The sequence below is a fragment of the Rhinatrema bivittatum genome, chromosome 2 (genome assembly GCF_901001135.1).
Source record: "Rhinatrema bivittatum chromosome 2, aRhiBiv1.1, whole genome shotgun sequence".
In the NCBI taxonomy this organism is placed as follows: domain Eukaryota; kingdom Metazoa; phylum Chordata; class Amphibia; order Gymnophiona; family Rhinatrematidae; genus Rhinatrema; species Rhinatrema bivittatum.
Genome location: NC_042616.1, coordinates 306,215,098 through 307,368,530, shown reverse-complemented (window position 1 = coordinate 307,368,530; position 1,153,433 = coordinate 306,215,098). Strand labels below are relative to the sequence as shown.

Here is a 1,153,433-nt window from a genome sequence, read left to right as displayed (position 1 = left end):
TAAATACCATTACGAAAAATAATTGGTATCCTCTGCCATTGTATACCGAACTCTTTGATGACTTACAGGGCACCAAGATATTCATGAAACTGGACATCCAAGGTGCCTACATCCTTATTTGCAACAAAGTTGGGGACAAATGGAAAACCGCTTTCAACACACGCGACAGGCATTCTGTAATGCCTCTGTAATGCCCCTGCGGTCTTTCAGAATAAGGTCAATGAAATCTTCTGTGACCTTCTCTACACATGCATGGTCATATATCTGGATGATATATTGATCTTGTTCCAAATGACCTCTCATTGCAGACACATCAGAATAGTCTTGCAGTGTTGCCAAGAAAGTGTATGCCTAACTTGAGAAATGTCTTTCAAGCAAGAGGAGCTCTCCTTCTTGGGGAACATCGTTTCCCAGGATGGACTTTGCATGGATCCAGCCAAAGTAAAAGCCATCCAAGAGTAGCCATATCCAGTCAGCGGTCGAGTTATAAAAAGGTTCCTGGGATATGTCAATTATTATTGCCAGTTTATCCCTGGATATTCCACTTTGGCAGCACCTTTCACAGTCCTTACATGTAAGGGCAATGATATCTGGAACTAAACACCAGAGGCTCTCAAGGTCATCCAGAAACTGAAGACTGCCTTTGCCCAGGGACCTTGTCTGCATCATCTGGATCCGTCTTAGCCCTTCATTCTCGAGGTAAATACTCTACCCTGGGAATAGGAGTTGTCTTCAGCCAGCACAGTAGTGAAGGTAATTTTCTTCCGTGCTCCCTTTTCTCGAAGAAGTTTTGGAGACTGAGAACTCTTGGCCATTAAATTAGCCTTACAGGAATGGCACCATCTTCTTGAAGTGGCTCAACATCATGTCACTATATATATGGATCATAAGAAATTATAGTACTTTCATCAAGCTCAGCAGCTTAACCCCAGACAGACCTATTGGTCCCTCTTCTTCGCGCTCTTCGATTTAGTTACGGTATCACCCAGCATCTAAGAATCAACATGCAGATGTTTTGTCCCACTCCTTTCAGAACTAGAACCTTTCAGAAGCCCCTAGACCTATAACTGACCCCATCAAGATACTTCTAGCTACTGTGATACCTGTTCCTCCTGGGAAGACCTTGGTACCCTCTAGACTGTGCGAGAAGGTGTTATGATGGGCCCATGACTCTTGTGTCGCAGGACATTCTGGAGTGGCACGAACCCTCGATTTGCTTCAATGCCACTACTGGTGGCCTCACATATAGCATGATGTTATAGACTATGTTAATTCATGTCCTATCTGCGCCCAGCAAAAATCCTTGCATGACCGAGCCTGGGGGCTGTTACAACCATTGCCAGCCCCCAGTGAGCCCTGGACCCACTTGTCTATGGACTTTATCATGGATCTTCCTCTCTCTCAAAGTGCCACAATGATTTGGGTGGTAATAGATTGATTTTCCAAGATGGCACACTTTGTTCCCTTACTAGGTCTCCCTTCTCTCTCAGAATTGTCCCGTCTTTTCCACCTAAACGGCTTGCCAGATCACATTCTCTTGGACAAGGGTATTCAGTTTACTGCTCACTATTGGCAAGCCCTCTGCAAGAAATTTGGGATTACTCTGGACTATACCATCGCCTATCATCCCCAAGGCAATGGACAAGTGGAAAGTACAAACTGAATGCTTAAAACCCTCCTATGCTCTTATGTGAATGAATGCCAGGATGACTGGGCTTCTCTCCTTCCATGGGCTGAAGTTTTCCACAGTAATCACATTAATGCTGCCACTGTTTCTTTCCCCTTTCAGATTGTTTATGGGAAGTAACCCCAGAATCCCTTGCCACTTCTGCTAAACAAAACCTCTCCCAGAGCTCTAATCTCTGCTGAAGAACTATGGAGTCTCTGGGAGCAAACCAATCAGCTTATTAACAAGGCTGCTACGAAAGTTAAGAGAATACTAGATGCCAAAAGGAGGCCAACACAAAATTCAAGGTAGGCAACAAGGTATGACAGTTTATTTTTTGGAAGCTTTCAGGGGTAGTGAGCAGATTCAATGATATCAGTTAGGGGAATATAGAATGGGATGATTAAAAAAAAGTTTTTATTTTTATCTTATTGATGTGTGTTGTATGGCATTGAATGTAAATGTTTAGTTTGTATTATTTTATGAATGTATTTATTGTAATCCGCACTGAACTGATCTCTGGAGGTAGTGGAATATAAGGAATTTTAAATAAATATAATAAATAAATAAAATAAATAAATAGGCACCCCCGCTTCATAGGACCCTTCCCAGTGATATGTAAACTTGGTCCTGTCACCTAGCAGCTGAGATTACCTTCCACTCGAAAGGTTCTTAATACGTTCCATGTTTCCTTGTTTAAACCACTGTTATTCTCTTGGCCTACACGCACCATCCCCAAACCCAAAGAAATAATCTGTGAAGAAGATACTTTATATGAAGTCCAACAGATCCTGAACCCCCACAGAAGAGGCAACAAGATGGAATACTTTATTTTGTGGAAGAATTATGGCCCATAGGAGAATTCATGGGAACCATCTACCAATATACTGGACTGCAACTTTCTAAAGGACTTCCCTAAACAATACCCCTTGAAACCCAAAACTTGAACTTCAAGGAGGACACCTAAGAAGGGGTTACTGCTGTGTTTCGCAGCTCACAGAGGATCCCACAAGCTGTGCTACTCACTCCAATGTCACACCTTCCTCCTCTTTGTGGCAGGATACCACCATCACCAGTGGCACAACAGGACACTGCCTGCCTTCCCTAGTATGTGCACGCGCCAACGCTGAGACTCTTAAAGAGCCATTGGTGGGAAAACCCACGCTGCACCCTTAGATGATGCCATTGGCTTCCTTCTAATTAAGGCCAACTCAGACACTTCCCCAATACCTCAGCAAGGTTTGCAGTACATGTTGCTACTTTGTTCCTGCCTCGTCTGCCCAGCCTGGTCCTGCCTCCTCCACCCATCCTCTTCTTGCTCTGCCTTACCACTCTCTTACCTTCTCTGATGGATACCTGGTATGGACTCCTGCCTGGACCCTTGTTTCGCCTGATAGCTGCCTGCCACCAACCTCTGCTTGGATTCTTGTTTTGCCAATTAGCTTCCTGCCTCTGACCTTAGCCTGCCCATAGACTCCACTACCTCAACTACTCCCAGAGACCCACGCCTAAGTCCCTCTAGACCCGGCACCCAAAGGCTCAACCCGAGGGGAATGAGGGTTGGTATAGGTGAAGCCTCACTCCAGTCTTTGACATGCCAGGGTCCCAGGGCCGGTGCAAGGAGATTTGGCACCCTTGGCGAGCCTTCTCCCTTGTGCCCCCCCCCCCCGGGTTGTGCCACCACCCCCCGGTCTCAGCCCTGACTCCTACCTCATTCTCGATCACGCCTACCACATGTGTGGTTTTCTGGGCTGCGAGCAGGTTGGGCACTACTCGTAGTCCGCCAAATCTCCACTCCTCTTTGCCACTGCTTGCGGCCCCATATGGCTCTCACCCAATGTTATACCAAGGGTCTCCGGCGCCCGGAGGCTAATGCATTTGTGTGGCTCTCCAGCATCCACCCCTTAATCCTTCTTGTACTAATGCTTAAAGTCACATTTGGGGGGAGCCAAAATGACATTTCTTCCTCACACCCACCTCTACAGCATGGATCCTGCTTTAAAATTGGTTATAAAAAAGAAAAAAGTGTTAATAAAAAAGTCCAAAGGGTCTTCTGCGTAATTTTAAAAAGCTGGCCAGTTTCACACTATAAAATTATTTGATAGCCTCATTCAACTAATTCTATATGGCTATGAGAGTGAAGTCTGGAATATATAGGAAGGGACAAAATGTCAATATAAATCCTGCACCTCCAGTTCTGTAACTCTGTGCATCCACTGAAATTCCCCCAAACAATGGAGCTTGGATGTTTCCCTTACAGCTCATCATACTAAAAGATATTTTCAAATTCTGGTGTCACATCACAGTAACAGCAGCACAAACACCTTCCACTGCCAGGCACATTGTGAACTAACACAAAACCACGCAAAAAAGACACTCAAAATCTATACTGCAATCCCATTGTAACATAACAGTAATAACACCAAGGACTCAAACAACAATAACCCTACCTGTGAAAAAGCAAGGGTAAATATTACACTGGGTCCTAGAATACCAATACACCACCTACTGAGGAAACAAAACAAACCCGATTGCTATTGATCCCTATACAGACACTACATGCTAGCAGAATCTCTCATCACGGTCACACTCACAGAGCAGAGACAGACCCTCACCAAATACAGAATACAAAATAAAGGAGCACAAATTAGACAAAAACTGAAATGGAAACCCCAAAAAGTCAGATTCTGTGTATTAACAATGGAAAAACAGAACCACCATTCCTTATAAAACAAATAAAATCAAGAAACAAAGCATCAGTTATAATAGTAAAACTATTCTAATAAAAGAATATTTTAAAACTACTGATAAATAGAATTTCTATTAATTAAAATCATATACATTTTTTACAATTTCCCAAACACCAATAAAATATTTCAAAACAGCACATATATCAAATAACACCCAATAATTACAACTAATAAGGATTTTTAAAAAGCTCCTGCTGTCCATACGTAGGAGCTCTTGATTTCCAGTCACCCTGATATTGTCAAGGATTAGGAGGTTATCCTCTCTCTCTCACACATACTCACATGTCCATTCTCTCTCTAACATACACTGTCACATACATACACATTCATGCTCTTATATCCACCATAACCTCTCGCTCTCACTGACACTGACACACTCTCAGGCTCTAAGACACTCTCTCCCCCTCCACACACAAACTCTTACTCCCCTGGATTTTCTCATATACACTCATGCTCTCACTCTCACTGGCTCCCTCACATACACACAAACACACACACCCAGGCAAGCTCCCAATCATTCTCACACAAACCTCTCTCTCACACACACACACACACACACACACACACACACACACACACACACAACCAGACAAGCTCCCAGACATTCACACACACACACTGACCCCCAGGCAGGCTCCCATTCATTTTCACACCATTCCCTCACCATCCCCCAGGCATACACACATTTATTCTCACACACACAAACCCCCAGGCAGGCACCAATTCATTCTCACACACACACACATACACCACACATAAGCAGAAACCTACATACAAACCCCAGGAAGACACCCATTCATTCTCATATACAAACACACCCTCAGGCAGGCACCCATGCATTCACACACATACATCCCCAGGCAGACTCCCATTCATACACATGCACACACTAAAGGCAGACCCCCTCTCTTTCTTTTGCCAGCAACCTCGGAGCCTCTTTCATTCCTCTGCTACCACTGTCACTGCTGCTGCATGGCTATTGGGGAGGTGCTGATTGCTGCTACTGGCACTGAAGCCCATTCTGCTGCCTCCTCTGTGCAGGCCCCATGGGTTTCCACTTCCTCCATGCTGATCTCGTACATTATGAGATCCGCATAGAGAAATTGCTACTCTTGCACATTACCAAAGATTACATGTGCCAATCAGTAAAATGTAATTTATTTTTTTTTACCTTTGCTGTCTGATTTTAGTTTTCTAATCAGTTGGTCACAGGCTTTTTTTCCCACCTTCCCTTTCTTATTTTTTTGCCAATTCCTTTTATATTGTCTTTTTTTCTATTTCTTTTCTGTCCATCTATCTTCTTCCCTCAAACACACAGCCAGGTTCTCATTCTCACATGCTTTCTCTCTCTCTCTTACACACACACACACACACACCTGCTCTCACTCTCACATGCTCTCTCTCATACAATTATTCATACACACAGTCTCTCTCTTGCACATGCTGTCTCTCACACACACAGGCTCTCTCTTACTCCCACATGCTGTCTTGCTCAAGCACAGGCTCTCACTGTCACATGCTCTCTCTCATACAATCATTCATACACACAGTCTCTCACTGACCACATGCTGTCTGACTCACACACACAGACTCTCTCTCACTCCCACATGCTGTCTTGCTCAAGCACAGGCTCTCACTGTCACATGCTCTCTCTCATACAATCATTCATACACCCAGTCTCTCACTGGCACATGCTGTCTCTCTCACACACACAAGCTCTCACTGTCACATGCTCTCTCATATAAAATCAATTATACACACTGGCACATGCTGTCTGACTCTCACACACACAGGCTCTCTCTCACTCCCACATGTTGTCTTGCTCAAGCACAGGCTCTCACTGTCACATGCTATCTCTCTCACACACACAGAGGCTCCTACATGCTGTCTCTGCAAACATTCAGGTCCTCACTCCCACACACAGTCTCTCAACTCACTCTCACATACACACACCTCATACACATACACAATCTTTCAACTCATCTCATACACACACACACACACACACTCTACAGGCCCTCAGCCTCTCTCTTGCCTCTGGGCCTCCTCTTCACGGGTTGCCACAGGATGGGCTCTGCAGTGGCCCTGATCTTCTCGGGCCGCCCGCAATGTGGGATCCGCGGCGGCGGCCCTGCTACAGGGCCTCCTCCTCTTCTCAGCCCACTGCAACTTGAGATACGCGGATGACTGTAAATGCTGCTCCTCTTCTGCACACGGCTGATGCTCCTCCTCCTTCCTGCCCGCGCAGCTCCGGCTACGTTTTCTTCCGGGGCTATGTGGGCAGGAAGGAGGAGAAGCACTTGCATGTTTGGATGCGATCTTTTTCTTAGGGCCGTGGTGACATGAGCTCTACCACTGCCCTGCCGATCTTCCTGCTGTGTGCATCCGGCACACAGCACAGTACAGCTGTAATTCACTGCTCAGCCGTCAGTGGGATGAGGTTCACCAGCGGCCGCATTGGCTCCTCCTGACCTCCCCTCGGTATACCACTGCTTGGCGCCCCGTAATGCTCGGCACCCTAGGTCCAGGCCTAGTTCGCCTACTGCTTCTACAGGCCCTGCAGGGTCTACCTGCTGGTGGTGAGAACCTGCGGAGCCTCTCCTCGCAGGCTGAGCCAATCTCACTCTGGCCCATGGGTCTGCAGATACAACAGTAAGTCCACTTTGAAAATTAGTGAGTACATGTAAACCCTTGCATGGCACACGCATGCACATTTACACCTGCATTGGAGCAAGAGTAAATGTTCACACATACATTAATGTGTATCATTTTGATTTTCAAAAGTATGTACGTAAATGTTTTCCCCTTTCTAAAGCTGCCCCGGGACCACCTCTTTCAATTACTCATAAAGGTATGCATGAAATTGTTTCTGTACTTATTTTTATAAGGGGGTAGATTTCATAAAGCCTATATACATGTATTTTATGTGCATAATATATGCTTTTGAAAATTCAGTCCATAAAGTGCTACTAGACATATGCAGCACTATACAGATACACATTAAGAGACAGGTTCTGCTCCAATGAGCTTGCAAACTAGTCAAGGTAAACATATATGACCAACAAAAGTCAATGGGATGTGTATTTATTTTTGAAAAGTGGTTAGGAGTTAAAAGCAGCCTCAAAAATGTGACCAAACACAACAGGGAACATGATGCACCGACTCAGGGAGTCTATTCCAGGTATATGGTACAGCAAGATAGAAAGCATGGAATCCGGGAATTAGCAGTGTAGGAGAAGGGCACAGATAACAGCGACTTGTCTGATGAATGGAGTTCACAAGGATGACTGTAGAGGAGAGAAGTGCAGATAGATAATGAGAAGCTGCAGAGTGAATTCATATATAGGTGAATAAGAAAAGCTTGAACTGTATGCGGAAGTGGACAGAAAACCATGTAGCAATTTCAAAAGAGGGATTACTTGGCCATAGCAATGCTCAAGGAGGATAAGTCATGCACCGGATTTTGAGAGGATTTTAGGGGCAAAAGGTTGTTCAGCGGAAGGTCCACAAATAACAAGTTGAAGTAGCCTAAATGAAAAGTGATAAAAGAATGGATAAACATTTTGGAAGCATGCTCAGAAAGGAAGGGGTGAATTTTAGCAATGTTAAGGAAGAAAAAATGTACTGCATGGACATCAGCTTTAATTGCATGAGACTGTCAGCCGTCTGAGCACTTTGTGCAGCTTAAGTGATTATTCAATGTTTCCCCTGATGTGGGTTTTCTGAAACATTAGCTGATGTCGGGAATTGGATTGCCTTTTGTTTTTTATGCACAAGAAATTATTAAAAATTAGAAGAATCTGTAAGAGTAAACAGGGCCAGTGCTTCCTTCGGGTGAACCTGGCAGCCACCTAGAGAGCCGATCCTCAGGAGGCAGCACACTCATTGGCGCGAGGCCCCAGGTGCCAGCTGTGGCTGAAGAAAAGAGGGGAAAGGCCCAACAGGGCTGTTGGCAGATCCCACTGCTGGCAGCTGAAGAAAAGAGAAAAGACGTCTTGGGGAGAGGGCATGGCTGGGGATGGAGAGGGGCGCTGGGCTATAAGGTTTACCTAGGGTGCCTAACACCCTTACACCAGCCCTGAGGCTAAAAGATTAAGACTCTTAGGCCTGGATTTTCTAAGGTCACAGACCTTAGAAAATCCGGCGGTAATCGGGGATGGGCCTGCGAAAGCCGGCAGCCATCACACCACTGTGGTGCGCTGGCTGCCAGCTTTCGCACCGAATAACTACACCATAAAAGGTGTAGTTATTCGGTGGCGGCGATAAGGGCTGGCGGCGATATGCGTCCTTACCTTTCGCCACCAGCAGTGTCTCCGCAGAGTCAGCCCTGGTGCCGCCCCGACTCCTCCTCTTCCGGGGCTGACTCCACCCCCATTTAGTGATCGCATGCAAAAAGGGACTTTTCGCGTGCGATCGCTTTTGAAAATGACCCCCGCGGTCGCTTTTGAAAATGACCCCCTTAGTGAGGTGAATGATTGAGTAGGTCTGGCACATGTCAGCCAACAAGCAAGTTGTACTCTCGCAACTGTGTAATATATCAGCTTGCTGACACTTAATCTAACATTTTATTGTGCCTTTTTTTTGTAAAGGAAGTGCTATTTAATATGCAGGGAGGGTAACTTTAAAAAACTGCTTGTGTGCACCCTTATACATGGGCGTATGGGCACACGGTAATTTACTACTGTATTTTATAACCTGCGTGCATATGATATGCGCAGCTTACAAAAGAAGACTAGATAGTGTTAACACTCCTCACTTCGTCTGAAGTGCCTCTGGCATCATGCAGCATCCTAGTAACATGGCTGAACTTTCTGCAGGTCCCTGAACCATTTTTCATAGGCCCTGCTGCTTGGTCTTCCTGTAACATGCTCTGATAACATCACATCCTGTTTAGTATAAAGGAAGTTCAGAGCTACCACTCAATGCCTTTGCAACAAGTCTGCTCATTCTGCAGTTAGGATGTGCAAATCGTTTTTCCCAAATTAGTCAAACAAATTAGTCAAACAAATTAGAAAAACGATTGAATTTTTTCCAAAATTTCAGAAAAAAATTCATTTTTTAGTTAGTGCGCACTAACTCTGCCAGGTTAGTACGCACTAACCCGAAAATCAGGGCCCCCGAAAAAAAAACCCCGAACCACAGGAAAAACAAAATCCCCATGGGGTGGCCCCAAAACAAAGCCTGACATGAAATTTTTACCCAAAGCACTTCTCTATTCTGCAGTTCTAGTTGCTATAGCATGTTCCTGCCTTGTTCCTTTGTGTTCCCACCTTGTTCCTTGTTTTTTTCCTTTGTGCTCCTGCCTTGCCCTCTTCCATCTGTCCTGTTGTATTCTCCCCTCTGGACTGACATCTCTTTGACTTTACCTATACCTGGACCTTGATTTCACTTTGCTCTCTGCTTGATTTGACCTCAGCCTGGACCTTGATCTTGTTTACTTCTACCTTCCTTGTTCCCAGTCTAGTGATAACTTCTTAGCAGAAGTGGTATTCAGGAGCAAGTCCGGGACATGGGCCCTCAAGGAGCGAGTACTGGTTCCGGACTGCGACCTGAAAAGAAAAAGAGAGAGCGAGGCCCCCGAGGAGCGGGTACCTCTAGTGAAGTCCAAGGAGGCAGAGTAGCTGGGTTTGCTGAGAGCGAATCCCATCCGCAGTGACCAGGAGGAAGCGAACCCTTGCTAACTTGTCTTGTTAGCAAAAACTGAGACCTTAAATATCTGGAGCTGGTGACGTCATCTCAGGGGGACGCCCCTGAGGTTCGCGCCAATGCTGGTACATCAGTCGGGCCGCGCGCCCTTAGGCATCTGGTCAACATGGCGGCTTGCAGCGTCAAGCCGGTCCAGGAACGCCGGAGGAGGATGGCCTGGAGACGCCGCAGCAGCTAGCCTTCCATCAAACCCAAAGGGAGTCGCCAACAAGGTAAGGTGGGCAGAGCAGAGACGTCAGACAGCGACGGACACAACAGCTATGTAGGACCCTTTGCTATCCTTTGGCGCTTGGGAAATCTGACGTACAGTTTAAAACTACCTCCATCAATGAGAATACATAACGCCTTCCATGTCTCTCTGTTAAAACCTTTGATGCTCTCAGAGTTCTCTAAGAAGACCCCAGAACTCACTAATCTGGACACGGAGGACAATATTGAGTATGCTGTAGATGACATCTTGGATGTCCAGAAGAGAGGCAAGATGTGGGAATAACTCATCTCCTGGGAAGGCTATGGACCAGAAGAAAACTCATGGGAACCTCTGGCCAACATCATGGATAAAGACGTGGTATGTCAGTTTCATCTCGCACATCCTCTAAAACCCAGACCACCAGGAAGAGGTCCTGGAGGGGGCCTTTTGAAGGGGGGTACTGTTGCGTCCATCGGTCGCAGATGGCTGCGACCGCTCTGCCTCACCTCTCTTTTACCCTTTTCCTCCTCCATGGAAGGATGGCTGCCTCCGCTGCTGTTTGCCGAAACCCTCAGCGTCTCCGAGCCAGCATGGGCATCCCCATCCACCATGCTTCTTCCTGAGGCCTCCTAGGGCATGCGCGCGCATGCTGCCTACGTTTTTGAATATGTCATGTTGGGAACCTCGGGGGCGACCTCACCGCATGACGTCAGTACCTCTGGGTATTTAAACCTCTGCTCCACTCCAATTGAATGAGTTAGCAAGAACTTCGGTTTTGCTACTCTGACCACTTCTAAGCTGCTCACTTGGATTCCTCACTACCCTCCGGGGTAACTCTCTACTACGGAAGCTCTGGGTACCCACTCCTTGGGGGCCTCTCACTTCTACTCACCCTCCGGGGTTAATCTGCCTAACCTTAAGGACACCCGCCCCTCGGGGGTCCTATCTGCTTTCTTTCAGGAACCCTCGGTGCTCCTAGGTACTCACTCCTCGAGGGCCTATTCTAATCAGGGTATCTTGCACCTCGGACCTCTCTCTTCATTCAACTACCGAAGGAAGTTATCAGCACTGCTACTCTGTGAGTATCACTATGCTTCAGCTCTCCTCATTCCACCCGTCAGGTTCACGGCCTATCCCACGCTGCGGAACACTACCAGACCTTTGCTACATCTGGGTAAAACCATCATCTACATAGACTGTGATATTGCTGGACTACAGTACTGTCCATTCCTTGGGCAAGATTCTACTCATCAACTGCAGTATAATAAAGCTTTCTCTCCTCAGTGTCTGCTTACTAAGAGTCTAGCCAATCGTTGTGGTTCCCCACGGGGCCCCTCCCCATGGGAGGAGTCATTGCCACTTCAACCAAGAGTCTACAATATGCCACAAACCCAACACCATTTGAATGCCTAATCTTCCAGTCTCGCAAGGTCCTCCTGCAATTTATCACAATCCGCTTGTGATTTCAGTACTCTAAAGTCTCTTTCAATGTGATTAAAAATATGCCTGGGATTCAATAGTGTGAGCACCTTTTTTCCGGAGTGAGGGGAGGCATTCCTGGGGGCATGCTTTGTGTGGGATTGGAAAATAATGTGCATAGATTGTATTTTAAAATGCGTACATGTTATTTTCCATATACATTTTACCCATGCAAAAAGTGGTAGAAAAGTCTGTAGGTACGTGTTACCTGTGGCACTTTCAAAGGTACCCATGGACTTTGCACCTAGGCTGTCTTTTAATATGCAGATACATGCAAATGGATGCACATGTGCCACAGAATTGCCACATAACTTCAGAAACATTGCTGCAGGTTCTCTAACTTTTGTGACAGAATCTATCCCCTGAAATGCCACAAGAAAGGGGAAGGCTGTGATTATAGACCTTGGTTAATTTCTTAAAAGTTGTCTCAAATAGCCATTCTGAAGTCCCAAAACAGCCACATTTGGATCCTGAGAGATGGGTTGGGTTGAATAACGATGATGTAATAGCAATTTGATGTTTTTGTTTGTGGAAGAGGAAGGAGCAGTTTAATTCAGTTCCATTTTTATGACTAGTTGCCTCCAACAAACATTTTATAAAAGAGACTACAGTGCACTGAATTTCTTTTGTAACTTTTGTTCTCTCTACAAATAAATACATTTTTACATATTTTTGTAGGTCTGTGCCACTGGCAACTCTCCCAGTCACAATCCGGCTGCGATCCTCTAGTTAAATAAGAAACTGAAATGCCGGTTATAAGTCTTGGGGTATTTCTCCACAGTCCCGCTGCCTGACTCCTCCTTGCAGCTTCCCCCGGTTCATCCCTCTGAGACTCATCAGGCCAGGTATGGCAGTCTCTATTGCCTACCTTTACCCCATTCCTTCCAGGGTGTCATATCTGTGGATTTGGGTCCTCTCACCCTAGTTGGTGTGCTAATCCTAAGCAAACATAGTCACAGGTTGTCCCGATTGATAAAGAAAGGTAATAGAGATTTTGAACTAACAACAACAGCCCCCAAAACATGCAGTAATGAAGCAACTCTTTCCTTAATCCTCATACATGTTGCTCACAGTTGCTTCCTCCACTGCCTAGGACTGCCTTCTGCTCTATGGGCCTGGTTCTAGGGGAACCAGGTTCTAGGGGAACCAGGCCCTACTGTTACCTTTCACCACAGGTTGCAGCTGGGGTTTGGACTTCCCCTTTCACTATTGCTGCAACTACAACCACCCATGGCAGAGTTCACTTAAAGCTCCTGACCTGTAGAGTGTATCCTCTTCTGGAGGGGGTTTCCACCACTCATCTCCCACATCCATCGGTTCAGGTTCATCCTCAGGGCTGCTCAACACCTCCACCTCCATCCCTTCTCCTAGATCTAATAGAACTCCTTCCTGTTCATTCCCTGTCCCTCCTTCGGAAAAGCTCTCCACCTTCTCCCACCACAACTGGGCTCTCTCCTCCCTTCAGTGAGATAAAGCCTGGGTAGTTCCTCCCCCTCTAAAACCCATGGGGCGGATTTTAAAACGAGCGCGAATAGCCTACTTTTGTTTGCGCTCCAGGCGCAACCAAAAGTACGCTGGATTTTAGTAGATACGCGCGGAGCCGCGCGTATCCGCTAAAATCCTGGATCAGCGTGCGCAAGGCTTTCGATTTCGTATAGCCGGTGCGCGCCGAGCCGCGCAGCCTACCCCCGTTCCCTCCAAGGCCGCTCCGAAATCGGAGCGGCCTCGGAGGGAACTTTCCTTTGCCCTCCCCTCACCTTCCCCTCCCTTCCCCTACCTAACCCACCCTGCCCGGCCCTGTCTAAACCCCCCCCTTACCTTTGTCGGGGGATTTACGCCTCCCAGAGGGAGGCGTAAATCCCCGCGTGTCAGCGGGCCTCCTGCGCGCCGGGACGCGACCTGGGGGCGGGTCCGGAGGGCGCGGCCACGCCCCGGGCCGCCCCGGGCCGCCCCGGGCCTTAGCCACGCCCCGGAACGCTCCCGACACGCCCCGAAAACGCCGCGCGGTTCGGGCCCGCCCCCGACACGCCCCCCCGACACGCCCCCCTCCGAAAACCCCGGGACTTACGCGAGTCCCGGGGCTCTGCGCGCGCCGGGAGGCCTATGTAAAATAGGCTTCCCGGCGCGCAGGGCCCTGCTCGCGTAAATCCGCCCGGTTTTGGGCGGATTTATGCGAGCAGGGCTCTGAAAATCCGCCCCCATATGTTTTATGGGAGTTGGACTGTATCTCCTATTCTGGCTTCTTTTACTTACTGAATCTCCTTTCCAGATTTTCCTTACAGCCTGCCTTCTTTTATTGACCAGGAGAATGTAACATATATATATATTTCTCTGTTCTCTATTTTTTCTTCTCTCTCTCTAGCATTACCGCTTACTTCTTTCTGGGACTGTATAATTCCATGGGTATGAAAACCGGAAGCCAATATAGTACAGCTCGCATTTATCTTTAACTTTCCAGATGTGCATTTGAAACTGGTTAAGATCCATTCAGTCAGAAAGTGGAATACCAATTGCACTGCATTCAGAATATTATAATGCCCTATATTTATATGAATACATCTTAGGATCACCAGAAGAAAGGACTGCAGAGGAGTTCAGAAGGTTATTTAGCCCCTTTCCTTTCTTTGAGGCAAGATGCACTGCACCTAAAGCATCTATTATGTTTCAAAAAAAAGAAACTAAATGTTAACTAAATGTTTATTAGCTGCAGCTCATGGTTTGCAAGACTTTTACAGGATTATTGCTCCTTGTTCTTTAGTAAAAGGTTAATGGATTTACAGGATGGCGTATTCTGAAATCTTTTCGTGCACGATCTCTGTGTTTCTGTATCTGCATAGATCACTAATGACAATTGGTTCCTCCGAAGCAGGGGTACTTTGATATTGATAGCTATGCAGAATGATGCCTTTAGTAGACAAATTCTCATCAGTAATTAGCAAATCATATTTTTATATAATGGCATTTGTTTATATAGAGCTGGATATGATAATTCACAGTTCACAATGTTCTTTCCCACTAAGGATCCTTTAATATGGGCTATTATTGCTCATAAATTTGGTGTTTATTACATGGAGTAATACCTGGTTTTTTTTGTTTGGTTTTTTTTTTGCATTACTGCATCTGCAAAGCAGTTTTCTTGTAGACTTTTTCACAGAGATAATAGGTAATGAATTGATTTGCATTGTTTTGCATCTTATTACTCCATTAGCATAGCTTTTACATTAAAACTCTTGCAATATTTTTACGTATGTTTAAAGCACTGTTTACATGTTATGCATGCCAGCCGTGGCAGACCCACGGCTCAGCCCCCTCACCTCTCTCAAGTGAATCCAGTGCCTGGTCCCTTGTCTCTGGAGGCAGAAGGCCGCCAGCTCAGTCCTCGGGCTACCCCTGGTGCCTCCGGCTCAGCTACAGACCTTGGTACCTCCGGTTCAGCTACAGCTCCTAGTGCTCCACGTCGGGCCTCTCCACATGGCCCACGGAGAGACGCTACTACTCAGCGCTGCACCCCTCCCTAGGTGCTTGCGCATCACTGTGTCTTAAGTAGGGCCCGTGGCGTGAACTTGGCCGTGGCCCTGGATGATGACGTCAACGGAGCTCTGGTACTTAAGCCCGGGCTCCGATTCCTAGGATTGCCTTTGCAACAGGCCTCCTCGCTGGTCGAGTACTCGTTGCCTCCTGAGAGATTCTCCTCGTTCCTGTGCTCCTGATCCTCACTGACTCCTGTTCCTGGTTTCCTCGTTCCTGTGTTCCTGTTCTCCAACCTATCCTTGGATTGCTTCCTCGGACCTCGGACCTCGACCTCTGCTTTGCCTGACCATGCCATTGACTCTCTCCAAGCCCGGACCTCTGCTTTGCCCACCACGTCATGACTCTCTCCAAGCCCGGACCTCTGCATTGCCTGACTATTCTGTTGCCTCTCTCCAGACCCATACCGCTGCATTGCCTGACTATGTTTGACTATCTCCTCGCTCAAACCTCAGCCTTGCTTGCCACCGCTTCTAGATTGCCGCCAGCCCTGACTCAAGCTTTCCCTATGTTGCCTCTTCAGTCTATGTCCTGGACTTGGCCTACTCAGGCTTCGGCCTGCTCTTGCTTGGGCTCCCCCTGTCTGACTCTTGTTCCTTTGGCGCCCAGGTCTCCGGGACTCCACCTCATCCAGTACAGACTTTACCATACCTCTGTTGCTGCCTCTGGGCTGACCTCGATTCTTTTATCAACAATGACATACGGAGGCCCACCTAAGCCCAGCCGGCCCTAGTACCCAAAGGCTCAACCTGCGGGGAACAAGGGCTGGTATTGGTGAAGCGCAGAGCAGCTTACGTCCATCAGTCCACTCTGCTGATGGTGGGGACCCATAGGACCCTTCCTACGGGTTGCATCAACCTCACCTCAGTCCAAGGGTCCACCTCCGGCGCAATATTACATGTGTGAACTAGACTGTGTGTACTAACAGCACTTTTAACACACATTAATGCTTGCAAATGCTTTAATACAGTTTAGTACATTAACCTCCTAATAAGTCAATTTGATCTCCAGATTGTGCATATTTGGAATGGAGACAGGTTTTGCCAAATTCCTGGTTTGGACTGTTCAGTTCTATATCTCCAGTCTTTTTTTGCTCCTTATGTCTGCTTTGAGTTTGCATTCCATTTTCCAAGCAGCATTCAGAACATGCTGTAGTTTCTTACATAAATTGTGAGCAGTGGTGTTATTTTGTTTCTATTGACTATTTGTAGAGGGGATATAACACATTCTCTTTTTGTTAGTTTAATTTCATTTGGTTGAGTTAGGCAAGCAGAATATGTTATGATTAGAGACAGGATCAGCTTCTTCATGACTGCAGTTTTCACTTTTGGGCCGGCTATTGTGTCTCATTGTAGTAACACAGAGGTGGAAGGGATTTACAGTTCATGCCATTCACTTCAGATAGGTATTTTATTTCTTTGTTTTCTGTTCTGTATCAATGGCAGGAGCTGGATCCCTTAAAATCTCACTCTCACAAGGTCATTTCTTGCTGGAAATTACTGCACTTGAATTTATACTCATGTATATCTCTCCTAGGAAGGCAATAATGTTATCTAAGTCTCTCTCATAGTAACATGGTAATGAAAGCAGATAAAGACCAAATGGTCCATCTAGTCTGCCCAGCAAATTGCTTATTTATGTATTTATTTATTTTACATATTTGTTACCCACCCTTCCATAGTTCAGAGCGGGGCACAGGAAAACACCCACAATAATTAACACATATATAACATGTAAAATTAATCATCAAAAGTAATAACATTCAAATGAGGTCATTGTAGGCAAACTGGAAAAAATGTCTTAAGAGCCTTCTTAAACGATTTTGGCTCATTTATGGATTGTAGCTTGGCTGGCAAAGAATTCCAAAGAGTAGGTACAGCAACCAAAAAGGTGCATTCATGTGTCTTATCTAAATGGGCAGGTTTATGAGATGGAATTTCAAGAAGCCCCTGGTTTGAGGATCAAAGGTGTGTAGATCTTCAAAGTGGCAGTAATCCAGGGAGATAGAACATTGTTGAGCAGGTTGTGTATGATGGTTGCATACTTTTATTGTATTTTGTATGTGATAGGGAACCAGTGCGAGGAGAACAATACAGGAGGGATGTGTTTGTGCATAGGAGCGTTGGTGAGAAGACAAGATGCAGAGTTTTGAAGCATCTGAAGTGGACGTATAACATAAGCAGGAAGTCCAGTGTAAAGAGGATTACAAAGGTCCATACCTGAAAGAAGTGATTGGAGAACTGTTATGAAAGCTTGAGCTTCTAGTACAGGCTTCAGATGGCATAGTAAAGTAAGCAAAGTTTATGAAAAGAGGATTTAGTTACTGTTATGATATGATTGTGCATGGATAGAGATGGGTCAGTGAGAACGCTCAGGTTACTTACTGCATTTGTGATGGGAATGTGGAGGTAGATATTCAAAAGCCATTTAGAGAGATAACTCACAAGCTATGTGTCTAAATTTTTTATACAGCACATTGAGCCTCCTAGCCAGCTAAATGATAGCCGGATATGTTGTTATCTGGCTATAATTTAGCCGTATATAAAAGGAGCATTTTGGGGATGATCTGGGGAGTGGGTCCCCTTAGCTGGCTAACTTAGCCATATATCGGGCATATCTGGCTAAGTTAGCCACATAACTTTAGACTTGCTAGGAAGAAGATCTAAAGCTATCTGGCCTCGTATGGCTGTATAACTTTAAACTTAACTGGATATATTCAAAAGATAATATATCCGGCTAAGTTAGGTTTTCTGAAAAAAAAAACAACCCTCAAATTGTGGTCTGTCCCCTAACTCCCTCCCACCTCAGTTGCAAAGGCCCTACGAAGTTGAACTTGCCATGCCCCAAAACAGCTCATTTATTGTTAAAAAAAAATTATTGGGGCCAGGAGTCCCCCCTCCAACACCCTCTGCTCCTGCTTCCCCTTAGAATTAAAAAATGACATAACATGAGCTCCAGATCCCCCCCCCCCCCCCAAAGCCCATCCTAGCCCTTTCCCTTCTACCCCCCAACCCATATCTTTATCTGAAGTTGGTCTCCTGGATCGCAATAGTCTCCTACTGAGATCGGGATCATTGCTTCTGATGACACTACTGCTGTTGCTAGGCTACTATGATTTACTATTCTCATCCTCACCAACTCATCTGGGAGGGCATTCCAGGCATCCTCCACCCTCTCCGTGAAGAAATATTTCCTAATGTTGGCTCCGCATCATCCCTCTGAGAGTTTCATATCATGACCCCTAGTTCTACTTTCTCCTTTCCAATGGATAAGGTTTTAAGTATGTGAATCATTAATACATTTCAGGTATCTGAAAGTCTGTATCATATTTCCCCTGTACCTACTTTCCTCTCGGGTATACATATTTAGATCCTTCAGGTTGCCTCACAAGTCATCTGGTACAGACCTCACACCATTTTGGTTGCCTTTCTCTGGACCGCCTCCGTCTTGTCTTTATCCTTTTTTAGATATGGCTTCCAGAACTGAACACAGTACTCCAGGTGAGACCTCACTAGGGACCTGTACAAGCTCATTATCACCTCCTTTTTCTTACTGGATATTCCTTTCTCTATGCAGCACAGCATTATTCTGGCTTTAGCTATCGCCTTGACACATTGCTTCTCTGCCTTCAGATTGCCAGACACTATTACCCCAAGTTCCCTCTACTGGCTCGTGCCCATTAGTCTTTCACCCCCTATTGCATACAGCTGTTTTGGATTATTGCACTCTAGATGCCTAACACTGCACTTCTTGGCAATGAATCCCAGCTTCCAAGTTTTAATCCTTCTTCAAGTTTTCTTGAATCAATGTTCATTCTTTTTACTCCTTCAGACATGTTCACTCTATTGCAGATTTTAGAATCATCTGCAAAAAAACAAACTTTACCTTCTATCCCTTCTGCATTGTTACTCACAAAGATATTGAACAGAACCAGTCCAAAGATTAATCCTTGAGGCACTCAACTTAACACTGTTCTCTCTTCAGAGTAGCTTACATTTACCATTACACTCTGTCTCCTTTTAGACATTCAATTTGTAATCCACTCCACCACCTTGGCGCCCACTTCCAAGCTTCCCATTTTATTCATGAGCCTCCTATGCAGGACCGTATTGACAGTTTTGCTGATATCCAAGTAAATCACATCAAGCACTCTTCCTTGATCCAATTCTCTAGTCACCTAATCAAACAAAAAAATCAATTGGATTTGTCTGACAGGACCTTCCCCTGGGAATCCATGCTGTCTCGGTTCCACGAACTCTTCTGAATTGTAAATAGTTCACTATCCTTTCCTTCAGTAGAGTCTCCATTAATTTTCTCACCACTGAGTTGATGCTAGCCAGCAGGGCTGGTGGAAGCACTAGGCGGACTAAGCGACTGCCTAGGGCGCCACCGATTGGGGACGGCATCGATATGGTCTAGGGATGTGAATCGTTTTTTAACGATTTAAAATATCGTCCGTTATATTTTAAATCGTCAAAAATCGTTAGGGCCACGATACAATACCAATTCCCCTGATTTATCGTCAAAAAATCGTAAATCGGGGGAAGGGGGAGGGCAGGAAAACCGGCACACTAAAACACCCTAAAACCCACCCCCGACCCTTTAAATTAAATCCCCCACCCTCCCGAACCCCCCCCCCCAAATGCCTTAAATTACCTGGGGGTCCAGCGGCGGTCCGGAACGGCCTCCTGCAATTGAATCGTGTTGTCTTCAGCCGGCGCCATTCTGCACCGCCATTTTGCAAAATGGCGGCGCAAAATGGCGGTCCGGAACCCCCGCTGAACGACCTCCTGCAGTCGATCTCCTGCCGGTGCCATTTTCCGTACGGAAAACGATTCGCAGCAGGAAATCGCTCCCGGACCCCCGCTGGACCCCCAGGGACTTTTGGCCAGCTTGGGGGGGCCTCCTGACCCCCACAAGACTTGCCAAAAGTCCAGCGGGGGTCCGGAACGACCTCCTGCAGTCGAATCGTGTTGGTCTATGGCTGCCGCCATTTTGCGCCGCCATTTTGCAAAATGGCGGTGCAGAATGGCGCCGGCTGAAGACAACACGATTCAATTGCAGGAGACCGTTCCAAACCGCCGCTGGACCCCCAGGTAATTTAAGGCATTTGGGGGGGGGGGGTTCGGGAGGGTGGGGGATTTAATTTAAAGGGTCGGGGGTGGGTTTTAGGGTGTTTTAGTGTGCCGGTTTTCCTGCCCTCCCCCTTCCCCCGATTTAGCTACGGACCGCCGCTGGACCCCCAGGTAATTTAAGGCATTTGGGGGGGTTCGGGAGGGTGGGGGATTTATTTTAAAGGGTCGGGGGTGGGTTTTAGGGGGTTTTAGTGTGCCGGTTCACGATTTTAACGATTTTCACGATACTCTAAACACCCAAACGGCGACGATACGATTCCCTCCCCCTCCCAGCCGAAATCGATCGTTAAGACGATCGAGGACACGATTCACATCTCTAATATGGTCTCTCCTTCTTCCTGTCACGTGGCTGAAAGAGAAAGCATTACAGCGTGCTCTCACACAGATGGAAAGAAGGAAAGACCATGCCAATGTAGGCAGGAAGAAGAGTGTGTCCTCGCCACTGGCCCGGGCAGCAGTGCAATGAAGAGCAGGAAGAGCAGCAGCAGCCAAGCAGCGTGGCCCTGCCCACTCAGGAAGCTGTAATGTTGGCCCCAGTCCCTGCTCAGCTGTAGGAAGCTGCACAGATGCAGAAAAGTGTCAGCTGCCGCAGGCCTGAAGAAAGAGGAAGTTGCAATGGAGAAGGTACAGAGAAGGGTGACCAAAATGATAAAGGGGATGGAACAGCTCCCTTATGAGGAAAGACTAAAGAGGTTGGGCTGTTCAGCTTGCAGAAGAAATGGCTGAGGGGGGATATGATAGAGGTCTTTAAAATCATGAGAGGTGTAGAATGGGTAAATGTGAAATGGTTATTTACTCTTTCGGATAATAGAAGGACTAGGGGGCTCTCCATGAAGTTAGCATGTAGCACTTTTAAAATTAATTGGAGAAAAATCTATTTCACACAACGCACAATTAAACTCTGGAATTTGTTGCCAGGGGATGTGGTTAGTGCAATTAGTGTAGCTGGGTTTAAAAAACGTTTGGATAAATTCTTGGAGGAGAAGTCCATTACCTACTATTAATTAAGTTGACTTAGAAAATAGCCACTGCTATTACTTGTATAAGTAGCATGGGATATACTTAGGGCCAGATTTTAAAAGGGTTACGCGCATCGGGCCTATTTCAAAAAGGCCCAGCGACACACGTAAAGCCCCGGGACACATGTAAGTCCCGGGGCTTGCAAAAAGGGGCTGGGAATGAGAGGGGTGGGTGCTGAAGTAAGTTTTGTGATAAAAAAAAGAAATCATCAAAGGTAGGGGGGAAAGGGCGGGGGAGGAAGGGGAAGGGAAGGTGGGATGGGGGGTAGGGAAGTTCCCTCCGAGGCCGCTCCAATTTTGGAGCTGCCTGGAAGGGAAAGGGGGAAGGCAGCGCGGCTCAGAGTGGGCTCAGCGTGCGCAAGGTGCACAATTGTGCACCCCCTTGCACGCGCCAACCCCATATTTTAACATGCGCGCGCATGTTATAAAATCGGGTGTACATGTATGTGCGCCGGGTAGCGTGTGCACATGTATGCCCGTGCGCAAGCTTTTAAAATCTACGCCTTAGTTTTTGGGTACTTGTAGCCTGATTTGGCCACTGTTGGAAACAGGATGCTGGGCTTGATGGATCCTTGGTCTGATCCTGTATGGCAATTTCTTGTGTTCTTATGTTCTTATGAGCACCATGGGCTGCGGGGGCTGAAGGATCAGGCTGTTGCTGCTGGCCTTATGCTGCCAGGGGAGAAGCAGTGAGGGAGAGAGCATGTTTGTGTGTGTATGTGTGTGTGTGTGTGTGTGTGTGTGCATGTATGAGAGAGAGAGCATGTCATGTGTGTGCATATATGAGGAAGAAAGCATATCTGTATGTGTGCGCATGTATGTGAGACAGGGCATATGTGTGTATGTATGAGAGAGCAAGCATGTGTGTACATATGAGAAAGAGAGAGAAAGGATAACATTTGTGAGCAACAACGCCTCTCCTCTCCCTGTGCTAATCCACAACAATCTCTGGGCATCTGGAATTCAAAAGATCCTAGGTATAGACAGCAGGGGATTTTTTTTATCTTTATTAATTTTAATTATTGGGTGCTGTGTGATGTGTCTGTTTTTAATTTATTGCTAATTGGAAAATTTGTATAACTTGTAATTACTGGATGTAGTTCTATTAATCAGCTGCTATGAAATATTTATTCTATAGTTTTACTTTGTTGATAATTTATATTTCTTGATTTTCTTGTTTGATTAATTAAGAGTGTTTCTGTTTTTCCATTGTTGTACTGCATAAAGAGTCTGGCTTCTTGTGTTTTCCAGTTCAGTTTTTGTCTACATGTTTCTATTTATAGTTTATGGTGTCTTTATTAGAGATGTGAATCGTTTTTTGTGTTCATGTCGTTCTTCATTTTTCGGCCGCCGCAGGAAATGTCGTTTTTTTTGTGGTTCGGGTTTTTTGTTTTTTTTTTGCGAAAAATGTTTTTTTGGATTGGTGCACGCTAACTCTGTTAGCTCTCACTAACAAAAACCATTAGATTTTGTTACTTTTTGTTACTTTTTGTTAGTGCGCACTAACCTGAAAAACAATTTTTTGCGAAAAAACGTGAAAATCCCGATCGTTTTTCGGGCTCCCCGAAACATGTCAAATTGGACAATTTCGTTGAAATTTTCCAATTCAGCAAAAATGAATGCACATCTCTAGCCTTTAGTCTGTATTTGGTGAAGATCTGTCTGTGTTCTGCATGTATAACTAAAGTGAAGTTTTCTGCTAGCTTGTAGTTTCTAAATAGGGTTCTAGAGAAACCTGGCTTGTTCTATTTTCCTACTAGGAAGTGTATTGGTGTTTTAGAGCCTGGTGTAATATTTGCAGTGTTGCTTTTTCATAGGTAGAGTTATTACTGTTTGAGTGCTGGTAATTATTGCAGTTTTGGTATGAGAAGTTCACAATAATCATACTATAGTTTATTCATGACTTTCGTAGGGCCAAGTCCACACCCAACAAACATTACAATAGGTCTAACATCAATTCCAAGTGTCCCTTTTACTTTTTTCTGCAGGTTTTTCTGGTTGGCACCACAGCAGTGCATGTAAATATAATATACATGTTATAAGTTATATTTTTACCTCTGAAGACTGTACTTTGAGTGCCTTTTTATGTTAAATTATTATAAATGCATAATTTTATTTGTATAGGGAGGCTGTGACCCGAGGTGGGATGGGAGGGGGCATCAGGCTATAAGTTTCATCTAGGGTGCCTGATAATCTTGCACCAGCCCTTCTAACCAGCTGTAGCTTACACTTCCTCATTGCTTCCTCTCCTGTGGTGCAGGACAACTCTCAACAGTATAAAACTTATAGAAACTTAGTATAAGTACAATATAAAAGACAATGCCAATATAAGGCATCAAGTGTACTAAAAGCATAGTTAATCCAATATTATTTTGGCACAAACAATACTAGAAGTATACAAATTATATAGAACAAGTGACTTTTTAAGGTTGTGATACTTCAATAAATAATTAACTGAATAATACTTGTACTATCCACTTTCTGTGCTTGTATTCCTTTTAGTATAAAGATTTTAAAACTTATTTGTTAAACAAGTACAATCTATAAATAGAAATGTTTTTAGAACATAAGAATATAAGTTTTGTCATGCTGGGTCAAATCAAGGGTGTTGCGCTGGAGGTGGACCCTTGGCCTGCTGCAGGATTGGTACGGCCCTCTGGAGGCGGAGCACACGAGGAGATAGAGGCTAACTGAAGCTTCACCAATAACAGTCAGTGGTTTCCGCAGGTTGAGCCCTTGGGTACCCGGACCGCATGGACTTAGGTGGGCCTCTGGTGGTCTCCCGGAGAGGTAGCAGAGGGGTGTGCCCACCACGAGCAAGGGTAGCGACTGATGCAAAGTGAAGAGGCTAGACCCAAACTGGAAGCTCTGGAGACCCCAGGGAGGTAACAGTTCAGGAAGGTTCTCTGGGCGAGGCAGGCAGCGCCTGCGGGTCTAGCCGAGTGGAAGCCGTGGTTGGTTTCCATGCAGGTTGGTCTAATGGTCACAGTAGGCCAGAAGAGAGTATCCGAGTGAAGCGCAAGGCTCAAAGCCAGAGCATCAGTCCAGGAGAAGTCAGCCAAAGCAGGGGTCAATACCAAAATCAGTCCGGATGTAGTTGACGCAGGCAAGGGTCGGTTCCAGGCGGCAGACAAGAGAATGGTCAGGCAGGCAGTGGTCAGTTCCAGGTGGCAGGTAAGAGAATGGTCAGGCAGGCAGAGGTCAGTACCAAAGGTCAATCCAAAGAGGTACTACCTGAGAAGGATACAGGAATACATGGAGCCAATGGGAATGGAAGACACAGGAATACGGAGATGCTGGAACAGGAGACACTGGAACAGGAGACGCTGGAACAGGAGACACTGGAACAGGAGACACTGGAACACCAAGGCACACTAGTACACCAATGGTGTCGACCCAATTGCCAAGGCGTCGTCCTGGGGAAAGGGCCTTACCTTAAATAGTGAGTCTATGTGACGTCATCAGGAGGCGCCCCTGTGGGTTTTCCCTCCTTGGGCCCTTTAAAGGGCTGCACATTGGCCGTGTGCATACCTAGGGGCGTGGCCAAGGACGCCAACAGCACGGAGCCCCGACGGGAGCTCCGCCGTGAGGCCCGCGAGGAGGATGGTGAGAGGAGATCCCGAGGATGCCGTGAAGTGGCTGCGGCCGCAAGGGAGGGGTGCCCGGACCTGGTCGAAGGAAGCGCGAGGTGAGCAGGCCCAGCCGCGGTGCCAACATGGTCGGGACGCGCAACAAAGGGTCCTTAAGCCCATCATCCTGTTTCCAACAGTAGAGAATCCAGATTATAAATACCTGTCAGAATTCCTAAATTCAATAGGTTCCATGCTGCTTATCACAGAGGCAAGCAGTGGATTTCCCCAAGTCCACCTTAATAATGGTTTATGGACTTTTCTTCGAGGAACTTGTCCAAACATTTTTTAAACTCAGCTACACTATCACCTTTTACCACATCCTCCAGAGTTTAATTATGCATTGAGTAAAAAAGTATTTTCTCCTATTTGTCTTAAATGTATCACCTAGTAACTTCATTGAGTGTCACCTAGTCTGTGTACTTTTTGAAAGTGTAAACAACTGATTCATGTTTACCCGTTCCAATCCACAAATTATTTTTTTAGACCTCTGTCATATCTCCTCTCAGCTATCTCTTCTCCAAGCTGAAGAGCCCTAACCTCTTTAGCCTTTCCTCATAGGGGAATTGTTCCAACCCCTTCATCATTTTGGTCGCCCTTCTTTGTACCTTTTCTAATTTTGCTATATCTTTTTTTGAAATGTGGAGACCAGAACTGCACACAATATTCAAGATAAGGTCACACCATGGAGCGATACAGAGACAGTATAATATTGTCTGTTTTATTCTGCATTCCTTTCCTAATAATCTAGCATTCTATTTGCTTTCTTGCCTGCTGTTGCACACTGGGCAGAGAATTTCATAATATTATCCACAATGAGGCCTAGATATTTTTCCTAGGTAGTGAGTGACTGCATCGTGTAACTATAATTTGAGTTCCTCTTGGCTATGTGCATCACTTTGCACTTGTCTGCATTAAATGCCATTTGCCATTCGGATGCCCAGTCTCCCAGTTTTGCCAGGTTCTCTTGAAATTTTTCATATTCCTCTTGTGATTTAACAACGTTGAATAATTTTGTATCATCAGCAAATTTGACCATCTCACTTGTTATTCCCATCTCTAGGTCATTGACAAATATGTTAAGCAGCAGCAATCCCAGTATAGAACCCTTGGGCATTCCACTAATCACCTTTCTCCAATGAGAAAACTGACCATTTAGCATTACTCGCTGTTTTATATCTTTTAACCAGTTCTCAATCCAGAATAAAACATTGCCTCCTATCCAATGGCTTTTTAATTTTCTCAAGAGTCTCTCATGAGCGAGGTACTTTGTCCAATGCTTTCTGTATCAACTGACTCCCCTTTATCCACATGTTTATTTACACCTTCAAAAAATGTAGCAGATTAGTGAGGCAAGATGCCCCTTGGCTAAACCAGCGTTGGGCTTGTCCCATTAAATTATGACTATCTATATGCTCAGTAATTTTGTTCTTTATAATTGTTTCAATCATTTTTCCCAGCGCTGATGCCAGGCTTACTGGATTTGCTACTGGAAGACCCCACAGAAAGGTCTTCAGTCAGAAACAGGGGTGGCAGAACGCCTTTTTGGTGTGGGGGAGGGGGGGAGCAACCAAGCTCCGTCTCAGCTCCACCCCAACTCCAACCCAAGCCATGCCCAGGTTCCCACTGCCAATTTTTAGCTTTATATTTACATTTTAATGCCATTCTATCTTACATACATTCTTCACATGTATCATAGTGTATAATTATTCATTCCCAGATCAGTTAAATGCTTGAAGTTAGAAACCAGTCACAGTGGTAAAGGAGAAAACGACAAAAACAGAACAAGCCAAGCTGATCCAGATCCCTATCCAGAAACTACATACTAGCAGAATACCTCACCTTGGTCAAGCGTGCAGAACACAGATATACCCTTTCCAAATACAGAATAAAGAGACCATAAAGTATAGAAAAGTGCAGACAAAAACTGAACTGAAAACTGCAACAAGCCAGACTCTATGTGCCGGATTTTCAAAAGGTTACGCGCTGGGCCTATTTTCAAAAGGCCTGCCGACGTGCGTAAAGCCCCAGGACGCGCGTATGTCCCAGGGCTTTTCTGAATGGGCGGGACGGGGAGGGATGGGGGCAGGACAGACTGTCCAGGGGTGTGGCAGGGCGGTTCTGGGCATGGCTGAGGACTCCGGCACAGGGGGATCGCGCACCAGCAGGTGGCAGGAGTAACTTCCAAAACAAAGGTAAGGGGGGGGGGGTTTCTTTAGGGCTGGGGGGAAGATCAGGGAGGGGAAGGGAGGGGAAGATGGGGGGGAAGGAAAATTTCCTCCAAGGCCGCATGTTATAAAATCGGGCATACATTTGGGCGTGCCGGCTTGCGTGCACAAATGTACACCCGTGCATATGTTTTAAAATCTGCCCCTATAGGCAGTATAACAGTGGAAAAACAGAAGTATCACCATGCCTAAAAAAATATCAAACAACAAAATTAAGATTATATAAAACAACAATCATAATATTAAAAAGATATTAAGAAGATGTTGAAAATGTTCCCAAAAATCAATGAAATAATTCAAAAGAGCAGTCACATCAAATAACTCCCAATAATTAAAATTAATAAAGATAAAATAAATTTGCAGCTCTTCAGACCTGGGAACTTTTGATTTTCAGTTATCCTGAGATGGTCGTGGATTAATTTACCATTGGGGAAGGAGTACACAAACGTTGCCCTCTCTCTCTCTCATTATCACACACACATTCATTTTCTTAAAAATACATTCTTATACTCTCTCACATGCTCACCCACTCACAAATACACACACACACACGTTTCTCTCTCTCCAGAATGCACAAGTAGCAGCAGCCTCCACCTTCATTCTATGCAGCTGATGGGACTATTCCCTTTTTCTCTTGGGGCATGGGCTGATGCTGTTCCTGCTCCTTTTTACTGGCCACACAGGTTAACAATGCTCACTCACCCACCCCACTTTCCTTTCCTCTCTTCCTTTTCACTCTCTAACTCCTCCCTTTCCTTCCCTCCCCATTTCCCCCTTCCCTCTCACCCTCTCCTCCTCCCTTTCCTTTCCTCTCAACCCTTTTCCTCTCACCTATGCCTCCTCCCTTTGCTTGCCTCCCCTTACCTCACCCATGCCTCCTCCATTTCCTTCCCTCACCTCTCCTCACTCATTCCTCCTCCCTTTTCTTCCCTCCCCCTCACCACCTTCCTTCTCACTCACCCAATCCTTTCCTTCCTTCTCACTCACTTCACCTCCCTTCCCTCCCTTTCTCTTTCAATCATCCACTTCCCTTCCCCTCACTTACTCACTGACTCCTCTTCCATTCCCCTCCTCGATTATCCCCCTCTCCTTTCACAACTCCCTCCCTTCCCTTTCATTTATTTAGCTCAGCTTCCCTATCCTCCCCTCCCTTCTCAGTAAGAAGGAAGGGGAGGGAAGGGAAGCTGAGTGAGGGAGGAAGAAGGGAGGAAAAGGAAAGGGGAGAGGAGGTAGGGGAGTGAATATTTCTCATTCCCCCAACCTTCCCTTCCCTTTCACTGCCTGCCTCATTCTTTTCACCTCCTCTGGCCTGCCAGCACCTCTTTGGCATCACCACAGTTTTCTTCACACATACACAGGCACTCTCTCTCTCTCACATACACATACACACAAACAGGTACCCTCTCTCACAGTTGCTCTCACATATACAGGCACACTCATTCTCTCTCAATCTCTCACCCACACAGGCAGTCACTCTCTCACACAGTCTCTCATACACACAGGCAGCCACTCTCACTCTCACTTAAAGGCAATCACTCTTATTCACAGTCTCTCTCTTGCACATATGGGCACTTTCTCTCATATACACACAAAGGCACACTCATTCTCTCTCACAGACTCTCACCTACACAGGAAGAGTCTCTCTCTCTCTCTCTCTCTCATACACACGGGACCTCCCCATCTTCTTTGGCTGCTAGATGCAGGAGAAAGTTTTGCAGCCTGGAACAATCAATTCTTTGACTACCAGCTGCGGAGAAAACACCAGCGTCCCCACAAGCCTCCTCTTCTTCTAGTGCCACCACAATGCTTTCCTCTTGCTGGCAGAAAGTTGGAACCCCACCAGCATGTTATTACATGGCGCCACAGGATTTCTTGTTGTCGGGATGTGAGAACCCTGCAACCGCAGGGGTGTTTTTTTGTGGGGAGGAACAGTTTCTGCCACTCCTAAAATGTTGCCGCTTTACCATAAAACTGTCCCAGCATGGAGAATGAGTGAGGAGATTGGTGCAGGAGCAAGAGTAGTAGCAGTGGCAGCAGACACTGGGGAGGCCAGAAACTTTGGAGGGTCCATGGCCTTAGCATCCCCCATATTCTGACACCTATGGTCACAAATCTCTTCTAGCTGCTATCACACAAACCATAGCTTGGAAGGAGAGAGAGTTATAAGCCATATTTGTGAAGAACTTAAAAATGAATAACACTACATATCCCCTTTATTAATGTTATTAACACAGTACTGCAATAGTGGGAATTTGGTTTCAGAAGGGAATGTGTGCGTACAATTCCAGATCAGAAGGAGCATTCCTGCAATCCATCAGAAGCTAAGAATGAGTCAGTATGAAAGAAGTTTAGTGTCTGTATAACTGTAGGATTGTTTGTGCCAAAGTAGTATAGGAATAAGTATGCTTTTCAGTACACTAGATTTCATATCCTAGTATTCACTACAGTACATTTTTATATTGAAGTGAACCTATACTACATTTCTACAAGAGTAATCTGGGAGAAAGGCAACAGGATTATTTGTGCAGTCTTGTTGTTAGAATACAAAACGTAAAACTTATAGCCCCAGGCCTAATTTTCTTGCTCATTATTTCAGGTGCGACCTTGAGCAAATCAATCTCCCTCTGCATAAACATAGGTGGTCATTTCCTATACTGTGATATTTTATCATTGGAGGGGCAAGGGTACGTTCCTGTGATATTTGACAACCCCCCCCCCCCCCCAAGAAAATATCTTGGCAGCCTTCCCATAATATTTTTTCTCATGGAAAAATACTGAAAGAAATACAGTGAGGAAAGGGGCAAAAAACCACAAAGGTAGCCCACTTCACCCTCGGCCACCATTGTTTTAAAGGGCTATGCAGCCCATAAAATCCACCTGCTAATGTGTCTGAATCCCTCCCCCCCTCAGGGAATAAATATACCCCTATCCACCCACCCCGCCACCTGTAGAAGTGCCTAGAAAGAAAAAAGTTAAAAAAAATAGAATGAAGTGTCGCGCAGCGATCCCATGCCCCCCTTTCCAAACCGTTCCCCTTTAAATGAAAGTCAACCCCTCAATCCATACACCCTCCAGCCCCCCAGATCCCCATTAATCACAATAGATTTTCTGGTCTCTAGTGGATGCCCTAACCCTCCTTTTTATATCACAGGTTCCATGGTAGTCTAGTGGCTACCCCTTCACCTCCCAAAACCTCCTTACTTAAAAGAAGACACCCTGGTTGTCCAGTGGTGGCTTCAAGCACTCCTTGGGCTCTAGGGCAGTCAACGTTATTTTTCAAAATGGCGCCAGATGAAATTTCCCATATCATGATAGGGGCAAATGCCAGTCAGTGCCATTTTGGAAAATGGCATCAACCAGCCCAGTACCTAGGGTACACTTTGGGTCACCACTGGACCACCCAACAGGTCTTATTTTAGGTAAGGGGGGCTCTAGACGGGGGGTAGCCACTAAACTATCAGGGAGTCTGTGGTATAAAAAGGGGGAATGGGGGAGTCCATTAGACTACCAGATAATCTTTTGTATTTATTGAATGGTCCAGGGGGTAGGCTGCTACTGGGGGGGGGGGGGGGGAGGAGGGGGGTTATTTGAAGAAGGGGGTTGACTGGTTGAAAGGAGAAGGGTTTAGGAAGAGGGTAGTCTATTTCTGTGTGACATTTTGTTCAGTTTTTTAAAACGTTTGTCTTTTCAGCCACATCTACAGGTAGCAGGGGTAGGCAGGGATATAACCAGACTCTTGTGAGGGGGGGGGGGGGCGGGGAGTACAGGTTGCTTTTTGCACGTTAATCGTTTATCACTGCTTAGTAACTATGTCCCATAGGTTGTAAGCTCTTTGGAGAGATTTTATAACCATGTGAATTATTCCATAGTAACATAGTAAGAAAGTAGATGATGGCAGAAAAAGACCAATGTATCCATCCAGTCTTCCCAATAATTTGTCCACACCACCAAGGATATATCCCAGCTGTGACTGCCATTAGGATATCAATTAGGGATGTGCATTCATTAGAAACAAATCAGTGATCCAAAACAAAACAGGGTTTGTTTTTTTTAATTGATGGAATCAAAACAAATGGACTGTGCCCCTGAAAACAAAGAAAATGTTTGCTTTCATTTGTTTTTAGATCCCATTCAAGCCTATCGTGCAAACGAAATTACAGATATTCTTTTACTCAAGGCATGTCAGTGAAGCCAGTAACACTAGATTGACCAGAGTTGATGTAGGAAGGGACAAGAAAGGAGCAGGACCAATCAAAATCAAGCATTTTTTCTAGCAGCCTATCCCAGCTAGAGCCAGCATAGATTGATGATGAGTTCCTCAATTATTTTTCAACCTGAAACAGAAAACAACCTATAACATTGAGCAGTCACTATTTGTTCCCTCATTTCACTGCTGGATTTCAGACAGAGAGGTTGTGCTAGTGAAGCTCTCTCAGAACAAAAGAAAAAGTATAAAAACAGATGTAGAAAGGAAAACAAGGAGAACATTAAAGTAAGATGGGCTGTGCTATTTTCTCGTCACACAATGTCATTCTACAAGAGGAGAAATTGCATTTTCTGTCTGATCAGTGTTAAAGAGTTACTGCAGTATCATTGATCAGGTAGACGTAAGAGAGAGTATGTCTTTCTCTGTATGTAGTGCACTTGCAGGGCAGTCTAGGGATGTGCATTCATGTAAAATGAATGTGCAAAGCAAGATGAGGCAGGCCATTTTCAGTTCAACTTCCCTCCTTTTATCCATGGCACTTACATCTGAGAACTCCTGTATCTGTAGCTGATGCACTTAAGTAGGAGTTCTCAGGGGAACACCATGTCAAAACATTTGATACCTAGTGGAGGGGGAGGAGGAATCAAATGCCAAAACTCAGGAAATCCTCTGTGGCTTCTCCACCTTGGTGTCTACTGGCTAGATGGACTGGGCACCGAACATGCCTGCCTATTGGCCCTCAAACTGGCATGGATACTGCAGGTGAGGCCCCAAACTTCCCTTTCCTCTTCCTACCATCATAAGACAGGATGAAGAATTACCAAGCAAGAAAAGGTGAGGAAACTGTTCTCCTATGGAGAGCCTCCAGGCTGCATCTGTCTGCAAAGGCCATCTTGAATTCTCCCTCCAGACATATGTCATGGGGTTTCTATTCCACTGTGCTTGTTTCCTCACATCTCATTCTATGCCTTGGGGTTTTGCTGCCATTATGCTTACTCCACTCTGTGCTCAGGGGTATTTATGCCACTATTGGTGCTGCCTTGTTTATCTTTTGGTGCCTGGGTTAACATGTGAGCAGCCTTTGGCTTGACAGAGGACAGAGTAGTCTGAATTCCAGTTTTTTCTCCGTAGAAAAAAGATTTATCTAAAGCATAATAGAAAAACAGACAGAAAAGGTCTGCTTACCTCAGCAGTTCTAAATCAAAAGTTACAGCAATAGGTCAGCCTTGTAGTAAGAGCTGCCTTCTCCTTATCCCCAGAGCCTGCTGTCCCCTCCTGGGCCTACTTTCTTATTTCTTTGCTTAGGGAAATGCCCTGGGACCAGCATTCCCTTCTGGGCTGTCTTATGGTGGCCCAGGCTACATGCCTGGTCTTTGTCTCTTAAGGGGATCTTAATATACACTCCTTTACATTCCATCCCCTTCAGCTTGACCTTCCCAGTGCCTGGCTCTACCAGAGTTACCGCCCTGGCACGGGAACCATCTTTTTAGATTTTCCTTGACTGTCCGGTACTTTACCTCTTCTTTCATTCTGAGTAAAGTGAAACGCTCATGGTCTTTGGATCCAGGGACTGGCTTCCCGTCTAACCTCTGTCCCAGAGAAGACCTAACTGGCTTATCTTTCCTTCGTGCACTCCTATAACTATCCCAGTTGCTCTTCTTGCCCCCTTCTAGCAGAACTATGGGGTCTTAAAGTGTATGGGGAGCCTCCTTTAACCCAGATGGAACCCTATCTATCCCACTCTCTAAATACTGGAACTGATTAACTTTCCTCTTCCAGTGTTGCCTTCATGGTTTTGATATCTTAGTTTCCCTGATGAATGAGTTAGGGGGAGAAGGGTGGGATTCAAGCCTGAAGGTTCACCTAGGGTGCCAAATATCCTTGCATGGAGCCTGTAAACAGCTACCAAAATCATCAAGGTTATTGCTCTTGGCAACTGGCATCCTAGAGCCCTATGGACTTGTTGGACAGTACTGAGGCAAGGCATGACAAGAGCATGCAAAGCAACAGGATTAGTCCTACTATGCACCACTGTGAAAATATATTTGATTTGGTAATTTGCTGTCATAAATTTGAAAATTATTAAAATAACTAATGACTAGCTGTTTGAATGACTATCAATTGATATAATTAGTTCTGCAGTTAGCTAGCTATTGAGACCCCAATGTTTTTGGCAAAGGAAGCGGAACATTTTTTGTGAAGGGGCGGACTTGGGAACAAAGTCAGCACAGTACTGATAAAAATTAAAATCTACTTGCACTCCTGCTGCTAACCACAGATTGAATCTACCCTCTCCCCAACCCCCATCCCGACCCAGTTTTTTCTTAAGATGATGGTTTTCCTTATTACCTAATGAAACCTATCTGCCACTAAATCAGCCAAAAACACATAAATGGGCTTTATGTGAACTCAGATCTGTGTTTGTTTGTTTTTTAATTATTATTATTTCCAGAACATTTCAGTAGCTGGCTTAGATCATAATGTTTTTCTCAGTATCACTAAGGGGAATAAGCGTTGTGTATTTTTAAACTGTTTTCTTGCAGTTGTATTACTTGTTAAATCTACCAGATGACAGCAATAGAATTTGAAGTCCTGCATTTATCTTATGGAATAGACATAGAGCAAGCAACTGGCAGAGCCAGCTTTCCCACAATGCTTTGCCAGTCTAACTCTGCATTAGCCACATGGGAGACCACATCTAAAAATTTGATGCCAAGTCAGTCCTTCCATTCCCAGCTGAGACTGTCAATTAACATGCCAATTAACATGTGACCAGATGTGATAGTGGTTTAGTGGTATGGACTGAGGATTGTATGTCTGCCAATATATTTCATACAGTCCACCTAGTAACATTTGGACAGCATTTGTTACCAATCTAAGCCAAAAGAGAACTATCAATAAACGGGAGAATGTCTCAGTGACTCTGTCAATCCACTGAGCTATCAGTCCTGCTAGAATCATTTCTCATGTTTACTGTCAGAGTATATTAAAGGTAATAGTAAACCTAGCCAGTACTACATGTACTGCTACACAAACAGAAATATTAATAGGCTGTCCATCTACTGCAATGATTAGTATAGAATATGTTTAAATCTTGGGAGACACAAGGAAATGGCAGGGGCATTATTTATTACCAGTTTCAGATTGCTTCTATGAAATAGCTCACCTCAAAATTATTAAATAATACACACACAAGATCTTTATTTATTTATAAGAGCTGACGTTTTATCCGTTCAGGAAAAGTTACCCCAAAGTCAGTTAAGGAGTACAATATCAGCTTGTTTTAAAATGTTTATAAGTTAAGTTTATTAATACTTTCCAGTACAAGAAGTTTATTATTACATTCCAATACAAGAAGATTGCAATTTCATGAGCTTATTGCAACCAGCACAAACCAAGCAAGGCAGAAATTGACTACTATTTAACCCTTCATGCAATCTCTTCCGTGTCCTTACTGTAAAGGGGGCTGCTGATGCAGGTGTGTTCTCTTGCAGGGGGGTAGATTCACTTCTAGACCCTTGGGGCTTACACACTTGGAGGCCAATGCAATGAATTAGCGTCCCATTTTCACAAAAGTTTGCAAAGGATGCAAATAAGTTCTTTGGCAAACTTTTGCAAGAAATTTTATGCATGTTCCTGGCCTTTGGCAATGCTCAATGGTGGGAGTCCTGGTAGCTTCATGTGGAAGTTTTCTACCCAGTTTATTTGCATGGGCAGAAAATCTACAGGCATCCTGGATTAAAGGGGCTGCTTGGCTTGTTCAAAGTCCCTCACCCTTATGATCCCAATCGCAGGTAGTAGTCCATGGTGCTAGTGCCAACCTTACCTCTGCCCCATGCATCTTCTGAATGCATAAAAAATGAATCTGTTGGTAACATTCTGCCAACCTGTAAGCCCCGTCCTTTTAGACTATCTCATAGTCACTGATGAAGCCACCCCTTTAGCTTTCTCAAGCTTACCCTATGCGTTCTGGGGTTCTTTATGAGGCAGGAGCAGCCCTTACTCACTCTTGCTCCGTTGACACCATGTTGTGAAATGGTGTCATGCTTCTTTATCCTGCACTTTAAGCCCCATTTTAAGATGCATGTGAAAATATTGTATAGATCCCTTTGCCTGCTTTTATCTAGCCTACCTTTTCCTACACATGATACAAACTCAACCAACATGACAGTAAATATCTAAGGGCCAAAGGTACTAAGCATTTTTTGTATAGATACAAAATGGGAGAACTCTTTTAGTACATCTTGCCCTAAATGTTACATCATGATTCCGGTTTATACATAGGGAGGGAAATTATTATGTTTTAATTATTTATTGATTGATTTTCATTATTTCAAAGAAAACATCGATTTATGAAAGAAATATGTGGTCTTGACATTTCCAAAATATTAATAATGCTAAACATAAATAATTATCTCAAATCTCATCATATGTCATTCCCACTCTTACTTAAACAACCAATGGTAATTTAATAGCAAAGTAACAATATAGCAGTGTAACTGAGGTGGAAATTTAAGGAAAATGTATCCATTACATTTTTTAAATAAGAAAAGGCCTAACATAGAACAAACTGCACAATTTTTTAATTCTTAACTAGAAGCTGGGGACAAAGTGACTAGTTTCCTTTGTTCCACAAAATTTTTCAGTTGGTCAGGCACAAAAAAAAAAAATATATCCTCCTGTTTTTTTTATCAGACACTTACACGGAAAACGTAGAACAAAAGAGAAACCTAGTGTGATCACTTCCTGACGAAGGGCCAGAAATTCTTTCTCTGATTCTGCGTGGTTAAAGCGAGATCTGGGAAAATCTTAACAGGTTTATCATAGAAAATAATAGGGTACTTACTAAAGTATTTTTTCTTGACCTTATTTAGGTCCAGAGAATTAACAAAAGTTACCAATAAAGTACCCCAATCTATTACTTGTAAGGCAGAATTTTCAAGAAAATTCGTAAGATCTCCCTGAAAAGGTAGTTCAGATCTGTTCAAATTTACATTTCTTTTAGGCAGGAAATAACAAACATTAATCATAGGCAGTTAAATTTCAGTAAATTCTAGCGTTTCTTTTAGAATTCTTTTAATAGTTTCTAATGGTACTTCCCCAGCGACTCTAGGAAATTAAGAAAATGTAAATTTAAACGCTTGGCATTAATTTCAAAAGCCTCTATACATCTAGATATAAGTTCTCTATCTTTAACCACTGCAGCATGAAATTCCTGATTCTTTTTCTCTCTTTCTCAAGACTTTTAATTCTGTCCTCAGATTTCTTTATTTGTTTCTGTATATGGAGGATATCTTGTTGATTTTTCCCACTTATAGAATCAAACTTTTCATTCAGGCCTTTAATATTAGTCACCATACCAGCCATTAAGTCCCACAGCAGTTCTAGTGTGACCACGGCAGGACAAGTTAGAGTTTCCATGGACTCACCGCCGGTAGCCTGTTCGTCACCTCCACTCCTGGGGTTAACCTGTGCCCGTTCTACCTCCTCCTCTTCTGGTCTTGGGTTGGTTGTCTCCGATTCCAGTCCTTGGGCTTGCAAAGCCGCCACCTCCGGGCCGGAAATGGTGACCCCAGCGGTAGTACTTCCAGGGCACTCATCGCTCGCACTCTGCACCTGTAGCAATCCAAGATTAGGACTCAGTGAAGCCTCCTCTGTAGATTTGGGCTGCCTTCCCAAGCAGCTCGGGTCATCAGGATCCTCGGTTCCCGAGAGTTTTTGTGCAGGTGAGGACATATATTAGATTATATCCTGCTGTATTGGTGATGGCAATGGTAGGGAAGGGTAAACCCTCATCTTTCCCTTCCTCTTTGGAGGCATTTAAAGGAAATTTCTCTCTTAAAACCAAGACAGACAGGGAGCAACTCTGACCATGACCTCCGTCTATGCCGCCATCTTGTCTACACCCTCCAGCTAGTAAGAGAGGGTAATTTTTAATTGTCCACGTTAGGATAAAATCTGCGAGTAGAAAGTACAAGCAGACTTTAGCACGAAATTTCAAAACAGACTTAAGTGGTTATTACCCTTAGCAGAACACAGGGGGTAACTGCACAGAGTGGCAGTTACCCCCATGTGTACCATTAACAGAATGCATGGGGGCATGGGGGCACAGAGTAGCAGTTACTACCATAAGCAAATTGCTGGGTAGACTAGATTGACCATTTGGTCTTTATCTGCCATCATTACTATGTTACTAACACCTCTCTTTCTTGATGAGTTTGATTCTCCTTTAGAGCTTTGAACCTCCAGGAGACAAAATATTGGGTTTTCTTGAATTCTTGTCATAAAAGGGACTATTCAGTTGCTATTCAGCATGTTTGAAACAATTCAAATGTTATTTGCATGTCATATTTACTGCTCAGGATTCTGGGCTTATCCACTCATATTTAAAGCAGACTTAGCCACTTAAGTCTGTTTTGAAATTTCATGCTAAAGTCTGCTTGTACTTTCTACTCGCAGACTTTAGCCTAACGTGGACCATTAAAAATTACCCCCCCCCCCCCCTTACTAGCTGGAGGGTGGAGACAAGATGGCGGCATAGATGGAGGTCGTGGTCAGAGTTGCTCCCTGTCTGTCTTGGTTTTAAGAGAGAAATTTCCTCCAAATGCGTCCAAAGAGGAAGGGAAAGATGAGGGTTTACCCTTCCCTACCATTGCCATCACCAGTACAGCAGGAAATAATCTGATATATGTCCTCACCTGCACAAGCAAAGATATTAAAAGTGTGTAGGAGGTAGAATCTTCCTATATTGCCCATTATTGGGCTCTTCTCCTCCTCAATTTTAAGGAATAATTCATCTATCAAGATAAGCAGCTTTTATTGTCTCACTGAGGCCACTATCCTGAATGCATTTACTCCTACTTAAAGCAGAGGTACATCCTGGCAGCCTCACGTTTGCTTGTATAGCTCCTGTTCTTTTCCAGAGGAAGAACAATTTTATTTTATTGTATTTCTATGGAAAATCATGGGAGCCAACCTATGCCACACTATTTCCTTTCATTCTATCTAATTCTATTAGAATGGAATCAGGAAACCAAAAAAGCCTTGCTTAGAGCAGTTTCTTATCACTCTTAAAAAGTACCACTTTGCAGCACCTATGCGACTATTGGGCTGACAGGACCAACTGGAAGACAACGGATGGTCACTTGGCACAGCTGAAAAAATCCCATGCTCATTTATTTATTACATTAGCAGTCTCAGGATAAGAACATAAGATATACCATACTGGGTCAGACCAAGGGTCCATCAAGCCCAGCATCCTGTTTCCAACAGTGGCCAATCCAAATCACATGTACCTGGCAAGTACCCAAACATTAAATAGATCACAAGCTACTATTGCTTATTAATTACCATCATAGCAGTTTATGGCTTTATCCACTAGGAATAAAAGGAGTACAAATATAGAAGTGCTTTTCCTTCTATTTGATCCAATCAAGATGGATATGCAGTTCAGATATACCTCAGCTTCTCAAAGAATGCATCTACTCTTTTCTGCAAATTACAAGAGACACTGAGCCTCCTGCAACAGAATATTTCACCTCAGGATAGATTTAGAAGAACTGACTGAGAGAACATGTCTGACTAGATTCTGGATGAACAAGGCTTTCATCTCCCAGCTCTGTGAGAGGTTGCATGGCTGTATATATGCCACATTCGCAGCTCATTTGTTGAGGTGAGAGTGATGATTGCTCTGTGCTATTTGCTGCTGACTCCTTCCAGAGAATGGCAGGAGATATGACTGCATCCATCAGTCCTCTGTATCAAGATATATAAACTCTGCTCTAAAGACCATGCAAGCCTACATACTTGGTTACATCCAGAAGAAGATGGGAAGGTTCTTCTGCATACCTTACCCAGAAGCCCCAAAAGAGAACTCTAGAGGTCACCATGAGCTATCCAGGCTTCAAACTCTACAGCAACAGCTTCCAGAGGCCCTGCACGCCTTGCAGCAGAAAAGGACCAGAAGGCTCATTTGCATACCTTACCCAGAGTCTAGGGAGAGGGTTCCAGAGGTCACCACAAATTATCCAGGTTTCAGTCTCCACAGCCCCAGCTTCCAAAAGCCCTGCACTCTTTACAGTAGAAGAGGACTGGTGTTCGTACATCTCAAAATCCCTTACTGTCATTTTACAACAGTTTCAATACAAAAGGAATTTAATTCAAAACAAGAGTCAATAAAGGTGGGTAACTAGGTAGTTATCAATACATTAATTATAGTGTTTTAAGGGTCACTGACAGACAAATATAAAATAAATGAATAGACTAAAAGTACTTTAGATTAGCTCTACATTCCTACTCCCTTAGAAATTTTAATTTGATAACAAAATTAAGATACAGATAGTAGTCCAGCAGTGAGATGGAGACTTTCCAGTCTTTTGCACTGAGTGCCACATGTATGATTATTTCCCACCTGGTGAAAGGTTGTTTGTGTGCACTAAGTGTAAAGAGCTCCTATCCTTAAGAGAACAAGTCTGATCTTTGGAGGCTAGAGTGGTAGACCTGGAAGAGCTAAGGAAGTCAGAAAGGTATATAGTGGAGATCTTCAGAGGCATAGTAAAGCAGTCCCACCTCCAATCTGGCAGCCCACGTGCTTCCCTGAAGGAGAAAGGTCACCTGGAAGGAAAGCATCACCTTGGAGAGGACCTGCCCTCAAGGTGGTACAGTATCCTCTTATACCAATGATATGTCTCCAGGGACACATGCCCAGGAGGGAAGGATTAAGATGGCCGTTGTATTTGGTGATTCAGTTATTAGGAATGTAGTTGGCTGGTGCACCTCTTATGCACCTCTTATGCACCAGGGTGGCTGGTGCATAAGAGGATCGCTTGGTAACTTGACTGCCTCTTGCATAGGTATCTGACCTCACGTGTGACATAGATAGTAGGGATATGAATCATTTTTTAATGATTTAAATTATCGTCCGATAATTTTAAAATCGTCATTAATCAGTAAGGGACTCGATACAATAGGAATTCCCTCGATTTATCGTGAAAAATCGTTAAATCGAGTACGGGAATTATTTGGGGGGAGGGTGGGAAAACCGGCACACCAAAACAACCCCTAAACCCACCCCGACCCTTTAAAACCAATCCTTTACCCTCCCGAACCCCCCCCCCCCAAAATGTTAAATTACCTGGTGGTCCAGTGGGGGGGGGGGGTGTCCCGGCGCGAAGTGAGGGCAAAGGCGATCGGCGCCATACTGGCAGTCGATCGCCTTTGCCCTCACTTTGTCACAGGGAGCGACGGTCGCTCCCTGTGACATAGTGAGGGCAAAGGTGATCGGCACCATTTTGATACCAGTCCAGCACAGGCACCGGCTCCGGCTCCCGGACCCCCCGCTAGACCACCAGGTACATGTAAAAGGTTTTTTGGGGGGTCGGGAGGGTGGGAGAAGCAAAGGGGTAATTTGTAAAGGGTCGGGGTGGGTTATTTTTTATCGGGCCATCGGCGCCATTTTTATCAGTGGTAGCCAAAATGGTTCCGATGGCCCAAGAGCGGGAGATCGCGCCGGGACCCCCCCTCCCCCCACTGGACCACCAGGTAATTTAACATTTTGGGGGGGGGGGGGTCAGGAGGGTGGGAGAGCAAAGGGGTCATTTGTAAAGGGTCAGGGTGGGGTTTTTTTTATCTGCTCAGGCCTCACTAAAAAATCAACGATGTGAATTGGAATCGGAACCGATTCCAATTCACATTTCTAATGATCCGATTTTTTTCTCCCTCCATCTGAACCTGATCGTTAAAACGATCGGGCACACGATTCACATCTCTAATAGATAGAATTTTAGATAGTTCTGGGAAGGAGCCAGCTGTCTTGGTGCATGTGTGTACCAATGACATAGGAAAGTGCAGGAGGGAGGCTCTGGAAGCCAAATGTTTTAGGTAGAAAGCTGAAATCTAGGATCTCCAGGAAAGCATTTTCAGAAATGCTGTCTGTTCCACATGGCAGGCAGAGCTCCAGAGTCTCAAAGTGTGGATGAGACGATGGTGCAGGGAAAAGAGTTTTAGGTTTGTTAGGAACTGAGCATCTTTTTGGGGGAGGTGGGCTCCACCTTAACCAGAGTGAAACCAGGCTGCTGACATTAACCTTTAGAAAGGAGATAGCACAGCTTTTAAAACTATATGATGAGGAAAAGCCGACAGTCACTCAGAAGCACATGATTCTGAATGAGGTACCTTTGAAGGATACTAAGAAAACAGGGAAATTAGGGCATCTCATAGAGAGGCTGCAAAAAATGCTAAATTGGGCCAAGTGCCTTTAAATAAAGAACAGAAAAATTCTGAATTACCTCTGTTAACTGATAGCAGGTTGTTAATTCAAACAAAAAACATACTTTGAAATGTTTGTATCCAAATGCTAGAAGTCTAAAAAATAAGATTGGAGAGTTAGAGTGTATAGCACTGGATGAAGATTTTGATGTAACTGGCATCTTAGAAACCTGGTGGAAGAAGGATAACCAGTGGGACACTGTGATACCTGGGTATAAATTATATCGCAATGATAGGATGGATAAAATTGATGGATGGGGTGGCACTGTATGTGAAAGAGGGCATTGAGTCCAACAGGTTAAACGTTCTGCAGGAAGCAAAATGCAGTGTTGAATCTTTATGGATAGAAATTCCAGGTGAAAAAGGGAATAAAATTAATAGCAGTGGAACCTCTACCTGGCCAGAATGAACAGACAATGAAATGCTAAAAGAAATTAGGAAAGTGTGGGACACTAAGGGGTGTTTCCCAGGCTGGAGGCACAAAGCCACACTGACTCCAGTCTTTTCAAACCGGTTTTAACTTTATTTTGCAGCTTCAGCATATATACATTAGTAGATTGCCTTACCTCAGGACGGTGTACGCTCAATATTCCCAGACTCTTTACAGTTTCAGTGTTAGGACAGTGATGTTTCACAGAAGCTGCCTCCTCCTGGAGACTTGGGCCTGGTCTGACTATCCATTCCCCACCTGGGTCCCAGTTCTTATTCCTTCCCTGCTCAGCAGCACAGCCCAAAGAGCTCTCTCTCTCAAGGAATTAAGGTGAACCAGGCTAAATGCCTGATCCTGCACCAGCTAAAGAGGGAAATTAGAGTCATTCCATCACAGGAAGCTAACAAAATCAGCAGCACAGTCATCATGGATGATTTCAGTTATCCCAGTATTGACTGGCTAAATGTCACATCAGGACTTGCTAAGGAGGTGAACTTCCTAGATGACATAAATGACTGCTTCATGGAGCAGCCGGTACAAGAACCGACAAGAAGGAAACTATTTTAGAGCTTGTCCTTAGTGGAACACAGGCTTTGGTGCAAGAGGTACAGTGTTAGAGCCGCTTGGTAGTAGTGATCACAAAGTAACTCCTGGTTCCAGCTGAGGTCACCTTTGCAGCTTTGGGGAGCACTGGGGTTGCTCTCCCAAGGTGGGGGAAAGAATTTCTGGGGCCGTGAGCTGGGGGCAGGAGAAGCTTCAGGGCAAGAACTGGGCCATGGACACTCCCCCCCCCCAAAAAAAAAAAAAAACAAAACCTCTGTCCACTTAAAATCTGTTTCAAAATAAAAGTAGTTTACTGTAGAGATGTGCATTCTTTTATCACAAATTAGGCAATTTCAGCGAAATTGCCTGATTCGTCCTGGTTCGGGGAATCTGAACCCCAAAACGGATTTTCCCTGAACTTTGGGGAAAATTTGCTTTTCGGGTTAGTGCAGGGGGGGAGGGGCACATTTATTAAAAAAAAAAACAAACAAACAAACACCCCAACCCTTCAATTTTACTTTATTATAACCCCCCATCATGCCGATCCCTCCCCAAGACTTACTAAAAGCCCTGGTAGTCCAGCGGGGTCCCGCGAGCGATGTCTCCCTCTCGGGCCGTCGGGCCTACCACGAATCAAAATGGTGCCGGTGCTCTTTCTCCTTACAATGTGACAGGGGCCACTGGTGCCATTGGTCGGCCCCTTCACATGGTCCTACTGAGACATCACTCGCGGGACCCTGCTGGACCACCAGGGCTTTTAGTAAGTCTTGGGGAGGGATCGGAATGGTGGGAGGGTTGTAATAAAGAAAAATTGAAGGGTTGGGGTGGTTTTTTTTCCCGATTCGGGGTTTTTTTTTCGATTCGTTTTCCAGCTCCTTTTTCCCGTCCGTGTCGCCGAAAAACAATCCGCAGGAAAACTAAATTTTTCAATGAAGCGCCTGAACCGAAATCCAACCCGATATGGAAAAACTAAGCTCATCTCTAGTTTACTGCATAGACTTCGGAGAAAAACAATAGTTTAACAAGAAATGACAGTTTACAGCAATCACCAGTTCCAGTGAAATCTTCTGTCCTCACAGCCAGAACAAATACTTGCTTTCTCTTTTCTTTTCCCCAATATCTTCTTAGGCCTACCCTGGACCTCTTTTCCTTTCCATTATCAAAATTACTTAACTCACAATGTCCTGAGCAGCTCAAGGACAACATCCCTGTGTTCTGTAGATAGGAATCCTCCAAGGCCTGCAAGAAGCTCCTGCTTGCATAGTTTGCTGTTGCGGTCCCGGTCCACAGACTGTTCCCCCTCCCTACCTCTGAGCCGCTGCGAACAGCCATGGCATCTTTGAGGCCTGTTCAGGCCTGGCTGGCTCCTTCTCGCGGCGCTCCCTCTGCGAGGGAGACACCACCGACGCTCTCTGGTGGGCCCCGCCCCTCTGGTGATGCCAAGCAGTGCCGTGGGTTCCTTAACCAATGTTACGTATGGTTTACATTACTACCAACACAGTTTCCGTCAGATCAGGTGAAAACCAGCTATATCATATCCTTGTTAAGAACATAAGAACATAAGAAATTGCCATGCTGGGTCAGATCAAAGGTCCATCAAGCCCAGCATCCTGTTTCCAATAGAGGCCAAACCAGGCCACAAGAACCTGCCAATTACCCAAACACTAAGAAGATCCCATCCTACTGATGCAATTAATAGCAGTGGCTATTCCCTAAGTAAATTTGATTAATAGCCATTAATTGACTTCTCCTCCAAGAACTTATCCAAACCATTTTTGAACCCTGCTACACTAACTTCACTAACCACATCCTCTGGCAACAAATTCCAGAGCTTTATTGTGCGTTGAGTGAAAAAGAATTTTCTCCGATTAAGCTTTATTGTGCATTGAGTGAATGGGAAGGCTCTGGCCTGGGCCTCGCCATTATGGGAACATAATGATCCTATCCTTGGAAACTTGCAACAATTTGTGTCTACATTTAAACAGATCTTTGAGCCAGCTTGTAAATCCACGGCAGTTGCCAGGGCTCTCTTTCTCTTGCCGAATACGCGGTCGAATCCCGCACACTGTGCCAACTGAGCTAAACTGGAGGGAGGACAGTCTCCACGGTATATTCTTGGAAGGATTGTCCTCACACCTTAAGGATGAGCTAGCGGCAAGGGACCTTCCGAATGACCTAGACGGCATGATAGACCTGGCAGGAAGGATCGACCGCCAACTCTAACAACAATTCCAAGAAGGGAGATCGGTTCGAAGACCAATTAACCTAGCACCCGAATTCTCTCGACCTATGTCTTCTCCCTCCACTTCTTCAGGCAGCCAAGGCGTGGAGCCTATGCAGTTGGGGCGAAGCTCTCTTTCTCAGGAGGAACGGAGACGTCGATGCTCGCTAGGCCTCTGTTTATACTGCGGGAATAAGGGGCACTTCCTAGACCAATGTGGTGAATGGCCGGAAAACGCCAGGACCTAGGTGTCATCGGGGAGCTGACCCTAGGTAGTACCAATTCCACTCCTCAATGTACCGTACCAGTTACCCTTGAATACCCTGGTGGTTCCTTCACCAAGTAGGCTTTTCTTGACTCTGGAGCCTGAGGAAACTTCATTCTCGATGGCCTCATTCGGCAATTACAGCTTCCCATACTACCTCGTTTCCCTCCACTCCGAATCTCTTCAATTCATGGAACTCCCCTCCCGGGGAACATCTCTACCAGCACTAAGCCTCTAACTCTCTGTACTGGCCTCCTGCACACTGAAGAAATCCCATTCCTTGTACTAGAGAAGGCCATTCATCCTATTGTCTTGGGCCTACCTTGGCTCCAGAAACACTCTCCAGTTATCCACTGGGATACCCTCCAAATCGCATCCTGGAGCCCATCCTGTTTTGCTTCCTGCTTGGCCACTGTTCCGTGCCCCTGTGTCCCCACTCTTGTTCACATCCCTGACCATATCCAGACACTATCAAGACTACATGGATGTTTTCTCTAAAGAAAAGGCCAAACTTCTCTGAGAACATCGGCCCTTTGATTGTGCCATAGACTTGCTGCCGGCTACCACACCCCCCAGGGGATGCATATATCCCTTATCGCTTCCTGAAACCCGAGCTATGTCCAGCTACATCCAAGAAAACTTAGATTGTGGCTTCATCCGACCTTCCACGTCTCCCGCTGGAGCCGGATTCTTTTTCATGGTGAAGAAAGATGGGTCACTCAGACCCTATATCGACTACCAGGGCCTCAACGCCATCACGCAATGTGACAAATATCCATTGCCACTGATTCCAGAACTGTTGGACCGGCTGCAGGGAGCCAAGATTTTCACCAAGCTTGACCTCCGGGATGCATACAACCTCGTAAGAATACGATCAGGAGATGAATGGAAAACTGTATTCGAGACGGGCACTATGAGTATCTAGTCATGCCATTTGGCTTATGCAATGTCCCTGCAGTTTTCCAAAACCTAATTAATGAAGTCTGAAGAGATATGCTACACTTCCATCGTCGTATATTTAAATGATGAATTGATTTACTCTAAAGACCTCACTACTCATCACTTACACGTGCGAAGAGTGTTACAAAAACTTCAAGACAACCGTCTCTTTGCCAAGTTGGAGAAATTTCAGTTTGAATAAGAATCCCTGCCCTTCCTTGGATACATTGTGTCTTCTGCAGGCTTCCACATGGATCCGGATAAAGTGGCAGCCATCATGGATTGGCCTCAGCCAGTGGGGGTTAAAGTTCTTCAACGCTTCCTTGGGTTCGCCAACTTTAAACGCCAGTTTATTCCGCATTACTCTCAGATGGTGGCTCCACTCACCGCCCTTACCAAGAAAGGAGTGGATGCTAGGAACTGGTCCCCGGCAGCACAACTAGCCTTCCAGGAATTGAAGAAAGCCTTCCTTCAGGATACATGTTTACACCATCCAGATCCACAGCATCAGTTCATTGTGGAAGTAGACACGTCTGACCTTGCGGTAGGGGCTGTCCTTAGCCAAATATCTAATATAGGTAAACCACTACCCTGTTCCTATTTCTCTCGGAAGTTCTCACCAGCTGAGAAGAATTACGGTATAGGGGACAAGGAGCTATTAGCCATTAAGTTGTCATTCGAAGAATGGCATCAGTGGCTGGAAGGGGCCCAACACACCATTATTGTCTATACTGATCACAAGAATCTAGAGTTTTTGTGTCAAGCTCAAAGCCTCAATCCGTGGCAAGCTCGATGGTCCCTATTTTTTAGTCGCTTTGACTTTTCTCTCCGCTATAGACCAGCTTCTAAGAACGTACGGGCAGATGCCTTGTCCCACACTTCTGAGACAGAGGATGCTCCCAACCCTCCTCAATACATCCTGGACCCGGCTAAAGTCCTCATTGCGGCTTCCGAGCCCATTCCCGTGGGAAAAACCGTGGTGCCAATTCGCCTACGGAGAAAAGTTTTGTCATGGGCTCATGACTTCTTGACTACTGGACATCCTGGAACAGCCCGAACGTTGGAACTACTAACCAGATACTACTGGTGGCCTCAGGTCAAGAAGGATGTGCAAGTGTATGTCGGTTCATGTCCTACTTGCGCTAGACAAAAACCCTTGCCTGGTCGCCCCTGGGGGCTTCTCCAACCGTTACCCATTCCAACAGAGCCATGGACTCACCTGTCGTGTCTACTGACTTCATAGTGGACCTACCACCCTCGTAAGGGAAGACCGTGATATGGGTTACAGTTGATAGATTTACCAAGATGGCCCACTTCATGCCTCTATCCAAGTTGCCGATGGCCCTTGAACAGGCACAACTCTTTACCTTACATATATTCCATATCCATGGACTACCACTCCATATTGCCTCTGACCGAGGTTCACAGTTCACGGCCAAGTACTGGAGGGTACTGTGTAAAATGTTTGGGGTCCAATTGGACTTTACTACAGCCTTTCACTCACAAGGCAACGGCCAAGCGGAATGTACTAATCAAACCCTGAAAGCATTTCTCCGAGCTTTTGTAGGAGATAAGCAAGACAACTGGGTGGCCTTACTGCCCTGGGCAGAATTCTCGTATAACCACCATCATCATTCAGCCAACAGTCTGTCTCCCTTCCAATTGGTTTACGGGAAACAACTCAAGCCCTCTCTGCCTCTGACTGTACAGTCTCCAGCGGCGCAACTAACTGCCCGACAATTACGCGATCTTTGGGGATCCACACAGAAGAAGTTACAACAGGGGTATGGTCCCGAGAAGAATACTTGGGAACCTGCCTCCAACATTCTGGATAAGACCCTTCTCTGTCAGTTCCACTTAGACCATCCTGCAAAGCCAAAGCCCCCAGGAAGGAGGGGGGGTACTGTTGTGGTCCCGGTCCGTGGACCGTTCACCCTCCCTACCTCTGAGCCACTCCGAACAGCCGCGGTGTCTGGCTGGCTCCTTCTCGCGGCGCTCCCTCTGTGAGGGAGACGCCGCCGACATTCTCTGGTGGGCCCTGCCCCTCTAGGCCACCCGTGCGCAGGGGCTTCAAACTTAAAGGGACCAGCACGGGAAAGATGGCTTCAACCCCGGGAGGACATCAGACACCGGCAGAGATTTTTACCCTGCAGCCAGACTTACACCTTGCCTTGCAACGAGGTTCTCTCTCTCTGAGGTTTGCTAGTTGCTGTCTTCGTTCTTGATCCTGCGTTTTCCTGGTTCCTGCTCCTGCTCCTGCTCCTGCTCCTGTTCCTGGCTCCTGTCTTCAGCTCATGTTCCTGGCTCCTGACTTCGGCTCGTCCTCTGGTATCCTGCTTGCTGCCTGTCTCGACCCCTGGCTTGTCTTGGTGTCTGCTGTCTGCCACCTGCCCTGACTCCTGGTCTGTTCCACGTCCTGCCTGTCTGCTGCCTGTCTTGATTCGGACTGCTCCATTTTCACTCTTTCTGGGAGACCTCACCTAAGTCCAAGCGGCTCGGGTCCTCACGGGCTTCTCCTGGGGGGACCTCGGGCTTTCAGTGGTGAAGTTCCTGTTGGTCTCCTGGCTCCAACCTCTCCTCTGCTTCAGAACTTCAGGACTACTCTTCGGATTCTCATCTTCAGGAGACCGCACATAAGTCCAAGTGGCTCGGATCCTCAAGGGCTCCTCCCGGGAGGATCTTGGGCTTCCAGTGGTGAAGATTCGGTTTGTCTCCTGACTTGATCTGCCTCCTGGCTACTAGAGATGTGCTTCGTTTTTTTCTGCCGAGTCGTTTTTTGACTTGGATACCTCGTGGTAAATTTCGGGTTTTCTCGTTTTGTTTTTTTGAAAAACGAAACGAGGAAACCCGAAACCGGGCCAAAAAATGAAATGGCAAAGGAAGCTTAAAGAAAACCCACCCCAAGCATTTAAAATCAGTTTTCTACATAAATACAAAGTTTACAAACTACCCCCCCCATCCCGATCCCTCCGTAAGACTTACTAAGTACATCCCTGGTGATCCAGCGGGGTCCCGGGTTCCATTTGCCCTCCGTGCCAGTGCTACTGCAAGCCGTGCTCTTTAAAATGGTGCCGAATAGCCTCTGAACTACCATGTCACAGGGGCTACCGGCGCCATTGGTCAGCCCCTGTCACATGGCCATCGGCACCATCTTGTGCTCCTGTCATGTGACTGGAGCTGACCAATGGCGCCGAAAGCCTCTGTGACATAGTATGGGCAAAGGCTATTGGCGCCATTTTGATTACTGGCAGCCGACAACGAAATCGCTTTCGGACCCCCGCTGGACCCCCAGGGATTATTGGCAAGCCTTGGGGAGGCTTATTGGTTTATGGTGCAAATAAAAAAAACTGAACAAAAGAAACTAAATAAATATAGCTGGGGCAAATAAGATTTTCAGAGACTATGCTAATCAGATGGTGTGGCAACTGATATGTGGGCAGACATTTTGGTCTTCTTGCCTTTAGAATGTTCTGTCATGGTTCACACATGTTCAGTGTCATTTCCCCCCATTTTAATATAGGGGAGCAATTTTACATGTCCAAAAAAGATTAATCAGGGTAATATATTCTGTAGCTTAGAGCATCAAATTTGCTGCTAATAGGCCTACCACACAGTCTCTGCTTCAGTTTTGAACAAGAATTTATTTGTTTAAGTCACTGATCTTGCTGAATAGTTATTCAGCATAGCCTCCTTTCTGGGTTAAAGGGGTTACCTTCTCCTTCGTCATAGTTTCCCCCATAGATTTCCATTATAAAGTTCTTAAAGCAGGCACATTGGGAACTGGCAGCAGTTATTCTGTGCAAGCCTAAAAATAGAAATTCAGTTCAATTTTGCAGGCAACAAAAGGTCAGTATCAAAATATATAAGAACATATGGCAAGCTGAGAAAAAAATATGCAAAAAGAGTCCTTAGTTATAAAATAAACTAAGCAAACCTATCTTTTGGAGCAATATAACAAAGAAATTATGAATGTTCTCAACAATGCTAAAGCCAATAATTGTTCTTCATGTTCTTTATTATAGTTGGAAATTTTAACAAAAGGTCTCTCTCTCTTTTTTTTTTTTGGAAATGAAAGGCCTTACATGATACAGGCAGGAGAATTATTACTTTTAGCATTTATATAGCACCCTAAACCAAGGAACTTACCACTAGTTACATATAAGTACCCGAGGCAACGGGAGATAAAGGAGCCATGCTATAATTAACACATAATGCGGGTCTTTACATCTGACTTAATGCCTAATTTACTTAGTCTTATTAGGTGAATAAGGATTTAACTAGGTCTGTAACACACTCATGACATGGGCACAATATGGTCAAATTTCAAAACAGACCACCCAGGTGAATATCTGCAGGAATTTTGCCACATGGACTTTGTACAAATTTTCAAAGGGAAAGTCCATGTGAACTAGGTAGGCAGTGCAGATATAAAAATTTTGTTCAGGTTTGTTTTTTTTGTTTTGTTTTCTGTTTCATTAATATTTATTTTGATTCGGTCCATTTCCCAAACCAAAATAAACATCAACAAAAACATCTCCAAAACAAAAAGATAAAACAAAATGGGCCTCCAAACCCTGTTCCCCCAAGAAAACCATGGACATGGGCCTGGGCTTAGCTGACTGGGCTGAGGCAAGCCCAGTCAGAGCCTTCCAGAGCGACTTGGACCCCTTCCTATCCCTGAAAACCTGGTCAAGGCTAAGGACTTCCCCATCTCCCACTTACCCCATTCATGGGTGTCCCCCAAGATGAAAGGGGCAGAAGCGATGCCCAGTCATTCCTGCCCTGAGACTCGGTCTTTTAAAAATGGCACTGGCAACCTTGAGACCAGTGCCAAAGTGATGCAAAAGATGTGACCCCCCTGTACCTCAAGATTCTTATCACCCTTCTGACACCAAAGAATGTGGCCCCCAATTCCCCCCTGTTGTAGTGAATAGTGCAACATGAGGTCAGCCAGTGCCATTTTGAATTTGGCACCAGTGAAGCAAGAGGGAGTCATTGCTTCTTCCTGCTTTGATCTTCATTTAGATGATGCTGGAAAGGATATGCTTGAGTGTTTCACTTTACAGAAGAAGGTGGATCTGGGCCACATCTCATGGTATTCTGGATGCAGAAGTCTGCATTACCTAATGCAGTTTAGTAAATAGATCCCAACATTGATTTGCCCAAGATCACAATAAGTGCCAGTTGGAGGAAGATTTGATCTTAGGTTTTCTGATTCCTAGCCTATTATTGCAAACACTAGGGCATAGTAATTCACTTTTCCTTTTTAATTGGTTATTTAAGCATTATTAATATTTTTTCAAATTTTTTAGAAATCAGAATTGGGTTTTTTTCTGTTCATATTAACATAAGAGCACCACAGAAAAGAAGACTAGGTAACATTAAAATCTTTTTTATTGTCTTCAAGAATGTATTGGTACGGTATGCTTTCCTTTTGAACTTGACTTGCTGCATGGATGCAATGCTGAAACTGTTGCACTGGAGGTGGACCTTGGCCTGGTGCAGGATTGGTACGGCCCTCTGGTCGGACCCAGAGAGCGTCTGCCAGCAGGAGGCGGAGCACACGAGGAGACAGAGGCTAGCTGGAGCTTCACCAATAACAGTCTGGAGTTTCCGCAGTTTGAGCCCTTGGGTACCCGGACCACCTGGTCTTAGGTGGGCCTCAGATGGTCTCCCGGAGAGGTAGCAGAGGGGTGTGCCCACCATGAGCAAGGGTGCGTGGCTGACGCAGATACGATGGACTAGACCCGAACTGAAAGCTCCGGAGACCTCAGGGAGGTCACAGTTCAGGAAGGTTTACCGGGCGAGACAGGCAGCACCCTCGGGTCTAGTTGGGTGGAAGCCATGTGTAGATTCCCAGCAGGTTGGTCTGGTAGTCTCAGTAGGCCGGAAGAGAGTGTCCGAGTAAAGTGCAAGGGTCAGAGCCAGAGTATCAGTCCAGAAGTGGCCAGCCAAAGCAGGGATGGTCCAAGAAAACAAAGAGGTAGGCGATCTATGATACCGTCAGGTGAACACAAAAGGAATAGATGCCGTTATCTTTTCCAAATACTTTATTGATGCAGAGACGTTCCAGATAAATTGCCCGACTCTGGCCGAGTTTCGCGGCCTTCTAGCCGCTGCCTCAGGGAGAGACTGCGGTTTACACACAAATCTGTGTTTGGACCCATCGTTGTGAAGTTGTTTTATCATCGTTGGCACATTATCTGATTTGAGTGGATCAAACATTATTAATGATTTGAATTTTGGAGCCCCTGAGGCAGCGGCTAGAAGGCCGTGAAACTCGGCCAGAGTCGGGCAATTTATCTGGAACGTCTCTGCATCAATAAAGTATTTGGAAAAGATAACGGCATCTATTCCTTTTGTGTTCACCAGCCAAAGCAGGGGTCAATACCAAGGTCAGTCCGAGCATAGTCAAGGCAAGAGAGGGTCAGTTCCAGGCGGCAGGCAAGAGAATGGTCAGGCAGGCAGAGGTCATTTCCAGGCAGCAGGCAAGAGGATGGTCAGGCAGGCAGAAGTCAGTACCAGAGATCAGTCCGTAGGGGTACTACCTGGGAAAGATGCAGGAACAGGGAGACGCTGGAACAAGGAGACGCTGGAACAAGGAATGCTGGAACATGGAGTAGGCAAACAAATAAGACCACGGTGTCGACCCGATTGCCAAGGCGAGGTCCTGGGGAACAGGGCTTCGCTTTTATACTCGAGTCAGTTGATGTCATCGCCGCGAATCGTTTTCGTACGGAAAATGGCGCCGGCCAATCGCTCCCTGACCCCCGCTGGACCTCCAGGAACTTTTGGCCAGCTTGTGGGGGGCCTCCTGACCCCCACGAGACTTGCCAAAAGTCCAGCGGGGGTCCGGAAGGACCTCCTGCCGTCCAATCGTGTTCGTCTATGGCTGCCGCCATTTTTCGGCGCCATTTTGGAAAATGGCGCCGGCTGAAGACAACAAGATTCAGGAGCAGGAGCCCGTTCCGGACCGCTGCCGTTCCGGACCGCCGCTGGACCCGCAGGTTATTTAAGTCATTTGGGGGGGGTTCGGGAGGGTGGGGGATTTAATTTAAAGGGTCGGGGGTGGGTTTTAGGGGGTTTTAGTGTGCCGGCTCACGATTCTAACGATTTATAACGATAAATCGTTAGAATCTCTATTGTATTGTGTTCCATAACGGTTTAAGACGATATTAAAATTATCGGACGATAATTTTAATCGTCCTAAAACGTTTCACATCCCTAATGTATATAGTACTTCACTATTGAGATAGCAATCTATCATGCCCCCGCTATGGAGTAGCAATCTGTATATATATATAAGCTGCTGGCAAGTCTCAGAGAAAGAGGAGTAGCTGTCTATATAATACTTCCGTGAGCGGAGTCAGTGGTCTATAGTGGTTGGCTCCCACAAGGTGACAATAGTGAAAGGAATGACCACTTGAAGGAAATGGTGAATCCCTGGGCCGATGGCAGATGACAGGGCCCCCAGGAGGAGATCCTGAGAGGAACCACCAGCTAGGCTAGAATATGAGATAAACACAATAGTTCTTTATTAGACTGGAAGCTGGACCACCAGAGGTGGCAGTAGTGAGTCGCTGTGTCCGGCAAGGCTGAAGTCCTTCTGATACTGGAATATAATCTCTGGGTCGCTGAGCTGTAGAGAGAGACTAGAAGTAGTGAGTAGACAGGGTATACTGGATACAAGATGGTACACTCACAATAGTAGATGTCTGCAATGGTCTCTATGCCATAGAGAGTCTTCACTACATTCAGGAACAGGAGCGTAGGCAAGCACTGGTTCCCACAAACAGTCTGTAATATGAACTCACAATTGCTGTATATGAAATGGCATCTAGAGAGGAAAAGAGTCTGTATAAGATTCTAAGAACATGGGCCCTCGTGGAGCGAGTACTGGTTCCTATCTGTAATCTTGCCAATGTAACTCTTGATCTCTGTACCTGCGATAACGTCTTGGACGGAAGGGAGTCTTCAGAGCAATAGGAATGTAGGCCCTCGAGGAGCGAGTACCGATTCCTATGTAATAGAACTCACTGTGTTCTCGTCCGCGATCACTTCCAGGAAATGAGGAGTCTTCTGAATGTTCTGGCAATCTGAAATCAAGAAGAGAGAGCGGAGCCCCCATGGAGCGGGTACTCCTGGTAAGTTTGAAAAGGCCGAGCAGTGGGGACGGGTTCCCCCGCTGACTCGGATCGTTGGTGCAAGTATCGTGGACTGCCAAGCAAGTCCCGTTGGAGTTCCTTGCTAACTCGTTAGAGGTTAGCAAACAAAGACCTTTTAAAGTGCAGATGGATAACATCACTACGGGGGGATGCCCCCGAGGTTCGTGCCCTTGCTGGTACAAAGTCTGGAGCACGCACGCGCACGCCCTTACATCATCAGGAACATGGCGGATCCGTAGCGTCAGGCCAGCCTGGGGGAACCGGGACCAAGAGGCAGAGAGAAGCTGCGGCTGCACTGTCCGTCAGAGCCAAAGGGAGTCGCATCCCAGGTAGAGAGGGTGGAGCAAGGGGCGAGAAGAGGCACGAAGGCAACAGTATTGACCCAGCTTTGGAAAGAATGTCAACTAACTCTAACAGTTCAGCCAGTATTGGACAATCATTTGATAGTTTTTTCTACTAAAGTTAAAAGTTTGGGAGTCACATTAGACTCCACTTTTTTTATGGATGCATATATGGGACAAATTGCAGAAAAAGCATATCTTCAACTTAAAATTGTTCATCAATTGCACTCTTTCCTAGTCATTTAAAATCAATGATTTCTCCTTTAGTTATGTTAGTTTTTAGACTACTGTAATGAGTGTTATTGGTGGATCTACAGGACAGAGTTACTCACAAGCTTCACCTACTGTTGAGATGTAAACCGATATGATGTGCATTCTAATGTCGGTATAGAAAAGCTGTCAAATAAATAAATAAATAAATAAATAAATAATTACAAAAGAGTGCTGCAAGATTGAATTTCAGCAAGTCGAGATATGAGAAATTCCCCTGCATTGGCTTTCAATAGTAGAGAGAGCAAACTTTAAATTGTTGACAATTACCTTTCATTCTGTGAGAGGTAATGGACCCAAATATCTTTCTAACAAATTGAACTGGTATAAGCCCGGTTGACCTCTCAGATCCTCCTAGGGTATTTGTTGGCTGCAGCTCAAAACAAAAAGTTTTACCTTAGATGGTACATCGATTGGGCCTTTTCCATTGCAGCCCCTCAGCTATGGAATAAGCTTCCGGTATCAACTAGAGCAGAATTAAATTAAAATTTAGTAAGCAAATTAAGGCCCATTTGCTCCCTACAGTAGGATAAGTGAGAGTGGTAAGGTAGGGGTTATGTGCTCTTTCAGTATAGAGGGGATAATTTGTCTGAGAAGTATAAACTAAGGAAGGCATTTTTTATTTTAAGAGGTATATTTTCTGTTTCATGGGATGGTTTGGATATGAAATTTGGCAATTAAATTGTCCTGGTATTAACTATTGTTTTCATTTGACACTTAATATTAATGTATTCGCTCCTTTCTTGTCTGCCGATTGACCCCCTTACTGTCAGCTGACAGCGGAAGGATCAATCCCCTTTCAGAAGGCTGGAGGAGATAAGGCCTCTCTAGCTGAGGTTGCCTGAGAGTGAGGGGGAGGGGGGATTTGGAAGGGCAGGGGTTTGGAAGGCTCAGACTGCTGCTATTACATGGGACCCATGGGTAGGAGGCAGTTCCAGAACCGCTAATTTTTTTTTTAAGGTGAGTGAGAGTGGGGTTTGAAAAGGGAGAGAGGATCTCACTTCACTGGCCTGTCTGGAGCCTAGCCCAGCCCAAACCAGCTGCTCTGTTCTTGCTTGGCCCTCCACCACTCTAGCATGGATTTGCAGTTCTAGTTTGCATGCAAATAGCCTCTGAGTTTAAAGAGAATGCTTTTTACTTCTAGCATGTTTTTTTTTACTCATAGGGTATTTACATGCAATTAGCTTACTGCATCCTGTGGAGACACCCCCCACCCCTCTTTTTTTTCTTTTTTTTACCACCAGCGCTAAGCAAATCCCACACTAAAATTTAAATCAAATTTTAGTGTGGGTTTTATTATATCAGCTCTTATGGTAGTCCTGGCAAAAATGGTCTCATTGAAGACATGGCTAGTGTCCTGGGCAGGATTTTATCTGAACACTACAAGGATCACAATATCAGTCACCCAGGTAAGCCAAAAAATTAAAGTGTTCACTCTACATAGGTAACATGATCATCTTTTGTGTTGCTCCCAGACTTTGATGAGGACATTAGCAGACAAGAGTGAACTGTGCAAAGTTGGAGGTTATTTTGTTCAATGAGTGGGACTCAGCTACTGACTGGATTCCCATGATAAGCTGATCAAGGGGGACATGGTTAGGGGGAAGAAAGTCCAATCCATAAGTGTTAGGAGAAGAGATTTGTGTAAGTTAACCTCAAGCTTGCACTATGTATATTGAGAAACTGTCCATCAAGGGACCCATTCTGGTGCTCAAGAACAAAGCTTTTCCTGTGCTTCAGTACACAGCTCAGGAATGGCCTTCATTCACAGCAAAGGCCAAAGCCATCACCAGGGCTGTCTTTTGTTTCAACTGGAACACCAAGGTAGATCACGTGAAACAGTTTTTTTCAAAGAGCACTTAAAAAGGGGAAGGGAGTCCCTTCTTTCACCACCATATTTTGGGCTTTTTTGTCTGCGGGTTCATGAAGGGATTCTTCTTGCCTGCCCATAAGGGCATTCATGCATGCAAGTATAAGCACTGCCTAATGCATTGCACAGCTGAAAAGCACAACCTTTTCTGGTGGTGTCCTTATGCAAAGACCCTTACTGAAAGCTACAGACAATGAACTCAGACACGGCATCCCAAGAAATGCATAACCCATGGATTGTTTCCAAGATTCTTAGAGGCTACTCAGCTGCATTAGGAACATCCTCCTCTTTGCCAGGATCTGCCTCATTTTCCACATTGCACCCATCCAAGCCTGCTGCAAGCTGATCCACAGCTTGCTCCATGATTACAAATTCATTGACAAGCGTGAAGAGAAAGAGGAAGTATGAAGTCACCCATAGTAAGTATTTTAATTCAGTGACTCCACAGGCCATGAAATACAAAACAAATCGGAGAAAATTCTTTCATGCAATGCACAATTAAGATCTGAAATTCATTGTCAGAGGATGTGGATAAGGCAATTAGCTATGCTGGGTTTAAAAAGGTTTGGACAATTTCCTGGTGGAGAAGTCCATAAACGAAGAAATAGTCACTACTTGACTATTTCTATTGACTATGATAGCAGCATGGGATCTATTTACAATTTGGGATCTTGCCAGGTACATGTAACCTGAATTAGCATTGTTGGAAATAGGATGCTGGGCTTGATGGCCCTCGGTCTTACCCAGTATGGCAATTCTTATGATGTACTTGATCTCATTGCATTTGATGACAAGCAAGAATGCCTATTTCTGTCTGCCTGCTGGCCTGTAAACATCTGGGTACAGCTGTGCATGCCTGGCTGCAGGCCATGCGTCAAGTGATTGTGCAAGCAGCACATCAGGTGGTAAAGCACCTGGAACCAGGAGGAGCACTGGGAGTTTCTGCCACCGGTGCTACCACCATCACCTTCACCATCATCTCCAACCCTGAGGCAGCTTAAGCGGGGGAGCAGGACCAGCAGCTGGCAATCTGTGCTCCCTTACCATCACTGCCTTTGCCACCAGTGCTCTCCTCTCACAGAACTGGCTGGGGGTGGGGGGTGAAGGTTGAAAGAAGTAAATGGAGCAAAACACACCACTGTGCACTATTTCAAGCAGGCACTTTTCAACTTGTTAACGGCAATGTAGCTGATGAAGTTTACTTTGTTTTAAAATATGGAGTTTGTCACTTTATAGCCCTTATATACGAGATAAAATAAAGCAGTAAATGCACAAACCACAGAAATACATTGCTATATTGTCTTTTTTCCCCTTCCTCTTGATGACGTAGTGTTGCTGACCACCTGTTTAATTATCTTAAGAATTAAATATGAAAGCCTCATGCTCGAGTTCTAGCTATAAAAAGCAAATGGTAAAAAGCACAATCATTACCGTGCAACAATTAGAAAACAGACATCCATAAAAGATAGATAAAGTTAATAATATTGATAATACTGTATTATTTTAATTTCTAGCAACAATAAACGACTTTAAAAGACATTCCTTCCATGCTCGCACTGTCATTCCTGAACTAATTAGAGAAAAACATTGTGGTTGTCGTGTTAATCCACTTGGATACGTGGAATTAAGAGTCAATAAACAAGATGTACTAACTTAAGACACCTGTGACAAACTTTCGTGAATTATCCTCTCTTCTTCAGGTCAGTTTCGTTTGAATAAACAGAATGACAGCTCGTAGGTTAACCTTCTCAAAAGAAAACCATTCCCGTAATGACCTCCCAATCAGGGTACTTAAAGGGAACTTTAGAAGTGCAGGAGGGCAAAAAACATTTGAAATTAGGATGATCAAACACTTTGAAATGAACACAAAAGGACTTAATAAGGCCATTGGTTTCCTTACCCAAAAAATCTTATGACAAATTGTCTCTCTCCCTATAGCCTCTTACCTAAGGCACATTTTTCCTCTGCTCTGCTGTTGGAGCGACTCGTTCTCCTCCCTTGTTATAGACTTAAGACCCTCCAATTTTCTGAAAGAGGGTGGTTATATCTTATTTTGAAAAAAATTGTAATTGAATTATTCAAATATTTCTGAAAGGAATGCCACTGAAATGAAGCCAGGCCAATCTACAATGTATGAGCCAGCATCCATGAATCACAAGTCTAATGAGTATTGATTTATTTTGTTTTGTGATATAAACCTGTAGTCAAGGCTTAAATCAAGATTCAGAAAAAAAAACCTGATTAAACTGGGGAAAAATATCGTCTTTGGTCAAATGTTAAGAATGAATCCTTGTTTTACAAGCAAAGACAATCAATCAAACTAAAAAAAGGTTTTGGACTTGAGAAAGCAAATATATATTGAGGAATTAAATTCAAAAACTAAATATAACCTGTCTGCACCCCTACCCATCCTTTGAAGAAGCAAAAAAAATTGATTTAAAAAATTGATGCCTTTCTTAAAAAATCTTGAATTCCATTTCTCCATCATTGGGTTCCCCCATAATTTGCTTCCTCTACATCAAAATTGATTTTGCAAGATTTTTAGTCTATTCTGTGTCTTTGGTAATACCTTGATATATCACATCCCAAATACCAGTCGCAGAACCAAAATTCATGTTTTGACTGGCGAACAAGTATATTAGGTTTCCTAGCTGTCCCAGTACTCATGGGTAGGAATTTGAAGATGAGGAAGGGGGAGGAGCACTAGAGATGAACAGGAACTGATTTTGCGAACTGGGCTAGAACTTGAAGCTGAAGTAGGAACCAGAGCCTGAGTTGGAACTGGAACTGAGACTTGAAACTGGCCATAGCCCCACTGGAAGGAATGCCCTTTGTAATGGATTCCCCCTCTGTGAATAGTCTGCCGAGGGGAACTGTCCCTGTCCTTGTGCACCACCAAATACAATGGAATAAGTAATTCTGTTTTCATTTAGTGTAGTTTTCAATTAGTGTAGCTGGGTTCAAAAAAGGTTTGGATAAGTTCTTGGAGGAGCAGTCCATTAACTGCTATTAATCAATTATACTTAGGGAATAGCCACTGCTATTAATTGCATCAGTAACATGGAATAGACTTAGTTTTTGGGTACTTGTCAGGTTCTTATGGCCTGGATTGGCCACTGTTGGAAACAGGATACTGGGTTTGATGGACCCTTGGTCTGACCCAGCATGGCAATTTCTTATGTTCTTCTGTTCATTATTGCAAGAACAAACTGCATTAAAGGAACGCATAAAGAAGAAAAAGGTCTTTATGGTTGCTAATATAAATATTAGCAACCATAAAGAATATAAACAGTTTCAGATCAATGTTCTTCACTTGAAATAAGTAACCATGGACTTTATATCTTTCTGCGTAAGAGGCCTGGTATACTTCACAATTACCAGCGAGCTCGCTATCTCCCCTGGGATTATATCACTATACTAATCTTGGGCCCAGCAATACACGTACACAAGCAAATGTAAATGTCCCCCAGCTCCATCCAGGTTCATGCTGCAGTGCTCAGTGTTCCCTAGCACACAGCAATTAGCAGTAGGGATGTGAATCGTTTTCCATATCGTCTTAACGATAGAAATCGTGTGGCAGGGCAAGAAAATCGTCTTAGGCACGATTTTTTAGTTAAAAAATCGTTAAAAATCGTTTTTTCCGATTAGTGCGCACTAACTCGAGTTAGTGCGCACTAACGGGAGTTAGTGCGCACTAACTGGGAGTTAGTGCGCACTAACTGAAAATGATACAATTTGACACTTTTCAGGTCAGTTAAGGTCAGTTTAGGAATGAATATGTATTCCTATTGGCTGCCCTCTTATTTATTCATGTTACCAAGTTTCCTACTGACAGTATATGGGGGATGGGAAATGGAAACAGTTGGTAGCTTGACAAAACAAGTAATGTGATCAGTCAATGTGACTAGAACTTGTGCCCTAACCCTGATACCAGGGGTATTGTGATCTTCCTGCACACAGTGCCCTATCCCTATTAATACCAGGAGTGTTGTGATCTTCCTGCACACAGTGCCCTATCCCTAATACCAGGGGTGTTGTGATCTTCCTGCACACAGTGCCCTATTCCTGATACTGGGGGTGTTGTGATCTTCCTGCACGCAGTGCCCTATTCCTGATACCGGGGGTGTTGTGATCTTCTTGCACACATCCCGGTATCAGGGATAGGGCACTGCATGCAGGAAGATCACAACACTCCTGGTATTAATAGGGATAGGGCACTGCATGCAGGAAGATCACAACACTCCTGGTATTAATAGGGATAGGGCACTGCATGCAGGAAGATCACAACACCCCTGGTATCAGGGATAGGGCACTGTGTGCAGGAAGATCACAATACCCCGGAGGAGTGAGGGTCAGGCAGCTCCCCCCTGTCTGTGAAGCCAGCCTCTCACTAGTAATGCAGGGAGGGAGCTGTCTCAGACTTCACCATCCTCCCCCCCCCCCTCACCCACACACCATTCACTAGCTGGGACATGGGGGAAGTCAGGAGTGAGGGTCAGGCAGCTCCCCCCTGTCTGTGAAGCCAGCCTCTCACTAGTAATGCAGGGAGGGAGCTGTCTCAGACTTCACCATCCTCCCCCCCCCCCTCACCCACACACCATTCACTAGCTGGGACATGGGGGAAGTCAGGAGTGAGGGTCAGGCAGCTCCCCCCTGTCTGTGAAGCCAGCCTCTCACTAGTAATGCAGGGAGGGAGCTGTCTCAGACTGGTATCAGGGTTAGGGCACTGTGTGCAGGAAGATCACAACACTTCTGGTATTAATAGGGATAGGGCACTGTAAGAGATGACTGTAGTAGATTGAATAAAGATCTGATGTTTCTGCTCTCCTCACACCAAACAAAAACAACACACAAGCAGAGAAGCCCTTCTTACAAAGCTGAGCTAGTGAGTTAAGTAGGAGGAAAAGTAAACATACTTGTGCCAGTGTGGCTACTTAAAAAATACACTTACCAACAATCAATTACATATATTTGAACTGTGTACAGTTCCAGCCAGGACCACCTTTCTAAAATGCACAGTGATTGGCAAATTCAACATGCACTAGCATTTCAGGTGCCTGCTAACAAAAATAATAAACAAACAAGTTCTAGTCACGTGAGTGCTGATCATTACATTACTTTTTTGTCAAGCTTCCAACTGTTTCCATTTCACATCCCCCCAACCATTACCTCAGTATTAGCCTTGGTAACATCAATAGATAAGAGCACAGCCAGCCAATAGGAATACATACATACATATTCATTCCTAAGTGACCTTTACTGACCTGGGAAGTGTGAACACTTTGTTTCATTTTCTGTTGGTGTTTGTTAGTTTCCAGTTCCATTTCCCATCCCCCCAACCATCACCTCAGTGGTAACCTTGGTAACATCAATAGATAAGAGGGCAGCCAGCCAATAGGAACACATATTCATTCCTAACTGACCTTCAGTGACCTGGAAAGTGTTTATTTGTATCATTTTCAGTTAGTGCGCACTAACTCGAGTTAGTGCGCACTAACACGATTTAACGATTTTTAACGATAAATCGTTAGAATTTCTATTGTATCGTGTTCTATAACGATTTAAGACGATATAAACATTATCGGACGATAATTTTAATCGTTGAAAAACGATTCACATCCCTAATTAGCAGCCACATGACTGCATCCTTTGGCTTTCTGAGAGTGTCCATCAATACTGAAGCACATGCTAGTGTAGCTGTGATGAGCAAATAGATATCCCTTTCACCCCCCGGGTATGTTGATGGGGGCCTGGGATTCAGAGATTAATGTTTAGCAGCTCAGAACTAGATTAATTTGTAATCCGTGGGTTTTTAGTGGTGAAACAAATAAACTCTGCCTTTTGTGTAATGGAGAATGTCACAATAGGGAAACAGCAACTCAGAAATTAACAGGGCCCTGTGCCAGAGACTATTCTCTTGTGTGTGGTCAACCAACGTACTCACTCATCCCCAAGGCCTCAGGGTAATCCACAAATTTCCACTTCCATATACGGGAACCTCCTGTGCAACTATGCTGCCTGGAGATTCAGTAATCCACAGCTTCTTGCACTGGACTACAAGTGATCGGCAGTTCCTTATGTTGCTCTCTCATACCATCTGGTTCCAACTCTGATGCCTGGGGGATCATCAACAATGACTTCCAGTCACACACTGTTTGTCTCTGTATTTATCTGCTCAGTCTAAACAGATTTCTGTGGATATTGGCAAATTTATCTCAGCTGAGGGAGGTCCAACTTGTTTCTCTCTGTTCTTCTATCTCTCTCTCTCTCTCTCTCTTCTCGTAACCAATGCCCTCCTGGCAAACCTCACTGATTCAAAGCATCCTTCCCTCTCTCTGCTGGCTCTTAGAGTCAGGTGCCCTGAAGCAGGTTGGAGTAATATGATACAATGACAGATTAAGGCCATCATACTGGGGAGGTCTGCAGCTGTGAATCATTAATGCTCTGGCTTTTCCTCCGTGGCAGGAATACAGAACAGAGTAAGAGGGCACAACACTGGAATCAGAAATCAGAGCAGGAGCTGGAATCTGAAGCTTGAACAAGAAGCTGGACGGGAACTTGGTACAAGAACTGGAGCTGGAAACAGGAACAGGACCAAAGCTTGGCACAGTGACTGAGCAAGCAGACTAAAACAAGGACTGGATCTGCAGCTTCAAGTCTGGTCTGGAATAAGGGATGGATCTGCAGAGTGCAGCAAGGAGTGACTGGAAGCAAGGTAGGGGCTGGAATTGGAAACTACGGTTGCAGCTTTGAGCAGAAGCCAGAGCTGGGCAAGTCTGAAGGCAGAGCAAGAATTTGGAGCTGCAGCTGAAACGTGAGGCAACGAGTAAGAAAGGGTAGGGTTCACTTTGCTAGAGTGCTTGGGTAGCCTGATGGTAAATGGAATTTACTCTGAAGAGAGAGCGGTGTTAAGCGGAGTGCCGCAAGGATCGGTGTTGGGACCGGTCCTGTTCAATATCTTTGTGAGCGACATTGCGGACAGGATAGAAGGTAAGGTTTGTCTTTTTGTGCATGACACGAAGATCTGCAACAGAATGGACAAGCCGGAAGGAGTGGAGAGAATGAGACGGGATTTAAGGAAGCTGGAAGAGTGGTCGAAGATATGGCAGCTGAGATTCAATGCACAACAAAGTGTGAAACACTAAAGAGAGGAAAATAGTTACTTAACTATTTGCCAACATCTCATATTCAAAAAACTAGACTAGAGACAATATCATAGGCAATTGCTCACGGTGAATTTTCGTTCTGCTGTCTCTCGCCCGCAATGGGCCGCAGGCAGTAGTCAGCCTGTGAGCTCAAACAATTTTTTAATCATTTATTGTCTCATGTCTCCCCACCACTCACTCCAAAAAACATTTTTTATTTTAAATAAATTGCTAACTCAACCATTAAAGTGCAAAATTCTTTAAAAACTAATTGTATAACATTCAACCGGTTAGTAACCCATATATTTGTCCACCTGAAAATGCACAGCCACAAAAGTGGTCAATCAAATATCTAGAAAAATACTTCCGTTATTCAACCCCGACATGGTCCATGTTTCGACTCTCAACGAGTCTTTTTCAAGGGGAATGAAGATACCAGATCACTGTATCACCGGTACATTGCTTTCATTCAGTTCCGAAACGCCGGAATCGTTTGTCTTGGAATTACAACATGGCGATAAACGGCGTTTCGGAACTGAATGAAAGCAATGTACCGGTGATACAGTGATCTGGTATCTTCATTCCCCTTGAAAAAGACTCGTTGAGAGTCGAAACATGGACCATGTCGGGGTTGAATAACGGAAGTATTTTTCTAGATATTTGATTGACCACTTTTGTGGCTGTGCATTTTCAGGTGGACAAATATATGGGTTACTAACCGGTTGAATGTTATACAATTAGTTTTTAAAGAATTTTGCACTTTAATGGTTGAGTTAGCAATTTATTTAAAATAAAAAATGTTTTTTGGAGTGAGTGGTGGGGAGACATGAGACAATAAATGATTAAAAAATTGTTTGAGCTCACAGGCTGACTACTGCCTGCGGCCCATTGCGGGCGAGAGACAGCAGAACGAAAATTCACTGTGAGCAATAGCCTATGATATTGTCTCTAGTCTAGTTTTTTGAATATGAGATGTTGGCAAATAGTTAAGTAACTATTTTCCTCTCTTTAGTGTTTCACACTTTGTTGTGCAAGATATTAATTGAGAGGGTTTGCTTCTGTTTAGTGATTATACATAGCTGAGATTCAATGCCAAGAAGTGCAGAGTCATACATATGGGGTGTGGAAATCTGAAAGAACTGTATTTGATGGGGGGGGGGGGGGGGGGTGGTGAAGGGCGATGTGTATGGAGCAGGAGAGAGACCTTGGGGTGATAATGTCTAACGATCTGAAGTCGGCAAAACAATGTGACAAGGCGATAGCTAGAACCAGAAGAATGCTGGGCTGCATAGAGAGAGGAATATCTAGTAAGGAAAGGAAGTGATGATCCCCTTGTACAGGGCCTTGGTGAGGCCTCATCTGGAGTACTATGTTCAGTTCTGGAGACCGTATCTCCAAAGGGACAGAGACAGGATGGAGGCGGTCCAGAGAAGGGTGACCAAAAAGGTGGATGGTCTTCATAAAATGACTTATGAGGAGAGATTGAAGAATCTAAATATGTATATCCTGGAGGAGAGGAGGAGCAGGGGTGATATGATACAGACTTTCAGATACTTGAAAGGTTTTAATGATCCATGGTCAACGACAAACCTTTTCCATTGGAAAAAAATCAGTAGAACTAGAGGTCATGATTTGAAACTCCGGGGAGGAATACTCAGAACCAATGTCAGGAAGTATTTCTTCACGGAGAGGGTGATGGATGCCTGGAATGCCCTTCTGGAGGAAGTGGTGAAGACTAAAACTGTGAAGGATTTCAAAGGGGCATGGGATAAACACTGGATCCATAAAGGATAGAGGATGGGAATGAAGAGAAGAGCCATGGGGTGGCTTGCTAGAATGGTGGCTACTACCTTGTGATTACTATCTTTACTCAATAAGCCTTCACGCGGTTAATGTAACTCTAACATTGCTCTCTGCTTTCTCAGCAAGGGGAAATGTGGAAAAGAGGATTTGCATTCAGACAACAACCAACAAGGACTGAACTACACAGTCTGGGTAAACAAATAAGTGTGGGGGTAGCTTGCTTATTGTGGTGGTTACTACCCTAAACCAATTAAGCCTGATACTTCATTTTGAATGCATAAACAGCGTTGCTCTCTGCTTCAACGGCAGGGGGAAATGTGGAAAAGAGGATTGCATTCAGACAACATCCAATAAGGCATTAATCTGTGCAGTTTGGGTAAACAAGCATCGGGGTAACTTGCTTGATGTGGCAGTTACTACCCTTAACCATTAAGCCTTATGCTCACATTTGATGCAACTCCAACATTACTCTCTGCATCAATGGCAGGGGATGGCAGGAATTTTGAATCAAACAGTTACCAACAAGGGCCTGAACTTGGTGGTTGGTGAAACAGATAAGTATGGGAAAATAAGTGTGGGAGCTTGGGCAGACTGGGTGGGCCAATTGGTCTTTTTCTGCCGTAATTTCTATGTTTCTATGTTTCCCTCTTCCCAGCAACTCTTTTAGCCTGGATTTGATCAATCGAGTCCCCTGGGTGGAGTGGCCATCTTCTCCCTTTTTGATATCTTATGGTTCCTCATCCTGCTTACTGCCAATTGGTTCTGTTGTTGAGGATTTGGCCCTTCATCTCCTGCCTGTTGCCAATGTGACTTCCGTCTGCACTTTTCCCTGACAAGGTGTTAGTTAATGTCAGCCTAGGAAGCAAAAGTATTTTAGGACATGAGGAGGAAGTCATTTCTTCATCAGCAGTGTCTTGAACAAATGAGTATTGCTAGTATCTTCATCAGTGCTGTCATTATCATCACTGCAGTGCTATTGCTGGGTCATTATGTTAACCTCCAAGCTCATCAACACAACTGCCAGAATCCAAAGAAGTTTTCTTTTTTTTTTTTTTAATTCTTTATTCATTCATTTTCAACTTAATAAACAAAATTCCATTTGCTTATACAGAAATTATTGTGGGACAATTATATTCTGATATTCCTTTTTTTACAATAACTTCATTTGTCTCAGAAAAAGGAAAAATAATTTACAATCAAACACTACTTTGTTGGAATATCATAATAATAGCAAATAACATAAAGTTTAACAGTGAATATCCCCATTCCTAGCAGAAAAGAAAGGGGGAGGAGACTGAAAAGTTTAGGGAGCATTAAAGAAATTAAATTTTCCAAAAGCACGTTACAGCACATTACTTACTTACTGGGTTAGAATGGTTAACTTTCTGGCATCTACAAATTCTTTCAATTGATCAGATGTAAAGAAAATAAAACGGTCATATCCTTTAGTTAAATAACATTTACAAGGAAATAAAAGTTTAAACATATAACCCAGACCAACTACCTCTTGTCTTAGGTTCAAAAAACCTCGATGCCTGGTCTGTGTAGCCTGGGCTAAATCAGGAAATATTTTAACCAAAGCATCATGAAAATTAATAGGATATTTCCTAAAATAGGTTTTCATGTCCATGTTGATATCTTTAGTGGTAATAAACGAAACCAAGAGTATTCCTCTATCAATCACATCCAGAGTAGAATTCTCTAAAACGTTTGTCAAATTTCCTTGAAAAGGGGCATTGTTGGTATTCGTAACTCTTCTTGAGGGAGGGAGGAAGAAACATATATTAATTGAAGGTAAATTTTCTTCATTTAATACCAGCTTTTCACAGATAAATCTTTTAAGGATAGTATAGGGTATTTCCCCAGCTATCCTTGGAAAATTTATCAATCGGAGATTTAAATGTCTTGACTTATTTTCAAGATATTCCATGCGCCTTGATAAAGCATCACAATCTATTATACCTTTTCTGTTAGAATATTTTTTATACCATACCAGTTACTATACATTATATTTTATATATATATATTATACCATATTATGCCAAATCTGTTATTATACCAACATTGTTATTATACCAGTTTTGTTGTTATACCAGTTGTTTTCACAATTGTAACTCGTTGTTTCACCTGTAAACCGGAGTGAAGGCCTCTAGCTAAACTTCGGTATATAAAAGCGATTAAATAATAAATAAATAATAGCTGCTATCTTGAATTGCTGGAAATCTTTCCCCTTCTCCTCCAATCCAGTTACTTTATCTTTTAAGAAATCAACTTGGTTCTGTTAATTATGTGTTTTTTGTGAACACTGTAAGCTGGAGTGATCCATTTTTTCATTGAGAGAATTTATAGCAGTAGCCATCCCAGACATAAAGTCCCATATAGAGTCAAGCGTCACTTGCTCAGGGCGAGTTGGAATTTTAATTATCTCCCTGCTGCAAACCCTCTCTGTGTTTAATCCTCCTTCCCATGCTCAATAGTACCTGATGTTCCCGCAGACATTAGTCCTTCCACTGGAGTCGACGTAGATGGTCCGGGTTCTATGCCAACGGGAGTCTACAGAGATCCTTCTGTGTTTGAACCGGTTTGAAAAACTACCGATTCTACTTTCAGCGTCTCTGCTTCTGCCCTCTGAGCTGGTGGTTGCCTCTGCTCGGGACTGAGAGACACCTTCCCTGTAGGTGGAGTCAGCTCTCCCATGCCGGCCCACACACCAGTTTCCTCGTTCTCAGCGTCGGTGCTATTGAGTCCATGAATTTGGTGATCTCTGGCTGTGAACTTGTTGGGGGAGTTGTCACTGACGGGTAAGTCCGGACTTTTCCCTTCCGCTTAGCCGGCATTATTGCAGGAAAAATCAGAATCGTTCAGAGCGCTACCAACTCATGTTCCTCTCCGTGCAGCCATCTTGGCTCCTCCCTCCCCAAATAAGTTTTCTAAACCACCAGCCAAGATGATACAGCTGACTATTTTTTTTTTTTTATAATAAGCATAACTTTTTCTTTCTTTTTGGATAATGGGCACCTGGCACAATTAATGCTAGCTTGCAGTGCTACAAAATATTCTTTTGGAATGGTCAGTGTGACATTGTCTGGTAGACATACAGAGGTCAGTATTCAAAACCTAGAAAATGGATAGCCTATTCATCTAAAATTGACCAGACAAGGAAGTTAATAGGGATATTCAGTAGGATAAACATCCCGCTGAATATCCCCAAATAAGGTTATCCGGTTAACCATAGCCAGATAACTATAAACCTAACCTGCTGCTTTTTGAACATCGCTGGTGAGATATAAAGTTATCTGGCTATGGTTACCTGGATAACTTAAGCCTTAACCAACTGTATTAAAAAGAATATACAGTAGCTGGTTAAGTGGCAAAGTGCAGGCTTTGAAAAAAAAAAAAAAGATTGTAGGTCTCCTGGCCCTAACACAGCCTCTCCCTTTCCTCTCACTTGACTTTCAGCTGCTCGACCCTGCAAAGCTGAACCTGAGGCCTCCTCACCAAAACCCCCTCCATCTCATTATTTAAAAAACACCCAGTGCTAGTCGCTCTCCCTCCCCCCACCCTCATCACTCCTGGGTCCTGCCTGATTTGTTAGAAATCATAATCTCCAGGGCTTCCCCTCCTCAACTATTGCGACCCGGGCCCAACACATCAGCCATCGCTGGGCAGCTGTGCTAGAAGCGTAGAACTGTTATGCGGGAGGCCTGTGCTTCTGCTGCCACGATCCGGGCTGAAGAGTAACCTGAATTAAAGGTACCGGGAGGGTTGGAGGGTAAGGGTTGGGGGGGGGGGGGCATGGAGAGTATGATTTTTAACAAATTAGACTGGCCCCAGGATTGGTTGGGGGAGGGGTGCGGGGAAGGAGAGTGACTGGCATCAGCTCTGGCCCCCATATTTTTTTTTAAAGTAACGAGATGGCAAGGAGGTTGCAAGCTTGACCCAACAATGCTGAACAGTTGGAACTCAGGTGGAAGGGAGGAGGGTGGCTGTGTTGGGACCCAATAGGCCCATGATTTTTTTTTTTTTTTTTCAAACCCTGCACTTCGCCGCTTAACCGGCCACATTCTTTTGAATATTGCCAGTTAAAGCTATATTTATCCAGGAACATGTTCCAAGAAGACTTTAGACCTGCTCTTAGGTTAGCCAAATAACTTATTCCAATTAACGGAGTGAGCTGGATAAGTTATTTGGCTATCTCAACCCTGCCCAGAATGCCCCTAACATGCCCCTTTCTTATTCAGCTAAATCTTAGCCGGATAATGACTTACCTGGCTAAGTTTTAGCCAGATAAGCAAGGGGAAAGTTAAAATCTAGTGAGTTATCTGTCAAAATGGCTTTTGCAAAATTTTTTTGGAAGAGTTTTCTTAATTGAGTTCCTGTGTGTAAGGTTACACAGGCAAGTATGTAGGTCATATTAAACACATAGAGCAAGATGTACTAAAGGATTTTTCTGGATTTTGGGCCTGGTTCATCAAGGTATTTGTCCTTTGATAAAGAATGGGAGAATGGCCTTAATGATTCAAGCCCAAATATCTAGGGAGGGGGAGAGAAGCTTAGTACATCTGACTCTTCGTAGCACACACAAAAATGGCTGCAGCCACTCACTTCTCATAAGTCTTCAGTCCCTCCTTCAGTTCTCAAACACAAACCATGAAAAAATTTTCAGATAAGATGGAGAAGGTTTTAAAGGTGTGGTTCTTTGTATGATTGTGGATTGCAATAAGGTTCTATTGTATTCTGATTAGAGGAGAAAAATTTAAATCAAAATCTGGGAATAGACCTGGCTCATTTTCACTGACAGAAGCTGTCTCTTTCTGCCTGGCATAGATATTGTGTGTTGTTATTGATGGATGGAGCCAGTTCCTCTTGCTATTAAATATAGAATAATAGCAGCAGTAGCCTCATGATTCCCATCAGAAAAATCTGTCTGGAACTGAGACTAGGCATACAGGTGATGTTTAAAACTGATACATTCTTTTCTTTCAAGATCCCCATCCTCCCTTGCCTTCCTTTGTCTCTTCCTCCTCCTCGTTATTATTATTATTATTATTATTATTATTATTATTATTAATAATGCTTTACATGGCAGGTTCCTTGCCAACATCATAGGGATCCCTATGCTCGGAGGAACATCATACTTGCACCACAGGGCTTTTCCCAATACAGGTCTTTATTTTTACAACTTTCACGTCAAAAGCAACTTAACACTAATACAAGTATAACTCTCCTCTTTCAAAGGGGGCAAGGGATAACACTTCCAAACCCTGCAGAGCACAGATGAACTCCTCAGGTTTGAGAGCCATCACCCGCGACGATTCAAGGAGGGCCTACCTGTTGGACAGTTTTTCCGGATTCGTCGATTATGTTCCGAACAAGAGGAGTTCATGGATCAAGCCATTCAGTTAAGTAAAAGGTTCCAAGAAAAAGGCTACCCCAATTATACCATCAAAAGAGCTTTCAAAAGAGCCAGATTTTCTGATCAAGATCAACTGCTACAATATCGCAATAAACCATCATCACCTAACCTTATCTGTGATTTACCTCACACTATATCCATGCAACATATTAAAAATATTATCCAAAGTAATTGGCATGTCCTCAGTCCACATTCCACTTTCAATCACCCCCCATGTTTGCATATTCTAGGGGCATTAATATCAAGCAACACATTGTGAGAGCATCCCCACAGCCTAAACTGGCCACCAGTACAGAAGGTCAAATCCAATGTGGGAGATGCATCTTTTGTGTACAAGCACTCACAAGTATTGAGTGGACGGACCCCACCAGTGGATTAAAAATACACAGAAAACAAAGAGTGGACTGCAACACATCTCAGTGCACGCTCTCCCTGTCTCTCTCAGCTTGGGATAAGACTGAGGCTGGAAGTACTCAAAGGAGGAGGCTCAGGACATGCAAAACGAGAAGGTGCTATATGCTGCTTATCCCTGGGATAAGTAGCATGGAATCTATGTACGCCATGGGATCCTGCCAGGTAGTTGTGACCTGGATTGCCTCTGTTGGAAACAGGATAAAGAAGAGCATGATGGACCTTTGGTCCGATTCAGTATGGCAAGTCTTATGTGCTTATGTTCAATTTGTGTGCTGCCCAAAGCGGGGCCTGGCTGTTTGTATCCTTAATCACCACAGTCTGGGCTCATGCTGGTTACACATGTTCTCGGAAATGAGCTAGTGCTGAGAGCACAGCCCATAGGCTGGTCTGGATCTAAGCATCAAGCAGTGATGACTTTTTCATGGCACACCTGATCAAGTCTGAAAGCAATGAACCCACTGATCAGTGCAAAGATTAGAATTCCCCCTCAGCACCTGGTTTTTATTTTATGTACTCTGGCTGGGGGTCACATAAATATGTCATTTCTATATGATATGAGTAGTATAAAGATGGAAGGAAGAGTGCTAGGAAAGATCAGAGGATTATTTGAGTTTGTTAGTATTGCAGAAGATGGATGATATACAGGAGATGTACCAAGTCCAGGTTTGATAGTAATAGGATAAGAGAGGCAATAAAAATTGAAACAGGACAGCCAAGACTATGCACTCAATCAGTTCATTCACAATGTTGCTTACAAAAGAAAGACAACGGTCAATTTATTTATCATTTCTCTCAACTTAAAAACTCTGCCTTACAGAAGACCCACACACTTAATCTTTTGCATTATGAAAATCTATTTTAAAATTATGATTGATTCAAGAAAGGGTGTTTTTTGGATCTATGACTGAGAGATTCAGAAATTTGTTTTTCAAATGCCTGATTCATTTCTGAGGTTTTTTTTCCTTCTTTTTCAGTATATATATAAAACAAATAATTGTTTTCATTGAATTTGTGCCTCCTTTAAACTGATGATTTTTGACAGTGGAATTTCTTTGTGCTTTTTCTTTGATGGACTGCCATGTGAGCTCACTGACTTTATTTAGTTTTTTTTTTCCCAGTTCAAAGCTTTAATTAATTCTTACAGCATAGGATTATTATTTCATATTGGCTTATTCAATAGTTTTAAACATCAAAGGTAAACCCAACGTGAACTTTGTGTTAATTAAAACAGAAATAACACATTTTCAAATGTTGTTCCTTTATTCACAACTTAAGAAATACTGATTCAATCTCTTCTGTTTAAGTATAATTTGTTGGGTTTTTGGTGTAAGGGAGCAGGGAAGGGTAAAGTACAACATGAAATATGAATATATATTCTAAAAGGAGCAGCATGGGATATTACAGTAGGACAGTTACAACATTGTCTCCATCATCGGCCCTGTACATCAAGCAAGCATCATTGCAGTAGCACTGGCAGCATTACAGAAAAAATAGCTCAGAAAGAAAAATGGGAAAGACGCTACCCTTAGAAGAAATTCACGCTTAAATTCTCTGGAGTGTGGTGTCTCCCCTACTTTTCATATACATCTCAGAGATGCAATCTCTGAATCGAGGACGGAGGATGCAGAACAGTTTGAAGATAGTGAACAGCTGAGGAGAAAGGGAAATAGAAGAAGTAAATGGGAAGCAGCCACAGAGGAGGAAGCAGGGAAGATGGCCCTCAAGCTTTGAAGCAGCAGTATCAGGCCTCTGTGTTCCCCCTTTTCTCCCATGCAGTATGACACTGATGGTGACAGGAAAGCTGGAGCAAGCGAACACAAAAATGTAACTGTATGAACTAACAGATCTAGCTGCAGAACATTTTATTCATGAAATAATTTGCAAACAGATCTTCACTTTTTCAGTTTGAAACTGCAACATCATTCCCTTTCCTATCAGCAGTAACACAGCATTGCAAAAAAAAAAAAAAAATCAGCTTCACTATGGACTTAAAAAGAAAGAGGTGGGACAGGGATGGGTACATGCAATGACAATAGTAGTCTTAAGGCAGGAATGAAGGTCAACTGGCAACTTGTGACCATCGGGTCAGTTTTTGTGGTTCATGGCCCACCAGTTGGCCATCACAGCTAGAAGCCAAATGAAGCATCACAACTGAAGGAGTACAGAGTGATGGCAGCCAGGAAAACCATAGGCTTCTGGTGGAGTGGTAGGGTAGATAGCTCCAGAAATGCATGCCATGGAATGAGTTTTCTATTCCTAAGGCCAGCCCTACTCTTCTGCTCCTTCAAGCACACACTTCCTGGTTTGTTTGTTTTTTTATTAAAAGGACCCATACTGTGGGGAGTGAAAAGGGGAATGGTGGCCGTGGGAACAGGGAACATAGTACTCTTTCTCTACCACTCTCTCTATGGTAGATGCTGCTTTTTCTATTAATTTTGATACCCTGGAGGAAGGAGAAATGGGAACAAGAGATGGAGAAATAGAAGACTGTGGGAGGATGAGGGACATAGCATAGGGAAAGACAAAAATCCATAACCAATAGGAAAAAAGGTAATACTACCTCTGTACAGGTTGTTGGTGAGACAAGACTAGCCAGTTCTGGAGGCTATACCTTCAAAATGATACAGACAACGTAGAGGTGTTTCAGAGAGAGACTACCAAAATGGTGCAAGTTCCAGACCAAAGTCCATATGAAACTTAAAAGTCTATTTTTGTATACCCTAAACAACAGGAGAGACATTCATATACCTCAAAGATATAAATGCACAAGAGACAAACCTTTTTCAGAGGAAAGAATATTCTAGAACAAGAGATCACAGTATAAGTCTTCAAGAAGGTAGACTCAGAGTCAACATCAGAAAATATTTCTTTACAGAAAGGGTGATAGATGCATTGAATGTTTTTTCAGTGGAAGTGCTGGAGGCAAACACTAGGGATATGCATTCATTTTCAAGAATGTGCAATCCGCATAAGTCCCTGTTCGTTTGATTCGTGGGTTTGCGAAATGCATGGCGATCCCCCACGAATGAAACATATCATATGAGTTTCATTCTTTTGGTTCGCAGTGATTTCTTAGCAGCTGTTTGAAATAGGAGAAGGCCATGTGGGAGTATCTATAGCAACAACCCTTTCCTGTGAGTCATAAGTGACCTCACAGCCCTATCATAGAGTGGGTCAGACAGGTTGGCAAGGAGACCAGAATGCCAACATATCAGAGCCAAGCATTTTTCTAATACAGCCAATTGCTCCTCTCAGTGCTCTGTGATGCTGTTCCTGCTGTACTAGTTATACCTTAAGCACGCGGCATGCCACACACTTTCTTTTGGCTGTTGTCTGGAAAGGTGACTTTACTCAGAGCTAGTCTGAGTTTCTCAAATCTGTATTCAATTGCTATTGCTTGCTACTTTGATAGAATTTTTCATTGAAAAAGAAATTTGTTAATTTTTGCTGCTGTGCCAGCCGGGCTTTTTTCACTGCACTTTTCTTTGTTGAACTCAGACTGTTTCTCTGTCTCTCCCACTGAGACAAGCTGCCAGCAGTGGCATTTTGCTGCTGATCTTACCCCCCTGGGGTAGATTGCAGACAGGGTATGGGTGGTATGGGTGGGAGATAGTGTAAGAGTTGCAGTGGCTGTCTGGGAGTTGGTATTTTCAAACAAGAAGCAGCATCACTAGGAATTGTGCTTGCTAGGCTTCCAGTCTTTTCTCTGGAGTTTAAATTTTTTGGTGCACATACAGCAGTCTCAGTTGTAGTGAACAGCAAGGAACTGCACTGTGTATCTGTGTGTGTAGTTTTCCACACTCATATATATTGGTACAGAGGTGTTCATTTACCAATAAAGAAATAATTCTTTTAATTAAAATCCCTAGTAGGCAGTGAAATTAAATCCATGATGTCAAGGAAAGGTAGACGAGTGATTGGGACTGGCAGATGAGGCAATTCAAAAGGCAATGCCAGTGCCCATTAAAATAAAAAAGGGAGCTGTTCCAATCTAAAATCTCTGGAGGGGCAGGCAGTTCCATCTAGAAAAAACTGAAATTTAAAGATGATGTACCGCCATCACCTGTTTATGACCCTGTAGTTTTGGAGGTGAGGGAAGGGGAGGCTGAGTCATGCAAGACAAAAGGGCGAGACCCAAAAGCAGCAGTGCGACAGCAACTCTAGTTAGAGCTGACAATGTAGTGCAGACACTGTTTGCTTCTGATTCTGATGAAGAATCATTTTATGTGGGATTCTCATCATCAGAAATGGAAGAAGTAACAGTTAAAGAAGGTTTAGGAGGATTAGTTAGTTCTGTCTTAGCCTCCTCTTCAGTGCTGCAGGGGAGAGATGAAACTGATGATGAGGAGGAGGAAGAGCAGTCAACGCAGGCACAGAGTGTGACTGGTGCCCCTGGCATTGCTTCTCAGGGTGCACCCACTACTTCAGCTCCAGTGCCAGCATCCACCCCGAAGGCTATAGAGAAGGGATCATGAAATAAATCTGTGATCTGGGGCCACTTTAAAGTGATGGAGGACCCGCGTTTTGCTCAGTGTAATTACTGTACCAAGGCTATTAGCAGAGGCAAGCAAATGGGACATCTAACTAATTTTGACATGATGCATCATATGCAGAAGCAACACCCAACAGTACTGCCATCTGGGGATGGTGGCAGTACCAGTCAGGGGACCCCTTTTTCCAGGCAGCGTAAAGTGGTTGAAAAGGAGCAGAGTCATCCCAAACCCTCAGCCCCTTCTAGCAGTCAGGTGGCAGGCCAGCAGGCCCCTGCCAATTGTCAGAAGCGACAACCCACCATGGAGGAAATGGGGTGGTGTTTGGTAATGCTATCCTGGGGAAGGAGGCAGGCAGCCTCAAAAGTTGCAACCAGGAGCATTGGGGAAATGATTGCCCTTGATGACCAATCCTTGCAGGTAGTGGAGAATGTGGGTTTCAAGCATTTGCTGAAGGTCTTAGTTCCAAATTACAAAATCCCCTCCAGAATCACATTTAGCAGAAAGGTCATCCCCCAGCCTGTACAACCAGTGTCGCAGTCGCATCCAAGCATTGATAGCTAAGGCAGAAGGGAGTGTGCATTTCACCTGTGATATCTGGACCGCCATGAATTCTGCACACTCTTACCTCTCCCTGACAGCACACTGGTGGGACATGGCTGAGGCAGGGGCAGCCAGCAGCTCTATTACTGAAGAAGTATCAGGGTGGAGGTGGGCTTTACTGCACACCCACCTGACGGACCAGGCCCATACCGCAGCCAATATTTTAGCATGCATCAGATAGATGCTGGAGGGCTGGCAAGTACACCAGCGAGACAGGAATCTTCAGGCAGGGTTCTTTGTCAGAGACAATGGTGCAAACATGGTAAAGACAATATCCGACGGGCGCTTTCAGAACATATGATGTTTTGCACATACTCTGCTCCTGGTATTGAAGTCAGCTCTGGGGTTAGAGTCCAAGCACCAAGAGAATGAATACCTGCAGGACTTAATACACAAGTGCAGGAACATAGCAGCGCACATCCACAGAAGTGTGAAGGCGGGGCAGGTTCTCTGTAAAAAGCAGACTGATTTGAAGATACCTCACAAGCGTCTCATTCAAGACATTGCCACCCGGTGGAATTCCACCTTTATGATGCTGCAGAGGTTAGTGGAGCAGCAGACACCCCTTCATGAACTTTCTGTGGAATTGGACATAGGTGTGCAGAGTCCCCTAGGGCATCATGATTGGTTAATCATGAGTCAGCTGGTAAAAATCCTGCAGCTCTTCAAGGATGCCACGGAGGAGCTGAGTTCCAGAAGTGCCACCTTGCTGACATCATCCCTATAGTTAATTTTCTGGAGGAAAATTTGGAGGGCTTTAAACAGGAAGAGGGAATGACAGCAGAGGTGCTGCATTGTCTGGATGTTTTGCAGAAGCAGGTGCAAGAGAGATTAAAACCTTTAACAAAAGACCACAGATACATGCTCGCCACAGTCTGTGATCCCCGTTTGAAAGGGAAACTCGCCCTACAGTCCGATCGTCTCACATTTGTGAAGGACCTGCTGTTAGTAACGGTCCTTGAACAGGAGCACCATAGGCAGAGACAGATTAGGCATGAAGCAGAGGAGGAAACAGCGGGCACTTCAGAGTGTAGTGCAAGCCCAAGTAGGAGCAGCACTCTGTCAGCGACAGCTAGTACTTCCTCCTCCATTTCAGAACGCCAAAGCCATGTTGCCCCTAAAAAAGCATCTGATCTGGAATGGGCTAGAGCGAAAGCAGCTGGCAAGAAGGACTCTCAGCTTTCCCAACCAAAGGAGACACCAGCACAAATGTCAGTGAAACAGTATCTCACAGAGCCCATAGATGACATGCAGACAGATCCGCTGGCATATTGGGCACACAAGTCCACTGTCTGGCCACACCTAGCCAAAGTGGCTCAGCGATATCTGTCATGTCCACCAACCAGTGTGCCCAGTGAACATGTATTTTCAATGACAGGGGATATATCATGAGCCCTCATTGCTCAAGGCTGGCACCAGAGTTGATGGAAATGCTAGTGTTTTTGAAAATAAACATGCCTTTGCTTGGGTTTCCAGATTTTCCCTGTGAATGGCAAGATGAATAAAAGCAATTTAAAGCCTTGCAGCAGTTCCAACTGCCTCATATGTTCCAGATAATATCAGCACATGTACCTGACCTCAACCGCTTTGCCTGTCCATCCAGCCCTTACATCACTACAAGGGCCTGACCCCAAACGCTGTGCCTGCCCATCCAGCCCTTACATCACTACAAGAGCCTGACCCCAAACGCTGTGCCTGTCTTTCCAGCCCTTAAGACAATACAAGGGCCTGACCCCAAATGCTGTGCCTATCTGTCCACTGTCCAGCCCTTACATCACTACAAGGGCCTGACCTCAATTGATGTGCCTGCCCATCCAGCCCTTATGTCACTACAAGGGCCTGACCCCAATCGCTGTGCCTGCCCGTCCAGCCCTTACATCACTACGAGGGCCTGACCCCAAACGCTGTGCCTGTCTGTCCACTGTCCAGCCCTTACATCACTACAAGGGCCTTTCCTCAACTGATGTGCCTGCCCGTCAGCCCTTACATCACTACAAGGGCCTGACCCCAAATGCTGTGCCTGTCTGTCCAGCCCTTATGCTACTATAAGGGCCTGACCCCAAATGCTGTGCCTGTCTGTCCAGCCCTTACGTAACTACAAGGACCTTACCCCAAATGCTGTGCCTATCTGTCCAGCCCTTACATTACTACAAGGGCCTGACCCAAAACGCTTTGCCTGTCTGAGTTTAGTTCTAGTATCTCTAATTTCAGTTTCACGTATTTGTGCATCACTTCTTTCCAGTTGACTTAGGGAATAGTCACTACTTATTACTGGCATTAGTAGGATGGGATCTGTTTAATGTTTTGGGTACTCATCAGGTACTTGTAACCTGGCTTGGCTACTGTTGGAAACAGGATGCTGGGCTTGATGGACCCTTGGTCTGACCCAGTATGGCAACTTCTTATGTTCTTATGTTTCAGAAAATTCTTTTTCCTGTTTTGCAACATTTGGAATGTAAGAACATAAAAAGCTGACTTAAGATGTTTGGAGCTTGCATATTTCATATGATCAATAGTTTTCATGACCTTCATAATATGGTCCAAAAATCCACATACATGTGAGGGTAAATTGAACAGGTATTACCATTACATCAAATATATCAAACAACATATCCATGTGACATCTTACAAATTTTTATTCATTACAACTCTTATTTAAAAAAAAAAAAAAAAAAGACATGAATATAATTTATACATACAATACATCACATAACCTATCTCAACTATTCATTCTTACACTCATACCTACAATGTCAATACATGTAAACAGTAAATGTTACACATCAATTAAAATACAACAAATTCATTTGTTATATTTCTCAGTATTGCACTCCAATTATTAAAAATATCACTCAATATATATCCTCTGTACTTAAACTATTCAATTCTTTACTTCCCCAAAATTTGCCCAATATTGAAGAATTGTTGACTCACATAAACATTCCCTTTCTCTATTATGTGTTCCCAATATTATTAATTGAACATAGATTTAATTCCTTGCTCCCTTACTAATTGTACATATTCTCACTCTCGATGTTGTTAATTCAATGAACTCCCAAATGAGTGAATGGTTGAGATAGGTTATGTGATGTATTGTATGTATAAATTATATTCATGTCTTTTTTTAAATAAGAGTTGTAATGAATAAAAATTTGTAAGATGTCACACAGGTATGTTGTTTGATATACTTCATAATATGGGCCATTTTCCCTAAAAGTTTCTTAGGTGCCAACATTAATGTTTCTAGTACTATAGAAAACTGGTTGTAGTTGTACTCTAGTTCATCCTCTGTGTTCCCATAGTTTACAGAGGCACTGTGTAGGGTACAAAGTCAACATAGGTTGATATTGTAGATTTGGAGTTAAGTAGCAGTTTTCTTATTTCTGAGAGCTCTTCAAGTTCCTTTGTCATCAGCTGAAGTGCATAAGTACAGTTAATAGCTTCACAAATAATCTCTAGCTCAGTTCTTGCTTCACAAATGGCAGTCTCTATTGCTCTAAAATCATCCTCTGTTGAATTATCTTTCACAAATGAAAAAGATGCCATTTTCTTCTGGCAATGAACCAGTTCAGGAAGAAGTGACAGATCAAACCACAACATACCTGCACAAAGGAAAGGGAACTCTACCCGAGTGTAGGCTATCTCTTAGTACCTGCTGACAAATGTTGAACCAGATCCGCTGTTCACATGGAAACCTTCCCTACTTCACCACACTTTGAAGGCTCAGGCCCCACTCTGGGGCAAACCCATTCCAGGGAGCCCTTTCCTGCGCAAAGGAAAGGGAACTCTCCCCAGGTGTCGCCTATCTCTTAACACCCGCTGACCCATGTTGAACCACTGTTCACATGGAAACCTCCTCCACTTCGCCATACTTTGAAGGCTCGTGCCCCACTCTCTAGGCGAACCCGCTGACACATGTTGAACCACTGTTCATATGGAAACCTTCTCCGCCTCGGCCTTCAAAATTCTCGTTTGTAGATCTGCTACGTCCACAAGATTTTAAAAGACCAGCGGAACCACCACACTCTAGGGGTGAACACATTCTAGGGAGCCCTTTCCTGCACAAAAGGAAAGGGAACTCTCCCCGGGGCTCTTGTTTGAATATTTGCTACTACCACCAAGATCTGCACCCGCAGCAGCTCCACCCCACGCAGGCATAGTTCATCATGTTTCAGGTCCTAGCACACGTGTTAGACTCCTTGGTCCGTGTTTCAAGATGGGTCGGGTGGACAGTACGCCCCGATTGATTGTCATGCTGCATGCAGGGGGCCCCGTCAACCTTCACCCCACTCCCCTCTTCTTGGTTTCTATCTGAGAAGCTTGTTTGCTGTTTGAGCTCTCTCAGAGTGTCTCAAATCTTTATTCAATTGCTATTGCTAGTTTGCTACAATTAATTTTCTATTGCTGAAAAAGATATTTGTTCTTTTTTGCTGCTGTGCCTGCCAGGCAGCCAGGCTTTTTTTTTTGTGCTGCACTTTTTTTATTGAACTACTTGTTGACTATCAGTTTTGTGCCAGTATTTAGCCTTAGATGGAGTTTACCACCCACTTTTGGCTGAATTCACAAACAACCCAACTCCGAGAAGACCTGGTCCCGGTGCGCCGGGGGCCACTACTACCAGCCTAAGACCATCCGTGGGCTGAGCCTAGTCTTGTCTTGCCTCCTTGTCTTTCCCCTATCAACACCACAGCGACCTGACTACCTCAGATCTGCCAGCCTGTCTTGCCCCTATCAAAACCACAGCAACCTGACTACCTCAGTTCTGCCAGCCTGTCTTATCCCTATCAAAACCACAGCGATTTGACTATCTCAGCTCTGCCAGCCTGTCTTGCCCCTATCAACTTTCTGCCACTCTGTCTTGCTGCCATACACCAGATGATTCTACTCCTTGTGGTGTTCTTGCCACTATCATGGCTCCTCAGTGTGTTGGTGCTAGTCTTTCTGCTGCTTTGTCCCTTTATCGGCGCCTTGTGGTTTTTTCTGACACTCTTTCTGCTTCATATGTTCCCCCTTCTTTGTGCTGTAGGCTGTTGATGCCACTTGTCGTGCCACTTTGCCTGTCATGCTGCCTTCGAGGGTTCATGCAACTATTATCGGTGCTCTCTTTTGAAGCTGTGGTGTGTTTTTGACACTCTCACTGCTGCTTTGCACCTCTGTTAAAGCACGCTTGCCACTCCTGGTACCCCTTTGCCCCTTTACAGTACCTTAGGTTATTCATGCCACTTTGGTGCCACTTTGCCACAGTCTAAGTACATTGGAGCTCTTTTCTCATTCTGAGGATTGCTCCCCAGAAGTTTCATCAGAATTGAAAAGAAAACCCGAATTCCGCAGCCAAAAATAGGCTGCAAATACTTCCCCCACTGACTTTAATGGCAAACGAAAAATGAATGAAACTAATAAATGAATTGTTTTTTCCCCTATGAAACTAATGAAAGAAATTTGGGTCCAGGCGAAATGAAAAATGAAATGAAACAATTTTTTTCCTTCTGCACATCCCTAGCAAACACAGTAATATAATTCAAGAAACCAAGGGAAAAGCACAGAGGATCTCTAATTGCTGCAGTCCCTTTCATGGGTACTTCACAACTGAGGGAGGTTCGAATAGCAGGGGTGTTTGAGGTCCCATTCAACTTGCCACAAGCTTTTTGGCTAGCAGAAAAAACATTAAATGATAAATTGAACCAGAGAGCAACTTGAAATCTATTTGTATTGAAGCACAAATTATATTTACATGGCAACAAAGCAGGTAAGGTGCTTGCAAATTTGATCAAAGGGAAATCTGACTCTTCCTATATTATAGGGTTTAAATAACAGAGCAGAGAAAATAGAAACATCATCGGAGGGAATTAGTGCCCACTTTAGGAGATACTATGAATCTTTATATTCTATGGGTTCTTCAGGGGGAAGCTTCTGCTTCATGTGCCTAGGCATATGACTAGTTCCTTACTTCCAATAAAAAGTTGTCACACATTTGTACTATTCCAACATAACATTAACTTTACCAGAAAAATGTCTTCAGTTCCAATAATTGACATATCTGGTATGGCATCCATATTGCATATAGTAACATTCAATGAATGATCTGTTCTTTTCTTAATCACTCCCTTGGTATCACCTCTGTCCTCTTTCTGAATTTTAGGGCTCTCCCCATGGTAGATGTTGAAGCTTCTCCTTTCTACATGGGATTCCTTGTTGTAACTGGGATTCAATGCTTGTCTCTCATCTTCTCTTCAGTGTACTGCATAGTTAATGATTGTTGACTTTATTGGGTGAATACCAGATAGGAAGTTTTCTCCTTTCTCCTTCCAGCTGGTATCAACTGGGCACATACGTTTCCACTGTTTCTAGCAGGCTGGCACTGAGACCCACAGGCTGAGTGACACAGAAGCGAGCTGTAAACTTTTCAAACTACTGGGCAAGTGGTCACGTGATGTGGTGAGCTGAGGCAGACACTAGTCTGCGGAGCTCCGGATGCCATCTCCTCAATTTATACTTTTTCTTCGGCTCTCCAGCTGCAAAAGTATCCAGAATTTCAGATTCCGATATCTGACACTATATGGACAACTTCATAATAAAAAAATCAAATGAGATGTCCATAAGAGTGGTAAGAAAAGAGGAGAAAAGTAAGCCGCAGGGGACTAAGATGGTGGATGCAAAAGAATCTGAGATGCCATGCATTTTTAGTGACTCCACAGTAATTGAACAAATTAATGCAGGGGTACTTGCTTTAAAAGACAAGTTAAAAAAAAAAATCAGAGCAGATATCAGATATATGCAGTTCAATAGATTCCTTTGGTACTCATATAGATACTGCAGAGGCTAGAAAAAATGCAAATGAGGATGAAATCAACATATTGCAAACAAAAATCCTCACATTAGAAAAAGCGGCAGCAGAAAGAGATAGAAAAATAGATGATCTCATAAACAGATCTTGATGTAACTACTTAAGGTTGATTGGGATCCCAGAGAGCATCCCTGATCTGCAATTACCACCGCTAATTGAAACCTGGCTCCTGCAAACTTTGGGCCCAGTGAACTTGCACGGGGTGATGGTAATTGAGCCTACACACCAGCTGGGCCCTTGGGCAGACAGTAGGACCTGACCTTGAGTGGTTATAGTGAAGAAATTTAACTTTGCCCATAAAGCTGCAATCCTCAGGAGCTATAACAAAAAAACAAGACATACAATATCAAAAAACAAATTGCTTATTTTCCAAGATTATTCCGTGGCAGTTACCACTAAGCGCAAAGAGTTCATGCTTGTGTGCAGTGATCTTGTGCACCGCATTATTGATTTCTCTGATCTACCCAGCACAGCTGCAGATCTGGTATACTGGATCATCTCAAGTATTTGTAACAGGAAAGGCAGCAAAATCGTTTTTGGACCAAATGTCTATAATGGAGCCGGGTAAATAGATCTAATCATGTGAGCCTGCTAGACATGGAGGAACTGGCCATCAAAACGTATTAATGGAGGCCAAAATTGGGAAACCGCAATAGCTATGAAAGCATGGAACTTTCAATATTATAATGAATTTGACAGTTTGATCTTGCACAGTAACATTACGAAGCTATTAGTCAAGAAACAGGAACATTAGTGACTTTTCACAAGCCATGCGTTCACTCTGAATCCATGCTCCTTGGGAAACTGCAAGAGCATTGCAAGATCAAATTTCATCTCTGGAGTTATTGTATGTCAGATCAGTCTAAGTGGTATGAAAATACCAGTTACGTTTGAGCAAAATAGTCAGTAATACTATTATATAAAATTAATAATTGCGCTTGCTGTTGATACTCGCATTTTAGTTGCTCAACAGAGTGTTAAGCTAAGTGATGTGTTGTATGGCTAGTTGTTATGTATTAATATTAATATAAGACACACACTTGGCGGGAAACAGAGATTATCTGTAAGGAGGGAGATGGCATCCAAGCACATTGCTAGAGTGATCTTCTTGCTCCTAATTTGGAGCTATTGTTGCTACAGAATTTGGGAGTTGGTTTAGGGATGGGATTTTGGGAAGGAGAGGGAAGGGAGCAGGTATAGAAAATGAACAAGGGGGAAAAAAACAACATTGACTATGGGATTAATGGGGGGTATATTAATGGCTTACAAGAATCTGTTCGACTAGTATTGAAGGTGCATAAATCAAGCTGGGAGGCTCTGCCTGAGATAGGAACAGGACATCCCAGGAAATTTTATGTATGATTATGTGATATCATTACATCTATCAAATATGGGATGGGGATACAGGTTAAAGGTATAACATGGAACATTTTAAGTCTAGGCACCACGATCAAACATGAAAAAGTGCTCTCCCATTTAAATAAAATAAAAGATACCATTGTTTTCTTACAGAAGACATATGCTTATGTCCGAACATCTAAAACTGAAAAAGAAGTGGGTAGATCAGGTTTATGTGACCCAGTGATCCTCTAAAAGCTGAATAGTAGCCATTCTTTTGCATAAATCTGTATCTTTTCAATGGAAACAATTGATCTTGGACCCTGAAGGCAGATATACCATAGTTTTGGGGCTCCTATTTGGAAACTCTACCATTTTAGTATCACTATATGGCCCAAACCAATATGATCATGCTTTTTTTTTCATATTTTATTGGGGAAGATTGAAATTATAATAAGTGGGATTATGAACTCCATAGTAGACCCTCAAATGGATCGCCAATCTAGTTGTCTTGCTAGGACCTTGGGAAGTGGCAAGGGAATTAAATTTGTCTGTCTTCAGGTCTTGCAATTATGGAGAGTTCTCAATGCCACAGTTAGGGGTTATGCTAGGTCTCATGATTCAAAATTCCATATCAATTACTTAGATGAGAATCTTTTTCCTCTTTGTAAGAAATCTGTTATTGAATCTTCTGTAATTTCTGACCACTGCCCAGTAACATCCTAATTATGCTAACTGGAAAATGCCGATGTGGCTAGTGCAAGATAAAGAATTTGTCAAATTTTTGCAGACTAAATGGTTTGAGTTAAATAATGCCCAGCACAAAACTCAATCAATTTTAATGAGGAAGATAGCAAAGGCCATACTAAGAGGTGAAATCAAAAGCTACACAAATCGAAAAAAATAAGAACTGGTTAAGAATATATTAGAATTAACTCAGCAGCTGGTTGAAGCCAAGAAGACATTTCTTGCTTTTAACTCTAAAGAGGATAAACAAGTTTCTGACTAGCACAAACAGCATTAAATTATAAATTGCACCAGAGAGCAATTTCCAATCTATTTGCGTTGAAGCACAAATTAGATTTACATGGCAACAAAGCGGGTAAGATGCTTGCAAATTTGATCAAAGGGAAATCTGGCTCATCCTATATTATGGGGATAAAAAATAGTGCAGGGAAGATAGAAACATCGTCAGAGGGAATGAGTGGAGATAGATAATACCACAGAAAGGGAAATATTTTTGGCAGAGTCCCACTGCCATTCTTAAACAAACAACAACTGGCATTTTTAAATTCCACTTTACAAAATACTAAGACAGTATCTGTCATTGCAGAGCTCCACAATTTTAAAGCTCAGGTCCAGATAGACTAACAGTCCATTTTTATAAATCTTTGAACCCAGTTATGCTGGACTCCAACAAAGTTCTTATCTCTCATATGGTAGTAGAAGGAAAATGCCAGATTCATTGAAGATGGCCCATATCAACATATTACCTAAACCAGGCCGAGACCACCACCTTATGCATTAAGAAAGGTGGAAGGATTGCCAGCATGGCTAAAAGTTGAGGTGAAAGGCTATTTTAGGAAAAAGATCTTCATTCAAAAATTGGAAGAAGGATCCATCAGAAGAAAATAGGATAAAGCATAAGCATTGGCAAGTTAAATATAAGGCATTGATAAGACAGGCTAAGAGAAAATTTGAAAAGAAGTTGGCCGTAGAGGCAAAAACTCACAATAAAAACTTTTTAAAATATATCCGAACCAGAAAGCCTGCGAGGGAGTCAGTTGGACCATTAAATGATCGAGGGATAAAAGGGCACTTAGGGAAGATAAGGAATATGTTCAAATAAATAAATACCATGGAAAGAATAAACAATTTCTTTGCTTTGGTGTTTACTGAAGAGGATGTTGGGGAGATACCCGTTCCGGAGACAGTTTTCAAGGGTGATGATTCAGATGAACTGAACCAAATCATGGTGAATCTGGAAGATGTAGTAGGCCAGATTGACAAACTGAAGAGTAGTAAATCACCTGGACTGGATCTTATATACCCCAGAGTTCTGAAAGAACTAAAAAATGAAATTTCAGACCTATTCAATTAATTTGTAACCTATCATTAAAATCATCCATTGTTCCTGAAGATTGGAAGAGGGTCAATATGACCCTGATATTTAAAAAGGGCTCCAAACATGATCCAGGAAACTATAGACCAGTGAGCCTGACTTCAATGCCGTGAAAAATCATGGAAACTGATATAAAGAATACAGTCACAAAACATTTAGATAGACATGGTTTAATGGGACACAGCCAGCATGAATTTACCCAAGGGATGTCTTGCCTCACAAATCTCCTACATTTTTTTGAAGGGGTGGATAAACATGTAGACAAAGGTGAATCAGTAAATGTGGTGTATTTGGATTTTCAGAAGACATTCGACAAAGCCCTGCATGAGAGGCTGCTAAGAAAACTAAAAAGACGTGGGATAGGAGGCAATGTCCTTTTGTGGATTGCAAGCTGGTTAAAAGACAGGAAACAGAGAGTAGGATTAAATGGTCTGTTTTCACAGTAGAAAAAGGTAAACAGTGGAGTGCCTCAGGGATCTGTACTTGGACCAGTACTTTTTAATATATTTATAAATGGTCTGGAAAGTGGTACGATGAGCGAGGTAATTAAATTTGCGGATGACACAAAATTATTCAGAGTAATTAAATCTCAAGCAGATTGTGATAAATTGCAGGAGGACCTTGCGAGACTGGAAGATTGAGCTTCCAAATGGCAGTTGAAATTTAATGTGAACAAGTGCAAAATGATGCATATAGGGAAAAATAACGCTTGCTATAAATAATCAATGTTAGGTTCTATCTTAGGATGTTAGCTATTGCCAGCCGGGGTTAGTTATTGCCAGGCGGAACTGGTCATTGCAGGAATCCTAAAGGGACCTTCACTTATACCAGCCATCATTCCCCACAGGTTGTGCCCGTGGGTGCCGGGGCCAGCAGGACTTAGGTGGGGGTTCCTGGTGAAGAAGAATCCCACGGCGTGAGGAGAAGGAATGGTTGGACAGGACAGAGTCAGGATGGGCAGCAGATGAGCAGAAGTCAAGAGACGATCTGAGGTCAGAGCAGGTGGCAGACAAGGAAAAGTCAAGAGGCGTTTCGAGGTCAGGACAGGCGGCAGACAAGCAAAATCCAGGAGACGAACCGAGGTCAGGAGCCAGAAAACAATCCAAGGCAGAAATCAGGATGCAGGGACCAGGGCACAGAGACAGGAACACGGAATCTTGAACTCAGGAACAATGCAGCAACCAGCAACTCACAAGGGCTAGGACCCACTGCAGGGGCAATCCCAGACTGCCAGGGCTCGGGTTAAATAGAGATCTGGCCTTGATGTCATCTCCCAGGCCACGGGCACGTCCTCACCACTGGCCCTTTAAAAGGCGGGGAGCACACTGAGGAAGCCTGCCAAGACATACATGCCGGACGGCATTCATGCAGGCGTCCAGAGTGGGGAAGGCCCGCTGAGAACATCCACGGGGATTCCCTGTCAAAGTGAGGGAGCCGGTGGAGGACCCTGCTGCGCTGGTAAGCGAAGTTGGCTGCAGGCCATGAGGCTGGCCCGTGCAACATAGGAGTTACCACCCAGGAAAGAGATCTAGGAGTCATAGTGGATAATACATTGAAATTATCTGCTCAGTGTGCTGGGGCAATCAAAAAAGCAAACAGAATGTTAGGAATTATTAAGAAGGGAATGGCAAATAAAACGATGGATGTCATAATGCCTCATATTGCTCTATGGTGAGACAGCATCTTGAATACTGTGTGCAATTCTAGTTGCCACATCTCAAAAAAGATATAATTGCACTGGAAAAAGTGCAGAGAAGTGCGACCAAAATGATAAGAGGCATGAAACGGCTGCCCTTTGAGGAAAGGCTAAGGAAGTCAGAGCTGTTCAGCTTGGAGAAGAGACGACCAAGGGGGGGATATGATAGAGGACTACAAAACCATGAAAGGACTTAAACAAGTAATGTAAATCAGTTATTTACTTTCTCAGATAATAGAAGGACCAGGAGGCATACCATGAAGTTGGCGAGTAGCTCATTTAATACAAATTGAAAAAAAATATTTTTCATTCAACCCAAGGCCGCTGACACTGGCCTTCTTCTCAGCCTGGTGGCTGCTGCCATCCGGGTCTTCTTCCGCGGCCCGGAGGCCACTGCGGAGCTCCTCTTCTAGTGGCAGGGAGCTGCCGACATCAGGGCCTTCCCTCATGGCACAGACACCGCCGTCATTTCCCAAGGTCCTGCCTCCTTCCTAGGCGTGCAGCCGCACCTCTCTTCTTTATTTAAAGGGCCCATGGTGGGCAGTCCTCCATGGCTCCTCCTGATGACATTCCCGAGGCGACTCCTCTTCAGCCCTATAAAGAGGGCCTTCTGTCAGTCTGCCTTTGCCTTCGCAAGGAGCTAGTCAGCTCCTGGTTTCTTCGTTTCAGCTCTTTAATCCAGGAGACCTTCATAATCCTTCCTCACTTCTTCAAGGCACTCTGTTCTTCGTGGGAATTCCCTTATCTTCCTCTGTGGTTCCTGATCCTTCATCATCATATTCGTTTGCACTTCCTGGTCTCTCGTTGGATCCGACGTCCTCGTCTGTCTTGTCTTCAGATGTCCCTGTCTCCAGATGTTCCTAGTCCTGTTGTTCCCGGTCCAGAAGTACCTGATGTTCCATGCTCTGTGATTCAGACGTCCCTGATGTCCTCGTCTCTAGAGGTCCTAGATGTCCAGATGTCCTAGATGTCCAGATGCCCTGATGTCCAGAGGTACCGGTGTCCTGTTGTACCCGATGTCCTACGTTCCAGTCCTGATCCTGATGTATCCAGGTTCCGAGTCCTGATGAATCTTAGTTTCGAGTTACAAGTTCCGAGTTCTGAGTCTTGAAACCTGATGTCCTATGTTCAAGTCCTGATCCTGATGTATCCGCTAGTTCCTAGCTCCAGGTGCGAGCCTTGCCTCGCCCGCCGGACCTCACCTCCAGCCGACCTTCTTGGGAGTAAATCTGTATTGATCCAGTGTCCATTTCCAGTGACTGGAGTCCTTTTCTGGCTGGATCCTTCTATGAATGCTGCCTGGATCCCTCCTTTGGTCTGAGCCTCAGTCCTGCGCATGTCCCACTCTCTGCGTGGTCTGCAATCAGCCTCTTCGGTTGTGTAGGGTGCATAGTGGGACAGATTGGTCCGTGACCAGCCCATGGTGGGCTGTGTAGGATACCCTGAGAGGCAGTGCCTTCCAAGTTCCAAGCATCCTCATCTGGTCCAAGTTCCAAGAGCCCTCATCTCGTCCAAGTTCCAAGAGTCCTCATCTCATCCAAGTTCCAAGTATCCTTGTCTTGTTCAAGTCTTCAAGCCTTGTCCAAGTCTCCAAGTCCCTTTCTTGTTCCAAGTTCCAGTACCTTCGTCTGTCCTCAACCTCTGTCCGTCCTGTTGCATCTGCAGTTCCCAGACAGCAGGTCCATAAGGGCTATCGAATGGCCAGAGGGCTACCCCAGAGACCAGCATGGCATTGCTAAGTCTCTCCTGGTGCGTTCAGGTTTGGCAGAGGTCAGGGCTCTGGTGGTCAGCCTGTCCACCCATGCTTGGACACATCTTGCCTGCCTCAGCACTTCCACGGAGCTCCTCTGCAGTTGCGCCGTGATCCAAGGATGCACCAATCTCCCCGGAATTGGGACCGCTCCCTAGCGCTCCCTCAACAGATTGCGAAGGCCATGTGTCCAGTGGGTGTGTTCCTGTGATGGGCCCATGTCTTGTTCCAGAGATCCTGATTCAAGAATTTTCGTTTCTGAATTTCCTGTGTCCTGAACCTTCTGAGTATTCTTCAACCTACTGGAGGCTTCCCTGGGAAGCTTCCGTATGGCCTGGGTATATTTTTGTTTACGACCGGCAGGAGGCACCTGCACCCAGGACCACTAGCTTCCATTGACTGCTAAAGCTTTTGGCTCCTTTCTTCTGCTTTTACTTCGTCAAGATGAATATCCTTTTCCGGGTATATTTTTCTCATGACCTGCAGGGGTCACCTGCACCCAGGCTCTCTAGCCTTTTCTAAGCAGACAAATTCCTGGTTCCTCTTCTTGTGTCTATCTCATCAAGATTTTTGTATTTTCCATGAGTACATTTGCTGGCACACCCCCTTCCTCCAACTCCATCGATTCAGCTGTGTCTGACTCGTTATCATTTACCTCTGACACCTGTTTCCCCTCTGGCTCTGCCCACGGATCAGGTGGTGGTTCTAAGAACCTGGGAGCTGTAGTTTTTTGTGTCTTCAGCAACGCCCTCTGCTGTCTGCCTCTGGTATTATCTGACCTCATCCTATGGTGCCGGGGCTGTTTCTGACCCCGGCAGTGCTGCACTGCATCACAAAATGCATAATTTTTAACTGTGTACGTGGAGAGAGCAGGAAGCGGGGTGCAAGTGTATAAGATTTGCCTAGGGATCCTAAAACTCTTGCACCAGCAATGGGTTCCAGGGGAGGGGGTGAAGACCCGGAGGGTAGAGGGGTGACAGTTTTTAAGTTTAGGTCACTGGAAGGAGCTGGGCTTTTTTTTGTAGGCCCGAGACTAAGCCTGAATAAAGTGTATGTGTGTGTGTGTGTGTGTGTGTGTGTGTGGGGAGGGGGGGGGGGGCAGCACAATAACTGTTCGCACAGGGCAACAAAAAAGCTAGCACCAGCCCTGCCAAAGGCAAAAGCCCATATGGAAACTATTTTACAAATTTTTCACAATTATGGTAGTATTTCCACATTCAATCTAAATTTAGATAAGTCCGAAGCATTAGACATTTCTAGTTTCTTAGAGAAGGGTTGGCCAAATTTTCCATTACAATAGGCACAACAGTTCATTAAATATCTAGGAGTTCACATTCACAGAAATGCTGGGGAGTGGTGTTCAACTAACATCACTTCAATTCTCAAAATGTTTAGATCTAAACTGCAAAGCTGGATGCACTTTCCTCTCTTCCTATTAGGTAAGTTGCATTGATTAAAATGAAGTTACTCCCAAAAACTACTATATATTCTTCAAATGCTACTCTTAGTACTACAGAAATCAGATATCCAAATTTTAAATAAATTATGCTCAGAGTTTATTTGGAGGGGCAAAAGAGCCAGACTTTCTATAGCAAAGTTATCAGTTTTAAAGTCAGAAGGTGGGTGGGGTTTTCCTAACTTAAAATTTTACAAATGGGCTGTCTAATGAGATCTTTAGACGATTGGTTAAGGATAATAAATCACTATTCAGATACATGAATGGAACAATTGTTGGTGGCCCCTTTTGATCTTAGATTTATTCAATATGCAAGGAAAGTAGACTTGCCAGATCATATAAATGTTATTGGTGACCGGGTTGTCTACTTTTGTTTTCTCTAGCAGACATGCTTTGATAAGAGGAAGACTAAAAGATTTTCCCAGCTTGCTGACATTCCTTTATACTTACTTGTTGATGGCACTTTTTGTGCAGATATTGAATTGTTATGGAGTATCTCTTTATGTTGGTAACATATTAGTTGAGATATTTTTGGCTCTCAGTTTAATTTTTTTTATTTATTGGTGACAACAATGCAATCTACCTGGAAATTTGTGCATCAACACTTGCCTCTCCCTTGGAAGTCATCACCCTGGCTGCCATTTTGTGGCAACCAATGGTTCCCACCAGGTGACCACAAAAAGATACTGAAATCATTAAGGCAGGAAGTCAGTTCTTTATTAATATTCAAAACAAAAAGATCTATTCCTTTGAGCACTGCCAGTCACACAATTCAAGAAATTAGACTCTTTTGCTTACATGCAATTATCCAGATTTTTTCATTCCACCTCCAAATTCACAAACAGAATATTACCTCTGGGGCATTTCAGAAATTATTACAGGGTTATAAAATGGGTAATTATAAAACCATCTACTTTATATAGATACTTACATTCGGAGACTTCTTACAGTACTATGAAAATATTAGCAGCGATGTGGGGAACAGATTTGAAAAGGACAATTAAAAGGATGACATTTATTTATTTATTTAAAATTATTTATATCCCATACCTCCAAGGTTCGGGGTGGGTAACAATGTCAAATATACAACTGATAAAACATAATCATTAAATACACAATAAAATATGCATTACAAAAGACTGCGCTCCATACATGACGGATGATGTTCAGTGCATGTAAAATACCTTATCACTCAGTGGCTGCATGGCTGGTTGCAATTTGAATGCGACTGTAAATAAAATGTGTTTTTAATGCACATTTTTATACCAGTATGTCTAGTATATACAAGTCTATTGCATCTGTTCCAATGCGAGAACAACAATTATGTATTCTTCACAGAATTGTGGATTCCTCTTTGAAAGCACACCACATGGATATTTGTACTACTTCTGTCTGTATAAAATGCTCAGCTGTAAATGCTATGCTATGTCATGAGCTATGGGACTGTTCTTTCATTCAGCAATTTTGGGAAACAGTGCTTCAATTTATGTCTGACATTTAAAAATGTCTTTATCTTTGTTATCATCCCTTTGGGTTTTGGGTATTATGCCAAATGACATTTGCTGTTCAAAGCATGCTCTGTTGTTTGTGGTCAAAGGTTTGTGTACAGCAAAGAAATATATTCTGGCTAAATGGTTATCTTCAGATGCTCCTACCTTACACTTTTGGATGATGGAATTAACTGAGTTGCTCCATTGGGGCTTTAAAACTTGGACACTACAATCTTGGGTAACATTTGATTCTTTTCAGAAAACATGGGATGTGGTCATCAGTAGTTTTCTAATGGATGCACAATCCAAATTTCATTTTTAGGTATGCACTGACTTTAGTCAAGGACATTATGCCATCAAAATATCAGCCATTTTTCTTTCCTAAGAGCAGTTCATCTTGGGGGGGGGAGGGGGGGGGGGGACAGGTTTATTGTAATTGTTACAATTGCAAAAAAATATGGTTGCAGAGTTGGTATATCTTAAAGAAACTTAATAAAGAAATGTATATATATATAAACTACTGGGCAATCTTCAATCACAAACAAACCTAAGTCCAAATCATCTAACTACTAGGCTCCCTTCCATAATTCTTGGGTATCCTCTTCCCTCTTAAATGAGGAAGGAAAATGGAACAATCTTTCCAAAAAGAAAATAACAGTCTGCAGGGGGAAGCTAAAGGTCATTTGGTGAGATCCTAGAATATTATGGAGAATTTCAGCTTTCCTTCCAGCTTGCCGTAGGAGCATCATACAGCACCCCTTAGGAAATGTTTGTCCTTTCCTGGGAAACAATTTTTGGTCAATACAGCAAAAAGAGAGGAAAGAGGATACAAATCCCATATACTAAAAATTCTATATAATAAGCAATTTATATGCTAGCAGATGACAATATCATCAATGATTGCCTCAAAGTTTCACTCTGCAGCCTCTCGCCACTCAATGGGCCACAAGCCGTGATTGGTCACTGAAGCATTTTGTTATTTGTAATCATTTATTGTCATCATGCTGCAAAGTCATTACTTTAATTACTTTATTTTAATGTATGAAAAAAGTTATTTATTCTTTTAATTTTTGGTGACATTGGAGAGCTGTGAGTAATAGCTATGTTTTTCTTGCACTGATACAGGATTCAGGAGGGTAAGTACAGATCAGCTCAGGGAGGAAGAGATATAAGACCCACCACTGTGTTATCCCAGAAACCTCCACTAAGCCTGAAGAGGGAAATTGTGTTAGTGCTCACCAGAAACACAAATGCTGATAGAACTGTGTACGTATGCTGCTTTCATCTTTTGTGAGATGTATTGATGTTGCCTGCCATTTGCCTGTTGTTTAGATTCTTGTAATTAACTGTGTGCTCTAAATAAATAGACCTTGTGGAACCACCAGTAAAGTTCAGTTTGACCTGACAGAGATAGACAGCTATCTGCATGGTAAACCCTTGAGCCTAAGTCTTAGAGAAACCTTGTCAGTCTTCAGAGAGATCTAGTCAGCTCTGACAAGTAAGTGTTTCGCCTTGTGTGGGCCACTACATCATCTGTTTGACCATTGAGTAGTAAAGAACCCAGTAACCTGGGAAGGGACTGGAACCCACCCACTGACGACCAATTAAATCTAGAAGGACACCAAGGATTAAACACTTGGGCATTCTGCCTGTAGCTCTAAGTTGGTAGAGAAGGGGATAGAAAGCTCCATCTTATAAGCACCCAGTGCAGCTCTCCTTCCTTCTACTGTCCCATTCTTCTCACCTAGAAAACACTAGGGTCACTCACTAAGATAAAATTTGGAATGGCCCATTGGAGCAACCTCCAGTGAAGGTGCTGAAAAAAGGTGGTACATTCCTCTGGCCTACTCTGCCTATATCTTCTATAGGGAAACACTGCTTCGTAACGATCCTTTGGGATCCTGGATTGCAAGGAAATGGAGGGAAAGCTAATGATCAACTGGAGACTTTGGCAATGCACCAGGAATAAAACTCGGCAAACTAGATGGCCCTTATAGTCCTTATCTGCCATCTTATTCTCTGTTTCTATGCTGTGCTTTCATTCATATGTCAGACCATACCTGACATTATAATGTTTTTTGTGCATTATATTTCACAGACCCAGCAAATGTGCATGTTTGGGTCACTGAATACCATTTTTCTTTTTTTTTTGGCTGGAAAAAAGGCATGTAACAAGTGACCAGCCTGGCAATTGAAGGTATAAGAATCCTTTGGATAAGCAGGTGCTGAATACAGTGGGATGAGCTTATTCTGATGTAAATGGGGTAAATGAAATTACAATAAATACCTGCCTTATTGCTGCTGAGGCCACGGTAGCCTGGGAGCTCCCGTCAGCCACAGAGAGCCCAGACGTGCTGTGAGGAGTTTTTTTAAAAATAGATAAATGCCACTCAGTGCAACTGGTGCCACACTACAGGAGCAGCGCTGGGAATCTGCCTCTGTCAGCTTAAGCCAGTAGACAGTGTCAGGGCTGTAATCAAAGCCCCGGCATGATTACAGTGCAGGCCAAGAGGTCCTCACAGACATGGGACCGTGATGTCAGTGAGAGGCTGCCTACCCAGTGCCTGTAGGAAAATTAAACTTTAAAAGGTGATTAAAACCTGTCAGAAACTGGGGTTTGGTGGTGGTGGTCACTGGGTGAGATCATATAAATATGGATTTAACCCTTGGTTTTCAAGAAAAAATGTTTATTGTGTAAGTTAAAAATATAGGGGTAGATTTTTAAAACATATGCGTGTTTGAGGAATTGCCAATTCTGACACTTGTTCATGCAGTGCACAACCAATGCTATTACCCTCTCTACCTAGATTCAATCCTAGAAATGAAACTTGTGACTGACAGATTTGTGCTTTGTCAGAATTCACTTTATATCCTGCCTGTGCTAATGTGTGCAAAAGCATTTCAGTTGCTTTCATGCATGCAGAACGGGTAGATGCTGAAATCAACAAGTCATCTATGTACTGGATCAGAGACACACCCACTGGAAGTTGGGTACGAACTGCCTGAAGATCTTTAGACAAGATTTTAGAAAAGATAGAAGGACTCTTTCCCCTTTCCATGAACAGGTAACACTTCTGAAAAGGCAATAGGCTTCGCCATGTGACTAATCTGCTTTGCCAGAGACTGGAAATCTCTCTGTACCACTTGGATGCTGTTTCTAGCAAGGTTGTTGGTTCCCAGATGGATGATAATATCAACTTCAGAGTCTTTGCTATCTTCTTTGATCGCATTGATTATTTGAATAGCATTTCTACTGGCAGATGAACCCGGAAAACTTTTTAACTTTAGTGTTTCCCTCGAAGAGAGTTCCCATGTTAGTGCCTCTGATAATTACTGAGTCACGCAGCACAATGAGCTTTTTCTTATGGTTATTGATTTTATTATGGAATTTCTGCATGCATTGGGTTTCTTCTTTCTGTTCAGATACCACTTCAGTCTCTATTGCTAGAGCTTATTCATTATTTAATATAAAGAAGGTATTTCGTATTTGTGCCACTCGAGGGAGGGGTGTCTGCATCACAGGTCTTGTTCTACCAGATCCCACTGTAATCCATTTGTTCTTGGGTTCCTGTATGCTCTGTATAAATGGGGGGGGGGGGGGGGAATATGTGGGCTGTATACTTGAGAAGAATGGGTGTTTTGGGGTCACAGGTCTTATCCTTCCTGAGCCCACTGAATATCACTTTTTTCTGGGTTTTTTAATTTTCTGTGGTAGTGGGGAAATGATTCCTGAGTGGTGTACAGTTGGTGAGTATACCTTGGTGGTTGCTGATACTTTCTTTATTGCAGATAATTCAGCTTTAAGGTGAGCCAACTCTTTTTTCATGGAAGAGAGTTCTGAACAAATGGGGGAAGCCCTAACTTTCCAGGTGATTTGCCTGAAGATAAAAGCTCCACAATTGTTACATTGGATAGTGCCCAAGATAATTTGGTACTCAAGGGTATTTACACTGAGCTCCTACTAAAATGCTGGTGATACACTCTGGGGATAATGACCTGGAGAGGATTACAATAATTTATCCGGAGGATTGTTGTAGCAATACTTTGGTTGGGCATCATACCTTGTTGGAAATGGCATGAGACCAGGAGCAAGAAGTTGATTAACAAGGAGATAAGTGACTTTGGATGCACATTAGAGGTATATCAATTCAACAAGATCTCAATAGCTGACTTAACCTGCCTGTATAGGAAATTATATGTTTAAAGTTATGGTGCAACAGGCTATCAAAGTTGCTTAAGCGGTGGGAAGAAACAGAGTTTCAACAATTTTGGTGTGGGGGGGGGAGGGGGCATTAGATCTGAGGGTTCTATTAGATCTGTCCTCAGCATTTGACACTGTAAACCACGAAATACTGATCAATAGACTGAAATAGGACTCCAAAACAACACAATAACCTGGTTCAAGTCATACTTAAGTAACAGATTTTTCCAAGTACAAATCAATAACTCAACATCAGAAAAAATAGAGTTAAAAACAGGAGTGCCTCAGGGATCAGCCCTGTCTGCAACACTTTTTAATATTTACCTCCTCCCGGTATGCCACCTACTTGCAGGATTGGGAATCATACATTACCTTTACGTGGAAGACATACAACTATTGCTCCCCATTGACAACACAAAATGATAAATCTGGCCAATATGTACCTAAGCATAATTAAACAACTACTAAACCAAATGGAGTTAGTAATAAACATTGATAAAACAGAATTCCTGCACCTTGAACGAAACAATACAAACCCAATTCAAAAACCAATAGCAATAAAAAATATTCAAATCATGTAATTAGCGGTGAAAGTGCACAATCTAGGTGTAATAATAGAACCTGAATTAAAATTGCAACAACACATTTCACTAAAAATAAAAGAAGGCTACATGAAATTAATGGTTCTCAGAAAGTTGAAACCCTTACTAACCATGGCAAATTTTCGAACAGTTTTACAGGCAATGGTATTCGCAAGCACTGATTACTGTAACGCCCTGTTACTAGGTTTACCTCAAGCAACAATTAGACCGCTCCAAATACTGCAAAATTCAGCAGCTAGAATATTGACAGGAAAAAAGAAAAGAGATCATATTACAGGAACACGTGCTGAACTTCACTGGCTACCTATTGAACAAAGAATACAATATAACGCACTGAGTATAATACATAAATTAATCCATGATGAAAAAGCGGAGTGGCTAAACACAGCACTCCGTGTACATGTGCTTCACAGAAATCTAAGATCAGCTAATAAGGCGCTATTAACTGTTCCATCCGTTAAATCAGCACGACGCACACAAGTAAGAGAGCGAGCGCTGTCACTGGCAGGACCCGTACTGTGGAATGCAATGCCACTTGAAATTAGACTGCAGAGAAGCTTTAAACTTTTCAAAGTAAGCCTAAAGACCTGGCATTTTAAACAAGCCTTCTTTAAGCAGAATGAAGAGAACAAATAAGCACATAAGTAAGTACCAAGCAATCAGATCTTTTGTTTATGAACATTTTCTCTCTCCTATTACATATGAGAATATTAAATTATTTAGGTACTGTAAAGAAGATTTTTTTCAACCACAATATAAATAAACTCAACACATAGGGGCAGATTTTCAAAGGCTACGCGCATAACATACGCGCATAACCTGAGAAAATATGCCCCTGCATGCACCGAGACTATTTTGCATAGGCTCGCCGGCGCGTGCAAGCCCCAGGAAGCGCGTAAGTCCTGGGGCTTTCAAAAGTGGGCAGTCTGGGGGCATGGCGACGGTCTGGGGCGTGTCCAGGGTGTGTCCAGGGCGTGTCCCGAGCCCTCCTCCATTCTGGCCCTGTCGAGGGTTCTGCCTCTGGCAGGCGTAAGAAATAAAATAAGGCAGAGGGATTTCAGTAGGGCTGGGGTGTGGGATAGATAAAGGAAGGGAGGGAAAGGTAGGGGGGGCTCCCCTCAGGCTTGGCTCACTCAAGGTGCACATGTGTGCACCCCCTTGCGTGCGCCGAGGCCGGATTTTATAACATGCGGGCGGCAGTGTGCGCATGTTATAAAATCAGGCGTAGATTTGTGTGCGCTGGGTTGTGCGAACAAATCTACGCCCGCGCATACTTTTATTTATTTATTTAACTCTTTTCTATACCGACATTCTTGATTATTACCATATCACATTGGTTTACAGAGAACATAGGGTTATAACTGTAACAAACCAATAAACAAGAAGCAAAGTTACAGTCAACAGGGTGGTGTAAACTTGGGGGCTAAGGTAGCCGGAAAGATAGGACAGAGGAAGACAGTAAAATTAAAAATTAAGTTTTTGGGTTTTTTTTTAATACTTAATAGATGGTTCATAGCTGCATATATGGAGAAGTGTGGCTAAAGGGCCATTTGCATGCTTCGGAGAGTTTTCAAGTTTTCAAATCTGCCCCAAAGCTTTTATATTTAAAACATGTTACCATTTCCTAATGGCACACCTAAAATATGTTATCTATACCAACCAACTTTTAACCTTATTTTTGCCTTTTTGTAAACCGTTGTGATGGTGAATTAACTTAACGATGGTATAGAAAAGATTTTAAATAAATAAATAAAATATGCAGCATCAGATATATTGCAATTAAAAAAATATCAATTGCACCACTGTTATGACTGGAAGAGAGCATAAAGCATTTCTAAAATGAATAGTTGAATTAAAAATGCAAAAAAACTGTTAGCATTCAAACTCAGATGATAGGTACCACTATGTGACCATGATATTCTTGACAGATTACTGCAATGATTTGCCTTTGCCTTCTGTAGCCCTCAACAGCCTGTCTGCCCCAATGTTCTCCCAACCTGGTATTAGCCAGGTCTGAACCTACTTAACTCTTAAACTGTTTTCTGTATGTCACCTGATGGACTCTATAAAAATAAAAAGAAGGGTTGGAGAGGGCTGCATTGTCCCATAACCTGATGGTTTTCCAACCATTGACTGCCCCAGACCTGCAGAGAACCCTGTCTAGGAATTCATGGACTATACAGACCGACTGTTACGCTCCGCGGTCGCAGATGGCTGCAACCGCTATTGCTCACTTCTCTTTCTACTACTTTGGGTGAACTTGCAGCTTCTGCCAGCTACCACAGGCCTTCCGGCCTCCGTTCCCGAGCCTACCTGGGCAGGATGGACGCTGCTGACCGCCATCTTGACCTTGGGGTTCCTTAGGCACACGCGCGCTCTCCGACCTGCTTTAACCACGTCATAGCGGGAACCTCAGGGGTGTCTCCATCAGATGACATCATTCAACTCCGATATTTAAACTCCCCAGTTCAGATAGCCGGCGACTTGTCAACGAATTCACTTGCTGTTCCTACCTACTCTCTTCAGCGTTGTTTCGTTCCTCCTTTCATGGTGTGAGACTATCGGGTATCCACTCCTCGGGGGCCCTTCCTTGTCTCTTGGCTATCCGCTCCTTGGAGGGCCTTGCACCTGAATTCCTGCCTGCCTCACTCCCCGAGGCTTTCTACAGAATTTCTACTTGTCTCCAGTCGCTGTGAGTACCACGCTGTGTGTGTTATCTACGTGGAATCCCTCTCCGGTGTACCCTGCTCTGTGGACCATTGCCATGAGGAGCCACCTAGAGGTCTTCCCTGCTCTACAGACCCGCGCCATGACACCACTAAGAGGAACCCTCGCCGGTGTACCCCGCTCTGCAGACCACTACCTTGATCTACCACCAAGGAACCCTCTTGTGTACCATCTCTGTTGACCAGTGTACTACAAAGACTGATTCTACTTCCCGGCACCCCCACTCCTCGGGTAGTGCTGCAGCTTTTTGCCTGACTCTAGTCATCAGCTGAGTCTGACGTCAGCCTGTGCTGGCGCTCCGTGGCCTGCCTCCTGGGGTCACCCTCTCCTCTCCACACATAACGTCTGCTGTATATCATCCCGCAGCCGAGGGTCCACCTCCCGATGGTGAGGCTCAATGGGGCTCCTCCCCTGGGCGGTACAACCTCTCACCTTGGCCGAAGGGCCCACATACTGACATTTCCTAACACCAACAAGCTAGAACTCCACTTTATATGGTATATGTTAGAAAATCTGTACACAGTCTTTCTTTCTTCATGATACTGTAAACAAGCCATCTTCTTTCTTACTGAATTTTATTGCTATTTTAATGTATTGATTATGTATACCAGAATTTGCTGTTTTTATTTTTTAATTTGTTTGTATGGTTTGTTTATTGCGCATCCCATTGTTTAGGCCCATAAAATAAAGGATCTGATGTCTCTTTGTGAGCTGAGCACCAGCACCATTTATGTGAGTTAAATATAAAATCCATTGAGCAGATGGTGTAGTGGACCTGGATCCGAGGTAAGGACCATATTTACTATATTGGACAGGGATGGCTCCAGCAAATTCCTCTTTTTCCTCTGTGATCCCCACTAACTGTTCCCCAACTTCTCCCACAACTAATAACCGCCTCTATCAAACCCATACCTTGAGACAAGGAGGGACTTGCTCTAAAAGATATCTTCAAATAAAACTTTGTATTTTACAATTCTGGTGTTACCAGACAAATGGTGCTGTTTGAACATCAGCCATGTTCAGTGGTTGGCACTTATCCAGTTTAAAAGTTAGTTGGATAAGTCAGGGGCGGGGTGGGGTGTTCCGGGGTGGAGTCAGCTATCCAGTTAACTTAGCCAGATAAAAGCCAGTATTCAGCGATATCAGGCTAAGTTCGCTGGATAACGTTAGGACTGCATGACTATCTGAGAAAAGTTAGCCGGATAAGTTTATCTGGCTAACTTTACAATCTGGCGAGTTGCTGAATATCAGACCCATAAAAAATCTCTGATTTCTCAGGGCATGCTTGTTTCTTACAGCATTAGTAGCAGCAACAATGATAACGATAACAAAACACACACTTCTTCCAAGAATCCTCTCTAGCACAGCATCAACTCCTTTCTCTTCTTCCCCTTTCCCATACGTGTACTAGTCCTTAGTCCATTCTCTTCAGAAAGAAAAAGCTTTCAATGTTCTCACGTCTTCTTCCCTGGTCACAAGAAAAAGTTCCCCATACTTAAAATTGATGGGCCCCTCCCAAATGGCTCAGTATCACTGGCTAGGAATATATTCTACATCTCCTGGAGCGATGGTCCTACTGGACACTGGCCTCTAGCTTCAAGGAAGGAGAGACTTCCCCCACCCAGACTTCTCTCCATCTTCCTTCCAGACTCTCCCAAAGATTCCCGTACCCAGTTCATATTGCGCCCGGACACACTCTCCTGAGAGGTTCTCCCTTACAACCCCACTTAGAGAGCTATACTATCTCTTTAAGAAACCTCTTGCCACAACGATAATCAACCCCGAAAGCAGAGGTCCAAGTGCATTCACCCACAGAATTTTTACAAGAATCCATCTAGTGACCAGGCCCTGTTTTAGGGACCCTGTCATGATTGTATTAATGTGACTTTATGTTGTTATTTGCTTTATTCTATTATTGTTTTAAGTACTGTAAGACTGCCTGGACCTGTATTAGATAGGGTGCATAAAATTATAAATTGTACATAAATAAATACATTTTAAAATATCTATCCCTACGAAAGGATGTAAAACTTCAGTAGGAAAGTACAAAACATTTTGTCAAATGTCTCTATGGCTGGTCTAACTTATCCGATTAACTTAACCGAGTAAGAGCAAATATTGTTACTTATCCAGTTAAGTTAACAGGATAATCTAACCGGATTAGTTATCCCATCCTGATCCACCCACTGCCCGCCCACAAATTGACCGGCTAAAATTTAGCTGGATAAGTGTCTTATTGGGCTACCTAGCATCCGCTGAGTTTCAGCGGACCGCTAGATAACCGGATAAGTCCTACTTAACTGGCTATCGAGCGCTGAATGCTTTTTCAGTATTGGACCCTGTATGTACAGTATGCAAAATAAAGATGACTAAGACTCATTTCTTTCTATAGTATTCTCAGGTTTCCACTGAAGCTGTACATAATAGACAAGATGGACAAGGGCATCCAGTTGTTACATGCAAGTCAGGAGCTCTTCTCCCAAGAGATCAAATGAGTACTAATTAAGAAGAATGTTTGGCTATTAAGTGAGCCATTAAGTCCTTTAAATACCACTTGATGGGTCATAAATTGCTATTAGAGGCAGACAATCCTTCACTGTCTTGGCTCTTGCAAATGAAAGAGAAATATAGTAGAAGACTGCTGATAAGTGTTCATGTCCGCCCCTGGGCAGAGTACTAAAAACCAACTTCCAGCCCTCACTGGTTAAAAAATAAGTGATATCTTCCATTCAGATAGAATATGTGTTGCTGTGTTGGTCCCAGGACAAATAGGATCCTTTAAAACAGCAGTTCCCAAATGTGTCCTGGGGGTTCCCCAGCCAGTCGGGTTTTCAGGATATCTGCAATGAAAATATATGAGAAGTCTATGCAATTTTCTCATGCATATTCATTATGAATATCCTAAAACTTTGACTGGCTGGGGGTTCCCCCAGGACACATTTGGGAACTGCTGTTTTAAAGGATATTTAAATGATAGCACAACCTCAGTATCAGTGTTATATTCTTTTATCCAGTGTATGTGGTAAGGCTGCATATTATAGAACAGATGAATGGGCAAATGATCTATGATCCATCCTGGTTTGCATCACTCAGTTCAGGACTAGGTAACTCTGGCTCTCGAGTGCGACAAACAAGCCTGGTTTTCAGGAATTCCACAATGAATAGGCATGAGGTAGATTTCCATACACTGGAGGGAGTGCATGAAAATCTCTCTCATGTCTATTCATTGTGGATATCCTGAAAACCAGGCTTGTTTGTGGCTCTTGAGGACTGGAATTGCCTACCTTTGCCCTAGTTCATTGTCAGTTTATCTAATTCAGGGCTTCCCAACCCTGACCTGAGGACCCCACAGCCAGTCGGGTTTTCAGGATATCCACAATGAATATGCACGAGATAAATTTGCATATCATGGAGACTCAGTATACTGCAGATTTATCTCGTGCAAATTCATTGTGGATATCCTGAAAACCCGACTGGCTGTGGGGTCCCCAGGTCAGGGTTGGGAAGCCCTGAATTAAACAAACTGTCAGCTTGGCTCTGATTAGAATTAGTTTGGTTTGCCCATCCCTAATGACAAATTTAAATATGTATTGTGGTGTGACACAATGGAACAGGAGGTATTATCTCTGGAAATGCAAAAAATGGTGTCAGATTTTGCAAGTTTAGTTACAAACACCCCTCAGTCACTAAGAGATTGTTACAGTACCAGACTACCACCAAAATCTAGTTTACCTACCCATTACTTGCAGTATCAATATAGCTTCAGTGAACTTTATCTTTACAAGAGATGGGCCAAAATGTATTACCAGTTCATTACCAAGGTGCTCTGGCCAGGTTTGCTCCACTTGCTGAGAAATTCTGTTTTTTTAAATAATAATTTAACAAGGAGCCACTGAAAGAACCCTTCAGCATATCACTGGAGATGAGGGCAGTGCTGTGGGTTTAGCCCGAAACACTGGCAGTGTAATATAGTTATGGGACGTACTTGTCCTGGACTTTGGGCTTTAACCAAGGTTCACCTGTAAGAGTAGTAACTGGCAGGCCTTATACAGGCTACTGGTTCTTACCCATATTGTTCTTTCCTACCGGTCTCAAACACACACTGAATCAGCACTCTTCCGTTCCAGGTACTTAACAATGGTTTTATTATGAGTAAATGCCCAAGGTAATTAGCAGGTAGTCACTGAGTGGTTAATTGTGATAACTGGATAAAGAGAACAATTATTCATAAAAAGAACAAATACAATAATTAACACAGCTATATATGAAAAAAAACATATGTTCCTTACAATGTTGGTTAGGGCCCCAGGATTCAGTCTTCTTTGCCACGTCGGAAATCTGTTGCTTGAAGAGATCTGATTTCTGACAATTCTGACCATTTTTATCTAGTTCTGCAGGAGAAGCATCCCCTCCATTAGCCTAATTGCAACTTTCAAGTTTTAAAAGGTTGGTGACCTTTTTATTATTTCTGTAAATAGTAGCAAGTAGATCTTATGACTTATGTCTATATTGTCAGGCTCGGTGACCTTTTTATTGTTTCTCTGTCCCCCACAGCCTAATCACAACTTTCACGTTGCTGTCAACATTTAACAAAGAGGCCTTATGTCTGTAGGGTAAGGTGGTGACCTGTCTATTATTCCTGCAACCAGTAATAAGGAGATCTTGTGATTTTAAGGTTAGTGTTCAGTCCTGCTGATGCCCCAGATGTCACTAACCCTATTTGATCTGAGCTGATCAGGCTCAGATCAGTTCCATAAGAGCCAGTTCAGCAGAAGGGCAGTTATTATAAAAATCATATAGTTACAGCATAAAAAAAGATATGCTAGTGTACTATATGTTATATACTAATATGGAGATGCTTCCAGCTGCCTTTCCAAGTACACCATTAACATAGTGCCAGATACAGACCTCCAGGTAAGCAGAAGAAGCTCAATGCATTGACTAAGAAGGGCCTGGAGGGTCACAGGTTCCATGAAATTAGGACTGTGCATGACCCAGAAATGGGAAGAGAGCTACAGGCAGGTAGCACATTGGAATTGGAAGTAGGCAACAGCACCAGGACTCCCAGCTTATGGCGTTCACAGATGGACAGGTTGTTTACTCAGGGTTTACTCAGCCAGGCTATGTGAGGTATCCATGGGTGAGGCAAGGGGAGAATCAAATACTTAGAGACAAGTCCCAAGAAGGTATCAATTGGGCTATTTAGCTGGCTCAGGTTGAGTCCTAGAATTGTGCATAGTTATGGAGATGTAATGCAATTAAAAAATTATGTAAATAAAGCTGTAGCCTTGTTTTTCCAATGAATATGGGCTCATTGAGGCCTTGGGATTGGGGTTGAAGAGGGAAGCCATGTTTTTAAGTCTCTTTCCTTTTTGAGATACAGTCTCCAGAACTGAACACAGAACTCCAAGGGAGGCCTCACCAAGGATCTGTACAAGGGCATTATCACTTCCCTTTTCCTGCTAATTATATCTCTCTCTATGCAGCCCAGCATCTTTCTGGCTTTAGCTACTGCCTTGTCACATAGCTTCGCTGCCTTCAGATCACCAGACACAATCACCCCAGGGTCCTGCTCTTGGTCCGTGCATCACTACAGTTCTTTTGGAATGACTTTGCACTTCTTTGGATTGAATCACAGCTGCCAAATCTTCGATCGCTTAAATCACTTTTCTTTCTCTCTACTCCTTCAGGTGTGTCCTCTCTGTTACAGATCTTAGTATAATCCACAAAAGGACAAACTTTTCCTTCTAACCCCCTCCGCAATGTAGCTCACGAAGATATTGAACAGAAGTGGACCCAAAACCGATCCTTGAGGCAGTGGCACGCCACTTAAAACCATTCTCTTATCAGAGCACATTCCATTTACCATTACATATTGTTTCCTGTCAGTCAACCAGTTTGTAATCCACTCCACCACCTTGGTGCCCACACCCAAGCTTCTCATTTTATTCATGAGCCTCCTGAGCGGGACCATATTGAAAGCTTTGCTGAAATATTTTTTATAAGGGTAATTAACATTCAGCTTTTCAACATGGGAATAAATGGCATGAAGTCTGGAGTATGTGTTTTGTCTTGAAGCTGCAGTGTTCTTGTGACAGGTTGCACAGGTAATACAGTTATATATACACTGCTTTCTCAAGTCAAACGTCATAAGATGAAATCAAGGGCAGTGCAAATAAAAAAAAGAGTTATCTGCGTTACTGTAAAGTAAGAAGAGACTGTGCCTGGAGAAGCAAGGGCAGTAATAGCAAAGGAAACGTTATGCAAGGGATTAGTGCCAACATTCAGCGTGCTGGGAGCTTAATAGATATTAATGTACCTGCTGCTGAACAATCAACATCTCTGTCCTCCAGTAATAAGTGGCAGACAGTCAAAAGCACATATGCAGTGGGGGAAGGGGGCACTGATTGTTTAATTAATCAGAGTCACTCACAGTTATCAGCCATATAGTGATGGGCAGCAGTTCTATTCAAAATGATGCCCCAAAAGGGGATTCACGAGGCATGGCCATGTATGCAGGGGCATATAGTGACTTCAAGCGTCTAATTTGAATTGTAGCAGCCTCCCCTCCCATGTCCATGCTCGGCAGAGGGGCACGCCGTGAGGCTGGCTGAGTCCTGACTCAACTCAATGAATGCCGGCAACAGCTCCGGGGTCTATTCTGAACGGGGTGGGGAGAGGGGGGAAAGTGTACCTGCAGGGTTTTTAGGTGGTGGGACATGGGGCAGTCTTTTACTCCAAAAGCTACTTTTCACACACAAATAGTGTCCAACAAATACATCATTTCCACTCAAGAAGCCGATTTCTAAATAATTTTTTGATGTTACACATTTCTTGAGGGATCAATCCATGATACCAAACAGTTGCAATCACAAGCACAATCTGTGACTCCTCTTAAAATGTTATTTTCTTCATGTTCTCCTAGGGAATGGTTGTGTGAGTTTCCTAACTCTTGAGACACTCCTGGTACCTGAAAGACAATGATCTCATTTGTACTGTCCTTTCTCCTCCTTGCTGTGCTGGATTTGAACACTCTTATCTCCTCCTAAATAGGTGTTGCGTGGACACATTTTTTATCTCCTAAATAAGGCTTGGGTGGCAATGGGAAATGCTGGATGACTAAACCCCATTGTTCGAACGATAGGCTCTCATTCTCCACTCGGCAAACCTCTAGAAGCACATTTGCCCGCTCTCCTGCGGACTTTACTGAATCGGCCCATAACAAAGGGGCACATTGCACTAGCAAGAAGCCACCGAGTCCTTAAATATTTTTGAAATGATTTTTTAAAGCACTTCTATAATGTTGTGGCTTTTTAGAATGACTCAGGAAGCAAGGTGGATGAGAGTTGTAGTTATGAAATTGCAACTACCCCGTACTGTGTTCATAGATACTAGTGTGATTAGGTATGTCGGAGGCATTTTAGACTGCAAGATAATGTATGAGCAAGCTCAGGTTCAGACTGACAAGAAGACGTGAAAAGCAGTGGCATAAGCTGTTCTCCCAACTAATTATGATTGATAGCATTCTTGTATCATAAGAGGTTTCTGCCTCCAGACATGCTAACTTATTATAAAGCTCCTACAAGTTTCACCTATTGTACATTTCACCCTCTGCCTTCACTGGAACTAGGGGTGAGGGAGTAGATATAGTGGCAAACCTCTCAATCTGATCGTTATAAAGCTTCAATTCAGCTAAACAAAACTACAACACCTTGTTTCTTCATGTAAATCATTAACAAATCCATGAGCAATACAAAATATTTTCTAAGCGGCCTATGAATTGAATTTTAAGTTTGAGGAGTGCACAATACTGCAAAAAGACTACACGTTAGTTGGCTTGAACAGTTTAGGATAGTGCGTCTTCTGCTCAAGGGTAGCGAGGACAATTTTCAAAGCCTTCAGATGGAATAAAAATCATTTTGCCAACATTCATTGTGAGTTTGAAAATTGCGCTCTCTCGGCACGGCTAAAAGGACGCATTGCTCTTCCACCATGTGTGGCCCTTTAGCTGCATTGAGAGGAGGGGCTCCCAAAGACATATTTAGGGTGGGGGAGGGAAAGTACACAAGTGGCTGGCATTCTCAAACTTCTGCACACCCTTTTCCAGCAAACATCTACCCGCAAAAAGAGCAGGTGCAAGTGACTACACATACTTTCGACCTATGCAAGTTTCAAAGCAAAAGTGCATGTGTAGTTTGACTTTGAGCACTGGTGCAAAACCCACAGGTAAGAAAACAGTACGTGTGGTCTTTATCCTAGAGTAGACACTTCAGAACTTGTTCCCTAAATCTCCTGAAAAGTTAGGGAAAGGAAAATATTCCATTGGAGGGTGGGGGTGGGGGTGGGGGTAGGGGGGGAAGGCAAGCAAAAACTTGTACAAAAAGCACCATGGGACTTTTGCCTGAAATCACATAAACTTGACCAGTCTGGTTTTCAGGATACCCACAGTGAGTGCTCCTGAAATACACTGGCAAACAATGGAGGTGATGAATGTAAGTTTGTCTTGGGAGTACCGAAGGACTGGTTGAAAGAGGCCCCCCCCCCCCCCCCCCCGGCCCAACCTCTGGCCTGTTCTCCGTTACGGTTGTCTGCTGCCCGCCTCGACCTCTGTCCTGTCTCTCATATCTGTTATCTGCTGCCTACCTCGACCCCCACTCCACCTTGAACTCACCTCTGGATTGCCCTAGGGACCTGCCGGGTGCAGGAACCCAAGGGCTCAACCATGGGAAAAGAGGCTGGAATAGGCAAAGCTCCAGCTAGACAGGCCTCTGGGTGGGGTGGGCCTTGTGGACTTGCCTACTAGGCAGCGCCAACCACACCTCAGCACTACGAATCCACATTCATGACCCCCCCCCCCTCATACTGAGCATGCTCTTACAGTGAAGTCGGTTCACACTATTACCAAAAAAGCCAAAAACACCATGGACAAACTTTGCATACTTTATCTCGCCCTCCCCGCTGAAGCAACTTCACTGTACATCAAGGAGGAACCACTTCCTTTGCAAACCACACATCTCTGTCTTCCACAACACCAGGTGGCCCTAGATGCCAGCCCTTGGGCTAGCCATCTTAGAGGAGCATGCCATATTTAACAGCACCTCCCCAGAGGCCTGCTGGAATGGTTAGCTCCCAGCTGCAAGGGTGGGGGCTAGAACAGAGTAATGTGTGACAGTCTAGAGTTTATTTTGGAGGAGTAAGGTGTATGTCAGTGTGCTTTTCAAATTTAGGTCCCTACCTAGCTAAGGAAGGGAGAGGTACTGTCCTGCCAGTTCCCTGGTCAGGACTGGAGGGAAATAAAGAAGGATTTTGGCATTTTCAGAGTTATTTTTCGGGTGAAGACCTTTGCCTTGTTGGCAGGCATTTTTTTTCCCTGTCCAGGAGGGCAGGAGGGAGCAGTATACCTCTTCGCCAAAGCCAAAAGGAGGTTGAAATGAAGAAAGAAATGTTCCTGTTTTATCTGTCTGATATTGGGATGGAAGATTTTTTTTTTTCTGCCACCTTCCATATCCCAGACCTGGAGGCTTTAAGAACTGTTTCCAGTAAGAGGCCTTTCCTTCAAGAAGGTCTGCATCCATCTTATCTGAAGAGGAATTCAAGGAAGAGAAGAGGAGAAGGACATCTGGAGACCCCCCAAAGGAGTTTCCACCCCAGGATCACAGGACACAGCCAGGTTGGAGATCAGAAGTATCTGTGGACCTCACACGGTTAGGACACCCCAGCCACCCTGTGATAGTTTTCATTCCACCCCATGGAGGATAAGCAAGTTCCAAGCCTATGTACTAAGGGACATCTCCACAGAGCTAGATACACTTTAAATCTGTACTTCCACATGGATGAATGACCTGGAAGTAATTGGACACTTCATTATTTATTCATCTTAATTTTTTTGCAATCAATCACAGTAAAATTTTATTTTGAACATCCACCAGTGAGTCCAGCCTGCTTTGTCAGTGTACCTGTCCCGAAGAGCCATAGTAACACACACAGAAGGGATTCCACCCCAGCCCTGGGCCTTGAAGGATATCCTTCCCCCCCAAGAGACAAGAACCCACACTCCAAGGCAGCGAGGCCTAGTGACTGTGACTTTGGGATTCTGCCCTGAGATCTTTATGGCCCTATTGAGATTCATCCCATCCACTGAATTGGGGTTACACAGGTAACTGGCACATGCAGACTTTACTTACAGTAATATATAAGGGTAGTACATATGAATTAATATATATCACATAGCAATACTTTATTTCATAATTCACTTAAGAATACAATTACAAATTACAGCACATTATAATCACAGCTTCACATCCATTTGAATCATATAAACATTTACTAACACATCATTTAGGCACCCCTATATGCACACACCCCCTCCCTATTGCACTAATATTTCACCCCTATAAAATATTAACATACATCCTTCCCATTCATACATCCACATTCACCACTTGTCCCTACACACGGGACCATTAAAATTACCACCCTCCCACTTAATACAATTATCTACGATCCCCCTACAGTTCTTTTATATATGATACACAATTGAATCTTGTTACACTGATATATGTAAAAGCAGTGGTGCTAATACACATACAAGATGCAATTGTGCTGGTAAAAATCGGACCTGCTGTGAATCACTCAATACAGCTCCTGCATGTACTGGGGCCATGAGGAGACAGACTTGGAAAAACTTTGGGAAAGAGAGCAAGCATCAAAAAAGCAATGCCCAGAATTCAGCAGGGAGTAAAGAAATCTTGCTGGCATTCCGAACTCAGATAACTGAGTAACCTGGAGATTTTAAAACTGCTGTGATTCCAGCTGAAGGAAATTAGAAGCATGAATTGTCTACTTGCTAAAAGTTAAAGAAGAGAGACAAAAATGCTTGTTATGGATTGTCCTTCTCTTTTCTTCTTTCCCCTTTCTGTTCCACTATGTCTAGTGTTCAATTTGTTTACTATTGTTTTCTTTTTGGATCTTTTTATGTTTCAGTCTTGAAGATCTTGGGTTCCCTCATTGCCACTGTTGTTTCCGTTTGGAGGTTGCATGCATTCTACAGATTTCACATGCAGGCAGCAAACTCCTTTGATCCCAAACACCTCACTGTATTCTCCTTGCTTGCTTAGGTAAAGAAAAACATCTAATAGACAAGCTATCTCCTATCTGTCCCCTGAGCCTTTTGGTCTTAATCTAAAACACAGGATGGATCATGCTGTCCTGGCAGCAAAGGAGGTTTTCACTGAAGACCTCGCCAGGATTTAACTGGAGCACCACAAGAGGAGCCATCTATGTAAAATGGCTTGAATAGAAGTAGAAAGTAAGGGATGGTAGCAATTAAAACCGTGACAGAATTCCAGCTTGGGTGGGACAAATACAGCTTGGTGGCTGTAGTGGTGCATTTTGACCTGTTGATTTAGTGTCTATCAGTAAAAGGTTTTACAGGACAGGCGCTGAAATGGTTTGGGTCATTTTTCAATAGTAGGAAGCAATTATGTTTTCCTGGGGACTCAAATCTTCTTCACAGTATGCTTTGTCTTCTGATGTCCCTCAGGGACCTTTGTTGTTCCCATTCCCAATGCTTTTAAATCTATAGTTGGGACCCCTAGCTAAACTTATTGCATCTACAGGCACCTGCTTTCACATTTTCATGGTTGATGTACAATTGTATGTATCTTTTGGATCTTACCATCAGGAGCGCTTTTGAGCTTCTCAAGCTGTGCCTACAGCAGGGCACCGACTGAGACTGAACCCAAGCAAATCAGAGGCCTTTTGGGTACATAGAGGTGAAGGCTTGGTGAAATGCCCAGTTATTACACTAAATGGTATTCATTATGAGGTGAAGGATGAGGTATGCAGCCTTGGTGTTATTTGCTACACTGGGCTATCTTTAGAAGCACAGATTTCCCATGTGGTTAGAACATTTTTTTTTTCTACCTGTGCCAGCTGCATCAGATTAGGCTTTATTTCTCTCAGTCTGATTTTGCTCATATTCTTCATGCAGCAATCATCACTAGACTGAATTACTGCAACATATTATATTTGGATTTACCACAGAAAAAGCACCAAATGGTTGCAGATAATCCAGAATACAGCAGTGAGGTTGCTAGTAAGGATTATTCATTGTCAAACTGTTTGTCCATGTGGTAACTCAAGGCTTGGGAACAGCCAGAGGGACAAAGGAGGCAGTCTCAGGCTGTTCCTTAAGTGCAGTTTATTTACAGTGGAGACAAACAAAAGTGTAGTGCACAGCAAAACCAAACAACTTAAAGAAGCTGGCGGTGGCTTCAGGGATCTCACAAACAACAAAAGATAATGCAAAGCAAAAACAATCACTTGGAGGCAGCTCACATCAACTTCAGGCAAGTCTCAAACTTAAACATAGCAGGTCTTAATAATATCAGTCTCAAACCTTTAACTTAGCTGGTCTTCTCATATGGTGGAACAATGAACACTATTTGGTCCACTTAATCCTTCTAGGCCTTGAGCTCTTATACTCTGGTGAGGGGCTCCTCCCTTCATGCAGGATTCCCTGTTTGTCTCAATCTTAAGGAATAATGGGCAAGACAGCTATGCATGGTCCTTTAAGGTAGTCTGAGGGAGATTTCTGTACACTCCCTCACCGTCCAATTTTGGTTAACCTTCATTGGTTTCCAATTAAAGTGAGAATTGCTTTTAAGGTCCTGACCACCATATTTAAATTTCTGTAGGGATGTGGTTCAATCTGATATCCCAAATCCAGAGCTATGTACCTGGATGGGCTTTTTTTTTTTTACATTCACTGGGAAAAAACCTATTTCAGGTGCCTTCACTGAAAGATGTTCATTTTACTTTCATTTTGAAATCAGCCTTTTTCCCAGGCAGTTCCATTTCTATGGAATAAATTACCCTGGCCTTTAAAGGTACTTGGGAATTTAATCTAATGAGGGGAATCTTACTGAAGTGCAAAATACTTTGATACAAGATTGCACTATGATCGTCACAGAATTGAGAATTTACAGAATTATATGAAATCTTCAAATCTTTGAGTGATTAATTTTCCTGTTGTTGGCATGATTTCTCTTTCAGAACTTTTCAAGACTTATATGCAGGAGACCCTCAGTCTGCTTTGCCCTCACTACTAAAGCTTTTTATAGATTTGGGCCTGTTCGACCCACAAGTTATAATCCTGGGGATTCTTTTCTTAGTTTGAATGCATCAGACATTCTTGAATCAACAGTTGTGGAGGAAGCAAACCAGAGTAACACTTCTTGTGACTTCTGTTACTTCCCATGATCGTGATTTAATATTGCATCCATTTTTTCATTCTATGAATGTATGTCTCATGGGCTGTAAAGTTTCTATATTTTAGGGATGTGAATCGTGTCCTCGATCGTCTTAACGATCGATTTCGGCTGGGAGGGGGAGGGAATCGTATTGTTGCCGTTTGGGGGGGTAAAATATCGTGAAAAATCATGAAAAATCGTTTAAAAAATCGAAAAATCGAAAAAACCGGCACATTAAAACCCCCTAAAACCCACCCCCAACCCTTTAAATTAAATCCCCCACCCCCAAATAACTTAAATAACCTGCGGGTCCAGCGGCGGTCCGGAACGGCAGCGGTCCGGAACGGGCTCCTGCTCCTGCATCTTGTCGTCTTCGGCCGGCGCCATTTTCCAAAATGGCGCCGAAAAATGGCGGCGGCCATAGACGAAAAAGATTGGATGGCAGGAGGTCCTTCCGGACCCCCGCTGGACTTTTGGCAAGTCTCGTGGGGGTCAGGAGGCCCCCCACAAGCTGGCCAAAAGTTCCTGGAGGTCCAGCGGGGGTCAGGGAGCGATTTCCCGCCGCGAATCGTTTTCGTACGGAAAATGGCGCCGGCCATACGCGTATGGCCGGCGCCATTTTCCGTACGGAAAATGGCGCCGGCAGGAGATCGACTGCAGGAGGTCGTTCAGCGAGGCGCCGGAACCCTCGCTGAACGACCTCCTGCAGTCGATCTCCTGCCGGCGCCATTTTCCGTACGGAAAATGGCGCCGGCCATACGCGTATGGCCGGCGCCATTTTCCGTACGAAAACGATTCGCGGCGGGAAATCGCTCCCTGACCCCCGCTGGACCTCCAGGAACTTTTGGCCAGCTTGTGGGGGGCCTCCTGACCCCCACGAGACTTGCCAAAAGTCCAGCGGGGGTCCGGAAGGACCTCCTGCCGTCCAATCTTTTTCGTCTATGGCCGCCGCCATTTTTCGGCGCCATTTTGGAAAATGGCGCCGGCCGAAGACGACAAGATGCAGGAGCAGGAGCCCGTTCCGGACCGCTGCCGTTCCGGACCGCCGCTGGACCCGCAGGTTATTTAAGTTATTTGGGGGGGGTTCGGGAGGGTGGGGGATTTAATTTAAAGGGTCGGGGGTGGGTTTTAGGGGGTTTTAGTGTGCCGGCTCACGATTCTAACGATTTATAACGATAAATCGTTAGAATCTGTATTGTATTGTGTTCCATAACGGTTTAAGACGATATTAAAATTATCGGACGATAATTTTAATCGTCCTAAAACGATTCACATCCCTACTATATTTCCTGATTTCTGTAGGACACAGAAACACATAGGAAGCAGTTTCTCTTTATGTGCCAGGAAGTTACAGCTTTAGGCGCTCGTTTTTTACTTCATTTTCCTTGTAAACATTTGATACATTTTCAAAAGGAGCAGTTTAGTTTTTTGGGTCCTGCACAACTATGTTCATGTATTAATTCTAGGTCCTCTAATATTGGTTGAAGCTGGAAAGTAGGGATTAGACTTGTATGGGTTTTTGTTATTAATTTATATGGGAAGACTGAAGGGGTCATTTTCAAAAACGATCGCAAGCAAAAATAGACTTTTCGCACGTGAAAAGTCCCTTTTCGCATGTGATCACTAAATGGGGGCGGAGTCGGCCTCGGAAGAGGAGGAGTCAGGGCGGCACTGGGGCGGACGCCGCAAAGACGTCGCTGACAGCGAAAAGGTAAGGGCCCTTTTCGCCGCCAGTTTCATGCCCAACACTATTGGGTGCGAAAGCCGGCAGCGATTGCACCTCGGAGGTGCGATCACTGCCGGCTTTCACAGGCCCGCCCCCTGCTTCGCCACCCCACCCCCCATTATCGCTGGATTTTCTAAGGTCTGCGGCCTTAGAAAATCCAGGCCTTAGTCCTCTAGAGAAAGATTTCCTTATATTTTTTCCCCTTTATTTGTCTTTCATGCTTTGCTGGGTCCCCTCACTAATGCTGTGGAACTCCACTGGTTATCGACCATACTGTTATTTCTTAGAACTTTCTTTTCTATGTTGTTATTTTTATTTCCTCATCAATTGTTAATTTCATTTGCAAGTGATGCTTGTAAAATTATTAAATGTCATTTTTTAAAAAGTTACTGGGGAATTCTGGCTTTTTGTATCAGAGGGAAAGCATTGTTTGGGTTGTTGCTTTGTAGTGATGGGTTGAATGGAGGATTGGAGGGAGGGAGTTTATTTTTTAACTCTGGTGATTACTTTTGGATGGCTGTTGGCTTAGACTGATCTGGAAATTGTGGATCAGGGATACTTTCTGATGTTAGGGCAGGATTTGGGGAGAAATTGTAAAAATGAAGGTTACTTTGGCCAACTAGTTTTCAGTGGCTTAAGGGGTCATTTATCAAATCGCGTTATGGCATTTTTGCATGTGTTAAGTGCCTTTAATGCATGCAAAAACCCCTTTAACGCATGCGATAGCACCATAATGCATGTTTATTTATTTTATTTAAGAGGTTTATATACCGATGCTCATGAAAAATCATATCGCGTCGGTTTACATATAACTTTAGTTGGAATTACAATAAACAGGGGAGTTTATGTTAACCTGGAAAAAAAACAACTCTGGGGAGAGTTGCGATGCAAATCTGAAAAAGAGGAGGAGTGGGCTCCTCCTCTTTTTGTGATAGTAGTTTTGAAGGGGGGTAGGAGTTTGATGTGTGATAGTAGTTTTGAAGGGGGGAAGGAGAGAAAAAGAGAAAGAACACCTAGCCATAATGACCTCACACTATAGGTATTTATATCTCTATGGGAAACCCACCTAGTAACTCGAGATGAGGTTTAGGTATTAGTGTAGGAGTTAGGGGCAACTTTGACATTCAAAGTGAGACGTACGAACAGAGCAGTGCTCTCTTGTGAAGATTTGATGACCTTCGGAGTGAGGAAGCTCAGCCAAAGATGAAATTTATGCAATGTTCTCTCAACCTAGCTTGATGTTACCCAGGTAGAGAGTTCATCAAGCTAGGTTGAGAGAACATTGCACATATCTCATTTTTGGATGAGTTTCCTTACTCCGAAGATCCTCAAATTTTCACAAGAGAACACTGTGCTGTTCGTACGTCTCACTTTGAATGTCAAAGTGGCCCCTAACCCCTACACTAATACTTAAACCTCACCTCGAGTCACTAGGTTGGTTTCTTATACACATATACCTATCTAGTGTGAACACATTATGGCTAGGTGCTCTCTCTCTCTCTCTCTCTCTCTCTCTCTCTCTCTCTCTCTCTCTCTCTCTCTCTCTCTCTCTCTCTCTCTCTCTCTCTCTCTCTCTCTCTCTCTCTCTCTCTCTCTCTCTCTCTCTCTCTCTCTCTCTCTCTCTCTCTCTCTCTCTCTCTCTCTCGGTGCTTGCTTGTTGGTAAGTTATGTGTATCATTCTGCTTTGTAAAAGAAAGGGTAGCATGAATAATAAATGAAATCAGAGGAGAGGTAAGGTACAGAAAATGAGAGATCTAGGTCATATATGATATAGAAATGTATTTTTGCATTTACCCAGAATGGTAGCTTACTTATTTTTAATTTTAAATATTTAGCTCACACCTTTCCATCAGAAGCTCAAGGCAAGTTACACTGAGGTACTGTAGTTATTTCCCTGTCCCCAGAGGGCTCATAATCTAAGTTGGCACCTGAGGCAATGGAGAGTAAAATGACTTGCCTAAAGTCACATGGAATGACAGCAGGATTTGAACCCTGGCTTGCAGCCCACCATTATAGCAATTAGGCTACTCCTCCACCCCATGAGCAGCGGGAAGGCTGCATCACAATCCCTCAAAGTGGTCACAAGGTTGGCCAGCATGACTTGGCAGCAGGGCTATGGTTTGTTCTCAGAAACTTTTGTGGGAGCTGGCAGTTCATTAGCATGGGTGGCAGAATGACTTGATTAAACTTGCTAAACAAATGGCAAAAAGGTTGTTAAGCTTGTATAATGGACAACTAGAAAATCCCTTTAAACAGGATGGTCAGATGTCCTATTTTATATAAGACAATCCTGTTTTTTAAAGAAAAGTTCCTATGTTGTGTGTAAGCAAGAATAGGATGCACAATGGCCCTGTTGTTTCAATTTGGCTATACGCAGGAAAAGAAATTCAATGACATTTCCTGCATGACACATATGGGCAGATTTAGGTTTCTTAAAAGGGGAGGAATGCTGGGCCAAGCCTGGTGGATCAGTGGTAGTTCTGTGCACTCTCACGTGGAGCACCTGGGTTTGATTACCAGCTCTGGTCTTCTGGGGCTACTGCTGAGGTATTGCTCATAGTCTTTGAAGGGCAGAGAGTCCCAGCCATTGTACAATGGTGACTGCCAGTGACTGGAGCTAGGACCCATGATTGCAAAGTTCCAGAAAGAGGCCCTGATGCATGGTCCCTTGCTGAGGACTATCCCCCTAGTGACTGAGCTACATCAGTTGATATGGGATATAAAATAACTTGCACTTCCCAGCCTTGCTCACATAGCAACACATAAAGCGCCAGGCCCATGTTAAGGTAGCAGCATCCTGCAATCCGGGCTGAAGGTTGGCATTTTATAAAGAGGTGGTAGGGTTAGGGGAGGGAGGTCCGCAGAGGGCTTTTAGAAGCAAGATTATATGGAACTGGGGAGTGGGCAGAGGGAAGGTTGGCCCAGACTGCGTCCAGTTTTACTTTTATAATTCTTTTGGAGGGATATGGGGTGTGGGGATCCTTGGCCTGGCAGGGCCCATTGTTGCAGCTTGGTGGGAGGGGGGGGGGGCAGTCATTCAAGCCACTTGACCTGTGAGGTATCTTTTTTTTTCTTTTTTAAATGGCAACTCTACTTAACTGGCTATATTCTTTTGAATATAGCTAGATAAGGCTAAAGTTATCTGGCCCCCTGAAGCCAGATACCTTTAAACCCAACCAGCTCTTTAAATTGGCTTATCAGAAAGAGAAAGGAGAATAGTACCAGGGGAAAGCAGGTACAAACAAACAGGTGAACAACAAACACATAACCAACATCAATATGTGTATGATTTTATTTAGCTTAAGCTTCATTTTTAAGTTCAGCAGTAAAAGGTAAAAGTACAATAATAAAGGTAATATCGTAGCCTAAACCAATACAAGGTGAATTGGACACTGATTTATTACACTTAGCTATTAATATTATTGCAAACTATGTTACCGATCCTTAACGGCACCTATGTAACTTAAAATACTTTAGCATGGAGGATGAGTGAGTAGAAGAGAGGGAGCAGGAGACACAACCTACATCTTGGACTCTGGGAATGGACCTTCCCCGACTACCAGCGCGTCTGCAGCGTCGGAGGGTGAGGCAGGAGGCGGGACCAGAAGCGGCCTTTAAGATCGGCCACCCAGCACTAGAGATGTGAATCGTGTCCTCGATCGTCTTAACGATCGATTTCGGCTGGGAGGGGGAGGGAATCATATTGTTGCCGTTTGGGGGGGTAAAATATCGTGAAAAATCGTGAAAAATCGTAAAAAATCGAAAAAACGTAAAATCGCAAAACCGGCACATTAAAAACCCCCTAAAACCCACCCCGACCCTTTAAATTAAATCCCCCACCCTCCTGAACCCCCCCCCCCCAAATGACTTAAATAACCTGCGGGTCCAGCGGCGGTCCGGAACGGCAGCGGTCCGGAACGGGCTCCTGCTACTGAATCTTGTTGTCTTCGGCCGGCGCCATTTTCCAAAATGGCGCCGAAAAATGGCGGCGGCCATAGACGAACACGATTGGACGGCAGGAGGTCCTTCCGGACCCCCGCTGGACTTTTGGCAAGTCTTGTGGGGGTCAGGAGGCCCCCCCAAGCTGGCCAAAAGTTCCTGGAGGTCCAGCGGGGGTCAGGGAGCGATTTCCCGCCGCAAATCGTTTTCGTACGGAAAATGGCGCCGGCAGGAGATCGACTGCAGGAGGTCGTTCAGCGAGGCGCCGGAACCCTCGCTGAACGACCTCCTGCAGTCGATCTCCTGCCGGCGCCATTTTCCATACGGAAACGATTCGCGGCGGGAAATCGCTCCCTGACCCCCGCTGGACCTCCAGGAACTTTTGGCCAGCTTGGGGGGGGCCTCCTGACCCCCACAAGACTTGCCAAAAGTCCAGCGGGGGTCCAGAAGGACCTCCTGCCGTCCAATCGTGTTCGTCTATGGCCGCCGCCATTTTTCGGCGCCATTTTGGAAAATGGCGCCGGCCGAAGACAACAAGATTCAGTAGCAGGAGCCCGTTCCGGACCGCTGCCGTTCCGGACCGCCGCTGGACCCGCAGGTTATTTAAGTCATTTGGGGGGGGGTTCGGGAGGGTGGGGGATTTAATTTAAAGGGTCGGGGGTGGGTTTTAGGGGGTTTTAGTGTGCCGGCTCACGATTCTAACGATTTATAACGATAAATCGTTAGAATCTCTATTGTATTGTGTTCCATAACGGTTTAAGACGATATTAAAATTATCGGACGATAATTTTAATCGTCCTAAAACGATTCACATCCCTACCCAGCACTCCCTAACCCGAGGACGAGCGAGTAGGAGAGAGGGAGCAAGAGACGCAGCCTACATCTTGGACTCGGGGAAAGGACCTTCCCCGACTACCAGCACATCTGCAGCGTCGGAGGGTGAGGCAGGAGGCGGGACCGGAAGCGGCCTTTAAGATCGGCCACCCAGCACTCCCTAACCCGAGGACGAGCGAGTAGGAGAGAGGGAGCAGGAGACGCAACCTACATCTTGGACTCGGGGAAAGGACCTTCCCTGACTACCAGCGCATCTGCAGTGTCGGAGGGTGAGGCAGGAGGTGAGACCGGAAGCGACCTTTAAGATCGATCGGCGTGCGGCGCGCTGCAGAGCCGGCGCGTGCCGCTGAAGCCGCGCGCGCTAAAGGGGCGCGCGCAGAAGCGGGCTTTGCCGGGCTTCACCGGATTCGCAGGACTTCACCATTTACCCAAGTAAGACTTCCTTTCTCTCCTGCTTGTTTCTAGCTTCAGAGGTGGAACTTGTTTCTTGTGCGGTTTAAGGGCACAATGCCCCCAAAACGGAAGGGGAGAGTACGAGTTTTTCCTGCTCTCCCAGTACCATCATCTCTCCAGCAACAAGAAATAACAAGTTTCATGGCCTCGCCTATATTAAAAATTAAAGGTACCGAAGACTCTGGTGCGCCGGAGGATCAGGGAGGATCCACCGTGCCTGCAGAGGAGGCATCCTTGAGCCCCAATACCGGGCCACCACCGGAACAAAGAACACGGGGAAATTTCCCTGAGGTCAGGGATTTTACTTCTGTAACCCTGAATTCAAAAAGGGAGACAGAAGGAATACCCCAGGAAAATATTTTAGGTAGACAGGAAGATTCATTGTCTACCAGTACCACACCAGGTATTTTCACCCGTCCAGCTCTTGTTACGATGGATACACTGTGGGACATGTTGGCAGGAACTATGTCAAGTATTAAGAAACTGGAAGGGAAAGTTGACTTATTATGTGAAAAAAATCAACAGGAATATTTAACAATGCAGAAACAAATTAAAGATTCTGAAGAGAGGATAAAATATTTGGAAACACAAGAAAAGAAATCCTTGGATTTTAAGGCTATGGTGGTTAAGGATAGGGAAGTGATGTCCAGGAGGATAGAGATATTAGAAAATAATACTAAGCGGCTAAATTTAAGAATTTTGAATATCCCAAGAGTAGTTGGGGAGGAATCCCTAATAACTCTAAAGAAATTCTTGGTTGAAATTCTTGGTTTCTCTCTTGAAAATTCTCCAACTATAAATAATTGTTATTTCCTTCCAAAAGTTAAAAATGAAAATGATAGATCAGAAATGTTCCAAGGGGACTTAACAAATTGTCTGGAGGATTCCTCAGCCAATGTAATTGACTGGGGAACTTTATTGGTAAATTTTTATAATATTTCTGATATTAATTCAACCATGAAAAAATACCTTAATAGATACCCAACAAATGGAAAACAAATAAAAAATTTTCCGGACCTGGCAATTTCAACCCAGCAGCGGCGTAAAGCTTTTCTAGTTCACCGCCAAAAAGTTCTTTCTAGGGGTTTCTCATTTGCATTACGTTTCCCCTATAAATGCATAATAAAGAGACAGGAAGATATGTATATATTTTTCACCCCAGACCAGTTAAATAATTTCTTAGAACCACTGAGAGTACCTTCATCAACCCCAGTGTAAACTTAGAAATGGAAATGATATATAGGTAATGCTAGATATTCTTTGAATGTATAGTTTTTCTTTCTTTATAATACTTTCCCAGTATCTGATGAAACTAAAATCTTCCTCCATGTTGATTGATGTTTAAAATAGTAGTAGTTTTAATTTTAAGAAATAATGGAATATATTGCTTAATTGAAAAAGTTTCAAACTATACTATTGTATTTCATTATGCAATATTTGATTTATTGTATTGATTTGAAAATTGAGAAATAAAGAATTAAAAAAAAAAACTTTAGCATTATTTTTATGTGCCTTACTGTAAACCGTTGTGACGGTCCCCACCATACGACGGTATAGAAAAATGTTAAAATAAATAAATAATAAATAAATATGATCCAGACAGATGTGGGGTTTGGCACCTCTTGTTTCTGGGAATAAGCAGCAATTGCAGGGACTCAGTGAGCATGACCATATGATGCAGAGGAGGAAAAGCTGCAGAGACTGAGAATGTGTACTTACTGTGTTCCCACAATGCTGGCCTGTCAACACTGCTGCTAATCTGACGTCCATACAAACAGAGAAATGTGACAGCAGAAAAAAAATGTAGTCTGCTCATCCACACCAACTAATTCAACTTTATATTCTCTACCACTCTCTCAGAGATCCCATGTGTTTATCTCATGCTTTCTTGAATTCATTTACTGTTCTTGTCTCCCCCATCTCCATTGGGAGGCCATTCCAGGCATCCTTTATCTCTCAGTAAAGAAATATTTCTCTAGATTACTCCTGATTCTACCCCCTTTCACCCTCATCTCATGTCCTCTTGTTCTATAATCTCATTTTATTTATTTATTTAAAATCCTGTTATACTGCCTAGTTCAGGATTCAAAGCAGTTGACAATAAAATATATACATAATAGATAAAACAAATAAAACAAAACATACAATAAAATAACAATAAAAACCTGAAGACAAAGTAGCTACCTGGGGAGCATGGTAATGTCAGTAGAGGACTGAACAATTGAAAGAGGCCTACCTCCTGTGCAAGGAAACCCTGGAGGTATTTAAACTTCTCTATCATATCTCTCCTATCTGCCCTCTAGGGCAGTGGTTCTCAACAGGTGTGTCAGGACACTCTGGTGCATTGTGAGGACCCAGCAGTTGTGTCAAGGAGAAAGTAGGAGGCTGCTCTTGCCTCATCAAGCCAGGCAGGACTCGGATGTCCTTTCCTTTTTCGGGCCAGACAAGAGGATGCTCTCACTTCCTTCTCCTCTTCCTGGTCCAGTGGGAGGCTGTTCCCTCCTTCTTTAGCCAAATCAAAGTAAGACATCGTTAATGCCTGCTTTTGTGGGCCCAGTGAACACCAACTTTATCTTCCCCTGCCAAGCCTGGAAGTGATGCTACTGATGCTTTCTTCACCCTGTGGGGCCCAGGAGTGATAAAGACTGCAGGAACATAAAGGAAAGAGGTCCATACTCTACATGCATAGATCCATTGCCGACTTCTGCTGCTGCTACCAGCTTCTCCTCCTCCTCTCTCCAATGCTTCTTGCCCTCATCTGCTGCTGGGAAGGAGGAAGGGAGATTCTAGACTGGACTGGAGGCTTTTCTGCTGGCTAAGAGCCAGGAGGAGAGGGAAATGTGGGTGCTGCTAGGCAGGTAGGGGTTAGGGAAAGGTTGTCGGTGCTGCTAGATAGGGAGATGTGAAGTAGAGAGGGGTTGTGGGTACTGCTAAGAAGGGTGAGGTGGGGAGAAAGGAAATCAGGAGTTTGTGTGCAGACAAACAGGAGTCTGGGCAGGCTGCTGGGCATAGAGGGATGGGTGCTGTTAGGCAGGGGAGGGGTGGGAGAGAGGGGATGTGGGTAGAACTAGACAGGGATGCATGGAGAGACAGAGGTTCAGGAGTCTGTTGGGCAGGAAAATGTGGGTAAATAGGGGATTGGGGCTGATGGAGCTATTGGGCAGGAGAAGTGGAGGAGAGGAGTGTGGTGTTATGTTTGATGGCTCATGGGATGGTCCCGTGAGCCGGTGCACTCACCTGATGTTGCCTGACTGGCCCAGCACTGATGGTCTACACAGCCAACGATGCGGCCACTCCACATGGCTGGGAACACTGACGTCCTTCTCTCTAGGCTACTCCTAGCACGCACACATGGCATGCACTGACAGAAGAAAACTTTGCAGCAGGAAACCAGTCCCCCAGTGCTCTTTGATGACATCACATGGCTGACTTTTTAACCCCGGACATGCAACATGAAGAAGCCTCAGCAACAGGTCAACTATCCCTGGTAATGTGAGTTGCTGCTCCAGAGCACATATTCAGCCTTGCCTTGCTTTCCTTGTCTGCAGCTTGTCCAGCCTTGTTCTTCTCTCCTGCTTGCCTACCCTTGGATTGATCTCTGGTACTGATCATAGCCTGTGACTACCGACTATCATTGCTTGCTGCCAGCCCTTAGCACAGCCTATCATGGGAACCTCTCTTTGACATTCACACCAGAGACTATAACCTCATACCTGCCAGGTCCCAGAAACCAAAGGTTCAACCCAGCAGGAAAGGGGCTAGTAAAGGCAAAACTCCAGCTCAGTCTCTGCACCGTCTCTTCCACCAATTGGAGGTAAGGACCTACTGGGCCTTCTCAGTAGGCAGTGTCAACCTCACTCCAACACAACGGTCCACAACTCTAACATGTGGGAGCTTATGAGCAGTGGGGGAGAGCTGAGGATATGGATGCTGCTGGATGGAGGGAGATGAGGATTTGGGGGCTGCTGGGTGGGGAGAGAAGGGTAGTCAGGGGGATGTTGAATAGGAAGGGGTTGGAAAGCAGGAGTTGGAGTATGACGGGAAGTGAGGGGGAGAGAGGAGGAAGGGGGCAGGGCGAGAAGAGCAGAGGAAAGAGGGAGAACATAAAAACATAAGAAATGCCATACTGGGTCAGACCAAGGATCCATCAAGCCGAGTATCCTGTTTCCAATAGTGGCCAATCCAAGTCCTGGCAAGTACCCAGAGATTAGACAGATCACCATCTACTATTGTTTATTAATTACCGTAATAGCAGTTTATGGATGTATCCTCTAGGAACTTATCCAAACCTTTTTTAAGCACAGTTATACTAACTTCTGTAACTACATCCTCTGACAATGAATTCCAGAGCTTAAATATGCGTTGAGTGAAAAAGAATTTTCTTCGATTTGTTTTAAAAGATCCACTTGCTAACTTCATGGAGTGCCCCTTTGTCCTTCTATTATCACCCCGACCTCCCCCCCTCTTTGATGTAAATATGTTTATCCTCTTACCCACTTCTTCGATGTAAATATGTTCATACCCACCCCGAATCTTTATAAACATGTTATGCTCTATATATCATTTTGTTGCAATCTTTGTTCATATCCCTCCACTCCCCCCCCGCTTTCTTTCCTAGCTTGTTATCTGGCTCCTCCTCATAGCCTCCTCTCTGTTGTTTATTGTTCTCATGTTACCCCCCTCCCTGTTTAATGTAATTTCTACCTTTGTTATGATGTAAACCGATATGATGTGTATTTTAAAGTCGGTATAAAAAAGCTGTTAAATAAATAAATAAATAAATAAATAAATAAATAAACAGTAAATAACTGATTTACATTAACTTGTTCAAGTCCTTTTATGATTTTGTAGATTTCTATCATATCCCCACTCAGTTGTCTCTTCTCTAAACTGAACAGCCCTAACTTCTTTAGCCTTTCCTCATAGGGCAGCCATTCTATGCCCCTTATCATTTTGGTCACCCTTCTCTGCACTTTCTCCAGTGCAGCTTTATCCTTTTTGAGATGCGGTGACCAGAATTGCACAAAGTTTCACCATGGAGTGATACAGAGGCATTATGACATTCTCTGTTTTATTTTCCATTCCCTTCCTAATAATTCCTAACATTCTGTTTGCTTTTTTGATTGCCACAACACACTGGGATTTCAATGTATTATTCTCTATGAATCCTAGATCTCTTTCCTGGATTGTAACTCCTAAGATAGAATCTAACATTGTGTAACTACAGCAAGGGTTATTTTCCCTATATGCATATGCATCACTTAGCACTTGTTCACATTAAATTTCATCTGTCATTTGGAAGCCCAATCTTCCAGTCTCGCAAGGTCCTCCTGAAATTCATCACAATCCGCTGGAGATTTAACTACTCTGCATAATTTTGTGTCACCCGCAAATTTGATCACCTCACTCATTGTACCCCTTTCCAGATTATTTATAAATATATTAAAAAGCACCAGTCCAAGTACAGATCCCTAAGGCACTCCACTGTTTACCTTTTTCCACTGTGAAAATTGATCATGTAATCCTACTCTGTTTCCTGTCTTTTAATCAATTTGTAATCCACAAAAGGACATTGCCTCCTCTCCCATGACTTTTTAGTTTTCTTAGAAACCTCTCATGCAAGACTTTATCAAACGCCTTCTGGAAATCCAAATGTACCATGTCTACCGGTTCACCTTTGTCCATAAGTTTATTCATTCCTTCAAAAAAATGTAGGAGATTTGTGAGGCAAGAATTCCCTTGGGTAAATCCATGTTGGCTGTGTCCCATCAAATCATGTCTATCTAAATGTTTTGTAATTTTATTCTTAATAACATTTTCCACGATTTTTCCAGGCACTGAAGTCAAGCTTACCGGTCTATAGTTTCCCAGATCACCCCTGGATCCTTGAAGGTGAAAGCATCTGATGCAAGACATCAAACTATTTAAAGGGATCATGAACCAATCACTTTATAGTAGGGATGTGAATCGTGTCCTCGATCGTCTTAACGATCGATTTCGGCTGGGAGGGGGAGGGAATCGTATTGTTGCCGTTTGGGGGGGTAAAATATCGTGAAAAATCGTTAAAAATCGTTAAAAATCGAAAAATCGAAAAATCGAAAAACCGGCACATTAAAACCCCCTAAAACCCACCCCCGACCCTTTAAATTAAATCCCCCACCCCAAATAACTTAAATAACCTGCGGGTCCAGCGGCGGTCCGGAACGGCAGCGGTCCGGAACGGGCTCCTGCTCCTGAATCTTGTCGTCTTCAGCCGGCGCCATTTTCCAAAATGGCGCCGAAAAAATGGCGGCGGCCATAGACGAAAAAGATTGGACGGCAGGAGGTCCTTCCGGACCCCCGCTGGACTTTTGGCAAGTCTCGTGGGGGTCAGGAGGCCCCCCACAAGCTGGCCAAAAGTTCCTGGAGGTCCAGCGGGGGTCAGGGAGCGATTTCCCGCCGCGAATCGTTTTCGTACGGAAAATGGCGCCGGCAGGAGATCGACTGCAGGAGGTCGTTCAGCGAGGCGCCGGAACCCTCGCTGAACGACCTCCTGCAGTCGATCTCCTGCCGGCGCCATTTTCCGTACGGAAAATGGCGCCGGCCATATGCGTATGGCCGGCGCCATTTTCCGTACGAAAACGATTCGCGGCGGGAAATCGCTCCCTGACCCCCGCTGGACCTCCAGGAACTTTTGGCCAGCTTGTGGGGGGCCTCCTGACCCCCACGAGACTTGCCAAAAGTCCAGCGGGGGTCCGGAAGGACCTCCTGCCGTCCAATCTTTTTCGTCTGTGGCCGCCGCCATTTTTCGGCGCCATTTTGGAAAATGGCGCCGGCTGAAGACGACAAGATTGAGGAGCAGGAGCCCGTTCCAGACCGCTGCCGTTCCGGACCGCCGCTGGACCCGCAGGTTATTTAAGTTATTGGGGGGGGGGTTCGGGAGGGTGGGGGATTTAATTTAAAGGGTCGGGGGTGGGTTTTAGGGGGTTTTAGTGTGCCGGCTCACGATTCTAACGATTTATAACGATAAATCGTTAGAATCTGTATTGTATTGTGTTCCATAACGGTTTAAGACGATATTAAAATTATCGGACGATAATTTTAATCGTCCTAAAACGATTCACATCCCTACTTTATAGCTCTTTGATTATATAGAAGAAAATATTGACAATATAGAAGGAGTTTGTATTGCTGTTACTGAGACAACATCAGAATTAGAATATCTTTTTTGTATAGTGAGTTGTACCGGGAAATATCCTAGTTCTGCTCTTCACCCAATCTTGGGAGGCGTGGGGTTCCTGTGGATACAGAGTATGGGGTAGATTTTAAAAGGTGTGCATGCTACCAGTGCACACACATGTACGCCCGATTTTATAACATGCGTGCGCAGGCGCGTCCATGTTATAAAATCCAGGGTCGGTGCACGCAAGGGGGTGCACAATTGTGCACCTTGCGCGCGCCAAGCCCACTTCGAGCCACGCTGCCTTCCCCCGTTCCCTACCTCCCACCCCACCTACCCTTCCCTTCTCCTACCTCCCCCACCCTTCCCCCCTACCTTTTTTGTCTTCTTTTTTTTGTTTCAAAACTTACTTCAACCCTGGGGCTGAAGTAAGTTGCGCGCGCTGGCCAACTGCCGGCATGTGATCCCTGACACAGCAGCAAATGGTCGCTGTGCCTGTAGCCTCTGACCCCGCCCCCGCCTCACCCATGCCCGCCCCCTCCTCACCCCTTTTTGCAAGCCCCAAGATTTACACACGTCCCAGGGCTTTACGCGCATCGCCGGGCCTTTTGAAAATAGGCCCAGCGCGCATAATCCTTTGAAAATCCGGCCCTTTATGTTTCCATATAGCCCCGTGATGGTCATGTGTTCAGTGCGTTAGGTATGTCCCAACAGAAAAAAAGGTTGAGAACCACTGCTCTTTAAGTCTGTCCACTATTCTTTAGAACATTTTAGTAGCCACCTTCTGGACTGACTCGAACTGGTTTATATCCTTTTGAAGGTGCAATCTCCAGAATTGTACACAGTATTCTAAATGAGATCTCACCAGGGTTCTATACAGGGGCAATATCACCTCCTATTTTCGGCTAACTATTCCTTTCTCTATGCACCCAACATTTTTTTGGCTTTTGATGTCGCTTAGGTATTGCTCTGTACATAGTAATGTTGCTTTCTGGCTTTTGAGGTAACTATCTAACTATTTGGCCATCTTAAGATCATCAGATAAGATCACCCCCAGATCCTGCTCTTCTTTCATTCTTAGAAGAATTTCACCCCCTATAGTGTACCTCTCCTTTGGGATTTTGCACCCTAAATGCATAACTTTGCATTTTTTAGCGTTAAATCTTAGCTGCCAGATCCTAGACCATTCCTTGAGCTTTGCTAGATCCAACTTCATGTTTTCTGCACCTTCCTGGCTGTCTACCCTGCTGCAGATTTTGATATCATCAGCAAAAATACTAAGTTTCCCCAACATTCCTCCCTCAATGTTTCCCACAAAATATTAAAAAGAACCAGTACAAGGACTGATTCCTGAGGCACACCACTAGTATCACTCCCACTCCCTTGGAGTGAACTCCATTTACCACTATCCTTTGTCTGCTCCCACTCAATCAGTTTTTAAGCCATTCATTCATTTCTATTCATTTCAGGGAAGAAGGCAGGTGGAGTAATGTCAACCTTTTAAGTCTGGTAATGCATAGTGGAATTTTTACCAAGGGGATGTCCTGTATTCAGGAGATGCATCAATGGTCACCCTAGTGCAGAAAGAGATGGCAAGAACAAGGAATAGTTATAACTAGAGTTAGAACAGCATAGGCTGGGACAACTGGACCGACTGGGTAGATCAAACAAATAGTATTTATATGCCAATGAAAAGTTAAACAAGAGTCAGGGTTCTTACCTTTCTAGCGTTTCTATTTTTAACTAAAAGTATAAAAAGATAAGTGTCAAAATATCTCCCGTATATAGTAATGGGAGTTGGGAGACTGTGGCAGTGCTTCAGCCAAGACTTATGCCAACTTTGAGCAAAAGTAAATTTATATGGGTCTGTGGCCTGTACTTTTAGCCACATTAAAGGAGGGCAATTTTCAGACTGCCAATTTACGGAAATGGCTTTGAAAATTATTCTCTCCCTTTGTGTAACTGATCAAAAAATATCATTTGTGCAATCACCAGCATAACCCCCAGTGAAGTTCAAAACTATATGAACCTATCCTTACTTTCTGTGAGATTTCAGCTAGCATGTTAGGCACTGTGCGCAGCAATAGTGATTAGCCATTAGATGTCTTTATCATCTGCAAACTCATTAAAATGCATGACTAACAGATGGCAAATGTTCCAAATTTACTGCATCTTCCTTTGCATTTCATAACAAGATGTGTTTTTCAAGGGTTGTTTTTTTTTTTTTTTCAAACTTTCTCCTGATTTTCTCCTTCTCTATCTTCCTAAAGTGATTGAGGGCTCAGTGGGAAGCCTCCCTTGAGATGTTACAGCAGCTCCTTGTGGGAAAGGGAAACATGGAAGCTGCTTGCAAGGAGATACATATTTATACGTAGGCTAGCATCCTTATTCCAAACAAACTAATATGCAATATAAAGGCTTGAAGCCTAAAAAGTCCAAACTCTTAGCAGCTGTTTGCTGTTCTTGCTTCATGTACATCTTTGCATTCCATTAATATACACACAGAGCAAGCAAGGTCCTTGGCATTGCATCCAACAGATCATGAGGCCATTGCAATGGAAGCAAGTTTTCCCACTTGGTCCGAGTCCTTCTTTCAGCATCTCTGCTCCAGCATACATCAGCTTTCATCTCCTCTCCCTCTCTGACTGCTTCTCTTATACTGCTTATAATAACCGATTCTTTGCATCTAGGAAAGCCTACCAGTTTGGAGCTTCAAACCTTCTCTCTTTTCCGAGCTCCACCCCAGGGACCCATTATCATATGTAGGCTAGCCCCTGCCTGCATGTTCCAGAAGCTAAGCTTCTCCTTGACCCTGAGGCTGCTCTTCTTGTGCAATTCATTAATAATCTTGTGCAGGGTTCACTTTCCCTGTCACGCAGGGCTAATTCCTTCAGTTACATTTTTTGTCTTCTACTGGTCACTAGGGATGTGCAGAGCAAAATTTTATGTTCATATTTTTTATGTCCGAAAGGGGGTCCCACTTGCGGCCAATATGGACATAAAAAAAATCCAATGAGTTGGGTATATGTACATATGTGCAAAAAAAAAAATTAAACCCCCTCACCCTCCTTAATCCCCCCCCCAGACTTACCACAACTCCCTGGTGATCGAGCGAGGAGTGAGGACGTCATTTCTGCAATCCTTGGCGAGAAGCATGTGACGTCGGTGGCACGTCGAGTGACGCGGCGTCACGTGATTCCCGGCTCGTTTGCGCCGGACCCCCCCAAGCTGGCCAAAAGTTCTTTTGGGGCCGAACGAGCCGTCCGGCGCGAACGAGCCGGGAATCACGTGACGCCGGCGTCACTCGACGTGCCGCCGACGTCACATGCTTCTCGCCAAGGATTGCAGAAATGGCGTCCTCACTCCTCGCTCCATCACCAGGGAGTTGTGGTAAGTCGGGGGGGGGGGGGGATTAAGGAGGGTGAGGGGGTTTATATTTTTATTTTGGCTCAACAATCGCGATCGTTTATGTCGAATCAATTTTTTAAGTAAAAAAAAAATATGAGTTGCGTTTTACTAATGCGGTCAATCCGAATGCACACCCCTACTGGTCACTCTAAGAGCTTTTGCCTGCCTTCTTGCATTCTGAGGGTTTAGAAGCATTCCAGAGAGGCAGTCATGCTGCATCACAGATAACGCCTTATAATAAATAGCATATAGCATTGGTCAATATATTTAATTGTTTAAGGGAGTCATTTATCAAATCACATTATTGCATGCATTAAGTGCCTTTAACGCATGCGAAAACGCCTTTAACAGCACCATAATGCAATGCGCTTTTTCATTAGCATTAGGCTGCATAATGGTACATTGTGATGTTTTTGCCCATGCTGGTTTTAGTTGTTTTGAAGCTCCAGGAGAGAGAGAGAGCAAGAGAGAGCATGTTACCCAGGTAGAGAGTCCATCAAGCTAGGTTGAGAGAACATTGCACAAATCTCATCTTTGGCTGAGTTTCCTCACTCCGAAGGTCCTTAAATCTTCACAAGAGAGCACTGTGCTGTTCGTATGTCTCACTTTGAATGTCAAAGTGACCCCTAACCCCTACACTAATACCTAAACCTCACCTCGAGTTACTAGGTGGGCTTCCCATAGAGATATAAATACCTATCTAGTGTGAGATTATTACAGCTAGTCTGTCTGTCTGTCTCCAGGAGCTTCAAAGCACTGTTGCAGCCAACAGCTTCACTCCACCTAACTTTCTTTTCTTGCACCTCCTCTTGCTGTGGATGGGTGGCATCCCACCATGCTCCACTTGTACCTTAGGGTGCACACAGCCCTCACTCTTATTTCCTAGTCTTTGAGTTAGCAAGGGATACGGATGGGATTCGCTCTCTGTACATAGCTACTCTGCCTCCAATTCCATTGGACTCTTAACGCTAATGGGGTACCCGCTCCTCGGGGGCCTCATTTGCTTTTCAGGTCCCTGACTCACTGCCTGCTCCTACCTTCTCTTCTGCCTGGAAGGATTCGCTATCTACAACACCAGTGAGTACTACCATCTTCACCTCAGAGCTGTTCCCTGGAACCAGGAACTCGCTCCTCGAGGGCCTGCCTCCATTCCAGCCCTAGTGCCATCTCCTATGTGGAACCGCTGTGTGAGTACATCACCTTCAAGCCTCTCAGCTCTCAGGGATCAGGTACTTGCTCCTCGAGGGCCTGCTCTCCCTATCCTGGGGTTCTCCATACTGGGGCTGGTGCTTATTCCACTGTACTCATTATTCTCAGTTCTTTCCACTTCAGCCCAGCTGGGCTGCTTCAACTGCTCACTACTGCCACCTCTGGTGGCTTCATCACATTGTCTAATAAAAGATCAATATCTGTGTTTGTGTATCCTAAACTGAGCCTGACCTGTGGCCCCTCATGGGAGTGCCCCCCCGTGGGCGTGGTCAGCTGCCACAGGTCCAAGGGTCCACCCAAACCTCACTAATTATAACAAACACACACCTTTTCCTATCACATGCAATGTTTTTTGCATTTTGATAAATCCAGGCCTAAATTTGTTGATAAGGAAAGGACAGTTAGGGCAAGACATACTACACATAATCACATTTTTTCAGTAGTTGGTGCCACCCTCTGGAATAAGCTCCTTGATGATCTTAAGATCGAGACTATTAATCTCCTTAAGAAGAAACTGAATACTTTTTATATCATAGAGGAGAAATATAGGATTATATTTTATAACTGGTGTTTAAGTTTTATTTTAGTTATTCGCTGTTCTTTTCTGTTTTGTGATTGTGACTGTGTTTTAAACATATTTTATTATGTATGTAGTTTAAACTGTACTCTGCTTAGAAAAATGTAATGTTGATATAGGTGGACTATAAAATGTTTTTAAATTAAATTTGAAATTATGTCTGTTGGAAATTATGTCTGTTGGAAACATTAGACTCTCTTCATAGAAACATATAGCATACAATTCCTATGCTAATGTGGAAAAAAATATATACAATTATATATTTTTCCATTGGTATATGTCTCATTTCCATGTACTATTCATTGAGAGCTGCTGGTACTGGCCAAAGGCTGCCTTCTGCCTCCCAACCCTCATGGGTTGAGTCAACAAGGCTCAAGGCAGGAAGATAAGAACATAAGAAATGCCATACTGGGTCAGACCAAAGGTTCATCAAGCCCAGTATCCTATCTCCAACAGTGGCTAATCCAGGACACCCATTTCTTTTCAAATTCTCTTTTGGTCTGCCATATTAATGATTTAGATCTAGCTTATCAATGCTTATGCTCGTTTCTATTTTCTTCATTTGGATCCACCTTGCAGTTTTTGAAGGATGTCCTTTTGGTTTAAATAGCCTCTTTCACATTACCTTTTAACTATGCAGGCATTTATTTGGTCTCCCAGTTCTCTAGGTTGACTCACCTTTTTTGGAGTGCTGTGTTTTAAATGTAAGAAACAGAACATAAGAAATGCCATCCTTGGTCAGACCTAAGGTTCATTAAACAGAGCATCCTGTCTCCAACAGTGGCTGATCCAGGTCACATGCACCCAACAGGATTCCAAAGATTAGGTCCACTCCTTTTTGCTCCTAAATATGAATAGGCAGTGGTTTTCCCAGGTCTACATGGCTAATAATGGTTTATGGACTTATCTAAACCTTTTTTAAATCAGGCTATGCAAACTGCTTTCTCCACATCCTCTGGCAACATATTTTACAGCCTAAATGTGTGCTAAGTGAAAAAAATACTTTCTCCAATTTGTTATAAATGTGCTACCTATAAACTTCATGGCATGTCCCGTAGTCCTACTACTACTGGAAAGGGTAAATAACATTCCCTGTTTACCAGTTCACCCCACTCAATATTTTACAGATCTCTATCTTCTCTTATTATCTTCTCTTAAGTATTTCTTCCTCAACCTGAAGAGTCTTAACCTGTTTAGCCTTTCCTCATGGAGAGTCATTCTCTCCCCTTTATCATTTTGGTCACACTTCCCTGTACCTATTCTAGTTCTGCTATATCTTTTTTGAGATGGGGCAACCACAATGGAAAATAGTACTTAAGATGCAGTTGCATCATGGATTGATATAGAAGCATTATATATCTTCTGTTTTCCATTTGTATCTTAATAATATCGAACATTCTATTTGCTTTTTTGATCACTGCCATGCACTGGGCCAAAGATTTCAAAATATTGCACACAATGACTCCAAGAGGTTTTCATGAGTGTTGACACCTAATGTGGAACCTAGCATCATGCACCTATAGTTTGGATTATTTTTCCCTGTACAAATTACTGTACACTTGTCCACATTAAATTCCATCTGCCATTTAAGCACCCAAACCGCAGTCTCCCCAGGTTCTCTTGAAATATGATCTAACAACTTTGAATAATTTTGTGTCATCTGTGAATTTGATCACCTCATTCTTCACTCACTTTTTCAAATTATTTATAAATATTTTAAAAAAGTACCAGTCCCAATACAGATCCCTGAGGCACTCCACTATTTACCTTACTCCACTGAAAAAAATGACCATTCAGTTCTACTCTCTGTTTCCTATCCTTTATCTAGTCTCTAATCCACAATAGTCTCTCATGAGGGTTTTTGTCAAATACCTTTTGAAAATCCAAATATACTATCTCAACCCAATTACCCCTGCCAATGTGTTTGTTAACCCCTTCAAAAAAAATCTATCAGGTTTGTAAGGTACGATTTCCCTTTGCTAAATCCATATTGGCTCTTCCTCCTTCAGCCTGTGAATATCCAGATGTTAAGTAATTTTGTACTTCACAATAACTTCTACCATTTTGCCTGGTACCAATGTCAGGCTCAGTAGTCTGTAGTTTTCTGGAGTACTCCCTGAGCCCTTTTAAAAAAAATATGGGCATTCCATTGGCTACCCCCAATCCTCAGGTACCAGGGCTGATTTGAATGAGATTATTAGTAATATCTGCAATTTCATTTTTTACTTCTTTCAGAACTCTGGATATATACCATCTGATCCTAGTAATTTGTTACTCTTTAATTTGTCAGCTTGCTGTATTACCTTTTCCCATTCACCGTGATTTGATTCAGTCCCTCTGAACTATCACCCTCAAAGAATGTTTCCAGCCAAGGTATCTTCCCAACACCTTCCTCAGAAAAAGTAGAAGCAAAGAATATATTTTTTTTCTGCTTTGGCCTGGTCTTCCTTTAGCTCTTCTTTTACGCTTGGTCCAACTGACTTCCTCACAGGCTTCTTGCTTCAAAAATACTTGAAACAGTTTTTATTTTGACTTTTTGCTTTTCCAGTAAACTTCTTTTCAAATTCTCTTTTCGCTTGCCTTATTAATGCCAGTGCTTAGGCCCTTTCATATTTTCTTCATTTGGATTCCCCTTCCAGTTTTTGAAAGATATTCTTTTGGCTTTAATAGCCTATTTCACCTCACCATTTAACACTGCTGGATGTTGTCTGGTCTTTCTTCCTTTTTTAATGCATGGAACATATTTAGTCTGAGCTTCCATTATGATGTTTTTAAACAATGTCCACACCACATGCAAACTTTTAACCTTTGCAGCCACACCATTTAGTTTTTATCTAATTTCCTCATTTTATCATGGTCTCCCTTTTTTTATAAAGTGCTACTGCAGTCGTTGTTGCGTGTCCTGGCCGCACTAGGGCCGCGACTGGGCCTGCTCACCTCACTCACGCTCCAGCGGGTTCCGGCCCGACCTCTCCTGCAGCTGCAGCCAGATACCTGCACCCGCAGTGCCTCGTGGCGGCGTCCCCAGGCCCTTCGGGGCCTTCGACCTCCCAGCGCTCCTCTCGGCGTGGCTCAGCATCCTCCTCCGCGTTGGGTCCGCCCCTAGGTAAGCGAGCGAGGACCGCCCAGCCCTTTAAAGGGCCCAGGGCAAGAAACCACTCTGCGGTGCACAGCGATGACGTTACCTAGCCTCCGTATATAAGGCAAGGCCCTTACCCCAGAAAATCGCCTTGGCCCTTGTGTGAAGCTAGTTGCCGTCCTTGTTCCTATGGTTGTTCCAGTGTTCCTGCGTTCCTTGTTCCTGTGCCTGTTCCTGTGTTCCAGCATCTGTTCCAGAGTTCCTTCATTTCTGAGTCCTGTTCCTCATCTTGCTACCCAGGTTGTGACCTCTCGGACTGATACCCGTTACTGACTTTGCCTGTCTCTGTCCTTGCTTGGATTGATACCTGGAACTGACCTCTGCCTGCCTTTGACCATGCTTGGACTGTTACCTGAAACAGATTCTTGCTTTGGCTAACCATCCTCGGACGGATACCCTGGCTTTGATCTTTGTGCTCCATTCAGACACTCTCTTCGCTCCTCCTGTGACCACCAGGTCCACCTGATTCGACACTGCCCACGGCCTTCTTCGAGCTGGACCACTAGGCGCTGCCTATCCTACCTGGAGGACCTTCAGTTCCTGCTTTGTTCCCGTGGTCTCTGTACTCTCAGTTCTGGTCTAACTTGCCTGTTCACCGAGAGCCACGCTCCCCTTCTCTTGGTGGGCACACCTCTCTGTCATCTCTCCAGGAGACCCCCAGAGGCCCACCTAAGCCCAGGCAGTCCGGGAATCCAAGGGCTCAACTCGCAGAGCCCCCAGACCATTATTGAAGTTCCTGTCTGCCTCTGTCTCCTCATGTGCTCCGCCTCCTGGCAGCAGGTGCCTTCTGGGATCCCTCAGAGGGCAGTACCAATCCTGCATGCGCCAGGTCAAGGGTCTACCTCCAGCGCAACAGGTTGCCATGGCCATGGACTCGGCAGAGTCCTCCACCTTGCAGGCTATTCCGGGCCTGGCTACACGTGTCCGGGAGCAGCAGCAATACATTGAGGCATTGGCCACCTCGGTGGAGAATCTATGGTCACAACTTGCGGAGTCCGCTATGGCCAACCCTGGGGAACTGGCTAATAGCGCTTCCTCTAGTTCATCGCCCTCACGGGCACTGCTGGCCCTCCCAGCTCCTCCCCGATTTAATGGGGACCCTCGTCTCTGTTGAGGCTTCATTAACCAGTGTTACATACAGTTTGCACTACAACCTTCTCTGTTTCCGGATGAAGTGACATAGATCACTTTTATCCTCTCGCGTTTGGAGGGGAAGGCCCTGGCATGGGCCTCCCCGCTTTGGGAGCGTTCTGACTCTTTACTTCAACAGCTCCCTCACTTCATTTCCACATTCCAATGCACCTTCAATGAACCTGGCCAAAGGATTCATCAGGCCCTCTACATCCCCTGTGGGCGCCGGATTCTTTTTTGTAAAGAAGAAGGATGGTACCTTAAGGCCATGTATTGACTATCGCGGCCTGAACGCTATCACCCACAAGGACCGGTACCCACTTCCGCTCATCAGTGAGCTATTCGATTGGCTCCAGGGGGCCCGAATTTTTACCAAGTTAGACCTGCTTGAGGCCTATAATTTGGTCCACATTCAACCCAAAGATATCTGGACGATAGCGTTCAATACACGAGATGGACACTACAAGTAGATAGTAATTCCCTTTGGGCTATGCATGCTCTGGCCATCTTCCAGAGAATGATGAATGAGATCTTCCGAGACTTCCTATACTCCTTTGTCATAGTCTATTTGGATGACATCTTGATCTTTTCCAAAGACTTGAAATCCCATCACTCTCATGTCCAGACCATCCTCCAGTGGCTTAGGGACCAGCATTTCTATGCCAAACTTGAGAAATGCCTTTTTGAACAGTCCAGTCTCCCATTCCTGGGCTACATCATCTCCAGCCAGGGATTCACCATGGATTCAGACAAACTCCAAGGTATTCACGACTGTCCCCAGCCTGTTGGTCTACGGGCCCTGCAAAGTTCTTGGGGTTCATGAACTATTACCATCACTTTATCGCAGATTACTCCACCCTAGCTGCTCCACTCACCACCATGACTAGGAAGGGGTGTAACCTCTGGGAGTGGAGTCCCAAAGCCCAGACTGCTTTCCAGGCTCTTAAAGAGGCCTTCTGTACTGGCCCCTGTCTCCGCCATCTGGACCCGAACCGCCCCTTCATCGTAGAAGTTGATGCGTCCGCCATTGGCGCGGGGGCGGTCCTCAGCCAGTACTCCATGAAAAGAGCCGTAGTCCCGTGCTCCTTTTACTCCCACACGTTCTCACCCGCAGAGTGCAATTACACTATTGGGGACTGTGAACTCCTGGCCGTGAAGCTGGCTCTCCAGAAATGGCACCATTGGCTTGAGGGAGCTCAGCACAAGTTTACCATCTACACCGATCATAAAAATTTAGAACATCTTAAAGAAGCCCAGCTACTGAATGCATGGCAGGCCCAATGGGCCCTCTTCTTTGCACAATTCAACTTTGAGTTATGCTACCACCTGGCTGTGAAAAATCTCTGCGCCGATGCACTCTCACGCATCATCAATCAAATATCTTACCCACATCATCAATCCCGCGTGCATCTCCCTCATAGCCACTACTATGCTGTCATCCGATAAGACCGTGGTGCCTCATCGCCTCTGAGAGCGAGTATTATGCTGGGCCCATGACTCCAGATTCGCCAGCCATCCAGGTCGGACCTGGACCCTAGAGATGCTCCGTTGCCATTACTGGTGTCCTTCCATGGTTAAGAACTCGCTTGATTACGTCAACTCCTGTCCCACCTGTACACAGCAGAAGCTGCCCACAGGGCACCCGTGGGGTCTTCTGCAACTCTTACCAGCTCCTACCGGACCATGGTCCCATTTGGCCACGGATTTCATAGTGGACCTGCCCCCTTCCAAGGGGAACACCGTCATATGAGTCATCATCGACTGTTTCTCAAAAATGGCCCATTTTGTCCTATTACCAGGCCTATCTTCAGCACCAGAACTTGCCCGACTCTTCCTGCTACACGTCTTCCACCTCTACGGCCTGCCACAAGAGATAGTATCCGACCGGGGTCCACAGTTTGCTGCCCGCTACTGGAGAGCATTATGTAAGAAGTTCAATATCTCACTTAACCTCTCTTCGGCCTACCACCCTCAGGCCAACGGACAGGCTGACTGGACCAACCGGTCATTAAAGACGTTCCTTAGAGCTTACATAAATGATCAACATGATAATTGGGCAGATCTACTTCCGTGGGCCGAGTTTTCCCACAACAGCCATTTGTCAGCAGCTACTGGGACTTCTCCATATGCCATGGTTTTCGAACGACAGCCCCTTCTACCGCTACCTATTCCACTCCATGTTCCTTCCCCTGCGGCTCGAGCCATGGCCCAGGAGATCCGATGCATATGGGATCAGGTGACCCAACATATTCGCCAAGCGACCGAGCGGGCCAAGAAGACCACCAATGACCACCGGTGTGCAGCGCCCACATTCCTCCCTGGTCAGAAGGTATGGTTCAGTACTTGCCAATTCCGGCTCTGACTTCCGTCACAATGGTTTGCACCCAGGTACATGAGTCCATTCCCTATCCTGCATCGCGTCGGGGCTGTCACTTACCAGTTACGCTTACCTGCCAGTATGGGAATTCACAACACATTCCACATTAGGGATGTGCAGAGGGACTGCATACGTTACGTTCGGTATTCGTATTCGTGGGGGGAAGATACGTTGCATTCGGCAAGGGGGGCCCCCTATCCATTCATGTGTTCCATTCTTATTCATTCCCGGCTAAATTTAATTAACTACAACCCCCCACCCTCCTGACCCCCCCAAGACTTGCCAAAACTCCCTGGTGGTCCAGCGGGGGTCCAGGAGCCATCTACTGAACTCACGCCGTTGGTTGCCGGTATTCAAAATGGCACCGATAGCCTTTGCCTTTACTATGTCACAGGGGCTACCGGTGCCATTGGTCAGCCCCTGTCACATGGTAGGAGCAATGGACGGCCAGCGCCATCTTGTGCTCCTACCATGTAACAGGGGCCGACCAATGGCACCAGTAGCCCCTGTGACATAGTAAGGGCTATTGGCGCCATTTTGATTACTGGCAGCCAACGGCCCGAGTGCAGGAGATTGCTCCCGGACCCCCCTCTGGACCACCAGGGACTTTTGGCAAGTCTTGTGGGGGTCAGGAGCGTGGGGTTTTGTTTAAATTCACTCCTTTAAACGGCTGAATAATTCGGTGAAGATTCGTTGTATTCGTGGGAATCACGATACGTTTCACGATGCAACGAATACAGCGAATATGACCCTATACGTTGTGGATTGCCAATACATTGCAAATGAATGCACACCCCTATTCCACATATCCCTCCTCAAGCCACTCGTTCTCTCCTGGCCATCCCATCGGCCACCACCGCCTGCACAAGTGGCCACTGAAACTACTAACGACTTACAAGTAAAAGAAGTCCTTGACATCTGCCGCCACCGGGGCAGATGGGAGTACCTCCTCACATGGGAGGGATTCGGTCCCGAGGAGAACTCTTGGGAGCCGTCACAATACATCCTGGATAAGGATCTTCTCAGGGCATTCCACCGGGCTCAACCCGAGAAACCCCGACCGATGGGGTGAGCCCGGTGGAATGCCCTGAGATGGGGGGGTACTATTGCCCCCGATGGGGGGTACTATTGCACGTCCTAGCAATGCTAGGGCCATGCCCGGGCCTGCTCACCTTGCTCACACTCCAGCAGGTCCCAGCCCGACCTCTCCTGCAGATGCAGCCAGCTCCCTGTGCCCGCGGCGCCTTGTGGCGGCATCCCCAGGCCCTTCGGGGCCTTCGACCTCCCAGCGCTCCTCTCAGCTTGGCTCGGTGTCCTCCTCCATGTCGGGTCCATCCCTAGACGCATGCGTGCGGACTGCCCAGCCATTTAAAGGGCCCAGGGTGGGAAACCGCTTCGCGGCATGCAGCAATGACGTCACCTAACCTCCATATATAAGGCGAGGCCCTTACCCCAGAACCTCGACTTGGCAATCGGGTCGTAACCTCTTTGTGAAACTAGTTGCCGTCCTTGTTCCTGTGCTTGTTCCAGTGTTCCTGCGTTCCTTGTTCCTGTGCTTATTCCATTGTTCCTGCGTTCCAGTGTTCCTGTGCCTGTTCCTGTGTTCCATCATCTGTTCCAGAGTTCCTTTGTTCCTGAGTCCTGTTCCTCATCTTGCTACCCAGGTTGTACCCTCTCAGACTGATACCCGGTACTGACCTTGGCCTGTCTCTGACCTCGCTCAGACTGATACCTGGAACTGACCTCTGCCTGCCTTTGACCACGCTTGGACTGTTACTTGAAACCGACCCTTGCTTTAGCTGACCATCCTCAGACGGATACCCTGGCTTTGACCCTTGCGCTCCATTCAGACACTCTCTTCGCTCCTCCTGTGACCACCAGAACCGCTTGCTTCGACACCGCCCGTGGCCTTCTTCGAGCTGGACCATTAGGCACTGCCTATCCTACCAGGAGGATCTTCAGTTCCTGCTTTGTTCCCGTGGTCTCTCGTACTCTTGGTTCCGGTCTAGCTCACCTGTTCACCGACAGCCGTGCACCCCTTATCTTGGTGGGCACACCTCTCTGTCATCTCTCTGGGAGACCCCCAGAGGCCCACCTAAGCCCAGGTGGACCGGGAATCCAAGGGCTCAAACCGCGGAGCCCCTGGACCGTTATTGGTGAAGTTCATGTCTGCCTCTGTCTCCTCGGGTGCTCCGCCTCCTAGTGGCAGGCACCCTCTGGGATCCCTCAAAGGGCCATACCAATCCTGCGCCATGCCAGGGATCCACCTCCAGTGCAACAGTCATTTTCCTTAATGTCCTCACTTTAGTGATTATGTTACATTTGATTAAGCTATGATCACAACTGCCAAGTGGCCCCACCACCAATACCTCTTGCACCAGATCTGGTGTCGTGATGAGGATTACATATAGAATAATCCCCCCCCCCCCAATCAGTTCCAGGACCAGCTGCTTCATGAAGCAGTCATTTACAGAATCTAGAACTTCACCTCCCTAGCATGTCCTAAGGAGGCATTTACCCAATCAACACTGGGATAATGGAAATCCATTATTATTGTGTTGATTAATTTCTTAGCATTTCACTGTGTCTTCATCCTGTCCAGGCAAACAGTAGTATACCCAACCGCTATACTCTTCCCCATCACTTATGGAATTTCTAGCTATAGAAATTCCACATTGCATTTTGACTCCCTCAGGACTTTTATCCTGTGACTTTATACCATCCTTAACATATAGTATCACCATCAATTGGACCTAATATATCATTTTGATATTATTTGTATCCTGGTATCATAGTGTCCCGCTGATTATCCTCCTTCCACCAGGTCCCTGAGATGCCTATTTATACTACATCTTCATTCAGTGCATATAGTCCAACTGTCCAATCTTATGTTTTAGACTTCTGGAATTTGCATACAGACAATTCAAAGTATGCGGTGAATTTTAAAAGCCAGGCATGCTCCCAAATTGTGAGGTGGGCATGAAACTGGCACTTGCGTATATCCACATGATTCTATATGATGTCTGGAAGTCCGCGCAAGTGCCGATGCGTGCACATCTTGTATTGGCCAAAAAAGGGACATAGTGTCATGATTCTGGGGTGGGGACAAGAGATGTGTGCAAAAGTACCAGAGCGCCCGTACATGTGCCTAGCTTCAGTGCTGCATAACTTAACTTTACTTCTGCTATGGAGGAGGTATATGTCTTAAGAAAACTATTTCCAAGCAACTGTGAGGGATTTAAGGGATCTGGGGTAACTGGGGGGAATGCAGGATAAAGAACCAGTTGGGAGGATCTAGCTCTAGACTGGGTGAACTGGTAGGCAAATGAAATTGGTCATGGCATGGATACGCGCCTGTTCTAAAATTCCCTCACTTACGCGGCTCAAATCCAACTTACACTTCTGGGAGTGCGCAAGTATAAAATTAGTCGAACATATACACGTCCCTAGGCTATTTTAGAACATGCACGTATGTGCATGTATGTTATAAAATTGCCTCGTCTCTGGGTGCACACCGACACACACGTGTATATGTGAGCCCACGCGCCCTTTTGAAAGTTACCATCCTAGCTTTATAATTGTATTCACAACCTCCCTAGCAGTTGAAATGGGTCATTTGCAATCATTTATCTCTATACACTCTTTATTTAAATGCACCTGGACTACATCTGCCTCTATTACAGCCTCTCTATTGTGATAGTCTGACTTCCCTGTCATGCCAGTATCCTTTGATGATACCTCACTCTGAACCATGCACTCCTGAGTGACTGACGGCTTTCCCCCATGATTTAGTATAAAAGCTGCTCTTTTTCCTTTTTAAACATTAGCACCAGCGGCTGGGTGCCATCCTGGTTAAGGTGAGGCTCCCTTCTCCAAAATGCTGCCCAGGTCCGAACAAATCTAAAACCCTCTTCCCTGTACCATCGCCTCATCGACACATTGAGACTACAAAGCTCGGCCTGCCTCTGGGGTGCTGTGCACGGAATGGGGAGCATTTCTAAGAATGCAACCCTGGAGCTTCTGGATTTTTTTTTTGCTCTGCCTTGCTTTCATTTGTTATTTAAAATTTATGTAACCCATCCTACATCTGCTCACAGGAATGCAGGCATACAAATAATTATCTTAACAATAAACGCATGTATTTCTCCTGTTTTATCAAACTAAAGTTCAGTTTGCTTGGAGGATTTTGTATTAAAAATACCCAATTAAACTTCCAGAAATTGATTAACTGGCTGTGCATGCACACATTTTTATTTTTTTTTGTCGTGTGATTACATTACATGGCTCAAAGAACTTAATTACAAAAATTATTCTTCTCACTCTTCCTTGCACCTCCCCTCTAACCCTCGCTGCTCTTTTTGCAAGAACTTCAGAAGTGAAAAAATACATTTTCTAGCATCATTAAAAAAACCAAAACAAAACCAAAACAAAAATAGTCATTTTTTAACACCTTCTTTGGCTGCTGAGAGCTGTGCGCAATATATACTGTACCTCATTAATGCCAGTTTCAGTTCTATGAGTTCCAATTTAGATGCCTCAGATGTGTGACTTTGGGCGCGTATAATCTGTGCTATCTCTGGAAACATATGGGCCTATTTCTCTTTAGAGAAACTTCTTTCATGTTTCAGTGAGCAAGCCTTCATTTCTCACTGCCTTGTCTTTTCCCGTTTCTTTGACCTGATGAAGCCCCGAAAAGCTGGTCACAAATGCATTACGCTAGTCCGGGGGGAAAAAATGGTAGAACCTGCAAAATTTTGGTTAGGCTTTATTTCGACATAACCATGAGGACAACTGTGCTTCTTTATTCACTTTCATGGGAAAGCAACAAATAAGGTCTTTCAGTTAGGGCTGGAGTAAGATACTCTGAGGCCCCTAAACTGTGCTACATTTAAGAGGCTCCTTTGCATTACCCCAAAAAATGTCTAACTTGAAATTTTGTAATTTGTTTTGCATTGGAGGCCCCCTCATAATCCGAGGCCCTAAAATATAAGATTAGGGAGCTGTTACCTAAATACAGCACTGCCTGCTAAGCTGATATCTGATAGATCCATCAAGAACTTACTGGTTCTGTAATACACCATAATCATTCATGAAATATACAATGTAAAGACTGGATGCTTTTTCAGGTTTAATTTGTTTCTTCAAACCCATTCTTCAGACAGAATGTCCTCACATTTATATTTTTGGGTTCTTTTTTTTTTTGTATTACTTTGAATTACAATGAAAATGTTTCTCTCAGCCTGAATGCATTTGATGCTGCATTTGGCTCAGTGGTTGGAGAATGAAAAAAAAAAGTGAGAGCGGCCTGGGAGGGAACAGGGGAAGGCCGCGGGTGTCGGCGCACACAAGTTGCATAACTGTGCACTGCCTTGTACATGCCGACCCCCGATTTTATAACATGCGCACCTGCACGTGCACGTTATAAAATCGGGCGACCATGTGCGTGCGCCGGGTAGCGCGCGCACATGGACACGCACGCGTAGGTATTAAAATCTACCCATTTGTGAGCAGTTTTTAAACCGTGCAGGTTGTTTGTAGGTCCACAGGTCCTTGTTAAATTTCCCTTTGAAAATTCAGGCCAGCGGGAACCATGGGAACAAAAGTATCCAGTGGACCTGCCACCTTTCTTACGTTAATCCTGGACATCTCTCCTAGGGAATCCACTCCAAAGCCACAGATAAACAAAAAGAAGAAGGTGCCGAAGCTCTAAAAGGAGAATCAGTGAATAGACTGTATTCCCTGGTACCCTACGAGACTGTAATTACCCCACAAAACTCTTGAATAGTAGTATAATTTTATATCACCTGAGCTACAGTATATACTCAACAGTCAATATAAGAACACTGGGGAGAAGGGGATTTCCTTTGCTGTGAGTCCTCTTCTGAAAGAGAAGAAAGAAGTTGTTAATCAAGAGTGAACTCTTAGGCTATCTATATAAGTGATGAATCTATTCCCACATGTCTGCCTATTCCTAAAGGATTGCCCGAGGGAGGAATCTTAGAAGACTTGAAAGTTTGCACCTTCAGCCCTCCGTTACCCAGCTACTGTGTTGATTTTCTTTTAACTTATTTTATTTTTGGCAGGCTATCAAACTCTACTTTTGAATTTATGCATTTAACACCTGCCATAAATATTGCCTCTCAAACTGATCAAAAGCCTTTTGTGTGTCTAACCAACAAAGAGCAAACTATTTGGCATTCAGCTATGCAAAATGGATCACGTTTACCAATCCCCTTATGTTTCTTGCTTGAAAAGCAGCCATGCACAATTCCAAAATATCTATTTTATAATCCATCTAACGAGGAACAGAAGATACAATAGTTTTGAATAGGTTCTCTGTGATTTGGGTTCATGGCTAGTTTTGCAGCTGTGGCTTGGACTGCAGTTGGTCCACTGACAACAGATGTGGCCCCCGTAATATTTCCTCCAGCTGCTTCATAACACTGCTCCTGAGGATCTTCTTTTGACCAAACTCTAAAACTGATAACTATTTTCAGCTGTCTCCAGGGGTGATTTTCTAAAAAAAAAAAAAAAAGTTACTGAGTTGGGAGGTGATAGGCTGCAGGAAAGGAGTAAGGTGGGGAGGAATTCCTGTACTAATCTTCTCTCCCCTCCCCCTATTTCCCAAGTAGCTACAGTGGTGCAGGTTTCTGTCAAGTCCCTCCCTCCATTTGACTCCAGCAGTCTCTCTCTCTCTCAGTCCTCTCCATTCCCATCATTCTCTCTGTCTCTTAATTCCCTTCATCCCCAGCAGTTTCTCTCTTATTATAAGGCGGGCAGGCAATATCCGCTCCACCACCATTAATATGGTGGCAGGCAGGCATTTTCCCCTCCCAGGGGTAGTTAAGATTGTGAGGCTGAGGAAGGCAAGCTAAGGTGAGTTTAAGATTGAGCCAGCTAGGGTTCTAAGCTAATATTTTTTTAAATTCAGGAGAGGAGAAGCTTGATTGGCTATAGGGAACAGGGAGTTAAGTGGGGGGAGGAGGGATTTAGAAGGCAGTATAGGGGGTTTTGGTGCATTTTTTTATTGTGCCATCATGGGAGAGAGAATTTTTTTCCAAAACTGTTATCTCAGCGGTGTCGGGTGTGCAGCACAGTTTTTCTTACCTATGTGCTGAGAAGTTTGTTATATTTTTTACCTCTTTCCAGCTGCCTATTTATCTGCAAAATTTGAACAACAACAAAACTTTCTTTCTACCTCCTATCTCCCCTTCTCAGGCTTTAGAACTAAAGCCAAGAATTTTTTAAGTTTGTATCTGCTCCTTTAAAAAAACACAGCCCTTAGAAAACAAACCAAGTTAACCACAGTGTGATGCAACATGGTGGTTATCAGGCAACCTTAACACTCAAATGGTAGCAACTCTGGGATCAAATACTTTTTTAGCACTGCTTTATATTACCTCTAGACTGCTTGTGTTCTGCTTTGTAATTGAGATCCTGATGAGTTTTTCAAAGTTCAACCATATATGCACTCCAAAATGTACATTCACAAAAATGAATAGTTCCAGAAAATTCCACACAAAGTGCTGAAAAAGTTAGGTGATATTTCATGTGATCATTTCTAAAAAAAATGAAGTAACAATCAGTTTTTACCAGTTTTCTCCTATTTTTTTTAGACAAACTATATAGTTGATATTAGAAATTTTTTTGTTGCCCTCTTCCTGTATGTAAAGTATAATTTTAAAAAGCACTAATGATTTTAATATATTACATACAGCATTTTAGTTTTAAATACAAAGAGATATGTGCTATATTAAATGACTTTACTGGGTCTTAATGATGGGTTGCTATAAAAAAAATTCCCTCAACGTGCTGTTTAGAATCCACCTTTTGAAATGCTACCACACTAACACAGTAATTGGGCTAGTGTTACAGTAAACTATAAAACTAAAGATGGTTAACTTTGTTTTCTTATGTTTTTCCAAGATTCAAGAATGTTCATGATATATGTAACTTTGACAGTCATCCAAAACTAGACCTGCAGATAAATATACACTTTGCTAAGCCATGATACTGTAGACCAGTGATTCTCAACCTTTTTTCTGTCGGGACACACCTGACAGATGGTTCTCACATGCGTGACACACTGAACACATGACCATCATAGGGCTAAATGTAAAAATACAGTTTGCATCCACAGGAACCCCCCTGACCCACAATTATGGATATAAAGCAGAATTATGACATTCCCTGTACAACTCACCTTACAAAAAAGATATTCTGGTTCTAGTGTCATCTCAGTAACAGCAACACAAACTCCTACTACCAGGTTCAATAGCCCTAATGAAAAGACATCAGTTTATCACTAATGCATGTCCTCTTGAGAAAATACAACAAATAAGACTGATATAGTAAAATACCTCACCTCGGTCACATACACAGAACTGACCTAACATACTCCCAGGATCTGCAGTAATGCACAAACTAATCCACACACAGTTACACTTGTATTATAGAATGCACTCAAACAGTAACAACCCTACCTAGGAAAAGGCAACACTACAAATATTAAATCAGGCCCTAAATACCAATACACCTCCTATTAGGAAAACAGAACTAGCCAAGCAGCTATAGATCCCAAGACAGAAATAATTGCATAACTATACTAATAAGCAGAATAAATGTTTCACAATAACTATGAATAGAATAATATCCAACAATTAAAACTCATAAAAATTATTTAAAATTCTCCAAACACCAATAAAATATTTCAAAACAGCAAACCACATAATATTCAGTAATTAAAATGGCAGTCAATCAAGAAAAATAAACTTAAAAAGCCACCTTTACTAACTCCCTCCAGCAGCTCTCCTTCTCCTCTTCAATGCAGGCCAGTAGCACATACCAGAAGCAGTAGAGGCTGAAGCTCTGTACTCATGGTCCTCTTCCTTAGCACCCACGACCAGTCTCTCTGTCTCTCACACACACACATACCAGTTACACCCCCATGTCCAGTTTCTGTCTTTCACACACCAATCATCTCCCGACCAGGCTTTCTCTTACATACACACCAGTCGCCTTCCCGAACAGTCTCTCTCTCTCTTGCACACACACATACAGAGGCTTCCCACTTCCATGTTCTATCTTACATATACAGGCTTCTCACTCCCATGCTGTGTCTCACAAACACCCAGGTTTCTCACTCCTATGCTAACTCTCGCTACATGCACAGACTTCTTATTCCCATAATCACTTTCTTTCTCTCTCACACACACTTACCAGTCACACTCACATACCAATTTCTGTCTCTCACACACCAATCATCTCCTGACCTGTCTTTCTCTTACACACATACACACACACACACACACATACACACACATACCAGTCACCTTCCCAAACAATCTCTCTCTCTCTCTCTCTCATGCACACACACACACACACACACAGGCTTCCCACTCCCATGTTCTATTTTACATATACAGGCTTTTCACTCCCATGCTGTCTCACACACACTCACACACCCAGGTTTCTCATGCCAATGCTAGCTCTCTCCACATGCACAGGCTTCTCATTCCCATAATCACTTTCTCTCACAGACACACACTCCAGTCATCTCCCTGACCAGTCACTTCCTTTGTCTCTCCTATATACACACACATCACCTCTCTGACCAGTTTCTCTCAATCACACACATGCTCTCTCTCACACACTTACATAGATGATCTCAATCAAATGCTCTCACTTACACACAGGCTCTCAGTCACAGTTACACATGCACACTCTCAATCACACATACATGTTCTCACTTTACAGACAGACTGGCTGGCTGTCTCTCACTCACTCACTCACTTACTTACTTCCTGCCCCCACCCCCCTGAGCACAAATGGTAGTGGTAGCAGCCTCCTCATCTAGCCCCCGCAGGCCAAGCAAGAAGAATCCCATCAGCCACGGGAGGCTAATTCTGCTGTCTCCTTTGCTGATTGCCGGCTGCTTCTAATTTTGCTTCGGGCCCACGCTACTGCTCAGGGCCGATGCTGCTACTTTTCCATGTGGCATGGCTCTTTCTTCTTCCCACATACCCCACTGCACATCACTTCCTGTTCCGGGCCAGGGGGGCAGGTGTGTGAAGAAGAAAAGGCCAAGCCGCAGTTGCCAGCCTCCACTAACACTGCTGCTGTTCCCATCTGGGCTTGAACGTGCTGACAACGGCAGCAGTGGAAGATAGCCTGCCTCTCGCTCGGTGAAAGAAGAGGGAGGAAGTGCAGCGGGAGACCGGTAGCACGCGACACACCTGCCACTGCTTGGCGATACACTGATTGAGAAGCGCTGCTGTAGACTCTCCCCAAACAACTACACAGACACACAAACCTTCACACGCACACAGCCTTTGTTTTCCTACATTCTAGTATACAATGTTATTGTTTCAATATATTATTAAAATACATTACTAAAATATACCAGGCAATAAAATAAGAAGAGCTTTATATTTCAGGATCAAAAATCATAAGCACACGGTGGTTAATGAGGCTTGGGGGATGCGTAGCCTTCCCAAAGCCCAGGCTGGCAGCAGAGGTCTATGTTGCCTGCTTTCCGAGTCTGTGGACAGCACAGACATGGGAACATTACATTCCAAGTTTCACCCGGCATATCTGGGAACTCTCTGGGTTTGCTCCAGAGTCTCCATGTTTAGAGACCCAACTTTGGGTCCCCTGAAAGGTACCCAGGATCTCTGGGTACTAAAATATTACCTACCTTCTAGCTTAGCTGCCTCTTTCCTTGATGTAGGCTGAGGCAAGAGCTGGGAGGAAACTCTCAGCTTCCTGTGGCTAATTCTCTGCCTCTCACCTCTGAATGGTTCTGGCCAGCAGAATTAGCAATCAGCGTCAAGAAAAAGAGAAATGCTTTCTCCTGCTCCTGCAGGGCCCATGGGAACAGGGGGAAGGAGCTAAAGGAGCTGTGAGAGTAAGATGATAGAGCAAACGAGTCTGAGTGAGTGAGTGAGAGGAGAAAGGGAGGAGAAAGGAAGAGATTGTGTGAGTGAAGGGTGCAAGAATGTTAGTGCAGGGGGAGGGGCAGACAGCGGAGAAAGAAATGTGTATCAGGAGAGCAATCATTGAAGAGAGCAAGAAAGATAATTTGTGTGTTTGTGTAAGAGAAAGTGAGAGGAGAAAAATGTACAGGAGGGATTGAGAGGGGAGAATAAGGATAGGAAGGGAGAGAACCAAGCAAAGGAAGGAAGCAAGAGTGGGGAGAAAGAGGTGATGGCAAGAAGAGAAAGCAAGAGTTTGGGAGAAGGGGAGAAAGAGTAGCAAGCAAGAGTGTGTGAAGGAGAGAAGGGGAGGGTAAGAATGGGCTGAAAAGGTGAGAAAGGGGAAGAGAGGGTTTGGCAAGAGGAAGGAGAGGGGAGGGCAAAGGTGAGGGATGAGAAAGAGTAGATGGGAGAGGAGAAAGAAAAAGGGATGTGTGTGTGTGTGTAGGGGGGGGGGGGGGGGCAGAGGACCAGGGATGTCAGGAAATGGAGAAGGAGATTATCCTGGATTGGAGAGGGAGGAAGAATTCCAGGGTAATAATGCAGGAGAAAGAGGAAGAATGGTGAAAGGAGAGCAGGTAAAAAGAATAGGAAGAGGAGAAAGAAGGAAAGAAAGCAAAAGGGGACAAAAAAAGGAAGGAAGAGAAAGGATTGAACGTATCCACTGTTGAAGGAAAGTGACAAAAGGATGAGATAGAACTGAAAAGGAAGTAGGACACCAGAAAAAGAAACTATTTTATTATGAGATAGAAAAAGTCTCCTATTGTCTCCCCATTCCTCTGCTTCAGCCTCGCCAGCCCCCTATGTAATAAAGCTCTCTTTTTCTTCTGTCTGTTTAGGCTGCTGTGTTAGGGTAGCACTGGACATAGACTGTAGGTCTCTGCTTCATTCTTAGAAGCACATGATGGCAGTGAAGGGCTGTAAGGTCCATATAGTCTGCCCAATTTCACACTCAGTGCAATGCCACAGGCTCCGGTAGATGTTTGGCTTTCTTTTTAATTCTTTGCAGCTAGGCTTCCTCTGGACCTATCTTAGATCTTCATGAAGTCTGCGATTGTTTTTACCTCCATCACATCCACTGGGAGACCACTCCTTGGATCCACCACCCTTTCCATGAAGAAATTGTTTCTGATGCTGCTTCTCCATCCTTGGAGCCTCAGACTGTGAACTCTTGTTCTAGAGCATTCTTTATTTTAATTAAAAAAAAAAAAGTTTACTTCTTATGCATTTATGCCTTTAAGATATTTGAATGACTCTCTCATATCCCCTTGTCTCTCCTTTCCTGTAGGGTCTACATCAGCATTTCCCAACCCTCTCCTAGAGGCACTACCTAACCAGTTGGGTTTTCAGGATTTCCATAATGATTATACATGAGAAAGATTTCCATTCATTGGAGACCCAGGGCATGCAAATCTATCTCATGCATATTCATTATGATAATACTGAAAACCCATTGGTTAGGTGTGCCTCCAGGAGAGAGATGGGAAACACTGCTCTGCATATTTAGGTAATTAAATCTCATCTTACATGGCTTATAATGCAGACTCCTTCAAATGAAAAAGAAACCCCATCAAAATTGAATAATCTTTAAGAACATATGAATTAATTGCTAACAAGCCCCATACAAGGTATAATATCACCAATTGCTGAAAAGAGTCTAGATATCAATATTACCCTTTCATTCCATTAATCATTGGCTTTGCATCTACATGTATTGATTTATAATTTTTCAACTTTCCACCATGATGGTTTATAGTATGTGCATTTCATAACAAATACTTCCCCATAAAACTACTCATCTGTTACTCCAAAATTCTAAAGGAAAGCTTGTTTGTCCCCTGACATGGGCCCGGTACAAGATTTGCATTAGGGAGTGAGGATCTTCCTAGACAATATTGAAAAATGTGTCTTTATCCATCCACATTTGCTTGCAAAGGTATTAACAAAGAAACATAGAAACAAACATAGACATGACGGCAGAAAAAGACCAATCGGCCCATCCAGTCTGCCCAGCAAGCTCCCACACTTATTTTGCCATACTTATCTGTTTCATCAACCACCAAGTTCAGGGCCTTGTTGGTAACTGTTTGATTCAAATTTCCTGCCACCCCTGCCATTGATGCAGAGAATAATGTTGGAGTTGCATCTAAGGTGAGCATAAGGCTTAATGGTTACAGGTAGTAACCACCGCATCAAGCAAGTTACCCCGATGCTTGTTTATCCAGACTGCACAGATCCATGCCATGTTGGATGTTTTCAGAATGTAAATCCTCTTTTCCACATTTCTCCCTGCCCTTGAAGCAGAGAGCAACGCTGTATATGGATTCAAAGTGAAGTATCAGGCTTAATTGGTTTAGGGTAGTAACCACCGCAATAAGCAAGCTACCCCCACGCTTATTTGTTTACCCAGACTGTATAGTTCAGTCCTTGTTGGTTGTTGTCTGAATGCAAATCCTCTTTTCCACATTTCCCCTTGCTGTTGAAGCAGAGAGCAAATTTGGAGTTGCATTAACCATGTGAAGGCTTTTTTAGTAAGGGTAGTAATTACCATATAGTAGCCTCCATTCCAGCAAACCACCCCCTTGGCTCTTCTCTTCATTCCCATCTTCTAGCATTTATGGATCCACAGTGTTTATCCCATGCACATTTGAAATCCTTCACAGTTTTAGTCATCACCACTTCCTCCGGAAGGGAATTCCAGGCATCCACCACCCTTTCCGTGAATAAATACTTCCTGACATTGGTTCTGAGTCTTCCTCCCTGGAGTTTCAAATTGTGACCCCTAGTTCTACTGATTTTTTTCCAACGGAAAAGGTTTGTTGTTGACTATGGATCATTAAACCTTTCAAGTATCTGAAAGTCTGTATCATATCACCCCTGCACCTCCTCTCCTCCAGGGTATGCATATTTAGGTTCTTCGATCTCTCCTCAAAAGTCATTTTATGAAGACCATCCACCTTCGGATTTCTACACCCCATATACATGAATCTGCACTTCTTGGCATTTAATCTCAGCTGCCATAGCTTCGATCACTCTTCCAGCTTCCTTAAATCCTGTCTCATTCTCTCCACTCTCCTATTGAAACATAAGATGCTTGAGCTTGTAATATAGACATTCTGCTTACTTCTGTTGTGACCAATCCCCTTTTAGCCACACAGCTTGACGCAATGCATGTCCAATGAGCACATAAGATGTCCTGTATCACAAAAGGAAAATCTTTCCTTCAAAAGAACCAATCAAGTTGTAGCATTTAAAATCTACCCATATAAGGATACAGATGTCACCAAAAAGCATGCCATTGATAGTTTGATTCAAACCACAAAGGGGTGGATGGTCATAGGCTCTAATTTAAAAAAATTCAGCACAGTTATGCACACAGCAGCTTCTGGCCCTTATATGGTAAAGGCCTTCTTTTTTCTAATTGTGACTGTGGCAGTGGTAGCCTCTTCGCTTAACCCTCCAGCATGTAATTCTCCCACCCCACTATCACCCAGTTATCAGAGTCTGCAATGAATCCACTTTGTGCTGCCTTGAATTTGCTGTGCTGGAATTAGCTGGGAATCTAACCCTTTAAGATGAATGTATCCCAGAGTAGTAATTGTGTGGTTGTGAATAAGTATTCTAGCGTGCCTCACTGCTTGCAGGAGTTTTGGAGGAAATCCATATTTCGTGTGACGGGGGTGGTTGGAAAGCAGCGCCTTTAACCTATCTAAAATCTGTACTGTAAGTGAAACATTTTGAAAGCACAAAAAAGTTATTATGCTACCTCATTGCCTGCGGTTATTATGACTCCACTGAATGACTCACAGATTATTATTGTTCTGGGAGATAACTTTGATCACTTCCCTCCAACTGAAAGCAAGCACCGTGCTTCACAAGTATTAAAAGGAAAAGGGAGTTTAATAGGTCAGTTTAACTACTTTGATAATCCTAGCTGTGCTTACTACTGTGTAGTATGGGCATTTGTATATGCCAGAGAAAGGACAGGAGGGTCATGTTTTCAGAGTGGAAAATATATTCCTGTGCTCATGTTGAGCACGAGTTCCCAGACTTTCTCATCTGGGGCTGCATGTTTGAACTGTAGGCCCACAGCAAAATAAAGTGCCTTGAAAACCCAAATAAAAAATATGAAGCAGTGCAGGATGTTATTGCAGCAATCCTTCTTTCTTATTTGCAGATAATGAAGTTGGCAGTTCAGGCCACTGAAATCACTAAAAATATCCTTGGGGGCAATATTCAGTCACAGGGCATCTGGCTAAATTAGCCAGATTAACACTGCTGTGAGGCAGTGCTAAAATTAGCCAACTAAGTTCACCAGATAACACCAAATATTGGTGTTATCCAGGTAACTTAGGGGGTGATGCAGTCAGCTGAGTATTAAAACTATGCACTGAAATCCAGCCACAGTTTCTTAATGCACAAGCAAAATTTTTTTTTTTAACTCCCACTGAAGCAAGCTAATGGTATGCTAATGCATCAGGAGTTAAAAAATATGTACAAACTGGAAAATGTGTGCAAAGAAAAGGCTTTGCACACAGAAAGACAAAATTTATGTGCACAAATGGTAATGGTTTGGTTACATTTATTTATATACCGCCTATGCAATACTCTAGGCAGCTCACAAAGAAAACATACATAATGAATAAGTTAAAACAAATATCATAAAAACATTATAAACTCACAGCAAATCATGTTTTCTGCACATAAAATATGATTTATGCACATGAAATATGTGTTCTGCATGTAAATCCCAAGTAACTTGAGTTAGGGGCACAATGAGGGGTCATGAATTGAGGGTGAAAGGGGTAGACTCAGGGGTAATCTTAGGAAATATTTCTTTACAGATTGGGTGGTGATGTGTGAAACAGCCTCCCAATGAAAGTGGTGGAGGCAAAAACAGTATCTGAATTCAAGAAAGCATGGGATAAATACAGGGGATCTCTAAGGAAGTGATGAGAGTTATAATGCTAAATTAATTGGATGGAAGGACAGACTAGATGGGCCATTCAGTCTTTTTCTGCTGTCATGTTTCTATGTGTCTAACTTTGTGCTCCTAAGTCATGTTGTGCTCTTAATTTGAGTGCTGGGAACTATACTCATAAAATCATATTTTATGTACAGAAAATATGATTTATACACACAAAATATGTTACAATCCTATTTTTTCCCTTACTGTTGCCTTGTGTTAAGGAGCATACGTCCAAGGAAGAGAGGGCGCATTTAAAATATATGCAATGACAGATTGACATTTTTGGTGCCCTTGTTGTGATGCTGCCCGTGGACCTGACCACGAGCAGCCTCTCACCATCCACGTCGGCCCTGCTGCTTCCTGCGACTGGGAGCCGCTGCTGTCGGCCACTCCTGTGCGGCCCAGATGCTGCAGATGCCGCCGTCCTCCTCGTGGCAGGAGTGCCGCCGCTGCCACTCTCCTCTTTGCGGCACGGGTGCCACCGCTGCCACTGTCCTCCTCATGGCAGAATTGCCACTGCCGCACTCCTCTTCATGGCCTGGGTGCCACCAATGCCGCTGCTGTGTCTGCTCCACCTGTCCCCTGCATAGGTGCGCGCACACGCTTCTCTCCAGCAGTTAAAGGACTAGTAACGGGAAAAGCCTCAGAGCCCCGACTGATGATGTCATTTCTCGTTGGGCATTTCACTGTTTTATGTAAACCGGAGTGATTTGTATTTCATACAAGAACATCGGTATATAAAAATTAAAAATAAATAAATAAATAAATAAATCTTCAGCCCTATAAAAGGGCTCTTTGCTAGTTTCTCGGGGCCTTCGCAAGGAGCTGCCTGCTCCTAGATTCTTTGTTCCAGCCTGTCTCTCCAGGAGGCTTCTGAGGTCCATCTTCGCTTCTTCAAGGTCTGTGTTCTTCATGGGAGCTCCTTTGTTCTTCATTGTGCATTCCTGGTCTCTCGTCGGATCCTGTGTCCTTGTCTGTTCCTGCATCCAGATGTTCCAGTTCCTTCAGTTCCTGGGTCCAGGTGTACCAGCCTTGTTCCTCGCCACCAAATTCAGTCTCCAGATGACCACCCTTGATTTTAAGCCTGAATCTGAATATGAATCTGAACCCGAATTCTTGAACCTGAATCTGAACCTGAGTCCTGTCCCTGGTCTTTGGAGCCCTGTTCTGGTCCTGATCTTCATTTGAAGAGCTGCCTGGATTTCTTACCCTTCCTGAGTTCCAGGCCTGAGCAAGTCCCACTCTCCGCGTGGTCCGCAACCAACCTTTTCAGGTTGTGTAGGGCATGCAGTGGGACAGCGTGATCCGTGACCAGCCTACAGGGGGCTGTATAGGGCATGCTGATGGGCAGTGCCTTGTCTGACTCTTCAGTTCCAGCGTCTCATCTAGTCCAAGTCTTCAGTGCCTTCATCAATTAATACCTGTGTTCCAGTGTCATCTTCCATCCTCGACCTCCATCTGTCCTGACATACTCGCCGTTCCCTGACGGCAGGTCCAGAAGGGCCTTCGAGTGGCCGGAGGGCTACCCCAGAGACCAGCATTGGTTTCCTCTTTGTACGTATAGGCAGCAGAGGTTCGCGTGTTTCCTGTCTCCATGTTCCAGTCTTGATTCCGTACTCCAGTTCCTGAATCCATGCTGGACACCTCTTGCCTACCTCGGCTTGAACCCTGGAGCTTGCCTAGGGTTGCACTATGGCCTAAGGGCTCACGCTCGTTCAAGCAAGTGACCTGCGCTCTCAACAGTCCCTGGGCACTGTTGGTATTAATGCCTCCCTCTACCCCCTTCCCCCCTCCAGAAGATCAGACAACAGGGAGTAGATCTATGGCACTGCTGCACCATTTTCTGCAGCAGGAATCAGAAAATTATAAAGCACATTGGCAAATATTTCAATTTTTAATATTATAAAATTAGTTTTACAGCCTTGTTTGTGCCTGTATAATTTATTTTGTTTTTTATTGCATTAGTGTAAGGGCTCTCAAGTATTAGAACAGGAAGGAAATCTCAGAGATGGGGGAGAGGAGAGGGTAAGAGGACAAGGGATGGGGAAAAGAGAGTGAGAAGAAGAGAGGACTAGAGATGGAGGAGGAGGGAGACCTGGAGATGAGAATTGGAAACCTAGGATGTGTGAAGAAGAGGGAGAAAAAGGTAGAAGGGGGATCAGAGGATGAAGGATTTATTAGACGTTGAAGGAGTGAACTCTAGGATCTAGGAGAAGGGAGAGCGTACTGCTCTTGGCCTCGATCTCTAGCTTGAGTCCCTAGACAGTCAGCTAAACCTTTTTCCATGCTTCAGATACCATAGAACTCAGTTCTTGAATACCAAACAACATTTATTAGAATGATGAGCAGTTCAATATTCACTGTGACAATGCACCAAGAGTAGCCGTACATACACCAGAGCCTGGTTCATCTAAATGATTCCCCTTTGCTGGTTGCTCCAGGCTCACTTCCTCGCCTCCTGTTCCCTGCAGCTGGATAAGGAAGCAGAGAGCTGTTCTCTCTTGAAAGAGATTCAGCACAGCAGGAAGACAGCAATTCTTCAAATGACTTGCTGCCCCCTAGATTTTCTCGCCGTGGCCCATTTAAATCCCCGACAGAGGGGGCCTCTCTTCTGCATATCAAGGACTTCATTTATCTGGTAGGTAGGGTCTGGATCCGAAGTGAATGGAGGAGGTTCGGGAGGTTTGCGTGAAGGCCATGATAGGATCAGAGATTTGAGTTGTGACACGTGAAATGTGTTGTGGATCCTTAAGGAAAGTGAAAGGCAGGGCTGGAATGATACTGGTCCAATGTGTCTGGTGACTGAGAAAGGGCCAACAAATTTCAGAGCCAGGCGCTGAGAGGATAGTTTCAAGCGTATGTGGCGTGTGCTTAGCCACAATTTATCGCCAGGCTGGAACACTGGGGCTGATCTGCGATGGGCGTCAGTCTTTTCGAGAGACAATCCATACCTTTTTTGGGATTTATTGTTTCTACCACGGGGTTCCAAATGGACCCAGATAAAGTGGCTAGTATTCGGGATTGGCCACAACCAGTGGGACTTCGAGCGATACAACGGTTTCTTGGCTTTGCCAATTTTTACCGGAACTTTATCCCACACTACTCTCATATTGTAGCCCCGATTACTGCTCTAACCAAGAAGGGAGCTGACCCCAAGAAGTGGCCTTGTGAAGCCGTACAAGCATTTGAAAGACTGCCTTCCTACATAAACCTTGCCTTCATCACCCGGACCCCACTCGGCCATTTATAGTGGAGGTAGATGCCTCCGAAGTGGCCATTTATAGTGGAGGCATCTACCTCCACTATAAATGGCTGTCCTCAGTCCTCAGTCAACACTCGGATTGAGGCATCTTATACCCCTGCTCTTACTTCTCCCGGAAATTTTTTCCCGCTGAGAAGAATTATGGAATAGGCGATAAGGAGTTGTTGGCCATCAAGATGGCCTTCGAGGAGTGGAGACAATGGTTAGAAGGGGCGCAACACACCACTACGGTATATACTGACCATAAGAATTTAGAATACCTCAATAGAGCTCAGCGTCTTAACCCACGCCAAGCCCGCTGGTCATTATTCTTTAGTCGTTTAGACTTTGTACTACGATATCGTCCAGCTACCAAGAATATTCGTGCGGATGCGCTTTCCAGATCATATGAGATGGAGGACACACAAAAAACTCTTAACTATATATAGATCCAGCCAAGTTGATTCTTGCCACAACCGAGTCTGCACCACCAGGGAAGACGGTGGTACCACTTCGACTTCGCCCTAAACTACTTTCCTGGGCACATGATTCCCTCACCACAGGTCATCCCGGGAGAGCACGTACACTGGAGCTATCTCACTATTACTGGTGGCCTCTTATGAAGGGGGATGTGCGGGCCTATGTAGCCTCTTGCCCAAAGTGTGCCCAGCAAAAACTATTACCTGGTCGACCCTGGGTCCTCCTCCAGCCCCTTCCGCCTCCTCAAGAACCCTGGACCCATATATCCACGGACTTTGTAGTAGATCTTCCTCTGTCATGCGGGAATCAGGTAATATGGGTTGTAGTCAACCGATTCTCTAAGATGGTACACTTTGTACCTCTGCCCAAGTTACCATCTGCCCCTGAATTGGCTAACCTATTCTCTCTACATATTTTCCGTTTCCATGGACTTCCTCTTCATATAACCTCTGATAGAGGTCCCCAATTCACGGCCAAATATTGGAGCGCGCTCTGCAGGAAATTTGGCATACAATTGGATTTTACCACAGTGTTTCACCCTGAAGGGAATGGACAGGCGGAACGTGTCAATAGAGGGTTGAAGATGTTTTTACGCCTCTTTGTGAACCATCGCCAAGATGATTGGGCCACTCTCCTACCCTGGGCCGAATTTTCTCATAATTCCCATGTACACTCGGCCACTGGACAATCTCCGTTTCAAATCGTTTTTGGCAAACAACCACGGCCTCCACTGCCTCTGCCTCTTACAGTCACCTCTCCAGCGGCCCAACTGTTGGCACAGTGGCTCCATGAACTCTGGGAGGTCACTAATGCTAGTCTTCGTCATGCGGCTGAGACCGCGAAACGGATGTCCGACAAGCAACGTCGACCTGCTCCGCAATTCTTTGCCCACCCATTAAAATTTCGTTAAGTAAACGAGCTCTTTCCACTTCAGGCCCTATGCAATGGAACTCTCTTCCACCAGAACTCCGGCAAGAACAATGCCACATTACCTTCAAAAAGAGACTCAAAACTTGGCTGTTCGACCAAGCCTTTCATTTACGCAGGGGATCTTATTAGTACATTTCCCTTCATACCAACAGTCTAGCTCTTAGGTTAGCACCCCAACCTTGCAGATGATCTATCCTATTTTGCTCCTTAACCCTTACCCTAGGTTATTTCAATATGCTCTCAGATCTTTAGCCAGCTAATTTCTGGCACCACAAAAGACCCTATTATTTAATTGTTGCTTTGATCCCTGTTCCATTGCTCCAAGTTATTTTATCCTTGTTAAATGTAAAAGCACTCTTACATGCTAGTTATTGTTATACTGTAAACCGAAGTGATATGTAATTTCTTACATGAATATTGGTATATAAAAGTGTTAAATAATAATAATAATAATTCAATGCGGGAGACCGGGTTTGGCTCTGCACCCGTCATTTACGCCTCCGGGTCCCTTCCATGCAACTCGCTTCCAGATATATTGGACCGTTTCTCATCAGTAAACGTCTGGGGCCTGTAACTTATCGGTTGCGACTTCCCACCAGTCTTCGCATTCATAATTCCTTCCACGTCTCCTTCATAAAGCCTTTGATCTCCTCCTCGTTCCATGATACTCCACTCCAGTCTCCTGCCGTCGAGTCCAATGAGGATCCCATCTATCAAGTACGGGAGATTCTGGACGTTCGCCGTAACATAGATGGTGGGAGTATCTGATCACTTGGGAGGGGTTTGGTCCAGAGGAGAACTCCTGGGTACCTTCGGCGAATATCTTGGATAAATCTTTACTTCACCACTTTCATCTTCTGCATCCTAACAAGCCAGGTCCTTCCAGGAAGGGGCGTAAAAGGGGGGGTACTGTTGTGAGTCCCGGCCGCGCTTACCCGTGGCCAGTCCTCCCTACCTCCTCCACGTGCCGGCACAGGGTCCTCTTCGTGGCGGGCAGCAGTACACGGGCCGCGGTGTGACTGCCTCTGGACGTCGGGGAACAGTGTCAGGAGAGACGCGGCGAATCCCGCCTCTTAAAGGGGCCTCGACACCAAGACCAGGCCGGCCCCAGAAGATGACATCATCAGCCAGGGAGATTTAAACTCCCTCTGAGGAAGGAAAGACGCCTTTGCAACAGGTTCCAGTGCTTGTCTGCTGTTCTTCTGGCTTTCCTGTTTCCTGGCTTGACTTTGGATTGGATTTGGATTTGCTGCTCGCCGCCTGCCTTGGACCTTTGCCCGGATTTGGATTTCGTTGCTCGCTGCCTGCCCCAACCTGTGGTTTGGATACTGTCTGACTGGCCTGACTCGGATTGGAACCCGGACTGTGTTTGTTTGCCGCCTGCCTTGACCCTTGCCTGGAACCCGGACTGTGTTTGTTTGCCGCCTGCCTTGACCCTGGCCTGGAACTCGGACTGTGTTTATTTGCTGCCTGCCTTGACCCTTGCCTGGAACCCGGACTGTCTTTGTTTGCCGCCTGCCTTGACCCTTGCCTGGAACTCGGACTGTGTTTGTTTGCTGCCTGCCTTGACCCTTGCCTGGAATCGGACTGTGTTGCTCGCCGCCTTCCTGAGGACTCCGTACCGGATTGTGCTGCAGAGCTTTCCACCTTCCGGAGACGAGTACACCTGGGCACTACAGGTGAGTGTCATCCCTCGTCCCGGTCCAAGGATCCACTACTTTAACAGAAAGGTCTTCAACGAGCGGTTGGTACGCGCTGCCTGGCCATTCGCTTGGAGATGATACTCGGTGGTTAGGCATAGCTTCACCCCAAACGTTTGACAGAGGGCCTGCCTGTACCAGGCTATGAACTGGGGCCCGCAGTCGGAGGTGATGTATTTAGGCAGGCCATACAGCCAGAACACATAGACGAAGAAAATGCAGGCAAGTTCGGGAGTAGATGGCAGAGCAGGAAGAGGAACAAAATGGGCCATCTTTGAAAAACGGTCCATGATTACTCAAATTGTGGTATGGCCATTAGAGTTGGGAAGGTCCACAAGAAATCCATGGAGACATGAACCCAAGGTTGCCTTCAGGACGGGTAGTGGTTGGAGAAGATCCCACAGCCGTCCCACCAGAGCCTTCTGTTGGGCACATGTGGGGCAGGAATCTACATATGCTCGGGCGTCCTGGATCATGTTCGGCCACCAGTAATAACGTTGGAGTAGGCTTAGGGTGTGGGCACACCCGGGATGCCCGGTGACTCGGGAGTCGTGGGCCCAGTGAAAGACCTTCTCATGGAACCTACGGGGAACTACTGTCTTCCTGATGGGCGCCGGGGTAGACGCGAACAGATGAATGCGTGCTGGGTCATATGATGTGCTGTGGGGTATCTGGCATGTCTTTAGGTTTGAAAGAGTGCAAAAGCGCATCTGCATACAAATTTTTCTCTTCCAGGTGATACTTAAGGTTGAAGTCGAACCGTGAGAAGATCGACCAGCGGGCCTGTCTGGCATTGAGATGCTGGGCCTGTTTGAGGTGCTCAAAGTTTTTATGGTTGGTATAAATAACAAACTGATGTTGGGCTCTCTTGAGCCAGGGATGCCACTCCTCCAGGGCCAACTTGATGGTGAGTAGTTCGCGGTCGCCGACACTGTAGTGGCTATCAGTGGGTGAGAATTTGAGGGAGTAGAATGAACACGGGTGGAGTTTGCCCTTGGAGGAGCACTGGCTGAGGATGGCTCCAACCCCCATGGAAGAGGCATTCACCTCGACGATGAACGTTCGACTGGGATCAGGGTGTTGCAGGCATGGCTTCTTGAGGATGGCCTCCTTGAGGGCCTTAAAGGCTGTGATAGCCTCGGAGGTCCAGTTCTTAGGGTCCGCACCCTTCCGTGTTAGGGCAATGATGACGGAACAGTTGGCGATGAACTGGCAATAATAATTGGCGAACCCCAGGAAGTGCTAGAGCATGCTTTAGCTGGACGGTTGAGGCCAGTCCCAGATAGACTGGAGTTTTCTGGGGTCCATGGTGAAGCCGTTCTTGGAGACTATGTAGCTAAGAAGGGTAGACTCGGCTTCTTGAGCATGCATTCATCTAATTTGGCGCTCAGGTGATTGGCACGAAGGCGTGGAGAACTTTGTGCACGTCCTGGCGGTGCATCTGTAGGTCTTGGGAGAAGCTCAGGATATCGTCCAGATAAATGAGAACGTTATTATATTGGAGATCCCGGAATATCTCGTTCATCATTTGCTGGAAGACTGCAACATTGCAAAGGCCGAAGGGCATCCTGAGGTGCTCGTAATGCCCATCCCTGGTATTGAAGGCTGTCTTCCAATTGTCCGAAGGGCGAATCCAGACTAAGTTGTAGGCGCCTCTCAAGTCTAGTTTAGAGAAGGTGGTGGCACCCTGCAGGCAGTCAAATAGCTCATTTATTAAAGGTAGCGGGTATTTATCCTTCAGGGTGATGGCGTTAAGGCCCCTGTAGTCAATGTATAGTTTTACAATTATTTCTAAGTGGGGATCTATAGCAGCTTGGCTTGCTCTGTTTTCCTAATAGGAGGTGTATTAGTGTTTAGGGCCTGGTTAAATATTTGTAGTGTTGCCTTTTCATAGATAGGGTTATTACTATTTGAGTGTGCTCCATAATACAGGTGTAACTTTGTGCAGATTAGTTTCTGTGCATTATTGCAGATCCTGGGACAATGTTAAGTGCTATATTTCTCTTTCCATTTCTCCAGGTTCGCACTGCATACAGAGTGGCTTTTTTGGTTTTCCATTCTAGTTTCTGTCTCCATATTTATAATTTGTGGTCTTTCTGTACTTGGTGAAGGTCAGTTCTGGGTGTGTGACCGAGGTGAGGTATTTTACTAGCATGTAGGCATTTGTATCAATCTTATTTGTTGTGTTTTCTCAATAGGACATGCATTAGTGGTAAATTACTGTCTTTTCATAAGGAAGGCTTTTGTGCCTGGTAGTAAAGGGAGTTTGTTTTGCTTTTACTGAGATATCATCAGGATCAGAATATCATTTTTGTATGGTGAGTTGTATGTGTAATGCCCTAGTTCTGCTCTGAACCCATTGTTGGGGGTCGAGGGGGTTCTTGTGGATGCAGAATGTATATTTACATTTAGCCCCGTGATGGTCACATGTTCAGTGTGTCACACATGTGAGATCCATCTGTCAGTTGTGTCCCAGCCAAACAAAGGTTGAGAACCACTGGTATAGACCATTGTTAAGTCTTACAATAGACAAATATTGCCAATGGAAGCCTATGGTACCTGACAGACCATTCTAATACTGCTTCTGACCATTATTATTCCTTCCCAAGAGGGCAGTATTTTTTCTGCTATAAGATGAAAGTGTCAGTCAGTTTTTATTTAAGGAAATTTGAATGAAAAAGCACAGGAACATTACTTCTAACAAGGGAATCATTTTGACAGTTGTTCACTATGCATACAGTATATGAACTATATCCATTACAGGACAAGAATCGTTTGGAATTTGAGAATAGGTTGTCAGAAGAACCAATAAGAAATTGTTCTATAAAGTACATGGTTCATGTAAGCCATTCTTCCCTAGTAATTAATAATGGTCACGTCAGTGGTCAATAGCCTACTGCTTATGCACTTGCATTCTGGAAAGAGACTCATTCTCAGACTTAACTCCTAAATTATAATGTCAGCTTATATATGCCAACTCTGCTTCCTCCATCGCTAAAAAAAAAAGTTACTTCTTTCTCAGCAATCATTATGCATTCATAGTTCTTAACACTTATTATGTCAGTCTCCTGGAACCATCCTATCCTTTTTTCTTCCTCAACAGCCCCTGGGCATTGTCAATTGCTTTAAAGTAACGATTTGAATTGAATTCTAGTTTGGGTCAATGGATGTTACAATATATAATCAAAGAATATAGCACAACAACCTAAAGGTTCATTACTCTCTCCAATTCCTTTTGATATTTATTTGTCCCTCTTGGGAAATTTTTGACTAAATTTAACTGTTTTATATATGCTAATGAGATACAATTGGTGATTCCATTAGGTACTAATCCATGTGAGACTATTCTTAATTTAAACATTGTCAATCCCCAATAAAACTAATAAAAAAACAATTTTTTAATTTAACCATTATCCAATAGCCTTTCTTAGAGAGTAGTTTCTCTGGATCTTTTACCTTTTGGTTCTGGGGATTCAATGCTCAGATCACAATATCTTACATATTGTAGATGTGTACCCTATCATTTATGGACTCCCTCTTGATGCAATCTTTTTGAAACATGGCCCACGTCAGGGGACCATGAGATTACTGATATGAATGATTGACTTAATGCTGACAATTTGAACTATTTGCTTGCCTGTAAATACAATAACATCTTTAACCTTATGGACATTGTTATAAATGTTGGATGGCCTTCCTTTTCTTATTGGCCACTCCTATTCAGTGGTTGAAGTTTTGCTTATGATCATTTTTTTATTTCCCACCATATTATACAGAAGGGACCTCTTGAGTTCCCGCATAGTCAAGTGCTTTTATTATCCTCCCCCTTTTTTCCCAAGTCTCACCCATCTGAAAAGATGCAACTGAGCTGGTGGGGAGTGTTGGCCTGGGAGGTTCGTTGTATCTAAAACGCTGTCATCTCCTGAGTGCCGCTTCCACTCCACTGAAAATTCTGTGCCAACACTGTGGTCCATGTCCTTCTGGGTGTTAGGTTTTGTAGGTTTCGTGGACCCTTGGCCCGAGGTGGAGGTTGATGCTACCTGAGAGGTAGGACCCCACAGGTCCTCACTGTCAGGAGGCGAGGCCAGCTGGAACAGGGGCAGCAGGGACATGACTGTAGTTCAGATGAGATGAAGATGCCCTGTGTCACTGCCACGTGATCGCAGATACCTGCACTGAAGTTATATTGCGAGGCGCCCTGAGGAGCGGGGATGGAGAGACACAATTCAGAGGAGTCACAGTACTTGGCAGGTCTGAAGATAGGATATACCAGAGATGGGACCTCCGATGCAGAGGTGCGCTGGGCAGGCCCCAGGGAATGGGGAGCGTGGAGTCAGAATCTCTGGCATAGTGACGTAGAGGCTACCACGAGGAGTAGGGAAGCATAGAGTCAGAGTCTCTGGTGTAGTGACTTAGAAACTGTCCCGAGGAGTGGGAAAGCGTAAAGTCAGAGCCTCTGGTACAGCAGTGGTGAGACTGCCCAGAGGAGCAGGGAAGCATATAGACAGAGTCTCTGGAGTAGAGACGTGGAGACTGCCCCAAGGAGCGGGGAAGCGTAGAAACAGGATCTTGGATAAGGTAATGCTGAGGCTACCCCAAGGAGCGGGGAAGCGAGCAGACAGGATCTCTGGTAAGGAGCGCAGGGGCTACCCCGAGGAGCAGGAAAGCACGGAGACAGAGTCTCTGGAAAGAAAGCGCAAGCAGGCCCCCGAGGAGCGGGTACTCGAGCCAGAGTCCAGAACGGAAAGTAGAGATCCAAAGCAGGAACCACGGGTCCGGAGAACAGGAACAAGTACCAGAGAGCTCAGGGAACTCATTGCCAAGTCAGTTTGCATAGGCCAGAGGAGGTACTTAAATATCTCGGAGAATGATGTCATCAGTCGGGGATGGCACAGGAGTTCCCGCCATTGGTTCTTTAAAAAGAGAACAGATGGCACGCGCGCGTGCCTAGGGATGCCCACAGTCGGAACGTGGGTCGGCAACGTCCCAGCTGCCATGTGGAGCCAGGAGGACCAGGAATAGCGTGGCAACAGTGGCTGGCCAGAGCCATGAGTTCACCCGGAGTGGAGGGTCAGGCATGGCAGGATGTGAGTTGGGTCGGCCACAGCCGCCCGCAGCCAACGGTCATAACACTGGGGACCTGACTCCACCTCCAAATATATTGCTGGGGTCCACATTCTCTTGAGGGACCAAACTGCACTTCCTGGAATACTGCTGGGGTCCATACCCTCCTGTTGAACCCAACTGCACATCTGGACCTGCTACTGGGGTTTCCTTCTTCTGCAGGATGGCTCAATCTGCTGCTGGGTCCCCTTGCTCAAGGGGGACCCAGGATCACCTCATGATCTGTCTCTGAGGTCCATGCCCTCCTGGGGGACCACTCAATCTACCGCTGGGGTCCCCTTCCTTCTAGGGACTGTTCCACCTCCAGATCTGCCACTGTCCTTTGGTTCTTCTCTCTTGGTAGTAGGATTTTTCCTGGCTTGTGTTTACAGCTCCACCAGGCTCATGGCTTGGTTAGCATTCAGTGATTCAGGCCCTCCGCAGTTTCAACTTTCAGTGATTTTAGCTCTACTAACCTCATGGCCAGTCATTCATTGTTATACAGCCTTCTTTCAGGCAAAAGACCAAGACCCAGGCAGGACCATGGAAAGAGAATGTGGGCACACCCTTCCATCCTGCCTGGCCTTTTTTTCTGTTGTCTGAGAACTGCATACCCAAGGGTCTGACTCCACTTCTTAGTCAGGGTGAGAATCTGTTTGCTTCCTAGGACTGTTTTTCAGTACATTTTTCTCACGAATCCCTCTTTCATTCAGAATTCTCCAGTGTTGGACTTTTTCAGTCATAGTTCTGTAATTTAGGATTTTACTTTCCTTTTTTTTTAAAGTGATATTTCACTGCAAGTTACCAACAGTAGCCCAGTGTAACGCTCTCCTCCTCCAGGGGGCAGGAGTTATCAATCTGTAATGCATCCCTCCTCCAGAGGGGAGGAGTTAGTAATCTGTTGTCACTCACCCCGCCAGGAGGGCGGAGAAAACAATCTGTTCTGCTTTACTCTTGAAAGGAGGAGGAGTTAGCAATCTGTCATGATCTGCTCCTCCAGAGGGGAGGAGTTAGCTATCTGTAATGCATACCCTGTCAGGAGGACAGAGTTAGTAATCTGTTAGCGAACTGCTGTAGATGCTCCTGTAAAGAAAGTAGTTAGCAATCTGATATGGTTCTTGCTAGGGAGTTAGCACTCTGTATGAATCAACTCCCCAGGGAAAAGGGAGCTGACAATCTGAACGATGATACTCTTCAGAGAAGAGGAGCTAACAATAGATATATTGCACTTCGCTACTGAGATAGCAATCAATCATGCATCCGCTACGGAGTGGCAATCTGTTATATATATAATACTTCCGTGAGTGGTGTTAGTGGTCTGTAGTGGTTGGCTCCCACAGAGTGATAGTAGTGTAAGGAATGACCACTTGGAGGAAATGGTGAATCCCTGGGCCGATGGCAGATGACAGCACCCCCAGGAGGAGATCCTGAGAGGAACCACCGGCTAGGCTAGAATATGAAATAACACAAATAGTTCTTTATTAGACTGGAAGCTGGAACACCAGTGGTCCATTTTTTAAAGGGGTGAATAAACTTGTGGACAAAGGTGCACTGGCAGATGTGGTGAATTTAGATTTTCAGAAGGCGTTTGACAAAGTCCCTCATGGGAGGCTTTTAAGAAAACTAAAAATTAATGAAATAGGAGGCAACGTCCTTTGTGGATTGCAAACTGGTTAAAAGACAGGAAACAAAGAGTAGGATTAAATGGTCTGTTTTCACAGTGGAAAAAGCTAAAAGTGGAGTGCCTCAAGGACTGTACTTGGACTGGTGTTTTTTGATATATTTATAAATTATCTGAAAAGGGGTACGAGGAGTGAGGTGATCAGATTTGCTGATGACACAAAATTATTCAGAGTAGCTAATTCATAAGCAGATTGTGATAAATTGCAGGAGGACCTTGTGAAACTAGAAGATTGGGCGTCGAAATGGCAGATTAAATTTAATGTGGACAAATGCAAGGTGATGCATATAAGAAAAAATAACCCTTGCTGTAGATACACGATGTTAGGTTCCATATTCGGAGCTACCCACCCAGGAAAGAGATCTAGGCATCATAGTGGATATGGGATAATACATTGAAATCGTTGGCTCAGTCTGCTATGGCAGTCAAAAAAGCAAACAGAAAGGTAGGAATTACTAGGAAGGGAATGGCAAATAATACGGTGGATGTCATAATGCCATTGGTTTGCTCCTTGGTGAGACCACACATTCAATGCTGTGTGGAAATCTTGGCAACACATCTCAAAAAAGATATAGTTGCACTAGAGACAGTACAGATAAAGGCAACCAAAATGATAAAGGGCATGGAATAGCTCCCCTATGAGGAAAGGCTGAAGAGGTTAGGGCTGTTCAGCTTGGAGAAGAGACAACTGAGGGGGAGTATGATAGAGGTCTACAAAATCATGAAAAGACTTAAATGGGTAAATGTAAAGCCATTATTTACTCTTTCAGATAATAGAAAGTCAAGGGGGCACTCCATGTAGTTAGCAAGTAGCACATTTAAAACAAACAGGAGAAAATTATTTTTCACTCAATGCACAATTAAGCTCTGGAATTCATTGCCAGAGGATGTGATTTAGGCAGTTAGTCTAGCTGGGTTTAAAAAAGGTTTGGATAAGTTCCTGGAGGAGAAGTCTCTAAACTGCTGTTAATCAATAAGGAATAGCCATTACTTATTACCAGCATTAGTATTTTGTTTGAATACTTGCCAGGTACTTGTGACTTGGACTGGACACTATTGGAAATAGGATACTAAGCTTGAGGGACCCTTGGTCTGACCTAGTGTGGCATATCTTATGTTCTTAGGATTAAATATTTAATTTGTCAACCTTGTCTCAGATTTATAACACACAAGAAGTTAAATAATAAGTGGGATTTAAAAATGGCACATTTGTCTGCGGGTTTTTCCAACAACAAACTTTGAGGCTGAAATTAAGAAGCCATTTAGACGGATATTTGAAGTCGTATGCTGCTTGAATTTAGCCGCATAATTCGGGGTCTTTCCAGGAAGAGTAGGAGGCATTTCAGGGTGGGCCAGAGTTAGCTGCATATCTGACCAGCAAATGGAGACAGAGACTAACAGGTTCACTGATATCACCCCTTTTAAGAATCCGTGCTGACATCAGTTGCCAGTAGTCTCTCCCTCCAGCAGATGGTTGGACTTGTATCCCATGCTGTGGACTGAAGCCTGGTAAACTGAATAGGAAAGTTACTTTTGAAAGCACCTCCTTAGGTGAAAGATTAGTTCTCTCTCCCTTAGTTGAGCAGAGCTTCAGATAAGACATAAAAAAAAAAAAAGCAAGAAAGTGCCTTCTCTTGAGGTGAAAGCTTTGTATTCCTTTCCTCAGTTGAGCAGTGCCTGGCCTAGGGTGCATCCAGGGGTTTCATCCTGGATGTGGTGTTTTGGCTACTATATCTCCTCTCATCTCCCCCCCTCCCCCCCCCCCCCCCCCCCCCCCCCCACACACACACACCTTCTTTTCTCTCCTTTTCAGCTTTTCTCTTTATTGGAGGCTCCAAACCAAAAGGAAGAGCTGGACAGAGATCTGGTTGAAGACATTCATAAGATAGGTAAGAAGGGAGAAGTGGTGATCGTTGGTGACTTTAATATGCCAGATATAGACTGGAAAATCCCATCTGCAGAATCTAAAAATAGTAGAGCGATAGTGGATGCCATGCAAGTAACTTTGTTCAAACAAATGGTATTGGAACCCACGAGAGAAGGAACTATACTCGACTTAGTGCTCACTAATGGAGATAATGTCTCTGATGTCCAGGTGGGCGCCCACCTCAGCACCAGTGATCATCAAACTGTATGGTTTAATATCACTAAAAGAATATGGAAAAGAACCACAAAGACCCGAGTTTTACAGTTCAAAAACACGGACTTTGAGGAAATGGGGAAGTACCTAGAGGAAGAACTAAAAGGATGGGAGAACAAGAGAGATGTGGATCAGCAGTGGATCAATCTAAAAGGAGCAATCACCAAGGCAACTACTCTGTATGTTAGAAATGTAAAGAAAAGCAAAAGAAAATTGAAACCTATCTGGTTCTCAAAGGAAGTGGCTGACAAAATTAAAGCTAAAAGAACAGCATTCAAGAAATATAAAAGATCCCAAAGGGAGGAGCACAAAGAAGAATATTTGATTCAACTGAGGGAGACAAAGAAATTAATGAAGTTGGCAAAAAGTCAAGCGGAAGAGAGGATTGCCAAGGAGATAAAAAATGGTGACAAAACATTTTTCAGATACATCAGCAAAAAGAGAAAAGTCCAAAGTGGTATAGTGAAATTGATAGGTGGAAATGATCAATGTGTGGAGAGAGATGAAGAAATGGCAGAAATATTAAATGAATACTTCAGCTCTGTGTTCACTAAAGAAGACCCTGGAGAAGGACCATCTCTACACAACAAGAAACTGGAGGGAAGTGGAATAGATGAAAATCCTTTTACAATAGAAAATGGATGGGAAGAGCTAAAGAATCTGAAAGTGGACAAAGCCATGGGGCCTGATGGGATTCATCCAAGGATACTGAGGGAGCTCAGAGATGTGCTGGCGGGTCCGCTGTGTGATCTGTTCAATAGATCCCTAGAAACGGGAGTGGTGCCGAGTGATTGGAGAAGAGCGGTGGTGGTCCCGCTTCACAAGAGTGGAACAGAGAGGAGGCTGATAACTACAGACTGGTTAGCCTCACTTCGGTGGTGGGAAAAGTAATGGAGTCACTGTTGAAAGAGAGAATAGTGAACTATCTACAGTCTGGAGAATTGATGGACCAGAGGCAGCATGGATTCACCAGGGGAAGATCCTGTCAGACAAATCTGATTGACTTTTTTGACTGGGTAACCAAGGAATTGGATCAAGGAAGAGCGCTCGATGTCATCTACTTGGATTTCAGCAAAGCTTTTGATATGGTTCCGCACAGGAGACTGGTGAATAAAACGAGAAGCTTAGGAGTGAGTGCCGAGGTGGTGACCTGGATTGCAAACTGGTTGATGGACAGAAGACAATGTGTGATGGTAAATGGAACTTTCTCTGAAGAGAGAGCGGTTTTAAGTGGTGTACCGCAAGGATCGGTGTTGGGACCGGTCCTGTTCAATATCTTTGTGAGCGACATTGCGGACGGGATAGAAGGTAAGGTTTGTCTTTTTGTGGATGACATTAAGATCTGCAACAGAGTGGACACGCCGGAAGGAGTGGAGAGAATGAGACGGGATTTAAGGAAACTGGAAGAGTGGTCGAAGATATGGCAGCTGAGATTCAATGCCAAGAAGTGCAAAGTCATGCATATGGGGAGTGGAAATCCGAATGAACTGTATTCGATGGGGGGGGGGGGGGGGGGGGCGGGGAAAGGCTGATGTGCACGGAGCAGGAGAGAGACCTTGGGGTGATAGTGTCTAATGATATGAAGTCTGCGAAACAATGCAACAAGGCGATAGCAAAAGCCAGAAGAATTCTGGGCTGCATAGAAAGAGGAATATCGAGTAAGAAAAGGGAAGTGATTATCCCCTTGTACAGGTCCTTGGTGAGGCCTCACCTGGAGTACTGTGTTCAATTCTGGAGACCGTATCTACAAGGAGAGAAAGACAAGATGGAAGCGGTACAGAGAAGGGCAACCAGGAAGGTGGAGGGTCTTCATCGGATGACATACGAGGAGAGATTGAAGAATCTAAATATGTACTCCCTGGAGGAAAGGAGGAGCAGGGGTGATATGATTCAGACTTTCAGATACTTGAAAAACTTTAATGATCCAAAGACAATGACAAACTTTTTCCATCAGAAAAAAATCAGCAGAACCAGAGGTCACGAGCTGAGGCTCCAGGGAGGAAGACTAAGAACCAATGTCAGGAATTATTTCTTCACGGAAAGGGTGGTGGATGCCTGGAATGCCCTTCCAGAGGAAGTGGTGAAGTCTAAAACTGTGAAGGACTTCAAAGGGGCGTGGGATAAACACTGTGGATCCATCAAGTCTAGAGGGCGTGAATAAAGAGGAGGCAGCAAAACACTGCACGGAGCGGCAGTAGCCACAGAGGCATTCACGGAGCGGGATGTTAGTGGTTGGTGTTCCACCTTCACGGAGCGGAAGGATGGAGGGCTGCCATCTCCAAAAAAAAAAAACAGGGGTGGGTAAGAGTAAGGAGCAGGGGTGTGGCCTGCTTGTTACAGCGGTTGCTACCCCTAATTGAGCTGGATGTTCACTTGGATGCAGATCCGGCGCTGCTCTCTACATTGGTGGTGGGGTGGAGGGGAATTAGGGCTGGAGGGTACCGGAAGCCAATAGTAACAGGTGGGAGAGAGAAAAAGGGAAAAAAATGGATAAAGTGCGTAGCTTGCTGGGCAGACTGGATGGGCCATTTGGTCTTCTTCTGCCATCATTTCTATGTTTCTATGTTTTCTTTAAGTTTTCTTTGCCTATCTGAGGAAAGTGCAATAAAGTAAAATAAAAAGTCACAGTAGCTGAAAGCTAGTTTAAACAAGACTCCAGAGAGTTGTAGTTGTATTAGAGATCCCTGGTGAGTCACTAAAAGCTTTATTTTTAGCGCAGTTTTTTTTCCTCTTAGAGTCAGAAGTCTGAGAAGATTTCATGGTTGCTCCTGCAAAGAGAGCTCTGCACTTCGCGCAGTATGAGAAACGTTCCATCAGGGGGAGCTTACAAATTGTGCTGCAAGTGTAATAAAGCCTGGAGGGACCTGCAGAGCAATTAATTCCTTGCCTCAAGGGTGGGGTGGGGGGAGGGGCAGCTGTGATTGCCGAGCTGGCCAGGCAGTCATTATCATTTGGGGTCCTGATTGCAGAAACAGGTCCGACAGCCATAACTGAAACTCAAGGCAATGAGGGAGAACTGATGTCACTTGATCTAAACCTGCAGTCTCGGCTCTGCAATGAATCCCCTTATGGTAGCAGGACATAAGGAAGTACCACAGAGGACCCAATTATGGTCAGTTTTAGAAAGCCTTCCAAATCTTTTCTTCTTCACAAGTTGAACAATTTAATTGATCTGGAGTGAATATCTCCTGAAGTGAATTTTTAGGGGAGGTCTCTTGGTTCCTCAGGAAAGAGTAAAATTTTGCTTTCCAAATGTTAGATGCATTTATCTGTTCATTCACTAAAAGAATAATGATTCTGTGGAGGGAGGTGCCACATTCAAAGATTCGTAGGATAGAAAAATAGAATCTGCTTAAGTAAATCTTTGAAACAGTTAGTATGGCTTTTCAGATGGTGGCTTGCTGCTTTATAGTGGCGAGATGAGGCTTGCATCTGGCGTAGCACATGCAGGATGATCTAGCTGACGAATCCACTGTTGGAACCAGGAACAGCATATTTAGCAGATGCCTGTTTTGATTTGGTACAGACATCTGCTGGTGATATGGCGTCCAGACTGGTGGCTAGGAGACTACTTTGGCTGCATAATTGGTTGGTAGATTCCACGTCTAAGACCAATTTGACAAACCTTCCCTTTAAGGGGTAGCTGTTGTTCGGGCAAGATCTTGAGAAAATGGTGAAGACTTGAAGGGACTCTAAGACAGGTTAAGAAGTTCCTCATATTCTCTTCTGACACTGAATAGGTTTCGGGACTCCAGAAGATTTAAGCAGAAAAGTAATGCTTCTAATCAGAGATTGAGAAGCTGTGGCAGCAGGTATCAATCCTTTTATTCGAACAAAAGAGGACGTAATCTGACCTCCTCTTGGGGTCAGATACCTCTCAAGGTTCCCAATGAATCTTTAAGGGCCTATTCTTCAGTTCCAGAAATAGACAGCTGTCTATCGCTGTTCTATCAGAGATGAGCCCAAATTATATCAGATCAGTGGGTTCTGGAAATTATATGAGAAGGTTATGCCCTGGAATTCTAACATCTCATTTCAGATGCTTTTTTGGTTTCCACTGTCTCTCTTTCAGAAGGCAAGAAGCAGTGAGAATTAGGGATGTGAATTGTTTTTTGACGATTTAAAATATCGTCCGATATATTTTAAATCGTCAAAAATCGTTAGGGCCACGATACAATACCAATTTCCCCGATTTATCATTAAAAAATCGTAAATCGGGGGAAGGGGGAGGGCAGGAAAACCGGCACACTAAAACCCCCTAAAACCCACCCCCGACCCTTTAAATTAAATCCCCCACCCTCCCGAACCCCCCCCCCCAAATGCTTTAAATTACCTGGGGATCCAGCGGTGGTCCAGAACGGCGGCGGTCCGGAACGGCCCCCTCAATTGAATCCTTTTGTCTTCAGCCGGCGCCATTTTGCAAAATGGCCGCCGCAAAATGGCGGCGGCCATAGACAAAAACGATTCGACGCAGGAGGTCGTTCCGGACCCCCGCTGGACTTTTGGCAAGTCTTGTGGGGGTCAGGAGGCCCCCCCAAGCTGGCCAAAAGTTTCTGGGAGTCCAGTGGGGTTCAGGAAGCGATTTCTTGCCGCGAATCATTTTCCGTACGGAAAATGGCGCCGGCAGGAGATCGACTGCAGGAGGTCGTTCAGCGGGGGTTCCGGACCACGAGAGTCATTTTTAACTCCTTCACCTTCACCCTCGATATCTTCTCCTTTACAAATCTTGCTACTTCTTTTTCCACAACACAGACAAGATTTGTCCTTTCCTGTTTCTCTCCACAGTCCAAGATCAACTCTGACTTTAAAGATTTCAAAACTCTTCATTTTGTTGAGTCCTTATCTCCACCACTGATCCTTTTCAATTTACTCAGAATAAAGCAGCAAAAATTGCAGTCCTTTTCCTTTAAATCTGTCTCTGCCTGCTATCCTGTCATGAGTCTCTCATTTGGCCAGATTAAGATCAAACTTCCTCCCTCTTTTTCTTTGAGCTTTTCATGTCTCTCCTCCGCCCTCCGTCTCAGTCTTCATTCCTTCTTACACTCCCTGCCTGGGCCTCTTTTCTCTCTTCCCCTTTGCCTGGAACCCCATTTCACAACTTTTCTCCTCAGGCCCTACTTATCAAATTAACTTCCACTCGCAATCTGTCAGGCCTCTCCTGTCTCTCACCCCCAAGCCCCTCCTTAAATGTGTTTCTTCTAAAATCCACGACTCCCTCTGTAATCCACCATCACACCATTGTGGCAGATGCTCTCATCCTGACAGCTTTGTCCGCTTCTCTTTATTCTTACAGAGGCTGTAAAGTGCAAAGCTCCCTTAGCTATTGCACCTGTATAACATATTTATCAGTAACCGTGCTTCTGAATCTCTGCTTCCCTTGCACAGTGCTAAGAATGGCATTAACATAATATATGCAACAGGTTCCCATTGGAAAAATACTTTATTCTCAGTGATCATGAGGGAGGGGAGGGATTTTCATAAACTGACAAAAGATAATGGTTTGCAATTTTTTTTTAAATATTTTTGTCTGGCTCTACATTTCTCTGCTGATTTGTCCCATTTACACTACCACTCTTTGGCAAATCTGAAAGGCATAATCACTACAGTATTCCCAGTCATACAAAACATATGTGATATGCTAGAAAACCCAAGTATATAGTATATACAATATCCTGTACATGTTGATAGAGATATTACCATGATTACCAGCCAGATGTCAAACATAACAAGGCAGAGCGCCACTGGGGATAAATTAGTGTGCTACTAAGCCATACATGTATTTCTGTATAAAGCACTTAGAAACCCAAGGTGATTAGAGCCTGCAGGAAAAAAATAAAATAAAATAAACGCCTTTACTACAGATAAAAACCTTTTGATTTTTATAAAGAAACATGTAATTAAAACTAGCAGCAGTTGGTGAGTGCATGCCTGAGTAGCTCCTAAAATTATCCTGACATTCTTTGCCATGGTAGAATTCCTCAGGGTAAGAACGATTAACCCACACTCTTTCTCTTCCATCTGCTCATCCTCTGACGCCAAAAGGAAAATGTTTAAAATTTGTTTTTGCATATTTTCAATATGTTTATAAGCTCTTTTGATGTAAATATACTCTCAGGTTGCTATCTTTTTCCCCCTGGAAACAGGGTAATATCTGTCTGCAGGTCAGCTGTGCCATTTTGGGCCCTCCTCTATTTTCTTACTAACCCAAAGCATTCTGGGAATTCCTGCAGCCATGATACTCATGTGGGAGGTTCGACAAGGTACCCAAACCACTTGCTTCAACCTGTAACATTAATAATTGTATATGCAGCAGTCTATGTATCTGTTTTATTTGCCTTCTAGTTGTTTCAGTCCTGAATGTTACAGAGATGAGCACTATATAAATATACATTAATAAGCAGAACATATTTATACCAAAAATTATTATAAGAATATCTCTTGCTCAAAAACTCATAATTGTTTATAAAGATTTAGAAGTTTTGAATGGGATATAAATTACTGATTTGTGTTATTTCCTGTTTGTAAAATTTTGACAAAGAATATGTTTTTCTCTAGGACCAATATAGCTACTAGAAGAGTTTTGGTAGGTAGTGATACCTTTAACAGGACCAGCATAAGGAATTTCCAAAGATGAGGTTGTGTATGATCTTTCTAGACCATACTGGTCTCATCTGAGGAAGGGATTTATGTGATTTCTAGAAAGATCATGACATACAGCATCTCTGAGAATTCTTATGGTATCACTTTAAAGAGTTCTGTGTGCATCTGGACTGGGGGTACAGTAGCACTATCATGTGCAGGGAACCTGAGTTTTGTTCCTGGCTCAGGCCTTCCATTCCCTGGGTGGGCTGGAGCTGGGGATGCTTCAAAAGTGGGGTCCTCGGCCCTTAAGGGGAAGGGAGTACCAATCATTGCACAATGGAGACACAGATAAATGGTAAAAAAAAAAAAAGATAAATGCAGATTCTGTAAAACAGAACTAGACATGGTTATACACCTCATTGTTGAATGTCAAGTAATGACAGAAGGTGGCTTGGCTCACCCACTGGAAACCCTGTAAACACTATAACATCGCTGTACCAGAGAAGCACTGGGATCAAGACCTAGAAAGAACTGTAGAGAATGAAGAAGTTGTGATCACCTGCAATTAGAGACCAAGAAAATATGGCAGAAAGATACAGAAATAGTCCTAATTGTATTGGGTGCCACTGGCCTAATTAAAAACAAAACATTTACAAGTGCATCTGGACATGTTACCTGTGCATAAAACACTTCATGAACTCCAAAAGCAGGCTCTCTTTGGCACAATGCAAGTACTAAGAAGGGCATTAGTAGTAAATTTGAAATCAGGACTCAACATACCCTGGTTTATATGTGAGTTTAATTCCAATCAAGGTATGCACAAAATTAACTCACTTGGGGCCTTATTTTCTAAACGGATCGCACGCGATAAGGGACGTTTCGCACGCGAAATGTCCCTTATCGCGTGCGATACCCAAATGGGGCGGAGTCAGCCCCGGAAGAGGAGGAGTCGGGGCGTCACCAGGGCCGACTCCACGAAGATGCTGCAGACGACGAAAAGGTAAGGCCCTTTTTGCGTCCGAGTTCACGCCCAATAGCTACACCTACTATGGGGGCGCTATTGGGTGCGAAACCAGCGGCGATCGCACCGCGACGGTGCGATCGCTGCCGGCTAGCGCAGGCCTGCCCCCCGTTTCGGCCCCCCGCCTCTCATTCCCTAAAGTATCGCAGGCCTGCGATACTTTAGAAAATGAGGCCCTTGGAGACGTTACCCAGTGACACCTAGTGAATGGATTTAGGACACATGATTGCAGGATTCCAGAAGGAGCCATGGTGCACAGCCCTTGGCCAAGAAATGTCACCAGGTCTGGATTTGCCAATAAGCACACTAGGCTTGTGCCTATGAGTGACAAAAATCTGGGGGGGCCACTGGCCAGCTAAAAATTTTCTACCTACCAGCTGTGCTTCCTTCTCCAGCCTCTCTCCTCCCAGTGCAAAGAACGGAGGGGGGGGGGGGGGGGGAGGGGAGAGAGAAATTGTAGGAAGGGAACGAGCAAAGAAAAACTGCTCAATTCCAGCCCCCTCCTGTCCTGTGCAGCCAACAGGAGGCGAGGGGTAATGCCAGAGCACACCGCAGGAAGCAAAGAAAAGCCACACTGCTCTCTAATCCTAGCCCCTGCCCTCCTGTAATTCAGGGCATAAGGGAAGGAGGTGAGCCTGGAATGGACAAAGCACAGTAAATGTATTTATTTATTTAAAATAATTTATTGACCGTGCCCTCCAATGTTCAGGGCAGTTTACAAGCATAATAAGGTCAAAATAAAATACATTTTGAAATATTATAAGTAAAATAAAATAAAATACTTAAATATCAAACAAGAAAAATGCAAATAGACTATAAAATTTACGCAAAGTCTTTGAAAGCCTTTGAAAGCCTGAGAGGCTTCTAAGAAAATTAAAAAGTCATGGGATAGGAGGTGATGTCCTTTCGTGGATTACAAGCTGGTTAAAAGACAGGAAACAGAGAGTAGGATTAAATGATCAATTTTCTCAGTGGAAAAGGGTAAACAGTGGAGTGCCTCGGGGATCTGTACTTGGACCGGTGCTTTTCAATATATTCATAAATGATCTGGAAAGGAATACGGCGAGTGAGGTTATAAAATGTGCGGACGATACAAAATTATTCAGAGTAGTTAAATCACAAGCGGATTGTGATACATTACAGGAGGACCTTGCAAGACTGGAAGATTGGGCATCCAAATGACAAATGAAATTTAATGTGGCCAAGTGCAAGGTGTTGCATATAGGGAAAAATAACCTTTGCTGTAGTTACACGGTTGGGTTCCATATTAGGAACTACCACCCAGGAAAAAGATCTAGGCATCATAGTGGATAATACTTTAAAACTGTCAGCTCAGTGTGCTGCAACAGTCAAGAAAGCAAACAGAATGTTAGGAATTATTAGGAAGGGAATGATTAATAAAACGGAAAATGTCATAATGCCTCTGTATCGCCCCATGGTGAGACCGCACCTTGAATACTGTGTACAATTCTGGTCGCCACATCTCAAAAAAGATATAGTTGCGATGGAGAAAGTACAGAGAAGGGCAACCAAAGTGATAAAGGGAATGGAACAGCTCCCCTATAGGAAAGGCTGAAGAGGTTAGGAATGTTCAGCTTGGAGAAGAGATGGCTGAGGGGGGATATGATAGAGGTCTTTAAGATCATGAGAGGTCTTGAACGAGTAGATGTTAATCGGTTATTTACACTTTCAGATAATAGGAGGACTAGGGGGCATTCCATGAAGTTAGCAAATAGCACATTTAAGACTAATCGGAGAAAATTCTTTTTCACTCAACACACAATTAAGCTCTGAAATTTGTTGCCAGAGGATGTGGTTAATGCAGTTAGTGTAGTTGGGTTCAAAAAAGGTTTGGATAAGTTTTTGAAGGAGAAATCCATTAACTGCTATTAATCAAGTTTACTTAGGGAATAGCCACTGCTATTAATTGCATCAGTAGCATGGGATCTTCTTGGTGTTTGGGTAATTGCCAGGTCCTTGTGGCCTGGTTTGGCCTCTGTTGGAAACAGGATGCTGGGCTTGATGGACCTTTGGTCTGACCCAGCATGGCAATTTCTTCTATTCTTAAATAGATTTTATTTATTTATTTATTTATTTATTTATTTATTTATTTATTGAGTTTTATATACCGTCGTTCGATTTTGCTATCACAACGGTTTACAAAGTTACGATGTTTAACAATGTTTCAAACAATGGTTCATATGATAGTTAACAAAGTAGATATCATTTATGAACTAGGTTGTAGATTTATCAAAACATATTACAGAGTTGAGTAATAATCATAAGTTTCTTGGTTCCATCTGTTTTCCTAGTGTTAAAGGAAGGGAGCAGAATTTTGAATCAGTGGGTGAGTTGGTAGGCTTTGGTAAAAACCATGTTTTTAGTTCTTTTTTGAAAGTTTTTAAGTTTTCTTGTATTCTGAGATCTATTGGGAGGGTGTTCCAGAGTTTGGGGCTTTCAAGTAAAATTGCTCTCTTTTGAGTTGAAATGAGTTGTTTGGATCATGAGGGGAGGGAACTTTAATAGTCCTTTGTTTGCTGATCTGAGGTTTCTGTTTGGAGTGTGCAATTTTATGGATGAAGAAAGCCAGTTTGATTGTTTTTCATATATTATTTTATGTAGTATGGATAGAATTTTGTATTCAATCCTAAATTTAATTGGGAGCCAATGTAGAGAAATAAGTGTGGGAGTGATGTGGTCATGTTTTTTAGATCCAGTGAGTATTCTTGCAGTTGTGTTTTGCAAGATTTGTAATGGGCAGATTGTATTAAGAGGTAAGTTGAAGAATAGGGAATTACAGTAGTCCAGGTTGGAGAAAATGAGTAGTTGAAGGACTGATCTGAAGTCGTTGGGGGTGAGGAAAGGTTTTAATTGATGTAATGTTAGGAGTTTGTGATAACCATCTTTCATTTTAGCTGTGATGTGATATTTGAAGGAGAGTTCTTTGTCAATTATGGCTCTAAAGTTGCGTGCATGAATGACTGGAGAGATAGCCACTTTTTGGTTTATTAAGTTGAGTGGAGGTGGTTGAGGAAAGTTGTTCTTTCTATCCAGAATGATAATTTCGGTCTTATCAAGGTTTAGTATGAGTTTTAAGTTGGATAGTAGTTGCTTTATTTTGTTTAGGTAGGTGGTTGTTTTTTTGTAGGTTTCTTCCAATGAGTTGATTATTGGGATTAATATTTGAATGTCATCTGTGTATATAAAGTGGGTCAGGTTAAGATTTGAAAGGAGATGGCAGCTTGAAAGGAGATAAATATTGAAGAGAGTCGCTGATAGTGCGGATCCTTGGGGGACTCTGGTGTCAAGGTTTATTTTATTTGAAAGGGTGTTGTTGATCCATACTTGGTATGTTCTTTTAGATAGATATGATGTGAACCATTGTAGAGTTTTTTCTATTGCGCCAATTTCAGATAGTCGTTCAATCATAATAGAGTGGTTTATCGTATTGAAGGCTGCTGATAGGTCAAGTAGTACCAGAAGGTAGCTGTGGCTGTTTTCAAAACCTTTGAGTATAGTGTCGTTCAAAGATAGTAATAATGTTTCCGTGTTCAGTTGTTTTCTGAACCCAAATTGTGTGGGAAGTAGGATGTTGTTTTCTTCAAGGTGGTCGCTGAGACGGGAGTGTACAATTTTCTCGATGATTTTGGCAATGAAGGGTAGGTTTGAAATGGGTCAGTAATTCAGTGGATTTTCTGGATCAAGGTTGTTCTTTTTTAGAATGGGTTTAATAATTGCCGATTTTAGGCATTCTGGGTAGTTTCCTTCAGAGAGGGATAGGTTTACGATGTCAGTTAAAATTTTAGTTATTGAAGGTTCAAGATTTTTAATCGTCGTTATGGGAATGGAGTCAAGAGGGTGTTTAGCTGGGTTCATTTTTTTATAATTGTTTGGATTTCCAGTGATGATGCAGTTTCAAAGCTGGGCCAACTTAAAGTATGAGAGTTTTGTATTTTCAGGTCTTGCGAGTTGCTGTTGCTGTTGAGGCTGTTATTTATGAGGTTTTTTATTTTTTCATTAAAGAATTCTGCGAATTCGTTACTTGTGATCTTGGATGTTGAAGATAACTGGTCATCATTGAATGATTTGGTTAGGCTTTTTACTATAGTGAAGAGCATCTTTGGGTTAGGTTGGTATTTGTTTATTTTATTTGAGTAGAAGTCTTTTATTTGAGTAGAAGTCTTTTTGTGGATAAGTTTTTTGTATTCTGCTAGTTGTGCTGTTATGGCCATCGGTGGCGGCAAGCCACGACCAGGGCCAGCCACTCACCGGGGCAGCAGACCACTCCGTTCGTGGTGACCGCACTGGCTTCGGCAGGTTCGTCCCGCGGCGGTCCCTGCTGCTTCACCTAACATGGCCGCGGCGTCAGCCGTCCTCCTGCTCGCGTTTGGCTCCACCCCCCGCTGGTTTCCCCTAGAGCCGCGCGCGCGGCAGAAGATAATCCTTAAAGGAGCCACTACAGGAAATTAGATTGGCTCCTTCCTGCAAGCTCCAGCTGTGAGTAAGTATTTAAGGCAAGGCCTGCACCTCAGACCTTGCCTTGGCTTCTTGGCTCCTGGTTGTTCCTGAGTTTGGTTCCTGTGCCTGATCCTCCATGTTTGATTCCTGACCGGCTGTGGTGTATTCTCTGGCTCTCGACCCCTGGACCGGCTGTGGTGTATTCTCTGGCTCTCGACCCCTGGACCGACTGAGGAGTTCCTTAGGCTCTGATTGTCTGGACTGTTCATACCTCTGATCCCATGACCTGCTGGAGGTGCCAGCTCAGCTCTACCTTCCACAACTCTTTGGAGACGTCAACCTCTAATCCCACGACCTGCTGTAGGCGCCAGCTCAGCTCTACTTTCCACGACCCATTGGAGACGTCTACCTCTGATTCCACGACCTGCTGGAGGCGCCAGCTATCTGGACCACACGACCTGCAGGAGGCGCCTGCATCCAGATCGCCTGGTCTTCCATCTTGTGAGAGTCCTAGACTTGGCCTTGCCTTCCAGCGACTAGACGTTCGTTCTTCGCTGGACCAAGGGTTCACATCCCGAGTCACAACATGTGCTCTGTATGCATTAAGTAGAGTGGATGATTTATTGTTGTTCCTCCAGATTTTCTCTTTTTTTCTGTGTTCACATTTGGCTGATCTGATGTTTTCAATGTACTATTGGTTCTTAGTTTTGGGGTTTTTATTGTTTTCTTTATCATGGGGTTTATCTTATCTGCTACTGTTTTAGTGATGGAGATCCAGGAAGAAGTTGCATTCTCTGCATTTGATAGGTCTAAGTTAGTTAGTTCTGTTTGTAAGTATTCTTGAAGTGTTTCGATGTGAAATGGTGGTCTGTATGTGAAGGATTTAGGTGGGTTTTTTATTGTAGTAGATTTACGGTTTGAGATAAATTTGCATGGATTAGAGAGTGGTCAGACCAGAGTATCTTGGTGATCTTTGTTTGGTGGTTATTCCATATGTTGGTACTTATGAAGATGAGGTCAAGTATGTGACCTGCTTTCTGCATTGGGCCATTGATGATTTGGCTGAGGCCTTTTGATGAGAGCGTGTCGATGATTGAGGAACATGTGAGGGATCGGGATGGTATCTATGTGTATGTTGAAGTCACCTAAGATGATTATTGGTTTGTTGATGAATATTTTTGTCAAGAAGAATTCAATGAGTGGTGAGCAGTTCCGATCCAGAGTGTATATTAGACAGATTTGTAGTTTTGGTGAGTCAACTACACCCAGAGGGGTGTAGTTATTAGTTGGGAGTAATTTCATCTGTAGGTTTTTTTTTATGAGTAGCATTAGGCCTCCACCTTTCTTTTTTGGTCTGGGAATTGAGAAGGTTTTGTAGAAAGGGTTGTTGATTTGGTTGATTAGTACTGTGTTTGTGTTTTTTATCCAAGTTTCCGTGATTGCTATGAAGTCCGGCTTCTCATCTTGAAGGAAGTCATTGATAATGGGAATTTTCTTTATTATGGATTGAGCATTAAAAAGCATGAATGATAGTGTTAAGTAGCTGCTGTATGTTTTTATGTTGTTGTGAGTTAAGGTAGAATGTTGGTATTTGTGGTTTTTTGATTTCATGCTTATGTCGTTTTTTTTAATTTCTAATTTCAAATCATTTCTGTGGTTCTTGCTGTAGTCAGGGGGTTGAGGATTTGTCATTTCATGGGTAGTTTTTGAAGAAAGTTTTATGATGAATTAGTGCTTATTAATGTTAGCACTAAGGTTTGCACTAAGGGATACACAAAGGGGAGTGCCCCTTTGTCTCACTCCTTCAGCGCGCAACACACAGTGCGCGACGCTTGGTGGTCGCGACCGATTTAAATGGTCCGCGGCTTGAGCCGATGACGTAGGTGGGGCAGGCCTTCCGATCACGGCTGTCCCTGGTTTTTAAATATTTTAAAGGCACTTGCTGTTAGAGACCAGCTCCCCAGAGGGGAGGAGTTAGCAATCTGTTAGAGACCAGCTCCCCAGAGGGGAAGAGTTAGCAATCTGTTATAGATCTGCTCCCCCAGAGGGGAGGTGTTAGTAATCTGTTATGAATCTGGATGCTGGATACTCCTGTTGAAGGAGGAGTTAACAATCAATAAGCGATCACCCCGCCAGGGGGCAAAGTAGCACTCTGTTACGGATCTTGCTAAGGAGTAGCAATCTGTTAGTGCTCTGCTCTTCCAGAGGGAAGGAATAGCAACTGTTATGCTTTGTTCCTGTAGAAAGATGTACCAGCAACCTGTATGATTCCCACAGGGAGATAGCTATCTGATATGGATCAGCTTCTGCAGAGAGAGGAGTGATGGTCTGATGTGGGTTGGCTCCCACAGAGTGGTAGATGATGATACCGCTCTTATTAGTGTAGGAATAACACTTAGTAGAAATAGTGAATCCCTGGGCTGATGGCAGTTGACAGCGCCCTCAAGTGGAGATCCTGAGAGGGACCACCGGCTAGGCTGGAGTATTGAGACACAGATAGTTCTTTATTAGACTGGAAGTTGAACCACTAGAGGTGGCAGTAGTGAGTTGATATGCCCGGCAGGGCTGAAGTCCCTCTGATACTGGAACAACGATCTCTGAGTTGCTGAGCTGTAAGGAGAGACTATAGGAAGTGAGTAGAAGGGTATGCTGGGCATAACCAGTGATAGATGGTACACTCACAATTGTAGATCTCTGTAGTGTCTTCTATATGCAACATAGAGTCTTCAGTATTCAGGAGCAGGAGCCACAGGCGAGTACTGGTTCTTGTAAGCAGAACTCACAATAACTGTGTATGGGATGGCTTCTGGAATAGGAGAGATTTAGGAACGTAGGCCCTCATGGAGCGAGTACCGGTTCCTATCTGTTAATCTGTAATAGTAATCCATAAAATATAGGTATGCAATATCTTCTGAGGAAGAAGAGAGTATAAGAAAGGAATTAGGAACATAGGCCCTCGTGGAGCGAGTACCGATTCCTATCTGCAATCTGCAATGGTAACTCATGATCTCCGTACCTGCGATAATGTCTTAGACTGAAGGGAACCTTAGCGATTAGGAACAGTGGCCCTCATGGAACGAGTACCGGTTCCTGTCTGTAATAGGACTCACTGTGTTCATGTCTGCAATCGCCTCCAGGCAGTAGGAGTCTTGTGAGTCTTCGGGAACGTAGGCCCTCGAGGAGCGAGTACCTGATCCCGTCCAACAATCTGAAATCAAGAATAGAGAGAGCAGAGCCCCCGAGGAGCGGGTACTCCTGGTAAGTTTAAAAAGACCAAGCAATGGAGAAGAATTCCCCTTGCTGACTTGGAATGTAGTTGCAAGTAGCGTGGACTGCCAAAGCAAGTCCCGTTGGAGTTCCTTGCTAACTCGCTAGTAGTTAGCAAACAAAGACCTTTTAAATTAAAAACGGATGACATCAGTACGGGGGGACACCCTCGAGGTTCACGCCCTTGCTGGTACAAAGTTTGGAGCGCGCGCGCCCTTACGTCATCAAGAACATGGTGGATCCGTAGCGTCAAGCCAGCCCGGGGATACCGGGACCAAGAGGTGGAGAGAAGCCGCGGCTGCATCTGTCCGTCTGAGCCGAAGTGAGTCGCCAATAAGGTAGAGAGGGTGGAGCGAGGGCGAGAATAGGCACGAATGCAACACTTGCCTTCTTTTCTTTTTGTGCCTTTTTTTTCTCTTCCTTTCCCTGTGGCACCGGGCTTCGGACTCGTTGCGGCTCGGGTCTTGGTGGTCATGACCGATTTAAATGGTCCGCGGCTTGAGCCGATGGCGTCGGGGGGGGGGGGGGGGGGCATCTTCTCTAGGTCTATCTGACCTAGAGAAGAGCACAGAAGCAGAATGTCAGAAGGGATGCCTGAAAATGTACTTACATTCATTACTGTCAAGCTGTTATTAGCTCACTGTGATTTTGTTTTGCTCTACCATTTGTAATTTGACAGCTAGGTCATTAATAACTTCCTCCTAGGTAAATAATGCTCATCTTTTTGTTAAGATTACAGAATGTGATGTGGGGGGGGGGGGAGGGGATGGAATATAATGGTAAAGAGCAAAAAGGTTTGTTTGTAGATAGAGCTATGGTAGATAAACAGACAAACAGAATAATAATTGTGTTACATTCATAATGGGCTCTATTGTCTCAAATTTTGAGAAAGAGAAAACTTTTCAGTAGAAAAAGTTTCAACAAGGTTGGTAAATAAGGGACCAAGTCACTAACAGCTCTGAACATTAGAAGTTTTAAGACAAATTTGAAAGTTGGTTTTTTTTTTTCACTCAATGGCTAATTAAGCTGTGGAATGTTTTGCCAGAGGATGTGGTCAAGGCATGTAGCATAGCTTGGTTTTAAAAATGTTTGGACAAATTTATACAGGAAAAGTTCATAAACAGGGTATAACAAGACTTGGGGAAAACCACCACTTATCCCTGGAGGAATAGATCTCCTCTTTAGAGTCACCAAATAATTTACACGGCTGAGGGGGGATATGATAGAGGTCTTTAAGATCATGAGAGGTCTTGAACGAGTAGATGTGAATTGTTTATTTACTCTTTCGGATAATAGAAGGATTAGAGGGCACTCCATGAAGTTAGCAAGTAGCACATTTAAGACTAATCGGAGAAAATTCTTTTTCACTCAACGCACAATAAAGCTCTGGAATTTGTTGCCAGAGGAGGTGGTTAGTGCAGTTAGTGTAGCTGGGTTTAAAAAAGGTTTGGATAAGTTCTTGGAGGAGAAGTCCATTAATGGCTATTAATCAAGTTTACATAGGGAATAGCCACTGCTATTAATTGCATCAGTAGCATGGAGTCTTCTTAGTGTTTGGGTAATTGCCAGGTTCTTGTGGCCTGGTTTGGCCTCTGTTGGAAACAGGATGCTGGGCTTGATGGACCCTTGGTCTGTCCCAGCATGGCAATTTCTTATGTTCTTATGTTCTTACACCTATTACCTGAGAGGAAAGGATCACCTTGCTGGTGGCTGAAAGGAATCAGTAAGTTTTGCTTGGGACATTGTCTTTTTTAAAAGTACTGGAGAAAAGTTAACTATTTGGGAATAATTTTTAGTGTGTTTGTGTGTTTGTGCTTTTAATAGTAAGGCAGTGAATAAACAAGTTAGACTGTATTTTTTAATCGCCAGTGCGCGTAAATCCAGGGGTTTTGAGCATGGCCAGGACCTGCGCGCGCTGAGTGCAATTTAGAAAGGAAAGGGCCCGGCCACGCACATGCGTAGAAGTACCGGGCCTGACAAAAGGGGTGGGTCAGGGGCGGGGTCTGGGTGGGGAGGGGAAAGGCGGGGGCGGGGTGGGACAGCACCATTAGACATTGTCCCGGGAAAGCACGCGCCAGCAATCAGCTCGCGCACGCAGTTTACTTCTGCTCCGGAGCAATAAGTATAAAAACAAAAAAATTGGGGATAGCTAGGGTAGGCTTAGGGGTTGGGGAGGAGAGGGGAAGAGGGAGGAAGGATAGGGTTAGGATGAGGAGCGGACTGGGAGGGAACTGGGCAAAGGCCTGATCGCATCGCTACGTGATTCCTTTAAAAAAACCCTTGCGTGTGGAGGAGGCCACTCACCCGCACATGCGTGCGCGGACATTAACATTAATAGATATACCATCTAATGCTTCCAGTGTGATTATTGCTGCTGTGATTATTAGTGCTGTTTACACTTGACTTTACTTTGGGACTTATTCAATGCAATGCCCAGGGCCTTGAAAATAATTCTTCTTCCCTCTCGGGGAATCATGGAAACTCAGATAGTATAACAGCAAGAGACTTTAACTGGAAAGACTGTGATTGAGGTGTGGTTCCTGGTACCTTTATCCGGGACTATCAACTCAGGAGGTTTCCCAAGTATCAGACTCCTGGCGGAAGATGAGAGAGAGAGTTGTCATCTGGACTTAAAAGGTGCAGTCGTCATTACCAACCGCCATACGCATATTAATCTGCTGTTGCCCGCTAATACCAGCTTGGTCTGACACTGGATATTAATACAATGGAAATATTTTTAGGCTCACACTCGGGAAGCTTGCCTGACAAATTCTCTTTCTGTTCCCATGTACAGAATCAATGCTTCCTCTGTGCTGCCAATGTTGTGTTTGGGTTCATTCACTACTTTTCTTACTCCCATGTCCTTTGAATTTGCTACCAAAACAATCAAACTGATGCTCCCAAAATAGTTTTTGGCTCAGCAGATAGTAAGAGCACGAGAGCAAAAATAAAACAAACTGTGCATTGACTGGGGGGGGGGGGGGAATGGAGGTTGGATTTTTATTTTTCAGAGTATATATTATGCTGCAGAAGGCAAGGGTGGGGGGGTTTCTTCAGCCCATCCCGGCAGGTTTGCAAAGGGGTTTCTGAATGTGAGAATGAAGGCACGAATGTTTCAGGGTGTCAACAAAAAAAAAAAAGGTCAACCTAAACAACTTATTTCATTCCCTATTGGAAGAAGCAAAAAAAAAAAAATAGTCTCAGATGTTACTTAAATTCAGAAGCGTTGTCTCATTTGACTCCTACAGTTTTGTAAAGGGCTAGAACAAGGTTTTGTTGTTTTACGTCTTGACTGTTAAATGTGGGTACCCCAAGGTTATTCACAATATTAAAGTAGTCTTTTATTATTCTTTTTTTTAATGAATGCATGCATTTTGGCTAAATTAAAAACACAAGCAAAGGACAGATGAACTTTGTAAGAAGTAACAGATTTCTTTCTTAGATTGCGTTTACAAACGGTGGCTTGTTGTTAACGTCAGAAACTCGCCTGCAAAATTCTCCTTTTTTTCAAGTCAACGGGGCTGAAAAATATTCGTAAAATATGCAAAACGCCACTTTACTTTGCGATGCTTAACAACACAACATCTGACTTGCTGCAGACATTGTGCACTAGTGAAGAGCGGTCCTGTTTTGACATTACTAATGGATGCGCCAGCTGGCATTTCCATTGGTGAACTCCCACAATATATTGCCACGCTATTGCGTTTTCTTCAGTATCAGTGTGACTGCGTCTGCTGGGCTTCTGGTAACTCCTGGGAAGCGGGAACATGATCGGTGTGCCTGCCGAGTTTAGTTGGTGAAATGCCCTAACCAGTCCTGGTTCTGGAACTTACATCCTAGCAATAGTGTAGTTTTTATAGTCCCCATTTCTACCATTTGAAATCAGCACTGCAGGTGCCATAATGCATCGGGATGGAGTTGTCAGAAATCTAGGACCAACCTGCATTCTCCTTTTTTTGCCCTGGCCACTTGGAACCTTTCCCTAGAACCTCACCTTGAAGAGAGTGCTAAACGTGGGAAAAGACCAGCAGAAGGGGCTGGAAAGATAAGGGCGAAAAAGTGGTTTAAACTGGACCAGGACTTGGGGAGGTGGGGGGGAGGGTAGAGGGGAGCAGCTGCCTTGGGTGTCAAGCCCAAGGGGGGCATCAATAGCATGATTGCTTTAACCTATGGGCATAAGCACACAAGGTTCTGTGCCAATGACTCTACTGACTAGTGCCCCCGGATCTCAGGCAGCAAAGCTCTCTGCATTCTGATCAGCCCTTTCCTGCCCAGGCAGCATGCAGGGAACAGGACAACGGAGAGGGAGGGAAGCAAGCAAGTGAGCCTGGAGCAGAAAGAGCACAGTGCCAAGCAAAGAAGAGCCCTCTGCTCCCTAGTCCAGTCCCTCCACTTCTCTTATTCCCCCTCCTGTCTGCAGGTAATAGGAATAGGTGGAGGAGTAGAACTGGAGTGGATATCAGACTAAAGAATTCAGTTTTTGTCTGCATATTTCTAGTTCTAATTTGTGATTCCTTATTTTGGATTTGGTAAAGGTCTGTGTTCTTTATGTGTGACCGAGGTGAAGTATTCTGCTAGCATGTGGGTTCTGTGTTGGGATCTGTAGTAGTCCAGCTTGCTCTGTTTTCCTATTAGAAGGCTATTCAAACAGGCCTTCGCATAACTCCACCCTTTCCCCTCTCCCTGCATACATTATGTCAATTTTCTCCCACCGCCTCCCTCCCCCCCCCCCTTTTTTGCCTGCCTCTCCTGTCTGCTACCTGTCCCCTTGAAAGTGTAAATAATTCAACCTTACCGCTTCCTGCAAAAATTGTAAATACTACAGCCCTGTTTGAATTATATTTAATGCTGTTACCTATCTTAATCTTCCTGCCCTTATGTTAACTCTACTGGTTCTATGTATCTCTTCTTTTTGTTAAACAGTTCCGTGTAAACCGATATGATGTGAAAACGAATATCGGTATATAAAAACTTGAAATAAATAAATACTGGTGTTCTAAGGCCTGTTGAAATATTTGCAGTGTTGCCTTCTCATACAGGGTTGTTGCTGTTTCAGTTCCAGGAGTTTGCTCTGTTTTGGTATCTCAGTTTTGCTATATAGTTCTGAGATGACTTGATGCAGGGTTTGTGTGTTACTTCACAAAGTGCCTGGTAATGGAAGAACGCTGTTACTGAAGTGACAACATAATTTGAATGTTTTTCCTATGGTGTGTAGAAAGGGGATGTTAAGCTCTTTTAACTGATAAATATAGGCATTTCTTGGGATTTTTTTTGTATTGTGCTTCCAAAAATCACAGATGATGCACATTCATCAGACACTTGTTACGCTCACTGCCCACGGCAGCCCCACGGTGCGGCTCTCTCTCACCTTTCTAAGCAACCTCCAGGCTCCAGCTCCACGTCGCTTGCGGCAGTGGGCCGCTGGCTCTGACCACGCACACCTGCCAGCGCCTCTGACCCTGCTCCACTTCCCGGGATTTCCAGCCAGGATGCCTCCATCCATCGGGCCTCTCCACGGGGTTCGCGGAGAGATGCCGCCAGCAGCGCCGCTCCCCTCCTTAGGTGCAAGCTCGCATCAGTAAACCTTTTAAAAGGCCCACGGCGAGAACCTGGTCATGGACCCGGATGCTGACGTCAGATCCTTGAGCGTATAAAAGCTCAAGCCTTGCTCTGAAGCTTTGCCTTTGCAACAGGTCTCCTCGGTTCCCTGTTAGGTTCTGAGTACTTTTTCCTCCGTGCTTCCTCGTTCCTTGTTCCTGAGCTTCTTCCAGATCCTGTGTCCTCGTTCATCTCATCTGTACTTTGACTGACCTCCTGGTGCCGACCGCTGCTACCTCCAACCTTGCCTGCCTTCTCCAAGCCTGCTACACCTGACCACGCCTGCCTTCTCCGTGCCTTAACCATTGCAACGTCTGACTACACTTGCCTTCTCCGTGCCCTGACCATTGCTACGGATGACCATGCTGCAGACTCCTTTGTGTCCAGAGTTCTACGATGCTTGCTACACCTTCCCATCACCGCCAGCTCTCATTCAAGTTCTACAGTGACGCCTCTGTCCCTATCCTACCCGCTCTGGCCTTTCTCTGCTCAAGCACCTTCAGTCAATCCTCTTTCCTTGGTGCTTGGGTTCCTGTACTGGAACCAGTCCAGGATAATACTACGCCACCTACTGGCTGCTGTCTCTGGGCTGAATTATCTGCGTTTGACGTTCGATATTGAGTCCCACCTAAGTCCTGCCTGCCCCAGCACCCAAAGACTCATCCCGAGGTGAAGAATAGGCCGAGCAGATAACCAAGAATTCCCAGATGCCTCTGCTGTACTGTGGCCTGTCAGAGGTGAATGAACTTTGAGTGCTTTTCTGAGCATGACTTGCAGAAAATCCCTGAGACAGATTTGCTGGCAACAACAGGAAAGAGGCCTATTTAATGGCAGCATTTACTTCACAGAGAAGCTGGGTCCAGGATGCAATCTTTTGTCTTGCAGATGCATGGTTTCAACGGACAGAAACCAATTTGAAAAGAAGATCCTGTGAGGTGACAGTTTCAGATTAAATCCTGGTGCCAACTGACGGAATTCAAGTCTAGCTTCTATGTAAGACTAAGACTGCTATCTGTTTACACAACAAAAGAAGATCAGAAGAGAACACATTGCATCAAAGCCAAAGTGATACAGGAACTTTTATCATGGAAGGGTGGTTTCAGGGAAGACTAGTATAGAATGATTTTTACAATTGAATGGGGGGTGTCATCACAAGCATTTCCTATACATGATAGATTGTCATGACTAACAGCATAATGTATTTTTGTAAAGAAGTCTTTGGGCAATCACGTCATGGATTCTGGAAACTTCTGTAGTGTTGTATTTTGATTATATAAGTCAGGGCATGTCACATACTCAGGGAGATGCTACTTATTACAGATAGAGGGCATATTGCATCTCACAAGAACACTTGTCTTTTAAGAAGCCAAATAAACCTCTTGCTGATTTTGAGTGTTCTTGTTGCCCTAAGCTTTGAGTCCAGAAAAATTATAAACAGAGGGGAATGTGGGCTAGTATAGATGAAGTTTCAGTGGCCTCTAGCTTCAGCCCACTCCACCTGCTGACGGGACCCGTAGGCCCTTGCCTGCAAGTTGCGTCAACCCCACCTCAGCCCAAGAATCCACTTCCAGTGCAACAACACTGATATGATTTCTGAAACATTTTTGTTTTATGTATATATACTGTAAATATAGACACACACACACACACAAGGTTGTGCACATTGCACATTGTACTGTGCCTGTTAGTTTTTGGTGTGGCCCATTTGTGATCGTGACCTACGAGCATTTTATATATTATTGTAATCTTCCCAGTCAGCTGGTCCAAGATAGGTAGAAAATAAGACATTTCAATTAAATAATAAATAAAAGTCTTTTGTCCACAAAGACATACAGCATTGCAGCCAGAGGATCATAGGAGAGAAGAGGGAGAAAGAGGGGGGAGAGGGCAGGGGGCTGCTGCTAGAAATTGTGGGAAAGGGGAAGCCAAAGAAGAAATTCCTGCTGGCCAAGAGGTTGAGAGGCAGAGAACTAGGGAAAGGCTGCTGCTGGGCAGAGGGAGGGGGGTTGTTGCTGGGCAGGAGGTGAGTGGGTGAAGCTGATAGGCAAGGGATGGGTGGTAGAGATGCAAGAGCTGCTGGGCAAAGGGTGGGTGGGAGAAAGGGGAGGATATAGGGCAAGGAGAGGGGGGAGAGAGAGGAATACAGGACAAGAAGTGGGGGAGAGGGGGGAACAGAGCATAGAGTGGTCTGGAGGAGAGGGAGGGGATGCAGGGCACAGAGTGGATTTTGGGGAGCAGGAGATGCAGGGGAAAATAGAGGGGGGAAGGGGGGGGGGAGCTTTGCTGAAGCCGCAATCACCAGAGGGATAACTCTGCCTTTGCCGTCAATGGTAGGAAAGGGGGCACATAATGCTGGATATCTGCCCCAAGTGCAGAAAAAGCTGGTCCGGGCACTGGGTTTGAAGGTACAAGGGATGTTGATATTTACCCTCTAGGGAGCCAGAAATTCAGGCCTGCAGATTCCAAGTGATTTAAAATAAAGAAATATAAGAAAAGAGGAATGAGGACAGAGATGTGTATTTGGAGAGGCAGGGGAAAGTATTTTTAGAAATGAAAGTGAAGGGCTGGAACCGTGAAACTGAAAGGGGGAGGAAATACTGTGTTGAGGAGGAATGGGGGAAACAGATAAGTTAATAAATAGATGCAGTGTTCACTGAACTGGTTGGTGAGGGACTGCAGATAAATGGCAGGAGAACAATCTAACCGGCGGTAGATTCCAGTCCATTCTTTGAAGACAGAGTTCCCGAGGAATCAGTAAAACCGAAAACTGACAAGGCAGTTTTCAGTTTATTGCTTGCAGGAATGGCCATTGTATGTTAGATTGCTAATATACCGCAGGATTTATAAATGTAGCGGAACGATGAGCCGCCGCCAGAAAAGGGGCGGTGGGGGGGGGGACACGATAGTCTGCACCAGGCCGCATCATGGCGGTGCGTTTTCGCCTGCCGCAGTCGCAGCACGGCGCACGCTATCGCCCCCCCCCCCTCCCCGTAGCGCCACCGGAAAGGTGCAGTTATTTCCAGCGCTGCTGCCAGCGGTAATGCGTTAAACATTATCGCCCGCAGCGGTACCAGAAAAAAATGTTTCCCAAACCCCTCACCTTTCCCTCATTTACATTTTTATTTCTTTTATTTCTTTTTGATTTTTATATACCGGTGTTCCTGTATTACATACAAATCACATCAGTTTACACTGAAACATTAAAACAGTGAACCAAGAAATCGCCTGGGGGCGGTACATGGAACAAGGTACAAGAAACTGGGAGGGGAAACAAATTTTAGCTAGGATAAGGATTGGTTCGGAAAACAATTCTGGCTAAGATAAGGATTGGTCCGGAAAACAAGCCAAGAACAATTAACTCAATAACATAATCACCGTGATGCGGTTGCTATCGCGGGCGTTAGGGCGTTATCGGCCATGATAAAGGCTCTAAACGCACGCGATAACGGCCCATCGCGTTTTGAAAAATGAACCGGGACTCGAGGGCCTCTAACATACTAAAGATGTTTTCCCATTTTGCATCTGTGAGAAAAATGCTTGGGGCATAGGCCCTGTAGTTTTTTTTTTTAAATTGGGATTGATTTTTACATCACAAAATTACAATTTTCAATTCTCATCTAAACATTAGACTACACCTGAAAATATTCAGCTGGTGTCCTGCCCCCATGATCCTGATTCCCAAACCAGCCAATCTCTCATTGAGGGTGGTGGTTTTCACTGGCCAGAAAACCTATCCTCTGTTTAAGAATTGTGCAAGGAAGTGAACGGGGCCAGTATGCTGTGCTGGCACTTTTCACTGTCCCTGTAAGGCCCAAGCAGAGGAGGGGGGGGGGGGGGGGGGGAGAAGCCCCGCCCTTGCCAACCCACCTGCCACCACTTGCAGCTGCAATTGTCATGGTCCCACTTTTCCCACAGGCGGTGACCCGCTCTTACCCTCCCGTCCCTTACCACCCACAGCCACGACAGTGGTGGCCCCGTCTCTCCTTGCCCCCCCCCCCACACTTTCATCCCACCAGCAGCAGCCCCCCAGCTCTTCTACTCTTTGCTTTTCCCCAGCCCAGTTTATTGCCCATCGCAATTCCCCACTGTGGTACCAGCGGCAGTGCGGGGCCACGGGGGAAACCTGCTCCTGTCTAGAGTTGAAGGAGTGGGGAGGAGGCTAGCAGAGTGGGGGACCTGTGTGCCCCAGCACTGCTTCCGCTGCCACAGAGAGAGGGAAGGGAAAGCAGTGGCAGGGCTGTTGTAATTAATCTGATGCCTGATGGGAGGAGCAATCAGATAGGAGTTAGCACTCTGTTGTTGTTTGAAGTAGTTGTGGGTGGATCCTTGGGCTGGTGGCAGATGACCACACCCCCGGGGGAAGATCCCGAGAGGGACCACCGGTCAGGCTCAGAGTTAGGAGACAGACACACACTAGTTCTTTTATTAGACAGTTTACTGAACCAACAGAGATGGCAGTAGTGAGCTGATCAGCCCAGCTGGGCTGTAGTTCCTCAGATACTGGAACAGCGATCCCTGGCGGTTGAGCTGAGGAGAGACTGAGATATAGTGAGTAGGCAGGGTATGCAGATGGTAACATTCACTCAATGTCCCAATAAAGCCAAGGAGCTGGAATGTATAGGCTCTCAAGGAGCGAGTACCTGGTTCCAGGGAAAGCTCAGAGAGAACGATGGTAACTCACTGATGTAGCTGATATAGTTGGTAGTAAAGACTTCCAGGCAGAAGAGTATATGGAGCAAGTCTGGGAACGAGGGCCCTCGAGGAGCAAGTACCGGTCCCAGACTGTCACCTGAAAAACAAAGGAGGGAGAGTGAGGCCCCCGAGGAGCGGGTACCTCTGGTAAGTCCGAAGGCAGAGTAGCTTAGGTAGTGAAACCATTGTTAACTCAATCTGTTAGCAATTACTGAGACCTTAAATATCCGTCGCGGGTGACGTTATCTTTGGGGGACGCCCCAGAGGTTCGCGCCATTGCCGGTACTTCAATCGGGGCCGCGCCGCGCGCCCCTAGGCCTCCAGGAAACATGGTGGTTGCAGCGTTGAGCCGGTCCGGAAACGCCCGAGGACTTGCGGCAGGAGGATGCCGAGGCAGCCAATCTTCCCGCGGTCGGAGAGGGAGGCGCCAGAGAGGTAAGCAGGGCGGAGAGAGGGCGTCGGGCACCGATGGCCACAACAGCTGTGTCATTATCAGAGAGGGAGGTGGTAAGGGTAGATGAGGGGGTTAGGGTCATCGTTGTTGGGCATAGGGGAGCTGTGAGAAATGTTGCAGACTCTAAAATAATATTTGCATTTTTCAGATTGATGTTTCCATATTGTTTTTATTAGAAATATATTTAGTTTTTCTGTTTCTTTAGCCTCTTTCGGTGACCCTGCATGTCTGCATGTCATTACAGTACGTTGCCACTGTAATATTGCTCTTCCTTCTGTACTCTGTGCAGTGTTTTCAGGCTGATATATGGCACCTAATTTTAATGAAGCATTTATTCCCAATCAGGAAGGTATTTAAAACACACATTTAATTCTAATGAGTTATTCAGCTAAATTAATTAATCCCCTGTAATCTGTTTCATTTTTTAGTGGCATGATTTATGTCAGTTTTCTTTTTCCCTGAGAGATACAGGAGCAGTGACAGCTTGAATAATTGTGCAGTTATTGAGTGCACATTAAATTATATCTGAAAGACACCCTGTGTGCACGTTGGCAATGTATGCCAGGCGCGTACTGCTTGAATGTTGATTGGGTGCTATTTTTTTTTTTGTCTTGTGATGCATCACTGGAATTTCATGCACCTATGCTCATGAATACTTGAAAACAGAGGAATATTTTGAACCTACTACAGTGCAAAATATATTCCTCATTTTGAGATTCTTTTTATTGCAATAAAATAATGTATTTAATGTTGGTCCATTTAAATATCCATAAATGAAAGATGGCAAACAAGTTGCAGGTGATACCTTTGCATCACCTGCAACTTGGAACTAGCTTTCTAGAATCATACTGTCATCAGAGAGTTTGGCACTGACCTAATACCTGGACTATAGCGCTTTGCTCTAGTGAAACTGCATCATAACCTTCCTGACTTATAATGCCACCATGGGAAATAGTCTTTTTGTGGGTGATGATATGGGGGGGGGGGGGGGTGTAGATGCTTGATTAAATAATAATTATGATCACTTATGGATCTGTGTGTCCTGTTAACTACATCATAATAATGTTTTGCACTGTTGTAGCTACTTTAGACATTTATCCTGCCTTGATTAAGGTTTGTCATCATGGTTTGCAGAGCTGCCAACTCTACTGCATTGCATTTCACATTTTCAAAGTGATATTTTTCTGCTTGTGCCTCCAAAAAAATAGTTCTCTATTCCAGACCATTTCAATTTAGAGATTATGGTATATCTCTCATTTCCCCCTAAAAAAAAAGTTTTCAGGTGCTAGCAATTCTAGCAATTCAGACTCAGGAGTTGATCTGTCTAGAGTGGGTGTATGTGTGAGTCTGTGTGTTGAGGGGGAGAGGAGGGATACGGAGGAGAGGATGAGAGGGGAGAAAAGGGCAAAAACATTTTTAAACATTTTTAAAAGCTTTGGAAATTAGTGTAAAAAATGATCTTCATATGAAATGAGATTTGATGAATTCATGCAATTATGTGATGTCAATTTTCACATCAGACAGAATGGATACATTGAATAGATAAGAACATAAGATATGCCATGATGGTTCAAACCAAAAGTCCATCAATCCCAGCATTTTGTCTCTGATGGTGACAGATGCTAAAGAATAAATCCATTACTTTTGGTTCATTCCCAGGGATAAGTGGAACCTTATGAAGAAGTGCAGCCTAGTAGATAGGTTAAGGGTCTTAGACGTTTAGCCTTCCCCCTTGCCCTCAACAAAATACCCACATTTGGAGCTTAAAGAGAGTGTCCAGGACTTAACCCTGTACTAAATGTGTGCCCTTAAACCTTTGGGAGAACCCGAGTCATGATTACTTAATAGTTTATGGAATTTTCTTCTAGGAACTTATCTAAACCTCTTTTAAATCCAGCTATGTTAATGCCTCGACCACAGCCTCCTGCAACACTTTTTTACAATGCGATTGTTTATTTATTTTCAAATTTTATTGAACACCTCTCCTAAACAGGCTTCAAAGTGTTTTACAAAGAAATATAAATACAATTAAGGCTTATTACAATTAATTAAAACAAATACAAACAAGATCACATCAGTCAAAGAGCCAAGTTTTACACATGTTCTAAAGTCATCCATAGATTTAATGTCGGATGGTAATGAGTTCCATAGTTACAGGCCTGCACAAAAGAAAGCCCTTTCATTGATTCCTATCAACCTGAAGGCAGGGATCTCAAGGAAATTTTGTTGAGAAAAACGCAAAGATCGTGATAGTTGATATAAGCATACAGTATTGCATAAATATTGAGGAACAGACTTGTGCAAAATTCAGAAAACCAAGCCCAATAACTTGAAGTCTACTCCTTAAATTATAGGAAGATAATGACAGCTCTGAGAACTGGTTGGATATATTCACAGGGCTTCGTTCCTGTGACAAGACGAAACAGATGGTACAGTAAAGCTAGAACTGCCATCAAGTCCGGATTGCCATTTACAGCAAATGTGCAGCAGAGCATTTTCATTTGCAGTTCCTTACTTGTGGAATCTTCTTCCAGTTCAGTTAACAGCTGAAGGATTTTAGGAAAGATTTAAAAATATTCCTGTTTCAGGAAGCTTTTAAGTGTTTTTAATATTTAAGTTTCATTTTCTATTTTTTTTTTGTATGTATTTTGTGTATGTAAGCTTGTAACCTGCCCTGAATAAGTGTTTGGAGGAAGCAAGATATGCAGAGTAAATTAAAAAAAAAAGCTGCTTTATTTTGTACATGTAGAAGTCTATGTAATTGTATGTGGGGGAGACCACAAATTTGTGCTCCTTTTCAATTCTGGTCATCCAAGATATTTTGGGTGGGGGAGAACCCAGGATTCTCTGTTTAAAAATTATCTAAAATGTTTAACGGTTCGAGTGTGTAATACCACTGAATGACCACAGGATGGCATGTGTTGTGGGGGAGGGGCTCCATGTCATCTTAATGTGGTAAATAAGGATGGTGCATTGGTCCCCTATGTTGATTGGTGGAATGCTGTGCCTGGGTGATGTATAAATTCTGGGGCATTTGGCAGGAGTGGCCCTTTCTAGGATGGAGCTGATAGAGAGAGGGACCTCCAGAATGTAGTCGACCTGGAGTAGCTGAAAGAAGGTCTGAAACATGGTGGCCATGTTGGAACTTTTTAAAATTTGAAAGCACGAGTAATTTGAAGAACAACATAGTTTTTATTGCAAGTCATGAAAATTAAAAAAAATTGATTGAGACCTATTATATCAATGTAAGAGCGTTGCTTGCAAGGAATCAAATACTGTCACTGGCAAAGCATCATTTTATGATGGTCTTTTATATTTACAAAATTGAGTTGTTCTATTTGGATTAAGGGCTGTGGGCATGGGTTCAGTACCAGCATTAAAGCAGTGCCAAAAAAACCTACTGAAACCATGCCCACAGGCCAGGGTTCATGGAGGGGAGGTGATAGTTGTTCTCCCTACCCAATCAAGGACTGTGAGTTACGTCTGCTGTTTATTTGCCATCTACATGACTCCCTACAATTTAAATTTGAACCCACTAAATAAATTTGAGAGCCTGATCTCTGTCCCATAATGTCAGCACGTCTCATCATTTTATGGGCCCTTGTGAGCTACCTTCGGAACAAGGAGTTAACTAATCAGTGAGAGTTGAAATAATCCATCAGATTCAATTAAGTAAGAACGCAGATACTAATATACCAAACATGAAAGAAGCAGTCTTTTACAATGCTACTAATATGTTTCTGAAATGATAAAAACAAGTCTAACCATTCACCTATGATTTTAAATTCTGTACTGACAGGCATCAGTTTCCTGGAGTGTTTCCCAGTTTTCATGCTATGGGAAAGGGTAAATAACTGCCCCCTATTTACCAGTGATATTTATTTTATTATTCTATCCCCTTTATCATTTCTGTTGTCCTTCTTAGTACCTTTTCTAGTTCTATCTATTTTGAGATGGGATGACCCGGACTGTACACAATACTCAAGGATGTACCATGGATCAGATTTATTCTCCGTTCCTTTCCAAATATTTCCTAACATTCTGTTTGCTATTTTGACTTCCACCACACACCTAGCCGAGGATTTTAATGTATTGCCCAAAATGACTCCAAGATCTTGGGGGAGTATGAGGCAATGTGCGACCTTCTTGCTAGTATGATTACTTCCAGAAAATGTCAGAAATTTCAGGGGGATAATACTTCAAGAATTTCCTGAATAACAACATTAAAATGTATAAATAGTTCATAGTAAAATTCAATAGTGGTCAATTGTTTGTATGTAAAGGGGTTCTGCTGGTGCTGAAGACCAGATTAAAAAAAAAGGCGGAGAAAAAATATGTCCATCACTTTGTCACATTTTGCCAGTACTAATCTCTTCTAATGCTTCACAGGTTCCAACCAGTTCCAACTACTTATTTTCATATTATTCAAGCATTCAACTACAAGTATTCATCTTTCATCCCAAAATAATGGGTCCCATGTATAGGCATTTCTTTTACATAATACTAGTGGAAATGGAAGAGCACAACTATGACCAGCATCGACAGATGGTTTAAGAAACCTGATATGACGACGGAGACTTCTGCTATACTGCAACTAGGCACCTTCATTTTCAGTTTTTTTATTTTGTTTTTTCTCCTGGCAATTTCTCAGTATTTATTTTAACTGTAACCCCCACTTTGGGGACCTGCCAGAATGTAGGGGCATACTGTTGTTCCTGGGGGCACTTTTTCCCAGCTCTCCCTTGTCTTACACCAACAGAGTCCACTTGCCCTGGGGTGCCGGGGATCTTTCTAGTGGGGAGGAGAACTAAGCTCACATGGGTGGGCACCAACACACAGTCTATTGATCTCTCAGCTGTTTCTCTCCCAGCTGTACTCCCAAGTAGGATGTCCTTGCTTTGGGGGACCCCTGGTGTTCCGGTTTAGGCAGGTCGGAAGGTAGAAGGTGGACCCTTGGGCCGGCCTACCAATGGCTGGGCAGGCCAGGAGGCGGAGAAAGTAGCAGGCTAGGTTTCACCCGGAGCCCGGGACCCCCCCGGGAGGAGCCCATAGTGGCCCGAACCCTTGGGACTTAGGAGCTGCAGTGAGGAGTAGAGATATAAGTCCAGTAACAGCCCGGAAGCCTACCAGGAAAGTCAGAGAGTCACTGAAGAAAGGCCCGGAATGGATTGCGACCCGGGTGGCCTGGTTAAAGGGCTGGCAGGCTGGGGAGTAGTAAGAGGCAAGCCGGGGTCTAGGTGGGCAGCAGGCAGAGACGTAGTCAGAGGCAAACCGGAGTCTTGGCGGGCAGCAGGTAGAAGCGTAGTCAGAGGCAAACCGGAGTCTTGGCGGGCAGCAGGCAGAAGCGTAGTCAGAGGCAAACCGGAGTCTTGGCGGGCAGCAGGCAGAAGCGTAGTCAGAGGCAACCAGAGTCAGCAGAACGCAGAGAGACGAACAGGAAGCACAACTGGCAACAACTAAACAGTTGGGAACCTCGTTGCAAGGCGCTTGAGTAACGGCTGGGCGCCGGTTATATTGGGAGCTGGGCGTGAGGTCATCAGAGTAGGCGGAGCCGGGCTTCCGGGAGCAGGACGCTCAAGACGGGCGTCATTGCGCGCGCGCGAGGCCGGCGAAGGACGAGTCAGCAATGGCGTCCACCATATGAAAGATGGGTGAGCAGGGAGAGCTCCGGGACCTGGGCCATGCGGGAACCTGCGGGTGCTGGCGCGGAGGTAGGCAGTTCTGAGCTCGATCAGAGGGGAAGCGGTCGGGACCGCAACAGTACCCCCCCCTTTACGGCCCCTCTTAAGTGGGCCAGGTTTATCCAGATGCTCCAGATGAAATTGGCGGAGAAGGGACTTGTCCAGGATGTTCCGGCTGGGTTCCCAAGTGTTATCCTCGGCACCGCAACCTTCCCAGGCAAGGAGATACTCCCATCTGCGATTGTGGAATCATACGTCGAGTACCTCGCGTACTTGGAACGTGGGATCCTCGGCGACAGGGGTAGTCGAAGGATCCGGAGGCTTGCGATGATAACGGGAGAGGACCAGAGGTTTCAACAGCGAGACGTGGAAGACGTCATGGATCCGGAGTGAGGATGGCAACCTCAACCGGTAGGACACGAGACCTACTCGCTCAGCAATCCGGAAGGGACCACAGAATCTGGGGGCGAAGCATCTCGAGGGAAGCCGAAGATGAATATTCTTCGTACTCAACCATACCCGGTCTCCTGGCAAGTACGTGGGTGCCGGGCGTCAGTGGCGGTCAGCTGTGCACTTGGCAGCGGCAGCTGTGAGGTTTAGCTTGTCCTGAGTAGTTTGCCAGAGAGTCTGTAGTTGTTGTGCCGTCATCTGGGCGGCCGGGGAGACACTGGACGTATGACTGGGAAGTGGAGGCCTAAGTTGCTTCCCATAAACCAGCTGGAAGGGAGAGAGTCCAGTGGCAGCATGAACCTGATTGTTGTAGGCGAACTCAGCCCATGGCAGAAGCTCAGTCCAATTATCCTGTCTTTCATTAATGAAAAAGCAACAAAGTGGTGGATGCCACAAGAAGTCTTTCTCAAATCTTTATTGATGGAGACGTAAAATATCATATACAAGTGCCCGACTCTGGCCGAGTTTCGCCACCAACGGTGGCTGCCTCAGGGGCTACAAATAAACATGTAAAGAAATTTATAACATAAATACGTGTAAAAAACATAAAATCATTAAAATGCAAATAATAAAAATCAATACAAATATAAAATATGAATTAAATAAATAAATACTGAGAACTCCTCATAAAATGCATGCAAATAAATAAAGTGACAAGACACATAATACAATGAAAGTGTAGATTGAGCCAGTTAGCAACATCAATATGGACAGGACTATCTGCATAGTTTGGAATTAGTAGGATAATACCTTATATATCAGAGAATCATTGGGAAGATGGTCAAAGTAAATTCCAACGTGCACATATGTCTAAAAAATATCAAAAAATTGTTTTTATGACAAACAACATAAAAACAATGAATTACACCTCTTCAGTCATAAAATGTATCAACACTCTGAATGATAATCAGCATCAAATTAAAATAGAACCCCCATTGTTTTGATAAAAGTAAGAATAAAATGAAATAAAATTAATATAAATACTCTGTGAATTATTATTAAAATGTGTGGATAAATCAAAAAGTGAATGTATCATACAAAAAATCTAAAATAATTATTGGCAAACTATCTTCTACACAACCTCTAAAATCATTTTGGGAAAATTATTTTAACCCATATGTCATCCAAAATTGAATAGTGCAAAGCACAGATCTAGAGTAATATAAGTAAATCTAACTTATAACAATGTAACTAGCCCCAAGATTAAATCACTATTATTGTGATACAAACGATATAGAATTGTCTTAGTAAGAATCTTAAAGCAAATCTTATTCTAAGATAGACCGGTTACCAGATTACATGAATTAGGCAAACCTTGGAAAAGAGACTCAGTGAGAGAGGAGACCACTGAACCCAGACCATCCACTTCTTTTTTCAGAGGGTGGGGGGAGTGGAGAGGAAGAGGGAGAGGGAGAGGAGGAAGGAGGGGCAGCTTCAACAACAATCACAACCGATATTAGGAACACAAACATCAACATTAGAGGTAAAAGATAGGGTAATTAACATTTCATCCAAACAATTAGATACACATCAAGTTAGTGCATTAAATAAAGGTTTGTCCTTTGTCCCCACCCCATAATACGATGCATTCCATACTGATTTTCCCAAAATGATTTTAGAGGTTTGATTTGTATCTCATACATGAATTTCGGTATAGAAAAATTAAAAATAAATAAATAAATAAATAAATATAGGAGGTTGGTCTTCTTTGTTTTGCCAATTTATGTACTAAACTTCTTCTTCTTTGAATTAAACTGTGCCATTTATAAGTTTTTACTGGTGTGTGTGTGTGTATATATATATATATGAATGTATGTACTGTATGTACATGACAAAAGGCACTTTAGTAAAGAAGCACCAAAAAGAGCTCATTATGATTTTAAATTGAATTGAAGGAATTTAAAATGTTTTTGGATGTAGCGAAGCTACTTAATAAACTGGTCAATCTGCGTTTTGGAGGCCTTCAGCTTCCATTCACTGATCACATTGAGAATCAGTAGCACACACCCACATCTGGCTCTAAAACTGAGGCTGGTGGATCTCAGCCAAATGTGAATGTAACAGTAAGCTGAGGCACTTTGCACAGCACCAGAAGGCAAATCAGACAAGCCATTTCCCTTGTTTTTTGGGTTGGTTTTTTTTAGTATGGGAAGCATAATCATAAAATGAGTAAACGTATTGCTTTCAAAGCCATAATCCAGCGCAGGAGAAATAGAACATAATGTAGAAAGCACAGTGCCAGCAAACCTAATTGTTTATCTTGCAAGACTAAGGTACAGGGGAGCACTGCTTTCCAAAAAGGAACAAAAACCAAACCACCTCAGGAATAACTGGGAACATTTTGAAATGCTATCTTTATCGGCCATAAGTACTTTCAAAATCAACCTAAAACAAGTTGGGAAGGAACAATCTGACAGAGGAACATTTCAAAGTATTTCCAGGGGAAAATGACAACTGACAAATGGAGCTGCAGGGGGAACATTTTTGTTTCATTTTGTTTTGGGGGCGGGGGGGGATTTTGTTTTATTCGATTTTTTAACTGTTTTTTTGGTTTGCTTCATTCGGCAAACTGAAATAAACATTACATTTAAGAAAGCTCCAATATATATATATATAAAAGAAACACCCCAGCCACTGCTGACACCTCTTCACCCCCTTACCCCATTCCATGGCTCTCCAAGAGTGAAAGAAGTAGGAGTGATTCCCCATCACTTCTGCTCTATCAGCACCGGTAAAATGGTATAAGCATTAAGCATCAGGGTCGTCTGGTGCTACGTTGTTTCACTGCTGTAACATAATACAGCCATATAGCTACACGGCTATACTTCATGGCCATAAAACAACTTGGATCCAGTTAGCCCTAAGACCAGCACCATTTTTAAAGAAAAAACCAGTAGGGGAGGAATGACTGATGCTTGCATTTAGCGTGGGGATATGTGTGTGGGATATCTGGGGTGATGGATGTGTAGGGTGTGTGTGTTTTTGAGTGGGTTGGGGGTTATATGGTTGGGAAGAGTTTGTGGGCAGGTTTTGTGAGTATGGTAGTTGTGAGTTGTGTTCTTTTGGGGGTATGGGTGTGTATTTGTAAGTAGTACATGTTGTAAGGGAGATTGTGTGGGGGGGGATTGTGTACATGGAGTTGTCTGGGGTCACTAATGTGTATATATATGTGAGGGAATGTAAGTGAAAGTGGGGTATGTGGTGGAGGATGAAAATGTATATTTTGTTAGGTTTATGTGGGGTAGCCTCTTTCAGAATAATGTGTGGCAGGAGTGTGTGTATATGGGAAATTGTCGGATGTGGGTTTTTTGGGTTTATAGCTCTATATGTACTGGTGGAGTTGTGGTTGGAGCAAGTATCTGTGGGTATGTGTATGTGTGTATGAAGGTGTGCATGTGTGTGTATGAAGGTGTGCATGTATGTGTATGTAGAGTGGGTAAATTGTAAACTTGCATCATTTATTTTCCTTATCTCTGGTGGGAGGTGGGTGGTACCGAGAACAGGTATGTGATGTGTATGTGTGTGTGTGTCAGGATGCATGTGATGCATGTTCTGAGAAAGATGTAGGAATGTGTAGGATGTGTGTGTGTATGTGTATTTGTCAGGATACATGTGTCTGAGGAAGGTGTAAGAATTTGTAGGATATGTGTGTAGAGGAAATGTGAGAAGGTGGGAATTTAAGGGTTATGTGTATATGTATAGAGGGTGCATGTGAGGTGTGTGGGTGAGTGTGGGTGTGTGGAATTGGCATATGGGGTATGTGTGTGGGAGGTGTGTAGGGAGTGTGCATGGGATGTGTATGTGTTGTATGTGGCAGTGTGTGTGAGGTGTGCAAGAGGGGAGTGGGGTGTATATGTGTGTGTGTGTGTGTGTGTATACTTTGGAAACACTTTTTGTGCCATCCTTTGCCAGTTGCTTCAGTTATTTTCTCTGTCTCTTTCTCTCTCTTTCCCTGTTTTCCCTGTGGCAAAGTGCTGGAAGGGTATGGAGGGGAGGCACATTTGAAGTAGAGTGCTGATCATCAATCTAACAGTTTAAACAACTGCTAACAGTTTCCTATATCAGTGCTTCTCAACTCAGTCCTCAGGGCACACCTAGCCAATCAGGTTTTCAGGACATCCACAATGAATATTCATGAAATTGATTTGTATGCACTGTTTCCATTGTATGCAAATCTATCTCATGCATATTCATTGTGGATATCCAGAAAATCTGACTGGTTAGGTGTGCCCTGAGAACTGGGTTGAAGCAATAGGGATTTTTTTTTTTGGTGGCTCTGGTGTTTCAGGTTTTAAAACTCACCTGAGATAGTCACATTTTATTCCTGCATGCCAAATTTAGTGAATTTCCATCCCTTTTTAGGAGAGTAACTGTGCCTACAGACAGACATGTGGACAGGAGGACATCAATCTCCTTTCCATAATTCTTTCCAACATTTCATATATTGTAAAGCACAAAAAGAACTAATGCACTGGCTAACTTTGTAAAAGGATTACAAAAAGATTGCACCCACCATGAACTTGGATCATTAGTCCAGGGGTAAGCAACCCTCGTCCTTGAGTGCCACATGCAGGTCTGATTTTCAGGATATCCATAATGGGAGTGTATGGCTATATCTGCATGAACTGCATTCGTTGTATGCAAATATATCTCATGCATATTCATTATATATATCCTGAAAACTAGACTTGTTTGTGGCACCCAAGGACCAGAATTACCTACTCCAGATTAGACTATATTGATTATGATGTCATAAATGATATTACCTATCGGCCAAATTTTTATTTCCCTGCACACGTAAAAAACGGGGGTTACGTGTGTGGCCAGGCCTTGCGTGCACTGTGCGTATCTTCAAAGGGGCCCGGCCACACGCATAACCCCCGTTACGTGCCGAAGTGCCGGGCCCAGATAAGGGGTGGGGAGGGGCAGTCCAGGGGGCAGGGCTGGAGGCGGCCAGCCCGTGCAAGTTACTACTGAATGTAATCCACTTTGAAGCACTGAAAAAAGTGTAAAATCAGAATATAAATCGAAATAAATAAATAAATAAATACTGCTCCAGAGGAGCAGCAACTTGAAAAATAAAAAAAATAAGGTAAGGCAGGGTAGGTTTAGGGGGTGGGGAGGAGAGGGGAAGGGGAAGGAAGGTTACATAGGGGGGTAGGGAACTGGGAAAGGCCAGGATGCGTCGCCACGCAGGAATTTCCTAAATCTTCCCCCCTTGCGTGCACTGCCTGCACATGCATGCGTGGCCCAATGATTTTATAACATGTGCGCACTCATGGATGCGCGCACGCTTCTTTAAAAATCTACCCCTAAATACCTTGACACCATCGTATGCACCGGATGTACTAAACATCTTCCCCAACGGGGCAAATCTCCTTTACTACACGTGGCCCTATGTGAAGTCATTTATGAGTTTCTTGCTCATCTAACTGCTCCAGAAAGGTTCAAGGAGCTGTTTATACTATTTCAATAATTATAACTTAAAAGTAAAACCTTTAACTGTGCATTTCTAACTTCATATGGACCATCTATTTATTTATTTTAAACTTTACATCCCACACTATCAAACTATCTAGGCGAGTTACACAATGAATTTGTGCATTTGCCACTTGTTTTTCTGGTTCAGCTCTTGAAAGAGTTTTTTTTCTCTTATTTTCCAAATCTTGTTGCTTCTTTCCCCATGTGTCAATATTCACTGTATATAAGTAATCTCTTGCTATGTTACCCAGACCTCCTTCAGTTCCTGGGCTGTATGGTCTCAGCATCCACAGATTCTTACTTGATTATCTGCTGGGCATGAAGTTTTCTTGTTCTTTCATCCAATAGAATGAGGGCTTGAAGCCATTCTATGATTCCAAAGCTGCGTAGAAGTGCAGGGATTGCAAGTTGATTGATAACTTGTAACTTTTTCCATGTTGTTAAATCATTTTTCAGTATTAGTTTCAGACAATCTCTTGTAATACTTTTTGTGGATCTTTTCTTCCATAGTTTATAAGAAAAACATAAGAAAATGCCATACTGGGTCAGACCAAGGGTCCATCAAGCCCAGCATCCTGTTTCCATCAGTGCCCAATCCAGGCTAAAAGTGCCTGGCAATTACCCAAAAACTAAGTCTATTCCATGTAACCATTGCTAATGGCAGTGGCTATTCTCTAAGTGAACTTAATAGCAGGTAATGGACTTCTCCTCCAAGAACTTATCCAATCCTTTTTTAAACACAGCTATACTAACTGCACTAACCACATCCTCTGGCAACAAATTCCAGAGTTTAATTGTGCATTGAGTAAAAAAGAACTTTCTCCGATTAGTCTTAAATGTGCCACATGCTAACTTCATGGAGTGCCCCCTAGTCTTCTACTATCCGAAAGAGTAAATAACCGATTCACATCTACCCGTTCTAGACCTCTCATGATTTTAAACACCTCTATCATATCCCCCCTCAGCCGTCTCTTCTCCAAGCTGAAAAGTCATAACCTCTTTAGTCTTTCTTCATAGGGGAGCTGTTCCATTCCCCTTATCATTTTGGTAGCCCTTCTCTGTATCTTCTCCATCGCAATTATATCTTTTTTGAGATGCAGCGACCAGAATTGTACACAGTATTCAAGGTGTGGTCTAATCATTGAATGATACAGAGGCATTATGATATTTTCCGTTTTATTCACCATTCCCTTTCTAATAATTCCCAACATTCTGTTTGCTTTTTTGACTGCCGCAGCACACTGAGCCGACAAGTTTATGGTGGAAAGTTGCTCATTTGTCTACACCAAGGTATTATATATTACACTTTCTTGTTTGGATTCTTTTTGCAACATTGCACAGTAAAGGCTAAATGTTGAGGAGCCCAGTTAGTCATTTTAGGGCTCTTGGTATGGGCCCTAAATTGAATGACTGAGTTAGAAACTGATTGTGTAAGGTGACAAAAGGTAGTGGTAATCAGAGTTCCTTCTGAGAACAGGGGCATTACTAGCAATGTGCCGCAAGGATCGGTCCTTGGACCAGTTCTTTTCAGCATTTTCTGAGCGATATTGCTGAGGATGGATTGTTGGGAAAGGTTTGTCTTTTTGCAGATGACACCAAAACCTGCAACAGGGTAGACAGCCAGGAAGGAGTGGAAATCATGAGGAGGAATTTAGCAAACCTTGAGGAATGGTCTAAAGCCTGGCAGCTAAGATCTAATGCTAAAAAATGCAGTCATGCATTTGGGATATAAAAACTCAAAGGGCAGGTACAATACAGGGGATGACATTTTTCTAAGCATGAAAAGAATGGGATCTGGGGGTGATAAGAACATAAGAAATTGCCATGCTGGGTCAGACCAAGAGTCCATCAAGCCCAGCATCCTGTTTCCAACAGAGGCCAAACCAGGCCACAAGAACCTGGCAAGTACCCAAAAACTACGTCTATTCCATGTTCCTGTTGCTAGTAATAGCAGTGGCTATTTTCTAAGTCAACTTGATTAATAGCAGTTAATGGAGTCTCCTCCAAGAACTTATCCAAATCATATTGGATAATCTTAATGTGGCCAACAGGTGGATAAGTTGATGGCAACAGCTGGGATACTTGGCTGCATAGGGAGAGGAATGGACAGCAGGAAAAGGAAGTTGATATTGCTTCTATATAAGTCCCTGATGAAACATTTAGAATACTGTGTGCAATTCTGGAGACTGCACTAAAGGATGTAAACAGGATAGAGTCGGTCCAGAGGGTGGCTACTAAAATGATCAGTGATTTAAAGCATATGGGGACAGACTTGAAGATCTAAACATGTATACCCTAGAGCAGTGGTTATCAACCTTTTTCCCATCATTACACACCTGTTGGATAGTGCTCACATGTTTGACACACCACTCACAACAATCCACAGCTAAACTAAAAAAAAAGTCTAAGTATTACTTTTATTGTTAAGAATTACACAAGGGAAAGATAAGAATATTCTCTCTGAACAGAAATAACAGAAATTTTTGTACAAGCTGCGTTCTCTGTCCCCCACAGGGCCACCAACATTTTTTCTTCTGCTGTCACTTTCAAGCCCAGCAGGGAAAGATAGAATCAGTTATCACTAGTCCAGAAGAGAAAGAGAATTGCCATTTCTTGCTGGGCTCCAGCAGGAATGGAGGACAAGAGTTGTGTCCTGCTGGGCCCAGTTGATGAAGATGTCTGCCTTGTGAACCATACAGCCTTGCACACCTTCCCCTCCCAACACAATTAAAAATTATGCATTTATAATAGATTTTATATGAAAAATGACATTAAAAGTACAATATGTAAGTACTCACTTACAAAATGTATATTATATTTTTATGCCCCATTGTGGTGCCAACCAGAAAATCCTGCAAAAAAATAAAAAAAGACATTTGGAACCCATATGGCATTAGGCCTATTGTAATGTGTTCAGTGTAGGTTTAGCACACAAGTAAAAGGCTTATAACAACAACAATATAGTAAAACCTCCATACTAAAACAACACTAACTGCCAGCATGCAAATACATACAACCCTATGTATGAAAAGTTAGAAGTATTAAATGGTCAGTTTTCTCAGTGGAAAAGGGTAAACAGTGCAGTGCCTCAGGGATCTGTACTTGGACCTGTGTTTTTCAATATATATATAAATGATCTGGAAAGGAATACGATGAATGAGGTTATCAAATTTGCGGATGATACAAAATTTTTCAGAGTAGTTACATCACAAGCAGACTGTGATACATTACAGGAGGACCTTGCAAGACTGGAAGATTGGGCATCTAAATGGTAGATGAAATTTAATGTGGACAAGTGCAAGGTGTTGCACATAGGGAAAAATAACCCTTGCTGTAGTTACACGATGTTAGGTTCCATATTAGGAACTACCACCCAGGAAAAAGATCTAGGCATCATAGTGGATAATACTTTAAAATCGTCGGTTCAGTGTGCTGCAGCAGTCAAAAAAGCAAACAGAATGTTAGGAATTTTTAGGAAGGGAATGGTTAATACAACAGAAAATGTCATAATGCCTCTGTATTGCTTCATGGTGAGACCGCACCTTGAATACTGTGTACAATTCTGGTCGCCACATCTAAAAAAAGATATAGTTGCGATGGAGAAGGTACAGAGAAGGGCAACCAAAATGATAAAGGGGATGGAACAGCTCCCCTTTGAGGAAAGGCTGAAGAGGTTAGGGCTGTTCAGCTTGGAGAAGAGACAGCTGAGGGGGGATATGATAGAGGTCTTTAAGATCATGAGAGGTCTTGAACAAGTAGATGTGAATCGGTTATTTACACTTTCATATAATAGAAGGACTAGGGGGCATTCCATGAAGTTAGCAAGTAGCACATTTAAGAGTAATCGAAGAAAATTCTTTTTCACTCAATGCACAATTAAGCTCTGGAATTTGTTGCCAGAGGATGTGGTTAGTGCAGTAAGTGTAGCTGGGTTCAAAAAAGGTTTGGATAGGTTCTTGGAGGAGAAGTCCATTAACTGCTATTAACCAAGTTTACTTAGAGAATAGCCATTGCTATTAATTGCATCAGTAGCATGGGATCTTCTTGGTGTTTGGGTAATTGCCAGGTTCTTGTGGCCTGGTTTGGCTTCTGTTGAAAACAGGATGCTGGGCTTGATGGACCCTTGGTCTGACCCAGCATGGCAATTTCTTATGTTCTTACTACAGGCCCTAAAATGCCAAAACACTTCATATTAGGAAAATAGAACAAGCCAGGCTGCTATAGATTCCTACACAGAAACTACACATTGGCTGAATACCTCACCTCAGTCATAAATGCAAAATACAGACAGACCCTCACCAAATACAGAAGAAAAAGAGTATACTGTAAGTATGAACAGAAATATACAGACATAAACTGAACTGGAAACCACAACAGTACAACAATGGAAAAACAATCACCATTCCTCATAAAAAATAAAAAAAATATAAAATCAACAGTAATAAAATCATACCAATAAAAAGAATATATATTTAAGAAACATTGAAATGTCAGCAGAATGCTCCATCCAGTCTGCCCAGCAAGCTTATGGTAGTATTTGCTACACCATGTAGGTTTCTCAGACCATAAAAGTCAGGGCCCTTGTTGGTTGCTGTTTGAGTACAATTCCCCATTACCTCTTGCCATTGAAGCAGAGAGCAATGTTGAAGTTGCATCAAAGTATCAGGCTTATTGGTTAAGGGTAGTAACAACCGCATCAGCAAGTTACCCCCATATTTATTTGTTTCACCAGACCATAAAAATCAGGACCTTCGTTGGTTGTTATATGAATCCAATTCCCCTTTTCCCCTTTGCTGGTGAAGCAGAGAGCCATGATGGAGTTGTATCAAAAGTATCAAGGTTTATTGTTTAAGGGTAGTAACCACTGCACCAGACCTTACCCCCATGCACTCTTTTCTTCATTTCTATCCTTTAGCCTTTAGGGACCCACAGTATTTATTTTATTTATTTTTATTTATTTAGAGTTTTTATATACCGGCAATCATGAAAACATATCTTGCTGGTTTACATCGAACAGGAGTGCATTATAAACAAAAACTAGAACTGTGGTGTCCGAAAGTACAGTTACATTTAACAAGGGTAGCCGAACTTGGAGAAGGAAGAAGAGAGGAGAGAAAAGAGATGGTTAAACAATATACAATTTAAATATAGTATACAGAATAAATGTTATATACAAGAGGAGTGGTGTTTTAGGAGTCATTGGAATGTGTCATTGGGTTGTGTCCGGAAATGCTTGTTTGAATAACCAAGTCTTAAGTTTTTTCCTAAAAGTTGGGAGGCAGGGCTCCTGTCTGAGGTCTGTAGGAATGGAATTCCACAAAAGAGGGCCAGCTGTGGAGGTGGCGCGATCTCTTATGGTGATGTGTCTGGTCATTTTCGCTGGGGGAACTTGGAGGGAGCCTCTATAAGCATCTCTAGTAGGTCTGGTAGAATTATGTGTTTGGAGAGGGAATTGAAGATCGAGAGTGGTAAGTTGATGTATAGTTTTGTAGGTGATGGTTATGGCTTTGTACATGATGCGGAAGTAGACTGGTAACCAGTGAAGCTCTTTCAGGACGGGGGATATGTGGTCTCTTTTCCTTGCGCCTGTCATGATTCGGGCTGCTGAATTTTGAACCATCTGTAGGGGTTTGGAGTATGATGATGGTAGACCTAGCAATAGGGAATTGCAATAGTCTAGTTTCGAAAAAATGACTGCTTGGATGATCGTTCTGAAGTCTTGAGCGTGGAAAAGAGGTCTTATCCTTTTCAGGACCTGAAGTTTATAGAAGCAGTCTTTGGTTGTTTTGTTGATGTGTGCCTTGAAGTTTAGCCGGTTGTCTATTATTACTCCTAGGTCTCTAGCTTGTGTGGTAGGCAGATTGGTAGGAAGAGAACTGTTGGAGGTGTTGTTCTCAGGAGAGATGAGTAGGATTTCAGAGGAATTTAAGATGAGGTGTAGGCTGTTGAGTAGTTGTTTGATTTTTTTGTGGCATGATTCCCAGTAGTCAAGAGTATTAGAGTATGTGTCTTTGATAGGGATGATGATTTGAATATCATCTGCGTATAGGAAAAACTTTAGATTGAGGTCGGTGAGAAGTTGGCAGAGAGGAAGAAGGTAAATATTGAATAGAGTCGGAGATAAAGACGAACCTTGTGGGACTCCTATGGCAGAGTTGAATCTTGAGGATTCCTTGTTTTGGAGTTTAACTTTGTAACCTCTATTGTTGAGAAAGGTTTTAAACCAGGAAAGGACCGTGCCGCTGATTCCTATGGATGACAACTGGTTAAGGAGGATAGCGTGGTTGACCGTGTCGAACGCTGCGGACAGGTCCAGCAAGATCAATAGGTATGAATTTCCTTTGTCAAGGCCCAGTAGGATATGGTCTGTCAAAGAGATAAGGAGGGATTCTGTGCCTCGATTTTTTCGGAATCCGTGTTGTGGGGCGAAGAGAAGATTGTTGTCTTCGATGTAGTTTGAAAGTTGAGAGTTGACTAGTCTTTCCATGATCTTGGCGATGAATGGAAGGTTAGCTATGGGGCGGAAGTTGTTAGGGTCCTTCGGATCAAGGTTGGGTTTCTTTAGGAGTGGTGAGATTGAAGCCATTTTGAGATCATCAGGGAAGGATCCTTGGGCTAGAGAGCAGTTAATGATGTTTGTCAATGATGTGGCTATTGTGTCTGGAATAGATAGAAGTAGTTTGGTAGGGATGTGGTCTGCGGGGTGAGATGAAGGTTTCATTCTTCTCAAGATGGCATGTATCTCAGTGGAAGAGACGGGCTCAAAAGTGTTTAGGCTGGAGTTTTTGAAGGTTGGGTGTTGATATAATGGAAAGGCGTCAGCGGTATTGGAAGGCAGTTGAGTTAAAAGATTGTTGATTTTATTTTGGAAAAACTGAGCGAGTTCATCAGCTTTAGACTGTGCCATGTCGCAGGGGATTTCTCGCGGTATGGTTTGAGTGAGGCTGGAGACATAAGCGAAGAGAGCTTTAGCATCAAAGACCAGGTTGTGAATCTTAGATGCAAAATAATCTTTTTTTGATTTGAGGTGAGGGCTTTTGTACTGATATAGTGTGGATTTGTATGAAGAAATGGTGCTGTCACAAGGGGTTTTACGCCAAGTCGCTTCTTTCTTTCTTAAGCTTTGTTTTAGTTTTCTAAGTTCATTGGTGAACCAAGGCTGTCTGTTGGAGGCGTTGGTGTGAGATTTTTTTATAGTTGAAGGGCAGAGCTTGTTAGCTATGTTTTCTGTTATGTTGTTCCAGGAACGAATGGCAGTGTTCGGGTCGGTGAAATCTAATAGAGGGAGCTGTGAATCCAGCTGGTTGTGAAGGTCTTCTGGGGGGCATCGCCTCCTGTATTGGAATGAAGGTGAGCGGATATTAGGAGAGTTGGTTTCTTTCAGAGCGAAAGAGGTAGAGATGAGAGTGTGATCCGACCATGGCAGCTTTATGTTCTTCAAATTGGATGTAGTAGTAATGCCTTTGTTGATGAAAATCAAGTCCAGAGTGTGACCCGCTTTGTGTGTGGGTTCGTTGACTAATTGTTGGAATCCCATTGCTGACAGGGCTGTGAGGAGGGTTACGCAGCTGTTAGAAGGTGAAGGATTGTCTATGTGCAGATTGAAATCTCCTAAGATGATTGCTGGGGAATCCAGGTTGATGAGCGTAGTGGTGATTTCAAGGATGGGGGAGACATCGGATTCTAGGAGCCCTGGGGGGGCGTAGACAAGAAGGATTTGAAGATGTTGTGATGTGAAGAAACCGACTTCCATGCCCCTTTGAATTCTTTCACTGCTTTGGTTTTCGCCACCTCTTCCGGAAGGGCATTCCAGGCACCCACTACCCTCTCCATGAAGAAATATTTTCTGATGGTTTTGAGATGCCCTCCCTGGAGTTTCATTTCATGATCTCTAGTTCTACTGATTTCTTTCCAATGGAAAAGGTTTGATGTTTCTTCATTATTAAAACCTTTCAGGAATCTGAAGATTTGTATCATATCACCTCTGTGACTTCTCTCTTCTAGAGTATACATATTCATATCCTTCAGTTTCTCTTCACAGGTTTTCTGATGCTGACCCCACACCATTTTGGTAGCCCTTCTCTGGACTGCCTCCATCCTGTCTCTATCCCTTTTGAAATAAGGGCTCCAGAACTGAACACAATACTCCGGGTGAGGCCTCATAACAGCTGAACATTAGAATAACATCCACCAATGAAAATCTTATAAAAAATGTTCCAAACACCAATAAAACATTTAAAAACAGCAGACACAAACATCCAATAATTAAAATTAATAAGGATAAAAAAAAAATCCCCTGCTTGCCATACCTGTGAACTTTTAATTTTGGGGTGCCCTGAGATTGTCTTGGATTAGCAAGAGGAGAGGAGGGGGTTATTGCTCAAACTTTCTCCTCTCTCTCTCATATATGCACATACTGTCTCTCTCACTTTCACATGTTCAGTTTCACTTACACAAACACAAAGGCTGTCTCTCACTCACTCTTGCGCACACACACACACACGCAGGCTGTCTCTCACTTTCACATGTTCGACCTCACACAGACATGCACACATAGGCTGACTCTTACTCTCATGTGATCAGTCTCACACAGGCACACACACAGACTGTCTCGCACTCTCACATGCTCAGTCTCACACAGATACATGAACACACAGGCTATCTCTCAATCTTCTTTGCTCAGTCTCACTCAGGCAAACACACCCGCAGGCTCTCTCTCACTCTCACATACTCAGTCTCACACAGGCTGTCTCTAACTCTCATGTGCTAAGTCTCACACAGGCTGCCTCTAGCTTTCACATGCTCAGCCTTGCACAGGCAAACCCACCCTCAAGCTCTCACTCACTCTCATGTGCTCAGCCTCACACAGGCTGTCTCTCACACATGTGCTCAGTCTCACACAGATGCACACACACACACACATATACACAGGCAGTTTCTTACTCTCACATGCTTAGTATCACACAGACACACACAGGTTGTCTTTCACTCATATGTTCAGCCTCACATAGGCAAACACACCAATAGGTAGTCTATTACTCTCATGTGCTCAGTCTCACACAGGCACACACAGTATCTCTCTCACTCTCACATGCTCAGCCTCACACAGGCTGTCTCTCATTCATGTACTCAGTCTCACACAGCACACACACACACAGGTTGTCTTTCACTCTCACATACGCATGTCACACACAGGTTCTCATTCTCACATGCTCATTCTCACACAGGCACACACACACACACACACTGTTTCTCTCCTCCCGGAAGCACAAGTAACAGCAGCAGTAGCTTCAGCCTGTCCTCCTCCAGCCATGTGGCCAAAGGGATTCATTCATTTCTTGGAGCCACAGAGGCTGATGCTGTGACTCTTCAAATTTGGCTCGCAGTGTTCCTTCTCTTGTTCCCACATGGGTCCACCTCACTTCCTCTTCTGGGCTGGGCCAATAAGGAGGCCATACCACACATGCACGGCCCCCCACCCCCACCTCCCAGGTGTTCTTCCTAGATGGCTGCTTAGTGCTGCAACAGCTCTTCTGCTAGCATTCTGTCCGGGCTTGAAAATGCTGACAGCCCAGGCAGAGGAGATCTCTGCATTCTGCTAGAGCAGAGGAGAGGAAGGGAAGATCAGCTGCATCAGCAGGAGACCAGGGTGCACGTTACTCTGGCCGCAGAAGTGGTGACACACCAGCTTGTGTTTTGCGACACAGTAGTGTGTCATGACACACTAGTTGAGAATTGCTGCCCTAGAGGAAAGGAGGGATAAGGGAGATATGCTAGAGATATTTAATTACCTCCAAGGTTTCCATGCACAGGAGGTGGATCTCTTTCAAAGGATAAGAAGCTCTAGAATGCGGGGGGTCATGGGATGAGGGTGAAAGGGGGCTCAGGAGTAATCTAAGGGAATATTTCTTTACAGAGAGGGTGGTGGATGCATCCCTGCAAAGGTGGTAGAGATAAGGACAGTAACTGAATTCCAGAAAGCTTGGAATAAACACAGAGGATCTCTGAGGGAGTGGTAGGGATTGTAAAGCTGAATAGTCAGTGTGGCTGGGCAGACTAGATAAACCGTATGGTCTTTTTTTGCTGTCATATTTCTGTGATTCTAGGGGGGTTATTCAATAAAACTTAAAGTACATACTAAGTCCAGTTAGCACATGCTAAAAAAAAGTGTGCCATGCAATAATCGTTTATCGTGCATAATAAGCCTGATTGAAAATATGTTAGTGCAGATGAACTAAAATTAGTGTCTCCATGCAGGTAAATGAAGGAACTTCATATGCAAATAAGGCTATACATATGCAGAATAAATAGCATGATATTCTCTTCTCCATATGTTATTTAGTGAGCACTAAGGCCAAAGTTTATCACCTGCCTTGGACTAGGTGTTAAATTGTTTTGGTGCATGCTAAGGCATAAACATGCTTAGCTGTGTCCATACCCCCCAAGCTAACTGGCCCAGAATGAAAAGGCTGGTGGTTACCATGAGAGATTTCCTCTTTCAGCTCCTACTGCCATCATTTGGTAGCTGCAGCAGTGCAGGCTCTATTATCCTTCCTGTACGTGAAGAGCCAAACCCTCAGCCTGAAGGACTGGGATGAGGGGCACAGCTTTACATGTTCTTGGAGAGGTTGGAGGAGGCTCAGGGGTGTTGATCTGCTTTGAGATTTTGGGGGTGGGAATCTGATGCTACTCAGGAGGAGGGGGTGTTCGGGTGGAGCAGATTGCGATGCACAGGGTTTAGGAGAGAGAAAGTCATTCATGCTAACTATCCCTTTCATTTTGGTCCAGTTAGCATGGAGGATTTCAAAACGTAGCACATGAACAGTAAACTTGTTATATTAGCATCCACACTAATACCATCTTTATATTATTGAGGTTTTTCTTAAGCATGCTGTTGATAAAATGTATTGCATCACACATGAAGTGATGTTTTTAGTGCAAGTTTTATTGCATAGGACCATGACATAGACTACATAGTACTTCTTGTTTCTCTGTAAACTGTAAGTAAAAAGGCATTCATTTAGTCATGTAATTTAGGAGGTAACAGTTTTTATTTCATTTATTATGTATTGCAGAGTTCTACGAGATAGCTGAAGAAGTGACCTATATGGTTTAAAAATATGATGTACACCCTCCTCTTTGAATAATCTTAATAGTAGTATCACAACCAGCAAAGAATCTAGATGTGTATACTGCTAGAGGAATTCAGCTTCATCTTTTCATGGCTTCCACAATAACAGAAATATCTAAAATGGAGCACTCTGGTAATGAAGGGATTTTTAATATTTTAACCAAAATGGATAATTTAGCATGCATGGCCTAAGGGCATAAGGCTGACCTCAGACTTGGGGCTTGGCTGTGGTTTATTAAGCACTAGCACTAGACATCCTCAGAGAATACTGAGTGAATCACAGCCTTGTATTCACTCCAGACTTACTAGTGTTCTGCAGGCAATACAGTACATTCATTGCGCATAGTGGTTACAGTATATTCATAAGCATAAAGCCGGGTTCTTCTCATCAAAGAAGAGAGAGCAAAATGCATAGGTAAATATTCCCATTAAGCCTGTGAATATTGATTATAGTATGAAATCATGGAAATGTGTTGCTTTTTGGTATTTGGGATTTTGATGAGTGAAAGAGTCTTCTGTTTGCATCACCGAACCTCGAGGGTAAAGACAAGGTCTCTGGCCATGGCTTTTACTTCCACGGTGAAGGGAAGGAATGGGAGAGGGAGGAGCAGAAAAACGGGAAAGTAAGTAAAGGAGAAGGAACGGTCAGAAACATGAAGTAACTAATGGGAAAACAGAATTAGCAGGAAAGGAAGGGAAGATGTTATGAGGGAAAGGATAGAGAAGCTACAGGTAGGGGGAAATTAGATGGAGAAGTAGGGTACAGGGAAATAGAGGTAGGTCTATAAATGAAATGGGCAAATGAAGTATAGTTAAGATGAACTGGAGAAAAAATGGAAGAAGGGAGACATGTAGAAAAAGGGCAAGATAGAGATAAGTAGGTAGGGATGTAGATACAGAAGAAGGGATAGGGATTATGGGGAAACGGACAGCAGCAGGAGATGGAGAGGGAAGAGAGATACTTAGATGCACATTGAGGCATGGGGAAAGAAGCAGAAAGGGGAAAAATGCAGCAAGATAAATAAGGTAATATTTTAGTAAGAAGAGAAAGATATTAGAGTGCAAGCGAAATGGGAAAGAAACACTAGAAGAAGAAAGGGCGTTATAAAAAAGAGAACTGATACAGCTGGAAATATATAAGAGACAACTAAGTGGGATGGAATGATATAAAGGAGAGATGTGAGCAAGCTGGAGAGAAAAAAGGAAACAGATGGAAAGGAGAAAGATATGAGTAAGATGTGGGTTGAAGACCATTGACGAAGGAAGAAGAGCAGAAGAAATGTCACCCAGATGATCATTCCAATCTGAGATGTGGAAAGATTCACCACCAGTGCTTATCCCTAAAAGAGTGGAAGTTTGTCATTCAGATGTTTTTCCAAGAGGAGTATATTTTTTGCATCATTTAAAGGGCATGGGTTTATGTCTTGTCCTATCACCTACGGTGTTATTTTGTGTACACTTCTTAGCATAACCTTTCCACATGAATGTCTTTGAACTGTATGCCATTTGTTATCTAGCCATAAGTTTACCTTTTAAATGCCCTTTTGACCGCTTACCTTGCAGGGCATTCCTGGGTCTGGGACTGACCTGAAGGGAGCACCCACTAGGGCAGTCTCCATTGGTCCTCACATTCTTGGCCTTTGGTGCCTCCACCTTGGGAAGAATGTGTTAGTGAGTGGGATTTCCCTCCTTTCACGCCAGGAAAACAAATGGGACTGTGATCAAGGCTGGCAATATGTACAAATATATGCAGGTTTATTAGACTGTATATACATTTCTACATGACTATGTACATTACTAATAGGATGTCAAACAGCACACTTATCTACTTGTGGTTAATAGTCTTAGGCAAGACAACTATATACATTTCTACAAGGTAGCAAGAATATTTAATATTTGGCAATTTTGGGTTGTTGGCCCCCGCAGTATACCACCATATAGAATAGAAAGGACCTCTTGAGTACCCATTTAATCAAGTTTATTATTATCCTCCATCTTTTTTACCAAGTCTCACCCATGTAAAAAAATGCAACTAGGCTGGTGGGCAGTGATGGCCTAGGAAGTCCATTGTATCTAAACTGCTGCCATTTCCTTGGTGATGCTTCCATTCTGCTGAAAGATCCATGCCAACACTGGGGTCCACACCCTCCTGGGGACATGACTCTGCCTCCTGGTCTGTCGCTGGTGTCTACCTCTCTGGGGGGACCTGACTCCACCTCCTGAAATATTCCTGGGTTCCACGCCCTCCTGGGGAACCCAATTGTGCTTCTGGACTTGTCACTGGGGTCCATACCCTTTTGGGTAACCACTCAATCTGCTTCTGAAGTCCACAACCTCCTGGGGGACAGCTCAATCTGCCACTGGGGTCCCTAAGACCAGCTGGTCCCGGTACCCAAGGGCTCAACCTACGGGAAATGTGGACTGGTAGTGGTGAAGCTCCAGCTAGCCTCTGTTTCCCATCTGGCCTTGCCACCCGACGGTGGAGACCTGTGGGGGTTTCCCGCACAGGTGGTGCCAACACCAGCTCGGACCATGAGTCCACGAACGCAACATTACAGAGTCATGAAAGGTCTTGAATGGGTAATTGTTAATCAGTTGTTTACTCTTTTGGATAATACATGGACTAGGGGGCACTCCATGAAATTAGCAAGTAGCTCATTTAGAACAAATCGGAGAAGGTTCTTTTTTCATAATTAATCTCTGGAATTCATTGCCAGGGAATGTGGTTATGGTGATTGGTGTAGCTGAGTTTGGAGGAGGTTTGGATAAGTTCCTGGAGCAAAAGTCCATAAACTGCTGTTAATCAATAAGAATTAGTAGCTTGGTATCTATTAATTTAATGTTTGGGTACTTGCCATGTACTTGTGACTTGGTTGGCCACTGTTGGACACAGGATACTGGGCTTGATGGATCCTTGGTCTGACCTAGTATGGCAAATCTTATGTTCTTATGATCACTTTCCAATCTGCTGCTGGGGTCCCCTTCCTTCTGGGAGACCGCTCAATCTGTTGCTGGGATCCAATTCATCCTGGGGGATCTCTCAATATGCCACTAGGGTCTAAACCCTCCTGGGGGACAACCTGATTGGCTTCTGGGGTCCCCTCACTCAAGTGGGACCCAAGGTCTCCTCTGGATCTGCTTCTTGGGTTCCCTTCCTCCGGGATCTGCTCCACCTCTGGGTCTCAATACTCAAAATAATAAATCCAATGGTGCCAGACACTATGATAAATACTAAATTATGAAAAAGTCTGGCTAGAAAATGAAAGTATGTATTTTGAACTGGGGAAACCTCATAAAGTGCCAATACTGGGCTATATAAAGAAGCCTCTTATGGCTACTTAATCCAACTCCAATGTGCAGGTTGTTGGAGAAAGGTTATAATCATTGGAAAACCCCAGCAGTCCAGTGTAACTTGTATGGTATACAACTAAATGATGTTATACCACTTCACAACTCACAGTTCTGTAGCAAAGATGCTGAATCGAAAACTTCATGCAATAAGTCTTTTAATCCCGACACTGCAATGTTTCGAGTGGACTCTCTTCATCAGGGAATGACTTTTAAGCATGGATGGTATCCATATGTCTAGACTGTGAGAATTCACCAATCAAATGTTGTGCTTACGCTGAAATTGTGGCAATGCTATTTTTCTGGGTCAAAGAGATTCTTCTTCACTCAGAATGCGCGATGTATGCTATATTCTTATCGCTGCTGTGGCATTGACACCTCTGGGTCTGCCACTGTCCTTCTGTTCTTCTCCCTTGGTAGGAGGGTTTTCCCTGGCTTGGGTTTATAGCTCCACTAAGCTCATGGATTGTTTAATGTTCAGTGATTCAAGCCCTCCATGATCTCAGCTTTCAGTGATTTTAGCTCCACTAAGCTCATGACCAGTCATTTGCTGTTAGCCAGCCTAGATAAGTCACCTTCTTTCATCCAAAAGGCCAAGACCTAGGCAGAACCATGGAAAGAGAATGTGTGCAAACCTTTCCATCCTGCCTGGCCTTTTCTTTCAATTATCTGAGAACTGGATACCCAAGGGTCTGACTCCCCTTGTTAGTCAGGGTGAGAATTTGTTTACTTCCTAGGACTGTTTTTCAGTACATTTTTCTCACAAATCCCTCTCTCATTCAGAATTCTCCAGTGTAGGACTTTTCCAGTCATATTTCTGTAATTTAGGATTTTGCTATCCTTTGATTTAAAGTGATATTTCACTGCAAGTTACCAACAGTAGTCCAGGGGCTGTGACATGCAAATCCCCTACCTGAGACTCTAACTCATCTGTTCAATGGTCATTTAAACATCTTCACAGTAAGAAGTATGTCAACCTTTTCAATCTCATTCTGCATTTCCTGGGCTGTTGGCTCTTGTTACATAGCTGTGTTGTCCTCTTTTTTTCTCTGCTGCAGTTTACTTAAATGATAGCATGCTCTTTACCCTCTCTCCTTTGGGGGGGTCATATTTTTGTAAATATTTGGTCAATGATTATCCAACATTTTTTGTCTTTGTAGGGGTGGATGTAAGAGAGTCACCACAGTGTTCCTTATTATATTCATCTGAGTCAACAAGATGCTGGATATGTAAGGTCCCAAAAACAATCAAACTGTATATGGATATGATGTAAGAAATACATAAGGATTCAAAGCAACATCATATTTGAGATACTTATATAGCTGATACCGTGTAGTCTATAAATTAAAGAAGCAGAAAAACCTCATACAAAATGGCGGGCTTTGTCAGCAGTAGCCCAAAACGCCACATATGTAGTTGTGTAGTCATCATATAATCATCGGTTTCTCCGCTAAAGTATACAAAAACGATTTTTCAATTTGTATGAATTTTAAATTTTGGTTATTTCACCAACTTAAAGGCAGTAGAAAAGCACTTATCGTAGCAGAGCTTGTGCAGCGAATACAGCAGCATGGCCCGACATGGCTCATGTTTCTTGTGGCTTCATCAGGGGCCACTGTATGCCAAATGGATATGAAAACTGCCAAAAGATCTGGTCTGCTACTCGGTCACAGCTTAAAGCTTACAGCTGCGACCGAGTAGCAGACCAGATCTTTTGGCAGTTACAGCTTAAAGCTTTTGGCAGTTAAAGCTTAAAGCTGCGACTGGTGCCATTTCTACAACGCACCGCAGGCCCGAGAGTAAAAGATCACACCGGGACCCCCGCTCTGGACCCCAGGTAATTTAAGGCATTTTGGGGGGGTTCGGGAGGGTGGGGGATTTATTTTAAAGGGTCGGGGTGGGTTTTAGGGTTGTTTTAGTGTGCCGGTTTTTCCGCCCTCCCCCTTCCCCCGATTTACGATTTTTGACGATAAATCGGGGGAATTCCTATTGTATCGCGCTTCTAACGATTTTTGACGATTTAAAATATATCGGACGATATTTTAAATCGTCAAAAAACGATTCACATCCCTAGAGATAGGGCCGCGAGGAAAAAACTATTGGCCCTTTAAAAATAAAAACAAACAACCCATGCACCTATGGAGACCCAATGGCAGGGAAACCCGGAAACCCTGATGAAGACGGCAAAGCCTCGAGCAGCACTCTAGCCGAGCACCCAGCAGGATCCCAGCAGTGACCTGACCACGTAGGCAGAGCCAAAGGCAGACATGCAGCGATCAACTCCCGATCGTGTCCCGCGCATGCCGCAATGAAAGTGCCATGGCGAGGCTTAGCGCTGCGGCCAGGCCTAAACCCCAACCGCCAGGCTGGAGAAAAGGTAAGCGGGATCGGACGCACTAGTCCAACCCGCGCAACAAACTGGCAGCTGCATGTCATGACTTCATCAAATTTTTAAAGTGAAAATGAAACTATGAGCACTTTGAGCAGTGACAATTTTTGTTCAGACATTCCTCTGATAGGTTTTAGAGATGGAAGGCAAAAGTTCTGAAGTTCCTTGCTTCAAAGCTTAGAGTGACATAAAGGATTAAAAAAAGGATTAGGAATAATTTACAGAAGAAAACAAAGTGTGCTGTTAGAGTTACTCACTGATACTGTGCCTAGCTACGGTTTAGGGGTGATACTTAATAGTAGGGGGTGATACTTAGAGCAGGAGAAAGTCTGCAATCTTGGGAGTAGTATCTCCAAATGGGTTTGTTTTGTGCACACCATGGCAAAAATAAACTCATAAAATAGTGCATATTAATTATGATCTCATTTTCTCAAATTTACTGTTAGTATTGCCTCAGTATTTGCATTGTACCAAAAAGAACTTCCTTCTGCTGTTCATAAGATGTAATATGTATCAATGTGTGCCTGAAAGTTCTTTCTAATTAGTCCAGTGTCACTCAATACAGTTGGGACTATTTCTGTAATCTCTGTGAGAGGGTCACTGTGCCTGTTACTGCAGGAAAGATATAGCCAGAGGAATTGTCTGTTTCTTGCAGTGCGTGAAGTGTTTGCATTTTGCAGTGAATTAGAGGAAGTCTCTTCTGTTCTTTCAGAGTTAACGTCTCCAAATGTGTTAGTTCTTGCATGTATCATAACAGGAATGAACCTCATTCATAAACTAGGGTTTGATGGATATGATTTCAATTTTTCAAATTTACTATTAATAACCTTCTTAATACTTATGTTGTACCAAAGAAAGCCTTCTTCTGGAGTTCATAATTTGTTATATGTATAGGCAACATTGTTGCGGAGCATGCACTCAGGCCCTGTTAGGAGCTCGGAGGCATGGTGCCATCTAAGGTAGGATGTGAGCCATTGGGTCACAGCACGGCTCAGGAAGGAGGCACAAGACATACCACAAGAGGTGAGTTGGTACGAGCACGGGTGGAGCAGGAGCAAGGCTGGAGTGAAGACAAGGCGAGGATTATCTGGAACAGGAACTAGGCAGGCTCAGCCCTCCAATGGACCAACGTGCACCAATGAGATCCAGCAATGCAATGCTGATCTCAAGAATAGCCCTCCAGCCACTCGAAAGCCCTTTTGGACCCGCTGCTTGGGAACGACGAGTACGTGAGGCCAGACGGAGGCTGAGGGCAGGAAAATGAAGACTCAGACGAAGGCTCAGGATACTCAAAGGATTCAGATGAAGACTTGGATACTCAGGAGACTCAGATGAAGACGTGGATACTTGGACAAGGACTCAGGATACTCAGAAGACTCGGAGGACTCAGACAAGGATTAAGGATACTCAGGAGACTCGGACAAGGATTAGGATACTCAGAAGACTCGGACAAGGATTCAGGTTGCTCGGATGTTTCAGGCAAGGATTCAGGAGTCAGGCGAGAGTATTGGGTGAGAACTGCATCGCAGCACGCCCTACACAGCTGCCCATGGCTGGTCACAGACAACGCTGAACGCAAAGTAGACTCCAGGCGAAGTACTGGAACTTGAAACTGGAACATGACAAAGATTCAGTAGAGGCCTGCACCGGGGCCCGCCCTACATAGCCGCCTGTGGCTGGTCACGGACAACGCTGGAGTGGAGCAGGTTCTGGCAGAGTCTTAGGCATGGACAGATGCAGACACAAGGGAACTCCATAGACCTGAAACAAGATACTCAGGAACAAGGCTTTAAAACAGAAGTCTCCTGGAGGCTTGCGCTGCAGATGAGAAGAAGGCTTTGCACCATGAGGTACCCTACACAGCCATCCCAGGGGCTGGTCACAGACCAAGACATGGCACGCCAAGAGAGGTGGACAGTCGAGGGACCTGGGAACTGGACGAAGAGCTGAAGATGAGAAAGACTGAGTCAAGATAGGAACATCGGACATCAGGAACAAGGAACATGGCATCTTAGATCACAGGACATCAGGACATCTGGACAAAATCATCTGGAACATCAGGAACAGAAGACAGGTGATGAAGGAGCTCCGATGAGGGACGAGACCATGGACATCAAAGAGACGAAGTTCAGGAACACAAAGAACATGGAACGAAGAACCATCAAGGCATGGAAAGACCATGGAAGACCTGGATCGGAAGGAAGATCACAGACACTGTGCAAACCCGATCCGGAGGCCCTGAGAAATGGCAGCAAGGCCTTTTTATAGGGCTGAAGTGGAACAGGTTGATGACATCACTCCAGAGGGCCGTGGAGCTTTTCCCGCCGCTGGCCCTTTAAAAGCTGAAGAGAGGTGTGCACCTGCGCCTATGGGGAAGCCAGGAAGAAGCAGAAGCCTGCGGCAGTGTTTTGCCGTGTAGGAGGCCAGGCAGGCAGTGGCAGCCCTGCCACGAAGAAAGGAACAAGCAGCAGGTGCGGCTCCGTGCTGTGAAGAAATCCCGGAGGCGGCTAAGAGCCACGAAGCAGCAGGAAGAACAGTCCAAGAAGCGGCACTAGGATCACAGGGAGCACCAGCAATGCGGCAGCCTTGGGCCGCGCTCGAGAATGGCATTGGCGGCCTGGCTGGAGAAGGTGGGGGACTGCCTGTGGCTCATGGGCAGAACCACAACAGTGCCCCCCCTTCAAAGACCCCTTCCCCAAGCCTCCTATCAACAGCTTGGAAGGTGAAGGATCACTCCATATCATCAGGGAACGATCAAGGGTCCAAGGACAAAAGTTGGAAATTCTTGGCGAGGAACTGTAGCGATGGAAATACTTGTAGCTGAAGACATGGTTGGAGGTCGAAGATCCAGGCAAGGCGTAGGCCAAAGCACTGAAGACATGAAACAAGCAGGGTACAAGATTTGTAGGACAGCAGGCTTGCATCTCATGTTCTAGTGATCAAGGTGGCAGAAATCGAAGACAAGGAGTCCAGGATGAACAGGAGGCACAGATGAATGGTAACATCTGGAGTGAGGACCGGTTCTTGGTTCAAGGTAGTCAGAACACGAGTGGCAAGCAGATAAGCATAATCTTCACGGTGATAGCATTAGTGAAGGCGGATCTGACTTCAAACTGGATTCTATAGATGCTAGGATGGTACTTCAGGAATGTAGCAGATGAATTTACAAGCGACTCTTGCTTTTGGATAGGCAGCGGTACCAGGAGGACTCGGATGAGACTAGGAAGTCCAACGTACATTGCACAGGAGGTGGAAAAGCTGATCCTGGAGGCAACTTTACCTTATGAAGATGGTTGATTCAAGGCTGAAGATTCTTTCATACCACTGTTAGTGTCAAAGTTTCAAGTTTACACTGTACCATTTTGTCTGTAATGAATGGTTATTTTCAATAAAATATCTTTGAAAATCAAAAAAAAAAAGTGTGGTCAAAAAAAGCATGGCTAGCTGGCGGCACTGCAGCAAAATCGAACAAATATCTTTTTCAATGGAAAATTCTATCAAAGTAGCTAGCAATTGAATACAGATTTGAGACACTCAGACTAGCTCTGAGTACAGCCACCTTCCCGGACCACCCCCGCAAAGAAAGAGCATGGCACGCCGCGTGCTTAAGGTATAAATAGTATAGCGTCATCAGGAACAGCATCACAGAGCTCTGAGTAAGAGCGGCAATTGGCTGCATTAGAAAAATGCTTAGCTCTGATAGGTTGCATTCTCGTCTCCTTGCCAACCTGTCTGACCCACTCTATGACAGGGCTGTGAGGTCACTTATAACTCACAGGAAAGGGCTTATGTTTGCTATAGATACTCCCACATGGCCTTCTCCTATTTCAAACAGCCGCTAAGAAATCACTGCGAGCCAAAAGAATGAAACTAATATGATATGTTTTATTTGTGGGGGATCGTGATGCATTTCGCGAACTCACGAATACAACGAATAGTGACTTATGTGTTGCAGATTGCACATTCATTCTATTAGTGTAGGTAGAGTTCAAGTTTGTCTTTTGCTTTACATTTCCTCCATGTTGCTTGCTGTAGTGGTAATGTTCTGTTTCTATAAAATCCAGAGACACCATCTTAGAATGTCAAATTTTTGTTACACTTTTCAGGAGGCAGGATGGTTTTGTTTCTGCTCCTGTTTTTATGTCCTTTATTTCTGGAAAAGAAGAACCCTTGGACCTATAGTGGGTTGGCCCTATAGTGGGTTGGACCAAGGGTCTAGCAAGCCCAGTATCCTGTTTCCAACAGTGGCCAATCCAAGTCACAAGTACTTGGCAAATACCCAAACATTAGATAAATCACAAGCTACTATTGGTTATTAATTACTGTAATAGCAGTTTATGGATTTTTCCTCTAGGAACTTATCCAAACCTTTCTTAAACCTAGTTACACTAACTGCTGTAACAAGTTAGTGCCAGTTAAACTCTGGCAATGAATTCCAGAGTTTAACTATGCGCTGGGTTTAGAAAGCATAGAAAAGGAATTCTTCCCTATTGTTTAAGAATATGATTTTAAAGGAAGTTTTATCTACCCTTCCTTTATTTTGTTTAGGATTTTTGGAGACTGCTCCTATTTTTTTTTGTCACCTAAATTCCTTTTGCCAGAGGAATTTAGACTCCCATCAATTACAAGAGTTCCAGAGTCTGGGACATCTAACTATGACCCTAAAGAGGAAGGGAGAAAGGTAGAAGAACAGTGGCAAACATCCAGTGTTAACCACTGGAAATAACATGATATTCTGCAAAGAAGTAGGAGGTGCCATCCAGGTACCAACAAGGGATTGGAGAAGCATTAAGAAGTCTCCGCAAGATATTCTGAGATATGAGAAATGGAACATTGAACTGAGTCCTCTGACACAGTCCAAGTATCATATTCACCATTTTGGGAGGAAGCTTCAAAACTGCCCTTAAAATTAAGAAGTGACATGAAACGAAAGATCACATATTATCAACTTTGCAGAGTCACTGATTTATTGGGAATGGATTATGTTTAGGACTGTGCTGAACAAGAACTTGTACTTTCTTACTCAGCTGACTTTAATATCAATTATCAGTAAAGTTATATTGGAATCACTTCAAGAGTCCAGCATGCTTACTACTTGTTACTTCAAAGAAGATGCCCAGGGCCTTGGAAAGTAATCTCTCTTGAACTCCCACTATCATAGCCATGCTTAACAGGGAATCCGGAAAAGAGAGTGGGGGTTATGGAGGTATGGGAGGTGAGGGCTTCTTAAGCCCTTGAAAGTTAGGAGAGCCTTGGACTCCTCAGCCCAGGGGTTAATACATGTATCAAGCCCCAAAAGTGTTTCAAGATTTAATCATTGGTCCTGTTGAAAGTTCTGTGATTTTTACATTCTTCTTTTTAGACCTTTATTTAACAAACCAGCAGACAAATGACATATCACAAGGAAAGAGTACAACTGTGGTGTGAAGAAGCATTAGCTCAACAACAAGATCAAGACATGCAATTCAAACAAAACAGTTCAAATGATTCAACACTTAGGAGTATACTTATCTCAGTGGCTGAATTAAGAGCCTCAGACCATACTCATTCAATCACAACTTCATTCTTTCTGACACAGTGTCTCTATGTTTCACCTACTTTCTGCTTCTGGGGAACATCCATGTGACTCCAGAAAAATTAATGATTGCATAACGCTAACGGCTCTATGGCAGTATCTAGTGACAGAACACATGATGTTATTTAAAATGTTCAACAGTGATTAATAGACCAATTACATCATTCTCCAGTGTATTCACTCATATCATAAAGTGTACTGAATCACTGACCTACTGATCCTTCTTTTTTAAAATTAAAGAATTATATTTGTAACCAAAACAATATTGGCCCAATATATTTATATGACTGTGTGCCGTTCAATCATCCCAAATAGGCTGTATTGATTGTACAGTTCTTACATGCACTCATCATTCTAGCACAAGAGAGAAGAGGAAATAAATAAAAACAACTATACTACATTAACATTTATATAATTAGTTTATGATATTTGATACAAACGCCTTTCTTCCTATGAAAGAACCAAGGTGATATATATATTTATTTATTTATTTATTTGATTTATATTCTGCTTTTCACACTTTTTTTCTGCGCTTCAAAGTGGTACTGGAGGTATTTCCCTATCCCCTATACTTCCTAATCAAACCCAAGGGTTGACCCTAAGTAGTTTACAACAAAATAAAAATATATTGCGTAAACTGCAATATGCAAATGTACAAAATTCAATAAATAATATCAAATTTAAAAACATTCAATAATGAAAATATACTAAACAATAACATAATAAACAAATGCCCTAACATACAACTAGAACTCAATCCCTAGTCTCACTAAGAAAGAGATCAGCAGTGTTTTAACAAATCATTTATTAATTAAGCTTAAATTACTAAACATCCCAATAACTACTCCCTTACCACTCCCTACCACCACCCACTAACTGAGCTAAGGCTCAAAACACAGGCCTCCTCCCAGCTCCCAAAAATTATCAAATTCTTGCACCCAAGTCAAATCTACTGTTTTACTCGATCCCTTCCCCAACAGGGGACAATTACATCTAATATTAGATTACAAATCCATATAAATGTAGCCCATTCACTCCAAATTAGCTATCCAAAGCGTTGCCCAAGGAGTGACCCTCATTTATATTGCTCATTCGGCGGCATTTTATCCCTGCAACAGGCCAGGCTTTGAAGTGAGCCCGTGATGCTTAGAAATTTACAAATGCTATCATTAGATTTTCAGAGCAGATGTCTGTTAGCAAATAATTCTTTGCCTAAAATTGTTTGTGCTATGATTTATATGGGGGGGGGGGGGTCTGTGAATATTCATATTCATGCTCAGGCTTGGGGATTTTTAGGTTTGTGAATCTGCTAGGAAAGTCTAAATAAGGCAGGAGGTTCTTGTGTGCTCTCTCTTATGGAGGAGGGGTGGGGAGGGAAGGGTAGGCTAGGCTACAGGGCTTTATTGTCAACATAAATCTTCACAAAGCTTCAGCACCTGGCCCATACTGAAACAGAAACCAGAAGCTACTACTAAAGACCTTTCGAGAGCACTGGAAGCCATTGACAAGCTCCTACATGTGCAAAATGCATGCTTGTGTTTGGAAGCCGGCCACCTCTACTAATAACAGAGTGCAAGCTGGCGCTTACTGTCCCAGTGAGCACATTTCTGCACAGAGGAATCAGCTGGACCTCACTGGAGCACACACTTCACTGAGTTACTATCTGCTCCTATCATCTTCAATGTCTCACTCTGCTGAAACAGCTCTTTTATTGAGTTGGTTCCATGAAAAAGTTTTACTCATGATTTATTAGTGCTAGTGCAGTGCATTCGCTGTTTCAGAAATCAAACTTCGCATTACTGGCTCTGTAATATGTCACACTCTGTATCCTTTTCTAACACTTTTATGGTGCTTTAGCTCAGGGAAAGTAATTAATAATGATAATAAGTTAGCAGAATGTTCATACCTGATGTGCTCTCTGGGTATGCTGGTATTTACTGCCTACTTGACTTTCTGTCAAGCTTCATAAAAATATTGGCTTATAAATAAATTCCCAGTGTTCGGTGGGACACATGGATGATATAAAAAATTATGGGACAAAAATAGAGCAATCCATCATGCTATAAGCAAGATGTGGGTAAATATAAGTCGCATTCATAGCTCCTAGAAGCTTCCTTCCCGTTTTCCCTCTTTCCCCTATTTTTAACTAGTGTTACTTCTTTTATATCCTCTGGCACTAACTGAGAGCTAGCACTGCTCTAAATCAGCTCTACCATTACCCTACCACTACCGAGAAACAATATTATGGAAGTGGTGGGTATATTAGGGCACATCGTATCTGTGCCCTATTTGTTTAGATCAGTGGTCTTATTTGTGCTCATTTTTTGCAGTTGATACTTATTGGAGATGAATTTATAGGATGCATCGGAAAAATGCTGACTCAGGGGGGGTAAACCTGCAAAATGTTAGGCAGGAACATAGACATGTAAAATAAGAAGTTATGTGCTTGACTTAGCCTATGCAGTCAATGTGGATTTTGGGCTACCTAAAATATGTACCTGCAACAAGGACTGTGCTGCCCTGCAAACATTGGGCTGCCAGAGTGTCCTGATGCCTGCAGGAAAGCTCTTCCTGCTAGAAGGATATCACCAGTGATTAATATATAGGCAGGCAGTGCGTATACTTGTCTTTGCTGCATCAAATGCTTGAATGGCTATACATGTGACTTTATATGCTACTTAACGACTGCTTTCCCCATTTCATCCATGTGAGTCTGATTGAGCTGTTGCTTGACAATGCACTAATTCTCCATTGATGTGTTGTCCTTGATAGATGCATGCAGTTTAGATGTTCATTTATTTGCCGTTTTTTTTTTTTTTTTACCTTTCATTATTTATTTATTTGTTTGTTTATTTGGGCCTTTTTAAATACCGTCGTTCCAAGTGAAGATCACAACGGTTTACATCATGACATAAATATTATAGGCACCAATTACATTCACTTGGGGGCGGATTTTCAGAGCCCTGCTCGCGTAAATCCGCCCAAAACCGGGCGGATTTACGCGAGCAGGGCCCTGCGCGCCGGTGAGCCTATTTTACATAGGCTCACCGGCGCGCGCAGAACCCCGGGACTCGCGTAAGTCCCGGGGTTTTCGGAGTGGGCGTGTCGGGGGGGCGGGGCCGGAGCGCGCGGCGTTGCGGGGGCGTGTCGGCAGCGTTTTGGGGGCGGGCACGGGGGCGTGGCTACGACCCGGGGGCGTGGCCGCGCCCTCCGTACCCGCCCCCAGGTCGCGGCCCGGCGCGCAGGAGGCCCGCTGGCGCGCGGGGATTTACGCCTCCCTCCGGGAGGCGTAAATCCCCCGACAAAGGTAGGATGGGGGTTTAGACAGGGCCAGGCGGGTGGGTTAGGTAGGGGAAGGGAGGGGAAGGTGAGGGGAGGGCAAAGGAAAGTTCCCTTCTAGGCCGCTCCGATTTCGGAGCGGCCTAGGAGGGAACAGGGGTAGGCTGCGCGGCTCGGCGCGCGCAGGCTATACGAAATCGATAGCCTTGCGCGCGCCGATCCAGGATTTTAGCCGATACGCGCGGCTCCGCGCGTATCTACTAAAATCCAGCGTACTTTTGTTTGCGCCTAGGTGAAAGCACATACATTGACTGAGGCAGCCAGGTGAAGGAGAGATATAAAGGGGTGGGGTAGCAGGGGTGAGGGAGCATTTATTACAAAAGGTGCAGGAGGTATGTAAAAAAGAAGGGGGTTGAGAGAAGATGTTTCTGATACATTTATTTGGGGTGGGTTGGGAAGAAAGAGGTGGTGAGTTCTTTAGTTAGGTTCATATTGAGTTTGTCCATGTAGGAGTAGGTAATGATTTCAGCAGGTTAAGTTAGATTGTAGGCATTTTGAAATAACCACGTTATTGTAGGCAGGGAGGTGTGCAGGTGGGCATTCAGCCCTTTGGTCTCCTGATTACTCTCCTTCACTCTGTTACTTTGAAGTGTGGATTTTCTTTGCCACACCATGGAATGTCATTAGTGATGCTGTTAATCCATTGTCAAGTGGTTCTGATTTCTGTTATCCACCGGTTCTGTTACTGTTTCCTGCCTAGGCCACTTCCATCTAACTGCTTTCTGTCCTTTACTGCCGGTGTGGTATTTAAATGGCCAGTATTCAGTGTGCCAGTGAGTGGAAAAGTTACTCAGATAATGTTTCATGGATATTCAATAGAACACATGCTGGTAGATGCTCCTCAGAATACACCCAGGTAAAGTGATGCACATAACTTCACCCTGATAACTTTAGATCAGCTGTTCTTCCCATCCAACGAACCCGGTTAAGTTTGTCTGGATAGTATTAATATCAGCACTGCTCAGGCAAAGTGAAACCATGACCTGGGAAATCCTCTGCACCGCTTCTGTGTAACTGGGTAAATGCTGTGTAAGTAATGACTTACCTGGTCAAAAGTTTAGCATGGGTATATGGAGGAAGAGACATTTTCAAATTTTAGTTTGTGTCTGGGTAGCTCCAAAAGTTATCTAGACAAAGTCACTGACTATCAAGGTTGAAGTACTGGTTATCTTGCTTATCCATCAAGCCCAGCATTCTGTCTCCAACTGTGGCCAAGCCAGGATGCAAGTAGCTGACAGGTCCCATAAAGTAGATCTAATTCCCATTACTCACTCCCAGAGGATAGAAAGTGCTTTTTTAGTCTACCTGGCTAATAATGTGTTATGGACTTTTCCTCCAGGAATTTCTCCAAACTTCTTTTAAACCATTGTGATCTTCACTTGGAACGACAGTATAATAACTAAATAAATAAACAATGCTAGTCACCTTGACCACATCCCTTTTCTAATAATACCTAATATTCTGTTTGCCTTTTTGACCACTGTCACACACAGAGCTGAGGATTTCAATATATTGTCCACAAGGTCCTTTTCCTGGGTGGTGATTCCCATTTCAGAAGCCAGTATTGTGTATGTGGAGTTGGGACTATTTCTCCCTATGTGCATCACTTTTAACTTTTCCACATTTATTTTTATCTACCAGTACTTCACAATCTGCTGCTATTTTAACAACTTTGAATAATTTTATGTCATCTATAAATGTGATCACTTCACGTTTTCAGTTTTCTAGATCATTTATGAATACATTAAACAGTAGGAATGTGCATTCGTTCAGGACGAATTAGGCAATTTCAATGAAATTGCCTAATTCATCTTGGAATTTTGGGAAAAATTCATTTTTGGGTTAGTGCGCACTAACAGGAGTTAGTGCGTGCTAACGTTAAAATGTTAGTGTGCACTAACGGGAGTTAGTGCGCATTAACAGGAGTTAGTGCACACTAACCCTGTTAGTGTGCACTAACCTGAAATTTGGGTCCCCCCGAATTTCAAAGGCCTGAACCGTGGGAAATATGATATTTCCCATGGCAGGCCAAAAACGAAGCCCGAACCAAAAGGTCGGGCTTTGCACATCCCATTAAACAGTACAGATCCCAATACTTACTCCACTAAAGACCTTTCTGTATTTGAAAAACTGGCCATTTAGTCCTACCCTCTGATTTCTGTCTTTTAACCAATTACCAATCTACAATAGGGCATTCCCTCCTATTCTATGATGTTTTTCATTTCCTGAGGAATCTCTCATCGAAGATTTTGTCAGATGCCTTCTGAAAATAGAAATACACTATATCAACTGGCTCACCATTTTCTACACCATCAGAAGGAAGTGTCATTTAATTTCCCATCGCAACAACAAAGGCTTCCTGTTTATGCTTGCTTGCTGCTGCCACCCTGCTGCTGTACTGCAGTACTCTGCCTGTCTGCTTGCTGAATTTGCCTCAGTTGCCCTGCCAAGCCATTGCTCGAGCCTGTTCCTCTCTCTTCAGGTATATGTTACTGATTTTGCTTTCCATGTGATACTGGGTGGCCACACCCCTCTGATGATGTTGGGAGGGAGTGTCTTTTAATTCCCTCTGGCAATGCCAGAAGCGCCATGTGCCGGGGTGCGCTCGTGCATGAAAAAGCTCAACTAAGAAGCATGTTCCTTTGTGCATGCCTTCATGTGCCTGAGACTTTATTTTGGGTCTTTTGGTTGCATTTTTTTGATTCCTTGCTGTACTTTCACTGTCATCTCCCAAGTTGTTTGGACAAGATAAAATGTTCTTAATTATGTTTATAATTCTTTATTGTACTAATATTAGTTGGATACTGTGGTGCAATTACTCACTCTTGTATTATCTTTGATTTAATTTAGGTGAAATAATGGGGGAGAATATCCTGGTGATTTTAGGAATGGGTCATTATGGGGATTTATAGTTAAGTCATTATCACTTCCACAGGGATCGCTCTTACATTATTAATATTAATTGTTGATCAAATCTGTGTAGCCTTGGTGCTGCTAATACCAATTTGCTACTATTTCTGATTAATGTACAAGCAATTAGGAAAAAGATACCTATATTATATGATTTAGTCAATGAGAAATCAGTTGATGTGATCTGTATCATAGAATCTTAGCTTTTGCCGTCAGACACTATCTTATTAAATCAGCTTCATCTTGCTGAATGAGCTCTACTCTAAACCATGTATTAGTAAGAAAAGAGGTGGTCTTTTAATCACTGCCAAGTCTTCACTCCATCTAACCTGGCTCCCATTGAAGATGTTTCTCCTATTGAGATACTCTTCCTTTCCTCTTCCCTGAACTGGAGTTTGTTTTTGGTTTACTGCCCACCTGGTAGTTTATTTATTTTTTAATTTTATTTATATTCAATTTCAACAAATATAAGCAAGATACTTTCTTACTACAGGAAACAAAAAGTGATATCACTGAAATACAGTAAAGATTGGTTAAGGAATCACCAATCTTAGATACATCACTTTTCCAAAAAAGAAATAAGAAAACCAGGGGCCAGATTAAGGGAGTACATACAGATATCTATAATAGAAACAGGCTTAACACGTACAGCAGAGATTCATAACTTGGATCAATGGATCTAATATTCCCCAGGCTAAGAAGATGAAATACTCCTGGAATTTATAAAGGATTTAAGTTGCTCTGGTAGGAAGAATATGAAGCATTCATTTTGAGCTCGGATTACACAGTTGCATGGGTATCTTAAAACAAAGGAAAACCCCCAATGAAACAGTCTGAGTTCACAATACCAAAAAATCACGCCTCCTTTCTTGGGTGACTAGCAAAATCTGGATATATGCTTACTAACTGTCCATAAAAGGGAATAGAGATATTTTTGGAATATCTCTCCATAACATCACTCAAGTCCTGTTCCGACACAAAAGAAACAAGAATTGATCGCTCCATTATTTCAGCTGTTGAGTCCTCAAGGAATTGAGTCAAATTGGCTATAGCTTTGGCATTTTCATCTCTTGTTGTCTTATCTTTTCTTATACCCGATAGAAAATATGCTTTTTCTATTAAGGGAGTATTCTCCGCCTGGAATTTCAAAATCTCACGGAAAAACTTTTTTAGAGTGTGATAATCATTCTCCCCCAGCACTCTAGGAAAATTCAGGAAGCGAAGATTTAAATGCCTGGTATAATTCTCCAGAAATTCCAGCCGTCGAGAACAAATCCCTAAATCTTTAATCAACTTGTAATTACAATTCTGAATTTGAGATGTAACCCCCTCTGAAAGATTGCCATCTGAGATTTTAAATCACAAATTTGACCTTCAAACTTAGAGTCCATGGAATCAACCTTTGTTGTCAGAGTCACAACTTTTGTCTGGCATTCTTTCAAAGAGGATCCAAATCCTACTATTAGATCCCACAGGGCATCGAAGGTGACAATTTCTGGTTTAGTTGGGGGATGAAAAAACTCGCCCACTGATCCAGGAGAAACTGCTCCTGGAACAGCTATCACCATCTCTGCTGTGGTTTTCTCTCACTTCTCTTGGGACCCACTAGGTGAGGAAGAAACTAGAGAAACTGCAAAACCCAAAGACAATAAGCTCTCTGAGAATCCTGAAGTAAGCAGAGATGCCGACAGCAGGGCTCCACTGTCGTCGTCCCCCCCTCCCCCCGCTGCAGTCACATTGGTGACATCATCAAACAGCGCTGCAGCCCAGAGTGGAAAGTCGACGGGAGATGGTGCCAGCGGTAACTGTTGATCCGGGGGGCTCAGGGTTACTTCCCCTGGTGATTCCGGTGCTCTCTCACCGATCATCGCAGTGGGGATAGGCTCTCCCTCTTTCACTGCCGAACCAGATGCAAATGATGTAATAAGATGCTATACACAGGGGAGAGAAGTGTCCGGGGGAAAGACACGGACACTTTTCTCCCCTGCAGACAGCGGGGACAGGTGACTGCAATAACCACATCCTCTGGCAGTAAATTCCAGAGCTTAATTGTATGTTGAGTGAAAAATAATTTTCTCTGATTAGTTTTAAATGTGTTACTTGCTAACTTCATGGAGTGCCCCCTATTCCTTCTATTATACAAAAGAGTAAATAACTGATTCACATTTACCCATTCTAGACCTCTCATGATTTTAAAGACCTCTATCATATCCCCACCCTCAGCCATCTCTTCTCCAATCTGAATAGCCCTAACCTCTTTAGCTTTTCCTCACACGGGAGCTATTCCATCCTTTTTATAAGAAAATGCCATACTGGGTCAGACCAAAGGTCCATCAAGCCCAGCATCCTGTTTCCAATAGTGGCCAATCCAGGCCATAAGAACCTGGCAAGTACCCAAAAACTAAGTCTATTCAATGTTACCGTTGCTAATGGCAGTGGCTATTCTCTAAGTGAACTTAATAGCAGGTAATGGACTTCTCCTCCAAGAACTTATCCAATCCTTTTTTAAACACAGCTATTCTAACTGCACTAACCACATCCTCTGGCAACAAATTCCAGAGTTTAATTGTGCATTGAGTAAAAAAGAACTTTCTCCGATTAGTTTTAAATGTGCCCCATGCTAACTTCATGGAGTGCCCCCTAGTCTTTCTACTATCTGAAAGAGTAAATAACCGATTCACATCTACCCGTTCTAGACCTCTCATGATTTTAAACACCTCTATCATATCCCCCCTCAGTCGTCTCTTCTCCAAGCTGAAAAGTCCTAACCTCTTTAGTCTTTCCTCATAGGGGAGTTGTTCCATTCCCCTTATCATTTTGGTAGCCCTTCTCTGTACCTTCTCCATCACAATTATATCTTTTTTTAGATGCGGCGACCAGAATTGTACACAGTATTCAAGGTGCGGTCTCACCATGGAGCGATACAGAGGCATTATGACATTTTCCGTTTTATTCACCATTCCCTTTCTAATAATTCCCAACATTCTGTTTGCTTTTTTGACTGCTGCAGCACACTGTACCGACGATTTCAATGTGTTATCCACTATGACACCTAGATCTCTTTCTTGGGTTGTAGCACCTAATATGGAACCCAACATTGTGTAATAATAGCATGGGTTATTTTTCCCTATATGCATCACCTTGCACTTATCCACATTAAATTTCATCTGCCATTTGGATGCCCAATTTTCCAGTCTCACAAGGTCTTCCTGCAATTTATCACAATCTGCTTGTGATTTAACTACTCTGAACAATTTTGTGTCATCTGCAAATTTGATTATCTCACTCGTCGTATTTCTTTCCAGATCATTTATAAATATATTGAAAAGTAAGGGTCCCAATACAGATCCCTGAGGCACTCCACTGTCCACTCCCTTCCACTGAGAAAATTGCCCATTTAATCCTACTCTCTGTTTCCTGTCTTTTAGCCAGTTTGCAATCCACGAAAGGACATCGCCACCTATCCCATGACTTTTTACTTTTCCTAGAAGCCTCTCATGAGGAACTTTGTCAAACGCCTTCTGATCATTCTGATCACCCTTCTCTGTAAGTATTCAATTAAAACTTAGTTTATCCATATCTTCTGGGTTAATGCATATATGATGGTATTGTGTGGCTTGGCAGTGTATGATGAACTTTTTATAAGTGAAGCATGAAAAATGGAGTTCTGAAGGTAGCTGCATCTGTCAATTGGTTTTCTAATCAGATGCTTGTAAGTGTCCATTGATGATTGAGACAATTTCTAAAATGTTAACTCTTTCCAAGGAACAGTCCATTTTGAATCTGATTAAAGAATGGAATGCATTGAAAGGTCAACTTCTCATAAATTAAAACAGTCCAACAATTAGGTATTACCTGCAGCCTATTTGCTGACTGTTATTCCCATATAAGAAAATAAAGGGAAATACATTCAGAGAAATGTATATAAATACCAACCCCTTATTGTACAGAGCCCCAATGATCTCCACTAGATGGCCCTAGCTTAGGCTGTAGGTTTGGGAGTTGAAGAGGGTGCATAGTATTTTTAACCAGCACTTCCTCTGAGGTTGCTGGGAGTGGTATCTCCTGCCTGAATAATTGCAGATAGGTGTGGTGCAATGCTCACTCTAAGGAGTGACTAGGTGTGTGCGCATTTTTTTTCCTGTGAGCAACAAGTTTTTAAAACCAACAATTTTTGAGTGCCTGCATTAGCATTCCATTTCTGTATCTAGCATAAAGAACTGTATGAGTAACGGCTCATGTGCTCAGCTTAGAGGGAACTATGGTGTTGAGTGGAGTGAGGCAATTGTGGTTGGATTCTGGTAGTGGAGGAATGCTTCACTTTTTTGTGTTCTCTCTCTAAACTTAGGCCTCACAGTCAGAGACATATGATAAGGGGATAGGCCATCCCTGTCAGGTACCCAACATGTCTGGAGGGGTTTGTCTCAGAAGTGTGAGGTAATATTTTAGGGCAGTTTGTGGATCCCTGTCCCGGGTTCTAGGAGGATGTACATCCTCCCTGGAGCAGGTCAGGGTAGAGAAGATCTGCAGTGACTTGCCACAAGAGAATTTGTGTTGTATATGAGAAGTATGTTTTGTCCTTTTAGGTTTTTTTGAAGAAGTTTAGCCCACCCTTCCTGTCCAGTAGGCGGACGGGAGAGGATTTCACTGCTGTGTTGATGGTTTTTTTTTTTGGACTTTCAATCCAAAAGATCCAGAGTGACAACAGAAGAGAGAGTTGGGAGTACCAAGGAGTTCATCTGTAGACCCTCATCAGAATCTCTACCCCAGGAGCACCGGGAATATGAGTGAAGTCTGGGAGAACATCTTTGACCTCAGGTATTTTGTGTTTTTTCACTGTGGGAAGGGAGACCATTTCAAAATAGAAGAACCTTGCCCTGCTAGAAGCCTGGCTTCCAAAGCTTGTAAGGAGAGGTTGTCCTAGTATCTGAAATACACTTACCCAGAGAAGCAGGATTGAGACTGTGGGAAAAGTATGGATGTAATAATAAGATAAGTGTTTAGCGCCAGCTGATAGCTAGTGAAGACTTGTTGCAGTAAAATTCATTTCTGGAACGCTCCACTCAAGTGTCCAGTGTGGTTCTAGGCTCAGAGATAATGCAACACCAAAATACTGAGTAGATCCAGAGTTAGATGTATTCCTCCTGCAGCCTTGGATCCTAGAGGATCAGCCTCCTCCTACCTTCCATTTGAAGATGTTATGGTTAAACAGTGTTTGGGTGGATCCTTGGGTACTGTGGCAGATGACCACGCCCATGGGGAGGATCCCTTGAGGAGCCACACTACTAGGCTAGACTCAGAACGCACAAACACAGTTAGTTCTTTATTATACAGCTTGAAGAGTACCACCAGAGGTGGCAGTAGTGAGGCAGTCTGGTAGTAAGCGGGAGGAGCTGTGAACAAGGTGAGGCAAATGGTGCGAAGCTGTCTAGCACTGATGGATGCAACAGTACCCCCTTCAAAGGGCACCTGAAATAAAGCAGAGGGCCCCTGAGCAGCAGGTACCCAGGTTAGCAATTACCCAGAAGGGCAGAGAGAAAGCTTCCAGCGGTGGCACGGAAGCGGCAGAGTAGCGTAGACAGGAACAGATTTGAGTCCTTGCTAACTCAACGAGCTAGCAAATTAGAATAGGTTATATACCCGGATGGTGTGACGTCAGCAAGGGGGGACGCCCCCGAGGTTCGTGCCAAGGTTGGAATAAAGACATGGGTGACATGCGCGCACGCACCCTAGTAGGTACCTGGGAGGAGCATGGTAGGAGGCTGCACCATAGCTGTTCCAGGGACGCCGGAGAGGTCGGCTTCTAGACGCAGCAGTAGCCATCTTTCCTAGGTAAGCAAAAGAAGCCGTGAACAAGGTGAGGCAAACGGGGCGAAGCCATCTAGCACCGAAGGACGCAACAGGAGAATCCATCCTCTAGGCTAGTAACAGCTGTAAGGTCAAATGAGGACTTAGCCCCGGGACTGAATGTGACCCCTGCACAATTCAGCCAAAACCCCAAAGTAGGGGCTACTGTGTTACTTGCTACCCCACAATGAAAACATTAAGGATTTCTGAGGTATCATGTTACTAGAAAGGGTAACATGATGCCTCAAAAAGGGTTACCAGAAAGGCATGAGAACATATATGCTGAGGTTAACCACATTAAACACTTGGATCTCATGACAAAATTATAGGTTTACATTGGCTTCCACATGCATGCATTTGAAATGGGATATTCTAGAAGAATTATGCAGATTAACTGGAAGGTCATGATCATAAATAAAAGAGTGCATGAGATGATGAGGGGGGTCGAAGAAATCTGGTAGAAGATCTGATCAAAAGGAAAATCAGATTTGTTGGTCATGTTCTCAGTTTGGTGGGAAATTAACTAAACTACTACTGGAAAGCAACTGTGATAGAGTCTGTGTACCTAGAAAGAAGCACTAACCAGAACACCTGGGAAGAAAGGGTGAGAAATCCTGAGAAAAAATGGAAAGGAAAGGTGGCAATAAACTTGCACCCAGAAAGCAGAGAGAAAAAGGGTGTTCCTGGAGAGGATATTGGAGAGAAGGAGGGACTGAGGTCCACCCAAGCTGTCCAAACTTTTCTGGAGTCATAAAGGGAAACAGACAGCAAACAAGGAAAAGGGAAAGCTGGAGGAAGAGAAAAAAACCAAGGACAAAAGAGGACCAGAGGGAGCACTAGGAAGCCAGAGATGCTTGGCCCCTTCAGAGAAATAAGGGCCTGCTGGGAGCAAGGAGCTCAGCTAACAACCATAACATTATGTCATTGCACAGGTTATTAGTGGGACATCACCAGGAGTGTTATGTTTAATTCTGGAGGGCTTACCTCCAGAAGGATGTGGACGAAGTGAAGACAGTCCACAGTGAGGCTACTGGGGTGGTGCAAGGTCTGTGTCAGGAGCAATATGAGATGAAACCTTGAAATCTGGACATGTATACCCTGGAGGAGGTAAGTGACAGAGGAGATACGATAGAAATATTCGAATTCCAGAAAGATATTGGCACACAAGAAGCAAATCTTTTTCAAGGGGAAAACAAGTTCTGGAACAGAGGGTCATGATATGATGCTTCGAGGAATAGAGGATGTACTTCTTACAGGGGTTGGGAGGAGGGTGTGTGAAATGACCTCTCAGGTTGAGTGGTGGGTGTTAAGACAGTAATGGACTTTAAAAAGGCATGAGATAAGCACAGAGGCTCCTTATTTGCAGAATAGTGAAAAGAGAATGCAAGAAATAATTAGCAGCTGAGTCGGTCTGGCAGGCTGCAAGGACAGTAATCATAACTAGAACTAGAAGTTATGGCAGAAATGTAGGTGCTCAGTTAGCCACGAGTGTCTGGAGGTCTACGTAGTGGACCTAGGAAGCCAGATATTAGGGCAATTGCCACCCTAGAACTGATGGCTCATTGAATGATTACAGAGCTTTGTGCTAGGCATGAGAATAGAGGAGTGCTGGAGGGGAACTAAGTCAGGATCTTCTATGCTAATCTGTCTAGGAATTTGGAGTACAAATGATGAAGAAGAGAGAGGCTGTCCTGGATAAGGAGTGATATCTGTGTTTGTAATAATGACCTCTGGTTTCTTGAGGTCTCACTACCAGAAGTGAGGTTTAACTCTGCTGGAGACCCTTTAATTTTCTTTCATTCGGGTCATATAAACTCAGTGCCAGTGATGTGCTACTAAATTCCTATCAAGGGGCGCTTACCAATTCTGATCCATTCACTGAGAGACTTTATTTTCGTACAATCTCATCAAATAATTTAAGAAGGGGGCCCATGACAGCTCTTTCCAGCATACATCAGCTCACTGCAGAGGAAACTTGAATCCCGTGATTGTGGTTTGGTTAAGACCCCCCCATCCAGACCTACTGTATGACACAGATAAATAAATGAGCGTCAATGCTGGATTTGTTAAAAAATAAAAACTGGAAACCTGCTGGTTTCTACGAGATCGATATTCAGCACCACTTGGCTGGTTAAATACTGATTTAGATAGTTAAGTAGAATTGTTTGAGTATTCGGCCACCATTTAGACAGCTAACTTTAGCCAGTTAAACAGCCGGATAAGGTAGGGGCAGGAAGGGGCATTGCAGGTAGAGCTACTTAGCAGGCTAACTTAGGCAGATGAGTGCCAATTTTCAGCCTTATTCAGCTTAGCCAGATAAGTCTAGGCCTGCTATTCTAAACTTAGCCAGATAAACTTATCTGGCAATGTTTAAGATAGCTGACTGTATTCAGAAGTGCGACTGTAATGCCAAATATCTCAGCCAAGTTAGCCAGATACATTTATCCGGCTACCTTAGGCAGCCAGATAGTGGCTGAATATGGACCTCTATACGCATGTCTATAACTAAGAGGTTATTATACGCACTCAGTAAGAGCAGGTGAGATCATGTTTTACTCCAGTATAAGCTGGCTAAAGAACTGGCACAGAAAGCTTCAGTCATCGGCCAGCATGAGACTTTACTATTCAGGAAATTATCTTGAGGCAGTTAAAGAAGAAAAAGGAGTAAAAAAAAAAAAAAAAGACCGTAATCATCCTTAAAAGATCTTTTTTTGTACATTATAGGCCACTTCCAAAATATTTAAAATAAGAATGCTTTCCTCAAAGAAGACAGACAGATTAGGCCTGCCTGAAATTGAATGGAGTAAGTCAATAGTTTTATTCCTCAATGAATGTTGACACCCTGTGACTGCAAAGTGCAATTACATATTGTTGACTCATGTTGATTCTTAATCTAATTTATTGATAATCTCATGGGGAAAATAAAGATATTTTATGCTGGTTTTGCAAACTAAAAGAGAAACATAATGCAGATTTTTCCTAAGCAGTACACCTATCAGAATTTAAACCAATACAAAGGATACCTACTTTGCAAACTTCAGGCGGAAATAATATTGATGATAAAAAAAAAAACAACAGTCTTATTTATAGATGTCAGAAACAAGGATCTTGGTTAATTGTACAATGACTATAAATGGTTAACCAACTGTTGTAGTTCTGCCTGCGGACAGTCCCCCACCTACCTTCCAAGCTTGAAAGCGGCCAGCCAGGCCGCTGCCGTCCCATGGCAGGCCTAGCCGCTATGATCCGGGCTTCCCCGCGGTCCTAGAGCCGCCGGCGGGAGTCTCCTCTTCACAGCATGGAGCAGCTCCTGCAATCTGCTTCTTTCTTCACAGCAGGGCTGCTGCCGACAACACAATCGTTCCTTGGGCCTCCCACGCAGCAGGGACACCGCCAATGCACCTTCGCTTCCTGCTCCTGCTTAGGCGCAAGTGCGCTTCTCTCTCCTGCATTTAAAGGGCCAGTGGCTGGAAAAGCTCCGCAGCCCTTTGGAGTGACATCATCAGCGTGTTCCACTTCAGCCCTATAACAGGGCCTTGCTGCCATTCCTCAGTGCCTTTGGATTGGGTTTGCACAGTGTCTGTGATCTTCCTTCCGATCCAGGTCTTCCGTGTGTTATGGTTATTGATGTTTGGGTGGATCCTTGGACACTATAGCAGCTGACCACGCCCACGGGGGGCAGCCCCGTGAGGGATCACGGTGTCAGGCTAGACTCTGGACACACAAACACAGATCTGAATCTTTATTTAAACAATTTTGGAAACCACCAGAGGTGGCAGTAATGAGTAGTAGATATTGAGCCTGGTTGGGTGAGTATCCCACAGGACACTGGAACAGTGAATCCTCTGCTTGGCTGTGCTGTAGTGGAAAGAGACTGAGAGTTATGAGTACACAGTGAGAAACATACAGAGTCCCAGGTAGAATAGGAGAAGCTTCAAAACAGGGAGAGCAGGCCCTCGAGGAGCGAGTACCTGATCCCTTGAAGCAGAGAGACTCAGTGGTATTGTACTCACACAGCGATTCCGCTAGACGAGAGGTCTGGCACTGGAACAGAGGGCAGACCCTCGAGGAGTGAGTACCTGGTTCAAGGGAAGCAGTACTGTGGAATAGATGGTAGTAGTACTCACAGATGGAAACTGTTAGTGAAGTCTTCCAAGTAGAAAGGGTGGTAGATGCAGGCAGCGACTCAGGGAACATGGGCCCTCGAGGAGCGAGTATCGGTTTCCTGATAGCACCTGAAAGAAGCAGAAGAGGCCCCCGAGGAGCGGGTACCCCGTTAGCAATAAGAGTTCCAGATAACACTGGAGTGACAGAGTAGCTTTGGTATGGAGAGCGAATCCCATCCGTAATATTCCAGGGAGTTGCTAGCAAAAGTTGTAGGCATAAATATCCGGGCAGCGTGACGTCATCTCAGGGGGATGCCCCTGAGGTTCGCGCCAACGAGGAAATAAGGATGAGGGCAGCGTACACGCGCACGCCCTATGGTACCTTGGAGGAGCATGGCAGGAAGCAGCACCAAAGGGGGTCCAGGAACGCCGGAGAGGACGGAAGACAGACGCCGCAGCAGACAGTAGTCCGAGGTGAGTGGGAGGAGCCGCAAGAAGAGTGAGGTAGACAGGGTGAAGCCGTCGTAGACCAACGTCGCAACACCATGGTCTCCTGTGCCTTGATGGATCTTCATTCCATGTTCTTCGTGTTCCTGAACTTCGTCTCCTTGATGTCCCTGGTCTCATCTCTCGTCGGAGCTCCATTGTTGCCTGTCTTCTGTTCCTGATGTTCCAGATGTTCCGTGTACAGATGTCCTGATGTACAGTGTCCTGAGGTGCCATGTTCCATGTTCCAGATGTCCGATGTTCCATCTTGACTTCATCCATCTCATCGTCAGCTCTTCGTCCAGTTCCCAGGTCCCTCATCTGTCCACCTCTCTTGGCGTGCCATGTCGTGGTCCGTGATCAGCCCATGGGATGGCTGTGTAGGGCGCCTCGTGGACAAGGCCTTCTTCTCTTCTGCAGTGCAAGCCTCTGGGAGACTTCTGTTTTTAAAGCCTTGTTCCTGAGTATCTTGTTCCTGGTCTACGGAGTCCCCTTGTGCCTGCTCCATCCTTTTCTCGCGGCCTACTTGACCGGGGTTGAGCCTTCTGCCCCCCGTGCCCTTTGACTGCAGCCACCTCTGCACTGAGGCCTCCGCTGTTCATCACTGCCATCTCCGCCGACCCGAGGCCTACTCCCTTCGCCACTCGCCGCGGACCCGACCCGGAGCCGTCCCGGACCCACCAGAAGAGAGAGAGAGAGTCGCCACCGGAAGTCAACAAGAGAGACACCTTCGAGAGAGAGAGAGAGAAAGAGTCGCCGGGAGAGAAAGAGAGAAACCCCACCGAGAAAGACAAAAAGAAACGCCGCCCCCCGGAACCACTGAGAGGGAGAGAGAGAGAAAAGTAAGGACCACGCTGCTGCCGATGCTCCGCGCCACCCATTTACCCTCCCCGAGCTCCCAAGCCACCAATCAAGGGGTGGGAGCTGCGTCCACGTCGACGCCTGTGAGAACGGCCTTTCAGCCCTTTAAATTTGGGCTCACTACAGCGGCGCCGCACGCCGGGCGTCACACACACGAAGGGGCGTGACCTAAGGGGCCTGCCCCTTAGTGCGCCCCTTCGTGCGTCCCCTTCTGGGTCCACTCAACACTATCTCTGACGGCTCCAACTCAACGACTCCACTCGCTCCAAGACTTCAGAGTCCAACTAGGACTAGGAACTACTATCCACCACCCTATTCAGCTCACAACTCCACAGGGATCTCCAAACTCTTAAATCTCCCCCGAGAAGGACTCTTACTTCAACAATTCGCCTAATACCTTCTAGGAGTACTCCTATTCTTGTATCCCTGGAGATATTCCTACTACCCGCCACCTCCCACTACCGCATACACACTAAGGCACTTCCCTCATCCTTCTAAAGAGATTCTCGTCCCGTCCCAACTTACCGTCAATCCCCCCCCCCCCCCCCCCACAATTCCCTGTCTTCCTCACCCAATTGGGCCTTCTTCATCACCCACTGTGCAACAACTATGCACACGCTCTTCATTCCCACTATCAAACATTATCCCGTGGCACCCCACTACCCCCGCCCCAAATTCCCACTGGAACGTCACAGAAACCTTCTTCCCATCATGATCACCCCATTTACACAAATAATTGGTCTCACTACCTTCACCATCCTCCTCCTAAATGCACACTCCATCTCCAAAAAAAACCCCGTAATCAACGACATCCTTACAGACAACAAACCTGACATACTAGCCATTACTGAAACATGGCTAAAGGATTCCGACACTGCCCTCATCAACCAATTACCGGTTGAAACATATGATATCTTCTCTATCCCCAGGCCCAAAAAAAAAGGAGATCTCCTCCTAGCAGCTAAAAAGGCCTTTAACATCTCACACAAACCCATTCCCCTACCACACAAAATAGAAATCAGCATATTCACCGCACCCAACCTGCAAATCTGCCTAGCCTATGCCCCTCCCCCCCCCCCAGGCCTTCTTGAAAAGAACCCCTCCCTCCTAATTGAATACATTTCCAAACACATAAATTTTCACTCACCTGCTATTATCCTTGGAGACTTTAACATCCATGTTGATACTACTCCTATCACACCTCCCTGTGATGCCATCCTAACTGCACTAGACGCTCTAGGCTTCAAGCAGTTTATCTCTAACCCTACACACAGAGCAGGCCACACCCTAGACCTCATTTTCACCAATACCTAAATTCAAACCAACTTACCCATTTGCACCCCTATTCCCTGGTCTGATCACTACCGCATTGACATTACCTGCACTATAAATAACACCTCTACACCCATACTATCCAAAAAAAACCCCATTCACTTCAGGCGTAACTGCAAACAAGAAGACCTAGTTGTAGCCCTCACTATGGAACTCAAGAAGCTCGACTTAACTGACACAGAAACTGCACTTGACTCCTGGAACCACTGTACCGATTCTATAGCTAACAAGCTCTGCTCCATGCAATCTTGTGTGATTGACCCAGCTAAAAAGAAAAATCAACCCTGGTATACCACTGAGCTAAAATCTATGAAACACAACCTCAGAAAACTAGAAAGAAACTGGCGCAAATATCCCACCCCTGCACAACTAACTACCTTTAGATCTTTCCTCCATACATACAGAACAGCTATCGATAAAACTAAAAGAGACTTCTACGCTCGCAGAATCCACAACCTCCAATTCAATCCTTGAGCCCTATTTGAATTAGTAAACAGCTTAACAAAATCCAGCCCAAATTTCACACAAGACCCAGACGATCAAGGCAAGTGCGAGGACCTAGCTACATTCTTCCACAGGAAAATTGACAACATTATGTCACGTTTCCCCTCCACACAGGCATCCACTGACTTCCACTTTGACAACACCAATGCAAGGCTACCTATACTCGAAACTACTTCCTCATTGGAAATTGAATCCATCATAAAGAAATTGAGGCCATGCACACACCCATTAGACACCATCCCTACTAAAACCCTCCTCACCATCCCTGACATCATTGCCAAACCTATCACAAATATCATCAACAGATCCATCACACTTGGCATCGTCCCTAAAAATCTTAAACATGCCATTATCAAACCCATTTTGAAAAAACCTACACTTGATCCATCCGACCTCGCCAACTTTCGCCCCATCTCGAACTTGCCCCTAATAGCTAAAATCCTAGAAAAGTCAGTCAATCGACAATTAACTGAATACCTTGATGAAAACAATATTCTCTCGCAATCACAATACGGCTTCCAACGACATCACAGCACTGAGACCTTACTTATATCTCTTTCTGATTATATCCTCAAAAGCCTTGACAAAGGTCTCTCACATATCCTGGTCCTCCTTGATATTTCTTCCGCCTTTGACACGGTCAACCATAAAATATTAGCAAAACGCCTCACTGACATTGGCATTACAGGTTCAGCCCTCCAATGGTTTCAATCCTATTTACAGGACAGACAATACAGTGTCCAGATAGGCAATTGTACGTCCAAACCCATCCCCCTCGCACAAGGTGTTCCACAAGGTTCCTCCCTCTCCTCCACTTTATTCAACATCTATCTCCTCCCCCTCTGTAACCTTCTATCCAAGCTAGGCCTCCCACACTTCATTTATGCCGATGATATGCAAATCCTTATATCTGTAAATGACACACTTCACAAAGCTATAGAGACATGGAACTCCACCCTATCGGTCATTAATACTCTCCTGACAAGCAACTTCCTTGTACTCAACACTGCCAAAACAGAGCTACTCTATATTGCACCCCAAAGCATTTCCCCACCCCTTCAAGCACCACTCCCTTCTCCTCCACTGCCTCCACCCAACATGTGCGCAGCCTTGGCATCACTATCGATAACCATTTCACCTTCAAAAAATTCAATAATAACACAATCAAAGCCTGTTACTTCAAACTACACTCACTCAAAAAACTTAAACCCCTTCTACACCTCAGTGTCATCCGCACCATTCTACAGGCCTTCATTCTATCCAAAATTGACTACTGTAACGCCTTGCTCTTAGGCCTACCCAAAAGCACACTGCAACTGCTTCAATTACTCCAAAATGCTGCTGCCTGTATCCTAACACCCAAAACATGACCACATCACCCCTGTACTGAAACACCTGCATTGGTTACCAGTCACTGCAAGAATAACATACAAATCTTTCACTCTCATCCACAAAGCCCTCCACAACCAAAATATGCACTGGCTCGAGGAACACCTTACTTTTCACAACACAAACAGACCTACAAGACAGCAACACAGAGCAACACTGCATATTCCATCACCCAAACAATCTAAGCTCAGCTCCACTAAAGCTTGCGCACTATCCTTAGCTGCGCCCGCCCTTTGGAACAAGCTCCCTTCCTCACTACGTCAAGAATCATGCCCAAAAAAATTTAAACAGAACCTGAAAACATGCCTCTTCAAGCAAGCATACTCTGAAAAGCACACCTCCCCCCTCTGACTCCTATTCCCCCTCTTACCTCTGACCCTCTGACCTCCATGACATTCTTGTAAATAGTTATATTTTTATGCTACATATTTTATGCCATATAATTTGTAAATTGTTCAATTTTATTCTGTTATTTCACATGTCCCTTTTTTTCTTTCATACTTTATGATCTTAATCCCTTTTTACTTAATTTTATTCGCATTGTTCTTTGTTTCACTGTAAAGCTCTTGTAGCTGATTTTTCGTTTAATGTGAACTGATGAGATGTTCCCAACGTTCATCAGTATATAAAAACTTCTAAATAAATAAATGCCTAAGACTCTGCCAGAACCTGCTCCGCTTCAGCGTGGTCCGCAACCAGCCATGGGTGGCTGTGTAGGGCATGTCCCGGTGCAGGCCACTACTGAATCTTCATCATGTTCCAGTCTCGTTCCATGTCTTCACCTGGAGTCTGCTTCGCGTTCAGCGTGGTCTGCGACCAGCCATGGGCAGCTATGTATGGCGAGCTGCGATGCAGTTCTCACCCAGTACTTTCGCCTGACTCTTGAATCCTTGTCTGCAACTTCCGAGCAACTTGAATCCTTGTCCAAGTCTTCTGAATATCTTGAATCCTTGTCCGAGTCTCCTGAGTACCCAAGTCTTCATCCGAGTCTCCTGAGTATCCAAGTCTTCGTCTAAGTATCATAGTCTCCGTCTGAATCTTCTGAATACCCTGAGTCTTCATCTGAGTCTTCATGTTCCTGCCCTCAGCCTACGTCTGGCCTCATGCACTCGTCATTCCCCAGCGACGGGCACGGAAGGGCTAGCGAGTGGCCGGAGGGCTACTCTCGAGATCAGCATTGCGTTGTTGGATCTCATTGGTGCGTGTAGGTCCAGTGGAGGTCTGAGCCTGCTTAGTTCCTGTTCCAGATAATCCTCGCCTTGTCTTCGCTCCAGCCTTGCTCCTGCTCGTACCAGCTCACCTCTCACGGTGTGCCTTTGGGCTCCTCCCTGAGCTGCACTGTGACCCAAGGGCTCCTAACATGGCCTGAGGGCGCGCTTCCCCAACACCAACAAACAGAAAGGGGTTACAGATTTATAAGGGAGACACTTTGAAAGTGCCATGCCTATTAGGATTGTATATCTTTAAAAGATGTGTGTTCTAAGGTTGTTGTCTCTTCCATCAGTATGTTGAGATCTGCCCTAAAGTGTACGGATGGCTAACTTTGATCCTTGTGACTTTCAGAATAAATAACATATGCAAATCACCTTTGGATTGAAACTAGAGTAACTGTATGCCAGTGTGCTTCATGAATATGCTTTGGGCTGACCAGATCTGTGCAGGACTGTGGAAGTGGGAGATTGAGCATATTCATTCTGGAGCTGTAGTGGTGTAAGCTGGAATGACGCTGTTAGATAGCAGCACTGTCAGTGTTGTCCCTGATCTGTCATATAATTCATGGTCTATTTTATATTCTCTGAATCTGCTGCAAGTACTGTTGCACCTTCAGAGTTCTTGAATACTGTGCCAGCCTAACTATAAGGGAAACACCAAGAAAATAGATGCCTAAAAATGTCCGTTGAAAAACTTTATTAAGGAGACTTAAAAATCCAATTTACAATATGCCCGACTCAGGCCGAGTTTCGCCCCCCTCATGGGGGCTGCCTCAGGGGCTGTGTGAAATAATCTGTTAAACGTATGTAGATGGTCTTATTATCATACTATTTTCTTCTGGAAGAGTATAATTGAATTGTAGAAATTGATAATGTAATGTGGACTTCCACACAGAGTGTGATGTCAACAGTGAATATCACTGTAATTGTTGTTGACTCCAAATCTGATATACCCACTAAGCCACAAATGACCAGCTGCAATCTTTCGCGTAGTGACAGGCACCACGTCAGCTCTGGTTGATAAAGCCTAAATGACAGAGGTGTGTGAAGTCTCGGGGCCACTTCTTTTCCCACAGGCCATGGGGTAAGATTTTTCCAATGGGGTTAGGAATCAATCCTCCAAAGCCCAAGGTGTTAGGGGTGAGAGGGTCTCAATCACACTGTACTGAGGAGATATCAGTACACTTTCACTAGTGAAGGATGTGAGTGCCAACAAAATACTCTGAAGGCTCGAGTGTTCAAAATAAATCTTTACTGTAGAACTTCTTAAATGGCAAAATTGGCACTTTATGCATCAGATCTTGGCAAGAATAACTTGAAATCACAGTTCTCCAATTTGTTACCTGGGCCAGGGAAAACTTTCACCCTCCAGGGCTTGGAAAAACAAGGCTTCCCAGGTGGATGAGGGTATCTTATGTTGGGGGGCAAATCTCCCTTTCTGAAAATACTGGTGGACAAAAATAAAAGATCTCAGTCTCTGCACAAACTCCCAAATGTACCTTTTTTTTGCCAGGGTGAAGACTATGGATGGGGGCCTCCAAGGGTAATAAGAAGTATGACTCACAGTTTTCTACTTCAGATGACATACAGAGTCTTTCTTGTGAAGGGTTCAGGCAGCAGAGAACAAAACAGCTCTCTCGGTTGGCCACACTTCAGGGCAGGAAACTTCCCCTCAAAACACAAGTAGAAATCTTCACCAAAAAAAGGGTAAAGTCTGGAATTCTCTTGCGGCGAGCCACCCCCCTGATCCACCCCACTCTGTGTGAGATGGAGAACAATGGAATCTTCCCTTCCTCTAGGGACTCCCCAAAATCCTCTGAGACAGGGATATCAGGGCTCTTGCAGGAAAAGTTCTCAAAAGATAAAGGCCGAAATCCATTAAAATTAATCCTTGGGACTAGCATCAGTAAAACACTTGCCCCTTCCAGGCTGGTTCGAGTTCCAGGCCTTAACGCCTAGTGCATCGCATAGGAAAAAAATTCAGCTAAAAAAAACCAGGCCCTTCACCTCTGACCGTTAACTAAGAATGTCACACCTAGCTATGATGCAAGCTGCTTTTATACCAGGAGGGCTAGCCATTCCAGCAGCCTCTCTGGTGCACCCTACATCTACTACCTATCTCTTTATTCTAGCTCAATAAAGAGATTTAAGAATCCAGTGCATGATTCCTAAAGTGTCACCACACATACCTTGCTATATATTTGCCACCTAGCCTGGCAGGATAGGAGACAGCAGGGTCTCACCAGGCCTGGAAAAGGATGGAGGCAGTAGCACCTGCCTGGACCGGTGGTAAAGAAGGCACGTGTCCTGCATCGTGGCAGAAGATGGAGTCTGATCAAGTAGAAAGTGCCGGGCCAATGGAGGAGGAGAAAGCAGGAGAAGCCGCCTTCTTGGTATTGCTTGCCACTGGTGCTGTTTGCTCATACTATACAAGCCGTTAAGCCCGTTAAAACGGGCTACATCCCTCTGTCTCTCACCTCCCCCTCATTCTCTCTCCCCTCACTCTTCACCACCCCCTACCTCTCTCCCTCTCACCCACTCCTCCCTCTCCTCTCACTCAGTCCCTCCCTCCCCCCTCTCTCCCTCCCTCTCACTCACACTCAGTCCCACTCCCTCCCCCTCCCCCTCAGTCCCACTCCCTCCCTCCCTCTCTCTCTCCCTCCCTCCCTCTCTCTCTCCCTCCCTCCCCCCTCTCTCTCTCTCTCCCCCCTCCCTCCCTCTCTCTCTCTCCCTCCCCCCTCACTCAGTCCCACTCCCTCCCTCCCTCTCACTCAGTCCCACTCCCTCCCTCTCACTCAGTCCCACTCCCTCTCTCTCCTCCCCTCTCACTCAGTCCCTCCCTCTCTCTGTCAGTCCCTCCCTCTCTCCTCCCTCGCTGCCGCTGCCACCCGACGACGCCGCCGCTGCCACCCGATGCCGCCGCCGCTGCCACCGCCGCTGCCACCCGCCGCCGCCGCTACCACCAGACGCCGCCGCCGCTGCTGCTGCCACTCAACGCCGCCGCTGCTGCCTCCCGACGCCGCCGCTGCCACTCGACGCCGCCATTTTTTTTCTTTTTTTCTGGCTCAGACCGACGTGCTCGCCCGCACATGCGCGGTAGAGCTGGTCTCTACTGCGCATTTGCGGCACGTCGGTCATCCTTCGTTTATTAGGTAGGATTCTTCCTAACATAAGGGAGGATTGTCTTAGATTCAGGTTAATATGGTATATTATATATATTACATTTTAGACCTTGTAACTTGTTCATGTGGCGTTCAAAGTTTATTGCTTGGCACTGAACATCATCACAAGCTGTGGAAACCCAACGCTTGTAAGAAACTACAAATAAAATAAATAACTTCCCTTTATAATAAGTTATCGTTACCCTGCTTGGCCACTAGTGTGAACCAGCAGGGTAATGGATTGGGCCTATGTGTTAAAATGTGAAATCTTCCAGTTTGGGGGCATTAGAAAAGGCTAAGAGGTGTTTTGAAGTTTCCTCCTATCTTTTACAATGGGAATCTTCTAGCTAAGAAGGATCACAGAAAGTCCAGGAAGTGTATGTGAAAGTTAGCTGCCTAACAAGAGTAGTTCAACCCCTAAAGGAGATGAATAACCTAGGGGTATAAAACTGCCTCCCACGAAGCACAAGGAGGAGATTAAGGAGTCTGAGGAGACGAGGATTTTTTTGCTGGAGTTCTTTGGAGCTGGTGTTCTCATGGACACTCAGTCTGGAAGAATTCTTGTGAACTGAAGCAAGTGAGCAGGAGCTGTGCTGGGGGCCAGAAGGACAGCAAGAAGCTGTGCTCCTGTCCTGGAGCTCTAGTGCAGGGACTTGGAAACGTCAACTGCCTGAAAGAAGGGGTAGAAATTGTTCTGGACCATTTTTGCAACTGTTGTAATTTGGGAGTCGATAAAGTCTCTATAATTTGTTGCTGGGGCCAAGGAAGGCCTGGGACAAAGGAGCAGAGGGTCAGCTCTGGGAGTAACTTAACAGTGTACAAGATCTGAAGATTGGAGAATAAGTGAAGATTGGAGAATAAGTGAAGGATTGTGGCATTTCTGTATCTGAACTGTTTTTCCTGCTGTTTCTACAATGTTTCTGCAGTAGGTTTTGAATTTTATTTTTTGCTGAAGTGGTTACTTTTCCAAATAAACTTTTCTTTGCTTTGGGGCACCAACTCCCAGGATTCCTACCCTGTCCCCCTACCCCCACCTAGAGTCCAATGTCCTCCCTCTCCACCCATCCCACACCTGGATCCTCCCCCGCCATCCTGGTTACTCTCCCCTATCCAGAGTTCTCTCTTTCCCTCTTCCCGAGTCCCTGGTCTTCCCATTCCCCCACTTCCATCCTTGGGATCTCTCCACCTATTCTCGGTCCCCTCTTTCTCCTTATTACTCAGTCATTTCTCTACCTCCAATGCTGTATTATTAATTTTTGTTTGTTCTTTTATGTTGTTGGCTTTTTAATCATGTATGTTTTAATATGTGAATGAACTGCCTCGGGCATCCCTCAGTAGCGTGCGGTATATTTCTCAAAGAAAATAAATAGAAACCTCACTCGTCCCAATAAACGGTCCTGTTTCTCTCCCCATCCTGGCTCCTTTTCCCCTCTCCATTATCTTGCTTGCTATCCAGGGACTTTTCTGCCTTCTTCTCCCTCCCACTGCCCCAAGTCCCTCAGTTTCAGTCCGCGGTCTTCTCTTTCTCTCTCTCACACACACTTTTTCTGCCGTCTCTCTTCTTCTCCCTCTTACCCAGTTCCCTCACTCTGTCCATCCTTCCTTCCCTCTTTCACTGCCCCTTAGTCTAGATTTGGTCTCCCCACGTCTCCTCTATGACGTCTGCTATGCTCTATTCCATGCTCTTCCCTTCACTGATACGGCCTGACTTCTCCTCCCAATCCTTTCCCCACCCCTGGCTGGAAGAAGCAGTGGTGCCTAATACTGTGCCACTGTCCACTGGCCTCCTCTCACCAGCATTCACCCCCCTTTCAGCAGTTAATACCATTCACCACCCCTCCCCTCTCTAGAAATCATTCAGGCCTGACTAGAGTACTGGATGATTTCCTCCTCGTTGGCTGTCAGCTGAGTCACAAGTCCCTGCAGCACAGTCATCTTCTAGGGCAGGGGAGGGCAAAGATTTTTTTGTGCAGGGGCCACATTACAAGTTCTCAACCGCAGCAGGGACCAGGAAGGGGGGTTTCCCCTTGGAGCTCTTTGCCACCCCCTCCCTCGAAAGCTGCTCTGTAAAAGACAGGCTAAGAGAAAAGTTGAAAAGAAGTTGGCTGTAGAGGCAAAAACTCACAGTAAAAACTTTTTTAAATATATCCGAAGCAGAAAGCCTGTGAGGGAGTCAGTTGGACCGTTAGATGATCGAGGGGTTAAAGGGGCACTTAGAGAAGATAAGGCCATCGCAGAAAGATTAAATGATTTCTTTGCTTCGGTGTTTACTGAAGAGGATGTTGGGGAGGTACCCGTAATGGAGAAGGTTTTCATGGGTAATGATTCAGATGGACTGAATCAAATCACGGTGAACCTAGAAGATGTGGTAGGCCTGACTGACAAACTGAAGAGTAGTAAATAACCTGGACCAGATGGTATACACCCCAGAATTCTGAAGGAACTAAAAAATGAAATTTCAGACTTATTAGTAAAAATTTGTAACTTATCATTAAAATCATCCATTGTACCTGAAGACTGGAGGATAGCAAATGTAACCCCAATATTTAAAAAGGGCTCCAGGGGCGATCCGGGAAACTACAGACCGGTTAGCCTGACTTCAGTGCCAGGAAAAATAGTGGAAAGTGTTCTAAACATCGAAATCACAGAACATATAGAAAGACATGGTTTAATGGAACAAAGTCAGCATGGCTTTACCCAAGGCAAGTCTTGCCTCACAAATCTGCTTCACTTTTTTGAAGGAGTTAATAAACATGTGGATAAAGGTGAACCGGTAGATATAGTATACTTGGATTTTCAGAAGGCGTTTGACAAAGTTCCTCATGAGAGGCTTCTAGGAAAAGTAAAAAGTCATGGGATAGGTGGCGATGTCCTTTCGTGGATTGCAAACTGACTAAAAGACAGGAAACAGAGAGTAGGATTAAATGGGCAATTTTCTCAGTGGAAGGGAGTGGACAGTGGAGTGCCTCAGGGATCTGTATTGGGACCCCTACTTTTCAATATATTTATAAATGATCTGGAAAGAAATACGACGAGTGAGATAATCAAATTTGCAGATGACACAAAATTGTTCAGAGTAGTTAAATCACAAGCAGATTGTGATAAATTGCAGGAAGACCTTGTGAGACTGGAAAATTGGGCATCCAAATGGCAGATGAAATTTAATGTGGATAAGTGCAAGGTGATGCATATAGGGAAAAATAACCCATGCTTTAATTACACAATGTTGGGTTCCATATTAGGTGCTACAACCCAAGAAAGAGATCTAGGTGTCATAGTGGATAACACATTGAAATCGTCAATACAGTGTGCTGTGGCAGTCAAAAAAGCAAACAGAATGTTGGGAAATATTAGAAAGGGAATGGTGAATAAAACGGAAAATGTCATAATGCCTCTGTATCGCTCCATGGTGAGAACGCACCTTGAATATTGTGTACAATTCTGGTCGCCGCATCTAAAAAAAGATATAATTGCGATGGAGAAGGTACAGAGAAGGGCTACCAAAATGATAAGGGGAATGGAACAACTCCCCTATGAGGAAAGACTAAAGAGGTTAGGACTTTTCAGCTTGGAGAAGAGACGACTGAGGGGGGATATGATAGAGGTGTTTAAAATCATGAGAGGTCTAGAACGGGTAGATGTGAATCGGTTATTTACTCTTTCGGATAGTAGAAAGACTAGGGGGCACTCCATGAAGTTAGCATGGGGCACATTTAAAACTAATCGGAGAAAGTTCTTTTTTACTCAACGCACAGTTAAACTCTGGAATTTGTTGCCAGAGGATGTGGTTAGTGCAGTTAGTATAGCTGTGTTTAAAAAAGGATTGGATAAGTTCTTGGAGGAGAAGTCCATTACCTGCTATTAAGTTCACTTAGAGAATAGCCACTGCCATTAGCAATGGTTACATGGAATAGACTTAGTTTTTGGGTACTTGCCAGGTTCTTATGGCCTGGATTGGCCACTGTTGGAAACAGGATGCTGGGCTTGATGGACCCTTGGTCTGACCCAGTATGGCATTTTCTTATGTTCTTATGTTCTTAAATCTCAAAAAGCAGGTAGCCCCTATTATTAGAATTCATGCATGCCCTCGGAGGCAGCATCATAAAAATCCCACATTAAAAATCTAGGATAAAACAACATAACCACAGTAAATTCCATTCATAAATAAATAACCCTTCCTGAGGACTCATTCTGAAAGATGTGGGTGACCATTTTGTTCCTCTCAGTATTTCTGACCACTTACCAATCTCCCCTCATCATACAGTTGTGAGTCTGACATTTTTTAAATCTGAAAATAAGAACAATTGTAAAAAGTAAAAATCTGCTTCAACGAGGTCTCAGACCCAAAGAACAGTCTGATGATGTCAGTATTTGAATAAGAAAAACACGGCAGAGAAGTAAACCTCATTGTGATATTTCTAGCCTTGCATACGATCTACCACATTCAATGTTTATTAAGCTGTCAGAACATAAACATAGAAATGACGGCAGAAAAAGACCAATCGACCCATCCAGTCTGCCCAGCAAGCTCCCACACTTATTTTCCCATACTTATCTGTTTCACCAACCACCAACTTCAGGACTCTTGTTGGTAACTGTTTGATTCAAAATTCCTGCCATCTCCTGTCATTGATGCAGAGAGAAATGTTGGAGTTGCATCAAAGGTGAGCATAAGGCTTATGGTTAAGGGTTGTAACAGTGAGACATTCTCAAGGAATCTTATGCGTATATTTATTTGGAAGCTGCCACTCTCCCTGGCAGTCTGTCAGGGGCACAAATGCTTCAACTGGTTGAACATTTCTGAGCTCTACCATTGCTCACCACTAGCAATGAACAAGATGATACTATATTCGGCTTTAGCAACCCAGCCTGTGATTGGAGCAACTTCACTTCCCAATTCTTACCTGGTCTTACAGTTCAGCTTGGACTTGGTACCTCTAGGTCTGTCTCCAGTCCTCTTCCGGTCTATGTTCTTGTCAGCCTGAGATTCCAGCCTGTTCCTGGCCTTTCTGCTTTCATCCCAGCCAACCTTTTCTTGCTCCCGTGTCATTACAAGAGGCCCCAGCTGCTGCTGCAAGTGCAAGACGTCCACTGACCCCGACACTGCTGCGCCATCAAAAGAGGCCGGCTGCTGCTTCAGACGCTGAAGTCATGTGTGCAATGACAGGAACATGGGCTGGACATAATGGAAAATTTAAAAAGGTAGGAGGGCCTAAAAAATGATGATATTGTGCCACAGTTTGCCACCCCAGTTCTAGGACCTGGGGCAGTAACTACTTCAAATAAAAAAACAGCAAATCAGAGAAAGCCTTGTATTCTAGGCAGCAGGTGGAGGAGAGGCAGGAACAGGGAGCAGAACCTCTCCTCTGCCACTGACTGCTTCTGCGTGGGCTTCCTCTCCTGTTCTCCTTACAGCTGTCTGGTTGATAATGGCCTAGGGGGTTGGGGAAGATCTTGCTGAGACTGCAAACAGTGCGGCACAGGACACTGGTCGAGAAGCCCTGGTCTAACCTCATGTCATCAGTCCCGGTTTTCTAGCTCTCACGCCAGCATTCTTTGGTGATTGCTGTCTTTGTTCTTTTGATCTTGCAAGCACAAGCCACAAAGCTGCCAGGGGGCTCAGTTTCTGACCAGAGGTTTGAGGTCTGAGTTTTTGACACACCCTCCCAATGTGTTTTAGTACCAGTGATGCCGATTCCAAATAGAAGATTACTCCTGGGGGAATTCTGCGCAAAAAAATTTAAAAATCTGCACATAAAAAATATTAATTCTGTGCACAAAAACTTAAAATTCTGCAAACTTTATATTGGTAAAATAATACAATTTACATGACAGTCCTTAAGTAATTACATTTTAAATTAATACAGAAAAAAGTTATCACTTAAAGTTGCAGAATTTTTTAAATATTTTGAGCAGAATTTCCCTAGAAATTCACTGTAAGAGTGTCCCTTCCACATACAGACACCCTCATACAGGCTCCCTCACTCTCTCGCACACACACACATCCCCTCATACAGGGCCCTCTCTCTTGCATACACACCCACACAAGCACCCTTTCTCTTTCACACATATATCCTCACACAGGCTACCTATGTCTCTCTCTCACGCACCCGTTCACACAGGCTCTTTCTCACACATACACAATCCCTTCACACAGGCTAGCACCCTCACATACACATGATCCCTTTTTTCATACACACGAGCTCCCAATCTCTCACACACATACACACTCCTTCACAATCTCCTCATATAGACTCCCTCTCTCTGGCACCCACACACAAACATCCCCCTGCTCTCTTTCACACACACCCTGCTTATCCTCCCTGGTCTCTCTCACACTCCCCTGGTCTCTCTCCTACCCTTCTGCTCACCCCCCTGCTCTCTGTCTCTCACCCACTCCCCCTGCTTTCTCTCTCACCCCCTCACCCCTCCTCCCTCCTAATCTCTCATCCTCCTCCCCTCCTCCTCTCTCTCTCATACCCCTTCCCCTCCCCTTCTCACACTCCCTCCCCCTCCACTCCCTCACACCCCCTCCTCTCTCTCACACACACACACCTCTCTACATACATTCATGCTCACCGGGGCCTTCATCATTGCCGCATATGGAGTGCGTCCCAAGGCACACGGGGGCCTTCATGTTCGCCGCGATGGGATGCTGGGGGCCTTCATCTTCAGCGTGACCGGCACACCAGGGCCTTCATCTTCGCCACAAACGGTGCACTCCGTTCGCGGCATGCCGGGGTCTCCTCTGCCATTTTCTGCGCAGAATTTGGCAATTCTGCACGGGGGGGGGGGGGAATTCCCCCAGGACTAGAAGATGTAGGACTACAAATGCCACAGTATGCTGGAGGATGTAATTTAAAAACCCAAGAACAAGCATAAAACTTGTTCCCAGATATCAGTTAACTGTTAAATCCATGAATGGTGACCGTCGAAGGTGGCAAGCTGATGTTTTCGTTCAAGGAAACAGCCTCTGTTTTGTGAAATATAGAGGTGTGCAAACCGGTATGTACAGGAGTGCATCTCCTTTGGGCAGAGTCAAATATCCTCCAAATTGGCCAGAATATATATATATATGTATGTTTTTGTTTTTGTTTTTTTGCTACAGGCCCAGTATCTCCAGAGTGTTACCTATTTATGTGGTTCAGAAATTGGCAGAGCTGAGGCCCAATGAACAGATGTTAAAAATAATATTAGAAACTTAGAAAAGGGAAATGAGGCAGTGATTCAGCAGATCGCAGAACACAGTTTGCAGGCAGTAACTTAAAACCTGAGCTGTGGGTTTTTCTGAAGCAGACTGAAGACATCTAAGAGTTGAGTCTGCAATTTCCATTTCAATTTAGAAAGAAATTAGCAAGCAGTCTCCTCAATCAATGTTTTAGTTCTCTTTGCAAATTTCTGCAGAGCACAGTCTTGCTGAGAAATAGTTTCACATGTACCAGAACATTATTCTGTGCATTTGCTGCAATAAAAAAATACTGAGAAAAAAGACAGTGCATTTCACAAACAGACATTTTTTTAGATGAACTGCTTAGATGAACTGGATTAGGTGATTTATCACTTTGGTGAGTGAGGTGACACAATATATTGTTTATTGGTAGCGCGGTAAAAGGATCAAAATAATTTTCCCCTCATTCACTCAACAACCCCCAAGGCATCAGCAAATTATTAAAGGCTACTCACACAGTTTGATATTTAAAGGATAGAGAGGGATTTTGCCTTTATAAAATGGCCTAATCTGTTTCTATAAAATAAGCCTTACCTTGCACAGACCTGAAATCCAAGAGGAGGAGATCCTATTACTAATATTTCTATGCTAGCTCCTGGCGTTTGTTTTTTTTTAATGTGTGCGCTTAGGCATTGCTGTGCACCTTCTATTCTTTCTCAGTCAACTAGCCCCCAAAGTCCCCTTTTAAAATAAGTACACATAAGCAAGGCCCCTAGTTTACTGCAAATCCATGGCATATGCCACATAATTTCCTTTTACCACAATCTAGAAGTTTTAGAACTAGGCTATTACTCTCCTCCCACCCCACCTCCCAGCTGTGGGCTTCTTCTCCACAGGCAGCAACACGTTACTCTGCGTACTGTGAGGCGCATATTGCCAGTGCTAATACCTGCAAGATTAGGGCATTAACACCTTACCTGGGAACTCTCCAGATTTTCCCTGGAAACTCGGGAAATTTGCATCAACTGCCGAGTCTCAGGGGAAACACTAAAGCTCCTGGTCTCTCTGTTTACATTTCTAGCCACTCTCTTTCTTTAGTAAGCCTGCAGGGAACAGGAGAGGAGAGATGAGTCTGGAGCAGACACACTGCAGGCAGCACATGAGGAGAAACTGGAAGGGGGCTGCAACACACACAAGTCAGTCTGCAGCTGTAATTCCAGGGCTTGGGACTCACTCAACGGAAGGTAGACTGAGGGTGCACAAGTCAGAGATCTGTGATTTGGGGAGGGGGATTGGAGCAAAGAGAGTGCTGCGGTCAGGGAGAGAGAATAGGGAAGAATGTTGGGGGGTCAAACCCAGAGGAGGGAAAAGTGGTGGTGAGTGTGTGGATGGAAAAGAGAGAGAGAGAAAATGTGGATGAATGGGTGGTAGGATGGAAGAGAGAAAGTTGATACACATTATTCCTCTCCACCCACCCTACACACTAATCAACATCAAGGTGACCACAACTCAAAAGTTCCCAGGTATGATTAACACCAGTGCTGAGCATCTCACAGTGAATTAATCCTGGGGAAATTCTGCGCTGTGCAGTTGTGCAGGAATTGCATAGATTTCCCCTCCTGCACAGAATTCTGTATTTTCCCCACAGAATTAGGCGTGGGGACCAGAAAGCAGCAGTAATAGTAGTGAGAGTGGAGGCCTGCAGGGGCCAGAAGGGAGGAAGGAACAGCACCAGTGCCAGCTAGAAATGAGAAAGGAGGAGCAGCGAGCTGGACTACACAGACCGGAAGAGAGGTGGGGAAGTTGGCGTTGGCCCATGAAGCATCTGTCTTGGCCTGCACGGCCCAAACAAAGGAGGGGAGCAGTTGGAGGTCCAGTGGAGCCTGAATGAGTGAGGAGGACAGAGAGATTAGGGGAAGTTAGGAGAGAACTGGGGATCTTGCTCAAGAGGGTTGCTAGACAGAGAGAAAGCCAGAGGGGACTTACTGGGGTGAGGGGAGAGAACTAGAAGAGAGGGAACTCTCTCTGCCCCCTCCCCACCCCCAGGAGTCAAGCTTGGGGAGGCAGGCAGAGAGAAACTGGAGGTCTTGCTACATGGAGGAGGGGACAGACGGAGAGGGTGTCTTGCTGGTCAAGGAGAGAGAACTGGGGGGAGACAGGGGAGCTAGAGGGGGGAGAGACAGAATTAGGATTGGCCCTGGTGGGGCAGAGAAAGAAAAATCTAGTGAGGGGGAAAGAATGTGAGAGGGGACAGCCCTGGGGAAAAGGGAGCTAGCAAATGAACCTGGAGGATAGACTTGAGAGAGAGGAGACATTAAGTATGGGAAATTGGGTTCAAGTCATAAGGGGAAGACAGCTGGGGAGGGCCATTAAGCCTGGGGGAGAGGAAAGCAATCTGGATGGCAAGGCCTTATGACGGGGGAAAATATGCACAAAAAAATGTAAAATCCTGCATCTTTCAGTAATAACTTCTTTCTGTATTGCACTATGAAATTAACTATTTCTCAAAGACAGTAGTTATGTTGTTTTATTTAAACAAAATCTGCAGATTTTGCAGAAATTTAAAATATTATACACATCATTATTTTATTATTTTTTTTCATGTAATTCCCTCAGGAGACGTAAATGGACTCACAAAGCACCAGAGGCAGCAGGAGCTCCCACACATCCATCAGAAGAGTGCAGCCACGGTGCCTCCAGTGCACAGGAGTCCAGCAGCTGGGAAGGTGAAGGCTAGGGTCTGTGGTTGGGGGGAGGGGGGAGGGGGCAAAGGGAGATTTTGAAGAGAGGAGGAGGCTACTGTCTGGGACGGATTTGGAAAGAAGAACAGGCTGGTGTCTGGAGAGAAAGGCAGGCAGAGAAAAGAGCTAGCAGCTGGTTGGATGGAGTAGGGAGAAAGAAGGCTAGTGGTAGTATGAGGCTCCACGGGGGGTAGACTCGGAAGCAACATAAAAAAAAAAAATTCTTCACAGAAAGGGGTGGTAGATTCATGGAACGGCCTCCCAATGGAAGTTGTGCAAAGACAAACAGTAACAGAATTCCAAACAGCCTGGTATAAGCATGGAGGGATCCCTAGTTGTGGAGAAGTGAAGACAAAGCCAGAGATCAATTGGAATCTAAGGCTGCATTAGGAATGAAACTGGGCCAACTAGACGGGCCTAATAGTCCTTACTCGCCATCATATTCTTTAGTTCTGTGTTTCTATGCCAGTGGCTCTTTGAGAGGGGTTAGGAGCAGGCTGATGGCTGAAAGAAAGAATTGGCTAGTGGGGGGTCTTAGATGACAGACGAGGCTGGTGTCTGGACTTGGAGAGAGAGAGAGGATGCCTGCAGCTAGGTAGGAAGAGGTTGAGGGTGAAGGCAAGGTGAAGGGGCTCATGGAGGTGACGATCAGTAAAAGAAATGGGAGGTAAAAGAGACTGAGGAAAAAAGGAGGATGACAGAATGGAGCGAGGGCAGAGGTGGCGAGAGTTAGGAAGACAAGGAAAAACTGACGAAGGAGAAATGGAGATGCAACGGGAGATACAGAGAACAACATGAAGAACCTATGGAAGCAGAGAATTGGGCAGTAATATGGAGGAGGGGTAAGAGGAGAGAAAAAAGGAAGGATAAAAGAAATATAAAATTAAGCAAAGAGAACTGGAGAGAGGAAAGAAAAAATACAAAGGTTAGAAAAAACCTATTTTATTTAGTAAAGTATTTTGTTAGGATTTTTAATATGTAATGTAGTCATATGTAAATTTATGCAAATATGCCATAGAATTGCAACTGAGTTTTGTTCCCTTTGTTGCAGAATCTACCTCAGAGCCGCTTCAGGAATTAAGTTTAAACCAGTTCACTTCAAAGGCCAGTTAATTCATGACTGTCTTCCCTTCCGAAGCAATGTGCATCATGGGCTTTCAAAGCTGGCACAGGAGAAGGAGCTCTGCTCCCTGTGGGTCATTAGTTTTCAAATCTAGCTCACTAGATGGGAAGTTTATTATCCTATCAGAAGTTGTAGCTTGTGAGAAATGAGAGGGCGACCTCACTCAAGCTCCCAAAGGATTGATGTCTACAACCTAGTGCTGTCCAGTCAGAAATCAGATTCCTGAACCTTATCCATCAGCTTATTAGTCAGCCAAAGGAAATTTGCTGCGACCCAATATACTTCAGCTGAGGTGCCTCGATATTTGTTATGGCCAGTTATGGTACATTCACACCCAATCTTTTTATTTTCAACTTTCGGCCCAACATTTTTTTTTCCTGCTCTTTTTGGGCTTCCAGCTCAATCAATATTGGCCTCTGCTGTTCATCCCTTTTCCCCCTTCCACTCTAGCCCAGCCATGAGAGCGACAGTCCATGGCTCAGAGCCATAGACTATGATTCCCTCTAAGATCCAATATGCCTGCACATTGACTCTGGTCTATTTGTGGTACAATGGTTCCTCTCAGCCCCTGGGGTTCTGAATGCCACCTCTGCAGTGTCCCCAGATGTGAGTGGCCCAGAAATTGAAACCACTCTGCATGGTAGCACAAAGCACTCCCATTGATCCATAGGGCTCACTGCAAATTTTTTTTTTGTATGGTACCTTAAATCACAATGCCTTCGGCTCATTTGGCATCACCTGGCATTCTAATTGTACTGTCAGCAGAGAAGCCAAGGACCAAGTGATTGTTCTAATCCAGTGGTAGGTGACTCCAGTCCTGGAGTGCCACAACAGGAATGGTTTTCAGGCTATCCCCAATGAATATGTATAAGGTATATTTGCATGTACTTGCCTCCATTGTATGCAAATATACCTCATGAATATTCATTGGGGATGTCCTGGAAACCGGACCTGTTTGTGGCGCTCCAGGAGCGGAGTTGCCCACCCCTGTTCTAACCTCTAGCCACCTAGAAATTGGTGGCCCTTGCAAAGCAGGGCTGCAGCACATTGGCGGGGCAGCATGGGGCAGCCTGCTCTGCTGCTTTCTGTGCGGCACCACCTATGCTGTGAATGTATGAAATACTTCGGTCTCACTCTGCCCCTCTGTAAGTAGAAATTCTGTTTTGTGCCTTCAATTTCCTGTAGGGCAGTGGTTTCTAAACCTATCCTGGGGGACCCCCCCAGCCAGTCAGGTTTCTAGAATATCTGCAATGAATGATCATGAGACAAATCTGCATGTGTACTGCCTTCATTGTATGCAAATGTATCTCATGCATATTCTTTGCAAATATCCTGAAAACTTGACTGGCTGAGGGTCCTCAGTGACAGACTTGGGAACCACCGCTACATAGTAAAAAGAAAAGCAGGATTTCACAGTGAAAGAATTCTGTCAATCCTGCTTCTCACCAACCGAGCAGGAGAACCTTGACTGTGCTTGAGCTGAAGAGCCCAAACTTTCATTACCTCTTTAAGATGGAACTAAAATGCTTTCACGTGTTAGAACTAAATTAGATACCCCTTTTTGATAGCAGCAGGTTAGTGGTTCCCTAATGACAAATGTGCAATACACAAATGAAAACAGCATCTAAAACTAGCACTGATGTTTGGAGAGGATGCATTCTTTGAGCTGAGTTTAAATGAATTGAACAGCTGCCACCCCTAAAAGGCAGGTTAGAAAGAAAACATTTTTTATGCCTGCTGTGCATCCTTATCTGAATGTAATAAAGCTTAAATTTCATCCAAACAAGCAATTCGTACAAAGCTGCTTGCCATCCAGATTTAGCTCCCCGAATCTCAGGGGATGACACTTATTTTCTTTCTTTTCCACCAGAGAGAAAATTGAATAGCCCTATTTGTGAGTTATTTTCTTCTGCCTTCCATCACTATTACAGATTTTCTGTAGTTCCTTCCTCTCTGCACTGTGCCACAGTCCCTTGGGCATATCAGACAACGAGACCAGGAGGTGAAGAATATAATTGCAGAGTTATTACCCATGACATTCAATACTAACATAATTAATTTGAAAGCCAGGGCAGTAAAGATCCTAATCTTGTGGACAGAGTACTGCATTTAATGTGTTTCAAATATCTTTGAAACAGCTGAAATGTTACCTATTTCCCATTGTACCTAATGAATAGGGCTGGACTGGGCCAGTGCATAGTAACATAGTAGAAGTCAGCAGGAAAAGACTGCTTGGCCCACTGAGTCTGCCCAGTTGCCCCTGCCTACTCTGTTGAAGCTGTACCTTTACCCTTCCTTCCTCTTAACCACTGCCCTGTCTGCTGAAGGAGACCTCGCAGCTGTCATCTGTACAAGCTTGCCTTCTGCCGGAAGCTGCTCCTTATTCTTTTTGCAGTAAATTAGGGAGCTGTAGTCAAATCATCCTGCCGCCCAAGCTATGCAACCGGCCACCTGCAGATACTTCATACTGGCACTTTTCCTGACTCAGACCGGCCAGGAAAAGGAGGAGGAAGAGGGACTATGGCCAGGTAAAACCCATTCTGCGCTCCTCTCCCAATCTACCTCCTGACAGCAGTGAGTTGCATTTTGATCCCTGCAGTTGCTCCTTCGTGTGCTTCCTCTTAGAAAAGAAATATGTAAGAAAGAAAGAGGAGTAGCCATGGAAACCAGTAACCTGCAATCCTGCACCTCATGCTGCTGATCTACTGCACTATGCCAGGGCACTTGAAAAGTAAGGAAGCAGGGAAGAGCCAGCAAGAGGAGGGGGCGGGGAAGAAGGAGAAAGAGAACAGAACCTGAAGAAAAGAGAAGAGAGGACGCAGGAGAGAGGAATTTGAAGAGAGCGTAGGGAGAAAATTAAGAATCTGAAACAGGGAAGGGGGAGATGAACCTGAAAGGGAGAAGGATGAGGAGAAGATTGGGAGATGTAGGGGTGAGATACTTGAAGGAAGTTGGTGGAGGAGAGAAACCCTAAAGGTGGATGAAGGGTGAAGATCCAGTAGAAGCAGACTGGTGGGAGTTTAAAGCAAACTCGGCCCAAGGAAGCAAATCGAACCAGTCACTTTGCCTTGAGTTTACGTATTCCCAGAGAAACTGTTTTAAAGTATGGTTCATCCTCTCTGTCTTTCCATTGGCCTGTGGATGGTAGGCTGATGTGAGGTCCAGAGCTATGTCAAATTTTTTGCCATAAATTGTGCGCCTCTATCAGAGAGGATGTGTCTTGGGAGACCATGGAGGCGAAATACGTGGAGGATGAATAGTTTCACTAATTCTGGGGCTGAAGGTAGACCAGGTAGCACCACAAAATGAGCCATCTTTGAAAAGCAGTCCACGGTGACCCAGAAGGTGTTATTGCCACAAGAAAGAGGTAGATCAACAATGAAATCCATGGCTATGTGTGTCCACGGTTCGCTGGGTGCAGGGAATGGTTGGAGAAGCCCCCAAGGACAGCCTGCCGGCGGCTTTTGACAGGTGCAGGTAGGACACGATTCCACGTATGCGTGAACGTCTTTCTGCATGGTTGGCCACCAGTAGAACCTTTGCAGAGTAGAAAGTGTTCTGGCTTGTCCGGGATGGCCTGCGAGCAGAGAATCGTGCGCCCATCTGAGGATCTTTCTTCTGAGTGGTCGGGGAACCACCGTCTTCCCAGCTGGGACCGTGTGTGTAGCTGAGAGGAGCACCCTCGTAGGGTCAATGATATGGCATGGAGTTTCTGGAACATCGTCTGTGGTAAATGAATGGGAGAGTGCATCGACTCGGGTGTTTTTATCAGCAGGCCTGTATCGCAAGAGGAAACTAAATTAGGTAAAAAATAGAGACCAGCGGGCCTGTCTGTGGTTCAGGCGTTGAGCATGATGTAAGTACTCAAGGTTCTTGTGATCGGTGTAAACCATGATTTGGTGTTGTGCTCCCTCGAGCCATGGATGCCATTCTTCGAAGGCTAATTTAATTGCCAGGAATTCCTTGTCTCCTATCCCGTAATTACGCTCCACAGGGGAGAAGCATCAGGAGAAGAATGAGCATGGGTACAAGGTGTGATTGGCTAAGTGTTGGCTGAGGACTGCACCAACGCTGACATCAGAAGCGTCCACTTTGACGATGAAGGGGCATCGGGGATCCGGGTGGCGTTAGCACGGTTCTTGTAGGAACACCTCCTTGAGCTCTTGGAAGGCGGTCACTGCTTCAGAAGACCACTGTGAGGGATTGGCTCCCTTTCGAGTCATGGCTGTGAGTGGGGCAGTCAGTGTAGAGTAATGGTGGATGAACGACCTGTAGTAGTGAAACCCAAGAATCTTCGCAGTGCTTTAAGACCTGTGGGTTGCAGCCAATCCTGGATACTCTTGGTTTTTTGTGGATCCATTTGGAACCCCTGGCTCGAGATCACATAGCCTAAAAAGGGAACAGACTCCTGGTGAAAGGAGCATTTTTCCAGTTTGGCATATAATTGGTTGTCCCTCAATCTTTGTAAGACGTTGGCAACGTCCAAATGATGGCTCTGTAGGTCTTGCGAGAAAACCAGAATGTCATCCATGACACCAGAATGTCATCCACGAGGCACGAGGAACCAGGGGTTCAGGACAGCTGGACAGGATCATGGACTTCAGGATCAGGAGAAACAACATCAGAGCTGGGTCACAGACATCAGGAACAAACATCTGGACTGGAACACGGATTACTGGATCAGGAGACAGACCTTAAGGCTGGAACACGGACATCATGAACAGCAGGTGAACATCTGGACTGGAACATAGACAACAGGACAAGACGAGGAGCTCCAATGAAGAACAGGAAACACAGGACCTTGAAAAAGTGCTGAAACAAGGACGACTCCTGGAGCGAAGGACAGCAGGATCCCAGGAGTGACCAACTCCTTGCGAAGGCAAAGCTGGAATGGACGCTGAGCCCTTTTGTAGGGCTGAAGAGGACAACGCCCAGGGAGGGGTCAGCAGAGGGCCACACCTGGCTGGCCCTTGAAAAGCTGGAGAGAGGCGCGCGCCCGTGCCTAAGGAAGCTGGAGAAGAGAGACAGGATCGTTGGTGGCGTTCCCAGCCACGTAGAGGGCCCAAGGAGAAGCAGGCAGGGAGCAGAAGCAGCCCTGGACTGAAGCTGGGTGAAAGGCAGGTGTCTGGAGCAGCTCCCAGCCGCGAAGACAGAAGCAGGAAAAGTAAGAGGGCTGTAGAAGGCTGCAGGCACCGGCAGGGATGGCTTCCCTGCCGGGCGAGGACCCGGACTGTAGCAGGCACTGGCAGGGACGGCCTCCCTGCCGGCTGAAGACCCCGGCATCGGCTGCAGCATGTCGCAAGGCACAGGAGCAGCTGCGGGGGTCCCAACCACGAGGGAGAGCTTGCGGCGGGTCGGCCCCGCTGCGCAGAGCAAAAGGTAGCCGGGGAGGAGCCCGGACACAGCGGCAAGACTGCCGCGGAGGCAGCTGTGTCAGCGGCCCGACTGGCCACGTGAGGTAAGAGAGCCTGCCCGCACTCCTCACGGGCAGGACCGCAACACCTAGCCCCCACTTCTAGAAAAGGGGTCTGGGCATCTCAGACAGCCTCTGGGGAGGTGCTGATATGATGGTATCAACTTCTAACTGTAAAATTCCTATCACAGGGATCTAAGGCCATCTAGTGGGCAACCAGGAAGTCCCCATATATATATTTTTATGTCATGATTCAGGGGAACTGAAACAAATCAGTGTGAATCTGGAAGCGGTATAAAAGCAAATTTATTTGAAAGGGTAAATATCCATTCCCTATTTATCTGTTCCACTCCACTCTTAACTTTATAAATCTCTATTATTTCCCTTCTGTCACCTCTTCTCTATCACATTGTGTGGTCACATCATGGATTATTCTAGGGGCAACATAATATTCTGTGTTTTATTCTCTATTTCTTTCTGAAAAATTCCTAACATTCTCTTTGCTCTTTTGATTGCCGCTGCACACTGAACAGAGGATGTCAACGTATCGTCCACAACGACTCAAAAATCTTTTTCCTGAGTAGTGATTCCTAATACAGAACCCAGCACTGCGTACCTGTAGTTAGGATACTTTTTCCCTATGTGCATCACTTTGCACTTGTCTACATTAAATTTCATCTGCCATTTAGATGCTCAGTTCCCCAGTCTCGCAAGGTCTTCCTACGGATCCTCGCAATCTGCTTGTGTTTTAACAAATTTGAATAATTTTGTGCCATCTGCATATTTGATCACCTCATGCATTGCCAGTAATCAGTGTGAAGGGCTGCTTTCTTTGAAGAAGTACTGCCGTACTAAGTGTTTTGTCCCAAGGTTCAAAACTAAACAAAAACTATAATTTGTATGCCTGAAAATGAACCCTGCCTTATCTGCAAACTAGAGCTGCAGGAGTAAAATGACAGAAACTATTATTAAGAATAAAATTACCGGTCATGTGTGGAAAGGGGCTTATAGACCTTTCGCTTAGGTTTATATTCCTCCCACCAGAGGACTTATTGAGGGTGGAAAGAGTAATGATTAGGGATGTGGATTTGGAAATTTGATGTGAATGAAATATAGAACATGAAGGCAGTTAAGGTCCATGTGGCCCAACCAATCTGCTCATCCACATCTCCCGTTCAGTTTTATAGTCCTTTAATTCCCTCAGTGATCTTCAGTGCTTGTAGCATGCTTTCATGTTATTATTATTATTTATATTCCGCTTTTCAGCACTTCAAAGTGGATTACATTCTTATAGTGTAGGTATTTCCTAACCCCAGGGGGCTCACAATCTAGTCTGTAACTGAGGCAATGAAGATGAACTGACTTGCCTAAGGTCACAAGAAGTGGCAGTGGGATTTGAATTTTGATGAATTCTCCTGAATTCTCTATTACCACCACAAGCAAGCTGTTCCATATTTCCACTACCCTTCTTACAAGGTCTCCAGCCTCTGGTTCCTCCTCGCTAGCAGTGGTGGGCCACCAGCTCCAACCTCGGGCCTCCTCCAGTGCCTCTGGCTCTGCCATAGTCCCCAGCATTTCAGGTCAAGATACCATGGCTCATTGGGCCTCTCCACATGGTCTGCGGAGAGACGCCACTACCCGCGCCGCACTCCTCCCTAGATGCATCGCTGATCCTTATGAAGGGCCCACAGTGGGAACCTGGCCACAGCCCTGGATGATGACGTCAAACTCTTCATTGTATTTAAGCTCAGGGCCTGCTCCATAGCGTTGCCTTTCCAACAGGTATCCTCGCTACTCGAGTACTCGTTGCTGCTAGAGATTCATCTCCAGTCTTCATTCCTGATTCCTCGTTGCTCCTGGTTCCTGTTGTCCTTGTTCCTGCCCTGCCTATGCTTTGGATTGATTGCACAGACTTTGACTTTGCTTTGCCTGATTATGCTACAGCCTTTCTCCAAACCCAGACCTCTGCTACGCCTGACTTCATTACAGCCTATCTCCAGACCCTGACCATTGCTTCGTCCGACTATACTATTGACTTCTCCGTGCTCAGACATCAGCTTCGATTGACTAACGCTATTGACTTCTCCATGATCAGACCTCAACTTTGATTGACTAACGCTATTGACATCTCCGTGATCAGACCTCATCTTCAATTGAATTTGAATAATTTTGTATAATCTGCATATTCATCTGCGATTGACTAACGCTATTGACTTCTCTGTGAGCAGATCTCAGCATTGCTTGCCACAACCTTCGCATTGCCGCCAGCCCTGATCCAAGCCTGTCATTGGACTCCTCTTCAGCCTACTCTCTGGACATGGACCTACTAGGCTTCGGCCTACCTTTGCTCGAGCGCCCTCAGTCAGCCTTTGTTCCATTGGTGCCCGAGTTCCAGAACCTTACCCAGTCCAGAGTAGGACTACGTCACCTCTCACCTGCTGTCTCTGGGCTGAACCAACCTCTCTTGCTAATCAACCTTGAGACCCACCTAAGTCTAGCCGGCCCCGGCACCCAAAGGCTCAACCCGCGGGGAATGAGAACTGGAATAGGTGAAGCTTCAGTGGCCTCTGTCTTTCAGCCCACTCCACCTGCCGACTGTGGGGACCCATAGGTCCTCACCGATGAGTTGCGTCAACCCCACCTCGGCCCAAGTGTCCACCTCCGACGCAACAGTATTTTGGATTCAAAAAAGTAAATTCCCTCATTGTTAAAAATCCCTGTTCTTTTCCAACTGTAGTAATTTCTTTAACTAGAATCTTCAACTGGGATGTAGGATCTTTAGATAACAATTTATAACAATTGTGATCACTCATTTGAATTTTTTATATATAATTCTCTCCATGCATAATCACAATTGATCCTCCTTTGTTCGCCTGTTTTATTATTATTCTTCTATCTTCTGTCAATGAAGAAACTTTCTCTCCTCTTGACTCATATTTTGACAAAATTTTTTATCTTGTTGTTCCAATGAAGAAATATGTAAATGGAAGGATGTATAGAACCCAGTGGAAATCCATGTCAATTTGTTAGAAACCAAAGATTTCCTGGCAGTAAGTGTCGGGTTATCTTTGAAAGATATCTTTATACACAAATTTCTGATGAACCATTGTAAGTCAATATGAAATTGAAAAGCATCTTGTTTTGTGGTTGGCACAAACGATAAACCCAAGCTTAATACCTATTCCTCTTTAGAATTCAATTGACGGTTCAATAAGTTGATCACTGCATTTTCCAGCCCTGTACTCGACCGCATAATCTTGTAGTGATACTTGGTGACATCCCTCTGCGTTCTTTCCAACTGCCTTTGCCCTTTCTTGGCACCAATGCTCTGATTCTAAAAAATCGCCCTCTGTCTTAAATTTCGCATTTTCTTCTCCTTCCAAATATCCCGCCAAAGAATTTTCAAAAGTAACTTTTCTCATTTTTGGATGCATCCAGGAGTAAAAGTGTTGCACCAGGAGGTGGACCCTTGGCCTAGTACAGGATTGGTAGGCTCCCTGCTCGGACCCAGAGAGTGTCTGCCACCAGGAGGCAGAGCCTATGAGGAGACAGAGGCTAGCTGGAGCTTTGCCACTAGCAATCCTAGGTACCCCAGGGTTGAGCCCTTGAGTACCTGGGCCACCTGGTCTTAGGTGGGCCTCCCAGGATCTCCTTCACAGGAAGTTCAGAGCTGTGCCCACCACAAGCAAGGGTGTGCGGTCGACCCTTAGGCTGGAAGTCCTTGGTGTCTGTGAAGGCCAGAAGAGTGTCTCTGAATCGATAGCTAAGATCAGTGCCATGTTCAAGAAGCGTGGTCAGCCAATAGGGATGTGCAGAGGGATGCCATACGTTGCATTCAGGATTCGTATTCGTCGGAGGGTAGATATGTTGCATTCGGCAAGGGGGGCCCCCGATACGTACATGCGTTAATTCTTATTCATTTCCCGGCTAAAATTGAATTAAGTACAACCCCCCACTCTCCTGACTCCCCCAAGACTTACCAAAACTCCCTGGTGGTCCAGCGGGGGGTCCAGGAGCCATCTCCTGCCCTCAAACCCTCGGCTGCCGGTATTCAAAATGGTGCCGATAGCCTTTGACCTACCTTGTCACAGGGGCTACCGGTGCCATTGGTCAGCCCCTGTCACATGGTAGGAGCAATGGATCACTGGCGCCATCGTGTGCTCCTACCATGTCACAGGGGCTGACCAATGGCACCGGTAGCCCCTGTGACATAGTGAGGGCAAAGGCTATCGGTGCCATTTTGATTACTGGCAGCCGACGGCCCGAGTGCAGGAAATCACTCCCGGACCCCTGCTGGCCACCAGGGACTTGTTGCATTCATAATAATGAAAATAATGAACAAAACAATAAAAAAAATGTCAAAAGTGTCATATAACCCAATATTAATACGGGAAGAATGTCCCCAAATTGCAGAAGTGAAGATCAAATTCTCTATATCTCCATAACTATAAACTTGTAAATATAAATGACCGCAATCAATGTTATTACAACCGGGTTTCTTTTGTACTCCCAAGCACTGAGCTGCAGATTTCACGTCCCATGTTCTTTCACTTTCAGTGTTATCAAAAGTGCCTACAGAACAGATTTCAAATGCACTGTTGTGAAGATCTCAAACATCTTCTTCAAAGAATCATCACGACATCGGAGACTTTTGCACCCATTAATTGTAAACAACAAGGACGCTTTCCAGCAGTTTTCTTAGAATATTGACAGCTCTCTTTCTAAATGCACAACGAACATATATACACAAAAAAAAACAGAAGGCAGATTATCATACCAATATCCCAACAAAAAGTATTTCATATATGTATAAAAACATATGAAACTCATCAACCCGCTAACACAAAATCAAACAAATGGAGACCCTCTCCCCAACTACTACACCATCTTGGTCCGTAGGTTATATGCAAATTCTCAACCAATCAGATATGAATATCTATATCCCAGACAAGGAAATGCTGCCGGAGATCACCAAACTTTCAAATGCAGGATAGCCAATCAATTCTGTCATTTAACCCACCAAGGTTAATGATCTCTAAATTAAAAATCCAACATTGCTCAGCCTGTACCAACTTGCTGTTCAAATCACCCCCTTGCCCACTGGTAATATATTGTATAACAAAAAAACGAAGATCATCCACCAAGTATCTATGTTGCAACCTGTGCTGTACCAACAGTGCACTGATTACCTCATTTCTAGTCCTACTACAATGCTCCACTGTCCAAGTCCTAATCTTCCTCATAGTTTTACCTATATACTGTATAAAAAATCACAGGGACATTGGATAGCATAAATGGCAGAGTTAGCATCACATGAAGTGGATGATTTTAAGAAGATTTTTTTTTACCAGTAATGGGCTGAATAAAACTAGTGATAGACAAAGGCCACAGACATGGATAGTGGCCAGCAGATAACTCAGAAACATTAGTCCGTGGAATATCTAGCTCTGAATGTACAAACATATCACAAATAATTTTGAGGATATGTAAAAGTAAAGCTAGGTACTTGCTCCAATCCTTGCAAATCCTTCAAAGAATGCCAGTGTCTCTTAATAATCTCAATCACTCAATCTTGGTCATTTTTCCCGTATTAATGTTGGGTTATGTGGCGCTCGACATTTTTTATTTTTTTGTTCATTATTTTCATTTTTATGAATAGTTTTTGGCCCATTAAAGATTTTGAAATTGTATTCATCTGTTTTGTCATTAATTTGATGAATGAGATGTAATTTTCAATCTTCACAGATTTTCTGCTAAATTAGTATGCTATTTAAGAAATTGTAATTTGTTTCCCCTGAAGAAGTTTTAACAAGTGAAACATGTTGGGAATAATGTTTTGTTTTGTTTTTTTTTAATTTTGAGCAAATGCTTGTGGATGGTAGGTCCCTTTGGGTATGAATATGATATGGGACTGTGTGATATCTGTGAATGTGAGGTGTATTTTATTATGTTTTTTACTGTTAAGATATGTGATTTTATAATTGATGGGCACATTATTTTGTAATCAAAATTTATGGATTTTGAATTTAAATTTCTTAATATGTCATTTATGTTTCTGGTATTATTTTGTTGATAAATTCTTTTTTGCCTTATTGGATTTATCTTGTAAATCCATGACAGATTTTCTGTTTGCCAGAGTGAAAGTTGGATCTGCTGTGTGATGGCAAAACTCTTTGAGTTGAGATGCTTTTATCAGTGTCTGCAACTAGAGTTCTAAAAGTGCAGGTAATTGCACTTGTAACTGTAAAACAAAATTCTTTAAGTGCTTTTAACATTAAATCATTTTTATAATGGTGGAACATGTTTTTATCTCCTGTGAACTACTTTGGGTCTCATATTGAACAAAGGCGATAAATAAATGCAAGAACAGAATAGAATTTACAACTGCTCAAATTCTGGGCAGGCCTGGGGCAGGATTAGGTCTGGAGGCAAAAGTTAAGCGGCTAGCACTGATCTTCATTGCTAGCCATCTAACTTGCCTAGGCAAATCTAGGCGCTGCAACAGCAGGTCTAAATCTGGCTAGCCAAGGATCAGTTACCCTTCCGCTAAGCCAGAAAGAAATATCAACAACAAAAAAAATCCTTCTCCAGAGGTGAGGGGTATAAATTAAAAAAAATAAAAACCCTGTCCTGGCACCAATAAGCATTAAAAAAAAAATCTGTCCCACAATGCGATCCTTACTGCTCCCCTTTCTCCTAGCACAACATAAACCTTAAAAAAAAAAAAAAAATGCTTGACAGCCATGATCCCTGATGACTCCCTCCATCCTGTCACAATATGAACCTTAAAAAAAGAATCCAAGGGGACAGCAGTCACAATCCTTGCTGCTCCCTCCCTCCTAGCACAGTAGAACCTTTAAAAGAATCCCACGTCAACCCCACCTCGGCCCAAGTGTCCACCTCCGACGCAACAGTATTTTGGATTCAAAAAAGTAAATTCCCTCATTGTTAAAAATCCCTGTTCTTTTCCAACTGTAGTAATTTCTTTAACTAGAATCTTCAACTGGGATGTAGGATCTTTAGATAACAATTTATAACAATTGTGATCACTCATTTGAATTTTTTATATATAATTCTCTCCATGCATAATCACAATTGATCCTCCTTTGTTCGCCTGTTTTATTATTATTCTTCTATCTTCTGTCAATGAAGAAACTTTCTCTCCTCTTGACTCATATTTTGACAAAATTTTTTATCTTGTTGTTCCAATGAAGAAATATGTAAATGGAAGGATGTATAGAACCCAGTGGAATCCATGTCAATTTGTTAGAAACCAAAGATTTCCTGGCAGTAAGTGTCGGGTTATCTTTGAAAGATATCTTTATACACAAATTTCTGATGAACCATTGTAAGTCAATATGAAATTGAAAAGCATCTTGTTTTGTGGTTGGCACAAACGATAAACCCAAGCTTAATACCTATTCCTCTTTAGAATTCAATTGACGGTTCAATAAGTTGATCACTGCATTTTCCAGCCCTGCATCTGCACTTCACCCTCCCAACCCCCATTCACAACCTCTCTGATTTTCTCTGAAAATTCACCTCATCCCTGCCATTTCTATGGGCATTGGAATGGGGATGAAACTAAATGCATAGGTTTGAAAATTCAATTCTCTGCAGATAGTTTACTGCCCTGACCTAATCCTGCCTGCAGGAACTTCTCTTTTCAAAACAGCTAATGTACCAGGATGGCTTCATGCAACACTACCAGCAGCCCTTGTCACAGCCCAGTCGATTGCAATCAGCAGGATTTTATTAGCTGGAATCCGCTCAGAAGTCAGAACAAACTTCTTAATAACTGAAATCATCTTAGTTTTGCAGGAAAACACAACAAGCAATCGTATAGTGGATATCTTTAACATATAGAGGGGCCGATGCAATAAAATTTGCGGAAAGCGGGCGCTAACTTTTCAGCGCCCGCTTTCTTAGCACACGCATGGCGCCCACAAGGGGGGTGCCATGCAATAAACAAATTAGGGGGTTGCGCTAGCGCCTCCTTGCTAATACGACCCCATGGTTACCGGCAGTCAGCCGGTTATGAATACCTACGCCGATATGCTCTTCAAAGTGGCCGGCAGTTTTTTTTCTTTTTTTTTAAGTTAAAAAAAAAGTACAGAAAAGCAGGTTTTTTTTGCTTTTCTGTACTTTTTTCAGTACGCTCAGCTATTTTGGCATTCGGAGTGGAGGAGTAATAGCCTCATTCACATGCATTTGCATGTGAAGAGCACTAACTCATTCACTCCACGTCAGATGTGCGTTAAATAGGTGCTAATTCCCCTATTGCATTATGGGGTGGATTAGTGCCTATTTAACCCACATTTGACAACGGGTTAAATAGTGCGCTCAGCTGAGCGCACTGTTTTGCATAAGCCCCAAAGTAAGTTGCACAAAGGGAAGCAAACTGTACTACATTTTCAAACTAGAGAATTGCAGCCATGCAGCCTGCTAAAATAAAGCGGCTTCCCCAGCGCTCAAAGGGGCCGATGCAATACAGTGCGCTCACACGAGCGCACTGTTTAACACGATGTTGGACACGGGCTAAATAGGCGCGAATCCACCCTTAATACAATAGGGGGATTAGTGCCTATTTAACGCGCGTGCAATGCGGAGTGAAGGAGTTAGCGCTCATCACATGCAAATGCATGTGAATGAGGCTATTACTCATCACTCCGCATTCAAAAAATTAAATGTGCATCTCAGACGCACATTTATCGCTCAGGTATTAACGCCTGCCTGGAGCAGGCGTTAATAGCTGAGTGCACGTAGAAGAAGTACAGAAAAGCAGAAAAAACTGTTTTTCGGTTCTTCTTCAATTTAAAAAAAAAAAAAAAAAACAACCTTGGCAGACCGCTGAGTTATGAAGACCGATGCCAGTAAACTCGGTTTATTGGCATCCGTTTTCATTACTGGCAGATGGCCGGTTATGAAAACCAATGCCAAGTTTACCGGCGTCGGTCTTCATAACCGGCAGCCGCCACGGGGTCGCGTTAGTGAGGAGACGCTAAGGTCGCGCAAGCAACCCTAGCACCTCCTTGCTAGCGCTTCCCCCTAATTTGCATATTGCATGGCGCCCCCCCCTTGAGGGCGCCATGCGTGCGCTAAGAAAGCTGGCGCTGAAAAGTCAGCGTCCGCTTTCTGCAAAATTTATTGCATCGGCCCCAAAGTTAGTTTTTCATCTAGCGAGAAGTAAATACAAGCCAGACTTAGGCAGTTTGGAGAAAAATTCCATTTCTAGCATTCTTTATGCTAAACACACAGAAAAGTTAGCACATCTTACCTGCTCAGATGTCAGAACAAACTTAATTAATGACCTCTGACACTGGCAAGTTGAGGATGGGAGAGAGAAAGAGGAGGGAAGAACACGGGGAGAAATAATAAATTATGCTCAAAATTGATTTAAAACATTAAAATAAAGGGTGCTTCTGTTATTAAAACTCTGATATTATCAAACAGAACTGTACAAAAAAGGAGTAAGGGACTTTAGGCTGTTTTTGGAAATAACCAGTCACAACAGATTGACTCACCTGCAGGTTGCACAGTGGAAGAATCCAGCAGAGCTCACAAGTGCACCCAAAGAAAAGGCACTTTAGTTAGAAATAAAGAAAATTTCCAGCAGAATATAGACAATAGGAGAAATCTTTCTCATATTATTATTATGGCCGCACGTTGTGAAATATGTGCACACTTTTCAGATGCTACGCGGGATGCAATTTTCACTCCAGGGGAGAATCTAGCCAGCCAGCTAAGTCAGCTAGATAGATCCTTTTGAAAATTGATCTCAGTGAGGGTTTGGGGGGTATATTTACAACTATTTGCTCTGAAAAATATAGCTTTGGGTTTTTTTTAAATTTGTAGTCCCTATTGGACTGGCACATTATTACTGAAAACTGAAACCACCATATATTTTCTCCAGTTCAGGATGAGCTTGTGTAGGAAACCTTTAAAAAAAAAATAGATGTCTCGCCTACTCAGAAAACCCTCATTTGGTGTAGTTTGAGAGCACACAGCATACACTAGTGTAGACTATGATTCATATACCATGTTTGCAGAGAATAAGAGGGTGGCTAATAGAGTGGCTCCTCACAATTGGCCTCACACTGCCTATTTATCCTCTGAAAGTGCCTGCGCAGTCATGAATCCTATCACAAGTTTTATTTCCCCAAAGACAGACATAATGAGGATTTCATGGACTGGTAGTAATGCAATTCTGTTTATATAGGCTCACCCAAACTGTCCATAAGGAGAATGCAGCTATTGCCCAATGCAGCAGCCAGGGATTTTGGGAGGCCTGTGTATGAGGGCCCATGTTTCTCCTCTTCCAGTTGTGTTTTACTGTGAACGAAAGTTGTTAATGTAAACCTATAACTGCAGAAATAGGTTAGGGCCCAGTTATCTAACATTGGAATCTGAGGAGAATCGTCTTGTGGTTCCATTGGTCCAGAACTGAATAGAGGCAGGTATCAAAATGTACAACAAAGGAACAAGAATATAAAGAACCACTTAGGAAAAGCAAAAGTCTGTGGGTTCTTTTTACTTGCAGATATTAGCCCAAATTTTCAAAGTGATTTATGCAGACACAAGCTTGCTGTGAAAATCCCCACGTTTGGCTGGTTCACACGTAGACTTATATGCGTAGAAAGATTTCACCCTGTGCAGAGAGTTTTTATTTTTTTGGCTTTTCTATACCAACGTTCATGTAAAATATACATATCACAACGGTTTACAATACAACATAAACATTCGCTCAGGGCGATACAAAGAACAGAGATGGCTTTTAACATTAAAACGGATCATAACATAACATAAACCTTATAAAATAACTTAAATACAAACCAAATCAATTAAATTAATTTATTAAAATTAAATTAAATTAAATACAAATCAAATCAAGAGTAGGCATAACTTCCTGTATGTAGATTTAGGCGCCTACCTGTGACAATCACAATGGTATTTATAAATCCATTCATTGCCCCTACTCCACTCCCAGGAACGCCTCACAACCCTGTGGTGGATTTTCAAAACAGCATGTACGGGCATAACACTGTGAGGAAATGGGCTTGAAAATCTGCCCTTAATGTACAGCAAAGTGTGACAGGTGCAAGATACAGCACACTGCTTTATCCAAAATGGAAGATGTTGCATGCAGCCATAGGAAACAGAAAACAAGCGCATTCAGAGTGGGAAAGGAATGCAAATATTACAGTTGAGCACACAGGAGATTGCAGAACCCTAACAAGCACATATAATCCTCCTCATCTCTCTTTCCCCATCAAAAATAGGACATAGAAAACATTTACACAAGTGAGACTTAACTGCCATGGATCACAGATAGCAAAAGATAGGCAATCAGTGTTTTCAACAAGAAATGGCAACTGAACCGATGAGCACGGCACCAGGGCCGGTGCAAGGTTTTTTGCTGCCCTTTGCGAACAATTACTGTGCTGGCTCCCCCCTGATTCATTCATTCTCTGTCCCAGCCCATCAAATACAGCCCAGCTCCCTCCTGCAATCTATATTTTTTTAAAATGACGTACCCCCATCCCCCTCACCTCGGTCACAAACGCAGAACACAGACAGACCCTCACGAAATACAGAATGAAGAGATCAGAAAGTATAAAGAGAAACGTGCTGAGAAGAACTGAACTGGAGCCCACCACAAGCCAGCCTCTATATGCAGAGCAACAATGGAAAAACAGAAACAGTACCATTCTTCATAAAACATTCAATAATAAAAGCAAGAAATATAAAACATCAATCATAATAGTAACGTCATATTCATAAAAAGAATGATTCAAACCAGTTAATGAATAAGAATATCCAGAATTTCCCAAACACCAATAAAATATTTCAAAACATCTGATGAATAAAAAAACCAATAATTAAAGAATGTTCTATTCCCCCCCCCCAAAAAAAATTTAATATTTCAAACAAGCAGAAACATCAGATTACACCCAATAATTAAAACTAATAAGGATTTAAACATTTCCTGTTGTCCATACCTGAGATCTTTTGATTTCCAGTACCCTGAGATCATCGTGGATTGGGGGAGGTAGGTCCGCAAACATTTTATCTTCCCGCTCCCACACACGCACACAACACATTCATTCTCTCACACATTTTCTCTCTCATATACACAGGCTCCTTCTTCCTCAAAGATACATTATGTATGTATGTGTGTGTGTGTGTGTGTGTGTGTGTGTGTGTGTGCCTGTGAGAGCTTTTATGTGACACATAGGCTCTCACAGGCACACAAACATTCACAAACACATACACAATCACACAGGCTCTCACAGACATATTCACAGGCACATAGGCTCTCACACAGATACACACACATGGGCTCTCATACAGACACACAAACACACACATAGGCTCTCACACACACACATATGTGCTCACACAGAAACACAGGCTGACACACAGACACACATACACATAGGCTTTCACTCAGACACAAACAAACATGAACATAGGCTCTCATATAGACACAAACATATAAGCTGTCATATAGTCACGCATAGATGCTCTCACATAGACACATACACACATGCTCTCAAACACCCACACATACAAGCTCATACACATACATACATACAGGGTCTCCTATTGTCTTCGGGCCATGGAGGGATGAGCTCCACCACGGCCCACCGGCCTTCCTGCTTGGGAGGGGGAGTGGAAGTTGTGTGCGAGCAGACTCAAATAAAAAAACAGCCTCTCCTTCTTCAGCTGCCAGTGGGTTAAACTCTGCTGGTAGCCCCACAGCCTCTCCTGCTGCCGCTGGCCCCCGGGTGTGCCATCCTGTACAAATGCACGGTATGCAGAGCTGGTCACGCCGGGCCTGCACAGCACAAACGCATTAGGCATCCTTTTACATGAACAACAGACAAGTAGTGCACATGCTCACACTCAAATCCAAAATCCACATTCAAGCGTCTGAAACTTTGTTAAATTCTATGGGGGGAGGGGTTATATGTGGTTTTAAGGGGCAGGGTTGCATTTGATTTATTGGGGGAGGGGCTGATTTTGTATTTGTTGATGGATTTTTTGTGGGCTGTTTTGAAGTGTGAGGGAAATATGGGGTATTAAGTTAAATAAATGAAAGGGAATATTCACTGCCCTGATGGAGAGTCTTCCACAGCTGACATGCCAGACTGAGGTTCCCACCCAGGATAAACAGTATGATGTCCAATGACATGTTCTTTACAGGAGCGTTCTCGGGCAAGGGGCCGAATTTATGTATCATGATTTTTTTAGCTGTTTAACTATCAAAATGTCATGGGGTGCAAAAAGGCTTATGGGCCCATGCCCCCAGAAAAACCTCTGATTACATCTCAAGAAGTGTAGTTGAATTTCTTGCGTTAGGACTGCCATGTTAAGCCTTGCACCTTGTAGAATTTCACGTACACCTTCAAGATGATAACACTGAATAGAAAACTTAGTGATAATACTTAAGAGACAATTTACATATTAATTTTACGTTTTAATTAATTTGCAAGTGTAACATACCTCTAGGAACTAGGGCAGAGAAATGTTGAATCATCATTGTGACATGAAAAGACTGACAATAGAGTGCTGTCTCTTTAAGAGCTGGGGGGGGAAAGGAGATTCAAAATTGGATTGTCTGAGCATGTGCAAACAGATCACTGCTCAGCTTGAACAGAGTTCCTGCCCTGCTCTGAATTAATAAATATTATCTGTACTGATTAAGGTGAGCAGCCCTCTATAATTGTATTCATGTGTAATGTATTTATGTTAGTTAACATTGTTTTGAGATGTATTGAAGTTGTTTTTACTTTACCTAAAGAGATTTATAAAAATTGGATTGTCTGAGCATGTGCAAACAGATCACTGCTCAGCTTGAACAGAGTTCCTGCCCTGCTCTGAATTAATAAATATTATCTGTACTGATTAAGGTTCTCTTTTCTGGAACTCTGCTGTGGACGACTTGGGAGTAGTTGAACTGTGCCCTGTCAGGATTTGAAGCTCTTCTTTCGGATAGAGGCTGCTGTATTGTGGATTTGGCAGTTGAAGCAAAGAGCAGTACTGACGCCCTCTTCAGTTCTATATTCAAATGGACACACAGTAGGATACAATCTGGGACTTTGCTTGTTCAGAGACTGCTTAAGGTCGGGTGCTATATCACATGCTGATTCTGGTTGAAATACTTAACATGAGTTTATGACAAAGTTGAGTTTTCTCTTGTACTATATACATGTGTTTATATGACAAATGCAGATGCTTAGGAAGTGAACAGATTTATTTCAGTCATTCATTCCAGTAAAGATAAAACTGTTACTCACTAAAGAGCGTGTGGATTCATTTCTGATACTGGGTTGGGAATCAAAGTGCAGGTTTCAGACACAAGAAGTCATAAAGAAAATTGAACTTCAAGGGTTACAACAAATTCTGGCGCATCAACGTGGGGCAGTGTTTTTTTTTTTTCTCTTCTCTCTGTCTGACCTGCTACTGAGCGACCCAGCATCAATAGTGAAGTGAGCACAGTATTCTCTTTGTTTCTTTCTCATACAAAATGGAGTATTGCAAGTACTATGATTGTATTCCTGATAGATCTGTTATTCTGAGTTCTGTAAATCCTGAAATATCTTTAGCAAGTGTAGAAGATGCATTAAGCCCAGCAGGTGTAGTTACAAAATTGAAACGTTTAAGAGCTGAGTCATCTGATCAAGTTTTGTGTGAGTTTGAAGAACCGCTTTCTATAATTATTTTAGAAAGAATGAGCTTAAAAGGGGAACTGGACAGTCAGTGGATAATTTTACCTGTCTTAGATGAGACAGTATCAGAACAGGATGTTGAGTCAATGTCCCCTGAAGCATGCACTGACCCACTAGTGAGTGACATACTTTTAGATATGACAGATCGACTTCAAGAAGAATTAGCATATATAGCTGACAGTCATAAAATCAATATTCAAGATCTGAGAAAAAGAACATCTGCTCTCATGATTGAGAGTTTGGGGTCACAAGAAAAAGAAACACGAGATATAGATCAATCACCCCAGAGTATATTGCAGACTCCAGTTAAAAGCCGAAAAAGAGTCCCCAAGTGCTTGGATGCTATGCTAACCCAACATCCTGTGGCAGTCAATTCTTCTCAATATTCCATTCCACCAATTTCTATTCCTGCGGATGTTTCAAAGGTTATAGTGGAGCATGTGATCAAAACTCCTAAGGAAAAGGGCGCAGAGTTGAATCATACGTACTACAAAATTAAAGTTTTCTCTGGAAATGTCCCTAAACCTAGTAATGAAGGAGACTATGAAACTTGGCATATTCAAATTAAGCAATTACTGCAGGATCCAGATCTCACCGCAGGTGCAAAAAAAAGGAAATTAATTGAAAGTCTCCTTCCTCCAGCTTTAAATATTGTCTCTTACATAGATAAAAGCGCCACAGCAGAGCAGTGTTTAGAGGAACTGGAGAAGGCATATGGCAGTGTAACTAATGGAGAGGAATTATTTTTTCAATTTATTGAAACTTTCCAGAATGGCAAAGAAAAATCTTCAGACTATTTGAGAAGGCTTCAGGTCCTGTTACAGAAAGTCGTGGAGCGGGGAATTTTCTTTGGGCTCGCCCCAGACAGGAAGTTACTACAACAGTTTGTACGTGGGTGCTGGGAGGAGACCCTGATTACCCGACTGCAATTGAGGGACTTATTAGAGAGCCAGTCGAAGAAACTGCCACAGTACTCGGAGCTGCTATTTAAAATCAGAACGATTGAGGAAGAAAGAAACATGAAAGAATCTAGGAGGATACGTCAATTGGGAGTTACCCAGATTAAACCTGTAAGCAGGACTTACCTAGCAAATGACATAAGCATTGCTCAACATATGACACCAGAGGCAAGTGAGTTTAAGGTGGGATCTGAGTTGGGAACATTTTCAGGAGAAGATAATGTTTTGCTCGCCCCATTGATCACTCATTGTAGAGCTGCCAATTCAGAAATAGTAAATAGCCCTGTTGCAAACAGCATGATGCGAAGAAACTCTTGGGTAGAGAAGATGCCTCAAAAAGGGAGGCATCATCCCAAGATACTTTCATTTTGCTATAACTGTGGAGAGAATGGACACATGATGGGAGAATGCATCAATCCTGTAAATGCTGCTCTAGTCCAACAGAAATTGCGGGAAAAATTTGAAAAAAAAAAAATACCCAGCATTAGGCAGGTTTCAAATACTCCTTTAAACTAAAAAGGTGCTTTTGCGAGGGGCAGACAAAGGCACCAAATGCAATTCAGATAAGTCCCAAAAGAAAAATATCCAGTGATCATATCCCACCATGTCCTCTACCAGATGATGTTTTGAAACGCCTCGTGGGAAAGGTTTGTTCTGCAACCGCTTATTTGGATGGTGTGCAGTGCCCTTGCTTAGTGGACACTGGCTCTCAAGTGACGTGCATAACACAAACCTTCTATGAAGACTATTTATCACATCGGAAGCTATACCCGCTAGAAGACTTACTTTGTGTTACGGGTGCAGGAGGTCAACCTGTTCCTTATCTGGGGTATATTGAAGTTGAAGTACAGTTTCCCAAGGAGGCCTGTGGAAGTGGGAACAAATATTCTGTCCTTGCTCTAGTCTGTCCCGATCAAAAGAACAAACCCCTGCCTTTAATAGTGGGAACAAATATTCTCAGACATCTAATACATGACTGTAAAGAACTGGCTGGCCCAAATTACCTTAAGGAGTTAGCCATGGACAAAAATTGGGTAACTACATATCAGACCTATGTTTCTCATCAAAGTTCCAATCAAAGAGTTACTAGGCCAATGATGGCTAGATTGACCAGCACCAGACCAATAGTGTTCGAAAGGGATGAAGCAAAGGAAGTGGAATGCATTCTGAGAATGCCCAGACATGGTCAGAGTTTGTCCATATTGCTTGAGGCTTCAGAAAATTATCCTCTACCCGGAGGCTTACTAGTACAACCTCAACTCATCCGAACTGGCAGTAAGTCGCACACAAAGGCTAGGGTGCTATTGAAGAATATATCGGATTGTAGCATCAGTTTGCCTCCTAGAAGGACATTGGGTGTAGGTGAGCCAGTCGATATAGTGAGGACCATGAACGTTACAGGCTCGACCTATAAGGATGGTGCTAAACTAGAATCTATTGGAGAGGGTAACATGGAGTCTGAGAAGGTGTCGCTAGACTTCGGAGATTCTCCAATATCTGAAGAGTTTAAACAGCATATAGAAAAGAGAATTAATCAAGAGGCAAAAGGAGCATTTTCCTGTCATGACCTTGATATTGGATGTATTCCAGGAATAATGCATAAAATCACCTTGTTGGATCCAACTCCATTTAAAGAGCGCACACGTCATGTATCCCCAGCTGACTTTGAGGATCTCAGGCAGCACCTGAAGGAGCTATTAGCCACAGGAGTGATTGAGGAGTCTGATAGCCCTTATGCTTCACCTGTGGTATTGGTTAGAAAGAAGAATGGTACCTTGAGGATGGTTGTTGATTATCGTAAATTGAACAACATAACCAGAAAAGACTCCTATCCGTTGCCTCGAATTGAGGAGACATTCACTCTCCTATCAGGTAGCAAGTGGTTCTCAGTACTAGATCTCAAGAGTGGGTACTATCAGATTGAGGTAGAAGAAATGGATAGGCCTAAAACTGCATTTACCACGCCCTTTGGAAACTGGCAGTTTAAGAGAATGGCTCAAGGACTGACAAATGCTCCAGCAAGTTTTCAAAGAATGATAGAGAAAGTAATGACTGATATTAATCTACATGAAGTTGTGGCCTTCTTGGATGATCTTATAATATTCTCGGACACACTGGAAGAGCATGAGGACCGATTGATGAGGGTGTTACAACGACTGTTGAAATGTGGATTGAAGCTCTCTCCATCTAAATGTAAATTCTTTCAGAAGTCAGTGAAATATTTGGGTCATCATATCTCAGAGAAGGGGGTGCTCCCCGATGAAGAGAAAATTTCAGCCATTACTAAGTGGCCACAACCTAAAAACATTAGAGAGCTGCGATCTTTTCTAGGATTTGCGGGCTATTACCGAAGATTCGTGAATCAATACTCACGCTTGGTGAAGCCGCTCAGTAATCTGTTGGTGGGACTAACAAACAGTCGAAAGGATAGGAAAGAAGCCCGGATTCAAAGTCAGCAGCTATTGGGTACGCGGTGGACCTCAGAATGTCAGAAAGCATTCGAAATTATAAAGGAAAAACTCACGGTTGCCCCTGTGTTGGCTTTTGCAAATTGGAAGCTACCTTATGTATTACACACTGATGCCAGCACTACAGGGCTAGGCGCTGCACTTTACCAAATTCAAGAAGGAAAACTGCGAGTGATTTCATATGCCAGTCGTGGGCTCACTAAAAGTGAACGGAATTACCCTATCCACAAATTGGAATTTTTAGCCCTTAAATGGGCAGTTTGTGAAAAATTTCATGATTATCTATATGGTGCAGAGTTTAAAGTAGTGACAGATAATAACCCTCTGACGTACGTCCTGACGACTGCTAAACTGGATGCCACAGGTCATCGATGGTTAGCATCCCTCTCCCTGTACAACTTTGACATCGGATACAAATCTGGTAAAGCCAATATAGATGCTGACGGGTTGTCTAGGAGACCACATGATCCTGAAGAAGATGATGAAGAATTTTGAAATATGAGGAGAGGGTTGCCAAGATGCTATCTCGTGTGAAGACAGATCAAGAAGGAATGGACACTCTATCTAAGGTAATATGTAAGGCGGCATTCCAGAAGCATGATGTCTCTATTTTGACACATATTTCTGAAGATTCGGGAGACTACGACACTCCCATTACACCTCATTCTACTTCCAAGTTTGAGTGCAGCCCTGGTGCCTTGGTGGAAATCTTACCTGCAGGAGGAGATGCTGTTCCAGATGATTTTGATGACCCGGACCTGTGGCCTGGACAACCCACCCTACCTGGGTTTACCTTGGGTGACTGGAGAGTGTTCCAGAGGGAAGATCCATGTTTATCCCAAGTCATAATGATGCTGGAGAGAGGTGAGAAATTTGAAGATCGAGACAGGAATCGGGAGCATCCAGAATTGCGATTATTCTTCAGAGAATGGCAAAAACTATGTCTTCAAGAGGGAGTACTTTTCAGAAAAGTGATGAGGAGTGGAGGACCACACCAACAACTTGTGATTCCAAGAAAATATCGTCATAGAGCTCTGGAGGGGGTACATGATGAAACTGGCCATCTGGGTTGTGAACGGACCTTGGACTTAGCACGTGCACGTTTTTATTGGCCGAGAATGGCACATGGGGTAGAGCAATGGGTGAAGACATGCGAAAGATGTGTGCGGAGAAAAGCTAGAGCAGAAAAAGCAGCCCCCTTGGTAAATATAAAAGCTTACGCCCCCATGGAGCTAGTTTGCATTGACTTCCTTACCTTAGAGCCTGACGACAAGGATACACGAAATGTTTTGGTAGTCACGGATCACTTTACTAAGTATGCTCAGGCATATCCCACTAGAGATCAGACTGCAAGAACTGTTGCTGTTACCCTGTGGGAGAATTTCATCTGCCACTATGGATTTCCAAAACGAATCCATAGTGACCAAGGAGCCAATTTTGAATCTGAACTCATTTCAGAGCTATGTAGAATAGCAGGCACTAAATCCAGAACCACTCCATATCACCCTCGAGGAAATCCAGTAGAACGCTTCAATAGAACCTTAATAGAAATGTTGGGTACATTAGAGGATAAGCGTAAGGAACATTGGAGAAAATATGTTCGGCCACTAGTACATGCCTATAATTGTACTCGGAATGACAGTACTGGAATTTCTCCGTTTTTTCTCATGTTTGGAAGAGAACCTCGACTTCCAATAGACTTATGCTTCGGCATCAGTCCAGTGGGTCATAACGCTAAAACTCATCACCAATATGTACGAGAGTTACGTCAGAGGTTGAAGTATGCATACGAGCTGGCTACTCAGGAAGCTGAGAAAACATCAACTAGCCAACAAACGCAGATGGGATGCGAAAGTAATGCCATCCTCAGTGGAAGAGGGTGATAGAGTATTGGTCAAGAATGTGAAGTTGAGGGGCAAGCACAAATTGGCTGATCGGTGGGAGTCTTCAGTGTATATTGTGGTAAAACAAATTGAAGGTATACCAGTCTATGTGGTGAAGCCAGAAACAGGGGATGGACCCGAAAGGACGTTACACAGGGATCTACTGCGCCCCTGTGGATTTATTTCTGGAAGAGAAGAGGCTGATATTCACTGTGAACCATTCAATAGTACCAAGCAATTGATGAAAAAGCAGAAGGAGGACGCTGAGGATAGTATGGATGGCTCTATCATGGAGAGCGGAAGTTCAGATCCAGCTGAACTGGAAGAGAGTCCAATTACTGGTGAAATTCAGTCAAATGGAACATTAAATCCTAATGCGGAGGAGTTTCATCCAGAGTCATGGGAAGAGGATCCTGTGGAAGTTAGTATACCAGTAAATCATAACAATTCATGCGATTTGAACAGCTCAGTCAATGAAGAACAGAGTGCATCCTCCTCGGGGAAGAGGAAAACTCTTGATGAATCAATGACCAAAATAGGACTTCTACCGTTACCTCAAAGATCGCAGAGACCAAGGAGACTGCCTAGTAGATTCGATGACTTTGAAGTGCAATTGCCCAAGGGGTTGCACAGCCACAACATATTAAGACAGTCATATTCAAGGAATCCATTGGAGACGTGTATATCCATGCAGCAACTAAGTAGTATGATGCAAGAGATATTGAGCAAACAAACAGAGTTAATATATAAGCTGTGGACATAAATACCTGCCGGGGACGTCAGGTTTTAGGAGGGGACCATGTAACATACCTCTAGGAACTAGGGCAGAGAAATGTTGAATCATCATTGTGACATGAAAAGACTGACAATAGAGTGCTGTCTCTTTAAGAGCTGGGGGGGGAAAGGAGATTCAAAATTGGATTGTCTGAGCATGTGCAAACAGATCACTGCTCAGCTTGAACAGAGTTCCTGCCCTGCTCTGAATTAATAAATATTATCTGTACTGATTAAGGTGAGCAGCCCTCTATAATTGTATTCATGTGTAATGTATTTATGTTAGTTAACATTGTTTTGAGATGTATTGAAGTTGTTTTTACTTTACCTAAAGAGATTTATAAAAATTGGATTGTCTGAGCATGTGCAAACAGATCACTGCTCAGCTTGAACAGAGTTCCTGCCCTGCTCTGAATTAATAAATATTATCTGTACTGATTAAGGTTCTCTTTTCTGGAACCCTGCTGTGGACGACTTGGGAGTAGTTGAACTGTGCCCTGTCAGGATTTGAAGCTCTTCTTTCGGATAGAGGCTGCTGTATTGTGGATTTGGCAGTTGAAGCAAAGAGCAGTACTGACGCCCTCTTCAGTTCTATATTCAAATGGACACACAGTAGGATACAATCTGGGACTTTGCTTGTTCAGAGACTGCTTAAGGTCGGGTGCTATATCACATGCTGATTCTGGTTGAAATACTTAACATGAGTTTATGACAAAGTTGAGTTTTCTCTTGTACTATATACATGTGTTTATATGACAAATGCAGATGCTTAGGAAGTGAACAGATTTATTTCAGTCATTCATTCCAGTAAAGATAAAACTGTTACTCACTAAAGAGCGTGTGGATTCATTTCTGATACTGGGTTGGGAATCAAAGTGCAGGTTTCAGACACAAGAAGTCATAAAGAAAATTGAACTTCAAGGGTTACACAAGCACATTAGCATTACTGCCAGGGGTAACACTAATTCACATGCAGTTTCTGCTCAGTAACACATACATTTTGAAAGGAACGCGTGTGCGCCCATAAACGCATGTATTGGGCACGCAAGCAAAAAATAGGCTCAATATTATATCGTACATGCAAATCATTTACACAAACACACAAGTGGAAGAGAGAGAGACTCTTTTAAAGAGGCAATCTGACACTGAATATGTCTCCCGCTGTAAGACGGGCACTTGCAACTCAGGGTGGGTTTGGGGAGGGGAGGCAGTGTTACAAAGGTCTACAGACCCTTGCGCCCTAGGCAGACCAAGGGTGCAAGGGTGGCTGTGCCGTTGAATATTCGCGGTCAAGCCGCCACTTAGCTGGATAAGTTATACCCGGCTGTCAAACCTGCTCATTGGCAGTTATTACTTACCCACATAACTTATCCAGCTAAGGCTGAATATTGCTATTTAGCCGGATAAGTTATACAGCTTAAGTAATACTGCCCAGCGACACCCACTGCCCACCCACTGCCACACCGGCTAAGAGATAGCCAGATAAGTGACTTACCCAGCTATCGAGCACTGAACGCACTTTCAATATCTGGCCCAATGTGTTTCTGTTCCTTCCAGAATGGCACGGTGTAGAGCTGTCTGCGGCTCCGCCTCAACCTCTTCTTCCCTTCTCCCTCCTTTCTTCTCTTGCTGTTTGTATTCTTCCTGCCTTTGTCTTCTCTTCCTTGTTCTTTGTTTCCTTCTCTTTTTCTCTTCCTCCTTCCTGTGCTCTCTCGCCTTGCTCCTTCTTCCTTTCTCTCCCCTCCCTCATCCTTTACCCTCTCCTCTTCTGCTTATCCTTTCTTCCAGTCTTTTCCTTTCCCTCTTTTAGTCAGATTGAAAATTAACACCCGTGGCACAGCAGGAGCAGCCACCAGGTGGAGCAGACACGACGCGCTTCTCTCCTCTGCGCCCTTTACTTCCACATCCTCCTGTCACCTATTGGCTCCCTTGTAATCTCCTGCCAACAACCAATAGGTTATGGGAGAGGACAAGAGTAACAGCAGAATAGGTGAGAAATGCATTCCCGCTCGCCCGTTCCTGTAACTACATGTCTACTGCTGGCAAGGATTTTACAAGGGCCACAGGGCTAGAGAAGTTGTTGGCTGTTTGGAAAATGGGGCTTGCATGAGCTCTCACAGAACTCAGCTCTGCATGGGGATTGGTCACTTCACTGGCAAAAAACAGGGAGAAAGGAAAGCAAGAAGGATGCCCCCTGGCCATTTTTCACAATTTAAAAGAATTGGGAGGGAAGGAGACAAGGGTCCTACTTCCATGGGATCAGTGAGAGAGGCGAGGGATCCAGCTGTAAGGATATGCAGGAGGAAAAAAAATTGTTTTGTTTCAAAATGTGTTTCTTGGGGGACCCCAATTCATTTCTTTAGTTTCAGATTTGTTTTTTTAGTTGCCTTTAAAGTCAATGAGGGAGGCATTACAGCCTATATTGGGCTCCAAAATTGGGGTTTTATAATCAATTGTTTTAGAAATCGTGGGAAGAAATTATCAGAAGGGTTAATGAACAAGGTACCTAGAAAGACTGTGGATACTGGACAGTGGCACCAAAAGTGGCATGAATAGCCAAAAGCTCCGTAAAGAGGGCAAAGGGGTACCAGCATTGGCAGGAGTTCCCCAAATCGTTGTAAGAGGAACAGAAAAGCAGCAAAAATGGGAAGAACATCCCAAAGCACCAAAAGAGAACATCAGCAACAGTGACATGAACCCTTCATAGCATCTCAAGTGGCAAACTGTCACCAAAAGTGGCATCAGCTTCGTAAAGTTGCATGAAGTGGGAACAAGGCAGAAAAGGTGGCAGAAAAAAACCTAAGGCAGGCACTGATAAAGGGGCCACGCAACAAAAAGAGTAACTTCAAGACTCCAAAGCAACATGAAAACTGCAAAGCAGCCCCCCAGACTGGCAAGAACATCTCCAGGAATAAGGTCTGGGGTCTGACAGCAAGGCTCAGTGGCAAAGAGAGCTGCAAGGTTCAAGGTCTGGCATGGAAGCAAGGTTGAATGGCACAAGGACTCTCAAGGTGCAGGGTGGAATTTGGATCTTCTTGTGAAATGGGCTTTCCAAATGAAAATGATATCATATTTAGTAGGGATGTGCAGAGCAAAATTTTATGTTCATATTTTTTATGTCCGAAAGGGAGTCCCACTTGCGGCCAATATGGACATAAAAAAAATCCAATGAGTTGGGTATATGTACATATGTGCAAAAAAAACATTTAAACCCCCTCACCCTCCTTAATCCCCCCCCCAGACTTACCACAACTCCCTGGTGATCGAGCGAGGAGTGAGGACGTCATTTCTGCAATCCTTGGCGAGAAGCATGTGACGTCGGTGGCACGTCGAGTGACGCGGCGTCACGTGATTCCCGGCGAGTTCGCGCCGGACGGCTCGTTCGGCCCAAAAAGAACTTTTGGCCAGCTTGGGGGGGCCTCCTGACCCCCTCAAGCTGGCCAAAAGTTCTTTTTGGGCCGAACGAGCCGTCCGGCGCGAACTCGCCGGGAATCACGTGGCGCCGCGTCACTCAGACGCGGCGTCACGTGATTCCCGGCGAGTTCGCGCCGGACGGCTCGTTCGGCCCAAAAAGAACTTTTGGCCAGCTTGGGGGGGCCTCCTGACCCCCCCAAGCTGGCCAAAAGTTCTTTTTGGGCCGAACGAGCCGTCCGGCGCGAACGAGCCGGGAATCACGTGACGCCGACGTCACGTGATTCCCGGCAAGTTCGCGCCGGATGGCTCGTTCGGCCCAAAAAGAACTTTTGGCCAGCTTGGGGGGGGCCTCCTGACCCCCTCAAGCTGGCCAAAAGTTCTTTTTGGGCCGAACGAGCCGTCCGGCGCGAACGAGCCGGGAATCACGTGACGCCGGCGTCACTCGACGTGCCGCCGACGTCACATGCTTCTCGCCAAGGATTGCAGAAATGGCGTCCTCACTCCTCGCTCCATCACCAGGGAGTTGTGGTAAGTCGAGGGGGGGGGATTAAGGAGGGTGAGGGGGTTTATATTTTTATTTTGGCTCAACAATTGCGATTTCCCACATATCGAACATATCTATGTTCGATATGTGGGAAATCCGATCGTTTATGTCGAATCAATTTTTTAAGTAAAAAAAAAATATGAGTTGCGTTTTACTAATGCGGTCAATCCGAATGCACACCCCTAATATTTAGTACATTGAAATGGTTTCAAAATGATAGGGGTTTATAATAAGTTGTAAAGGTTGTTTTTTTAAGGGAAAAAAATCCCATCTTCTGTATCTGAACTCTGGCTGTTACATAGAAACATAGAAATGACGGCAGAAAAAGACCAGTCGGCCCATCCAGTCTGCCCAGCAAGCTCCCACACTTATTTTCCCATATGTATCTGTTTCATCAACCACCAAGTTCAGGCCCTTGTTGGTAACTGTTTTATTCAAACTTCCTGCCACTCCCTGTCATTGATGCAAAGAGTAATTGGAGTTGTATCAAAGGTGAGCATAAGGCTTAATGGTTGAGGGTAGTAACCGCTGCATCAAGCAAGTTACCCCGATGTTTGGTTACCCAGACTGCACAGATCAATGCCTTGTTGGATGTTGTCTGAATGTAAATCCTGTTTTCCACATTTCCCACTGCCGTTGAAGCACAGAGCAACGCTGTCTATGCATTCAAAGTGATGTATCAGGCTTAATTGGTTTAGGATAGTGACAACCGCAATAAGCAAGCTACCCCCACTCTTATTTGCTTACCTAGATTGTGAAGTTCAGTCCTTCTTGGTTGTTATCTGAATGCAAATCGTCTTTTCCACATTTCCCATTGCTGTTGAAGCAGAGAGCAATGTTGGAGTTGCATTAACCGTGCAAAGGCTTATTGATTAAAGGTATTAATCACCAGGTAATAGCCTCCACTCCAGTTATCCACCCCATGGCTCTTCTCTTCATTCCCATTCTCTAGCCTTTATGGATCCACAGTGTTTATCAATGCCCCTTTGAAATACTTCACAGTTTTAGCTTTCACCACTTCCTCCGGAAGGGCATTCCAGGCATCCACCACCCTCTCCGTGAAGAAATACTTCCTGACATTGGTTCTGTGTCTTCCTCCCTGGAGCTTCAAATCGTGAATCCTAGTTCTACTGATTTTTTTCCAGCGTAAAAGGTTTGTTGTTGACCAAGGATCATTAAAACCTTTCAAGTATCTGAAAGTCTGTATCATATCATCCCTGCTCCTCCTCTCCTCCAGGGTGTACATATTTAGGTTCTTCAATCTCTCCTCATAAATCATTTTATGTAGACCATCCACCTTTTTGGTCACACTTCTCTGGACCACCTCCATCCTGTTTCTGTCCTTTTGGAGATACAGTCTCCAGAACTGAACATAGTACTCCAGGTGAGGCCTCACCAAGGCCCTGTACAAAGGGATCATCACTTCCTTTCTCTTACTAGATATTCCTCTCTCCATGCAGCCCAGCATTCTTCTTACATTTCCTGATTTTGTGGTTTTGCATGAGTTCTCTCTTACTACTGTAACCTCTTATGACATCAAAACAGTAAATGGTTTATCAACCATCTTATGTTTTGTGCTAGCATTTCTTCCTCTGAGTGAGGGCTTTTTTTGGACAAACCACCCAAGTGTAATCAACCATCTGTTGAGAGCGTAGACCTTTAGACCAAGGTGGGGTTGGCGCATTTGCAGGGAGGAGCCCTACAGATCTCCACCATCAGCTGATGGAGCTGGCTGTGGAAGATATCCAACTGGAGCTTCACCTATTCTAGCCCTCATTCCCCTTAGGTTGGGCCTTCGGGTGCTGAGAGCAGTAGGAATTAGGCACAGGCCTCTGGACAAGATGGAGATCTTTGGAGACAGATGAGTCACAGGCCAGGGTTCGGAATAGACTGAGCAAGTGTAGTTGGTAGCAGGCAGTGGTCAGGGCAGGTAGAGTTCAGTCGTAATCGAGTATCAGGCAGTGGTCAGTGGCAGGTGGAGTTCAGTCATAATGGATTGTCAAGCAGGCTGACGTCAGAACCTGTTGGTTTCGTGGACCCTTGGGCCGATCAGAACCAAAGGATGAACTGCTGAGCGAGGTGGCAGCAGTGGTTCCGACCGGGAGGCGGCAAGGACGGAGTCGTGGATGGCCGGAGGAAGAACCAAGGAAGCCCTATGCGACCAAGGGCTTTGGCGAGGAAGAAGGAGACGGTGGAGCTGGCGTAGGGGTGAGAAGATCTTCGCCCTGGAAGCCGATCCTCCCCCGAGAGGAGCTCGTAGGAGTTCGGCCGCTGGGACTTAGGAGATTCACCCTGGAAGCCGGAGTCCCCCCAGGAGGAGCCCATAGGGACCCGGCCGCTGGGACTTAGGAGGACCCGCGGGGGCCGAGTCAGACGGGGTCCAAGATCGAGTGCCGGAGGGTCGTCGTCCGCCAGTCCAGAGTCGTGTACCAGAGAATCGTCGCTTGCCAGGCCAGAGTCAGGAACCAAGGGATCACCGTAAGCCAGTCCGGGGTCAGAAGCCAGAGAATCACCGTAAGCCAGTCCGGGGTCAGGAGCCAAAGAATCACCGTAAGCCAGTCCGGGGTCAGAAGCCAGGAAGAGACCAAGACGATACAGGAACGCAGCAACTGGAGTCAGGAATACCTGGGAACCTCGTTGCAAGGCAAGGAGAAGATCTCGTTGCAGGGTTTAAATACCCTGAGGGCGTCTGACGTCATCCTGGGGCAGTGCTGCAGTTTCCCGCGCTGGCCCCTTTAAGAGCCGGGACCTGCCGCGCGCGCGTGGCTAGGGGGCGGGGCCAGCCGCGAGAGAACGCCGGCAGTCAGCACGGCGTGGGAGCACCGTTCTCGGGGCCTGCACGGCCTGACCGCGGCTCGGGGGAGCCTGGAACCGGGTCGAGGCAGGAGAAGGACCGCCAGCACGGCATGGGAGCGCTGTTCTCGGGGCCTGCACGGCCCGACCGCGGCTCGGGGGAGCCTGGAACTGGGTCGGGGCAGGAGAAAAGGACCGCATCGGGGTGAGTGGCGATCCCGGGGACGGCCCGGGATCACAACAGAACCAGAGATCTGTCTGAGAGATGATGGGATGGATAGGTAGGCTGGAAGGCAAGGAACAGTACAGGCGGGCAAGAGGAGACACTGAAGGACTAAAGACTGACCACAGGATGAAGATGAAGAACTGAAGACAGACTGCAGGACAAGGACGAGGAACTCAGAGAAGAAGACCAGGACCTGTCAAGACAAGACAAGACCAGGGATGCAGGAATGAAGGCCAGGAACACAGGAATGAAGAACAAGAACTCGTAGTGGCAACTAACACTACACAGGGCAGTCAACCTATTGCCAAGGCAAGGAAGAGCTGCCAAGGTAGCCTTTTATAGGCCCCTGCTGGTGACATAATCATCAGACACTACTGGTGTTTTCCCGCTGTGGGCCCTTTAAGCATGCGAGCGCCTTAGGAAAGGCCTAAGGATGCAGCAGTGTTGGAGGCAGGCAGAGTGCAGCGGCCTGCCGCGTATCCAGGCAGAGGTCTTCACCAGCTTCGGCAGGAGCAGCGAAGGAGGCAAGTTGAGCACGGCAATTAGCCGCATGCCCACAGAGAGGCCTTCCCTGCCATTGGAAGTGGCTATTTCGGGCTCGGGGCTGGAGGTAAGTATGGCAGTCCACGGCCCTGCCCTGCAGACCACCAAATGCAACACCTTCAAAAAGGGTGGGAGAACCAAGCTGAGATTGTTAATGGGCTGTATGCCCACTGATTCTTCTACACTAATGTGTTTGTGTGAGGGGGGAACACAGAGACAATGTTGCACTGAGTATCACAATGTGTGCACTAGTTCTCTGTCACTGCTGAGCTTAGTGACAGGCTTCACAACATAGCATGGTATGCTTCAATCTTTGCCCTGCCCTCGGTATTCACCTTGTGCCCAGGCAGTATTCACCTTATTCCCAGGCAGAGACAAAATCAGTAGCATCTCTGCAAGTAACTCTCCAGTCTGCCTCCAGTCTCCACAAAGGAAAAAAAGAACAGTAACACAAGTTTGCTCTGACACAGAGCTTCAGACGCAGTGCTGCCTGGCTGATTTTTCTAATGTGTGATTGGCACAGTGACAGTCTAAAATAGGCAGCAGCCAAAACGTTGTTTTGGAGTTATCAAGGGAAACTCAGAGAGAGCTCAAAAAGCATCCTTCACAAACAATGCCTTCAGAAGGAATACACAGCAGAATAAGCAAATCTCATACATGCTCAGTCTTTACGATCAGCGTCACTGTATCCGGTGCACAGCGATAGGTTGGATTTGTTAAAACATGTCCATCCTACCTATGTCTGCTAGCTGGCTGCACTATATTTTGTACCAGTTCCTAACTGTACACCTGTTGCTTTCCTATTGATTTCTATGAGGCCATTGATTTTAATGGCATATAGAAATTATTCTATTCAAAACAAATGAAATGAATAGGATTTGTTTAATTTGGGCCCCCCCAAAAAGAAACACATTGGATCCAATTTGTTTCTTTTTACCCCTTCATTTTAAACTAATGCACATCCCTATCTAGCTGTGTGGGGCCATTTTTTTTTCTATTTAAAGAGCTAGGAGGGAGGAAGCGAGGGCAGGGGTCAGCTGTTTTGTTTGTTTAAAAGAAAACGTAGTCAATTAGTGCCTGCTTGGTTTCCAGTGCTAACTGGTAAATCTGGAACACCCAGCTGCCCCTGATTCTGGCCAGTTAGATTTTGACTGGCCAGATTTAGGAGAATTTTCAATTGAAAACCTTGCTAGCTGGGTTCAGCTAAAAATGTCCCTAATCAGCTAAAATTATCCAGTTATCTCACCTGCTCTGAAGGTCTTTGAATATTGACCTCTATGTGCTGTTACTGTGAGCTGCTGTCACCAAGGTCAGGATATCAGTACAGTTCCGTGATCCCTAGCAAGTGCATGTGACCCCTGAGCTGAGATCCTCACTGAGGAATCCATGGACCACCCTCAATTCCAAGGGCTTAAGATATCCATACTTCCCATACTGTTCTTAAATCCAGGATTCTGTGTCTGGGAGGAGAGATTTCTCTCCAAGGCCCTGAGCATTGCTATGAAAGTCTTTTGAATACAGCAGTAATAATCACGCTGGAAGCTGATTGTGGTTTCCAGTTTAACTTTACAGATAATTGATAGTGGAATAGTGAAAATGACTATTTACAGTTCTTCATGCAATCTAATCCATTTACATCTCGGGTTCTGCCAATAAATATGTGACTTTCTAATGGGAGTAAATCTGTTATGTTATTCCTGATCTTTTCCAATAGAAGAAGTAATGTAGAAGCTCCCTCCCAAATGCAGTGGATGTGGATTCTTAAATCCAATTTAGGTGTAATAAGTTAAAGTCCTATGTCTCATGCCTTTATCCAGATGTTCAGAATTTACTTCTTACTTCTTATCCATTCTCCTCATTCTTCTTGCTGGTACCTGGAGGGTACTTCCCCCACTTCTATCTTCAATATTCAGATGATATAATAGTGGTTAACAACTAATGGGTCTTCTCTGATGTCCAAGGTTTTCTCCCAGGAATGGAAAATCATTCTTTCAGCGGCCTTTCAGGGGTCCATTGATCTCTCAGGGTGAGAGACTTCCAGTCTCCTTTTAAATGTTAAATGTTGAGTGCCTAGATCCGAGGAACTCAAGTAGAAATAAAACCAAACAGTGATGAAGGAAGTGTGGATAAACTTCCTTCATCCAAAATCAAAAGGAGTAAAACTGGACATCATTACAGTTCTGAAAAAGGCATCCTTTCTTCTCCAGTTCCAGGCTTCCTTCCATGAGGTCTTTTCCAAGAAAAACACAAGAAAACCACCGGGAGCAGGAACAGAATCCTCCTGCCTCCTCAAAAGAATAAATGAAAATCCACACTACAGAATGGTGACAGTAGTTCTTAAAGAATCAGGACTCCACCAGTGCAGCTTCCCACATTGGGGAGCTAAACCCAACCAAATTACTTCTGTTCCCTCTGCAATTGTGGAATAATCCTGTTAGTAGAACTCAGTAGGGCTCTACATGCATAAATACAGACTAATTAAATTAAAGTCTCTGCTAAGTTCAAAATATGAAGTTTAGTGAGCGCTGTTACTTCCATCAACATTAAAGAAGAGGTCACTTAATCCTAACTCTTGGATGTGTCCAAGTACATCTCCTGAGCTACCTGGTTGTATAGCTAGCGTGCATGATTTCCTGATACATACTTTCTGTCAAAGTTGTAATAGAGATAGGTGCTTATTAGTCTAAGTCTGATAAAGTTGAAATTGTTAGGATTTTAATGATCTAAATACAATTTGGATCAGTCAGAGGACAGAGAAGAGCCATAAATCACTTTGGGTCTAATCACATTCTCTGAGATCAGTGAAATCCCTTCATCCTCCCAACTTCTGCAACAGGAAAGTATACTTCCATATCTTGGCAATTGCAGGGAAGGATTCCTTAAACCTGCACATACCCCTCTGCCTACTGTGAGTAAGGCTGGGGAAGGGGTTCCCCTCCCTCCTTGAGCAATGAAGGATTTAGGATTTTGGCGCCCCCTAGGCACTGTTGATCCTGTTGCCCCCTGTCACCCACCTCTTTCCCTTTCCTCCACACACCAAGATTTGACAACAGGGAACAGAAATTCTAAGTTCCCTGTGGCAGCTTAGGGATAGATCCTGGACCAATAATGTAAAAATTCTGAAGCAAATTGACAAACATTTATAGTGTAAAATAAAGTAATTTTACACTATAAATATCAGTATAATTTATCTCATTTTTATTGGGTGAAGAGAAGTGATCTTAAATATCAGTACAGGGCTGGGAAGAGAGAGAAGGATCAGGAATGGGGGGGGGTAGAAAAGGGGATGAGTGTGTGAAGGAAAGAGAACTAGGGATGGGGAAGATTGGGAAGATTAGGAATCTGGGATGCAGAAGAGGAGGGAGAGAGGAAGGTAGGAAGAAAGGAAAGAAGGTTCCAGGATCTGGAAGATAGAGTCCAAGATCAAGGGAGGGAGGATTTCAACTGCAGTGGGTGGGGAGGAGAGGAGGAAGGTGTCTATACCATGCTCTGGTCCTGCGCCTCCTTGCATCCCATCTCTAACAACCTACCCTTTATGACAAAGACAGATATATATACACACATACACACACACACACACACACACACACACACACTTGGCACCAATCCTTTTCTCACACACATGAACAATGCCCCCTACTCTTGTTCCCCTCTCTCTCACACACAGACATATGCCCCCTTCCCCAGCTGATACCCCTCTCCTCCCCCTCCAATGATCTCTACTCAGCCTCGCCTAATCTCCCCAAAATGATCCCCCCCCCCCCCCCTTTGCTCTGTCTGCTGCAGGCCCTCCTTTTCCCTGCATATTATCTAGAGGGGAAGGGCTGGATCAGGAAGCAGAGCAGGCTGTTCTCTGCTGAGTGAGATTCAGCACAAATGGAAGGCAACAAATCTTCAGCCAGACTGCTGTCCCCCAGATTACTGCTGCCCTAGGCACAGGCCCAGTGTGCCAACTGACAAATCCAGGCCTGTCCTTGAGAGATAAATATACCAGGGCTAAGAGGATTCTGCCCCTATACTGATATACTTCTTTCCTCATGAGAGTGGAGAGCCCATCTCATAGTGTTGTCTTCCAGAGGGAGCTGTACCAAGGCTTAGATTGTAAATGTTTTAAGAGTCCCTGTAACCATATGTATTTTTTGTATAAATCTATGTTTATCAAAGGTATATAAACATTATAATTATTATCTTATCTTATCTATATATATATAAAAAGTTTGTGTTGCGTCAGTCAGTCACACCATCATTTCTGTTTTTTGGCCACTAGCTGGCACCCAGAAGAGTGGAAGGGACATGGTGCAAAGCCAATCTGCTCCATCTGCAAAGCCCTGTCAAACACACAAACACATACATGCAGACACACACTTACACACACACACAGGCACATGTAGGCATGCACATACACAAAGGCAGGCACATACACACACAGGCACACACAAGCACATAGACAGGCACATACACACGTACACAAACACAGGTACCCCCCACCCTCACACACACAGAGACACATGCACACACACTCGCTCAGGCACCCACACACAAACATATAGGCTTCACCAGATACATACATGGAAGCAGACACACACACACACACAAAGGCAAAGGCACCCACATACACACACAAGTACAGGCCCCCCCCCAACACACACACACACAAAGGCACACAAACTCAGGCTGTTTTAGACCAGACAACCCAAGCAACGCTGGGTGCTGTGCACTAATATGCTCTGTCTGCAAAGCTCTGTCTCTCAAGCTCCCACTTACAGGAACAAGGAGGCATAAGCACACACATATAGGCATACACACAGCACACATAAGCGCACACATGCATGTAAAAGCATGCACTGTCTCACATACAGAGGCACACTCACAAGCGTGACACACTCACAAGCGTGACACACACACACACAAATATACACACAGGCTCTGACTCACATACATATACACACACACAGACTGTTTTCTTCAGGCACCATGGTGGCCATCTCCTTTTTTGGCCACTACGGGATGGGAACTGTAGCAGCCTCTTCTGGTGTCAGGCAGTGCTGATTGCATGAGCCTCAGCCCTAAGTGAGTGAACCATGATCCACCCAGGCCCACCTGTGGCTATGCCACAGTTTTGAATTGTGAACTAGTTAAAAGACAGGAAACAGACAGCAGGGACTAGCTGGTCAGTTCTCTCACTGGAGGATGGTAAACAGTGCACTACTCCATGGGTCTGTACTGTAACAGGTGCTTTGTCATCTTCTATAGCAATTGCTATTTTTTGCTCTCTAGAGTTGGGTAATGAGAGACCTCTAATATTCTGTCAGTGTAATTTATAGAGAGGTTGCATAACAAAATAAAACAATATTTATCATTTTCTCTTTTGATCGATTTTAAAATGTATAGCTGCTATGGACCAGACAACCTGAGCAATGCTGGCCATTTTTCGCTCATTATTGGGATATAACCAGTGCCCCTGGTTTCCTGCGGCAAAGTTTTCAAGATTCTGTGGCCCGAGTTAGCAATTTCTGTGGCAAATTTCTCAAAATTCTGCAGCAATTATGTGGAAAATGTGCATAATTTTACATGTTTGCATATTAATTCAGGAATGTTTGTATTTTACTTTATAAAAATAAAGTCCTTTTCTGAAATGTCTGTGTCTTTATTAGAGAAATGTCTGTGTCTTTATTAGAGAAAAAGGAATTGTTATTGGTACTGGAGGAGAAGGAGATTGGATCTGGAAACTGGGGACTTCAAAAGAAGGAATCTCAGGCAGGAGGATAGAGACACAGAGGGAGAAGAGAAACAGAGGATCTGAGAAGGGGAATCTAGGGTCAGAAGAGGAAGGAATGATCTACTCACACCATTCCTACAATCCAATTCTCTCACTCATTTATATTCCAATTTTCACACTTTTCAGCACTTCAGAGTGGGTTATATTCAGGTACTGTATGTATTTCCTTATCTGCAGAAGGCTTATAATCTAAGTTTGTACCTAAGGCAATGGAGAGTAAAGTGACTTGCCCAAGGAGTAACAGTGGGACTCAAACCCTGGATGGCCCGTGCCATTTTTAAAGATGGCGCCGGCCATCCATTACTCCTACCATGTGACAGGGGCCGGCCAATGGCACGGATACCCTGTCACATGGTAAGGGCAAAGGGCCATTGGCGCCATTTTGATTAGTGGCAGCCGACGGCCCGAGAGCGGGAGATGGCTCCCGGGACCCCCACTGGACCACCAGGTACTTGTAAAAGGTTTTGGGGGGGTTTGGGAGGGTGGGGGAAGCTAAGGGATCAGTTTTAAAGGGTTGGGGTGGGTTTAGGGATTGTTTTGGTGTGCCGTTTTTCCCGCCCTCCCCCAAAATGATAAGAGAACCCCATGAACAATTTCGTGGGGTTTTCCTATCGGTTTCGGGGAGCCCCCGATTTCTGACAACTTTAAAAATATCGTACGATATTTTCAATCATCAGAAGCACGATTCACATCCCTACCTAACATCATGTAACTACAGCAAGGGTTATTTTTTCCCTATATGAAACATCTTGCACTTGTCCACATTAAATTTCATCTGCCATTTCTATGCCCAATCTTCCAGTCTTGCAAGGTCCTCCTGTAATGTATCACAATCCGCTTCTGATTTAACTACTCTGAATAATTTTGTATCATCTGCAAATTTGATAACCTCACTTGTCATATTCCTTTCCAGATCATTTATAAATATATTGAAAAGCACCGATCCAAGTACAGATCCCTAAGGCACTCCACCGTTTACCCTTTTTCACTGAGAAAATTGACCATTTAATCCTACTCTCTGCTTCCTGTATTTTAACCAGTTTGTAATCCATGAAGGGACATTGCATCCTATCCCATGACTTTTTAGTTTTTTTAGAAGCCTCTCATGAGGGACTTAGTCAAATGCCTTCTGAAAATCTAAATATACTACATCTACCGGTTCACTTTTATCCACATGTTTATTAACCCCTTCAAAAAATGAAGCATTTTTGTGAGGAAGATTTCCCTTGGGTAAATCCGTGTTAACTGTGTTCCATTAAATTACGGTATGTCTTTCTATATGCTCTGTGATTTTGATCTTTAGAATAGTTTCCACTATTTTTCCCAGCACTGACGTCAGGCTCACTGGTCTATAGTTTCCCGGATCATCCCTGGATGATATTGGGGTTACATTGGCCACCCTCCAGTCTTCAGGACAATGGATGATTTTAATGATAGGTTACAAATTTTAATTAAAAGATCTGAAATTTTATTTTTTAGTTCCTTCAGAACCCTAGGATGCATACCATCCGGTCCAGGTGATTTGCTACTCTTTAGTTTGTCAGTCTGGCCTACTACATCTTCCAGGTTCATGCTGATTTGGTTCAGTTCATTTTACTCATAAGCCTTGAAATCCATCTCCAGAACTGGTATCTCCCCAACATCCTCATTAGTAAATATGGAAGCAAAGAATTCATTTTGTCTTTCTGCAATGGCCTTATCTTCCCTAAGAGCCCCTTTAACCCCTCAGTCATCTAATGGTCCAAGCAACTCCCTCACAGGTTTCTTGCTTCAGATATATTTTTAAAAGTTTTTATTATGAGTTTTTGTCTCTACGTCCAACTTCATTTCAATTTCTCTCTTTGCCTGTCTTATCAATGTTTTAAACTTAACTTGACAATGCTTATGCTTTTTCCTATTTTCTTCAGATGGATCCTTTTTCCAATTTTTGAAGGATGTGTTTTTGGCTAAAATAGCCTCTTTCACCTTACCTTTTAACCATGTCAATAATCATTTTGCCTTCCTTCTACCTTTCTTAATGTGTGGAATACATCTGGATTATGCATCTAGGATTGTATTTTTAAACAATGTCCATGCCTGTTGAATACTTTTAACCTTTGCAGCTGCACCTTTCAGTTGTTTTCTAACTATTTTCCTCATTTTATCAAAGTTTCCCTTTTGAAAATGTACTGTTAGAGATGTAGATTTACTTATTGTCCCCCTTCCAGTTATTAGTTTAAATGTGATCATGTTATGATCACTATTGTCAAGTGGCCCCCACACCGTTACCTCTCTCACCAAATCCTGCGTTCCACTAAGAATTAAATCTAAAATAGCTCCCTCTCTCATTGGTTCCTACTCCACATTCCAGGTTCACAGTGATTTGGTTCAGTTCATCTTTCTCATCACCTTCTCCGGAACTGGTATCTCCCCAACATCCTCATTAGTAAACACAGAAGCAAAGAATTCATTTAGTCTTTCTGCAATGGTCTTATCTTCCCCTTTAACCCCTTGGTCATCTAAGGGCACACAACTAATTTATTTCTTTTGGGCTACTCCGGCTAACCATTCCATTCCATGCTGACTCTTAATCCCTGCAGGCAGGGACTCTTTTTATGGGGAAGCTCTCACTTATGGCCCAGACAATGAGAAAAGGTCACCAGTGTGTGTCAGAACTGTAGTCATTTGGTGCTTCCCATGAGATGATTGGCCGTAATAACTCAGACAGGACCAGGTCTGAATGTTAAAATAAAGTTATTGATTGATAGTAATAAATTAAAGTCTATTATCCTGAAGTATGAATTTACTTCTGAATGATGGCACAGGTATAATTCTGGGAAGGTAGATGTCCTTTTACCAGACCTCTGGGTAGAGCCAATGGTGATTTTAATTGAACAAACTCTCCCAGCGGCTATGCATGAATCCTAGTGGAGATGTCCCCAGATACTGCAGAAATTCTACCTTTAGTCATCGTGCAGTTAGTATAGCTGTGTTTAAAAAAGGATTGGATAAGTTCTTGGAGGAGAAGTCCATTACCTGCTATTAAGTTCACTTAGAGAATAGTCACTGCCATTAGCAATGGTTACATGGAATAGACTTAGTTTTTGGGTACTTGCCAGGTTCTTATGGCCTGGATTGGCCACTGTTGGAAACAGGATGCTGGGCTTGATGGACCCTTGGTCTGACCCAGTATGGCATTTTCTTATGTTCTTATGTTCTTATCTTCTCCTTGGACACTCAGCCTGTCCTGGTTCTTTAAGATGCGATTGAAATCTCCTGCTCTTGTTCTTCCTTCCTTAATACATTTTCATACTGCTTGTAGTGATATTTCTGGAGGACTTTTCTCAGGGAAAAGTCAGTGGGTTCAGGCAAGTTCTCCATTCTGTACTCCTGGGTGAATTTTGTGCAAAACAATTTTAAATTATGCGTACAAATACTTAAAATTCTTCAAATTTCTGCAAACTTTATATTGTTCAAAATAACAATTTACATGACAGTCTTTAAGTAATTACATTTTAATTAATACAGAAAAAAGTTATTACTTAAAGATGCAGAATTTTAAATATTTTGAGCAGAATTTCCCTAGAAATTCACTGTAAGAATGTCCCTTCCACTCGCTCTCCCTACTCCCCTGGCCATGTTGTCCTCTCAGACCCCAACTCCTCCACCTGCCAGTATTTCTCCCCTCCACCTCTAGGCTCAACCCCTTCCACTCTATTACCAATCCCAGAGTTTGACCCCGTTCTCAGTACTGCCCCTCACACAGGCTCCCTCTGTCCCTGCCTCTCTCACTCACATGCTCCCTCACTCTAGTGCACATACACACACCCTCATACAGGCTCCCTCACTCTCTCGCACACACACACACACATCCCCTCGTACAAGGCCCTCTTTCTTACCTACACACCCACACAAGCTCCCTTTCTCTCACGTATACACCCTAACACAGGCTACCTATGTCTCTCTATCACGCACCCGTTCACACAGGCTCTGTCTCACACATACACAATCCCTTCACACAGGCTAGCACCCTCGCATACACACGATGCCTTTTTCAAACACACGAGCTCCCAATCTCTCACACACATACTCACTCCTTCACAATCTCCTCATATAGGCTCCCTCTCTCTGAAACCCACACTCAAGCATCCCCTCCCACTCTCTTACCGCCCATGCTCTCTCTCACACCCTCATGCTCTCTCTCACCATCCCCTCCCCCACACCTCCTCCCCTCATATAGGTTCCCTCTCTCTGAAACCCACACTCAAGCATCCCCCCTCTCTTACCACCCATGCTCACTCTCACCCCTCCTGCTCTCTCTCACCCTCCCCTCCCCCACACCCTCTCCCCTCATATAGGCTCCCTCTCTCTGAAACCCACACTCAAGCATCCCCTCCACTCTCTTACCTCTTATGTTCTCTCTCACACCCTCTTGCTCTCTCTCTTACCCTCCCCTCCCCCTCTCCTCTCTCTTTCACACACACATTCTCAGTCACCAGGGCCTTCCATCTTCGCCCCGAGTGGAGCACACTCCGCGGCACATGGGGGCCTTCCATTTTGCCACAAACAGCGCACCGGGGCCTTCATCTTCACCTCGAACGGAGCACGTCCCGCAGCACACGCAGGACGCACTCCGTTTGCGGCATGCTGGGGTCTCCTCTGCTATTTTCTGCACAGAAAATGGCAATTCTGCGCAGGGGGCAAATTCTGCACTCCGCAGTAGTGCAGAATTCCCCCAGGATTAATTCTGCAATCCTAGTGGGGAAGGGGAATCCAAAAATCTCCCCACTCTTCTTAAGTCCAAAAAATATTGTAAAGCTTAAACTGGATACATCTTCTACCCTCTCTGTCTCTCACAACAGGAACCATCACCTGTGCTTGCTCCACCTAGGGCTTAGAATGGGCTCTCAAGTCTTTGGTTCCCCGCGAAAGCCCTTTTGCCCCTAAAGAGTATCATGCTTAAAATTCCATCTCTCTGTAAATTATAAGAAGGACCCTCAGGCAGGGAGTGCACTGGGAGGTATCACTTCTAAAATAAACTCCTTTAGGTGAAGCTGGAATGCCTCAGCAGAGTGTGGGAAAATATTTCTTTACTCCTTGACTGCTTCCTCAAACTGAACCCCATGGTGTATTAAAATGGCTGGGCTAAATAATCTTCAGGCATCCAATCCAGAAACTCCAGGTGGGAGGGACTGAGGAGTATGGATGTCTTCTTAACAAAGCGTGTTCTAATACAGGGACAGTGACATCTGGTGGCCAGACCAGGAGGGTCTACCACATTCAATAAAGAGGATAAAAGCAAAAAAAGAGTTTTTATGTTGTTTTTTCCTGTAGATTGAGCTTTTATTTGTTCTCTGCAGTTTGTCAATAAATTTAATGAAAAAAAAGAAAAAGAACTTAGATGGAAGCTCCTTCCAGTAAGGCAGTGATGATTGCCTCCCTTTACTAAATCAGTAGGGGTGGGAGGTTGGGTGTCGGCAGAAGAGGCAGCCTGAAGGTTCCAAGTTTACATGAGGATCCTCCATTACCCTTCTGAAGATCGGGTGACATGGAAGAAGAAAGCAGCGACAGCAATCGGACCACGTCTTCTTCCTCTGCCACTGGGGCCTGACTGCTGCTTTTAAATGCAAGGCTTTGTGTCTTTGTGGTTTATAGCAGCAGCTGGGCCTCAGCGGCAGAGGACAAAGACGTGGGCCAATTGCTGCTGCTGCTCTCGTCCTCCTTGCTGCCAGATCTGTAGAGGGGCGTGGGGTTGGAAGGAGAATCAGCCGGTGGAGGAGGAAGGGAATTAACCTCTGCCATTACTGCTTTGTTTGCCCAATCCACCTCGCTCCCCTGTCTTCTGCGGCAATCCCTTCTGCTGGAAGGGATGGATTTTGCAATCACAGATTCATGGAAGACTTGATGCCTGGATATAATTCACCTGTTTGAATAGGAAATTCACCTGAGACAGGGTAGCACAGCTTAGAAAAGCAATTTAAACAGAAGGTGCAACAGCATAACAAAGATCTAATAACTCGATTAAGGTTTTGTGAACCATAGCTGCTGCTTCTTGATCCACTTGGCTAGTGTATTAGACAGTATTTCAGATTGTGATTATACAAAATTCCCTCTAGTGATCCTAGTCTGAGAATTGCAAAACATCAACCCAAAGGATTCCATCCTCCCTCCAAGAGAGAAGAGAATTCTCAGGTCAGAGATGGGGAGGGAAGAATCCAAGCCTGTGCTATTTCCCTGGGCAAGCTCCCTTTCTGAAATCAAATGATTTCCATAAATGATGTCCCGTGCAACAGAAGTCCTGTACCATGTGGTAATCTTAACTGTATTTCTGATCCAAATAACATCCTTCCATGTGAAGTTCATTGTATATAATATGGCTGCTCTGTGCTATAAACGACTACAGTGCACCATGATGCTAAAGCCTTTAGAGGTCAGGTCTGTGGTTTAGTGTCATTAAGAAAAGCCTACAAAGGCAGTCTGTATCCAGCCCTCATATTGCTATAAAATCTGGAATTTTTTTTTAAGTGCACACATCAGTCAGCGGGGTGCCCCATGCTCTGCTCAGTGTACTGTATATGTTTACCATCTCTGCAATCACTGGGACAGTACTTTCCTTATAGTCTTGCTGTGTGAACTTTATTTTGCTGCCTAACTCCAGTAATTAGGAAGCTGGCAATACTCTTAAAGAACTATTTAAAAATGGAGTTATTTCCCCATCCAGTTCACAAGGCTGCAGCTGGTCTAGTTATAATTTGAGGCTCTGAGGTTTTAATTAATGGACAGGAATAGTGATGATTTTTAGGAAGATTTCCAAATGCTATCAGTTGGAATAAGCAAGATCTTGGATCTCAACACGGCATGTTGGCAAAGTCTCTCTAGAAAGAGAAATTATGTGAAAGAGATGAGGGGGAGAGTCAGAGTCAATAAGGGATAAGGAGAGAGAGAGAGAGAAAAAGAGGGAAATAAGCACAGAGGCAGTAGTAGCTCAAATTCTGTGACAGCTCTCACCACTGAAATGACCAGCTCGGATTGTATGTATATTATATATGTATTTTCCTGATGAAGATATATCCGTAGAAACATTTTATTGAGAGAAGGCATGTCAATGTCAAGAGTGTTCTGGGGGTGCCGAGTGCCAAGCAATAGTACCATGGGATACCCAAATAACTTTCAGGCTGGAGACACAGGCACACAGACTCCAGCCTTCCTTTTTTTTTTTTTTTACTAATTCCAGCTTTATGTACATCCGTTAGCAAGCAGACGTGTAGACTGCTTATCTCCGACAGCATACTTCCAGCTTTACCTTCTGACAGGGGGTTCAGGAGCTGCCTTCTATTGGAGACATGGTGGCCTCCTGTGTTCCAGCTGGGCTTTCCCTCTTATCCTGCTCAGAAGGGTCCTGCCCACAGAGCACTCTCCCTCTATAGGTTTTAAGGTGGAGCAGGCTAAATGCCTGGTCCCATACAGGTTAAGGGCCACTCATTTCCAGGTACTCATTTAGGATTGGATGCATTAAGCCACTATATTTTTTCACGAGAGGGTTCCCGCTATGCTTTTTATATTTCTCAACACTCAAACAGCTGCTATGATATGGATCCTTGTCTTTAAATGTGAATGAAAGACTCTTTTATCAAAAATATAAAACATCTCAAATATTGCACTTAAGCTTGATCAAAAAGTCACAGTGTGGCGTGCGGTCAGGGCTTTCATGGGATTCAGTGAATCCCCAGCCCTGACTGATTTCCTTTATTTAATTTTTTTTTTTTTTTTTTGTCAAGTTAGGCAGGGATAAACCAAACCCCTGCCTGAGCCGATGCTGCATTCAACCACCACTTCCTTACCCCCACAGCCAGCAGCAGGAGTTGCGTACAAGTGAACGTCATCTCCTGCTGCCGCAGGGCTAATCTCACAGCATATCACGAGATTGGTCCCATGGCAACAGGAGTTCACATTGCATCAATGCTACTGCCATGGTCCATGCCACCCACAAAGAACCTGTGATCTGGCAGGGCCACTGCCATGGAGCCCATCCTGTGGCAGAAGAAGAAGACAGAATACCCTGCAACACTCCGGCTGCCAGCGGAGCCCATCCCATTGGTGGCTGAAGACAAGTCCCGGCAGGCCACTATGTAGGGGGGGAGGCCTTAATAATAGAGGACCTGCAACCCGGCGGCATGGCAAACAGAGGGGGAGGCCCTGAACCTGTGTGAGTGAGTGAGTGAGAGAAAGCGTTCATGTGACTGAGAGCCTCTGTGTGTGCATGTGCAGAGAGCCAGTGAATGTGAGAGTGCATAAGTATGTGTATGTGTGTGTATGTAAGGGAGAGAGAGCCACTGGTTGTGAAAGAATGCTAGTGTGTGTGTGTGTGTGTGTGTGTGTGTGTGTGTGTGCACACGCAGTGAGCCACTGAATGTGAGTGCCAGTGCCTGTGTTTGTGGGGGGGGTGTATGCAGAGAGCCACTGAATGTGAGAGATTGCCTCTGTTTGTGTGTGTGTGTGTGTGTGTGTGTGTGTGTGTGTGTGCGTGTACGTGCAGACAGCCACTAAATATGAGAGAATACCTGAGTATGTATGTGTGTGCGCACAGAGAGCCATTAAATGTGAGAGAATACCTGAGTGTGTGTGTGTGAGCACAAAGAGCTACTAAATGTGAGAGAATACTTGAGTATGTGTGTGTGTGTGAGGAAGAAAGAGCCATTAAGTGTGAGAGAGTGCCTGTGTGTGTGTAAAAGCCAGAGTATAAAAGTGCCTTTTTGTATTTCAGGGAGACAGAGCCACTGAATGTGAGAGAGTGCCTGTGTCTGTATTTGTGTGTGTGTGTGTGTGTGTGCTGAGAGCTACTGAATATGAGAGAATGCCTCTGTGTGTGGTGAGGGAGAGAGGGCCACTGAGTGTGAGTATGTGTGAGGGAGAGAGAGCCACTGAGTGCTTTTTGGTGTGAGAATGCCTGTGTGTGAGAGAGTAACTATCTGTGAGTGATGGAGAGAGAACCACCGAGTGTGAGAGAATGCTTTTGTCTGGTAAGGGGGAGAGAAGCCACTGAGTATGAAAGAGTACATTGTGTGTATGTGAAGAAGAAAGAGCCACTGAATAGGCATTTGTGAGTTAAGACTATGTGTATGGAGGAGAGAAAGAAGATAAAGTTTGTATACACTCCCCCCTCCCCCACACACACTTATCCAGGACAATATCAAGCTGATTGGAAATCAAAAGTTCCAAGGTATGGAGAGCAGAGGATTTATTTTATGTATATTAATTTTAATTATTGGAAGTTGCTTGACATGTCTGCTCTATTGATGTAATATTTGCAGTGCTCATCTTTCCTGGATAGGGTTGTTGCTATTTGAGACCTAGGATTTAGTGTTGTTTTGATATGGCAGCTTTGACTTTTGGGGTAAACAGTATTCTTGGCAGGCTGCTATAGCTTTTATTGGAGCTATGTAAATATTATCCCTAAATACTTTATGTGGGCTATTGAGACAATATAGGACCTGTCTTCAGCTCTGAATATCTCTGATCTGACATCTATGTAGTTTCAAAAGCTCTTATACAATATTTTTAGGTTAAGGTATTTATTTTGCAGGTATTTTTAGGCAACCTGGCTTGTTCTGATTACCTAAAAGGTGGTGTATTGGTAGTTTAGGGCCTAATGTAATATCTGCATTGTTGCCTTTTTATATGTAAAGTTTTTACTGTTTAAGTACTGGCAGTTAGTGCTATTCCAGTATGGGAGGTTTACTATATTGTAATTGTTTATTCATGGCTTTCTGAGGGCCAAGTCCACAGGCAATGCATGTTACATAAAGCCTAATGCCATATAGGTTCCAACTGTCTTTTGTATTTTGGGGGAAGGGGACAGAGGGAGCAAGACTGCTGAAGGAGGGGGGAGGGGGAGGGTAGAGGGAACAGAGGGAGCAAGATTGTTGGTGACTAGGAGTGGGGGGAGGGGGAAGTGGAAAGGGGGCTGAGGGAGCGAGACCGAATCCCCAACTATAAATGTCACCGCACGCCACTGCTCAGTGCCTGTGATTTGGGTCTTTACCATCTCCCAGGTGGACTGACCAGGAGGAGAGAGGGTTTCTCTGCTTTGTAGCACAGGAGACTTAAGGAGTACATTTTGGAGATTTAAGGATGTTTCCAGTTCATGATATTTGGATTTGAACCACTTCCTGAGAGAAGGGAAGCCCCCAGTTTCTGAAAGGGCAAGGTTCAGTTTTACTTTTGTCCTTGCTTTGAGGCAACAACAAGGGTGAAGAGAATGAGAGGAATTTGGGGATTTTTGGACATTGCAGTAGGAGCTGCTGGATTTGTTTGATACTGAAGACTAGTTTTTTTGAACGAGGGGTTTTGTTAACGTTCCCCAGTTTTCTTGTATGCTGGGTCTTCTAAAGGTCTATTCTACCCTTCACGAGGAAAGATTATTGGAGATGAATGCTGGTGCAATGGAGAGAAGAACAACAAGGAAGCATATGATGGATAAGGAGAACATGTTTTTTTCTGACCCTTATTTTTCTAATGCTGTTTCTTATGTTTTTTTTCAGCTAATGCCTGGATCTTTATTTTTAAACTAAAGCAAATTTTGGTTGAACACCATCTGTTGGACTCTGTGGTTCTTTCTTTGGACTGAACAGTGGGAAAGAGAGTGGAGAGGGTGTTTGTGTTGTCTTTTTACTTTGTTTTTTTCACGATGGTGCTTTCTGAAGTAACTCCTGCACAGCATCTGAGACCAGGGGTTTGGAAGCAAAGGCAGTCTAGCATGGACATTACCACGCCAAAGACCCAGGAGGTTAAGCCTTTCCCCCACCAGAGGGAACCCGGGATTGTAGCTCCCCAGATGCAGCAAAGCATCCAAATGGAGGTCCCACTACATTTGTAATTGACAAAATATGTGGGCAAATGGAGCAAGACCCATAAGTACAGTATATTGTCCCTGTAGTCCCTTTATTTGCTCCTGGGCCAGTAGAACCATAGATGTCAACTGATCCCACAAAGATTGGTTCTTCTTTAGTGCAAATATAGACAATTCATTGAACATTTGATTCCCCATTAATATCAGCTAATACCTAAGTATAATGGTATTAATACCTCCTGAATACTTAGGAAAAATGTGCCATGTTGGGTCAGGCCAAGTCCGATATCATCTCTAACACTGGCCAATCTGATTTACTTGGCAATACCCGGCAGATTTCAATGGAGAGATCAATTCTACTCCCAGAAGTAAGAGCTGGTAAATCCCAAGTCTACTTAGTTAACTGTTATTGGATCTATCCTCCGGGAATTTGTCTAAACCTTTATTAATGAAACTAGATTATTAGCCTCTTGACCATCTCATCATCCAGCAACAAATTCCACAGTTTAATTATTCATTCACTGAAAAAAATACTTTCTTAAATTTGTTTTAACTCTGTTACTAGTTAGCTTAATGGATTGTCCTCTAGTCATAGTACTATTTGAAAAGGTAAATAACTGTTTCTTATTAAAATGTTCCACATGACTCATGGAATCATAAGCCTCTATCATATTCCCTCTCTTCTCCAAGCTGAAGAGCCCTAACCTGTATACAGGGGCAGATTGGCCTATAGGAGCTTCGGGTATGCCACGGTGGGCCGGTCAGGGCAGTTAAGTGACTTGTATTGATTGCCAAGTAGGGTCAATACAAAATGAGTACAGACCCTCTGAATATATCACATACATAGACATCATCAAAATGATCAGAGGTACATATATGTTAAAATAGCATTTATTTCCACAATCACCTAATAATTTTTTATTAACATTCTTATACAAGCTATCTTTTTAAAGATCTTCTTCATACCCCCTACATGTAGTGTTTTCAACAACAAGTTATCCCACAATGTTAATAATTAAAGCATAATCATACCCCCCAATCGATGCTCACACATTCCCAACCACTCATACCATAATACACTCATACACACTCCTTAATACATGTTTCATCATCCCAAATAAAATTACATGTAGTAAGAGAACAAAGCCCCACTACAGTAAATTGTGCCACATAATACAATATGGAAGTTACCCAAAATCCACAATAAAGTTCAATAATAACAATAACAATGACAACACAGTATCAGTAGATTGAATTCCCAACTTCAATTGGCTTAACTCATACAGCTCCCCACAGTATAAGTAGATTGAATTCCCAACTTCGATTGGTACACCTCATACGGCTCCCAATGAGGACCCTCATTTCACCCTCAACAGGCTTCTTCAGGGGACATTCATCAAAGTGAATTTCGGACAAAATCCCTCCAGAACTCCAATATTGTCTTCTAAATCAAAGTACCACTGTTTTCACCAATCTTCCCACACCGCTTCTTCACATCACTCAAATATCTTCCTTAAATCAATCACTATCCGAAGGCTTTTGGCCCCACCCGAATTCCAATTCATGCACCGCAGGATATATACCACAGCACAACAGTGTGCTTAACCACCGATTATAATCACAATTAGCTGAGAAGGAGGTTAACCGTCCATAAAAGTATGCTGATGTGAAGTTCTATGGAAAAGGATTGTGATTATAATCGGAGCACGGGTTAATACATCTTTTAAAATAAATAAATAAAACAAGTGTTGAAAAATAAAACAACAGTAGAAAAGAAATAGTTCCAAAATATATTTCATATCTGTTTGCTCTTTGTACAATGAGAAAAATACATCAGTGTTATAGAATGATACAAAAATGTAACATATAATGATAATCCTCTTAATATCGTTGATAAGCCCAGACCAAGCTAACCAAAACTAACTACATGGCCTTCGCCTGCCTGAGTCCTAAAGTGTGGAACACACCATCCCAAAGGACGTAAGATCCATCAGAGACTACCTAGGCTTCAGGAAAACTGCCAAGGTCTGGCTATTCATATCTGGTTTCAAATCTCTTCTGATGAACAGAGAGTTTTGTCTAGGGTGTAAAGAATCAGCTGGTTTCTAAGATAAATAGGATTGTTGTTAAATATCTTGTAGACCAGGGAGATAATTCTAAATTCAATACTGCTTGCAGCAGTCTGTGAAAGATGTGCAGGATGGGCAGTTTCAGTCCAAATAGTATGCATATTGCTGTGTTTTGGATCAGTTGTAGGTGGTGAACTTGAGATTTTTGTAGGCCTGTGTTTAGTGAGTTACTGTAGTCTGGTCTTGAGGTGAACAGTGCACATATCTCTATTGACAGATCATCTCTTGATAAGTACTACTCAGATTTTGGAGGTTATGTAGTTTCAGGAAAGATGTTCTAGCCACAGAGAAGACTTGTGTATGCATGGTCAATTGTGATATAGTAAATTGATGGTACTATCTACTGGAGCCATACCCTTTCTATGAGAACTGCTTCTTATTATTTCTATAGCACTCACAACATACACAGTGCTGCAACTGAACTTTTGTATGCATCTACTGTTTTGAAGAAACTATAAATAGACTGTAAATATTTCCTTTTGCCACTTTTTACCAAATAAAAGAGACTGTTTTGGGAACCACATATCTTGAGAGACTGCATTTCACCAAGGATCTATTAGAGATGTACTTTGTTTCTCCATAGAAAAGAATCCCAGTAATAATTTTGTTTGTGTGTGTGTGTGTGTGTGTGACCAAATTGCCGGATGCTTGCATAAAATAAAACATTCAACGATGTAGGAGCAAAATGCATACACTGAAACATACAATAAAAGTTATGACTACAAATGCTCATAGCCTGGGCAACAAACTCCCAGATCTGCAGGCACTAATGGTGGAGGCAGACATGGACATTGTTGCCATTACAGAGCCATGGTTCACGGAATCTCATGACTGGGATACAGCCATCCTGGCATATAACTTGTAAAGGAAGGAAAATGAGGCCAGAAAAGGGGGAGGAATAGCTTTTACGATCCTGCCCACAGACTCCCATCCCTGTTTTGAATCCAGTACTCGCCACCATCCTCCTCTGGTGTTCATCCACTGCCAGACAAAGGACTATAATTGCCATCTTTCAGCTTGCCTAGTAAGCCCGCAAAGCTTCTTGCTGTAAATCCTCCTGGAAGGACCCTGTCTTCTTTGGAACCACATGCGAGATTCAATTTTGCTGTCCTTGGAACCATGTGAACGCCTATGGCCATCTTCTCCAGAGTTTTCCATCCTCTGAACTTCTGGGAGCTATCTTCTATCCAACACTCCAGAGAGCTTTTTCTGTATGGCTCTACAAGATAACTGAAAAACTTGCCAGATTCTCAAGTGTCTTCCACCAGTAAGTTACCTCTGCTAGGATATCGCCGTCGGCTGCATTTCCAACCATCCATCGGTGGAAAATGTTTTTACACTCCCATTGGAATCCTTGCTATCCTCAAGTCTTGTCTCTCTGAGCCTTAACCATCTACCTCAAGCGGCTCATCTGATTCTAACCTGAGAGGGACTACTTCATTTGTACTGTCATCTGGGAATTCCCTTATGACAAATTAGTATTCTGCATAAGTATCGCAGTGACATCTATCGACGACCTAGCTTCTCTTGAACAACTTTACCACCATATGAGAGCCTATATTAACTTATGGATTTCCTGAGATGCAATGTTTTCCTTGACCTTATTAAAGAGACTTCTCTCATCCATCTGGCTTTGTAAAAGTCTGGGGTCAGTACCCTGAGCTTCTTTTCCAATTGCTTACTTCAAGTCCATGTACCATCTAACTGTGGTTAGTGCAGTTAGTGTAGCTGGGTTCAAAAAAAGTTTGGATAAGTTCTTGGAGGAGAAGTCCATTAATGGCTATTAATCAATTTTACTTAGGGAATAGCCACTGCTATTAATTGCATCAGTGGCATGAGATCTTCTTAGTGTTTGGGTAATTGCCAGGTTCTTGTGGCCTGGTTTTGGCCTCTGTTGGAAACAGGATGCTGGGCTTGATGGACCCTTGGTCTGACCCAGCATGGCAATTTCTTATGTTCTTATGTTCTTAATGTGTCTCCAAAACTGGTTTTCCATCTTCCGAGTAACATTTGGGCTTCTTAGTTCCACCTAGTGCTCCCCATACCATGGCTGCCTAAAAGCAAGTGGTAATCTGCAAGTTTACCTATGCATTCTCTGATATATCATCCTCGCATCAAGAAGCCAGCAATGATGCCTTAATCTGTCTTCGCCATTGCTACCACCAAGAAGATGATTCTGGTGCTCCTTACTTACATCTCGACTAATAAAACCAAGAACTGGATTATACCCTGAGTGTTATGGCCGCCGGCCGCTGCAAGCCGCGACAGGGGCCAGCCACTCACCGACGTGGCAGACCGCCCCGCTGACGCTGGCTGCGCTCGGCGTCGGCAGGTTCTTCCCGCGGCAGTTCCTGCTGCCACAGAACATGGCCACGGCGTTGGCTGTCTTCCTGCTCGTGTCTGGCTCCTCCCCCACTGGGCCTTCCTAGAGCCGCACGTGAGGCAAAAGTTATTCTCTTAAAGGAGCCACAACAGGAAATGGTATTGGCTCCTTCCTGTGGGCTCCACCTTCAGGGGACTATTTAAGGCAAGGCCTGCACCTCAGACCTTGCCTTGGCTTCTTGGTTCATAGTTGCGTGTTCTGAGTTCCTGACGCCTGTCCCACTAGTACGGAGCTGAAGATTCAAAGTGACTAGCCACGTAGAGATTATATAGAAGAGACCCAACAGGATGACCTCTCAGAAGAACTGGAGTAGCATCCCTGGCTGGAATCATCATTTTGTACAAGCAGAGGGAGGGTCTTGGTTGTAGATGGTCCCAGGGCAAGCACCAGAGCTGTTTGAATTACTTGGCTTTGGACCCGTGGACCGGCTACTGATCTTCCTCTGTTTTGACTCCTGGACTGGCTGCTGATCATCCTCTGGATTTGACCCTGGACTGGCTGCTGATCATCCTCGGGATTTGACCCTGGACTGGCTGCGGACCATCCTCTGGATTTGACCCCTGGACTGGCGGCGGACCATCCTTTGGATTTGACCCTGGACTGGCTGAATATTGACCTTGACCCTTGGACCGGCTTCTACTACTCTACGAGCTTGACTCAGGAATTTCTCTCGACCAGCTGGAGGCACCAGCCATCTGGACTATACGACCTGCAGGAGGCGCCTGCATCCAGATTTCCTCTTCAACTTCAAGGGTTCCTCTGAGTTCAGCCTTGCCTTCCGACGGTAGGGACTTGAGAGGGTTTACTCTCTTAAGTAGTGCCAACTCTACCTCGGACCAAGGGTCCACCTTCCGAATCATAACAGTAAGCCAAGGCCATGGACCTGGCAGAGGCTTCCGCCCTGCGAGCTATTCCCGGCTTGGCCCAGAAGATAATGGAACAACAGAGTATGTTGGAATCCATGGCAGCTTCCATGGAACAACTCAATGCCTGGCTGGATGCAGTGGTAGCGATGCACGCAAATCCTCCACCAATGACTCCCCCACCCGCACTAGCTCTGTCAGCAATACAAGGCTACCCTCGCCCAATTATTCCACTGCCAACTCCCCCACGATATGCCGGGGAAACTCGTTTATGCCTGAGGTTTCTTGATCAGTGCAGCATGCATTTCCGTCTGCAAACTCCGCTCTTTCCAGATGACATAACGAAGACTACATACATCTTGTCCTATTAGAAGGCAAGGCCCTGGCGTGGGCTTCTCCGCTGTGGCAGCATTCGGACACGGTATTACAATATTTCCCACGATTTCTGGAATTGTTTCGGACAGTATTTGAGGAACCCGGGAAACAAGCAGCCGCTGGCACCGACTTCCTTCATCTCCATCAAGGAGGACGTTCACTCACGGATTACAATATTGAATTCCGAACCTTAGCAACTGAACTTTATTGGGAGGAACGGGTTCTTCGGACTATATACCTTGAAGGATCAAGGATGAGCTGGCAGCCCGGGAGCTTCCGACCTCCTTAAATTCTCTCATTGAACTAGCAACCAGAATCGATCACCGGCTACAAGAAAGGACTCGTGAAGGCCTAGGCTCAAGAAGGCACCCTGTCGTCTCCTACCCTCCACATCCACCCACCACAGCTTCTCGAGACTCCCCTACTACCGAAGGGATCGTAGAGGAACCCATGCAGTTGGGCAGAGGCCCTCTATCGCCAGAAGAACGTCAAAGACGCTGTAAGGCAGGCCTCTGTCTATATTGTGGGGGGTCAGGACATCGCACAGCAGTCTGCCCTATATGTCCGGGAAACTACAAAGCATAGGATCCATGGGGGGAGTAACCCTAGGCATCACATCACCAGCTCCCCCACTCACTTTGCCGGTTACGCTTACCATTGGAGGACATGAATTCACCACACTGGCTTTGGTAGATTCCGGAGCCGGTGGAGACTTCATTTTACAAGAAATAGTGGAACAACTTCATATTCCCATATGTCCATGTCCGAGGTCATTGATCATTTCCTCTATTCATGGCGAACCATTACCAGGAAGAATAACACACCACACGGTACCTCTGGACTGCCATATTGCACCCAACCACACGGAACAGATCACCTTTTATGTTCTCAAGAAAGCTATTCATCCGGTGGTCCTCGGCATTCCCTGGGTGCAACGCCACAATCCACAATTTGATTGGACTTCTTTAAAACTTACTCAATGGGGTTCAGGATGCCATGAAACCTGCCTAAAAGGAATTACTCCCTCTTGTAGTTTCATCTGTACCTCTTTCCTAGAGAACTTACCCTTTCAGTACAGACAATTTGCGGATGTATTCTCCAAAGAGGCCGCCAATAAGTTGCCTCTGCACCGAGAATTTGACTGTGCCATTAAGATAATTCCAGGATCCACGCCACCTCGTGGGAGGGTCTATCCCTTATCCGCCTCAGAGACTCGGGCTATGTCCGAATATATCCAGGACAATCTACCGAAGATCCACATCCCCCGCCGGGGCGGGATTTTTTTTTGTCAGGAAAAAAGATGGTACATTGAGCCCTTGTATCGATTTCCGTGGACTAAACGCAATTACCATCAAGGATCGGTACCCATTACCTCTTATTGCGGAATTATTTGATCATCTACAAGAAGCCCGGGTATTCTCCAAATTAGATCTGCGAGGAGCATATAACCTAGTCAGGATTCGTGAGGGTGATGAGTGGAAGAAGGCTTTTAACACCAGAGACGGCCACTATGAATACCTAGTCATGCCATTTGGTCTAACTAATGCTCCTGCCGTCTTCCAGCACCTTATTAACGAAATATTTAGAGATCTGCTCTATATCTGTGTGGTGGTCTATTTAGACGACATTTTGATTTTTTACGGGGATTTACAGACGAATCGTCAACATGTCATTCAAGTATTGCAGCATTTGAGAGAGCATCGACTATATGCCAAACTAGAAAAATGCACTTTTGAAAAAGAATCATTACCTTTTTTGGGATATATTATCTCTAAGCAAGGTTTCCAAATGGATCCTACCAAATTGAAATGCATACAAGAATGGCCCCAACCCAATGGTTTACGGGCACTCCAACGATTCCTTGGATTTGCAAACTACTATCGTAGTTTTATCAAGAATTTTTCCAAACTGGCCGCACCCCTTACCGCACTCACTCGAAAAGGGGCAAACATCAAGGTCTGATCTCAAGATGCTGAAGAAGCATTCCGGACTCTTAAAGAATCCTTCTTACAACAACCCTGCCTCCGACACCCTGATCCCAGACGTCCATTTACAGTAGAAGTTGATACCTCTACTGAAGGAGTACGAGCGGTCCTGAACCAAAATGACGTAGCAGGAACGTTTCATCCATGCGCCTACTTTTCTAGAAAATTCTCATCTGCGGAACGCAATTATTCCATTGGCGACAAAGAGCTTTTAGCCATTAAACTAGCATTCGAGGAATGGTGGCAGTGGTTGGAGGGAGCACAACACCGTATCACTGTTTTCACAGACCATAAAAACCTGGTATACCTACAACAAGCTCAATGCTTAAACCCGCATCAGGCTCGCTGGGCACTGTTTTTTACACGTTTCGATTTTGAACTAAGATATCGTCCAGCAAACAAGAATAACAAGGTTGATGCGTTGTCCCAAGCTTTTGCCAGGGAGGATACTGAGGAGCCAATTCAACACATTATCGATCCAGCTCGCATCATCCTTTCTGCAACTTTCACAGTCCCACCCGGTAAGACGGTGGTACCTAGAAGGCTTCATAATAAGGTATTAAAATGGGGACACGATTCCCAATTTGCCGGACACCCGGGACGGAGACGGACGCAAGCGCTTCTCCAACAACATTATTGGTGGCCTGAGATGCGCAAGGACATTCGCATTTAAGTAGACGCCTGCCCCATTTGTGCTCAACATAAAAGCCCTGCAGGAAAGATTTGGGGGCAATTGCAACCACGTCCAGCTCCTACAAGACCATGGACTCACATCTCCATGGATTTTATTGTGGATCTTCCATCTTCTGAAGGACATACAGTAATATGGGTAGTAGTGGATCGATTTTCTAAGATGGCCCACTTCACTCTACTACCCTCCCTCCCATCCACTCCCCGCCTGGCTCAACTATTCATGTTACACATTTTCCGTCTTCATGGAATGCCACAACACATCACCTCTGACCGGGGGTCACAATTCACAGCCCAGTATTGGCAGAGCCTCTGTACCAGGTTTCACATTACTCTCGACTTTACCACCGCATTTCATCCTCAAGCCAATGGGCAGGCAGAACGTACTAATCGTGCTTTAAAACAATTTTTACGCTTAATGTTAGACAGGATGATTGGGCGGCACTTCTGCCATGGGCAGACTTTTCCCATAATTTTCATGCCGGTAACTCGACCGGGGCTTCTACATTTCAAATTGTTTTCGGGCAACAACCTAAACCACCTGTGCCTCTACCTCTGCCTGTCTCGTCCCCGGCTGCCCAACTCACAGCCATATAACTAAAAAAACTTTGGGTTCACAGCCAGCAGATGCTACAGAAAGCAGCCTGTACTGCAAAAAAAACTTGCAGATAGACATCGACGACCAGCACCATGATTTCTGCCAGGAGAAAAAGTGTGGCTCAGCACGAGACATATCAGTTTACGAGTTCCCTCGATGAGATTGGCCCCTCGTTACATTGGTCCATTTCCAATGATACAGCAATTAGGTCCCGTGACCTATCAACTACGCCTGCCCGCCACACTACGAATCCACAATTCATTTCATGTGTCTCTATTGAAGCCCTTGGTCCTCACTTGGCCCTCTCAGAAGGTTCCTGAAGCTCCACAACTGAGGGCTGAGGAAGAAAACACTTACCAAGTTCGTGAGGTTCTTAATATTCGGAGACGAGGTCGCAAATGGGAGTACCTCCTAGCCTGGGAAGGATTTGGGCCAGAAGAGAATTCTTGGGAACCTGCTACAAACATCCTAGATAAATTGCCAGGGTAATTGCCAGGTTCTTGTGGCCTGGTTTTGGCCTCTTTTGGAAACAGGATGCTGGGCTTGATGGACCCTTGGTCTGACCCAGCATGGCAATTTCTTATGTTCTTATGTTCTTATGTTCTCAAGAATTTCCACATCAGTCACCCAGGAAAACCCAAACTTTCTAGGGGGAGGCCTAAAGGAGGGGGTACTGTTATGGCCTCCAGCCGCGGCAAACGGCAACCGGGGCCAGCCACTCATTAACGTGGCAGACCGCCCAACTGACGCTGGCTGCACTCGGCGTCGGCGGGTTCTTCCCGCGGCATTTCCTGCTGCCGCAGAACATGGCCGCGGTGTTGGCTATCTTCCTGCTCGCGTCTGGCTCCTCCCCCGCTGGGCCTTCCTAGAGCCGCGCGCGTGGCAGAAGTTATTCTCTTAAAGGAGCCACAACAGGAAATGGTATTGGCTCCTTCCTGTGGGCTCCACCTTCAGGGGACTATTTAAGGCAAGGCCTGCACCTCATACCTTGCCTTGGCTTCTTGGCTCATAGTTGTGTGTTCTGAGTTCCTGACGTCCTGACGTCGTGTTCCTGCTCTGCTACCCGCTGTTTGAATTACTTGGCTTTGGACCCTTGGACCGGCTACTGATCTTCCTCTGTTTTGACCCCTGGACTGGCTGCTGATCATCCTTGGGATTTGACCCTGGACTGGCTGTGGACCATCCTCTGGATTTGACCCCTGGACTGGCGGCGGACCATCCTTTCGATTTGACCCCTGGACTGGCTGCATATTGACCTTGACCCTTGGACCAGCTTCTACTACTCTACAAGCTTGACTCAGTAACTTCTCTCGACCAGCTAGCGGTGCCAACCATCTGGACTATACGACCTGCAGGAGGAGCCTGCATCCAGATTTCCTCTTCAACTTCAAGGGTTCCTCTGAGTTCAGCCTTGCCTTTCCGACGGTAGGGACTTGAGAGGGTTTACTCTCTTAAGTAGTGCCAACTAGAGATGTGAATCGTGTGATCGATCGTCTTAACGATCGATTTTGGCTGGGGGGGGGAGGGAATCGGATCGTCGCGGTTTTGTTTTTGTAAATATCGTGTAAATCGTAAATCGGGGGAGGGCGGGAAAACCGGCACACTAAAACATCCCTAAAACCCACCCCGACCCTTTAAAATAAATCCCCCACCCTCCCAAAACCCCCCAAAATGCCTTAAATTACCTGGGGTCCAGAGCGGGGGTCCCGGTGTGATCTTTTACTCTCGGGCCTGCGGTGCGTTGTAGAAATGGCGCCGGCACTACCTTTGCCCTGTCATATGACAGGTCAAAGGTAGCGCCGGCGCCATTTTGTTTTTTGTCCCCCGACGTCAGGAGCGTAGGAGATCGCTCCCGGACCTCCGCTGGACCCCCAGGGACTTTTGGCCAGCTTGGGGGGGCCTCCTGACCCCCACAAGACTTGCCAAAAGTCCAGCGGGGGTCCGGGAGCGACCTCCTGCAGTCAAATCATTTTGCCGTACGGCCGGCGCCAAAAGTCCCTGGGGGTCCAGCGGGGGTCCGGGAGCGATCTCCTATGCGCTCCCAGACCCCCGCTGGACTTTTGGCAAGTCTTGTGGGGGTCAGGAGGCCCCCCCAAGCTAGCCAAAAGTCCCTGGGGGTCCAGCGGGGGTCCAGGAGTGATCTCCTACGCTCCTGACGTCGGGGGACAAAAAACAAAATGGCGCCGGCGCTATTTCTACAACGCACCGCAGGCCCGAGAGTAAAAGATCACACCAGGACCCCCGCTCTGGACCCCAGGTAATTTAAGGCATTTGGGGGGGGGTTCGGGAGGGTGGGGGATTTATTTTAAAGGGTCAGGGTGGGTTTTAGGGTTGTTTTAGTGTGCCGGTTTTTCCGCCCTCCCCCTTCCCCCGATTTACGATTTTTGACGCTAAATCGGGAGAATTCCTATTGTATCGTGCTTCTAATGATTTTTGACGATTTAAAATATATCGGACGATATTTTAAATCATCAAAAAACGATTCACATCCCTACTAAATATTGAGTTACATTGGATAAGTTCTCTACAACATTAGGTCTTGGTGAATTTTGCTTCTGAGACAGAAATACAATTCTCTTGACCGCAGAAACTTTATCCAGGGGTATCTTTAATATATCACCAAGATATTTTTTAAAGGTAATCAAGGGTAATTCACCATTCACCTTTGAAAAATTTAACAACCGCAAATTGAGATGCTGAATGGAATTTTCCAAAAATTCCATTTTCCTTACTGAAAATAAATGCTCCCGGGTAATTATTGCAGTTGTATCCTTTAAATTTTTAACTTCTTCCTCCAACTTCTGAATAGCGGTAAACTGCTCCAACAAAATTCGCTGATGATCTTGGGCAACCATATCCAATTTAGAAGAAACATTCTGTAATCAATGGGACTGTGCTTTAAAAGTAGTAGAAAGACCTGCCATTAAATCCCAAAGGGATTCAAGAATGACAACAGCTGGTCTCATAATCTCCAAGGGATTTTGACTCACCAGCCCAGTTCCAGTCACGAGATCGTTCCCACTAGATGTTACCGGTAGGACATCTCCAGTATCTTCCCTCATGTGTCCGGAGAGTTCCAAACTCTGGTCCAGGGTAGAGGTCCACACCCAATCAGGCTCAATGCCGACAGCTCCGTCCGGCTGGAGAAAGCCGGTGTAACTTTCTCCCAGCACCCCAGCGTCAGCGACATCTCCTGAGGGAGAAGCCAAGAGTTGTTGTCGCAGATCTGGAGGGGTCAGCGTTATTTCCCCTAGTGAAAACAGAGCTCCTCTCTCTGTTTCACCAGCGGGGGTAAGAGCTCTCAAATCCGCTGTGGGGACTGCAAACTCCCGGATTAAATGCTGGTCAGCAGGAGGACAGGATTCGGAAGGAAAAACCCTGACCTTTCCTTTTCTCTTGTGCGGCATAACTGCAAAATTCAAAGAAATCTTCAGAGGCAACGCTGAGCAGCAGGGAGTTGCTTCCTCTCAGGCGGCCATGTTGGATCCGCCCCCACCGTATCTAGCTTTTCTGATGCATGTGCTCCAACAATAAGATGCATGTGCTCCAACAATAAGATGCATGTGCTCCAACAATATTATTTACTCCTCCACGACTCTTTTCTAGGTCCAATGTGTTTGTGGAGATTGCCCCCATATTGCCACATGTACAGGACCCTGTGCCTGTCCACCATACAGCTGCCATGCAACAACATGAATCTGACCTGGGGAGCAAGGTTGTGATGCTGAATTTTGTGCTGCCAGTGCCAGCTAGGCTGTGACCGAAAATTAGCCTAAGGCAATATAGCCAGCTGGCTATCTTGGGTGCTCATCTGCAACTTGAAAAACAATCCCTTACTTTTTAGCATTCTTCTTTCCAGTTCAGCTATCCTTACCCAAAAAAACCCCTAATCATCCGTCTCACTCAGCGTGATTCTCCTGATTACAGAAACCAACCAACCCTCCCCGAAGACCTAATCTCCACCACCACCACCCCCCCTCCCCCCAAGCCTGGCTCCCTCAATTTAAAAATTTTTTATAAACTACCTTCTACTAGATACCCGACCTCCTTCCCTCCCAGCCTGGCTCAACCAATTCACAAAGTGGACTGGGTGTGTGTGAGCTGCTTTTGAACCCGGAGAACTGAGCTTGGAGGCGGGGAGGGAAATAAGGGCTCTGGGGGGAGGGCTGAGCTTTGTATTGGGGGAATTGGGCTGAAAGGGAGGAAGAGAGATCGGGATCCGAGAGGATGGCGGGGGAGGGGTAAGGGATGTTGCTTTCTGTATCAGAGGAGCAAGGGAGGGCGGAAGGGAGGGATGGGAGGTACTGAGTTCTTGAGCACACAAATAGCTGGCTAGATTTAAGAAGCTTGCTATTCATGCGCTCCTGGTTTAACTGGCTAAATGTAGCTGGCTAGTGCTGAAAATCAGAACTAGCTGTCTAAGTTCTTCCCCCAGCATCATAACCTCCCAAATATATGTGTGTGTGTGTGTGGGGTGGGGGGGGGCAGGGGTGCAGGGCACAGATTACAATAGCGCGGGTTTAACCGGCAAATCCCTGCAGTTAGGCAACTAAACCCTTTGAAAATCAGTCCTCATGCATAGCCTGCTATTTTTTTGTGCAAGATAAATGACCTTAGTATGCACACTATTCTTCAGTTCAGAGGCCTCTTTGTCCTCATTACCAAATTGCCTGTCAGATAATACCTAGGGGTAAGCATTGAATTTTGGTAGCTGTCAAAGAAGATAAAAGTAGTAGAATATAATGACAGAAGGATATTAACTGAGCTGCTGCTGGAGCATAACAGCAAAAAAAAAAAAAAAAAGCTTTTGGCAGCAGAGTGGAGTCCTGCTGCTTGTCCAGATCTACGGCTGCTTGTGGTTTGGGGCAAACCAGGGGGCATGCAGAAGTAAAAGGAGTGACTGACAAGCTTTCACTCTGCCGATGCATTCTCCAGGGTCATTTCTATTTTTGTGTCAGCCACAATAATTTCCAGGATGAAGTCGGGATGCTTGACTGACAAACAAGGACTCAGAAGAGACCCAGGTTCCTTATCCCATTTTGTATCATACAATTATACTGCTTGTCACCTTCTGATCACCCTTCAGCCCCCCTCCCCCCACACCTTCCCCTCCACCTCTTCCCCATCATCCTATGGCTGGAAGGCTTTTTTATGATTCGTTTACGGCAGCCACACTCCTCTGTATCTCCTGGCAATGTCATCTCTGGTTCATTTGAATTCTGACCTGAAAAAGAGAGTGTTAGCTCTCGAAAGCTAGTCAAGAAATGTATTAAGTTGGTCCAATAAAAAGGCATCATCTTATATAATTTTATTTTATTAACCTTTTATTTCTGTACAGTAGTTCTAGAAATCAATAACTCCATCTAGTGGTGAAAGAGTGAAACCTGGTTACTAGACAGGAACAGATGAATGCTGTGGTGCTCCGGGCAGGGTTGAAGCATGCACTCTCCATGTCTGCCCACGAGAAGCCACAGCTCCTCCTGGATTCCTGTGGCTCTCAGCACCAGCGCCTATAAAATTGCTGTTTATTTCCACTCGGTTTACTGGAGTGCACCATGGGGGAAGTCATAAATAGAAAGTGCCTGACCAGGGGACAGACGTGTTCATGAGCTTCTCCAATGTTCCCTGAAGCTGCTGTGCCTCTGCAAGAAATCCCCGGGAATTACTTGCTAGGAAACCTAAGTGCGTGCTAGAAGGCTGAACAAGAACCAGGGGTCTACGTGAAAAAGCAGCTTCCGCCGAATCTCAGGCACAGTGATCACTTCAGTTCTTTAATGTTAAATAACCCTTTGCCCATTTTATACTAGAATCTGAAGCTTTCCTAATTATAGGACAATACTCTTAGATTGTTTCATTGGAGAGTTGGTGTGATGCACATTCTTTAGGGTTGAGGTCCCAAACACTTTGTGGTGTTTAGACAACTAAGTATTAAATTCTTGTCTGGGCACATTCAGGTCTATATTCAGTAAGCTGGCCAGCAGCTGCATTATCTGGGTAAGGTTACCTGGATAACGTTAATCGAATATTGAGTAGGAAAAATCTCCCACTGAATATACTCAACTAAGGTTACCCGAATAAAGTTAGGCAGGTAACCTTTTGGGTTTACCAAATGTGGGCCTCAGGTAGACTATGGGCCTCATTTTCTAAGGCTATCGCAGGCCTGCGATAATTTAGAAAATCACGCTAATGGGGGCGGGGGGGGGCGAAACGGGGGGGGGGGCGGTCCTGTGCTAACCGGCAGCGATCGCACCGCCGCGCTGCGATCGCTGGCGGCTTCGCACCCAATAGCGCCACCGTGAAAGGTGGCGCTATTGGGCGCGAAATAGGACGCGAAAAGGCTCCTTACCTTTTCGCCGTCCGCGCCTTCTTTGCAGGGTCGGCCCCCGATGACGCCCCGACTCCTCTTCTTCCGGGGCCGACTCCGCCCCCATATCGCTAGCGCACCCTTGCGCTGATAACGCAAGCGTGCGCTAGCGTTGGAAAATGAGGCCCTTAGTTGGCTAGCACTGAAAATCAGCACTAATCGGCTGAGTAAAAACCCTGCAGCATGAAGCCTGCAGTCCCACTCCCTTCCTTCTCTCCTTGAAAAAGTGGTCTGCTGCCTGCCCTTTGGCCAATCTCCTTATAGATATTGAAAGAAGCCCAAAGGCACCCCCCACCTTGGCTGATCAGCATACAAATATTAGAAGTAGTCTGCCGTCCCCCCCCCCCCCCCCCCCCAATGCCCACCCCCTCCCTCCTTGGCCATTCCCTGTACAAATGTTAAATGTGGTCGCATGCTCATTTCCCCTCCCCCTCCCCCGAACCTGTCCCCCATTCCCTTCAACTGTTTCCCCAAAAATAATATTTTGGCTAGCAGAAACCCCAATCTTTTCCCCTACCCTGCTTCACATAACCCCCCCCCCCTCCCCCCAGTGTCCCCCATTTCTTTACAACCCTAACCTCCCCCCCCCCCCCCCCCGACCTGTTCTGTGCCTCTGAAAGTTGTTCGGGAGCCCAAGTGGAGGATGCTGCAGGTAGCGCTATCCACCCCCAGGGCCGGGTTTAAGATTATGGTGGCCATAGGCAGAGGACCAGGGGTGGGAGATTTTGCCCCCCGGAAATCAGACAGCAGAAGATGCTGTCCCAATTTTTGGGCGCCTTCAGAATTTTGGCGCCCAACGTTGCCTACGCCTACATTTGGCCCTGCCCCCTGCTCCCCTCCCCCCACCACCACCCACTTGGTGTCCTGCATTGCTCTGACAATCAGTTGCAGAGTTTTTTTTCAGTTGAAGAGGATGGGAGTGGGCTTGGGGAGGGGCAGGCAGTGGACCACTTTTAACTTTTGTATGGGAATCAGCTGGGAATGGGAGGGTATTTGGGGAGGCATCAGAGCACTTTTAATGTTTGTCCTGGAATTGGCCAAGAAGGGGGGGTTTGGGGGAGGGCAGCAGAGCTCTTTTAACATTTGTATGGGGAATTGGCCAAGGAGAGGGGGCTTCAGGTAAGGAAATATTTTTTTAGATCAAATTGAGTGACTCTCGCCCTCCCACTTCATACCTGGCTAAATTTTCCCCAGATAATAACTTACCCTGGTAAAATTTAGCCAGTTGGCAGAGGGAGAATATTCAATTCAAGGTTTTGTCCTGATACCTTAAAATTCACCTGGACAAACCCCTTTGATTATCAATCCCATTTAGTTTTAAGGGATCCCAGTAAGGAAATGAGGGTCACACTGGAGATGAAGCAGGTTTCTGAGATTTGGGATGAATATTTTCATCTGAAAACTTGCAAAATCTGCCATACAGTCGCACCTAATGACACCAGCTGGAAGTCAGAGTAGCTGAGTCCTTGTTGGGTTCTGTATGTTGCCAAAATAATCCACCACCCCCACTAAAAATCATATGCTCTACTAAGTATATACACAACTGTTATTCTTTACCATTAGATATCATCAGTTTTCAGTGCATAAAATCCACCAGTCCTCCATTCTTTTCTTAATCAGTGCTGCCAACTAAGAGATTAAAGAGACAGTGAGTCTTAGTATAAAGGAATCCAAACAGACTTTCCCTTATGCATATCTCGGACAAATGCTTCTCAATTATTTCTATATTGTTTTTACTTCACTGACACTAGATGACAGTGAATTTCTCAGTTTAGAGTTATCTACCTTGGCTGTTTCTAACTTGACTGTCTTGTTACCAAGAAGCACCTCCTTTATTTTCTGGATGGCCAAAGCCAATGATAAGTCAAACGTTTGGCAGACTCCAGCAGCTAGTTAGAATTATGTTATTATTTTTTTCTCATTAGAAGTCTGTAGTTGCTATTTTCTCGGGCTGCCAGAAAATAAATTGCTCCCTTACACAGTAGGGGATGACTCTTTTAACTGGGCTTTAATTTCAGACAAATTTACTCAAAAGAGAGTCAAAGGATTGATCATCTAACTTGGTAGATCAACTCCAGCTTATTCAGCATTCACTAGCATTATACTTTATATTTACAATTTCCACAAAAGCTGAAAAATAATCCACATTCTCCACCAATTACTTTAAGCTCAATTACCCTATTTTGTTACCTTGTCTGGATTCTTTTTTAATAAAATCTTTCATACACTCAGCACACATCAATATTTTCCAACGGTTCATTCAATTAACTTGTGTTTTTATGCAACTTTTCTGCGTTCAGAGCAGAGCCTGAATGCAGCACTTCTGCTCTTGACAAAGATCAACCGCTGCTCTCCTCAGTTCTAAACTGTCACTAGCTTTTCTTTTAGATGATATTCATAGTCCAATGATGCCACGAAAGAATATAGTGCCAACCGTGTCTGGGTGTTCTTTTTTTTTTTTTTTAATTTTCTCTTTATTAACTTTTAATCAAATTTACAAAGGTTAATCACTTTGCACAGAAACCAAGAAATAAACAAGCTTTTTTCACAATTTACACAGTTATGCTTCATTAAGAAAAACAATATCATTTGACTTGACCACAAATACTTTCAATGGGGGGGCCTACTGCCAGATACATGAGGAGAAAATCTCATCAACAAAATTAAACAAAGAAGAATAAGCTTTGCACATGTTAACTATTCTCTTTCTACTGGCTCATCAGTAGTACCTTCTTGGACTAAGGGAATGGGGATTAATCTTTTTCTATTTTCAAGCAAAACCTTCAATTGTTCAGGTACGAAGAAAACATAGGCAGTATTATCTAACTTTAATATGCAACAACAAGGGTACCTGAGCATAAAAGTCGCCCCAGTAGAGTGGGCCTCCTGTCTCATTGACAGAAAGCCTCTCCTCCTTTCCTGAGTCGCCTTGGCCAAATCTGGGAAGACCTGCACATTTTTACCCAAAAATTCAGCTCCCATATTTGAAAATAATTCCTCATTACAAGGCTAAGATCCTGTGAATAAATGAAAGAAACTAAGGGCCTCATTTTCCACGCCGCTCGCACACAATAAGGGACGTTTCGCACGCGAAAAGTCCCTTATCGCGTGCGATACCAGGATGGGGGTGGAGTCGGGGTGGAGTCGGCCCCAGAAGAGGAAGAGTTGGGGCGTCACCAGGGCCGACTCTGCACAGACGCCGCAGACAGTGAAAAGGTAAGTGCCTTTTCGCGGCAGCTTTCGCTCCCAATAGCTACACCTCCTATGGTGGCGCTATTGAGTGCGAAACCGGCAGCGATCGCACTGCAACGGTGCGATCGCTGCCGGCTAGCGCAGGCCCTCATCTTCTAAAGTATCGCAGGCCTGCGATACTTTAGAAGATGAGGCCCTAAGAGAGTAGACCTCGCTATTATTTCAGTAGTGGAAGTCTCTAGAAAAGTTGTTAGATTTGCCAGATCAATTACTGGAGCAGCTTCTGCTTCTCTAGGCCTCACATGTGACATGAAATACACTTTGTTCAAAGGAGGAATATTTTCTGGAGCTATCTTTAAAATATCCACCATGTATTTCCTCAACGTTGTTCTAGGTTGTTCGCCCATAACCTTCGGGAAATTTATAAACCTCAGGTTTAAGTTCCTTGCCTTATTTTCTAACTGTTCCAGTTTTCTATTTAGGGCAATTGAACATCTTGAGTCTTTGTTTCCTGTTCTTCTAATTTCTGGATCTTTTGCTGATGTTCTAGGTATTTTGCATTGAACTCCTGGGTAGAAGTTTCAACTTTTAAGGAAACCTTTGCTTGCCGTTCAGAGTACTTATATAATGCCATTCCCAGTTTGGTCATCAGCTCCCAGAGAGCATCCATGGTCACTACTTCAGGTTTAGGGAATAAGGCATTACCTGCTTCTGGCTCAAATTCAAAAATATCTTCACCATTTAAGGCGTTCCAAGTAGAAACAAAGTCCTGATTTAAGTTTGCCGTCGGCAGCCCTGCCATCCCTTCCCCTGCCCCATCCAGGCCTTGCATCTCACTCCCACTTCCCGCGATGGTTCCTGCCACTGTACTCCGAAGCCCTGTCTGGATCGATACAGCACTCACCGGGCTCGTGAAGCTTTGGGGAATTGGCGCTGGAGGAGGGGTCCGTGAGTCTGGAGGGCTCAAGCTGGTTTCTCCTGGGTCGACCGCGGCTCTTCCCGTAGTCACCTCCGCGGAGCACGGCTCCTCCATTTTTGAATAGTTTGCCCCCAGCTCCGTTATGGTTCGCTGTCCTGGTGGGAGGGATGACGCTGCAGGGTACACGCGAACCCGTCCTTTCATTTTCGGGGGCATGGTTAGCAAGAAACAGACTCAATTCCAGGAAACAAATGGACAGCGACGGAGCTGTGTTGCTACATCGCCGCCATCTTGGCTCTGCCCCTTGTCAGGGAGTTCTACATATAGCCCTTTATCTGTCATCTCATACACACATCCCCCTTCCCCTTTATAGGTGGATACTATCTCATAATAATTTAGATATCTTTAAAATTGCTTCAAATACTGATAAAAATCCCAGGGAGGCCAGTCACAGTGTAATCTTGGTGTTGTTTCACCAGCCTAATCGCTCTGGTGTTTACTACATTTCCCCACAAAGCTAGCCAGGTTGCCACACAACAATTTTAATGCCAGCTCAAGCCCTGCTTCAAGTGAGGGAAACGCCATACAGGGCTATTAAACATTGTCTGGAATGGAGACACTTTGTAAACCTAACATAAATACCTTACTTGGACACAGTGAGATGGCAAGACCTTGCCCAAAGCATCCAGTCTCTCACTTTGCTCATTTTTATAATAAATATGCCATCTCAAAGAGCAATATTGCAGGTGCCATTTGCAAACTTTCCACTGTGTCCACACAGGTGGCAAGGACATACTCAGTTTTAACTTATTTTCTGCATTTTTAGCTTATTTTATTTCTTTCAGGCCGGGATTGCAGCCCGAATGCAACGTCACTCCGAATGTCATCAGAAGTTTGGCATGGGGGTTTTCCAAGACTTCCCCCCCCCCCCCCCCCCCAGATACTCTCTACACCCCAAGGAGCAAAACAGCTGTGGCACAAGACTTTCCATGCCATCACCGCGACTGGGAGAGAACAGCAAAGGCATCGGCATTGATGTCCTCGCTGCACGTTCCACCTCCCTCCCATACCTGAAAAACACCCATCTCCTCAGGCACCACAGAAAGCTCTCACCTGCTCCTGTTTACAATCACAGCTCCGAGCTGCCTCCTAGGGCCCCAAAGCTTGGGCCTAGACAACATTTTTTAAAACCAGGACCAACCTTTTTTTTTAGCTTCCTCTTCAGCCCTGGCCAATATAGGAGGCAAATGGAGCCAGGAGGCAGCTGGATGCACAGCACCATCACTGGACCCTCCCCCCAGCCATTTGCCACCAGAGCTCGTGACCACATCAGATGGCACTCCGCCTGAGACAGGAGAAACCAGGTGAACTTTTACAATAAGGAACTTTTAACCTCCATATCCAATGGCATTATATGAGCAGCTCAAAGCTAAACTGGATCCTTTCACAGCCGGGTCAGGTCCCATGCTATACCAGGCCTTGTGAAACTGCTCAGCTCACTGCTTTTCATGGCTGCTGGCTCCTTCCAAACAACTTTCAGCAGTGTAAGGGGCTTGTCACAAAACAAGCTTTTCTAGGTCTTTGCCCCAAGTGCTCTGAGCCTTGTGCTGCCATGTTTGTCATCCCATCAGATTTCCCTAACAGAGACATGAACTGCAGACCTTGAAGACAGAGTTCTGTGTTAATGCACAGTTCCTTAATGTTTTAGGTGCCATAAACTGCACACATGTGGTTCTCATTCCACTCTGTGACTCTCTCAATGTGCAAATTGAGTGTGATGCACTCAGGCACTTCCTCAATGAGGTGGCAAGGTTCCTGCGGGCCACCCCTAATGTCTGTATACTATGGAGCGCAATAGTTTGTTAGCACTTTGAGGGTGATGGATGGCTACTGGGTAAGACCCTTTAACACTTATTTCCTTGCTTATTCTGATTTAAGGCTTTCTGGCATATGGCTGGAAGAAAAGTTAAATTTTGGATCTGTATAGCTATAATATTTAGTGGCAACAGAGGCTATCTGCATCCCGTTCACTGCCTATCCGGCTAACTCGGCTCCTCTCCAGAATGTCTCTGCACCACTCCTGGAATGCCCCGACTTATCCTGCCAGAATTTAACCGGTTAAGTAGCCAAATTTTCATTTTGCTAGATAACTTCCTAGTTATCTGGCTAAATGCGTTTGAATATGAACCTCAATGTGTTGGGGTGGCAGCCAGCATGACAGCTGAACATTCCTCTTTCTATGTGATTGATATGACATATGTGCCTCCATGATCTCAATCTACAAATCCCTAATGCACTGTAGCTATATAATCAGTACATGGAAAGCTCAGTAGAGATGGAACAAGGAGGCCAATTGGCTAACTAGAAGTTAGGAGTAGAAAAGTTATTAGGAGGTGTAGGAACAGAGCACATGCACAGCATTGTTTTTAACACTAATGTCTAGTTCCTGTCTATAATACTCACAACTTTTTAATGAAGTTAAGATTCCACAAGTGGTGCCTGTAACACTGTTTTCAAGATACACTCTGTGACGCATTTTCTCTGTCATCAGTAATTCAAATTCCTGTTCCCCCCCATTGAATACATAGAGTTATAAGTCTGTGAGAAGAGTATATATTCCTGGCTGAAGGATTGTCTTGTCATTAGACCTGTCTTTAGGGATACTGCAGGTGTTCTAAATCAGGGTGCACTAAAGACGAGAAGAAAAGCTCTTTTCACAAAAGGCTTGGTAATTTGTCACAAGAGAAATGAGAAGCTGCTGATTCATGCTTCCCACACAGGAGGAACTAGGATTGTTGGGTATCACATAAATGCCTGGAATCTGATGGCAGACAAGAACTGTAAACAGAGGCAGATGGTAAGCAGATATTACCCTGGGTGCTTAGACTGGAGATTCCTTCCAGAACGAGGATCATTATAATCTGTAATTATGTTCATTTATTTTAATTGATCTTAACCTTTTATTTTATGACTAGCGGTAGCCCGCCACACATTGCAATGGCAGAGTCAGGTTCTTTCCCCCCCCCCCTTCCCCTCGCTCATATACCTCAGTCACACATCGTCCTCCCCCTTGGTCACTCACCCCCCCTTTCCTCCTCTGTCCCCACTCCAGCTCTCTCCCCTCACACTCACCCCTCCCCCTTTGGTCACTAACCCCCCCTTCACTCCCCTGTCCCCACTCCAACTCTCACCCCTCACACTCACCTCTCCCCTCTGCGTCGCGGTGGCCCACCACGCGTTGCAGTGGCAGAGTCAGGTTCTTTCCCCCCCTCCCCCTTCCCCTCGCTCATATATCTCAGTCACACATCGTCCTCCCCCTTGGTAACTCACCCCCCCTTTCCTCCCCTGTTCCCACTCCAACTCTCTCCCCTCACACTCACCCCTCCCCCTTCGGTCACTAACCCCCCCTTCACTCCCCTGACCCACTCCAACTCTCACCCCTCACACTCACCTTTCCCCTCTGTGTCTCTCCCCTGACACTCACCGCCCCCTTCATTCTCCCTCCCCTCACTGTCACCTCTCCCCGCCTACTCCCTACCCTTTCGTCAGTGACATCACCCCCTCTCTGAAGCTACTTCCCTGACTCTGATCCCCTCCCGTTCGCAATGCCCTCCCAGCTGATCCCCCCCACATCCCTCTCCCTCTTGTGCAGTTCTGCGCAGCCCGCTCCCGAAGACACGAGGTCAGCGAGGATCCCTCCCTGTCGTGCACGTGAGCCGTACCAGATCGCCGCCGCAGCTCCTCCCAGGTGTCGCAGTTCGGCCGGCCGACACCACCACGCCCGATATAGCCGCAGGTCCGCTGCTGCTGCTCCTCCCAGCGCCATGTTGGTCCTGCTGTGCCCGACGTGCACCGCTATTGCTCCTCCCAGCGCCATGTTGGTCCCGCTGTGCCCGACGTGCGCTCCCTCCCGCGCATGCGCAGTACAGCAGCTTCATTTCCCAAGGTAGATAGCGTGTATTGCATGTCTGTCCAACAGATGTCGCTGTTTTCCCCACACACATGTAAAAACATGTTTTTATCTGTAACCGTGTGACATCTATGTAATCTAGATAGAGAAGAACCTTGCCGAAAGTGAAAGCAAGGTTGTGTCCAAATTTGAAAGCAATTGGTGCAGTAGTTTCTGAGATTATCGATTACGTCCAAACTATTTTACATTTTTATTTATATAGATATATTATTGTAAACTGCTTGGATGTTTTTGATGTTGAAGGATATAGCAAATACTAATAAACTTGGGGTAGATATTCAAAGCTGCCCATATAAGTAACTTAGCCGGTTAGAACTTATCTGGCTAAGTTACAAAGTATATTCAGCAGCATGGCGCATCTGCTGAATATGGGGTAGATTTTCAAAAAGCACGCCTTCGCGTACTTTTGTTGGCGCATCAGGCGCAAACAAAAGTACCCTGGATTTTAGTAGATACGCGCGTAGCCGCTAAAATCCTGGATCGGCGCGCGCAAGGCTGCCGATTTCGTGTAGCCGGCGCGCGCCGAGACGCGCAGCCTGCCGTCGTTCCCTCCGAGGCCGCTCCGAAATCGGAGCGGCCTCGGAGGGAACTCGCTTTCGCCCTCCCCTCACCTTCCCCTCCCTTCCTCTACCTAACCCACCCCCCGGCCCTATCTAGACCCCCCCCCTACCTTTGTCGGGGGATTTACGCCTCCCGGAGGGAGAAGTAAATCCCCACGCGCCAGCGGGCTGCTAGCGCGCCGAGACGTGACCTGGGGGCGGTTCCGAAGGGCGCGGCCACACCCCCGGACCGCCCCGGGCCGAAACCATGCCCCCGGGCCCGCTCCCGAAACGCCGCATCCCGCCCCCAAAACGCTGCGCCAATCCAACACGCCCCCCCGACACGCCCCCGACACGCCCCCCTCGAAAAACCCCAGGACTTACGCGAGTCCCGGGGCTCTGCGCGCGCCGGTAGGCCTATGGAACATAGGCGCACCGGCGCGCAAGGCCCTGCTCGCGTAAATCCGGGCGGATTTACGCGAGCAGGGCTTTTAAAATCCGCCCCTATATGCGTATATATATATGCACTTATCCTAAGTCTATCCAGCTAAGTTTAGACCTGCTCTATGGCATCTCTAAAATTACACATATATTTATGCAGTTAACTCTGAATATCAGTAGTTAGCCATATAAATTATTCAGTTAACTCGTTCTGCTCCTGATCCGCCCAGTACACGTCTGCTACTTTTTGTACGTGTAACTTTTAGCCATATAAGAGACTTATATGGCTAAGCGGCGGCTGTTGAATGGAGCATATTCAGCGGCCGCCACTTAGCTGCATAAGTCCCGTTTATCTGGCTGAATAGTACTGAACATGCTTCGAATATTGGGCCCCTTAAACTTAATCCTGGTCACAAGGTTCAACTGGAAAGAAGGCAGTTGGCTCCAGAGGAGTCTGTTTCTGAGGTCACTCTATAAAGAAATGTTTTGCAGATGAGTGACCTCATAACTGATCAGCATAGCAATGCCAATCTTGTCAATCCATGATTCATATCCTAAAGGAAATGGATCCTATAACTATAGTAATTGTAGCAGGAATCCACTTTGGAGCAGCATTATTAATCCTTGCAAAAATGAGATCTTGAAGACAGAAAATGCAAAGATTATGATTATGATAAGGAAGAGACCAGTATTCTTGTTTTTGCTGTAAGTCCTCATATAAGTTGCAACTGAAATGGTCAAGGCAAGCCTTGAGATAATATCACATAAGCAGCTTAGCTGGACTGATTGCAGGAGTCAGACATAGAGTGGCATGATGAGTAAGACGGAACCTAGCTGGTTTTATTGGTCAAGTCACATTCATTCATCCTTCTTAAAGTATCTTTGGCTGTCTACAATCTTCTTTCAACCTGTTCATTTACTTGAGAATGGCATAAAGTACTGGCAAAAACTCTAATTAAGATATTTTTCACAAAACTCTTGAATTCTTCAAAGATAAAAGCAGTTCCTTTATTAGACACAATGACATTTATCGCAAACAGCTGTCAATGCCAATGTCTGTGATAAAACTAAGCTCACTTCAAGCCATTTTGATAAGGATCCACGGCTACAAGGAAGTTTTTCTCCCCAAATGGATCAGCAATATCCATGCTGTACATTTGCTTCTTGGTAACCTCTCATAAAAATGTTGGAGCTTTGTGTTGATTAGCTCAATGTTGGCCATTGTGTTGATTAGCTCAACGTTGGCCATGATTTTGGACCACCAGACATAACTTCTAATTAGTGCTTTCATGCATAGAATTCTTGAATAAACTGCATCTAAGATGATTTTGCACCCCTTTTCAGGAATGACCACTGTGTACATCCTTTATAAGCAGACAATTCATGTTGATAGTTTACATATAGTCTTAACTCTTCAGGCAGTTTCTCAGATGGCAATCTCCTTAATGCCCATTTCAGACCATGGGCCATTTTAGGGTCTTTGGCAGTCAATTTTGCAACCTGGTCAGCTTAAAGAGATGAATCTTGAAGAGATTTGAATATCAAAATTTCCAATAAAAGAGAAATAATACATTCTGATATCTGAAAAGGTAGGTGACTCAGGATATCTGCATTTATAATGGACATCCCTGACTTGTAGGCAAATATATAGTAATAGGCACCAAGCATGATATTCCATTATTGCATTTGAGGTGACATTACCTAGAGTGTTGGCTTAGAGATATAACTGGGAAATTATTTTATTTCAGCTGAAAAAAAACAAAACAGATAACTCCAATACCACTGGGTGATGCATCACAGACAAATAAATGGTCTTTCTTTATTATAATGGACAAGTAGTAACTTCTTAATATTCATAATGACTTGCGTAAGCTAGTGACTCCATAACTGCAGCATTCTTTTACTGAGTATGTGCTAAAGAAGTTTAGCATACACTGCTTGGTCAGATCGGCGTTATATCTGACTAATTTGTCATGTTATATCAGTGACAAAGCTTTCACTTTTGATTCTTTATATTATTACGTAGGTTGCTGATTCTAGTGGCGTACAAGTTTTTGATATATTTGGTTTATAACCATTATCTGAGCCTGCCTCTGCTTAAACCCCTTTATTTATGTATGTAAAATATTTATATTCCGCTCATCTACAGTTCTCAGTGGGTTACAGTAATACATATACAAAATGAAACAAAATCTAGTACATTGAGTCAACACAGACAACATCGTAAAGCAATAGTAGGACGCAAGATATACAGCACTACAAAAAGCACAAAACCACATCAGATTGCTAGCTGAGCGCATGAGTCGTAAAAACAGTGAAAGCAAGTGAGAACAGATGAATCTTTGGCAGGTTCATAATCTGAAACAACGTCAGATATAACACTGTTTAAGAAGAGAAAGCAGAGAGCACTCGTGGAATCATCGTATGGAGAGATTCAGATCCCAGCAAGTTGGTTTTTCAGCGTTAACATCTCCCCTGAGGAAAGACGGACGTTTGAAACACGGACAGTTTGTGTCGGGACTATCTTGAAAGGTTGTATGACACATCAACCACATATCGGGGAAGTCTGATCGGTTTGCTCTCCACAAAGCAGCATTGTTTAACTCTCACAAAGCTTTACCAACTGTAGTTAACATAGAAATTTACTGACATTGTTGGCCACGGAAGAGTCTTAGGCTCATTGGGACTAGAGAAACACATAAAGATTTACGTAAAATATTTTTAAAAAATCAGCATGGAGGTGGAGGATGGTTAATGATTATAACCACAAAACAGTGGTGTTGGGACACCTACACAATATATGAAACTTTCCTCTATTTCCTCCTATATATTCATTTAAATACAGGTTGAATTAAAACAGTATTCCACATAGTGTAGGGTATTAAATCTATTTTTCATATACTTAAGAATTAAATAACTCACTAATTTGTCATGTTATATCAGATAATGGTTAGCCTGGTACTTGGCCCCATCACAGATGATATGAGTTGGCCCTTAGGGGTTCAAAGGGAGTTGCTGGGAACACCACAGCATTCCTGGCAACTTGATGACTAGAGGGCTGTGATTGCTACCTAAGGAGGCCATTCACTAAGTTGCTGTATTTTCCCCGAGGGAAAAATACTGTGGGAGTCACAAAGTCGCAGTAAATGACTCTGCAGCTTTCTGAATCCTGTGATATTTTTCTCTGTGAGAAAATACCACTACCCACATTATTTTCCTGCAAAGAAAAATACCATGGTAGCGAAAGACCCCTACATAATGTACTTTGCCAACCCCGGAGCTGAGGGGCCACCATTGCTTAAAGGAGCTGTTCGATCCAGAGAACATCCCCCACTGAGAGTTGTAAAACCCCCCAAGCGTCTGCTTAGACCTCCTATCCCGTCCCCCCACTGCTCTTGCAGTCTGCCATAGATGTGTAAAATGTAAAAAAAAAAAGAAGTGTTTAATAATAAATGTGGAAGCCCCGCCTCATCCCAACCCTGTCCCTTCACTGCAAAATCCATCCTTCAGAGGCCGGGAGGCTGGGACCTTCTTACCCTAGCCCCCACCCCGACTTTCTCTTTTTTTGAAAAAACATGGCCCTGGTGGCCCAGTGGACTGCCCAACCCACCGCAACCCCCACCCCCCCCTTATAGAAAAAAGCTCCCTAAGGTCTAGTAGCCCCCAACCCCCACTCTAGCCCCCCCCTTACTTGTAGAATCTGCATCAGTGGTGCAGTGGGAGTCTGGAGCACCCCCTAGACTCTGGGCCCAGGCTCGAGAAGCGACCATTTTCCACACATCCACTTACTTTCTCCCAAACACAAAGACCCGCACACACTTTCTCTCAGAAACAAACACATACACCCCCACACACATTCTCTCTCTCAGACACAAAGACACACATACATACACATTGTGGTATTGTTGAGCTACTGTTGCGGTTCAGCCTGTTCCACCTGCCCTGTCTCTCTCTCTTGCTTCAGCATCTTGCTGTATTAATGCCACTCCCCTTGCTGCCTCACTACACTCTGTGCCTTGGAGGGTTGATGCCACTACTCTTGATGCCTTATGCCTCACTCAATGCCTGGGGGTGTCGATACCACACTTTTTGATGCCTTACCCCTCACTCAAGATTTAGGGCTGTGGATGCCACTGTGCTTGCTGGCACTTTCCCCTCTTTAGGTGACTTGGCGGTCTTTATGCCACTGTTTGGGCTGCCTTGCCCCTTTTTCAGTGCTTTAGGGTTTTCCTGCACTGTTAATGGTGCCTCTTATTCTTCTTTTGGTGTCTTGGGCTGTTCATGCCACATTGGTGCTTCATGGTGTTCATTCCACTTCTTATACCACTTTATCCCTCTCACAGAAGCTTGGGGTGTCCGTGCTGCTGTCGGCACCCTTTGTCCCACTTTTGGTGCTGTGGAGTGCTCATGTTACTCTTGGTGCTTCTACTGCTGATGTCTGTCAACAAGTTTCACAAAACTTGGACGGAAAATTCCAATGCTAGACTAAAAATAAGATGCAATTTTCCCTCATTGACTTTAATGGAAATGAATATATTTTTTGAATTGTACTTTTTGATTTGTATATGATTTAAATTGCTATTTTGGTAATATATTTTTTATACTTTTTATGAATCATATTGCTGTTATTGTTTTGTATATTGTAATCCGCTTAGTAAGGCAGGTCAACTTTAACTGTAGTATAAATAATCTTAAATACATAAATAAATACAAAAATAAATAAGACAAATGAGTTTGTGATCCAAAACAAATGAAACAGGAAACCAAAACAAAAATTTTTTTTTACCCTGCCTAAAAACTATTGTGATCAGTTCTGGTGGGTGGAATCTGCTCCCATAGGTGGTGCTTTTCTTTATGTAACCTGTACTAAATAAGTGTCTTATTTTCCAGAGACTTTGTTCTAGACCCTGTGCTCATGATGCCTATTCCAATTGTTGTGTCCCCTCCAAATGAAACCATGTCCACTGGGGATGTGCCTTCTGGGTAGTCAAGTCCAATAGCACCGAAAGGTCACCCCGGGAGGGACTGATGTCAGGGCAAAAAGTGCTCTGGCTAGCCTTGAACCAGGGTGTCTGCCTGGTCAGAGAGTGACAGAGTGGGTTAAGCAAGACAGTATCAGACGGGGAGGGACAGTCCAGGGCGGGGTGGGGACGGGGCCAGAGGCCTCTAACACAGCGGCACAATTCTTCACCCCCTTACACGCACCGACCCCTGATTTTATAACATGCGTGTACCTGCATGCTCATGTTATAAAATTGGGCATACATGTGTGCACATCGGGTAGCGCACGCACATGTACACACCCACACATACCTATGAAAATCTACCCCATTATGAATCACCTTCATCTTGCTTTCAACATGATAACTCCGATTTCACATTTTTTTCTTCCTGACTTAAATTCCTGTTGACTCAAAGTAAGGTAAAACTTTTCTAAAGCACTCAATTAATATATCCTCAAAAGGTCCTATAATAATGACATCATCAAAATCTGATGCAGTATGTGGAATTTCAGAAAGCAGTGTTACCTATACATATATAACATCCTATGAATGCCAGAAGAAGTTTCTCTTTGTGCAATGCAAATATTAAGAAAGTCATTAGCAGTAAATTTGAGAGATTGAAGTCATAAAGTGTATAAATGAGTTGGGGTTGTGTTTGAATGAGGGTAGGTAGATGGGTGGATTGATTTTTAACATATTGTAAACTGCTTGCAGCCCAACTTTCAAAACTGTCCACAGTACAGCATTTGCATGTAAGTGGGTCAGTGGAGATTTATGCTAGTATTTTATAAACTGCATGGCAGGAGCTGCATAGTTTATAAATTACTGCATATTTCTGCCCCCAAAATGTGTGCATATAGTTCAGTATGCATGTAAATTTGCAATGGAGATACATACTTTCTATATATGTTTTATAAATTATTTATTTATTTTTGCTGCCATTCCATACATTCCAAGTTGCAGAATAAATATAATTTACATAAAATACAATTGAAAACAAATTGCATTATGTAGTAAAGAAGAAAAACAAGTAATAACAACCCAAACAATACATATTATTAAAATAAATTAAAGTAAAGTTTAAATAGAAATCACAAGATTAATACAAACACAATTTAACCACATTTCTTAAGCCTGGGGGGGGGGGAGCCTGTGGGGGGAAAAAAATTCTTAGGGAATTTAGCATTTTTTTCTCCTTTCTAATTAGTAGTGGAATACAATTAAATAGGGATGTGCAGAGCAAAATTTTATGTTCATATTTTTTATGTCCGAAAGGGGGTCCCACTTGCGGCCAATATGGACATAAAAAAAATCCAATGAGTTGGGTATATGTACATATGTGCAAAAAAAAAAATTAAACCCCCTCACCCTCCTTAATCCCCCCCCCCAGACTTACCACAACTCCCTGGTGATCGAGCGAGGAGTGAGGACGTCATTTCTGCAATCCTTGGCGAGAAGCATGTGACGTCGGTGGCACGTCGAGTGACGCGGCGTCACGTGATTCCCGGCTCGTTCGCGCCTGATGGCTCGTTCGGCCCAAAAAGAACTTTTGGCCAGCTTGGGGGGGCCTCCTGACCCCCCCAAGCTGGCCAAAAGTTCTTTTTGGGCCGAACGAGCCGTCCGGCGCGAACGAGCCGGGAATCACGTGACGCCGGCGTCACTCGACGTGCCGCCGACGTCACATGCTTCTCGCCAAGGATTGCAGAAATGGCGTCCTCACTCCTCGCTCCATCACCAGGGAGTTGTGGTAAGTCGGGGGGGGGGATTAAGGAGGGTGAGGGGGTTTATATTTTTATTTTGGCTCAACAATCGCGATTTCCCACATATCGAACATATCTATGTTCGATATGTGGGAAATCCGATCGTTTATGTCGAATCAATTTTTTAAGTAAAAAAAAAATATGAGTTGCGTTTTACTAATGCGGTCAATCCGAATGCACACCCCTACAATTAAATTTTGATGGAGTTATAAAACTAAATGCTGTCTGGCATGTGTAATCTAGTGTATATTTTAGAAACATAATTATTGTAACAATTTGCCCATAATAACTTAGACATAAACATGGAGGAAGGTATTTCATAAAGAATGTGCACACTCTACTTCTGAAAATATTTACTGCCATGGTATCACAGGTTCACTGATACCTCCATCATGTCACCCAGACCCTCCAGCATCTACAGACAATAGACAAGTGCAATTGTAATTATGCAAATCAATTAGCAGGTGTAAAAGTGTATGGACAAGTTCAGAAATGTATGCATGTATACTGCTTTCAAAATAGCTATTTGTGCATGTTCTTCCAAATCCCACCTCAGAATGTCCCTTAACCATTCTTCTTTTCCATATTAAGAGTTACACAAAATACAGCAGATATATGTATACTCCCGAGGTTTATAAAATATCATATAAGCACATATCTGCTACTTGCATGCATATATGCTAATTTTATGCATGCAACCCCCATGTAACTCTGAAAATTATCTCTTTAGTGAATATTAGATGTAGGAGGTATATCAAGTTCACAAATAAATCAATAACACACTCTATCTTACAAGCAAAGTTCATTCCTGTCATGGTATGTGCAAAACCTGACCCATTTGGGAGATATTACTCCCATCAGGGTGAACCCTGGATTGACTGAATACATAGAGTTCACTATGAGACTGTGGCAGACTACACTTCATCTTAATTATGGAGATGGGCAATTTGTCATTTCTAAAAGCAAGATCCAGAAAGGAACATTTCAGGGAGATTCCCTGTCTGGCACAAAATCTTCTGAGCCATAAATAACTTGGGCTATGGATTCAGCTTTAATCCTGGAAATACCAACAAACTACATATAACATCTCACCTACTATTTGTAGATTACTTGAAGCTTTACAGCTCCTGTGATGGTCATTTAGCAGAACAACTCCAAGTAGTGAAGAATTTCTCAAATGACATCAGGATGACAAATGTGCTAAGGCCATCTTCCTATGCAAAACTGAAAACGTCTCCCAGACTAAACACTACAAAATAAAGGAACTCAAGCAGGAATGTATATATAAATATATAGGAGTAGAGGAAGATGCTACCATTGTTAACAAATCCCTTACAGAAATCATAAGTATAGAGGACCATATGAAACTGAAATTGATATTGAAAAGTGCTTTATCAGCATGGAATAAGAATAAGCCATCAATCAGCTTGCAATTCCTGCACTCTCATACAGTTCTGGAATTTTAGACTGGCCCCATAAAGATCTTGAAAAATAGGATGTAAGAACAAGAAACATCCTTCATGCCCACCAAGTAATCTATAAGAACTTACTTCTAGCGCTGGAAGCTTAAACTGTTTATGCTTCCAATGCCTTTTTGTCACAGGCTGTGCTGGTCATCTCCAGGAGCAGATAAGTTTGGACCTCACTCCTGGTAGGGATTTTTAGGGCTCCGGGGGAAGGGGGGAGGGACCGGAAGGGGTAGGGGGGGCCACTTTAGGTAGATACTAGGGGTGAGGGTGGGAGGGCCTGGCGGCATCAGTTCTAATGAAGCCAGGAGTGGGGAAGGCTCAGACGTGGACAAGGACGTAAGAGAAGAGAAGACGTGCCAGGCCTCTGTGGACTGTCTGAAATTTGATGAGGGGGTAGGAAAAAATCAGATCATAGAGCCCTGTACTTTTTGTTTTTTAAGTTTCCCACCGCTACTTTCCCAGATACCTTTTAAAAATATCTGGCTATGTAGCTAGTTATCCAAGCTTAAAAACCTAACCGGCTATATTCAAACACAGCTTCTGAGGTTCTTTAAGTTATCCGGCTATATGTAGTCAGATAACTTTAAGCATGTATATTCAGCCAGTCATTTATCCAGCTGAACATATGGAAAACGTTATCCGGCTAAGTTTAGTTTGATAGCTTCTCTACTAAATGGCCTATTGAATATTGGTTTCATAGTCAGCTTTCAGGCATACAACAACATAAACAGATGCAAATATTCAAAAAGTGCTGTGGTACAACTATGAAAGGCCACAACTGGGCTTCATCCTTAAACTTGAATAAGAAATCTGACAGACAGTAGGAATGAGCGAAAATCTACTATTTATTGTTCTTTAAAGATGTACTGATTATTTTAATTATTTTTATTTATTATTGTATTATGTAATCTGTTCAACATGTAATTTACAATTGTTATTGACTTTTTTGTACGATTTATTTTACTTTTATCACTTTTTTCAAGCTTTTTTTTTATTATGTACACAATCTGATTTACTATTTATTTCTGATTTCTTTTATTTCATCTACATTGTAATGTTTTATTGTAGATTGTTATGATTTGCCTTAGAAAGAAATAATAATTCATTAAGTATTAAATTAAACTATACTAAACATACTTGGAGAGAGAAGCAACAGAATTTGCAAAACAAAGGAAAAAAACCTCTTTAAAGATCTATACCTGCAAACAAGAAAAAACAATTCACAAAAGTGCAAATACAGGAAGAAATAAAAAGAGTTACTTCAGTATTCACATGTAGATGAAAACATGATACAAGAATGGCTAAAGAGAGGTGAACGGAAATCTAAAGATGAGAGATTGATAACTGCAGCATAGGACAGTGGGTTATGGACAAGATGGTTCACAGCCAGCATAGAAAAAATAGTGAAGCATATACATTCAAATTCTGTACAAAAGAACTGGAAATGGTTACACCTTTCACTGTTGGATGTGACGTGCTGATGTCAGAAGGCTTGTATGCAGAAAGAAATAACAAGGTGGCAGCGCTCATCCAATGGAAACTGTGTAAATGCTATGACATTGCTGAATCAGAAAAACACTGGGAAATATGACCCTGATAGAATGGCAGAGAAAAAAAAAGAAGTGATCACCTGGGATATTCCCATTCCAACTGATAAAAAGCTCAGTACAAGACATTTGGAGATAGTGATAAAGCAGAAAAACACAAGAACTAATAGATGTGTCAGTACCAAGCAAACATTCTATTTTATAAGATGTATGGAGAAAGTGATGACCCTCAAGTACCAAGAGATGTAATCAGAGACCAAGAAAATGTGGCAGAAAGATACAGAAATAATCTCAATTGTATTGGGCAACCACTAGTCTGACTGAAAAGAATGTATTTATTGTGTGCTTTAGTTCACACCTTTTCAATGGTAGCTGTAAGGTGAGTTACATTTAGAGGCAGCAGGTAGCTCCCTGTTCCCAGAGAGCTTACAGTTTACATTTGTACCTGAGGCAACAGAGGATGACTGACCCAACTCCACCAGGAGAGTCAGTTGCTCTGCTAGCCTGCTCTTCTCTACATCTAAGGGCACCTTGATATGTTGCCTGTACATATTATATCCCTTGAACGCCAGAAGGCATAATGCAAGTATTAAGAAGAGCACTAGCAGTACATTTGAGAGACTGAGATCATTCCCAACACACTCTGTTTTAGGAAGGGGCTTCATTCCTGTCACAATGTGTACAAAACAAGCCCATCTGGAGACACTGCCTCCCCGCCCCCAGAGTTGATATGAACTGCTGGAAAAAAATTCCTGAGGTTCTTAATTCAAAACGAGCCCCATGGGTTATGATAGCAACCTCACTAACTATCAACTGATATAAGGTCAAGTTTTACAAAACACCCCCAGCAATAGCAGTGAGTATTTGATTTACAACAGGTATGCTGATGCTATGTCAGCGTCGGCTCAGCATCAGTCTTTGGGTATAATACATAAGAAAAACCAGAGAGGAGGAAAATGGTGAAGATATACTAGAAATGTCAAAAAATTAACTCATCAATGAATCCCAGTATATACTCAGTATGTTTCCTTCTACATATCTAGTAATTCTGTTTAGAAATATTTTTGTGCCCCCCCTCCCCCCAGTGGAGTATGAATTACCCCTATGCTGGGGTAGGGAGAACCCATGAGAAATTATATTTACTAATAAGATTTATCTTCGGGTTCGTAGCCTGAGTGGGGGATGGGGCAGGGTCCTAGTCATCCTGAAACCACAGTTGTGTGCTCTTCCAAAACAACCTCTCACTTGTGGTCCCACAAACCAGATAAAATCATCACACCAGAATAAAACAGTAATTAACCTTTTTTACTACTATTGTGTAAGCAGACAGTAAATCCAATCAGAACATTAAATGGAAATGTACAGTAGTGAAGTATAATATAAACTTGCAGTTTTTTATTTTAAATCACGCAATGCAGAAATAACGCTGGGTATGGCCTGTTAGCCAGGGCAACCAACATACTCATATGGATAGTAAAAAAATAAGGAACATTAATAGAGAAAGGTTGGGGGGAAAATCAGTGAAGCACACAGCTTTCAAAAATTCTTTACACCTGAGTACTCAAAAAGGTGGGGAGAACAGATTCACCCCAACGCCACTAGTTTGTAAAGGGTACACCCTAACCCAACCACAAAATTGCATGAATAAAAAAACAAGAAATTGAATGAGTCTCTCGATGGTGGAGCTGGCTAGATGAGAAACTAAACAGATGAGTACTGCAGTGCATGAAAGATCTCTCTCTCTTGTGGACCTTCCCCAAATGGTTTGCTTCCTACTAAACAGAAAGCAGGCCTGGTTTCAGTCTCTTACAGAAAGACCATGGTCCATCGGCTTCTCTTTCCCTGCCCTTTCTCGTGTGGCTGTGGCAAATGTTTATGCTTAACCAGCTGAAAAGCTTAAGCAGTTAAGATGAGATACTGAATTTGTGACAAAAGGCAAGGAAATAAACCTTTCTCCCTCCTCTTCTAAGATACCCTCTGTGAAAAGTTTAGATTACTTGAGTCAGTCACTTAGGAGAGTGATCCAGCCATGTGCTCCTGGGCCTGGATAGAAAGTCTCTCAGTCTCTCTTAGCTACTGGCTCCTCTAACCCTTGTTGGGATTTTACATGTAGCTTGGCTATAAAGCAAGAACAGCTGTCTGTCTTTCTATTTCCTCAGAGTGCAGACTTCTGCCTCTCCTTCTTGATAATTAGCTCTTCAGGAAAAGAACTAATTGCAGGGCTGCCAGATGCACTTGTCTCTTCCTGGCTTCTGGCTTCATCTCCTGGATTTCTCTGCCTCTCACACACAGACAGAGCCAGACAATTTGCACCTTTTCTTCCTTAAATAGTCTCCCAGTATTCCTTTTGTATTCCTCTTTTGCTGGCTATGTAGTGCTGTTCTCTGGGCAGGCTAAACAGTACAGCCCTTTTCCCAACTTGTTAACACTATGCGTGCTGGATGCTGGTTGTTGCAGAACATTTGTCATTCACAGGAGAGTGCATAGGGGATTTTAACATTTTTATATTCCTTCACCTTGGCTGCAGTGGCTTGCAGTGGCTTACAGTCTCTCCAGGGTTGAAACCCACTTTTTGACAGGTCCAAAACACATCACTCAGATCCAGACGCAGCTCGGTCCACTTTGTAAGGCTTCAACACATGATAAACTTGTGGGGGCAAGAACATGGTTTATAGTAGCTTGCACACAAGAGAGGCGGAGTAAAATGCACACACATATAGAGCAATGCAACATAACTAATGCATGGCAGACATCAATCACTGGTCAATACATCTAAGAACATAAGAACATAAGAACATGCCTATACTGGGTCAGACCAAGGGTCCATCAAGCCCAGCATCCTGATTCCAACAGTGGCCAATCCAGGCCATAAGTACCTGGCAAGTATCCATCAACTAAGTCTATTCCATGCTACTGTTGCTAGTAATAGCAGTGGCTATTTTCTAAGTCAACTTAATTAATAGCAGGTAATGGACTTCTCCTCCAAGAACTTATCCAATCCTTTTTTAAACACAGCTACACTAACTGCACTAACCACATCCTCTGGCAACAAATTCCAGAGTTTAATTGAGTGAAAAAGAACTTTCTCCAATTAGTTTTAAATGTGCCACATGCTAACTTCATGGAGTGCCCCCTAGTCTTTCTATTATCCGAAAGAGTAAATAACTGATTCACATTAACCAGTTCTAGACCTCTCATGATTTTAAACACCTCTATCATATCCCTCCTCAGCCATCTCTTCTCCAAGCTGAAAAGTCCTAACCTCTTTAGTCTTTCCTCATAGGGGAGCTGTTCCATTCCCTTTATCATTTTGGTCGCCCTTCTCTGTACCTTCTCCATCGCATCTATATCTTTTTTTAGATGCGGCAACCAGAATTGTACACTATATTCAAGGTGCGGTCTCACCATGGAGCGATAGAGAGACATTATGACATTTTCCGTTTTATTCACCATTCCCTTTCTAATAATTCTCAACATACTTTTTGCTTTTTTGACTGCCGCAGCACACTGAACCGATGATTTCAATGTATTATCCACTTTGACGCCTAGATCTCTTTCTTGGGAGGTAGCTCCTAATATGGAACCTAACATTTTGTAACTATAGCATGGGTTATTTTTCCCATGCTATTCAACAGTCTGTCCATTGTAGGCATGAAGGATATGTGTAGGCAGTGGATCATGAGGGAAAAAACTAGGAAAAATGCCTCCACTTATAATTGAGACTCCTGACCTTAAGACAATTTCCATTTTGCACTCACAATTTCTGCTATGTAAAGTTACAACCATCTTTGAACATTCAGGCAGCTATTCACCAACGTTCTGGAATGATGGTAAAGCATTTTGACCTCTATGTCTAGTGCAGCCTCCGATTTTCTTGATATCCCATTTTGAGAACTCTTTCCAGAATCTCTTTCCTTCTTATATTTAGCCATTGTTCTGCAGGCACAGTATACCACATTGTTTCCTGCAGTAGTGACATTCTCTGTCTGTAAATCTACATGAAAAATGTAGGTGTTAGCCTCCACACCTTAAGAAGGTTTTGGAAGAGTTGAAAGTTTAAACTGACATCATTGCTGTGATATTTCCAAAGATGATTATCGTCTTCTGGATTGAAATTTATAGTGTGTACATCAACTGCTGCAATGTGAATTTCCTTGGTGTGTAATGTCACTTTCTCCAAAGATAAGGCCTTCTCATGTGCACTGCCAAAACTCCAACTGGGATCTGTTAACAGCCAGCACTGTATGGCCTAATCTGTAACTCCACAGACCAAATGATCTCTCAGCAAGTTTCACCAAAATTGCAATGCTCAACTATGTCGCTCAGCTCAGCCATGTATATAGAGATGTTCTCATTAGCTCATTTAATTTTGTTTCTGAAACTGAAATCTCAAAATGAATGTGTTTGATGGTATGAGAAATGTGCTTTTAGCATTGCTCCTAGTTCATCACAATTCTATTTTTGGTAAGCCAGGTGCAACTAGCGAGCATATGACTACAAATGTTTTGGTTCCACAAATTATCAATAGCATAGCTCTTTTTCTGCTCAGGGTTAACTATCTGGTTTGCTTCAAGGAAATATGACAATCTTCCTAAATAGGAGTCCCATGATGACAACAAATTATTCAATGTGACCCGGTGCAGTCATTTCATTAAGTGCAGGTTGAGGTCACAGATGACTGTCTCAATGGGATTGCTTGCTGTGTAATTGCATTCCTCCCTCCGCACAGTTCCCCATTCCTGCTGCTCTATCCTCAACAGAAAGATCATTGCTGCAAAAGTGTTGGGGATTGTGGGAAGATTGTGCTTGGTCATGAAGCAGACAGTGGTATTTCCCAACAATTTTATCTGCTTCAGCCACAAAGAGCCCAACCAACACACACATAGAACAACATAACAAAAATTAATTTAAAAAAACATTAGGTATCAACACACACAAAAGCAGAACAGGAGTTACCAAAAGAACACCCAATGCTTCAATGTTACAGCACCTGTTATACAACAAGGATGAAAAAAAGGGTTTGGCAACACAGACAAGAGAGGATAATGCTGACGGAATATGGGGAAAAAGACTTCAACCAGAAGAAGGGAAAAGTGGATGCTATAATTACTCAGCCTGGTTTTAAGATAACCCAGGGATGCCCTGTAGGATGTCCTCACAAGTTAACAAAGAACAGCCAAGCAAACAAGTGAAATACAGGTCTAGGCATTTACTTCAGGCTATGCCACATAATATATATGACAAGTTCAGCTCTGATTTTGGCAATAGGGAACCAATAGTTCCCATCCCAAATCGAGGCTCAATGAAGGGCACAGTCAGGTAGAACCAATCCAAATGTGGGGCAAGTTGGGTTACAGGCAAGTAGGTCAAGACCAGGGTCAGAATATAGAACCAAAGCTCTGTGGCAGCCTTTAAGTTGCTGGGAATGCTTCCTCATTCTTAATTACTTCTTTTCACTGGTGCTCTGCCCGAGCCAATTCCTTGGGCATGTGGTTTTGGAGGCTATCCTTGACAATCCTTGGATTTTTTTTATCTTCTGTGTTCTCAAGTTAGGCTGCCAATCATGGCATCTACTCTCTGACTCAAGTCATCCCCAGTTCAAACCCTTTGGTTACCAGACCTCACAGGGACATAGACAGGTCATTCTTAAGCTCTAAATAGCTGGCAGTTTGGTAGGGATAACTGGATTACCCTTGCCTCTGGCAGTGAGACACCTGTAATTATTTAGTGAGACCTCAGTGCTAGATGTTGCCTTTTCCTTTTTTTTCTGTTTCTCAATGTAATGTCTCCCATGGGTTAATTTTGCACATACTTTCAGAGTAATGGACCTCAATCATAAGCTAGAATATGTTGAGTCCAATCTCTCAAATTTTTAGTGCCCTTCTTAGTACATGCATTGTGCTAAAAAGAACTTCCTTGTGGAGTTTATAGAGTGAGACAAGGATCCATTGCCACTAAGAAATATGCTGTATAATTCCATACCCTGTCTTCCAAACTCTCTTGGAATGAAGAGGCACAGATAGCTGTATTCTGGTAGGGTCTGTCGGACAAGGTCAAGGATGAACTGGCCAGTCAAGATACACCTGCTAAACAGGATGACCTTGTATCCCTGTGTGTGAAAATTGACATTCAATTTCAAGAGAGAACCTGAAAACGAGAGTCCCCCAGACACAGAGCCCATTTGGCACCCAGCTTTCAAAGACCTATGCTGTTCCCAGTCCAGTCTCCTTCATAGACTGCATACAAGGAGAAACTCATGCAGGTAGGATGATCCAAGTTATCAGAAGAGAAGATGTGCCAACGAAGATTGCACAACCTCTGTTTATACTGTGTAAACAAGGGTAATTATGTCTCCTCCTGTCCAGGGAAGTCAGGAAACTCCCATGCCTAGATTGATGGGAGAAGCAATCCTAGGCACTACTCAACCCTTCTCCCCAATGTCAAATTGCATTGACCATTCAGTTGGATTTCGGAAGTAAGGAATTCTTCTCAGAAGCCTTTTTAGACTCCAGTGTCACCGGTAACTTCATCAATGAAGCCTGGTAGAAAACTTTTTGTATACCCCTGATACCATTGAAAACTCCTGTCTGCATTTCTTCGTCTATAGAGAACTATTGCCAGGAACCATTTGCTATATTACAAGACCTATGGCATTACAAGTGGGACTCCTGCATGAAGAAAGCTTCTCATTTTTTTGTGCTTTGGAAGGCAATCTACCCCATTCTGGTGGTCTTCCCTAGTTTACAGCAACATTATCTGGTCATGAACTTGTAAAATAGAAACATCCTCTCCTGGAGTAGCCATTGTTTTCAGAATTGTCTGCTATCGGGGCCATCATGTGATTCTGCTCATTGGATCTCCCAGGTCTTCAGACTTACCTTTGCCTTACATATTCTTTGCAGACATCTTTAGCAAAAAACTGTCCGAGACTCTCCTACCCCATTTCCCATATGTTTGTGCCATAGACTTAATACCTGAAAAATACTGGCTTAGGCCTAAGTGTACCTACTATTCATCTTTAAGACTGAAGCAATTTCCAAGTATATCTGAGAGAATCTCGAGCGAGGTTTCATCAAGCCACCCACTTTGCCTGCTGGAGCAGGATTCTTCTTCATTGGCAAGAAATATGGATCTTTTTGCCTATGTATTGAATACTGGGGTTTGAATGCCATCACCATAAAAACACAAATACCCCTTGACATTGATATCTGAATTCTTTGACTGACTTCAAGGAGCTTCAGTCTTCACCAAGTTGGACCTTAGGGGGCATACAATATTCATATACATATGAGAAGGTGATGAATGGAAAACCACCTTTAATACTCAAGATGGCCACTATTTGGTGATGTCCTTTGGCCTGTGCAATGCCCAGGTGGCCTTCTAGAACTTTGTCAATGACATATTCAGATACTTGTTGTACACCTGTGTTATAGTATATCTAAACGACATTCTTATCTTCTTGTCTGACCAGTCACACCATTCTCATGTTAAGGCTGTGCTCCAGTGGCTCAGAAGTTATTGACTATAGTGCATTTTTGAACAGTTGGAACTTCATACCTTCTCTTTGCAGGGCCTTTGAATGGACCCATCAAAGCTATTGGCAATTATGGATTGGCCCCAGCCAGTGGGTCTCAAGGCAATCCAGCAATTTCTAGGATTTTCTAAATATTACAGGCAGTTTATCCACCATTATACCTACTCTTATTTCTCCTTCACCACCCTTACTAAAAGAGGAGCTAATACCAAGGACTGGGCACCAAAAGCAACTCAAGCCTTTGTCCTCCTGAAATCTGCCTTCCTTTCCACACCAGTGCTGTAAAGATGTGACAGCACCTGCCCTTTCTTTTTGGAAGTCGACACCTCTTCTGTGGGCACAAGGGGCATTCTCTTGCTGTCTATCCATAGTAGCAAATTGTTACCATGAGTCTTCTATTCTAAAAAGTTCTCCTCAGCAGAAAGAAACTACAGCATTGGTGACAAATCACTTTCGAAAAGTGTGGTGTCAACTGTTGGAGGGTGCTTTGCATCCCTTTACCATCTTCACTGACCATAAAAATCTGCTATACCTCCAAACAGCCAGAAGCCTTAATTTGTGACAAGCCAGATTATCCTTGCTCTTTGCCAGATTTAACTTCTGCATAACCTACTGGCTGGCTGGAAAAAAAATCTTAAAACTGGCACCACTTCTAGATCTTTTGATCCTGATGATATCACCAATGATACTCAATATCTCTTCGACCTGGCCATTATGGTCATCTCTGTGGTACCAGCTGGAAATCCTCCAATAAAGACTTTTGTACCCAAACCTCATTGATGGAAAGTCTTGAAATGGGCCCATAATTCTAAACTGGCTGGACATCAGGGCATCCACAAAATTTTAGACTATTAGTGTCCCAATTTAGCCGAGAATATACATGCTTATGTATCTTCCTGCAATAACTGTGCACAAAATAAGATCCCTTGTCAATTACCATTGGTCTTATTCCATTTTTTAATGGTACCCCAAAAACTTAGATTCATCTATCTATGGATTTCATTCCTGACCTACCTTCTTCCTCTGGGCACACTGTTATTTGGGTAGTCATCAATCAGTTCTCCAAGAAAGCACATTATGTTCCTCTGGCAATCATATCTACAGCCCTAAACCTTTACCCATTTCTTCCAACATATATTCCAGTTACATGGGCTTCCTGAACATATCATCAGTGACCTGACCAAGTAGTACAATTTACTTCAAGGTTTTGGCATGCCCTCTGTAAAATGTTGGATGTAACAATAGACTTCTCATCAGCCTATTATCCTCAATCTAATGGCCAAACAGAGAAGGTTAACCAAATCCTCAAGAACATTCTTAGAGCCTATGTGTTGGCCAGGCAGGATACAACTTCTCTCATGGACCAAGTTTTGTTATAATAATCAAGTCAGTGAATCCTCTAGGTCCACTCCATTTTACATTGTGTATGGCAGACATCCTAAAATCTTATACCTCTCCAGTTGTCCACAGACACTTCAGCAACAGATCTTCTCTCTTCAGATTTTCAAGACATTTGGGAGAATACTCAGACTCTTCTGAGGAAAGCAGTTGACCCTTACAAATGTGTGCTGACAGGAAGCATAGACTGGCACTTCAATTTGCTCCTAGAGATAAGGTTTGGTTCAACACAAGAAACATCTGACTCAAGGTATTCTCCTTCAAATTTGCTCCTAGATTTACCATACCATATCAGATCATAAGACAGCTTAACCCAGCGACCTACAAAGCAAGATTCCCCCATCTCTTCATATTCATAACACTTTTCACATCTCCCTAAATAAACCATTGGTTTTCAACAAATACTCCAAGAAAATTCCTTTTCCTACTTCTTTTTCATTTGCCCCAGTTCAGACTTTGAGATCAATGAAATCATAGACTCCAAGGTGATAAGAAGCACATTTTACTTGGTCAATTGGAAGGGATATGGCCACGAGGAGAGGTCATGGAAACTAGGGGAAACATTCAATGCCCCAATGCTGATCAAGGGATTTCATCACCTTTTTCACCCATAAATCTAAGAAAAGGGGTCTTGGAGGGGGCTCTGGAGGGGCCTTAAGAAGGGGTACTGTAACATGCCACTAACCACAACATGCTGTACCATGGTTGGCATCTTGTATCTCAAGGGCCCAGGCCCAGTGCTGTGTCATGTGACATGCTGGGGCCTCTCAGTATGGCTCCCAGTGTCCTGCTCCTCTGCTGTTCCAAGTAAGGGCCCATAGCAATTCACCAGCTTTATAGAGCCAGCACCCAGGATTTCCTGTGGCATGGACTGATGACATCAGCACTGCTCTAACTTAAAAAGAAACTCACTCCTCAGGACTGGTACCTGAGCAACAGGTTTTGTTTCTTCATTCCCCTGTGTCTAGCTAATCCTGATTCTGACTACTAATTGATACCAACTACTGACTACTAATTGATACGGCCTGGTTCTTGACTTTGCTTCCAACTGCTGCCTGCCCTGATTGTTTCGCTCCTGTTTCTGATTGGAATGGATTCTGCTTGCCTCAACTTTGCCTGCCTGGCCACGTCTCTTGCTCAGGATTCTGTACTGTGCCTTGGCCCTGTCACTCAGCGGTTCCAGGGTCCACTCTCCTAAGCCCATGACACAAAGTTTGACCAAGGATTCCTAAACTTTTGCACATGCGATATCCACTATTTTATTATTTTAAATCTGTTAAAATCAGAAAATAAATAGTAATTTTGCATTAAAAGTTGCAGAAAAAATGTTGAGCTAGATATTTACTGCCTAAATGGCTAAATAACTTAGCTGGATGTTACTTATCTGGCTAAGTTATGTGGGCATTCAGCGGCACAGCATAGAAATCACTACTTAGCCAGATGAGTTGTATCCATCTAAGTTTAGACCTGCTATTGAGCTACTCAGCCGGATAAATTTTACAATCCGCCTACAAAGTTCTCCAGCTAAGAGATAGCCAGATAAGTCCTACATATCCGGCTATTTGCTGGCTGAATATCAGGCTTATGTTTAGCTTTGTAATAAATCAAAACATAAAGGCAAATGAGGATAATGTATAGCACATTGTGGCCTAGATTCATCAAATTGTTATAAATATAGCAGAAATAATGCTGGCAATAAATAAAAAAAATGGCATGGTAAGGTTAATTTCCTGTCTACCTCATCAACTGGCAATTTACACGTCGCATATTGCATTATCGCATCGGGCAATGTATCAGCACATAGTGCGTTGCGTCAGTGCATTGCACGTCATTTTACACAGTGCGTATAGATTAGTGCATGGCACATTAATTTTCTAGTTTATATGTACCAGCTTCCTGCAGCTGCCTCTTTGAGGGTGTTTCAGGCATTTGGAAAGAGGAGAGGAGAGTAGGTGAGTTGGTGGTAGTAGGTAGTTGGTTGGAGGTAGATAGCGATTTCTGAGTGCAGTGTCCTGTAGTTGTTTCTCATCTGTTTCCCTTTCCCATGGTCTATTGTCTTGATCTGTGTGTGTGTGTGTGAAAGTTTGTGTTACTTTGTCCTTTTGTCTGTCTTTCTTTGTGTTTGGGTGAGGCAGAGGAGGAGCAGTAAGGTATGGTGGTGAGGAGGAGAATTGAGGAGGAGTGGTGATGAGGAGGAGGAGTGGTGAGGTGTGGTGAGGAGGGGTGATGAGGAGGAGGAGGAGGAGGAGGAGTGGTGAGGCGTGGTGGTGAAGCAAAGAGGAAGTGGTAAGGAGTGGTGGTGAGGCTTGATGGTGTTCAGGAATAGAGAGGATGGGGCGTGAGAGGCAGAGGGAGAGAGGAGAGGAGAGGTGTGAGGAGAGGAGGAGAGAGTATGAGTGATGGGGAAGAAGGAAGAGTAGGAGTATGATTATGGACAGGGACAGGAGTAGAAATAGTGAGGGGGCAAGGGATAGGCAGGAGAGGGAAAGGGATAGGCAGGTGACTCCAGTCGCAGGAAGACAACAGGCTAAGGATAGATAGAGATGGCAGAGGGGAGCGGAGTCGGTAGAGCAGTTCAGGAGGGGAGAGGAAGAGAGGGGAGAGAGGAATGGGAGCGAGACTGAGGAAAGGGAGGACACCTCTTCGGAAGTGGAAGTGGCACCCCCTTCAGGTAGCCGGGCAGTAAGGCGCATTTGTCTCAGGGCTTTGAAGTTCAGCCCAGAGGACAACGAAATGATCATTGCTGGGTCCTGGAAAATTATGCCATACTGTTCAACAAACGTACTGCCAAGACCTTGAAGGCAGCCAAAGCCTGGTCTAGTGCACCATCACCCAGGCAATCTCAAGGCACAGTGGCATGAGACACAATGGGGAGCAGATGGCCCACAGATATCGGGACATAAAGGCCCAGTTAAAACCAAGTTGGCGAACCATAACAGGTACATGTGGCAGACCGGCGAAGGAGCCCTTTGTCCAATTGTGCTGACGCCCATGGAGGAGTGCCTCATGCAACGGCTGGGACCAGATGTGTTCGAGGGCATGGCTGAACGTCTGGACACCAAGTGAGCCAAAGCCGGTATGTTCACCTCACCTATAAATGGCAAGGCTGCTACAGTTGTGCACATCATTTGGTATAAAATGCTGACATTGATTGATATGCAAAGTGCGCATCTCAGGCCAAATGGTCCATGTGTGTACCTCTTGGCTTTGGTACTTATATCTTTTTCTTTGTTTCCACAGCTCTCATCCAGGAGTCTGCTGGTCCTAGCCGTGTAGCCCCAGAGACCAGTCGTGCAGCAGCACTTTTTTTGTGCCCCCTGACACAGTTCAGCGAGGAGGAAAACGAGGAGGAGCAGCAATAGCAGACTCATGAGCACAGCCATATCCTGCAAGCCCTTGGCTCAGCAAGCCCACTCAATGTGAGCCTAAATCTTTCCAGCTTTATGGAGGAACCCAGCCTGCGGTGGCACATAATAGAGGCAGCGCAACCTCACTACAGCAGACCACATGGCCAAAACGAGGCAGCACACACCAAGATGAAGCATCCACCAGCCCCCTCATGCCACTTCTGCCCACGAGCAGCACAGCACCAGCACCAACTCCGGCACCAGCACCGGCACCAAGCGAGGCCTCAATGCATGAGAAGCTGGACCGACTGGAAAGGAGCCATAGTGTCCACCTGCACCACGTACTGGCAGAGCTAGTGCACCTCAGGAGGGCATACATGATCAGACGGCAGCCCACACACAAGCGTTCACCACAGTGGCAATGTCTATAAATAACCTCACCGGTGTCTGCAGCCAGATTCTACAAAGAATGCTGGAGCCTCCACCAGTGCCTTCCCCAGCATCCCAAGACTCTATACTTTGTAGCAGTCCCCAGCCCAACAGATAACCCAGGGGGTAGGCCCTCCAAAGATATGCCACCCCAAAGTGGCAAGCCACAGCTTGGCAAAGGGCCATGAATGTTCACAACTGTGAACATACAGACTATGTGTGTGGGTGTCTTCGTGTCAGAGAGAGAAACCCACACAAAGTGGGTGTCTGAAAGAGTGTGTGTGAGTATTTGTGTCTGAGAGACTGGGTATGAATCAAACACTGGCTGGCACTGTGATTGTCACATTACTTGGCAACTGGTTCAAGAGCTGATTGGTTGACAAGAGACTTTAATACCAGATCAGGAATCCAAGATATAATTATGAGAGATATAACCAGACTTGCGAGCGGATGGCAACCAACTGCATGGATGGAAGAGGGCCCACAGCTCTGTTCGTTTACCCCTGGTCTAGGGTGTATTCTACTACTTAATCATTTAAGGAAAATTTTGAAATTTACATTGCAGATTTTTTGGCTTGATTCTGCCAGGCTCCAGGTCACATGATGTACCTCTGAAGGGTCATTTTGGTGTGCTTTTGAGAACCTTTGAAAAACATCCTGCAGGAAAAGTGCACAAGGTAGTCAGACAGATACCACGTGGGCCAGATTTGAAAAAAATCCCCTGAGCTGATATTTTCTTGCAATCCACTCCTGCTTCTGGCCATACCCACCCAGCTGACAGTCTCCTACCAGGTGACCTTGTTCCTACAAAGCAGCACAAGGGCTGTCAGACTGGGACTGCTCTACCATGTCCCTGAATGTTCCTCTTAATGCCTTTGTCTGCCTGAGCTCTTCCAGAAGCTCTTTGTACTGGGTGCACACAAACAACTTATCAGCAACAGGTAGATAAGTCTACATGTGGCATGCAGTGCAAAAGACTGGACTTCCATCTACATCTTAATTTTGCTGAGTTGCTAAACATACTGATTAATTAATGGGAATGTTTAATCAAATTTAAAAACCTTTAAATTTATTAGCTGTGTTTTATGCTAATTTGTCAATTACTAAAATCAGAGTTAATTGCACATTGTAAATCTCTGTCTCTTATTTTGAATGTTTTCCTCTTAATGTGGGTAAAAATCTGTATATCAAAAAATGTGACTGGGGTGGGTGGGAGATGGCGTAGGTGGGAATCAGACAGCAGTGGTTTCTTGTCTAGGATTTAACTCTCATACCTTCTCAGAGAAAGCAAGTGACTTTTCTAACACACAAATATTCGCGCAGAATTAAATGTAAATCTTCAACTACAAAAGGGATTCATTCAAGCTTTCACAATACTTTCCCAACACTCAAAGCTGTTGCAATGTAGGTTCCATCAGTAGAGTTACCATTCTTCATTCTGCACTTGAGATCCACAAGCAACTTTCGGTCCTTTCCGAATTACTGTCAGATCTCACACTTCCATCTCTGACTCAGTAGTGACAGATCTTGGCCACCTTCCTCCACCCTCCCACCCATACTACCTATGATGTGCAGTCACAGATAGATACAACAAAAAAAAGGAGAGGAAGACAACCGTGAAAGGAAACAAAAGGAAGGAAGGAAGAAGAAAAGCATTGCAAAAACTTTTTTCTTACCTTTTTTCACCTGCCTGTCTCCTGTCTTTGCTTTTCTTCATCTATAATCACCTAACCCTGCTTAAACTCTTGATTCCCAACTATTCTAGCTCCAAACTTGGTAAAAGCTAATCAGCAACCAAAATTAAATGTGAAAACGGCTGCCCCAGTCTGCTCAAAGGTAACCTCAGCAAGCCTCCCCCCCCCCCCACCCCCGCCCCCCAATCTCCAGCTCACAAACTCCGTCCTTCCCTTCCTCACACCAGTCAAACTGAGAGGATCTCAGTCTTTCTTCTGAGTTCCCATCGCAATGCAAGGCCAGTCAGTGTGGTAAATCAGACTAGAATTCAAGGTTTAAGGTATTTATATCCTTGTATTACATGGCATGGAGACGAGTAGGGAGTTAGCAGGGTCTTTAAAGGGGAAAAGAAAACACCGATCTTATAGTATATTTGCTATCTTTATGTTTTTCAATTGGAGGTTTGCATAAACCACCAGATTGCAATAGAGTTGTCCAACCATACAATGTTCAAATATATGTTTCCACCAAGATCTTATCCAACAGCACTTACGGATGGGACTAAGTGAAGGAGTCCTGTTCCACTCTTCAAAGAAGACCTGAGACTGAGACGACATTTTCCAAAAAGGTCATCGGGTTTTAGTTTAGTTTAGTTTTATGTCAGAATTGTTAGTCTGCTAAAAATAGACATCCAAAAGCTAATTACAATATAAATGTACCAAAAAAAAAAATACAAGTAATACTGGTAGACATGTCTTGTATCAGAGCACCTTCCATCAAATAGAGTTTCCAGAACTTCATAGGAAATTCTACTTATGTGCTTTTATTTTTAGGGTGTAGGGGAGAAAAAATAAATAAAAGGAACAAATACCACAAAATTCATAAATGAAAACATATCAGTTTTCTTTTACTGTATATATTTCAAACTTTTGTGTCAAATAAATTATATTAGCTTTTTTGAAATCAGGCATAAAGTATTATATGCATTTCCAAGGAGGCTGTTCTGTAACACAAGTGATAAAGGATGTCCTTATTTATAAGCTGCCTACAAGTAATACGGTGCACTCCTACCTACTTATAGAAAGTCTCATTACTGCAGTCCATCAAAATGTCAACAGATAACAGATTCCATTAGTGTGTCATTCAATGTACTATTTTAATCCATGCAGGTCAAGTTAAGACCGCAGTTCATCTCAGCTATATCATTTTTAACCTGTACTACAAGACTCCTGTCACAGTAGAAGTGCATGGGAACAATGTGGGGCAATACACTTTAACAAATATTCACTCTCTAGGGGAAAGGAGCTCCAGTCATGTATTAGTTTGACTTAGGGTGCACATGTGCTGGTTTGCAGAGGGAACAGTGATATGTGGTCCCTGGTTCAGGATTGCTATGACTGGGATAGATGGTAAGGGGTAAAAATTCCAGAGAGTTGTGAATTAAGGCTTATGCTGTCACAGTCCCAATGGAAGCTGGTTCTGATTGATCTGGAAGCCCAGAAGAAAGCTGCCATGACTCCCAAAAAGATTAAATTTCATTGCCTGATTGACCTCAGCGAAAAGTATTCCATCTGCATACCTGAAGTGCCCTGTATGTTGCCAATATTGCAACCAGGACAATAGACCCTGGTAAGTCCAGAAGTCCTTGCCAACAGATACGTTCCTATATAAGTTACATTGAAATAAAATGTTCCATTGGAACTTTAATATTAAACATGTGCAATAACTGAAGCATGGACAAGCTAACAGCATTTTAGCCCAAAATGAAATATTGACTTATAGGCAAGTAGAACTATCTTCATGGAAGACTGCAGAATGATCTACACCAACTCTGCAAGTGAAATGGTCACTAATAGCCAGAAGGATATGGAAGAAGGTGTTTGTTGACAGCTTTAACATGCAAAGATAGTTCGCTTCACCTTCCAGCATGTGTGGCTGTGCATGTGATTTTGCAATTTAATAATGAGGCTCACTTGGGAAAAGTGTCAAATAAATTTGGGAGTAATCCTAATATATGAATACAGTGTACTTATATATACTGTATATATATGCACACAGTCATATCTTTGCATGATGATAGCAGAAAAACTTTACATATGTAATCCCAGCTCTGGATGCGGGTTGCTTTCAGATGAGGCCATAAAAATATTTGTTGTTCTCTTGGGGACAGGAACCTTCCTAGGCTAGCTTGATCAATGACTCTTCCTTCCAGGTTATTGGTCAAATGGAGGGGAGATGACTCCCAAGACCCCGAGTACTAAGAGTAGATACCTTGTCTCCTTTTGTTATTTCCTTGGAGCAACTAATGTATGTCTGTCTGGCACAATCTTAATTCACAGCAGTGCTATGATTCTTTGGTAACAATTTCCTCCTCAAATTGTTTAGGAAAGTCAAACACCAGCCAGGGGAATTCCTACCCTCCAGGGCTTGTCCTTTTGATGGGCAGACCCACCCCTTCCAACTGCAAGGATATTTTGTTGCAGTCTCTGCACAGAGAGATAAATTCTCTCTCTCCCCAGAGTTTGGAAACACCAGATGGGTAACTTCCCAGATTTTAGGCTTTGCCTTTACTCACAGTTTGTCGGATTAGTCTTGAAAACTGTTGCAGTCTTTGTACTATTCTTTCGGGTCCCTGATGGGAGGGATCCCTTGGAGCAGGATTCTTCATGTTGCGTGCCCCATCCACGGTAGGCTCATGACTGGGCCTACTCACCCTTGCAGCGCTGCTCCTGGACCCGGGCCATCCTCGCTCGCAGCTGTGTGCAGCCACCTACGCCCCGAGCACCTACTGCCTCCTCGGCTGTTTCTGGCTCCTCTGCAGACCTCCCTGGTTCCCAGCGGGTCTCCCCGTGTGTGCCATGGGGAGACGCCATCACTCAGCCCCCTGCGGGCCCTGGCCTTAGGCGCGCGCGTACCGCTCTGATCTTTAAAGGGGCCACGGCAGGAAATTAGGCCGCGGCCCCGGATGTTGATGTCATCGGGCCCTGGTATATAAGCCAGGGCTCCGCCACTAGTCCCTTGCCTTGGCAACAGGTCTCCATGCTGTTCGTGTGCTCGTTGCCCATCGTTCCTGGTTCCTTGATCCTGACTTAGTTCCGGGTTCCTGTTTCTGTCTTCGTTCCCGGTTCCTAATCCTGTCTTCGTTCCTGGTTCCTGATCCTGAATCCGTTTCTGGTTCCTGTTCCTGACCCGTACCTTGGTCCCTTCCTTGCCTTTCTGGACTGACCTTTGGCTTTGACCCTTGCTATGTTGGACCACGCTCAGGATTGCTTCTCTGGCTTTGACCCTTGCTACATTGGACCACACTCAGGATTGCTTCTCTGGCTTTGACCCTTGCTTCATTGGACCATGCTCAGGATTGCTTCTCTAGCTTTGACCCTTGCTACGCTGGACCACGCTCAGGAATGATTCTCTGGCTTTGACCCTTGCCTGCTCTGTCTCAGTATCTTGTCCTGCTCAGCAGCCTGTCCTGACCTCTGCTTGCCTTGACTTTGCCTTTGGTATCTACGTGGACTTGGCCCTTGGCTTCGGCCTTTATTACTCGGGCGCCCTCTGTCTCTGCCCTGTTCCTGCTGGTGCCCGGGTCTCTGGATCCCTGCCTCATTTGGACCTACGTCGGTCCCTTGATACCTCTACTGGTTCCCGGCAACTCTTGCACCACTACTACTGTGAGTCATCACACGGAGGCCTGCCTAAGACCAGCCGGCCCTGGCACCCAAGGGCTCAACCTGTGGGGAACAAGGGCTGGTATTGGCGAAGCTCCAGTCGGCCTCCGTCTCCTGACAATGGGGACCCATAGGGCTTGCCCTATGGGTTACGTCAACCCCACCTCAGGCCAAGGGTCCACCATCCGCGCAATACTTCATACTTCCGGCAGGGAGGAAGGGCATTCAGAATTTCTGACCTGGATCTTGAAATTAAGTTTCCCAAACTCAGGAAAAACTCTGGGGTGACTCACAATGGGTCACTGACACCCACTTTCTCACTGAGGCTCACGGAGGGCAGATCTTCCCTAACCTGCCCAGGTCAGGAGTTCCCCGTTCCCTGAGCCAGGAGCTGAACAGGTTCCAGAGAGGCCCCAATACTTAAAGGGTAAAAGTTCCAAAAAATGACCCAGAAGGGAATTGCCCAAACCAGCCAGAGAGTGGACTTGAAAGGAAAAACCCCCTCCCGACTCTGGCTGTCACCACCAAGCAGGACTTGCCTGGCTGAAACCGGCTGGGCCAGTAAAATAAAAATCTATTTCCTCCCTATCGTCTGTACTCAGTTCTAAACCCTAAGGGCTGCTTCCTCAGCTGTAGCTGGGGAGCTATTATACAGCATTACTAGTGGGATGGCCATGGCAAACCCCGCACAAGGAGGGGCTGCATCTGCATGGACCTCCAGATATCTATCCTACTCTGACTAGCTGACATTGTCACTAAATACCTAGGGTTTACTAGTAACCCGAGAGGTGCCTGGGTAACACCAGCTCCCACTTATTCAAATCTGAACAAGGGGCGAAGACTCTTGCACAGATTTCACAACTGAGTGCATAAAGAGCTAACTTCTCACATCATTGCATTGCAATCACCTTAATACAATCCCCATTGTTCAACATATTTATTTATTTATTTGAATGTTTTAAATACCGCCATTCTATGTGAGAATCACTGCTTCATAACAGTTTACAGGTAAAACATTCATAAATATAATGAGTGTTACAAAGTGGATAGACATTCGTAGAAACAGAAGTAATACAAGGGTAGACTTCTAAGAGAAGGTGATACTCTAGGTTCTCTGGGCAGAAAAACAGATGACTCCCTCATCAGACTCAACTCAATGGGAGAAACCTGAACAAGGTTCCTCAGGATCCTGAGGAGATAAAGCAAGCATAATTTGCTGTATGTGCTGCTGGATGGTACTTTTCTGGAACTTCTTAATGGAACCAATAAAGTAACGCACTAGAAAGGCAGTTGGTACCCAACCTATAAAGGAAACATTTGCTTTAAAGGCATTAATTGCAAATGAAACCAGGGATACCAAGTTCAAACCGGTTTTTTTTCTATTTTTACAGTAAAGATTTTTCCAATTTTTTTCTTTGTAAAAACCAATGCATAACTGACATTCAACACAAATAAAGAACACTTCTAACAGAAGTACAATAAGGCATTCAACATATGGCAACTAATAAACAGGCCGATACAGTACAGTGCGCTCCGACGGAGCGCACTGTTAGCCTGCAATTGGACTCATGTTTTCCCTTATCCCTTATTCAGTAAGGGGAGGAAAACGCGCGTCCAACCTGCGGCACCTAATAGCGCCCTCAACATGTAAATGCATGTTGATGGCCCTATTAGATATGCGCGCGCGATTCAGAAAGAAAAATGTGCAGCCAAGCCGCACATTTTACTTTCAGAAATTAGCGCCGACCCAAAGGTCGGCGCTAATTTCTTCCAGCACCGGGAAAGTGCACAGAAAAGCAGTAAAAACTGCTTTACTGTGCACCCTCCGACTTAATATCATGGCGATATTAAGTCGGAGGTCCCGAAGAGTAAAAAAAGTAAAAAAAGAAAAATTTGAATTCGGCCCGCGGCTGTCGGGCCGAAAACCAGACGCTCAATTTTGCCAGCGTCCGGTTTCCGAGCCCGTGGCTGTCAGCGGGCTCGAGAACCGACGCCGGCAAAATTGAGCATCAGCTGTCAAACCCGCTGACAGCCGCCGCTCCTGTCCAAAAAGAGGCGCTAGGGACGTGCTAGTGTCCCTAGTGCCTCTTTTTACCGCCAGACCTAATTTAAATAAATTAACTTACTGTATCACACACACAGTAGAGCGGGCGCTCGCCCGCTCTCCCGCGTTTTTTACTGTATCAGCCCGAAAGATTGTAAATCCTCCTCTCTATAGGTAAGGAATATTAAATGATGAACACAAAAGTCTCTTTGTATGCAACCAGCAAGGCAGGATCTTCTTGCCTTCTAGGCCTTTTGAATGGCCAGGTGATCCGGTTGATTAAAGACAAAATTCAGTTGGGAAAAGTCCAAATAAAAACAATGCCTTCCTCAAATGAGGAAAACACCCAATCTCTCTGGAAAGTATAATTCTTACCCATAGGGATAAACAAAATAATAATACTTTTCTTTTTTAACGTAAACATCATTTTTTCCCCTTCAAGAACAATAGAGAACCTATTGCATAGTGAACATTTTTTAGATCAACATAGTATAATTACTCCTGGGGAAGTGACCCAGAGTAGGCCTCATAGAAATCTGGGTCAGGCTTGGACAAAGCCACCCCACAGGGCAACTAGCTTTTAATGGAATACTCCATTGGTGGGCCTGAAACATGCAGGTACACAACGGCATGCCTGTGGATGCTGCGCCCCAGCCACATCTCACGCATCCTCTGGACCAGAGTGCTGGGATAATCCAGATGTCTCTTTCTAAACTCAGGATCTGATGAATATTTTACAATGCAGCAGTCTGCTTCTTCCCGCAGACATTCTTCCCTGTTGTTCTCAACAAACTCCATTACATGCATGGGCACATTCGGGTAATGGAGTCCAAAGTCTGCCAGTACTCTTCTGCAGACAATTCTTTCGGCCTGAGAGGTTCTTGGAAGATCTTGTGATTCTCACAAGTACTTGGCACCATCCAGGACTGGTTGGTGACATCAGCATGCATAGCTTGGTCAAAGAGCACGCTGGGCATGGTGATGCAAGATGTTGAGATGGATAACGCTGTTTCACTTGCATTGGGGGAACCAAGCAGAGATGGTTCTGGCAGCCCCACATTAGGGGAGCTGCTTCCTGTCTTCAGCCACTTCCAGAAGAGATACCCGAACTTGATGGGACACGGCATCCATTCATCACCATGTCACAATACTCCTCGTAGCTAGTGGGTTCCCAGGCAAACACGTTTACCTCAGGGGTGGCGATGATAAATCTCTCTCAAGCCATTCTTGCACTTATAGCCACATTCCATTGAGTGGCTTCATGACCCCCCAGCACTGGATCCAAACACTGGGTCCCCTGATGACCTCAAACTGGATGACCAAATATCAGATGACTTCCGTCCTTGGTGCCCTGAGTCCCAGGGCCACTGGAAAGATGAACTGCAATAACCCTCACCCTCCAAGCGTGGGGGTTATTATGGCTGGATTACCTCTCTCTGCTCTACTTTCTTTACTTTCCTCCTTCTCTCCCGCCTCTAGCTCTTTCTCATGGAAGGCCTCCTCCACAATGTCTCCCCAATCGCGGTGTCCGGCATCTGGGGGGAGCAGGCTCAACTTCTTCGGTTATTGTGATTGCTATTGTATTCAGCCCCAACAGGGCACTAACTCCTTCCAGGGCCTTTGCATCTCCTCCAGCAGATGATATCAAAGGTTTGGGTGCCTCCTCAGGCAAGGCTCCTTGGTGAGCAGCATGGGCTCCGCTCCCCTCTGAGGTATCCAAGGGTGAAGTTGAGTGAGTCTGTTGAGCAGTCCAATCCAACTCAGTGAGGGGTTGGGGTCCCAAACTTCCTGGCTCTTTCCACGTGGTTGGAAACTTGGCCTCTGTGTATAGCAGGTCTATGCATTACCAGCATTGTTGTGGTAATGGCTATGTTAGTTGTAAAGTGCAGCAATCAGCACATTCCAAGGCCCCCATTGTATAAGCTTCCTTCAAAGTGATATTAACCCTCCCTCTGGCGGTAAAAAACATTGGTGTTTCACCAGCTTCCATCGCGGTTCCCATTGTTGACTTGGTGGTTACTGAAACTTCGCATTCCGGGGAGCCGGTACTGCTCCCAGTACCAACTTTTCCCATTAAGCCCTCCTCTGAGCCACGAGTGGATAACTGTCAGCTACCATTGCTGACATGCACCTAACTGGCCATCTGCATTCAAATGTGGAGCAATGTATCGCTGGCTTTGTACTCGCTGCAATGTTTCTTGTTGCATTGCCACCCAATGCATCCCAACACTGGTTTGTTTGATGATGTCAGATGCCAATGTACGTCTCACTTCCCCTTTTTCCTTTAGTGCATTTTGTTTTAGTGTAAACGTTTTTGGCAGGAGCGGCTTTGGTACAAACGACGGCCATTTATTTATTTATTTATTTAGAACTTTTTTATACCGACATTCATGTAAAATACATATCACATCGGTTTACAGTGAAACAACTTATTTGGAAAACCATTACATAGAACAAGAGTAACATCAAACTGGGATGTTAATAAATAAATACATAATAAATACAAACTGCTAACATAATGATTATTTGAATAAAGTATAAAGGAGAAACTGAACAGTTTAAAGTAGCACATCGCATAGTGAGGACCACTATCTTTTCTGAAGTAATCGGGGTTACTTCTATGGCAGGGGGAGAGGAGGGAGGGTAGGGAATGTTAGTGGAAGATAGGCATAAGGATTACAGCAGGGGGGGAAATGATGGGAGGTTAATAAGCAGATTACAACAGGCGCCTTGGAGACTGGTGGTTCTCTAGTCAATGAAATGTTTTTGCAGGGGAAAGGAGGGGAGGGCAGGGCCAAGGGGGGAGGAAGAGGTTGAAGAATATCCTTGTCAGGAATAACATATCTTAATAAAGCAGCCTGTCATGTCACATATCTGAATAAAACGTCCTGTCATGTCACGGCCATCTTGGTGAAGGTTGCAATTTTTCTTTACAGCATTCGACAACGATCAGCAGTTGCAAAGCAGCAATTATTAAGTCCACTTTGACACAATGCACACCCCTCACTCATTTGAACGGTGCCCACGACTTTGGGCACCATTTTATGTAACCCCCAACTCCGGGTGAGGGTTGCTACCCGATGAGGCCATAAAAATATTTGTTGTTCTCCTGGGGACAGGAACCTTCCCAGACTCGCTTCATCACTGACTCTTCCTTCCAGGGCCTAGGTTCTTGGTCGTATTGGGGGGAGATAACTCCTAGGGACCCGAGAGCTAAGGGTGGCTACCTTGTCTCCTGTATGTCTGTCTCACAGTGTGCTGGGTGTGTCAAAGAAAGACTGGAGTCACTGTATTAGAGTCCAAATGAATCTTTACTGATGAAAACAATGAAACTGGCACAATCTTAATTCACAGCAGCACTATGATTCCTCTTGTAATAATTTCCTCCTCAATCTGTACATGAAGGTCAAACACCAGCCAGGGGAATTCCTACCCTCCAGGGCTTGGAAAAATAGGATCCCCAGGTAGGCAGGGTATACTTTTGATGTGCAAAACTACCCCTTACAATTGGCAAGGATATTTTGTTTCAGTTTCTGCACAGAGAGATAAACTCTCTCTCTTGTTATGAGAAAGTCTGTTTAGTGAACCCTTGGCCCGGCTGTCTGGACAGTAGAGCCCAGACGATGGAGAAGGAGCCGGGAGGCGGCACGGATCTGGCGTGAAGGATGGAGCGTTCGCCCTGGAAACCCGAGACCCCCCCAGGAGGAGCCCGTAGGGGTCCGGGTCGCTGGGACTTAGGAGGTCCGGAGGTCAAGGCTGGCTGAAGTCAGAAGAGTCGAGCAGGGGTCCGAAGGTCAGGGCTGGCTGAAGACGAGAAGCTGAAAAGGCAGGAGCGGATCCACAGGAGCAAGGACTGGAACAAGCAGGAACGGAGCAGGCTGGATCCACGGAAGCAACTAAGTACTCACAGGAGCGACCTCGTTGCAAGGCAAGGTAGGAGAGGCTGGAGCTGTCTTAAATAGGCAGCAGGGCTCTGACGTCAGGAAAGAGGCGGTTCAGCACTTCCGGGTGCTGGACCTACAAGAGCTGTCCCCTCGCGCGTGCGCGTACCCGGGCAGGGGGAGGAGTCAGAATCGGCCTCGACGGCGTCTCCACGAGGGAGACACCGCTGCCATGCGGCTGACCAGGCCAGAAACTCCGGCGGAGCGCAGCGAACCCGGGAACCTCGGCACGGAGGTAAGAGCCCGGTCGCTAGCCTGGCGACCGGGATAGCAAGATCTCTCCCCAGGATTTTCTCTCCTGAGTCCTTCCTTCAGACATTCCCTCTCTCCTCTAGACATTCCCTCCAGACATTCTCTCCCTCCCTCATTTCCTCCTTCTCTCCAGGCATTCTTCCAATCTCCCTCTAGGCATTCTCTTAAAATTCAGGATATATAATTCAAGAATTACCTAAGCAAAAATAACACATCTCTCTGAAAATTTGAATGTTGTAATCTACCTTGTACAATTTTATTGAAAATAGCAGCATAGAAATGTTTTAAAGAAATACAATCTCAATAAGACACATTCCAAACCTATATAACAAACTTATCATGCCAAAACAGCACTAAATCCCAGGACTTAAGCAGCAAAACCCTACCTATAAAAGACAGCACTGTAACCATTACACTGGCCCTAGGACACCAACACACTTCATATTGGAAAAACAGAGTAAGTACTTATGGGGTACAGTACTTGTCAAACTTTATTTTGACAGGTGCTTGCCCAGTTCTGGGTTAATCCCCCGCCCACTGACCCACCTCCTAGCCAATCATTCAATTCTGATCCAAACCCTGCCCTTTTTCTTGGTTTAAGATGTTTATATGCTTGTATTACATGGCATGGCAGGAAGTAGGGGGGTAGGAGGGGTCTTAAAAGGAAAAAAAAAACATTCATCGTCTAGTGAATTTGCTAGGTTTGTGTGTTTCAATCTATGGTTTGTTAATAAAGATATTTAACAAAAATAAACTTTCTGGACCTTGAAGCCCAATCCCTGATCTCCTCTACCACATCCCTCACCCCCTAAAATACTTAATATGACATTGGGCTAGTGCCCAATCCTGCCGCTCAACTTCCCTAAACACCAAAATTAAAAAAAAAAAAAAAAAGATGCGAGTCATAGCAAACCAAGACTAGCTCCCCCTAATCCCTCCGCATCATTAAATGTAAATTCATCAAGCCCTAAAAGATAGGATTTAATTGATTATAAGTTTAAAAGTCAAAGTTTCTGAACCTTCACCGAAGTTTTGGAAAAGGATATTAAAGTTTTATAATAGGAAATGATTAAAGCTTCTGAACAGACTGAATCTTACAAGGCTAAATCTAGATCTTTAATTAAATAGAATGCTATGTTGCACAATCAAAATTAATTATTAATTAATAAAATCTGTTCTAAGCGCATTTGCTTAATTGGATTATCTGAAATGCTGATGAGAAGTTTACAGGTTCTCTAGGGGAGATAATTTTTGCTTTATGGGCAAAGATCTTGTCTGTTGACTTTGATCATCTGCTTCACATTGACAGGGCCTTTTGGATTTCTACGCCAGCTTCTCAGCCATCACAAATTACTCAGAGGACAAATTTGAAACAGAGTAGCCAAAATATTGTTCCACATTGTTAATTTCATTTTGCATTGGGTCTGATAAATGACATTGTTATATGTTTGGATAACATGAGAAAAATTCTTAAATCTCATGATATTCATGTACATATGTGTATCTTTCAAGATCTTGCTAGAATGATTCAAACATGCCTTAAAAGCTTTAATAGTCTATATCAGGAGTATTCTAGCTTAGGATTTGAAGTTTAAGCTTTGTTTTCAGGTAACTGTGACTGTAGAGATGGATAATATTAAATACCTTTCTTCAGATAAATGCTGATGTTAAGATGGTTTGTTTTGTGGGATATTTGTTTTTTAATCTGAGAAACAGATGGATATTTTTTTCCCAAAGATAATTCTGATGCTATTCTATTGAAATGCATTTTCTTCTAAATTTCTCTGTAGATTTGTTTATCTACTATTGATTTTTAGTGATTACTAATCTTGACTTAAATACTTCAGAAATCTTTTGTAATTATTATATCATTATGGGAAAGTCAGAGATATACTTAGGCCTATGGCATTGTAATAGGAATGGGCCCCATGACGCATATTGGCCATCATATTCTATGTCTATTAGTGTGGAACATTTCCTAAATAATATTGAGAATGGGTTCAGTTTTTGAGCAGTTAGATTTTTCTATTTTATATGTGTGTCTGGAGGGGAAGAGTTAACTTTGACCCTTCAGTGGTCTCAAGTTCCTGAAAATTGTGTTCTTTTTTTATCCTCTATACCAGTTTGAAAGTTATGGGCCGGATTTTAATAGCTACACGCGGGCGCAGATTTTATAACATGCGCGCAGCCATGCGCATGTTATAAAATCCGGGGTCGACGCACGCAAAGGGTACACATTAGTGCACCTTGCGCGCCAAGCCCTAGGGGAGCCCCAGTGGCTTTCCCCATTCCCTGTGAGGCCGCTCCGAAATCGGAGCAGCCTCAGAGGGAACTTTCCTTCAGCCCCCCCCCCCCACCTTCCCCTCACTTCCCCTATCTAACCTGCCCCCCAGCCCTACCTAAATCCCCTCTACCTTTATTTTATAAGTTGCACCTGCCTCCAGGCCACGTCCCGCCTTGCCCCGGACTGCCCCGCCCACGCCCCATCCCCTTCTTTGAGCACCGGGACATACGTGCGTCCCGGGGCTATACGTGCGCTGCCGGGCCTTTTGAAAATAGGCCTTTTGAAAATAGGCCCGGCGAACGTAGCCCCCCCTACACGTATATCCGCCTGGATTTACGCCCATAGGCTTTGAAAATCTGCCCCTATATGTACATTGTGTCTGTGAGTGTGTATATATGTGTGTGTGTAATGTTTTTGATGGAGTTTGTGCATTGGATGTTTTATTAATAATAATAATTATAATAATAATAAGAAGAAATAATATTATTAAAAGAATCAATAACAAGAAGGAAAACTGCAATAAACCCAGGCTGTAATTTATGTGTTTTGTGGATGGCAATAACATCATAACAGTACAATCAAACTAAAAAAAAAAAATATATATATATATATATATATATTGTTTAACATGTATGTACCACTTTAAGAAATAATTTAGTTAACATGGAGAGAGCCCATTTTGTTAATAGTGATTTCACTGTGACATGCATTGTCTTCTGAATCAGCATTTTATTTAATTTTTTACTATAGTGCTTGGATGATGTATTTTTGCAGTTCAGAAGAAGCACAAATAAGAAAACATGGAAGGAAAAGACTATTTTAGAAAGATTATCTGGGTTAGGCAAAGTGTATCTCATCGAAGACACCACTGTTAAAGAAAAGGTTTCTTCCATGTTATCTAGATTGTGGTTTAATATGTAGAGAACATAAAGGCTCTCTGCCAGCAGTCTGATCCATTTAGTATGGGGGGAATATAGCTAGTTTAATGTGGATTTTAGCTCCCCTATGAGGGAGACTGAAAATGGTGTGCTCCCATACTATAGAAACCTCTGCCATCATTTTACTCTGTGGAATTACGAGTTGACCCATTTTTGTTGTTTTTCTAGGGAAGGGCCCTTGGATCTCTGAAGTGAGATCTGGATGCAATAAAGAAGTCAGGATCCCGTCCACTGTTTTACCATGGTTTTGGAAACCTTTCTGGTTTTAAAGAGGAAGATGCTCCACCCCTCCTACCTCTTATTGGATTTCCCCTTTGAGTGATCATTTTTTTTTCCCTTTTGTGCTGATTACTCTAGGCCCAGGGACTCAGGCTCTGTCACGTCAGAGGAGGCAGGGTCTTTTACAGAGAAAGGCCTAAAGGACATCAGTGTCCTCAAAGAGGAATGAATTCACATTCAATCCCTGGAAGAAGGAGAATGAAAAAGGCGGTAGATGAGAGGACCCCCTTGTGGGACAATGACGATTTCAAGGTCATCAATGGAAAAAGAGAAGAGAAGTCTGGAGATTACCTTTCCAGTACCTTAAGATGGAAGAAAGAAGAATGTGGATTAACTGGACTGAGAGGTATGAATTTGGGATTAGATACTAATAATACATTTAAAAATATTCATTGATATCCTTAAATGGGAAGAAAGCTTAATAACTACTTCATCTATGTCACTGGAAAATACGTAATGGTTGAGCAAATGGCTTTATTCATTCACCCAAGAAATTTGAAAAAGAAGAGTCGCAAATTTATTAAAGCTGTAATTTGTGAATTTGGACTTTGTAAACATTCCAAGCTCGAAAGAGACTTGATCAAATCCCATCAAATATCAGTCAAATTACGATGGAGTTCATTCCTGGAGTTCAGTGTGATTATTACTTCTGGGCACATAGAGAGGTTGAAATGTCTGGTTAAGACCTACAACAATGCTAAGGGCCTTGAATGAAAACTCCACCCCCCATCAAGAATCATGGAATCTCAGATTAAATAATTTTTAGGAATGGATAGCAACACTTAAGACTGGATTTGAGATGTGGCCCTTGGGGTCCCTAGGAGGGATCCTAGCCCAGGGGGTTACACATACAATCTTAAAAAATAAAAAACTAATTTATGTGGCAATATAGTAATGTTAGTTTTGCTTCCCCAATGGGCATAACAGACTGTGGGCATTAATGGCAGTTCTTTAAGGAAAGATTCATAATCCCAATTCTTAGCCAAAGTAACTTCAATTATTTATTATTTATTTGATTTATATTCTGCCTTTCAATGGTGCCGCTTTATAAGAAGCAAACTTGGGAGCCAAGATTTGTAAGTGATCAGCTTTTGCTACTGCAGGATTTATAAGGCATGACATATCCTGTGAAAAGTTTACAGGAAATAATAAGATTTCAGACTGTCCGAGTCGAGGGTTGTTTTTTTTTTTTCATAAATGAGTTTGCTATAAAACACTGTCCATTTATTTCTCAGAGGGTTAGCAGCAATGGTAAATACACATAGCTGAATTCCCTCAGATAAAGAAAGATGGGTTGGCATTCGGCAGGAAGATGGTTAGCCAGTGGCTGATAATTTATTAAAGCACATCCAGCTCTTAACTGGTTCCCTCTGTAAAAGTACAGACCCGCTTGTAGATTTACTGGTGATACATGAAGTGAAACTATTTCAAATGAAACCACTGGAGACACTAAAGACATAAAATCCCAAAACGGTTAAGCGGGAAACAATTCATCATGATTAACAATTGCATCTGTCCTACGTCAGGCTCCGTAGAGTCTGCAGCAGTAAACAGTTTTCAGAAGCAATACTTATGCATAGATTTTTTCTTTTTTTAAATTGATTCTAAATGTTGGAACATTCCATAGGGAAAGTCCTGTGAATTTAATGATTTATGAATATTTTTGTTATTGTTGTTAAGAGTTGAGAAAGGGGAGCAGTGGTTTACTCCTTCACTGATCTTTTTCTATGAGTTTTTGCTTCCACTGTTTTCATCATAGAATGTTTCGATCCTAGAACGCAAAGAAAAATAAATCCTTGGGCAAAAGATGCCCTACTTCAGAATCATGCAAGCAAACTGTCTCTTAGTCTTTTGCCTGAAACTTAAATCTGGCCTTTAGAGATTTTAGTGAAAAACCACAAACTCAGATGCTTTGTGCATTCAATATATGGGCATAGATTTGTAACAAAGGTTTCGGCAGGCCCCCTTACATTTTTACCAGGCTTCTGACTTTTTTTTTTTTTGTATTGAGAGTTTCTGTCTTTGTTTATTGTTTTGCTATGATTTTATTACTATGTAGGGTTACTCTGAGCTGCTTTGGGCCCCTGTGCATAATGTGGAGGCAAATGAAATAAATTACATTTTAAAAATCTCAGCAAACAAAATTTTGGGACTCTGACAGGCACTCTCAGTTCCAACGCCACTTCAAGCTTGCAGCATACTGGGACTCAGCAAACTTATTTTCTCACGTGCCAGCAAAACAGGTGAGCATTCCTCACATAATGCCAGGAACAAAATGCTACATTTCTTCCAGATGAGCATGTGAAAAGGTCTAGCATGACAGAGAAATAGCAGATTGTGGAAGCTGGTTTCTAGTCCTCCGTCTTTACTCTGCATAGTCTCCCATGTTCTGAAACAGGAGGTTTAAAGTGAGCTTTTGTGTGGCCCATGGTGGTTCAATGGTTTCCAGCCCAGGACTTCTTAGGTCCTCCGCATGAGACAAAAGAAAAGCCGGTGAGCGTCTCAGCACCTCTTCACCATTCATGCTGCTGCTTCCCTCCTTCTTGAATGTACAGCTGGGTTTCCAGGAACATCCGTCCAGCCAGGCAGAGCCGTAGCCAGACCGTTTGGCACCTATGGCCAAGCGAAAAATTGTGCCCTCACCCTTAACGCAACATACAATACCACGAGCTGGGAGACTCTTTTACATGGAGGGGGCTTTCATTTTCATTTTGCTTTTGTCCCACTTGTTTCCTCCTTCTCCTTTGAGCTTCCAGCTTAATCGGAACCAGTACAATCCCGGCGCCATAAGCCTTCTTTCAAAAAATGAACTGGAATCTCCAAGAAGCCAGACTCTGCCTGTCATGCAACACCAGAGAAAGAGAAACAGAAATACATTTCCTTCTGTATTGTGCAAAATAAAAGATATCATGAGCTGCACATTCCCAAAGTTGACAGAGTCCATTCACTAAACTGAATATATAAAATGCTTTTTTCTACTGTTGCTGATTAGACATTTTAATTTTTCTAATCACATTGGTCCTCATCGCTTTATACTGCTTTCCTCTTTCTTGATCTCCTAACTTCTTCACAGGGTTTCTTTTTCATTTTCCATTTCATCTCTCTCCTCCTATCTTCTTCAGTTCCTCTCCTACATCTCGGTCTAATATTGATCTTTCCCTTTTCTTCTCCTTTTTCTTCATCATCTCTGCCTCTCTATCCATTCATCTAGATTCCATCCCCCCTTCTCTCCCTCCAGTTCTCTCTACCAATCCTACACCTCCCCAACTCTCCCTCTATTGCCCCCCTCTCAGTCCTCCATCTCCCCCTCATTGAGTTGCTCCTTTTACCTCCAGCTCTCTGCCTGGCCCCCTTGTCCTTCCTCTCAATAGCTTTATCCTTTCTTGTTCTCTTGAAAACTCCTCACTCCCAAATCCTCTTTTCCCAACTTTCCCCTCTCTCCTCTTCCACTGTCATCTTCTAACCAATCATACTTTCCACCCTGCCCTATGGCCAGTATATGGGTATTTACACTCTACGTAAATCTTACAGACTTGCACCCCACCTCCTCCCAATTGCACCCTCCCCACACACAATTAAAAAATGATGCATTTATAATAATACATTTTACATGAAAAACGAATTTGAGGTAAAAATATCACTTACCACATTTATATTTTATTTATATGCACTGCTATAGTGCCAAACAGAAAACCCTGCAAAAAAAGTTTTAAAGAAAGACATTTGGAACCATTATGGTATTAAGCCTATGGTAATGGTTGTGGTCTTGGACCTGGGAATGCCATGAGTAAATTGAATTACAATTACAAAATAGTAAATACCAAAACAGCCCTAACTGCCAGCAATCAAACAGTAACAACCCTACCTATGAAAAGGCAACACTGAAAATATTACACCAGGCCCTAAAACACCAATATACATCCTATTAGGAAAATAAAACATGCCAGGCTGCTATAGATTCCTACACATAAACTACATGCTAGCAGAATAACTCACCTCAATCACACATGAAGAACATAGATAGATCCTCATCAAATACAGAATAAAGAGACTATAAAGTATAAGTAGAAAACATACAGACAGAAACTGAACTGGAAACCACAAGAAGCCAGACTCTGTAGGCAATGCAACAAGGGAAAACAGAAATATCACCAGTCCTCATAAAACATCAAGTAAAATAAAAAAAATATAAAACATCAATCCTAATAGTAAAATTAAATATTTTAGGACAGCATATATAAAACTTTTCCAACTTTATTTATTTATTTATTTATTTGAAATGTATCTACTTTTCTAGACGGTTTACAGTAAAATATCCAAATGGTATTAAAATATTTGAAAGCAGCAGACAGACCAAATAACTTCCAATAATTAAAACTAAGGTTTTAAAAAAAAACCTGCTTTCTATACTTGGGAACTTTTGATTTCCAGATGCTTTGATATTATCGTGGATTAGCAGAGAGAGGGAAGTGTTGCAGGCGTGGACCCTAGGACCAAGTTGGAGTTGGCACAACCTGCAGGGTGGAGCTCTGCAGATCCCCACCATTGGCTGGCATAGCTGGCTGAGGCAGAGGCCCAACTGAAGCTTCACCTATACCAGCCCTCGTTCCCCTTAGGTTGATCCCTCGGTTGCCAGGGCCAGCAGGTCTTAGGCAGAAGCCTCTGCTGGGCTAGAGTTCCGTGACGAAAAGTTGGTCACAAGCCAGGGCCTAGGATAGGTGGTACAGGCGTAATCAGAGCACAGGCAGTGGTCGAGGCAGGTAAAATTCAGACATGGTCAAGAGTCAGGCAGTGGTCAGTGGCAGGCAGAGTTCAAGTGTAGTCAGGAGTCAGGCCAAGATCAGAACCAGAGATCTATCCAAGGACAGGCAGAAAGACAGGCAGGCAGGGAGGCAAGCAACAACACAGACGGGTAGGCAAAGATACTGAAGACACCAAAGAATGAACAACTGAAGACTGACCACAAACGAAGACCAGACGAAGATCTGAAGACTGCCCACAGATGAGGAACAAGGAATGAAGGAGACCAGGAACTGAAGAGTCAAAGACCAGGAACACTGAAATGAAGACTAGGAACAGATGAGAGGAAAATGAGAGCCATGAGGTCAGCCAGCATTATTTTGACTTTCTGCACCAGTCGGACAAAAGAAAATGGGTATTGCTCCTGCACTGAAGACTTCTTGCAGCAACTGAGTACGGAGCAGTAGGGATGTGCAGAGGGATGCCATACGTTGCATTCGGGATTCTTATTCATCGGGGGGCAGATACGTTGCATTCGGCAAAGGGGGCCCCGATACGTACATGCGTTAATTCTTATTCGTTTCCCGGCTAAAATTGAATTAAGTACAACCCCACACCCTCCTGACCCCCACCCCCAAGACTTACCAAAACTCCCTGGTGGTCCAGCGGGGGGTCCGGGAGCCATCTCCTGCACTCACACCCTCAGCTGCCGGTATTCAAAATGGCACCGATAGCCTTTGACCGTCTATGTCACAGGGGCAACCGGTGCCATTGGTCAGCCCCTGTCACATGGTAGGAGCAATGGATGGCGCGCCATCTTGTGCTCCTACCATGTGATTTTTTTCAGGACCTTGGGCTCCCCCTGAGATTTTGATTAAACTCAACAATCATGATCACCACACTTCCACCCTTCCCAGAATGATCCTGACAAAATATATTATTGGACATCAGATTTGTTTCAGAAATTGTCACTGTTTGAGGAATGTATCATCTGTGATTTTTGGGGGGTAGACTGCAAATAAAATACAAGAAATACATACATTTGTAAATTAAAATAAATCCATACCACATTTACTAAAGGCAATGTCTGAAATGGCTAGCTGGTCTGAATTAGGATGATTCCCCTTATTACTTACCAAACAAAAAAAAAATGTTGAATTCTGGTATTGCCTCAATAACAGTGATACAAACTCTCTCTGTTACCATATGTAAATAGGGTAAATAAAATTAAAATAAATACCTGCCCAATTGTTGCTGAGGCCATGAGAGCCTAGGGAGCTCCTGGCACCAAAGAGAGCCCAGACGTGCCATGATGAGTTTTGGTTTTTTTTAAATAGATAAATGCCGCTCAGTGCTCAGTGCTGGGAATACTGCTGCTGCCAGCTTAAGCCAGTAGACAGTGTCAGGACTATAGTCAAAGCCCCAGCACAATTACAGTGCATGCCAAGGGGTCCTCACAAATGTTGGGCAGTGACGTCAGCAAGAGGCTGCCTACACAGTGCCAGTAGGAAAATTAAAGTTTAAAAGTTAATAAAGTTTAAAACTTAAACTAATGATCTTAAAAGTGTAAAAAGGTGACGTTCCAAAAAGGGAGCATGTAGAGAGGCTTCCACCTGAGTATCAGCCCCTGGGACGCATCCTGGTGAAACTGGCGCCAATAAATTTAATAAACCTTTACCTATTAATAACAATTAACATTTTGCAAGTGTTGATATGAATTAGGAATGTTTGTGACCTGACCACATCTAGAGTTTGGGGTCAGAAGTTTATATTAATTCACTTATCCCACCCATTTTCCCAAGAGGTCCCTGTGATTATAAGGTGATCAAAACCTGTCAGAAACTGGGGTTTGGTGGTGGTGGTCACTAGGTAAGATCATATAATTATGGATTTAATGCTTGGTTTGGGGGGAAAATGTTTATTGTGTAAGTTAAAAATATAATTTGCAGTGAAAATGTTAAAATAGCTAATATGATCATGAAGAGATATAGGACTGTTGTTTCATTTATTTAGAAGCTATCCTGAAAGTTTGGTGTGATTTTGAACTGTGCAAGAAGAGTTTTTTTTATTGATTTCATTTTCCCATTTATTTTAATGGGAAGTCAAAAAAGTGGTAGAAACAAGTTCTGTGCAGCTCTCAGAGAAAACAAAACACTTTGCCATCCCATAGACAATGCCATGGTAATGCTCTAGTAACACTAGCCCTCCTCAGTGTCTATGCAAAGCAGCTGGGTGATCAGGTCTGCATAGCAACACCAAGTTGAGGCAAAGCACAGAAAGATTTGAGAAGTAATTTGCCTTAAAAGAATGTTTTGCACATACTAAACATTCTTTTGAAAACTGTGTTCCTTAGTCAAGGTGTTTTTAAATGGTTCTTGGTGGATAAGAAGGAGTTGTTTTTTTAAAGTATATGAGAACTATTTCTTGAAAAGTCTTCAGAGAGATAAGGAACTCTTCTGAGGATTTTTTCTGAAAGCACATGGAAACTGCAAAGAGAGCTGTGCATGGAGGCTCCAGGGAGAACTGTGTTGGGGGTCTGAGGCAGAGCTGTGCTAGAAACTCAGTTGCAGGTTCCTGTCACAGAAGCCTAGACTAAGTGGAAGAGCACCCAAGCACCCTAGGTAACACTAGCTGTGTGTGTGACAGTGTGTAAAAGTGGTGCTTATTGTAATTCTAATCCTTTCTGAGGTAAGGAATTAGTTAAAATTAGGACTAACTCTCTATTGCTGATCCGTGGTATTTTTTACCAGTTTGGCAGATAAGTGAAAAGTGGATGATTGATGGTTTGATTCTGAGCTGATTTAATTGAATTACATGCTACTTCAGAAAGAAGAATTTTTCATTAAGTCCCACAGACTTCAGATAGTGTACACTCCACCTGTAGATAAAGGTGCTACAGTGTTTAATCACAGGATCTGTAAATAAAGGTATCTCTGTGATGTTTCCTTGGAAAAAAAAATCTTTGAAATAACTTGGGGGTAGATTTTCAAACCTGTATACAGGCGTACATGTGCACACTCTACCCGGCGTGCACACATGTACGCCTGATTTTATAAAATACACACGCAGGCACACACATGTTATAAAATCGGGGGTCAGCACATGCAAGGGAGTGCATACTAGTGCACCTTGCGCATGCCGACGCCCGTGGGCTTCCCCATTCCCTTACCCCTAGCCTGACCTTCCCACCCCTTCCCTTAACCTTTCCCCCCCCTAGCCCTACTCTAACCCCCCCGGCCTTTGTCTTACCTTTTGCGCCTGCTTCTGGGCAGGTGGAAGTTGCGTGCACCAGCAGCCTGCCAGCACACGATTCTCCAACACAGCAGCAAATGGCCGCTGTGCCGGAGGCCTCTGGCCCTGCCCCAGACCACCCTGCCCCACCCCACCCCACCCCTTTAGTAAAGCCCCGGGACTTAGACGTGTCCCGGGGCTTTACGTGCATCGCCGGGCCTTTATAAAATAGGCCCGGCACACGTAAGCCAATTAACGCGCGTAGAGCTTTTAAAATCCAGCCCTTGGCATATAGAAGTTCTACAACTTGTTCCTGTCTTTATTGGCAAATAAGTGTGGAAAGTGAGAGAGAGAGTGATTAAATACTTTCTTTACTTTGTGAGTTCTCTCAAAGCAAGCATCTTTAAACAGGGTTGAAATAATTATTTTTTTAATTTCTCTTAGCAAGAACTCCAGTCTCATTTAGACGCACACGCTAGCAACATTGTAGACTGTGGAAGACTGACAGCGTGAGGCAGTCAGTCTTTATTATTGATTTGTTTTGAATTAGCGTAGTAGGTGAACCACTGTATCCTGAGACTTCATGGTCAAGAGTAGTAGATCATGTCCAGTCTGAGCCATCAAGCAGCGTGAGCTATTCCTCGATATCAAGCCTCTAAAGCTTCACTTCATTCCTGGATCAAAGCTCTTTACCCAGCATTCACAAGCAGCGCTCTCAAAAATGAGTACCCAGAAATCAAAGATAAGTGCACATCAATGAACTGTGACACAATTTTGGTAATTTGCACTAGTGCAACACACATGGACATACAAGAGGTCAAAGTCATTTAGTTAAATCAGGTTAAAGATAAAAGTTGTTAATACTTACCTGGAGAATTCCAGAATTGCCTGAAGAGCCTATAATAACAAGTTAACACAAAGAATCAGATTTCTTGACTTAAAGTTGAAATTCAACATTTGTTCTCATTAAGAAGTAGCTAACTGAGAAAATACTTATCTGATTTTGGTAAGAAGTAATCCAGTTTCTATTCCAAACTGTGTCAAGAATAAGAGTGTAAGTCAAATATAGAACATTACTTTTGTGCACCCAAAGTAAATTATTTCTCATTGAAATTACTGACATTATTGAAAAGTTTGTTTGTTCAATAATCACACTTGTTTCTAAAAGTGAAGAACCTAGAAAATTATCCATTTGCCAGCAAAATAAAATCCTTTAATTTAATTATAAAAGTGCTTCTGAAATCATTTTTCTATTTTGATTTATTTTCTGGTGAAGATACTCTGGCTGTGCAAACTATCTCCATACCATCTTTAAAAGCAGAAGCCCCGATAGCTACCTACATAACAGTGCCCAAGATAGTTTGGTGCCCAAAGATGTTTACACCAGACATTTTATGAAGTAACACAAAAACATGCAAAAACATACTCAAAACATACTCAAAAACTATATAGCAGGACGAAACTATATAGCAGGACGAAAAACTATATAGCTGGACGAAGAGTTGACAAAGAGGACATCAGGGTCAGGACAGGAACAAGAACATCGGGTACATCAGAACATCATGACATCTGAACCGCGAGACGACGGGGACCTCTGGAGACAAGGACATCTGGGATGTCAGCAGCATAGAGCATGAAGAGCAGGTACCTCAGGAGCAGGAACGTCAGAACTAGGAACATCCGGAGGGAAGAACATCTGAAGACAGGAACATGTTGAAGATGAGATGGACGAGGACACAGGATCCGATGAGAGATTAAGACATGGAACAAAGGAGAAGACAAAGAATCAGGAACCACAGAAGAAGACAAGGGAATTCCCACGAAGAACAGATTGCCTTGAAGAAGACGCCTGGAATGAAGAGCTGGAACCAAGTGAACTCCAGGAGTTAACCAACGCCTTGCTAAGGCAACGAGAAATTGAAGAAAGGCCTTCTTTATAGGGCTGAAGAAGGAGACGCCTAGGAACATCATCAGGAGGAATCTCAGAACCCTGCCCAGCGCAGGCCCTTTAAATGCAGAGAAGAGGGCAGCTGCATGCCTAGGAAGAGTCAGGACCATGGAGAGCGTCAGCAGCATCCATGCCCCAAGGGAAGGTCCAGACATCGGCGGCATCACACCATGAAGGCAGAAGAAGGTGGCGGCTGCTGGCCAGGGCAGCCTGCTGGCTGCGGAAGAGGACTTGGTCGGTAGCGGCCTCCCGGCCATGGAAGAAGGATGGTGGCAGCTCTGCCAGAGCAGGGAAGACGTCGGCATCCTCTGGGCCATGAGGAAGCATGGCGGCACAACCCACTGTGCAGGAGAGAGTGGTGGATGGCCTCCTGGCTGCAACGAGATGGCAGGCTGGTAGCAGAGAACTAGCGTTGGCAGTGGCAGCCTGCAGGCCCCGCTAAGGTAAGAGGCTGCTTGTGGGCCTATCCCACAAGCAGAATCATAACAGCACCCCCTCCTCAAAGACCCCCTCCCCAGGTCTTTTTCTACAACAGAGAGGGGTCAACGAACTGAAGCTGGAACTTCTTGGTAGAGGATTGAGGTGATGACGAATTTAAAGCTGGAAACATGAAGCTGAAGCCATGGAAGATCAGGATTCAGAGAAGACGTAGACAAACATTGAAGGCGCAGATCTGGTGGAATACAGGAATTGCAGAACATGGCAGCATCTCAAATTCTAAAAGTTCAGGGTGGAAGATAGATGGTTAAAACACAATAAACAGGGTTCAAGGATAGCGGAGAATTCAATAGGTGTGTAAAGATTTATTCCACTGATGGTCGGTAGGACAGCAGCCATGGTGAACCTCCTAACCAAGACATATTACTGGTGGATGACACAGAAAAGCTGGCAAATACTTTTAGTATCTTGTAGAGCAATTAGAAAAAAGCTCTCAGGAGTGATGGATTGAGATAGCTCCCAGTAGATCAAAGGATGGAAGACTCTGGAGAAGATGGTCACAGGTGTTCATATGAATCCAAGGGCAACGAAATAGAATCTTCCATAAAGTTTCCAAGAAAGACTGGGTCCTTTCAGGAAGATAATCAGCAGAGCTACACCGGATACCAGGCAAGTAAAAAGATGGAAATTGCATTTTTGGCCTGTCTGCAATGACGGTACAGGAAGAGCAAATGAATGGCGAAGCAGGATTTCTCAACCCTGATCCAGCAGCACAGAAGCCTGGATCGGATAGTGGAGGAAGATGGCAGCGAGCTTCTTGATTCGGAGCAACTTGCAGGGATGGTGATGAAGGCTGGAATTTGCTTGCACAAGCAGAGACAAGGTCTTGGCTGTAAATAGTCCCAGAACAAGCACCATCACAGAGCAAGCAGGGACTGATTTGAAAATAATGAAGCAGAGCCAGGTCTAGGGTGCAGGCGCCTCCTGCAGATCATACAAATCCAAAGACCTGGAGTTGCTGTGGAGCACACTCGGAATGGTTATATACTCACAGAAGCTTGAAGATATTTGGCAATGTAATCAGACTTGGCAGTGGATGTGGACACCTGGGCGCAGGTGTCTCCTGCATGTCGTATGGAACCCAGGAAGAAAGGCCAAGATCGCAGTGGAAGAACAAAGATGGTCTCTGGAACAGTGGCAGGCGCTCCCTGCAAGTTGAGAAGGTTCCAGAACTGGACTCGGAGATCTGGATGCAGGCGCCCCCTGCAGGTCATGGAATCCAGACTGCTGAGGAGATGATGAAGAAAACAAAAAATGTACTAAAAGCAAGGTATTGAATGTACAGGAGTTGGGAACAAACAAGCTGGCGCCTCCAGCTGGTCCAGGGGTACTCTGAAAAAACTGGAACCAAAAATCCTTGAGAAAAGTTCTTGGAGGTGAACAGATGCAGGCCTTCTGAGATGGTACAGAAAGAAATTTTCTAAGAAAGCTAGCACCTCCAGCAGGTCAAATGATATGAAGAAAGTTCAGGACACAAAAATTCAAAAAAAGTACTTGAATCAGGAACTCTGGAAGAAGGTGTGGGCCCATCACAGGAACAAGTTCACAGGACACATGGCCTTTGCAAACTGTTGGGGGAGCACTGGGAAGCAGTCCCGATTCCAGGGAGATTTAGTGTGCCCAGCCACAGCACAACCCCAGAGGGCTCCAGGGAAGCACCAAGGCAAGACGTATTCAAGCACAGGCAGACAGGCAGAAGACCAGAGAGCCTGACCCCTGCTGATCCCATCACACCAGGAGAGACCCAACAATGCAATGCTGGTCTCTGGGGTAGCCCTCCAGCCACTTGATAGCCCTTTTGGACCTGCCGCTTGGGAACGGCAGATGCAATGGGACGGACAGAGGTTGAGGACAAGTGATGGTACTGGAACAGGAACAAGACAGAGGTGCTTGGAGACTTGGATGAGACAAGGAGAAGTGGAGACTTGAACAAGACGAAGGAAACTTGGAACTCAGACAAGGATTCAGACATAGACGAAGGTTCAGGATGCACAGATGTGGATAAGATGCCGGATGCTCAGACGTGGATGGAGATGCAGAATGCTCAGAGGATTCAGATAGGCATACAGGTTACTCAGAAGACTCAGACAAGGATTCAGGTTACTCAGAAGACTCGGACAAGGACTAAGGTTACTCAGAAGACTCAGACAATGATTCATGTTACTCAGAGGTCTCAGGCAAGTATTCAGGACTCAGGCGAAAGTACTGGATGAGAACTGCATCACAGCACGCCCTACACAGCCGCCACAGCCAGTCACGGACCACGTTGAATGCGAAGCAGACTCCAGGCAAAGAAGTGGAATTGAAACCAGGACATAATGAAGGTTCAGGAGAGGCCTGCATGGGGTACGCCCTACACAGCCGCCAGTGGCTAGTCGCGGACCACGCTGAAGCAGAGCAGGTTGTAGCAGAGTCTTAGGCATGGACAGAAGTAGGCAAGGACTCCGACTTGGAACAGGATACAAGACTCAGGATTCAAGACTCGGAACTTGGAACTCGGATTCAGGAGCTTTAAAAACAAGGGTTCATCAGAGACTTGCACTGCAAGGTGAAGGCAGGCCATGTGCCATGAGGCACCCTACACAGCCAGTCAAGGCAAGGCATGGGCCATGACAGAGGCACGCCAGGAAGGATGGATGAAAGGAACCTGGAAGCTGGATGAATAGCTGACGAAGACGACATCAGGGTCAGGACAGAAACAAGAACATCTGGTACATCAGAACATCAGGATATCGGAACCACGAGATGACGGGGACCTCTGGAGACAAGGACATCTGGGATGTCAGCAGCATAGAACATAGAGAGCAGGTACATCAGGAGCAGGAACGTCGGAACTAGGAACATCTGGAGGGAAGGACATCTGAAGACAGGAACATGTTGAAAATGAGATGGACGAGGACACAGGATCCGACAAGAGACCAGGACATGGAACGAACGAGAAGACGAAGGATCAGGAACCACAGAAGAAGACAAGGGAATTCTCACGAAGAACAGAGTGCCTTGAAGAAGCGAGGTGAAGCAGAGAAGACTCCTGGAATGAAGAGCTGGAACCAAGGGAACTCCAGGAGTTAACCAACTCCTTGCAAAAGCAACGAGAGACTGAAGAAAGGCCCTCTTTATAGGGCTGAAGAAGAAGACACCTAGGAACATCATCAAGAGGAGTCTCAGAGCCCTGCCCAGCACGGGCTCTTTAAATACAGGGAAGAGTAATGGCCACGCGCCTAGGAAGAGGCAGGACCATGGAGAGCGGCGGCAGCATCCATGCCGCGAGGGAAGACCCAGATGCCGCCCACTTCAGCTTTTACAAAACTCGGTAGCCTGTCTTCTCTCCAACAGCAGGCCTTATGAACATATATCACCTATACTTCATCAACTGCATTGGCTTCCTGTGAAATGGCACATCCTCTACAAAGCTCTGACAATTATTCATAGCCTGATTTACAACAATAATTCCATAATCTACAGCATTACAGGTATACACTCCTTGCAAAAACCTCAGATCAAAGAACTCCTTTTAAAAATTCCAAGCATTTTCAATTGCAGGCCCCATTCATTGGAATATACTAACTCTTGATCTAAGACTAACTGCCATCAAAAAAGTTTTCAAAAAAGCTCAAAAACATTATCTTTTTCTACAAGCCTTCCCAGACTTATGTGTGCCATAATCATTCCATTCATTTCCCCCCCATCTGATTTCCTATATTGACATAAAAAAAAGAACATAAGAACATAAGAAGTTGCCATACTGGGTCAGACCAAGAGTCCATCAAGCCCAGCATCCTGTTTCGAACAGTGACCAATCCAGGCCATAAGAACCTTGCAAGTACCCAAAAACTAAGTCTATTCCATGTTACCAATGCTAATGGCAGTGGCTATTCTCTAGGTGAACTTAATAGCAGGTAATGGACTTCTCCTCCAAGAACTTATCCAATCCTTTTTTAAACACAGCTATACTAACTGCACTAACCACATCCAATTATATTTTACCATTATCACCTTATTTTAATATTTATGTTGTTTGACTTAATTTGTTTTAATGTCTTGTCCTAAATTACATTATGTATGTTTTTATTTTGTAACCTGCCCCAAACTTTGGAGGGTGCAGGAAATAAATACTTTTAAATAAATACATAAATAAAAGAAATCTCATGAGAAATGCTTCATGTTAAAATACGACCCTTGGTGAGGTTTAAACTATCTAAAGAGATTTCAGCTTCCTTTTCTCCAGCTGATTGTCCAGCTTCCCCTTTAGTTATTGAAAGATAGTAAACCTTTACTAAAGGAGTAATCACTTCCTCAGGATTCGTCACACAAAAAATCTTTGGAAGATATTCAGTGGGGTGATTCCAAACACATAAGGAAATTAATCGCCCTCAAGTTATTGTTTCTAACACAACTCTTGAGGTCCTTCACCTTTTTACAAAGAACAGTGCCTGCTTTAAACCATACATTCTTAGTCTTCAAAGGGGCTCTTTTTGCCTAGCACCTGATCTTCTTGTCAAGAAAGGCAGATTCTCTGCCTCTTCCTGCTACTGGTGCTCCTACAGAAAGCCAGCTCTGCCTCATTCCTCTTCCTCTTCTGTTCTCTTCCTGCTAGATCTGCACCCGCATCTCATCCTTCATCTCCTGCCATCAGTCCCAAGGAGAACCAGCTGACACTCCTCCTCCTCCATCTCCTGTAAATAGCCCAAAGGAAAGCCAGCTCTATCATATCTCCTCTTCCATCTCCCACTGGCAGCTCTAAGGAAAGCCAGCTCTATTACTTCTCCTAAGAGCTCTTCTCATTGGCTGCCCATGGAGATCCAGCTCACACTCCTCCTCCTCCATCTTTCACTGGCGGCCTCATTTAGGTAAAGATCGGCCCAGGGATTTTCCGCCCAGGCCGGCCCAGGAGATACCCTGTAGTCTGCCAAGTGCGGATCTGTCGCGGCCGTGCTCAGCAGACTACGTGACCAGAGCGACCGGCCCACCGGGGGATGCCTGATCCCCCGATAGGCCAATCCACCCGTTTAGGTTGGCTGTCTTTAGGTCTCTTCAGGTGGTGCAAATGGTCCCCTCCAGCCATAAGATCCAGTATGGTTACTCTTTTTGCATTGGCTTCAAGATGGCCCTGCCCCTACTCTGGCGATATTCATCCCACCTAAACCCAGCTTTTTGATGTTGCTTTTAAATCTTAAACCCTGGGTCTTTCTGACAATAGGCTTGTTGATTTTAACCATTGTTACTGGAAAATACATTTCCTGAAACCTTCAATTTGTCTTCTCTGAGTGTCTTACATAGATTGTAAGCTACACAGAGCAAGGACTGTTTCTTGTGGACACAATTTTCAAAGAGTTATACCAGGGTTGCATGAGTAAAATTAGCATATGTATACACACATATACTATTTTATAAACCTCAAGTATATACGTGTACTAGAATGCTGTAACAACTGGTGTACCCAAGGGTCTGCCTTGTCAGCAGCCCTATTCAACATCTGTTTCGCTCCTGTATGCAAAGTTTTCTCCTGTTTCAGTGTGAATTATCAAATTTATGCCAATGACATTTTCTTTGTACCCTCTGAATCCTTCTTCTCTCACATCTTCAAATACAATTTACATGTCTAGACTGTGTTAATTGACAGCTTTTTCATAACTAGCGTTTGGTAAACATTCCCAAGACTGAGATCATTATCCTCAGTAAGATCCCTTTTCTTAACATTCCTACTTCCTCTCAGTTCTGCAATTACAGCATTCCAGTGCGTTGGTAAGGATGCAGTCTTGTTATCCTTGATTTGAGTTTATCCCCCAAACCTCAAATCAAGCTAGTGATTAAAATACACATTTTTAAAGCTGTGGATGATTCAAAAATCTGCACCTGCAACTAGAAGCACAGGACTTTCATATAGTCCTTCAAGCTCTTGTTCTAGTCAGACTGGATTACTGTAACTCCTTGTATGTGGGGCCACCTGTAACTGCACAATGTAATCTTCAAAGTAGTATAGAATGCCGCTGCTTGCACCTAGACAGGGGTACAGATGAGTGAGCATCTAACTCCCACTCTGTATGAGCTTCATTGACTTCCTATAAAATGGCATATTTTATATAAGCTCACTTCCATCATTTTTAAGTTAACTCATGGCAATTCTGACTGCTGGGTAAACTTTGCGATACTTGAGATTGGAGAGAAAGAACCTCTTGGAAGTTCCCTCAATTAAATTGGCACACCTCAGTATTATTAGAGATAGGGGATTCTCCCCTGTGGGTCCCATTTTCTGGAACTCTTTACCAGATTTCATCAGATCCTTACATAAGAACATAAGAACATGCCATATTGGGTCAGACCAAGGGACCATCAAGCCCAGCATCCTGTTTCCAACAGTGGCCAATCTGATGGGGTTATTTTCTAAAGGCTTATCGCTCGCACGTGCGATAAGCCTCTATCACGTGCGATAAGCCTCTTTCACATGCGATAAGCCTCTTTCACATGCGAAAAGGGACTTTTCACATGCGATATCATGCAAATTAGGGGGAGGGGAGGAGTCGGGGCGGGCAGAGGAGGAGTCGGGGCGGGGAGGAATGGAGTCAGCGATGTCTTTGCTGGGTCAGACTTTGGTCGGACCCAGTAGCGCGTCGAATAGCACCACCTTTCACGGTGGCACTATTTGGTGCGAAAGCCAGCAGCCGGCGTACCGCAGCCCCCGAAATCGTACCGCGATGGTGCGAAGGCTGTGGGCTTTCACAGGCCCGCCCCCATTTTCGCAGGATTCATCATTCTGCGAACAATGATGAATCCTGGCCTAAATCACAAGTACCTGGCAAGTACTTGTGACTTAGGCCAGGATAAACGTTAAATAAATCTCAAGCTACTATTGCTTATTAATTAATAGCAGTTTATGCATTTTCCTCTAGGAAATTATCCAAACCTTGTTTAAACCCAGTTACAATAACTGCTGTAACCACATCCTCTGGCAATGAATTCCAGAGCTTAACATTATGTGCTGAGTGAAAAAGAATTTTCTTCAATTTGTTTTAAATGAGCTGCTTGCTAACTTCATGGAATGCCCCCTAGTCATTCTATTATCTGAGAGTGCAAAGAACAGATTTACATTAACTTGTTCATAAGAACATAAGAAATGCCATACTGTGTCAGACCAAGGGTCCATCAAGCCCAGTATCCTGTTTCCAACAGTGGCCAATCCAAGTCACAAGAACTTGGCAAGAACCCAAACATAAGATAGATCACAGGCTACTAGTGTTTATTAATTACCATAATAGCAGTTTATGGATTTATTCTCTAGGAAGTTATCCAAACCTTTTTTAAACCCAGAAACACTAACTGCTGAAACTACATCCCCTGGCAATGAATTCCAGCATTTAACTATGCGCTGAGTGAAAAAGAATTTTCTTCAATTATTTTAAATGAGCTACTTGCTAACTTCATGCAGTACCCCTGGCCCTTCTATTATCTGAGAGAGTAATTAACCTATTTATATTAACTTTTTTAAGTCCTCTCATGATTTTGTAGACTTAAGTCATATCCCCCCTCAGTCGCCTCTTCTCCAAACTGAACAGGCCTAACCTCTTCAGCCTTTCCTCATAGGGCAGCCATTCCATGCCCCATATCATTTTGATTGCCCTTCTCTGTACTTTATCCATCGCAACTATATCTTTTTTGAGATGCAGTGACCAGAATTGCACACAGTATTCAAGATGCGGTCTCACCATGGAGCGATACAGAGGCATTATGACATCCATCGTTTTATTTTCTAATAGGGACAATGAGAGAAATATCCAAAGGAACGCTACAAGCCCCTCCAACCAAAGCCACACAACTCATTGCATCCAGGGACCGAGCATTTTCGACAGCAGGCCCAGCCATCTGGAACAACCTCCCCGCTGAACTCAGGCTGGAACCTTGCCTGCTAACTTAAGAAAAAACTCAAAACGTGGCTGTTCCGCCTAGCCTTCCCAGAACCCTGGGATACACATTAGACGTTATCTACTCCTCTGATTACCTGGACAGCATGGATACCAACTCTAACATGTGGACTAACTCTAATCCGAACTATCTCTAGTCCGGAATTTGTTATTTCTCCTTTTAACTTAACTTTATCTTTTTTCTTCCAGCTACCTAAGCTTCCAAGTTCACGGTCCTCGTTTAATGTAACTTTGTTTCTTCCTTTACCTAGTTATTTTTTACCCCTGTTCGATGTAAACCGTCCTGATATGGTATTTAACCATGAAGGTCGGTATAGAAAAATGTTAAATAAATAAATAAATAAATTTTCTATTCCCTTCCTAATAATTCCTAACATTCTATTTGCTTTTTTTTATCGCCACAGCACACTGGGCCAATGATTTCAATGTATTATCCACTATAACACCTAGATCTCTTTCCTGAGTAACTCATAAGATAGAACCTAACATTGTGTAACTAAAAGTCCTTTGTGAAACTACAAGTCCTTTCATGATTTTGTAGACTTCTATCATATCCCCCCTCAGCCTTCTCTTCTCCAAATTGAACAGCCCTAACTTCCTTATCCTTTCCTCATAGGGCAGTCATTCTATGCCCCTTATCATTTTGATCACCCTTCTATGCACTTTCTCCATCACAACTATATCTTTTTTGAGATGCGGCGACCAGAATTGCACACAGTGTTCAAGATGCGGTCTCACCATGGAGCGATACAGAGGCATTATGACATCCTCCGTTTTATTTTCTATTCCCTTCCTATTAATTCCTAACATTCTGTTTGCTTTTTTGACTGCCACAGCACACTGAACCGACGATTTCAATGTGTTATCCACTATGACGCCTAGATGTCTTTCCTGTGTGGTAACTTCTAAGATAGAACCTAACATTGTGTTAACTACAGAAAGGGTTATTTTTCCCTATATGCAACACCTTGCACTTTTGTCCACATTAAATTTCATCTGCCATTTGGAAGCTCAATCTTCCAGTTTTGCAAGGTCCTCCTGCAATTCATCTCAATCCTTGCAATGCGAGCAGTCCTTCAGGAAAGCTTTAAAAATATTTCTATTTAATAAGAGCTTTAAAGAGTCCTAGAAGGTATGTTATTACTCTTGTTCCACTGCAGATATGATTTATTAGTTACTGTTCCTTGTTCTGTCTATCTTACTCTTTTGTCTATGTTTATTTCACCTTATTATGTATGTCAGATTGTTAGCTGCCTTGAACTTCCCTGCGACAAGCATGGTTTATACATTTTTAATGTATTGTAAATTATACTTACAGTGTCACGAGTAAATACTAACAGGGCAGGGTTCTGAAGTATGCACACGAGTTGCTATTTTTAAGCGGTGTATGTGCATACATTACCAAACTTGTCTGAACACTTTTACACCCGTGTATTTGAGTCACGCAATTAAAGTTGCAATTGTCTTTTATCTGTAGTTTTTGGGTTGGGGAGCTGGGTGAACTGGAGAGGTTTGGGGTGCAGTGCTGCACTGGTGAAAGTCTGGGTGAGCTGGTGTTTCCAAGTATATGCGCACATATTTTCAGAAGTGGAGAACGCACCATTTATAAAATGCCTGCCTCTATGCGAATTGTTACTTTTTCTACCCATTTTATAAAAATACGCATGTAATAGATGTTTGTGTATTCCTGCATTACAAATTTACGCACATACTGAAATATGCATATGTGCTTTTAGGGCAGTACCACCCAGCATTTTATAAACTGTACAACTCCCACCACTGAGTTTATAAAATACCAGCATTGTTGTGGTTTAAATAAATGCTTAAAGCCAGCAGCTGAGAGAAACTCTTTTTATTAAATAAAAATCTATACTATAATAAGATATATCTTATGGAGAGAACATCAGTCATCATACAGTAGAACAGGATCAGTTCTCGCAGAGATAAATTTCCTGATACCAGGCATTAAAAAGTGTCCATACCAGAGACGACGTGATGCGGTGAGTCAGGGTGGCCATTCAACCCTGAGCTCCAGGTGCCTCCCCTAAAAATTCAAACACATCTGGATAAATCAGCGTTTTTCCTTGCAGCCTTCTTCCAGATTGCTCTACTTACAGTGTGGGGCATCCTATTCTGCCTGCGGCTGCTTTTCACATGATGTCCACAAGCCTTGCTAAAAAAAGAAAAAGAGAAGCTGTGTGTGCTGAAGGGTAAGATGGCTGCTGTCCAGGATTCAGCTCCCGTAGTTGCTCTGCCTGATTCCGTGGCCTCTGATTTAACAACTGCGGTCATCACTGCCTTAAACACTTGGTTCAATGAGCTTTCTGCTCAAATGGATGAAGTGAAAGCATCTTTATCGGACTACTATTCTCGGATGGAAACTGTGGAGGGTTGAGATAGTGTGGTAGAAGATGACACTACAGGCCTAGAGGATAAAATTGCAATGCAGGAAAAGCTTGTGACCACTCAGGAAGTTAAGATTAAGGATCTTGACAATAGATCTAGGCACTCAAACTTGCGCTTTGTTGCTTTTGCAGACCATATTTCTGATGCCAAACTGCAAGGATTAATTGAAAACGGGCTACCAGTGGACCTGGTGGGCCACATCCAAGTGGAGAGTGTGTGCATCGAATTGGCATGCAGGCGGCAGGGAGGAATAAACCTCGAGTCATGATAGCCAAGATTCTTAATTATCCTCACAAAGTCCTTCTCCTGCAGGCTTGCCATAGGAAAAGGGAACTGCAGTATGAGGGACGACTCCTCATTTTTCAAGATTTTTCAACTAAAGTCTCCTCAATACAGAGAGAATTTTCGCCAAGTTGTGCCAAGCTTGTGAATCGCCAGATTCAATTCACACTTTTGTACCCTGCTCACTTAAAAACGTGGGCCAAGGACGGAGTCCAGCTTTTTGAATCATCTAAGAAAGCGGCAGATTTTCTGTATTCGCTCCCGTCACCCATGACTTGAACGACACATGGGTTGTTTAAGGACAGTTTTTCTGTCTTCTTGGCTTTTGCATGTTAAAGGTTGCCCCATAAAGGGAGCGGACTGCAACCTTTTGGGGTGAAGTAGTTGGAGTTTTCTGTGTTTCTTTTCAGTCCTGTATCCTAATTCTAATGCATCGTTAGTATCCTTTGAAGATACCTCTCTCTGAAGCATGCGCTGCTGAACGACTGTCGGCTTTCCCCTTTGTTCTAGTTTAAAAGCTGCTCTATCTCCTTTTTAAAGGTTAGCGCCAGCAGTCTGGTTCCACCCTGGTTAAGGTGAAGCCCATCCCTTCGGAAGAGACTCCCCCTTCCCCAAAAGGTTCCCCAGTTCCTAATAAAACTGAATCCCTTTTTCTTGCACCATCATCTCATCCACGCATTGAGACTCCGGAGCTCTGCCTGCCTTTGGGGACCTGCGCGTGGAACAGGGAGCATTTCTAACTTCAGTTAGTCAGCCAGAGTGACTCACTGCTCTCTTGATTATCAAATGTTGGTACCTAATCAAACCAAATCACACTACCTCAACACCTTTCCAAGGTGAGTAACTGAACTGAACTTTTGGTATACACTGCTCCTCGCTTATTTCTAGCTTCTGGCTACTTTTTTTTTTTTTTTTTAAATACACTCAGTTCTGCTTACTGGCTGCCTTACAGACTTTTAAAAATAAACACACTAACTGCTGCTTACTAGCTGCCTTACTGACTGACTATTTAAAAATACAAACAGTCTTACTTGTTTATTCACTGTCTTATTGACTATTAAAAGCACAAACACACTAAATAATATTCCCAAATAGTTAACTTTGCCCCAATACTTTTGAAAAAGACAATATCCCAATGCCCCAAGTAAAAACTTACTGATTCCTTTTAGCCACTGTTATGCTCAGGCTTGTGAACCCTTGGCCGACGGGAGGATGGTATACCTTTCGGAAGATCCGTAGGTTCTCTCGTCGGGTGGCGAGGCAGAGCAGGAGACGGGACCGGCTGACCCTGGGCACTAGAGACTGATGTGACTGCGGAGGCGGATGAAGAGACGAGAAGAGGAGCTGCGTCTTCACCACTGGAAGTCTGTGGTCCCCCCAGAAGGAGCCCGTAGGGACCCAGACCACTGGGACTTAGGCGGACCTTGGAGAGGTCAGGGTGACGGTGCAAGGGCTGACTGGAGCTTCACCCTGGAAGCCTGCGGTCCCCCCGGGAGGAGCCCGTAGGAACCCAGGCCACTGGGACTTAGGCAGGCCCTTGGAGACGGTAGTCTGGAAGGAGTCCTAGGTCGAGTGCCAGAGGGTCGTCGCTCACCAGTCCGAGGTCAAACACCGAAGAATCGCCGCTTGCCAATCCGAAGTTGTACACCAGAGAATCACCGTAAGCCAATCCGAAGTCAGGAACCGGGAACGTCCAGACGAAGCAGGAACAAGATCCAAAACTCAAGGAACTCACCAAAGCAAGCAGACTAGACAGCGCTGTAGGACGTTGCCAAGTCACTGGATGAGCAGAGAAAGCTGCCTTTTATATTTCCCCTGCTCTGGCTGATAGAGAACAGGTGAAGCCATTTAAAGGGATTAGGTCCCTTTAAATCTGTGGAGGAGGGGCAGCCTCGTGCCTAAGGATGGCGGTGGCCATCTTGGATTTCCCCCACGGAGGAGAGACGCCGCTGGACGCCACGAGGGGGCAGCAAGACGGCTCCCCCTGCAGCAAGCAGCACCGGAGGCTGCGCGGGTGCGACGGCCCGAATCGGAGCCCTCCCCCAGGGCTCCTGCGGCGAAGGAACACCATGGATAAGGTAGGGGGCCGCGGTCATGGGGCGCCACGGCTGCAGATCACAACAGTACCCCCCTCTTTAGGGCGTCTCCCTGGAGGCCTGGGTTTAGCTGGATGGTCCTTGTGGAACTGTTCCAGCAAATTCCGATCCAGGATATTAGCCAGTGGTTCCCAGGAGTTCTCCTCGGGGCCGAAACGTTCCCATGCTATCAGGTATTCCCATTTCTTCCTGTGTTTCCTTACATCTAGAACCTCTCGGACTTGATAGGTGAGGTCATCTTCTGAGGCAACAGGTTGCGGGGTTGGAGGCGTGCTGGAAGGCCATGACAGTACCAGAGGCTTCAGTAGGGAGACGTGGAACGTGTTGTGGATCTTGAGAGACGGAGGGAGACGAAATTGATACAAGATGGCACCCACCTGCTGGATGATGGAAAACAGTCCAATGAATCGCGGGGCCAGTCGCGATGATGGCAGCTTCAACCGGATGAATTGCATGCTGAGCAGGGGTCCGGGAGCGACCTCCTGCACTTGGGCCATATTGCCAATACAGCCCGAGTGTCAATACGGCCCCCCCAGACAAAATCAAGCTAAAGACAGGGGTCCCCCAGGATTCAGCACTTTCGGCGACTTTATTTAATATTTACATGCTGCTTCTATGCCACCTCTTGGCAGGACTAGGTATCATACATTACATATACGCTGACGACATTCAGCTAATTCTACCAGTAGAGGAAACAATTGAAAAAACACTAAACTTAGCAATGATGTACCTAGATATAATTAAACAACTACTAAACCAAATGGAACTAGTAATTAATATTGAAAAAACAGAATTTATACATCTTGAACGGAAAACCATTGAAATAATCCAGAATACAATCAACCTTAAAAATGATCAGATAGTTGAACTAACTGAAAAAGCTCAAAACCTAGGAGTAATGATTGACATGGAACTCAACCTCAAGCAACACATATCATTGAAAGTTAGAGAAGGCTATGCCAAACTAATGATCCTTAGGAGGCTAAAAACCCTTATTAACTCAAGCACACTTTCGAACTGTTCTGCAAGCACTTATATTCACTAGCACAGACTATTGTAACACACTTTTCCTCGGATTACCATATGCAACATTAAGACCACTACAAATCTTACAGAACTCTGCAGCCAGAATACTCACTGGAAAAATCAGAAGAGAACACATCACTCAAACACTAGCTGAATTACACTGGCTGCCAATAGAACAAAGAGTGCATTTTAAAACACTATGCACAATATACAAACTAATCAATGATGAAAATGCTGATTGGTTAAACACAGCACTAAGACTACATGTCCCCCAGAGAAATCTCAGATCTGCCAATAAAGCTCTACTAACCATACCATCTGTAAAGACAGCTAAACTGACCCAAGTGAGAGAGCACTCTCCTTAGCCGGTCCAATATTATGGAACACAATGCTACTCGAAATAAGATTAATAGGAGATCTAAAACTCTTCAAGAAAAGTTTAAAAACATGACTCTTCAAAAAAGCTTTTCATAGTGAGAATGGTGAGTAAGAAATACTATTGAACAAGGAAAGAACTTCTACACACAGTTAAAAGTCACCAAATGACATATATGATTACTTTATTATTTTTTCTCATAATTCACTATTAATTTAAAGAAATACAGTATATCACATGTATGGATATTCCATTGATCATATAAATGGAATTTCCATTCTACGTTCCATTTATCTTATATTATTGAAATCATGTAACCGATCAATTTATTGGCACCAACTAGTTAATTTATAAACCAAACTTATTTACGTGCCTATTTGTAAACCATTGTGATGGTACATCACTGAACAACGGTATAGAAAAGTTTTAAATAAATAAATAAATAAATAGAAAGGCTATGGCGCCGGTGCTACTTTTGCCCTCACTGTGTCATACGGGTCGTATGACATAGTGAGGGCATACGGGTCATATGACATAGTGAGGGCAAAGGTAGCGCCGGCGCCATTTTGAATATTGGCAATACGGCCCAAGTGCAGGAGGTCGCTCCCGGACCCCTGCTGGACTTTTGGCAAGTCTTGTGGGGGTCAGGAGGCCCCCCAAGCTGGCCAAAAGTCCCTGGGGGTCCAGCGGGGGTCCGGGAGCGATCTCCTGCACTCGTAACGTCAGGTGACAGGAACCAAAATGGCGCCGGCGCTACCTTTGCCATATCACATGGTAAGGGCAAAGGGCCACCGGCGCCATTTCTATTAACGCAGCCATGGCCCGAGAGCGAGAGATCGCGCCGGGACCCCCCCCCCCCACTGGACCCCAGGTAATTTAAAACATTTTGGGGGGGTTCGGGAGGGTGGGGGATTTGTTTTAAAGGGTCGGGGTGGGTTTTAGTGTTGTTTTGGTGTGCCGGTTTTCCCGCCAATTTACGATTTGACGATTTTTTTAACAAAAAAAACCATGACGATCAGATTTCCCTCCCCCCCCAGCCAAAATCGATCGTTAAGATGATCGATCACACGATTCACATCCCTAGTAAATGGAACTCTCTCTGAAGAGAGAGCGGTGTTAAGTGGAGTGCCGCAAGGATCAGTGTTGGGACTGGTCCTGTTCAATATCTATGTGAGCGACATGGAGGATGAGATAGAAGGTAAGGTTTGTCTTTTTGCGGATGATACTAAGATCTGCAACAGATTTAAGGAAGCTGGAAGAGTGGTCAAATATATGGCAGCTGAGATTCAATGCCAAGAAGTGCAAAGTCATGCATATGGGGTGAAGAAATCCGAAAGAACTGTATTTGATGGGGGGGTGAAGGGCTGATGTGCACGGAGCAGGAGAGAAACCTTGGGGTGATAGTGTCAAACGATCTGAAGTCGGGGAAACAATGTGACAAGGCGATAGCTAAAGCCAAAAGAATGCTGGCCTGCATAGAGAGAGGAATATCGAGTAAGAAAAGGGAAGTGATTATCCCCTTGTACAGAGCCTTGGTGAGGCCTCACCTGGAGTACTGTGCTCAGTTCTGGAGACTGTATCTTCGAAGGGACAGAGACAGGATGGAGGCAGTCCAGAGAAGGGCAACCAAAAAGGTGGAGGGTCTTCATCGAATGACTTATGAGGAGAGATTGAAGAATCTAAATATGTACACCCTGGAGAAAAGGAGGAGCAGAGGTGATATGATACAGACTTTCAGATACTTGAAAGGTTTTAATGATCCAAAGACAATGACAAACCTTTTCCGTTGGAAAAAAATCAGCAGAACAAGGGGTCACGATTTGAAGCTCCAAGGAGGAAGACTCAGAACCAATGTCAGGAAGTATTTCTTCACGGAGAGGGTGGTGGATGCCTGGAACGCCCTTCCGGAGGAAGTGGTGAAGACCAAAACTGTGAAGGACTTCAAAGGGGCATGGGATAAACACTGTGGATCCATAAAGTCTAGAGGATGTGAATGAAGAGACGGTGGCTTGCGGGAAAGACAGCTAATACCTGGAGATAATACCCTTATTCAATAGACATACACACGGTTAATGCGACTCCGACAGTGCTCTATGCTTCAACGGCAAGAGGAAATATGGAAAAAAGGATTTGCATTCACAAAAAAGTGGGGAGTAGCTTGCTTGTTACAGCGGTTACTACCCCAAACCAAACAAGCCTGATACTTCACTTTCAATGCATATCCATATCCATATCCAGTGTAGCTCTCTGCTTCAACGGCAGGGGGAAATGAAGAAAAGATGATTTTATATTCAGACAACTACCAACAAGGACTGAATTACACAGGCTGGGTAAACAAATAAGCATGGGTGTAGCTTGCTTGTTACGATGGTTACTACCCCTAAACAATTAATCTAGATACTTCACTTAGAAGCAGTTCTAGCACTGCTCTCTACATTAATGGCGGGGGTGGAAGGGAAATAGAACCAAAGGTTACATTAATGGCAGGGGTGGAAGAGAAATAGAACCAAAAGGTTCCTAAAGGCCAAGAGTAACACATAAGTATGAGAGATAAAAAAAAAAAAAAGTGTGAAAGCTTGCTGGGCAGACTGGATGGACCATTTGGTCTTCTTCTGCCATCATTTCTATGTTTCTATGTTTCCTTCTATATGTTGTTCACTTCAGACAGGGACCAGATCTGGGCTTCACCTTCTACCAGCTTCTTCCCCTGCAGGTAAGGCCCTTGGATTTAGAGGCCTTTTAGGAATTAGGCAAGGGTCCCATAGTGAGTGAGCAGACAAGGACCAAGGACAGTTTTATGGTTATGAGGTGTTGGAGTGGATTCTTGGGTACTGCGGTGATGGCCACTCCCACAGGGAGGAGCCCCCTGAGGAACAGCAGTACTAAGATAGACTCTATGCACGCAGACACAGAGAAGTTGTATTTATTGTACAGTTCGATGGTACTGCCCGGGGAGCGGGCAGCAGTGAAGGTAACCCAGCAGAAGTAGTCCAGGGGTCCTCAGCAGAGGAGATCAGTCTCACACTCAAGTAGGTGATAGGCAGCGCGGCGTAGCAGGGACAGGTCCCGGTTGTAGACACAGAGCGCTGAAGCTGAAGGTGAGACAGACTGAAAGGGTTAGTCCTCACTGAAGCAGAAAACTGTATTGTTGAAGGTCCTGGCAGGCAGAAGTTGTTCAGTGGCAGGCACCAGATTAGGGAGAGCAGGCCCTCGAGGAGCGAGTACCCGGTATCCCAAGATAGGTACCTGAAAATAGAGCAGAAGGGCCCCCGAGGAGCGGGTACCCAGGTAAGTGAATAAATACCCCGAAGGGCAGAGAGAACTTCCTGCAGCAGCTTGGAAGCGGCAGAGCAGCTTAGACCAGAGGCAATCCAATCCCTGCTAACTCAGTTTGTTAGCAAACGAAGGGCAGGCTAAATACCAGGATGTGATGATGTCACTCAGAGGGGACGCCCCCGAGGTTCCCGCCATGACGTGGATAAAGACGTGGGTGGCGTGCATGCGTGCACCCTAGGAGGCCCTCAGGAAAATCATGGCGAACACCATCGCCGATCAGGGAACACCGGAGAGAGAGGCATGAAGACACGGCAGCAGCCATCTTCCCAAGGCTTGAGGAGAGAGAAGGAAGAAACGTGAGGCACAGAGGTCGAAGCTGTCTGAGACCGGATGCAACAGTACCCCCCTTCAAAGGGCCCCCTCCAGACCCCCTACCTGGTCTAGGTTTTAGAGGATATGATTGATGAAATTGACGAAACATCTCTTTGTCCATGATATTAGCCAATGGTTCCCAAGAGTTTTCTTCTGGTCCGTATCCCTCCCATGACAGGAGGTATTCCCAAACTCTGCCTCTCTTTCTTACATCAAGGATGGCATCAACCTTAAATTCAATGTCTTCTTCTGTATCAACTGCGGTAGGTTCAGGTGTCTTGGTGGAAAACTCGCTAAGATCAAGCAGTTTCAGCAGCGAAACATGGAATGCATAGTCTGAGACTCCCTCATAGCTGGAGGGAGTCTCAGACTATGGGTGAGTGAACCCAACCGTCGGAGAATAGGAAAGGGTCCGACAAAGAGTGGATCAAATCGAGCAGATGGAAGCTTAAGTCTCAGATGTTTAGTAGAAAGCCAAACTTTATCTCCAGGCTGGAATTCAGGAGCCTTGCTTCTATGAGGTTCATAGCCTTTCTTTGCTCTTTGTCCTGCTTTTTGGAGCATCTCTTTAGTCTGTCTCCAAAGCTGCTGTATATTTTTGGCAGTAGATTGAGCTGCCGGGAACGACACAGAAAGTGGAAGTGGTAAAGGTTGTCATCCGTAGACCACTTCAAAAGGAGTAGATCCAGCAGATGACGCTGGATGTGAATTAATGGCAAATTCAGCCCAGGGCAACAGTTCAGCCCAGTCATTCTGTCGTGAACCAACATAGGCACGGAGGAACTGTTTGAGAGTTCTATTCATTCTCTCAGTTTGGCCATTTGACTGAGGATGATACTGAGGATGACTGAGGTGAATTCAAGTGGGATGTCGAATTTCTTGCACAAGGCTTTCCAGAATTTTGCTGTAAATTGAGCTCCTCTGTCAGAAACAATATGTTTAGGCATGCCATATAGGCGAAAGATGTGACTGATGAATAACTTAGCAAGTTCCATGGCTGATGGCAAGCCAGGTACAGCCACGAAGTGAGCCATCTTTGAAAATCAGTCCACTGTAACCCAAATGGTATTGTCACCTCCGGAAAGTGGCAGGTCCACCACAAAATCTGTTGTAATACGAGTCCAGGGCTCATCCGGTGCTGGCAAGGGATGAAGCAGGCCCCAAGGTCATCCGGGCGGAGGTTTCTGTCTGGCACAATTGGAACAGGAGGCTACGTAAGCTAGAGTGTCTTCTTTCATGGTGGGCCACCAATAGTACTTTTGTAGCTTGGCCAGTGTTCGCCATTGACCAGGGTGTCCGGCCAGTTTCGAATCATGAGCCCATCTTAGCAATTTCTTTCTTAGATTGCAGGGTGCAATGGTCTTGCCCGGGGGTACTGGATGTGTAGCTGAGAGAACCACTCTCTTCGGGTCAATGATATGCTGAGGTTCATCAGGTACATCCTCTGAGAGGAAAGAGCGAGATAATGCGTCTGCTCTGACATTCTTGTCACCAGGGCGATATTTCAGCAAAAAGTCAAATCTGTTGAAGAACAGGGACCACCTCGCTTGTCTATGGTTGAGGCGTTGAGCATGACAGAGGTACTCCAGATTTTTGTGATCAGTGTAAACAGTAATCTGATGTTGTGCACCTTCAAGCCAGGGGCGCCATTCTTCAAATGCCATTTTTATTGCCAACAGTTCTTTATCCCCAATGCCGTAGTTCTCCGCTGGCGAGAAGCATCGGGAAAAGAATGAATAGGGGTGCAAGATCTTTGAATCACCAGTCTGGCTTAGCACAGCCCTACATCTACATCAGAGGCATTGACTTCCACAATGAAGGGTCAAGTAGAGTCCGGATGGCGGAGATATGGTTTGCTTTGAAAGGTCTCTTTTAACTTCTGGAACACAGTCACAGCTTCCATAGACCAAGTAGCAGTGTTGGCTCCCTTCTTAGTCATTGCTGTTAATGGAACAGTCAATGAAGAGTAATTTTTAACAAAGGTCCAGTAGTAATTGGTAAATCCCAAAAATCGTCTTAGAGCTTTTAGGCCCGTGGGTTGTGGCCATTTTTTAATACTCTCAAGCTTTTGAGGGTCCATTTGGAAACCATTGTTTGAGACGATGTAACCTAAGAAAGGCACGGATTCTTTATGAAATTCACATTTAGACAATTTGGCGTACAAGCGGTTCTCAGAAGTCTCTGCAGAACTCTTTTGACATCTTCCTGATGGGATTGTAGATCCTGAGAAAATATCAAGATGTCGTCTAAGTAGACAACGACACATTGGTAGAGTAAATCACACAGAATATCGTTCATCATGTTTTGGAAGACAGCCGGGGCATTGCACAAGCCGAAGGGCATCACCAGGTATTCAAAGTGTCCATCCCGGGTATTAAAAGCCGTCTTCCATTCATCGCCAGAGTGGATGCAAACTAAATTATAATCTCCTTTGAGGTCAAGCCTGGAGAATATCTTGGCTCCCTGTAACCTATCAAATAGCTCCGAGATGAGTGATAAAGGATAGTGGTCCTTTATGGTGATCTCATTCAGACCTCTGTAGTCAATGCACGGACGTAACGTTCCGTCCTTTTTTCCCACGAAGAAAAATCCTGCGCTGGCAGGAGACTTAGAAAGTCTTATGAAGCCTTTCTGGAGATTCTCCTGGATGCATTCCAACATCGCCTTATTCTCCACTACGGAGAGGGGGTAGACCCTTCCTTTTGGTGGTTCCGTATTTGGCTTCAAATTAATTGCGCAGACATATGATCTGTGTGGAGGTAACACATCAGCAGCTTCTTTTGAGAATACATCTTGGTAAGATGCATATTGAGGCGGCAACCCAGGCAACAACAGAGTAGTTGGCATGCATGGTATTGGAGAGACTTCCATTAAGCATTTGCCATGACAGTCTGGATCCCAACTTGAAAGCTCCAAAGTGGTCCAGTTAAATTGTGGCATGTGTTTCTGCAGCCACGGTAGCCCCAAGTACCAAAGGGTGCATGGCTTTCTCTAGCACAAAGAAGGAAATAGTCTCTGTATGAAGAGCCTCAGTATGCAAACTCACTGGTTCTGTAAGCAGAGCTACTTCACCCGGTAAGGGCTCTCCATTAATAGAGGACAATAGTAATGGAGGTGTCATAGTAGTGGTAGGGATCTGCAAATGTTCCACTAGATGTTTCAAAATGAAATTTCCCCCTGCCCCAGAGACTACTAAGGCAAGGGTCTGATATTCCAAAGGCCCGCAGATTAAAGACACTGGAAGAGAGAGTGGAGGAGAGGGTGCAATTAGACCTAAGAAGGGTCTTCCCACAGGACTTAGGTCTCGGAATCATCTCTCTTTAGAAGTCAAATGACTGCAGCCCTATTGCATTGGTTCTTCTTCGCCAGCAACAGGCCCTGGGAGTGTAGGTCTGGATACAGACTTGACACGAATCTCTCCCTGGAATGGTCTTCTGGGACTCTTGACCTCTTGAACTTTGTCGCGAATTTGGCGATCAATCTTTGCTGCCAACTTCATAAGTTCTGCTAAGGTCTTGGGCATTTCATGAGTCACCAGTTCATCTTTCAACCGGGAGTTCAGGCCTTCAAAAAATAGGGTTTTCAGTCACCTAGGTCCCAATGTAATTCAGAAGCCAACGACTTCAATTCAATGGCGAAGTCTGGTAAAGGTTTGTTACCTTGTTTTAGATGAACCAAAGCTGATCCTGCTATCGAGTACTGGGCAGGGTGACCAAATACTGACTTAAATAGTTCAAGAAACCCGGCAAGATCATTCAAGATAGGGTCATTGCGCTCCCACAGTGGTGAGGCCCAAGCCAGAGCTCTTCCGTCCAGATTCTAAAGGATATAGGTAGTCTTGGCATATGCTATAGGGAAATCGTTAGGTTGTAGAGAAAAGTGCATGCAACATTGATTAATAAATCCTCTATACTTCCAAACTTCACCCGTGAAGCATGTCGGAGCAGAAAGAGACACTGTAGAATTGACCGTCACTTCTGGCGGTGTAACTTCTTTATCTGCAGCAGCCGGTGCATTCATCTGTGCGTGTAGCTTATTAAAGGCAACAGTCAAGTTGTCTAACGAATTCTGTTGTTCGGAGATTCACTGGGCCAAGCCTGGAATGGCCTACAAAGCGGTGTGCTGAGCCGAATCCATGGAGTTAGCAATATGTTATGGTTATGAGGTGTTGGAGTGGATTCTTGGGTACTGCAGTGATGGCCACTCCCACAGGGAGGAGCCCCATGAGGAACAGCAGTACTAGGCTAGACTCTTTACACGCAGACATAGAGAAGTTGTATTTATTGTACAGCTTGAGGGTAGCAGTGAAGGTAACCCAGCAGACGAGGTCCAGTCTCATACTCGAGTAGATGATAGGCAGTGAGGCGTAGCAGGGACAGGTCCGGGATGTAGACACAGAGCGCTGAAGCTGAAGGTGAGACAGACTGAAAGGGTTAGTACTCACTGAAGCAGAAAGCTGTATTGTTGAAGGTCCTGGCAGGCAGAAGTTGTTCAGTGGCAGGCACCAGATTAGGGAGAGCAGGCCCTCGAGGAGTGAGTACCCGGTATCCCAAGATAGGTACCTGAAAATAGAGCAGAAGGGCCCCCGAGGAACGGGTACCCAGGTTAGTGAAGAAATACCCCGAAGGGCAGAGAGAGCTTCCTGCAGCATCTGGGAAGTGGCAGAGCAGCTTAGACCAGAGGCAATCCAATCCTTGCTAACTCAGTTTCAGGCCGATACAGTAGAGTGCACTCCAATGGAGCGCACTGTTAACCTGTCATTGAACGCGCGCTTTCCCTTACCCCTTATTCAGTAAGGGGCAGAAAACGCAGGTCCAACCCGCCGAACCTAATAGCGCCCTCAACATGCAAATGCATGTTGATGGCCCTATTAGGTATACTCGCGCGATTCAGTAAGTAAAATGTGCAGCCAAGCCGCACATTTTACTTTCAGAAATTAGCGCCTACCCACAGGTAGGTGCTAATTTTTTCGTGCACCCTCCGACTTAATATCTTGGAGATATTAAGTTGGAGATATTAAGTTGGAGATATTAAGTTGGAGGTCCCGAAGGGTAAAAAAAGTAAAAAAGAAAAAAAAAATTTGAAGTCGGCCAGCGGCTGTCGGGTCGAAAACCAGACGCTCAATTTTGCCGGAGTCCGGTTTCTGAGTCCGTAGCTGTCAGCGGGCTCGAGAACCGAAGCCGGCAAAATTCAGCGTCGGCTGTCAAACCCGCTGACAGCCGTCGATCCGGGCCAAAAGGAGGCAATAGGGACGCGCTAGTGTCCCTAGCGCCTCCTTTTGCCCATTTCTACCACCGGACCTAATTTAAATACTGCATCGCGTGCACAGGCGAGTGGCCTGTGCGTGCGCTCTCCCGCGGACTTTACTGAATCGGCCTGTTAGCAAACGAAGGGCAGGCTAAATACCAGGATGTGATGATGTCACTCGAAGGGGACACCCCCTAGGTTCCCGCCATGACGTGGATAAAGACGTGGGTGGTGTACGCGCGCGCACCCTAGGAGGCCCTCAGGAAAATCATGGTGAACACCGTCGCCATTGCCGATCCGGGGACACCGGAGAGAGCGGCATGAAGACGCGGCAGCAGCCATCTTCCCGAGGCTTGAGGAGAGAGAAGGAAGAAAGGTGAGGCACAGAGGTCCGGGAGCGACCTCCTGCACGTGGGCCATATTGCCAATATTCAAAATGGCGCCGGTGCTGCCTTTGCCCTCACTATGTCATACGGGTGACCGTATGATAAGGGCAAAGGGCCACTGGTGCCATTTCTCTTAACGCAGCCGTGGCCAGAGAGCGGGAGATCGTGCCGGGACCCCCCCACTGGACCCCAGGTAATTTAAAACATTTTGGGGGGGTTCGGGAGGGTGGGGGATTTGTTTTGGTGTGCCGGTTTTCCCGCGCCCTATTTAACGATACAATACAAATGCCCCTGACGATAAATCAGGGGCATTTGTATTGTATCGTGCACTCTAACGATTTTGGACGATTTTAAAATTATCTGACGATAATTTTAATTGTTCAAAAACGATTCACATCCCTAAAACAGACTGTGGTCAGGTCGGGCAGCAAGCAAGCAATGAGAGAGAGTCCAGGTCGAGGACGGGAGCAGGGCAAGGCAGGCAGGAACGCAAGCAAGAACAAGCAACACGCACTGTTGCAAGACAGGGAGGCCTGTTGCTGAGGCAGCGTTTGAGTGCATCACTGAGGTTAAAATACTGGGGATTAGTTACATCATCCTCGGGTGCTGCGGCCCGGTTTCCTGCCGCAAAGCCTATTAAGCAGCAGAATGCACACGCACCTAGGAACCACTGAGGAGGAAGGCAGCATGGCTGTGTTGTCAACTTCAGCAGGGTGCTCCAGGGTGACCGAGAGTCGGCCTCAGTGTTACACATAAGTAGCATGAACACACACATATATACTATTTTGTAAACCTCAAGAGTACACACGTACTTGCAGTGCCATGTGTAAATGTTAACAGGGGGAAAAGGGGTGGTTTAGGGGTGATCCGAGACATGGTTCTGAAGTACACGCACAAGCTGATATTTTGTAAGCGGTGTGCGCCCATACAGTACTGAACTTATCCGAACTCTTTTCCACCTGTTAAATGGAATGCACAATTGAAATTGCACTTATCGTTTGAGTTCAGTTTTTGTGGGGGAGTTCTGGGTGAACTAATGAGGGTGTCGGCGAACTGGTGATTCCAAGTACGCACACAAGTACTCTCAGAAGTGGAGTGTGCACATGCTTTATAAACTACCTGCCTCCTCATTTAATGCTGGGTTATTATACGTGTATTGTTACAGTCATTAAGCAAGTAAAATATATGTACATATTTTTATAAAATGGGTACAGAATCTATGCGTGTTCCTGCATTACAAATTTGCACGTGCACTGAAAAGTACTCGCATGCTATCAGGGCAGAAGTATGCGGTATTTTACAAGCTGTGTGGCTCTTGTTGTATAACATCTCTAGGGTAATTCCTACGTTGGCTCAAAGATATCACAGCCTCCAACAAATTCATATTTCTCCAGGACCAACACAACAAATGTAATTCGGCCCTTCATAAATAATTTTGTAATAATAATAATAATAATTCATTCTAGGATTTAAGATTTTCCCGTTCAGCACCGTACGGAAAACGATTCGCGGCAAGAAATCGCTCCCAGAACCCCGCTGGACTCCCAGGAACTTTTGGCCAGCTTGGGGGGGCCTCCTGACCCCCACAAGACTTGCCAAAAGTCCAGCGGGGGTCCGGAACGACCTCCTGCGTCGAATCGTTTTGGTCTATGGCCGCCGCCATTTTGCGGTGGCCATTTTGCAAAATGGCGCCGGCTGAAGACAACAGGATTCAATTGAGGGGGCCATTCCGGACCGCCGCCGTTCTGGACCACCGCTGGATCCCCAGGTAATTTAAAGCATTTGGGAGGGTGGGGGATTTAATTTAAAGGGTCGGGGGTGGGTTTTAGGGGGTTTTAGTGTGCCGGTTTTCCTGCCTTCCCCCTTCCCCCGATTTACGATTTTTTAACGATAAATCGGGGGAATTGGTATTGTATCGTGGCCCTAACGATTTTTGACGATTTAAAATATATCGGACGATATTTTAAATCGTCAAAAAACGATTCACATCCCTAGAAAATACCCATTTTCTCTGAGTCCTGAAGGTGCTTAGATTTTTCTTAGGAATGCTGTTAGTTCTTATCTAACATGCTGCTTTTTGCTTGTCATTGTTTTCATGTAAATTGTTTTATATTGTTAATGCCCAAAGGTCTACAGTCACAGTGCGTTATACAAACAAAACACTGACAGAGCAGCACCAAGCCTCCCCCGCCCTCCAGCCCACCACCATTTAAAGAAATAATCTTTCACACATTGGCGACATTAGGGGTTCTTTCTTACTGGATGAAACTTCTCTATAGAACAATAGAGCAGAATGACATGGCTTTATGCATATAGGAAATTGTAGGGCCTTTACATAAGAGTTCAAATGTGATGTGGAAATTGTATTGTTGTTGCTATATAATATATAGCTGACAGTCCTTTCTCCATCTGTTTTTGACTTTTTTTTTTTTTTGCTTTATTTTATGATTGCTTTTATTCTAGAGTGACACCATTTAAATGGTGGAGTTTGCATTTGTATCTGAAGCTCCTGCTGCAGTGTAGAGAGAAAGGAAATGATTAGTGCAGATGTAATTTTTTTTGAAAGGGCCATAGAGATGATGAATTAATAAATGAATACAATTAAATATCTGCTGGGATTCAAGCTGCTTTAAATTAAAATATGCAGTATTGTAAAGTTGGATATTACAGTGTATGCTGGATCAAGTGGATATTACAGTGTATGCTGGATACAGTGTATTCCTGGATTTTGAGAATTTATAATTTGCATTCTTTTGGGTGAAAATCTGAGTCCAAAATGCAAACCATATACCAAATATATAGGTAAAAATGCACATATATTATATTGATATTAGTGCATCAGAGTATTTGCTTTTTTATTTTTGCAACAAAGTATAAAATCTCGACATAATAATGTTGCAGGGATCTCAGACCACATGTGCTAAAAATGCAGAATCATCTGCACCTACTACCCCACAACAGTAAAGAAATGATGAATCCAAGAGCAAGTAAGAGGCAATGCAATTCATTCTCCCCGTGATGTTTCCACATGCCAGGTTCTTCAGTTTTGGTCCTTACTTGATTTTTCCTGGGAATTTTGTTACGATAACAAAAACAAGGGGGAAAAAAGGAGAAAACCATTACAATCATTGTCAAAAACAAGATCTTATGCTGCCTCTTCTACTGCTCCTACCCTTTGGAACTAATTACCCTGAGAACTGAGGTATGAATTAAGTTACCTTACTTTTAGGAAAAGGCCTAAAGACGGCTATTTAAGTTGCTTGGGTCTTGGCTTAGGCTTAAGCCCTTTAAAATCTGACTATTTCTCTGTCTCTTTATTATTTCTTTTTGTAGAATGGGCAATATGCCTTATAAATAGTAGATAAAGAGTGTCATTTGACCAATATGTATCTATTAAACCGGCTGTATGGATTTCTGAGTTGCCACAAATGTCAGAGTGCTTATCAGGTATATTGACAAGCTCGCTGATGGCCAGGTTTTACTGGTGTCTATTGTTAGTTTAGTTCAATTCATATTTATTACTTGTTCCTTGCAGGCCATTTTTATGGATGCCTTCTACTATGGCTGTGTTTGTTATGCCCTACAATTGCTGTCTTCAATGTACTCTGCACTGCCCTGTTTTGATTTTGTAACCTAGAATTACATTTTTTAGGCTAAGCTCAGGATTTATTTTGGCAGATAAAAAAAAGAGCAAGAAAGACCTACTCAGTTTCTCCCCTGTGCCGGGGGAGGGGGGCAAGGTGGGTAGCAAGGACCAGAGATCATATTTGGGTGTGTGGACAGATGATTTGTTATGGGACGGGAAGCTGAGGTCCAGCATATCAGGGCCAAAATAACATTCTGTATGTTGAGTGCTACCAACGTTTAGTGACAACTGTCTATTAAAAAAAAAAGAAGAAGAAGAGTTTTTAATAAAACCTGGGAATGTTTCAGTCTGACCTGAAAATGAAGGGCCCTACTTATATGTAAACCAAAAGTTCGTAAATATAAGTGGATGTGGTATTAAGGGCCTGTTCTGAGCATGCAGACCTGGTTTCCCAGGGACTAGATTTTAGTGTAGCACAGCCTTAAAGGCTGGAGAAAGGCTCATTACCTGATTTGTTCTGCCCTCTGGAGTGTGGCTGTCACATCTCTGTGGTGTGGGGACATTTAAAAAAAAAGAAAAAAAATCTCAGAACAAGAGGGTTGGAAACTAATCACAAAGCAACGCACCATTATAGGCCATTAAAAGATACAGGACTGGGGGATTTTTACAGTGCATATCATTAAGCGTTTGCAGGGCGGAAGAAAAGAATAAAAGTTCAGCTCCATCAAAAAATGAGGGAGGGAGTGAATAAAAAAAAAAAAATCCCATTCAGTCTTGATAATGAGGCCTCCTTATTATGGGATTAGCTGCAGCGGTTAACATCTTCCCAATGCTACGCATAACCATGTGGCAACCCCCACAGTTTGGCGCTGGAAGATGATTTTCTGATGCTTCCTACAGATCACCAGTACTGTTTGTTTGTTCCTGATTTTTCATTATCAAAGCCCTGGGGTTTCTTTTTCTTTCCTGGGGCGGCTGGATCAAGCACAGAGACCAGGCAAAAAGTTGTCAATTAGCTGGCTTGAAGCTGCTGATCTAATTTCTGCCCTGGCACAGTCTGCAATTAGCACAGTGAAGTCTGTGGTGCGAACGGGGGGGGGGGGGGGGGAGCTGGGCATCACCTAGCACCTTCCTCACTGCAGATCTGGCAGCCCTGAAGATGGGTGGCTGGGGATTTTTACAGAGTCGGGGAAGGAGCTGCTGCACGTTACTGAGAGAGGAGAGAAGATATGAGAGTCTGCTCCCCGGGGTTACTGGACTGGGGTCCCTTCACCCAAGCAGAGAGGGAGTCAGAGCGAGTAATGCAAATGACAACCAGACAGATCAGTGTGCAGAAACCTGGGGAGCAGCTTTGTGTGTGGATTAAGCTGGAACTGGTCCCCAGGTCTCACTCTGTCTCTCTCTCTCTCTCTTTGTTACTTTGACCATGCAGAGCGATTGTGCAGCGCAGGCTGGGAAGCTGCCCTGAGGGAGGGAGATATTGAAAGAGTTTTTGAAGTTTTTCTACCATCCTCCCACTGTTTTTCACACTAAAAAAAAAAAAAAAGACACCGGGTAGTAGCGAATAAGCAAGGATGCACACATCTAAACTTCCACAGGAGAAGGAACAGCATAAGACATCGGCAGCACATCACTGGAAGCAGAATACCCACAGCAGGGATGCCTAGTCTCAGAGGGTGTTCAGGAATGGTAAGCAATTGAAACAGATTGCAATACTGGGGAGCAGTTTTGATTTGTTCTAGTGCTGAATTTCATTGCATGATGATGACTTTTGGGGTAGTTTCTGATGCCAGGCGGGGCAAAAAGTGAATTGGCCACATCGCCCCAGTGGGCCCACCTCGTTCTGCTGCCAATGGTGCCCTGCAGGCTGACGCCGAAGAGGGCAGCCAAGCTCCTCATGATCCCTGCCTGCTGGCTTTGAAGAAACAGAGTGGTCCTTCATTATAACAGGCCTCCCTGCACCCAGCCTTGCCCAGTCTCCGGTAGTAAAATCCAGTGCAATATTTGTTCTTCTGGCTCAATGGCCTGGCAACAGATCTTCTTAGTGAGACACCCGTTTGTTATCTCTCCCAGTCTGTTTTGAACAAGGAGTTATTACAGGAGCACACGTGCTTGGCACTCTCAGCGTCCTTCCTGCGGAATCCATTTTGCTATTCCAATAACCTGTTCCCTATTTATTGTTTTCCTAAGGTGGTGTTTTTATTTTCATTTTGATGTATTCGACTGGGGAGGTTGGGGGCGAAGAAGGACCCATCCTTGATTTCTCTTGTATGCTCTCTAGTACTGGCATACATATTGTATTATCCTTGTGCTTGGTTCTTATTGTATACAAGGAGATGTGGGGAAGTCTTTCATTCTATTCTCATTTTTAGTGCCTCGATATTTAGTGATAATGAAACCCTGGGTTAAACTGTGGCTGACGGAATGCTCTGAAAATCTCTTTTCTAACAGTTGCAGAGAAGGCATTGTGACTGAGACTACACTGACTGGTGGCATTTGAGTGTATGTTACCTAACCAGAAAACTATACACCACAGCTGCTTGATTCGTGCATGCACTACACAGTGCATAAAGCAGACGGTACATACACATTTGTCGATTAACAGTAAGGTATCGAGGCCTGTCCGTACGACCGGATAAACCAGTGGTTGGGATTTCCAGGATCTGGTGGTACATTTTACAGCCTGGTGCAATGCTTTGCCAAAGACACAGAATTAAATGGTAGAATTAGGACAGAATCGATCTATATTCATTCTGCTGATGGTCACCTACTCATGTTAGTTTTCTTAATCATTTCAATTTTAGGGGGGAAAAAAAAACCCAAAAAACAATCTAACAGCAGCTCCCTTCAGTAATGACGGTGGGATACACTTTTCACTTCCCTGGTGTCAGCAAGACCATTTCTAAATTATTCTACAATCAATTTTTAAATAGCGATTTAAACAAAAACAAGCAATGTTGTATATTTAAAAAAAAAAAAGAAAAGAAAAGAAACGAGCAGCGTACAAACCAGCAAAGAGGGGACTGATTTGTGCAGTTCACTGGCTTCACTGCCGTACGGCTGTCTGCCCGCACAGCAGCTGGATTCATGGAGCTAAGTGTCCCTTTTCACATAAAGCCAGTTTGAAGACATTTTGGCTGCCAGAAATGGAGAGTGAGGTGAGTGACCCCCCCCCCCCCCCCCTTCCCACATGTTTTGCCTCCTTTCTGTGGAATTATTTTGCTGTTATGCTCAGAAAGGCAAAATGATCTCCCCCATGAAACAAAGAGCACATGGGTGACCCCCATAGCTATTAAGGGTCCGGTTCGTTTCAGGAATTCTGCTCCTCCAATAAACAAACTGGCTAGTGGCCGCTCTCTGCTGGGAATCACACTGAGCATTCGAGCTAACAAAAAATATGCAAACTTTATTACAAACTTAGCATACAATTCATAGCCAACCTGATAATGGTGCCCCGAACAAAGAATACATTCCCCGCGAGAGTTTTGAGCAAACGACTCTGTCGGCTGCACTAGAAAGATTTCAGGCTGGCAGTTCAGACCTGTGACAACAGGATTTTGTGAGCCTGTTACAGTCCTTTGCTAGCAATCATCCGATTCCCTTGATACAGACCTTGGCAGGGGTCAGAACACAGCCGTAATGGTCATGAATGTATTTATGTAAGTTGTTTGGCATGGTTTGCTGATCTAGTTTTTCTGCTTTATCCTCTTCATAAAATGACAAGCCATATGAGCCATTCTTGCTATTTGGGGAGTGGGAGTGGCACGGGAGACCCTTTACTCATTTGGAATCTGCATATTTTGTATATGGTTGCTGTGCCTTTTCATGAATTGGTCAAGCTCATTTGGAAGGCATTCCAGCTGAACCACTTTAATATCGTAGTATATTACACCTGCTCTTCCCCAAATATGAATATGAATTTTGATAAAGAATTATCTATTAGTCCACTTGGATACATGGAATTAAGGGACAGCAAACCAGTTGCAGGTAACACCTTTTTTTTTTTTTTGACCAACAATACACCTGTGGCAAGCTTTTGAGAGTAATCCTCTGGAATACTGCAAAACTTAACTTGTTGATGTTCTGTAGGTCCAGTGCCACAGTCTGGAAATTCCAGAGGCGTTTATTTTTTATGCAATCAAGCCATGATCAATATATATGACTTATTTATTGATTTGCATTTGTATACCACAGCTACTGAAGCCCACAGCAGCTCACAAGATAAATATACACCATGAGATACATTATTAAAATAACAGAGTCAATATGCATCAAAAAGCAAGGGTAATAAATATAACATAGCTAACTGAACAAACTAGATAAAACTAAAATAATAAAAGAACAAATAAAATAAAATCAACTCCCACAGCTAAGTACCTAGCTAACAGGGTACTCACTAGTAGCTTTATTTCAAATCACCCTTTCTAAGGTCCCCATTAGTTGTCATAATTTCTTAATTTTAGAAACAGGACGTAAAGCATGGAAATACCTTTGCAAAATATACACTCTTCCCTCTACCATCACTCCACTCACACCTATATGTGGGAACCCCATGTTTCTACTGGGGCAAAATAATAAAGTTTTCTTACAATGGGCTGAAAAAGGACTGGTTTACATTGATCAGATTTTAAATGTCACAAATAAGGGGATGTACTCATTCCAAGAAGTAAAATATTTTTTATATACCGACTTCAGATTTTTTTTGCCTACTTGCAATTAAGACATTATGTCACAACTGTAGGCTTTTCCATCTTCCCACAGGATAGTACAAAAAGACTAGAATTGCTGCTTTTGCCGCCTTGATCGGTTAAGGTCTCTTGCTTGCAATTCGCAAAAATTATAGATAAGCCGCTCCACCTTGAGGTTTTCCCAGAACTAGTGAGGAAGTGGGCCGAATACCCAGATCTCCAACTATCGAGAGAAGATGTAAAACAGTACCTACAACATATCACAAGGGTCTCCCAGAACTCAGTTTCGAGAGAAATGCTTCTTAAATTTATATGGCAATTTTACTATCCCAGAACAAAGGCGTGTCAAATGAAGATATGTGCCTCTCCCTTTTGTTTAAAATGTGAGACAGCTAGAGGTGATTATTTACATTGTTTTTGTACTTGTCCTAAGGTGAAGCCTTTATGGGACCAAATATAAACCCTGTGCTCCACATTATATGCTCAGGTCGTACCTGATGACTCTAGAATATGGCTTTTTGGGTTACACTTTGACTCATTAGTAAACTCCAGTAGTTCCCAAAAGCTCTTTATGAACAAGGCCTCATTAACAGCCAAACATATTATTTTACAGGCTTGGCTCTCTACGGAGGCTCCATTGTTTCAACACTGGAACAATAAGATGGTGAAATTGGCTATCTTTGAAAGTATGTCCAGCTTGAAGCAATCAGGACCTAGACATTGAAAAAGAACAGAAGTTACACAAATTTGGGAAAGATTTATTGAGCAACAACCTATAGAAACTAGAGACAAATTTACAGCATTGCATTCTGATACAGGGAGACCCAGACACAAAACAAGCTCAGTCCAACGGTCATTAGAGTAAAATGGTACATATTCCCAAGGGAAGACCCCATTGGAACCTAGCATGGGAGAGCCAGAAGCCAATGAAGGCATGGAAGGTATAAAAATCAGGGCTGCACCGTCACTCAACTCCATATGAAACCATTTATAGTTAATACTACATATAATTCCATAATCCTCACAAGGTTTGAAGCATTAAGAAATGGATTAATATGGAAAGCATTAATATATGGAAGGCTTGAAAGGACTCAAAAGCCTAAAAGAAATGAGAAAGACTGAATAGAACCTAGTCAAAAGGTTAAAGCCCTTCAGACTAGTCCAGGGTACTGTTTCAAGGTAACAAAGGTGAGACAGAGAGAACACGCCACATTCAGAAACAACTAGACAACACGTTTTTCGTTCTGCATTTTAAGGAGGTGGGGGGGGAAGGGGGGAAAGTAAAAGGAAGTTAGATAAGCATTCCAAAAAATGCCAGAGAGAGTAATCATTTACAAGGAAGACTCAGAGAGTTTGGTACAAATACTATAGATCATAGTCGTTATTATACTTTCTCTCTATAGTGCAATCAGGTATATACATGTAATACTTGTTTCAATTACTACAATTTAACTCCTCATTGTTGGTTCATTGTGTTAGAAGCATTGATGTTGTTGTATTTTACACCAGACAGTTTACATGTGTTCCAATTTTGGCAAACATATGCCAGATTTTGTGATGTTTTCATATCATTGTAATGCTTGCTAAATTCTTCAATAAAAAAGATGTAAAAAAAAAAATCAACTAAAATTTCATAGATGAATTTTTAATCAGAGCATTTAAAATCGGTAGGACAAGCTTAAATTTATAGCAAACAAAAGCTTGTTTAAACAAATAAGCTTTTTTTTTTTTAAATATGTTTATTGCAGTTTTCCATATAAAATTGATGTACATACACAAGAGCACATAATAAACCAGGCTGAACAAAACCAAAAGATTGTACATCATAACACTATCCACCTACCATCTCCTCCCCTCTTCTGTACCCGTACCCACCCTTTTTCCCCCCCTTCCCCTCCTACCCCACTGCCCCCCCCCCCCCCCTCCTGTAAGATGTTCCGGATCCCCTAGGTTAAAGTGAGTTCACGAAAGGCTCATTTCACTTATCAGAAGCGAAATTTTCTGTAACACATTTCTGCATAGTAGGGGAAAGAGTGTTCCAGTATCTGCTCCAAATCGCTTGACATTTAACCAGGGCACCATGTGATTTTTGTTGTACCGTCAAATGATCAAATCTTAGGACTTTGAAAAGTCTATTCTTTCATATGTCCAATTGCGGAGAGTCTTTCGAAATCCATTCCTTAAGTATCGGTTGTAATGCCACCAGCAGAGCTTTTTTCAGGAATAGTTATAAATAAGCTTTTAAAAGGGCCTTAAATTGTTTAGGACATTCAATCGCCCTAAGCTCCCGAGGAAGAGTATTCAAAAGGATTGTACAGCAATAGAAAAGATGCATTCACATGCCACAGACAGTCTAGCCTTGTCAATAGATGTTTTAAGATTGTAATGATTATTTCAAAGTGTATTTGTTTTTGAATCACGAGAACTCTTTTACAGTGCAAACCTATTTATGATAAAATCTATTGGATCACTTTCAATATTTAATGGGTCATTGATTTAGATTTTAAGGTCATTTAGAGTAGTTGGAAGCCTGCATACATCATGCCATATAAAAATGATCATCTTTCTTTAATTTTTCTTTCGTAATTTTGTAATCATTGTATTCAATGTCCTTTTACTGATTTTTCTATCTTCTCTGTTTAAATAAATCCACGAGCGCTATAGTGCAATAGTTGAGTGCTCAGGATGACTTATAGAGAGCAGTGGTGTGTGGTAACATTTATAATAGGGGATTCAGTCTCACTCCCTCAGCCACCTTTCCAATTCCATCTTCCACACCACCCAAATCTTTATCAGTCTCACTCCCTCTGTCCCCTCTCCCCTCCCACTCTGCCTCCTCCTCCTCCCCCTCCAAGTCTTCATCAGTCTCACTTCCTCTGTCCTTTTTCCCCAACACACAAAATACAGTTGGAACCATATGGCATTAGGCCTTTTGTAACATGCACTGGGTATGGACTTGGCCCTCAGAAAGCCATGAATAAAAAATTATAATATAGTAAACCTCCCACACCAAAACAGCACTAACTGCCAGCACTCAAACAGTAACAACCCTATCTATAAAAAGGCAACACTGCAAATATTACATTCTTACAAGCTGCTTTACAGAGGGGGGAGGAGTAGCCTAGTGGTTAGAGCAGTGGGCTACAAACCAGGAGACTAGGGTTCAAGTCCCACTGTTACTCCTTGTGACCTTGGGCAAGTCACTTTACCCTTCCATTGCCTCAGGTACAAAAACTTAGATTGTAAGCCCTCCAGGGATAGGGAAATACCTACAGTACCTGAATGTAAACCATTTCAGACTCCTTAAAAGGAAGGGCTACCTAGATAACATCTCTTCCAGCCTAGCCATCTGGGGGGAGCACCAGGAGCTTCAAATCCACTAAAACAGGCCTTTCAAGAGACAATGCAATAAAACCTTATTGCCCCATAACACAAGCTATCACACAGCTTAACACTACTGAAAAAGGTGTACTTAAAATCAGTGTTACATCTGTTCAATAGCACTTTGCAGACTGGCAAACCCAGCCCACCCCTAACTCCTCCTGTTTTTCAAATTTGCATCGCACCATACGATATGGTGCTATCGCATGCGTTAATGGGGCTTTTCGCATGTGATAAGCCTTTAACGCATACAAAAGCGCATTTTGATAAATGAGGGGGTATGTTTGAATCAAAAATACTAGCTTTGAGTTTCTAAAGACCGCTATTAGAAAATGTATATATCAGGATCCTAGGTACCCGCTCTCCAGGGCCTAACACTCACCTGCCTTCCTTCTCGGTTATCCTGCGTCTACAGAGGATATCTTGGCTCTGGCGCTCCGGGCCTTGCATCATCTCTACCTCCGGGCTGCGGAGGCCACCTCTCCTACAGCTAACAGCCTTCGTGAGTACCTTCTCTCTTTAGTCTCTCTGCCTGGTCTCACCACAGAATAGATTCTAGGCATACTCCGCTCCGTGGACCACTACTAGATCTACTATCGCTGACTACATCATCTGTGACTGGGTTCTCAGCCTACACTGCTCTGCGGACCACTACCAGACCCTTCACTTCCAGCTTCTGGTGAGACCTTCTCTGCACTTGATACAACTCAGTGCCTGGCTGAACTTAATCATCAGAGACCTACTCCACTGGCTGAGGAACGCAGCCCGCTCCTCAAGCATTGCCAATTGCTGTATAATAAAACTTCTATTCTCTCTGTGGTCATTACTGAAAAGTCAGCCTATTGCTGTATTTTCCCCACGGGACCCCTCCCCATGGGAGGAGTCATAAATACAGCAACCAAGGGTCCACAAACATGTCAAAGATACAACAGCCGCCCACAGCAGCCCCGCGGCGCAGCCCTCTCACCTGTCTGCGAAGTCTCTGGGCTCCAGTTCTCCGTCGCTGGTGGTGGTGGGCCACCAGCCCCAGGCTTGGACCTCTGCCGGCGCCTCCGGCTCTGCGCTGCATCGTGAGACCTCCAGTTGGGATGCTTCTGTCCTTTAGGCATCTCTGCATGGGCCACAGAGTCACGCCGTAAGCAACGCTGTGCCTCTCCCTAGGCGCGCGTGCACGCACCACTGTGAGTCAATTAAAGGGTCTGCGGCGGGAACCTGGCCGCAGACCCAGATGTTGATGTCAGTTCCCTCAACATATAAAATCTCAGGCAGCGCTTCTCAGCTTTGCTTTTGCAACAGGTATCCTTGGTCTCCTGTTCCAGTTTCCGAGTTCTAGTTGCCTTGCGCTTGTGTTATATTCGTTGTGTCTTGAATTTAATAGTGGACCCTTGGGTCAAGGCGAGAAAAGACTCTGCCCACAGGGAGGAGCCCTGTGGGCCCTTACCCCGACAGGCAAGGTCTCAGCAGAGATACAACAGAGAGACAACTTTATTGAACAGCAACGAATCTTGTAGAGCAAGCAGACAAGCTGGAATCAACTGATCAGCCCTGTAGAACTCCACAGCGTGGAGAGTCCCGGTGAATACCTTATCTAGGCTGGCTTGTGCTGGCTGTCCCGGTAGTGGTTCGCAGTGCGGGGTAGCCAGAAGCCGCTGGTAGAATGCACAAGACACGATGGATCTGGTAGTGGTCCGTGAGCGGGGTAACCTGAGAATCCGTGCCACAAAGGTCGAGTACTCACACTGAGGAGGTAGAGGCAGTGGTAGCAAAACCCCGAGGATGACTGGAGCAGGATCAGCAGGAGTAGATGAGAACGATGCAGGAAGTCACTGAAATGAGAAGAGAGTTGGCTCTCCGAGGAGCGGATAGCCCTGAATACGGCAAGGCCCCCGAGGAGCAGGTACCTAGGTCACCCAGTAGTCAGTGAGGAAGTCCCAAGGTAGCGGAACTAGCAGGACGAGATTCCTTGCTAACTCGTAGCTCAGATGGTCAGCTGGGTTTAAGTATCGTGAGCGGGTGACATCATGCGGTGGGGACGCCCCCGAGGTTCCCGCCATGACGTAGTTAAAAGGATATCAACAATCAAATGGTACCACAAGTATAATTTGAACACCTCGTGTACGTGCAAAACCAAATGTATGTAGGCCCCTTACTTTAAGGGTCTGTATTGTGCAACAGACTCTATTATTGTATAGGGTCACCTTGCTTTAATTTAAATCATCCGTTTTTAGTAATTTTTTCTATTTTCTTTTATCATAAAATCCATTGTCACACAATCTCCGCAAATATAAGGAGGGGGACACAAATACTCATCTACTCCATGGTAGTTCACCCGACACAGCTGTGTTTCGGACGATAACGTCCTGCTTCAGGAGGTGTCCTTCAAAATTTATTTTTGAGAGCGTCGTAAGGCAGCCTTCTGCAAATTCCTTGGCATTGCTTCTTCTTTTATAATCCACCGCAGTCCCGTTGGGCTGCGTCTGCAGCCCAACGGGAGCAGAGCCCCGGGACTCGCGTAAGTCCCGGGGTTCTCCGAGGGGGGCATGTCGGGGGCGGGCCCGGTCGTCGCGGCGTGTCGGCAGCGTTTTGGGGGGGGGTACGGGGGCGTGGCTACGGCCCGGGGCGGTCCGGGGGCGTGGCCGCGCCCTCCGTACCCGCCCCCAGGTCGCGGCCCGGCGCGCAGGAGGCCCGCTGGCGCGCGGGGATAATCCCCCGACAAAGGTAAGGGGGGGGTTTAGACAGGGCCGGGCGGGTGGGTTAGGTAGGGGAAGGGAGGGGAAGGTGAGGGGAGGGCAAAGGAAAGTTCCCTCCGAGGCCGCTCCGATTTCGGAGCGGCCTTGGAGGGAACGGGGGTAGGCTGCGCGGCTTGGCGCGCACCAGCTATACAAAATCCATAGCCTTGCGCGCGCCGATCCAGGTTTTTAGCAGATACGCGCGGCTCCGCGCGTATCTACTAAAATCCAGTGTACTTTTGTTTGCGCCTGGACCGCAAACAAAAGTAGGCTATTCGCGCTCCTTTTAAAATCCGCCCCTAAGAAAGGTGGAAGGAAGGCAAAACGATTACCGTCATGGTTAAAAGGTGAGGTGAAAGAGGCTATTTTAGCCAAAAAAAACATCCTTCAAAAATTGGAAGAAGGATCCATCTGAAGAAAATAGGATAAAACATAAGCATTGTCAAGTTAAGTGTAAAACCTTGATAAGACAGGCTTCAGTGTGCTGCAGCAGTCAAAAAAGCAAACAGAATGTTAGGAATTATTAGGAAGGGAATGGTTAATGAAACGGAAAATGTCATAATGCCTCTATATCGCTCAATGGTTAGACCGCATCTTGAATTCTGTGTACAATTCTGGTCGCCGCATCTCAAAAAAGATATAGTTGCGATGGAGAAGGTACAGAGAAGGGAACCAAAATGATAAAGGGGATGGAATAGCTCCCCTATGAGGAAAGGCTGAAGAGGTTAGGGCTGTTTAGCTTGGAGAAGAGATGGCTGAGAGGGGATATGATAAAGGCCTTTAAGATCATGATAGTTCTTGAATGAGTAGATGTGAATCAGTTATTTATACTTTTGAATAATAGAAGGACTAGGGGGCATTCCATGCACATTTAAGACTAATTGGAGAAAATTCTTTTTCACTCAACGCACAATAAAGCTCTGGAATTTGTTGCAGAGGATGTGGTTAGTGCAGTTAGTGTAGCTGGGTTCAAAAAAGGTTTGGACAAGTTCTTGGAGGAGAAGTCCATTAATTGCTATTAATCAAGTTTACTTAGGGAATAGCCACTGCTATTAATTGCATCAGTAGCATGGGAACTTCTTTTTTGTTTGGGTAATTGCCAGGTTCTTGTGGCCTGGTTTGGCCTCTGTTGAAAACAGGATGCTGGGCTTGATGGACCTTAGTCTGACCTAGCATGGCAATTTCTTATGTTCTTATGTTTTTACCACGCCTGCCTTCCCTGTGCCCTGACCATTGCTACATCTGACCATGCCTGCCTTCTCTGTGCCTTGACCATTGCTACGTCTGACCACGCCTGCCTTCTCCGTGCCTTGATCATTGCTACATCTGACCATGCCTGCCTTCTCCGTGCCTTGACCATTGCTACAAACGACTACCCTACAGACTCATTAAAGTCCAGAGATCCACGTTGCTTGCTACACCTTTTAAGTGCTGACAGCCTCCATTCAAGCTTCACAGTGACGTCTTGGTTGCCTCCCTCTGGACATGGACTATTAAGGCTTCAGCCTTCCTTTGCTCAGGCACCTCTAGTCTCTCATTGTTCCTTGGTGCTTGAGTTCCTGATCCGCAACCCATCCAGGATAGTTCTACGCCACCTGTGGCTTCTGTCTATGGGCTGAACCATCTAACCTTAAGGCCCGCCTAAGTCCTGCCGGCCCCGGCACCCAAAGGCTCAACCCGAGGGGAATGTGGGCTGGTATAGGTGAAGCTTCAGTGGCCTCTAGTGTCAGCCCACTCTGCCTGCTGATGATGGGGACCCGTAGGCCCTTGCCTACAGGTTGCATCAACCCCATCTCAGCTCAAGAATTCTCCTCCTACGCAACAATTTTAGGCTTTTTAGACAGTTCAGTTTAGTTAAACGTACATTTTCTGGCATTTTCAGTCACTTGACCAGTGATCAGCAGGTAATGAATGTACGATACTGTAAAATTTGGTTCAGTGCACCACGAGGATGAAGCAAATTTCAAAGTGTTCCCCAATATAAAAAAAGGTTGAGAAGCTCTGATCTAGGGAGTAGCATAAAATATGGTAGCAATACAGGTCTACTAGATGGATTAGAGAGACAGGGTAATGAAAGATAATAAGTAGATGCATTGGAAAAAGGCAGGCACCTAGTGCAGAGGAAGTAGAGACGATAATAGGAAGTCAGGCAGTGGATTGATAATATGGTTTCATGATCATGTTTCAGCAGTCAAGTAATAGAAGGGAATCTCTGTTGCTGTCTTTAACACAGATTTTGAAATGGAATTTAGAGAACGGCCTGGCTGAATAGCCAAGCATTAACTCTTTTATTGACGGTAAGGTAAGATGTCTCAAGACATGGGGATAATGGTATCTTGTTCCACAGTTTTGGGGTATAGCAGCTCAATGTGTGGAGTCTGGTGCAGGTTAATCTGGCAGAAGCCAGAAGGGAAGAAGATAGGAAGGCCATTTATTTATTTATTTATTTATTTATTTATTTATTTATTTAACATTTTTCTATACCGGGATTCATGTAAAATGTTACATATCGTCTCGGTTTACATTGTAACTGAAAAACTGGCATGAGAAATGCAATTACAGAGAACAGGGCATAAAACTTGGATCAGGTTACAAAGAAGGAACAAAGTTCTTTTAAGGGAGTGAGGGAGAGCAGGAGCTAGGATAGATTCTCAGGAGCCATGTTGTTTACACATTGAAGACAAAGCAAAGAGTTTTGAAGTCTTTCCTGATTTCAATTGGGTGCTAGTGCAATTGGCTTAAGATTGGCCTTATGTGGTCAGTTGCTTTGGCCCCTACAAGAATTCTAGCAGCTGTACTTTGTAAAAATCGGAGATGTTTTAGACAATATTGTGAAATGACTTGGAATAGAGAATTACAGTAGTCTATGCAACTGGGTATTAGTGCTTGTATTATGGTAACAAGGTTGTGTTTATCAAAATAATTTGAGATGTGAGTTTTAATTGTAAAGCTGTGGTTGTGCTGAACTAACAAAATTCACACTGAATCCTTAGGCTGTAAGGAAATTCATGATAGGGAGGGCAGGGATAGTAAGGGGTGCCTTTGTCAGCTTAATTGGAGGAGCTCTGATTTAGAGGAAATGAGTTTGAGTTTGTGGTTGTTAAGCCACTGGTCTACTGCTTTTTAATGGTGATTAAGATTGGCGATGGAATAGGTTTGGTCTGATCCTATCTTAATGCACAGTTTATTATCATCAGCAAAAATTGACATTCACTGTTGAAGGACTGAATGAGGTCACATATTGGATGAATGACATGTTGAATAGGATCAGGGTAAGTATTGAGCCTTGAGGTATTCCACAGGTGATATATTTGGCTAAGGATGATTTGTTTGCCAATGATACGAGTTGAGTCCTGTTGTTCAGGGAAGATTCAAATTATTTGAGGACTGTGCCTTCAATACCGATATCACTAAAGCATTGAAATAGGAGTTGGTGATCAATGGTGTCAAAGGCAGCAGAGATCTAAAAGGACTAGGAGGGAGTCACCACCTTGGTCGGTGGAAACAGATGGTTATTCTATTCTGTGGCCTTTCCTGAATCCGGATTGGTAAGAATGGAGGATGTTGCCCTCTTCTAGGAAGTTTAAGAGTTGGAAGTAGACCACTTTTTCAACTATTTTTGATAGAAAAGGCAGGCAGGACCTCTACACTGCTTTAACATGGTGGACAATGACCTCTTAATTACCCACCTGGGAGACTTAGGGCTAGCAGGCCTAGTGTTCACCTGGTTCAAATCCTACCTTCAAAACTGTATCTCTGGGATCAGCATGATTTCATCCACACCCTTTCTCATGTGGACTATCACAGGGATTTGTATTTTCATCTACACTTTTTAACATGTACATGGTCCCCCTTAGCAAAGTCATCAGAGACCACCGGATCACCTTCTACTCATATGCAGGCAACATTCAACTTGTGACCTCTCTTGGTTCAGCTCCTGATAAAGCAATCAACAACCTTAATGAATGCATAGCAGAAATCTCCACCTGGCTAAGGCAAAACAAGCTGTAACTCAGTTGAAGTGCTGTGAGTTGAAAAGCAGACCCCCACTTGCCTAGATAGAAAAGTAACCCTTTCTGGTCTAGCTTTCTCCTTCAGTCACCAAATCTGGAGCCTAGGATTCCTACTAGACTCAAATCTCACTGCCAAAGCCCAAGTCCAAGTAGTAACTAAAGCAGCCTTCTTCAAACTACACCAAATATTATACCTCCAGCCTCTTCTCAAAAGCTCAATCTTTGGAGAAATCACCCTGGCCTCTGTGATCTCCTGCCTGGACTACTGCAACTCACTATGCATCAGAATGCTATCAAACTAAACTAGCGACTGCAGCTTGTACAAAATAGCACAGCACGAATGCTGAAATATAAAATTAAATTTGACAGAATCACACCTACCCTAAAAGCCCTCCAATGACTCCCAACTCTTTCCTATACCAAATTTAAAATCCTAACTCTAGCCTATAAAGCCCTTGCAGGCAATGTGCCACTCTTCTTTAGCTGCCGTCTTGCCCCCTACCTGTCCTCCACCTCCTCCGCCTGCCTATCACTAACCTCAAGGAACTAAGCCTTGTAAGCACCAGGAAAAAGTCCTTCCAATGCGCTGCACCATCCCTTTGGAACTCACTGCCACCAAACATCAGACAGTCCCCAGACCTGCTAGCTTCAGAAGGATACTAAATATGTGGCTCTTCCGATCAGCTTTTAGCCCACAGCAGTAACTCAGTGTATAGCCTACACACTCTGCAATGACCACTGCACTTTACCAGGCACCCTCCCAAGGCGACTGCCTAAAAGAATCCTGCAAAAACTGCTGTACTTTACTGTAATAATAAATATATTGTACTAACAAATGTAAAATGTATAATTAACCCCTGCTGTACTACCACATCCCCACTACCTGTAATGCAGATAGAACCCTATCTGCAAATATACAATTGTAAATGTCACCCCCTTGCTCCTACCTGATATTGTAAATAGAGACTCAGCTATACCCTTAGGGGCAGATTTTAAAATCTATGCGTGCGGCCTACATTTGTGTCCACTACCCAGCGCGCACAAATGTACACCCGATTTTATAACATGCCCTGCAAAGGCCTCTGGCCCCGCCCATTTTTTTCAAGCCCCGGGTCTTACACGCGTCCCGGAGCTTTCTGCGCACCGCCGAGCCTTTTGAAAATAGACCCGGCGCCCGTAAGCCCCTATGCGCGTAAATCCACCTGGATTTACGCGCATAATAAGTCTTTTAAAATTTGCCCCTTAGAGCTTATGATTACAAACTGCTGACTATAAACAGTAACCAAAACCTAATTACCATATACTTAAACTTTGTACTGCAACATTGGTCTACTGTAACATACTGAAAAAGCTGTTAATATAACTGGGTTTAAAATAGATTTGGACAAGTTTCTGGAAGAAAAGTCCATAAACCATTTTTAAGGTGGTCTAAGGAAAATCCACTACTTGTCCCTGGGATAAGTAGCATGGAATCTATTGAATTTAGGAATCCTGCAAGGTATTTGTGACCTGGATTGGCCACTGTGGAAACAGGATGCTGGGCTTGATGGACCCTTGGTCTGACCCAGCATGGGAAAACCTATGTTCTTATGTTTTGAACTCTTTTTGCTGGAAAAGCATGAAACAAAGAATGGTGATAATGATGATGATGGGCTATCCCAACATGGGACAACCTATGTTCTTTTTCCCTATCTTGCTTCTAGCATTTGGAACACCCTACCTTTACCCTTAAGACTTGAGAAAAATACAAAATATTCAGCAAAGCACTTAAAGGTTTTATTTTCTCCCAGGTCTACCCTTCTGACCAGTAAAATTGTACATATGTAATGTTATTCCAGTGTGATATATTATAAATATACAGCTTTTGCTTATGTCTGATCAATGTTTTTTAATAATTTTTTTAACTTTGCTTTCACCAGTCTTTTGTGGTCTTATCTTACAAATTTTTTTCTTATTTCTGATGGCATTGATGGTTTTTAATATCCCCATTTTATAATTATTCTGCCAGCAAAAGTCATTGAAAGCTTACTTCTTCTCATTAGGGGTATTCCCAGAATGGAAATATTAAATACATTACAATAATTCCTTACTACTTCAAAATCTCTCCATCTCTCAATTTCCATCACATAAGGTGAAACCGAACATTCATATCACATTGACAGGGACACAGGAATTTATATATCCTGTAATAAAATAAAGAATTAATGTGGAAGGTGTTGAATCTTATTAGGATATTCCATCTGTGAATGAAATAAATAGTTAATCATAAAATGACAAAAAAATCAAAATATCCATTTTTATAACTTTTCTAAAAGTTTATATACAACCACAGATCAGGGAAAAAACTCAAGAAGTGAAACAACATGATAGCAAGGAAAATATCATCATGATACATAAATAGCCAAGAGTCAAACTTTTCATTTTTTTCAATAGCAGCTTCATTTATTATCAAGTTTCTCAATGTGAGGTTCCCCCTCACCCTGAGGGTATTTTGAGCTTCACCCTCCCATGGAGGACTGGCTTAAGTTCTTTTATTTTCCTTTCAACCTCCCACAAAGGGTAGGCAACAGTTCTTTCTGAGGATCTTCACCCTCCCATGGAGGGCAGGCTAACAGTTCTTTTAAACTCTTTGACTTCAGGCAACAAACCAAATAGGAACAATATCTAAAACAAAGCAAAAACACACAACATACAAGAGAAATTTCCCTGCAGAGGTATCTGTGCAGTCTTTTGAAGTCAACTCCACCTCAAAGGACAATCAGCTCCTCTACTGGAAGGTTCTCAGGCATTCGCAATCTCCGGGGCTCGTAATGATTTGGGTTTGGCTTCCGGATGGTGACTCCATTAGGGAAGATACAATTTACAGAGTATGTGTGCTGGTCTCCACTCCTGGGGTGATATATCATGGCATTCTTATAAATATTTCTTCCCCAGCACAGTTCTGCTATCTTGCGGTCCAAGATCCTTCTATAGTCATGGTGTTCCTTGAGATATTCCAGGGTGCCAGAGTCTTTTATAATAGTGTGGATGGCATATTCATCCAACCAGGCCTTTCTGTTTTCCTTGATGAAGTTCATAAATTAAACTGGCATGTACAGGTACTGTAACCCAAACATGGCCTGGACTCTGTGCTCTAACAAGCTCTGGCCATGAGATACTTTTGATATATTTGGTTTCTCTCCTAGGAGGCTCAGAACGACCCAAGACTGATTCCATACTTCAGGGGGCAATGGTTGGTCCAGCAGACTCTCTCCGCTGAAGGCTTCATGAAATGCATTCTTGGCAGAAGGGCCTCCTATCCATCCAACTATCATGCCAGGCCCTACCTTGACATCTTGGAACAGCGGGCCATCACAACAGTAGCAGTGAGTGTTCAATCTAGTAGGGCATTGACATGCTCTGCAATCAGCACATACGACAGCGAGAACTGCACCCATTCTAGCGAATGACATTCTCAGGCCTGCCCTGTACTGTATGGGTCTAGCCACCTCGGTGAGTCCGAATATGTGGCCTGGTCCTCCAATGGGGACTACGACCCACCCATCAGCTGCACAGTGTAAGTGCCTTCATCCGAAGACTTCGACAGACTAGTTTCACTGGAGCTTGATGTCTTAAAGGTGGTCTTGTCGGCTATCATGCTAAATGCAAGTGTTACTGAGATTTCTTTTCTCACCGCCTCACTCAAGGCGAATTACAAACAGCAAATCTGGAAAAGGTTTTTCAATAAACAATTTCTGGTGAAGTAGCATGGTGGAGTAAATTATGCACTCAAAGCTTTCCCAGTGGATTACCCTGGATTCCGGTATCAGGGATCCCCTTCTAGCATAGCAAAAATCCTACCTTGGGCTCCGTTGTCTTCCCAAATATCCAGCCCTGTGTCCTAGTCCCATGTTGTTGAAAATCCAGATAGGGTCTCCTTGTTCTCACTTGATTCTTTTAGTTCTTCTGAAAGATGACTTTGCGGGTTGAAAGTCTGAGGGTAGGAATCTGCTGATCCAGCCAAGATCCCAGTGAGGAGGGGTAGCCAAAAAATTTCCTTACAAACAAAAGAGTTATATTTTCTTCTACAAAACCTTCCTAGACTGGACTTCTGCTGTCACAGGTGCTTGCCACATTCATGGGGAGAATGGGCTCACTGGGCTTCAGCCCCTGCACTCTGAATCCAGCCAGCGAGGATGACCTTCATCAAAGGAAGTGTGAAATACAGTCCCTTCTGTGGTAGAGTCCTTCCAGCCTTCATGCACCTCACACAGCCAAACCTGTCACAGGTGCTTGCTACACTCAGGGAGTGAATGGGCTCCCTGGTCTTCCGTCAAGGAGTGCAAGTTCCCAGAAGGATTCAGGCCAAAAGCTTTCCTTACTGCATCTAAATACCTATAATTCACTGGCAGGTTGTACACAGTGAATTCCCCTCTAGAAAGGGACACCTCACCAGGGAGGTGTTCCTACTTCTCTCCTGTTCTGTTTTTGCTCTGATCTGACTCTAGCCACACCTCTATCTCTAAAATGGCTGGTTATAAAGGGAATGAACAACCAATCACAGCTCTCCTAGGCAGGAGGAGGGCAAGAGGGGATGAATAGCTCAAGATGTTATAGGAAAGAGAAATTGAACTAAGGCATACAGTGATGGACTGGGAGACGGCTCACAAATACTTTTTTGGTTGAAAGAGCCAGTTCTTTTCTTTTTTAGTTAGGTTTATATTAGTTCCTATACAAGAAAAGAGAAAAATGTTAAATGTTGATATTGACATTGTTAAAGCAAATGTGTTGTTAATTCTGCAAATATTTTTAGGGTGTTAAATATAAAACTGAACACCTAAAGTTAATATTAAAGCAATTGGAATCCATCTGATAATTGCTTTAAAGACTCTGTCTTCCCTCTCTATACCTGGGAGACTGCCTGGGTAGGTTCAGTCCCTTGTTTACTTTGAGAAGACCCAGCCAGAAGAAGAGCAATATTTTTCTCTACCAGTCTTCACTTTGGGTAACATCTTATAGTGCAGGGCTTCCAAAACTGTGGGTCAGGACCCCAAATTGGGTCATACATCCTTCAGTTGGGGTCACAAGTGCCTCAAGTGACGGCACTCTTTAGGTGCCAGCAGCATTATTAGTGGAAGTCAGCATGGGGCCTGTAAATAAGCCACACTCATAGGCTGTGCAGTGGCACAGCCCTTGCAAGAGTTTCTCTAGTTGCAGGAAGCCCTGCACAATATGGGATCAGGGCTGCTGCAGTGCCTGATGTGATCCGCATGCAGCAGCAGCTTGAGACCAGCCATGAAAGAAGGGGAGGGCTGTGTGCATGGCCAGTGGAGATTTTCACTGCTGCCCTCCCCTCACCAACTACTGAACCTAACCAAGCCTCTGTCATCAGCCTGCTCTCTCTTCCCATTTTTATCAGCCACCTTTTGCCCAGAGCCCAAAGGAAAATGTTATCATCGATCTGGCCAGTGAGATGTTTGGAAGAGGGGCTATTTGAAGAAAGGGATGAGAGGTAAGAGGGGGTTTTTTTGTGTTGGATAAGGTGGGGAGGGATTGCTTCTGGAGACTGAGAGAGAAGGAAAGACAGAAGATCAACTGAGGGATGGAAAAAGGATGGAGATGTGAAAAAAGGGGTTGGTGGGAGGAGTTGAAGCTGGGAAGGTTTGAGAGAGGGGATGAGAGGGAGGAGGCAATGGGAGATGGCGTGAGAGGGAATGGATGACAGAGAATCAACTGGGAGATGTGAAAAGGACTGGAGGAGGTGAGAGAGAAGGGCTGGGGAGTGAGAGATACAGAGCTTGAGAGAGGGAAGGAGGTTAAGAGAGGGCATTAGATGGAGTATAGGAAAGGTGAGAAGGAGTGATTAATGGAGGGGAACTGCATCACTGCTAATTTGTTTGGGTCATCCTCTGGGCATACTTGGGAACTCTCCGGATTTGGCCTGGAGACTCCGGAATTCTGAATGAAGTGCCAGGTCTCCGGGCCAACACCCGAGAACTCCGGGTGCCCTGCTGCAGAAGGCCGGAAGAAAAAGGGTCTGGAGCAGCGCAGACTCAAGGAAAGCGGAGCGTCAGCACCTGTTCCTCAGGAAAATAAGGTGAAAAGTGAGATGAGCAGAAGCCTTGCCCTCCCCTGCAGGAAACAAGAAACTACAGATGCAGGAGGAGAAGCAACAACATCGGGCCGCGCGCTGAAAATAAAACAAGGGCAGAGCAGCCCGACACTGCAGAAGGAGGAGGAAGTGGAGCACATGTCCTGCGGGCCTGGGGAAAAAGGAGGCTCCTGTGGCTAATAAGAATCGAGGCAAGAAGAGAGATTGAGTGTGCATATGTGTGTGGAACAGGGAGAGAATTGAATGAGTGTGAAAGTGTGTATGAGCCTATGCATTTATGGGCGTATGTGGAAAAGGGAGAGGAGTGAGTGTGCATGTATTTGTATGGACGAGGAAGAGAAGTGAGTTTGTGTGTGTGTGTGGAAAAAAGGAGTGAGCACATGTATGTGGGTGGAAGGAGAGAAGTGAATGTGTACGTATGTGTTTGGAAGAGATTGAGTGTGTGTGTAAAAGGGAGAGGAGTGAGTGCATGTGTATCTGAGTGCTTGTATGTGTGTGGACAAGGGAGAGAAATGAATGAGTATGTGAGAATGAGCAGGTATGTGAGTGAGAGAACACGTGAGTGTGCTAATGTGTGAGAGAGAAAGTTTGTGCACATGCTATCGCCTCCTCCCCCCACCCCCGACTCTCGACAATCTCAGGGTGACAGAAAATCAAGAGTTTCCAGGTATGCCTCTGGGGTCATATGAATTTTCAAGTTCCAAAATGGAGTCACTTTGGATAATAGTTTGGGAAGGCCTGTTATAGTGACTCACTCCCTACCAACAGAAACCTGATGGCCTTTTTCTTGCCAATGCTCAACAAGGAGCCCCTCTTCTTGAGCATTGGCAAGAAAAAGGCCATCAGGTTCAGGAGTTCGTGGTGGCCGTCCTTTTTCATCTTAAACAGCACCCACATGGAGGGGATTTGAATCTGCAGTTGCCAAGAATGGAACAGCTATTCATATACACATGGAACACAATGGCCCCTAATGGCCTTAATAGGGAAATAGATTGGTCAGTTTTTTGAACAAAATGCATTTGGGTGATCAGTGAAGTCTGGTAATCAGCTAAGGCAGCCCAAATCTAGGATCATAGAACAATAAAGTGCTCCATTAATTGTTTAAAGATAGAAACGACATGAAACAACAGAGGCAGGGACATCGATACGAAGAGCAGCTACTTCGTAAGCTAAACCCATGAAGCAGGAAATACACACGCGTTTTGGATGCAGACATGAATTAGGTTCCAACAAAAGAAGGAGAACAATATGTTGAAAGAAGAAAAAAAGAAAACATTTAAGGATGTGATCGGAAAAAAAATAACAAAAAGAAAGCATCCTAGGGCATAATTGAATTTCGGCGGAGTAAAGTAATGGAGGCAGGAACTAGCCTCGATCAGGTCCTGCACAAACAGGACAGTGGCCATTTGAGATACAGTATGTCACGAAGTAGTTCTCCATCAGGTCCTCAAACAAGAAATCAACAAGTATGTGTTGCGGTCCCGACTGCTCCTCTCATGTTCGGGGTCAGGCCTGCTTACCTTTTCTCCAGTCTCCGCAGGATTCCGCTGAACTCCCGGCTCGGCAAGGGCCCTGCCCGAGGAGTTCCCACGAGGAAGACGCCATTACAGGCCTATCCCCTCCTGGCCTCGCGCGCGCGAGGAGGGCTCTCTTAAGCGCACAGCACCCGGAAGCCCGGCTCCGCCTCGCCTGCTGACGTCACGCCCCGCTCCTGATTTAACCGGCATCCAGTCCTCCATTAGACGCCTTGCAACGAGGTTCCCTGCTGACTAGTTGCTTCCTGTTCCTGTTCCTGCTTGCTGATTCTCGTTGTCTCTTTGGTTGTTGACCCGGTTTGCCACGGACTTCTCTGCTAGCCTGCCGCCTGCCTAGACCCCGGTTTGCCACGGACTTCTCTGCCAGTCAGCCGCCTGTCTTGACCCCGGTTTGCCACGGACTTCTCTGCTAGCCAACCGCCTGCCTAGACCCCGGTTTGCCACGGACTTCTCTGCCAGCCAGCCGTCTGCATTGACCCCGGTCCACCGCGGACCTCTCTGCTAGCCTGTCGTCTGCCCCTGTCCTGGTCAGCCCGTGGTCCAGCCTACCAGTTCGCCGCTGGGTCTGACTCCGCCTACCTCTCTGATTTGCCTGCCTGCAACAACCTGCCTTGTGCCCAGCGGGTCCCTCTGAACTCTCTGAACTCACTGGACTCTCTCGGCTGTGCCCTAGTCCCTTAGCTTAGGACATGTTGCCTCCTTGAAAGCAAAAAGGATCCATGAGAACAAAATGGTGATTTCTCTAGAGAAACAATGGGGACACTACCATTGCCAGCTGCCACATGGGGGGAGCTACAAACCCAGTAAACTACCGATCTGTCTCTCCCCGCATACCAAATGGTATATTCCTGTCCAAGTATTAGGTAGGGGACTTTCAGGATCCCTACAAATATTTTTAGGGTTGAGGTCTCAGGAATGTGAATAAAAGCCACAGAACTGTATCGATGAATAACCCTTGGTGGGTCGGATCAGGGGCAGAGCGGGAGGCATTAACGGACCATCTATTCTGGCTCCATCTCCTGAAAATCCACCTACTCCATCCTATTCCCACAGAAGATGAAGATGCCTCTGTCTCAAGCCAAGGTTCCAGGATAGGAGCTATGACAGCATTATTGTCCTACCGCTTTAATCACAATTTACCAGTAGGAAAATGAAATTTGGCATCAGTGCACTTTACCAGCAGATCTCTCCATTGCTACTCCCCATTCAAGGCAGTACACAGCTGCTCAGCTCTCCTGGGAGGCAGCATATCCACAGCCACCTGCTCAGCAGTGGGCATGGGGAAAGGGTGGGCAAGCAGGATTCAGATAACTTTATTGGCATGTCAATTTTACATGTGTTGCCAAGGTAATATACAGAATGATTGAAATAAAAGGGTAAGAAAAGAAAGGAAAAAATTTACAAAATAACTCAGCCAGGAGACAAGAGTTACCACCGCTGCTCCTGATTCCTGGTTTTCCAGGACCTCACAGCAGACACGCTCCTCCAGCACTGCAGCATCAGCTATAGGGCTGTAGCTCATCAGCCCGAAGCCTGACGAGGGGAATTGAATTCACAGCATCTCTTTTGACTTGGAGACAGATGAATCTGTGCACAATTAAGCCCAAATGACATTGTTTAAAATGCCCAACATCCGATTCTCTCCTGTTGCCCCAGGCTTCCTTATAGCTTGCTTTGCTGTTGTTTATCTTCAATGCTACCAGCACATTTGTCAATGGGTTTCATGCCTCAGCTGTTTCTCGCTGCCATTGGTCCGGCAGCATCTGCTCCTTGAGCTCTTTATATTCCACTTCTTTGGGATCAGCATTGTGAGTCCCTGCAGGTACTCGTTTCTTAAGATGAAACCCACAGCCCCCTCCCCTTGTCTGACATGAGGCCTGGTAAATGCCATGGTCACATGTGTCCATCCTGTTAGTAACCATGGCCACGCTCGTACTTCTGCATGGTTAGGATTCTCATTACTTAAGGATAAGCCTCGTGTGGAGAGCGGTGCTGCTGTATTTCTCCTTCTTCTGCAGACAACTGGCGGCGCAGAACTAGAACGCCAATATTATATTGCTCCCCGGGAAGAATTCCCTCACCCAGGCAAGAGCACGGAGGAAGTTCCTGGCTATGATCCACTGGTCATGATATTTCCACGATTCACAGTCCGTATACAGGCTTTACTGAACAGTATTGCACCATATCACAGGTGCAAGGGGCTCAGTCAGCATTCAGATCATAACGTGCGCTTTTCATGCCACTGAATAAAACAATGGAAGAGGTTTTAGAAAATAGATGATTGCAATGCCTAAGGGTATTCTGTGATCAGCCATTAGACTGCAAAATGACTGAGTTTTCTCAGAGTATGGAGACTTTCAGCCCAATGGCATTTCTTTATTCATGCTGCAAAAAAAAAAAAAAAGGTATTCGGGTCAGTTTAGGGGCGATTTTTATCAGATATAGGAGCCTTTGCACTAAAACTCAGGCTAAAAAAATTTAGCAGACACCACTAAAATAGTTCTTATTAGGCGATACGCTCAATATTTTAGCCATCCCACTAAAATGTACCCTCTATAGCACGAAAGCACAGTTAGTATACACACTATAACAAAACATGTACCATTTGATGTGTTACTCCAAGCTGAGTACTAAACAATGCATGCCTGTTACTCAAAATGGTATGCGCATGCTAAGTCTTCCATGCACAGGAGGCAAGACTCTTTCAATGGACAGGAAGCTGTAGAACCAGGAGTCGCGGGATGAGACTGAAAAGCGGTTCTCAGGAGTAAACGTAGGAAATATTTCCTTACAGAGAGGGTGGTGAATGCATGGAACAGCCTCGCAGTAGAGGTGGTGGAGGCAAAAATGGTATCTGAATTCAAGAAGGCATGGGATAAATACAGGGGATCTCTGAGGGAGTGATGGATTAGTAAAGGTTAGATAAATTAGACGAATGGGCAGGCTACATAGCCCATATGGTCTTTTTCTGTGCTCAGTCCTCCTTTCCTCATGACTCCTCCTTTTGGCTTCAACGCTATATAATCCCAGCCCATGGGGCTGGTTGTTGTTGCTGAGGGGAGAAGAGGAAGAGCTTACTGGACACCCAGGAAAGGAAGTGAAAAGAGAGGCAAAACCAGGCCTTGGGGCCTGTCTTGCCTCCTTTTTTCTTTCTGCCCCTGTCTCCTCCCCTGTCCTCTCCTCCTCATAACAAACAATTAACTTGAACTAAGCCTTCAATATCTGAACCTGCTCCAGCAGCCTCATTGCTTCCATCCTGAAGCTAGAATGCTTCTAGGTAGCTGAGCTCTTGCATGTGAGCTGAAAAGTTAACACCTCCTCTGAGGTGGGCGTTACATTTTGGGCTTTAGCAGCTGCCTGCTGAAGAGCCCGTGGAGGAGAGCATTCCTTGCTCTTTACTGCACCTCAAGTACTTCATTTACATCTGCATGCACAAGGCATTTGGTGCGCACCTACCAATGGCATTTCAGACTGATTTAGTGTGTGACATCCGTAGTTCTTATACAATATTTAACTTAAGCATTCTCAGGCGGCCCCTCAAATACATCACTGTTCAATTATCTTTCAATGTTTATATGTGCAGTCTAAACCCAGTTATAATCTCCGAATCCACCTTTAATTAAGTTTTCTTTAATTCAAGCTTTTTCTGATGACTTACAAACTGAATTTTTTTTTCTGGGAGGTGGGCAAGAAGCAGGTTTTCTTGTTTTGTTTTGTTATGTTGGGGATTTTTTAGAAATTATAATGTGCTATATATGTTATGATATATGTGTAATGATGCCACTTAAATAAACATTTTGTCTCAAAACCTGATCTGACACACTAAAGGAGTGCTTTAATTAAGAGACGTGATTTCTGATCTTGAGTAAATTGTAAAGCAACTGAAAGAAATATTTCCCAGCACACAGGTAGCTTAGGGTTAATAAGAACTAGTGAGTGTGACAAGAAGACTGAAAGTAAGTCCACTGAAACATATTCAGAAGCATTCTGCATGCTCTGCAGGGAGCCATACAGCCAGGCGGCCTTCCCTGGTTTCACTGAGTCTGATCTGACAGCCGGGGAATGGCAAGGGACAGTATGCAGGGTCAGATGTTTGCAAACACTTGACACAGTGGGACCTGTTTGCTCCCAAAGTTTCTGTATAGATGCCCCCTCTGCACATTCTTCATGCCGGTCTCATAAAATCACAATTCCCTATGATTCGCATGAGAAACTATGAAAGCTATCACACTCAGCAATTAATCTTGTTAGATGGATAAAATTCAGCAGTGATACATTAAGAGCCTTGAGGCATCAAGATATTTTCCCATAGATTTTGAATGGGTAAAAAAAAAAGCCTTAGTCAATCAGGTCTTTCAAGTAGATTAATTTGAAAAAAAAAAAGTCTGTTCTATTTATGTAAAACAGACTATACTGCACAATATTTCCCTGTACTTTCTATCTTTCCCCACCTTCCAAGAAATAAACCAAGCCTCCGTGGGCTGAATAAGGGCTCCAGGAGTTTGAACTGACCTTGGCTATTTATTTAATGACCCCTTAAAAGCTCTTGGAGCCTGTCGTCTAAGGGACAAGGTGCTTTCTACCACGCGCTCGTTGGCTCATGAGTTCTTGCATCGATTGCTGGAGGAGATTATTGTTTCAGTGATCTGGAATCAAAGGCTCAGCAATCTACCTCCATTTGTCAGGTGTACACAAAGAGTAAATATGTATGTGGGACTGCACAAAGTTATTTACATGAAACATGTTCAGGAATCCCTTCCCCCACTGAGTACTGAATATTTTCCTGTATGTATGGTCAGTCACAGTTTCTATATACTATGGAATACCTGTTAAGGTTAGTTGTGGCTGCTAAAGTAAGAAGGAAATATGTGCAACATTTAATTATATGTATTATGATGCATTTTTATTATGTATATTATGATATATATTTTATACTATGATGTATTGTTATGCATATTATGATGTATTTATTATGCATTTGAGTGTGCATTATTTTGTAAATTGCTCTAAACCACTTTGGATTGTCCTTTGGTGGCCTAAAATGTGGTATACAAGCCCAATATAATGGTATAAAACCATATAAATATGTAACACTGCAGAAATACAGAGATTTATGTAATAGCAATATGCTTGCTGATACATTCATTGCAAAAGTGTAGGGAGGGAATGTGTCTTTGAGGTTAGACCTTGTAGTCAACTTGACCATGTCTTTTTAGTTCAGTTTACTACAGAGGAAAGAAGATTGCTTTGATGACCACACTAATTAAAATCAAATAGTTAGATGAAATGCCGTGTGCTCTGGCTAGCGCACAGGTTAACCCATGGTTGGATGTGTGTCCATAACCCTTTATGTAATAAGGGGATAAGCGCATCCAAAACAGCACGTTACTAATAGTGTTCATCACATGTAAATGCCATATTGATGAGGCCATTAGCTAGTACCTGCTTATGTAAAAAATAAAGCACACATTTTTTCCCTCAAAAATTAACACCAGCCCTGGAGCTTATGTTAAATCTTGAGGAGCCCCAAACAGAAAAGTAGAAAGTACTGCTTTTCTGTGGTTCCTCTGACTTAATATCGTAGCAATATTAAGTCAGAGGAACTATGGAAAGCAGCAACATGGGGAAAAAAAAATGTCTTGGCGGTCAGGTTAGGAAAAGAAGCGCTCAATTTATGAGCCGTCCATTTTCCTAACCTGTGGATGTGCTTGGGTTAGGAAAACGGAAGCTCATAAAATCAAGTGTCCGTGGCGTTTTCCTAACCCGCGCACACCCACTTCTGGGCATCCGATACCATGGATGCGTTAGGGGCCCACAATTTATCCCTAGCGTGTCCTTTTTAGAGTGGCTGCTCAATTGCCTATGACATCGAGCGCTCTAGAGAGGTGATTGTGTGTGCGGTATTGCATCGGCCTGAAAGTCTTTGATGTAGCCAGCGACTCTCTGCAGTGGCTCACGCAGTAATGAGGAGGTCATGGACAAGAGAGCACCAATCCTTCTCAGCCTGATAGGAGGTGGTGGAAGGGGGCATGACAGCATATAGGTTGAGATTCAAGAAATGTTATTGGCCTGACAATTCATACATATATTGCCAAGTTAATACATTACATGGTAAAAGGAGAGAATTAGAAAGTGCAGAATACCATACATATATTTTGGATGCATGGTAACAGGTGCACAAAGAGGATGAAAATAGCTCACATTTGAAACTTGTGAGCTAGGGTTGAAGCCCTGATGACTGGCACTACTGCGCACAAGTTTTAAATGTAAGCTAATTCAATCTCTTTGGGTGTAAAGTATGGAGGAGAAATAACAAAAACAGTACTAGAATTCTAGTGATATTCATGTTCAGTGTTATCTTTGGTCATATGAGGAGACCTCCATTTCTTGCAGCAAATTTTAAAGATTCTGAGGTAAGAGCAACTTTCTGTGGCAGATTTTGCTAAATTCTGTCGCACTTAGGTGTCAAATTTTCATAATTTTCCATTTCTATGCATATTAAATAATGGTTTTTATGCTTTGGAAAATAAAGCCATATTCTGACATTTCAGTGTATATTTATTTTATTTGATTCTTTATTAGAGGAAAAGGGATCTTAGTGATTAGTGCTGGAAGGAGAGAGGAAGAGATCTGGAGCTCATCTCCAGATCTCTTCTGAGATCTCTTCTGAGATCTCCTCTCTCCTCATGAGAGAGGAGATCTCAGAAGAGGGAAATGAAAAAGGAGTCTCAGGCAGGAGGGGTTCAGAGATAAGGGATGGAGGGGGAAGGGAAGGATAGAGACACAGAGGAAAGAGAGGATGGGGGAATCAGGGAGGAGAAACAAAGGGAATAAAACTTGAGAAGGGAAGGGAAGGGAGATCTATGGGCAAGAAAGAAAGGATCCATTTATTCCACTCCCCTGACATCGATCTCTTCACACACTCCACACGCCACACTCCCTTCAGTCCCCTCACTCACACTGCACATGTCCTCTCGTTCTTTCCCTTACTGTCTTTCCAAAATCACCCCACTATTGTCCTCATTCAAACAGACAAACCCTTCACCCCCGCCATACCCCATAAAACCTCAAATTCCTGTATTCACTAATGCCCCTGCTTTTCTTCCTATCCTCTCACTCAATAAGTCCCTCTCCGATCCCCTCACTCATTCCATCTCCTGCTTCTCCTCCAATCCATTCACTCTCTCTCCTGTCTCTTCTTTAATTCTCTCACTTATTCCCTAACCTCAAATTTCCCCAACACCTCACTCACAAATCCTCTCTCCACCACCCCTCACATGCATCTCCCTGCTCCTCATTCATTCCCTCCCCTCTAATGCCCCCACCCAACATCCCTCTCCCTGAGATCCCCTCACTCACTCACGCTCCCTGCCCCTCTCTCCACACCCCTCTCATCCAATCCCCATATACCCCTCACTCACTCTCTCCACAGTCTCTGAGATCTTCTTACTCACTCTTGCCTCTGTCTCTCATTCTCCCACTCCAATCCCCCCACAGCCCTCCCTCTCCCTTTCTACAACTCCTGAGATTCCCTCGTTTTTGCCTCTCTGCCCATCACTCAACCACTTCCCTCCAATCCCCCAAAACACACCTCAATCATTCTCACTCTGCTCCAATCCCTCTTCACCGTCCCCTCACTCTCTCCACTCCTGAGATCCCCCCTGCTCACTCTTGCCTCTCTGACCCCCTCACTCACCCTTGCCCCCATCCTCTCTATCTCACAGCCACAATGCCTGAAGACTGGAAAGTGGCCTCATACTTCTTTTCAGCTTGGGGCCCAGTGTTTCCCTTTCTGCTGAGGCTGTGCAGAAATAGCAGTGGCAGGAGCATCTGAGGCAGCACATCGGTCTTCATCTCTCTCCCCCTCTGGCCCTCCCTACTCCATCTCAATCTCACATGCTAGAAGGAGGAGGAGCCCAGTGGCAATGCAGTGTGTTGCAGGCCGTGTCCTCCTCCTCTGGTGCCAGACTCCAGTGTTATACTTTGAACCGCACAGTATTTAGGTATATGCCGCATGCTTTCAAATGCGACACTGGGGGTTCAGCAGCAGAGGAGGAGACAGCCTGCAACATTGCATTGCTGCTGTGCTTCTCCTTCTCCTAGCAAGTGAAGATTGAAGTGGGGTGGGGAGATTCAGAGAGGGGAGAGAGAAAAAATACTGATGTGCTGCTCTAGATGCTCCCCTCTGTTACTGTTACACAGCCCCGGTTTCCTGCAGCAAATCCATGGGGACCTGGAGAAAGGAACAACTAGTCAGGTGACGAAATAATGCAGATGACACAAAACTGTTTTGAGTTACTAAAACAGCAGAGGATTGTGAAGAACTGAAGAAGGACCTTTTGAAACTAGGAGAGTGGACATCTAAATGGCAGATACAATTTAATTTGGACAAGTACAAAATAATGCACAGAAGGAAAAATAATCCCAACTACAGGTACACAATGCTGGGTTTCACGTTAGGAGTCATGTCCTAGGAAAAGGATCTCAGAGTCCTTCTGGACAATACCTTGAAATCTTCGGCTCACTGTGTGACGATGGTCAAAAAGGTGTTCATTGGAATGTTAGAAATTATTTGGAAAGGAACAGAGAACAAAACTGAGAATATAATAATGCTTTTGTATAGACCCATGGTGCAACTGCACTTTTAATATTGTGTACAGTTTTGGTTGGTCAATCTCATAAAAGACATAGTGGACATAGAAAAGCTACAGAAAAGGGCAACAAAAATGATAGCGAGGATGGAAAAGCTCCCTTTTAGAGAACGGCTAAACAGATTAGTGCTCTTTAGCTTAGAAAAGAGATGACTGAGAGGGAATATGATTGAGATTTATAAAATCATGAATAGGGTGGAACGGCAACAATTATTTATCCTTTCAAACAATACTAGGAATAGGGGACATGCCATGAAACTGGCAGATTTAAAACAAATCATACAATGTATTTTTTTCACTCAGCGCACAATCAAGTTATGGAATCTGTTGCCAGAGGATGAAGTCAAGGCAGCTAACATAGTGGGTCATTTTCTAACGGGATCGCATGCGATAGCTAAATCGGGGCGGCGTCAGCACTGGAAGGGGAGGAGTCGGTGGCGCTATTGGTTTGTGAAAGCCAGCAGCGATCACACCGCAGTGGTGCGATCGCCCCCGGATTTCGCAGGCCCGCCCCCGCTTCACCCCCCTCCCACCCCCGCCCCCCGGTTACCGCGTGATTCACTAAGGCCTGCGATTTTAGAAAATCCAGGCCATAGTGGCATTCAAAAGAGGATTGGACAAGTTCTGAAGGAAAAGACCATGAACAGTTATTAGCCAGGTAGATGTGGGAAATCCAGTGCTTATCCCTGGCAGTGAGATACGAGAAATAGATCAACTATCAGGGATCTGCCAACTACTTATAATTTGGACTGGCCACTGTTGGAGACAGGAAGCTGGTCTCAATGGACCTTGGTCTGACCAGCAAGTCATGTTTTCTGTTCTTACTGGGGAATTTCACAGGAAGGTCCAGATTTTGCAGACGATCCCATGGTTGCAGAATTGCTGGAGACCGGGGGACCTGGTCATATGATATTTCTGGCCTAATGGTAAGATATGACATATAGACAGTTTAAGATATCACATTAGCCTTTGACACCACATCACATACCTAAAAATAGAGGGGTCCATATTTTGATAGTTTGTTCGGCTAAGTTTGGGACTTAGTGCTAAGATTTGGGGGGCTGCAAAATCCTGCCAGATTGAGGTCTAGAGGGCTGCTGTACCAAAGCCAATACCACAAAGAAGGGAGCACTGTGCTAGAGCCACTGCAGCTAGTAGTTAACTTGAGGGGAGGGGTGAATGGCTGAAGATTTGCCTAGGGTGCCAAATATTTGCATCAGCCCTGCTTATCTAGCTACATCTGGTCGATGCTGGAGAGAGAGTTATCCAGATAACTAGAACATTATACAGCTATATTCAGCAGACTGCCAACTTGGCAGCTATACTGAATATCCTTGAGAATTTATATGGCTAACTGTTGCTACATATATTGTCCTCTCACCATACTGCTGAATATCGACCTCAGAATGTCTTCTGAAAGAGCAATAGTCTTCAGTCAATCTATATACACACACACTCATGACCAGTGCAAGGGTACTGGGCACCCTAGGCGACCTTTGCACTGCCATCCCCCTCCCGGTCGCACCTCCCCCTACCTGTTTCAGTGCCAACTGTGTGCTTCTCAGGGCCGCCGAGCCAAAGGGGGCGCCAAAGAGCTGCCACATGGTGCCGCAAGCGGGGCCTATCCCGCTCACGGCAAAGAGAAATCGAGACTGTGTGCTTCTGTATATATATATATATATATAGATTGACTGAAGATTATTGCTCTTTCAGAAGACATTCTGAGGTCGATATTCAGCAGTATGGTGAGAGGACAATATATGTAGCAACAGTTAGCCAGTTAGCTCGGCGCCCCAGGCAACCGCCGAAGTTCGCCTAATGGACGCGCTGGCCCTGTATACACTGTATATACTGTACATAAAATGCACTTAGGCTCATCAAACGATATCTGTCTGTTGGAAACTGGTGAGGTGTGTATGTGCTTGCCAGGACACATGTGCACCCCACCAGCTACTGACCAGCAAATGCACATACCTTGGAACATCCACGCAGATGTATGCTAAGTGGGTGGCAGAGTGTGCATTTGTGTGCAAACATGTATGCACAGCCCACTGATCATTTATCTCTTCTGCTTCACATCAAATGCCATTAGAATGGAAGGAGGCTAGGAGGCGGGAGGTCTGCAATAGTAAGCCATGGGGCAGCTGAACTGGATGGAGTCTGCGACTCATGTATGCAGGGGAGAAGGGGAGCAATGCTTGAGTTGGGTCAGAAATTTAAATCCACAGCTTTCTTTTCCTATAGATTGTTTGTCTTTACAGTAATAAAGATCCCAAAAAATATTAATTTCTCTGGGTTGAAGGCAATATTAATTATTAAGGATATGCAAAAAGTTAAACTTTTATTTTGCAGATTTTCTGCAAAGTATGCATAGTTGCAAATCTATACCCTGTACACCATAATTGAAAAATGCCCTTGTAGAATAAAATGGGGAATGGCATATATTCATCAGTTTAGCAGCATATGGTCAGTTTTAAAAAATAAAGAAGGAAATTTTAACATTAAATTTTATGGTGAAACATTAAGTGGACATTTTTTTTACAAATTTGTTTGCAATGGTGCAAAGCCTAATTTTTTGCTGCTGTCACTTTCACTACAGATATTATCAAATGATACCAGTCTTTTCCATTATAAAACACAATGACAGTTACGTATTGAAATCTATCTGCTAATGAAAGTTATTGCTCGCCTACAAGAAAATAGTGACTCAGTGAAGCAATAATATTCTCAGCCTATGCCTTTGGAGAATATCATCCTCTCTGTCGTTGTTCTTTCAGAAGTGGGAAAATACTTATCTAATAAACAACCAATGGACTGATAACCATCTATTCAGCATAACCTAAAAAGCCCAGGTCAGTCTGTTATTCTGGAAAGCAAATAGCAAAATCTCTGCCCTTTCATTGAGAAGGCAAACCTACTCACAATGATCTATGCCACAGTAACTTCACTGTTAAAAGACCACCAGAAAAGTCCCTTCACCATCTCCAGCTATTGCAAAACTACACAGCATGAATGACAGAGAGATACAAACCAAATAACCATATTACACCCATCCTACAAAAACTACACTGGTTACCAATCTCCCATAGAATCAAATTCAAAACTGATGTTGATCTTCAAGACTCTAAGAGGAAAGGAACCAAGCTACCTGAGAGAGTGGCTGGCCTTCTTACATGCCTTCCAGACCTCTAACATCCTCACACAGAGCTTCCTTAGAACATAAGAAGTGCCTTGCTGGGTCAGACCTAGGTCCATGAAACTCAGCTTCCTGCCTCCGACAAAAGCCAGTCCAAGTTGCAAGCACTTAGAAGATCTCATAAGTACTGTACATCTCATTCCTGTTATTCACGCCCATGGATAGCAATAGCTTTCTTTAGTCTACCTGGGCTAAGAATATGTTATGGCCTTTCTCTCCGGGAATTTGTCCAAATCTCTTTTAAATCCTGCTATGTTTGTCACCTTAATCACCGGAGAGAATCCCACAATAAGGCTGGTACAGTAGTGGTCCATGAAGTCAAGGTACTCACAGAGTGGTAGTTCCAGGCAAGGTCCCGGGGAACGGGAACAGCAGCAGTCCAAGGCAGAAGGCCCTCCGAGGAGCGGATAGCCAGAGATGAGGAAGGGCCCCCGAGGAGCGGGTACTCGGAGCATCTCACGCCGAAGTGCAGTAACTGGAACAGGAAGTCCGTAAGAGTGAAGCAGATTCAGCAATGAGGGAACTCCTTGCTAATTTGTCAATAGGCAGGGCCAGGCAGCTAGTATAGCAGAGTGAAAGACGTCATCCGGAGGGGACGCCCCCAAGGTTCCTGCCATGACGTGCTTAAGACTTGCCTGTGTGCGCGCATGCCTAAGTGATGACGAAGGCAAGATGAAGGTCGGCAGCCCCTTCGCTGTTCCGGGAACGCCAGGAAGGTCGACGGTAGCTGGCAGAGGCTGCCACTCTCCCCAGTGATGACAAGACAGCAAAGAAAGAGGTGAACATTAGTGGTCACAGCAGTCTGCAACTGACGAGCATAACATTTATTTTGGGACTTTTTAATTTGAAGAGTTTTATCTTATAAGTTTTCAACTTTGAAAAATATTATTTTAGTCTTATTCGGATTTGAGATTGTCTTGTCTTATTTCTGTTTATTTTGGAAGTTATATTATATCCTACTGGGAGCAAGGATTTCTGCTCTGCAGGTTATAAATACTTTAAAATAAAGAAATAAAATATGAAGCTCCAAGGGGGTAGACTCAGGAACAATGTCAGAAAATATTTTTTCCCGGAAAAGGTGGTAGTTGCCTTGAATGCCCTCCCAGAGGAGATGGTAGAGACAAAAACAGTCCTCATGCTGCCACACAAGTCAGATTTCCAGTTGCCAGCAGCTCAAGTGTTCAGGTCCTGGTTGTCCTGAGAAACCCAGAAGAACCGATGAAAGCATTACCGGTAAGTGGACTAGCGTGCCACAGTTCTGGGGGCAGCACTGCAATGGCATCTCCTTCCTCCCACCTGCACAGGCCTGGAAGAAGAAATGGTGTGGTGTGGGGAAGGAATTGTGTCATTGCAACTGCCAGAAGGAGAAGGAGCAAGGTGCAGCATTAGTTGCATGGCTGGAAGGAGAAAAAGGCAGAGAGTAGCATCAGCTCGCACAGCTGAAAGGAAGAGGCAGAACAATGTCAAGTCAGCCCATGCAGCCAAAGAAATGAAAAGGAGCAGGAGACGGAGCAGTATTGGCTGCCACAACCCAAAGAAAGAGGAGTCCCATCGGCCATGGGGGATGAAGGAGACTGCTGCTGCTGCTGCTGCTGCTGCTTCCAGAGGCGGAGAAGAGTGAGTGAGTGACAGAGAGAGGAAGTGTGGGTGAGGAAGTGCACATGTGTGTGTGTGTAATCGAGCATATGAGAGTCAGGAAGTGTGCATGTGTGTGTGATTAAACATATATGTGAGTGAGAGAGAGAGCATTTGAGTGTGTATGTGTGTGGAGAGAGAGAGAGAGAGAGAGAGGAGAAAGTTTGTGTGCAACAACCCCATCTACCCTGCTAATCCACAACAATATCAGGACTTCTGGAAATCAAAACTTCCCAGGTATAGAGAATATAGAATTATTTTTTAATCCTTATTAGTTTTAATTATTGGGTGTAATTTGATGTGTCTGCTTTTTTGAAATTATTTATTGGTGTTTGAAAAATATTTATATGAATTTTTAATTATTGGATGTTATTCATCAGCTATTTTGAAATATTCTTTTTATTATATGGCTTTACGGTTATTGATTATTTATATTTTTTATTATATTGTTTGATGTTTTATGAGGAATGGTGATGTTTCTGTTTTTTCTATTGTTGCACTGTGTTGCAGGCGTGAACCCTTGGGCCAAGGTGTAGTTTTCACAATCTGCAGGGTGGAGCCCTGCAGGTCCCCACCATTGGCTGGCGGAGCTGGCTGAAGCAGAAGCCCAACTGGAGCTTCAACTATGCCAGCCCTCATTCCCCTTAGGTTGAACCCTCAGGTGCCAGGACCAGCAGGTCTTAGGCAGGGGCCTCTGCTGAACTGGAGATCCATGGAAAAAGTTTGGTCACAAGCCAGGGTCAGGGGCAGGTGGTACAGGTGTAGTTGGAGAGCAGGTGATGTTTGAGGCAGGCAGAATTCAGACCTGGCCAAGGGTCAGGTAGCGGTCATTGGCAGGCAGAGATCAGATGTGGTCAAGTCAGGCAGTGTACAGTGGCAGTGGCAGTGGCAGGCAACATTCAAGCGTAGTCAGGAGTCAGGCCAAGGTCAGAACCAGAGATCCGTCCAAGGGTAGGTGGGATGGACAGGCAGGCAGGGAGGTGAGGAACAACACAGGCAGGCAGTCAAGGACATTGAAGACACTGAAGACACCGAAGAATTGAAGAATTGAAGACTAACAACATACGAAGACCTTGGGAATAAGGAACAAAGGAGACCATGAATTGAAAAAACAAAACCCAGGAATGCTGAGATGAAGACCAGGAATAGATGACATGAAGACCAGGAATAGATGAGGCAACTCACTCTATTTCTCAGTAGTGGACCTATTACCGAGGCAAGGAGGAGCTGCAGAAGTGGCTTTTTATAGGTCTATGTGCGTGAGGTTATCATTGGGCACCACTGGCTTTTTCCCACCATGAGCCCTTTAAGAGTAGCAATGCTGGGTATGTGCACGCCTTAGGAGGAACCTGGGAAGTAGCGGCACGTATTGGGAGCAGGAGAACACAGTGATCTGCTGCAAGTCCGATCGGGGCCCTTCCCTGGCATCAGGGCTTCCTCCATCAGACTCAGGGCTGCAGGGGCGGCTCAAGACAATATGCCATCTGAGGTGGGGACCACATGCCACCACCCCCCCAAAAAAACAACCCTCAAGACTCAAGAAAACCCGTGGTGGTCCTGTGGGGGACCCAGGAGCGATCTGCCACTCCCAGGTCATCAGCTGCAACTAACCAAAATGGCACCAGTGGTCTTTAGCCCCTACCATGTGACAGGGGCTACCGGTGCCATTGGCTGACCCCTGTCATATGATAGGGGCAATGGACGGCCCACGCCATTTTTAAAATTTTAAATTGCTCCTACATGTGACAGGAGCTGGCCAATGGCAGATCGTTCCTGGGCCCCCTGCTGGACCACCGAGAGGTTTTTGTGAGTCTTGGGGGGATCAGGAGGGTGGCGCAAACAGGAGGCAGGGCAAGGCAAGGGCTGGGCAAAATTTTGAAGGGGCACTTTTTGCCCCTTTAAAATTCTGCCAACTGAAGCAGCTGCCTCACCCTGCCTCATTATAGAACTGCCCCTGCAGAGATGGAGGTAAGTGCAGCGATCTGCAGGACAGGCCCGCAGACTGTCAAATGTAACATACTGCATATAAAGTCTGGTTTGTTGCAGTGTCCAGTTCAGTTTTTGCACATTTCTATTTATGCATTATGGTCATTTTATTCTTTATTATGTAAGAGTTTGTCTGTATTCTGTATGTATGACCGAGATGAGGTATTCTACTAGCCTGTAGTTTTTGTTTAGGGATCTATAGCAGTTTGGCTTGTTCTGTTTTCCTAATAAGAGTTGTAATTGTATTTTAGGTCCTGGTGTAATATTTGTGGTGGTGTGTTTTCATAAGTAGGGTTGTTACTCTTCGAGTCCTGGCAGTGAGTGCTGTTTTGAAATGGGAGGTTTACTATATTGTAATTGTAATCTTGCTTACTCATGGCTTTCTGAGGGCCAAGCCTACACCCAACATGTTTTATAACAAGCCTAATATCATATGGGTTCCAAGTGTCTTTTTTCTACTTTTCGACAGGGTTTTCTAGTTGTCACCACAGCAGTGCTTGTAAATATAATATATATTTTAAGTGATATTTATATCTCAGAAAACTATACTTTGAATGTATTTTTTAATGTAAAATCTATTGTTATAAATACATACATGCATGGGAAGAGCATAACCATGGCAGAAATAGCCCAAGACTGTGAGGCTCATGTAGAGTACCTAATACCTGTGCATCAGCCCTGAGACGAAAGGCTGCAGTCAGGAGACAGGAGTAGGAATACAGACAGGCCTGGGAGTCTCCGAGAAGAACCAGGAGACTTGGAATATCTGTCAAAGTGATTACAGCTGAATACTGATGTTGCCTTGAGCTGAGACCCTGTAATAAAGCTGTAACCTCCAGCAATTTAATAACTACATTGTTTCATCTCCTCTTATCTCTCTGGAAGTTGTCACCATAGTCCAGGCTGCAGACATATTCTGCCTGGTCATCCATCCATGCAGTTTTTCTAAAGTATTAAATAGCAACATGCATTCAGATTCTGTTTAGATGAAAGCTGCAACTCAAATTAAAAATAATAATAATTATATATATATATATATATATATATATATATATATATATATATATATATATATATATATATCTTTATTTTTATTATTAAGTGGCATCATTCTTTTTTTCAAAGGTACTTAGTAGGAAAGGATGCTTGTATGGGGAAAGGCTTTCATTTCTGGATTACTCAAACAGTTCGGCAGAATAGCAAGACCCCTGTGCTTGCTATTCTGGTTCTGTCAGACCAAGGTCTCCTCATGAGTCTGAGGATTAATGCTGCGAAATTTACAACCTACTATGTCAAGTTTCCTGCTTAACAGACAGCTTGACAGAATCAGGGCTTTCTGTTTCATCCAATAAAATAACAAGGCATTGTCAGTTGCCAGAATAGAAGTTTATATATTGGACTTCTTGCTTTTTTCCCCACTCCATATGCCATTTGTAGGAATCAACAAAAATAGCATTTAGTGATTTTTTTTTTGTTTTGTCAATATATTCCCAGAAAGGGAAACACTATATTAGCTGAAGTTTTCTTCATTGAAATGTTACGAATGCTAAAGTGTAGCATTATGCATCTTCAAAAAGAGAACACAGCCTTTTTACTCTCCATTGTGTAGTCCTCTTCTCGGACAGCATTTTCGGGTCGTTTGCTGTCCCTTCTTGGCTGATAGCTATAGACATGTCTCTTCTAAGACTATCCTTTAGCATGAAACTTGCACCAGTAAGTAGGGATATGCTTTCTATTAAAATAAAATAGGAAGGAACAATATTCAGACACTGGCTGGATTTTATATTTAGCGGATAAAACGTATCTGGCTAATTCTGGAGGGATATACAGTGGTGCAGCCAAGCTATTGAATATAGTCGGCTATCTTTAAGATAGTCAAATAAGTTTATCCGGCTATATTTAGGACTAATCTATGGCACGACTAGAGTTAGCCGGATAAGTCATCCAGCTAACCAGGAGCAGTTCTATAATAAGGCAAGGTGAGGATGCCACCTAAGGTGGAAAGATTTAGAGGTAGCACAATTGCCGCCTGAAACATTTCTGTCATGGCACCTCACCCTGTATTATTCAGGCCAACACCAGCACTGGCAGGAAAATCTGTGGTGCTGGTGGCACGGAACTGTGACATGCTGGCAGAGGTTCCCATTCCCCTACAGCAAAAAAAAAGGTCCCATGGCAGCACGGAGCAGTGACATGTTGACTGGGTTCCCTCTCCCCACCAGCAAAAGGATGATCTAGCAGCTGCAGAAGAGGCCATGTAGTGATGTCGGCATTTCTCCTGCAGACGGCAGCAGAAAACGTCCTGCGGCGCCACCAGTGTTTCCCCCACAGCTGGTGACAGAAAAGATCCTACTGTGCAGCCAGAGAAAAGGTGCAAAATGTGAATGTGAAAGAGACTAGCCCTGAGAAAGTGAGTAGTCTGTGTGTGAGAGAGACTTTGTATTTGTATATGAAAGGGTATGTGTGTGTGTGTGTATGAGAGGGTGTGTGTGTGTGTGTGTGTATGTATGAGAGAGTGGGTGGGTGGGTGTATATGAAAAGGTGGGTGAGTGTATAAGAGTGTGTGTGTGTGTGTGTGTGTGTGTATTTATAGGTGGATGGGTGAGGGTGTATGTGTGTGTATGTAAGAGAGGATGTGTGTATATGAGAGGGTGGGTGGGTGTGGTTGTATGTATGAGAGGGTATGTGTATGAGAGGGTGGGTGTATATATGAGAGGGTGCCTGTGTGTGAGTGTGAGAACCTCTGGTATGTGTGTGTCTATGAGAGAGAATGCCTGTGCCTGCATGTGTGTGTGTGTGTGTGTATGAGTGCCTATATATATGACTCTGAGAGAGGTTAAAGTTTGTGCGCCCTTGTCCAATCTACGACAATCTCAGGATGACTGGAAATCAAGGATAGTAACTTTCAATGAGGTGCTATGGGCGCACATGTGCATACGTATGTCAGCCCGCATCCAAGGATATGGCCATTTTATAACATCCACACATATATTTGCTTTGTTATAAAATAGCCTGACAGCGCGCACATGTGCACGCAATTTTAAGTGTATGCACACCTGTGCATGTAAATGCCTATTCTACTGCATAAGTGTGGAGATTTGAAAAGCCATATGCACCGACGCCATTGGCCATTTTCCCACTTCGTTCCCAGTTCGCCCAGTTAAGGGATAGGACTTCCATTCCTCCCTAATTTAATATCCTCCCTTCCCATGAGTTAGCCCCGATCTTTAAGACCCTGTAAATCTGTCTATTTTTCTTTATTTTATTACTTATGCATCACCCATAGCAGAAGTAAAGTTTCGCAGCAGGGGACCCTGCACACCAGTACATGTAAGTATTTATGCACAAATTTTAGGTTACAATCTTGGAATTCCCATGCCCGCACCCCACCCCTTTTTAAAACTTTTCATTTGTGCATGCAGTGGAAAGTATGGGGTAGATTTTCAAAGGGTTGCGCATGTAAGATACGCGCGTAACCCCCGAAAACCTACCCCTGCGCGCGCCAAGCCTATTTTGTATAGGTTTGGTGGCTGGCGCAAGCCCTGGGACGCACGTATGTCCCGAGGCTTTCCAAAATGGGCAGGCCAGGGGCGGGGCCAGGGGGCGGGGAGGCAGTCCAGGAGTGGTCCCAAGTGCTCCGGTCCCGCGCAAGTTACGGCTTAATTCCTGAAAAAAAGGTAGGGGGGGATTTAGTTAGGGCTGGGGGTGGATTAGATAGGGGAAAGGAGGGAAAGGTGGGGGGGATCGAAAAAAAAGTTCCCTCCAAGGCCGCTCCGATTTTGGAGCGGCCTTGGAGGGAATGGGGAAAGCCATCGGGGCTCCCCTTGGGCTCGGCGCACACAAGGTGCACAAGTGTGCACCCCCTTGCGCATGCCGACCCTGAATTTTATAATATGCGCGCGGCAGCGCACGCATGTTATAAAATCGGGTGTATATTTGTATGCACCAGGTTCCGCACACAAATGTACGCCGCTCACGTAACATTTAAAATCGGCCCCTATGTGCGTATCTATCCAGCTTTTAAAATCCGCTCGGTGCACACCCGCCTGACATATTCATGTATCCCCTAATTTCAGTGCGCATCGGGATTTCAAAATTCACCATGAAAGTTCCCAGGTATGGAGAGTGGGTGATTTATTTTTATCCTTGTTAGTTTAATTATTGGATGTGATGTGTCTGCTGTTTTGAAATGTTCTATTAGTGTTTGTTAATATTTTAAACATTTTTATATGTGTTTTTAATTATTGGCTGCTGTTCGGTTTATCAGCAGATTTGACATGCTTTTTATTGGTATGTTTAATGTTTTATATTTCTTGATTGTGTTTGCATTGCTGACAGAGTTTGGCTTCTTATGATTTCCAGTTCAGTTTTTGTCTGTACATTTCAATTTATGTTTTATGGTCTCTTTAGTCTGTATTTGGTAAGAGTTTATCTGTGTTCTGCATGTATGACTGAGGTTTTAGGTATTCTGCTAGTGTGTAGTTTCTTGTACAACAACGAGGCTTTAATCTGTTTTCTTAATAGGAGGTGTATTAGTGTTTAGGGCCTGGTGTAATATCTGAAGTATTGCTTTTTCAGAGGTTGGGTTGTTACTGTTTGAGTACTGGCAGTTATGATATGGAAGGCTTACTATATTGGAATTGTAGTTCGGTTTATTCCTGGCTTTCTGTGGGCCAAGCCCACACCCAGTGCACTTTACCATAGGCCTAATACCATATGGGATCCAGTAAACTGCCTTGATTACTATAAGAAAGGTAAGTTTATTAAGTCTAGTAAACTATTATTATTGAAAGTGTCTTTTTTGCAGTGTATGCAAATATAATATATATGGTATGTTGTTGTAAGTGATATTTATACTTTAGAAGATGGTACTTTGAATATTCCTTTTCCTTATACAATCTCCTTTTAAGGTTGGGGAAGTGGTTAATAAATTTTAAAATGGAAAGGAATGCATAATTTTGAATTGTGTGGGGAAGGGAGGGGAGAGAAGGGGGAATGAAAGGCTGTAAGGTTCGTCTAGGGAAGAGGTGGCAAACTCCGGTCCTCGAGGGCCACAACCAGACCAGGTTTTCAGGATAGCCACAATGAATATGCATGAGATAGTCACCCCTGATCTAGGGCATTTAATTCCCTTGCATCAGCCCTAAGAGAGTGTGCCCCACAAACAGACTCCCACCATTCACCGACCTTTCACATCCCCAGGGGATCCTGAGGAGGTAGGCAATAGAGAATGGAAGAGTAGCCTAAGTGGTTAGAGCAACAGCCTGAGAACAAGAGAAGCCAGGGTTCAAATCCTATTGCCATTCCTTGTGACCTTCGGCAAGTTACTTCACCCTCCATTGCCTCAGGTACAAACTTAGATTGTGAGCCCTCTGGGGACAGGGAAATATTTGCAGTTACCTGAATGTAATCTGCTTTGAAATGGCCGTATGTCGGAACTCTCCTGATCTTAGCTGGGGACTCAGGGTTTAGAATCATAACTCCAGGTCTCTGGGAGAGCACCCAGGATCTTCGGGGGGGCCTAGAAATTGCCAGCTCTGCTCAGCTGCAGCCTCTTTCCTCTGTTTGTCCTGAAGAAATGGCGGATATTAGGATGGGGTCCAAGGAGGAAACTCTGCTGCCAGTTCTCTGCCTCTGGCTGCTGATTGGTTCTGGCTATCACAATGACCCAATCAGTGGTAAGAGGTGGGGAAGCACTGCCAGTCCCGCATGGACCAAGGTAAACGGAACAACTTCAAGAGAAACTGTGCATAGGTGTGAGAGATCCGAAGGAGGAGAGAGGAGAAAAATTGTGAGTGGGTGTGGGGCAGCTAATGTTCTTAAAGATAAAGTATTAAAGCATCTCCTGCTGAAGGAATGTCATAAGGAAGGAAAGGAGAAAGTGAACTGAAACAGAAAATATAAAAGAAAGAGGATACCAGAGAGAGAGAGAGAGAAAAAAAACAAAGGAACAGAGATAAGGTCAATGAGTGAGAAAAAAATGGTGCCGAGCCAGAAAATCAAGCAAGAGACGCCAAACATTGGAAACTATTTGATTATCTGATAGAGAATATATATTAAGAAAAAAGTAATATCGGGGGATAGGGAGGATTGGAGGAAAAGAGAAAGTCTGCAGAGCCCATCCCTCCCTGCACTAATCTCAGAGTGAGCTGAACTCAGACGTTCCAGGTATGGAAATGGTTGAAAGGCGGGATATAAATAAAAATAAATAAAATAGGGTTCCCAGGAGTGTGGTAGGATTTCCAGGCTTCCTAAAAAGAGTGACAGTGATTATACATGTGCCACTCCTCTGGCACCCCCTGCCCCCCTTCCTTCTCCAGCATTACAGATCACCAAAGGGCCAGACTCCAAGGGGGACCCTGCCCTGGCCTTCTTGGTGATTTCACCTGCACCGTACCATGGGGGGGGGGGGCATTTCACCTTTCACCTCAGGTAGCAGATTGCCTTGAGCCACCCCTGCAGCTAACTCTGAATATCTGAGTTAACCAATAACAGAGCTGGCTAACTTAACTCCACCCTGGAATGCCCGTACATACTACAGCTAACATTTAGCCAGAATATTGGGGGAAATATTCAAAAGTCGGCATTTAGCAGGATAACTCTCAGGTTTTGTTTACTTTGTGTAGCCCCTATCCTGATCTGGTCCTGGGCACAGGGGCTCACAGGGAAACTCACAAATGGGGAAAAAGATGTAACTCTCAAGGACCTTAGGGTTTCTCCTACTGGGGATCTTCTGCTCAACAGTCCAGTACAGGTGCAAAAAAACACCACACTGATTCCAAAAATTCTTAATTAAAATTAAATTCTTCCAGCGCTGATGGCAGGAAAAACAAAATCCAACATAGCGATATACTAACAGGCTAGTGCCTCCAACAGCAACAAAAGTCCGAAGCAGCACGAAAAAATACATAAGAACATAAGAAATTGCCATGCTGGGTCAGACCAAGGGTCCATCAAGCCCAGCATCCTGTTTCCAACAGAGGCCAAACCAGGCCACAAGAACCTGGCAATTACCCAAACACCAAGAAGATCCCATGCTACTGATGCAATTAATTAATCACTAACCAACCTCTTTCCCTTTTTAGTCAATTCACCAACTTGAACGCGTTCAAGGGAAACCCCGTCTGGCGGCCCCCCTGCACGGAGGTCTCCAACAAGGGCAACCGACCTGCAGCCATCCTCCTCCCCTCCTCCGTCTATTATTCTTTTATTATTTTCAAAAATATTTCTGAAGATGTTCACTTTTTTATTTTGTTTTTCTTATTTCTCTTAAAATCCCTTCTCCCCTGCTGCTTTTCTGACCCACTCCAATTTTTATTTCATACTTATCAAGGTCGCCGCCTTTGTTGATGTTCATGGGTATGGAGCTGCCTGTCCGACACGACGGAGGAGAAGAAAAGGACAACCGCAAATCAGCCACCCCCGCCAGAAACCTCCGCACAAAAAAACCACCAGACAAGGCCTCCCCCGAACACGCCCAAGTCGGCGAACTGATGCAAGTAATAGCAGTGGCTATTCCCTAAGTAAACTTGATTAATAGCCATTAATGGACTTCTCCTCCAAGAACTTATCCAAACCTTTTTTGAACCCAGCTACACTAACTGCACTAACCACATCCTCTGGCAAATGGTAGTTTCATACATAGCCAAACTAAGTACCATCCAGGTTACCATGGCTTCTACCTTAATCATTAACTGCCAACCAACCATCTCGTATTCCAACCATTAAATTTATCATATTTTTCTTATATTGCATATTAAACACTTGACAAACCACCATCTCCAACATTTTTCAATTGTTTAAATCACTTTCCAGCAGCAATAAGCAATTTCCTTTCCCAAACAGATCAGCTCTTGGGACAGGAACTCTCCTTGCTTTGGGAGCTCCCGAGTACCTGCTTTGAGGCAGCTCTTCTCCTGTATCACCGAAATTGTTCCCATTCTGGTGAGCTTCTGGCTGACTTTTTCTCCCACCAGAAACTTCTTAAGATTCCTTTCTCAGATGGGCAATTTCTTCCTTTCTCACACTCCCACCAATAACTAAATCCCTTCTCAGTGAACACATCTCCAAAGCCTATTCCAAGACAGATGAGGAATCTCTCTTCCATTTGTTTGTAGGAAGTTGTGCTAGGGAAAAAAGGAGCCGCCTGCCTCAGGAACCAGACTGTAAGTTTTAGTGGACTGTTCCTGGTTCTTGCAGATGGCAACCCTACACTTGATGCAGATGGGCTTTAAACCCTGTGGCAAGTAACCTCCTTGCAGGGACTTTCTACTGCTTAGCTGTCATTCTCCCTCTCTCTTCAGGGTCAACAATACTCACTCGTTTATCACTCTTTCTGGAGTCCCCCATAGTGGAGAGGTCAGCCAGATTGGATTTCATGCACCTTCCCAGGAGCTTAATATGAGAAAGCAGGCTGTTTCTGGGCTAACTCTGTGATGGAACATATTATCAACTTTGACCACGAAGAGGATCTCAAGTTCTCATATGACACAGCAAGGTTCTGACACTCTCCAATTGCAGCATGCTCCGGACACATTGGGGTAGACTATCATTGACTTCTGTATAAGGTGACTAGAACATAGTAATTGAACAAATGGCAAAGGTTTACACAGAGTTCCTAGAATAACCCTGGAAACTATGTATGCAAAGACTTACCATAAAGAGGGAGCTTCCTATGAGGAGAAATGGCAATTAACCTAAATCGCTCCAAGCGTCTGTCTCACATGCATGCTATGTGGTGTCAGGACACGGGTGCCCTTGCTTTCAGGGAAAACAAGCAAACAAAAAGGAGTAAAAGAAAGAACATCCCATTGCCAAAGAGAAGTGTTAAAGCTGAACTTGAAACTCCCAGAAAGTAATGATTACTATTAAAAGAGGAAATAGCACTATTTCAGCTCAGCTACGGAGCTGAGCCTATAAAATAACTGGATCTCACAATGGATCTCATACAAACATTTCATCTTGAGGACTCTGGTAACTGACCTTGTTGTATAAAGAAATCTGAGTTATTTAGGATGACTTGAGGCCTAATACAGGACAACACAAGAGTAGCAGATTAATACTCTGGCTTTAACAGCGCTGAGATAATCTTGAATGTTATATCCCTAATCACAGAGGGAATACTGAATTTTAAGAAAGTGAAAGAGGCTTTCAATGCCCACTTTATAGAAAGACAGAATGTGATATATGAGACAGCAACATTTAATCAGAAATGCCAAGAGCAAGGGGAAATAGCCAAAGCTTTTATTACTGCAGTCCACACCCTTGCTGAGCACTGTAATTATGCTGAGCTATCGGCACAGCTTCGGTGAAACCCAAATCTTAGGTTAGCGAAGACTTTTACAAAAGTGAAAGTTCAAGAAAACATTCAGAAATAACAGCTGGACTTGCAGATAAGAGGGAGACTTCATCATAAGAACATAAGAGTTGCCATACTGGGTCAGACAGAGGCTCCATCAAGTTCAGTATCCTGTTTCCAACAGTGGCCAATTCAGGTCAGAAACACCTGGCAGGATCCCATGCTGCTAACATTCAAGAACTTGTTCAATCCTTTTTACACTACTTTTTCTACACTATCTGTCTTTAACACATCCTCCGTCAATGATTTCCAGAGCTTATCTACATTGAATTGTGCTGCTTACTAACTTTATGGAGTATCCTCTAGTTTTTGTATTATTTGAAAGAGTAAATAACCGATTCATATTTACCCATTCTATTCCACTCATGATTTTATAGACCTCTATCATATCTCTCCCCTCAGCTGTCTCTTCTCCAAGCTGAACAGCCCTAACCTCTTTAACCTTTCCGCATAAAGGAGCTGTTCCATTTCCTTTATCATTTTAGTCGCCCTTCTCTGTATCTTTCCCAGTTCAGCAATATCTTTTTTGAGATGCAGCAACCAGAATTGTACACAGTACTCTTGGCATGGTCTTACCATGGAGCAAAATACAGAGGCATTATGGCATTCTCCATTTTATTCCTTTCCTAATAATTCCCAACATTCTGTTTGCTGTTTTGACCACCGCAGCACACTGAACCGATTACAAAGAATTGTCCACAATAACTCCCAGATCCTTTACTGGGTTGTAATTCCTAATATGGAACCTAACATTGAGCAACTACAGTGTGGGTTACTTTTGCACTTGTCTACATTAAATTTCATCTGTCATTTGGATGCCCAGACTCCCAGTCTCTCAAGGTCTTCCTGCAATTTCTCACAATCAGCTTATGATTTCACCACTTGGAATAATTTTGTGTCATCTGCAAATTTGATCACCTTACTCATTGTTCCCTTTTCCAGGTCATTTATAAATATATTAAGAAACACCAGTCCTAGTACAGATCCCTGATGCTCTCCACTGTTTACCTTTCTCCATTGAGAAAATTGACCATTTATTCATACTCTCTGTTTTCTCTCTTTATACCAGTTTGCAATCCACAAAAGGACATCGCCTCCTTTCCCATGACTTTTTATTTTTCTTAGAAGACTCTCAAGGGGTCTTTAACAAACGCCTTCTGAAAATTCAAATAACTATATCCACTGGATCACCATTATCCGAATATTTATTAACCCTTTCAAAAAAATGTAGCAGATTGGTGAGGCAAGACTTCTGTTGTGTAAATCCATCCTGTCTATGATGCATTAAACTATGCCTTTCTATATGTTCTGTGATTTTATTCTTTAGAATAGTTTCTACGACTTTTCCTGGCACTGAAGTCAGGCTCACCAGTCTATAATTTCCCGGATCACCTCAGAGCCCTTTTTAAAGATCGGCATCACATTGACCACCCTCCAATCTACAACTACAATAGATGATTTTAATGATAGGTCACAAATTACTAGTAATAGATTCTACAATGTTATTTTTCAGTTCTTTTAGAACTCTGGATTGTATGTGATTTGCTACTCTTTAATATGTCAATCTGCTCTTTTACATCATCAAGGCGCATTGTGATTTGTTTCACTTCTTTTGAATCATCATCATTACATTTTGTTTTCCAGCACAGCTATCTCGCCAATAACCTCTTCAGTAAACACCAAAGCAAAGAATTAATTTAGTCTTTCTGCTATACCCCTGTCATCTCTAAGTATAATTTTAACCTTTCAATCATCTATCAGAACAACCAACTCCATCACAAGCTTCTTGTTGCAGATATGTTTTTTAAAGGTTTTATTATAAATATTTTTGCTTCTACAGCCAGGTTCTTTTCAAAATCTCTTTTTGCTTGCCTTATCAGTGTTTTATAAGTTTTAACCATGCCATTTGGCCTTCCTTCTGCCTTTTCTAATGCATGGACTACATCTGGTCTGGGTTTCCAAGCTGGTCTTTTTAAACAATGTTCATACCTGATGTAAGCTCTTAACCTTTGTAGCTGTACCTTTCATTTTTTCCCAACTATTATCCTTATTTTATCAAAGTCTCCCTTTTGAAAGTTAAATGCTAGAGTAATAGATTGACTTAATGTCCTCCTTCCAATCATTAATTCAAATTTGATCGCATTATGACCACTGTTGCCGAGCAGCACTATTACTTATTGCACCAAATACTGCATTCCACTATGAATAAGATCTAAAATGACTCCCCCCTCTCTTTGGTTCCCAGACCAGCTGCTCCATGAAACTGTCATTACTTTCATTTAGAACCTTTAGCTCTCTAGCATGTCCTAATGTTACATTTACCTAGTCAATGTTGGGGTAATTGAAATCTCCCATTATCACGGTGCTGCCAAATTAGTTAGCCATCCCTAATTTCTAATAGTATTTCATCATCCATCTGTTCATTTTGGCCAGGTGGGTGGTAGCATAACCCCACCACTATACTCTTCCCCATCAAACATGGAATTTCCATCTATAAAGGTTCTAATGTGCATTTAGTCTCCTGCAGGATTTTTATCCTGCTAAACTTTATGCTATTCCTAACATAAAGCACCACACCTCCACCTTTTCATTGTGATATAATTTATACCCTGGTATACAGCTATCCTATTGGTTTTCCTCCTTCCACTAGGTCTATGAGATGCCAATGAAGTCTACCTCTTCATTCAGCACTATACATTCTAACTCTCCCATTTTACTTTTTTTATTTCTGGCATTAGCGTACAGACATTTCAAAGTACATTTTTTATTTATATATACAATTTTTTTTGCAGTTGACAGGGATACTTTGGAATCTTGGAAATCAATCTGTTCTTTACTTATAGGCAAATGGGCTGCATCTGCTTTTATTGGAACCTCTCTATTGGAATGCCCTAACTCCCCTGATATTTTAATAGCCTTTGAAGATACCTCAATCCAAACCATATACTGCTGAGCGACTGTCAGCTTTCCCCTATGTTCTAGTTTAAAAACTGCACTATCTCCTTTTTAATGGTTAGTGCCAGCAGCCTGGTTCCATTCTGATTAAAGTGGAGCCCATCCTTTCAAAATAAGCTCCATCTTCCTCAAAATGTTGCACAGTTCCTAACACAACTAGAGCCCTCTTACCTGCACTATTGTCTCATCCATGCTTTGATACTCCAGAGCTCTGCCTGCCTCTGGGGTCCTACATGTGGAACAGAAAGCATTTCAGAGAATGCTACCCTGGCTGTTCTGGACTTCAGCTTTCTATCATGTGATCCTCATGTCTACCAGCCAACCATCTATTCTCATTTCTAATGACCTAATTCTTCCCTCGGGCACAAGCCCTTGGAGAGCCATCCTCAGTGAGAAAGGATAATGCATTACCTAGAGAACAGGTCCTAGCTACAGGATCATTTCCTGTGGATCAAGTGGGGAGAAGAAAACACAAAAGTAGATATAACCCCCTCCTGTCAAATCCTCGCTTGAGAATGTGGTTCATTCTTGGGTGCTGCTGAGGCCAGACAAACTCAGCACAGCCCTGGTGGTTTGACTGAACAGAAGGGAAGCTATTGTTGCAATGCCCTCAAGGATTAGGCATATAGTCACATCAACAAAGCACTTATCACATTAGTTTGGTTATTCCAATCAACCTACAGTAAAGTTTATTGATGTTGTTTATTGAAGCTGAATAAATTGACAGAAAATTCAATCTTCTAAGAATAAAATCCTTTACATAACTTTGAATAGGCACAAGCAAGGCTCCTTGGGGTCTTTTTGGCCTCCTTTGCCATGCAGAACATCGTAGGAACAGGTATGGGGTTTTTTTTGTTCTTTCGCTTTTAAAGACTCTCCCCTTGTATTTGTAATCTTTATAGCGAGTCATAGTTTGCAATATTCCAAATGGTAGCACCCTAATGAATGCTAGTGTCCTACTCTCCGATGATGTCAGTACCAGGGAATACTTTCATATCTACCAGAATAGATGTTACAAATTTCTTTCACTATGGCGCAGATGAGTTTAAGTCCTTTGCATCCAAATCTCAATTTCTTTCTTTTTCAACAGTATCTAAAGTGAAACCTTTAACCCCTAGGTGCCATGGAAATGCCTTCCATTTGGGAATGGATTATGCAAATGACGCAAACACTCCTCTTCATACAATGAAAATCATGTATTTTCTTTTTTGAGACACAGGTTCATTCATACTAACCTGTGTCTCCTAGGAGTCCTTTAATAGGAAAATCTTTCCAAGCCAAAAGTTCTGCATAAATATATTGTGCAATCAGAGGCTGTCAGAAAATGACTGATCGGAGGAAGAGCTGTGGAAGATGTGGCAAAACTCCGATCCACAGCTTTCAACTTTGCCCTGCAAGTGTTGCAGAATGCAGACAGTGCCACAAAGTAGGGAGCATTTTGCAGCAGAGTACAGTACACCCAGAATAGTGAAAATAATAGATGTGGTTTTGGAATGAGCTCAAGATGGAAATTCATTTCAATCCAGTTAATGTTGGCATCATTGTCAGTTCTGGCACAGTACTCTGTAAAATACCCAGCAGTATCAGCAGTTGCATCTTCATATTGGATATTAGACTGGAGCTTATGCAGACATAGCCAGGAAAACTTCAGAGATCAACTGCACTCATATCTACATGCCTCTCGGAAATTGAACAAATTGATGCTCAAGTGGAGAAGAAAGTTTAAACAGCCATATGGGCCTGTGAGCATTTTTAGATCTTATTTGATTAACTTCATGGCCTGCCTCCTAGTCCTTCTATTATCTGAAAGAGTAAATAACCAATTCACATTTACCCATTCTAGACCTCTCATGACTTTAAAGACCTCTATCATATCCTCGCTCAGCTGTCTCTTCTCCAAGCTGAACAGCCCTAAACACTTCAGCCTATCCTCATAGGGAAGCTGTTCCTTCCCCTTTATCATTTTGGTCGCCTCTCTCTGTACCTTCTCCAGTACAACTATATATTTTTTGAGATGTGGCGACCAGAATTGTACACAGTATTCAAGGTGTAGTCTAATCATGAAGAAATACAGAGGCATTATGACATTTCTGTTTTATTCACATTATGAATTTTGTTTTATTCACATTATGACATTTCTGTTTTATTCCCTTCCTAATAATTCCTAACATTCTGTTTGCTTTTTTGACTGCTGCAGCACACTGAGCCAATGATTTCAAAGAATTATACACTATGACACCTAGATCTTTTTCCTGGGTGGTGCCTAATATGAAACCTAATATCGTATAACTATAGCATGGGATATTTTTCCCTATATGCATCACCTTGCACTTGTCCACATTAAATTTCATCTGCCATCTGGATGCCGAATCTTCCAGTCTCGCAAGGTCCTCTGGCAATTTATCACAATCCACTTTTACTCTGAATATTTATTACTCTGAATAATTTTGTATGATCTGCAAATCTAATTAACTCACTTTCCAGATCATTTATAAATTCATTGAAAAGCACCAGTCCAAGTACAGATTCCTGAGGCACTCCATTGTTTACCCTTTTTCACTGAGAAAATTGTCCATTTAATCCTACTCTCTGTTTCCTGTCTTTTAACCAGTTTGTAATTCATGAAAGGTCATCGCCTCCTATCCCATGACGTTTTAATTTTCTTAGAAGCCTCACATGAGGGACTTTGTCAAACGCCTTCTGAAAATCCAAATACACTACATCTACCGGTTCACCTTTATCCACATGTTTATTAACCCTTCAAAAGAATTGAAGCAGATTTGTGAGGCTTTCCTGCTTGTTTAAAGTAGGCATAAGAGGGGAGGTTAACTTGGTTTCAATCATTTTGAAGGACAGGAGGCAGCAATTACATGTTGGAGATTCTCACTCCAAATGAAAGGACATGATTTGTGGTGTTCCACAAGGATCTGACTTATCGACAGTTTTGTTTAATATTTACTTGCATCCTATTGGTCAGATATTTAAGACTTTAAATCTGCTTTACTTTATATATGTGGATGGCATTCAATGTTTTATCCCTTGCTCTGTGTGTGTCTTACTAGAGTAGTAGTTTCAAACTAATATGAAACTCATTATTGATTGGTTAAAAGATAATGCCTTGTTATTGAAGATCTCAAAGATATCTTTGGTGTGGTAGGTAAATTTCCCCCACAGTATAGCCTTTATCATTTAACCTTTGCTGATATTCTTTTACCAATAGTGCTTTAAGCTGGAACTTAGGGGTAATATTAGATTCTCAATTAACGATGAAAGCTCATCTATTACATATGGTGAGGCTGGCTTTTTATAAGCTGAAATTAATGCTTCCTCTGAGGAATTTGTTGTCCCAAGATTTATTTTGTTCTGTGTTGCAGGCTGTATTCTTTGGCCACTTAGATTCTGGTAATGTTTTATTAATGGGTTTACCCAAAACACAATTGGGAGTACGACAATTGATTCAAAATGCTGCTGCCAGGTTGCTAGTAGGTAAGAACATATTATTCCAGTTTTATCAGGGCTCCACTGGTTACCAATTATATTTAAACTAGCCGTTAAGACCGTAACAACGGGTTACATTAAAAAAAAAAATTTCGGTCCATTTCCTTCCCCCTCATTCGCCCTCCCCCTCCCCCTCATTCTTCCTCCCACCTCCCCCTCCCCCTCATTCTCCTCTCCCCCTCATTCTCCCTCCCACCTCCTCCTCATTCTCCCTCCCCCTCCTCTCCCTTCCACCTCCCCCTCCCCCTCATTCTCCCTTTCCCCTTCCCCTCATTCTCCCTTCCACCTCATTCTCCCTCCCACCTCCTCCTCATTCTCCCTCCCCCTCCTCTCCCTTCCACCTCCCCCTCCCCCTCATTCTCCCTTTCCCCTTCCCCTCATTCTCCCTCCCCTTCATTCTCCCTTCCACCTCCCCCTCCCTCTCATTCTCCCTTCCACCTCTCCCTCCTCCCTCATTCTCCCTTCCACCTCTCCCTTCCACTTCCCCTCCCCCATTCTCCCTCCCACCTCTATTCTCCCTCCCACTCCTTCTCACCTCACTCTCTCCTCCCTCCCCCTCCCCTCACTCACTCCCCTCCCTCAATCCCCTCCTCTCCCAGTTCATTCACAACCCCTTCGGATGGCGCGCACGCGCCGCCGCCACCGCTACTGGTCCTCGCCGCCGCCACCACCGCCGCTGCTATGGGTCCTCGCCGCCGCCGCTGCTACAGGTCCTCGCCGCTGCTGCCGCCGCTACGGGTCCTCCCAGCGCCATTTTTGTCAACAGGCAAACTCTGGCCGACGTGCCCGCGCATGCGCGGTAGAGCTGCTCTCTACTGCGCATTTGCGGGCCGTCGGTCAGAGCCCATTTATAAGGTAGATATCTTTATTCTATGAGATACAATAGGTAGAAAAAGGAACAGACTGCAATTACATATGGAAAAATCTTAAACTGGAACATCAAATACAGTCCTTAAGCAATGCAGAAACCTCAACAGTCAATAGTTTGTAATGAACCAATTTCCTTTCTGTTCTAAATTTTTTTTGCACACACACACACCCTCTTGCAAAATCCCATAAACAGTTTGATCCAGATGCCTGTTTCTGGTACATTTAGACTGTATGGACAGATACAGTACTCCAGAGATAATCCCTTCTTCTCATTCTCCCTACCTTGTCCAAAACCCATATCCTACAATCCCACATACTGTATTCAGGGGGGTTATAAACACCAAACATAAAATAAATGCCCTTGTGTTATTTTAAGCCACTTTATAAACTACTCAAAACCAAACTTCTAGCACTGCCAGAAAGACTCTGAATTTAATTTTCCCAAGTGTCCAAGAATCTTTTCTTATAATTAAAAAAGGTATGAGCAGCCAAGTATTCCATAGATATCATACCGTGTAAGGCATTATGCCACTGTCAAAAAGAGGTTGGACTCGCTTCATGCCAAACCACTAAAATAGATCTTTTGCCCTGAGCTAATACTTTCCTAACAAAAAACCTATCCTCTTCTTTCCTCACATACTTAGTGAGCTCCATACCAAACAAAACTAACTCTGGGCCCAAGGAGATAGTATAAACCCAAAAGATCACCAACATAAGACATGACCTTCTTCCAAAATTTTAATATTATAGGACATGTCCAAAAATTGTGAGTAATTGATCCCTTCCCTTGTAAACATTTTAGACAACTGTGAGAATGGGTGATATGTGTTTTAAAGGCCACTGTTTGCGAAATATATGCCCTGTGTAAAAGTTTTTATTGCATCTCCTATAGGTAAGTATTTCAGGATGTTATGCCTCAAACTCTTAAAACAGGTTAGTAAGGTCTTTTGAGAAATAGGCAAAGTCCAAAATTCTAGCAATTACCACTCATGGCCTCTCCAACTTCTCCCTCTGACTGCCCAAACGATGGGCCTATTCTATATGTAAAGGGCCACATGCAGCGGTAGGTCTAGTTCACTCACCAGCCAGGACTCCAAGACCTCAGCCAATTCCTTATCTGTTCCTTATCTGCCAATGATTCAGATAATCCTATAAATCTCAAATTGTTGCGACAAGAGTGCTTTTCTAGCTCTTGTCATTCTCTGTCTTTGTACTGCTGTTTTAACTCTGTGTATCTCTTTCCCTGTCGCAGTAATAGCGTCCTGATTGAAAGATACTCTCTGTTCAATTTCTCCAAAATGCGCTTCATAGGTGGCCATACGTGCATTTTCCTCTTCCAATTTGCCTACAATTCTCGTAAAGTCTGGCTCAAGAGCAGCGACCGCAGCTATTTTTAGCTCTGTGATCACTGCCTTGTACATCATCATTTTCTCCGCTGTTTGCCGGGTGTCCGCCATTTTCCCATTTCCTGGCCTAGACTTCTTTTCTTTTTCCTTATCCTTTTTAGCTAGGCAAGCCGACATCCCTTTGCTACCACTCAAGAATAATATAGACTCCTTTATATCCCATTTTGCAGCTTAAATAAGGGCAGAGGGATAGGATGGAGGTGGATTTAGCAGGAGAGGTGATTGAAGAAAAGTAAATCACAACCCACCTCGCTCAGTGCATCGCATGATTTCCCATTGGATACCAATTAAATGGCAAATGCAGTTCACAATAGTAATAGTTCTCAAATTGTTGTATGGGGAGTATTTTTGCAATTTGGGAGATCTATTAAGAATATATGTTTCTGTCCAGACCTTACATTAATCAGATGTTTGCAGTCCTCTTACCTCGAAGTAATAAACTACAGGTTATGCGTTCCATAGCATTCTCGTAAGCTGGATTTGCTTGGTGGAATGCACTTCCAACAGAACTGAGAGAAGAACAAGACATTAAAGTATTTAGAAAGAAACTTAAAGCTTTGTATTTTAAGAAAGCTTTTATTTGATTTTAAGTTAATCTAGTTATTTTAACTGTTTTATTTGTTTTATTGTTGTGTTATTTGTGTAGTGGGTCCGTAATACATAGTATGAAAGGTATGTATATACCTTCCATACTATGTATGGAAGGTATGAAATATAAATGTAATTAAATTAATTGGATTTTGGCATTTTTATCATCATCTAAGTACAGGGAAATCATAATAAGTGTTACATATGCATTCTGAATCACATTGCAGCACTAAAGATGTTAGCATATTTCACCTTGACATACCTATAGATGACTGGTCAAGCTTAAATTAAAAAATGGGCAAGTCAGGTCAGCCAGCCTCTTTCAGTGAGCCTTCTGTCATCTGTACCATTCAGTAGGCATTAGCATTAGACTCAAGCTGAAATGGTGCAATAGCTGCACAATGAAATAAACACATGAAACAAATAAAACTCATTCAGAATAGAACAAAATGAAGAAAAACATATAAAAGAAGGAAGATGACTAGGCACAGGCAAAAGAAAATAAATATTAAAGGAAAAGGTAATGGATTTAAGTGGTCTGAATGCTGGGAACAGGAACTAGGGTTGAATGTGGTAATTATATCTATGCACTTTTTATTGCTTTATGAAACAGTAATTTCTTAATTTAAAAAAATGTAACATTTGTGTTCTGTAGGTTAATAAAAACAAATCATCTTGAGGTTTAGAAAATATAATATTTTGAGGTTAAAATGTGCAGCATTATTTCACCAGATTCCATCCAATGGAAACTTGCTCACTCATCATCTCTCAGAATGAGAAAAATGCCAGGACTCTCCCAGGCATCACAGTGTTAGTCTACAAAACCCATTCTGTCAAGAACAACTAGAAAACATGAAAAGTTGGTTGTTATGTAGCATTCTGTTGGCATCTGACAGATACCTGGTTTACATTGTATTCATTTTATATAAATTGTATTTGTCTGTCAGAATGCCACAAACAATATACTTCTAATAAATATAAACCTGGATGTCAGAGGTTGGTGCAGCAGTATGCTGTAATTACCAGCTAGGTTATGTGTTTGGTGGGGGGTTTTTGTTTGTTGTCTCTTAATTAAAACCAGAATATGAGGCAATGGATTTATATTAAATGTAGCAGTATTAGCTAGATTATTGAAAATCTTACTTTTCTTATTTGTTGATTCTATTTTTGGTCTTATTCCTAGCTTTTATTTTCATGCTCATATATTTATTATGGGGTAGATTTTCAGAGCCCTGCTCGCCTAAATCCGCCCAAAACCGGGCGGATTTAGGCGAGCAGGGCCCTGCGCGCCGGGAAGCCTATTTTACATAGGCCTCCCGGCGCGCGCAGAGCCCCGGGACTCACGTAAGTCCCGGGGTTCTCGGAGGGGGGCGTGTCGGGGGCGTGTCGGGGGGCGGGCCCGGTCGTCGCGGCGTTCCGGGGGCGTGTCGGCAGCGTTTTGGGGGCGGGTACGGGGCGTGGCTACGGCCCGGGGGCGTGGCCGCGCCCTCCGTACCCGCCCCCAGGTCGCGGCCCGGCGCGCAGCAGGCCCGCTGGCGCGCGGGGATTTACGTCTCCCTCCGGGAGGCGTAAATCCCCCGACAAAGGTAAGGGGGGGGTGTAGACAGGGCCGGGTGGGTGGGTTAGGTAGGGGGAGGGAGGGGAAGGTGAGGGGAGGGCAAAGGAAAGTTCCCTCCGAGGCCGCTCCGATTTCGGAGCGGCCTTGGAGGGAACGGGGGGAGGCAGCGCGGCTCGGCGCGCGCAGGCTATACAAAATCGATAGCCTTGCGCGCGCCGATCCAGGATTTTAGTGGATACGCGCGGCTCCGCGCGTATCTACTAAAATCCAGCGTACTTTTGCTTGAGTCTGATGCGCAAGCAAAAGTAGGCTGATCGCGCTTCTTTTAAAATCTACCCCTATATTTGTACAATTTTCCCCCTTAGAATAAAAGATGTATAACTTCTTCTTATGACCATATCTTATTTTTTAAATTGTCCTGCCCCAAATCCACTCTTCAGTTGTTCACACTGGGGTAGATTTTCAAAGATGCGCGCGCACCTGTATGATGGCGCGCACAGCTGTACGCCCAGCGGGCAGCATGCATTTTACATAGTTCGCACATCTGTGTGCAAACTATGCAAAATATGTGCATGTTTCTGCCGTAACTTGTGCGCATCCGTCATGCGCGTCCGTCGTGCACGTCCGTCATGCGCACACAAATATACTTGCGTACCTCATGCAATCATGTGCGTGCCCGTGCGCATGCGAACGCAAGGGCGGGACTTCCTGTTTCTCCTCTCCACTACAAAATGGCTGGCAGGGGGAGGCAGTCTCATTTCACCACCAGGGACGTCGAACTGCTGGCATCCCTGGTGGTGGAGAAGGAACATCGGCTGCTCCCGGTGAGAGGCCGTAGGACTGATTTCCCTCGGCTGAGGAGGGCCTGGAGGCAGCTCCAGGCAAAATTCAATCACACAGCTTCTCACCCCAGAGGAGTAAGTAGACAGTCTTTGCTACTACAGATGGGGGCACTGTGGGAGTGTGTATGTCGGGTTAGACCTGAGAGGAGGAAACAGAGTGTTATAGTTGTAGGGTTTTGGATAGAGAGTGTAATGTTAAAAGATTATTGGCAAAGCTTATTACCTACATGACTATTGAAGCTCAGTATCATGATTCTTCAAGGTTCATAAATGTTGTTATACCACTCAGTGTCATTTTCAAGTATGCAGGTCCTATTATCACCATCAGAGTACACTCATGGTTCTCTCTTCCTTTTCTTCTAATAGATAGAAGACCTGAAGAAGAAGGCCCGGTGGCTTGAGAAGGAGAAGGAGGTGGCTTGAGCGGCTGCAGACGGAGCGGGCTGGGCCTGGTGGTAAGTTATCCTTCCATGCTAATTGAATTTTCTATCTTCTTTCTGAACCTGAATGTACAATTTATTCTGAACTCTCCTTTTGTTTTTCAATGCTATCGATCCTGAAGAGGCCAGGCCAGGCCCAGCTCCAGCACACCGACCAGCAGCAGCCACTCAGGGGGGATCTGGATTGCTACCTATCACTTGATAATTATTTCATATCCACATTGTCAATGTTGTACACCCCAAACACATGGTCATATTTATTTAGGACAATTTAAAAAAAAGTGTTTTAGTAACCTCACCTATGTTATACAGTTTCAGGTTGCTCCCAGCCTGGACATAAAAATAAGTTATCCTAGGTATATAATACATGTTCCCTCTAACTCTCATAAGGTTTCAACATAGCAAACAATAGAATACCATCAGCATACCAGGAAATTTGATGAGCTGGTATAGTGGAAAGAGATTCAAGTGACATACAAATGTGAACTGCTACAAAACCTTGATTATTGAACTCGCATAGGCAGGTGAGAAGCAGACAACACATGTTTGAAAGAGAAAATATGGTATGGATCCCCTTTCAGAGCAAACACAGAAAACTGCAAATCAGAGATAGAAACTCTATACACAAGAATCCCAGAATAAAAACAGATTTCCCCTAGTCAGGATTTATTAAAGCCTTCTTACCCACACATTTGACTCTGGTTCCTACAGCCGCAGCAATCAACCGACCAGTATGTGCACAGACTTGTGAACACTGCAGGATCTGGTCTGCAGGGTCACAGAGAAGGTCAACTCAATCATGGCCAGCTGCTAATCAGCCCCCTCCCACACCTAGCAGGGCACTGAGGTCCTCCCCAGGGTTTAACAGGGCATAGAGACAAACTCGACTCTGGTAGGTGATTACTCGTAATTACCGATGGGGAAAAGAAACAGCCCACACATGTGCGCCAGCGTTTTCGAGTGTAAAGTGCACAAACCAATTCACACGCACATGTTGCATATAATCCGTAATAGCTGTACGCACACATTTTGCAGCAAGCACAGCTCCATTGATGTTAATAGGCAATGCGCACAGCTCCATTAAAGTTAATTGGCAGCACGCACAGCTCCATTGATGTTAATAGGCAATGCGCACAGCTCCATTAAAGTTAATAGGCAGTACGCACATCTTCATTGAAGTGTGTAGGCAGCACACACATCTTCATTGATGTTAATAGGTAGCTCGCACAAACCAGCCAGCGTGCACAAGTTCCGCATCAATTTTAATGGACGGCGCATGTAACTGCAATCCACGCTGATAGGACCCACCTGTGCATGTAATTTACATGGCTGTGGGTGGAAAACATGCAAACGAGGCTTCCTACAAAAGGATCACTGGTCCACTCAATGGCCACCTTCACCAAGTCTCAGGCACGTGCAGCTCTAATTCGTAAGCCAAACCTCTTACCAGCTGAGGTTGACATGCTTATTGAGCATGTCATGCGGCACCAGAATCTGTTGTATGGTCCACAGTCTAGGACGGTGGGTGCATACAGGAAGGAGCAGATCTGGAAGTGGATCAGGCATGCTGTCAACTCTGTGTTCCACCACAACTGGAGCATTGGGGAACTGATGTACAAGTGGAGGGACCTGAAGAGACCTGTGAAGCAGAAGCAGACCAGGAGGAATGCAGAGGGAGAAGGCAGCCACATCAGCCTCATTCCCTCTGAGCAGCTGATCCTCAGCACCTTATCTGAGGCAGCTGTGGGAGGAGTTGACCAGCTTGACACCATGCCTCATGTAGGGCAGGAAGATGAGCAGAGAAAAAAATAAGTTTCTGTAATATGCACTCAGTTCCATCTAGCACTGCTAATTAATCATGTCTTTTTCTAGCTACTCACCTAGTAAATGTTTTCAGGTACTGTATGGAAAGCAACAGTGGTCACATCTGTAACCATCTGTATGTACACAGAAAAGAATACAGCACTTTAAGTTAGGCTTTGTAAGGAACACAGGGGCCATTGTATTTTGAGCATTCATTATCCTAGGATAGTAAGAATGTATATACTAGGGATGTGAATCGTGTGCCCGATCGTTTTAACGATCGGGTTCGGCTGGAGGGAGAAAAAAATCTGATCGGTAGAGATGTGAATTGGAATTGGTTCCGATTCCAATTCACATCGCTAATTTTTTTTAGTGAGGCCCAAGCCGATAAAAAAAAAACCCACCCCGACCCTTTAAAATTGACCCCTTAGCTTCCTCCACCCTCCCGAACCCCCCCAAAACCTTTTACAAATACCTGGTGATCTAGCAGAAGTCCCGGGAGCAACCTCCCGTTCTCAGGCTGTCGGCTGCGCTAATAAAAATGGCGCCGATGGCCCTTTGCCCTTACCATGTGACAGGGTATCCGTACCATTGGCCGGCCCCTGTCACATGGTAGGAGCACTGGATGGCCAGTGCCATCTTTAAAAATGGCGCCGGCCAACCAGTGCTCCTACCATGTGACAGGGGCCAGCCAATGGCACAGATACTCTGTCACATGGTAAGGGCAAAGGGCTATCGGCGCCATTTTTATTAGTGGCAGCCGACAGCCCGAGAACAGGAGATCACTCCTGGGACCACCACTGGACCACCAGGTAATTTTAAAATGTTTTGGGGGGATCGGGAGGGTGGGGGAAGCTAAGGGGGTGCTTTTAAAGAGTCAGGTGGGTTTTTGTTTTTATCGGGCCATCAGCGCCATTTTTATGAGTGGCAGCCGACGGCCCGAGAGTGGGCGATCGGTCCCGGGGCTTCCACTGGACCACCAGGTACATGTAAAAAGTTTTTGGGGGGTTTGGGAGGGTGGGGGAAGGTAAGGGATTAGTTTTAAGGGTCGGGGTGGGTTTAGGGGTTGTTTTGGTGTGGCGGTTTTCCCACCCTCCCCCCAAATAACTCCCTTTAGTGGATACTATCCCGATTAACGATTTTTTCACGATAAATAAGGGGAATTTCTATTGTATCGCACTCTTTAACGATTTTTGACGATTTAAAAAATATCGGACGATATTTTAAATCGTCAAAAAATGATTCACATCCCTAGTATATACCAAGCCAGCACACAGCTTATAACTACTGAGCTTTGGTCATATAAGCTAGGTCAAAGCGTGCAGTGGTATTTCAGGTGTGTATGAACAAATGTAATCTGTAGGTATTATGGCCTAATAAAGTTGAGTCTTTAAGGTGTAGTTGCCTAGCCTGTATATTAAAATGCATAGGGGAGGTTCTTTGTTAGGGCCTATGTAGGCTGACCAAGTAGCTGCTGCTCAATGAGAAATACCAGGAACACGCTCCCGGCTTTACACAATGTATGCTATGAGATAGTGTTCATATTTTCATACGGAGATCACCAGAGAAAGCAGAACAGGTTCGCGAGCAGTGGCATAGCCACGGGTGGGCCTGGGTGGGCAGCTGCCCACCCAATTTAGACCCAGGCCCACCCAACTGGCACCGGAACTGCAAGGCTGTCACGGGATCCCATCCCCGCGACAGTGAAGAGGAGGACCCAGGCCTGGCGCGCCATCACGGCACACATGGGGAAGCGGACCTGCAGCCATATGGCTGACCAATCTTCCTGTTTGGGGGGGGGGGAGCGGAAGCACCGCACACAGCTTCCACTTCCTCCCCCCAAAGCAGGAAGATCAGCTGGCCTCTCCTGCTACCGCCGGCCTCCTGTTATCTTCGGGCCGTACGGCCGACCGATCTTCCTGTTTGGGGGGAGGAGAGCGGAAGCGCCACACACAGCTTCTGCTCCCCCCCACCCCCAGCAAGAAGATCAGTCGGCCGAACGCCTGAAGATAGCAGGAGGCCGGTGGCAGCAGGAGAGGCCAACTGATCTTCCTGCTCTGGAGGGAGGAAGCGGAAGCTGTGCACAGGCTTGAATGTGTATGTGTGGATGAGAATGGGAGCCTTGGTGTGTGTGTGGGTGAAAATCGGAGCCTGGGTGTGTATGGGAGTGAGAATGGAGTCTTGAATGTGTGTGGGTGAGAATGGAAGCTTAAATTTGTGGGTGACATTGGAAGCTTGAATATGTGGGTGAGAGTGGAAGCTTGAATTTGTGGGTGAGAGTGGAAGTTTGCATTTGTGGGTGAGAATGGAAGCTTGAACTTGTGGGTGAGAATGGAAGCTTGAATGTGTGGGTGAGAATGGAAGCTTGCATTTGTGGGTGAGAATGGGTGCTTGAATGTGTGTGTGGGGGGGTGAGAATGGGAGTCTGGGTTTGTGTGTGTGGGTGAGAATGGGTGCTTGGATGTGCGTCTGTGTGTGCATAAGAATATAAGCCTGGGGAGGGGTGAGAAAGTGAGAGCTTGTATGTATGTCTGCAGAGAATGTGAGCTTGGGGTGGGGGGAGAGCATATGAGAGTGAGAGCTTGAGTGTGTGAGGGAGTCTGTGAGAGAAAGTGTGTGTGTGTGGTGTGTGTGTGGAAGGGAAGAAGACAGTAGTAGAAGAAAGACACAGAAAAGGAATTAGGAAATGAGCGACAAGGGAAAAAATGGGAAAAAGAGACCAGGACCAATTGATTAAAAAAATACAAAGATCAGACAACAAAGGTAAAAAAAAATATATATATATATTTTGAGATGTTAACAATTTAAATATGTCATCTTTAGGAATGTGCATTTTATTGTATTTATGAAGATTTCTGGGTTTCTGCAAAGATGGTTCATGAAAGAATACATTAATTTTTGTTTTATTACATGATTGGATCTGATTGTTTTCTAATTGAAGTAAATTATTTTAAAGTTTCATACATGACACATAATGGCTGTTGCAAATTACTTAAGCCATTCTAGGGTGCAATATATGGCATTATTTATCAATAAGAAAACAACTAGTAGGTCTCAGACCTGCATGCCTACAGCCCACCCATGTTAACCTTGTGCCCAACCAAAAAATCAATTCTGGCTACGCCACTGTTCGCGAGGAAAGCAAATGTGGTCACACCTGCACTGAATTGGCTTGTCACTCTTGACAAAGAGCTGTATGCTCACCCTAGGCCTAGCTCCTCGGTCACTTCACACCTTACAAGGTCCCCAGCAGATAAGAAATGTCATGTGTCCCTGCAGTGCAAAGAACATTGGTGATCTCAGCTATTTGTTTAAGGTATCTATACACTTTCTGGATTCTTCCAAGGACAGAGGCTTGTGTTTGTGGAACTGGTAGACTATGGCCCAATTCTGTGCAGCACAGTGACAGTGCTCTGTCTCCTCTGAAAATCATATTCCCAAGCGCTCTGTTGCGTGCCTTAAGCCCTCCCTCTGCCACAAGAAATACCACCGGGAGTATAAAGCTGGGTTGTGGACTATTTAGAATGCCTGGGCCATTTATAGCTCTATACCATTGGATTAATAGTGAGATCTATGTACTATACCATGCATGCCATATGAACCTAAGGACATAACACACCAATTGGCAGTGTGTGCTCATTTCTTTATGATCTTTTTTACAGGAGCCAGATGATGAGCAACCTGGACCTGCACCTAGATGACCCCAAAGGCTGTACTGTTGTCTGTGGGTGATCTCTGACTCATTGGAAGAGGAGGAAGGGGGAGCCCATGAACATCCGGAACAGCCTGCGGAAGAAGAGGAGCAGCAGCGGCAGGGAGAGGAGCCGGAGGACACACTGGCTGATCTGCTTCATGATCGCCCGCAGGACAGCGGTGCATCGGACCAGCTCAAACCTGAACTGGTTGCCAGTCAGGCTGAGAGACTGTTATTACAGCAGAGCGCCAGGATCTTGGACGCTATCTCCGGCCTGCCTGATGTGGTGCGGCAGGAAGCAGAGTCCCTCCGTGATACCATCAGGGAGGAATCACAAGCCCTCCATGATACCATCAGGGAGAAAGGACAGGGGATTCAGCAGGCGATCCGGGACCTTTGCCGGGCTACTGAGGAACAAACTGAGGTGTGGAGGGAGATGCTGCAGCGGTTGCCTCCTGTGCAGCCGCAGCCACCAGCAGCACCATGGCCTTTCATAGGGCCCTGGATGCATTACCCTCCACCTTATGGGCCACCCTTCTCATGGATGGCACCTGCTGGTGCAGAAGAGCCCGCTGTGGGACAGCCACCTGCACCTCAGCCTGCCCCAGGCTATCCGTGGATGCCACCCCCACCCCCGCCTGCACCACCTGTCATGCTTCCCCCACCACCACCAGAGCCGCTGTTGTCACCGGCTGTGCCTTCCTGCAGCCATGAACTGGAACTGCCCCAACCTCCTCCACCATCTGAGGGTAGCGTGAGCAATGGGAGGAGTCCATTGCATAGGAGCTCCAGGTTGGGGCAGCCTAAACTTCCTGAAGCCAGAAAGAGAGGACGGCCAAGGAAGTGATCTTTTATTTTGTTCACTTTTATTTATCTGCACATTATTGTAAATACATCCACTTTCACCTTCTGAAATGTCTTTCTATGAGAGTGCGCCTTTGTTGTATAGCCTGCCTTTGACTCAAGCAATGGATTTCTTGCTGTTACGTCGGCCAGCCGCAGGACTCGTGACCGGCCTCTCTCACCTTCCGCTCTCTTCCACCGGGGATGCTGCTCGGCCCCGGGGCAGGGCGGGGGGAGTGCTCCTGGCACTGTCTTCTCCTCTCCGGCCCTGCCTATCATTGGAAGCTCTCTCCTCGCGGCAGAGACGCCGCTGCCGCGACTTCCTGCTATCGGGCCTCCAGGCATGCGCACACGCCCCTCTGCCTTTTTAAAGGGCCCGCGATGCACCAAGGCTGCCGGTCCTTCCTCAAGATGACTATCAGGACTCGCCTTGGCAACTTATCTTCTCTCCTTGTGGGTTAGTTGCTATGCCTGACCACTCCACGTCTCTCTCCAGCCTCTGACCATTGCTATGCCTGATCACGCACGATTGTCTCCTGTCTCCAACCATTGCTTCGCCGGACCTTGTCTCACTCCATGAACTCCGCCTACTGACGATGGGGACCTGTGGGGCTCTACTCTTCTGGTACGCCCACCCTGCCTCTGTCCAAGGGTCCACAAATCCCATGGATCATAATACTTGCAATTCCTCCTGAGTCAGATGCTCCTCCTCCTCCTCATTCTCTTGAGGGGCCTCCTCTGGTGAAGGTATGTGTCTGTTAAGTGCACGGTTATGTAGCATACAGCAGGCTAGAAAAATCTCACACACTTTAGGGGGACTGTAAAGAAGGCATCCTCCAGATCTTTCTAGACAGCGGAAGTGTGATTTCAGTAAGCCAAGTGTTCTTTCTATGACAGCCCTGGTCTTACAGTGTGCCCTGTTGTAGCGAGCCTCAGCAGCAGTTGTGGGGGAGGCAATGGGGATCATGCGCCAGGTTTTTAGTGGATAGCCTCTGTCACCTGTAGGAGAAGACACAGAAAATCAGGGTAACATATTCCTTCTGTATTACATTGTGGCACAGCTCACAGGTCAAGTAAACAGGAGCCTGCTGCGGAGCATACATGTAAGACTGACAAAAAGATAGCTGGGAACTATGTATGTTAGAAGTGTTGGTTAGCTTACTACCTAGGAGCCATCCCCCAGTGATGTGTCCTTGCTGGAAGTGGTCATGAATTCTTGATTATGATAGAATGCAGGCATCATGAGTGGATCCTGGAAAGCGGGGCACCACATTCATGATGATGCCCTTGGCATTGCAGACCACTTGCATGTTTAGGGAGTGGAATCCCTTGCGGTTGCAGTAGGTCGCCTCATCTTCTCCTGGTGCCCTTAGGGGCACATGATTGCAATCAATAGTTCCCAAGACTGAGGGGAAGTGTGCAATTTGATAAAACTCTGTCATTATTTCTTGTTGATCCTGTATTCTGAAGGGGAAGGAGATAAACTGTTGTGTTTTCCGGAGCAAGACAGCCAGGACCTGCTCTAGACACCTTGAGGTGGCAGACTGAGTGATTCCAGATGTCACTCCGAGCGATGTTTGAAAGGTGCCGGTAGCAAAAAAGGCCAGGGTGGTAGTTTCCTTGATGTGAACTGGCAAGGCATGGTCCCTTTCGGTGATAGATTGCAGGTCAGGCTCTAACATTTGGCAGAGGTACAGTATGATTTCTTTATTAAATCTGAACCAGCGACTTCCTCCTCAGACAGATGCAGAAATTGTGTGCGAGTCCTGTAAACTCTATGTAAAGGGTACCTCCTCAGTCTCAGTATTCTTCTTCTCCTCTCTCTTTCTCTTCTGAGCCGTATAGATTGTAGGACCCATGCAGCTATTATATTCATGTGTAGAAACAGGAATGGCCAAGGAGAATAGATGTTCCTTCTATCACCTCCTGAGGCAGTCCCTTACCATTACACACAAATAAACAGTGCCTAGGAAAATAGTTTGCCAATTCCCAGTTACCACAGTAAGCCCCACAAGCTCTTCCTTCCACCTTCGGCCTTTCTCCATAATCGAGGGTCCCTGAGCGATGAGGCCAAGAAACCGCAAGCAACCGAGGACACTTTAGTAGTCGTTTGCGCATACAGGCAGGCAGTAGTAAATACACGTGCATGAGATACACTGAACGCGCTGGGGGATTTGCGCTCGTCCCTTATAAAATACGTCATATGTGCTTACTGCTTAAGTCATGCGCACGCCCCCGACACACTTCTGAAACGCCCCTTTCTTTTTCGCGCGACTTTGTGCACGCTGGGTCATTTATGCGCACAAATCCCGCTATGTAAAATTCGGTTTGTGCGCGCCCTGGGAATTTACGCGCGTAAGTGCCTTTTTTTGCGCGCATAGGGCTTTGAAAATCCAGCCCACTGTGATGTAGATGTTCACCATGCATCGGTGTGAAGTTTTCTTGGGGCTTGGATAAGGAGCAGCACAGTCAGACCCCCAGTTACTTAGATTCACTATACTGGAAGTGTTAAGCAGAGCACACATTCAAAAAGTTACCATATAGTTTTCTTCGTAAAGAAAATTAAACTCTGAACAAAAAAAACGTATCTTGATGATACTGTTTTCAATTACCCAATTGTTAGTGTAACATATTTTTTGCTGCCGCTTTAAAAAGAAAAGAAAATCATATCTGAATAATGTATTTATTTATTTATTTATTTTAACATTTTTCTATACCGTTGTTCAGTGGATACCGTCACAACAGTTTACATTAAGGCACATAAAAATTATGCTAGAGTATCTTATGTTAAACAGGTGCCATTAAGGATCGGTAACATAGTTTGTAAATAATATTAACTGGTGAGTGTAATGAGTCATGTCCATTTCTCATTGTATCAGATTAGGATACGAGATTAGCTTTCTCATTGTACTTTTCATCTTTATTGATGAACTACAAATGAAACTTGAACTAATTCACAAATAAAATTATACACATAATAGTTTTGGTTATGTGTTTGTTGTTCCATTGTTTTGTTTGTACCTGCATTCCCCTGGGTGCTATTTTCCTTTCTCTTTTTGATAGGCTTCTTTAAAGAGCTAGGTTTTCAAATTTTTTCTGAAGGTTTTGTTGTTACTTTGTAATTTGCATGAGTGGTGTTCCTAGTTTCATAAGAAAATGCATGAATCCAATAATGAGCAAGTTGTTTGCAGGTGAGGGATTAATTTGACAAACAAAAGCATAAGCATAACAAAAGCAAGTGAATCAAATGCCACAGAGCTGAGATTATACTCTCATGTGTCATCTGGGCCTGGTGCCCTCATATGCAGGCCAAACCTATCATACCCATGTTTAACCCTTGCAGGACTTCTACCTGCATTGCACGGGTGCAATGGGTCAGTGTAGGACTGCCATTTACACATAGGTTTCATAACCCCTGCTGCTGACAGGGAGTCAGAAAAATACACTTGGGGGTCTATTTCAAGCCCTGCCTAAAATCACAGCTGTATATCTTCTGGTAGTAACAAGGAAATCTGAGGACATCATTACTTCTTTATTTACAAACAATTTTTATGCTACCTAGTCTACAAATAATCCAAGGTGGTCCACAAATAAATATAAAACGACACAAGCCAGCATCTGAAGTTAAAAAAACACAATACAAAACATCATTAAAAACTATCAAGACACATCCCACTACTCACTAAACCACTTTTAGAAACAAAGGTACTGCCAATCTCCTTTCCCCTGCCCCAGGCCTGTCAAAAGTTACACCATAAAATGCTTCCTGAAAATCAAATAATCTTGTAGCTACTGTAATTCATTGGGCAGGCTATTCCATACTATAAGTGCAATCATGGAAAAAGCTCTCCTTTTGAAACCTTTCCAACCATACATCTGGCATGGTGGGAATCCCATCTGAATTAGCATATAAGATATAACTCTGTAATTTATCCCTCATGTAAAGGACCACCTAATTTTGAACCTTAAAAGTAAAGGCAATAATCTTACATTTAGCTCAAACCTCTATAGAGAACCAGTACAGTGTTTTCAATACAGGGGATACAAAATTCCACTTTTTTGAGACTACCGTTAATCAGTGCTGCTCTTTTCTGAATAATCTGTAAATGTTGTACATGTTTCTGGTGAAGACCAATATAGTCAAAATTTTAGGCAACTGCAGCATCAGATTGCCCTAAACAACATCAGCATCTGAGAGACATTATCAGCATCTGAGATCAGATCTTGAGAGAAAAATAGTCATAGTTGATTAAGGAATCACAACTAAAAGAAAGTAAATAGCATCTGTAAATGGCACATTAGGACATGTAAAGGGAGGTAAAGTTCCTAGATGCCATCGATGACTGACTCTTCATGTAACAATTGGTCGTGGAACCAATGATAGGGATAACTACATTAGATCTAGTTCTTAGTGGAACACAGGATCTGGTGCAAGAAATAAGGTGGTGGATCTGCTTGTCAATGGCGATCCTAATGTAATTAAATTTGATATAATATCTGGAGGGTGAATACTAAGGAAAACTACTGCGGTAGCATTTAACTATAAATAGGGATACTGTGATTAAATAAGGACCACATGGATAGACATAGTTTAATGGGAGAAAATCAACATCGATTTTGTAAAGGGAAATCTTGCTTTACCAATTTACTACATTTTTTTGAAGATGTAAACGTGAATAAAGCTGAGCTGGTTGATATAGTGTATTTGGACTTTCAGAATGTATTTGACAAAGGCCTTTGGAAATTGGGAGGTCATAGGATAGCATAAAAACATAAGAACATTTAGCATACTGGGTCAGACCAAAGGTCCATCAAGCTCAGTATCCTGTTTTCAACAGTGGCCAATCCAGGTCACAAATAGGTGGCAGGATTCCAAGGGGTAGATAGATAGGGATAAGCAGTGGATTTCTGGAATTCCACCTTAATAATGATTTATGGATTTTTCTTCCAGGAACTTGTCCCTGGTCTTATTTTAAATCAAGGTACACACACAGACACTAAAAGAAATTACCTACCTCTCTAGTACTTTCTTTTTTTAATTCAGGCACAAACACACATACACACTATATGGATTGGTAATTGGATGGAAGACAGGAAACAGAGGGTCTGACGTCATCGACGGGGCTGTCCTCCATCTCCCATGCTGGCCCCTTTAAATCTAGTGCCCCGGCGCGTGCGTGCGCCTAGGGGGCGGGGCCAGTGGCAGAAGGTCGACGGCATCTCCCTCGCAGAGGGAACACCGCAGGAGGCCACGTTTCAGGCCTGGATGGCCGGAGCAGGGTTCCCGCGGCCCAACATAGCCGCGAGGTAAGTGAAGGTCCCGGGGCCCGGCCCGGGACCATAACACAAACAAGACCAATACAAATCCCTACATACTAGTAAAATATCTCACCTCGGTCACACACACAGAACACAGACAGACCAACCGTCACCAAATGCAGAATAAAAGATCACAAATTACAAATGTGGAGACAAAATCCGGAATGGAAACCTCAAAAAAGTCACTCTGCATGCAGTGCAAAACTAGAAACAGAAATAAATTTCCTTCTACATAAGCAAAGTACAAAGATAAAAGAAATCACAATCCCAAAACTGTACTGCTTTCCCAAACAAAATTCTTCACTTGATCCTTAAATTCAAAAAAATCACTAGAGACACCTGACAAGCACGGTGTGTGAATTGTAAGTCCTTGTGCTACTTTTCAAAATCTTCTAAGCAAAGATTTTAGGCCTTCACACAGGAAAAGTTAAAATCCTAATAAGGAAACATTCCTTCCCTCTCAAAAGCTGAACTAAACATCCATCCAGTCAGACACTGGGGCAACTTGGTTTTACAAAAGCAGAAACAAACCAGCACAACAGCCTCTAGAGTTGGCGCTGTTGACACAATTGATACATTCCTAGACTCTACTTGACCCAACCTTACCACTAGGCCCAAATTCCTTTAGTAGGGAAACACAAGTACAGCAACAGAACTGAGCCCTGTGGTATGCCACAGCTAAGCTACCATTCTTTGGACTGACAAATACCCATAACCAACTGCCGGGGTCAATTTCCTAAAAAAAGAGTTAAACCATTGCAATGCCATCCCCCTAATGCCAGCTGTCTCCAATTAGTCAACCAATAAATCATGGTTGACCATGTCAAAGGCAGCGGAGAGATCCAACATCAGAATAGCTATATTCATGCGTCCATCCAACTATCTCACCATATCATCGAATAATGAAAACAATTACTATCTCAGTTCCATATAATCTCTGAATTCCTGACTGAAGTTTATCCAATAAATATTCTGTATCCATAAAATCTACCAACTGTAGATTTGATTTCTCTTGATGATCAAGACCTGGACACTTCAAAAGAGCATGAATGATTGTCTGTTTTAATTGTTGAAGGACAAAATTATCTGCAGAGAAAAATTCATCATCAACAGTAATCTTTCAAGAGGCCAATCCTTAATTCCTCTGATTAAAATTGATGGACAAGGATCATCTAAACTGTGTTACATTCAAGAATACTAAAGCCTCATTCAATGTAGTCTTATCTATAAGAGTGAAACCCTCACAATTCTTAACTAAATCATACAGATGATCTAATCTTTCCACTAACCTGTTAGCTGGTTGGGTTGAACTCCCCAAATCACTTCCTGATTCAAAATGGCTACAAATAGCAGCAATCTTGTCTTGGGAAAAATTCTGCATAATCATTGCCCAACACATTAAAGAAAATTCTGTTTCCCTATTCAGATTGAAAGATAGTGCACTGTCTAAAATCTCTAAACAATGTGAAAAACCTCTAGACTACTGTGGTCTGTTTAAAATCTCAAATCTTTTTTATAAACATTTTTGGCTATCTTAATATCTTAATCTTATAGGCATTTTTATCATCCTTTAACTTTGTCTTCCTCCACTAGCTGGACCAGGCCTTTGGAATTCATTACCCACCGAATTAAGGCTCCAAAGTAATTTAAAAATTTTTAAGAAAGCACTGAAATCCTGGTTGTATGCACAAGCATTTCAAATTGAAGCCAGTTAGGAACCTGTCATATTATTTTAGTATTTTAAGTTCAATATTTGTTTTAATTTGATTATTTTAATTTGGTAGATCATTTTATTTTTATTTTAATTATTTATATGATTGCAACTATTATTCCGCATGATTGGTTAAATTATTGCGTTTTTTTATGAAACTTTTTGTATCTTAAATTTTGTTTTTATGAATTTTATGTATTTTTATTTTATTTTAAGGAGTTATTGTAAACCTGTGTGAAGGTATATACCAACATTGGTATAGAAAAATAAATAAATAAATAAATAAACTTATGCTTCATCCTCCAGATTTCTTGCTTAAGATGTAAACCCGTATCCAGATAACAGCTCTCTACCAAAGGGGCTATAAAAGAATAAGTATTTTCTTGGGGGCTGGATCCTCTTATGCTAGCTCTAACACAATGTCTCTTTCCCCAGGGCGTAGTCTGATGATGGGGGGAGAGGGGGGGGGAGGAATATCTCCTCCAAGGCCTGGAGTGACAGGGTGACACTGTATTTCTTTTCCCTGGGAGAGGTATAATCTTTCACTACTGTGAGTGTTGTATGGTGCCAATAAAACACAAGAGACTTGAATTCTGAGTGTCCAAAAGAAATACTTTACCCAAGGTGAATCAGATAATTGTCACAACACAATTATCTGACAATTTTCGCAACACAGCTTGATCTTTACACTTTCCATATTCTTCTGTCTGTGCAGGTATATCTTAATACCAAGCAGGGGAATCATTCATCCTCCAGGGCATGGACAAATGAGGTTCCCCAATGGGCAGGGCGTCCTTGTGTGGGCAGGAAAAGCTCGTCCAAAGCTGGCAAAATTTGGTAAAACAGTCTAGGCACAGAGAGTCCCAATTTACCTCTCTCCCAGGGGTGAAGACTCCAAGTGGGGATCCTCAGGATTAGTTTAATATTGGTCTTACTCACAGTTCTCCAAATGTCCAGTTTTTCTCTCTTTTTTACTCTCTCACTCTAGAATCCTTGATGGAAACACGCAGCTCTCTGATGTTCCTGTCATAGGGCAGGAAAGGAGCAGTAAAACTCTTCCTCCCAGTTCTTGCAATCAAAAATCTCTTTCCCAAATGTGAGTCCAAAACTCAACAGAAGTACTCTGCAGCAGCCTCCACTATACTTCTGTTCTCCAGGAGATTGCAGAGCTTTTCCCCTTGACCTCTCTCTATGTAATTCCCAGGACCTCTCTTAAATTCCAAAACAACCCCGGAGGCAAACCCAGCCAGCTAGTGAGGGGACAGGAATGATAACTTCCTGACCTTGTCTCAGGAAACACAGGCAGGGCTTGCCTGAATCCCAGAGGTAGGCCCAAAAATCCAACAAAGGAAAAACCTCCTGCACCTCCTCTAACTTCAAAACCAAAACTGCCCTGCACTCAAAGCTTTCAGTAGAGAGCTGCTTTTATTTTCTTTCCAGGGGAACAGCTATCCCAGCACCCTCAAAGGGATGGACTGTATCGAATGGTGCCTCCCCTTAACCACTATCCTATCTGCACCCCAGCTAAAGAAATTAAACTAAGGGTACTGCTGGTAGGGAACCCTAGTGGGTCATTACAAAGACATTTCAGATCAGATGAAAGCCAAGGATTACTCTTCTGCTGGTGAACTCTGTTATTTCAGGAGCAAGAGCCATCCATTGCCTTCTGCATTTTCCAAATTCCAAAGATTTATTTATTTATTTATTTGTTCCTTTTTGGATTCCCCTCCTTCCATAATATTGTTTGGAGTGGATTCCAGTATTCACATACAGAATAAAAAAATTCAGACACACAATTAGTAATACCCTGAAAAAGCAGAATATAAATAATATAAAACAAACATAAAACATAATCAAACGGGGTTGGTCCAAGAGTCTTAAAAGGTTATCTATGTTAAGTTTATCAGTGTGCTGAATTATTTCCAGACCCTTGACTTTCACTAATAACACCACCTCTCTCCTGAATTTGAAAATGATTGGCACAATGGTTAGACCAGGAACAGAAGTACCTAATCCCCCTTCCTAATATGCAATCCCCTTGGTTCTGAAAAATCAGTAGAAAATCAGATCTAGAACATTTCCTGTTTAACGTGTGGGGAAAGTTATAATTTACGTCAAGCCTAGCATGGTACAAGTGTCAGAAAAACTGTAAAATGACGGCACCAAAATTTCTGAAAATGGATTAAACACATTAAGATGAATTTTAAATGCCTGGCACATGCAAAACCGGGAGATATGTGTACAAGTTGGACTGCTGCACACCAAGTGGATTTTAAAAGCCGCCCAGGTACACACGTACATGCCACAGTGCACACAAACGAAAATTTTAAAAAGGAGCGGGCCATGGGTGTTGGTCTGGGCGGGGCATGGGCATTTCCTGGATTTTAACTTGAAATTAGCACATAAATACTTATGCGCATAGGCGCACACTAGGGTCCCCTGCCATGAAACTTCAATTCTGCTATGGATGATGTGCAATATATAAAATAAAGATAAATAGATTGGCGGGGTTTTAAAGATCAGGTCTAACAGCGGAGAAGTGAGGTTATTAAATTAGCGGGCTTGGAAGTCCTGTTCCTTACCTGGGTGAACTGGGAACAAACTGGTCAATCTGGTAATGCCATCAGCACGTGTCCATTAGGGTTGTGCATTCGTTTTCAACGAATGTGCAATCCGCAATGCATAAGTCCCTGTTCGTTTGATTGTTGGGTTTAAGAAATGCATGGCGATTCCCCACGAATAAAACATATTAGTTTCATTCTTTTGGTTCGCAGTGATATCTTAGCAGCCGTTTGAAATAGGAGAAGGCCATGTGGGAGTATCCATAAGAAAAACCAGCCCTTTCCTGTGAGTCATAAGTGACCTTACAGCCCTGTCATAGAGTGGATCAGACAGGTTGACAAGGAGATGAGAATGCAACCTAACAGAGCTAAGCATTTTTCTAACGCCGCTCTCACTCAGTGCTCTGTGACGCTGTTCCTGACAACACTATACTATTTATGCCTTAACCACGCAGCATGCCACTCTCATTGTTTGCGGGGGTGGTCCGGGGAGGTGGCTTTACTCAGAGCTAGTCTGAGTATCTCAAATCTGTATTCAATTGCTAGCTACTTTGATAGAATTTTCCATTGAAAAAGATATTTGTTCGTTTTTGTTGCAGTGCCAGCCAGCCAGGCTTTTTTTGACTGCACTTTTTTTTATTGATCTCAGATGGTCTCTCTGTCTCTCCCACTGAGACAAGCTGCTAGCAGTGATATTTTGCTGCTTATCTTACCCCCCCTGGGGTAGGTAGTTACAGGCACAGGCAGGGTGTGGGTGGGACATAGTGTGAGTTGGTATTTTCAGACAAGAAGCAGCATCACTAGGAAGTGTGCACACAGAGCAGTCTCAGTTGTAGTGTACATCAAAGCACTGCACTTGTGCACTGCGTCTGTGGGCAGTTTTGCAGACTCACATATATTGGGACAGCGGTGCTCTTTGAAGCCAAATCCCCAGTAGGCCTCTTTTATAGTTACAAGTTTGGTGTGTGCACATACAGTGGTCCCAGTTGTAGTGTACATCAAGGCCCTGCATTGTGCGCCTGTGGGCAGATTTGCAGACTTACATACAGCAGCGGATTCCCGATGAAGACCGGCCCGGGGATTCGCCGCCCAGGCCGGCCCAGGAGATACCACGTGGTCTGCCGAGCACGGCTCTGTCATGGCCACGCTCGGCAGACCACGTGACTAGCGCGAACGGCACACCGGGGGATGTCCGATCCACGATAGGCCAATCTGCCCCTGCTTAAATATATTGGGACAGCAATGCTCTTTGAAGCCAAATCCCCAGTAGGCCTCTTTTGTAAATAATTTTTTTAACTGAAATCCCTAGTAGGCAGTGACATTAAATCCATGATGTCAGGGAAAGCTAGACATGGTCGAGTGATTGGGACTGGCAGAGGAGGCACTGGCATAGGAGGCACTTCAAAAGGCAGTGCCAGTCCCCCATTAAATTTAAAAAGGGAGCTGTTCCAATCTAAAATCTCTGAAGGGGCAGGTAGTTCCATCCGGAAAAAAATGAAATTTAAGGATGATTCATCGCTACCACCTGTTTCTGACCCTGAAGTTTTGGAGCTGAGGGAAGGGGAGGCTGAGTCATGCAAGACAAAAGGGTGAGACCCAAAAGCAGCAGTGCAACAGCAGACTCGACTTAGCATTGAAAATGTAGCGCAGGCACTGTTTGCTTCTGATTCTGATGAAGAATCATCTTGTGTGGGATTCTCCTCACCAGAAATGGAATAGCTGAAGAAGGTTTAGGAGGATTAGTTAGTTCTGTCTTAGCCTCCACTTCAGTGCTGCAGGGGAGAGATGAAACTGATGAGGAGGAGGAGGAAGAGCAGTCAGCATAGGTAGAGTGTGACTGATGCCCCTGACATTGCTTCTCAGGGTGCACCCACTACTTCAACTCCAGTGCCAACAACCACCCCGAAGGCTATAGAGAAGGGATCACGAAAGAAATCTGCAATCTGGAGTCACTTTAAAGTGACTGAGGACCTGAAGTCGCCATGGCCCTCACAGAGTGTGCTTTAACACGGTCTTGAAAAGGAATGCCTGCTTGCTAGTAGCAAAGAGAAATGCAGTCCGCCAACCAGGAGGAGAGAGTCTGCTTACCCACAGATTGCCCCCCACAGTCCTGGCCCAGTTTAAACCACATTTGTTGCCAGAGGATGTGGTTAGTGCAGTTAGTGTAGCTGTGTTTAAAAAAGGATTGGATAAGTTCTTGGAGGAGAAGTCCATTACCTGCTAAAGTTCACTTAGAGAATAGCCACTGACATTAGCAATGGTAACATGGAATAGACTTAGTTTTTGGGTAATTGCCAGGTTCTTATGGCCTGGATTGGCCACTGTTGGAAACAGGATGCTGGGCTTGATGGACCCTTGGTCTGACCCAGTATGGCATTTTCTTATATTCTTATGTTCTTATTTCAGATGGACCCCGAGAAAGTGGCTGCTATTAGAGATTGGCCCCATCCTAGAGGATTAAAAGCCTTACAGCGTTTTCTCGGCTTTGCGAACTTTTACAGACACTTCATTCCGCATTACTCTCTCTTAGTAGCCCCACTCACTGCTCTCATAAGGAAAGGGGCTGATGCCGTGGAATGGCCAGAGGCGGCTTGTCTAGCCTTCGAAGATCTCAAAAGGGCCTTCCTACGGGATATCTGCTTATGTCACCCAGACCCCCTTCGCCCGTTTGTAGTGGAGGTGGACACCTCCAATATAGCTGTGGGGGCCGTACTTAGCCAAAGCACCAACTCAGAGTGTTACTACCTTGCTCTTACTTCTCTAAGAGATTTTCTGCTGCTGAATGTAATTACAGCATTGGAGATAAGGAACCTTTAGCTATCAAGTTGGCTTTCGAAGAATGGAGACAATGGTTGGAGGGGGCAGCGCACCCTATCACTATCTACACGGACCACAAGAACTTGGAGTTCTTATGTCAAGCGCAATGACTGAACCCCAGGCAAGCACGTTGGTCTCTTTTCTTCAATTGTTTTACTTTTGTGCTTCACTATCGACCAGCGTCCAAGAATGTGTGAGCTGATGCCTTATCGCGTGCTGCTGAGTTAGAAGAAGAGGTGGAACTTCCTCAGTATATTCTGGATCCTACAAAGATTAACCTGTCCAGTACAGTGATAACTCCACAGGGGAAGACTGTGGCTCACCGTCATTCCAGGATGAGAGTTCTAGATTGGGTCCATGAGTCCCTTACGGGTGGTCATGCTGGTCGCGAGAGAACACTTGAGTTATTAAATCGCTTTTACTGGTGGCCCACTATAGGGCAAGATGTTCATGCCTATGTCACTTCATGTGCCATCTGCGCCAGATAAAATCCACAAATTGGCAGACCTTGGGGATTACTGCAACCTTTGCCCATACCTGTAGAACCCTGGACACATATCGCCACAGATTTTGTGGTAGATCTGCCTGTTTCAGAGGGAAACATTGTCATCTGGGTAACCGTAGATCATTTTTCTAAGATGGCTCACTTTGTTCCACTTCCCAAGTTACCATCAGCTCCAGAGCTAGCCCAGCTTTTCGTACAACATGTTTTCCAGATCCACGGTCTTCCACAGGATATTGTATCTGATCGCGGACCCCAGTTCACTGCCCGCTACTGGAGGGCTTTGTATAAAAGGTTTGATGTACAATTGAATTTGTCTACAGCCGTTCATCCCCAAAGTAATGGGCAAACAGAACGCACCAATCGTTCTCTGAAGACGTTTCTTCATACTTTTGCCAATGACAGACAGGATAATTGGGTGAGACTGCTCCCATGGGCCGAATTCTCCTATAATAATCATACCCATTCGGTCACGGGGAAGTCCCCCTTCCTTACAGTATATGGCAAGCAACTCAAGCCACCATTGCCTTTGCCCCTGCAAGTTTCCTCTCCAGTGGTTCAACTCTGCACAACAGCTACATGATCTCTATCCAAAGTAAGCTCTCCAAAGCAGCCAGCGCAGTCAAGAAGTAGGTAGATCATCTCCGCCAGCCAGCTCCAGTTTTCCTTCCCGGCGATCGAGTTTGGCTCAGTACCAAGAATATTCATCTTCAGGTTCCATCTTAAAAATTAGCTCCAAAATACTTTGGTCCATTTTGTGTGGCAGAGAGAATGGGTTTGGTGGCTTACCGTTTATTTATTTATTTAGAATTCTTATATACCGACATTCTTGTACAATTGACAAATCATATCGGTTTACAATATAACAGAACAATCGCGGTTAAGGCGTTACATTAAAACAAAGCTTCTAATCGAGTAAATAGAACAACATAACAGTGGTAGCTAAGGCATTACATTAAAACATAGGGTCTAGTATAAATATGAGAATAAATATACGTCTTCCATCCTCCATGCGTATTTATAACATGTTTCCATGTCTCTTTGCTCAAACCTCTTATTCTCTCCAGGTACCATCGCAAGGTTCCAGAATTGACGGACACGCCTGTCCAAGCTAATCCCATCTATCAAGTCCGAGAGGTCCTTGATGTCCGTTTTCACCGACGGCGATGGAAGTACCTGCTGGCTTGTGGACCTGAGGAGAACACGTGGGAATCAGCCCGTCATATCTTGGATAAGTCTCTCCTTCAGCAATTCCATCTCAGTCACCCCGGTAAACCTGGTCCTTCTAAGAGGGGGCGTAAAAGGGGGGTACTGTTGCAGTCTCGGTCGCCGAGCCTCAGATCTTAGCCCCTCCCCTCCTAGATGCACGCGCGCGTAGGGAGGGGTAGTTTAAATGGCTTTTCCTGCCAGACTAAGGGCCGCCTCTGGGAGTGACGTCAGATGCCGGTAGATACTTAAACCCGGCGTCTGACTGATTCTAGTTGCTTGGCAACAAAGTTCCTGCTTGGCTCTCGATGCAGCAGTTAGACTCTGCTTAGCTAGGATCTATTTTTTCTTGATTTTGTTCTGCTCCAGCATCGGATCTTCAGTTTCAGTTTCAGCTCTGGATCTTCTGCTTGTTTTCCTGATTCTGGACGTTGGCCTGTTTCTGATTCTTCGTGCTTGTCACTTGTTTCGACCGAGGTTAGTCGCTTCATCTTCCTCTCTCTGTTCTCCTAAGTCCCAGCGGTCCGGGATCTCATGGCTCCTCCCGGAGGGTCTTCAGGCTTCCAGGGTGAAGACGTCTCTTCAGTTCTCTCTGATCTCCTAAGTCCCAGCGGTCGGGACCTCAAGGGCTCCTCCCGGAGGGTCCTCGGATTTCCAGGGCGAAGGCTTCAGTTCTACATTCAGCTTGGCACCGCCTCCCAGCCTACGTCTTCCAGCGGAGTGTTCTTCATCATACATCATCTCCCTCCGTTAGGCCGGCCCAAGGGTCCACCGCTACGTTTGCAACAGGAACAGCTCCCCTATGAGAAAAGGCTGAAGAGATTAGGGCTGTTCAGCTTGGAGAAGAGACGGCTGAGGGGGGATATGATAGAGGTCTTGAACGAGTAGATATGAATCGGTTATTTAAACTTTCGAATAATAGAAGGACTAGGGGGCATTCCATGAAGTTAGCAAGTAGCACATTTAAGACTAATCAGAGAAAATTCTTTTTCACTCAACGCACAATAAAGCTCTGGAATTTGTTGCCAGAGGATGTGGTTAGTGCAGTTAATGTAGCTGGGTTCAAAAAAGGTTTGGATAAGTTCTTGGAGGAGAAGGCCATTAACGGCAATTAATCAAGTTTACTTAGGGGTAGATTTTCAAACTATGCGAATAGGAAGAGAGACTTGTCTTTGAGGCTGATTGCAACAGCTAGATACAGAAATACTGTCGTCTGCTGCTGGGGAAGAAAGGGAGTGCCATGCACAGACCAGGCTCTGGGGAGAAGAGGAGTCTGGAGAGCCATCAGCAATCCAACAACCTCCTGTTTTACTTAAGCAGCATGAGAAATTGACTTCTCAGGATTTTTCTCTACTGATTGGGACTGTTTGTTGTTTTTTTTAATGAAAAACTGTTTCTTGTAATTTTTGTGGCTTCTGCGTGGCTTTTCTTAATTTCTTAACTTCAGTAAAAGTCTAACATTGTTTTGGAACACAATTCCATTGTCGGAGGACTTTTTATTGAGATACTGTATGGTGAACCCCTTGGGGCCTGCAATTTCTTTCGCTGCTTCCCCACTGGAGAATCCTAATCCGAAGCTGCTGTTAGTTTTTTTCCTGCTCTGCAGCGTTTGGAGGTGGCCCCCTTGCCTGTTTCAAGGTGTTCCCTGAGAAATGTGGTTACATGTTCCTTCAACGTTGAATCATCCTTGCTTCTAGAGACCCACTTCCCTCCTACATCTTCACACTCCTGGCTCTGAACACACTGGGCCGGATTTGCAAAAGGTTACGCACGTAAATCCTCCGGCGCGTGCAAGTTATAAATTGCGTGCGCGCCGGCTAGCGAGAGCACATGTACGCCGCGCGCGCAATGCTATAAAACCTACCCCACTATGTCAATGTTGCATAGTAAAGGAGTCTGAAGCTATGGTTTTTCAAACATGAGAACTGTGATTTCCCAGAAAGACCAATCACAAATAAGCTGTTCTCTGCACTTTAAATCAATAAGATTTAATATTTATTGATTTACGTTTTATTGTTCTATTCGCCGTTTATTGTTTAATGTTATGCTGTACTCTTTAGTTCAATACTCTGTTTTATTGTTTAATGTATCGCCTTACTTGCGAAAGTTTTGTTCTATGTAACCGACCTGATTCGATTATGTATATCGAGAAGGTTGGTATATAAAAACTCTAAATAAATAAATAAATAAATAAATAAATAAATAAGCTTTCCCGTAGGATAGTGTGAAAATGTGCTGTATCAGGCCATGAGGGATATTTCTGTCTGCTTTTGTCATGAATTGAGTAATATGAAATATGACAACAATCCCTGCCTCATCTGGCCAGACCTTTCAAAGCTATATCTGTATATTTATTGCATGCATAATTATCAAGAGCTAGAATACATTTGCATGTGTCCTACACAAATAACTCTCACAAACCTTGCTTATATAAAGCTCGTCATGGAAAAGTATCTTAATTTTATATTATGTCTTAATTTTCTTTTTTTTATCTAGCTCTTCCCCCCACTCCACCCCCATTCCACTAACCACTACTAGTTGTATCAAGTAATAAATGATCCCACTGTTAACGGGATAGAAAGCACTCACTGAAACTGATGCTTGCAGCGATAATTTCCTGATAATATAGTTCATCCATATTGTGCATCTTCCCCACCCTCTGCCAAAATTCAAACCATTTGCTTCATTTCTGCTGAGCCTGCTGGGCAGAAGATCTGAATCTGAGCCTCTTATGATACAGTATTGCTTCAAGAATAATGGTACTCAAATAAGGCCCTCAAAGCAAGCCGGATAAAAGACAGGAAACAGAGAGTTGGAATTAAATGGTCAGTTTTCACGGTGGAAAAAGGTAAACAGTGGAGTGCCTCAGGGATCTGTACTTGGACCGGTGCTTTTTAATATATTTATAAATGATCTGGTAAGGGGTATGACGAGTGAGGAGATCAAATTTGTGGAAGACATAAAATTATGCAGAGTGGTTAAATCTCAAGCAGATTGTGATGAATTGCAGGAGGACATTGCGAGACTGGAAGATTGGGCTTCCAAATGGCAGATGAAATTTAATGTGGACAAGTGCAAAGTGATGCATTTATTTTATTTTTATTTATTTATTTATTTATTAACTTTTATTTACCGACATTCGTGAAGCACACCATGCCGGTTTACAATGAACTCAGGCAGGAAATACAATAAAACAATATAACATTAATAGCAATAACAATAATACAATGAACCAAGGGAGTAATAAAATAAGGGAGGATAGGGGAAAGGAGAGGTAAGGGAGGATAGGCAGAGGAGTCGGGACAAGGGGAGGGAGGGAGGGGAAGGGGGGGGGAATGGGAAGAGGCAGATAGATAAATGAAGTAAAAAACAAAATAAAATAGAATAGAATAACATAGAATAAAATAGAGGGAACTATGTACAGTTGAAAATATGTACAGGTACCATTAACTTAAGTAGCACTAAGGAAGTATTGAAAAACCGGCCGAATTAAATGGGCGACGGTATTCCCTAGGGTATAGCTTATTTAAAGGGTATACTGGAGGTGTACTGGAGGTAAGAGGCATACTGACGAGGTTTGGTGGCAGCCGGGTGGCAAAGGGAAAGTAGGGTGGCAGGGGGGGAGAGGGGACAGGGATAGGTCGGGCGGTGGGGGGGGGGGGGGGGGAAAGGATGGCCGAGCAGGGAAGAGCTGGGAGGAGGGGGGCAGGGGTAGATGGTCGAGCAGGGAGGAACTGACGAGGGGAGAGATTAGATTTGGTTTGAGTCAGGGTAGGCCTGTCGGAAAAGCCATGTCTTGACTCCTTTCTTGAAATTGTGGAGGGATGCATATAGGGAAAAATAACCCTTGCTGTATTTACACAATGTTAGGTTCTATCTTAGGAGTTACCACACAGAAAAGAGATCTAGGCATCATAGTGGATAATTAATTGAAATCATTGCCCAGTGTGCTGTGGTGATCAAAAAGCAAACAGAATGTTAGGAATTATTAGGAAGGGAATAGCAAATAAAACGGAAGATGGCATAATGCCTCTGTATCGCTCCTTGGTGAGACCGCACCTTGAATACTGTATGCAAATATGGTTGCTGTATCTCAAAAAGGATATAGCTGCACTGGAGAAAGTGCAGAGAAGGGCGATCAAAATGATAAGGGGCATGGAACAGCTGCCCTATGAGGTAAGACTAAGGAAGTTAGGGCTGTTCAGTTTGGAGTAGAGACGACTGAAGTGGGATATGATAGAAGTCTACAAAATCATGACAGGACTTGAACAAGTTAATGTAAATCGGTTATTTAATCTCTCAGATAATCGAAAGACCAGAGGGCACTCCATGAAGTTAGCAAGTAGCTCATTTAAAACAAATCGAAGACAATTCTTTTTCACTCAACGTATAGTTCAACTTTATAATTCATTGCCAGAGGATGTGGTTACAGCTGTTAGTGTAACTGGGTGTAAAAAAGGTTTGGATAAGTTCCTAGAGAAAAAATCCAATAACTTCTATTACAGTAATTAATAAGCAATAATAGCTTGTGACTTGGATTGGCCACTACTGGAAACAGGATACTGGGGTTGATGGACCCATGATCTGACCCAGTATAGCATATCTTATGTTCTTATGTTAATCAGGGCTGATTTGCAGGCTAACCAAAATATTTATTTTATTTATTAGTTAAAAGAATTTCTAACCCACATAAGCCACAGTTCTAAGCGGGGTACAATCATAGGTTCATAATCATATAAAAGTATACATATGGGGCTGATATTCAACCAGCAGATAGCCAGATAAGTTGGACTTATCCGGCTATCTAGCAGCCACTGAATATCTGTTGAAGATCAGTGGCCGCTAGATAGCGGGATAAGTCATTTTATCCAGTTATCTAGTTAGCTGTATAAAAGGTGGGCGAGCAGTGGGTAAATTGGGGGTGGCGATACTTACCAGATAACTTATCTGGCTAAGCAGCAATATTGAGTCTTAACCGCATAAGTCATGCAGCTAAGTCTAGACCTGCTATTGAGCACATCCAGACTTAGCCGCATAACACTAATTCGGCTAAGTCTCGTTTGTATGCTAACTTACGGGGTTATTTTCGAAAGGTTTATTGCATGCGAAAAGGCCCTTTTTGCGTGTGATAGCATGCAAATTCCAGTAGGAGAGGAGTCGGGGCGGCGAGGGGGCGGACTTAGCGGTGTCTTCTCTAGTGGCGATAAGGTTAGTAATGTTATCGTCGCCAGTGGCGTGCCAAATAGCACCACCTTTCACAGTGGCGCTATTTGGTGTGAAAGCCGACAGCGAAGACACCGCGGTGGTGCGAAGGCTGTGGGCTTTCACAGGCCCGCCCCCCGTTTTCGCTGGATTCATGAATCCAGACCTTAGCCAGATAAGTTTTATCTGACTAAGTAACTTAGCCAGCGTATCTACTAAAATCCAGCGTACTTTTGTTTGCGTCTGGAGTGCAAACAAAAGTAGGCCTATTCGCGGAGTATGAAAATCCGCCCCTAAAATCCTGGATCGGCGCGCGCAAGGCTATCAATTCTGTATAGCCGGCGCGCGCCGAGCCGCGCAGCCTACCCCCGTTCCCTCCAAGGCCGCTCCGAGCGGCCTCGGAGGGAACTTTCTTTTGCCCTCCCCTCACCTTCCCCTCCCTTCCCCTACCTAACCCACCCACCCGGCCCTGTCTAAGCCCCCCCTTATCTTTGTCGGGGGATTTACGCCTCCCAGAGGGAGGCGTAAATCCCCGCGCGTCAGCGGGCCTCCTGCGCGCCGGGACGCGACCTGGGGGCGGGTCCGGAGGGCGCGGCCACGCCCCCGGGCCGCCCCGGGCCGTAACCATGCCTCCAGGTCCGCCCCTGAAACGCTCCTGGCACGCCCCCTAAACGCCGCGCGGTTCGGGCCCGCCCCCCGACACGCCCCCCTCGGAGAACCCCGGGACTTACGCGAGTCCCGGGGTCTGCGCGCGCCGGTGAGCCTATGTAAAATAGGCTCACCGGCGCGCAGGGCCCTGCTCGCCTAAATCCGCCCGGATTTGGGCGGATTTAGGCGAGCAGGGCTCTTAAAATCCGCCCCTTAGGGAATAGCCACTGCTATTAATTGCATCAGTAGCATGGGATCTTCTTAGTGTTTGGGTAATTGCCAGGTTCTTGTGGCCTGGTTTGGCCTCTGTTGGAAACAGAATGCTGGGCTTGATGGGCTGACCCAGCATGGTAATTTCTTATGTTCTTATGTTCTTAAACCTCCTCCGCCTTGGCCTTCAAAATTCTCGTTTGTATATCTGCTACGTCCACCAGGTTTTAAAAGACTAGCGAGAGCTCACTAGAAGCCAACGGAAACACCCCTCTCTAGGGGCAAACCCATTCTAGGGAGCCCTTTCCTGCGCAAAGGAAAGGGAACTCTCCCCGGAGCCAACCTATTTTGCCCCTATCAAAACCACAGGGACCTAACTACTTCAGCTCTGCCATCCTGTCTTGCCCCTATCAACTTTCTGCCACCTTGCTGCCAACTTTCTACCTTGCTGCCATACACCAGATGACTCACTCTACTCCTTGTGGTGTTTTTGCCACTATCATGGTTCCTCAGTGTGCTGGTGTTAGTCTTTCTGCTGCTTTGTCCCTTTAGGCGCCTTGTGGTTTTTTCGGACACTCTTTCTGCTTGCTATGTTCCCCCTTCATTGAACTGTAGGATGTTGATGCCACTTACTTACCACTTTGCCTGTTGTGCTGCCTTTGAGGGATCATGCAGCTGTTATCAGTGCTCTCTTTTGAAGCTGTGGTGTGTTTTTGACACTCTCGCTGCTGCTTTGCACCTCTGTTAAAGCACTCTTGCCACTCCTGGTACCCCTTTGCCCCTTTACAGTGCCTTAAGGTATTCATGCCACTTTGGTGCCACTTTGCCACAGTCTAAGTACCTTGGAGCTCTTTTCTCATTCTGATGATTGCTCCCCAAAAGTTTCATCAGAATTGATAAGAAAACCCCAATTCTGCAGCCAAAAGTAGGCTGCAAATACTTCCCCCTTTGTCTTTAATGGGAAAACGGAAAACGAATAAAATTGATCAACGAATTGATTTTTCCCCCTATGAAACTAATGCAATGAATTTGGGTCCCGGCGAAACGAAAACCGAATCGAAACAAATTTTTTCCTTCTGCACATCCCTAGTGTCCATTAAAATTCCCCCCTTACACAACAGAAGCTGCATTTGCGGGCCCACTTAAAACTGAGCACACATCTGCACGCATCCTGTCTATTTTATAACATGCGTGCTTACACATGCATGTGTTATAAGATGGCTGCGTCCCCAGGTGCGGGTTGACAAACATGTGCACATGTGCGCTTGCACGCCGGTTTAAATCTTCCAGATCCAATGTAATTGCAGGGACTCTGTACACCAGCAAAAATACTCATCTCTAAGTCCTTCCCCAATTTAATCAACAAACATTCTGCTCCTTTTGCCTGAAGCAAATTTAATTTAGTCACTAACACTGATTGCTTAGATGCAATTAATATAACCATTGTAAAACACAACTACAAAAATATACTTTGTTTATAAACTGTTTTCCTCTGTAACATGCTGCTGACCATAGGCTGCTGCTCTGCGATCGGTGTCCTGTACCTTTTGGTCCCAGGCCCGGTGCGGGGTCCAGCGATCTGCTGGGGTCACCTGGTATGGTTGCGGGTATCCTGCCCCTTCACAGTATCTGACTGCTCTGAATAGTCCCACAGTAACTCACCTCATTTACAGAGCCAGCAACCTCAGCTCCCTATGGTGCAGGCTGATGATGTCATCACTGCTAAACCATTAAAGGAAGCCCAGTCCTCTAAGCTGGCATCTGTGCAACAGGTTCCCTTCCCTTGTTCTTGCACTAGGAGTTGTTCCAATTACTATTTCCTGGTTTTGACCATGGCTCTGCTTCTGTTTACCATCTGCAGTTACTTTTGCTTGACCTCAACTCTGCTTCTGTTGCCGCCTGCCCTCATTCTTGCCTGACCTCCGCCTCTGCACAAACTCCACCTGCCTTAACCTTGCCTGCCTGACCACATCTCTGCCTCACAATTTGGTATGGTCCCTTGGCCTGTCGGTCAGTGTCCTCAGGATCCATCCTCCGAGCCTGTGACATCTTCAACTCAAAGTGATTTATAACACTAATTAATACAATAAAAATAGTAATCATACAGTGATGGATAGGTTGAACAAGCCCACTGTAAAACAGTGAAAAAACAAACAAGCAATTGCAGTTTATAAAGTCTAAAAATGAAAAAATAATGCATGGGTTATTTAATATAGGTTAAAGTGAGGAAAATTTCCAGCAAGGTGAGTTTCTAGTGGGAACAGAGCTTTTCTGAATGATACAGTAGTTCCAGTCCATCCCCAAAAGGATAGGATTTTGCTCTAAGGTAATACAGGTATCTCCAAGAGGCACTAGAGGGAATCATTGGCAGTAAGGAGCAAGTGAAAGGCAATGAAGTCTCCTGGAGAGGGAAGGAGAGATTTCCTCCTACTCCTTTTGGGAGGACTCATGAGGCTTCTCCTTGTTTGTGGTCTTTCAAAGTTGAAGTGGATACCAGGAGGGACCCAGCTGCAGTAATTTGCTGAGGTGTACTGTACCGGGAAGAGAGACTTGTCTTTGAGGCTGATTGCAACAGCTAGATACAGAAATACTGTCGTCTGCTGCTGGGGAAGAAAGGGAGTGCCATGCACAGACCAGGCTCTGGGGAGAAGAGGAGTCTGGAGAGCCATCAGCAATCCAACAACCTCCTGTTTTACTTAAGCAGCATGAGAAATTGACTTCTCAGGATTTTTCTCTACTGATTGGGACTGTTTGTTGTTTTTTTTAATGAAAAACTGTTTCTTGTAATTTTTGTGGCTTCTTCTGCGTGGCTTTTCTTAATTTCTTAACTTCAGTAAAAGTCTAACATTGTTTTGGAACACAATTCCATTGTCGGAGGACTTTTTATTGAGATACTGTATGGTGAACCCCTTGGGGCCTGCAATTTCTTTCGCTGCTTCCCCACTGGAGAATCCTAATCCGAAGCTGCTGTTAGTTTTTTTCCTGCTCTGCAGCGTTTGGAGGTGGCCCCCTTGCCTGTTTCAAGGTGTTTCCCTGAGAAATGTGGTTACATGTTCCTTCAACGTTGAATCATCCTTGCTTCTAGAGACCCACTTCCCTCCTACATCTTCACACTCCTGGCTCTGAACACACTGGGCCGGATTTGCAAAAGGTTACGCACGTAAATCCTCCGGCGCGTGCAAGTTATAAATTGCGTGCGCGCCGGCTAGCGAGAGCACATGTACGCCGCGCGCGCAATGCTATAAAACCTACCCCACTATGTCAATGTTGCATAGTAAAGGAGTCTGAAGCTATGGTTTTTCAAACATGAGAACTGTGATTTCCCAGAAAGACCAATCACAAATAAGCTGTTCTCTGCACTTTAAATCAATAAGATTTAATATTTATTGATTTACGTTTTATTGTTCTATTCGCCGTTTATTGTTTAATGTTATGCTGTACTCTTTAGTTCAATACTCTGTTTTATTGTTTAATGTATCGCCTTACTTGCGAAAGTTTTGTTCTATGTAAACCGACCTGATTCGATTATGTATATCGAGAAGGTTGGTATATAAAAACTCTAAATAAATAAATAAATAAATAAATAAATAAATAAGCTTTCCCGTAGGATAGTGTGAAAATGTGCTGTATCAGGCCATGAGGGATATTTCTGTCTGCTTTTGTCATGAATTGAGTAATATGAAATATGACAACAATCCCTGCCTCATCTGGCCAGACCTTTCAAAGCTATATCTGTATATTTATTGCATGCATAATTATCAAGAGCTAGAATACATTTGCATGTGTCCTACACAAATAACTCTCACAAACCTTGCTTATATAAAGCTCGTCATGGAAAAGTATCTTAATTTTATATTATGTCTTAATTTTCTTTTTTTTATCTAGCTCTTCCCCCCACTCCACCCCCATTCCACTAACCACTACTAGTTGTATCAAGTAATAAATGATCCCACTGTTAACGGGATAGAAAGCACTCACTGAAACTGATGCTTGCAGCGATAATTTCCTGATAATATAGTTCATCCATATTGTGCATCTTCCCACCCTCTGCCAAAATTCAAACCATTTGCTTCATTTCTGCTGAGCCTGCTGGGCAGAAGATCTGAATCTGAGCCTCTTATGATACAGTATTGCTTCAAGAATAATGGTACTCAAATAAGGCCCTCAAAGCAAGCCGGATAAAAGACAGGAAACAGAGAGTTGGAATTAAATGGTCAGTTTTCACGGTGGAAAAAGGTAAACAGTGGAGTGCCTCAGGGATCTGTACTTGGACCGGTGCTTTTTAATATATTTATAAATGATCTGGTAAGGGGTATGACGAGTGAGGAGATCAAATTTGTGGAAGACATAAAATTATGCAGAGTGGTTAAATCTCAAGCAGATTGTGATGAATTGCAGGAGGACATTGCGAGACTGGAAGATTGGGCTTCCAAATGGCAGATGAAATTTAATGTGGACAAGTGCAAAGTGATGCATTTATTTTATTTTTATTTATTTATTTATTTATTAACTTTTATTTACCGACATTCGTGAAGCACACCATGCCGGTTTACAATGAACTCAGGCAGGAAATACAATAAAACAATATAACATTAATAGCAATAACAATAATACAATGAACCAAGGGAGTAATAAAATAAGGGAGGATAGGGGAAAGGAGAGGTAAGGGAGGATAGGCAGAGGAGTCGGGACAAGGGGAGGGAGGGAGGGGAAGGGGGGGGGAATGGGAAGAGGCAGATAGATAAATGAAGTAAAAAACAAAATAAAATAGAATAGAATAACATAGAATAAAATAGAGGGAACTATGTACAGTTGAAAATATGTACAGGTACCATTAACTTAAGTAGCACTAAGGAAGTATTGAAAAAACCGGCCGAATTAAATGGGCGACGGTATTCCCTAGGGTATAGCTTATTTAAAGGGTATACTGGAGGTGTACTGGAGGTAAGAGGCATACTGACGAGGTTTGGTGGCAGCCGGGTGGCAAAGGGAAAGTAGGGTGGCAGGGGGGGGAGAGGGGACAGGGATAGGTCGGGCGGTGGGGGGGGGGAGTGGGAAAGGATGGCCGAGCAGGGAAGAGCTGGGAGGAGGGGGGCAGGGGTAGATGGTCGAGCAGGGAGGAACTGACGAGGGGAGAGATTAGATTTGGTTTGAGTCAGGGTAGGCCTGTCGGAAAAGCCATGTCTTGACTCCTTTCTTGAAATTGTGGAGGGATGCATATAGGGAAAAATAACCCTTGCTGTATTTACACAATGTTAGGTTCTATCTTAGGAGTTACCACACAGAAAAGAGATCTAGGCATCATAGTGGATAATTAATTGAAATCATTGCCCAGTGTGCTGTGGTGATCAAAAAAGCAAACAGAATGTTAGGAATTATTAGGAAGGGAATAGCAAATAAAACGGAAGATGGCATAATGCCTCTGTATCGCTCCTTGGTGAGACCGCACCTTGAATACTGTATGCAAATATGGTTGCTGTATCTCAAAAAGGATATAGCTGCACTGGAGAAAGTGCAGAGAAGGGCGATCAAAATGATAAGGGGCATGGAACAGCTGCCCTATGAGGTAAGACTAAGGAAGTTAGGGCTGTTCAGTTTGGAGTAGAGACGACTGAAGTGGGATATGATAGAAGTCTACAAAATCATGACAGGACTTGAACAAGTTAATGTAAATCGGTTATTTAATCTCTCAGATAATCGAAAGACCAGAGGGCACTCCATGAAGTTAGCAAGTAGCTCATTTAAAACAAATCGAAGACAATTCTTTTTCACTCAACGTATAGTTCAACTTTATAATTCATTGCCAGAGGATGTGGTTACAGCTGTTAGTGTAACTGGGTGTAAAAAAGGTTTGGATAAGTTCCTAGAGAAAAAATCCAATAACTTCTATTACAGTAATTAATAAGCAATAATAGCTTGTGACTTGGATTGGCCACTACTGGAAACAGGATACTGGGGTTGATGGACCCATGATCTGACCCAGTATAGCATATCTTATGTTCTTATGTTAATCAGGGCTGATTTGCAGGCTAACCAAAATATTTATTTTATTTATTAGTTAAAAGAATTTCTAACCCACATAAGCCACAGTTCTAAGCGGGTACAATCATAGGTTCATAATCATATAAAAGTATACATATGGGGCTGATATTCAACCAGCAGATAGCCAGATAAGTTGGACTTATCCGGCTATCTAGCAGCCACTGAATATCTGTTGAAGATCAGTGGCCGCTAGATAGCGGGATAAGTCATTTTATCCAGTTATCTAGTTAGCTGTATAAAAGGTGGGCGAGCAGTGGGTAAATTGGGGTGGCGATACTTACCAGATAACTTATCTGGCTAAGCAGCAATATTGAGTCTTAACCGCATAAGTCATGCAGCTAAGTCTAGACCTGCTATTGAGCACATCCAGACTTAGCCGCATAACACTAATTCGGCTAAGTCTCGTTTGTATGCTAACTTACGGGGTTATTTTCGAAAGGTTTATTGCATGCGAAAAGGCCCTTTTTGCGTGTGATAGCATGCAAATTCCAGTAGGAGAGGAGTCGGGGCGGCGAGGGAGCGGACTTAGCGGTGTCTTCTCTAGTGGCGATAAGGTTAGTAATGTTATCGTCGCCAGTGGCGTGCCAAATAGCACCACCTTTCACAGTGGCGCTATTTGGTGTGAAAGCCGGCAGCGAAGACACCGCGGTGGTGCGAAGGCTGTGGGCTTTCACAGGCCCGCCCCCCGTTTTCGCTGGATTCATGAATCCAGACCTTAGCCAGATAAGTTTTATCTGACTAAGTAACTTAGCCAGCTAGTCTCTCAGTATCTACCCCATCCTAATTAACCTTATTCTTAGATCAAATGTATGCATATATAACTCATGCATATTCTTTGTGAGCATCTTGGGGACACTAATAATTAGATTTGACTATTACTGCTCTCAAGAATTTTTAGGCAAGAGGGGGTTTTTCCTGTGTACTGCAAATGGTGTAGCTTAGTGGTTTCCAAACTTGTCATCAGGACCACAGACAGTTGGGTTTCAGCACAACCACAATGAATATGTATTAGAGATATTAGCACACACTGGAGACTCAATAAATGCAAATTTATCTCATGCATGCTCATTGTGCATATTCTGAAAACCCAACTGGCTATGGGGTCCTCAGGATGCATTTGGGAACCTCTAGTTTAGCTCATATTGAGGAGCAATGAGGTAAATTTTCAGCTGCGTCTAGAGCACCTACGATCACGAGCTAAAACTTATTGAATAATCTGTTTATTTTGTATTTTATTATTTTATTGTTTTTTTTAATTGTAATGTATTAATGTGTTGTACATCGCTAAGAAAGATCTTATTGTAAGATCTATACAGCAATTCATGAATTTTATAAATAAAATAAATAAATTAAGCATGTTTTCAGCCTCTGCAGTTGAAAATTCAAACTAAAACTATCCATTTAAAATTTGACTGGCTATAATTATTTAGGTTTAATAATTAGGCAGCTGGAGATAATCACCTAAAGCCAATTAGCGCTGAAAATCAGCATTAACCAGCTACATCATAAGCATGTCCTGGAAATGCCTCTGGAGCTATCCATTTTTGAACCAGCTAAATTTAGCTGCTTTGGGAATTTTCAATGATTAAATTTAGACACTCGAGCTCAAATGCAAAAGTTTAACTGGCTATTCTCCTTAAATGTGCTTTGGCAACCTGCTTGTTCTTTCCACATTATGCTATTTCAGTGGTAGAAATAATGTACAAGGGTTGGCTTCTAGCAGTGAAATGCTGGCAGTAATTATGCATATTCAGAGATCTTTTTTAGAAGGTGTTCTACATTTCTTTTTTACATCTGCTATTTACAGGGTTCCCATTCCTTCCAATTTCCGCAGGATGTAGCAAAATGGATCTGTGCCTTCATATAGTTCCTATGAATCGTTTCCAGCACGCGCCTTTCCAGAATTAATCTAGCGGATTGAAAAAAATAATTTCAAAAACAAAACAAAAAAGGGACACATGAAAAAAACGTTAGGTGGGTGCTGTAACTGTACTGCCTATACTTCTGGGAATGTATTGTGCATTTGTACTGTGTTTTCTCTACATAAAATGGCAGTGAAGATGTCTTGATGCAGCATCCAATATATCTGTAAGATAAAAATACTTGCTGTCATTTTTTCCTCTGGTTGAAAATTGAATCACACCTGCAATAAGCTGTGGCTCTCTTTTTATTTACATTTATATATATTCATTTACAAACATTTGATATTCTGGTTTTTGCCACAGATGGTCTCCAAGTGGATTACAATCAAATTAAGGATCAACAAGTGTATCAATGAAACTACTGGTTAGTAGGGGTGTGCATTCGTTTTGAACTTAAATGTAAAACGCAACTTTTTTTTTTTTTAACTTAAAAAAGTGATGAGGTGAAAACGATCGGATTTCCAACGTATTCAACATAGCTATGTTGAATACGTTGGAAATCGCGATTGTTGATCCTAAATAAAAATTTAAACCCCTCACCCTCCTTAATCCCCCCCCCCCCCCAAGACTTACCACAACTCCCTGGTGATCCAGCGGGGAGTCAGGACGCCATTTCTGAACTCCTTTGCGAGGAGCACGTGACGTCGGCGCCACGTCGGAGTGACGCGGCGTCACGTGATTCCCCGCGGGTTCGCTCCGGGACCCTCGTTGGGCCCAAAAGGAACTTTTGGCCAGCTTGGGGGGGCCTCCTGACCCCCCAAGCTGGGGGTCAGGGCCTCCTGACCCCCCCAAGCTGGCCAAAAGTTCCTTTTGGGCCCAACGAGGGTCCCGGAGCGAACCCGCGGGGAATCACGTGACGCTGCGTCACTCCAACGTGGCGCCGACGTCACGTGCTCCTCGCAAAGGAGTTCAGAAATGGCGTCCTGACTCCCCGCTGGATCACCAGGGAGTTGTGGTAAGTCTTGGGGGGGGGGGATTAAGGAGGGTGAGGGGTTTAAATTTTTATTTGCACGTATGGACATAGACTCAACTTATAGGTTATAGTTGTTCTTCCCAAACCAGGTAAGTACCCGGAGGAGGTGGGGTCCTATAGACCCATCTCCTTGATAAATGTAGATGTTAAGCTCTTCGCGGCTATTCTGGCTGCTAGACTTAGTGTTCTTCTTCCTAAACTCGTTCAGGACGATCAAACTGGTTTTGTCCGGGGTCGACACGGGGTACGGAATGTGCGTCGCCTGATGGCCTCTCTTAGTTATTCTGCTGGGGCTGACGCGGTTGTTCTGAGTCTTGACGCGGAGAAGGCCTTCGACTCGTTGTCATGGGACTTTCTCTTCTGGGTGCTGCGCCAGTATGGCTTTGAGGGGGCGTTTGTACAGTGGGCGGAGGTTCTTTATCGCAACCCCAGTGCTAGTATTTTATTGAATGGGGCAATGTCCTCCCCGTTTGATTTTCATTGTGGAGTCCGACAGGGGTGCCCCCTCTCTCCCTTGCTTTTTGTCTTAGCTCTGGAACCATTGGCCATTCGGTTGAGGGAGGAGCCTCAGATTTGGGGATTGCGTGTGGACCAACAATCCCTTTGTACCGCTCTCTTTGCTGATGATATTTTGCTTTTCGTTGGCAGGCCACAAACCAGTGTTCCCGTCATTATTAATCTATTTGACCAGTTTCGGGCGGTGGCGGGTCTGCGTATTAATTTTGGGAAATCGGAGGCGTTGGCCTTGAATCCCCAGCTGCAATCCTCCTGGGTGGGCTCCTTTCCGTTTCGATGGGCGCCAGATCGACTGAAGTATTTGGGTATCTGGATTCCGAGGGATTTAAGGCATTTGTATGAGTTGAATGTTACTAGCCTCTTGGAGCGGATACGCTCACAGCTGGAGGCTTGGGCCCCGCTCCCCTTGTCCCTTTTGGGTCGCTGCGCTCTTATCAAAATGATCATTGCCCCTAAGATATTATATGTCCTGTCTATGGTTCCCTGTTGGTTGTGGGATAAGGACTTAAAAGGGTTGTACGCGGCCATTCAGCAATTTCTTTGGAGGGGACGGAAAGCCTGTCTTAGTTACCTGACTATGACTTATTCACGGGATCAAGGGGGATGAGGCCTGCCTGATTTTCGTTTGTACAACGCTGCATGCCAGCTGCGCTTCATAGGGGAATGGCTTACGGGGGACTATAAATTCTGTGCACAGGGGCTTATATCTGGTATGACTGCCCCTTGGTCGCCCCTGAGCCTTCTCCAGTCCAGTGCTCTGGAGCGTCGTAGGCTTGCATACCCTAGAGTTTTGCTATTTCCTTGCATTGCGGCCTGGCGGTGGTTATGGGGGCAGTGGGGTATGGATGGGGTGGCTTCACTATTATTGCCCTTGACTGGCAATGTGGGATTTCTGCCGGGAAGGGACTGTGGGGCTTTGTTTCATAAGTGGGCGTCTAATGGTGCGATGTTTGCCTTTCATTTCTATGACACTGACACTCATACACTGTTGGACTTTGCTACTTTAGCTCACACTTATCGTCTACCGACTCATCAGTTTTTTGCGTATCTGCAAACCAGGCACTATTTGACCTCCTTTCACTGGACATCGGACAGGGTGCGCTTGGAATGCTCCTATGCTAATAAGATATTTGACACGGCTAACCTTGCCAATACCATAACGGGTTGGGCTACGCTTGGCAGATCGTTGCGTCTAAACCCGCGATTGGATGTGCTGGCGGAAAAATGGACTGCTACATTTGGAGAACCCATTACCGTGCAATATTTGGTGAACTGTTTTGCAGCGGTACACCGACAGCTACCAGACATTGGACTGCGCGAAGTACAGTTTCGCATACTTCAGCGGATCTACTGTGACGATGTGCGACGATTCAAGATGGGGAGTACTGATTCTCCTCTCTGTATTAAATGTGGCCAAGAGGAGGGCACTTTGGTGCATAGACTGTATTCTTGCCCTACTCTCCACTCTTTTTGGGCCACGGTGGTGGGTGTGATTTCTACATGCACTGGAGCACCGCCGCCTATAACAGGGAAGTTTCTTCTCTCTAGCCCACAAGCCTGTACTGCTGAGGTCAGCCGATCAAAAGACCGCTTTGGACGCATTGCGGCCCTGCTGGCATGCCGCACCATACTGTCCGGATGGGCGGAACCCATGACGGCCCCCACTTCAACAGAGTGGTTCCAGCGTATGGCCTTGGTTTTGCAGATGGAACGGTTGGATTTTTTGAAAGGCCACCGAAAGACTGACAAACTGTATGGGGCTTGTTGGACTCAATGTGTTTTATTGTTGCCGGCCTCAGTCCAGGTCGGTCTGCGGGAGAGTGGGTATACTAATGATTGGATTGACAATATGGTCTCTGGGGGGAAGGGGCTGGGAAGGGGGGGGGGGGTGGCCCGGTGTGACTGAAGTGTGAGTGGGCTGGCTGCGGGGTATGGGGGTGGGTAGGGAGGGGAGGGGTGGTAAAATCAGAATTATGATAAGGGCAGAGAGCATCTACTGGCCTAGGCGGCTACTGCTATCTGGGATTTTCATGTGCCTTCTTGTTGTAGTTCTCTCATTGTGTGGGGAGTGATTCTTCTCATGTTATGTTCTTTACTTGGCTGGTTGGTTGTGTTTCTGCCAATAAAAATTATTCTGAAAAAAAAAAAAGTATCTTTATGTACTGTGGGTCCATAAATCGATACTAAGGAAAGTATTTCCCCACCCACCCGTATCTTAACCACAACATATCGCCCCTCTGGATCCGACCTAGATAGGAGAAATTCGAAAGGCACGTCCTTCTGTAACAGGATTCCCACCCCTGTGTATTTTAGAGTGGGGGTAGCCGCCGCCCAATATTGATGGGGATATTTGTTGGACTTTAGTAATCGCTGATGGTGTTTTCTCAGATGTGTCTCCTGTAAGAATATCACATCTGTGTGAAGGTGCCCTAATTCCTTAAATAGGAGATGTCGCTTGCGGGGTGTGTTAAGTCCCTTGACATTCAGGGATAGAAACTTAAGCATCGCCATCTATGCACCCTTCTCTCCGTCCCATGCCCGGGCTGCGCAGTCCAAGTCGTTCTGATCGCCCTCTCCAACCTTTCGGGCCATTAATGAAAATAGTATACCACTTTAAAGCCCCAAAAATCAATCCTCTAATGGCGTAGAACCTGCGACAGTGTGCTGGGGCTACCAGAACAAGCCCCTGTATGCCCCCTGCCCCCAACAACAAAGAAACAGTGTGTGTATAGACAATTCCCCCCCCCCCCCCCCCCATCTCCAGTTTCCAGGGATAAAGCCCTCATCCCAAGAATTAAATCAGGAGGAAGCATAGTCACCCCCATCTCCGCCCCTGCAGTCTAATATCAAAATGTCACATTATCTGCCAGCTAGCAGTTTAAACCTGAACCGGGAACCTCTATAACAAGAAAGTCTCACTGTAGAAATCCAATGAAAGTTCATAATGGAACCGAACTTGAAGTGTCCAACTGCGATCCTTCGTCTCTCCAGAGAAGCTTCAGGCTGGCGGCTCTGTCCGATCTCGTCCCGCGGAGCTTCGCTGCAACCTCCTCTTCCCGTTCTGGACCCTCTGCCACCGGGTAGGCAGGTAGGTAGCTGGCTTCACAGGACGCGCTGTACGGACATCCGGAGCTGGCAAATCCACAGGCATGCCGTTATCTCTCAGAATCCCTGCCGCTTCAGAGACAGTAAGAGCTCTATGGGTCACCCCCTGTATTTGAAAGGAGATGCCCCCAGGAAAAAGCCAGCGATACCGTACATTAGCTGCTATAAGCTTAGTAGTGACGCAGCGGAACTCCTGTCTCTTCTTCAGCGTCAGGGCCGCCAAATCCGCAAAGACCCCGATCTCGTGGCCCTCCCATTGCCACGAGCGCTGTTTCCTGGCGATCATGAAAATGTTATCCTTCTGTGCAAATTGGTGATAACAGACCACTATATCACGAGGTCTGTTAGCCAGCTTAGGCCCCAGCGATCTATGCGCTCTGTCTATCTGCACCGTAGGTCTTTCTTCCTCGCTTGTCGTGGCATCCTGATCCAGAAAGAAATTGGAGATCCGTTCCACGACAGCCATGCAATCACTATAATCCTCTGTCTCCGGCACTCCCCGTATGCGGATGTTCGAGCGCCTACTTCTATTTTCTATGTCCTCTAGTTTGTCCACCAAGGCTTGGGATTGCATCTGCAGAGTTTCCTGGTCCTTCTTAAGTTGCAGCCAGCTCTCCCCCTGTGTATCCAAACGCACATCCAGCTCTTCCAGGCGCCTCCCCTGCTCTGCAGTCTCCTCTCTGAGATCTGCAATCATCTCAGTGACCTCCATTTTATAATTTTTTAAATCCTGCCGAAGTTCTACAAACCACCCGTGCATCTCAGCCCTTGAAGGGCAGTCACAGTCCCGCTCCCGCGCCGCGTGGACAGCCCCCTCCGTTTCCTCTACCTCCACCGCGGGCGCCATTTTGGTGGCTTCCTCCTCCGGCTCCTGCAAGTAGGAAAAGCGCCGCAGGTCCGGAATTTTTCTCTTTGCCGTCATTGTACAAATCCGCAGCAAAGCTTCAGAGTGCCGGTCTGATATTTATTTCAATTTTTTTCGGGCTCCCGCCGATATTCGCCGGCTTTGCAGGGACCGCGGGGCACGGAGCCTAAGGTTTAGGCTGCGTGCATGAAGCGTGACATCACTTCCTCCCCCGTGAATGAAGGCTTTTGATTGCCGTAGCCCAACAGAAGCTGGATCCCAAAGAAGTGGGAAGAAACTGCCAGGCCACAAAAGAAAAATTAAATTAAAAACCATCCTATGTATATGTTATATTTGTCTTTATGTGTTTTCTTCAGTTTGAGATGTATCTCTAAGCACTTTGCCTTAACAGATCAGTTTTTGTAAACCTGTTAGCTGTAGCACTCTAGCTTTTGTCTACCAGTATGAAAACAGAGAAAAAATAAAGATTACGGTAAGTTATTTATTTACTTACTTATTCAAAAAATGTGAATGCCACACCATCCAATGTCCTGAGCAGCTTCCAAATAAACATTCTTAAAATACAAACCAGTGAAGCAATGCCAACACAGCAAAGCAAACACAATTTCCAATTACTGTCACTCATCATGTTATGACCCCTCAAATAAACAGGACTCTCAGGCTAGGAAATAAGGCATTTCAAACAGATGAGTTTTAAGTTGTTTCCGAAAGGTTTTACTGTGCACCTGCTTACGCAGTGTGACAGGTAGTTTATTCCATAGGACTTCTCCAGCAACTGACAGCAATCTATCCCATGTATCTGCCGGTGTGACCAGATGATGACTTTGGAACATGTAATAAACATTGTCCTTCAGACCTTAGGCTTCTCACAGAACGGTGAATTCTCAAAAGGGAGTTAATACAAAATGGAGCGCCTCCACTTAAGGTATTAAAGATCAATGCAAGGAATCTTGTATTGTATGCGGATTTCTACCTGCAACCAGTGCAGGGATTTTAAAATGGGAGTGATGTGATCATATCTGGTGGTCCCAGTCAAAAACCTAGCAGCGGAATTTTGAATCATTTGTAGGGGTTTCAAAATATAGTGAGGCAGACCCAAGTATAAAGAATTACAATAATCGATCTTGGAAACCACAAGAGCATGAAGCACAGTCTTAAAGTCAAGTAGCTCAAGGTAAGAGTTCAGTCTGCGCAGCATGCGAAGTTTCCAGTAAGAGTTTTGAGCCAAATGTTTGACATGAGATGTAAAGGATCTATCAGAATCAATACAAATACCGAGATTCTTGCCTCACACACTATGAGGATATAATGCGCTTGAAAGAAAATTTTGATGGAAAAAAATTTTCTGGGTGTCTGCTCTTATAGACTATCTCTGTCTGTTTTGTCAAGATTTAAAGAGATTTAGTTATGTGAGAGCCAGGTTTCTTGCATGGCCAAATAAATGGAAAGTGAGCCCAGTGTGATATTAATATCTGCATTGCAAGGGAACAAAAATTGTATGTCATTGGTATATAGATAATACTGTACTCCCAACCCTGCCAAAAGTTTACACAAAGTAAATATTAAACAACATCGCCAAAAGCAAAGAGCTCTGCAGCAGCCCTGTAGTTAGTAAGAACCAAGATGAGGTCATTAAAGCATATCTAACTTGTGGAGTTCTATTAGAAAGGTAAGAGGTAAACCAAGCAAGAACTTGTCTTTGATTCCAAGTGAGCAAAAGGTTTTATGATCCAGGGTATCGAAGGCAGAAGGCAGTTCTAATAATGCAAGCAGAAAAAGCTTGCTCAACCATTGAAACCCAGCAGAATGAAATCAAGACTGGACCTTAAAAGAATCTCAGTACTACATTTTAGCCTGCGACAGATATGAGAGCATAAGCAGAAACCGTGGGAGGAGCTTCCCTATAAAATATGATCAAGGAACAGCTCTATGTTTCATAGCACATAAGGGTTCCACATCTGGTTCAATACCAGACAGAGTGAACAGCCGGCAGGGCTACCACAGTATTCTCTGCGACAGATACTTTGTCCTTGAATCCCTCCAGCCTGACAGACAGCTGTTATGCGTAGGCTCCCCACCCTATTAGCCTGCACTGGACCCAGTACCAAACAAGAGGCTGCACTGGACGTTTTCAGTCTCTTGTCAGTCCAGAGTGAGAATAATCAGCTTAGGCCTAACTTCAGCGTTCAGACACTGGCGCCACATCTAACTGAACAGTCCTTTGTCCAGCGTGTGAAACTTCATTGATGAGGCTGGTCTATAGAGGTCATTAGCCAGCCTGAACCTTCCGCACTGCAAATTTAATGAGGCAGATAAAGCAGATTTAGCCTGCTACCAAGTCCAGTCCTCCAGTGATTGTACCCAGGAATTAGCATGTACTAGCATAAGAGCTGTACATCAGTGGTAATGGACAGCACTGGGATTTCCTTGCCTCGTTGACTAAACGCTGGAGTATCACAGCCTCCTAAAGGACAGATTTTCTTCAGAATTTGTAGATACTGCTTTGATAGTGGTCCTAATTATACATAGTGTGAAACTGGAAGTCGCATCAGCTTCCTGCAATGCAACACTGTATAAATGAGGTAACATCTCTTGGAACTGGGGGAGAATTGCTGTACGCAAGAAAGAAATTCTCGGTCTTTTTGTATGTTTTAGGAACATCTGCTCATTTATTCATACATTAAAATACAAACTGCAGTAATAACAATGGGTGTTGGAATATTATCCACATTGCAGCAATTGAATTTTTTTTTTTTTGCATCCCCAGTTCTATAACGGTTCTGTTGCTGCGACATGTCATTATAGTATAGCTGAGAGGCTATTTGCAGACTTAGTACTGAGGACCTAAACTGTTTCCTCATAAAACAGATTGATCAAAGGGAAATGTCGACCCCCTTGCATTTCCAGCAATGAATCTACAGCACATTCTTGTTTAAGCCGTTATGGATCTCTTGATGATTTTAACATTTTGGGGCTTGTCAAATTACACGTTTTTATAATCCATTCTCACTCTCAGGAATTTTGTTGGAAAACAGATGTGACTCCCATTTTAAAGTAAATAACATGACATACGCTTTACTGATGTGAGATATATAATTTAGGGGGGGGGGGGGGGTTGATTTTATTCCAGAACTCTTGAATTCTGCAGACACATGATCTCTCCTGGGTGGTTACCACAAGCTGCATCCCTCTGAAGCCTTGAATGTGGGCCAGGCAGCTTTGAAAAACTCCAGCATCAGCAGGTCAACGGATTGCTGCCACGGGAAGCTTCGGCATCTCATGCTTGGCTGCCAGCAGCAGTGTACCTAACCAGCATAAATGTGTAGATTTCTAGTGCTGAAAAAAAACAACACAGGTTTGAAAAAAAGAAAAGAAAAAGTATTTTAAAGCAGTAGCACTAGCTAGATTCCTCAGACTCTGTTCCTAAATCCTTCCCCAAGTTATTGCTGAATTCCTGCTCAGGGGTAGAAGTGTTTAGGGGAAAAAAGGAGGGGGGGGGGTTCAGGGTTCGACTTCCCATCTTGTTCCCTTCTCCCTTTTACCCCCTAATCTCAGCTTTTCTTCCCCAGCCTAGTGTGTTTCTAACACAGTCATAGTCTTAGGGAACCGATTCACCACACTTTCCTGGTTTTTTTCCCCTGCTCTTTCTCTCCCCCTTCCCTTAACATGCCTTGTTTCCATTTTCCTCTCCTCCTCACATCACAGATACTTTTCTATCCCAACATTCAAGTTGCTCTAATCCTTCCCTTCTCTATAACTCTTTTCTTTTGTACAAATCAGTCTCTCTTTTTTGCTCACCTTCGTCCTCTCTTTCCTCTCTCATAATCTCTGGTATACTTGCCCAGTTTCTCTTCCACATCACCAACCCAGCCCCTTTAACCCTTCTTCCCTGTTATTATTTGTGATAATTGTGGGAGGATCCTTGGGCCGGTGGCAGATGACCACGCCCACAGGGAAAGATCCCGAGAGGGACCACTGGTCAGGCTCAGAGTTGGGAGACAGACACACACTAGTTCTTTTATTAAACTGTTTTTAGAGAACCACCAGAGGTGGCAGTAATGAGCTGGAAGAGCCCGGCTGGGCTGTAGTCCCTCAGGCACTGCAACAGCGATCCCAAGATGGCTGAGCTGTAGAGAAACTGAGATAGTGAGTAGGCAGAGTATGCAGAGTTCAGGAACAGAACCTTGATGGTAACACTCACACTGTAGTCTCTTGGAACAGCCCAGGAGTTGGAATGAAGTAGGCCCTCGAGGAGCAAGTACCTGGTTCCAGGGAAAGCTCTGAGAGAGAGATGGTAACTCACTGGTGTTGTAGGCAGCGGTGACTTCCTGGCAGAAGTTATATTCAGTAGCAGGTCCGGGAACATGGGCCCTTCAGGAGTGAGAACTGGTTCCATACTGCGACCTGAAAAACAAGAGAGAGAGCAAAGCCCCCGAGGAGCGGGTACCCCTGGTAAAGTCCGAGGAGGCAGAGTAGCAAGGTAAGCAGAGAGCAAATCCCATCCTCAGCAATACCTAGGTAGGAAACCCTTTGCTAACTCGAATAGCTAGCAAAACAAGAGACCTTAAATATCTGGCGATGATGACGTCATCTCAGGAGGACGCCCCTGAGGTTCGCGCCACAGCTGGTACTTGAGTTGGGGCCGCATCACACGCGCGCCCTTAGGCCTCAGGAGAACATGGCAGAAGGCAGCGTCTAGCCAGTCCGGGGACGCCGGAGGTCGGCAAGATGACGCCGTGGCAGCCAAACTTCCATCAACCAAAGAGGGAGTCACCAAAGAGGTAAGGTGAGCGGAGTGGAGACATCGGGCAGTGATGGTCGCAACATTCCCCCAGCTTTTTCTTTTTTCTCTCACCCCTCAGCTGCCTCCCCTTCCCTGACAGAACCTCCTTGGCCTCTCCTGTTCCCAATCCAGCCTCTCCTCTCGCTCCCCTCCCCCCTAATTTCTCCCCCCTCTTTCTCAAACTAGAGTTTCTCTTTCTCACCTCTCCCTCATTGCCCCACTCTGTCAAACTCTTCCTTCTACGCCAACCCAAGCTTCCACTGCTAGATTTCCTCATATCTCTATCTACCTAAATGTGGGCCCCCCTACCCTGCTGCTTCCACTTTGAGGCACATGACACCAGCAGATTTAAAATATTGTGTGACGCCAAATGTCATAAGCTGGTATTGCGCAGGACTGCTGGTGCCACTCGAGTGCTATGTGAAGAGAGCGCTCTCCCGTGGTTGGGAGAGGCCATCCCCTCCTCCTACAGTAGTTTGGACCTGCTCCTTTTCTATTTCCTCTCTTTGTCGAGGCAGCAGGCGAGCAGAAGTCAGCAGTGCCCAGCAACAGGGAGGGTAAGCCCGTGACAGCAGTGTGCTGTTCTCCTGCTGCCTTAAGGGTGAGGCAGTGCAGCCCAGAGCCCCAGCGGGAAAAGGGGATGTGCCAACATCGTGTGCCAGCTCTCACTGACCCACTTCAATCTGTTCCTGCTTTAGAATTCTAATGGTGATCAGCACAGCAACACCCCTAATGTGCTGAGATTCATAATAGTGGCAGTGGCTAAACGGGTGGAGTTTTCACCAACTTCAAACACTATCTTCTCCCCAGATATTAAATACAATGAGGAAGGAATGAGAGGATTGTTAATGATTTTGTATGTTTGTTTAGTGGAAAATAAGTTATCTAAAAAAAAAATATTTCTGCAGCACTAATAGGAATTTCTTTTTAACATAATTTGTCAATTATAGCAAAATCATAATATTCTGATTTATATTATATTCCATAGGAGCCGGTAGTATGTTCAATTTCTGAAACTCCTACTACTTGTCCGCTCCCACAATTATGAATCTGAGTGTCCCTAATCAAAGCCCTGTGCAAGCATCACCCTTATACATCCTATAAAATACAGAGGGAAATCAGAATTACAAGTCCATGCAGGCAGTGGGGTAGAACAAGGACTGTCCTGAAAGAAAAAAATGGAGCCAGTTAGCAAGCCTAGACAAATCCAAAGCAGATCTACAATCTAATGAAATATACTGAGTTTTCCCCAAAAACCCGAAGCAGTTTTGCAAACCTGCTCCAGATATCATCAAAAAGGTTCGGTATACCAGTTTACACAAACACATAGAAAGACGATGGCAGCAAAAGACTGTATGGCCTATCGAGTCTGCCCATCTGCACAACCAGTTTAGCTTTACAATTCCCATCCCATTTATCCCATGCTTGCTTTGTATAGATGTGCATAGCTTTTAATGTGATATCTTATTATTTTAAATTATGATTTTATTTGTTTTATATGGCTGTCTTTTAATGTTTTATTATGCATGCTATGAATTTTAACCTGCGATGAATTTATAAGGAAATAAAGGAATGTAAGATTTGTAAATAAATAAATAAATTTTTATTTATTTGTTTGTTTGTTTTTATATAACGAAGTATTAGTGATGGCCTTCACTCCGGTTTACATTTGAAACAACATAATACAAAAAATCAGAAACATTATACATAAAAAACATAAGAGGATTTTGGTAACAGTGAACATTAGGAACATATGATTGCTGTAGCAAGAGTTAACAATCCTAACAGAAAAACGATGGATAAACAAGGGAAAAGAAACTGATGTTTTGAGGGGAAAACAGTTATTCTAGCGGGGTAGGTGAGGTGGCTTGAGTCGCATTGCTGAAGAGAGGGTATAGGTTGGAATTGTAGGGTAAATAGAAGGAGAACGTTGGGGAGTTGGGGAGATTAAGAAAGGCCAAACAGTTTAGGGCTTAGCAGTTTGCGACCGAGAAAGGCTGAGCTTTTGAAATTTTTACACTTTCATCAAACTGCTTGCCGAACCTGTTTTGAAGATGGTTTTGCATCTGTACTCCCACATTCTTTTGCCCAACCTCCGGCTTGACAGGTGCAGTAGGTGTCAATGAGAACTTACCTGTAGGTGGCAGCAAGGAGGTGCCCTAACTACTGGCATTCAACTGTGTCATTGCTCTTGTAGAATCAATTCAATTTTTTTTTTTAGAGAATTTGGTGTGGCTGAAAGGCCCCCATGGAAAACAGGGCAGAGAAAATGAAAGTTTCTTCCTGCTTCCTGGTGATGGGTCTCCTGTGGGAGGTTAAACCATAAGGACATAAGAAGTGCCATGCTGGTTCAGATCAATGCTCCATTGAGTCCAGCATCCTGTTTCCGACAGTGGTCAATCTGGATCACTTGAAAGTTCCCAGCGGATCTGAATGGGAAGGTCCCTTCCGTGTTGCTCATTCCCAGACCTGCCTGGCTAATAAGTATTAACAGACCCATTTTCCAGATATTTGTCCAAATGTTTTTAAAATCTATGTTATTAACTTTGAGCACATCCTCTGGCAACAAATTCCATAGCTTAACTGCGCACTGACTGAAATAACACTTTCTCCCATTTGTTTTAAATCTACTACCTGTTAGCTCATGGAGTGTCCCCTAGTTGTGGTACTGTTTGAAAGGGTAAGTAGCCATTCCCTATTTATCTGTTCCACCTCACTCATGAGTTTATAAATCTCTATCATATCCCATCTCAGCCATCTCTTCTCCAAGCTGATGAGCCTTATCCTTTTAGCCTATCTTCGTAAGGGCGTTGTTCCATCCCTTTTATCATTTTGGTCGCCTGTCTCTGCACCTTTTCCAATTTTGCTATATTTTTTTTTAAGCTGGGGTGACCAGAATTGCACACATCTCAGGTCTATGCAGAGGCACTGTGATATTCTTTGTTGTATTGTCCATTCCTGATTGGATCATCCCTAACATTCTATTTGCTTTCATTGATTGCCCACCGCGCGCTGAGCTGAGGATTTCAACGTATTGTCCACAAGGATTCCAAGATCCTTTTCCTGGGTGGTGACTCCTAATACAGAACCCAGCATTGTGCACGTATAATTATCCACTGAAGTCTTGGCCTCTCTGCTGGGACCACCACCTGCGGTGCCAGTTCATGCCAGCTGCAGCGGTGCTTGGGTATTAGGTGTTGAACTGAGATCACAAATCCTGCCCTTTATTAGTTATGAAACATATCAGTGGTACAAGACCAACAGCTTGAATCCATTCTCAAACTTTGCTAGCAAGTGTGCAAAGAACAAGAAATTAAAAAAAAAAAAAAGAAGACAAAACAAAACAAACCCTTAGCTATTAAAACCATTCCTTGTAGTACATATCCTCTGATTTAGAAAAGTTTAGTGTGTCAGAGAAAAAAAGGCCAAATTGCTCAATCAGACTGAGCGTGTCTGCCTTTCCTGGCATGCATATCTTCGCTGCTAGAAAACGAGGTTTGAATAGCCCTAAGTGCTAAGGATTTTTGCTACTGGGGCAAACTGGTCAAACAGGAACCTTGCTGTGACCAGGGCCCTAAAATGTCAAAGGTGATTGGCACAGAGGGTAAAAGTGGAACGATGTGTGCTTCACCACAGCAATAGTTCCTCAGTTATCTCCGTTCAGCTGATCACAAGGAGAAATAATTAAAAATAAAATCACACTTATCTATGTTTTTTTCCCTTTTTTCCTCAGCGCCTTTGTGCCTCATGAAACGCAAATTAAGAAAAACCCAAGCAGCAGGTGTTACTGCAGATATAGAGAAGAAGAAGAGAATGTAGCCTGCCACTCTTGCTTTAGAAAGCTAATGAAAAACACGCTGCATTTCCAGAGCCTTCTTTTTAGTCCGCACCCCTGCTGAGATTAAAGGTCAGAAAAGAGAGCGCCAAAGACGGGGAGAGGGGGAGAAAAGAGACTTCTTTTTTTTTTTTAACTGGAAAAGCAAATTTAATACCAGCCAGTACCCAGACTCATAGTCCAAAGTGATTATGTTCTTTGAATGCCAGATGTTGGCAGTTTTTCATAAAGGACATCCAGATATAATCCATTAAAAAAAAATAAATAAAATAAAATAAAATAAATAGAGCCAGAACAGATCTCCCCCTGCTGCAGACAATGGAATAAGGACTTCTCCAGCTCATCAATTCTTCAGGGGTTGTGATGACTGTTAAAGACGACTAAGGCGGTAATAATGATCTACTGCCACCTGCAGGATCCTGACAACACTGCAGGTGTACACAAGCTTTAACGAAATTCTGCTTGCAAGATTCTTGCACGTACACCAGGTCCTACTTAATAAAAACTCAATTTACCCAGTGTATAACTGACACAGATGGAGGATTTACAGGCTGAAACAGGACAAATTGCCTATTCGTATTTACTCTATTCAACTTTATTATAACAGACGTGGAAAGTAGGTGCTTGCTTGTGAGGGTATGAATTAAGCCCTAAGACAACAGGCAACTCTGATCCTGGAATGCCACACAGACAGGTCTGATTTTCAAGACATCCACAACGAATATGCATGAAGTATATCTGTATGTACTGCCTCCATTGTATGCAAAACTATTCCATGCATATTCGTTGTGGATGTCCTGAAAGCCAGATGCTTTTGTGGCTCTCTAGAACTGGAGTTTCCTACCCCTGCCCTAAGAGTTTCTCCCAGAAATACATAATAGTGACTAAGTCTTAGTATGGACTATGTCACTTACAACCCTAAGTGAACAAAAATAACAAATATTTGCTTACATTTAAATTTTTGCTCCTGAAGATTCAAAGCTAATTTGTGAAAAATGAAGGAAAAACATACAAAGAAATTTCTCAGTATAACAAGTTAATTTCAAAGGTGTTAGGTGTCACATGGTGACATAGCAAAGAGCGATATAGCAAGTCTAAAAATCTGTTGCATAAGCATGTGATGTCTTCTGGTGAACAATCCACAAAATAAATGTTCCTCATTGTTCATTACTCATTAATTACCAAGAGCGCTACATATTCTCTGACTATACAGTGATGCCGTGGCAATAGCAAATAAGCACCTTGTGTATTGCTGTATATTTATTTATTTATTTATTTAAGTTCTTTTAATATACCGATGCTCAAGACAAGGTCTTATCGTACCGGTTTACAATAAACAAGGGGAAACCAGTTAACATATGAAGTGAAAAAGTTACATTAAAACAGGGAAATCAAACATGGTTGTTGGAAGAAAAGGATAGATAATTACAATTCTAAACATAAAGAAGAGTCGATCAGCAGGAACGGTTGCTTCTTTGATAAACTTAAATACATATTTACATGGTGTAGATTCAATTGCAGTGTTAATATACAATAGCGTCAGTCAGTGCTCTTCTCCTACCAGTGCAGTTCACAAAGGCAATGTCTTTCAGAAGCTGGTTGTCAGCCCAGACGAGAGGTGAAATGACAGCCTGTAATGTCACGTTCAAGGCCTCCTTCAGGTGTGAACCTACCCAGAAATGCCTTTGTATTAAAATCACGATCAAGATGCAGGTGCATTCCTGGTTCCAACCCTCTCGTGAGTGAATGCATCTCAGACTGATGTAAGAATAAGGCAAGACCTTATCGCAGAATGTATGTAAGTGGAAGCAGCGATCTCTAGTCCCACAAGCTGTTGGGCTTATAGACTCGGTACATATGTGGAAGAAGAAATAAAACCTTTGGACCGACACACCTCATGCCATACATTCTGACATCCGGCCTTTCATGCTTCCAAAATTGTTGCTACAAATGATGAGGCGGATATTTCTCGACGACTAGCACAGTTCACTTTCTTCCCCACACACAATGGGACTGATTTATCAAGGCAACCTTCAGTAAAAGCACTGAGAAAGCAGACCCTCAAAAATAGTCACAAAGCAGAAGATGTCTAAGAATAAGAACTGAAAGTGAACAGGTAGCAGTCAACACAGACAAGGAGAACAGAAAGAGGAGTAGACAGTGAGGATGAGGGCGTCATTTTCCGCTCAGCAGCGATGATGCCAGGAGCCCAAACGTTGAGTAATACAAGGCTAGTAGCATCATCCTGACCAATAATGCACCCCTGTCCTGTGCCTTCATCATCATCATCACTACAGTGCCATGACACAACTTGTGAATTGTCATTATCATCAACTACAATCTCACATCAGTGTTGGAAGAATGTGAATACAATCTCTGAGATTAACAGCCATACAGTATCCAATGAGGACAGAAGGAATTAACCAGTATCTCTCTCTTGCTTTCGCTCTCTCTCTCTTATATATATATATATTAGGGATGTGCAGGGGTAAAAAATGTGATTTGTTTTTTGTTTAATTTTTGGGGGGTTCCCCCTGCAAATTTTGTTTTGTTTAATGTTGAATTCATTTCTTTCATTTAAAAATAGCAAATCAAATATTTTAAAAAAACATCAAAAAGAAAGAAAAAAAGAAAACAGGGCCTCCCAAGGCCTTCCGTCCCCAACACACATTCCTACCACTCGAAAAAATGCCGGGCCAGGATCCCCCTGGCCCCCACTTACCTGGTCCAGTGGGGATCCGCTGGCAAAACCTAGGCCCAGGACAAAGCCTCGGACTTACATAGGCCTAGGCCAAAGTAGGTTGCTGTGACCTCATCCTAGGCTCTATGCAAAGCCGATGCTTGGAGGCCTGGTCCCGATGCCTCGGCCTAAGCCTGACACCGTGTTATGCAGGTCAACCGAGGAGGCTGACCAAGCTTACCCCTTCCGGCTTCGGTCCAATGCACTCCAGACCCCTGGGGGCTACGGCGATGTCGAAAGGCCTACCCCTGCGCTCGGGATACCGTCGCAGCGGAGGCCCCGCCCCCGATGTCCTCTAGACGTGTGCGGCAAAGCCAGCCCTTCTTTTAAAGAAGATCAGCAAAGGAAGACCAGCCTACCACCACTGGTCTCCGCCCCTTCCTGGAGGTATTTAGCCTGCCCTTGTTTGCTACTCTGCCGCTTCCTTGCTGCTGCTGGATGCTCTTTCTGTTCTTCGGGGTATTCTCTAACCTGGGTACCAGCTCCTCTGGGGCTCTTTGCTTTCTTTTAGGTGCCTTACTGGGATCAGGTACTCGCTCCTCGAGGGCCTACTCTCCCTGTCTCAGTGCCTGTATCCATCTACTTCTGCCTACTGGAATCGCTACCACACAGCTACCATCAGACAGGCCGATACAGTACAGTGCGCTGCGACGGAGCGCACTGTACTGTATCGGCCTGTCTGATGGTAGCGCACTGTTAGACTGTTAGCCTGCTCTTGGACGCGTGTTTTCCCTTACCCCTTATTCAGTAAGGGGAGGAAAACGCGCATCCAACCCGCGGCACCTAATAGCGCCCTCAACATGCAAATGCATGTTGATGGCCCTATTAGATATGCGTGCGGGATACAGAAAGTAAAATGTGCAGCCAAGCCGCACATTTTACTTTCAGAAATTAGCCCGACCCAAAGGTAGGCGCTAATTTCTTCCGGCACCGGGAAAGTGCACAGAAAAGCAGTAAAAACTGCTTTTTTGTGCACCCTCCGACTTAATATCATGGCGATATTAAGTTGGAGGTCCCAAAAAGTAAAAAAAGTTAAAAAAAAAAAATTTGAATTCAGCCCGCGGCTGTCAGGCCAAAAACCAGACGCTCAAGTTTGCCGGGGTCCGGTTTCCGAGCCCGTGGCTGTCAGCAGGCTCGAGAACCGACACCAGCAAAATTGAGCGTCGGCTGTCAAACCCGCTGACACCCGCCGCTCCGGGCTAAAAGGAGGCGCTAGGGACACGCTAGTGTCCCTAGCGCCTCCTTTTGCCGATTCTACTGCATCACCTCATTTGCATACTGTATCGCGTGCACCAGCGAGTGACCGGTGCGCGTGCCAGGAGAGTGGGCGTTCATCCGCTCTGCCGCATTTTTACTGAATCATAGAAACATAGAAACATAGAAACATATAGAAACATATAGAAACATAGAAACATAGAAATGACGGCAGAAGAAGACCGAATGGCCCATCCAGTCTGCCCAGCAAGCCTCACACATTTTTTCTCTCATTCTTATCTGTTACTCTTAGCTCCTTGTTCTATTCCCCTTCCACCCCCACCATTAATGTAGAGAGCAGTGATGGAGCTGCATGCAAGTGAAATATCTAGCTTGATTAGTTAGGGGTAGTAGGGGCAGTAACCGCCGCGATAAGCAAGCTACACCCATGCTTATTTGTTTTACCTAGACTATGTTGTACAGCTCTTGTTGGTTTTTTTTTTTTTTTTTTCTTCTCCCCTGCTGTAGAAGCAGAGAGCCATGCTGGATATGCATTGAAAGTGAAGTATCAGGCACATTTGGTTGGGGTAGTAACCGCCGTAACAAGCCAGCTACTCCTCGCTTTGTGATTGCGAATCCTTTTTTTTCTTCACCCCTGTCGTTGAAGCTATGCAGGATATGCGTGAAGCATCAGGTTTGTTTTTTTTTTTTTTTTTCCCCCTGCCCTTGAAGCAGAGAGCTATGCTGGAAATGCGCGATGTATCAGTCTTTCTCCCATGCCGATGTAGGAGAGAACCATGCTGGATATGCATGGAAAGTGAAGTATCAGGCACATTTGTTTTGGGGTAGTAACTGCCGTAACAAGCCAGCTACTCCCCGTGTTTTGAGTGCGAACCCTTTTTCTTCTCCTTTGCCGTTGTAGCAGAGAGCTCTGCTGGATGTGTGAAGTATCAGTTATTCTTCTCCCCTGTCATTGAAGCAGAGAGCTATGCTGTATATGCATTGAAAGTGAAGTATCAGGCATATTTGGTTTGGGGTAGTAACCGCCGTAACAAGCCAGCTACTCCCCTCTTTATGAGTGCAAATCCTTTTTTCCATTACCTCTTGCTGTTGAAGCTTAGAGCGATGTAGGAGTCACAGTAAGCATGTGTATGTTTATTTAGTAAGGGTATTGTGTCAATAGCCATCATTCTGGCGAGTCACCCACTCTTCATTGGTGGCCTCTTGACTTTATGGATCCGCAGTGTTTATCCCACGCCCCTTTGAAGTCTTTCACAGTTCTGGTCTTCACCACTTCCTCCGGAAGGGCATTCCAGGCATCCACCACCCTCTCCGTGAAGAAATACTTCCTGACATTGGTTCTGAATCTTCCTCCCTGGAGCCTCAAATCGTGACCCCTGGTTCTGCTGATTATTTTCCTACGGAAGAGGTTTGTCGTTGTTTTTGGATCATTAAAACCTTTCAAGTATCTGAAAGTCTGTATCATATCACCTCTGCTCCTCCTCTCCTCCAGGGTGTACATATTTAGATTCTTCAATCTCTCCTCGTACGTCATCCTATGAAGATCCTCCACCTTCCTGGTCGCCCTTCTCTGTACCGCTTCCATCTTGTCTTTGTCTTTTTGTAGATACGGTCTCCAGAACTGAACACAGTACTCCAGGTGAGGCCTCACCAAGGACCTGTACAAGGGAATAATCACTTCCCTTTTCTTACTTGATATTCCTCTCTCTATGCAGCCCAGCATTCTTCTGGCTTTTGCTATCGCCTTGTCGCATTGTTTCGCTGTCTTCACATCATTAGACACTATCACCCCAAGGTCCCTCTCCTGCTCCGTGCTCATCAGCCTTTCCCCCCCCATCGAGTACAGTTCATTCGGATTTCCACTCCCCATATGCATGACTTTGCACTTCTTGGCATTGAATCTCAGCTGCCATATCTTCGACCACTCTTCCAGTTTCCTTAGATCCCGTCTCATTCTCTCCACTCCTTCCGGCGTGTCCACTCTGTTGCAGATCTTAGTGTCATCCGCAAAAAGACAAACCTTACCTTCTATCCCGTCTGCAATGTCGCTCACAAAGATATTGAACAGGACCGGTCCCAACACCGATCCTTGCGGCACACCACTTAAAACCGCTCTCTCTTCAGAGAAGGCTCTATTTACCATCACACATTGTTTTCTGTCCGTCAACCAATTTGCAATCCAGGTCACCACATCGGCACTCACTCCCAAGCTTCTCGTTTTATTCACCAGTCTCCTGTGCGGAACCGTATCAAAAGCTTTGCTGAAATCCAAGTAGATGACATCTAGTGCTGTTCCTTGATCCAATTCCTTGGTTACCCAGTCAAAAAAGTCAATCAAATTTGTCTGACAGGATCTTCCCCTGGTGAATCCATGCTGCCTCTGGTCCATCAATTCTCCAGACTGTAGATAGTTGACTATTCTCTCTTTCAGCAGTGACTCCATTACTTTTCCCACCACCGAAGTGAGGCTAACCGGTCTGTAGTTGCCTGCCTCTTCCCTGTTCCCACTCTTGTGAAGCGGGACCACCACCGCTCTTCTCCAATCACTCGGCACCACTCCCGTTTCTAGGGATCTATTGAACAGGTCACACAGCGGACCCGCCAGAACATCTCTGAGCTCCCTCAATATCCTTGGATGAATCCCATCAGGCCCCATGGCTTTGTCCACTTTCAGGTTCTTTAGTTCTTCCCACACATTTTCTACTGTAAAAGGATTTTCATCTATTCCCCTTCCCTCCAGTTTCTTGTTGTTTAGAGATGGTCCTTCTCCAGGGTCTTCTTTAGTGAACACAGAGCTGAAGTATTCGTTTAATATTTCTGCCATTTCTTCGTCTCTCTCTACACATTGATCATTACCACCTTTCAATTTCACTATACCACTTTGGACCTTTCTCTTTTCGCTGATGTATCTGAAAAATGTTTTGTCACCATTTTTTATCTCCTTGGCAATCCTCTCTTCCGCTTGACTCTTTGCCAACTTGATTAATTTCTTTGTCTCCCTCAGTTGATACAAATATTCTTCTTTGTGCTCCTCCCTTTGGGATCCTTTATATTTCTTGAATGCTGTTCTTTTAGCTTTAATTTTGTCAGCCACCTCCATTGAGAACCAGATAGGTTTCAGTTTTCTTTTGCTTTTCTTTACATTTCTAACATATAGAGCAGTTGCCTTGGTGATTGCTCCTTTTAGATTGGTCCACTGCTGATCCACATCTCTCTCGTTCTCCCATCCTTTAAGTTCTTCCTCCAGGTAGTTCCCCATTTCCTCAAAGTCAGCTTGTTAGTGAGTAATCTAACTTGTCAGTCTGTCTCGCTACAGCTCCGCTGCATTGCAAACCTGCAACCGGACTTCCCTAACCACCTCTGTGAGACAGGTCTCCTCTGCCGAGGATCCCTGGACTGCTATCTCTGGATTGCCTCACTACTGCCACCTCTGGTGGAACTCATCAGCTGTTTAATAAAAGACAGATCTCCGTGTTTATGCATCCTGAGTCTAGCCTGGTACTGTGGTTTCTCACAGGGCTCCTCCCTGTGGGCGTGGTCATCTCCACAGTACCCCGAGAATCCACTCAAACACCTCTAAACCATAACACACCAAGACCTCGGCCTCAGTCTTGGCCAGGTATTGACTCCTGAGCATTGGCCTAGGCCAAAGCCCAGGGCCAGGACCAACACGGGGCCTGGGCAGGAGGCTGGGTCCTGACACCTAAGCCTTGGCCTAGGCTAGAATTTTCAGTCTTGCCAAGAAGGTCAAGATTGCTGCCTGTGCCAGACTAAAATGCTTTTCTGTATACAACGTTTATTGTGAACCAACAGTCCACGATACTTGCAACAACGATCCGAGTCAGCGAGGGGAATCCTTCTCCACTGCTTGGCCTTTTCAAACTTACCAGGAGTACCCGCTCCACAGGGGCTCCGCTATCTCTTTTTGATTTCAGATTGCCAAGATGGGATCCGGTACTCGCTCCTCGAGGGCCTACATCCCTGAATATTCAGAAGACTCCTCATTGCATGGTAGTGATCGCAGACGTGAACACAGTGAGTTCTATTGTAGATAGGAATCGGTACTCGCTCCACGAGGGCCTACATTCCTTTAGCTCTGAAGACTCCCTTCTGTCCAAGACGTTATCGCAGGTATGGAGATCGAGAGTTATATTGGCAAGATTGCAGATAGGAACCGGTACTCACTCCACGAGGGCCCATGTTCCTAGAATCCTTACAGACTCTCTTCTACTTTAGAAGCCATTTCATTTACATCTATTGTGAGTTCTTATTACAGACTGTTTATAGGAACCAGTGCTCACCTACGGCTCCTGTTCCTGAATATACTGAAGACTCTCTGTGGCATAGAGACCATTGCAGACATCTACTATTGTGAGTGTACCATCTTAAATCCAGTATACCCTGTCTACTCACTACTTCTAGTCTCTTTGTACAGCTCAGTGACCCAGAGATTATATTCCAGTATCAGAAGGACTTCAGCCCTGCCAGACACATCGACTCACTACTGCCACCACTGGTGGTCCAGCTTCCAGCCTAATAAAGAACTATTTGTGTTTATTTCATATTCTAGCCTAGCCGGTAGTTCCTCTCAGGATCTCCTCCTGGGGGCACTGTCATCTGCCATCAGCCCAGGGATTCACCATTTCCTCCAAGTGGTCATTCCTTACACTACTGTCACTCTGTGGGAGCCAACCACTACCGACCACTAACACCGCTTACGGAAGTATTATATAGATAGCTAACTCCTCTTTCTTTGGGACTTGCCAGCAGCCTATATATAACAGATTGCTACTCCGTAGCGGAGGCATGATAGATTGCTATCTCAGTAGTGAAGTACAATATACCTATTGTTAGCTCCTCTCCTCAGAAGAGTATCATTGAACAGATTGCCAAATCCTCTTCCTTGGGGAGTTCATCCATAACAGATTGCTACCTCCTTCCTTACAGGAGCATCTAACAGCAGTTCGCTAACAGATTACTAAATATGCCCTCCTGGCGGGGAAAGCACTACAGATAGATAACCCCTCCCCTCTGGAGGAGCAGATCATGACAGATTGCTAGCTCCTCCCCCTTTCAGGAGAAAAGCAGAACAAATTGCTAACTCCACCCTCCTGGCGATGTGAGCGATAACAGATTGCTAACTCCTCCCCTCTGGAGGAGGACAGCGTAACAGGTGTGTACCCCAGCAGCATTCTAGGAGGTAGAGTCGGGTCCCCCAAAAGGGCATGGACCCCAGTGACAGACCAGGAGGCAGAGTCAGATTCCAAGGAGGGCATGGACCCCAGCATTGGCTCAGACCTTTCAGCAGAGCGGAAGTGGTTCTAAGGAGATGGCAGTGGTTAAGATACAATGGACAACCCCCCCCCCCCCCTGCAAGCCAACACTGCCCACCAGCCCAGTTACATCTTTCCACAGGGTGAGATTTGGGGAAAAAAGGGGGAAGATAATAACACTTGATTAAGAGGGAGCTCAAGACGTCCCTTCTATTCTATATGGTAGTATATTGTGGGGGTCAACAACCCGAAATTGCCAAATATTTTATTTATTTATTCCATTTTATATACCGCCATTAAGATATATTCTATCATAACGGTTTACGCAATTTTCAAAATCAATAAAAGTAGTCATAAAAGAGTGAAAGATACAATAAATACATTATAATTACGGCATTACTTCATAAAAATATTATGGGAAAGTTAGAACTTATAGTATAAAAGAGGAATAAATATAAAAATAATCATATGCATTAATTAAAAAATTAAGAATAAATAAAATAAAGCAGAATTAAAAAATAAATTAGTATCAACTCTACTGTTCATTTGTTACTGGATTTGTTCTTACTCAATGTTATGCATTCTATTACTGAGTTTGTTCATGCTCAACATACGCTCTGTGAAAGAGTGGAGTCACGTTTTGAGCTCTTTTTTAAATTCATGTAAGTTTTGTTGGAGTCTTAACTTTTCTGGTAGTTCATTCCATATTTTAGGACCAGCTATAGAAATCGTTCTATTTCTCACTTGCGTCAGACGTACTGTTTGTATCGTTGGAATAGTGAGCAGGGCCTTGTTACTTGATCGCAGGAGTAATTTGCACGAGCCGGCTGGCTGCCAGTGCACAATGGCACTGGCAGCCTAATGGCCCTGTCCCAGCCAACCAACGGCTCACCCATGCCCCGCTTAGACCCTGCCCCCGGCCATCCCCTGGCCTGCCCCTTTTTTAAAGCCGGCTCTTCCGCACGTACTGGGAGATACACGTGTGGCTGTGACCCTTTTAAAATACCCATGGCGCGCATGCAACCCAGCCACAGGAGTATCTCCCGTTTTTTACGCACTGCAGCATTTTAGAATTTACCCGTTATTGCATAAAATATATGCACATCCTTTTATAAAATACTTGTGTAAACTATATTGATCCCTGCATTAAAAAAGTGTTTGTACTGAAACATAAGTGCGTACTTTTGAGGTAGTGATACATGGTATCACTACCTCAAAAGGCATAACTTTAGGCATCCTTACTTGTGCATATATTTGCTGAGTTTTGCATACTACTGAAAATCTGTCTCCCACCCCATGAATTTGCTTTTGTAATAAAAAGTCAAGCTTGATTAGCACACATCATTCAGATTCTGAAAGAGTTTTAACATTACAGCTATAGCCTTCTAGTTATTAACAGGAATCAGGCATGAATTATTATAGTATTCGAAATGTTTTTTGGGTAAAGTTGTTGGGTAGACTTCACTTCATAAAGATTATTAAGCCTTTTTAAAATTAACCATACAAGCAAAGAATGAGAGGAGATATTTGAGTAATTAAGCCAACTATCACTGTGGTACCAACTATCACTGTGATAAAGACAGGAGTGGAACTGTCCTCTAGCAAGCCTGCTAAGGTACAATAAAATCTGGACAATAGTAGACATTCCACTGTATGTTTCACTTTCCTGTGCCTTTCTGTAAAACTGTGTTACTGTGACTATAGGACATCTTTAAGCCAGGCTAAATGAAAGGAAATTGGCATCCATTTGCCAATACTGGAATTATATATAATAGTAAGATAAATTTATTAGGTTATTTTTGTTCTGCATAACTAACTCACTTTGTGTTGCTGTTAGAGATCCAGCCTCATTTCCCATTAGGTTGAGTTCTTTTTGGTGCAATATTACAGCCAATAGAAAGAATTATCAATAAGTGCTTAAAACGATGATGCTGTTTGGTGGTTTAAGTTTTAATTTGTTAGGGATGCTAAACATATGTGTTGTTCAGGATTTCTCAGAATTTGGCCAAGTATAGTTCCCCTCACATCTGCCTGCTCACCTGAACTATTACAATATCATGGACCCTAATTGATCTCCAGTTTATTGCACTTATACCCACCATTAAGAGTTTTCTGTGCAATTTGTCCCATACTTCCTTGAATTCTTGCTGTTGCTATCTGTAAAGAAATTCTTCTTTACATTGCTCCTCAGTCTATCCCACTCCAGCTTCATATCATGATTGTTGTTCTAGAACTTCCTTTCCACCAAACAAGAGTTGGCATGGGCGCACTTGTGTGCACGGATAGCGGATTTTATACCATGCATGTGTCGGCGCATGCATGTTATAAAATCGGCGCACACGTGAACGTCCGCGTGCGGGTCTGAAATTTCACCTTTAAATAATTATAACGTGTGCATTATAACCCTCGGTTTATGCACAGAGGAAGGTATTTTATAAAGCTGGCTGATCTATGCACATATTCTGCTAATGAAAGTACTTACTTGTGTACAATATTTATACTTCTCAGATATTTGAATATCTCCATCATATAACTCCCCTCCCTTCTCTCCCCCTATGCATACATATTTAGATTTTTAAATTTCTCTTGATAGGGTAGACCCTGCACCATTTTGGTAGCCCTCCCCTAAACTGTCTATATCTGGGATGGCAAACTCTGGTCCTCAGGCCTGTTTGCAGTACTTGAGTACCAGAGGTTCACCATCCCTGTTTTATTTCCTGAATACACAGTGGCCAGAAGTAGATTCATACTTCAGATGCCGTCTCCCCACTAGTGCCTTGCAGGAGCATTTCAGTCAGTTCAGCACTAGGAGCAGGCTGGCTTGACTTGTTCTTCAGGGATGACTGGCCCTAAATTTCATCAGTGGCATGAGGAATGTTCTTAAGAAGGAATTTTCTCTGCCAGTAAGGGGAAAGAGTAATATGGGGTACTAAATGGGTAATAAAGGTCTCAGGAAAGAGGGCACAGGACAACAGATGCCAGAAATAAGAAGATACATCTCAAAGATGAAAAGCACCCTGAATCATCTAACCCTCAAATCCAGGCACAACACTCCCTGCAAAACCTCGTCACAGATGAAACTAAAAGAAAAGAGCCCCAGGAAATATTTAAAAGCACTGAAATGGCAGCAGATTTTATCCAACGCAGCTTGTTGTAAGGAAGCAGCTATAGAAATGTAAGGCATTTGTATAAACAGATCAGACAAGAATATAACCAGGGTTTCTGTGAGTACAACGATCTGTGTCATTTGGCGACGTTTGAATAGCGTCCAATTACCGAACTGCAAAAAGTGTAGTCTGTAACATAAGCACAGCATGCAAGAAAACAGGCAAGAGGGTAAACAGAAAAGAAACCTATCAGCAGAACCGAGAGAGCGAGCACAGGAACAGCAGAGGGAATATGCTGAGCGAGAGAGGGGGAAAATGAACCAGATCTGTGACGCCTGGTACCTCTGCTTTACACATGAGCACTGTGACAATGGAGAATTAAAAGTGTGTGTGTGTGGGGGGGCTGTGGGACTTCCATCAGGGTCAGGCAGATTATTAGGCTAAGAGCTAGTGCTCCACTGCAGCAAACTGGGTTTGGGCAAGCTGGAGATCAGTCATGCTCAGGCCCAGGAAACACCTTCCTGACACCCAGGGGAGAAGAGCTGCAGTGAGGTTGTGCCTGAACCCTGGGAATCTCCTCTTCCACAGGTCGAGAGAGCTTCAGGGCACATCAGGGGATTCCTCAACCCAAGGAGAAAGAGGCAGCTTGCCAGTACAACTATGAGAGACAGGGGGGATGGGGAGAGAAGGAGAAAAATAAATTAAGCCCCAGACCACCATTAGGATATTAACCATACATTGCATTTATTGGCAACCCCATGGTCCTCACATTTTGCAATCTCTACCGCTGGTATGATAGAAACATAGAAATGATGGCAGAAAAAGACCAATCGGCCCATCCAGTCTGCCCAGCAAGCTCCCACACTTATTTTCCCATACTTATCTGTTTCATCAACCACAAAGTTCAGGGCCCTTGTTGGTAACTGTTTGATTCAAATTTCCTGCTCTCCCCTGTCATTGATGCAGAGAGTAATGTTGGAGTTTCATCAAAGGTGAGCATAAGGCTTAATGGTTAAGGGTAGTAACCGCCGCATCAAGCAAGTTACCCCAATGCTGGGTTACCCAGACTGCACAGATCAGTGCCTTGTTGGATGTTGTCTGAATGTAAATCCTATTTTCCACATTTCCCCCTACCGTTAAGCAAAGAGCAGTGCTGTATATGCATTTAAAGTGATGTATCAGGCTTAACTGGTTTAGGGTAGTAGCCGCGGTAATAAGCAAGCTACCCCTACTCTTATTTGTTTACCTAGATTGTGAAGTTCAGTACTTGTTGGTTGTTATCTGAATGCAAATCCACTTTTCCACATTTCTCCTTGCCGTTGAAGCAGAGAGCAATGTTGGAGTTGCATTAATCGTGCAAAGGCTTATTGAGTAAGGGTAATAATCATCAGGTAGTAGCCTCCACTCCAGTACTCCACCCCCATGGCTCTTCTCTTCATTCCCATCCTCTAGCCTTTATGGATCCACAGTGTTTATCCCATGTCCCATTGAAATCCTTCACAGTTTTAGTCTTCACTAGGGATGTGAATCGGGCTTCGGACGATTGAAAATATTGTCGATATTTTCAAAATCATCAGAAATCGGGGGCTCCCCCGAAACGATAGGAAAACCCCATGATGTTGATCGTGGGGGTTCTCTTATCGTTTTGGAGGAGGGCGGGAAAAACGGGTTGAGCCGTGGTCCAAGAACACACATCCCCTGGTAAGCTTCACAACACCAGGTGTTACACAGGCATTTAGTGAATTGATGTAATCTCACTGCAGAACATTTGTACTAGCAGAGGTTTTAAATGTTATCAAGCTTTGTATTTGTTTTTATTTTATTTCTTTGTGTTGAGTTGATTGCATGATGTTTTATTGTTTTTTATGTTACTTGCTTTATGTATGTTAATTTGGAAGCTGCCTAGAATGGTATGAAACCAGAATAAATAATAATAATAATAAGAGGCCAGAAGGAAAAAAATAAATAAATTACCTGACTAGTAAAGCTGGGAAGAGCTACTGGTAGGACTGCCATGAGAAGGCTGAAGCATTACCTCCGCACGATAAAGAGAATTCCGGGTGAGACGGCAAGAGGGCTGTGGGGCTTTGCTGTTCCCCCTTCCTGCAGCAACATGCAAGAGAGACTGTTACACCCATGATCACAGGCAGAATTGCGGCTGCCACAGTTTATTTTCAGTTTGGCAGCAACTGTCCTGAGAAGCTGCTTCAGAAGACTTCATTTTGTTATCAGGGGCTCTGGTGAAGCCCCTGGCACAATCAGGAAGTGCAAGTAAGGTTGCCCGGATCTCGGATAATTTATTTTAGAATCCTGTGAGTGAGCCGCAGATGATTTTAAAAGTTTAAAAATAGATGGAAAAAGTAATAATAAATTAAATAAACCCCTAAATTAGGAAGGAACTCTGAGCTTTTCAGAGCTATGGAACAAAAATGGTGGGCACAGCAATAAAAGTGAAAAAAAATCTTACAAAAGTGAGCCAAAATTAAAACAAAATGAACACATGGTTCATCTGGTGGTGGTGGTGGTGGAGGGGGGGGGGGGGGTCTAAACCACTACACTGTCCTCAGGTGGGGATTTTGAGAGTTTTTAAAGGGACAAAAACACCAGTGCTTCCAGCACCTTTAAAAATACCTAAAAACAATTTAAAAAAGGAAGCTGACCTAAAAGAGGAACATGATACCCCCTACTTGGAGAAAGAGACTCTCAACGTGTTTTATTTGAGTGAAAAAGAATTTTAAAAACCCTGGATGCAGTAAACCGCCTGTCTGCTACATTTTTTGGAAAATTTGGGGCAATGGAAAGTGGAATACAAAGCAAAATTTCTTAGAAACCTTTAAAAGTAGTTGTTCAAAATAATCTGAGCGAAAAATATTTTAATGTCAAATTGAATTCCAATCCACTCAATTGTTAGAATCCAGTTTAGGATTTTGCTTAACTACTTGGATTTTGGCTTAGCAGTGTTCCAAGCTGTTTAGAGTTCCCACATACAGTTCTCCACATGGGAAACTGAATTAAAGAGGCCAGCATAGGAACACTTCAGCTTCTAAAGTGCTTTGGCTTGATTGGGTTTATTTAAGACTAATCAGTTATTTTATAGAGCATTAAAAATCCTTGTTCATTATTGTTATCCAAAGCAGGGGGATAGGGAATGATTTAATCAGCTTTAAATACCACCCCGGGGACCCCAGGGTACTATTTTCTTTTACATCATCAGAGAATGAATACTACTTGGTCAGAAAAATGTTCCTGCTGTATGGTTTTGGGCACAATAGCAGCTGGCTGTAGTGGAAGATAACTGAGACCAGTTTGAAAGCCACAGGCCAACCCCTTTGTGAACACATATTTACTGCTTTGCACTGTGAAATGCTAAAATATGCTTGCAAACAGTCAAGAATCTGAAAACTGTAGTTACACCAATAGTTCCACGGTGGAAAAGTAAACCTAAGACTCACAGCTGTGCTTGGAACTGATAAGAACACAAAAAGGGAGGGGGCATTCCTCCAATCACAAGGAATTGACAATTTCTAGTACATGAAAAATGAGAAAAGGCTCAGAAACGTGCAGTATAAAAATGAAGGATAAAGTAGGCACAGCAATGCAGATATGGCAAGAAGTGGAGAAACTGGAAAAAGAGAAGGAAATGGACCCTTGGACAGTTAGTTTGACACAAACCTCCACCAGAAATCAATGTGGCACCAGAATAGTGAGCTGTGAGCCTGAGGCAGCTGTAAGTGAGATACCTCTTGTGTCTGCAGAGGTAGGCAAAATAAAGCAAGGTGAAACAGAAGTATCCAGCTTGGCTCTTAAGCCAATACAAAATATTTAGCCCAGGAAAAAACATAACACACAGCCCAGCTAAGTAGGATTGAACTGCACAGTACCAGTACTCTTATGCTTGTTCTCACAGTACGGGTATGTTTTCCAGCACCACTGGTGCCCTGTGCCATGGGCATCGAAACAGGGTGGGCCACAGGGGCCATGGCCCCACTAATATTTGGGCCAGCAAGCACCATTTCTTAGCCAGAATTGGTTAAGCTGCAGAGACTCCTGACCATTAAGCCAACCCCCCTTCCCCCACTACCTGAGCGAAAGGCAAGAGCTCCCCCTTCCATACAGCATGCTCATGGTGGTGAAAGTTACATCTTGAAGACGTAACTTCCGCCACAAGCAAGCTTAAAAAGAAACATCAGCACAGCTAGGCCCTCTTTGCCTCCGGACCTGTACTCCCTTGCCACCACCGCCCTCTGCTGACGGTCAGACTTGCCTACCCTTCCTGCCTCTGTGGACATGCCTTCTTTTGTTGCCGCTGTGGCTGCCCAACCTGCCCTCCTTTGTTGCCCTTATTGCTGAAAACAAAAAAAAATAAGTGGTGAGATTAATCCCAATAGTGTAAATCAAGTAAATTATACAAGAAAGAAAGGAAGATAGGATGGTTAGACCAGTGGTTCTCAACCTTTTTTCTGTCGGGACACACCTGACAGATGGTTCTCACATGCGTGACACACTGAACACATGACCATCATAGGGCTAAATGTAAAAGTACAGTTTGCATCCACAGGAACCCCCCTGACCCACAATTATGGATGTAAAGCAGAATTATGACATTCCCCATACAACTCACCTTACAAAAAAGATATTCTGGTTCTAGTGTCATCTCAGTAACAGCAACACAAACTCCTACTACCAGGTTCAATAGCCCTACTTATGAAAAGACATCAGTTTATCACCAATGCATGTCCTCTTCAGAAAATACAACAAATAAGACTAATACAGTAAAATACCTCACCTTGGTCACATACACAGAACCAACCTAACATACTCCCAGGATCTGCAGTAATGCACATAAACTAATCCGCACACAGTTACACTTGTATTATGGAATACACTCAAACAGGAGCAACCCTATCTATGAAAAGGCAACACTACAAATATTAAATCAGGCCCTAAACACCAATACACCTCCTATTAGGAAAACAGAACTAGCCAAGCAGCTATAGATCCCAACACAGAAATAATTGTATAACTATACTAATAAGCAGAATAAATGTTTCACAACGACTATGAACAGAATAATATCCAACAATTACAAACTCATAAAAATTATTTAAAATTCTCCAAACACCAATAAAATATTTCAAAACAGCAGACACATCACATAATATTCAGTAATTAAAATGGCAATCAATCAAGAAAAATTAACTTTAAAAGCCACCTTTACTAACCCCCTCCAGCAGCTCTCCTACTCCTCTTCCATGCAGGCCACACCAGAAGCAGTAGTGGCTGAAGCTCTGTACTGATGGGCCTCTTCCTTAGTGCCCACGACCGGTCTCTCTGTCTCTCACACACACACATACCAGTTATACCCCCATGACCAGTTTCTGTCTTTCACACACCAATCATCTCCTGACCAGTATTTCTCTTACATATACACCAGTCACCTTCCCGATCAGTCTCTCTCTCTCATGCACACCCACACACAGGCTTCCCACTTCCATGTTCTATCTTACATATACAGGCTTCTCACTCCCATGCTGTGTCTCACACACACCCAGGTTTCTTACTCCTATGCTAGCTCTCGCCACATGCACAGGCTTCTCATTCCCATAATCACTTTCTCTCTCATGCACACACACAGCAGTCACACTCGCATACCAGTTTCTGTCTCTCACACACCAATCATCTCCTGACCAATCTTTCTCTTACACACACACGCACACACCAGTCACCTTCCCGAACAGTCTCTCTCTCTCATGCACACACACACACACACACACACAGGCTTCCCACTCCCATGTTCTATCTTACATATACAGGCTTCTTACTCCCATGTGGTGTCTTACACACATCCATGTTTCTCACTCCTATGCTAGCTCTCTCCACATGCACAGACTTCTCATTCCCATAATCACTTTCTCTCTCACACACACACACTCCAGTCATCTCCCTGACCAGTCACTTCCATTGTCTCTCCTATATACACACACACACACACATCACCTCTCTGACCAGTTTCTCTCAATCACACACATGCTCTCTCTCACACACTTACATAGATGATCTAAATCAAATGCTCTCACTTACACACAGGCTCTCACTCACAGTTACACATGCACACTCTCAATCACACATACATGCTCTCACTTACAGACAGGCTGGCTGTCTCTCTCTCTCACTTCCTGCCCCCCCCCCCCCCCAAGCACAAATGGTAGCTGCAGCAGCCTCCTCCTCTAGCCCCCGCAGGTCAAGAAAGAAGAATCCCATCAGCCTTAGGAGGCTAATTCTGCTGTCTCCTGTGCCAATTTCTGGCTGCTTCTGATTTTGCTTCGAGCCCACGGTACTGCTCAGGGCTGCAGATGCCGATGGTACTTTTCCATGCAGCATGGCTCTTTCTTCTTCCCGCACACCCCACTGCACATCACTTCCTGTCCTGGGGCAGGTGCGGGAAGAAGAAAAGGCCCAGCCGCAGTTGCCAGCCTCCACTAACACTGCTGCCGTTCCCATCCAGGCTTGAACGTGCTGATAGCCCGGGCGGCAACGGCAGCAGTGGAAGATAGCCTGCCTCTCGCTCGGTGAAGGAAGAGGGAGGGAAGTGCAGCGGGAGACCGGTAGCACGCGACACACCGACCGGTGCTTGGCGACACACTGGGTGTGTCACGAAACACCGGTTGAGAAGCGCTGGGTTAGACACTCATATTATACAGAAAGGGGTAGATTTTAAAACGTGCGCCTTCTGGCATGCACACATGGATTCACCGATTTTATAACATGCGCGTGCTGGTGTACGCGCATGTTATAAAATCCGTGGGCCGCGCGCACACGTGAGCTGGATTTTATAATCCGCATGCATATGTGCGGGTGGCGCGCGCAAGGGGGGGGGAGAATTTATGCAAATTCCGCACAGCAACGTATTCGGACCTTCCACAGTTCCCTCTCAGTCCGCTCCAATTAAGGAGTGGACTGGGATGGAACTTCCCTACCCCCCTACCTCAACTCCCTCTCTCTTCCCCTCTCCTCCCCACCCCCTTAAACCCTACCTATCTTTTTTTTTGTTTGTTTGTTTTAGAACTTACTTCAGGTACCCAGGCTGAAGTAAGTTGCGCGTGCCGGCCAGCTGCCAGCCACGAGTCTTCAGGACAGCGTTCAATGGTGCTGTCCCGGCCTGCCCCCTTTGAAGAGGCCTAGCAGTTTGCGCATACTGCCAGGCCGGGCCTCTTTGAAAATTCGCCCGGTGCCCGCAAGGCCCAGCCACGCATGTAAACCCCGAAAGGAGTCACTTGATGATTCTTAGTGTCCTTTAGCCAATCACTGTATCTCCATCCTTTTTACCTTTGAACCATTACTTTTAATTTTATATTTTTTATTTAAACTATGTAATACTAAAAATGTAAAGAATCAAACCTATGGAATAACCTTATAATAACCCTACTTGTACTCATAATCTTTTTATCTCATAATCCTGTATGTATTCATATTATATAATCCCATATTCCTTTCTTTCCTATATGTTACCGTACTATGATGGCACACGAGTAATTTGTAATCTATACCACCCATACTTCTCTTTATTGTGCCCTTCTGTAAACCATTGTGATGGTATTTAACTTAACGACGGTATAGAAAATGTTTTAAATAAATAAATAAATAAATAATTTATTTGATTTACACTATTGGGATTTATCTCGCCACTTATTTTTTTTTTGTATTTGGATAATTAGTAGTGTTGTTGAATATATCCTCTATTACTTACCACGTGGTTGCCATTATTGCTGCCCAGATTTGCCTTCATTGCCATTGACCACCGGCAACCATGGGACCTGCATGGCCTCTGCTGCTTCTAAAAGTCCCAGGGAGAGAAGGGGAATTGCAAGGGAAGCAGAGGATGGGAAGAACTGGGAGATCTGGAAACCTGGGGAGCAGGGGATGGGGGCTAGAGGGCAGCAAGATGAAGGGTCGGGGCCGGAAGGAAAGGGAGCAAGAAGAGGGGGTGGGAGCAGGAGAAACGAGGAGGGAGGAGGGAGGCTGAAGGGGGAGGAGGGGGGATGGGAGTAAGAGGGGAAGAAATGGGGCAGGGGAGGGAGCAAAGGTGGGGAGAAACATGACAGCAGAAAAAGACCATGTGGCCTATTAGTCTGCCCATCCACCCAACTAATCCAGCTTTACAATTTCTATCACTCCTTCAGAAAGGCCATGTGTTTATCTCATGCATTCTTGAATTCAAATAATATTTTTGTCTCCGCCAGCTCCTTGGGGAGGCTGTTCCAAGCGTCCCCACTACCCTATCTGTAAATACATTTTTCTTAGATTACTCCTGAACATATCCCCTTTCACCCTCATCCCATGACTCCTTGTTCTAGAGCCACTTTTCCGATGAAAGAGGTTTGCTTTCTGTGCATGGAAACCTTGGAGGTATTTAAATGTCTCTATCATATCTCTCCTATCTTGTTTTTCCTCTAGGCAGGGCCGGAGGAACTACTAGGCGAGCTAGGCCCATTCCTAGGGCGCCGAAATTTAGGGTGCAGCACCGCCGCTCGCGGCCACTTCAGGCGACAGAATTTTGAAAGGAAAAAAGTGCCCCTTCAAAATTCTGCCCAGCCTACACCTCATCCTGCTTCCCCCTCGTGCCACCCTCCCGACGCCCCCCTGGTGGTCCAGCAGAGGACCTGGGAGCTCCCAGGGCCTGCTGCTCCCGGGGCCTCGGCTGCCACTAACCAAAATGGCGCCGGTGGCCTTTAGCCCCTACCATGTGACAGGGGCCAACCAATGGCACCGCTAGCCCTTGCCACATGGTAGGGGCTGAAGGCCACTGGCGCCATTTTGATTAGTGGCAGCTGATGACCCGGGAGTGACAAATCGCTCCCGGGCTCCCTGCTGGACCAGGTGTTTTGTGAGGTTTTATTTTGGGGTGGAGGGGGAGGTTGGGAGGGTGGGGGAGTGGCGGCATGTGCTCGCTGCCCCTGGAGTTGGGGCTGCGACCGGGAGTGGTGCTGGAGCAGCACGATGGGGGGGGCGGCGCAAGGCTGAAGGTGCCTAGGGCGCCCAATCCCCTTGCACCGGCCCTGCCTCTAGGGAATACAAGTTTAGATCTTTAAGTCTATTCCCATATGGTTTAGAACAAAGACCACAGACCACTTTAGCAGCCGCCCTCTGGACCAACTCCCACCAATTTATATCTTTTTGAAGGTGTGGTCTCCAGAATTGTATACAGTATTCCAAGTGAGATCTCACCAGGTACCTATACAGGGGCACTGTCACCTCCCTTTTTCTGCTGACCATTCCTCTCCCTGTGCAGCCAAGCAGCGTTATGGCCTTTGCTGTCACTTCATTCACCTATTTGTCCACCTTAAGATCATCAGAGGAAGGGGATGGGGCAGGTGAAGAGAGCAAGGGTGGGGAGAGGAGGGTTAAGGGGAGAGGACAGGGCAAAGGGTGATTGCAAGAGGGAGCAGGTAAGGGAGGGGAAGAGGAGAGAGCTGGGAGCAGGGGGAAAGGAGGGGAAGGGCAGAAAGAAAGGGGGCTGAGGAGAGACAAGAGAGGCCTGGCCTTTGTTTTTGTCAGGGGGGGGGGGATTATTATGTTGGAGGCCGCTGAGTCATTGTTGTTTTTCTTGTGAGGGCAGCCTCCGCCACTCTCCCTAGCCCCTTCCTTTCTCCCCACCCCTAGCCCCCTCCTCTCTCTCTGTCTTGAAGAGGCAATTTTCATGGCCTCTTCCCCCAACCAAAAAGACAGTCTGCTACCCCTGATCAGTGCAGCTAAAACTTACTCAGCTGAGATGTGCAGTGCTGGCAGAAGATATAGTGGGAGGAGGGAGGGAGTGGCTGCTATAAGAGGCAGCTGCACAATGTGGTGGGAGGAAGGTGGAAGAAGAGAGTTTAGCACAGCACAAGTGTAGTTGTAGGACAGGATTGCCTATCCTGTCTGTCACTGTTTCTACAGCTGTGTGTTGCCATGATTGGGAACATCGTGAACTAGGACTGAAGTGGTGACAAAACTCAATGGTCATCACTGATGTAAAGGCAAAAATATAAAACACTCCTCAGTGTGTCTTGTAGAACGGAGCTGAAAAAAAAATATATTTTATATTGGGGAACTGAGTATGATGGGATAGGCACTGCGTACCCTGAGCAGCTGCTCAAGATTTCAGGTTGATCTTGTCTTCATGATCTTGTAAGCCTCCTTCAGTCATTTTCCTCTTGACACTCCATGTATGAGAAATAAACTGCCCCACTACTGAAGGCAGCAGATGCCAGATCAGAAGACCTGCTAAATGTTTTTGTCATATTGCTCCTTATGAGCTGTCCAGATAGGAGTCCCCATTTCAGGGGCAGCATAACAGGTTCTGATGAAAGGTTGTGGACAGGTGTTGTCTGTCCTTGGCAGAACCTTTAGCATGAAAAAGCTACTCTGAGAAGGAGAACTGCTGTGAAAAGCTGAAGAAGGGCATCCAGATCGCAGCTTCATCCCACTTCATTCGCTGGATTAACATCACTTGGATAAGAAATCTGACAAAATCCCCAATATAACCCATGCGAAAGGAAATCAAATGTTTTAATGCCATGCCTTAAAATATTTTTCTTAGTATTCTATCAAACCTAATTGAAAAAGTTTAATCCAATTGTCCACTGGCTAAATAAGCTTACAGCTTATTGGTTTTCTACACCAGTTTCATTTGTCTGCAATAATACAGTATGTTCATAAAAATGATTTGCACTGCTCTGAGCTCCATAAATTATACATAGCCCTTAAATTACAAGGCAGGTGACCTTGCAGAGAAGCTGATCCCAATGTGTGTAAATCTTCTTACTCTAGAGATCACTGGCATGCCAGAGCAAGGAGGGAGAATGGTGGCTGGTTCTGTACAAAGGGCAGGGGAAACCATTATTCGATGTTTTCTGTCATCCTAATGCTGTAGGGACCAAAGTGAGCTCCCCCAGGACAAACCCGCCAACTAATTTCACACTTGCTGCATGAACAGCCTTTCTAATCTAACACAGCAGATCTCTACTGTAGCAGTTTTTCTTTGTTTAGGAATAATAACCTCACAAAAAAAAAAAGTCTTCAATTTAGGGTCAGATTTAAGTACAGGGCAAACATTTCAGGGCATTATTTATAATGTTTTGTGAGGTGCCTTTTTTGTTTGCTTGGATTTTCTTTTTTGAGGAGTGAATAGCGATTATTTGCCCAAAGGAGACAACAAGAGAGGCAAAAATACTGCAGATGTTAGAATGCGAACAAACGGCGGTATAAGAAAACATCTAATAATGAATATTAAATAAATAAAATGAGTGAAGAAATAGAGTACAATAAAAACATTTTTTATGCAATATAAAATTAAAATTCTTAACCCAACATGGCCATGTTTCAACAATAATGCCTGCATTGGGGGTGAAACCTTTTACTATAACAATCCAGATAAAATTCAAGATAATTAAGGGGGAGTCCAAGATGGCTGCCCAGTAGATAAGACACACACAACCTCGCTCCGTGGCTCTATTTGTATTTGCCTTTCTTTGGATATTTACTTAAATTTTTTTCCTATGCCGCACACAAAATGAAAGGCAAAATTAAAGCCAAACATTACCTCTACTCCTTTGGATTTAAGGCAGCCATGCATCGAGAGCTTGTTTGCGGGTCCTGGGAGGATCTTGCCGGTGGGAGGAAACGCGGAGATCCCCGTCGCAGTGCAGGCTATGGGGACCCAGGTGGAGGAAACATCCCTCAGTCCCGGCGCTCCGGAGGCTCCGGATCCGCCATCTGAGATCTTCAGTTTATCAGGAGAAGCCACAGTTGGGTGGCTGGAAGAAAAAATGGCGCCTGTAATAACAACGGTCCCGAGAAAGGATGCTAATGAGGCGTCACTTTCAGAGAGCCAAGAAGATCGAGGCTCTGGGGACCAGGCTGCCTTGAATAACCAGAAAGTTGGTAAGAGTGGAGAACTTGGGGCAACAGGGAGGAGTAAGCCGGCAAATCATGAGAGGTCTAGAACGGGTAGATGTGAATCGGTTATTTACTCTTTCAGATAATAGAAAGACTAGGGGGCACTCCATGAAGTTAGCATGTGGCACATTTAAAACTAATCAGAGAAAGTTCTTTTTCACTCAACGCACAATTAAACTCTGGAATTTGTTGCCAGAGGATGTAGTTAGTGCAGTTAGTATAGCTGTGTTTAAAAAATGATTGGATAAGTTTTTGGAGGAGAAGTCCATTACCTGCTATTAATTGAGTTGACTTAGAAAATAGCCACTGCTATTACTAGCAACAGTAACATGGAATAGACTTAATTTTTGGGTACTTGCCAGGTTCTTATGGCCTGGATTGGCCACTGTTGGAAACAGGATGCTGGGCTTGATGGACCCTTGATCTGACCCAGTATGGCATGTTCTTATGTTCTTACCAATGCGAAAAGAATGAGTACCATATCGTCCACCTCTTAAGTCCAGAGCTACTAAAACTTTCCACAAGACCATAGCGAACTGGTACTTGGTAAGTGGTGCACAATCAGCATGAACAAAAAAGGGGGTACCGCCCACAGGATGCACTGATAAATATGGCTGCATAATACCAACAGGGCAGGTGGAGAACCCCAGAACACTGGACAGAACAGTCATGCATCCTTCCCGGACTGATCTGACTTGGCGCAATGAATTTTTAATTGCAACCTACCACCCTCCAGATAGACATTTGCCGCCCTCAAACCAATATGTTCACTACATGACCCGGACCAGTAGAATAGTTCACCTACCCTAAATGCTCTGAAAAAAGCTAACACAAAAGCAGTTTGAAACAAACAAGCCTCGAATGGGGAAAAATAAATATCCAGCAGACACTCCCACATTCGCGATAATATGGCATGGGTAAGGGGCAGCCTACCATCGACAGATTGAGTGGAGAAACTTGACCACCCTGCTAACAAACATCTGACAAAATAGCTATCGGAAGGGCTGCCCCAACCATGTGCCTTAAAAAAGAAGGACAATCCCACAATATGAGCAGCAACAGAGAATTTAGATAAACCCGATGCTTTGGAGGAGGTGATATAATCTGAAAGCAGCTCATCCAAAACGGGTCCCCAGGACCAACAATGAGCAGTCAGGAAACACAGAAACGTAGAACACCCACTTAAATAGGAAGTCCATGTTGATGCCACCGATGACCTCAACAAGTTCCAAGCTTCAGGTCTTCATAACTCCAAAGGAAATCTGGGACGACTGCCCCCTCCAATGACCGGAACAGGCAAGGTGGTGCCCCATCCTTTGGAAGATAAACCTGAAGAAACAGGCATAGGAACTGAACCAAGACTCAGAGACCAGCTAGAAATACCGGGAATGACCACGGGACCAGGTCTCATAGGTCTCAGCAAATGGGCCCCAGAAGAATCAAAACTGCCGTGTGTTACGACTATGGCTGCTGTGCAGCCACCTCACCACCAGAGGTTCCTCAAGAGCATGGTCTCCTGGCTGGCCCAATCCGTCCTAGTCATCTGCTCTATGTCCTGGACTTCCTTTATAACCCTGCCTACCCAATACTTCAGTGCTTCGGCATTGAGCTCGTTTGGGCTCCCTGCTCTAGCCTCCCTTCTGCCTTGCTCTGTTGCCTTCGGGCTTCTGTGTTTTATGTTCAGTGTTAGTGCTGTTTGGTTAGTCTGTCTAGTCATTGCCAGTCTTGCTTCCCCGGGTTCCCTTAGTCCAGTCACCCATCCTACAGTCAGTATCACCCTTTCCTGCATGCTATCCTGAGTCCATCCTTACCAGCACCCAGTTCCAGTATCCTGATCACCTTTACCTACACTCACTTACACACATACCTCCATGCTGCTCCTGTGTATCAAGCTCTTACCTTCACGCACCTAGTATCAGAGATTCCTTCCGCCTATATCAGACTCCCTCCAGCCAACGCCCTGCACAACAGACACCTTCCAGTTAGCATCCAGCTCCACAGGTTCCAGCCATCACCCAGTTCTATACACTCCTGCCTGCACCACATTCCTCCCCAACCATTATCAGAGGCTCTCCGGCAACCCCTGTTCTCTCCACCTGGAGTCACTCCTGCAGGTGGTGTTCACTACACCTGACAATTGCCCAATCGTAACAGCATGCCGAAGGCAACCACCTCCAGAGAGAGAGATAGGATTTTGTATTCATCCGGTGAGTCAACTTTTTTTTCCACAACCCACAACGTCTCAGTCTCAAAGGTTTTATATCTGTGCTTCCTGCCAAACCCTGAACTATTTAAGTTATCAAAACTGTTTAGCCTGTCAGCTCTCAGATCAGGAACACTGGGCATGCAGTAACTGTCAGTCTACCAAGAATGTTTAAATTGTTACACTCCTAGACCAGGATGGTGGAAATGCTCTTGTATCCCTAGCCTAATACCCCCAGCCAGTTCAATTAGTCTGTGTTCTGCTTCTGGCCCAACTAATGATGTTATTACTATTGGCAGTTTGTGGATAGAGAATCCCAGCACATCCTTTCATAAAACCTTGAAGAAAACCTCGCACAAAAAAGCAAGTGATCTCCTAGAAAGCCCAAGAACTCACCTGGTCAGGAATGTTCCTGTGACTTCCATGCTAGGGACTCAGAAACAAGATCTTCTTAAACAGAGAGAACCAATTAACCCTAGCAGAGCTCTGCTTCCCACAGCTGCAGGTCAGTCACGACTAATGAACTGTTTCCCAAGACGTTCCAGAGCTGCCAGTGCTTTCACTAAATTGCAAGTTCACACCTCAGAACCAGGGAACCATGATCTAGGCTTCAAGAAGCCGTTTCAATTGACCAAGTCCTCAGCTGTCCAGTCTTTATCCTCCTTTCGCACCTTCATAACTACTCCCACAACTGGTGAACAATCCACAACAGACTTTATTACCCTGCCGTCTGAGCCTGCTTCACCACCCCAGGAGGGGTCTGAGCCTGCTTCACCGCCCCAGGAGGGGTCTGAGCCTGCTTCACCGCCCCAGGAGGGGTCTGAGCCTGCTTCACCGCCCCAGGAGGGGTCTGAGCCTGCTTCACCGCCCCAGGAGGGGTCTGAGCCTGCTTCACCGCCCCAGGAGGGGTCTGAGCCTGCTTCACCGCCCCAGGAGGGGTCTGAGCCTGCTTCACCGCCCCAGGAGGGGTCTGAGCCTGCTTCACCGCCCCAGGAGGGGTCTGAGCCTGCTTCACCACCCCAGGAGGGGTCTGAGTCTGCTTCACCGCCCCAGGAGGGGTCTGAGTCTGCCTTGCCATCCCAGGAGGGGTTTGAGACTGTTCTGCCACCCCGAGAAGGGGGTTTGAGCCTGCTTTGCCGCCCCAGGAGGGGTTTGGGACTGTTCTTCAACCCCGAGAAGGGGTTGAATTAGTTGCATCACCCCAGGAGGGGTTTGAGCCTGCCTCGTTACCCCAGGGAGTGAACCTGCCACATCAGCTCCGGAGGGGTTTGACCCTGCCCCCCCCCCCCCCATCCCAGAAAGGGTTTGAGATTGCCTCGTCGCCCCAGGAAGGGTTTGGGACTGTTCTGCTACCCCAAGAAGGGGTTGAATCTGTCACACCGCCCCAGGAGGGGTTTGACCCTGCCCCCCACCCCAGAAAGGGTTTGAGCCTGCTGTATTGCCCCAGGAAGGGTTTGAGACTATTGTCACCTCAGGAAGGGTTTGCGACTGCTTCATCACCCCAGGAGGGGTTTGAACTTGTCACGCCATCTCAGGAAGGGGTTGAATTTGTCATCATTCAGTACCCCCCGCAGAATTGGGACCCAGGAGGAGGAGCAGGCCTTAAAGAGGGGGGTAGTGTTACAATTATGGCTGCTGTGCAGCCGCCTCACCACCAGAGGTCCCTCAAGAGTATGCTCTCCTGGCTGGCCCAATCCATCCTAGTCATCTGCTCTATGTCCTGGACTTCCTTTATAACCCTGCCTACCCAATACTTCAGTGCTTCGGCATCGAGCTTGTTTGGGCTCCCTGCTCTAGCCTCACTTCTGCCTTGTTGCCTTCGGGCTTTTGTTTTTTATGTTCAGTGTTAGTGCTGTTTGGTTAGTCTGTCTAGTCATTGTCAGTCTTGCTTGATGGAACAATACTCCATAAATGGGGAGACAGATGATGTCTGATTAGTAAGTAGGGTACAATAATATGATCGATACATCCTTCCAAAAATTAAGTTACTATCTTAGACTGACCTTGTCTTATCTTCCAGAAATATTTTAAGTTGAGCAGGTTCATAAAAAACATTTATTTCCCTGATAAATTAAGATACATTTACAGGGAAATTTGATTAAAAAAAGGAGCCCCCAATTGAAGAACTTGAGGCTTTAATAGAAGAAAACATTTCCTCTGAACTTGAGTTTGCTTAGTAAAGTCAGGAAAAATATTTACTTTCTCTCCAAGAAAAGTAGATGATCTATTAGGGAAAAATAATTTCAATATCAGATCTCTATCCATTTCCAATGCAAAAGTTAGAATTAAGGTTTCCCTTGAAACAATATCTTCCTTAGAATTTTCTAATAAGGCTGAAACATCTAACCTATGGGAAGGAATTAGAACATCTAAATCTCCTTCTTGAGATGCAACAATATGTTTCTGAGAGGAAATATTTATTTATTTATTTATTTATTTTTTCTATACCGATGTTCCTGTATACAATACATATCGCACTGGTTTACATCGAACTGAACTGTCGCCTCAGGGGCGGAATACATTATAACATTATAACATGTTGACATAGAACTTAAGGGAGAACGTTAATGAACAAGGTATACTGAGGCAGGGTGAAAAAAAAAGCTATGTACATTCTGGGTTTGAGAAGGTGATACTGGGTACACCGTCATAAAGAGAATATAAAGTGATGTAGATAGAGGCTGACTCTTCAACAAGTTTTAGCTTTCCGGAAAAGCACTGGTGATACAGGGAACGTAGTCGTAAAGAAAATGTAAAGAGGTGAAAGTGATGTGGGTGTTAACTGTCTCTTCCTCCAGTTTTAGCTCTCAGGGAAGGCTTGGGTGAAATATAGTATACTTTGTGGCTCAGAGGCATATTCTGCGGTAAAATTTTCAGAAAATTATCTTTTGACCATTTTGTATGGGGAAACAAACTTTTTGGAAAATTTACAAACCATAAATTCCTATATCTAATACAGTTTTCAAACATCTCCATCCACACATGTAATGAGGAATTAGGTTTAAATTGACTTTCAGAAACCTGATTAGAGAGGGAATTTAACAGGGAGATGTGGCTATCCAATAATGATTGATGATGGTCAATTTGAGCAGAAGCATCAGCTGAAAAAGTACAGAGTTTAGCCACACATCCCTCAAAAATACCCTCTACCCGTTGCAAGGAGGAGGCAAGATCATTTAAGGAAATATTTTGAGAAGAAATATTAGCCACTTGTGAGGGGCAGAAAATACAACAGGGGACAAAGACATAGATACTGATCGAGATGAGGAAGAGACAGATGCCAAAGTCTCACTCTCAGGGCGGGAGGCTGCCCGAGGTCCAGGCAACACTGCTCGTGCAATGGCTGTGTCCTCCTGGGCCTGCACATCCTGACGATAAAACCTGGAAAAAGTGTGTAAGGAGGACCACGTCGCAGATCAGCAAATGTCATCAGGAGACAACCTAACCTCATCCCATAACACTTCCTGAACTCTAGTGGAATGAGCCCTAACCTGAGTAGGCAACGGCTTTTCAGCATCCACATATGCGGCTGTGACCATCTCCTTAATCCAGCGAGCTACTGTAGCCCGCAAAGCTGGTTCGCCCTGCTTCCTTCCATCATGAAGGACAAATAGTCGATCCAACTTTCAGAAAGGTTCAGAAACTTCCAGATACAGCATAACAAGTCTCTTGACATCCAAGGAACACAGGAGGCGTTACTCCTCTGCATCCCTGACTTTATCCAGGGAAGGCAAAAAAAAGGAACTGATTCAAATGGAACTCCGAGACCACCTTAGGCAAGAAGGAGGGAACAGTACGCAACTCCTGGAGTCACCTGAAGGAACAGCTCCCGGCAAGACAGGACCTGCAACTTGGAAATATGATGCGCAGAACTTAAAGCCACCAGGAACATTGTCTTCAGGGTCAATAACTGCAAGGAAAGGCTACACAGAGGTCAAAATGTAGGGCCCGCTAAAAAATCCAGCACCAGGTTAAGACTCCACAATGGAAGCAGCAACTGAAAGGCAGGCCAAAGTTGCTTCACTCTCTTCAAGAAACAGGCCACATCAGGATAGGGAGATACCATTTACCATGCCTCTGAAACATGTAAGAGCCGCAATCTGAACCTTCAAGGAATTAAGGGCTAATCCCTTATTCAACCTATCCTGCAAAAAATCCAGAATAAGCGGTATCTTAACCAAACGAGGAACACCATCACACTTCTCGCACCAGGCCTCAAACACTCTCCAAACCTGCCCATATGCTAGAGAAGAGGAGAACTTCTGAGCATAGAGTAAGGTAGCAATCTCTGCAGAAGAATAGTCATGCTTCAACAGGCAAGCCTTCTCAAGGCCCAAACCATAACACAGAACCGAGCTGGATCCTCATGAAGAACTGGCCCCTGCTGCAACAGATCCATGTGCAGCGGTAGACGAAGGGGGTCTTCTACCAGGAGTCTCCACAAATATGCATACCATGGATGCCTGGGCCAATCCGGAGTCACCAGGGGTCCTAGCCCCCTGAGGATTTCGATTCTACGAATGACCCTTCCCAGCAAGGGCCATGGAATAAATACATAAAGCAACTCGACTTCCAGCCAGACCTGCAGAAGAGAATCGATGCTCAGGGACCATGGATCTCTCCTGCGACTGAAGAATCGAAGAACCTTCACATTGCAAGAAGTTGCCAACAGGTCTAAGGACAGAAGGCCCCAGCTATCCACTATGAGCTGAAACATCTCAGCGGACAACACCCATTTTCCGGGGTCCAGACACTCCCTGCTGAGAAAGTCTGCTCGCACGTTATCTTTTCCTGTGATGTGAGATCCCGAGATCATCTGAAGATGTCCTTCCACCCATTCCATAAGTTGGTCTATTTCCTGTGACACTTGCCGCCTCTTGGTTCCTCCCTGGCAACTGATGTACGCCTCCATCGTTGTGTTGTCCGACATCACACGGACTGCTCGACCCAGTAGTCTGTGGCTGAACTGCAAGCGGGCCAACCTGACCGCTCGGGCTTCCAGGCAATTGATGTTCCATAGAGCCTCTTTGGCCGTCCAATATCCCTGGGTCATCAGTTCCTGACAATGAGCTCCCCAACCCTGGAGACTCACATCTGTTATGAGAACCAACCAGTTCGGGGAGGACAAGGAAACTCCCTTTCTCAGATGAGCCTCCTGGAACCACCACTGGAGGCAAGAGCAGATTTCCATCGGCAAGGTAGCTGAACCAAATAGTCCTGAGACTGTGGATTCCAATGAGACAGCAGTGAGTGCTGAAGATGACATATAGGCACCCTTGCTACTACTTTCAGGATTGCCGCCATCAAACCGAGCACCTGTAGATAGCTCCACACCATCGGGAGGATAGTGTTCACCAACTGATGCACCTGAGACATCTACTTTTGGATCTATATGTCTGGTAGAAAAACCTTGCCTAGCCCCATGTTGACGTGAACTCCCAGATACTCCAAAGACTGAGAAGGCAAGAGACTGCTCTTGGCCAGGTTCACCACCCAACGAAACTCCTGCAGCATGGAAATCATCTTGTTGGTCACTAGACTGCTCTCTGCCAAAGACTTAGCCCGAATCAGCCAATCATCCAAGTATGGGAGTACCAGGATCCTATCTTTTCTCAATGCCGCCGCCACGACCGTGACCTTGGAAAATGTTCTGGGTGCAGTGGCCAGACCACAGGGTAGCGCCCAAAACTGATAATGGCGACCCAGCACCGCAAAACGTAGAAAATGTTGGTGCTCCAAATGGTTGGGAATATGAAGGTATATCTTGGACAGATCCAATGAGGTCAGAAACTCCCCCGATTGTACGGCCATTATCACAGATCATAAAGTTTCCATGCAAAAATGAGTCACCTGCAGATGACGGTTGACACTCTTGAGGAATTATTAGGAAGGGAATGGCAAATAAAAGGATGGATGTCATAATGCCTCTGTATCTTTCCATGGTGAGATCACATCTTGAATACTGTGTGCAATTCTATTCACTGTATCTCAAAAAAGATATAGTTGCATTGGAAAAAGTGCAGAGAAGGGTGACCAAAATGATAAGGGGCATGGAATGGTTGTCCTATGAGGAAAGGCTAAAGAAGTTAAGGCTGTTCAGGTTGAAGAAGAGATGACTGAGAGGGGATATGAAAGAGATCTACAAAATCATGAAAGGACTTGAACAAGTTAATGTAAATCGGTTATCTACTCTCTCAGATAACAGAAGGACCAGGGGGCACTCCATGAAGTTAGCAAATAGCTCATTTAAAACAAATCAAAGAAAATTCTTTTTTACTCAGCACATAGTTCAGCTTTGGAATTAATTCCCACAGGATGTAGTTACAGCAGTTAGTATAACTGGGTTTAAAAAAGGTTTGGATAAGTTCCTAGAGGAAAAATCCATAAACTGCCATTAATTAATTAGCAATAGTAGCTTGTTATTTATGTAATGTTTGGGTACTTGCCAGGTACTTGTAACTTGGATTGACCACTGTTGGAAACAGAATACTGGGCTTGATGGACCCTTGGTTTGACCCAGTATGGCATATCTTATGTACTTATGGTCCAGAATGGGACGAAAGGAACCTTCTTTCTTGGGTACAACATAATAAATAAAATAGCACCCCGTATTTTCCTGAGATGTTGGCATGGGAACCATAGCCCTCAGCTGGAGGAGCCGCAGAAGCGTAGACTCCACTGCCTACTTCTTCTGTGAGGAGTGGCAAGGAGACACAATGAACACGTCCTGAGGAATGCTGCAAAACTCCAGTGCATATTTCCCTTATCACTTCCAGGGCACATTGATCCAATGTGATCTTGACCGATCTCTCATAAAAGAGAGACAAGCATCCCCCTATCTCCTACTCCTGAAGGTGGATCAGCAAGCCTTCATTGGGAAGCTTGGGACAGTCCGCCACCTAAGCCTGCTCCTCTCTTGGATTGTCAGGGATGAAAGGACTGAGACCTACCAAAAGGCCAAATCTTCTGAAAGGTCAATTTTTGTAGGGACGGAAATGTTTGGAATCACTGAGATAACCCCTCTTAGAAAAGGAATGCTGCAACTGCTTTTTATCCTCCAGTAACTGGGGAACTGGAGTTTCACCCCACTTACTGGCCAGCTTTTCCAACTTGCTCCCAATCAAGAGTGAGCCTTTAAAAGGCATTTTTGTAAGATTAGCCTTGGAAGCTGCGTCAGCTGACCAATTCTGCAACCATAGCTGACATCTGGCCTCCATCACCGAAGCCACTCTTCTGGCTGAGGTATGGATAAAATCACAGCCTGTGTCTGCCAAAAAGGTGGCAGTTGGTTCCATAACTGCTCTGGAATTCACCCCAGAATCATCCACCTCCTGACAGAGAAGACAAGAACGCGCCACAAGAGGGCAACAGGAAGCAATCTGCAAGGACATTGCCACTGCGTCAAAGGCCTGCTTAAGGATAGATTCAATCCGCCTATCATGCACATCCTTTAAGGCCGCTCCACCCTCCACAGTGATCGTCATCTGTATAGATTCGGTGCAGACAAGCACATCCACTTTGGGAAAATGCAAACGCTCTCTCACAGCTGGATCCAGAGGGCATAGGCCTTCCAGTGCCTGACCCCCTTTGAAATTTACTGCCAGGTCAGCCTATTCAAGATCAGTCAATTCTTGAATGGCGTCTATAACAGGAAAAAAAGCAAGAGGCTTTACGCAAGGAGACCAAAATGGGATTCTTCTTCGGCTCTGACAAAGAATCTGCCCCAGGCATTCCCAGCATCTTCAATATCAATGAAAGAACCGTAATATGATTCAATTCGGCTCCAAACCAGGAGGAATTTCACCATCTTCCAAGGAATCAGGATATGCCTCATCATTCTTGCCAACTGGGTCCCCACCAAGGATTCCCGTGGGGAACCGAGCCATGCCACGGAGCTTAACTGTAGGAGTGGCAGAGGGCGCGATCTGACTGGATTGGGCAAAGTGGAGGACTGCGCCTGAACAAAGGCTTGTAAACCTTAAAAAAAACTCCACCCAAGAAAATGCAGCCGGATCCAGAAGGTACTGGAGCGGGTCCAATGGAACTTCCATCTCCTGCAGAAGAGCCAGTCAAGGGAGTATCAAGATCTGGTTCACTTCCAGCCAAAGGCATAACCAGACCATCATCAGAATGAAAGGATCCAGGCTTAGCAAAATCCGAAGAAGACAACTCTCCCTGATCATCTGAACAGCACTGACACATGTTGGAAGACAGGTCAGGATGAAAAGCCCTAATATGATAGGCAACATAAAGAGAAAGGTGCTTAGGCTTCTTGTTTACTGGCGCCATGAGCGGCGGTAACTGTGCATTCAAACGGCTCGCACTTTAAAAAGTTGCACATGCAAATTATAGGCACCCCAATAATAAGCGCGGCAAGGGGCACGCACTACTAGTGTCCTGCTGGAGTGTATCACCAAGCACAAAAGTTATGCATGCAAAGGTTGTGCCTAGTGCGGCGCACACAATGCGTGCGCAGAACTGATGCACTGTGCACACCAATGTCCAGTAGAGGGCAGTAAAGCGTGCACGAAAACGATGCCGTGGCCTACCATACAGCATGCCGAGAAAAGCCTACCATGGGGCCTAGCCCACCTGGGTTGCTCAACCAGCCAGGCTGCCCAGTTCCACTAACCCCAACGGGAGCGGAAACATCGGGATGGAAGGCTGAGCACGGAGACCGAAGGAAAACCTAAAACCCCCTGTTCTCTGTAGGTAAAAGTTCTTTTTTTTTTTTTTAATTTACCGGAGCTCAGTGCTTACCAGCTGAGTATAGAGACGGTCTCCAGAAGGGGGGAGAGGGCATCTGACTTCACCATCACGTTTGGCCTTCTGTACCCGCCTCCTTTCAGCTGCACAAGCAGCTAAGTCCATGCCGGGAACAGACTACTGGACCAAGGCACCCCTCTGAGGGACCACAGAAATCACCTCAGGAATTCTAGACTTGGGGAGGGACCTTTAGGTATCACCGCAGGAGAGCAGGGCTTTCGTTTCTCAAAATAAAATTCTTTCAAAATTCACAACAATCTGTATAGGGAGATGCATGTCTACCATCTGCTGGAGAGGGAGAATACTGGCAGGTCAATGCAGGAGTATATATATACTGTGATGTCAACTTGCTCCATCTCCATCTGCTTGCAGGGGAGCATAATCCACTGGTCCTGAGTCCATCTGTCTACATGCTAGGAAAACTGGCTTTTACCACCTTCACCTAAATAAAGTCTTGTAATATTTATATATAACTGTTATATTTTATGAATGTAAAGCTTTTTATGTTTCTTACTTTAGTGTTGTTTGGACTTGTTTATTATTTTACATTGAACTTGTAAGGTGGTTTTTAAATTTCTCTTCTATCTATATGGCTCCTCACCTTGAGCATATATAGTAGAAAGGCGAATCACAAATTAAATTAAAAAGAATAAACAATTCTGTTTCAATCGTTGTCTGTGATTCATTAAAGATGATAATGCAGTTCAGAAAGTTTCAAATAAGTAAAATACATTGTAACATTTGTTGGTGAGTAAAATGCATTCTCATTGTGACTTTAGGTTTAGTACATATTTTACCTGTATACATGTTGCAGGGTCATACAAATGTCAAATCTGATGTGCATCACAGTAAGAATGGCAATCCTATGATGTCAACAACTGTATGATCCTTAGTATGTAACAGGAAAGGTTGTAAATAAAGAACAGCTTTGGGAGGAGGGGAGCAGGCAGGGAATATCAACTTGTCCCATACCACCCAGTGATGCTCCTTCATCAATATTGTGCAACTTGACTTGATTTTGCACTTTCTGCCGATTCCACCCTTAAGCTCTGGCAGTTTTGGGGGAAGAGGGATACAGAGATTCAGCAGAACCAGATTGGATTGAATTAGCAGTTTACACCACTAAATTCCTAATGACTGGCTGACTCTTCAGTGACACATTGCACTTGTAGGAGGGAACAGTAATGCTCAGTGGGGTTTAAAATATTTATGGTAAACAGAAACACAAAAAAGGTAACAAATACAACTGTGAATAAACAGTGCAAAAGGTGAGTAAACAAATAATGCATAAATTACTACTGAACAGAGGCTGGCCTGGTAGCTCTGGTTTTCCCCTCCCAAGAATGGCTGGCAAGGGGGATGCTCCGGAGGCAGCATTCATAGCCTCTTAATGGCAGGGAGTCATAATTATTGCACAATGGTGACACCTAGTGGCTGGATTTAGGTCCATGATCACAGGGTTCCAGGAGGAGCTGTACTGCACGGACTCCAGCCCAGGACTGTTACTGCAATGATTGGGAAGGTTGAGTTGGGAGGGAATATAAAACAGGAGAAAACTTCCTTGCTAATTGTGAATGAAGGCTCATGAGCCAAGCCCTGCTTCCCAATGATCTGGCAGTACAAAGGAATAGGAGAAAACTGCCAGGTCAAAAAAAATTATATAATATATGTATAGACACACGTATATATATATATATATATCTACACAGTGGTTTGCAAAAGTATTCGACCCTCTAAAAGGTCAGAAGATTTGTGTGGATTACAAATGACACAGATTGTTTCAGATAGTATGTTTATTGCAAACCAGTATGCTCTTAAAGTAAATTTTCAAAGTCACAATTCATTATTTCTCTGAATTTTTTATAAAATAAAATTAAAAACTGAAAAAAAAATGCTTTATGTAGCAAAAATAAGAGTTTTTAGCTCTGCTGCAATACTATCTTTTGTGGTAACACATACTGCTAGTCGGTTCTCCTGCTGAGAAAGTACAGGTAGGAAGTTATGGGTTGGTTCTAGATAGTTTTCTAATTGAGTAGAAAAATGCATGTGTAACTTAATACATTCATCTTTGAGGTTAAGACCATGACAGCTTTTTACATTTTTACAGAGTAGGACCTAAAGACAATGGGTGACGGCAGCCACAGGATTATCCATCTTTTCCTACAAGGACCTTGTTTCACCTGTTGTAGCAGGTGAAACAAGGTTCTTGTAGGGGCTTTTGTAAAGTGATCTGTGAATTCTGCATTGGGGTTTTTGCTTTTTTTGTTTTTTTAAGAGACCTGTGAATTCTGCACTACTTCGGAAATAACAAGAGACAGCGAGGAGTCTGCTGTGAATTCTGCACTACTTCCTAAGACAGCGGGAGCCTGTTTTGCCTAAGAGAAGGACTTGTGTACTCAGTATAACCTCCAGAAAGCATTTATGACCTGTATACAACTTTCAGAGACTGCACTGTTTGAATGAGGATTTTTCATATCCTTTTACAATTGAGGTCTATGCTTTTTTACATTGGACTTCCCATAACCCATTACAAATGAGGTTCATGCTGGTTAACTAGTGTACAGACACAGTGGAATAAGCTCTGTTACATTTAAATTCTTATTCATTTGAAATTTTTCTGATTACAAATATTTTTATTTTATTTTTATTTTGGCAATTTGTATACCGAACATATCATATGCACTTCACGTTGGTTTACATAAAAGTTGGAGAAGTCATTAACACTTTATCCCAAAAACTCGTGATAAAATAACATGCTTAGGGGTTATAATATCTATATGGTTGCCATGTTGGACTTCTACAAGCCTAAAAACATTGCAATGTGGATTTTATGGTGAGAGTGAACTGATGAGAGTAGATTATGAATGTGTGTGAAATTGAGGTTCTGAAGCAATTTATGATTTTATGTTATACAATGGCATTTTGATTCAATAAAGGTATACTTTGTATGATAGATTGTGGGATAACTTTGTCCTCTCCCGATATAGCTGAAACAAATGCTACTGGTTTATATACTATGGTTTATATACTATACTATATATATAAAACCATTGAATTTAGATTGCAGAAGCAAGTATCAGTTCTCTTTGAGCAGAATCACTCACCAGCTGAATTTTTTTTATTTTTTATGAGACAGACCATACTGTATTGGGATTGTGTATGTCTAGTAGTGCTACAGAAATCAGTAGTAGTAGTGCTCTAGTAATTTTTTCAACAAATTTTTTTTTTAGTTTTACAGTACCAAGAATTTACTAGCTCTTGCTGCAAATGCAGCAAATTAACATTATCTATCTCTACATATATTATACTGTTGTGAGTGAGCTGTTTAGTGGACCCTTGGGCCGACCTGTGAGAGACTGGGGGGAGGTGTACTATAGTCTCTAGTGAGTGACAGGTCAGGAGGCAGGAGCTGGACGAGAGCTTCACGCTGGAAGCCGGTACTCCCCCGGGAGGAGCCCAGCCGCTGGGACTTAGGTGATTCACCCTGGAAGCCGGTACTCCCCCGGGAGGAGCCCGGCCGCTGGGACTTAGGAGATCACGGAAGCTGGAACTGGAGCGGGCAGGCAGGGACTGAAGCAGGCTGGGCCTGAAGCAAGCAGGAACTGAAGCAGGACTGGCCACTGGAGCCAGACAGGAGCTGAAGCAGGACTGGCCACTGGAACCAGACAGGAGCTGAAGCAGGACTGGCTACAAGAACCCGACAGGAGCTAGAGCAGGACTGGCTACTGGAACCAGACAGGAGCTGAAGCAGGACTGGCTACTGGAACCAGACAGGAGCTGAAGCAGGACTCGCTACTGGAACCAGACAGGAGCTGAAGCAGGACTGGCTACAAGAACCCGACAGGAGCTAGAGCAGGACTGGCTACTGGAACCAGACAGGAGCTGAAGCAGGACTGGCTACAAGAACCCGACAGGAGCTAGAGCAGGACTGGCTACTGGAACCAGACAGGAGCTGAAGCAGGACTGGCTACTGGAACCAGACAGGAGCTGAAGCAGGACTGGCTACAAGAACCCGACAGGAGCTGAAGCAGAACAGGTTACTGGAACCAGACAGGAGCTGAAGCAGAACTGGTTACTGGAACCAGACAGGAGCTGAAGCAGGACTGGTTACTGGAACCAGACAGGAGCTGAAGCAGAACTGGTTACTGGAACCAGACAGGAGCTAAAGCAGGACTGGTTACTGGAACCAGACAGGAGCTGAAGCAGGACTGGCTACTGGAACCAGACAGGAGCTGAAGCAGGACTGGCTACTGGAACCAGACAGGAGCTGAAGCAGAACAGGTTACTGGAACCAGACAGGAGCTGAAGCAGGACTGGCTACTAGAAACAAGCTGGAACTGAAGCAGAACAGGTTACTGCAAGCAAGCCAGACAGAAGCAAGACTTGGGCACGGAGTGAAACAAGTCTCAGGCAGGAATGGAGTTGCTAAAGCAATAGCATACTCCGGGGCACGGCGCAACAGAGAACCGCAAGGAACCCCGTTGCAAGGCAAAGTCCTGGGCTCCGCAGCGGCTTTACATAGGCCGCGGCGTCTGACATCACGGATAGGGCGGAGAATTCAGTGGCGGGAAACGGCCTTCATAAGCATGGCTTGCGCGCGCACGCACCCTAGGGAGAAGGCGTCCAGGCAGGGCTTTGCGGCGGCGTCCCCCCCTGCGGGGATGCTGCAAAACAGGGCGCAGAACCTCGGAGACGGGCCGGGACCAAGGAGGTAAGGGCCTAGTCGCGGCTGCCGTGACTGGGACCGTAACATTATGCCACTAGTAACTTGATTAAAGCCATTTATTTCAGTTTACCCCAAACCTGATTTTGATTTGTTAAATTAGCTAGCAGGTTTTCTTCTGCCATCTGCTAGATTCTCTTCGCTGACGAGCCTATTGGCCAAAGTTAAATTTTGGAGAAAAGTCAATCCACCTAAATTATGAGTAAATGACACTACCTTGACTAGCACTTTAAATTTCAGAATGTGTCTAATGGCCCATTAATAGTCAAACTGGTACAGACCTTGTCAAGTGAGACCATGGCAACAAGATGCAAAACTGTGACTTGTTCTGTTTATTAAGATGACAAACACTGATATTGTTCGGTATGTATATTCAGACTTCTGAGTTTGCACATAGAGAATATTAAGTTAACTCCAGGTTTTCAGGACACTGTAATACAGTCCTGGGTTTACCCCACTGCAAGTATGGACATCAAAAGAAATACCAGAAACTAATAGTTCATGTAGTAAGGTAAAATCTGGGTCAGAGGGACCCTAACAGGTTGTTTTTTTTGTTTTAAGACAAATCATTACAGACAACGACTTAATACTTTCTTTGGAAAATGTTTTTGGCTGGAAATGTCATGGTCATTAATCTCTTGAAAAGTGTCTATTATCCATTACTTGGCAGTCATACGTGGGTCTGTTTTCACAAAAGAAACAGCGACTGAGGGATGGACAATGATGTGATTTCTGGGGATGGAGGCTGACCCTGCCTTGAATAACATGGCCCTGCCAAACCTGTCATCAGGGTTAGAGAAAGCATAGGCAGTCAGTATTTATGCTCCCCACCTAGGCCACCCTTTCCTTTATATCTGAAAAGAAAAGAGCCCCCCTGCCCAATAAAAACTGACATGCTTTAGAGAGTAATAGCCTTGCTTTAAGAACTTTAATCCTAATGAAGATCAGGAGCATCATTTCAATTCAGTGGCAAAGGCAAGCGAGCAATGCTTTTGAAGGGTGTTTCGCCGAGCTGCAAGACAGCCATCTACTGTCCAAATGCATTAACTACCACGCATGCCCGGAAAGACAGGAGCTATGTGAAACTATTTGCATGGTAGAAAAAAAAGGCTTAAAATTGAACATCAAGACAACTATGATTTCAAACTAACATCAGTATTAGTTTTTCACCCTGGGTGGCCTACTTAGAGGTCAGTTTTACACTGCAACAAAAACAAGAGAGGACAGTCGTCATATTACTTTACAAAAAAATATCTACTCCAAATGTTTCTCAATGGGGAGGTAAGGTACATTTCTCTCTCTCTCACTGCCCATCTCAAAATGTTGGCCATGGAAATTCTTCTGCCTTCCAATGACGCATGCCATTAAAAGGTTAAAATATAGTTCACCTCTAGCCATACTTAAGAACCACCAGGAGAAAAGCTTACAAGAAAGGAGATACCAAACACTAATCTTCCTCTTCTTCATCAAATGAGAGCAGGCTACTGTTTCGAACTTGTTTCGGAGTGCTCTGGGAGCTGGCAATGTCCCGAGAAGCCCGCTTTTCTTCTTGTTTTTTCTTCTTGTTTGAGCTGGCAGTCAGGCCGGAGTATTTTTCCTCTGAAGAGCGTTTTGCCGGTTTTTTGAACACTATTTTCCCATCGGCAGGTGCTGGTTCTGGATCTGTAGAAACAAGACAGCAGTCATAACTCACAGAGTACTGGCCTGATTTTAAAACCTATGTGCACGTAAAAACTGGGCCTTGTGCGTGCCGTGCGCATAATCCCCGGTACGCGCAGAAGTATCGAGCCTGTCAAAAAGGGTGAGCTGGGGGTGAGGTCTGGGCGGGGAGGATTGGGGCTGGCTGGGACAGCGGTCATTATTCTCTGTGCCGGGGAAGCGCGCGCCAGCAGCCAGACGGCATGTGGAAGATACTGCTGCTCCAAAGGAGCAGTAAGTATTGAAACAAAAAAATTTGGAGAAGATAGGTAGGGCTTAGGGTGTTGGGGCAGAGAGGGGAAAGGGGAGGAAGGTTAGGTAGGGAAGTTACTTCTAATTAAGGCGTGGACTGGGAGGGAACTGGGAAAAAGGCCGATCGTGTCGCCGCACGTAATTTACAAAATAACCCCCCTGCGCGTGGAAGAGCCCACATGCGCATGCTGACGCACGTTAAAATTTAGTTGTGTTCATGATCTTCTTAGTGTTTGGGTACTTGCCAGGTTCTTATGGCCTGGATTGGCCACTGTTGGAAACAGGATGCTGGACTTGATGGACCCTTGATCTGATCCAGCATGGCAATTTCTTATGTTCTTATGTGTGTGCGCGTGGGTCTTAAAATCGACCCTTATATGAGCAGACACACAAACACACCTGTCTTGAAAACTTCATGGGCAGGTTCTGTGCAGGATGATGATGCAGAGCGTGCACATGGTGCCATTACATAAAAAGAAAAGTGCACATTCAATCCAGAAAGACAAACTAAGTAGTATGAATTAGGTATATCTGCTCTGTTGGTATATAGCAAGTTATGAAATTTAAGGTCTCACTGCATTAGCAGTCTTATTCATGCCCAGATTCAGGGCCGGTGCAAGGGTATTAGGTGCCCTAGGTGAATTTTACAGCATTGCGTGTGCCCCACCCAAATTAAAAATTATGCATTTACAACAACAGATTTTACATGGAAAAGGCAAAGTTCTGAAGTGAAATATCACTTACAATAACATGTACATCATATTTACATGCACTGCTGAAGTGCCAACCAGATAAACATGCAAAAAAAGTAAAAGACTTGGAACCCATATGGCATTGGGCTTATTGCAATGTGTGTTGAGTGTGCGCTTAGCTCTCAGAAAGTCATTAGTAAACCAAATTACAAATTACAATATAGTAATTTGTAATAACTAGTAATTTGTCACTATTTTATAGCTGTGGGAAAAGTTAACTGTGTGCGATAAAATTCTCTCTTTTTTTTTTTTATACTTTTAGGCTCAAATTAGCTTTCAAAATGTGCTTTCACAGCTAATTCTTTAGACAGCAGGGTGAACAATCCCACCAAGTGAAGGCACAATATTTAACTAAAAACCTCACCCTTCAGTGTTGTTAGTACCCTGTGTATTCCTGTGCCTGACAGTGAGTTCTGACCTGGGAAAATTTATCTACAATGCACCTTGGAAACTAGAGTGTCCACCTTCTGTCCCCACTGTATTTTTGAATGGTTGTTATGCCTGTCAAACAAGATATCACAAAATTATCAAAACACCTGAGAAATATCAAATGGTGAGTAGGAATTTTCATTTTATGCTTTGCAGTTTGTGAGTCCTCTTCCACAAGATGAACTATGTCTGCATTACAACTGTGCATTTCTGACCCCTTCTTCCTGGCACCCTCTCCCTATAATCATTCTCTTTTGCTTTCGCAGTGGGATCTTTATATTTAGATACATTTGCATAGGTTAAGACTAATGCACAAAGAACCTATCTGGTTTTTAATGCTGGTGATGTGTCTCTGTATTTGCCTAAGGCTCAAATTTGGGCAAAAATATTGTGCTGGCACTTTGCCACCTAACCCAAACTGGACAGCCTCTGTTAAGCTAAAGTGATTATTTTTGCTCTTTTCTTTGGCCAACAGACAATCTCCTCCCCAGCTCCCTGTTGGTTACTGATCTTGTCCTCCCATGGGATCTTTCTCCTTACTGGGCAGTCAATTGTACCACAGGGAGTGTGTAATGGTTTCATGACCGTTCTCCAGCATCGGTTTGTGAGGTCCAGAGACTGCCAGAAGAGGAGCAGGAACCCTATTAGCACATCACTTACTGTGCAGGTCATTTTCCTGCTGGCAGGGGTTGGGAACCTTGCCAGCATGCCACTAAACTATACCGCCATGCAGGTACTTCTTCCTCCTATGGACTAGATGCAAAATGAGACAGCAGCTGCAAGGGTGTTTTGGGGAGCACTTGCTGCTGCCACATAAAGTTTGCCACTTGAAGCAACTGCCTCACCTTGACTAACTGCCCACGACAGAGGCATTCAGTTCTAGCAAAGAGGCCCAATCGCAGACTACTAGTCCAACAATGTGAAGGAGTATTCTGAAGTAACATCTGTGTTGTTGGAAAAATGTAAGGGTGTCAGTAAAAAAACAAACAAACAAACAGGCCAATACAGTAAAGTGCGGCCGCGGTTACCCTGCTTCTAACCCGCTTTCTACTCACAATTTGGCCGCGTTAGTCCAACCTGCGATTCACTATCCCTTTTAACCCATCCTTACCGCTTCTTTAAATCAACGGGTAACCCTTTCCGCCCGCGGCATGTATATGATATGTAAACGATCGGATTAGCTATTCCCTCCCATTCAGTAATGTGTGCCCCGACTATCGCCTTTTTAACCTGCAGTTTAGCCGCGTCTTTAACCTGCTAAATTACCGCCTACTCTTACCCCTGCGTTAGAGGCAGGGGTAAGGGTAGGCGGCAAACTTTCCCCCAGCCCCCTCTCACCTGCCCTGGCCGCGTCCATGGGTGCCGGTCTCCGGGGCAGCCCCAGTCCTCTCTCCCCTCCTCCCGAAGCAACTTTAACCAAAAGAAAACCTAAAATCCCCTCCTCCCGAAGCAAGGCGCAGGGCCAATAGCGACTCGACATGTAAAGTATTGTGAATAAAGTGTAACCAAAGTTAACTTACTTTTTCTTTCAGCCCTCTCTGCCCTCCTCCGGAGGCGCGCACCGCGGCTCCCCTGCCTCCCGGGGGCAGCCGGCGGCGAAAGCAGCTTCTAGCGGCCCCCGCCGGCGAAGATGGATGAACGCACACCCGTAGTGCACGGGCGCTCAAGCCAGCAAAAGCGCCCGTCACGGCGTACGTTCATACGCCGTGACATCACGGCGTATGAACGTACGCCGTGATGTCACGGCGTACGTTCATACGCTTTCGCTGGCTTGAGCGCCCGTGCACTACGGGTGTGCGTTCATCCATCTTCGCCGGCGGGGGCCACTGGAAGCCGCTTTCGCCGCCGGCTGCCCCCGGGAGGCAGGGAAGCCGCGGTGCGCGCCTCCGGAGGGCAGAGAGGGCTGAAAGAAAAAATAAGTTAACTTTGGTTACACTTTATTCACAATACTTTACATGTCGAGTCGCTTTTCGCCCTGCGCCTTGCTTCGGGAGGAGGGGATTTTAGGTTTTCTTTTGGTTAAAGTTAGGATCCACTTCCTGGTACCTGTCATTTCAAATGTCATTTGAAATGACAGGTACCAGTGCAACCAGGATACTGTATAGGTGCTGTATAGCGCCTATACAGTAAAATGGATTGCGCTTCATGGACACGCGTTGGACGCGGCTTGCATTTGCATGCCATTTAAATAGAGTATCGAGCGGTATGTGATCCGAACTGTGCGTGCGGCAAACGCGGGTGCGCCTGGCACTGCCGCTCTCTTTCTACCGCATCCGTACTGTATCAGCCTGAAAAACAGTATATCTGTTGGGAGTTTTTGTGAGGAACTTTGAATTGCATGGGAACGATACCACAAGTGCTATGGAAACCTCAGTTCACATCTTGGATTTTTCTGAAAACTTCACCTTCTAAGGACTGTTAGTAATTTATACTTCTTTTATTATTTTGTAAACAGTCTTGTAAGTGAACTGCATGTTCTGATGTGAATATTTTTTTTTATCAAAGCAAAATGGAAGCAGATTTTTGTCTTGTGATTCAGTCAAAATATGTCATTTCTATTGTATGTCTTAGAATTGAATAGATAAAATTTAAGGATGGCGAGGGCTGCTGTACAATTGTGCATGTTGTGTTATGTTGTTGTCAATGTGTTGTTACGATACAGATTTAACAGTAATAAGGATACAGTTTGAAAGAACTGAATGGGTGTACACTGAGTTCTAGCAGCTGGTGATTAAATACTGACAGTGATCACTTTTTTCTAGGAACATAAAAGGGAGTGAAGGCATGGATACAGGCTTCAGAATGGATTACTCTAGAGATTCAGATACTGAGGTATACCCGAGCCAGAAAAGGAGACACTATTGCTGTAGTCAGGCCTGGGAGGAGCTGAGGTTGGTTGAGGGAGAAAAACAATGCGAGTAGAATGCACTTTCAACTCTATGCCAGTTATTTTCCATTCAAAAGTACAAACAGAAAACAAGGTACAAATGTCATGTGACAAGTTTCACTTGGGGCAAAGTCCACAGGTAAAATAGTACCTGCTGACTTTTTTTTCCAAAATGCAGTTTGAAAATTGCCTCTATATTATTAAATACACACTAACATATTATAATCGCATTTGAACATAGCCAAGAAAACAAACCAAATCAGATAAAACAACTTATTTTGGGGATATATATCAATGACAAGAAAAGTATAGTTTCCAAAACAGAAGGCATCTAACTTGATATAATTAGCAGGGCATGAAATTACAGCTCCAAAAGTAACAATCAAAAACAATTCCACTAGCCAGCCGGTACTCCAGCTGAGAGAGGTGTGACAATTGTGGCAATGCTGCTTTTCTCTTTCTCTTTTCCATAGCCCTCTTCTACCTTTTATGTAGCTCTCTTTCATTAGCCCCCTTCACCACTGCTCGTCTCCCTCCTTCCCTCCCCAGTCCTCTCCACCCCCTCCTCCCCTTGCTCCCTTTCAGCTGCAGGAGGCAGGAATGGTGCACTGCCGCTCCTCTTCTTTGGATCGCAGAGAAGGGATTCTCCAGACCCCATGCTACTTCCCCTTCTTGCTCCAGTGTCATCTACATGCTGAAAGACTGCACTGCTCCTGGTGGTGCTCGCTTTCCAAACAGATGGCACTGGACGGTTCAGAAAAATCTGTATTCACCCACCATCAATTCTCAGTTGCCGGTGGCATCTGGAAATTTCATGCCCTGCCGTTAGGCATCTGGTAAAGAGACTGTGTGAATCACTGGCTTGTGAGGCAATTTAAAAGGACTATTACTACAAATAAAACTGCCAGAAATGAACAAACACCACTTGCCACTAGATTTGCTACATGCATATATTACACAGCCCTCGAAGCCAGAACAAAAGCATAAAAATCAATTACGCAGATAGTAACAAATAAAAGTTCTTCCAACTATTTCTGCTTTAAGCAAATTACTGTATTAGGCAGTGTACTCATTTTCATCCAAAATACTGATATTTTCAAGGCTGCAAGGATACAAGATGTGAAATTGATGTACTACCATTCAGCCCCTCAGAACTCTCTACACATTTCCTGTATACAAGTGTATGTTCATCCCCAGGCTTCCTTGTCCAATAATTATTTTTATAGCCCGCAAATCCAAATCTTTGATCAGTGCGGCTTACAAAAATGCAATCATAAACATACAAACGTCCAATATTCTATGTGGAATTTTTATAGACCACTTCCAATATTGTTGGCAAATGCTATTTTATATTGGAAAGCAGCAAATTTGCAGGGACAGGAAGCTGAAATCTGGTTCGTCATTCTATGACTGGTTTCAGGCCACTTGGTGTATAATGGAACTGGAAAAAGCTCAGGGAGTTTAGAAGAGACAAAAAAAACAATTCACAGATGTTGTGGTGAGGGGAGGGGAAATAGGCTCAGGAGGAACCTGGGAAAATATTTCTTCAGGGAAAGGATGGTGGATGCAAGGAATGGCCTCTTGGGGAAGATGGTGGAGACAGAGTGCTAGAATTCAAGAAAACATTGGATAAGCACGGAGGATTCCTGGTTATGAAGAAGTGAAGGGAAAACCAGAGATCAACTGGGATCCACGGCACTGCCGTAGGAATAGAGTTGGGCAGACTAGATAGAATATGATGGCAGATAAGGAACATAAGGCACATGTTTAATTGCATTTATTAGGGGTCAGCTTCCTGCTGACTGCCCGCGTCTCCCAAGATGCAGTGGGTGCTGAGGAGGTACTTTCGCTGGCACAAGTTGATGACATCAGCTCATGGTGAACCCCTACAAAAGCAGCAACAGCGTGGACTAGTGCCAGGGACATCTTCCTCTAACTGCCTACGTCTCCCAAGGTGCAGGAGGCACTGAGGAGGTACTTTCCCTGGCGCAAGTTGATGACATCACCTCCCAGGAACCTGCTACAAAAGCGGTGGCAGATTGGCATGCCGCTGCTGGCTCAAAGTCGCACACTTAAGGGACATACCCTATAGAACTGTTTTCTCCTGCATGATACGGGAAAAAAAAGGAAAGGGAAAATCTTTTCTCCATTGGCATCTGTACAGATAAGAGGTCCCATGGACTCACATGTGATTTTTTTGAATTCCTCTTATTTCTGACTTACCAGAGTTATCAGAGACCTCTTTTAAGTTTGGAATCTCATCCTCCACCTGGTCTAACACAACGACAGTTGTTAGTGGTTGGAAAGTTAGGTCCTGATGATGGCCTGGACTCAATGGGGAAAACCCTCAGGACTTATGGCATCTGGAACAGTTGACAACTGCACCCTTCTGGAGTGCCCTCTCCCAGATTAACTACTAATGGAGAGCAATTTGACTTGTCAGCTTTGCCTAATTCAGAGGACCAAGGAGTTAAATCAGCTTCTATACCTGTACCAGTTATTCCTTTTAAAAAGTCTGTATCTAAAGTCTATGCTGAAGGGTCTTCAGAACCTCTGGATATTTCCTTATGGGACATATGAAGGATGGTAAAATGACGTGAATCAACTTTGTCTTAACTGGTTGCCTATTTGTGTGCTTATACATCTGAGGTCTCATTTAGAATCGAGAGTTCATAATGTAGAGTCTTCACTTTTTTCTCATTCAACTCTTATGAATTCTTTACAATCAAATGCTATTGCTGCGATTAAGGATAGTTCGAGTTTACATCTTCATCAGGAACTGACTGAAAATAAGATGAGTTTTAAAAATCGTTTTTGAATGTTCCTCAGTCACATTACCTTTCTGGAACTGAGTTTCTTAAACAGTATATGATTGAAGTATTGCAATTTTCTCTAGAAAAAACTTTCCTGATTGCTAATTCATATTATATCCCTAATGCTAGAAAGATAATATCTGCTCAGGAGGGGTTCTTAAATATACTTGTGTCACTGATAGCTCCGATGTGTTCCAGCTTCTTCAGACAACTCAGCATATTATTACATCTTGTGCCACATTTGTTGTATCCTTTCTTTTTTTTTTTTTAACTCTTTCTTTATTGTTTTAAAGTTACAATGCAAACAATACCAGTGTGTTACCAGGATGAATACAAGGACTCAGCAAAAGAACATCTGACAAAGCAATATAGCTGAAATCTACTATGGCACAGCCAAGGCATAAGTAGCAACACGATTTACATTTACAGGCATATACTTGAGTATTGTGATCTAACATCTCTAGACTACAGGGATGTCAACAGCCATGAACGTGTAGTAGGGTCCCCATATGACATTGTATTTAAATAGTTCATGTCGAAGACTATATCTAAGTCTTTCAAGCTCCGCTATGATTCAAACCTGTTTCTTCCAATACTCAAAGCAGGGTGAATATTTCCAAAAAGTGGCAATGGTAAATCGAGCAGCTAATAGTAGATGATCCACTAGGCATCTATAATTACGAGGCACAAACGAACTCTCCCACCTTCCCAATAAAGGAGAGATTATACTCGGGAAGATTTATTATATGTGCTATTTCTCACGTAACTTTACGCCAGAAAAATTGGACCCCAATACAGTGCCACCTCATGTGGATATATGTGCCACGTTCACCACAGCCTCTCCAACATTGTGAGCTAGATGAGGGAAATATATATGTGATATGAACGGTGTAGAAAATGCACCATAAGCTCCACTCTGCGCTGACATATAGAACTACAATGAGCATTCGTCCAGATCATTCCAAGACTGGGCTGTATAAAAGAGGTACCCAGGTCTCGGTTCCATTGGTCTATCAAAAATAGGGGGGTGTAGTACCAGCCCTACCCTGGAGAATACGCATGTAAAGGAGAGTAATACCTTTCGCATATGCATTTGGATCAGAGAAATATTTGTGTAACCCGGTAGGCTCTGGCAGTGGAGTTTGTAAGTCAAAGAAAGAAGAGAGTGCAGCCCGAAGCTGTAGATAATTAGCATGCATAGATGCTGGAAGGTCATATTCAGAACTAAGAGCTTCAAAAGTTTGAAATTGACCATCTTCCCATAGTTGTATCAAATAATAAAGGCCATTGTCCCTCCATTCTTTAAATGCTGGTGCAAAGGTAAGGCAAGAAATAAAGGAATTCCCATAAATAGGGGCAAGACAGGAGAGAGGTTCATTATTTAACCGAAGACAACAAAGTTTGCTGCCAAAGTTTAAGAATATGGGATTGGCCCGGGAAGCTCTACGACGTATCAAAGAAATTAGCGGCAAGAAAGGTAGCATGGCTAGATCCGAGACATCAGACTAATTGTTCAAGTGAGCACCAGGCTGCTCAGATATGTCAAAACCAAAACTTTAAGGGCAGTGAGCCTAGCAGTCCAATAATAAAGTCTAAAGTTAGGGAGCCATAACTGACAAAGTCTGATGCAGGGCTGCCAGTAATTCAAAATAAATCGAGAAAACATATTGTGATGAGTGTCAAAGATCGTGGCTGCAATATTACAGAGAACATGTTGAAATAAATACAAGAATTTGGGCAATATTACCATTTTAACCAGGTTGATAAGCCCTGCCCAAAAAAGTGGACATTTTGCCAATTTTTGCAATCTGGATTTGGTCTGGGCTATTAGACTATTATAATTTTTAGAGAAAAGATCCAACATATTTTTTGGAATATAAATCCCCAGATATGAGAACCCCTCATGAACCACCCGAAACTCAGCCAAACATGGAGGAATCCCTGCGCGTGGGCCAAGGGGGGGGGGGGGGGGGAGGGAGGGGATTTCCGACTTAGTAAAATGAATTTTATAGCTAGAGATATGACTGAAAATACCCAAGGCATGCATCAAGGCTGGACCAGAGGTACGTGGTTTGAACAAGAAAAGAAGAAAGTTGACCGCATAGAAGGAGATGGAGTGCGTAGTGGAACCAAAATTGAAACCCCTAGATAGTCAGATGTTGTCTAATCAAGGCAGCCAGTGGTTCAATGGCAAGATCAAAAAGCAGGGAAGGCAAGGGGCAGCCCTGCCATGTACCAAGTGTGATAGGGAAGTAAGAAGACAGGACACCATTAACAAGAAGTCGGGCTTGAGGAGCCTCGTACATGGCATCCACCCAGTGTAGGAACAGCCCCAGCAAATGCATGTGTTGTATCACTGCAAAAAGATAAGACCATGAGATACGATTGAAAGCCTTCTCGGCATCTAATGAAATTATTAACCCGGTTTTACCCAGTTTCTTGGTTAGGTGTAAAATATTTAATGGGCGTCGCGTGGAAACATGGCCCTTTACAAAGCCAGATTGATCTGGGTGGACTAAACATGGCAGTACAGTTTCCAGCCATAGCTGCAAAAGTTTAGCACCTGTATTCAGCAGAGAAATAGGGCTTGACCCACAATCGACCAGGTCATTTCCTTCATTATAAATAAGAGAAATGTTAGCATCCCCCAAGGTACCCAGTGAGGCAGCACTTAGCCCCACTGTATTGTAAAAAAAAAAGGGGCCAATATCTGAAAAACATTTCTTAAAAAGATCTATAGGGTAGCCATCAGGGCCCAGACATTTACCATTGGGTTGAACCTAAATAGCGGTCCAAATCTCAGTCCTGGTTATAGGAGTGGCCAACATACCACGCTGTGGGTCACCCAACCAGAAACCCCTGCAATGTTGGTGAATCATAAAGAGAATAGCCACTGCCATTAGCAATGGTTACATGGAATAGACTTAGTTTTTGGGTACTTGCCAGGTTCTTATGGCCTGGATTGGCCATTGTTGGAAACAGGATGCTGGGCTTGATGGACCCTTGGTCTGACCCAGTATGGCATTTTCTTATGTTCTTAATACTGCATCATCTCCTGTTCTATAACCACTGGGGTCAGCCGTTAAAGAACCATGTGAGTCTCATAACTGAGAAATGTAGGAAGCATTACTCTTCTTTTTGGGCATCTTAGCCAGCAGAACGCCATGCTCATAATAACGTAATTTGGTATATTTAAGAGTCTCTTCTACATGACTAATTTCCGGTGATTGGAGTTCTCGCCTAGCAGCCTCAAGGCGTTTATAGGTGTTAGGCAAACAGTCCTGCTTATGTTTACCCTCCAACTGCCCAATCTTAGATCGTTGATTGGTTATTTTATCTAGGCGCTGCCACTGGGCGAGACTGACAAAACTAATAATATGGCCCCTCAAACAGAGTATAAAGAGCAATCTAAGATGACACAATGTCCTTCAAGGTCGCGTATACATCTACTAACCACTAAAGGCAAAGATATAGCTACCAATATGCATACCCCCTGAATTTTGGAGTTAAAGGACGAATAGTAAACCTTCCCTACCCAGCTTTGCCTGAGCTTCTCATGCGCAGCATTGGTGAGATTTGTTTCCTGTAGAAAAAGAAGATGTGCTCTATTGCTTTTAGCCCAATGTAATATGCGCTTCCTTTTAATAAGCGAGGAAATGCTCCTCACATTGAGCGAAAAACAGTTAATCTCCATAGACATAAAAAGAAGCTAAAATTATATATAAGCCGGCTGGCCAATACCAAAAATCAAAAACAAGAAAAGGTCACATTATAATTAACTGAGACCACACACCCTGGTAATCCGCAATAGCATCAAAAAGGGGAATCATGCCCCACTGAGAAACGTTTAAAGAAAAAACCTGAAACTACCCCCAAAGACTTCAACCCTAATCAGGGAAGTCCGAAAAATAGTGGCGGAACTAAACTTGAACCAGAACAACCCATAAAAAGAAAAACCCCTTACCCTCCCAACCCACCAGAAAACCCTAAAAACCCAAACCCTAGGCCGGAAGTCCCCCCAGTGGGAACCAAATCGGGAATGGAGATTCTCCTTTCCAAGCAAACCTATCAGCCCCAAAAAAACCTCCACTTCAGTCGCCACCACCCATGCAGAGAAAATGCAGTGTAACAAAACTAATACCCATGTGCCCCAAAACAAAAGGAAGTTACCAGGATCGAAAAAGAACTTATCTGACACACAGAAAAAACCGAAACACATAGCAGAGAAAAACATCCCAGATAATAGAAAATTTTTAGAATGTAAAGGTTTTTGAAATCACAAGGTCCAGGCAATGGTATTCTGAAAATCACGAAGGAACCTTATAAGGACAGTCCAACAGTGGACATCAGCATCAATATAAAAAGATCCTGCCAGATAAACAAAGTTGAGCTGGAAAAACCAAAATGATGTCACTATCAGTGGAATAGTGAGTGCAGACCATATATACAATAAGTCCAAAATAGAATAGGGCGCTACAGAAGAAAATCCCACGTCATATTCTTACATGGGTGGGAGCGGGAGACGAAGCGGTAGAGGCTTCCAGGCAGATCAGTCAGTCAGTCTCGCCAGCCCTCCCGCAGGACCAAAACTCAGAAGAAAAGGTAGAAACAGTCTCCAACCTATAAAATTGACAAAGGTAGAGATGTGAATCGGAACCAGAATCGGTTCGGATTTCAGTTCCAATTCACATCTCTAGTGGCCAGTGCCATGAGACATATAGCAGAGAAGATGGATCAAAGCTCATGAAGCACTCGAGGCAGACTCACAATTTTTACATTCTGCCACTAACACCTCAGTTTCCTTAGGAGTGGCACAGATAGTCAACTTATTGCCCACGGTAACTTTCATCCTGGCAGGGAAAAATAAAGCATAGGAAGCTCCTAGGCTGCTTAACTCTTTTTTTCACAAGTTGGAATAATTGCCTGCCATTGTAGCTCGGCCAGAACATCTGCAAAAATCATGATTTTAGAGCCCTCATACTGCAAGGATCCAGTGTCCCAGGCAGAGCACAAAACCTTCTGCTTGTCTGAAAAATTATGCAAACGGGCAATAAGGAACCTGGGGCATTGGTTCTTATCCTGCTGTGTCGCCGCGATGCGATGTGCTCTGTTTAGGACGCCATCTTTACAGGGGAGGCCAAGGAGCTGGGGCAGCCAGCGGGAGACAAATGAAGCTGCATCTGTCCCCTCGGCTTTCTCTGGCAGGCCAACTATCCAAATGTTATTCTGCTGTGACCGATTTTTGAGATTGTCTAGTTTGCTGATGGTCGTGGCGTATTGGCATTCAACTTTCTCCACTTTGGCCCTCATCGACGTTAAGGAGTCTTCGAGATCAGAGGTGCAAGTCTCCGCTTCCTCGAAGCAGCCACCATGTTCACGTACCATTTTGACCAGTTGTGTGATCTTATCCACAACTATACCAAGCTGGGAATCCGGTCGCTTTGTGATCCGAGCAGTGAATTCTTGCATTAAATCAAAGATTCGATCACGTTCACCGGCCTCTGTATAAATATCGTCTTCCGATTCTTCGTTTGGGGGGGAAGATGGCGGCAGAGAGGGTCGATTGGGTTATTTTCCCCTGGTCAGCTTATGGATGGAGTGCTGCTTTGACCACAGGTCAGGTAAATTGCCTAGAGTCTTTTGACAGAGCTATCGGTGCCTCAAGGAGCCAAATTTGTCAGGTTAGAATAAAGAAAAAAGGTAGGCCCTGCGGAGGCTCAGCAAGACACATCTGGTCTGCTCAGAGCATAACCAGAAGTCTATCCTTTGTTCTTGATTCTGAACATGATTTTGTTATGATCCTGCTCGCGGACCCCATCCCGCGAGCAGGCCCTCACTCACCGCCACTGCTGCTGATGCCGCCAGACTTTGCTTAGCGCACGGACTGGATGGCCGTGTTGCTCCTGTCGAAGCTCCCCGGGGTCTTGCTTGTGCGGCCAGATCCCGCTGACACCATCTGCGCGGCCTGGTGCCGCTGTTGCGGATGCTGCCCGGGCCTTCTTCGCGGACCGGTCGCCGCTGTTCCTCATGGCCTGGTGCCGCTAGGCCCTGCTTCCTCCTTTGCAACCTGGAGTGCTGCCGCTGTCTTCTGTCTTCACGGCAAGGAAAGCCGCCTGCCAACTACTTTCTTCGCAGCAAGGGAAGCCGCTGCTGATTCCATCCCGCAGCTCAGAGGCTGCCTCAGACGCCTGCCTGCTCCTTCGTTCTTCGCGGCCTGGAGGCCGCCGCTGTCCTTGGTCCTGCTCCACTCCTTGGGCCCTCCTCTAGGTACTGGCACACGCCTCTTCTTATGATTTAAAGGGCTAGCGGCGGGAAAAGCCTACGGCCCCACCGGAAGTCCTCATCAACTTCACTTCCTGCTTCAGCCCTATAAAAGGGCTCAGTTCCTCGAGGCCTTCGAATCCGGTCTTCACAGCATCTGTGGTCTTCTTCAGATCCAGGTCCTCCGTGGTCTTCCTATGCCTTGATGGATCTTCGTTCCTTGTTCTGTGTGTTCCTGAACTTCGTGATCCTGATGTTCCTGGTCTTGTCCCTCGTCGGAGCTCCCTCGTCGCCTGTCTCGTGTTCTTGATATTCCAGATGTCCAGATGTTCAGTGTCCTGAGGTGCCATGTTCCATGTTTCTGATGTCCGATGTTCCTGTCCTGACTCCGTCCGTCTCATCTTCATCTCTTTGTCCAGTTCCCAGGTCCCTCGTCTGTCCACCTCTCCTGGCATGCCACCGGCATGGTCCATGACTAGCCCATGGGGGGCTGTGTAGGGCGCCTCGTGGTACAAGGCCTTCTCATCTGCAGCGCAACCCTCCGGAAGACTGTTTTTAATGCCTTGCTTCTGAGATTCCTGAGTCTTGAATCCTGTCCTGGTCTTTGGGGTCCCTTGGGCTTGCTTCCGTCCATGCCTAAGACTCTTCCAGAACGTGCTCTGCTTCAGCATGGTGTGCGACCAGCCACAGGCGGCTGTGTAGGGGGCGCCCTTTGGAAGGCCTCTACGGAATCTTCGCCATGTTCCAGTCTTAAGTTCCACTTCTTCACCTGGAGTCTGCTTCGTGTTCAGCGTGGTCCGCGACCAGCCATGGGTGGCTGTGTAGGGCGCGCTGTGATGCAGTTCTCACCTAGTACTTGCGCCTGACTCCTGAATCCTTGCCTGAAACTTCCGAGCAACCTGAATCCTTGCCTGAAACTTCTGAGCAACCTGAATCCTTGTCTGAGTCCTCCGAGTCTCCTGAGTATCCAAGTCTTCGTCTAAGTCTCTTTAGTATCCTGAGTCTTCGTCCAAGTCTTCCAAGTTCCTGAGTTTCTGTCTTGTCTTGTTCCTGTCCTCAGCCTCTGTCTGGCCTAAAGCACTCGTCATTCCCAAGCGGCGGGTCCGAAAGGGCTACTGAGTGGCCGGAGGGCTACTCTTGTGACCAGCATTGCGTTGCTGGGTCACACTGGTGCATGTAGGTCCAGCAGAGGGCTGACACTGCCTTGTTCCTGCTTTGAAGTTCCTTGCCTTAGTTCCAGTCCTGCTTGTTCCTGCTCTGCCCGTGCTTGTTTGCTCTCACCTCCCACGGTGTGCCTTGGGGCTGCTCCCTGAGTCATGCCGTGGTTCAGGGGCTCACGCTCTCCTGTGAGCTAGCGACCGCGCTTCCACGTTCACACCAGCCGAAGGACACGCTTGCAACAGATTTAGTATTTCATCGATATTTTAAGTATAAGACCTACCTTATTTTGTGACCAGAAGGTAATGAATTTTCCAGATATCTGCAGAGAGACTCAGGAGAGAAGGAAACAATTTCTTTCTTTAAAACGTGTTCTTTCTGTAGATGCTTCCTTCTTCCTCAGATATCCCTGCAGATGTGAAGTAATATTTCAGAAGAATGAATTTGTTTTCCTTGATCCTCTGCATTTAGAGACCTTTTTGTTAGATAAATCTTAAGCAATTTGATGAGTGCAGGTGGTTCGTTTGGGCAGTAATTTGCTGGCCTTTTTTTTCCTTTGCATTTTCCTCTTTCCCTCATTTATGTGGACATGTGATATATTTCCTCATTTTATTTGTGTTTAATTTTGTATTTGCCTAAAACATATCTGTTCTTTATTATATCTTTGTGTAATGATATAAATCCATAAATTAAAAAAAAAAAATTACATTTATTCAGTTTACAAAAACAAATACACAATGAAGAAGTCAGAAACAGTTCTAGGCATTGTTATGATTTGCAGCACATGAGAGAGGAGGGAAGAGATGAGTACAGATTTGAAGGATCATGTTCATCTGCAGGGAAGAGGATCAATGTTGAGAAAGTTATTTTTTTTTAGTACATTGTATCACCATTGAAGAGAGAGAAAAAAAACTAGAAAAAAACTGTTTTACCCTACCAGGCGAAAGACTTATTTCAACATTATGTAATAAAACTTTGTGTCCTGCTCGATGTATGACATATATTTGATATAGACTTGCAAATGCAAGGGACAAACTGCAATTCCTCAAAATGAACAGACTGCAATATGGCTTTGATATCATAAATATATGAAATAATTCACAAAGGAATATTGGAATACCTTTACCGATGCAATAGCTTATTCTACTAGATAGGGCTGGGAGTTAAGAGGGCTAATTTTACTATTGTTTTCAAGGTTAAAAGATAGTTTTAGAGTCCTGGCTGGAAGGGAGGGTAGGCAAACTGAATAAACTAATTCCTAGTGTAAACAGCACAATCCTTCATCTTCAAATGTGCACAAGCACATTTGAAGATGGCACATCAGAAGATTGATCTACTAACATTTTCCCTGTGCTGCTAAGGTCACTTTGCAAAACTAAGGCCATTACATTTTCCTCTCTGTTGTTGCTCTGCAACTTCCAGGTCAAAGGTAATCAATTTTTCAATTACAATCACTTTTCAATACTTCTCTAGTCATTGTATAGTGAAAAATGAAGTGTTTAGCACAGGTGTTGGTCTCTCTGCTGATGAAATCATTAGATAATAGTCAATCCCCTGATTATTGATAATGTCATGAGCAGGGAAAGGCCCAAGCCGGGCTGCTCTAGGAGTAGAGAATTATTATTATTATTTTGGATTTGTAGCCCACCTTTCCAAATAATGCTCAAGGCGATTTACAATATTATTACAATTCAGGAACAATAAGTCCCTTCGCTAAAGAGCTTACAATTTAAGTGGGTACCTGGAGGCATTGGGAGAAAAAGTGACTTGCCAAGGGTCACAAAGTATCAGTCGGAGAAGTAAGATTTGAATCCTGTCTTCCCTAGTTCTCAGCCCATTGCTCTAACCACTAGGCCACTCCTCCAAGAAAAGTTATTTTAAACTAGAAAGCTAAGCAGATGCAAAGTGAGGAGCCTTACAGCAAAGGCACAGATAGAATGGCGTCGAATGCCTGGATTCATATGAACAGAACTCTGAAATAAGTGCACATAGGTGACTAAGTGATGGTATACATTGTTGATTAATGTCCATGCTGAAAATTAGCTGGCCCAAGCCAAGGGCATCTAATGAACAGGCAAGGGTAATTACTCAATAAAAACTGCGGGCAAGAGCGCTTTCACTACTAGAACATACAATGAGAAATTACTACTTACCTGATAATTTCCTTTTCTTTAGGACAGTCAGATGAATCCAGAACTCGTGGGTTATGCACCTCTACCGGCAGCTGGAGATGAAGCAAGCCGACGTCACAGTATATATACCCTTGCAGTGACCTTAGCCTTCCAGTATTCTCTTCAAAGGCAACTACAGAGACTAGCAGTGATTAAAAACAGATAACCATTTCAATACTTAGCCAACAGGCAACACTAAGCTCAGAAAAGAAAATAACAACACTAAGCTAGGGACTGGTGAAACACTTACCAGTAAACACTGTAAAACAACATCACTCAAGAGGATCAATATGCAACCATCCGGCAGCCAAGGGAGGGAAGCTGGATTCATCTTGCTGTCCTAAAGAAAAGGAAATTATCAGGTAAATAATTTCTCATTTCTTAGTGTCCAGTCAGATGAATCCAAAACAAGTGGAATGTACCCAAGCTACTCCCGAATAGGGCGGGAGGCTGCTCGCGGTCCTCTAAAAACCGCATGCGCAAAGCCTGCATCCTCCATCCAGACAATAAAACCTGGAAAAGGTATGTAAGGAGGACCATGTAGTAGCTCGGCAAATGTCGACGGGAGATAACAATCTAACTTGTGCCCATGATGCTGCCTGAGCCCAAATGGAATGAGCCCTAACCAGATTAGATAATGGCTTACTGGCATCCACATATGCAGCCGTGACTACCTCCTTAATCCAGCAAGCTATCGTAGCCCATGAGGCTGGCTCTCCCTGTCTAGTACCACCGTGAAAGACAAACAGGTGATCTGACTTCCGCTAAGGCTCAGTAACCTCTAGATATCTGAGGTATGTCTCGACATCCAAGGGTTGCAACAGATGATACTCCTCTGCATCTCCCTCTCTGAGCAGAGACAGCAGAGAGATGGACTGATTCAAATGAAACCCAGTGACCACCTTCAGTAAAAAGGAAGGAACAGTACACAGCAGGACCGCCCCTGGAGTCACCAAGAGAAATGGCTCCCGGCACGACAAGGCCTGCAGCTGGGAAACCCTATGCGCAGGACAAATTGCTACAATGAAAATCACTTTCAAGGTCAGCAACCGCAAGGACAGAGTACGCAGCGGGCTAAACGTAGAGCCTGCCAAAAACTCCAAAACCAAATTAAGACTCCACAGGGGAACTGGAAACTGCAACGGAGGCCGAAGATTTTTCACTCCTTTCAGAAACCGGGCCACATCAGGATGAGCCAACAAGGATCCACCATGTACCTGACCCCTGCAAGAGCGAGAGCCACTACTTGCACCTTTAAGGAATTAAGAGCCAAGCCTTTATTTAAGCCATCCTGCAAAAATTCCAAAATGAGTGGAATCTTGACCAAGGAAGGGAGAGTACCTCCATCCTCACACCAGGCTTCAAACATTCTCCAAACCCAAACACAAGCCAAGGAAGTGCAGAACTTTCTAGCTCTTATCAAGGTGGAAATCACAGCCGCAGAGATTCTACCTTTCAGCAAGTGAGCCCTCTCAAGGGTGATACCATTGGACAAAATCAAGTCGGATCTTCGTGAAAGACAGGCCCCTGCTGCAACAGATCCTTGTACGCTGGAAGTCAAAGAGGCGAATCCACCAGGAGCCTCCGCAGATCTGCATACGACGGTCTCCTGGGGCAATCTGAAGCGACTAAGAGCACTACCCCACTGTGACATTCAATCCGTCAAATCAGTCTGCCCATCATGGACCATGGAGGAAAGACATAAGCAACTTGTCTTCCGGCCACTTCTCCACTAGTGAATCGATCCTCAATGACTTTGGATCTCTTCTGCAGCTGAAGAATCACGTAAATTTCACACTGCGCAAAGTCGCCAACATGACTATGAACAGGAGACCCCATGATCCCAAATCAGCCGAAATGCCTCATGTGACAATGCCCACTCTCCTGAGTCCATACTCTCCCTACCGAGAAAGTCTGGACTTACGTTGTCTTTGCCTGCAATGACAATGTGGCTGAGAACACCCGGAGACGCAGCTCTGCCCATACCATAAGTTGATCTATGTCCTGAGACACTTGTTGGCTCTTAGCACTTCCCTGCCATTTATATAAGCCACAGTCGTCGTGCTGTCTGACATTATTCAAACTGAAGGACACTGCAGCCTGTCGCCAAACTGTAAACATGCCAATTGGTTCGCTCTGGCTTCCAGCGATTGATTTCCAGAGAGATTTTTCTGCATTCCAGCACTCTTGAGCTGTCAGCTCCTGACAGTGAGCTCCACAACCAAGGAGACTCACATCCGTTGTCAGTTCTAGCCAATCTGGAGGGGATTTATTTATTTTATTTATTTGAAAGTTTTTGTATACCGACATTCGTTAAGAAAACATCACATCGGTTTCCATAGAACAATAATTAGCCAACAGGGCTTTACAATGAACTTGATATGATAAACTGGGGAGGGGGAGAGCAGGGAAGGAGCGGGGAGGAGGGGGGTGGGATTAGGGTGTGAGGGAGAAGACGGTTAGGCTGTACAAATATGTTAACATAAAACATAGTTCAATACAATTATAAATAGCGTACAAGATAATTATAGTTAATACGAATATAGATAATGTACAAGAATTGATAAAGTACAGAAAGTACTTGGAGGAGAGTATAAGGAGAGAGGAAATTGGTAGGGGACCTAGTAAGGGTGAAGGGAGGGGAAGGGAGCCTAGGGGTGGGGAGAAGGAGGGGGAGGGGTAAGGGAAAGAAGGTGAGGTGGGAATAGTGGGCTCATGAGTAGGGTCGGGCTCATGAAAAGGATTGGGTTTATGAGTAGGATCGGGCGAACAACCAGGTCTTGAGGTTCTGTCTGAATTTCTTTGTGCAGGTTTCAAGGCGAAGGTGATAGGGAAACTCCCTTTCGTAGATGATCCACCTGCAACTACCACTGCAGTTGGAAGGAGACCTCCATCGGCAGATGGAGCCGAATGAAACAGTCCTGAAACTGTGGATTCCACAGAGAAAGCAGGGAGCGTTGAAGAGGATGCATATGTGTCCGCACCATTGGTACCACTTCCAGAGTCACTGCCATTAAGCCAAGGACCTGCAAGTAAGACCATATGTTTGGGTGCAGAGAGTTCAACAACGGATGGTGTTGAGCTAACAACTTCTGAATTCGAGCTTCCAGCAGGAACACCTTGTCCTGCTTTGTGTCGAACTGAACCCTGAGGTATTTCAGCCACTGAGTAGGCTGAAGCCTGCTTTTAGCTAGTTTCATCTCCAAGCCAAACTCCCATAACAGGGAAATCACCTTGCAAGTCATCAGGCGGCTCTCCTTCATCGACTTGGCATTAATCAGCCAGTCAGCCAAATACCGGAGTACTAGGCTTCCATCCTTCCTCAACTGCTGCAACTACCACCATTAGCTTGGAAAAGATTCTGGGAGCAGTGGCCAGACCAAAGGGCAGGCCAAAACTGAAAGTGGTATCCCAGCACTGTGAGCCGCATGAAGCGTTGATGTTCTAGTCAGATGGGAATGAGAAGATATGCCTTGGACAGATCCAGAGAGGTTAGAAATTCCCCCGACTGCATGACCATTTTCATTGAGCGGAAATTTTCCATGCGAAAATGCTTCACTCACAGATGATGGCTGATGCCTTTGAGGTGCAGGATGGGACAAAAAGAGCCCTCCTTCTTTGGCACAACAAAATAAATGTAATATTGCCCAGTATTTTCTTGAGATTTGGGCACTGGGACCACAGCCCTTAGACTGAGGAACCTTGCCAATGTACCCTTCACTGCCCGCTTCTTCTGCGGGAAGTGGCAGGGAGGCTCCTTGAACATGTCTCGAGGAACACTGCAAAATTCCATTGCGTACCCTTCTCGTTTCACTTCTAGGACCCATTGATCCAATGTGATTTCGACCCACCTCTGATAAAAGAGCGAGAGCGGCATCCCCCTATCTCCTGTTCCCGGGGGTGGGTTGGCAAAACGTCATTGGGAGGTTCTGGGGGTTCCACTATTCGAGCCTGTGCCTTTTCTGGGTTGTTAGAGACGAAAGGACTGAGACCTACTGAAGGGTCAAGTCCTCTGAAAAGTTACTCCTCTATATGGCCAAAAACGCTTGAATCTTTTAGCAAGACCTTTCCTGTTAAGGGAGTGCTGCGCCTGCTTCTTACCTTCTGGCAAACAAGGTACCGAAGATTAGCCACACCTACTGGCCAGTTTCTCCAACTTGCTACCAAACAAAAGTGGACCATGAAAGGGCAAATTTGGCAAGATTAACTTTGGAGATCACATCGGCTGACCAATTTCTCAACCATAATTGATGATTGCCTGCTACTATCGAAGCCAACCCTCTGGCTGAAGTGCGGACCAAATTACATCCCGCATCTGCCAAGAAGGCAGCAGCTGGTTCCATAACTGCCCTGGAATTTACTTCAGAGTCATCGACCTCCTGGGAGAGAAGCAAACAAGTGAAAGCCACCAAAGAACAACAAAAAGTGATCTGCAAGGTCATTGCTACAGCTTCAAATGCTTGCTTAAGGATAATCTCAATCTTTTTATCATGAGCATCCTTCAAGGCCACTCCTACTTCCACTGGAATAGAGGTCTGCTTTGAAACTGCACACACAAGTGCATCTACTTTCAGAAAACGTAGGCACTCTCTTACCACTGGATCCAGAGGATACAGGCCTTCCAAAAATCCAACTCCCTTTGAAATGAACATCTGGGGTGCCCCACTCAAGATCAATCAATTTTTGAATGGCCTCCATCAAGGGGAAAAAACAAGAGGCTTTACACAAGGAAACCAAAATCGAATTTCTCTTTGGCTCAGACACTGAATCAGACACAGAAACTCCAAGCATTTTCAAGGTCTGGGAATCAGAGCTGGCAGATCATCTCTATGAAGGAACTAACATACTTCCAGATGGTTCTAATCCAGGAGGGACTTCACCCTCCTCAAGAGAGGCAGGATTGGTGTCATCAGCTGTGCCATCCAGAACTATATTCAGAGGTTCTGTTGCTGCTCTAGGTGTACTCCGGCACTGACTAGAAAGTCCTGGCAAGGTTCCTACCTGCACATCTGCCCAAGGAGCATTGGACAGGGCCGAGGACTGCGCTTGAAGAAAAGGATTGCAACCCCTTGAAAAATTCTCCCTATGAAGGAGTAGAAGGATCCAGACCAGGAAGAGCCTGAGAAGTACTCACTGAGCCACCTTCCCCTGCTGAGGAACCAGTTAGGGAAGTTCCAAAATCAGGCACCCCACCTGAGTCGTCTTTACCCAAATCCACATTCTGCTAGGAAGAACCCTGCTTAGTGAAATCAGAGGAAGACAATTCTCTGAGCCTCCAAACAGTGCTGGCACAAAGCTGCAAAGAGAAATACGCTTAGTCTTTGTTGCGTCCGTGGCTGCTATACGCCCTCACGCCACCCTCTCTACCTCTGTGGCGACTCGCTCCAGGTCTGATGGACGGTTTACTGCCGCGGCATCTCCATGCCACTTCTTTCCGGCGTCCCCGGACCGGCTCGACGCTGCGGATCCGCCATGTTCCTGATGATGTAGGGCGCAAGCGCTCCGAAGTATGTACCAGCAAGGGGCGTCCCCCTGTATTGACGTCATCCACTTCCAACATAAAAAGTCTCACACTTTCGCTAACAGATTGAGTTAGCAAGGACAAGAATACGGACTCGTTACAAATTCGTCCAAGCTACTCTGCCTCCTCGGACTTACCAGGGGTACCCGCTCCTCGGGGGCCTCGCTCTCTCTTCTCTATTTCAGACTGCAGATAGGAACCAGTACTCACTCCTCGAGGGCCCATGTTCCTGAATACTCTGAAGATTCTCTACTGCCTGGAAGTTATCGCAGATACAGACATTCATGAGTTACCACTGCTCTCTCAGAGCTTTCCTTGGAACCAGGTACTCGCTCCTCGAGGGCCTAACCCTGTCCAGCTACTCAGCCTCCTTAAGAACCTATGTGAGATTGTCATCTACTACTGGCTATGTATACAGCATACTTTGTCTACTCATTATCTTTAGTCTTTCTACAGCTCAGCAACCCTGGGATCGCAGTTCCAGTATCTGAGAGACTTCAGCCCTGCCGGGCATATCAGCTCACTACTGCCACCTCTGGTGGTTCTACTAACCTGTCTAATAAAAGAACTATCTGTGTCTGTCTTCATACTCAAGCCTAGCCGGTGGTCCCTCTCAGGATATCCTCCTGGAGGCGCTGTCATCTGCCATCGGCCCAAGGATTCACCTATTTACATTCCTTGCCAGTTGAGTACCCTCTCTAGCACTCCACTCATACAGATTGCCAACTCAGCAGTCTATCTCATAAGATTGCTAAATTCCTCCTTCCACGGGAAGCCAGTTCCTACAGATTGCTAACTCCGCACGGCGACTCATTACAGATTGCTGACTCCTCCCTCTACAGGAGTATCCAGCAGCAGATTACAACAGATTGCTAACTCCTCCCTTTTGGAGGAGCATAATCTAACAAATTGCTAATTCCTCCCCACTGGAGGAGCAAAACCTAACTAAACCTAACAGTCTTCTTAGGTACAGACACCGGTGTGGCCAACAGTGCGCTGAGTGGCAGCTGGAGGTGTTTGTCTGGTTTTTTTTTTTATGCGCTCAACTAGGCGCTCAAAAATTATGCGACCAACACTTAGGTGCACACACCTAGGCGGCCAAAAAATTAAGCGCACAGTACCACTTGTACGCAGAGGGAAATGGCACTTAATGTGGGCACACAGACTACAAGACCCAACTGTGCACCTAAAATGGAGTGCACAACCTAGATGCACTCGCCGGACTAACAATCCTGTAGAGGGCAGCTTTAGTAAGCACGTGAAAAGCACAGAGGCGAAAAGCCTCGGTGCGGGGCCTCAACCCACCAGGCTGCCCAAGTTCCCACACTTCCCACAGAGCGGGACGAATGTCGGACTGGCACGTCATGCACAGAGACTGAGGGAAGAGGAAGCCCTACACAACAAAAAAACCTCCTTCCTAGTCTCTAAGTTTAGATGCTTTTGTTTTTTTTAAACTTACTGGAACTCAGTTGTACCTGGCTGAGTACAGAGGAGGTCTCTGGCTGCAGTGGGAGAGGGCATATGCCTCAGCCGCCAGGCTCAGCTTCCTGCACCTGCTGCCTTCAACTAAGTCTACGCCAGCTGAAAACCAGCTACCGGACCAAGGCAATCATCTGAGGGACCACAGAAATCACCTAAAGAATTCTCAACTGGGGGAGGGACCATTTGGTATCACCTCAGGAGAGCAGGGTGAATTTATTTCCTGAATTCTCCTTTCTTTAAAATTAAGCAATCCCCAGTGAGAAGATGCACATCCACCATCTGCTGGAGTCAGAGAATATTGGTGGGCTGAAGCCACTGCATGGGTATATATACTGTGACGTCAGCTTGCTCCATCTCCATTTTCTGGTAGAGGTGCATAACTCACTTGTTCTGGATTCATCTGATTGGACGCTAAGAAACAAGAATTTACAAAAGTTAAAGTTTATATACAACTGATAAAGCACTTTATTGGCAAAATTCCAAAGACAACTGCCTTCAGAATTTCTCTCTCCCATTTCTGTTTTAGAAGAGCAGTAAGAACCGCATTACTCAAAATATCACCTCTGGTTTCTTGGCTGCAGCACTTTGCCTCTGATTTTATTCCTAGCTGGCCTTTCTTTTCTTTGCTGAGTAATATTTTTGGGGTGGGGGCGGGGCTCCAGCAGTTGCCTCTTGCTTTTTTGGGCTTCCAACTCGGGTCAGAACCAGGGCTGGAATCCGGTGCCATAAACATTCGTAACTACCCAGAGTTTTGTTCCCTTATTTTACATCCCTTCCCAACTTGCTTTAGTCCAGTCAATGACTTCAGCAACAGTCCTTAGCAGGACCCATGCACCAAGGCTCCATCCAGAACTCTTCAGTCATGAGTCTTCAATCTGGCCAATAGATGTCGCTGTTGCATAATGAACTACCTCTCCCACTAGTGTCTATGAATGTTGGCTCTGCAGCAACCCTGGCCACCCTGAGAAGCCGAAGACCTGAGTCAGGAATCGAGCCCAGGTCTCTCCACATGACAGTGTGTTGTACGGTACCTGAGCCACAGGGCTAGGTTTATCTTTACGATTTAATTTTGTAGTGAATGAATCAATTTTCATGACCTGCCAAGGTCATAAAAGATAGGCGTATATAACCCTTTCCTTTTTCAAAGCAAAGCCCTTCTACTTACCCATCACCAGTTTTTGAACTGTAATAATATAAGAATCCCATATAACATTGAAGGGCCTGCCTCTACTTTTGTTCTCTCGAGTGAGTGCTTTTAATTTGGAATGATTTGACATGGCAAATACCTGATTTGGTATCTTCCTTGATCTTCTGTTTAATTTCTGCCACTTCATCTGCAGTCAGGTCCCCTTTCTTCAGGACAACCACCTGTGGCTGCTCATCCTCTTTGTCACTGCCATCACTGTCATCAGCGGTCGATGGCAGCTCCTCCCTCTAGAGGAAGAGACAAAAGGGAGGATCTGGTGACAACATCACACCTATCAAACTGGAAGAAAGTTATTAACTACTATTTAAAAAAAAAAAAAAAAGGTAAACAGCAAATGCCAAAAAGTGCATGGCACAGTCATTCAAGTCCAATAGAGTTCTTCTAATGTTAGAAAAGGACATACGAATGCCAGAAGGAGCCCTGGATATCTGAGAATCCTATATGTAACTCTAGGCCTGTGAGTGACATCCAAGAGTTGAGAGCACAGAGATTCAGAAAAGCTGTTTGATTTGCATACCTGTCAGTTGTTCCAGCACCATTGCAGAGTGAACAAGAACAGAACTTTGCCAGGAAAAAAAGCAAGTTTGCTTACCGTAAACGGTGTTTTCCGTAGATAGCAGATAAATTAGCCATGCTGTCTGGGTACGTATTCCGTGCCACTAGGTGGCGGAGCTCTCTAAGATTAGTAAAGTCTTTCAGCTAGGTGTTCCCTCTTGTAACTTCCTGCGTTTGCCTGAGGCTCCTCAGTCCGTATGAAAGCAAGTTAGTATGCCTTGACGGAACTGTCTGGGGAGGCGGGCGGGTCAGCATGGCTAATTCATTTGCTATCTACGGAAAACACCGTTTACAGTAAGCAAACGTGCTTTTTTCACGTAGATAAGCAGCTGAATTAGCCATGCTGTCGGAGTCCTCAGCTGTCGTATTGAGCATATGTATATGAGTGTGGTTTGTTTAATTTAGCTCAATACGGGAATTAGAGGCGGACAGTTCTTATGAAGGCGTTTTTCCTGTTGAATATGTGCTTTTTTGTAGTATAGTTCGCCCCATGCGTGCATCACCTGCAGCCTGTTTGTACAAACAGTAATGGGATGTGAAGGTATGTAGTGATGACCACATTGCTGCTTTACAGATGTCCATGAGAGGCACCTCGTGGAGGTGGGCAACTGAAGCAGCCATTGCACGGACTTGATGCGCTCTTGGCGTTGCAGCTAGTTGTTCTGAATGCTTTTGATAGCAGAATTGTATACCGTTGGATATCCAGGAGGATAATGTTCTTTTTGATACTGGACATTCTGGCGCATTTGGGTTTTATTTATTTATTTATTTATTTTATATACCGACATTCAATTGAGATATCACATCGGTTTCCAGGTAACTAAGAGAATAGGGCGAGTTCTGCCCTATTTTACATTATAACATGATAACAATTATAACATGGTTGAAGGAGAGGAAGAGTTGTGAGGCTCTGTTGGGCGAACTGGTGCGTTTTTTGTAATAGGCAAGCGCACGTTTACAATCTAGTGTGTGACGTTTTTGCTCATTGTCATTGGCGTGAGGTTTTGGATGAAAGGTGATAGTTTGTTTAATGTGAAAAACGAAACCACCTTCGGAAGAAAATTTGGGTGTGCGCGTAATGTCATTTTGTCATGGCAAAATTGTAGATAAGGAGGGTAGTGAACCAAGGTTTGTAGTTTACTAACCCGCCTTGCTGATGTGAGGGCAGTTAAGAAGAGTACTTTCAATGAAAGGTATCGTAGATGGCAAGTGTCCAATGGGGGGTAGCATTAGTTGCTCGAGGACTATGTTAATATCCCATTGCACTGGCAGTTTCTTTCTTGGGGGATGTAAGCATAGGACCCTTTCATAAATCTGGATACAAGAGAATGACATGATATGGGTTCCTCATTTAGGGGATTATGCTAGGCTGCTATGGCGCTTAAATGTACTCTGAGTGAGGCAGTGGCTAGGCCTTCGCTGTAGAGTAGATGGAGGTAGGTTCTGGTGGGCAGGTGAGTGGATTCATACCTGCAGTTGAACACCAGGAAGCGTAGGGTGACCACTTTAGTTGGTAGTTGAGTCTAGTCGATGGTTTTCTGGAGGAGACTAGTAAGTCTTGAAGAGGAGGAGCGATGTTCAAGTTCTGGAAAGCGAGCCTTTCAATCTCCATGCCATGAGGTGCAGTGATGAATGAAGTGGATGAAGTAGTGATCCGTTCTCCTGGGTAAACAGCTGAGGGATGCTGCCTAGGGGCATTGGATTGTGCATTGACAACTGTATCAGGCCATGATGGCGCGATGAGAATCAAATCTGCCTGGTCTTCAATGCATCTTTGGACTGTGCAAGAGATGAGTGGTATTGGAGGGAACGCATACAGAAGACCTCGAGACCAGTTTATGAGGAACGCGTCCTGAGCTTGTTGGTGTGGGCTTGGATACACTGAGCAAAACTTCCTCACATTCCTGTTGCGCTTTGCCGTGAAATGATCGATGCAAGGGAGACCCCAAGTGGAGAAAATGCGATGCGCTACCTCTTGATGTAGATCCCATTCGTGGGGGTGAAATATTCTGCTCAGCTTGTCTGCTCTGGAATTGCTGATTCCGGGTAAGTAAGTTGCTTGCAGGGAGATGGATCTGTTGTGAGCCCATTCCAGGATCTGGACTGTTTCCCTGCAAAGGTTCCAAGAACCTGACCCTCCTTCCTTGTTTATGTAAAACATAGCCACTTGGTTGTCTGTGCGGATCATCACCGTTTTCCATTGCAGGCTCGAAGGGCGTTTCGTACCGCTTGAAGTTCCAGAAGGTTTGTGTGTAGATTGCGCACCATCATGGACCATAGTCCCTGAGTTTGAAGGTGGTCTAGGTGAGCTACCCATCCTTTGGGAGAGGCATCTGTGGTATTATTTGATGTCAATGGGGTAGTAGGGGTGATCCCGTCATTAATGTTGATGGGAGTAGCCACCATTGCAGGTCTGTTTTCATGCTGATGGTTATGGTGATGGGAGTCGACTGTGGATGAAGGTACTGGGTTCACTGATTTTTGAGACCCCATTGCAAGCGACGCATGTGCAGCTGCGTGTGTGGGACTACACAGATAGATGCTGCCATGTGTCCTAGCATAGTTAGAATTTAGCGGGCCGGAACAGCTGTACTGTGAAGCAGAACTGAAGATAGTGTGGAGAGAGCTAGTGCTCATGGGTGTGGCAGGAACGCCTTGTCTTGAATGGTGTCGATATAGGCCCCGATGAACTGGAAGGCTTGTTGTTGGCTGTAGATTTGACTTCTCGTAGTTAAATTAGTAGACCTAGATTGTCCAGGCAAGAAATAGTGCAAAGTAGATTGTCGCGTAAGAGAGTCTGGTTGGGTGCTACTAGAAGCCAATCAACCAAATAAGGGAATATTTGAACCCCCTGTCAACGGCGGTGTGCCACCGGTACTGCTAGACATTTAGTGAAGACTCTGGGGGCAGAGGAGAGGCCAATTGGAAGAACTTTTTACTGGAAGTGTGGGTGTCCATCTGGAAATAGAGGTAACACCAGGAGTTGGGGTGCATTGGTATGTGGGCATATGCATGGAAGATTGGCTAACTTATCATGTACGTTGTCCCTAATGCCACTGGATCTGAGCCATGCGAGCCTCCTTGCTGCTATAGCATTCGCCGAGGTTTTTGAGGAAATTTCAAATCCTTCATAAACTGATCGAAGGAGGCATTTACAGCAGGGATCCCCTCCGGGGATCCCTGCTGTAAATGCGGCTTTAGAGCTTGCAAATTCTCAAATAGATATTGTGCTATGAAAAATTGATGGTTTTGAATTTTTGCATTTAGCATACTGGATTGAAACATTTTCTTTGCGAAGTCATCCAGAGATCTAGTATCTTGAGCTGGTGGTGTGTTCGAGTGTAGCCATGACTTCCTTGCTTTCTGCATCGCAGATTCAACCACTATAGAATTATGTGGGAGTTGAATGCTGAGTAGAAGGGGGAGTCCTTCATGCGGTATTTAAAGTCTATTTCTCTCGATGTTGGTGGAATAGAGAGAGGGGTATCCCATGCTTTTTCCATCACTGCATTCAGCACCGAGCGTTGAGGAATTGCTGTCGGCTCACTGGGATTATCAAAAATGTTCAAGATCCTTAACATTTCCTGAAATGGATCTAGCATTTGCTTCATTTCTATATTGAGCATTAAACCTACCTTTTCCAAGAACTGGGAATAGGTAAGGTCTTCTGGTGGAGAGGCAGGCTCAGGCGGGACCTCAGCTGGGTCCGATGGATAGCCTGATGAGCTTGATGAGGAAAACGTGTGTAGGATATCTTCCACTGGCTATGAAGGCCTTTGTGGTTGGTCTTTTGGAGCTGGACCCGGAATAGAGCGGTCTTCTGGAACTGCTGGAATATGTAGTTGCGGCTGATTTGACTGCTCCACTGATTGTAAAAATTGGGATAATATTGTGGTGATCTGGGAGATAGCTAGTGAAGCTAATCTCGAAGCAGAAGGAATAAGTGTTGGGTCCGTTACGGGCAGCAATGAGCGTAGCTGCATTGGGGCCCTTGCTGCGCGTTACCCTTTCATCAGGTTGGACAACCTTACGAGGAAGGTGTTCTTGAAGACCAGAGTCTGTAAAGCATATAGACACTGCAGAAAGTCTGGAAAGTGTGTCTGGGGAAGATGATGTGCTGCCCAAGAATCTTGGAGGAGAGATATCCCGGTCAGAATCAACTACTAGGAGAGGTGATACATCTCTAGGCCTCTTATGACCAGTTGTGTGTTTCTTAGGTTTCGGCTGCGTTGGCAGAGTTGGCGGAATCAGACCTGCACCGATGCACGTCAATGGTGTGTCGGCAGGATGTTTATGCGACGCACCGTCTCTCCGGAGGTGGGTCGATGCGTCGGATGAGAGTTGGCGCGATGAGCCTCGGTGTGCCGGTGAGTCGATGGCGTCTGCGTAGCATGCGGCTACGATGCTATCAACGCATCCCCTGCGCCCTGTGTCGACTTTTGTCGGGGCACCGACAATGGATGTTTTGACTCGGGAAGGGTCCACAGAAGAAGCCCATCTGTGAGAGGGGGACTCTCTTTGGGCCTGGGGAGAATCTTATTGAGGCCTCAGAAGGGGCATAAGAGCCCAATCGTCCTGCTTTCAACTGCTGAATTCTGGCAGCTCTCTGACGCTGCGCTCTTGGGTACATGCGGCCGCAGTCCTCACAGTTTGCCTGGATCCAAGAAACAAAAGGGTAGGCGATCTAAAAAAGCCGTTAGGAAAACAAAAAAGATAGATGCCTGGGTCTTTTTCAAATCTTTATTGGAGTAGAGACGTGTTTAAAATATACTGCCCGACTCAGGCCGAGTTTCGCAGCTTTCACAGCTACTGCCTCAGGGGCTTAAACATCCATTGGACTCAAATTTGTTGAGGTGGATTTAACCTCATAACCTACTATTATTTGTAGGTGATCCGCAGTGGTAATAAATCTTGTCTCGTTCGGACACGATTATGACTTGATAAATTGAATCATCTCATTGCACCTTGCAATGAGACCAAATATCCGTCGGTGCAGCGCAAGGCGCCATGAGACTAGTTCAAGCCATTTTATTTTCAGTCAAGAAGGTCCACCCTGATTTTGTCAGAATGGGCTGGAGAGTGTAAGGGTATGGTATTGTATCTTCCGTCTTTGACAGTTATGATGTAGGTCATACCCCAATTCTCCCACCGCAATGGCCTACATGACATTTCTGTCTTTCTCTTTAGTAAGAAGCTAACGCATTTTCATGAGGTATCTTATGGTATCTCTTGCTGGAACAGAGGTTCCCAAACTTGTCCTATTGATCCCAGTAATTTAGGTATTCAGGACATCCACAGTGAATATGCATGAGATAATTTTGTATACACAATGCATGCAAATTTCTCTCATACATATTTAATATGGATGTCTTGAAAATTTGACTGGCAGTGGGGTCAATATGGCAGTGGCTCTCAACCTGTGGTCCACTGAATCCTGGTAATCTGCAAGACTATCATAGAGGTCTGCAGGAAAAAATAATAGTCTCTTCCTGCAGCTCTACTCCTGGGAGAATCAACAGCAGGATAGAAGACTTGACGGAGAGGCAATATAGCCCTGGGGATTGGAAGATCAGCAGGGGGCAGCTGTAGTTAAGGCGAGTGGTGGTACGGAGTAATGAAGATGGGCTTGGGGGTCTCTGAAACTTTTTGGAGATTGAAAAGGGGTCTGCACACGCAAAAAATGTTGGAAATCCCTGCTCTAGGGAGATTCTAGCATTCTCACTGCCCTAAAAGTACTAAAGCAGTTCGTCATAGTATAGTGAATTTCCCTACGTCAGTAAATCACTTCAGCATATTTTAATTTTAAAGCATAATACTGAATATGCTCAACAGAAAGGATACTTACTATTTAATAATAATAATAATAATAATAATAATGAAAAACAAACCTTTCAGGCACTGCCTATTATTCTTTTGACCTTGTGTGTTAAAATGCTTGGTCATCATCCATATTGTAGAACACCAGTGGCTGTATTGATGAAGGAGAAAACTGGATTCTTTGTAGGTTGATAATTTAATTAATTGTCCCAAATAAGAAAAATTCACATTTGCTAAAAGGACCCGTATATCGATTTTGAAAGCTCACTCTATTAGGATATCTAATTCAGTGTTCCCCACTCTTCTCCTGGAAGTGCACCTAGGCAGATGGGTTTTCAGGATTGCTACTATGAATATGCATGAGAAATATGCAAACATTGGAAACCCAGTGTATGCAAATCTATCTTATGCATATTCATTACAGTTATCCAGAAAACTAGACCACTTAGGGGTGCCTCCAGGAGAGGGTTGGGAAACACTATTTAGTCAATATTCTTAGGTGGGTCTGGTGAGAAGTGAAAGCAGATCTCCTTTACCTTGGTATCCACTGTCGGTCCCTCTTGGAATCCGACCTTCTTCTTAAACTGAGTCAGGAAGGAAGGCTCTGGTGGCCGGACATAAGCAACTTGATTTTTTTTACTCATCGTGCTTTAACCGGAAGGGAGGATGGGTGAGGAGCAACCGGACAAATTCAAAAGTTGCACAAACAAGATCATAACACCCCGCTCCCTCCCCTCGATCTGCGAAGCCTTCAGCACCTCTCCCAATCAATGTTGTCAAATCTGAAACACAAAATAATTATACAGGAACTTCAAAATTATTGCATTTTACAAGAAATTATCATATACTGCTAAAATGGAAAAACGTACATCACAAACATACAGGAAGATGGAAAAATGATACAAAAAAATACATACAAAAAAACAATGCTTTGTAAACGACAAAACAAACTGGATTTGATTTTATGCAGAAAACAGTGCTTAAAAGAACTTATCCTGAATGCTTCTGCTATCACTGACTGAGTGCTGGGACATTAAGAGCTTGTTTGCTGTTAGAACTACTGGTGCTGATCAAGAGTTATGAAAGAGAGGTCTATCTTTCTAATAACTAACTGCTGGTGCTGTTGCTGCCTAATGTATTCTAAGCAGGGTGTATCTTATGTATGGCAGGAGAGGACAACACCGATAAGTTCAAAATCCACTGATGCATTAGTTTAGTATTTAGCCTCTTTCTCCCTACCTCATCACCACCCAATAGTATCTATATGTAAACTTACAACAGTCTCTTGCCAGCTACTACACAGAGTGTTACTAGCCTGATCAATTTATTAGGCACAAGGGCAAGGCTTCTCTGAACATTAATATCACATAGTAACACAACAGATTATGTCAGAGAAAGACTAAAGGAAAATTGGGACTTACCTGCTAATTTTTGTTCTTGTAATACCACAGATCAGTCCACATAAATGGGTTTTATTCATCCCTACCAGCAGATGGAGGTAGAGAACAAAACTTTGGGCACTGCCACATATACAAGAGTGCCACCTGCAGTCCCTCAGTATTAATCAATACCCAAGTCAAGATAAGTAAAACCTAATTTAAAAGGCGAACGAGGTTCCAACTGGATACCCTTGTCTAACTGCTAAAAAACAATTTAAAAACAGCAAACTCTGACCAACACAATGACAACCCTGCTTTGCAGTCAATATATAGCAGCCTTTTGGCATAGATCTTCAGGGCAGGCCTCTGGACTGATCTGTGATATTACAGAAACGAAAATTAGCAGGTAAGTACTAATTTTCCTTTCCTGAACATACCCAGATCAGTTCAGACAAATGGGATTTACCAAAGCCTCCCTACAGTGGGCGGGAACCCGAAAGACCCGCTTGAAGAACACTCTCCCCAAAAGGGGTCGCCTCCGGAGCCCGCATATCCAAACCCTAATGCGGCTCTACAGATCTCCTGGGGAGACACTAACTGACACTCAGCCCACGACTGTCATAATCTGCTATGTAGATGGAGGAGCAATCAGATAGGAGTAGCAATCTGATGTATTCTGTAGGCGGAGATAGTAGTGGGTGGATCCTTGGGCCAGTGGCAGATGACCACGCCCCTGGGGGAAGATCCCGAGAGGGACCACCAGCTAGGCTTAGAGTATGGAGACAGACACACATTAGTTCTTTTATTAAACAGGTCTTGAAACCACCAGAGGTGGCAGTAATGAGCTGTGGTGCTCGGCAGGGCTGAAGTCCCTCAGATACTGGAACAGCGATCCCTGGATGGCTGAGCTGTTGAGAAAGTGTAGACAGTGAGTAGGCAGGGTATGCAGAGTTCATGAACAGAACTAGATGACAACACTCACATATTGGTCTCAGGGAGCTCAGGAGCTAGAAAGGATAGGCCCTCGAGGAGCGGGTATCTGGTTCCAGGGAAAGCTCTGAGAGAGCGATGGTAACTCACAATGATGTAGGCAGTGATGACTTTCAGGCAGAAGAGAATCAGCAGATAGTCAGGAACGCGGGCCCTTGAGGAGCGAGTACCGGTTCCTGTCTGTATCCTGAAAAGTAAAGAGAGACAGCAAGGCCCCCGAGGAGCGGGTACCTCTGGTAAGTCTGAGGAGGCAAAGTAGCTTAGGCAGGGAAAAGAGTAAACCATGTCCTAGGCAGGGAAAAGAGTAAACCTTGTCCTAACCCGAACCCTTGCTCAGTTTGTTAGCGATATCAAGAGACCTTTAACTATCGGTCGCTGATGACGTCATCTCAGGGGGACGCCCCTGAGGTTCGCGTGCGCTCTAGGCTTCAGGCAACATGGCGTATCTGCAGCGTTGAGCCGGTCCGGGGACGCCTGAGAGAGACGGCAGGGAGATGCCGCGGCAGCCAGCCGTCCTTCAGACCTGGAGGGAGTTGCCACAGAGGTAAAGAGGGCGGAGTGGAGACATCAGGCAGCGATGGTCGCAACGATGTCGCCTGTGCTCGAGTCGAATGTGCTCTAAGACCCACTGGAACTGCTCTTCCTTTGGATACATAAGCTGCAGAGACAGTTTGTTTTAACCATAGGGATAACGATGATTTGGTCGCCTTCTCCCCCTTTTTTGGTCCCCCGAAATGAACAAACAAATGATCAGAGCGACGGAAAGCATTAATAACCTTCAAGTACCGCAACCTGTCTCACATCTAAAAGTTGAAGTTCACGTCCAATCGAGGGATCCCGAGTCCAATCCGGAAACCCGGGCAACTCCACTGTTTGGTTTACATGAAAGCTCGATACCACCTTGGGGAGAAAGGAAGGCACCATTCGCAAAGACACTTTGTCTGACGCAATCTGGAGAAACGGATCATGGCAAGAAAGAGCAATTCTGAAATCCTCCTAGCCGAACATATCGCGACCAAGAAGACCACCTTCAGCTTAAGGGTCTTCAAAGACGTGCGACTCAGAGGCTCGAAAAGATCCTCGCAAAGAGCCTTCAACACGAGACTGAGATTCCATTCCGGACAAACACTACGCAAGGGTGGACAAAGATGCTTGGCTCGTCGTAGAAAACCAAACCACATCCGGATGGGAAGCCAAGGCCTTCCCCTGCACCTTACCTCTGAGACAACCTAAGGCTGAAACCTGGACACGAAGAAAACTGTGGGCCAACCCTTTGGATAAGCCCACCTGTAAAAAGGACAAAATGTGGGAAACAGAAGCCTGAAGAGGCTCTAAGCCCTGTTGCCCACACCAGGTCTCAAATACCTTCCATACCCTGGAATAGGCCAAAGAGGTAGAAGGACGTCGTGCTTGCAGAAGTGTAGCAATTACGGACTCAGAATACCCTTTTACAAGCAATCTCCTCCTCTCAAAAGCCAGGCCGCGAGACAGAAGTGAACCTCTCGATCCGAAAATATGGGTCCCTGCCGCAGAAGATTTTGGAAATGGTTCAGATGCAAAAGACCGTCTACCACCAGACAAAGCAGATCCGTGAACCACGGACAATGAGGCCACTCCGGTGCCACCACTACAACGGATCCTGGATGAGCTTCTATCCGTCTGAGTACTCTTGTTATCAGTGGCCAAGGAGGGAAGACATACAGCAGAATGCCAGTCGGCCACGGACACACCAGGGCGTCTAGCCCCACCGCTCCAGACTCCCTCCGATGGCTGAAGAATCTCTGTGTCTTGGCATTGAGACTTGTGGCCATGAGATCGAACTGGGGAGTTCCCCACCGATCGCAAAGGATATTCCATGCTTCCAGAGAGAGCTCCCACTCCCCCGGATCCAACTGTTGCTGGCTGAGATAGTCCGCCTGGACGTTGTCGATTCCTGCCACATGAGAAGCGGTGATCCCCTAGAGATGGAGCTCTGTTCACTCGAACAACAGTTGAGCCTCCTGTGCTACCGCAGGACTCTTGGTTCCCCCCTGATGGTTGATGTAAGCCACCGGGCTTGAGTTGTCTGAGAAAACTCTCACCATCCGATGGTGGACTAAGGGTAGAAACTCCACCAGAGCCCTGTGCACCACTCATCTCCAGGTGATTGATGGACCACGCCTGCTCCTCCGTCGACCATAGGCCCTGCGCAGACCTGCCTAGATAAACCGCCCACCAGCCCCGAAGACTGGCATCTGTGGTCACCACCACCCAATCCGGGGCCTCGAGAGGCATTCCCTTCTCCAGGTTGCTGTGCATCATCCACCAGGCTAGACTGGCCCTCGCCACCTCCGTCAGAGACAGAAAGTACTGCTGTGACTGAGGACTCCAACAAGACAGCAACGCCCTCTGCAGGGGTATCAAATGAGCAAAGGCCCATGGTACCAGTTCCAACATAGACGCCATCGAGCCCAGGACCTGTAAGTAATCCCAGACTTTTGGCATCGGTAGCCGCAGGAGATGAGCAATTTGCTCCTGAAGCTTGTTCATCCCGTTGACCGTGAGAAACACTCTGCCTCGCTGGGTGTCAAAACGGACCCCCAAGTACTCCAGGGACCACGAGGGCGTCAGATGACTCTTCTGAACTTTGATGATCCAAACCAGCGACTCCAGGAGGGACCGCACTCGGTCTACCGCTTGTACCCCCTCTTCCAGAGACTTTGCCCGGATCAGCCGGTCGCCTAAGTAAGGGTGTACCAACAATCCCTCCTGTCTCAGGGCCACGGCCATCATCACCATCACCTTTGTAAAGGTGTGCGGAGAGGTGGCCAGACTGAAGGGAAGCACCTGAAACTGATAGTGCTGTCCCAGCACCATGAACCTGAGGAACTGCTGATGTTCCTGCCGGATGGGAATATGGAGATAAGCCTCGGTGAGATCCAGGGACGCCAAAAACTCTCCTTTCCTTACTGCCGTAATTACTGTGCAATGTCTACATCCGGAAGCGCGGTACATTCAAAATCTGGTTTACCCTCTTCAGATCCAGAATAGGCCGGAAGGTGCCCTCCTTCTTTGGCACCACAAAAAAGATGGAATACCGGCCTAGTACCCGCTTGGGCGCCGGCACCACCGCTTCCAGACTTAACAACCAAGCATTTCCTGGACAGCTGCCCGTTTGCTTTGGGAAAGACAACGCGATTCCAGAAAGGCGGGCCTCAGTGGACGAGAAAACTGTAAGGCGTACCCTTCGCTCACCACACTCAACACCCAGCGGTCTGATGTAATCTTGGTTCACTCCTCGTAGAAACGGGCCAGCCGGCTCCCGATGACCAGAGACGAAGTGCGGACCTGCCGGATCTCATTGGGAGGACTTATTGCCACCTGCCCCCTGGGTGGACCCGACTCTTGCAGACCTTCCAGTTCCCTGAAAGGACTGCTGTCTATGCGAAGCCTGTCGTGCCCCTGAGCCTCCTAAAGCTCTCGCCGGATGAAAACGCCTGACCTCCCGAAAGCGAGGCCGAGAGGAAAAGGGCTTATGACCCAACTTCCTATCTTCAGGCAGTCGATTGCCTTTTGTCTCAACCAGTGATTTTATCAAGTGGTCCAAGTCCTCACTGAACAACAGTTTCCCCTGAATGAGCAAATTACAGAGCTGTGACTTTGACAAAAGATCAGCCGACCGATTACGCAGTCACAAGTGCCATCTAGCTGCCACCACCGACACCATACCACGGGCCGTAGTGAGCACCAGGTCATATAAGGCGTCCGCTCCATAGGCAACTCCCGCCTCCAGGCGAGTTGCCTGTTTTGGGGACAGAGTACCAGAGGCCGACTGCTGCTGCGGCTTCTGAATCCAACACAAACAGGCCCACTGCATGAGACTCGCACAGACCACCGCACGTAGGCCTAGACCCAGAACCTCAAAGGCTTGCTTGAGGTGCACTTCCAACTTCCGATCCTGAACATCCTTCAGAGCGGAGGCTGCAGCCACTGGGATGTTAGTCTTCTGGGTGACCGCCGCATCCACCTTCGGGACCTTGAGGGCATCCAAATGCTCCTGCAGCAGCGGATAAAGCTTGGGCATTGCCCTGCCGACGTGCAACCCCGAGTTGGGGGAGTCCCACTCTCTGGTAATCAGTTTCTGGATCTTCATTGGAATTGTACTGGGAGGTCTCCGAAGGCCATCTAGCACCAGATTAACTCCCTTCGCATCCGAATCCTCTAGAGTAAGCTTGACTCCCAATTCCTCCAACACCTGGGGATGAGTGGGTGAAGCTCCTCTCTCCTAAACAGGCGAATCACGTGTGGATCATCGCCTTCCGCCTCTGGAATCTCCGCTCCCCCCTGATCCAATCTAGCATCTAGGGGGGTCCAGAGGAGGGTCCCCTGCCGGATCCGCATCCTGATCGTCTCCCAAGGACAGGACATTCTCCTCCTGGGAGTCTTCTGATTCTGAATCTGACTCCTCTTGCGCGGGGCGATCCCCCCCAAGATGGTAGGCGTGAGCACCCAGATGCTCTAGGGGGACCCTGCTTCTGCTGATCGCACGTGCCTGCCTGCCTAGCCAGGAAAGCATCATGTAGAAGCAGCACAAATTCGGGTGAAAACCCCCTCCGGGGTGCCCGAGGGATGCTTGGGGCTGCTCGGACTCGAGACACCCTGATCTTCAGAGTCTGGCCATGCTCTGGGAATAACAGGTGGTGCGAACCCCCCGGAACCATGGGGCGGCTGTGCATCTGGTGCTGTCTCAGCAGCCATCGTCTCTCCCTCCTGAGCTCCCAGACCCCCTGCTGCGGGCCTGGAGTGTCTCCGCGGCTTTAATTTGTGCTCAGATGCCCCCTCCTGCACAATCCGTGCAGAGGCTGAGGTCACTGAGAAAGGCCACCTGGCCTCCACTCGTCTGGCAGCTTCTCCCTGCTGTAAATCTGCCATTTGTATCTTTCTTTATTTTTTATTTTAAAAACACTAAAAACAGCAGTGTCTGCCTAGGAAAAACACAGCCGAGCCGTGCAGGGGAGGGGCGCACCACGCGGCCAAGAACGGAACAGAGGAGGGCGCACTTCCCCCTGCAACGCCTGCCAGCGCGAAAGACCGGCCTCTGAGTCGGCAGAAAAAAACATGTGCTGCAACGGCCGTGCAGCCTGGTCTGCCGAAATAGCAAAAACGGCAAATCGACACCCCCCCCGCCAGGTGAGAAATTGCCTCTGCTATCCATCCCCGATCCTCTGCTTACCTCCGGACCCGCCCACGACGATACCCAAGGCTCCTGTACTCAGAGGCAGCTCAGCGAACCATGAGCTGCCTCAGTCGCAAAGCAGGTCTTTTTTTAAAATCAAATTAAAGGCACATACACCCCAGATTAGTCCCCATAGAAAAAAATTTGGGTACTTCCCTGAAAGGTGCTCTGGCCGGCTTCAGGTCCCACTGAGGGAGCCAGACCACTGGCTATCCAGGTCCTGGAGATGCGGGCTGAACTAGACAGGGGTATCCAAACCCCCCCGTTTGCCCGGCTCCACCCGAGGGATGGCCCTTGTCCAGGAACCTGGCACATCAGGGAGCAAATTTTCCTCAACAACACCTCAATCAGTCAGGACTGCAGGTTTATTTATTTATTTTATAGCTTTTCTATACCGATGTTCCTGTAAAATATATATCACAACGATTTACAATGAAATGACAACGTTCGCTCAGGGCCATACAGAGAACAGAGGTGGTTATTAACATTAAAACGGGTCAGAACAGAGGTGGTTATTAACAGTAAAACGGGTCATAAGCACCTGTACCATGTGCTGGAGATAGAGAAATACTGAGGGACTGCAGGTGGCACTCTCGTATATGTGGCAGTGCCCAAAGTTGTGTTCTCTACCTCCATCTGCTGGTAGAGATGAATAAAACCCATTTGTCTGGCTTGATCTGGGTATGTTCAGGAAAAGGTTCATGGAGTCTGATCAGTTATTCTTTTCCACATTGCAAGGGTATATCCAAGTTGTGAGCAATAGTTAGATTGCTTGTAAGATCTCTCTCCTTTCCCCCATTTATATGCCACTATTTTCAGCAGATGAGCATATAAAATCCACCACTTAAGTTCACATTCAGCATGCTTCCCACATCTATCCACAAGGCTCTATTATAATCTAAATAGCAACCAGTACCCTGTGGAGCCTGCCAGATAGAGTTATGCAGGTACTTCTGCTAGGCCTTCTAGTTATTACCGGACAATTAATTCTATCACCACAGCCTGCCAGACAAACTCGATTGTGGGGTTGCCTTCATTTCTATTATTTATTTAAAAAATGTCTAGGCTGTCGAAGGCGATTCTAGGACTACACTGGCCTTTTTCATTGTTCCAATGTTATTATGCATTTTATAGTATTTTATTTGTGGTTTTAATATTGCTGTTCGGTTCTTTGCTTTCAGCACTATCTTGTAGATTGGAACAGCCAGTAAAGCAGCCTGACTGGAATGTAACTCCCCTATCGGAGTATATTACCCATTTTGTCAATTTCTGGCAGCCCCAACACTCCTTGAATGGGCCGAGTACAGCACTATAAACATTTTTCGCGGAACAAAAAAAATAAGCTGGTAGAATTAACTGACTTTAAAAGAATTGCTTTATTAAAGTAAGAAATTGGAACTATTAAAAAAAAGTTAAAGGGCAGTTCTATTAGATTTAAGATTTCTAGAAAACAAAATAAAAATGCATTTTAGGGCTGAAGTGGGCAAGGACCTGGGTAAAACATACAGCAGCACTCTGCACATGCTGTGGTGTTGACACAGAAGCTCCTCCCTGAGCACAGGAAAGCATGGGACAGGGAAGGGAAAGAACCTTTGCTTAAGAATAGCAGCTATTAGTATACGTTATTAATAATCAGTCCTTCATTTTGATTTGGAGGGAGAGGGAAGATAAAATATTTTTTTTGAACAGTTTAAGAAATTTGTGGAGGCTAGATTATCCACTACCTCCTCTCCAATACTGACCAATGTTTAAGGGTAAAACAATTAGGTAACCGAAGAAAAAGCTATGTTAATGCCCTGTTATTAATTTAATAATGAGTTTTTCTTAAAATTCTCCTCTAAAAGTTTTCACTTGCCTCCTCCTCAAGTTATCTTTATGAAAGTTAGATAAGATATAAACTAATCATATACTAAGCTGTAATGGTTATTAGAGGAAAATGATTATGGTGAAATGTTTCTGTAAAAAAAACAAACAGCGTATGTTATAGATGATTATTTTTTCTGATGTGTAAAATGGAAAATCTGATAAATAAATTTAAAAAAAAAAAAAAAGATTTTTTTTCAGCCTGTGGCACCGGAGTAAGCGTGGATTCGGATTCCCATCTCCTCCCTCACTTGAACCGGACAGGAGTAGGGAGACTTTCCGCTTCTTGCTAAAGAGATGCTGTGAGGAATTAGGTTGGGGGAACCTAATCTAGAGGGGCCCTCAGCACCTTTAATCCGTCACGGCTCTCTTCGGCTGTCTCCGAGCCGGGGAAGGGTGGAAAAAGGAGACACGGAGAAGCAGCAGCAAAGTCAAACACCCCACCGTACATTTTCCTCCTCCTCCTCCTCCTCCCTATACATCCAGAGAGAAACTAAAGCAGCAGAAACAGCACGAAATACCGACCTCACATCAGAGCGAGCAGCGCAGCCCTAGTAGTCAGACGGACGGACGTCACGGACGTCAGAAGGTAACGCAGCAGATTGGCTAGCCTAGAGAGCGGACTCTGCTGATTGGCTGATTTCCGGAAGCAGGTAGGGAAAACCCACCCCGTTGTAGCGATCTTACGTCGGCCAACCCTGCGCTTACTTTCTGAATCACGTGACGACGCGGCGCAGAGCAGCGCTACCGACGCTCGCGCGCTAGTCCGCTTGAAAGAACCGGTGGGAGGGGGAGGGGGAAGTGCGAGGGGCGGGACGAGGAAATCATTGACTAAAGGGCGGCGCTTCGGTAGCATTAGCGCCAAATTTGAACGTGTCGCCATTTTGTGTTGGTCGGTGTAGCGGGTGATCACGGGGACGGGAGACTGAAGACGCCGCGGGCAGGATGGCGATGGTCGTCCCGAAAGGTAGACGTTCATGCGCGGGCCTTCTGATGCGGGATGGGCTCCCCGGGGAGGGGGGGCTTGCGAGAGTAACTCTGCGCTCCCTTTCTCCCAGGGCAGCACCGTGCGGCTGTTTCCCTGCTCTCTTTAATAACCAAGCGTCACGAAGCCTTACTTCAGAGCCACCGACGCTCTGCTCATCTCCAGTACTTATATCCCACCCCCTAGCCACCCCCGATCCCTTTGCCACCCGGCCACCACCAATTCCCCCAGTACTCCTCTTTCCCCCTCTACACCTCCAGTATACCCTTTAAATAAACTACATCCTAGTGAATACCGTCGCCCAGTTAATACGGCCGGTTTTTCTACTCTTCCATAGTAATATTTAAGTTAATGGTACCTGTACACACTTCAACTGTACATAGTCCCCCTCTTTTCTAATTTATTTTTTGTTTTTACTTCATCTACCTATGCCTTCTCCCATCTGCTTTCCCATCCCCCCCCTTTCCCACACCCCTACCTACCCCCCTTTACTCCCTCCCCCCCCCCATGCCCTGCCCCCCCCCTGCCTATCCCCCCCCCCCACCTCTCCTTCCCATATCCTCCCTTATTTTATAGCTCCTTTGGTTCATTTATATTTTTGTTTTTGTTTCTGTTATCAATGTTATATTGTTTATTGTATTTCCTGCTTGAGTTCATTGTAAACAGGCATGATGTGCTTCACCAATGTCGGTAAATAAAAGTTAATAAATAAATAAAAAAATGTTTATTTAGGGCTAGTTGTTTTTGGTCCCTACTGACAAGTTGTAGGGGATACTTCATTGTAGTGGTTCTCAACCTTTTCTCTATTGGGACACACCTGGCAGATAATATTTACAGGCGGGTCACACTGGACACTTGACCATCACATATACTCTGCATCCACAGGACCCCCCCCCCCTTCTCTCTCCGGCCCCAAACAATGGATGCAGAGTATATGTGATGGTCAAGTGTCCAGTGTGTCACGCCTGTAAACATCTGCCAGAACAGAACTAAGATATTTCATATACAACTGACTATATAAAAAAGGTATTCTGCTTCGGGTGCTATCTCAGTAACAAACACAAACTCCCTTGTTACTAATGCATTGTAAAATACAAAACATGAAGAAAAAAATAAAAGCTTGGCACGTAGAGCATACCTTCCATTCCATTGCAATACCATTCGTATGAAAAGGCAGCAGTGTCGCACCAATTCATGTCCTATTGAGAATGAGAAAACACAACAAAGAAGATTGATACAAATCTGTACCAACTAGTAAAAGACCTCACCTTAGTCATACACAAAGATCTTTACCAGATGCAGAATAAAAGGTCACAAATTACAAATGTGGAGACACAAACTGGAATGGAAACTTTAAAAAACCACTCCGCAAGCAGTGCAAAACTGGAGAGTTAGAAACAGAAATTCATATCCTCCTATATTAAACAAAGTACATATGGGCTGATACAGTAAACTGTGTGGGAAAGCCAGTGAGCGTGCCCAGGCCACTCTCCTGGGCATGTGATTCACTAAGCAAACATATGCAAATTAGGGCCCGTTGTAATGAGGCACTAGGGACACTAGCGCCTCCTTATTTATTTATTTATTTTTATTTATTTGTGTTTTTCTATACCGGCATTCACGGCAGTTCGTATCATGTCGGTTTACATAAAACAAGGGGTGAGCAATACATTATAACGTACATAGCTAAAACGTAAGAGTATACATTACAAAAGTATAACAAGTGCGTAGAAGAAAAAGTTACAATAAAACAGGGGTTATTCTAACTGGGATTAGAGTTAGAGGAGAGATAAAAAGTTTAACAAGAAGTAAAACATTGTAGTGATTGGTTGGTATTGTCTGTATTGACAGAAGCTTCTTATTGACAGAAGCGGGTGGCTGTCAGCGGGTTTGACAGCCGACGCTTAATTTTACTGGTGTTGGTTGTCAAACCAGCTGACAGCCATGGGTTCGGAAAACGGAAGGTGGCAAAATTGAGTGTCTGTTTTCCGGGCCGTGGGCAGTTTTAGGTTTTTTTTTTTTTTTTGTTTTTTTTTTTTATTTTTGGGCCTCCTACTTAATATCGCTGTGATACTAAGTCGGAGGGTGTACAGAAAAGCAGTTTTTTCTGGTTTTCTGTACACTTTCTTGGTGCCGGCCAAAATTAACTCCTGCCTTTGGCAGAAGTTAATTTCTGAGAGTAAAATGTGCGGCTTGGTTGCACATTTTACTTTCTGTATGGTGTGGGACTAATAGGCTCATCAACATGCATTTGTATGTTGTGGGCCCTATTAGTTTCGGGGAGGGGGGGGGGGTGTTGGCCGTGTGTTTTCCATGTACTATTACCCCTTACTATATAAGGGGTAAAAACAGCGTGTGGAAAACGTGCGTCCAAACAGGGGCTAAAGTTGTGCTTGGCCTGAACGCATTTTACTTTATTGGCCTGAAAGATAGAAGAAATGCACATTCCCAACACTGACACATTATGGCTCTTGCACCCTGTCACTCTCTTTCCATGGCTCAATCATCCTTCACTTTTCCCACTTACTCCCCTTCAGTCATCTGCTCACTCATATCCCTGCCCAGCATTCCTGATTCCCCACATCCTCTTCCCTGTGCTCCCTCTCTCTGCTGCTTGACTTTCCCTACCCCTTCATCCCATCTCCCTGCCTACCCAGTTAACCTGATCCCCTGTTTCCCACCCCTTTCTGCTCAGCAGCCCCCACTCTCCCTCTCTGTTCCACCTTAATCTTCCCAGCATCCCCACCCTCCATGGGGTGAAGAGATAATCAGCATCACTCCCAGACTCAGCAGGGGAAGATAAAATTTGCATCCCATCAGATCTGCATGAAGGAGACAACAGCCACTGGGCCAGAAGGGAAGTGAGAGTAGCCCAATGTAAGAGAAGCCGACTAACTCCCACCCGGGCTGCTAAGGAAGTAGCCATCTGCTGGCCCTGCGGCACACCTCTCAGGATCTCACAACACTTCAGTGTGTCCCAACACACCTCTTGAGAACCACTACTTTATAGAAATATAGAAATGACGGCAGAAAAAGGCCAATCGGCCCATCCAGTCTGCCCAGCAAGCTCCCACACTTATTTTCCCATACTTATGTTTCATCAACCACCAAGTTCAGGGCCCTTGTTGGTAACTGTTTGATTCAAATTTCCTGCCATCCCCTGTCATTGATGCAGAGAGTAATGTTGGAGTTGCATCAAAGGTGAGCATAAGGCTTAATGGTTAAGGGTAGTAATCGCTGCATCCAGCAAGTTACCCTGATGCTTGGTTACCCAGACTGCACAGATCAATGCCTTGTTGGATGTTGTCTGAATGTAAATCCTGTTTTCCACATTTCCCCCTACCGTTAAGCAAAGCAGTGCTGTATATGCATTTAAAGTGATGTATCAGGCTTAATTGGTTTAGGGTAGTAACAGCCGTAATAAGCAAGCTACCCTCACGCTTATTTATTGGACTAACTTAATACATCTGTGACGAGCTTTCGAGAATTCCCTATCTGGTCAAGTGAAGAACTATGTTCGGGTGTGTGTGTGAAGGAAGTGATAACGACAAAAATGTCACTTGCAAGAAGTAACAAAAAATTCATTGTTTGCAGTGTCTTTGGGGACAGTGTGGTAATCTTATGCCTTAAAAGTTTGGTTTTAAGTGGTGATGGTTTTATTAGGTTCAGGTAGTGGTTTCATTTTCCCATTTAGGGGAGAAGTGAAGAGGAAAAACTCGGCTTTATTTTTTTTTTTAACCTGTCTGTAAGGGGGGTCTCTAGGAGCTGATATGATTTGGGCAATTGTTTTAACAAGAGGGTTTAAAAAAAAAAGCATAGATCAGGAAATTGATATAGCTAGGTGACCACTTAATTACTGGTGGTTTTTTTTTTTTTTTAACATAGGTCTGTATTCAGTAGAATTTTTTGCCGGTAGCCTACAGGAGCAACAATGACTGTAAACACCTTGCTGGACAGACTGGATGGACCATTTTGGTCTTTTTCTGCCTTTATTTACTATCAGACCGATACAATACAGCACGCTTAGCTGAGTGCACTGTTTAACCCGTGGATGGACCTGCATCCACAATCCCTTATACCATAAGGGGATTAGTGCATCCAAAATGCATGTCCAACCCCTGTGAAACTAAAAGAGCTTGTCACATGCAAATGCATGTTAATGAGGCTATTAGCTATTCACCCCAGGTCCAAGAAAAAAATGTGTGCGAGTTCCGCACATTTTGTTAATGAGAAATTTACGCCTGCCCAGAGCAGGCGTTAATTTCTTTCTCCAAGGACAAGCAGGATAGTAGCCCTCACAACTGGGTGACATCGGATGAAGCCCGGCACGGAAAACATTTTGTCAAAGTTTCTAGAAACTGACTGGCACACTGAACATGCCCAGCATACTGCTAAACCGCGTTCACGCCTGGTCCCTCTTCAGTCTCTTCTTTTCCACAAAGCTGTCGCCACTCGGTTCAGGAGCTCGTGCTATTTTTCCTAAAACATTTTTTCTATGCATCTCGTAAGGTCCCTTTCCCTCTTTTCGGAGATCGGTAAGTTTCCTCAGGTCTTTGCGGTTGATCGCCGCCATTGCTGCTTCCGTATACCCACCAGCCATCCAGCGTGCGTCGCATTCTTTTTCTGATGCCATCATCCGGTTTCTGCTGGTGCCCGCGGATAATGACCCTCTCAGACCCCAATGAGGTCTGTCTTTTGCCTGGGAGGGCCTCCTATGATGTCCATGTTTTTGATCTTTGTGCCCAAATGACCCCTAAGTCACAGGGCCTGCCTCGACAAAATGGAGAAATTGTTCAGGGCTGAATGTTCTGAGCAATCCCTAGTGTCAGTGACCTCCATACTGCTCGGTAAGGAGGCCCAGGCCCCAAGTTCCCCTGCGCCTGTTGGGCTTGCTCCTGATGTGGGTGTAGGAAACTGTCCGTTGTCTGCCTCTTCCCGTTCAGGTTCCTCGACGTGCCCCTCTGCTTCGGGGAAGGATCGTGGGGACCACCAGGAGAGGTCCAGGAAACATCAACATTGATCTTCTAAAAATGTACTGTGAAAGGGCATCGACGAAGCGGTCACGGGCAGAGGATGTCATCCCCCCCCCCACCGGTTCCAGTGGAGGGATCTGTCCCTCTCCTGATTCCACCTGCTCCTCCTCAAACTGCTTTCCTCTCAAGCATTTGAGGAGGAGCTCGAAAGGCGTGTGTGGATGACGGTCATTTGGGCCCTACAGGGCCTCGAGCCTGTGGTTCCCCGGGTACCGCCTCCACCACAAAACCTGCTCCACCGGTGCTCACATCATTGCTGGAAAGGCTTGATATGCTGCTTGGTATGCTTCCTACGCAGCCGGCACCTGTGCCTCAAGCCCCTCAGAGGCCCCCTGAGCACACTACTGCCATCGCCACCGGCCCCCCTACTGGTGAGTGACTCATAATAGGACAGGCCTTCGAGCTCGATGGTGGGCTGGAGGCTCGCGGTGACCCTTCACCCTGTGCCCTCGGCGTTGATTCCACCAATTTCCTTCGGCGCCATCGGATCCCTCGAATTAGAGGCCCTCCGATGCCATCAAGTCCTGGCCCCTGCATTTGGGTGGTCTTCACCCCCTTCTGCCTCACCGGAGGACCGCAGCTAGGTGAGCCCCCATATGACCCCTGGGAAGGGGAAGCATCTATCTCTTCGTCAGATTAGTCAGAAGATTTACCTTCTGAACCCTCCTCGCCAGAGGAACGGTGGCGATCCCTTCCGGAGGATCTCTCCTTCGCAGGGTTTGTCAAGGCCATGGCCGATTCAGTCTCTTTTCAGCTGTTGATGGAGCAGGTCTCTAGACACAAAATGATCGAGATCCTGCAGTTCATGGATGCATTGAAGGAGGTAGTGGCGGTGCCCATCCATGACTTTTTCAAGGACCTGGTAACTCACTTATGGGAGCATCCAATTTCAGTGCCACAAGTGACATGATGTACCTAGTTCAAACGTCCACTGGGTTTTACTGCTGCCAACTCCCAAACGAGTCAGCCCTCAAGAAGGTTGAGGGTGCGCACCCATTTGTCTGCGCCACCAGGGCGAGAGCACAAAGCCCTAGATTCCTTGGGTCGGCATGTATTCCAGAGTGCTATGCTCAGTGCCCACATAGCGGGTTATCAGCTCTACATGGAGCAGTATTCTTGAAACTTGTGGGAGCAAGCTCAAGAATTTGGTGAGAGTCTACCTCAGTATCAGGAGGAGTTTCAGAATGTTGTTCAGCAGGGCCTCGAATGTGACAAACACGAAGTTCGTGCGTCATACGTGTTTGAAACAGCCATGAGGTCAGATGCATTGGGGCCCGGCGCACAGCATGGTTATGGGCATCTGACTTGCGCCCAGAGATCCAGTACCATCTAGCAGACCTTCCCTGTACTGGGGAGAACCTGTTTGGTGACCGGATCAAAGAGGCTGTGGCTCAGCTGAAGGACTATCAAGACCCTTCAACAATCGTTGGCTAGGAAGCCTGCTCTGTCATATCCAAAGCGGCCTTTTCACTGGCCCCGCAGGTATTACCCTCCTGCCATGAGATCTAGACCTCAGCACAAGTGGTGAAACCCAGACAGAGGCAACCACGGCCCCACCGCAAAACCCTGCCTCCGGTTTTTGACTGGCGGGTGAGGGAGTCAGAGCCAGCAGCAGAACTCTGGCCTCCTAGTTGGAGGAAGTCTTCGACTCATTGCGGATCTTTGGAGCATGATCATGTTGGATCACTGGGTCCTATCCATCGTCTGCCAGGGTTACTGGGTTCATTTCCAACAACTTCCACCCCGCTCCCCACCTTTTCCAGGATGGGGAACAGTAGAGAATGATCAAACACTTCAAGCAGAACTCTCTGCCCTCCTTTCCATGCAGGTGGTCGAGCCGGTTCCCACCGGCCAGCAAGGCACAGGGTTCTACTCCCGGTATTTTATCCCCAAGAAACCGGGAGGTCTCAGGCCCATACTAGACCTGAAAGCCCTAAATCGGTTCTCGGTGAAAGAAGTTCAAGATGGTCTCGCTGGGTCCTCTAATCCCTCTTCTCAAGGGAGGGGGCGACTGGCTCGGCTTCCTCAGTCTGCAAGATACATACACCCATAATCCCCATTTTCCATGGGGACTGGCAGTACCTCCATTTTTGGGGGGGATCCCCAGCATTACCAGTATTATGTCCTTCCCTTCAGTCTGATATCTGCTCCCTGGGTCTTTACCAAATGTCTGGCAGTTGTTGGTGCCCAACTTCGCAGGTAGGGTGTTCATGTATTCCCCTACCTTGACGACTGGCTCATCAAGGGTAGCTCGATCCAGGGGGCTCGGGTGGCCATGTGCCTCACAATAGACACACTGATTGCCTTGGGTTTCTTGATCAACTAACCCAAGTCCCACCTGCAGCCAGCCAGCCAACTGGACTTCATTGGGGCACCCCTGGACACTGTCCCGAACAAGGCCTAACTCAGGACAGGGCGAAGACCTTGGCAGCTCCTGCACATCATATTTCCGGTCGCACCCAGGTATCTGCTCACCACTTGCTCCAGCTGCTTGGCCATATGGCAGCGGAGGTGCATGTCACCCCGTTAGCTCAGTTACACATACGCCGTGCACAATGGACAGTGCGTTCCCAGTGGTGTCAGGCATCCCAGGACCTACATGCTCCCATTGTGGTCTCGGACAAACTGCAACTTTCACTTCATTTGTGCCCTGTCTCCGAGAATCTGCTGCTGGGCTCCCTGTTTGCAGCAGCTCTGCCCCAGGTTTCACTCACCACTGATGCTTTTCAGACAGGGTGGGGACCACATGTCCTGAGGTATTGCATGCAGAGTTCTGGTTGCCTCAGGAAAGGAGGCTCCAAATGAACCTTCTGAAGCTGATGGCCGTCCAATATGCCCTATGGATGTTCTGGGAGCTGCTGGTGAACAAAGTGTCTGTGTGTACCAGGATTAATCAGGTGGCCATGTGGTACCTGAACAAGCAGGGTGGAACTGGATCGTTCCCTCTCTGCCAAGAGGCACTTCTGGTTTGGACATGGGCCATCACCAATTGTATAACTCTCTGGGTGGTGTATCTTCCAGGGATGCTCTGAGTATGAATTCAGACCACACGAGTAGTCCCTCAAGCAGGAGGTGGCGAATTGTCTCTTCAGCTGCTGGATGACCTCAGATGTGGACCTGTTTTGCTTCTCGGGAGAACAGGAAAGCATGCCACTTTTACTCCCTCGGCAGGAGGGACAAAGGGTTGTTGGCCGACATGTTCTCAATCTACTGGGGGATGGGCTTGCTGTATGCCTACCCACCCCTTATCTCCAAGATACTTCAGAAGTTGCAGCAGGATCATGGCACAATGATCTTGATCGCTCCCTCGTGGCCCTGTCAGGTCTGGCACCCAACCCTTCGGGAGCTCCCAGTGCTTCCCCCAATCCAACTGGGAACGGCACCAGACTTCATCATACAAGAGCAGGGTGGACTCTGCCATCCCAACCTCCGGTCCCTAGCCCTCATACTGTGGATGTTGACCAGCTGACGGTTGAGGCCCTCAGCCTACCGGTGGCGGTGTCACTTTCTTCTGGAATCTAGGAAACTGTCCACCAGAAAATCCTACAATCTGAAGTGGAAACGGTTCTCCTCCTGGTGTTGAAGGTCACGGTTTGGACCCCTTCACCTGCTCCCCCTCGGCTCTTCTGGACTACTTGTTCCTCTCTGAATCTGGCCTGCAGACCACCTTGGTGAGGGTACACCTCAGTGCCATAGGAGCATATCATCAGGATGTGGATGGTTCTGCTATCTTTTGCCATCTACTGGTGGGACATTTCATGAAGGGACTCTGTCATCTAATACCTCCTACTCATCCGCTGGCAGTTTCCTGGAATCTAAACGCGGTTTTCTAGCATGTAGCAGATGGACTCAGGACCAATGGGTATAGTGTACTCCTGCTAGCAGTTGGCGACGGATCAGATTTCAATCTGACGTCGGCCCCTAGTACATATACCACTGCAGGAAGTGCAGCTCTTCAGTATTTTCCGTCTCCATAGCAGTTAGGGACTATCTGCATGCTCTCACAGCGTTAGAACCAAATTCAAAGAAGAAAACCAAATTTTAAAGAAGAAACCTACTTGAAGACTACCCCCGCTCTCCTGTGGTGATACCCTCGGGTTCCTCCCCAGTTGAGATTCCAGAGGTGATTTCCGTGGTCCCTAGGAGCTAAGCCTCGGTCCGGTGGCCGAATCACGGCGAGGGCCTAGCCCCCAATCCTCGGGTGCAGCTGAGAGGCAGCGGATGCAGCCTCGAGTGTGGCGGTGAAGGTATTTGCCCTCTCCCCCCGCAGCCGGAGACCGCCCGGGACGAAACCGGGAAGGCCGAAGACAAGGTAAGGTAGAAATCTTCTGCTTGAATCCGGTCTCCGAGGATCAAGGAAGAGCACAGGTCACCGGCCGGGACCAGTGCCACCGGGTTGATCTGCTCTAGCAGGGCCAGGCCCCAGCTATTTCCAAGGGTCTACCCACGTGGAGACCCTCCGAGGGGGTCGCCATATTGTCCGCGTGCTCGCCGTCGCCATCTTGGCCCTATTCACCGCGCCGTTCGGCCCGAGCGCACAAAACCGAGCTAGGCGCACAAAGCACTTGTGCGCATAGACTACCCGCCCAGCCCTACAAGGAACCCTACGTACCCAATCCATCAAATCTATCAAACTCTCCTCCACCATAAGTAGAGCTTTTGCCCTTGCAGGCCCCACAATATGGAACTCCTTGCCTCATGATATACGCATCGAGACCTCCACTCCCAAATTTAAAAAAAAACTTAAAACCTGGCTGTTCCAGCAAGCTTACCCCATGTCACCGCCCCCTATATAAAAAACGCTCTATCAGCAATCGAGTAACATTTCAACACTCCATTCCTGTTACCTCCTCCGCCAAATTTTGACTAAGAATGCTTTACGAACGCTGGATCCTGTACATTGTTATTATATTATAGTTGTTGTATTTATTGATTTTTGTTATGCTTTTCAGTATTATCCATACTTCCTGTTAATTGTATTCGTCTGTTACTTGTAAGGGCTCTGCCCAAAAGTTATTTGTTTTATGTAAACCGATACGATGTGCGAACGGCTATCGGTATAGAAGAGACTTTAAATAAATAAATATAAAACCTTGTGCGCATAAGTTGCACGCACAGAGCTGGGCACATATATATGGCTGGATGCACAGCTGTGCGCACAACTCACGCTCATCTTAAGCGCACCAGAGCGCATAAGAGTTTACGCGCCGACAGCCATGGCACCACCAGAATCAGGGATAAAGGCTCAAGGCATCTGCCCAGCATGCCATATCAGAGCCGCACAAAGCGAGGAGGCCAATGCCCTGTGCACACAGTGTGAGGAGGCCCTGGGAGATCCAGTTCAGGGCCAGTCCCACCCAGGGCCGAGTACTAGCTCCTCAGGGAGTACCCCTGACCTAGCAGGTCCCAGTGGGACCTCCCCACAGACGGGGACCCCCAGAGAACCAGCGCCCCCTCAGCTTAGATCCAGCGTCAATCTCATGGGTGGAGTTCTTCAAGGGGATTCACGCCTTTGTGCAAATGCAAACTGAACCTCCAGCTGGTCAGCCACATGTTCTGCCGGAGGACCTTCAGGCTTCAGGTCCTTCAAGGCAGAGGCTTCCACTACCCAGAAGCCCCACCTATGGGGACTCGGACATCTCTGAAGAGGAAGCTGAGCCCCTAGAAGAGGGGGAGCTCCCTCCAGGGACAGAGCCTCACTGAACCATGAGATGCTTCTTCACAAAGGACGAGCTCCCGGACCTGGTCACCCAATGCCTGATGGAGCTCGCTATCCTGGGCCCAGGTACTTCGGGGGAACCTAAACCGAACCCCCTATTGGAGGGTCTTCGTCAGACCTCTCGCCATTTCCCTCTGTTACAAGCGACACAACAGTTGATTGACCTGGGATGGAATGCCCCGGAGTCCACATTCATAGGGGGATGAGCTTTGGCAGCCATGTACCCCCTGGACCCAGCGACCAAAGATCTTCTTGCATGCCGAAGAGCTGATGCCATGGTCTGCGCAGTCTCTAAGCGCACCACTATCCCAGTAGAGGGAGGAGCAGCGCTCAAGGATGCACACGACCAGCGTCTGGAATCCATCCTCAAACGGTCATTTGACGTAGTTGCTATGTCTCTACAAATTGCGGCCTGCTGCACAGTGGTGACAAGTGCCTGCTTATCCCAAACCAGGAACAACACCCCGGGAGAAGACATGGCACCAGCAGTATCATTCCTCGCGGACGCTGCCTCCGACCTATTGCCTACAGCGGCCAGAGGAGTGTCATCTGTGGTGGCGGCCAGAAGGCAACTCTGGCTCCGAAGCTGGTCGGCCGACGCATCTTCCAAAGCGCGCCTCACAAGGATGCCCTTCAAAGGATCCCTCCTGTTTGGCAGCGAACTAGAGAAACTGGCCGACAAATGGGGCGAGTCCCCAGTGCCGCGCCTGCCGGAGGATAAAATGAAGAGAAACCAGCGACTCTTCCCCAGGCCCTCCAGGGGCAGAAGTTCACAGCACTTCAATCCTTACAGGAACAACTATCAAGCGCCCTGCCCTACGAGCAGGAACCAGTCCTTTCGGAACAAGCACAACAAGAAAGGTACCAGCTTGGATACAGGCCCCAGCCACACCCCACAATGAGATTCAGTTGACCCGTCCAAGGGAAGAAGCCATAGGGGGCAGCTAGCCCAATTCTACCACAGATGGGTCGAGATAACTTCGGAGAAGTGGGTCCTAGCCATCATTCGGGAAGGGTACTACCTGGATTTTCTACGTACCCCTCCGGACAAGCTCGTGGAGTCCCCCTGCCATGACCTTTTCAAGAGGGCGGCAGTGGAAGCTACACTGTCCAGATTACTGGCCCTCGAGGCCTTAACTCCAGTGCCTCCACAAGAAATAAATACTGGACATTATTCCATCTATTTTATCGTCCCCAAGAAAGAGGGGACATTCAGACCCATCCTGGACTTCAAGTCTGTCAACAGCCACCTGAGGATTCCCCGCTTCCACATGGAAACCCTGCGATCCGTAATAAGGGCGATACAACCGGGACAGTTTCTCACATCCCTGGATCTTTTGGAGGCCTACCTACACATCCCAATTCACCAGGAACACCAGCGCTACCTACGCTTCAAAGTTGTGAACCGTCACTACAGGTTCAGGGCACTACCTTTCGGGTTAGCCACAGCACCCCGGACGTTCACCAAGGTAATAGTAGTGGTGGCGGCAACACTGAGGAAGGAAGGAATCCTTGTCCACCCTTACCTAGACGACTGATCAGGGCAAAGTCACCAGAGGAAAGCCACCAAGCAACCAGCAGAGTCATATCTCTACTGGAGAGCCTAGGATGGGTGGTCAACACAAACAAAAGTTTCCTACAACCCTCACAGTCGCTGGAATACCTAGGAGTCCGATTCGACACCAAAGACAAGGTCAGCCTGACCCCCACAAGGAGATTAAAACTGTGGAACCGGCTACAGACCTTGCTGAACGATCCTCGTCTCACAGCATGGGACTACCTGCAAGTCCTCTGGCTGATGGTATCCACACTGGAAGTTGTGCCATGGGTGCGAGCCCACTTGAGGCCCCTACAGCACTCACTTCTATCACGGTGGAGCCCACAGTCCCAGAACTGTACCGTACGTCTATCGCTCCCAGGCAGAGTTCGGAACCAGCTACGGTGGTGGCTGCAGGCCAACCACATGAGCCGAGGATCAAGACTATCCTCTCCAACCTGGACCCTACTCACCATAGATGCCAGTCTACGAGGATGGGGAGCACACTGCGAGGAGTTAACCGCCCAAGTGCAGTGGAACACAGAAGAGGCGGGATGAAACATCAATCGCCTAGAAGCGCGGGCAGTCAGACTAGCCTGCCTGCGGTTCGCTCACAGACTTCGAGACAAAACGGTCAGAGTAATGTCAGACTACGCCACAACAGTGGCCTACATCAACCGACAGGGGGGAACCAGAAGCCAACAAGTGTCCCTAGAAATAGACCCCCTGATGGCGTGGGTGGAAGCAAATCTCCAGGAGATCTCCGTCGTCCACATTGCTGGGAAAGACAACATCACGGTGGACTTCCTCAGCAGGGAAAGTCTAGACCCAGGCGAATGGAGGCTGTCGCCCGCAGCCTTCCAAATGATAGTGAATCGGTGGGGGACACCGGACATGGACCTTCTGGCAAACAGATCAAACACCAAGTGTCCAGATACTTCAGCTGCAGGCGGGAACCGCAGCCCCAAGGGATCAATGCCCTGGTACAGACCTGGCCACTGGGGATCTTGCTATATGCCTTCCCGCCGTGGCCCCTATTGGGCACAATCGTTCACAAGATACAACTACACAGGGGACTAGTTCTTCTGGTGGCTCCAGATTGGCCGATAAGGCTGCTGGCAGGGAACCCCCTACCCCTGCCTCCACACAGGGACCTGCTACAACAAGGTCCGATCCTCCACGAGGACCCAGCTCAATTCTCTCTTACGGTCTGGCCCTTGAGAGGGCCTGCCTGAGAGAGAGCGGATACTCGGGGGCTGTAATCGACACCCTCCTCCGAGCATGCAAGTTCTCCACATCGTTAATGTACATAAGGATTTGGAGAGTATTTGAAGCCTGGTGCGAAGACCACAACATCAAGCCACACTCATTTAAAGTTCCCGTGATCCTGGAATTCCTACAGAAGGGACTGTCCCTCAACTCCATCAAGGTACAGATGGCCGCACTGTCATGCTATGGCTCAAAGAACGAGGGCGACAGCATAGCCTCTCACCCGGACGTGTCACACTTCCTAAAAGGAGTCGAACACATTCGTCCACCACTAAAGTGGCCGATACCTCTGTGGAATCTCAATCTCGTCTTGGATTTCCTAGCGGGAACCGACTTCAGACCCCTCCGAGGACTGTCCCTCCGCCTGTTAACCTTAGACGGTGTTCTTGCTGGCAGTTTGCTCAGCCCGCCGCATCTCGGAACTACAAGCACTGTCCTGCCGTGAGCCATTCCTCAGGTTCACCCTGGGAGCCATCAACTACGCACGGTTCCCTCCTTCCTCCCCAAAGTGGTCTCACACTTCCACCTTAACCAGACCATCTCGCTACCAACAACGGATGGCTTGAATTCGGAAGAAGCCCGTAGTCTACGCCACCTCAATATCGGCAGACTCCTATCCAGATACCTGGAAATGTCGGAATCCGTATGAAAAACGGACCACCTTTTCGTCCTTCACAGCGGAAAGAGACAAGGGGAGGCGGCCTCGCGGGCAAGCATTGCCTGCTGGATCAAGGAAGTAATCAAGGCGGCCTACGTAGAAGCTGGCAAGCCACCACCTCTACAGGTCAAGGCCCATTCTACCAGAGCCCAGGCAGTATCCTGGGCAGAAACTAGAATGCTGTCCCCTGCCGAGATCTGTAGAGCGGCTACATGGTCCTCCATCCATACCTTCTCCAGATTCTACCGTCTGGATGTTCAGGCTCGGGAGGACACGGCATTTGCAAGGACAATTCTAAGTGGGTCACGGGCAGCCTCCCATTGGTCCTGAGTCCATCTGCTACATGCTAGGAAATGGAGAAATTAATTACCTGATAATTTCGTTTTCCTTAGTGTTGACAGATGGACTCAGCATCCCACCCTTTGCTGCCGTTACGCATGGTCTTTCAAATGATTCAAGGGTAAGCCACGTTTTCATTTACCCAGGGTATCCACCCTGCCGGGTGTTGATGCTTTCCGGTTGAGTACACTAGCAGTCTCCAGCTATAGTCAATCAACCAGTTCAAGTTAATCAAGTTTTAACGTTTAACTAAGTTATGAAGTTATTCAAGTTAATCAAATTATTAAGTTAATCAATCAGTCAGCCACACATATATCCACAATGCTTTTCGAGGAGAATACTGAAGAGCTGCACTTCTGCAGAGGTATATGTACTAGGGGCTGACGTCAGATTGAAATCTGATCCGTCTCCAACTGCTAGCAGGAGTACACTATACCCACTGGTCCTGAGTCCATCTGTCTACACTAAGGAAAACAAAATTATCAGGTAAGTAATTTCTCCATTCTGTCACAGCTCTTGAAACCCCTGTTTGAGCCATTACACTCCTATAACCTAAAATATATTTCCTGGAAAGCACTTTTCTTAGTGGTGGTCACATCGGCTCGCAGAGTGAGTGAACTGCAGGTGTTGGTGGTGGTCCCGCATTACACGAAGTTCTGTCGTGACAGGGTGGTACTACCTACATATCCCAAGTTCCAACCCAAGGTGGTTTCACAGTTCCACCTTAACCAGTTCATCATCTTACCGTCTTTTTTTTTTTTTTTTTCCTGAAGTCTCACACTCATCGAGATGAATGTGCCCTCCATACCTTAGACCAGAGCTTTCCAAACTTTTCATGTTGGTGACACACTTTTTAAACAAACATAATTTCGGGACACACTAATTCAGTCTACTAGCAAACCAGAGGTTAAAGGTTAAACTAACGAAATGTATTTCAATAATTTTTGTATGTTTCCTTAAATATATACATAATAAAATGTTTCACGGCACAACCTATCTTGTGAAAACCTTTCATTTATATTAAACTAGCTGTTAAGCCCGTAACAACGGGCTACATTAAAAATTTTTTTCTGTCCATTTCACTCCCCCTCTCTCAGCTCATTCACAACCCCTTCGGAAGCAACAAACGGAAGATCTCCGGGGGAGGTCCCTCCCACCGCCACACCTCGCTGCCGCCACCATGTTGTCAAAGAGCTGACGCTCTGCTCTGACCGACGTGTTCGCCCGCACATGCGCAGTAGAGCTGCTCTCTACTGCGCATTTGCGGCACGTCTGTCAAGCCTCATTTATCTAATAGATATATATAATATTCCAAGAATAATGTTAGTTATAATTTGAGTAACAATAATAAAACAAAGTTATTGTGTTATTCAATTTACCTCTTTAATGAGATATATGAGCTTGATGGGATGAACTCAGCTTTTGAATATTTGGTGTTAATAAAAGAAAGTCCAAAGGGTCTTCTGCGTAATTTTAAAAAGCTGGCCAGTTTCACACTATAAAATTATTTGATAGCCTCATTCAACTAATTCTATATGGCTATGAGAGTGACGTCTGTAATATAGGAAAGTTTAAGGTTTATTATCATTTATATACCGTTGTCTCAGCAAGGCTTCACAGCGGTTTACAATACAAATAAATAAATAGTAAAGAAATTACAATTCAATCATAAAAGATAAAAACAGCTAAATTTAAAAGAAAGAAATTACAAACTCATAGCTGTTAAAATATAAAGTGTAAATAAAAACTATAAGACCAATAAGAACTATATAGTAAAAACAATAAAACTATATACATTGTAGCCTTGCTTGCGAATTAATAAAAGGCGGCCTGCACTTAAGGGACAAAATGTCAATATAAATCCTGCACCTCCAGTTCTGTAACTCTGTGCATCCACTGAAATTCCCCCAAACAATGGAGCTTGGATGTTTCCCTTACAGCTCATCATACTAAAAGATATTTTCAAATTCTGGTGTCACCTCACAGTAACAGCAGCACAAACACCTTCCACTGCCAGGCACATTGTGAACTAACACAAAACCCCACAAAAAAGACACTCAAAATCTATACTGCAAATCCCATTGTAACATAATAGTAATAACACCAAGGACTCAAGCAACAATAACCCTACACATGAAAAAGCAAGGTAAATATTGCACTGGGTCCTAGAATACCAATACACCACCTACTGAGGAAACAAAACAAACCCGATTGCTATAGATCCTTATCAGACAATATATGCTAGCAGAATCTCTCATCATGGTCACACACACAGAGCAGAGACAGACCCTCACCAAATACAGAATACAAAATAAAGGAGCACAAATTAGACAAACTGAAATGGAAACCCCAAGAAACCAGACTCATTGTATTAACAATGGAAAAACAGAACCACCATTCCTCATAAAACAAATAAAATCAAGAAACATAAAGCATCAGTTATAATAGTAAAACCATACTAATAAAAGAATATTTTAAAACTACTGATAAATAGAATTCCTATTAAAATCATATACATTTTTTACAATTTCCCAAACACCAATAAAATATTTCAAAACAGCACATATATCAAATAACACACAATTAAAACTAATAAGGATTTAAAAAAGCCCCTGCTTGTCCATACATGGGAGCTCTTGATTTCCAGTCACCCTGATATTGTCGAGGATTAGGAGGTTATCCTCTCTCTCACACATTCTCTCACACACACACTGTCACATACATACACATTCAGGCTCTTATACCCACCATAACCTCTCACTCTCACAGACACTGACACAAACTCAGGCTCTAAGACACTCACTCTCTCCCCCTCCACACAAACTTACTCCCCTGGATTTTCTCATACACACTCATGCTCACTTTCACTGGCTCCCTCACATACACACAAACACACACTGGCCCCCCCCAGGCAGGCTCCCAGGCATGCACACATTCATTCTCGCATACACAGACCCCCCAGGCAGGCACCAATTCATTCTCTCACACACATACATACACCACACACAGGCAGGCACCTATTCTCACACATACAAACCCCAGGAAGACACCCATTCATTCTCATTCAGACACCCCCAGGCAGACTTCCATTCATACACTAAAGGCAGACCCCCGTCTCTTTTGCTGGCTACCTTGGAGCTTCTCTCATTCCTCTGCTACCACTGTCACTGCTGCCGCATGGCTATTGGGGAAGCGCTGATTGCTGCTATTGGCACTGAAGCCCATTCTGCTGCTTCCTCTGTGCAGGCCCCGTGGGTTTCCACTTCCTCCATGCTGATCTCGTACATTATGAGATCCGCATAGAGAAAGTGCTACTCTTGCACATTACCAAAGATTACATGTGCCAATCAGTAAAAAGTCATTTATTTATTTATTTATTTTACCTTTGCTGTCTGATCTTAGTTTTCTAATTGGTTGGTCACAGGCTTTTTTGTTCCACCTTCCCTTTCTTATTGTTTTGCCAATTCCTTTTATTATTGTCTTTTTTTTCGATTTCTTTTCTCTCCATCTATCTTCTTCCCTCAAACAGTCAGGTTCTCATTCTCACATGCTTTCTCTCTCACACACACAGGCTCTGTCTCACATGCTCTCTCTCATACAATCATTCATACACACAGTCTCACTGTCACATGCTGTCTTGCTCAAGCACAGGCTCTCACTGTCACATGTTCTCTCTCTCGCATACAATCATTCATACACAGTCTCTCACTGGCACATGCTGTCTGACTCACACACAGAGGCTCTCACATGCTGTCTCTGCAAACATTCAGGTCCTCGCTCCCACACACAATCTCTCAACATCTCAGACACACGCAGATGCACATTCTACAGGCCCTGGGCCTCCTCTTCACAGGTCGCTGCAGGATGGGCTCTGCAGCGGCCCTGATCTTCTTGGGCCGCCCGCAATGTGGGATCTGCGGCGGCGGCCCTGCTACCGGGCTGCCGCCTCTTCAGCCCACTGCGATAACTCTACTCCTCTTCTGCACGTGGCTGATGCTCCTCCTCCTCCTATCTGCACGCGCGGCTCTGGCAGGAAGGAGGAGCAGCACCTGCAGGTTTGGATGCGACCTTTTTCTTCGGGCCATGGTGACATGAGCTCCACCATGGCCCTGCCGATCTTCCTGCTGTGTGTGCCCGGCACACAGCACAGCAGTAGTTCACTGCTCAGCCGCCAGTGGGATGAGGTCCTCTGGCGGCCGCATTGGCTCCCCCTGACCTCCCCTCTGTATACCACTTGCTCCACCCCCTCACGTGCACTGGGCTTGCGTGGCACACTGCAGGTGACACACTAAAGTATTGCGACACACTTTGGAAAGCTCTGCCTTATACTGTAAGAGGATAAGGATTAGAAGCCAAAATGTCGAAATTTTGATTCTTTATTGAAGAATTAAAATCTTTAAAAGAGCGATTTTTTTTCATTTTATTTAATTTTGTCTATTTTATTTTTGATTTTGATAATAGGTTTTGTATTTTACCCTTCATTAATATTTATATTTTTTAGTTATGACAGTTCCATATTTTTTATATTTTTTTATTTCCATTTTCATTTGTTATGTTTCCCATAGTTTTCACAATCAACATCTTTTAGTTGAACTAGGATGTATTTCAATATCATTTTGTTTTTCACACGTGTTCAGTAAATTGATTCACATTCCGTAGTATACATTTGTTCAGTAGCAGTCAGAATAGTGGCAATCTGTTCCGCACATGTTTATAGTATTATATGTTTTGAGACCTTTTTTAGTGTTTATTTAGTCATAATTGTTTTTTAGCGTGGCTAATATTTATTTTTTTATTTTTTTTCATTATCTTAATATTTTTATATATGGTATTTTTTACAATTATTAGCGCGCATTGATAGGTAGGGAGTTTTTAAATTGTCCTGTTTCTCCGCACTGGTTTATTGGTCCACTGTTTCTAAACCGCAATAATTAGCAGAGTGCTCTGTCAGTTATAAGTATTTTGTACACACACTCCTTTGTTAGGAATTATAGTTCCCTCCTCGCTTAAAAAAACCCCATTATTTTTTTCTTAATAAATCGTTCCGGTTTTATTTGTAATCCAATAGTATATTGTTTTATTTCACATGCTTTGTCTTCTAATCCAGTGCCGTTTGTCACATACGGGTAGCTTGAGGACACGCCCCCTTCAGTTTGATTGACAAGTCTTTTCACGCGATTTTTAGCATTTAAATCTCCGGCACAGAGTCTCTTTTTCTTTTTGAGCGCATCTGAGAACGAGCAGTTGATGATATGAGACGTGCCGTGATTTAACAAATGGGTGAGTTATTTTTGATTGTTCTTATCACAGACGTGAGTTGCCTTAAATAGCGAGAGAAACCAGAGGTGTTCCGAGGGTATGTGTATATACTTTAAGTCAGCGAGTGTATATTTATAAGCTCAGTTTGTCTTACATTTTGGTGAGATAATATCATAGTTGATATATATAGTAAAAATAGGAGTGACTATACATTTTTATGCGGTAATCAAGGTAGTGTTATTTTGCATACGACTTCAAATGCTTAACAAAGAATGGTCCGTTTTAAATGTTGTTACTTTGTCAGCTTTGTTTGCTTGCACAGGCACACGTGTTATAGTATAATACTGTTTCCAACACTATTACAAGTATTGAATCCTTGAAATCCATTTTTGTATCATTTTTATTTTCATACACAGTATGCTGTTGAAATTGTCCACTAATGATTGACATTTGATCACTAAATATTGACCACAGCAATATGTTCACTGACTCCCCGGTTTATAGGTAATTCATTGTTCTTCACGTCAATATTTATTATTTACTTTTCATTTTTTATTACATTTTTTTATTTTTTATGCTCTGACCTATTTTATAAAAAATATTTTTTAGTAATGTATTTTTTACATCTTCCAGACCATATGATGCGTCTCTATACACTCCATCTGCTTAATTATGAATTTTAATTTGATGAAACAGGTAATGTCCATATACATTTGTAAGATAATCTTGTTCTCACACATTTTCTGTTTTCATGTTACCATTATTTGTCTTATGTCATGTGTTTTTATTTATTTGTTTTATTTATTAGTACTTATGTATCTGTTTGTGTTGTAGCCCCTGATGCAGCCCTTTTGAGGAGAGAGGGCGAAACTCGGCCTGAGTCAAAAAATAAAGGGCTTTTTAAAGATTTTAATTCTTCAATAAAGAATCAAAATTTCGACATTTTGGCTTCTAATCCTTATCTTGTTGCCTCCATGGCTTTGTTAGACAGCCTTCCTTGCTGCTTTCTCAACCTTATACTGTAAGAGGGCTTTCGCCTTCTACCTAGAATGGACGGTGCCTCAACAAACCTCCACTCAGCTGTTGGTTCATTCGACAAAAATAGGTTGGGATTCGTTGTTTCCGAACAGACGCTGGCCAGCTGCATCACCTTCTACTACACACAGGCAGGGCTGCAGTATGCTGGTCCTGTTTGAGCTCATTCTGTCCAGGCTATGTCAGTTTTGGTAGCGCACCTGCGAGCAGTTCCTATTCATGAAATCTGCAGAGCGGCAACCTGGAGTTCACTCCATACCTTTTGCCTCTCATTACGCTTAGACAAGAATGGGCGGCAGGACTCCCGTTTTGGGCAACCCTTCCTACAGAACCTTTTTCAGCCATAACTCAACTCTCCCATCGTTTACCCCTCTTGGTGACGGCCTGCTCCTTTGTGCTCTGCAGCTGCGGTGTTTGTGCATGTTGCACCCGTTTTTGCTGCTCATAGTCTGAGAGACCTGAAGCTACTTATTCACCCAGTTGTGAGGACTACCATCCTGCTTGTCCTTGGAGAAAGAGTTGCTTACCTGTAACAAATGTTCTTCAAGGACAGCAGCATGTTAGTCCTCACAGAACTTGCCCACCTCCCCGTAGAGTTGAGGTCTCTTTTTTTTTTTTTTTTTTTTAAACGAGATGTTTTGGTTGTTTGCTGTCTCTCTCACTCTGTTATAAAACTGAAGGGGGACCCCATGTGGTTAGCGGCATGCTCAGTGCGCCAGTCAAAGTTTCTAGAAATGATAAGTTTCTAGAAGTTTCTAGAAACTTTGACAAGTTTTCTGTGCCGGGCTCAGTCTGATGTCACCCAGTTGTGAGGACTAACATCCTGCTGACTTGGAGAACAGCTATTACAGGTAAGCAACTCTGCTGAGCAGCCCAAAAAATTGTACAGAAAAAAAACTTGCTTTTCTGTACATCCTCCGAGCGTCCATTTTTCTAACCTGTGGCTGTGCACAAGTTAGAAAATTGAGCTTCCATTTTCCTAACCCCTGTCAGCCACCTCTTCTGCGCGCCCGCTCGCCAAAGAGGTGCTAAAGGCGCACATTTAGCCCTAGCGCCTCCTTGGCAACGTGACATCTCATTTAAATATTCTGTCGCACACTCAGGAGAGGGTGGCTGTGCGTGTGTTGAAACAGGTGCCCAAAACAGATGCAGACCACTTCAGGGCACTTGCTGATCAGCTGATGGTCAGAGGCACCTGGTTGCCTGCAGGACTAGGGAAGCTGTAATAGCAATTGAAAAATTACTAGTAACATCTTGCAGATACTCTGGATAGTTATGTGCAGAAAAAAATAAGAGCTATGCAAAATAAAATATTTATTTTTTATATAACATTTGTTTAATCTCTGGTAGGTTTTTTTCTGTTGATATTATCTGTAGACAGCTTTTTTCTGCCATTGGCCTCCACCAGCCGTTCCCCTAGCCAGTTTTGCTTTAATCCCATCTTTGTCCCTTCAACACTTTCACCTTATGGCTGCATGATATGTCTCTAGCTGCAAAGAAACACTGGTACTGCCCAGTAGCAGGCAAGGGAGCAGCTCTGCAGACTATTTTAGAACAGAAGAAGATTGGCAGGGCAGTGTGGGACAATGATCCTGTGAGCAGAGCTGGAAGAATATTTTGAAAACTTAGGTGCCAAGGCTTCAGCTCCTTCATAAAGCCAGCAGCAGGACATGCACATATTCTTATATTGCCCTTAGAGATGCTGGTCCTGGCCCCAGTCATCCTGTTGCCAGGGGAAGGCCCCACATAAGTTTGAACCCTTAAGGCTGGTAGAATCCGTGTGACTCTGGGCCCCTGGGCCATTCAAATTTCTGAATGGCAGTAGAGGAGACAGAAGGAAAAAGCACTGTTTTATTATTCCTGAAGGAATTCAGTGCAAAAAAAAATTAAATTCTGCACACTTTATCAAAATAGATAATTGCTGTTTGAATGACAGTTGCAATAGAAAAATTGTTTAAAAAAAAAAGCAAAATTTGTATAGAATTCCCTCAGGTGTACTGTAATAGTATAAAACCTGAATTTCCTTCCCTTGTTCTCTTCCGTCTTCCTTCCTTCCTCCCTCCCTCCCTCCCTCCCCTCAGGTTCGGCCATCGCAGCTCACCTTAACCCACAACATCAACTCCTCAGTGTGCTCTCAACACCCAAGCTTGGCTTCAAAACTGCATTCTCTCTCTCCCTACCCATCCCCTCAGCTCTTTCATCCCTCTCTCAGGCTTGAAGCCCCAGTGTTCTCTCCTCAGCTGTCTTGCCCCTCAACCTAAACCCCATCTTGATCCCACTGCTCATGCTCACTCTCTCCCCCTGGCTCAAACCCTCCCCCACTTTACTCTCCATCTCTTTCCACCCTCCCAGCCCCTAACTCTTCACCTGCTAGCTCAAGTCTCTCCTAGTTTTCTCTCTCCCCACTCTCAACACCCCATCTAATTCTCTCTGTAGCCCTTTCCTATTGCCCTCCAGCCATGGCACACGCCTCCTTCCTCCCTAGCCATTGCACCCACTGCCTAGGTCAATCCCCTAGGTCTCTTCTCCAGGCTCAAACACAGCATTGGCTTGATCTCTCCCTTTTCTTTGCCCCCCTCTCCTTTCAGTTCCATACTATATTCCCTGCCCACAAGCTGGAATCTACTGCTTTCGCTCAGTCTTTACCAGCCTGCATGACCCGGAATGTTGCCATCTCTTCTGGGGCAGCTGCGTGGCCACATTCTGGGTGCAGACTTTAAATTCAGTGTTAATGGGGAATTCTGCGCATATTCTGTGTGGTACAGTTGCACAGAATTCCCCCAGGAGTATTCTTTGAACTTGTAGGTTGGTCTGTATCTAAGGAAGGTAATATAAATATTACATATTGCTGCTCTTCTGCAGCCTGGAGGGCTGCAGAAGAGCAGCAATATGTAATATTGCTGCTCCCATCTCCCATCTCCTCCAACCCCGAACCCCCTCCAGGCTTCTTCTGCAGCCTGGAGGGGGTTCGGGGTTGGAGGAGATGGGAGAGGTTACCAATAGCAGCGCAAGGAAAGACTTGCAGGCCCCAGGGTTCTTGCCCTGATTTGTGTCCTCTTCCTGTGCAATGTGGTTTTTCCATGTGGGCCAACAGTTGCTCCATTTGGAATGGAACCTGAACTACTGAAGACAGCTTTTAGGCTTGGGTGCAGTGCTGGGTAATGAGTACCAAATTTTCTGGGCAACTAGGTGACTGGTATTTTTCCAGCCTTGCCTGAGTGCTCTCCTTCTCCTCCCCCCCCCCCCCCCCCCCCCCCCCCCCCCAAAGTACTGAGTGGCTCTAGGAGAGCTACCTGGAGCTAATCAGGGCTTTGCCTTTTGTCCCTGAATTTCCCTGTTTGTTTGTCTTTCTTCTGTGTTAAAATTGCTTGTGGTTCAACCTTTGATTATGCATGCTATTATCATATTTTATACTTCTGTACTGCTTGCTTTACAAATATGAAAATTACAGAGATAAATCTTAACTATTACTCTAAATTATGCTGGTGTATGCAAACTTATGAGTAATATGCTTGAGGGTTGTTTTAAACTATTCAAAATAAGCTCAGGGATGTCATGCTGCTTCTGTGGCAATTCAGCTGTATGAGAGGTAAAGCCCTTTAGCAGAGCTTTAAATGGTGATGCTGCTGTTAGTGGATAGGGAAAGGAGAATTATTTTATGTATCTCTTTTGTTGATTTTCAGTAACAAACATAAAGAACTTGATACAGTGAATAGCAGTTTATGCACTTCTCCAGGAACTTATCGAAACCTATTTTCAACTCTGCTACACTAACTGCCTTAACCACATCCTCTGCCAATGAATTCCAAAGCTTAATTGTATGTTGAGTGAAAAAGAATATTCAATTCATTTTAAATGTTACTTGCTAACTTCATGTAGTGTCCCCAGTCCTTGTAATATCTGAAAGAGTAACCATTTCACATTTACCTGTTCAAGTTCTTTCATGATTTTGTAGCTCTCTATCATATCCTCCCTCAGCTGTTTCTTCTCCAGGCTGAACAGCCCTAACCTCTTTAGCCTTTCCTCATAGGGGAGCTGTTCCATGCCCTTTATCATTTTGGTCACTATCTTCTCTGTACTTTCTCCAGTGCAACTATATATCTTTTTTGAGATGCGATGATCAGAACGGTACATAGTATTCAAGGTATTGTCTAACCATTGAGTTATAGAGGCATTGACATCCTCCATTTTATTTGCCATGTCCTTCCTAATAATTCCAAACATTGTTTCCTTTTGATAGCCACAGTACACTGAGCCAATGATTTCAATGTAATATCAACTATGAAGCCCAGATTTTTCCTGGATGGTAACTCCTAAAATGGGATAATTATAAAAATATTTCTTACTTTTGCAATATTTGAAGTGGACTATTGAAAGCTTGTGTTCAAGCGACCATCATATAGCACTGGATCCAGTGTTTATCTGGTAATCCATGAGCGTAAGCTTCTGTGTGCTGAAAATTATAATCATCAGTCACTTGAAAACTAGGTGATTTTTTTTGTTTGTTAAACTAAATTTTATGCAAACAAGTTCTTTTAGAGAAATTGCACTTATCTAATGATTGCAGCTGTATGTGAGTCCTGATACACTTAACTCCGCGTTGGTTTGAAAGCTGTATGCTTGTTCCGATGATGACTGTATGATTTATTTGTTGTATTCCTTCACCCTCTTAATGCAGTCTTAAACACTCGACACTGCAGCGTTTCGGAGAATATTCCTTCAGGGGAAACAGCCAACTTCTTTTATCCTCACTTGTTCAACGTGAGCCTATACATTGTCAGCTCAGCTCCTATGTAAAAATGTAACTAATTTTTTTTACTTTTTTCTTTTGTACTTTGGCATATGTATAGTCCATCTTACTTAGGCTCTTAAAATATTTATGAAAAGAAAAGGGTTCTCACCTCAACATTGTGTGATTATGATCAGCGCTTTTCTCTGATATTTTTACTTTTGTATTATCTCCATAGCGTCTGACACGGGTTAGTTTTTATACCGCCATTTTATATCCAAAAAGCCCGTGAAATTGCAGGATGTCAATCACTGGTCCAGACCATGTGTACCTCAAATGTCAAAAATCATGACACTATACATACAACTTATGGACTGAGTGTGTGCCACTCTATTTTATCATTTAAGCCCTTAGGTTCTACAGTGTCTAATTTCTGTATCCAACAGTCATCATCCACAGACTCAATGGGGTTGACTGTCACTTAACCTTCATCACGCTGTATCACACGGACTACTACCTTTCATTCAGCGTGATGGGAGCTTAAGACTCCCATGACAGCATGGCTAATTCAGCCCTGCTATCGATGGGGGGGAAAAAACAAGTTTGCTTACCGTAAACGGTATTTCCGTAGATAGGATGAATTAGCCATGCTGACCCACCCACCTCGCTGATCAGTCGACTCCATCCCTACGACCACGCTTGCTTTATCACAGACTGAGGCGAGTCGTTATCAGCGCAGGAAACCATGCGCAGCCTCAGAGCAAAGCTCTGACATCACTTAGGAAGCTCTGCCTCCCAGGCCTGATGGACAGTTCCCATGACAGCATGGCTAATTCATCCTGCTATCTATGGAAACACCATTTACGGTAAGCATACTTGCTTTTCTGCGACCGATGGCCACCTCTGATGCTACCTTTGCCCCGGTCCGGACCACGATCCAATCACATGCAGAGACTGCGGCCACATGTCCCCCAGGGTCCAATGCCAGCAGGCTGCAAAGATTGCAAAGCTTCGGGAGGCAACTTCGGGGTCCTATGCCGCTGCCACCGAATTGTCCCAGTCATCCCCCGGGCTCAATCGGGATCGCCCAAAATCAAAACCAGAAAGAGCCTCCTCAGTGGGTCCTTCTGGTGACCCTGGGGTCAAGATAAAGCGCCCCCACGCTTATTCTGTTTACAGTATGCTTTAATATGCAGTCCTTGCTGATTTTGATTGTGTGATTTTGTTTTGTATGTATTTTATGTGTATGTAATGATTGTAATTTGCACTGAACATTTTTAGCATTTGTGAATAAACTTTTTAAAATAAATGGTGGTGGGGGCTGTAATAAATATCTTTCTAGACATATTGTCAGCATTTGATACTGTTTTGCATAGTATTCTTTTGGATTGACTAGAAAATATAGGGATTAAAAACCAAGTTTTTAATTGGTTTTCTTTATCTTTGGATTTAAGAAATCAGTGTATGACAATTGACAGTGGTCTCTGACTGGTATATGCTACCTGTTGGAATTCCTCAAGGGTTGGTACTTTCTGCAATCCTATTTCATTTATATCTAAGATCTTTATTAGATTGGCTATTACATATCAAATTATGCTGATATCTAACTTTTTTTTTTCCTGGTTAAGAGCAACTTATACACTGTTTAGGACAGATCAGCGAGACTTTGATAATCATAAAAATATCTGGATGTCAGTCATTTGCTGAACTTTTCAAAAACTGACAAGAACCAATTTTTTGGCTAAACAATGTTTCTTCCCTGGTTGTCTTAGGAGAGTTGATACCATTTACAGAGAATAATTTGGTAGGGGTGTTTTTTATATTAAATTGACCTTATGCAACTTTTGCTTAAAAGTTTTTCAAACAGGCTATTACAAGCTGTGCCTTTTACAAGCTGCTCTGTTTTACAAGCATTTATTTTATCCTCAACCTATTGTAATTTCGTTTATATTGTTTGCCAGTTTCAAATTTGAAAGCAATACAGATGCTACAAATGTGGTGGTGAGTTGATCACTGGGGTCTGCCGCTATGACCATATTATACCATCTTTGATTCAGTTATACTGGTTTCCAATTAAACAGCAGGTAAAATTTAAGCTTTTAATGCCTAACCTTTAAGGTATTAAAAAGGAACAGGCTACAGTGTCTTAAGCATCTATTACATTGCTGTGTGCCAAGTAGAGTTAGGTCCTCTGATCATATGCTATTTGCGAGATTTTCACTTAGGATTGACTGTTTGACCATTTCCAGAAGTCAGGCTTTTTCCCTGGCAGTTCTTGCAGCTTGGAATATTCTCCCAAAGGCATTACGGAAAACGAATGCTTTAACATTCAGATTGCTTCTTAAGGCTTTTCTTTTCCATGAGTCATTCGGTTTCAGCTGTAAAAATCTTGTGCTATTTGAATATATTCTCTTTTTCAATTTTGTTTTATTGGTTTTATGTATATTGTATCTTAATTTTGTGATCTGTAGTTTTATTTTGTGTACACTATACTTCACCTAGCACAGTGTCTGCTATAGGTGGGTACAACCCTCTCCGTGGTTGAATTTTTTGCCAAACATTTTAACAGGGATAAACCAGCTATTCTGATGGGAGACTTCAACCTACATGTGGACACCTCACCACAATCTCCCAGTTGTGAAATTCTACTCTCTGCACTCAGTCACCTGGGCCTCAGACAAATCGTCAACAGCCCCACGCACAAAGCAGGCCACACCTTGGACCTCATTTTTATAAATGAGGGCATCTCAGCTGCTACTCTCCCAACCTGCACTCCAGTCCCCTGGTCAGACCATCAAATCATTTCCTCAAAGCTTCAAATCATAGACCATCCTTCGCCTGTCTTCCCTAACACCACAATTCAATTTAGGAAACCCTGCGCCACTGACCATCTTAGTAAACTGCTCTCAAAAGATCTAGCTCAACTCGATCTCAAAGACGCCCAATCAGTGACCACCTTCTGGTTCAGAATCACAAACAAAGTTGCAGAACAGGTCTGCCCAACCGTCACAAAATCATTATACCCTTTCCAGGACAATAGAAAACCATGGTTCACCCTGGAACTAAAAGCTCTCAAGCAAGATCTGCGTAGCAAAGAACATAGATAGCGTAAGAACCCATCCACCTCAACTTTATCAGTCTATAAATCCCTCCTAAACGCCTATAGGATTGCCATTCTCAAAGCTAAAAAAGATTTCTTCTCAAAAAAAAATCCACCATTTCATCTTTGATTCTAAAGCCTTATTCTCCTACGTTTCATCACTCACAAAACCTTCTTCCCCCACCATACCTGACGACCTAGCGCTTAACAAAGCCACTGAACTGGCCATTTTTTTTCGAGAAAAGGATAGCCACCCTCATAAAGCCACTCTCCACATCTCATCTAGCAACTCCTCCTTCACTCAACATAGCTTCTAACCGAAGCGCCACGCTAAAATCCTTTGAGACCTAGTCTTCTCTGGAAATCGAAAACATCCTCAAGAAACTAAAACCCTCCTCACACTCGCTGGATCCAATACCATCTAACCTTCTTCTCTCCATCCCAAACATTATCTCTAAAGCTATAGCAGATATCATTAACCGCTCCCTAACACAAGGACTGGTACCAGAACAACTAAAACTAACCATTCTTAAACCACTTCTTAAAAAACCTAACCTTCCGACCACTGACCCTGCAAATTTCCGCCCCATAGCTAATCTACCGCTGATCTTTAAAATTATGGAACGAATAGTAAACAAACAACTTTCAGAATACCTGGAGGAGAACAATATTCTTTCCCCATATCAATTTGGATTCCGAAAAAATCAAAGTACTGAAGCCCTTCTAACCTCTCTATCGGACTCCATCCTCCTAAACTTGGAAAAAAAACACTTACCTCCTTGCACTACTCGACCTATCTGCTGCGTTTGACACCGTGAATCATTCCATTCTTCTAGAGCGTCCATCAGACATTGGTATTCAAGGAGTGGCATTCAGCTGGTTTAAATCGTTCCTAGACAATAGATTCTACAAGGTCAAGATCAACAACAAGGAATCACACCCCATCAAATCAAACCTGGGAGTCCCACAAGGATCATCTTTCTCCCACCCTCTTTAATATTTACATGCTCCCACTTTGCCAACTACTTTCCAATCTAAAATTAACGTAATACCTATATGCTGATGACGTCCAAATTCTTCTCCCAATCACAGACTCCCTGCAAAAAACTTGGTCTTACTGGAATAGCTGTTTGCAGTCTATCAATAATCTCCTCGCTAGCCTCAACCTGATCCTCAATACAAACAAGACCGAGTTACTCATCATTTCACCAGATGAAAACCAAGTTCTCCTCAACTCCCCAAGTGCTTCTCAATTCGCTAAAACAGCTATCAACCTCTCCCCTTCTGTCAGATTTAGGGGTTCAGCTTGACAACAAATTCAATTTTAAATCTTTTGTCCATATCACCACCAAAGAATGCTTTTTTAAATTACAAGTTCTCAAAAAACTAAAACCTCTCCTGCATTTTCGAGGCTTCCGTCTAGTGCTTCAATCTATTATCCTTTCTAAATTAGACTATTGCAATTCCCTCTTGCTAGATCTCCCTGCAGATGGTCCAAAATGCTGCCGCCAGGATACTCACAAACTCAAATAAGAGACCATATCTCTCCCATACTTCAGTCACTTCACTGGCTACCTGTCAAATTTAGGATTTCCTTCAAAGTCCTCATGATGACCCACAAGGACATCCACAACATCGCCCCTCTCAAGCTCAGTATTCAATTCCGTCCACACACGTCAGACAGACCAGTCAGGAGAGCGTACAAAGGCTCCCTGTATGCCCCCCCCCCCCCCCCCCGGCCAAATCTTCGCTAAGAAAACGAGCATTTTCAACAGCAGGGCCCACTCTATGGAATACTCTTCCACCAGATCTACAGCAAGAACCTAGTCACCAAACCTTCAAGAAACATCTAAAGACGTGGCTCTTCATGCAAGCCTTCCTGGAAACTCAAGCTCACGCCACTTCTCAAAGGACATGGACTAAGGCACGAGGATAAACTGTTCACACTCCACTCTCGACACAGCCCCCGAGGCCTCATCGGGGAGCCCCTTTTTCCTCTCTTCCTCCCGCTCAATCCCACCTTTTTGATCCTTTCCGCCAACCTACCCCGCCCTCCAATTCTACCTCCCTTTTACTCCCCCCCCCCCCCCCCCCCCCCCCTTACTCCCCTGAATCTTAGCCTCAAGGTCTAAGTCTTTTACAATATTGCGGCATTAACATCTTATAGTTACCTCACATTCAGTTTATATGGTTTCCATTTGTTTCTTGCATTCCCCAATATTCCCTTTGTTCTGATGCTCTAATATTTTATATAAAAAGAATGTTTGTTGTTCTAATGCTTTATGTTCTATGTAATCGCCACTCGCGACAGTTATGTTACACTGTAAACGGTATGATCTGTATACTTTACAGGAATGTCGGTATATAAGAATTCAAAATAAATAAATATTTTAATTATCACAAAGATCAAATTTGTTGCTACTAACCAAACTCACAAGAAATTTACAAAATTTGTACTATTTGCAGGTGACCTAAATCACTTGCTATCCTTCCCTTCTTCGTATAAAGTTGTAGTTTCTCTACCTAAGGGCTAGTAATTTATCCTAATTTGATGTTAGTTTATTTACTTATGATCTTTAATAGACCTATTTCTTATTTTTGTTAGGGTTAATTTTACACTTTGTTTAAAGTCACTATTTCCTAGCATGTAGCAGATGGACTCAGGACCAATGGGTATAGTGTGCTCCTGATAGCAGTTGGAGACTGAGTCAGATTTCAATCTGACGTCAGCACCAGTACATATACCCCTGCAGGAAGCTCTGCTCTTTAGTATTTTCCATCGCCATAGCAGTTCTAAACTCTATACATGCTTGCACAGCATTAGAGTATTCAAACCAAATAAAAAAAAATTCCAAACAAAGAAGAAATCTTATTTTCCAGATGAGCCCCGCTCTCCTGCGGTGATACCCAAGGGTCCCTCTCCCAGTTGAGAACTCCTGAGGTGATTTCCGAGATCCTCAGAAGTAGGCCTCAGTCCGGTAGCCAGTTCCCGGCGTGGACTTAGCTGCTCCCGTTGCCGGGGGCTGAGAGGCAACAGGTGCAATACCGAGCGCAGTGGTGAAGGTACTTTTCCCTCTCCCCCCTGCAGGCAGAGACCACCCGGAACGAGACCGGGAAACGCTGAGACAAGGTAAGGTAGAAAATGTTTTCTAAGTCTCCGGTCTCCGAGGCTTGGATATCAGCACAGATTACCAGCCAGCGTCGGTACCATCGGGTTGATCAGCCCATTTCGGGCTAGACCCCGATTGGATACAAGGGCCCTCCCATGTGGAGACCCCCCGGGGTGGTCACAGACGCCATTTCCCCTTGGTCTCGCTCTGTCCGCCTAACTGAACCGTGCGCACAGAGACGAGCAGGGGGCACAAATCACTCGTGCGCACAGCGGTGCGCGCATAGGTGCTGTATGCACAGCTACGCGCACAACTGTGCCAGGTGCACAAGTTAAGGCTGTGCGCACATCCTGGCCTACACGCACATTTTTGGCGCAACCAGAGCGCACATTAAACGCACAGACAGAGGTTTCAATGACTTGTGCGCGCAAAACCATGGCACCACCAGCCAAGAAAACCAAGGCACAAGCCCTCTGCCCAGCCTGCCACATAAGAGCTGCGCAGCATGAGGAGGCCACGGCTCTGTGTCTACAGTGCAAGGAGGCCCTGGGAGAACCTGGACAAGGCCCCCCCAGCCAGTACAGGAATCCGGATCCACCGATAGTACCCTGGACCTCTCTATCCCCAGCACGACCCTCCCTCAAACGGCATCCCTGGGGAACGCAGCGTTTCTCAATCTAGACCCAGGATCCTTCTCCTGGGTAGAATTCTTGAAAGGTCTACACACCAAAGACGAACCCTTTCCTAGAAGGGCTCTGTCAGGCCTCCTGCCATTTCCCTTTGCTGCAAGCCATACAACAGCTGATCGACTTGGAATGGGATGCTCCGGAGGCCAGTTTCAAAGGGGGGTGGGCCCTGGAAGCCCTTTATCCGCTGGAACCTTCAGCCAAAGATCTGGTGTTCCCCAAAGTGGGGCACCATGGTCTGCGTGGTCACAAAGCGCACTACCATTCCAGTCGAGGGAGGGGCGGCACTCAAGGATGCCCAGGACAGACGTCAGGAAGCCATCCTTAAACAGTCATTCAACGTATCAGCCATGTCGCTGTAGATTGCGGCCTGCTGTACCGTGGTGACACGCGCCTGCTTATCAATGACCAGGAATGCTACTACGCCTGTCGAATCACTAGAATCAGCAATATCCTTCCTCACTGACGCGACATCCGACCTGGTGCTCACCTCAGCCAGGGGCGTCTCATCCATAGTGGAGGCCAGAAGGCAACTCTGGCTCCGAAGCTGGTCAGCCGATGCAGCTTCCAAGACGAAAATCACGAGAATGCCCTTTAAAGGAGCCCTCCTGTTCAGAAGCGAGCTGTAGAAGTTGGCCGATAAATGGGGCGAATCTCCAGTACCTTGGCTACCGGAGGACAAGAACAAAAGACAATGCCCCGATTACCTAAGGGCAGAGAATCACAGCGTTTTAGACCCTACAAGAGTACATATCAAGCACCTCGCCCCGCAGGCAGGGGCCAGTCCTTTCGGCACAAACACAAGAGGGGAGCCAGGCTCTGGCCCAGGCCCCAGCCGCACCCCACAATGAGAATCAGCCGACCAATCCACAGGAAGAAGACACAGGGGGCAGGCTTGCCCTATTCTACCAAAGATGGGTAGAGAGAACTACTACATGTCTCCATGGAAACCCTGTGCTCAGTCATAAGGGCGATTCAGCCGGGAGAATTCCTTACATCCCTGGACCTTTCAGAAGCCTACCTGCACATCCTGGTCCATCACGAGCATCAGCGCTTCCTATGCTTCATGATCCTGGACTACCACTACCAGTTCCGGGGGCTACCCTTCGGGCTAGCCACAGCCCCCCCCCCCCCCCCCCCCCCTGGACATTTACCAAAATCATGGTTGTAGTGGCAGTGACACTGAGGAAAGAGGGAATCCTCGTACATCCATATCTGGATGATTGGCTGATTAGGGCAAAATCTCCAGAGGAAAGTCATCAGGTGACCACCAGAGTCAAAACCCTATTGGAGAACCTCAGTTGGGTCGTCAACACAAACGAGCTATCTGCAGCCCTCCCAATCTCTGGAATACCTGGGAATCCGGTTCGACACCAAACAAGCCAAGGTCGTCCTTCTTCCTACAAGGAGGTGAAAACTGATGAACCAATTGCGAAATTTGCTAGGAAGTCTCCACCCCAAAGTATGGGACTACCTCCAAGTCCTCGGCCTCATGACATCAACCCTGGAAGTGGTTCTATGGGCAAGAGCTCACATGCGACTGCTACAGTGCTCCCTACTGTCACAATGGAACCAGATGTCCCAGGACTACTCCATTTGCCTCCAGCTCCTGGAGGAAGTGCGATCTAGCTCCATTGGTGGCTTCAAGAAGACCATCTAAGCAAGAGAGTAAGGCTATCCCTACCAACCTGGATATTGCTCACCACGGATGCGAGCCTACGAGGGTGGGAAGCCCACTGCCAGGAACTGAAGGCCCAGGGGCAATGGGACAAGGAAGAGTCAGGGTGGAACTTCAGCCGACGGGAAGCTCGGGCGGTCAGACTAGCCTGCCTACGGTTCAGTCAGACTCTGGGACAAATCTGTTAGAGGCATGTCGGACAATGCCTCAACAGTTGCCTACATGAACCGCCAGGGTGGAAGCAGAAGCCAAGAAGTGTCCCTGGAAATAGATCCCCTATTGGCGTGGGCGGAAACAAACCTACAAGGGATCTCAGCCGCTCACATCACAGGAAAAGACAATGTCACTGCGGACTATCTCAGCAGTGAAAATCTCTAGACCCAGGGGAATTGATGCTGTCGACCACAGCCTTCCAGTTGATAGTAGACCGCTGGGGAACCCCAGCCATGGATCTCCTGGCAACCTGGTCCAATGCCAGAGTTTCCAACTTCTTCAGTCACAGACAAGAGCCATAATCCCAAGGGATCGATGCTCTCATCCAGACCTGACCACAGGCAGACCTGCTATACACCTTCCCCCCGCAAGACAGAACACCACAAGGGGCTAGAACTTCTAGTGGCCCCGGACTGGCCAAGAAGGCCATTGTACGCAGACATGCGAAGACTCTTGACGGGGAGCCCTCTCCCCCTACCTCCACACATGGATCTGCTCCAGCAGCAAGTTCACACTGGAATCCATACAGCTACGCACAGTCCCCTACTTCCTCCCAAAAGTGGTTTCTCGCTGCCATCTCCAGACGAGCATAAAGACTCTGAAGAATCTCTCCATCTTAACGTCGGCAAACTCCTAGTCTGATACCTGGAAAGGTCGGAAGCCACATGAAAGACTGACTAGCTATTCGTCCTTCACAGTGGGAAGAAACAAGGGGAAGAGGCCTCACAGGCAACCATAGAACGCTGAATCAAAGAAGTAATCAAGGCTGCGTACATACAGGCAGGGAAGCCTCTGCCTCTACAAATCAAGGCCCATTCCACTAGAGCCCAGGCAGTGTTCTGGGCGGAAACCAAGATGCTGTCACCTGCCAAGATCTGTCGAGTGGCGACATGGTCCTCCATTCACACGTTCTCCAGGTTCTACCGCCTGGATGTTCAGGCTCGGGAGGACACAGCATTCGCAAAGGCAGTACTAAGTGGGCCACGGGCAGCCTCCCACCCGATTCGGGAGTAGCTTTTGTACATCCCATTGGTCCTGAGTCCATCTGCTACACGTTAGAAAATGGAGAAATTACTTACCTGATAATTTAATTTTCCTTAGTGTAGACAGATGGACTCAGTATCCTGCCCACGGCTGCCTCATAATACGGAAACCTCGGGTGACAATCCCTGAGAGCAAGACAAGCATGGGTAAGCCACGCTTCCCTCCAGCTAGGACACCCATAGTTACCGGGTGTCGGCATTTCTCGGTTGAGGGCTCTGGTGGTCTCCAGCTATAGACTAAGTCAACCAGTTCAAGTTAATCACATTAATCAAGTTATTCAAGTTAAACAAAGTTAACCAAGTTAATCAAATGATCCAGACACATATATCCACAATTGTTTTTTGAGGAGAATACTGAAGAGCAGAGCTTCCTGCACAGGTATATGTACTGGTGCTGACGTCCGACTGAAATCTGACTCCGTCTCCAACTGCTATCAGGAGCACACTATACCTATTGGCCCCGAGTCCATCTGTCTACACTAAGGAAAATGAAATTATCAGGTAAGTAATTTCTCCAATAGCTATGCTATTTTCTAAAAATCTTTTTTAGTTTAGAAAATATTTTTTGCATCTCTTTGTATTCTATAAAGAATCATGTTGATTTAGCTACTAAAGTTGATCAATTAAAATGATTACCTGAAGGATTTAATACTAATTAGTATACTACTAATACTAATTATGTTCCCTCTGTTGATGGCCCTATTAGTTATTCCCGCGCAATTACAGAAAGTAAAATGTGCAGCCAAGCTGCACATTTTACTTTCAGAAATTAATGCCTGCCAAAGGCTGGCATTTAATTTCGGCCGGCACCGGGTAAGTGTACAGAAAAGCAGTAAAAACTGCTTTTCTGTACACCCTCCGACTTACTATCATAGCGACATTTAAGTCCGAGGCCCCAAAAGTGAAAAAAAAAAAAAATTAAAATTAAAAAGCGGGTCGGAAGACGGACGCTCAATTTAGCTGGCGTCTGTTTCCGAACCCGTGGCTGTCAGCAGGTTTGAGAACAGATGCTGGAAAAATTGAGCGTCGGTTGTCAAACCTGGTGATAGCCGCCGCTCCTGTCAAAAAGGAGGCGCTAGGGATGCGCTAGTGTCACTAGTGCCTCTTTTTACCACGGGCCCTCATTTGCATCTTCTTCCCCCCCCCCCCCCCTGAATCGCGCGCACAGGAGAGCGGGCGCTCGCCTGCTCTCCCAGCAACTTTTACTGAATCTGCCTGATAGTCAAGTTCTATGTAGTCCAATCCTCTAATGGGTTAGTCCAGTGTTTCCCAACCCTTTCCTGGAGGTACACCTAGCCAGTCAGGTTTTCAGGATTGTCACAATGAATATGCATGAGAGAGATTTGCATATCCTGGGTCTCCAATGTATGTGAATCTGTTATGCATATTCATTATGGCTATCCTAAAAACCCTACTGATTAGGGGTGACTCCAAGAAAGTGTTGGGAAACACTGGGAGGCCGATGCAATACAGTGCGCTCACATGAGCGCACTGTTTAGCCTGCTGTCGGATGCGGGTTAAATAGGTGCTAATCTACCCCCTAAAGCAATAGGGGGATTAATGCCTATTTAACCCGCGTCCAATGCGGAGTGAATGATAGCACTCATCACATGCAAATGCATGTGAATGAGGCTATTAATCATTCACTTCGCATTCAAAAAAATAAATGTGCGTCTCAGATGCACATTTATCGTTCAGATATTAACGCCTGCCTGGAGCAGGCATTAATAGCTGAGCACGTGTAAAAGGACAGAAAAGCAGAAAAAACTGCTTTTCTGTACTTCAGTAAAAAAAACAAAACAAAAAAACCTTGGCAGACCGCAGAGTTATTGAAGACCGATACCGGTAAACTTGGCGTCTGTTTTCATAACTGGCCGTCTGCCAGAAATAAAAATGGACGCAGAATTTACAGGCATCGGTCTTCATAACTGGCAGCAGCCGCGGGCACCATGCGTGCGTTAAGAAAGCGGGCGCTGAAAAGTCAGCACCTGCTTTCCGCGAAAATTATTGCATTGTCCCTCGGGTTAATTTTATAAAGTCAGAATGAAAGCAAGGGGTGGGTGGTGGTTTGTGTGAATTGGAGCCTTTTCCGTTATATTTTTCTAAAGCTAAGCAGAAATACCCAACAAAAAAGCAATGCAACATGTTTTTCAAAATTAAAAGCAATATGAAAAAAATGTATACCCATATAAAATAAGGACTCTGTTGAATTCAATCCAGAAAATTTGTCTTGTAATTCAGCTCCTCCAAGAAGAGACAGAAGCCAGGGAGATTGGAGGTTAGAAATTGAGAGGGAATGTGGACGGGGATGAGATGAGATAGGCAAGATGGGGAGAAAAGAAGGGTTGGACAGCAGAAAGAGGTGAAGAGAAATAAGAACTGATAAGACTGTTGGTAAGGGAGAGATGGAGAAAAGAAACAAAGATGGAAATAACTAGGAAAAGGATTCAATATAGAAAAAAAAATAGAAAAATCCTCTGACAAAACTAGAATCTTTTTAATTTTGGAGGGCAGGCCTTAAGGCTGTGTGGTATTGCACGGTGTTGATATGGTGTTTCAGGAGCCTGCCCAGGCCCACACAGTATTAAAGGGGTACATGAGCTGAACTTTGAGACAGAAAGGGTACACTTAATATATTTAAAAATATATGTGTACACGCCTGTGTACACAACATTCCTTGATGCTTTTTTCAATGCCAGTTTGAAATGAATCCAGTGGTGACTGCATTTTAAGACTTGTGTAGAAGTTTTCAGTGGACTCAATGGGAATGTGCTTAATTTTATCCCAATAGACAGTCCATCAAAAGAAGAAATGATTCCATGTAGGGGTGGCCATAAAGGGGTGCTTGGAAAGGTTTACTCTACCACTACCCATATTGTAACAGGTTTTGCAGATAGACTTCAATTTTCAATGTGGCACAAAAGAGCAAGCATTGTTTTTAACTATTTAAAATGTTATTACTGGAGAGTAATTTGATCTTTTTTTTTTTCTTTTTCCAATAGGAGGTTCAAATGATACTGCACAAGCTGTGTCTCCTTTACCAAGGTAAGGAATAGAAGAAAACTATTAATGATTCTCTGATAAACAGTCTGGAGGCACACCTGAGTGGCTTACTACACTGGCATACTTTCTAGAAAGCTGCTAAGCATATTGGAAGCGGGCATGGACAACGATGGACCAAATGTCACTTTGTTTTGGTTTTGCCTATCTGAAGAAGGTTATCTTGTCTGACCTGTGGTGTGTGTGGGTAGCGGTGTAGACAAATTGTTCCTAGTTAAATGTTTCAGCCTTTTGGTTTTCCTTATGCAGACTGTTGCCCAGGGCCGCCAAAGAAATTTGCAGAATTTGGCGCTTCGTTTTCCCGATCTGTAACACATTGATACAGCCCTAAATCATCACTTTCTTCAATGAACTGAAGGGTTTGGGTCCCATGTGACTGATAGTGAGACCAGCTTCCTCAGCCTTGCTAGTAGCTAGCTGGCCTTCAGGTTAACAAACCCATTGCATCACCTGTTTTCTGAGCAGGTGCCTATCTCCGTAGAAAGATGTCTTGCCCCAGGGGAATGGAGGTAGCCCTAAGATCTGTCCCCCCCTCCCCCCGAGGCTTCCCAATCGCAATGAAACATGAGGAAGCTGGACTGCGCTGCAGCAGGATCACTGGTGCCTCAGTCGCAACCAATATTGCTTTGTCGCTATCCAAAGCGGTTGCAGTATGCCATGAACCTCCAACTCTGGGGTCAGGCAACCTCAATCAACATGACCAATGTGCTGGACAGGAGAAGCATATTCTTCCTTCTTAAGCAAACCTTGTTAGGCCTCAGAGGACAGCATCACCAGTCAGTGAGATGGCTGTAGAACTTCTGAGATAGGACCCTTCGAGAAACTCTTCCCAGGCAAGTCTATGCTCAAACTCTCCAATCAAACACCTCTCTGATCAGGATGACAGAGTGGTGCGGCTGTCAGTCCATCTTGCTTACACACATGGGGTTGAACCACCCTCAAGTCCACATACAGCTGCTGGCCAGCCTCCTAGGCTTTGCCTATATTTATGTCAAAGCAATGCCTCCACAGGTCAGCATACTTCCAGCATAGACTCTGCACGTCAATACATCGGCCAACTCTCCTCTGTACCTCAATCAGGTCGCAACACCTCTGAGCCAGCGAAGGGAGGTACTCAGCTTGGGATTCCCAAATGGGAAGATACCCACTGCCAAATGAGCCGATGCACTGACTTCAGTCACTCCAACACTTCGACGCATTGGATGCATCGGCTTCGATGAGGCGCACCGAAGAGTCAGGTTCAGCGAAAGCGCTTCCTTGCATCGTGTAGGTGGACATTGCATGATGCTCCACTCTGAACCGGCATGGGGTGGTTATCAGTCTCCGGCTCACCATAGGGCCTTGCCAAAGAGGCCCTCTCTGTCCTCGCTCTCGAGGAAGTCCTATCTGGGCCCCGGAGCAGACTCAACGACACCTGGTCTGACACAAGCTTCCACCATCCGTTGTGAATTTCTCAAGGAAGCCATGACAGCCAGAGGCTCACCCCTCTGAGTACAATCAGTAAGGTGGCATAGCTCATCTGCTCCAACGCCTCTGAATCTAGCATGTGTTGGACTCAGTCTGCCTGCACATTCCCCACTCCCACAATACAGTGGTCCCTTGACTTACGAACTCAATTGGTTCCAGAGAGCTGGTTGTAACCCAAGTTGTTTGTAAATAAACACTTTTTTCCATAGGAAATAATGAGAAACCCAATAACGCGTTCTGAACCTCCTAAAAGCACCCCTTACCTAACCATTTCTATAATAAAAAATGGTTGTATAAGGTCATTAATTACCAGAAACACCAATAATTTCCTAGTGTACTCACCAAAAAGTTATAAAATGTGCCTAGCCTACCAGAAACAATTTCACCTCCTCCACCAGTTCCTTTACGATATCTGCATATGGACTCTCTACATGGGTAACATCAAGTTAGGTTGAGAGAACATTGCACAAATCTCATATATAGCTAAGTTTCCTCACTCCGAAGGTCATCAAATCTTCACAAGTGAGCACTGCTCTGTTTGTACATCTCACTCTGAATGTCAAAGTGGCCCCTAACCCCTACACTACCTAAACCTCACCTCGAGTTACTAGGTGGGCCTCCCATAGAGATATAAATGCATGAGGGCATTATGGTTAGTCTCTCCCCCACCCCCGAATTTTTGGCTGTAAATAGAGATCTGTTCGTAACTCAAAACCAGAATTTCGGTCGTAACTAAAATTTTGTTCGTAACCTGAAACCTTAAATGTTGGTCGTAACCCGAGTTGTTCATAACTCGAGGGCCCACTGTATGGGCTGCTGAGAACCTGTACATGCCTTTCTGACCATCTAAGCAAAAAAGATCTATCTCCAGAGCTACCTGAAGGCTTCTCTTGCCCAATTGTCAAGTCACATATGCCACACAGTGGCATTTTGCTGACAATTCATACCACCCTTCTGCAGATCAGCAGCAAGAACTTTTGTAAAGTCTATCTTATTGGCCCTGTTTCCAAGCAACTGATCAACCACCTTGCTTCTATCATATTCCAATGACCCTGGACAGTCTGTCCTGGCAGTATGCTCCCCATCTGCTCAGACTGGCATCTGTTGTCACTGTTATCCAAGCAGGGGATTCTAACTATGCCTCTTGCTTTGAAAGCCATTAGGTCAAGCTGGCTCAGTCTTCAATTTATAGCAACAGCCTCACCTTGACTGGGCCCTCCAATGAGAGAGACGGGGTATCTGAAAAGATCTCATGCACACTCGAGCCCATGAGACTAAATCCGAGCCTCCTGCCATGGACCCCAGGACTTTCAAATAATTCCAAGCCCTGGAAGCCCACATCACCATCAGTTTCTAGATTTTAGTGCAGAGCTTTGTGATCTTTTCTGCCAACATGAAAGGCTTCCTCTTCTAATTATCAAAGAGGATAATATACTCAGAATACTTTGCCCATATCGAGCTGTCAAGGTAGAGACTAAAAGACCACCGTATACTTTCCTTGTATCTCGTATACGAGGACCACTCAGAGGCGAAGCTCGAATGGAATCGGTATCACTCACCGTGGGACGCTTGCCTGGTTTGTCCACCCATTGGGAAGCTAACACCCATGGACATACACCAGACCTGTCAGGAAAAGAGATCCTTCCTCCACCCGATTCACTCCTGATAGCATCCAACCTTGGGGAGGTTGAAGGACATATCAACATACCTGAATCTACTAATCCAGAAGCATGGCGTAGGGAGGCTCTTCCAGTAAGTACCCTGCCTGGAAGGACTAACATGGTAATTGCGCCAAGCATGCAAGGTGGAGTGGAGAACACGGATCGAACCTTCTTGGCTACCGAGGAAGCATGTGTAAGATTTCTCCCCTATGCTGAGCAAGAAGGGTAACAGCATTGGACAGGGCACATCAGCGCCATTGCAGCCTATCATCTGCTCAAGATGCCTCCCTGGTGTCATACCTAGCATTGAACTCCAGATTACCGAAGGATCCTCCAGCAGTCAAGGAGAGTGGGTCCGTGAAAATCTAGTCTGAGCCTGACTCTACCCAGGTTTCTGCTATATGCATCATCGGACAACTGTCACCAGGGACATCATGCCTGTGGGGAAGTCCGCCTGGGTCGGCCTAAGTATAGAAAAGAGGGTCAGTGAACAACTGGCGATTATCTACTGCTTCTTCGTACCTCGAATCTCACTGCGACAGGGCAGCACTATGAATGATTCCTCGCCCTTCCTGGGGTTATCTCTGCTCTCTGTCTTACTCGGGCGATAACTGGGCCAACTGTCTCCCAGAGCTGTTTAAGGCAGACGCAGAAGACGACTTCACACGTTGGGATCCTGAATCTGCTCAACCTACTGTGACCGCTGCGTACACTCTGAGTCTAGCACTCCCAACTTGGGCATCCTTTAAAGATGAAGTGCCGGGCTCCGGGTACTAGAGCATCTGGTCTTGCTCTAGGAAACATAAAGCATTCTGATGCTGCACTGAGGCCACAAGACAGAGCAATTGCGACATCCATCGCACTATGAGGGTTGCGCTCGTTATGAACATTCGCGAACCACCATGTGACCATTGTTGCATGCCTTACACATTACACCACTGCTGGTCAGCAGATGGCCGCAGAGGGTAGAGAAGATTGACCCATCCTCTGTCAAGGACAAGTGAGCCTGTCCGCGACTCTGGGTCAGGTTGAGCATGTCATTGGAAACTGGAAGAGGCGGTACACCGCCCCCAGGGTGTGTCGATGCTCCAACCTTCCAGCTTGGGACTCCCCAAAGTCATGGCTAATTCAGCATGCTTATCTGCGGAAAAGAGCGTTTACTTACCGTAAACGGTATTTTCCGTGGATAGCAGGATGAATTAGCCTGATAATTCCTGCCCGCCTCCCCGGACAGTCTCCTATCTGACTCCGTCCAGAGCTTGGAAAACAGACTGAGGCAGGATGGGAGTCATGGGAGATGCTTCCACGTGGGCACATAGAGCACAGCTCTGTGTGCTTTGAGAGAGAGCTGCCACCTAGAGGATGTTCCCCAAAGTCATGGCTAATTCATCCTGCTAGCCACGGAAACACAGTTTCTGGTAAGCAAACTTGCTCTTTTCCGTAGATGATAGGATGAATTAGCCATGCTTTCCTGCCCTTCTCCCTGGACAGGATTTGTGTGTTTTCTGGATAGTTTTTCTTTGATATGTACTGAGGAGACTTCTGGGATGATCAATCACATTACCAGTAGAGTTAAAGCTCTAAAGCTTTGAGACAGCTCCACCTAATGCTGCCAGATGACTTGACTCATTCAGCATGGTTAATTTATTTTGCTATCTACAGAAAACAGTTTGATAAGCAAACTAACTTTTATGCTTTCGATTGGGAGCCAGTGAAGATGATATGGAATAGAATAGCTTCATGGAGTGTCCCCTATTCCAAGGAAAAGGTAAATAACTGTTCCCTATTCACCCCACTCATGATTTTATAGACTTCTATCATATTTCCTCTCAGCTGTCTCTTGTCTATGCTGAAGAGCCTCGTAGGAGATATGTCCTTCCTTGTGTAGTCTTGCCAGATGAATTTGTCAATGTCTTTTGAGTCACCAGAGTTTGATCAGGGGACGTTTTAGATGTATTAGAGTACTGTCGTTGAGCTGCAAAGTGAGTAAAATCATTTCACTTTATTTGATTGACAGTTTGAGGAGAAGATGGGGAGAGGTGGCATATAGCTCATGCCATGTGTGGTGTGCTGGATATGGCTTAGAGCAGTGGTTCTTAACCTTGTTTTCTATCAGGACACACCTGAGAGATGATGCTCACATGCATGACACACTGAACACATGACCATCTTGGGAGTAAATATAAGCATATTCTCTGCATCCACAGGAGTCCCCTGCTTCCTAACAATGGATGCAGAGCAGAACTAAAACATTTCCCTGTACAACTCACCATACAAAAAAGATATTCTGTTAACAGCATCCCAAACTCCCTCTGCTACCAGGTGCATTGTAAAATACAAAACCTGGAAAAAAAAACCCCCTCTCTATACATGTCTATCAAACCTGCCATACCTCAGCCGCACTAACTCCAAGAAATGAAACAGCAATAGCCCTATCTATGAAAAAGCAGCAGTTCACCACCAGTATAATATATTGAGAAAATGCAACAAATAAGGCTGATACAAACCTCTAAGTACCTCATCCATGTCACATACACACAGAACACAGATAGACCTGCCTTCACCAAATATAGAATAAAAGCCCACAAATTACAAATGTGGGAATAAAACCTGGAATGGAACCCCAAGACCACCACCTACATGTAGTGCAAAACTGGAGACTAGAAACCAAAATAAATTTCCTCTTACATTAAGCAAAGTTAAAGAGAGAAGAAATGCATATTCTCAAAACTGGCCCTTGTACCCAGTCACTTCCCTTCATGCCCCCATCACCCTTCACTTCTCCCAACTGCTCAATCATCTCTTCACATGCTCATATCCCTGTCCAACATTACTGACATCCCCCCACCCAACATCCTCTGTCCCATGCTCCCTTTCTGCCCTTCTCTCTCCCCTACCCAGAATGCCTCTGACCTCCTCTTTCCTACCCCTTCTTGCTCAGCATCCCCCACTTCCCTCTCCCCCCAACCCAGCTGCCCCACAACTCCATCTCTCATCCCTGCCCAGCAGCCCTAACCCCTCCTTTCACTGCCTCTCCCTACCTAGCACCCAACCTCCTTTCTCCCACCCCTTCGTATCCAGCAGACTCCTGACTTCCTATCTTCCCATGCCTTCCTGTCCAGTACATTTCTCCTCTTCCTGGTTCCCAGCCAGCAGAAAAGACTTGTCCAATCTAGAATCTCCCTCCCTCTTTATCAGCAGCAGATGAGGGCAAGAAGCACTGAGGAGAGTAAGATGAGGCAGCAGCAGTGAATCTACAGAGCATGCACATTTCTCCCTTATGCTCTTTCTTTCACATCCAGGCCCCATGGGGTGAAGAGAGCATCAGCAGCCTCACTGCCAAGCCAGGCAGAGAGAGATAAAGTTTGTGTCCTGCTGGGCCCATATGAATAGAAGTTGGTGATTATTGCACTCTGGTCTGGATGAAGGAAGAGGGAACAACCTCGCACCAGTCAGGAAGAGGAGAAGAAAGCAAAAGCAGCTTCCTGTCATACCCAACTGTCCAGACTGAGAGAAGATCAGTCTTCTGCTGGCTCTGCGACACACCTTCCGGGACTTCGTGACACACTACTGTGTCCCGACACACCTGTTGAGAACTACTGGCTTAGAGAATCCCAAGCTTAATACATTTTTGCTGTGTGCTCAAAATTTTGTTTAAAATTGTCTACTGTGTAATGTATTATGAGTTTTAAAGTCTTAGGTGCTTCTTATTTTAGAAAAACTGTCAGCTTATATTTTTTTATTTTTGTTTTATACTTATACCTTTTCATTCTAGGCAATTTACATTCAGCTAAAGTAGGCATTTCATAGTCTGCGGAGAGCTTACTAGTCAAATTTGTTCCTAAGGGAATAGAAAGAGAGGTGACTTTCCAAAGGTCACAAGAGTCAAGATTTTAACCCTGTATTCTGGTTCTCATCACCAGACTACTTCACTCAGGCATTAACACTTTGTATAATTTATTCTCTGTGTACAAGCAGGACAAATCCAGTCATACAAATGTGTAATGGTGCCAATCTGGGTGTGCTCTTAGAGTTCAGTAAGACTAAAAGTGAGTCTGAATGAGAATTCCTGCTGCTGCTGCATGAGCCAGTCAGTCCTTTCTTCTGCTATCACATAAGGATGTCTCTGATTATGTTGCTGTGTTTTGTTTCCTTATTTTTCTCAGTTTTCAGTTCCTTATTTTAGTGTTGGTGTGAGCCCCGCTTCAAAAATAATTTAAAACTTTTCTTCAAGTTTTCATCTCTGACAATGTCTGTAAAGAATTCAAGGTCCAGCAAATTCAATTGTGTAAAAACTGTACACTCAGCTGATGAATACCTGAACTCTCTATCTTGTGGTACTTCAGCCCAGACCTTGATACAGCAAACTGTGCTGCTTGTGGTAGGATGTCTCCTAGATGCACTCCTTTAGAGAGCTTAAAACAAAATGTCATTCTTTTCTGTAAGAAAAGAAGGGTTTGGGTCAACCAGTATCTAAAAGTTAAAGATCGGAGTCCTCGAAGTACCCTTAAATCTTCAACTTCCTGCTCAGAATACAAAAAAACCCCAGAAAGGTCTTTGGTGCCATTGACTTCTAGAGGTCACTGTACATAATCATCTTTGGCCCCAAAAGCATCTTCTCAAATAGGCACAAATAGTGAAAAAATTCTGAGAAGATTCTTTCTTCTCAAGTTTGAGGTAGAATTTTTGATTTTAGACTGCAATTCTTTTTCTATGGCTCCAAGGGATTCTTCCACACAATTTTCAGACCACTATCAGGAATCTCTCACTTATCTCTCCAGGGCTCTGTCAAATTGCATTCTGATCCATCACCAGAATGAGGAGTTGTTGTTCCTCCAGATGTCACATCTTCCCTTCATTCAAAAGATGGCACAAGCAGTTCCATTTAATCTGGAAGAGAAGAAAACTATGAAGAATCTTCTTGGGAATTTTAGTTTCTACAATAGTCCATGGTGATAATTCATAAAGCTCTGCAGGATATTTAGCTGAAATTCTGGCAATCACCTCTCCGTGCACCTCCAGTTGATAAAGATAAATCTTGGTTCAGAAATATCAAGGACACGGGAAGGTACAGCTCCCACAAAATTCAGTGGCAATAGTAGAAGCAGCTCTGAAAAAAGTAAAGAAAAGGCATACTCTAAAATTCCTCCAGGGAAGGAAGCCAAACAGATTCTTCAGGCAAAATGATGTTCCAAGCTACTGTAACCCCAACTCTGAGATTCTCATGCTCTGACTGAGCTGGATGTGGTGGTGTGAGAGTGCTGAATCCTAACCACTAGACCACAAGGGAAGGAGATTTTCTGCCTGTCCTTGGAGCTGGCCTGCACAGTGCAGGACCTAGATGAGCAGCAAGATACAGCATCAGCTTCCAAACCTTGGGAGCAGCTTCAGAGAAATTCTTTAGCAGAGACCCAGGAGCAGCAGCTGGAGAGGAAGCAGTGGAACAGTGAAGAGGAAAACAAGTGACTGCAGTGAGAGAGCCTAGACTGCTAGATTAGAGCTGCCTTACAGGGCCAGTGTCCTTATTGAGAACAGATTCTTTGAAAGAGCTGCACCTTTGAGTTAGCAGTAAGCCCTGGGAAAAAAGTACAGTTAGAGAAAAAGATAATTAGGGGAGGATCCATTCGTGTTCAGCCCTTCCCTTGAGGGTGCTAGAATGGATGTCCTATTCAGAGGTTTTATAGCAGAGCTCTGCCAAAGGCACTATGTTTGCAGTTCAGGAGGAAGATTGGAGATTTTGGCCTACCCTGGGGTCTTGGGCTTCTTCCTGCCTGGCATCCTTTTGGACAGGATGAGGGTACCACTGCTGTACTCTTCTCCCAAGGTGCAGAGTGGTTGTCCTGGGAATATTTTTAGACTTTTACTTGGTAAGAACCTTGCTGGACACCTGGGCCTTTCCTGGATCCAGGGCACGGGGAACCCTGTGTCTGGGACGACCAGGGCTAGGGAAGACCTGCCCCTGAAGTGATAGTGACCCATTGTGAGGGACAGCTCCAGTGTTACCTTTTGGGAACCAGAAATTATTTTTAAAGATCTGGGAGGAAATGTTTTCTGCCCCTCTTCTACCCATCTGTGGACCTGTGAGGTTGTAGTTCCATCCAGGATCCCTCCCAATAGGGATCCCCATCGAATGAAAAGGGAAAAAAAGAACTGTGTGAGTAATATCTTATTTACAATTTGGAGGTCACCCATCTGGAGTTTTCAAGCCCCTGGGGAGAGGGAATTTGCTCTTTGCAGAGGCAGGTTCATGGCCAGCTTGGAAGGGGCTTTCCCAGGCATCTAAAGGTTGCCCTGCCCACTGGGACTACCAACCTGAAAACCCAGAAGGATAGATAGTGCCATTGCCTATTCAATACTCCCGCACAGATAGAGGACAGAGGATTGTAAAAAGAGGTGGTAAGGCTGTGGGTCTGCAAACACATTTATTGTGCTATTATTCAATCAGCATTTACAGTACAGATTTTAATTTTGGACACTCAACCAGTGGCTCCAGCGTGTTTATTTGGGCATTCAGCACGCAGTAAACAGATTGCCCCTCTACTATGGATACCTATCTATAAGGATGTTAGCCACCCCTATACTGGGACCCAAAAGGAACCCTTTTCCCCAAACCAAAGCATCCACACCCTTGGGGAAAAAGGGCAAAGAAAAGTGATAGTCAAGGTTCCTTGCCCAAAGAACTTACAAATGAGTTTATGGCCTCCCCCCTGCAGGACATGCACACTGGGGTGGAGTTATACTACAAAATTAAAATTTTGCCACATTGATTTCAAATGGTCACACAGCAGATCAGTAATGTAGAGGAATGCACAAAACTCAATCTGACTCTTGATACATCAAGGTCTTCAGCCATAGGATTAAGTAGATTAACATGGCTAAATGTTTCAGGCCTGCAGGAAGATGTACATGACAGGTTATCAGGTGCTACTAGTAGACATATCTGCAGTTTCTTTAACAAAGGTAATACTCAGAGAAAAACATATTGCAATTAACTTATTATAAAGGACCATCATATTATCCCGTGGATACTGAAACCAGTATTTTGTGGCTTTCAGTTTTCTCATCGGTCAGGGTGCACTTTAATCATAGGTCCAAAACATGAACCCTTCTAATTTTATGAATTTTTAATATATTTTTAACTTTTTTTTTTTAAACTTTTAAAAAAGGAGATACTTCCTCCATCTGGCATAGCCCAACATGATACCATGTTTCGCATACACTGCCTCAAGGGCTACTGATGTAAATTCTTCAATCGGCGGAAAGGAACTTGTATCTCAGTGTTTTTTATGGATAACAATCCTCTGTAATAAAATAATTTTAATTGAGATAATAGCACACTTTCGGGACATATACTTAAAAAGCACTTCACAAATATGCATTTACACATGAGACAAGTCCAATGGCATTTAAGTAGCCATTGGAATCTGCATACTCAACCAGTGTTTCAGAATAAATAACAAATTTGTTCTCTACTTTGTATTGTGCCATTGAATCTTCATTGTAGTCAAACTTTCCAACCTCAACATCCACAAAACCATTCTAATCACAGATGTGTCCTTATAAGGCTGGGGGCGTATGTCAACACAATATGCTTTTTCGGGACTTTGTATAAATTTTGTTATAAATGTTTCAGTGTATTAGACAAAGGAAACATATTTCCTGCATCTTCTGTTTTAATGAAAACCGGTGTGATTTGTATGTTATACAAGAATGTCTGTATACAAAAGTTAAAAATAAATAATCAAGAAATGTTCCATATAAATCAACTAGAGTTGTGGGTAATATTAAATGTTCTCCTGGTATTCCAGAAATAGTTAATACAGTCAATAATGCAAATACATATAGACAACCAAGTAGCCATGTACTACATAAACAGGGAGTCATGGGATCTAAAAAAAAAAAAAAATTTGTAAAGAAACATTCAGAATTTGGAATTGGCCTTTCACAAGGAAAATACAACTCTGCAATATATCTAACTGAGAACTCTGATGTTCGGGCGGATTCCATAAGTTTTCTTTTCACCTTAACAGTATGTCTTCCAGTGTTGGGGAACAAATGATATATCTTTGTAATTCCATTCAACCACCATCTTCCAACAATACTATACCAGTAGTTCCCAAACTTGTCCTGGAGGATTCCCAGCCAGTCAGGTTTGTCTGCTATGGAGGCAGTGCATACAAATCTATCTCATGCATATTCATTGTGGATATCCTAAAAACCTGACTGGCTGGGGGTGGGGTGGGTTGTCCAGGACTGGTTTGGGAACCTCTGCACTATACTGCTCAAGAAGACCAACTCCAAATACTTTTGCCAGGGACATATTTGACATTCATCGGCCAGATCATCTCCTTTACGCTTTTCAACCAATTCCTCTTATATTAAAGACTATTGTGAAACTAAGAAAAGATAAAATTATCCTTGTTGCCCCATTTTAGCTGTGACAGATCTAGTTGGCTATACTCCATGGGGTAGATTTTCAAACTGCGCGATTTGGCGTACTTTTGCTGGCACATCAGGTGCAAGCAAAAGTACGCGGGATTTTAGTAGATACGCGTGTAGCCGCTAAAATCCTGGATCGGCGCGCGCAAGGCTATCAATTCCGTAAAGCCGGCGCGCGCCGAGCCGCGCAGCCTACCCCCGTTCCCTCCGAGGCCGCTCCAAAATCGGAGCGGTCTCGGAGGGAACTTTCTTTTGCCCTCCCCTCACCTTCCCCTCCCTTCCCCTACCTAACCCACCCGCCCGGCCCTGTCTAAACCCCCCCCCTTACCTTTGTCGGGGGATTTACGCCTCCCGGAGGGAGACGTAAATCCCCGCGCGCCAGCGGGCCGCTAGCGCGCCGGGACGCGACCATGCCCCCGGGCCCGCCCCCGGAACGCTCCCGACACGCCCTGAAAACGCCGTGCGGTTCGGGCCCGCCCCCGACATGCCCCCGACATGCCCCCCTCAGAAAACCCCGGGACTTACGCGAGTCCCGGGGCTCTGCGCGCGCCAGTAGGCCTATGTAAAATAGGCTCACCGGCGCGCAGGGCCCTGCTCGCCTAAATCCGCCCGGATTTGGGCGGATTTAGGCGAGCAGGGCTCTTAAAATCCGCCCCCATATGTCTTCAAATATTTCCAACTTTGCTAATGCAAGACAACTGTCATCCTTATCCCAATCTGCAATCGCTAGCTCTAACAGCTTAGATATATCCTTTCCCTCTAAAATAAATGGTCTGTATGGTAGGACACATTAACTAGATATTCTTATAACATTAAATGGAAAACATTTTGACTTGGCAAACTAACCACAATACAGACTCCTTTAGTTGTTTCACATTTCACTTCAAATAGCTACCTTAGCCTTTCAAATGCAGGCTTGAAATCAAATTCTGTAAGAGTGCATCTGAGTCCTGTTGTGGTAGTTCATCACTTGAAAGGCTAACCAACTGTGCAATGTTCAATAGTAAGGTTCATAAAAGGCCTTTATCATTTGCACCCTTTAATTAGAGAACTTCCTACTCAGTGGGACTTCAATAGAGTTCTCTGCCATAATGAATCCTTCTTTTGAACATTTAGCAACTATAGACCTTAGATTTCTTTCTTGGAAAGTTTTATTCCTAATAGTTACGTTGGTTCGCAGTGTAAGTAAATGCTAAGCTCTAGTGATTCACCCTCCCTACTGCACATTTTTAAGGATAGGGCAGTCCTTAAACACCTTATGTATATATTTTTGTTTTAAACCAATAGTCGTGCCTCGATTTCATTTAAACCAATGCATTCTGCTAGTTTTCTTCCCACAACCTCAAGCTATTACATTGGAAAACTGTTCATGCCTTAAGCGGTAGAAGAGCTTTGCTATTTTATTTGGCAAGAACAAAAGTCTTCAGAAAATCTTAATTTTTCTTATGCTACAGCTGTACAATGTTCCCTAGTGAAGCAGCAAACTTTTTCCTGTAGATAAGCAGCATGAATTAGCCATGCTGTCTGGGACGCCCTCCGAGCGGCTAGGTGGCAGAGCTCTTAAACAGTGAGTCTGCCTTCCTTCCTAAAGTGGTGTCAGTTTTCCACTTCAACCAATCCATTGCCCTTCCAACTTTTTCCCCAAAGCCATGTAGCAATGAGGGCGATGGTAAGCTACACACGTTGGATTGTAAACGGGCTCTCACTTACTATAAACGTCAAACTCACTCTGAGCGCAGAGCCTCCCAGCTTTTTGTATCATTTAATCCTAATTCCCCAGGACTTCCAGTTTCTAAGAGAACCCTTTCGTCCTGGATCTCAAACTGCATACAATTCTGCTATCAGAAACGTTCAGAAGCCTTGAATACCTCCCCTAAGGCTCACAAAGTCCGTGCTATGGCAGCTTCAGTCGCTTACCTTCATGAGGTACCCATTCTGAACATTTGCAAAGCTGCCACGTGGTCTTCGCTGCACACGTTCACAGCACACTACTACTTTTTAGGCAAACAGACCACAACTGATGCAGACATGGGCAGAACAATTCTCAGATTGGGCTCTTCTTGAAAGCTGCGAAGCCAAAGCTTAATAACTGTCCGCCTATCATCTCTACTGTCTTGAGTGCACTGCCTCACCTCATCATCAGGACAGGATCAGATATTTTTGCGCTCAACACATCAGCTGGGGACTCCCAGACAGCATGGCTAATTCATGCTGCTTATCTACGAGAAAAGAGCAAGTTTGCTTACCGTAAACGTATTTTCCGTAGATATGAGATGAATTAGCCATGCTGACCCTACTGCATCTGACAGTTATTGTTCCACTTCTCCTTGCTTGGATATGGACTGAGGGAGACCGGGGCTGCACGGGAAAATCCACGCAGGTGCGCACTACATTAAAGACTCATGTGTTCTAAGAGAGCTCTGCCGCCTGGAGGATGTCCCAGACAACATGGCTAATTCATCTGCTATCTATGGAAAACACAGTTTATGGTAAGCAAACTTGCTTTTATCTACATGGCTTCTGAGCTGTAGTTCATATTAATTACAGGAAATCATCTTTCAACCAAATTTAAAGTCCATCAAGTCAGGGCAACTTCAGCATCCAAAGCTCATCTGTGTTCAGCTTCAGTTCCAGAGATCTGTGAAGCAGCTACTTGGTCTTTCATATGCACTTGAACCAAACATGTTCTCTTGAGGGAATGCGTCACAACTGCGCAGTGTGGACTTGGACACTTCCCCCCACCAAAATATGTGCACTAAGAGAAGGCAGCCATCTTACACTTGCCAATGCTGACTGGAACAGAAGAAAGACTGAATTAGTCTTGCAGGGGCTGAAGAGGAAGGAGTTGGTCTCTTTCAGTGTGCAGCTGTAGTTTTTTTTTTTCTTTCTTTTTTTTTTTTTTTTTTTATCTGCTGTGCACTGCTACTCAATGCAGATACCTCTTCCTTCTTTCTCCCTCCGGAAGCATGTTACATGGAAGGTAACATGATGGCAGATAAATATTAGGTAGAGAAAGCTGGGAGAGGGGGGTGGGAGATTCAAACCTGGAAGGGTTAGGGGGGTAAGAGCGTGGAGTTGGGGGAAGGGTAAATGGAAAGAATGCAGGGGAATTGAGCTCTGGTCACTTGGGAAACAGCCAACAGCCAGGACTACAAAATGAGGCCAAACTGGCTGATTCCAAACAAAAGGCTTTATTTACAAGCAAAAACAAAAGTAGAACATAAAGGCTGCTTACCTTAACATATTTGATTGTTAACACAAGGGACTGTTATTTCTGGCATAAACTGTCTTCCCTGGGGCGTCTTCCACCCTTCTGGGCCTTGCCTTCTTAGGCTAGGCTGAAGGGATCCTCCCCAGGCTCAATCCTTTGTTGGATTGGGATTTAAGCAGGATTGGGCCAGATAGCTGTGTCCCTTACGGTGTTCTAAGGCAGTTTATTTACTATCTCACATGAGCCTTATGTAATTTTACAGGAATTCTGCATACAAATTTTAAAATTCTGTATTTTTGTGATTTATTTCTATATTGTACTGGAAATTACCCAAAATCAATTATTTTGGCAAATATGCAGATTTTTAAAAAAAATTGCATGCAGAGTTTTAAAACTTTTAGCATAGAATTCCTCCAGGAGTAAAATCTCTGCGTTCTTGCGCAGCAATGAGTTTTGGTCAAGCTGTTTTAAGGAACCTATTTAACTAACAAATTCAATTCTCTCTCCTGCTTCTCTTTACTGGGTTGCAATTGCCCTGTATGCAACAAAAATTCAAATACTTCATTGCAATCCTTAGCTTGAGTCCCTTTTTGTGTGGCTAGATTCATCCTGCTTGTCCACAGCGAAAGCAAAGTTGCTTACCTGTATCAGGAGTTCTCTGTGGGCAGTAGGGCAAATCAATGCTACAATCCCACCCTCCACCCCACAGTGTTGGCCACTTGTGTGACTGGTTTGTCCTACTTTCCACAAAACACCTGTTAAAGGTAAGCAGCTTGTCTTTTCCTGGAGAATATCAATTAACAAAGTTTAGCATTCTTAGGAGCCTTAGTGGTGTGACTTTATTTAAAATATAGTCACTGGGAAAACTCCCCCGCTGCTTTCGGTGGCACTCTGCAGCTCTTTTCATTGCACAAGACAGCAACTACATCGGGGAAAGGTGGTGTGGTGGGAGTGCAATGTACTCATCAGTAGTACTGAATAGACTAAGATAATGGAGATCCACTTCTTTTGTAATTGTTTAAGTGCATATGCATTGGAAGTCATCAATGGAAATACAGTGCAGTTAAAACAATTTATGACTCAAGCAATGCCAGGATTTACTCTGGGAACTTGTAATTCATTTTTATAAGCAAGTTAGTTTGTCTTAACCCACTTATGATAAAACAATGTCTGGAAAAATGACAACTTTTTGGTTAACAAATGTACTTGTTTTGTAATTTTCATTAAAAATATCTTTAATGTGAAAAATGAACAAATTCATTAGTGTTCTTAATGAAGGTACTGTTAAGTTTTGTACTTGGACTTTTTTCTTGGCTATTCCTCATAGCTCAGATACTTGTGAAGTTTGCATTACATTTACTTCTGTGCTGGGAATACAGATTGTGGGAAAGGGAGAGGATGGGTTGTACTAAGGCATAACTTACAGGATGCCAGCAGTTGCATCATTTTCATGTACTGCAATGGCTATTTTAGGAACGGTGATGGTGCTACATCGTGTTAACCAGTACCCAGTCATGTTTAGGTAAAAATGCAATGAAGCTTATTAGACTTAATATTGATGTAAGGGAGACATGGTGTCTGTGTTCATGAACTCGGGCCAGAGCAAAAAAAAAACCAATTTGTGTAGTCTGTGTTCTCCACAGGCTAGGAAGAAATAATTGGGAATAGCCTTTTTTTTTAAATATTTTATATTTAACCAAACTCTTACTTTAAATAGTTAAAAGAAAAATTGATTATATTGGATTTTTGTAACTTTTTTTTTGCTTTTTGTCTCTGAAGCCTTGAAGGTGATGCCATTCGAGTGTTTGTGAGAATCCGGCCCCTAGAAGAGAGATCATTGGTCTCAGCTGATAGCGAGCAAGGCTTGTGCTTATCTGTTCTGTCAACCAATACTATTCGTCTCCATTCAAAGCCAGAGCCCAAAACGTTTACGTACGATCATGTTGCAAATATGGATGCAACCCAGGTACAAAATACTTTTGATTATAGTAAAATGTAGTCTTGACATGGAAAATCAAAATGACATGTTTTGTATTTCATTAGCATCATATATCTAATTAGTAGGACTTGAGTCACTCAAATTCCTGGTTTCTACAGATCAGAATATAGAAAACACTTACACAGTAATTCTCCTAAAATTAGATATTTGGGGAAGATTTAGTAAAAATAGTGAAAATATTTATGGCCTGAAAAAGATATTAGAATACACACAGGAGTATTCATCATAACCTACAGATGTGTTAATGAACATCCATTCACCCAAATATAAACTTTACCTTTGGCAGCTTTCAGACATGAATAGACCAATTTCTGCTAGAGCAGGGATTCTCAGTTTTGATCCTTTAACTGTAAGCAGTCCTAGTTTTAAGAATGTCTACTGTAAATATTCATCAGATATTGTGTTCATGTGTTTAAAGAGCTGGGTTAATTTGTATATTTTTGGTTACATTGACAACCAGACCATTTTATGGCTCTTGAGGACAAGAATTAAGAATCCTTTGACTAGCAGTTGGTATGTGTCTCCTAGGAGTACAGCCATACGCATTCAGCTTGTGTTCTGTAAGCGGTGCAGGAGACCTGTAAGCGGTGCAGGAGACCTGCACCGCCGTGCACCGCCGTGCACCGCCGTGCGAAGCGGTGCAGGTCTCCTGCACCGCTTCGCACGGCGATCCACCTGGGGTAAGAGACCCTTTACCCCGATCTTCACCGCACCGCCGTCCAGCTCCCACCGCCTCGAGGCTGCCGGAAACCCCGTCTACTCGGCTCGCCGGCCAATTGGAGGCCCCGAACTCCTGGAAGAGACAGCCCTTTAAATTTAGGGCCATCACCTTGGCGCCATCCTTCCAGGCCGCCCCCCCTAACAAAGTGGCTCACTTGTCTTCTACCAGAGAACGGGCCTTCTCTACAGCGGGACCTTCCATCTGGAATGCCATACCACCGGACATCAGACAAGAATCCTGTCTTCTGTCTTTCAAAAAAAAACTTAAGACATGGTTCCCTGTACGTACCAGGATCAGTCCAGGACACCTGGGTTGTGACTCCGCACCAGTAGATGGAGACAGACTAAAACTTGTGGGCGGAGCATATATGCCCCTGTGCCAGTCACAGCCCCTCAGTCTTACTCTGTCTCCAGTAGGTGGTGCAGGTCAGGTCACAGCTCCTTCCTTCCTGCCCTGGTTCTGGTACTCCGTCAGGGTCGGTTCTTTTCTTTTTCTTGGTTTTAGGCCAGTTTAGTGTTGTTAATTGGGATTTTGATTTGGCTAAATTTGATTTTGCTAAATTGTCCCTGAGGTCCCGTCCGCCCTGTCTCCCAGGGGGGTTGTGAGGTCCCGAGGGGACTACCCCCCCCTGGTTGAGGCCGCTGCTAGGGTCGAGGACCCGGCTTTCCCAATAGCAGCGTCAGGGGTGACACCGGGGAGCCCGGTTCACTCACCCCTGCTGGACTAGGGCTCCAGGACCGTGGACAGCGACAAGCGTTGTTTTGTAAAAAAAAAAAAAAAAAAAAAAATTGTTTTACTTTTGTTTTCGGTTCTCTCTGGCTTCAGCTCTCTGCTGCTTTGCGTCGCCGCTCCGTGGGGTCTCCGGAGGGGGCGCCGCTGGCAGGGGGGAGGCCGGGGGGGCCGCCGGGGGGGCCGGTTTCGCTAAATTTAATTTTTTCCTCCCGGTGCGCTCTTCGCCGCGGCTCGTCGGCATGCCTCGTGGCTCGGCCTGTCAGGCCTGCGGCTCGGCGCGCGCGCGGCTTTACCGCGGTGCTCTGTGTGCGGCCTGCTTCCCGGGTGGAGAGCGGTCATCCGGGGCGCCTCGGGGGGCTCGATCCCGCAGCGCACGATCGCCGCCGCGCAGGGGGGGGCTCGGTAGAGCGGCCCCAAGACTTTTTCCCGCTGAGCGCGGGAGTGGCGGCCATTTTGGCCTCGGACCGTGAAATGGCGCGGGAAACGGCAGGAGCCTCGGGCCTGCCTCCCGCGCTTTCTCCTCAGCGGGTTGATACAGGGGGGTCCCCTCGGGGGTCCCTTGGTCCCCGGGGGTTTTCAGAGGAGGATTCTTCAGCCTCGGGGTCCCTTTCGGAGGATTTTGCGCTGTCGTTGCGCAAAGTCCTAAAGTGTACGTGCAGTAAGCGCGGCCGGGGGGGACCCCGCAAGGCCCCCCCCCCCCAGGGAAGACGTCATGCAATCCTAAGGGCGCTGCGGAGGGGTCCCGGGGCCCTTCCCGAAGTACGCGGCTTCCTCGTGGCGTCCCACAGGAAGCCGATTCCGATTCCCCCCTGCGGTGGACTCTGATTCCCCTGAGAAGCCCCTGAAAGGGGCCGACGGAGTGGGGACGCACGAGTCCGCTCAGCCAGGCGCCGGATAGGGATCCCAAGCAGTGGAAAATGATGATCCCAAGGTGGTCCGGCTCTTCCGCAGGGAGGACCTGCCACCCTTCATTCCGGCCATTCTCCAGGAGCGGGGAATAGAAGCTCCTCCGGTGGTAGTCCGTCAGGAGGCAAACATGGATCCGGTCCTGTTAGGTCTCTCGGCTCCGGCAGTGGTTTTCCCGTTTCTTTCTCCTCGACGAATATTCTGTTCCGGGAATGGGACACCCCGGCGTTAGGTTTGAAGGTCAGTCAGGCCATGGACAAGCTTTACCCGCTTCCGGAGGATGCGCTGGACCTGCTCATATTCCCCAAGGTGGACTCAGCGGTCTCCGCGGTAACAAAGAGATCTACCAATTCCGGTCACGGACGCGGCAGCTCTCAGGGACCTTCAGGACAGGAAGCTGGAAGTGCAGCTCAAGAGGATTTCGAGGTTTCCGCGCTGGGAGTGCAGGCCATCTGCACGAATTCGCCATGCGGGCCAGTCTGCGCTGGGCCCAGGTTCTTCAAGCCAATGCGGATTTTTCCGCAGACGAGGCAGCGCAGGCAGATCGTTTGGAAGCTGCAATAGCATATGGCGTGGATGCGCTGCACGATTGGCTGCTCACGTCGGTTAGGTCCATGGTAGCGGCTGTCTCGGCACGCCGACTTTTGTGGTTGCGCAACTGGGCGGCGGATGGTTCTTCCAAGGCTCATTTCGGGGCACTACCATTCAAGGGACTTTGCTGTTTGGCAAGGAATTGGACGAGTTAACGAGTTCCCTGGGGAGGGAAAAACAGGGCCTTCTAGCTTCCCGAGGATAGATCCTGGGCGAGGTCCTCGTTTTCGGCCAGTTCTCTTTAGCGGGGTCCCAGGAGGTCGCGTCCTCAAAGGTCGTCCGGGCGCTCGTATAGGTCTTCCTCCTCCCGTACTCCGCAGTGGCAGCAACAGTCCTTTCGAGGTAGGCGCTTCGGTAGACAAGGAGGTGCCTGGCAATCACGGCGCCCAAGTCTTCGCAATGAAAGGGGGTCGGCCCATCTCTCGCCGCAGCCTCGGCACGCCGTTTCCAACGGCGGGGTACGGTTGATGTCATTTCCGAGAGATGGCCCGGTGTAACGGCAGACCAGTGAGTCCTCACGGTCATAGGACGCGGCTACGCGTTGGATGTTGCTCACACCCCAGCGGACAAGTTCCTGGTCTCGCCTTGCAAGGCTCCCGAGAAGAAGGCGGCGGTGCTCGACACCATCCAACGCTTAGCAGGCTTGGGAGCTATTTCTCCAGTCCCGGTCAGCCAACACGACAAGGGCCGTTGCTCCATCTACTTCATCGTCCCAAGGAAGGACGGCACGTCCAGACCCATTCTGGATCTCAAGGGGTGAACCGATGCCTTCGGATTCCTCACTTCACAATGGAGGCGATTCGTTTAGTCATCGCCGCGGTAAGGCCCGGCGAGTTTCTAGCCTCCCTGGAGGTCGGAGCTACATCTTCTCACGGAGGCATATCTTCACATAGGCATTCATCCATCGTTCCAACGCTTCCTCAGGTCTGCGTTCTAGGGCGGCATTACCAGTTCCGGGCTCGCGATGGCCCCACGTACAGTCTCGAAGATGATGGTCGTGGTGGCGGCGCAGCTGCGCCGAGAAGGTCTCTGCGCCGAGAAGGTCTCCTGGTCCACTCTTACCTGGACGATTGGTTGATTCGGGCAAAGTCCGAGGATCAGTGTCGGATGGCGGTAGCCAGGGCCCTCCACCTTCTGCAGTCCCTAGGATGGGTGGTCAACTATAGCAAGAGTCATCTGACACCCACGCGGACCTTGGAATATCTGGGAGCTCTTTTCGACACGAAGAAGGGCAAGGTGTTCCTGTCACACGAACGGAGATGCAAACTGCAAGCTCAAGTACGTCGCTTATTGTCTCTCCGCTAACCGCGGGTCTGCGACTACCTTACAGTCCTAGGGTCTATGGCTTCAACGCTGGCACTGGTTCCCTGGGCATTCGCTCATCTGCGTCCATTACAGTCATCCTTACTATCCCGCTGGAAGCCGGTCTCTGAGGAGTTCCATCTACCGCTTCCACTCAAGGGACACGCGAGGTCCAGCCTGCTCTGCCTGGGGAGCTCGGTCCAAGGCCTATGGTCCGTGTCGCAAGCCCAGTGGTCTATCAATCGCCTAGAGCCCAGAGCGCGCCTAGAGACCAGAGCGGTCCGTCTGGCCCTGCAAGCCTTTCTGCCATTGCTGCGGGGGAAGGCAGTTCGAGTGTTGTCGGACAATGCGACCACAGTGGCATACGTCAAACGCCAGGGCGGACCAAGGAGCCCCCAGGTGGTGGAGGAGGCTCAGCGCTTGATGGCCTGGTCGGAGCTACATCTCAGCAACATAGCAGCAACTCACATTGCGGCAGTCGACAACGTGCAGGCGGATTTTCTCAGCCGTCATCGTCTGGATCCCGGAGTGTGGGAGTTGGGGGACGAAGCTTTCTGCTCTTTTGCAAAACGTGGGGGGTGCCCCACATAGATCTGATGGCCACGTGGCACAACGCGAAGGCCCCGCGATTTTACAATCGATGTCGAGAACGGGGGGCAGAAGGCGTCGATGAGTTGGTGCCTCCCTGGCCGACGGATGTGCTGCTCTACGTGTTTCCCCCGTGGCCGATGATCGGCATGATTCTACGGCGCATAGAATTGCACCCGGCCGAGGTAGTCTTGGTGGCACCGGAGTGGCCGCGCCGGCCGTGGTTTGCAGACCTCGTCCAGCTGGCGGTAGCGGCGCCCCTTCGGTTTCACGGTATGGCGGGCCTGCTCCATCAGGGCCCCGTCTGGCATATGTCCGTGTCTGGGTGGTCTTTGAGGACTGGTGCGTGCAGCGTGGGGTGGTCCCCGCTTCGGCTTCCGTCTCCGACATTCTGGCGTTCCTCCAGGCTGGTCTGGCCAAAGGGCCTGGCGTGCAGTTCCTTCGGGTTCAAGTGGCAGCGCTCGGTTGTTTGCAGGGTGCAAGTGGCAGCGCTCGGTTGTTTGCGGGGTACGGTCCGTGGTGCGTCCCTAGCGCTCCACCCGGACTTTTGCTCGCTTCCTCCGGGGTGCCAAACGCCTTCGTCCTCCCTTGCGTCTTCCTTGTCCGGCTTGGGACCTCAACTGGGTTCTTGTCCGGCTTGGAACCTCATCTGGGTTCTCTCCTCCCTATGCACGGCGCATATTGAGTTTTGAAACGCGCGACTCTTAAGGATCTCACTCTTCAGACGGCGTTCTTGGTAGCGATTGCCTCGGCGCGGCGGGTTTCCGAGTTGCAGGCCCGGTCCTGTAGTGAACCCCTTTTTGCGTATTTCCGATTCCGGAGTTTCTTTGCGCACAGTTCCTTCCTTCCTACCGAAAGTGGTGTCGTCTTGTCGTATGATTCAATCGGTGGACCTGCCCGCTTTGGCGGCCGGGGAGTTCTCTGTTCCAGAAGCGAGAGAATTGCGGACGCTTGACGTGCGGAGGTCCCTCCTCCGATATTTGGAGGTCAGTAATCCGTTTCGGGTCACAGATCATCTGTTTGTCCTGTTCTCTGGTCCTAAGTAAGGGGCCGCAGCGTCTCGCACAACGATCGCCCGGTGGCTTAAGGAGGCCATTGCTTCAGCGGTGGCTTAAGGAGGCCATTGCTTCGGCGTACTGGGTGCGGGGAAAACCGCTTCCCGTGGGCCGGAGGCGCAGGCGGCACCTTGAGGGGAGGCTTCTCCGGTATTGCCTCAAGAGATTTGCAGGGCGGCTACCTGGAAGTCGTTGTATACCTGTATCAGGCAGTTCGGGGGATGTCCGGGCTACCGATCCCGGAGGAGTTGGAGAGAGGGTACTCCGAGCGGGACTCTCTGCTTCCCACCCTCGGTAATTTAGCTCTGGTACATCCCAGGTGTCCTGGACTGATCCTGGTACGTACAGGGAAAGGAAAATTAGTTTCTTACCTGATAATTTTCGTTCCTGTAGTACCAAGGATCAGTCCAGGATCCCGCCCGCAGTGCTGCGCTGAAGTAATGGAGAGTCCGCTCTTTGTTTTGAATTCTTCTGTTCCGCTTGTTTAACTCTCTTGGTTGGAGAGTCTGTTTCCAGGAGGGGTGTTTTCCCCGTTCTATTAGCGGTTTCTAGCTAGTTTAGTTCTCTGGTTGTGTTCTACTTTGACATTACGTATGACTGAGGGGCTGTGACTGGCACAGGGGCATATATGCTCCGCCCACAAGTTTTAGTCTGTCTCCATCTACTGGTGCGGAGTCACAACCCAGGTGTCCTGGACTGATCCTTGGTACTACAGGAACGAAAATTATCAGGTAAGAAACTAATTTTCCTTTATTCAGACAAGCTTTCCCCTAATCTAGGCCAGCATCTTGCCTTGCCACAGATCAGATGTAGGCTCTAGTACCTGCCATCTCTTTAGTTGTAATTAGTTATTGAGTTTTTCTTTCCCCCTCTGCTTATCACCTCCCAGTTACATCCCCCTGTTTTATTGTAACTTTCCGCTCCTTCTGGTTATGGTTAACGTTATAATGCTTCTGTTCCCTGTAAACCGATTTGATTTGATCTGTATCATGAAAGTCGGTATAGAAAAGCTTTAAATAAATAAATAAATAAATTTACAATTGAAACATTTACATAAGAAAAAAAGGAAAAAAAATAAAGTTTTTTAGGAAAATTTCCAACTAACCATTCTAGATATATTTCTAGACATAAATTGTTTCCCAAATTTATAAGCAAATAGGGAGATCCAAGATATTTAAAGCGGTATTAAGAAAAAATTATACACAATCTTATAAGGTAACATCACAAGGCTATTTGCAGATATCTACTTTAAATTGCCTACCCCTCTGTTCCTAATCGGAGTGAGAGTCCAGGTATGTGTGTAATTGATCTAATTCAGTAAATATATACCTATTATTATTATAAATCAATATACATCGACATGGATATTTCAAATTGAACTTAGCCCCCCTAGATACAGCTTCACTTCTCAAATTCAGAAAAGCTTTTCTTTTCTCTTGGGTTCTTTTTGTGATATCTGGGAACACTCTTACTTGAAAACCGTAAAATAATGCAGAATGATTTTTGAAGGATCTTCTCAGTACTTCGTCTCTGTCAGATATTTGTTGAAAAGACAGAAAAACAGTTGCACGCTCCTCAATCTTAGCTTCAAATGATTTTTCAATAGTCAGTCAAATTATCAGGGGAATTATCTTTGACCATCGAATCTTGCTCCTGAAATGCTCTATCTGTTCCTTTCTTTCCTGGGGTATAATAAACCCTCGTCAATATAGGTAATTTTTCCTCCGAATATGTCAAGGTATTTGTAAAATAACTCTTAATTAAGTCCTTTAAAGGCATCCATTTTGTTTTCGGAAAGTTGAGAATCCTCAAATTATTTGTCCGCATCTGGTTTTCTAAGAAATCCAATTTTCCATTCACAAATGAATCAGATTTTATAAAATTAACCTGGACTTCTTTCATATTTTTAATCTCTTCATCCAGATTCACAACTTTAGTTTCCATTATCTGGACTCTTTTTTCCAAACCGTTAGATTCCTCTAAACTCAATTTTACTGCATTTGTCAGATCTACTATAGCTTTATTCATTACTGTTAGAGCTTTCCATATTTCTTCGGAGGTTACCTTATCTGGAACACTCAATGGATGTTTCAACATTACGCAGATCCTTTCTTCTTCACCTCCTTGGTTCAGAGGGCCCTCCTCCACTCGCTCCATATACTCTGCTCCAAGCTGACTTCCCCTGGAGCCCGTACTTCCCGGGCTCACCGAAGCCGGCATAGAATCTGCACCGCTTCTCTGGGGATCTGTTATTCCGGTGAGTTGGTGCGGAGGGGTTCCCTGCTGTTGACCCAAAACCCCCCTTGTAATGGGGGTTTGCAGGAGAGAGAGGGGGTTGCAGGCTCGCCGGGACTCAGAGAAATCTCCTCGGCCAAGGCGTGTGGTGTCCGCTCCACGCCATCCACGCCAGCGGCTCCCCTCACCGGCTCAAACTGCAAACCAGGAAGCGAATCTTTGATTCGCATTTGTCGTAGTAATGGTTCTGGCGTCGAGGCAGCAACCTCTCTTATCCTAGCCTTGCGTTTAGTGTGCGGCATTGGAACAAAGAAAATTGTCTCGGGGGAAATCTTTTTTGCAAGGTAAGAAAAAATCCAAACACGGAGCTAGCTCGATTCCGTGTTCACCTTGTGGTGGCCATCTTGGATGAGGCCCTTTTTATTTTTTTTAATGTAGAAATTAGCAATGCTATCTCATGAATAGTGGTTACATCCTATTGCAGTATTGTCTTATTCTACCAGAAAGTTTCTTGATATTTGTCATCTCACAGTAATTTTTTGCATGGCTTGCATCTTGTAGTGGCTGTAATGTCTATCTGATGCTTTCATCCATTCAGGATAATAAGTTAATCTTCTCTGTCCTGTATCTGAGCAGGAGATCTATCTGCTTTAAAAAAGATCCTGTTCATTGCATAGGTAACCCAAAACACTACTACTGGGCAATTCTGTGCCAAAAGTAATTATCCATGTGTTTGCATTTTCTTCAAGGACAAGCAGGATTGTAGTCCTCATAAATGGATGATGACAGATGGAGCCCAACACGGAAAACATGTCAAAGTTTCAAGAGCTTTGCCTTGGCCACATTGAGCATGCCCTATACCATGCATCCTTGTGGGGTCCCTCTTCAGTCTCTTCTTTTCCGTGGAGCTGAAACATTGTGGTCTGCCTCGTGTTTGGCTTATTTTTTGGCCTATTTTTGTAAAACTTTTCCTTGCGGTTTTTGTGCTTCTTGTGTTACTGGACACCAGTGATTGATGCTAGTGATTGATGCTGGTTCCCTCTCAGTTCTCCCTTTAGTGTCCTAGTTAAGATTTTCAACATTTCTGGTATGATCCCTTTTTTGTGCCAGTTGCCTGGGCAGCAGTGCAATTGGTGCCTGCCAGTCGACTGCCATCGCCATAGAGTTTGATTTAGCTTCCCTTTTTTTCGTCCTGTCATGGCTGCCTCCAGTTTCAAGCAATGTCGCCGGAGCCTGAGGACCATGTCCATCATGGAGCCCCCAATGATAAATGTATACTCTGCCTGGGGGCATCGTATGATGTCTGGCATTGTCCAGGTTGTGCCCAAATACTCTGGAAAAAATGTCTGCTTTGACGTGATAACATGGAGCACCTCTTTGGGTCAAAGTACGAGCCATCTGCATTGGAGGCATCGACATTGAGGGACCATGGAGCCACATTGAGCCATCGACACTGCAGGGGCCGGCAGTTCAGTCTGTGCCATCGGCTGATAGAGGCACAGGAGAAGAGACTATCCGGCCGCATTGCTTTCTTGAACTGGGTTCTTTGCTGCGAGAGCCCGTTTTCAATTTGCCTCCAAATTTGCCTCCAATCCCTGGGCAGTGCTGAGGACGCCGCGACGTGGAGGAGGAGCCGGGTAGGCTAATAAAAACAAGCCGGCGTGACGCTTAAGCCGTGCGCAGCTTTGCCCGGCTTAGCCCAGATTGGAGCGGTTTGGAGCCAGAGATTATAACCTTCAAAAGCGGTTGGATTGAGAACTCAGGGTAGCGAACTGTGAGTAACTTGCTGCTAAATATTGAAAGCAAATTTTGTGTAAGATCTTTCTGTGATTTACCGTGTTAAATAAATCCCTCATATTTGCTATGCCTCATACCAAGAGGAAAGCAAAGATGAGGGAGTTGTCAATGACAACTATGCCTGGTAATTTGCTTCAGCCTACTATCACAGACTGCTTTCATACTAACCCCACTTATACACCTGGAAGGGCCGCTAGTAGCCAAACACAGGAGCAGGAGTTGGACAACGAGGCATTTGAAACATCATTGACCCCGGGTGCCCCAGAGAAACTGGTCCCTCCATCTGCAGAAGCGGAAGTGGATCTGAATGTTTCCCTACAAGATTCTTTTTCCCAGAATGCAGAGAACTGGAGGGACATTGCAACAGTTAAGAGCAAGTGATGTTCAATTATGTGTGGGTAGTAATGAGAGTGTCTCTATTATTGTTCCAAAAAAATGTTCAATAGATGAATTAGGATCTATGATTAAAATGCAAAAATCAATCAATAAATTAGCTAATAGTCCAGGAAGCTCTGAAACAGAATAACGAAATACAAGAAAAAGTAGATTCCTTGGAAAAAAAATGTTAATATAATGGATATACAATTGGGAGAAGTTCAAAAAGTCCAGTTTAAATTTAATTAAATCAGAAGAAGAACATGAAAGTAGGATTGAGATATTGGAAAATCAGATGAAGTCTAATCTTAGACTATTGAATTTCCCAAAAAATCATCTAATAACACCTTTAGATCTATTTCATAGTTACTTAAAGAATATTCTGAGGTCAATTTACCTAAATTAAATAAACTTTATTATTTACCACAAATCTGTAACTTCTTGGTTGGTCATGGATGGACTATGGGTCCTGTAATGGAAGATTTAATTATGTGCTATGTAGCAGAGGCAAAAGATGCAGTTATATCCAGGGAAATTGGCCTTGGAAGGTGTTCTGTGTATTCATTGGTGGATTCATTGATAGTTGGATTAGAGGTGTGGGGAGGGCAGCAGGCAAGTATTATACTGCCTCATGCCTGTAGCGGGGTACCCGAGCTGGTGTGCAATTTTATGGGTTTTACACTGGCCTTTGGGGCTGGGGATAGACAAATAACGGCCACATGGCCTCTCTTCATGTTGTGCCTACACAGTTGGTAGTGCAGCAAAGTCGTGGGCATGGTAATGCCCAGCAGAGGGCCCTCTTGCTTGGTAATGCAGCAGGGGGCTGGGTCAAACATCACTGTCTGAAATAGGAGCATCCTGGTTAGTAATGGGAATTAAGTGGAGAGTGTAAGGGGGGAATGATAGAAGATTGACTGGGGGATGTAAGAGGAGTTGTGGGGTGAGAAGGATCAGCTGGGAGGGGGAGGAGGTGACAGGTGTGTGAGGGGATGAAAGATGGAGCAACAGGATCTGTTGGTTATAAAAAGGGCTTGGAGGCGAGAGGATGGGCTGGGGAGGTTAGAGTAGCTGGGGCATGTACGAGAGGAGGAAGAGGATGACATCTGGAGGAGTGTAAGTGGATTATCTGGAGAAGAATATAGGCTCTGAAAACTTGAAATCTGAAAGTTTGAATCCTGTAGGTAGCTTTTGGCAAATCATTACATGAGCTGCTTTCTTTCTTTTTCTCTTTTTTTAGGAATCTGTGTTTTCATGTGTGGCCAAAAATATTGTGGAATCGTGCATGAATGGTTACAATGGTACCATCTTTGCATAGTAAGTTCAATTCAGCTTTAGTCTAAAACCTACAGGACCTAATAGGGGATTATGTAACATAGGAAATGGTAGATAAAGATTAAAATGGTCCCTTCAGTCTGCCCAGTAAAGATTCTTCCAAATTTTAGATATACGGTATATGTGCACATAAAACCCCTTATACAACTCAACACCAACTCCCTCTACCCCCTCTAGCCTGAACACTTCTCACTGCTTTCCTGAGCATGCCCAGAATGGACCAAGGTGATGGTCTATTAGTAGAAGAGGTGGAGACTATTTCCAGCCTTGCCATCTTCAGCTTTTTTTTTTTCTCACAAAATTAATACCTATGCCTACACCCCAATGCACTTGTAAAGCTACTGTCTAGGATTGTAACTGCCATTCTATGGGTTACCCCAGTGCAATTTCTGGAAGCACAGTCATAACACTGCTGTTTTTTGCTGAACTGCCTCTCGATGTGGATATTCCAGTGCTTTGTTACCATTGTCTTTGTATATTTATTTAAAAAATATTTATAGCCTGCTTATAGCGAGCCAGTCGAGCTAAGTGGATTATAATGCATAAATAAAACCTACATGCAAAAATTACGAAAATGCAAATGTTAACGTATATAAAGTACAAGGCATATTAAAGTGGAATTGCCATTTGTTTGCCTTTTAGTTTTGTTCCCCCTTTCACCCCAGGGTCCATAAATCTATTGTAGGATTTTCCAAAGCTCAGGAGACTTTGCAGCTTCCTATTAGCATACCTGGTCTATAGCATTTTTTAAATCTTATTGCTTACGGTTCACCACGGTTGACAAATAGTGAAAGGGAAGGCCCTGTTTGTATGGGAATATTATGCATGTTTACTTCATTCAAAAATATAATACTGGCATTTGGTACAGTGTGCAATGGGAAGCCATGTCTACTTCTGGGAAATCTAGAGCAGTGTTTCTCAGCCAGCAGTCTGTGGACTGGAAGCAGCCTCTTGCAGTATTTTTGCTGGTAGGCACAGTAGCAGTCGTCATAGGAGGAAGCAGAGCTGGGTTCCTATCCAGTTATTTGCAGCCACAAGTAGGACGTTCTGTACTACTCTAAACCATTGGGCCAAAATGTTTTGGTAGCACTGAACACTATTGCTGCTTTTGGGTGGAAGACCAGATGCCAGCACTCTTCAGCTCTTCACCACTGTGGTGATGAACTGCAGATTGGACTGACAGGACTAAACATTGGCCTCAGCTGAGCAGCATATGAATCCAGTTCCAGCTCTGTGTGTGTGTGAAAAAAAAAAAATGTTGGCTGTGCAGCAACAGAGGCTGCTGCACGCATCAGTTCACTGAAAGGGGCAGGATTTATCCCAACTGCTACAATATATACACTTGGATCAGAATTTTTCCCCCCCCTCTGCTCTGGGTGCATGAAGCACAGTTCCTTTGTATTTTTGTAATTAAAACAGGGGGTGGCTGGGTTGAGAATTGGGAGGGGGAGGGGGCACTCTACTAGCCAGCTAGTCCATGTCAACCAGGTGAGAAACAAATTCACTGTTTCAAGGGCAAAAGGTCCTTCACTTGAGAGCGGTGGGCAGAAATATTTAATCCCATGGATGGGGGGGATGTACAAATCAGAGCTAGCTTTCTTTGTAGTGTCATGTTAGGCAGAGCTTTGTTCTCATTAGCACCCCTGCCTTTGATAGGTTAAAAAAAAACTCTGTGATCATTTTTTTTTTGTTTGTTTTTTTCGGAGAGCTTGTTTCCTCATCAAGTAATTCTAGCACAAACTGAAGAAAAAGATGCATCCTGAGCTTTGTCTTCTAATGGGCAGTAGTGTGTGAGGAGTTTTTAACAAGCAATGAGTGAAGTCTGTCCTGAAAGAGAACTCTGCAGGGCCAGGAAGTTTGCACATTCTAAGCTTTGTAGGTAGTTTGCCTAGATAATTGCTGTTCTGGTCCTTGATGTTGGGGCAGATGGTAGCAAGTACTTGGCGCCAGCATTGTAATGGAGTAATTCTGCTTACATGTATCTCTTCTGTTCTTCCACCTTTAGTGGCCAGACTGGCTCAGGGAAGACATTCACAATGTTGGGTAAGTGAATGAAACCATTTTTGTTTCCTTTTTATACAATTATGATCTGTCTTCTGCTGCTGTAGCTTTCTATACTATGGGTGGCTATGGGCCAGACATGCTATTTTTGGAAGGTTATAACTCTTTAGGAGATGATTTCAGGGATGGAGGAGACCATGGGTCAGGAACTAATAATGGAGCCTTTCTGGTATTGTTAGTCTACCATCCTGGAAGTGGTCTGGCGGCAGCAGCCCCCATCCTCTGGATTTTGTATAGAGGCCCAGGATGAGTACTTGGAGTGCTGAGGAGGGAGTAGAAGAGAAAACCCATGACAGTGGGTAAGTGCAGGAGTCCATTACTGAACAAACATGCTGGCAGAAGGCAGAGCATTAGTGGCATGGTGGCAGTCCTGAGTTGCAAACTGGACAACATTGCCACTTTTTTTTTTTTTTTTTTTTAAGTGAGCCAGCAGATACCCAAAGTTCTATCTCCCCCTCTGCCTGCACTTGTAGCCTTTCTCTGTGTCATGATGGAACCCTTAACTGCCCTACATCTGCAGTGGCCTGAGTAGGCATCAGAAGGCAGCATTGTCTGAGGTAGCACTCCTGAGATGAAGTGTGTGGGTAGGCTAGAAGAGAGGAAAATGGTGCCTCTTGTTTAAAAAGAAAATTAAATTGTAAATTCTTAATTGTGCAATACTTTTTCAAATATATATTTAATCTTACATTTTTAAGTGTCTCAGCAGCATGATGTGGTGTTGATTCCTACCCAATTCAGTTCTGATTCTAAATCGCTATTCCCTGAACATACCAGGATCAGTCCAGACTCCTGGGTTTTGCCTCCCCTCCAGCAGATGGAAACAGATAAGTTTTTACAGACTCTGCCTTATACCCTGAAGTGTGCCACCCACAGTCAGTCAGTATTTCTCTGTCTCCAGCAGATGGTGGAGGTGCAAAACTCAGTCTGTATGGTGTGCTTAGTTGGAAAGGAAAAGGCCTTAGTTAGATAATTAGCAAATTTAAAAAACAAAACAAAAAACCAAAGGACAAAGAGGAAAAGGGAATTGGTAAGAAGGAATGAACCTTCAGCCTCCCAGGGGGTTGCCAGGTCCTGAGGGGACCATCCCCCCTGGTGCTTGGGGCAGCTGCAGCTAGGGGTCGAGGGGCCCTATTAGCCACTGGCCAACAGACCCTGGGGTGATACCGGGGAGCCTGGGTCACTCACCCCAGAGGAATCAAAACCCACAGGAGGCCGGGCAAGTAAAAAAAAAATAAATTTAAAAGTTAAGTGTTCACTGAACTGTGTGGGGGGCTCTTTCTATCCTCCCTCGCTGCTGGGCTGTCGGGGTTTTTTGGGTTTTTTTTGTTCGTGGTGTTTTGAACTCTTTTTTTTTTTTAATTTTGTTTTTCGGCTGCAGGCACTATGCCGCGATGGTCCGTCTGCCACACGTACGGCTTAGCGCGCACGCCTGTTTGGGGACAGTTTCTGCTCGTCCTGTCTCCCCGGGGGTGAAGGAGCAGCCACCGGGGGGGGGGGGAGGGGTGTGTGCGCTTTGTGTTACCTCAACATTGCAGGCATTCGGAGACCTGCCACCTCCTTTTCCTTTTCCGTTCCCGCAGAGTGCGGGAACTGGCACCATTTTGGGGCCCATCACTTCAGTGCCGCGAATAGTGGGGGAGGAGATTCTCCTGCCCTCGATATCTCCACAGCATGTGGCCCCAGCAGACAAAACTCCAGTATTTCAGGACTGGGCAGGGCTTCCTGATGTTCAAGGTGCTGACCCCGATGTTGATACAGACAGCTCTTCTCTTCCTTTTCATCAGATTTTGTTGGCCAGAAAGGCCAACAAGAAAGTCTGCAGGCAAATTGGCTTTCGCGGAGCAGCCAGCTAAGGCTAGGAAGCGGTCCAGGACGGAGGAGAGTGTTGGGGCGCCTAATGGAAAGCGTTCCTTGAGATCCGTGGCCCCTTGTGGTGATCCAGTAACTTCTTCAGACACTTCTGATCCGGGTGAGGATCAGAACATACCATCCCAACCCCCGAGGGGGGTGGATGAACATCAACAGCTGGGTACTATAGAAGGAGATGATCTGAAGGTGGTCAGACTCTTCAGAAAAGAGGAGCTCAGGCCCCTCATTCCCATCCTGTCTCTGTCCCTTTGGAGATGCGGTTTCCAGAACTGAACACAGTACTCCAGGTGAGGCCTCACCAAGGCCCTGTACAAGGGGATCATTACGCCCTTTCTTTTACTAGATATTCTTCTGGCTTTAGCTATCGCCTTGTCACATTGTTTTGCCGACTTTAGATCGTTAGACACAATCACCCCAAGGTCTCTCTCCTGCTCCATGCACATCAGCCCTTCACCCCCCATCGAATACAGTTCTTTCGGATTTCCACACCCCATATGCATAAGACTGCACTTCTTGGCCTTGAATCTCAGCTGCCATATCTTTGACCACTCTTCCAGCTTCCTTAAATCCCGTCTCATTCTCTCCACTCCTTCCGGCGTGTCCACTCTGTTGCAAATCTTAGTATGATCCGCAAAAAGACAAACCTTACCTTCTATCCCATCCGCAATGTCGCTCACAAAAATATTGAACAGGACCGGTCCCAACACTGATCCTTGCGGCACTCCGCTTAACACAACTCTGTCTTCAGAGTAAGTTCCATTTACCATAAGAAAATTATTCCTTACCTGCTAATTTTCGTTCCTGTAGTACCATGGATCTTTCCAGACGGTGGGTTATGTTCCCTGTCCAGCAGATGGAGTTAGAACCAAAAATTCCCAGGGGAGGACCTATATAGCCACGCCTCCCTTGCCTCAATCCTCAGTAACTGGACTAGCAAAGCCAAGACGAGAAGAGACAGAACCAGAGGGATCAATTAATCTAAAAAATATAGAGAAAAAAATAGCTGTAAGTGACAGCAAGTAACTTGTACTCAAAAAAACTGTAACTGAGAACTTGCAAACAGCACTGTGTTCAGACACAGCTCGAAATAACTAGAGATACAGAGTGAAAATATTGTGAAGACAGGAAACCAGGGATTGCCCACAAAGAACCCCCAAAACCAGGGAGGGGTCTGGAATGATCCATGGTACTACAGGAACGAAAATTAGCAGGTAAGGAATAATTTTCTTTTCCCTGTACGTACCAGGATCATTCCAGACGGTGGGATGTACCAAAGCTTCCCCATCATGGGTGGGTCGCGGACAGCCCTGCCCGTATGACCCTGTCTCCAAGCTGACCGTGAGACGGCGCGCGAATGTCTAGACGATAATGTCTTGCGAAAGTGTGGAGAGACTTCCATGTGGCCGCCCTACAAATTTCTTGAGAAGAAACTGCAGAACTTTCCGCTCACGACGTCGCTTGAGTGCATAGAGAATGCGCCTTAACAGCTAAAGGTGGAGACTTACCCACTCCGATGTATGCGGCTATAATCGCTCCTTTCAGCCAGCGAGCAATTGATTGTTTGGATGCCATGCAACCCTTCCTGGGTCCCGACCAAAGGACAAACAAATGATCGGAGAGTCTAAATTCATTAGTGACCTCCAAATAATGTATCAAAGAACGTCTGACATCCAACTGACGCAGGTCAGAAGAATCAGAGGATACAAATGACGGAAGCTCTATCGATTGGTTGAGATGGAAAGTCGAGACCACCTTCGGCAGAAAAGATGGAACTGTCCGCAGGGATACTCCCCCTGGCGTGAAACGAAGGTATGGCTCCCGACTTGATAGAGCTTGTAGTTCAGAGATCCGACGTGCTGAACTGATCGCCACCAGGAAAATGGTCTTAAGGGTGACATCCTTGAGTGTGGCCAAACTCAGAGGCTCAAAAGGCGGTGCACATAGAGCCCGGAGTACCAAATTGAGATTCCATGAAGGACAAGGCGGTCTAATGGGAGGTTTCAAGTGTTTTACCCCCTTTAGAAAACGTAGAATATCCGGATGTGAGGCCAGGAGCTCCCTGTCATTACTCCGTAGGAAAGCTCCCAAAGCCACTACCTGAACACGAAGAGAATTATAGGCCAGGCCCAAATCCAGACCCGCCTGTAGGAAGGAAAGCACATGCGCTACTGAGGCCTGCGTTGGCAGAATCGTCTTTGACTCACACCATTCCTCAAAAACCTTCCATACTCTGACATAGGTAATGGACATGGAAGTCTTCCTAGCTTTCAGGAGCGTCGAGATGACAGACTCTGGATATCCGCGCCTTCTTAATTTGCGCCTCTCAAAAGCCAGGCCGCAAGACAAAAGCGATCTGCCTTCTGAAAAATATTGGCCCTTGGCGAAGGAGACGTGATAGGTGACTGAGTCGAAGCGGGCCTTCCACTGCCAGATTGAGAAGATCTGCAAACCATGGACGTCGAGGCCACTCTGGCGCAACTAGGATCACCGGACCTTGATACGTCTCTATCCGTCAGATGACCTTGCCCACTAGAGGCCACGGAGGAAAGACATACAGAAGACACTGTCGAGGCCAGGGAGGAACTAGTGCGTCGACTCCTTCCGCGCCGTGCTCTCGCCTGCGGCTGAAGAAATGGGCGGCCTTTGCATTTGTCGCGGTTGCCATTAGATCCACATGGGGTATCCCCCAACGCTGTATTATCCTCCACATTGCGTCTTCTGAGAGTTCCCACTCTCCTGGATTCAGGTGTTGCCGGCTGAGAAAATCTGCCTGCATGTTGTCCACGCCCGCTATGTGCGAAGCCGCTAGACGCTGCAAGTGTAGCTCCGCCCACACCATCAAGTCGTCTGTCTCCAAGGAGACTAGATGGCTTCTGGTGTCCCCTTGGCGATTGATATACGCCACGGTGGTCGCATTGTCCGAGAGAATCCGAACTGCTCGACTGCGTACCAGTGGGTAGAACCCCTGCAGCGCTAGAAGGACTGCCCTGGTTTCCAGCCGATTGATGGGTCAAGTGGACTGATCTACCGTCCATCAGCCTTGGAGAGACCTGTCTTGACAAACCGCCCCCAGCCGGTGAGGCTGGCATCCGTGGTGACGACAACCCAATTCGGGTTCTGCGGAGACACTCCCTGAGCTAATCGTTGAGGGTCCAGCCACCACTGTAGACTGCTCAAGACAACACTCTGAATGGGCAGCACTGCCTGAAAATCTCTCGACACCGGGTTCCATCGCGAAAGTAGGGACCTCTGGAGAGGTCGGAGATGAGCGAAGGCCCACGGTACCAAATCGATGGTTGAAGCCATGGTTCCCAGTACCTGAAGATAGTCCCATGCCGTGGGAGTGACGAGAGCCATAAAACTGGTTACTTGAGCGCGTAGAGCCCGAGCTCTGTCCGGGTGCAGAAACACCTTGGCCTGGTTGGTGTCGAAGTGTGCTCCCAGAAAATCCAGCGATTGGGACGGTATCAGTTTGCTCTTTGAGAAATTGACGATCCATCCCAGAGATTGAAGAAGCTGTACCACTCTGTTGACAGCACGGTAGCCCTGCGCCCTCGACTTCGCTCGAATGAGCCAGTCGTCTAGATAGGGATGTACTAGGATACCCTCCCTGCGGAGCGCCGCCGCTACCACCACCATGATCTTGGTGAAGACTCGCGGAGCCGTCGCCAGGCCAAAGGGGAGAGCACGAAACTGAAAATGTTGTCCCAAAATCTTGAAGCGTAAGAAGCGCTGATGATGGTGATGGATCGGGATGTGAAAGTATGCTTCTGTAAGGTCCAACGAGGCCAAGAATTCTCCCGGATGCACAGCTGCTAACACTGACCGGAGCGTTTCCATACGAAAACGAGGAACTCTGAGACACTTGTTGACCGACTTGCGATCCAGGTTAGGTCGAAACGTGCCCTCCTTTTTGGGAACCACAAAGTAGACCGAATAATGTCCTCTTCCCAGTTCAGAGGCCGCTACCGGGACTATCGCCCCATCTGTAGCAGACTATCGAGAGTCTGTCGAACTGCTAATTGTTTGAGGCGGGAACCGCAAGGAGAAAACAGAAAACTGTCTCGGGGTTCGTGTACAAAATCTAATACGTAGCCTTGACTTAAGATGTCCAGCACCCATTGATCCGACGTAATTTGGACCCACGCTTTGTAGAAGAGAGTAAGGCGACCCCCCAGGTGGGGGATCCCCTCGTGGGACCCTCTGGCATCATTGTGAAGCTTTTGAGGAGACACCTGCCCCTTGAGTATCCTTACCGTGGCGGCGTCCATGAAAGGACCGGTTCCAGGTGTGTGATCGTGTAGAAGGCGCTCGAGGTGTTTGCTGTCTGGCAGGACGCGACCTCCGTTGATTCCGGTACCTGTTCCTGGACGAATAAAAAGATCTAGAAGAACGTGGACAATCTTCTGGTAGCTTGTGCACCGCATTCTCATTAAGAGATTTGATGATCTGATCCAAATCTTCCCCAAACAGGCATCTGCCCTTGAAAGGAAGAGAACTCAGGCGCGTCTTAGATGAAGCATCTGCCGTCCAGTTGCGAAGCCACAAAAGACGGCGAGCGGACACCGCCACCACCATGGATCGAGCGAGAACCCTTAACAGATCATAAAAAGCATCAGCTCCATAGGCAACCACCGCTTCAAGTCTATCAGCCTGAATAGTCTCTGCCTGTGGCAAAGATTGGGATGTGAGAAGCTGCTGTACCCAACGCAGAGCTGCTCGCTGTGCTAGGGAACTGCAGATAGCAGCCCTCATCCCCAACGCTGAGACCTCGAAGATACGCTTGAGGTACACCTCGAGCTTGCGATCCTGGACATCCTTCAACGCCGTCCCACCCGTGACCGGGATGGTGGTATGCTTCGTGACTGCGGATATCGCCAGTATCCCACTCCCTTGAAATCAATTGCAAGATATTGTGATGCGTGGGAAAAGCTTTCGCTAGGGGTCGCAAGCCCGCTAGCAGAGGGTCCCCTTTCTTAATCTTCGGATCCTGAGCCACAGGATCCGGAGGAGGGTCGATGTCCATTTCCTGCAGGATGTGGGGAATGAGATCATCCAACTCCGCTGCTTGAAAAATGCGGAGAACCCTCGGGTCGACACCCTCTACCTGGGCCCCCAGGGAGGGATCATCCGCATCTGGGTCCTGCCATGAATCCCCCGACGGTTGCTGCAGCGGTGTAGGGACCACGGGAGGGGGCCGAGCGGACCCCGCACCCCCTGTGGGCAAAGAAGCCTTCCCTAAGGGAGGGTCCGCCGTCGAAAGCTGGGTCAAGCAAGTCAGTTTGGGAGGAGGGGGACCCCAATTTCCAAGATTCGGATCCCTGCTCTGTAAAATGCCTTGTGCATTAAAACGACGAATTCTGGCGAAAAAGCAGGAAGTGCTGATGAAGGGCCCCCCGAGGTGTCGTCCCCTTGCCTGCCCTGGTCCGTTGCGCTCAGAAACCCCATACTGTGAGAGGAAACCTGGAGCAGAGCGTCGACGTCCTCCTCAGAGAGAGCTGCCTCCGAGTCAGCTAACAAAATGGCCGCCATTCCCGCGCTGAGGGGAAACGGGGCATGCTGCTTCCTGCCGGCGCGGTCCGACTCTCCTCCAAGCTGCCCACCAGGTAAGCTATACTCCCCCTCAGGAAAAGCCGAAGAAAATCCCTCCGAGGGCTGCTGAACCCCTTGCAGAGCTCTGGAGCCGTTAGGCGATCTCTGCATCGCGGCGGGAGGGAGGGGTGGCTGCGGCGCGCGGCAACAACTGAAGCGGCGAAGCAATAGAGCTATCCGGCCTCCGTACCCCTCACCGTCCCCAAGAGACAGTCGGGGAAAGCGCCGTCCCGACGGTAAGCAGCTCCGGGGAATGTGTCGTCGCAGAGCTGCAGGGCGGGACTCCAATCACTCCCCGAAGGGGAGGAGGGGAAAAGTACAAACTCCGGGGCTAGGGGGGAGCAGTCGGCACTACCAACTTCACCCCTCACAAATTCCTGTTCCTCCCAACGACTGTAAATAAAATAAAAACAACACTTACCACACTGTAGCCGGGCAAGGAAGAGGAAAAACAAAGAGAAAAATAAATTGACAGGCAAAAAACACAGCCTGTCAGCAAGTTCCTGACTGGAAAACAGTGTCTCTCTTTGAACGGAGTGGTCCTGTCAGAACACTACAGAACCTATCCCTTAGAAGAAAACCTTTATCTAATATTATTTAATTGATCCCTCAAAGAGAAAATAAAACTAGAAAAGTGCTGGGGACCACCGTGTCCCCTGCTCAATCTGCTGGAGTTAGAACTATACTGAGGATTGAGGCGAGGGAGGCGTGGCTATATAGGTCCTCCCCTGGGAATTTTTGGTTCTAACTCCATCTGCTGGACAGGGAACATAACCCACCATCTGGCATGATCCTGGTACGTACAGGGAACACACATTGTCTTCTGTCAATCAACCAGTTTGAAATCCAGGCCACCACTTTGGCACTCACTCCTAAGCTTCTCATTTTATTCACCAGCCTCCTGTGCGGGACCGTATCAAAAGCTTTGCTGAAATCCAAGTAGATGACATCGAGCGCTCTTCCTCGATGTAATTCCCTAGTCACCCAGTCAAAGAAGTCAATCAGATTTGTCTGACAGGACCTTCCCCTGGTAAATCTATGCTGCTTCTGGTCCTGCAATTCTTCTGATTGTAGATATTTCACTATTCTTTCTTTCAGTAGCTACTCAATTACTTTTCCTACCACCGAGGTGAGGCTAACCTGCCTATAATTTCCAGCCTCCTCTCTGCTCCCACTCTTGTGAAGTGGGACCACCACCGCTCTTCTCCAATTACTCGGCACCATTCCCATTTTCAGGGATCTATTGAACAGGTCACGCAACGGACCCACCAGCACATCTCTGAACTCCCTCAGTATCTTCGGATGAACTTCATCAAGCCCCCATGGCTTTGTCCACTTTCAGTTTTCCTAGCTCTTCTCATACATTTTCTACTGTAAACGGAGTTGCATCTACTCCAGTTTCTTGTTAACTAGTGACTGTCCTTCTCCAGGGTCCTCTTTAATGGTCGCTCTCTGTTCCTTGTAGGATCCGAGAACAAGTTGTGTGTCAATACTGTTTCCTAGGTTATCCTAAGGTGCAGCAGGTCTATTTCGAGTGAGTTATTCCGGATTCAATCTCCCCTTCTGAGCAGCTCCCCAGTGAAGATTAGGGGTTTCTCCTGCATGGGAGTCACCCTTTTGATACCCGCTGAGCACAATGTGTGGTTCTCGTGGATGACTGCTCTTGCGAGTCATTCTTGCATTTGGGATCATACCTCAGCAAGGAGGGTTTTGGTCCATTTGCATCCAAGTTGGCAGGTATGTCTTTCAACCTCTTGCCATATCCATGACTGTGAGTTAGGGGATAAAAGACCCTGCAACAGAAGTGCTATACTTTAGTTGTGATGGCTTGCAAGTAATACTTCTCCCTTAAGAGAAAAACCTGTCTGTGGGCAGGGAGATCCTGGTTCATGCAACCGTTGTTCCACTTATTGGACCGCGTGATTGCTTGGGGATAGTATATGTAATCATGGCCTTGAGCATTGATATCTAGGTCAGGTTTTTGGGGAGTCTTTCCGAGATCACATCGACCCTGCCCTAGTACACTTCAGTTTGCCAGGTTGGTAAAGAAATCCTGTTTCTACAGGGGTTTGCCTTGGTGGCATCCCTGCTTTTTCTTGATGGAGAATTCTGGATTTCATCCCTGGGAGGCTTGCTCTGTTTCGGCTGTTCCTATCTTGCTGAGAAGTCAACCTCGGGGGGAATAACTCCCGACTGGAATCAGCAGTGAGTTTGTTTGAGGTTGATAAATATAGCCCATTGGCTTTTTCTTATCCCCACAGCTCTGGTGTCGTCGACCTTGTGTTCTTTGCTCCTCCCGACTTCTGCTTGGAATGTCGGGAAAGGGGGAGAAAAGCCAGGGCATTCATGGTATATATCAGTGTATACTTGAAGGTTTTGGAACGCCACATTTTCCCTGTTTTTTGCTAAGTTCTGGCCAGTACTGCCTTTAGCTTTTCATACTTCACTGGGTTGACCAGAGTACCTCCCTGCTCACCTAAGCTATCCTGTGGACAGGATGAATAGGCCTAATCTTGACAGGGTGGAGTGTAGATGAGTTTCAGGCTTAGCTTAACTCCCTGTTTGGGAGGTTTTGGGCTAGTGATTCCATTCAGGGATTGCCTTTCATCCCCTGACACTCTTGATGTCTGTCCTGGTTGGTCAGATTTCTCTGGTACTTTAACAAGTAACACCTGGCCGCTGTTGCCACTGCTTCTTCCAAGTGTTGCTTGGGTTTTGCTGACCATTGTGCCTATTAGCCAATCATTCAGGCCGATACAGTACAGTGCGCTCCGATGCCCCTTATTCAGTAAGGGGCCGAAAACTCGCGTCCAATCCGCCAAACCTAATAGCGCCCGCAACATGCAAATGCATGTTGATGGCCCTATTGGGTATTCCCGCGCCATTCACAAAGCAAAATGTGCAGCCATGCCGCACATTTTGCTTTCAGAAATTAGCGCCTACCCAATGGTAGGCGCTAATTTCTTTGGGCACCGGGAAAGTGCACAGAAAAGCAGTAAAAACTGCTTTTCTGTGCACCCTACGACTTAATATCATGGCGATATTAAGTCTGAGGTCCCAAAACTTTCCAAAAGTAAAAAAAAGAAAAAAAAAAAAAAAAAAGAAAAAAAGAAAAAAAATTTGAAGTCGGCCGGCGGCTGTTGGATCGAAAACCGGACACTCAATTTTGCTGGCATCCGGTTTCCGAGCCTGTGGCTGTCAGCGGGCTCTAGAGGCAGTGTCGGCTGTCAAACCCGCTGACAGCTGCCGCTCTGGTCCAAAAGGAGGCGCTAGGGACGCGCTAGTGTCCCTAGTGCCTCCTTTTGCCCATTTTTACCGCCGTGCCTCATTTAAATACAGAATCGCGCGCACAGGAGAGTGGCCTGTGTGTGCGCTGGGAGAGCGGGCGTTCGCCCACTCTCCCGCGGACTTTACTGTATCGGCCCGTTAGTGTGTGCTTCTGAAAATGCATTCTGTCCTTCAGATGCTTGTGGCCCATTTTTTCTTTCTGGAGGGTTCTCTGGCCCCAGTTGGATTTTTCGGTGGTGATGTCACTGTGTGGTCTTTGTCCAAGAATTCTTCTCATGGTAGATTTTTTAGGCCTTTTTCTGGCTACAGGAGGATTTTGATCTATTTTGCTTTTCAGGGTTTGCTGATCCGAAACCCTGACTGTAATTTCCGGTGGCAAGCTATGCTTCTCACTGGACTTCGCATCACAATCCTGCCTTAGGTGCCTTTGTTATGCATTGGTTTTGGAATCTGTCTGTTGTCTTTGATTTTCTTTTGTAGAATCCAACTCTCTTCCCACATAGACTCGTTTTTGGGACATCTGCCTCACAGGCAAATGGGAGAAATGTGGTGCTTTCAGCACTGTGGGGTTTTCCACTTTGTCCTTTTTTCAGCAGACGGTAGCTAGGGATTCACCCATGTGTGAGGACTGCTATCCTGCTTATCTTCTGAGAAAGAGTTGCTTACATGTAACAGATATTCTCTAAGGACAGCAGGATGCCAGTTCTCATGAATCTTTGGTTCCTTGTCTGTGCCCGCTATAATTCCTCCCCCCCCCCCCCACCCCTCTTGTGTGGGTGTTACACCATGACAAGCTGGAGAGGCAGAAATAGCTGAGATATGCTCTGGAAAGGTCTACAGGCTTAAAATCGGGAATCTGGGCATTGAGTCAGCCCTCACTCAAAATATCCATTTATTGCATGCACTAAATTCTGTTCAAAGGATGTACATTCACTATTTCATTTGGTTGATTATACGCTCTCTCCAAACAGGCAAGTACATGTTGAAACCTGTTTAGTGTGTTAAACCTGACTAAAATTTTGGTTGTTACTATTTTGTAAATTAAAACATTTTTTACCCTATGTTAGAGGCTTGATTAATTGTGCATTAGCATGCACACTATCGGCGCTTAGTGCGTGCGTTGTGTGACGTGCTTTTAATACATAGGCCTCTGTGTACTTGCGTATGGTTTCACTTCCGTTTTTGACACACAGTTACATATGAAAATCTTTTTCTTAAATCTATTAAGGACCCTCTGATTCGGATAATTTCAGTCATAGCATGAGAGGCGTGATTCCTCGGAGTTTGGAATATTTGTTTTTCCTCATCAGTCGTGAAAAGGAGAAGGTATTGTACTGCAACTATTGTGGAAATAAACTTCTGAGCTAGCTGAGTCTGTTTTCTTTTAAGATACGAGCTGAAAAGATTGTGCTGCATATTCAGTTCAAATCACAACATAAATATTATTCAGCTGAAAGGGAACTCTTGTTAGAATGCGTTTAGCAACCTTCATAAATAGCCTCAGTACATTTGTGGCTTATTTGGTGAAGCCTGTGATATTCTGGGCTGGTATAATCATGGGTTGCATGAACGCTTTTTTTGCACCAACAGGCATATTCAGTTCAGGCAGTCACCTGACTTATTAGATGGGAAGCCCCTTCGTTTAATTTAATTTAGTCTATAATGGCTTTTTTTCTACTCCAAACTGTTAATTGGTAGATGACTATATATCCAGTAACATGGTGATTTTGGGGCTCTGTAGGCAGTTAAGCAGTGTGTTTTAAAATACTAAGTCATTTAAGTACTGAATCAAATTTCCGGCTGTGTTGAGACCTATGAATCAAACAGCTTTATAATTGTCCTTACTATTCTGCTTTACAGGCTGAAGATGGGAAAAGCTTTTTGTGCAAGTGTTCTTTCATTGAAATCTACAATGAACAGATCTTTGACTTGCTGGACTCCGCCTCAGCTGGACTTTTTCTTCGAGAGCACATCAAAAAAGGGGTGTTTGTCGTTGGTGTGCTAGAGCAGGTGGTAACCACAGCTGCTGAAGCCTATCAGGTAACCTATATGTGCTGCTGCTGTCAAAGGTTTTGGGGCTGTGCAGTTAAATGTTGCAATTTTCATTTGAGTTTGTAGAACATACATTCTTATCTCAACATCCCTGTTAAATGAAAAAGCAGTAACTGAAGGTTAGCAGTGCAAAATGCATCTTGTCCATTTATCATATGCTTCTGAGAGAGTGTAGAGATTTTCTGCAATGAACATACACTCATGGCTGTGGGTATCTAATTTACATGAAATGCAGGAAAGACTTGATGTACCCTGTACTGGAGGGATTCTTTTTGGAGATAGGGAGGCTGTGAACATCTTTAAAACCAAGCAATCGTTGCTTCAAGCTCTCTCCAATACTGTTTCCAAGCCAGTCTTTGCATCTTGGAGGTACTGGAGTTAGGATACTAGGATGCAGTTTATCAATCTGAGACGATGCTTCCAGACATCAGCTTGTCCCAGGCAATAACAAGGCTTCAGGCCTTGCCACTGTGAAAGCAAAAGTCCTAAGCCTTGCACTGCTTTGCAGTTTAAACCAGGAATATATTTTTCATTGTATCTAAAGTTCTTAGCCAGCACTCTTGTTTGCATTCTGGGGAAACTTAAAGGCAAGCTAAGGTTTTATGCAAGCCCATTGGCTCATAATCTGTCATCTTGGTCCTTCAGATTATATTGGAATACCTCACGCATCACCTAGATAGGATTTTAGACAGTGCTGGGGAGGAGCCGGCTGTCGTGGTACATGTGGGCACCAACGACATAGGCAAATGTAGGAGGGAAGATCTGGAAGCCAAATTTAGGATTTTAGGTAGAAAGCTGAAATCCAGAACCTCCAAGGTGTCATTCTCTGAAATGTTCCCTGTTCCACGTGCAGGTCTCCAGAAGCAGGCAGAGCTCCGGAGTCTCAATGCATGGATGAGGCTATGGTGCAGGGAAGAGGGATTCAGTTTTGTAAGGAACTGGACAACCTTTTGGGGAAGGGGGAGACTTTTCCGAAAGGATGGGCTTCACCTTAACCAAAATGGAACCAGTCTGCTGGAGCTAACTTTCAAAAAGGAACTAAAGCAGCTGTTAAACTAGAACAAGAGGGAAAGCAGACGGTCATTCAGCAGTGCATGTTTCTGTGGAATGTATCTTTGAAGGAAACTAATGAAACAGAGTTTGAGGTTCCAATAAATGGAACCTGTTTATTGGAATTTATTATCAATAATGATTGATAATCAATATATTGATACTCAATAAATTGATAATCAATAAATTGGAATTTATTATCAATAAATAAATAAATTGAGGTTCTAACAGGTTCCAATAAATGCAAAAGTAGCCCATGTGCCTATAATTAAAGAATCACCTAAACTAAAGAATTCCAAATTATCCATATCATCTGAAAAGATGGGTGCTAATACAACAACACATTTTGATATGTCTGTGTGCCAATGCCAGAAATATAAGATGGGAGAGTTAGAATGTATAGCAGTGAATGATGAGAGAGACATAATTGGCATCTCAGAGACTTGGTGGAAGGAGGATAACCAATGGGCAGTGCTATATCAGGGTACAAATTATACTGCATGATAGGGAGGTTTAGAGTCCAACAGGATAAAGATCATACAAGAAACTAAATGCTCAGTAGAATCTATATGGATAGAAAATCCATGTGTGTTGAGTAAGAATATAGCAATAGCAATATACTATTGTCCACCTAGCCAAAATAATCAGACATGATGAAATGCTAAGAGATCAGGGAAGCTAACCAATCTGGCAGTACAGTAATAATGGGAGATTTCAATTACCTAGTAACAACAATTTGTGGAAATCGAAATATTATAATTATTAGCCTAAGAAGGTGTCAGCAAGCCTGACTTTATATGTCTTTATGATAGACACTAACCGGTCTACTCAATCATCCACCATCATTTTTTTAATTCTTTAATACTGCAAAAAATATTTTTATAGAACTTTCTTTTCTTTTTAGTTTAAAACAGTCCTCCATCCATGGAATTCAAGATGAAGCAGACTCTTATCAAGCAAAACATTCTTATTGCCCTACCCAGGCCGGTGTTTCGCTAACTCAGCTTCATCAGTTACCATTCGAACCTTCGAATGGTAACTGACTCTTGCTAAAACAATCTTTGAAAATGCCCCTGATGAAGCTGAGTTAGCGAAACACCGGCCTGTGTAGGGCAATAAGAATGTTTTGCTTGATAAGAGTCTGCTTCATCTTGAATTCCATGGATGGAGGACTGTTTTAAACTAAAAAGAAAAAAAAGTTCTATAAAAATATTTTTTGCAGTATTAAAGAATTAAAAAAATGATGAAGGTGGATGATTGAGTAGACCGGTTAGTGTCTATCATAAAGACATATAACGTCAGGCTTGCTGACACCTTCTTAGGCTAATAATTATATTTCGATTTCCACAAATTGTTGTTACTAGATTATTGTTGTGGTTTTCCACCGACTCCTTTACTTTGTGTTAGATTTCAATTACCCCAATATTGACTGGGTAAATATAATATCAGGACATGCTAGAGACATAAAATTCCTGGATGGAATAAATGACTGCTTCATGGAGCAATTGGTTCAGGAACCAATGAGAGGGAGTCATTTTAGATTTAATTCTTAGTGGAAGACAGCGCTAATGCTAAATTTTCAAAAGGGAAACTGATAAAATGAGGAAAATAGAAAAAAAAAACCTGAAAGGTGCAGTTGCAAAGGTAAGTGTACAACAGGTGTGGACCTTGTTTAAAAATACAATCTTAGAAGTGCAGTCCAGATGATTTCCATCCATTAAGAAAGGTGGGAAGAAGGCAAAATGGTTACCGGCATGGTTAAAAGATGAGTTGTGTTAGGATTTTTTAGCCAAAAACAATTCTTCAAAAATTGGAAGAATGATCCATCTGAAGAAAATAGAAAAAGCATAAGCATTGTCAAGTTAAGTGTAAAAATTGATAAAGCAGGCTAAGAGAATTTGAAATGAATTTGGCCGTAGAGGCAAAAACTCATAAAAACCTTTAAAAATATATCCGAAGAAAGAAACCTGTGAGGGAGTCAGTTGGAGCGTTAGATGACCGAGGGGTTAAACGGGCTCTTAGGTAAGGTAAAGCCATTGCAGAAAGACTAAATCAATTCTTTACGTCTGTATTTACTAATGAGGATGTTGGGGAGATATCTCTTTCGGAGATGGTTTTCAAAGGTGATGATTCAGATGAACTGAACCAAATCATTGAACCTGGAAGATGTAGTAGACCAGATTGACAAACTAAAGAGTAGCAAATCACCTGGACCAGATGGTATGTACCCCAGGGTTCCAAAGGAACTCAAAAATGAAATTTGAGATCTATTAGTAAAATTTGTAACCTATCATTAAAATCATCCATTGTACCTGAAGACTGGAGGGTGGCCAATGTAACCCCAATATTTAAAAATGGCTCAAAGGGCAATCCAAAAAACTATAGACTAGTAAGCCTGACTTCAGTGCTGGGGAAAGATAGTGGAAACTATTCTAAAGATTAAAATCACAGAGCATATAGAAAGACATGGTTTAATGGAACACAGCATGGATTTACCCAAGGCAAGTCTTGCCTCATAAATCTGCTTCATTTTTTGAAGGGGTTTAATAAACATGTGGATAAATGTGAGCCAGCAGATGTAGTGTACTTGGATTTTCAGAAGGCATTTGACAAAGTGCCTCATGAGGCCTCTCAGGAAACTTTTGTAGGCCAAAGTAGTTAAAGCTGTCCCACTTCAGGAGAAGGGGTAGGGATTTTATTTGGGTACTCTTGGTCATAGGGGAGTATAGTCCCATTTTATATCTAAGGACTTGAACATATATTTCAAAGAGGAGGCTTAAGATGCTTTCCCTGTACACCTTGTCCTTCTAAACAACCAAAGCTATTTTCATTTCAAAGAAGCATACACCCACATAGATGCTTAATTAATGAAAATTGTTGATTTTGTTTAGGTTATGAATGTTTATGTAAATATGACTGTTAAACATTATGCATTGTACTTGCTTTGAGCTACAATTCTTGAAAACAAACAAACCAAATGTGGCTGGATTATCTATGGGCACTTCCATGCAATAATAGCCAAATTCACGCATTGCATTGGTTGAGTGTTGGGCAATACTAGTATTCATTGTAGATAATCCTAAAGTAGATCTCAGCCCAACGCCTTAACTGTAATTTTTAAGAGTTCAGTTAACACAACTGAAGCCATGGATTTTTCTCCCTGTAAACAGGATCAGCGATCTAATTAGATTAGTCTATGAACTCTACACCACAATAAGCTTAACTATAAAACTGTGTGATAAAACTACCCGTGTAAGTACCTTGGTACAATTGGTCATGAACTACTTTGCTAAATAACTATGTCTAATAGAGATGTGAATCGTGTGATCGATCGTCTTAACGATCGATTTCGGCTGGGAGGGGGAGGGAATCGGATCGTCGCCATTTGGGTTTTTTAAATATTGTGAAAATCGTGTAAATCGAAAACCGGCACACTAAAACATCCCTAAAACCCACCCCGACCCTTTAAAATAAATCCCCCACCCTCCCGAACCCCCCCAAAATGCCTTAAATTACCTGGGGTCCAGAGGAAGGGTCCCGGTGTGATCTTTTACTCTCGGACCTCCGGTACTTGTAGAAATGGCGCCGGCGCTACCTTTGCCTTGTCATATGACAAGTCAAAGGTAGCGCCGGCGCCATTTTGTTTTTTGTCCCCCGAGGTCAGGAGCGTAGGAGATCACTCCCGGACCCCCGCTGGACCCCCAGGAACTTTTGGCCAGCTTGGGGGGGCCTCCTGACCCCCACAAGACTTGCCAAAAGTCCAGCGGGGGTCCGGGAACGACTTCCTGCATGCGAATCGTTTTTCCATACGGAAAAACGATTCGCTCTGAAGAAATTGAATTTATTTGGAACGATTACCTGGAGTAATTCACATGCACCGATGAATAATTTTACAAGGAAACATCCCCTGAAGAAAGGTCCGCCAACGGACCTGAAACGCGGCTGCGTTGGGTCATTCTACTTACACCAGATAAGTCGGGACATTAAGCATTTTCATTATTGCAGAATTACAAGCATGCTTTAAAAAAAAAAAAATACAAAAAAGGAAAAAAGTTCACACAAACAGATTTTTCACCTTTGGTGTATGTTATAGAAATAAATAATTGGATAGAGGAGGAGGGTTGATGATTATACACTTGGTGAGATCACCCGATTGGGGTTCATGACTCAAATATATGAAACTTTTCCTCTTTCCACATAATTTTGTTTTTAAAAAATGTTGGCTTCTGGAGTTAGATTACTCCGGAGTGATTGAGACAATTCATAGAATGTACTACCCGATAGTGGGGTTGACATATTGAGATTTGATTATATAGAAAAAGTAATGAGGTGATTGGTTTTTTTTTTAATTGATATTTTTACATGAGACATGCTCAAACACTAAAGTCACAGTGAAATCTGGCCACTTGGGGACTACAGGAAAATGAAGATGCAGTCTTGGTGACCCTCCCATTTCAGTCTGATCAAAGGCATGCTCTCCAAATTCCTGGGTTTGGGGGCTCAAAAAAATGACGTCCATATCCAGGGCCACTGGTTCCTCCAAGAGAAAATGCTTCACATTGGTATTCAAGAGTGAAGGGCTATAAGCTAAGCTGTAAGGGTTTTCAGAAATCAGGTGGCTAATCAAATTTTTTTCAGATGGTTTGGTAGTTTATATTCTAGCTAAACAGGTGGGAAGACACATGACAGATTTCTGTTTTCTTGATATGTACTCTTTCTTTAGCAAAGTATTACTTTGTATATTTTAAAAGCCTCAATTTTCTGAACTTGAAAAACCCCTTCTTAACCACAGATCAACTGTACATGAAATTTAAAAGCAGCATTGAACTGAAATCTTAAATTCTGAGCATCATCCAGAAAAAGAACAGAAACCCCATCAATGAATAACGGAGACATAGTTGCTGGTGTAGCACGAGAAAACAATAGATTCAGTTTTTTTCCAAATTCAGCAGGAGGCTGTTATTGTTCATCCATAGTTTAATCAATTCTAGGATCTTAAATAATTGAGCCACAGTCTCAGGCAAATCCCATAGAGATGGAAACAAAAGCTGTATGTCAGCATACTTTTTAAAATGATCCCTAATTCCTGTAATTTAAAATATTATGGGCCTGATTTTAAAAAGCATTTACTCGAGTAAAAACCAGATTTACTGGAGTAAATTCACTTTACTTGAGTAAGTGGGTTTTTGAAAATTGCTACAATATATGCCATTGACTTGTCTATAGGATTTACTCACATAAGTGCACTTTACTTGAGTAAATGACTTTTGAAAATTGCTACAATAGTAGCTACATTTACGCATGTAACTCCTTTTGAAAATTACCCCCTATGGCAGCATATATATATATATTAAATGGTGAAGCCGAAAGGCCAAGACCCTTGAGGAACCCCGGAAAGGGTAGGGAACCATGAGAATAATTCTGACCCACACAGATCTTTTGATAATGGCCCTTCAAGATCAACCGAAATTAAGAATGGTCCCACTAATCCCTATCTCAATAAAATGCTGGGGTAAAATAGAATGTACAACCGAATCAAAAGTGGCTGAGACCTCCAGAAAAATAGCAGCATACTGATCAATATAATGAAGGATAAACTCCGGAACGGAGATCTAAAGGGTCTCTGTTTTGCAGACTCCTTTCGCAGGGTCCACTGTGGCCTGGAAGTTTCGCATGCAGAAGGCTCTGGGATATGGAGTCCTACAACTGCCCCACACTTCTGTGATAGTGGAATCTGCGATGAGGGCAAAAAAGACGCATCTCCAAACAGTCCTCTGGGAAAAGATAACTGGCTGCTGGATGAATTCAGGAAGGTGGTCTTCCAGGGATTAATGCTCACAGCTCATATTGTGCAGCACCAATTCTATATGGTGTAATGTAAGAGTGAACGAACAAGCTTGAGGTTTGGGACGCAAGCAGAGACTGGAGAGCAAATAACGCCCACTCCCTTGCATGATCTGGAGGAGGCCGTGCGCCATTTGCTGTGGTTGATTTACAAGGTATTTGACACGATTGCCCACACTTTTTCAGCCTCGACAGGTAGTTGCTGCATGGCTTGGCTCCGGGCCAGCAGCATTCCAGGAGGAAGTACATGAAAAGCTGGCAGGCCTTCTATATCTGGGGGACAGTTTGGGGGAAAAGTGAAAAATGGTGTCCCAGATTAGAGCATAAGTTGGCAGTACATTCCCTGTGAAAAAAAGGCAGACACACAAGCTTCCGCTAGACTGTACTATCGCTAAAAGCCATACTGGCTGTATCCACACTATGGGCTACCGCCCCTTCCTGCCTGCCAGGCAACAACCCCAAGGACCACCTTCTCGTGCATGCCTGAGAGCATTGTCAGTAAAAACTGCAACAGCAGCAACCTGAAGAAGCAGCATCTAGTTTTGGTCCAGGACCAACTTAGGTAGAGAGGGTGAGAATCCAGTCCTTCCATCTGGAGGCAAATAACCAATGATCAATGGGTGTCTAGCATAGTGGACCATGGCTACCAGCAATGCCGAGCATTGCAGTTCCACTCAATGACCCCTTCTAGGTGATGTTCCTGGAAGATTAGGTACATCAACTCCTATGCCAGGATGCCATTCAGGAGATACAGGCCCCCTTTGACACCTGGGGGTTTTAGTCCCAATATTTCCTAATACTGAAGAATATGGGGGGGGGGGGAAATATGTGACTCATATTGGATCTTCGCAACCTCAGTCAGCACCTTTCCGGGGAGACCTTCAGAATGCTCTCCCTGGGCATCATACTTCTGTTCTTATGTTCTTTATACATGTTCAAACTTAATGACTGGATGTTCTTCCTGGACCTCAAAGATGCTTATGCTCATGTTACCATACACCCATCTTGCTGGCGGTTCCTCTGCTTCAGGGTGGCCATCCACCTCTACCAATACAAAGTGCCACCATTTGGGGACTCATCTGCCCCATATGTCTTCACGGAATTCCTGGCAGTGGTCACTGCTCACCTCAGACATCAGGGAATTAATCTTTCCCTACCTGGATGACTGGTGATTGGTGCTGTTGAAGGATGTCCTCCACAGTCACACCCAGTCCACTATTTGCCGCCTCCAGTCGTTAAGGTTCATTCCTGATTTCCATCCAGTGCCTACAGTTTGTTGGGGCTGTTATAGACGGGATGTAGGTGAGAGCTTCCTTCCTCTAATCAGGGTTAACACTCTGCAAGGGGATCAGCTTGCTTCTAACATGGCTGTGAACCACAGTTCGCCATCTGCTCAAGCTTACATAAGAACATAAGATATGCCATACTGGATCAGACCAAGGGTCCATCAAGCTCAGAATCCTGTTTGAAAAAGTGGCCCATCTAAGTCACAAGTACTCAGCTTTAAATAAATCACAAGCTACTATTACTTATCAATAGCAGTTGATGGATTTTTCCTCTAGAAACTTATCCAAACCTATTTTAAACCCACTTACACTATCTACTGTAACCACATCCTGTTAATGAATTCCAGAGCTTAACTTTGTGGTGAGTGAGAATTTTCTTTTATTTATTTTTTAAATGGGCTACTTGCTAACTTCATGGGGTGCCCCCTAGTCCTTATTATCTGAGAGAATAAATAACTGGTATACATTAACCTGTCCAAGTCCTTTCATGATTTTATAGAAATCTATCATATCCTCCGCCCCCCCCCCCCCCATCTTATCTCCAAACTAAACCAGCCCTAACTTCCTTAGCCTTTCCTTATAGGCCAGCTGTCCCATGCCCCTTATTTTGGTTGCCCTTCTCTGCAATTTCTCCAGTGCAACTATAGCTTTGTTGAGATGTGGTGACCAAAATTGCGCACACATGGAGCCATACAGAGGCATTATGACATCCATAGTTTTATTTGCCATTCTTCCTAATAATTCCTTAATTATAACTTTTTGATTGCCACAACACAATTAGCCGACAACTTCAATGTATTATCTACTATGAAGCCTAGATCTTTCCTGGGTGGTAACGCCTAAGATAGAACCTAACATTGCGTATCTAGAATGCTACTATCCTCCTTCAAGGCTATGGGATTCTCACAAATGGTTAAAAGTCCCACACACAAAGCGGGGCACACACTGGACCTTATATTCATAAATTCCGGCCTTACACTATCTTCCCCGCCTCTTTGCTCCCCTATCCCATGGTCAGACCATCTAATGATCACAGCAGATTTCTGTATCAATGACAACCCTGTGTCACCAATCACCAAAACCACAATTCATTACAGGAACTCTTGCTCCATGATAGACCTTACCTCCCATCTTTCATCGGAACTCACTAACCTCGACCTTTCCGACGCAGAAACAGCCATCTTTACATGGCACAGCATCACAAACAAGGTGGCAGAAAAACTATGCCCCTTAAAAACTAAAGAGCTCGACCCATCCTGTAAAAATAAAAAACCATGGTTCACTCAGAACTAAAAAACATCAAACTAGAACTGAGAAAAAAAGAACACGCATGGCGAAAGAGACCATCTAACATTACTCTAAATGAGTACAAAACCCTCATGCACAGCTACAGAAACAACATCCTTCGCACAAAGAGAGATTATTATGCACACAAAATTCACAATTTTGCCTTCGATGCCAAAGCACTGTTCTCATATGTATCAGAGCTCACAAAACCCACTTCACCAGTTATCCCTGACGACCAAGCTCAATCCAGAAGCTCTGAACTTGCACAATTCTTCGAAAACAAAATCCTCAAGCTAATAGCACCTCTGGCTACATGTAATATAGAGCCACCCCCTCTCTACTCTCCCCGCTTCAGCCAGAAAGCAAACCTAGAATCCTTCGAACTCACTTCCTCACTCGAAATTGAATCGATTCTCAAAAAGATGAAACCTTCCACTCATCCGATAGATGCCATTCCATCTAAATTACTACTCACCATCCTAAACATCATTGCGAAGCCCTTAGCAGAGATCATCAACCGCTCACTAACACAAGGACTTGTACCAGACACGCTGAAACTAGCCACTCTCAAACCTCTCCTCAAGAAACCCAACCTGAACCCTGCAGACCCGGCCAATTTCCGCCCCATCGCTAACCTACCGTTTGTCGCCAAACTTATGGAGAGAATAGTTAACAAACAGTTGTCGGAATTCCTAGAAGACCACAAGATTCTCACAACAGCCCAATTCGGATTCCGCAAATCCCTCAGCACGGAATCCCTCTTAATCTCATTGACGGACAGAGTCCTCTCCGGCTTGGAGAAAAAGACCCCCTACCTCCTGGCACTTCTCGATATATCTGCAGCTTTCGACACTGTAAAGCATTCTATCCTCATCAACCGGCTCTCAGACATAGGCATCTCAGGATCAGCCCTTGAATGGTTCAGATCATTCCTTAACAATAGGACATACAAGGTCAGAATAAGCAACAAGGAATCACACCCGGTCAAGTCCACTCTTGGAGTCCCACAAGGATCCTCCCTCTCCCCAACCCTGTTTAAAATTTATCTTCTCCCACTATGTCATCTGCTCTCAAGTCTAAAGATCACACACTTCGTATACGCCGACGACGTCCAGATCCTGTTGCCTATCACTGAATCTATCTCCAACACCATCAATTTCTGGAACAATTGTCTACAGTCCATAAATTCCCTCCTCACTAGCCTTAACTTAGTTCTCAATACTGCAAAAACGGAACTTATGCTGATCACCCTGGATGACAACTGTCAGACTGCCAACAATCTAATCACACCGCTAATGATCTCCCCCACTCACGTAAGAGACCTTGGCGTTACTATCGACAATAGGCTGAATCTCAAAAAATTTGTCACAAACGCTACGAAAGAATGTTTTCACAAGCTACACATATAGAAAAAGCTAAAACCTCTCCTCCACTTTCAGGACTTTAGAACAGTCCTCCAAACTATTCTATTTTCAAAAATTGACTATTGCAACTCTCTGCTAATTGGCCTCCCAGCTATCACCACAAAACCATTATAAATGCTGCAGAACTCGGCTGCCAGGATCCTAACCAACTCTAGTAGAGAACACATCACACCTATTCTAAAGAACCTACACTGGCTCACTAATAAATTCAGAATCATATTCAAAGTACTAACCATAACCCACAAGACCATTCATTCCCAAACTTCGCTAAATCTAAGTGACCCACTTCGTCCCCACGCATCATCGAGACCAATCAGAACCAGCTACTTAGGCACCTTATATGCACCTCCAGCCAAGTCATCACTCAAGAAACGTGCATTCTCGACCGCCAGCCCCTCTCACTGGAATGCCCTCCCCAGAGACCTTCGGCTAGAAACTTGTAGTCAGACGTTCAAAAAGAAGCTCAAAACTTGGCTTTTCACAAAAGCCTTCACTTAAAGGTCTCTCCCTCAGGGTCAGATTCACGCATTTCATAACCCAATATTCGAGATGTCCGCCGCCGTAACCATTTAATCTTATAAGTTAATCTCATTATTTCCCCGCTAGCTGTATGTTATAATGCATTCATGCTTTTCAAGTCTGCTGTAAATCCAAGTTTGTTGATTGTTTATATTTTGTATATTTATACTTATATTTATAATAATTTAATTTTATTTTAAGTCGTTCGCTGCTTTATCTATAAGTTCATACAAAGTTAGCCCTGTTATCTCTACCCTCTTGTTTGATGTAATTTCCAACTTTGGTTCTATGTAAACCGGCGTGATATGTACTAGTACAGGAACATCGGTATATAAAAGCCTTAAATAAATTAAATAGAGCAAGGGTTATTTTTCCCTATATACATCACTTTGCACAGTCCGCTTCAGATTTAACTACTCTGCATAATTTTGTCATCTGCATATTTGATCTCCTCACTTGTCGTACCCCTTTCCAGATCATTTATAAATATATTAAAATGCACCGGTCCAAGTACAGATCCCTGAGGCTCTGCACAGTTTACCTTTTTTCACTGTGAAAACAGACTGTTTAATTCTACTCTGTTTTCTGTCTTTAACCAGCTTGCAATCCACAAAAGGACATCTCCTTAGAAGCCTCTTATGCGGACTTTGAAACACTTCTGAAAATCCAAATACACCACATCTACCAGTTCACTTTTGTCCATACGTTTTGTTTACACCTTCAAAAAAAATTTGTGGGAGATTTGTGAGGCAAGAGTTCCCTTTGGTAATTCCATGTTGGCTGTGTCCCATCAAACCATGTATCTAAAACTTTTGTGATTTTATTCTTTATAACAGTTTCCATGATTTTTCCTGGCACTGGTTTCAGGCTCACTGTCTATAGTTTCCCGGATCACCCGTGGATCTCTCTTTAAATATCTGGGTTACATTGGCCATCTTTCAGTCTTCAAGTATAACGAATAATTTTAATGATAAGAACATAAGAAAATACCATACTGGGTCAGACCAAGGGTCCATCAAGCCAGCATCCTGTTTCCAACAGTGGCCAATCCAGGCCATAAGAACCTGGCAAGTACTCAAAAACTAAGTCTATTCCATGTTACCATTGCTAATGGCAGTGGCTATTCTCTAAGTGAACTTAATAGCAGGTAATGGACTTCTCCTCCAAGAACTTATCCAATCCTTTTTTAAACACAGCTATACTAACTGCACTAACCATGATAGGTTACAAATTCATCAAAAAAGGTCTGAAATTTCATTTTTTAGTTTTCAGAACCCTGGGGTGTATACCATCTGGTCCAGGTATTTACTACTCTTCAGTTTGTCAATCAGGCCTACCACATCTTCTGGAACAGGTATCTCCCCAACATCCTCTTCAGTAAACACCAAAGCAAAGAAATTGTTTAATCTTTCCACGATGGCCTTATCTTCTCTAAGTGCCCCTTTAACCCCTCAATTATGTAATGGACCCCCTCGCAAGCTTTCTGCTTTGGATATATTTTAAAAAGCTTTTGTGAGGTTTTTTCCTTTTCAGCCAACTACTTTTCATATTTTCTTAGACTGTCTTATCAATGACTTACATTTAGTTAAAACTTGCCATTGCTTATGCTTTATCCTATTTTCTTCTGATGGATCCTTCTTCCAATTTTTGAATGAAGATCTTTAGGCTAAAAATAGCCTCTTTCACCTCACCTTTTAACCATGCTGGTAATCATTTTGCCTTCCTTGCACTTTTATTAATGCATGGAATACATCTGGACTATTCTTCTAGGATGGTATTTAACAATGTCCACGCCTGTTGCACACTTTTTACCTTTGTTAGCTGCATCTTTCAGGAGGTTTTTTTTTTTTTTAACTATTTTTCTCATTTTACCAATTTTCCTTTTGAAAGTTTAGCGCTAGAGCCATGGGTTTTCTTACTGTTTCCCTTCCAGTCATTAATTCAAATTTAATCACATGATCACTATTGGCAAGAGGCCCCACCACAGTTACCTCTGTCACTAAATCCTGCACTCCACTGAGAATTAGATCTAAAATTGCTCCCTCTCTCATTGGTTCCTGAACCAATGAGAGAGAAGGGCAACCAAAATGATAAAGGGGATGGAACAGCTCCCCTATGAGGAAAGGATGAAGAGGTTAGGGCTTTTCAGCTTGGAGAAGAGATGGCTGAGGGGGGGATATGATAGAGGTCTTTAAGATCATGAGAGGTCTTGAACGAGTAGATGTGACTCAGTTATTTACACTTTCGAATAATAGAAGAACTAGGGGGCATTCCATGAAGTTAGCAAGTAGCACATTTAAGACTAATCTGAGAAAATTCTTTTTCACTCAACGCACAATAAAGCTCTGGAATTTGTTGCCAGAGGATGTGGTTAGTGCACTTAGTGTAGCTGGGTTCAAAAAAGGTTTGGATAAGTTCTTGGAAGAGAAGTCCATTAACTGCTATTAATCAAGTTTACTTAGGGAATAGCTACTGCTATTAATTGCATCAGTAGCTTGGGATCTTCTAGGTGTTTGGGTAATTGCCAGGTTCTTGTGGCCTGGTTTGGCCTCTGTTGGAAACAGGATGCTGGGCTTGATGGACCCTTGGTCTGACCCAGCATGGCAATTTCTTATGTTCTTATGTTATGTTCTAAACCAATTGCTCTATAAAACTGTCATTTATTGCATCCAGGAACTTTCTCTCTCTAGCATGCCTTGATGTTTCACTTCAGTCAATATTGGAGTAATTTAAATCTCCCATTATTACTGCACTACCAATTTGGTTAGTTTCCCTAATTTCTCTTAGCATTTCACTGTCTGTCTCATCATCTTGGCCAGGTGATCGGTAGTATACTCCTATCATTATAGTCTTCCCCAACACACAAGGGATTTCTACCCATAAAGATTAGATTGTGCATTTAGTCACATGCAGGATCTTTACCTTTTTTGACTCTATGCCATCACGGACATAAAGCACCATCCCGCCACCAAGATGCTCCTGTCATTGTGATATAATTTGTACTCTGGTATTGCACTATCCCATTGGTTATGCTTTCCACCATGTCTCTGAGTTACCAATTAAGTCTGTTGTTCATTGCTATACGCTCTAATTCTCCCATCTTACTACTTAGACTTCTGGCATTAGCATACAAACATTTAAGTGTGTTGTTTATATTTACATTCTGCTTTTTAGTTGACAGGGATAAATTGGAAATTTTTAGCTTTGGTGAATTTTTAATTATAGGCACTTGGTCGAATTTTCTTATCCGTCTAAATCATTTTTGCCTCAGAGAATGTGGCTGAAGCCCCAAAGGGAATGACAAATCTATGTAAACAAACAATCTCAGGTTCCCTGTACGTACCAGGATCAGTCCAGACCGCTGGGTTGTCTCCCTTCCAGCAGATGGAGTCAGAGAAAAAACTGAAAGGCACATCCCTTCTAACCCTGGTGTGCTACCTGTGATCCTTCAGTATTTCTCTGACTCCAGCAGATGAGGGTGACAGAACCTGCGGTCCTGATCCATTAAAAAAAGCAAAGCAAGCCAGGAATAGTAAGACCTAGGGGACTTTGCTTTCCACCAGTGGGTAAATCAAGCTTTAAAAAAAAAAAAAAGCCGTAGTTAGTTTTTCTTTCTGGAGGTGACAGTCAGTCCTCTCGAGGCTGCTGCATTGGTTGAGGCACGGCTGGGGTTAGATACCCCGTTTGCCGTTTTCCCGGAGCCACTTCTTCTGACGGTGAGTAGGGGGATTAACTGGTGGGCAGGTCCCTCCTCCTTGCACCCTGAGTCGGCATAATTCCTCTGGGGGCTGCCTGTGCTGCGATTGAGGTCCAAGGGGCATTTTTCCCCTGGGTGACTGCATGTCAGAGTTAAAAAAAAAAAAAACAAAACAAAACTTGTTCTACTGTGCGCACAGTTTTCCCGGGGCTCCGGAAGAGCGATTTTCGCCGCTTTTTTCGGCTTCCTGCTCGCTCCCTCTCCACGGGCATGCTGCGGGGTTCGCCGTGTTCCACATGCGGGGAGCTGGTGGCGCAGCTCTCCCGTGATGGCCTGTGTACACGGTGCCTCCCGGGTGGGGAAGAACTGTTGGGGAGCAGCAGCGGGTCGTTCTCTGCGCGCTCCTGGGGTACAGGGAGGAATTCACGCCTCTGCCGGACTCGCCCTGCCCAGTCTACGTCTAGCGTGGGATCGGCGGTCATTTTGCCTCACCACGCTCCATGGAGGGCTGGATACAGGGGGAGGGGAGATCCCTCCTCCTCTCTCCCCGCCAAATTTGAGCCCTGCTAGACAGCGGCTCCCAGTGACTGGCCCTCCCATGGGGGGGGGGGCCTTAAAGGGGCAGCATCCCTCTTCTTCCAAATTTGTGCTTTTAATGTACAAGGCCTTTTTGGAGGCAGAGACTGAATTGCAGACTGAGGAGCCCCCGCCTGCGAAGGTGACTAGGCTTTCTGGGGGGGGGTCCAATTCCTCCAGAGGCAGGACAGGCCGTGCAGTTTTGGGTGCAGCAGTTACCACACAGGAGTTGCTTCTAATGGAGGTGGAGCAGGAAGATCGCATGGAGGCGGCCGTGCCTTACACCGCGGATGCCTTGTATGATCTTCAGGCGTCTTCGCGCACTATGGCTTCGGCGGTCTCTGCTAGAAGGCTCTGTGGCTCCGCAACTGGTCGGCTGATGTTTCATCCAAGGCCCAGCTAGGCATTCTTCCCTTTAAAGGGAAATTCTTATTCGGGGATGATCTGGAAGCCTTTATCAAATCCCTTGGGGACAATAAGGTAATCAAGTTACTGGAGGACAAGCCTAGAACCTCCAGGTCCTTTGGGTCTGCGCACCCTCTGTACCGGGGACAGTGCATGTTTTGGCAGCCCAGGGCTCCGGCCCTCACTCCACGTCAGCCGTTGACAAGGTCTCAGGCTTGGTCTCATTCCTCTCACGGCCGCAGGCCTCTCCGCAACGGGTCTCCTCAGGGATCTTCTGGGGGCAAGTCCACCCAATGAAGGTGTCCTGGCCCACTCCTCTGTTCCGGTGATAGGCAGCCGCCTGTCCATATTCTTCGAGGAGTGGGTCAAGATTGTCGGACCAGTGGGTTCTAAGTATCATCGAACATGGCTACACTTTGGATTTTGCACGCCATTTGTGGGATCTGTTCTTGATGTCTCCCTCGGGGCCCACGCGAAACGGACAACGGTGCTTCAAACCCTGGGCTGGTTGAAAGCATTGGGAGCCATTGTCCCGGTTCTGCTGGAGGAATGCAGGACCAGCAGATACTCCATATATTTTGTGGTTCCCAACAAGGAAGGCTCCTTCTGCCCGATATTGGATCTGAAGAAGGTGAACAAAGCGCTTTGGGTACCCCATTTTCACATGGAAACTCTCCGCTCAGTCACTGCAGCCACCCACTCCGGTGAATATTTGGCTTCTTTAGACCTGACGGAAGTGTATCTTCACATTGGGATCCGCGAACAGTAATGGCAGTTTCTCCGGTTCATGATTCTGGGTGAGCATTATCAGTTTCAGGCACTCCCGTTCGGATTGGCGACAGCCCCCCCCCGCATCTTCACCAAAGTAATGGTGGTAGTAGCTGTGGCCCTCAGTCAGGCGGGGATTTTGGTTCATCCCTATCTGGACGATTGGTTCAACCTTGCAAAGTCTGAGGAGCTTTGCAGGGCAGCGATTCAATCCGTAGTGGCCCGGCTCCAATCCCTTGGTTGGGTTGTCAACTTTGCCAAGAGCCAATTAGTCCCATCCCAGGTGCTGAACTTCTTGGGTGCTCGGTTCGACACATCGGTCAGCAAGGTTCTTCTCATGCAGGAGTGAATCGACAAGCTAATGGCGCGGATCCGGCGGCTGTTGTCTCTACCGCTACCCCAGGTTTGCAATTACTTACAGGTGCTTGGTATTATGGCGTCTACTCTAGAATTAGTCCTTTGGGCCTTTGCTCATATGAGACCCTTGCAGAGGGTGTTACTTTCTCGTTGGGACCCGAAGTCGGAAGAATTCCAAATCCGATTGCCACTCTTGGAGCCCACCAGGTCCAGTCTCTGGTGGTTGATTCTGGCCCATGTGAAGCATGGAATGGACCTGGAGGAGCCCCAGTAGGTGGTCGTGACGACAGACACCAGCCTTTCCGGCTGGGGTGCGGTTTGCCAATCGAGGGCAGCACAGGGCTGTTGGACAGGGCAGCAGGCGAAATGGTCCATAAATCGCTTGGAAACCAGGGCAGCATGGCTGGCATTTCGCAGTTTCCTTCCCCTGGTCAGCCGTCGATCAGTGCCAGTATTGTCCGACAATGCAACAACGGTGGCTTACATCACTCGGGTGGAACCAGAAGTCGTCCCGTGGCACTAGAAGCCAATCTGCTAATGCTCTGGGCGGAATGCCATCTGGTCCGGCTAGCAGCTTCCCACGTAGCCAGGGTCGACAACGTTCAGGCGGATATTCTCTGTTGCCAGCATCTTGATCCCGGAGAGTGGGAACTTTACGAGGAGGCGATGCATCTCCTGACTTGTCGGTGGGTTATTCCTCGCCTGGAGCTGATGGCGACTCAGAGAAATGCAAAGGCGGCTCAGTTCTTCAGTCGCAGGAGGGAACACGGGGCGGAAGGTGTCGACGTCTTGGTCCTGTCGTGGCCTCGTGACATTCTGCTGTACGTCTTTCCTCCCTGGCCGCTGGTGGGCAAACTCTTGCGAAGGATAGAGGCTCACACTGAATCAGTTGTTCTCGTGGCTCCGGAGTGGCCACGGCGGCCGTGGTTTGCAGATCTGATCAACTTAGCGGTGGATGGTCTCTTTGGCTCAGTCATCTACCGAATCTTCTTCGGCAAAGTCCAGTATTTTTTGATCAAGTGGATTGTTTTTGTCTAGCGGCTTGGCTTATGAGAGGAGGCAGTTGAGGAAGAAAGGTTATACGGATTCTGTTATTTCCACCCTCCTGCAGGGGCAAAAAATGTCTACCTTGCTCACCTATGCTTGAGTCTGGAAGGTTTTTGATTCCTGACGTTCTTGTAGGAGGGTCTGAAGAAAGGCTTGGTGTGCAGTTCTCTCAGGGTTCAAGTAGTGGCCCTGGGATGTTTGCGGGGAAAGATTGATGGGACGTCTCTGGCAGCTCATCTGGATGTAACACGTTTCCTGAGAGGTGCTAAACATTTGAACCCTCCGGTTTGTCCTGTGTGTCCTTCCTGGAGTTTGAATCTGGTTCTTCATGGCTTGTGCGGTCTTCCATTTGAGTCTTTGAAACAGGCCATCTTGAAAGATTTGACTCTTAAGACTATTTTCCCTGGTGGCTATCACTTTGGCACAGCGCAGCTTCAAGCGTTGTCATGTAGGGAACCTTTTCTCCGGATTTCGGATTCAGGGGTATCTCTTAGGACCTCCTTTCTACCGAAGGTAGTGTCTGAGTTTCATTTGAATCAGACCGTGGAATTGCCTGCCTTAACGGATTTGGATCGGAGTTCGCCTCGGTCGTGACTTGCGAAGATTAGATGTGCGAATTCTGCTCCACTATCTGGAGGTAACCAATCCTTTTCGTTTGTCTGATCATCTGTTCATCTTATGGAGTGGTCCTAAGAGAGGACAAAAGGCAACTAAAGCCACTATTGCCCGATGGTTGAAGGAAGCAATAACTTTGACATATGTCTTGGGCACGCAGTACAGGTAGGTCTAAAAGCACATTCAATTCGATGTCAGGTGGCATCTTGGGCGGAGAGTCAGTTTGTTTCGCCACAGGAAATTTGCAGAGCGGCTGTTTTTGGAAATATTTACACGCTTTTGCTAAGCATTACCGTTGGACGTCTGTGCTCCAGATGGCGACTGTTTTGACAGGAGTGTTCGAGCGGGACTCTCCAGATCCCACCCCATTTAGGGTAGCTTGGGTAATTCCCAGTGGTCTGGACTGATCCTGGTACGTACAGGGAAAGGAAAATTGGGTTCTTACCTGCTAATTTTTGTTCCTGTAGTACCAAGGATCAGTCCAGATGCCTGCCCATGGAATCTGGAGAGTCCATTCGCTATAGTTTTTTATTCTGCAGAATATTCTCAAATGGACAGCATTGGCGTCGCATATGGAAGTACTCCCTCCATCTACATAAGTTCCAGAAGTTATGCAGTTTCTTTCATCAGGTGGTTTGATATAGCTATTGGTTCTTCTGTTGAGGTTTTGATATGTTTAATTTTGCTATGGTATGGATTATACTGAAGGATCGCAGGTGGCACACCAGGGTAAGGGGGGGGGGGGGGGGTGCCTTTCAGTTTTTTCTCTGACTCCATCTGCTGGAAGGGAGACACAACCCAGCAGTCTGGACTGATCCTTGGTACTACAGGAACAAAAATTAGCAGGTAAGAACCCAATTTTCCTTTCTTGGATCCTGTCTTGATGCCTTGCACATATGGTAGTGGGTGGTTCACAACAATTCCTCTTTGCAAGTGACTTACTTGCCCAGAGTAGACAACACTGTGGTGTAGAGAGTTCTATCCAGTCCTACCAGAGGGCACCACTTCCACAGATCATGGGTCATTTATCCTGCTATCTGTGGAAAGCACTGTTTATGGTAAGCGAACTTGCTTTTCAACATTATTCCCAAAATTGTATTCTAATAAGCTTGAACAATCCCTACACATTTTGGATTACATGACTGTCATTTTCTGTCTGGAGTAGATAAATAGCTTATAGAAAGTCTAACCAGCATTTTTTGTCCCAATAAGCCTGGGGGTGCTGCTGTTGAAGAAAGTTATCTAATTAGATAGCTTTCACTTATGCCTGAGTAATAATGGATGAAGAGGTAGACACAATCAGCATCTCAGAGACCTGGAAGAAGGTGGATAAAGCAGTGGGACAGTACTATACCACACCAGAGTACAAATCAACTTCGGGGAGGGCTGGTGCTTTATGTTCAGGATGGCATAGAGTCCAACAGAATAAAGATCCTGCAAGAGACTAAATGTACAGTAGAATCTTTATTGGTTGAAATTGCATGTGCGTGGGGGAAGAGTATAACGACAGGAGTATAAAATGTCCATCTAGCCAAATTAAGACAGACGATGACATGTTAAGAGAAATGAGGGAAGCTGACCAATCTGGCAATGCATTAATGGGAGATTTCAATTACCCCAATATTGACTGGGTAAATGTAACATCAGGACATGCTAGAGGTAAAGTTCCTAAATGGAATAATTGACTGATTCATGGAGCAATTAGTTCAGGAACAGACGAGAGAAAGCTATTTTAAATCTAATTCATAGCAGAACGCAGGATTTGGTGAGAGAAGTAACTGTGATAGGGCCACTTGGCAATAGTGATCATAAGTTGATGTCATTTGAATTGACTGGTAGGGAGACACAACCTACAGCTCTTGCACTAAACTTTCAAAGAGGAGATGTAATAAAATGAGGAAGATAGCAACACCTTTCAGATTTTTCTACAAAGTTGGTGTACAACAGGCATGGACATTGTTTAAAAATACCATCTTGGAGGCAAAGTCTGGATTTATTCCATGCATTAAGAAAGGTGGAGAGAAGGCCAATTGACTGCCAGCTTGGTTAAAAGGCGAAGTGAAAGAGACTATTTTAGCCCTCCAAAAAAATCCTTCAAAAATTTGAAGAAGGATTTATCTAAAGAAAATAGGAAAAAGTATAAGCATTGTCAAGTTAAATGTAAAACATTTATAAGACAAACTAGGAGAATTTGAAAAGAAGCTGACCATAGAGGCAAAAGCTCATAAAAATTAAAAAAAAATATCTGTGAGGGAGTCTGTTGCACCATTAGATCAGTGAGGGGTTAAAGTGGCACTTAGAGAAGATAAGGCCAATACGGAAACATTCTTTGCTTCACTGTTTACAAATGAAGATGTTGGAGATACCTGTTCCAGAGACTATTTACAAGGATGGTGATTTAGATGAACTGAGCCAAATCACAGTGAATCTGGTTGAGGCCAGATTGACATACTGAAGAGTAGCAAATCACCTGGACCAGATGGTATACATCCCAGGGTTCTGAAAGAAATAAAAAATGAAATTTCAGATCTTACTAGTAATTTGTAACCTATCATTAAAATCTTCCATTATGCCTAAAGAGTGGAAGGCACAATGGAGTGTTTTTAATGATATTTAAAATGGGTTCCAGGGATGATTTGGGAAATTATAGACTGGTGAGTCTGATTTTAGTGCTGGGAAAAATCAATGAACATGTAGGTAGACATGGTTTAAGGGGCACAGCGAGCATGGATTTACCCAAGGGAAATCTTTACTCAAAATCTATACTTTTTTTGAAGGGGGTTATTAAACGTGGATAAAGATGAGCTGGTAGATAAAGTGTAATTTGGGTTTTAAGAAGGCGTTTGGCAAAGTCTTCCATGAGAGGCTTCTAAGAAAAAAAGTCATGGGATAGGAGGCAATGTACTTTTATGGATTGCAAACTAGTTAAGACAGGAAACTGTGTAGGACTAAATGATCAGTTTTCTCAGTGGAGAGAGGTAAATAGTGGAGTGTGCCAAGAGATCTGTACTTGGACTGTTGCTTTTTAATATATTTAAATGATCTGGAAATAGAAATGACAAGTGAGGTGATCACATTTTCAGATGAGACAAAATTATTCAGAGTAATTAAATCACAAGTGGATAGTGACAAATTGCAGGAGGACCTTGTGAGACTAGAAGATTGGGTGTCCAAATAGCAGATGAAATTTAATTTAGACAAGTGCAAGGTGATGCGTATAGTAACAAATAAAATAACCCATGCTGTAGTTACACGGTTAGGTTTCAGGTTAGCATTACCACCCAGGAAAAAGATTTAGGTGTCATAGTGGACAATACATTGAAATCATTGGCTCAGTGTGTTTTGGTAGTCAGAAAAGCAAACAATGGTTAGGAATTATTAGGAAAGGAATAGTGAATTAAAAGAATGTCATAATGCCTCTGTATTGCTGCATGGTGAGACCGCAGCTTGAGTTCTGTTCTGGATTCCACATGTCAAAAAAGATATAGATGCACTGGAGAGGGTAGAGAGAAGGTGACCAAAATGATAAAGGGTATGGAACGACTCCCCTATGAGGGCTGTTCAGTTTGGAGAAGAGACGGCTGAGAGGGGGATATGATGGAGGTCTACAGTCTTGAGGATTAGGGTAAATATTAATCAGTTTGCTTTTTCAGATAATAGACTAGGGGGCACTCCATGAAGTTAGCAAGTAGCACATTTTAAAGCAAATCAGAAAATTCTTTCACTCAGCACAATTAAGTTCTGGAATTTGTGGCAATCAGCTTAGCTGGGTTTTAAAAAAGGCTTGGATGAGTTCTTTGAGAAGAAGTCCAAAATTGCTAATAGTCAAGTTGACTTAGGGAATAGCCACTGCTTATTTACCTGTATTATTAGTAGCATGGGTTCCATTTAATGTTTGGGTACTTATATCCTGGATTGGCTACTATTGGAAACGGGATGCTGGGATTGTTGAATCCTCAGTCTGACCCAGTATGGCAGCTTATGTTCTTAATATTGACTTAAAAGGGCATGCCAAGGCTCATATTGGGTCATGATTTTCAGTGCCCCATATAAGGTAAACCTCTAAATGAATTTTGTAAAGCTGCAACATAGTTTAGTTCACTCATTCATATTGTTTAGATATGGACTAACATGACAGCAGGCTATTCTCCAGGATCTTTTTGTAGGTTAGAACCTACCTCCAGCAGCATTCCTCCCACCCCCAATCAAAGGTCCCATTTTTTTAAGAATATTAATCTATCTTTTTAAAAAAGTGTGGAAAAAGCATGAATCTACCAAAAAGCTATATTTATTTATTTTAAGGCAGAACATAGCTAGGGAGTCCTTTGTGTTACTATGGTAAACTGCTTGTCTTCAGAGAAGTAGAACTGTTTAACTGTAACAGGTGATCTAAGAAAATAGTTCACCATTATTCCTTCCCTTCTGGAATTAAGCTTTTAGATTAATTATAGAACAGACGTGTGTGTGGTCATGTAAACTATCACATGTTTAGATCACAAAAATTTCCTAAAAATATTTAGAAAACTTCTGTGATGGCACCATCAAGTTGGTATTACCAGTGTATGACTGGTAAACTGCTGTCTTTGGGGAAAATGCCTGTTAGAGGTAAGCAGCTTTGTTTTCCTAGCTGGTGCTATATTGATGCATTGTTTATTTCTTGCCCAGGTGTTATCTATGGGATGGAGAAATCGTCGTGTGGCATCTACTTCAATGAACAGAGAGTCATCAAGGTCACATGCTGTCTTTACAGTTACCATACAGTCAATGGAGAAGAACAATGATATTGTTAATATTAGATCCTCGCAACTCAACTTGGTGGATTTGGCAGGATCAGAGAGACAAAAAGATACTCATTCTGAGGGAGTCAGATTAAAGGTCTGTTTAATACAGAAAATATTTTATTTATTTATTTAACATCTTTTTTTATACAGACATTAAAATACACATCATATCGGTTTACATTGTAATGAAAGGTTGAAATTACATAGAACAGGGGTGGGGAGAACCGTGAGAACATGTGAACAAGAGAATAAGGGCTCTAAGAAGAGCCTGAAAAGTCAAGCAAGGAGGGGGAAGAGGAAAGGGAAATGAAAATATTTACAAAATTGATAATGAGTATGAAGATGAACATATTTACAGCAGTGGGGGGGAGGGGAAGGACGAGGTGGGGGGGGGGGTCGACTAGACTGGGAAGTCCTGGCGGAAGAGCCATGTTTTGAGCAACTTTCTGAATTTCAGGGGGCTTGGCTCCAGGCGGAGGTGGGAGGGCAAGGGCGTTCCATTGAGTTGGACCAGCAATAGATAGGGCACGGTCCCTGGTTGCAGAGAGGCGGGCCTTCTTGAGGGGTGGGTCTTGAAGGGTGCAAGCGAGGTTTTTTCTGGTAGGGTGGGCAGATTGGGTGAGTTGGAGTGGTTCGCTGAGCCATGAGGAATCATTCTTGTAAATGGATTTGTGTATGATGGTGAGGGATTTGAAGAGGATGCGGAAAGAGATGGGGAGCCAGTGCAGGGCCTTAAGGACAGGGGTTATGTGGTCTGTTTTACGTGTGATGCTGAGGAGTCTTGCCGTAGCATTTTGAAGTATCTGGAGGGGTTTGGTGGAGTGGGGGAGTCCAAGGTAGAGGGAGTTGCAGTAATCCAGCTTAGATGAGAGGGTGGCTTGGATGAATGTTTTAAGATCATATGTGTGAAGTAGGGGCTTGAGCTTTTTGATGATGTTAAGTTTGTAAAAGCCTCCTTTAAGGACGGAGCTGATGTGATTTTTTAGGTTCAGGAGAGGGTCGATAAGGACACCGATGTTTCGGACAGAGGGCTGTGAAGTTAGGGAGAGGGTCTTGGGGTCGTTAGGGGGGAGGAGCTTAAATATGAGCTGCTCCAGCTGCTCCAGTCTTCACACCCCTCAATAAAATAACTTGGTTCTTCAGTTTCTGTATTACTTTGCACTTAGTTGCTTTCTGACCAATTCTGTATACCTTCAGTGCAGCTCCTTGAGTATACGCTCACTGACTGGAGATGGTACAGGTTGAAATTGCTAAGGAGAAAAGTCAGTTATCCTTACCAAGACTGAAGAGGGTATTGATAAGCACCTCCCACCATTTATCTAGTATTTGTCCCAAGAGAGGTTTATCAAATTGGTAATTTCTTATCGTGTAGCAGATGAACTCAGGACCAATGGGTATAGTGTACTCCTGATAGCAGTTGGAGACGGATCAGATTTCAATCTGACGTCAGCCCCTAGTACATATACCCCTGCAGGCAGTGCAGCTCTTCAGTATTTTCCGTCTCCATAGCAGTTAGGGACTCTATGCAAGCTCGCACAGCGTTAGAGTAATTTTACCAAAGAAAACCAAAATAAATCTTACCTCTACAGAACGAGCCCCGCTCTCCTGCAGTGACACCCATTGGGTCCCTCCCCCAGTAGAGATTTCCCGAGGTAATTTCCGCGATCCCTCGGATGTAAGCCTCGTTCTGGTGGCCGACCCTCGGCGGGGACCTAGCCCCCGACATCGGGTGAGGCTGAGAGAGGCAATGGGTGCAACCTTGAGCGCAGCGGTGAAGGTACTTTGATGCACAACGGAGCGCATGACTGTATTTTACGCGCACAAGCCATGGCACCACCGGAAAATAAACTCAAAGCTCATGGCCTTTGCCCAGCATGCCACATTAGAGCTGCACAGCATGAGGAGGCCACGGCCCTGTGTATACAGTGCGAAGAGGCCCTAGGGGATCCAACTCATGGCCCTCCCCAGCCGATACCGAGCTCCAGCCTCTCGAGCAGTACACCGGACCTAGCATTGCACAGCGGGGCTACCCAGGGACACTGTGCCCCTTAGTCTAGACCCAGCATCTATATCCTGGGTGGAATTCTTCTTCAAAGGTCTGTATTCCTTCGTCCACATGCAATCTGGGCCTCCTATAATACGGCCACAGGCTCCACCAGAGGACCTCAACATGCCGGGACCCTCTATGCCCAGGGAAGTGATCCCACTGCCCAGAAGCCCCACCTTCGGGGATATGGACAACTCAGATGAGGATTCAGAACCCCTGGAGGAAGGGGAACTCCCTCCGAGGACAGAACCCTACCGAACCATGAGATGCTTCTTCACCAAGGACGAGCTTCCAGACCTGGTCACACACAGCTTAAAAGAGCTTGCTATCCCGGGCACAAGTGCCTCTGGGGAACCTAAGACGAACCCACTATTATAGGGACTCCGTCAGACCTCCCACTATTACAAGTCATCCAGCAACTAATTGACCTGGAATGGGATGCCCTTGAAACTACATTCAAAGGGGGCCGGGCTCTGGCAGTCATGTACCCTCTGCCAGCTGCCAAAGATCTCCTGGCATGTCCGAAAGTAGATGCCATGGTCTGCGCGGTCTCGAAGCGTACAACTATCCCGGTGGAGGGAGGAGCAGCATTCAAGGATGCTCAAGACAGACGTCTGGAATCTATTCTCAAACAGTCCTTTGACGTCTCTGCTATGTCTTTACAGATCGAGGCCTGCTGTGCCGTGGTGACACGCGCCTGCTTAGCACAGACCAGGAACAACACTCCTGGGGAGGCCCTGGAAACAGCTGTATCATTCCTCGTGGACGCCGCTTTTGATCTGGTACGCACAGCAGCTAGAGAAGTGACATCTGCCGTGGCAGCCAGAAGACAAATCTGGCTCCGAAACTGGTCGGCCGACGCATCCTCCAAAAAGAGACTCACAAGAATGCCTTTCAAGGGAACACTCCTGTTCGGAAGCGAACTAGAGAAATTAGCCAACAAATGGGGCGAGTCCTCACTGCTGTGGCTACCGGAGGACAGGAATAAGAGAAATCTGCGATCCTTCCCCGAACCTCCAGGGCAGAGGATCACAGCGCTTCCACCCATATAGAAGCACATATCTAGCGGCCCGCCCCGCAGGCCGGAGCCAGTCCTTTTGGAACAAGCACAACAAAAGGGGAGCCAGCTCGGGCTCCGGCCCCAGCCACACCCCACAATGAAAATCAGCTGACGCATCCAAAGGAAGAAGCCATAGGGGGGCAGACTTGCCCTATTCTACCAAAGATGGGTCGAGATAACTTCGGATAAGTGGGTCCTATCCATCAATCGAGAGGGATATTACCTGGATTTCCGCCACCTCCCTCCGGACAAGTTTGTGGAATCTCCCTGCCACGACCCTTCCAAGAGGATGGCAGTGGAAGCTACACTGACCAGATTGCTAGCCTTAGAGGCTATATAACACTGGTGCCTCAACAACAAATAAATACTGGACATTATTTCATTTATTTTATCGTCCCCAAGAAAGAAGGAACGTTCAGACCCATCTTGGACCTCAAGGCGGCCAACCGTCACCTGAAGACCCCTCGCTTTCATATGGAAACCCTACGCTTGGTAATAAGGGCGATACAACCAGGAGAGTCCTTACATCCCTGGATCTGTCGGAAGCCTACCTACACATCCTGATCCATCAAGAGCATCAGTGTTTTATACGCTTCTCGATCCTGGACCGTCACTAACAGTTCCGGGCACTACCTTTCGGGTTAGCCACTGCACCCCGGACGTTCACCAAGATCATAGTGGTGGTGGCAGCAACACTGAGGAAGGAAGGAATCCGTGGCTGATCAGAGCGAAATCCCCAGAGGAAAGCCACCAGGCAACCAACAGAGTCAAACCTCAACTGGAGAGCCTCGGGTGGGTGGTCAACACAAACAAAGAGCTGCCTTCAGCCCTCCCAATCTCTAAAATACTTGGAAGTCCGGTTTGACACCAAACAAGACAAGGTCATCCTGACACCAACAAGGAGATAAAAACTGATGACCCAGTTACGAATCCTGTTGAGCGAACTTCGCCCCACAGCATGGGATTACCTACATGTTCTCGGCCTCATGGCATCCACACTGGAAGTAGTGCCATGGGCGCGAGCTCACATGAGACCCCTACAATGCTCACTACTATCACAATGGAATCCACTGTCCCAGAACTACACCGTACGGCTTCAGCTCCCGGACAGAGTTCTGGCCCAACTATGATGGTGGCTACAAGAAGCCCATCTGAGTCAGGGAACGGGACTATCCTCACTAACCTGGATCCTACTCACCACAGATGCCAGCCTACGAGGATGGGGAGCACACTGCCAGGAGCTAACTGCCCAAGGGCAATGGAACGAAGAAGAGTCGGGATGGAACATCAATCGCCTAGAAGCCTGGGCAGTCAGACTAGCCTGCCTAAAGGTTTTCACAGACTCTGAGACAAAGCGGTCAGAGTACATAGAAACATAGAAATGACGACAGAAGAAAACCAAACAGCCCATCCAGTCTGCCCAGCAAGTTTCGCACTTTTTTTTTTTTCTCATACTTAACTGTTATTCTTTTGGTTCTATTTCCCTTCCACCCCCACCATTAATGTAGAGAGTAAAGACAGTCTGCAACCTCACAGGGGGGTTGTTAGGTCCTGAGGGGCCATCCCCCCTGGTTGTTGAGGCAGCTCAGGGTCGAGGGCCCTATTGTCTTCTTTGTGCAGCCCTGGGGATGATACCGGGGAGCCAGGCTCGCTCGCTCCCCCCAGGCGGACCTGGAGGCGGTAGGACAAGTTTAAAAAAAAAAGTTTCAATAAATTTCCTTTTCTGGCTCCTTTGACTCTCCCTTTCCTCGCGTTCACATTTGGGTGTTTTTTCTTGCATTTTGCCGCTTTTTTGTCTGTTTTTGACTATGGGGAGCCCTGTTTCTTTTTTCTGACAGACATGCTGCACGGCGCAGCGAGAGCTCTGCTCTCGAGCTACGGCATCTGTTTAAATTGTCTCTCCGGGAAAGGAGCCTCCGCGACCCCTGCGAGGGTTGTCCTAAGGGTCCAGACTGTCTCCGGTGCTTTTGGGGAGCTTCAGCCCCCTTCTCTTAGTCAGTCCCCGCTAAATGTGGGAACGGGCGCCATCTTTGATTCCCTCGCGGCAGCAAGGTCAGTGGCGCTGTCAGCGGCGGGGGAGAGGAATCTCCCACCGCGTTTATCCCCTCAACGGACGGTCCCTGAGGGGGGCCAATCGGGGGGGGGGGCTTGGTTCTAAAGCCTCGGAGGCTGTTCCCGAGGGGGATTCGGATGCCTCATCGTCTGCATCTTCATTTTCCTCTGAATTTATGCTTTTAATGCACAAAGATTTCAAAGCCCGGAAGCCAGGCAAAAAGAGGAGTGCCGACCAAGCTATACTACATGGCGCTCTCCCACGGCCTATGAAGCATTCCCAGCGGGAGGAAGACGAGGGTCCCTCGGGGACCAAGCGTTCTTTATGGTCTGTGGCACCTTAGCTGGAATCAGATTCATTTTCCAGTTCTGAGGATCAAGACAATCAACTTCTCCTATCCCAGCCTCTGAGGGGGGTTGATGGGGATTCAGACCCCCTGCAGAGTGTTCCATGTGGTTCGCATGTGGTGGACGGTGATGACCCAAATGTGGTCAGTCTCTTTAGGAAAGAAGGGCTTGGGCCCCTCATTCCAGCTATTTTAAAGGAGTTGGGGATTGAGACTCCTCAGGAGGAATCCAGACTAGGAGCTACGGATCCCGTGTTATTAGGCTTATAAGGTCTACCTACGTCTTTTCCATTCCATTTTTCAGCATAGATTTGCTTTTCTGGGAATGGGACACCCCTGACTTGGGCCTGAAGGTTTCCAAGGTAATGGATAAGCTATATCCTCTGCTTTAGATCATCTTCATGTGCCCAGGGTGGATGCTGCGGTGTCGGCGGTTACAAAGACCACCACCATTCCAGTTACTGGTTCCACAGCCCTCAAGGATGTGCAGGATCGAAAGTTGGAACTGCAGCTCAAAAAGATTTGAGGTCTCCTCGCTTGGGGTCCGAGCGGCAATGTGTAGCAATTTTTCTTTTAGAGCGGGCCTTTGCTGGGTGCAACAGCTGCAGGCCAATGAATCGCTATCGGAGGGGGAAGCCCTCCAGGCTGGGCAGCATGAGACTAAATACAAAATTGAATCTTTATGGGTAGAAATCCCTTGTGTGTCAGGGAAGACTACAGTGATAGGGGTATACTACCGTCCACCTGGTCAAGATGGTGAGATGGACAGTGAAATGCTAAGAGAAATTAGGGAAGCTAACCAAATTGGTAGTGCAGTAATAATGGGAGACTTCAATTATCCAGATAAACTGGTGCAGGTAAGAGTACAAAGTTCCATTCAAATCTTCAAAGAATTTTATTGTAAATCCAAACAGTTATAGTTCATTCAATTCGGCAACTCCATTCAGAGTAAAGTGAGGTCATTTGAAGTCCCCCGACACGGTCCCGTGTTTCGCGGTAGCTGCATCGGGAGGGACCAAGGCATATTTATAATCTACAATAGAATAACATCTATAAGGAATGGAACATGAGAGGCCGCAAAACAGTGTATACTAATAATAATCACATACCTTTGTAGACAACCTCAGGAGCGCAAGCGCCCTTTAACACTGACAGCCATTTAAAGGTCCAAAAAGGCGCGAAAGACAAACTCTCGCGAGATGCTGAAGCAGACAGAACCACACATGCAATTAATGACAGATTAATAAAACAGATGCCATTCTATCTCTTTATTGAGACCATTGGGGGAAACCGTATCTAAAGTAAAAATCCAGCGTTGCTCTCTACGACCGAGTATACCAGAGAAGTCTCCCCCCCCGCGAGGGGCGTGAGACCACCTCCAGAACTAGGAAGGAGAGGGCAGCAATGGGGTGGTCAGCCTGGAGCCAATGTGACACTAAAGGCTCATCGATTCTGGAGGATCTAATGTTAGAGCAGTGCTCAATGATGCGTGTTTTGATCATCCGGGAAGTTTTGCCCACATATAACAGTGGGCACGGGCATCTCACCACATAAATAACTCCTCTAGTAGTACAATCTGATTGAGAAGATAATTTAAACGCTCGTCCAGTCCTCGGATGTACAAACTCTGTCAGGGATTCCATATACCGGCACGTGGTACAATGACCACAGGGGGAATGCTGGCCACTTGCATGTGCTTGCAGGGCAGTGGATGGACCTGCCGTGTGTACAAGCCGATCCCGTAGGTTGGTCCCTCTTTTAAAAGTAAAACGGAGGGGCCCATGCATGAACTCGGTGAGGGAAAGTGCTGACCAGTGTCTTTTGATCATGTTAGCTATAGTCCTCCCTACAACAGAGAAAGGAAGGATACAGTTATAAGCCATTTCCTCAGTAGCTGTGGAGGGGGAAAACAGCCATTCCCGATGAGTGTACAGTGCCCTCTTGAATGCTTTTTTGATAACCCTCGATGGGTAACCCCTCTCAGAAAAACGGATGGATAAACTCTGCGCTTGTGATGGAAACATCCAAGAAGGAAACATGTGTAGGATGACTCAACTCACGGAAATAGCATTGACAAAAATTGTTTTTCAATTCCAGGATGAAATTTACCAACAAAGCAAGGGGACTGCTATGGGGGCGACGATGGCACCCAGCCTTGCGTGCCTATATATGGATGACTATGAAACTTCTCATATTTATCCTTCTGAGTGGTCTCAATTCATCCATATATGGCTACGCTATATAGACGACGTCTTTATAATATGGACAGGTTCGGATATACAGTTTTATGTATTTCTTGACTGGGTAAACTCTATCAACCCCCATATTCAGTTTAATTTTAATATTCATCCTACACGTTTCCTTCTTGGATGTTTCCATCACGTGGGTAGAGGACCATTTTGAGACCTCTTTATTTCGTAAAAAAACGGATCGGAACACTCTGCTGTCATATAACAGTTGTCACCCGAGGGCACTTAGAGATAATATTCCCACGGGGCAATTTCTAAGACTCCGCCGCCTTTGCTCTAACCGTGCTGAATTTCTTGTACAAGCGCAGAGTTTATCCATCCGTTTTTCTGAGAGGGGTTACCCATCGAGGGTTATCAAAAAAGCATTCAAGAGAGCACTGTACACTCATCGGGAATGGCTGTTTTCCCCCTCCACAGCTACTGAGGAAATGGCTTATAACTGTATCCTTCCTTTCTCTGTTGTAGGGAGGACTATAGCTAACATGATCAAAAGACACTGGTCAGCGCTTTCCCTCACCGAGTTCATGCATGGGCCCCTCCGTTTTACTTTTAAAAGAGGGACCAACCTACGGGATCGGCTTGTACACACGGCAGGTCCATCCACTGCCCTGCAAGCACATGCAAGTGGCCAGCATTCCCCCTGTGGTCATTGTACCACGTGCCGGTATACGGAATCCCTGACAGAGTTTGTACATCCGAGGACTGGACGAGTGTTTAAATTATCTTCTCAATCAGATTGTACTACTAGAGGAGTTATTTATGTGGTGAGATGCCCGTGCCCACTGTTATATGTGGGCAAAACTTCCCGGATGATCAAAACACGCATCATTGAGCACTGCTCTAACATTAGATCCTCCAGAATCGATGAGCCTTTAGTGTCACATTGGCTCCAGGCTGACCACCCCATTGCTGCCCTCTCCTTCCTAGTTCTGGAGGTGGTCTCACGCCCCTCGCGGGGGGGAGACTTCTCTGGTATACTCGGTCGTAGAGAGCAACGCTGGATTTTTACTTTAGATACGGTTTCCCCCAATGGTCTCAATAAAGAGATAGAATGGCATCTGTTTTATTAATCTGTCATTAATTGCATGTGTGGTTCTGTCTGCTTCAGCATCTCGCGAGAGTTTGTCTTTCGCGCCTTTTTGGACCTTTAAATGGCTGTCAGTGTTAAAGGTTGTCTACAAAGGTATGTGATTATTATTAGTATACACTGTTTTGCGGCCTCTCATGTTCCATTCCTTATAGATGTTATTCTATTGTAGATTATAAATATGCCTTGGTCCCTCCCGATGCAGCTACCGCGAAACACGGGACCGTGTCGGGGGACTTCAAATGACCTCACTTTACTCTGAATGGAGTTGCCGAATTGAATGAACTATAACTGTTTGGATTTACAATAAAATTCTTTGAAGATTTGAATGGAACTTTGTACTCTTACCTGCACCAGTTTATCTGAGTACTTGCTTATGTGCAAGGTTTGCTTCTGTGGATTATCGGAGACTTCAATTACCCCAATATAGACTGGGTAAATGTATCATCGGGTCGCGCTAGAGAGATAACGTTCCTGGATGGAATAAATGATAGCTTTATGGAGCAATTGGTTCAGGAACAGACGCGAGAGGGAGCAATTTTAGATCTAATTCTCAGTGGAGCACAGGACTTGGTGAGAGAGGTATCTGTGGTGGGGCCGCTTGGCAATAGTGATCATAATATGATCAAATTTGATTTAATGACTGGAAAAGGAACAGTGTGCAAATCCAAGGCTCTCGTGCTAAACTTTCAAAAGGGAAACTTTGATAAAATGAGAAAAATTGTTAGAAAAAAACTGAAAGGAGCAGCTACAAAAGTAGAAAATGTCCAAGAGGCATGGTCATTGTTAAAAAATACCATTCTAGAAGCACAGTCCAGATGTATTCCACACATTAAGAAAGGTGGAAAGAAGGCAAAACAATTACCGGCATGGTTAAAAGGGGAGGTGAAAGAAGCTATTTTAGCCAAAAGATCTTCATTCAAAAACTGGAAGAAGGATCCAACACAAGAAAATAGGATAAAGCATAAACATTGGCAAGTTAAATGTAAGACATTGATAAGACAGGCTAAGAGAGAATTTGAAAAGAAGTTGGCTGTAGAGGCAAAAACTCACAGTAAAAACTTTTTTAAATATATCCGAAGCAGAAAGCCTGTGAGGGAGTCAGTTGGACCGTTAGATGATCGAGGGGTTAAAGGGGCACTTAGAGAAGATAAGGCCATCGCGGAAAGATTAAATGATTTCTTTGCTTCGGTGTTTACTGAAGAGGATGTTGGGGAGGTACCCGTAATGGAGAAGGTTTTCATGGGTAATGATTCAGATGGACTGAATCAAATCACGGTGAACCTAGAAGATGTGGTAGGCCTGATTGACAAACTGAAGAGTAGTAAATCACCTGGACCGGATGGTATACACCCCAGAGTTCTGAAGGAACTAAAAAATGAAATTTCAGACCTATTAGTAAAAATTTGTAACTTATCATTAAAATCATCCATTGTACCTGAAGACTGGAGGATAGCAAATATAACCCCAATATTTAAAAAGGGCTCCAGGGGCGATCCGGGAAACTACAGACCGGTTAGCCTGACTTCAGTGCCAGGAAAAATAGTGGAAAGTGTTCTAAACATCAAAATCACAGAACATATAGAAAGACATGGTTTAATGGAACAAAGTCAGCATGGCTTTACCCAGGGCAAGTCTTGCCTCACAAATCTGCTTCACTTTTTTGAAGGAGTTAATAAACATGTGGATAAAGGTGAACCGGTAGATATAGTATACTTGGATTTTCAGAAGGCGTTTGACAAAGTTCCTCATGAGAGGCTTCTAGGAAAAGTAAAAAGTCATGGGATAGGTGGCGATGTCCTTTCGTGGATTGCAAACTGGCTAAAAGACAGGAAACAGAGAGTAGGATTGAATGGGCAATTTTCTCAATGGAAGGGAGTGGACAGTGGAGTACCTCAGGGATCTGTATTGGGACCCTTACTGTTCAATATATTTATAAATGATCTGGAAAGAAATACGACGAGTGAAATAATCAAATTTGCAGATGACACAAAATTGTTCAGAGTAGTTAAATCACAAGCAGATTGTGATAAATTGCAGGAAGACCTTGTGAGACTGGAAAATTGGGCATCCAAATGGCAGATGAAATTTAATGTGGATAAGTGCAAGGTGATGCATATAGGGAAAAATAACCCATGCTATAATTACACAATGTTGGGTTCCACATTAGGTGCTACAACCCAAGAAAGAGATCTAGGTGTCATAGTGGATAACACATTGAAATCGGTTCAGTGTGCTGCGGCAGTCAAAAAAGCAAACAGAATGTTGGGAATTATTAGAAAAGGAATGATGAATAAAACGGAAAATGTCATAATGCCTCTGTATCGCTCCATGGTGAGACCGCACCTTGAATACTGTGTACAATTCTGGTCGCCGCATCTCAAAAAAGATATAATTGCGATGGAGAAGGTCCAGAGAAGGGCTACCAAAATAAGGGGAATGGAACAACTCCCCTATGAGGAAAGACTAAAGAGGTTAGGACTTTTCAGCTTGGAGAAGAGACGACTGAGGAGGGATATGATAGAGGTGTTTAAAATCATGAGAGGTCTAGAACGGGTAGATGTGAATCGGTTATTTACTCTTTCGGATAGTAGAAAGACTAGGGGACACTCCATGAAGTTAGCATGGGGCACATTTAAAACTAATCGGAGAAAGTTCTTTTTTACTCAACGCACAATTAAACTCTGGAATTTGTTGCCAGAGAATGTGGTTCGTGCAGTTAGTATAGCTGTGTTTAAAAAAGGATTGGATAAGTTCTTGGAGGAGAAGTCCATTACCTGCTATTAAGTTCACTTAGAGAATAGCCACTGCCATTAGCAATGGTTACATGGAATAGACTTAGTTTTTGGGTACTTGCCAGGTTCTTATGACCTGGATTGGCCACTGTTGGAAACAGGATGCTGGGCTTGATGGACCCTTGGTCTGACCCAGTATGGCATTTTCTTATGTTCTTATGTCATTGCTTATAGTGTGGATGCCCTTTATGATTTACTTTGCACATCGGCCAGGATAATGGTGTCCGCCGTCTCAGCACGTCGTCTGTTGTGGTTGCGAAATTGGGTGGCGGATGTTTCTTCCAAATCCCAGCTGGGATCCCTGCCTTTCAAGGGCAAGTGGCTGTTTGGTAAAGAACTGGAGGACCTTATTCAGTCTCTGGGGGACAATAAAGTTCATCGGTTACCGGAGGATCGGCCGAAGCCAATAGGTTCCTTTTATTCTAAGTCTCGGTTTCGTGGGGGTCGGAGGTCCCGAACGTCTCGAGCGCCCTCCTCTTCTTTTAGACAGAATTCGAACAGACGACAGCCCTGGTCTCAGTCCTTTCGTGGGCAAAGCTTCAGAAGACCCGGTAGTGCCCAGTCCATACAAGCCGGAAAGCCTTCACAATGATGGGCGGCTGGTCCATTCCTCTGTTCCGGTAGTAGGAGGCAGGCTGTCTCAGTTTTACGCGGAGTGGACCAAACTCACGTTGGACCAATGGGTTCCAGCTGTGATAAAACACGGCTATGCTTTGGATTTTGCACGCCGACCCCCACCATCAGTTTCTGGTTTCTCCATGCGGTTATGCAACAAAGCGTCAGGCGGTAAAGGTGACATTGCAGCGTCTTCTCGACCTCGGCGCAATTACGCCTGTTCCTCCGGCAGAACAACGAAGGGGCTGTTACCCCATTTACTTTGTGGTACCCAAAATGGAAGGGACCTTTCGGCCCATTTTCGATCTAAAGCAGGTCAACCAGGTGTCTGCAGATTCCCAACTTCCACATGGAGACATTACGATTAGTCGTTGCTTCTGTTCAGCAGGGGGAATTTATGGCTTCTCTGGATCTGACAGAGGCGTATTTGCACATCGGGATTCGGGTCGATTACCAGAAGTTCCTCAGGTTCTCCATCCTGGGTCGTCATTACCAGTTTCATGCTCTCCCCTTCAGTCTTGCTACCGCACCCAGGATGTTCACCAAGGTCATGGTGGTGGTGGCAGCTCAACTACGCAGGGAAGGATTCTTGGTTCACCCGTATCTGGATGATTGGCTGATTCGAGCGAAATCGGAAGCACTTTGCCAAGCAGCGATCGACTAGATGCTCCAGTTATTACGGGTGCTCGGATGGGTTGTCAATCCAGCCAAGAGTCGTCTGATTCCTTCCCAGTCGGAATTTCTGGGAGCTCTGTTCGATACACAGCAGGGGAGGTGTTCCTGACGGCCGAGCGCATTGTAAAGTTGCAAGGTCAGGTGCGTGCCTTGTTGTCCAAGCATCCTCCAAAAGTCTGGGATTATTTGCAGGTCCTGGGGTCCATGACATCGACTCTGGAGCTGGTGCCACAGGCCTTTGCCCACATGCGGCCTTTACAATACGCATTGCTCTCCCGATGGAATCCGGTTTCCGAACAATTTCATCTCCCCATGCCTCTGACAGTCTGCACGATCCAGTCTGGGTTGGTGGCTGTGTTTGGACAACCTACGCCGAGGAGTTGCCTTAGTGGTCCTGGAATGGACAGTGGTCACTATGGATGCCAGTCTCTCCGGTTGGGGAGCAGTTTGAGGCAGTGGTCTCAAGAGGAGGTCCCGATGGTCTATCAATCGTTTGGAGACCAGAGCGGTGTGGCTGGGGTTACAGGCGATCCTTCCGCTCCTCAGGGGGAAGTCGGTCCGGGTACTGTCTGATAATGCGACCATGGTGGCTTACATCAATCGTCAAGGAGGGACCAAAATCCAGCCCGTAGTGCTAGAAGCTCACCAGTTAATTGCCTGGATGGAGCAGACTCTTGTCAGCATAGCAACAGCCCATATAGCCAGGGGTCAACAACGTTCACAGATTTTCTCCGTCAACGACATCTCAATCCAGGGGAGTGGGAGCTGGCCGAAGCCTTTCAGCTCATCTGCAACAGATGGGGCACACCTTGCATGGATCTGATGGCAACATTTAAGAATTCCAAGGCCCCCAACCTTCTTTGCTCGCCGCAGAGAAACGGGAGCAGAGGTTCTTCCCTGGCTGACTAATGTCCTGCTTTAAATATTCCCTCCTTGGCCTCTAAACGGCAAGGTTCTCAGGAGGGTAGAACTACACCCGGAAGAAGTGATTCTGGTGGCTCCAGAGTGGCTGCGTCGGCCATGGTTTGCGGATCTGGTCAATCTAGTGGTGGAGGGCCCGTTATGGTTTGTGCATCTTCTGGACATGCTGCATCAAGGGCCCGTCTGTTTCGACCAGTCCAATCGATTCTGACTAGCGGCATTGCTTTTGAGAGGCAGCGTCTGAAAGGAAAAGGATATTCGGACTCTGTAGTGGCTACGCTTTTGAGGTCGCGTAAAACTTCCACTTCCCTGTCACATGTTTGTGTATGGAAGATTTTTGAATTGTGGTGCGACGACCGTGCGATTGTTCCTACCCAGGCATCTGTGCCGGACATTTTGGGTTTTCTTCAAGCTGGTTTGGCTAAAGGATTGTCGTGTAGTTCCTTAAAAGTGCAGGTGGCAGCTCTTGGGTGTTTACGTGGCGCTAAACAGGGAGTAATGTTGTCTGCGCATCCAGATGTTTCTTGTTTCCTTAGGGGAGCGAAGCATTTACGCCCACCAGTGAAACATCCTTGCCCGTCCTGGGACTTAAACTTAGTTCTTATGGCGTTGTGCACGGCACCTTTCGAACCTCTAAAGAGAGCAACGTTGAAAGTCCTTATGTTGAAAATGGTGTTTCTTGTAGCGATTTCCTCTGCTCGAAGGTTGTCCGAGATTCAGGCTTTATCATGCAGGGAGCCCTTCTTGATGATTTCCGATTCTGGGGTATCCTTGTGAACGGTTCCTTCCTTCCTCCCAAAGGTGGTTTCCTCCTTTCATTTAAATCAATCGGTGGAACTCCCATCTTTTTCAGACTTGGACCAGGCAGATCCCCTTTCTAAGGATTTAAGGAAGTTGGATGTTTGCAGGGTTTTGATGCGTTATCTGGAAGTTACCAATAGTTTTCGTGTCTCTGATCATCTTTGTGCTCTAGAGTGGCCCCAAAAAGGGTAATATGGCATCTAAAGCGACGATCGCTCGATGGTTGAAAGAAGCTATAAATTCTGCATATTTGCTACATGGCATATCCTTACCAGTGGGTCTCCGGGCACATTCTACTTGTGCACAGGCAGCGTCATGGGCAGAAGGCCAACAGGTTTCGCCGCAGGAGATTTGTAGAGCGGCTACATGGAAATCCTTGCATTCTTTTACCAGGCATTACCAGCTGGATGTCCAGGCCCCAGGTACAGGAGGATTTGGAGAAGGTGTTTGGGCCTCTCCGGATCCCATCCCAGGTAAGAGAAGCTCTGGTACATCCCAGGAGACTGGACTGATCTGGGTACGTACAGGGAAAGGAAAAGTGGTTCTTACCTGATAATGTGTGTTCCTGTAGTACCACGGATCAGTCCAGAGTCCCACCCTAGTATAGAGATAATGGAGAGTCCGCTCTTTTCAGCATTGGTTTATTTCTGGTCTGCAGATCATTCTTGTTCTGTGTTCAACTGGTTCTGGGCCCAATTGGGGTGAGTAATCTGATTCAGGTTGTTAGGTTACTGTATATAGTTAGTTTTTGTTTTTGGTACCATTCTGCTTTGTTACTGAGTAATACTGTCAGACTGTAGGTGGCACCTTGGTATACATGGCAGAGTCCTTCAAAACTTCTCTGTCTCCATCTAGTGGAGAGGGAGTCAAAACCCAGGAGTCTGAACTGATCTGTGGTACTACAGGAACACATATTATCAGGTAAGAACCAATTTTCCTTTGCAATTGTTTCAGCCCAGGAAACTAGCAGTCCAATTTTCCTTGTAAATTTCATTCCTCAATAGGGTTTATGATTACTGATTTTTGGCCCATCTTTACCAGGAATAATCTAGGGTATGGTGTTCTTCCTTTTTCCACTAAATTATAGTTTGTTCATGTATTATGCCGTTCTTAGATTTATTATTTTAAATTACTCCATACAAAAATATGCTAGTAGTTAGTAGATGAAATGCTTTGCATCATGCAGTTAAGCTGTCGCTGTACTTCAATAGCTGCCTTCCTTATAGTCTACCAGACCAGTGCAGATGGATGGTTTTTTTTTTTCTCCCCTACCAGCAGATGAAGACAGAATCAGTTTTACTGTATCTCTAGGTATATATTACTGTGCCACGTGCTGCCTGCCAGTATTCTCGGTCTCTAGCAGATGGTAGGGGGTGTCCATCTTGCAGTCGGTTGTTCTGATGGACAAATTGCTATGACGAAACTGTATTCCCTTCCTGAGGAAGCTGTAAAGCTTTCAAAGGTGCCCTGGGTGGATGCTTTAGTCTCTGTAGTCATTAAAAGATGACAATTCTGGTGGAGGGCTGTGCAGCCCTTAAGGATGCCTAAGATCGCAAGATGGAAATATACGTTCAGCGGATCTTTGAGATGTGTGCCCTGGCTCTCAAGGCGGCTGTCTGTAGTAGTCTTATGGTGCAAGCATACTTGTACTAAGAACAGCAGATTCTGTTGGCTGACTCTGAGAAAAGCCTTTCGAACAAAGAGAGAGTAGCTAGAAGCTGGTATGGCTTTCATGGCTGATGATTTGTTGTCGACTGTGCCCAGGAATATGGTTTGGGCTAAGTGTTTCCTTTGCGTAATTGGGTGGTGAATGTTTGTCCAATCATAGCTGGGAAGTCTGCTGTTGAAGGAAAGCTGCTGTTTTGGTGAAGTTCTGGTGAAATTGTTCAAACATCTTGGGCAGTTAAAAGCCCATTAGTTACCTGAGGATAGGCCCAAGGCAACTTAGTAGAACTTTCTCTGGCAAGCAGAAATTTTGTGAAGTGAGAAGTTACTGTCCAGGGAAGAGTAGTTCTTCACAGAGTCAGCATACTGGGAAATCTCAGTCCTTTTGAGGTTGAAGGGGTACAAGAAATGGCTCGATCTCCACTTTAGAAGGGTTTAAGAGCTTGGAATGAAGGTCAGTTGGTCTATTCCTCACTTATTTGGTCTTGTTTATGAATAGTGGACCAAAGTAACAAATCAATGGATGCTTTCTGTGATAAGAGAAGACTATATTTGTGTGCCCAGTGGTTGATGCATTCCTGGTTTCCCCCTATGCTTCTCCTGTAAAGAGGGAGGCAGAAGGTCCACTTTAGACAGTCTTCTCCGCTTGGCAGCTATGTTTTCTGGTGCTGGATGGAAAGAGGTCGGGGGTGTTATTTCATTTACTTTGTGGTCCAAAAGAAGGCACATTTCTTCCCATTTTGGATTTGAAGAAGGTGAAAGCTTCTTTGCGGGTGCCTCATTTTCATATGGAAACTTGTGTTCCCTGTATGTACCAGGATCAGTCCAGACGGTGGGTTATGTCCCCCGTCCAGCAGATGGAGTGAGACAAAAAACTCGAGGAGGGGGAGGTCCTATATAACCTCCCTGCCCTTACATCAGACCTCAGAATTGTCTGACTCCAGCAGATGTGAACAGGGGACGGTTTGTCCCCAGCACCTGAGTTTAGGTTTCTAGGCTCACTGGAGGGATTAAAAAAAAAAAAAAAAAAGGGTAAAAGAGAGAATTTAGCAGCTTGGAGGGACGGAGCCACCCGCCTCCAGGGAGCAGGGTTCTTGCTGACAGGTCTGTTTTCCTCAGCTTGTTTTCTTTCTCTCTCCCGCCCTTGCCTTTGCTGCAGGTTTGTGGGGTAAGTCTTGTTGTTCTTTCCTTTGCAGCTTGTTGTTGCTGGTTCCCCCGGACCGCGCTGGATCCTTTCGGGGTGCACGCTAGTGGTGCTAGCCACTCCCCCACCCCCCACCTCGCTCGCTCCCGACCAGCAGCCCCGCGACGTTCCATTCCCCGGGACCGCCAGCCACTGGGAGGTCTGTTTTCCCCGGCGGCTCCTTCTGGTTGGTGAGGGGAGGGGGGGCGTAGATCCGCGAGCACGAGGGCCGGCTCAGAGGGACAGCAAGGCTTGGAGCCGCATCTTTTTGCCACATACCTCCCCCCCCGGTGTCTGGGGATGCCGAGAGCTCCTTGCTCCGCCTGCGGTCGGCAGGGGAGCCGGCTCTCGCGGGAGGGACTCTGCACCAGCTGTCTGCCGGCCGAAGATGGCAGTTCGCTCCTGGGGGATGGTGCAGACGCCCGCGGGGAGGACCGCGTGGCGCGTAAACGGCAGGCCCCGTTCCCGCTGAGCGCGGAAACGGCGGCCATTTTGCTTTCGGAGGATGAGGCCGGCGGTTTGGAGCAGGACCCTGGGGACCCGGTCTTGGCGGCACCTCCAGCATTTGGGCCGGTTATGGAGCAGGGAGCTGCCCCGGGGGGGGGGAACCCCGGGGGGGGGGGGGTCCCATTCTGGGGCTCCCATTCTGGGGCTACCCTTGTTCTCGCCCAAATTTGTGGTGCTGATGCATCAGGCTTTCCTGCAGAGCAGGAACCTCTCACTGCCCTTGCTAATGGGGCCCCTTCCCCCCCCAAGCTGGCACGCACGGGACCCTCCCTCAGGGAGCTACAGCCGCAGGGCAATGCCCAGCCATCCTCGCTGATGCCGTGTCCCCCCGGGGACCCACCTGGGGCTTCGGAGGGCTTGGCCCCCCAGGGGGGAGACCCTTCCCTGGCGGGGGATGATCCCACCCTGGCGTCCCAGGTGGAGGGTGACGATCCGAGGGTCCTCCGCATTTTTCAGGCGGCTGAGTTGGATGACCTTATCCCCTACATTTTACAGGAGATGGACATCGATCCTCCCCCGGAGCCCGTGGAAGCGGATCCCGGGACGAAGAAGGGGGACCCGCTTTTGGCGGGGCTCAAGCCTCGCTCCAAGGCTTTCCCGACACATCCCACCTTCTTACAGTTAATCTCTCAAGAGTGGGATACGCCAGAGGCCACGCTCCATGTCGGCAGGGCGATGGAGAAACTATACCCCCTCCCAGAGGACTTCCTCGAGCTGCTAAAGGTACCGGCCGTGGATTCCGCCATATCGGCTGTCACAAAGAGTACCACGATCCCGGTCACGGGCGGCACGGCGTTAAGGGACCTCCAGTACAGAAAGCTGGAGGTATATCTCAAGAGAGTTTTTGAGGTCTCAGCGCTGGGGATGCGAGCGGCCATCTGTAGCTCCCTGGTGCAGAGAGCATGCCTTCGTTGGGTGCAGCAGCTCCTCACCTCCCAGACCCTGCCGCCCGCAGAGGCCCAGCAGGCGGATAGACTTGAGGCTGTGGTGGCATATGGGGTGGATGCTCTATACGACCTTCTCTGAGTTTTGTCACGCTCTATGGTAACGGTGGTTTCGGCCCGTCGCCTCTTGTGGCTCCGCAATTGGTCGGCAGATGCCTCATCTAAAGCTCGCCTAGGGTCGCTTCCTTTTAAGGGCAAGTTCCTCTTCGGAGAAGACCCTGGACCAAATCATCAAGTCCCTCAATGAGAATGTGGTACATAAACTACCGGAGGATAGGCCTCGCTCCTAGAGGCCCTTTGGGCCATCCGCGAGGAATCGGTTCAGAAACCAGCGCCGGGTGCGCACGGCGAGGCAGCAACAGCAGCCTCCCTGGGCCCCATCTTCTCGTTCACATCACTGGAACCGGTCCTTTCGAGGGCGCAGGCCAGGCAAGGAAGGCCGGGGTTCGGGTCCCTCCTCGAAGACAACTCAATGACGCCAGGCGGGCTCACGATCCGACCCCACGGATAGGGGGCCGGATTGCTCTATTCTACAAAGAGTGGCTCCGTATCACGACAGATCAGTGGGTCCTGGATATTCTAAGGCACGGCTACATGTTGGATTTTGCCCGAGTGCCCAGGGACAGGTTCCTGTTTTCTCCTTGCGGCTCTCTTCTCAAGAAAAGGGCCGTCTGCCAGACACTCGAGCGCCTTCGGGCGTTGGGGGCGATAGTTCCGGTTCCCGCCTCCAAACTGGGCCGAGGACATTACTCCATCTATTTCGTGGTGCCGAAGAGGGAGGGTGTTTTCTGACCCATTCTGGATCTCAAGACGGTAAACAAGTCCCTCCGGGTCCCGCGTTTCCGCATGGAAACCCTCCGGTCGGTGCTGGCTGCAGTCCACCCAGGGGAATTCCTTGCCTCATTGGACCTCACAGAAGCGTACCTCCATATTCCGATTCATCGGGATTGCCAGTGCTATCTTTGCTTCAAGATCCTGGGGCAGCATTTTCAGTTCCGAGCCCTCCCCTTCGGCCTGGCGACAGCTCCACGTGTGTTTACCAAGATCATGGTGGTGGTGGCAGCGGACCTTCGCAGGGAAGGGATCCTGGTCCACCCGTACATGGACGACTGGCTCATTCGGGCGAAATCTCTGACCCAGGCCCTCCAGGCGGTGGAACGTGTAGTGCACTGCTTGAGCTCCCTGGGGTGGATAATCAACTTCGGCAAGAGCAACCTTACACCATCCCAGTCGCTGGATTTTCTGGGCGCACACTTCGACACAAAGGCGGGCAAGGTGTTCCTTCGGCCAGCGCGAGCCCAGGCACTGCGGGGGCAGGTTCGTCGCTTTGCATCACTCCCGGGACCCACGGCATGAGATTACTTGCAAGTCCTGGGAACCATGGCTTCCACGATCAACCTGGTTCCGTGGGCCTTTGCGCATCTCCGTCCCCTCCAGTGGTCCCTGTTGTCCCGGTGGAATCCTGTCTCTCGGCAGTGATCCCGGCGCCGGCTCGTCTGTCTCAGCTGGTGGCTGAATCCTCACCACCTGGCACAGGGTGTGTCGCTGGAGATGCCGGAGTGGATAGTGGTTACCACGGACACCAGCCTGGCAGGCTGGGGGGCGGTTTGTGGATCCAGCTCCATACAAGGCTGTTGGACGGCGGCTCAGGCGCAGTGGCCCATCAACCGCTTGGAGACCGGAGCGGTCCATTTAGCCCTGAAGGGTTTCCTTCATCTGGTTCATCATCGGGCAGTCAGGATACTCTCGGACAACGCAACCACGGTATCCTACATCAATCGCCAGGGGGGTGCGAGGAGCCGACACGTCGCATGGGAAGCAGGCAAGCTGATGCAGTGGGCAGAGATCCACTTGCTCCGCCTGACGGCCTCGCACATTGCAGGCGGGGACAACGTACAGGCAGACTTCCTCAGCCGTCAGCACCTCGACCCGGGAGAGTGGGAGCTCTCCAAGGAAGCAATGAGTCTTATCGTGAACCGCTGGGGGACTCCTCACATGGATCTCATGGCCACAGCGGCAAATGCGAAGGCGCTCCGCTTCTTCAGCCGGAGAAGGGACCACGGCGCGGAAGGGGTCGACACTCTGGTTCTCCCATGGCCCAGCCAGGTCCTCTTGTACGTTTCCCCTCCATGGCTCCTAGTGGGAAAGGTGATCCGGAGGATTGAGTCTCATCAGGGCCCGGTAATTCTGGTGGCGCCGGAGAGGCCCAGGCGCCTGTGGTTCGGGGACCTGCTCAACCTGGTGGTGGAGGGCCCGGTACGACTCGGACATCTCCCACGTCTCCTTCGACAGGGTCCCATATTTTTCGAGGAGGCAGATCGCGTTTGTCTTGCGGCTTGGCTTTTGAGAGGCGTAAGTTGACGTCGAGGTTACCCGGAGCCGGTGATTACGACCCTCTTCGGGCTCGCAAGACATCCACCTCCGTTATGTATGTAAGGGTTTGGAAGGTTTTCGAGAATTGCGATTCGCGGTCCATCTAACCAGCGCGTGCCTCGGCGCAGATACTTTTGTTCCTTCAGGGTGGCCTGGACTTGGGGCTCGCGTATAACTCCATCAGGGTGCAGGTGGCGGCTTTGGAGGCCCTACTCCACGACGGGAATGATTCGCTGCTTTCCTCTCATCCGGATATTATGCGATTTCTCAAGGGGGTGCGGCATTTGAAGCTGCCACCTTGTCCTTCTTGGAGTCTCAACCTGGTCCTCCGGGCCCTCAGGGGTCCACCCTTCGAGCCCCTTCAAGGGGCCACCCTCAAGGACCTCACCTTCAAGACTGTTTTTCTGGTAGCAATCAGCTTGGCGCGCCGCGTCTCTGAGCTCCAAGCATTATCGTGCCGGGAGCCATACTTACGCTTTACGGAGGAGAGGGTCTCCTTACGCACGGTGCCCTCCTTCTTACCTGAGGTAGTCTCGGCTTTTCATCTTGATCAGTCGGTCGAGCTACCTTCATTTTCCTCTTCCGACTCCAGAGAGCTTCGCAAGCTCGATGTCCGACGCTGTTTGATGCAATACCTGGCGACCACCAATGACTTTCGGCTCTCGGATCATTTGTTTGTCCTCTGGTCGGGTCCTAGGAGGGGTCGCATGGCTTCCAAGGCCACCATAGCACGTTGGCTGAAGGGAGCGATCGCTTCCGCTTATATTGGAGCCAGTCGACTTCCTCCATTGGGAGTCAAGGCGCACTCCCTCCGTTCGCAATCTACTTCCTGGGCGGAGAGTACGTCTGTTTCCCTACAGGAGATCTGCAGTGCAGCCACCTGGAAGTCGCCCCACACGTTCCTGAAGCACTACCACCTGGATGTTCGGGCGCCATCCCCGGGTTCCTTCGGGGATAGTGTCATTTGAGCAGGGCTGTCTTCGGCCCACCCATAGGAGGGAAGCTTTGGTACATCCCACAGTCTGGACTGATCCTGGTACATACAGGGAAAAGAAAATTATTCCTCACCTGCTAATTTTCGTTCCTGTAGTACCATGGATCAGTCCAGACGACACGCCCTATGCACCGAAGTGGGGGGCTGTTCGGGGGTCCTCCTCTGCTCGTCTGTACTCTCGGATACTCCGGTGGTCCTCCTGGGGATTCAGGGCTGTTCTGTGTTCCTCAGTCCTGTTGGCAAATCCCCCTGGGGCGCCTTGATTCGGGGACCTCCTATCTATTGTGTTCTGCCTTATATTGAGAATGATTGGATGATTGATCCCTCCGCCTCTTCTCCTATTAGCTTTGCTAGGCTAGATACTGAGGTCTGAGGGTAAGGGCAGGGAGGTTATATAGGACCTCCCCCTTCTCGAGTTTTTTGTCTGACTCCATCTGCTGGACGGGGGACATAACCCACCGTCTGGACTGATCCATGGTACTACAGGAACAAAAATTAGCAGGTGAGGAATAATTTTCTTATTGTGACGTGTAAGGAAGGGAGAGTTTCTGGTGTTCTTGGATCTTTGAGGTATACCTATACAACAAGCAATTAAACGCTCTTCAGAAATGAGGTTTCACATCCAGTTGCAAATACAGGAGGAAAAAACCCAAACATTTTTAATGTCAGAAACAGCATAAACAAGTCCCCAAGAGAGGAATAAAAGGCAAGAGAGAACACTATATAATAGGAAAAATAAAATAGCACTAATAACACGCTGATTGAAAAGCATACTAATACCAAGATTTAGTCACATAATGCAGAAGTTGATGATTGAAGCCTCACGTTTTAATGTCCAAGAAAGCTTTCAATTGATTAGACAAGTTAAGTTTTCAATTGATTAGTTAAGCTTTCAATTGATTAGACAAGTTAAGCTTTCAATTGATTAGTTAAGCTTTCAATTGATTAGACAAGTTAACCATGCATTTTGCTTGGTATCTTAAAGAATAAAATCCCCATATAGCAACCTCAATTTCCCCAAGCTGGAAAAAAAAAAAAAGCTTTCTTCCTAGCCTGGGTTTGTTTACAAACATCTGGAAGACCCAGACTTTCTGGCCTGTGAAAGAAAAGCCTCATAAGACTTTTTTTTTCCATTTCAGATGAGCAAGTAATTAATAAAGTAGCTCATTCTTGAATCACTTAAGTAGAGTGTTCCAAGAAACTAGTAAGATTGAGGCCATCAGGTCTAAGAAGATACATCAGTCCAACCCTCATTTATTTTTCCCCTAAAAGGCAAATAAAAAGCTTTAACTGGGGAAGGGAGAGAATCTTCTGCATTACAAATATCTTCTTTCATGTACTATTTAAATAATTCTAAGGGGAAGATGAGTTTTAGGAAATTTAGTATACGCAAACTTAGTAATCAAGACCTATTTTAAAAAAATTTGAAGTCTCCAATGAATCATAATACTATTTTTAACTGTAGCAACTCTAAATTCTTGAAACTCAGAATTTTGAGATTCCAAGGACTTAATTATTTCATTGTGCTCAACTGAACTAGTTTATACCACAGTGAGTTGACCTTTAAAAAGTTCCACCAAAGATCGTCTGTTGTTCAGTTTTCTCTAAGAATCTAATAGCCTTACAGACATCTTCCAGGGTAATAATGCAAGTCTCTCCAAGTTGGAATTCCAAGGAGCGTCAGGTTAATGAGGAGAAGTGAGCCCTTTCAACAGTTAAGGGCAAAGTTCTGGCCCAAGACTCGGAAGCCATTTCTGATCCAAAATTACTCCGTGTCCAGCAGCAATAGAGGAGTTGGACGATCGTCAGGACTGAGTCGTTTCAAGATGTAGCTGATTCACTGCTGACTCACTAACAGAATCTGCAGCGAGTGATGCACCCAATTGCTGTTCCATGGATTCATGACTTGAAATATAGTTAATTGAAAAGAGGTAAAAGCTGGACAAGAGGAACGAAGCCAACCTCTTCACCATAACTGAAATAAAGAAAAAGATGGAACAGCTGCTTTTCTGTCAGCAAAAATTCCTGTCAGAAAAAACCCCCCAAATCTTTTTGGCAAGTGTCTTTGTATGCCAACTCAGCACCTCTGTCGGATACAGCATTCAGGACTTCCGGCAAACCAGGATGTTCCGGGGAGAACTGTGCAGGAGCCAGATGGTAATCCTCCTTCCTCCCCTGAAGAAAGTTTTTTACATATTAATAAATAAATAAAAATAGTATTGCAGTGCTTAGTTTCTCTGAATAGGGGTGACCTGCTTCAGTCGACCAGCAGTCTTCCCATGGTGTGGGGGCTTTCGGAGGGTCTTGCGGCATCGGAAGAGAGTAAGTGGCTGTCTTTTTTGGAGTAGTGCAGTGCTGACAGCATTGTCTCCTGAGTGCAGGCAGAAGTGGCCCGCATGAGGGGGCTAGTGCGGGTTTATTCTAGCCTTTGCAGAGCATTCACAGAAGTAGGGGAGGGCTGGTCATGGGGATTTCCATGTGGCCCTTGAGACAAGGAAGGAAGCTTCTAATAAATTACCGGCTGGCTCCAATTCAGGGCCTGCTGCATGTGACCAAAACAGAGTGGGACTGGCCGATATTGAGTCCTCCTAAGTTGGATGGGGAAGGCAGGGAGGCCTTCACTGATCCGCTGGTCCTAGTTCTGATGGAGGGGGGATGTTAGCATGCCGTGTGGGAATGTGGTTATTGTCTGCATTCCTAGATTGGGTAGAGAAAGCTTCTGAGGAGCCTTTCCTCCCTGAATTTGTAAACTTTTTCTGCACAAGACCTCATTTAAAATGGCTTGAGTTCTGGCACATTTGGAACTCTGGAATGCTGGGGGGAATTCTTCTGCAATTTCCTCTTGCTATAAGCAGCATAGTTTGGTGCCAAATATTGAAATTTCTGCAGCACCTGTATGTAATCTGCTTTGAAGTGTTGAAAAGTGTAATATAAATCAAATTTGTAATCTGCATCTAGGGTGAATTGTTTTGGGAGACACCTCCAGGGTGAGTTCCAGAGGGACCTGATCTGGATCAAGAGGCTTCAGAAGAAGAATGAGATCCCTGTAGCCAAATGAGATGATCTAAAGTGGTCAGTCTCTTAAAAGGGAGGAATTGCCTGTTATGATTATTCAGGCTGTAGTGGTGGAGCTGGTTATTAAAGAGGAGAAAAAGCTGGATCAGGAGGAACAGGATCCCATTTTAGAAGGTCCACTAAATCCTTTCCTTAGCCCAGAATTGCTAGAGTATTAGTCTCTGTGTAATGGGATTTTCCAGAAGCAGGACTGAACATTTACAGAGCCATGCAAAGCTGTATCCCTTGCCGAAGGAGGCTTTAGAGCGATTGACGTTTTCTAGGGTGGCTGCCTTGCTGCCTGTCACAATAAAGGCTGCTTCTGGTTAAAGGGAGTGGAATGCCCAGGACAAGAAGATTGAGATTAATCTCAAGGGCTTTTGAGGCTGTGGATTTGGTGTTCTATGCTGCTTGGTCCAGAGTTATGGCGTGGACATACTTGCGCTTTGTGCAGCAGCTCCCAATTGCCAACACGGAAGATATTTCTGAGCAGAAGATGGAACTGCTGAAGGCTGGCATAGCCTTTATTTCTGGTGCCTTATATGATTTGATTAGGACATCGGCATGAAGCATGGTGTCTTTAGTTGTGGCTAGGCATTTACTCTAGCTGTGTAACTGGGCAGCAGATGTTCCATCCAAATTGTAACTTGGCAGTTTGCCTTTTCGGAGAAAGCTTCTCTTTGGAGGGGACACAAGAGAAGCTCATCATGCATCTTGGGGAGTGCAAAGCTCATGAGTTACCAAAGGATAAGCCCAAGGGATCTCGAAAGTCCTTTTCCAGTTGGCCCAAGTTTCAGGAATCTAGGTGCTATCACCCAGGGAAGAATTCTCAGAAGCAATATAGTGTGAAAGACCATGCCTTTCATGGAGGCTGCACTTTAATTAGAGATATAGCTGGTGTAAACTTAGGAATGCTTAAAGGTTTGCACTGAAATTCAGAGGGTCCATTCTTTGATTGTTTAAATAGGGGATGGTTAGCCCAGTTTTATGACAAATAGATCCAAATATCTATGAACTAATGGGTCCTTTCCATTGTAAGGGATGGTTATGCATTAGAATTTGCTTGTTCATGGTAGACTTGTTCATGGTCTCCCCTTTTTCATCCAGACAAAAAGGAAGACTGTCAGGGTTACACTAGACCACTTTTGTTTGGCAGCAGTAGTCCTGGCACCAGAGGCAGAACAAAGTTTGGGTGGTTCCATTTTTTGTCCCATTTTAGATTTGAAGATGGTGAATGCTTCCCTGAAAGTGCCACATTTTTGTACAGAAACTCTCCGGTCAGTTAGAGGGAATGAAAACAAGGGAGTTCCTGGCATCTCTGGATCTATTGGAGGCCTAACTGCATATTCAGTTTGGAAAGATCGTAGACTTCTCTGATTTGCTGTGCTGGTAGTCTCTTCCAATTTCTAGTTCTTCCCTTTGGTTTGGCAGCTGCACATTTTCGAAAGTCATGGTGCATCAGTATCTGGATGACTGGTTGATTTGTGCAAAGTCAGAAGAGGGTTACCTTTGAGTGATCTCCAGAATGGTACAGGTATTGCAGGACTTTGTGTCATCAGTTTTTTGAAAAGCAAGCTGGGGCCCTTCACTGGTCTAGGAAAATCTGAGAGCTCTGTTTGGCACAAGGGGAATACATGTATCTTAAAAAAGAGAGAAAAATCATGCTTCAGGCTTTAGTCTTAAAATTCTTGCGGAACAAGGTGTCAACAGCCTGTGATTATTTGCAAGTGCTGAGATTGATGGCGTCCACACCAGCTCTAATCCCTGGGAGGTGGCGCAGATGAGGTCTTTGCAAAAGGTCTTACTGTTGAGATGGAATCCTTAGTCACAGAATTATGGAGTCAGATTGCCTTTTCTGGTGGAGGCCAAACACAGTGTAGCTTGGTGGCTGTAGAAGGCCAGTTTGTCCAGGGGCATATGTTGGTAGATTCCAGAATGGATAGTGGTCACTACGGATATCATTCTGAGGTGCTGTGGATAGCCCTATGTCAAGATCATGTCACAAAGTCTTTGGAGTTGGATGGAAGCATCTTGGTTCATCAATTTAGAAATAAGGCAATCATAAGAGTTAGACTTTTTTCCTCTATTCATGGCAACAGCGGTGAATGTTGTCAGACAACACTACATACATAAGGGATCAAGAGTCAGGCAGTTTTGTTTTGAGGTTGTTCCAGTGAGTGGAGCATCATTTGTTAGCACTGTTAGCTTCTTGCATCACTAGGATGGAGAATGTGCAAGTGGATTTTCTGAGCAGGCACATTTTGGATCCCAGAGAATGGGAGCTTGCACAGGAGGTATTCTCCCTTATTACATTCTAGTGGGGGTTTCCTCAGGTGGACTTGATGACAACCACATAGACCTCCAAGGTCCTAAGGTTCTTTTGTTGTAGAAGAGAGCCAGAAGCTTAACGTTTCAATGCTCTATCGTAGCAGTGGCCATGACAAGCTGTTCTGTATGTGTTTCCACCTTGGCCTCTAATAGGCAGGACGATTCATCAGATAGAGAATCATAGGGTTAGGTGATTCTTGTAGCTTTGGATTGGCCTAGAAGTCCTTGGTTCACCAAAACGTTAAGACTCAAGATAAGATCCTTTGAGATTCAACCATGTTCCTGTATGCCTACATCAGGGTCCAATTTTCCTTGGCTTGGCTCTTGAGAGAAGATTGAGAGACCAGGGCTATTCCAAAGAGATGACTTTCATCTTACTTTACTTTAAGCTAGGAAGGCTTCTATTTCCCTGGCTTATGTGTGAGCATGGAAGGTATTTGTATCTTGGTATCTGGAGACAGGATTGTCTGTGTTTGCGGCTTCGGTACTGGTATTTCTAGCCTTTTTGCAAAAGGAGTTGCAGAAGGACTTGACTCTGAACTCAAAGTTCAGGTGGCTGCTCTTTCTTGCTTCAGGGGCAGGGTAAAGGATTCTTTGGGGCAAGCATCTTGCAAGCAGGTCTTTCCCTCCCAGATTTTGGTAGCTTGGGTATATACCATCAGTCTGTACTGGTCTAGTGGATGAAGAGAGAAGACAAATTGGTTCTTACCTGCTAATTTTCTTTCCTTTAGTCCTATCAGGCCAGTCCAAAAGCCCACCCATTCTGTCTGAAGAATGTTTTGTCTGTTGTATATATTCAGGTTGGTAAGATAATGTATTGTTTGGGACTTCCTGCCAATTTTGGGTTCTCAGTTTGGCTGGTCCTCTGCTCATAAAGGGTTATTTTAACTTTGTTACAATTAGTGAAAGACTGCAAATGGTACAGTGCCTTAAGAACAGTAATATACATTGAAACTTTGATTCTTTGTCTCCATCTGCTATTAAGGACAAAAACCTATCAGTCTGGACTGGTGTAGTAGGACTAAAGGAAAGAGAATTAGCAGATAACCAATTTTTCCTATCTTAAGTATAATTCATTGAAGATTTAGATCTGAACACTAGATATCAAATTGCCTAAATTTAGTGCCAGACTGATTCTAGCAATGTTTTACCTTGTAACTTTTGAATGGTGCATGTAAATATAGTGAAGTAAATCCTGATTGTACAGTATGCTAACTTTAATTTTGAAAAAGTTAACATGCTAAGACTTGAATTGTATAATTTGTTTTGTGTTTCAGGAGGCAGGAAGCATAAACCGCTCACTGAGCTGCCTTGGACAAGTTATTACAGCACTTGTTGATGTATCTAATGGAAAGCAGCGGCACATTTGCTATCGGGACTCCAAACTCACTTTCCTGTTGCGGGTATTGTAAAAATATCTTTTCTGAAACATTTGTGAATATAATCATGCTGGCCAAATTCATCTGTGCATTCCAGTATTAAAGCTGTCTCTATTTTTGCGGCACATGCTTAGTTAAGAACATTCGCTGTTCCAGACACATTCGAGCTGAATGTATGTTTAAAGTCCTTTTTCAAAATAACTTGTTGTGTGATTAAAACTTTAACATAGCTTAATATTCTCCAAATCTTTACTGGAAAAGTGTGTAGTAGATTTATTTTCTGTAATTTTTTATTTAAAAGTAGTATAAAACAGTCAAGGCAAACAAGGAGAGTTGATGGCTCAAGGGAATTGGCACAGGGTTACATCTTTCACCTCTAAGTTCACTAGTTCTAAAAGCTGTTCAGTGGCTTCTATGAAATGGGTTAGTGTTCCCTGTATGTACCCAGATCAGTTCAGAATCCTGGGTTTTGCCTCCCCTCCAGCAGATGGAGACAGTTTTACTAACACATAATACAAGGTGCCACCTGTAGTCCCTCAGTATTTCTCTGTCTCCAGCAGATGATGCAGGTGCAAAACCTGCAGTCTGATTTAAAAAAATAAAAAAAAAATAAAGGAAGAAGTTAGATGGAAAGGACTCAAGTATGCCGCCCAGGGGGTTGTTAGGTCCTGGTGGAACATCCCTTCTGGTTTGTGAGGTGGACGAGCAGGGGGTTGGGGACCCTTAATTGCTCGGTACCTTGGCACTGGTCAGGGTGGATACCTGGAGGTTCCTGGTTCATTATCCTAGAGGAGAATCAGAGCCTGCTGCCATGTCTTTAAGGGAAGTGCCCTTTATGGTTTTTTTTTTTGTTTTTTTGTTTTTTTTTACACAAAAACAAAGTGTAAAATATATTTGAGGGATACTGTTTGAGTGGTAGGAAAGGCAGCCTTAGTACGGCAGGCCCTCTCCACTCTACCTGGTCCTCTCTCTTTCGGCTGATTGGACAGCTCTTCACTTTCTCCCTCTTTCCTCCAGTGTCCTAGGGTGAGTTCCTTTTTGTGACCTGTGGCAACATGTTCCAGAGGAGAGGTCGTGCCACGCGGGTCGAGAAAAAAGTATGTGGAGACACGTGCGCTTCTCTCCCACGATGACCAGTGCTCCCAGTGTTTCTCCAAAGGAGAGAACACCGTGGGGAGGGGAAAGATCGATGCGGCCGCACACCACAAGCCTGGGAGGCTCTCCTCAGTGGGGAGAAGTGGTTGACCCATTCCTACTGGGCATGGGAATGGTGGCTATTTTGTTGACTTTTTCTGCTGCTGCGGAAGGGGGAGGAGATTTCCTTCCTCCACTCTCCCCTATAGTTGGAGCCTCTGGGGGGAAGGCCAGAAAGCTAGGGAAGCTCTTGCTGCTGACAATGAGGACTCCCAGGAGGATTCAGATCCCTCCTCTGACTTCTCTTTGGATTTTGTTCTTTTATTACATAAGGTTTATAAAGCCAGAAAAGCTAAAGCTTTGCAGGGATCCACGGCACATTTAAGGCCAACAAAGAGAGCTAGAGCTTCTCAGTCTACTGGGGCTACCAGTATCCAGTGGGTCCCAGGGGCCCCGGAACCGTCCGCCACCACAGATAGCTCCTCCGAGGTTTCGGATATAGAGGGCCCGCAGACAGACCATCGGCCTCTGATCTGGAGCTAACAGTCCAGGATACAGATCTGGTGTTGTCGAAAGGTTCTATGGTGGAAGGGGGATAATCCCAAAGTGGTACGGCTGTTCCACAGGGAGGAGCTTGGACCCCTTGATTCCTGTGATTCTTAAGGAACTAGGTATAAGGTTCTACCTGAGGAGTCGGCCATGGGAGATGAGGACCCAGTCATGACTGGTCTTCATGGCCCAACCAGATCTTTTCCTTTTCATCCTTTTGTCAGTTCCTTGTTTAGGGAGTGGGATACTTCTGACACTGGCCTGAAGATCAGCAGGGCCATGGACGCGTTATATGCTTTGCCGGAGTATATGCTGGAACTTTTAAAAGTTCCTATGGTGGATACTTCCGTGTCAGCAGTTACCAAGAAGACCACTATTCCGATGAGACTCCACAGCTCTGAAGGACTTTCAGGATCGGAAGTTGGAAGCACATCTCAAGAAGACCATCTAGGTGTCTACCCTCTGCATTCGAGTGGCTGTGTGCAGCAGCTTCATGTTGAGTGGGCTTGCACTGGGTTCAGCGATTGCAAGCTGACAGGTCATTGATTCTGAAACGCAGCCTACCAATAACTTGCATCCCAACTATCTCCCCACACGCTACCCTCCCCCCGACCGCCCCCTACCAACCCCTCCAATATCAATATACATCCTCACATGTATCCTCATCAATGTAAATAGAATTCAACAATGTAAATAGTATTCACGTACAGTTTCTTTCAATAGTTATGTGTTTTGTTCCTGCATACCCTCCTCCCTCTTTCACCCTGTTATACTCCGTTTTCCCCGGTTACATGAATGGTTATAATGTAATTTCCATCCTTATAACAGTAGAAACTGATGTGATGTACATACGAACGTCAGTATATAAAAGAGTTAAATAAATATCACCCCTGCACCTCCTTTCCTCCAGGGTATACATGTTTAGGTTCTTCAATCTCTCCTCATAAGTCGTTCACTGAAGACCATCCATCTTTTTGGTCTCCCTTCTCTGGACCGCCTCCATCTTGTTTCTGTCCTTTTGGAGATACGGTCTCCAGAACTGAGCGCAGTACTCCAAGTGAGGCCTCACCAAGGACCTGTACAAGGGGATAATACTTCCCTTTTCTTACTCGATATTCCTCTTTCTATGCAGCCCAGCATTCTTCTGGCTTTCAAAAAGGCCACGTGTTCCTGCATCCATGCCTCAGTCCCCCTGGGGCAAGAACATCGAGAGCTGGATGCCTTCGGTAGGAAGGTCTTTTAGGGCATTATACTCATTGCCCGTATCTCCTCCTACCAGTTATACATTTCCCATATAACCGCAACCTGTGGAAACAGGTCCAGGAACTCACGAACACCTGCCATAGCAGCAACAGGAGTCACTCTCTGCTGTAGTACAACAGGGTCTGGAAGCCAGAAAACAAGACCTGAGATCCACCTATGATGATTTTGAAACAGCAGCCCAGTTGGCTGCTGTGGGCATTGGCACCCCTAGGATGGCCTGGCTATGTACTTCTGACCTCCGTCCAGAGATCTAGGAGAAGTTGGCTGACCTCCCCTGTACAGGGGTTCCAATTTTGAGTTGCATAGAGAAATTTATTGCTCAGAGCTTAGGATTATCTACAACTTCTGGACTTCATGGCAGGTTCCTTAAACTTGGTTCAGTGGGCCAGGGCCCATGTGTCCCCTGCAGTTTTTCCATCTGTCTTGCTGGTTCCCTCAGTCTCAGGATTATGAAGTTTGTTTCCCTTTCCCAGGGACGAGGAGAAATAATCTCTCTTGGGTGTCAACCACACTGAATTTGCTCAGGAGAATGAGTCTAGAACTTCCTTAGTGGGTGCTCTTCAAACAGATGCAAGATTGTTGGGATGAGGAGCTTATTAGGACCAGGTTGCTCTGGTCATGGGAAGAGAGTTTGTGGTCCATCAATAGGCTGAAACCAGGGCCTTCAGATTGGCTTTGCTGCAGTCTATTTTATGAGTAAATAAGTATTTTTAACCAAAAAGATTCTGTATCCCTCGGGTTGGTCCCATCACAAATTTTTTAAATATGTTTAAAGGTGATTGTTTTTAATCCAGACCTTCAATGCTGCTTCTTGAGGGGCATTTAAAATGTTTATCACCTTGAGGATGTATTTGGGTTTTGAGTGTGTGGTGTTTTTTTTTTTTTTTGTTTTTTTTAATATGGCAGTTTTCTCCTGCTCTTCTTGGGTTTCCAGATCATCCAGAACCAGGGCAAGGATTTTGTGCCATGATCTCTAATTTGCAACTAACCAAAGTTTTTCCCCAATTTCTATCCTCCCCCAACTTAGTCCAAACATTGTAGTGACAATTCTCAGCTGTGAGTCATGTACCAGGGTTCTTTGGAACTTTGTGATCATGGGACCTAATCATTACAGGTCATTGTGTGATTATTGGGGTTCCTTCTATAGCATTCCCAGCCTATGTCAACCCAAGGAACGGAGGAATGAACTAATTTTTTATTAAGATTTTCAGCATGTTATAATGTCGGTCATCTGTTAGGGTGAAAACCAGACACAGGAACTTGAACTGGGGTCAGTCCCAGGGTTCAGTTCAGGAGTCCTAACCCTGCCACACCTTCTAGGTATTGGGGATTGAAAGAGGCTCAATCAAGAGTTTTAGAAGAACAGGAGGTTGTTCAAAGCAACCTGAAGACTGACTCAAACTCTTATCAGATTTGCTACGTTCCAAACCCTGACTCTGGAGACCTTTGGTGTTAGAACTTTAGTTCTGGTTTATGTCCATCTTGCTGCTTTAATCTGTTCCTCCTTGCAGCCATACCAGTGCCAGCATTTGGTTCTGCTACTGCTTATGAATCTGGTTCCTGACCTGCAGTTCCATCCTACTTCTAGTAACTATTCCACCCTTGTAACTTACCTGCTAATTCCATTTCCTGGCCTGTGGCAAAGCTGCAGATCCAGTTTGACTCAAGTTTGTCATCTGCTGATGCTAAAATCCAGGCTTCAGTCTTAGTAAAACTATTGAATCCTGGATGTTTCCCAGCCCATGCCTAGTCCAGCCTGTGCCAATACCCAGGGCTTGTTCTGTCCGACCCCATGTTTATTTATTTATTTAAAAGTGATTTAGTGTCTACATACTGCCATGCAGTCTTTCTGTAACTTTCAAGGTTTGGATTTTCTCATCTGGAAAGCTCTCCAGATTTTCCTCTACTGCATGCAGTGCAGGGGAAATATCCACATGTGATTTGAGTTTGCCATACCATTTCCTTATGTACTAAAGACCATATTTAAAATTGTCTGCAGCATGTTGCCTACAGAACATTTCCTAGCATGTAGCCAGATGGACGCAGGACCAATGGGTTATGTGTTCCCCTGCTAGCAGATGGAGACAGATTTCAAAGCGGACGTCACCTAGATATGCCCCTCCAGTGAACTCAGCCATCCAGTATCTCTCGATCTCTTAGCAGATGTGGACGTGCTATCCCCACACCAGCAGTGGTGTTTAGTGGGATTGCAGCACTAGTTTGAAGAAGAAATTTAAACTTAGCTCTAAATTGGGAGAGAGATCGAGCCCTGCTCTCCTGTGGTCCGGTAGCCGATTCCTGGCGTGGACTTTGCTGCTGAAGCAGCTGAGAGGCAGCAGGTGCAGGAAGCAGAGCGTGGCAGTGACAGCCCAAGCCCTCTCCGCCCACAGCCGGAGACAGTCTCTACTCAGCTGGTAAGCGCTGAGCCCAGGTAAGTAGAAAACTTCTATTCAGAGACGAGGAAGGACTTCGGTAAGTCTTTCCTTCGGTCTCCTCGGCGCACCGTATCAATGTTGTTCCCGATCCTGTTATGGCAAGGGAAGGGGTTTTCCGAGAGGGTTGAGTTGCTCCCCGATGAGCTAGACTCCACGTCAAGCTTGGTGGGCACTCCACATGGTTGGCGGTGCCATCTTGCGCGAGGTTTGGTGTGGCGCCATTTCCCCCATTGTCAGTCAGTATGTGTGGTACGCGCACTCCTGCGTGCATAAGCGCACACATACGATAGTATACAACCAGACGCTTAGACTTAGGAGCATCGAGGTGGGTTTGTGCGCGCTCGAGAGGCACTAACTGGCTGAATGCACAAGCTACGGAGTACTATGGCTCCGGCAACAAAGAAGCACAAGCAACAATCTTTGTGCTGCCTGATCTAGAATCCTTCCTGTCAGCACTGTGAGGAAGCCCAGGGAGGGCTGGAAACTCAGAACCTTTCCAAATCCAGCCCCTGCCAGTTGGAGGATGCGTCAGCCACGACCTTATCTGGTAGCACTCTGGACTTAGCAATTCCGGGGCTGCATCTTCCCCGGGAGAGGCAGCTCAGTGGCCTCCTACCCCAGTTCTTCCTGGGCTAAGTATGGACCTGGCAACCTTTTCTTTGTTGGAATTTTTTCAGGGCCTTCAAACATTTGTTCCCTGTACGTACCCGGATCAGTCCAGACTGTGGGTTGAGCCTCCTTTCCAGCAGGTGGAGACAGATTAAAACTTGAAGGATGCCCTATATCAGGACAGAGCCTATCCTCTAACACTTCAGTATTTGTCTGTCTCCAGCAGGTGTAGCATCTCCCCTTCGGTTCTCTGCTGTAGGCTAGTCAGCCTTTTCTTCTGTCTTTTGCTAGGCTCAAGCAAGTATTTCTTTTGGTTCTCGCTTGTTTAAAAAAAAACAACCCCCCAAAAAAAAACAGAAAGGGGTCTTTTTTTAGTGATTTTTCCTTTTTCTGTGTGGGAGACTGTTCAGTCTCCCAGCTCTTGCCCGGCTCAGGGGGGCTTTGCCCCTTTTGCAGGAGGGGGTTCCCTGCATAGCCTGAGTCCGTGGATGCTTCCAGGTGTGGGGACCGAGGCTCTCGGGGTCTCGTTCCCCCCTCTGGCTGCCGAGAGGGTTTTTTAACCCGCTGCTGCGCTCAGTAAAAAAAAAAAAAGAGGAACAGTTTTAAACTTTAAATAAGTTGCAGGTACTCACCTACCTCTAACTTATTTGCAGCAGTTGACCAGCATTTTTTAATTTTTCTGGTCTTAGCAGGCCTAGAACCGGCAGCCAGACAGGCAGGAGGCAGCAGGTTTCCCTCCTGCTCTCTCTGGCCCTGCAGGCTGTCAATCAAAGCTTTTTTTCAACTTTTTTTTTCTTCAGCCGCGGCTCTGCTCTGCCCCGGCAGGCAGCCTGCCTCTTTTCTGCAGCCCCCTTCGAGTTTTTTTCGAAGGGGCTTTTTTCTATGCCTCCCTGCCGGGTGGGGAAGGTCCCTCCTCGGCAGGGATGGCAAATTTAGCTTGGGGATCGAGTCCCCAGAGCTTGCCTAGGCCTTTCCTGGGTCGGGTAAGCCCGGGAACGGCCGCCATCTTGGATTTTTTAACGGCTCCGTTTTCGGAGCTCCCTGGGGCAGGGGGGCCGATTTTTTTTTTTTTTTTTTTTTTTTTTTTTTGTAGCCACTCCCTCGCCTCCCTCTTCCCCTCCCCCACCCGGGATTTTTGGGGTCGTTTTTTCTGTTTTTTTCCCTCCTCCTGCGTAAATTCCCTTTAGTGGGCATGCAGGAGGAGGTGGAAGGTGCCCCCCCCCCGGGGGGCAAATCATTAAAAAAAAAATTGAATTAATTAATTACATCAGTAACTAAAATTCCCTGCTCCGTGCCGTTGCTAGTTCGGCCGGCTGCTGAGCCCCCGGGGTCCCTTGGGGCACGGGTGGTCCCGGAGGTGCCCCCTCCCTGTCCCCCGACGGATCCCGGTACTCCCGGATCCTATAGCCAACCCGGGTGCGTTAGCTAATCTTCCTGGTGCCGCCTCTTGGCCATGGATGTGGCCTCGGTCCGGGCGGGATCCTGGTTTTGCCAGGCGCCTTTTCCTTCCTTCCCGCCCAAACAGTTGTGCCTGCGATTTCGCAGGCTCCCCGGTCGGGCCGTGCCCTGAACGAGCTCCCCTCTAGGTGGCATGCTTTGTAAAAACAAAACCAAAAAAACCCCCCATAATCACTCCGTGGACTCCTTCTGCAGTTGCGTTTCAGGAGGGTTTTTCCGGTTTTTCAAATGGCCCCGGTCTGCCTGCTGACCACGGTTCGTGAGGCTCCTTTGAAGAGCACTCTGATGTTTTAGCGCCATGGATGTGTTCCACTATTTGCTGCAGTTCCTGCTGTGTGCAGGTCTCTTATGGAGTCATCGGCAAGATTCCTCTGCGCCCGGGATCTCCCGTGGCCAGAGGCCGCGCATTTGACCCTTCGCTGCCTCTAGCCGGAGGCGCTTGCCTCGGAGATGTCCGCCACACAGCTCCTGTATCTGCGCCACTGGTCGGCCGCTCCGGCCTCCTCTGCCCGGTGGGGTACGTTGCCATTCAGAGGTAAGCTGCTCCTTGTCCAGGACCTTGAGAGATTTTGGATTCCTTAGGGGATGGTAGGGGCCATCAGCTGTCGGTGGCCCGTCTACAACCATCCTGGTCCTTTATACCCTCTAGTCCATGCTTTCGGGACCAGAGTTGGTATACCCCACATGGGCACGGTGTCTCCTCAGGGGGGTTTGTCTTTCGTGATCGCAGTTTTTTTTGTCGCAGCATTCTGTTGGGTGCCTTCTTCTGTGCGAGGGTTAGCCCACGTACTCAATCCTTACGCCTGCACATACTCCAGAGTATCTTTGCCTCGTTTCGGTCCCCTTCTGAGGTGGTTGCCTCTCCCTCTTCTCCGCGGACTGGGTCGGGCTCCGGTAAGACCAGGGGGTCCTCGACGTTCTCAGACACGGGCACGTCTTCGCCTTCCTCATGTTTGGCGGGATCCTTTTTTTCTGTTTCCCTTGGTGGTCGGTCCCTGCGACATACAGTGCAGCTAACCCCCGCCAAGCTCCTGGGTTTGGGCATGGAGGCCCCGCTGCCAGCCAACGTACCTCCCGCAGACCACTATCCTATTTTCTTTGTTCACTCTTGGACCTCACAAGAGTCCCCGGGCTCTCAGTTCCCGCTTCTCCACATGCTCTCCCTGTGAGCATACTCGTGCCGTCCTCCGCCCGGGGCATTCCTCGACCCACTCGTTTCTCTGTGTGGCATAATCCACTTTCCGTTTCTTCGTGGTTGCCATAGTCTCTTCATGTTCGCGTCCTCCGCCGAGACTCCGAGTTCTGGACGCTTCCCTTTGATCTTGCGACGGAACCTTGCATCTTCACCAATGTCTAGGTGTTGATGGCCGCAGCTCTCCGCCGGGCAGGACTCCTCGTCTACTCTTATCTAGGCGTCTGGCGCGTCAGGATCAAGGCGGAGGTTCTTGTCGGCGGTCGGTGTATCGTGGGTTAGCTTTCTTTGCGTCCCTGGGGTGGATACTGTATTTCTCTTAGAGCAATCTTCAGCCCTTCCCGGAGTTAGAGTACCTTGAGACTCCGCTTCGTCACCTGGGTAGGCAAGGTCGTCTTGCTTTGTGTGCGGGCCCTCAAGTTGTTTGGCCGGTCTCAGTCTACCCTGGCTCCCTTCCTTGACGGCTTGTGTCTGCCTGTAGATCTCTGGGTCCTCGGCTCCCTCGCCCTTGTCCCTTGGGTCCTTGCTCCAATACGACTGTTCTAGTTAGCTTTGCTGTCCCGTTGGCAGTCACTGACAGAACAGTCTCACACAGTTCTCCCGTTCTTGGGCTCTACCGTCGCCGTCTCGCAGGGGTGGATTTCCCCTGCTTTTTCTTTTGCTACCGGGCCTACCTCTCCAAGTTCCCCAGTGGATGATAGTGCCCACGGATGCTAGTCTTTAGGGCTGAGGAGTGGGCGGCCGCTCCTAGTATGCCTAGGGGACCTGGCCAGCGTCTCTGTCTCGCTGGCACATTACGGAGTCTTGGGTGATGTTCCTGGCTCTTCTGGAGTTTCTTTCTCTCATACGTGGCGAGACGCTATGGGTCTTGCCCGACAACTGCACCTCCGTGGCTTGTTTCCATCGCCCAGGGGGTGCTCGCAGTCCGTGGGTGGCCCTGGACACCAGCCTTCTCTTAGCCTGGGCAAAGCGACACCTACAGTGCCCGGCAGCCTCCCACTCCGCGGGCTAGGGAAATGTTCAGGTTGCTCTCTCCGTCGTCAGTCGCTGGATCCCGGGGAGTGGGGACTCTTGGCTCAACCATGGTTTCCTCATCGACAGGTGGTCCCCTCCCACCTGGGCCTCATGGAGACTCTTCTCAATACCATGGTAGATTGGTTCTTCCGCTGGAGGGACCATGGCTCGGCAGACGTAGTTGCCTTGGCTCTCCCTCGGCCGGCGGTACGTCTTTTTCTACTTCCCCCCTCCCCCCCCCTCGTGGTCTCTGGTCAGGAAAGTTCTTGGACGGATGGTTCCCAACCGGAGTCCCAAGGTTTTGGTAGCACCCAAGGGGCTGTTTCAGGCCTTGGCTCACAGTTTTTTCTCAACCTAGCGACTGTCGGACCCCTGCGGCCACGCCATCTTCCTCAGCTCCTTAGACAGGGCCCTGTATTTTTTCGACCAGGCCGTTCACGCTTGTCTAGCGCCCTGCTTTTTTGAACGGCGATGTCTCCGGTGTGAGTGTTTTCGGAGTAGGCCGTCTTCGCCTTCCTTCAGGCCCGGAGACGGTCGACTCTCCGCCGTACGTGCGCATCTGGAACGTGCTTGAGTTTGTTTGTGCGAAGTCAGGTTTTTCGGCGTACTCCGCACCAATCTCCTTATTCTTTTCTTCTCTGAGGCAGTCTCTCCGAGGATCCTTCCTTCTTTCTCGGTGCGTACCAGTCTACCCCTCGCCTTTCTCCTGGGTCGAGTGGCAGGTCGTCCCTGTGCGGCCACCCGTTTGCGACTTGGACTTTTCAGGGGCGTCAGGTATCTACATCCACCTTCTCGCCCACTTGTCCGTCGTAAACTTTTCACTCGGTTATGCGGACCCTTCTGTACGGCCCTGTTCGACCCTCTCCGTCGCGTCACCCTGCAGGCCCTTATGCTTAAGACTGGCTTTTGGTTTTATCTCCTCTGCTCGTCAGATCCAAGCGCTGTCCTGGCGTGATCCCTTTTCGCGATTTTCCGACTTCAGGGTAGCCCTCGTACGGGTCCTTCCTTTTTCGTGAAGTTTCGTCTAACTTCTTTGTTCTTTGGTCGGCGGAGCTCCCCGCTTTCTCCTGCGACTGGTGACGGTCCCCCTTATCTTGGTGCCATACGGGTCTCCATTACCCCGCTTCCATACGAGTTCTCTTGCTCTATTTCCTGGTCCCCAATGGCTTTTCGTGCATCTGTCCATCTTTCTGTTCCCTTGAATGGGTCCAATCTGGGTAAGCCGGCTTCTGAGTCCACTATAGCACGCTAGTTGCAGGAAGTGATCTCTCAGTTGTTCTTTGTCATGGCCTGGCGGTTCCTCGAGGGTCTTCCGACTCATTCTTTGTGTTCTCGAGCTCCTTCTTGGGCAAACATTCTTTTGTTCTCTCCGTGGATGATTTGCACAGTTCATACTTGTCTACAATGGCTTTTGAAGAGAATGCGGAATGACTGAGGTCACTGCAGGGGTATATTTAGGGTGACGTCAGCTTTGAAACCTGACTCCGTATCCATCTGCTAGCAGGGGAGCACATAACAGATTGGCTGTCAAAACAAAATTATCAGGTAAGTAATTTCTCCAATTTGTGCTCTGTTGTTGATTGCCAGACTAAAATCAATAAGTATCTCTTGCATTTGTGCTTTTCAAGTTTAGCAGAAGTAGATAGGGAGGGTAATTTCTAAAAGATCTTTTGCAAGTAAACGTGTTATCTGCAGAATGACCTTTTATAACATTGCATTCCCAATATCTGGGTAAACTTATGCACATATGTCATGCTTGTGCATAAGTTCACCCACAGTGAACGGAGGCATTCCTGGGAGTGGGGAGGGCTGGAGAAGGTTTTGCACTTATGCTTATAGTTTTGTTTTCAAAAGTATGCATACATTTTCCTTAAAGTTTTCTGTGCTGAACTTAGCAGGTATAATTGTGTGCAGGCAGTTTCAGTGGGATAGTTTTCAGATGGTAAAATATGCACATACTTTCCTTTGAAAAGTGGTTTAACTTTTATACATGTATTTACTGTTTAACTTATGGAGGCTGTTAAATTACTCATACATTGTTCGATTTACCTATTGCCTTATTTTCTTGAAAAAAGTATTCATTTTACAATTGGTAAGTAATCCCTTCTGCTGTGGTAATATGCAATTTTTCTCAACAGGACTCTCTGGGAGGCAATGCAAAAACATTTATTATTGCAAATGTTCACCCTGGTTCAAAGTGCTTTGGAGAAACCCTTTCTACTCTGCATTTTGCTCAACGAGCAAAATTGATCAAAAACAAGGTAAAAAAAAAAAAAAGATCCTATATATTTACTAAAGCAGGGGATGGCCACCTCTGGTCCTCGAGAGCCACAGACAGACCAGGTTTTCAGTGTATCCACAATGAATATGCATAAGATTTGCATGCACTACCTCCATCATAATCAAATTCATCTCATGCATATTCATTGTGGATATCCTGAAAATCTGGCCTGTTTGGCTCTTGAGGATCAGAGTTGGCCATTGCTAAAGGGCCTAGTTCTTTTCTAGTTAGAGCATACAGGACTTGCAGAGACAGCTGGTCTTCTGTGTAGGTCACCAGTAGTAACCACAATCAAGGTAACCTATCAGGAAAAATCAACACAAACACCTTGAACAATAAACTTTTTTACTCTGGTTGTCAAAAGAAAACTAATACGTTTTAATACATTTTTAAAGGTGAGCGGTATTGGTTTCATACTCAGTCAAAATAGGTACCATCCTGGTTACCATTCATCTACTAATCATTAACCGCTACCAACCCCCTCATTTTCTTGCAGTCAAATGAGTATCAAATTTTTAAAAAAATTTTTAAAACGTTTTTGTTCATTTTTGCATACAAGTACTATACACTAAACATGTTTTCAATTGTAATTTTTTGAATGCACCTACCAATATAAATGACTCTTATGTAAACCCCCCCCCCCCCCAAAAAAAAAACATTTATATTTTTAAAAAACGTATTATACTTTGCAGTTAAACTAACAAGCGTCCAAACAAACTAGACCTAGTGAATCCTCCCGCAATAGACTTAACTTTATACGACAGTCCCGATGTGGCCGTGTTTCAAAGAAAAATCTTTTGTCAAGGGATGTCTACAAACGTCCTTGATGTTGACCATGGAGAAATATGGATTATATATTATTAATTAGTCAATATCAAGTATATCATCATGTCTTTTATATATAACACCATGGTTTTTACATAAAGTCAATTGTTTCTGTAGGTTCAATCAAAAATTCACAATTAATGTTTAGTGTATATTTACAGGCAAACATTTTTGTTAATTCTAAAAATGTTTTTGATACTTATTTGACTGCAAGAAAATGAGGGCTGGTGGCAGTTAATGATTAGTAGATGAAAGGTAACCAGGATGGTACCTATTTTGACTGAGTATGAAACCAATACCGCTCACTTTTTTAAAATTTTTCTTTTGACAGCCAACAGAGCAAGTTTATTGTTCAAGGTGTTTGTGTTGATTTCTTCTATGTAGGTCATATATGCAAATTCAAACTTCAAGTCTGCATATAACATTGTAATATTTATATAGTGCACTGACAATTATAATATACTGTGATTCTGCCAGGATAAACATAAGGCAAAATTGTTTATGAAAAAGGCATGCCTAGTATTTTAATGACTCTGGAGCTCTTGCAGTAATTTTGAGCAAATACTATATGAATAAGTGTAACACCGTGAATGCTTGTTTGCTGCTTTAAAGGCCCATAATAATCAGAACCTTGCATGGGCTTCTTCCAAGCCTTAAATCTGTTGTGAAATTAATTCAGATAACTTTATTGGCATAATAGTTTTACATGTTTTGCCAAATAGCATGATTTAAAATGGTAGGAAAAGATGAAAAAATTACAAAATTGTCAGTCAAGTAAAGGTACAGATTTTGCAAAGTATTACATCAGGGACATGTCTCGGGCTTTGGTGCTGGTCAGTACTGTTGTCTGGTCAGGTTTAATTTCTGGCCTGCTTGGATACCATGTTTTGCTGCTATAGACACTCCTCTCTTTCTCACAGGATTATAAAGTCTAATTTTCTTTGTCAGCTTTGGGAAATGTGCATCTCTGACTTTGTGTTTCACACAGCACTGGAGGAAATGCATTTGTTTCTATTTCTCCAGTGTTGCATTGCATACAGAGTCTCTTCTTGGGGTTTTTAGTTTTTGTCTGCATCTTTCCATTTCTAGTCTGATTACTTCTGCATTTGAGGATCTGCCTGTTCTTTTTGTATGTGGGACTGAGGCAAAATATTCTGCTAGCATGTTTTCTGTGTAGGGATCTATAGCAGTCAATCTTGCTCTGTTGTTTTTGCTCTTCCCAATAGATGTATTGGTGTTCGAGGACATGTCACAATATTTGCATTCCTCTGCATTTAGGCAGGCCAGTCCTCCCACAAGTGGGTTATGTACCTCTGCCAGTAAATAGAGACAGTAAGAAGCTGATGTCATGGATATATAGTCCTGCCCTAACATCAGCTCACTAGTATTCTCCCAGGACAAGCAGGATGGTAGTCCTCACATAAGAGTGACATCATCAGATGGAGCCCTATCACGAAACACTTTTGTCAAAGTTTCTAGAACTTTGACTGGCACACTGAGTATGCCCAGCATCCAGCAGGGGTCCACTTTCAGTCTCTTTTTTTTTTCCGCACAGCAGTTGCCTCGTGGTTCTTAGGAGCTCTGAGAATTTCTCTCAAATTTCTCATGAACGTTTTCTCAAATTTCAAAATTTTTCCCTGTCCTGGGGTCCCCCATCAACAGCCGACCTCCACTAATGCCAGTAAGTTTACCACATTTTTTGCAGCTGGTTCCTGGCGGTGCTTCCATCGGTGCCAGACTACCACCGACCATGCGCCTCCCCTTTTTTCCAAATGGCGACCAGTTTTCGGAAGTGCCCAGAGTGTCCAAGGACAGTGTCCATTATGGACCCTCATGACATCTGTGACTTATGCTTGGGGCCTTCCCACGACATCCAACGGTGCACTAGCTGTGCCCAAATGACCCCTAAAGGCTACCACGCCCATCTAGAGAAGATGGAGCACCTGTTTGCCTCCAAGTGCTCGTTTCCATCAACTTCAACCAAAAGTACACAGAGTTGGAAGCCTTTAATCCCCCGACTCCTTCTCCATTGACGTCTCAATAACATCGAGACACCGGTGACTGGCTGTCACCGGCATCTTCCTGTTCAAAGGCTTCGACGTCCTCGGCCGAGCATTGCAAGAAGCACCGTCATCACCGATGCGGAGCTTCATCCGGTGCCGGCATCGACCTCGACTTTGCTGCCGTCCAAGAAGTCCCGGGGAGAGGAGCCCCCATCCTCTCTGGACCTGGGACACTGAGGCGTTCCCCCCCCACCTGCAACGGTGCCGGGTGCCGAGATTCCACAAATTCCTGTGGATCCTCCGGCAGTGCCTACTCAGCCTCCAACCCCGGCTACTGTGTTACCAACACCAGCCTTCTGGGAGGAATTGGACCGGATGATCCAAGAGGCAGTCCTTCAGGCTCTTCGAGGATTTCAGTCACCACCGGCGCTGACTCCCATGCCGATGCCTGATCCTATGCCTACTATGCTGGCTCCACTCCTCGAAAGATTGGACACCCTGATCGGTGCACGTGCCTTCCAGACCAGCGGCACCTCCAAAACAATCGATCCCGATTCCTTTATCGTCGGACGATGAAGAACCGGACCTCGCCTGTTCTCCGTCCTGGGACCCACTGATGCCAGAACAGATTCCTAGGCCGTCGGGTTTACTTCTACCCCGATGGCCGTCAAAAACACCGTTGCCATCGGTGCCACCACCATCCTCTGTGCCGCCTCTTCCTATTTCTGTGCCTCCATCTTTTCCATCGCTGCCACCTCCTGATCCACTGGATTTGGACTTCTGCCTCCATCTGAAGGCCCACAAGCTGGAGGAGATCCACCATACGACCTTTGGGGTGATGATTCCTCTGACTCTCAAGATTCTGAAGACCTTCTGTCACAGCCTTCACCCCTTGAAGAAAGATGCCGCTCCCCTCCGGAAGACTTATTTGCCAGCTTTATAAGTAATGGCAATTCCAGTCCACAAAGTTCTGATTGACCTCTTGCACCGTACCTGGGAACACCCTGGAAAGTGCCACCAGTCAACAGAAAAACAGACACTACATAACTGGTTCATTTAGCTCCAGGTTTTCAAAAGAGCCAGCTACCCCATCACTCCGTAGTGGTAGAATCTGCCCAGAAAAAGACTGAGATCCTGGCCTCATTCTTCTGCCCCTCCTGGCAAAGAGCAGAAGTCCTTGGACGCCTTCGGCCGAAGAGTTTTCCTGGGATCTATGCTGATGGCACGTATAGCAGCCTGTCAGCTATACATGACGCAATACACCAGGAATCTCTGGAAAAAAGTCCAAAACTTCACTGAGACCCTGCCTGATGAGTTCCAGGAAGGATTGTCTACCATCCTCCAGAAAGGGCTCGATGCTGGCAAAATGAGGTAAGAGTAGCGTATGATATCTTCGACACTGCCTTCAGAGTGTCAGCAATAGGAATAAGCACCAGACGCTGGGCATGGCTCAAGTCCTCTGACTTATGCCAAGACGTCCAGGACAGGTTAGCAGATCTTCCATGCACAGGGGACAATTTGTTTGGTGAAAAAAGTCAGGAGGCTGTGGCGCAACTCAAAGACCACCATGAAACCTTGCGCCAACTGTTCCCTCTGACCTCTCGTCTATCACCAAAAGAACATTTTGACGAGAACCTAGAAGGCTAACTATAAACCACGTAGGTATTACCCTCCTCCATCCTGGGCTAGACCAACCAGACCCTCTCATAGAGGTCAGCTCTGTCAACACAGACCCCCAAAAGCCCAACCAGATTCTCAGACTGGTCCTGCATCGGGGTTTTGACTTCCTTCTAGAGAGCAGCAGTCAACCTCCCATACCCCCCCCCCCCCCCCCTTCTCCAACCATCTTTCCTGTGGGAGGCCGCCTGTGCCACTTTGCCAACAAATGGCACACAATCACCACCATCCAATGGGTGCTTTCTATAGTAGCCCACTGTTGCCATCTAAATTTCCTTGCACTATCACCAGACTCTCCACCACGCCCGGAGTGGAGTCTAACCGACCACACTCCACTTCTTGAGACAGAACTCTCAATCCTCCTACAGTCCAATGCCGTGGAACCGGTTCCCCGACTGCAGCGAAGGAAAGGGTTCTACTCTCAATATGTTCTGATTCCAAAAAAGTCGGGCAGCATCCATCCTATACTGGACCTCCACGCCCTAAACAAACATCTTTGCAAGGAGAAATTCAGGATGGTTACCTTGGGCACCATGCTCCCTCTCCTGCAAAAGGGAGATTGGCTCTGCTCTCTAGATCTTCAGGAGGCTTATGCCCATACAGCCATATCCCCTCATCGAAAATATCTGATTCATAGTAGGTCAAAGGCATTTCCAATACTGAGTGCTACAGTTTGGCTTGGAATCAGCACCCCGAGTATTTACGAAATGCCTAGCAGTAGTTTCTCATAAACTATATTAATGCAAAATACATCTGACAAGGTATCAATTTCTACTCACTAAATACAACAATACTCCTTTAATTCTTACAATTCTTCTTTTATTAATTTTTCTTCAACCATATAAATACCACATTGAATGGTGATCCTCAAATTTTCTAATATTTTAAAACTCACAATCATTCATTCCACACACCAATCATATACCCCTCAACCCTATCAACCAATAATCCAACACCTTTAAACATGTAAAATCAATATTGCACATCAAATTCTTAAACTGTATTTTCTCATTATCAGTGACCTCTTGTATCAGTCGAAAAGTACTCTGCAAATACAAAGGCAAAAAATGAATAAGGTGGTTGATGGTTCACTTGCACAGATTTATTATCATTCTTGATGTTTAACTCTGTTCTTGTCCTGCTCTCTTGTAAATTGTATACCTAGGTCCGTTTCTTTCTCTTATGCAAAGACTGTAGTCCGCTTTTTATAGAAATCACATTTGTTTTCATCAGACCATGTCCCGTGTCATCGCTCTCAGCAATGCCCCACGCTTGTAGATTATATATTAAGGTCCATTTCTTTCTTTTGTGCAGAAATTTATAATCTTTCTTTTGTAGAACTCACATATGTTCTCTTACAAACGTTCATTCTTGTCACATCATACCAGACGCCATGGCGTTTCGGAAGCTCTTTGCCACCTGCATCAGGGGACAGTTCACCCATGGATTCAACATTCCCAATAAATCCGAATGTCAATGTGCCTCTTAGTTGAGCATTTAATTCAATCTTATGAACACTAATTTTCATGGAAATCTGAAAACAGATTATCATCACGTTACTTCCAATATCACAAATATTCATTTACCCCCCCCCCCCCCCCCCCTTTTTTTTTCTTTTCTTTTCACTCAACATGCAATATATACAAAGACACATTCACATCTTCACTCCCACACTTTGCCATTCATAGCTGCTGAAAAACGAATTGTAAAACACCCTCCGCTTTCCTCCGTATCCCTAATCAACATCTTTAAATATTTAATTAGACCATATGATTAAAAAATGAACTTAACCCCATTTTCCTATTTCTTCAAGTGTTCAAAAAACATTTTCTCCGCTGATTACCACAACTGAAGCTTATCACCTATTTCGAATTCAAACGTTCTCAGTCATAAGTATAAAACTTCTACTAAATCACTATTGCTACCCTCTAACATAACACCACATAAAACCCCAAAATATCCCTCACACTCACACCTGAATCGCATTCCATTCTCATCTCTAGAGACGTTTGAATTCCCGGCACTGAAGTCAGACCCTTCTTAATCTTTCTAATGGTAGTTGGAAGTGGAATCTTTCCTCTTGAATATGTTCACATGCTCGCTGCTGTCTTGTCATCATCTGGGAGTTATGGTATTCTTGGGGTAAGCAGCTTTGAGCAGCCTGTTCAACCAGTGGTTCACTTTCTACAGTAGAAATGGGTTCTTTCATTTGCTCTGCTGTATAGCCCTCAACTTGGGTCTCCCCATGTCATGGCTAATTGAGATGTGCTTGTTGGCGAAGAAAGCAAGTTACTTACCTATAAACAGGGTTTTCTATTGACAGCAGAAAAATTAGTCACTTATTCACGCTCTCTTCCCTGGAGCATAGACCACTTAGCTAAAATTTAAGCTCTGCAAAAGACCAAGTAGCTCATGGGAAAGTGTACGCTTAGGGACTCCCATACATGCTCAGTAAAGCTTTATTGAGCTTTAAAAGAGAGGCTGTTTGATACACATCACCCATGTGTCACAGCTAATTCATTCTGTTAACAGAGAATCCTGTTTTTATATAAGCAAACTTGCTTACCATTCAACTGAAACCTACATTTTACACCATTTTTGTTTTTAAACTAGGCAGTTGTTAATGAAGACACACAGGGGAATGTGAGCCAGCTCCAAGCTGAGGTGAAGAGGTTGAAAGAACAACTTTCTCAGCTTATTTCAGGGCAGATGATGCAAGATAACTTTATTGCCAGAGGTAAGAAATAATAGTAAAGCAAGTGTAACAGCAAGTCTGCTACCATTAAGGCATGTGTAAACCCTTATTAAGATGAGCATAGGTTAGTGAATGTGGGGAGGATACCATTCAAATTCAGTCCCTCCCTTTGTGGGGTCTGGAATGGCCATTCCCTTGAAAAGCATTATAACAGTTCTCTTCTAAGAGTCTGTGAACAGTCCTATATGGTTTTTAGAGACTTAAGAGATAGTTAAGGAGCTTCATCTGTTTTGTAACTTTCAGGCCCAGTCAGAGGAAGCAGGCTAACTCAGCCTGGGGATACTGACCAGGGTCAGGAGGTTTTTCTTTCCAGGCTGTTCACTAGCTGATTGGGACATCCATCTGGGTTGTTTTGGGGTTTTAAGGTTTTTTTTGTGGTAGGAGCCTTGTGAAAGTCTGTACACCACCAGGAATAGAAAAACCTTGTTTCTGGGGCTGGGCAGATTAGGGTAGGCCTGCCCTCCAAACCATCAATGAGGTCAAGATGACAGTGACTTGCTGCAAGGAGGATTTGGGCATTAATCTTCTTTAAAAGGGAAAAGGTCATTGTTTTAAGATCCAGGAGGAATATGTTTTGGCTACCCCTTCCTATATTGGAGCAGGGTGAGTCACCTGCATCCAGGGGTCCTTTCCATCAGGGATTCAGAGGAGAGAATGAGTCTGTGAAGCCTAAAATCTTGAAAGTCTGCTAACCATTATTCCCTGTACGTACCAGGATCAGTCCAGACTGCTGGGTTATGCCTCCCGTCCAGCAGATGGAGTCAGAGAAAATCTGAAAAGCACCCCCTAGATATACTGGTGTGCCACCTGCGATCCCTCAGTATATCTCTAACTCCAGATTGAGAGGCATAACCTGCGGTCCTGATCTTTTCTAAATTTGAGTTTGGTTATTCTGGTTTGACTTTTTGCTGACTTTTGACTAGATCAATTTCTTTTGTTTAAGGTAGTTAGATCAGCGGATAGGTTTGGTTTCTGTCCTTTCTTTTCGCATGCGCTGGGCGAAGTTCTGATGCTTGGCAGGGCAGTGCCCTAAGGCCTATTTCCCGGAGATAGTGATCCCTTGGGACCACGGGGAGTATTCACCGGTGGGCCGGTCACTCTGTCCCCTGTATGTATATTCCAGGGGTGTTTCACCTCTGAAGGGGGCTCAACTATCACAGAAAAGCGGGGGATCAGATTTTACTTTTTATAAAAAAAAAAGAAATATACTGTAAGTGCTGTTGGTGGCAGGCTGTTTGATCGCTTCGTTGGCCCCGGCCTGCCATGCTAGGGTCCTGGGACTCCGGAGGGGGTGGCCTGGTCATCCGGCGCGTTTTTATTTTACCTCAGTCACAGCTCTGCTGTTTTCGCACGCTTTTTTTTCCCTGCTCTAGCAGCTTTGGGCAGCTATGTCGCGTGCGTTGGCCTGCGGGGAGTCGGGGGCACGGCTCTCTCGAGAGGGTCTCTGCTCCCGTTGTCTTCCCGGGGGCGAGGGACCCTCTCGGAGGCCGAGCGCTGCACATGGGTCCCCCCTTTCATGGCCGCGCGAAATGCGGAGAGTGCCGTCAGCTCGCAAGGATGCAGCGTCGGACGGAGGGGATTTCCCTCCTGATTCTCCTCCGGCCCTCAGCCCACAACGAGATCGCGATTTCGTGGCGTATTAACCCCGCCCCCCCAGACCCGCGAAGACAGCTTTAAAAAGGCAAGTTCCATTTTCTTCGCGGTTTTGTTCTGCTGATGCATCAAGCCTTCCTAGAGGCAGAGGCTGGCTGGGAGGATGCGGGTCCCTCTCCCCCCCCAAAGTCTCCAAGTCCGCTGCAGGCGCTGGGAATGCAGGGGTTCGTTGTCCCCGGCCGCCAGCTGTCCCGTTCCCAGACCCCTTGATTCCGGATGTGTAGGGGGTGATCTAGAGGGAAATGTCCCGGTTGAAGGGGATGACCCCCAGATCCTGCGTTTATTTGGTAAGGACAAGCAGGATCCTTTAATCCTGCAGGTCTTGAAAGAGCTTGAGATTCCGGCCTCCCCCCGCTGGAAACAGATCCCCGGGGGATTTTGTTTTGGCAGGAATTAAGGGACCCCCCTCAGACCTTCCCATTTTATCCAAAATTATTTCAGATAGTATCTAGGGAATGGGATTTTCCAGAGGCCTCATTAAGGGTTAGCAGGGCTATGGAGAAGCTGTACCCCCTCCCGGCTGAGTCATTAGATCTTCTCAAGCTACCCAACGTGGACTCGGCGGTCACGACCATCATTAAACATACTACTATTCCCGTGACGGGGGGAGCAGCGCTTAAGGATCTCCAAGATAGGAAGCTAGAGGTTTTGTTGAAGCGCATTTTTGAGGTTTCTGCATTAGGTGTCTGGGCCGTCATGCAGAGGGCTACGCTTCGCTGGGTACAGCAATTGCTTACGGCCCAGGACCTACTGCCTGAAGAGGTGGAGTAGGCGAACTGCAAGGAATGCGGTCGCATATACTGCAGATGCCTTATATGATCTCCTTCGGACTTCTGCCTGCACTATGTCCTCGGCGGTATCCGCAAGGCGCTTACTATGGCTTCGACACTGGTCTGCGGATGCTTCCTCCAAGTTCCGATTAGGTTCCTTCCCCTTTAAGGGGAAATGGTGGTTCGGAGACAAGCTGGAGCAGCTCATTAAGGACTTGGGGGACAATAAGGTCTACAAGTTGCCAGAGGACAAGCCCAAGCAGTTTCGCACTTTTGGGACTTTCAGAGGCTGTTTTCGTGGTCAACGATGGTTCCGTGCGAGGAGGGGTGTTTCCTCCGCACAGAGATAACAGGCGTCTCGGTCACAGGCTTGGACGCACTCCTATTGTGGCAGATGGCCTCAGTGTTTGGGGGCATCGCATGCCTTTACACCCAATAAGGCGGCACAGTGAATCAGCGCCGGCCCATTGCTCCGTTCTTTTAATCGGGGGTCGCCTGTCCCTGTTTCGGGGGGGAATGGGTCAAGGTAATATCGGACCAGTGGGTCCTCGATGTTATAAGTCACGGTTATGTTTTGGATTTTGCTCACCTGCTCAGAGATCTTTCTTGTGTCCCCGTGCAGTCCTCCGGCAAAGCAGCAAGTTATTGCTCAGATGTTGGACCGTTTACAGGCGCTGGGAGCGGTGGTCCCAGTCCCACCTGCCGAGCATTGGACCGGTCGGTATTCCATTTATTTCGTGGTTCCAAAGAAGGAAGGAACATTCCGACCAATCTTGGACTTGAAACAGGTCAACAGAGCTTTGCGCGTTCCGCGTTTTTGCATGGAGACGCTGAGGTCTGTCATTGCGGCCGTCCACAAGGGAGAATTTTTGGCTTCTTTGGATCTAACAGAGGCATATCTCCACATTGGAATCCAGGAGCACCATCAGAGATTTCTGAGGTTTATGGTTCTGGGGGACCAATATCAGTTTTGCGCCCTGCTGTTCGGTTTGGCGACAGCCCCCAGAATTATCACCAAAGTATTGGTGGTGGTCGCGGCTTCTCTTCGCCGCCAAGGGATACTAGTGCATCCCTATCTGGACGATTGGCTCATAAGAGCCAAGTTGGAAGCTCTGTGCAAGCTAGCGGTTCGGTCAGTGGTGGAGCAGCTACAGGTGCTAGGTTGGGTGATCAACTTCACAAAGAGCCATCTAACCCCAACTCAGCACCTGGAGTTTCTGGGAGCCCGATTAGATACCTCGGTGGGCAAAGTGTTTCTTCCACGACAATGGATGGTCAATTTAATGGCTCAGGTGTGGAACCTGTTGGAACTGCCATTGCCTACGGCCTGGGATTATTTACAGGTACTTGGGCATATGGCTTCTACTCTGGAAATGGTCCCTTGGGCCTTTGTTCATATGTGCCCTTTGCAGGGGGCACTGCTTTCCTGCTGGGATCCCAAGTCGGAGGACTACAACATGCTATTGCCCTTGCTGGAGCCGGCACGGTCCAGTCTCAGTTGGTGGTTAATACTAGATCATCTCCTTCAGGGGGTGGACTTGGCACCTCCACCTTGGATCCTTGTTACGACAGATGCCAGTCTATCCGGGTGGGGGGTGGTCTGTCAGTCCCGAGCAGTGCAGTGACAATGGTCGTCTCCCCCCCCCCCCCCCCCCTTCCCGGCAGGCCACATGGTCCATCAATCGCTTGGAGACCCGGGTGGTTTGTCTGGCCTTCTGTCAACTCCTCCCGATGGTGCGAATTCTCTCAGACAACGCGACCACCGTGGCGTATATAAACAGGCAAAGAGGCACAAGAAGTCGCCCAGTGGCTGCCAAAGCAACTTTGTTAATGGCCTGGGCGGAACGCAATCTGACCCGCATCGCGGCTTCACACATCACAGACGTGGACAATGTTCAGGCAGATTTTCTCAGTCGACAACACCTGGATTCAGGAGAGTGGAACTGTCTGCTGAGGCGATGCAACTCATAACTTGTTTCTTCAGTCGAAGGAGGGAACATGGATCTGAAGGGGTGGATGCGCTGGTACTTCCGTGGCCTTCACGCATCCTCCTTTGCGTTTCCCCCCTGGCCCCTAGTGGGAAAGGTGTTAAGACGCATCGAATCTCACTGGGGTCTGGTAATTCTAGTGGCCCCGGAGTGGCCAAGAAGACTGTGGTTCTTGGATCTGGTCAATCTGGCGGTGGACGGTACATTGTGTCTCTGTCATCTCCCGAATCTTCTGAGTCAAGGCCCAGTATATTTCCATCTGGCGGATCGCTTTTGTCTAGCGGCTTGGCTTATAAGCGGAGACAACTGAGAAAGAAGGGTTACCCTGAAGCGGTGATTTCTACTCAGGGCTCGCAAGTCCTCGACGTCTCTGGCCTATGCTAGAGTTTGGAAGGTCTTTGACTCCTGGTGCAGTAGGTTAAAGCTGTCACCACGGAGGGCCTCTTTGGGGCATATTCTCGCGTTTTTGCAGGACGGTTTGAAAAAGGGTTTAGCTTACAGTTCGCTTCGCTTGCAGGTAGCGGCCCTGGGCTGTCTGAGGGGCAGGATTGATGGTTCTTCTCTTGCCTGCCACCCGGACGTTGCTCATTTTTTACGCGGAGTTAGGAATTTGCGCGCCCCCCCCTCCCCCCCCGTTAGGGCTCCATGTCCATCCTGGAGCTTGAATTTGGTTCTCCGTGGTCTCTGCGCTTCTCCATTTGAACCTATCAAGAGAGCCACTTTGAAGGATTTAACTTTCAAGACAGTATTTCTAGTGGCTATTTCTTCAGCGCATCGCGTTTCGGAACTTCAGGCATTGTCGTGCAGGGAGCCATTTTTACGTATATCTGAGTCCGGGGTATTCCTACGCACGGTGCCTTCTTTCTTGCCTAAGGTGGTTTCGGCCTTCCATGTCAATCAGGCGGTGGAATTACCTGCCTTTTCTGAGGAGGATATTCGCTCTTCTCAAGGTCGGGATCTGAGGCGTTTGGATGTCCGGCGAGCACTTCTGCGGGTACCTGGCGGTGACTAATGATTTTCGACAGTCGGATCATCTATTTGTTTTGTGGAATGGCCCCAAAAAGGGTCTTCAGGCTTCCAAGACTACTGCCGCCCGCTGGTTGAAAAGCACGATTGTTTCCGCATACATCGGGTGCGGACGTCCTGTACCGGATGGGCTTAAGGCTCACTCTCTTCGTTCTCAGGCGGCATCATGGGCTGAAAGTCAGTTTGTCTCCCCAAGAGATTTGCAGGGTGGCCACTTGGATGTCCTTGCACACATTCGCTCAACATTATCGGTTAGATATCTGTGATCCATCGGCGGATTCTTTTGATAGCACTGTGATTTGAGTGGGACTCTCTGGGTCCCACCCCATTTAAGGCGGCTCGGGTACATCCCAGCAGTCTGGACTGATCCTGGTACATACAGGGAAAGAAATTAGTTTCTTACCTGATAATTTTCATTCCTGTAGTACCTAGGATCAGTCCAGACGCCCGCCCAAGTCTGTTTGCTACTGGAGAATCCGCTTGTATTTCTTTCTGTTCCTTTGTCTCCTTACAGTTCCTGCAGCTGCAGAGTATCGGAATACGTGTTGATGCGTAGTTTCAGGCAAGTTATACAGGGTTTTCTATTTTCATGTAGGGAAACAAGTTTGTTTGTGTTTTCAGAGCACTAGGCTTACTTGATCTAGTCATTGGTTGAGTTAAAGGAGTTTACTATTCAGCACGAGTGGATGTTTCTATTATTCATTCTGTTTTGACATTCTTTATACTGAGGGATTGCAGGTGGCACACCAGTATATCTAGGGGGGTGCTTTTTATATTTTCTCTGACTCCATCTGCTGGACGGGAGGCATAACCCAGCAGTCTGGACTGATCCTAGGTACTACAGGAACGAAAATTATCAGGTAAGAAACTAATTTTCCTGTAAAAGAACTATAAAGACCATTGAGGACCCTAATCTGGAGTCTTCACCCCCCTGGGGAGAGAGAGAATTGGAGAGCAGGGATTTTAACATTTTTACCGGTTTGGAAGGGGTCTCCTGCTCAACTAAGGGATACTCTGCCCACCTGGGAGTTCTAGTTATCCAAGCCCCGCAGGCTAGAAGTTTCTTGTTACCTTGGTATAAGATATATTCCTGCACAGATAAAGGAAAAGGACTCTGGGGTGGGGAAGCCTGTGATGCTGGGATCATTTGTGCCAATACTCATCAGTGTTAACCAGTAAAGAATTCATTTTGGACACTAACCCAGTGACTCTAGAGTGATTTGGATACATAGCACACATGGGGGCTGATGCATTAAAAAGCATGGAAAGTGGGCACTGAAACGTCAGCACCCGCTTTCTTAATGTGTGCGTGGCGCCCGCAGGGGGGGGGGGGGGGGGGGTTCCATGCTATACCCAAATTAGGGGTCGCGCTAGCAGAGAGACGCTAGGGTCACTTGCATGACCTTAGCGCCTCCTTGCTAACGCGACCCCGCAGCGGAGGCCGATTATGAAAACTGACGCAGGTAAACTCGGCATTGGTTTTCATAACCGGCCGTCTGCCAGTACTTTTAGGAAGTGCATCTCACCCCTTGTAAAATTTGTGGTATAGCTTGATGCAGTTTCAACATACTGAATGTCATACATGCGGAGGTATTCCAAGGTCTGTAAGGATGCAAAAATACAGTTTAAAGAGAACTAGCAAAGTAGTATGACCGAAGTAATATATACATTGTATGTGTGTGTATATATGTATGTGTGTGTAGGGCTAAGGTTTTTAAATGCATTACCTACAAAGAGAATTTAGTCTTGAAGCTTTCACCTTTTGGTTAGCCTTACAATGATATCTCGACATATTTTTCTTTCAGCTGACATTATTAGGCATATGTTCCCCATGTAAGGGTAGTGGTGAATAAAATATGAAACAGAAGGCAGTAGGAGAACTTGATTCGCTTCAATAGATTTTTTACCCTTAATGTAGAGTACATTTTTCTGGTTGTAAGCATTTTCAAAGGACTATTTATAAGAACCTATTTAGCTGTTATTTTTAGACCCATGCATTATGGCAAAGTAGGATGTGAATTTTTTTAACTTCACATCTAGTTTCTTTGATTTTTGTCTCTTATTTTAGAAATCATGCTTATTTTATTTTCTTGAACTTTTCATACAGCTCCTGTTTCTCCAGATGACTACACGAACCGTTTTCTTGAAGCAATGTTGTTCTTGGAGAAATCAGAGTGTGAAAAGAAGGTGAACTATACTTTGGTTACACATTGCATAGCTTATGAAACACTTTGTTCTACAATTAAGTAAAAAATTATTCTCCAAGGCAAGCAGGATGGTAGTCCTCACACATGGGTGACATCTGATGGAGCCCTGCATGGAAAACTTGTCAAAGTTTCTAGAAACTTTAACTGACAAACTGAGCATGCCCAGCATGCCACTATCCATGCATCCCCATGGGGTCCCTCTTCAGTCTCTCTTTCTGCGAAGCTGAAGCCTGGTGGCTGTGGAGCTCGTGTTTTTTTTTGTTGTGGGAAAACAACTTTTCTCTTTTTCCCGAGTCCTGTTGGGTCCTCTGCGTTTTTTCAAGGTTTTTTTTCTCTCTCTATCGGTAAGTTTCCCTGGTAGTTTGCGGTCGATTACCGAGAGTGTCACCTCCCAGGTGTGCCCCCGGGCCATGTCCATCACAGACCCCCATGAGGTCGGTGTCCTGTGTCTGGGGGCATTGCATGATGTCTATAGCTGTGATCTTTGTGCCCAAATGTCCCCCCAAGGCTTGTCGGGCACACCTGGATAAAAAGGTGAAACTAATCGGCGCCATCTGCGTCCGGGGCTTCAACACTGCAGAGTAAGGAGATCTCTGTAAAGACCCCCTTGATGTCCCCTCCGCTAACAGGCGCCGATCCAGAAATAGGGGCAGGTGACCAGCCGAAATCGATATCCTTGCGTTCCCGATCAGGTTCCTCTACATTACCATCAGCTCCGGGGAAGGACTGGGGTGAGCACCGGAAAAAGTTCAAGAAGCACAGTTACCGGTCTTCATTGTCGAAAATGTCGGACCACAGGAAGGCACCATTTCCTAGCATGTAGCAGATGGACTTAGGACCAATGGGTATAGTGTACTCCTGATAGCAGTTGGAGACGGATCAGATTTCAATCTGACGTCAGCCCCTAGTACATATACCCCTGTAGGAAGTGCAGCTCTTCAGTATTTTCCGTCTCCATAGCAATTAGGGACTACCTGCACGCTCTCACAGTGTTAGAACAAATTCAACGGAGAAAACCCCAAATCAGAAGAAAACCTACCCCTACAGATGAGCCCCGCTCTCCTGCGGTGATACCCTCTGGTCCCTCCCCAGTTGTGAATTCCCGAGGTAATTTCCATGGTCCCTGGGAGGTAAGCCTCGGTCTGGTGGCCGATCCGCGGTGGGGTCCTAGCCCCCGATCTCGGGCGCGGCTGAGAGGCAGCGGGTGCATCCTCAAGCACGGCGGTGAAGGTATTTGCCCTCTCCCCCCGCAGCCGGAGACCACCCGGAACGAAACCGGGAAGCGCTGAAGACAAGGTAAGGTAGAAATCTTCATAGACTCCGGTCTCCAAGGTTCGAGGAATCGCACAGGTCGCCAGCCCTGCCCAGTGCTGTCGGGTTGATCCCCCCCCCCCCCTAACAGGGTCAGGCCCCGGCTAGATCCAAGGGTCCTCCCGTCGTCTCGATCCGGGCGCACAAAGCCAGCTAGGAGCACAAAATACATGTGAGTATAAAGTTACACGCACAAGTGCCATGCGCATAAGTTATACGCGCATCGCGCGTCTACCTGGCTGAGTGCATACCTGTGACTTGGGCACACAACCCACACGCACATCTTAGGTGCACCGGAGCGCATAAGGATTTACGCGCCTATATCCATGGCACCACCGGAAACGGAGATCAAGGCTCAAGGCCTCTGCCCAGCATGCCACATTAGAGCCGCACAAAACGAAGAGGCCAACGCCCTGTACGTTCAGTGCGAGGAGGCCCTGGGAGATCCAGTCCGGGGCCAGTCCCACTCAGGGCCAAGTACTAGCTCCTCAGTGAGTACCCTGGACCTAGCAAATTCCAGTGGGACACCCCCTCAAAAGGGGATCCCCAGGGACACAGCGCCCTTTAGCTTGGACCCAGCGTCTATCTCATGGGTGGAATTCTTCAAAGACCTACACACCTTATTTCACATGCAGACGGAGCCTCCGGCTAAACAGCCACAGCCTCCACCAGAAGACCTTTATGCCCCAGGCCCCTCTAGGCCCAGACAAATGTTTCCACCGCCCAGAAGCCCCACCTATGGGGACATGGACAACTCTGAAGAGGAATCAGAGCCCCTAGAAGAGGAGGAACTCCCCCCCCCCCCCCCCCCCCCCCCCCGGGGACAGAGCCTCACCGAACCATGAGACGCTTCTTCACCAAGGACGAGCTCCCAGACCTGGTCACCCACAGCCTGAAGGAGCTTGCTATCCCAGGCACAAGTGCTTTGGGGGAGCCTAAGATGAATCCCCTGCTAGAGGGGGGACTCCGCCAGATCTCTCGCCATTTCCCTCTGTTACAAGCCGTCCAGCAGCTAATTGACCTGGAATGGAGTGCTCCAGAGTCCACATTCAAAGGGGGACGAGCTATGGCAGCCATGTACCCCTTGGACCCGGCGGCCAAAGACCTTCTGACATGCCCAAAAGTGGATGCCATGGTCTGCGCGGTTTCGAAATGCACTACTATCCCAGTGGAAGGAGGCGCAGCGCTCAAAGATGCTCATGACAGTCGTCTGGAATCCATCCTTAAACAGTCCTTTGACGTCAGCGCTATGTCCCTGCAAATAGCGGCCTGCTGCACCGTGGTAACATGTGCTTGCCTATCACAGACCAGGAGCAAACCCCCCCCCCCCCCCCCCCCCGGGGAAGCCATGGAACCAGCAGTATCCTTCCTTGCGGATGCTGCTTCCGATCTGGTGCGCATAGCGGCCAGAGGAGTGTTATCAGCTGTGGCAGCCAGGAGACAACTCTGGCTCCGAAGCTGGTCGGCTGAAGCATCTTCCAAAACGAGACTCAAGAGGATGCCCTTCAAAGGATCCCTTCTGTTCGGCAGTGAACTAGAGAAACTGGCTAACAAATGGGGCTAGTCCCCATTGCCGTGCCTACCGGAGGACAGGAATAAGAAACCAGTGACCCTTCCCCCGGTCCTCCAGGGGCAGAGGTTCACAGCGCTTCAACCCATACAGAAATAATTATCAAGTGCCCTGCCCTACAGGCAGGAACCAGTCCTTTTGGAACAAGCACAACAAAAAGGGAACCAGTTCGGGTCCAGGTCCCAGCCGCACCCCACAATGAGATTCAGCCAACCCGTCTGAGGGAAGAAGCCATAGGGGGGCAGACTAGCCCTATTCTACCACAGATGGGTCGAGATAACTTCAGACAAGTGGGTCCTTAACCATCATTCGACAGGAGTACTACCTGGATTTCCTACGAACCCCTCTGGACAAGTTCGTGGAATCCCCCTGCCACGACTTCTCCAAGAGGGTGGCAGTGGAAGCTACACTGACCAGACTAGTGGCCCTCGAGGCCATAACCCCAATACCTCCACAAGAAATAAATACTGGGCATTATTCCATCTATTTTATTGTCCCCAAGAAAGAGGGGACATTTAGGCCTATCCTGGACCTCAAGTCTGTCAACCGCCACCTGAGGATTCCCCGCTTCCACATGGAAACCCTACGCTCTGTAATAAGGGCGATACAACTGGGAGAGTTTCTCACATCCCTGGATCTTTCGGAAGCCTATCTACACATCCCAATCCATCAGGAACATCAGCACTTCAAAATCCTGGACCGTCACTATTAGTTCCGGGCACTACCCTTCGGGTTAGCCACAGCACCCTAGACATTCACAAAGATCATAGTGGTGGTGGCGGCAACACTGAGGGAGGAAGGAATCCTCGTACACCCTTACCTAGATGATTGGCTGATCAGGGCGAAATCCCCAGAGGAAAGACACCAAGCAACCAACAGAGTCAAAACTCTACTGGAGAGCCTCGGATGAGTGGTCAACACAAACGAGTTGTCTGCAACCCTTACAGTCTCTGGAATACCTAGGAGTCCGATTCGACACCAAAGAAGACAAGGTCAGCCTGACTCCCAAAAGGAGATCAAAACTGAGGAATCTGTTACAAACCCTGCTGAGTGAACCTTGCCCCACTGCATGGGATTACCTACAAGTCCTCTGTCTGATGGCATCCATACTGGAAGTAGTGCCATGGGTGCGAACTCACATGAGACCCCTACAGTGCTCACTTCTGTCGCGATGGAATCCACTGTCTCAGAACTATGCCGTACGTCTACCACTCCCGGGCAGAGTTCGGACCCAGCTACGATGGTGGCTGCAGGTCAGCCACTTGAGCCAGGGAACAAGACTATCTTCACCAACCTGGACCCTGCTCACCACAGACGCCAGCCTACGAGGATGGGGAGCACACTGTGAGGAGCTAACTGCCCAAGGGCAGTGGAACGCAGAAGAGTCGGGATGGAACATCAGTCGCCTAGAAGCGTGGGCGGTCAGACTAGCCTGCCTACGGTTCGTTCACAGACTCCAAGACAAAGTGGTCAGAGTAATGTCTGACAACGCCACAACAGTGGCCTACATCAATCGTCAGGGGGGAACCAGAAGCCAACAGGTGTCTCTGGAAATAGACCCCCTAATGTCGTGGGCAGAAGTAAATCTCCAGGAGATCTCAGCCTTCCACATTGCCAGGAAAGACAACATCACGGCGGACTACCTCAGCAGTCTAGACCCAGGAGAATGGAAGCTGTTGTCTGCAGCGTTCCAAATGAGTTAACCGGTGAGGGACACCAGACATGGACCTTCTGGCAAACCAATCCAATGCCCAAGTACCCAGGTACTTCAGCCGCAAGCGGGAACCTCAGTCCCTGGGAATCGATGCCCTGGTAAAGACCTGGCCACCGGGGACTCTATTATACGCCTTCCCGCCGTGGCCCCTATTGGGCACAATCATTCACAAGATTCAGCTACACAGGGGACTAGTACTTCCGGTGGCCCTGGACTGGCGAAGAAGACCGTGGTACGCAGACATGAGAAGACTACTGGCAGGGACCCCTCTGCCGCTGCCTCCACACAGAGACCTGCTTCAGCAAGGGCCGATCCTCCACGAGGATTCAGCTCGATTCTCTCTTACGGTCTGGCCCTTGAGAGGGCTCGCCTGAAAAAGTGCGGATACTCGGGGGGGCTGTAATCGACACCCTACTCCGAGCACACAAGTTCTCCACATCTTTAACATACATAAGGATTTGGAGAGTATTCGAAGCCTGGTGCGAAAACCATGGCATCATACCACGGTCAGTCAAAGTTCCCATGATCTTGGAATTCCTGCAGGTCTGTCCCTCAACTCCATCAAGGTACAGGTGGCCGCATTGTCATGCTACGGCACCAAGAGCGAGGCTGACAGAATAGCCTCTCACCCTGACGTTTCACGCTTCCTGAAAGGAGTCAAACACATCCGCCCACCCCTAAAGTGGCCGGTACCTCTGGAATCTCAACCTGGTCCTGGAGTTCCTAGCAGGAGCCTCCTTCAGGCCCCTCAGAGGACTGTCTCTTCGACTATTAACTTTAAAGATGCATTCCTGCTAGCAGTTTGTTCAGCCTGCCGCATTTCAGAACTACAGGCAGCCATGAGCCGTTCCTCAGGCTCACCCCGGGAACCATCCAGCTACGCACGGTCCCTTCTTTCCTTCCCAAAGTGGTGTCGCACTTCCATCTTAATTAAATATACAATATATACCTGTTTTTTACTTTTCATAAATATTTATTTAATTAAATCAACACATATAACATATAACATCTAAAATCCCTATAACATTGACACACATACCACATTCACACTCAGTGTTCCCTATTGCACAAATCCCTTTATACATGAAATACTTATACTACTAGACACTGTATTTTCTATTCCATATTAAAATACATACAATATAGTTTATTAATACAATTACAACGATTCTCACATTTATTAGTTAATATTATCAACCGTTCCCATGCCAAAAACAGCAAGAATCTTCTTCTCATTCAATATCACTCCTTTTATATCTCCCTTGCTTTATTTTGATGTTATGTTATATGTGTGTGATTTAATTAAATATTTATGAAAAGCAAAAAAAGGTGTATATTGTATATTTAATCAAGTATGACTAATACCTGTAGGATAGCCCAAATGTTGTGATATATATTTGACCATTGCACTTCCATCTTAACCAAACCATTTCGCTACCATCGCCAGATGAGTTTAAGAATTTGGAAGAAACTCATAGTCTGCGCCAACTCAACATCGGCAGACTCCTATCCAGATACCTTGAAATGTCGGAACCCATACGAAAAACGGACCACCTATTCGTCCTTCACAGTGGGAAGAGACAAGGGGAAGCGGCCTCGTGGGCAACCATAGCCTACTGGATCAAGGAAGTCATCAAGGCGGCCTACGTAGAAGCAGGCAAGCCGCCACGTCTACAGGTTAAGGCCCATTCCACTAGAGCCCAGGCAGTGTCCTGGGCAGAAACCAGAATGTTGTCGCCCACCGAGATTTGCAGGGCGGTGACATGGTCCTCCATCCACACCTTCTCCAGGTTCTACCGCCTGGATGTTCAGGCTCGGGAGGACACAGCATTTGCAAGGGCAGTACTAAGTGGGTCACAGGCAGCCTCCCACCCGGTTCGGGAGTAGCTTTTGTACATCCCATTGGTTCTGAGTCCATCTGCTACATGCTAGGAAATGGAGAAATTACTTACCTGATAATTTCGTTTTCCTTAGTGTAGACAGATGGACTCAGCATCCCACCCTTGGCTGCCGTTACTCATGGAATTTCTAATGATACAAGGGTAAGCCATGCTTTCCTTCACTTTGGACACCCTACCAGGTGTCCATGCTTTCCAGTTGAGGGCACTGGCGGTTTCCAGCTAAAGCCAATTCAACCAGATCAAGTTAATCAAGTTATAAAGTTTAACCAAGTTATGAAGTTATTCAAGTTAATCAAATTAGTCAGTCACACATATATCCACAATGCTTTTCGAGGAGAATACTGAAGAGCTGCACTTCCTGAAGGGGTATATGTACTAGGGGCTGACGTCAGATTGAAATCTGATCAGTCTCCAACTGCTGTCAGGAGTACACTATACCCATTGGTCCTGAGTCCATCTGTCTACAATAAGGAAAACGAAATTATCAAGTAAGTAATTTCTCCAATATAGTCTGAGCCTCCCCTGAAGTGGTCCCGTACTGAGAACGTTGTACCATCCCTGAGCAACCTGAGGAACCTCGACTATCACCACAAATACCGGTGAAGGATTCATCCTCCCCACCCCCTAAGGTTCTGGGGGTGATCAGATTTTGCTGCTGCTGCCGCCTCCTCAAGCTGTTCTGTCCTCTGCAGCCTTTGAGGAGGCATTGGAGAGACGTGTGCAGCTTGTGGTCGGCTGGGCCCTGCAGGGACTGTTCCACTGGGACTGCTACCACCACCGGAGCAGACTCCATTGGTGCTTGAACCTCTGGAGCAGCTACACCTGCTGCTCGGTGTCTTAACATGGCCTGCCCCGATGGCCCAAGTCCCTTCGCTATCGAAGGTTCATCGCCGCTGCCTCCTCCCGGTGCTAGTCCTGGTGAGTGTTTCCTCGGATGAGGAAGGTCCATCTGGGTCGACGGTACCTAGACAGTGCATGACACCCCAGCCAGCGCTAGCCCTCCCCGGGGCCTTTGGGCCCAATGCCATCGGAGCTGCTGATTACCTCGGCAATCCCAATGCCTATGGGACCATCGATGCTGATGCGTTCCTGGGTTCCACTGGTGCTTTCAGTGCCTATTCCTGTTCCACCAATGATCCCGAGGCCTTTGGAGTCTCAGCTTAAGACCCTGTTGGGGGCTGCACCTCAAGTGCCTCCGGGCATTCTGCGCGAGGAGGATACCCCCTACAATCCTTGGGAGGGAGAGGTATCAGTTTCCTCCATAGAAGAGTTTAAGGATTTGCCCTCCGAACCCTCTCTGCCAGAGGAGAGGCGTAAGTCCCCTCCAGAGCATCTGACCTTTGCTGGATTTGTAAAGGCCATGGCAGTCAGTGCCTTTCCAGCTCTTAACAGAGCAGGATTCTAGGCATAAAATGGTAGAGATCCTACAGTTTATTGATGCTTCTAAAGAAGTGGTGGCTGTGCCAGTATATGATATATTTAAGGAGCTAGTCCGGCTATGGGAACATCCCATCTCTCCATTGAACAGGAAGACAGACAGTCTATCTGGTCTAACCCACCACAGGTTTTGAACACCATCAACTTCCACACTAGTCGGTAGTGGTGGAATCAGCCTTTAAGAAAGTAAAGAGGCTACATATTCTTGCCTCTGCTCCCCCGGGTCTTGAGCAAAAAGCTCTGGATGCTCTCAGATGGCGGGTATTCCAGGGCTACCAACTTTATATGGGCCAGAAACCTCTGGAAACAAGTCCAGGATTTGGTGGAACACCTCCCACAGCAGTTTTAGGATGATTTCCAGAAGGTAGTTCAACAAGACCTGGAGTGTGACAAACATGAATTCTGCTCTACGTATGATGTGTTTGAAACCGAACAAGGGTTGTGGCGGCCGACATCGTGGCTCATCACATGGCCTGGCTTCGTGCTTCCGACCTCTGACTCGAAGTACAGGATCATCTGGTGAACCTTCCCTGTACAGGGGAGAACCTCCTTCGGGGACAAATTTATAGAGGTGGTAGCACAGCTGAAGGGTTATTACAAAACCCTTCAGCAGTTGTCGGTCAGCACCTCAGACACCCAGCCCTCGAGCAAGAAGCCACCCAGGCAATTCACAAGATGTCTGTTTTACTGATCACGAAAGTATTATCTGCTGGCATCCAGAGCAAGATCCCAGCGACAGCCAATGTGCCCCTCGCCCAACCCCTGCTCCACCTCAGAACCCCGTCACAGGATTTTGACTGGTAGCGAGAGGGTTTGAGCCAGCAAACCCTACCCCAGAATTCTGCCCCCAGCTGCTCACAGCTCTTAGCCGACTGGATTTGTCACCTCAGATCAAGGAGTCCTAGCCATCGTGCGCCAGGGTTCAAGTTGCATTTCCAACAAATTCCTCCACATTCTCCTCAGTGTCCTCGGTGGAAATGTTCAGAGAACCAGCAAATGCTTAGATTTAGAGCTCTCTCGAACAGTTGAACCAGTACTGCCAGGCCAGCAGGGCGAAGGGTTCTACTTCAGGTATTTCCTGATTGCCAAGAAAACCGGAGACCTTCACCCCATACTGGATCTGAGGGTGTTAAACTGTTTTCTTGTCAGAGAAAAATTCAAGATGGTCTCGTTGGGAACCCTGATTTCCGCCCCCCCCCCCCTCCCCGAGCTGGGGACCAGCTCTGCTTCCTCAATCTCAGACGCATAAGCCCATATTCCCATTTCTCCTGATCATCAGAAGTATCTTCGCTTCATGATAGAAGGGGAACACTATCAATTTTGGGTGCTGCTTTTCGGCCTGGAATTGGCACCCCACAATTCACAAATTGCCTGGCAGTGGTGGGGGCTTATATCAGGAGACAAAGGGTAGATGTCTTCCCCTACCTTGACGATTGGCTCTTTAAGAGCGACTCCAGACAGGGGGCGTTACATTCCTTATATTCCACTATGAGTTCTGGAGGGCCTGGGATTTCTAATCAACTACACGAAATCCGACCTTCAGCCGTCGCTACAGTTGGGACTTCATCGGAGCCAGGTTCGACACTGTCCAGAAGAAGGCCTTTTTGCCCCAGGACTGGGTGATAATCCTCACTTCTCTAGCAAGGGTATTCTCATGTTGCCCACATGTCTTGGCGAACCAGTTTCTGCACCTTTTGGGGCATATGGCAGCGACTGTACACATCACACCATTCGTTCGCCTGCATATGCGCAGGGCACAGTGGTGCCAAGCCACCCCGGATCTTCAAACCCACATCTTAGTTGCCACTCCTCTTCGCCAATCCTTCATGTGGTAAGAAACCCTGTCCAACCTGGAGAAGGGGATGCCTTTCAGGGTCCCTCAGCCCCAGATCGTCCTCATCACAGATGCGTTTCACATGGGTTGGGGAGCCCACGTTGCAGACCTCAGTACCCAGGGGTAGTGGTCTGTACAGGAACAGTATTTCCAGATAAACTTCCTGGAGCTATGGGCAATCTGTTATGCCCTATGGGCATTCTGGGATCACTTGACCAACAAGGTAGACCTGGTTCGAACACACTATCAAGTGATGATGTGGTAATTGAACAAACAAGGGGGGACGGGATCTTTCCTCCTCTGCCAAGAGGCAGTTCAGATCCTGTCCTGGGCTCTTGCGAGAGGCATCTTTCTCTGAGCTGTGTACCTCCCAGGGACAGACAACATACTGGCAGATTCGTGAGTCGGACCTTCTGACCCCATGAATGGTCTCTGAAACAGGAAGTTGTGAACCACATCTTCCGCCTCTGGGGGATCCGGGACATAGATCTGTTCGCTTCCCCGGAAAACAGCAAAGTAGATTGGTTCTACTCCTTGACCTTCTCGCATCACTGGGGCACCGGTCTCCTGTACGCTTATCCTCCCCTGCCACTGGCCTCCAAGACACTTCAAAAACTCCAACAGGACCGAGGCACCATGCTCCTGATTGTGCCTTTTTGGCCACACCAGATTTGGTTCCTACTTTGCATGACCTGGCCTCACACCCTCCTATCCGGCTGGGGACTGTTCCAGACCTGATCACGCCACCCCAACCTCCAAGCCTTGACCCTTACAGCATGGATGTTGACCAGGTCAGTGACCTTCAGGTTTTGGTATCATATCCCGCTTATGCAAAATTGTCATAATGTGGTTTTGCGTACACATCCGAAGTTCCTTCCGAAGATGGTCTCTGAATTCCATCTTAATCCATTGTCCTGCCCACCTTTTTTCCAAGATTGTGCTCTCACCAGGGTGAGCATGCCGTGCACACTCTGGATTGCAAAAGAGCCCTTGCTTTTTACCTGGAATGAACATCTCACTGCCAGTCCACTCAACTGTCTCCTTTGACAGGAACAGGTTGGGAGTCTGTGTCCAAACAGACCGTATCCCAATGGCTAGCAGATTGTATTTCTTTCTGCTATGTACAAGCGGGACTACAGCTTGAGGGCCATGTCAAGGCTCTTTCGCTTCCAGCCATGTCAGTTTCAGTGGCTCACTTGCGTGCTATGCCTGTACACAAGATCTGCAGGGCGGCGACTTGGTGTTCACTCCACACATTCACCTCATTGTCTAGACAAAGATAGATGGCGTGACAGTCATTTCGGTCAGTCTGTCCTCCGTAATCTATTTCAGCCATGAAAACCCAACTCTTCCTACCTCGGGCACTTTATTTGGGTGTAGGCTTGCTCCCCATGTTCTAACAGCGCTAGCTGTGCACGTTTGCACCCATTAAATGCTGTATACGTTGGGAGCAGCCTGTAGCTACATATTCACTCATGTGAGGACTACCATCCTGCTTGTCCTTGGAGAAAGCAGAGTTGCTTACCTGTAACAGGTGTTCTCAAAGGACAGAAGGATGTTAGTCCACATGAAACCCGCCCGTTACCCCACGGAGTTGGGTTTCTTTTATTTTATTTTTCGCGAATTCTGTTATAAGACTAACGAGGGGCCCCGCATGGATAGTGGCATACTGGGCATGCTTAGTATGTCAAGTTTTCCATGCCGGGCTCCATCTGATGTCACCCATGTGAGGGCTAACATCCTGCTCACCTTGGAGAACACTTGCTTACAGGTAAGCAACTCTGCTATTCACTTCCTAAAGCTTTGTCTTGAACTTCCAATACTTAATTTTAAAACTCCTGTATATTCTTTACAGTCTTTATTAGGAAAAGTAGCCCAACTTGAAGATCTTTGTGCCAAAAAAGAAAAATTCATTCAGTCTAACAAAATGATAGTTAAATTCCGAGAGGATCATATTGCTCGTCTGGAGAGAATTACCAAACAAGTTCGGAGCCCTTTGTCAGGCGATGACCAGGATGATCTTATTGCTGACCTAAGACAAGAGGTGCAAACTCTAAAAGAGCAGGTACAGTGATATTGTTTTCTTTTTTTTTTTTCTTTTTTATTTATGAAGTTTTTCATTACAAAACAAAGAACCTCTTTGCATAGAAAACTTGGGAGTTACACATAAATATATTAAATGAAATAATAACAATAATCGTTTCTTAAACAGTGGTAATCTTATTCCCATTTTATATAACTGGTAACATTGGGAGGGGGAAAAATAAGTAAATCACAGAGGGAGAATTACAAAGTAATATTTCACCATTCTTTTATGCTACCCTGAAGCCATGTTGTACTTCCCACTATACACAGATTTAACTGCTAGAAGCTTGTTCTCTGGTGCTCAAGAACAAACTAAGGGGGTCATTTATCAAAATGCGCTAAGGCGTTTTCGTAGGCGTTAAGGGCTTATCGCATGCGAAAAGCCCTGTTAATGCAGGCAAAAACGCCTTTAACGCATGCGATAGCAACATATTGTATGGTGTGATGCAAATCCGAAAAAGAGGAGGCGGGAGTGGGCTGGGTTTACCAGTTTGCGAAGTCGTATCGCATGGACTTAATGCCGATTTTAGCTACACCTTTTTCATTAGTGTTAAGCTGTGCGATAGCTTGCGTTATGGGGCAGTAAGATGTTAGCGCAGTTCACGATGTCTCAGAGAGAGAGAGAGAGAGTGCCTAGCCATAATGTCCTCTCCCTAGATAGGTATTTGTATCCCTATGGGAGGCCCACCTAGTACCTCGAGGTGAGGTTTCGGTATTAGTGTAGGGGGTTAGGGGCCACTTTGACATTCAACGTGAGACGTATGAACAGAACAGTGGTCTCTTGTGAAGATTTGATGACCTTCAGAGATGAGATTGGTGCAATGTTCTCTCCACGTAGCTTGATGGACTCTACCTGGGTAACATCAAGCTAGGTGGTCCCCCAGTGGTTGTATGCAGGAAATACAACAGGTCTTGCACGCATCGCAATTTGCGCTAACTTAGCTCTTCGCATAGGTATTAGTGCAAATTTCGATAAACTGTCTATTAGCATAAACACGCCCCTTTTGCTATCGCATGCGATACTTATCGCATTTTGATAAATCCAGGCCTAAGTTGTTCTGGATTGTAAAATACAAAAGTATTGCCAGAGTATTTTATAACACATTTTGCTGGGTATCGCAGCATAAAATTTGCACTCTTAGCCACTGCCTCGGGGCGCAATTCAAGAAACTTTTTCCTACGAAGTTGAGTTGCTCTGGACAAATCAGGAAATATGCGGATTCCCTGTACGTACCCGGATCAGTCCAGACTCCTGGGTTTGGCCCCCCTTCTAGCAGATGTTTAACAAACTCTGCCTTACCTGGGCTGGTGCCACCTACAGTCTGGCAATGTTCTTCTGTCTCCAGCAGGTGGAGGACGGGCCAAACCTACAGTCTGAGTTAGGGCCTAGCGAAGTTAGTCAGGGTTAGGCAAAACTTTAAGAAAAAAGAAAAGAAATAGAGTAGGAACAGAGACAGATCGCTGTGTGTTCCTGCAGGTCAAGGTGTCCCGCCTCCCAGGGAGTTGTGAGATCCTGAGGGGACCATCCTCCCTGGTTTCAGAGGCGGTGGGTGTTGAGGGTTGTTGAGGACCCGTCATTCAACACATGACGCTACTGGGGGTGACACCGGGGAGCCCGGCTCACTTCCCCCGATAGGTTCAGGACCTAGAGGCGCCAGACAGGTACTTTTTTTTTTAAGACATTTTTGTTTTTTCGCTGTTCGTCTCAGAGAGCCACTCCGATCGCGAGGGGGATTTTTTGTACCGTTTCACTGTGTTTTCGGGGTGCGGGGGTTATTTTTTTGTCCCTATCATGCTGCGTCTGGCCACATGTCAGCCCTCCGGTCAGGTGCGCGTGCGCCTGTCGAGGGATAACTTGTGCGCCGCGTGTGTTTCCGGTGGCGAAGGTGCCTCTGCGGCTCCAAAGGGAGTCGTGATTCGGGTCCAGTCAGTTATGGGCGCATTTGGGCAGCTGCTGGAGGCAATCCCTGCTCCGTTCCTGGACAGCGTGGGAACGGGTGCCATTTTAGATGCCTCAGGGTCAGCGATCCTGACTCCGGGAGGGAGATGCAGGGCAGCAGCAAGCACGTCTGAAGGGAGCCCATGGGACTGGGGATGATCCAAAGGTGGTTCGTCTTTTTCACAGGGATGAACTAGGGCCTCTTATCCTGGCTATCCTGGGGGAACTAGGTATTCAGCTTCCGCAGGAGGAGTCTCGCCTGGGCGCTATGGATCCTGTGGTATTGGGGTTCAGGGGGCTCCTACCTCTTTCCCTTTTCATTTCTCAGCCACGGACTTACTTTTTAAGGAGTGGGACACTCCGGATTTGGGACTGAAGGTGGCGAAGGCCATGGATAAGCTTTATCACTTACCTGAGGAGGCTTTGGAACTTTTGAGGGTTCCTAAGGTGGATTCAGCTGTGACGGCAGACACTAAGACCACCACCATTCCGGTCACCGGTGGCACGGCACTGAAGGACCTGCAGGATCGTAAGCTGGAAGTCCAGCTTAAAAGGATATTTGAAGTCTCCGCCCTAGGGATTCGGGCGGCGATATGTAGTAATTTTTCGTTGCGCGCAGGTCTCCGTTGGGTTCAACAGCTCCTTGCCAGCGAGCCTTCTTCCCAGGAAGAAGCCTTAGAGGCGGGTCATCTGGAGGCGGTCATTGCCTACAGTGCTGATGCTTTTCATGACTTGCTTCGCACGTCGGCCAGGACCATGGTGTCGGTGGTATCCGCTCGGCGTCTCTTGTGGCTTCGGAACTGGGCTGCAGATGTCTCGTCGAAAGCCCAGCTAGGTTCCTTGCCGTTTAAAGGTAAACTTCTTTTCGGCAAGGAGCTGGAGGACCTGATTCAGTCCTTGGGAGAGAACAAAGGGCATCGCCTTCCGGAGGATAAGCCAAAGTCAAGAGGGTATTTCCCCTCCAGGTCTCGGTTTCATGGAGGTCGCCGGACCCGGACATCCAGAGGATCGGGTTCTTCCTTTCGTCACAATGCCAATAGACAGCAGTCCTACACTCCGTCCTTTCGGGGGCGGAGGTTCGGTAGACCCGGCTCCAGACAGGGGGCACAGAGTTGGAAGACTTCACAATGATGGGCAGTTGGCTCATTCCTCGGTCTATGGCTGGGCGCACAGCTACGCGCACAACTACACACTTACCTTAAGCGCACCGGTGCGCATAAGAGTTTACGCGCAGACAGCCATGGCACCTCCAGAAACAGAGATAAAAGCTCAAGGCCTCTGCCCAGCATGCCACATCAGAGCGCACAAAGCGAGGAGGCCGCCCTGTGCACCCAGTGTGAAGAGGCCATGGGAGATCCAGTTCAGGGCCAGTCCCACCCAGGGCCGAGTTCTAGTTCCTCAGGGGGTCCCCCGGACCTAGCCAGGGGGACCTCCCCACAGTTAGGGAACCCCAAGGATCCAGCGCCCCTCAGCTTTGACCCAGCTTCGATCTCATGGGTGGAGTTCTTCAAGGGGATTCACGCCTTTGTTCAAATGCAAACTGAACCTCTGGCTGTCCAGCCACATGCTCCACCGGAGGACCCTCGTGCCCCAGGCCCTTCAAGACTTAGGCACAGGCTTCCACTACTCAGAAGTCCCACCTATGGGGACTCGGACATTTCTGAAGAGGAAGCCAAACCCCTAGAATAGGGGGAGCTCCCCCCGGGGACAGAGCCTCACTGAACCATGAGGCGCTTCTTCACAAAGGACGAGCTCCCGGACCTGGTCAACCAATGCCTGATGGAGCTCACTATCCCAGGCCCAGGGACTTCGGGAGAACCTAAACTGAACCCCCCCTGCTGGAGGGTCTCCGACAGACTTCTCGACATTTCCCTCTGTTACAAGCGTCACAACAGCTGATTGACCTGGAATGGAGTGCTCCAGAGTCCACATTCAAAGGGGGATGAGCCTTGGCAGCCCTGTACCCCCTGGACCCGGCAACCAAAGATCTTCTCGCATGCCCAAGAGTGGATGCCATAGTCTGCGCGGTCTCTAAACGCACCACTATCCCAGTGGAGGGAGGAGCTGCGCTCAAGGATACACATGACCGGCGTCTGGAGTCCATTTGACATAGCCGCTATGTCTCTACAAATTGCGGCCTGCTGCACCGTGGTGACACGTGCCTGTTTATCACAAACCAGGAACAATACCCCGGGAGAATACATGGAACCAGCAGTTTCATTCCTCGCGGACGCTGCTTCCGACCTAGAGGAGTGTCATCTGCGGTGGCGGCCAGAAGGCAACTCTGACTCCGAAGCTGGTCGGCCGACGCATCTTCCAAAACGTGCCTCACAAGGATGCCTTTCAAAGGATCCCTCCTGTTCGGCAGCGAATTAGAGAAACTGGCCGACAAATGGGGTGAATCCCCCCCCCCCCTCCCCGCTGGAACTTAAGGATTTCAGAACAGTTCTTCAGACTCTTCTCTTTTCAAGCTTGGAATCCTGTAATGCTCTTCTTCTTGGTTTACCTGCCTAAGTCACCTGTCCTATAAAATACAAAACTCTGCAGCACGACTTCTAACTGGTATCTCCATTTGTGAACATATTACCCTGTATTACAATCCCTTCAATGGCTTCCTATTACATACTCGACATAATATAAATTGGCTGTCTCCATTCAAAATCTACTGAACATCTACTCCCCTTGGATTATAGCCACTCTAAAACGCAATACTGTAATATTTTATTTATTTATTTATTTATTTATTGGTTTTTATATACCGCCGTTCATCAGAGATATCGCGTCGGTGTACAGAGAACAGAAACATACGCCGGGGCGTTATACATGGAACAAGTATAATAGTTGAAGTCTTATACAATGCAACTAATAAAACACAGCTATAACTTAAAACATATTTATAAGGTAACATATAATGCTTAGATTAGTGGAAAAAGGTGGGGAGGCTGGGAGGGAAAAAATATAAGTTGGAGGAGAAAAGCAAAGAAAGGCGTTGAAACGGGGAAAAAACACGAATAGAAAGGTATAGCAATTACATTAAGAATGGAGAGGTAGGCATAGCTAGGGGGGGCATATCGATTACATATCGGTTAACTGGGGTGCAAGGGAAGCTAGGAAGAGCGTGAGAGAGTGGCTTATTGCAATAAAATATTTATTATGAAGGGGGGGGAGGGGATGTAGCAGAGCGTACAGGAATCATGTGTAGGCTTGGGTGAATAGCCATGTCTTCAGTTTTTGTTTGAATATCTTGAATATGTTGAATTCAAGTGTGTTAAGGAACATCCTTGGGTGAGTGAAATTGTAATAAGCATTTCTGTATGGCTCTTCGCACATTACTGAAGTAGGTCTGTGAAGCCAATGTGCATGGACTAATACTGGCAATAATCATATTTATATTAACTGATTTGCAAAAGTAAAAATTGTAAAACATTTGCTTGCTACATTTGGTGAAAGAAACTTGTCTTGAGAATTATTTAAAATCGTACTTATTCTTTAATCTGTTTATCCAAATTTGTCGTCATATGAGAGAGTGTGTCTTTTATCTTTGTTGCTCTGAATGCTATTTGGTAGCAAAAAGAATTTGATAAAGCTGGGATACAATTTTCTTTTATAACTAGATATATGTTCAGATAAACTTATTTTCTAAATGCATAGGTGATACCTGTAGTGCTGCACTGTGAATTTACTAGCATTTCCTTTCAGGAATGGCCTGCTAATTAATCCTGTGAAGGATGCTACTGTAAAGTAGATAAGTCACCAATAGAATTATATTAGATTTATTCAGATTATTTACCATAACATAGTAACCCTAAATATATACAAATTACCGTTTTAGCCTGCTCAATCACCTCTGCCTGGTCTAATTTAGCTCTGATCATCAAGCGAATTTGCCTGCCTCTGGACTGAAGCTTGTTAAAACTATTGTGTTGTTCCTAGGTGGCACACCACCCACGGGTTGCGAAGTATGCTTTAGAGAACCATGGTCTCCGGGAGGAGATCAAGCGGCTCCAGTCCTTGCAGGCTGTGAAGAGGGCTGAAGAAATGGATGCTCAGACTATTGCTGTCCTAGAAAGAGCTTTTCTGGAGGCCTCCTCAACAAACAGGAGTAATGGAGGTAAAAGAATGACGAAATGTTTTTCATGTAGGTTTTTTTTTTTTTAAGAAAACATTTTAGGTTAAACCATTTGCTGTGGGGAAACTTTAGATATGGTATCTTGAGACTGTTTGATAAAATGGTTACTTGAAACAATGTAACACACTCAGTATTGTCAGATCTTCAGGTTTTGTTTGAAAAAAAAAAAGATTTCTATAACTGACTTATAGCTTGGGGTCCAATGCTGTAAATTACAAAAATTGATGCTTTATAATCTTAAAACATCAGTTCATTAAGCATTCATATCAAAACACCTTTATCAGTAGATTAACATAGCTGTTTCCAAACCTCTCCTCAAGGACCATTAGCCCATCAGATTTTCAGGTGATCTAACAATATGCATCAGGTATTTGTATGCACTGCCTCCATGGAGTATGTCTTAACTGATGTATAAAAAATGTAAAAAGGAATCTGTAAGAGGAAGCTGAGAAAGGAAAGAATGAGTAGGACCAGTGTGCCAGTTGGAAAAGGAACAGTGGAAAAAATGGGTCTTCAGCTGGTCCCTGAAACTCTCTGGAAAAGGAGAAAATGTATATTGAAAGAGGAAGATGACTGCATATTAAAGAACATATAAGAAATTGCCATGCTGGGTCAGACCAAGGGTCCATGAAGCTCAGCATCCTGTTTCCAACAGAGGCCAAATCAGGCCACAAGAACCTGGCAAGTACCCAAACACTAAGAAGATCCCATGCTACTGATTCCAGTAAAAGAGGCCATTCCCTAAGTCAACTTGATTAATAGCAGTTAATGGACTTCTCCTCCAAGAACTTAGCCAAACCTTTTTTTAAACCCAGCTACACTAACTGCCCTAACAACATGCTCTGTCAACAAATTCCAGAGCTTTATTGTGCGTTGAGTGTGAGAATTTTCTCCAATTAGTCTTAAATGTGCTACTTGCTAACTTCATGGAGTGCCCCCTAGTCCTTCTATTATCTGAAAGTGTAAATAACCGATTCACATCTACTCGTTCAAAACCTCTCATTAATCTAAAGACCTCTATCATATCCCCCTTCAGCCATCTCTTCTCCAAGCTGAACAGCCCTAACCTCTTCAGCCTTTTCTCATGGGGGAGCTGTTCCATCCCCTTTATCATTTTGGTCGCCCTTCTCTGTACCTTCTCCATCGTAACTCTATCTCTTTTGAGATGCGGCGACCAGAATTGTACACAGTGTTCAAGGTGCGGTCTCACCATGGAGCGATACAGAGGCATTATGACATTTTGTTTCCCTGTACGTACCCAGATCAGTCCAGACCATGGGTTGAGCCTTCTTTACAGCAGGTGGAGACAGACCAAAACTGAAAGGGTATCCTATATGAGGACAGAGCCTACCCTGCAGCCCTTCAGTATTTGTCTGTCTCCAGCAGGTGGAACAGCTCACCCTGTGGTTCCTTGTTAGCTTGCCCTTTGTTCCCTTCGGGGTTTCTTCTTCATTCTTTTCCTGGGGCAAGCTCAAGCAAGTATTCTTTTCGTTTGATTTCTTGGGGTTCCTAGGGGGGCTTGGCCCCTTGATTTGTTCAGCCTAGGTTCCCTTCCCGGTGACCTTTTTGTGGGTGATACTGGTGGTGCCAGTCACTCTCCCCTGGTCTGCTGCCTTGCCCCAAGATGACCATTCCTCTGGTGTGCTGTCAGGGATGTGAATTCCCCTGCTTCTGTCTGTAAAAAAAAAAAAAAAAAGCCAGGAAGCTGTTAAATTTTGTTTGCTAGTGCAAGTTAAAATAAAAATAAAGGCAGCAAGATTTTTAGTAGGAGGGAGCGGGGTTCGACCTCCTGCTCCTCTCCTCTGGGACTCCCTGGTCAGCTGTTTTTGTCTGTGTATCGCGGCTGCTTCTTTCCCTTCATGCCATATTCTAACCTGTGCCTGGCTTGTGGAGAGCCGGCTTCCCAGCTCTCCCGTGATGGGGTGTGCTCCCGATGCCTCCGGGGGGGGGGGGGAGGTTCCTCCACGGCGGCACAAACTACTCGAGCCCGGGGTCAGGCTCCCCGATGCATGGCCAAGGCCGTTCCTGACCCGAGAAATCGCGGAACGGTGGCCATTTTAGGTATTTTGGAAGAAGCAGATTCTGCTTCTCCCGGGGCAGGGGATCAAAATTTACCGCTTTTACCCCCCGATTTGAGCCCGGTGCGCTCTCGGGTTGGTGACATGGGCCCCCCTCGCCCCCCTCCCCCCACGGAAAAATTGGCCCGGGCCTGTTTTTCATCAGATTTTGTCCTTTTAGTACACGAATCATATTTGGCTAGCCTACAGAGGGAGGTGGACCCCCCTCCTACCAGTTCCCCCCCCCTCCGAAAATTCCTCTGATGCCCGTGCCAGCTCCCGCCGCGGTTCTGGTCCCACAGGGCTCTGTTCGGGTGGTCCCGGGAATCCACCCACCCCGGTGGACCCTCTTGATGAAGGAGAGGTTGAGGCCTTGGCTCAGGCCCCTCCTCTCGAGGGCGACAATCCCCACGTCCTATGTTTGTTCCAGTGGGAGGAGCTGGAACCTCTCATTCCTTTTGTGCTCCAGGAATTGGGAATTGATGCCCCACTAGATGATTCTATGGCGGCGGCAATGACGCCAAACGCGGACCCGGTCCTGGCAGGACTTGGGGCAGTACTGCGTACTTTCCCATTCCATCCTATGCACCGACTGCTCCTCCTCCAGGAATGGGAAGCCCCTGAGACGGGTCTCTGGGTTGGAAGGGCTATGGACAAGCTCTATCCGCTTCCAGAGGACTGCCTGGACATGTTGAAAATTCCAAAGGTGGACTCCTCGGTCACCGCAGTTATGAAGCATACCACCATTCCAGTGGTGGGTGCTGCAGCGTTGCGGGATGTTCAGGCCCGCAAGCTTGAATTTTATTTGAAGCGGATTTTTGAGGGCCTGGCTCTCTGAGTCCGGGCGACGATCTGCAGCAGTCTCATGCAGCGGGCAAGTCTTAGGTGAATGCAACAATTACTCAGCACCCAGGACCTCCTGTCTGCAGAAGCGGAGCAGGCTGAGCGTTTGGAGGGTGCCATCGCTTATGGGGCAGATGCCCTTTATGACTTGCTTCGCATCCAGGCAAAGGCTATGGTTTCCGCGGTTTCGGCCAGACACCTCCTCTGGCTACACAATTGGTCCGCGGACGCTTCATCGAAGGCTCAAGTGGGCACTCTTCCCTTTAAGGGCAAGTTGCTTTTTGGTGAGGACCTGGAACAGCTTATTAAATCCTTGAGCGAGAACAAGGTTCACAAGCTGCCGGAGGACCGTCCCAAACAGTCGAAGCCTGTCTTCCCGACTCATACTTGCTTTAGGGGGCAACGCAGGTATGGCAACAGGGTGCGGGGTTCTCTTCCTAGAGGCAGAGTGTCCAGGTCCCAGTCGTGGTTGCATTCCTTTCGTGGCCGTCGAGGCTTCCGGGATGGCCACCAGCAACACCCGGCCACCAAGTCCGCTCCCCAATGAGATCCGGCCGGTCCATTCCTTCGCACGAAACTTAGGTGGGCATCTTTCTCTGTTTTGCGAGGAGTGGGCCAAAATCACATCTGATCACTGGGTCCTCGAGGTGATGGAACACGGTTACGCGTTAGTTTGCCCGGGACCTCTCGGATCTCTATCTCATTTCCCCTTGCGGCCGGTCCAAGCGGCCCGCGGTCTGTCAAACCCTGGTCCGGCTCCAGGAACTGGGGGCAATCATTCCGGTGCCAGTACAAGAACAGGGCGCTGGCCAGTATTCCATTTACTTTGTCGTTCCCAAGAAGGACAATTCTTTCCATCCCATCCTGGATCACAAAAGGGTCAACGGGCTCTCAGGGTCCCCCATTTCAAGATGGAGACCCTGCGGGCCGTGATTGCTGTGGTCCGCCCCGGCGAGTTTATAGCATCCCTCGACCTGACAGAGGCTTATCTCCACATTCCAATCCTGCAAGAACATCAAAGGTTTCTTCATTTTCAGATCCTGGGCCAGCACTTCCAGTTCCGGGCCCTTCCCTTCGGTCTTGCCACCGCTCCCCGCACCGTTACCAAGATCATGGTAGTTGTGGCAGCTGCCCTCCGACGGGACGGGATCTTAGTCCATCCTTACCTGGATGACTGGCTGGTAAGGGCCAAATCCTCTGTCCTATGCGCGCGCACCGTAGACAGAGTACTAGCCCTCCTCACCTTGCTCGACTGGATAATCAACTACTCCAAAAGCAATCTTCAGCCTTCTCAGGATCTGGAATTTCTGGGAGATCGTTTCAATACTCGGGTTGGGAAAGTTTTTCTCCTGGACTCGTGGGCACTCAAACTGATTGATCAAGTGGACAGTTTTTTGTCTCCCTACCGCTTCCCACGGCTTGGGATTACCTGCAGGTCCTGGGGACCATGGCTTCCACAATCGACCTGGTCCACTGGGCGTTTGCACATATGCGTCCCTTACAGAAAGCGCTGTTATCCCACTGGAAACCGGTGTCCGAGCAGTACCAGGAGGTCCTGCCTCTTTCCGACTCTACCATTGCCGACATAAAGTGGTGGCTCTCGCCGGCGGACCTCCTCAAGGGGATGCCTCTCTTGACTCCCTCGTAGGTCATAGTCATGACGGACACCAGCCTCTCTGGTTGGGGGGCTGTCTGCCAATCTCAAATGACTTGAGATTACTGGTCCCCACTCCAGTCATGGTGGGACATCAATCGCCTGGAGGCCCGTGCAGTGCACCTGGCCCTCAAGTTTTTTCTTCCCCTGATCCGCCACAAGGCGGTCCGAGTGCTGTCGGACAACTCCACCACCATGGCCTACATCAATCGACAAGGGGGTACTCTGAGTCGTCTGGCGCTAGAAGCCTGCAAGCTTTTTCTCTGGGCGGAGAGGCACTTGGATCGTCTGGCTGCCTCACATATAGCGGGCAAGGAGAATGTTCAAGCCAACTTCCTCAGTCGACGACATCTCGACCCCGGCGAGTGGGAATTGTCCGATGTGGCGATGGATCTAATTGTGCACAGGTGGGGTCCCCCTCACCTGGATCTCATGGTGACGCTGGACAATGCCAAGGCTCCCCGGTTCTTCAGCTGGTGGAGGGAGCATTGCTCGGAGGGAGTGGATGTGCTGGCTCTTCCTTGGCCTCCCGATGTCCTACTCTACGTGTTCCCTCTGTGGCTGTTAGTGGGGAAAATTCTGCGGAGAATAGAGCTCCATCACGGTCCGGTCATTCTAGTGGCCCCGCAGGCCATGGTTCGCGGATCTGGTGAATCTCGCTACGGACAATCCTCTTCGCCTCGATCACTTGCCCCATCTTCTTCTGCAGGGTCCCGTATTTTTCGACCAGGCGGATCGCTTCTGTCTAGCGGCATGGCTTTTGAACGGCGACGTTTGAGGCGAAAAGGTTACAAGGAAGAGGTTATTGCCACCCTGCTCAGGGCTTGCAAGCAGTCGACATCTCTAGCCTATGTCCGGGTCTGGAAGGTTTTTGAAAATGTCTGCGAGGAGTTGGGTGTTTCGGCGCGTTCGCCTTCGGTCGCTGTGGTGCTCATCTTCCTTCAACGAGGTCTCTCCAAGGGTCTTTCTGTCAGTTCCTTGCAGGTACAGGTTTCGGCCCTTGGATCTCTCCTGGGCACCATCGAGGGTCGGGCGGGTGGCGTCTCATCCTGATGTCGTCCGTTTCCTCAGGGGTGCTAAGCACCTAAAACCGCCTGTCTGGTCTACTTGTCCTTCGTGGAGTTTGAATTTGGTGCTTCGGGCTCTTTGTTCGGCCCCTTTCGAACCCCTCCATCAGGCTACTCTCAGACTTGATGCTCAAGACTGTCTTTTTGGTTGCTATTTGCTCCGCCAGGAGGGTGTCCGAGCTTCAAGCTCTGTCCTGCAGAGACCCTTTTCTGCAGTTCTCGGACTCGGGCGTCTCTCTCAAGACCATACCTTCCTTCCAGCCAAAGGTTGTTGTTTCTTTTCATGTAAACCCGTCCTTGGAGCTCCCCGCGTTTTCGGCCGAGGATATCGTGGCGTGCGGCGGTGAACTTCGTCGTCTTGATGTTATACGAGTCTTGTTGTGTTATCTTGACGTTAACAATGACTTCTGGGTCTTGGATCACCTCTTTGTCCTGTGGAGTGGACCAAATAGGGGTAAGCCAGCTTCTAAGACTACGATCGCTTGCTGGTTGAAGGAGGCGATTTCTTCAGCCTATATTTGCAAGGGCCAGGCTATCCCGGAAGGTCTGAAAGCCCATTCCTTGCGTTCTCAGGCTGCCTCTTGGGAGGAGTCTGTCGGTCTCTCCGCAAGAAACATGCAGGGCGGCTACATGGAAGCCCCTGCACACCTTTGTTCGTCACTACTGCCTCGATGTTCAGGCTCCAGTGTTTGGTTCCTTTGGTCGGCAGGTGCTTTGAGTGGGACTGTCTGGGTCCCACCCTTTGTAGGGAAGCTTTGGGACATCCCATGGTCTGGACTGATCTGGGTACATACAGAGAAAGGAAAATTAGTTCTTACCTGTTAATTTTCGTTCCTGTAGTACCACGGATCAGTCCAGATGCCCTCCCGTCTTGTCTGTCCGCTCAAATTTTTTTTCCTGTTTTCTCCTTATAGGAGCAGCTACTATCTCTGCAGGGCTCTCATGGAATTTCAGTGCAGGCACCGGAAGTATCTTTACGATGATCAGGGGTAGTCATGCAAGAGTGTTTTAGTAACACAGTTCATTCACTTGTTCTGTTGGTTTACACTAAATTGCTGGTTATTCTGTTACTTGCTTGATCTTATGCCTTTTTTTCTGCTTTGACAATGGTTATACTGAAGGGCTGCAGGGTAGGCTCTGTCCTTATATAGGATACCCTTCAGTTTTGGTCTGTCTCCACCTGCTGGAAAGGAGGCTCAACCCATGGTCTGGCCTGATCCATGGTACTACAGGAACGAAAATTAATAGGTAAGAACTAATTTTCCTTTTGTTAACCATTACCTTCTTAATAATTCTTAACATTCTGTTTGCTTTTTTGACTGCTGCAGCACACTGAGCTGACGCTTTCAAAGCATTATCCACTATGATGCCTAGATCTTTTTCCTGGGTGGTAGCTCCTAACATCGTGTACCTACAGCAAGGGTTATTTTTCCCTCTATGTAAAACCTTGCACTTGTCCACATTAAATTTCATCTGCCATTTGGATGCCCATCTTCCAATCTCGCAAGGTCCTCCTGCAATGTATCACAATCCGCTTGTGATTTAACTACTCTGAATAATTTTGTATCATCTGCAAATTTGATAACTTCACTCATTGTATTCCTTTCCAGGTCATTTATCAATATATTGAAAAGCACCGGTCCAAGTACAGATCCCTGAGGCACTCCACTGTTTATCCTTTTCCACTGAGAAAATTGACCATTTAATCCTACTCTGTTTTCTGTCTTTTCACCAGTTTGTAGTCCACGAAAGGACATCACCTCCTATCCCATGACTTTTAGTTTTCTTAGAAGCCTCTCATGAGGGACTTCTGAAAATCCAAATACACTACATCTACAGGTTCACCTTTATCCACATGTTTATTAACCCCTTCAAAAGAATGAAGCAGATGTTAAGCAAGACTTCCCTTGGGTAAATCCATGTTGACTGTGTTCCATTAAACCATGTCTTTCTATATGCTCTACAATTCTGATCTTGAGAATAGTTTCCACTATTTTTCCCGGCACTGAAGTCAGGCTCACTGATCTGTAGTTTCTCGGATTGCCCCTGGAGCCCCAAGACCGTCTTCGCATAGGCAACAGTCCTTTCGAGGGGCTGGAAGTTCATCTAGAGGCGGATCCACCCAGGGTGCGGGTGGCAATAAGTCCTCACAATGAGATCCGGCAGGTCCTCTCCTCGTCTCTGGTAATCGGGGGCAGGCTGGCCTGGTTCTACGGGGAGTGGACCAAGATCACTTCAGACTGGTGGATGTTGAGCGTGGTGAGAAACAGCTACGCCTTAGAATTTTCTCGCCTGCTGTTTTTGGGATAGTGTTTTTCTTTTTCCCCCAACAGCCTGAGTATTATACTCTTTCATTGGCAATCCACTTTAACAAAATTTGAGCTGTGTAACTTTAGTGATTTTAAAGGATGAAATCTTGCAGAGGATGCAACAAAAAAGTAAATCACAATGTAACTAGGGCTTTTTCCAGTATCTGAAATACAAGATCAGTTTCTTCTTAAATAAGGATCTGCTCACAGATTCCCACTTGAGTGTCATCACATGGGCAGCAAAATCTGAGACTGAGGGCAAACACCCCACTGGTTATAAACAACAATTAAACTCCTGCATCATCCAAACAACTTGCGACTGCTATTCGTCTGGTTTTAACTTCAACAAATTGGATTTTATCTTGTCAGTATAGTTTGAATATTTCACAATTACCTGATGCAGTTCGGTGTGATCAGGGCCACTAGCCCCAAGCCTCTGAGCCCACTCAACTAAGATTGTTCGCTTTGATGTACTGATATTGAGTGACTCCAGTAGCCATTTCTCACAGAATTTAACTCCTCTCCTTGAATCAATTCGGGAAATCTGATTATGTGCAAACTGTTGTGCCTGCTCCATTTTCAAGATAAAGTTTTTCTTCAAGTTAATTTTTTTCACGGAGCTCACTTGTCGTGCTCAGTAATCTTATTGTTAATTCCAGTAAGTGCTGCATTTGTAGGCTTCCACCTTATCAAACTCAACTGAAGACTGAATTTTTTGTAGCATATCAGTTTGAGTGCATCTGAGACAGCTCATGACATTTTTGTGCTGCGGCACAAGCCTTCCGCTGTAGGACCTGCATCGTGTGCCACGTTGTCCTCCATGCAAGTTGCTTTATACGACCCTAATCTCTGTGATCTTCCTGCCATCTTTTTTTCTTTTTATTAACAAAATTGTCCATGTATTACCTGTTTTGCTTAATGGATTATTTTGGGGAAAATCTGCATTTTTAAGTGTAATTTACCATAATTACTACTGCGTCCTAGGGAGCAAGGCCTGGGAGTAACCACTCAGAATGACATCATCGCCACACTCTAACTTCTCTGCTCTCCACTATCTCCCCTCCCCATCCAGACTCAATCCCTTTTACTATCTCCACCCCCACCACCCAGCCCTCTACTAGAATTTGACCGCTCCCTCTTATACGCACACACAAATCCTCAAACAGGTTCCCTTTGTTCCCTCTGTCCCTCTCACACACGCTACCACTGTCTCTCTCTCTCTCTCTCTCTCTCTCTCACACAACCTCTCAAGCTCCCTCTCTCTCACATACACCCCCCTCATACAGGCTCCTTGTGCCCTTCTCTCACACACAGGCTCCTTTTGCGCACACACATACACACCTTCACATAGAGAGGTAGCTTATCGCACATGCCCCTCCCGCCTCACATAGGCTTCATCTCTCTCTGGCACACATGCACTCTCACAGGCTCCATCTCTTTGCAAATCATACACCCCTGCACATAGGCTCATGCTCTTACACACACCCCTGCACATGGGCTCCCTCACAAGATTCCTCACACACACCCTTACTCCGGTACACAGGCTCTAAATCACACACGCCTGTCAGCTGTTCACTGCTCCTCAGCCATGAGTGGGATGGGCTCTGCTTGTGGCTCGCCAGCGTTCCTTCGGCCGTGAGTGGGATGGGCTTCTTTCGCGGTCCACTGGGGACTCCTTCATTTTTAACCACGAATGGGATGGACTCTCTTCTCGGCCTGCCAAGCCTCCCTTCACTTCGGCTGTGAGTGGCATGGGCTCCACTCATGGCCCACTGAACATCATTCTGTGCAAAAAAAAAAAGAAAATTTCCTAGTGTGTAGCAGATGGACCAGTGGGTATAGTGTACTCCTGATAGCAGTTGGAGACGAATCAGATTTCAATCTGACGTCAGCCCTAGTACATATACCCCTGCAAGAAGTGCAGCTCTTCAGTATTTTCCATCTCCATAGCAGTTAGGGACTCTCTGCATGCTAGCACAGCGTTAGAGTAAATTTTACCAAAGAAATCCAAATTAAGAAGAAATCTTACCTCTACAGACGAGCCCCGCTCTCCTGCGGTGACGCCCGTTGGGTCCCTCCCCCAGTCGAGATTCCTGAGGTGATTTCCGCGATCCCTCGGAGGTAAGCCTTGGTCCGGCAGCCGACCCTCGGTGGGTACCTAGCCCCTGACATCGGGTGAGGCTGAGGCAACGAGTGCAACCTCGAGCGTGGCGGTGAAGGTATTTTCCCTCTTCACAGCTGGACACCGCCCGGAACGAAACAGGGAAGCGCTGGGACAAGGTAAGGTAGAAATCTATTTAAATGTCTCTGGTCTCTGAAGCTAGAGGAGCCGCACAGGTCGCCAGCCGGGACCAGTGCCACCGGGTTGATCTGCCCTAGCAGGGCTAGACCCCGGTCAGATCTGAGGGTCCTCCCATGTGGAGACCCTCCGAGGTGGTCGCCATATTGTCCACGTGGTCGCCGTCACCATTTTGGCCCTGTTCGCCGCCCTGTCCGCCATCTCGATCCATGCGCAGAGAGGCGAGCCATGTGCACAAATACCTTGTGAGCACAAGCGAAGCGCATAGCCACGCGCTGACTGTGCCGGGCGCATAATTTCGACACGTACGCACAAGTGCGCACATCTCTCTGCACGCACCCACCAACCTACGCACGCAACTTCGCACACCGGAGCGCACAACTGTATTGTATGCGCACAAGCCATGGCACCACCTGAAAATAAGCTCAAAGCTCAGGGCCTTTGCCCAGCATGCCACATTAGAGCTGCACAGCATGAGGAGGCCATAGCCCTGTGTATACAGTGCAAAAAGGCCCTAGGGGACACAACTCATGGCCCTCCCTAGCCAGTATGCCAGACCTAGCATCACACAGCGGTACCCCCCTTCAAACGGGGCTCCCCAGGGACAGGGCGCCTCCTAGTCTAGACCCAGCTTCTATCTCCTGGGTGGAATTCTTCAAAGGTCTGCATACCTTTGTCCACATGCAACCGGGGCCTCCTACAGTGCGGTCACAGGCCCCACCAGAGGACCTCAACATGCCAGGACCCTCTATGCCCAGGGAAGTGATCCCACCGCCCAGAAGCCCCACCTTCAGGGACACAGACATCTCAGATGAGGAGTCAGAAACCCTGGAGGAAGGGGAACTCCCTCCGTGGACAGAACCCCACCGAACCATGAGATGCTTTTTCACCAAGGACGAGCTTCCAGACCTAGTCATACAAGTGACCATCCCGAGCACAAGTGCCTCGGGGGAACTTAAGACGAACCCACTTTTGGAGGGACTTCATCAGACCTCCCGCCATTTCCCACTATTACAAGCCGTCCAGAAACTAATTGACCTGGAATGGGATGCCCCAGAAACTACATTCAAAGGGGGCCGGGCTCTGGCAGCCATGTACCCTCTGGACCCAGCTGCCAAAGATTTTCTGGCATGTCCGAAAGTGGATGCCATGGTCTGCGCGGTCTCGAAGCGCACTACTATCCCGGTGGAGGGAGGAGCAGCACTCAAGGATGCTCAAGACAGACGTCTGGAATCGATCCTCAAACAGACCTTTGACGTCTCCGCTATGTCTTTACAGATTGCGGCCTGCTATGCCTGGTGACATGCACCTGCTTAGCACAGACCAGAAACACTCCTTTGGAAGCCCTGGAACCAGCTGTATGTCGCTTCGGATCTGGTACGCACAGCAGCTAGAGGAGTCTCATCCGCCATGGCGGCCAGAACACAAATCTGGCTCCAAAACTGGTCAGCCAACGCATCCTCCAAAACTCACTCGCTCCCGAACTCACAAGGATGCCTTTCAAGGGAACACTCCTGTTCGGAAGTGAACTAGAGAAACTAGCCAACAAGTGGAGCGAGTCCCCACTGCCGCAGCTACCGGAGGACAGGAATAAGAGAAACCAGCGATCCTTCCCCCGGACCTCCAGGGGCAGAGGATCACAGCGCATCAACCCATATAGAAGCTCATATCAAGTGGTCCGCCCCGCAGGCCGGAAGCAGTCCTTTCGGAACAAGCACAATAAAAGGGAAGCCAGCTCAGGCCCCAGTCGCACCCCACAATGAAAATCAGCCGACCCATCCAAAGGAAGAAGCCATAGGGGGAGACTGGCCCTATTCTACCAAAGATGGGTCGAGATAACTTCGGTCAAGTGGGTCCTATCCATCATTCAAGAGGGTTGTTACCTGGATTTCCACCACCTCCCCTCCGGACAAGTGGAGGGAGGTGGTGGCGGCACCTCCTCTCCAGACAAGTGGAGGGAGGTGGTGGCGGCACCTCCCCCTCTGGACAAGTGGAGGGAGGTGGTGACAGTGGAAGCTACACTGACCAGATTACTAGCCTTAGAAGCTTTTAACACCGGTGCCTCCACAACAAATAAATATTGGCCATTATTCCATCAATTTTATCGTTCCCGGAACATTCAGACCTATCCTGGATCTCAAGACTGTCAACCTTCACCTGAAGATTCCTCCCTTCCGCATGGAAACCCTACGCTCGGTAATAAGGGCAATACAACCAGAGAAATCCTTACCTCCCTGGATCTGTCGGAAGCCTACCTACACATTCCGATCCATCAAGAGCATCAGCGTTTTCTATGCTTCTCGATCCTGGACCGTCACTACCAGTTCCGGGCACTACCTTTCGGGTTAGCCACTGCACCCCGAACATTTACCAAGATCATAGTGGTGGTGGCAGAAACACTGAGGAAGGAAGGAATCCGCGTGCACCCTTTATCTAGACGATTGGCTGATCAGAGCAAAATCCCCAGAGGAAAGCCACCAGGCAACCAACAGAGTCAAAACTCTACTGGAGAGCCTCGGGTGGGTGGTCAACACAAACAAGAGCTGCCTGCAGCCTTCCCTATCTCTAGAATACTTGGGAGTCCGGTTTGACACCAAGCAAGACAAGGTCATCCTGACACCGACAAGGAGATCAAAACTGATGACCCAGTTACGAACCCTGTTGAGTGAACTTCGCCCCCACAGCATGGGATTATCTACAAGTTCTTGGCCTCATGGCATCCACACTGGAAGTAGTCCCATGGGCACAAGCTCACATGAGACCCCTACAACGCTCACTACTATCACGATGGAATCCATTGTCCCAGTACTACACCGTACGGCTTTAGCTCCCGGACAGAGTTCGGGCCCAACTATGATGATGGCTACAAGAAGCCCACCTGAGCCAGGGAACAAGACTATCCTCCCCAACCTGGATCCTACTCACCATGGATGCCAGCCTACGAGGATGGGGAGCACACTGCCAGGAGCTAACCGCCCAAGGGCAATGGAACGAAGAAGAGTCGGGATGGAATAAAATCGCCTAGAAGCCCGGGCAGTCAGACTAGCCTGCCTAAGGTTCGGTCACAGACTCAGAGGCAAAGCGGTCAGAGTAATGTCGGACAATGCCACAACAATGGCCTACATCAACCGTCAGGGAAGAACCAGAAGCCAACAGGAAATAGACCCCCTAATGTCATGGGCGGAAGTGAATCTTCAAGAGATCTTGGCCGTCCACATTGCCGGCAAAGACAATGTCGCAGTGGACTACCTCAGCAGAGAAAGTCTAGATCCAGGAGAATGGAAACTGTCAACCACAGCATTCCAATTGATCGTAAACCATTGGGGAACACCAACCATGGATATCCTGGCAAACCGGTCCAACGCCCAGGTACCCAGTTTCTTCAGCCATGGCCCCTGTTGGGCGCGATCATCCACAAGATAGAACACCACAGGGAGCCAGTACTTCTAGTGGCCCCAGACTGGCCAAGAAGACCGTGGTACACAGACATGCAAAGACTGCTGGCAGGGAATCCCCTGCCGCTCCTCCTCCACACAGAGACCTGCTCCAGCAGGGACCAATCCTCCACAAGGATTCAGCTCAATTCTCTCTTACGGTCTGGCCATTGAAAGGGGGTAGTAATTGACACCCTACTCCGAGCACGCATGTTCTCCACATCCCTAACATACATAAGGATTTGGAGAGTATTCAAATCCTGGTGCGAGGACAACTACATTATACCACGCTCAGTCAAACTTCCTGCGATTTTTGGAATTCCTACAGAATGGGCTACAGAAGGGATTGTCCCTCAACTCCATCAAGGTACAGGTGGCTGCCTTGTCATGCTATGGAACCAAGAGCGAGAGCGGCAGCATAGCCTCTCACCCAGATATCTCCCGCTTCCTGAAAGGAGTCAAGCACATCCGACCACCCCTAAAGTGGCCGGTGCCTCTTTAGAACCTTAACCTGATCCTAGACTTCTAGCAGGAACCTCCTTCAGACCTCTCCGTGGCCTGTGTCTCTGACTATTAACATTGAAGACAGCCTTCCTGCTTGGCAGTCTGTTCAGCCCGCCGTATATCCGAGCTACAAGCACTATCCTGCCGAGAGCAGTTCCTCAGACTCACCCCAGGAACCATCCAGTTCCGCACAGTTCCGTCGTTCCTCCCCAAAGTGGTGTCTCACTTCCATCTCAACCAAACCATCTCGCTACCATCGCCAGATGAGCATAAGAATTCGGAAGACGCTTGAAGTCTACGGGCAGCGCAACGTCGGCAGGCTCCTAGTCCTTCATAGCGGGGAAAAAGCAGGGGGAAGTGGCCTCGCAAGCAACCATAGCCCGGTGGATCAAAGAAGTCATCAAGGCGGCCTACATGGAAGCAGGCAAGCTACTGCCTTTACAAGTCAAGGCCCATTCTATTAGAGCCCAGGCAGTGTCCTGGGCAGAAACCAAGATGCTGTCACCTGCCGAGATCTGCAGGGCGGCGACATGGTCCTTCATCCACACCTTCTCCAGGTTTTACCACCTGGATGTTCAGGCTCGGGAGGACACAGCATTTGCAAGGGCAGTACTAAGTGGGTCATGGGCAGCCTCCCACCCGGTTCGGGAGTAGCTTTTATACATCCCATTGGTCCTGAGTCCATCTGCTACATGCTAGGAAATGGAGAAATTACTTACCTGATAATTTTGTTTTCCTTAGTGTAGACAGATGGACTCAGCATCCCACCCACGGCTGCCATTACTCATGGAATTCTCGGGGGACATCCCCGGGAGTGAGTGATTCAAGGGTAAGCCATGCTTTCCTTCATCTTGGACACCCATCCTACCTCATGTCGACGTTTCTCGGTTGAGGGCACTGGCGGTCTCCAGCTATAGCCAATTCAACCAGTTCAAATTAATCAAGTTAACCAAGTTATAAAGTTAATCAAGTTATTCAAATTATTCAGTCATACATATATCCATAATGCTTTTCGAGGAGAATACTGAAGAGCTGCACTTCCTGCAGGGGTATATGTACTAGGGCTGACAGATTGAAATCTGATCAGTCTCCAACTGCTATCAGGAGTACACTATACCCATTGGTCCTGAGTCCATCTATCTACACTAAGGAAAACAAAATTATCTGGTAAGTAATTTCTCCATTCCATTCCAGTTCTGCACCCTGCTGTAGCACAGAATTCCTCCAGGAGTAAAATTAGATTATAAAAGGCTTATCGTGTGAGAGCCATAGTAACTTCAATAGCTCGTCTCAGGGCCACTTCTATTGAAGACATTTGAAAGGTGCTGCTTGGTTGCCTGTGCACACCTTCACATCCTACATCTGTCTGGACATCATGTACTGAGGAGACAGTAACTTTGAACAAGCAATTCTGCTCAACCTGTTCACCTAATAGTCCAGATTCTTCTTGTTTTTAAGTAATCCTCTGATATGCAAAACAGTTTTGCACACTCATGCATTATGTCTAATTCAAATCTGCTTTTTTCATAAACAGACATGCTTTCCTGTAAACTAAGGTTGCCAACTTTTCTACAGACCAGGACTGGACATTTGAAGACCAGGGGTGGGGTGGGGTTTTCCTACCTTCTCATTTGCATATATTTCAGATCCTGCCACTTGGAACCCATTTGTTGTAGGCCTACACGGTAATGCTAGTTAGTGGTTGTAAAGCAACGAGTATACTGAATTAAAATTACAGTATAGTACATCTCTTATATGAAAACAACACTAAAAGCTAGCACTCAAACAATAACCATACCTATGAAAAAAAAGCAACACTGCAAATATTACACCAGGCCCTAAAACACAAATACACCTCCAATTAAGCAAACAGAACAAGCTAGGCTGCTATTGAATCCTACACAGAAACTACACATTGGCAGAATATCTCACTTCGGCCACACATGCAGAATGCAGATAGACCCTCACCAAATTCAGAATAAAGAAATCATAAAATATAAACAGAAATATGCAGACAAATTGAACCAGAAACTGCGACAAGCCACACTCCTGTATGCAGTGTAACAATGTTAAAACAAAACATCACCATGCCTCACAAAACAATTATAATAGTAAAAAGAATATATATTTAAAAACAGCTGACTCATTACAAATTAATATAAAATGTTTATAAATTTCACAAACACCAATAGAATATTTTAGAACAGCAGTCATCAAATAATACCCAATAATTAGAATTAAGGATTTAAAAAAATTTCTCTTTCCATACCTGAAACATTTTAATTTCTAGTCACCCTGCAACTATTGTGGATTAATAGTGGATAGGGAGGGAAGGTGAGGGGTCCGCATAAACTTTCTCCTCTGTTAGACACAGGTTCATTCTCTCTCACTAATGGACACTTTCACATGCTCCCTCTCACATATGCTGTCACATGTTCTCTCATTCGCACAACGCTCCCTCTGACATTCATTCTCACTGACACATGCTCTCAACCATATACACTGACACATGCATGCTATCACTGACACATGCTCTCTCATATATGCTTTCCCTGGAACACAAACAAGGTCACATTTGCATTCACTGACACATGCTTGCACTCATGCTTTGGCACACAAATGCTCTTATTCAATATATACTCTGACATACATACATGCTCACACATGCTTGCTCTCTCACACACTCAAGTTCACATATGCTGTCACTGATTCCCATAAATGCTTGTGCTGATGACTATGGAAGCTCCCTTTTATCTCACAGATCTTCAGCAACGCGTGCCCCTTGAAAAAGTATCTCAGTAGCGCATCTGTGTTGTGTAGACAGACCATAGTGTGAGGCAAATCAGTAAAAGAGAATTATTCAGCAGGACAGGAAGAGGGAACTTGTTGTTCGCTTGTGCTCCCAGGGGTCCCCACCTGCAGTAGCAGCAGCAGATTGTATACTTTTGGTTACCTCAGGGCCGGTGTAAGGGCAGATCAACCCACCCTGAGTCTCTCTCTCCAAAAGCTATAGGTCATGGAAAGGAGGTGGGCCTGTGTACTGAAAAGATGGTTTTTATTTGGGTTTTTTTGTAAACTTCAGATGACTCTAGGTAGAGGAGCCGGCCAGCCCGGGGGAACACAGGGCTTAATTTCCATCAGCCAGCCTCAATGGGTTTGTAATGACTCAGACTCAGGTACACCGTACATCCCCTCTGCTGATTGGCCCCAGGCTTTACTGACTGGGTTTTACAGTGTCCGGTTACCCTTGTAACCGGACACTGTAGAATTACCTGCAAAACCGGTATGTCCAGTCGAAAGGTGGGCAGTTGGTCACCCTACTGTAAACAGGATTCTCTGCAAACAGCAGGATGTTATTAACCATACTTAATACCCGCCTGCCTCCCTGGATGGCAGATAACCTTGCTTTAAGCTCTGGAAGCAGCTGAGGGGCCCATGAGGCAACATGCATACAAGGGAACTCCCACACATGTTCAGTAAAGTTTTTTTGTTGTTTTTTTTTAACTGAGCTCTGTGGTGCTATCAATGCCATTGGATGATGACATCCAATTATTGTTTATGGAGAAACATGTTTACAAGAAAGCAAAATTGCTTTACTGTAGAGTTCTGTGTTTCACACAAATGAATATTTAAAATTTAATGAACTTTTTTTTTTTTTTTTTATTGCTTAGGTCAACCAATGCACTCAACTCCTGTTTCAGAGAACAAGTCTCTGGCTTCAGTGGAAAGGCTGAAAGCACGCCTTTTACAAATGCAGAGTGAATTGGCGAATTCTAAACAGGAGTATGAAGAGTTCAAAGAATTAACAATGTAAGAGGAAGTAAGAAATGACTTGAACTGAAAATCATATTTAACAAAAAAAAAAGAAATAGTATGTTGGACCTTGTAATGGATTTTTCAAATCAGTGAAGTCAGGCAGATATCAAAGTACATATATTGGAGCTCTGTTTATAGCAAATTGACTGTCTTACACTGAACTGGAACTCCAAAACACTACTGCAATATTGTTTTACTATTTCCAGTTTAATCATGGGCATCTGACCTAACAGATGACTCCAGTTAGCTTAGAGCTAACGTTTCCTTAGCCTGTAGAGGACTCCCTCCAGTGCTTTTCCCGGTGCTCTCAGGTCCTATAGAGGGACAGGGGGCCCTGGTAGGATCCGGGGGGGGAGGGACCTTTTTGCCTCCGGCTGACACTGGGCGGGCTCCGGCCCCTTTTTCACCTGAATTTGTGCTTCTGATGCACAAGATGTTTCTGGCACAGTAAGAGGGGAGTGTGCCTAGTGGAGGGGGTCAGCATCCCCCTCCTTTGCTCCCGGAGCCTGGCTTGTCCCAGGGCGGATCGCTGCCTGACTCTGCTTCAGGTCAGGGCATGCAGGGGGCATCGCAGGGAGGCACTGCGCCCGTGCGTGCCCACAGCGGCACCACAGGGGGATCCCGCCGGCCCAGGGATAACACTGGCTGGTTACTTGGGCAGCGGACCCGGACGCGGTGGATGCCGACCAGGTGGCGACTTGGATTCTGGGCCTGCGGGATGACCCCAAGATCCTCAGGTTGTTCCGCAGATACGAGCTAGTGCCACTCCTTCCTTAGGTCCTGGAGGAGCTGGGGCTCCAGTCTCCGCCTGACAATTCTTGCAAGGACTTTGCAGATCCAGTCTTACAGGGCATGAGGCATCCCTCCGCTGGGTTCCCGTACCATGAGTCCGCTAAAACATTGGAGCAGGAATGGAATACTCCAGATGTGGGATTTAGTCTGGAGGTCTATAGCTAAACTTTATGCTTTGCCGGAACAGACCCTTTTCCCTCTCCTGGGCCAGCGGTCTCCTTTATGTGTACCCTCCACTTCCTCTCATTTCAAAGACTCTCTTGAAACTCTGGCAGGACAAAGGATGAATGATTCTGATAGCTCCCCATTGGCCACGCCAGGTGTGGTTTCCAATCCTCCAGGACCTATCGGTACGCAGACACTTTCGTCTGGGAAAGGATCCCCTTCTAATCACTCAGAACGAAGGGTTAATCCGTCACTCCAAGCTCTGTCTCAATCGGCCTGAATGTTGAAAGGTTAATACTCCAACCCCTTAACCTTTCAGGGTCAGTATCCCAAGTCCTGGTGGCTTCAAGAAAGCCTTCAACAAGAAGGTCTTATCGCTCTAAATGGAAGAGGTTTACGGTCTGGTGTACTTCCATGTCCATAGACCCCTTCACTTGTTCCACTGCAAGGTTCTTGGACTATCTCTGGCACCTGTCAGAGTTAGGCCTAAAAACTTCCTCTATCAGGGTGCATGTCAGTGCAGTGTCTGCGTACGATAAGGGTGTAGGTAATGTCTCCATTTCAACCCAACCCTTAGTATCACGGTTCATGAGAGGCTTGCTCCATTTAAAACCTCCACTGTGCCCTCCTGCCCCTGCTTGGGACCTTAATGTGGTTTTGGATGGCTCATGAAACCTCTGTTTGAGCCTCTCCACTCCTGTGATCTCCGCTATCTCACCTGGAAGGTACTTTTTCTTCTGGCGATCACGTCCACTTGCAGAGTTAGTGAATTACAGGCATTAATTACCTACCTGCCTTGCACTAAAATTCTGCATGACAGGATAGTGCTCCGAACTCACCCTAAATTTTTGCTGAAGGTAGTGTCGGAATTTCATATTAACCAATCTATCCTGCCTACCTCTTTTCCCAGGCCCTATTCGAACTCAGGAGAACAGGCTCTGCATTCCTTGGACTACAAACGTGCTCTAGCTTTCTATCTAGACCGCACCTTGGACCACAGGAAATCCACGCAGTTGTTTCTTTTGATACCATCAAATTAGGAAATCCTGTGGGAAAGCAGATCCTCTCCTCCTGGTTGGCGGAATGCATTTCTTTTTGCTACCGGCAAGCTGGCATTCCGCTACAAGACCGTGTAAAAGCACACTCTGTCAGGGCCATGGCGACATCAGTGGACGCACCTCCGTTCGGTGCTGCTTCCTGATATTTGTAAGGCTGCTACCTGGAGCGCTCTCCATGCTTTCGCAGCCCATTATTGCTTGGATAAATCTGGCACACAGGATTCCATCTTTGTGCCAGTTAAACAGCAATTTGTTTGCTGTTTAACTTCCCAACATCCTTCCACCAACCCATTTAGGGTTTCAGGATGCCCTCCTAACCAAATTTCCACCCTTCTTGTTGTGCCTGTTGCACGTCTTTGGGTGCATTTGGTGTACTGCTCTGGCATCCTCAGCTTGGCACTCACCCATATGTGAGGACTACCATCCTGCTTGTCCTGTGAGAAAGCAGAGTTGCTTACCTGTAACAGGTGTTCTCACAGGACAGCAGGATGTTAGTCTGCACGAAACCCACCCACCCACCTCCTCTGGGAGTTGGTTTCTCCATGTATGAGCTATATCATGCATTGAGGAACTCTAAGGGGCAGGGTGATAACTACAGCTGCACATGCTCAGTATGGTATGTTTGAAAGTTCTAGAATCTTTGAGATCAAAGTTCCAGACTTCATCTGATGATGTCACCAATGTTTGAGGACTAATATCCTGCTGTCCTCGGAGAACACCTGTTTCATGTAAGCAATTCTGCTAACCCCATCCCAGATCCTTTCCTCTCCTTGAGCACCAGTCACTAAGATATCTTTTCCTCTGATAAAGAACCAAATAAATTACACAGAAATGTCAGAAACTGACTTTGTAAAAATAAAATAAAATGTAGTATTATGCAAATCTATGAAAAATTATTCAAATTTATAACTTTTGAAACAATTTGCTAACTTTCTGCAGAATCTTGAAAAATCTGCAGGGCACCAGGTACACTGTCTAGCATGCATATTGATAAGATATATATTCAACTGCACAGTATAATAACCACATTGATTTGCATTCTTTGGGTACTTTGAAAACTGGACTTGTTTGTCCTTGCACCAGAATTAAGAATCTCTGCATTTGTCACTAGCTTATAAGAACATGGGAAAGGGCTGTTGCTTTAATTTGGAGTAGTTTAAATATGACTTTTAATAAGCTTTCAGTGGCCTCTCATCCTTTGAGTTGGGAAGGAAGGATAGGGTGGGAGTCATTTATATAATCATATAGTACAACATTATCAGGAGTTTCCTCTATGCAGCCTTGCTTAAGCTCAATCTGTAATTGTATAGTATCATGCCATTAATGAATGTTTGTTTTTTAAACAGGAAAAAGCAGCTGGAACTGGAATCTGAACTTCAGTCCTGTCTTAAAGCAAACCAGCATCTTGAAAACATTCTAGAAGCCACCAAGGCCCACACTCGCCATGAGGTTTTGCAGCTGAATAAGATGCATGTAGAAACCATTAAGGTACAGGAATATATTGGTATATTCATAAAATCTGTTGACAAAATATATTAAACTGTAATGTAAGGATTCATAGATTGCATTCTCTTCACTGCTGAGGATGTTAGGGAGAAACCCACAAGAAAAAGGGCGAGGCAAAATAACCACTACTGCAATGGAAAAGGAGCAGTAATGGACATTCAGTGTTGGAAAACAGAAGTGTCAATGATTAACTAAGGCTCAAAAAGAGGTGGACCTGAAAAAGAAAGGGATATAACTTAAAAACCTATGGCCATATTAGGATTTTAAGTTTATGTCCCTTTCTTTTTCAGGTCCACCCCTTTTTGAGCCTTTGTTAGTCACTTTTTAGACACTTCTGTTTTCCAAACTTCATTCTTCAGTTGTGCTCCTTTTAAAAAGAGAGATATCTACAAAGAATGTCTTGGGTGTGTATGATAACTGAGCAACTGATGCAACTCCATTGTGAATCTGGAAGAGGTGCTGAAGCAAATTTAACAAACTAAATAGTAGAAAATCACCAGGTTCTCTGTACGTACCCATATCAGGCCAGATTCCTGGGTTTGCCTCCCTTCCAGCAGATGGAGACAGAGAAACTTTCACAACCACTGGCTCATAACCTGGTGTAGCACCTGCAGCTCCTCAGTATTTCTCTGTCTCCAGCAGATGGAGGAGGTGCAAAACCTGCAGTTTTGAACCTCAAAAAAAAAAAAAGGAAAGGAAGGGTTTCTTCCAAGAGGATTTCCCTCCTAGGAGGTTGGCAGGTCGTGGTGGGACCATCCTTCCTGGTTGAAGGAATGGACGAGCAGGGGTTGGTGACCCAAATTTGCTCTGATTGTCATGCCGGAGGTTGAAAGCTGGTGGTCCAGTTCCCTCATCTTCCAGAGTTCGGGGTAAGAGAAACCTTTTCCAGACTTCAGGTAAGGCTGTCTTTTTTTTTTTTTTCCTTTTTGTCCTGCTGTGTTTTATTGTAAAATTCAGTTTAAAAAAAAAAAAGTTTTGACTGGTGTTTTGGACAGCATTTTATTTAGCCTTGTCTCTGCTTTCTCCTGGTGCAGAGGGGCAGCTTGAGGGATTTTTCTTCTTGTCTTTTGGGCTCCCAGTGCTTTTTTTTTTTCTGTTTTCCCCATGCGGCGCTCAGACATGCCTAAGGAACTCAGGTGCTTCGTTTGCAGCCGCGACTCCACGCGTCTGTTACGGGACGGCTGCTGCTCTTGGTGCCTCTCAACACGTCGGCAGGGACTGCGGCAAGTTCCTCATTGCAGCGCCAGTCTGGGGGGCTAAAGGCTGTATGGCGCGAGGCCGACTATCGTTCCCGCTGAGCGCAGGAACGATGTCCACTTTGGAGACTTTTGCTGCTAAGTCCCAGTCTGCATCGGGGCGGGGGAATCTCCCGCTAGTGCTTTAACCACCCGATTTGCTTCCTGCAGAGGCTTGGGGGGCCCTCGGAGGGCGACCGGGGGAGGATTCAGATCCTCTGGGGGAGGATTCTCTCTCCTTTTTTGCCCAAATTTGTGGTTTTAAAACACAAAACTTTTCTGGCCTGCCGGGCTGCAGGCTGGCCCTCTCACAAGCACAGGGCAGTTGAACCCTCTTCCAGTAAAAAGTCGAGGTCCTCGGGGGCTACCAGGATTTGGACAGTCCGTGGTTCCTCGATGACTGGTGCCCCTGAGGAGAATTCCTCGGAGGAGTCTGACCAAGGTATGTTGCCAGGGGATGGCACCCCAGGCGCAGAGCTGGATCGAGGTCCGCAGGTTCTGGCGGAGGAGTTGGCAAAGGTTTCCACTATGGACAGAGACGATCCCTAGGTGCTTCGGCTTTTTCAGAGGGACAAGCTAGGTCCCCTGATATCTGCTGTCCTGGTGGAGTTGGGTATACCGGCACCTCAAGAGGAATTGGATCCATGAGGATGTGGACCCGGTCATGGCATGCTTATGGGGCCTGGCTAAGACCTTTCCGTTTCACAAGTCTGTGAGACAGTTGGTCAGGGAGTGGGATACTCCAGAGACTGGCCTTAAGGTGAACCAAGCTATGGGCAAGCTGTATCCATTGCCTGAGGAAACACTGGAGCACCTCTAGTTCCGAAGGTGGATGCCTCCATCTCCGCGGTTATCAAGAAAACGATCCCTGTGGCGGGAACCACATCTCTGAAGGATTTACAGGACAAAAAGCTGGAAGAGCACCTAAAGAAGATTTTTGAGGACTCTGTTCTGGGCATCCGGGCAGCTGTCTGCAGTAGTTTTATGCTTTGGACATCTTTATGGTGGGTACAGCAGCTTCAGGAGGACAGAAGTTTGTCACTCACAGGCTCAGCGCACGAAACATCTCAAGGCCGCAGTCGCTTACGGTGTGGATGCCCTATATGACCTTATTCTTACCTTGTCAAAGACAATGGTGTCCACTGTCTCCACCAGGAGACTCGTTTGGTTGAGAAGTTGGTCGACTGATGTCTCCACTAAGGCACAACTTGGGGCACTGCCATTCAATGGCAGACTCCTCTAAGATGAAGATCTGGAGCAGCTGATAAAGTTTTTGTGTGAAAATAAGGTCCACAAATAGCTGGAAGACAAGCCCAAGGGGTCTCTTCCAGTACATTCTCATTTTCGTGGCCAAAGGCATTTTCAGCAGAGCAGAGTTCCGGCTACGAGACAGAGATGGGCCTCTGGGAGGTCGCAGTCCTGGAACCAGTGCTTTTGGGCCCATAGAGCGGGCAGGGAGGTTTTCAGCCAGGGTTCTAGCTGCAATAAATCTACACAATGAAGCGAGGCTGGCCCACTCATCCGTCTCGAGTATAGGAGGTCGTCTCACGCATTTTTGCAAGGAGTGGGCCAAGATAACATCTGACCAGTGGGTCCTAAGTGTGATAGGAAAAGGTTACGTTTTTAGAATTTGCTCGGCCACTCAGGAGTCTCTTTATGAGATCCCCTTGTGGCTTGGTAATTAAGGAGTTGGTCATATGGCAAACTCTTGAACGGTCTGCATATGTTAGGGGCCATAGTTCCTGTTCCTCCATACGAGCGAGGAAAGGGACGCTATTCCATCTATTTTGTGGTCCCCAAAAAGGGAGGGCACGTTTTGTCCAATTTTGGACTTGAAGGTGAATCTAGCTTTCAAATTGCCACAGTTTTGAATGGAAACTTTGCAGTCCATCATTGGAGTTGTTCAGACAGGGGAGTTCTTGGCATTCTTGAATCTGATGGAGGCCTACCTGCACATCGGAATCCATCCAGACCATCAGAGGTTTCTCAGGTTCATTATCCTAGGGGAGCGTTTTTCAGTTTTGCTCACTCCCATTCTGTTTAGCAATAGCTCAACGGACCTTCACCAAGGTGATTGTTAGTGGTGGTGGTGGCCCTCAGGAGGGAGGGTGTTCTGGTACACCCATATCTGGACGACTGGCTGGTTCAAGCAAAGTCGCGGGACCTATGCAGGCAAGAGGTGGTTGTGTGCTGCTTGCAGTCATTGGAATGGGTAGTGAACCTATCCAAGAGCCATCTTCTACACTCACATGTTTTGAATTTTCTGTGGGCACGTTTTGATACCAGAGTGGGGAAGGTTTTTCTCCCAGAGGAGCGCATGCTGAAGTTGCAGTCTCTGGTTTGGAGTATCTTGTGGTCCCGGTTCCCCAGAGTCTGGGATAACTTGCAGGTCCTTAGCTCCATGGTATCTACCTTTGAACTCGTGCCCTGGGCGTTTGCTCATATGAGACCACTTCAGGCGTTGCTGTCCTGCTGGAACCCAGTATCACAACAGTTTCATGTTCTGCTACCACTTACCGAATCGGCATGTTCCAATCTGTCTTGGTGGCTTTTGTGCTGTCATCTGGGCCATGGATTGGACTTGGAGGTTCCACAGTGGATGGTTGTGATGACAGTGCCAGTCTCTCTGGCTGGGGAGCAGTGTGCCAGTCCAAGGCAGTTGGTCGTCTAAGGATGCTTCGTGGTCCATCAATCATCTCAAGATGAGAGCAGTGTGGTTGGCCCTTAAGGAGTTTTTATCTCTTTTGCACAGTCGCTCGATGAGGATTCTGTCTGACAATGCTACAATGGTGGCCTATATCAACAGCCAGGGGTGGACCAAGAGTCTAGCAGTGGCTCAGGAAGCAGAAATTCTGATGTCTTGGGTGAGGCAGCATCTAGCTCAGATAGTGGCTTCTCACATTGCGAGGTCAGACAGTATACACGTAGATTTTTCTCAGCCGTCAGCAGTTAGATCCCTCAGAATAGGAGCTATCGGACAAAGCGATGTCTCATTACCCACAGATAAGGGGGGTTCCTCATATGGATCTAATGGCAACTCAGTGGAATGCCAAAGCTCCTCGCTTCTTCAGTTGCAGGAGAGAGTAAGGAGCAGAAGGGCTCGATGCCCTGGTTCTTCCTTGGCCAAGCGACGTTCTCATATGTTTCCGTCATGGCCTCTGGTGGGCAAGATATTCAGGAGAATAGAGGTCGACCCAGGAAAAGTAATTCTGGTGGCTCCAGAGTGGCCTCAACGGCCTTGGTTTGTGGAGCTGGTCAATCTAGCAGTGGATATAAGAAATTGCTATGCTGGGTCAGGCCAAGGGTCCATCAAGCCCAGCATCCTGTTTCCAACAGAGGCCAAACCAGGCCACAAGAACCTGGCAATTACCCAAACACTAAGAAGATCCCATGCTACTGATGCAATTAATTCACCAACTTGAACGTGTTCAAGGGAAACCTTGTCTGGTGGTTTTTTGTACGGAGGTTTCTAATAAGGGTAACCGATTTGCAGTTATCCTTTTCTTCTCCTCCGTCTATTATTCTTTTATTATTTTCAAAATTATTACTGAACAAGTTCACTTTTTTATTTTGTTTTTCTTATTTCTCTTAAAATCCCTTCTCCCCTGCTGCTTTTCCGACCCACTCCAATTTTTATTTCATACTTATCAAGGTCGCCGCCTTTGTTGATGTTCATGGATACGGAGCTGCCTGTCCGACACGGGCCATGTTTCGGCACTATGTGCCTGCTTCAGGGACTACGGGAGAATTTACTGTGTCCTATATCGGGTTCACAGCATCCATGTTACTTTTCAATGTATCGTGTGTCAAGCGTGCGACGCCTTCCGTGCTTGACACGCACGCTTGACACACGATACATTGAAAAGTAACATGGATGCTGTGAACCCAATATAGGACACAGTAAATTCTCCTGTAGTCCCTGAAGCAGGCACATAGTGCAGAAACATGGCCCGTGTCGGACAGGCAGCTCCGTACCCATGAACATCAACAAAGGCGGCGACCTTGATAAGTATGAAATAAAAATTGGAGTGGGTCGGAAAAGCAGCAGGGGAGAAGGGATTTTAAGAGAAATAAGAAAAACAAAATAAAAAAGTGAACTTGTTCAGTAATAATTTTGAAAATAATAAAAGAATAATAGACGGAGGAGAAGAAAAGGATAACTGCAAATCGGTTACCCTTATTAGAAACCTCCGTACAAAAAACCACCAGACAAGGTTTCCCTTGAATACGTTCAAGTTGGTGAATTGACTAAAAAGGGAAAGAGGTTGGTTAGTGATTACTGATGCAATTAATAGCAGTGGCTATTCCCTAAGTAAACTTGATTAATAGCAGTTAATGGACTTCTCCCCCAAGAACTTATCCAAACCTTTTTGGAACCCAGCTACACTAACTGCACTAACCACATCCTCTGGCAACAAATTCCAGAGCTTTATTGTGTGTTGAGTGAAAGAATTTTTTCCGATTAGTCTTAAATGTGCTACTTGCTAACTTCATGGAATGCCCCCTAGTCCATTGAGACTGGGGCATCTTCCAAACCTGCTTCGTCAAGGTCCCGTATTTTTCAATCAGGCAGATCACTTTTGTCTAGCGGCTTGGCTTTTGAGCGGCAGCGGTCAAGGAAAAAGGGATATCCGAAAGATGTTATCACCACTTTGTTGCAAGCTCGTAAGTCCTCCACCTCTTTGGCTTATGCTAGGGTATGGAGAGTTTTTGGGTCTTGGTGCGCTCTTAAAGAAATTGACCCTCAATAAGCTTCGTTGTCCCAGATTTGGGCTTTCTTGCAGGATGGGCCGATTAAGAGTTTATCATTCAACTCTTTGAGAGTACAGGTCTCTGTCCTGGCCGGTTTTCGGGGCAAGGTCCATGGTAGCCACTGGTGGCTCACCCAGATGTAGTGCGTTTTCTTAGGAGAGCAAAGCATTTGTGCCCTCCTACTCTGGCTGTCCGTCTTGGAGCCTTAATTTGGTCCTTAAGGGCTTGTGTATGGCACTGTTTGAACCCCTAAGGCTACCATTAAGGATCTCACTCTAAAGGTGGTTTTCTTGATGGGTATTTGTTCGACCAGATGGTTTTCGGAGATTCAGGCCTTGTCCTGCAGGGGAGACTTTCTTACAGATCTTTGACTCGGGAGTCTTGTTGAGGATAGTTCCTTCTTTTTTTTTTTTTTTGCCTAAGGTGGTGTCTGCATTCCATTTGAGTCAGTCTGTGGAGCTTCCGGCTTTTCAGATTCTAGAGTTGGGTTCGGCTCAAACTTCAGAGTTAAGGCATTTGGATGTCAGGCGGGCCTTGTTGAATTTGGAGGTGACAAACAGTTTTAGGATGTTGGATCGCCTCTTAGTAATGTGGAGTAGTGCAAAAAAGGGTCAAAGCTTTGAAGGCTACAATTGCTTGTTGGTTGAAGGAGGCTTTTGGTTCTACTTACATTTGTCATGGTCGTCCTGTCCCAGAGGAGTTAAGGGCTCATTCGATGTGGTCTCAGGCGGCTTCCTGGGCAGACTGTCAGCTAGTGTCTGTGCAGCGACTTGGAAGTCTTTGCATACCTTTACCATACACTATAGATTGGATATCCAAGCTCCAGAAGTTGCTGGTATTGGAGAGGGTGTCCTTTGAGCGGGACTCTCACAGTTCCACCCAAGTAAAGAAGCTTGGGTACATCCCAGGAGTCTGGACTGATCTGAGTACGTACAGGGAAAGTAAAATTAGTTCTTACCTGCTAATTTTCTTTCCTGTAGTACCACAGATCAGTCCAGAGTCCTGCCTGGGTCTGGAGAGTCCTGCTTATTCTGTCTTTCTAGTCTTTTTGTTATCTGAAGAATGACACAGGTATTTTTTGTCTGGCGTTAGTTTGTATCATTAACAGTTTATTTTTCTTCTTTCCTCTGCTCATTTGGGGAGATGATATATTCATAAGTTGACTGAATCTGTTTTTGTTCAGTATCAGCTTGGATACATAGTAATACTGAGAGGCTGCAGGTGCTATACCAGGTTGTGAGCCAGTGGTTGTGAAAATTTCTCTGTCTCCATCTGCTGGAAGGGAGGCAAAACCAGGAGTCTGGACTGATCTGTGGTACTACAGGAAAGAGAATTAGCAGGTAAGAACCAATTTTCCTACCTGATGGTATTCACCTCAGTATTTGAAAAACTTCAAATATGAATTTACAGGCATACTAATATGTAACCTGCCATTATAACTTGCTACTGTACCTGAGGACTGGAGTGGAGAAAATCTGATGCCAGTTTTAAAAAAAAAGGCTCAAGGAGTAGTACTGGAAACAGACCAGTGAACTGGATGTCTATGCTGGATACAATGATGAAATTACTGGGCATATGAATAAACATAGTTTAGTGGGGAAGCGCTAGTATGGTTTTAGTGAAGGAAAATCATTCTTTACTAATCTCTTAGGATTTGTTGAAGGTATAGATACTTCTGTAGATAAGTGAGCTGGTTGGTTCTCGTAGGACAAGCATGATGATAGTCTTCACAAATGGGTGACATCAGATGGAGCCTGACACGGAACTTAGATCTCAGATTCTAGAACTCTTGAATATGTCCTACTGAGCATGTGCAGCTGTAGACCTCACCCTGCCCCCTAGGCAGAGTCCCTCAGTCTTTTTTTCCGCGGAGCCGTGTGGTCATGGAAGCCGTGTTCTCATGGTATTCAGCTTTGCTCTCTTCTCACAGTTCTTGTGATTTTTTTTTCTAGAGCTGCAGCTGCTTTCTTCCCTTAAGGTAGTCTTATTCTTCTTTTTCCTTTCCAGCTGTCTGCCAGCTGCACGGTGGGCTTTCCCTTGTGCAGCCTGGTAGACTCTTACTATCTTTAAAAAGAAAAAAACCTGCAGTTTTGTATCTGTCCTATCCTTGCTCTGTCACCTTTTTCTCCCTTTCCCCAGTGCTGACAGGACTGACTTATGCAGTCCAGTGATCTGTGTAGGCCGCTGAGCCTGGGGACTCCCCTAAGTTCTACCCGGGCTGGAGTTCCATATTGTTTCACTGATTGATCGGCATCGATGGATTTTGATTGAGAAACAATGCCGTTCCTGTGAGGAGGAGAGCTCATCCTCCCTACATCCCAAGGAATTAGTCTCCACAGGCAGGAGCCCTGGAAGACATGGCCTTCCTTCCTGCTTGCCAGTCTTGGTAGTGCAGTCTCCTTAGGAGAGAGGGTGAGTAGGAGCCTGGGTAGCAGCTTGCTGCAGCATCTCAGTGCCATGCCCAGTAATGGTTGCCAGTGTACAACTGTGACCAGTGCAGCATTCGTCTGACGTATCGATGTCAGGGTCCAGGCCCACCATTGTGCACCATGTTCACCCTTTATACCATCGAGGTGCAGGTATGCCCTTGATGCTGTCGAGGTGCGTGATCACCCCCAATGCCGTAAAGGCCTTCTGTGCCATAGGCATTGGTGAGAGTCTCACACTGGCTTAGGCATCGAGGTGGCAGAGTAGCAGTGCAAACAGATGCCATTGATCAAGGCCGCGGTGCCATCAATACCGCGGTGCCCTTGGTGCCATGGCATCATTGAAGCCTTAGTGCAGGGGTGGGCAATTCCGGTCCTCGAGGGCTGCAAACCAGTCGGGTTTTCAGGATATCCTTAATGAATATGCATGAGAGACCTGCATACACACTGCCTCAGTTGTATGCAAATCTATTTCATGCATATTCATTAGGGGTATCCTGAAAACCCGACTGGTTTGTAGCCCTCAAGGTCCGGACTTGCCCACCCCTGCCTTAGTGCCTTTGATGCCACCGTACTCTCAGTTCACTCAATGCCGCTGTGCCCTCGATGCCATGATGACCTTGCTGCATGCCATGCTGCGGTGCCCACAGTACTATCGCTGCTGCTGTGCCTTCACCCACAGGGCCTTTGACACCTGCTGTGCCATCAATCTCATCAAGGTAAGTGCGTGACCACCCTTGGGGATGTTGAAGTTGAAATGGTGTCTGGCCCTCGATGCTGTAGAGGGGCGTAGCCTCGATGCCGCGGCAGCCCTTGATGCCGTCGAGGGGCGCAGCCTCGATGCCAGTGCAGGACGTGGCCTCAGTGCCATCATGATGTGGTGCTGCCCCAAGGCCTCGCATTCCCACCTCGACTACATTGAGCACCATCAACCAGGTCGCTGGGTTTGCTATTGTGTGCCCTGGTCATCCCTGAGGCCATTGACCACTGGGACTCTTGGAAAGCCCCCATGTGACCCTGCAGCCCTCGTGTGGCAAATGTTTTTTGGCCTTGAACGAATCGAGCGCAGGGGTTGCCATCTACTTGAGGTACCCTGATGTGCTATGGCACCTGAGCATAGTAGTCCCATACCCTCGAGCCTCCTTGGTAGTGTCCTCTAAGAGGCACTGAGGAGCTCTGTGCTGTCCCTTCATGGGTTACGGCTACTGAAGCTTTAGTTCTTGAGACCACTGAGCTAGCTGCATCGATGCCCTTGGACAAATAAGTGAGGCATGGGGAACTGTCGATGACACTGGCGGTCGTCTGTTCCTTTGGGCATCTGTGATCTGTGTATGGGCTGCAGGGTCCCTTCCTGCAGGCGCCCATGATCTCCTTGGTACCACAGGTACATCTATACCTTTGGGCCCCGGAGTCTCCATCGGGGCCACTGGGTGACCTCTGGCGCTGTGGATGGCTCTATATGCCGTCGAACATATTATGCTTCGGTGAAGCGCTATCGAAGCCCTGGGTGCAGAGTTGCTGGGTGCCCTTGTTGTGGCTTTGCATTGGTGAGCACGAAAGCGCCATGGGCCCTATGGGTGCTGTCACTGCTCTGGGCAGCAGTGGCTGAAGTCAGGGGCTGCATGTCATGACCGCAGAACCCCCATGGGCACCTTCAGTTGCCAGGGTCTTCACTGCTGTCGTTCCTTGAGCGAATCGAAGGTAGCCATTCCTAATGCAGTTTGAGGGCCTGCCTCTCTCGCAAGGGTATCAGGTACTGGAGGGGCTGATGCTATAGACCGCCATCTTCCATGTCTTTCCCAGAGCACCAGTGGTTCTGGGGACGCTGTCACACTGTTCTTCACTCCGCTGGAGTTGCTGTGAAGTTGGTGCGCAACATGTGGTGCCGGGAAAGGCCAAGCATCTATTCCAAATACCTTGGGCAATGGCAGATGGCATTCTCCCTATCTGTGCAGTCCTCAGCTATACCAGGGTTCTGCCATCGTCCTGTCATGGTCTGTCTCCTTGTCAGTTTTGCACCACACAGTGCTGAGGAGCACTGGTGGGGGAGGCGTCATCACACTCACTGCTTTGTCATGAGGCAGTGTGTAGCCACAGACTCTGGCACTTGGTGCACTTTCCTAGCTGAGGCGTGGGATTCTGCCCACAGACATGGCGCATGGGATCATAGGTGTGCCACCATTCGTAGGATGGGATACACTGCATGAGTACCGCTCAGTGTGCTTTTACAGCAGAGTGCTTGTTCCTCTGGTTGCCTTCTGCCATCTGGGTGTGTCTGCATGTGTTTTTCCCTCCGGGTGGACACAACAGGTTGTGTTCTGCAGCCACAGGAATGACCTTGGACTATGTTCCTGGTCAGACCCTGAGGGGAGTAGACATCGGGAGAGAGGTTCGGGAGTCCTCTTTCAGCCGAGGAATGTCGTTTGACCTATCCATGTCCAAAACTCCTTTTTTGTGGGGAAGCCCCTGAGGCTCCATCCCTGGCAGGGTTTTCTCTGAACTGGACGCTCTATTCTTGAATCTGTGCATCTCCTGGGAGGCCGGGAACCGGCATCGACGGTCATTGGACAGTTTTCCCTGGGTCCCCTCCTTGGATTACGGTGGTGACCTCCTCCATCCGAGGCTAGCTGCCTGTGCTGAGTTGGTCACTTTGGCACCTCAGCAATCAGTGACTGTGTCTCCATTCTCCTCTGGGGAGTTGAAAGGTCTTTCTGGATTGGGAGGCCCTGATCCCATTGCTTTCCTCTCCTTTCTGAAAGGGGGGGATTCGACTCTGTTCCAGGGCAACCCTTACAGGTTTCCCTCTGGATGCCTAACTATGCATCTCTTTGAGAGGTATCCCTCGTTCCTCCATTTCCAGAGAAGGGATTTCTCTGCTTTGGCTTGTTTTCTCTCGGTTTCTCGCCAGCCCCGAGAACTGGTCGGGTATTAGCGTTCTCCCTCAGTCACTCTAAGACGCAGCGGTCTGTTCACGAGGGAGCCTGTCTAGTGTTGCTTCCCGGTGACCCTCCAGGGTTTCTCCTGTTCAGGAGTCAATTTGATGCCTGCTGGTCTCTGTGGGCGTCTTTTCTTAGAGACTGCTATCGCCAGTCATTTTTGCCTGCGGGCCCCCTCCCCCCCCATACCCCATCTGTGAAGTGTTCTAGACCATCAAATGGGCACACATGCCTTTCACTCTTTTGCCATGTCCAAGGCTGAGGGAGTGGGGCGAGTGACCCCACAGCAGAGTCACTCTTGCTCGCGGTAGCATGCAAGCTATTCTTCCCCTTTTTTGGGATCACCCTGTCTGCGGACAGAGGGAGTCCTGGGTCATGCAATGATTGTCCATTGCTGGACCATGTGCTCCCTTGGGAGTATATGCACTTAAGGCTGGGGTAGTGATACCTCAGCTGGGTGCTTGGCAATCTGTTCCACAATCACCCTGTGCCTGCCCTGGTGCTCTTTGGGTTTCTGGGCTGGTAATGAAATCATGTTCTACTGGAGTTTGCGCATGCAACTCCCCAGCTTCCTGTCTCCTAGTGGAGTTTTTGGCATTTCTCCCCTGGGGCATTTGCTCTGTTTCCACTGTTCCAAGCAGACTGAGGGCTCTATCTCGGTGGGTAACTCCCTGCTGGATTCAGTAGTCAGTTTGCTTGGGATTAGTAGACAACCTCAAGACTTGTGCTTGCTCCGGCAGTCCACCAGTCTGCCTCCTTGTGTTCTTCTCTCCTTCCGACTTCCTGTTGGATTGTCGGGGGGAGGGGAGGACAAGCTAAGGCACTCGTGGTATATCTTCTGTATACCTGCAGGGCAGGATACACCATATTTTTCCATATATTTTTGCCATGCTCTGGCCAATACTGCCTTTAGTTTTTCTCATTTCTCTAGGTTGTCCGAAAGGCCTTCCTGCTCCCCTGTGCCAGGATAGATGAACCTGTTCTTGACAGGTGCTCTTGGGTTAATTTCAAACCTATTTCATACCCTTTTCGGAAGTTTTGGGCTACAGTTGTTTCATGGATTGCCCCTCATCTCCTGAAACCCTTGCATGGTCAGCTAGGTCCGATGCTTCAGCACGTAGTTTCTGACCCAGGTCTTGCTATGGTTTGCTGCTTGTTCTTCTGAGTGTTGCTTGGATTTCTTCTGCCCATTATGCCTACCAGCCAAACCTGGGCACACTTCTGCAGAGACATTTGGTCCTTCGGATGTCAATGGACTGCAGTTTCTCTCTGGGAGGGCTCTTGAGTTCCCAGTTTGTTTTTCAGTTGTCTTTTAACAAAACTGTGGTGGTCTTCCCAGAGTCTTTCTCTTGTCTACATCTCTGGGTTCTTCCTGTATCCAGAAGGTTCTAAACCTACTGTTATCAGGGTTTACTGTTTTCTGTGATGCAGAGTTTTTCTGCTTGTACTTGCATCACTCCTCTGCCTTAGGCACCTTCGCTGTGCAGGAGGGTTTGTGTGTATCTTTTATATGGTAGTTCTTTGTAGAACACAGCTCTTCTCCAGCCTGGACCCCTGGTAGATCGGCTGCCTCACAGGCAGAGTAAGGATGTAGTGCTTTAACACTGCGATTTCCCACTTGTCCTGCTTGCACAGCCTATAGCTAGGGATTAACCCATGTGTGAGGACTACCCTCCTGCTTGTCCTAGGAGAAAGCAGAGTTTCTTACCTGTAACAGGTGTTCTGCTAGGACAGCAGGATGTTAGTCCTCTTGAAACCGCCCACCTCCCCTGGGAATTGGTTTCTCCATGTATTAGCTATGTCATGGACTGAGGCCCTCTGCCTAGAGGACAGGGTGATGACTACAACTGCACATGCTCAGTAGGTCATGCTAGAGAGTTCTAGATTCTTTGAGATCAAAGTTCTGTGCGGGGCTCCATATGAGGACTAATATCCTGCTGTCCTAGGAGAACACCTGTTACAGGTAAGCAGCTCTACTTTATAGTGTCTTGATTTTCAGAAACATTTGATAAGTCACTCATGAGATTTCTCAGGAAATTAAAATTATGGGAAAAGAAGCAATGTACTGTTGTGGATTGGTAACTGGTTAAAGGATAGGAAATAGAGTATTGCTAAATGTTTCTCTAATGGTCAGAAATAGTGGAGTGTTTTAGGGATGTGTCCTGGAACAGATATTTAACATTCATTAATCTGGAAAAGGGAGTAAAAAGTGAAGTGATTACATTTTTCAGATAATACAATTAAATTAGTTAATATATGAGCAGACTGAAGAATTGGAGGACTTTGTGCGATTGGGAACCTGGCTATCTAAATGGCAAATTAAATTTAATGTGGAAAAGTTCAAAGTGTGTATAGGAAAAAATTCCAAATATAGGAGTGTAATATTTGGTTCCATATTAGGAATTACCGTTCAGTAAAATGACTCTAGAGTCATTACTTTGGACAAATACACTGAGATCCTCAGCAGCAATCAAAGCAAATAGAATGTTAAGAATTATTTTGCAAGAAATAAAATTTAAGCTGAGAAGATCCAAGGGCATCTATATAAATCTATGGTATGTCCATACCTTGAGTATTGTGTGTGAGGTTCTGTTTGTACCTGCTCAAAGATAGACGTAGAAGAGATGCGGAGAAGGGTATCAGAAAGAGAGGATATGGGACTGTTCCTATTTGAAGAAGGGTTTGACAAGTTAGTGCTGCTCAATTGGAGAAGACTGAGGCAGGCTATGACAGAATTTTATAACATAAGTAGTATGGAACCCAAAGGGAAAGGTTGTTTACCTTATCAAATGATAGTTTGAATTGGTACCCAATTAAGATGAGAAATGTTCTCAAGGATGTGATCAAGGCCTGTAATATAATTGGGTTTTAAAAAGGTTTGGATGATAGGTTTGTTCTGGAAGATAGATCCATTAACTGTTTACAAACATTTGGCTGTTATATATATATCATGCACGGTTATAACATAATGTCTAGAGATAATGGAACTTAGTTATTTCTTAATGAACAAATTAGGGGAAAGCCTGCTTGAACAGCCATGTCTTTGCTTTTTCTGGAAAGTGAGGTAGCATGGTTCAAGGTGAATGTGTATTGGAACCTCATTCTATATCTTTGGAGCATAGCAACTGAATGCCCTCAGTCTTGTGTAGGTCAGTTTCGCAGAAGTAAAGTGGGGGAGAGGAAATGGCCTTTTAGGAGGATTGGTGCTCTCTAATGGGGATGTAGGAAGCAAGGAGACAGGAGAGATACTTCAGAGCTTGCCTGTTCACACATTTGAAGACACAGCAGAGGATTTTGAATTTTATCCTGGTTTCTGCTGGGAGCCAGTGCAGTCTGTATAGGATGGGCATTATATGATCGGATGCTTTGGTCCCTACAAAGATTCTGGCCTCAATATTTTTCACAAGTTGTAGGTGTTTCAAACTAGTCTGGGAGATATCATTCAGTAGCGAGTTACAATAATCTAATTGGCTGGTAATTAGCACATGGATAACAGAAGCAAGGTTATGCTGATTTAAGTAGTTATATAATTGTGGAATTTGGAGTAGGTTCATAAAGGACACTTTCATTACCTTAGAAATGTGGGATTCCATCATGAGATTTAGGTTAAATTGAATACCTAGGCTTTGTACAGTTTTTTTTGGGCTGGAGGGGAGTACCTGATAGGGGAGCTAGATTGCTTAGCCAGAGGAGTTAGATTTGGTGGGGTTAAAATTGAGTTTATGGTTATGGAGCCATTGGGCTATGACCATAAGACAGTTATTGAGATTGGCAATGGGAAAAGCTTGGTTGGGTCTGTGAGCAAGTAGAATTCAGTCTTGAAGGATTGAATCAGGATTCAGATTGGTTGAATGTAGATATTGAAGATAATCAGAGCCCTGAGGCACTCCACATGTAAGATTTTTAGGAGTGGACAGTTTGTTGCCCACAAGACAGATTGAGTTCTGTGGGATAGAAAAGATTCAAACAATTGAGACTTTAGTGCCAGTGTTCCTAGGCACTGAATCAGGAAACTTTGTGTCAAAGGCTGCAGAAAGAACTAGTAAGATTAGGATGGAGTTACCCCCTTGGTCTACATTTAGATGAATACTATTGATGCTCAGGCAGGCTTGGGTAATACCACATCTTGGAATGAGAATGTCTCCTTATTGGGATCTGCTGGGAACTTTTTTTTCCCCAAGCAATCTGGATTGATCACTGTCAGGATACTGGGCTCATTCATTTATCTGATCCAATATAGCATTTCTTATGCTCTTAGCTCATTTTGGGAAGAGAGACAGCATTTGAAATGCTATCTGTTCACATTGTAAGTACAATACTTAAACTATTCTTTAAGGAATTTTATTTACTTCCAAAAATGAAATAGTAAAAATAAATGGAGTTATTTTTTACCTTTAGAATTCAAAATTCTGTTTACAACATATGTAAAATTATATATTAAATATATGTATTTATGTATTCTTATATTCTGCAACTTCCAATATGATCGTTCATTGCGAATAACAGCTCTGAAAGATTAGTGAAAAATATCTGCTAACAATTGTCTAAATCTTATACATCTGTCTGGTAAACAGAACTTGACCACGCCAACAAAGGCTTACAATTTGAGGTCTCGCCTGGTGCCACGGCTAAGCCCAGAAATCCTGGAGAATGGCTACATGAACACCCCAACCTCAGGGATCCCAATGGAGGATATTTTAAAAGAGCCAGTTCCACCTGAGATGAATGAACAAGCTTACGAAGCCATTGCTGAGGAGCTCAGAATAGTACAGGTAAGCCCTAATTTGGTAAAACAATGTTAAAAATTGTGACTTAGGGCAGTGGTTCTCAACAGGTGTGTCAAAATATATTGTCGCAAGGTCCTGGGAAGTGTCACAGGGCCAGCAGGATGCTGCTCTCTCATCAGCCCGGATGGGAGCTGGTTAACTACTTCATCAGATCTGACAGGAGGCTGCTCTTGCTTCCCTCTCCTCTTTCTGGTCCAGTGAGAGGCTGTTTCCTTCTTCACCCAGATCAAAGTGAGACATTGCCAACTTCTGCTCTTCTGGGTCTGACAGGACACCAATTTTATCTTCCATCACTTGGCCTGAAAGTGATGCTGCTGATGCTCTCTTCACCCTGTGGGGGGAATGAGGTTGGATAGTGGGAGGTGGCAAGAGAGGGAGTGAGGGGCTGCTGAACAGGAAGAAGTGGGAAACAGGAGGTCAGGAGTAGTTGGGTAGGGAAAGAGGAGGAAAAGGCAGTGAGTCAAGCGGGGAAAATGGGAGTACAGGGAAGAGGATGTGGCGTGGGGAGCAGGAATGCTGGGCAAGGATGTGTGTGAGGGGATGATTGAAAGGGAGTAACTGGAGAAAAGTGAGGGATAAGGGCATGGATTCTAGTTTTTGTCTCCACATTTATAATTTGTGTTCTTCTGTTCAGTATTTGAATGTTGGTTCTGTATATGTGATCGAGGAGAGGTATTTTATTAGCAAATAGTCATTTTCTGTACATACCCAGATCAGTCCAGACCCAGTGGGTTATGCACTCCCAACAGCAGATGGAGGCAGAGAACAAAACCTTGAGGCACTGCTATATACCAAGTGTGCCACCTGCAGATCCTCAGTATTTCTCTGTTTCCAGCAGATGGTGGTGCATACCTGTGGCTCTGACCTGAGTTTGGATTTCTTGCTCCTCAGGGTGCCAGGTTCAGTTTTCTGGACCATCCCTCAAGTAGAGCCAGGCAAACCCCCGGCAGTGCTAGCCCATGTGTTCCAGGACTCCTAATAGCTAGGGGACTGGCTCCCTCAGCGGCCCGAAGTCTCCCTCAGCGGCCCGAAGTCTCCCTCTCCGTGACCGCTGGTTCAGGGAAGTATCCCCATTGGGGAAAGTTAATTTTTCTGCTTCCTTTAGGTTTTGTTGGAAAAAAAATTTCCTTTTTTCTTCTGTCCCGTGGCTCCCCAGGTGAATCAGTCTGCTCAACAGGGCTGGGCCAGTCAGGCCCCGATTTCGATTTCTGGAAGAGAGGAGAGCTAGCAGCCTTTAGTGGAGCCTTCCCTGGATGGTGAAGGGTCTCCTAGTAAGTGTCTCCATGGCGGTCCCGGGTCTATTTTTGGTGTGGTGGCCATTTTATTTTTTCTTTTTCAGCTTCCACGAGGCTCCCCGACTGTGCTGGGGCTGTTTTTTGCCAGTGATATTTTGGGGGAAACAGCAGTCCTCCAAGGCAGCACTTGATTCCACCCGGGGGGAGTGCCCTTGGGCCCCTTTTGGAGTAGTGCAATGGCAGAGAAACCACTGGTGGGACCCTGCAAGGCTTGTGGCCTGCTTATTTGAACACCCTCGCACTTTGCACTACTTGTGCTGTGGGAGGGGAGGGGTCCTCAGCTAAGGGTTATAAGCCTCGGAAGGCCACATGCAGATTGGGTACCAGAACTTGGTCCAAAGGTAGGGCTTCGGCACCTGCTGCTCCCCCTGTGGGAAAAGATTTCTAGGATGACCCTCCTCTGCTGTCTCCCGCGGTTCGGGAACCAAGACTGGAGGACTTGAGGGACGTGGAGTCGGACTTCAGCGGTGATGAAGCTGGCCTGGGCAGTTTTTCACCGGAATTTGTGCTCCTAATGCATAAGGCTTTCCTGGCAAGGAAGTTTTGCGAAGCACAGAGTCCTAGAGGAGAGTGTGGGGGCCCCAAAGTGTCCCCATCTACAAGCGGACAATCATATGCAGCACAGGAAAATTTGAATGACTCGGATGACCCATTGGGGGAAGAGGTTCCCCCTCTCCTGGGTGACACCGCTGACGACCAGGGGAGGTTCCCCTGGACTTGGATGCGGGCAATGGCGACCAGTGTCAGGTGGACCCTGGCCCGGAAGGCGATGATCCCAGTGTGGTCCGGTTGTTCAAGAAGGAGGAGCTACGGCCCTGGATGACCTGCGGGTGAAACTCTCTCTGGAGGAATCAGACAGTGACGGCGTGAACTAGGTCCTGGATGGCTTCCCGGGGCCGCCTAGCGCATTTCTCATCCCGAAGAAGATTCAGAAGCTCATCAGTCTTCAGTGGGAGTCCTCGGACGCAGGCCTTATGGTCGGCCAGGCGATGCAAAAGTTATATCCACTACTTGATGAACATGTGGGAACGCCTTAAGGTCCCTAAGGTGTACGCGGCAGTGTCGGCAGTCACTAAGAAAACACAGCAGGGGCTGCGGCACTTTGAGATGTGCAAGACTGCAAGCTGGAATTGCAGCTGAAACGCTTCTTCAAAGTCTCCTTGTTGGGCCTTCGGGCAGCAGTGTGCGCGAACATGATGCAGTGGGCGTGTTTGTTTGGATTCAGAAACCACAAGAAGTGATGTCCTCGGGTGTCCTGTCCACATCTCAGGCGGCGGTCGCTTATGTAGCAGATGCCTTATATGACCTGATGCGTACATCTGCCCGGACCATGGTTTCTTCGGTAGCGGCTCGATGGCTTCTGTGGCTCCGCAATTGGGTGGCGGATGCTTCCTCTAAGTCGCAATTGTGTAATCTTTCTTTTTGGGGGAAATTACTATTTGAGAAGATTTGGACCAGCTGATGAAATCTCTGGGAGAATCCAAGGGCAATAAGTTGCCGGAAGATAGGAAGCCCTTTAAGAAGTCCTTCGTTCCATGGACCTGGTTTCGGGACCCCCGAAAATACAGATCAGGAAGGAGTGCTCCTTCTAGTGCCAGAAAGTCCACTTCTCGTCCACAGTCCTTTCGCGGTGCTGGCCGGCTTGCAAGAAGTGGATTCGGGCAGGGAGCTGGAACTGGTAAACCTGCCCAATGAAGTCAGGCCTGCCCACCCTTCGTATGGGATGATCGGGGGCAGGTTGTCCCATTTTTACGAGGAGTGGGCCAAGATCAGTTCAGATCGCTGTGTGCTGGACGTGGTAAAGGATGGTTGCGCCTTAGAATTTTCTCGGCCTCAGGAAGGTTTTACTGGAATCGCTCTGCGTTTCCCGCAACAAGCGGGCCGTGGTGGAAGGCACCCTACAAAGATTGTTGGACCTGCAGGCTATCGTCCCCATACCGCCGGAAGAGCAGGGAAGGGGGCGGTATTACATTTATTTTGTGGTTCCCAAGAAAGAGGGGACTTTCGGCCCCATTCTGGACCTGCAGAAGGTGAATCGCAGCCTCGCTTTCGGATGGAGACTCTCTGAACTGTTGTTGCGGCGGTCCAGAAGGGGGAATTCCTCGCCTCCCTGGATCTCACCGAGGCATACCTGCACATCCCGATTCGCAGCAATCACCGGAAGTTCTTGCATTTCAAGATCCTGGGTTGTCATTTCCAGTTTCGAGTGCTGCCATTCGGCCTGGCGACAGGTCCGTGCATCTTTACCAAGGTGATGGTTGTGGTGGCAGTGACCCTCCATCAGGATGGGGTGATGGTTCATCCATATCTCGACGATTGGCTGATTCGAGCCAAGTCTGAAGAGGACTGCATGCAGGCGGTACGCCGGGTGACCCATTGCCTTCAGTCCCTCGGCTGGGTGATCGAGGTGAAGTCATCTGACCCCTTCCCAGGACCTGACGTCGAATAGGCGGCAGACCCCTGGCCAGCTACCCGGATGTAACCCGTTTTCTGAAAGGGGTAAAGCATCTTTGTCCTCCAATTCGTAAGACGTGCCCGGAGTGGAATCTCAACCTAGTCCTACGGGCACTCTGTGATTTCCCCCCCCCCCCCCCCCCTTTGATTCTCTGGGGCACTCCTCTCTGAAGGACCTCACCTTGAAGACGGTGTTTTTGGTGGCCATTTGCTCTGCTAGGCGTATTTCAGAATTGCAGGCCCTGTCCTGTAGGGATCCCTTCCTGCGCATTTGGGCGGATAGGGTGCCCCTGCGTATGGTGCCCTCCTTTTTGTCAAAAGTGGTGTCTGTCTTCCATATTAATCAGACCGTGGAATTGCCTGGTTTTCCCGAATGGTCTCGTGACTCGGCTTCAGGAAGAGATCTGCATCTTCTCGATGTTCGCCGAATTCTCCTTCGTTATTTGAAGGTCACTAACTCCTTTCGGAAGTCGGACCACCTTTTTGTTTTATTTGGGGGTCCGAAGAAGTGTGAGAAGGCATCCAAGGCTTCCTTGGCTCGCTGGCTGAAGGAAACGATTTGCTTGGCCTACATCGGCAAGGGGCGATCCGTTCCAGCCAGATTGAAAGCTCACTCGACGAGGGCGCAAGCGGCTTCTTGGGCGGAGTGTCAGTTGTTGCCACCTGAAAAGATTTGTAGGGCCGCGGTCTGGTCCTCCCTGCGTACCTTTACAACACATTGCTGTCTGGATGTCAGGGCTCCTGACCAAGCACTTTTTGGAGAAAGTTTTCTGCGAGCGGGTCTTTCGGGTTCCCGCCCAGTGTAATGTGGCTTTGGTACATCCCACTGGTCTGGACTGATCTGGGTATGTACAGGAAAGGAAAATTGGTTCTTACCTGCTAATTTTCGTTCCTGTAATACCACAGATCAGTCCAGGGAGCCACCTGGGTGCAACTGCCGAAAGACTGATTTACCTGGACTCTAGCTGCTGTACATAGGAAATCTATCAGAATTCATCTATGCCAATTAGGTGATATGAACCGTGGTTCGGACCTGGGGTTTTCAGGTTTGAGGCCTTTTTTTTTTTCTGACCCTTGGGATTTCTTTCATGTTCGCCATTTTGGGGAGTTAAATGGCTTTTTGTCTGTTTCTTGGCTTGGATATTGATAATTACTGAGGAGCTGCTTGGTATATAGCAGTGCCTCAAGGTTTTGATCTGTGCCTCCATCTGCTGGTGGGAGTGCATAACCCACTGGTCTGGACTGATCTGTGGTATTACAGGAACGAAAATTAGCAAGTAAGAACCAATTTTCCTTTGTATCAGTCTTATTTGTTGTGTTTTCTCAATAGGAAATGCATTTTTGGTGCACTGCTGCCTTTCCATGGCAAGGCTATTGTTTGAATCCTTGGAGTTAGTGCTGTTATGATATGGCAGGTTTGGTACACATGTGCTGAGTGTTTTATAATGCACCTAATAGTAGGTGGAGGTTGTGTTGCTATTACTAAAATGACACCAGAATATTTTTTTTTTTTTAATGGTGAGTTATATGGGAAATATCCTATTCCTCTTCATCTGGTCAGACCAGTGGATTTATACATGTCAACCAGCAGATGAAGATAATCAAGCTCGATGTCACTCCTTGTATATTTCCATGTTTACACCAGCCTGCCAGTATTCTCTGTCTCCAGCATATGGTAGGCAAGCGTCTTGTGCTATGGACTCAGGCCTGATAGGCTTCAAAGGAAAACTTGGAAGAGGCTCCTGAGGTGAAAATTTGCTTTCACTCCCTCAATTGAGCAGGTTCCTTGGCAATTTAAAAGATTGTTTCTGCTCCTGAGGAGAGAGTCTTATGCTTCCTCCCTCGATTGAATATACCAGGACCAGAGAGCTTTCAGAGGAAACTGGTTAGTTTTTACTCCTTTCTCCTTTCTTCCTCTCCTCTGCCCTTTCTCCTTCAGGCTCTCCCTTCAATGATTCTCCTCCTTGTATTGCTGACACTTCTCCTTTAAAACCTTAACCTGTCTGAGCTGCAGCAATAAAGTTTATAAATAAAAGCTGCAAGGTGATTACAACCTGCTCAGTGGCCTGATATCCATGGCATCAGTGAAAGGATTGTCTAGCTCAGTGATGGTGAACTCCAATCCTTGATTGCCACAAACAAGCCAGGTTTTCAGGATATCCACAATGAATATGCATGAGATTTACATACAATGGAGGCAGGACATGCAAATCGTCTTATGCATATTCATTTTAGATATTCTGAAAACCTGGCCTGTTTGTGGTACTCAAGGACTGGAGTTCGCCGTCACTGGCTAGCTTATGAGGTGGCATTTCACCGCATTGAGCCTGCGAGTATTCAGAATTTGTTTTGGGGGCTGCAGGGAGTATAATAGCGGTGCTTGCAGTGCATGGGAAGAAAACTGCTCCCTGCAGAGCATGTAGCCTTAGAAAGAAAGGTTCAGTTGGGAGCAGGAATTAAGTGCTGCCACCAGTGTGTTCAGGCTCAGGGGGAATCTTTGAAGTACAGCTTTAACTGATGGAGAATCCATGGCTGGAGATGCTCCTAAGGCTCTTCCCTCTGGCACACAGGCTTCTGAAGAAGCTCCAGCCATATCAGAACTGCAGAGCACTAAGTAAGGGCTTGGGTCTTCTCTGGGTCCCGAGGATCGTGCTTTGGACTCTGGGAGGGATCCTAAGTCAGCAGCTGCTACTGCTATAGCAGTGCTGGCAGCTTTATTAGATATTTCTTCCTGGCAATGGACTGCCTCAGATGTCCTAGTACCTTCAGGTGCAACTTGTTCCCAGAGCAGAAAGAGACCCAGGACAGAAGAAGAACTTCCTGCTTTAAGGATTTTCTTGAGTGGTTAAATAAGTTTCCAAAGACTGAGGAGGAGATGGAAAAAGAATAGCCACCTGAGGGTGATGATGCTTTCATGCTAAGCTATTTCATAAGAACTGGTGTCCTTGATCCATGGAGGATATTCCTCCTGGCCCCTGGGCTGTATTTCAGAGGAAGATGCCATTGGTCTGCAAGTATTATGTAAGGGATGGGGTACAATTTCAGTATTTGCCTGTTATCTTCCACTATCAGCCTCAGATGGAGCCCAGGGTGGCAAGGATAAGACCAGAGGCAAACAGAAGGACCTTTGAGAACATTTCAGGAACATTTCTTGAGGGCTTTACTGGACTGCTGCAAGGGAACAGTGAAGAGGATCTAGAAAAGGGAGAATGCTCTTCTGAGGCTAGGGATACTACTTTTATGTTGTCCCTCTTCCGTTGATAAGAGCTGGCATCTGTTCTCCCAGTTTCTGCATGTTTTGTGTTGTGGAGGAATACAAGGAAGAGTCTTCAAGCTCCACAGGAGTTTCCATCATGCTTTGGGGAGCCATTCCAGCTGTTGAGGTGAATATCCTCTGGAAGTAGCAGTTCTTTCTTAAGGATGAACTTGCATCTTTAATTTTTTACTTGCATACTCTAATGGTGCTGGGGCCAAGAAAGAGGGAGCTGGTTTACTTGACTCTGCCAGAAAAAAGTTTGCCTGCCTCGCCTATGAATAATCTTTTAATGTGACCATTATAAAGCACTGGGTTGTCTCAAAACTATGTGTGTTTCAGGCCCAGATTCTTGTGCTTAAAAATGATTTAATCAGTCCTCAGATATAGTGTGCAGGATTTCAGTCCAACAGTGCTAACACCATCCACTTTTTGTGTATTTTTTTATATTTTTGAAAATTCAAAGTTCACTTATCCTTTGATTGTAGGAATCTTTCACATGCAAGGTATTGAAAAGGAACTGTTACATCAAGGAGCCAAAATTGAAACCAGTACTCAAAACATGCTATATGTTCCAATCTCTGTAGTGTTTCCGAGAAATACTCCTATCAACAAGGAACTCCTCGAGCTTGCAGATTCCATAACATGAAATCTCTTTCAAAAAAACTATTCCTCCAAACGATAGCTATTATTGAAAACTCATTAAAACAGCGCAAAATTATTGGAAAGAATCATTACTCGCTCAAATCCTTACGTCAGGTACGCAAAAATATCATATCGTTACTTCTATTCTTGACAAACCTTCGTGGCGTGTGATTGTTGCACGTGGGTGTTGTCAATTTAAACGATAAAACCTGCGAAATTCGGATGTCATTCAAAAACTGAAACTCAGATTTAAATCATTAACAAAATTCTGTGTAAGGTTTCACAAGCGTATACCAATCAATCTTTTAATTTAATCCATGAGGTTCCACTGTATTTAATTTATGAATCCAAAAGTTTTCCCGGAAATTGAGTCTGGCACCATGATCTCATCTCTTCCCCCCCCCCCGTGAAATCAACAGAATATGTTCCAAAATGATCCAATTAAAATCATTAAAAGAATGTCCTTTCAATGTGCAACAATTGGGGCTTTTTCATCTCTGGTAGAAATCAGATTGCGATGTTCTATCAAACGCTTTCTGATCATGCGCGATGTTCGTCCGATGTAAAGCTTTTGACACGGGCAAATTAACGTATATACCACATAATTAGAATCACAATTTATATTGTGCTTATGCGATATAACATAGCGTTTATTAGGTTCTTGCCAAGAATGCCCCACAAAAGTTGAATCACAAAAGTTGCATTTAGAAATGCAGAGTGCTTAGACAGGTCAGTCGTCACCTGCGATCCATCTGTCAGTGCGGCTCGAACAATATATTGTTTGATATTTGAACCCCTAGAGTATGTAAACATCAGCGGAATAGAAAAAAATCTCATGTGTACTTAGGACATGCCAATTACGTTTGATTTTCTTGATTGTATTAGTTAAATTAGTATGTTTCAAGACAAACTAATGCTTCCAATGCAGGTTTAGCTTTATATTGAAGAAGCTGTTCGCGGTTTGAAAAACATGCCCTAGTGAATGCTCTTTTAATAACCTTCTTGGGATATCCTCTATTACATAGCAGAGTTGACAATTTTGTCGATTGTAAAACTCAGTATCTTTAGAGCAAGTTCTACATAATTGAAAGAACTGGCCCACTGGTAGGCCATCTTTAAAAGGGCGCAGATGATGACTTTCAAACCTCAATAAATTATTTCTATCAGTAGGTTTGGTATACACTTTTGTGAAACTTTACACTCAGTATTTTGTTGATGATATTTAAAATCTGAGTTCCGGTTTTTGATTGACATCCAAATTTCGCGGGTCTTCCGGTTTAAATTGATGTCATCCGCTGTGCAACAATCACATGCCATGAATGTTTGTCAAGTATAGAAGTAATGACATATTTTTTAGTACCTGACATAAGGATTTGAGTGAGTAATGATTCTTTCCAATAATTTTCAATAATAGCTATCGTTTGGAGGAATAGTTTTTTGAAAGATATTTCATGTTATTTTATTTCATTGTTTGGAATCTGCAAACTCGGAGTTCCTTGTTGTAACCCCAGAAGAAGTATTTCTCCGAAATGCTGCAGTGTCGGGCATTCAAGAGATTGGAATACAGCGAGTTTTGAGTACTGGGTTCAGTTTTGGCTCCTTGATGTGACAGTTCCTTTCATGTGAAAGATTCCTACAATCAAAAGATAAGTGAACTTTAACATTTCACAAATATAAAAGTATATGGTGTTAGCACTGTTGGACTGAAATCCTGCATACTATATCTTTGAGAGACTGATTAAATTGTTTTTAAGCACAAGAATCTGGGTCTGAAACACATGGTTTTGAGACAACTCTGAGCTTTATGATGGTCACATTAAAAGATTATTCATAAGTGTGGCACGTAAAAGTTCTGTTCTCATTGATTTGTAGTGAGATACATTTAAGTGATTTTACATTGTTCTTGCAGTTTTTGGGTTTGGTTTATCTTGAAAAATGTTTGCAGCATTACTTTCATAGCTCTCCCCAATATGAGGTTTCCAGAATGAGAGGGAAAAGAACTTCTTGTTACATTAAAAAAAAAAAAAGAAAGAAAGAAAAGACAGGATGACAATAAATGCATGTTTTTCTTTGTGAGGCCAATTCTGTTATGGAAAGCCAGTTCTCCCTCCAGCATGGGGTGACACGAATGTGCCAAGATTTCCAGAGATGGATCAAAAGCCCCCATCTAGAAGTTATTCATCTTGCAGTGGGTGCCAAGACTCAAGGAGATTCAGTCAAGATTAGAGCTTTTCGGGTCTAGGCCTTATTAAAAATTACAGCCCTTTCATTGCAAGACTTGGGCGTAGGGACAGACCCACATGTTCTAGCTCCTGTAGTACGTCAGTGTGCTTAGGAGTCCTAACTCCATTTAGCAGAGAAAGGTGGCCGTTGTCTTTTCTCAGAAATGGTCCCAAATTATGACAGATCCTGGAGTGTTTATAAAAGGAAAATGGTTATGCTCTGGAATTTGTGATGCCTTTGTTTTCTCTGAAGTAAGAGAAGCTGTAAAGTCAACTCTGCAAAGATTTCTCTACTCGAGGCCAGTGATTCTGGTACTGAAGGACCAAGGATGTTTAGGGCACTACTCTCTTTACTTTGGGGTTCCGAAGAGAGATGGGTCCTTCAACAACTTCTTGAAAGTGGCCCTCTTCCACATGAAATCATAAGGTTTGTAATTATGTCAGTGCAGAATGGAGAAATCTGACTTGTTTGAGTCAGAAGTTTATTTTCACATTCCATTCCAAATGGACCATCAGGGCTTCCTGCGAATTGTGGTGCCATTTTCAATTTAGGCCAGTGGCTTTTGGATTAGTGGTATTCCAAAGCACTTTTTCAAAGCTGATGGTAGTGGTGGTGACAGCAGCGACGCAGTGCAAGAGAGGTGTTCATTCCTTCCTTATCTGGACAATTGGCTGATAAGAGTGGAGTCCTTTTAGGAGAGTGATTCAGCCTGTCAGCAAGGATCCTCTTGTTACAGGAATTGGTTCAGACGTTGTGTGCCAGGTCTAAATTTATTTATTTAACAGTTTTATATACCGAAGTTCTGGTAACAAAGTTACTAATCACTTCGGTTTACCTTACAACAATTAAATTGATAGTATATAGAAATAATGTCTTACAATGAACAAGGTAAATTGAACTTGGAAAAAATAAATAATAATAACTTAAAATGAACAAGGAGAGTATAATTTAAATACAATATATTTTATATATTTTTATATTTTTTATAAAATGTTGGAAACAACCAGAAGTCTGACAGATTGGTCCTTTCTTCAGTCTCTTGGATCCTCGACTGCAATCTTGTGCTGTGGGCGAGGGAATGATTTGATTCCATTGTTTGGGACATTTTTTCCAGGAAGGACTTGCTAACTGCTTGGCTCTTGGTACACTAAGGAGGTGCTTCTCAACCCAGTGCTTGGTTCACACCTAGCCAGTCATATTTTCAGGATATCCATAATATGCAGCAGATTTGCATGCACTGCTTCCATTATATGCAAATCTCTCATGCATGTTCATTGTGTAAATCCTGAAAACCTGACTAGCTAGGTGTGCTCCGGATTGGACAATTTGACAAGGAATCAACTTTAAAAACAAAGGAAAAAAAATAAAAGCAAAATTGATTGAATCGATAGTATGTTTGATAGTTGATATTGAGCTTGTCTACAGTTAACTTGTTATAGGTATACTTTCAAGCCAGTGTCAGCATGGAAATATATAAGGAGTGATATTGATGAGCCTGTTGATGTGTCTCCATCTGCTGGATGGCATGTGTAACCCTCTGGCCTGGTCTGACTGTATTAAAGGAAAGGAAATTATCAGGTAAGAAGTAATTTCACCATTCTGCTCTACATCCTTTGTTGGGAGTCGGGGGTTCCTGTGAATGTTTACATTTAGCCCTTTGTTGGTCATATATTCAGTGTGTCACACGTGAGCATCTGTTAAATGTGTCCTGACAGAAAAAAGCTTGAGAACCTCTGACTTTCTTTCAAAGCCTATGATCTCATGTTGCCTTTGGTAGCCTGTCCTGATGCTTGCTTAGGACATTGGGGTTGATTTGCTTAACAGTGAATACATAAAGGTAAAACTATGATGTTACAATTGACATTTGATATGTATTTGTTAATAGCATAATTTTAGTTTTGGTTCTCATCAAATATCTGTTTTAGGAACAAGTACATACTCTCCAAGCCAAATTGGATGATGAGGCAAGTAAAAGCATGAAACTCCAACAGCAGGTTGATAAATTGGAGCATCATTCTGCCCAAATGCAAGAGGTAAGGATGTGAATTTGTGTATGCCAGGGTCTGGTCACACTTCTGTATGCAATAAATCTTAACATTTTGAAGCATACTTTTCAGAGATTCTCATTAAGGTCTCTACTTTCATGTATAAAGCAAGCAGTCAGTATTACTGAGTTGATTTGATAAAAGAACCACTTCCATTCCATTCTGCTATACTATTCCAGTGAATCCTTACAGGTGGGTTATGTCCCCCTACCAGCAGATGGAGGCAGAGCACAAGACTTTATCTGACATCACCACCATGTATAGGTGGTACAGCACGGATAGATTCCAGTATACTGTGCCTCCAGCAGAGGGTAGAACTTACTAATGGTACTGCAGGATCCAACAGAGTAATGTAGTGTGCCATGGGCAAGACTCCTGGGTCAGCTAGGAGAGCAAACCCATTCCTTTGGCTCCCAATCCCAGAGGGGACTTGGTAGAGCCGGGTGGGAGAGATTCCTCCCAATAGCGCTCTATATAAAAAAAAAAAAAGAGCTGAATGGAGCTTTGGATTCACAATTGCAGCAGGAGAGCATCCTTCAGCCTCTCTCTTCCCCCCCCCCCCCCCTCTCTTGGTTACTTGGGGGGAAAAAAAAGACCAAGTGGCTCTGAGCTCGGCTTCTCCAGGGGCTCTTCAAGTTTGCATCAGACTTGATCGCAGACGCTCTACCTACGTGAAAGGTGTGCTGCAGGGAGTGGGCTTCAAGTACCGGCATCAGGATCGGTTTGGTTTGGAACAAGGCCAGCATGGATACGTCTGAGTGCTGTTGCTGTAGTACTGTATGTGTCTCCTGGTGCTCAGGGTCCTCTTTGGGGCTTTTCTGTTCATCTTGTACTCAGGTAGGGCAGGCTGCTAGTAGGTGCTTGCGAATGTTGGGTAGCTCCAGCAATCCTTCCCACCCCTCAATGACCAGGAAGCCTCCTGTGGTCCTGGGCAAACCCTGAGGGGGGCCTCAAGCATGCCACATTTGGTGGGAGCGTCTGCCATTTTGAGCCAACGTCCTGTAGACATTTCAGTCCCTTTTCATTTCCACTTGGGTACAGAAGGTGACTCTGGGAATCCCCTGGTTTGGGCTGTTGCTGAAAGCCCTCAGAGCCAGATTGCTTTAGGTGTGGTTGCTAAATGTGAAGAATTTTCTCTAGAATTCTTCCTATTTCTGTCTCAGGCTGCCTATGTTATACAGAAACCTGATGTTAAGTGAGGGTCCTCTCCAGGGTTTCCTTGCATTCTGTCAGGGGTATCTGTGCCCAAAAGATGCAGGGCACAGATACCCCAGGATAGTCCTCCTCTGGTGGAGGAGGACTATCCTGGGGCCCCTGTTGATTCCTTGAGCACTGCCTTTATGGAAGCAAGGAGGTCATGACTGATAGAGGATGTCAAGATTATTTTGAAAGGAAGAGATTGCTGCTCTGATAGACCAGATGGGCGGGGGACGCCTGTTCCTGCGGCTTCTGAATCGAACATAGGCAGGCACGTTGCATCATGCTAGCTCACACCGCAGCTTGGAGATTCGAGGTGGACACCTCAAACATGCACTTCAATTGAACTTCCAATTCCCTGTACATTCCCGGATCAGTCCAGACACCTGGGTTTTGCCTCCGCACCAGCAGATGGAGACAGAGCAAGATTTGACGGGCTCTGCCACATATACAGATCGATACTGTAACGTGCGGTTGAAGATTTCCCGTCTGTAACCCGCTGTGAGCGCACAATTCGGACGCGTAAGGCGATCCTGCGATACAGTCTCCAGTTTCACGCGTCCTTAGCGCTTATTAAAACAGACGCATAACCCTTTCCGCACCCATCATGTATATGATATGTAAATGAACGAATTAGCTGTTTAATGAAGGAATTAGCTATTCCCCTCCGATACTGTGATGCCCGCTCAGATTATCTCCTTTGTAACCCGCTATTTTGCTGCGTCCTTAACCTGTTAGTTTACCGCCTACCCTCTACTTGGTGTTAGTGTGGTGTGCGAAAATTAAAACTGGAATAAAGTGTAAAAAATGGGAGTAAAACCAAAGGGAGTAAAGTGTAAAAAACCATGGACGACCTCCATATTAACATTGCAGCGTAAGTTGTTTATATATATATATATATATATATATATATATATATATATATATACCTGTCACTTTCCGAATCCCCCAGGCGTGCGGTCATCGAGGCGGCAGCAGGAGCTGGTGGGCGCGTGTTGGATCCAGGCGGCGGGAGCTGGCGGGCAGGTGGGCGCCTGTTCCTCCAGGCGGCGGGAGCCGGCGGGCGGGTGGGCGCCCGTTCCTCCAGGCGGCGGGAGTGGGCGGGTGGGCGCGCGTTGGATCCAGGCGGCCGTGGGAGCTGGCGGGCGGGTGGGCGCGTGTTCGATCCAGGCCGCGGGCGGGTGGGCGTGCATTCATCCAGGCGGAGGAGCCGGCGGCGAAAGCGGCCTCCGGCAGCCCCCACCGGCAGTGAATGAATGCGCGCCTGTGCGACCCGTGCGATTTCGGCGCTCAAGGCAGTCACATGCCGTGACGTCAAGCGTCGTGACGTCACGCCTTGAGCGCCGAAATCGCACGGGTCGCACAGGCGCGCATTCATTCACTGCCGGCGGGGGCTGCCGGAGGCCGCTTTCGCTGCCGGCTCCCTCCGCCTGGATGAATGCACGCCCACCCGCCCGCGGCCTGGATCGAACACGCACCCACCCGCCCGCCAGCTCCCACCGCTGCCTGGATCCGACGCGCGCCCACCCGCCCGCCAGCTCCCGCCGCTGCCTCGATGACCGCACGCCTGGGGGATTCAGAAAGTGACAGGAAAGTGACAGGTATTTATACAAACAACTTACGCTGCAATGTTAATATGGAGGTCGTCCATGGTTTTTTACACTTTACTCCCTTTGGTTTTACCCCCATTTTTTACACTTTATTCCCGTTTTAATTTTCGCCCTGCGCCTTGCTTCGGGAGGGGGGGTACCATCCACTTCCTGGTGCCTGTCATTTCAAATGTCATTTGAAATGACAGGTACCAGCGCATCCAGGATACTGTATAGGCGCTGTATTAGCGCCTATACAGTAAAATGCGTTGCGCGGGCCTAACGCTTCGCAGACGCGGCATGCATTTGCATTTATTTATTTTATTTTATATTTATTTCTATACCGGACTTCACGAATAGAATTCACATCAGGCCGGTTTACATGGAACTTAGGGGATAAACAAGTGTAACCAAACAAGAAGGCTGAAACGAGCAAAGTTACATAAAACAAGGGCATTGAACTTGGGGGCTAAAGTAGCCAGGAAGAAAGGTAGAGCGGAATTAGCAACAAATAAATAATATAAAACGTGTTATGAGATTAGTAATTATCTCATTCCTTGGGCTGAGTCCGAAGTGTCATTTTGACTAGGGGAAGGCTTGGAGGAAAAGCCACGTCTTCAGTTTTCTTCGAAAGGTATGAAGGCAAGGTTCCAGTCTTAGGTCAGTCGGTAGTCTGTTCCAGAGGACAGGGCCTGCTGTGGAGAAGGAATGTTCTTTGTGGTTTTTAGACGGGTGTATTTTGTAGGTGGGACTTGAAGGGTTCCTTTATAAGCTTCTCTGATGGGTCTTTCGGACGAGCAATGCAATGCATGCAATTTGAAGAGAGTATCGAGCGGTAGGTGAAGAGAACTGTGCGTGCGGGGAACGAGGGTGCGCCTGGCACTGCCGCACTCTTTCTAACGCGGCATAACTGTATCGACCTGATAGTAGGGTGCCACCCACAGCCTCTCAGTCTTACTCTGTCTCCAGCAGATGGTGCAGGTGCAGAAGCCACAGCTTCTGGGATCCCTAAGGGAGAAAGTTTTGGCAGTTTAGTTAGCCAGGATCTTATTCTTTGTGTTTACTTTCTTCGGGGTCTTTTTAAATTATAGTGTAAAAAAAAAAAAGTCCCTCATTGAGAGAGCCTCCCAGGGAGGTGAAAGGTTCTGAGGGGACCATCCCCTCGACCCTTAGCAGCGGCCTCGACCCTTAGCAGCGGCCCCCCTGGTCGAGGCCGCTGCTAAGGGTCGAGGACCCGGCCCCTTTTGGTTAGTAGTGAGGGGGTGACACCGGGGAGCCAGGTTCACTCACCCCCACTGGAGCAGGAGTCCAGTACCTGGGACAGCGACGGGCAAGTAAAAAAAAAGTGTGTTACTTCACAGGTCCGTGCGTGCCGACTCTCCACTACCTCGTTTGCAGGTTTTTTTTTGTCTTGGGCTGTACCTTTATTTCAGCTTTCTGGTGGTGGTCGGCGGAGGGGGAAGAATGCCCCGAGGGTCTTCGTGCGGCTCGGCGCGCGAAGATATTTGTTCAAACTGCGTGTCGGGCGGTGAGGGGCCGTTCGATCCCGGTCGGGAGGCCGGGCTCAGACGCCGCGTTCGTCGGTGCATGCTGGGCCAAGTGCAACAGGCAGTGCAGAGCCGTTCCCGCTCAGAGCGGGAACGGCAGCCATTTTAGATTCTTTCAGGGAGGCCACACGGTCAGCAATGGGGGATGGCCCGATGCCTCCCGCGCTCTCTCCACAACAGCGGCCATACGGGGGGCGCTCCAGGGGGAGCTGCCTCTCCCTGGCAGGAGGATAGCCCGGGAGAGGCATCCTCTTCATCAGAATCATGTTTTTAGTCAGACTTTGTGTTACTGCTGCACAAAGTCCTTAAACACAAGGTCCTTAAAGCCAAGAAGGCAGGGAAGAAGTTGGCTCCTGGGATGCTGGGGCTGCAGCCAAAGTCGTAGAAGCAGCGGAAAAGGGATAGGTCCCAGAGGGACTCGGACCCACCCAAAGATAAACGACCTTTGCGGTCTGTCCCTCAGGAGTCTGACATGGAGTCCACGTCTCAGGATGAGACTGATCCACTGGTAAGGCCCCTGGGGTGGGCCGATGAGGCGGATGTGGAGGTGCCGGCTCAGCCTGGTACCGGCAAAAGAACTCCAGTGGTGGAAGGTGATGACCCGAAGGTGGTACGGCTCTTTAAGAAGGATGAGCTGGCACCGCTCATCCCGGCCATTCTTTAGGAGCTCGGCTTAGATGCTCCGCCGGTGAAGTCCCAGCCGGGCACCAAAATGGATCCGGTTTTGTTGGGCCTCAGAGGTCCGGTAGCTTTCCAGTTCCACTTTTCGGCGACGGATCTCCTATTCTGGGAATGGGACACTCCAGATTTGGGCCTGAAGGTTAGTAAGCCATGGACAGGCTATATCCTCTTCCCGAGGACGCTTTGGAGCTTCTCAGACTACCTAGAGTGGACGCAGTGGTGTCGGCTGTGACTAAGAGGTCGACTATTCCAGTCACGGGGGCTACAGCCCTTAAGGACGTACAAGATAGGAAACTAGAGCTTCAGCTTAAGAAGGTCTTTGATGTCTCTGCTCTGGGCGTCCGCGCAGCTATATGTAGTAATTTTGCCCTGTGGGCGGGCCTGCACTGGGCTCAGCAACTCCAGGCCAATGCCGATATCTCAGAAGAAGCTGCTCAAGCAAATCGTTTGGAGGTGGTGATCGCTTTCAGCGCAGATGCGCTGTATGATCTTTTGCGCATGTCGGCCAGATCCATGGTCTCCGTGGTTTCCGCGCGCCGTCTCCTTTGGCTTCGGAATTGGGCGGCGGATGGTTCTTCCAAGGCCCACCTTGGCTCCCTTCCGTTCAAGGGAAAGTTGTTGTTCGGCAAGCAGTTGGATGATCTGATGCAATCCCTCGTAGAAAACAAGGCGCTTAAACTGCCTGAGGACAGGCCTCGGCCTCGGAGTTCCTTTTCCAATAGGTCCCGGTTCCGGGGGAACAGGAAGTCTCGTCCAGTGAGGTCTTCTGGGTCGTCTTACCGTACAAACTCATCCCGGCAGCCGTCTTGGCCTCAGTCCTTTCGTGGCAGAAGATTTGGGAAACAAAGTGGCCCTCCATCGGGAACAGGGGCTAAGACTTCCCAATGAAATTCGTCCGCTCCATTCCTCTCTGCAAGTTCCTCACCCGGTGCCAAATGTGGGAGCCAGATTGGCGCTATTTGTCGAGGGTCCTCACCGTGATAAGTCAAGGTTACGCTTTAGATTTTGTACAGATTCCTGCAGACAAGTTCCTCGTCTCACCTTGCGAGTACCGGGAGAAGCGAGTGGCGGTGCAGGGAACCCTACAAAGCCTGCAGGACTTGGGGTCGATAATCCCTGTACCTCCCGAGCAACAACGCAAAGGCAGATACTCCATTTACTTCATAGTCCCCAAAAAGGAGGGGACATTCAGGCCAATATTAGACTTGAAGTGGGTCAACAGGTGTCTTCGGATACCGCGCTTCAAAATGGAGATGATTCGGTCGGTTGTCGCCTCAGTTCAGCCAGACGAATTCCTGGCCTCTCTGGATCTCACAGAAGCATATCTCCATATAGGCATCCAACCATTCTACCAGAGGTTTCTTAGGTTCTGCATTCTGGGCAGGCACTCAATTCAGAGCTCTCCCTTTCGGGCTCGCTACCGCTCCTTGCACGTTCACCAAGGTGATGGTGGTGGTGGCGGCACAGCTCCAGAGAGAGGGTTTCCTGGTGCATCCCTACTTGGACGATTGGCTGATTCGGGTGAAGTCTGAGCTGCAGTGTCAGACGGTAGTCACCAGGGTCCTTCAGCTCTTGCGCTCTCTCGGATGGGTGGTCAACCTTGCCAAGAGTCGTTTGACTCCTACTCAGTCCTTGGAGTTTCTGGGAGTGCTGTTCGACACTAGGCAGGGCAAGGTATTTCTCACCAAGGAACAAGTGGTCAAGCTACAGAGTCAGGTGAGGCACCTATTGTCCCTACAGATGCCTCAGGTACGGGATTACCTGAAGGTCTTGGGTTCCATGGCGTCCACACTAGCTTTGGTTCCCTGGGCCTTCGCTCATCTGCGTCCTTTGCAATCAGCATTGCTGTCCCGCTGGAGCCAGTGTCAGAACAATTCCATCTACTGCTTCCGCTCACGGACCAGGTGAGAGCCAGTCTCCACTGGTGGCTGGTATCGGATCATCTGACGTGTGGAGTGTCCCTGGTCATGCCAGACTTGGACGGTAGTCACCACAGACGCCAGTCTCTCCGGATGGGGAGCGGTCTGTCTTGGATGGTTGGTGCAGGGACAGTGGTCAAGGGCACAATCTGTGGTCCAACAATCACCTGGAGACCAGGGCGGTGGCTCTGGCTCTGCAATCCTTCCTCCCGCTTCTTTGGGGGAAGGCGGTCAGAGTCTTGTCGGACAATGCAACTACAGTGGCATACATCAATCGCCAGGGCGGGACAAGGAGTAGCTAGTGGCGACGGAGGCATGACATTTGATGAGCTGGGCGGAGCGGAATCTCAGCAACATTGCGGTGTCTCACATTGCCAGGGTACACAACATTCAGGCAGACTTTCTCAGCCGGCACAATCTAGATCCCGGAGAATGGGAGCTAACCGAGGAAGCGTTTCAACTCATCTGCGAAAGGTGGGGCATACTACACATGGACCTAATGGCCACCTTCCAGAACGCAAAGGCTCCATGATTCTACAGCCGGCGCAGAGAGAGAGAGGGGCCGAAGAGTCGATGCGCTAGTGCTTCCCTGGCCCACAAATGTGTTAACTGTACGTGTTCCCTCCCTGGCCCCTGATCGGCAAGGTGCTTCGGCGCATAGAACTTCATCTGACGGACGTGATTCTGGTGGCGCTGGAGTGGCCACGGCGTCCGTGGTTCGTGGACCTACTCCATTTGGCGGTCGAGCCGCCCCTTCGCTTTCGAGAGCCCACGGCTCTTCTTCATCAAGGCCCTGTCTGTTTGGAGGAAGCAGATCACTTCTGTCTCGCAGCATGGCTTTTGAAAGGCAACGCTTGAAAAATAAAGGGTATTCTGATGCGGTGGCAGCCATGTTGTTGAGGTCTAGGAAACAGTCTATGTCCTTAGCCTACTTTCGGGTCTGGACGATGTTTGAAGACTGGTGTGGGGATCGCAGAGTGGATCCCACGAGGGCTTCAGTGTCCGATATCCTAGCTTTTCTTCAGGTAGGTTTCTCTAAAGGTCTCTCTTGTAGTACCCTTCGGGTCCAGGAGGTGGCCCTAAGTTGTCTGAGGTAAGGTTCACGGGGTGTCTTTGGCATTACACCTAGATGTAGTGCGTTTTCTTTTGGGGGCTAAGCATTTCCGTCCCCCGTTTGCCATCCTTGTCCGTCCTGGAACCTTAATTGGGTGCTTTCGGCCTTATGTTCGCCGCCTTTTGAGCCTATCAAGTGGGCGACGCTGAAGGATCTTACGCTAAAAGTGGTGTTCCTAATTGCGATTACTTCGGCTAGGCGAGTATCTGAATTCAGGCTCTGTCATGCAGAGAGCCGTTTTTGCAGATCTCGGACTCGGGGGTATCCTTGAGGACTGTTCCTTCCTTTCTGCCTAATGTGGTGTCTTCTTTCCACTTGAATCAGTCGGTTGAGCTTCCCTCCTTTCCAGAAAGGGAGCGGGCGGATCCTATGGCGAGGGATTTACGGAAACTGGATGTTCGCAGGGTCCTGCTCCGATATGTTGAGGTTACGAATCCCTTCCGTGTCTCTGACCATCTCTTTGTCTTGTGTAATAGTCCAAAGAGGGGAGGTGCAGCTTCGAAAACCACGATCGCTCGCTGGCTCAAGGAGGCCATTGGATCTATATACTTACTGCGGGGGAAACCTGTTCCCGTGGGCCTTCGGGCTCATTCTACGCGGTCTCAGGCCGCTTCTTGGGCGGAATCTTCTCAGGTGTCGCCTCAGGAAATTTGCAGGGCGGCTACTTGAAAGTCGTTGCATACTTTTGCAAGACATTACCATTTGGATGTCCAAGCCTCGTCTTCGGGTGGTTTTGGTGAGGGAGTGCTCCAAGCGGGACTCTCTGGTTCCCACCCTCGGTAAGTTGGCTCTGGTACATCCCAGGTGTCTGGACTGATCCGGGTACGTACAGGGAAAGGAAAATTAGTTTCTTACCTGATAAATTTCGTTCCTGTAGTACCACGGATCAGTCCAGGGACCCGCCCGTGTCTGTGTGTACTCTGAAGTAACGGAGAGTCCGCTCGTGGATTCATTTTCCTTGATATTCATTATATTATCGTTCATTCCTTTGGTTCTGCGAGTTCTGTTCCAGTTGGGGGTTTCAACTTGGCCTTGTTTAGGCAAAATATAGTTAGGTAGTTTGGTTGGTTGTTCCATTATGCTTTGACATTACGTAAGACTGAGAGGCTGTGGGTGGCACCCTGCTATATGTGGCAGAGCCAGTCAAATCTTGCTCTGTCTCCATCTGCTGGTGCGGAGGCAAAACCCAGGTGTCTGGACTGATCCGTGGTACTACAGGAACGAAAATTATCAGGTAAGAAACTAATTTTCCTTTTGCGATCCTGGAATCGTGGTTGTCTTGGCCACTGCCGAGAGTGCCGCATCCACCTTATGCGTTTTAAGGCGGTTCATATGTTCCAACAAAGGATAAAGCTTCGCTGTCACTCTCCCAAACTTCAAGCCTGCCTTTGGGAAGTCCCACTCCCAGCTAATGAGCTTCTGAATCTTAGTTATAGGGAAATCACTAGGCGGTCTCTGCAGACCATCCAGGACTGTGTTGATGCCCTCATCAGATTCTTCCTGAGCCAACTTCACCCCCAATTCCTCCAACACCTGAAGAATAAGAGACTGCAGCTCCTCTTTCTTAAACAGACTGACCACCTGAAGGTCATCTCAATCAGCCCTGGATCCCTCAGTGAGGTCCAGATCATCCTTGCTCCCATCCAGTTCTGGGTTCTGTTCCGCATCCGGGTCCCCTTCCGGATCCGCAGCTGGGAGAGGACGCCACATCCCCTTGTGGCTCATCTGAGTCATCCAGATCTGAGATCTCACTCTGCACATGCGGCACGGAACCCTGATGTTTGTCAGTACGCCCAGAGGACCCCCCTGAGGCCACCAGAGGTCTCTTGGGACGGACCTGAAGTCCTCTCTTTGGGTCTCCATTTACTTGCCTTCCTTGCCAGAAAGGCCTCATGCATGAGCAAGACAAACTCAGGGGGAAAAACCCTGCAGGCCCTCAGACGCACCCTCAGGACTACTGGGATTTGACTCTGCTCCCCCTCACAACCATTCTTGAGATCCTGCCCCGCAGGGGGGAAAGGTGGAGGGGAATCACCGGGTTGCCGGCCTGTTGGCAACCCTGACTGCGATTCCCCCTCAGGAGCAACGGGAACAGGGACCCCCTCCTTGGTCCCTGCTGAGCAAGGGGCCGATCTGGCATTAGGACCCTTAGCAGAGGGTCCCCCCACCTCCCAGGCAGAACCTGTGCACAGAGAGGGAATTCAAGCACGCTGACCAAATCCTGCAGGCCTCCACATGCAGCTTATCTGCTATCCAGTCCGTTCACACTTGAACTGCAGCGAACACAGGCTTCATTTCTACTTTCTCAGTAAAAATATAGCTTTAGAAAAAGCAGATGCAAATGACTATAATTTGGACCTATTGCAAGTTTCAAAGTGAAAATATATGCATGCAGATTTTGTCCTAATGCAACAGTTTGAAAGTTATACAACCGCCACCTCTCCCTTTCCCAAAAAAAGTTGAGTATAGTCAATTGTCCAGTCTAAGAACACTAAATGATGTCTTTTCTTTCACATACTGAGTTGTAAATTGGATATAATAGTTTCTGACCATTAAGGGCATAAGTTTGTAACATCCTGCATAAGTTATTCCATTTTTGAAAGCAAATTTATGCTTGTAAGTTCTTTTAAAATTGCCTTGGCAAAACTACTTGCACACGCATACACCTGTTATTTGCTGCTGAAAGTTTGTCATGAAAATGCACATGCATGTTTTGTAAAATCAAAAAGTACGTACACTAATGAAAACACCTAGACTCTGCCTCCTGGTCCACCTCTTCCAAATACAGATAAAATTGCAATCATGTAGGTCTTATGACCCACGCTTTTACCCGAGTATTGGGCTGGCAATTTTATAAAAAGACATTTATGTGGGTAAGCAGAATGTCTTTTAAAATTACCCTCTAGATCTGTCATTGCTGTTTGTTACCCATGCTAAGCAAGATATCTCACATAATATGGACTTGTGCTGTGAGCAGATAGAAAACATTTTTGAGTAACAGTTAATGCAAAATTGTACATGTAAGATCATATACAGTAAAAGTATATATACAAACATTTTCATGCTCATATTTTTGTAGGGAATGTACAAGACAGGATGTATAGTGGCTATAGAAATCTATACCACCTTCCAAAGTGTTTCCTTTTGTTCTTTTAAAGTCTTTGTGCTATTATACATTTTAATGTAATTTTGCATATTTATCTTCTAAATAGTGACAAATAAGACAACTATGTTCATACTAATTTGTGAAGAGTACCAGACAATGTACTGTACATACATTATAGGATTTAGTTTGTAAGAGAACTCAGTTCATTTTTCCTATGTATCAGAAGGAAGAAAATCATATGTTTACCTTTTTAACTATTTCTCTTTTCTGAAGCTGTGCTCATCAGAAAGAGCTAACAGGAGCAAGGAGCAGCAAGATAATTTTGAGCAGATTAAAGCTGTTGAAAAGCAACTTCAGGACACACTAAGCAAAAACGATAGTAAGTTGCAATATTATGAGACCTGAACCTTTTCTTGCTCAGTTTAATTATGTGAATGGTTATATCTGATTTTTATTTTTGTATTTAAATAACTTGATATAACTGCTCTGAAATAATTATGGCTCAATTTGTACAAACTATACAGCAAGTCTAAAAAAAAAATGTAATTTTAATTTTGATTTCTTATTTGGGTAGAACTTCTGGGCTTTCTTTGAAATAACTAATGGAGGGCATACTCTTCTGTACAAGCAAGTGGGAAGGGAGGGGAGACAGCTTGGCAAGAATCTAATGTGCTGTATTGTTGCAGCCATATAGCATATTCCCTTTTTTTGAATATATCTGGGCCTAGTTCTTGATGCGTGATGCATCCCTCATTCTGAACAGCCATAGCACCAATGCACTGCTTTGGGATCAGAATGTCATTACCCTGGATTTGGGCCACTGACATAATGATGCCAGTTAATTGATATACAGGCAAGGAGCCCAAAAGATTTCACACAAAGATGATGGGTGTCAATGCATTGAAATACAAGCCACAAATCAGACTGCTAAAACATAAGTCCTTTTGCCATTGTGTCCAGGCACCAAAAAGTTAGATGATCTTTCTGGCATTAAAAGCACAAATGATTTTGCATTTGTGCTAGAATTCCGTGCATTTTCATAAGAACACTGATGCCATGCTTCGACTGTCGAGCCCAGCATCCTGCCTCCAACAGTGGCCAGTTTGGGTCACAAGTACTAGATCCTAAAAAGTAGATCTATTTCTTATTGCTTACTCCAGGAATAAGCACTGGCTTTCAACTTACTGGTTAATATCTGTTTCCTTGTACGTAGCTGGATCTGTCCAGACAGTGGTTAAGCCTCCCTTCCAGCAGGTGGAGACAGACCAAAACTGTAAGGACGTCCCCCTTAAGGAGAGACCCTATACTATAACCCCTTCAGTATTCATCTGTCTCCAGCAGGTGTAGCAGCTCCCCTTCGGTTCTCTGCCTTAGGCTAGTCAGCCTTCTCGTTTCTTCGGTCTTGTGTGATATGTGAACCTTGTCAGTTTTCCACGGATAAGGCATATATTTAGACTAAAATTTTGATATTCTTGTCAGTATTGAAGAGTGAAGTCCATGACTTGCGTGTCGTCCTCCAGTCTGCGGACAAGGAGCTGAGTGCTGTGAAGTTGGAGTATAACCTGTTTAAAGAAAAGCAAGACAAGGAGATGGGTCAGCTCTCAGACAGACACATGAATGTGCAGCTGCAACTTGACAGTATCCGGTATGCCTGTAGCTCACCCTGAGGAGCAGTTTGCTTACTTTTCAATGTGATGTAAAGCACAGGATGCTTCTAGATCTAAACTACTGGGGCAGTTGCCATCTGAACCAATAGTAAAATTGCAGTGGTGGAGCTAAGTTTGTTAAAGGATTGAAAATCAAGTCTTTTCTGCATAGTACAATGGATCCAACCTGCAGGAAGACACTCCACGTGAAATTTATAAAACATATGTTTAAATTTCACATGAAGGAAAAGTGCTATTCTCCAGATTTCATCCATTGTATCCTGCAGAAAATGAAACAATTTTGCATTCAGTGCTTGCTTTAACTGAATACTTGGCCTGGTGCCTACATAAGTTAATTCATGTCTATATAGACACAGATGTTTAAGAAGATGAACTCTTCATGGAATTCAAAGATTCACATTAGCCTGTCTAATCTCTGAACAAGCAAGTCTGAAACACTTCTGTATAAATATAGTCCAGCATTTCCTACTGTGTGTTTTTTTGGGTTTCCATAATAAGGGTACTGATTTTTGAAGATTACTGTTGATTTAAAACGTAAAGATCTGTAATAGGATAGTTGCTTGGTTTGAAACTGTCTTGACCAACAGAATTTTTAATTTCCTAGCATGTAGCCATATGGACTCCCCTGCTAGCAGATGGAGACGAAGTCAGGTTTCAAAGCTGACGTCACCCTAGATAAACCCCTGCAGTGACCTCAGCCATTCAGTATCTCTCCATCTCCTAGCAGATGTGGATTGTGCCTTCCCTATCGGGAACACACAGTACTCTTTAGAAAAGGAAATTTTACCTTTAAATTGGGGAAAGATCGAGCCCCGCTCTCCCGCGATGATACCTAATGATCTCTCCCAGTTGAGAATTCCTAAGGCGATTTCAGAGATCCCTTGGAGGTCAGATTAGCCAGTTCTCGGTGTGGACTTTGCTGCTGAAGCAGCTGAAAGGCAGTGGATACAGGAAGTCGAGCGTGGCGGTGACGGCCTATGCCCTCTCCCCCCACAGCTGAGACAGTCTCTGTACTCAGCTGGTAAGTGCTGATCCCAGGTAAGTAAAGAACTCATCTGATTCAGAGATGTGGAAGGGCTTTAGTAAGTCTTTCCTCTGGTCTCCTTGCTCGTCGTGCTGTACCGGCAACATTCCTGATCCCGTTAGGGCAAGGGAAGGGGCTTTCCGTGCGGGTTGAGGGGCCCCCTGATGGGCTAGGCCCCACTTCACTCATGGACACTCCACATGGCAGGCCGCGGTGGCGCCATCTTGCTCGCGGTTTGGTGCGGCACAATTTCCCCTATTGACAGTCTGTACATGTGGTACGGGCTAGCCCTGATATGTGCCTAATGCGCGCATAAGTACACGCATACATTCGCGCAGAGCCACTTATACTTAAGCACGTCAGAGCAGATTTGTGCGCGCTCGAGCTCAGGTGCTAACCGGCTGAACACACAAGCTGCTGTCAACAAAGAAGCACAAGCGATACTCCGTTTGTGCTGCCTGCTATATTAGGGCTGCACAGTCTGACCTAGAATCCTTCCTGTGTCAGCACTGTGAGGAAGCTCAGGGAGGGCTGGACTCTCAGAATTTCTCCAAGCCCGGCCCCTCCCAGTTGTAGGAAGGGTCAGCCATGACCTTATCTGGTAGCACCCCGGATCCGAGCAATCCCGGGGCTGTGTCCTCCCGGGAGAGGGCATTTCAGCGGCCCCTACCTCAGTTCCTCCTGGGATAGGTATGGATTTGGCGACCTTTTCTTGAGTGGAATTCTTTCAGGGCCTTCAAGCCTTTGTTCAGGCACAGTCAGTGCTGCCCCTGCCTGGTCTGAGCCCCAGCTAGGAAGGCCTCGTCCTCCCAGCCCTATCAGCATGCCTTGGGACATGCCTCACCTCACCAAGGCATTCCTGACAGGGATCCAGATACCACAGACAACAATGGGGATGCAGCCTCATTGGAGGATGGGGAAATCCCTCCAGGCCTGGAGCCATACTGAACCATGCTATGGCTTTTCCACAGGGATGATTGCCGGTCCTGGTCTCTCAGACGCTGAAGACTCTGGGAGTTCCTGGCATGGACCCTATGTTGGAACCAAAGAGGAATCCCATCCTGGTGTCTCTAAGGAAAGCCTCTTGCTATTTCCTGATGCTGGAAGTCATCCTTGAGTGGGATGCCCCGGAAGCCAGTTTTAAAAATGTCTGGCCCTGTACCCTCTGGACCCGGTGGCCAAAGAACGCCTGCATTTTTCAAAAGTGGACGTCCTGGTCTGTGCCGTCTTGAAGCAAACAACTATTCCAGTAGAGAGAGGAGCAGCCTTAAAGGATGCACTCGATAGGTGGTAGGAGTCCATCCTTAAGCAAGCCTTTGACGCGACAGCAATGAGACTGCAGATCGCTTCCTGTTGTGCCCTGGTGTCTTGATCGTATTTGCTTCTCTCAAGAGAAGCAGATAGCTCAGGGGTGCATTCCAGACAGGTGATGGAGCCTGCCGTGGCCTTCCTAGCGGATGCAAGTTCTGACCTAGTGCGTACCTCAGCCAGTGGAATAGCCTCAGTGGGGCAGCCAGAAGACAGCTTTTCCTATAATGTAGCAGATGGACTCAGGACCAATGGGTATAGTATATTCCTGATAGCAGTTGGAGACTGATCAGATTTCAATCTGACGTCAGTCCTAGTACATATACCCCTGCAGGAAGTGCAGCTCTTCAGTATTTTCCATCTCCATAACAGTTAGGACTCTATGCACGCTAGTACAGCGTTAGAGCAATTTTACCAAAGAAAACCAAATTAAGAAGAAATCTTACCTCTACAGACGAGCCCCACTCTCCTGCGGTAACACCCGTTGGGTCCCTCCCCCAGTTGAGATTTCCCGAGGTGATTTCCGCGATCCCTCGGAGGTAAGCCTTGGTCCAGTGGCCGACCCTCGGTGGGGACCTAGCTCCCAACATCGGGTGCGGCTGAGAGGCAGCGGGTGCAACCTCGAGCGCAGTGGTGAAGGTATTTTCCCTCTCCCCCTGCAGCCGGAGACCGCCCGGAATGAAACCGGGAAGCGCCGAGATAAGCTAAGGTAGAAATTATTTAAAAGTCTCCGGTCTCCGAAGCTCGAGGAGACGCACAGGTCACCAACTCTGTTTTGTTTTACTGTCTGGCCCTTGAGAGGGCTCGCCTAATGAAGCGTGGATATTTGGCAGCTGTAATCGCCACCTTGCTCCGCACGTGGAAGTTCTTGGCGTCCCTGGCATATGTGTGGATTTGGAGAATATTTGAGGCCTGGTGTGAGGAATGCAGGGTGCCCCCTCAGATGATCAAGATCCCCCATGATTCTGGAAATCTTATAGGACAGCCTGCACAAAGACTGTCCCTCAACTCCTTGAAGGTCCAGGTGGCAGCTCTCTTCTGTTTGAGGTGAGGTGAATGGAGCCCGCCTGTTGACACATACGGACTTGGCCCGTTTCCTAAAAGGAGTTAAACACCTCCGACCACCCTTAAAGAGGCCAATCCCCTGATGGAACCACAATCTAGTATTGGACTTTTTTGCAGGGCCTTCCTTTCAGCCTCTGCACGCTCTGTCTCTACACCTGTTAACGCTGTAGACTGTATTCTTGGTGGCGATATGCTTGGCTCGTCGCATCTCTGAATTACAGGCACTGTCATGTTGGGAGCCGTTCCTCCAGTTGACTCCAGGAATGTTGCAACTTCGCACTATCCCTTCCTTCTTGCCAAAGGTAGTCTCGAAGTTTCATTTGAACCAGTTCATTTCCTTACTGTCTCTAGATAGACGCAAGGGCTCAGAAGACTACCGCCTCCTATGCCATTTAAACATCAGGCTGTTAGTACGGTATGTAAAACATACAGAACCGGTGCACAAAACGGACCACATGTTTGTTCTTCGCGGTGAAAGGAAACAAGGCGAAGCAGCTTCACGATCTACCATAGATCGCTGGATCAAGGAAGTGATCATGGGAGCTTATGTAGAGGCAGGGAAACCTTTACCCCTTCAGGTTAAAGCTCATTCCACTAGGGCCCAGGCAGTATCCTGGGTGGAAACTAAGCTACTGTCTCCCGTCGACATCTGCCGAGCAGCGACGTGGTCTTCCTTGCACACCTCCTCCAGTCCCGAGAAGATGCAACCTTTGCGAGGGCAGTGCTAACCAGACTACGGGCAGCCTCCTGCCTGGTTTGGGAATAGCTTTTGTACATCCTATTGGTCCTGAGTCCATCTGGCTACACCCTAGAAAATAGAGAAATTACTTACCTGATTTCGTTTTCCTTAGTGTAGACAGTTGGACTCATCATTCTGCCCATGGTTGCCCATGAACAGTGCCAAGGAATTGCGCATGAATCTCGATCCCAAAGAGGTTATGGGTAAGCAATCACCCTATCCCTAGATCTGGGCACCTGTAATATTGCTGGGATTCAGCGCTTATGTTTGGTTGAGTACAGTTACGGTCACCAGTTTTAATCAAGTTTTTAATCAAGTTCTTAATCGAGTTATTAAATTGTATTCAAGTTTTTCAGTAGTATGTCCACAATAGCTTTTGAATGGCTGAGGTCACTGCAGGGATCTAGGGTGACATCAGCTTTGAAACCTGACTCCATCTCCATCTGCTAGCAGGGGAGCACATAACCTATTGGTCCTGAGTCCATCTGTCTACATTAAGGAAAATGAAATTATCAGGTAAGTGATTTCTCCATTTCCTAGAAATTATATTCTGTAGGTCCAAATTGAGCAGAATTGAAATATACATAAGTTCAAGAAATGTTTTCAGTTATTCAGGACTCCTTTAGTTCTACCTCTTTAATGAAGTGGTTCAATTAGTTTTTGACGTGACAGCTTTGTCTTTTAACATTAATGTTTTGATGTGATTAAAGGCTAGAACATGAAAATCTACTAGAAGAGAGAAGATTTTTGCAGGACTCATATGATAATCTGGAAGAAGTAATGAAGTTTGAGACAGATCAACTGAAACAACAGATCCAAGATAGCAAACAAGAAAAGGAAGCACTGAAAGCAGAACTAAATGTAAGAGAATCTGCTTGGCTTAAAATTAAACCTGCCAGTTACGAATGTGACTGTTCAGTCAGGGTGGTCTTACATTCTACCGAGAAGAGAGGCTGAATTAGCCATGAAATGTGAGTGATGTAATCAGTTCCTGTTCATACTCTGATCAGTCCAGACTCCTGGGTTTTTTCCTCCCTTCCAGCAGATGGAGACTGAAAGTGTTACTGACATTGCCATATAACTTGTTATGCCATCTGCAGTTCCTCAATATTTCTTTATTTCCAGCAGATGATAGAGGTGCAAATCATGCAGTCTGGGGGGGGGGGGGGGGGGGGGGGGGGAAGATAGCAAGAAAGGCTGAATTAGCCGTGGAACGTGGGTGTTGTAATCAGACGGCGCTGAGCAGACTCTTTCCTAGCTTATGGTGCTTTTGCTCTACTGAGCTTGCATGGGAGTTCACACTTGGGCATGTTTCGTGATACTCAGTCTTTTTTTTTTTTTTTTTTTTCGAGCTGCTGCACAGACATCTCTCTCTCTCTATGATACTTTGAGTTATCCCAGGACAAGCAGGATGCTAGTCCTCACATATGGGTGATGTCACCGAACGGAGCCCAGCGTGGGAAACCTTTCTGTCAAAGTTTCTAGAAACTTTTGACTGGCCCTGAGAGGCCACTGAGCATGCCCAGCATGCCATGATATTCTCTGCCACAGGTGTCTCTCTTCAGTCTTCGCTTTTCCGCGCTGCCTCACGCATCGCGGGACTGGAGCCATTGCGTTCTTCGCGAGTTCTTGTGTGACTAAAACTTAGAATTCTCAATTTCTCGATATTCTCTCTCATAAGGTCTCTCACGGGGTTTTTCTCGCCAGCTGGTGAGTACAAAAAAAAGTTTAAAACCTGGCTCTTCAAGCAAGCGTTCCAATCTCCAGAATGTAACTAAGCGCCCTATCCTGATTGAACTTGGAATATTTTGTTTTACAGTTAATAATATGCAACGTATATCCTGCTAATCATCGTCATTTTAATTTAATTTACGATTAATTCAAGTTTAACCTACAAATTGTTAATGGTTCATTGTTATTTATTGATATTTATTGTTATTGTTTAATGTTCTTTGTAAAAAACCTCGGTCTTAACTCCCAGACCAGGGCAATTCTGTTAGTTTCATGTAAACCGGACTGATTTGTATTGTATACAGGAATTCCGGTATATAAAAATTAAAAATAAATAAATACTGTTCACATTGATTTCTCATTTTTTCATTCTCACGAATTCACATTCATCGACGGCCGTCAATCCCAAAATGGCGACAGGATTCAAAAAGTGCCCTGTTTGTAATAGAAATATGTCGATAAACGATCCACATTTGGAGTGTGTTCTCTGCCTCGGAGAGAAACACGATGTGAGTACGTGTCCCAAATGTGCCGAAATGACAGTAAAAGGACGGAAGGCCAGGCAAGAGAAGATGGAACATTTGTTCCAACTACAGTTAATTCCCTCTCCTTCCAAGTCATCGAGGTCGTCTCCGGCTGGAGCAACCAAACGAGCACTAGTTAAAAAGCCGCATCCGGACGGATCCGGTGATTGCCCGTCCTCACCATTGTCGGTGTTATCTACAAAGTCGGTGGACCATCAAAAACCTAAGCATCGCCATCGCCGGCCGTCTTCCTCCACATCAATGCTGAAGCGGCCCAGAGAACAGGAAACACCGGCACCTTCCGCGCCTGGGCCCTCGTCTACGCCGATTCCAAGCACAACTCCAACTACGTCGCAGGATGTTTCCTTACCGCCACTGCTTACAACTTCGATGACTACATCAGTTGTACAGACGGAATTGTCTATTTTAATAAGACAAGCGGTCCTCCAGGCTCTTCAAGAGCAAGTTGTCCTGGCGATTCCACCGATGCCGATACCTCTAGCATCGATGCCGATGCCTCCAGCATTGATGCCGGTAATAATACCAATGCTGGTGGGTACACCGATGACGGCGCCTTCATCGACACCAAACACATCTATCGATTCGATCACAACTATGCCGAGACTATGGACATCATCGACATCGATTTTTGCCCATATTCCATCGGGCCCGTTGATGACGTTTCCTATTCCATCGACGTCGATGACTTCTATAACACTTCCGTCGATGACAGCATCGAGGATACCATCGAGGCAACCTTTACTTGAACCACCAGAAGTGCAAGATGAGGCTTTCTATCGGCACCTCTTACAAAGGTATCAAGATGTAATCGATGCTCTACCATCTACGAGGCCACAGGACACTTCTGCAGCATTTTCCATCGATGATCCACAGTCAGGCCCCTCAGGCCTTCACGTCCCAAAACCTAAAGAAACACCAAAATCTCCTTACAGAGAAGATTCTGAGGATTCTTGGGATGAGCAACACTCTCAATTTTCTTCAGAAGAGTTTATGTCTGACCCTTCTTCTCCAGATCAGAGAAATAAGTCACCCCCAGAGAATCTGTCATTCTCCTCATTCATCCAAAGCATGGCTGACTCGATTCCATTCAAGCTCACAGCAGAGGAAGACACCAGGGCACAAACCCTTGAGGTTTTACAGTTTGACCCACCCAAACAAGTACTGGCAGTGCCAGTCCATGAGGTCCTATTAGATCTTCAAAAACAAATTTGGGAACATCCATCTTCTGTTCCTGCAGTGAACAAGCGTGTGGACACTACTTACATAGTCCAGCCAGCCCCAGGCTATCAGAAACAGCAATTACCACACCAGTCTGTGGTAGTGGAGTCTGCACAGAAAAAATCCAAACATCTGCGCCCACACTCATCGACCCTCACCTGGTAGGGACCATAGATTCCTGCTTCTGTTTGTGCTTCTGTTTGTGCTTCTGTTTGTGCTACTGCTCTCCAAGCCCAGGATCCAGGGCTTGGATTGAGATTTCTCCTGTACCCAGCCCTCCATTGGACCCTCTCCTCCTCCTCCACCTCGTGGCTGTTAACCCCTCCCCCAGCTGGAAGACGTCCCTGAAACTAAACGAATCCACCTTTAAATCCACCTTTAAATCCACAGCTGGCCCCCTTCTGTGGAATTCATTGCCCACAGATCTCAGACTGGAACCTTGCCTCCCAACTTTTAGGAAAAGACTTAAGACTTGGTTATTCAAGCAAGCTTTCCAAGACACAATTTAATGACACAATCCAAGGACACAACCCAAGGACTCCTCAAAACATTCAGCCATTAATCATGCCATTTGTACATAACTTGTAATGTGACTTGTATATCGTTTAACCATTTATTCTTTCCTTTTTCTTCCTCTTCACCAAGTTCTGCCACCCTTGTTAATTGTAACTGTACTTTCGGTCACCTGAGTTCTAGTTTGATGTATTTAATGCACTCCCGTTTCATGTAAACCAGCAAGATATGTTCTCATGATTGCCGGTATATAAAAACCTTAAATAAATAAATAAATAAATAAAAAATAAATCTCTGTGCTGGATATTAAGACTCATATTGATGACATCACTGAAGCGCGACTAAGAAGAGAGTCAACTATAAAAGTCAAACTAGGCTAGGCGTCACGCGCCGAAGGAGCGCGACAAAGGGGCCTGCCCCTTTGTGTGCCCCTTCATGTGTACCTGAGCCCAAGGTGTCCCCCTACAGAACATACCGGTGACACCCCAACCTTTAGTCCTCCAAACACCACGCAGACCCAACAGGCTCAAGGACCCGCACTGCCTAACCAACCCAGCTCCCTCTGAAACCGGCTTGACTCACCTCAGGACTACTACTTCTCATAAGTTGGTAACCACTGTTATAAGTTGTAACTACTGTACTGTAACTATTTGTCAACCTCCATTTGAACTTACTTACTCTGCTAATATTACTGGTACCTCTATTACCTACAGTTCCCTCCCTATTCTCCCCCCCTTTCTGCTCACCAGCATCTTAGCCACCACCCTCACTATTCACTACCCTCAGCTTTTCCCTGCACACCCAAACTCAGCAACCGCACCCCACTTCACGTCCAGGCATGATCATGGAATCATACCCCATCCCGCGCATCCACCTCCCACTCTCTAGACACCGACCCCTCAACATGCTCTATCCCCCCCCCCACCCCGTAAATCCCTAATCCCCCATCCTTATCTCTCCTCTGACTCAACTCCTCGGACTTACCACTCTATCCATAATCCTCTTCAATGCTCAATCCCTGTCCAAAAAGACACCCATTCTTAACAACCTCCTCATCGACTGCAAGCCCGACATCTGTGCAGTCACAGAGACCTGGCTCAAAGAATCAGACACCGTTCTTATTAACCAACTCCCCACCTCCTCCTACGAATTCTTCTCGATCCACAGACCCAAAAAAAGAGGAGGCGGCCTCTTGCTTGCAGCCAAGAAATACTTAAAGCTCAAACCTATTCCCATAGCCACTCCACCCAGGCTAGAAATAGGCCTCTTCAGGTCAGACACCTTGCAAATCTGCTTGATTTATGCACCTCCCACATACTTAGAAACCAACCCCTCCCCCCTAATCGAATTTATTATCGATTGGATAAAACCCGACATCCCTACATTTATCCTTGGAGATTTCAATCTCCATGTTGACTCTCTCCCTCAATCGGCTGCATGCGAATCCTTACTACAGTCTCTACACGCCTTTGGTTTCCATCAAATCATAACCTCTCCCACCCACAAAGCGGGACACACTCTAGATCTAATATTTGTCAATTCAGCGTACGTGCCACCAACCAACCATCCTCCACCCCTATACCATGGTCTGACCACTTTCTGATAGAAGGTCTCTTCTCTATCAACACCACTCCCCCTAACAACAATAATAACAGTAAGACCATAACTTACAATAAACCCTGCCCCAGTGCGGACCTAGCGAATGCTCTAACCACCGCACTATCCAATCTAAACTGCTCTGACCCAGACTCAGCCCTAGCATCCTGGAATAACACCACACGCGACATCGCCAATAAACTCTGTCCAGTCTCCAAAAATGTTATAAGAAACTCCCCAAAACCCACCAACCCATGGTACACCACAGAACTGAGAACCCTAAAATCTACTCTTAGGCAAAAGGAAAGACAATGGCGAAAAGACCAAACCCCGCAGAACTCCGCAGCATACAAATCAGTTCTCCACAGCTACAGACTCTCCACCCAAAAACACAAACGAGATTATTACGCTAAAAAAATCCATGACTACAGATTCAACCCCAAAACACTCTTTTCCTACGTCTCTGGCCTCACGACTCCTATCCCTCCCACTACACCTGAATTCGATGACTCCGCCAAATGCGAGGAACTAGCCAAGTTTCCAAATCATGGAAAAACTGGTAAACACCCAACTATCCAACTACCTAGAGGACCACAGTATTCTGTCCCCAAACCAATATGGTTTTCGCAAAGCAGCAAGCACCGAAACGCTACTAATTTCACTCATGGACTACCTACTCTCTGGTATTGATAAAGGCCAAGCATATTTACTAATCCTCCTTGACTTCTCGGCGGCCTTTGACACCGTCAACCACGCCCTTCTTCTAAAACAGCTGGCAAACATTGGTTTAACAGGTGCCACACTAAACTGGTTCAAAACATTTCTAGAAAACAGAGGATACAGAGTCAAAATTCATAATAAAGAATCCCAATACCACCCTTCTAATAGAGGAGTGCCGCAAGGATCATCACTTTCACCCACCCTTTTCAATGTCTACCTGCTACCACTCTGCCAACTACTTACAAAATTAAGCTTGAAACATTTCCTTTTTGTAGACGACGTACAGATCGTAATCCCTATAAAAGAATCAATCTCAAAAACAATGGAATACTGGGACAGTTGCCTATTAGAAATTAAACTTCTCCTCAACAGTCTAAACCTTGTATTCAATGCTTCGAAAACAGAATTCCTGCTCATATCACCGGAAAACAATAACACACTTCCTAAACCACCCACACTCCTTCAAACAACCCACGTAAGAGACTTAGGAGCCATCCTAGACAATCGTCTCAACCTCAAAACATTCATTAACCAAACCACCAAAGATTGCTTCTACAAATTACATATCCTGAAAATAATAAAACCGCTGTTTCACACTCAGGACTTCAGAACAATCTTGCAAGCAATAATCTTTTCCAAACTAGATTATTGCAACTCATTACTATTAGGCCTCCCAGCTTCTTACACCAAACCTTTACAAATGGTTCAGAACTCTGCAGCCAGAGTCCTTACAAATTCCAGGAAAATTGACCACATTTCACCTATTCTCAAAAACCTCCATTGGCTTCCGATCCACTATAGAATCATGTACAAAACCATTAACATCATTTTCAAAATTATCAACCAACACACGCAACTCGACCTACAAATACCACTTAAAAAATTCACCTCCGCCAGGCCTATCAGGGAACACTACAAAGAGTCACTCCAAATTCCAAAGGCCAAAACCTACCAACATAAATCCTTGAGTCTCGGAGCCTTCTCATCAGCAGGTCCAGCTCTCTGGAACTCGATCCCACCTGATTTGAGACAAGAGCCATGCTCTTTAACATTTAGGAAAAGACTAAAAACTTGGCTTTTCAAAAAAGCATTTCCAAGCCTTGAATAAAACCTCCTCTCACCAGCACTAACTCGTATGCAATAATGGAATGTAAACACGAATCAACCAACCTCAAACCCTCTCTCACTAATTCCTGCTGAATATTTATCATACTATTACCATTCACAACTGTCATATTTATTCATTTGATTACCTATGTACTGTTTCATAGTCTTATTTTTTCACTTGCTATTCTAATGTATCAATAGGCTGAAATGTAAATATTGTGCTGTTCAATTTCTCCCCTTCCATCCCAAGTTTATTTTCCTTGTTTTTTTTGTAACTTTCCCTCTCCCTTTTTCTGATTCACTGTATTTAAAGTTCAAGGTTCTTATTGAAAATATTGTTTTTTACGTTACGTTATGCTTTACACTCCTTGTTATTTGTAAACCGGGTTGATGTGATGCCTATCATGAAACTCGGTATAACAAAAACAATAAATAAATAAATAATAAATAAGTTCTTCTTCAACAAAATTGCAACGCTCCTAAAGAGATTCCCCCCTTCTTCGAACAGTCTCACACCTACCCTGACCATTCCCTCTTCCCCCTCCCAACCCCCTTCCCCCTCCCAACCCTTAATGCCTACTCTTAACTTTACCTCCACCATAGAAACTCAACCCTCAGTGCCCACCCTTGACTTCACCTCCACCATAGAAATCAAACCATTTTCAAAAAACTCAAACCCTCTTACCACCCTGAAGACCTTATACCCTCCAAAGCACTTCTAACCATACCCAATACAATAGCTAAAGCCGTAGCAGATATTATCAACTGCTCGATTGCACACGGATCTGTTCCAGATGCACTCAAACACGCAGTGGTCAAACCCCTCCTTAAGAAACCTTCGCTCGACCCCAAAGACCCTGCTAACTTCCGCCCAATATCCAACCTCCCCTTCATTGCCAAGCTTTTGGAAAGAATGGTTAACTTCCAACTCATGAACTATCTAGAAGACCACCAGATCCTCCACCCAGCACAATTTGGTTTTAGGAAACACTTCAACACTGAATCCCTTCTGCTCTCCCTTTCCGACCACCTCCTCAGAGGCATGGGTCAAGGCCATAGTTACCTCCTTGCCCTCCTCGACATTTCATCAGCCTTCGACACTATCAGCCACCACCATCTAATAACTCGCCTGGAACTCATTGGCATCTCAGACCTAGCCCTTTCCTGGTTTAAATCCTTTCTCTCAAACAGAAAGTTCTCAGTCAAAATCGGGAACTCCACATCCACACCACAACCCCTCCAACAGGGAGTCCCCCAAGGCTCATCTCTCTCATCCACCCTTTTCAATATTTACATCACCCCCCTCTGCCAACTCCTCTCTGATCTCCATCTCAAGTTCTACCTCTACGCTGATGATGTTCAGATCATCATCCCCATCCAGAACTCCATCTCTGACGCACTAGAACATTGGGAGAAATGCCTTACCGCCATCAACTCCCTGCTCACCAACCTACACCTCGCCCTCAACACGAACAAAACTGAACTTCTACTCATCTCACCTCACGCTGCCCCTGCACCTCCGCCATCTGGTACCTCCAAACTCCACCTCCTCTCACACAACCAGCCGTGAGAGACCTTGGAGTTCTCCTTGACCACCAACTAAGCATGAAGAACTACATAAACTCCATTCTCAAAGCCTGTTTTTTCAAACTCAACGTACTTAAAAAAAACTCAGACCCCTTCTTCACACCCAAGACTTTCGTACAGTCATACAGGCCACCATATCATCCAAATTAGACTACTGTAATGCTCTTCTTCTAGGACTCCCTTACTCTTCCATCAAACCTCTACAAATGTTACAACATGCCACAGCGAGACTCATTGCAAACTCTCGTAAATACGACCACATCACCCCTATACTCGGAGACCTTCACTGGCTCCCCATAGCCTCTCGTATTATCTACAAAACACTCACCATAATGCATAAAGCAATTTACACCCACAACTCCAACTGGCTAGACCTACCCTTCACAACCACCCAGTCCAATCGACCGACTAGAACGACCAATAAAGGCACCCTAGTTGTGCCCTCCCTTAAAGCAGCCCATCTCACCTCTACACGTGACCGTGCTCTTTCCATAGCAGGTCCCACTCACTGGAACACACTGCCGCCCGACCTACGCCTTGAACCATGTATGAACAACTTCAAAAAGAAATTGAAAACATGGTTGTTCAAACATGCCTACCCAGAATAAAAACTCACACCTCCTCCAATAAAAAAAAAAAAATAGACCACATTGCATCTGTTCCATCTTCCTCATACTGAGGAACCATATGTTGTTATCCTCTCTCCTTGTTCACACCGAGGAACCATGTTAATGTTACTGTTATTTCTCGTCTATCCTATTTAATTATTTACCCTCCTCCCAGTTTCTAATTCCCTGTTAAAATGTAACTTCCATACTTTACCAGTTTTGATGTAAACCGGCATGATGTCCACAACTAATGCCGGTATATAAAATGTTTAAATAAATAAATAAATAAGGTCTATCAGAGTTCTATGTTAAACACCAAGATTTCTGCCTACCAGCTGTACATCACTCAATACCAGAGGAACCTCTGGAAACAAATGGAAGAATTTGTTACTTCCCTACCCACACAATTCCAAGAACCAGCACAAACTGTAATCAACAAGGGCCTGGAGGCGGGCAAACACGAGGTGAGAGCAGTCTACGACAATTTTGAGACTGCCTCCAGAACAGCAGCAGCTGGGATCACTGCCCATAGATGGGCCTGGCTCAAGGCATCTGACCTCAGGACTGAAGTCCAAGAAAAACTTGTGGATCTGCCTTGTCTGGGTGACATTCTCTTCGGGGACAAGATTCAGGAAGCTGTACAACAGCTTAAAGACCACACTGAGACCCTACGTCAGTTGTCTCAAACCCCACAGGAACCTGCTACTCAGTCTTCTTGTCGTCCTCTGCGAAGAGAAACCAGACGTCCTTATTACAGGCCACGCAGATACTACCCTCCACACTTCTAGGGGTAGGTCTACCAGACCACAGCAACGATCCCAGGCCAGACAAGCTAGGCCTGCTCGTCCACAACCTCCTGCGCAGACAAGCCCTGCGACAGGCTTTTGAAACACAGACCAGAGGACAAATCCAATCTTTCAATCCCAAGCCAAATCTACCAGTAGGCGGAAGAGTATCTCACTTTTACACAAATTGGCAAAACATAACATCAGACCAATGGGTACTCTCCATAGTCTCTCGAGGCTACAAACTAAATTTCATCTCAATTCCTCCAGAATTTCCACCAACTTCCTGCCCAAAACAAAATTCTCAACTTCATCAGTTACAAATAGAATTATCCACCCTTCTGAGAGCCAGGGCCATACAACCAGTACCCCGGTCACAGCAGGGCAGAGGATTCTACTCCAGATATTTCCTCATTCCAAAGAAAACCGGAGGCCTACGTCCCATCCTAGACCTCAGAAACCTCAACAAATGTCTGAAGAAAAAAAAGTTCAGGATGGTTTCTCTAGGCACCATGCTTCCACTTCTTCAAAGCAGGAGATTGGCTTTGTTCTCTGGATCTTCAAGACGCTTACGCTCACTTACCAATATTCCCTCCTCATCGCAAGTACCTGCGCTTCATGGTGGGCCATCAACATTTCCAGTACAGAGTTCTACCTTTTGGACTGGCATCTGTTCCCAGGGTCTTCACCAAATGTCTGGCAGTAATAGCAGGACAATTGCATAAAGAAGGTGTCCATGTCTTCCCATATCTAGATGACTGGCTCACCTTAAACCACCAATTCGACCACCTGTCCCAGAGTGGGATCTGAATTTGGTATTAACAAGACTCATGTGCTCTCCTTTTGAACCCATAGATTCTTGTGATCTTAAATTTCTCACTTGGAAAACTATCTTCCTCATAGCCATTACATCAGCTAGAAGGGTTAGTGAGTTTACAAGCACTTGTAACATGTCCACCCTATACTAAGTTCCTACATGACAAAGTGGTTCTCCGTACACATCCAAAATTCCTTCCCAAAGTAGTTACGGAATTCCACTTGAATCAATCCATACATTTACCCACATTCTTTCCAAGGCCTCATTCCCATCCAGGAGAAACAGCCTTGCATACCTTGGACTGCAAGCGTGCACTAGCCTTTTATATAGACCGCACTGCAGTTCAAAGACAATCCACACAGCTCTTTGTATCCTACGATCCAAACAAACCAGGTAAAGCAGTGGGTAAACATACTCTATCCAATTGGCTAGCAGATTGCATACAGTTTTGCTATGAAAAAGCAGGCCTTCCTATCCAAGGGCGAGTAAAGGCACATTCAGTAAGAGCAATGTCAACTTCAGTAGCACAGTATCGTTCAGTGCCAATCCTTGACATATGTAAAGCAGCAACATGGACTTCTCTTCACACTTTTGCGGCTCATTACTGCTTAGACAAGCAGGGACGACAAGATTCTGCCTATGGACAATTTGTCTTAAAGAACTTGTTTCCAGTTTAATCCCAACTCCTTCTACGACCAACTTACTATGATCTTCGGCTGACTCATTTTCAACAACAATACTTCACTGTTGCTCCACCACGAATGACTCAGCCTCTAGCTTGCTATTCACCCATATGTGAGGACTAGCATTCTGCTTGTCCTGGGATAAAGCAAAATTGCTTACCTTGTAATAGGTGTTATCCCAGGACAGCAGGATGTAGTCCTCACAGAACCCACCCGCCACCCCGCGGAGTTGGGTCTCATAACTTTTATTATTTTATTTTTACTAACGCTTTTGCTACATACGAGACTGAAGAGAGACACCTGTGGCAGAGAATATCATGGCATGCTGGGCATGCTCAGTGGCTTCTCAGGGCCAGTCAAAAGTTTCTAGAAACTTTGACAGGTTTCCCGCGCTGGGCTCCGTTCGGTGACGTCACCCATATGTGAGGACTACATCCTGCTGTCCTGGGATAACACCTATTACAAGGTAAGCAATTTTGCTATATTTTGATTCAACTTGTTTTAAGCTGCCTCAGCAGCCCTGCAACAATACATTTCAGTGCTATTGGGCGGAGGGGGGGAAATCAGTTTTCAAGTCCTGTTCCAAGAAGACCGTAACCAGCAGTTTCAAAGACTGCGCGTGTGGCCAGAAGATGTTTTAAGTGTCTGGGGACAGATCTTGATGCAGCTTCCTGCTACATTTATGACTGGATGTTACAGGGCCTGGAAGATGGAGGATCTTTGTAGATTAGTGAAAAGCTGGAATCATTCCTCCTCTTGGAGTGGGACCTTATTGGGACCTCTTGGAGTGGGACCTTATTGGACTCCTTCCATTGATGCCGAGAGGTCGCGCGGAGCCTCTTGATATGCTCCCTCTCACCATTCCTCTTGCTAGCTCTTCAAAGGATCGCGGGAACAGTAATAGATCCTCTGTGATTTCACTGCTCTCCCGGATATGGGAGTTCTCTGCCTCCTCGGCATGGGGAAAGCAGGCTGAGCATAGTTGGAGATCTCTGTAAACATAGACACCGGGCACCGGCGGCTGCTGAACTGCCACTGAAGTGACACCGCCCATCAGAGGCCCCATCCTCCAAATCCCCCAGGAGTTCCAGGTGTTCCCCCACCTATATCGGTGCCGGGCACCATGCCACCTCAGAGACAAAGTGCCGGTGACACCTCATCCCCCTCCCTCATTCCTGGCCACTCCAGACTTTCAGGAGGAGCTGGACTGCAGGGTGGCGCTCAAGGCACTTCAGATCGTTGAGCTGCTGGTGCCACCGGCTACCATACTGGTGCCAGAACCTCCGCTGTCTATTTTAGCACCTCTGCTGGAGTGTCTGGATGTCCTTTCAGGCGCTCTACCTACACAACGGTACCCAAGGAGCCTTCAGTTCCCCAACAGCCACTGATGTCCCCCACCAGGAGCGATCCTGATCTTCAGGTCCTCAGAGGAGGAAGATACGGCCACGTGTTTCCCAGACCAGAGTTCCCGAAGCCCTGCTGGGTCCTTCCAGCCTCCAGTCCCCTTAATGCCAGGGGAACAGTCTATTATCACGGTGCCCTTGAGGCCTTCACCCAGGACTGATGCCCCTCACAGGCATAAAGTGAACTACCTTTCCAATAGAGTGGGGGGGGGGGGGCACCACTGTTAAGACGGGAAGATAGACTGGCAAAAGATAGGTAATTACTGAAGTTTTACTGAAGATGGACCCAAATTACTTCACTTCAGCGGGTTTAAGAGGTTGTCTGGGATGGTTACACCTTCAAATGTTCTCATCCTATCTCAGATGCTTTTATTGTTTCCCCTTGGCACTCTGCCCTGAAAAGAGGTGGTGAGGTCCACGATCAATCGTCTTTTCTTAGAAGCGGTTGTGCTGGTCCTGATGGCACAGTGGGGCCAGGGTCAGAATTTGATTTACCTCATGGTTCTCAAGAAGGGTTCATTTTGTCCTATTCTGGATTTTGAAGTAGGTCAACAGCACTTTGAATGTGGTGCTTCAGAATGGAAACCTTAAAGTCTGTTATAGTGGCGGTGAGATGGAAAGAATACCCAATATCCCCTTATGGCAGAGTTTCCCAACCCTCTCCTGGAGGCACACCTATCCAATTGGGGTTCATTGTATACAAATCTATTTCATGCATATTCATTATAGATATCCTGAACACCCAATTGGTTAGGTATGCCTCCAGGAGAAGTTTGGGAAACACTGCCTTAAGGGAAGGGCATCCAAGCTATCTTTGATTTGCAGTGCTGGGAGGTCACTTTCAGTTTCAGGCACTTCCCTTTGGGTTGGCCATTGCTCTAGGACCTTTTCCAAAGTGATAGTTGTGGTAGCGATAGCACCATGTTAGGAACAAAGAAGGGTACACATATCTGGACAATTGGTTGATCTGGGTGGGGTCAGCCCAAGAGAGAGAGTATGACAGCCACAAACAGAGTGATTCAGTTGAGGGAGATAGACTGGATAGTGAACTTTTCAAGAGCAAACTGTTACCCTCCCAATCCTTGGACTTTGTGGGAACTCTTTTCAACATAATGCGAGATTGAGTTCATTTGACGATTCAAAGGATTCATAAACTGCAAGATAAGTGTGTTCCTTATTGATGATCAGGAGCCCTACAGTGTGGTTTTTATCTTCAGGTTTTGGGATCAATGACCCGCAACCTTGGATCTGATCCCTTGGGCACATATGAGAACCTTACAGAAATCACTGCTGTCCTGGTGGCATCCTCAATAACAAGATTACATGCTAATGCTCTCTGTTCCAGAACTGACAATGTTAAGTTTGCAGTAGCTGCTGAGGACAAAATATTTGGAGGTGAAGTGGATCTAGAATCTCCATCTTGAGTTTCAGTGAAAACGGATGCCAGAGTGTTAGGGTGGGGAGCCCATTGTCAAGGTTTTGCGACTCAGGGAATGTAGTAGACTGAGGAAACCACGTGGTCATTCATTTGGAAACCGGGGCAATTCAGTTTACTCTTTTGCACTTCACACCTCTTCTCTGTGGCCAGGCAGTCAGTTTTGTCTAAAAATACAACTGCAGTGGCTTACATAAACCACCAAGGGGGGCAGGTGTTGGAGAAAGCAAATACTTTGCACAGAGTAGAACGAGAGATAAAGACCATTTTGTCATCACACATAGCCAGGGTAGATAATGTTCAGCTGGACATCGTCAGCCACAATTTTAGACCCAGGAGAATGGAATGCCACTTGTGGATTTAATGGTGACCAGTTGGAATGTAAAGGCAGAAAGAATTTTCATTCCAAGGAAAGAGCATCATTTCTCCAGACTGGATGCCTTAATTTAGGAATATCCATTGGGAGTTCTTGCTTTCTTCCATAGTCCTTAGTGGACAAAGTTCTCCAAAAATGTTCACATTGGAGACTGGTAATCATAGATCTGGATTGGCTAAAACATTCTTGGTATGCGGATCTGATCAGTTTGTTGGATGGAGATTCTTTGTCTTCTTCAGGAAAGGAATCTACTGTTTCAGGGCCAGGTAATTCACGAAGACACAGATTGATTGTCTTATGGCCTTGTCCTTGAGAGGGCTTGTTAGATCAAGAAGGGTTTTCTCAGGAAGTTATGAAAATTTATATTCTAGGAAGAGTTCAACTTTTGACGTATGTGAGGATTTGGTAAGTGTTTCAGCATTAGTATTCAAACAGATTATGCACATCGGTGCTTCATTGCCTTTCATTTTAGAATTTTTGCAAGAGGGGCTGAGCAGGGTTTTAGTTCTTAATTCAATAAAGGTTCATGAAGCAACCATTGCTTGTTATAAGATGAGTCTTAGTGGAGTCAAGAACATTAGGCCTCAAGTAAAGTTTCCAATACCTTTTTGAAGTCTAAATTTGGTCTTGTCCTTGTCTGACTCTACTTTTGAGCCTGTGAGAAATGCTTCACTTAAGCATCACATGATTAAGACTGTGTTTGGTAACAATCTGTTTGATTAGGTTTTCAGAGTTGCAGGAGCTTTCATGCAGGGAGCTGTTTTTAGTGTTCATGCAGGATATGATTCATATATTTCCCTCCTTCCTTCCAGAGGTGGTTTTGTCATTTCATTTTAACCAAGTGTTGAACCTTCTCTAGTTTCGAAAGAGGCTGATGTGGGAAGGAGTATGATCAATTCCTATAGATGTGAGGAGAATGGTTTTGCGGTATTTAAATGTCACTAATTTCAAAAAACAAGATCTGTGGTGTTCAGTGGACTCAGGTAGGCTGAGGTGATGACTAAACCCTCAGCATGTTAGTTTAAGAAGATGATTGCAGCAGCCTACATAAATAGGGGACTACTGCTACCCAAGAGGATAAGAGCGCTTTTGACCAGGGAACAAGCGACTTTATGGGTAGAGCTCCATTTTTAGTGACACTTTTGGAGATTTGTAAAACGGTGTTGTGGTTGTCCTTATATCCATTTTCAAAACATTGTTTGGACAATCGAGCTGGAGAGGAGACTTCCTTTGTTTCAGAAGTCTTGAGAGCAGGTTTGGCAACATCCTGCCTTGGCCAGGAGTAGCTTGGGTGCATCCCTATGTCTGGTCTGGTTTGCTTGGATGGAGAGAGTAAAAATGAGTTCTTACCTGACAATTTCCTTTCCTTGAGTCCAGCCAGACCAATGCAGGACTCTTCTTCTTTTGCTAAATGTCTTTTAGCTGTCTATTTTAGGGTGAAGTATTCAGATTCATCATTCAGGAGAGAAGTGGTAAGTGCTCAATAATTTATTGCAATGTGGTAAGCTTTTAAGCTGTTTTGTGTCTTATGGAAGCTCCTTGGTCTGGAGGCAGTATAGTTTTTAGTAAGGTGGTTCTAAACTTGTTACAGGAAATACTAGCAGGCTGAGATCAGCATGGGAGCCTATAGCGGGTGATGTCAGCAAACCTCTTAGATTTTGTCTCCGTCTGCTGGTTGGTGGCCATAATCCAAATGTCTGGGTTGGTCTGGTTGGACTCATGGAAAGGAAATATCAGGTAAAAACAAATTTCTCCTTTTGTATCTATTTTCAAGCTCCACATATGTACCCAAGTATGCAATGTTAGGTTTACTAACAAAACAGCAAATAAAACTTTTACAATAAGCATACTGTGTTTAGAACCATAACATATTTATAGACAGAGGAAATGTAATTTTCATCTTCTAGAGTCTGTTACAGCTTTTGGAAGCAGAAAAAGAAAACCAGTTGAAGTTGACATCTCAGTTGCAGGAGGACAAAGAATCTAAGTCCAAGTGAGTATTGCATTTTGAGTCCCGTGTTCATGTGTATGCGATGAGGCAATAAACAAGGATTCCAAAGTGTTAAACGAACACTCAATCCTATCAAATTGCTATAGAATGCTGATTGAAGAAAAATGTTCTCGCAATACCGCGTAATTCTTCATACTTTACTAAAAAAAATAAAAATAAAAGTTTTAGCTGCAATTCAGCTATTTCTACCTGCATTTTAATGACTGTGGAGCCTACAGAAGTATTGCTGTATAATTAACTTGTGTTTCTTCGCTTGACTTTAAAGCAGGGTTAGGCAAACTCTTTTTTTTTTTTTAATTTTTTTTTTTTTAGGGTCACATTATCAGAGCTGAGGACTGGAAATCCCCTTAGAACTGTGTGAATGGGGGGAGGGGGGCAATTACACTGACAGAGGACCAACGCAGCAGCCATACCAATAAAAAGAATAATTCAACACAATTAACAAATAGAATAACATACATAGTAACAAACTCATATAAAAATGTTCCAAACACCCATAAAATATTTCAAAACAGACACATCAAATGATAATTAAAGCTGGTAAGGATTTAAAAACATTCCCTGGTTTCCATACCTGAAAACTTTTGATTTCCAGAAGCCCGAGATTATCATGGATTAGCAGGCAATTTGGGGTGGGGGGGGGGGGGTGGTTGTGGCATACACATATCACATGCACACATGCTCTCCCTCACTCATCCGCACAATGCTCTCTCACTCACCCATATATACATGCTCTCTCATCCACCCACAAATACACAAACATTCTCTTGCTCTCGCTCCCTCAGACCTCCAGGCAAGCTCCCGTTCATTCTTACACACACACAAACTGACCTCCAGGCAAGCTCTTGTTCATTGTTATGCACACACACAGACCTCCGGGCAAGCTCCCGTTCATTTGTACACAAGCAGCTATAGATCCTCTCACAGAAATAGTTGTAAAATATACTGATAAACAGAATAAATGTTTCAAAATAGCTATGAACAGAATAACATCAAACAATTAAAAACTCATACAAATTATTGAAAATTCTCCAAACACAAATTTCAAAACAGCAGGAACTAGTCTCTGCATGTGCACACACATACACCACTTCTCTCTCTCTCATATACCCCCATTTGACACACCCAAATATCCCCCCTTTGTGTCTCTCACGCACGCACGCCCCCCCCCCCCCTTTGTGTGTGCCTCTCTGTCTCTCTCGCACCTGCGCCCCGTTCCCTGTACTTACCCAGATAAGTCCAGACTCCTGGGTTTTGCCTCCCTTCCAGCAGATGGAGACAGAAATTTTTACAGCCTCTGGCATATAACCTGGTGTAGCATCTGCAGTCCCTCATTATTTCTCAGTCTCCAGCAGATGGAGGAGGTGCAAAACCTGCAGTTATGAACCTGCAAAAAAAAAAAAAATCTTCAGTGAGCAGATAGAAGATCCCCATCCAAGAGGTTGTCAGGTCCTGATGGGACCATCCCTCCTGGTCGTAGGGTCGAACGAGCAAGAGTTGGGGACCCTTCTTGGTGACCTTTTGGAGGTGGAAACTGGTGGTCCAGTTCCCTCACCTCCAGGAGTCTGAGGAAGATTCTTTTGCCACTCTTCAGTTAAGCTTGCTTCCTTTCTTTTTTCTGCCTGTTTGTAGTTTTTTCCCCCTTTCTTATAAAGTTAAAAAAAAGGAAGGAAGGAAGTGGGACAGAGATGATAGAGATTGAGTGGTTTATTTCTTCGTATCAGCCGTGCTGAGAAGCACTTTGGGGGTTGTTTCTCTGTTTCCTTCCGCTTTGCTTCCTCGGCCTGCGTGGTCACCGCTGCGGTTCTGAATGTCTCGCAAGCTCCGATGTGCCGTTTGTGGGTTGGCTTCCCTGCGTTTGTCACGTACAAGCTGCTGCATCCAATGCCTCACTGCCACTGAAGGTACATCGGGAGGCCCGCAGGAATAATAGCATCGCAAGATCAAATGATAGTTTCCACTGTCTCGGTGGTTTATCATCTATTTCAGTAAATTGAAGCTAGTTCCAGCTCTGCAGATCCAGGTCATAGGGGCCTGGATAGACTGTCATGGAAAGAGCATTCCTTCCGGAGTAGAGGGAAACCTGGCTTATCTGCCCTGATGAAAAACTTTAAACACTGGAATCAATTCACAGCTCATTTAGCACTGGTCATACTGTCACATGGTAGCTGCTGTCCATGTGGTACAATTTGCTTGGCTTCATATAAAACCTTTCCATTGGGCCCTTTGGTCACAGTGGGACCAGCTACAACAGCCCTGTCACATCGCCTTAAGGTAATGGCAAGTTTAAAAGTCATGTCTTTGATAGTGGTTGAGGCCAGAAGTATTCACAATAGGCTTCCCTCTAAGAATCCTTCTGCATCGGGTAACACAGGCAACAGAGGCTTCCAAAATGGGCTAGGATGAGCACACTGGACCCGGTCGAACTTAAGGGATGTGCTATGTGCTCTTTGAGTGCTACTATCAGATAACCCTCTTTAAACTTGGAGCAATCCGTTACACTCTGCGAGCTTTAACTGACCTGCTGCAAGCAGATTTTAATTCAAGCAATCAAGTAGCAATGTTTTATGTAAACAAGCCAGGTAGAACAGATTCCTGGTTTCTCTGCCAAGAGGTCCAAAGAATTTGAGCATGGGGTCTGTCAGAGAGCATACCTTCTGTTTCCTTCGTGGTCCAATGACACCTTGTATGGTCATTGGACCAGGAAGTAGCAAATGGCCTATTCTCCCATTAGTGTTAGCCAACCATGCACCTGTTTCCATCTGAAATCATTTGGAGAGTTTCTGTTCTGTTCTTCCAGTAGAGTTCAGATTCAAGCCATTCACTTTTCTGTTGAGACCAGGATGTTAGTCTTCTGTATGCTTTTCTGCCACTACCTTTAGTAACCAGGACAATTTAAAAGGTGATTCAGGATCGAGCAGAAATGGCCTTCATTGTGTCAGCCTGGCCCAGACAGGTGTGGTTCTTTTACCTGGTTCAACTCTATGTGCATCCTCCAGTTCTTTTGGGAACTTCAGTCACTCCTAACCCAGGAGTGGGGCTGTTTATAACATCCAAACCTGTCATCTCAACCTGATGGCATGGAGAATGAAACACAGAAACATAGAAATGATGGCAGAAGACCAAACGGCCCATCCAGTCTGCCCAGCAAGCTTTCACACTTGTTTTTTTTTTTTCTCATACCTATCTGATACTCTTGGCCCTTAGTAACTTTTTGGTTCTATTTCACTTCCACCCCTGCCATTGCTGTAGAGAGTAGTGCCTGAGCTGCATCTAAGTGAAGTATCTAGCATAATTGGTTAGGGGTAGTAACTGCCGCAATAAGCAAGCTACTCCCACGCTTATTTGTTTAACCAGCCTGTGCAATTCAGTCCTTGTTAGTTGTCTGAATATAATTCCACTTTACTTCATTCCTCCCTGCCATTGAAGCAGTGAGCTGCCTGGATATGTATTCCAAGTGAAGTATCATGCTTAATTGATTCGGGGTAGTAACAGCCGTAACAAGCAAGCTACACCCATGCTTATTTGCTTAGCCAGGCTATGTAATTCAGTCCTTGTTGGTTGTTGTCTGAATATAAATCATCTTTTCTTCATTCCCCCTTGCCATTGAAGCAGTGAGCTATGCTGGATTTGCAGTGAAAGTGAAGTATCAGGCATTATTTGGTTTGGGGAAGTAACCGCCGTAACAAGCAAGCTAGTCCCCGCTTTTTTGTGCATGCAAATCCTATTTTCCACATGTCCTCTTGCCGTTGAAGCATAGAGCAATGTTGGAGTCGCATTAACCGTGTGTATGTTTATTGAATAAAGGTAGTATCTCCAGGCAGTAGCTGTCATTCCCACAAGCCACCCCAATGCCTCTTCTGTTCATTCACATCCTCTAGACTTTATGGATCCACAGTGTTAATCCCATGCCCCTTTGAAATCCTTCACAGTTTTAGTCTTCACCACTTCCTCCGGAAGGGCATTCCAGGTATCCACCACCCTCTCTATGAAGAAATACTTCCTGACATTGGTTCTGAGTCTTCCTCCATGGAGTTTTAAATCGTGACCCCTGGTTCTGCTGGGTTTTTTTTTTTTGCAACGGATAAGGTTTGTCGTTGACTTTGGATCATTAAAACCTTTCAAGTATCTGAAGGTCTGTATCATATCCCCCCTGCTCCTCCTTTCCTCCAAGGTATACATATTTAGATTCTTCAATCTCTCCTCATAAGGCATTTGATGAAGACCATACACCTTTTTGGTCGCCCTTCTCTGGACCGCCTCCATCCTGTCTCTGTCCCTTCGGAGATACTGAGCACAGAATTCCAGGTCAGAACTGGTCAGAATTCCAGGACAGAACTGAGCACAGAATTCCAGGTCAGGCCTCACCAAGGACCTGTACAAGGGGATAATCACTTCCCTTTTCTTACTCGATATTCCTCTCTCTATACAGCCCAGCATTCTTCTGGCTTTAGCTATCACCTTGTCGCATTGTTTCGCCGACTTCAGATCGTTAGACACTATCACCCCAAGGCCTCTCTCCTGCTCTGTGCACATCAGCCCTTCACCACCCATCAAATACATTTCTTTTGGATTTCCACACCCCATATGCATGACTCTGCACTTCTTGGCATTGAATCTCAGCTGCCATATCTTCGACCAAGGTCTGCTTGTTCTCTCTGTGGGTACTACCCAAGGAAGTGTTAGGCTATTTTGATTTATGCAAGAAAGCCATTAATCAGGAGGTCATATGCTTTTAAGTGGAAAAAATTTCTCAGTCTGTGCCAGTCCCCCTTAGATCCTTCAGCTTGTCACCCTGCGGATCTTCTTTGATACCTGTTCTCCTTGTCTCTTTCAGGTCTATAAGTCTTCAGTAAAAGAGAAACTAAGTGCCTAAGTGCTATTGTGGCTTACCACCAATCTTCCTTCACCCATTGGTCTCACAGTTCATAGAAGGAATTTGGCACAAGAAACCCCTTGTTTCCAAATCTACAGTTCCATGGTATCTCACTGTGGTGGTTGAACATCCATTTAGTCATTAGAATCTGTTCTGAGATTCCTCACTTGGAAAGTGTTATTTCTGGTGACAATAACTTAAATGAGAAGTCAGCAAGTTAAAAGCCCTGTTCTTGGGTAGTCACATAGTGTGATGAACCCGGATGGCTGCTTGAGCTCGGACTCCGGGTGCTGCCTCGGCAATTTTCAGCAATAACTTCAGCTTATGATTAGCTATTATTGAATATGGAGGCATAGAACACACTTCAGACAGCTTTCATCGCAGGCAGGAAGAGAGAAGGGCTGAGCCCTCACGAGGCTCTTCCTTTTATTGTACATTCATACAAAGGCAGATGATGTGTCATTACATGATTGGCTACTTTCCCATAGCAACAGACGAGTCCCTACACTATTTGCTTTGGCTCAGGGGGTGTGCACGGATCATCTCATTGGCTGCTGAAATCTATACCTCCTGACTTTGTCCTGCCTCTGACTAGGGAACACCCAGCCCTACTTTCAGGCTATCAGGATTAATTATAAACTAGAGAAATACATGACAGTCAGGTATCCTTTCCCAGGCAGAGACTTAAGCACAAGTGATGCTTTTATTCAGGCAAAGGTCAGGGAGAAGAGAAGTTAAGTGTTTAAACCCTGATGAAATGGCTTGCTGGCAAGCGCATATTTCCCACAGCTATCTTTGATCACTCACCAACAATGCCTGGTTGACCGTATATGGACAGATTTATAACACGATCCAGAAAGATAATGAGCACCAGAACCGTGAAAAAAGTGAAGGAAATACCACAACTCCTATAGCCTAAAATGGCTGCTGCCAAAGAGAACCTATGTGCAACACCGCTCAAATAAACGAATATTGAGACTCTAGCGGAAGTGGTGGTAAGGGCATTGAGCGGCCAGTTTGAGATTTCGACACAAATTACAGGAGTACAAAATTTGATTGCCGAATTCAACTTGCACATAGAGATGGTAGAGGGTCAAATTGGAATCTTGGAGGATGACGCAAATACCAGCACACGGACAATACAAAAACTGGAAAAAATAGTGGAAGATCAAGCGATGAAGATCGATGATTTGGAAAACTGCTCTCAGCGGAATAATTTGAGGGCAGTTGGAATCCCGGAGACTATGGAAGATATGCTTCATCAAAGAGCATTAAATTCTATATTTGCATTAAAACACAAATTTTACCACTATGGCAACAAATCTGGTAAAATGCTAGCAAATTTGATCAAAGCACAAAGAAGCTCGGCCCATGTTAAAGGGCTTCGAGACTCCCAAGGAAATTGGTACTCTGATAACAAAGGGATAGGGCAGGTATTTCGGGAGTACTATCTGGAACTGTATGCATAGGATCAGGAAGATTTAGAAATAAGCGGTGAATTTATGTCCAAGGTAAAAATGCCTAAAGTGGAGGCTGAGATGTTAACATACACAAACATAGAAATGACAGCTGAGAAAGACCAATTGGCCTATCCTGTCTGCCCAGGAAGCGCCCGTTTTTATTTTCCCATATGTATCTGTTTCACCGACCACCAAGTTCAGGGCCCTTGTTGGTAACTGTTCAATTCGAATTTCCTGCCACCCCCTGCCTTAGATGCAGAGAGTAAAAGCTCTAAACAAGCCAATAACACCAGAAGAGGTAATAGTTATAAAAGATCTAAAGTTATTTAAGTCCCCAGGGCCAGATGGTCTACATGTGCTTTTTTATAAAGTGCTGCAAGAATCAATATGCAATCCACTTCTAGAGTATTTCAATGATATGGTTCACAGAGGAACTATGCTGGATTCTTCAAAAGCGGCAGTAATAGTGGTCCTTCCCAAACCAGGAAAAGACCCTGAGAGCCCAACCTCCTATTGGCCAGTATCACTTTTAAATTTAGACATAAATGTGTATGCAAAAGTTTTAGCAAATAGATTGAAAGCAGTGTTACCTACACTAATCTCGGAAGAACAGACAGGTTTCATGGCCAGTCGCCAAGTGAACTCTAACATCAAGAAACTGCTTCTGGCCATGGAAAAAAAGTAAATTTGATATTTGGATAAGTTCTTGGAGGAGAAGTCCATTAACGGCTATTAATCAAGTTTACTTAAGGAATAGCCACTGCTATTAATTGCATCAGTAGCATGGGATCTTCTTAGTGTTGGGTAATTGTCAGTTTCTTGTGACCTGGTTTGGCCTCTGTTGGAAGCAGGATGCTGGGCTTGATGGACCCTTTGTCTGACCCAGCATGGCAATTTCTTATGTTCTTACATTGATAGTAAGTTTCGACGCAGGGAAGGCCTTTGATAGGGTCTCATGGTCTTTTCTTCAGTTTGTATTAACTGCATTCGGATTTCAAGGATACATATGGGATGCTATATGAGTTCTATATTCCAATCCGGCTGCATACAAAGAGGTGAACATCACTCTGTCTAAAGAATTTCCCCTATTCCGTGGCAGTAGACTAGGCTGCCCGATGTCTGAACTATTATTTATTCTCACGCTAAAATCCTTAATTATAAGAATAAAACAAGATGGTGGGATAATGAGTAACGAATTTGGGAATATAGAATAAAAAATAATGCTGTTTGCCGATGACAATGATTCTGTTCGAAGCACAACAGTCTCTACCAAGAGATCTCTACCGCTAACATTATGCCTTTAGTTCGGGAGTTCAAGCAAACGACAACAGCATGGATGGATTTACCTATATCGATAATGGGGAAGATGGCATTGCTAAAAATGGTGTTCATTCCTAAACTTTTGTATATTCTTCTTCACTTGTCCTTCTTAGGATATTAAAAATTTAAATTCCTGTTGCACCAAATTTATATGGAGAGGAAGACTGACGAAATTCTCAATGGCGAAATTGTTATCCCAAAACTGAGGGGCGACTGAATTTTTCCCATATTAAATATTATAAAATGGCAGCTCAATTGGGAAATTTGGGCGAGTGGTTAGCCAACTCCAATACTTTGATGGTAAGAATGGCAGCTAACTGTGCTTCATCTTTCCATTTAAGGTATGCACTGCATGCACCAAAAGGGACTCTCCCAAATGCAAAAAGCCAATCTGTATATTTTTCAGCAATATGAAAAGTTTGGAAGTTCCTTCACACACTGTTGGGGCTTGCTTGGGAAATCTTCCCTTGCCTTCCATTTATGGGCAATCCAGAATTCCCAGCGGGAACACATTATTGTATCAACAATTAGAAAGAATCTCAATGCTATGCAATTTTTTTAAAGATTTATAAACAAACTTCACTCGTTGATGTATTGCATAGAAAACCTAAGGTTTCGGAATACAGACATTTTGGCATACCATCAAATTGTGAGCTATATTCAAAAGTCATTAAGGGCCAAGAAGGGTTCCTACACTTCAGGAGCCTTTTAAAGATTCTTACATATGGAGAGAGCAAGGAAAATTTTTCACAGGCATGTAGATTTCTGCTTTCTATCACCTCTTATAAGTTGGCAGAATCCCTAGCAGAGGTATGGATGTTTTCTCCATCAACAAGCAGGTCTGAATTAGCCATGACATATAGGAATCCCTTATAAGTTGGCAGAATCCCTAGCAGAGGTATGGATGTTTTCTCCATCAACAAGCAGGTCTGGATGAAAATATTACAAAAAACTATTTACTAATGGGACTGAAACTCATAAGCACAGCTACGGAGGCTGTGATGATTAAGAAATGCAAATTAAGATGGTATATAGGATATACTCTTGGCCAGTAAAAGCATATAAACTGTGTATTGCTCATACAGACTGTTTGAAATATAAAAACCCAGGGGCTACATTTTTACACTGTCTTTGGGAGTGCTCTACAATAACGCACTTCTGGGCAGATGTTAATAGGTTTCCTTCAGTTATGCTTGAAAGTAAACTATGGTCCGCCACCTTTTGTCTGCTGGGAGCACAGAGAGATAAGATTCTTTGCCCAAAGGCCCATAAGCCTTTACTCCTAAAAGTGGCTGTTCCCTGTACGTACCAGGATCAGTCCAGGACACCTGGGTTGTGACTCCGCACCAGTAGATGGAGACAGACTAAAACTTGTGGGCGGAGCATATATGCCCCTGTGCCAGTCACAGCCCCTCAGTCTTACTCTGTCTCCAGTAGGTGGTGCAGGTCTGGTCACAGCCCTGTCGGGCCTGATTCTGTGTGGTTAGTCAGGTTCGCTTTTGTGGTTGATTTTATTAGGCCTAACTTGGTTTTTTTCTTCAAATTGGGTTTTATTTAATCTTGTTTAATTCTAGTCCCAGTTGCCCTGCCTCCCTGGGGAGTTGAGAGGTCCTGAGGGGACTACCCTCCCCAGGTTGAGGCCGCTGCTAGGGTTGAGGACCCGGCTGGACTAGTAGCAGCGTCAGGGGTGACACCGGGGAGCCCGGTTCACTCACCCCTGCAGGACATAGGGCTTTTCAGCACCTGGGACAGCGTTTTTTCTTATTTTAAAAAAAAAAAAAAAAAAAAAAAGTGTTTTTACTTTTGTTTTCAGTCGGCTCTCCGTTCCCTGGCGTTGCGCTCCGTTCCGCTCGAGGGGGGGCGTCTTCGGCAGGGGGGAGGTCGCCGATTTTCGCCGCGTTGAATTTCTGTGTTTATTCGGCGTCCCTCAGTGCTTTTCGGCGCGTCTTTGGTTTCCCGCGGTTTTTTGCAGGGCCGCGCGGCTCGCAGTGCAGGGCCTGCGACTCGGCGCGCGCGCGTCTCTCCCGGGACGGGCTTTGCTCGGCCTGCGTCCCGGGAGACGAGGGATCGTCGGCGGCTCCTCGGGGGGCCCGTTCCCGGGTCGCGCGATCGCCGTCGCAAGGGGGGGGTCCCCCTGATAGGCCTCCTGACCCGTTCCTGGTCAGCGCGGGAATGGCGGCCATTTTGTCTACCGGCCGGGTAGCTTCGCGGGAAACGGTGGGGGCCTCGGTTTTACCTCCTACGCTTTCCCCGCAGCGGGGTGCAGCGGTGGAGGTCCCTTCAGAGGGGCCCCAGTCCCGGGGGCATTCGGAAAGCGACGCAACGGATTCGGGCAAGTTTTCTGAAGATTTGGCGCTTTTGCTGCGCCGTTATAAGCGCAGCAAGCGCAGACGGGGGGACGCCTCGCGTTCAAGGGTCCACCGGTCCCCGCCGCAGAAGAAGATGGCAAGGAGGGTGGCGAAGACCACCCAGAGAGCGGCCTGGGGCAAACGGCTTCCCCGAGGGGTGCCGCAGAACTCGGATTCCGAAGATACCTCCGGGGCGGACACAGAGGCCTCCGAGGAGCCCCTGCCTGGGGCCGGGACGGCAGCAGCAGATGGCTCGGCGCAGCCCAGTACAGGTAAAGGAGCGCAGGCCGTCGACGGGGATGACCCCAAGGTGGTGCGTCTGTTCCGCAGAGAGGAACTGTCGCCACTCATTCCGGCCATTCTCCAGGAGCTGGGGATTGAGGCTCCTCCGGTGGTGGTCCGCCAGGAGGCAAATATGGATCCTGTTCTGATTGGGTTCACAGGGCCGGCGGTCGTTTTTCATTTTTTCGTCCACGGATATCCTCTTCAAGGAATGGGATACTCCGGAGTTAGGTCTGAAGGTCAGCAAGGCCATGGACAAACTTTACCCTTTGCCGGAGGACGCGCTAGAGCTCCTCCGACTCCCAAAGGTGGATTCGGCAGTGTCAGCTGTCACGAAGAGGTCTACCATCCCGGTCACGGGAGCGACAGCCCTCCGGGATATTCAAGACCGTACGTTGGAGGTTCAACTCAAAATATTTTTGAGGTTTCTGCCCTAGGGGTGCGTGCCGCCAGTTGCACAAATTTTGCTATGCGTGCTAGTCTGCGCTGGACTCAAGTCCTGCAGGCGAATGCGGGTCTCTCTTCAGAGGAGGCTTCCCAAGCTGACAGATTGGAGGCGGCCATTGCCTATGGCGCGGATGCATTCCATGATCTTTTGCGCACCTCAGCTAGGTCCATGGTGGCAGCGGTGTCGGCACGTCGTCTCCTTTGGCTGCGCAATTGGGCAGCGGATGGCTCTTCCAAGGCTCACCTCGGGGCTTTTGCCTTTTAAGGGGACATTGCTGTTCGGCAAGGAGTTGGACGATTTGATGGTTTACCTGGGGGAGAACCGAGCGTTTAAGCTGCCGGAGGATAGGACCCGGTCGAGATTTTCCTTTTCAGGCAGAGCCCGGTTCAGGGGGCCCAGGAAGTCTAGGCCACAAAGATCCTCTGGACCCTAGGCCGTCTTCCTCTCGGTACACCCAGTGGCAGCAGTCCTTTCGGGGCAAACGTTTTGGCCGGCAAGGAGGGGCCCCGTCGGGTGCGGGGTCCAAGCCTTCGCAATGAAGTTCGGCCAGCCCATCCCTCGTCGCGTCCTCGGCACGCTGTTCCAAACGTGGGGACGCGTCTATCCTTATTCCTCGAGGAATGGGCCAGCGTGACATCGGATCAATGGGTCCTCGACGTGATAAAACATGGCTACGAGTTAGATTTGGCTCGCATCCCAACGGACAAATTCCTGGTCTCACCCTGCAAGGATCCCAAGAAGAAGGCGGCGGTGCTAGATACCATCCAAAGACTAGAAAGACTGGGAGCCATCTCGCCGGTTCCGGCCACTCAGTACGGCAAGGGCCGGTACTCCATTTACTTCTTAGTCCCCAAGAGAGACGGCACTTTCCGCCCAATTCTGGATCTGAAAGGAGTCAACAGATGCCTTCGAGTCCCTCACTTCAAAATGGAGACCCTTCGGTCAGTGATCGCGTCAGTGCGTCCCGGCGAATTCCTGGCGTCCCTAGATCTCACAGAAGCATACCTTCATGTGGAAATTCAACCAGCGTTTCAGCGGTTTCTGAGGTTTGGCATTCTGGGCAGGCACTTCCAGTTCCGGGCGCTTCCGTTCGGCCTGGCGACAGCGCCTCGGACATTCACGAAAGTGATGGTGGTCGTGGCGGCGCAGTTGCGGCGGGAAGGCCTGCTGGTTCACCCTTACCTCGACGATTGGCTGAGCCGGGCGAAGTCTCAGAGTCTGTGTCGGCAGGCGGTGGCCAGGGTGTTACAGCTCTTGCAGTCCCTGGGCTGGGTGGTCAACTTCAACAAGAGTTATCTCGAACCCTCTCAGTCCTTGGAATATCTTGGAGCCCTGTTCGACACGTAGCGAGGCAGTGTGATTCTCTCGCAGGACCGGATATGCAAACTGCAGTCTCAGGTGCTACGTTTTTTGTCGCTACACCGGCCACGAGTCTGCGATTACCTGACGGTTCTGGGGTCTATGGCATCCAAGCTGGCGTTAGTCCCTTGGGCGTTCGCTCATCTATGGCCGCTGCAGTCCTCATTGCTTTCCCGCTGGAAACCGGTTTCCGAGGATTTCTATCTACCTCTACCTCTCGAGGGGCAGGCGTGATCCAGCCTGAGCTGGAAGTCGGTTCAGGGTCTGTGGTCAGAGTCGCAGACCCGGTGGTCTATCAACCGGCTGGAGACCAGAGCGGTCCGTCTGGCGCTGCAAGCTTTTCTACCCCTCATGCGCGGACAGGCGGTCCGGGTATGGTCGGACAACGCTACCACCATGGCTTACATCAATCGCCAGGGAGGGACAAGAAGTCCTCTAGTGGCGGAGGAGGCGCGGCTCTTGATACTCTGGGCAGAACGGCATCTCAGCCATCTCGTGGCTTCCCACGTAGTGGGAATCGACAACGTCCAGGCGGATTTTCTCAGTCGTCACCGCTTGGATCCCGGAGAGTGGGAGTTGGCGGACGAGGCGTTTCTCTTCATTCGCCGGACTTGGGGAATGCCCCACATGGATCTGATGGCCACCTGGCACGACGCGAAGGCTCCGCGATTTTACAGTCGACGTCGCGAAAGGGGAGCAGAAGGAGTCGACGCGTTGGTGCTTCCCTGGCCGGTGGATGTGCTTCTCTATGTGTTCCCACCGTGGCCCATGATCGGAAAGATCCTACGGCGCATAGAATTGCATCCATCCAATGTGATCATGGTGGCGCCGGAGTGGCCACGCCGTCCGTGGTTTGCGGACCTGGTCCAGCTGTCAGTGGCCGCACCCCTTCGTCTACAGGGATTCCCGGGGTTCCTTCGTCAAGGCCCCGTCTGTTTGGAGGATGTGGCTCACTTTTGTCTCGCAGCATGGTTTTTGAGAGGTATCGGTTGAAGAGAAAAGGCTATTCGGATGCGGTCGTTGCTACGTTGCTGAGATCCAGAAAACAGTCTACGTCCCTAGCTTATGTTCGGGTCTGGGTAGTTTTTGAGGAATGGTGCATGGAGTGGGGCCTAGACCCCACTTCCGCTTCTATTCCCGATATTCTGGCTTTTTTTCCAGGCGGGGCTCGCCGAAGGTTTAGCGTGTAATTCCCTTCGGGTTCAAGTGGCGGCGCTTGGCTGTTTGCGTGGTAAGGTCCGGGGGATCTCTCTGGCTCTCCACCCGGATATCTCCCACTTTCTTAGGGGGGCTAAGCACCTCCGTCCTCCGTTGCGGCCCCCTTGCCCGTCTTGGAACCTCAACTGGGTACTCTCAGCCTTATGCTCAGTGCCGTTTTGAGCCCCTGAAACGTTCTACGCTCAAGGATTTCACCTTGAAGACCGTATTCCTAGTGGCGATTGCATCGGCCCGTCGTGTTTTCAGAATTACAGGCGTTGTCCTGTAGGGAGACCTTCTTGCGCATCTCCGATTCGGTGGTCTCCTTGCGGACGGTTACCTCCTTCCTTCCTAAGGTCGTGTCGTCGTTCCATTTGAATCAGTCAATTGAACTTCCCGCTTTCTCGGTTGCGGAGTCTTCGGACCCGAAAACAAAAGACTTGAGAAAACTAGATGTGCGGAGGTCCCGGCTTCGCTATCTGGAGGTTACTAATCCGTTTCGGGTGACGGATCATCTGTTTGTGTTAACTTCGGGTCCAAAGAAAGGTGCTGCGGCGTCCCGCACGACAATTGCCCTTTGGCTCAAGGAAGCCATTGGTTCTGCGTACATTCTGCGCGGAAAATCGCCGCCGGTGGGTCTTCGGGCTCATTCGACACGCTTTGCAGGGCGGATACCTGGAAGTCGTTGCATACCTTCATTAAACATTGCCGGTTGGATGTTCAGGCTACTGAAGCTGGGGGTTTTGGAGAGAGGGTACTCCGAGCGGGACTCTCTGCTTCCCACCCTCGGTAAGTTAGCTCTGGTACATCCCAGGTGTCCTGGACTGATCCTGGTACGTACAGGGAAAGGAAAATTAGTTTCTTACCTGATAATTTTCGTTCCTGTAGTACCAAGGATCAGTCCAGGATCCCGCCCGCAGTGTTGCGTTATTGTAACGGAGAGTCCGCTCATTATTGTGTTTTTCAGTACGCTGATCCATTCGCTCTCCCGGTTGGGGAGTCTGGTTCCTGTAGGGGTGTTGGTTTTCTTTTCCCTACCAAGTTGTATGGTTAGCTATGGTTGCCTTTTGGCTTTTGTCTACTTTGACATTACGTATGACTGAGGGGCTGTGACTGGCACAGGGGCATATATGCTCCGCCCACAAGTTTTAGTCTGTCTCCATCTACTGGTGCGGAGTCACAACCCAGGTGTCCTGGACTGATCCTTGGTACTACAGGAACGAAAATTATCAGGTAAGAAACTAATTTTCCTTTATAGCAAAGAGATGTATTTTCATCCAGTGGCTGGCAGAAACTGTGCCTACAATGGGTATGTGGAAAGGCTAAGTCTGTGGATCCTCTAGCTGCAAAGTCCAAAACAAAATTTATGGATATTTGGTCCCCTATGCTCCACATGGTACCCAAAAGTTGAGCAAATTTATTTAAAATAGGATGATGACCCTGCCAAAGAATTAGTTAACGGAAGACCATGCATAGAAAGATGTACTAAAGACTTGCTCATGTTCTTGTTTTGCACTAAACTTGCTGAGTGTAACTGTACTAAACAATCTGGTTGTCAAGATCAAGGGTAGAAGGGAGGGTGGGGGAAGGGATAATGATGATGAGATTGAATGATTCCTAGTTTCTTTAATTCATTGATGTACATATGTTGTATCTTTGTAAAAACCCAAAAGACAGGTCAGAACAGTACACTGTTAACCCGCGATTGGACCCGCTAGCTTTACCCCTTATTCAGTAAGGGGTAATAGCGCGTCGAAAACAGGCGTCCTACTCCCCCCCCCCCCCCCCCCCCCCGAACCTAATAGCGCCCGCAACATGCAAATGCATGTTGATGGCCCTATTAGGTATTCCCGCGCGATTCAGTAAGTAAAATGTGCAGCCAAGCCGCACATTTTACTTTAAGAAATTAGCGCCTACCCACTGCTGGCGCCGGGGAAGTGGACAGAAAAGCAGTTTTTACTGCTTTTCTGTGCACCCTCCGACTTAATATCATGGTGATATTAAGTCGGAGGTCCCGAAAGTTTAAAAAAAAAGAAAAATTTGAAATAGGCTCACGGGTTGAAAACTGGATGCTCAATTTTGCCGGCGTCCGGTTTCCGAACCCGTGGCTGTCAGCGGGCTCGAGAACAAACGCCGGCAAAATTGAGCGTCGGCTGTCAAACCCGCTGACAGCCGCCGCTCCTGTCCGAAAAGAGGCGCTAGGGATGTGCTAGTGTCCTTAGCGCCTCTTTTTACCGCCTGCCCCAATATAAATAAATTACTGTATCACGCGCACAGGAGAGTGGGCGCTTTCTCGCGATTTTTACTGTATCGGCCCTATTGAGATTACACACAAAAAAAGCCCTGGTCTCGTTCTGTTTACTCAAATGTCTCCCGAAAATTGTCTGCTTTTCACATCAATCAAGTCATTCTTATTAACATTTTTCTCAAAGCCTCATGCCCACAGGGATGAGGGCCCTTCATACGTTGTACTATAAGAGGGCTATAGCTTATTAGCTACAAAAGACTCAACTTCATCCCAGGTTTTTGTCTCCTATAACTCCAACAGGATGGGGAAAGCAGTAGCTAAATGTACTCTGGCTGATCTCCAGATCACAGAGCTAGTCATAGCCCATCAATTGCAGGCCATGGTGGCCGCAATGGCTCATTTCATAACTGTCCCTATCAAAGCATCTGTGCACACCTTCAAATCCCACTGCTATCTTGGCAATCTTTTAAGGAGCAACAATAAATTTGGATAAGTAGTTTTGAGTAACCTATTCTCCCAGTAATCCACTCTCCATGGAGGAATCTGGTTGCTTAATCATTAAATACCCTGCAGTGCAACCCTCAGCTTGGGATTCCTATATGTCATGGCTAATTCAGACCTGCTTGTTGATGGAGAAAACAAGTTTGCTTCTCGTAAACAAGATTTTCTGTAGACAGCAGGATGAATTAGCTATGCTTTATATCTGCCTTCCTTCCTGGAGAGTCAACTACTTAGCTAAAGGTACCCTACAATTACTTGAGAAGCTCACGAGGCAGTAGTTGGGCAGGACCTCTTGCACATGCTGTGCCATTGGATGATGATGCTCACATGGCATAGCTAATTCATTCTGTCTATGGAGAGCACTTTTTTAAGGAAGTGCCAGTTATAAAGCATGGGTAGAAATAAGACAATATAATTTTGATGTTGTCTTATGAAATTACAGATTACCTTTACAATGGTATCACTTTACATTTAGGGAAAGTTACTGGCTATAACAGCATGTTAAGTGATTTTTCACCAGCAAATTCCTTGACAAGTTAAGTTTTATATAATTCTAGTTCATTTATTTTTTTCTGCAATTTTTGTGCAGAAAGGTGTTCTTAAGAGTTTTATTTATTTATTTATTTATTTTAGGGAACTTCTGAAAGTCCTTGATGAGAATATGCTGCTAAAGAAGCAGATTTCTGAGTTGATGGCACGCTGTGAGCAACAGGTATATCATGAATATTAAAATATTTCTGGATTTCCAATGTTCAAATACCAAGAATTGTTTTTCTTAATTCTACAGTAGCAAGGGTTTTAGACCTTGTCCATTTTGATACCATAGATCGAAATTTGATATGTAACTAGAAGTATTGGCGTTTTCATAAAAAGCTCAAATATATGAGTAGGGATTTTTTGCTTTTGGGGAGAAATGATTAGTGGCAAAATTACCATTGTTCGTATTCATTTTGGGTGGTGGCAGTGTAAGGTGCATCTTTGTGAGCCACTATGTATAATACTTTGTGCAGTGTTGGTTATGCTGATTGTACTATATATCACCTGGTTACAACTGCCCTTACTCCTACTCCTCCTACTCCATGAATAAGTACATAAATCAGCTACAAAAGTGGGTGATGTCATCTGATGTAATCTGAAGAACGAAAAAGTGCTCTGAGCTCAGAAAGACCAAGAAGGTCTTTCGGAGCAGGCTTCAGGGTTTCCATGCAGCCACCATAGTGTAAGTATCCGGTGTCTATTTTCTTCTGCTCTTGACATAAGAATGTAAAATTTAACTTTATAAACCACTCGTGATTTTTCAGTATATGTTTTATTTTTTCAGTTTTCCTCTAGTTCATTTCTTTTTTCCAAGTCTCAAAAACAAATTTTTCTTATCCAGCTAGACTAATCCAGACATGTAGTTGTATACTGTCCTATCATCAGGTAAAGAGAATCACAAACTTTTTCCCCAGTTACCTAATCGCTGGTATATAGGATAGTGCAGCGCAGGCAATTGTCAATATTCTGTCTCTAGCATATGTTAGCACATACTAGACTTGTGCAGCAGGATTCCCAGCTCCCAGACTTAGTCCTACAGCCTTACTTGTCGCTTGTTGCTATTTTGCTACTCGGGCAACAGTCTTTGCTGGTCCACCCTAGTTGAGCAGGATCCGGCTCCTTGAGCAACAATTCTTGTAACTATTTATTTCCTTAGTTGAGCGAGGTTTGAGCCAGGCTTGAAGGTTTTGTTTTCTGGGTTGAGCAAACCCAGTTGGCTCCCAGGATCTCTGCATGTTCTGGTTCAGCCTAGAGGGTAGTGGGCTAGCCCAGGAGCGATCTATTGTGTGAGCATCTCCTCTCTGGGGGTTTGCCCCTGCAGCTTCCCTACCCCTTCTCTCTTCTATTTCTCTTGCCTTTGAAGTTAGGCTCTTGATAAAGTTTTGAAAATTTTTTAAAAATGGTAGAAAGCTGTGGCAGAAGAGGCTAGGCTGACTGGTGGCCAGTCTGGTGTTTGCATTTAGATGGCAGTCAGCTGGAGGTCTTAGGCTGGCACTCGGGCAGGGTTCCATCTTTGCCTCTAGTGCTTTGGGGGCTTCCAACTCTCACACTTCTTTCTTCTGGTGAGGTTGAGTACTTGTAGGCCCGCTTACAACCAGCATGTCAGAGCAGGATCACTAGTGCAGGGGCTGCGGAAGTTGAGTATGCCATATGGTTGGCTCCTATGACCTCGTGTGATGGGAGAAACAGTTCTACCATGGGGAAGACGGTCAAGGGACTCCACATCTTCTCCAAGATGGGAAAGGCAATAGTGCTAGAGCTACAAACAAGGGAGAGTTCCTCATCCGCTTCCTCTACCTTTGAGGTCCACATGGCAGGGAAAGCTGCCATTTTGGTTTCTCCTCATCGCCTGTTCTCACCCACAGTGCTGCTTGATATTTTGGCCCTGGGGGCTATCAAGTTTTGTTCTGAGAAGGAGAGGTAGAACAGGAATTACTCTGGGCTTCCTACTTGCCTTTTCAAGGTGTGTGTTTTTCTCCAGAATGTTTTCTAGATTTTTGTACCAGGCCACCTATGTAATGCAGAAGCCTGGTGGGGAAGAGGCCCAAGAAACACTGAATGGGAGAGCTATCCCAGTTCTCCCTTCTCAGAGGTGTTAGTACCTAAGCACCCCAAATTGTCGAGAGGCATTGGAATTTTGTGTGGCGGTCCTCTCTGAGGACTCCCTGGATTCTGGGGCAGACGAGGAGCCTAGAGGCAGCCAGTCTTCTGACATCCTTGGAGGAAAGGGGTTCTCCTCTAAAAGGATTCCTCTTGTCATCTCCTTATTCAAAAAGGATAAGGTAATTTTTGGATTCCTTTGAGGAAGTGCTTGTAAGAGATCTGTCCTGCAGGGAACCCACACTCAATCAAAGGCATTTCTCCTTCATAAGGCATTGAAGGGAATGGTTCTGTCACAATGAGAGTCCCCTGAAGGGGGGACTTAAGGTTGTGAAGAACATGAACAAGCTGTATCCGCTACCAAGGGAGATCAGAGATTGAAATTAGAAACTGTAAAATGTATGATGTATTAATAAACTATATTGCATTCAACATCATATGCACAAGCTGAAAACTATTTTTATCAAGATATTTTGGCGAGAATGTGGTACCTCATATGTCAATTGAGCTTCTCAATATTATCAGAGAATGCTCACAACGGGTATATCAAACTTGCACAAGTACTATTCACCAGTACGTTTGATAGCTGTTTGACTGAATCAACCTTGATTTTAATCATTGGTATCCACATTCTGTGATTTGCATTTTTTCTTTTTTATATACTTTTTATATTTTAAGAGACAAGACACTTATCATTTGCGTAGCGTAGGTGGTGACAGCTTTTTAGCAACACCAGCCTGACCCGACACGATACGTGTTCGTAGGCTTCTTCAGGGGTAAGACGTTTTTGCAGTGTATTTATAAAGTCTGTCCCATTGCATTACGCTGTAGCATGATCTCAGCTTTACTGAAAGCAGGATCAGAGAGCATCTTCAGATGCTGCAAGTCAGTACCCTTCAGGCACAACGTGTAGCAGGTGGCATGGCTCTCAAGGATCCTCTGATAGGATGACTGAGTCACTCCTGAAGCACTCATTCACCTCCATATCCTTGGCAGTTCAAATCTCCATTTGTAGGGGATATGTGGCTCGGTATTGTGCTGGGTTCAACAGCACCCAGAAAGTCAGGAAGTGATTCAGTTAGAATTGGGGGTCGCCTTTATGGCTGATACATGGTATTAAATTATAAGGTTCCCCTTAGGTCGATTTCCTTTGCCAATGCAGCCAGGAGGATTTTAGCATCAAGGCTAGTCTTAGCAAGCTTCCTTTGAGATTTATGCTTGCAGTCTGTGGTTCCAGTACTCCGAGGCTTAGGGTCAGAGCCGGTATTTATTTAATCTATTTAAAAACATTTATATTATGCACCAATATCATCCGCTTGGTGGTGCAGAAAAAGGACAGTTCCTACCAACCCATGCTCGTTCTGAAAGGATTCATCAAATGCCTTCTGGTATCCCGTTTTCCATATGGAAGCACTTAACTCAATTATGGCAGAGAGGCAAGGCAGGTTCCTATTGTTTCTGGAGCTCTCTGAGGCTTTTTTTATATTCTCATCAGGGAAGATCATCAAAGGTTTCTTCACTTTTACATTCTAGGAAAACATTTTTGGTTCAGAACTTTCCCTACAGTCTGGCCACAGAACCAAGGTTGATGATGGTGGTTTCAGTCTTCCTGTACAAATAGGGGATCATGATTCATCAGTACCTGGATGATTGGCTGATAAGAGCCAAGTTGTTTCAGAATGGCCAGTTATAAAGGTCCTGGAAGTCTTGAGTACTGTCCGCCTAACTGAGCGGTGAGCCAGGCACATAACATAGTTGTGCGCACAGCGGCGCGTGCATCTCCGTAAGCGCACAGACTGGCCTGCACGCATATCTTCGCAGCCTGCATGCACAGCCTCTGCGCACCCAGAGCACATATGTAAGCCTCCCGGTGCGCGCATATAAATGCACAGACCGGGTTTGAAAGCCTCTACGCGCACAATCCATGGCACTACCGGCCAAGAAAGCCAAAACACAAGCACTCTGCCCAGCCTGCCACATAAGAGCTGCACTACCACCCTGTGCCTACAGTGCGAGACGGCTCTGGGAGAACCAGGGCAAGGTTTCCCCCCCGCCCCCCCAGCCAGTACAGGAATCCGCATCCACTGATAATACCCCGGTCCTCTCTATCCCCAGCTCGGCCCTCCAGACGGGGCTCTCGGGGAACGCTGCTGGGTTCAATATAGACCCAGGAACCTTTTTTTTAAAGGTCTGCAAACCTTCATCCAGGCGCAATCGGCACCACCGATGCCACAGCCTCCACTAGAGGACCCTAACCTCCCAGGCCCTTCTCAACCTCCCAGAGATTTGCCTCCTCCAGACAAAAGCCTAACCTTAGGCGACACGGACACCTCGGAGGAAGACCAAGACTCCCTCCAGGAACGGAACCATAACGAACCATGATGCGTTTCTTCTCCAGAGACGAACTACCAGACCTCGTGTCCGGGAGTCTGAGGGAGCTGGCCATCCCAGACACAAGCGCCTCAGCGGAGCCAAAGATGAACCCTCTTCTGGTCGGGCTTCGTCAGGCCTCACGCCATTTCCCATTGCTGCAAGCCGATCTACCTGGAATGGAATGCCCCGGAGGCCAGTTTCAAGGGAGGATGGGCCCTAGAAGCCCTATACCCACTGGAACCCTCAGCCAAAGATCTCCTGGGGTTCCCCAAAGTGGACGCCTTGATCTGCGCAGTCACAAAGCGCACCACCATTCCAGTCGAAGGAGGGGCGGCACTCAAGGATGCCCAAGACAGACGTCAGGAGTTCATCCTTAAACAGTCATTTGAGGCAGCAGCTATGTCACTGCAAATCGCTGCCTGCTGTGCCGTGGTGACACACGCATGCTTGTCACAGGCCAGGACCACAACCACTCCCGTTAAAACATTAGAACCAGCAATATCCTTCCTCACGGATGCGATCTGGTGCGCACTTCAGCCAGGGGAATCTCATCCTTCGGGCTGAAGGCAACTCTGGCTCCAAAGCTGGTCAGCCAACGCGACGTCCAAGATGAAACTCACGAGAATGCCGTTTAAAGGAACCCGCCTGTTCGGCAGCGAACTGGAGAAGTTAGCCGACAAATGGGGCGAATCTCCAGTACCTTGGTTACCGGAGGACAAGAGCAAGAGAAGCCAACGCTCCTCCCCCCAGACATCCAGGGGCGGAGGATCACAGCGTTTCAGCCCGTATAAGAATACATACCAAGCACCTCACCCCGCAGGCAGGGGCCAGTCCTTTCGGAACAAACACAACAAGAGGGGAGCTGGCTCAGGTCCAGGCCCCAGTCACACCCCACAATGAGAATCAACAGACCCATCCACAGGAAGAAGCCATAGGGGGCAGGCTTGCCCGATTCTACCAAAGATGGGTCAAGATAACATCAGACAAGTGGGTCCTAACCATCATTCGAGATGGATGCTTTCTGGACTTCCACAGCATCTCTCTAGACAAATTTGTGAAATCTCCCTGCCATTCCCCCGCCAAGAGGATGGCAGTGGAAACCACACTAACCAAATTGCTCGCCTTAAAGGCTATAACACCAGTGCCCACGCACCAGTGAAATACTGGACACTATTCCATCTATTTTATCGTCCCCAAAAAAGAGGGAACGTACCGGCCCATACTGGACCTCAAGTCAGTCAACCGCTACCTGAGGGTACCATACTTCCTCATGGAAACCCTACGATCGGTCATAATGGCGGTACAGCCGGGAGAATTTCTGCCTTCCCTGGACCTTTCAGAAGCCTATCTGCACATCCCGATCCATCACGATCATCGGTGCTTTCTATGCTTCGCGATCCTGGACCATCACTACCAGTTCCGAGCGCTACCCTTCGGGCTAGCTACAGCCCCTCGGACATTCACCAAAATCATGGTCGTAGTGGCAGTGACACTGAGGAAAGAAGGAATCCTCGTTCACCCATATCTGAACGATTGGCTGATCAGGGCAAAATCCCCAGAGGAAAGTCATCAGATGACTACCAGAGTCAAGAACCTCCTGGAGAACCTCAGATGGGTCGTCAATGCAACCAAGAGCTATCTGCAGCCCTCCCAATCTCTGGAATACCTGGGAGGCTGGATCGATACCCAACAGGACAAGGTCATTCTTCCCCCTACAAGGAGAAGGAAATTGATGGACCAGTTGAGAAAACTGTTGAACGGTGCTTGCCCGACGGTATGGGACTACCTACAAGTCCTCTAACATGACATCAACCCTAGAAGTCGTACCATGGGCAAGGGCCCACGTGCGACCACTACAACGCTCCCTACTGTCACGATGGAACCTGATGTCCCAGGACTACAGTCTGCCTCCAGTTGCCAGCGGAGGTTCGAACCCAGCTCCTATGGTGGCTACAAGACCATCTGAGCAAGGGAGTAAGACTATCCCCATTGACCTGGCTCTCACTCACAGAGGGTGGGGAGCCCAGGGGCAATGGGACAAGAAAGAGTCAGGATTAAACATCAACCGACTGGTAGCCCGGGCAGTCAGACTAGTCTGCCTACGATTCAGACACAGACTCTGAGGAGAAGCTGTCAGTCATGTCAGACAACGCCACAACAGTGGCCTACATCAACCGCCAGGGAGGAATCAGAAGCCAACAGGTGTCCATGGAGATAGACCCCCTAATGACATGGGCGGAAGCAAACCTGCAAGGGATCTCAGCCGCCCAAATCGCGGGAAAAGACAACGTCACTGCGGATTACCAAGTCTAGACCCAGGGGAATGGAGGCTGTCATCCAGTCTTCCAGTTGATGATAGACCGCTAACCCCAGCCATGGACCTTCTGGCAACCCGGTCCAACGCCCAAGTTCCCAAGTTCTTCAGTGGCAGACGAGACCCTCAGTCCCAGGGGATCGACAACCTCGTCCAAAACTGGCACAGGAAGACCTGCTGTATGCCTTTCCTCCATGGCCACTACTGGGCGGGATCATCCGCAAGATAGAACACCACAGGGGGCTAGTACTTCTAGTGGCCCCGGACTGGCCAAGAAGGCCGTGGTACGCAGACATGCAAAGACTTCTGGTGGGGAACCCACTGTCTTCCTCCACACAAGGACCTGCTCTAACAAGGACCGATCCTCCTCTCTTACGGTCTGGCCATTGAGAGGACTCGCCTGAAGAAGAGCGGATACTCGAGGGCAGTAATTGTCACCTTGCTCTGAGCATGCAAGTTTTCCACATCCTTAACATATATATGAATATGGAGAATATTCGAAGCCTGGTGTGAAGACCGTGACATCCTTCCGCGGACAGTCAAAATTCCCATGATCCTGGAATTCCTGCAGGACAGCCTGAAGAACTCCAAGGTTCAACTGGCCATGCTGGTCTGCTTCAGAGCCAAAGTGGACGGCATCAGTCTATCTTCCCATCCAGACGTCTCCCGCTTCCTGAGAGGGGACAAGCAAATCTGACCACCATTAAAGTGGTCTGTACCCCTATGGAATCTGAATCTAGTACTCGACTTCCTAGCAGGAGCTTCCTTCAAACCTACACGTGGTGTGTCCCTACGGCTCCTGACCTTGAAGACTGCATTCCTAGTGGCAATATGTTCAGCCTGTCGCATCTCAGAACTTGGAGCGCTATCTTGCCGGGAACCGTTCCTCATATTCACACTGGGATCCATACAGCTGCGCACTGTCCCCTCCTTCCTTCCAAAGTTGGTTTCTCATTTCCATCTAAACCAAATCATCTCGCTGCCATCTCCAGACAAGAATAAGGACTCGGAAGACTCATGCCGCCTATGCCATCTTAACATCGGCAGACTCCTAAACCACTACCTGGAAAGACGGACCACCTATTCGTCCTTCACAGCAGGAAGAAACAAGGGGAAGCTGCCTTGTGAGCAACCATAGCCCGCTGGATGAAAGAAGTAATCAAGGCGGCCTACCTAGAGCAGGCAAGCCTCCACCTCTACAAGTCAAGGCCCATTCCACAAGGACCCAGGCTGTGTCCTGGGCAGAAACCAAGATGCTGTCACCCGCTGAGATCTGTCGGGCGGCGACTTGGTCCTCCATTCACACCTTCTCGAGGTTCTACCGCCTGGATGTTCAGGCCAGGGAGGACACAGCATTCTCTAGGGCAGTACTAAGTGGTCCACGGGCAGCCTCCCACCCGGATTGGGAGTAGCTTTTGTACATCCCATTGGTTATGAGTCCATCTGCTACACGCTAGGAAATGGAGAAATTACTTACCTGATAATTTTGTTTTCCTTAGTGTAGACTGCTGCCTCATAATATGGAAACCTCGGGTGACAGTCCCCGAGAGCAAGACAAGCACGGGTAAGCAACGCTTTACCTCTAGTTAGGACTCCCATAGTTACCGGGTGTCTGCATTTCTTGGTTGAGTGCACTGGCGGTCTCCAGCTAAATTTCACGTCAACCAGTTCGTTAATCAAGTTATTCAAACACACATATATCCACAATTGCTTTTCGAGGAGAATACTGAAGAGCAGAGCTTCCTGTAGGGGTATATGTAGTGCTGACATCAGATTGAATTCTGACTCCATCTCCAACTGCTATCAGGAGCACACTATACCCATTGGTCCTGAGTCCATCTGTCTACACTAAGGAAAACAAAATTATCAGGTAAGTAATTTCTCCAATCTTAACAATCACAGCACTTTTCACAGACAAGCAAGTGAAACAGAGCTCATGCATAGGTCACATGACTTTTGCCAAAGTAAAGGATCATTCCAGATCTATCTTAAAGCTTTGCAGATATGCATAGTAGTTTTCTGTGGGTTGTGCATCTTTATTTTACGTTACCTTGAAGATATTTCCCAGGCCCACAGTTTTTGCTTCATAGGCTATAATTCAGCATTTCTTTTCACTCTGCAGCTCTTCCTCCAACTGAGTCTCTTCCTCTTTCCCAGTGGTAAACTAGTTACGTTTTGACATTTTCAAGTTTCATTTTTCATATGGTGCTGCCACTCACATTACAAAAAAAAATAGTTCTACATCATGAACTTGTTTTCAATGCTAACAGCCCAGTCATACATTTTGGGGGATTATTTATTAATGTTTGGTTTATTTTTCTCTTGGTCACCTCATTCCTATGAATTTCTTCTCTTTGATTTTTTTGTTGACAATTTTCTTCATGTTCAAGAAGCAAGCCATTGTCTTCAAAAGGTACCCAAGGTGCTTGCAAATGATGTCCTTTATGAATCAAGTTGAGTGCTACAAAGTTTTGGACACAGGCCATGTCATTGTAAACTTCCATTCCAAGATGTCACCAAGACTATTTCAGGCCCAGCAGGAGAGGTTCCATGTCTACCTAGCCAGTACAAGAAAATCCAGTTCAGAGTTAGCCTCAGATCCTAAAGAAAGTCAAAATTGCAGACCAAAGCTGCTTTTGTCCTCTGCTGCTTTGATACCTGGGACTGAGAATAGGTTTAGAAGGTGGAACAAATCCCACTCCAGTTCCTCGAGGCACCTCAATGGCTTGAAAGACTCAGCTTTGGAGTTGAAGCCGGCAAGTGGAGGCTTCAGCATGTTGGAATTCCTTGTCCATACATAGCTATGAGAACTCAAATGTGACTGAGGTTGCCCATCCTCTGAAGTAGCCATACCTGGAGTTTTCCCCAGCCTCCTGCTCTGAGCCCAAGCTGCACCGGTTGTTTGAGGCCTACTCCAGTCTGGTATCAAGTGTTTCGATATAAGGTGATTTGGAATTAGCCTCTCAGATGTACCAAATTGCATGTTTCAGTTACTCTGTCAATAGGTGAATAGAATGACCCACTGGGCAAGTCTGTGCCGTATCCAGGTCAGTATTTTTAACTTGCAGTCTGCAGTGAGGGTGGAGTTGGCTTCCTCTGTATGAGTAGTTCTTTTAGATGATTTTCCAGACTGATTTATGTGACATCAGTACCTACTGTACTCAGATATGTGGATAAGTGCAAGGTGATGCATATAGGGAAAAATAACCCATGCTATAATTACACAATGTTGGGTTCCATATTAGGTGCTACAACCCAAGAAAGAGATCTAGGCGTCATAGTGGATAACACATTGAAATCGTCTGTTCAGTGTGCTGCGGCAGTCAAAAAAAGCAAACAGAATGTTGAGAATTATTAGAAAGGGAATGATGAATAAAACGGGAAATGTCATAATGCCTCTGTATCGCTCCATGGTGAGACCGCACCTTGAATACTGTGTACAATTCTGGTCGCCGCATCTCAAAAAAGATATAATTGCGATGGAGAAGGTACAGAGAATGGCTACCAAAATAAGGGGAATGGAACAGCTCCCCTATGAGGAAAGACTAAAGAGGTTAGGACTTTTCAGCTTGGAGAAGAGACGACTGAGGGGGGATATGATAGAGGTGTTTAAAATCATGAGAGGTCTAGAACGGGTAGATGTGAATCGGTTATTTACTCTTTCGGATAGTAGAAAGACTAGGGGGCACTCCATGAAGTTAGCATGGGGCACATTTAAAACTAATCGGAGAAAGTTCTTTTTTACTCAATGCACAATTAAACTCTGGAATTTGTTGCCAGAGGATGTGGTTAGTGCAGTTAGTATAGCTGTGTTTATAAAAGGATTGGATAAGTTCTTGGAGGAGAAGTCCATTACCTGCTATTAAGTTCACTTAGAGAATAGCCACTGCCATTAGCAATGGTTACATGGAATAGACTTAGTTTTTGGGTACTTGCCACGTTCTTACGGCCTGGATTGGCCACTGTTGGAAACAGGATGCTAGGCTTGATGGACCCTTGGTCTGACCCAGTATGGCATTTTCTTATGTTCTTATGTTCTCAAATGTCTTCCCCTTTTTTTTTTTGTATTTGAAAACTATCTTTAGCTAGGGAGTTCCCTGTGGCTCTGTTGCACCTGTTATCAGTGAAAAATAAATTAATGTATTTACTTGTAATGACTGTTTTGATGATAGCAGTGCTATGAGCCATATATCCCACCTGTTTTTCTTCAAAGCTTGGCTAGCCACTAAACTTAGCCACTGCAATTCAGGTGGCATGTGGGAAAACTACTGGCCATACCTGCAAAGATTCTAAGGAAGCTCTGAAACTCTTTGCATCAGCTAAGTCACATGACCAGTATGTGTTGCTGCTTGTGGTGCTTTCATCAAAATACTTGTTATAGGTAAGCAGTTCCACTTTCATACCAACTAAAAACTAGTCTCCTTCCAATTACATTATTCTGAAGATGTAAACTTAGATTTTGAAGACTGTAAGCATTTGTATTTATTGTAAGAATTTGTATTTATTATTTAGCTATTTACATTGATCTGTTACCACTTGGTCCTGTTCTCTCCTTTACCTCAAGTTCTAAGTTCCTACAAAGTTAGCCTTGTTATTTTATACCCACTTGTTTGATGTAATTTTCCAATATTGGTTCTGTGTAAACCGAAGTGGTATGTACTAGTACATGAACTCCGGTATATAAAAGCCTTTAATTAAATAAATAAATAAATAAATAAATAAATAAATAAATTTGCTGCCTTTTCCTTACCCTGCCCCCTTGCTTCTCCAAAGAGAACCAGAAATTTCTGCTATTGACATTCCAATCTGTAAAAATGTCTTTATTCTAGATCTTAAAAATCCAAATAGATACACTTTGAGATCTATGAGAATTTGCTTGTAATTCTGTACAAATAAGGTTTTTTTTAAATGAGGTGGTTTCACTATGGAGCACTGCCACTGTTTTCTATTTATAAGGCCAATGCAAAAAGCTGATGGTTAAAACTGATGAAATTCAGCACAGTGTTTAATGCACAAGTTAGTTTTGGTTTTTTTTTTTAAACTTCTGATGCAGAAAGAAAAGCTAATTCATCAGAAGTTAAAATGTGCGTAAACTAGAAAATTTGCACAGAAAAGCACGTTTATATACAGTAAACATAGCTTATCCAAAAAATCGCAATTTCCAGGCATAAAAAAAAAAACTTATGTGCACAAAATTACTTTCTGCACAGAAAACATTTTATGCATGTAAAATGAGTTATGTGCAGAAAAAATGTTCTTGGTGCAGAAAGTGTTTTTAAAGGCATATTGCATAAATCATATTTTATATGTGGAAAGCATGCTTTTTGTGCACAAACATGTTTTCTATGCATAAAATCCCAACTACAGGTCCCAGCACCGGAACTCCAGCTTCTGTCCATAGACTGACACTAGCACCAAAAACTTAACTCTCTCTCAGTCTAGAAGTTAAGTTTGAGGCACTAAGAAAACAGGAGGTAAGCCAGTGCATCTCTTTGCTTGGGGTGTTAATACCTAATAAGGAAAAAACATACACTGGCTAAAAATCAAAATGACTTCCCCAAATAAGCAATATTTATTTAACATTTTCTATACCGACCTTCATGAAAAGATTCATATCAAACCAGTTTACATGGAACTTAGGGACTAACTAAATAACCATATAACAAGAAGGCCAAAGCACAGTTACATATAAAAAGGAGATTGAACTTGGGGGCTAGAGTAGCCAGGAAGTAGAAGGACAGCAAAAACTATATATGTATATATATGTATATACTGGGACTGGTCCGAGAGTCTAGTCAGTTGGGCTGAGTCTGGTTGATAAATATGTTAACATTTTAGAAATTAGGGGAATGCTTGGAGGAAAAGCCAGGTCTTAAGTTTTCTTCGGAAGGTTGGAAGGCAGGATTCCAATCTTAGGTCATTCGGCAAGTTGTTCCAAATGACGGGGCCCGCTGTGGAGAATGCACGTTCTTTGGAAGTTAGGCGTGTGGATTTAGTTGGTGGGACTTGTAGGGTTCCTTTATATGCTTCTCTGATGGGTCTTGCGGATGAGTAGAGTTTGAATGGGATCTGAAGGTCTAGTGGTAGTTGATTATGGATGATTTTGTAGATTATGGTGAGTGCCTTGTGCAAGATTCTGTATTTTATTGGCAGCCAGTGCAGGTTTCGGAGTATGGGAGTGATGTGAGCTCCCCGGTTAGTATTGGTTAAGATTCTAGCTGCTGCGTTCTGGAGCATCTGTAGTGGTTTGGTGGCGGAGGTGGGGAGCCCCAAGAGGGGAGAGTGTTGCAATAGGTAGTTTTAGAGAACAGCGTTGACTGGAGGACAGTTCTGAAGTCCTCGAAATGAAGAAGGGGTTTGAGTCTTTTCAGAACTTGAAGCTTATAGAAACAGTCCTTAGTGATATTGTTGATTGATTTCTTTAAATTCAGATGGTTATCAAGGATTACTCCTAAGTCTCTTACTTGAGTGGTCTGGGATTTGGGGAATGTCTGATCTGTGCGAGCCGAGTGGTCGGGGGAGATAAGGATTATTGTCTTGGCTTATTGAGAACCAGGTTCAGGCTGGTGAGGAGGCTGTTAATGGACTTAAGGCAGTTTTCCCAGTAGGTAAGCATTTTTGGAAGGGATTCTTTGATAGGGATCAAGATCTGAACGTCATATGCGTAGAGGTAGTGTATTAAGTTTAGGTTTGTGAGCAGCTGATAGAGGGGCAGTAGGTAGATATTGAAGAGGGTGGGGGATAGAGCAGAGCCTTGGGGGATGCCTAGAGTTGATTTGAATTTTGGGGATTCTTTGGTATTGATTCTAACCTTGAAGCTTCTGTTGTTGAGGAAGGAGTTGAACCATCTGAGGGTGTATCCTGATAATCCGATGTCTGAGAGGCGATTTAGAAGGATGGCGTGGTTCATGGCAGAGATGTCTAGGAGAACAAGCAGGAAAGAAAGCCCTTTGTCTAGGCCCATCAGGATGTGGTATTATAAACTGCTTTGGTCAGCATTTAATGTTGGTAAAACGGTATATAAAAACATTAAATAAATAAATAATAAATAAATGTGGTCTGATACGGAGATGAGGAGGGTTTCAGTACTGGATGATTTACGGAAGCCGTATTGGGAAGGGTATAGGATTTTGTGTTCCTCCAAGTAGTCTGAGAGCTGTGTGTTCACCACTTTCTCTGTGAGTTTCGCTAGAAAAAGGAGGTTGGAAATTGGAGAGTTCTTTTGTGTCCAGATTGGGTTTCTTCAAGAGGGGTTTGAGGGACACCGTTTTTAGCTCATCCGGGTAGATTCCTTGGGCTAGGGAGCAGTTTATGATGTTAGCCAGTGATCTGGAGATAGTGCCCGGGATGAGGAGCAGAAGTTTAGTTGGGATGTGGTCCGACGGATGGCTGGATGGTTTCAACTTCTTGAGAGTGGATTCAATCTCCAGAGGGGTAGTGGGCTCGAAGGAGTCGAGAGTGGCTCCAGGGTAAGATGTAGTGTTGGAGTTTAGGGTGGGGGGGATTGAGTTAGAGGGGAGACGCGCCAGTGTGTTTGCAATTTTATCCTGAAAGAAGAGTGCTAGCTCATTTGCTTTGGATTGAGCCTGGTCGTCTGGGATGGTAGGGGCAGAGGGTTTTGTGAGTTGGGATACATAGGAGAACAGGGCCCTGGCATCATATTGTATATCATGAATTCTGCTGGCATAAAAGTATTTTTTTTTTGTCTGTAAAAGAGAGATCTTGTAGAGATGGAGGGTGCGTTTATAATCGGATAGTGTTGTGGTATTGGGGGTCTTACGCCATGTGCCTTCCTTGTGTCTGAGGTCTTGCTTCATCCGTTTAAGTTCTGGTGAGAACCAGGGTTGTTTCCTTTTTTGTGTCCAATTGATAATTTTCATCGCTTTGGGGCAAAGTTTATTGGCTATTGACTCCGTGATATTGCGCCAGGATAGAAGGGCTGAGTTGGGGTTGGAGATATCCAGGTTAGGGAGTTCCTTGGATAGATATTCACTGAGAATGTTGAAGGCACATGGTTTCCTGAAGTGGATGGTAGAATGAGGTTGAGGCTGAATAGGGTTTCCTTGAGTTGTGAGGGTAGTAGATATCAGGGAATGGTCAGACCAGGGGACGGGGGTGCAGTCTGGAACGTTATTGTATAATAGGTTTGAGTTTATGAAGATGAGGTCGAGCGTGTGTACTACTTTATGGGTGGGTTTATTGATAATTTGTTCAAAGCCCATAGCCCGGAGACTGGTGAGGAAGATTTCACAATTGGGAGAGAGCGGTGAGGCGTCAACATGCAGATTGAAGTCCCCCCAGTATCATAGCTGGTGAATCTGTGTTGATGTGTTTGGCAATGTTTTTTATGAGGGGGGAGGCATCGGTGTCCAGTAATCCTGGCGGAGCGTATACTAGAAGAATTTGAATATGTTTTGACTTGAACAGACCTAGTTCCAGTTTTTTGGAGGAGGACTTGACTGGCTGCTGGCTGAGATTGTTCTTTTTTGGTGGCTAGGAGCAGACCGCCTCCTCTTTTTTTGTCTTGGGATTGAGAAAAAGTCATAGAGGTGTATCGGTAATTGGTTTAGCAGGGGAGTGTTGGAACTTTTTAACCAGGTTTCCGTGATAGCACAGACATCTGGTTTGGAGTCCAGCAGATAATTGTTAAGGATGTGGGTTTTCTTTGTAAGGGACTGAGTGTTTAAGAGGATTAGAGAGAATATGGTGAGGGGTGAAATCATGATTGGGATGAGTGATCTCGTAGTATGGCTCGGGGTTCGTTGTGAAAGCTTCGAGTGGTGGGTGTGATGATAAATGATAGGGATGGGGTAGGTTTGCATAGTGCCTTCTCGGATGGTATAGAAAAGGAGGGTTGTTGTGTGTAAGAGCTGTAGATAGTGGTCTTTGAGTCGGTCTTAGAGATGACTGCTGGTGATTGGATGGGAGAGTTGGGAATTGCTTGTGTGTAGGGAGCTGTCTGAGAGAGTTGAATGTTTTTTTTGTCTGTTGTGGTTGTCTGGAGTCTGAGCGGGAGCGGTAAGGTGCTTGTGCTGGAACACTAGGAGCAGGTTGGGTATTGAGAGGGTGTCTTTATGATGAAGTGTAGGTTGAGCATGTTGATGGTTGCTTGAGAGAGTTGAGTATATGTCGGTCTGGCAGATGCTGGCAAATGAGATGCTGATAGATGCTGGCAAAGGCTGGTGGATGCTGGCAGAAGCTGGCCGCGCTGGATGAGTGCGGCAAAGACTGGAAGACTGCTGGAAGACTGGATGAAAGCTGGATGCGGGTAGATGCTGGATGAGTGCTGGGTGAGGTTGGCTGAATGGTGGATGCTGGCAGAAGCTGGCTGAGCTGGATGAGCCTGGCCAAATGGTGAATGCTGGCAGAAGCTGGCCGAGCTGGATGAGTGCGGCAAAGACTTGGAAGACTGCTGGATGAAAGCTGGATGTGGGTAGATGATGGTAGATGCTGGCGAATGCTGGATGAGTGCTGGTGGATGCTGGCAGAAGGTGGCAGAGCTGGATGAGTGCGGCTAGGACTGGCAGACTGCTGGATGAATGCTGGCCGAAACTGGAAGAGGCTGGATGAAAAGATGGAAGCTGGACAATGCTGGGTGAAGGCTCGGATGAAGTAGTGTAAGGGAGTGGTGGCAGGCGAGGGGGCCTCTGTCCTGGGGGCGCACTAAGGGGCAGGCCCCTTAGGTCGCGCTCCTTCGGGCGCACGACGCAGCAGGAGTCGCTGCAGATTTTAAAGGGTCCTCAGTCGGCTCCTGATAGGCCGGCTGAGGTAGCAGGGGCGCGGCAAGACTTACCACTGGGTTCCTGCCTTCTCGTTTGCCTCAGGATTTTTTTTTTTGTTTTCCAAATTTGCTGCTTGCTCTGCACGGCTCACCCCCGAGGGTGAGCCTGACTGGGGCCCAAGTTTTACCTCGAAAATGAGGTTGCTTCAGTGGAACAATTCCAAATATAATAAACTTAGTGAGAACTAATATTCACTCCATTCTCCATCATTGAAAAGAAGTCCTACACAAATCTTACATTGGCATCCACTTCACAAAGAGAAGTAATCAAAGCATCACACCGAGACACCATGTCACAAAAGATCGCTGAAACATCAAGGCTCGTCAAAAGGCAAGTCTGGGCCCCAGGGCGAAACTTGGACCCCAGTCGAGATTTTTTCATATGAAGATTGAGACTCTGAGAATGGAATTGTCCCTTGGAGATTAGTTGCTGTACATGAGGAAGTTCAAGTTGGAAGTAGTATCATTTTAAATAAGTTCTTATGAACTGTGAATACAATTGGGAAGTTATGTTTTCCTGAGTTATATTTTTGTGTTTTTATAGATGATTGTGTGTATGAGTTGGTGAGTACTCTAGTATGTATGTGTGATCGTTTTTTCTTCATTTGTATGACATTTACTGCTAAAATATTTTTGCATATGAGTATGTATTGTGTAAAATTTATGCATAAGATAGATGCAAGTTAACATGTATGTAATGTGTATGTACAAGACATGTAAGTCAATCTGTATTAAAACTGGTATATGTTTGAATACAATGCTGTTTTAAAGATGTGTGTTAGGGATCATTTAAAATTGATTATATGCTTACCCCTATTTGGATATATTGAGTTAATACCTAATGCCATTATTAGCATAGAATTTCCACGTGAGGGTGCCAACTTAATGAGCAATCTTGAATGTGCATATTTTGTGTGCAAAATGCCTTGCTGCTTTGGTAGTAGAGTTTGCACATAAAAAATGTGCACACGACAGAGTTAAAATGAGTGCTGTGCTTGAGTACATCTTTTTGCTTCAACCCCTATGTTTGTGTATATAGAGGTAAGATGAATCATTGTAACTAAACTAAACTAGGACTCCTCTTCCAGACAGCTGAGCTCCAGAACATGGAACAGAATGTGATTTCTTGTAAAGAGATTATTGCGGACTTGGAAATAACTAATGCTGCTGAAAAGGTACAGTACGTTGAGAAACATTTATTTTGAGAGAAGCAGTAATGTTTCATTTGTTTCTCAGTTGAAGGGGCATCTAGATGTAACCATGCACCAGAAAAGGAATGGCCTGCAGTTTTTGCCTGTTTTCTAGGAAGTTTATGCATGCAGCTAAACACACAATGCACTTTTAACATTATAGAAATACAGTAAATATTTTTTCCTTTTTAGAAGCAAAGAATCTTTGTCACATCCAGAGCCAATCTGGATCAACAGGAATGTTTTATCATTTGACAGGCTGAGACCACCATTTATATCTTTCAGATTTCACCACCTGAAGATTTTTTTTTGTTTCACCTACTCAACTCATCTTAAGTTTTGTTTTAGTTTCAGCTAAGCAAAATATGCTTAGCAAGTTTGCAGCACTGGAGGCTTTGGATTTGGTTGGAACTGGACCTGGGCCAGATAGGTGAATGAAAATGGCTGAAAAGCCTGGGGCCACAGATACCCAATCTATAAGGCCTGACAGTAAATAACAGTGGTTTAATCTTATAGCTTGATATGTGAGCAAGGATCAGACAGTGGATATAGTGCTGATCAGCATGCCATACAAATTTCCCAGGACATCTACAGAAACTGATTTGACCATGTGGAGCCTAAAGTTGCTGGCATGAAAGAAACCCAAGTTTGTGAGGAGGCTGTATTCTCCTAGGACAAGCAGGATTGTAGTCCCCACACATGGGTGACATTATCAGATGGAGCCTAACCCGGAAAACTTTTCTCTCAAAGTTTCTAGAAACTTTGACTAGCACACTGAGCATGCCACTATCCACATGTCCACGTGGGGTCCCTCTTCAGTCTTTTTCCGCAATGCTGAAGCCTTGTGACCATGGAGCTTGTGGGTTTTTTCTGTGGAAAACTATTTTCTTTCCTTCCAGAATCCCTTTGGGTCCCTCTGCGCTTCAGGGTTAGTTATCAGGTGTTGTGGTCGATTCCTAACGGTGCTGCTCTCCGGTAGCTGCCGGACATTGACTGCGTGCAGTGTTTTTTCCTATGGCATCATCTGGATTCCGCCAGTGCCCCAGGACTGTGTCCATCACAGACTCTCATGAGGTCTGCGTTTTGTGCCTGGGGGCACCGCATGAAATCCGAGGCTGTGGCTGTTGTGTGCGCCTCAATAAAATGGAAAAATTGGCGTCAAAAACTCAGAACCCTTGACTTCGCCATCAGGGGCATAGACACCAAAGGGTCGGGAGGTCCTAGAGACCCCGACCCCTTTGGTATCTCCTCCGTTGCTGGATACCCGGCTGAACTGGGTGCAGGGGCTGTCCAGTGTCAGATCTTTCTCGAAGAACATAAGAACATGCCATACTGGGTCAGACCAAGGGTCCATCAAGCCCAGCATCCTGTTGCCAACAGTGGCCAATCCAGGCCATAAGAACCTGGCAAATACCCAAAAACTAAGACTATTCCATGTTACCATTCAGCTCCGGGGAAAAACCAGACTGAGCATCGAGGGAAGTGAAAAAAACATTGCCATCAATCCTTGTTGTCATATATGTCCAACCACGGGAGGTCACTGGCCCTGACCATGCTGCCCCCCCATGACCATGCTGCCCCCCGAAGCGTTCCCAAGCCGAGGAAACCTTGCCTTCCGTGGAACCTGAAGGGCCACAATGATCTCCACTGATTTAGGTGGAAGGTACAGGTTCCAGAGAGGTTCTGGTTTTGCTACCTACTCCTCAAGCTGTTCTGTCCTCGTCAGCACTCGAGGAGGAGTTAAAGAGACGTGTGCGTCTGGTGGTCGGGTAGGCCATGCAGAGCCACCAGGACCGTCACCGGGAAGGAGAGTCTTCCAGGGGTCCATGTTGGCAGCTTGGATTGCATGTTATCAGCTCTATATGAGCCACTATTCCAGAAACCTCTGGTGGTGGAGCACCTTCCACATCAGCTTCAGGAAGATTTCCTGAAGGTGATCCAACAAGGCCTGGAGTGTGACATGTGAAGTCTGCTCGGCTTATGTGTTTGAAACAGCAGCAAGAGTGGCAGCGGGCCTGCACTGTACCAGGGAGAATCTCTTTGGAGATAAGATCAAAGAAGTGGTAACACAGCTGAAGGACTATCATGAAACCCTCCAGCAGCTATTGGCCAGCACCTCAGACCCTCAGTCCTCTGGAAAAAAGCCATCACAGCAATTCTCAAGGCAACCTTTTTACAGGCTGCGAAAGTATTATCCGCCGGCGAGACCCCAGCCCTGCAGTAGAGCCCCACCATGGGGTTTTGACTAGCAGAGAGGGAGTTTGTCAGCAATCCTTACCCCCGAGGAGCAACCCTCCAGTGGGGGGCCATCTACAAATCTTTGCCGACTATTGGCTCTGTCACCTCGGACCAATGGGTCCTATCTATCATTTGGTGGGGGTACAGAATGAACTTCCAATGGAACCCTCCACAATCTCCTCCGTGTCCCTTTTGGAGGTCTGTGATGAATACTTCGACTAGAGCTCTCCACCTTAATGGCTCAAGCAGTCGAGCCTGTTCCTCAAAATCAGCGAGTTGAGAGGTTTTACTCCAAGTATTTCCTGATTCTCAAGAAAACCAGAGGCCTTTGGCCTATCTTGGATCTAAGGGCGTTGAACAGGTTTCTCATAAGAGAAAAATTCAAAATGGTCTCCTTGAGTGCCCTAATTCCTTCCCTCAGGACTGTGAACTGGCATTCCTCCCTTGAACTCAGACTCTTACGCTCATATTGCAGTCTCCCCCTGCCATCGGAAATACCTCCATTTCTGATAGAGGAGGAGCACTATCTGTTTCGGGTGATGCATTTTGGCCTTGCATCCGCACCCCATGTCTTCACGAAAGGCCTAGGCTCATCAAAAGCGACACCAGGCAGGGAGTGATACATTCTCTCCACTTCATCATCCGGATCGTGGAGACCTTGGGGTTTTCAATCAACTACTCGAAGTCCCAGCTGGTTCCATCACTGCAGCTGGATTTCATTGGGGCCAGGTTTGATATGGTCCAGGGGAGGCCTTTTTGCCCCGGGACCAAGCATTGTCTGCTGTCCCTGGCAGAATCGATCTCTCGCAGCCACCAAGCCTCTGTGAACAGGATCTTGTGTCTCTTGAGGCACATGGCAGTGACTGTGCACGTCACACCGTTTGCTTGACTGCACATGCGCAGAGTGCAGTGGACATTGCACTTTCGGTGGTATCAGGACACCCAGAACTTAGAGCTTGCATCAGGATCACCACACCACTACAGCAGTCCCTCTTGTGGTGGGAGACCCTGTCCAACCTAGAAGTGGGAATGCCTTTCCAAGTTTCTCCCTCCCAGGTTGTCCTCACTACGGATGCGTCCCACATGGGTTGGGGAGCCCACATTCCGGGTCTCAGCACCCAGGGTCAATGGTCCTCGCAGGAGCAGTGTCTTCAGATCAACTTCCTGGAGCTCCTGGCAATCCGGCACTCTCTCTGGGCTTTTCGGGATCACATGGCCAACAAGGTAGTTCTGGTGCAAACAGACAACCAAGTGGCATTGTGGTACCTGAACAAGCAGGGGGAAACAAGTTCATTCCTCTGTCAAGAAGCGGTACAGATCTGGTCCTGGGCTGTCTTGCAGGGCATTCTCCTGTGAGCCATACACCTGCCTGGGACTGAAAACGTGACAGCGGACGCTTTGTCAGGTCTTCCCGCCCCCATGAATGGTCTCTGAAACAGGAGGTGGCGGATCGGATCTTCCGCCGTACAACAGGAACATGGAATTGGATGGCTGGCCAGTTTCCGATGCTTTCGCTCATCATTGGGGCACTTGTCTCCTATATTCGTATCCTCTGCTTCCACTAGTGTCGGACTCTCCTGAAACTTCAACAGGACACAAGGGATCATGATCCTGATTGAGCCTTATTGGCCATGGCAAATCTGGTTCCCGCTTCTGCAGGATCTATGCTCAGGGCTCCAATCAGTCTAGGGACTGCCTCGGACCTGGTCACGCAGGATCAGGGCAGGCTGGGCCATCCCAACCTCCAGGCCTTGTCCCTCACAGCGTGGATTTTGACTGAATGAACCTGCAAGCCCTGCAGCTCTCTGAGAGCAGCATGTCTTGGGTCCTGGTGGAGTTCAGGAAGCCTTCAACTAGGAAGACTTTCAATCTCAAGTGGAAGAGGTTCTCGGCCTGGTGCAAGGGAAATGGTTTGGATCCGTTCTGTTCCACCCCAAGACTTCTGGACTACCTGTTGCACCTGTCCGATGCTGGCTTGAAGTCCACCTCTGTAAGAGTTCACCTCAGTACCATTGGAGGGTATCATTTGGGGGGGTGGATGGCTCGTCCATTTCAACTCATCCTCTCATGGGCATTTCATGTGGGGCTTTCTTCAGCTCAAGCTTCCGATCCAACCCCCATCAGTATCCTGGGAACTCAGCATAGTCTTGACCAATCTCATGAGAGCCCCATTTGAGCCCCTGAGATCTTGTGACCTGAAGTACTTTCCTGGTTGCAGTCACCTCAACACGCAGGGTCAGCGAACTTCAGGCTTTGTCATACCCACCTTATACAAATTTTTTTTCATAAGGTGGTTTTGCACAAGCATCCTAAGTTCCTACCAAAGGTGGTCAGAGTTCCATCTCAATCAGTCGATTGTCCTGCCCACCTTATTTTCCAAGGTCGCACTCTCACCGAGGTGAATGAGTCCTGCACACCCTATATTGTAAGAGGGGCCTAGCCTTTTACCTGGACTGGATGGCTGCCCATTGCCAGTCCACACAACCCTTTGTCTCCTTTGATAAGAACAGATTGGGAGTCGCAGTGCCAAGCAGACTTTGTCAAACTGGCTGGCAGATTGTATTTCATTCTGCTACGCGCAAGCAGGATTGCAACTTGACGGCCATGTAAGCTTCAGTGGCTCACTTGCATGCGGTACCCGTGCATGAAATCTGCAGGGCGGCAACTTGGAGTTCCCTCCACACCTTTGCCTCTCATTACTGTCTGGACAAGGATAGTCAACAGGACAGCAGTTTTGATCAGTCTGTCCTTCGTAATCTTTTTCAGACACAAAAAACAATTCTTCCTACCTTGGGCCCTTTTTTGGGGGTTAGGCTGACTCCCTCAGTAGCTGACAGCACTGAAGTTGTTGTGCCCGTTGGTATCTGGTTTGGATGCCTGTTGGCCTTGTTTGTTGGTCGGGAGTAGCCTGTATCTATGTATTCACCTATGTGTGAGGACTACCATCCTGCTTATCCTAGGAGAAAGCAGAGTTGCTTACCTGTAACGAGTGTTCTCCTAGGATAGCAGGATGTTAGTCCTCCCGAAACACACCTGCCACACTGCAGAGTTGGTTTCTTTTGTTACATATTTTTCACGAATTAAATATTATAAGACTGAAGAGGGACCCTACGTGGATAGTAGCATGCTGGGCATGCTCAGTGTGGCAGTCAGTTTCTAGAAACTTTGAGATGTTTTGTGTGTCGGGCTCCATCTGATGTCATCCATATGTGAGGACTAACATCCTGAGGTCCTAGGAGAAACACCTATTACAGGTAAGCAACTGCTTAACCTGCTCAGAGGAACTAGAACCAAGTAGAACTAAGAGAAATAAAAAAAGCCAAGATTTATTTATGTATTTTCTTATCCTTGTATGTAGACAGATGGACTCAGGTCCAGTGGGTTATGCTCCCCTGCCAGCAGATGGAGATGCAGCAAGTTGATGTCACAGTATATATATATATATATATATATATATATATATATACTCCTGCAAAGACCTCAGCCTGTCTGTATTCTCTGTCTCCAGCAGATGGTGGGCGTGCATCTCCCTATGGGGATTGCTTCAGATTTTGGAAGGATAATTTTAAAAAAGACCTTGGAAAGAAAAAACAAAAAGCTTCGCTCTCCTGCAGTGATACCAGATGGTCCATCCCTCAGTTTGAGAATTCCTGAGGCGATTTCCTGGTCCTTCAAATGTGTGCCTTAGTCCAGTAGCTTTTGTATACCGGCATGGACTTAGCTGATTCTACAGCTTCAAGGCAGCGGTAGCAGGAAGCCGAGCGTGGCGGTGTCGGCAGATGCTGTGTCGTCCCGTTCCCCCCCCCCCCCCCAGTAGCTGGAGACTCTCTCTGTACTCAGCCGGGTAAGGCTAAAATCTGGTAAGTTTAAAAAAAAAAAAAAAAAGACAGTGTAGAGGAGTTTTGCAGAATTTCTTCCAGTCTCCATGCTTGGCACGCTGTTGCAACATTGGTTCCCGCTTCCATGGGGGCTAGGGGAACTGGGCAGCCTGATATTAAGTTGAGCAGTCCGGGAGAGAGAGGCCCCGCAGTTAGGCTTTTCCCGCTCACTGCAAGGTAGGCTACGGTGGCATGCTTCTGGGCGTGTTCGACTGCCCTCTATCGGAACGTCTGTGTACCTAGTGCGTCCGGCTTTGCATACATGTTGTGCGCTCAGTTTTGGGCGCAGTTCTTGTGCACACATTTTTAAGTGTTCCACCGGTGCACCTAGATTTTGGGGCATCTTTTGTGTTTTTTAGCGGCACCTAATTTTTGTGCACATGAAACCTATACGCTTGAAATTTTTTGGTGCAAGCCAGCTGAACTCACAGAATGCCGTTGCCTGTCATATTCTGACATCTCAGCTTGGAGTGACCTCTAACATGTCTGTGCTGCTTTAGAGGCTCAGGGTGAATTGTCTTCCTCTGATTTTGCTAAGCCTGGGTCTTTCATAGAGATGATCTGCTGGCCCTGATTTCCCAGACCTTGAAGATGCTGGGTGTACCTAGAGCAGATTCCATTGCTAACCAAAGAAGAATCCCATTTTGATTTCCTTGCGTAAAGCCTCTTGGTTTTTTTTCCCTTTTATGGAAGCCATTTAATAAATGATCTTGAATGGGATGCTCCAGAGGCAAATTTCAAAGGGGGTCGCACATTGGAAGGCCTGTACCCCCCTGCTTCTGGTGGTGAGAGAGTGAATGCACTTGTCTGTGCTGTCTCTAAGCAGACGACTATCCCTGTGAAGGAAGGAGTGGCCTTGAAGGATATACATGATAGGAGAATTGAGGCCATCCTTAAGCAAGCCCTTGAAGCATGGCAGTGACCTTACAAATAGTTTCCTGTTATGCCCTGGTGGCTCGCTCTTGTCTGCTTCTCTCTCAGGAGGTTGCTGATTCTGGGGTGAATTCCAGGGCAGTTATGGAACCTGCCACCACCTCTTTAGCATATGCAGGCTGCAATTTGGTCCGTACCTCGGCTAGAGGAATGGCTTTGGTAATAGCTGCAAGGTGTCAACTATTTCTGTGAAATTGGTTGGCCAACGCAACCTCCAAAGCTAATCTTACGAAAATGCCTTTTAAAGGCTTGCTCTTGTTTGGGAGCAAGTTGGAGAAATTGGCCCGTAAGTGGGGCGAATCTCTGGTTCCTTGGTTGCCGGAGAATAAGAAGCAGTTGCAGCGCCCCTTTGGCATGAGAGGTTGTCTCGGGTTACAAGTGGTTTCATCCATATAGAAGGTCGATCTTTCACAGAACTCTGCCTTGGTGGAAGGAGGATAACCAGTGGGACAGAGCTATATCAGGGTACAAATTATATCACAATGATAGGGAGGATCAACTTGGTGGGGGTGTGGCACTTTATGTCTGGGAGGGTAGAGTCCAACAGGATAAAGATCATACAAAAGAATAAATGCTTAGTAGAATCTATATGGGTAGAAATCCCATGTGTGTTGGGTAAGAGTATAGTGATTTGAGTATACTATCATCCACCTGGACAAAATGGTCAGACAGATGATGGAATGCTAAGAGAAATCAGGGAAGCTAACCAATTTGGCAGTACAATAATAATGGGAGATTTCAATTACTAGTGAGCCTGACTTCAGTGCTGGGAAAAATAGTGGAAACTATTCTAAAGATCAAAATCGTAAAGCAATATAGAAAGACATGGTTTAATGGAACGCAGTCAACATTGATTTACCCAAGTGAAGTCTTGCCTAACAAATCTGCTTCAATTTTTTGAAGGGGTTGTTAAACATGTGGATAAAGGTGAACTGGTAGATGTAGTGTATTTGGATTTTCAGAAGGCATTTGGCAAATCCCTCATGAGAGGCTTCTACGAAAACTAAAAAGTCATGGGATAGGAGGTGATGTCCTTTCATGGATTACAAACTGGTTAAAAGACAGGAAACAGGATTGAATGGCCAGTTTTCTCAGTGGAAAAGGGTAAACTGTGGAGTGCCTCAGGGATCTGTACTTGGACCGGTGCTTTTCAATATATATATATATATATATATATATATATATATATATATATATATATATATATATATATACATATATATATATATGATCTGGAAAGGAATACGAGTGAGGTTATCAAATCACAAACAGATTGTGATTGTTAAATCACAAACGGATTGTGATACATTACAGGAGGACCTTGCAAGACTGGAAGATTGTGCATCTAAATGGCAGTTGAAATTTAATGTGGACAAGTACAAGGTGTTGCATATAGGGAAAAATAACCCTTGCTGTAGTTACACAATGTTAGGTTCCATATTAGGAAATACCACCCAGGAAAAAGATCTAGGCATCATAGTGGATAAAACAGAAAATGCCATAATACCTCTGTATCGCTCCATGGTGAGACCGCACCTTGAATACTGTGTACAATTCTGGTCTCAAAAAAGATATAGTTGCAATGGAGAAGGTACAGAGAAGAGCAACCAAACTGATAAAGGGGATGGGGAAAGGCTGAAAAGTTAGGACTGTTTAGCTTGGAGAAGAGAAGGCTGAGGGGGGACATGATAGAGGTCTTTAAGATCATGAGAGGTCTTGAACGAGTAGATGTGAATCGGTTATTTACACTTTCGGATAATAGAAAGACTAAGGGGCATTCCATGAAGTTAGCATGTAGCACATTTAACACTAATCGGAGAAAATTCTTTTTCACTCAATGCACAATAAAGCTCTGGGATTTGTTGCCAGAGGATGTGGTTAGTGCAGTTAATGAAGCTGGGTTCAAAAAAGGTTTGAATAAGTTTTTGGAGGAGAAGTCCATTAACTGCTATTATTCAAGTTTACTTAGGGAATAGCCACTGCTATAAATTACATTAGTAGCATGGGATCTTCTTGGTGTTTGGGTAATTGCCAGGTTCTTGTGGCCTGGTTTGGCCTCTGTTGGAAACAGGATGCTGGGCTTGATGGACCCTTGGTCTGACCCAGCATGGCAATTTCTTATGTTCTTATGTTCTCACATTGCAGGAAAAGACAATGTAAGAGCAGATTTTCTCAGCAGGGGAGACTCTGGACCCAGGAGAATGGATATTATCGGATGAGGCATTTCAGCTGCTAGTGGATCGCTAGGGCCTTCCGTTCCTAGACCTGCTGGTGACTTCTCCCAATGCGAAGGTTCCTCGGTTCTTCAGTCACAGGAGAGATCCGTGGTCACTGGGTATCAATGCTCTCGAGTAGGTCTGGCCAGAAGACCAAGCTGCTTTATGCCTTTCTCCTGTGGCCCATGATGGGCAGAGTAGTTTGCAGGATGAATAAGCACAGGGGAATGGTGCTCCTGGTGACATCGGATTGGCTAAGATGACCATGGGTATGCAGATCTGCGAAGACTCCTGGTGGATACCCCCCTTCGTCTTCCACCACACAAGAATCTGTTGCAGCGGGGACCTATCCTTCACAAGGCTTGGCCCTTGAGAGGCCTCGCTTGTTGAAGCGTAGATATTCTTCTGTGGCGATTGCCACCTTGCTTTGTGCTCAAAAGTTCTCCACTTCCTGAGCTTATGAGCGGGTTTGGAGAGTGCTTGAGGCTTGGTGTGATGATCAAAGGCCTACCACATCTTCTAGGTTCACCGTGATTTGGTTCAGTCCATCTGAATCATTACCCATGAAAACCTTCTCTGATACGGTTATCTCCCCAACATCCTCTTCAGTAAACACTGAAGCAAAAAAATCATTTAATCTTTCCACGATGTCCTTATCTTCTCTAATTGCCCCTTTAACCCCTCGATCATCTAACGGTCCAACTTATTCCCTCACAGGCTTTTTGCTTCAGATATATTTAATAAGGTTTTTACTGTGAGTTTTTGCCTCTACGGCCAGCTTCTTTTCACATTCTCTCTTAGCTTGTCTTATCAACGTCTTACATTTAACTTGCCAACGCTTATGCATTATCCTATTTTCTTCTGTTGGATCCTTCTTCCAATTTTTGAATGAAGATCGTTTGGCTAAAATAGCTACTTTCACCTCCCCTTTTAACTATGCCAGTGACTGTTTTGCCTTCTTTCCACCTTTTTAATGTGTGGAATACATCTCGACTGTGCTTCTAGGAGGTATTTTTTTAACAATGACCACGCCTCTTGCACACTTTTTACTTTTGTAGCTGCTCCTTTCAGTTTTTTCTAACTTTTTCTCATTTTATCAAAGCTTCCCTTTTGAAAGTTTAGCACGAGAGCCTTGGATTTGCTTACTGTCCCACTTCCAGTCATTAATTCAAATTTGATCATATTATGATCACTATTGCCAAGCGGCCCCACCACAGTTACCTCTCACCAAATCCTGTGCTCCACTGAGAATTAGATCTAAAATTGCTCTCTTGTTGGTTCCTGAACCAATTGCTCCATAAAGCTGTCATTTATTCCATCCAGCAACTTTATCTCTCTAGCATGTCCCGATGATACATTTACCCAGTCAATATTGGGGTAAATGAAATCTCCCATTATTACTGCACTACCAATTTGGTTAGCTTCCCTAATTTCTCTTAGCATTTCACTGTCCATCTCACCATCTTAGCCAGGTGGACAGTAATATACTCCTATCACTATTCTCTTCCCCAACACACAAGGGATTTCTACTCATAAAGATTCAATTGTGCATTTAGTTTCATGCAGGGTCTTTATCCTGTTGGATTCTATACCATCGCGGACATCAAGTGCCACCCCGCCTCCCGGGTGCTTCTCTCTGTCATTGCGATATAATTTGTACCCCGGTATAGCACTGTCCCATTGGTTATCCTCCTTCCACCATGTCTCTGAGATGCCAATTAAGTCTGTCATCATTCACTACTATACATTCTAATTCTCCCATCTTACTACTTAGACTTCTGGCATTAGCATACAAACATTGCAACGTGTGTTTTGTTTGTATTTTCATTCTGCTTTTTAATTGATAGGGATAAATTGGAATCTTTTAGCTCAGGTGAGTTTCTAATTACAGGCAACTTGGACTACTTTTCTTATTATTGGAACCTCACTGTTGGGTTGCCCTAATTCAAATGTGTCATTGGTATCCTTTGAAGATACCTCCCTCCGAACCATTTTGCTGCTGAGCGACTGTCAGCTTTCCCCTTAGAGCAGCTTTTAAACTAGAACAGTCTGCTTTTTGATTTGGAGTGTGCCATTGCTCAGCCTCCTGAAGTAGTTTGATGTCCCTAAAGACTGAAAATAGCTGCCCAACACCACCTCCTTGGCACACAGAAGAGGATGTAGGAGCACTTGGTTCTTCCTTAAGCAAGATTTTATTTGCAATTTTATTATGTTGCCTATCCTCCAAAGAGGTTCTAAGCAGTTTCCATGTGTGTTAAAATCCTTAATAATACATAGGCACAAATACACATGACAAACATGCACTTGATGAGCACCACCTAAATTAGAGATACTGAGTTAGTGATATATCCTGTAGCATTGCCTGTCTAAAAGCAATCACCTGATTTATCATTGTTCCAATAAAACATTTATTCCCAACCTATTTTTATGTAATGGTACACCTGGCACAGGGTTCACTTCATCATGGCACACAATCACTGTCTTACTTCCCTTCTTCCTCCATTTCTGGCATCACTTTTCCTCTCCTTCTACCCCCTGGTAGTATCACTCTCCCTTCCCCCCCCCCCCCCCCCCACCCTGGCACCATTACCTTCTCTTTCTGTCCCACTTCTTTTCACCCCCTGGCATTATCACCTAATCTTCCCTTCCCTTTTCCCCACTCCCCTGGCATTATCTTCTTTCTGTCCCTCTCCCTCCATACCCCCTGGAATCACTTTATCCTTTCTCCTGACATCACCCTTCTGGCATCATTACCACCTTTCTGTCCCTCCATCCATGTGGCATAATTGCCACCTTTTCTTCTCTCTCCCTCTCTCTCCAACCTTCTGACATCACCTTCCTTTCTTTCCATTTCCCAAACTCTCTCCCTTCATCCTCTGGCATCACTACCTTCTCCCTCCATCCTCTGGCATCACCACTTTCCCTCCCCCTCTTTCAACCCTTCTAACATCATCTTCACCTTAATCTTCCCTCTCTCTCCACCCTTCTGGCATCACTTTCTCTCCCCTGGCATCATTACCACCTTCCCTCTCCCCCTACCCCTCTCTCTCTCTATCCCTGGCATCATCACTTTCTCTTCCCTTCCCTCTCTTCCTGCCCTTCTAGCATCAGCGCCATCTTCACACTCTTCCTTTCCCTTTTCTCTCCTTCCACCCCCTGGTATCACCACCATTTCCCTCCAACTCCTGGAATCATCTTAACATGTATATATAAACAAGCATTTGGCATTGAGCAAAGTGAAACATGATGATAACTTTCATAAATAACAAAATGGAGCCAGCAGGCAGCAAGGTTGAGAAACAGTTAATGATATGAATGTTTAGGTCAATGATTTTAAACTTTGATTGCAAATTGTAAACTGTTTACTTTTTAAAAAGAGAATTATATTATTGGTTATTGTATATGATGTTTGTCATTAGTTAGATAAATTCAAATATTGTAAACCGTTATGATGGTTATATCCAAATATCGGTATATAAAAAGTTCTTAAATAAAACCTTCTCTTCCCTCCCCATCCCTCTGCACCATCATGATCGTAATCTTTCCTCGTCCCTGGTATTATCACTTCTCTTCTTCTCTACCCCCCTGGTATCACCTTCCATGTCCCTTTATCCAGGCCCTCTAGCCCTTGTCATCATCACCTTCCCTCTTTCCCAGTCTTTGGCATCATCACCCCCCACCACAACCACCACCCTTCCAGCACATTCAGCTGTTGCTTCTTCCTGTCCCTTCCCTCCCCAGAGCCAGCAGAAGTCTAGACCCGCTACTGTTTTTTTTCCTCTTCTGTCAGCTTGCCTGTGCAATAACAGCATGAGGCCAGCATGTCTGGCAAGAGAAAGCTAACAGAGAGGGAAGCAGCAGGAGCAGATGGGCACTGTTATCTGACCCCTTCTGCACACACAGGTCACATGGGCTTATGAAGATGTTCTTGTGATTTCTCTTATTGCATGACTGAAGATATGGGGGGATTTTAAAGGGCTTTACAAAATGGGAACTGAGCAATACTGGCTGTGCTCCAATCTAGACTTCAACCCTTCTGACTGAAATGAATTATATTTGAATCTGAGGGCTGCTTAATTTACTATGATATTTAATGATCTACCTCTCTGCCTTTTGAATTATATGGGAAAGTAGTGATGTTTCAGGAAAAATGTCATAAAGATTGTTTGCTTTTTATAAACATAGGTTTGCACTTAATTATGGACTGCTTCTGATTAGCTTTGTAAACAAAATACTATACAATTTACATGAAAATACTGACCAGAATGATAGTTCAGCCAATCTGATTGTAAGTGCCACAGCAATAAGGTCTGTTTTATGTATATCTATACAGCATTGTGTGTATCTAATAATGCTATATAAATGATGAATATTATTGGCCATTCAGCTTGGTGAAACTTATAATTGTTATACTTTTTTGCCTCTGTAAAGGAAGTTGTGACAGACTTGATGAGCCAAATCCATGAGCTGAGGACATCTATCCATCAGAAATCAGACTCCATTGATGTGCTGACAAGGGAAATAGAAGAGATCAATGTATGTTCTGTTCTTGTCTTATTGCAGAAGACCCACAGTTACTATGTAGAGAGTGCTGTCAGTATTAACTAGTAGAGAACTCCTATCACTACATAGCCTTTTCTTTGACATTTGTTTGCACATTGTTCAGTGTTGAGCTCCCTGATCAAAAGCTCCATAAAGACTAAAACAACATGGAATAGGAACTTTAATTCTATAAATTATTTCACTTAAGGACATTAAAAGGTTTATTCACATATCATGAAGTAAAATTTTCAGATTTATTGGACAATCATAAGTCAATGAAAAGTCCCAAAAAAGAAAATCCATCTGGACTGTCAGTTTTCTTCTTGGTATGTGATTAAAAATTGGTGATTTTTGTTTGAAGTAAGTGTGCCTTGCATTGTTTATGTAGCATGTTTTTGGCATATTGTATGGCTGTGTGCATCTATTTCCTATATGAAAGTATCATACTGCTTACGAAGCAGGAATCAATCATCATAGGCCTTTCTTCCCACTGCAACAAACATACTACTGAGTTTTCTGGGTAAAGCAAGTTTGCTTACCAAAGACTGTGCTTTCCATAGATAGCAGGATGAATTATCCATTACATGTGTATCACTCGGCAGCACTGAATGGACTTGTCTGTCTAAGATAGTAGAGCTTTGAGCTCTACTGTGCATATGTGGGAATTCCTGCTTGGGTGTTGCTTCATCAGTACCAAAGTTAAATCTAGCTACAGTTTGAGGTCAACTCTCCAGGGAGGTGGGTAGTTATTCCATGGCTAAAGCATCCTGCTATCTATGGAAAACACCATTTATGATGATAAAACTTGCTTTTTCTATCAATAAGCAGGCTGAATTAGCCATTACATGTGGGCCGTCCCAAACTAAAGGTTGCAACAGAGCATTTACTTAGAAAGCAACATGATCCCTGCCATGGATTACAGTGAAAACAGTTTCAACAAAACTGCCTGTCTGAATTTACTATCTGTTTTTGAGAGACTTATCCAGAGAGTAGTGGGACATGAAGATATGAACTGAAGACCAAGTTGCAGCTTTGTATTTGTCCTCAATGGGCACGTCACAAAGATGAGCAAAAGGGAGGCTATAGCTCTTACTTGATGAGCTTTTAACTGAGTCTGTTAGTTGTAATCCTGCTAAGTGGTAGCAGTGTTGAATGGACTTAGCCGACTAATTAAAGTTCGCTTGATGACCACAGATTCAGATGGTTCGGGTCATAGGATATGAAAAGTTGATTGGTTTGATGATGCAGCTGAATCATCCTTTTGTAGTGCGCCAATGCTTGTTTGCAGTTCAAAGTACGAATGTCTTTTTTGCTAACATGAGTATGTGCAGCATTGAGAAAAACATAGGCAGAACGATTGATTAATGTGGAAGGTGAGACCACCTTTGGAAGTAACTTGGGTGAGCTCGGCAAATCACCCTCTTGCAAAAATAAATAAAACCCTGCAGATATGGAGGATAGTGAACAAGAGCCTGGAGTTCATGGTCTTCTAGCGCAAGAAGTGGTGGTTTTTCTAGTTTCCAAGTCGAAACATTTTCGTGAAGCCGATTCTAGAGCCTCAAACAGAGGCTTCATAAGCTGGAAGAAGAATAGCATTGAGATTCCACGAAACAGGAATTTTTTAAACGGGGGGTTTGACATGGTACAGACCTTTCGTGAATCGAAATATTAGCAGATGAGTGGATATAGGTTTACTGTCCACTGTATCACGGTAGGCTGCTATGGCATTGAAGTGCACTCATACCAAAGATATTGCAAGACCAGAGCTTGAAAGTTTGATATTGTAATGGATATTGAGGCTGACATGAGAGGGTTGAATGCCTTCTGCAGACATCACTTAGAATATCTATTTCACTTGAAAGCATAGCTTCACCTAGCTGATAATTTTCTAGATGAAACTAAGATATTGACAATCTTTGTAGGTATTTTGTTATCCTTAGTCACTGAATGTTCAACCTCCAGGCTGTTAAGTTGAGAGCAGTGAGGTTAGGATTTTGGAGTTCCACTTGCTTGCGTTAACAGCTTCTGATCTGATCCCAGTGGAGTGAGAGGTCTGCTGAAAAGTTGTACGATATGCATACCGTACTAGTCTAGGCTATACTGGAGCTATATGGATCAATTGAAACATGATCCTGAAGAATTATTTTGCACTGTGCTGTGGCTGGTAGTGGGATCAGTGGAAAAACATACATGAGGTTTGATCCCCAATCAAGGATGAAAGTGTCCTCAGCTATCTGTAGTTCACTTGGTAGAATTGAGCAGAATTGATTTACCTTGCTGTTCTATTCTGCTCTGAGGTGAGCAGGTGTACTGCGAGTAGATCCAATAATCTGAAGAGTTTGTTTGCTACAGATTTGTTGCAGGGACCACTTGTGTGGATGAAATAGTCTGTTGAGCCAGTCTGTGAGCATGCTGGTGATCCCTGGGAGACAAGCTGGCAGCCGTACCTGATTTTTGTCTGCTCAAGTCGAGATCCTGATCGCTGCCAGGCAGAGAGGCCTTGATCCAGTTTCTCCTTGTTTGTTGATACAAAACATGGCCATCTGGTTATCTGTCAGAATGAGGATTTTTTTCCGCCGAAGAAGGTACATGAACACCAGCAGTGTATTTCTTATTGCTTGCAACTCAAGCAGGTTGGTTTGATACCAGCTTTCATCAGTAGACCAAGTGCTTTGTTTGACAAGAGCAAATGTGCACTCCCTATCCCTTTGCATCAGTTATCAATGTTCAGTATAGAGAATGACTGAGAGGTGCACCCTCTCGAAGGACATGGGATTGTTACCACCATCTGAGCTCCTGAACCATTTCCAGTGAAATTTAGACTACCCTGGAGAGAGGAATTGACAATTGATCCCATTGAAGGCATCAAATATGCATGTGAGTTAGTGGAACCACATGTATGGCCACTGCCATCTGTCCCAGCATGACTAGACGAGATTTAGCTGTCATTTGCTGAAAAAGGAGCAATTTGTGAATCAACTAGAATATGATGGTTTCTCGATCTGAGGAGAAAAAAATGCTCTCTCCTGTAACGAGTCTATTCATGTCCATATAAATTTCAGACTTTGAGCTGGCACCAAATTCGATTTCTCGAAGTTGTTTATAAAATCTAAGCTCTAGTAGGAGACTGGTGCAGAGAGTTGAACAGACTCCTGAGAGCAAACTGATTAATCAGTTGCCCAGATAAGGGAAGACTTGGATTCCCTGAGGTGCAGATAAGCTTCTATTACTGCCAAGCAGGCGAAAGGCTGAATGAGAGTACCTTGTATTGGTAATGAGTAGCATTCACCTTGAATCAAATGTAGAGCCAAGGGGAATGGTGGATGGGTATGTGCAAATAAGCATTCTTGAGATCCAATGTGTACATCCATTTGTCCTTCTGAATGTAGGAGAATTGTGCTGAGGGAGTTCATTTTGAATTTCTCTCAAAGTAGCTGATTGTTCAGATGCTGCAGATCCAGAATTGGACACAAACCTCCCAAATTCTTGGATGAGGAAATACCAAGAGTAAAACCCCTGCATATATTAGGACATATATGTAACACCTAGGCTTGGTGAATTGTATGTGTGCAATGAACAATGAAAATTGAAACACTTTTTTACTAAACTGGTGGTGTTTTCTAGGTGGTGAACTGGAATAAATGTTGTTTTTTTTTCGCTTCCTCCATCATGGATTCAACCATCACTGAAAATGGTGTGGCAATTATAAAACACCAAATCCTCGAGATTGTTGAATCCTGTACTTCAGGTTCAGTTTTCTCGCTGTTGGCATGGCAGAAAAAAGGTTTCCCACATTCTCACCTGCAGAGCACTTAGAATTGCTTGGACAAGTAGAAGCTCTGGCTCTGGAGTATAGGATTTATAGAAGGCCCAGTAGTTCAGAACAGGGGTTCTATGAATTTTGAGTAGGGAAAGGTTTTCTGGAAGTGAAGGATCAGAAGGTATGCCTGTAGTCTTCTGAACCCAACGCATAAGATCCACTCACCCAAGAGCGTAATGAAGATGAGGGCGACTTTGTAGGCTCCTCCAGTAGGCGCACAGGTGGACCATCCTTTCTGATCTGGAAGACTCCTGCAGTGGAGTGGGATGAAGAAGAAGCCTGAAGAATGGTCTGAGGACATGTATAGCCCTGTGGGCAAAACCAGGACTCCACTAGGTAGAATTGCCAAGTCCAGGTTCTGAAGAACAGGTGGGAGTGAATCACCAGACTGGCATAGACAATGCAGAAAAGAAACTTTTCACCAAAATTGTAAGAACATAAGAACATGCCATACTGGGTCAGACCAAGGGTCCATCAAGCCCAGCATCTTGTATCAAACGGTGGCCAATCCAGGCCATAAGAACCTGCCAAGTTCCCAAAAACTAAGTCTATCCCATGTTACTGCTGCTAGTAATCCACTGATTGATATGGTCTCTGGCCCTGCTGTAGGTGGTGGTATATCTTCATCTGCCCCAAGGATTAGTTCTGGAGATTGGGTCTGTGAACAGTCCAATATGAATGGGAGCACAAAACATACAGGATCTAGTATGTCCAGATGGTACCCTTCCACAAACAGCCAAGGTGAGGAAAGTGCTCTGGTGATTGGAAGAGGAATGGGTAATCTTATACCCTCCCCTGCAGATCTAGGATGTGCTTGTATATAACTGTGGTGTTGGAGCAGCTACTAGAATCAGCAACTTGGATGGAACAGAATGCCCTGAGGACGCCAAAGACTTAAACTTGTTATGCTTAGATGAACGATACTCTGACCGTGTCGAGGAATATGGTGTAATGCCTCGATGCTGCACCAGTGGCAGTTCCAGCTGCATCACTACTGCACTGAGAGACTCCTCATTGGGGCCAGAATGCATCAATTCAGATGTATTGAACAACTGAAAAACAGATTTCGCAATGCATCGAGGCGGTGCTTCATCTTGGATGTGCTATGCATCGAGTGTTAAGACGGAATGAGTTGATAACCCTCTGCTTCAAGTGATCAATTCGCATTAAATGTCTCAATGTTTCATGCTTCGATGCATCAAGCACTTCAATGCACCATGCATCAGATCTGTCGGGGTATCGAGCAAGGTGATGCCCTGGTCCTAGACTGCTTTGAAGCTCCATACATCTAGTGCGTTAATGGATCTTGCGTCAGGTTGTATTGCATACTTTGCAGATGACGCTGCTGCTGGTTGCGTCTATGGAACCAAGATGCTGCACTTTGAATGCTTATACTTCTTTGATGCAGGCTCCAGCGATTGGTAGTGCTTCTTTGATGCAGGACAACTGCCAGAACTAGACCCCACAGCTTTGACCTGTGCCAAAGAGGGAAACGTAGATGAACTGCTGCTCTGGTGTTTTCCTGGAAAGGCAGACAAAGCTGCACTGTGGGAAGAGGATCTGCTGCGACTTAGAGATTTACACAGATCCTCAATAAAATACACCTCAATATGGTGTTGTGAATGTGGGGGACATCCGTCCACAGGCATAACAAGTCTGCTGGTCATGCTCTGGACCCAGGCCGATGTAGCAGAGTTCATGGCTGTTGGAAATAGATAACAATGTACCATATACCTGTATATATCTTCTTCAAAATTTATTTATAGCAAAAGATTTTTTTTAAAAACTAACATACATGTATCTCACATATATATATCAAAATACATATATCACATTTCATATGCATCAAATATCACTCATACCACACATCCATGCAAAGTTACACATTACAATACACATTGCACTACACATTGCACAAAAATTTCATATAAAGTTATTCGTTAATTACTACAATTCTAAATAAGGAATATCGCAACCCATATATTCCTTCTTCATTCCTAAGGATCCTTTAAACTCCTCCTCTATTTCTTCTAAATTTTCAATAATCCCTTATTATATTTATCTTCTCTTTAAATATTCCCGACAAGAGACTCTTGTTTCACCATCTATTTCATCAGGAGATTATCTTGCATCATATAAGCACACATTCATGTAGGGAAAACATCCAAATTCATATCTAGTTGCTTCACTTCAAAATTCTCCAATATTATTCAGCTACTATTTCATTTCATATTCATCCCAGGCTCAATATGCCTCATCTCCAACCTCAATAACGGAGTAAACTTTCCCGCCACAATCATTTTCACCACATTATCACACCAGGTTTCCTCATAACATTGTCGGCATCCTCATCCAGCACGCCGCGGTGGGTGGATCTAGTTGACATACGGGGATTTAGTGGGTGTGGATTTGGTGAGTGTGCAGCCGTGGCGTGCTGGATGAGGATGCTGACAATGTTTGAAGTGAAGCAACTGGATATGAAGAGAGATGAAGGAGAAGAAGAAGAATATAATAAGGGATTATTGAAAATTTAGAAGAAATAGGAGGAGTTTAAAAGTTCCTTGGGAATAAAGAAGGAATATATGGGCTGCGATATTCCTTGTTTATAATTGTAGTAATTAATGAATGATTTTATATGAAATTTTTGTGCAATGTGTCTTGTAATGTGTATTGTGATGTATTATGTAACTTTGTATGGATGTGTGGTATGAGTGATATTTGATGCATATATAATGCGATATGTATTTTGATATATATATATATATATATATATATATATATGTGAGATACATGTAATATTAGTTTTTTAAAAAAATCTTTTGCTATAAATACATTTTGAAGATATATAGAAACATAGAAATGACGGCAGAAGAAGACCAAATGGCCCATCCAGTCTGCCCAGCAAGCTTCCCTCATTTTTTTCTCTCATACTTATCTGTTTCTCTTAGCTCTTGGTTCTAATTCCCTTCCACCCCCGCCATTAATGTAGAGAGCGGTGATGGAGCTGCATCCAAGTGAAATATCTAGCTTGATTAGTTAGAGGTAGTAGGGGTAGTAACCGCCGCAATAAGCAAGCTACACCCATGCTTATTTGTTTTTACCCAGATTATGTTATACAGCCCTTATTGGTTGTTTATCTTCTCCCCTGCCGTTGAAGCAGGGAGCTATGCTGGATATGCGTGAGGTACCAGTTTTTTTCTTCTCCCCTGCCGTTGAAGCAGAGAGCTATGCTGGATATACATCGAAAGTGAAGTATCAGGCACATTTGGTTTGGGGTAGTAACCGCCGTAACAAGCCAGCTACTCCCCGCTTTGTGAGTGTGAATCCTTTTTTCTTCTCCCCTGCCGTTGAAGTTATGCTGGATATGCGTGAAGTATCAGTTTTTCTTTTCCCCTGCCGTTGAAGCAGAGAGCTATGCTGGAAATTCGTGATGTAGCAGTCTTTCTCCCATGCCGTTGAAGCAGAGAGCCATGCTGGATATGCGTCGAGAGTGAAGTATCAGGTACATTTGGTTTGGGGTAGTAACCGCCGTAACAAGCCAGCTACTCCCCGCTTTGTGAGTGCGAACCCTTTTTTCTTCTCCCCTGCTGTTTAAGCAGAGAGCTCTGCTGGATGTGTGAAGTAACAGTTTTTCTTCTCCCCTGCTGTTGAAGCAGAGAACTATGCTGGATATGCATTGAAAGTGAAGTATAAGAATGGAGTGATCAGGTATATGGTATATGGTATTTTGCTGTTCATGGGATTATAATACCTGTGGTTAACCCTTATATGTATGTTGTAAATAGATTACTAAACTCCTATAGCACTCTTATATGGGGAGGGAGTACCTGCACAAACTGATATCGAACAAACTCGCTATTATCCCAAAAAATTTAAGACAGTATACCAGTGTCAATACACAACATCTTATTAAGTTTTGTGATGATGAAAGACCTCATACAAGGCATACATTAACAATGCTAATTAGCACAAAGTATACCAACAGTATAATCATGGGTCTGTGATATTACGTTCAACTTTTTTTCAAGATTTTTTTATGCTCAAGTGAGTGCATGGCCCGTTTTAGACCCGTATTTCATTATGCAAAATAGCACTTAGCTTAATGGAGTGGACTGAAGGTGGGCTTGGCATTGGATATGACTTCACGACCATGTTTTTTGGCGTTTCTCCACTCCATTAAGCTAAGTGCTATTTTGCATAATGAAATACAGGTCTAAAACGGGCCATGCACTCACTTGAGGAAAAAAATCTTGAAAAAAAGTTGAACGTAATATCACAGACCCATGATTATACTGTTGGTATGCTTTGTGCTAATTAGCATTGTTAATGTATGCCTTGTATGAGGTCTTTCATCATCACAAAACTTAAGATGTTGTGTATTGACACTGGTATACTGTCTTAAATTTTTTGGGATAATAGCGAGTTTGTTTGATATCTGTTGGAAATAGATGACATCTTACCACGAACCACAGACTGCTCTCTTTTGTGACATTTCTAGGAGGCAAGGCCTCTTAGAGGACAACGAAACATGGATTGCAACTTTTTCCCTTTTATTTAATTAGTAAGGAATAGTGCTTTTGTGGGGCTGCCAAGCCAGCAAGACAACAAAAAATTAAGAAAACCTAAAAAATTAGAACTTTAGAGGAAAAAAAGGTAAGAAGACAAGTACTCATCTATGCTTTAGCTCAAACAAAAATGACTGAGGAGGCTCACAAGGCAACACCTGCCCAGGAATTTCCCACTCGTTCAATAGAGACTAGATCAGTGCCACCGGATGACGTCACCCACATGTAATGGCTCATTCAGCCTGCTTATCAACAGAAATAAACTTTCATTTGAGCTAATTAGGCCAGGAGTCTGAAAATGTTTGCTAATGAAAACTTAACACCATCCCAAAGACAAAGTACTTTCATTGTTATGACATTTAGTTGACTCAGGTTACAGGGGTTCCCGGTTCGGATCGCCTGTCTGTCAAGGCTGGTTGGACATGGGTAAGCTAAGGCTTTCCCTTCTGGCCAATACATTCTGCACGTGTTCTTGGAGGAGGCACTCCCTTAGGTTGGTGAGTGTTTGCAGCTGCCAAGGCTTTCCAACCATAGATGGGAGACTGAAGGTGGAAGACTATAAATGGGGGAAATTAATAGCCCACTGAAAATACCGACAAGACCATGCTTGATTTCATGAAAGAGAATTTTTATGAGTAGTGCGCCTTTCCCAACATGAAATGTTTCATCTATCAAAATGGTATATTACTCTGCATGTATGGGAAAATGTTTTTTTCAGTTTGGGCCATTGAAAGATCTGTAAACTTTTTACATATATGAGCTCTGCATTCTGTGTAATAAGGTCCTGTTTTTTTCCATATATGGTATGGTCTCAGGCCCATACTTGACAAGGTAAATGTGTTTTGTGAATTTGTATCACCTAATGAGAATTCTCATTGTGCCAAACATATGGTAATAACCACGATTAGTCTCTGTTTCAGTTAAAAAGGTTCAGCAGAGATGTGAGCTGGTGTGGTTTGAAACATTCTTCCTTTATTTTGCTGCCCAGACCAAATTAAACTGAATCTTGTTTTCTTGTAATCTTAAAGTTCCCAGGTCACACATGTTTGGGATTTATTTTTCTATAGTGTAAATATAGTTCTGTCCTGGCTGAGAAAGAGGAAAGCCAAGTAATTCTAGAAAATCAAGAAAGGCAGATTGAGGAGCTGAGAGAGGAACTGGAAAGGAAGCAGTCTGCAGATAACATTGAGGTAAGGGAAACTGGTACTTGACTGAACAATTGTTTAGTTTATTATAACTAAAATATATATATTTAAAATATATTGGAATGCCACAAATTATTTTCTTCTGCAGGATGCAAAGTCGAGTTTTAGAAAACCAACACATCAAAAATATCGATACACAAATGCAGTTAAAAAAAAAAAAGCACTACATAGATTTTTGAATACATCTACTTATTAGCAGTCTGCCTTCTAGATTTTTTCTTTGTTTCAAGAAAATATACTAGGACAATTTCCTTGCAATTGACAGGTATGGGGGGTTTTCCCCTCCTCATCCAGCCAGCCTGTCTAGATGCATGGCATGTGCTTCCCAACCAGCAGATAGAGACAGAACAAAGGTTTGCTGATATCCCTTCAAGCATCCCAATCTGTGCTCAGCGTGCCAGTATTCTGTCTAGCACATAGGCAATCATCCTGTACTGTAACTGACTCCTGGTTAAGAAGATGTGGTGTTGTCTGTTCCTGAGGTAACGGTCTCTGGCTCCCTCCCTCTGAGCAGTTCCAAACTCCCTGCCCTTGTGGAGCATAGTCTGGCAGTCAGGGGGGCTTCTAGAGGAACATATTTGCCTTCTTTTACCTCCTTCCCCCCCCCCCCCCCCCCTAAAAAGGTTCTTTTCCTCTCAGGTCATTCCAGCTCCTCCAGAAAAACTCCCTCGTTTTAACCAGCTAGCTCAACGTTTGGTTAATATAGTTTACTTTTTTAAAGTTTTAGTTGGAGAAATTTAAAGCTGTTTCAGTGCAGCAGACTTTATTTCCTCAGTCTTTTTCTTGCTGGGCTTACAGACAGGAGGTTTTTGACTGTGGACTGGCTGAGAGGGAGGGGAGGAGGTCGTGGCTTCTTTGGGAGATCAGGAAGTTGGGAAGTCATATCCCCTGATAAAGGAGACTTTGGAGATACTGTGGGTACCGAAGATGGATGCTGCGGTGTCTGCGGTCACTTAAGAACCATCCTGGTGGTGGGGGGCTGCTGGTTTGAAGGATGTGCAGGACCGCAAATTGGAGATTCACCTAAAGCAAATGTTTGAGGTCCCCGCGCTGAGTCTTTGGGCCGCTGTTTGTGCCAGCTTGATGCAGAGGACTTGTCTGTGTGGGGTGCAGAAAGCACATGATCCGGCTTCGACAGGAGATGGTGCCCTGCTGTCAGCTCATTTAGAGGCTGGGGTGGTTTATGTAGCTAATGCATTCTATGGTTTGGTTTGCACGTCAGCCAGGAGTATGGTTTCGGCAGTGGCGGCCCGCAGGCTTTTGTGGCTGCGGAATTGGTCAGCGGACATGTGATTGAAGACTCAGCTGGGTAATCTCCCTTTCAAAGGGAAGCCTCTCTTTGGGGAGGATTTGGATCAGCTGATGAAGACGGGGGAATCTAAGAGGAACAGGCTGCCTGAGGATAAGTACATTATTTATTTATTTCGAATTTTTATATACCGACATTCTCGATACAAATATCAAATCAAAACAGTCGCAGTTGAGGCGTTACATTAAACAAGGTGTCTGAACAATAGAACATAAATATTAAATAGTAATAAATGAATCATTGAAGCGTTAATAGACATAACAAAATAAATAAGATAAAATAAAATAGAATAAAATAAAGTAAAATAATACATGGGACAGCGAACAATGTTAATGGGCGTAACATGAACTAATGCATCTACTAGGGTATCTTTCGTAACATATGGACTGTCCTAATCAGATGTAAGCGGGTCCTAAGAGAAGTGAGAGTGACCATGGGTCCCATGGTGGACTGTTATGTCCTTTGACCGGTGTCCGAGTGTTCTTGAGATTCCGGGAAGGCTTGTCGGAGGAGCCAAGTTTTTAGTTGTTTCTTAAAAGTTTGATGGCATGTTTCTTGGCGAAGCTCCGAAGGCAGTGAGTTCCAGAGGGTGGGCCCGGCTGTAGAGATTGCTCGTTTTCTTAATGAGGTTTTGACCGGAGGAGCATATAGAGATCCTTTGTAAGCGTATCTGATAGGTCTTTGTGATGTGTGTAAGCGGAGTTGCGAGCTTAAATTGAGGTGAGCAATGCCGATAATGTCCTTGTGGATCATCATTAACGTTTTGAAGGCGATCCTGGATTTTATAGGGAGCCAGTGAAGACTGCGTAGAATTGGTGGTGTGGGCTCTTTTATTTGAATTAGTGAGTATCCTGACCGCTGCATTCTGGACCATCTGTAGGGTTTTGATAGTTATGGCAGGAAGGCCTAGGAGAAGAGAGTTGCAGTAGTCTAACTTTGTAAGAATGATAGACTGAACTACTAAACAGAAGTCGCTGAAATGCAGGCGGGGTTTCAGATTTTTGAGCACTTGAAGTTTGAAAAAACATTCTTTAGTAGTGTTGAGGATGAAGGATTTTAAGTTGAATAGATTGTCGAGTCGCACCCCTAAGTCTCTGACGGAGGGGGAGTGGTTAATGGAAGATTTTGCGAATTGGGATGCGCTTTGGGAGTTGATGAGTGTGGTTTTCGTCAGGTGAGATGATGAGGATTTCAGTTTTATTTGAGTTGAGGATAAGATTCAAACTGGAAAGCAGAGTATTGATAGACTGTAAGCAATTGTTCCAGTGTACCCAGGTTTTTTGCAGGGATTCAGTAATAGGAAGAAGTATTTGAACATCATCAGCGAAAATGTAATACTTTAGTTTGAGGCTGGAGAGTAGATGGCAGAGTAGTAGCAAATAAATGTTAAAAAGTGTGGGGGAGAGGGATGATCCTTGCGGGACTCCTCGATTTGATTTGATTGGGAGTGATTCTTTGTTATTGATCCTGACCTTGTAGAATCTATTCTCCAGGAATGATTGGAACCAGCTATGTGCTTCTCCTTGAATTCCTATATCAGATAGCCGTTCCAGTAGGATGGAATGATTAACCGTGTCGAATGCGGCGGATAGGGCGAGAAGGTAAGGTTGTTTTCTTTCAAGATTGAGAAGGATGGTGTCGGATAACGATGATAGTAAAGCTTCCGTATTTTGCGATTTCCTGAATCCGAACTGGAAAGGGGAGAGTATGTTGTTCTCTTCCAGGTACTCAGACAGTTGTTTGTTTATGAATCTTTCCATCACTCTTGAGATCAAGGGAAGGTTAGCGATTGGACGGAAGTTTGCAGGGTCAGCCTTCGAAAGGTTAGGTTTTTTTAGTAAGGGTTTTAGTATAGCTATCTTAAGTTGTTCTGGAACCTTTCCTTGAGTTAGAGAGCAGTTAATGATGTCTGCTAACGCTTTGGAAATGGTGTTTGGAATGGAGAGTAGAAGATTGGAGGGTATTGCGTCCAAAGGATGAGAGGAAGGTTTGAGCTTTTTGAGTATGATTTCGATTTCCATTGATGATGGGGTCTCGAAAGATGTTAAGTTGAACTTCTTGGTGGGTGTTGAGGAGCTAGAAGGCAGTGCTGTCGGCTGTAGGGTAGATATAGGCTTAAGGAGGTTGGTTATCTTCTTATCAAAGTAGATGGCTAATTCCGTGGCTTTGTTGGATGCTTGCTCGTCAGGGATGATCGGTGGCAAAGGTTTTGTAAGAGATGTTACAAATGAGAATAAGGCTTTGGGGTCGAATGAGAAGTTGTGAATTCTTTTTGCAAAAAAGTCTTTTTTGGCTTTGAGGATGGCCATCCTGTATGTGTTGAGGTGGGCTTTGTAGTTTAACGTTGTGGCGGTGGAAGGAGACTTGCGCCATCTGATTTCTTTTTTCCGAAGTTCTTGTTTGATGGTTTTAAGTTCTGGAGTGTACCACGGATGCCTATTAGCTTGAGGTGGTTTCAAGGATTTAGTGATGGTGGGGCAGGATAGATCTGCGACCTCACTTGTTATCTTGAGCCAAGAGTTAATAGCTGAGGGAGCGTCAGTGAGATCCAGTCGGTCAAGCTCTATGGTGAGCAGTTTGCTAAGTAGGTCTGTGGGGCAGGGTTTCCTGTATTGTATTGTGGTTGCCGGGTAGATAGGACGAGGCTGGACATTGGTTTGAAGTTCAGCAGAAATGATGTGATGGTCTGACCACGGGACAGGGACTCAAGTTGGGGTAGTGGCCTAGGATAGGCCATCGTTGAGAAAGATCAGGTCTAGTGTGTGTCCCGCTTTGTGCGTGGGACCTTTGACGATCTGGCTGAAGCCTAAGTGATTGAGGGCTGTAAGTAAGATGTCGCAGTTATGGGATAGACGGGGGATGTTTACCTGGAGGTTAAAATCTCCCATCAAGATAGCCGGTTTGTCCCGCTTGAGATGTTTAGCTGTAAATTCAATTAATGGTGAGGGATCTGTGTCTAAGGTTCCTGGTGGTGAGTAAACCAAAGCGATTTGGAGATGGTCCGAATTGAATAGGGCAAGTTCGATGTTGCTTATTTTGGTAGATAGTTGTAGTGAGAGTCCTAATCCCTTTTTTGTAGCTAGCAGGAGACCTCCACCCCTTTTTTTGATTCTGGGGATTGAATGTATGTCGTAAAGGTGGTTGGGGAGCTGGTTTAGTAACACTGTGTCTGTAGGTTTCAGCCACGTTTCAGTAATGGCGCAAATGTCAGGATTGTTGTCCGTCAGGTGGTCATTGAGAAGGTGAATTTTTTTTGTGATCGATTGGGCGTTGAACAGGGTTAGTGTGAATAGCGTGAGGCCTAACATTTGGGAGATAGGGGAGATCATGATAGGGATCAATCTCTGATGTCGAATGCCTAGAATCCTGGGTTTGTTAATTGTGAGCTTGGGGAGTATAAGGAATTGTAGGTATGGGAAGTGGGTGCATCTTGCTGTGTTGAATAGTGTCCTTGCGTATTATTAGAAGTTATTGTTGGAGTTTCCGGGAAACTGGAAACCTGTTGTAAATTGAGGTGAAGACTGGTTTGTTCTATGGCAATCAGAACCCGTGGCTTCTAATTTTACTCGAAAGGTAACCAGAGCTGGGTAAGGATGGACTCTGGTAAAGAGGTAGGGAGTACTGGAACTATCTCCTTAGGTAGAGCTAGTAGGCTACGATCTGCTGGGGTGTAATTTAGTTCCCAGAGAATAATAACAGCGTTAGGCAAGGTAGAAGAGTAAAATAGTAGGGCCTGACTTCAGGGGCTGCACGAAGGGGCGCACAAAGGGGCGGGCCCCTTTGTCGCGCACCTTCGGCGTGCGACGCCCGGCACACAGTACTGGATTTAAATCCCCCGCGGTCGCCGCCTTCTGACGTCGCCGGGAGCGCCGAGCTTCAGGTTGGTTGGTTGCTGCACTGGGGGAGGAGGCGGCGTGGTCGGCGAAGGAGAGCGTCTGGAGGTAGGGAGGAAGTTGCCTCGTGGTCGGCGGGGAGCCCGTTAGGTGTTAAGTGTGGACTTTTTAATTGGCCTTACCCCGACGGGCTTCAGCGCAGGCCAGGCCCCACCTCGAGCCGGGTGTCTGTCCGTCCGTCCCCCTCCGTCTGTCCGTCCATCCAAGGGTCCGGTCGTAGCGAGAAAAGGCGCCGGGAGTGTGGTAGTGGATTTAAATCCCCCGCGGTCGCCGCCTTCTGACGTCGCCGGGAGCGCCGAGCTTCGTGTTGGTTGGTTGCTGCGCTGAGGTGTTAGTAAGGTGTTACCACCTCGAACCCAGTTTGGGGATTCGAGGAGATTTCGGTCTGGTAGGACCACTTCCAGTGCATCTGCAAAGCCGACGGGCAACCATCAACAGTCCTTTTGTGGAGGCTGTAGAGGTTGCAGGGACGATGCCAGTCAAGGGGCTGTGGTGGAAAGTCAACACAAGGAAACCAGGGTGGACCAGGATTACCTCTGACCATTGTGTGCTAGAGGTCATAGAGATGGCTACGCTCTCAAATTTTTGTGCCCGGTTACGGAGGCCTTTCTCTAGTTTCACGTGGTCTCTTGCAGCAAGTGGGAGGCTGTGTGGTGGACACTGCAAAAGTTACTGGATCCACGTGCCATACTGCCTGTGCCGCGAGAGGTACAAGAGCAGGGCAGGTACTCCATTTACTTCATGGTTCCCAAGAAGGAGGGTACCCCGTCCCATTTTCAACCTGCAGAAGTTGAACAGGGCCCTTCGGGTGCTGCATCTTTGTATGGGGACACTGCACACGGTTGTAGCAGCAGTCCGCAAGGAAGAGTTCCTGGCATCCCTGGACTTGACAGAGGCGTATCTTCATATTCCGATTCGGATGGACCATCAGAAGTTTCTTCATTTCATAGTGCAGGGTCAGCATTTTCAATTTTGGGCCCTTCCTTTCGGGCTAGCGACAGCACCACAAATCTTCATCATGATGGTGGTGGTGGTGGCTATGGCCCTACGCGCATGGAAGGAGTTCTGGTTCATCTGTACCTGGACGATTGGCTCATTCGTGCAAAGTCGGAGGAGGAGTGCGAGAGGTAGCTTCAGCGGCGAAGGACACCTTGCCATCACTAGTTTGGGTCATAAATATGTCAAAGAGCCATCTGGTTCTGACCCAATCCTTGGAGTATCTGGGGGCTCTATTCAATAGTAGGAAGGGCAGGTTTTATTGTCACAAGACCGAGCGAGATGGTTGCAGGCAAAGGTGACACGCCTGCTTCGTCTTACGTTGCCAACAGCTTGGGATTACTTTCAAGTGCTCGGTTCTATGGCATCCATGTTAGATTTGATTCCATGGGCATTTGCGCACATGAGACCTCTGCAGCGCGCTCTGTTGTCCAGTTGGGACCCGTTGTTGGGACAATATCTGCAGTTGCCCTGCTGCGAGAATCCAGGTCTACTGTTTGTTAGTGGCTGTCTCAGCGCAATCTGATGAAGGGAATGGACCTAAAACTTTGTTTTCGGACAATGCGACAGCGGATGGCGTACATCAACCGTCAAGGTGGGACAAATGGGCGGCAGTTCTGGAGGCACGGTGTTTGTGTGGGCAGAGCGCCATCTTGAGGGCATAGTGGCCTCTCATGTCGCAGGGGTGGAAAACATACAATCAGACTTCCTCAGCAGGCAGCAACTAGACCCGGGGAAATGGGAGTTGATCCCAAGAGGCTTGGAACTGCATTTGTGCCTGATGGTGTGTTCCCCAGCTGAGCCTCATGTTGACACGAGAATTTTCCCAGACGCAGAAGAGAGGTCTGTTTGGTGGGCCTGTATGCTCTAGTGTACCCTTGGCCCTCAGGAATCCTGTTGTTCGTGTTTCCTCCTTGGCCTTTGGTTGGCCAAACTCTGAGGCGTATAGAGGCGCATCCCGGTTCCGTGGTGTGGTAACGTCCGAGTGGCCGCAGTGTCTATGGTTTGCAGATCTGGTGCATCTGGTGGTGGTCTGATCCATTCATCTGGCTCATCTACTAAAGTTGCTGCATCAGGCCCATATTTTCGGATCGAGAGGATCACTTTTGTCTCGCGACTTGGCTTTTGAGAGGTGGCGGCTGCACCTGGAAGGTTATTTGGAGACTGTTATCTCCACATTTCTCCAGGCTTGCTGACTTACCACTTTGGTGTATATTCAGGTCTGGAGGGTGTTTAAGTCTTGATGACTTCGGAGACAGGTGCATCCCCTGTCAGTTGGAGGTTCCTCTCATCTTGGAATTTGTGCAACAGGGCTTGTCTAAGGTTCTCGCCTATAGTTAGTCACGTTCAAGTGTCAGCTTTAGGCTCTCATAGGGGCAAATGGCAAGGGAGGTTCTTGGCCTCGCATCTGGATGGGGTTCGTTTCTTAAGAGGTCAAGCATTTGTGACTTATGGTCCGGAGGTTATGCCCTGGTTTGAGCCTTAATTTGGTCTTGTGAGTTTTTTGTGTGGGCTATGTTTGAGCCTTTTGAGGAGAGCAACGCTGAAGGTTTTGAGACTGAAGGCAATATTCCTGATGGCCTTCTGTTTGGCCAGGCAGATTTCAGAGTTAAAGGCTTTTCTGGAGTGGTCTAAGGATTCTCCAGGGAGCTGCATCTTTTTGATGTGAGAACGCTGTTGTATTAACTGGAGCTGTCGAATAGTTCCGATGCTCTGATCTCCTTTTAGTCCTGTATGAGGGCAGGAAGAAGCGAGAGAAGGCCTCTAAGGCTACGATTTCCCGTTGGTTTAAAGCGGCTATTTCAAGGCCTATATTTGTAAAGGCTGTCATGTTTTGGTGAGGCTGAAGGCACACTCCACGAGATAGTTAGCCACTTCCTGAGCAGAATGTCAGCTGCTGTCGCCTCAGGAGATTTTTAGGGCTGCAGTGTGGTCCTCGTTGCATACTTTCACCAGAAGTTACTGCATGGACTTGAGGGCACAGGAAGAAGCATTCTTCGAGAGTGTTTTGCATATAGGTCTTTCGGGTTCCCGCTCAGTCTGGGGTGCTTTGGTACATCCCACTTGTCTGGACTGATCTGGGTATGTTCAGGAAAGGAAAATTGGATCTTACCTGTTAAGCTTCATTCCTGTAATAACCACAGATCAGTCTAGAGACCCATCCCCGTCACTGCCGAAAGATTTATTTCTTTTTTTTTTTTTGCCAACTGGTGGTTCAAGTTGGTTTGTCTTTCAGGGTATTTGGGCAGTTGTTGATCATGGTTTGGGTTTTTCAGATTTAGGTTTTGGGAGTGTTTGGGCTCCAGTTTTTGGGGGTTTCCAACCTTATAGTTTTCCCTGTTAGCCTGAGAGAGGAGTTTTGGGGTTACATCTTGGCTTGGGTACAGGTCAATACTGATGGGACTGTAGGTGGCACACTGTTATGTAGCAGTGCCTCAAAGTTTTGTTTCTCTGACTCCATCTGCTGGTGGGGAGGCAAAACCCACTTGTCTGGACTGATCTGTGGTATCACAGGAACAAAAATTAGCAGGTAAGAACCAACTTTCCTATTTGTGATGCGTTGAACATGTCGGGCCAAGCCCCCCCCCCCCCCCCTCCAGGGGGGTAGATTAGCAGAACAAACTGCTTAAGAGAGGGAGAAGAAGCTCTTGAGAGAGACAGAATCTGTTTTGGGTAATCTTGTAAGGTATTGGAGAACCTTTTGGGGAAGGGGGGGGGGGGAGTCTTTTCAAAAGGAATGATCTGGCTAGATGAGGTAGGAAAAATTTACTCTTACCTGATGATTTCCTTTGAGTCCAGCTAGTTCAGTCCAGAATCCTCCCTGACTGCCAATGATTATTTTTCTATTTCTGTAGTTATATTTTCAGTGGCTCATATTGGGGGAGAGTGTAGGTCAGTGTTCGTGCTGGTGAAGCCATGGATAACTTTGCTCAGGTGAATAATCTGTTCTGATTCCTCCCATGAAGTTCCTGTCTTTTTTGTGTAATAATCTTTCTTGGTTGTTCTCTGGAAATGTTTTTGGTTCTGTGGCAGGGGAATTTGTTTAATTTCTTTCTTAGCTTGTTACATAGAAAACTATCAGGCTGAGCATAGCACAGGACCCTATAATGTCTGTCAACAAACTTGTTCTGTCTGCTGGCTGGAAAGCATAACAGAGTCACAAAATCAAACAAAATAAATACTTAATATTACAAAATTTAGCAATGTATAAAATCACAGAAAACATACATCATTAGCTATAATGTATGATGTACTTGATCACAATAGTTAAATTAAACTTTAATTAAAAATCTGAAAAAAATAAACCATATCAGAAGTGCTTGAAATTCAGAAAGTAAGCTATTCCAAAGAATGGGGCGCATAACAGAAAAGGCCTTACTCCAAAACATTGTCAAACCAGCCTGCCTTGATGTAGGAACAGACAGACCCTGATTGGCAGATTGAAGTGGGGGAGAGGGGGTGGGGCCATAATGCAATATGCAAGAAGGAGCCATGAACAGATTTATAAACCAGTTAAAATCTTAAATTTTACTCTGTTCAATGGGAAGCCAAGGCAGTTCCTCAGTAAGGGTGTAACATGATCCCAACAATGGCCAATCAAAAGGAGCCTAGCTGCCGAATTCTGTAGGGCTGAAATGCCTTTAATAGATTGGGGGGGGGGGCTAATATAAAGGAGTTACAATAATCTATGGAAGTTGTTAAAGATTTGAATTAATGTTCAAAAATCTTTTCTGGACTGAATAAATTTTACATGTATCGGTAACATCAGCTTATAAAATCCTGATCTTAATACATTATGAATGTGTTTTTAAAGATAACTGTTCATCAAAATGAAAGCCCTCTCACAGTCTTTAAAAACTACTGGGACTCCATTTAAAAAATAAGCCTATACTGCTAGGCCAAGGGGTCCTAGAGAATGAAACTGCCTTAGATTTTGCAGGATTTAGAATTAACTTGTTTACACACATCCAATTATATATATATCTGCCAAACATTTTTTAACCTTCCCTACCCCCACACAATTATTTTGCATAACTGGAATAACAATTGGATGTTATCTGCATACATTTTAAATACTTCTTCAGGAGACTCAAAAATTGAACAATGGGCCATAAATACCTTTTAAAATAGGTGATAAGACCAACCCCTGGGGGACCCCAGAAGCTATGTGCTTGCACCCTCTGTTCCCTTTGGGGGAGAGAGGATTTAAAACACTCTATATACTTGATTGCACAAACCAGTATGTCATTCTTTCAAGTAAAATTTGACTTGCCATGTGAAAAGTAGCCGAAATATCTAAATAGATACCAAAGCCATTAACCCTTTGCTATTTCCTTAAGTAGGGTATCCATTACTGAAACTAGCAATTTCTCTCTATTATGGTTCTTTCTAAAACCACACTGGTTAGGGTGTAAAATATCATTATCCTCCAAAAATTCATTTAATTAAACAACCACCACTTGATCATTTTTCCCAAAGTACATACATTTGAAAATGGCCTGTAACTGGGTGGTAGGTTTACAGATAAGTTTCCCTTTTTTAAAACCGAACAATGGCCCACTTCAGCTCTTTAGGTACAAAGCTTTCAGGTAATGATAAAATAACTAGCTGAGAAAAACATCAATAAACAAATCCTTAGCAGCGTATAATACTGAGAAGGGGACAAAGATCTAATGAAATGAAGAGAAAAAAAAAAAGATTTCCTTAATTTAGTAAGAACCCTTCTATTTCCACCTTGGAAACAAATTGAAATGTTTCCCATTTCTCTCTTAACAGGGGAGACATGAGCCTAGTTCTGATGAAAATTTCCCCTAAGGGAGTATTTGCATTTCCGGATTATCTGCTCCTGTTCAGCTGCTTTCTGTACCCAAAAATTAGTGAAATCTTGAACATCAGGAAAAAGGCCAGAAACTCACTCATCTAATAATTTCAGTATAGGATGAATAATTGAAAATAAATCATGTGACTGTTTTAATGAAGCCTGAAGATGAAATGTGAAATAGTTTTCGAGCGTCCTAAGAAATCTTATCTTATATTCTGAATGGGTCATTGCATAACTATCAATCCCTATCAATTACTGACTTATTTCCTTTCTTTCCCACTTTCCGCTTATATACAAGTTCTTGGTTAACAATGGGACTCTGCAATGAAAAGACGTTAAGATGACTTTAAGGGGCACAATTTTTTCCATTAAGGTCTGACAGTTTAAGAAATGTTGCTAAAGCTGCATGTGATTCAAAATTTGCCTTTTCTTGTGGTGATATCCATTTATTTTTAAACTCCTCTAAATCTTTTGGGGGCCTGGAAACTTTGTTCCTTTTTCTCCAAACCTCATGTTTTTACAACAAATATTCCAAACATAAGGGTTTAAATGACTGTTTGACCATAAACCTGGGGTGATCACAATATTTGAAACACATTTTTCATTACTATTAACAGTGGAAAGCAAATGTTGATCTAAAACATGACCAGAAGAGTACAAAATTGAGAAATTTTAAGTAACAATCAAATCTTGAAAAATGATAAACACCTTTTGGGCTTGCTGTCTACATGCATATTCAGATCCCTAAGTAGTAAACCATTTTATGACTGCAAAAGAAGAGATACAATAAAATCAATAAAAGAGCATATCCTTAGCAATCCTTTTTTTAATAGATCCCCAACTAATTTCATTTTGGTTTTGTTCCACAATTTAGACATTCAGGTGAAATCTAATAAATTCTTTTGTATTCGTGAATTACCTCTTGAATATTTTTTATTTTATCGTTCATATTTTCTTGCCATGCTTGTTGCATATCTTACTTTCTAATCAGTAATTAGCTTGTTCCTTCATGCATAAAAAGAAAGAGCTGCTGTGTGATGACCTGGCCTATGCAACTGAACAACTTGACAAGCTAACAGAAGCCTCAAAAGTGCAGGAGGTGTTCCTGCGGAATCTGCAGGAAGATCTGCAAAAGAAAGAAGCACAACTCCAGGAGCTACAGAATCAGGTACTACATAGAAACTACACTACCAGTTTACTTCTTCCATTCTATATGAACTAGCCGTTAAGCTCGTAACAACGGGCTACATTAAAAAAAAAATTTTTCGGTCCATTTCCTTCCCCCTCACTCTCCTCCGTCCCACCTCATTCTCCCCTCCCCCTCTATTCTCCCCTCCTCCCTCCCCCTCAGTCACTCCCTCCTCCCTCAGTCACTCCCTCCCCTCAGTCACTCCCCCTCCAGATGGCACAAACAGAAGATCTCCGGGGGAGATCCCTCCCTCCCTTGCACGCACGCCGCTACTGAGCCTTGCCGCCGCCACTCTTCGCCTTCGCTGCCGCTGCTCCTCGCCTCCGCTGCCGCTGCTCCTCACCGCCGCTCCTCCCAACGCCATTTTTGTTATGGGCAAGCTCTGGCCGACGTCCTCGCCCACACATGCGTGGTAGAGTTGCTCTCTACTGTGCATTTGCGGCACGTTGGTCAAGCTTCATTTATTAGGTTGATTAGTAAAATTAGGCAAATGGTATCTGTGAAAACATGGAAGGTGGTAAGATTTTCAAGCCTATGCATTTCTGCTCTACAGCCGTTTTAAGTTTCTTCAGTGCCTGCAACTCTTAGAATTGTTTAGATTTATCACCTTTGTAACCACAGACAAAAGTTAATTTGTCGTGATTTTGTATAGCATATTGTTTTATCTGATTTTTATATTCAGCTTTTTGGCACTTCAAACGAGATTACAGTCTGGTACTGTAGGTATTTCCCTATCCCCAGAGGGCTTACAATCTAATTATCTAACAGGTAATTGTAAATGTAACATACTGTCGTAGCAATTTGAAAAAGCCATTTATGTGCATAAAGTGCACTTAAACACAATTCAATGCTATATATTGCAACAATTTTCAAAAGCCCACTTACATGGGTTAAAGACAATTACTGCTCCCTCATTCAGAGCGAGCGCTCTCAGCCCAGAGATGCATTCTCCCTCTCGTGGGCAAATGGTCTGCTCTATGCGTTCCCTCCACTTCATCTTCTTTCGAAGACTTTCGTGAAGCTACGTCAGGACATGGGAACCATGATCCTAATAGGACCTCACTGGCCACGCCAAGTGTGGTTTCCTATACTCCAGGATCTCTCCATCCGCAGGCACATTCCCTTGGGAATAGACCCGCATCTGATCACTCAAAACAACGGATGCCTACGCCATCCCAATCTTCGGGCCTTGTCCCTGACGGCATGGATGTTGAAAGGTTAATCCTTCAACCACTTAACCTTTCAGATTCGGTCTCTCGTGTCCTGATTGCTTCACGAAAGCCTTCCACAAGAAAATCTTATTCCTATAAATGGAAAAGGTACACATCATGGTGCACTTCACAGTCCCTTGATCCCTTTTCCTGTCCAATCCCAAGGTTTTTGGACTATCTCTGGCATTTGTCAGAGTCAGGTTTAAAGACCTCTTCCATCAGAATGCATGTCAGTGCGGTAGCTGCCTTCTATAAAGGTGTCGGGGATGTTCCTATATCAGTACAACCCCTCGTAACACGCTTTTTAAAGGGCTTGCTCCATGTCAAGCCACCTTTACGTCCTCCGGCCCCTTCTTGGGACCTTAATCTGGTTCTTGGTCGGCTCATGAAACCACCATTCGAGCCTCTTCACTCCTGTGACCTAAAATATCTCACATGGAAAGTGATTTTCCTTTTGGCTTTCACTTCAGCTCGCAGGATTAGTGAGTTACAGGCCCTAGTTACCTATCCGCCTTACACTAAACTCCTGTAGGACCGGGCAGTACTTCGCACTCACCCTAAATTTTTACCTAAGGTAGTTTGAGTCTCACATTAATCAATCCATCATACTACCTACCTTCTTTCCCAGGCCCCATTCCAATCCAGGGGAACAGGCTCTGCATACCCTTGACTGTAAACGAGCTCTAGCGTTCTACCTAGACCGTACAGTTGCCCACAGGAAGAGTACTCAGTTATTCGTCTCCTTCCATCCGAATAAGTTAGGGCAACCTGTGGGTAAGCAGACTCTCTCCTCCTGGTTGGCAGACTGCATATCTCTCTGCTATTAGCAAGCAGGCATTCCTTTTCAAGACAGTGTCAAAGTATACTCTGTGAGGGCCATGGCAACTTCAGTAGCACACCTATGATCGGTGCCGCTTCCTGACATTTGCAGGGCTGCCACCTGGAGTTCTCTCCACACTTTCGCAGCCCACTATTGCTTGGACAAAGCCGGAAGACAGGATTCCATCTTCGGCCAGTCTGTCCTGCGTAACTTATTTCCAAAGTGACGTACCTACACCCTTCCGCCTGCCCGGTGGGGTTCAGGATGCCCTCTACCAAGTTCCACCCCAGTTGCTGTGCCTGTTGCACGCCGTTGGGTACCTTTGGTGCATATTCGGACATCCTCAGCTCGGTACTCACCCATATGTGAGGACTACCATCCTGCTTGTCCTATGAGAAAGCAAATGTTGCTTACCTGTAACAGGTGTTCTCACAGGACAGCAGGATGTTAGTCCTCATGAAACCCGCCCGCCGCCCCACAGTGTTGGGTTCTTAACGTTTTGTTGTTTTATTTTTTGGCACTGCCTGTAGCTTTCAAATAAGACTGAAGGGGAACCCCTGCTGGCTGCAGGGTTAGTGCCATGCTGGCATGCCCAGTAGGGGCCAGTCAAAGTTCTGGAAACTTTGACAGAAGTTTTCCATGATTGGGCTCCATCCTGATGATGTCACCCATATGTGAGGACTAACATCCTGCTGTCCTGTGAGAACACCTGTTACAGGTAAGCAACATTTGCTTTACCAATACATCTTTACGATTTCTTCTCACAAGACAAAAAAAGAGGATGAGGCCTTCTCTTAGCAGCTAAGAAAGAGCTGAGAATATCCCTACAACCAATCAAGGCCACCTCTAAGCTAGAAATGGGCTATTTTAAATCGAACTCTCTTCAGACGCCTCTCCAGTGATGGAAACTATAGCTAAGTACTTAAACTTGGATTCCCCAGCATTTCTCACCTCTCTCACGGCAATGGGCTTCAAGCAAATTGTCAACAAGCCCACACATAAAGCTGGTCATGCACTGGATCTTATCTTCATCAACTCCGGATTCACTCAAACCATACCCCCCAAATGTGTTCCCGTCCCCTGGTCTGACCATTCCCTGATCTCTACTACCTTCAAGATGGAAGAAAATCCTTCACAGCACCAACCTCAATCCACTTTTCAATACAGAAGATCATGCTCTTCAGAGGAATTAAGCGAGCAACTAGCCAAAAAACTCACCAAACTGAATGTCTCAAACCCGAATTCAGCCTTATTCTCATGGCATAGCATTACTGAACTGGTAGCAAACAAGCTATGCCCTCTATCAACCAAAACAATCAACCCGGCATTAAAAAACAAACAACCCTGGTTCTCCAAAGTACTCCAGAAAATGAAGCAAGACCTTAGACAAAAAGAAAGCAAATGGCTCAAGACCCCTTGCCCCAGTACCCTTGTGGTCTACAAATCCGTCCTCTACTCCTACAGGAACTCAACTCTACGAACAAAAAAAGACTTCTACGCTCTTAGAATACACGACCTCATATTTGATGCTAAGGCTTTATTCTCATATGTAACCGAACTCACTAAAACCTCCACGCCAACCATCCCGGCCGACCAAGCACAAACTAAAGCCAACGAACTGGCAACTTTCTTCCCGAGCAAAATTTCCAACCTCCTAACACTTCTCCCCTCCAGCTCTACCACTCCTCCCATTCCCTTTTCCTCCCTCTCATATATGGGAGCATCATTTGAATCTTTTGAACCCACTTCTGCCATAGAAATAGAAACCATTCTAAAAAAAAATGAAACCCTCTACCCATCCTTTCGACCAAATCCCGACCAAACTGCTCTTATTAATACTAGACACTATAACCAAATGTTTGGCCAATTATAATTAACTGCTCTTTGTCACAGGGAATTTTCCCAGAGGTGCTTAAACTCGCCACCCTCAAACCACTTCTTAAGAAACCAAACTTAGACACAAAAGATCTAAACAACTTCCGCCCAATCTCTAATCTACCTTTTGTCTCTAAGGTAATGGAAAAAGTAGTAAATGTTCAACTTTCAAACTATCTCGAAGAACACAATATACTTCACAACTCTCAATATGGATTCCGGAAATCGCTAAGCACAGAAACCCTGCTCATCTCCCTCATAGACCACCTCATTATGGGTCTAGATAAGGAGATCTCCTTCCTGCTAGTACTACTCGACATCTCGGCGGCCTTCGACACGGTGAACCACTCCATCCTGCTGAATAGAGACTCCGATATAGGGATAAAAGGAACGGCCCTCAGATGGCTTTACTTCTTCCTCACCAGTAGAGGTTATAAGGTCAAAGTCAACAATAAAGAATCTCCACTAATCAATCTCTCACTAGGAGTTCCCCAGGGCTCCTCCCTGTCCCCCACCCTCTTCAACATATACCTCCTCCCTCTCTGCCAACTGCTAACAGATCTAGGGCTGAAACATTATCTCTATGCAGATGATGTTCAAATTCTAATCCCTATAACCGAATCACTTACAAAAACACTTAAGTTCTGGAACAACTGCCTTCAAGCTATCAATCTCCTCCTCTCCAGCCTAAACCTGGTACTCAACGCGGCCTAAATAGAACTCCTCCTTATAACACCAGAACACAGTGACACACCTCAACCAACCCAACCCAATACTCTAATCATGCAAGCAAGAGACCTTGGAGTAGTGTAATAGACAACCATCTGAACCTCAAGAAATTCATCAAACAAACCACCAAAGACTGCTTTTACAAATTACAGATACTCAAACGACTCAAACCACTCCTACACTTTCGAGACTTCAGATCGGTTCTCCAAGCCATTCTGTTTTCTAAGATTGACTACTGCAATTCCATTCTGCTTGGTCTTTCCTCCTCCTCCACCAAACCACTCCAAATGCTCCAGAACGCGGCCGCAAGAATCCTTACAAACACTAACAGAAGAGAGCATATCGCACCCATCCTCAGAGATCTGCATTGGCAGCCTATAAGCTTTAGAATCATGCACAAAGCCCTGTCTATTATTCACAAAACTATTCACCACCAGGTACCCATAGATTTGCAACTCCCACTCAGGCTCCACACATCCTCCAGACCTATCAGGGAAGTATACAAAGGATCCCTACATGCCACCCCCACTAAATCCACCCAGCTAACAACCACTAGAGAACGGGCCTTCTCGACAGCGGGACTTAGCATATGGAATGCCATCCCCCCGGATCTTAGACAGGAACCTTGTTTGCGGACATTCAAGAAAAAGCTTAAGACCTGGCTATTTCGTCAAGCCTTCCTGTAACTAAACCAATACCAGCTAGGTTATAGAATAGGTCGTGGATATCAGACTGGTAACTAGACAATCTTCAGCAAAGTCACTATTACAGCACCGTTATTGTTACTGAGTTACTCTTTCCGCTGCTAGCGTCTTCTTCTCCCTACCCCAGTACCCCTGTTTTACTGTAACTTTCCTGCAAGTTGTTTTGTTAAGGTTTGTTAAGGTTAAAGTTTCTTGTCACACTGTTCTTTGTAAACCAATTTGATATGATATTTTTCATGAAGGTCGGTATAAATAAATAAAATAAATCCTTTCCAGCTAAGAATTCCCATGCATCCTTCACATCATTTCTTTCCTGAACCTATGGGAACTCGGTAGCATTGGGGAGAGGCTCGCAGCCAGACCATAGCAGCTGAGAACCCCAGTTCCCATCTGCTCCATCCTGACCTTGATTTCTGCAGCAGGACAGATCCAGGAATCCCATTTAGAAGCCCATCCATGGACCTCGGGGGAAGCTTCCTAAAGTAGTGATCACATTCTGATTTCAGAAGAGAATGTATATTCCTCAACATCTCCACGGGGAAATGTCAGTGAACCAGATTGTCGCTTAAGATCTTTTTCAGCCAGTGACAAACAGGAGATATTACATCCTGTCCCAGGTGACTAGTGCCTTCCCCCAACCCCAAAGGGGGAGTACCAGCTCCTTCCACCAGCTACCAGTTCTTGGGGTTAGTGCTCAAGCCTCTGCTCATCTGTAGTGTTGGAGGAAATTCACCAGCTATCTGAGGAAGAGGGTTACAAAATCCGATTCCTATTACCCATGGGATCTCACCTCTGGGGCCATTGAAGTCCCTATCCAAGTAGCCTTGGTCCTTGGGGTCTTGAGTGAGCATCCCACCCTTATCAGGGTCAGAAGAGAGATTGACTGATATTCCTTCTGATCTTCTACCAGATCCACCAGAACACTCATCTACATCAGAAACATGTCATTCTAAATTTCTGGATACATAAGGTAAGACAACCAATGGCCATGTGTGGAGGGATAAAGATCCTCACAAGATGTTTGACTTTTCCTATGTTCTGGAGATCCCATCTAAATCAACAGCCTTTCCAGCTCATAAAATTCTACTTGTGGGGATGTCCAGCTTGTCAACTATTTGTGAGATAACTGGATTTTAAATATAGAGTACAGCAGTGTCTGGGGTTTGGGATGGTCCAGTTTCCCCTTCAGTCTATAATGATGATCTGCTCTGAAAAGGGCAAAGAAAACAACTTTAACTCTCTGCCCGGGAAGGAACCTAGACTGCTAGATTAATTTGGAAAGATTTTTCAAAGCTCAGTGTTTAATGCCCTTATAGCCAATTGCTAGCTATATATGATAGGATATTTGCAGGATTGCATCAACAAGATGAAGTTTTTATGAATTCCCTGGGTGAGAAACATGGAACTTGTGGCCAGGTGTGTTTGGATGCAGTGGAATGCAAACGGCACCTTGTTTGTTCAGCATATGAACCTTTGATTCAGCAGTTAGAGGTTCATCCACTGCCATTGAAGCATGGTTACGGGCTAATGGCCTATGGGAGGATGTCCATGATAAGTAGGCAGATATCCTGTGCTTGGGGGGAGACAATCTCTTTAGAGATGAGATCAGGGAGACACTTGCAGAGAAAGGAATAGCATGTAGTCTTCCAGTCCTTATTAACTTCCTCTGATCAACCATCTGCTCAGCTGTCCATATTTCTCATTCCAAAACTTAGCTTACTTCATCACCCTTCTTGTGTACATTAGCACTATCGACATATGCAGCCACAGCAACAACTTCCACCCAGAAGACAGCTGCACAAACTGCATCAACTGAAGATGGACCATTAATCTCGTGCAAAAGCGGGACCCATTTTTGACAGAAATAAACCTCACTCCCTGTCTCCCCCAGTGTGGAGAAGGATTCCGCTGTTTCTCGTGGAGTAGAAGAAAATCACCAGGGCCTGCTTAGGTGCTCAAGATTGTGGAATGTGGTACTGCTTGTATTTCTCACCTGTCAATGCAGCATCATTGTTAAGCATTCAATTTGGATTTCTCTCTCTTGACCCAACTCTGTGCCAAAATGGACATTCTACTTCAAATAGAGAAATAATGCTGGACTTCTCTTGGAACATGGCAGGAGTTTTTGCTCCTGTTATTTCCTTATCCCTAAAAGAATGAGAGTCTGATACCCTTTCTGGATTTACAGCTTGAGCATGTATCTGAAAAGGGAAAGAAATTCAAGATGAACTCTCTCCACATAATCCTTCCCTTCATCGAAACAGATACCTAGATGTATGCTTCAGACCTGAATGATGCATACAACCATGTCCCTATTCACCCATCTCACTGGTAACATGTCAGATTCATGGTGGAGGGACATCACAAGTTCTTCCTTTTGGCCTATCAGCAGCTCCAAGAGCATTCACAAAGTGCTTGGCAGTTGTGGCAGCACACCTGTGTCAGCTTGTATTAGTATTTTGTATTGTATCTTTTTGTTTTTATCTTGATCATGTATAGTTTTTATGGAACCTGCCTAGGTCTTTGGATAGGTGAGAGATGAATATTTTAAAGTGTTTTTCCCTACCTGGATGACTGGGTTTTCCAGACAGTCTTGACTTCACTACATCAAACTATATAGATACTTTAGTCTCTGGGGTTTATCATCATCATCAAAAAATCAAACTTAGTCTCAGTTCAGAAAATCTAGTTCATTGGAGTCTGGATAGACCCTGTCAGGAAAAGTGCTCTAGTAAAAAAAAAAAAAAAAAAAAAGTATCTCTGAATGAATCCACAGCTCAATCAGTAGTAGACATTCTTGGTCACATGGCAGCCATGGTCCATGTGGTGTAGTTCAATCATCTTCACAATGAGATCTCTTCTGTGTGCCCTTTGGTCACTAAAGAATCAAACATGTCAACCTTTATCATATCCTATTGAATTAATGGTGATAATAAAAACATCCTTCCAATGGTGACTGAGGCTAAGGATTCTTAAAATAGTCTCCTCTAAAGATTCTTCCACACCAGATGATATTGGGAACTGATGCATCCACTAGGTGCTGAGGAGCGTATAGAGGCAAATTCCAAACTCATGGATGTGGTCTTTAGCAGAACACTGCTATCAGATCAGTCTCTTAAAACTCCAAGCAATTTGCTATGCTCTATAGGGATTCACGCACCTTCAATTCAAATTAACAATCAAGTAGCAATCTTCTGTATAAACAAACAAGATGGGTCCTGCTTCTGAATCCTCTGCCAGGAGGTCCAGAGAATTTGGGAGTGCCTCTCATGAAGCCTACCTTCAGGAGATGTATCTCCCAAGGATATTTAATACACTGGCAGATCGTCTCAGCCGAATTTTCCAATCTCATGAATAGTCATTGGACCAAGAAGTGGTGAATGTCCTGTTCTCTGATGGGGTCCATCATCCATGCACCTATTTGCATCAAAGAACAATCATAAAATTGAGAGTTTCTCCTCCATTCTTCCAAGCAAGTTCAGGTTTTCACCAGATGTTTTTCTGCTCGTATTAAATGTTGGTCTACTATTTGCATTCCCACAGTTCCCATTAGTGGCCAGGACAGTTGAGAAGATGATGTAGGATTGAGCAGAAATAATACTTATTGCTCCAGCCTTTCCCAGACAAGTGTGGTTCTCCTAACTGTTTCAAATCTTGATACATCATCAAATTCCATTGGGAGTGGAAGATATCTTAATTTCTGAAAAGAAACCATCAACCATAGTCATATGTTTTTATATGGAAAATGTATCACTTGGTGCCAGTCAACATCTCGAGATTCATCTGCTTATCAGTCTAAAGATCTTCTTTGATATCTATTCTTCTTGCCTTCTTCAGGTCTCCTCATACCTTCTGTGAAGGTGAATCTAAATGCTATTGCAGCTTATCCCCCATTTGTAGACTGGAACCAATCTCTCTTCATGCACTAGTTTCAAAGTTCATGAAAAGATTATAAAATACACTCTCTAAACCTGTAGAACATATGATTTTAATGTTGTCCTTACACAAGTGATGAAGTATCCTTTGAACTGTTATACTCTCTTCCTCTGACGTTTCTCGCATAATGGAATTTTTAGTGGCCTTGGTCTCTTATTTTCCTTATTTGCAGGTTTTTTTCACAATAAGGTGGTGCTATGTACTCACTCAAACTTTACTGAAAATTCTGTTCCATATCAATCAAACCATTGTCTTGCAGACATTTTTCCAAAACCACATGTGCATAAAGGTAAGGGAGACCTTCATTCATTGGACTGTAAGAGGACTATAGCTTACTACCTTCAAAGAACTCAAAAGCATGGGCAAGCATCCCAAGTATTCGTCTTTTATGATCCTAACAGACTGGGAAAGGCAATAACTAAATGGACTCCGTTAACTTAGCTGGTGAACTGTATTGCACATTGCTATGTACCAGTCGACCTCCAGTTCCCTGTACATACCAGGATCAGTCCAGACTGCTGGGTTATGTCTCCCCTCCAGCAGATGGAGTCAGAGAGAAAACTGAAAGCACCTCCCAGATATACTGGTGCGCCACCTGCCGTCCTCCAGTATTTCCTCTGACTCCAGCAGATGAGAGACATAACCTGCGGTTTGTCCTGACAAAAATTTTCTTTTAGGTCTTTTCTTCTCTTTTTCTGACCAAACTGTCAAAACTGTCTAGATCAACTGGGGTTTCCCTAGTTTAAAAAAAAAAAAAAAAAAAAAAGATTTTTGGATTTATTAAGTTAACAGCAGTGCTCTAAGGGGTTTCAGGCAGGCGTGGAGAGCTTCGCTCTCCCTGTTTACCCGGATTAAGTGTCCCTTTGGTATCGGGGGAGAGCTTACCGGTGGGCCGGTCACCCTCCCCCCTCCCCTCTTTAGGGGTATCTTTGCCAGCATAAGCTGAAGAGGGTTTTTTCATTTTACAAAAAAAAAATAAAATAAAATAAAAAATTTGTAAATTTGAACCTTCGCGGACACGTAAGGCCTGCTGGTTGCAGGCAGTGCCCTATTTTAAAACCCTAGCCTGCCGCGCTTACCAGGGACTCCGGAGGGGGTGGATTTTGAGTCACCCGGCGATTTCTCGAGCTGCTGTTTGGCGCGCTTTTCTGGGGCTGTGCGAACTCTTACCTTCGGCGTGTCTTCTGTCCCGGTCTCGGCATGCCGCGATCTTCGGCCTGTACGGCCTGTGGTAGGGCGGGGGCGCGACTCTCCAGGGAGGGTCTCTGCTCCCGTTGCATTCCCGGGGGCGAGGGACCCTCCCTGGGGCCGAGCGCTGCCCGCAGCGGCACTTTGCAGTCGTCTTCGGCGCGACAGGGGAGACTGGCTGCCGCGCGGTCGTCAGCCCCGCCTCCCTGTGTGAGGGAGCCGGCGGCCATTTTGACAGCGCGGCAAAATGAGGGTTCAGCGTCAGATGAGGAGGCTCTCTCTTCTCTCTCTCTCCTCTCTCGCCGCCTGCCTTAAGCCCACGCTGTGGGTCGGAAGCTGCTCCTCCAGCCCCTCCCCCTTCAGGCTCAACTAAACGGAGGGTGCCTTTCTCATCAAAGTTTGTGCTTTTCATGCACCAGGCATTCTTGGAGGCAGAGGCAGGCTGGGAGCAAGGTCCCTAGGGTGTCTCCTATCCCAGGTAAGCCTGAGCTCCCTGGAAAAGCTGTGGCTCCAGTAGGAACGGGAAATATCTCTTTCGGGGGTACAGGTGGCCTGGAGGGCCAAGATTTTACCCAGGAATCTCCGGATGGCGCAGGCCCGGAGGTCTCGGACCTACAGGGGTCCCTCGAGGGAGATGACCCCGAAGTGTTGCGCTTATTTGGCAAGGACGAGCTTAACTTTCTCATCCTGCATGTGTTGAAGGAATTGGAGATCCCCCCCCCTCAAACTTTTCCCTTACATCCCAAGGTAGTGCAGCTTGTTTCTAAAGAATGGGACGTTCCAGAGGCATCGCTGCGCGGGAGTAGGGCAATGATTAAGTGGTATCCCCTGCCCTCAGATTCTTTGGAGATCGTTAAGGTTCCGTCCGTTGATTCGGCGGTCACCGCTGTGGTTAAGCATACTACCATTCCGGTCACTGGAGGAGTAGCCTTGAAAGATCTCCAAGATAGAAAGTTAGAGGTTCTTTTAAAGCGCATCTTTGAAATAGCGGCCCTGGGGGTCCGTGCAGCAGCTTGTAGCAGTATGGTGCAGAGAGCCACTCTCCGCTGGGTTCAGCAATTGCTTACCACACAGGAACTTCCGCCGGCTGAGGCGGAGCAGGCTAACTGTGTAGAAGCTGCGGTTGCTTACACGGCGAACGCCTTGTATGATCTATTAAGAACCTCTGCCCGTACTATGTCTTCGGCAGTCGCGGCTCGGCGGTTACTTTGGCTCCGTCGATGGTCGGCAGATGCCTCCTCTAAATCACGTCTAGCCGCCTTCCCCTTCAAAGGGAAGTTATTGTTCGGTGGGAAATTGGCTCAGCTCATCAAAGACCTGGGGGATAATAAGGTATATAAATTACCAGAAGACAAGCCCCGTCAGTTTCGGCCTTTCGGGAATGCGCGATCCCGGTTTCGGGGGCAGCGCAGATTTCACTACGGCAGGGGTGGCTCTTTTTCCCAGAAACAGCAGGGCCCGAGGTCTCAATCGTGGTCTCCTTCCTTTCGAGGCAGGCGACCGCAGCGATTGGGATCCTCCCAGCCATTGCCCGCCGGGAAACCCTCGCAATGAAGGCGCGCTGACCCATTCCTCCTTCCCCCGAATCGGAGGTCGTTTGTCCCTGTTTTGGGAGGAGTGGGTCAAAATCACGTCAGATCAATGGGTCCTCGACGTGGTGCGTTACGGTTACGAGTTGGACTTTGCTCGGCCCCTCCGGGACTTTTTTATGATATCTCCTTGCGGGCCCCGAGAAAAGCAACTGGTTATAGCCCAAACGGTAAATCACTTACGGGCCCTAGGAGCAGTGCTGCCCGTTTTCCTCGGACGAGGTAAGGACGGGCCGCTATTCCATTTACTTCCTAGTCCCAAAGAAGGAAGGTACGTTCCGTCCTATCCTGGATTTGAAGCGAGTAAACAAGGCCTTGCGCGTTCCCCGGTTTCGCATGGAAACTCTAGGGTCTGTTATTGCGGCCGTCCACAAGGGAGAATTTTTGGCTTCTTTGGATCTAGCCGAGGCATATCTCCACATCGGAATCCGGGAACGTCATCAGAGATTTCTGAGATTCATGGTGTTGGGCGAACACTACCAGTTTTGCGCCCTTCCATTCGGCCTAGCAACGGCTCCGAGGGTGTTTACCAAAGTGCTTGTGGTAGTCGCGGCCTTCCTGCGACGTCAAGGAATATTGGTGCATCCCTACCTGGACGATTGGCTCATCCGGGCGAAATCGGAGAGCGAGTGCAACCGGGCAGTCCAGCTGGTGATACAGCAACTGCAGTCGCTAGGCTGGGTGGTCAACTTTGCAAAGAGCCAGCTGCTCCCGAGTCAACGGTTGGAATTTTTGGGAGCACGTTTCGATACCTTGGTAGGCAAGGTATTCCTGACTCGGCAGGGAATGGAGCATCTGATGTTTCAGGTACAGAGACTTCTGGATCTCACGTTGCCCACGGCCTGGGATTCTTTGCAAGTCATTGGACATATGGTGTCTACTCTGGAGATGGTGCCCTGGGCTTTTGCTCACATGCGGCCGTTGCAAAGGGCTCTTCCTTCTCGCTGGGACCAGAAATCCGAGCGCGGTCCAGCTTAGCGTGGTGGTTGGTCCCGGACAATCTTTTACAAGGAGTGGACCTCGAGCCCCCCCCCTTGGGTCATAGTGACGACGGATGCCAGGCTGACCGGCTGGGGAGCAGTCTGTCAATCGCGAGCGGCGCAAGGGTCGTGGACCCCTCATCAAGCTTCTTGGTCCATCAATCGTCTGAAAACCAGGGCGGTACGCCTAGCCTTGCGTCAGCTTCTGCCGATGGTACGGGGTCGGGCAGTTCGAGTCCTGACAGACAACGCAACCACGGTAGCGTATATCAATCGCCAGGGCGGCACGAAAAGTCAGCAGGTGGCGGTCGAAGCGTCTTTGTTAATGACCTGGGCGGAACGCTACCTGGCTCGCATCGCGGCTACTCGCATCGCAGGCGTAGACAACGTCCAAGCGGATTATCTCAGTCGTCAGTACTTGGATCCCGGGGAGTGGGAGCTCTCGGACCAGGCAATGAGTCTCATCACCCGGCGATGGGGAGTGCCGCGACTAGACCTGATGGCAACCCGGCTAAACGCCAAGGCAGCGCGTTTCTTCAGCCGGAGGCGAGAACACGGATCGGAGGGGGCGGACGCGCTAGCGATTCCATGGCCTTGTCACACCCTACTCTATGTGTTTCCCCCCTGGCCCTTAGTCGGCAAGGTGTTACGACGTCTAGAATCCCATCAAGGTCCAGTGATTCTAGTGGCTCCCGAGTGGCCAAGAAGACCATGGTTTGCGGACCTAGTCAATCTCGCCAGGGACGGGCCCTTACGGTTGAGCCACCTTCCGAACCTTCTTTGTCAAAGACCAGTATTTTTCGATCTGGCGGATCGCTTTTGTCTGGCGGCTTGGCTTATGAACGGAGGCGGTTGAGAAAGAAAGGTTATTCGGAACCGGTTATTTCTACCTTGCTTCGCGCGCGGAGACCTTCTACCACACTTGCTTATGCCGGGGTGGGGAAAGTATTTGACTCCTGGTGTGCGACCGCCCACGTTGAGCCTCGTCGTGCAGTGATAGCGGATATCCTTACTTTTCAACAGGATGGTCTGAAGAAGGGTTTAGCTTACAGTTCTCTGAGAGTCCAGGTGGCGGCTCTGGGTTGTTTGAGAGGAAAGATTGAAGGATCCTTTCTCGCATCCGGACGTGGCCGGATTCTTGCGCGGTGTTCGAAACTTGCGTCCTCCTCTCAGAGCCCTTTGTCCTTCCTGGAGCTTGAATTTGGTACTCAAGGGCCTCACCGTCGCGCCCTTTGAGCCGCTGAGGCGAGCCTCCTTAAAGGATCTCACCCTCAAGACATTGTTCTTAGTGGCCATCGCTTATCGGAACTGCAGGCGCTCTCGTGTAGAGAGCCATTCTTGCGCATTTCTGACTCCGGGGTGTCGTTACGTACGGTTCCTTCGTTCTTGCCTAAAGTTGTGTCGGTTTTTCACGTTAATCAGTCTGTAGATTTACCATCCTTCTCGGAGGCGGAGCTGAAGTCTTCTCACGGGTCCGAGTCGAAGCGTTTGGATGTTTGTCGCATGCTCTTGCACTATTTGGAGTTCACCAATGCCTTCAGACGGTCGGATCACCTGTTTGTCTTGTGGCAGGGGCCACAAAAAAGGGACTACAGGCCTCCAAGACCACTATTGCCCGTTGGCTGAAGGGCTCGATCGCGTCCACGTACATTGGTTGTGGTAAGCCCGTTCCGGACGGCCTTAAGGCCCACTCTCTGCGTTCTCAGGCGTCTTCCTGGGCAGAGAATCCTCTGGTTTCTAGCCAGGAGATCTGCAGGGCAGCCACTTGGAAGTCATTACATACTTTTGCTCGTTATTATCGGGTGGATGTTCGTGGGCCGTCGGCTGATTCTTTTGGCAGTAGTGTAATTCGAGCGAGACTCTCGGGGTCCCATCCCATTTAAAGCGGCTTGGGTACATCCCAGCAGTCTGGACTGATCCTGGTACGTACAGGGAAAGGAAAATTATGTTTCTTACCTGATAATTTTCGTTCCTGTAGTACCAAGGATCAGTCCAGACGCCCGCCCTATATTGTGCGTAGGAGAATCCGCTCGACTCCCATTTCTATCACAATTCCGCTTTGCACAAGGTAAGTGGAATTTTTCCTTCTTTCTCGTTTGGGGAAGGAATGCCTTAGGGGCTGCAGATTTATTGTTCTCTTCGTTTTGCGCATTGCGTTCTATTGGTGTTTGCATTGTTTGCGCTTTGCCTTTTCTGCACGAGGTTACTGTTTTTTACCTTCCTTACTACTTGATCTAGACAGTTGCCATGGTTATTTGGCTAAGTGTGCGGAGGAGTTCTCTTCTTCTTCTGCTTGGTTATCCATTATACTGAAGGACGGCAGGTGGCGCACCAGTATATCTGGGAGGTGCTTTCAGTTTTCTCTCTGACTCCATCTGCTGGAGGGGAGACATAACCCAGCAGTCTGGACTGATCCTTGGTACTACAGGAACGAAAATTATCAGGTAAGAAACATAATTTTCCTATCACATACTCTGTCAAAGCCCATCAAGTGAGGGCTGTAGTGAAGACATCTGCAAAGTACCAACTTGGTATTCTGTTCATACTTCCATTTATCATTATTGTCTAGACAATCTTTCGAAGAGCGAGAACAACGTTGGGCAGGCAGTTTTGTGTAATCTTTTCGCCAAATAGTCTACTCTCTATGGGGGAGCCGGATTTCTCTTTCTGTGAGTGTTCAGCAACACAATCCTAAGCTTGGGATTCTCCACATACCAATACTAATTCAGCCTACTTGTAAGTGGAGAAAGCAAGTATGCTTACCATAAACGGGGTTCTCAGGCAACAGGATGAATTAACTGTTTAATACCATCCCATCTCCCTGGAGAGTGGACTAGTTCATTAAATTTAATCTCTACAGTGGATTATGGGGCTCAAATAGCTGTCAGCATTTTTCGCGCTTATCTCGTTACCTGCAGCAATCACTGACAAGTTGTTTAATTGAACTATTTCCTTCACAACATAGATTTTGTTTAATGTTTCACTACACTTCCCTCCACGTTGATTTGGGGAGATTTTCTGACATTCTGATCCTTTGGTTTAAAGGCTTCCTCAACTTTGTGTGGGTTGGGATGCTGCAATAGCCTTTTTTGCTTGCTACTACAGCCCTCGCTTGATGGGCTTTGACACAGAGTATGTGATCTGGAGGTTGACTGGTACATAGCAATGTGCAATACAGTTCACCATCTAATTCAACGGAGTCCATTTAGTTATTGCTTTTTCCCAGTCTGTTAGGATCATAAAAGACGAATACTTGGAATACTTGCCCATGCTTTTGAGTTCTTTGTAGGTAGTAAGCTACAGTCCTCTTACAGTCCAATGAATGAAGGTCTCCCTTACCTTTATGCACATGTGGTTGTGGAAAAATGCCTGAACATAATAAAATTCCTATATATTGAATCTTTTGTCCCTCCTCCTTGTATTCATTAGCTTACGTAGGGTTGCCAACTTTTCCATGGAGCAGGACTGGACACTTTGTGGGGTGGGGGGGTTCCCTTTCAAATCAAACCAAACCTTGATATTTTTCCTAGGCAGAATCTGCCTGCCTATCTTTGGGGCTTGGGTTTGACTCTCCTCTTTCTCTGTGACTCCCAGAAGGACAGCACAAAGCGTAACAAGTGCAGCACAGTTGTGGGAGAGGCAGAGAAAGAGGATAGTCAAACCGAGCCCTGAAAATAGGCAGGTGATTGGAGCGCTGCCAAGCTTCCACCACTGATTGACCCCCTGGCCTTGCCTGACCGGGTTTTACAGTGTCCTGTTATCCTTATAACCGGGCACTGTACAACAGGCTGAAAAACTGGGCTGTCCGGTCCAAAACTGGGCAGTTGGTTACCCAAGGCTCATGAGGCAGTTGTGCAGGAGTTCCTGCACATGATCAGAGTTTGACTACTGAGCTCAGAAAGAAGGGTCTATTCAGCGCCTTCAGATGATATCACTAACGTGTCATGGCTAATTCATCCTGCTGTCTATGGAAAAATCCCGTTTATGGTAAGCAAACTTGCTTTATGTAGGTAAATACCAATTTGAATGTAAATTGTCTGAAAATGGCTGGCTTTAATAAAGTGAAAAGTGTGTTTTCCAGAACGTGTGCTTTTAGCCACATCTAGGGGAGGCATTCCTGAAGGGGAATGTTGGGCAAGATTGGAAAATAGAGTAGATTGCATTTTCAACATTACATGTGTTAGAAATTCAGGTGCAAATGTCTATAGATACTTTTTACATGTAGCAAGTTTCAAAGTGAAAGTACATGCAAACTGTATCTTGGAAACTTGGTGCAAAATCCATCTGTAAAAAAAAAAAAAGTCTGATCTCTATTCCAATGTGGACAGTTTGAAAACTACCCCCTTTTTCTTTTCAGATTGCATTAACTGGAATCTTATATTTACAGAATCCAAGAACATTGCCAAGTTTTGAATTACATTCATCTGAAATGTTTGAGTCCCATGAAAAAGAGCTGGAGAATCAACGAACCTTCATTACTACCCTGGAGCTTCTTATATCAGAGCTAACTGATGAAAGAGCTGTCAAGAATGATGAAATCCTGAATCTAAAGGTATAAAACTTGCAGCCTACCAATTGCTAATATTGGAAAAAATTATAAACACAGAAGTCTACTCTAAAGACTTTAGCCTTTTGGGCCACTCTTATGCTAGAAAATATTGGAATATTTTTCTTTTGTTCTTTGCCAGTGAAGAAATATTTATTTTGCACTAAAACTGGAAACTTATTGTCTTCAAAGATTGCTTTTAACATTGGGTTTCAGGGACAGTTATGTGAAATGGAAAACCTACGGCTGGAAAACCAGAATTTACTGGCAGAATGCCACAACTTACAGACTGAGCTGGCAGATGCTAGGACAGAAAGAAAACGCAGGTAAATGAATGCTGCAGGCCCAAAAGAAAAGTTGAGCGAGGATCTTATGTTAGCCTGATAATTTTTTTTTTATTTTTTTTTTACAGTCCTAACAAGGTATTTAGGTACAGATACATTTTTAAACACTTTTTTTAGATTTATAAAAAGCTAAGTTTTGGGGATAATAAGATAACCACCTCTCCATGACTTTGCATTGTATTTTATATTTGAACAGAGCAAAACACCCATGTCAAACAAGGCAGTACTACAGAGCATGCTACTTAAGTCAGTGTGATAATCTTTACACAGCCAACATGATCTAGGTTTTATTAATCTTGTGTACGTCACATGTACAGCAATATTCTACTAAGCTCTGAAATGGTACCCATATATTTTAAAATATTTTTCATATTCTTATGTTTTTTTAATAAGTCATAATCATAGTAAGGTTCCTTCCTGATGTTTTCTGAATAAGGGTTCTAACAGTTGCTAAAGCTTGCTCCTCTAAAATTTGCTAGCTCTATAAAAGTATCACCTATTTATCCCAGGACAAGCAGGATGCTAGTCCTCACATATGGGTGACATCGGTAATGGAGCCCTATGTACGGAAAAACTTCTTTAAAAGTTTCCATGAAACTTTTGAATGGCACCGGAGTGCCTACTGAGCATGCCATGATATTCCCTGCCACAGGGGTCTCCCTTCAGTCTTCTTTTTTCCGTGAAGCCGTTAGCATCGCGGGTTTAATTGGAGTCCTGAGGTGATTTTCACCTATTTCAAATTTTCGGAAAAACTTACTTCCACCGCAGGGGTTTCCCGCAGTATCACCAGGGTAACTTTTTCCGTTGTCTGTTTCCGGCTGGGACCGATATTTTTTGGGTTTCGCCGTCGACGGCTGTCCGGCGCCATGGCCTCCGGCTTCAAAAAGTGCCAAAACTGTGTGAGGACAATGTCTATTATCGACCCTCACTTTGAATGTGTTCTTTGCTTAGGCAAAGATCACAATATCCAAACATGTAAATCATGTGCGGAAATGACAGCAAAAGGTCGTCGTCTTCGGGCCGAAAAAATGGAGCAGTTATTTAATATCCAATTGCTTCCAAGGCCTTCGACCTCAGCGCAATCTTCTCCATCCGCTTCAGTCCGTCAACTGATACTGAAGCAGAAAAGTCCAGAGGCGGGAGATGCCTCAACACCATCCCCTTCGGTTTCTTCAAAAGCATCGACCTCGGGGAGCGAAAAGCAGAAAGAAAAACACCGCCACCGGCATCGAAGACGCCAGGTAACGATGACCGAGGATCCATCGTCAGGCACGGCCTCGCCTGCAAAGAAACCCCGGACGGGGACTGAGGCTCCGAGGCCTAGTGATACCGGGCGATCCCCACCGATATCGGTGCCGGGCTCCATACCTCCTCAGGGCTCTGAGGAGGTATCGGCATCGCCACCACCGCCTCCCTCCATAGCTGCTCTGTTATCACCAGCTGTGCGAGTGGAACTTGACTCTTTTATTCGTCAAGCGGTGCAACAGGCTCTGCGCGATGTGATTCCGCCTCAGCCATCGACAACTCCATCGATGCCGATTCCATCACCGAGGGAGCCAGCACCATCGATGCCGCAGACACCGACAAGGCCGCAGGAACCGGTCCCGATGCCGACTCCGGTACATTCACCGGTGCCACAGGTACCTCCACCGATACCTTCGCCGGTGCCACCAGTATCTACACCGGTGCCCGCACCAATACCATCGATGCCGGCACCGGTGCCCAAAGAAGATGTCTCCATTCTGCATCCAGTTTTTACTAAACTGGACACACTCCTAGACATCCTTACTAATAAAATGCCAGGGGAACCGATTCCAGGCCCTTCTGGAGTGCCAAGACCCCCAAGGCCTCGTTCTCCGGTCCTACCATCTCAACCCATGCAGCCAATCACTCATCACACACCACATGAGATGCCTGCAGACACCAGCTCTGATTATTCTTCAGATGAAGAAATATTTTCAGAGCCTTCTCCGCCTGATGACCACAGGAAGTCTCCTCCTGAGGACCTCTCCTTCACCAATTTTGTTAAAGAGATGGCTGACACCATTCCCTTTCCCATTCAAACGGAAGTGGATGCACGTCAAAAGACCTTGGAAGTCCTCCAGTTTGTGGACCCTCCCAAGGAAATGCTGGCAGTCCCTGTCCATGAAGTGTTCCAGGAGCTGCAATATAGGATTTGGGAGCATCCAGGTTCGGTGTCGGCAGTAAACAAGAGGGCAGAGTCAACCTACCTAGTGCAACCTATTCCAGGGTTCCAGAAAATTCAGTTGCCTCACCAGTCAGTGGTCGTGGAATCCGCTCAGAAGAAGGCGAAGCGGCAAAAGTCACACTCCTCTGTACCACCTGGGAAAGAGAGTAGGTTTCTTGACAACCTGGGAAGGAAAATCTTTCAAGGTTGAATGCTGGTTTCAAAGATATCATCTTATCAATTATATATGAACCAGTACCAAAGAAACCTTTGGAAACAGGTTCAAGAACTCTCTCTCTCTCTCCCTGAACAATATCAGGAATCCTTGCAGGACATTATTCATAAAGGCCTCGAATCCGGTAAACATGAGGTCCAAGCCACCTATGATTGTTTCGAAACTGCTGCACGACTATCAGCATCTGGTATTGCTGCAAGAAGATGGGCATGGCTCAAGGCCTCTGATCTGCGCCCAGAGGTCCAAGAACATTTAGCAGATCTGCCTTGCTTGGGGGATAATCTTTTTGGTGAGAAGATAAAAGAAGCTGTGGCAACCCTGAAGGACCACACTGAAACATTGAAGCAGTTATCTTCTCAACCACAAGAGACTCAGCCTTCTACTAGGAAGTTTCCAAGGCGTGACACTCGACGGCCTTATTATCGCCCACGTCGATATTACCCCCCAGCAGGTAGGCCAAGAACTAGCCGGCCAACGCAATGACAGCAGCCTAGACAAAGGCCTGCAAGGGCTCAACCACCTCCACAAACTGCCACTACATCTGGTTTTTGAAAAGCCCCAGAGAGCAGCAGCCAGATCAACCCATTCCCAAATACACCAGTAGGAGGTCGAATACAATACTTCCACAGCAATTGGACCTCCATCACCACCGACCAGTGGGTATTATCCATCACAACTCACGGTTACAGATTGGATTTCCTTACTGTCCCAAACGAAAATCCACCACTTCCATCTTGGACAGTAAATCAACATTCCATAATTCTTCAAACAGAATTATCCACCCTTCTGAGATCCAGGGCCATAGAACCAGTTCCTGGACCTCAAAAGGGCAGAGGATTCTACTCCAGATATTTCCTCATTCCAAAGAAAACAGGAGGCCTTCGTCCCATTCTAGACCTCAGACAACTCAACAAATTTCTCAAAAAAGAAAAATTCAGAATGGTGTCCCTAGGCACCATTCTACCTCTTCTTCAAAGGGGAGATTGGCTCTGCTCTCTGGATCTTCAAGATGCATACGCTCACATCCCCATCTTTCCTCCTCATCGACAATACCTGCGCTTTCGGGTACTGGATCAGCACTTTCAATACAGAGTGCTGCCATTCGGCCTTGCATCAGCACCACGAGTATTCACAAAGTGCATGGCTGCAGCAGTGGCACACCTCCACAAGCAAAGAGTGCACGTGTTCCCTTATCTGGACGATTGGCTCATCAAAGGTCAATCAAAAGAAGGAGCTCTCACTTCCCTCAAGCTCACCATCCAAGTGCTTCACTCCTTGGGATTTCTCATCAACTACCAGAAATCCCATCTGTCACCAACTCATCTGATACAGTTCATAGGTGCAGAACTGAACACTACAATAGCAACAGCTTTTCTTCCAAGAGACCGTGCTCAAACACTTGTCCTGTTGACTCACAATCTTCGCAACCAATTCCAGGTAACAGCTCACCAGTGCCTCATTCTTCTAGGGCACATGGCTTCCACAGTTCATGTAACTCCCATGGCCAGATTGACCATGCGACTACTGCAATGGACACTCAAAACACAGTGGATACAAGCCACTCAACCAATGTCCACTCCCATTCATATCACACCAGAACTCAGATCTGCACTCATCTGGTGGACATCAATGAACAACCTGCTCAAAGGCCTACCTTTCCAGCAACCAGTTCCACAAGTGACTTTGACTACAGATGCATCCACCTTAGGGTGGGGAGCACACATTGGTCATCTAAAGACACAGGGCAAGTGGACAAAGCTCGAAGCCTCTTTTCAAATAAACTTCCTGGAGCTTCGAGCTATACGCTATGCGCTACATGCATTCAAGGACTGCCTTTCACACAAGACTGTTCTGATACAAACGGACAACACAGTAGCCATGTGGTACATCAACAAACAAGGGGGGACAGGTTCCTACCTTCTTTGTCAAGAAGCAGCACAGATTTGGGACTGGGCCCTAACACACTCAATTCTTCTACGGGCCACTTACCTAGCAGGCATCCACAACGTAGTAGCAGATCGCCTCAGTCGTCAGTTCCAACCGCACGAATGGTCCTTGGATCCAACAATAGCATCCAAGATCTTCCAACGCTGGGGTCAACCGACGATAGATCTCTTTGCATCCCATCTGAACTACAAAGTGAACAATTACTGCTCTCTCCTCTGGCAGCAGAACAGCCTACCAAAGGACGCATTTGCTCGCCATTGGAATTCAGGACTGTTATACGCGTATCCTCCGATACCACTCATAACCAAAACGCTAGTGAAGCTACAACAGGACAAAGGGACCATGATACTCATAGCCCCATATTGGCCTCGACAAGTATGGTTCCCCACACTGCTAGATCTCTGTCAGGGATCCAATTCGCCTGGGAGTAGCTCCCAATCTCATAACTCAGGAACAGGGTCAGTTGCGCCATCCCAACCTTCAATCCCTGTCCCTGACAGCATGGATGTTGAAAGCTTGATCTTACAGCCTCTCAACCTCCCATCCGCTATATCTCAAGTACTTATAGCTGCACGTAAACCTTCCACTAGAAAGAATTATTCCTACAAGTGGAAACTGTTTACTCTGTGGTGCACTCAGAAAGATTTAGATCCTTTCATTTGCCCCACTACCTCGCTACTAGATTACCTTTACCACCTCTCAGACTCTAGTCTTAAGACGTCATCTGTAAGGGTACACTTAAGTGCAATCTCAGCTTACCATAATAAGCTGGAAGATGCACCTATCTCCACACAGCCTCTCGTCAGTAAATTCATGAGAGGCCTAACTCACATTAAACCTCCAGTTCATTCCCCAAGCATACAATGGGATCTGAACGTAGTATTAACCAGGCTTATGCGTTCTCCTTTTGAACCCATAAATACTTGTGACCTTAAATACCTTACTTGGAAAACGGTATTTCTCATAGCCATTACATCAGCTAGAAGGGTCAGTGAATTACAAGCACTAGTCACATACGAACTTTTACAAAGTTCCTACATGACAGAGTAGTACTCTGTCCACATCCAAAATTCCTTCCTAAGATTGTCACGGAATTTCACTTGAACCAATCCATAGTTTTACCTACATTCTTTCCTAGGCCTCACTCTCACCAAGGAGAAAGAGCCTTACACACTTTGGACTGTAAGCGTGCGTTATCCTTCTATTTAAACCGCACTACAGCCCAAAGAAAATCCAGTCAGCTGTTTGTATCCTATGATCCAAACAAACCAGGTAAAGCAGTGGGTAAGCATACTCTGTCGAACTGGTTAGCAGATTGCATACAATTTTGTTATGAAAAAGTAGGCCTTACTCTTCAAGGGCGAGTAAAAGCACACTCAGTCAGAGCAATGTCAACTTCAGTAGCACACCTTCGCTCTGTACCTATTCTGGACATTTGCAAAGCAGCAACATGGAGTTCTTTTCATACCTTTGCAGCTCACTACTGTTTAGATAAAGAAGGAAGACAAGATTCAGCCTATGGACAATCCGTCTTAAAGAACTTGTTTCCAGTGTAATCCCAACTCCTTCTACATCCAACCTGCTGAGATTTCGGCTGATTCATTTCGACAACAATACTCTACTGTTACTATCCTCAAAATGACTCAGCCTCTAGCTTGCTAATCACCCATATGTGAGGACTAGCATCCTGCTTGTCCTGGGATAAAGCAAAATTGCTTACCTTGTAATAGGTGTTATCCCAGGACAGCAGGATGTAGTCCTCACGAAACCCACCCGCCACCCCGCGGAGTTGGGTCCGATACGTTTTATTATTTTATTTTTGGCTAACGCCTATTGCTACAAAACAAGACTGAAGGGAGACCCCTGTGGCAGGGAATATCATGGCATGCTGGGCATGCTCAGTAGGCACTCCGGTGCCATTCAAAAGTTTCATGGAAACTTTTAAAGAAGTTTTTCCGTACATAGGGCTCCATTACCGATGTCACCCATATGTGAGGACTACATCCTGCTGTCCTGGGATAACACCTATTACAAGGTAAGCAATTTTGCTTTATCTCAGGACAGCAGGATGTAGTCCTCACACATGGGTGACGACATTGATGGAGCCCTATTGCGGAAAACTTTCTGTCAAAGTTTCTAGAAACCTTTGACTGGCTCTGTGAGGCCACTGAGTATGCCCAGCATGCCATGATATTCTCTGCCACAGGGGTCTCTCTTCAGTCTTCGTTTTTCCATGCTGCTGTAGACATTGCGGAGCAGGAGCCTTTGTGAGTTTCCTCACAGTTTTTGTCTGACTAAAAATCAGATTTCACACCATTCATTTTCTCCCATATCATAGTCTCTCAGGTTTCCACCGGCTGGTGAGTAAATCTTAGTCTTTTTTACTCTTTGAGTAAAATGTTTTCCTCTCACGTTTCCTCTCATTTCATCAATGGCTGTCGACGTTAAAATGGCCACGGGATTTAAAAAATGTCCCAACTGTAATCAGACAATGTCCATTACAGACCCACACCTCGAGTGTGTGCTTTGTTTAGGGGAAAAACACGATATAACAACCTGTCCCAAGTGTGCAGAAATGACCGCGAAGGGAAGAAAGGCCCGCCAAGAAAAGATGGAGCATTTATTCCATCTACAACTTCTGCCATCTCCTTCCACATCGACTCAATCGTCTCCGGCCGGAGTCTCCAAACGCATAATTTTGAAAAAACGTTGTCCGGAAGAGTCGGGGGACCATCCATCACCAACATCTTCGATAGCATCAACGAAGCCAGCGACCGAACACCGAAGCACCGCCATCAGCACAGACACCCATCGATACCAGAGGCGCTTCTCTCCCCAGAGGAATCGACTGCGAAACGGCCTAGGATCCAGGAAACACCGGTACCTCCGATGCTGAGGCCTTCATCCCATGGCAACGCACCAGTTGTCGAACCTCCACAGGGCTCTGTGGAAGGACCATCTCCACCGCCACCGCGTACAGCTGCTCTGCCTGCACCAGCTGTCACACAGGAATTGATGGATTTCATCCATCAAGCGATGCTCCAGGCCTTAAAGGATCAACAGACGTCGATACCGGTTCTTGCACCGATGCCGGTACCCGTACCGATGCCGGTACCTGCACCGATGCCGACAGTCCCACTGATGCCAGCACCACAGCCAAAGTCGATACCGAGGTGACCATCAATACCGATGCCGATTCCATCGTCTATGCCCGACCCAATGCCAGCGATGCCGATGTCACCTGGGGCTCCAGGACATCCTGAATTTGTGCTGTACCAGCTTCTCATGAAGAAATTTGATGAAATAATCGGTGCTATTCCATCCAAGCCACGAGAAGAAATTCCTGGACGGATACCTATAGATGATCCGCAGCCAGGTCCTTCAGGACTTCCTCGCCCACCAAGGTCTTCTCCAATGTCTCCACATCAGGACGATCCATATGATACATGGGATGATAGGCATACAGACACTTCTTCTGAAGGATTTATGTCTGATCCTTCCCCTCCAGAAGAACGGAAGAAATCTCCACCGGAGGATTTATCCTTTACAAACTTTGTTCAGGATATGGCGGACACCATACCGTTTACTCTGGTAGCTGAAGAGGATGCTAGACAGCAAACACTGGAGGTCCTCCAATTCATGGATCCTCCAAAACAAGTCTTAGCTATACCTGTCCATGAAGTTCTCCTAGACTTACAGCATAGACTCTGGGAGCACCCATGCTCAGTACTTGCTATCAATAAGAGTGGACACTACTTATTTGGTACAATCTGTTCCCGGCTACCAGAAAGCACAACTTCCACACCAATCAGTTGTGGAATCCGCACAAAAGAAATCAAAATGGATAAGACCGCATTTCTCCACTCCTCCAGGCAAGGATCATAGATTCTTGGATTCCCTGGGTAGAAAAATTTATCAAGGAACCATGTTAAACACAAAAATTGCATATCAGTTGTACATGATTCAATATCAGAGGAATCTGTGGAAACAGATGCAAGAATTTTCAACTTCATTACCACAGCAATATCAAGAAGCAGCCCAAGCAATCATTCACAAAGGACTTGAAGCTGGCAAGCATGAAGTCCGAGCCACTTATGATAATTTTGAAACAGCCTCTAGAGTAGCAGCTTCTGGTATAAGTGCAAGACGCTGGGCATGGCTTAAAGCCTCGGACCTCAGGCCTGAAGTCCAGGAAAAGTTAGTTGATTTACCATGTGTTGGTGACAACCTTTTTGGCTCTAAAGTGCAAGATGCTGTGGCACAATTAAAGGAACACACAGAAACCCTGCGCCAACTATCATTAGTTCCACAGGACTCTGCTACTCCGTCATCTCGCCGACCTACAAGAAAGGAATCTAGACGACCCTTCTATCGACAGAGGCGTTATTACCCTCCAGCATCAAGGGGCAGATCTTCTAGGCAGCAGCAAAGAGCTCAGCCCAGGCAACCTAGGGCTGCTAGGCCTCAACCTCTGCCGCAGACGGGACCGGCTGCAAGCTTTTGAGGCCATTGCCAGAGACTTTTGATAATTGATGAGAGAGCCCATTGAGTGAAGTAGAGTAAATGTTCGACTGAGAGAAGCCAGAGCTCCTTGTTGAGATTGACTTCTGATGAGCCAGTCGTCTAATAGGGAAAGACATGGACACTTTGGTCTCTTCAGTCACATCTTTTCCACGGAGCCCATAGTTTGCTGTTCTCCTTACTTTTCTCTGCAGTATCATATTCTTCCTCTCAGGATTGCAGGAATCATTTATCCACCTCCTTTTAGTCAATTAAGTAGGGTTTTTGGTCCTAAGTTTCCATGTATTTTCATCAGCTTCTTGGTGCATGGCATCGATAGTATTTTTCCTGTTAGGTCTTTTGATTTTGCCTTGTTGATTTTTTAATCAATGTCCCAGAAGGAGAAGAAAACTAGCAGTTTTGAAAAGTGCCCCTCCCCCTGTGCAAACAGGTCACGTCTATCGTGAATTCCCATGATAGATGTCTTTTGCCTGGCAGCCAACCACAACATCCAGGGTGTTCCCTCTGCATGACTGTGACCCCTAAGTCCGGCCCATCAACATCGAGGAACCTAGTAGCTGCACAGACTGCTGATGGGGCATTGATCTCCCTTGACATTGAGCAACAGAAAGAGAAAGGGAGACAAGCTGCTGTTTGGCTATTCCCACCCAAAGAGTGAGGGGGTTCCTTTTTGTGCCAGTGTTGCAGAGCTCCAATGACATGCATCAGGTGAAGACCAAGAAACATCACAATTGGTCTCCATCGTTGCATGATGCTGGGGGCAGGGAAAATCTGGTGGCTGCTTTGAATCACTTGAAGTATTCCCATGAGGAGGAGAGCTCATCCTCGATGCAACCCTGAGAATCACAACATTCTGAGTGCCCAGGTGTCAGCCACTGTTTTACCTCTTGTGCCCCAGGAAGATGTGGCCTTTCCTCCTGTTTAGTAGGCAGTGCTAGGATCAGCATTGTTTGAGGAGCTGGCACGTAAGATGAAAAGCACTGATGCACTGACATTGATTTTATCATTCCCCAAGGACCCTGATGCCAGTTCCTAGCGAAGTCTCGACATCGAGAACAGCCACACTGATGTTGATCTCCAGCACACTGGGAGAAGAAGCTTCACCAAAGTGCAAGAGTTTATCTGGGTCTAGGCCCCATCAGACAAATACTCCCCTTCTCAGCTAGCTAGGTGGAATCCAAGTCCATACCCCCAATGTACCAGTTGGGCTAAAAATACTCATGGGGCTACGATTATGGATTTGAGGTTTTCTCTGATCAGAGGGATCAACAGGTCTCCCTCAGATCCCCTCTCCTCCACAGAAAAGAGCTCCTTTGGGGGATCTTTCTACTGATTTTGTGAAGAGAATAGCAGAGGCCATTCTATTTCAATTACAAAAGGAAGAAGAGTCCAGGGCTAAGATGCTAGACATCCTTCAGTTTGTGGATCCCCTCCCCCCAACACACATATCAAGGATATCTTGACTGTGCCCATCCATGCAATCCTTCAGAAGACAAAGATGAGAATGTAGGAGAGTACCTTTGTGTGGCTATAGTAGTTGAAAAGTGGACACTATATATTATGTCCAAAAGGCTTCCAAATTGGAGAAGCAGCAGCTGCCTTGCCAGTCTGGTGGTTGAATACACCCTCGAGAAGGCCAAAAGGTCTAGAAGCCATTCCTCGGTGCCTCTGGGGAAAGAGTCTTGTACTGTGGACTTGCTCAGACAAAATTTTTTCAGGAGGCTATGCTCGGCATTCAAATAGCATTTTACTAGTCCTTCATGAGTGCAGTGTCACAACATACACAGTTGAAACATTAGAAAGAGATTTTAAATAAATTATACTCTGGACTTAACGTTCCTCCCTACTTATGTTTATTTTATTTTATTTCATGTTTATTTTATGTTTGTTTTTTTAACCATGGAATTAGTCTATGGTAATGTTTTATTTAATACTATTGTAACTTGTAATCGAATGAGGGTTATTTTATTTTGAGATTATATTTATTTTGGGCAATGTATACTAGGTTTTTAATGTTTTATTTTTTGAAGAACGATTTTGGATTATTTATGTATTGTCTTTTTTTTTAAAAATTCTGTAAACCGGCTTGAAGTTATTTGCGAATATTTCAGTATATAAAATGGTTAAATAAATGGGAAATTCCCTAAAGTTTACAGTAACAAAATGAAATAGAAAGTGTACTTATTAGGAAACATTTAGGGTTTCAATCAGATAACCCCAGGCCCTATCTACTGCAATGATGACATCAAAAGCAGAGATGATACAGCCAATGAAAGCAAGCAACAGTTTTAGAATCGAGGGAGAATGAAGCCTGACATTGTACTAAGCAGAGCTGCTGTTATGGTGCTCTATGCTCGGACCTTCAAAAAGTGCACAAACGCTTTAAAAGAGAGAACAGTTATAGCATAAGCAGAGAGTGAATGTAAAGTGTGAGAGTTAAGTCGTTCCCGGTAAAGGTACAAGGCACCATATACAACAGAGCAGCATATGTAGGTGGGTCATTAATAGCGTGTGACTGATTTCTCATATATTGCACACTGAATGATGGGATACTGGAGAAAGCTCAGTAATTTGAACCAGATGTTGCCAATGAGCTCCTACTAGACTGAGGGCTCACTAAGTGGTTCTAGTTAAAAAAAAATAAAGTGATCCCCTTCAATGTTGCAGAATCTACAAATCCAACTAAAAGCAAGAAGTCCTACAATATATCAGGAATATGATACATTGTGGCAAAGCACTGGTTGAGAGAGGGAGAGCAGTAAAATTATATTCTTCCAAAACTAAATTTGACTGGAGATGAACACATCACTATTCCCATCTGAAAGAAGGCAAAACACTTGATGTGTTCAGATTGCAGTTCAAAGAGAGAGTGTGAATGGGGAAAGCAGAGAATAGAGCTGAATTCTTTTCATTTCTTTAGTTAGAGCTGATACAGTGCCAATAAGACGTCATGAAGTTACATACATGTAGGTACCACTACTGACATACAGGCCGATTCAGTACAGTGTGCTCAGCCAAGTGCACCGTACAGCACCAGTTTGGCCGCATGTATTCGAAGCGCGTCTATTACCCCTTATACCAGTGATGGCCAACCTTTTGAGCTCAGTGTGTCAAAATTAATTAAAAAAACGAGCATAACTCGGGTGGTGTGTCACTTCTAGAAAAATCCATAATTTTGTGATATTTGTAGCTCTAATCAATAACAAAAAGTTATAATTTTAATATATGTACTGTATTTATTAATAAAGCAAAAACAAATAATTCTTTACCTTACCTGCTTAGTGACTTTTTTGTTGCTGAACTTCATTGACTAAAATCTTCAATTGAAGGTTGGTATTTCGTACACTTCAAGTCCAAGCAAGCGTTACAAACTTCATCTGTCAGTCGGTTTCTTTTATTGGCTCGCATTCATTTTCACACCACTCCCTCCCCATCCCCCAGGCATGCACACATTCATTCTCACACACACAGACCCCCAGGCAGGCACCCATGCATTCACATACATACACCTCCAAGCAGAGTCCCATTCATACACATGCACACACTAAAGGCAGACCCCCCTCTCTTTTGCCAGCAATCTCGGAACCTCTCTCATTCCTCTGCTGCCACTGTCACTGCTGCCACATGGCTATTGGGGAGGTGCCGATTGCTGCTACTGACACTGAAGCCCCATTCTGCTGCCTCCTCTGTGCAGGCCCCGTGGGCTTCCACTTTCTCCATGCTGATCTCGTACATTGTGAGATCCGTAGAGAAAGTGCTATTCTTGCACATTCCCAAAGATTACATGTGCCAATCACTAAAAAGTACATTTTTTTTTGCCTTTGCTGTCTGATCTTAGTTTTCTAATTGGTTGGTCACAGGTTTTTTTTTTCCACCTTCCCTTTCTTATTTTTTTGCCAATTCCTTTTATATTGTCTTTTTTTCTGTTTCTTTTCTCTCCATCTTCTTCCCTCAAACACACAGTCAGGTTCTCATTCTCACATGCATTTCTCTTTCTCACACACACACACACACACAGGCTCTCACTGGCACATGCTCTCTCTCATACAATCATTCATACACACAGGCTCTCACTGGCACATGCTCTCTCTCATACAATCATTCATACAAACAGGCTCTCACTGGCACATGCTTTCTCTCATACAATCATTCATACACACACAGAGGCTCTCACATGCTGTCTCTGCAAACATTCAGGTCCTCACTCTCACACACAATCTCTCAATTCATCTCATACACGCGCGCACACACACACTCTACAGACCCTCAGCCTCTCTCTCACCTCTGGGCCTCCTCTTCGCGGGTCGCCGCAGGATGGGCTCTGCAGCGGCCCTGATCTTCTCAGGCCGCGGCAGCCCTGCTACCGGGTCTCTTCCTCTTTTCGGACCGCTGCGACTTGGAATTCGCAGCGGCTCGTAAGCGCTGCTTCTCTTCTACACGCGCTGATACTTCTCCTCCTTCCTGCCCACGCGGCTCCGGCAACGTTTACTTCCGGGGCCACACAGGCAGGAAGGGGGAGGAGCATCAGCGCGTTTAAACGCGATCTTTGTTTTCGGCTATCGCTGCGCCGCATGAGCCTCCCTGCGCCCGGGGGCATTGGTGGAGGGGTCCGGAGAGTAGGGGGATACAAAAAAACAAATTTTAAAGGGTCGGCGCAGCTGAAAAAGAAAAGGCTCAGCACAGCCGATTAAAAAAAAAAAAAAAAAATTCTCGATAGTCTTTGAAACGCTGCGCTTGTCAGCCAACACGTCTTGGCGTGTCACCTCTGACACGCGTCATAATAGGTTAGCCATCACTGCCTTATACTGTCCAAACTCACGAAAACTAATAGCGCATATCACATGCAAATGCAGGTTGATGAGCCTATTAGTCGCCCAGGATACTGAAAGTCAAATGCGTCCAAGCTGCACATTTTTTACTCTCAGAAATTAATGCCTGCCCAAAGGCAGGCGTTAATCATAGACGGCACCAGGTAAGTGTACAGAACAGCAGAAAAAACTGCTTTTCTGTACACCCTCTGACTTAATATCATAGCGATATTAAGTCGGAGGCCCCAAAAATAAAAAAAATTTCATTAAAAAAAAAAAAATCTGCCCGCCAGTTTGAAAATCTATGCTCAATTTTGCCGGCGTCTGTTTTCTGAACCCGTGGCTGTCAGCGGGTTCGAAAACAGACGCCTGTAAAATTAAACGTCGGTTGTCAGACCCACTGACAGCCGCTGCTTCAGCTAGCGCCTCCTTATTAGCGCGGGCCCTAATTTAAATACAGAATCGCGCACCCAGGAGAGGTGCCTGGGCACGCGTCGGGAGAGCGGGCGCTCAACACTGAGCGCCGGCTCTCCCGCAAGTTTGTTTTTTTTTTTAATTGGCCTGACTGATTGCGGAAGAACCTCAGGCATGGTGACAGGGTTTCTTTTGTTTTTGTTTTAAGAGTAGGTTAGTAGGTTAAAGAAGAACGCACAAGAAAAGACAATGAAATGTTAGTCTGGAGCTCCAGCAACGAAAGGAGAGAGAAAATAGCCAGGCCTGAGCTTAGAAAAGGCACACAGAGACAGGAAAAGGAAAGTGGAACAAAGGGTAATAAAAGAGAACACAAACTAAATTACAAATAAAAAGAGCATTTTATTTAACTTGAATAGAATCTTCAAGTGAGTTCCCAGTCTACACTGAAAAGGGAAAAAAAAAATAAAACGTAAAAGTATCACTTTTTACTGCAAGAGACTGAGAAAAAATATGTATTTATTTATTTTATTTGTGTTTTTTATACCGAAGTTTGGAACACGCCTTCACTCCGGTTTACAAATAAAACAACTTATTACAATGTAATACATGTTAGAACAATAATGCAATAATGAAGAATTTCATAATACGTTATTATGAAAGGGTTATTAGATACAGTGATTTTCGTAACAGAAACAGCAGCGATAATGCATAAATTAACTGAAAACAGCAACAAAATAAATAGGAAAATAAAGCGACTTTATACTCAGTGTATCGTGTCTGTTCTATTATTACTTGGTTCTTAAAATAAAGATGTGTAGTGTTGAACTTAAAATAGCAAATACTTACTTAACATAAGATATGCCATACTGGGTCATACCAAGGGTCCATCAAGCCCAGTATCCTGTTTCCAACAGTGGCCAATCTATGCCATAAGAACCTGGCAAGTACCCAAACATTAAATGGATCCCATGCTACTAATGCCAGCAACAAGCAGTGGCTATTTCCTATTGATTGATAGCAATTTATGGACTTCTCCAGGAACTTTCCCAAACCTTTTTTAAACCCAGCAACTCTGCCTTAACCCACGTCCTCTGGCAATGAATTTCAGAGCTTAATGGTGCATTGAGTAAGAGAATTTTCTCAGATTTTTTTTTTTTTTTTTTTTTAAATATGCTACTTGCTTAACTGCATGGAGTGGCCCCCTTGTCTATGTATTATCTGAAAGAGTAAATAGTCTATTCACAGTTAGCATTTAAGTCCTTTCATGATTTTGTAGACTTCTGTCATATCCCTCTTCAGCCATCTCTTCTCCAAGCTGAACAGTCCTAACCACTTTAACCTTTCCTCATAGGGGAATCATTCCATCTATCTGATAGTAATCCTGAGAACAGTTAATGGAACTATTGATAGCTGACTTTTTGTTGCTTTACTACTTTTCTATTCAGGTGCCATGTTAGAAACAAAAAAATATAGAATGTTTTTAATATTTATATTATTTGCCGTTTTTATATACCGGCATTCGTTGGGAACATCACATTGGTTTACACATAACGGAAATGTAGCAAAAAGGCTTTACAGGGAACTGGAAAGAAACAGCTTAGAACTAAAAATATATAACAGTAACTACGTGAAAACTTGTAAATGAGTTTAGGGTATATAAAGTATCAGATATTTACAGTAGAATTTACAATAATATGGACAAAACGTAAGGAATTTTGCAGAAGGGGAGGGGGAGCAGAGGGTAAGGGTTAGGAGTTGTCAGAGGTAATTGTGGAGGGCATTTACACAGGACAAGCATGCAGCACAAGATATAGATTTGTTTTTTAATAATCAAATATTGATTAAGAAAAATATATTGCTTTAAAATAAAGTACTTGATTTTTATGAAAGAGTTCATGTTTTGTTCTAATCCCTACTACCTCTAGACACTGACTAAAGTTTTATTTAGTTTGTCACTTATTCTAAAGAAATAGGTATAACATCAGACAACTTGCTGCCTTATAACACAACTACATAAATCAAACACCTCAGCCTCGAGTCTTCCGTGCACAGAGGGGTACCATTTATATTTTGCCTTGTGACTGTTTTCCCCAGAGAGTTAATTTCTTCTGATTTGGCCTGCAGGTTATGTTTGACCTTTGCATTATAGTTCAAACAGAGTTTTGGGATGCTGACTTTACTCAAAATGAAGCTTGTACAGCATACATATCCTAATTTCCTTGAAGCTGTAAGACTGAAACATCCTGCAGTGCCATTGGCCAAAAATAACTACCGTATTTTCCGGCGTATAAGACGACTGGGCGTATAAGACGACCCCCAACTTTTCCAGTTAAAATATAGAGTTTGGGATATACTCGCCGTATAAGACTACCCTCCTGTGTCACTACATAACCATACTGTATGTGGTACCCAGTATACAACAACCAGCCAATTACGGCAAGTGATATACCTTACCGGCGATTGGCTGGTTGTTGTATACAAATCCTGCTTGGATTGGTCAGCTCTCCCTGACTGCCCAGCCCTCCCTGTCTCCAAGACTATCAGAGCGGTAACGCATCCCTCTGGCCCGCCCTTGTATCCTATTACCAGTACCTCCTTCTCTGCCTCTCAGATCTCACTCCTGAGGACTGCAGTGAAGCGGCGCAGAGCGCATGTGCGAGATCTGAGGGGCAGAGAAGGAGGTACCGGTAATAGAGATGTGAATCGGAACCGGAATCGGTTCTGGTTCCGATTCACATCGTGGGTTTTTTTTCATCCGGCCCAATCGGGTTGTTTTTTTTATCGGCTGCGCCCGAGCCGATAAAAAAAAAAAAACAACCCACCCCAACCCTTTAAAACTAGTCCCTCAGCTTCCCCCACCCTCCTGACCCCCCCAAGACCTGCCAAATTAATTAAATACAACCCCCCACCCTCCTGACCCCTCCAAAACCTGCCAAATTATGTTTACAAAGACAACAGCCAGATATCAAATATCAATCATACACGCTATCAGTCATACCTAATCTTTCACTTCACATCTGTAAAAACATGCATACATAGTGGTCTATCACAATGCAATACTGTTTTAATTATTAATCCAAAAGCCTTTCATTAATGTAAATCCCCAACATGTTTCACTCTAATAAGAGCTTCTTCAGGGGGCGTTTGAATCAAGTAGCAAAGAGATATCGGAAAAACTATTTGCCCACGAAGATGTCAATATGTTGACAAGGAAAATGTCATGGACATCTGTGATTTTTCAAAACATATAAAATACAAAATATTATACAACAATAGTTTTACATATAGCTTGAATAATTACCATACATCCGTGATTGTATTAAATTATACTAACCAGCCACCCAACATTACCATCAATACATAGAAGGATTACTCTTAAACAATCTCAGAAATCTTCTCATAGAGTTCCCCCACCCTCCTGACCCCCCCTCAGACCTGCCAAATTAACTTACTACAACCCCCCACCCTCCTGACCCCTCCCAAGACCTGCCAAAAGTCCCTGGTGGTCCAGCGGGGGTCCGGGAGCGATCTCCTGGACTTGGGCCGTCGACTGCCAGCAATCAAAATGGCGCCGACGGCCCTTTGCCCTTACTATGTCACTGGGCTCGACCAATGGCAGTGGTAGCTCCTGTGACATAGTAAGGGCAAAGGGCCGTCGGCGCCATTTTGATTCCTGGCACCCGATGGCACGAGTGCAGGAGATCGCTCCCGGACCCCCGCTGGACTTTTGGCAAGTCTTGTGGGGGTCAGGAGGTCCCCCCAAGCTGGCCAAAAGTCCCTGGGGGTCCAGCAGGGGTCCGGGAGCGATCTTCTGCACTCGTGCCGTCTGGTGCCAGGAATCAAAATGGTGCCGACGGCCCTTTGTCTTACTATGTCACAGGGGCTACCGCTGCCATTGGTCGATCCCAGTGACATAGTAAGGGCAAAGGGCCGTCGGCGCCATTTTGATTGCTGGCAGCCGATGGCCCAAGTCCAGAAGATCGCTCCCAGACCCCCGCTGGACCACCAGGAAGGAACTTTTGGCAGGTCTTGGGGGGTCAGGAGGGTGGGGGGTTGTAGTAAGTTAATATGGCAGGTCTGAGGGGGGGTCAGGAGGGTGGGGGGGGTTGTTAGATTTTTTATTTTTTTTTATATTCGCTGCATAAGTCGCACAGACATTTTCCCCCCACTTTTGGGGGAAAAAAGTGCATCTTATGGAGCGAAAAATAGGGTAATTATTCGCCCTATAAGACGACATCGGGCGTATAAGACGACCCCCGACTTTTGAGAAGATTTTCAGGGGTTAAAAACTCGTCTTATACGTCGGAAAATACGGTAGTCAGCCATTTATCAGAGAACTAGTGTTACGTTGTACTCTGATTTGCCCTTCAGTCAGAGCTAGCAACTTTAGGTCTGGTTCTCTGACTGAAGGACCAATCAGGGTTAGCCCCATTCTAGCAATTTACTAGTCTGTTTAGGGGTACAGAGCAGCTCTCTGTGCTGACACCCTGCTCCAAGTCAGATGAACAGCATGTTTCCTGGAATTCCCCAGGCACTGAGTAATAAACAAAAATGTTTAGCTAACTTCTACTGTTTAATCCTTGTTTTGCTTATTGCTTGTTTCAAATTCAATCTTTTTCCATTAATTGTTCCTACTTTTTCTTTGTTTTGTTAGCTCTGCCTGTCCTAAATTAAATGTTCCCACTGTTTTTGTATTGTCTGTAGTTGTATTTTTTAGGAACTATGTGACTGCTAGATTGTGTGGGGTCCCAATGTCCCTAAAAATCACCAGAGGGTAGCTTGAGTGAAGGGTACTTGCACAGAGGCAAGCAGGACTTAATTGGAGGATAGGAGGTTGCCTGTGTAAGAGCATGTTTGCAGGTTGACCCAGACAGCTCTCAGTAGGATCCCTCTGAATGGGTATTAGGGGTGGCATTTAGGCTTTATTGCCAAGGTTCATGGTGGGTTGAGAACAATAGGTACTGCTTTGGTAAGTTTCAAGAGTTCCAAAATAGTAGAGAGCATTCTACAGAATGGCAAAATTTTGCTTATTTCTGCTACTTCTCCACACCAATCTGGAACAACTCTTCCTGTCTGTTATTTACACTTTCGGATAACGGAAGGACTAGGGGGAACTCCATGAAGTTAGCAAGTAGCACATTTAAGAATAATCAGAGAAAATTATTTTTCACTCAACGCACAATTAAGCTCTGGAATTTGTTGCCAGAGGATGTGGTTAGTGCAGCTGGTATAGCTGGGTTTAAAAAAGGTTTGGATAAGTTCTTGGAGCAGTGGCGTAGCCACTGGTGGGCCTGGGTGGGCAGCTGCCCACCCAACTGGCACCGGAACTGCAAGGCTGTCGCGGGATTCCATCCCCGCGACAGCGAACAAGAGAACCCACGCCTCGTGCGCCATCACAGCACACACGGGGAAGCGCTGCTGCGGCAGTATAGCCAACCAATCTTCCTGTTTGGGTGGGGAGCGGAAGCGCCACGCACAGCTTCCACTTCCTCCCCCCAAAGCAGGAAGATCAGCTGGCCTCTCCTGCTGCCATCGGCCTCCTGCTATCTTCGGGCCATACGGCCCGCCGAACTTCCTGTTTGGGGGGGAGCGGAAGCGCAGCGCACAACTTCTGCTTCCTTCCCCCCCCCCCCCCCCCAGCAAGCAGGAAGATCGGCGGGCTGTATGGCCTGACGCCCGAAGATAGCAGGAGGCTGGTGACAGCAGGAGAGGCCAGCTGATCTTCCTGCTTTGGGGGGAGGAAGCGGAAGCTGTGCACGTGCCTGAATGTGTATGTGTGGATGAGAATAGGAGTCTGGTTGTGGGTGAGAATGGAAGCTTGAATATGTGGGTGAATGGGAGCTTGAATGTGTGTTTGTATGGGTGAGAATGGGAGCTTGAATATGTGTGTGTGTGCGTGAGCATGGGTTTGTGGGTGAGAATGGGTGCCTGGATGTGCGTCTGTGTGTGCAAAAGAATATAAGCCCGGGGAGGGGTGAGAAAGTGAGAGCTTGTATGTGTGCCTGCAGAGAATGTGAGCTTGTGTCTGTGGGGGGGAGAGCATATGAGAGTGAGTGTGTGAGGGGGGAGTCTGTGAGAGAAAGTGTGTATGTGTGTGTGTGGAAGGGAAGAAGACAGTAATAGAAGAAAGACACTGAAAAGGAATTAGGAAATGAGCGACAAGGGAAAAAGAGACCAGGACCAACTGATTAGAAAAATACAAAGATCGACAACAAAGGTAAAAAAAAAAAATTATTTTGAGATGTTAGCAATTTAAATATAAGCAACACAACCGCTCTCAAAATTTATGGAGGGGTAGTAGCAGTGTATAAAATCGTAATAATAAGGCTAAAGTACCACAAATCACTGTGAATTATGTTTGTATCATTAAGTAGACCTCATACTTAGGCGTAGATGTGAATGCTATTCAGCATAACGTTTTACACCGGTAGTATAATCATGGGTCAGAAAAGAATTTTATATGCTTAGTGAGTCCAAAGTGAAAAGAATTCAAAGTTGATGTAGCATGACATTTCTCATTGTTGCAGAATTTCTTAACTCATCATAGTATTGACAACATTCAGTTTCTTAAGATAATGTAGCTACTTAGCTTTTTTTGCATGTGAAGAATGCCTGAGAGTTAAAGATGTTACAAGGCTCGAGGTGTACTAGCCCGACATGGACCGTGTTTCGGCGTCTGCCTTCATCAAGGAGCCAGATGTATGCGAGATGATTTTTGTGGCATTTTCACCAACATGGAAGTAATGCGTTTTCTCACATTCCTACATTATCTTAAGAAATTGAATGTTGTCATTACTATGATGTGTTAAGAAATTCTGCAACAATGAGAAATGTCATACTACATCAACTTTGAATTCTTTTCACTTTGGATTTATTAAGCATATAAAATTCATTTCTGACCCATGATTATACTACTGGTGTAAAAAGTTATGCTGAATAGCATTCACATCTACGCCTATGTATGAGGTCTACTTAATGATACAAAAAAACGTAATTCACTGTGATTTGTTTTGTTGATAATCTGTTGTACTTTAGCCTTATTACGAGCAATTTAAATATGTCATCTTTGGGAATGTGCATTTCTTATATTTTTGTATTTTGCTCTTTCTTCAGTATTCCACTGTTGAGAAATTTTAGTTTCTCAGGCTTTCTATTTTGGTTTTATCTGCATGTTTCTGTTTCTAATTTATAGTCTCTTATTTCTATATCAAGTAAAGATCGGTCTCTGTTTTGCCTGTGTGTGTGCCAGAAATGCAGTATTTCTGCTAGCATGTAGTTTCTCTGTAGTAGTAGTCCAGCTTGTTCTGTTATTCCCGTAGGTGATGTATTAATGTTCTAGGGCCTGGTGTAGTATTTGCATTGCTGCTTTTTCATGAGGTTGCTGTTATTTGAATCCTGAGAGTCAGTGCTGTGACTGTATGGCAAGGTTCTAGATGCCTCTTTCTTTGCAAATGTTTGTGTTACTTCACAAAATAGTAGTGGAGGGTTACTTTTTGCTGAGGTGCCACCAGAATTTTATTTTTTTTTTCATGTTAGTTGTAATGTGAATTGCCCTAGCTCTGTGCTGCACCTGTTCTGATGATTAATTATATTTTATTGTATTTATGAAGATTTCTGGTTTTCTGCAAAGATGGTTCATGAAAGAATACATTAATTTTTGTTTTATTACATGATTGGATCTGATTGTTTTCTATACTTGTGCATTTATAAACTGCAATAAATATAAAATAAATTCTGATTAATAAGGAATTTTTAATGCTGGTAAGTGCTAGAAATAATTGAAGTAAATTATTTTAAAGTTTCATACATGATGCATAATGGCTGTTGCAAATTACTTAGCCATTCTAGGGAGCAGTATATGACATTATTTATCAGTAAAAAAACAACTAGTAGACCTGCATGCCTAAGGCCCACCCATGTTAACCTTGTGCCCACCCAAAAAATCAATTCTGGCTACGCTACTGTCTTGGAGAAGTCCATTAACTGCTATTAATCAAGTTGACTTAGGGAATGGCCTTTGCTATTACTGGCATCAGTAGCATCTTGGAGTTTGGGTACTTGCCAGGTTCTTTTGGCCTGGTCTGGCCTCTGTTAGAAACAGGATGCTGGGCTTGATGGACCCTTGGTCTAACCCAGCATAGCAATTTCTTATGTTATGTCTTTTTCCTTATTCTATTCTGTTCTTATTGTGATAATGGAAATCCCATCTCAGAGACTGTAGGAGGGAAAACACTAAGTTTTATACGATAATGCTGCTGCTGGAATCTTGAGATGTGAGATATTGTTGATCTTTATCTGTGATAAGAGTATTCAAGAGTTTCTTACTGTGGACATTTACAGATATATATACAAAATCCCCATTTCCTAGCGTGTACCAAGATGGACTCAAGACCAATGGGTTATGCTCCCCTGCCAACAGATGTGAGACTAAGTCAGATTTCAAAGCTGACGTCTCCCTATATATATACCCCTGCAGTGACCTCAGCCCTCCAGTATTCTCCGTATCCAGCAGATGGTGGACATACCTCTCTCTATAAGGATTGTTGTACTTTTTGGAAGGAGAAATTCTTTCTAAATTGAAGGAAAACTCAACCCTGCTCTCCTGCGGTGATACCTAAATGTCCCTCCCCCAGTTGAGAATTCCTGAGGTGATTTCCGAGATCCCTCAAAGGTGTGCCTTGGTCTGATAGCCGGTTCCCAGCCTGGACTTTGCTGCTTAAGCAGCTGAAAGTCAGCGGGTGCAGGAAGCTGAGCATGGTGGTGATGGCCAAAGCCCTCTCCCACAATAGCTGGAGACCGACTCTGTACTCGCCAGTAAGTGCTGCGCCCAGGTAAGTGTAAATAAAAAATAAAAAAAAAATTACCTCCTGATTCAAAGATGTTTGGAGGGGTTTCGGTAAAACTTTCTCCAGGCTCCTTGCTCGGCGCACCGTACAGATGTTCCCGAATCTGTTGGGGTAAGGGGAAGCGGGCTTCCGAGCGGGTTGAGCAGCCTCTCTTTAGGCTTGGTCGGCTCATCACATGGTGGGCTTTGTGCGTGCCATATTGCCCTCCGTAGAACGTCGATATGCACAGTGCGTCTGCTCTGTGCATGCACCGTGCATGTACATATGAGCACAACTTACTAAGCTCAGAACACAGGAAAAGCTGGGTACACAGGCTGTGCGTGCACCTTGCTGCATCCCGCCTAGGCGCTCAAAATCTGTGCACATAAACTTAAGCACGAACCAATAGGATACACAGTTATTGCTGCCAATGGCACCGCCAACCAAGAAAACTAAGCGCCTTGCTCTTTGCAACGCTTGCAGAGACCTGGACTCCAACATAAGTCGGTGCTGCAAGGAAGGCTAAGCTAGGCTCCTCCCATTTGGATGATGGATTGGCCACTGTCTTAACTGGAAGTATGACGGACCTTAGTATCCCCTTGACATATTTGTCTGTGGGAGAGGGAAATTCAACTGGTCCCCCCACCCCCAGTACCTCCTGGACCTGGTGGCCTTTTCCTGGATAGAGTTTTTCTAAGGCCTTACAAGCATTTGTTCAGGCTCAGTCTACTGCCTCTCTTGCCCCAGTCCAGACTGAACCTCAGCTGGTGGCCCCTCCCTCTCCCATTCCTACTGGCAGGCCCCAAGGTATGCCTCGCCTTACCAAGGGTATCATTGGCAGGGACCCGGATGGCACAGCCGAAGAGGAGGATACAGATTCCTTGGAAAATGGGGAAATTCCCCGGGTTAGAACTGTATTGGATGATAGTTTTTCCATAGAGACAAATTGCCAGCCCTGGTTTCCCAGACCCTGAAGATGCTGGGAGTGTCCCTGAGGCAGACTCCCGAAACCAAAGAAGAATCCCACTCTGATTTCCCTGCAGAAGGCCTCCTGCTACTTTCCAGTGATGGATGCCGTGTAGGAGTTGATTGATCTGGAATGGGATGCCCCAGAAGCAAGTTTTAGAGTTGGAAGCTCTATACCCTCTGGACCCAACGGTAAGGAAACGTTTGTGTTTTTCCTAAAGTGGTTGCACTGGTTTGTGCAGTCTATAAACTAACAACTATCCCAGGGGAAGGAGGAGCAGCCTTAAAAGATGCGCATGATAGATGGATTGAATCTAACCTTAAACAAGCCTTTGACACTGTAGCAATGACCTTACAGATCGCTTCTTGATACACTCTGGTGGCTCGTTCGTGTCTTCTTCTCTTTCAGGAGATTGATGACTTCGGGGTGAATTCCAGAGCGGTTACGGAGCCCGCTGCCACCTTTTTAGCAGACGTAGGCTCTGATTTAGTCTATATTTTGGCCAGAGGAGTGGCCTCAGTGGTGGTGGCCAGACTGACTGATCAGCTGACGCAACCTCCAAAGTTAATCTTACAAAGATGCGCTTTAAAGAGTTGAAAAAGCTGGCCGGTAAATGGGGTGAGTCTCCAGTTCCCTGGTTACCAGAAGATAAGAGGAAGCAGCCAAAGTGCCCCTTGCCTATGAGTGGTCGTTCCAGGGGCCTACAGAAATTTGACATTTCAGAGATCTCAACCCCTTGGGAGGTCCCGGTTCTTTCGTACCCAACAGTCCAGGAGAGGGGCAGGTTCGGGTTCAATCTCATCCCAAAGCCCTCAATGAAATTTTACCAACCCACCTTCGGGACAAGGAGAGAGGGGGTCACCTGTCTCTCTCTTACCAATGGTGGTTCGAGATTACTTTGGACAAATGGGTACTGGAAGTCATTCAAGAAGAGTATGCACTGGAATTCTACAACACTCTTTGGGATGTATTCATGATGTCTCCTTGCCACTTCCAGCACAAAAAGTAGGCAGTGGAGATTACGCTTCTAAGACTCCTCAGGATGAGGGCTGTAGTCCCAGTACCTCTGCTGCAGGAAAATATGGGGCGTTATTCCATTTATTTTGTTATACCAAAGAAGGAAGGTTCCTTTTGCCCCATCCTGGACCCCATGAGCGTCAACCGCCACTTGCGAGTAACTCATTTTTGCATGGAAACTTTATGCTCTGTGATAATGACTGTACAACCAGGAAAGTTCCTAACATCCCTGGATCTATCCAAGGCCTATCTATATATTCCAATCGGCAGGAACACAGATTCCTATGCTCTGCGGTGCTCGGTCATTGTCATCAGTTTTGGGAGTTACCCTTTGGCTTAGCCACCACCCACAGAACCTTCACCAAGATCATGGTGGCTGTGGCGGCAGCGTTAAGAAAAGAAGCGATCCTGGTGCACCCAAACTTGGACGATTGGCTGATCCAGGCTAAGTCAGTGGAAAAAAGCCTCCTGGTAACCAACAGGGTGACCTGTTACAGGAACTTGGCTGGGTAGTAAACGTCACCAAGAGCAGCCTCAAGCCTTCCCAGCCCTTGGAGTATATCTGGGAGTCCAGTTTGACACCAGGCAGGGCAAAGTCTGTCTTCCATTCACATGGATACAGAAGCTGATGTACCAGGTTCGTCACCTGGTAAACACGTACACCCGACGATGTAGCGCTACCTGCGAGTTCTTGGGTTGATGGCGGCAACCCTGGAAGTAATGCTGTGGGCGAAGGCACACATGCATCATCCTCTTCATCGCTATCACGTTGGAGCCCACAGTCTCAAGAATATTCGGTTTGTCTCCACCTACCGATAGGAGTCTGTCACCTCCAGTAGTGGTTACAGGAAGCTCATCTGAACAGGGATGTGTCTGTCCTCCCTGGACTGGCTGTTTCTCATGACAGATGCAAATCTACGGGGCTGGGAGCCTCACTGTCAGGAGCTGACAGCCCAGGAACGGTGAACAGAAGAAGAGGTCCTCTGAAATATCAATCGCCTGGAAGCATGGGCAGTCAGATTGACATGTTTACAGTTCAGCCACAGACCACAGAGCCAGGTGGTCCACGTGCTGTCGGACAACGCGACAACATTAGCCTACATCAACTGCCAGGGAGGAACCAAGAGCCAACAAGTGTCACAGGAGATATACCTCCTGATGGAGTGGGCGTAAGTACATCTACAGATGATATCAGCCTCCCACATCACAGGAAAAGACAACATCAGAGCAGCCTTTCTAAGCAGGGAGAGTCTGGATCCAGGAGTGTGGGGATTGTCGGCCAAAGCATTTCAACTGATAGTAGATCATTGGGTCCTCCTGTCAGTCGACCTGCTGACCGCAACCCACAATGCAGAAGAGATCTGTGGACCTGGGAAATTGACGCACTCATCCAGATCTGGCCAGAAGACAAGTTTCTATACGCCTTCCCTCCAAGGCCCGTACTGGGCAGGGTCATTCACAAAATAGAATGCCACAGGGGACTAATCTTACTGGTAGCTCTGGATTGGCCCAGGTGTCTGTGGTATGTGGCATGCAAAGATTCCTGGTGGGGAATCCCCTGCGCTTCCCTCCGCTTCACGAGGATCCGACTCCATTCTGTCTTACGGTCTGGCCCTTAAGAGGGCTCGCCTGACGAAGTGAGGATATTCTGCGGTGGTAATTATCACCTTACTCTGTGCTCAGAAGTTCTCAACATCCCTAGCGTATGTGTGAATCTGGAAGGTATTTGAGGCCTGGTGCGAGGAACGCAGTGTCAATCTTCAGGTGACGCTGCGTTCTGGACACTTCAGGTGACACTTATTCTGGAATTTTTGCAGGACAGTTTGAATAAAGTTTTGACCCTTAACTCCTTGAAGGTGCAAGTAGCGGCACTCTTCTGTTTCAAGGGTAAGGTGAATGGGGCCTCCCTTTTGGCCCACCTTGACGTGGCACGTTTTCTGAAGAGAGTGAAGCACCTTCGTCCTCCTTTACAGTTACTGGTCCCTTTGTGGAATCTCAATTTAGTACTGGAATTCTTGGCAAGTCCTTCATTTCTGCTGCTCCAGAATCTTTCCTTACTCTTATTGACATTGAAGACTGTGTTCCTGGTGGCTATATGCTCAGCACGTCGCATCTCGGAACTTCAGGCATTGTTGTGCCGGGAGCCATTCCTCCGGATGACTCCAGGGCGTTACAGCTACGTACTTTCCCATCTTTCTTACCCAAAGTAGTCTGAGTTTCATTTGAATCAGTCCATTTCATTGCCATCCCTAGATAAACTCAAGGATGCAAAGCGATACAATAGCAATTCCCCCGATTTATCGTCAAAAAGGAAACTGGGTGAACCAGCTTTGCGAACTACCATAGCTCGCTGAATTAAGGAGTGGTCACGGGAACCTGTGTGGAGGCTGGAAAGCCGTTACCTTCTCAGATGAGAGCTTAATCCACTAGGACTCGGGCAGTCTCCTGCGCGGATGTTAGACTGCTGTCTCCCGTTGATATCTGCCGAGTAACAACCTGGTCCTCCTTGCACACCACCTCCAGATTTTATCGCCTGGATGTGCAGGCCCGAGAGGACGCAGCCTTTGCATGGGTGGTGTTGACTGGATCGCGGGCAGCCTCCCGCCCTGATCGGAAGTAGCTTTTGTACATCCCATTGGTCCTGAGTCCATCGGGCTACACGCTAGGAAATGGGAAAAATTACTTACCTGATAATTTTGTTTTCCTTAGTGTAGACAGATGGACTCTGTATCCCTCCCTCAGCTGCCAAGGATTCGCCCGTGGAGTGGATATCGAATCCAAGCCTTCATCCAGTCCCTAAGTCAGGGCACCTATGTTACTGGGGATTAGTGTTTGGTTGGTTGAGTACAGTTAGTTATCCATTTTTGATCATATTTTTAATCAAGTTTTTTCCACTAGTATGTCCACAGTGTCTTTTGAAGAGAATACTGGAGGGCTGCTGTCACTGCAGAGGTGTATATAGGGTGATGTCAGCTTTGAAATCTGACTCAGTCTCCATCTGCTGGCAGGGGAGCATAATCCATTGGTCTTGAGTCCATTGGCTAAGGAAAATGAAATTATCCGGTAAGTAATTTCTCCATTTCTTATAACTATCATGTTTGACTGTGATGCCAGTCTCTGCATGTTAAACAGTACCAATATTTGGAAAAAAGCCATTTAGCAATTTAATGGTGGTAATTTGATCTTTTTTCTTCTTGCCAAAATTGTGTTATATTGAAATGCCCTGTTAAAATCATGAATTCTGATATATGGTAATTGACATATGGGCCAATGCAGTAAAGTGCGTTTAGGCCGAGCGCACTGTTAGCCCACTGTTGGACACGCGTTTTCCACGCGCTATTTTTACCCCTTATACGGTAAGGGGTAATAGCGCGTGGAAAACGCGTGGCCAATGCCCCCGAAACTAATTGCGCCCGCAACATGCAAATGCATGTTGATGGCCCTATTAGTTATTCCCGCGCGATACAGAAAGTAAAATGTGCAGCCAAGCTGCACATTTTAATTTCGGCCGGCACCGGGAAAGTGTACAGAAAAGCAGAAAAAACTGCTTTTCTGTACACCCTCCGACTTAATATCATAGCGATATTAAGTCGGAGGCCCCAAAAATAAAAAAAAAATTTTAAAAAGTAAAATCTGCCCGCGGCCCGTGGGTTGGAAGACGGGCGCTCAATTTTGCTGGCATCCGTTTTCCGAATCCGTGGCTGTCAGCGTGTTCGAGAACAGACGCCAGTAAAATTGAGTGTCTGCTGTCAAACCCACTGACAGCAGCTGCTTCTGTCAAAAAGGAGGCGCTAGAGACTCGCTAGTGTCCCTAGCACCTCCTTTTACCGCAGGCCCTCATTTGCATATTGTTTGTTTCTGGCGCGCACTGGGAGAGCGGGCGCTCGCTGGCTCTCCTGCTGGTTTTTCTGTATTGGCCCGATAGTAAACTTGTATATTTTAAACTTTTAAGTAGTGTCTTATTAGTTATGTTGAAATCGTGTATGTTCTGCTGTAAACCTCCTAGGGCCGAAGGTATTGGTGGTATATAAATAAAATAGTTTGTTCCTTTTTTTTTTTTTTTTTTTTTTGTTGCAGTGATTTATGTGAGCAACCAAATATGGAACACCTTAAAGAAATGGAAAAGGAAGTTGCTGAAAGAAAACTAGTTAAGGTATATCTTTAGCATAATGTGTTAAAAATGCAAGCTTATATGTCAGCCTTGAAATCTGGAGATGCATGTGCAAAATATCTTAATTGGTTAATGCATATGTATCCACGTTAGTTGACTTTTTAAACTTATGCGGAATCCCACTTGTGTGACTACGTTTGCTCTGATTCAGACCAAATACAAAATGGCCATTTTTTATAAGTAGTGCATGCAACCAATTGTCTAATGCCACAACATTGAACTAATAACCGGGCAGCCCGGACACCCATGGCTCTATTCCGCCCTCACCCCAGCCTAGCTGCACTCTAAGAATTACACACACAAGGAAAACGCAACACACAATTTGGATACAAAGGCTGCAGCCATTTTAGTCCCTAACAGGGGAGTCTAATTTAGGCGCTGAGTCCGGTCAATATTTACAAAATTGCTGCTGGGCAGGTGCCGACAACTTCGATTTCCGCCCAAGTGGAACCACGAGGGTCTCGCCCCTAGCAAGCCCCTGGAACAGGCATCATGACTGCTAAACACCAGATGGGATCTCAGCTTGGACCGCCACAAAGCAAGCCTCCACCAGAGCCTATCTGTCAGAGGGGATCTCAGCCCAGCCACCTCAAAGCAAGCCCTACTAGAGCCCCTCCCCAAGTATCGAGCCATCAAGGATCAGAGCCCGGGCCCGACATTGATCAGCCGTGGCAAACAAGTGATGGCCCTTAGGCCTCTATCATACTGGCACATCCCAGCTTCCTTCTAATGCCTATGCATTTACAAATGCTTTCCTGGACTCTCGCTGCCACCATAGGGGCCCAGCACGCGCAGGAATGGAAGAACCCATCCACACGCGTGTGACGGGCACCCCCCAAACCATGGCTGTTGCTCCTGTATCAAATCGATGAATAACCTTTGCATAGCTTGCAGGAACAGATCACACCCCAAGTTCGACAAGTGTACTCTGTCCAGGGCATATAATTCTGCACAATGTCTGTCAACTCATTCATCTACCCTGGTGTTGTATGGCTTTGGCTACCCACCAATTGAACTTGCCACAGTACCTTCCCCCCCCAATCCAGTGCACATCTTGCTACATCGAGCTATGATTTCGGGCCAGCAGATTTTGAGGATGGCCAAGATGAGGCAAGGCAGCTCAAGTCTTCTGTGATTGCGTTCAGCAGAGTGATGCAGATGCCATTGTCTAAATTGTTGCCACCAAAGTGTAAGATAAGGTCAGGCGGTGTCGGGCTCACTCTTCCCGACTGCAGCATGGTCCAGAGCTGGTGCCAACGCATTCCTCCTTGACCCAGCCATTTGATTGTCCATCCTTTTCTGACAACCCAAGTGCCGAGGGGGTGCCCCTCCTATGACCTCCTTTGCCACAGGGGTCCCGGGCAATCTACCATGCAGCAGGACCTTCCAGGACCCCTCTTAGATGTATTCAGTCATTTATCTCTCAAGGCCTAATCCCCGTCCTGACATTAGTGACCATGGCACAAGCGCCGAGAGGTGGCCCCAAGGCCACGTGCGCCTCAAACAGGGGCTTGCTCACCACGAGTCCACCTTATGAGCATCTGCGTTCCCTGCGAGTCCCCCATATGAGTGTCTTCATCAGAGGGGTCTTGAGCAGTATGCCCCCCGATCTTGTCAGATTGATGAGCATGATCACCATCTTCCCCTTCCTTCCATTTCCCCCCATTGTTATTTTTTTTGCAACTATGTATAATTTATCCATTTTTGTTAGATTTTGTAAACCGTTATGATGGCTAAACCGAATGACGGTATATAAAAATGAATAAATAAATAAATAAATGACCATACTACGTGCGCACCGATCAGTTCTGGACTGTTCGCAATGCTGACATCCTCCCACAAAAAGCCTCACAGCTATAAAGCATTCCGCAGAGGTTCTTTAGCTTGCTGATGCACGAAGCTACAAGCGCGAAAGCAATCTGGAAGAACTTAAGCTTGCACTCACCTGCTACTGCCCTGGGCAGAACGCTCCGAAGCAGTAACCAGAGGTCATGGGACATTAGTCTCAGCGTTTTGGGCCGAGAGGATGTGCCAAGGCGATGATGGGAGGTCACGGGTCAGTGGTTTTAGAGTGTCAGGCCACGGCAAGGGGTTTCTTTGTAAGGCCCTGCAGCACCCCCTTGACCTTGATATAGTGATCTGCATGGTCCTTTTCCAATTTCGAGCAGTAAGGTGAGAATGTACCATGTTCTTGGATGGTCCCTGCTGATTAGCATGCACTATGCATCTAATAGAGACCCCTTTGGAACCCAGTTTCACAATGGAGAACGTTCCATCTCATGTGCCATCCGGTTCTGAAGGACCATAGCTGCCTGGATATCTATCCAACACTCAGCTCCGCTTGTGCAGCGAGAGAATCTGCATTCTCACCGCAAATTCCAAGAACATGCCTCGATCGCACACAATGTTCATGCACACGCATGCTGACTACAATGGGAAGACAGCTTCTAAGTTCCTGGTTGAACAATCTGCTGTCCAGTGGTCTGGCTGGCGGGGTGCGCACCAAGCTTCCTTGACGTAACACCCAAACCACTGCCTCCTGACGTGTCAGAGTATACTTAGATATTCTCGATGCAACCAGTCTAGGGTAGGGACTTAGACCATAAGGCCAGGTCTTCCCTAATTGGCCTGCTGTTGGATTCGCTCTTCCTGACTGCATCAAGGGCCAGAGTTGGTGACATTTCATGCCTCCTTGAATGAGGCATTTGATAGTCCAGCCCAAATTTCCCACTTAGTCATTTTTTCAGGCGTGCATAATTGAGTGGCCGACTATCCACGCTGAATGACAGCAATGAGTGGAAGGAGAAGTTAATATTAGCATGTGCCCGACAAAGTGCCTGCACAGGGGAAACGTCATCATGCCCAATGTATTACAAGTAAGCTCCTGACCTCTTTCGACTCAACTGCTGTTTAACAGCCTGTGGAATACTGGCTGTGGCAGCACTGGAAGAGGCTCCAATGAGGAATGAGTGAGTGCTGCGACATTTGCTCTGAAGCCCTTCTTCTGTGAGGGTTTTCTTGAAAACTGCAGAAAACTGGTAACTGCTTAATGGGGATTTATCTCAGTGAAGCAAAACACTGTCCCCTTTTTGGTGTAGAGTTGGGTCCCTTGATCGGTCTTGAGCTAGAGTGATAACCTTAAGTATAAGGCGATGCCACGTAGCTGTGATGCATACAGGTTGGCGTTGTAAACCAGCTAATGCGCCAGGGTCCGAAGAATGCCAGTGCGTATGCAACTCGGAATAACGTAGCCTCATATTTGCCTATTGCTAATGGGGCAAGACGCACTAAAGCCGTAAACGTAGGTCATGGGTCAGTGGCCTCTGTGCGACATGCCAAGATAGGAGGGCTACCTGACCCTGCCTAGAATTCCCCCCCCCCCCCCCTTTTTTTTTTTTTTTTTTTTTTTACAGCAAAGTACTGCCTCATGCAGCCTGTTTCAAAGAAATCTGAAACGCAAACAAACTTACAACCTTACAAAGATGTCTGTATGAGCACATTCACATTGCAATTTGATTCAGGCAGCATGAAATCTATTCTGAAGCGTTCTGTCTTGCATAGACCACTGTCACACAAACAACCAAACAACTGAGAAGGGTAGAGGGAAATAAGATTTCCTATGTGAATAATTTCTTCTTCGCCTGAAAATATCAATTATGTATCAGCGAACTTTCTGTGGCTATCTCTGCTCCCCCTCACCTCAGAGAAGGTTCCGAAACATTTCCCACTCGTGTTCCAGTGTAAGTTTCCCTCTGCTGCACACCAACTACTGCAGCATCGATTTAGGAGGGAACTGATTTGTATTCCTATGCACATTGATTTTCTATTGCCAATAACAACTTTCTGGAAGCAGAATGTCACTTACCCTTTAACAAGTACTGATCCACGCAGCCCATGTCTCACTTCGTGATAACCAGAGCAGCTAGGTGTGAACGAACCATGTTCTGGGCAATCCCTGTTTGGCGTCCAATATGTAGTTAATCAAGAGGTCCTCTGAAACCTGGTGACCGGACCATTGGTTAGCAATGAGAAACGTCTTCGCTTTATTGTAGTTGTGAATGCAAGCACTCCATGTGGGAGAGGCCAAGGATCAGCCCAGCTGCTATCCTCTTCCAACCCCCATCACAAAATTTCCAGCTGGAACTAAAAGAAAAGCTGCCTAAAATACCAGCAGTACTGGGGTTGTGTGAGACAGATATTGCGCTCCTCCTCCTCTACTCAGGAAAGAATGCCAAACTGTACCTCGTAATGCCAGATGCATGTGAACAACAAAGTTGGTGAGAGATCCCGGTATGGCTATGGTGGAGATCTTCATGCAGTTGGGAAATAGCGAGACCATTTTTTCCCACCTGGGCCGAGGATCGACATTGTAAGGCCTGTATCCCCAATGATACATGCAGGGTGTCTGAAGGTGAGCCACCAGTACAGCCTGTGCCTTGGACCAGGACTGGCACAGAAAAGCTCAGATGGTGAGCAGGATGCTGGCCAGGATGGGAATCTGTACTTTGTCATCCCTTGGGCTATGGGAGTTCCTGACCCTGGGATCGCAAGAAGATGCCAAGGCATGTTCTGCACAGCTAACCAGACTTTGCGCACCTGTAAAAAGGACCGCATTAGGGAGGATAGGCGGGACGACTTGCGTCTGGATAACCACTTTATTCTTAATTTCTTTGGGAGCGAACTGCGTTATCTCGGTGCTGAGAGCACTGACACTGCTGCTGCTATCCTTCGACGCTTTTCCTCCTTGGCCCCTTTGTATTGCTGAATTAGCCGATTTACGCTTTTCGTTTTGGGCCTTTCTGACCTTTTCCCTGCGCTTCACTGTTCCTTTTTAACCACTTTTGCTCCTTGAGGCGGCCCAGGTTTCCTACCCTCCTCCCTGTCGGCTTCTAGGACCCTGTAGTCAAAAACGCAAGTGGGCGGGGGGTGGCATGGAGTTGGGACTAGAGGGTTCCTGACCTGGGCACCTCTCGGACAGGGTGCCTAAAATCCCCGTAGCGCACTGCACAAGGGCCTGGAGAGCTTCAGCCGCCTTACAGTAAATGCAAACTAGGCACTTATCAGCTGAATCAGAACAAAATAGAAAACAAAATATACATTTTTTTTATGCAGCGGAGTCACGGAACCTGAGAGAGCGCGCAACAGATGGGCTGCAAACACATCAGGCAGCTCTAATATTGGAGCCTGCTAAGCTGATGAGCCAAAGGTCCTGTGAAAAGTTCCCCATGGAAAACTAAAAAGAGCTAAATTTTCTTTTAACACAAAGATTAACTCTTCCAAGCCCTTTTTTTTTTTTTTTTTAAACTGGAGTGCTGCATCGAAAACAGCGATACACTGGATGTGAACTGGAGAGCTAAGTGGTAAAGTTTTGCTGCTTTTAATTCACCCAAAGGAAAAGGAATTTTTTTTTAACTTAAATTCAAGAGTGGGAGTGCAGGTTTAGCACTGCTCACCCGCGGGTCTCGAACCCTCAGCCCGCAGTGATGGAGCCTGCGCAATCGCGCGAAACAGCTTGGCTCTGTGGTCGAGGAAGAGGCTGAGCCAAGGGGAGCAGGCAGGTTTTAAATTATCCGCCAGCCATCCCTCCCCGTTGACGGTGATGCATGCTCCCCACTGGCCAATCGAGTACCTGGTATCGGGGCGAATCTTGATGTTGCCATTCCCGACGCCAGGCCAGTCAGGGGGAGCGATGTCATTGGCGGTGTCGCCAAGCCCCACGGTGCTGGCAGCACATTGACAGCGCCATGCTGAAACAGCATGCTGGAGGGATGAGGGTCGAAACACACACACCCGCGAGTGGAGGTAAGGCACCGGCGGAGGGTGGCTTCCACACGGGTGCAGCAGGCGCCTAGTTATTCGCAGCCCGCACATCCGTGCTGGGGGGCTGCCCATTGATCTAAAACTCTGGATGTTACACAATTCATATCAAACTGCAATTAAAATCTCACTATTAATAAGAACTGTAAACTTAAAGCTCCTTTAATTTAATAAATTTATATTCTGCCTTCCATGGCCAAATTGCCTCTTCAAGGGAGGGTAACATATCTTAAAATAGTATATATATATGAAACGAAAACATTCCACCTGTCAAACCTGGCCCAAAGCTGAGGGTGATAAAATTTCCCATGAGAATATCCAATTCCAGTTTATTAAGCAAACATTCACAGCTCACCAAACAGGAAAAGGGAGATGAACAATAAGTAAAGTCTTTAAACATAAATCCTATATCCCTACCTTTTATTTCTCTATCAACAATTGTATATGTAATGGACACTATGGTCCTGTTAAGTCCTGGGTATTTCTGTATTCAGAAAGCAGGTTAGAGAAATGGGGAGGAATCATCAGTACAGACCCTCTTTGAAGGTGCTGGGTTGGCTGGCCTGCCTGTGAGGTAATAAAAGCAGTTCTAACAGTGAGCTCTGGAGGCAGTGCAGCCTTTAGTTGGAGTTTGGAGTAAGTATAGGAGGTTTTGCTTTTGTTAGTTTTTGGGCCTACCCTTGAGCTCTGATACCAACTACCTGTATTTCCTGAGCCGGTCATACATCCCTTTGAGTCCACGAACTGGCTGGCTGGGTTGTTCTTTGGATAATGGGGATTTTTTTTTAACTTTGTGCTAGGAGTCTTGTGGGACTTCTGGGCCTCTCTTAAGCACAGGGAACCCCGTGTTTGGGGCACCCAGAATAGGGAAGACCTGTCCTTTAGAGGTGATGACCTGAAGCAAGGAACAACTCCTGTGTTAAGATCGGTTTTGGGGGTAAAGACATTTGGGAGGAAAACATTTTGCTACCCCTTCTTTCTACAACATTGAGAGCTGTGTGTTCCAGGGGATCCCTCTCCAACTTGGAAGGGCTGAGGAGAATTGTGAGTAAAATAAAGGTAAATTATATCTGAGGATCTCCCATTTTTTTGGCCAGCTGGAAGGGGGTTTCCATCCCAACAAGGATATCCCTGCCCACTTAGAAGCCTCATTAATTGAAGCCCTGGATAGTGAGTGTTTCCTTTGCCCCTGAACCAAGATAAAGAAACCCTTGCACAGATAGAATAGAAAACTGTAACAACCACCTGTGGAAACTAAAGGAATTAAGTTGAATTGTGCCATTATTTCAACTGATTTCCCATCAGTAAAAGCTTTGGTTTTGGACACTCAACCTAAAGTCTCCTGTTTTATTCTTTCTGGTATCTACAGTGTGGGGAGAAGTATATCTCACAAGGAACACAAGTAAAGTCACCCCTGTCTCATTGGGCCCTGAAAGTAAATCCCCCCCCCCCCCCCCCACCCATCTACAAAGAATCCAGCCCTAGGAGTAAGAGTCAATGAGAGAGTTAGCCAGTGAGTGGATCCAGCTCCGAAGAGACGTAAAATCTGTTATAACCCTGTTGGGTACGGACTGCATACCAGGGATGGGTTACATATGAATGTATAGTGAGACTACAGCTTAGTTTGCTCACCCCTTATTTAAACTATTATCTTTTTTTTTATTCCGTGTATACAGAATGAATCAACAGAAATATGGAAAGTTGGATCTGAGTAAGTTTTTCTGTTTTTGTTTTTTTTCTTAGCTTCATCATGTATTCTGCTTAAAGTCATTTGTAAATATATCATTTTAAGGAAACAATTCTCCAAGGACAAGCAGGGTAACAGTCCTCACACATGGGTGGTATCATTCGATGGAGCCCAGCATAAAAAACTTATGTCAAAGTTTTTAGAACTTTGACAGCCTTTCTGAGCATGCTTGAGAATGCATTATACCACACATCCACACGTGGTCCCCTCAGTCTCTTCTTTTCCACGGAGCTTTGTGTTTGTGGCAATTTTAGATTCTATCTGAAAACTTCACTGAAGTTTCTCTTGTCATTTTTTGCGGTATTGCACAGTCAATGCGAGGTCCCTCTTCTGATTCTACCCTTATCTTTAGCCAGGTTTATCAATGTTTTTGGATGTTTTATTTCACAGACTATCTCTGGGGCAACAGTGTGCTTGTTGCCTGCTGACCATTGAGCACCACAGCCATCGATTTTGATATCTCGTCCCTTTTGTTTCATGACTTGTTGAAATGGTACCCTTGCTGCATGAGGACTGTATATCGCAAACCCCCATGATAGATGTATCCTCTGCCTAGAGGCATTGCATAACGTCTGGGGTTGCAGCAAGTGTGCCTAGATGTTTCCCAAGGGACTTGATCCAGCTCGATAAGATGGAACACTCTTCGGGCTGGAGAAGACAAGTCCATCGACATGGGCATCGAGGGACCTCTGAGCTGCACCAATGGACACTAAGCCATCAACATTGGCTAGGCAGCCTGTTCCATTGGCTGCCAGGAATGCCAGAGACAGGCCATAATTTACAAAGTGACATACATAGTTATAACTCAACAGACAAACAATGATTGGTTACAGATGTAATATACCTATACAGGCATTTCCTGTCATGTAGCAGATGAACTCAAAACAAGTGGGTATAGTGTGCTCGTGCTAGCAGTTGGAGACGGATCTGACGTCAGCACGGGTACATATACCCCCACAGGAAGTGAATCAACTCAGTAATTTCCGTCTCCAAAGCAGTTTGGAGCTCTCACACGCTCGCTGAGCGTATTTCTAACTTTCTAAATTTCTAGCGTTCATCGAACAAACTGAAGACAAGCCCCGCACTCCTGCGGGGATACCAGTCTGTTCCTCCCCCAGTTGAGTTTCCCGAGCTGACTTCCGTGGTCCCTCGGAGGTAAGCGCCTCGGTCTGGTGGCCGGGTTGCGGCAGGAACCTCGCCCCCGAGTGAGAAGGGCTCGGGCGTGGCATAGAGGCAGCCTCGGTCCTGGCGTGGACTTGGCCCCCGAGCGGTTCGGGCGCGGCCTAGAGGCAGCGGGTGCACTTCCTAGAGTGGCGGTGATGGTAATTCCCCTCTCCCCCGCAGCCGGAGACCGCCCGGAAGCGCCGAAGACAAGGTAAGGCGTACATCTTTACTATACTGGTCTCCGAGGAAGTGCGGACTGGCTGGGCCTGCCTGTGAGGACAAGCACGCTGAAGAGCTCACCGTTTCTCTTGCTTGCGCACGCTGCGATAGGCGCCCGTTGCCGTACGCGCGCTGCGATAGGCGCCCGTTGCTGTACGCACGCGGAGAGAACCGTCCGTTACTGTACGCACGTTGCGATAGGTACGCATATTGTAATAGGCGCATGTTTCTAAGACGCCCGCTCATAGGCGCACATTGCTTAGGCGCATAATATAAGACGCCCGCTCATAGGTGCACGTTGCTTAGGCGCATAATATAAGATGCCAGCTCAATAGGCGCACGTTTATAAGACGCCAGCTCAATAGGCGCACGTTGCTCAGGCACACCTTTGTAAGACGCCAGTTCATAGGCGCATGTTGCTTAGGCGCATAATATAAGACGCCAGCTCAATAGGCGCACGTTTATAAGGCGCCCGTTCATTAAGCGCATAGTCCGGCTCAGGTGGTTATAAGCAGACATGGAGCAGCAGGGAGCTCAGGCCAAGGAGCCGGCTCCTCCTGACACGGACATGCGATCTCTAAGTCTCTGCTCCACATGCAACCTCAGAGCCACCCAGAGCGAAGACATGGACTCCCTATGTACCCAGTGTGAAGAAGCCATGGGAGCTCCGGGCCAGAGCAGGTCCCAGCCCAGCGGTTCCTCAGGGAACACTCCAGACTTGGCAAGCAGCAGCCAGCAACCAGGCCCTTCGACAGGCCTGGTGGCCCTTCGTCTAGATCTGGTCTCCTTTTCCTAGGTGGAGTTCTTTCAAGGGCTCCACACCTTTGTTCAACGACAGTCGGCCCCTCCAGTGGGTCCTCCCGTTCCGGTAGATCCGGGCCCGGGGCCTTCGAAACCTCGGCCCTGCCCCTCCCCGCCCGGCAGTCCCGGCTTTGGGGATCCAGATAGTCCTGCGGAGGGAGAAGAATTCCCCGAGGAGGGTGCCCTTCCCTCGGGGATGGCTCCATATCGGACCATGAAACGCTTCTTTCAGAAGGAAGATCTTCCAGGCTTGGTGTCCCAATGCCTTTCCGAACTGGCTATTCCGGCCCAAAGCGCCCCAGGGGACCCGCAGATGAACCCTCTGCGCCAGCCGGCCCACCATTTTCCTCTCTTACAGGCAGCACAGCAGCTGATTGACTTGGAATGGAAAGCGCCGGAGGCCTCTTTCCTAGGGGTCGGGCTTTGTCGGGCATCTACCCTCTGGGACCCGACCTCTAAGGAGCTGCTGGCGTGCCCCAAAGTAGACGCCATCGTTAGCGCCATTGTAAAGCGCACTACCATTCCGGTTGAGGGGGGGGCGGCCCTCAAGGATGCCCCTGACCGTCGTATGGACACCCTTTTGAAGCAGGCTTTTGAGGTGGCAGCTATGTCTCTACGAATTGCCACTTGCTTCACCGTGGTTACTCGTTCCTGTTTGTCACAGGCCCGAACCAACACTCCTGGGGAAGACATGGAGTCCGCTCTCGCATACCTCACTGATGCAGCCTCCGACCTCGTCTGTACGGCTGCCAAGGGAGTGTCCTCCTCGGTGGCTGCCCGGAGGCAGCTATGGCTACGCAATTGGGCGGCCAACGCTTCCTCCAAGTCCCGCCTCACAAGAATGCCCTTTAAGGGGTCCCTACTGTTCGGCAACGACCTCGAACAATTGGCTAGGACTTGGGGTGCCTCTCCATTACCCCATCTACCAGAAGACAGGCCTAGGAGGAGCCAGCGTACCTTCTCCAGGACACCTAGAGGTGGCAGCTCTCAACGCTTCCACCCTTATAGGACTCTCTTCCAAGCATCTCGTCCTCAGGCCAGGCCTCAGCCCTTTCGGGCTAAAAACAAGAAGAGAGCTGGCCCGGGGTCTGGCCCCGGCCGGACACCACAATGACAATCAGCCGACCCATCCGGGGGTAGCGGCCATAGGGGGCAGGCTAACCCTCTTCTACCACAGGTGGGTCGAGATCACCTCAGATCAATGGGTCCTTGCCATCATCCGAGAAGGATATTACCTGGATTTTCTTCGGCTTCCGCCGCCACCCTCTCAAGCAGACGGCATTGGAAGAGACCTTACGGAGGCTCCTGGCCCTAAGAACCATAGTCCCAGTCCCTGCAGGGGAAACACGTTCTGGGCATTATTCCATCTATTTCATAGTGCCCAAGAAAGGGGGCACTTTCCGGCCAGTTCTGGACCTGAAGCACGTCAACCGACACCTCCGGGTCCCCAGCTTTTGTATGGAAACTCTGCGATCCGTCAAGAATGCAGTACGACCAGGGGAGTTTCTCACCTCCCTGGATCTGTCGGAAGCCTATCTGCATATCCCGATTCATCAGGACTACCAGCGCTATTTACGCTTCAAAGTCCTCAATCAGCACTTCCAGTTCCGGGCCCTACCCTTCGGGTTGGCCACTGCGCCACGGATTTTTACCAAGGTGATCGTAGTAGTGGCGGCAGCTCTCAGGAAGGAAGGAATTCTCGTCCATCCCTATCTGGACGATTGGCTGATCAGAGCAAAGTCACAGGAGGAGAGACGCAGGGCAACCGGCAGGGTTATAGCCCTCCTGGAAAGACTGGGTTGGGTAGTCAACTTAAGCAAGAGTTCCCTACAGCCGACGCAGTCGCTGGAATATCTCGGAGCCCTATTCGACACCCAGGCGGACTCGGTCAGCTTGACCTCCAAGAGGATATCAAAGCTTCAGAATTGTCTGCAGGTCCTGCTGCGCACCTTCCGGCCCACAGCTCGCGATTACCTGCAAGTCCTCAGCCTTATGGCATCCACTCTGGAAGTGGTCCCATGGGCGCGGGCTCATATGAGACCTTTGCAACGCGCCCTCCTATCCCGATGGAGCCCACGATTGCAGAACTACACCGTCCGCCTCCGTCTACCAGCCAGAGTACGGATCCAGCTACGCTGGTGGTTGCAGCCCGGCCACTTGAGCCGGGGCGCGAGAATGTCCTCCCCAACCTGGACCCTGCTCACCACAGATGCCAGTCTGAACGGCTGGGGAGCGCACTGCGAAAAGCTCACCGCCCAGGGGCGGTGGAGCAGAATAGAGTCGGGGTGGAACATCAACCGACTGGAAGCAAGGGCAGTCAGGCTTGCATGCCTGCACTTTTCTCACAGACTTCGCAACAGAGCGGTCAGAGTGATGTCGGACAACGCCACCACGGTGGCATACATCAACCGACAGGGCGGAACCAGGAGTCAACAGGTCTCCCTGGAGATCACTCCACTGATGATTTGGGCAGAAGCAAATCTCCAAGACATCTCCGCTGTCCACATCGCCGGGATAGACAACACCAAGGCAGACTTACTCAACAGAGAAAGCCTGAACCCGGGAGAATGGCAGCTGTCGCCCAAGGCTTTCCAGCTGATCGTGGACCAGTGGGGGACGCCGGGCATGGACCTACTAGCGGACCGGTCGAACGCTCAAGTTCCCAGATATTTCAGTCGCCGGCGGGATCCTCTATCCCAGGGGATCGACGCCCTGGTGCAACCATGGCCTCAAGGGATTCTACTATATGCCTTTCCTCCGTGGCCCCTGCTGGGTGCCATTCTACACAGGATTCAGCGACACAGAGGCCTAGTTCTTCTAGTGGCCCCAGATTGGCCAAGAAGACCCTGGTATGCAGACATGAGAAGACTACTGGCAGGGAATCCTCTTCCTCTGCCTCCTTACCGGGACCTGCTGCGGCAGGGTCCCATCCTTCACGAGGATCCAGCTCAATTCTCTCTTACGGTCTGGCCATTGATAGGGCTCGACTGAAGAAGAGAGGTTACTCGGAGGCAGTAATCGATACACTCCTCCGAGCACGCAAGTTCTCCACATTGCTTACATATATAAGAATCTGGAGAATCTTTGAAGCTTGGTGCGATTCTCACAGCACCAATCCACATGCCACTACGATACCTATCATTTTGGATTTCCTACAAGATGGGCTTCAGAAGGGTCTTTCTCTCAGCTCCATCAAGGTACAGGTAGCGGCACTATTTTGCTATGGTCCCCGGAGGGACGGCAACTCCATTGCCACACATCCGGATGTGTCACGCTTCCTGAAAGGCGTCAAGCACATTTGCCCGCCACTGAAGTGGCCGGTGCCTCTGTGGAACCTCAACCTAGTGTTGGACTTTCTAGTGGGATCCACCTTCAGGCCCCTGAAAGGTCTGTCCCTTCGTTCGTTGACCTTGAAGATGGTGTTCTTTGCTGGCGGTCTGTTCAGCCCGCCGCAGCTCAGAACTACAAGCACTGTCCTGCCGTGATCCGTTTCTCAGAATCACTCCAGAGGCTATCCAACTTCGCACAGTTCCTTCCTTCTTGCCAAAGGTCGTCTCACAATTTCATCTCAAACAAACCATATCCTTGCCCACTACGGATGGTTTGCAGAAGTCAGAAGAAGGTCGACTACTACGTCATCTAGACACTGGCAGATTACTGCCCAGATACCTGGACATGTCAGAACCAGTACGAAAGACGGACCACCTGTTCGTCCTGCACAGCGGGAAGAAACAAGGGGAAGCGGCCTCACGGCCGACCATCGCCCACTGGATCAAAGAAGTCATCAAGGCAGCCTACGTAGAGGCAGGAAAGCCGCCTCCACTACAGGTCAAGGCTCATTCCACCAGAGCGCAAGCAGCCTCTTGGGCAGAAACCGGGATGCTGTCGCCGGCAGAGATATGTAAAGCGGCGATGTGGTCCTCCCTGCATACTTTCTCCAGATTCTACCGCCTGGACGTCCAGGCCAGGGAGGACACAGCATTTGCGAGGACAATCCTACATGGACCTCGGGCAGCCTGCCGCCCAGTCCGGGAGTAGCTTTTGTACATCCCACTTGTTTTGAGTCCATCTGCTACACGACAGGAAATGTGGAGATTACTTACCTGGTAATCTTGTTTTCCTTAGTGTATGCAGATGGACTCACCATCCCACCCGGCTGCCGGTATTCATGGAGATTTGCTGGTTCACGGTAAGCCATGTTTTGCTTATGTAGGGCCTCCACCCTGCCGGGTGTCGACGCCTTCCGGTTGAAGAACACTGGCGGTCTCCAGCTACTATCAATCTGTCAGGGTAATCCTGTTTATTTAATTGATCGGTCAGCTACACTTATATAGCTCATACAGCTTTTGCAAGGAAGATTACTGAGTTGCTTCACTTCCTGTGGGGGTATATGTACCCGTGCTGACGGCAGATCCGTCTCCAACTGCTAGCACGAGCACACGATACCCACTTGTTTTGAGTCCATCTGCATACACTAAGGAAAACGAAATTACCAGGTAAGTAATATCCACATTAATATCTATTTAGTGGATTTTCTATTACATATTAATAACTGGTCTAGTACTTAAGGCAAGATAAGATTTTTCACCTCATTTTCTCATTGGATACATTCTCATGTTTCGATTCTTAGTCATTCTTGCCTTTGTAGCTCTCTATTTTTCTGGTATTTTAAATGAGTTTATACGTATTTTTTAATAGGCTCCATGTTTAGTTCGTATTTAAATCATTCTATCAGGTAAAATAAGCAATGTCTCTCCAGAGAATTCCAAAGCTTTGGACCCACTACAGAAAACACCCAATCTCTTATTTGTGTTAGATGTGTGCTCTTTATTGTTGGAATAGTCAATAGTCCTTTATTTTGGGATCTTAATATTCATTGAGGTGTGTAAGGTGGTAATGTCACTCCTAACAAGCTGGGGTTTTGGAATGAATGATGTCGAAAATTATCATTAGTACTTTGTAATAAATTCTGGATTGTACTGGTAACCAATGCAGCGTTATCGGCGTGGGTGTAATGTGATCATATTTTCTGGATCCTAATAGGAGTCTTGCTGCGGCATTTTGTAGTAGTTGTAGTGGTTTTCATTGACATGCTGGAAGACTTCTGCCCTACCCTTTAGCCGCGCGGGCTTGGTCTCGCCCCACCTCCCACGTCATCGGCGGCGTCGGCTTAAGGGCTGCAGCGAAACACCAAAGCTTCATTTTGTGCCTACAACTCGGATCTCACTTACTGCTCCCAGCTGAAGGGCGGGAGTCTACAAGACGGTCAAGATTTGCTGCACTTTGATTTGGGCTTGTTTCCACCTTCTGTGCTACACTTTAGCCGCGCGGGCTTAGTCCCGCTCCACCTTCCACGTCATTGGAGGCGTCGGCTTAAGGGCCGCAGCGAAACACCAGAGCTTCATTTTGTGCCTACAACTCGGATCTCACTTACTGCTCCCAGCTGAAAGGCGGGAGTCTACAAGACAGTCAAGATTCGCTGCACTTTGATTTGGGCTTGTTTCCATCTTCTGCCCTACCCTTTAGCCACACGGGCTTAGTCCCGCCCCACCTCCCACATCATTGGAGGCGTCGGCTTAAGGGCTGCAGCAAAACGCCGGAGGCGTTCGCACGACAAAGGGGCACGCCCCTTTGTGCGCCCCTTCGTGCGCTCCTGAGTACTAACCACTACTTTTCTTTTTTTTGGCAGCTTTTTAACCAGGAAAATCATGAACATTCCTATAATAACTGGTCAAGGAAGACATGGACTACTCCAGCGTAAACATACAACACCTAGACAACGGCAAGTAATACCAATAATGGCTCACAATACATTATCAAGTCTCTGTACTATTACATTTACAACTTTAACAATATTATTAATTAACATTCAATCTATAAGAAAAAAACCCCCAATAATTTATGATCTAATTACCACGACTGCTGCTGATATCATCCTTTTTACGGAAACATGGCTCTATCATCATGACATTGTCACTCTAAATAATCTGTGTCCTACTGGATATATCCCCATATCTCAACCTCGGTCAGATCGTAGAGGTGGTGGATTACTCACAATAATCAAATCGTCTCTTGCTCCAAGCAAAAAAACTATTACACCTAATGAATCAAGAATTGAAATGTTATTAGTCACGACAACTCTGTTAAACATCTGCCTCATTTATAGTCCTCCTGGTATACTTCTTAATCAACCATCTTCTTTACTTGAATCCATAGTTACCTTACCTTGTGATTTATCAAATACTATTATTGCTGGAGACTTTAATTTACACTTTAACAAAATGCAACAAGGTCCCATCATAGCCAATTTCTCAGATGCACTCCAAGGTCTAGGCTTTAGTCCCCTCATAACAGTTCCCACGCATAGACTAGGAAACACTCTAGACCAACTGTACTATAATCAATCGAATATAGAATTTACCTCCGACATCACCTCAGTACCATGGTCTGACCATTATCTCATTAAAGCTACAGGTAAAATAAAGACCTCACTTAACAATCAAGCCCTTTCACCTCAAGATAACCCCAACATCTTACGTCGAAAGAAAATGAACACTGACCTTTTTCTCAATACATTAATGCCAATAATCAGTCAAAATCCATACTCTGATATAACTGATATCCTAACATTTTGGAACAAATCTATTACAGAAACATTAGACCAAATTGCACCTTTAAAACCACAAAAATCAATAATAAAAAAATCAGCTACATGGTACAACGATTCCTTAAAAAGTACCAAACGAAAACTTCGCAATCTTGAGCAAAGATGGCGTAAAAATCCACTCCCTGTACGTAAACAAGAATATTATGCACTTTTACAAAAATATGAGAGAAATAATATATACCAAAAAATCTTTCTACTCTACTAAAATAAAACAAGCAAACGGCAACCCAAAAACTCTCTTTTCAATAGTAAAAAACTTAACGACAATTCAATCCAATTTGCCATCTGACATTTCCAATGATTTTTGCAACAATATTGCTTCATTGTTCACGAAAAAAACTGAAGACATTTCACATGAATTTGAATCCTTACCAATTCCAAAAAACAACTCACCTCAACTTGCTTGCATGTTCTCTGAATTTTTACCAATAAATGACAAACAATTATTAAAATACTCACTAAATCCAAACCCTCAAACAGTCCATTCAATCCATGCTCAGGTTTTCTACTTAAAGAATTAAGACTCACTCGCCCCTATCATTTCAAATATAGTAAATGTTTCGTTACAGCAAGGCATATTCCCAGAGTCCCTAAAACAAACTGCAATTATACCCATTCCAAAAAAGAAAAACCACGACCCTTCAGATGTAACCAATTATCGCCCTATTGCTTTATTGCCGTCTCTAGCAAAGATTATAGAATCAGCAGTATTACATCAAATATCCGATTATATTGAAGAAAATAACATTTTACACAACAATCAACATGGCTTTAGAAAAGGTCACAGTACCGAATCATTGCTCATATCATCTTTTGACACCACAATTTGAGGATTTGATTCCAATACAAATTACTTACTTGTACTAATCGATATTTCTGCTGCATTTGATACAATAAATCATGATATCCTCACTACTAACTTAACACAAATAGGCATCTCTGGTCCCCCTCTGCAATGGTTTATGTCATTTATAACTAATCGCCAACAAAAAATCATGATAAATAAACACCACTCAGACTGGTACTCCACCTCTACAGGAGTACCCCAAGGCTCAGCCTTATTGGCTCTCTTATTCAATCTATATCTATTACCTTTGTGTCGACTTTTGGACGGTTTAAATTTAAATTTCAAAATATATGCCGATGTTATCCAGTTCATTATACCTTTCACTGATTCATGGTCCAAAACTTTCTCCTTATTGCAATTATACCTATCTACAGTAAAAACTTGGCTTTCCCATAATAGGCTAAAATTAAACACAAACAAAACAGAATTAATTTATTCACCATCCCAGATTCAATTTATAAACCGCCATCGACTTTTACCTTTGAGAACCAAATCATTCCCATAAAATCGTATGTAAAAAACTTAGGGGTAATTCTTGACTCCAAATTATCTATGACAAACAATATATCTGAAATTGTAAAAAAGTCTTTTTTCAAAATTCACATGTTAAAGAAACTGAAACCATTACTCCTTCCAAATGATTTTCGATTGGTTACTCAAACACTCATTTTATCATCATTAGACTACTGTAATGCTTTATATCTTGGCTTACCTCAATCAACAATTCATCCACTTCAACTAGTTCAAAACGCAACTGCCCGCATGTTATACAATATCCCCCGAAACAAACATATCTCTCCTATTTTACTACACTGGCTTCCAGTATCATACCGCATAATATATAAAATTTTATCCACTATACACAACTTAATATACAATACTGATTCAATTTGGGTATGCTCCTTATTACGAATCTACAAACCACCCAGACAATTACGTTCTTTTGACAAATGCATGTTGGAAATTCCTTCCGTAAAATCTGTTAGCTTATCATTAACCCGTAAACACGTTTTTTCAGTTGCAGGTCCAACATTATGGAATTCTTTACCAGACTGTATCCGTTTGACTTCTAATCGCAGAGAATTTAAAAAATCACTGAAAACTCATCTATTTATCCAAGCTTTCCAATTATAATAATTTTATAATCCATGTACTGCACTTTATATGCACTACACTTAATCTTTGTCTTGTTTATAAATGTTTGTATCTTTGTCTTTTAAAATTATGCATGTGTTTTGAACATTTGTAAACCGCCTAGACGGATATATCCTATCCATTTGTGCGGTATATAAAAACTTTTAAATAAATAAATAAAATTAAATAAATAGTTACAGTAGTTTAGGTTTGAGAATAGTAGTTTCAATTGATGATGTATACGCAGCTTGCATAACATGTCCTACTGATGTGCATTTTCTTTGTCAGTTTCTTATCTAGTTGTATTCCTAAGCCTCGTACTTGCTCTGAGGGATTTATTTGAAAATTGCCCAGGTCCAGGTTGGGTGGTTTAACGGTCGAAGTGTTTTTACTTAGCCAGATGATTTCGGTCTTTAGGTTTAATGATTAAGTTGCAAAAGTTCTTGCTGTATTGTTTTCAGATAGTTGGAAAGTATCAAGGCTGTATATTCATATGATTTGGAGAGTGCTATGTAGAACTGTAAGTTGTCAGCATACAAAAAGAAAGATATTCCTAGTTTCGTTAGTAGTTTACATAGAGGGAGCATGTAAATATTGAAAAGTTTTGCTGAAAAGGCTAAGCCTTAAGGGGACTCCTGTATTACACTGGAATATTCTGTTAGAAATTAATAGAACCAACTGAGAACCTGTCGATACCAATGTTTCTCATCTGATGTCAAAGTATGTTATGGTCCACTGTGTCAAAGGCTGTTAAGTCAATTAGTACAAGGCTGTAAGATTCGTCTGTGTCTAGCCTGTGTAGAACCGAGTCAGTGAGAGGAGAAATGTTTCCTAAATCCATATTGATTTGAGAATGGAATATTTCGATCTTCCAGGTGATAATCGAGTTGGGTTAACACTGCTTGCTCAAGAACTTTTGCTAGGAATGATAGTTGTCCCAATTGTTCATTCTACCAGATTTGTGTTTTAAGATCGATTTTATAACTTCTTGTTTTAGTCCATTTGGGACAGTTCTTTCTTAAAGAGACAGGTTAGTTAATGTTGTGATTGACTGAGTGATAACCCTGTGTATTTGTTTCAAGGAGCTAGCTGGAATTGGATCATCTGCTTCCCCCCCTGGTCGAAGACATTTGGTTCATCGTCTTCGGCCTCTGTACCAAGGAAGGATGGATCCAAGCATTGAGGGAAACCGAAAAAGCATCTGCATCGTTCCCCATCGATGCACGGTGCTGGGCATGAGGATGCATCAGCTTCTGCTGTGTTGCCTCTGAAGCATCCCTGTGGTGAGGATTGCCAATCCTCCATCAATTCAGGGGTTCACCATGGTCTCCACTGGTCCAGATGCCCACCACCAAGCCTTCTCTCAGTTCCAAAGAGAACCTGGTCACACCTCCTGAATCCCAGTTGGTCTTGACATCGGTTATCTTTGAAGAGGAGCTAGAGAGGCATGTGAAGAAGGCAATGCAGGGTCTTGGCATCAGGGCACCAAGGCCACCATCATCCCTCCTCGAGCTGCTGCTAGAATCCCTAAATGCACTCATTGGCATGTTAGTGTCTGTACCCGGAGCAGCACCAACGCTCGGTGGGTCATCATTGGGGCCCTCGGCCAGTCCAGTGTGGATCCATGGTTTCTCATAGGATGAAGCTTCCCTGATGAAAGGGGCAACACCAGGTCCTAAAACCTGTTGAATCTGTTCCTATACTGCTTACCAAGGCAGATCACCCAGGGCCCCATCCTCTGCAAAAGACAGTGAGGACGAAGGCCTTTATGACTCCTGGGGGAGTCATAAAGGCCTTCGTAAAGCCTTCATAAAGTCAATATTTCCGACACATTGGATGGTCTCCAATCATAAGTCTCCTCCGGAAGAACTCTCCTTCGTGAGGTTTGTCAGGGTGATGGCAGAGGCCAGTTGAAGATCGATACGTGGAGCCTCTCAAGGGGATCGTGGCAGTCCCAGTATATGAGATCCTTGTGGAGTTAATGTTGAGGATGTGAGAACACCTCTCAGTTCCTCCAGTTTAACAGGAAGGCAAACATGATTTATCTCATCCAGTAGGCTCTCAGATTCGATAGGCATCAGCTACTGCACCAGTTGTTGGTGGTCGAATCTGCTCTTAAGAAGGCCAAGCACACTCGGACCCATTCCTTGGTGCCCTGGGGAAGGATCCAGAGGGCCATAAACGCTCTTGGGAGGAAAAAGTTTCAGGATGCTATGCTCATTGCTCGCATAGCTGCCTACCAGCTTTATGTTGGCCAGTATAAGTGGGACATCCTGAAGGCAGGTGCAGCAGGTAGCTAAGCAGCTGCCTTAGCGGCAGCAGGACATCCTCTAGTCGTTGGTGCATAAGGGCCTGGAATGTGGAAAACATGGGATCCAGTCAACCTACTATGTTTTTGAAACAGCATCGAGGGTCTTTGCTGCAGGGATCAGCACCCTTAGACTTGCATAGCTGTGGGCTCTGGATCTCCATCAGGCAGTACAGGAGCAACTCACTGATGTTCCATACACTGGAGAGAATCTCTTCAGTTGTAAAGTGAAGGGCGTGATGACCTGACCCAAATGAGGGGCCACCATGTGACACTCCAGTAGCTGTCCACATCCTCTGCTAGGGAAGACTTCTAGATCCGATCAGAGGATGTTTTTCTTCTGCCGAGGAGATACTATCCCTCCACCAACTCAGCCACTCATAGCCGTCCTAAGCAACAGAGGACCCCAAAGCCCCAGTCAGCGCCTCAATCAATTTAGGGGATGGGGTTTTGACTGGATTGCAGGGAGCATAGCAACATCTGCTGAACCCAGGATGGACTCTCTGGTCAGGGGGAAGCTGTGGTTATTCATGAACTGGTGGCCCAGTGTAACCTCTGACCAGTGGGTTCTGGCCATTATCTGCAAAGGTTATAAATTAAATTTGAATACCCTGCCAGATTGCCCCAGAGTCCTTTTTAGTGACAGGTAGCACATCAAAATATACTTCTCATGGAGCTCTCCTTCCTCTTAACAGCCACAGCAGTCGAGCCTGTTCTACCAGGACAAAGGGTGGGAATTCTACCCTGGTTCTTCCTTATTCTAAAGAAAACAGTTGGACTTTGTCCCATCCTAGACCTGAGGGCCTTGAATTTTTTTTTCAAGGCCTGGAATGTCATATTTTTGGTGCTGATCACTTCAGCACATGAAGGATCAATGAGCTCCAGGCCTTAGTGACTTATCTATCTTACACTAAGTTTTTCCATGATAAGGTGGTCTTGCGCATGCACCCTAAGTTCCTGCCTAAGGTAGTATCGGACTTCCATCTTAATCAGTCCATCATCCTCCCATTCGCACCAAAGTAAATGAGCCCTGCACAATTTGGACTGCTAAAGGCTGGAGCAGACAGAAGCCCATAGACAGTCCACCCAACTTTGTTTCGTTTGATCAGAACAATTTGGGGATTGTGGTTGCCAAGCAGATGCTTTCCAGTTGGCTAGCTGACTGCATCTCCTTCTGTTATACCCAGGAGGGACTGCATCTTGGAGGCCATGTGAAGTTTCACTCCTTTCGAGTCGTGGCAGAGATGATGGCCTACTTGCAGGTAGACCCCCATGGAGGAGATATGCAGAGTTCCATCCACTCATTCACATCTCATTACTGTCTGGATAGGGATGGCTGACACAACAGCAGTGTTAGCCAGTCTGTACTTCGGAACTTGTTTGAGGTGTAGAACTCTGTTTCCTCCTAGGGCCCATTATTTCTGTTTAGGCTGCCTCCCTCTTGTTACCAACAAAACATCGTTATTTTTTTGTACCCATTGCCACTTGTTTTGTTGATCCCCTTTCTTGTTTGGAGGGTTTCCTGTAGCTATAGATTCACCCATGTGTGAGGACTGCCATCCTCCTTGTCCTCTGAGAAAGTAGGGCTGCTTACCTGTAACAGGAGTTCTCATAGAACAGCAGGGTGTCAGTCCGCAAGAAACCTGCCTGCCATACCTGGGAGTTGGGTTTCAACCTCATGGGTTTTGTTCTTATTTTATTATTTTAATCCTAAATTCTATGTTATAAGACTGAGGGGGACCCTGTGTGGATGGTGTGGTATGATGCATGCTCAGAGAGGCTGTCAAAGTTCTAGAAACTTTATCATACGTTTTCCGTTCTGGGCTCCGTTGGATGATGTCACCCATGTATGAAGTCTGACATCTTGCTGTCCTCTGAGAATACCTTTTACAGGTAAGCAACTCTGCTTTAGGGTTAAATCTGTAATTGGGGATGGGGTTATATGAAGCAAACTAGATTCTTAAGAATGACACTTACTCTGAGCTGATGCACATGTTCTTATTACTATTGCCTTCACAAGCTGTATCAGTACTTATTCTCTTCTATTCAGAGTGTCACTTTAGTGGCAAGCTAAACTTCAGTGCCTTTTTGGAAGTGTTTTTCCTTATCCTTAGTTTCTAGTCCCAGTCAGTTCTGTGGTATAAAAGTCAATGTGAACTTTGAAGCATTTTTTTAATTACACGTTGAGTATCACTATTGCCCATTCTTGGTTTTTAGCAGAATATCCTGATAAAGTTGATTGGGCAAGGTTTATCTGGTTATCTTTATAGGCACATGACAGCTAAATATTAAATATTTAAAAATCGGCTTTTGAATTGACAGATTAGCAGGGATGAGAAACACCGATCAAATTGCAAAAGAGTCATTAATTGAGATGACCAAAGAAAGAGAACGAATAAGAGCTTTGGAGTATAAAGCCTTACAAGATAAAGAAGAACTGAAGTCAAAACTAGAAGTAGCCTATGAAGAGACAGACAAATGTGAAAAGGTTGGTAACCCATACTTGAAATATATTTTTCCCCACATTTGATTTATCATTTTTAGTGTACTATTCAAACATCGGGAGTCCAATACAAAGAGGAGTATTAGATTGTACTGTAATAATTATGAATCTAGCTGTGCCTTTAGACTTAAGAAAACTAAGTCAAAGCATTCTTATGACCTTAGCTACAGCCTTATGTCAAAGCAAATAATGCAAAAGCTCTGAAAACAGTTTGACAGATTGTATATAGCTCTCCTGGATGTAATTTAAGAAAACATGAAACCTATAGAGGAAATGTACACTTAGTACAATGAACTAAAATTTAAATGGAGGGGCCTGCCTGGTGAGGAAGGCCCCTCCTCGGCAGGGCAGGCAAATTTAGCCCGGGGATGGAACCCCCAGTGCATGGCCAGGCTGTTCCCGGGTCTGCAAAGCCTGGGAACAGTGGCCATTTTGGGAATTTCTGCAGCTCCCGATTCAGAGCTGCCTGGGGCTGGGGAGCCAGAATTTCGCAATTTTCCCCCCAATTTGAGCCCCGAGGCCCTCCCCCTCCCCGGAAATCCAAGGCTCGTTTTTCCTCAGAATTTGTCCTCCTGCATAAATCCTATTTGGCTAGCTTGCAGGAGGAGGAGGAGGACTCTTCCCCTGGCCAATTCCCCTCCCCCTGCAAAAATTTCATGCCCTTACCTGTTTGCCTGGCCGCAGAACCTCCGTGGTCTGTTCGGGTGCGGGTAGTTCCGGGGGTGGCCCCCATCCCTGACCCCCCCCCCCCCCCCCCCCCCCGGTGGACCCAGTTATTCCGGATCCCCATCCAACTTCAGATTTGGCGAGCACCCTCCCGCCCCTGGAGGGGGACGATCCTAGAGTTCTCCGCATGTTTCAGTGAGAGGAGTTGGAGTCCCTCATCCCCTTTCTCCTCCAGGAATTGGGGCTGGAGGGGCCCCTTGCAGATACCCTTATGGCCTCCTTGCCCAAGAATATGGATCCAGTCCTGGCGGGACTCAGGGCTCCAGCAAGCGCTTTTCTTTTTCATCCTATGCACAAGTTGCTTCTCTTGTGTGACTGGGAGGCTCCCGAAGCGGGACTCTGGGTGGGGCAGGCTATGGATATGTGCTTTCCCTCTCCCGGAGGAATGTTTAGACATGTTTAAGATCCCCACCGTGGACCCCTCGGTCTCGGCGGTCACTAAGCACACCACTATCCCTGTGGTGGGATCAGCTCTGAAGGACGCACAGGACCATAAGCTCGAGGCCCATCTGAAACATATATTTGAAGTCCTGGCCCTGGGGGTCCGAGCAACTATCTGTAGCAGTCTCATGCAGCGGGCAGTTCTCAGGTGGGTTTAACAATTACTCGGCACCCAGGACCTCCCGTCTGCAGAGGCGGAGCAGACTGAACGTCTGGAAGCTGTCATCGCATATGGGGCTGATGCGCTTTACGACCTACTCCGCGTCCAGGCGAAGGTGATGGTCTCGGAGGTATCCACTAGACCAGTGGTTCTCAACCTTTTTTCTGTCGGGACACACCTGACAGATGGTTCTCACATGCGTGACCCACTGAACACATGACCATCATAGGGCTAAATGTAAAAGTACAGTTTGCATCCACAGGAACCCCCCTGACCCACAATAATGGATGTAAAGCAGAATTATGACATTCCCCATACAACTCACCCTACAAAAAAGATGTTCTGGTGTCATCTCAGTAACAGCAACTCAAACTCCTTCTACTTCCAGGCTCAATAGCCCTACTTATGAAAAGACAGCAGTTTACCACCAATGCATGTCCTCTTGAGAAAACACAACAAATAAGACTGATAAAATTCTTACATGCTAGTAAAATATCTCATCTCGGTAACAGACACAGAACCGACCTAACATACTCCCAGGATCTGTAGTAATGCACATAAACTAATCCGTACACAGTTACACATGTATTATGGAATACACTCAAACAGGAGCAACCCTATCTATGAAAAGGCAACACTACAAATATTAAATCAGGCCCTAAAAACCAATACACCTCTTATTAGGAAAACAGAACTAGCAAGCAGCTATAGATCCCCACACAGAAATAATTTTAAAACTATACTAATAAGCAGAATAAATGTTTCTAAACAGCTATGAACAGAATAACATCCAACAATTAAAAACTCATAAAAACTATTACAAATTCTCCAAACACCAATAAAATATTTCAAAAAAAGCAGACACATCACATAATATTAAATAATTAAAATGGCAGTCAATCAAGAAAAATAAACTTAAAAGCCACCTTTACTTACCCCCTCTAGCAGCTCTCCTACTCCTCTTCCATGCAGGCCATAGCACACAGCAGAAGCAGCAGTAGAGGCTAAGCTCTATACTCATGGTCCTCTTCCTTAATGCCCATGTCTCTCACACACACACACACCATACCAGTCATGCCCCCATGACCAGTTTCTGTGTCTCACACACCAATCATCTCCCAAACAGTTTTTGACACACATACACCAGTCACCTTCCTGAAGTTTCTCTCATGCCATACACACACACAGGCTTCCCACTCCCGTGTTCTACTTACATATACGGGCTTCTCACTCTCATAATCACTTTCTCTGTCTCACACACACTCACCAGTCTCACCCCCATGCTTGTTCTCTCCACATGCACAGGCTTCTCATTCCCATAATCACTTTCTTTCTCTCACACACACACACCAGTCACCTGATCTCTCTCATGCATACACACACACAGGCTTCCCACTCCCATGTTCTTTCAGATATACAGGCTTCTCACTCCCATGCTGTGTCTCACACACACCCAGGTTTCTCACTCCCATGCTCACTCTTCACATGCACAGGTTTCTCATTCCCATAATCACTCTCTCTCTCTTTCTCTCTCTCTCTCTCTCACACACACACCAGCCACCTGATCTCTCTCATGCAAACACACAAGGCTTCCCACTCCCATGCTCTCTCTCTCACATAATCAGGCTTCACTCCCATGCTTTCTTTCACACACATCCCCCCCCCCCCCCCCACAACAGCAGGCTTCTTACGCCCAGGCTTTCTCACATACCCAGACTTCTCACTTCAATGCTTTTTCACTCTCTCACACACAATCAGTCACCTCCCTGACTAATGTCTCACACTCTCACATACACATCAGTCATCTCCTTGAGCAGTCACTTTCATTGTCTCTCACATATACACATACATCAGCTCTCTGACCAGTTTCTCTCACTCACACACATGCTCTCAATCACACGCAGGCTGGCTGCTTCTTTCTCTCACTCACTTCCTCTTCCCCGCCCCTCCCCGAGCACAAATGGTAGCTGCAGCAGCCTCCTCCTCCAGCCCCCGCAAGCCAAGAAAGTAGAATCCCATCTGCCGCGGGAGGCTCATGCTGCTGACTCCTTTCCCGATTACCGTCTGCTTCAATTGCTCGGGGGCCGATGCTGCAGCCGCCGCTGCTACTTTATCACACGGCACTGCTCTTTCTCCTTCCCGCGCACCGCGTATCACTTCCTGTTCCGGGTCACGGGGGGGGGGCGCAAGCGCGGGAAGAAGAAAAGGCCAGCCACGGGTACCACAGCTTCTTTTAGCACTGCTGCCGTTCCCACTGGGCTTCAACGTGTTGATAGCCCGGTGGCAATGGCAGCAGGGAAGAAAGAGCAGCGGGAGAGACCGGAAGCACGTGACACACCAGCCGGTGCTTGGCGACACACTAGTGTGTCGCGACACACCGGTTGAGAACCGCTGCACTAAACGGCTCCTCTGGCTGCGCAATTGGTCGGCCGACCCATCCTCCAAGGCATGGCTGGGCACGTTGCCTTTCAAAGGTAAGTTGCTTTTTGGAGAGGGCCTTGAGAAGCTTATTGACTCTGTGGGGGAAAATAAGGTTCATAAGTTTCCGGAGGACCATCCGAAACAATCTCGATCCTTTACGCCCTCCCGTCCTCACTTCCGGGGACAGAGGAGGTATATGCCCCGCGGACGAGGTGGCTCCTCTAGGGGTTATTCTTCTTTCATTCGAAGAAAAGAAGTGACTGAGCAGCAGGCTCCAGGTTCTATGAGAGTTTAGGGGGGGGGCCCTATTTCTGGTACCAGAGATAGGCAGTGATCTGTCTCTGTTTTATTAGAGGTGGACCCAAATTATGATGGACCAGAGGGTTCTGGAAATTGTAAAGAGTGGATATGCTTTGGAGTTTGCTTAACCAGTTTCCGATGCTTTGTTTCCACTTTTTTGGCCAAAAAGAAGCAGCAAATTCTACTCTGCAGACTTCTCACCTTAAGCGTGGTACTCCAAGTGCCAAAGAACCAGGAAGGATTGGGCTACTACTCCATTTATTTCATGGTCTTGAAAAAGTCAGGGTCCTTTCACCCTATTTTAGATCAGAAGCAAGTCAGTGACTTCTTGAAGGTGGTTTACTTCAGGATGGAAACCCTGCAACTGGTGATTATGGCAAAGTAGAAAAGAGAATTTCTACCTTCTCTGGATTTGGAGGCTTGTTGCATTCTGATACAGAAGGATCATCATGTCCTGTGATTTTGCAGTGCTGGGTCCACATTTTCAGTTTCAGGCACAGCCCTTTGGATTGGCAACCACTTCCAGAACCTTTTTGAAGGTGGTGGTGGTAGCCACAAAGCTGTGCAAGAGAGATTTTAGTGCACCCTTATCTGGACAACTGGTTGATAAGAGCAAAATCATACCATAAGAGTGTATCAGCCACTCAGTAGGTGATACAGTTGTTGCAGGAGATAGGATAGATTTTCAATTTTCCCAAGAGCAATCTTTAACCGTTGCAAACAGTGAAGTATATGGGAGCTCCTTTCGATAGACGATAGGACAGGTTTGTCTAACGGGCCAGGAATCCCATGGTATGGTCCTACCTCCCAGGTTCTCAGCTCAACAGCAGCACCTTTGGACTTAGTGCTGTAGGCAAGAATGCACATGCTTCTTCTTCAAAGGGCCATGCTTTCCAGGTGGAATCCCCAGTTGCATGACTATTTGAGGCATTTAATGCTGCCAGAATCAGCAAGACCAAGCTTGCAGTAGAGGATGATTTGCAAGCAATTACAATGGAGAGGGGAGGTTATCTCCTGACACAAGGGGAAAATCCCTAGAACTTTTCTACTGTTGCTCACAAAAACTGCTTGTATACCTTCTACATATTTCAGAGGCTGGTCTGAAGATTGACTTCATTAAGGTTCATCTAAGTGCAATTAGTGTTTTATCCCCACCATATAAAAAATAAACCTGTCTCTATACAGCCTTCAGTTGTCAGACTCATGCAGGCATTGCTTTAGTTGAAGCCTCCTCTCCCTAATTGTGTCTTGTGATTTCAACCTGTACTCGACCCAACTGATGAAAGCTCTCTTTTGAGCCAGTTAGTATCCTGTAAGCTGATGTACCTGACTTTCAGGCCGATACAGTACAGTGCGCTCTGGAGCGCACTGTTAACCTGCCCTTGGACGCGTGTTTTTCCTTACCCCCTTATTCAGTAAGGGGCGGAAAATGCGCGTCCAACCCACGGCACCTAATAGCGCCCTCAACATGCAAATGCATGTTGATGGCCCTATTAGGTATGCGGCGGGATACAGAAAGTAAAATGTGCAGCCAAGCCGCACATTTTACTTTCAGAAATTAGCGCCAACCCAAAGGTAGGCGCTAATTTCTTCCGGCACCAGAAAAGCAGTAAAAACTGCTTTTCTGTGCACCCTCCGACTTAATATCATGGCAATATTAAGTCGGAGGTCCCGAAGAGTGAAGAAAAAAAAGAAAAAAAAATTTTAAATGGGCCGGCGGCTGTCGGGCCGAAAACCGGATGCTCAGTTTTGCCGGCGTCCGGTTTCTGAGCCCGTGGCTGTCAGCAGGCTCAAGAAACGACGCCGGCAAAATTGAGCGTCAGCTGTCAAACCCGCTGACAGCCACCGCTCCGAGTCAAAAGGAGGCGCCAGGGACACACTAGTGTCCCTGGCACCTCCTTTTGCCCGTTTCTACTGCACCACCTAATTTAAATACAGAATTGCGCGCACAGGCACAGTCCGCTCTCCCGCAGACTTTACTGAATCAGCCCGAATGTGATAGTTTGACACACAGTCAGTGAGGTCCAGGCCTAATGACCTCTCTGCCTTGTACTAATTTATATATTTTTTAATTTATATCTTTATTGATTTTTGTTTAAACAAACAAGAAATTTCAATGTTTTCACATATTATCCAGGTTACACAGGAAAATAATACACTTTCTTTCAGCTATGTGAATACTTACAAGAAACAAATTTTAAATGTTACCTGGATTGTGTACATTGAATTAATATAACAAAAGGAAATACCGGGAGATCAAGGGTGATTGTGGCAGTAGGATTAAGGAAAATATGATTTTAAAAAGAAAATAGCCGATTTAACAGTGAGTACGCCATCTAAATACTCTTTCTTCCAACTACTTTGGGATTCACCTAGTGAATTTATATTTTTTTGATAATAGAATAGTTCTGCATGCACACCCTAAGTTCCTGTCTAAGGTAGTGTCAGACTTCCACCTTAACTAGTCTGTCAACCTATCAACATTTTTCCCCAGGCTACATTGATAAAGTTGAACAATCTTTATACAGTCTAGATTGCAAAAGGGGCCTTCGCTTTCTATGTGGAGCAGATTGAAGCTCTTAAAAAAATATAAAATAGTCCACTCAGATGTTTTTGACCCCAACAAGCCTGGAATTTCTTTTGCCAAGCATATCCTTTCTAATTGAATAGAAGATAGCATCTCTGTCTGTTATGCCCAGTCAGGTTTGACTCTGAGTATGTCAGGCTCATATAGCTGTGGCAACATCTGTAACCTACTTGAAATCGTTCTACATGCAAGAGGTTTGCAAAGCAATGACATCAACTTCACACATTCTATCTCATTGTTTGAATAAAGACTCCCAGCACAAGGGTAGATTTGGTCAGTCAGTCAGTCCTGTGAGGTCTGTTTGAGGTTTAGATTCCAGTTCTATCTCCCCAGCACCCATTGTTTCCAGGGTGCTGGGGAGATAAATAAGCTAGTTGCCACCACATATGGTTTTGTCTATTGGCATTTTGGGCTGTATTTCCTTCTTTTCTGCAAGGACTTCTTTTACCTAGGGATTCCCAAGCTGTGAGGACTTCACATCCTGCTTGTCTTTGAAGAAAGCAAACGTTGCTTACCTTTAACAAGTGTTCTCTAAGGACAACAGACTGTGTCATTGCACAACCTACCCTCTCCCCTTGGAGTTAGTCTCTGTGTTCAGTATATTAAGAACTGAAGGGGGTCCCGCATGATGTCTGTGATGTGGTATGGCACACACATACTCAGTGGAGCATGCCAAAGCTTTTAGAAGCAAGAATGTGTAACTTCACTTACTCAGGCTCTGTCAGATGACATCACTCAGCTATGAGGACTTGCATCCTGTTGTCCTAGGAGAACAGTTGCTACAGGTAACCAACTTTTGGTTCTATCAACCTCTCAAATCCACAATGTATTGCAACCTTCATGGAGTGACCCAGCACAGAGCAGGCTCATCAGCTCCTCTGTAAACAAATTATTCTGCACTTCATCTTCATATCAGTAGATCTTGTTCATGTACATTGCATATAAAAAAAAATTATTTCCTAAATTTTCCTTTACAGGAATTGACATTGCTAAGAAAGCAAGTTGAATATCTAGCTGAAGAAAATGGGAAACTGGTTGGTCACCAAAACCTAAACCAGAAAATTCAATATCTTGTGAAACTTAAGAAGGAAAATGCCAGGCTTACTGAGGTATATCCATTAACTGTTTTTTATGCCAGAGTATTTTAAATGTGTGTTTAGAGTATAGTTTGTTGATGTAAAGATTTTACAGATTGTGAAGCACTGTTGTGGCATAGACTGTTGAGTCAGACTGATTCTTTGCTAAACAGTCCAGTAGTAATTCTGTTGTGCTAGCAAATTACTTCATACTAAGTTTGTTGCCCAACAGAATTTGTAGTTTTAATTGTAATATAAAATATCGTAAAATACATCCAGTTGCTACTCTTTAAGGAGAAAGGGAAGTTATGCATAGCAAAACTGCACAATGTGAGCATGTAAAAGATGGGGAAGGAGATCACAGGTAATCTTCCTGTTGCTTTTCATCATTTCATTCCCCTGTCTGTCACTTGGCATTCGAAATAACAAAAAATGATGCCTAGTTTTATATTATTGAAATCATATGGCACCATCTAGTTTTGATTACTAAATTTTCCACAAATGTTTTTCTATGATCTTTCGTCCATGATCCAAACAATTTTATTTATCAAAATCTTCTGGTTTATATCCCAGTCTCTTCCTCTTAATCTTTTTATCTCTGATCTGTTCCTCCCCCTCATTTTCTACCCCACTGTCTTTAATTACACTTTTCTCCTCTTCCATGTACTTCCCATAATGCTATCCTGTTTTCCATGCTGCTTCCTAACCTCTTCAACTTCTCTATAGCCAATTTCCTATTTACATGCATCCCCCCTCCCCAGAATTTTTTCTGTTTTCACACAAACTTCCTTTTCCTGACCAGATTCTGTTAGTCACATTCTCCATTTTCATCACTCACTCTACTATACTCCTGTTCTTCATTTTCTTCTTGACTTCTTTGGTTCATTATTTCTCACAGAACAAGCAGGATGGTAGTCCTCACATATGGGTGACATCACAGGATGGAGCCCAATCACGGAACACTTTTGTCAGAGTTTCTAGAACTTTGACTGGCACCTACTGGGCATGCCCAGCATGGCACTAAACCTGCAGCCAGCAGGGGTCCCCCTTCAGTCTTCTCTTTTCCACACAGCAGTGGGTTATGGAGCTCCACGGAGATTCCTGACAGGAATTTTCCTCACGGAATTACTAAAAACTTTCATACCCCACAGGGGTCCCCCTCTCAAATCTTTGATTCGGCGGTACTCCGGTAAGACTTTACCCGTTTTCGGTCGATTCCCGTCTAGTTTGGCCCTTGCAGCCTACTGGCCGTCGACCGCACCACGGCTCAATTTTTCAAAGGCCATGATGTCGGGGTTCCATCGGTGCCCGGACGGTACTCGCACCATGTCCATAACAGACCTTCATAAAGTCTGTGTAATGTGCCTTGGGTGCGAGCATGATGTCCTGACTTGCACCAAATGTGCCTTAATGACACCAAAAGGTCGCAAAACCAGAATGGAGAAAATGGAACTTCTCTTTCGTTCCCAAACTCCGCAGTCTATTGCATCAACATCGTCTTAACCGGCGCCGTCCACTTCGCGCCAGCATCGGGCACCGGCCAGTGACCATCCGTCGACAACTTCCCAGCCATCGACTACCTCTACTCCCCCTCAGGACCGAGGGGATCATAGTCCGAGGCTTTCGGTGTCTATATTTCTCTCTATCGATGAAGGAAAATCATCGACTTCGCCATCGTCCGAGCTGCCATCAAAGAAACCCCGTCCAGAAAAGGCATCAGCCCTTTCTGGGACCGGGTCACCGAGGCAACCCTGACCTGAACGGGTATCGGGAGCCGCGACTCCGCCTTTAACGGTGGTCCCTCCGGCTATGCCTCTGTCTCCTTCTCCCCTTCCGGAGCCGGGTCTGCTTGCTCCAGGTCTCCGTGAAGAGCTAGACCGGATGGTTCAGGAGGCCATCGATAAGGCGATGCACAGATTCCAAGTTCCCCCGGCACTGAAACCGGTGCCAATTGTGGAACCGACCACCGATCCCATTCCGGTAGCATTGACACCGCTGCTTTCGAAGATGGAAGCGCTTATAGCCACTTTTCCACTGATGGATCCCGGATCACCGATTGCTCCAATGCCTTATCCACTTACTCTTTCATCAGGAGGAGAAACACCGTTCCCTATTCCTCCATCGGGAGTCCTGCCGATGCCTCAACCATCGTTGCTGATCCGGCCATCACGCCACCAATCCATCCATCGATGCCTGCACCGGTGCCCTCGATGCCTTCATCGGTGCCTCCAGTACTTCCCTTGATGCCTTCAGAGCCTAGACCAGGACCTTCAGGAATACCATCGTCCCGTCTTTCTCAGGTTCCTAGAGGGACAGGTGCTGATCCCTATGACACCTGGACTGACGAATCATCAAAAGACACCAATGATTTACCATCTACTGAAAGCAGGAAGTGTCGTCCTTCATAAATTTTGTGAAGGAAATGTCTGAGTTGGTTCCCTTCCAATTTCAGACTGAGCAAGATGATAGGCACCAAATGATGGAGCTGTTACAATTCCTGGATGCTCCCAAGAAAATAACCTCCATCCCTATTCATCAGGTTCTTTTGGATCTTCTCAAAAAGAACTGGGAACACCCTGGTTTGGTAGCTCCAGTCAACCAAAAGGCAGATACCACTTACTTGGTCCAGTCAGCCCCAGGGTTCCAGAAAACTCAGCTGGATCACCAATCTGTGGTTGGTTGAGTCTGCCCAAAAGAGGGCACGATGCTCAAAACCCCACTCTTCCTTCCCCTCAGGTAAGGAGCAGAAATTCCTAGATGCCATTGGCCGGCGTGTCTTCCAGGGATCATTGCTCATCTCTCGGATCACTTCTTACCAGCTGTATATGACCCAGTATAATAGGGTCTTATTCAAGCAGATACAGAACTTTGCAGAGTCCCTGCCTCAGCAATTCCAGGAACAGCTTCAAACCCTGGTACACAAGGGTTTTGAAGCAGGGAAGCATGAAATAAGATCCTCTTACGATATCTTCAACACCGCTTCCAGGGTATCTGCAGCTGCCATTTCTGCAAAAAGATAGGCCTGGCTTGAGTCTTCGGACTTGCGCGGTCTGAAAAAAGTTAGAGGAGGGGACCCCTGTGGGGCAAATTAACCTTTAGTAATTCCGTGAGGAAAATTCCTGTCAAGAATCTCTTCAGAGCTCCTTTACCGCGAGGCTACTGCTGCGCGGAAAAAAGAAGACTGAAGGGGGACTCCTGCTGGCTGCAGGGTTAGTGCCATGCTGGGCATACCCAGTAGGGGCCAGTCAAAGTTCTGGAAGCTTTGACAGAAGTTTTCCGTGATTGGGCTCCATCCTGATGATGTCACCCATATGTGAGGACTAACATCCTGCTGTCCTGTGAGAACACCTGTTACAGGTAAGCAACATTTGCTTTTTAGTTATTTGCTTTCTCACACTATTGAAAATGAGTAAAGCATTCCACAAACCAACATTCCTAGGAAAAACACTGCAGAAAATGAATCAAAAAAAGAAAAGGAACTTTTAAAGCCCTATATACATAGCACATATCTCTGTCAGCAAGTTTTCTTATAAAGCTGACCTTTACCTCTTTTAGCTTACGTTTTCTTGGTGCAGTTTTTTTGTGATATTAAGTAAATGTTTTTACATTTGTTGGCTTGAGCCTTATGAAATGATTGTAAATCACCTCTATTCTACCAGGATTGTTATGCGCTGGTTCAAGCATTTTAGTTTCTGGCACTCTTGGAACTGGGGCCACTTCGTTCTTGCAGACACCCCACTTCACCATCATCACGTTCTTCTCCCTTTTCTTTCCTCTCCATTCACCCTTGGCATCATAACTTTTTCCTTTCCCTCTTCACGCGGCATAATAACATGGCTTCTCCACTATCATCTTCTTCCCTTCCCTATCCTCACTTGCCCCGGGCATCATCTCTTCCTTCTCCCTGTATTATTGCACTGCACATAGAAGTACCTCAAGCAATAGGATGGCATAGAAGGGCAGCTATATCCATCCGAGTCCAGCATTTAACATGACAAACATCAACTAATTAACCCAAAAAAAAATATTTCCTAGCATGTAGCAGATGGACTCAGGACCAGTGGATATAGTGTACTCCTGATAGCAATTGGAGACGGATCAGATTTCAATCTGACGTCAGTCCTAGTACATATACACCTGCAGGAAGTGCAGCTCTTCAGTATTTTCCGTCTATATAGCAGTTCAGGACTCTATGCACGCTAGCACAGAGTTAGAGTAATTTAGCAACCAAAACAAGAAAATTTTACCTCTACAGATGAGCCCCGCTTTCCTGCGGTGACACCCATTGGGTCCCTCCCCCAGTTGAGAATTCCAGAGGTGATTTCCGCGATTCCTCGGAGGTTAGCCTCTGTTCGATAGCCGACTCTCGGCGGGGACCTAGCCCCCGACACCGGGTGAGCCTGAGAGGCAGCGGGTGCAACTTCCAGCGTGGTGGTGAAGGTATTTTCCCTCTTCCCCCGCAGCCAGAGACCACCCGGAACGAGACCGGAAAGTGCCAAGACAAGGTAAGGTGGAAATCTATTTAAATGTCTCCGGTCTCCGAAACTCGAGGAGTCGCACAGGTCGCCAGCCGGGACCAGTGCCACCAGGTTGATCTGCCCTAGCAGGGCTAGACCCCCGGTGAGATCCGAGGGTCCTCCCACGTGGAGACCCTCCGAGGTGGTCGCCATATTGTCCACGTGGTCACCGTCACCATTTTGATGTGTTCGCTGTTCTGTCCGCCACCCCGACCCGTGTGCACAGAGGCGAGCCGTGCACACAACCTCACGCACCCAAGTACCGTGCACACAAGCGACGCACATAGCCACACACTTACTGTACCGGGCGCATAACTTCGATCTGTGCGCACATCTCCCTGAGCGCGTACCAAGGTTACGCGCACAACTTCGGCGCATAGGAGTGCATAACTAAGCCACCAGGCCCTGTAATTTACGTGCATAAGCCATGGCACCACCGGAAAAGAAGCTCAAGGCTCAGGGCCTTTGCCCAGCATGCCATATTAGAGCTGCACAACATGAGGAGGCCCTGGGAGATCCAGCCCATGGCCATCCCCAGCCGGTACCTGGTTCCAGCTTCTCGAACATTACGCCAGACCTGGTGTCTCCCAGCGGGACCCTCCCTCAAACGGGGCTCCCGAGGGATGCAGCGCCCCTTAATTTAGACCCAGCCTCTATCTCCTGGGTGGAATTCTTCAAAGGCCTGCATACTTTTGTCCACATGCAGCCGGGGCCTCCGATAATATGGCCACAACCTCTACCAGAGGACCTCAACATCCCAGGACCCTCTATGCCCAGGGAAGTGATTCCATAGCCCAGAAGCCCCACCTTCGGGGACACGGACAACTCAGATGAGGAATCAGAATCACTGGAGGAAGGGGAGCTCCCTCCAGGGGACAAAGCCCCACCGAACCATGAGGTGCTTCTTTACCAAGGGGGAGCTCCCAGACCTGGTCACACACAGCTTGTAAGAGCTCACTATCCCAGGCACAAGTGCCTCGGGGGAACCTAAGACGAATCCCCTACTAGAGGGACAAGCCGTCCAGGAGCTAATTGACCTGGAATGGGATGCCCCGGAGACTACGTTCAAAGGGGGGCGTACCCTGGCAGCCATGTACCCTCTGGACCCAGCCGCCAAAGATCTCCTGGCATGTCCGAAAGTGGATGCCATGGTCTGCACAGTCTCGAAGCGCACTACTATCCCAGTTGAGGGAGGAGCAGCACTCAAAGATACTCAAGACAGACATCTGGAATCCATCCTCAAACAGTCTTTTGACGTCTCCGCTATGTCTCTACAGATAGCGGCCTGTTGTGCCGTAGTGACACGCGCCTGCTTATCACAGACCAGGAACAACACTCCTGGGGAAGTCCTGGAACCAGCAGTATCATTCCTTGCGGATGCCACTCTGATCTGGTACGCACCGCAGCTAAAGGAGTGTCATCAGCAGTGGCAGCCAGAAGACAATTCTGGCTCCGAAACTGGCTGGCCGACGCATCTTCCAAAACAAGACTCACAAGGATGCCCTTCAAGGGAACCCTCCTGTTCGGAAACGAACTAGAGAAACTAGCCAACAAATGGGGCGAATCTCCACTACCGCAGCTACCGGAGGACAGGAATAGGAAAAACCAGCGACCCTTCCCCCGATTTTCCAGGGGCAGAGGATCACAGCGCTTCAACCCATACAGAAGCACATATCAAGAGGCTCGCCCCGCAGGCAGGAGTCAGTCCTTTCGGAACAAGCACAACCAAAGGGGAGCACCCCACAATGAAAATCAGCCGACCCATCCAAAGGAAGAAGCCATAAGGGGCAGACTTGCCCTATTCTACCAAAGATGGTTTGAGATAACTTCAGACAAGTAAGTCCTAGCCATCATTCGAGAGGGATATTACCTGGATTTCCACCACCTCCCTCCGGACAAGTTTGTGGAATCCCCCTGCCACGACCCTTCCAAGAGGATGGCAGTGGAAGCTACACTGACCAGATTACTAGCCTTAGAGGCTATAACACCGGTACCCACACAACAAATAAATACTGGACATTATTCCATCTATTTTATCGTTCCCAAGAAAGAAGGAACGTTCTGGCCCATCCTGGACCTCAAGTCTGTCAACGCCACCTTGAAAATTCCTCGCTTCCGTATGAAAACCCTACGCTGGGTAATAAGGGCAATACAACTGTGAGAGTTCCTTACATCTCTGGATCTGTTGGAAGCCTACCTAGACAATCCCAATCCATGAAGAGCATCAGTGTTTCCTATGCTTCACGATCCTGGACCGTCATTACCAGTTCCGGGCACTACCATTCGGGTTAGCCACTGCACCACGGACGATCACCAAGATCATAGTGGTAGTGGCAGCGACACTGACGAAGGAAGGAATCCTCGTACACTCGTATCTAGACGATTGGCTGATCAGGGCGAAATCCCCAGAGGAAAGCCACCAAGCGACCAACAGAATCAAAAATCTACTGGAGAGCCTCGGGTGGGTGGTCAACACAAAGAGTGTCCACAGCCCTCCCAATCGCTAGAATACTTAGGAGTCCAGTTCGACACCAAACAAGACAAGGTCATCCTGACACAGACAAGGAGATCAAAACTGATGACCCAGTTGCGAACCCTGTTGAGCGAGCTTCGTCCCACGTCATGTGACTACCTCCAAGACCTTGGCCTCATGGCATCCACACTGGACGTAGTGCCATGGGCAAGAGCTCACATGAGACCCCTACAGCACTCCTATCACGATGGAATCCGCTGTCCCAGAACTACACCATACGTCTTCAGCTCCCAGACAAAGTTCGGACCCAACTACGATGGTGACTACAAGAAGGCCATCTGAGCCAGGGAGTAAAACTATCCTCACCAACCTGGGTCCTGCTCACCACGGACGCCAGCCTACGAGGATGGGGAGCACACTGCCAGGAGCTAACCGCCCAGGGGCAATGGAACAAAAGAGTCTGGATGGAACATCAATCGCCTAGAAGCCAGGCAGTCAGACTAGCCTGCCTATGGTTCGGACACAGACTCCAAGACAAATCAGTCAGAGTAATGTCAGACAACGCCACAACAGTGGCATACATTAACCGTCAGGGAGGAACCAGAAGCCAACAGGTGTCTCTGGAAATAGACCCCCTAATGTCATGGGCGGAAGCGAACCTTCAAAAGATCTCGGCCGTCCACATCGCGGGGAAAGACAACGTCACTGTGGATTACCTCAGCAGAGAAAGTCTAGATCCAGGAGAATGGAGGCTGTCGACCACAGCATTCCAATTGATAGTAAACCGTCGGGGAACACCAACCATGGACCTCCTGGCAAACCGGTCCAACGCCCTAGTGCCCAACTTCTTCAGCCGCAGGCGGGAACCTCAGTCCCAGGGAATCGATGCCCTGATACAGACCTGGCCACAGGAAACTCTATTATACGCCTTCCCACCGTGGCCCCTATTGAGCGCAATCATCCACAAGATAGAACATCACAGGGGACCAATACTTCTAGTGGCCCCGGACTGGTCAAGAAGACCGTGGTACGCAGACATGTAGAGGCTGCTGACAGGGAGCCCCCTCCCGCTATCTCTACACAGAGACCTGCTCCAACAAGAACCGATCCTCCACGAGGATCCAGCTCGATTCTCTTACGGCCTGGCATTGAGAGGACTTGCCTGAGGAAGAGCGGATTCTCGGGGGCAGTGATTGACACCCTGCTCCGAGCACGCAAGTTCTCCACATCCCTGACATACATAAGGATTTGGAGAGTATTTGAAGCCTGGTGTGAGGACCGCGACATCGTTCCATGCTCAGTCAAAATTCCTGCGATTCTGGAATTCCTGCAGAATGGACTACAGAAGGGGTTGTCTCAACTCCCAAAGGTACAGGTGGTCGCATTGTCACGCTATGGAACCAAGAGCAAGAGAAACGTCGACATCTGGTAGGATGGATCTGGCAGCAAGTCAGTATCTACCTCTTCCATCCTGAAGCACAACGCAATATGTAGCATGCAGCAGGCCATAACAATGCATGCAACCTTTTCGTTACTGTAGCGCAGGGCACCACCAGACTGGTCCAAGCATTGGAATCTGCTTTTCAGCACGCCGAATGTCTACTTGATGACAGACTTCGTGCTGGTATGTGCCTCATCGTACCACCTTTCGGCTACAGTGCATGGGACCAAGAGTAGAGTAAGCAACCATCAAAAACAGTCATAGACTCATTTAAAAACACCATCACCATACCAATATAATACGACCAAAATATTTTCAGAAATCAACAGTATGCAATAACATACATCATGTTGGTGAGACAATGATCTTGTCCTGGGCCCCGCATCCCTCCATCCCACAGGTTTTCTATAATCCCTCCACATTTCTAGCCCATAGCAACTGTTACTGAGCAGCCAGCCTTCTCCATATTTCCCAGTGGGGAAATCAGTTCCAAGTGATGAATGTGTAAGGATAAAGAATCATGGCAGCTCCCAGGAAATCGTGATACCATGTGCAGAATTCGAAGATGTGCATCACACACAATCTGCACATTCATGGAATGGAAGTGGTTACAGAATGCACTCTCCTATTCTGCCTTTGGGGGTCATTGTGATTTAGGTGCAGTCTAGTGCACCCAAACATTGGGCATCCCAGCTATTTTGAAGAACCCTCGCCAGATGTCCTAGATTTGCACTGGGTCCTGTGGATATGAGATATACTGCCTCATGCGCTTTATTATCACCCTCAAGACTTATCCTAAGTGCTGCGAGGCCAACCATATTCTGGAAATTTACGGTTGCAAAAAAATGCAAAGCTCTCAAGTTTCACCAACCGCGAGATGGCATGGTTGTGAGAGGCAAGGGGTCAATGTCCTCACGCAGGTCCTCATAAAGGGTTAAAGTTGCACGAGAGCCGAGATGGTACTTCGCTCCACTTCAGTCTCTGGTTATCCGTGGCCAAATGATACATTGCCTGCGGGGTCAATGGATGGGTCAGGGCTGTACCTAGGAACATAAGAACAGAAAAATGACACAAGACAGCCATCTTAAAACTTCCTTATCCAAATCACTAATACCTGGCAAATACACTAGCATTGAATAGATCTAATAAGCTAATATTCCGTTTTGATTAATAGTTTATGGACTTCTCCTCTACGAACTTATACAAACCTTTGGTAAACCCTGTTACACTAAAGCTCTGGGAATGAATTCCAGAGGAAAATTATGCATTGAGTGAAAAAATATTTTTCTCAAATTTGTTTTGCTTACCTGTGTCTATGCAGCTGCATGGTCAGCATGGCTCTCTTCCATCGTTATTTCCATGAACAATTGCCCTCCATTGTCTGGCAGTCCTTAATCTGGTTTGCACACATAAGAGAAAAATTAGCAAGACAGAGGTCCAGGGTTTCCATGGTTTAAATGGCAGCAAAGCCTTTCACGAACCGTTAGCTATCACTAGCCCTTGTACGATAACACCAAGGATAGGGCTCGCGCAAAATTTGAAACGTTAAAACTTGTTTGGATGCACAAGTTTTGGACGCATGTTACCGCATGGAGGGATAAGGCTAATGAAGTCATTTAAATGGAATTTAAATACGATCAGCTCTGTTTGGAACACGCAAATACCTTTATTGCATGGGGCACTCATTTTGCGCGTCCAAGTATGGGTTAACCTGTGCACTAGCCAGAGCACACAATATTGCATTGGCCTGTATGACTTTTTATTGTGCTTTACTGGAATGTTAGTTCCCTGTACCAGGATCAGTCCAGACGGTGGGTTATGTCCCCCGTCCAGCAGATGGAGTCAGAACAAACTTCGAGGGACTCACCATATAGGCCAGTACGCCCTCTGCAGGAGCTCAGTATTCTTCTGACTCCAGCAGATGCGAGTAGGGGAACCGGTTGTTCCCCCAGAGTAGCAGGGTTTTAGTACTTCTGCTTCTTTCTTCTTTTCTGTTTCCTTTTGGGAGCGTCTTGAATCAAGTTTTGAAGTTTGAAAAAAAAAAAAAATTGACAATTTTTGGGGAGGCGTGGTTTGTGGCTTTCTGCTAAGCTGTTTGCCTCCTCTAATTTTCTCTCTCCTTTTCGCTTCCTACCTAGCCGAGGGTAAGTTGTTTTGTTTGTTTTCTTCTTTCCCTCGCGTCTAGGTTGACTTGGGAGCGGGTGCCTCGTGGAAGCCGGTGGTGCCGGCCTCTCCACCTCAGCTTCCTCCGCCCCACGGACCCAGGACGTGCATTCCCTGGGGTCGCTGCTGCAGGGAGGGTCGTTTCCCCTGTGCCTTCGGGGCGATTTTCGAGCGGGCAGCGCCGGCCGGTTGGGCCCCCCCGCGGCACCTTTCCTCCTCCTCGGGCCCCCCCATGGCTTTTCCGCTCCTCCCCCGGCGATCCCGATGCCGTGGCCGTCTCGATGTGCGGCCTGCGACGAGCCGGGGTCGAGGATTTCCAGAGAGGGGATCTGCGCGAGGTGCCTCCCCGGGGGGAAGGCACCTCGCAGCCACTCAGCAAGTTATCCTTCCTTTCGCAGCGGCCCGGGCGGCGCGGGCCGGCCACTTCGCTGCCTTTGGCGGGAAGGGCGGCCATCTTGGATCTCCAGCGCGCTGGGGATTCTTTCTCAGCACGGCCAGATGAGGAGGAGGGGGAGCTTTCTCCACCAAATCTTGATCCGGAGGAGGGACCGACGGACCTGGGATCCACGGAGGGCCCCCCCTCGGGGTCCCTCCCGACTACACCGCGATTTTCCCTGGAATTCATCCTGCTTATGCACAGTGCATATTTGCAGGGCCTTGATGCTCCCGGTGGCCTTAACATGGGCCCCCCTCCTGCCAAGACTCCACGGATTCTGTCTGCTCCGCAGGGCCACCCCGACCTGGTGGGCTCGGTGTCTGGGGCCCCACCACCGACCACCCGGCTGCGCCGGGAGGAGCGGGGCCGGTCCCAGTCCCGGGGGGAGACGCCTCAGATCCCGCGGATCCTGCGCTTCCGGATGCGCAGGCAGAGGGAGACAACCCACGTGCGCTCCGCATCTTCCAGCGGGAGGAGTTGGACGCTCTGATTCCTCAGATTCTACGGGAGCTGGACCTGGACCCACCGGCTCCTGTGGCCCCTGCCGTCTCCACGTCCTCCAGGAAGGGGGATCCTGTTCTAGCCGCCCTCCGGCCACGATCTCGAGGTTTTCCTATCCATGATTCTTTTTTGCAGCTCCTGACCAGGGAGTGGGATACTCCTGAAGCATCTTTAAAGGTCAGTAGAGCCATGGAGAAATTGTATCCGCTTCCTGAGGATTTTCTGGATCTTATCAAGGTCCCAAAGGTTGACTCGGCGGTGTCAGCGGTCACCAAGAGGACGACAATTCCCGTGACGGGCGGAGCAGCATTGAGGGATACGCAGGACCACAAGCTGGAAATTTTCCTCAAGCGCGTTTTTGAGGTCTCCGCCCTGGGGATGCGAGCAGTCATGTGCAGCTCGCTCGCGCAACGAGCCAGTCTTCGATGGGTGCAACAACTCCTTACTTCTCAAGCTTTGCCTCCAGAAGAAGCCGCCCAGGCGGATAGCCTGGAGTCGGCCATAGCCTACGGGGCGGATGCCCTATACGACCTCTTTCGAGTCCTGGCGAGATCCATGGTTTCGGTGGTAGCGGCTCGACGTCTCCTGTGGCTTCGTAATTGGGTGGCGGATGCCTCTTCTAAGTCAAGTTTGGGCTCTCTACCTTTCCGAGGCAAGTTTCTCTTCGGTGAGGACTTGGATCAGATTATCAAGTCCCTGGGGGAGAACGCGGTCCACAGTTTACCTGACGATAGACATCGTCCGTCGAGATCTTTTGGCTCCTCTAGAACCAGGGCCAGAGCGCAGCGGCGCTACAGGCAGATGGGGACTAGGTCTACCTCCTCCAGATCTCAGGCCTGGCCGCGGTCCTTTCGTGGCCGCCGGCCCTCACGCGATGGTTCGGGGCAGGGGAATCCCCTGCCCAAGCCACCGCAATGATGCCAGAGTCACCCACTCCTCCAACCCCAGGATCGGGGGGCGTCTTGTGGATTTTTACGAGGAGTGGGTGCGTATCACCTCCGACCAGTGGGTCTTGGATACGATAAGAGACTGCTACGCTTTGGAGTTTGCCCGCCCCCCGCGAGAGAGGTTCCTCTTCTCCCCCTGCGGCTCGGACCTCAAGAGAACAGTGGTTCAGCAAACTCTGGATCGCTTGCAGACGATAGGGGCCATCTCACCCGTCCCCTTCGGCGAGGTGGGCTTGGACCATTATTCTATATATTTCGTCGTGCCCAAAAAGGACGGATCGTTTCGGCCCATCCTGGATCTAAAGGAGGTCAACAAGTCGTTACGGGTCCTCAGGTTCCGTATGGAGACGCTACGCTCAGTGATCGCTGCAGTGCATCAGGGGGAGTTCCTTGCCTCCCTAGATCTAACGGAAGTGTATCTGCACATACCAATCCTTCCGGCTCATCGGCGTTTTCTCCGTTTCAAGATCCTGGGTCAGCACTTTCAGTTCAAGGCCCTTCCCTTTGGGCTGGCAACCGCTCCTCGCACGTTTACCAAGATCATGGTAGTAGTGGCGGCGACCCTACGGAAGGAGGGCATTCTGGTTCATCCCTACCTGGACGATTGGCTAATTCGGGCGAAGTCTTTCAGCCAAGGACAAGCCTCGGTGGCCAGGGTCATACAAGTTCTGCGTTCCCTGGGTTGGGTGGTGAACTTCTCCAAGAGCTCCCTCGTACCCTCGCAACACTTGGACTTCTTGGGGGCGACCTTCGACACGTGTCAGGGCAAGGTGTTCTTCCGGCAGGACAAGGCTCAATCTTTGCAGAACACATACGGCGCTTCTCTGCGATACAGGAACCCACCTCTTGGGATTATCTTCAGCTTCTGGGCGTGATGGCCTCCACCATCGACCTGGTACCTTGGGCGTTTGCGCATATGCGTCCTCTTCAGGCGGCGCTGCTATCTCGCTGGAAACCGGTCTCACGGGATTATCAGATTATACTCCCGCTTCCACAGACGGCCAGGGACAGTCTACGGTGGTGGTTGGTACCGGCGCACCTGGCTCGAGGCGTTTCCCTCAAGGTGCCCAACTGGACGGTGGTTACCACAGATGCAAGTCTAGTCGGATGGGGAGCCATCTGCGGGCGCAGTGCCACTCAGGGGACGTGGTCGAAGACGGAAGCGGCATGGCCAATCAACCGCCTGGAAACCAGAGCGGTACATCTGGTGCTCCTTCACTTCCTCCCTCTGGTCCGGAACCGAGAGGTCAGGGTCCTCTCGGACAATGCAACCACAGTAGCTTACATCAATCGGCAAGGAGGGATGCGCAGCTGGCTCGTCTCGCTCGAGGCGGCCCTTCTGATGGAATGGGCGGAAATTCACCTTGCACGACTGGCAGCCTCGCATATTGCCGGGGTGGGCAACATTCAGGTGGACTACCTCAGTCGTCAACAGCTGGACCCCAGCGAGTGGTCCCTTTCCAATGAAGCGATGCAACTTCTTGTCCGTCGGTGGGGTGCCCCACACTTGGACCTGATGGCGACCGCGATCAACGCCAAAGCTGCCCCCGCTTCTTCAGTCGCAGAAGGGAGCGCGGCGCAGAGGGAGTGGATGCCCTGGTTCTCCCGTGGCCGCCACATCTTCTTCTCTACGCCTTCCCGCCTTGGCCCCTGGTGGGCAGAGTGCTCCGCCGGATCGAAAGGCATCGGGGAAGCGTGATCCTCGTCGCCCCAGAGTGGCCTCGTCGGCCCTGGTTTGCAGATCTGCTTCAACTAGCGATCAACGGACCAATACGACTGGGACATCTCTCTCGTCTGTTGCATCAGGGACCGGTATTTTTCGAGTAGGCAGAACTCTTCTGTCTTGCGGCTTGGCTTTTGAGAGGCGTCGCCTCAGACGCAGAGGATACCCGGAGGCGGTAGTTTCGACTCTGCTGTGGGCTCGGAAGACTTCTACCTCGGTAGCTTACGTCCGAGTCTGGAAGGTTTTCGAGCTGTGGTGCTCCAAACAGGACATTCAGACCACGAGGGCATCAGTATCACAGATCCTACAGTTTTTTCAAGATGGGCTGGACAAGGGCCTTGCCTATAATTCAATTCGAGTACAGGTGGCTGCCCTTAGCTCACTGGTGCAGCCTGGGGGCTCACTACTCCTCCAACCGGACATCGCCCGTTTCCTCAGGGGAGTTAAGCACTTGCGACCTCCGTTAAGGGATCCATGTCCCTCCTGGAGTCTCAACCTAGTCCTTCGGGCCTTGTCGGGTCCTCCCTTCGAACCTCTCCGTGGAGCTACTCTTAAAGATCTCACTCTCAAGACCATCTTCCTCGTTGCCATGTGTTCTGCTCGGCGCATTTCGGAACTTCAAGCTTTATCTTGCAGGGAACCTTATCTACGTTTCACGGACTCTGGCATCTTCATCCGCACCGTCCCTTCCTTCCTTCCGAAGGTGGTGTCGTCCTTTCATTTGAATCAGACTGTGGAACTTCCATCCTTCGCGTCCAACGAGTCAAGGTCCATTCGTCTCTTGGATGTCAAGCGTACGTTACTGCGCTATCTTGAAGTTACCAACGACTTCAGGGTTACTGACCACTTGTTCGTACTATGGTCAGGTCCGAAGAAGGGTTCTCAGGCGTCAAAGACAACAATTGCGAGATGGTTAAAGGAAAGCATCTCTGTTTCTTACATTGGAGCGGGACGACCTCTCCCGTGTGGTATCAAGGCTCATTCTACCCGCGCGCAGTCAGCGTCCTGGGCAGAGGTTCGCTCTGTCTCCCCTTAGGAGATCTGCCGGGCAGCAACTTGGAAATCGCTGCACACCTTTGCAAGACATTACCGGCTGCACCTCCCGGCGTCAGCCTCTGGGCAATTTGGCGAGCAGGTTCTCAGAGCAGGCCTCTCAGGGGCCCACCCGGTTTAGGGAAGCTTTGGGACATCCCACCGTCTGGACTGATCCTGGTACGTACAGGGAAAAGAAAATTATTCCTTACCTGCTAATTTTCGTTCCTGTAGTACCATGGATCAGTCCAGACGCCCGCCACTCTTGGGTTCCTGGTCCTGCTCCGCTTCTTCTGCTTGTTTAGCTCTCTTAGCGGCTTATTATGTTTCTGGTTCTTTCCTGTTATGAACTCAGCTCCCCACAAGTTGGTCGTGTTACCTATTTCATGTTGATGTTGAGTTTACTAGTTACATTTCTAGTTACGCAAACTTGATTCAGACTTGTCTTATTCGGGCTTTGCTAATCTGTATACTGAGCTCCTGCAGAGGGCGTACTGGCCTATATGGTGAGTCCCTCGAAGTTTGTTCTGACTCCATCTGCTGGACGGGGACATAACCCACCGTCTGGACTGATCCATGGTACTACAGGAACGAAAATTAGCAGGTAAGGAATAATTTTCTTATATATTTTTCTCTTGATAGTTGATTGCAAATTGCTGCCTAATGCCAATTATTTATTTTATTTATTTATTTATTTAACACTTTTCTATACCGACCTTCATGGTAGAAAGACCATATCAGATCGGTTTACATCGAACTGGGGGACTGTAACAAGAAACAATAGTAATAATAATAATAATAATAATAATATTATGCCTCATTAATCAGGCTGCTATAAGGAGGAAAGGGAAATTGCTAAAGCAGAAAATATTTTGAGTTGCTTTTGAGTGTTTTATGCATACCTTGGCATTGCAAAATGGATTAATTTAGGAAGTGAAAAATATTTTCAAGAATCTCAAAGCTGCTAATGTGGGTCTGTGAAAACCTCAGATGAGAGATTTCTCTCACTTTTTAAACATACACATTTGTGCCTAGTCTCACAATTTGTTCTTTTCTTTTTTTTTTTTTTGCAGGAAGTTGAAAAGCTGCGCTTTGAGAATGCCTTCCTGAAAGACGTTAAAAAGATATAACACTCCTTTAGGATCCCTTCCAGCTACAAGAGATGGCAAAGTGGGGAAATACTGCAGATATCAAATTTAGATATGTGAAGTTTTCAGAGAAATATGACAAATAGAAGGTACATTTGTTAAATGCATTACTACAGGTTTTCTACATCATTGTCTGAATTACATGTTTCTGTGGTAGTGAGACTGAGAGAACTGCTGAGTCCTGGAAAGAGCTGCGATTTCAAAATAAAGCAGTGAGGCTGTTTTCGTGTATAAAGTAAATTATAGGATTTGTCCTTTCTGGGAAGGGGAGGATATGTCCTGTCACATTGCAGATTTCTTTCTCAATACTCCTTCCATTTCAGAATTTGAAAAACCATATCCATAAGAGAATGCCAGTCCATGTTATGGACTGGCAGACAGTTTGATATAAAATCACATAGCCATTCATCTTTTGTAGCCTAAGTGACATATACAGTTAACACGAAACTTATGTGAGCCCTATTTAAAAAAAGGGTTTTCTCTGGTACCCAGCAAGAAAATGCTTCTTGAGACCTCTAAGGATTCCTGAACCTCCTTAGGGCAAACTGAAGTGCCATAAATCCACATAAGAACAGTCTTAAATTAAGTTGTGTATAATCTGAGGAACCAAATGCCATTTTATCCTTTTCTTTCTTTATTTATTAATTGCACAAATCAACAACAAAGTACACCTTGTGCAAATACAAAGCCAACAGTCTCTTCATGAATCCACTTACAATGAAGATGCAGTATTTAATGACACAGTGCTCTTCATAGTATAAGAAAGGTGTTCATGGATATTCACGAGGTTAGGCCACTTTTAGTTAATGCAGAAAGTTGCTTATCTCCAGAATTCACCATACTTTAGTGCAGGGATTCTCAACTTAGTCCTCGGGACATACCTAGCCAGTCAAGTTTTCAGGATATCCACAATATGTATGAGAGAGATTTGCATGCACTGTCTTCATTGCATACAAATTTATCTCATGCATATTCATTGAGGATTTCTTGAAAACCTGGCTGCTAGTTGTATCCTGAGGACTGAGCTAAGAACACCTGCTTTAGTGTACCAATTAGCAAGTTGAGGATAATCCATATATTTCCATCTAGAAGCTATTACTAGTCTTTTTTTTTTTGTCCTTATTTTAAAACTAGATCAGTGATTCTCAGCCTGGAAAGCTTCTTGTGGCAAATGGAGCCAGTTCTTAAATGTGAGGTTCACATTTAATTAGTGAAAATTAATATGTGAATGTCTGGCACATCTGGCTGCTGAGGCAAAGCTATATATTGCTTACCCTAAGGTCTTCTGTCTGCATAAGTAGGATCTGTTAAAGACTTAATGGAATCATCTATCAGTGTTCTACTTATATCTTAGTACATTGTGAAAGTGCCTCTTACTGCAGGCTGTTTTATTCTTGGATTATTCTTGAATTAATTTTAAAATACAATTTACAGTAGCAGTAAACATCTGTTCAGGTGGCAGCTATGCTGGTGTTATACTTTGTGTAGTTTTTGTTCTGTATTAAAATGTAGATATTTTTGTTCATTGCTGTCATAATCTGTTTTGATGTTTTCAAATAAAAGGCTTTTGTACACAAATAGGAATATTGTCATTATTCTCTCCAACTGTTTAAGCAATAATGTACATTTTGCATTTCTGTACTAGAATTCTGTGAAAAAAATTTGCAAAATCTGTCTTCCACTCACAGAGCCACAAATGTGAATTCTAGTTATACAGTTGTATACAAATGTTTATGCATCCCAAGTCAAACTGTATATTTCAATGAATCTCTTAAGTAAACAGAAGCTGACACTATCTCTGCATGGTACAAAGTTAAACAGGACAGCTTTCTGTAATTTTTAATGCAAAATTACTATTTGCTGAGTTTAACAGATTGAAATAGAAAGTGAATATGATACATGCAAATGTTTGGACGTCCTTCCAGTTGATTCATTACTCTTTTTATTTATTTTTTTTTTGTTTGTTTTCTGTTTTAATGTCCAAAACATGGATTGGCTTGATAGGTCATCAGTAAGCAATGTGAAAAAAATTCTATAGTTGAACAAATACTCTGATTCTAACATCAGGTTGTGACTGTTCTGAACTACTTTCAACAACCATAGGCCTCTCAAAGCAGCTGTCTGGGTATTTGAAAATGAAGATAATTCACTCTCGCAAAGCAGGGGAAAGCTATAAAAAATAAATCTCCAAACACTTTCAGCTAGCATTTTCAATTGTCAGAAACATTAAGAAATGGAAATTCCATGGAACTGTTAGTTGAGTCAAAATCTGGAAAACCAAGAAAAATCTCCAAATAGAAATGCTCCAAAACTGGTCAGATCTGCAAATCAGAACTTGTAGGTAACTGCGGACGACCTGATGAAATGTTCAGCTGACACTGGAGTACTTGTCCACAGTACAACGTTGCTTATCCAGCAATGTTCTGCACAAGAAAGTTGTCAGAACAAAACCTTTTCTAAGCCCCCATCACAAAAAAAGTCCTTGTCTAAAGTGAGCATAGCAAACCTTAAGCCTAAAATTTTTTGGAACATATCTTAGAAGCTAATATCACACAGTCAGTAAAGAAATTGAAGCTGAAAAGAGTTTGGATAATTCAGCAAGACAACGATCTGAAACATACCTCAAAATCAACTGTGAAGTACTTGCAGGAAAGGAGGATGACTGTTTTGGAATAGCTTTTACAGTCCCCAGACTTGAATATTGAAAATATGTGGGGAAATCTCAAACATGCAGTTCATGCAAAGAAACACAAGAATATTTGTGAGTTACAAGAGTTCTGCAAGGAAGTGTGGGAAATAATTCCAAAAGGAAAAACAGAAACTCTTAGCTGGGTACAGGAAACATTTGGAAGCTGTTTTTTCTGCCAAACAATAGACCTGCGAGCAGAGGCAATAGCAGCGGTTCGGTAAGCCTGGCACCCTCCTTGATGTAGTACGTCCCGGATGCCCCCCCCCCCCTCCCCAGCGCGCCCGCCACTACCCCTTTCATCAGCTGCATCCACTGCGACCCGGCAGTCCCGTGAGGCCTACAAAAAAAAAAAATCCCCGGCTCCCGCGCCCCCGCACTGGCCCGCCGACTAAACCCCCCCCTCCTCCCGATCGGGCATGTAGGCGGCGGCGACGAAAACCAAAGCAATTTTTTTTTTTTTCAAAAAGCGACATCACACATTGCATAAAATAATTTCTCCAGCCTTAAAGCGACAATTTTGGTTTTTTCCAAAAGCGACTTACTTTTGGGATCTGTCAAGATCCCAAAAGTAAGTCGCAAAAGTAACTTACTTTTCTGAAGCCATCAGGAACATGATCTTAGCTCCTCCGGACGAAGACGAAGATGGCTGCCTGCACGGGGAAAGCGTGCAATTGGCCGCTGAAGACGTGACGTCACGTCTTCAGCGGCCAATTGCACGCTTTCCCCTCACGGGACTGCCGGGTCGCAGTGGATGCAGCTGATGAAAGGGGTAGTGGCGGGCGCGCTGGGGAGGGGGGGGGGCATCCGGGACGTACTACATCAAGGAGGGTGCCAGGCTTACCGAACCGCTGCTATTGCCTCTGCTCGCAGGTCTATTTCGCCGGCTTGCTGCACGCTTTCGCTTTGCTCGGCTCTGCTTTTTCTCCTCTCCCGTCTGTCTTCGCCGCTGTGCCTCACCTCCTCCCGGAGCAAGGCTGCTTTCGCGCCCTGCTCCGGGAGGAGAGACACAGCGAGGAAGCAACAAAGACTTTTCGTGTTTTTTTACACTTCCTGGTACCTGTCATTCCAAATGCCATTTGAAATGACATTTGAAATGACAGGTACCGTCGCACCCTGGTTACTGTATAGGCGCTGTATTAAGCGCCTATACAGTAAAATGGGTTACGCGGCCATAACCCTTCCCTACCGCTTTAAAGCCGCGGCATGCATTTGCATGCGATTAGAGGAGAGTATCGGGGAGTTAGTGAAGAGAACTGTGCGTGCGGGGAGGAAGGGTGCGCCTGACACTGCCGCACTGTTTCTACCGCGGCCTTACTGGATCGACCTGAATGTGTTACAAAGTAGTGACTGAAAGTGTCCAAACTTTTGCACATGCCATATTAACTTTATGATTTTCAATCAGTTATGTGTCTGGACTGGTCTAGTTAGATGAAGATGGAGAAATGTAATCTTGCCTGTTTACTTCTTTTCCTTGATTCCAGCCAGACTATTCCAGGAGCCTCCTGGACTGCTAGAGGTGGTCATATTTCAAATGCAAATAATTAGAGTAAGTTATTGGGAGCCGCTATGTAGAATCTGTATGGTGTTGAGAGCTGCAGCTGGCCCAATTGTATCTGTTGATTCCACATGTTGGTCTCCCATGGTTTGGAAGTCTGGAGTCATTGTTCTCCCTCGGAGAAGGCGCCTTCTCGTTTGGAGAAGTCAGGCATTGTTAAAACTGCAAGCTTATTGGCAGGCTAGAGACAGCATGGGACCTTATAAGTGGTGATGTCAGCAAACCTGTTCTCTCTCTCCTGCTGGTAGGGAAGAATAAATCCAAGGTAAAAAGACCACAAGGGAAGTGTTCCTGAGGCACAGTTTCACTTTGAGCAGCGCTAAATATCAGTGCTGCCCAAACAGCTGGGTAAATCTGGTCTAATAAATACCTACCCTAAAGATATTCAGATAATTTATCTGGGTATATTCCTCGGAACACTTAATTTGGGTAAATTCCACTGAATATGCAAATAACTTTTACACACAACTTTCTTGCTCCCTGGCTGACCTCAATAGTATTGCTTGATTGAATATTTGGCATACACTGTATGCCACCTTCCGAAGGAGAACAGAATCCATTATACTCTTAGTTTGACAAAGTAAGATGCAAAGAGTTAAAGCAGCTTCCCAGTGTTACATGTGACGACTCATGTGATAAAATACAATAAATCCCTGAAGATTTATTGAATTTTAGTCCTTTGCTGTAACTATAAGGACCTTCATTTTCGGTTTTATTTCCCCAGCAATTTCAATGTTTGTTATAAACAAAAGATCAATAGAAAAAAAATTATAAAAGTAATTTGATTTTTTTCACTTTTTTTTTTTATGTATATATAAACACTACTTGTATATTCTTTGGAAAAATAAAGTAACTGAAAGGGACCCTTTTTAACCAGTAGAACAGCATTCTTCATTGTAAAACCCAGAGACCAAAAGCATCTCCCAGTAACCCTAAATGTGATTGTGCCTCTTCTTAACTGCCCCCCACCACCTTTTCTGGAAACTTGCCAGTACTGCCTCCAGAAGAACTGTTCTCTTGTCATCCAGAAGTGTGTGGCTCTTAGTTTGAGCCACCCCAAACACCTCTGCAATTCTCACAAGACAGAGAACAGTAGAGGAGTATGGGCACTGCACAGCTCAAACTCAGAGCCACATGGTACCAAAATAAATCAGAATAGCTGTTCTCGAGGTAGCATTCGTAGTAGATCTCTGGAGAAGATGGGGGATTAACAAATGGGGCTAGCTGGCTTGGGGCTGAGGACAGGATGATATAGGCTGTGATTGGGAGAGGTGAGTGGGGGTTGAGACTGGCTGGGATGGGGTTGGGAGAATGTGCTGGGGAAAGCTGGAGGGTTTAGGGGGAAATGGGGTGAAATGGGCTGAGTGTGTGTAGAAAAGAGGAGGCAAAGATGAGCTGAGAGGTCATTTTATTTACAGGTGTCTCTCTCTAGTGTACCTGAGTTGGCTGCATTATCGGAAGGGGACCCTCCTGAACAGGGCACTTCAGTGGGGGAGTTCTTCTTGCCCTAATGCCCAGGATGCCAGATGCTTTGTCCAGTGATAGTCCTGGCTCTTACATCGAAATCTGTTTTTTGGGGGGGTTTTTTTGCCACAGTAGCCCCTAATTGAAAAGCAGTGAAGATAACTGCAATAGACCATCTCCCCCATCCAAAATGCCAATCTCAAAGCACATACTAGGCTGTTTTTAAATATTAAATATTGTAATCTGCTTTAAGTGGTATTTGGAATGTGTAAAGCAGAATATAAATATTAAATTTCTTAGCACTCTGCTAGGTGGATCCACGAGCAGTGGGTTATGCACCTCTACCAGCAGATGGAGACAGAGCAAAACTGACATCACTGTATATATACCCATCAGCCCGCCAGTATTCTCAGTCTCCAGCAGATGGTGAGGAACAAAAAAGAAAGTAGCCGGAAGTCCTTCGGAAATACTTTATTGATTTCCGAAGGACTTCCGGCTACTTTCTTTTTTGTTCCTCACGGCTTTTCTAGACCGCCTTCCTCTTTGTTTTTTGGGTCCAGCAGATGGTGGGCATGCATCTCCCTACTGGAGATTGCCTTAAACATTTTTTATAGAAGGAGAAAAGTACTCTCACTTACTTTTGGCCTTGGTTTAATAACAGTCCTATTCATTTCCCCATGTACACTCACCCAGTGTAGTTGCGCATACTATAATCCAATGTACGTAACCTTTTCACCATTATATGATACCCTTTTTTTTTCGATTGTATAAACTCTCCCATCAAGTTCCCTGTCCCGGTCCTCTTGACCGTTTCATATCTTAGACTGTTCAGTTTAAGTTCCTTTTACCAGCTCTTGCATTCACTTATTTTTTATGTTTCAGCTGTAACAGTTCTTATATTCACTTGTTTCATGTACTGCCTTAGAGCGAAATTGAAGTTTCTTGTAAACTGGGGTGATCTGTATCCCATATAGGAACTTTGGTATATAAAAGAAATAAATAAATAAAAGAAAAGTTTATTGCCCACTCTCCCATGGTGATACTTTATGGTCCCTCCCTCAGTCGAGTTTCCTGAGGTGATTTCTCAAATCCTTAACTCAGATGAGTGCCTTGGTCCAGTAGCTGGTTTTTGCTGGCATGGACGTAGCTGTGAAATTACTCCTGAGTGCAGAAGGAGTAATTACTACTTACCTGATAATTACCTTTCCTCTAAGGAAGGCAGGCCAGTCCACAACCCACCATGGGCTGCCTACTTGCTTTCAGTTCGTCCCTTAGGTCAGACAATGAAGAGTGTTGTTTCTGTAACTTTGTTTGCTAGACTGCTAAGTGGCATAACCAGCCTCTAAAGCTAGTGCATGTTAATTCTTTTAACTGAGCTCAGTGTTCCCATTTGCTTGGAATCATGAATGTGTCTGTCAATAGTCATGTTAAAGTATAATCAGTTTGTCCGCAGTTTTGCTTTTTAGGGGATACTAGCAGGTTGATGGGGCAGAGCTATGTCTGTGACATCAGCAAGTCAGTTTTATTCTGTCTCCACCTGCTAGTAGAGGCACATAACCCACTTGTGTGGATTGGCTTGCCTTCTTTAGAGGAAAGAAAATTATCAGGTAAACAGTATTTTCAACATACTAGAAAACCAGACAATAGTGGTAAAGGAGAAAAAGACAAAAACAGCATTACTTACAGAATGTCAGTACTAAATGACTGCAATCACAGACCATCTCCAAACACACACCCAGCCCTCTAACAATGGGTGCAGAGGAGAATATATTCCCCTACACCTCAGCATACCAGAAATTCTGGTGTCATCAAAGTAACAAACACAAATTTCCTCTGCTATTGGGGGGTAAAAACAGCACATGTAACAAACCTGCCATACTACAGCAGCACCAACTGAAAGGAATCCAAAAGCAACAATGCTACCTATGATGAGGCAGTACTGCAAATATTACATTGGGCCCTAGAATACCAATATACTGCCAGTTGGGAAAACACAATGAACAAGATCGCCAGCAATCTTGTTCCCCTACAATCCCCTCACTCACCACAGGTGGAACAGTACATTATTTTATTCTACTGCTCAGGGAGGAACCCCAAGACACACCGCGAGAGGTGAGCAGGTACGAGCACGGGTGGAGCAGGAGCAGGCTGGACTGAAGACAAGGCAAGGAATATCCGCAACAGGAACAAGGCAGGTTCAGCCCTCCATTGGACCTACACGCACCAATGAGACCCAGCAACACAATGCTGGTCTCGAGAGTAGTCCTCCGGCCACTCGATAGCCCTTCCGGACCCGCTGCTTGGGAACGACAAGTGTGTGAGGCCAGGCAGAGGCTGAGGGCAGGAACACGAAGACTCAGATGAAGACTTGGATAATCAGGAGACTCGGAGGACTCTGACAAGGATTCAGGTTGCTCGGATGTTTCAGGCAAGGATTCAGGAGTCAGGCGAAAGTACTGGGTGAGAACTGCATCACAGCACACCCTACACAGCCGCCCGTGGCTGGTTGCGGACCACGCTGAACGCGAAGCAGACTCCAGGCGAAGAAGTAGAAATTGAGATTGAGTAGAAATTGCGGCTGTGTAGGGCGCGCCCTACACAGCCGCCTGTGGCTGGTCGCGGACCACGCTGGACGGAGCAAGTTCTGGCAGAGTCTTAGGCATGGATGGATACAGGCACAAGGAACTCCGAAGACCGGGACAGGATTCTCAGAAGTAAGTATTAGAAACAGAAGTCTTCCGGAGGCTTGCACTGCAGGCGAGAAGAAGGCCTTGTACCACGAAGCACCCTACACAGTCCCCCATGGACTGGTCATGGACTATGACGGTGGCACGCCAGGAAAGATGGACAGACAAGGGAACTGGACGAAGAGCTGAAGATGAGATGGACAAAGTCAAGACAGGAACATGAAACATCAGGAACAGGAGACAAGGGATATCTGATAAGGGACGAGACCAGGAACATCAAGGACACGAACGAAGGCGCACAGGAAGCCCACGGAGGACCTGGATCCAAAGAAGACCACAGATGCTGTGAAGACTAAATCTGAAGGCACTGAGGAACAGCAGCAAGGCCCTTTTATAGGGCTGATCCATGAACAGGTTGATGACATTCGTTGGGGTCGCAGGCTTTTCCTGCCGCTGGCCCTTTAAATATCGAGGAGAGGTGTGCACCCACGCCTATGGTGAAGCCAGGAAGGAGCTGCCATGTCGGCGGCGTCCCTGCCACATGGGAGGCCCGAGGAGAAGCGGCTCCCTGCCAAGAAATGGGAGAAGAGGCAGGGACAGCTTCCCTGCTGCTCAAGGACCCTGGCAGCGGCTCCAGCCACGAAGAAGGAAACATCAGGCAGCCCAGTCCTGCCATGCAGAGCAGGAGACAGCCACGGCCTCCGAACCGCAGAGGACTGCATCGGCGGTGGCCTGCCACGTTGAAGGTAGGAGAGTGCCTGCAAGGCCGCCGCGTGCAGGCTCACAACAAGAGCAGAGAGATGCTGGTATTTGCCAAGTCACCATATATTAATTTATAGATGATTTTTCTTCAAAGCTGAAGTTTAAGATTGAATGCTTTCTTTGAAGTTAGTTATTTTAACATGCTGCTTTAATACAATTTCTAATGATGAGAGAAAAAGATAAAATGAGTAAGAGTATCATCCCTCAGAATTGTACTTGGAATTTTGATTTCAATTGTGTGTCAAATCCTGCAAAATTATGAAGTCTCTTGGTTCTATTGGCCCATAACTTTGGGGTCATCTTTGATGCTTCTGTTTCTCTGCGCAGATCCAAAACTCCACCCTTTGGGTGGAGCCTCTCCTGCAGTGGTATCCAAGGCGGGTAGCGAATGAAGAATAGAGCCTTGCGATATTTCTCAGAAGGGTCACATCTAGAAGTCCTCTTTCCCACCGAGTTTAATTCTAATGCCTATGTGTATAGGTTTGCTTTGATCAGTGTGGTAAACTCCTCAGGTAAAAACTACTTGCAAGGTTTGCCAGACTGTGGGCAGTTTTGTTTATTGTCTATTATGTGTTAATGGGAAATAAGTTCCACACAAAACTAATGGTGCCTACTTCACAGCATATGTGCATACATGAATCCAGAAAAAATACACATGTGTGCATTTTGGCTCACCTCAAATCTCCTAAAAATGTGATGTTAATAGCTGGTATAATTAGCCACAAGACCAACCCAGTTTAACCTCCTAGGGGTAGGGAAGGAAAGCAAGGATAAGTAAATAGCAAAGGCCCCTAACGTATGACAATTCATAAGTTTGGGGGGGGGGGGTTTCAAGATTTTAATATACTAGTTGATTTTTAAAGCATTGAATATCAGCATTTGAATTTTAAAGCAAGCATCAGCACAGCATTAACATAAATGTATGTTACAGTAAAATCACATGAATAAATTAAACAGTAAAATCCTTTTTTAAAGGCTATTTGTCTATTAACCCAGCAGAGGCATTATTCACTTATAGAGCTCATCTTTCACAGAATTCAATATTGCAAATGCATCACATAAAAGCTATTTTCAGGTAAGTACAATGTATATTTTGCTTCCGTTCTCCAATTCCTGCTTATTACTCTTACTGTTGTCTGGAGAATTGATTTTTTTTTTCCAGGTGATGCAGATTTTTTTTTCTTTTACTCCTTTCAGGTGAGTATTGGACTTCTGTCTTTGGGTTCATGTTTTTCTATCTGTTCTTTCCTTTCTGTGTTTTGGATGTTGTGTTTACTCTGTCGTGTATATTTTATCAGTTGGTGTGCATGCTTATTTTTCCTGTGACAGTATTTGTTCTGGCCACAAAGCTCTGTCTCTCTCTTTGTCTGCCTCACAATCTGTCATTATGGTGATATTCAAATTTGCACTGCAGGAGAACTAAACACAGTATGGAACCTCAGTGGAGCTACTCTCTCAGGAGCCCCTCTTTCATTGTACCTATGGCCAAATAAATATCTCCAAATCCATTTTTATAAATGATGAGGGCTTGTTCAAGGGCACCCCAACACTTGAATATGCCCTCACTTGTCTGTTTATGTTCCTGGTGCTGCTGACACAGTAGTGCTACAGTTCGACTCTTCGAAGGCCCCTGTCTGCTGCACCTGGGTTGTCAGCCCTTTTTCCCAACCTTCCCCAGCCATCCTGACCTTGATGGCCAAGGGGTATTTCCAGTAGCACAGATGCCCTCACCAACAAGTGAGAACAAATTAAAAAAAAAAAAAACCTTATTTATTTTTCCACTAATCCTGTCCACAGATCTGTTCTACCTCTATGGAAAATTGTCCAAAAAATTTGATGTATAACAGGTATACCACACAAACTCATGTATGGCTTTTTAATTAACAAATATGGCTGTAAAATGAAATAAAGATGGTCAGAGATCCACACTAATCAAATGTACACATTATGACATTACTATCTGTGATCAATCATGATCTGAATTTATACCAATTCTCAAGTGTGTATTTTTGCAGAAAAGGCTTCAATACACTGTCTGAATATGAATCACTGGGGCAAAATTATGGTAATGCGTTTTGAAACGCAGATCTATCTCAGGTGGACTGTTGCCAAGCTCACAGAGAAGTACAATCCTTTTAAGAATAACTTATGTGCACTGATAATTCTAAATAGTGTTCATTGGGACTTATAATTATAACAGCATTAGCATTAGTTTTGAACCAAGATAAATATCTCTGATCTGTGCCAGGGTCCCTATTTCATTTTCCAGCCATATAGGTTAATTACAAAGCCATTCTGGGTATTTAGTGTACATGGTTCAACCTCAAATAAGAACATAAGAAATTGCCCTACTGGGTCAGACCAAGAGTCCATCAAGCCCAGCATCCTGTTTCCAACAGAGGCCAATCCAGGCTTCAAGAACCTGGCAAGTACCCAAAAACTAAAAAGATCCCATGCTACTGATGCAATTAATAGCAGAGGCCATTCCCTAAGTCAACTTGATTAATAGCAGTTAATGGACTTCTCCTCAAAACTTATCCAAACCTTTTTTAAACCTAGCTACATGGCAAGATCACATGATGCAGTGAGGGAGGAGGATGTAATTCTCTCTCTCTCGGCGCCTGGCCTTCTACATCAAGCCCCATCTGCACCGATGAACTAAGCTAAGTCAGCCTTGAACTATATTGCATGGTAGCCAACACCCTCGCGCCCGATTTTAGCAAGGGGTGCCCGCTCGTACAGCTAAACAGGCCAAAGAAAAAGGGAAAGATTGCCAGCTGGCCCTGTCTACTCCGGTAATGGCCGCCACTGGCCCGAGTGAGCTAATCACCGCGCCGGCGCTTGCGGATATAAAAACTGCTATGCTGGAAGCATTAGGGCCGGACATTAAAAACATCTCCACCACAGTGGCCGAGATTTCGGCTAATTTAAGTAAGATCGAGACCCAATTTGACAAATTGGAACATCGTGTGTCTGAGGTACAAGATGGCCTCCAGACTGCACAGCTGGATATTTCAGCGCTGCAAGCTGCCGTGGAAAAAAACACAGCCAAAATTGAGGATCTGGAAAGTCGATCGTGAAGGTCAAATTTGAGGTTTGTTGGTCTTCCGGAGGCATTGGAGGAACGTAACCTCCCTGCAATGTTAGAATCGTGACTGAAAAAGGAGCTGGGCCTCTTTTGGGTGCATGGCTGGCTGTGCGTAGAGAGGGCTCACCGCTTGAGTCTCAGGAGACTGAATGCAGTCAGACCATGAGTCGTGGTGGCAAAAAATGTTTCTTTGCCCACAAGCAGGAAATATTGCAGGCGGTCCGCGGGGGGGTGGGGGGGGGAAGCTGATATGAGAATAGTCAGGTGCTGGTGTTTCAAGATTTTTCTCTGGCAGTGGCAGCCCAGCGGAGGGCTATGGCACCTATTTGCTCTCAATTGCTGGCTCAGGAGATCAGGGCCTCTTTGCTTTCACAGCTAGACTAAGAGTGGCCACGGATAAAGGTGTCTCCTGGTATAATACACTGGAAGAAACGAAAATATTACTAAAGGAAGTAGTGCCAGAAGCAGCGGGTTCCACAACTGGATAGGCCGGGGGCGGATTGTAATTTTTTGGCGCCCAGGTTCCTTGATCCTTTTTTGGCATCATGGTCTTGGCCTTTATTATCTGGCGGCATGGTTGCATTTGCTCTCCGGCGATGTTCACTGTTAGTCCCACGGACCTCACTGTTTTGAGCCAGGGGTCTGTTTAGAGGTTTGTTTTTTTTGCTTTTTTCTGCCAGGCCTGAAGCGGCCCGATTGGTGACAATCCAGGACTCTGGCACTGCTCTTATGGTTGGTTTGGAGGTTCTTTGCGCTGCAGACCACAACATTTTAGAATACCTCCCTTCCTTTGCTAGCCTGCATTGTCACTGGTGTGGCATTTCTCTGGGCTATTTGGGGTTTGCAAGGTGCTCACCTGTTTTTTTTTTGTGTCTGCCGTCAATCTCTCGTTGCTCATATGCAATTGCTACTCCTTTTGGCTGATCCCTGGACTCTAGCTCGGCGGCATGGGACGTCACATTATCTGACTTTCATGTTCCTTTTTCCAGAGTCCGAGCCCCAGGCTTGAGAGGGCCCACCATCAATTGTGTACCGGATTTGTGGCTGGGTTTTTTTTGTTTTTTTTTCTTTCTCGCCTACTGTGTAGACTATGAACTTCACCTGAGCTTTTTGGGGGTTATAATTGTTTATATTCCCCTTATGTGATGCTTTGTTCACTGACCATTGCTTACTTTTCCAATGTTTTTTTTGTAGCATATGTTGGCTTTAACGCGTTGTTCACTCTATTCTTTGTAATTTCTCTGTCTTATTGCTAATCTTGATTGGACATTGTACAGTGCAGATGGGGTTTGGATATATTGGGGGGGGGGGGGGGGTTAAGCCAGCATGGTAGTGTTCTCAGTCTTCTTTTTGGGATGTGATAAAGAATGGAAGGGAAGGTGGGATGGGTTATTGGGATGTGGGGGGTTTGGTCCGATCTGTCATTGACCACACAGCGATTCATTATAAGTTGTTCTCACTCTGTTCTCTCATTACATCGGTATCGAGCGTTATGCAGTTGGAGGTCTCTGCTGGGAGGGCCTCTGCTGCAGTTAGTACTTTTTACACTCTTTGTGGCAGCCTGTCTTCTAATGTATCTCTAGTAATGTCATTGGTTTAATTACTTGGAATGTTTGTGGGATAAATTCGCCCATCAAGAGATCTAAGATTCACTCCTTAAATGGAAGAAAGTGAATATTGCATTTTTACAAGAAACTCATCTTAGTGATGCAAAACACAAGTTGAGTAGATGTTGGGGGAGGGGGGGGGGAGTCTACGATGCTTCGGCCACCACTAAGTCGGTGGGAGTAGTCATTTGGGTCAATAAACATTTGCCCCTCTGCGTACATTCAACGATTAATGACCCCTTAGGGCGATATCTCATATTGGTAGCCGAATTACAACAGACCAATGTGATTTTGTGTAACATATATGCCCCCAATAATCATAGTCCCAGTTTTTTTAGGGAGATATATAAATTGCTATTGCCAAATGGGGAGGATTTTTTGATAGTTGGGGGGGGGGGGGGGGGACTATTTGGGATTTTCACCTCGATAAATCTTCTCCGTCTGGACAGCAGTCTGGTTTTGGCAAAGCCCCTCCTTTTTGGAACGATCTCTGCAATTAATGGATGTGTGGCATATCTTACATCCAGGTGAAAAAGATTTCACATGTATATCTCGGGCCCATGGTATCCTTTCCCGAATAGATTATTTTTTAATCGGTGTGAGCAGTATGTCTAAGGTTCGAACAGCTGTTATTGAAGAAATTGTTCTCTGACCATGCTCCAGTGCGTTTGGAATTGCTGTTCGGTAACTCCTTTCATTGGCGGTTCCCTTTCTACCTAGCTAAAGATGTCAAATTTCAAGAGTTTTTGCGAACTAGATGGACGGACTATGCAGAATTGAACACCCAACATGAAACCACCACAGCGCTCTTTTGGTATACTGCTAGGGCGGTGCTGAGGGGTGATATTTCCTATATGGCTCATCGGAAGAAAATTATGGATCATAGAATAGTGACTTTAACTGCTCAATTAAACAGAGCGAGGGGCACCTTAAATAGCACTAACACTAGTGTGGCCTGAACATAGTTTCTAACAATTCAGGGGGAATTGAATACGTTACTACACCAGAGGGCCCAGAATAGTTTCCTCTGTTACCAGTATAAGCTTTATCAGCACAGTAATAAAGCTGGTAAGTTACTGGCCAACTTGGTGCGCACCGCTCGTGGCCCGCGTTATATCCCAGCTGTACGCTCTTCCTATGGATGGATCCTTACGGATACGGCCGCCATTTTGCAAAGATTTAAGGAATTCTATAGCACTCTATACTCTTCAGCCGGGTGGGATAATGAAGCCTGTGCCCATTTCTGTTCACATCTCAATCTCCCGAGGCTCACACTGGAACAAAAATCTCATTTAAATATGCCAAATACATTGGACGAGGTTCTCTTGGTCATCGAGAAGGCCAAGACACTCAAAGCGCCCGGACTGGATGGTTATGGTGTGACGTTTTACAAATGTATGTCAGAATTTGTGGGAGTTCCTTTGGTTGGTGTTTTCTCAGAGCTGCTGGAAATTGGATCCTTCCCTGCTTACTCTAATAAAGCCAATATTACCCTTATTCATAAATCAGGGAAGGATCCTTTATTACCTGAATCTTATTGGCCTATATCTTTATTAAACTTTGACCAAATGATTTTTGGAAAAGTACTGGCAAATCGTTTGGCAGAGATACTCCATCCCTTATTGGGTTGGATCAAGTGGGTTTCGTCAGAAAATGGTATGCCTTCACCAACATTCGTAAAGTGTTAGATGCCATGACGATGTGTCAGCACATGGAAGCCCCATTTCTTGCTATCAGTTTTGATGCTGAAAAAGCATTTGATAGGGTGGAATGGGAGTATCTCTTCTATGTACTGCATCAGATGGAAGGTCGGATCTTGCCCTTTCCAGAGCTTCGGATGCTGTACGCGCTCTCTGCGAAAGAAGTGTTCCCATATTTGCAGCTCCAACATTACACACGGGGTAATTGCCCACCTCTTCTCGACAGGCCTCACATTTTCAATCCGTGGATACCATTTTTTCATTTGAAAAATTCAAGGTACCTTCGCCATTGCAGTACTACCGGCTTCTTAAACAGTTAGTTGTTATTGATACCTGTACTGTTTTAGTAGACAGATGGAATGGGGATGGGGTTTTCATGGTTACGGTGTCATGGAGTGCCCCCTACTCCTTCTGTTATCTGAGAAAGTAATTAACCAATTTACATTAACCTGGTCAAGTCCTTTCATGAATCTGTGGACATCTATCATATTCCCCCCTCAGTCATCTCTTCTCCAAACTGAAAAGCCCTAATTTCTTTAGCCTTTCCTCCTAGGGGAGCTGTTCCATCCCTCTTATTTTAAAATCCTGCCATTCCCTCAGAGATCCCCTGTACTTAACCCGTACTTCCTTGAATTCAGATACTGTTCTTGTGTCTGCCACTTCCATTGAGCGGCTGTTCCATGCATCCATCACGCTTTCTATAAATAAATGTTTTCTTAGATTACTCCTGAATTCCCCCCCCCCCCTTCCACCCACATTCTATAAGCCCATGTTTTAGAGCCTTCCTAGTTATTGAAAGAGGCCTGCCTCATGTGCATGAAAATCTTGGAGGTATTTCAAAGAACATAAGAAATTGCCATGCTGGGTCAGACCAAGGGTCCATCAAGCCCAGCATCCTGTTTCCAACAGAGACCAAACCAGGTCACAAGAACCTGGCAATTATCCAAACCGTAAGAAGATCCCATGCTACTGATGCAATTAATAGTAGTGGCTATTCCCTAAGTAAACTTGATTAATAGCCGTTAATGGACTTCTCCTCCAAGAACGTATCCAAACCTTTTTTGAACCCAGCTACACTAACTGCACTAACCACATCCTCTGGCAACAAATTCCAGAGCTTTATTGTGCGTTGAGTGAAAAAGAATTTTCTCTGATTAGTCTTAAATGTGCTACTTGCTAACTTCATGGCATGCCCCCTAGTCCTTCTATTATTCGAAAGTGTAAATAACCGAGTCACATCTACTCGTTCAAGACCTCTCATGATCTTAAAGACCTCTATCATATCCCCCCTCAGCAGTCTCTTTTCCAAGCTGAACAGCCCTAACCTCTTCAGCCTTTCCTCATAGGGGAGCTGTTCCATCCCCTTTATCATTTTGGTTGCCCTTCTCTGTACCTTCTCCATCGCAACTATATCTTTTTTGAGATGCGACCAGAATTGTACACAGTATTCAAGGTGTGGTCTCACCATGGAGCGATATAGAGGCATTATAACATTTTCCATTTTATTAACCATTCCCTTCCTAATAATTCCTAACATTCTGTTTGCTTTTTTGACTGCCGCAGCACACTGAGCCGACGATTTCAAAGTATTATCCACTATGATGCCTAGATCTTTTTCCTGGGTGGTAGCTCCTAATATGGAACCTAACATCATGTAACTACAGCAAGGGTTATTTTCCCCTATATGCAGCACCTTGCACTTGTCCACATTAAATCATCTGCCATTTGGATGCCCAGTCTTGCAAGGTCGTCCTGTAATGTATCACAGTCTGCTTGTGATTTAACTACTCTGAATAATTTTGTATCATCCGCAAATTTGATAACCTCACTCGTCATATTCCTTTCCAGATCATTTATATATATATATATATATATATATATATATATATATATATATATATTGAAAAGCACAGGTCCAAGTACAGATCCCTGAGGCACTCCACTGTTTATACTTTTCCACTGAGAAAACTGACCATTTAATCCTACTCTCTGTTTCCTGTCTTATATAGAAACATAGAAATGACGGCAGAAGACCAAATGGCCCATCCAGTCTACACAGCAAGTTTCGCACTTTTTTTTTTCTCATACTTATCATACTTATCTGTTACTCTTGGCTCTTAGTAACCTTTTGGTTCTATTTCCCTTCCACCCCCATCATTAATGTAGAGAGCTGTGATGGAGCTGCATCTAAGTGAAATATCTAGCTTAATTAGTTAGGGGTAGTAACCGCCGCAATAAGCAAGCTACACCCATGCTTATTTGTTTACCCAGACTATGTAATTCAGTCCTTGTTGGTTTTAACCAGTTTGTAATCCACGAAAGGACATCGCCTCCTATCCCATGACTTTTTAGTTTTCGTAGAAGCCTCTCATGAGGGACTTTGTCAAACGCCTTCTAAAAATCCAAATACACTACATCTACTGGTTCACCTTTATCCACATGTTTATTAACCCCTTCAAAAAAATGAAGCAGATTTGTTAGGGAAGACTTCCCTTGGGTAAATCCATGTTGACTGTGTTCCATTAAATCATGTCTTTCAATATGCTCTACGATTTTGATCTTGAGAATAGTTTCCACTATTTTTCCCGGCACTGAAGTCAGGCTCACTGGTCTATAATTACCTGGATCTCCCCTGGAGCCTTTATGAGAGTCTTTCTCATATCTCTCCTATCCATATCTTGATAGTTCATCAAATAATCAAATATGATAAATGTCATCATTCTAACAAATAATTAAAAAAAATCAAAATCCTTCTCGGAATCCAGTTCTCCAGTCTGTGCGACTCCTTGGCTCCATTCATTCTGTCCACCGACCACCTGCTGCCCGAGACTAGCGTTGCCAACTTCTACCTGAAGAAAGTCACTTGATCCACTGTGTGTCATCTCCATATTGGGTAAAAATGGCTAAAACCATGTTGCTACATAGTACACTAGTGGAGGAGTAGTCTAGTGGTTAGAGCAGTGGGCTGTAAACCAGGAGACCAGGGTTCGAGTCCCACTGTTGCTCCTTGTGACTTGGGCAAGTCACTTTACCCTCCATTGCCTCAGGTACAAACTTATAGGGTCATTTATCAAAATGCTATAATGCATGCATTAAGGGCTTATCGCGTGCATTAAGGGCTTATCGCATGCGAAAAGCGCCATAACACATGCAATAGCACCATAACGTATGTTGCGATGCAAATCAGAAAAAGAGGAGTTAGGGGCGGGAGTGGGCTGGGTTTACCGAAGCCTTACACATGGCTTTAATGCCAATTTTAGCTACACCTTTTTCAGTAGCGTTAAGCCATGCGATAGCTTGCATTAAGGCTCTATCGCATGTTGCGATGTTTTTGCCCAAGCCGATTTGTTTTATTTATTTATATATACCGACATTAGATCAGAGATGTCACATCAGTTTACAGGGAACGGAGAATGAAATTAGTGAAGAGGTTCTTATTTCTTACAATGAAACGAGATAACCACATAGAACAAAATATATAACATAGGTAACTTAGTGTTCGGAGTGAGGAAACACACAAAGATGAGATTTGTACAATGTTCTCTCAACCTAGCTTGATGGACTCTCTACCTGGGTAACATCAAGCTAGATTGAGAGAACATTGCACAAATCTCATCACTCTGAAGGTCATCAAATCTTCACAAGAGAGCACTGTTCTGTTCATACGTCTCACTTTGAATGTCAAAGTGGCCCCTAACTCCCTACACTAATACCTAAACCTCACCTCGAGTTACTAGGTGGGCCTCCCATACCAATATAAATACCTATCTAGGGTGAGGGCATCTCTCGCTCTCTCACTCTCTCTCATAGTAAATATGGTCCCCCTAGTGGTTGTATGTAGGAAATAGGTATTAGCACAAATTGCGATAAAACACGCCCCTTTTTCTATCGCATGCGATATTTAGTGCATTTTGATAAATCCAGGCCTTAGATTGTAAGCCCTCTGGGGATAGGGAAATACCTATAGTACCTGAATGTAATCCACTTTGAAATGCTGGAAAAAAAAAGTGTGAAAAGTAAAATATAAATCTAAATAAATAAAAATAACTAGGAAATTGAGTTCTGATCACCCTAAGATTGGTTTAAATTCGCAGAGGGCAGGGACTCAAACACACTTTTGTGCTTTCTGAGAGAAACACATTCCCGCTCTCACAGACACATACACACTCTCCTGAGTCGCACACAGATTTTCAGATTCAGGAAATGTTATTGACACACACTCAAATACTCTTTTACAGGGCTGCCCTGGGAGTGGAGAATACGAGTTATCACCCTGCAACCCGGTGGCAGCCCTGTCCCCAATATATGATTTTCTGTCAGCTTGGGGTGGACCCGTGCACATCAGTGATTCAGGGCCTTGCTGCTAGTCCTTCCCCTGGCATGCAGCAGCCACATCCTTTCTCTATACCAACTTATTCACTTTGTCCTTGCTTAGCCTGAAACCTCTCACAGAGCAGTATCTAGAGCCAGCACTTCCAACAATATGCCCAGCACAAGCCCCTGGTTGGTGACCAAAGGGAAAAGGAGGACCCTCCCACCCACAGCTAAAGATGATGAAAATGTCCAGGAGGGCTGCAGGCAGCGCCCATCCCACCCACAGCTGAAGATAAAAGCAGGGCTGCAGGTGGAGCCCATCCCGTTCGCAGCCAAAGATGAGGCATGCAGCCCAGTGGGGCTACGGGCAAAAGATTAGTGCGGCCCTGCCCCTCCCAGCCGTGGTCAAAGTTAAGGAGAATGACTCAGTAAGACCATGGGCAGCGCCCATCCCACTGCAGTGAAGAATAGGCGGCCCTGGAGGGCATTGGGTAGAGCTTATCCCACCTATGCCTGAAGATGAAAAAAGTGGCTCAAGACAAAAATGGAGAGTACTGAGGGGACACAGGCCAAGCCCATCCCACCTGCAGCCAAAGACATGAGGCCTAGCAGAGCCATGCGTAGGACCTATCCTACCCACTGTGGAAGAAGACAGGGAGAGGCCTGGAGTGAGAAAGCAAGGGAGCACATGGGTGTGAGAAGAGATGCTAGGGTGTGCATGTGAGGTAGTGGCATAGCCACGATTAGGCCTGGGTGGGCCATGGCCACCCACTTTGGGTTCAGGCCCACCCTATCAGGGCTACCTGACACCAAACGGGTCTTGAAGAATGACCTCTGCAGACTCCTTCATTGCAGTGGCTGAAGGAGGAGAGAGCCTGCCGAAGTAAAGCGCCATGGGAACCCGTCCCCATAGCAGCGAAGGAGACCCCGCCGAAGCAAGGCCACCACGGGAGCCTGTCTCCATGGAGGTGAAGGCCCCCAGGAGCCTGTCCCCATGGCGACAAAGAAGGCTCAACCTAAGCAATGCTGCCACGGGAGCTCATCCCCATGGCGGCAAGGCTGTGCTGAAGCAAGGCTACCATGGGAGCCCACCCCATGGTGGCAAAGAAGGCCTGTCAATGTAAGGCCGCAGCGGGAGCCCATCCCCGCATCAGCGAGAGGGCCTGCCAGAGCAAGGCCCACTACAGGAGCACATCATTGCAGCAGTAAAGAAGGCCCACTGGAGTAATGTTGTCACAAGAGCCCATTCCATGGCGACAAAGAAAATCCCTTCTAAAGCAAGACCGCCACAGAAGTCCGTCGATGTAAGGCCATAGTGGGAGCCCATCCCCCATGGTGGTGAAAGAGAGGGCCTGCAAGGGCAAGGCTGTGGAAGTGAAGAAGGCCTGCTGGAGTAAGACTACCATGGAGCCCATCCCAGCGGCGGCGGCAGGTGTTTCGTGGTGAGGCCTGGAACTTGCATGTGAGAATGGGAGCCTGGGTTGTTTGTGTGTGTAAGAATGGGAGCTTGTGTGTATTGGGAATAGTAGCCTTGATGTATGTATGTGTGGGTAAGAATGGGAGCCTGGATTGTGGGTAAGAATGGAAGCCTGGGTGTTTGTGAGTGTGTGTGAGAATAGGAGCCTAGGTGTGAGAGAGATCATGTGTGTGTGTAAAGGAGTCTATGGGAAAATGCATGAGCCCTGTGTGTGTCTGTGAGAGAGGAAGGGAAGAACATAGGAGAGAAAAGAAACAGAAGAGTGACTATGGAGAAAAAATTGAAAAGACTGACAAGGGGAAAGTGGAAAAAAGAAACTGGGATCAACTGATAAGAAAAATAAAAAGATCAAAGGTAAAAAAAATATATATATATATTTAGATTTTTTAGCAACTGGAAAATGCCATCTTTGGGTATGTGCATTTCTTATATTTTTGTATTTTGCTCTTTGGAGCTCCAGTGTTCAGAGTCTGGTTTCATAGGCTACTTTGGTTTTCTTTGCATATCTATTTCCAGTTTGTTGTCTTATTTCTGTATTAGTTAAGATTGGTCTGTGTTCTACCTCTGTGACTGAGGTGCAGCATTTCTGCTAGTGTGTAGTTTTTCTGTAGAGATTTGTAGCAGTCTGGCTTGTACTATTATCTCAGTAGGTGGTGTATTAATGTTCTAGGGCCTGGTGTGGTATTTGTATTGCTGCTTTTTCATAAGATTGCTGTTGTTTGAGTCCTGAAAGTCAGTGCTGTGATTGGTAAGACAAGGTTCCAGGAGCTTTTTTTTTTTTTTTTGTAGGTGTTTGTATTACTTCACAAAATGTTTAGCAGTGGAGGGATTCTTTTTTTTCTTTTGCTGAGGTGATGTAGTTTTGTTCAGCACCCATTCTTATGATTATTGCTATTTTATAGTAGTTATAATATCTGTCTTTCTGGAAAGAGGAATCATGAAAGAATACATTGATATTGGTTTTATGACATTTTGATTAGATCTGATGTTTGTGTTCTTTGCTTTTTTCATGATATTATTGCGTATGTATAAACTGCAATAAATATAAAATTAATACAGATAGTAAAGAATTTTTAATATTGGTAAGTGCTTGCAATAATTGAGTTAAAATATTCTAAAATGTTTCACTCACCATGCATAACTGTTCTAGATTACTTAGAAATCCATGGTAGGGTGCATGCCAGGGCATTATTTATCAATAAGAGTACAACTAGTAGAGTTCAGATCTCTATGCCCAACAGTTCACCCACATTAACCTTGTGCCCACCCAAAAAATCAGTTCTGGCTATGCCACTGGTGTGAGGGAGTGAGGCTTGCATGTGTGTGAGCGAGCTAGAGAGGGAGGAAGCCAGTATGTAGGAGTGTGTGAGAAAGAGAAGGGAGCCTGTGCATGTAGGTATATGAGGAGAAAGTTCATGTGCAACAACCCTCTCTCCCAGCCACAAGGTAATTTATGACAATCTCAGGGCACTTTGAAATCAAAAGTTCCAAGTATGGAAAGCAGGTGATTTTTTTTTTATTTTTGGTTTTAATCATTGGGTATTTTTTGATGTCTGCTGTTTTGTAATATTGTTTGGAACCTTTTTTTTTTAAATTTTTGAGTGTTTTTATGGGCTAATCTGTCAGCTATTTTGAAATTTCCTTTTTATTAGTATGGTTTTACTATTATGTTTAATATTGATTTTGTTTGGGCTCCAGGGGCGATCCGGGAAACTACAGACCGGTTAGCCTGACTTCAGTGCCGGGAAAAATAGTGGAAAGTGTTCTAAACATCAAAATCACAGAACATATAGAAAGACATGGTTTAATGGAACAAAGTCAGCATGGCTTTACCCAGGGCAAGTCTTGCCTCACAAATCTGCTTCACTTTTTTGAAGGAGTTAATAAACATGTGGATAAAGGTGAACCGGTAGATATAGTATACTTGGATTTTCAGAAGGCGTTTGACAAAGTTCCTCATGAGAGGCTTCTAGGAAAAGTAAAAAGTCATGGGATAGGTGGTGATGTCCTTTCGTGGATTACAAACTGGCTAAAAGACAGGAAACAGAGAGTAGGATTAAATGGGCAATTTTCTCAGTGGAAGGGAGTGGACAGTGGAGTGCCTCAGGGATCTGTATTGGGACCCCTACTGTTCAATATATTTATAAATGATCTGGAAAGAAATACGACGAGTGAAATAATCAGATTTGCAGATGACACAAAATTGTTCAGAGTAGTTAAATCACAAGCAGATTGTGATAAATTGCAGGAAGACCTTGTGAGACTGGAAAATTGGGCATCCAAATGGCAGATGAAATTTAATGTGGATAAGTGCAAGGTGATGCATATAGGGAAAAATAACCCATGCTATAATTACACGATGTTGGGTTCCATATTAGGTGCTACAACCCAAGAAAGAGATCTAGGTGTCATAGTGGATAACACATTGAAATCGTCGGTTCAGTGTGCTGCGGCAGTCAAAAAAGCAAACAGAATGTTGGGAATTATTAGAAAAGGAATGATGAATAAAACGGAAAATGTCATAATGCCTCTGTATCGCTCCATGGTGAGACCGCACCTTGAATACTGTGTACAATTCTGGTCGCCGCATCTCAAAAAAGATATAATTGCGATGGAGAAGGTACAGAGAAGGGCTACCAAAATGATAAGGGGAATGGAACAACTCCCCTATGAGGAAAGACTAAAGAGGTTAGGACTTTTCAGCTTGGAGAAGAGACGACTGAGGGGGGGGATATGATAGAGGTGTTTAAAATCATGAGAGGTCTAGAACGGGTAGATGTGAATCGGTTATTTACTCTTTCGGATAGTAGAAAGACTAGGGGACACTCCATGAAGTTAGCATGGGGCACATTTAAAACTAATCGGAGAAAGTTCTTTTTTACTCAACGCACAATTAAACTCTGGAATTTGTTGCCAGAGAATGTGATTCGTGCAGTTAGTATAGCTGTGTTTAAAAAAGGATTGGATACGTTCTTGGAGGAGAAGTCCATTACCTGCTATTAAGTTCACTTAGAGAATAGCCACTGCCATTAGCAATGGTTACATGGAATAGACTTAGTTTTTGGGTACTTGCCAGGTTCTTATGGCCTGGATTGGCCACTGTTGGAAACAGGATGCTGGGCTTGATGGACCCTTGGTCTGACCCAGTATGGCATTTTCTTATGTTCTTATTAGGAATGGTAAATGCCTGTCTGCTTTTCATTGTTGCACTACATAGTCTGGCTTGATGCAGTTCCAGTTTAGCTTTTGTCTGCACATTTCTACTTATATTTTATAGTCTCTTTATTCTGTATTTGGTAAGCATCTGTCTATTCTGGTAGTGTTTAGTTTCTGTGCAAGGAGCTATAGCAGTTTCATTTGTTCTGTTTTCCTAATAGAGGTGTATAGGTGTTTTAGGGTCTGGTGTAATATTGCAGTGTTGCCTTTTCATAGGTCAGGGTTTTTGCTGTAAATGCTGGCAGTTAGTGCTGTTTTGGTATGGGACATGAAATATATTTAATTGTAATTCAGTATGCTCATGGCTTTGAGCGCCAAGTGCACATCCATCATGCGTTACAATAGAACTAATACATGAATTCCAAGGGTCTTTGTGTTTTAACAGGGTTTTCTGGTTGAAATACAGCAGCACCTGTAAATATAATATACATGTAAATTATATTTTTACCTCAGAAAACTGTACTTTGAAAACTGTACTTTTTTATGTAAAATCTGTTATAAATTCATAATTTGAAATTATGGGGTAGGGGAAAAGATGAGGAAGATAAAGCTTGTAAGGTTTACCGAGGGTGCCTAATATTCTTATACCGGCCTTGGCCGCATCACTTGGACACACACACTACTATTCTAGACTGAGGTGATGATAAAACTGCAGCTCCAGAATTTTTTTTTTCGCCTGGTTATGATTGGCTCTTATTCCCTTTTAGCAAAGTGAGTTCCTCCCCTCATTGGATTCCTCGGCACTTCCCGGGAAGAGACTGAACCCGCAACGCCTTTTTATGGGCAGGGAGCGGCGGGGCTGGCCTAGCCAGCAATAGCACTCCAGACAAAATTCTCAGCACATTCCTGCTTCCGGATATGCATTCAAAAGAAGAGAACCTGATACGCTTTTCCATTGGCTACGTCTTAACAGTCTCGCCAGCCCCTAGGCCCTTCCCACAAGTGATTAGTTGATGGACACGTGTTACGTCCGCAGGAAGCTCAAAGCTCCAGGACGCAGGTGTAATGGGTGATCCTAGTCCCCCACCCAAAAAAAAAAGCCGTAAGGAGTTTAGCCGCTCTGACGGATGAGCTCGGCTGCCGCATGCTTCCTGTCTCGTGACTCTCTTCTGCCCAGGCCGCGCGCGCGCGCACGAGGATTACGCAATACGGGCGGTGGCGTGATGTCGGCGGGGGCTGCGTGCGCTGGGCTGGCGGGGTTGCTGGGGGCGCTGGCTGCCTGCGCGGCTAAACTCGCTCTGGGCGCGGACTATTTGAGAGACGTGTGCGTCTCCGCCACCGGAGGCCAGGCTGAGGCCGGCGGCTGTGCCTGGGTAAGAAGCGGGAAAAGCTCCTCTGTGCATATATATGGGCTGCTTAAGTGCTCGCATTTACACGACCTCTGCCAGCTCGAGCAAGACCTTCCTCTGCCCTTTTGCCAATGGAAAAGGGTTTCCAGTAATGAAAGGACTCCTGGCGGGGAAGGGCAAGATGCTAGGTGGTATTTCCTGTAAAATCGTACAAGGACCCTCTCTCTTGTCTTTTAAAAGGCATCATAAACTCCTCGGAGGAAGCTGACGTGGGTTCCTGATTCATTAATCTTCTGACATTTCTACCCTTAATCGCTGTGCCTCCTCGCGGCTGCCAAGTGTCAAAATCATTCTCTGGGCAATGCATTAACAATCGTAAATAAGATATAACAACACTTACGTAAACGACTTGGGTGGGTGGGTGGGTGTATACCATCGCGTTTCATACTTACCCTCATTCCTCTACCATTTATTATAGCTTCTTCACAGAGGTCCATATTCAAAGGCTTTGTCCAACTAACTTTTGAGGTTAGGTGGACAACACCTGAGATTTGAATATTTCCCCTCCCTCCCCCTAAAATTTGCTTGGGTAACTCACCTGTACAAAATTCAACTGGATATAAAGGGATGGTGTAATGTAAACATTTAGGGACCCCCATGTAACAATTTAAGAGGTTTCTTTCAGGAGCTCTTCAGAAATGAGCACACAGGAAACCACCAACCACCTCACACTGCAGTGGCAAACCCCACGCCCCTCCCAGCCTCTCCAATCATATCTAACTACAAAACTACAATGCCCAACTTGCAGTTTACCTACTACAATACCACAGGGGGTGATGGAGGCATTCTGGGGGCTTAGTTACATTTTAGCTAGTGAGTATGATATTCAGCTCTAGCCAGATAAATTGTCAGGTAAGTCTAGTATGACAAAATCTTACTAAAAATTATCTGCAGAACTGTATTTGGATATATTTAGTGAAATACTTATCCAGGTAAGTTCTGCTGATTATTTGGTGAGTTATTTAAGTAACTGTACCCAGAGAACGTTTCCAGCTCACCAGCTAACTAGTTATTGACCTTGCAGATTGCAGCTTCTGGAGAATATAATACCTGTTGGGTTGCTTCAAAAGTCATCTTAGTTGCAATTGGCTCTGGGCTAGGCTATGAACCTTCATTATCAACTACCCAAGGATTTATTTTTCCTCTATTTTTATATCCCCTCCTCAACTCAGCCCATCCATTGCAGCAACGTCTTGGCCAGGGACCACAAGCAACTCTATCTAGAGCCTGCTAACATGGGCCCTAATTATGTCCATTGGGTATCATGGTGGAATGATGACTTGATGCTCTCATGCCAGGAGCTGTGAACGCTGCCTTAATAGCAACCCCAGGCCAGCCTAAGGAGCATGGCAGCACATAGCCAGCAGGCCCAGCCTATACATGATTTTGTACTTTAAATTAATTTGAGCTGAAGGGAATCGGGTTATAAACCTACAGAGTTACAGACATTTGGGCAAGAGGACTTTGAATGAAGCTTCTCATATGTGATTTTTAGACAACTTATAGTCTGACAAAGCACAAGGTATTTATTAGGGGGTTCCTGTTCATACCCCAGATAAGTCTAGACAAGTGGGTTTTGCATCCTTACCAGCAGATGGAGGCAGAGAATAAAAACTTTTCAGGCGAAAGAAGTTTGCAGATCAAGATGGCCGCTGACCTGTGAAGACGTGCGGATCGCAACTCTTGGTCTCTGAAATTTTCTCTGGGCTATCTTATAATTTCCTCTTGAGCCTATTCTAATTATGCCACACACTAAGAGAAAAGCCCGGGTGCGAGAAATTACCTCTACTCCAGAGTGTTTGAGACAAACAAAGATAGACGCTGCCTTCGTAAAAACGCCGACCTTAGACCCGGAAGCTGATGTCGCTGGGGCAGGTTTGGAGCAGCAACCGAGCTCCCTGACATTCGAAACATCTCTAACTCCGGGACATCCAACAACGCCGGACCTACCAATTAGAACACCTAACATCTTGGATTTGTCCGAGAAAAGTTTTGTCTCTAATAATGGAGCCCCGAGAGGAGAGGATGTTTTCTCCTCGGTGAACCCGATAGAAGAGGGTTCCAGGGACCATGAGAGAGCGGCACAACAACGCCCGGAAGAACAGAAGAAGAGTGGGGAAGGCACCGTGGAGGTAGGAGTTGCAATGAGCAATATATCTCTCCTTAATACTACCCCTGTTCTTGCTCCGTCTTTGGATGAAATAAAGAATATCTTAATTGTAATGCAAAAGTCCATAAACACCTTAACCCTAACGGTGAAAGAAGACATGAATAAAACTAATATTGTGGAAGAAAAGTTAACATCGGTTGATAAAAGAACATCAATTTTGGAAAGTAAAATAAAAACGATGGAAGAAGTACAAGTAAATCTTATAAAATCAGAGAAATTATTTGAGAATAAGTTGGAGTTTCAAGAGAACTTGTCTAAGAGAGCAAATCTGCGTTTTTTGAACTTTCCCAAAACGAAATTACAATCTCCTATGGATTTGTTGAAGAGCTATTTTGTGAACTTATTAAAGTTTCCACTGGATAAAATACCAGTAATAACTGTTTATTACCAATTACAACGAGCTGGTATGAGTAAAAATTCTGAACAACAAGGAAAACAAGGGGAAGAAACTCTGAATATAACTGACTTCTTGGAAAAGTCGTTTGAAATGAATATTTCATTAAGAGCTACTTTAGTGGTTCAGTTTTCATCAAGATTGGAAAGAGATAATGTGTTAACAGTACTTCAGATTTCAAAAATTGAAGTTCTATAGACATCCATACGTATTTTCCCGGATATTGCTAGGGTGACACAAAGCGGAAAAAGTTTCTAGAAATGAGGAAGGAGGTAGTAGAAAGAGGAGCGAGATTCATGTTATGATTTCCTTGTCGCTGTTTACTATATTGTGGAGATGCAAAGTATGTACGTACTTATTTAGATTCCTCATTGTAATCCTAGTGAGAATCCACGGGTAGGTGGATAAAAGATGTAATGTGGGTGTTATTCACAGTTACTCAGCCTAATTGTTTTGAATTATTGAAAATTTCCTATATATTATCTGCTATAATCACCCTTGATCTCCATTATTTCTTTTATTTTCATTGGCTCAATGTATAATCGATCAGGTGAATTACGTTTTAATTTGTCTAAATGGGTATTGGTTTTCCAAATGTATGGAAATTTCTTTATTACCTGGTCGGGAAATTCATACATTGATATTGCTTGTAATTAATGCAAAAATGCAATAAAGATTAAATTTAAAAAAAAAACAAAACTTTTCAGGCACTGCTACTTATCCGAGAGTATCTCCAGCAGATGATAGAGGTGCAAATCTGTAGTCTGGAGTTTAGAAAGTAAAATAAAATAAAGGAAGAGTGAGCATGATGGATTTCGTGGGAGCTCCTGGAGGTATTAGGTTCCTTTGTGGGCCATCCCTCAGGTAGAGCAGGGGGTTGGAGATCCTTGAAATGGCTTGGCCCTCAGCATCCAGAGGGATGACAACCAGGAGTCCTGGTTCCTTCACTCCCTCTGAGGCCTTCTCTCCCCCAGCCGGCAGCCAGAAGCAGGGAAGTATTTATTTTTTTGCTTGGCTTCTTCGTTTGCACTGTCGCCTTGGGGAGAAAAAAAAGGTAAAGTGTAGAGCAGGGCTTTAAGTGCAGCTGCTACTGACATTAAGGCCGGAATTGGGGGTGAGAGAGGGAACCCGTGGCTCGACAGCACCAGAGGTCCAGAGCAGAGTTGAGGGGGTGTTCGTGTGCCGACGGGAAGGCTTCGTGATTGCGGCACTCAGCATTTTGGCATGCTGGCCACTGCAAGCAGGAGTGATATTCATCCGCGGAGTGCAGGAAAGTTTGTTGGGCCTGCAGATTGAGGCGATCACACTTCATTGCAGCTCATTGTGTACTGCCTGTGTCTCCAGAGGGGAGGGAATCTCCACCAAGACTGCAGGCAGCAAGCACTCCACCCAGTCAACAGGGCCCGTGATGGTGGGAAGACATACATGACTCTGCGGCAGCACCGGGGGGGCCAGGACAGCGCTGGCAGGATTGACTCAGTGATTGCTAGTCTTGGGAGGTTATTTTTGCCACTGACCGCCGAAAAGCTGAGCACGGGAAAGTGTGTCAGGTCTGCGGAGAGAGGCGATCATGTCTCAGTGGAGCATCCTCGTGCTCCATTTGTGCCTTTGGAGGGGTCTAAAAGCGATCTCAACACACATTCTTCAGGTCCTGTTCAGGAAGCCCCGGGGTGGGGCAGGTCAGAAGAGATGGCAGCCATGTTGCCTCCATGTGGCAGGAGGCTTGCATCTGTAGGTAGTTCAGGGACTCCCCTCCCCTGCTATCTCCAGTGGAGCAATGCCCTGAGGAAGTTAGAGAACAGCCAAGGGGAGCCAGTTGGGGACGCTGTGGAGAAGGGAGCAAGTGGTTCTGAGGAATGTTTCCACAGATTGTCCTGCTTCTCCATGAAGCTTATTTGGCTAAAAGGGTAGCAGTGAGTAATCGTTTGGCCACCCAGAAGTCCCAGTGCTCAGCCAAGAGGCCTAGAGAAGCTACGCAGGCAAGATCAGGGGGGGCTTCTTCGGCTTCTGGGTCTGGGACATCAGTCAGGTGAAGTTAAGGAGTCTTTTGAGGATTCAGAAGGTGGAAATCTATGGGAAAGTTCTCAAGGGGGACCAGGTCTTTATCCTATGGATGCACCAGGAGGTAGTGAACGTGATGTGGAGGAGGTTCCTTTCGCAGAAGAGGACGGTCCTAAGGGGCTGAGATTATTCCGTAGAGAAGAACTATATTTCATTACCCAGGTGCTAGAGGAAATGGGGGATGCAGGAGGATTTGGTCAGTGAAGGGGTACACCATGTCTTGGATGGGTTGCCAAAGGCTTTTCCTTTACCAAAGAAGGTGAAGAATGAGTGGGATTCTCCAGAGGCAGGACTAAAGGTACCAGGGCTATGGCTAAGTTGTAACCCTTGCAGGAGAGACCTTGTAGTTTTGGAGACTTCTGAAGGTAGATGATGTGGTGTCTGAGGTGACAAAGAAGGTGACCATTCCCTTAGCAAGGTCAGGTGTGCTGAAGGATATCCAGGATTGGATGTTGGAAATCCGGTTGAAGAGACTTGGAAGTCTCTGCTTTGAGTCTTCTAGCTGCAGTCTGGCTAGCCTGATACAGAGAGCTTGTTTGTGCTTGGTGCAGAAGGCGCAGGAGAAGATGTCAGGATCTTCAGCTGATTTCAACTGAGGTGGCTCGGTTAGAAGCAGATGCCCTGTATGACATAGTCTGGATGTTGGCCAGGAATATGGTTTCCGTGGTGACAGCAGGGAGATTCCTATGGTAGGCAACAGATGTGTGGTCTAAAGCACAGCTGTGTAATCTCCCCTTTAAAGGAAAGCTGTTTTTCAGAGAAGAGTTAAAACAGCTGCTGAAGCGTTTGGGGGAGTCAAAACGGATCAAGTTGCCCGAGCATAAGACAGGTAAGAAGAGCTTTCCGCCACATCCTCGCTTTCGAGAGATGAGATTTAGCTCCATTAGGAGTTCTCTCGCGTCCATGCGGTTCAGGAAGGCAGCAGTCCTTGCGGGGGATCACATAGACCTTACTGAGTTCCAGCATGGGGACCAGAGGAGGTAAGACCTCCCAGTGAAGACAGGCTGGTCCACTCTTCTCTAGAAGTCATCTGTGGGGGGGGGGGGGGGGGGGGGGGGAGGAGACTAGTCCTCCTTTACGAGGAGCGGGCCAAGATCACATCCGATCAATGAGTTTTGGAAGTGAGATGGCTACACCTTAAAATTTTTGTGCTCGATCAGAGAGGTCTGTGTGGTGTCCCGTTGCGCTTCTTGTGTCAAGTGAGCTGCAGTAGAGGATACATTGTAGTAGTTGCAGCACCTGGATGCCATCGTCATGGTTCCCCCTAAAGGAGCATGGGCTAGGAAAATATTTAGTTTATTTTGTGGTTCCCAAGAAGGACAACTTTCAGCCCTTTCGCAATGCAGCGCTGCAGGTGCTGCAATGTCATAAGGAGATGCTGTAGACATTGATAGCAGCACGCAAAGGAGAGTTTCTCACATGATTGGATTTAATGAAGGCTTTCCTGCACATTCCCATACGTTCAGACCATCAAAAAGATTTCTTTGCTTCACAGTGCTGAGAGAGCATTTCCAGTTTTGATCACTCCCTTCAGGTTAGCGACAGCATCATGGTCTTTCACAAAGGTGATGCTTGTGGTGTCAGCGGTCCTCAGAAGGGAAGAGGGTCAGGTCCTGGTCCTGATACATCCATACCTGGACGACTGGCTTATCTGAGTGAAGTCTAAGTTGACGTTCCATCCAATTCAACATATCATTGAGCTCTTGAGGTCTCTGGATTGGGTGATAAACCTGACAAGGGGTCACCTTGAGCCGACCAGTCGTTGAAGTATCGAGAGGTGCATTTCGATTCCTGCTTAGGCAAGGTCTTCCTTACATCAGAGAGGGTGTTCAAGTTGCAGGCTCAAGTGCTTCGACTACTGCATAGTTCAGTGCCCAAATCTGGAATTATTTGCAGGTCCTGGGTTCTATGGGTGTTTGCTCAAATGTGGCCTTTCCAGAGGGGGCTTTTATCCCATTGGAATCCGCTCTTGGAGGAGTTTTTCCTTACCACTTCAGGGAGCATCCGGGTCCAGTCTCTTGTGATAGCTGTCACATCTCAATTTGGAGAGCTGGAGGTCCCAGACCGTGAATGGTAGTGACCACAGATGCCAGCCTCAGGGGTTAGGGGACAGTCTGTCAAGGACAGACTGCCTAAGGTCAGTGGCCACCAAGGGAAACATCCTGGTCCATCAACCGATTGAAAACAAGAGCGGTTCGCAGGGCATGACTTGTTCCCCCCCCTCCCCCCCACACAGACACAGATTCAGGGGCGTGTAGTGTAAGTATTCTCAGACAATGCAACAACAATCGTCAAGATGGGATGAAGAGTCACCTAGTGGCTCAGGAGGCCCAGGAGTTGTTTGGCAGGAAAACCAGCTAGCGGGACTAGCAGCATCTCACGTTACTGGAGTGGACAATGTATAAGCAGATTACTTCATCAGGAAACAGCTGGATCCAGGGGAATGGGAGTTGTCAGCAAAGGCCTTTGCCCTCATCTGGGACAGGTGGGACCAGCCTCAGTTGGATCTCATGGTGTCTCATGGAAATGTCAAGGAGGACATGTTTTTCTGACACAGGAGGGAGTTTGGCTCCAAAGGGATTGATGCCCTAGTTCAACCTTGGCCCATGAGACTCTTACTGTAATGTTTACCCCTGTGGCATCTCATAGGTTGTGTTGGCAACCTGGTTCAATCTTGGCCAGCAAGACTTCTTCTGTACTTGTCTTTTTTTTTCCCTGTGACCTCTCGTAGGTCGATTGTTGACGTCTCATCTGGACATCATGTGTTTTCTTAAGGGGGCCAAGCACTTGTGCCCGCCAGTTGGTAGGATGTGTCAATTGTGGAACCTTAATCTGGTTCTTTGGGTGCTCTGCGGATCTCCCTTTAAACCACTGAGAGGGGTGTCTTTGAAAGATCTTTCCTTGAAGACTGTTTTCTTGGTGGCGATTGGTTCAGCTAGGTGGATTTTGGAGCTCAGGCCTTGTCATACAGTAATTCTTTTCTATGGGTTTCAGACGACAGGGTATCGCTGTGTATGGTTCCTTCCTTTTGCCAAAGGTGTATCCTCATTTCATCTCAACAAGATGGTGGCGTTACTGTTTTTTTCCGCATCTGATGTCAAGATACGCCACATGCATCTGATGTCAAGATATGCCATGTTCATTGGGCTCTGATGCAATATCTTAAGGACACCAGGGACTTTCAGAGGTTGGGTCATCTTTTTATTTTGTTCAGTGGAGCAAAGAAAAGATGTAAACCTTCTAAGGGCATGATTGTGAGATGGTTGAAGGAAGCAATTTTTTTCGGCCTATCTATGTAAGGGTCGATCGGTTCCAGAGGGGTTGTGGGTACATTCTACTAGGGTGCAGGCATCCTCCTGGGCGGAGTGTCAGCTGGTATCTCCGCAAGAGATTTGTTAGGCGGCAACATGGTCTTCCCTGCACACTTTTACCAATCATTACCACCTGGATGTTCGGGTGTCAGAAAAAGCGACATTTGGAGAAAGTGTGTTGCGTCTCTTTCGAGTTCCCACCCAGTGTAGAAGGGCTTGGATACATCCCACTTGTCTGGACTGATCTGGGGTATGAACAGGAAAGAAAAATTGGTTCTAACCTGATGAAATTTGTTCCTGGAATACCACAGATCAGTCCAGAGACCCGTCCCCTTTGTTTTTCGAAAAATCTTTCCTGCTTCAAGATGCTGATAATGCTGTATTTGTAAAGATAGTATATATGTTAAACAGTTAGGGTTGGAAGTTTCATTGCCCTTGTTGGAGATGTTTGGGTTTCAAGTGTGTAGGGGACTCTCAACTTTTGATTCTCTTTCCCTAGATGGAAATCAAATGGGTTTTTGGGGTGTAGACGTCTTGACTTGGTACAAGTCAATATTGAGGGACTACAGGTGGCACTCTCAGTTAAGTAGCAGTGCCTGAAAAGTTTTTATTCTCTGCCTCCATCTGCTGGTAGGGATGCAAAACCCACTTGTTTGGACTGGTCTGAGATAGTCCAGGAACGAAAATTATCAGTTAAGAACCAATTTTTCTTTCTCTAGTACAGCTCTCAGCAAACACAATGAACATTTTTTTCTTTTTTAATTTCAATTTTGTTCCAGTTGCACATGCTGCTACGACTAGGGTGTGGGACCCTAGTGTTGGCTTGTAATGCTGTCATGTGGACTTTCTTTGCAAAAGCCCTCCGGTACTCCTCCTCCTCCGCTATAGCAACCATGACCACAACAGCCTCCAGCTTCATCTCTTCTGTAAGTACTAAAGGTCTACACAGCAAAAACTGTCTTTTAGTTTATTATGTCGTTTCATGTGAGTGTTTTTTCGGGTGGAGGGGTTCACTTTGCTTCAGTTTTTGTTTCATTTTGTTTTTGTTTTTCGGAAAGCAGTGCGTACTATTTGCAAATAGCATGCACTATTTTCAGAAACCAAAGTCCCTGGGGGCTCTCCAGAGACCCTCTGTTCCATCCCCACCACCCCTGGAGCATAGTTCCCCTCTAAGCTGAGTGTGTGAGTGATTGCTGATACATTTTGGAGCATTGCTGGCAGGTTTTACGTAGTCATTCACATAAATTTTTCTTTGTGCTATATTCAGAAATGCAGCGCTAATGCTGGTGTTCAAAATTGTTGGTTTAAAAAAATTGCTGCTCACAAAAAAATTTGTACATATCTAGTCACTCTTTGGAGGGAGCATTGCCTGGAGGTGGCCATTTCCACCAAAAAATTATAATAATTAAAATAAAATCCTGGTCACCCCCTTTGTTTAAAAAATAAAAAAATCTCCCACCCCAGGAATTGACACCTCCCAAATTCACCAAATTGTGCCTGATGTTCTAGTGTGGGGCCGGGAAGTGCTCCCCTCATTTACTCCTATCATGTGACAGGGGTCACCCAATGTCATCGTTAGCCCCTGTCACATGATAGGAGAAAAGGGTGGCCCAGATACTTCCACCCTCTCCCAACTCACCAAATTGTGTCTGGTCGTCGAGTGGGGACCCGAGAGCAAACCTCCAACTGCCAGATCCGGTGACCGCCATTTTGAAAGCTGGCACCAGCCAGACCTTTGCCCCTATTTATATGAAAGGGGCTTCCCAGTGGTACTGGTAGTAGCCCTTGTCACATGATAGGAGCAAAAGTTGGCCCAGGCCGCCTGACTCACCAAATTTTGCTTGGTGGCCTAGTGGGGGTCCAGGAGAGACCTCTTTGCTCCTATCAAGTGACAGGTGCTACCCAATGACATTGGTAGCCTCTTTCACATGATAGGGACAAAAGGTGACCCACACACACACACACTCTCCTATCCCCAGACTCACCAAATTGTGCCTGGTAGTCTAGTGGGAACCTGGGAGCAAACTCTCTGCTATTAGACCTGGTGACCACCATTTTGATCCTATCATGTGACAGACTAATGGCACCATTAGTCCATGTTAAATGATAGTAAAGAGTGTCTGGTGCCATTTTTCCAAATGGCAGCTGCCGATTCCGGGAGCAGAGGGGTCACTCCTGCCCTCCACTAGATCATCAGACACAATTTGGTGAGTCCGGGGGAGGGGTGTATTTTTTTTAACAAAGGGGAGGAGCTGAGTGAGATTGGGGCCTGTAACCCCCAAGGGCTTATTATAAAAATTATTTTTTCTTGGGAAACAGCCGCCTCCAGGGGCAGTGAGGGGATGACAGGGTCTCCAGCTTCTCCTGGGTTGTGCCGTTTGTCGGAGTACCCATGCACATTATTTACAAATAGCATAAATAAAAAAACAATAGGAAAAAATAAAATTTAGGGGCTTTTTCTATAATTTAGTTTCAAAAGCTAAATGAAATGACAGACAATATAGTTGATATTTTGTATGTCATTTCAAACAAAGGCATATCCGTGGTAAGTACTAGAAGAATATTTCAGATAAGGAAGGACCCAAAAAGCAAAGCGGTAATCGGTTAAGAGTAGCCACGGATGTGAGAATAACAGAAACAAGACCAATGCCTTGGAAAAAAGATTTATTCAATATAACAGTACCCGTCCAACTCTGGCCGAGTTTCACCCTTTCGGCTGCATCAGGGGCTGTACAAAATACAACAAATATATACTTTAATATTCATAAAATCAACCCAATAAAAATAAGGTAAAATAAAAAACATTGGAATAAAATGAAATCTAATAAGGTAAATATTACATATATAAAAGAAAATGAAAAAAGGAGACAACATGTTCGGTGTTAAAATTAAGAACTGAAAAAAGCAATTCCAAAAATGTATGAGTGATATTACCTTGTGATTGGAGAATTTCTAGAGTATGTACTTGGGCACAATGTGTAATATTGGAAATATCCACTAAAAAGTAAAAAAATAAGGAGAACACAAATTATATATATAATTATAAATGATTCAATGGAATAACATCATCAAAAAATAAAATGGAAAATGTGAAAATTAGAAAATAGAAAATGAAATTACCTGATTTGATTATTTATAGTGTGGATATGGGACTGACTTTAGGGTCATATCTTGGTGAGTAGTCCTATAGAATGGACAGATCACAACAAAATGTATATGGTCATGCAGTTCTGCAGAGCCCTTTGATAATAAAATTCAAGGTGGAAACAAGCCCTAGGTAATGTATATCTAGTTAGTAAATTCATTCAGACAGTTCTCATGGGTAACTGATACCTATATATATGTGTTATACTAAATGACAATATCAAATCAAAATTGGGAACAAATAAATACCTCAGAAAATCTTTCTATCCACAGTGTGTGTAGGATGGAGTGCTGCAGTTATGCTGCATACAATAGCACATTTCACCTAAAAAAAAATCTGTAATGAACATATAAACGATGTAACTTAAGGAAACAAAATGCATGGAGACTATTTAAGTATCTATAGTAAGTGCTTAGTGTTATGGGTTTACAGCAGTATCCAGTACGGAGTTGGAACACAAGAAACTTACAGATTAAAAGCTATTGGGACCAGCGACTCAAGTGTGCCAACATTTTGTAATTATTTCATGTCTCTGGCTTACAACAGTACCCAGCTCAAAATTGCTACATAAAGAATCCTACAGATTGCAGAAAACAAAGGCAGGCAACTAAAACGTATAGCATCAAGTGTCTCATTGTACCGGCATCATGCTAGTCATAACAAAAGTATAGAGACTAATCCTCAATACTGTTTATCGTTTTTTATATACGGTATATATTAAAAATAGTAAAGATATGGGGATTTGAAAATTATAACGCGCTAGTTGTTAGTATTCTTAGTACTTTATATCGTATTCATTATCAAGTGATTCATTCTATGTACTGTGCCCATTGTGCCCAATGGTGATTTGTGCATACAAAATCAATTTAAATGACCAACATACCTTCAAGTTTTTCAAAAGCATAAGCACGATATAGTCCAATCAGTAACATAAAGTAACCACGGTATGCGATAGAGATCCCTCTTATGTCCAGCGTTTCAAAAAGCAAGCGAAAAAATATGACATCACGTCCTCCCTGCTATCTGTCAATCATTATAGCGATCCGTTCCTAGTCCCCATAAGAATACAATGTTTGAAAGTCCAAATAAGCTATGCAGCATCCGTTTAAATCGCAGAATACAATTGAAATCGTGATAGCATAAATTGTAAGTGATCTTGAAAATAAAAATAAAAAATAAAAATTTTAGAAGAATAAAGTGTAAACACAGTATGCTGGAGATAATGAATGGTAATGGTCTAATGTCTGTAACATCATATTCTTATTGTGGCAACTGAAGTAATCTAGAAATTTGTTGGTATCAGTTGCCACAATAAGAATATGATGAATAACTTGCCTTATTTATTTATTTAATAGCTTTTATATACCGGCATTAGTGAGAAACATCATGCCGGTTCACATTTTAACAAAATGAGCGGAAAATACAATAAAACAAGGAGATAAGGGAGGGGAAAACAAAGCCAACTGGGCAACGAGAGTGCAGGTCTGAGAGGAAAGAATGAATAACATAATCAAAAGGCAAATTAAAAGCTGAAACTAATTACAACAATTCAACATAATTACAACAGAAAAGGGCATAATATAAAGAGATTACAAAGTAATGAAGGGGGAAAAGAAATGAGAGGGCACGGAGTTCTCGGCGTAGAAGGTTGGATCACAGAAACGAAAAGGGGGGAAGGGGGGCATGGGTTGAGAAGAACAGACAGTGGGGGGGGGGGTGAAAGGCTTCAAGGAAATGAGGGTCTAGAGGAAGGGCTCAGGGGCAGGGAAGCAAGGAGACTAATCTGGGTAGGCCTGTTCACGGTTTCTTAGACTACGATGCTTGTGTACGAAGGAAGAAGTATATAAAGAGAGAGCAATAGATATGAAAGAAAGATTTAAACAAAAGAATTACCCAGGAAATCATATTAATGAAGGTTATCTGCAAGCCCTTAGAAGGAATTAGAGATGAGATATTGCAAACAAAGAAAAAGGCTAAAGCAGATACTATTGTTTGTCCCCTGAATTATAATCATGTCATTGTTATCTACATAAGTTCTAATTTGTTCCATGTCTAACGCCCAGGCGTAAGTTCTTGTTATATGTACACCGACGTGATATCTCTGATGAGCGGCGGTATATAAAAACTAATAAATAAATAAATAAAAAATACCAAATCACTAAAGTTCTAAGAAAGCACTGGAGTATTTTGAAAAACTTGAATTGTTTTGAGAATAGTAGACTTATCATTGCTAATAAGCAAGAACGTAATTTAAAAGATATGTTGGTACCTTCAGCCCTCCCACGACCATCTGTTACAGACATTAAACCACCTGGGCACTGTCCATGTGGTTTGTGCTCTGTTTGTCATGTAAATATGAAGACATTAAGAAATTGCCATGCTGGGTCAGACCAAGGGTCCATCAAGCCCAGCATCCTGTTTCCAACAGAGGCCAAAACCAGGCCACAAGAACCTGGCAAATACCCAAACACCAAGAAGATCCCATGCTACTGATGCAATTAATAGCAGTGGCTATTCTCTAAGTAAAATTGATTAATAGCCATTAATGGACTTCTCCTCCAAGAACTTATCCAAACCTTTTTTGAACCCAGCTACACTAACTGCACTAACAACATCCTCTGGCAACAAATTCTAGAGCTTTATTGTGCGTTGAGTGAAAGAATTTTTTCTGATTAGTCTTAAATGTGCTACTTGCTAACTTCATGGAGTGTCCCCTAGTCCTTCTATTATTCGAAAGTGAAAATAACCGAGTCACATCTACTCGTTCAAGACCTCTCATGATCTTAAAGACCTCTATCATATCCCCCCTCAGCCATCTCTTCTCCAAGCTGAACAGCCCTAACCTCTTCAGCCTTTCCTCATAGGGAAGCTGTTTCATCCCCTTTATCATTTTGGTAGCCCTTCTCTGTACCTTCTCCATCGCAACTATATCTTTTTTGAGATGCGGCGACCAGAATTGTACACAGTATTCAAGGTGTGGTCTCACCATGGAGCGATATAGAGGCATTATGACATTTTCCGTTTTATTAACCATTCCCTTCCTAATAATTCCTAACATTCTATTTGCTTTTTTGACTGCTGCAACACACTGAGCTGATGATTTTAAAGTATTATCCACTATGATGCCTAGATCTTTTTCCTGGGTGGTAGCTCCTAATATGGAACCTAACATCGTGGAAGTACAGCAACGGTTATTTTTCCCTATATGCAACACCTTGCACTTGTCCACATTAAATTTCATCTGCCATTTGGATGCCCAATCTTCAAGTCTTGCAAGGTCCTCCTGCAATGTATCACAGTCTACTTGTGATTTAACTACTCTGAATAATTTTGTATCATCCGCAAATTTGATAACCTCACTCGTCGTATTCCTTTCCAGATCATATATATATATATTGAAAAGCACCGGTCCAAGAACAGATCCCAGAGGCACTCCACTGTTTACCCTTTTCACTGAGAAAATTGACCATTTAATCCTACTCTCTGTTTCCTGTCTTTTAACCAGCTTGTAATCCACGAAAGGACACCGCCTCCTATCCCATGACTATTTAGTTTTTGTAGAAGCCTCTCATGAGGGACTTTGTCAAACGCCTTCTGAAAATCCAAATACACTACATCTACCGGTTCACCTTTATCCACATGTTTATTAACCCCTTCAAAAAAATGAAGCAGATTTGTTAGGCAAGACTTCCCTTGGGTAAATCCATGTTGACTATGTTCCATTAAATCATGTCTTTCTATAGGCTTTACGATTTTGATCTTGAGAATAGTTTCCACTATTTTTCCCGGCACTGAAGTCAGGCTCACTGGTCTATAGTTACCCGGTTCGCCCCTGGAGCCTTTTTTAAATATTGGGGTTACATTGGCCACCCTCCAGTCTTCAGGTGCAATGGATGATTTTAATGATAGATTACACATTTTAAATAATAGATCAGAAATTTCATTTTTTAGTTCCTTCAGAACCCTAGGATGCATACCATCCGGTCCAGGTGATTTGCGACTCTTTAGTTTGTCAATCTGACCTACTACATCTTCCAGGTTTACAGTGATTTTGTTCAGTTCGTCTGACTCATCACCCCTGAAAACCATCTCCGGAACTGGTATCTCCCCAACATCCTCATTAGTAAACACGGAGGCAAAGAATTCATTTAGTCTTTCTGCAATGGCCTTATCTTCCCTAAGAGCCCCTTTAAACCCCTGTCATCTAATGGTCCAACCAACTCCCTCACTGATTAATGGTCAAAGTACTCCCTTCAAACTAAGAAATTTAACAAACTGCCAGATGCCCATGCAACAAGTGGTACATTGGAAAAACTATACGCCCCTTACACAAAAGGATAGTGGAGCATAAAAGTGCAATCAAAAGAAGAGCAGTGGGTAAACCTTTGGTTCAACATTCTGTGATTGCTGATCACAAATTTGAAGATTATAAATTCTGTGTACTGTGCAAACCTAAATTGTCATGGAGAGGAGGCGACTTGGACAAGGTGCTTTTAAGAACAGAGCAAAGATTAATTTTTTTAATTTAACACAATGTCTCCAGCCAGTTTGATCCAAGACATTGATTTTACATTATTTTTATAATTTTAAAACAATCCAGTAGGGCATGTATGGTATTTTTGTATTCTTTCATGCTTTAGTAATTTTTAATTATTTAATTAATTTTTTTAAGGGCACTATATTTTAGGGCACTTTAATTTTATATTTTTAAGGACTCATTAAGTTAAAATAATACACTCACATGTAACGTTTTTAGAATTTTACATCTCAAAACTGAATACAAATCACATATCATAAATGGCTAGCTTTTTTCTTTTTCTTTCTTATGTAATTTTAGTTGTCATTTAAAAAATATCATGCAATTTTTGATTACCATTCATTATCTCCATACAATACACTATCCAGCATACTGTGTTTACACTTTTTTCTTCTAAAATTTTTTATTTTTATTTTCAAGATCACTTACAATTTATGCTATCATGATTTCAATTGTATTCCGAGATTAAGCGGATGCTGCATAGCTTATTCGGACTTTCAAAACATTATATTCTTATGGGGACTAGGAACGGATCGCTATAATAATTGACAGATAGCAGGGAGGATGTGACATCACATTTTTGTGTGTGCTTTTTGAAACGCTGGACATAAGAGGGATCTCTATCGCATACCGCGGTTACTTTCTGTTACTGATTGGACTATATCGTGCTTATGCTTTTGTACAGCCACTGATGCAGCTGAAAGGGCGAAACTCGGCCAGAGTTGGACGGGTTCGGTTATATTGAATAAATCTTCTTTCTAAGACGTCGGTCTTGTTTCTAGAAAAATATTTAGCATGTCCTAATAACTACAAGATCTGATGATAAAAGGTAACCAGAATGGTGTTTAATTACATAAGAACAAAAGACTTGCTATACTGGGTCAGCCCAAAGGTCTATCAAGCCCAGTATCCTATTTCCAACCGTGGCCAAGCCAGTTCTGAAGTACCTGGCAGGATCCTAAGGGTAGATACATTTTCTTTGTTTTAATGTATGGGATTGGGTAGCTGATGGTGTGAATATGAGTATTCTCTGAATATGTACTCTCATGAACACTAATTAGTAGCAGTAATGCTTCCTATCCAAATAATTTTATCTTTGGATGAAATCTACAAAGATCTTCTGTTGCTGCTGTTAGATAATCCAGTTCTTTTTTTTAACCCTCACATTTTTCATAGCAGAAAATTGCTTTTGAGAATACTTTTTAGAGGATCCAAAACATGGTCATCAGAACATTTTTCTCGCTTTTCCAGTTAGTACCTATACTTTTCCTCCTGCACACAAGAGGTGTAAGTTTCCATTGACAAAAGAGCAGAGAGTAGGCATGGGGTCTAGGGGTAAATCAGACTAGGAAATAGAGAATTGGGGTACAATGCTTCAGACCTTAGCTGGACTAATTAATTAGCATTCAGATTACCTAATTGATAAATAAGATGCAATGAAAAATAACCCTCTGGAATTGTTTACCTTGTATTATTTTTTTTTATCTATGAATGTTTTATGTAAACCATTATGATCTTGTGAACTTCGCATGGGATGATGGTATATAAAACATTTAAATAAATTAAGAAAAGAGAAACTCTGAAAATCAAAAAAATAAATTGGAAGAAAAAAGTAGATACAAATTCTAGATGTGAAAAAGGACACTTTACGGTAACTTCTTTTTATATGTTTGTAGCTTATCTGCTCACCCTCACCATTGGTGATCAATTAGCAAAAGGATACATGAATGGTATCTGTTAACTTAGCCATTGTCAAGTATGGGAAAAATTCCAGCAGCTAAAATTCAGCACCAATGCCTTTCGCTGGTCTGATGTCACCACTGACCCAAGGCCAAGCGATGCCCCCACACAGGCCAACTCAGGATCCAGCTTTGCTGCAGCATGCTGTGCAGAAGAAGAGGAATTGGGGAAAAGGGGGGGGGGGAGCAAAGAAAAGTGCAAAAGAGCAAACACAAAACACCAGTGCTGTACTGGTGGATTTCCCCTTCTGGTTTTGTTAGCTGTACTGCACCCCAGCACTGCATAGCTCTGTGTCACCAGCAGAACACCTCTGTCCTCCCAGTTCTCAGCACCACAATAAAGGGTAAAGCAAACATAATATAAACATACAGGACCACACTCGCTCACAACCACCCTGAACATAAAATGACTCCAAGACAAATAAGTTGGGAAAACAAAGGCCGCAGCTTTATTCACAAATGGTCCGTGCCCTAAAACATCAACCATTTATAGTTATGGGATCTCAACATTTCCTCCCCCGTCTATCCGCCACTCCGGCAGGATAGCCTTCACCAGCCACCCGGCTTACATAATTGGCACTCACTCCAAGTTCCGACCTCCGTTGTCCTCCGACAAGGAGCCAACCTGAGTGGACCCCTGCCTCCGCCTGCCAGGGGTCTGGCCCCAGCGGTCCCCGCCTCCTTCCAGCAAGGGACCACCCCCTGACAAACAGCCCAGTTTGTCAACCATCACATGTCTCATGTTGAAATCCCTTTACCATCAACCATCGGTTTAACTCTGCTGGCTCGGACCAAGCGCCCCAGCTGCGACGACCTGCCCAAAACGCAACTTGTTCAGTTCCATATACAAACAGTGAACAATATCACAAAATAGGGTGGGTGGGAGGGAAGCAAAACTGTCTCCCCTATCCCGCCGCCGAACGACTAACTACTGTTCTCTCCTGAACCTCTGTAAATTCAAATTACTTTCCCCCCAATCAGATTCCATCCCCTCACCGCCAGCCAATCGCCAGCTGCCACCCAAACTCTCGTCCTACGCTGCCTTCCCTGCACCCGGCATCTCCCCCCCCCCCCCCCCTCCTCGGACGGATCTCCAACCTCCCTTCTCGCCTCCCCCCCTTCCCCCACCAACGCTCCTCGAGTGCGCCCTTAGTCATATTATCAGGTCTCCGTGGACACAAGGTCCACTTTGACCGTCATAATATAAACATACAGGACCACACTCGCTCACAACCACCCTGAACATAAAATGACTCCAAGACAAATAAGTTGGGAAAACAAAGGCCGCAGCTTTATTCACAAATGGTCCGTGCCCTAAAACATCAACCATTTATAGTTATGGGATCTCAACATTTCCTCCCCCGTCTATCCGCCACTCCGGCAGGATAGCCTTCACCAGCCACCCGGCTTACATAATTGGCACTCACTCCAAGTTCCGACCTCCGTTGTCCTCCGACAAGGAGCCAACCTGAGTGGACCCCTGCCTCCGCCTGCCAGGGGTCTGGCCCCAGCGGTCCCCGCCTCCTTCCAGCAAGGGACCACCCCCTGACAACAGCCCAGTTGTCAACCATCACATGTCTCATGTTGAAATCCCTTTACCATCAACCATCGGTTTAACTCTGCTGGCTCGGACCAAGTGCCACAGACACAGGCATCCTGTGACTCCCCAAAGATGCGGCCCTGTCTACTTTAGGAAATAATACTTCCAGTACCTCCTGAATGGAATTTAAGAACAGATCAGTACCCAGGAAGGACAAATGAACCCCATCGGAGCCAAATAGCCCCGTACTCTTACCCCATGACCATTCGTGACGGACGTGCCTCCCCCCCAAGCGAGCCAACCAGGAACCAATCTGTTGGTTAGCTTTGGACCTGCTACGCTTCCACATCACATTTTCCCATTCAGTAGGTCTAGCGATTATATCCGACCAACATAGGACGGTGGTAGGCAATAAGATTGAAACAGTCATCAAGTCCTTCCGGACAATGCTGATAAATTGCCTACCAGCCATTCGTCCCCAGTCATTTCCCCCCAGATGAATCACCACAACGCGAGGCGGTCTGCGACGTGTGCATTCGTTCTTCACATACGGAACCAGCTCGTCCCATCGCATGCCTCTCCGTCCCATCCAATGCACTCGCACCCCTCTGTTCTGCAGATCCAAATGGGGACCATAAGGTCGACCTTGCGCGTGCTTATGTGCCCAATGAATATATGAATGTCCGATAATCCAGACCGACATATCAGCGGACACTGCACCTAAAAGAAACAACAATTAGTCGCTTTTCTTTGACATCCCCCCTTCCGGGCGGATATAGCCTTTATAGGCACTGGACTTCCACCGTCCGATCCTCTGTATCACCCGACTGGATAATCCCGCCCCCGCCGCAGAGGTTGCCGCTCCAATTCGAAACGAGTGAGTTCCAAATCGCCTCCCCTCTAATCCTATCAGGACCAGCGCCCGACGAAGTACCGTTTTAAATTGGTACCTGGTCAACGGACTTAGATTCACGTGCACCAAAAATGGAGACGCTCCCTCGGGCCGCGATCGACAGTATAGAATTGCATTTGCCACCGGGCAGGTATCCAATCCTGGCACAGCAGTCAGCACCACAGATGACCCGCGACCTTGTTGATCTGTCTTAGAACGTGGAATACCGAGTACCACCGATCGATTTGTCACAATGACATTCTGGGCCAAAAGTCCCATGCAGTCCGTGCTACTGCCCGTTCGCGCCACTAATTCACTTATCCTGCAGGCCCCGAAAAAAGCGAAAACAAAAGCCAAACGAAATAGTAGTATTTCATAATTGGACGAGCACAACGTACCTACGGCTTCCCATAACCGAAGCAAGATATCATGCGTGATGGGCAAACGATAGTCCGATCGCCGCCCCACTTCTCGCTGCCAACCCGCCAACAACCTACGTACTACAAAGCGCCCCGAAGGAAAACCCCAGCCATGAACACGCATAAAGAAAGAAAATCCCGCCAGTTGCTGACTCACCGACGACCTCGCATAACCATGCACCCTAGCTTGTTCAATAAAACGCACCAGAGCCACGTCAGAGATGGGACCACCATGCCAACCCAGAGACGACAAAAATGCCGTTACCCTTCGAGCTCCATTAACGTAACCTGTCCATGTCGATGTTGCTAATGAAGCTCGCAGCATACTCCAGGCTTCGGGGCACCAAATTTCCAAAGGGAAGTAGGAACCGGCGTTCCATAATGCTCCGCCTCCGGCGCTAATTCTCGAAATGTCTCCCACTTGAAACGAGAAAGAGAGTCGGCCACACCATTAGAAACCCCCGGCACGTGCCGGGCCCATATCGTAACATTCAAGGACATACAATGCAAGATCAGAGTCCGCAACAACTCCGAAACTCGAATGCATTTTGCCGATCTTTTATTGATGACCTCGACCACCCCCATATTGTCACACCAAAAGACGACTCTCTTTCCCCGTAAACGCACGCCCCAAACATGAACCGCTACCACAATTGGGAACAATTCCAAGAATGTGATATTTTTTGTCGCTCCCGCTTCCACCCACGCACTAGGCCATCTCGCCGCACACCATGACCCTTGGAAATAGGCACCAAAACCCGTAGACCCTGCCGCGTCAGTAAACAACTCCAGCTCCTGATTAGACGACGGGTCAGATTGCCAAAATTCCACACCATTAAAACCAACTAAAAAGGTATCCCAAATTTGCAAATCCTCCCGCATTCCTTTGGAAACCCGGATGCGATGATGACGCTTCCTAACGCCGGACATGGCGTGGGACAATCTCCTCAGGAATACCCGACCCATAGGAATTACCCGGCACGCAAAATTAAGGCTACCCACTAACGATTGCAATTCCCGCAATGTCAGTTTATGCCTGCCCAATGCCTCACGCACCAAATTCCGCAACCGCTCCACCTTCACAACGGGTAGCCTGGAAACCATTTCCGCTGAGTCTAATTCAATTCCTAGGAACATCAATTTCGTACAGGGACCTTCCGTCTTGCCTTCAGACAACGGAATACCGAATTCCCTCGCCACATCTTGGAAAATGCTCAATACCTGTTCGCACTCGTCCGAGTCGGCCCCTCCCACGCACAGGAAATCATCCAAATAATGCACCATCTTATTAGACCTAGCTCTTATCTGAACCACCCAGTGCACAAAGGAACTAAACGCTTCGAAATAAGCACAAGCTATGGAACAACCCATAGGCAAGCACTTATCGAAATAGTAACCCTGCTGAAAACGAAATCCCAGCAGATGAAAACTATCAGGATGTATAGGCAGCAAACGAAACGCCGACTCAATATCAGCTTTCGCCATCAAAGCGTTTGGACCACAACTTCTCACTGCCCGCACTGCTGAATCAAATGAAGCATAACGCACTGTACATAACTCTCGAGGAATCCCGTCGTTTACGGATTTACCCTCGGGAAAAGATAGATTATGTATCAGCCTAAATTTTCCTGCCTCTCTCTTGGGAATAACAGCCAATGGTGATAAGACCAAATTTGAAAAAGGTGCCTCCGGGTAAGGACCCGCGATCCGGCCTAGGACTAGCTCCTCACTCAATTTTTTCTGAACTACTCCCACTAACCTTCGTACGGACGGACAATTACTCCCTCCCCCCACGTCCCCTCCCCCCGTGAAAGGAATGCGAAAACCTCCTTTAAAACCTTGCAGAAGCAGTTCCGCCGCCACTTGGTTTGGATACAATCTCAACCAAGGCGACATCGCTGCAATATGAACCGGCGTCCAAGCCAATTCAAATCCCTGGTTTGTTCCCACCCTTGGCCTGTTGGGTCGCAGGGGAACCTTCGCCTTGCCGTTTGAGGCATCGCAGGGCAGGGTGAGCTGCTCCGCAAATGGAACAGGCGTGCCTGAATTTGCAATCGGGGAAGTTGCAATTGGAGCGATTAAATCGCCAGCAGATGTCACTACGCGCAGCCCCTCCCTTTCCCCCCCCCTCCGCTCGAGAACTCTTTCCGAAAGGACCGATTTAAATTTGCCCCCGAGACCAAACTCTGCCCTGAGCCCGCACCCGACACCTTGGAGGCCATCTGGGTTAACCACAGGCCTACGTCCTGTGTACCCCAAGTAATAAATTTATTTTCCTCCATCCTGTCTCGGAACCTTTCGTCATAGTTTAACCATGACCACCCTTCGTAAGTTTTACTAGCTGCCAGAATCGAGTCTGCGTAAGCTAACAGCGACCCATACTGAGAGGGATCCTTTTTCCCCACTACGCTAGCTAACCTCAGGAATGCTCTCATCCAATTATGTATATTTCTTGCAACTTTTTGTTGCACCCCCGGAAAACGGTCACTCTTACTTTTCTTCTTCTTTTCTTTACGCCTTCCCCGTCTACCTTCCAGCAACTGGAAGATATCAATGAATTGCCTCCGCCAAATGCGCTTGCGAATGGATTTTGGCACCTCCTCCCACAGTTCCGTTAACGCCACTAATGCTGGGGCACCTCGTACCGTAGCTCCTCCCACCATCTCGCCTTTCTTTGACGCCCCATCCTCAGATGAATTAGAGGACGATGAAGAAGAAGATGAAGAAGAGGACGAATCCGAAGAGCTAGAACGGGCCCTCCTTCTCTTCCTCTTAGTCTTCCCTGACCCAGCTGATCCCTTTTTCCCACAACTATCGTTGTCAATTTCACTGCTCTTCCGACCTTCACCTACTTGCCCCGTACCTGCCCTCCTCTCCCCCCTATCCTCATTACTACCGGAACCCCTGAGCTGTTGAACCTCCCCCCCACCCTTCTTAGGGAAAATTACCCACTCACCAGCTGGATCAGAATCCCCCACCATCGAGTCTGCCAGCATCGTCCTTTCACGCTGCCCAGCTAGAACATCCCTCGGTGCCACACTCCTCCATGCCTCCTGTCCCGAAGGACCCGGCAATTCTCCGTCATCCTCAGTCAGTTCCACCTGTGAAGACAGCGCACCAGAAGGGGAAAAAAGGCCAGCACCAACCAACGCGCTCCGCCCTCCCGCCATGCCCCGCCTCTCCGCTCCCCGCCTGTTCCGCGACTGAAATTCCCTCTCGCTGCCTGCCCTGACGACACTCCCTCCACCCCGCTCCGATCCGTCGTTGTTCCAGGAGTCACCTGGGGCCCGCTGCCATTCACCCCTCTGCAGTGGCCTGAAACTCTCCTGCCTCGCACCTACCGAATTTCCCCTCTTAAATGCCTGCCATCCAGATTCCCCTGAACCGACGTCCCCACACGAGGAGAGCAATAGCCGTTCCCGGCCCATCCCCCTCCTAACTGATCCACGCCCCCCACCGATCGAGCCGACTCCCCTAGCGCCGATAGCAGCGCCTCCTTCTATCTCCCTACTGCTAGCCCTCTCTCCTCGTGAAGCCCCTCTGCCCGTCAAAACGCCCTGCCGGTCTACCAGCCTCTCGACCACGCCTCTCGAAGGCACCCTCACAGCCTCTCTCCCAACTCCTTCAGATATCACCACAGAATCTGCCCAAATAGCAGCCCCTACCCCGCTCGGTCCCGCCCCCCTGCCTGCCTCCAAAACTGGTCCTCGCACTCGGTCACCACTCACTACCCCTCTCCGGACTCCTCCCCGGCCGAACCCTCGAGGCCGAACAATTCGAACGGACCGCCCCCGCTCCGCCCGCTCTGAGTCTCCGGCCGTATTGGTAAAAGAAAAGGAGCTAAGGCTCACACCTCGGGCTGATACCCTCCCCCCGGCACTTCCAACGATCTCACCTCTAAGGCCGCCTCCACCCCCGCCCAGCTCTCTGCTCACCCAGTCTCCACCGTCTGCCTCCTCGAACTCCGCCTCCTCACTAAAGCCGGGCACCCAGGCCGCCTCCTCCGATTCTGGATCTGCTGCCATCTCACCGCCGCGCTCCCGTTCTGCCTGCTCCCACGATCCTGCCATGCCACCGACACGAACGCCGATCGCTGCACGTCTCCCGTGGGAAATAAAAGTCCCCTTACGACAAATTCAGCACCGATCAAACTATACGCAAAAACAGTAAGTGCCGAATTATCCCGCACAAGCAAAACTGTCTCCCCTATCCCGCCGCCGAACGACTAACTACTGTTCTCTCCTGAACCTCTGTAAATTCAAATTACTTTCCCCCCAATCAGATTCCATCCCCTCACCGCCAGCCAATCGCCAGCTGCCACCCAAACTCTCGTCCTACGCTGCCTTCCCTGCACCCGGCCTCTCCCCCCCCCCCCCCCCCCCTCCTCGGACGGATCTCCAACCTCCCTTCTCGCCTCCCCCCCTTCCCCCACCAACGCTCCTCGAGTGCGCCCTTAGTCATATTATCAGGTCTCCGTGGACACAAGGTCCACTTTGACCGTCACGATTGCAATTCACGGATCCATGTAGCTGCTACAGCAGTGTGAGCAGGCAATTTGCTACAAACTCTCTGGCAGTTAATATCTCCACACAACCATAGAAAATTAGTTCTAACTGTAATATTGATGGACAGCTAAACTCATCCTTAGGGCATCCATAACAGCCAAAATGTAAATTTTGTGAACACAGATTGTAGATGAATCCGATATCAATCCAGGAGCCAGATGCACCTCTGAAGTGTTTGAAACCAAGTATTACCATTCTTGCATCCAGAAAAGAGAGAGATGCTGTGATAGACTTTAACATAATATAGGAGCTAAAACTGCCGCAAGTGCCTTCTGGTCTCCATATGTATAAGTGCGTTATCTGCATAAATCACTAATCCCATTCCCAACCGCATTATGTGCATACTTAAATTATACGTAACGTAAAGACATAAAGCAAATATACCAGCTCGCATTATGAATATGTTACAAAAAACCTGCCTAATCAGCAGCATCACTGAGGCCGCGAGGCTTGGCAAGTCTAATCTAAATTATAAATTATAATTTCTAGCCTGCCTTTCCAAGACATGCTCCAGGCATCTCACAGCATTGTTAGAATTCAGGAATGTAAATCCTTACTCCAAGGATGTTTCAGTCTTAGGGAGATAAAGCAACTTGTTTAAGGTCATAAGGAGCAGGAGAAGGGGGATTTGAACCATAGTTTCCCTCGTTTACAGCCCATTGTGCTAACCACTAGGCCACTCCTCTTCATGATTGCTCTTTTGGAGCAGTAAAGATCGTTACCTCCGGGGATTATTAAATTCTGTTTACTCTTGTTGGCTTTCATTTGAGCAGTGACCATGACAAATTCTGTTTTACTTCCCAGTACGCAGGATGGATGCATATTGGCACTTGAGAAGTGTAATACACCAGCAGCAATAGAGCGGTGTTTCTTGCCCAGGATCCTCCTCCTATCTGTGTCTTCACACACTTTAGGTTGGTGAAGTACCGAGGCAATAGGAGTCTCTGCAGCTTCTGCAACCTCTCTTAAAAAAAAAAAAAAAAAAAAAAAAAGGTGCTGGACCAGTGACTCAGTGGCACTGCTGTGCACTGCCATACAGAGGATCCTGGGTTCAGATTGTCACAGCAGGACTGCCAGTGGTATTAATCCCTTGAGTCTGAGCAGGGCTGGACACAGTTGCAGCTAGTTTGACAGAATAGGGACTAGACTGGAACCAGGATCTTCTGCCTAGACTGGCCACCTCCCCCTCAGGTTGAGCTCTTTGGTTCTGCTGGCTGGCAGGACTTGAACAAGGAGGTGCACTCTGAAGGCAGATATATGAGAGCAACCATAAGAGCATGACTGGACTGCAGGAACAAGACGACAAACAAAAGGCGTGCACAAAACAGACAAGAGATGCGGAACACACAAGGCTAGTGCACAGACAAAATAGACTAGGGCCAATAACAAACAAACAAGACAGGGCTAACAAGGCAGAAGACCACAAACATGGATCAAACAGGATTCACACAAGAGCAGCTATAGCCATAACTAGGCTAACTGAGGCCCGAGCTGAGGCAGGGTTCTCACTGACATTGAAACTGTGGCAATGCAAAGAACGTAGCTGCAAGCAGGACCTCCAAGCCATAGAGCTAAGAAGACTGAGCATAAAGTATACATGACTGACTGAATGAGGACTCTTGCTGGTAGGAGTCAAACACTGACCACAGATCCTCTGCCCAAGGCTGGAGATGCTTGAGAGAACTGCATTTACAGCCCCTAAAAGGGGTAATTGCCATCGCCCAACAGCAATGCCTAGTAACCAGATTTAAGGTCCATCATTGCTGGGTTCCAGAAGGAGACCTGAGGCACGGCCCCATCAGTGCAATAACAGGACGAAAGGAAGTTGGGAAGGGGAAATAATCCCCAGGTAGTTGGGGTTAAAGGTTCATGGCACCAGATGCTAGTTCTGGTTCTGCTGTGCTAGAAGCCCAAAGGAACAGGAGAAAACTTGAGTCAATAAAAAAAAGAAAAGAAATGAAAAAGTGGCTCAAAATGTTTAGGCCACCACTTCTCTTTTAAATTCCAATCTGGTTCTGACTGCTCCGTTGGAGTTTCTCTGAAACCCATTGCATTAAAGCTTTGTTTTTCTACTCATCTAGTTGCTGTGTGTGTTTGGCAATTTCTTAGCTAAAATAATGGGTAAATTAAAAGCTCTGTCGTCATTTCTTTTCTTGGATTCCTTTCCAGACAAGATTGTTTGTTTATTTATTTAACAGATTTTATATTCTGCAAAATCCATCACAATGTTCAGTGCAGATTACAATCCTACATTCATAATTATCACATGCTTAACTGTAGACAAAATAAAAATAAAATAAAAAACATAGAATAAATAGTATAAAATAGGGTAAATAAAATCATCTAATTTAAGTAGAGGCCATCCTTTCACTTTTTATTTTTCTTGAGGAATTTAAGAACATAAGTTGCCGTACTTGCTCAGTCCGAGGGTCCATCAAGCCTGGCATCCTGTTCTCAGTAGTAGCTAATCCAGGTTACAAGTACCTGGCAAGTACCCAAACATTAAATAGATTCTGAACTACTAATGACAGTAATAGCAGTGACTATTCCCTAACGGGCCGATACAGTAAGGAGCGGTAGGAAGAGCTGCGTTAGTGCCGGGCGCACCCGCGTTTGCCGCACGCACAGTCCTGCTCACCTGCTGCTCGATACTGTATTTAAATAGCTTGCAAATGCAAGCCGCGTTCATGAAGCGTTAGGCCCGCGCAACCCATTTTACTGTATAGGCGCTTTATACAGTGCCTATACAGTATCCTGGGTGCGCTGGTACTTGTCATTTCAAATGACATTTGAAATGACAAGTACCAGGAAGTGGATCCCAACTTTAACCCAAGAACCTAAAAACCTAAAATCCCCTCCTCCCGAAGCGACTCTACATGTACCAACTTACTTTTTGTTGCTTTTTCTGCCCTTTCAGCCTTCTCTGCCGTCCTCTGGAGGGGGCAGCCGGCGGCGAAAGCGGCTGCCAGCGGTCCCCCCCGCGCAAGTCCCGGTTCTCCTGGCTCAGCCGCTCCAGCTGCACCTCCAGCTCCTCGATGCGCCGCCGCTGCATCTCCAATAACTTCTGCTGGCTCTCGATGATGTTGTTCAGCTCCAGCAGGTACTCCACGGCGCGGTTCGGGCTCTCGGCTCCAATGGCTAGAGCCAGCGAAGCGCATGATGTCACGGCGCGAGCGAAGGGAAGCGTACTTTCATTGGCTTGAGCACCCAAATTGACGGGCGCTCAAGCCAATGAAAGCACATGGACGGGCATGCGTGATGTCATGCACGCGCATTCATGTGCTTTCATTGGCTTGAGCGCCCGTCAATTTGGGCGCTCAAGCCAATGGCTAGAGCCAGCGAAGCGCATGACGTCACGGCACGAGCGAAGCGAAGCGTACTTTCATTGGCTTGAACGCCCAAATTGACGGGCGCTCAAGCCAATGAAAGCATATGGACGGGCGTGCGTGAACGTACTTCGCTTCGCTCGCGCCGTGACGTCATGCTCTTTGCTGGCTCTAGCCATTGGAGCCGAGAGCCCGAACCGCGCCGTGTTTCTTCTGAGGTAACTCTGTGGTCCCTTTTCCTTAGCAAAGCAGAACTCGGGTGTCAGGGGAATTGAGTAGAGCGCTCCCTCCATGAAGCAGCCCTGAGAGAGGGCCTGATACAGTGCAGAATGTCCCGAGCCCGTAACACAAGAGAGGGGAGGGCCCGGCAGAAGAGACCCCTAGGCAGGGAAGAAGCAGGGACAATTCTATCATACAAGACAAAGCCTATCAAAACCACTAAACTCCAGTGGAGATGTGCAGTGCTGGAGGGCGCCAGCAGTGGGGAGGTATAGTGTAGGACAGGGGTCGGGAACCCATGGCTCGCGAGCCAGATATGGCTCTTTTGAGGGCTGCATCTGGCTCGCAGACAAGTGTCGCCATACTTCGCGGTTCCCCGCTGACCCAGCTGCTCCCCGGTCCTCCGCCGCCCGGGCTTAAAATGCTGTCAGCCCGGGCGGAACGCGGCAGGACAGCTGGAGTCAGCGGCACCGGCGTGCTCTCTTCTCCTCCCCCCCCCCCCCCCCCCCCGCGGCCCGGAAGAGGAAGTGGAGAGCATCGGGTGCCTGTTCGGGAAGAAGAGACCACACTAGCGTGGTCTCTTCTTCCACGCAGGCACCCGATGCTCACCACTTCCTCTTCCGGGCCGCGGGGGGGAGGAGAAGAGTGCACGCCGACTGGAGTCATCCGGGTGCCTGCGCGGGAGTCATCGGGTGTCAGCCGGGTGCCAGCGCTGGAGTCATCGGGTGCCTGCGCGGGTCTTCCCGCGCAGGCACCCGGCTGACACCCGATGACTCCCGCGCAGGCACCCGGATGACTCCAGTCGGCGTGCTCTCTTCTCCTCCCCCCCCCCCCCCCCCCCGCGGCCCGGAAGAGGAAGTGGAGAGCATCGGACCCGCGCAGGCACCCTAGTGTCCGACGGGAAGAAGACTGCAGCGCGGCTCGGAGGAAAATGAAAATCTTCAACCGCGGCCGATGGGACTCCGCCTTCGCCTCCGCGAGGGCTGAAAATGAAGGAGGTTAGCGTTGGGAGGTGGCTGCTGCTGCCGCGAGTTCCCGGGGGGGGGGGAGAGAGAGAGAGTGAATGAATGAGCGAGCAAGCATGTGTGTTTGAGTTCCTGTGTGTGTGAGTGAGAGATTGCATGTATGTGAATGATTGAGAGCCTGTATATGTGAAAGAGAGTATGTCTGTGATTGAGATCCTGCCTGTGAGAGAGAGAGCATGAATGTAAGTTTACCATTGGGAACCTGTATGTGTAAGTTTGTAATTGAAAACCTGTTTGTTTGAAAGAGTATGTGTGTATGATTGAGATCCTTTGTGTGTGAGAGAGATCATGTGTATGTATGATTAAGAGCCTGTGTGTATAAGTAAGAGAGAGATCATGTATGTCTGTGTCTGATTGACAGCTGGTTTAGGTGATGGAGCATGTGAGTATGTGATTGAGAGCCTGTGTTTAAATGAGAGAGAGACCATGTGTGTCTGTGTGATTGAGAGCTGATTTAGGTGAGGGAGCATGTGAGTATGTGATTGAGAGCCTGTGTGTAAATGAGAGAAAGAGAGGACATGTTTGTAAGCATGTGAATGAGAGTCTGTGTGTGAGAGAAAAAGACAGCATGTATTTATGTGATTGAAAGCCTGTGTGTGTGTAAGCGTGAAAAGATAGACAGCATGTGTGTAAATGTGTAATTAAGAGCCTATATAAGTGAGAGAGAAAAAACATTTGTATATGTGAGTGACTGAGAGCATGTGTGTATAGGTGTGTCATTGAGAGCCAGTGTGAGAGAGAGCGCTGGTATGTGACTGAGAGAGGAGAAAGTTCCAAGCAAACCACCCCACCTCCTGCTAATTCAGAACAATCTCAGGACACCTGGATATCAAACGTTCCCAGGTATGCAGAGCAAAAAAAATTTTGTATCCTTATTATTTTTCATTACTGGATCTTTGTGTCTGCTATTTTGAAATATTTTGTTGGTATCTGGAAATGTTTTATATGAGTTTTTAATTATTGGATATTCCACTCATCAGCTGTTTCGAAATATGTTCTTTTTGTTAGTACAGTTTTACTGCTGATGATTTTATATTTCTTGATTTGTTTTATAAGGATGTGTGATGTTTCTTTTTTCCTTTGTTACACTGCATACAGAGACTCTGGCTTGTTGCAGTTTCCAATTCAGTTTTTGTCTGCATGCTTCTTGTTATGCGTTTTAGTCTCTTTATTCTATGTTAGGTGAGGGACAGCACGTGATTCAGGTGAGGTTTTCTGCTGGCGTGTAGTTTCTGTGTAGGACTCTATAGCAGCCTGACTTGGTCCGTTTTCCTAATAGGAGATGTATTGGTGTCTTAAGGCCTGGTGTAATATTTTCAGAGACTTATTGTACTTTAAAAGTGTGATCTTACATAAAATGCACACATTTACTTGTATTTAGTTTTAAACATATTGTATGGCTCTCATGGAATTACATTTTAAAATATGTGGCGTTTATGGCTCTCTCAGCCAAAAAGGTTCCTGACCCCTGGTGTAGGAGAACAGTGACGGTGGGAAGGGGAGCTGCTGGAGTGCAATGGTAACATGTTGAGTCGCTTCCGGAGGAGGGGATTTTAGGTTTTTAGGTTTCCTTTTGGGGGAAAGTTTGCTGTCTACCCTTACCCCTGCCTCTAACGCAGGGGTTAGGGGTAGGCGGTAAATTAGTAGGTTAAACGCGCGGCTAAACTGCAGGTTAAAAAGGCGATAGTCGGGGCGCGCGTTACTGAATGGGGGGGGAATAGCTAATCCGATCGTTTACATCTCATATACATGCCGCGGGCGGAAGGGGTTACTCGTTGATTTAAAGAGGTGGTAAGAATGGGTTAAAGGGGATAGTGAATCGCGGGTTGGGCTAACGCGGCCAAATTGTGAGTAAAAGGCGGGTTAGAAACAGGGTAACTGCGGCCGCACTTTACTGTATTGACCTGTAAGTCAGCTTGACTATTAGCAGTTTATAGATTTCTCTTCCAGGAACTTATCCAAACCATTTTTAAACCCAACTGCAGCAACTGTCCTAATCACATCTTCTAGCAATGAATTCCAGAGCTTAATTGTGCGTTGAGTGATAAAGAATTTTCTCTGATTTGTTTTAAATGGGCTACTTGCTAACTTCTTCGTTCCTCTGTAATCCTCCTATTATCTGAGGGGCCGATGCAATACTTTGGCGCAGAAAGCGGGCACTGAACAGTCATCGCCCGCTTTCTTAACGTGCCCCCCTGGGGGTGCCATGCAATATTTAAATTAGGGGGTCGCATTAGCAAGGAGGCGCTAGGGTCACTTGCACGGCCCTTGTGCCTCCTTGCTAAGGAGAGCCTGAGTGCGTCGGCCCACCGCTGGTTAAGAAAACTGACGTCAGGTTTATCCACGGTGGTTTTCCTAAACACCGCACAGCCAGGAAGTTCAGGAAACGGATGCTTCTCAATTGAGCGTTCATTTCCTGCACCCGACTGCTGGCGTTTTTTTAACTTTTTTTTTGTTTGTTTAAAATTTGTTTACTTTCCTTCCTACTTAATATCGCAATGATATGAAGTAGGAGACAGTATAGAAAAGCCGTTTTTCTGCTTTTCTGTACTGGTTTAAGGAGTGCTCAGCAATTAACGCCTGCTCCAGGCAGGCATTAATTTCTGATCGCTAAATGTGTGTCCTAGACGCACATTTGTTTTTGCATCAGGCGTGAATGCTAATAGCCTCAATCACATGCATTTGCATGTAATTAGCGCTATTAAACTCACTCTGCGTTGGACATGTGTTATAGAGGCGCTAATCCCCTTATTGCATTAGGGGATTAATTAGCACCTATACAACCCGTGTCCAACTGCGGGTTATACAGTGCACTCAGCTGAGCGCACTGTATTGCATCGGCCCCGAAAGAGTAAATAACCAATTCACATTTACCTGCTCTAGTCCTCTCAAGATTTTATAGACCCTCTATCTTATCCCCCCTCAGCCATCTCTTCTCCATGCTGAAAAGCCCTAACCTGTTTAGCCTTTCCTCATAGGGGAACTGTTGCATCTCCTTTATCATGCTGGGCGCCCTTCTCTGTACCCTCTCCAGTGGAACTATATCTTTTTTTTTTAAGATGCAGCGACCACAATTGCGCATAATACTCTAAGTGTGGTCTCACCATGGAGTGATACAGAAGCATTTTGACATTCTCCATTTTATTCACCATTCACTTCTTAATAATTCCTAACAGTTAGTTTGCATTTTTAACCGCTGCAGCATACTGAGCAGACAGTTTCAATGTTTTATCCACTATGATGCCTAGATCTTTTTTCTGAGTGGTAACTCCTAATATGGAATAAAAAGAACGCTATACAGGCAGTATATCACCATAACAATACTTTCTAGAAACCACCATGATCTAGAGTAGAATCGAGACTTTCATACCAAAGCACAGCAAATTAAGGCATCAGTATACCGTCACTTTACTGGAAAAGTAACTACCCTTATATTTGGTGCTTTTTTTTTTTCAATCAGCCTCATCTGCAATTTTTTTTTTTTTTTGCAAAATATTTTTGAAAATGCAAATAAAAAGCAAGTGCTTGCTAAGTAGTTAGCAAAATTGAAAAAGCTTATCTCATGTGAGGATTTGAGCAACATGAAAAAAACCTTCTCATGAAGATTTTTGTGGATCTCAGCTACCATTAATACGAATCTTCACATGAGAAATTTTCTCAAGTTTTCTAACTACTTAGCAAGTACTTTATTTTATTTAATTAAAAAGTATTTCTTAATTGCCCTCCTGATTATATCTGTCAATTCTACTCTAGATCACGGTGGTTCTAGCTAGTACTATAACGCCTAATATGGAACCTAATACTGTGTAAATATGCATCACCTTGCACTCATCCACATTAAATTTCATCTGCCATTTGGGTGTCCAATCTTTCAGTCTTGCAAGGTCCTCCTGCGATGTATCACAATCCGCATATGATTTGATTAGTCTGAATCATTTTCTGGCATTTCAGTATTAAAACAAACAAAAAAAAAACTAAAGAAAAAAGACTTTTCCACTGATTTTTGTTTTTGTTAGAACAAAGTCAATTTTCCACTGTTTGGTTTGTTGTTATAATGAAATTCCCAGGAAAAATAAAAACTGAAAACAAAGGTCCCTAAACATCAAAAGGCCTTATTGCTTTTCTGAATGCCAGTAAATCTGACTCTACTCTTAGCGCTATGGGGAGCGAATTCTACAGCCATGGAGGTGCAACTGAAAAAGCTCTGACACATTTCATGCATTCTCAGTCAACAAGCAGAGCTGAATTAGCCATGACACATGGGTGATATCATCTACAGTATTGAACAGACCCTTTTCTCTTAGCGCATAGAGCTTTTGCTCTTTAGTATGTTACAGAGTTGCCTCATGAGCTCCTTTTTTTTTTCCATCCAAGCAACAGCACGGATGTGTGCCCTTTCGCTCTGTTTTTCTTGATTAATAGTATGATATATATTCCTTCTTTTAATTTTTTTTTCTTTTATTTCGTTGCTTCACTGCTTGGGCAGCCTCCCCAGACAGCACTTTTCAGTGCTACTGTATATAAAAAAAATTTTCTTCACAGAACATTCAGCTCCAAAAAGCCCACTGTTAGTGGCTTCAAGGATTATGACTGCAGTAGCAAAATGTCCATTACAGATGAACATATGTTACTGCTGCCTAGGACCCAAACCATGACCAGGCAAATTGTTTCCATTATGGCTAGATGTCTCCACACTCGCTGAGGTCCAGGGCCTGGAAAATAGAGGAGCTACATAAGGTTTTGAAGAGCCACAGCTGGTGGTCCTCCCAGCATAGAGCCTCATCTTGCTCCCCAGATGTTGAGTTGAGCCAGGAGCTCCTCAGAAAAGTCTCCTCACTGGAGCAGGTCGAGACCTCTGAGTTGAGCAAGCAAAAGAAAGTGTCTAAGAAGAAAAAGCGCCATTCGTTATAGCCAGTGATGCAACCGATGCCGAAAAAGGATTGGGCCCTGGCGTTACTGATGCTTCCTTCCTTGATACCTCGTGCATCGGTGCAAGCTTCTGCATTGTCTATGCACCGGGTCTCAGTGCGTCGTCTGCAACTCTTCACTAAATCATTGGTTCCTTCCATTTGTTTGGGAGCTTTTTCAGGTGCGGAAGGTGATATGCTTCACTTGCCCCACCAGTTTCAAGAGCAGTGTTTCCATTGAGATTACTGGAGCAAGGCCTGTGCCTGGCAGATTTCATTTGCTCACTGTTGCCCTTAATCTCTAACTGGCCAGTAGGACAAATTTTGCAAAGTCCAGAGGGATGTACAAGAGGATTCCATTCTAGTTTCTGAAGAGAATGTTCCACCTCCAGTGCCTGACCAGAAGGCACATCTGCTCTTAAACTAAGTGGCACAGTTAATTAAGACTTTCTTTACCTCCCTGGTAGTTAAGGACAGGAAGGATGCTTCATCCTCTCATTTGCAAGATCTCAGATTTACTCCCCAAAGGAGGAGTCCCAGTAACACTGGGACTCCATCGCAACATGAAACATCGTAACATGTTCTCCATTGCAACCTTTGCAAGATGGTTCTAGTCCTCAATGTTTGCTTGCACAGTCGGATATGGTGCAGAGGTAAAGTTTTTAACTTTGATTCTAATTGAGTATATTTACTTGCTTATAGATAATGGAATAACATTAATTGAAGAGATGGATAACTTTTGAAATTTGAGGAGTGCCGTTGTAAGTAATAACTATGTATAGAGACATTGAGTGACAGACTGGAGTTGGTGAAGTTACGTTGTTGCTGTATAAGGTGAGATAGGGGTTACATATATGGGTGTTGAAGATAGTCATGGTGAATTTGGGATTTTAGGAGTGATTTAAAATTGTTTTGTAAGACGAAAATTGAAGAAATATTGTCTGAATATTATTTTGGGTTATTACCTGAGGGAAGCCTTCATGAAAGAGGGTGAAACGAAGATATTTTTGTTGGACTAGAACCATATAAGAGGAGTGGAGTCCATCATTGTGTGATGTGAAATTAAAATTATAAAGAAAAGAAGATCGTTTTGTGATAAGCTAAAAACAATATAAAGAAAAGAGTGTAAAAACGAGTAATTTATATAAAAAATGCACTATTAGGCATATTGAATGTTAAAAAATATTACAAATAATTATGTTTACAAATATTGATGGGTGCTAATTTTTTAAAAATGGTATGCATGTAATATTTGTGAGTTAGATTTTAATTGTCTAGGTGCTGATCCATAATTTGTTTGAATAAACGTATAAACACGAGATTGTGAAGTATATATTTTCTCTGTGTGTGTTGCCTACTAAGATAGAGAAATGGTTTTATTATACCCTCTTATGTTGTGATACCATGCAGTGGATTCTAGCCAGTTGAAGCATGTCTACTAGGGGTTGTAGCTCTCCAAGGCAACTAAGGACCCCTTTTCAGTCACCTTCTTCATCACTGGGGTCCTGGATTAGTATTCTGTCCCTTCTGCAGTCTGAGGAGGGCTTGACCCCCTATCTGAGCCTCCAGAACATTTGTCTCCATTGGAGGACCTCTCTTCTGGGGTGATACTAGGTGCTTAAAAGATGCGGTGCACGGACCCAAAGGGCCCTCCCACGCACCTACCTTCTGCCTCCACCACCCCCAATTTTGATAGTTAAACTTATGATACAAGTATAACTGGATATAGGCTTAGCTACCTTGTTGTCTAGAATCACCTTCTGTTTCCTCTTGGTGCAGTTGCACTTTGAAAAGAGGGGCCTGGGGTAGTACTATAAGGTCCATTTGACTTGATTTCCAGTCTTTTCCAACACAGACTGCTCCTCTTCTGAGTCCAAGAGCTCCTATCTGCTACGTCTCTTCTTTTACTGAGGGTGGTTCCTGCACAGCTTGTGGATTGGATCACAGACGAAGGGACAGAATCTCAAACATCCTGCACCTCCAGTTCTGTAACACACACACACACTTCTCCACAGGAATTCCCCCTACAATGAACATAGGATATTTCCCTTCACAACTCACCATGCAAAAAAAAAATTCTGTTTTGTCGCCTCAATAACAGATACTTTTTGAAGTAACACAAAATCCTGCAAAAAAAAAGACAGAATGTATGTTGCAAACCCGCCATACATAACAGCACTAACTCGCAGGACTCAAAGGGCAGCAATCCCTCCTGCTCTATAGAAACTACATGCTAGCATAATCCCTCACCTTGGACACACATGCAGAGCACAAACTGACCCTTATCTAATACAAAATAAGGGCCTAATTTAAATACTGAATCGCGCGCACCGGCGAGTGGCCAGTGCGCGCACCGGGAGAGCAGACTTTACTTGTATCGGCCTGTATATCAGGTCTGTGACACAGACTATAAATTTCCGACTTCCTAAACTGATATGATGAATAATACCAGCATTCACAGAAAAACACTGACCATTCTATCTCTGTTTAGTCCTTGTGGAAATAGTGTTCCAATTAAAAATGAAACATTGTTCTTTTTAAATAAGGCTAAGATTATGGTCTCCTCCTCTTATAGAACAGGGAATTTGTAGGAGGCCTGCCACTCTAATGTCTTCTAAACGGTGGGGGTCTGCCAACCAATGATCTATTATAGGTGTTCTAATTCAACTTAGATATTCTTGTAGACGAGTCTTTAACATGCATGTGGTTTTCCTTATGTACACTAGATGGCAGGGGCACCAAATCACATAAACTAAATTAGCTGAAGTGCAAGAGAGATGTTGATGGAAGAAAAAAGGACGTCCTAATAACTGAAGAGGTTGGCCTTGAAAAATGTATGTACATATATTACATCAAATTTGCGAAATAGGAGCACTACTGCACGCACAGAAACACAACAGTCAACAGGGAAATGTGCAGGAAAATTCAATGACCACACTTCTTTGATGTAATCACAATTTTTATATTTAGACGGCAACTCCACAGTGCAATGATACAGAATTTGTAATACAGGAGAGTCCCCTGACACGGACACGTGTTTCGCCACCAGGCTGCGTCGGGAGGGATGGGCAAGCAAAAACTTTGTTATTCTAAAAAATCAAATACAACAAGTGGAGAAAGGATTTTAGAACAGTGGACAAAAACATAAAGGAGCACGGCAATGCTTAAAAACAGTAATTGTGTCATTTTCTGAAAATCAACAATTGTAAGGTAAATCAACAATTATGAGGTAAGCATATCTGGCAGACTGAGTACGGACAGTGGAGTTTTTGCTTGCCCGTCCCTCCCGACGCAGCCTGGTGGCGAAACACGGGTCCGTGTCGGGGGACTCTCCTGTATTACAAATTCTGTATCATTGCACTGTGGAGTTGCCATCTAAATATAAAAATTGTGATTACATCAAAGAAGTGTGGACATTGAATTTTCCTGCACATTTCCCTGTTGACTGTTGTGCATATATAACATCAGCCACATACGTGGCCATGTGGGGCAGTGCTGATATCTTCTTGTGGAATATTCAAGTTAGAATGAACACAATATCCCGAATGTTTTTTGCTCTTTTGAGAGCAAAATAGGGAGACTCTCTTGAAACACTGAGTGAATTTGTAATGTGGACCAATGTTAAGAACATAAGAAATTGCCATGCTGGGTCAGACTTAGGGTCCATCAAGCTCAGCATCCTGTTTCCAACAGAGGCCAAACCAGGCCATTACCCAAATACCAAGAAGATCCCATGCTACTGATGCAATTAATAGCGGTGGCTATTCCCTAAGTAAACTTGATTAATAGCAGTTAATGGACTTCTCCAAGAACATATCCAAACCTTTTTTGAACCCAGCTACACTAACTGCACTAACCACAGCCTCTGGCAACAAATTCCAGAGCTTAATTGTGCACTGAGTGAAAAAGAATTTTCTCCAATTAGTCTTAAATGTGCTACTTGCTAACTTCATGGAATGCCCCCTAGTCCTATTATCCGAAAGTGTAAATAACCGATTCACATCTACTCGTTCAAGACCTCTCATGATCTTAAAGACCTCTATCATATCCCCCCTCAGCCATCTCTTCTCCAAGCTGAACAGCCCTAAACTCTTCAGCCTTTGCTCATAGGGAAGCTGTTCCATCCCCTTTATCATTTTGGTTGCCATTCTCTGTACCTTCTCCATCGCAACTATATCTTTTTTGAGATGCGGCGACCAGAATTCTATACATTATTCAAAGTGTGGTCTCACCATGGAGCGATACAGAGGCATTATGACATTTTCCGTTTTATTAATCATTCCCTTCCTAAAAATTCCTAACATTCTGTTTGCTTTTTTGACTGCTGCAGCACACTAAGCCCATATTTTTAAAGTATTATCCACAATGATGCCTAGATCTTTTTCCTGGGTGGTAACTCCTAATATGGAACCTAATATCGTGTAACTACAGCAAGGATTATTTTTCCCTATATGCAACACCTTGCACTTGTCCACATTAAATTTCATCTGCCGTTTGGATGCCCAGTCTTCCAATCTTGCAAGGTCCTCCTGTAATGCATCACAATCCGCTACTTCCCAATGTTGGAAGCCATCCAGGAGTGATTGACTTGGAATGGGACTCCCCGGAGGCAAGCTTTAAAGGAGGTCGGGCCTTGGAACCCTTGTATCCTCTGGACCCAGCGGTCAAAGAACGCCTGCATTTCCTCAAATTGGATGCCATGGTCTGCGCCTTCTCGAAGCGAATAACCACCCCTGTTGAAGGAGGGGCAGCTTTGAAGGATGCTCACAATAGGCAATTGAATCCATCCTTAAGCAAGCCTTCGACGCAACAACAATGATACTGCAGATCGCTTCCTGCTGTGACCTGGTGACTCGCTCCTGCTTGCTCCTTGCCAGAGAGGCAGATAGCTCTGGGGTGCACGCCAGAGGCGATTGAACCCGCCGCAGCCTTCCTGACAGATGCAAGCTCAAATCTAGTGCGTACCTCGGCCAGCAGAGTAGCCTCAGTGGTGGCGGCCAGAAGACAGCTATGGTTGTGGAACTGGTCAGCAGATGCAACCTCTAAGGCAAATCTCACAAAGATGCCCTTTAAAGGATCCCTCCTTTTCGGAAGCGAGTTGGAGAAGCTAGCCAGTAAGTGGGGCGAATCTACAGTGCCCTAACTATCGAAAGCAGGAAAAAGAAGTCTCAGCACCCCTCTCCATGAGGGGTTGGACCAGGGGCTCCCAGCACTTCTGACCCTACAGAAACCCCATCATTCCAGCCACCTCGACTCTCGGGGAGGAATTGGTCCTTTCGGAACCGGCAACCCAAAAGAGGAACAGGTTCGTTGGCTCATCCCAAGCTTCCCAATGAAGTTGGGCCGACTCATCCACAGGAAGAAGAGAGAGGGAGTCGACTTTCCCTCTTCTACCAGAGGTGGGTCAAGATCAAGTCGGAGAAATGGGTACTAGACATCATACGAGAAGGTTAGCTCTGGAATTTCGCAGCATTCCTTGGGACAGGTTCATGATATTATCTTGTCACTCCCAGCTCAAGAAACTGGCTGTGTAATCCACACTGATAAGCCTCCTGAGTCTGAGGGCTATAAATCCGGTACCCACATCCCAAGTAAATACAGGGCATTATTCCATCTATTTTATCATGCCCAAGAAAGAGGGCTCATTCTGGCCCAACCTGGATATCAAGAGCGTCAACCATCATTTGCGGATATTGCAGTTCCGCATGGAAACTCTCTGCTCTGTCATAATGGCAGTGCAAACGGGAGAGTTCGTAACTTCCCTGGACCTCTCTGAAGCCTACCTTCATATTCCAGTCCATCAAGACCACCAGCGTTTCCTACGTTTTGCGGTACTGGGCCGCCATTACCAGCTCTGGGTGTTACCCTTCGGCCTGGCAACTGCCCCCAGAACATTCTCCAAATTTATGGTGGTTGTGGTGGCAGCACTGAGGAAAGAAGGGATCCTGGTGCATCCGTACTTGGACGACTGACTGATCCAGGCGAAGTCAGTGGAAGAGAGCCTCCAAGTGACCAGCAGGGTCATATCCCTCCTACAGGAACTCGGGTCGTGAGCATGGAAAAGAGCAGCCTCAAGCCCTCCCTGTCCTTAGAGTACCTGGGGGCCTGATTATTCACCAAGCAGAGCAAGGTCTTACTCCCTCCCCCGAGGAGGAGGAAACTGATGGAACAAGTATCCCGGCTGATGACCACAATGCACCCCAAAGTGTGGGACTATCTTCAGGTCCTCGGCCTCATGACATCAACACTGGAAGTAGTACTGTGGGCGAGGGCTCACATGCGGCCTCTCCAGCGTTCCTTACTGTCATGCTGGAACCCACTGTCCCAAGACTACTTGATCCGCCTCCACCTACTAATGGAGGTAGGCTCGCGGCTCCAGTGGAGGCTATAGGAAATCCACCTAAGCAAGGGCGTAAGCCTATCCCCACTGAGCTGGATCAACCTCACAACAGACACGAGCCTCCAAGGGTGGGGATCCCACTGTCAGGAGCTGACAGCACAGGGACAATGGACCAAAGAAGAGGTGAACTGGAACATAAAGCCCCTGGAAGCTTGAGTGGTCAGACTAGCATGCCTGCAGTTCAGCCACAGGCTCCATGGGCAAGCGATCCGGGTGATGTCGGACAATGCAACAACGGTGGCCTATATCAACCGCTAGGGGGGAACCAAGAGCCATCAGGTGTCTCTAGAAATAGACCCCCTTATGGAATGGATGGAGTTAAACCTACAAGGGATCGCAACCTCCCACCTCGCAGGAAAAGACAATGTCACAGCAGACTCCTTTAGAAGGGAAGCCTGGATCCAGGGGAATGGACGCCGTCGACCAAAGGCTTCCAGCTCCTAAGAACATAAGAAAATGCCATACTGGGTCAGACCAAGGGTCCATCAAGCCCAGCATCCTGTTTCCAACAGTGGCCAATCCAGGCCAAAAGAACCTGGCAAGTACCCAAAAACTAAGTCTATTCCATGTAACCATTGCTAATGGCAGTGGCTATTCTCTAAGTGAACTTAATAGCAGGTAATGGACTTCTCCTCCAAGAACTTATCCAATCCTTTTTTAAACACAGCTATACTAACTGCACTAACCACATCCTCTGGCAACAAATTCCAGAGTTTAATTGTGCGTTGAGTAAAAAAGAACTTTCTCCGATTAGTTTTAAATGTGCCCCATGCTAACTTCATGGAGTGCCCCCTAGTCTTTCTACTATCCGAAAGAGTAAATAACAGATTCACATCTACCCGTTCTAGACCTCTCATGATTTTAAACACCTCTATCATATCCCCCCTCAGTCGTCTCTTCTCCAAGCTGAAAAGTCCTAACCTCTTTAGTCTTTCCTCATAGGGGAGTTGTTCCATTCCCCTTATCATTTTGGTAGCCCTTCTCTGTACCTTCTCCATCGCAATTATATTTTTTTTGAGATGCGGAGACCAGAATTGTACACAGTATTCAAGGTGCGGTCTCACCATGGAGCGATACAGAGGCATTATGACATTTTCCGTTTTATTCACCATTCCCTTTCTAATAATTCCCAACATTCTGTTTGCTTTTTTGACTGCCGCAGCACACTGAACCGACAATTTCAATGTGTTATCCACTATGACACCTAGATCTCTTTCTTGGGTTGTAGCACCTACTATGGAACTCAACATTGTGTAATTATAGCATGGGTTATTTTTCCCTATATGCATCACCTTGCACTTATCCACATTAAATTTCATCTGCCATTTGGACACCCAATTTTCCAGTCTCACAAGGTCTTCCTGCAATTTATCACAATCTGCTTGTGATTTAACTACTCTGAACAATTTTGTGTCATCTGCATATTTGATTATCTCACTCTTCGTATTTCTTTCCAGATCATTTATAAATATACAAGCCGTTAAGCCCGTCACAACGGGCTACATTACATTTTTGTTTTCGGTCCATTTTCGAAAACAGCACCCTCCTACACTTTTTCTCCCTCATTCCCCCTTCCCCTCAGTCACTCACCCCCTTCCCACCCCTCAGTCTTACTCACTCTCTGTCTCCCACTGCCTCCTTCCCCTCACTCTCACCTCCCCTCCCCTTCCCTCAGTCACTCCCACCTCTCTCCCCTTCCCTCAGTCACTCCCCACCCTGTCTCAATCCCATCTCCCTCAGCCCTCCTCCACTCCCTTTTTCTCTGCTCCACAACTTCTAACCCTTCCACTTACTCACATCCCTGTCTCTCACCTCTCCCTCATTCTCACTCTTCCCCACCCCCTACCTCCCTCCCACTCAGTCCCTCCCCCTCAGTCCCTCCCTCCCTCTCACTCAGTCCCTCCCCCTACCTCCCTCCCACTCAGTCCCTCCCTCCCTCTCACTCACTGTCCCTCTCTCCCTCTCACTCACTGTCCCTCCCTCCCCCCACTCAGTCCCTCCCTCCCTCTCTCTCCTCCCTCCCTCGCTACTGGCCGCCGCTGCCGCCGCTCCTCGTCATCATTCGCCGCCACCGCCGCTGCCACCGGACGCCGCCGCCCCCCGACACCGCCGCCACCGCTGCCGCTGCCCCCCGACACTGCCGCCGCCATGTTTTTTGTTTTTTTTTGACGCTGGCTAAGACCGACGTCCTTGCCCGCACATGCGCAGTAGAGCTGCGCTCTACTGCGCATTTGCGGGCCGTCGGTCATGGCCCATTTATAAGGTAGATTGAAAAGTAAGGGTCCCAATACAGATCCCTGAGGCATTCCCTTCCACTGAGAAAATTGTCCATTTAATCCTCTTCTCTGTTTCCTGTCTTTTAACCAGTTTGCAATCCATGAAAGGACATCGCCACCTATCCCATGACTTTTTACTTTTCCTAGGAGCTTCTCATGAGGAACTTTGTCAAACACCTTCTGAAAATCCAAGTATACTATATCTACCAGTTCACCTTTATCCACATGTTTATTAACTCCTTCAAAAATGTGAAGCAGATTTGTGAGGCAAGACTTACCCTGGGTAAAGCCATGCTGACTTTGTTCCATTAAACCATGTCTTTCTATATGTTCTGTGATTTCGATGTTTAGAACACTTTCCACTATTTTTCCTGGCACTGAAGTCAGGCTATAACCGGTCTGTAGTTTCCCGGATCGCCCCTGGAGCCCTTTTTAAATATTGGGGTTACATTTGCTATCCTCCAGTCTTCAGGTACAATGGATGATTTTAATGATAAGTTACAAATTTTTACTAATAGGTCTGAAATTTCATTTTTTAGTTCCTTCAGAACTCTGGGGTGTATACCATCCGGTCCGGGTGATTTACTACTCTTCAGTTTGTCAATCAGGCCTACCACATCTTCTAGGTTCATCGTGATTTGATTCAGTCCATCTGAATCATTACCCATGAAAACCTTCTCCATTACTGGTACCTCCCCAACATCCTCTTCAGTAAACACCGAAGCAAAGAAATCATTTAATCTTTCCGCGATGGCCTTATCTTCTCTAAGTGCCCCTTTAACCCCTCGATCATCTAATGGTCCAACTGACTCCCTCACAGGCTTTCTGCTTCGGATATATTTAAAAAGGTTTTTACTGTGAGTTTTTGCCTCTACAGCCAACTTCTTTTCAAATTCTCTCTTAGCCTGTCTTATCAATATCTTACATTTAACTTGCCAATGTTTATGCTTTATCCTATTTTCTTCTGTTGGATCCTTCTTCCAATTTTTGAATGAAGATCTTTTGGCTAAAATAGCTTCTTTCACCTCCCCTTTTAGCCATGCCGGTAATCGTTTTGCCTTCTTTCCACCTTTCTTAATGTGTGGAATACATCTGGACTGTGCTTCTAGAATGGTATTTTTTAACAATGACCACGCCTCTTGGACATTTTTTACTTTTGTAGCTGCTCCTTTCAGTTTTTTTCTAACAATTTTTCTCATTTTATCCTAGTAAATCGCTGGGGTCTCCCGGCCATGGATCTACTGGCCACATCTCACAATGCGAAGATCCTCCAGTTCTTCAGCCGCAGGCGAGATCAGCACTCCGAAGGGATCAACGCCCTTGTCCGGACCTGGCCAGAGGAGGACTTGGTGTATGCTTTTTCCCTCCTGGCCTCTTCTGGGCAAGATCATCCGCAAGATAGAACACCACAGAAGTTTAGTTCTCCTAGAGGACCGGACTGGCCCAGATGCCCATGGTACGCAGACATTCGAAGGCTCCTTGTGGGGAGTCCTCTGTGCCTCCCCCCACACAAGGACCTTCTCCAGCAAGGCCCGATTCTTCACGAAGATCCGGCTCGATTCTCTCTTATGGTCTGGCCCTTGAGAGGGCTCGCCTGAAGAAGGGCGGTTACTCGCGGCCTTGATTGCCACCTTGCTTTCGCTCGGAAGTTCTCAGCGTCTGAAGAATATTTGAGGCCTGGTGCGAGGACCGCAGGGTGCCTCCATGAACGGCCAAGATCCCCATGATTCTTGAATTTTTACAGGGCGGCCTGAAGAATGGGTTGTTCCTCAACTCCTTCAAGGTCCAGGTAGCAGCCCTCTCCTGCTTCAGGGCCGAGGGGAATGGAAACAGTCTGTCGGCACATCCGGACTTGGCCCGTTTCCTAAAAGGGGTCAAAAAACTCCGACCACCCTTAAAGTGGCCGGTGTCCCTAGGTAACCTCAATCTAGTATTGGACTTCTAGCAGGACCTTCCTTCAGACCAATGCACAGTCTGTCGCTATGCCTATTAACACTAAAGACGGTATTCTTGGTGGCAATATGCTCAGCCCGTCGCATCTCAGAACTACAGCACTATCCTGTCGGGAACCATTCCTTCGATTCACTCCAGGAACAGTACAGCTTCGCACTGTCTCCTCCTTCTTACCAAAGGTGGTCTCGGAGTTTCACTTGAATCAATCCATTTCCTTACCGTCACCGGAGGGACATGGGGACACAGAAGACGCCTCCTTCTTCACCATCTAAACGTTGGCAGACTCCTAGTGCAGTATCTGGAGCACTAGGAACTGGTGCACAAGACAGATTGCTTGTTTATTCACTGCGGGAAGAAAAAGGGCGCAGCGGCTTTGCGAGCTACTATAGCTCGCTGGATCAAGGAAGTAATCAAGGCAGCTTACTAGAGGCAGGGAGACCAGCCACTTCAGATCAAAGCTCATTCTATTAGGGCCCAGGCAGTATCTTGGGCAGAGGCTACGCTACTGTCGCCCGCCGACATCTGTCTGGCAGCGACATGGTCTTCCCCACACACTTTCTCCAGGTTCTACCGTCTGGACGTCTAGGTTCGAGAGAACACAGCCCTTGAAAGGGCAGGGCTAACTGGACCACGGGCAGCCTCCCGCCCCATTCGGAAGTAGCTATTGTACATCCCACTGGCCTGAGTCCATCTGGCTACACGCTAGGAAATGGAGAAATTACTTACCTGATAATTTTGTTTTCCTTAGTGTAGACAGATGGACTCGGCATCCCACCCATGGCTGCCCAGGAGAGGCGCCAAGGAATCGCCCATGAGGTGAACCTTGATTCCATATGAATATGGGTAAGCCGGTGTCCTACCCCTAGTTCAGGGCATTCACAGTATGGCTGGTTCCGATGCTTGAGTGCACTGGCGGTCTCCAGTTTTTAATCAAGTTTAGTTAACTAAGGGTTTAATCAAGTTGTATCCAAATTTTAATCAAGTTCTTCGATATATATGTCCGCAGTGGCTTTTCGAAGAGAATACTGAAGAGCTGAGGTCATTGCAGGGGTACATCTAGAGTAACATCAGCTTTGAAATCTGACTCCGTCTCCCATCGGCTAGCAAAGGAACACTTAACCCCACTGGTCCTGAGTCCATCTGTCTTCACTAAGGAAAACAAAATTATCAGGTAAGTAATTTCTCCATTCTTTGTTTTACTACTTACTGCTCCCCCCCCCCCCCTCCAGCCCGCCCCTTTTTCAGGACTCTGTATTTGTGCATGAAAGTGCCAATATTTGCACATGTAGCCCTTTTAAAATCCACCCAATAGTGCACAGAAAGAAAGGTGTCTATAGATGAGATCCAACGCAACCCGCATAAGCAACTTTGCTCACCTGTATTGAAAGATCATCCAGTTTGTCCCACTCTGCATACTCCATCGGATCCTTACACCAGCGTGCACAGTTTAATCTGTTGCGAATTATCTTGTGCAGATTCTCTGGGCCGGAGGGAGGAAAGAAACTTCTGCGCCATTTCCTTAGAGAGAAAAATACTTTTTATCTCTTCAGTGGAGGACTGCAATTTGTTGAGAGTATCCCGCAATGCCGCCGAGCCATTCTTTTATTAACTCCGCTTTCATCTCTTGCATTGTTTTCTCTAGTTTAGCTGCCATTTGCAAATCTCAAGCCTTTGTTTTCTCTCTTATAATGCGCTGTGATTTCACAGTCATTCCTCTCAAAACCTGGCACATGGTGATTCGGCAGTTGTCACCGTGCACCAGAGCAACACACAGATATCTCCAATGTGAAAATGCAGTTTTATGAGGATTATAAAGTAAAGCGTGAGCAGAGTTCTTCTGAGAAGTGTCCTCACAGCTTCATGATGTCACCGGAAGCCAGAATTACTGACTTGATGAAGCACAGTCAGTCAAAGCAGCATGAAAGAATATGGTCCCCCCTGATGCGGAACCTTTATCAAAACACAGACCCGGGTCAGGATATTGGGATTAATGCTGTGCATGAATAAAAATCGATGTGACTGAGAGGAAGCATACCTTTGCTATCACAGAAGAGAACTAAGGATGAGACAAGTTGTATTTTAATTGCTTATTAAAGAAAATATATTAGTTGAACACAAATCCATGATTATACATAAGCAATAGACTGTGTTTCACTAGGAGTGCCTAGTATGAAGATCTGGAATACATCAGTACTTGTTTGCTTGAAATATCTTTGGACATATATTCTCTTAAGTTATTGACATGGAAAGTGGTATTTCTTGTAATGACGAGTCAGTAAATTCCAGGCTCTCATTCACTATTCACAATACATGCAATTCTTCCACAATAGGGAGGTGCTCCAGCCTCATCCAAAGTTTCTTCTTGTCTCAGCTTTCCATATCAATCAAGCCATTGTACCACCTACCTTCCTTCCAAGGCCACATGCACATGAATCAGAGAAGACTCTTCATATGTTGGATTGTAAAAGAACTCTGGCATACTACAAGAAAAGAACTCTGCAATTGACAGCCTTCACAACTGTTTGTGTCCTATGTTACTAACAGACTTGATTTGGCAGTCACCAAACATACACTGTCAAACTGGATAGTGGACTGCATTCAGTACTGCTATGCTTCAGCAGGCTTACAAATTGCAATTTTTGTCAAATCTCATTAAGTGAGAGCTGTGACCTCTTCATTGCACCTACGAGAAGTACCTTTTGAGGACATTGACAAACCTGCAACTTGGTCATCAGTTCAAACCTTTACATCCTATTACTGTCCAGGCAATCTCTCAAAGACAGGCAGTAAATTTGGACTAGCAGTTTTGAGTAACCTGTTCTCACAGTAGTCTACTATCCACAGTGGAATCCAGGTTGCTTATTCATTAAATACTCCACTGCAACCCTAAGTTTTGGACTTCTCACATATCATGGCTAATTCAGCCTACTTACTGATGGAAAATGCAAGTTTGCTTACCAAAAATGGTTTTCTCTGTAAATAGAATGAATTAGCCATGTGAAATACCCTCCAGTCTCCATGGAGAGTCGACTACACAGTTAAAATTAGTTCTGATATCAACTGAGGAGGCTCACGAGGTAATGCCTACATGAGAATTCCCGCATATGCTCAGTGGAGCCAAAACTCTACTAGTTAGGAGAAATGAGTCCGCTGGATGATGTCACTGCTATCTATGGAAACCACTATTTACGGTAAGCAAACCTGCTTTTACGGTCATTTGATTGAGAAATTGCCAACCATCCTTCAATTGGTTTTGATTAACTAAGATCTAACAAACGTAAGGTTGGTCTTGAAAAGACAGATATGGATTTTAAGAAACCTTTCATGCTTTACGCTGTCTCACAGATGATGAAAAAGTTTTCAGGTATGCTTAAAATCTGCAACTTGGATTTTGAAAATTATTTTAGACTCTGCACTGACTTTTCAAAGTTTTATTTCAAATATAGTTAGAACACAATATTTGTGGTTTTAAAAAGAGAAATAAGGTGAAAGTTGAAAAAAGACCTGTTCTGACATGATTGCTGAAAACTCATAGTCCCCTATAATAGTATATTGCAGTTGGCAGCTAATTCCAAATACTGGGTCCTAGACAAGAGAAGGCTTTTTTCTTGGTTTCTATGCACATAAATGCTTTTATTGAGGGAGTCTCCAATATGACTTCCTGTGAAGAACGAAGGCCATGTTTAGGCATTTAATCAATTGCGCGGTCTCTTGCATGTTGAGGACCCTAATTCTGTAAACATTTGAAAATGTAAAATATCTTAAACCAAATTCTATATACAGCAGGCAGCCAATATAAAAAAATCAATACCATTGTGATGTGAGACATATCATTTCAAACTTAGATGGATGTGAGTTGCTGTATTTTGTACAAACTGCAGTCTGTAGATTTGGGTTTAATTTAAATGTGCACAGAATGAATGCTAAATTTTCACTAGAAAGTATGAGCGCAAATTATGAATCATGTGACATTGAGTAAACTACAAGTTATTACATATACTTTTATTATGTTTTAGTTCACAGAAATTAGGCCGACCTTGCTTGTTTGTCATTTGCTAGCCTGTTAATGTAATTACCTTTTCATTTGTGCCTGGCTTTTACTAGTTAATACTGTTTTTGTTAAATTGTATTTTTGTTATGTTTTGTGTGCCTGTTATTGATTGTATTACATGTTGTATGATTTGTTATCTACCCAAAGCCTTAGATAGGCAGTTTTATAAATATAGTAAGAAGTAATAAATGTGGGTACATATCTTACAGTGCATTTGTGCATACAGTACTGTGACTGTTTGTGTTTTGTTGCAGGCATTCCTGGGTAAGCTGCTGTTTGGAGAGTCTCGTGCACTCCTGTGGTGGGTGGGGATTACAATCACCCTCTGTGGGCTCTTCCTTGTGCACACTGCAACCCCACAGCCAGACCAAAGGCATATTGGAGAGAAAAAGGAATAACAGCAACAGCATAAAATTGAGAAAGGACAGAAGCAGACCTCACAAGCACCCTCAGTAAAAGGCTTTGCATCTGTGAAGAGAGTAATGGATGTGGTTCATTGTAGACATGTAAACACATAAACTCTACTTGGCAATGCAACAGGACAGATTACTAATTTTGAAAGTGTTGGCAGTGTCAACTGGCACAGTCATTCTTCAGCGAGCTAAGGGAGGAACATGGAATGACAGGCTTATTTTTTTTTGTTGTTGTTGCATTTCCAACATACATTTTCTAAATTAACTTATTTTTTCTACTATATCAATAGATTTTTAGCTTGTTGGTGAAACATGATAAAGGTATAATCTTGTCTAGCCTGAGGTTAGGATATTTTGGTCTGTTTGGGGATTTTTTTTTTTTTTGGGGGGGGGGGATTATAAGTACTCATTTTTTGCTTTGTGCTAAAGATAATGTTGAAGTGTTACCATGACCCTCCTCACAGCCTGATTGATTATATATATATATATATATATATAATGCTTTATAATAAAGAGGAGAAAGTTTCTTCTGTTCTACAATTTCCTCCTAGACAAATGGAATTGAATCACAATATTTTTAATATCTGATGATTGCCTTTTATTTTTCTAAAGGTTCTGTCACTAGGACGAACAGTAGTGGGAAAAGGAGTACCTTGCCTGGTTCCTCTATGCAACTAAAAAAAAAAAAATCTAAGGATTCCCGTTCATCCTCACCTCTTCTCTTGAATACTTATATAACGTTTGAGCCCATTTTCAAAAATTGGCCTCACACCCATAACGTCTTCCATAAAGTACCACTCAGATCCATAAAATTTCTCAGTATCCACTGATATTACTGAATTATTCTCTTCATTGTTTGAGTGCAAAATGCTTAAGGTCCTCAACAAATTGTCACTAGCATGTCTCCCTGTGATAAAACCTAGTTGATTCCTATGTATAAGTTTTATTATTATATGTTCTAGCCTATTTATTAAAATGTTTGCAAAAATGTTCATATCATTATTTAATAAAGAATTAGGATGATATGACAAACATTCTTCTTTTGTCTTCCCCTCTTTGTGAATCACTGTTATAGTAGCATCATACAATGTTTAGGAAGTACCCCAGAATCTGACCTACTAAAATAACCAAACAAGATAGGGACCAATACCACTGAGAATTTTGTTTATAATACTCTATCAAATCCATTGGTGCCCACATGCCTTACTCTCCTTTAATTTTTTAGTAGTATCATTTACTTTGAGTTCAGTTTTAGGGGCATCCAATCTTTTTCTTCTCTGCTCAATTTTGGAAGTTTAATTCCTTTTAGAAATTCTCTAAACCCTCTCTTTCTGCAAGAAAAACAGTTCATTCTAAAACGTTTTGAAGGTCTCAGCAATTTTTTTTATTTTTTAAGAGTTCTCAGACACTTTGCCTTCTACTTGCACTTCTATAATTTTGTTGGTTATTCTCTTACCCCTCAATTTTCAGGCCAGGTTACCACCAGATTTTATTCTAAAAAAAAAAAAAAAATTGAGATTTAGTAAGCTTCAACAAATAGTATATTCTATCCTTTAACAAAGCATTATTTCCATTTCATCCTGCCCCACCAGTCCAGTCCTTACTAGTAGGTTATGACCTCTTACCAGTAGATGAAGGCAGAGCATACAGACTTTCTCTGTGATGTTATCACTATATATTGTGGTACAGCATAGAGAAATTTCAGTATTCTCTGCCTCCAGCAGATGATAGGTCTCATTTTTGATACAGCAGGAGTGCCGAGGAGCAGAGGGATAGTTTGATGCTGCTGGGGGATGGGTCTCTGATTCATCTAAGAGAGGGAGCCCAATTTGGAGACTCCCTAGTCCCAAAAGAGTGAGATTGAGCCTTTGAGGATGTGCCCCTTTTCTGAGCCAGCAGAAGAAAAAAAGTGCCCTGGTCAACTTCAGTGTGCTATGGAAAGGAGCTCTCTTGCCTGCCTGCTACTCTTCACAAACCGCCCCACCCCTATTGTTAAGTCTGCTGCTTTGAGTTTTTGGTGTAAAAAAAAACCAAAGGGGAAAGGGGAGTGAGAGGCAGCAGCTATGAGGACTTTCACTGAGCAGCTGTTCCAGGGCAAGGCTCCATAGTCAGTCCTCAGAGGATTTTTGGGGCCATCTTTTCTTCAGTAGCATGAGAGGAGGACTCTGGAACAGTAGTTGGACTGGACAGGGCCATGATGGAGAAGGGGAAATGCAGCAGGTTCCACAGCATGTGCAGAAGCAGGCATTCTGCATCATCAGCGGGGCCTTTGTGTGTGGCCTGTATTAAGGCCAGGGAGGTCCCGGGGCACCACTCCTGAGTTCCGGGGCCATCAGTGCATCTACTTTATTGGGGATGGCAACCATGGAGGATCCACAGCCAGAGCAGGAATCTGGAGCAGTCTCTAGCGGTTCTGTTTTGGTAGGTGTTTTCATGGGTAATGAATCAGATGGACTGAACCAAATCACGGTGAACCTAGAAGATGTGGTAGGCCTGATTGACAAACTTAAGAGTAGTAAATCACCTGGACCGGATGGTATACACCCCAGGGTTCTGAAGGAACTTCAGATCTATTAGTAAAATTTGTAACCTATCATTAAAATCATCCATTGTACCTGAAGACTGGAAGGTGGCTAATGTAATCCTAATATTTAAAAAGGGCTCCAGGGGTGATCCGGGAAACTACAGGCCAGTTAGCTTGACTTCAGTGCCAGGAAATATAGTGGAAAGTGTTCTAAATATCAAAATCACAGAACATATAGAAAGACATGGTTTAATGGAACAAAGTCACCATGGCTTTACCCAAGGCAAGTCTTGCCTCACAAATCTCTTCACTTTTTTGAAGGAGTTAATAAACATGTTGATAAAGGTGACCTGGTAGATGTAGTGTATTTGGATTTTCAGAAGGTGTTTGAGAAAGTTCCTTATGAGAGGCTTCTAGAAGAAGTAAAAAGTCATAGGATAGGTGGCGATATCCTTTCGTGGATTACAAACTGGTTAAAAGACAGGAAACAGAGTAGGATTCAATGGACAATTTTCTCAGTGGAGGGAAGTGGGCAGTGGAGTGCCTCAGGGATCTGTACTGGGACTTGTGCTTTTCAATATATTTATAAATGATCTGGAAAGGAATACGACAAGTGAGGTAATCAAATTTGCAGATGATACAAAATTATTCAGAGTAGTTAAATCACAAGCGGATTGTGATAAATTGCAGGAAGACCTTGTAAGACTGGAAAAATGGGCATCCAAATGGCAGATGAAATTTAATGTGGATAAGTGCAAGGTGATGCATATATGGAAAAATAACCCATGCTATAGTTACACAATGTTAAGTTCCATATTAGGAGCTACCGCCCAGGAAAGAGATCTAGGCATCATAGTGGATAATACATTGAAATTGTCAGTTCAGTGTGCTGCGGTAGTCAAAAAGGCAAACAATGTTGGGATTATTAGAAAGGGAATGGTGAATAAAATGGAAAATATATTGCTTCTATATCGTTCCATGGTGAGACCGCACCTTGAATACTGTGTACAATTCTGGTTGCTGCACCTCAAAAAAGATATAGCTGCGATGGAGAAGGTACAGAGAAGGGCGACCAATGAGGAAAGACTAAAGAGATTAGGACTGTTCAGCTTGGAGAAGAGATGGCTGAAAGGGGATATGATAGAGGTGTTTAAAATCATAAGAGGTCTAGAACAGGTAAAAGAAGGAGGAAAACCAGTGAAACAGTGCTATATCAGGATACAAATTATATCACATTGATAAGGTAGATCAATTTGATGGGGGGAGGGGTGGTGCTTGATGTTTGAGATGGCATAGAATCCAGCTGGATAAAAGATCCTGCAGGAGACTAAATGCACAGTAGAACCTTTATGGGTGGAAATTCTATGTGTGATAGGAAAGAGTATAGCAATAGGGATATCTACCATCCACCTGGCCAAAATGACAGACTGACAATGAAATGCTAACAAAAAATTAGGGAAGCTAACATTTGGCAGCACAATAATGGAGATTTCAATTACTCTTAATATTTACCGGGTAAATGTCACATCAAGACATGCTAGGGAGGTAATGTTTCTAGATGCAATAAATGCTTCATAGAGAAACTGGTCCAGGAAATGATGAAAGAAGAAAGCCATTTTAGACCTAATTCTTAGTGGAACGCAGGATATGGTGCAAGAGGTAACAGTAGTGGTGCCAGTCATCATAAAGCAATCACATTTGATTTAATGATTGGAGGGGAGGACATTAAGTAAATCTACTGTTCTAGCATTTAATTTTCAAAAGGGAGACTTTTATAAAATGAGGAAAATAGAAAAATAAAAGGTGCAGCTACAAAGGTTAAGAGTTTTCATTAGGTGTGGACATTTTTTAAAAATACCATCGTGGAAGCTCAGACAAGATATATTCCATGAATTAGAGAAGGTGGAACAAAGGCCAAACGACTGCCGGAATGGTTAAAAGGTAAGATGAAAAAGGCTATTTAGCCAAAAGAACAACTTTCAAAATTGGAAAAAGGATCCAACTAAAGAAAATAGGAAAAATCATAAGCACTGACAAGTTAAATGTAAAACATTGATAAGGCAAGCAAAAAGAGAATTTGAAAAGAAGCTGGCCATAGAAGCAAAAACTCATAATAAAAGATTTTTTAAATATACTAGAAGTAGGAAGCCTATGAAGGGTGTCTGTTGGACCATTAGACAATCAAGGGGTTAAATGGGTACTTAGGGAAGACAAGGCCATAGCAGAAAGATTAAATGATTTCTGTGTTTCGATGTTTACTGAAGAGGGTATTGAGATATCCGAGCCAGAAACCGTATTTAAAGATGATTTGGAAGAAATGAAACAAATTATGATGGACCACGTTGATATAATAGAGCAGATTGACCAGCTAAAGAATAGCATATCACATGGACCAGATGATTTTTCACCCCAGTGTTCTGAAAGAACTCAAAAATGAAATTGAAGAACTATTAATAATTTGCAACCTATCATTAAAATAGTTTATTGTACTGAAGTTTGGAGATAGCTAATGTAACACTGATCATGTAAAAAAGACTCCAGGAGTGAACCAGGAAACTATAGACCGGTGAGCCTGACTTCAGGGCTGGAAAAAAAATCATGGAAACTGTTCTAAAGAACAAAATCACAGCATATTTAGAAAAATATGGTTTAATGGGACTCAACCAGCATTGATTTACACAAAGGGAAGTCTTGCCGCACCAATCTGCTACATTTCTTTTGAAGGGGTTAAAAAAGTGGATAATGGTAAGTCAGTGTATTTGGATTTTCAGGTGTTTGACAAAGTCCTCCATGAGAGCTTCCTGTGAAAAATAAAAAATGACTGGATAGGAGGCAATATCTTTTGTGGATTGCAAGCTAGTTAAAAGATAGGAAATGGAGAATAGAACTAAATGGTCAGTTTTCTCACAAGAGATAAAGGTAAATAGTGGAGTGCCTCAGGGATCTGTACTAAGAATGGTGCTTTTAAATATATTTATAAATGATGTGGAAAAGGTTATGATGAGAAAGTTGATCAAATTTGCAGTTGATACAGTCATTCTGAGTTGTTAATTCATAAGTAAATTGTGAGAAATTGCAGGAGGACCTTGCAAGACATGGAGACTGGGGATCCAAATGGAAGATACAATTTAATATGGACAGGTGCATAATATCTCGTAACTATACTGTAGTTACGAGATATTATGTTCCATGTTATAAGTTACCACCCAGGAAAAGGATCTGGGCAACATCGTGGCCAATATTTTGAAATCCTCAACTCTGTGCAGTGATGGTCAAAAAAGCAAACAGAATGTTAGAAATTATTAGGAAAGGAGTAGAGAATAAAACAGAGAATGTCATAATACCTCTGTATTACTGTGTGCAATTCTGGTTGCCACATCTCAAAAAATATATAATTGAACTGGAAAAGGTACAAAGAAGAGTGACCAAAATGATAAAAGGGAATGGAATAGCTCCCATATGAGAAAAGGCTACAAAGGTTAGAGTTCAGCTTGGAGAAGAGATGACTGAGGAGGAGATATGATAGAGGTTTATAAAATCATGAGCATAATAGAATGGCTAAAATAAAATCAGTTATTTATGCTTTCAAAAAATTCAGAAACTAGTGGACCCTCCTTGAAGTTAGTAAATAGCACATTTAAAACAAATCAAAGAAAATAATTTCACTCATCACACAATTAAGCTTTGGAATTCATTGCCAGAGCATGTAGTAAAGGCAGTTATTGTAGCTAGGTTTAAAAAAGGTTTGGACAAGTTCCTGAGGGGGGGGGGGGGGGCAGAAGTACATAAATTGTTATTAACCAGATAGACTTGGGGAAAGCCACTACTTATCCTTGGGCGTTAGCAAAGATCCCAAAGATCCATTCCAGCTTTTCCAAAAGATTTGTGCATTTTGAGGTGAATAAAACATAAACCACTCAACTTTTATCTTTACAGATAGCTTCACAGGATACAACAAACACAAAGTTGTTTTTTTTAAATCATGCATCAATTTCTTCACCTCTGTATAAGCTGCTCTCTTTTTCACTGTTTCAAAGCTATAAGCCAGGAACAAGAAAATGCAGGAGTTCTTATATTTCAAAATCTCTGGCTCGCTTGCTCTCCATAAAACTCTTTGGTTTGACAATAATGAGATCTTATTAGAAATAAATGAGGTTTACTGTTTCTTCCCATTGGCCCTCCTAGTGATCTATAAACTCTGTACATGATAAAATCTGGGGCTTCAGCACTTTAGTTAGAAAATGCCTCAAAGACACTTATTGCTTCCTTTTATATCTTCAGGCAATTCTTACATTATTTTGGCATGATCTGTCTTCTAAATCTATTACTTTGCCTTGCAGCACGGCCATTTTTTAATTAAGATCTGAGTGTGTGGAATGGAAGAGTAGCTTAGTGTTTAGAGTAGTGGACTTATGAACCAAGAAAGCCAGGCTTCAAATCCTATGGCACTACTTATATTCAGAGTTCCCTGTATGTACCCGGATCAGTCCAGACTCCTGGGTTTTACCTCCCCTCCAGCAGATGGAGACAGAGAAGTTTTGGCAGACTCTGTCCTATACCCCTAGGTGCCACCTACAGCCTGCCAGTATTTCTCTGTCTCCAGCAGATGGTGGAGGTGCAAAACCCTACAGTCTTAGATTACAAAAAAAAAAGAATAGAGAACTTAAAAAGTAGAAGATTTAGGTTTTTACTCACAGTTTATACTGTGAGTATAGTTAAAAAAAAAAAAAAAGACAAGGCTTAAGAGAAATTTTCTTCACGATCAAGACAGCCTCCCAGGGGGTTGGCAGGTTCTGAGAGAACCATCCCCCCTGGTATCTGAGGCACTCGAGTGGGGGTCAAGGGTCCTATCTACCACTCCTCCCCTAGCACTTTGGGGTGATACCGGGGAGCCCGGATCACTCACCCCAGAAGGCACCGGACTTGATGCTGACAGGTTGGAAAAAAAAAATCTCTAATTTACTTCTCAAAGCAGAGCTTCAGTCCGGGCAGTACTCCCTGTTGTATTTTCTGGCTGGAACACTATTGCTGGGGGTGAGCCACAGTCGGCCTTTCTTTTTCTCTGGTGCCGTTTTTCTTTATTGCCGCTGGCAGCTGCTTCAATGCCGCGTGGTGCGGGCCTGTAAGGCAGCTGGAGACGTGCGCATGTGTGTCTCCAGGGAAGGCCTTTGCTTCGCCTACCTCCCCGGGGGGGGGAGGGATCTTCTGGAGCTGCTGAAAGTTTAAAAATCAAGTCGCGCTGCGAGCCGGGAAGCCTTGGCCAACAGCCGCACCGGATGCAGCTCAGTGCTGGAACGGAGGCCATTTTGGACACTTTTCGCGTGGCTGAACGTGCTGCGGTGGGGGAAGGGAAGTCCCCTCCTCCATTATCACCGTGTCTGTCGGCCCCCAGGAGGGGCACTCCATCAGATTTTTCAGTGGAGGATGCTGCAGAGAACAGCCCTGAGGGGGCATCTGATTCCTCTTCATCTTCGTTTTCCTCAGACTTCATTAAGCTATTACATAAGGCTTTTAAGGCCTGTAAGGCGGCAAAGAAAAGTTCTGGTTCCCTGACAGAGACGACAGGCCCCTCCACTAAATTGCCTAGGCCCCCTGCCAAAACTGCAGCTTCCTCTTTGGACTGCGCCATCTCGTCCTCAAGAAGATTCTTCATCGGATTCAGATCAGGAGGACCAGGACTTGGGGGACAAGCCCCCAAGGGGAGGGCAGATATGGATGACAGTCCTTACAATGCAATGCCGCAGGCTATGGAGGGAGATGACTCTAAGATAGTTTCTCTTCAGGAGGGATGAATTGGTGCCACTTATCCTGGCAATTCTGGAGGAGTTGGGTATTGAGACTCCGCAAGAGGATTCCCGGATGGGGAATATTGATCCGCTTATGGTGGGTCTCCAGGGACCAACCAGATCCTTTCCATTTCATCTTTCAGTCACCGATCTGCTGTTCCGTGAATGGGCACCCCAGATTTGGGATTGAAGGTCAGCAAAGTGATGGATAAGCTGTACCCGTTGCCGGAGGAAGCCCTGGACCTTCTTCGCGCCCCCCAAGGTAGATTCGGCAGTGTCAGCCATAACAAAAAAGACCACCATTCCAGTGACAGGAGCAACGGCGCTTCGAGATCTCCAGGATCGCAAACTAGAGGTTCAGCTCAAGAAGATATTTGACGTCTCCGCGCTGGGAGTCCGGGCGGCCATGTGCAGCAGCTTCTCCTTGCGGGCAAGCATTTCATGGGTCCAATGATTACAGAGTGTATCATCTCTTTCGGAGGAGGAGGCGGGTCATCTGGAAGCCGCTGTGGCCTACACTGCAGATGCCTTGTATGACCACCTCCGTACATCCGCCCGTTCTATGGTGTCAGCTGTCTCGGCCCGCAGATTTCTCTGGCTGATGTCTCCTCCAAAGCTCAGTTGGGATCTTTACCATTTAAAGGCAAGCTGCTCTTCGGAAAAGACTTAGAGGATCTGATCCACTCCTTAGGGGAGAACAAGGTCCATCGGCTGCCAGAGGATAAACCCGAGACGAGAGTTTCCTTTACTGCTCGGTCCTGCTTCAGGGTGAATCAGAGATTTTGTTCTTCTAGATCGTCAGGGTCCTCAGCTAGACAGTCTTCCGGCCGGCAACAGTCCTGATCGCAGTCCTTTCGAGGCCGTTACGTTGGCAGACCTGGGTCAAGCCAGTCTGCAGGAGTGCCTAAGTCCTCACAATGAGATGAGGCCGGTCCCTTCCTCGATTCCAGTTGTGGGAGGCAGACTTTCACAATTCTACGAGGAGTGGACCAAGCTGACATTGGACCGGTGGGTCCTCAGTGTAATAAAGAACAGCTAAGGTTTAAATTTTGTTCGGCGCCTGCAAGACTGCTTTCTCGTCTCCCCATGCTCATACACGGAAAAGCGTTGGGCGGTGCAGGACACATTGCAACATCTTAACCAACTCGGAGCCATCATTCCAGTGCCTCCCGCCGAACAAAGGAGAGGCCGCTACTCCATTTATTTCGTGGTGCCAAAGAAAGAAGGCACCTTTCAGCCCATCCTCGACTTGAAGAGAGTCAACAGATGCCTTTGAGTACCCCATTTTCGGTCATTGCATCTGTGCACAAAGGAGAGTTCCTAGCATATCTAGATCTCACAAAAGCGTATTTACACATCGTTATCCAGACTGATCACCAGAAGTTCCTGAGATTTTCGATCCTGGGAGAACATTTTCGGTTTCAGGCTCTGCCGTTCAGTCTGGCCACAGTGCCCAGGACCTTTACCAAGGTCATGATTGTGGTAGCGGCACAGTTATGGAAGGAGGGTCTCTTGGTTCATCCGTATCTTGACGATTGGTTGATCCGAGCCAAGTCAGAAGCTCTCTGCCATATGGTGATTCACCGGGTTATTCAGCTGCTTCCATCACTGGGTTGGGTGATCAACCTAGCCAAAAGCCACCTGGTTCCTTCCCAGTCCTTTGAATTACTGGAAGCCCTGTTCGATACAAGCTAGGGGAGAGTTTTTTTGATGGGGGAACGCATTATCAAACTACAGGAACAAGTGCGAGATTTGTTGTCCAGACAGCCCCCCAGAGTGTGGGACTATCTTTGGGTCCTCGGTTCAATGACTTCAATTCTGGAGTTGGTCCCATAGGCATTTGCTCATATGAGACCTCTACAATCAGCATTGCTATCCTGTTGGAACCTGGTGTCAGAACAGTTTCATCTTCCTCTTCCTCATACGGATTGTGCTCGTTCCAGTCTCGATTGGTGGCTCCTCTCAGACAATTTGACTTGCGGGGTCCCTCTGGAATTTCCCATTTAGATGGTGGTGATCTCTGATGCCAGTCTCTCAGGCTAGGGAGCAGTTGGTCAGGACAAATCAGTGCAAGGTCTGTGGTCAGTGGAGGAATCCCAAAAGTCAATCAATTGTCTGGAAACCAGAGCGATTCGCTTAGCATTGCAGGCTTTTCTACCACTTTTGCAGGGCAAGTCAGTCAGGGTTCTGTCCGTCAATGCGACAGCAGTGGCCTATATCAATCGCCAGGGAGGAACCAAGAGCCAACCTGTAGCAATCGAGGCTCAGCAGTTGATGCATTGGGCAGAACAGCATTTAGCCAAGATTGCTGCCTCTCACATTGCAGAAGTAGACAAAGTTCAGGCCGATTTCCTCAGTCGACACAGACTCAATCCCGGGGAGTGGGAGCTATTCAAGGAAGCCTTTCATTGCATATGCGTCAATTGGTCCCAGCCGAGTATGGACCTGATGGCGACATTTCAGAATGCCAAGGCCCCTCGCTTCTTCAGTCGACGCAGAGAATTGGGAGCAGAAGGCGTGGACACTCCTGTTCTTTCTTGGCCGATGACAGTACTGCTGTATGTGTTCTCACCCTGGCCCCTCATCGGCAGGGTGCTGCGGCGCATAGTCTCACCCAACGGAGGTAATTGTAGTAGCTCTGGAGTGGCCAAGATGTCTGTGGTTTGCGGAACTTGTCAGTGTCGTAGTGGACGGGCCCCTGAGATTTCGGGGATCCCTAGACTTCTACATCAAGAACATAAGAACATAAGAAAATGCCATACTGGGTCAGACCAAGGGTCCATCAAGCCCAGCATCCTGTTTCCAACAGTGGCCAATCCAGGCCATAAGAACCTGGCAAGTACCCAAAAACTAAGTCTATTCCATGTAACCATTGCTAATGGCAGTGGCTATTCTCTAAGTGAACTTAATAGCAGGTAATGGACTTCTCCTCCAAGAACTTATCCAATCCTTTATTAAACACAGCTATACTAACTGCACGAACCACATTCTCTGGCAACAAATTCCAGAGTTTAATTGTGCGTTGAGTAAAAAAGAACTTTCTCCGATTAGTTTTAAATGTGCCCCATGCTAACTTCATGGAGTGTCCCCTAGTCCTTCTACTATCCGAAAGAGTAAATAACCGATTCACATCTACCCGTTCTAGACCTCTCATGATTTTAAACACCTCTATCATATCCCCCCTCAGTCGTCTCTTCTCCAAGCTGAAAAGTCCTAACCTCTTTAGTCTTTCCTCATAGGGGAGTTGTTCCATTCCCCTTATCATTTTGGTAGCCCTTCTCTGTACCTTCTCCATCGCAATTATATCTTTTTTGAGATGCGGCGACCAGAATTGTACACAGTATTCAAGGTGCGGTCTCACCATGGAGCGATACAGAGGCATTATGACATTTTCCGTTTTATTCATCATTCCTTTTCTAATAATTCCCAACATTCTGTTTGCTTTTTTGACTGCCGCAGCACACTGAACCGACGATTTCAATGTGTTATCCACTATGACACCTAGATCTCTTTCTTGGGTTGTAGCACCTAATATGGAACCCAACATCGTGTAAATATAGCATGGGTTATTTTTCCCTATATGCATCACCTTGCACTTATCCACATTAAATTTCATCTGCCATTTGGATGCCCAATTTTCCAGTCTCACAAGGTCTTCCTGCAATTTATCACAATCTGCTTGTGATTTAACTACTCTGCACAATTTTGTGTCATCTGCAAATTTGATTATCTCACTCGTCGTATTTCTTTCCAGATCATTTATAAATATATTGAACAGTAAGGGTCCCAATACAGATCCCTGAGGCACTCCACTGTCCACTCCCTTCCACTGAGAAAATTGCCCATTTAATCCTACTCTCTGTTTCCTGTCTTTTAGCCAGTTTGCAATCCACGAAAGGACATCGCCACCTATCCCATGACTTTTTACTTTTCCTAGAAGCCTCTCATGAGGAACATCAAGGTCCCATTTGTTTGGAAGAGGCAAATCGCTTTTGTCTAGCGGCATGGCTTTTGAGAGTTAACGTCTCATGAGCAAAGATTATTCGGATGCAGTGGTGGCTACCCTTTTGCAATCTCGGAAAACCTCTACCTCCCTAGCCTACGTCAGGGTATGGGGAGTCTTTGAATCATGGTGCATCGAGCATAAGATAGATCCTATTCGGGCCATGGTGCCGGATATTTTATCGTTCTTACGGGCAGGCTTAGCCAAAGGTTTGTCCTGCAGCTCTCTCAGGGTACAGGTAGCGGCTCTCGGTTGTTTCCGTGGTAAAGTCCATGGGGTATCCTTATCTGCGCATCCAGATGTTGCTCGTTTTCTCCAGGAAGCAAAACATTTGCGCCCGCCGATTAGAGATCCTTGCCCCTCATGGAGCTTGAACCTGGTACTTAAAGCTTTCTGTGAGGCACCTTTTGAGCCCCTGAAGAGAGCAACGTTAAAAGATCTGACTTTGAAGGTAGTTTTCCTCGTGACTATTTCCTCGGCACGCAAAGTTTCGGAGCTTCAGGCGCTGTCTTGCAGGGAGCCCTTTTTGAGAATTAAGGATATGGGAGTTTCCTTGCAGACTTGCTTTCCTTTCTTCCAAAGGTGGGATCCTCTCTTCATTTAAATCAATCTGTTGAACTTCCATCTTTTCCTACCTTAGATTGGTCTCATCCACAGTCTCGAGACCTGAGAAAGCTTGATGTGCGCTGCATCCTGTTGAGCTACCTAGTGGTTACAAACAGTTTCCGTATGTCGGATCATCTTTTTGTATTGTGGAGTGTCCCTAAAAGAGGACATAAGACTGCTAGAACTACGATTGCATGCTGGTTGAAAGAAGCTATTGGATCAGCGTAACTTCTTTGTGGTCGGCCTTCGAGCGCATTCTATTCGGTCGCAAGCAGCCTCATGGGCAGAGTGCCAAGTATTGCCGCAGAAAATTTGTAGAGCGGCCACTTGGAAGTCTCTTCACACCTTTGCTAGGCATTACCGGTTGGATGGCCATGCCCCAGGTTCTGGGGGGTTTGGTGAAGGGGTTCTCAGAGTCCCACCCCTTGTAGAAGAGCTCTGGTACATCCCAGGAGTCTGGACTGATCCGGATACGTACAGGGAAAGGAAAATTGGTTCTTACCTGTTAATTTTCGTTCCTGTAGTACCACGGATCAATCCTGAGTCCCGCCCAGTTCAACATACAGTTATGGGAGAGTCCGCTCGTTCAGTTATCAAATCTCGTTGCTCTGTAGATAAGTATTTTTGAAAGTTTTCAAATTTTTCATTGAACTTGTGTTACCTTATCACGGGCTCTAGTGCCATTTGGGATTAGTGAGTCTGCTTCCTGTGGGAGCACAACCCATATAAATCGTAGTTAGTTAAGTTGGTTTTTGATTCATTCTGCTTTGATACAGTGTAATACTGGCAGGCTGTAGGTGGCACCTAGGGGTATAGGACAGAGTCCACCAAAACTTCTGTCTCCATCTGCTAGAGGGGAAGGCAAAACCCAGGAGCCTGGACTGATCTGTGGTACTACAGAAACGAAAATTAGCAGGTAAGAACCAATTTTCCTTTAGCCACATAAGTATATATGTAAGTTTAGATGCGCCATAGAGCAGGTCCAAACTTAGCTGGGTAGACTTATCTAGCTAAGTGCATATATATGTGTATATTCAGCGGCTTCGCTGTGCCACTGAATATACATTGGGTAAGTTCTAATCGGCTAAGTTATTTACACGGCCTGCTTTGAATATCTACCCCCCTCCCCCCAATGGTTAGAGCAGTGGGCTATGAGCCAGGAAGCCAGGGTTTAAATCCCACTTCTCTCACTGATGTTTCTTGTGACTTCGGGTAAGTCACCTAATTCTCCATTGCCTCAGGTACAAATTTGGGTTAAAAACTCTCTGAGGCAGGGAAATATCTCCTATATCTGATTATAACTTACTTGGATTTAGAAAGGCAAGTAATAAAATCCATGTTTTCTTTACTTCCCTACATCTGTCTTTATCAGTTATCTGTCAACTTTTTTTCTCCATTTCTCTTTTCTCTGCTGGTTTATCCACTAATAGATTTCACCTCTTTTTTTTTTTTTTACCTCTCACCTACCTGCCAGCTATCTATCTCCCTCTCTCTCTCCTCCCAGTCAAACCATTCCTCCCTCTCTCATTGCTTCCTTAGTCTTCTATTCCCTCTCACCCACTCCCTAGTTCCCCCCCCCCCCCATTTCCACCCTCTGTACTTACTCCCCAGCCCTCATTTGCCTTCCTCTGCCTCTAGTTCTCTCACCAACCCCAGCTCCTGTCACTCATTCCCTCCCTATTCTGCAGTCCTTTCTTCTGTCTCTTATCTCTTACTCAGTTTCCCATTTCTATTCCTCTCCAGTGTTCCCATTTTCACCTTCTCCCACTCCCTTCTCAGCCCTGCCAGGTTCTTCAGTTTCACACATCTCTCACCCTGTTCCATTTTTCTATACTCTTGTCATTCCCCAGATCGTGCACCTGGCCCCCCCCCCCCCCCCCCCCCCCCGCAATCCCTATTCCCTCATGCCAGAGTCCACATCCAGAGTCCCCAAACTCCCACCCAATCTGAGTTTCCCCCCTTCCCCAAGTCCCCACTTAATCTTAATACTGCAAGTCATATTTTTTTTAGGGGAAAAGCACTTGCACTTGCACTTGCCATCTATGGACACCCCCCCCCCCCCCCCCCATATAGTGATGCCTCGTGCTCATGCTCCAGGCTCGTTTTCTCTCTCTCTCTCCCTCTCAAACCTTGCTTCTAGGCTTACCCCCTCTCATATTCTCCTTTCAATATCCTTGCTCCTTTTAAAACTAATCCTTTCTGTGAGATGGCAGGAGAAATGTGGGATCCCACATTTCTTGGCCTAAGCCAGTAATATTTGGAAATCATGGCCATGGGGAAGAGAGCAGGCTATAGCATTTTCAGGCCAGGTTGGTGGTGGAATTGAGTATGGTGAACAGTACAGGTGGGTATAGATGTGCTGGCAGTCATTGCCAGGCTGGGGGTGGGAGTACAGCATACCCAAAACATTTCCGTCTTGAGCTGATGATGGTAGAGATTGCCAGGGGTGGGGTGAAAAAGACAACAGGAAGGCTGTAATGGGGAATTTCAAGTATCTTACTCCCTGCTCTGCAATCTTCTCAAGCAACAGGCATATGTGGCTGTTATAATAAGTCAAATAAATCAGGCAAATGTGCAGAAAAAATATTCAATGTCCACACATAATTTTGAGTGAAGGAATTATATTTTTGAAATGGCAACTCCACAGTGTTATGACGGGGTATGATTCAAGACGGGTCCCCCGACACGGACCCGTGTTTCGCCATGAGGCTGCGTCGGGAGGGACAAAACAATATTTTATTTTTTCTAGAAAGTAAAACAAAGATAATGTTGCAAAAGCAAAAAATCAAAAGGTGGACAACAAGGAAATGGTGCCGGCGGAACTTAATGAGTAATGTATTATAAATCAACTTCATGACATAACTGGAAATAATACTAGCTTAAGACCTAGTACCCATATAAAAATCGGTAAAACTTAACTTTTGGCAGAAAATTTTTTTTAACAAAAAATGTTGTATAACAGTAATTATTCTAACACAGCATATTCCTCAGATAGGTCTGGCAAAACGGACGCGGGAAATTAAAAGCAGAAGGTAAAAAAGGAATATAATAAGTTTTTACTTTATTATATTCCTTTTCATTTTTACCTTCTGCTTTTAATTATTTGATTGATTTGCATGCAGCAGTGCTCCTTTTTTGATTTTTGGATCATTTCTGCTGTTATAATAAGCACAGACCTGCAATGTAAAATTTTTGGTGACACACTGCTTGAGAGTCACTAGTCTAGAAATGCTTAACAAAAATAATTGACAGGATGCCAAGTCTTTCACTGTTGTACTTGGACATACATTGGCTAAATGTAGGACTTGATTTGTAAAAGTTACTCCCTATAAGCACAAAATGGGGCAAAACTTATTGCAAAGTACACAGTACTTTTTTTTTTTTTTTTTTGCAAGTGATTGCCAATTCTGTGTCAGTGTGGTCATTCAAAATTTTTTTTTAAATTGTGCTTTTAGGACCGAATTTTCAAAGCCATTTGGGTGCACAAAACCGGGCTTAATGCAGGTAAATAGCTATATTAAAGTAACTTGGGGCTCCATTTTCTTAAAAGTGTGTGCATAACCTGGTTATGCATGCATTTTTATGCAAACTGTGGAGTTCCTGGGGTGGGGGTGGAGTTGGAACGTTTTGATTTTAAAAAGTAAGCACAGAAGTTAACCCACACAAGTCACGCCCTCTGAAGAGCAGATGTAACTTTGTGCGGGTGAATTTGTATGCATACCCTGCTAATTACACATTCATTTTCAAAGCAAATTTATGCATGTAAGTTTGCTATGAAAATTTGGGATAAAATCTGCAAGTGAAAGGTACATACAGATTTACCCCACCCTGCACGCATATAAAATTACTTTCTTAAGGTACTGAAAAAGGCAAAAGGTCTTGTGTGCCCAAAATGAAATGCAACAGTTTTATGTTCGGAGTTCCCTGGTAAACTGCACCACCCAACTGTTAGTCTGACCAAATATTTACTAATCAGTTTTCAATGTTGCAAGATTTCTGCAAATCTCCTCTTTTCAAACACATTGTCTCATGAAAGGCGGCATATGTATATGTCCCAGAGTGCTGAATGAAAAATTAAACAAAACTAATGTATCATTGTCAGATGCAAAACCAAATTACATACCCTTTCTGTGTGAACCATAGAACAAAGTTCCAGCAGATCATTTAGAGGTGCATTGTGTAATCTTGTGGTTGGGGCACTTCTTAGGTTAAAGTGTTAAGAAGGATGGTCCAATGACCCAAAATCAGTGCTGCCATGCAGTAGGCTTAGGTTTGTGTCCCAGACCCAGCTGCTGTTCTTTGAGAAGCAGTCACTGAGAGACATGGGACCTGATTTTTAGGAATTACTTTAGCATAAAGACCTCACGTGAGCCTTTTTGGCTCTCCTGGAACTTCAATCTCATGTTGTATTGGAGCCAGAGCTCTAGAGATAGCCCTGGACCATGCCAAACTGCCCATCTACCTGCCACTTTTGCTGGTTCTTCCTTCATCCCTCTTGGCTCTGATTTATGCAGCTGAGACTCTAGCTGCTGTTAATTTGTTTTGTTGGAGAGAGCAGACAACAGCAAAGGACGACAGAAGGTGATGGGCAGAAAACTATGTAGCAGGTTCCCCAGTTGGCATTTTAGCTGGAACAGAAGCTACACAAAATCCAGAGTTCATGCAATGGAAGGGAAGCTCAACTTCCTGAGCCCCTGACATGATCAATAAATCCAGTCCTCAAAACCCCTCGATGGTGCTGAGTGATACCCAGGAGGTTATTGCGGGTATAGACTCTTGGACTGACGAAGGGTTGGTGCAACCTGCAGGGAGGAGCCCTGCAGGTCCCCTACTATTGGCAGGCAGACTTGGATGAGGCAAAGTCTCAATTGAAGTTTCCCCTTTACTAGCCCTCATTCCCCTCGAGTTGAACCTTCAGGAGCCAGGGTCGGCAGGTCTTAGGAGGGGCCTCTGCAGACGAACAGGATTCTTCAACATAGCAATGTCAGAGTAGCCTGCAGGTGTATTTTGAGACGGGCAAGGGACGGTGGCAGGTGGTGTTCAAAGAGAATCCAGAGTCAGGCAGAGGTCAATTACCGGATAGCCATCTATGGAAAAGGCAGGAATGGAGAGGCAGGGCAGGAGGACAAGAAGCAGAACTGAAGACTAACCTGGGGACAGAAGATGAAGACAGGAACTGGGACAAGCTAGAGCTGAAGACGAAGACAAGCGAGAACTGAAGATGAAGACGCAGGCAACTCACAGCACTGGACAAAGCAGGCCGACCTGTTGCTGAGGCACTGGAATCATGTTAGGAGAAGCCTTTTATAGGCCTCAGTAGCAGATGTCATTAGTAGGGGCTGCAGGGGGTTTCCTGCCATGATCCCTTTAAATCCTGAAAAGGGGAGTACGTGTGTGCCTAAGGCAGCACACCACATAGGAAGTCAGCAGTGGCGGCATCCAACCGTTTCAAGGAAGGGTAGCTGGCCTGGGAGAAGTTGGTGGCGGCGTCCTGCTGCAAGTTGGCCAGAGGTAAAACAGGTGGCCTGTCGACCGCTGATCACAGCAGGGCTCCATTGAAAAGATCCTAAAATTAATTTAGCTGACCACCCAGGAAGCTAAAAAAAAACTATACTCCAATCCTTAAATTAAATTTTACACTTAGCTTGGATATTTTAACAAAAACTCAGCACCATTCTCAATCACCACTTGGATACTTTTTTTTCTCCTTAGTTGGTTTCAGATGAGTCACTGCTGGGTAAAGCCTATAAAAAATAAAATATCCAATTGTATGACCCAATTTTTTGCCAGGTTCTAGAACGATTGTTGTCTTGCCTCATCTAACAAAAGCCCCCAAGAAGTTTCCAAGTCCTGAATCAATGACAGGATTCTCATACTCATTTTTGTTCCCAGTAGCATTTGTACTAGGAGGAAACCATGTATATAATACATGAGTAAATGATGCACATATTCTCTCCGGATCAACCATCAATCGACTAAATAGTTGTTAAATAATTCCAGATCTCATATAGAACGAGATATATATAATATTAAAAATCCCTTTGGACTCTATACCACCTATTGCCAGAGTTTATTAACTGCTTACAGCTCTGGAAGATCCTCTGAAATAAATGCTTCTGGTAGCAATGTTTCCTGATGTAGCAAAATCTGTTTCTGAATTTAAAAAAAAAAAAAGCAGGAGATGGTCTCTTTGGGTGGCCACCTTTTTGCTTAGATTTCCATGTAAATGTGAAATAAGATTTGAGGATTAGAAATGTTTTCTGTGAACCGAATCAATTACATTTATTTTTGCAGTCTAGGCTTAGGTCTAGCAAGCTGTCTGTTGTATAAAGAAGACAATTTTGGCTAGGATTTATTGTTTTGAATATAGCCTGAAATGATTTAAATTCCTTTGACTTATTTTCTTCAATGATCCCCCATGAGGTCTAATTAACATGGTAAAAATGTTTTATTGGTTAAGAACATAAGAAATTGCCATGTTGGGTCAAGCCCAGCATCCTGTTTCCAACAGAGGCCAAACCAGGTCACAAGAACCTGGCAATTACCCAAACACCAAGAAGATCCCATTCTACTGATGTAATTAATAGCAGTGACTATTCCCTAAGTAAATTTGATTAATAGCAGTTAATGGACGTCTCCAAGAACTTATCCAAACCTTTTTTGAACCCAACTTCACTAACTGCACTAACCACATCCTCTGGCAACAAATTCCAGAGCTTAATTGTTAATTTGAAATTTGTTTCCTTTTTTTTTTTTTTTTTTATTTCTACCATAGTGTTCTGCCAAGCTTGTTTTCTTGATGATGAATGAAAATTATGAATAAAGAGCGAGATCTAGGAAAGCTTATTTACCTGTTGGCTCTTGGCTGTAAGTGCATTTTGTAAAGTTTCTATGTTCTCATTCAGATTAGCACTGTCTTTAATTGTGGATATATGGAGAAGATTGTAAGTCATCTAGAAGCTGCTCCAAAGCGTTAACCTCCTAGGAAACATTTTCTCCAAATATTTCTGGATCTCTTACCTTCTTTAAATCTCCAACTTCTTCCTCAAGGCCAGAATAAGTCTGGGCTGGAAATTGGAGACTAACGTGTCTCTGAAATCTCATTACAGCCTGCCAGACCCTCTCCAATGTGATTTAGGCTGGCTGCATCAAACCTGAAAGCCTCAGGATATTGGGTTAGTTGGCTCTCTGGGGCACCCTTCCATCAGTGTTGCAGATCTCCCCAGCCTAGCAGCCCTCACAGAAAGATGACGAAGCAGAAAGTAGGGAACACCTCTCTCTTCCACTACCTTCCCCTAGCACCAACCCCTCTGGCTCTGGCATCTTCCAATCACTCAGACTTTCTGAAGTCTGGATCACCCCTGGATCCCTTTTTAAATATAGGGTTTACATTGGCCATCTTCCAGTCTTCAGGTGCATTGGATGATTTTAATGATAGGTTACAAATTAATTGAAATAGATCTGAAATTTTAATTTTTAGTTCTTTCAGAACTCTGGGGTGTATACCATCCAGTCCAGATGATTTACTACTCTTCAGTTTATCAATCAGGACTACCACATCTTTCAGGTTCAGCGTGATTTCGTTCAGTTGATCTGAATCATCATCTATGAAAACTTTCTCCGGAATGGGTATCTCTCCAACATCCTCTTCAGTAAGCACTAAAACAAAGAAATTGTTTAATCTTTCCGCAATGGTCTTATCTTCTCTAAGTGCCCCTTTAACCCCTTGATCATCCAATAGTCCAACCGACTCCCTCGCAGGCTTTCTGTTTCAGATATATTTTATAAAGTTTTTGTCAGTTTTTGCCTTTATAGCCAACTTCTTTTCAAATTCTCTCTTAGCCTGTCTTATCAATGTTTTACATTTAACTTGCCAATGTTTATGCTTTATCCTATTTTCTACTGATGGATCCTTCCAATTTTTGAATGACTATCTTTTGGCTAAAATAGCCTCTTTCACCTCACCTTTTAACCATGCCAGTAATCGTTTTGCCTTCCTTCCACCTTTCTTAATGCGTGGAACACATCTGGACTGTGCTTCTAGGATGGTATTTTTTAACAATGCCCACGCCTGTTGCACTCTTTTTAACCTTTGTAGTTGCAGCTTTCAGTTTTTTTCTATTTTTCTCATTTATCAAACTTTCCCTTTTGAAAGTTTAGCGCTAGATCTGTGGATTTACTTACTGTCTTCCCTTCCAGTCATTCAAATTTGATCATATTATGATCACTATTGCCAAGTGACCCCCACCACCATTACCTCTCTCACCAAATCCTGTGCTCCACTGAGAATTAGGTCTAAAATTTCTCCCTCTCTCTCATTGGTTCCTGAACCAATTGCTCCATAAAACTGTCATTTATTCCATCCAGGAACTTTATCTCTCTAGCATGCCCCGATGTTACATTTACCCAGTCAATATTGGGATAATTGAAATCTCCCATTATTACTGCATTACCAGTTTGGTTAGCTCCCCTAATTTCTCTTAGCATGTCACTATCTCACAAGTTTGGCCAGGTGGATGTGGTGTACTCCTATCACTATACTCTTCCTCAACACATGAGATTTCTACCCATAAAGATTCAATTGTGCAATTAGTCTCATGCAGGATCTTTATCCTGTTGGACTGTATGCCATCCCGGACATAAACCACTGCCTTGCCACCAAGTTGCGCCTCTCTATTTATTGTGATATCATTTGTACCACAGTATAGCACTATTCCATTGGTTATCCTCTTTCCACCATGTCTCTGAGATGCCAATTAAGTCTATGTCATCATTCACTGCAATACACTCCAATTCTCCCATCTGGTATTGGCATACAAACATTTCAAAGTTTGTTTTCTGTTTGTATTTACATTCTGCTTTTCAGTTGACGGGGAAAAAGTGGAATCTTTTAGCTCAGGCGAAGTTTTAGTTACAGGCACTTGGACTTCTTATTATTGGAACCTCACTGTTGGGATGCCCTAATTCTAATGCATCATTAGTATCCTTTGAAGATACCTTCCTCAAAACTATGCACTGCTGAGCGACTGACGGCTTTCCCCTTTGGTCTAATTTAAAAGTTGCTCTATCTCCTTTTTAAAGGTTAGCACCAGCAGCTTGGTTCCACCCTGGATAAGGTGGAGCCCATCCCTTCGGAAAAGACTTCCCATTCCCCAAAAGGTTCCCCAGTTCCTTAGTCAGTATTAAGGTAATTGAAATTTCCCATTAGTATTGTGTTTTCTAATTTGTTAGGTTTCCTAATTTCTGTTAACATTTCACTGTTTGTGTCTTCATCTTAGTCATGTGGATAGTAGTTTATCCCCACAGCCACTGTACTCAATCTCAAACATATGTTTAATATGCTCTTAAAACCACTCAAAAATGAAGATTCACCACCTCTCTGTGAATAACTTGTTTCAATGCTTAACTACTCTTAGACAGTAACTTTTAAATTGGTGCGTGGGCAGGCATGTTCGCACATTCAGGGTAAGGTCATACCTTTTCTTTAGTAGCACTTGGGAGTGGTATTCCCTCATCATTGATATAAGGAGATACTCGAACTCATAGTTAATTTTAACAGTTGTATTCCTGGAGAAATTCTGCGTAATTGCACAATGCAGAATTTGCTCAGAATTCCACCCCACCACTACCACCACCCCTAGCATTGGTTTTACATTTCATGGTGCAGAATTTCTCTGATGCAGCAAGGGTCCTGAAACGAGCTGCTGCAGCAGTGTCCAGGAAGAGCACGGGCTCAAAGGAGCCCAGCTATGTGCTGAGTGGGCTCTGTGAGTCTGCTGGGAAAAAAGAGCCATTGAAGCATCAGGCTGCACAAGCGCCTGTAATAGGAAAAGCCAGCGAAGATCGCGGGCCCCACAAGCCCACTGGAAAAGGAAGAGCCACGCAGTATTTTGCGTTTTGGAATTTTGTTTGAACTTGGTATTAATTGAGATACAGGGTCTTTAACATGATTGGTTAGAGTGCTGGAATGTGGAGGAAGCTTGATTTCCGGTTGTGTTTTAAGGTGAAATGTGACATTGTATTGAAATGCTGTAAGAAAGGTGGCGTTCAGTTGAGAGGTGACTTTGACCTGTATTTTATGAATATTTTAATCAACTGCATAATAGCTTTTGGTGATTTCTTAATCCTATTATCTTTTGCTGCTGCCCCTGATGCAAGCAGTAATACTGTCAAAACATCACAATGTTGGGGGCTGATGCAGTTTTCAGTCATAAAGATTCAGGAGAGTCGTAGTGGTCATCTTCATTTTTAAGTTAGGTTACTTGCAAAAATGCTTTGAGTGATTTGAATCGTATATATATATTTGGTAATTATTTTTTAATAAATGTTACTATGGTGGTAGATGACGGATGAGGAATGCTATATATGATTAAGCCTAAATCCCATTACATGGCAAAAGGCTTTAGATTAGTAATAGCCACTAGAGCCATTACTCTCTGTGAAGAGTTAAATGTTCCCAGTAAGAGACATTGTTAAAACCTGTCCTCTGGTTATGCCTGCCCCTCCTGATCCAGCCTCTATCAAAACACGGCCATGTCGAGGGACTGGGTTACTACCTTAACTGTATTTCTCTGCACTGGATATTGGAAATAGGTTATAAACTGATATTATGAACTCTGATATTAACTTTGAATTTGTTTCTGGATTTCACTAAATACAGCTCTTTGACTTTCACCTCTATAAAGATTCAGGTCGTTTACTTATTTGCTGCAACGCACCTTTCTGGACTGGATTTTCCCATTGGTGTGGTTTTTGCTTGTCTCCACTCTTTTCCTGGTGATTTATATATGTTTGAAAACATTTGTTAATCATGTGCTCTAACACTCAAGGTGATTTACAATGAACATACATAAGAACATAAAAAACTGGAAACACTATGCTTACATATCGTAAAGCTTACCACCGCAGACTATATAGCTCATACTTGTGACTCAGAGCTCAGTTTTCTCTAGAAGCAATCACTCAGATACATATGCCTCCTCTGATACCGGACAAAACAGACCTCAACTTAAGGAACCCACTGCCTACCTTGTCACACTGGACTTCCTGATTTTCTTAACTTCCAATACCAAATGCCTGTTGGAGTACCCATGTTTTCAACAATTTCTTAAAGGTGACAAAATGTGATGATTTTCTGAGTGATTCACGTTGAAATTACAGATGGGGTCCTGCCATTGAAGCAGACAGCAATGATGGAGTTACATCAACATTATCAAGGCTTATTGGTTAAGGGTAGTAATCACCATGCACTATTTTCTTCATTTCCGTCCTTTAGGGATCAGCAGTGTTTATCACATGCCCCTTTGAATTCTTTCACAGTTTGTCTTCACCTCTTCCAAAAGGGCATTTCATGCATTCATCACCATCTCCATGAAGAAATATTTCCTGACTTTGGTTCTGAGTCGTCGTCCCTGGAGTTTCATTTCCTGACCCCTAGTTCTGATTTCTTTCCCACGGAAAAGGTTTGATAATTGTGCATCATTAAAACCTTTCAGGTATCTGAAGGCCTGTATCATATCTCCCCTGCACCTTCTCTCCTCCAGGGTATACAGATCCTTCAGCCTTTCCTCAAGTCTTCTGATGCTGCCCCCAGACCATTTTGGTCATGCTTCCTTGGACCGCCTCCATCTTGTCTTTATCATTTTTTAGATATGGGCATCAGTACTGAACGCAGTACTCTAGGTGAGGCCTCAACAAGGACTTGTTCAAGGCATCACCACTCCTTTTTCTTACTGATTATTCCTCTCGCTATGCAGCCCAGCATTCTTCTAGCTTTAGCTATCACCTTGTTACATTGCTTTGCCACCTTCAGATCAGCAGACAGACCATGGTCTCTCTCCCAGTCTGTGCACATTAGTCTTTCACTGCCCATCACATACAGCTCTTTTGGTTTACCACACCCCAGATGCATGACTCTGCACTTCTTGACATTGAATCCTAGCTGCCAAATTCCCAACTAGACTTCAGGCTTTCTGAAATCCCTTTTAATTTTCTCTACTCCTTCAGGCATGTCCACTCTGTTGCAGATCCTAGTATCCACAAATAGACAAACCTTACCTTCTATCCCTTCCACAATGTTTCTCACAAATGTATTTAGTAGAAGCGGTCCCAAAAACCAATCCCTGTGGCATTCTGCTTAACACCATTCTTTCTTCAGAGTAGGTTCCATTTACCATTACACGCTGTCTCCTGTTAGTCAACCAGTTTTGCAATCCATGCCACTAACTTGGCATCCAGTCTCTAGCTTCTCATTTTGTTCACAAGCCTCCAATGTGGGACCATATCAAAAGTTTTACTAAAATCCAGGCTCTTCCCTGATTCAATTCTTTAGTCACCCAATCAAAACAATCAGATTTGTCTGACAAACCTTCCCCTGGTGAATTCATACTGTCTTGGGTCAAGCAACCCATCAGATTGTAGATAGTTGACTATCCTTTCCTTCATTAGCATCTCCATTGATTTTCCTACCACCTAGGTGAGGCTAACCAGCCTGTAGTTTCTAGCCCTCTCTCTGCTCTCACTCTTGTGAAGCGGGACCACCACTGCTCTTCTCCAATCTCGCGACACCACTCCCGTTTCCAGAGATCTAATGAACAGATTTTTCAGCAAATCCACCAGCACACCTCTGAGCTCCCTTAGTACCCTGGAATGTTTCTCATCTGGCTCCATGGCCTTGTCCACTTTGTTTTCCTAGCTCTTCCCATACATTCTCCTCTGTAAACAGAATTTTGTCTTCTCCACCCCTATCTACAGTCTTGTCAACCAGCGATGGTCCTTCTCGAGGGTCATCTTTAGTGAATACCGAACTGCAGTATTTAATATTTCTGCCAATTCTTCGTCTCTCTCCACACATTGATCTTTGTCTCATTTCAATTGCACTATACCAGTTCAGACCTATCTCTGATGTATCTGAAAAATTTTTTGTCACCTCACTTCACCTCTTTTGCAATCCTTTGGCATGCTTTCTTGATTTCTTTTTTGTCTCCCTCAGTTTCACCAGATATTCCTTGTGTTCATCTTTTTGGGATTCTTTATACTTCTTGAACACTTCTTTTTGCCTTTATTTTTTCAGCCACTTCCTTTGATAACAGATCAATTTTTTTATTCCTCTTACTTTTGTTTCCTTTTCTAACAGAGATTTATTGCCTTTGTAATTGCTCCTTTTAGTTTGGCCCACTGTTCCACCTCTCTCATTTTCTCCCAGTCTTCTAGTTCTACCTCTAGGTAGGTCCCCATTTCAACAAAGTCTGTCTGTATTTTTGAAATTCAAAACTCTGGTCTTTGTGTGACCTCTCTGTATCCTATTTGCGATATCAAATCATACTGTTTGATTACTAATGCTCAGGATATTAGAGACATTATCCCCATTAGTGAGTACTAGGTTTAGTATAACTCCCTTCCTTATGGGTTCCATTATCATTTGTTTGAACAGAGCCCCTTGCAGGGTATCCACTGTGTCTCTATTTCTGGTAGATTCTGCAGAAGGGATTTTCCAAACTACTTCCAGCAGTTTAAAATCTCCAACAAGCAACACTTTTCCCTTCTTTTGAATGTCTTCGACCAGATCTCTGTCTAGTTCTTCTGTTTGAGTCATTGGCCTGTAGACCACAGCAGTAAAAATGGAAGCACCATTTTCTATTTTTAGGACAGTCCATAATGCTTCTTCTCTACCCCATGTCCCTTACACATACACACACACACACTTCCCCACATAGACTCCCTGTCTGTCTCTCTCTCACACACACACACACACCATCTCACACAGACTCTCTCTTGCACACACACACACACTCTCACATAGACTCCTTCTATTTTTTTCTCTTTCACATACACACCCCTTCACACAGGCTTCCTCTCTCACACATAAACATGCACTCTGACACACATACACAGGCCCCCAATCTCTTATACACACATATGCACCCACAGTCCCATACACTAACACAGTATCCCTCTCTAACACAAATGGGCTTCCAATCACACATTCTTCTCTCAATCACAAAACTTCACGTGCTCTCATTCTAATCCTCTACTTCTTCAGCTGCAGGTAGGATGGACTCTGCCTGCAGCTATGCGGGCCTTGCTCCTCCTTTATCTATGGCCCCAAGCAGGTTGGGCTTCGCTCGCAGCCTGCCTGGCCACCTCAATCTTCTTCTGCAAGAGGGATAGGTTCCTCTTGTGGTCCACCTGGCCGTTTCCATCTTCCACAATCACTATAGGGCACTGCTAGATCCCCTCAATAATATACAATCCAACACATTTAGGGAATCCCAAGAAATATTCTTTCTTTATTATACATCTCACATGAACATGTTATTAAATTACATTTTATAACAATTACATACATGTTTTACATTGTAATACACACATATTTCTGATAACACCATATTCAACAGTGCTTTGTGGCAAGGCAGGATGAAGTAGTTATAGGTAATTTGCTGCAGATGAGCTTGTTAATCAGATTAAGGATCGGGAAGTTATGATTGGTTGGAGGGGGTTTAAAAGTGGTTGTTTGAAGGAGTTCTTTACTTTTGACACCACGGGAGTAACGAGATACTGAGCGGATCGACGCTGGAAAGCGGCGGTGAACAAGTTTGGTGATTAGTGAAAAAGCTAGCATTTGTTGATGCAGATTTGGAGTTTCTGTCCAGGTAATTTAGTAGGAGTTGTGTGGTGGTAAGAGAGATGAGTGTATTGAGTGTGATTTCCTTAAAGACTGTATATATATTTGCAGAAAAGTTTAAGACTTTTGTCGGTGGTTGGGTTGGCTATTGGAACACACAGTGATCGGCCACATTAACACACCGGAAATGATTGGGTATGTATATACACAAGGCTTATGTCTGTGTTCATGGGTATGGTGAGGGTTGAATTAGAGTCTAGTTCAAGTTTTTGATATATTAAGGAATGGTTTTTTGCATTTGTAGATGTATCAGTATGTAGTTTGGTCCGGACGAGGGGTGCCCAACATCAGAAAAAGGGTGGATATGGTAAGGGTTGTGAATAGTACATAACAATGTTGGAGTAACCTTAAGAGAATCGTGATTACATTAAAAGTGTATATTTTTTTAGATATCCACTTCATTAAGAACAATGCATGAGTGAAATTGTGAAATACAGCAAGAATCCCCTGAGGAAGCCCGAATAGGGGTGAAACGAGGTGCCTTGGGGTGACTGGCGCTAAAATAATTATTGAAAAGAACTTAAGCTGGAGGTGTTTGATGTTAAAATAATGATTGAAAAGAACCAGGGTGATTGATATATCTCGGCAGGAGAATGAATAACTAAATGTTCAATTATAACTTTGAAGTATTACAGTATATCATTGGATGTAGATATTAAGGGCATCAGGATATTTTTATGGGGTATATGGTTTTAAGATGAATGAATGGTGTATGTATGTGAATGTGTGATATTAAGGGGTTAGGGTTGGAGTTGTATTACTGGATCTGGTCCGGACCGGGTATATTTAAAACTGTGTAATTGTGGTGAGGAATATAGTGGTTGATATATATGCACTGTATAGTGCCTATGGACACGGCCAGGGCAGGTGAGCGGGGGCTGGGGGAAAGTTTTCCCGATTCACTTTGGTCTTGTCCCAGGGAGTGAGGGGGTCAGGCAGTGAAGCGGGGCTGACTGGGACTGCTCCGGAGCTGTCGGCGCAGGAGACCGGCACCCATGGACGCGGCCAGGGCAGGTGAGCGGGGGCTGGGGGAAAGTTTGCCCGTGAAATTTCGCCTCGGCTTGCCTGATGCTCCACACTAACGCAGGGGTAAGGGTAGGCGGTAAATTAGCAGGTTAAACGTGCGGCAAAACTGCAGGTTAAAAAAGCGATAATCAGAGCGCACATTACTGTATGGGAGGGAATAGCTAATCCGATCATTTACATCTCATATACATGCCGCGGGCGGAAAGGGTTACCCATTGATTTAAAGAAGCGGTAAGGGTGGGTTAAAAGGGATAGTGAATCGCGGGTTGGACTAACGCGGCCAAATTGTGAGTAGAAAGCAGGTTAGAAGCAGGGTAACCGCGGCCACACTTTACTGTATTGGCCTGCTAGTTAGTCAAGGTGAGGTTTAGGTATTAGTGTAGGGGTTAGGGGCCACTTTGACATTCAGAGTGCAAAGTACAAACAGAACAGTGCACTCTTGTGAAGATTTGATGACCTTCGGAGTGAGGAAATTCACCCAAAGATGAGATTTGTGCAATGTTCTCTCAACCTAGCTTGATGTTACCCATATAGCACTTTGATAAATGACCCTCTTAATGCGACCACTCTAGCTGGTTCGAGCCTGGATCAAGGGAAGCACTAGTGCTCTCCTATTGGCTGAGAGCACACCTCCCTCGAGTGGGGAGGGATGGGGGGCGACGTTGGAGACTAGCGACAGGTTCATACTTGTCTAGGCTATTCAGTTACACATGAGACAATGTGGTGAGAGATAGTGTGCTGCTCTATATAGTGAATCATATTCCTAAGTGTAGTCCAAGTTCTTGTCTGTATACAAGGAGTTAGCAAAATTTATTTTTTTATTTACATACGTACTTATTTCCTTTCCTTCAGATCATGTCTGCCTCTGCTATTTCTCATCATAAGTGCCTAAACAACCCTGATTCGTTTTGTTATATCTATGGCAGTTTTACCATTCCCAGTCAAAGGACAAACAGGCAAGCCTGTTTTGCATATTTTAAAGTAAAACTTGGTGATCAAGATAAGTCTTGGGCCCCTCACAAGGTGTGCAAACAGTGTGTCGAGAGTTTACGGATGTGGACGAAGGGAACACGTGATAAATTGCCATTTGGTATTCCTATGGTTTGCCAAGAGTCCAGTGATCATTCAAGTGACTGTTACTTTTGTGTAGTAAAAACGTCAGGATATAACAAAAAAAATAAATGTAAAATAGAGTATCCTAGTCTACCATCAGCTATACACCCAGTGCCTCATTCAGCTGAAATCCCAGTGCCAGTTTTCATTGAACTACCCTCTTTCGAAAAACAGGAGTATGGTAAAGAACTAAGTGATAGCAACGATGAAGATTTTGAAATTGAAGATGACTCAATTCGTAAGGGATTTGATTAGCATGAGTTGAATGATTTGGCATGAGTTTTGAGACTATCCAAAAAGGCTTCAGAACTTCTAGCATCAAGACTGCACGAGAAAAACTTGCTTGAAAAAGGAGCGCGCAGGTATCCTACTTTTGATCAAGAGAAAGTGCATTTCTGCAGTACTTTCGAAGTGATGGTGGCTTTGTCTATTGCCATAACATACATGGTTTAATGGAGGAATTGGGAATTCCAATCTATAACGCAACTGAATGGAGACTGTTCATCAATAGCTCAAAGTGGATCTTGAAGTGTGTCCTCCACAATGGCAATTTATTTGGTGCAGTCCCAATTGGCCATTCAGTTTGTTTCGTGAAGACTATGAAGACATAAAGAGAGTCATTGATCTGTTGCAATATCACAAACACAATTGGATCATCTGTGTTGACCTTAAAATGGTTTGCTTCCTTCTTGGTCAGCAACGCGGATACACCAAGTATCCCTGTTTTCTGTGTATGTGGGACAGCAGAGCTCGTGAGAAGCATTGGGTGCAGTCGAATTGGCCTCCAAGATCTGACCTCAAACCTGGTGATCCAAATATTCTACATGAGCCACTTATTGACAGAAAGAACATTATATTCCCACCTCTGCACATAAAATTGGGTCTCATGAAGCAATTTGTTTAAAGCTTTGCCAACTGAAGGAGACTGTTTCAAGTATCTCATTTTGGCATTTCCTAGCCTGTCATTTGAAAAGATAACGGCTGGTGTGTTTGACGGTCCACAGATTCGGCAGCTCATTAAAGATGAACATTTTATCGGGACAATGTCAGAACTCCAAAAGAATGCTTGGTTGTCATTCAAAACCGTGTCAAGGACTTTCTTGGAAATACACAAGCACAGAATTACACCGAAATTGTCCAGAAACTCTTGGAGAGATTCAAAATGCTTTGTTGCAACATGAGCATCAAGGTGCATAGCAATCTTGCTGACTTCCCGAAAAACCTTGGTGCAGTCAGTGATGAGCAAGGTGAACAATTCCACCAAGATTTTTGAAGGTCATGGAGGCACGGTATCAGGGTAGATGGAATGTACATATGATGGCTGACTATTATTGGAGCATCAGGCAAGATTATCCACAGAATGAACACTGCCGGAAAAGTTATGAGTACATTTTTACCTTAATATAGATGTTTGGTAGCAGAACTTTACTACTTGTACCCAATTTGACTTACAGTAACAATATATAGCCTTTGTATGAATAAAATAACTAAAACAGTATATTCAGGTAATTTTTTCTTTTATTTCCTTTGTATGTACATTTTGTATGATGTTTGGGACAAAGGGAGGGTATCCTGTAGCTTAAAAAGTTGACGTGATAGAAAAAAACCGGGTTCATTTTTGGATTCAGATGTCAAAAGTTAGTCAAAAACAAGTGTCATATCTAACTCAATGAAAATTGTGTTCCAAAATTATCCATCTCCAGCAGATGGTGGACATGCATTTCTCTACTAGGGATTGCCTGTTTAAAAAAAAAACAAACTTAGACGAGATGATTATATAGCACCGCTTGCCTCCTGAGGTGATCCCATTTGGTCCCTCTCTCAGTAGAGAGCCTTCGGTACTGAGCCTTGGCTGGCATGGACTTAAAAAGAAAAACAAAATTAGCAGTTGCAGGCTAAGAGAGGCTCGGCAGTGAAGGCTTTCTCTCTTGCCCCCCGTAGCCAGGACCTGTTCTTGCTCTCAGCCAGGGAGGGCTAAGCTCAAGCAAAATTTTTTACTTAATATAAAAAAAAAAAAAGAGAGAGGAACTGTTTTAGTGAGGATTTTTCCTATCCAGTCTTCCTCCTCGGCATTTGACTTCTCCCGCTCACATCTCTGGGAGGTCTGTGAAGTGTGGAGGCAGCTCAGGCATGGTGGGTTGAGCAGCCATTTGGCTAGGCCCTGCTCTAAGGCTTCTCCTTCCTAGCGCATGTTAGGCTGTGGCAGTTAATTCATGCGTTTTTGTACTTGTCTGCGTGCCTCCTTGTACATCTAGATCAGTTTCTCTTGCTGGGTGTGTGTTGCTGAGCGGTGTTTTTCTGGATGCATATTTTGTGCGTCTAGTTGGGCATGAGTCTGTACGTGTGTATTGAGTGCATACCAACCATGGCTCTGGCGGCAAAGAAGTGTAAGCGTTTAGCTATTAGTGCTGCATTCCACATCAGTTTGATACAACCAAAGCTTTCTGCAAGTCTATATCAGCACTGCCTGGATTCTCATAGGGATTTGCTTCCTGATTTTGCCAATGTTGGTCCATCCACACAGTCTGAAAGGAGTGAGACTGGAGACAACACGACAGGTCGATCCACTGGCTGAATCAGCTTCAGGAGAGACTCACTCTCAGGATGTCAGGTTCAACCTATGGGGCCTGGTTGGAGCCATCTTCCTTTTCCTGGGTAGGATTCTTCCAGGGACTAGAAACCTTTCTACAGCGGTGTATGAATCGGCAATACCTGCTCCTTTAGGTTCGCATGCTCAGAGTTCCTCTGTGTCTGCCACCACAGGCAAACGCCATGGCGCAGCACGTCCTGAAAATGTTCGAATGGATGTGGATTAAGATGACACTGATGATGATTGTGGTGGTTTTCCTATTGAAGAAAGAGAGATTTCCCCGGATTTGGAGCCACATAGGACTCTTCTCAATTTATTTCACAGAGATGAGTGGCTGAGCCTGATCTCTCAGATTCGAAGGCCCTTGGAGTGGATGGGGGTGACTCTTCGGGTGTGCAGAAGGAGGACACTATATTGGTCCCCTACGCAAGGCTTCATGTTTCTTTCCCCTCCTGTATGCGATTCAAGAGTTGATTGACCTTGAATGGAGTGCGCCAGAGGTAAGCTTTAAAGGGAGTTGTGCCTTGGTGGGTTTATACTTCTTATATCAGCAGGCCAGAGGACTATTGCATTTCCCGAAGGTGGATGCTTTGCTGTGTGCTTTCATTAAGCGAACCACCATCCTGGTGGAAGGAGAAGCAGCTCTTAAGGATGCTCAGGATAGGAGGATTGAGGCTATCCTTACGCAAGCCTTTGAGGCAGTGGTGATGAATTTGCAAATTGCTTCTTGGTGTGCCTTGGCAGCTTGAGCTATCTTGGATCTTTCTCAAGACTCTGGAAGCACCATTTTGGATAGAAGATCTATGGTAGAACTGGGGGCTATTGGCGCCATTTTGAATACTGGCAGCCAATGGCGTGAGTGCAGTAGATGGCTCCCGGACCCCCGCTGGATCACAAGGGAGTTTTGGCAAGTCTTGGGGGGTCAGGCGGGTGGGGGTTGTAGTTAATTAAATTTTAGCCAGGAGAAACGAATAAGAATGGAACGCATTAGTTGATGTGGGCTATGACTGCTTCATACAGCCGCCAGAGGAGTTGCTTCTATTATAGCGGCTAGATGGCAGCTATGGCTGCGCAATTGGTCAGCAGATACTATTTCTAAGTCCAATGTCACCAAACTGTCCTTCAAGGGTTCATTTTTGTTTTGCAGTGACTTGGAAAAGATGGCAAATAGATGGGGGGAATCCCAGGTCCTTCACTTGCCAGAGGATAAGAAGCCAATTTCTCAGACTCTTTGGACAAGTAGCCACTCTTGAGACTACTGGTGATTTCATCCTTATAGAGGAGCTTCTTCCCAGAGAACCCATACCTTCCATAGGTCTCAGTTATTTGACTCCAGGAGGCCTCGGAAGGATGCAGGCTCCAGAAGTGGAGCCCCTTGATCTTCTCAATAAAGATTGCGGGCTCACCTATTGGTGCAGGAGATAAGCACCCACCTATCTCGCTTTTATCACAGGTAGGTCCAGATTACATCGGTTCAATGGGTCCTTGAAGTGGTTCTGGATGGCTATGCTCCAAAAATTTCTTCACATTCTTCCGGATGCCTTTATGATATTTCCATGAAACATCCCTCAGAAGAGACTAGCAGTGGAAACTACTTGGAGGTTACTAAATCTGTCCGGAAATCTGATCACCTGCTTGTGCTCCATAGTGGCAGTAAACAAGGGGGCACCAGCGACCCGGGCAACTATAGCCCATTGAATTAAGGAAGTCATTACGGCCGCCTATGTGACTGCTGAGATTCCTTTGCCGAAACAGATTAGACCACATTCCACGAGGGCTCAGGCGATATTGTGGGTGGAACTTTGTCATTACCTGTTGAAATTTGCCAAGCAGCAATGTGGTCATCCTTGCACACCTTTTCCAAGCATTGCTGCTTGGATGTTTGGGCTCGGGAGGATGCCGCATTTGCACAGGCAGTGTTGACTGGACTGCTGGTAGCCTCCCGCCTTCTTCGGGAGTAGCTTTGTTACATCCCACTGGTGGGGAATGGCCTGCCTGAATGCAGAGGAAGGAGAAATTACTACTTACCTGATAATTTCCTTTGCTCTAATGAAAGCAGGCCAATCCCTGACCAACCCTCAGCTGCTGATGTTTAACTTTGGTTTATTTTTGTAGGACAGACATTGAAGAGAGTTGTTCCTGCTATTCGTTGAAGACTGGTAAGTGGCTTATCTAGTCTCTCAGTTTAGTGAATGTTTACTTCTTTTGACTGAGCTCAGTGTTCCTGATGGGTTGGAAGCATGAGTTGTTGATTGTTAATAAGCATGTTCAAGTATAATCAATTTGTCCACAGTTTGGCTTTCCCAAAGAATACTGGTGGGCTGATATTGAGGTGGGACTATATATCCATGACGTTAATTTCTTGCTCCGTCTCCTAGGGGTTTGCATTCGTTTGCAACGTATTGGAAATCCGCAACGTATATGCCATATTCATTGTATTCATGGGGGTCACAAAACATATGGTGAACCCCCATGAATACACAACATATCACTAACGAATAAACCCCCACCCTCCTGCCCCCCCCCCCAAGACTCGCCAAAAGTCCCTGGTGTCCAGCGGGTGTCCTGGAGCAATCTCCTGTACTCGGGCTGTCGGCTGCTGGTATTCAAAATGGCGCCGATAGCCTTTGTCCTTATTATGTCACAGGGGCTACCGGTGCCATTGATTGGCCCCTGTCACAAGGTAGGGAGCACAAGATGGCGCAGGCCGTCCATTGCTCCTACCATGTGACGTGAGGGCAAAGGCTATCTGTGCCATTTTGAATACCGGCAGCTGACAGCCCGAGTGCAGGAGATCGCTCTAGGACCCCACTGGACCACCAGGGAATTTTGGCAAGTCTTGGGGGACACTCCTGACCCCCACAAGACATGCCAAAAGTCCCTGGTGGTCCAGAAGGGGTCCGGGAGCGATCTCCTGCACTCGGTCCATCGGCTGCCAGTAATCAAAATGGCGCCGATAGCCTTTGCCCTTATTATGTCACAGGGGCTATCGGCGCCATTTTGAATACCAGCAGCCGATGGCATGAGTGCAGTAGATGGCTCCTGGACCCCCGCTGGACCACCAGGGAGTTTTGGCAAGTCTTGGGGGGGTCAGGAGGGTGGGGGTTTTGTTTAAATTTGCTCCTTTAGACGGCCGAATAATTTGGTGAAGATTCGTTGTATTTGTGGGAATCGCGATACGTTTTGCTTCCCCACGAATACAACGTGCAAACGAATGCACACCCCTATATTTTGTGTGCACTATTGCAGATCCTGGGACTTTGCTAGGTGCTATATTTCTGTTTCTATTTCGCCAGGTTTGCTCTGTATGCAGAGTGGCTTTTTTTGGGTTTTCATTCCAGTTTGTCTCCATATTTGTAATTTGTGGTCTTTCTGTACTTGGTGAAGGCCAATTTTGTGTGTATGACCGAGGTGAGAAATTTAACTAGCATGTAGACTAGTAAAATACCTCATTTTATTTGTTGTGTTTTCTCAATTGGACATGCATTGGTGGTAAACTGTTGTCATAAGAACATAAGAAATTGCCATGCTGGCTCAGACCAAGGGTCCATCAAGCCCAGCATCCAGTTTCCAACAGAGGCCAGACCAGGTCACAAAAACCTGGCAAGTACCCAAACACCAAGAAGATCCCATGCTACTGATGCAATTAATTCTCCAACATACACCAATACAAGGGACACTTGTGCTATGGTGTTGCTCATGTACGGTGGCTCTATTGAAGGACAACCAATTGTTGGGTGTCCTTTTCTTTCGCCCCGTCTATTATTCTTTATTATCCAAGTTTTAATGCAACCATTTTTCTTTTGATTTTTCTGTTTCTTAAACTATTTTCTATAAAAACCCCTTATCTCCCCGTTTTCTGAGGCGACCCGCGGTATGTTTGTTAATACTTATCAAGGCGTCTGTCTCAGCTTTCTCTCACGGGATCGCGTCTGCTTGCCCGACATGCGCCATGTTTCGGCACAGTCGTGCCTGCTTCAGGGGCTACGGGAGGGGTAGTGCTGTGTCCTAACCAGGTACACAGTAGCTGTTATGTCTCCAACTATGAAGATAACACAGTTAATTCTTATTTCTATTTCATTCCAACAAACATCTTGTTCTACATACCATTTGCACGTTTTGAAAACACTTACTTTTGTGATGACCGTGCTTCTGTCGTGGACGACGCCAACCTTCTGTGTCTGAGGTGCGTTTGCCTACTCGCTCTTTATACTTACCGCGGGTCCCCACCCAATCGTTTCACCAGACCGAGACTGGCTGCGGTGTTCTCAATCAGGGTAATCATTGACCCTTTTGGGAACGCCTCTAAGGACCTGATGGGAGACTGAACTCTCCCACATCCGTACTGTGTGCTTAACCAGGGGGGTGTGTCTGTTTTTTTGATTGAGCGGTATGATCCCGCCTCAATTAATTAGTGACCCTTTAGGAACGCCTCTGAAGACCTGTGGGAGACTGAACCAGCCCACGCCCGCTCTCTGTATTCAAATCAGGGGGGCGTGTCTATTTTTTACTGGGCGGTGTGATCCCGCCTCGGTTAATACTGCTGTAACCTACTTGCCTCCGTGGACTATCTATACCTCTACTATTGATGTTAGTCTATTTATGCTACCTAACCATTGGGCTAGCCTTATATTCATCCTGTCTAAGATCAGATAATCCCTCTTAATTCATTGGTTCTGCTCTATTTCCGGTGTCTTGACTGTCATCATGTGGTCCCTTAACATGTTTATTGTTCATCTGCTGTTACGGATGAATCCCTTTGTTGTTATCTATGACCCTGTACCATTTAATAATTATCGGTGAAACCCCCAACTATCTATGTACCTAAACCATAGTTATATCTTGTGATTCAGATGTATTGTGTGTGTGATTTTTGGATTGCATCTCTCTATTGATATCTTGGTCCTTATAAAACTACACTCCTATCCTCTTTTTTGCGGTCGTTTGTACCAGTTTTTTAAGAAAATACTGTCCAGTCTATCTCCCGGTTGAGACCATTAGGGGTAGTCGTGTTCCAAGTGTAAATGAACTTCTGTTCCATTTGTAAAAGTTTTAAATTCGAATCTCCACCTCTTGGGTGTGTTTGTAGCTGAAAAATGACAGCTACTTGAAAATCTTCTGGTGAATGGCCTAGTGCTAGCCAATGGTCAGTGAGGGGCGCTCCTTCCACTTGATGTTTGAGGCGGCTCAAGTGTTCTTGAATTCTATTTTTAAGTTTTCTCATAGTCTTCCCTATATAGACTTTAGGGCATGCACACCAGAGTGCATAGATGACCTTCGACGACTCGCAGTCATATGTGTGTTGAAATCGAAAGGATTTTCTCCCTGGTATGTTAAGGGATGTGCCTTCATAAACAAAACTGCATGCACTGCATTTTCCACATTTTTTGTGGTTGCCCTGGTGGTCGATGCGCTCTACTCTTGGGGATAGCAAATTAGAGTGAACTACGAGATCCTTTAGGTTTTTGGCCTTGGTCAGGGCAAACATGGATTTCTCCTGAAATTCAGGGTGAATCTGTAAAATGGCCCAATGTCTTAGGATGCTCTTTTTCAAACAATTGTGTTTGTGGTGTGTAGGGTAATACACACACCATCCTTTCATTCCTTTGTTGAGTTTTAGGTTCCAGGAGTAGATCTCTGTTGGCCCATCTAGCCCTTTTATATGCTCTCCTCACTATTGCCTGTGGATACCCTCTTTGCAGAAACCTGTTGGTCATGTCTTTTGACTGTAGCTTATATTCTGTTGTTGTGGAGCATAACCTTCTTAGACGTAAAAATTGTCCGACTGGTAGATTGTCTCTGAGATGATTGGGGTGAAATGAAGAGTAATGAAGTAATGTGTTGCGATCCGTGGGTTTTCTGAAAATGGTGAAATGAAATCCTGTTTCTGTCAGTGAAATCTGAATATCCAGAAAAGCGATGGTTTGATGATGATGTTGGCTGGTGAACCGCAGATGTGGATTGCAGCTGTTTAACCATGTGATAAATTCTGTCCGTTGTTCTTCACTTCCTCGCCAGATGAAGAAGATATCATCAATGAACCTCTTCCATTGTGCCACGTGTATATAATGTGGGCTGGTATACACCCATTTTTGTTCAAATGTCGCCATGTACAGGTTTGCCAGGTCAGGGGCCATAGTGGCCCCCATTGCTGTACCCTTTATTTGTTTGTAGAAAGTCCCTAGGAACATGAAATAATTTTCCTGCAATGCTATACTGGCCAATTCTCCTATGAAAGCATTCGGGATTCTTTGTGGAGTCTGGGCTGTAGTGAGAGTGTTCATAATGACCTCTATGGCTTCAGTCTGTGGGATCGAGGTATATAACGCTGTAACATCTACAGTGACCAGTATGGTTGATGCGGGATCTGGATGAATGTCCTGTAACATTGTCATAAGATGCGCCGAGTCTCGGATATATGATGTTATTTGAGGTATGAATTTTCGTAATGACCGGTCAACGAACTGTGAAAGTGGTTCTAAAAGGGATCCCTTTGATGACACGATAGGTCGACCCGGTGGCTGTTGTAAAGATTTATGGATCTTCGGTACTGTATAGAAGACAGGACAAACCGGATGTTTCACCGTGAGGAACCTTGCTTCTTTTTCTGTGATCCAGTTTGCCTTTTGGGCTTCATCTATTCTGGCATCTATGATTCTTTTGATGTCTGCAGTAGGGTCGGTGTTCAACCTTTGATAGTATTCGCGGTCGTTTAATTGACGCTCCACCTCGTTGATATACGCAGATTTGTCTTGTACTACTACTGAACCACCCTTATCCGCCGGTTTTATGATGATTTCTGTATTGTCCTTAATTTCTTTAAGTGCTTGTGTTTCAGCTTTTGTTAAATTATGTTGTCGCCGTGGGTGATGGACTACTTTATTGAAACTGTCTTGTCTTACCACCTCTGCAAATGTGTAAATCACTGGATCTATGGGTCCCGGTGGTACCCATGTTGATCGCGGGGCCAGTTCCTCCCCTTGTTGAATGTGACTTTCAGTATGTGCAAAAAACAGTTTCAGTCGAAGTTGTCTAATGAATCTGTGCAGAAATTTTTCCCCTCAAAAGCTGTATATTGATTCACTGGGGCGAACGACAAGCCTTTGTTTAATACTGACTCCTGTGCTGCTGTCAATGGTGTGGAGGTTATGTTGATGACCCCTTCTACCGGGGCTCCTGTTGTTTGTTCCTGGTTTGTCTGGTGCGGCCATAAGGCCGTCTTATGTTGCTTTGATTGTCTTTTATTCGTTTGTCGTCTTTGCGGCCCGTGGCTTGCCCTAAAAAATGAGTGTCTGTCTCTGCGCCTTGATCTTCTCCGGGTCTATCAGTTGTACGTTTCCTTGTTCTCTGATCTTCTTCCGACGAATCATCGGAGGAACCTGCAAAGGTCACTTTGGGTTTCCGATATCTCTGGCTTGACATCCAGAGATATACGTTCCCCTTCTTATAGTCACCTTCATCTCGTGTAAACTTGGTGAGTTTGAATTGTTTCAATTCCTCTCTAAATTTGTCCATCTGTTCCTGAAGGTCCTTTAGTGATTGCTGATATTTCTCCTCGGGTTCCTCAATTTTGAGCTCTTCCAAAGTTTTGTCAATCTCTTCCTGTGTTTGAACTGCCGTAGTTTGTGCTTTTTCAATGATGAGAATCATCAGATCTAATGAGCACTTGTTGAGTATTTTGTTCCAGTTCTGTACAAATTCTGAGTCTTCTGCATATAACCTTGGTTCTTTTTGTATACGTAATCCTCTTGGGATCCTCTGTATACGGCAGTACTCAATCAGTGTTCCTGCATGTAATTCTGTACGGATTAATTTTTTATGTGTAGCTGATAAAGAGTCCCACTGGTCTTTCTTTTGTCCTTCTTGCGTTGTAAAAATAGATGGCACTGCTAGAAGTGCTTGCAGTCAATGATTACCCTGATTGAGAACACCGCAGCCAGTCTCGGTCTGGTGAAACGATTGGGTGGGGACCCGCGGTAAGTATAAAGAGCGAGTAGGCAAACGCGCCTCAGACACAGAAGGTAGGCGTCGTCCACGACAGAAGCACGGTCATCACAAAAGTAAGTGTTTTCAAAACGTGCAAATGGTATGTAGAACAAGATGTTTGTTGGAATGAAATAGAAATAAGAATTAACTGTGTTATCTTCATAGTTGGAGACATAACAGCTACTGTGTACCTGGTTAGGACACAGCACTACCCCTCCCGTAGCCCCTGAAGCAGGCACGACTGTGCCGAAACATGGCCCATGTCGGGCAAGCAGACGCGATCCCGTGAGAGAAAGCTGAGACAGACGCCTTGATAAGTATTAACAAACATACCGCGGGTCGCCTCAGAAAACGGGGAGATAAGGGGTTTTTATAGAAAATAGTTTAAGAAACAGAAAAATCAAAAGAAAAATGGTTGCATTAAAACTTGGATAATAAAGAATAATAGACGGGGCGAAAGAAAAGGACACCCAACAATTGGTTGTCCTTCAATAGAGCCACCGTACATGAGCAACACCATAGCACAAGTGTCCCTTGTATTGGTGTATGTTGGAGAATTATTATTGAAGGGAAGAGGTTGGTTGATGTACTGATGCAATTAATAGCAGTGGCTATTAGCTAAGTAAACTTGATTAATAGAGTTAATGGACTTCTCCTGCAAGAACTTAACCAAACCTTTTTTGAACCCAGCTACACTAACTGCAGTAACCCCGTCCTCTGGCAACAAATTCCAGAGCTTAATTGTGCGTTGAGTGAAAAAGAATTTTCTCCGATTAGTCTTAAATGTGCTACTTGCTAACTTCATGGAGTGTCCCCTAGTCCTTCTATTATCAAAAGTGTAAATAACCGACTCACATCTACCCGTTCTAGACCTCTCATGATCTTAAAGACCTCTATCATATCCCCCCTCAGCCGTCTCTTCTCCAAACTGAACAGCCCCAAGTTCTTCAGCCCTTCCTCATAGGAAAAATACGGCTATTGCGCCTGGTAGTAGAGCGAGTTTGTGTTGCTGTTGTTGAGATAACACCAGAATATCTTTTTTGTATGGTGAGTTGTATGGGGAATGTTCTAGTTCTGCTTTATACTCATTACTGAGGGGTGGGGTGGGGTGGGGTTAGCCCTTTGACTGTCATGTGTTCAGTGTCTCCAATGTGAGGACCATCTGTCAGGTGTGTCCTGACAGAAAAAAGGTTGAGAACCACTGCTCTAGATTATGCCAATATTTTTGACAAGCCGTCACCCTTTACTGTTCGACATTGCTAGTGTTTTAAGCTGTTCATCTTCCAGTTCCTAGTTCCCTGTAAAGCCTGTAGCTACATTTGTGCTATGTAAATGAAGTGATGTTCCCAACGAATGTCAGTCATAAAAATGTTCAAATAAATAAAATAAATAAAAAATATGTATGTTTAGATCGTCTATCTCCATATGCTTTAGAATGAAGACCACTGACCATTTTAGTAGCCACCCTATGGAAAAACTCCATCCTGTTTCTATCCAGGATTGTACACAGTATCCAAATGGGGTCTCACCAGGGACCTATACAAAGGCAATATCATTTCCCTTTTTCTGCTGACCATTCCTCTTCCTATGCAGCCAAACATCTTTCTGGCTTTCATCACTTTATCTACTTGTTTGGCCACTTTAAGATCATCAGACACAATCACCCCCCAATCCCACTCCTCTTTTGTACTCAGAAGAATTTTGCCTTTCCCTTGGGTTTTTGCAGCCTCAATACATTACTGCATTTTTTAATATTAAATCTTGGCTGCTAGTCTCTAGACCAGTGGTTCTCAACCTTTTTCCCATCGTGACACACCTGACAGACCACGCTCACGTGTGACACACACTGCTCATTACAATTCACGGCGGAAATAAAAAGTAAAGGCCCAGTATTATTTTTATTGTTAAGAATGACACAAAGAAAAGATACGT

At 45.2% G+C, this 1,153,433-nt stretch overlaps 3 protein-coding genes across 5 annotated transcripts; 2 read left to right on the top strand and 1 right to left on the bottom strand.

Moving 5' to 3' along the window:
• Window positions 1–565,678: 565,678 nt before the first annotated feature.
• KIAA1143 (KIAA1143 ortholog) lies at window positions 565,679–608,470 on the bottom strand. Of its 2 annotated transcripts, none has more exons than XM_029589696.1 (4): window positions 608,342–608,470; window positions 598,906–599,151; window positions 592,077–592,224; window positions 565,679–567,028 (listed from the first exon to the last, which is right to left on the bottom strand). In XM_029589696.1, the coding sequence occupies exons 2-4, from the start codon at window positions 599,011–599,013 to the stop codon at window positions 566,814–566,816; spliced, it is 471 nt and encodes a 156-aa protein (XP_029445556.1). In that variant the 5' UTR covers window positions 599,014–599,151; window positions 608,342–608,470; the 3' UTR covers window positions 565,679–566,813. The 2 variants fall into 2 exon arrangements, with proteins under 2 accessions (XP_029445556.1, XP_029445557.1); XM_029589697.1 differs by lacking the exon at window positions 608,342–608,470 and adding an exon at window positions 608,166–608,283.
• Window positions 608,471–608,660: 190 nt separating this feature from the next.
• KIF15 (kinesin family member 15) lies at window positions 608,661–1,037,458 on the top strand. 2 transcript variants are annotated; one of them, XM_029589694.1, is made up of 35 exons: window positions 608,661–608,783; window positions 647,212–647,254; window positions 663,827–664,013; window positions 675,586–675,662; window positions 677,686–677,723; window positions 689,719–689,816; window positions 690,351–690,530; window positions 714,083–714,292; window positions 743,173–743,298; window positions 755,067–755,189; window positions 762,328–762,451; window positions 770,014–770,093; window positions 781,736–781,945; window positions 787,838–788,015; window positions 805,872–806,010; window positions 809,378–809,519; window positions 825,461–825,658; window positions 837,469–837,576; window positions 849,015–849,120; window positions 850,221–850,386; window positions 855,255–855,405; window positions 871,576–871,661; window positions 888,352–888,430; window positions 905,912–905,998; window positions 919,710–919,814; window positions 929,273–929,395; window positions 941,452–941,598; window positions 959,039–959,203; window positions 959,414–959,523; window positions 988,541–988,616; window positions 996,128–996,162; window positions 1,004,072–1,004,164; window positions 1,011,661–1,011,826; window positions 1,019,454–1,019,585; window positions 1,035,859–1,037,458. In XM_029589694.1, exons 1-35 carry the CDS (start codon window positions 608,762–608,764, stop codon window positions 1,035,913–1,035,915), a joined length of 4,167 nt encoding a protein of 1,388 aa, XP_029445554.1. In that variant the 5' UTR covers window positions 608,661–608,761; the 3' UTR covers window positions 1,035,916–1,037,458. The 2 variants fall into 2 exon arrangements, with proteins under 2 accessions (XP_029445554.1, XP_029445555.1); XM_029589695.1 differs by lacking the exon at window positions 1,004,072–1,004,164 and having other exon boundaries at window positions 608,662–608,783.
• A 24,012-nt stretch (window positions 1,037,459–1,061,470) lies between these two features.
• Window positions 1,061,471–1,112,218, top strand: TMEM42 (transmembrane protein 42). The gene is made up of 3 exons (XM_029589692.1): window positions 1,061,471–1,061,805; window positions 1,070,557–1,070,703; window positions 1,111,026–1,112,218. Exons 1-3 carry the CDS (start codon window positions 1,061,560–1,061,562, stop codon window positions 1,111,167–1,111,169), a joined length of 537 nt encoding a protein of 178 aa, XP_029445552.1. The 5' UTR covers window positions 1,061,471–1,061,559; the 3' UTR covers window positions 1,111,170–1,112,218.
• Window positions 1,112,219–1,153,433: the final 41,215 nt, after the last annotated feature.

What these genes read in the sequence shown, in the direction of transcription:
- TMEM42 (XM_029589692.1), top strand. Translation starts at nt 1,061,560, where the DNA reads ATGAGCTCGGCTGCCGCATGCTTCCTGTCTCGTGACTCTCTTCTGCCC. An exon ending in AGGCCGGCGGCTGTGCCTGG is followed by an intron (nt 1,061,806 to 1,070,556) that starts GTAAGAAGCGGG and finishes ATTTTGTTCCAG; the next exon opens with TTGCACATGCTGCTACGACT. An exon ending in CCTCCAGCTTCATCTCTTCT is followed by an intron (nt 1,070,704 to 1,111,025) that starts GTAAGTACTAAA and finishes GTTTTGTTGCAG; the next exon opens with GCATTCCTGGGTAAGCTGCT.
- KIF15 (XM_029589694.1), top strand. Translation starts at nt 608,762, where the DNA reads ATGGCGATGGTCGTCCCGAAAG. An exon ending in CAGCTGCTGAAGCCTATCAG is followed by an intron (nt 690,531 to 714,082) that starts GTAACCTATATG and finishes TTTCTTGCCCAG; the next exon opens with GTGTTATCTATGGGATGGAG. An exon ending in CTGAAAGAAAACTAGTTAAG is followed by an intron (nt 988,617 to 996,127) that starts GTATATCTTTAG and finishes CCGTGTATACAG; the next exon opens with AATGAATCAACAGAAATATG.
- KIAA1143 (XM_029589696.1), bottom strand. Translation starts at nt 599,013, where the DNA reads ATGAGTAAAAAAAATCAAGTTGCTTATGTCCGGCCACCAGAGCCTTCC. An exon ending in GACCGACAGTGGATACCAAG is followed by an intron (nt 592,225 to 598,905) that starts GTAAAGGAGATC and finishes CTCTTCCTCTAG; the next exon opens with AGGGAGGAGCTGCCATCGAC. An exon ending in CAAGGAAGATACCAAATCAG is followed by an intron (nt 567,029 to 592,076) that starts GTATTTGCCATG and finishes TTGTTTCTACAG; the next exon opens with ATCCAGAACCAGCACCTGCC.